Below are 1,153,433 nucleotides of genomic sequence, written 5' to 3' on the forward strand. Positions count from 1 at the left end.
CCAGCTGCGAATGGCATCTTCTGTTTTCTTTATAAACTGCTGGGTACAAGGCCCGAAATAGGAGTTTTGTCAGAGGGGAGCAAAAATCAGTTTGCCGCCCCACTCCCTTGGTAACCCACCGCTAAAATATAATGCATCCGAGAGCTATTTTTTTGAGATACGGTGGTTGAAATTACACCCCTTCTTGCTAGTAAGAAGTTTCATTAATATAATTTTTGCATAATTTAATTTTTAAAAATAATTGACTTTTTAATAAACTTTTCAAATTTTGCTGCTCCTTGAAATCTGCCACCCGGGGCACGTGCCCCTTCGACCCTGTCCTAGTTCCGGGCCTAGTTAAGCAGCATACTCGGACTCGGAGTCTTTGCCATTGTCAAAGAAATGTTCATATGTCATAGAAATTTTCCCCTTTGCTGGTACAGTGAAAGTTAAGAGGTTGATCAGTTCTATCTTTTCACCTACCAGTTCATAAACCATTGCTCTTCTTAGAATTCAGTATAGCGCATATATTTTTGCAACGTGGATCAAAGTTCCAAACTGGTGGGCCGCAGTTCCCCCATGGTGGACCAATCTTTCAAAATGGCACATCCTGTCACGGCTGTCCCATTTCTTCCATGTTCAAGGGGGCACTCCAAATTGTCAACACCCTTGCTATCACTGCTTGGATTGGCACAATCCAGCAGAATGCAGTCACTGGAGTTCTACCAGCTGATATTGCCAGAAGTGGGGACACATTGAATACGCTTGCATGGAGAAGCAGTGTGCGCCCTTGCCCGTGATGGGAGGATTGCAGTGCAGGGTCAGCAGCTCGAAGCATCTTGGCTCTGGTAGCAACCAGCCGAGTAGGACAGCTGCCCAAGTTATGGAGGCCACGGATGGCAAGACTTTTCCTTTAATGCAGGTAGTTATGCCCAACACCAAATTATTAGAGGATGTATACTCTGAGGACTATAACACATTATTCCACATTCCTGCTGCTGCTGCACTGCCTCCCATGAAAACAATGGTGCCAGCGGAGGGCAAACAACTAACGAAGGAAGTGGAATAAGGGGCAGGCTTTTTCTGCGACACTTACACAATGCTATTCTCTCATTGAACTCTTGAACGACTGGCTGTGATCCTATGTGGTCAACGGGGCAGTTCCCTGTTAAAGAAAGTATCTTTGCTAATGTATATTTTCTGTCCTACATAGCCACGTTACCATTGTTGGTGATGGCTGGTGATGGACCAACTCTTCCTGGATGAAACTGGTTTAAACACTTAAGAATTTCAGTGCATGCCATTAATGAGGTGTAGCTCCCCAGGTTCAAAACATTTTCCTTCCCAGGCTGGATAATTAAGCAGAACCCCCGACCCAAGTGGTTTTCAAGGCTAGGTCTGTTTCCAGGAAGAGTCACTCTGTCCCCATTGCATCAACTCAAGGGGTTGGTGATGAGCTCAACAAACTGGTCAAAAATGGTCTACTTGAGCCAGTGAAATATTCTCAGTAGGTAAGCCCAACAGTCAATTTTATTAAAAGGGATGGATTAATAAGAATATGTGATGACTACAGTGCAACGGTTAATCCAGCCTGAATGCAGCAAATATGTATTTCCATTGCCTCCTATCGATGAAATGTAGAGTCGGTACACAAGTGGTTTTTGGTTTGCCAAAATTGCTTTGCTGGAGACAGTCCTCCGGGTTAGAGTAGATAAAGAATAATTATTGACATTGAACCCTCATAAGAGGCTTTTTTGCATGTGTCACTTGCCTCCATGGTTGTGTTTGGCTGAAGCTATTTGGAAGATAATTTAGCTGGATTAGATGGTGTGCTATCGTGCATAGATGACATTTTTGTCAAGCACCCACTGAAAAGTTGTTCTTCCAGCCTGGAGCTTAGCTAGGAATTAAGGCTAGGGGGTGCATTAGGAGCAAAAAACACGGGTATCTGGGGGGTATGGAATGCCCACCAGGGTAAGCGGGAGATGTGAGGGCCCTCCCCTAGAAAAATTTCAAATAAATGGCTCAAAATGGTGAGTTTTACGGCTTTATGAGGAATATTTTATTGATCCTTACACTATTTTATAAGTAATATTAATCCATTTATGTGAAATGGATTAAACTTAAAAATTTCTCTGAGCTCTGGGGGGTGTTTTATTCCCAAAAACCCCCCTTCACTGTGCCACTGGTTCGAGTAAGTGCAAGTGATGAGATATTAAGGGATGGAGAATTCAAGCTGAATCTTGAGAAGTATAGGTGTGCTTTAAAGAAAAAAAAAATGTGTGTTATTCAATTCTAAGCTATGGCATCCAGCCACATACAGCCCAGCCACCACTGAAAAAGTTAAGGTTCCCCTTAGTTGCAGGCTTACCTTGGGTATGTGAATTATTATAAACGGTTGTTTTCCAACAAGACCACTGTGTTTTTGCCCATCTATGAGTTATTGTGTGAAATTTTCATTTTTATCTTGAATTGTGCCACTTTTGTTAAAATGCATCCTGAACATTTTCCAAGGAATCATGAATGGCATGACTACCACACTCGCTCAAAATGTGACGTTCACCTCAAAAGTTACCATCTATCTCTAGCTCTCAAGGGACCTCATCACACTCCATCCATTATTTTTAATAAACTTCCGTCTGAATTGAAAAGCTGTCCCCCTTCCCTATTCAAAGTTAAATTATGCAATTTTTTAGCAGGTAAAGCCTATTATGATATTAGCGATTATTTAAATGAATCTATGTAATTTGTATTATTGTATTTATGTAATTTGTATTATAGTGAGTTTTGTGATGAAACCATGCAATGTATATTGCCAGTTTGGTGAATAAAAAATTATTATTATTATTATTATTATTAAATGATTCCCTAGTGGTGGACAGAGAGAGAGGAAGAATGCATCTCCTTCATCAAGTGAATAATGTCTTCAGGGAAAGTATTAATATACTTCAATCCAAAAATTGCCACTTGTGTTGCACTATTTTGCCTCAACTTATAGAATTGGGGCTGTGCTATAACAATGAGGTGATGATAAGTTAGAGCATCCTATTGCTTATACTTTGTGCATGCTCAGTGGGAGTGAGAAATCTTAGCGCAGATTGATTGATAGGCATTGGCAATTATCTTTTATGTTAAAATAAACAGAATGTTTCTGGCAGGACTACGGTTGGAGATTGTGACTGATCACAGATCCCTTCTCATTGTTTTTAGGCAAGGAAAGTAAATATTTGAAGTGCCGAATTGGTTGCTCCTTTTGAGCAACTATGATTTCAAATTGACAATCGCGGAGGCAAAATCTGGCCAATTCTGATTTTTTCAATCTTGTCCCAGTGCAACCAGCAGAAGATGAAAGATCCATTGTGTCTGAATCAGTTGGCATTCTTCTCTTAGATCAGGCCCCAGAGATATCTCCATTCTCTGCTGATTCATTGGCGACAGCCACACCGAAGGACTCTGCTCTGGCAGTGGTATTAGAAGGATTCCACCCAGCCTGGAATCCTAAGCGAATTATCTACAGCTGATAGAGATATTTCACAGATCCACCAAGTGTATATACTTCACAATGACCAATAAGGTATTGTGCAGTCAAAGGCCTTAGCTAGAAGCTATGTGTGGTGACCAGGAATCAATGATGGCATTGAGTGTATGATAGAATCTTCTGCTGCTTGTCATGAGTATTGCTCTGTGCCACAATGTGCTACAGTGATTCCATGGAGTGTTCCACAAAAGTCATGGTTGAGGCTCCATCTTGATTTTGCTGGACCGGTTGATGGGTTTAAATTTTTTGCTGCTTGGATGCTTTTTCTAAGTGGGTGGTGGTGGAGGAGACAAGGGGATTCATGTCTACAGCAATCATTAATGAGTGTTTGCAGAAGTCTTTCGCTGTGTACGCGATTGCTGGCCAAATTGTGTTGACAATGGCCCTGCTTTAAGGTTGGAAGAGTTTTCTCAATTTCTTTGGTAAAATGTTAACCCTCTTGTACAAGTACAATGGGTGCATTCTTCCCTCTTGTTTTGGCGAGTCTGAATTGGAAACTCGGATGTGTAAGTTGATCCTCATGCGATGAAAGAGTGTTGTTAGAGCTGGGCAATAAATCATGTCCATCTGCATAAGGGTTGGTTTAATGAATTCATACATTACACTTAGGAGCATTTGATATCATTTATACACATCATTTCAATAAATACTACAATTTCAAATGAAGAAGCAGTATTTCAGCGACAATTTTTATTCTAATTCTCCAAAGTTGCTTTCGGAAAAGCTTTTATTACCTTAATGCACTTGAGCAATACTCAATAGGCTCCGAATTGAGCAACTGATATCCTCAAAAGAATGGCCGGGATAAATTTAAACACTTGAATTTAATCAAGGAAAAATTTGTTTTTCTGAGACTAATGATGCACTTTCATTAGGAGAAAAACAAGGTGGTGCTACAGAAGGGTTATCTGGGAACCTGAGACTGCTGAAAAATTATTTCAGTAAAACAGTCATCATGTCAACTCCCCAACAGCACACATTTGGATATACATAATGTATTTATATTGTATTTTCATGGGTCACATACATATTTATTTTTGTTATGTATAACATGTGTAATACATATGTATTATTGGATGTATTTCCTTTGTATTCATACATATGTAAAAGTGGTACGTGTTACACGATAAATACATTTGTATTTTTGAAATTTGAATACTTATGTAAATGTGGTCAAAAATACAAATGTAAATATCGTGTAACACTTGCTACTTTTACATATGTATGAATACAGAGGAAATACATATGTAAATGTGGTCAAAAATACACAAAATATACATTATGTATATTTCCTGTAATTTTTGAGAGGTGGATTTTCGTGGCGTCTAGTAAAATGTTCAGAAACATTTCTGCAGAAATAATATGTTCACTGCAAACGCCAGATTTCCTCATTTCAATGATCATTCATCCATTCGAATTTATACCCAGGAAGCTTAAAAATAAATCATATACTGATCGATGTGAGCAAGGGTAGTATGGCGACCATATTTATGTTAATTTGTAAATGCACGCGAAATACAGACGTATTACATATGTAAAATTCAGTTTCCATCCGCGAAATATACACATGGAAAATGGTTCACAATACATGAAAAATACAAAAAATAGTTCTTGCACAGCGCAAAAGTAAAAGCGAAGTTTAATTTTTTAAACAATATTTTAAATTAACTGTTTAAACAAAAAAATTAAATTCTCAATTCTGTCGCAACAAGCTAGGGAAGTGAGTGGGAGTGATAATCTCGTTAACAGTTAGCTCGGCATTTCGTTCGAGACTACGAGAACGTCAAGAACGTGCTGTAGGAGGAACTCCGGCTACTGATGTATAGTTAATTTTATATTTGTTTGTATTATTATACGTATTGGAAGAATTGACATAGTGTTTTAATCCTCGATAACCGGTGCGTGTGGATGGTGCGCTCAAACCGAAGCTATGTTTTGCTGGAAATGTGCTTCAATCCCGCACGTTATTGCGATTCGTGCAAGCCAGCTCCAACAGTTTCCTGTCACTGGATAATTAAGGTAAGGTATGATTTATCTTTTATTATATTGTACGCATAAATAGACTACATTAATTATGTTATTTGAGTATATTTGGATACAACTACCACATTGACCACATTGCGCCAATAGAGGTAATTATTTTGTTTATGTTTGGCTATTGTTTTCCTTTTTTGTTGGGTTATGTATCGAGGAGACTGGTGTCCATTGAAGTTATATGGTAAAACATAGTAATGTCAATCTTGTACGTATAAATTAATAGATTATGCGTCGTATAGTAATTCCGTGCTTCGCGGCTGAAGTTACATTTTTTCTTCTCTTAATGAAGAGCAGAAAAAATTGTTTAAAGGAATGTTTTCGTTCACGTGTAAGTTGTTTTATCGCTGTTTATTACCACAACCTACTGTATTGTAGTTCTTGCATTCCTAGTTATCCTATGCTTTAGTCATAACATCTTTGACCTTAGACTTATCAGCGTAGCCTTGTCACTAATAGATTCCTCGAGGTTCCGAGCGGTTTTGCCCTCTACTTCTAATTATTTAACGAGCAAGAAGTATTGGTCGTGTAATATCGGTTCCCTTAAAGCAAAATGTAATATTTCTTTCATCTTGAAATGCAGTCAATCAAGGTGCATTTCGTCATTATTATTAACACAAGATAAATACGTAATTTTCATGCGAAAGTTTGTCATTATATGTAAGAAAGAGGTGCGTATGGGCCAAATTAATTAATTATAATTTTATTTTCATGCTCTTTCGCGCATACCCAGGAGGCGACGATGTAAATAGCTTGGCCTGGACCAGAGGAGAATGGATTACGGAAAAGACGACGAAGCAAAGCCAGAAGACCAGGTGGAATTGTTAATACCGAGGTAAGGTTTGAGGGAAAAAAATTTTTTTATCCATGATGGAGAGGTTTCTTAAAGTTAAGCCTGAAATTATCGGTTATGTATGAAATTTATTTGTTTGAAAATTTGATATCACAAGTTTATATTTTTTCAGTGTGAATCATCCGATACTAAATCATGGTACTAATAAATTAGTATAATGTACTAAATAAGCATACCAATGGATTCACGTTTTCCCTAGTTAATTTATATTTAAAAGTAGTCATATGATCTTTTCTCATATTTCTCATTCTTCTTAAGAGAAAGGCTATTAATTTTGTAAAATGAAAGCATATCCCCAAAATATATGATTTCTCAAAGGACAATGTCAAATCTGTGCTAGCTGGGACCTCGACATAATTGGTAAATGAAAAGATTTAAAACTTATGTCTGGAACCTAGCAGAGAAGCCAAACTTTCATTTGCATTCAGAATACAGAATTAGTACTAAAATTACAGACTTCACAGAATTCAAATTGAAAGGCCTTGAGCTCCTATTCAGATCTTACAAAAAGATATATTTTTGCATGACTTTTAAACTTGACTTCTTCTTTTCTCCTTTCAGAAAGTGGTTAATTGTGCAGAGTTGGTTTCCTGAATTCAGGTTTCTTCGTGTGCAATGGGTTACAACGCTTGTTCCGTGCTAACATTTTTTTCTATTTTCCAATTCAAACCATTGTTTGTACTTGATTTATCTTTGTGCCATTTTTTTAAACTAAGTTTCACCTACTGTTTGCTGGCCCTTAATGCTTGTTAGCAATATTCATGGCCACACTTGTTATTTGTGTGTATTATTTTATTTTTCTCTTTGAATAAATGTTTTATTATCTGTATGTTCTGGTTTCCTTATATTTATTCATCCGTTTGATCCATATTGATATTAAGTGGATGTGGGTCAGAAAATCAATATGTATAATTCGTGTACGAGGGCCTGCAGATACATATGTATATTACATGTAAGGATATTCAGATTTCCAATTTGTAATACGCATGTATACATACATCCTGAGGGACTTTTGAGCCACTTTTACGTGAAATATACAGACGTAATACGATTGTATTCCTTTGTATACATATGTATAAATCATGTATGGGTATTCAGATTTCCAATTTGTAATACGCACGAATACATACATCTATAGGGACTTTTGAACCACTTCTACGTGAAATATACCGATGTAATACGATCGTATTCCATCTTATACATATGTATTTGGGCACGTATTTTTTGTGTATTATTGATGTAATACAAATGCCGTGTTATCTGGGCTGCTTATTACTCCAACAATTTCTGCACAATGAATGAGCAGGACTCTACCCAGCCAATTTCCCATCTGTTTAGAACCCAAGCAAAGCTGGGTCATGAGGTTCATGGCCACTGTAGCCCATTATGTTCCCATTTTTCCTCAGCTTATTAGTTTTTGGTACAGATTATTGTGTTATCATGCTGCACATATCCATTGCTACAAGCATCTTATTAAGTTTTTAAGGTTTGTAGACTTACAGTAATATTTTCTATATTTTTCCTGTCTCAAGCATAGCCTAACTGGTAGGGTCAAGGAACATGAATACCCACAAATTGAAAAGTGTTAATCATCTATTTTATGTTTCTGAAAAATCAGGAGAATACCTACAACCGAAATGAATTTCTCTATAGAATACACATTGAGGTGTTAAGGTTTGGGACTCCGGCCACTGGTAGACTCCAAAAATTTAGTTCATTTTTACACAATATCTTCCACCTACCAACTGTACTCCACAGAGCATAATAAATGAGTCCAAGAAGCTAAGTCTCTCATATGCTTCCATCATCCTTCCATGAATCAAGGAATGGCTCAGAGAGGGTTCAGTGGGCTGTAGATGAGATGGGGCTGAATCTAAGCCGGAAATGAAAATCAAAGATGAAGTATTGCTGATACCAAAGTGATAATAAAGAGAGTTTCGTAGAGAATTTTAATGAACTGAGTTAATAATCATCCAAAAAACCTGAAAGTTGATGTTGAGCACCTGATTTAAAATGTATGTATGTCTAATGTACAAAGTAAATGTGACTTCAGTAGTACACTGTAATGGAGGAGATACTGGATTCAGGGCAGGCTTTTGCCGTGAATGAGTAGTGCAAACAAAATATTGCCATGACGACGTGCAGTGGCGTAGGCAGCAGGGAGGTCTGGGGGGTCCGGACCCCCAAAAAATAAAAACATAATTACTTTGCTTCAGAAAAAATAACAAAATGTTGATAAAATCATATATTAACAAAAATATTTATTTGAAAAATGAAGTTTTTTCGATTATGCAAAGTGTTAAATTTAGTTTAAAACCTTCTAATTAGTACCCTGTTTTTAAAAAATTTCCCCCCTGGTTTTGAATTTCCTCCGAACAAAATTCCTGGCCACCCCACTGACGAAGTGTATGTACTGTGTAAACCGAGAGATGTGAAGAGTAACAAAGAAGTAAAGCCACCATCAGACTTTTCCTTCCATCTGTAACCTTTTCTATCTTCGAGCACCTCTCAGCATAAATATATTAGGATTTCGCAATTTTGATAGTCAATCTCATCCAAAGAAACATTCACACTACTATTACTGGTTTTCTATATCTTAACCTCTTACTTGTGTAACTGACTTGCATATTTTAATACCCTAACCCTATGGCTTCTTTGAGAAAATATTCTCTCTTTCAAGGTCATGATGAAGAATTAAAATATTTTTCTCTCCATTTACAACTTTTCTCCATCATCCTCCCCGCTCACCATTAAGAAAATCACCAGATGCACTTATTTTATATCCACCAGTTTCTTCCTCAATCATTTTACGCTATATCAGTGGTGGTTATGACTGCAAGCCCTGTTAAGCCTCAAATTAGGTGGGATAGGCTCACCCTTACCCCAACAGCACACATTTGGATATACATAATGTATTTATATTGTATTTTCATGGGTCACATACATATGTATTTTTGTTATGTATAACATGTGTAATACATATGTATTATTGGATTTATTTCCTTCGTATTCATACATATGTAAAAGTGGTACGTGTTTACACGATAAATACATTTGTATTTTTGAAATTTGAATACTTATGTAAATGTGGTCAAAAATACAAATGTAAATATCGTGTAACACTTGTTACTTTTACATATGTATGAATACAGAGGAAATACATATGTAAATGTGGTCAAAACTACACAGAATATACATTATGTATATTCCCTGTAATTTTTGAGAGGTGGATTTTCGTGGCGTCTAGTGAAATGTTCAGAAACATTTTTGCAGAAATAATATGTTCACTGCAAACGCCAGATTTCCTCATTTCAATGATCATTCATCCATTCGAATTTATACCCAGGAAGCTTAAAAATAAATCATATACTGATCGATGTGAGCAAGGGTAGTATGGCGACCATATTTATGTTAATTTGTAAATGCACGCGAAATACAGACGTATTACATATGTAAAATTCAGTTTCCATCCGCGAAATATACACATGGAAAATGGTTCACAATACATGAAAAATACAAAAAATAGTTCTTGCACAGCGCAAAAGTAAAAGCGAAGTTTAATTTTTTAAACGATATTTAAAATTAACTGTTTAAACAAAAAAATTAAATTCTCAATTCTGTCGCAACAAGCTAGGGAAGTGAGTGGGAGTGATAATCTCGTTAACAGTTAGCTCGGCATTTCGTTCGAGACTACGAGAACGTCAAGAACGTGCTGTAGAAGGAACTCCGGCTACTGATGTATAGTTAATTTTATATTTGTTTGTATTATTATACGTATTGGAAGAATTGACATAGTGTTTTAATCCTCGATAACCGGTGCGTGTGGATGGTGTGCTCAAACCGAAGCTATGTTTTGCTGGAAATGTGCTTCAATCCCGCACGTTATTGCGATTCGTGCAAGCCAGCTCCAACAGTTTCCTGTCACTGGATAATTAAGGTAAGGTATGATTTATCTTTTATTATATTGTACGCATACATAGACTACATTAATTATGTTATTTGAGTATATTTGGGTACAACTATTGGCGCAATGTGTTGACCACATTGCGCCAATAGAGGTAATTATTTTGTTTATGTTTGGCTATTGTTTTCCTTTTTTGTTGAGTTATGTATCGAGGAGACTGGTGTCCATTGAAGTTATATGGTAAAACATAGTAATATCAATCTTGTACGTATAAATTAATAGATTATGCGTCGTATAGAAATTCCGTGCTTCGCGGCTGAAGTTACATTTTTTCTTCTCTTAATTAAGAGCAGAAAAAATTTTTAAAGGAATGTTTTCGTTCACGTGTAAGTTGTTTTATCGCTGTTTATTACCACAACCTACTGTATTGTAGTTCTTGCATTCCTAGTTATCCTATGCTTTAGTCATAACATCTTTGACCTTAGACTTATCAGCGTAGCCTTGTCACTAATAGATTCCTCGAGGTTCCGAGCGGTTTTGCCCTCTACTTCTAATTATTTAACGAACAAGAAGTATTGGTCGTGTAATATCGGTTCCCTTAAAGCAAAATGTAATATTTCTTTCATCTTGAAATGCAGTCAATCAAGGTGCATTTCGTCATTATTATTAACACAAGATAAATACGTAATTTTCATGCGAAAGTTTGTCATGATATGTTAGAAAAAGGTGCGTACGGGCCAAATTAATTAGTTGTAATTTTCTTTTCATGCTCTTTCGCGCATACCCAGCAGGCGACGATGTAAATAGCTTGGCCTGGACAAGAGGAGAATGGATTACGGAAAAGACGACGAAGCAAAGCCAGAAGACCAGGTGGAATTGTTAATACCGAGGTAAGCTTTGAGGGAAAATTTCTTTTAACCATAATGGAGAGGTTTCTTAAAGTTAAGCCTGAAATTATCTATTATGTATGAAATTTATTTTTTTGAAAATTTGATATCACAAGTTTATATTTTTTCTGTGTGAGTCATCCGCTACTAAATCATGGTACTAATATATTAGTATCATTTACTAAATAAGCATACCAATGGATTCACGTTTTCCTAGTTAATTTATATTTAAAAGTAGTCATATTATCTTTTCTCATATTTCTCATTCTTCTTAAGAGAAAGGCTATTAATTTTGTAAAATGAAAGCATTTCCCCAAAATATTTGATTTCTCAAAGGACAAGGTCAAATCTGTGCTAGCTGGGACCTCGACATAATTGGTAAATGAAAAAATTTAAAACTTATGTCTGGAATCTAGCAGAGAAACCAAACTTTCATTTGCATTCAGAATACAGAATTAGAACTAAAATTACAGACTTCACAGAATACCGACTGCCTATATGAATTGAAAAAAAATAAAATTGAAAGGCCTTTAGCTCCTATTCAGATCTTACAAAAAGATATATTTTTGCATGACTTTTAAACTTGACTTCTTCTTTTCTCCTTTCAGAAAGTGGCTAATTGTGCAGAGTTGGTTTCCTGAATTCAGGTTTCTTCTTGTGCAATGGGTTACAGCGCTTGTTCCGTGCTAACATTTTTTTCTATTTTCCAACTCAAACCATTGTTTGTACTTGATTTATCTTTGTGCCATTTGTTTTAACTAAGTTTCACCTACTGTTTGCTGGCCCTTAATGCTTGTTAGCAATATTCATGGCCACACTTGTTATTTGTGTGTATTATTTTATTTTTCTCTTTGAATAAATGTTTTATTTACTGTATGTTCTGGTTTCCTTATTCATCCGTTTGATCCATATTGATATTAAGTGGATGTGGGTCAGAAAATCAACATGTATAATTCGTGTACGGGGGCCTGCAGATACATATGTATATTACATGTAAGGATATTTAGATTTCCAATTTGTAATACGCATGTATACATACATCCTGAGGGACTTTTGAGCCACTTTTACGTGAAATATACAGACGTAATACGATTGTATTCCATTGTATACATATGTATAATTCATGTATGGGTATTCAGATTTCCAATTTGTAATACGCACGAATACATACATCCATAGGGACTTTTGAACCACTTCTACGTGAAATATACCGATGTAATACGATCGTATTCCATCTTATACATATGTATTTGGGCACGTATTTTTTGTGTATTATTGATGTAATTCAGATGTAATACAAATGCCGTGTTATCTGGGTATCACCTCATCATCACCACTTGTCAGCAATCCCAAGATTGGCTTGATTCAGCTTTGAACTCAATTCTCCAATCAGCTTATCTTTCTACTCTTACCACATTCCTATTTTTACATCCTTCATAAAGTTTTCCATGAATTTTATTCACGGCCTTCCCTTGTCACTGTTGTTGTCTACTTGCCCTTAGCTGATTGCAGTCACCATACCATCATGTGCCTCATATAGTAGTTCTGCAGTATTCTCATAGCTTTCATAATTATTCTCTTTTGCACACAGGCATTAGTGATTTCTCATCACTTACTTGGTCAACCCATTTGATTTCCACCATTCTTGGAATCATTGGAGAAGTAAGCTCCAAATGGAATTTTTAATGAATATTTGTGCTACTTATTTCTTGTTATATGATGGGTAAGTAGAAATTTTATTTTTGTTGATTGCACTCTTTGACAAGACTGAATTTCTGAAAATTTATTTCTAGATTATTCCATCTCTCTAGGTACTCAGCTTCCCTGATGATTTAATTTTTTTCACCTCTTCAAGTTTTTGATTGTACATTAATCACTGGTTTCTATTTTCAAGCTTATTTTGCTATTTTATTAATATTTTCTATCCTGCTACACACTCTCGCTATTTTAATGTTCGTTGAATTGATATCCAGCTGATATCTGCTCATTTTTCCTGGAATACCTTTTCTTCAAAAATCTCTGTGTCTGCTACACCACAAAAAATTCAGGGTGATATAATTTTACCATGGAGATATACTCTTACAGCCCTCTCTTCGATATATTTTATCAATGTCTCAATACAACCATTGGAAATTAAAAAGGACAGGGCAAAGCCGTCTCAAACCTTTTATGACCTATTTTTGCTCCTCAACTGCTGGTGGCAGTTTAATCACAGCAACTTGGTGTTAATATAAACTTGGAATGAAACCTTTAATCATTACAGAGGCCACAAACTCCCAAGTATTCTTATTGGGCCCAGCCGCCATGAAAAAAATGGAGATATTATGTCCTCTCTCCATTTGAACCTGGATGAATACAGAGGAATCAAACTATGTATATTTAACTGCTTAATCGTTTTTATTCATTGTGGAAGGTTTACCTCAGTTAATATATTTCTTTCAAAATTCAATTTCAAAAGCTTATTCCAAAGCACACAATAATCCCCATGACACAAGGTTATTCTGCACATCTCTTTGGTCTTTGTACCCTCCTGCCTTCCCCTCTATGGGCCTAACCAATAAATATATTTGGAGACCTAGCAGGCAGTGGTGTAGCTAGGAAATTCGTAGGAGGGTGGGGGGCCCAAAACGAGGAGTGCAAATTTTTATAAAAAGAGGATTCTTAGTAGAGGGTTTTAAACTAATTTTTACACTTTTTATAACCGAAAAAACTTCATTTGTAAAAGTAATCTTTTAATTCATGATATTTCAATATCTTTTTTTTTCTTTTATCAAACAAAGTAATCGTGATCAAATATTTTGAGGTACTCAACTTCGGGCACCATACTGATCTTGTCCTAATACAAAAGTCAACTATATGGCCATTACAGCAGTGAAAACGACTCTTTCCAATATGCTCTTAACTTATGTCATATTGATAAGCAGGGTAAAAAGAAATAACACCTCCCATTATGTATGTACCTTAATTCTATGGACTCAGAACAACAGAGGTGAATACAAACAAAATTTGGTGGGAAGAACCACTTCCCCAAGCCCCAACATCATGAATAAGTTAAGTGTGCTACTAATAAGTTATGTTAACTTTTAATACTATACGTGATACACAGGGACGCCGAATTACAAAAAATATTGGGGGGGCCCAAACTGGGGATCTTTCCCCGGGAAATTTTATTAGTAGTGAGTTTTAAGTTTTTTAAGCATTTTAGAAGAGTCGTATGATCAACATTAGAACCCTGATAACTCGAATCTCGATATCTGGACACTCCAGGGAAAATTATCAAGCCTGACACATTTTTTACTCACACCCATAATGAATTTTTGAGGGGGCTGGAGCCCCCTCAAGCCCCATGGAGTCGGCGCCACTGGTGATACATGCAGCTTGACTTTGATTCATTTACTATTTCCTTTGTAGATCTATTGCACTAAGCAGGAGATGTCATATGTAGACCGTATTCTATATATTATCTAAACTTAAGCTTGGTAAAAATTGTAAAGTCATAACCTACTCATTTATTGAAAATTTGGGGGACGAGTCATTTACCACTCTCCCCTGGAAATCAGCAGCTGCACTTTGATTTAAAATGCTTCCAATATTTTGAATTTTAATTCCTTTATCCAATGCAATTAATGATTAATAAATGTCAATTTTGCTAAAGCAGATTTGAAAATCAGTATAAATAATTCAAATTTGTAAATTTTAAAATTCATTTCCCTCTGATGATATAGAAGGTAATTTTATTTATGTACTGCATTGATAAAACACCTTTACCATTTTAAATTGATTTATTCAAGCCTTTACAGAGCATATAATAGATTTTAGTGAAAGGGGAAATACATAGTCTGGCAGATATGCTCATTTTTTGCGGTCAAAGATAGAAGATTTATGCAACACATTTTATTACTAAGTGGTGCATGGATTTAAAAAGGAATATTACATATTTCCTCAACTTTTTGAACTCATAATCTGATGGTGTGATTCTTATATTTTATAGGTGAGCCAAGGGCCTTCTGGGTACAGGTACTGTCAGAAATGTTTTGATTTCTGATATTAGCCTGCCCGTGGTGTACGAAGGCTTAGAAAAAGAAACAAACCCTCCTACCCAGTCATTTAAAATTTATGAAATTCACACACCTCTGAGGCCAGAGGCATAGACACCAGTCAGGAGCAAGCTTGTGTTTTGAAGCATGTTTTTTTAATAGCTATATTTTCTCAATAGTGGGTAGAGCTTTGAGCATCAGATCAAATATTTCTCAGTTCAAATTATGGGCGATGCCTTCAGGCATCCTTAAAAAAAATATATCCTCAAAGTCCGACTTGGCCCAGGAAAAGGACCTGGCTCTCCTTCCCAGAATGTATAAACTTCAGGCGCCGCGCCGGTGTTTCAGTCTGCGGCGAAATCGATCCTCTTCTATCCAAACCAACCTTCAAGTTAAATCTCATAATGGAAGAGTAACATATAATCATTGCCTGAATTGAGTTTTTTACCCCCTCACAGCAGAAAATTTTCATTATAAATACGCATGTGCTTAAATCCCTAGACGCGAAGGTCGTCAGTCGGCTAAATCCAACTCTCCGATTTGCTTAGCTGGGATGAGAAAGGGGCGTCTGTTGTCCGCAATATCATCGGGCGAACCCCTGTGGCGATAAGCAAGAACACGCAAAGCAGTCAGCCGGCGAGCGATCGACTGTGGGACGAGTGGCATGAATCAGCCAGATTGCAGCACTCAGTCGAACTGACTCGCGGATTGAATCCCATTAGCTGATCAAGTTCATTCGGCCGGCAGAGAGTTGGCCAATGCAGCCCAAGCGCCCGCTGTGACTCGCCCCGTTATGCTCACGGGACTATTCAACGACGTGGTTCTGCAATGCCTAGTTCCGCCCCATATCCCCTCTCGGAGTTTGTCCAAGTCCGCTTGATCGAAAAATGCCATCCACGAGCCGTAATGGTACACTTAAGAGCGTCTGCAGTGTCGTCGTTTCTTTTGACCTGATTTCGTACAAGCTCATGAAACTGATAGATGGATTAGGAAATGGATTTTTGTCGAACGGAAATTCTCATTTTGGCCACACAGGTTTAAATTAAAAGCCAATAATTGCGAAAATTTCCGCCCTTTTCAAAACGTTCGTTACACGGCTATGGATCCGTGGGAATGTAATGGAAGGCTGATGATGTTTATCCCCGATGATGAATGGACAGGAGTTATCGATGATGTCAAAGACTCTCCGAACCTCTTTCCATGTTATGAGCGATGCTTTCCCACCAAAGTAAGGGTCTTTTGATTTTTGAAACTGTATTTGAATAGGTGAAAAACTTAAAATCAAACAAACGCACTGTTTGTGTCGCTGGGTTAAGGGCTTTTTGATTTATATATTAAATTTTAATGTATTCTACTTTATTATAATTCAGGTTCAACTTGGGTGAACAAGTAAGATGAAAAGGTTGGAATGATTTATGTGGATGATCGACTGGTGATCATGTTAATACATAGCTGGAGGAGATATTGACTTCTGTTTTGATTAGCAAGAGGACTTCTGTAAGCACGAGGAGGGAAGCTTAATTACAGTTCCTTTCGTTAGCCAAATTTGACCTGTACTTTCTCTGCATAAATTGTTGAAAACTTACCTCTAAGCGAAGCGACTATTGGCAGAGCTGGTACTACTCTGAAGGCCGCTATATACGGTGAATGATCATGCAAATGATCATGCTGAATGATCACGTGGTCATTCACAGGATCATGCGAGAAAAATAGAACATGTTGTATTTTTCACTGAATGATCATGCGCATGAAGGTTCATTCGCGAATTGTTCCGTCATACACGGTGAATGATCATGCGCATGATCATGGAGAATGATCATGCGAATGAAATCATTCGCCATGAATAGCGGCCTTAAGATACAAAAATATTGATCGAGGCTGAGTCACGTAATTCCACCATTCGGTTGCCCAAGTTGGGAGTCGAAGACTATTGTATCTAGGAAGTGTGACTTTTTCTCTCCATTACATACTCATTAAACTGTCACATTTTCTGGAGAGAAATTGAGATAAGAGTGAGACGAGCTATCTATTTGTCGCCATATTTCATGAAATTTAGGCATACCTTTACTGTATGCATATAAAATGATAAAAGTAGTTTACCTTATACGCCCATTTTTATAGTGGCCACGTGGGTGATTACACATAATTCCAAGTAGTTGCAATTATGAGGTCACTGCAGTTTGATTGAGTGGAAAAAATATTTATTCCCACGTATTAAAAATTTTTCGAATAAAATAAAGTATATGCTCATCTATAGTTTGAGAAATAATAAAAATTTCGTGGGGTATGAGAAAATAAAATACATACATTATTACGTACCCCTATAACTATTAACTTGGGAGTTTCTAACTATTGGGTAGATCAATGCAGTAGCTATAACGAATGCAACTTATTACAATATAGAGTCATCTTCTGGGTAGAGATCAACAACAAAACATTTCAACATCCTGTCTTAAAAAAAAACACGATGACCTGATGTTTTAAACATAAATATCATTCTTTTCGATGACTTTTTATCATGATCAATTTTCACTGCGTCTGTACGGACGATTTGAAAATATGATTACACATTATTCCAAGTATCTGCAATTATAAGGCCACTGCAGTTTGATTGAGTGAAAAAATATTTATTCCTACAAGGTGACATTTGAGTCACAAATGTTCGTCATTCATCTAGGAATATAGGTCTCCGCTACAGAGCATGACGTATGAAGTCGGAGATCCAAGGCATAACATATGTGTGACCCAACGACGCTGGCAGTGGGATCCAACGAGTTGGTTGTCACAGCCATCTCTTATCCATCCATTAAAAATGGCTCCCTCATCCAACTAAATGGATGGCGCCCCAGCAAACATTTAAATTGGGTGTGGGATCCAACTCTTGGATACCACAACCAATTTTTTTTCTTTCATTGTAGGTGTGGGAGAAAATCAAACGAGGAAAAGTTTTGAAATGGTGAACATTTATTCAAACTCTACTCTGTACATTCACCTAGGCCATCTCAAGGGAAAAAACAGAGGCGATGCTGATAAACACGAGGCAATTTTTTTTAATAATTCGCACGATGAGAAGATTTCGCTTCACTTCATCCAACCGGGATACCATTCACCTCAACACATATCCCGGAAGACCCCTTCTTCCCGCAGGCAGTCTACCGAAAGCTGGACACTCTTCTTCGTCTCCGGCTCGAACCCGGTACCACAGGAAAAGAAAACCGACTGCTTTGCTGGAAAGTCTCTCTTCCGCTCTCTCCCCCACCATCCAAACACCCTTTCCCAAATCACCATACCGCAATTACTCTCTCTCTGGAGAAATGACTCGACTTGCGCCCGATTAAGTAAATTTATTTTATCGGGGGAAGTGAGCGATCAAAGTAGAGCTTCGACATAAAATGCAAAATTTCTCCCTGAATTGGACGCATTCAGTCGTGAGCGAACACTTGCGCTCAGTATGTGATCAGTGTGACGTCACTCCTGATGCACAGTTCTTGAATAGAAGTAGACGGAGACCGTCATGGTAGTCACGCTCTGGGTGGAAAATTTAGAGTTTGCAGCGGGTGCAAGATAAATATCAACATTACGTAACAATACCATTGTTAAGAAAAAGCATCGCTTCCGCACAACCGGTCTTTTTTTCGCGACGAAATACTCACTGCAAAACTTACACTGACGCTTGGCTTTTGCCACCCAGACGGTGCCTTGCGACGGATTCATCGACCGCCTATGCTTCATGACTGAAATGCGTCAAATAACGTATACAAGGCCTATGATGTAGCCGCTCATTCATTTTTTTTTCGAGTGCTCTCTTTGGTAGCTACATGTTTGAGACTCCTCAGTATTCTGCAAAGCCCTCACGTACGCCCCATACATCATAAAATTTAACATAAGATAACAAACATGTTCCAGAAATCTCTCGTATAAGGCCCACACTGAGGGCTACTGTGAGGGAAGTTAAAAAATTAGTTGCAATTGGCCAGTGAGGAATTGCGAGACAATTTAAAAGCCTTACCGCAGGCCTAAGCCATTCAGGGAGCCTCAAGATATTTTGCGTAGCAGTCTACTGCCAAGCTCTGTACGAGCTCTGAACGCTCACTTTTCCCGTGTGCACCCAGGATTTCGTGATCGGCGGGGGAGACTAAGTTTTTTTCCGGGGAGGGTACAATCCAGGAAGGGGTCAGTTATCGGGCAGAGCGAAAAAACCCTTTCTCCTTGAACCCCTTGTGGAAAAATCTAGATAAAAAAAAACAGAATCCTGCATCTCCAAACACCACTTCCTCCAACTCTACTCCCCCCGGTGTCCGGCAGCTAAGTGCTAGCCCAAGAATTAAGTTAAAAATAACACGAGGTGACCCACATGGCGGCCATTAACGCGACCGCCGGGACTCATTATTACAACAAACCAACCAACAAACCGAGCTACCTAATATATATATATATAAATATGTATATATATCCCACACAGTCCTCCTGCGTTTACCCCGAAACTTAGCAAAATATCACTCGCCATTGAATCTCGAAACTATTTTGCGCTCACTAAACCTTTCTTCGCGCGCACATTTCACGCCGTTTCCAGCATGATATCATCCAAACTTCACGAACAATTATCGAATTGAAAAAAAATCTGCTAGATACGCCATCAGCGTGAAATTGTTTTCTTCCATTTGGAAAAAATACTTAACACGGTTCGCTCACTGGCTTCACTAAAAGTTAATGATCCAATCGCTCTCGTCCTCATCTATGATATGACGTAATCTCCAGTCTAAATTAGGATGGATAGTGCTTTCGTTTCAGCGCAACCGGTGTCGCTGATATTTCGTGCAATGCCCTAATGAAAAAAATATTTATTATGTTTTGGATATGTTCGTCATGATCGGTCGTCGGTGGACCATGGTGTGATGTGTTGTGGGCGTCGGCATGATCCCTATGAACGGTTATTTCCCACTCCAAAGGCATTAGTAACAGCCACAAACAAGTGAGAATCTTCAAACCCAAATGTAGGTATCCCATGAATATAATAATATAATAATAAATATAGTAATCGCCGGAGTGCGCAGACCAAGGGGAAAATTGGAAGAAAATGGCTGAAGTTGGTGAGAGAATAAACTGCGAATTTCCGTCATATATGGCCGCCAGAAGACAGTCGGCTCCTTTATTACTCTAAATCACACTTGACTCACGTATAATAGTATTATTATTATTCAAAGGCGTGTTTAAGGGCTTGAGGTTTCACACTGGTTGACATATGGCCGCTCGAAACGAGTACATATAAACTTAAGGCATCGGAAAGTCGTGCAGAATGGAATCCTCAACGCGTAGGGGTTGCCAAACATATAACTCATTGGAAGGAAAATAAATCACGTCTGTTTTCTCAGTTAGTTCCCCCGGCGAGTGGCACAATGTTCTCAGATACTCAAAGGCTACTACTCCACAAGATCCATTCAACCAGACGTAAGAAGAATTCTCAAAAGAAGCTAATGCTCTTCCTGAATCAGATACAGTGAAACCACAGTTTCTGGACAAATACCATTACGGACAGTGTAAATGATATGCATTCCCTTAAGCTTTTATAACTGGACGTTCCAGCTTGTGGCAGCGGCCACCTTGTCGTGGATATTTATCATCCTGTCCGGGTACCTTCCATTAACATGCGTGTTTTAAGAATAATATGCAGAATGTGTACAGCGTTTTCATGTGGAGACATAGTGGTCTAACGTTGGGTTGACTGATCATCAACTTTCCATGCGTTGTGAATTCAACGAATGTGACATCCTTCCGTCATTTTTGTGCAGAATAAGTTCAGACTGCCTCGTATTTTCCAGTGCCGTTCCAAGATTTTTATTTTCTAACTTGCGCAAAGGAAAAATAATAGAATAAAAAGGTGTTATTTCGGTCACCTGTAAATTTAGAGCATATCATGACATATTATCCTCGACCGTTATCGTCCGTTAGAGATAGGTTTCACTGAATCACTAGTCTCAGATGCTGCGTTGCTTACATTACATTGCCTTTGATTTAGCATGGCCCCTTAGACATACTTGACCCATTCACAAACTGCGGGGAAGACCGTTCTCAAAGCTGCTAGCTGGTAAATCTCATATTTAATTGCCCGCCCAGCTGATTCCGACGCACTCTGTAAGTTTCCTTAACCCTTAAAAATCCTCCTTCGCCAAAAAACGAAATAGTTTCCCAATAATATCCTGCATTCTCCTCTTTAGTATTTTTTTAAACTCATTTTTTTTAAATTTTCGGCGAGGTCTGCATGGCACGGGCGGTTTTGATATGTTCGTTTCACGTTTATTTTTATTTTACTTGAAAAGGAAATAAAAAGGACGCCCGCGCCACATGAATTGCCTCCGCCAATTTTGATCGGCGTCGCATAATTTTATTTTTTTCACTTATTTCATGTGTATAACAAAGTGCACTAAAACGTTTTTTATTTACAAGATAATCATCATTCAGTAATAATTGTTTTATTTTTTTTTGGTTTCTTGTTGGTTGGTACTTTTTTGGTATTTATGTGTTTTTTAAATATTTATAATATATATATTTATATACTTTTTCATATCTGCATATGCAATTAATGTTTCAGTAACGCTTTCTCCATTTTAACTCCCACGTTATCTCACCAAGAGATCCTACTCCCGGTTTGCCTGGGCGCGGCGGCGGTGCTTACTCCCCCATTTCTCCATTCATACCATCGAAATGCTCATCTTTTGTATCCACCCAGAAACAAAACACGGAAAAAAGAGGGCTCGGCACGAGTGGGGGATGATATTTTTCATTTGATGAGAATCACACACTTCTATCCCGCGAATAAATTAATCCACGAGGAAGTGCGAGTTTAACCGTTGTTTTTTTTTAAGCGAGAACGGGCGCCGACCCATATATTTATCGCACCGCTCATCCACTACCAAGCGCGCGCCACCCCAACATCTTTAACTCCCCATATAAACCCCCTAACCTATTCTTTACTATCTCTTTCCTTTCTCGCCCTATCTCTTCCTGCTTCTATTCACGTGCTTTTGTGTTAATATCCCTAACCCATAGCCCACCCGCGAGCCTCCATCTCACCCCGTATGACGTCCGCAACTTTTCTAGGCGTGGCTGCACCCTTACCAAACCCCACCCAACCAACACTCTCCCAACATCACCCATCGCGGTCGCATTTTCCGCCTCCTCCTCTTTCCGGAGACACACCCCAAGCCTCCTCTCTTCTCTTCCCGCCCCCGACACCGCCGTCCCCCGCCGCCACCCCCGAGGCAGGGGGACAAGGGGGCAGAGCCTCACTGCCCCACCCCCACCTCTCCGTTGGCCACCACCCCGGCCCCCGCCGCGCCCTCGATGGCCGATCCTGCGGACGGCGTGTGGTTGCTGAGCGAGGGGGCGACCTGCAAGACAGATGGTGTTAGTGGTTCCGCGAGGCGGCGGCGGGTTTGCGTATTGTAAAGAGTTTTTTTTCTGGGGGAAGAAAAAAAAAATGGATAAAAGGGTAACAAAGACACATGACCCCTTTCCCTAAATTCATGCATTTAAATTTATTTTTTTACATTTTTCTCATACGGCGAGGGGAAGGGTCCCTCGCCAAGATCATTTGAATTCATTCTCCGTCAAAAAATGTTCGTACCTCCGGCTCATTTGAAGGGATGGGTCGCGAGGCTGTTCAGTTGGAAGGGAAACATTTAAGAACGTATCTCCCAAAAATGTCTACGGGGGTAGGGATGTTTAACCCCCAAACCCCCCTGCATTTCACAGCTTTGGTTAAAGGGGAGGGAGCAAGACGGTAATAAGGACACACGGTCCATTTCCCACACTCATACATGCACATATACATTCATTTTTCTTTCTTTATCCACGGTGCGTTAGGAGTGGGTCCCTCGCAAAGCGTCATGCTGATTCACCGCCGACATACTATATTACGGCAATTGGCCGCATTTAAATTAATTCTTTATTTTTCTCTCTTATTTTTCCACGCGACAATGGGAAGCAGTCCCACGCAAGGTGTTATTCATTCGCTGACATAGTATACTACGGCAATTGTCCGCTTCTCTGCGCGAGCATGCTGAGTGATAAAGTTTCCAGTTATTTGCGAAGGTAGGTATATTACTTAGGAGTGAAGTAAAAGGTGGTCAGAGGAAGCGACGATTAGAGTTATAGGAGGTTTAAATGTAGAATACAGTTTGTGTGTTCTTGGATCGAGGGTATAAAGCCCAGGGAGGGTGCGCTAAGGTAATTGCATCAGCTGCAGAGGGAGAGTTCTAGCCGCAGTATTTGTTAAGTGAAAGTGGGTCTCACAATCAGAGACTAGGGAAGGACGTTGAACGCAGAGCAAGCATATCATGGTGGGAAATGAGGTCGTGTGTTCTTATTGAATGTAATCTAAGATGATACCAATGATTAAAGACATCTGGCAATGAATGAACCGGGTACAATTGCCAGCAACAAATTGGAGATAACGAACACTTAACTTAAAGAGAAATTATTAATAAAAATATGTAATTCAATGAGGTTTAAAGCAGGGATTATTAAATTCCACTGCCAAGCTGGAGGGCGATTTGGTGAACCAATATCAACTTGGCTAATAGGCAGAAAAATTAACATTTGTATGATAGGATGCCTTTCGGAGTAATTAGCATTAAAATAACTAACATTATAAATGTATAGATGTCATCCCACGTCAATTCGGACTGGAATTAACCCTTGACCTCTCATATCTTGATGAAAAATGTTACAAATGTTTGCCTTAATACGATTTGCAGAGTTTTCTGAAAACCTAAAAAATAAACCAACGATGAAATTGGCCATGAAAAATAATTGGCTTATCCGGGATTCGAACCCGAATCAACCACTTCCCTTTCAAGTACACTACTAGAAAAATCACCAATCCACTTATTTTCAAGACGAATTCCAGGCTGAGCTTTATCTGTTTTTTCCTGGGTTTAAATAAAAATTTAAGTATTTAGATCACTGTCTTAAGTTTAACGTTTTCATTTCTACCAATAATATTTCCTTAAGTAAAAATATAATATATTTAATTTGGGTTTAATCCCATTTTACGGACATATGTTTTGTTCGATACGGCATACTTTGCTCAATTACAAATAAAAATATAATTACTTTGGGATGATATTCTCCCATTTCACGGACAGTAAAAAAATATTTTGGTGGAATGGCCGTTTGGAATCGAATTTAGACCTGAATTCCCGTTAAGAGACTCCATATTTTCTTCAGTTTTATTGCTGAATTAATTTCACACATATATTTAATTTCAAGTATTTCAATATATATTAAAATATTTCTTGGAGTGTAGGTAAACGTATGTTATGCAAAAAAGTTATAGCCAACATTTCAGTTTATTTAAAACCGTCATCAGGGCTTAACTTTGTACATATTTATTGATAAATATACCTATTGATTAATTGATAATATATATTTATTGATAAATATCAATAAATATGTACAATGTTAAGCCCTGATGATGGTTATAAATAAACACAAACGTTGGCTATAACTTTTTGCATAACATACGTTGACCTACACTCCAAGAAATATTTTAACATGTATTAAACGAGGTCAAGATAAGGAGAAAAAAAAGTATTTCAATATGCGGCTGCGTGAAGCAGTCCATTTAAATGACGATAGGATGCGTGGGGTATTACCATTCGGAGGATGGACTGTGACTCGAGGATGGCGGTGGTGATCTTTGGGTTGACCATCATCTGGGCGATCACCTCGTCTTCCTCCTCGGCGCCTCGGGACGACGCCCGCTCCTCATCCTCGCCCTCCTCATCATCATCCACGCCCACCACCTCACCCAGCACCCCCGGGCTGCCCGCCTCCATCGGCGTCGAAGGCGTGCCGCACTCCGAGTCCAACTCCTTGTTATGAAAAAAAAACACAATGACGTCATATATCAATTAAAAAATATTAATGATAAAATCTGATGTAATGGTGGAAGTGCTTTTTGCCTCTTAGATAAAGCAGCAAATAATTGATTCATCTGAGTTTTATGTGTTTACAGCTTTGATCAGTTACAAAAACAACACTTGGTTAATCGGTGAAAGTGAAGGTGACTCCTGAGATCTCGTTTTTTCGACGTGAAATCCGATATTTGTTTTCGTCTAAAAAAGAAATTCACAAATATCTATTTTTTCTATAAAAGATTCCGGATTCGCATCTTTATAAATTAATTTCGAAGGAAATGCTTTGCTCGAGGTTCGCGAAAGTACCCCCAGAAGATGATGATTTTCTCAAGAGGTTTCATGGGTGTGATGGCAAACTAAACTATACCTGTGCAGCTTTTCGTGATTCATCGGATAGAGCTATGCCGAGGAAGAATAAGGACACATGGAGATGCCCCACCCGCCGAAATACAAATAAACAATCGGGGGTCTGGTAGGAGGGAAGTGGGTGCCCTTCACCGGAGGCTCTGATGGGGGACACGAATGCAGTCAAAGAAGGTGAACGACCGATGAGAATAGAGATTGATATGAGTGAGATAAAAAGTAGTTTGGCTTTCTTTTGTGACAAGTATGATTGTATAAATGGATAAATGACTATGGTGAAAGAACTGAAAGAAATAATTGGAGAACTTAATATCGAAATAGAGGGGGAAAATGAGCAGATTGATTATTTTTATCAAAGAGATGAAGGCCTAGAACAAGATAAATGAAATATATCAATTGTAATATTAGGGGTGGATGTTCAAGGTAACGGAGGGGAGTGCAAATTTACAGTTAATGAACTATCTAATTGCATTGGTATGGAAAAAGTTTATGATTAAGATTTAGTTTATATATATTGTGTACAAGTAAGAAAAGAGAGGGAAATGAAAGAGAAAATAATTGCCCAATTTATGTTTGAAAAAATGGCAATAATGAATTGCCCAATTAGGTTAAATATGACGATTTCAGGTAGTGCCATCAATTACTTGTTATTATATATAAAGATTGATAATATAGGATAAGTATTCGAAGAGATAAAGTATTTTTCTTAAACAATCCTGTTCATAAAGTAATACCTAATTCCAAAAGATGTTACACATGTATTGAAATTACAAAATAGGGCAATAATTGCATTAAACCTTAAGGGACAAGAATTAAGGGGATGATACTGAATCCATGCAAAAAACTTAGTAAAGGCATTACGCAAAATGGAAAAAAACTGGTCAACAACCAGCAAATGCGATATCATATGTTTTTTTGAATCCAAAACAAATGAAAAAAAATCATCGATAGTTTGATTAAAAAAACGGAAAAAATATTATGACTGAACTTAGGAATGGAAGCTGTAGCGTGAAAAAGGTACCTCATATTTTGCCAGCTTGCATGTGTTACGAGAAAAAAGATATTTTAAGGGTATAATAATTCGGATGCTTGTCCCATTTGCCGGTCTGGTATGTTAACATCACCGAGCCCTTTCAGCTGGAGGCAAATTTCCAAGGCGGTTTATGCAAATCCATGGAATATAATCTAGTTAACGAGACATTCCTACCCAGATCCCTCTCGAATAATATGATTACTTGATGGAGGGTTATACACGTCGAAGCTGCACCGAAAAGAGGAAGCTAATACCTATTTCACATTCATCGAATAAATGATGTAATTTACTTAAAATTTCTAAATATAGTTACAAAAAAATGAAGCAATTAATTGATTACTAGACTCTATTGCTGTGTATGTGCGGAAAGTCTTCAAATTAGCGGATTAGCGCCATGAATTTAGAACTTAGAACTGATTCTTACTGTAGTGAATAATCAAATAGGAACTTATATAGCCGTAAAATATTCTTATTTAAAAGAGAACTGCAACATTAAACAAGAGATTGATAAATAAATACGTTTGAAAAAATCATTTTAAGGAAATTAATTCCACATGTTACGAGAAACAGCTTTTCATGATAAGAGGAAATCCACAGGTAAAAAGGCAGTGCACATATTACGCGGCAAGCAGGCATAGACGTTCATAGTTGCAGTCCTAAGTTCTACAATTCTACTCTTCTCCCGTAGGGATCACCAAAGAAGTCATAAATTCAAGCACGTGTGCGTGAATACAATAATCAACAATCGTAACGGATGGTTCTCTACACTCATTGCCAGTAACGGAAAAAAAGGAGGCGAAACATGAAGGAAAAATTGCGAGTTATTCCCATCGGTATAGCACAAGAATTTGCAATCATATGTGATCCAAAGCGTTCATTTACGCATATGGCTTTTAGGTCTTCCACGCCCTTTGAAGTCAACGTTTAGTACTTTCATCTCAGCATACACATAAAGTATGCATAGACCTAGCGGTCCAACAGTTCGGGTCACTGAAGAATTTACCATGCCAGCGGAGATGTTGTGGGTGCTCGTTTCATTGCCGAGGGATGTTTGTTCAATTTTTAACCCACATAAGCAGTAATTTCCGTGGCATGGCAAATATTCAAGTTTTATAAGCTTGCAGAGCATTTCAATCCTTGGACTGGTAGACTGCAGGCCTCCATTTCTCTCTATCTCATCCTTGATATTTGATTTTTTCAAGATATGCTATCCTTTTGGTTTGGGTGTACCACACTTTTTTCTTTACCTTGCTTGCTTACTCTGCGTATTTATCAAATATGCGTGTCTTATCCGTTCGAAAATAAGCACACGTAGGTATCACGCTAAAATTGGAGGATATTAGTTATTATTTTATCAAGAAATAAAAAATCTTTTGGATAATAAACTGAGCGAGTATACCAAGAAGTTACACTGGTAACCTCCACGCAAAATAATCAATATTTTAAGCCACGATCGTTTCCTGTTAGGTTATGTTATTAAATATTTTGGTGACCGTATAAAATTGATATTAAGTATCTATAGGTCTGAATCCGTAGTCAGTCAAATTACTATATATATATTTTCTGTGTAACAGTTGTTATGTTTCGAGTCATGCATTCAATCTTCATAATCTTCGTGCTCCAGATCTGATGGGATTTATCAACATTCTTTTCTTCACCCTACTATTTGATGAAAATTATGTTCTGCTTGAATCCTACGGATGGATATACACGTGGAGGTAGTAGAATTTCACCTCAGCGAAGAATAAGGAGCAGAAAGAGGAAGGCGGGCGCGTGAGGTCACTGCAGTCGCCGCGCTACGTAGCCAACGGGAAGAACACGGCGGTATCATCGATTTAAAAAATCATTTATCGCGTATAAAATAAAATAAAACTTATTTAGTTAATTCAGATGATATTTCGGAACAAAATTTACGATCAATTAACACTTTAAAAAAAATATAACATTTTTGTGTGAGTAACGTGACACAATTTTTCAGTTTCATGTTTTCTGGAGGGCGAGTCCTCGGTTTATTTAACATGAAACTACGGGAATACCGTTACAGATAAAAACGTTATACTTTGTTTAGTCGATAAATGAGATAAAATTTCATGCAACAGTGGTAAATAAATATTTAAATTTCCAATTGTTTGTTATGAAATATGCTTGAAATATGACATACCAGTATGTGCTTCGTTATATTTATTCAACAAATTTATCAAAAGTGATGAGGAAAAATAAGTTCCATGACTAAATCAAATGAGTAACGCTATATCAACGTCATTATATTATTCGTTTCCCACTCTCACCAACTCGAGCGTACATCGAGCTGAACAATCACAAGCTTTACAAATTACAGACCTACGAAGATATTTGATGCCCTAATACAAATAAGTATTGGGAAAACACTTCAACAGATATCTATTAAATATAATGTACGAAAATTCCACTGAGGAAAAGGCTTTTGCCTTGCCTCGGATTTGAATCCGGATCTCCCAAATCCGCCAGGCATCACTGTGTAGTATTTTGACAATATAAATTGCAGGTGGCTGTCTAGCTCGTGGTTATTCTTAGACTTTAAGATATGTAGGAAAATTCTATTCCTTCTAAACTCCCACACTCAGTCGATAAACCTTGAGCGAGGACTATGTGCGAGCAAGGGATGGGGAAGAGCTGGAAAACGGCAGTAGATATGCATTTGTTTGGCCAGGGCGCAGGAATAGCCCGCGGGCGTAGGAAACCCATGCGAGGCGACTTGGGTAGCGGCACATGCCTCGGAGGCGTTCGAGTGAATATTTCACTCCATCAAGAAACTCAAATTAAAGCGGTGCAGCGATTCGTTGAGAGTGAGCTCCGAGCCAACTCAAACACGCTCACTCCATGTCTGTGTTTATTCTCGGGGAAGCAGCTGTTAGCTAGAGTCACATCAACTTTGGAAATGAATAGTAATCTCTATATTACTGCGATCATTAAAGAGAAATGGAAGGATAGCTAGAGGGGAGAAGCGAATTGACGACAAGGGATTAAGTCATTAGAGTGAAAAAGACGCCAGGGAGGGCGGGCGGAGAGCACAGGAATGGCGGCTACTGATGCATTCGTGTTATACAACCATGAAAGATTTCTGAGCTCGGAAATACCATGGGAACGTGCTTTAACGCCATCTCGTACGCGATTTGGGTAACAAGGTGCTATCCCAAATCCATAGATGCGGCTTGTGCTCCCCATAGTGACGTGAGAGTCAATGAACCATATTTAGAAGATATTAGAAATTATACTAAAACAGGCCCGGACTGGCCCGCCGGCCCATCGGCCCATGGGCCGGTGCGCCCTTAGAAAAATGCGTTCCTGCGCCCGCAAGGCGCAAGTACGTCTTTTCTAAAAGGTGCTCCAGTCAATTAAAAACCCAACACTTGTATACAAAAACAAGTTATACTGATAATACAGTAACTAAGACGACAGCGACATGCTATGATTGCAATGAAACGCTGCGCCATTGCTAAGGTTTGCGCGTTACGAGACAACGTTGACAGCTGTGGCGGCGCTGAATGCAGACGACATGGCGCCAAACGAGAGGCGATTGTTCTTCGAGTTTTTCCAGCGGCTATTAGGGATTGCTCGGAAGGGTGTTGCCTATTTTTTTATACTTTCTCTGATTTTTAATTTCTACCTCTTAAAATATGCTCTGGGGTGCAGAATGGATATACTAAAAATTTCTGCTCAATTGTTTAACATTTAGAGGTCACTCAAAGAGCATAAATGCAATAACATTAAATTTTCCCGATTTTTTGAAGTAACATCATTTTCAGGGGTAGCGCACGATTTTGCAGATCGTTAGAAACAAAATTCGCTCCATTTTAACGTCCGCTCAACAGTTTTCCAGGAATACAATACTTTTCCGCGAGCTACAGCAGCGCGTCACACCCCTGACGGCGAGCTGGTCGCTCGCAGGCCGCATCACGGTCAACTGATAAGTCCTGCGCCCCTCACTGCCTCACGCCCCTTCCGCCTTTACGAGCGAAAGTCGGATTAAGAATGTAGGAGTCGTATACTATGTTGGTGTTTTACATACCGAGTGTATGATGTAGTTTACCCTTTAAAATAACTACATCACTGTTCTTCGAGCCTAATTAATGATAAAAAAAAGAAATTTTCATGTTAAGAATCCAAAAAATATGATAGACTGAGAACCTAAGATATGAAAGTAGTTAATTTGCTCTATTTACGCTTATCGAATCAATTGAAAGTGCTTTAATATATTCGCTAATCTCCACTCTTCAACGCAGGCGTGAACAATCTCAGTAGTGGCCCGGCCACCCACTGGCAGTTCCGGTGAGTTATGGAATCTTTAATGTTGTTTTTATTTCATCAATCGGCCATGAGATTAATGGAACCATTTAATGTCGTAATATGCAAAATAATATTTACTTACTTTATTCAACGAATGAGTAAATATTTCCTTTAGTAGACAGTAACCCCTGTTACCACAACATAGCAACAACAAGAACCGTTGCCGCTCCTCTCGCGCCAATGCCCAAGGCATCAAAGATCAGTGCAATTTGGGGTGTAATTAGGATTTTCCTACCCATCTATCTTCTCTTCTATCTACTCGTCATGTCTTCTCTTCCTCTCCACTCGACGCGCCGACTCCTCTGACTCCTCACTCTCTATTAATTGCTAGATAAGCATCTCATTATTTAGCAAGCCAAGGCGCGTTATAGCTGTCCTGGTAAACCAAGTCCACCCCAATCAGCCAGTTTACAATGCATTTCATAATGTGCATTTGTCTATGTCGTGGGAGATTAGTTTTTTCGTGCTATCAGAAACTGGAAAGTAATAATTATAAGGAAGTTTTTCTGAAAGAAAAATATTTTGAAACGTTCTTAGTGCTAACTTAGTACCTTTTGAAGCGGATATCCTGGTCGCCTCTTTATTTTATAGAGCACTTTATCCACATCATTTTGAATAACTTCCAGAGCACTTACCGCGGCAATATCAAAATCAATTATCACTCATGAAGTAAAGCAAGCTATGTCGTACTCTGTTTTAATGGACTCAACTACAGATGTCTCTGGTTTTGACCAATGTGTCATTGTTTTACGATACGTGTTGGGAACGGAGGTAGAAGAAAGAATTATTGGCTTACAGAACGTGCAGTCGTCGTCAACAGGAGAAAGTTTATTCAAGACATTTACCGAAGTAATCAGGGAAGCAGGACTTGATATCAACAACTGCATTGCCAACTCATTTGATGGAGCTGCAAAGATGAGTGGTCAATATAAGGGCGTTTCAGCCAGGCTGCAAGAGCAGATCCCACACCACATTCATACGTGGTGATATTCCCATTCCCTAAACTTGGTTATGGTAGACACATCACAAGTTGTGACGGCTTCGATTTCGTTTTTTTGTTTACTGCAGCAAACTCAAGTGTTTGTAAGGGAATCTCACAAGAGACTAGATATTTATTTGGAGCAACATCCAAGTTATAGGTTGGGTGCTCTTGGTGCAACTAGATGGAGATCAAAGAGTGACGCCACTTCCAAGATCTTTGGCTATTTCCATAACTGGATGAAATTGGCGGAAGATTAAGGAAAACAACCTAAAACTGTGTACATAGAGTTGATCATTTCTCTTTCTATCGTGGCAAATACCCAAGAATTCAGTTCCAAAACAAGAAATGAAGCAAAGTCTTCTTCAAAAGTTTTTGTCGTTTGAAACAATCCTAACTGCTATGATGTTCTTGATTATTTTCAAATCAACAACGCCTTTGTCGGACTATCTTCAAACAAAATATTTAGATTATGCACAGGCTTGGAATTTGATTTCATCAGCTCAAGACGGTCTCAAGAGAATAAGAGAAGAGTTTTCAGGTATTGTCCATGCTGCAAAAAACTTTGTCAAGTTCATGTCAAAAAGTCTGATTAATAAAATCGAAGAAAATTCAATTTTGGATCAATATTCCAACAACATCAGCATAGAGAGTGAATTGCCAGCCAGAGGACAGAAAAAACGGAAAAAATTCCAGATGAAACAAGTGATGAGGTCGTAGAAACTCCATTCAGCAGTGAAGAGAGTTTTAAAGTTAATGTGTTTCATGTGGTTGTTGACCAAATTAACGCCAGTATGGAAGCAAGGTTTTCTGATCAAAATCGGTTTTATCAAGATCTTTCATGCTTTGATCCTGTAAGATTCTCTGAGTTAAGAACAAATGGAATACCTGAACATGCATTGGAAAAAATATGCTCTGTGATCCCCAACATTGACAAAGGCAAGCTCCAGGAAGAACTGGAATCATTTATTGAGCAGTGGCCAATCTTTAATATGAATTTACAAGATCACTTTCAGAAGGACTCCAGTGACATTGACGTGAATTTAAGTTCTAAATCAGAAGATGAAGATGAAGAAATAATTTGGTCTAAAAGCAACAACAAATGCCACTCCTGTATTAAATGTGCACACAAGATACTTTATCAGTACAATATGTACTCATTAATGTATCCGCAACTCCACAAGGCTTACAAGTTCCTTTTAACAAGTGAGCTGCGAACGTGCATTTTCAAAGCTCAAGCTCATAAAATCGAGCATTCGTTCATCCATGAGCAATGAGAATTTGGAAGCTCTCCTCTTGATGCAGTCGGAACGAGAATTAGTTACAAAGATAAGCAATGAAAAAATTATAGATGAACTCTTGTTTCCGAAGCAAGGAAATGAAGCGCGTACTTTCCTTCTGATAATTAAAGTGGGCTCCAAAAAAGTGGCCTTCACAATAATTAGTGATAACTTCAGTTTTCAGAGGCTGTTTTGTATTTATACAAAGATATGTTTCATTTTGTATTAGTTTTATTTCATAAAACAGTTGAATACGTCTCTTGTTTCATGTACGGTTTGCATAAATGTATACATAAATAAAACCCATTTATAGCCTTAATTTTAATTACAAGTTTTATCTTTTCCATTATTCAAACATTGTAAATAGTGGCTGTAGTGTAATTTGTAATATTAATAATATCTTTGAAAATATTAAAATATAAAATATTTAGAATATATCCATGTTAAGTATAAGCCAATTACACATGATCATTTGGAGTATTTGTTAAATTAGCGTACCTTCTATCGTATACGCGTTGTAATAGTTAAATAACTTTTTTGAAACCATTGCAAAAAATACCTTATTTTTTCAAAATTTACTTTTTAAATTTCAAAGCAATATCCCACAGCCCTACCCTCGGACTGCGCCCTTTCTTAAGTTGAAGGCAGCGCCCTTTTAGAGGTCCCAGTCCGGCCCTGTACTAAAACACTCAGCACTCGACAACACGTGATCCTTTTTCTGCTAGGCGATGAATTTATGTTTTTTGACTGTAGGAAAACGAATAGGATGAAAGTACTCTTACTCCGTAAATGGGTTATTGTTTGGGTAGAATATTCTTTGTCTCGAGTAAGGTATGTCTGTAATTGCTAGAAAAAGTGTAAGGGACGAAAAAAGCTGTAAGTTTCCTTTCAAGTACCACTGAAAATTAGATAGTAAATATGCAAGCGGAAATTAAATTCTAAGGAGATTTCAAATTGGAAAAAACACGTCTATTATAAAGATTCCTCTCAACTCTATTTCCTTTCCGTAGTTCATGGTACATCCAAAATAATTACTCGGTTTAATTTAACCTTTCCTCTGCTAAAATACTTCGCAAATCGGTTTCTAGCTGGTTAAATCTCAAACACTATCCTTCCATTATAACGCATCCTCTCCAAGGTCCACGTATCCGCACCATAAAATGTTAAACAAATAATCATTGTTGATGCCAGTTATTTCTTGATTTCGATATCTCCTCTACGTCATAGCTCTCTGCTTTCATTCAGAGTCTCTCACTATTTGCACTCTAAACTCTGCAAAACCTCATTGATTGATTTTCTTACAATTCACCATCACAGTAAAAATTTAAGAAAGAATGTTACGTCATACCATTCAGTAAACATAGCAAAGATTGAGTTAGAGACCGTTTTAAAATTTATATGAGCAATACAGCAAAGTAGTGGGCTGTAAATTTAAAATTTTACCACATGGTAGGAAGTCCTGAGGAGTGATACCATTAGGTCTAGCTTTGAACGTGTTAGGCAGCAAGTAGGTGATAGACTACATCCATGGCCATCAACGATGTCCACTGAAAATTCTCAAATAAAGTGTTCTCGATACAGGAAAAGAGACTTCCGACCATGGGTTCAACGCAATGAGCCATTATCCAGGTAACTTTTAACAACTTATATCTCAAGAAAACCGAGTGAAAGGTTGTGAAATTCATGATGATTGCCATGAGAAAATTTCTCTGGACTGGGGATCGAAGTACCTTCGGTATTCCGGGCCACAGCTCAACCAAAACGGTTCCATCTCCGGTCCAGGAAAATATTTTTCTTATTGCAATTGATGCGAAGGGAACTTATATTTTTACCTTGTCATCTTGAATTGATGATAATTAGATCATTATGACTTTGATGATGTCAGCTTCTGTTGAAGATGCTCGGTAAAGCCATATTCGGTAAAGATAAAAGTGTGAAATGTGAAGAAGCAAGTTTCTTTCCCTAATCAGCAATTCCGTAAGGTACAGCAGGAAACCTTTTAACTATCCTCCATACACTTGGGAAGGATTGATTATTTTCATCCACGTCACAATTACGTCGTGTGTGGAGAGGCGATGCTGAAAAGTTGGGTGTCGCAACAAAGCCCCGCGCGGGAGGGAAAAAGAGAGGAGTCCGGGAGGAGGGGTGGGTGGTCTCCGCGGCGGCGCCTGCCTGAGAGCGGTCCCCTCAACCAGTCAGTGGCCTCCTCGCAGCCGGCCCTGCCTCCCCCCCTGCCAGGGGCGGCGAGAGAGGCGGGCCCTGGCGGAGCAGGGGGGAGGAGCCGAGTCGCCCTCAACACTCGAGGACGCCCCTCAAAGCTCCTCCTCGCCTTCTTATAAAACACGCCTCTCTCTCTCTCTCTTGGCCCTTCTCCCTGCGAGACCCACATCATGACTAATGACGCAACACTCGAGCTCTTTTTTTTAATTCGCGCAGAGGAGAGAGAGAGGTTGGACATCGTAGGAAAAACTGCGGAGCACCCTCGGCAAGGATGATGGAAAAAGTATCATTGTAAAGAATCCACTCTATGTGGCCCTGATTCCTAATGACGCAACAATTCTGTTGTTTTTTTAACTTCTCTTCGGAGGACACCGCTCTAAAAACGTAGAATAAATCCATCAAAAGTTATGGAAAACGCATAGTTGGTAACCCAAATCAACGTTTATCTAATTCCCAAATATTTCCTTACTGGAAAAACGTTGAGGATGAGGTTATAGGAGGAGGAGGAATGCCAAAAAGGGAATTGTTATAATTTCAAAAATAAAATGATAAGTTTTAAGTAGGGGGATAAACATGCTTTCACTTGGATGATCGGAAAGAACGATTTTACACTGCAGTCTTATTTCATATAATTAAGTTTTCCCTGGGATATAAAATAAAAAATACACTGGTAATCCCGTAAAAACGTATTATTTTCAGAAATAGCAAAATGATTCCTTGGAAAACTTATAGTTATTCCTAGAGTTAATGAATATGTTTATACTATTACTGTATACATGGGAAAATATGTATTTAGGACGAAAGTTTTTTCGAGTCCTCGTCCGTTAATTGATAATGTCGAAGACAATCAATAAAAATACATCCTTAAAATATCTCTTACGGGCAAAAAATGATATTTTGATCGGTATAATACCAAATGAGACAATATGTCACATGCTCGATGATCTGGGAGAGAAATTATCTTCAGCAAGATAAGACTGCGAAGCCACGGTTACATCACAGCATTCACTATTTCCCTCCCCTGCTCATTACTTTAATTAAGTCTCCTTTTTCGAAACTCCCAGCTCGCGTTACGATGTCGCCTTCACCCCTAACCCGCAGCGTCATCGATTGGAATCGCTACTAATTAAATGAAGCTTAATTGCAAAAACATTCTCCGGCTGATTTGTCGGCACGTGCGTTCAAGGCACTCACTACTATCTCCTTAAGCTCGTAACGCAATTATGAGAGGAATCAATTCCATAGGGCTTGTATTTTGACGTCACTGGTCACCGCCTTTGATGACATTTCCAATAGATTCATTGCTATTTAGCAAACGTGAACCCTTACTTGAGCCTACTCCCAACCTAGCATTGAAGTATGAATTTCTGCTTCGAGGGAAGTAAACTCACTATTTATGCATGGTGATCACCAAGTTTTCAAGTTACTTCACACGATACGTATATACCTCGGATGATAAGATGCTCATTACATATTTAAGATGGAAGGAGAAGTTAGATGAGACTCGTTACGGTAACTGACTCGCAGATTTCAGAAACAGATTCAACGGTACTCATTCAATTGCTGTACCAGGCCAAAGAGATAATCGTTTTACAGTAACGAGTAAAATAATTAGTCACCTATTTCTTTATATTATCTTGAGCAGCTCAGTATCTAAAAGGTTTCAATTCATAGGAATTATTTAATTATTTCCCATAAATCTGTGGTATTTACCTAGAACTCTCTATAGCTTGCGTTCTAAAATGTAAATTAAACGAATTTTTAAGCCAAGTTTACGCGTCTGTTGAATTAGCCGTTTGTAGTATTAAAAAAGCCTGAAATAAATGATCAAAAAACGAAATGATGAATCGCAGGGCAGATGTTCTAGGAGCCGTAATGAAAGGTAGCTATTTTGATCGATCACGTTGATGGATTAATATTCCTCCCGGAAAATTAGACAATAACTAGATTCAAATAACTTTTATGCCTTTGGATAATATAACTTGATTTTTATTCTTTAAACTATAAGCAGGGGGTTTTCTTTGTAAAAGAATCTCCGAGATATACTCATGAGAGAATTACGAAGATTATACGGAGTTACACAAGTCATTTCAACCAGGCATTGAGAAAGAATACCATTAATTCAATTTTTGCCATGTTATTGAAAGTTCGGAGAAAAAATAATTTGAGCTTAAATTGGGGACAGATGAGGGAGAACTACAGTCATTTTTCATGGCGTCAATACAGCTTTGATTCGTACAATTAATGAGCAGGGGTTCAAGGATGGAGCTAAAAATTCATTATATAATGCATTAATATTTGATGTTTTATTTTAATACACCTGTTTTATAATTATCTTGACTCTCAAAATCCATTCATATGGATTGTTTATACAGATTAGAGAAACACTAAGGGAAGCCAGGCCAGAATAATTCTTTATAACAGAGCGATCAGTAATTATTAACTTCAAAGGGACATTTTTATTGCTGTAGCTTTCAATTAGCTATGCTAATTCGGCTTGAATTCGACTAACTGCCATGAGCACTTTAAAACATGGGGTAAATTTTCCTTTTTCATGAAAAGGGTGAGGCCGAAATTACACCACGAACGACGAAAACTCATTCAACACTGAAAGACCAGCAGGACTTACTAATTAAAAGAAAACAAGTAAAAGGAGTTAATCCATTATTGCTTCATCCCTTTTTTAACTGAAGCGAGTATTATTTCAAGAGACCCGCTCAGTTTTCCGGAGGCAAACACTAGGAGAAAGTCAACTCCGTCACAAATTCTCGAATAATTTGCAGAAAGGCGTGTATCAGCGTGAAAGTTCCCTTACCAAAGGCTAATTGCTCAGTTTCCTCGCGCGCAGAGAGCAAAGAATGGAAGTCTTGCATTCCGCCTGAATGCTGTCGCCACACTCCTAATCTGTGGCCTTCAACATGAGCGAAGTGAAAGATACGCTGGCATATAGTTCCTTTACAGAAGGATTCACTCTTCCATGAATTATTAAATGCTTCTGCCATCATTTTCCTACAACTCGTTGAACGTGCTCCGCGAACGATAGCAGTAAAATTTTAAACTGTAAAACCTTTAATTTTACACTGATGGGTATAAAACTTTCACTGGGGTGCACCACATGACCTTTTTTCATGATACAGCTGACAAAAGAGGAACCTTGACGATGAAAAAACGGAAAACAGCATTTTTTTCATTATATAAGAGTTGAGTGCAGTTTAATAATTCTGGAAACAGATTTTAAAAATTTAGGATAAACTTGTCATATCATGAATAATAATTTTCCCCAAATATAACGTCTTTGTTCACAGTCTAACATACAATGTATATGATCAATTTAATATTTCATATTATTGGTATTTTAATTACAAGAATATAAAATTTTTATACCTTATACTCTTGTAATATTAAAATTACGATAAAACGGTATTATTAAGCTGAAGAATTTAGAAATTCTGGCTTTCAAATAAATACAGATCTCGGTTGATAAGTATTAAAAGCTAATTTAAATATTGTCAATAATTACGGTTTTGCCTTAATCGAATATCTTTTTACACTTTGAATAGCACCCAAATTCAAAGCGCGTCTTTTAAATACACAATACGAATGACAAACGCATTAAAATGAATACTAGAGGTATTTGACTATTTTTGAGATGTAGTTAAGGACATGTCTACGATCAACATCATTGGTAAACCATTTGAAGATTTATTTGTAGCGGCTCTCCACTGAATTCTCTTATCAGCAAATATTTACATGTATGGTATTTTTCATTCTTAATAAATTGATGACATAACAAATTCAAGGACTTCTTATGCTGTTCTTCCGGTCCATTTGTCCACCTAACATATCTCCATCAGGTTTTCTTCTACATACGCTTTGTAAATGCGAAAAATCATATTTGTGGCATAATTGTGTCATCAGGATCCCTCGTCTCTCTTCAGCTCCATTTAAATTGCATTAAAGTTACATTCACTCTTTCTCGGCAGGTTTTCGCAGGTTTTTCACTCCCCCCTTCTTGTGTGGGCGTTTTCCTGTTGTGGGTTTTTTCCAGTATGGACGAAAGTCAATAGCCTTAAGTTTTATTCAAGTCTGTTCAAATCTTTTTACACTTCGTAAATGCAACTGTTTTTGCTTTGCATTGATTTGTTGTTTTTTAAAACATACTTCGATGCATCTTTCGTCATAATTTGTCTGCATATAATTTTAACAATAACTTGACAATTTATTCTTCTGCAGATATTTAATGTATGACGAGGCGTTAGATGAAATATGGGCCTTTATAGTTCCAATTTCGCCCAATAAGGACGAATTACTATATTATTATTATAAACACTCTCCCTTTCGTAATCTAACCCCCCTCTAAAAATCATAGTAAGGCCAATGAAATTTCATTATATCCCTGAATCGTAAACTCTTCCTCTCAATACCAGCTTGTAATACCATCGTTACCTCTCTAACACCATACTTATAGTAGGTACTGGCTTTGTTTTCTCATCATGCCCTGTAGAAGATTCCTCTCCTACTCCACTTTTCCCCGCACTTCCAAATTCCTATTCAATTTTCACATTCCTATACCACAGAAAACAGCACTTACTGAGCCTTTTACTTTGGGTTTCATTAAAATTAACAAAGTTGTAGCAAATTTCCGTCACTATAATAAAATTTAAATAACTAAGGGTATTTGACGATTCGGAATAATAACAACAAAAATAAATGGAATTAAAGTTATTGTAACAGTTCAATAATAAATTAAAATTATTATTCTCTCAATGATAACTTCACCTAATTTCAACGCCTCAGGCCACCAATCCAAGAGACAAATATTACAGGTCCATTAAGATTAGATACTGAAGATGTTCAGATTATTTTGGGGATCAGGTCAAGGAGTCACGTTTTCATGAAAACTTTGCGAATGTGAAATGCTATATTCATGTCATAATTACGGCGCACCGCCGCGGCGTTTCGTCGTCTCTCCTCGTTCTTCTTCTTCTTGCGGCTTCCTCCATTTAAAATTTGGTTGGAGGAGAATCCACAAGCTCCTGACACTGCGGCGAAGGGTTGAGAGGAAGACCCCGGGGCTATGCGCGCTGCACCACACACAATCTTCCACACCACCCCTTCCGCCTCTCCCCACCCACTCAGCCCACGGATGGAGAACTTTCTCGGAAGCAACCCATTCCGCAGTGCGGGGAGTTCTCCTATCGCACAAGTGGCGAAGGGAAGGAGGAAACCTCGAGTATGCAGTTACTACTCTCGGGCGACGAGCGAATCCTTCTCGAAAGGATTGAGGAGTTCTCCCCGTCTTCGCTCCTCCCCCACCCAGAGGCGAAGGGTGGTGGCTCCTTCAGCGCCGGAGGGATTTCCTCTCTCAGTTCGCGGCGTCTCCGACGTGTCGTCTTCTCGTGGCACCAAATGGGCTCTCAATAACACATGCGGGGACGATCCCCCGGCTATTGTGGCACCCTCGGGAAGGGGGATGGGAAAACGGGAACCCGGAAGACCCACGAGCGAGAGCAATGATCAAATATTGCCAATTTGACTGCGTCTCAGCAAGGGAACACAATTCCTCAATGCTTAGTTACGTCATAAAATCTGCGAAATGTTAACTTCAATGCTGATTTAAAATAATTTACAACTTTCTAAACAGATATATGACTGACGATAATGTCTTTGGCACCAAAAGGGCATCGTAGAAGATCCAAAAGCGGTAAAGGAATATTTCCCATTCAGCCGTACCCAGGAAGGGAATATACCCTTCAATGCTTGAGAGACCTTTCTGAAAAGCTGATCCCATTTAACAAATAAACTATTTTAAACACATTATCAGTATTTTTTATTTGTAGGCCACTGCCAAGGAAAGTATTTTCAGCGAGTTTTCACTTAAATATACCATGAATTTTCTGAGTCCATTATGGCGAAAATTAAAGAAGGCAATCCATTGCAAAGTTTAAAAAAAAGTTAAAATGTTCAAAGAAATAGGGCGTAGATAATCTAATTTAGGTTAAATTTACTGAAACGATGACGAAGAATGTATTTAAGCTACCATTACGGAAATAAAATGTGAGCTGGAAAAAAATCTCAAGAGTAGAATGTGGAGGGTTGACCAGCAACGATTTACCACCACCGAACTGAAATTGAAATAATTCCCCAATTATCAAGAATGAAGATTGAAGTATTTTTTAAACACTCGCTTAATACATGGAAATTACTTTCCATCAAAAGATAAAGTAAAGAGTACGTAAGTCCCAGGGAATAGGATGAAAGAAAATCTTATTCAGGCAAAGAGGACTTAAAGGTTTCGCTTTTCGGAAAATGTCTCCAGAATCTCATTATACCTAATGATATAACGAGAAGCAAATTTTCTTCCGATAGAACGAGTGGAACAAAAAAGGCCATCCCAATGGCAAACGAGGAAAAAAACAGAACCAAACTGATGATTTGGGCAAAGTCTTATGAGGGAACAGCGTCTCCCGGGTCAATACTACGAAACTACATTCGTGATGCACAGTTAATCTGAAGAAGTTATACCAGAAAAAATAATGATCAAGGCACTCAAATGTTCATAATCAATAATGTTCGATGTTTATTCAGTCTCTTTACCACAACTTTGAGGTACGCCGTCATGCAGCGCTGCAGTCAATGCATTTTTATTAGCTCCACAGTAATGTGTACTATTTCAGTTGCATTTTGAGTCATTACGATTTCTTTATACTAACTCCTCTTTCCCATATAATGAACGTATCCTTTGCTGCTTCAAGTTTTCTGGAAATATCCTGGATATCTCATTCATTCCTAGAAGGGATACATCCTTGACTGCAATGCTACTTCTTTTACGAGAAAAAAATCAAAACTTCTGCTTGAAAAATTCGAGTAATATTACTGATTTGCATTACTCCATGGGAGGATGACACATTAGCCATAGGTAAGGACGTCGACGTAACCTAGGGTAGAGTAGTGGTGCGAGAAGGAAATCACAGAGTATGCGTGGGTAAAATGGCTAATGCGTATCGAAGTACAAACATTTTCCGTATTGAAAATAAAATGAGTTTGGAAAGTTGTCTTTTAAGTTCAATAAGAAATGTGCAAAAGCAAGAATATCGCTTAGTCCATCATTGGCCAGAACAAGTAACTCAGTAATACGAAATTTTAGTGGAAATTGATGCAAATTATGTTTTGATGAAGCATACATTCACTGCAACTGCTGGCTCTTTTAATGTGTTAGGGATGAGAAACAAAAAAAATTGAGGTATAAAAATCGGTTAGGACAAAATATCATGCTTTTTAGACATTAGGAAACTCTAAGAAATGTAGTACCTCAATGGATGTATATTTGCAGTTAATGACTGCTCGAGGATCGAAGAGTCTTAACGGCATCTCAGACTGCAAGAAAGATAGTAGGCGTGACAGAATCAGTATGAAAAACGACAAAAACGTATCAAAAATGCACAGAGAATACGCAAATGTGTTTTGGGGAATAGGGAAAACAGATTGAAAGGCATGGTAGGTATCGATATGAATTTTGAGTATAGAGGATAGAGAGGTAATGGTCATCGTAGTACGGGCAAAGAAGAGGTAAATACGAGATATTTAATGAGTCCTGACCCATAAAATCCATCCTTGTTGGCCGGACGTAAGGGATTACAGGAAGCAACTCCTTTAAAAGAGTTTCTGACCCCCATATAAATTACTATCCCCCACATTTCTTCACCCTTAAGTTTTTTTATTTACTCATTAAAGCAGACTAATACATAATCATAGTAAATTAGTGAATCTACGTTGCTGATGGGTACAATGGCGCAGCGAGGGGGGTTTGGGGGATAAACCCACCCCCCCCCCCCCACAGCTCCGACAATGTTTCAAGTTTAATCTATTTTATTTATTTGGATCAATATTACTTATAGAATAGTGGAAGTATTAATAAAAATATCCCTCAGAAGGCCGTAAAACTCACCATTTTTAACCATTTATCTTATTTTTTTTCTGGCGGAGGGCCCTCGCACCTCCCGCTTACCCTGGCAGGTATGCCATATCCCTAAACACCCCAGTATTAGTTGCGCCTGAAACCCCCCTATCCTTAATTCCTGGCTACGCCCCTGGATGGGTAATTCAAAAGGATAACCTGTGAACATATGCAATTGAATTCATGCGTAATCTCTTAATTTGGGCCGCAAAACTCTAGTTGGAATGTGGCTAATAAGAAGAGAAGCTCTGGCTGGCCTTTCAATCCTTCACATTTATATGCCACTTTCCTTTCTATAAAACGCATATCACTGACTGACGCAAAATTTAACCACATTCTGCTTAAACAATTAGTCCCTTACTTTTTCAACCCTCAACTACTTGATGTGTTGTCAACGAGATAATGGCACAATTACTCTTGAAAGGAAATCGTTGCTGAAACTCGCTTCGGTTTATTAAGAATACGTGGATTCAAACCGAGTTACTTTTGAAGATGAGTGGTAAATCAGCACGGAAGTTCCCGCACAGAAGATAAGTACATCAAAATCTACCCATCCTGGTGGAACACCATTGGGCAATAATTCACTCTCGCCACACAATCCTTTCCTTAAAATGCATATGGCCGACCTCATATCACCCTTTCATCAGCGGTGACATCATCCCAACCCCAACGTATGCCTAACTCCTTCCTTGCCGGCACTACCCTTCCTTCCCCCCCCTCGGGCGGCTCTTCTGGCTGACCCTAGGGTACGCAGAAAGGGGAAGAAGAGGGTGGAAAGAGGTATGGGGAGAAAACTGAGGGGGTTGGGAGGAACGGTGTATGGGATGAGAAGTAGAAGCAAGGGAAGAGAGTTGCGGAAATAATGAGCTTGTTAGTCTGAACCTCTATCCTCCTCCTGCTCCCACCCCGGCTCTTGTAACTCTTTACCCTGCGCACATGGCCAAAGGCAACTCACGTCCGACCTCTCCACGGTGAGAGCTGTGTGCGGACGGAAAAGAAATATCCCCCTACGAGACCACGCAAATCCACCCTTGTGCGCCGCAGCGGAGAGAGAGAGAGGGGGAGAGAGAGCACCCACTTCCCCATCATCATCATCATCATCACCACCGTCGCATCATCCTTCAAAAACCTCGCAGGAGTCTCCTACTTGCCGCCCTTTCTCTTATCCACGTTGGAAATTTCAACATTTCTCACTAATCCTTCCTTCCTTTTACCCCTTCGCCTTAACGTGGGTTAGAAAAAGAATTTTATGCAAAAATAAATGCATTCAATAACACTGATGCAGCCAGTGACGTCATGGCAAAATTAGCAGTGCCGGAACGCACTTTTCTTAACTTTCTTTAGAAGTGAAATATTTCTCTGCGTGTTTTTTATTGCAAGTAATAATTTACATTTTCCATCTAAATTTTATTTTTGGTCACGAATGTATAAATGAAAAATTTTGAGGCAGCAAAATTGATACAAGTGTTATTTGACAATTATGTCTTTGGCTAACCAGTGACGCTTGCTTGGAATGATGTAAAAAGGATAAAAATGAAAAGACGTTAATGGCACTTGTGTCAGAATTTGGGCATATATGAAAATTAAAGTGTCTTAAACAGTTCCATGAGCACAATTGAAATGAATTAACCTCTCCATTCCAAATGAATTCCATTATAGCACTTTCTGTCGGCAGATTTCTTAACTTACTGACCTCGACAGCTCTGTAACCGTAACTACTCGACTCGACATTCATAAAGATACTCGAAACACTTGAGTCAAGAATAAATTACTCGACTCGAATTTTCGAATACTCACAAATTCCTACATTATATGCATTTTTTTAAAATTTCATTATAATTTAACAGATGTAAATGTTTTAACAGACAGAATGCAATTGATAATGACCAATAACTTGCCGGAACAAAGACCGATCAAGTAAAGTATCAGGGTATAGCCAGCCTCGGTGGGGGCGGAATGAAGACCTCGCCTGCTGAACCCAAGATCGTGAGTTCATGTCTCGCCTGGTTAGGTTTCCCTTACCAAGACATTGGTGTTCATGACCCTTCTACGTTGTCGTTTATTAGAATTCCCTGCTGTAAAGAAATTACGTGCGATGATTTCGGGGCGGCGATGATAAATGCAAATTAAAACAAGCAAATAAATAAGATTACAGAAAATTTTTAACATCATAATGAAACGATACATGGTAGAATCTCATGGTATTAGAATGCGCGCCGCTGTAGAGAAAGAGAGCGCCCATTTCTCCATCGTCATCACCACAACCTCTGTCGCATCATTCTTCAAAAACACTGCACGAGTCTCCTTATCCTTGTCTCTCTTCCTCCAATACATGCTGGAAATTTCAACGTTCCCTACAAATACTTCCTTCCTTCCTTTTGCCCTCTTACAAAACTCGGCTCAAAGTGAGTTAGAACATGTAAAAATGAAAGGATAAAATTGATAACACATATTATGGCGATAAATTGTTGATTTTTAAGTGAAAGGCGATAAAATGTGGAAATGTAGAATGTAAATTATATTTTTGTTCGTAAAATAACCGTGGTTGATTTTAACCGACGTAAGGTTTGGTAGGAAAACTGAAATTGATGGTGGAGATAAACTTACCGAAAGAATTTATTAAATTATATTTATCACCCTGAAACAGGGCTCTTCGGCCTTTACATCGGGCAGTTACAACAAATAACAATGAACGACTGCAAACATCCACGCCCTAATTAGGAGTAACCTAACCAGGTGGGAGTCACACCCGCGATCTTCAGTTTGGTAGGCTAGGACTGTACTCGCCGCCACCAAAGCCGACAAAAAAATTCACTTCAACACACAAAAACATTCTTATACACTACCCCAAGAAGGACATTTTCAAAAACATTCATGAAAAGTACCTGTTACTGCGCTTGCGATTGCAACTAGTTCCTTTTTTAAATGCAATTTTCCCCCGTAAATAAATAATGATTAAATCCAAACTCGAAGCTTGGACGTGGTGGAAGCAGTGGCGGATGCAGGATAGGGACAAGTGATAGGGTCTAAGTGGGGGTCGGAAAAAATTACCATTCTATTCAGTGTAAATTGGATACCCAAGAGAAGGGCTCCCTTAGCCCCCCTCATAGATCCGGCTCCATATTATCAATAACATACACTTTGTTTCTTCCACAAAATATGTAAAAAAATGTCTATGACCGGTTTCGGCAATTACACAATAGGGTAGTTTCCTTCATCAAAGAAAACGAAATGCATTGATTGCTATTCGTTACCCACCATTACGGTTTTCATAGTATACAAATTATTTGGTTATAGAAATACCAGTTTAAACGAATGACAATGGTCAATTTTAACCTAATTTGGAAAAGGCCAGATTGGCGCCCATGCGATTCCACTCCACGTGACGTCACAGGGACCTAGTTTCTACACGAGAGGATAGGAGTTTTACATCGTCTGAGATTACCAATGCATGCATGAGTCACAGAGCTCAGGGAAACATCTCTTAATAATCACTTATTAAAATTGTTTAAGGTCGGAAAGTTTCCTTCGTTTGATTTGGTATTAATAATCCATATTTAACCCAAGTGCTACCTGCTAGCAGGGTACTCAGCTAGCTGCTAGCACCCTGCGTCGTATCAGCGCTCAAGCCTCGTCTCAAGGTCACCTCAAAGGGCGGCAGCGGGAACCAGAAATACGTCACACGGACTTTTTCCCATCATTCCTACTTAGCCGCCGCGTTTTCGCGCGCTTGAAAATTTTCACTTTTCATTTAATCGCGAAAAATAGATATCGTCATTCGAAAATCTAAGAGCGTGAAATGCGTACTCCAGGAGTAATAATCTTTCGATTTAGGCAATGAAAAAATAATAAAAAACCACTCCATTATCAAATATTTTCTGTATTTGACAATGGAGTATTAGCCGAAACCGGTCATAGAAATTTTTATAAACATTTTGTGGAAGTATCAAAGTGTATGTTATTGATAAGAGTAATGATTGCAAAAATTCACTCCAATTTAGCCCAGATACTTTTTTGGTGGGCACTTTACCCATTTGCGGTTATAAATGTGAATATTCCATAGGTTTTGAAACATTGCCACATGCTTTTGGAAAAAATACAATTTTCTCCCTCCCTTTTTTCGGAAGCGACCCTCTCTGCGCCCGCGTGCTCCCTCCCTCCTCAGAGACGAGGTCCACTTGAGAGGTCCCTCTCTCTCTCTCCTACTCCCGGTCAACCCTTCCGTTAAAACGCTCCACAAACTCGCCCACTAGAAGATGATGGGAGAAGGGAAGGGCGGGATGAAAACGCGCTCGCACGGCTATCCATCCTCTCGTGTTCACGTCCTCCTCCGCCTTACATCATTTCGTCGAGTTATTATGTGCCCAACCCTACGTCGAATGACCCTCGTGAACTGTGCCCACGACCGCAAGGCCCACTCATAAAGAGAGGGACCCGATGGTGCACATCGCGCGACGAACTATATAACGAGGTGGTTTCCGACGGAGTTAATGAGCCGTAAAAAAAAACTTTGCCGGAACATAATTAGCTACAATTTATTGGGTCCTCCGCCGGACGCCGTACGGTGGACGTTTGGCGCCCCTTGGAATGAAGGAGTGTTGAAGTGTTTGTGCAGGAGAGTTTTCTTTTTATTTGTCACGGCAGCCAGTAGGTGTACTTTTTAGTGGCGTAAAAATCTCGGGAAAGGACTCGCTCGTTAATTTTAGATGTGATGAGAACGCGGTTGCGGTAAATATATCCATTATGTAGCTTCTCTTCACTAAGGGTTGCCTCCTAAAGCTCGGAAAGCAGTTTTGCCTCAACTTAAATGGAATAACGAAATGCGACAACTATGGCTCGAACTAATTGTGCGGTGCTTGGGTTTAAAGAGGACAATGTCTAACGCTCTAGCCAGTTCTAGAGCTTTAAATGGCTGAACATGGAATTTTATCGTTCATTTTTCTTGGTTGTCCCATAAAATTCTCTCTTACATTTCAAAAATAAGGCAGTGTCTCACAATAGTGGCGGTCAGTTCCAAAATGTGCTAAATCAGTTGTACCACCTTACATCTCATCCACTTTAGGGCCAATTACCCATTATTAATTCTGATAAGTAGAGAAAGTACAAAGTTTTGGAGAAATAGATTAATTATTTGATGTATCCTACGCATGAGATTTTTCCAAATAAATAGAACAAAATTGTGCAGCAATTTAAAATTAATTCAGACCTGAGTAAAGGTAACTGAAGTAGAACAGCAAAATAAAGTTTATAAAATTGGTGATGAAAACTTTCCTTATACGTCGGTATATCAAGTTATCTAGTTATCTAGCAAATAGGAGTATAGCCCATAAGATAGGAAATTGGAAATTATAAGGATGGCCGAAAATGTAGGTATATTTGAGGGCAAAATACAATATAATTTCCTTAGTTTTTTAAAAATTTATTTCACTTTTAAACTCACCACCTTACCGCTCTTATCCTTGTCTGATATTCCCTAAAGACTTCATAACAATCCTCCACATCATTTACATACTATCGCTTGCCAACAAAATACGAGACCACTTAAAATTAATTTTTCCAAGCCTGAAAATAGTGTACGATGAATTTTCACTGAAAAATTACGTAACATAGTAAAAAAAAACTGTTACACATAAATTGTATAGGAAACAGAAAATCCTCTTTTTCAAGGTAGGATGCGTGGATATTGTTCCATTTAATTTTAAAAATCGCGTAAGATTAGCCCACTTTGGCTCAATTGGTCCGCCAGTTTGTAACTCATGGGCATCCAAACTCAGTTAAAAATCTCTGAAACTACATTATGTGGAGCAATCTCCTTTTTTTATCCCATGTAAATATTTCCATAGCGTCAGAAGGCACACGTAAGATTCAGCGGCCATCTTTCGGGTATATGTCGCGTCGGTTGACTTTTCTTGAGCCAAGAAAAGTCAATGTAGGACGCTACATCGCGTCACGGAAGACTGCAGCATAATATGTTGGCTCGCCGAAGATAACCGAAAACTTCCGTTCCTTAGAAAGAGTTGTCATGATTGCACGCCTTGTTTGCATGTATATAGAAAACAGTAAATTTAATTAGTTATTGACATAGCGTCCATTGATCGCTTACCAGTTTTGAGCGATACTGATTTGCTTTCGGTGCCTACCTAGAAAAACGCCATCTTATACTTTTGTGCACTTTTCTTGATTTCAGGCCACTGTGCGGCCTGGAAGAGAATCTCCGTCCTACTCTGCCTTGAAGAAGCTCTCATTCATTGATTACGACACAGGATTCCCGTCCATAATGCCTTTTCAACTAAAGGCATGAGGGCCTGCCTCGCTCTGTTCGCCGTCATCCCGTCATATCCTCGGCGCTCTCCTCTCCTCCCTGATTCGCCTCATTTTCCCATTACTTACCTCCCGCCAAACGACCGTGTTAACTCCCCTCTTCCATACGCTCCTCTTACATGTTCCTCCCGCCGGATTCCCCCTCATCATCATCCACTCCCCTATCCTTCCTCCTTTCCCCCATCCCATTCACCCTAAGCCATACATATACATCCCCAGCCCCTCCCTCCACCACTTCCCCTTCCACCGCGACTCACTCTTCTTTCTAGCTCAGTTTTTCCCTCATCAATCATTATTCCGCCGCCGTCCAACATTACAGACTGCGAAGCCCCACCCTCCCAAATTTATTAGCTTCGGAAACCATTTGGCGCCTCCTTGGCGTATAAAGATTCCTCTATCCCCTCTACTCTTGGCACACCAACACTACCACCACCACTGGGAGCGGGGTTGGTGTAGGAACATATTATAAGCGCTTCCCTTAAAGCTTTGCGATGCATCCGCGACGAGAATGCGACGCCGTCGCGCCGTGGGCACAATTAGCCGCTAATTGTCCCAGAGTGCAACCGTTGATTGCTTGTGTTAGGTACGCCACCGGAAGATGGCACCGAAGCGAAGGTTTCGCGTTCCCGGAGGAACTGCGCGACGTCGCGACGAAAGGAGGGGGTGACCCATATTCCGGGTGCTAATTGGGACGATTCTCGGATTAAAATGAAATGAAAAAAAATCACTTGGTCTTACACAGTGCCTCCTCGCGTTCGTATACTTAAGGTAAAGTATCAAAATGATTGTGAAAACTTCAGTATAACTTGAAACCATGGTTTTCCTTTATTCTTAACTACTCATTATGGCTTCTAGCACAACAATATTTTGTTTTTTTTTCCTCCGTCACCAAGGCGACAACTCAACATAAAATATTAATTAATAACGAAGGCAACTAAATGAAACAGAAAGATGACTAATAAAAAAACAGATATAGAACAGAAAGATGAGAAATAAAAAGAAACAGATATAGAAGTGATGGCCATTTATCATCGGTGCATCAAGTTAAGGGCGGGGAAAGAGCGTAATTATTTTCATGAACTTGAGAAAAGGAGTGTAGGTCATCTTCTCACATTCAAGTTAAATGAAAATCACCAAAGCAACAAAATAGTTTAACACTCACATCTAAAATCTCACGTCATTAACATAAATCGGAAGTGGAAGGGAGATATCAACACATTAAAAATCACTTGGCCTCCCGTAGTGCCTTATAGAGTGAATATACTTCAGTTTAGGGTCGGTATGAGTAATTATTTTCATGAATTTAGGAAGAGGGACATAAAGTGATTTTCTCCTATTTAAGTTTAAAGTTAGCAAGGCTTTTCAAGGCTAACAAAGCCACCACATCAAATTTAGCCTATATATTGATAGATTACTTTATTTGATAAATATCTAGAGAGAAAAAAAAGGAAGCTACGCCTTTGTTAGTCCCAAGGATATTTTTTCAAACTATTATTCACATATTTCACCTAATTTTACTAAGGCCACAATGGAAATAATGACTTCAATTGTGACATTGCAGTTTTCTCGAGTTTTCACGAGAGATCACAACACTTCCGGCTGATAGGTAACAAATTAATCATCAGCATTTACCGAGAAAACCTGTGAATTTTTATTCACATCAAAATTCCTATCCCAGTGGATGTGCGGACCAATCTTTTTTCAAGGCATTTCATAATACAAATCATTAGTGCAAACCATGAAGCTTTGCTGAAGTTTGGAGGAGTGAAGAATAGCATCGCCAAATGTGATAATAGCCCTTGCACCAGTAGTAAAAAAGTATGGCGTAATTATAGAGAGAAATACAGAATTGCACTTTTTTTTGTAATTTTTACTATTAATTGATCATTTACTGTTTTCTTTTACTATTTTAGGTTTCACTTAAGTAAACAAACTACGAGAGCCTGAAAAATTATTTTCATCTACTCGTGCGCCCGCATTTGACTACCAACTAGTTTCAGAAAGCGAATTTTAATAAAAGGTCCGCGAATACCATAGATCATGGTCCTTTGCCAATTCCTATAAATTGTATTTGAGAAACCCATGAACCTAAATTCCAGTTTAAAAGAAATGTCACGAGTGTGGTGGAGTGGTAAATACATTATTCTAAAAGTATTTTTTCGGACGCTGAAATATATGACAGATAATAGGCTCTTAGCAGGTGGGAAATATGTGTAGTGAAAGCCATAAACTCTACGGGAGTATTTCGTGTTACTTGCCATCCCTTTGAATGTGAATGCATAGGATTGTATTCCAAATACTGGCCAGAGCGAAGATGGGGATTTTCATAGAACTGAGACCTAAAACTGAGGTCTTGCTTAGTGGTTAAACCATAGAATGGGAAAGATGTACAATTAACACTATGGGAAGTAGATAGAGTCATTACTACTTTCTCTTTCATGAGGATTTAATTTTTTCGTCCACTTTTGTCACTGATTAAGATAATGACGTCACAATTAGATTACTAGCAAGAAAAAGTTAGATAGTATGAAAAATATTTACTTTTATGCCACGATTACAATAAAAAATAGCTATGCTTTTCCAAAGGTGTAGGTTTAGAAATTTTTTTATTGCTAGTAAAGTCGTAAGTCATTTTCCTCGGATAAATTAAGTATTAGGTCGTAGAATACGTTGGGGACCGTCTTCGGAGGGTATAAAACCTGCATATATTTCAGACGATAACTCGTAGCTATGGAATCTGTGGTAGAATCACCCACCAAAGTTAGCCCCAAGTCCTAAGAGGTACTGCAGAGAGGAACATCATCGAAAATGAGCGTAGTTAGCACCATTTAGTGAATTTGCATAAATGCAAAGAAGGTAAAAAATGACGATAACTCCCGGGCCTTTCCCATCGGTCCCACTACAGAAAAACGAAAAAATCGCAGAATACCAACTCGCCGTCAAAATATTGGATCGCAGATAATTCTGATCTAATAACACAAGAATTAAGTTCACTTCACCAAAACCTTTTAGATATTCTTGCAGTTCATCTTAAAATGCTATGTGTGATGATTTTGGTCCAGCCATTATACAATAATATTATTTCAACTATAAAACAATGATTCACTGCCAATTTCGTCCGGCTGTTTCAGGCGGTTAACTTTTTGCTCAAAACGATGGATAAGGCAGTACAAGTCCATCAGTAATACAGGCATAGTTATATATTGAGACAAAAAACCTCATATAAAAGGATACAAAATATCTCAATTCTTCATTTTGACATGAAATGACACGTTACTACACGTAATATATCTGCATTAAAAATACCATCACCTCTTGTTGCTCTAAATCTATGCATAAAATTGTTTATTCCATGTTCTTACCAAGCGGACTTCTGCCGTAATGGAATTTTAGGCTTCAAACGTATATTTAAGCTGGATTATGTTTGTGGATTTCATAAAAACAACTGATGAAGTGCATGATGTCATGATAATCACGATCAAAATGTTATGGCATGTCAATATACTATTTTAGTAATAATAAAATTAATTCTCATATACGTTTAATTGCAGAAGCTGATGCTGGCCTGGCCCTAAGGTGACCAAAATGGCCCTAAGGACGGCTCATGTGACTGGAGAAAAGTTTGAACTCAAAGATTTAAGGATTGAATAATCCACATGATGTTCACCATACTACTAATTGTTTAAGGCCAATGGATGACGAATATGATGTCAAAACTCTTTTTAATAACAAATGCGGCGAAAATTGTTTCTTTTGAATTCTGAATTCGCGGCTGTATACCTTACAGTGGGCGCATCGATGGCGCTCTATATCTCGTATTTTACCATTTTTCGCGACCTTGCGTGACGTAACCCTGGTTGGAAACTTAAGCTATCATCTTGTAGGTCTCCGAACATAGAGAGTTAGCCCTTTTTATCGTATACTTCTGCCTAAAAATGAAAATTCTCCATCTTAGAAAATACTGAGGTTAAATTTTCAACTTACGGGCAAATTCTGGCAAAGATCGAAAATTAATGCCCTGAAAAATTCAAGATGATACTCTCACCTATAGCTTTATAGCAATTACTTTAATTGCTCCAAGCGTATATCGAACTCACAATCAGTCATTTAAAGATAAACTAAAATACAAAAGTTTGTGGTTTAATCACAATTGGAAACACTAATGCAGAGGCCAACAGATCCGGAGAGTAGAGCAGTTATTACACCTATAAACGTGTACCAGAATTTTACTCTTATATTTGACGATTCAGTTCTATTTCTCTGTTTCTAGGTGAAATTATATTTCCTCTCCCTGTGACTTATATTGCGGGGCAGTATTTATAATTTTGTAACAAACATTTAAGAACGTAAACACGCTTCTTTTCCAAGTGATTCTATAAGTGACCAAAAATAAATTAGAAAAATGAGGCAATAGATTAGTAAAGCACTAAAGCTACACTAATCATTGGTAAGGATAAGCTGATTCATAAGGAAGCACTTCCTTGAATTTCAAACAGTCATTCCTTTTTTATTGGCATGGGATGGCGTTTGAAGGGGGTGACTCACAGCTGAGGCCACCTGTGACATTTGGGAAAGGTAGGAAGTTATAGGCGGTGGAAACCCGGTGTTGGCCATTGCCTGCTCTCAATGAAATGTTTCATGGGGACGAGTAGGGAATGATACGTCCTCTAATTAAAAACAGGAGTGGTGTTTAAAAAATAAACAATTCTGAGGATTTGAAAACCAATTTGACCGACTCTAGTTACTTGCTTTAAGGATTTGCAATCATGTGACATCGGTTACGATTGATGTTTAGTTTTCTGCGAGGATTCAAATTTATGTGTTTAGAAGAATACGTTTGTGATGTAATTTGTTTATATCTAAGAAGATATTGTGTCTACATTGTCAGATTTATATAAGAGGAAATTAATGGAAAAATGTAAGGTATTTGTCCAAAACATTTGAAGATTAATATTAAAACGAGTAGGGGATGACCAATACTCTTATGAAAAACAACAGTGGCGTTTACAAATAAACAAATCTGGCCGTAAACGGCGAAACTAATTTCAATATTTCCCTCTACTCCGTTTAAAAACTCACCTCCTTGACGTCTCCCCCATTCCTCCTGCCCACTTCTTCAGCCTTGGGGTCATCATCGTGTCCGCCGCACAGTCCGTTGCCGTTCTCCGCCTCCATGTCGTCCTCCACCCTCTCCTCGGGGCCCCCTCCGCCCCCGTTCGTCCCGCCGCCCGTCACGGCAACCGTGGACCCGGAGGCTGCGGACGACGCCGACGAGGTTCGCCTCTTGGGCACGCCCAGCTCGTAGATGTTGAGCATGTGCGCCGCCTGCACGTGCACCATCAAGTCCCAGGCGCTCGAGAAGGAGTCCTTGCAGAGCACGCACAGCAGCGCGGCCCCGGACTCATTGCCGTGGTCGGAGCCCTCTGCGGACACACCAGAGGACATTCACGTGTCACCACACACTCAATGAACCTTTGATCATATTATAATAGCTTGCCTTCGCTCGCTGGGGGGACTCTACCACCCCAGTCCCCCTCAGAAAGGCCTACCGCGTTTTCGGATCACTCTCTACTTATAAAGCCACTACGTATATCCCTCAGTTTTTGAGAAAATAATTTAAAAAATAGGAAAATTGCACGATTTGGCCAAAGTTACGTAAAGGTGATCGGTCTTAAAATTCGTTTCTCAAAGTGTCACGTGATCTAGTTTCGAAAGATGACATTTTTGAAAAATCGATTTTTATACCCGCAAATTGGCATTGAGGCAATTGACAAGACTGCACTAGTTAGAAAATTTAGTCTTTCAACAGTTTTTCCTAAAGTTCCAGAGGATTTTAGAGGGGGTAGATTTTATGACTTTTTGTCAAATATCGTCCCGTTTAACCCAAACATTTGTATGAGTGAGTGAGCCAATCAGTCATTGGTCGGAGGTGGGTTTTATAGTTTACCTAGAGATGTAAAAATGAGCGAAACTCCCACTTATAAAAACATTTTCTTAACCGAGAATCAAACACGGCTCTCCTGAATTTCCGCCAGGTGTTCTAACACTTTAACAAAAATGGCATCTTCTTCAACAAGAGAGGAATGCTGGGCACAGATCGGAATCATTCCGGTTTTCATTCAGAGCGGTTGATGCCGATTCGTTACAATGCGATCGGAATTTTTTGCGTTTCAAATGTTTCAATCCCACGTCTCGAATCGAGGGTTCTTTTCTTCGTCGGAATGACAATTTTCAAGCAAAAAATATGCCGATTTCCCTGCTAACCAATCAGAATAAACGGAGGAAATGAATATCAGTCGGAATACTTCCGAACAGTGTCAAATCCATCCCTAATACGGAGTTTTTTTTGGCTTTGAATGACAAAGTGGTTAATGATGGCAGAAATACAATACAACAAGACAGTGCACATAACGCCACAGTCACGAAGCTCAAGCCAAAAGTTAGCAGGGCGTTCACTGTTGTGATTATTCAGGGGAATAGCCGGCAGGGAACATAATTTGCGAAAAATTCACTGAGAAAATATAACATTCGTTAACCGGGAATGGAACCCGGACCTTCCGAATCTGCGCCACTGCGCCAGGTGTTATAGCACTTAAACCACGAGGGCATGTTCTTACTTTGAGGAGCACAGCTGGCTCTAAATAGAGGGATGATTCATACTGCCAGATAGACAATGTCGCACGACAGCATGCTTGTGCGCATAGCACCACAGTCCCAAGGCTAAACTCAAAACTCAGAAGGACATTCACTGTAGTGATTATTCAAGGAAAAAAATGCGGACTATACAGCGAAGTAGCTTACGGAGTCATCCCCAAGCGCAGATAATGCGCAAAGATTTTAGTGAGGAAAATTTATTTGCCTTGACCGAGAAAGTAACCCACATCCCTTGAATTAGCGCCATATGTCCTACCACTTGAACTACGAGGGCATATTATTACCTTACGGAGTTAGCTGCAGGGGATAAGATGGTTTACGCAGCATTAGAGATTGCAACTGAATATTTCATAAAAAGTTACGTTAGCTCTTGATAGTGCCACTACACGAGAGGGTCGTTTCCGGTAATGCAGTAACTCTTTATCTCCTATAAACCCGTGAGAAAGAATTTCTGCAGAGACTAATTACAAGATACGAACTCAAGGTAAAGATGGTTAGAAATGTTTTAGATGAATCGATTCAGGACCAAGCCATTTCATTGAATCTACAATCATGTATCTAAGTCTTATATAGTCACAAAGAAAATTAAATATCTGCCCCCTGGAGGACTCTGCCGTATGGCTTTAACGTCCTTTAGAGTAACTGGACCAGTATGGAGTGGACGCATGAATGGACCATTCATTGAATGGTGTTAATAACAAGGGAGTATGAACGACTACTTAAATATTTAAGTTTTCTGAGTGACACCAAAACCTCATGATTGCTTCTAGAAATACTGTCGGCGTGATTTCACAATATTACAATTACTTCCTGACAAAAACCAATAATTAAAAAAAAAAATTAAATGAATAAAAACCAAAGCAAAGTGAATCACAAAAAAAATCAGTAGACATGGATGATATCCCCATTTAAAAACAATATCCGAGTCTAAAAGTTTTATCTGAGATAAAACAGCTTTTTATTTAGATTTAATACGTACTTATATTTATCATTAAAAGTGGTCACATTCTGAGGAGATAGAAGAGAAAAAAATACTTCTGGTTCATTAAATTTATTGATAGCTCCTCAGAATATTTTATCGCGTTCAGATGCTGTTCAACGCTGACGGCAAGTTGATTCTGTGCACTCTGATATTGATACTGTATTTTGCAGAGGGGAGTGATGAGGCCGAATCAACAGGATGTTCTAAACATTGATAATTCGGTGTTCTCAAGATAACATTGGAGCCAAGAAGAGAGCTATTTCATTGCAAAAAACAATGGTCATGTCAAAAAGACTTTTAAAGATTTTATGAAACCAAGGAGTAATCTTTCGATGAAATTTTATTTTTAAACGTTTTTATCCAACTTTGAACTAATAAAATAAATAAATGGGACATCAAATAAATCTGTTATCTCAGAGAGTTGATACACTATCCCCGATATGTTTCATGGCGATCCTACATCAAACGTTTTGACAAAACATTGTTTTTCATGAAAAAATATAAAACTCACAAATGCGTCATCAATCCAACAATAAATTATAGAAACAAGTTCCACTATTAAAAGAAGTACAGCTAAATGCAGTCTAATGGGAAAAACTGGTTTCGCTTATGAACAATAAATGTGTTCTCGATATGCCTTCAAAGATCACCGAAGGAAGTCATAACTTGAGACTATCGTCTTAGGAAATCCACGGCTTTGACCATAAATGTCTTAAAATAATCACGACATCTTTTTCATCAGATATACTTATGTACTTTTGATCCTTGAAGTAGATAAAATAAAATAATAATCTAAAATATAACTTTAAAGAAAATTCAGATGATAAGGAATTTTATTATGAGATGATTTTTGCTCGAAACTACAGGTTTAATAAAAACTTAAGGCACTGAGAAGTAATATTTTCGTCAGCTCATAATAACAGTTTCAGAGTAAACGCAATTACAAAAAACGAAATTTTTTACACTAGAAGCAAAATTAACAAATTCTTGGAAATTAAAAGAGCTCAGAGTTAAGAAATGGATTGAATTACAACACCGAAACACCGAGTAGAATATTAGAAATACATCATTCAAGTTTCAAGGAATGGAGCTTGAAGCTACTAAGTGATAACGACTCCTCCAAAGTTGCTCCAAACTTCCTGGAATCACATCCACATCGCAAGGACCAAATATTAAATTATACTTTGACACAGTTCCCATTACAGTCTATGAACTCACTGTTTTTCACTCCGTTGAGAGTGTGGCATTTGCAGGTAAACCTGAGCTTGCAGTACGTCCTCTTGTGGTCCAACAGCTCCTGTAGCTCAGTGAACATCTCTCTGCAGTTTCCACATATAAGAATGTCTGGGTTGCCTGAAAAATTCAAAGTAGATTAAGCACATTATTTAACCTACACGTATAATGCATCTGTATCTTTATCTAAAAAAAATATCATCCAAATAAATTTTACATCCGAATTCAGGAAATTTAGTTGCGATTTATGTCATGAGAGTAACACTAAGATCAAATAAATTATTGATTAAAAGAGTCATGAAAAACTAAGTTAGTGCGAGTAAATAACTCTTGGAATACAAGAAATAAAACAAAGAATTTAATTGGGAAAACTGTAGCCGTCTTCGCTGTTTTTAGTTGTTCAAATGATTATTTTCTTTGTATAAACGACATTAAGGGCACTATATTTACAATGAAAGAGTTTTAAATGCATTAATAATAAAAAATAGAATGTAATTGCAAATACTGTGGTTGTCTAAGCTGTATTTCATTACCTGAATAACTATTCTCATTGTAGAAATGATATTAAGGGACTATTGGTTTTCAATCCAAGAGTTTCCAATCCATAAATACGAAATGCTTTGGGAAGGGCGTCAAAATTTCTCCATCAAAGATTTCGAGCAACACCCGGGAGGGCATATGATGAGATTAAATTCGCCGTTCAAGATCATGAAAAGGTATCTCAAGACGGGATTAAAAGCGATGTGCTGCATACGTTTAGAATTTCTCTGACGCCCCGAGTGTGTTCAACGCGCGTTGAATAAATATCAAAGCTGCATCCGCGTGTCTGGATAATGGCTGGAAGTTATACGCCTATCTCATTAGTTCACATCGTATCAGCGCTTGCGTTATAGGCGTTCTTTATGGTTGCCGAGAAAGTGTCACCCACGGCATAAGTAGGACGGAGGGCGATGAAAAAGTGTCTGCCGTCAACCCGTCTTTCTATCGTATTATGGCAAGGTCATAAGGAAGCTAATGCTGCGAAAAATCGTTCATGGGAAACAGTTTATAGGGGTTCTGCAAAAACTGACGTACCCTCGCACATTTCCCAGCAATTCCCGACTCCATAAAAAGCGTGCGGAATAGGAACACATTTTAAATATATCGTAATCATCCTTAAAGTAATGTTAAGGACACAATATAAACGTATGGAGTGCCAGGCACGAAGTGATGTAACTACCTTTCACATTAAAAAATACACATCGAAAACATTTTTAATGAATAAAAATGTGGTTTGAAATATAGACGCAGACTGAATTCGTGAAAAAATAATGCATCACTATTCATAGCACTTGTCAATATAACTCTGCGGTATTTGTAAATTTTATTATTAAATGAATCACAACAATATAAAGGAGAGCTGTGTAAATAGAATTCCATTACCATAAAAACATGGTTTTTCGAAGATATTGGATGATTATATTGGTCAAAATCGCTATAATTAATAAAACTTTGTCCTTTACAAAAGATGAATAGATTTTATGACCACTAAAATTTCTGGTATCATTAGTTAGAGAGATATCATTCCTGACAAAGGGTTGAAAATATGTTTTATTATTCTCAATTACAAAGCACCGGAAAAAAAACCGGTAGAGAATACACTGCTGATACACGACTGAAAAAACAGATTGAAAAATTGAATATTCACTCCGATATTAAAAATATTTCTCTCAAAACCTATAATACCTGTATCTCATGAAACTGGATTTACGGACCGAAATAAATATTTAATGGTACATAATTAATTTTAAATGCTATAAAATTATGATTGTAAAAACAATTTTGAAAGCCGATTTCGAAAGATAAAGAAAGCATTTTTCCTACGACGACTGCATTTTCAGATGCGCTGACATTGATAGAAACACTGCACCAAACCCAATACTTAGCATAAACAGCTAGGAGGGCCCCACTGGGGCCCGAAAGACTACATACATCGAAGTATAAAAACCTTCTCTTTGGATATGCAAATATGCCTTTTTAATTATATAGACCATCGGTCATTAATCCTTAGATTGGTTTGAGGTAGGTCTCCACTCAATTCCCCTCTCAGATTACAGAACACCTTTATAATTCTTCTGCATTAGATCCTTGACCATCTGTTATATGCATCTCATCCATGGGCTACCTCTTGTCGTTCTTCCCTTACACCTGCCATTCAACGCTAATTTTCATTGATCATCGTGTCTCACGGTGTGGCAAATCAAGTTGTCCCGTCTGCTACCAAAGTTTTTCAAAAGACTTCTATTTTTACAGACCCATTTGAGAACTACCACATCTCTCACACTATCTATCCATTTGGTCCCCAACATTCTTATACAAAACCACATTTTGGTTGCTAAAAAGCTTGATTTCTCCGCTGCTGTCATCGCCCATGCCTCACTGCCGTAAAAAGTATGCTCCAAGTGTTAAGTCCTAATAAATTGCTTCCTAACTTCATATAATATTTATATATTTTAATAAATAAAATATAATTTTAATTATTAAAATATAATTTTATATTTGTGGTCATCTTAAGATATGTCTTAAAAAAAAGGAAATCAATCATTATACCCTGACGTTTTATTTATTTGCCCATCTTAGAGACAAAACTAGTAAATGTTATAGAGCAATATTTTATAAGAAAAGCAAACACTCAACTCTTAGTAAATACCAAAAGGTACGGTTTCACGCGCTGCTTATTCGTGTCGGCTAGTTTCAGCGAACAATGCGTCATTTTCAATACAAACAGAGTGATCAGCGGAAAGGCGGGGAAATTATTGCAACAATTATTGCATTTATTTTTAATTATATAAATCTTCATCATCAACTGTGATAAATTTTTAGATTCGTTTGGCGCAGGTCTCCACTCGATTCTTTTCTCAGGTAATCGTATAACAGCTAAATAATTATTTTTCTTTGCATCTTTCATTACCTACATCACATCATGCATCTCATCCATGGCCTACCTCTGCCATTCTTTCCTTCTACCTGTCATTTAGCGATGATTTTCAGCCTATTTGCCTTGAAAATGGCGAAATAAAAATATGCCAAAACCAGTCCATAGCATAAAACAGTTTGATAGTTAACTGTAGGTATTACTTCGTTCCACAAAGTAACTACGAAATTAGTAGATTTGATAATCAATAAAATCAATGATTTATTTTACTTTTAACCTCTCCAAAATTACGAAAATGATATATTTTACTTTGATATAAGAAAGATTTTCACAAATTTATTTTATAATGTACGACGCGTTTCAACCGTCAACTCATTCTTAAGTACAATTCTTACCTAGTAATTAAATTTGTGGAAAATTGCAATACTTTATTTTCTTTAAATCAGGATATCATTCCACTACATCTCGCCCGCTTCTGTAAATCATATGAAGATATATTTTATTTAAAAATATCGAGAAATCTGCAAAAATACGATATGAAAAAATACAAAATGAAGGCCAATACTCGACTGATATGCTCTTTCACACCCCTCTTGCGGACGAAAATATTGGTACAAGCGGCACAATGGTCCCTCCTCTTATCCATCCATCACCACCCTCCTTTGTTCGTACTCACTGTATGACTTGAGTTGGTGCATGGGCGCGGAGACGGTGGTCGTGCCCTTGGGTTGGTGTTGCCCACCGGTGGCGCTGGCGGCGTTGGCGACGCTGTTGGCGGCTGCGGCGGCGGCCGCGGCGGCCAGGGCGGACGCCGTCAGCTTGGCTGCGGCCGAGAGCGTGGGCAGGGGCCGGGGGGCGGCGGGGGCGGAGAGGGGCGGCCCCGGAGGTGGCACCATGAGACGGGGCCGCTTGAGCGGAGGCACTAACCGCGGGGGCGGACCGGCTGGGAAGGCAGCGGACGCGTAGTAACTGTGGCAGAGGGGAGGAGAGAAGCGAGATTAGCCATCATAACACACACCATGATGAAGTGACCGGCTGTGCCATATCACTGGTCATTATCACAAATGAGGTGAAACACACTGCGCGCAGTCCACAAGATTAATGTTGAGATTGGATTTAATAACTCAGCAATTTGCAACACAATACTTATACTTTAATACACTCAGTAGAAATAACAAACAACATGAATTTAGTGAGTCTCACCCACAATCATGCCGAGTGAACGGCTGTGGTACATCACTGATCACTATAACAGCTTAGTAGAACCATATTTTGCGCAGTTTAATAGGTGAGAGAGATGTTTGGATTAAATGCAACAATTAAGTTTTACAAGGCAACGGAAATTACATTGATTTATTACAATAAATAGAAATAGTAAACTGCATGCATACAGTGAGCCTCAGGCACAGTTATGTCAAGTGAACGGCTGTGGCATATTGTTGGTCAGTAATGTTCTAGATGCTATAGTACGCTTGTTGAGTTGCTGCTGCTGAGTTTTTCTGGGTGATCCTCATCCTCATACACAAAAATCTAATCTTAGGCAACAAAAATAAGTAAATTACTTATAAACAGTAATTTATACGAATTTAAGGTACCTCAAAAATATTTGAAATAGAAAGAAAATCAAATATCATTTCTATTGTACAATATAAATCAAAACCTAATGTTTAAAAGCACTCCGTATACAATATAAAAATAAAATTAATTCAAATTAAGCTTGAAAAAATATTCTTGAAATTGAATATATAAAATAGCATAAGACCCGTGTGCGTTGTAACCATTATATTAAAAAATTCAAGGTCTAAGATGTGGAATCCTAAATAAGTTAGTTGATTAAAATTTCCTTCAGGGTCTGATTTTTATATACGATCACGTATAATCTGATTTCTGATTCTTTTTAACCACAAATTCCCATGAAGATTTTCATCAGATTACCAAAGTGGTAAATTACACGAATTTAGTCAATACTGTGAAAATTTATTTCGTGTTGAGGTAGCAATAGAATAATCATGCGTTGCGGAAGGTTACCGAGCAAGGAACAAAGCATATTTTTAAGAGAGGACGAGTCATAAAAATAAAATGAAGTGAAAACATATAAATAAATAACTTACTAACGATTACAAGGAGACATCCGTGTAAATCACAATAATGCTTAAAATTTTGTGACTTGGTTGAAAAACAATCCAATGAGTATTTTTGAAGCAGCTATTTATTACTCTTCGTTATAGAAGATATTTTCTCAGGAACCGAGCGAACAACTGACTAAACGATTTCGTGAAAATGTTTAATGAACATTAGAAAGAACTCCTTACAGGGACGTGGCATCTTTATTTTTTCTTTAATAATTGTCTTAATTCTGCTAAGAAAGGGAGACCCAGAAAAACTGAGCAGCAGCAACTCAGCAAGCGTACTATAGCATCTAGAACATTAACGATAAGCTGATTTGTGGAATTATTTAGAGCTTTTTGAGGATGGGCTGAAGAGGACTCGGATAAGGAGATGTTATACTTTTCTCCTCCATTAGTATGGCGCCAAAGGTGACAAGGCCTCAGATAATGAAACCCATCAATAACTTCCTGTGCATAAAAATCTTTGTTGCTAAATATCTATATATTAATTCCATTTTATAATGCAGAGAAACCGTGAGAGGGAAGGTGTTGAGCATAAGTTGCTCAGCTAAAATCTAACGCTTTATTTAAAACACCGTGAAATTTTACCCAAAAGACCCAGGTCTTATAGAGAGGTAAGTACTTCAAGTCTTCATAAGCACCGACATGCATGTCTAGTATATTTCAGCACCGCACGGAAGCTTACGCACGATTCACGGTCTGTATTGGACGGGAAATAGAAAGCAAAAAAAAAGAAGAAAACACTCCAACGTTACATCTCCGAATGCATGGGAGGAAATGAGGTCGACCTGGGCACCATGAACACAATAAAACGATCGGAAGGCTGCCTGGGAAAAAAATGGGACGACGATTCCTCCATGCGTCGATTGTGAATCATTTTATGCCGAAGGCCGCGAAGGTACGAGGCAGATGTGGGGAGGAGGAAAGAGGAATAGTATTGCGGAATGTCCTGGAGGGTCACCCCCAGAGGACAAGGCTCTACTTTTTCTGGGAGAGTAGAAAAAAAGGTGAGAAACTCAACATCTCCCAACATTTTTCCCCCTTTCAACACCACTTTCAACCGCGAAAAAAGGAAACTTTTTCCTTCTTCTTCTTCTCCTATTCCATTCCTCCGGCGACACCATTCTTTTCGTGTCTCGAGGCCCACGTCGAATTCCACCGGAGGAGGTCGTCACTTCTTTCGCCGCATTTTTTGGCTCCCTTCGACACTTTCCTGCCTTTCCCATTCCGGCACGACACCTCATGTACCCCCCTCGACACTGTACATGTCCTTCGCTCTCCGGATGGCAGGTGGCCTTAACAAGACGCGAGAGCATCCGGCCCGCTTGTCACGGGGACGGGAGGACCTGCTTCGCAATGAATTGGAGCGGGGACTGACAGCGACCCCTCCGCGGGAGTGACGGTGGCAACCTCCGAGGGCTCGGGGGTCGGACGTAACGCCTGAAGAGGTCACGCGAGAGCACGGCGGGTCAGCTGGAGGCACTCGATTCCGTGCCCTCAACGCGACGGATCCGAATTTTAACCCCTTAATCTCGACACGGCGGTGTTCGAGTTCACCTCTACTAGGTTATAGCTCAAAATTCAATTTATGAGTGCTGTCCTTTTCGAGCTGGTTACTTCCCGGAAACTGCTGCTCCTTTTAGTTTATTCTGAGAAGCTGGCGGGATTCAAAAAATTTTATAGGGAGAGAGGACGACAATTTCCATCCCTTTCAAATATTTTACATCGCGAAGAGATAAACTTATTACGAGACGTTAAACTCCTTGTTTGAAAGAACTTAATCATTATATTCAACGCACGAGTGTTCTTTTTTCTTGTGAGTAACTTCATGGAAATTTACTGCAGTTGCTTTCAGCTAGCAGCAAGATCCATGCGTGGGCCAAGAACAATTAATCAAAGAATGATTTACATGCCTGTTGCGTTCTAAATAAGACAAGGTGTTTGAGAAATAGAAAGACGTCGAAACATTAAATTCGATGAATGAGTGCTGTTTTTTCCTAAAAATCACTTCAAGGAGAAACGCTGCTCTTGCTTTCAACATAAAATGAGACACAGGGGTGGATCAAGAAAAATTTGTAGCGAATACAGGTCTTCACAAAATTCTCTCATATTTTAAATGTCGGGATTTTATGAGAAGAACATTGAACATATAACATTAAATTTGATTTACGGATAATTTTTTTATTTTACAGGTCACTAGCGCACACGACTGTAGCTGATTTGAAGAAAGGGCGGATGAAGAAAAATTAATAGCGATTGAAATATAAATTCATATACCCCTCAAGTACGTAACACTGCGATGTACTTGGGGTAAATAAGTGATTTATACTACTTTACCCTTGGAGGTTTGAGCATTGAAAATGCAGTCATGTTTAATTGTAATCCATACAATACGAACCCAAAGTGCTAAAATATATTTTAACCAAAACAAAAACAACTAGAAATGAATCCATCAAATTAGGGATTGAAATCTCCGACACCTATTAGGTTCCATTAGATAATTAGAATATTTTTAATATGAGAATATGGAGTTAGCACTGTTTTGCATAAAAACTTACACAACTTGCACCCCTTATCTACGGAGAGATAAAGGTTTCGATTGTCCTTCCCTTTTTTCCGATCGCACCGATTACCGCAGTTTTCTTATGCCCCTTTCCCACTACTCCAGCCAAAGGATCCCTTATGTCCCTTTTCGTGGCCAACGTCCAATGGACTCGATTTCCTCCTCTTGACGCAACCTAAAGAGGCTCTCACAGCAGTCAGTCCCCTTCCTCCCTCATACACCCACCCTCCGGAGAAGACTGAATTTCTTTTCCCTTCCTCTCGGCTTCTTGAAAGAGGGGACGCGGCCACCCGCTGACACCGCTGAGAGGTGAAATTTCAAAGAAAGAGGAACGCGGGCGGTCAGGATGACAAGAATGCTGCGATGGATGGAAGAAGAAGGATGGACTTTTTTTTCCTTGCGGTTACGGGGGTGAGTGAGCCCGGAAAGTCATGGATATGAGCGGAAAAATCCTCCCCCATAAGGGGAGCGACATACCAATCGGATGCATTTATCCTTATTTCCTTCCGCTATCTTACTGAGTTGACAGGAGCACTTTTCGTTTTTAATTCCCCCTTATTCGCACACCTCAAGTGGATAGGATTCACCGGAGGCATACCAACTTACTGTGCAACGTGAGAGGAAAACTACGTCAACAGGCTTCTTGTAATTCATTCATTACACACTCTAAGTTTGATTTCTACAGTTATCGCCAGCATTATTTAGGATTCATTTCCTCAATAAGACCGGTTATAACAAGCCCTGGGGATTTATCATAATAATTTCAAAAGCGTATAGAAAGAATGTTAAAACCTGAAAAACTACATCATTATCTCGTTTTTAAAATAAAAATTTGCCCATTTCGGCTTCGAAGATAAAAATCATAACAATTACTTAAAAGCCAAAATACTGAAAATCACATATTTTTAAGGGTTATTTAATAGCCGTAACGAATTAACTTCCTTCAAGTAACCACCAATAAAAGGGTTGATGGGCCAGCGGTCAAAACTTTATTTCACAAAACACGAAAAATGAGCAGTCAAGATCTTCATGCTAAATTCAATATTCTTCTGGGGACGGGCAAATTCACTCTTCCTCCCGTTTTTATTGTGAGCTTAGAGGATGACCATTTGTTCACGCATCAAAACTTTATTCGACCGAAAGCAATTTCCGAACCGTTTCGGACGTCAACTGCAAAGTCAACCGCTCACCTTTTAGAAGCAGCGGAAGGAATAATAAATAGAGCGAGAGGCTTTGAAAAAAGGGAGGAAGGAAGGATGGAAGATCGTGCGTGTAGTTGCGGCGGACAGCCGCTTTGTGAGGGGAACATCCCTGAGAGTCGCACGGTGTATACCCAGTGGGGAAACCGGGAAGAAATGGCGAACCATTAGCAACCGGGAAAAATTCGTAAAGCAACAGGGGAAACTTGAGTAATTATAGTAAAAGATATTTAAAGAAACAAACCATTCATAATAACATTTAATGATTCATCAGACTATACAAATTGAATTATTAAGTCATTAAAATCTCATAGTCTTATGAAAATTTCAAATTATTTGCAAGTATTCAGGATGTTTTACGTACTCATCAGCTGCCTAAATTTATACATCTCGCCATACACTCGCTACGCCTGAAATCATTCAGTCTTTAATGGGAACTGTGAAAAACACCGAAATTGTATTGATCGCCGACACATTTTTTTATTTTTTCACGTAATTATACGGCAGGAGATAATATAAATTACCATCTAGTCTTATACTTCCATTGATAATTTAATACATTATACCCCATGCAACCTGCAGTTATCAAGAATTCCAGAGCAATACCGTGGACATATATCAATTCTCCGCGACATAGCCGGGAAATTAGATAATGCAAGTTTTATTTCTGTAACCAAGTGACCATCCTGACTTATGGAGAGCATCCTTAACTTCCTGTTCCGCTTCGAGCAAAAGATGCTGGGAAGGACGCAAGGCTTTTGAGGTGACTGAGAGGAGGATGGGTGGAAAGGCGACCCCCGGACTGCGTTACGGGGAAGGTTTTGAGGTCCGCCGTCAGGGCGTGTGGAGGCGCGAGGGTTGCGTCCCTTCGGGTGCGGCGGTCGAGGTGGCAACAGGTGGACGGGAGCGTGGGATGCGGCTGTCAAAGAGGGGAGGGAGTAGAGGTGGAAGGGGGGAGGGGAAAGAAGAGAGGGAGAGACGAGGATTTTTGGCGGTGGCCGGTGGAGACCACGAGCGCTTGGCCGCCAAAGTAGCGGCAAAAGCGATAAACCGCCTCGCCCACCGATCACGGTTTCTGGGGCCTTTAATGTACACACACATCCCTGGTGATCTCTTCCCAAGGTGCGTGAGAAGATCTCGAAAGAGAGTGCACACTTATATCTTCAACTACTGTGGCCTCGGGATCCATCGAAAAATATAAACTTCATTGAAATACTAATTTGGCATTTCCCCTCTTTATTACACGTCTTCTCTCCTTAACTTTCTTTTTAAAATCCCCTTATTCTTATCAAAAACGCATAAAAACGCTCTTTTAAGTGAGAAATAAACAATCTAAAGTATCAGCCAAGAAAAACATACGTTTATATATAAATTAAAACAATCAAAAACCCAAATAACGAACGAAATTAAAAAAAAATCATCAAATAAAATAAATAAAAATGGACTTGGACAAGTATCGACGTTAAAGACTTACTTTTGGCACTATATAATGGAAATTCTATGTATTAAATCAGACTACACACTATTGTTAACTTATTTTACCTGCGTATGACTCGTTTCGTGGTTCAATACTTATAACATGACAACGATAATGTTGTATAATCACGGCTCACGTCGTGTTCTAACAAATTAATTAAAAATCTGAGCAATCTATTATTTAAATAAGGATTCATTAAATTGCTTCAGGAGGACCTTCGGAGCAAAAGCGCTAGTTTCATGAGACTATAAACAAAATTAGTATTTTTACACCATTATGACACATAAAAATACAGGTTAACGTAATATTAGCAGTTTCCGAGGTCCTTTATTTTCCGATAGAATAAGTTTCAAGTCGGGTTACTTCATTCATCTAAATTCAATTTAGAATTTCATAAAAGCAAGTGAAAAAGCGATTGGCAAGTTGGGCGACCAATCACGGTTTCTCGGAGCTTAAATGTACACTCAATAATTACGAACTGTTCACGGTAATTAGATTTGCGTTATACATTTGAGCTTTCTAAACCTAAAAGTCTAGTTCCTTCATTTTCCGAAGTATCATAGCTTATGCAGTTTTAAAATGACAGAGAACCGTTGCTAACTCTTCCTATTATTTTGGAAATTCATGCCGCAAGTGTGAAAAGACTCCAGCCACTCCTCTGAAGTTGCAAAATATTTGTAATGTGAATAGTAAGGATCACTCTTTCCTAGTGTACCAATAGAATTTAGCTTAGTTTTAGTGTATGCCTATTTGCTATACCAGTAAAAGCTATGGTTGGATAGGAAACAACCACCGCAGAAAAACGACTTTTGTTTTAAACATTAGTGCCATAAATATCATTTTCATAATCCTCAACACAATAAATTCCCTTGAATTAATCAAATCCATACGATAAAAAGCTTGGATTAGAGCTAAAAAGAGAAGTACAGCTATAATAAAAAAAGTTCTCGACATTTCATAAAATACGCGCATGTGGCTAGAAATAGTGTCTTAAAACATCTTTCAGAAAAATATGATAAACCAGCTCTCTGGCTTTAAGTTTTAGTAAATCAGGTATTCTATTATATATTATAAATATCATTTCTGGGGCCTCAATATACATATTCAGATTAATTTAAGCTAATAAATTAAGCAACAGGGACGAAAAGAGGTGGTGGGGCAAGGGAAATATATGACACGGGGTTGAAAAACGATGAGGACGGGAGAGGAATGAGTGACGATTATAACGAAATGGCAGCTATTCAGCTGGGAGTCAAAACCACGAGCAGTCGGTCATTTGAGTGGTTTAATGGGAAATGGGCGATAAACCGCTATAGCTAGGTAGATCAACGATCACGGCTTTGAAAACCTACATGATACCACTTTATTCACGCGGCATGTGGCACGAGTGCGAATTTAAATGCCACTGCAAGAGAAAACACATTTTATAGAGAATTAAAATATCAGGGGAAAATAGACAACCATGACGGACGACTTTCCTGAGAATTTTTTTCCAATCCAGCTTAAGGAGATATCAAAGTGCCAGTGGTAGACGCCAAATCAGTAAATGCAAAGCGTAAAAAATATTTTTATTTTTAGCTATTATCAAAAAAATGGAATAATAAGTCGAAAAAAGCATCAGCGGATCCAGAATTATACGCCGTTCCACTGCAAATACATTTCTTATCACACATCGCAAGCCATCAATACACAAAAAATCAAATTAATTTAGGTTTCCAAACTTTTATCTACACATAAATTTGAATGTAAATCAAATTGATATAAAAATAGGGTAGTAACAATTGATTCTACGAGAGAGTTAGACTATCGTGGATTTTGTTACGAGTACAAAAATTTCGTGGCTTTTAGAATTTTTGTAGGAACAGCCTTCATAAGAATTTTAAATACATTTTTGGAGGGAGCATCGACCAAAGCCAAGAAATAATACTAAAATAGAAATATCAAGCTCAAATACCCCAAAATGAATTCATTTGTCAATCATTCGAGCATTATTAATACGATGCAATATTTTTAACTGCAATGTTAAATAAAAGTGAAAAGAATGGCATAAAAATTGATTGACCAGTGATCATATATATGTACAAAAAGTGTGGTTACAAAAGGCAATGATAATACATCTGCCTCTTTGGCAGAAGAGCAGAGAGAAAATTAGAATTGTTCCCGTATTTACGTGGAAGAGTGGCTCCGAGCTACAAAACTTGAAAAAATATACAACTCACTAACAAGGCGAAAATAAAAATTTCAGTTCTTAAAAGGTGTATAGGATGCGGATACAGACGAAGATTCGGGAACAAGTCGATTTCAATTTCAATTAAAATGTTAAACTTGCGATTCCTTGTCCAGTAAGCTAAGAGTAAAGAAAAAAAATAAGGTAGGCTTCAGGAATGGGCATTACCTGGACACTAAATGGTGTACCAGTAAGGAAATAACGAGAACACATCTCTGTTCTCAAGGTTCTCTTTTTAATGGCCGATAATAGGCCATTTAAAATGTTTTAAATATTTAATAAAATAGTATATAATGATTCCGTTTTGAGATAGTTGATATTTTATTCTCACAATTTCCATACTTTTTGTAAATTCTTAAGTTTTTCAAAAAAATAAAATTAATTGCAAAAACAAATGTACTGCACGAGATACTTTTCATCATTTACTGGCTGTTTATCCTACGCTTAGTTCATAATAAAACTTTTTTCATAGCCAAATCAGTAAATTACTTGCATATAAGGCCATAATTTTGATATAAGTAGGCATCATTACTATTTATTAGAGCAAAGAATATCCTACGAGGATTAACGCAAATTTTAGGACTGAGCAATCTCCAGGAAAAAAAAACAGAAAAAGGTTGAGATACGTATAATTTTTCACGCATTTGGGGATAGTAGTGAAAAATTTGTGGAAGTCATGCGGAATGAAAATTTTATCAACGATTGTCCCAGCATCGACGTTTATACTTATCTAAAAGTTTAAAATAAATAGAGCCAATACCAAAATATAGAAGGACAACAACGAAATAACACTGATATGCAAAAAATTACGCTCACAAAATTTAGGTTCTATAGAAAAATATTAATCTACACGTAAAATCGCAAACATTTGCAAATTGTACCGAACATCAGTTTTCGATTTTTTTTCACTTGCGCGCATCCTGTTCGCCTGAAACTAGCCTCTTCCTACCTACTTATGCGTATGAAATGATTGCCTACATCCAGGGTAGGGAGAGAGGGTTACTGGTGAATGGATAAACGATAGTTTTCGCGCCAACCGATTATAAAACTCCATTCCACCAAATTAGCAAATAATCAAGGGCCTCGGGCTTTGAAAGCTACGGCTACCAAGCGGCTTGCCGTACGGGAAAAATGGTCGGAAAATGAAGTTTTGCAGCAGCGTGGCACGGAATCGGGTTTTATCGAAGGGCTAATTGTCGATTTGGCGAGAGGGCTTACATATATAGGAGGCGCTCGGCTCACAGCGATCAGGGGAGGGGGAAATAAGTGGTAGGAGGAGGAATCCATTCCGGCTTTAACCACATCAAATAGCCTTTCGCCCATGACCCTTCCCTTCTTCCAAACACCTCTACATCCACACTCTCTTCAACCCCCTCTACATCTCATCACCCGGCACCGGATTAAAATTTTTTTGCGCAGAGGTGCCTAGAGTATAATATGGTGTTAAAACCACCCTTACTCCTGCTTGTCCAAACAATCATTACCATCACTGTAGGTGATGCTGCTCTTAGATTTCAACGGTACTGTTTCCTCCACAGAATTCTATCCCTGATCCTTTCCTTTAACTCTACGAATTACTTTCTACTATTATCTTTTTTGATACCGTCAGCATTCTTTGCCTAGTCCTTTCTCTTCGTCTCTGTCCTTTTAATGTCATCTCTAATATCGTTTTCTGGTGAATTTTCTTTCCTAATGTAATGCCTGGTAAATTCTCGGAGAGCAATACAGGCAAAATCACTTGTGTTTCATCCACGGTTTAGATACTCCTTGCCTTAGCGAGCTACTCGTCCATCGTGTTCCGGGATCTATCGATCCAAATGACTCTTGGATCCCTGGAATCACTTGGATTCCGGATGAAGATGGGGGGATCACTCGTCGAAATGTCTGAATAAAACGTAGCGAATCAAATCCGGAGAGAAACCCGAGAGATATTGACATAAATCATTCTTACTTAAAATACGCTGAACTTATTTGCACTTCCCATATTCCTGCCAGAATACGTATTTATTATCTAATCCTCATTAGCCTTCAAACCTCATTTATATTTAGATCCAACCTTCTCCATCAATCGCCGAAGCCACTTTTCGAACATTTCCACATAAATAATTTTTCCTCTTTACTTCGAAGTCCATGAAATGCAGTTAAATAGGTATTTTTATAATAGATCTAACTTTGTCTCGATGTTACCATTTTCTAAGTCTTGCTGCACAGTATTTTTTTGGTGAAATTAAAATTTCAATTTTTTCCCTAAGGCGGGCATTTCATTGACCAATGCATATCAGGAACTTGAAGTAGCTTAACAGTTTTCCTTTTCCTTCTTTCAGTAAGTAAACGATATCGAGTTTATATAATCATTGCCTAATAGGCTTGAAAGAAATGATACCATAATTTCTGACACGAGCATCTATCGTAGGAAAAATCACATGCCTTTATCAGTAACATCTATTGCTACCGGTAAAATAATAATTCCTCCATGGCCTTCTTGACGACTCAATTAATACTCCGTTTTTTACGCGCATTATCGACTTTTTTTCTCGATTTTCTCGATATCGATTTTCTCCTCCTAATAGCTTTTGAAGTTTATTTGATCATAGGCTGAGGTCATTTCCGCACCAATTCCGTCTCCTCTATTTAGTTAATTCACACTTACTTTCCTTAGCTAACATTAACTCTTCCGTATTTTGCTCAAGTCAAGTGGATGCATCAACTTGTATTACATTAAAATTTAATGTAACTATCAGCTATATAGTTATCTCACCGATGTAGTAAGATAAATAATTATTTTCAAATTTGTCAAGTAAATTTAGGAAAATAACGTATGATTCTGAGAGGAATATGTATAATGTTAACATGTTTTAATCCAATAGATATTGACTCAAAATAAATTACTAAATAGAGGTTTTGATAATCACATTTAATCTCTAAAATTTATCTAAATATTAATTTGGAATCCAATTTCTTCCTTTCAGATAAGACTACGGATTAGGAAGCGTCTAATCGAATATATGCTCGCCTTATAATAAGTTAAAAGCGAAGCTCATCGAGATGATCCTTTTGGGGAAAATTCTTGGAAAAGGAAACAAACATATTCAAATCGAGCCGGTGCCTTCACGATGCCCTCCTCTCAAACCAATCTGCACAGATAGCGGATAAACAAAAATTTGTGTACTTGAGATGATTCGAGTTTAATCTCCTGGGCGAAGAAAAACAAAATAAAAAGAAAAAAGAACAGCGGAGAGCGTTCTCCATCTCCCCTCATCGGGAACTGGAGCACCTCCCGCTCAGCGCGAAAAGGCTCACCGACGCATACCTCAAAACGGTCGTCACTCTAATCCGGACTTTTCATTAAGGCAAACTCTTTTTGGTCCATTCCATTACTGGGAAACCGATATTAAAAGCCTTGGCGGAAAGTGAACGCCGAGAACAACCGCCCACTCTCGCGAGGCACGGACGGTTGGCCGTTGGAATCGGCGCGATCGCCGGCCGCGCCTGTGCCGAGAGAGGCAACGGACTACCGGGGAGGAGGAATCGTGTGGAAAGGGGGAGTGGGTATATTGGAAGATATTGAAAAAAAAAATAGGATAGAAAGGTTGCGTGGGGGGGGGGGAGAGGGAATTCTACGTTTTCAGGGTGAGAGAATTCGGCAAGAGGCTCAAAGGAAGAAAAAGAAATGGGAATAAAGCTTGGGGAGTACTAAGAGTTAACTTTATAAAAAAGGTTATGTGACAATGATAACCACAAAATTACCGAAATGTACAACTCATTATAACTCGGGTATTGCAAAGATCAATATAATGCATGGAAAATACTCAAGTAGATAGAATGAGTACTCTAAAAAAACAGGGGATTCTCAGTTGAACGACCCTCAGTTGTACGACTTTCTCGGTTGCTTGACGTAGAAAGTCTCACCTCGCTCATCTATTTACACGAAAATCAATCTTAATTGCAGTTAATTTTATGCATTTTAGCAAAAAAACGTGAACACAGTGTTTACTTTCTTTAGTTTGTGTTGTTAAGAAACAACATCAGCATTGTTCGCTCGAATGATTGTTTATAAACTCAAATGAATACTGGTACACTCCGATCAATAAACGACTAATCTAATTCATGTGGAGTACAGAAGCGGATAAAAAGAATAATCATAAAAATATAAGAGCATTGAGACACCTATTTTCATCTCGGCACTTAAGTACTCGTGTGTAAAATCATTCTAGGTATTAATAGTCGACTGTATTCAATGCGGGACCCATGCACTCTTCTGCGGTTGTATGAGTGTACACTTCTGTGCCCGAGGAGCCGATTACTTTTGGCTCGACCGTACTCTGTATATGGGGCGACAACGGGCAGAACGCTATGCTCAGCCGCACGGGAGAGGAAAGAGGGGAGGGTGGGGAGGGAGGAGAAAAAGCGGGGGAGGAGAGGGAAGAATGGATAGAAGGGTGGGAGGACAGAGGGAGACAAATGGAATGAAAATAACGGAGGCGTCTTTAGATGGAGGAGATAGGACAGCGGGCTCATTTCTGCAAAGGCCTGGCGGAGACGACGGGCAGAGGGACTAAGGGTGGCACGGGGGAATGTAAAGGGTGTGGGTAGATAATGGGGGGGCCATCGGCAGGGATGGAAAAGAGAGTGGCAGGGGGTGACTCGGAGAGAAACGGCACACCCTGTGGAAGCGGAGTTAGTGTCAGGGTGGGGCTGCAGACTGGAAGAAAGGAGTAAGGGCATGAACCATGGTTAGCGAAACTCCCTTTTTTAAAGAGGCTCCTTTTATTCGTAAAATAGTCTTCTTAGTTTATCAGCTTCTTGAAATGGATGTTGGAAGCCTAGTAAGTAAAGGGAATGGCTGCTAATTTCAGGGTCCTGGATTCCCTTTGAACATACCAGAACCAAAACTCTCGAAGTACGAGGAATTAAACCTACCCTCCATACCATGAAGGATTGAGATTCTGGGGTGATTTCTAGGCACACTTTTGGATGAATTATGTGGATTGCGTAGGAGGGAGAATTGTAGCCTAATAATAAGAGCGTACGGATACTGAACTAAAATCCCCTGGTTCAAGCCAGGGTAAAACCTTTGAACACCGAAATACAAGGTACAAGGGGATGGAATCACTTCCGCCTTTAATAAGCATGGAATGCACTCGCTAATGACCTAGTATGAGATGTGCTCTAACTAAATGCACCTAGATTTACCGTCTGAATGAAACAAAAAATAAATTTGAAAATCATGTGCACCTTGCATTCAGCAAATCCAGCCCTGCGCATTTTCATTGAGAACAAGCAGGATTATTTCTGCGGCTTTCATGATTCTAAATAAGCAATGTTTTCTTGAGAAATTTGGCGTGTTACAGCACGGAGACAAATACTGCAGCTCGAGGACCTGAGTTCAAATCCTGGTTCTGGCAGAGATGTTCAGAGACTTCTCTATTCTTGCCTCAGGGCTTTGTGGAGAACAATACAAGTTAAGCAATCCGTCCGTAGGATGGGACATTAAAACGTGATCATCTTGGCGCTTTTCGTTAAGACTAATTTCGACGCCAGGTTTCTCTCTCCACGCTTTTCTCTTTCCTTCCCTACCATTCCTTATGGCAAAAAATAACGTCAGCAGCAGGTCGCCTCTTCAAAATAGAATATGGCTAATTTTATAAAATGATAAATGTTCTATACGAAAAATCCTGGAATGATATACCTCGTTAAAAGTTATTACTATTATCCAGTACGAGCTTTTATTGAGTTTATGATATTCCTTTTTCTTTCAAAAATGTGAGCAACCCTCGTGCAGGGGAGGTAACGGAGGAGAATGCTACCATAGAGCAAGAGGGGATGGGAGTCGGCAGGATTCCGAGACCAAAGGCACGTGGAAAAATTCTATTTCCCACCCGCACACAAGGTTTCCTTAACGTACGACCCCTCTGCTTTTCCCTTTCCCGTGGGTTAGTTTAGTGTTATCCACGGGGCCCCCGGACAGCTACCTTCTATTTACTTACCCAATCTGCATCTATATGTACCTACAAGTAAAGAAAACCCTGCGATTCATAATGCGGTTTCAGGGGGGGTTGGGAGCTCTGCGAAAAAGTAGCAGTGATGAGCCTAATGGAAGAGATAAAAGGGTGTAGGGAGAGAGTGGGAGTTGGGAGGAAGCGAGAAAATCGCACGGCTAAGGGATAATGAACGGCCGGTCACGTTAAAAAGGAGAAGCTCATTGCCAAAGGCTGAGAGAGTGTGCGTGCGAGGAGCAAGCAGCCCGGGAAGTCACGTGCAAGAAAAAAAGGTAAGTAAAAGTACCCCGATAATGTAACCGTCTCTAAATCGTTAAAAGATATCGCTTCTATTACTTGTTTTACTTCGCCGAGTCGACTACATCAGTGGATCAGGGATTTTATGAAGTAAATGATTTACGGTTAGGATCTGGATGGAGCGAGAAAAATTGTGATTGGAGTTAAAAGTGACGGAAAGAGCGTTATCGAAATTATAAACCTATAATTAAAAACCTTGAGCTCGATATTTAGGAGGAGGTTCCGCATAAAATTGACTATAAAGTAAGAAAAGGATTTGCCGGCCTCGGTGGCGGCGGGGTAACGTTCTCGCCTGCCAAAGGTCGCGGGTTCGAGTCCCGCCTGGGTAGGTTTCCCCAGTCCAGGGCATGGTCGTTTGTGTACGTTTACTTGTTACATTTGTTGAACGCCCCGGTGTAAAATGGCCAACAAGAGCTGTATCCGGTGGTTTGGGAATAAAATAAAATAAAATAAACTGGAAGAACTGGGAGATTTAAGGTCAATTTATTGAGACTGATTTTCAGCAGTGTAGCAATAAAATAAGTTATGACTGACAGAAATTCATGAGTGAAAGAATGTAAATCACTCTGATTCAAGGTTGACATTTTACTGTGGACGCCATGGAAGGTACCTACATTATTCTCGGCGGAGAAAGAATCCAAAATAATGCTGCCGGTACTTCCTTAACACTTTTACTTAATTAATTCAAATGGTGATCTATTGGTGAAAAATTTACTTTCCATAATCAGATAATAAATATTTAAAGTAAGAAAATAAGGAAAATGAGAACATAAAAGCTATCCATCGGTGATGGTTGTAATTACTTTCTTAGGTTAATAGGATATTTTAAATTTCCAATAGACAATGAAAAGAAGAGCCATTAGGTGGAGAATTGCGCAAAGTTTAGAAGAAAGAATGCATCGGATAGTTTAGATATTTCAACCGCAAAATAATCCTACGCCGTATCATGAACAAGGCCACCTCAAAATGTATACGCTTAAAAAAACGTACAGGAGACACGAATGCCGTGATCAATAAAATAAAAGTATAATATCCATATAGTCCCCATTAATTTACTGCTATGAGAACACCGAAAAAGGCAGGAAAAGATTTTAAATTCGAGAGCAACGCAGAAATCCCACTCACATCGCCCACGGAGTTTCCAAGATGTGATTTATGGTCTTTTCGGCCGTTATCAATAATATCAGAGTAAAATATCCATATAGTCTATATTAAGTTATAGCTATTAGGAAATAGAAAGACCCAGATACGATTTTAAATTCGAGGGTTACTTGTTGCCGAAAGCCCACCTATATCGTCCACGGAGTTTCCAAAATGTGATTTATGATCATTTTTGTTTCCAGAAGACCGTGCGAGATTGGTGCGAGATTAAATATATGAGGGTAAAGAGTAGCGGGTAATGGAAAGGGAGGGAAAGAAGGTAACCCTAGATGCTTGAGACGGTTACTATGGAAGGGAGAAAGAAGGCTGTATGTATCGGCGTGACCGAGATGAGACAGGAAGGGACGTGACGCGCGGCGTGGGGTTGAATGGGGTAAACACAGACCCTCCTTGGAAACTTGACTTCGAGGACCCGATAGACAGCCATGGTAAGGAGCTTATGGGTGGGGGTGGAGAGTAATGACAAGTCGTGCCTTACATGGCTGGATGCAACGTAGGGGAGTCATATTATTCTCTAAAATTCAATACCCGGTTAAATGGGTAAAGGACGGTAAAGTTGTTCAGGAGTGGCTTACGATGCATTTATTAGGCCATGTTTAAGGATAACAGAAGAGATATTCTCGAATTTATGGAATATTTCAGTTACATAAAGGTTTTATGGCACCAAATTAAATAGAAAAATTGGTACGAAGACGAATTTATCTTCCTATTGGTTACTTAAATAAAATTCAAAGTGTTTCACGTAACAACTCATAGGAGGCGTTCGCGTCAAATTCGTTGAAATTGTACAATATCACTTAACTTTAGTTAAGATGGATCGCCATAAAGCTATTTGACAGTAATCAATATCTTTTCTCTACCACTTTGAGTAAAATTTATAACGGCAAACATTTTAAAGGACAGATCCACTACTGTTCAAAATAAAAATCGAGTTCGTTTCATTCTACAGCAAAAAGTCTTCGTCGATCAGTTTATGTTGCTACATCTACTAACAATAAGGTCAATTCATTATCATTAGTCAACAATTCTAAGACTGGTTTCAAGCTAGCTTTCAATTCCTCTTTTCAGTGCGCTTGCCATGTAGTAGGCATACATACATTTTGTATCCGCTACCACCATATTGCAAAAGTAAACTGGTAAAAAGTTGCCACCTTTCGAGAATCTGCTTGTCAGCTATTTACAATATATATGATAAAAATTAAGGAATGTCAAATTTTGAGTAATTAATAAAATTCTTTAATGCATACAGAGATTTAATCAATAGTAAAAGAGACATTTTGAGGTAAATCAAGTCTCCAATGCGAATTATGAGCATAATTCGGACTTATGGCCGGGTCAAGAAGTCTGGATTGAAATCACCTGAAAGAACTACAAAGACAAAGGGGCTGATTCTGAGAGCGATGGAAGATCAGGAACTAGATGTCACAGCATATGTCACATGAAAATGAAATGACTACGTGGAAGACCAAACTGACGAAAAACAAGAAAATGGGTGGTTGGCTTCTTCGTATTGATGGAAAATAAAAAAGACGGGAGAGAAAGATTTCAATCGTGTGTGAGGTGAGACTGAATGCTAAAAGTCTAGAAAGAAAAGGAAGGCGTTTTTCATCTCAGTCCGATGAATTCGTCCACCGCTAGAATTATTCACGGAAATGGTGGTTTCTGCAACTCCAAAGCCAATAATTTCCACACTATTATCAGAATATTGCTTATTTTCAGGAGTACAAAATTACTTCCTGAATTCCATCCACATTATGCGTATTTTAAGTTGAGGCTTAATCCAAATGGTTCATTACAATTGAAAGAAAAAATTCCAACGCTAGCATTACGGTCGTTTAGAGACGTGATGTGGGGATGAGAGCCTGTGAATCCGGCTACGTGACACAGTGATCGTGAACTTGAATGCTTTGCCTGACATACTCCCAATGTTCATGCAGAGTTTCCAAGAGCTACCTACTCCGCAAATTCAAATCCCATCCTGTTCATAGTCCCATGGATAGACCTAGGATTGAAATCCACCTCTAGACGGAGTCAATGGGCATTTCGTATTCATCCAATTTCATTTCATACCCAATTGCTCTTGCCATTGATTTTTCTCCTCATTTTCTCCTAGCGGCTTCGCTGTCTCCTATATTTTGCTTTTAGTAGATCTTGAGGTAGGTTTACCATTCCAATAATTTTCTTTTGAAAATTCAAGGTGATATTAGAAAATGACTTAGATGATAATGCAGTAGTTGATAAAGATATTAATAATTTGATAAAGAGTATAGCAGGCAACAATCATTTCATATCAGAGGAGTAAAAATATGCAGCAGTGAAAAGAAAATATGGTCGCATTAGTAAATTATAAGTTAGGACCGGATACGATTAAAAAAAGATTAGTAGGTATTGATCGTAAAAGCTATTGAAATAATAAATGTCAGAGTAAGGTGCTGCAAAATATACCATAAATAAGTACTTCACCCTTGAAAAATCTTGCATCATGAGTATACTTAAAATTTGGGAATTAATGCATAGTTTAATTTTTATTTCGCAAACAAAGGACATTTTAGGTGCCTGCAGGGAAGAATAGGGGCTTATAATCTCAGGGGTCACTGCGGAGCATACTTTGAGCTAGTCAGGAAAATAGAGTAGCCAAGGTGAAAAGGGCTTCTGGATGTTAACTTGTGAAGGAATTTGCAAAGAAATAAATGGGCATAAATTTTTATAATATCAAAGAAGAATATCATTGGCTTGGAAAAACGAATAAAAAATTTTTGGATTTGAAAATCTTGCTGGTAGGAACTTAAGGCCTGTTTACACGGTACATTAACCCGTATGAGTGAATGCCTAATTGTATGCACGCGTGAATGAAAACGAAAATGCACCGTGTAACAACCCAACTTATACGAATGTAGGTATGTACAGAAAAAAGAACCTGTTCTAATTTGGTTCATGCATTCGTACATGTTCCGTTTTGGTCCACAAAATTCGTTCATGCAAACAGAAATTAACTAGTAAGTGTTAATGTATCGTGTAAACTGGTCTTTAGACACTGTGCAGCACGGAAGGTACATAATATGTTTAAGGACCTCATTTGGTAAACCTGATCAATTAATCGGACGTTTGTTCCAAGAAGCTTAAGTAAACTGAAATAAATTATAGAATAAGTATGAGCTACCACATAAGAGCTAAGCCAAAGTGCATTTCACAACGAGGGCATTCTAATATTTTCGTGTATAATATATTAATTTAATTTCAATACACACTTCGAAATGTTCCTCGGCGAGGTAAATATCATAAAAAACCCTGGGATGGGCAGTAACAGATCACACAATAAAGAATAGAAACTCACACTCACTAGATAACTAAATTTTCGGTGGCATTACCACCTTCCTCGGAGTTAGGTAAAAGATTGAAGACACAAGGTGTCTTTTACCTAACTCCGAGGAAGGTGGTAATGCCACCGAAAATTTAGTTATTTAGTGAGTGTGAGTTTCTATTCTTTATTGTGTGTTCTGTTACTGCCCATCCTAGGGTTTTTTTATGAAATTTAATTTCAATTATATTCCTATCTTGATTGAATATCGAATATTACCTTTGTTTATCCAAATGAGTAGATATTTCCTTTAGGCAGATGACTTTGGAGATTAGCATGGAAACGAATTATAGCTACAACCAGTTGCATGATAGGCAAACTACCACAGGTACAACAAACCAATAAGAAACGGTAGAGCGTTCTGGATCTTGAATACCCCGAAGGTGACCACAATTATGGGGCAAAATATCTCTCCAGGAGATACATACATATATAAACAAATTACTAGTGGTACCACTCAATGAATACCCTCGTTAAATACCATGATTAAACGAAATATCTGAATATATATGTAATTAAAATATTTCAAAAAATTAGTTATGGCAAAAAATATTTTAATGAATGCATGAGTTATCTGTTATCTGATATACTTTGGAATTTTGAATTTATTGAAATAAATTTTCATCAATGACTAACTCAAAATATAACCGAATACCCCTCTCCCTGGTATATATAAAATACACACTAACACATTCGCATTGTCACGCACAAACGCTGCCGTAATATCCAGTAAAAATGAAAACATGCGGCAGTGGAATGCAACAGAAAGCTATCCTCCTGAAAATAAGAGCGCAAGATAATGAAAAACGCACTTGACATGGGAAATACGAACAAAACGAAATGAAATGTAGGTAAGAGATACAGCGTAGCATTTAAAAGAGCCTTATGAGAGAAAATAATCAGTAAGGCAGCATTGAAAATAGTAGTTGAAGGAAATAAATAATAATAAATGCGATTTTTATTCGTTTTGGAATTGAATATGACATAAATCACTTCACTTGAATGGATGAAAAAATCCTTCTCAAGACGTCATCTCAAAAATCTGGCAAATTATCTCAAGTTGATTTAGACCAATTACTAGGGCGAAGAATCCATCAAAAGATTCCTGAGCTCGTTTGGAAGAGAATGACTCGAATTACTATAGGTGCGAATGGTAATAACGTATAATCAAGAAAAACGATTTTTATTACTGTAAATTTAATAAAAAATTCGAAAAATATTAAAACTGGTCTAAAAACTATCTATTTTTACGAAAATATATGCTAAAATAGTGGAAACAAACTGAATTCAGTATCGCTATTCGCAAAAACTTGTCGTCTCTGTCCTTTACAAAAGGAGAGGAGGTAGAAGAGGAAGGAAAGAGAGAGAGAAGAACAAAAAGCTTCCACTAACCATGCGAAATCACCTCCGACACCCTAGCGACACGAATACAGTAAAGCTGCGCGGCGGACGTGGAGGTGAACTTTCACTATAAAACGACTGCTGATCGGATATCGGCAAGGCATATTGATACGGGCATATCGCCTTTTGTGTACCGCCACCGTCGTCGTCATGAAAGTAATCACCTAAACCACCAGCATAACCTCGTTGATCCCGCCCCGCCTCCGGGCTTGAGAAAACATCGACAAAATATCGCGTTGCTCTCCGTATGCGATAAGGCGCGAGGACGTGAGCCGGGGGCGGTCGAAGTGTGGGGGAGAGAAAAAGAGGTTGGTTGGGGGCGGCGGGAGGTTGGGGTAAGGGCAGAGGGGATGGGGTTGGAGTACTGAAGGGAAGGGGAGAGGTTTACCCAGACACCCTCGTCCATGGCGGGGGAGAATACGCTGATGTGCGGGGGTTGCAAAAGGGCATCTCTTTACACGAGGACGGAAGTAAATAGGTTGCAAGAAAGAAGGGCGACACTAGACGTAATGAAGGGATGAAGAATCAGGTAGAGGTGTTGAGATTGGAGGCAAAATGGGGGCTGTAAGCCGCTGAGGGTAGTTAAGTGGCCCTCTACCGTGTCCAAAACCAAGTATCTACCCTCAGGATGGTGAGGAGTGCGGCATGAGAATACACTAGTGAAGCCATAAGGGAGGATGTAAGTGCAATAATGTCGGAGATGTGAGAGAATACATTGGGAAATACGTATTTCAGTAGTAACATAAGAAAAGGCGTTTGCACTATTTATTCGCAATTTATCGCCTTTTGTGCTTACGAATTTTTAAGAAGCTGCTGATAACTGTAAAGCAACCAACCATTTCATGACCCCATTTATCACCTAACCTCTTCCCTAACCTAATAGACTGAGAAGACCGTAGATAACTGAAGAAATGGAATGGAGGGTCAGGTGGAAGAGTTGAGACTGGAAACACAATATGAGCTGAAAATCGCTGAGGGCTGTAATGGTATCTCACATATAATGACATATAATAGGTGGACTCGAAAATCGAAACAAAAGAGCTACTGTTTCTTCACGGGAACCACTTTAGTGCAATTTATAAAACTTGAATAGATTAACACTTCTCAGTATGGATGTGATATCACAAAGTGGTCGAGTTCATCTCAATAAGATGAATCGAATCACTTGATTTCGGCGTTCCTTGGTGGAACGAAGTTATACTAATGGTGAAATAATAACAAAAAGTAAATTTTCAGGAACTTTAAGTAAAACAGTACCTACTCTGTGTTAGATTTTGTTCCAGCATGAGCATTAATCATATGAGTATTGTCCGCTTTCCTAAATCAACATTTGATCATATTAATCCTTTCTTTTTATCGAATGCGCAAGGAATTGTGTTAAACATCGGGTTTAGTAAAGAAAAAAGAGAAAGAAATGGCTGCTTCTCGATTACCTTACTCAAGCACTGCCTTATCCTATTTGAATTTCAAGATATTCTGGTCCAATACAGCAATACTGAGCTACATCGATTACACGAAAAATACCACGTTAAAATAAATTTATGAATTAATGATGAATTAGCGAATCATTAGAATTGAAAGAAATAGAATGGGAGATAGTAAATATTATAAAAAGCTCTACGCACATCCTGAAAAATCATTTTTAAAGCTATTAACAATATTTCAGGTCCATTAGTTACGAGGTGAGGCAGTTGATAAATAGGGAATCAAGAGATATGATTCAGTAAATAAGTCTTAAATACGGAACAGATAACTGCAAATAAGTGCACGAACGCACTTACAATATGCTAATAGGGAAATATGTACATCTTTGTATTCTTGTCGCACCTCTCACTTTATTACCCATGCTTTCCCCTTAATGGCTTCACTTGCGTATTCTCCTGCCGCACTCCTCGCCAACCTAGAGGGTTGATACTTGGTTTTAGAAACGGGAGAGAGGGGCACTTAGGTTTGGATAAGTCAACGACGGCTGGGAAACTGAGAAAGGTGGGGGATCGAAAGTTGACTTGGCTTGGCGGGTGAGGAAGAGGAGGCAATCTGAGACGGGGGGCGGCGCAGCAAATGGGCTGTGGATGATGGAAGGCGAGGAGAGAGGCTCGGCGCGGAGGCAGCTCGGATGAGACGAAGCTTGTAGGAGTATGGGGAGGAGAAATGAGGGTGGAAGAGGGAAGGAAAAGAACGGGAGGAAAAAACACTGGTGTGGGAGAGTGGATCGCTATTTATGCTGGGACGTGCGGATGGTGAAAGGGATACAGAGGAGAGTAGGTAGATAGGGAGGGGGGAAGAGATGAAAGGTGAGGCGGTAAGGATGGACTAAGGACTTTATTCCGACCCCGGCTCCAGGATGCATTATCCCCCTCTGCATTAATCCCCGCTAATCTTTTTTTACCCCGCGAGATAAAAGCGAGCTTTGTAGGTAGGGTTTTGGAGATCGATTACATTAATGCACCAAATTAAGTATTACTCTGAGTGGAGTGAGAGAAAAAAGTAAAGCTATCCGAGAAGAGGTCAAGAAAGAGGCAACCTGTATAGAAACATGACGTCACATCCAATTTAAGGAGTACGGTGGAATTGAGGAGCTTGGTGAAAAAAACGGTACTCAAAAGCAAGGGTTCGGGGGAATCAGTGAAATGTTCAGTAACTTGCAGCGAGAAATTCCAACGAAAGCAAAATAACCATCCACACATAATAAAGAATATTGAATATACCGGGTGTTTCAAAATTCAAGTATTTTTCGGTATTTTACAGGCTTTTATCCAACGACTTCTTGAAGAAATTTACTACTATTATCAAATTGATAACTGAAATAACTTTCGGTACATTCGGGTTTTCCCTAAAAATCGGTAAGTCTGCCATTTGGTACCCATAAGAACATCTGAAATGAAGCATAAAAGGACCCAAATATTTCTAACGATAATTACCCCATTAATTTTTGATGCTTCATCCATAATTCTCTTATAGTAATTATAGATCTCATAGGGTAACCTTCATTCTTAAATTGCTCTCATCAATGGTGACGCCAGAACCAGTCGCAGAGATTATAAAATTAAAACATTCAAATGAAGTTCTCCCCTCCCACGTACAAGCTTTGCTACTCTGAGTTTATTCGTAAGGTATCATATTATTTATTAGCTATGAATCTTAGAATTGTAAGAAGATGTTACAACCTGCAGAAAACAATTGGCCAAATTTAATGAGATGTTATTTAGAAGAAGCAATTTTATTTTCTCTCAAAAGTAACATCAATGAAAAAATTTGATATGGAAAAAGTAAACGTGACTTGTAGTTTGTGACAGCTACTAAGAGATATATTTGAACTAGTGAAATCCCGTGGATAGTGATTGATATCATTCTTTAGTGAGACCAAGAAGAGGTGGTAACGAACTTTGCTCGGATTTGTTATCAATCACAAGTAAGAGGACTACGATGATATTTACTCAAAAATTTCATCTCAAATTAGAATAAATCGCTTACGATAAGGGCACTAAAATCACGAAACAGAAACGATAAGTATATCGATCGCAGTAATTTCCAGTCTACGATCTCGGCTCCTCTTATAACCACCCATACCATCGATGGGCTCTGTCGATGAGAGCTGCTCCGAAGTGGGTACGAAAGAAGAAAAAGAGAGGGATAAATTTTTGCCAGAAGTGATTTCGCGGGGGGGGGAAGGGGGGTAAGGAGAGGGGGGCAAGGGAGGGTGAGAATTGGAATGGTTTGAGCACGGGCGCTGAGGGAATACGGTTGGGAAATGAGTTCCATTAAAAAAGGGGTCTTGGAGGCTGAAAAGGAATAGAAAACTTGCGGTGGCACGCAGAAGAGGGGGCCTGAGAATAACGCCAACCCTTCCGAATGGAAAAAGGGAGGGATGGGACAAATGTTCCTGGAGCGGGGAATTGGGAGAGTCCTTTAGGAAGTCACCCGAAGAATGAAAAAGAAGCCTGCGCCCAGGCAAATGAGAGGAAGGGTGTTAAGTGGGTGCGCAGTAGATAAAAAAGTTAGCTCAGTTTAGAAGCAGAGGGAGAGGGGGAGAGTGTTTATTTGCTTTTCACTCCAATACTTATTTTTTCCCAACTCGGTCGAAATATGGAGTGTGGTGAATTGCTTGAATTTGAAAACCTGCTTCCAAGTGTTACGACTACTTATCGTCGACGATGGTGAAGATTCTGATGTCGTTCGATGAAAATACTTCATTGGTTTCCAACCGTTTAATTTTAGCCAATACCATTACAAAAATGAGGTAATGGGCACTGAAGATTACGTAATAAATTGAGGACGCAGAGCCATACTAACATCCCAACTCGGTTGAAATATGGTGTGCAGAAAATTGCTTGAAATTGAAAACCTGTTTCCAAATGTTATGACTGCTTATCGTTGACGACGGTGGAGATAGATTCTGGTATCGGTCGATGAAAATACTCCATTAGTTTCCAACTGTTTAAATTGATCCAATACCATTACGAAAATGAGGTGAAATGAGCAACGGAGATTAGATAGTAAAAATGAGGATGCTAAGCCCTAGCAACTGATGGTTTTATCTTTCATAGCCTTAAACTGAGAGCTATAATAATAGCTGAAAATGTAATGAATATGAATGATGCAAAGAAATGATTGAATAAAATATTTTTGTCATATGTCTAAACAACTGGCATTTAACCTCTTCAATGAAGTAAATACGAAGATTGGGGACACAGAATCGTAACAATCGATATTTTAAATCCAACTCTCTTTAGCATGAGATTGAAAAATTAATCTTGGAAACTTAACGGATGTATGTAATGTAACACAAAGGGTTCAATAAAATATTGAGCTGAAATTTCGAAACTTCTTTCACGCGATGAATATGAATAAAACACTATGGGAGGATTTCTCTAAAATTCCCACAGAGAATCAAAAATAACTAATCCATCCTAGGCAAATGAGAAAAGGTAATTAAGTTGGCACGCAAAAAATGGAATGACAACGCAGTTTAATACTGGGTGAGAAGAGAGATTATTTGCTATGTCAATACTTTTCAATTCCAGGCTGAACGTTGGGCGGCCGGAGTGCAGCGTATTGGTTATATAGGAAAGAAAAGCTGCATCCAAAATTATGACTGATCTTTTAAGACGGTGAAGAATTCAATATCGGCTGATGGACAAATTTCTTTCGCACTCAAGCGTTTATGCTTAGCACGTAATCAACTAAATTAAAATGGTGGGGGATGGAGATTGATGTACGGCTGTATCATTAAGGGCACATTAAGTTTTATTAATCCAGGAGGTATTTCTTTCCTTACCTTTAAATAAGATATTGTGTACTTCTCGACACGTAATGATGCATCGTAATTACAAGGAGGCAATACAGTAGTAAATGTTAGGAGTCATTAATTCGATTTAAGCATCATAATCTATTCCCAATTACGAATTTCGAAAATGTTAACAATACCACTGAATTCATTGTAGAGCAGAGATATTCATGAAAAATTAACGGAAATGGTTTGGAGGAGCAAATACATAAATAAGATACAAAAATATGAATACACGAAATTCTAGTAATGGTCGATTAATAATCAAATATTCGCATGTATGACCACAAAACATACCTATTAGAAAACATTGATCTTTAAGGTCTACTTCAAGAATCTTTAAACCAAGAATTATACTGTGAAGTTCCGGAAAGAATCTCATATTTGTAGTTGAGGTTGTGGATATTAGTTTGCTTAACAGCAAGTCCTTCAGTTATTCAAAATTCCCCTCTCACGCTATGAGCAAACACGATATCTGCCTAGTTCCAAAGAATACCACGACCGGAAGCTCTTAGCTGAACTACACCACCTGAAATTCGGGGCGAAAAAGAGGTGGCAACAATGCAATAATACAAGTAAACCGTTGCAATTAAAAACAATACAGTAGGTAGATACGATCCAGATGTGTACACCACTTGAGCCGAAGCTGCACTGGGAACTTCCGGCGGGACGCATAATCTTCTCGAGAGCAAACCTAATTATACGAAATCGAGGAGGAAGGGGGTTAAGTGCATCAGTAAATTGCACCGACATATTGCATTTCACGGTGCACGATGGGGGAGGAGATGAGCCCCCGCCCTTTGCCAACAAAGAATCCAACCGTGAGAGAGGATATCCAATTACGATAGGGAGCGCGTGCCATAGAGTAGTAATATCGGTAGAGGGCGGATCGTAAACATACGGTCCTGTAAGGAAAAGAGAACAACATGAACCACTTGGTGGTAGGAGAGTTGCCCAGCAACATTAAGCCCATGGTTCAGTTCAATGGGTCAGTCCGAGAAACGAAGTATGCATGTAAATGTCATGAAACCATGCCAGTTATTAAAAATATTATTATAATTCTACCTTATCGAAGATAGACGGCCGTTAAAATAGACATTCAGTGGTTTATTTTCCAGAAGCTGCATTTAATAATTCATGCTCTACGCAACTCATTACGCCGAAAACTATCTAAAGCACAGAAAAAATGTTGATTAAAGATATAATATAAATGTAACCTAGACAAAAAACTGATTAATTTTTTTTAGTTTCACGGTTCTTATCAAATTAAAAAATTTCTTCATTAACTTGACTACTACTGATTGACTTATCAGTATATAAATGCTGCAATTGAAGTAAAACCACGTGGTCTGTGAAACCAAAAGTTGCACTGGTTGCACTGGTCAAAATACTTCTTATAGTGTTCAACCCTGAGGTTGGTTTGCAGCAGTAAGCCATTCCTCTCTCATGCCTGCCTGTCTCTTCATTTCTGTGCATGTAGACCATCCCATATAATTCACAATCTGCTGCAAAAATATAACTTGAGTAAAGGAGGAGTTTATTGATAGGGAAGAAATGATGAGAAGATCGTTGAGTATGAGTGAGAAGAAAAGAGCAGTGACTGAAGGCGTTCGATACTTAGGTGTGGAGGAGGAGAAATAGAAGTATTATAAAAGCAACATAAACGTTTTCTACATTATACGCGAGGAAACTGCCAAAGTGCATAAGATTGAGACGGTGACTTAGAATGGAACGAGAACTAAGCGGGGAGTACTATGTGTGGTAAGCTGGGGACAAGAAAGAAGGAATAGGTTAATGGATAGGAAGAAAACGATAAAGCCTAACCATGAAATGAGTAGGGAAGTTCAATGCGGAAGTGAGCATGGCTGGCGTCATTCGCGAAACAGTGTACAACAGAGTAGGTACCTACCATCCTTTGCATGTATTATCAGAAACATGAAATAGTCGGTCTGCGAGACCGGGCGTTACCAATCTAGAGTTAAAGAGGGAGCTAGAAATGCGGGGGACGGGAAGAGACGTCGCCGCCGTGGTAGAATACCGTGACGGTGCTCGACGGCGCGGCAAGCAGCAGGAAGCACGGCCGCCCGGTGACGTCCCCCTGTTTGAGAAGGGAATTAAAAACGTCGCGAAGGGCGGGTCGGAAGAGGGGCAAAGACTCTTCCGGAGGGACAACTACGACGATGGAGGAGGGGTTTGCTACTGAAGGGGGAAGTCCTCGGCTGTGCGACAGTAAGCAGGCAAAAAAAAGAGCAGTAGAAAATGAACAGGGTGGATGAATCCCGAACGCATCAACGAAAACCGAGCGTAGATAATGGGAAAACGCAGGTATCAGATGAAAAACAAGAATGCTTTTTAATGAGTTGCTGAGTAAATGGTACAAGCACGAATGCTACGATATAATTACATGGAGTAAATGAAGTCCTTGAAGCGGCATTAGAGAGCAAGTGAAAAACATTATGTCTCTCTTAATATAAAAATTAATTATCTTCAGAATGTTTAAGTTAGTTTTAAGGAAAATTATTCAATTTCGGGCGAAGTGTTCACAAATCGACCTGGAATTAGTGAAATGAATAATTCCTTCCGAAAAAAGAAGTACTTAAGTATAATCCCAACGAAAATTAACGTAAAAACGAAGATAAAAATATACAATAGATGTGTTAAAATAGCATCGGTAGCTGGGTACACCAAAAATGTTAATTTACAACAAATATATGTACTGCTATCAAGTATTCTGTGTAACATATAAGGCAGTCAGTATACCTTTGAGGCCTTTTGAGAGCTATTACATTTTTAAAGGACAAGTAAGCGAAATGTATTTTTTAAAACTATTGTGTCACCACAACAATTTTTATCGATAAATATTATAGCGGTATAATGGACGCAGATTTTCAAGTTGATCATAAATTAGTTTCCTTGCCCTAGGGTTTTGATTACTAACTCTAGGTACAGTCTATTTATAACCGATAGACGATGAACCAAAGAAGGTAATAAAGGCGCCCTGAAAATGGGAACATGTAATGGGCGAAATACAAGATGATGATGATGATGACGACGACGCAGCGGTGATGACGGAAGTCGCGCAATGAGGAGGGGAGGATTGGAACAGAAGGGAGTAGAGGGTGGGGAAAATGGAGGGAGAGGAATACTGGGAAAGATACGACGTGGGAAGAATCAGAAGCGAAGACTTACGGAAGAGCTGGCACGCTGATGGGGAAAGGAGCGGACTAAAGTGGCTTCAAGACCTCCGAGAATTTTCCCAGCACCACGACTGCCATTGGTTCATTCGCTTAAAAATTGGGATTAGAACAGGGATGATTTAAGTACTACGGTATAGTATTTGGAGGATGCGACCGACAGGCTGAGGTCATTTACATCATGAAGGGAGGGTGTGGAAGGGTTGAGAGAAACCCGGCGTGGGCACTCTTCACGAAAGGCGCCTAGGGGAGCACAGATTATCCCCATTTAAGGTACGGATTGTTGAGCTTGAATTGTTCTGCACACAACATTCAAGCAGAGATCGGGTAGTCTGAAAATGCTCTGCCACCGCCCGGATTTGAACCCGAGTCCACGGGGTGGAAAGCCAACACTCCAGTCACCACACCATCCCGATCCCCATTCAAGTACTGTCTTGAAAAGAAGATGACAATTATAATACATGGATGTGATCAGTAGCTGTTCTCTTTTATCTGATTAGAATTATGAAAGTGGACACATTGAACGAATAGACTGATTTGCAACTAACTTTGCAACTTACAGCCTCGGGCGGTTTATAGAAAAAAATAAAAAGACAAGCGTAGGAAGGATTACAGCGCCCCACGGTAATATGTTCATCATTTATAACAAAAAACTTCGAGAAACCTTTCTAAATAAATGGAAAAATTAGCTCATGATTCGATGAATTAGAAATAAGCAAAATTTCCCAAGTGCGTTGCACCATAGTCATTTACTGTCCAACTAAATCGAGTTTTAATCATAGTGCTCATCGACTTGAAATTACAATTACAAACGAAGAAGAAGATTCACGTTGATACCAGAAAATGGCAAGCAGCTGCGTAACGATCGATTACAGAGCGAATTGGCAGGCCTCGAGATGAAAAGTATTTAACGTTTCCACATTTTTTTTCAATAAAACGGTCTTAAGCCCTTCTCTCAATACTGGCGAACCCATTCAACCCCCGATAAATTTTCCTCAAACGTTCTTGCGGAAGGAATAGAACGAGAGAAAGAGCATTGACTTGACCGAGACGGATCATGAAAAAGCTAAAGAGGAGAGAGGGGGTGGTAAATAAGGTGGAAAGACAGGAGACGGAAGAAATAGAGGAGGAGGAGGTGGGGTGAAGAAGGTAGATAACACATTATGCGGGGAATGAAGAGGGAGGAAAAGGAGAAGGGGCCGTAATGTGTGCAAGGGGAGATTAACAAATGGGTACTAGATGGGAAAAGTGGTCCGAGGAGATGAGAGGGGAGGCCATTGGTTGGTTCACGGGGTGGGCGAATGTAAAGGTCAAAGCGGGAGTGGGGGAGGGGAGGGTAATGGGGCAAGAATGCCAAAGGGATGGGTTGAAAAAGAGGACGACCGGATACCCTTTTCCTGACACACCCACTAGCGCCTTCACCTCCCTCCATAACGCTTTACGGCGCGGGTTGATTCGGTCGACGGCTACGAGAAGAGGGCACGAAAGAACGGACTTGCTGCGCCGTGGGGCGAAAAAAGAGCACGAAAGTGTACTCACATATCCCGAGGGGCGTGTATCGGCGAAAGTACAGCAGAAATATGATCTTGTTCTTTCCCGGCGTATCATGCTAGTGAAGTCTCCTCGGTTTTTCCACCGGGTGAGTTGATTGTAAGACGACGTTTCGATGGCTGCCCCTGCCATCGTCTTCAGGGTAGGCATCGTACCGTTGGCTTACAATCAACTCACCCGTTGGAAAACCCGACAAGACTTTACCAGCGTGCAGCACAAGTTGCAATGACATGGTACTGAAATTGAACTCATTTCTGCCTACCGTAGCCATTTGGTACCGTACCTAGTCACTTGGTAAAATGAGGCTCTTTATAACAAAGGTGAATAATTGTGAAAAAACTACGCAAAATTTTGTTTTATACTTGTTACCAATAAGCTGATTAATGTCATGTCAGCATTATTCGTTAATTAGTTTACATATGAAGCTGGTAGAAATAATCCCACTTGCTGAATGAAATGGATGCAAATTGGAATTTCAATATGCGCGCCTGCTGTCTGTAAATAGGATTCATAGTAAAATAGAAGAAAAAATATAAGAACATTGAAAAGATGATTTCAACTTTCCTCTATCCAAAATTATGCTTTCCTTGAAAATCCTTTTTTGATTATGGTAGGAAATGGATGACATTAGATTTTGGTACTGTTACGCCCGATGTAGCCATTTGGTCACGCGCTATTCGGAGGAAACTGTTTCATGAATGTACCACCAAAATTATTTTAACTCAGGTTCTCTCCATAAAAAAGGTATCTGTACTTTTACGCTATTTCTAAATAAAATTTCAGTTGCGTAATTCATGGAGGGCATTTATATTAACATTGTGATGACCGATCTAAATATAAATACAAAATATGTTTGCGACGTCGAAAGATAAGCTCATTTTTCGGACCTGCGTCTACGGCTCGGCTATTCACGCTGAGGGTCAATTAGCTTATTTGAATGATAAGAACTTTATTTTCTCAATTGTTCCATGCTTTGTGGCCGAGAATGAACACGTTTTTGGGGCACCCCAAGGGGTGAAATGAGACGAAAAGGCAGGGAAGTTTACCCAAGGAAAGCGTATCGGCGAGCGCGCAGCACGCGATGCACTATCGGCGCTGAAATTCAAACCCGATCAGCATTGAGTGTGCCACATGGCTTTGTGATGGGGCCACTTTTGTTCTTAGCTAATGGCAAGATCACCTCAACGTGCAGTAACTTAAGACTTCGACGAAACACTCAATTTCTTCGATTACTAGTAGGCATTATATCCGCGGATTGGCCGGCATTTAGTAGGTCAGTTCGTCCGAAGTTTTGGGGCGTTGATAGCAGGGCAGATTTATGGTTGCCGTCGCCATTTGCGCTATTCGGGCCCAAAATTGCGATAAAGCGGAAACCGCGCACAAGGTTAAATAATTTTTTTGTAGTCTCCTAGAAGTTGGGGCTTTCTAGAATTTGGTCAAGTAGAATTTAAACACAAAGTTTGCGATGTGTCATACTCTCTGAAAATTGAGAAACGGCTGTCTTATAACGAGTGAATGATTTGAGCTAGCTACAGTAGCAACAACGACTACTTAGTATTTTTCAGTATTCTCAGCTGGAAAAAATCTCTGTAAAGGAACTTAGAATCTAATTAAATTAGGATTGATTACAAGTATTCATTTTAGTATCTCATATACATCGAAGACGTAGACCACATCAAACTTTAGTTTGTGCTAGGGAAACAAACACTTCTAATACTATTTGTAACACCAGTATTGTAATTTCATTGGTAATAGTAAGGATGAATATATTCGATTCCAATTTACAAAATTCAATCTCAAAGTGCAATTGAGTAAGACAAGATAAAATGGCTCTTTCTAAGGATACACGCTGGTAATACGGACGCGTATGTCTTAATTTGCGGGACCGTTCTTTTGAAAAATGCAATATATTACCCCTAGTAGAGTGCTGATGAAAGGGATAAAAAAGCACTGGTAGCAGTCAAAGGCAATTGAGAGCATTTGCAGTGCAACCTTTTCCATACCAATAACATAATAAAACTGGCATCTTCGATTAAACAAGTTTACTGATTAGAAATTCTAAAGAGGTGGAGGATGAGACTACAAATTCATATACATCCCCGTTAAATCCTTCTCAGACTTTATCACAACCCATATTTCCCATGAATTTTATAATCAGAAAAATGCTGTGGGATGAATTCTCAGCAGTGATATTTGTGGCATTAGTCGACACGTTTTATCTTTTTCATCTAAAAATATAACTGATATTCTCATCACTCAACACAATAGAGAAAATTTGATTCTATAAACGTGGAAATAATAATGAAAGCAATACATTGTAATTCATTGTAAAAATTCAATTGATATGAAAGATATTATTGAAAATGAGGTCATTTGATCACGAAATTTATCATCATTTCCCGATGTGGTCTGGGAATGCAGCTTACTTACCTTTCGATAAAAAATTACCACGGAAAAATTCACCAGAAATTGTTCGCCAAAAATAATCACGAATTTCTGCAATTGATTGATATAATGACAATTAGTGAACTATTGTTTCAAACCGATAGACCGGCGACGAATTTATACTGGTAATTTAAGATTACTAAAGCAACCATTTACGTTAGATGGATTTATTATTTTACTATTAAACTCGCTCGAATCGCTGGGCACGATAATGTTTTTAAATAGATTTTCAACACTGGAAATGCAAGGTGGTACCATTAAAATATAATAAAATGCCTCTGAAGTCGGCATAAACTATCTGCATGCAGCTAGATAACCGTAAATTTATAAAAAAATTGGATTAACCCGCGTCTTGAGGCTTAAAAGTCAACGTTTCTTTGCCTATACAGAACATATAGTCTTGTTTATATATAGTCACGGTAGGTGGAGGGTGGGGGGAGAGGGGAGTTGGAATGGAGCATTCTGGTATTTTCTTCCTTTATTTCGAGATATTACTGAAAGCCACTTTAAAAACTTCAGCTAGATAACCCATTTGCACGCGTGCGATTTCCATAACTAATCTAGAGAAAGCAATTTCCCTCGATTTAAAAAAAAGAGAAAATTCTCTTAGCTATTTAGCCCTTGAGGTAATTTCAAGGGCATCGCGGTCAGGCAGTTGAATGCAGTAGTAATCAAGACAAGAGTCACTGACTAGGTCTCACGATTCCACACCTTCATTTTTTTTACACCTCAACCCCAGTGAGTACTACTCCGTCGTCTGGAGAACTACGCGGAGAAAGCTTTACATGAAAGGTCGTGACGGGATGAAAAAAATTTGAGAGGACGGTTGAAAATTTTATGAGAATTAAAAAAAAATTACACCACGACGAGAAAGAGAGGAGACTAATGTGTGAGGGAGAGAGACAGAAAAAAACGCCAACTTGTTTGACTTTCATCTCCAACTCACTCTCCATTCGCAAAACCAACCAACCTCCTCTCGCCCTGACGCTAATGACTTGAACTGTTGACGCGCTTCCCTCCCTTCACCCTCGACGTCACACAATGAGAACCCTGCCAACGAGAGGCCGTCGTCCCACCTTTATACATCCCTGAGAGGAGAGCCTGGAGGAGTTGTGTGAGCCTGCTCCCCCTCCACACTTCACCCTTGGAATCCCCCTCACTTTCCCTTCAACAGGTCTCTGCGAAAAAGTTTTCGAGGTTGCTGAGACGACGACAGTGCAAGAGAGAGAGAGAGAGAGAGAGAGAGAGAGAGAGAGAGAGAGAGAGAGAGAGAGAGAGAGAGAGAGAGAGAGAGGGGAAAAAAACCCTTGTACGTCCTTCTCCATCCCTTCTTTTAGACCTCTCCTTCCCTCAGGCCCTTCACCCTTACCTCCGAGAACCCACGCTCTCCCTCTTCTCTGGCCTCTTGTTTTTTACCCATATCATCAACCTTCGTCATCAGTAAACCTGTAGCCAGTAGCACCAGTAGCACCTACAGTACAGTATGCCTAGTACAAGGTGGCGAAAAATTGTGTGACGAAATTTCCCGTCAGCGCCCAAAGTTTTTTTAAATTCACACATATTTCACTTTTTAAAAATATGAAGCATATGAGCTCAATGAAATGACCACAATTCAAACTGACTGAATAATAGAGGAAACCTTTTACTAAGTATGTGCACCGGAATGTACGCTAAAATTCACATATTAAATGCATTGCAGGAGTATTGGCTCAGCACTCAGCCATATGGCACCCGTGGGCGTTGACGGGTGGATAGCTGATGCCAGTAGGAACCAAAATTACTATTAATTTATCTCAATTACCCTCGAAAACAGCTCAATGTAGCCTTAACATCTGGATTTCAAACAATCAACAACAGACGATCACAGACACCCATGTCCTGGAAGGGGCAACCTATCCAGGTAGGACACTAACCCGCGACCTTCGGTATGGTAGGCGAGGATTTATCCCCGCCGCCACCCCGAAGCCGACGAATACTACAAATGATGTTTAGGTCGAAAAAGCACTATTTTTAAACTACAGAATATTTGAGCCAAGCGCTCCGATTGGCCGCGAATGCCTTGGATACATCTTGATCTCCGCAGGGATGGCAATAGAAACTAAACGACAGTCAAAACCAGTAAAATTTCATTAGTTTCGTTCCCGGGAGCGAAATGTAGAATCGAAACGAAAAAGAATTAAACCCGGGGAGCTAAACTCAGGGTAGAAACGAAATCGGAGTCAAAACTAATTGGGTAATTACTCATTAAGTAATAAGGTAATTGCTCATTTGACTCAGGGAAGAAAAGAAAGAACACATAATGTTTCGCAACCGGAGGGACCACGTGCTTCACCTTCGAACGGTTCAGTTTCGACCCACACACCGAATACGAAGTATGGCTGAACGGAGTAAAAGAGTTTCGGCCTACCGCCTTTACATGCTTGGGGCAATCATGATTAGACCACAGACAGGAGAACGGTGAACGCGAAATGGCCAATCTATTTTTAAGCCCAATGTTTAAACCTCTCTAGATTATGTCATGAAATAAGTCGAAACTATTCCCTCTTATCCCCCTCCACTCAACTTGTGGGATCGAAACTTACAATGAGCAGCGTAGTTTCGACCCACGACGGAACTAAATTAATCGAAACTACGCTGTCCATTGTAAGTTTCGATCCCATAAGTTGAGAGGAGGGAATAGTTTCGACTTATTACGTGACATAATCTACAGAGGTTTAAACATTGAGCTTAAAAATCGATTGGCCATTTCTATTGGTAGTTTCGATTAATTTAGTTCCACCACGGGTCGAAACTAAACTCCTTAGTGATTTTTTTACGAAACACTTTCGTTTCGTCTCAATAGCCATCCCTGGGTCTCCGGCAGGCAAAGCATACGAAGTCATTAGTTGTCCAGAGAATCCGGCGACGAGGCAAACTCGCGGCCAATCGGAGAGTTTGGCTCAAAGATTCTGAAGTTGTGGTGGTTTTTGTGCTTTTTCGACCTAAAAATCATCAGTAATTTTTGTTTCTGCTGATATCAGCTATCCAGGATTAAATATCATGACACATTTTTTTACCTTGTATTTCCAACTTATGTTGCATATTTTCCGGCATTTCTTGGAAGAACGCCAATTTAAATATGAATTAATTAGCCAATAACCTATTGTGAATTCCACTTATATTTTTAAAGTAAACCGTCCGCGGTTTCAATTACTACAATCATTGCCAAAGTCTGACTCCAGTCGTCAGGCGAGATTTTTTATTACCTGATTTTCAGCAGATGCTAGATAATATGCCGGCCTTCAAACCGATAATAATGACCTTCTAAATGAATATATGTTTTCTTTCACTCTCCTTTCCCATCCTTACCATATTCTTCAACACTATTCTCCTACTGCTCAGCAGTCATCGCACCAAAACCCTCAACCTCCTTTATTTTTCTTTACTCTTTAATTTATTCCCCTATTACCTCATTATTCCTTTGTTTCCCTGACCGTCCGATGGGCATGAAGATGGTAAAAAATGGAAAAGATGGACCTTGACTAAAATACTGAGTTATCGTAAAAGAAAGGTACAGTTTTGAACATGGTTTAAACGATAACAGAATTAGTTACAGCTTACGTTTTTTTTATTTTTCGACTTTGACGTCTCAAATAGCTTTTTTACAAAATAAATAAGTTTTATTTTATGCGCCCTTAGCCGCTCGACAAGAGAGAAACCCTGCGTCGACATTAGCCGACTCCCAACGAAAGGCACCAAGGGGCCCACGATTCAACGTTCCATTGGTCGGACTGAGTGCTGCACTTTCAGTACCTCCTCATGGAATTAAACCAGAAATTGTACTGCCTCTGAAAAAATCTGCCAGATAGTAGAATGCCTATGAATTGCTGAAAACGCACCATTCTTTTAGGTTAGCCCCATACATGAAGCAGGTAAAGAAAGATTAAAAAGAGAAGAAACACGTTGGTGTTAAAATATTACCTGATCGGATAATTAATTGGAGGGCTGCGTCAAACGAACCTTTGACTTGTTGACCAGCAATGACGATGGCGAACCGCAAATACCAAGAATTATCAAGAAACAGAGCAATAATCCTTAGTTCCGAACTGCGCCCCTGTCCCGTATGGTGGTAAATCCATCCAGGCGGGTTTCTAACCCGCGACCTTTAGGTTGGCAGGCGAGGACATCACCGCGGCGCCACCGAGGCCGAGGTATACAAACCGCATACGAGCCGAAGAAATGTCACCACCTGCCACTTTCCTTTCAACAGGTCTCCGAGAAAAAGTTTTCGAGGTAGCGGAGGCGACAGTGGCAGAGAGAGAGAGAGGGAAAAAAACCCTTATCCATCCCTTCTCCGACCCGCCACCTGCCCCTTCAAACTCATCCCCGCTCTGTCCCTTGCCCTTCGTCCTCTCGGTTTTTCTCCACCCTCGACTGTGGCATCGTGCTTCTCTTGCAGGGGCGAATGGCACTCTCGAAAAAGACCCTCATCATCCCTCTCTCATCTCATTCACCACCCACCTCACACAAACACTCTCAACTCGCGTGCCCTCTTGAGGGTCAGATGGGGAAAAACCCTGAACCCCTATGCACAAGCCCTTCTCCCCTCACACAAACGCAACGCGTCTGTTTTTAACCTCAGTCTCCTCCTCTCTCGCGAGGCCGTATTAGCGGCACAAAAAAACAAAGCCGAGATGTAGGAGACACTCTTCCACCTCGGTCACCGCAATGTCTTGGTCGTGTGTAATCAGACTTAGGGGCAAGAGGTGAACTGAAAGCTCAATTCATTTGAATACCTTTCACGAACCACTCATTTCAATACATACCTTGATTACCGACTGAGACGATGTGACTGTTTTTTCTTATTCCTATCTGACCTTGAAGAAGGCTCTCAATGATAGTTTGGCTATTAATCAGCATGTTTTGGTGACACAGATATTAATAAGGTAATTTACTCATTTTCCCAGTGAACTTTGAATTACCCTTCTTGATGTCTGTCGCTGATCATGATAAGCGTTATGAATCATCATGAGGCACCATCTGGGGCATTATCAAAAACAAAATTCCTATATTTTTGGTTTTTAGTCCCCTTCGGACTTTAGAAAATTGATTTACTGGGGGAGTTGAACAGTTTAAATGTCATTCTCTCACAAAGTGGTTATGGTTGTTTTATGGTTAGGTTATGGTTGGTTTGGATGGTAGAAAATAGACCTCGCCCGAATTATGCGTTACGCGATTTATACTCACACATACATGGTAAGAACATAAAGTTAAATTTTTATGGTACCTTTAAAGTATGTAGCTATAAATTTTTTCCAGAGTTACTTCATGAATGATTTGAACCAAAAATTTATGGGTCGGCGGTGAAAATTTACTCAAAACTTTAATCGTAATCAGTGTGAGGAATCAAATGCATTGAATGAATATTGGCGACTCGAAAATTCAAAAAGAGACCATTTAAGGCTTAAGTGTAAATCTTACAGTGAAAGGGAAAATTTATCCTTCCTTATATTCTTACCATGAGTCAGAGGGTGAATGTTATTTCCAATTCAATTTCATAAATTAAATAAACATGGTAACTTATATAAAAGAGTACGTAGAGGCCAAGACTCAATCCTCAAGATAATAATCTCCAGAGATTCTTAAAGGTTTTCCTTGAATTTTCAATCTATCATATGATTCCTAAGACGGTCAGCTCTATTTATTCTGCGCTTAAAAAAAGGACAAAATGAAATGATTTAGACAAGTAAGCTGAACGGTAACAACACGAAACAAAAGGCAGAAATTCTGCTTAAATAAAAACAATTAAATAATTTCGGGTTAAATAAATGTAGAATCATGCCTAATACGAATCTATACATAAAAATATAAAATATGCAGATGCTTTGTTCTAAGTAACCTCAAATAGACTACCTATTATTGATGAAGAGGCCTGCTTTTCAGAGATTACGGGAGCAAAAAGTGTCTTGCGTGAAGCCGGGCTTTCTGTTGCGCATAAAAAAACGGCACAAAAAAATGGGTTCCACCGTAAAATAATATGAATCATGAGGAGGACAGCTTTAATCAAGCGGGGAAAAATTCATTTTAAATGCAGAATATCGCTCGAAAATTGATTTTTCAATGGGGAGAATATATGAAGGACAATTTTTCATTTCACTCCTTAAGCTTCTCAAGATATTAATCTCTAAAAAAAGTTCAGGATCTCGAATGGAAACTTTATCGTCTTGTACGCGAAAATAGGCTTTGATTCGCAAATTAAGCGTATAATTAAGGATAATCTCGGATCGAATGAAAGGTAAATTTAGACTCTTTGACCTCCACCACAACGCATGGTTTACATGGCTTCACTTAAGCGCTCGGAAGAATGGTTAATCCCTCAAACATTCATTGACTTTAGATTACAATACTTCAAAATGTTTGGCCTCACTATCGCTGAAATACACTAGCTTAACGGGTGGGATTATAATCGGGAAGTGAAGTGAAAACAACCTATCCTCCAGCTTCAGACTTCGATTTTAATTAATGAATGCAGTTTCGAACTGTTTGCAATTACGGCCGCATTGAGCAAATAAATAATCCTAAAATGGAAATGCAATCAGCCGACTTCCAGCACGTAAACCGACCACAATTCATTCCGCAGAAGAGTTTCCGACGAAATTCAGTAATTGACAAAGCAAACCAAATGATTTACTTTGAGCCAGCCCTAATAAAATGCACACGATTCCAATGTTGACTGTCGAGTTATTTTCTATCTAATCAATCTAATGCAGCTTTACATGTGCGCATTTATGGCTCAATGATTCGGCTTACCAAGAGCCTGCTTCCGAGAACTGTAGTCAAGTGAATGTAAAAGACGGGTTGAAAACAATATAAAACAGTGTTCTCCCCAATTTCTCAATAAATATTCCTCTCTCAAAATTTCAGTCGCCTTCTTTCGTTGAAGATTGGGGTGTTTTTAAATGAATTCGTTGCTCGGAATTTTTTCTCTGAATTGTTCAGATGACGAAATGCAGCTGAGAATGCTAGAGTCGTTGATAAAAAAATAGTGTGAATTATGTATTCTTGATGGCACTAGAATTAACAATTATAATACAATACAATAATAATTTGAGTTTGTAAGAGGTTAAGTTGCTATTTTTGTGGGGAAAGAAATTCACAGTTTTAACATATGATAATTCGTTTATGCATCAATTATAACTATCGGCGATTGTATCAACAAAGAAACCAAAAACATTATGAATTTTTAATGGTAAAATAATTATCCTAAAATTATTAAAGCAATTTTTACTGCATAAAAAGGGAACATCTATGGCGAAGTATATTAAAAAATAATGGATTAGCTTGCCAAATTAAATATATTAAGCTACTAAATGAATTGCCTGATATTTAGATTTACCATTGCGTCCGATTTCACACAGATTTTACGATAATATGCAAGATCTGAGGACTGCTATCATTCCAAATTGTTTACACATCGAGTGCGATAATTTTACCTTTTTTCAAGAGACCGCATTTCGGCATTAATACCTAAAAAAATAGATACTATTCAGAATAAGGAAAGCATTAATTCTCATCGATTGTAAATATGCTACCCTATCATTTCGCTCATATTGATTATTTTGAAGGAAATTTGATCTCCCTAAAAGTGAACACGCCGAGAAACTTGAATGAATAGCATCAATCACAAAACATCAGATAAAGTAAAATCCAAGTATTGGCTTATTCAGTTTTGACATCGGAAAAATGCAACTGGTTACAATAAATGAAAGCAGTATATAGATATGTTTCCTTGCCGTAGGCCCCGTACAAATTGGGAGATAATTATATGCCTGAAGTTCGATTTTATCTCACCTCTTTTCATCATATCTAAACGGAAATCTTACTCAAATTCTTACTAATCTATCTCAAATTTCTAAACTTAGAGGAACAAGAACATCTGATAGATGAAATCGAGAATTTTAATATTTCAACAAATGAATGCGAAGTGCTTGCTAGTATTCTGACAATAATAAGAAGTCAAACACTTACAGCATATATTGCAAAGCCTGGCAACGAGATGTATCGTGGTGTGACATTGAGGATAAAATTTCTCGATTTTTAAATTTTTTTTTTAAATTTCCAACTTCTCCGTAAACAGCGCATTTACGCCTATACAACGGAGGAATTAACAAAGCACGACACAAAAATCCATACCCTGGTTAGGGACCACCTACCCTGGCGGGATTCGAACCCGCGGTTTGGTGGTTAAGGACTTTACCCCATCGCCACCAAGGCCGGAATTGAAGATAATTATGAGAAAGTCTGGCGAATAATGAGATACATAATTTAACACGTGGAAGGATATTTGAAGAAAAGATGTGAGTGCTCAAGCTCAAAAGGCCACAACAGTTATTTAAACCAAACTACGAAATTTACACTAAACTCTTACATCACAAGGTTATTGACAACCAACATTCGCTCCCAGATGTACTAAAAAAGTCCTCCTCAAGGTTTACACAGCTACAGGTGACAAGGATGAATAACAAATTGCGGAAGCTGGGATGAGAACGAAACCGAAATTCAGGGGTTTTTCGTACATAAATATTTTTAAACTGTTAACGGAACACGCTCCAAATTATTTCTCCTTTTTCACTCGGCAAGGATCACCCGGCCTGGCTTGTTATTCTATCCCATGTTGTCAAACCACCCCCAACCCCCCGCTTGCTGGCTGATGCAGCCTCTCTCACCCCTTTCCTCACAAGACCACCACCGCCCTCATCCGAGTTCCGTCCTCGGGAGCACACATCCAAGGCTGGCGGAATAACATGGCTATGCTCTTGCGATCCCCCCCCCCACATCTGTACCCACTTCCTTCCTTTACCGTCCGTACAGTCTTTTGCCATCGATCCTTTCCCCCCCCTAAAAAAAAACCTCCCCTTCCCACGCATTCAAAACGACTTCCACAACCCCGTGATCCTCCGAAGGGGGGATCAAGCACCCATTCCATCTCCTCCTCCCTCCTTCCTCTGAAACACCCAGAAAGAGGAGGACTACTTTATTTCGCTTTTATCGGAGTTTGCCGCCCGCTCTTTTTGCGCGGCACTGGAAAATCCCTCCCCTTTCTTCTTCCTTCCCCGCGCAAGCCAGGCAACTGGCGCCTCAACCCCCCTACCCTCAAACCTTTGGAAAACCCCTCCCTCCCACCCCCGCACAACTTTTACCCCGCGGGGGCACCCTTTAACTCTCCCATCCAACGCCCGGCACCCCCAAAAAGAGCCCTCCTCTAAGGGACCCACCATACATACATACATACACCCCTCTCAGCGTAGAGTGCGGTTTTGAGAGCGAACAATGGGCCAATCCTCCTTTTCTTTCTCTTCTGCCCTCGCCGTAACCCGCTTTCCATATCCCATACAGAGGGAAGGGCGCATTTTCTTCCCCCACCACCCCTGCCAAAGGCCTCTCCTATCTTCCTCCTCTCCCTCTCTCTCTCTCTCTCTCCAGGGCCCTACCCGAATATATATCGCTGAGAATCGCTAACCCTGAAGTCTCCCAACCATTCCATTTGGGTGACCTCTACCGTTTGTCTCTACACCCACTCCCTCACCAAAAATATTCGTTCGCATTACAAAATGTAATCCTTTCATTTAAAGAGCAAGACTCATTTAACGGTTAATTTCTGAATTCGGGACTGGGAACGAGCATGCATGATTTAACAATTACCTGGCGAATACAATGAATTAAACTTAAGCCTTAATTTTTCCGACACGCACGCAAATCCGAGAGAAGTTTGTTCATGGAAAAAATGTGTTAGCTAATATCAATATCACGGGATTGAATAACATGCTGGCTAGCGTTTTACCAGTAGGTTTTGCTACGCGGTAAATTATTCTGGAAATTTGCTAAAACCTTACGCCACCTGCTCTTACAAATAAACGAACGAATAAATAATAAAACACATAACCCCCTTTTCGCTTTGACTGCAGCTGGTTCTAGTAAATTTCAAAACTGATATTCTTAGCAAATACGTACAATTCAGTAACATTTCTCTGCCCAAAATTCAACTCTATTCAAATATATCATGATACACGTAGACAACAGGTGTTGTCTACGTGTATCATGATATATTTCCTTGAAGCCTTCTTTACTCAAGTTATAACTCTGATAAAGTGTAAACATAAGATATTAAATGGATTCCATTAGCTACTTCACATCGTCGGAAAAATTCACCCCCTGCCTTCTTAATAAAAAGGTCTTCCTTATCTTGTTTCCCTAAACGGGGACCAACCCGAATATATATTGCGCAACGTCTCCTACCATCCAGTTTGGATGACATCACCCGTTTATTTCAGACCCGACTCCCTCAGCAACTAGCCCGGCCAAAAATATTCATTCACATTCCTAAATAGGAGTACTTTCAACTGAAGCGCAACACCGAATTCACGCTTAATTTCAACATTCGGGATTGAGGCATTGCAAAGCACAATGATGAGGCACGCATCGACCAGCGTTTGACTAGTCGCTTTTTAAGTTTACAGTGTGGTAACATACCCGACATACTCATTCAATTACTTGGGGAATATACAACTAAAAACCTTTAGTTATAAATAAACGAACTAATATAATTCAATAAATAATCTTCATTTAGCTTGGAATACAGGCGTAAATAGATTTTGAAGATCATACCGTTAATAAATAAACACAATAAAATGTTACTGTGCTGAACCCGAATATTTTCCCGATAATGATGATAATGTTCTTTATGTATTGGTGACACATACTTGTTGAGCTTAGGAATGTTTTCGTTTCAGAATCAATCTATGTTTACAAGACTCGGAAAGGGAACATGCAACCCCATACGTAAAAATTTCACGGTAAATTCTACCATTCAATGGTAGAATTTTGAGAAGCAAATAGCATTTTGAATACTTTTTTACTCCATTATCTTAACTTGAATATATTCACAAGAGGTGTCATAAAAGAAAACTTACTCTTACTATTCAATAATGCTGGAAAATGGCATAACACAGTGTATTTGATAGGATCCCACACGAAATTTCAAAGGCCAAAGGGAATTAGATTTGTTAAGGTGTTTTAAATTACAGCAAAATTTTCATCACATAAAATCATTAGAATTGGATTTTGGATTGTAAGTCGGGTATTGACGGAATTAAAAAAATTGAACCATGGAATTAGAAAGAGTAGTAGCACACAATAACATTATGTGTCACATTAAAATATTACTCTTGGGATATTTGCCCATCTTTCCAATGTAGGCTAACTAAGCCGATGTATTTGCCAAAGGCAACAGGGTACGGCACTCGCAATAAAAATAAATGCTGAGAGAGCGGTATTTTTCCAACGATTCAAATAATCAATGCAGCTCCGATGTGATAAATAAAATAATGTAAACAGTAAATGACCCTGAAAACCTTATCATATACGCCACCAAAATGGCTTCCACCAAAATTCGAGCATTTCCTCTAGTAACGAAAATTAAAAAATAAATAAATAAATAAATAAACGGCTTCAAATTACGCTTCCGCCGTTAAGCTCTCAAATTCGCATTCGATGACATTCTTTCGATACAAACGCACTAGATTCACCTCACCCTCTTGGCTCACTGCCAGTGCAAATTAAAACCTCTCCCCATCAGTCTTTCCTCCTCTCTTCCCACATACGAACGAACACACTAACGCATTCGCATAGCAAAACATACTCGGAAAAATGGCAAAATCGTGTACGCGGAACCTCAAAAGTTGTACTTTCGTTGGACCAATAGAGTTATGTAGCTTTTTTTTATATTGAGAGTAAAATATATTCCCCTTTTGCAGGTCATTGGAACAAAACTAATATGTAATATCCACACACAGAATTAATAAAAGGCGGAATTATATTTTAAATGAATTATTCACGGTGAAAATGCGTTTTTGTAACCGACGCGCTGTAACTGATCCACCGAATCATTCTAAATATTTGCGATATGCATGCATGCCGCATTCAAATTGAAATCGATTTCGAATTAAAAAAAATTAACCCATTTGCCACCCAATCACCCCTTTATGAATTCTTAATTTTCCTCCGCTGGATAACCAGGTTTCCATAGGTATTCGAGTATTAATCTAATACTGCGCTATAAGTATCTTAATGACTCAGAAAATTAAAATGATAGAAATATTGAAAAATACGCATACAGATTATATAGCAGTCAGTAACTTCACATAATTTACGTACTACTGATGGCCTACATTTTTACAACTATTCTCTGAAATAGTCTAATTATGGCCTATCTATTTCAATATACGCTTCGCATATAAGAGAAAACTTAAAAATAAGAGAGGGGCCACAAAGTATAGAGCATAGCTATCTAATTTCGGAGAATTTCCAAAAATATTTGGGTTTCTGCTCTCTTATAGATATCTTGTTTTCTCTTTACTGACTTTAAATGATCTTAAGATATGGTCTATTTAAATTTTACTTTATTTATGTCAAAACACAACCGAAACTTATAAAATATGTGAATGAATGAACTTGTACACCTGTATCATTTTTATTTGAATGTCCATATAAGATCACAAATGCCATAATGGAGGACGTTTACAGGCCCGAGCAAATTTTTATGCAGAACTCTAGGAGGAGTATTTCCTACTAACGAATTTCTACCTTAGATCTAAATATATAACGCGCTACGAAACCTTCCAATCTAAATTCCTAGCGGATCCTCATTCATCAAGAAAAAAAATTTTCAGTCAAAAATGCTAAGTATCTCTAGAAATCGTTACAATTTCTCACTTGTCGAGGAATTAAATTTTCTTCCATGGCCGAGTTAGTTTCCCCAATATGGCAATAGTGAATTTAAATTAACTGTGACTAAAAAAGGAAAGCAAGGTACTCTATATAGAGTCCATAAGGCGTTACATATCAGCCTCCCAAGGTCACAAACGGATGGCTACAGATAATATAATTATGTGAACATTAATTTACGTTCATATGGGGTTCTGGTTCCAGCTACACGCTTTCAGACACTAAGTTGTATGGGTTTCAGTGGTCACGGGAATGTCACATAAATTTAAACTGTACCATGCATGCAATCTTTCGACTCTTGAGATTGAATATTTGAGATAGGGGTGACTGAATTTATTTGAACTCACTTCCTTTTCGCAAAGAAGAGCTTACCTATTCGTTAACCTACCGCACGACGGAACTTACGAGTGACAAAATTCTATTTTTAATCACAGTCTAAAGTGACCAAGCAATCATGTTTAACCCCTACTGATCGAACACTTATTAGATTGTATTAAGACGCCATGCAGTAATTCCAATACCCCAATATCATCCTTTTATGAAGCCTTTAGATATGAAAAACGCTTTCTCGGAAGTTTTGAAGAAACATTCCACCATAAATCGAACAAAATACCTGCAATTGGCTCTAAGGGGACTGAAAGAATAAACTTTGCGGTCCGAGAAAACGATTAAGTGTTTCTTGGAACGCAAAGCTTCGCATTTGAAAAAAAATACATATGATACCCCCTTAAGAGCTGCAACCGGAGAGGAATCGCGTTGAGAACTCGTCCTTTGGTCTTTCAACGCCACGACAAATCACATCCTACCCAAAGACCCTCGCTCCCCCCATCAACTTCACACACATTTTTTACCCGCCCGTCTCTCTCTCCTCAGTTAATTGGAAAGGAGGGTGAGAACTTTAGGCGCTCCCGAGACGAAATTAATCCCGTTCCATCAATCAAAATGGCTGATAAGCGATTATTTTCAGAGAGCGGGAGTTCTCCAACCCCTTTTCAGACCTCCCCGCCCCGGTTGCGATACGATGCTTCGTGGCCATTAAAAGTGCGAATTAACTGTGACCCAAAAACAAGACCCAGAGAAAGAGGGGGAACTAGAAAGACACTTTTTCTGCGTTAAAAAAGGAGGAGAGAGAAAAATTTCAAATTTCGGTGGAAGAAGAAGCGAATGGGTCGAGGATATTACTTTTTTTCCACTCGAGAATTAATTAGACAACTTTAATTAATTACGACTTACGATTTGATTCTTCGCAAGCTAGGTGGCAGCAGCGTCGGCTCTAGCTAGCTCTATGGAGCCGGTAGGGAGTTGTTTCAGAGCGGGAGAATTGGGTCAGATGCGAGAAGGGGCGTCAAAATTAAGTTCGAGTTAGTTTTTCTGAAAGCAATTTCGCTTACCCAATCTCGGCTAAGAACCACTACTGAAGCAGTAAAAGAAGTTGTAGCCTATCCTCTTATCTCCCATGCCCATCACGATGCAAAACATCGGTAAAGCGGGGACAAAATGGAATTACTTCCTGGTTCATATCACATGCCTATGGCCCTATTAGTATTAAATTCAAATGAGTAATTCGCACAAAAGATTCTCAAGGTATTTGTATCAGCGAAAAATTACTCAATAAATATCGAAGAAAACTTGGTTGTAGTATGAGCAAAAAGGGTTGTGAAGACCAACGATAAGTAAAAATTATTCTGGACGCACTAAATAACATATATTCTTTGAATTCAAATTAGAGAACAATAATTTTCAACACCATATTCCGTGCTTTAAATAATTCATACAGGTATTCATCCACGTTGCCTATCAGAAGTTGTCTCTCCAATCGCAGGCATTATCAAGATAGTATTAGATTCTGACACATGAATTATAGACTTTGTATCAGTAAAATGTTATCATTTTTATGGAAATATGTGACCTGAATTTCATAATGAAATTTTTATTGATTCATAAGAAATAAAGTGGAAGTAATAACAATTAAAAATATACTAAAAAACACCGACGCTTAAGGGATTACTTGTGACCTATGACCTACGTGATCATATTCAACAGTTAAGTCTCAAGCGTACTTCATTTGAACAAAATATTAAGACAATATAAATTTTCCATTACCAATGGATTCCTTGTGCCAATGAGCTGGTAGAGTTTGAGAAAAAATAACAGAAAGTATTTTGTAATCTGAATTAATGCAAATTATATATGAATTCTACGTTTCCCTATTCAAAACGAAAGACGCAACTGGAAATAGGTATAAATTGATCTAACCCTACTCTTCTTGGTTAATGGCGAGAAAATCGCTAGGTACTTCAATACACCAATAATTAAAAGAAAATAAAAACCCTGAATCTTTGGACAAAAATGAGAGAAAAAAATCAGGAAATAAACGAGGGCAGGGGTAATTGGGATTGTGGCTTATCACTACTTGCATTGGTATGCTCAAAGAATCCCTCAAATTAAAGTTCCTTCAATTATTTATCACCCCTTCACCCACAGTAACACACTCGCACACACCCGGCTAAAATATTTCGGGGAGCAGGGTAAATGAATAAAACCCCAGCGGGCAGAGTGACGTGAAATGCGCCCGGGTTAAAAGCGCAGATTGAAGACCCGCTTCATTTTCCCGCAGTGATTTCGCTGCAGCTCTTTTTTTATTGCGACCAATAAACATGATTTAGATTTACTCGTCTGGACAGCCGGAGCGCACCGAAACACCCTCGAACCTGAATCGGGAGCGAATTGTTAATTGATGGGATATTGGGGAGGGACAAGTTCATCCCTTTGTCGGTAGAAGATCTAAGGGTTGCGAAAGCCCTTTTTAGGATTGAGCTGCACATTATTTTACTCACGCGCCACAATTAGGTGCAATTAAATTGGCGGGTGCCTTTCTAGGTGGGTGAAGCCTTGGGACATGCACACTGTAACCAAAATCCTTGCCATACGGGTAACTCAGGGAAAAGAATTGGACACCTACTCTGTGTCACTCAGACGCCTCTGCCTTAGTCAGGGGTGAGCTTTACCCTCAACTATCGAGTCTAATCGTTGGGATGAGACACTGAATGAGTGAATACAGCAGTTTTCAACTCCTTGTGAAGAATCTAGGTTCAAATTCGAAAAGTAGGAGAGGATTTTAATACAATTCCATAGAAAAAATTTCTTGTCATCAAAATTGCTCTTTCTTGGTCATTCCTTGAGTCAGCTCAGGGTTTAATTCTATTACGCAGATGGAAAGTTATAATTTTGCCGATTTCGCGCCAGTCTCCAAACGTAACTACCACCAATTATAAAGTTCCTACTCTTCAATTCATAGCCATGGGAAAATAAATGCAGATTAACTCTATAAGTATTTTGAAAAATAGTTATTTCCTCGGCCACGAAAAAAATCACTTTTAGAGTAGTATCTACGTCTCAATGACGTCTTCTGAATTCATGTATCATTCTTCATTCAACAATTTGGAATGCATGGACTGTTATTAAACATAGAGCAAATCACAATTCCTTAAATGTGGTGGTTCCTAAAATACACGTATCTGCCTCTGTCAGATAATTTATATCAATCCCACAGAATTCTTAATAAAGTATAAAATTATACAATACATCTACCACATGGATAATTTGACACAACGTTCGAAAATGGAAATATAACTTATAAAGATAACAATTACGAAAGTTTTTTTCATAATATCAGCCGTAATATAAATAGAGACTAGGAAAAACAGGTACAACTGGAACTATTGCGGGGATAAATAAGAGCTTAGCCAAAATGGAAATTTTCAGAAAGGCGAAGTTGGCGCTATGTGGAAGGAAAGAGAATATCTGAGTCGACGCAAGTTAAGGGCACCTAACCTATCGACCAGACGACAGGAAGTGATATTGGTAGAAAAAGAGTAAGGAAAAGGAATCCCTAGAGGCGAGAGTAAATTAAAAAATTAATGCCGATTGAAAAGTCACCGTCGCGTTGGCATTACGTATGCAACGGTCCGCAGCGCGGAATATAAATCGGATCGCCGCTGCGAGAACCGCGCGCCTCGGTTTGCTCGGCGGAGAATTGACGCTCTCCGCCTGCAATGATTGCTTCGAGCGGAGACAACCAAATAGGTACGCTGCGCTTTTGGTCTCGTCACTATGGAGACCTTCCACTGCTCAAAAACAGAATAGATATTGCTTTTATTCAATAAATGTTGCATATATCTCTGCCGCTTTGTCTGAATATCACTTCACAAAACAACAAGAAGATTTTCGCAGCGATATCTCCGGGAAAAATAATTCGTTTGAGGAAACATAGATGTGGTTGCTTTCGATCCCTGGAATATTTCTAAAAATTACAGTACACATGAAATTGAGAAAATTTGATCTGAAAAGGTAAAGAGATCCTCAATAAATGACGGGTAGGCAAGAAACTGTTTTAAGCCTCTCTCAAAATTCAACGAAAAGAAAACTGTCACTTATTGCATCATAGCCGGCAAGTCATTAATCGGAAGATTAGTTTTAAAAAATCTCTCCAATCGATCGCTTTAACATCCAATCTCATAAAAATACCATAATTATTCTGTTTTACATTCTTCATCACCTGCTGTATACAATTTATCAGAAGATGTAATTTTCCGTTCTGTCCTCCCACGATTTTATTAATCAGACCGTCATGCCTCGTGATGGGACCAATTAAGCAGTCGAAACATTTGCTTTTCGTTAATTTAATACACGTGACTTCTTCGACAAATATTTTTTTTTAACGTATTGAATCTTTAGGATATTTTGATGAGGAGTGCAACCTTAAATACCCCCGATCTGATACTGTGGCAATGCAATTGACATTGTGGCGTTTAATGACTCAATATTAGAATATTGACGGACGCATAACCGCATTCGGTTGCAACCCGAGTTGGTTTAACGGCAAGAGCAATCGAATGATCGTTATTCACTCCGGTACGATTCATACGCCGGCGATACCCGCGTATATTTCCATTAGTAAATCGTACGATAATCAAATTCTGTTCCGAATCGGTATTCCGGCTGAAACGCGCCGGGAGGGAAATAATAGCCGTCGTTGGACCCGATAGGTGCTTTCTCCAGCCGGACAGTTGGGACGCCTAGCGATTCCGCCTCCATTTGCAAGATTACCTCTGCAGATGCGTCCCGGGACGCAATAACCAGCGACTACTCTCCAAGTCAAAGGATGCCAAAGCAGTCAATCGCAATGGCTAAGAGCCGAAACATTCGCAAACTAAGAGGAGGAAAATATTTCTTCAACACAAACTCACATTATTGGACCACGCTAAGAAGAAAGCAGCCTAGAGCCCTTGGTAGTATCTTATCGTGTCTTGAAATTATTAGTCGAGAATTCTGTTTTCTCACCTTTGAATTACTCATCTTATTATCTATTTCTTATCAATATTTTAATTATCATATTGTTCCACTGTCATATTTTGAAATAATCCGGTTCTACTACTCACGGATGAGACAACTTTTATATACTGGTATCAGAAGCTTGTGAAAAGAGAAAGAGGAGGGTATAAAGAGTTTGCAATTTTTGCGACTAAGCTATAGAATACTAGTCGATCGTTACCCTCAGACGTTAATAAAATAGAAATAAATGTAACTGCTTGATGAAAGCAAAAAGTATTTCATACCAAACATCTAAAGAACAATGCTGAGGCAAAATATGATGCGACAAAAGAATGAGGGCGTTACATGAACTTGGCATAGAGTGCTGCGTTGACAATGATGCGACCTGTGTGTCACAGTCAACCTTCACTGTTTATTATAGCAAATGGAAAAAAACTTCTTATCCTTATTATATAAGGCATTACGAGTATAAAATTTCCCAATAATTGGTTAAAAAGAAGTTTCTGTCCCATAATTATTCTAATTGACTGCAGAATCAATTTTTATGGTGTACACAATAGCTAACGAAACCGGATAATCGATAAAACGAAATGGAATAACTTAGGAAATTACATCATTTTTAATGACTTTATCGCTACTCACGTTTTGACGATAATAGTTTATAATGAGGAAAGGAAGAGAAAAATGAAACAGATAGCCTGATAACCGGGTAGCAGTGCATTTATTTCAAATTTTCTCCAAACTTATTAGACATTATTTCCCCAAAAAATCGTAGGCTTTCCGGGCGAATACTATAGATAAAATCTATAAAAAAACCGAAAAGATTTTATGAAGATTTTCCTCGCATTCGTGGTGATTTGACTCCATGAGAGGTCTCTAATCAGTCATCACAAGAGGGAGCACAGCTGCGACATGGCGGAGGCGTGAAGAACGCTGCACAGGAGACTAATGTAAGAAAGGAAAGCTGGTGGAGAGGTGGAAGTCGCGTACAACACATGGAAGAGAGCAGCGGAAGGAAGACCCGCTTTCGCCGCTAATATTAGCGTGGGGCCACTCTGGAAGACGTCGCACATACGGGCACTGGATGTTCGCCGCCTGCCCGCCTACCGTCGCGACATAATGTGCACTTGCACAAGTGGGGGCAATCTAATGCAAGGCGCTCGCTTTGTTACATAAAGGGTGATTTACTAACTCGGCGCAGAACTGCGGGGCGGCCGGCAGATGAAATGCAGAGCGCCGCGGATATGACCTTTGAGCGCAGGGGGCGCTTGCAAACTATGCTTAATTAATTGGGTGGGAATTTGAAGTGCGTTCTGTGCTGCTGTGGAGGTCGAGGATGCGCCCGTAGAGGACGAATTAGGGGCCAGTAAAAAAAGAGAGGCAATGGAGTGAATGTAGAGTAGGGGTCATTTAAAATTTAAGCGCGACACAAGTTTCGATTTAATCGATTCGTTGGATCTGACAGAAATTCTTTTGAGTCTGAAGGCATAAAAAATGCACAGTTGCGTATAGTTCTATATTTGAACAAGGATCGCTACCGAACAACCTGATTTTTTCTACAAATATTGATTAAATTCGAAGAGGAGATAATTCTAGCAAGTGAAAATAAAAGCGAGAGAGGAGACTTTGGATTGGCTATAAAGAGTACGCGAATCTTCACATCTGTCCATTCCGCGGTGACATATCAAATTTAGATATTTACCATTTTAGTTGATTAATGCAACCAAACACTCGTACTTAAACGGTGATGCCCAAACAGTCGAGAGTTAATAGTTTATATTGTTAACACTAAATATAATGCAGTTCTAATATTAGTAATTATAGCTAATATTTGATCACTGACAAAGTGAAATTCTGGGCATTTCGACCTCTAAATAAAAGTTTCAAGCCCCTTAATATCTATTCAATAGAATCTTCAAGGTTAAGATACGACACGTTGTCTCCATTATTTTAATTGGCTTGATTTAAAAAAATTCAGTTTCTAATTGTAAGTTCATAGTACTTTGAAGAAGGGAAAAATATAATGTTCAATTGAATTATATATTTGATTCAAGATAACTTCGGCATTCCACTCGCAGAATGTCGCCGTAGGCCGTCCAACTGGATTTCCTTTGCTTGCAGTTTTATGATCTTGCATTAAATATATTTATTTGTCCAGTAATCGTAATAGATAATCGAACAAAATATCCTCGATTGTATGCGTCCAATTACTGCCACCGCAGCTGACTCCATGACGACAAACACGTGTTGAGGATTGGCTTTATTTTGTGTCGATTTTTGGAAACATTCCACCCACCGCGTAAGCGCCAGACCATAAGCCGCACTGGCGCTTTCCCGCCAAACCTTAAAACCGCTCGATTAATCGGTAATCGCAGCGGTATCTCGTTGTCAACCGCAGTCGGCGAAAGCCTCGCCGCCACCATTTGCCATTCCACACCACGACTCCATGCAGATACATCCTCTATAGCGGATCCCCCCAACATATTTCACGCAAAGGAATACGGAGCATAAATGCCCCCCTCACATGTATCCGAGCTATATGAAAAGTATATAAATATACATATATATGCATTATTTTCCGTTTTTACGCGCGCGGTTTTTTCGCCCTAATGTGAGACACGTGAAAGGGCCGCGCGGTGAATTTCAAATAAACTCACGCGTCCATTTTGTGGGGTTCTTGGCTCCTTTTCTCTTTCTTGGAGGTGAAGGTACGTTTTTCGGTGCGTCGGAGAGGATGGTGGGTAACGTGGAAGCAGCGATCAGGGAAAATAATTCACATTTTGTCATTTGTTGACCGAACTCTCTTGGTTGAACGTCTCTACAATATCGTTTTTCCTTCAAATTTTGTACCCTTCATTACGTTTTATACGAATTTTCTTCTTTTAAGAACCTGTCCACCGTGGAAGGTGTCCAGTCGACCCCATTCCTCTCGAACTCATGGTCACTAAACAGCTCCGTCTCTCACTCTACTATGTACGGATGAATTCTAATTTTTTATCAACATTTTTTCGCGCATTTTACATTTAATACCAGCAGTTAAAATGCTAAAATACCTTCACGCTCATACTTTTTCCCATGTATCTTCATGATTAACTCATTGTTCTAGTCCTTTAATTCGACCATTCGTCTCCTTGCCCATCCTCTCTACTTCCTCCACCCAAAACGTCCTCTCTACTCCCTCTACCCAAAACGCCCTACCATTCATTCCTTCACTACACTTCCTTCAGAGGACGCAGAAATTCGCTCCTGCTACCCCACCCACGAGTTCACTCGTACACCTGCCCGAGTCTATCGAGTCCCTGTTCTCTTTACGGCGTTATGGGTCTCAAGTATCCATGGAGATGCCGCCTGCATGAGAGTTTATGTGGCCGTGGAAGGAGTGACGCGGGGGTGGCCGAAGAGTGAGGAGGGCAGGGAGGAGAGAGAGAGAGAGCTCTGGGAATACCACGCGGCCATCGAGAGAGGAATAGGAGAAATGGTTCGGAGGCTTACGGGTGTGTGGATGCGGCGAAGAGTATATATACAGCGGCGGCCGGAGGAGGGAGGCAACACACTCCAAGGATCCACTTATCATAAATATCCCTCAAAGTTCCTCCCCCCACTCCTATATTTTTTTCTTTCTCTCTCCCCATTCCAGCACTCGTCTTTGCCCTCACCCGACCAACACACCCTCCCACACCCTCCTTCCGTCGCTGCGCAGGTAGGCAGAACGAGGAGAGCGGTAAGGCTTCCTCCTGAATTGCCGTTTTTCTAATGCGCAATACTCCGCATAGAATGGCGGGTTCATAGGGAAATAGAATTCACTTAAGATAACATCCTCTCGGGTTTGGTACCGGGTAAGGCTGTTTTGGCCTTAAAAAACCTTAACCGGTGCCAAACCGGTGAAGATTTCATCAATAGTATTCGCGAGGAAAGACTGCAATCTTTTAGAATTCACTTTATGCGTTCAAAACAGTCAATTTATTGCCAACCAATAGTCTCCACATGTATGTTATAGTCATGGTATAATTAGGTCACGATAATGACATGAGTGTCGAATCTATTGGTCGGGAATGAAGTATGAAATGTAAAAAGTGAATTTTATTTTCCTATTGTGTGCTTCCGCAAAGTAAATCAAGAGATGATACGCAGAGGCACGCTTGCCTCTCAGAACCAGTGGGCATGGCATGATAGCAACGGCAAGGTTCTCGATAGAACGCAACGGCTAGTTACCTCATAGAGAATGTCACGCTTACGCGTCAAAACCAATACATACTGAATGATAGCGGCCAAACGTATCTGACAGTTTCCAATTGCGAATGCATAATGGTGTACTAATACTGGCACACATGCGTTTCAAGTCCTACATGCCTCAAATGGCAGAGCGGTAGTAACGTAACTTAAAAAAATCTAAGTTTAATGCATAAAAATATTTCATAGATGTTGGCACACTAACAAATAAGATACTACATCTATTGAATGCTAGGAGGCGCTATAATCTCCTAACAGGCAGTTTTACCAAGCAAAACTTCATAGAGAACGATATCCTTCGTCAGAAAGTATAGGTAACAGATAGTGGTTTTGGGTACTAGATTACTTATCAAACTGTTAGTTTTCCATACCGCAATACTTCAAAGAGCAATCCATAAGAAACTGTTACGAAACTACATGTTCAAAACCACAGAGGAGGTAAGCTTTTATGCCAAAATCCTAGTTTTATATTGCATAATACTCCGTATATTAAACGTAAATCAATGCTCGCAGTAACCAAATCGTGGCAGAGCGGCAATAAGATTTGCTTATACAATGTCAGTTTTCCACTGCATAATACTCAATAGACTTGCCACACTTCAGTTCATGAACCCACAGTTGTCATATGGTAGCAATGGCATCGGGTGGATATCATTTTATGCATCGAGGCTTCAATGATAAAAGCCATCTAATGTGTTTAGTCTTGAGGAAATGAGGCAGACAATTTGGAAACTTCCCCGCAATAGATGAGGATTTGAGGTTGCAACTCAAAAAGGACTTAAAAATGATTTAAGTACGGAGGCATGTTCAGTAACTTACACGCCCGTAAGTTTTGGCTTCAACGTAATGAGAAAAGTTCTAGCGTTAAGCAAATTAACTCCCGTAAATTAACCACGGTGGTGTGGCATTCCATTGGATGAGTTACCGGATATACAAAGAGACCAAGACGCCAAGGAAAAGGCAAAGCAATATAAATGAAGAAAGTGATAGAGATACGGAGTGATAGCAACACAGATAAGAAACTAGAGAAGAATGGACAGAGAGTAAGGATAAAGCTATTGAAATATGAGAGCGGAGGAGGACGACAAAAATCCAACGGGCTGAAAAGAGAGCTGATAAAGAGCAATTGGTATGATATAGATTAAAGAAAATTTACATTGGCGTAGAAATAAGGAAAATTTCGCGAAAAATTGGAAAAACGCAGCATCTGGCGAAAATCAATGAGTAAAAGCAAAGACACACTCAAGACGACCCGGTGACGTAGAAAACGCATGAAGAAGAGGACAATAAAGTGATTTTGAATTTTAACTTTGAATACCAATGCATTAAGTCCCATGAAAGCGTCTGGCCCTAATATCTGGTGGCTTACATAAAAAAATTATTTACTAACATTAAATGCCTAAAGAAAATCGTTTACTCTGACCTTCCTAATGAAAATTTTTCTTTCACGAGCTTCAGTAACCACTGTGAGAAAAGGAACTACTGATAGGTGATATACGTTATCATCACAGTTGAACTCTACTGCTTTTATTCGCTATCTCTTATTATAATATATTTTTATGAATACGTACCCTTGAAGAAAATAAATTTATATTTTCATGAGATCACTTATAAATGAATAACATGGGACTACTGCTTTTCGTAATGAAAAAATTAATAAATTAATATACCAATATTCCTCTCAAATAAAGTTAAATAAGAATTTATGGTAGTGACCTCATAGGCTAAAAAATTCTACTGACATTGAACACTTACTGGAAATACATGTTAATAATTAACTCAATATTCCTACCTTATTTGATTTAGAATTTAAATCAATATGATTAAATCCGATAAATAATTTCTTCGAAATTAAGTTTCAATTAATGCAGAATGTATTCGCAAGTTGCGTTCAAATTTTTATTCCTCCATTGCGGTGGACTTTCAAAATTTAATCAGTTTATTTGATTTCATGAAAATCTATAACTCAACAAGGCCGATAAATAAAAGAGACATACGAAAAATATATTAAATGCCATTCTTCCGTTTTGAAGCAAAGAATTTTTAGAGTATTTTTTTATATTAGCATTCGTGATGCATCAGCTATAATGATATTAGTAAGAAATTCAATTTTTTCGTGCAAATATTGATTTCATTTCTAAATTATGCCACTCACTTATAATCACATTATGAAAGGGGATGAACATATTTCATTACAAGGGAATAACCATCCACCATTCGATTGGCCACTGACTCAATAATAAAGCCGGTTGAGCATTATTCGATTGTAGTTCGTTGCGAAGGTGACCGGGAGTTCAGTTTCGAAAGAACCCTGCTTCCCAACGTATTTGTACGGTTGGCGAACTTTTCCAACCACGCGCTACCCTGGTATCCCTCAGGGAATTAATAATTCCTACACCCGAGGTTATATTTTGTACTGAGTTTGTAGCCTGCTGAATGAAAGAATATTATGCGAATACTTCTACTCCGACGATCCATATTGGATTCTTATGTGCAAACAAAAATTAAAGTTATAAGTTTTTGTTCCGCGAATTTCAAATTCAAATTAAAACTGTTCAAAAACTTTCTCCTTTCATCTCTTAAGAAATTAATTTAAATTTAAAGCTGACAAGTAGCTGACCTCTCCTCCTTATGGTGTCAAGAAGGTTTAGGTATTAATTAGTTAATTCAGGTTCACGGGTTAATTAAAATGATCCGTAACTTCATGACGGATATTATGTCCATTACTTTCTTCGGGATACCGAGAACTACTGGCTGCAATACCTTTTCTAACTTTGCTAAGCGTGTCTGTCGTCTTTCAAACGTATAGGTTCAGTATCGCACGGCCACGCCCTTGTACACATTTGAATTTATGTTTTTGATTCGTGCGTGTCGCGTACACAAATCATTCCTAGCAGAGGAAAGGTTGACATGGCTAAAAATCTCATCATCCCAATGCAGAGGGGCAGTGCCCTTTTCTAGATGTCTGTGTGGGGACCGGGGAGACGAACAATAACGCAGCGGAGGCGGGAAGTAAAGGTCAAACATGGGAGAGAAGTCTCATCCCGTTCAGGACAATGAAAATTGCGGCATCCAAAACTCCCCAAAAGTTCAACCCCGTCGTCATTAAAACTGATGGTCGCGCCGCAAAAGCCGACGACTGACAATATTAGCGGCACTCGGCCAACATTTTTCATGGGCATAGAGCGAAGGAGCGGAATTATGCTAAGTTGGAGGGCACTAAGATGGGCGAGAGAGAGAGGTAACCTCGCCACCGCAGACTAAAAGTTTCCGTGCATGTAGACGAAGCGAGACGAACTACGGAACAAAGAAACACAGAAAGCTGAACTCGAGAGAAAGTGGAATTGGGTACGGGGTGAAAATCCTTAGACGGAGTTAAGCCATAGGTTTTGGCGTAATCTTAGACAGCTGCTCAGACAATAAAGATACACATAAGTCGGATTTTTCAGCTCCAATACCCTATAGCGACAAATCACTCGCAGTTATATCGTTCTTACACTAGATGAATAATAAGTCCAACGACGAGTATCTATACTGATCTAACAAGACCACAGAAGGGTAGGTGGACTTAAATTGCCGTGAAAAATTCAACAAATTCAAAAATGGAAAATAACAAAATTTAATTAAAAATGATAGAATTTTGAATGTAAAGGTTCTGTTTTAGCGCAAGAGTGGCGAACCAGAATAATCAAGGACTGGAAGCCTAGATAAACTTGTCTACCTTGACAGAGAGGTTACCTCGCCACCGCGGACTAAAAGTTTTTGTGCTTGTAGACGAAGCGAGATTAAGAAATTAATTAATCGATTCCATTAAATAAGTAATAATTCAGTAATGATATCACGGCATGTTTATCCAGACTTCCAGTACTTGATATTTTCTGGTTTGCCGCTCTTGCGCTAAAACAGAACCTTTACATCCAAAATTCTATCATATTTAATAAAATTTTGTTTATTTCCATTGGTGAATTTTCCACGGTAATTTAAGTCCACCTACCCTTCTATGGTCTTGTTTGTTAAGTATAGATACTCGTAGTTGGACTTATTCACTCATCCTACACCTTTTATAATAATAATATTATTGCGTCTGACTGTAATGAGGTCAAGCATTTTTTCTAAATTTGGAGAGATAAAAGAAACACTCAATATAAATTATATAATATCCTAAAATTAGATCAAGAAGCCTGTGGAAAAAATAAATGCTATATAAGATTCGTCTGCAAAATTTTATCCGTTAGGTTAACTCTAAAATGTGATAATGCCGCAAAATTGATTGCATTCCAAACGGATATACGCTTAGTTTTTTTCATCGTCATGAGATATAAATGACCAAATAAATGAAAATGAAACCTGAGGCCTTAATTAATTGATTTTATTAAATAAGTAATAATTCAGTAATAATATTGTGATATTCAGTCTGTCTTAGGGGAAAAAATCAATGATACTTCAATTTTTCTTCTTTGAGTATACTGTGAAAACACTCGGGGATTCTTTAAAAATTTAACCCGTTCCTTGATATACACTCGCAGCGCAGTTGTTATTCCACTGTGATGGATTTTTTTCACTCTTATGCTTTTCTACAAAAGGTAGGTAATTAAAATAACGGATCATCCTTCCTCTACTTTTAGTAAGGATCTCATCACGCACCGATCAATATATTTTTATTCCCACAATCTTCGAATCCCTTCACCTTTAATTCATTAACGAATTTTCCGCAGCCGCTCTTCACAAGTCCATCGCATTAACGGTTAAGCCAACCCCTGGGCAATCCAATTTTCGAACATAGTGCGACGACAGCAGAAAAACGACAGGCAAAAACTAAAACTGCAACAGAAATCTGAAGTCCATTTGTACAAGTGATTTGCATGCACAGAGACTAATTTCATTTCCCCAGCATGGTAAGTATGCTCAGGGATATTCGGGACAGTGAAATAATCATTCGAAAAAAATTGATTATTTCTCTAAAATTGGAAAAAATTGAAACCTTGCAAAAATGTAAAGGTGCTTCAACAAATTAAACGGCTCTGCAATTCTTTATTAATGTATATTATTGCATTTTGGACCAGATATTCTATCTCTTATGCTAGAGAGCATGGACTGGTGATGCATTACTGAAATATGGTGGACAAGAGGGACTTCGGCTTTTATCATACTGGAGATTCACTTCGGATAGTGATGGATCAGTGATGAAACTGATTGGGTACACTTCCCGATCGTGTAAAATGATTTCGTTACCGCGATATTTTTTCTTTGCGGCAAATAGTTTGAGGCTTCCCCCTAGAAAATGCATCACTACCGCTACGGCGGTGTATACTCCTGGCACACTACTTGTTGTAAGCTTAAAATATATCTCAAAAGTTTCAGTAAGTACTTAGAAGACACCTGCTAACACTTGGATTTTTCTCAAATGTGGATATTCTAAGTCATCATTTTCTCTGATGTGTATTATTTTTATGTGAGTACGTTAACTAAGGTACATTCTATATATCCTTCAGATTTAAGCGATAAATACGCTACAAAAAAAAGCGATAGGTTTACTGGGCATGATGAAATCCCTTAAGAGGTGGCTGACCAGAAAATTTCAAGGACTGATAAATATGATAATACTTTTATAATCGTAATAATATAATTACATCTCACTATAGTGTGGTCTGAAATTTATTTTTCCAAAATTCCAAGAGATAAGACAAATATTCTGAATATAATACCTCTAGTCTTGAGTTCGTGGATTTGGATGATGCTCCCCACGTCAAGGGGCCCCACGTAAGTGTATCGAGGACAGTCTGGAGGGGAGTAAGGAGAGTACCCGCTTGACCATTGAGGATTCGATGGACCCGAAAAAATACCATCTCAAATGGAAGGGGGATAGAGGACCAGCAGTTTGGAATTTCTAACCCAGGGAGCGAGGGCGTGACGCTATTTCTTTCGCAGATGAAAGATCAAGATGGGGGAGAAATTCTTGGAGCGGGAAGATGGTGAGCTGGAAAGGAGGGTGTGGTCGAATTGCAGGGAAAGAGGGGTGGCGTTGATACATCTATGTGGTACCCTTGAAGAACACCTCAAGGATACGGGGTATGGAGTTCGGTTTCACCAAGTAAACGAGACATGATGAAGATACGAAGACAGGAAATGATGCATGAGCTCAGGTGATGTTTGATCATCACGAAAAGCAAGCGTGTGATGATTACTTTTCCCTTTTCAATATGTTACTCCAAGGAAAAATGTCATGTAGTGGTAGTTGACTGTCATCAATATCAATGACAGAAAAAGTATAGGTAAAATGATGAGTAAAATTATACATTTCCAAGTAGTAGCGTTTCCTCCATTGAGTCCACGCTTTTTCGAAATTTTAGGACTGTCATTTTCTAATGAATTCGAGAAGTCAATCAGAGCATTAATTACTGATTTACACACAATTTCATTAATAAATGGAAATAGCTTCAGCTCATGGGACTTATACAAAGTGATGGTTCCAGAAAATTTTCTACGGTGTGTATCGACAGTTGCCAAAAGTTATTGCGGGTTATTTTAATAAGTAAACCATCCACTACAGTGACTGAGTCCTTAAACCAAGAAGAAAATGCTAAATGTGAAAATGTTTTTCAGAAATTATTTGAATATAGATTTTATCGCAGTGAATGTGTTAGGATGAAGAAATGTTCGAGAGAAACATCGTGGATCTGGCGATTTTTCGACATCTCGCTTAACTAAATCCATTCTGAACTTGAGAAGGGTCAGCAGCTGGAGATAACTTTTCGACGGCTAGGTCCGCCACCAGTGCTACGGAACAGATACGCAGTTTCGTTGACTTCTGAAAACCCCGCGGATTCTTTATTCAGGGGGATTCTTTTTTAACGTGTACGACCAATCAGATTAAAATTCAACCGAAACTTCGGATTCTCTCTTAAAAATTCCTAAAAACCTCTGGGTGAGCATCCATCATGATATAAAAGTGCACGTTATGAAATGAACGGCGAAATAGATGGCACATTTTAAGAGACACTATGTATATTGCTAAAGTCTAAATAAATATTTTAAACCAGCAGTCATTGAACTGCTCGACCATTAAGAAAATAGCCACTTGATCGGCTGTCGATCAGATTTAGGCGTCACTCCGAGAATATACACGGAAAGAACTTCATGCTAGACCAAAACTTGGCTTCATGAGAAATCGCAATATTTGTCACGGGAAAAAATTCCCCAGGGCCGAGAATAGAACTACACAGTAGGGCGGATCGCAAAAATCGATTTTTTTCAAATCCATCTGGCCCAATGAAAAAAAGTTGTGAGACCGATCAAAAATAAGGCCTGAAAAATTTGAGACCTGTACGTGAACCCCTGACCCTCGCTCAAATGCAATTTAGGGGGGGAGGGTCAAAATTCGTAAAATATAATATTTTATGGTCATTCCCTATAGATTCTGCCGAGTTACTGCCCTTCTAGGGCAAAAATTTCGTGCGTTTTGACGTATCTGCCACCGTTTAGCCACAAAATACCTAATTTGAGTCCGCGTCCGCGAAGAAAATATTCCAACGCCCACGCAGCGTCGCGGATACCAGAGCCGCAGGCCGATCCCTTCCCCTCCACGCTCGCTTCTCCCCCTCCCACGCCTCTAACACAGCAAAATTCATCCCGCGCATGCTGCTAGGAGGTCGTTTATCTTTCATAATATAAATCAGAAGATGGTAGACGGTAAAAAACGATGCGTAGTGAGACGACTTATCCCTTCTTTGGCGCCTCGTCGGCGTTAAACAAATCGATGTTACCAACTTTTAGAGAAGTGATGAAATACTTTTAGACCTGCGCACGCATGAAAGGAGACTACGGTCTATGAAGACGCCTCTCGAGTGGCTATGAAGGTGTGCGAACTATAGTGACGCGCTTCTCTTCCATTATGAATGTGACTAAATAGATTTTGCGGTACCACAGGAAGTACTAAGACTTACGGAAAATCTAATACCTCTAATAGGCCAAAAGTAGGGTTTTATTGAAGTATAAGACTCAACAATTTTAAAGGAACATTTTAAATTATGCTATATTTTTGCGTGTAAGTGCATGGAGGAGCATAAGGTTCCCCCAATGAGAAGTATTTTGAGAGACAATCTGACGAAAAGAAAGATGATGGCTGCTGGTTTGAACCCTAAAGAAACTCGACAACTTGGGAAAAAAGGGAATCGTAGGCGAGCGTTGAGTCATCATCGTCAATTCTTGCACGGGAAAATAGTATCAAAAGTTTTCTTCATCAATTCATCCGAAGAAAATTAAAATGGCGAGAAATTAGCCGATTTGTATCTCTACTTTCCTCATGAAATAAACATTAAGGACTATAACCTCAAATTGGAACTTCTTCGGGGAAAATGCGTCTGCCAACTGTGATAGAGGTATATTCAAGAACCAAGCAACAGCAATGAACGTTCCCGCAACTTTAGCTAACGCAAAAGTCATAACTTCGTAAGATATATCAAAGCTAGTGTACCGGAATTACTTACGTAGACAGAAAAAGATGCTAATTACTGTGAATAAGAAAAGAGAGGTGTCATCAAAGGGTCTCATTTTATTGGAATGAAAGACTATACTCTTGTCTGATGAAAAAAGGGAAGAGGACATATCAATACAAGTTTATAGGGGAATGTGTGGTGTTAGTTGAAGAAACAGGGTCCCACTTTTGGAGGTTTGCCTCCCCCGTCGGAGGATTAGCAAAAGTTATAAAATCTGCGATTATCGATTCCTTTCCGAGTGAAAATTAGATACACAGAATTAAAAAGGATTTGATTATGATGGTACCAAGCGAATACCGCCCAAAAAGGAGGCATCATCCCTTTGCTATAAGCATAATTCCAACATCCCTTGCAGTGTGGGTAGACTCTTCTCGGGATTCCCACCGGGTTAATTTTTCCATAATGGCCAACATTTCAAGCTCCGACTGGGGGCTCATCCTAAGAGATAAATTTTGTTGAACTCCAAAAAGAGTTTACCCACATCATTCGCCGGGAAAGCATCAAATCGTATTTCATCCCTTACAGTGGTCTATTTGCTAATTGCACTATGTTTACTTGGATTTGCGACATAAACGTTGGGAGGGTAATCTAGGGACCCAATATGCGTTTCCGCAAGGATGCGTTTGGCGACTAATCCGAGATATTTTTTAATTGCTGGATTTTAATATCGACGTAAAGTACTACCCGCTGATGATATATTGGAGAGAGACTCCGGTTCCTTCGGCTATATCCGAGCAAAGCGCTGTGGAATTTAAAAATCTATTGATGAAAGTTCAAATTTAAATTTAAATATTCCTTTTATTATACATACGGACGAGAGATTCGCGAAAGAATTTACCAAAACTTTGTTGACAGCAGCAAAAGACAAGGAATGACAATAACATAAGAAATACAGACTGGAAAGCAGGTAATTGAATAATTCCTTCGTGATTGCTCCTCACTGGACGATGCTGATAAATCAAATATTAGTAAGACTTATGAAGAAAGACGCACTTGGTGTGAGTTTTGTTGCATCTGGGGCGTTCGAGAGGGGAGCGGGGAGGGTACGCCGGCGGCCTTCACCCTTATTCATCCATTTAGTCACAGCTGTCGGACAATACCGGAATAGAAGTGCATAACGTAAGTTCCCAAACCTTCATAGCCACTCGAGAGGCGTCTTCAAGACCGTAGTCTCCTTTCCTGCGCGCGCAGGTCTAAAAGTATTTCATCACTTCTCTAAAAGTTGGTAACATCGATTTGTTTAACGCCGACGAGGCGCCAAAGAAGGGATAAGTCGTCTCACTACGCATCGTTTTTTACCGTCTACCATCTTCTGATTTATATTATGAAAGATAAACGACCTCCTAGCAGCATGCGCGGGATGAATTTTGCTGTGTTAGAGGCGTGGGAGGGGGAGAAGCGAGCGTGGAGGGGAAGGGATCGGCCTGCGGCTCTGGTATCCGCGACGCTGCGTGGGCGTTGGAATATTTTCTTCGCGGACGCGGACTCAAATTAGGTATTTTGTGGCTAAACGGTGGCAGATACGTCAAAATGCACGAAATTTTTGCCCTAAAAGGGCAGTAACTCGGCAGAATCTATAGGGAATGACCATAAAATATTATATTTTACGAATTTTGACCCTCCCCCCCTAAATTGCATTTGAGCGAGGGTCAGGGGTTCACGTACAGGTCTCAAATTTTTCAGGCCTTATTTTTGATCGGTCCCACAACTTTTTTTCATTGGGCCAGATGGATTTGAAAAAAATCGATTTTTGCGATCCGCCCTACTACACAGGTATCTTCGCATTCACGGGTCACTGCGCAGACTCTATACAGTGTACAGGTTCCCTAATGCCTACTATAATTTTACCGATGATCATGGTAACCCACGGTAACCTATTGTATTACCAGGCACCAAAAATCATATTACACAGCATGGCCCTCATTACCAAATCAATGGGTATTAAGAAACCAATGTACTGAAGTGGCATTCGCAGTTGTCCGGTGAGCCAAAGATTCGATTTTCGGTCCGTGATATTTTTTTCCGGCTCAATAAATGTGAATGTTGCAAGCCCACTGCTGCACTATAAGTGTAGCTAAAACTTGGATTGCATGAAAATGAATAATACATACTCAAAGCGTGCGAGGGCCAGAAAGAGCTAATGGTTCCACCAATATTCACCGTTGAAATGAGGCAAGCCGAGACGGTATTCTCCGCTCCGACCCCCTTCGCACTAGCAATATCCTCCTCCTCCTGCCTAACCCTCCACCTTCAATAATACAAACACAGAAATATCCTGAGCAGCCGGACGCCGGATGATGATCGCCGTGGCCGTAATGTTCGGAGGGTTTCGAATCGAACGTGTCCGCTCTTGCGGAAATAGGTAGGAATAAAACAACTTTCCAAACAACGACGGCTGATGCGGCCATTTCGGCGCTGGGTGTGCCGGATCGCTAAATCCCTCCGCATCATCTCTGACGATGGTCATCTTCAGGAAAACCCGCAAAGAAACAAATCGAGTTCAGAACGATCGTCCCCTGTTCTTCCCTTTCAACATGCGGGGGCTACCCTCGCTCATATGGGTGGGTTTTCCTATAGTACTAACACATATTGCTGCAGGAAAGACCGCGGAAAACAACGCAGATACAGGCAATTGAACCGCAGTTATTGTTTCACGAGTCTGCACGTTAAATGCGTCAGAACCATGCAGTGCCGTAGGATACGCTATAAATTACTGTGCCTTCTGCTTTTGGCATGAGTGAGAAGAAGATATGATACACCACTTATGATAAAATAATTTATAAAACGGATTGAGCGAGGAAAGTTGAGGAATCACACGAATTGACGATGGAAAATGGAAGAGTAACATCGCAGAACAAATTATATCGAAATATGATACCAGTAGGGCCACTAGCGTAGAAGGTAACGGAAAGAATTTTCTCAGACACTGGCAAAAAGATCATTAAGTGAATAAACGTTTTAGGGACACATCAGGAGAGGAGATAAGAAGTGAGAAACGAGAACCATCAGAAGAAACCTTTGGATAAATGACTTAATAAGATTAATTGGATACTCAAAGAAGAAATGAACAACTAACAATAAGATCATCAGAACAGTTTAGAATTAATTGGTAATGGAGTTATTTGTTTAGAACCCGTTAAAAATTGGGGTACAAAGTCTTAGTACTTGGCAGTTTAGAAGCCGTATATATTACTATATCATGGTATCGACAAAAATAATTACCTATCGACGCGAGCCAAATAGGTTGTTATAGTAACTGAAGGAAGGATGAACTTTTTAGAGAAGTAATGCCTTTTAAAGCCATTGAATTAGGTTAAGAATTTGTTTATTTAAAGCATCGCTCCCTCCATTGATTTCACGATATTCCGCCAATTCAGGCCATTCCCTAATGAAATATGAAGAAAAAGAGCGGGGTAAAACATCGATTTAACTCAGTTACCACTTCAAGATGTGAAGTACACAGTCATTAAATCCCACAATGTGAATGCATTCGAATGAAGTGATGAAAATTGTAATTGTAATTTCCTAAGCCAATAAAATGGGCAATAAAATAAAATGCAGAGGTGTACATTTTTTAAGCAGTCAATGCGAATAGAATTCAAAGGGAAAAAACAACAGATTAAAAAGAAGAAAGAGCATGACGTACACGTGCGAGTTCATATAAACGGGGCATTAATGATCCTCTTTATGACTCCAATCATCCCAAGAATAAACTTCACGGTAAAGCAGTTCTAAATGCAATAGAAGCAGAGTGCAGACTAAAAACAAACATAATTCAGAAATAAACTATTTATCAGATATTAAAGCAAATAGAAAAGGTGGAATTTAAATGCTAGGTCAAAAAATAGTTGCCCAATCGCTGGAAACGTGGCATTACGAGGAATAAGAATGTTGTACAGAAGTTGGATATGGACGTTTTTAAGAGAGTTACGTTAGCATTCATGCAAAAAACATGGTGATGCCAGAATATTTCAACATATTGAAGGAACGTAGCTTTAGAATTATGAATTTTCTCCACCTAAAGGCAGTTATTTAAGCTTAAGGCCGTTATAGAAATGCACACAACCTTTTAACGATTTTGGTAGCCAAAAAATACTCGTGGATAAATCATCAATCAGGAACTGAAAAAGATCTCAACGGATTGGGCTACGAAGTATGAGTCTCTGAGATATAGAATAAGTATTTCTATATCCAATACTTCAACTTTATCTGTTTATTTGCATTTATCGATCTTTTTTGTGCATTATTTCGAAGAATAAAGGGATTAGTGTGTTATATCATAAAGGATTGCTTAAACGGTTTGATCTAATTGTTTTCCATGAATGTGAAGTAATGCTTTCCTGAGGATGACACATCTTTGCATAATATCATTCGGGTTATGGCTATCAGCGATTTTTAACTATTATCTGATAAAGGTTTTGATAATAAGTATTTATACATAATTTTTATATTAGGTTAGAAGATATTTGGCGTAAAACTGAATCGTGAGTTAGAATGAAGTTGATTTATTTATAACTCCTATTTATCATTGAAAAAAATTTAATTTACTACTCAATTTACAATGCTCAAAGAACATAATGAATGGAGACAACTTCAGACAACCTTTTTGTTTGATAAAGCTATTTTACACACCATAACAATTGATTTTTCAATAATTTTGAACAATTACGGGCCATTACCTTCTTTGGGGCCACATGAGATTTTTTATTAGTGCGAACATAAAAATTCTTTGCCACAGCTTCGTAACCGTAGCTATGAAAATAACCAGTACACAAGTTGCATGAGAAGTGACATTCTTGAGAATTATGTTTATTTCATCTCTTACTATCCGAGTAATCGAGAGATTAGCGAGCCATTGACAGCGTCCCTCAAACCGTCTAAACGTTTTTGGGACGGTAACGGGGCAAGATTAGTGAAGGAAGGTGTGAACCGTAAGGGAAAACAACCGAAGTGGGTTGGTCACATGTCCAAGAATGCACCTACCCCAAGGCACACTACTGACAATATAAAAGTCACATTCAACAATCCAGTGTACTGCATCGGGGGAAGGGACGCGCTGGATATCATGGACCGCGAAAATTTTAACCTTTTGGAGTAAAGGGAAGCGTAGAAGATAGTGAGGATTATTCCACTGAGTTCCCCAAGAAAGATGCTCAAAAGTCAGGCAAGTAAAATTCATGGAAATCCAAAGAAAATGGTCCAAAAAAAGGAGTGGTACCATTTCACTAGGTCAAGTCTGGACAAATCCTATGGTCCAAATATCCAAAAAACAATCACTATACGGGATAGTGCCCACTTCTTTCGGCAATTTAAGACGAATATAATTAAATTTGAAAATAAATACATGCATTTAAAACCAACGAGCTACGATCACGTTATATTCCCTTAAGCAGTGTACTGATACGTAAAGGCAAACCAGTGGTATCCTTTTTTTTGGTGTACCCGCATCTTGGCCAGTAATCTAACCGTGACGCTAGTAAATAAAAAAAAAGGGTTCCGCTGCATATCATGGACCACTAGAATTTTGAACCTTTTGGTGACGACGATGACGCGACGATAACTTATCCACGTAGATGACACACGGATGGACTCGCATGTTTAAAGACAAGTGCGCTGTAAATTAAGTATTGGATTTTATTGTGGTACGTTAATATTTAACTGCAGTTTATTTTATATGTTTATTATAGAGATAGTAAAATTTGTATTCAACATCAAACCAATTAGTGCAACACTAAGTCGGGTAATTGAAGAATAGAAACTCCCTCACAGCCACGGAGGTGATTTTTACAGAGAGAACTGAAACTGCTATTTTCGCATACTCATTTATCTCTGTAATGAATTTCTGTGAGAGAAAAATAGGTTGCCACCATTTTTTTATTTAGCAAATCACATCAGAAACAAGCCCATGTGGTCTCACTTTTTCCGCGGTTACAAAAAATTACATGAATGTGAAGTTACCTTTAGAGTAGTTAAAATGACAGAAAGACGCATCGTTTTCCAAAGAGAACATGATGATTTAGTAAGCGATCCCGAGCTGCGGCTTGGACGAGAGGATCAACTCATACAACCGAAGACGTTTTCTAAGAGAGACCCTTTTATGTCCCACTCCCAGCTTGCGTTACGGGGAAGAGATGGATATCGAGAGGGACAGTAATAGAGAGAAAAACAGCGGAGGAAAGGTAATGGAGAGTGAAAAAGGATGATTGCATATGACATCTTTATTAAGATGAGTGTATATTGAGGATGGGACAGAGAGAAAGAGAAAAGAGAAGGACGAAGACTCTAAAAGGGTAAGATTCGGATGGTAAAAGGTAAGGGAGGAACCTCCTCGAAGGAATGGCCGTGAGGGGACCCTGGGAAGGTGGGGTAGGGAGAAATGTAACCGAGGGACGGGGCAAGGGTCCGGGGAATTTATGTGGTCGCGTCTGGTCCATCCAAGTGATAGGTATCACGTAGAAATGTGGGAAGAAGGGAAAAATGCCGAGTGGGCGGGTGACCTCCTTTCGGTCACCCCTTGCCCCTCTCCAATGCCTCCCACGACGACCCCTCCCCTCTCTTGCCCACCCTCCTACGCTCACCCATTCCACTCCAATATCCTCCATTTCTCTTTTTATTTCACATCCTTCCTCTCCTGAAGTTCACCCCCAAGAGGTGTCGTGATGGACACTTGTGGCGGTTCTATCTCCTACCCTTCTATCATGCTTCTGGGGATTTTATTCTGGTATTCATTAACGTTTGGTAACTCAATTTTGCAAAGAAATTAGGGATTTTTGCCACATTTTTTAATATCATCTTCTCACGGCTAGCTAATGTTAGATTAAGACAACCCTTAGTGACGAAAGAATCGATATAAGCTCCAAGGAATACAGATATACAGCAGGCGATTTAGGATTTTCATTCATTCTCATGATGTAGTTGATAAAATAGGCGCAAAAGATTGTCATAATAATTACCTAACCTGCTATTCTTTTCACTATTTGCTAGTTTTTGTCTCGCTGGATGCATTTGAATTTCAATATTCTTCTCTGGCATACATTACAGACCTTTGACTTCCTCGCCGCGGTCATCTCCCAAACTTCAATGCCACGTGGTAACATTATCCAGGTGTGTGACTTCTGTCTAAATGGTTTTGTTTCGTTCCCAAAAATATGGTTCCGATGCCTACCTCGACGAAGATTCGTTCACCCCTCCTTTCTTTTTCTATAACTACATTATTTCCCTTACTCTCCTCTTCTCAATTCCACATTGATCCGTTTCTCTTTCCTGTTTCCTACCTTCCCCCCATACTCCCTCCTAGAAGTGTCGTGATGGACATTTGCAGCGGTTCAATCGACCACTTTGCGAAGATGATTCCGGAACACACATTTACAGTCCGAGTTTGAACGCATCGTTTAGGATTTAGAGAGAAATATTTGGATGGACATAGGAACTTTACTGGACGTGCTAACGATGTTTCTACGATGCCCTAAATTGTTATAGATGGAGTATTGAGGATCTAGAGTTTAAGCTTCATCTCATGAAGAGTGCAAAAATAAGTTATTTCCCTATATATTTGCGAAAATATGAACAATATGAAGCTCTCATAAATAATAAATAGATACTTTGGTACAACGATATTGGATGCGGAACGACACGAAATGATAAGAAGCCGTCACACATACATACGATCAAACTGTGGTTTCTTATATTGATATTATGTAAAGTATCCTAGTATAAAATAGGCTCACCTTGCACTCCTTCAACAGTCTATAATTTGTTTCCCTAGGAACGTACGTTAATCACTCTTTTCAGCTATGACTAAATAGAGAGCGATAACAATTAATATTTACCTAATTTGAATTATGCATAAACAGCGTACCCTTTTTATCATTGGCCTCTTGAATGAACAGAATTCCCATCTAACTAAAACAAACACACCGTACAATGGAGTTAGCCATGAGGAAAACAGGAAAATAGCTGTCAATGAGCTATGGAAATAGTACCTTTATATTGCTAATTATTCCACTGCCAGTGTAATATTACTCCAGCGACAGAGGAATAACATAAAATGCTAGCAAAGATGGAAGTAGCAAGAAATGTCTTTGTATACTTAGCAAAAAATAAAGTCCTATTTTTTGTTCTTCATCAATACAGCATTTTACACGCATAGCAATGATTACTAGCTGTGGTTGATTTGGATACTAATACCTCATCTCTTTGCATCAGCAATTAAAATACTCGCGAAGATCGAAAAATATGCAGCTGGCACGACCGAACGCAAAATAGTTCAAGGATGAAGAAAACTTGGAACTCGACACAATGCTCCCCGCATTCCATTATTTTACTCTAATAAAACTCGCACCCATGACTTGCATACCTCTTCTCGAGAAAATACCTTCTTATCCTATTTTTATAATCTTTTTCCATTTCCAAATAACCAAACCCTTTCGTTGCTCCATCTAGCCATCATTCTTCTATTCTGCCGAACCTCTCGGTTTTTTTTCATAACTGACCTTCGTATTCATCCCTAAGAGTCCCCGTGATCCTTCATACATATTATTTTTTATTTTAATGTAATCAATTTCAAATAAATTAAATATATTTCTAAACAGATAATCATTGGGATTCATTTTGACTCCATAAAAGATAATAGCTAGGTCGAGATCAGCCAGTCAAATGTCACAAAGACCACAAATTTTTTTCAGGTCAACGTTTGGTGTCCTAACACCTACGTCCACACTCCTACTGATTAGGGTGGAAGGTGGGGGTAGATGAATAGCAGTATTTAGTGACATTAATCTACTTGGACTGTTATGAATTTCCTTCGTCGTTTGAATCTGTTTGAATCACCAAATAAAATATCTACTGCAACTAAAGTAAGATATTATCGTATTTACTACACAGAGAGCTGTCACAGTTACCATACTAACGAAGAAAACTTCAAAGAACTCCTCGTCATAAAAACTCCAATTCTTCAATATCAAACGATGACCCAACATGTCTTCGAACATAAGCATGCACAGTGTTTGTGTCAATTACGTGACTTCATTCCGAACAGCGAGGGGAAAAAAGGGGTTATCTCATGAAGCAGACGACGAATGATAAAAAGTTCAGTCTAATGCTGTCTCATTACTAGCGTCAAAATAAAAATTCATAGCTACCGTTTCGTAACCCCAGCGATGAAAAACAGAATCAGAAAACTGATAAACTACAAAAAAAGTTTTCTTCGTCAAAATGGTATCTTTGTCAGTTTTATGTACAGTAAATATGAAAATATATTATTTTGGTAGCTGCAGGTATATTATTTGGTGATTACAACAGATTCAAGCGACGGAGGAAATTCATAACGGTAGGTACAAGTAAATTTAATGTCACTAAATACATCTACCCCCACCTTCCATCCTAATCAATAGGGGTGTGGACGTAGGTGTTAGTACACCAACGTATAAACGAGCTTACATAACTTACATACATACGAGATAACTTACATACATACGAGACAACATACTTGTGCAAATAAATTTTAAGCTATTATCGTCTTCTTCTTCCATCTCCCGGCATCTCTTCCTTATACTCCATAACATTCCTAACCCATGAATACTCTCCTCGCCAATACTCCCATCTTTTTCCATCTCACACAGCCAAACCCTTTCGCCCCCCTCCTCCTCTCCCAGACCTCCAACCTCCTCATGACCTCCCCCCACCCCTTCGCCCCACTCCACTCGCCCCGAGTCCGCCCGCTCACTCCTCCTCCATTACGGCGAAGGGGGTGACGCACCTGCGACCTCCCCGACCCCCGTTTCCCCCCCCACTCTCTACCGCTCGAATTTCGCTATCCTTCGGGGAGTTTGTCATTCGGAGAAATAGGGGATGACGGCCTTTAGGAAGGAGGCGTAGCTACTACGAACGGGAGCGCATCTTGGGGAAGGGGGAGCAAGGGTAAACGAGGAACGGGAAGTGGAAGAAGACAGTCATGAAACCGAAACTGCACGGGAGCATGTCGATGCCAAAGTCCTAACAACACGTATCTCAAAATTTGGCCGGTCTGAGTTAATACTGCTAATACTGTTAATAACAAATAAAATTCAAGCAAACAAGAACTCTTTGTTTGCAAACGTATGTTTCTTTTTCAGTTTTATGTATTTTTGGTTTTAAGTTTCAATTAAAATTATGCACAATTAAAAACATAAATCATTTTTTTTGCTCTAATGAAAAGTTGCTATTTTTGAGATAAGTTTTTTTAGAGCTTAGTCATCAATATCTATATGTCTGCACCTAAATGATACACTACGAGCTACCTAAACGATGTTTGGCAGGTAGTGAATATTTTTAGCATTTGCACAAGGCAGTATGCCAATTAGTCACGGGCACTTAACTTTTCTTTTCCCTTTTTCCTCGAATTGGCAAGGGGATCTGCGCCTCCCACCTTCTTATTCTCACCTGTCGCCCACATCCAGAGCTCAGCCGTCACGCTTCCCCCGTCCTGCCCCGCGAAGATCACTGATTAGCAAATTCCGAAGGTAGCATCGTTCAATACGCAGCAGTGAGTTTACCAATATGTAATTCATTGTTATGGAAAATTATGTTTCCAGTGCTTTTAAAGCCCTAATGGAAGTAGAGGTTTTAGTGACATAACTTAAAAGTTCTGATTTACTATTTTAGTAATATATATAAACGTAACAATATTAAAGTTGAGGTTTTCATTGTAGTCCTAAAGTTTGAGGTAAGATACAGCCACATTGAGCTATATACGTACCGATTTATGATTGAAAATGACATAGTGTAGTAGTAGTGTAGTGTAGTGGTGCATAGTGTAGTAGTAGTGTAGTGTAGAATATATTGTACATGTCGAAACCTGGGTCTGTCTATTAAAATTTTGTCGAACATACAACTCAGTGCATCTCTTTTTATGTTTCCCGATTTATAACTATTTTATAACCTCAATTTATAAGAATTTAGGTATCTAACTGATTTACCCATTTCCGTGATAGAATTGAAGTAGAGGTTTTCAATATTGTCCTCAGCTATGGGCAACTACGAAGCCACCTTGAGCGCCCCGTGTATACATCCATATGCATGCTCCATTTATCTGCGTACAATTTATTAACCTTTTCCCGTTCCCGCAATTTTGAAGGAATCCAGAGAGAATTTAGGGGGTTGAATGGCTGACCTGAAAATTTTTTTTTACGATCTTTCCCGCCAACTTTTATAATTTTAAGAACAAATGCTGCTATATTATTTGTTGATTACATTGTTGTCGTTTATGGAGCATTGGAAATTCGAATTTTGCGTAATTTGGTTCAAATTTCGTTTGCCAATAGTTTGATATCCAAATTTGTGTATTTCCTTTTATTCCTCTTTTCTTTGCTCTTATATACTCTTCACTTTCTCTCTTATAGACTCTCCACTTTCATATTCATATTACCATCAGGCGATATCGTACAGTAACGTACAGTATGTATTTACAGTATGTATTAAATGAAAATAGACAATATTAAAGTTAGGGGTATTAAGCATTGCCCTCAGCTTTGAGCTACTGCTGCGCACCCACCTTGTATATTTACTTCGAGGAAGGGGGACTATGTGGTAGAGAAGAGTCGCCCTCGTTGCCACCCGAGACAAAGGTAAGGAGCTCATGAATTACGACTCCTCCCTCCTTCTTCCCCTCTCCCCCCCAGTAGTCCCTCACGCAGTGCCGCACTTGCGTCGCTATTCCCCGCGGCCGGAGCGTCGCACATCGCCCGGACCGTTATTATTCATTGGACATTTCGCTCAGGAATTGGAAGTGGCCGCAGACGCGTTATCCATCCATTCGCTCACTCAAACGCACGCTCGCCCACTCCCACGAGTCGTTTCCGTCGCACCGAGACGCATCCTGCCAGGGTTGATGGAGTGGACGACCATTTGTCGCATCGAAAGATTCCGGCCACAACCGAGTGGGGGCTTTTAAGCATTGATGATGAGAAAATTTCGTAAATGGAATTGCCACGGCCGAGAATCGGACTTGACGAGTCGGCTCTGGGATCCGGTTCATGGTGCGGTATGGTATTTGTAGGAGGCGACTGACAACTGTGGTCATCTGCGCTGAGAAGGGCAGGGTGGAGAGAAACAAGGGCGTACCTAGGATCGAAACTAGGGGGGGGGGGCAAGCCATGGTTGTTTAAGTTAGGTATAGGTAAGATTTAAGCATGGAAAATGTGATTGAAACCAACATTTTAAGGAAACTATAACAGCTCTTTATTAGTTTTTAAAATCATTTGCTTGAAAAAATATTATTTCCTTAACGACATTTGCAATTTCTGCTTCTAGGGGGGCAGCTGCCCCCTACTGCCTCTCGCTGGGTACGCCCATGGAGAGAAACCCGACGTTGGCATTAGCCTACTCTTAACGAAAGACGCCAAGGGGACTGCGGCTTAATGTCCCATCCGACGATAGGAGTGCTGTGCATGAAGTGTCCTCCACAATGCACTCAAGGAGGGGTCAGGAGGTCTTTGAAAATCGCCACCAACGCCGATTTGAACCCGGACCCACAGGGTGGAAAGCCATCCCTCTAGCCAACACAATAGCCCAATCCCAAAGTATTTTCAGATTCTCAGATTGCTTCCGAGTGGCAAGACCTGACCTAATTTTTACATAGCATGCAAACCAACATTATATGATGATTTTAAAGGTAAAGTTTCCATATTTGTGATAAGGATTGAACAATCATAAACAAGAATTGCTGCGTAGATAACATTTTCACACTCAACGTTTCACTCCACCTACTGGGAGCGTTATTAAGAGAAATGTTACCAACGCAGCAATTCCGGAAAACCACCAGCAACATTGATAAAAGAAGCTGTGAAAATCCTCATACGAAAATTATAAACAAGTTTTGCTCTATTTCTCCCGACCAAGTAGTAACTAAAGTTTGTACCAAGAAATCAGTTAGAAAATCAGAGCGTGCAATTGTCGGTTCGTCGCAGAACGAAAGATACAGGCCAGCCGCGGGGACTTTTACCGCGAGGGCAACGGGAAAATTTTGGGGAAGGAATGACCACGGCCAAGGAATGGGCGAGACCAACCCGACTCTGGGACCATTTTCATTTATTTTAGGTAAGTTGAGCGGACACTTAAGAGTATGAGAGTGCCAAATATACTGGAGTGAAGTATTTTTGGATTCCCAGAGGGGAATCAAATCACCAGACAGAACTTAGAACCTCAATTATTCTTTCACCGCATAATAAAAATTTCTCAAGATTTTATAAAGGCAAAATTTTTCTGAGGTGAAGTCTTCACATTTGAGGTACCAGTGATTATTAAAATGGGCCTGCCCTAATCAACCAGGATAATAGCGAATGATTTAAACAAGCAATACGTCCATATGAAATCAATCCGGCCGATGGGTAGATTCGCGCTCTGAAACGAGGCCGTTCAGGGAGCATACATCATATCAAATACTATTTTGGTCAAATTCCATGCGGCCTAAACCTTCAAAAAGGACCTATGTCTGTTAGCCCAGAATTTAAAGCCTGAATCACACCATCATTTTTCCCTTCCCTCAGATTGAAAGCTCCCGCGATAGGTTTTCAGGGATCAAAAGAGTGATCGCACTATTCATAACTTTTTTCATCGCTTCTTCCGTCACTTTAAATATTTACAACTTGCATTGAATTATAAGCCAAGCGTGGCGTTAAAATTGCTCTTAGCGGACCTGCGTTCTGATTACCTGAAGGATGGTGCTGGTAATGGTATGAGTGATGGAAAAAGGGATGGGATTTGCAACCCTCGAACCATTGCGGACAATGACAGCGTGAAACGGTCATTGAAGCGATCGCTGGAGTTGACCCTTGGAAAGGATGGAAAAAACTATCGCGTGATTATGGCTTAATTCATGGCTGCTGAAACAAGTGACTTTGTACGCAATCACGCGCACGGGTGCAAAGTTAAATACACCAAAGAATGAAGTTTGCCATGTAAAAATATTTGACTTAGCCGGGATTCGAACCCGGATCTCCCGAAGTTCGCTCTGAGAAACTGGCTTGGTGGTGTAACTGGCTAACACACCTGACCGGCAATCGGGATATCCGGGTTCGAATCCCGGCTAGGTTAAATATTTTTTCATGGCGAACTTCATTCTCTGGGTGTATTTAATTCCCGCGACCTATCCTGCTCCATACACCATTTTCCCAGTCTTCTTGGTGGACGCACTGACGAGAGGCATGGAACATTGGGACAACCTCAGGTGCAAAACTTCTCCGAGGAAGGAAATATGATGAGTTACACTTAGATTCAGGGTGCGTGACGTCGAGGCACGCATACTCTCCGAGCGCCATGCTCCCGGGAAGTGACAGTAGCGTTGAGTAAGATATTGGCCTCTGACGGCGAACTTTGGAAATAAATTCTTCTTGAATAGCGCACGGGGCCAAGTATTCCATCTTCTATGATGCTCGACTCGCTAGAATTGTCTCCCCGTGGAGGATAAGAAAAGCGAAATATGTATTACAGGAAACGGTCTATTTCTGGGTCACCGTGGTACTATGGTCTGGAAGAAACCATGGTTAACATTTCAAATAGAAAATTGACCGACTTTTTTGTGATTTTACTTGTCATTTCTTAAAAATCTCACAAGAACAACTAACCATTAACTATGCTTAAGTGAAGGAATACGTAAATATGAAAAAATAGCTAGTTGGAGTTGAGAGGATGGCAACTTCAAACCAGTGGTAACGTTGATGAGTCATCATTGTGATGAATTGGAAGGTTAAATATTGCCAAAAATAGTTTTAATGATTATACTTAAAAAAATGAGGAAATACAGTGCGTGTATAACAAATGGACTAACTTTATGTACGATCCTAATTAATATAAGAATATTAATCCTATAAGTCTGCAATAACACTTCGCCCACCACCAATGGCCATTTAAATAAAAATTTAAAATTTTACAATTGAATTGAATCCATGGATTCCTAATTTGCGATAAAAGAGTGTAAGTAATGTTACCTGCCATATAATTACTGAGGAAGGTTTTTCTCAATAACCGGATGCCAACAGAGTGCAAAGAATTAAATGTCTTTTAGGGCCTAAGTTTGCGTGTTGCCCAATGGTCTAACGGAAATGAACTCGAAATTTTTAAGTGTTTTGTTAAAATACAATGGTTAAAATGACGTCATCACAATATCGTGCACAAGATGGGTAGAGTACCAAAATAAGTAACTGGAATGAGTTTCAGTTACTTTTTACAATTACTTATAAGTTACAAGTACCAGTTAAATACAAAAACTAGTTACAGTTACAAGTACATTTACAGTAAGTTTTTGTAAAACCTTTTTTAACCGCCCACAAGATTCATGCAGAAGGATATATAGAATGTTTCCTTAAAATAAATTTTGAACAAATTACTTTTGTTTGGCTCCTTGGCAGAGTTATCTGCGTAGGAATGCGACAGCTCCCACAAGGTTCTTGGCATACGTCAGGTGGTGCAGTCATGAAGGGAGGGTAACGATTACTTCAAGAAAGCAATGCGTAAATTACTATTACACTGTATATGTAACGCGTACAAGTAAAAAATACCTGAAATGTACTCAGTAAATGAGTTACTTTTATTCATTTACCCACATCATATCCCCATGTAACGTCGTGGATCTATTTTTGATGGAAATCTAATGAATAGAAGTTCCTTCCCCTACATCTTCCACCAAGCTCGCTTTAATTGGTCTCTTGTAGCAGGTGACTGATGATCAAATTACAACCATAACTTCGAGAAATTTTATTACCAGGGACTTCGGTTTCAATGAAAAAAAAATAAAAAAAATTGCAATGACGACCGTGGGATAGAAATATATTTGATAACCCAGAGATGTGATGGATTTCGAAAATGTTTTCTGTCTCTCTGTGAAAATAAAAAAAAGCAATCTATTGGATTTAAAACAGCGAAGCTCCGTCCGATGCTATCGAAAAGTGAACATTTGTAATTTACATGTCTTCTTTGTACGTAGAGCGATAAAATTAATGAAGAGCAGTAGTGAGTGGTATAATTTAGAACTAATATTCAGACCGGCAAAAACGAATTACCTGCAACCTGTTTCAGCACTCCCGACGAGCAAGCAATTTCAGGCAAAATATTCTCCCCATGATACTGAAGTGAGTTGCATATGGCCCTTTTAATTTATGAGCCTATGAACCAATTAAGCTTCACGTTAACAGCTCCCGGAAAAACGACACGGAGTTAAAAAAAAATACGTACTCACAGAACGGAGAAAATCCGCGACCCGTTTGGAAAAACTACGCAGCGGGGACATTCGTTCCCCGTTTGGCTCAAAGAATTACGAAAAAAATACGACACACTAGCCCAAGGGTTTAATTAAATAACCAGGGTATAAATACCTTCTATCTTCGGACAAGGGGGTGGGCTAGACCTACCCCACGCGAATAGGTGGGTGCGTCGTAATTCGGTTTGCATGCAGCCACGGCGGGAGGAAAAGGTACACTCACATACGTACGCACGCGTTTATTTATGGGGAAAACTCGCGCTTCATGCGTTTTTAACCGCATTGCAACGGACATTGTGCGAGTGGGCGGCAATATAAGCGATGTTGCAGCCGAAGTAGGCATGAGAGAAGGGGCAGCCATAGCGGTGACGGGTAGTTTAAGCGACGTAGTGCCGGACAGGACCCTGGATTGTCGGCGCGACCGTCCGGGTCTCCCCATACGGGTCGCGGGTATAATGGTCGGCTCGGGGAAAAAGTGCGAACTGCCAACGACAGCACGGGGCGTAGACAGCTTCATTTCTGCGGCGACACGCGTTAGACTTTTTAAGAGTCCGGGTGGACGTGCGGATCACTGGCATTTTTCTTGCCCAGGTGACAGTGGAAAATTCAACGCCGCCTAAACTTCATACCAGAGCGCGAATTTTCTTCCGCGGCTGACCTGACTTGCATAATTAATGCGGACGCTGTCCGGTAATTTCACAGAGGCCTGTTTCGTTTTTTTATTAGGTCGTGCTATCCATTGTGTGCGAACGGAGAAGTGATGACAGGGGCTGAATACGCGTCAGAGAAGACAAAATGGGATAGAATGGCCTGTATGAACTATTATATTATTTTAGCAGGCCATTTTTTTCATCTGAAATATCTACGAGAGAAATAAAATGCTAAATCAGTTCAATTTTACTTTAGCACCAATTGAAAGGTAATATGGCGAAGTATATTTAAAACATCAATCATCTCTTGGTAATTTACCATGCTACGGCCTTTTTACTCATATTATATCCGATTTTTGGTAATATTCTTCTGTAACCTGCTGAGGCACGAAATATTTCAATAAGCGATGGACCTGACCCACCATCTTTGTCAGCTAACAATATTAATACATGCTTCCGAGGTAATTTTGACCTGGGGAGCAGCATAATGTTACCGCAAGCGCAGCTGCTAGTAGAATACTCTAGCAAACTAGTTACAAAACAAGCTTGGTGACAGGATTAAAATAACAGAGTGAAAGTTCCACTATCACTTAAACTTTTCGTCACCTGTTAAACCTTTTTCAGCGTTGATTTTAATTTCAACTTCCTGTTTCATATCCGTTTGCTTTTGTATTTCCAATCTTAGCTGCGCCTTCTTGCTTTTGATAAACAGATTGTATGATGAGGTATTAACAATAAAATTCTATTAAAGAAGAATATCTACTCGAATAATTAAGTTAATACGGCACTAAAAATACATTTTTAAATTTATTATAATTAGGAAAGCAGAAAAATTTCCAACATAAGCCATTAGAATTACCTCTCTTCATAATATACCCATAAAATTCAAATAGATTTAATCAAATATCACTCTGGTCCAAACATCGATGGACTGTAGTCATTGCTTATTGATTTCAACAGCAAAATCACCCCAATTGTTATAATCAATTTGAAGATAACATGGGCCGTTACATACCTCAATACCAATTGTAATTTTGCAATTCACCGAGACATTTTTCATTACACAGAATTATAGAAAATTGCGTGAGACCGAGTGATTTCACAAAATGACAGCAGATTCATTCAATTCCTGGAAATGAATACTGGACAATATAATTACAACGCACCGCAAATAACACGAATATCAAAAATGATGAACTGAAGCGGCATCGAATGACGTGAATCAGAACAGTCGGCCATATATAATATGATTATTTACGCATTATGATTTAGTTTTTTTCCCATAAAAAAAAACAAAATAACTACCGTCGCCCTTAGTCGAATGATCTATATGGTCTTTTGAACCAAAACACATAATTAATACACTCTCCGCCTACATCATACAAATATTATTACTTTATAACCAATACTCTATTAAATGTATCATTTTAGACTCAAAAATTGGAATATTTACACAAGAATAGTGATATTTGTAGATGATGGACAAGGGTGAAGGACAGTTACACTAGTTCATAAAGCTACACTCGGAATTTGTTGAATAAGGTTTACCGTGAGATGGTTTAGGTTTCCCCTGAACTTGAAGGCAACTAAAAGCTTTGATTAACCATAGCAGATTAAACATGCGCTCAGTACTGAAGATCATTATTATAGAGACAGTTTTGGAGCAGAAGATTCACTAACTTGGATCTTCCGCTCATAAAAGATAAGCTGGAAAATATATAACAGGATTAACTGCGCTTCTAATCACAAAGAAATATTTGGGACATGAAGAAAATATCTCTTTTGCCATGAATAAATAAATAAATTCATTAATAAATTTACCAACACGCCTTATAAGTTAATAGGAGAGGGTAGCTATTATTATGAATGCATTCCAAATATTATTCATCGATAGAAATTTTTAAACAAAACTTTACCAAACCATAACGTAAACAAAGTGATTTTTTGGGAAAATTGTCTATTTTCCTTTAGAGCTGGAGCTGATTCCAAGGATGCTTGGAAAGTATTGAAAAATTGTGGAATGGGAAAATAAATTTAGAATTTTTATTCACGTTAAAGTTAAACTATGCTAACCCAATGGCCATTGATAATACGTAAGAGGAAGGAATAAGAAGATGAGCATTATTGACTCATATTCATATCATTTTTATCAATTTAGTGGATAAATCTAGAGTGGAGGCATTCAAAATGAGGTGCATCGGAAGTATGATGTATATAAAATTGATTGACCATAGTGCAATACAGGGTAGGGTAAAAGAGATGTCTTCTGAATACCCTAAGGAGAAGACGAAACAATATAACCGGCCAATTTGTAATGAAATGAGATGCATACCTGAAAACTTGCTTACGATTTAAATTTATTTAATGCTAAGAAAATTTTCTGGGTAGGAAGAAAAGTGACTTTTTGCGGTTTAAATGGATTTTAAAAAGTTTTATTGAATCATTTCCATGTAATGAAGGAACGATAGGCTAAGATGACAAGAATATGGCAATGAAGACAGTTACCGAAGGAAAAACGACGGGAAGAATAGTGAAGTTGGGCCACTAGCCTGTTAAAAGGGGAAAATTATTGATCATGTCAAAGAAAAGACTCTCTTCAATATCAAATTGTTACTTGTAGGAGAGATGAGAGATGAGATTAAATGAGAGATCTTCCATTCGATCACATTGACCGTCTTTCATAAATAAAATGTGAGGGTATATTCCACTCAGTATGTTTTTTAAAAAAATCCGCTGTCTTTTATACATTTTATGTAACGGCATACCTTATTTCCGCACAGTACCTAGTTATTAATTAAAACTTTCAGCGAACTCTTCCTTTCCAGGTGTGGGATTGAAAAGAATGATAACGGGTGGAGGGGGCGGCAAGAGTTTTCATAAAAGATGTCACCTTGATCTCATTCCAGTCCAGCCGTAGGACGCCTATCATAACTTCTCTTTGCGCCATGAAATCTTACTGAAACTGTCAAGCGGTTGTTATTCAAGTAGAGTGCGCACTTAAGGGCAGAAAGTCCACTAATCCACCCCTTCCGTCCAAAAATGAACTCACCCCTTCTTGACTCACATAGCCTGATACTAATCGCCACAATGCCTACTACCTTCGTCCATGACTTTCTGTGGAAATGTCTCAGTGATGCAGGCGTCGACATGCACTTAAAGCCGGGTTAATGAGTCGAGTAGGCGCCGCTGGTATCGTCGGTGTCGCCCCAGTCGGATGTCGACGATCTCTACCATGGAAATGGGGTGTCATGGTGGATGAGAATTTTGCTCCACTTCTGTTTTTTCATATTCTCGGTTTTATGTTTTTGGCGACGCGGAGGTGTAACACGCTTAATAAGGAGACAGTTGAGGCGCGGACGGCGCAATGGTCGCCCCACTGTCTTCAGTTATTCGAGGACGAGGGAAAGGAAGGCGCCGCGCCGCCTCTGTGGGACTGGCGCAGAGTGTTGTTCATGGCCTCCGTCGGCCTTAAGGGGAAGATTTAGGAGGAGCGAAGGAGTATCGTGAAAAAGAAAGGGCTTTGGTTTCACTCACCTGTCGTAGTAGTAGTCCCTGAAAAGATAGAGAAAAATATGTTAGATAGAGAATTTTACCAAGATTTTATCAAGTAAATACTAAACCATGCATACCTTCTGTGATATTATACCCAAAGAATTAGGAAAAAATCATTGGTTTTAGCTTTGGATACTACAACTGATATTTTACAACGAATTCAAACACCCTCAGAAAACATTGAAATGGGGAGACATATATATACACTTTGAAATAAAAAACTAAGATTAATTTAACCAAATAATGTTTCCGGGGCTTCCAGTTTCCTTAGGGCCGGAAGTAGGGACATATAGGGGGAGTGTCTTTGAAAAACCCCTTGTGTTACATGAAACAACGCTGCCAAACGACATGTCCCCAAGAAATTATTGCAAAATAAAAACATTGAAAAAGTCTAAATAAACTAAATTAATTTTCAAACATCCATGATTTTTCCTCTGAACTGCGGATCAGACATATTTAAAAGTAATAACATACGATGAATGCTCAGTAAAGTCTTGCTGCCAACACATACAAAATACTCTATTTATGCATAAGTACATTTATAAAGGAAATACATAGGATAATAATTAACCATGTGGATTTTCTGCAAAGAATAAATTAATTATTTTCGATTTATTGAATAATTCAGCATTATAATCTATGAAAACATTTATGAAAACCAGATACGGATAAATCTTTAAAATAGCATTTGGAGCTAAAATTGAGAGACCGAGGAAAGAAATCAGTCAAATTCACGAGTTGATTTTTACCCAACATTCACCCATCACCTCTCACCATCACATTAACAACAGTTCTTTTCAAAAAAACGCCGCTCATAACGAAGGAGCATCATAACTTTGCATCGTTTTGTATTTTTGAGCGGATGAAGGCCGAACTTTTATAACTCAATAAGCCGCTTCTAAACGAGAGGCCCATCACACCGATTCCCGAACCATTCCTCTTTATCGAGATATTACCCGCAGCTGTCTGCAGCATCAAACTTCACCCATTTGAAAAGAAGAAGAAGTAAAAAAAGAAACAGTCGTCGATGACAACGAATCGGAATTACTCCGTCAGAAGAATCACTTTCGGATTATTCTCCCTCACCGCCACACACACTCGAGTGAGATTTTTTCCCCCTCCATTTTTTATATTTAATCAAAGTCTTCGCGAAGGTCCCCATATAAGCACTTTCCAACTTTATCGGAGCGTGTCAGTGATTTCATAAAAGGTTTACGTTTTGGCCCGGGTCTTTTTTTCCCCTGCGGCCCGAAGAGAACACTCTTTCCACCACCGCTTCTATCCCCCCACATTTTCCCTCGCTGTCCCAAAAATAAAATAAAAAAACCTCCCCCGGTTCAATTGTGCATCTGGGAGGCGATGCCGAGCATCCCTTTCCCTTATATGCCTACCATCCTCCGACGCCTCCCCCACTTCCGCCAGCGTAGGACGACCAAAAGGGTTCTCCCCCGAACTCCTTCCCATCCAGCGAACGATACGACCCTTATGGGACGCATTCCCTTCCCCTCTTCTTCTTCTTCGCCTCCACCCGCGCGCGCCAACACATATCCTGAGCTACAGGGTTGCTGGAGGGGAGGGAGGGGATTTTGAAGAGGAAGGGGGCGCTACATGGGCGAAGGGTATCCGCATACTCTCTCTCTCTCCAAACTGCTTTACCTCTCTCCTTTTTTTTCTCTTCTCCTTGCCCCGAAGCTATCAATCACCCTTTACCGCCGCGCACGCTTAGCGAAGGCTCTTAAATAGGGTAAGGGAGGGTAGAAAGATAGGCGTCGAGGACCTTCGGGGTTGAAATGGGAGTAGGGGGATGGAGGGGAGAGAGAGGCGAAAGAAACAGCGACGTAGGGGGGTCCAGAGGGGTGGGAAGAAATACGACGGCGCGCCCGAGAATCGTTTGCGGTGAAAATTAGGAGGGGTACAAATTTGGGGAAAATTGGGAGGTTGAGTTGGCTACTATGTTAGGAGGGATAAGTCGGGGTGGACACTTTTTAAGTATTATTTCGACACATTTGCCTTTCCGATTGCTCATTCTAAGTTCTTAATCGGTCTTTCCCAAGGACTTGATAAAATAAAATCACAGGTTCTAACAAGTTGTAAATTTAAGAAATTTCTTTTCGAAGGGTTTGACTAAACAAAGAATTTGATTCCTACGTAGAGCAAATTGGAATAATTTTCATTCTGGTTCTAGAATAAGCGTGTTTTGGTTGGCGAATTCCCATTCTTTTTCCGTAAAATTTGCCACGTATTTACATTCAGAATTACGTTTGTACGTATTTTTTTCAAAGCTTAGGAAATGGTTGAGTGTAGTTCCTTTACAGGAGTAGCTGTTAACGCCACCTCGAGCTCCAGATTTTGTTATGTTATGTTGTGTTGGTCAAATTTTACGTGCTCTTTTTTCAAGTGAAGTAGCAACATAAATTTAGCTATTAATAAATAAAACTGAAGAAAGGACAAATGATTAATTTCTTATTACACCTAGTAACTTTAATTGAATTAAAAACCTTTAAGACCAATTTCAGATGGAAAGTTGGCGTGAAGACGCCAGGTTTTAGTTCTGGATGGATTATCGTTAAGAATAGCCGTTAGGGCAAGTTGCCGATAAATGGAGACAAAAAAGAAAATTGTAGCAAAATTCAGCGCCAAAAAATTTCACGGGTATTTTTTTCCGTCTCTCGGGTAGTGCGAAACCTTTCAAATAGGAAAATTATTATTAAGTTGTTAAAATAGCTTCCCTTCACTCTATGACTACTACAGACATCCATATCCAAGCTGACATTTAGCCCCAACAAAAAAACAAGTAGTATTTACCTACAATCAAACAATAATGTTCTTCCCATCGGTCGAGTACTTGATTTCTCTTACTCATCTGCTTGAGTTATTTTGAGCCTCAACTGTATCCGAGTTCTTTGGATAGGGTCATAAATGGAAACAATCATCAAGGGGATAAATTAGCTCGTTTTTCACGGAGTAAGCGTTGAGCAAATATGAATGGTGTGGAATGGAGTACTTGAGAGTTTTTATACCGAAGAAAAAACGAGAATGGAAGGAATAGTGGAATGCTTAAGAATTTAGATAAGGTTATTCGGGCAGAGAAAATGTTTGGAGCGAGAGTTTGGGGTTGCTGGGATGATGGATGGGAGTTATCTACCGAGGGGTATAGAATTAAGTTAGTGAAACGAAAGGTATAGCTCACTGAGCAAGCATAACAACGTATACTAGTTGAAGAGAATCTCAAGAGGAGTAGTAAAACGGCCTCAGCGCCTTAATCTCACATCGAAGGGAGGAACAATCACCTGCAACTTAACTTTATAAACACATCAATGAGGATAAAATGCCATTGGTGTCAATAAGGTGCGCTGTAAACCATTGCAAGTAAAATTTGTCTTTTGGTGAGCAAAAATTGTACATTTTGAACCAAACGCATAAAGGGCGATGAAATTCATATTCTACATTCCAAGCCATATGCATAGGAATAAATACCCCTAGAGCAGGAATCAAACCTCAGACCTCTGCCATCTGAGGCACTGCAAAACCATATTACCATAGCAAGAAAATTGCGTAGATGGCGTAGAGACCTGCGGAATTGTCCTGAGAGCCAAAAGTGCGTTTCCATACCCAACCAGGAAAATGCCTTCTCATGCCAGACAAAGTGAATGAAACTTAGCTACAATTCTCCTTTTTGGACTCATAAATCGCAAGATATAAAGACGACCGCTAGGGTCTAAGTGTAAATTACCGAAAGTATCTTAATAAAAAAATCATTAATGTGTTTTGTCTCTTATTATTGAAATTGAAAGTAAGCAATTCCAAAAAAGGGAAGGGATAAAATGGTGAGCATGAAATGAACTTTCCATTCTAAGGGATCGGATTTAAATCCGACTATGCGGACAGATAAGGGATTTGATTGGAATCCGAACCAGCATTGAGAGCCGTGGGAGAACACTTTTTCAGTCGTAGTTCCTAGGACGTTGAAATGATAACTCATTTGACAGTTGTCACCACAATAGGCTAATGACCCATGCATGGCTACTTCTTCATTGCCGTGAGGAACATTCTATCGATACCGAGGAAATAATTTTCGCATACCTTGGTTTAAAAAAGTATACTTTCGAAGTTGATTTACATCGATATTACAGAGCCAAATAAGGATATAGGGGATTTGGGAAAATTCAATGCTTACCTATTCTAACTAAACACTCTTGACTTTATTTCAACACCATTATCGTATCGAACTGACGTGTATTGACTTTAATTGCATCATTATTTTTATTCCAGTCGTAATTATGTTTTACCTCAGTCTAGAAAAGCTTCATAATAGGATTTTATGCAAACGTGTAGATTTTCAAACACAATTTCCAGAAAAGATGAGATAAGAAACCTAATTTTTATTGTTTTGTCGATGACGGACAGAGGGAAAAGTATATTGGAAATATAATCAAAATTATTATAATTAATTACTCAGTAGATCCTCCTTTAGATATAATTTACCCGCTTTAGACTTACATGATATACTTTGAATAGCTTACAGTTGGAAGTGCGTATTGGAATGCACCCAATCGCGTAAACAATAAATGACTATAATATCTACTGGTTGTAGTAGCAAGACTGCAACAGGACGACTCGTTAGAAGTAAAATATGCATGACTGACCACGAAAGAAAAGCAAGAGAAAATATAGTTACTGCAGGGTAACCACCTGAGTTTGACCATTTGATAGGCGAGTCTATATCAAAATAGGGCGATGCATGGAGTACGTCTGTCTAAAATGAAGTTGATGGGGCAACAACTGAGTGGATGGGGGAGGTTTTCGAAGGTGTTACTGCACTTTGCAGAGAGAGAGAGAGAAGGATGGGAAAGGTTGCAGTTAAGCAGAATGTGCAAGTCATATGGGAGTTTACGGGTTTATCCATTTTTTTCCCGGAAGGCCAACAAAATGATTTTTTGCGAGCCGACATGGGGGAGGAAAAAAGGCGCGCGATCCTTAAAAAAAGAAAACAATATTTTTCTTTACCGAGTAAAGGGGAATCACTGAATGGGAGAACATCCTTCACTTCGACTCCACTGGTTTTTTATCCTACAAACCGTGGAACAATCCGACAACTGTTAGTAAAAATGAAATTGCGGTTCGTTCGCCGTGACGGCGGTGCATAAGGACGAACAAAACATATAAAAGGCTATAACCGACTTATTTCCTACGGACTCCCGAGGCATCGATCCCGTTTATATACAGGGGGGGCCGTGGACGAGCAAAGCGAGAACGCATGAATAATTGAAAACGAAGCGAGGAGTTCGCCGCGCACCGCGGGCATTTTCTTTGTTCTTCGCGTTCAGGCGATGGCTGCGGAAAGCAAAGCGTAGGAGCGTTTGCTGTTCACTTGGAAAAAAAAACTGACAAGGACGATTAGGAAAGCATTGAGAGTTGGGGGAGTAGGGAAGGAAGTTATAGGAAAGGCTATGTGGAATACGTAATGATTAGCGGGGTTTGGAAAGAAAGCGTGGGGAAGCCGAGGGATCGTTGCGACTCCTCCGTCGCTAGTTGCGCTGTATTGGGCTGATGTGGAGAGCGGAATATTCGAAGTGGGAGTGGGGTCAAAAATCCCGAATTTTAGCTCTTTTGTTCCACCGAATTTCAATTTCGCGAGGATAATTTTTACTAGAGGGCTTGTTGCAAGAGGAAAACATAAAGGAGGCCCAATTGCATCCCATAAAAGGCTGATTTCTGTTGCCACTTGGGCCGCATTTTAATCGGTTTTCAAAAATGCCCGCGGCGCGGAGATAGTGCAATGCGATCCACTTCTTTCCAATATTTTTTAGTATAATTTTAGTCATTGCGAGGAATAGCAATGAAAAGCAATGAATTTGTTAGATCACGTCAAATGTGTGTAAACTTCGTTTAATACCCCTAAATATACCTTATTTCCTCGTGAAACTCGGATGAATTTGTCCGTCAGCGACACAAGTGGCGACTTTTGTAAACCCATTCAAATTCGCGGTGGTGACGACACATTTACGGGCCGACCTGAGGATCCTCTTTCGTAACATTCTTGGCGTTAAGTACACCTGAAGTACTACTTTAATTTACGCGATCAGGCCTAGAGGACCGCGCGATGATACAACTGAAGGTTTCCATTCTCCTCGGTCCTCTGCTGCGTTCCCCAAGTTCGGCCAGGTTGCAACCAGCTGTTGCAACTCTTCTCTTGCTCCATCTAACCATCTCTTGCAATGTCTTCCCATTGGTCTCCGTCCTTCTATTGTCATATCCATAGTCTTCTAAGTAAATCCATTCGTTATCTTAGTAAATCTTTCCCCACTCATTTCAACCACGTGTCCGGCCCATTCCAATCTCCCACTCCTTCACACTCCAATAAGATTCGGTTCTTGATACAGATAATTCTTCATCTGGTCATCTTCTCCATTCTCCTGTTTTCAAATCAAGGAATTGGCCAACATCCTTCCTAAGCACTCTTCTTTCAAATATTGCTAATCGATTCAGGTGTATGTTCCGTGTGCTCCATGATTGGCATCCATACGAAAGTACGGGACAGATCAGTATTTTGTATGACTTTATTTTAAATTCACGGGAAACTCATCTTGAGCTTAGTATTTTATTACTTCTATAGAGGCTGCTGTTTGCTGCTCGCGGTCCGGCTTTTATTTTTGTGTTACTCGAGGAGTTTTCGGTCAAAATGGTACCTAGATATTTAACTTCTATTACTCTCTTGTAGTAGCTATTGCAAATTGTAATATTTCTATCATGATTTATTCCCCTTCTAATAATTAAATATTCAGTTTTTGAAAGCTTGACCGACAATACCGCTTTTCTTGCTACTGCTTCTACTAATTGCATTACTTCTCTTATTTCTGCCTTTTATTTGCCAATGATAACACATTCATCTGCATATTCTAAAAATGAAATTCTTCTCCCATTCATTATAATTTATAACACCTCCGAAATCAAAATTATCATTTTCCCTCTTAATGTTTTCTATAAAATTAGAATACATGAAATAAAATTGGAGATAGACCGCCTCTCATCCTCAAACCTGTCATAATCATAAAACTTTCGAAACTAACGAAAAACTAACAAATTAAATATACCCACTATTAAGAAAATAGGCGTTTAGCAATTGATTGGAAGTCCTCGAGTATAGATTCCGCAAAGGTATTGGATGCTGTATATCAATGAAGCATGACGTTCTAATCAACACGTAAAATATCTAAACAGTACAAAATTTCCACCCCATTTGCTTAGATTAAAAAAATTGAAAGAATAACCTGGAGAAAATTCACCCTTGAAACAGCTCAACTCACCCTTAAACTATAAAAATAAATCTAACTAAAAACATAAACGGATTTAAGGGAAATAATTTGCATCCCCAAATATTAATATATTAATTTCTACATATCTTTTCGAGAAGAATCAATTTATTACTATTCACCGACATAATCATGGAATAGTGCACGAAACGTGTGGAATATTTTACGGAGTAAAAATCATTTTCCATGACCAGGGTATTGATATTTCCTCATAGAAACATTAATTTTCTATTTATCTGAATTTCAATGATTGGATAACAAATCAGCATTCAATGCTTTCAACAGAAGACTACTAACCTTTCACTCACTGGAAATCTTGGAATCATGGAGAATCAGTAACGGAAAATATTTAATCACACAGTATTTTATAAAAAAATACCGAATCATGAAATTTACAGGAAAATAATGCAACATGTATAAATCTAGCAGCGCTTGGAGGAAAAATTCCGGTATTATGAAACCGAATTATGACGAAAGAAAATTAATTTGGACACAGCAATATGCGATCAGATTAAAGGAAGGCCAATAGAATTAGTAGAGGAGCAGGTTTAAATTTATTCTTTACTGGATATTCCCCTCTGTTTATTAAATCGCTTATCACAAATTTATAACAGCTGCACAGGCATCATTACCACTAATGTAACTATTTCAACGGTCTGTAGCTGGAGTGGGTGAAATGCACGAAAAAAATACTGCCACTTTTTGCCTCAATATTTCTATCGAACACAGGTAACATGGGTCAACGGTTCTCGCGTGAGAGAGATGGGGGGCAATTATTGAGACGATGAAAAATGAAATCAATATCCAGAGAGAGGCATCAACATGAACGAAAAGATTAAATATTAATGGTCTACATGAAAAAGATGAGGGATCATTATGAGGATCAACTATGATGATCTCGAAGGGATGCAGAAAATTTAAGAGGACAGGCAAGGGATAAAGGGGACCCAGAGAGGAAAATGAGAGTATGCGATGGAGACGAGGAAAGAGAGAACTGATAGGAAGACAGAGAAGGGAATGAGACGGAAAACAGGGGGGTGCGTTGTTAAGAAAGGGAGAAAAATTGTCGGCGCGGCAGGGAATCGAAAAATATCCCTCGTCCTCCCCTCCACATTTCGAAACGGCCCTGCAGCAAAAATCTCCCTCCGTCCCCTCAACTGGAAGAAAGAATATCAACCGTATCTCTCTGCATCCGGAGCACCGAGTATCACCAAATATCTTACCCCCGTAGGCCTCCACACGCGATGAAATAAAAATACCTCTTGGTCCCACCCTCCCGAAGACCTTGTGCCATCGCTGATGCCATTCCGATCTTCCCATCCCTCTAACCATCCCTTCGAAAACTTGCAACCCACCCTTGTTTCTTCTAGAACCGAATGGCAGACCAGTGGGTGCGAACGGGGAGGTGAATAAAATTGTAAAGGGGATGAGATTGTTGACGGAATGGTACGATTGCTCTCCGTGATACGATTTAAAGTTTTGCTTCGTCATGCCAAAAAACCGCGGAGAATTAACAAAGCATAAAAATACCTATCTTTCTTGGTGTACTAGGACTCTATAGGAGCTGGATTGGATTAGGTTAGGCTCTTAGACTTGACATAACTAAATACGCATTTAGCATGATGAAACCCCTTTTTTCCACACTTCTTTATTTCATCTTGATCTTCATTAATCATCAGCATTTATCTTGAAAATGGCATCACGTGCCTAAACTGGGTAAGTAGAAATAAAGAACTGTGGAAATAGAAAAGTGCTTTCATTATGTTAAATACCAAATATTTCCAAAGATTTACGCTGGAAACTTTATCTTCTAACTAAATACGTTCGAGTTTCGTTATTTGGTTACGAGAATTCGATGGGATCACTGTCTTAAGGGGTTGGTATTCCGATTCTTGGGGACCCGGTCTAACCGAGCGTAACAATATAAGTCTCTCTCATTGACATGTCCCAAACAATAAGAAGTCTCCCGTCGAGTAACTCTGCCCACCCCTACAGGATACCAGCTCACCAAATTCACTTCAACCGAAATATTTTCTGGATAATCCTTTAATTTTGTTCACTACTGTCCTGTCAACTAAACAATCAAGGATGGGCGCTTCTCCGGTTCAAGCTACTGCTTTCACGACAGGGCACTCAAAGCTACTCGTAACTGAAAGTTTGTTCTGAGATTTGTTCTTGACAGGCCCAATCGAGGGAAGTATCGTGAAGATATCAAGAATTGATATAAGGAATGATACAAAGGAGTAAAACAAAAGAGCTCTATCATGCGCCTTCATTGTACGAAATATGAGAGTGGTATCAAGTGCTTGCAGAAGTTGTGGTGAATTAACACGAATGCATTAACTTTGATTTCATTCATCAAAAGTATAGTGAGGTTAATTTTGTGAATACATTTTTAGTGAATTTTTATTCATATTCCATAGTTTTTAGGATGTAAAATAACATTAAATGAGTGGCGATATCATGTGTAAATGCATGGCAGAAGCGCAGGTGTATTGTAGGGCCCAAGGGCCACTAAATTCACTTCATTAGTCCGTGGCCAGTTACGATAACCTGTAATTAATATGCCTATCCATTTCATCTGTAGCACTTAAGAGAACCTTGAGGCAAATACTCTGAAAGCTATCGTTAGTTAGATAAGGTGACGGATAGAATACGATGCAATGCAATGGCGCCGAGGGTAAACTAGGCCGTAGCGCGCTTATCGCTTAATGATTCGAAGTCTCGCATCCCATGTGCCACGCCGAGGGGCTCCGCTTAGCATACGAGAGGGACGATGGACAGGGCGATACGCTCTAGCCACCGATGGTGCTTTAATGGATGCCCAAGCCCAGAGGTTCACCCCTATAAAGAAGCAACGACCTACGGAACTAAACTAAGATTCCGCTAAGAAACGAAATAGATGTTATTTCGATACTGGTTCCAACATTTACTCTTCTAATTGCAATTAATTTATCGACAATGAGAAAACTGAGTTTTGGCACACAATTACCGGAAGTATGAATTATAAAAGTTTTACAAATATACTTACGGTGATGCCGGTCAAAGAATAGTAAGAATGCTGAATACAATAAGATGACAAATGAGGTGATAAAATAACTTTATATTGTGTTCCATAGTTATAATTTCTATTATACCCACCCAGGTTACCCACTGTTATGGCATCATCAGGAATAAATCAGGTGAATATATAAAACAAACCAAAAGATGTAATAACAGACGAAACCCGGGTAGATGCAAATATACTTGTCAATCAATAACTGTCAAATTACTGATTGACTATATGATCAACAATCAATAATTGTCGAAAACTGAAAGTTATTGTACGATGTCATAACGCAAAAGTTGGATAAGAGGGGAAACTATTGACGACAGAAAATAAATTTCGTAGTGGCCAAATTAAGACATAAAGATCATTCGACCATAAGGATCTTGATAAAAATTAAACCTAGGCACGTCACCGTCCTACAATTTAGTTATTTACCGATAAATACTGTGTCTGAATGTAAAGAAAGTTAGCCACATTGAAATGAATCTAGAGTGGGCTCATGAAGCTTGAAAACGCATTTGTTTAGCAGTATAAGAATTGCATAGCCCACGATCTGTGTACTGACGAATATTTCTCGGGTTCTCAGCCAGGTTAATGCTTTTATATAAGCCGACGTTTCGGGAGATGACTCGTATCCCATCCTCAAGGCTGTGTTACTTTATGGAAGTCCAATTTCATTTTCTCTGTACTTTTCTTTAACTCCAATAGATGTCCTCAGCGAAAGAAAAACGTTTTCTTAAAAGTAATACTGTGAAAAGTATTTTATTTGAGTTGTTCATTCGCGGTTGAAACTCCTTTTAAAAAACCCAGCTTCCATTTCAAATAAGTTACCCCGCGAGCAGCAGCTGAGAAAACGAAAATCAATGCCCGATTAACAAAACGCTTTTTATCGACGCGGATTCCCACCTACTACCCGCAATCCCTTCCCATCCAATTCCATTCCGATGCAACGGCACGGCGTGTTTATCTTTCTTTAAGTTTTAAATGGGCGACCATTTCGACGGGTCGCATGCGACAAAGGGCACGAACGGAGCGGGAAGAAACCCATTATTATCCGATTTCCCGATCGCAAGCGATAAATAAAAGCCCCTTCCCTCTTTCGGATCTCCTAATTCCAGAGGTTGGAATCTCTTCGAATCTTTCCAATTGCAGCCCTACCCTCTCCATTCTTTCCCAAGAGTCGACTACTCAGCAGAAAAATAAACGAAAAAGATTCGTTGAGAAAAAGAGGTACCCCTGTCCATGCCCGGAGGTTGATACAAGGCAGAATACTAATGCTTGAGTCATTAAATTCTTCAATAGTTTGAAGATGATTTAAAGATTAACCACCTCGGGTGGCTGATGAATATTGGTAAATTATTTAAAATATATGTAAGTACATTCCGTTTGAGGGCAGAAACAGGAAAATGTCTGTGATATCTGTGATTCAAACCAGTCGAGAAAAATTAAACAATAGGCGAAACAGGAGATACCCGAGTACCTCGTGTTACGTCATTCAGAGGAAGATTTGTAGATGTAGTATGGCTATAGCTACCCAATCCATATCTATAGCTATATAATCTCCAAGTTTATTCATGTGATGATGATGACTAATGATAAAATCTCTCTCATTAAAAAGGGAAAATATTTCAGACGAAAATATAGTTGAAATCGAATTGTACGAGTAACTTATTTTTCGGACTAGCTATAATAGAAGTTTAATTTTTATTGGCTTTGCTAAAATGGTAGGTGATTTTGACTTATAGCTACTTCAGGACTACGGGATTCTTCTATTGACTACCCCAAAGCAAGAAGGTTTACATCATCACATTTAAAATTAATTCTAGTGATTCAATATGTTTTTGCTCTTACGATGAAAAATACATTGTGCTTAGTGTGATTACCATACGTCTTCAAATATCATAATGATAGAAGGAGCTTGCGGTACCCAATGCTTTGGTATTTTTAAACAATACCTAAATTAAATTAGAAACATGATACATGGCATTTATGAATTTGACCCTGAAAAAGTAAAATACATAGTGCTATAACGACAATTGTTCCGTACCGTTGTTTCAGTTTCTAGTTTCGACAGAAGATGAGGTATTTAGAAAAAGAAAACCAGGAAAATCGAGGATACCATCACATGGATAAGCATCATCATTCAGAATTATATAACATAATCAGCAGGTACTATGACAACGTATAAGAAGACCCTTCACTCAGTGCTTCCATCTCCACAAATAATCCTACCACCACTAGTCGATGTTTTATCTCAGAGTGAATTCTTAAATAATACTGACTTTAATGGTAAATTCTGTCTAGGATAGCAATTGCCAATTCCCCTCCAGTTTCTCCTAAAATACGCTGCAGTAGAAAAACTTCCCAAATATACCACCTCTTCGCCATCTCTCCTTGTCTCCAGTGATATTTCTCTCTCAAAGAGAGACGTGTTCGACCTGGAAACTGGCCCCCATACCTGAGAATAATTTCAACCTTTCTGAGAGAACAATGCGCGCATGGCGATCTTTATTTTCTTTCGCGCGAGCAAACAGCATCCTTTCATTTTTTCTCCCGTCTCTTTTCCAGCGCGCTAATCGCAGTGCATTAGCAGCTGCACGGCAGAGAACCGAGATGTGCGGGATATTTAATGGGATTTCCCACGATTCGGGACTGGAATCGTTAAAGAGCGTGTGTCAGCTTCGTTTTTACACATTTCCCCGCATAACCCGCGACAAATTGAATGCCAGGACAATTTAGCAACGAGGAAAATGTCACCATTACACCGCTTTGCCTCAGCATATTTCAGCATTTTTGATTGAGGAGCAACCATAAGGGATCACAGGGTAAAAGCATATGACCGCATGACAGAGTAAAAGCATATGACATCTTGAGCCTAATGCAGAAACACCGGAAATCATTAAACGACCCATAAAGGCACTCGGCAATGAATATAGGCATAGACATGAGTTTAAAAATAGGTGTGAATTTCTAATCCAAATAATCTTATCATAAACAAATAATTAAGGATGTATGATCTTAGTTTTTCCCGGCGTATCAGGTGGAAAAAAGTTTATCGGGTTTTCCACCGGTTGATGTTTTCTATGTCTCCCGACGTTTCGCGCAGCGACCTGCTGCTCATCCATCAGCAATGCTTCGAGACCAAATAGCGGGTAAAGCACAACACGAGTGAACCAATCAGGTTACACCTGACGATGGATGGCATGTATGTATATTTGTCAAATTTTGAAGAACGGCATTCGGAAGATCCCCTGAGGATGAACAGCAAGTCGCTGCTCGAAACTTCGGGAGACATGGAAAACATCAACCGGTGGAAAATCCGAGAAACGTTTCTGCACAATAATTAAAAATCTGTGTTCCGGAGCACAAATATAAATAAATGGACTGTGTGAGTTGTGGTTGATAAAGGACACGAATTCCATTTCACGAAATTAAATAAAGGCATTTCCGAGGTTACAAACAGAAGTATCAAGAGACTGATGCCTCCTGCCTCCCCTGAGATCAACACAACACTATCTGCCCCGTAGTCTCTTATCTTGAGCTCCTGACCACAGTGGTCAGGTGATAGTGCTACGTCTCACAGTCTGTACCTCATTCATCGACAATCGAGCACACTTGAGTCCAAACAATGTTCATCAAAAATATATATTGGGCGAGCAACATAGAAAATCGAGGGGAACAATAATATCAGTGGGTATAATCAATAAAAACTTTATACCATCCCTCCATAACGTTCTCATCCACTCGCCTCTCCCACTCATGCCGCTAAAAAAGATGAAATTTTTAGTCAGAAACCGTAAAGAGTACAACAACCAACTACGGAAGCCATCAATCAAAGGAAACCTCTCGAAAAAAAACACGTGGAAAATATAGGGCCAAATATAATAAAAGAAATATTGTAGCATTAACTACACTCGTATATTATAGATTTTTTCACAAATTGAGATACCACATAATATTGATAAGATGAGTAGGTATAATGAATCAAGACTTTACACTATTCCTCCAAAGCCTTCTCAACCAGTTGTCATTGCCTTTCATGCCGCTAAACAAGATGTAAGTTTCGTCAGAACACGTAAAGAGTACAATAATAAACTACCGAAGCCATCAACGAATACCACTAAACGTGTATATTCATTCATATCTTAATTTGCCCTTTAGTACAATTTTCCTCGGCATTAACAATTTACGTCGGTGGTTTCCAGAAAAAAAATATCCAGCCAAGAAAAAACACGCTTCGAAGACAACTACGCGGAAAATATTGGAGAAAATATATTAAAATTAATATTGCAGCTTTAAATACTCTGCTATATAAATATAGTAAATTTCTTTCACACGGTAATATGACGCATAGTATCGAAATTGTGTAGCATAGCAATGTAATAAATCGCCCTTAAGGATTTAGGTGTTCTTTATTTTAGGGCGACGCTGATACGCAGATGATTCAATATTTCTAAGCTAAGCTAATGCAGCGATCGTAGCATTCCTCCTTCGTTTCTTTCCTCCAAATTGAAAAGACGATGAAGAGCCATTTTCCGCTCCCCTCCGAAGCGCAGCTATCATTCGGGTGCCGCTCCAACGGTTCAGCCGCACCCCGCCCTGCAGTGCAATCGAAGACATCCTTTCATTCTTTCTTCAACAATTCAGGCAAACCCGTTAGAACCCCACCCTATCTACTGTCATTACCAATGTAGAGTGGAAAATATACTAGAGTACAATTATTACAGTGCCCAGATGGAACACATACATCTTCACGAATGTGCAATCAGCTATCCTAGGACTAACTAGACGAATTTATGAATAATAATGTCGGAGTCTGAGACAGATTCCAGAAAAACGTGATGCAAGAAGCATTTGGTACAACAAGGAAGTAAAAGGCTGTTTCTTATGGTACCGAGTACGCTGAATGTAAATATGTCTGTTACCACATAGAAGTTTTGAGCAGAAATGAAATGTTCAGATGGCGGCGAAGTTAAAAGCTGTTCTCTCTTAATTAATGCAGTAAATTATTGGACTCAACGTCTTTAATAATAATTATTGAGGCCAGTAACATGAATGAGCATTTAGAAATCAGTAAAATTTGAATATTTTTCCCTTTTTACTCGGAAATTTCACGGTAGACGAATTATATGATAAGCATTACGAATTTTTAGTTGAATAATAAGTCCCAACTTGGAATTTATTTGGATTCCTTGCGATGTATTCATCGAGGACATAAAGTGGTTATAGACGCATTCATGATATTTGTCTCTTCGTGTGATCGTTCATGTATTTTATAATATATGTTGTCGAGCAGCTGACAGCTTTAACGAATAACTATGCTCGATCGGAATTGACTCCTAGGTTCCCCTCTTTTAATGATGGGGATGTTTAATTGTCGTTAGTCGTTTCCGGCTGCTAAAATACAACTTCTTGGCTACAAAATTATCGGACTCTTCAACTCCCTCGCAACCATTGCCATAGGATTGTATCGCATTTCTTCGAGTCCGGAATACGAGTCCCCATATGTTACTCAAGAGCTATAACAAGTCATCGAGTACACAGACGAATATTATAATTCGTCAACCTAAAGTATATTCTTAAATACCTTATGTTGAATTCGTAGAGGTAACTAAAATGTCATGGAAGCGTTCAAAAATCGTTGCATAAATGCCGTGATATATTCGTATGGTTGTGATTTTTTTGCCTCGAAACCACCGATAGACATTATTCTTGCCTTGCGAATACCAGTCAGTAGTAAAATTCTATGAGACTTCTACATTCAGCATGTCTATTGTTACTCTTTCTTTAGTATAATGATGATATATTGCCAATTGTCTTACTTTCGGATGCTCTCCCTCCACGTATTTATACATATTAACACACTATTCTCCATTCCTTCATAACTCCAGAGCTTCTGGAGCACTCCTCACTAGGTCCCCCAATTTCATTTCCCAAACAGTAGGTCATACGTTTGGGTGGGTCAAACCTACAGATGGCACACAGGTGTTCCAGTTTTGAAATGGTACTTTGGTACCCTTATTAGGAACTCGGCTACCCAGAGGTACCTGACTATCCAGATAGGCACTTTAGTACTCTGATAGGCACTCGATTATCCTGATAAGTACATCAGTACCAAATTATGTAGTGAATAATATCCACTTTCATCCATATGACAAGAAGAATCTCCCTATCTGAGATGGCCGACTGATGCCTCTTGTTGCACTAGTCAAAGTGATCGAATGTTCACGACGAATTCCGGTACCCGCATCAGGTGGGATACGGCTTTTTAAGTATTCTCGATTCTGCAGTGCCTGCCTTTAACCTAGAAATCTCATACTCGAGTAAGGTTAGCAAACTCTTCGCACTCCCTCGAGTAGGGCGACGTTTGCCCTTTGTCCTTTCCCGGCTGCCAAAATCCACCCTCTACGTCACAACACCCTGCTTTTTCCCTCCGCGCTGCACACTGCCTCCGAAGCCCTCAGTCCTCATGGGCACCTGTCCCGACACTTCATTTGCACCGCCACTCCATCTAATTCCTTCCTCCCTCCCTCCCTCCCTCGCCTTCTCCCCCACAACGCACCCGAGTTAATTCTTTCCCTCCTCTCCATTCTTCCGCGCCTCCCCTCCCCCCCGATTCCATTCTGAAACAAATGCCACCTCTATTTCCGTACCTTCAACCTCTCCCGCGTTAGGTGTTCTCAGCAACCCCTCTCCCCGCTTCTCGACGTGACCCCATCCTCCCTTTCGGCGTCCGTCCTTTTGTCGCCCGAATCGCATCTCTTGGTCCTTTCGCCTCCGCTCCGCTTTGTCGCAATTAAGCGCCCCATTTCCTCGTCTCCCGCGCGCCCGACCCTCACTTGTTTCCTTCTCCCTCCCGCCCTCTCTGCATCCATTCCGACGCGCTCCCATTTTTACCTCTGCAGCACCTGAGATTTAGGTACTCTCTCGGGTCGAAATCTGGGAGAGAGATGCTTGGTTCCTGCAGTGGAGTTCTAATACGTACAGCGGCGTGAAATCTCCGCGAAATCGGTGTAAGGTGACGGGTCCTTTGAAAATATCACAAAATACTAGAAATTAATCGAAGTACAAATCTATAGGAATTTGGGACGAATACTAGAAAGATAAAAACTAAATAAAGCGGTAGTATTCCCATTTTTTTGGCTCTGCCGATTTTTTAATAATAAACTTGAATTGCATTGGAGTAAAATTGATTCATAAAATTCCTGATTACTATTAATGTATGGTCTCATGCTCAAAGTTGGAAATCATGCAACGCATTAAAGTTCATTGATGTATCTATTTTTCCTCTTTCCTGCAAGCTATGGATGGTGCAGCCATCGAAAATTTTTTGTCCCATGCATATAAACGTACATTCTGTAAAATAACTTTTATGAGTCCACAATTTCCACTGAATCCAATGGAACATGGATAGACTTATTGTTGTAACAGAAAAGGGAGCTCTGATATCACCGATCAAATCATAGAATCATCTCTCAATTTCCAACGCTAAACGATTCAGCATGTAGATAAAGTAGGTATGCAATAACTCACGTCAAATTAGCAATTACAGGGAGAAAAAGAGATGCTTTATGGGATTTCCATAATAGCCACTCTTTTTTGGTGTCGAATAAATTACAGAGTTACGTGGAAGAACCATTCATCAACAGAATTGTACTTCATTTTTCAGTCTGCGAGCCACATACGCTTTGCAATAAAGAAAGAATATGGTGGAAAATCAATGGAAAAAGTAAAATTGAATAGTACTTGGGGAGTTTGCGAAAAATAAAACAAGCTTCGCGGTAAGAATACTGATAAACTAATGATTACGAAAAATGTAATTGAATCACTGAATAAATAGGTGAGAAATATTTCAAGTCTAGAATAGGTCGAGATGGAGATTTTCTGGGCTAAAAAATGTTTAAGAAAATATTTTATCGTCGTGGGCTATAAGGAAGGCAAAAAAAGGTAAAAAAAATATGTTCAAAGGCCAAAATTAAGGGTAAGGTATAATTAAAAAGGATTTAAACAATTGATAACGAAAATTTCGCAGCAATCAAGACACAAAGTTCTTTGAGAATGTCTCCCAGTACTGATAATGTCTGGAAAATTGGGGAGAATATATTTATGAATTATATGTGCATAAACTTTTACATGAATTACGTTAAACTACCGACTAATCTACGTAAGATACTAAAAAAACAATGTTCACATCTTTAAAACTATATTTTTATAACCGTGTTGTATATCCACTAAATTAGGGTGCATGAAATAAAGGTAATATTTGACGATAAAACTTATGCATAATTTTAAGCATATACAAATCCTGAAATAAAAATAGCGCTTATCTGTTTCTCACAAATAACTAATGGCAGAAAAATATAAAATGAATGTTTATGGAATACTATACTAAAACACAGGTAGCTGGTCTTAGTTTTTCGATACCTATTAGGATGGAGATTAAACGCAATTTACCAATGGAATCATTTTTTTAATATATAACAATTCAATTCCTATAGAGGGTTGTGGCAGAACGAAAAATATCAACATTAAGGTAGAAGTGGTGGAATATTTCGAACCATAAAAGGTTAGATATTATGGTAAAAGGTAAAAAAAAATTATATTGCAGACTAACTTCACTCTTTAAAGCTATCGCCAGCATGAGTGACACATGATATTTTATTTCAATACTAATAGTTTCACGCAAATAAATTTAACGAAAATTAAAATAACTTTCGGAGAGAAATGGCATAGCTTCACCAAACCTCTCTTCGGCCAACTACAAAAGAGGAATACAGCTACAAAACCACGTCATGTGCTGTTCCATTTCTAACTAATTAATATCTCAGCATGGCACAAACTGTGCCATGTCTCGCCAAATAATGGCGAAAATATCCTGCTGCAAACGAGGAATTTAGCTACAAAAGCGCACAACTAAAATCAAGGGATAAATAAAATGTTATAAAACTACGAAATACAGAATCGATATGGAAATCAGGAAGTAAACATTAAACCTACCGCAGCCGTAAAAGTAATTACCATAATTTCTCTCGCCAATGAACGATTTTTTGCAGCTCTGTCCGTACAACCATTTAATTTGCTCTTAGCGTGCCAAGGGATGGAATTGGACTGGCATGAGAAGAGAGATAAACGTGTCACAGAGACTGGAGGATACTTAACGAAGCAGGAGGTACGTATCGTGTCCCGCTTCGCGTAGCAGGTCTTTGACCTTGGCGTGCAATCTTCCACGCGCTAGATCAGGAGAATACAGAGGCATGAATTCGAAACGGCCTGCAATCCAACTTCGAAGCAATAAATGAGGAGAAACAATTGAACCGACGTCCGTCGAGGGTCGCAGATAAAACATCATTCATTTGAAAATGCATTGTTTTCTTTCAGCAACACGCCAGGCAATGTGCTGAAAGCTCATTATGAGAGTGATTGCTTTTCCATCTCATATTGCACTCCCTTGCAATTTAATGAGATGCTTTTCTTCTTGCGGTTTGGCGTGTGGGCAATCACTCTATTTAGAAATTCTGCGTGATCACTAACATATCTCACCCTCGCGTTTTAAATGAAATGGAATATGGCACAAATCTATCTGTTTCGACGATAAGCGAATGGAATAGCATTGAATTGGAGGGAAATTAGGCTCTGCGAGTTTTTTTTATAGAAACAGAAAAAGAATGGAGCAACATTTTAAAACTCATGAATGCATCGAGGCCATTCGCAATTTAAAAAATGGGATGAAATTAGCAAGCAGAGAAAAGAGGACAATAAATCACACAGGCTTGATGGCCATCTCCCGTTAATTTCGCCCCAGGACGGATCCAAAGGGAATACGAACGTTGCCGCATCGGAATATTACAGCAGCGCCGTCACCGGCGAAATATTTTCAATTTGCGCGTAATTCCTGGCCTGATGGCTCAGTGATGGGTCTGGCAGACGTCGAGATCTCCACGCAGTTCCCGCAGATGGGCAGATATGCATTTCGACCTCGACGCGGACATAACTCTCCACCTGTTGTCATTGCCGTCCTTCAACGATACAATTCAGCGACACATCCGAGCGCATAGATTATCGGCGCCACCAATTATCAAACACGGGAATAGTTCCACCAAAGACCGCTCTTTTTCTGCTGCAAATCATTTGAAAATAGGTTGTGAAGACGGGATAACACGCACTAAAACATTTACATTTCGGAATAAGAACCGCAAAAATATTAATTATTGGCAAGTGGAAAACCAATAACGCCTTATCTGTTATTAGAGGTAGAAATAAAATAAAATTGTCTCTCTTTACAACTGGTGACATCTGACACACACAACAGACATTAGCCCGTTTTTCATTGCCAACTGAATTTTTATAGATATCTGCTTGACCTAGTTTCCATTAACCTAAAACCTATTGGGAATGCTTTACTTTTTGTGCTCATAGCGGCTTTCCTGAATTACTTCCAGTAAACCTAAATTACAAATATATCACTCTTTTACATATTTCCATCCATTCTATACTCTTTTTTTAAACTAGCACATGCAATCGCGAAAGAGGTCCTTACTTTCTAGTTTTTTGTTTGTAGTAATCAGGCATTTTCTAGTATAGGAAAATTCATTGTCTGACATTTTATTCCTTTCTCCTGCCAAAAATTTGAGTTTTGAATGTTTATTCCCCAAGTAAATTTTTAGTGTGTTGGGCCACACGTTTTAAATACGTAATCCATACCACTCAGGACTGAATTCAATGTATATTGTGAAGAATATGGTATCTTTGTTATGAAGCACAATTTTCACGATTTCTACGATTGAGCGTTTGTTTTTGTTGGTGTAACCGGGCATGCATGTGCACCTTAATGTACTGTGCTGAATACATCACGATTTATAGCTAATCAACTTGAACATAAATTATAGCTTCAGACTCTTATGATTGTATGTAATAATTGCAATAGCACCGTTGAGGGAGAACCGACCAAAATTGGAATCCATTGCACTAATTGACTTGTATACTTATTACTTTCTAAGTATACGGCGTTAGGGCTCACTAACTTTGCGGCATGATTGCCCGATCAATAATTTAAAACATAATATATTCGGATCAATATGACATATTAATATAAAAACCAGGGCTAAGCGTTTGGTAATCAACGTGCCAAAGATAAAATATTCTTCTCGAAAACGCAGTTTGAATATAATTTCCACGAAACGAAAAAATCAAACCCAGGCATCGCCAAAAAAATTAAGAGTTTTAGTGTCAATCCCGAAAGAAAATAAATAAAATGAAAAATGTTTTATTTTCCGAACAATTTACGTTAAAAATAAAGCTAATGGAGTACATTATGGCACATATAACTCATAAATGATATACCAGGAGTTGACATGCACTAACAGCTGGCAGACTTGTTTCTATGTTATAGAATATTATGTGCATAGCAAGCATGACATTATTGCGTTGCAGCGTTCTGCACTGCTGCCATGAAAAAGACAGAAATGTGGTCCCTAGGCGGCAGGCATACATGCAGGTTTCTACCGCGGTAGACACATCCTACCTCTACGCTTCGTCTATCGCGTCTTTTTCTCGTCTCTATCTCCCGCAGTGAGGCCATAGCAATCGCCATCTTTTTTACTAACTCGATCCGTCGACTTCCTCAGGGTGCCACTTGCTTCCCATTCCTCGGGAACTCGTGCCATGTGTTATGCCTCGCCTTTACTCCGACCTCCCACTCATTCCCTCCACCTCCCATTACAACGACTTCCCTGCCCTGTAGACACCCGTGTGCCGTCTCCTCCACGCTATCTTCCACATCCAGCCCCTCCACTCCTCCATACCCATATCCCACCCCCCATGACCATTCCGCATGAATAAGGCACGGCCCATGGGACCTCTTCCACCCCCTCCTTCGCAAGCGTTTCCATTCCGTTGCGAAGACGGTGGATGGAGTTGGCAGAGGAGACGAGAAGGTAACTCGATGTTAGCAGACCTTTGAGGTAGCGACCTTGACAACTAGCCCACGCCGCTCCGCTGGCGACGCACACGGTCGCAAAGAACAACAAACGACGAAGGTGGTTAGGAGAGAAATAGCCAAAATGCCAGTGGGATTGATTTCCAAGGCATATTACATATAATATTGCCCGAATAGTATGGATATAATACAGAAAATACTTGAGAGACAAGGTTTGGTGATCCTTAAAGTAGTACTATCGGAATTAGCTGGGGGATGATATCGGTACAACATAGTATACCTATAGAAAGTCTATTGGTATACTATGTCGTACCGATATCATGGTATTTGGCTGGGAAGTATCGGATTCACCGACCAAAGAGGCATGCTGATGTTCAGGGAAAAAGTCCTCCGCACCGAGGGGAAGGCGCAACTGCGGTGGGGTTGAGAAACAGTCCAGCGAATCGTCGAAAAAGAGGCAACCACCTCTGTATCACTATTACACTACGATATTTCACGCTATAAGCGGTTTTTTCGACACTCGTTTGGTCAGCTCATAATGATTCGGTTAATATCCCAAAATATGCTTAGTACTAATACTCATACTCCATATTTTTCATTTTTAGCTTTTCTTAATTATTAGAGCGTAATATTCCGTCATCAGTCTTTCAGTATAGACCATGAGTATGGACACCACAAACCTAAAAAAATATTCACACGCTTACGAATGGTTGGTTGGCTTTGTGGAATACCCGCAGAAAAAGAGAGTAAAAAATGTGCACTATTTTTATTCACTAATTGGTAAAACACACATTGGAGATTGAAATAACTTCCAAATGAATATGGAAGGTTGAAAATTTGCCTGTTGAAAAAGATGCTTTACATCTGACAAATATTCGACAAAAATGCTGCAGAGTAAGCGTCATTCTCACTCGATCTGTCAGCCGAGAAAAGAATTGGGTGAAATTTTCATTTAAAAGATTCAGAAAAATAGAAGTAAGAGTTAACATGATATCACTTATAGATTTTAAGATGCCATCATGAGTTTCAAAAGAGTATAATTTCACGAAAAAAGAAATGCAGAGAGGGAGTGATGGGACCTTTAAAGGCATATGACTCTAACTCACCTAAAAGGTGTACAGCATGCTTTGATAAAGAGGCACTGTTAATATTCCCAATGGCAAGCGAGAAATATGATCATGAGGAAATTCGTAATTATTTACTTCATTTACAATGCCTCAATGTACAACGAGGTAGGAGGAAGAGGAGCAGAAGGAGGGTATGGGAGTGAAGATCGGTAGTTTGTTTGCCATGATTCCTGGGTTTTTGACTATCGCGCGCGTGAAAAAGAAGTAAAAAGGGGAATGTCAAGGGGCGAAGATGACATGAAAAATAAACGTGTGCAAAAACATGGGCATGGGCACCGTGGGGATGGACATCATAGGAGCTGCAGAGGGAACAGACCTCGAGGAAGAAAGATGAGAATGGCGAAAGGGTGGATACGGATCACGTCAAATGGAGGGCGGATTTGCAGTAATATTTTGGAGATCAACAACGCGTGTTTTTTTTATAGAAAAAGAGGTTTTGAGTTTCCCAACATGCCGCAGGGATGGTCAGTAACGTCTTATCGACGGTCATTGTCTTTCAGAAATTGTCATTACTAAATGAATTCCAAGGTCAGAGATGGCATAAGGCTTGCAAATATTTCACACATAAAACTAAAAATATCCCAATCATTTTTCACACTAATAGCCCAAGCTGTTAACGCTTAAACCAAAATTTAAAATTTCTTCAGTTGATATAAGTGGTTTTTGTGGATTGAATAAAGACATATTGGCAAATTATCCGAGGATATTAAAAAATTTCTTTAGGTTTATGCAAGTGTCAGCAGTTAGCATTTATGCAGCAGTTATCAGCAGTAGAGTTTTTTTGGCTAATCCGATGTCAGATTTATATGATAATATAAATACAATGCCAATTTACTTCCAAAACTTTAGCCATGGGAGTTTTGGAGTATTGGAAAAACAAGAGAACGACATTTTCCTTCTGAAAAATATATTTATATTACTCTTATGTTCTATTTGAAAAGAATCAGGATTAAAAAATTGACGTGTAATAAATAATCAGCCGCGAAAAAAAGGCGAAAAAGTAAATGGCTAGGAAAAATATTCGTTTTACTACTCATTTGCCCTTCTATATGAGCCGAAATATGAAGTCTATTCCTCACGCATTTCCATATCAAGCCGCCTGTAAATACTTATTCTACTGGGTTGATTCCCGCCGTGACAAAGTATCCTATACATCGATATGCAACACGTTTTAAAGAGATATTTAAACATTATGAGCAGAGATATAAACTACAGAAGAGTTTTGAAGGTATTAGAGTGTTCGATAGGCTAAACTGAATAACCACGTTAATTCGCACAAAAGGGGCAGTCCTAATAGAAAATAATGTAGTCGTGATGAATGATCGATAAATTAATGAATGAGAACTAAATTGGCTAGTTTTTTTTGAAAAATTTATGGTGATAAAAAATGTGTTCAATAACGACGTATGAATGTATTTAACCACAAAACAGGCCTCATTTGCAAGGCAATTTTTAAAGGAAAGTACCTTCCCTAACAAAATCTGGGACAATAGATTTTTATTGGCTTTTCAGTTTCAGCAACACCAAAGCTGTCAAATTGAGCCTTTATCACGTATTGGGCGATCTCAACTGGAATATGAAAGCTTTAAAGGAAAAAAAATGTTGATGTCAAGACTTCCCTAATTAATAGCAACTACGTCGAGAATTTCCCAAAAAACTGAGTATTCTGACCAGCTAAAGATTAGAACCGATTAATATTCGAAGGCCTGACAAAATATCACGCGCAGTATAAGTGCAGGATGAGTTTCGTGTTTACTTAGGGTACTCGTTAGCTGTCAATATTGAGCTTCATACTTATCCTATTTATATCAGATTATTTAGGGACTTCCACAAGCGGGTTTTCAAATATTTATGAATATGTATAAAGTATTTACACATAGGAATAACCACATATGCCTCCGGATGTATGCTACCAAATGCACATAATATTTATTTTTTTATGGATTCATGGGAGAAAACCTTTTGGGAATTAGAAACTACCACAGAGTATAAAGTAAGTTCAGAGAGGTTCACAAAGAGAGTTGAAAAAGTCGGCACGACTCATCAAAATTGCAAAGCTTCAAGCTCTAACCTCAGAGCTCAATGCAACGGGAACCTATCCATTCACCATGTGCGATACTCCGTATGAGGTAAATGCCCTCTAAGACCCTTCAAAAAGATCAATCAAATACTGTTATAACGTGAATAGGAACTAGAACACTACATCTGTACTAGAAAAAAAACTTCTAACCAGCAGACACCTATGGCCTCATCCTGCTGTATTTAACCTTCGAATTCATTCCCAAAATAATTCAAAAGAGGAGTCAAAATCGAGAGAAAATATATTAACAGCCCGAAATCGCTGATTTTCCGCGTCGCAAAGTCATGCTTACGTAATATCTAACCCCAAAAGGGTGATATACCGTTCCATCAAGAAAATCAATATCGTAGCTGCGGTAATGATAATGTCAAAACTTCTCATTTACGCATTGCCGAGTTATCGAATTGGCAATATTTTCATTGGAATTCCAGACGGAGTACACCAGGAAAAAGGAAAAAAAGCTCTTATGAAAGGTTCATCTCAAAAGATGAAAGAGAAAGTTTTAATGATAAAGAGTCGGATCCTTTCAAATTTATAAACGAACAATGACGATGTGACCTTAACAATTTGAGTTCGTGGGTGCTGCAATATAGGAGAGTTACGAAGCAGAACAAAATAATGTTTTAACGCCATTAGAAAATTTTGAACAACGGTACTGCCATACTCATGCAAGACGTTAATTTATATGCATACATGGAGCTAATACAGTAGATTGAGCTTATGAAAATTTCTTAATCAAAGTTCACACGTTTTCATATAATATTTTTCAAATATAATTAGATGATTCATTTAAGTTTGGGATTTAAAATTGATATTTAAAAAAAACTAAATGAAGAATAATGAAAGACCATTTTCCACTTCATTATCTTCTAGCTGTTATAAAATAAACACATACCTTCACAGAAAATTTAGGTTTAATATCAGTATTCTTAGCATTTAAAAGTAGAAAAACCCTTTGAGCATGTATGTTAATTTTTGTAAATTAAGAACATGCATTGCATAAAAAACTAAGCAATCTCTACTTGGTGATTGACCTTTAATAGAATTCATCGCTATGCTTGCTCCAAAACATTAGAAAAATAATTTTCAACGAACGGAAGGCATGGTAAAGGAGCATTGGTCACGGAAGAAAGAGTTTAAATATTTAAAAGGATTGCTGGATTTGTAATATTTATCTATTTATTCCAGGAAAATATTGGAAAATATCGATGCATCGATACACATTTTCGGAATGATATTACGGAAATAAATGACTCGAGCATGCATCAACTCCCACTTGAGCGGGATTTTTACGCAGAGGTCTACCCAGGAATCGGCGGCATGAAGAAGCGCACCGCGTCGATGCTTACAAATGAGCAGATAATGTGACAGATAAAGCGACAGTTGGCCATTATAACATCACTTCCCTCGAGGAAAAAAAACGTTGCGTGCTCTCAGAAAACGGCTACTTTCTCTTTCTTATTACTAACGACCGTATTTCTCCTTGGCAGATATTAAGGCTTGGTCGAGACAGGCAGCAGTATATATCCCATCCCCTCCCCTGCCCCAACCTCCAGTCGAATACGTCCCCGTGCCATTCCAGCCACGGCGATTCGAGGACGACCGCCACGCCATCGGCGGAGACCACTCGCACCACACAAACGGAGGAGAAGAAGATCTTGTCCGGATCGGAATTAGAATTCACAAAAGCTCTTTCCTTTGGAAGAACTTTGTAAACTGTTTTTTTCTCCCTTTATTTTCGTATAAATGAAGAGGGTTTTCTGGAGAGGAGGAAGAGGAGGTGGCTGCAAGGAGTTGGCTTGGATGATACTTAAGAGGATTTAAGGTACCGGAATAATATACGGGAAGGAGAGGGAGAGGTAAGGGATATACATGCCTTTATTCTCTCACCCTCGCGTCCCTTAACAATTCCCTAAACCTACTTCCCGGCCCATTTGGTGATTCATCTCCGAAGACTATTAATAAAAAAATACCTCCTCTTCTTCTTTACGACTTACCCCCGCTGCTGCACGCCTCCAACGTTCGAAAGTTTCGCCTTTTTTCTTCTTTTATGGACTCTGTGAATGTTGTATTAAAGTGTATATCATCGGATGATAATCCGCATTGAAGATAAATAACTTCTTGAATAAACGGCAAGAATATACGAATATCTCAGGATAACTTACTCCCGGAGGATGAAGGCCGAAATCTTTCCCAATAAAAAATAGCAAAAAGATAAAGAGCGTATTATATGCCAAGCATTGAAGAAAAAGCTTGCATAGAAATTGGAGTTTTTTTTTGCTTGAATGACATTAAAATCGATTGGAATCCATTAATTACTGCGTGTTGCGTAAAAGAAAGCGAAACTTCGTGGTACTTAGCCTTGCGCGGAGTATATTTTCAGAAGGCAGCATTGCATCAAAAATTCTACACAAAAAGAGGTTATGACGATATCACTAACTGTAAGATATATTCCTATTTTTCAGGGATATTTAAAGCATAGAGCGTTAAAAGAGAATATGTACTATGCAGGTATTTCAAGAGTCTCGATCAAATGACTGGAATATAAACATATTTTTTACTTCCATATTGAGGACAAATAGAACGAAATATACGCTAACAAGAAACAATTAAAGTGAAACTTTAATTGATCATCAGGGAAAAAGAGTCATTATCGTACCGGCCATTAATTATACTTGTTATCGGTTCCAAGTAATTGACAGTTTAAAATATGTGATGACTCATCTATTGTAAAAAATGAAGACTACGTGTAAAATAAAGAGACATTTTGGAACTATCAATCTACATTATCGGCCTTTAACTATTGTAGAGTACAAGTACGATAGTAATACCATCGTTATTAATGGGAAATCGATGTACCCAAATGCCGATTCATTTTCTGCTATTAAGTCCAGTGCCCAAATAATGAAGTTGACTCATTAAATACTCCCATTATCGCGCAAAGTTTTGTTCGCAATTATTTCCCAAGCACAGGAAAGCTGTGGGACGTATATAAATAAAGCCAAAATGCATCCATGACAACTCCCGAATGGTCTAATCTCTTGAGACCCAAGGTACACACACGTGCAGCTCCACATTTGTATTATTATAATCCTTCAAGTGTTAATTATTGTCGATTAAACCCGCCGTTACACTTCTTTGTACCTTGTAGTACACTATTCTTCCTCTAAATGCCGCATGTGTTTTGTTTTGCAATCGTAAAACGTGATGGATGACACAACGGCAAGTAAGGCGAGTGTGCGTCGTCAAGAGTGTTTTCATTAAGCTGTGTATTCAGTTGTTTAAAACTATTAAATAATGTTTATGAAGATTATATAAATTGAAAATAATGATTAATAACAAATTATTCTTGACGAGAATAATTTCTTTGTATTATCGTGGTGCATAAAAATATTGCCGTAAAATCCCAAAGGGCACATGTGTGTACCATACTATAAAATACATTTCTTAATAAATGTTTTTTTCAAATCTCACAGTGATGTTATTTTTTCCATTCACCAAGATTTTGAAAGGAGCCTGAAACATAAATAAAATAGCTCGGAGACTCATGGGTCATGTCCAGCGATCCATCATTAAATATTGATAAAAGCTTTGATCAAGCTTTCAAAAAACATCCATCTTTAAGTCGGATGAATCATATTTACTTAAGCTATCCTCACAAAGAAAATTGTTAAGATCAATAAGAAGTGATTTTTTTTTAACGAGAGACAAAAAAGTGTTCGAAAATGCAAGCATAAGAGGTCCACCGATGTTAAAAGTATTCCATGGTTTTGTTTCGTAGAAAACTCTCCCACTTCCCACTTCGCTGCCAATGTCGCTGAAACGACCATGGATAAGCCTCAGAAGTCGGCCGAGGAGCAACGGCGACAATGTGGAGATAATGTGAAGTCGAACCAAACGGTTCTGTTTTTCGTTACAGGAGGGCAGCACGTCGCTTTTACCCGGCCGTCTCCAGCGATATTAGCCGAATCAACGATGTGAAAGCCTATTATTGGGGAATTTAAAACTCAAAATATATGGAATATAATGTATTTAACCAGAAAAAAAATATTGAACGCCATTATCTAGCAAGTTTCCAAATTTGAGCGCTAATCGAGCTCAACTGACTGTCTTTCAACAAGTAGGAATTAATAAGACCAGTAAATACGAGCACATTAGTATGTTTTATTACAAGTTATTCTATAGCGCTAATCCTGTATTCTCACTTTATAAGCCCCAAATTTCAATTTAATGGCGCGTACCCTTGGAAGCGGGATATACTCAAGTACTAAGGAAAGAAAACAAACGAAAATAAGGAATTTAATTCGGAATCAAGTTTGTGGAGAAAGCAGGATTTCCATAAGACGTTGCCCAGGTTAACTGAGCAAGTAGAGCGCTCGGAGGAGAAAAGATGAGACAGGAGTTAGTTGAAATAGCGCGATTACTAGATGAAAGTTTGGAGGACCGAAAAAATAATGATTCTTTCGTTCTTGTCGACTCATTGAAACTATGGGTATAATATGCTCAACATGGGGGACCGAGAGGAGGGTAAGACTATATAAAGGTTAGTGATATAAAGGAAATAGCTGTTAATACATATAAGATAGGTAACTGCGAGGCTGTTGCCGGTGACAATGTAGTGCAATTCTGGTTCCAAAATGTTCCACATGAATTCGGCCTGATTTGCCAAAACGCTTTACTACTTCATCACATCCAAATTTTTCTGCTATCCCGTTTTATAAATCGACCTTATTTAGTTAAATTAACGCGAAATGAATTGAAAAAAATCTTAAAAATTCCAAATTTTAAACTCGGCTGGTGATGCATCTCTTTTCTTTCTCATAGAGAGGGCGGCAAATGGCCATCCAGTGATTCCCTTTCATTCTCATTGCCACGAGTATTACACAAGAGGATCCGTTATCCGGCCTCTAAATGTGTTGTGACCCACCGCGCATTTGAATGGGTCCACAAAAGTCGCCACTCGTGTCGCGTACGGGTAAATTGATTCGAGTTTCACGGAGAAATAAGGTATAATTAGGGATATTAACAGAAATTTATACACATGATGCTGTGGTCTATCAAATTCAATACTTTTCAGAGTCATTCCTCGCAATAACGAACATCATAATGCAAAATATTGAAAAAAAAAGAGCATGGCATTACACTCATCCCAGCGCCGCGGACATTTTTGAAAACCGATTAATATGCGACCGAAGTGGCAAATGAAATCAGCCTTCTGTGGGATGGAATTGGGCCTCCTGTATGAAGTTCACTTGCTCATTGCAGTGGGTTTAGAAGAGAACGGACGTAAAGGGTACGGAATATGTGCAATGGAGAAAGGAACAGGAGTAGCTCTGGTTGGCAGGAAATGGGACCCTTTCCTGGATTGCGTTCCTTCCCTTCCGTATCGCTTCCTTATCTCTTCCTTCTCCAACCCCCTTCTCCAACCTCCTTCTACAACCTACCCTCGTCTCAGCACTGCCTTGTGAACGTTCACCCTCCGTCTACACCCCCACATTCCTCGCCGCCAACCTACTTCCCCATCCAGCCCTACGCACACCTACCTCCCTATCCCCCCGCTCTCAATTAGCCACCTCCAAAGCAGCACGGGTTGCGTCGTTCCCCTTACCTCCTCCTCCTCCCTTACTTCTCATCGCTACCCCTCCCTACCTTCCTCTCACCAACCGAACCCCCCTCCTCTTTACACCCTCCAGAGCCTCATTCATTATACATTCGACGTCATTTTATGAATATTTTAGTAAGCGGTTCTGCCGACTTCTGTTGAAGGGGAAAAATTGTCGAGGGGAGGATGAGATGAGTGTGGGAAAAGAAGTGGTGATGTGAAGAGGAGAGGAATAAACCGAGACATCGGGAGGAAAGCATGAAAAGGAGGAATGGAGATGAAAATAGTGTAAGCTGAAAGGGAGAGATGCTTAGAGCAAGGGAAAAAGAAGAAAATGAAGCGAAAGAAGGAGAATTGGGAAGAGAATAAGATGATAAGGAGGCGAAGGGTGCGAATAGAAAAAGTAGCGGTGGTACAAATAATACAATAAAGAGAGAAAATTATAAAGAAGAGGAGAGATAAAATAGAACAAGCAGAAAGACAGAGTGAGGGAGCAAGTGAAAAATACGAAACTAAATAGATAGAAGGAGAATTGAGAAGAGAATGAGATGATAAGGTGGTGAAGTTGGGGAGTGAGAAAAGCAGTGGTTATACAAAGGATATACAGAGTGAAAGGGCAAAGTAACAACAGGAAACTGAAGCAAAAGGATCGAGAAGAGGATAAGATGAAAAGACAGTAAAGGCGATGATCAAGAAATGTAATAGTGAAACTAAGACTTAGAGAAGGAATAGAACAAAGAAAAGAAACAAAAATATTAGAAGCAGAGGAGGAGAGAGAGAGAGAGGGAATAGGCACCCAGGACGGGTAACTGCGAGAAAACAAGGAGAATTGGGAAGAGAAAACATGAAGTCAGTAAAGGATGGGAGATGGAAAATAAGTGGCGATAGCAAGACAGGCGTCGAGAGAAAGGTATGATTAAGAGGTAAGATGAAAAAGGTTCATAAAGAGAGAGACGCAGAGATGAGAAAAATAGGAAACTTGATTAGAAGAATGAGACTTGAGAATAGAATAGGATGATACGGTGGTGAAGGCAGTGAATGGAAGAAGTAGTGGTGATTGGAAGACCAAGACAGAGAGAGGAAAGTACAGAGAAGAGATGTGATGAAAATAGGTGAAGAAAAATTAGAGTCGGAAATAAACCGGTAAATGGAGTAAAAGCAGGACAATTACCGGGGAAAAATGAGGGATTGGTGACGGATATGATCGGTTATACAAATTACAAGAAATAAAGAAAAGATGAGACGAATAATGTACAAAAAGAGATAGTCCAGACAAAACATGTTGAGCTGGAGCTTAAGAAAAGGACCTGGGAAGAAAATGAGACGACGGAGGTGAAGAGAGTGTGAGTGTGGAGGAAAAGAACTGGTGGCATGGATAGAAGAAAATAAGAAACAGAAAAATAAAGAGAGAAGTATAAAAGCGGCGATGGGATAGAAACAGTGAAGGCAGATAGAGAGGACCTGAAAAAAACATGGGAATTTGCAGCAAGGGAAAGTGAAGTCGGGCGAGGGTTAGGCCAAAAAAAGGCGAATTGGAGATTCAAGGTAAGCATATGCGACTGAGGGTGAGCGACCCCTATCTTTTACGTAAACAGATATGATCCTTTAAAGACTTAACGATTGAGGAAACTGGTGCCAACATTGAACCTAACAACTGGAGACACTCTTATTATATTATTAACTAAATCGCCCATTACCAGCATCGTTTCCAGCTTGTTGTTCGCGTTTGCGCACCCACAGAGTGACTTTTGCGAGGCGTGTAACGCTAATGGTACAAGATTATATCCTCATGACTCCAAATAAGAAAAGCTTTGATGTTGGAGCCAATATTATGCCCTTAAATTAAAATGATCGAAGCTGAGTCAGAGCGAGGGTTGAATTGAGACGTCTGTGGGTAAGATGGCGGATTAAGAGGCAAGTTTGGAAGGTATAAATCATTGAGAGGAAGAAATAAAAGGTTGCTAAGCAGCCAATGTAGTGTATAGTTAAAAAAAAATCGATTAAATTGAGTTTTTGGAACTATGCACTAACCTAACTGTTTAAAAAAATACTGTGCATTAAAATAAGGGGGGATAAAATAATGGTGTATATAAATAATCTGAAATTAGAAGATTAGATAGACAGGCATATCATAATATAAAATAATCAATTTCCAATAGCTATAAAAATACACGCTCCACAAATAGGGTTGAAAGCCTTCCACAAAATAATAATAATTCAGTCTTTGAATTATGGTATTTATATATCAAAGTTTATTATTCCAAAGGAATTCATAGTTACACCAGATGAGATTAATGTATTTATTAACGTATTCTACCGATTAAGGTAGGTTTCCCTAGAGTACTTGTGCAAAATTTTGGAAGCCTCCCTTTCCATCAAGCACTTCCCTATTCAATTCAAAATAAGGCCTACTCCCTTTCATTATACCTAAAAATCCTATTATTTTCTTTCGTCTCCCTCGTTTACCTATCATTCAACACTGTTTTCAACATCCCCTTCCAGTTAAGTACTCCCTCCACCCATAACTTCTGTCTCCTCCGTATCTCATCTAACAGCTGCATCTCCTCACCCACCATATTCAGCACTTGGACGTTTCTCTTACTCTCCGTCCACTTCACCATCTCCATTCTTCGCCACACCCACATCTCAAACGCCTCAAGTCTTCTCTCGTTCTCCTTTCTTAGTGCCCACGTTTACGCACCGTGGAGCAATACACTCCAGATCAGACTCTTCACTAACCTTTCTTTAAACTCTTAGATAATGGTCCTCTCATAAGCTCTTTCCTGTTCATGAGCGTCTTCTTTACTAACGAAATTATTTTGTTTCAATTATACAATTTTATCTGGTCTTATCCTAGGTTCCTCTCAACCAGGGACCTCATTATCGCTATCACTCTATTACTCTATCCGTTTTGCTCTAACGTGCTGCCTAAATGGTTGAAATGCTCAAGTTTTTCCCCACCTGCCTTTATCTTTAGTCTCACATTCCTCGCATGCGATGCTTTACGAAACTGTATAACCTTGGTCTTCTTGTGATTAATCCTCATCCCATACTCCTCGCAACGCTCGTTTAAAGCATCCGCTAAGGTCTCGAGATGTTCATACACCTCATCTACTTCTTCTCTATGATTGCTACTAGGCATGTAAACTTGAACCACCACAAAGTTAGTGGGTTGTGTCTCAATTTCTACCACAAGAATTCTATCGCTTACCTGATGTATACCTAACACACGCTTACCCATCTTCCTGTTTAATACTAAAGCTACCCCTCGTTGATTTTCCTTCCCACCACTAGATATAACCTTGTAACCATCACTCCAATGCTCTCCACTTTCCCTCAACCTTACTTCATATAATCCTAAGATATCTATCCTTCCTTTCTCCATTTACATTTTGATATATAGTCTACCTGCCCTCATCATTGTCCTCACAGTCCACGTCCCTACATTTATCGATGCCTTTATTTTTCCTCCATCCTATTGGCCTTATTCTCATCCTTGGATGCTGCTGCTGAAAAAGATGATGATGATATGTCTTTTCAAGGACTTCGCATGATACGGATCCTGAGGGCCTTGCCGACCTCGCTGCCACCTACGACACCCGCCCTTGAGGGCTGGTTCCCGCGATTCTATCCTAGGATTCAATCCTAGGCCGTAAGATCTAACTCCATGTAGTTAGGAACTAGATAGTTGGTTGTGTTTCCCACTTCCATTCCAAGTGTTTTTACGTTACACCATCTCGTGGACTACCTTTCGTCTGGCTCCTACCCTTCGACCTATCTGGCATGGGTGGTCCTACCGGGAATAATTTAAAAGTAATCCCACCAGTGCAGCTCTAAGGGTGTTAGGAACGCGCAAGCCTTTCAACCGTGACAAGGTTGTAGCCCAAGGGAAAGAACTAGATGAGAAACGTGTTTTAAAAAGCATCAGAAAAGCTTGGGTGAAATAAAAAATTAGGAAAAAACATTAATAAAATGATGTACCAAGATAAAAAATAAAGAGTAAAACTTCTAAATAAAACAATAAAAAAATGGTTGATACCTGCTTACATGCCCTATGGACTTGGTGGGGGTGGCATACAAGTATGAATTTTGTTATTTTATTGCTACCATGCCATAATAAAAGTGTATACGTAATTGTGATTTGTATTTAAAAATAAAATTTCCCTAATGTCAACAAAGTATGTATCGGTGGTCTCAAGCTAGGATATTTCAATAAAAAGGTATAAGATCTGCCAATTTCAAGTAACGGACAAGTATAAATGGAGTAGTAGTATTCTAATAATTAGGATCTCCAGCAAAAAAAGAGTGTACCGCACCAAAAGAAATACTATTTTTTCAATTTTATCCTTAAACAGTAATTAATGACAGAAATCTTGAAGCAGTGCTTGAATTAGCGAACCTCTTCACCTCATACCGGAGAAAAAAGCATATTTTTTAGGATTCTCAAGCATTGAAAACGAAAAAGGAAAGTCATGAATAAGTCAATGTGGGAGGCCAAAACATTCCACACTGGGTTTTCGAGCATATTTTTAAGTGAAAGAATAAATACATTAAAAATGTACAGATTTAGCAGACAGGAGGTGAGGAGAATAACTGCTGAACGTAACTATGCTATGAACAAATTTTATATCGAAAGCATAGCTGAAAAATAAACTTGATCCAATTATTTCCAACGTTGATTTATAATTGCTTTAAGAAAATCAACATGTTTCAACGTAATTAAAGTTATGATAATGATATTATATACTTATTAAAGGGGCCAAAACTAAGAGTCCCATCAAGGATTAATGAGCAAGAGGATAACAACAATACTGATTCGCAGAATCTCTCGAATCAATGCCTAAATTGCTACATATCTCACACTTAAATTTAATTGTGCTCCTAGAATCATGGAAATAATTATTTTATGATAGGCATGAGTAATCGTTATGTCTTCCAACAATGACTTCATCTGTTCTATCTCCAAATCATCAAAAACGAGAATAACGTTCGAAACCACTTATTGACTCTTGTGCTTCCACTGCTGAAACCGAGATTGAAAACAACCGGAAGAAAGGCTCAAGAGCTAACACACATACGGTCCTAGGTTAAATATTTGCACGACCTGAAATGAGGTGAGGCCCCGTGGCAACATTACCAGCGGTTGGTGAAAATGCTTCCAGATAAATGCCACTCAACCTCGCAGTCGTTCGAAAAGAGAGCATGTTTGACGGCAAGACTTTTTATTTTGACGTATTTTAGCTTCGGGAGGAAAACGTCCAGGGAAATTTTCGCTGTCTTGAATGCCGTCACTGTATCCTCAGGAGCGGCTGGATTATAGACAGCCATCGGACAGGCGGGGCAAAATTGCTCAATTATAAAAAAGCCAGTGAGATATTTATGGGAAAAACCGACGCGGTGAGGGAAGGTTGAGAGGGTGGGGTTAAAAAAAATGGGTTATTCAACGGAGATGGGTGGAGGAAGAATTCAAAGTGGAAGAAAAGGGGAATAAAAAGAATTTTCGGGAGAAAAGGGAATGAAAGAAATGTTGGTACGCGAAGAGAAGAATTTGTCGTTAGAGAGAAGAGATGGAACACGAGAAAGGGAGAACGTGAAGCGAAGTAACAGGAGGGGAAATCGAAAAGTTGGAAGGGGTGAAGAAGTGAAAGTGTCGATGTCGCACGCCAAAGTGATCCGTCACTATAATTTTTTTCCCTTCCATTCTTATCGGCATCCGCAGCTTTTGTTACCAGCGGATCTTGCATAAATATGCAAAGGAAATATGACGGGGGAGATTCCAAGACCACATTTTAGTAGCGGTAGAAATACATATTATTCATGGCGATTTATCTCTTCTTCCGACCACAGCGGACGTGCTTTCATTTTCCGGACTTTGATGTTCTCAAAATCCTTCCAAAACATTTTCTTCAACCGTATAATCATAGTGTAGGCAGCATTGCTATACTTCTAGGTGACTTGTATGTGTATACAGCACAAATTGCTTGATATTGACGCAATCATCAAGTACAAATATATATGTGTAAATAGAGAATAGCAAATATAAGAAATATTAAATATGAGGGAAATATTAAATATGATTAATGAGGAAGAAAACCAAAGGGATTTACAATAAAAACGAAGGAAAGGAATGGAAATATATATATTTATAACAACAGCGAAAACATGATGCAAAGAGTTTTGCAAGAACTTGTCGCATAAGATGATTCGTCGGGAAGGGGTGTCTTTCAATATTATCTTAACTTTATCTGATGATGAATGGCTAAAATATTTTGCTAAGGAAAGTACAGACTGGCTGTAAGAAAGGAAAGTCATCTTTTGGGGGATAAAGAACGATTAGAGGGTGACTTGGCAACTTTTGTAACGGAATCCATATGAAAAAATTTACCACAATTTAGTACTCTTCAGGGATAGCAGTGTAGGTAGATCGACTTCCTCAATAATACCAATCAAGCACCTAAGAAACAAAGTTCCGTCACATTAAAGTATGGTGAATATGACTATCACATTTCCGAACTAGTTTTCAATGAGGCTTTTCACGCATTTTTTATTTGGATTTTTTTCCAAGGAGGAAAATGGGAGTATGCTAAATCGAAGAATAGATTATTTTTTAAATTGCAAATAATTATATCGATGGCAATTAAACAGTATTAGAAATCAATATATCAGAATAAAAGCTGTTTATTATCAAAGAAGCTGATAAACTGAACTTACAAATACCTTTATCTAGGATAATAGTGCATTTAGGCAAAATTCAATCTATTTTTTGACATTGTGCAAAGCGTTTGTTTAAATCATATACCAAAAATACGTTTACATACACGAATTTCATCAACACGGAAAATTTCAACACCACCAAACGACATTTATTCCACAAAAGAAGTACTTTGGACCAAAAAATAAAGGATAACAATATTTTCTTTCTTTCACGGAAGCTGGGCGTAAAAATCTTTTTTAAATAAAAAAATATCCTTATTTTATGCCTACTGTCACTATTCTATGCTTTTATTGCAATAATTATCATGGATTAAGATTTGTTTTTCATCCCCGGTGTTTCGATGTATGAACTTAACTTTCATCGGAAAAAGGTTTTCATCAAAAATTTGAATTATATAAAATAAATAAATTGCTTGGTTAACATATTAACGCTGAATTTAATAGCAGTTGAGCAGTAAATAACCAAAATATGTTTATCCACGAAAATCCCACGGCTAAAAGTGAACTTTCACCGACATGGAACGATATAAAAATGCCGAGGGGCGAAATATATTGTATGCATTTCCTCCTTCGCGGTGCATTAACCCCATCTCTCCCGACTTTGCCTTTTTCTCTCTCGTTGGGCAAATAGCAGTAGTTGAGCCTTACTCTCCATCCCTTGCTCCCATTCTCAGCATTCAATGCACATTGAAGGTTATTTTTGGATACGATAAGGAAACAGCTAGGTAAACGCAATTGTGTAGGTAAAAAGAGTGAAGACTGGTGAGAAATGATATTAAAAACTGGTAATTAAACCACACGAAAACTCTTCCAATGTCGAGAGAAATTATGAAATCAGGGATTATTGTTATTCATCTGAAAGTGATACTTTACGGCCGAAGGAATGCATGAAAAGATCAGCTATGAAGAGAAAATCAGCTGTAGAATAAGGAAACACATGCGCGAAGAAAAGCTCAGAAAAGCTTCGAAAATTCTAAGAGGAACGAATGATGGTCAATGGAAAATAAAATCCTAATTTCTAATCACTAACTACTACTGTCCTGAAAAAATTGGCGATTCAAAGCCATCAGCCAAACATACTCCTTGAGATATAAGTGCATGCAACAAAGGGATATTATTAAAAATAGTACTCCCGAAAAACTGAAGCAAGAGTGAAAACTGATATTGGTAAATATTTAAATATGACCACAAATAAATATGGATGGACAAATGTTTATCAGGGTTTTATAAAATAGAAAAAAAATACAAGCGTTTTTTATATTGAGGACAATTCAGCTATACCTAGGGAGCCAGACAGATATAAAATAAATCGAACAAGAAAGAAACAGCCCTAAAAACATTTGTACAATACTAGGATAAAACGATAAAATCGTAGGTGATAGGAGAAGAAAAAAGGACAAGCACGCGTTCTTCCACTTCGGGGCACGTTCAGTCAAGTTAGAATAAGCTGAGTCACTTGGCGGCAAAATGCTCCCGATGCAGGAAGGCGCAGAATGACACAGAAGGACTAAAGACAAGGGCCCACACACTGTGCTGGAATTACGGCGGAAACCCCTCTTAATCCTCAGTTAATCCCAGCGCCCTCCGCCCTCTTTAATCTCTTATGTTCAGCTGGTCTATCATTTCCGTTCGCCCGGCACATCAACGGATGTTCGTATGGGAGCCACGTTTAAGCAACCGAGGGTTACAGGCGGTCACACGGCCGGGGTCTTTTAGAAGTCCTGGTCATACTCCTGCGCGGCGACAGCCGAGGAAAGACACGTGAATAGAATACAGCGTGCTTGAGAGCTTTTGATGGCTCACAGCTGCTTGAAAAAAATCTTAATTATATGCGTAGAAAAGCGAATGATAAGAAATGGCTTTTGAGCAGGATTTGATGAGAAATTCTAATTTCTGGCCAAAAAATATTTGAAAAATATTGCACCAGACCACATTTATACAAATCAATACCGAGTGTCGAACACTGAACTTTATGAAAGCACTCCTTTTTACTCAAAATTATAATTCAATGCTTCGATGGGAAATGAGTTTAAATTTAATTCAAGTGTACGCATTATTTCGAGCAGAAGATACCAACTTCTCTGTAAATATCTAACCGGTATGCAACAGAAAAAGTGAAAAAGAGTAGTAATCCAAGTTCACATGCATTTCATTCAAGAATTCATCATCACGCATTATTTAATTAACAAATCAGTATTATAAGAATTTAACTCGGCATGTAGAGAGGATCGCACATGAATTTCAAGTTAGAAAACTATCAAATAGATACAGGGATGAAAGCATCACGAGACAAAACCATTCTCAACTTCATGTGGATATAGCTTCGGAAGAAAACATGATTCCAAAACTTATTTGCATCAATTTATTTGCATGAAATCCTTTAGATTAAGCTCAAATTGACTTCAACATGGCTGAAACCAGAATTATACTCTTGCGATTCAGGAGAATAGTTCAGCGTTTTCACTGCATTCATTTAATTTGAAAAACGTTCATTTTACTTTCGATGTGCTTTGGATCCAAAAACATTTGAGGGAAAAATCAAAGGTCATCAAATTCTACGAACACAAACAGCGCTTTTACTCGAAATGCTAAAATAATCAGAGATGCGTCAAGATGTTTCATCAGGCTAATATTCTCATCGCCATTTCTCCTGAGGACGCCTCTTGGAAACGGAATTGTTTAAAAAAGGAATTTCCACACTTGGAATTTCCGTGATCTTTCCCAGGAAGGTCACGAAGATGACTTAAGGTGATGAGGAGGGGGTCGCGGGATCAATCAGCTGTCCGTTATTGCACTCGCGAGCATCCCGCGCCACGTTAGCGGGTGAACGCCCGACCGTAGATGCTAAAATATTTTATTCCTCGAAAACGGTTCCTCGAACCTCGATGGAGTGAAGTTTGCTCTTCTAGGCATTGTGACTTTTCATTTTAACCTTACAAATGATCATTTGAGAAATTTAATAGCTATCGCATTTGGTATTCTTGATCGACCCTAAAATGTTTGACACCGACCAGATTGAAACGAATACTTATTAATAATTAAAATTTATAATAACATTTATTATGACCTAGGTTTCCATGATACTACATCATCTTCAATGTTGAAGATTCAAGGCTACAAGGTTCATCATCTTCATAGTCTTGAAGAGGTAGTAGTAACATTGAACTCTAGGTCGTGATAAATTTTATAATCGTGGAAAATTGCAAGTATTTATTTAAAGGTGGAAAACTTCCACTCCATCAAGCCTGAACCTTGGGATTTTCCTTAATCTAATATTTTGAGCATATTGATTGAACTCCCCATGCACATTTTAACGTTTTAAAAATCAAGAATTTGAGAAAATTAAAAAATATAATAATCCATACCCTTTTCCACGGTTTTACGAGTAAAATTTGCACGGCGACTGAGAAGGAAGGAGGGGATCATAATAATTTTGAAAGGGGAAATGACGGGTTCCTCTATGCCTAAGAGTTGAGGGCGAGCAGAGACCAGTCGAATGACCCCAGTCACGTGACGCCTCCGGCATGGGTTGAAAGGAAACCGCAGGGGAGGGGGAAAGGTGTGGGAAGGAAAGAGATCTTGGGGTCTCAGTCCGGAATGTTCCTTTCGCATTGAGCTCCCTTCAATTTTTTTTCCGACGCTCAGAAAATTTTTCAATTAAGGTGAAAGGAAGATTTTCTGCTGAGGAGCGGCGGAAAAAAAATGCAAAAGGGCAATACAACGCAGACCCAAAAGAATACACTGCAAAGGCTATTAATAGCGGCCACATAAAAAAGTCAAACCATCCACCCTTACATTCACTCCTGCCTCCTGCAAAATTTACAGCCTCCTTCCGCGCAATGCTGTATCTTCCGCGTGGTTTCCCAATTAGCTACGCAGATAAATCGACTTCCACCTCCAGAATCCGTGTATAATTTTTTGACGAAAAACCCTAGGTTATTTCACTCCAAGGTTTTTCTGTCTGCCAAATGATTCGATACCACGGGGAAAATTCTTCTTCTGCGGATGGCTAATAACTTTTATAGTTTAGGGAAAGTAAAACTTAATATGTTTGATCATTCTTACAATTGATATTTTTACGTTGATCGATTCTTGCGGCCAGCAGCATAAATGCCTTAAAAAACTGTTGAATTTTTAATTTTGCCCGGTTAGATTCAGCCATGATAATACTTTTCGCAAAAAAATGGATCAATAAAAACATTAATCCATGAATAATGAAATTAACAAGAACCACTCTCTTTGCTTAATAAATAGACGTCAAAAATGTATATTACACGGAGGAACACAATCAGGTTTGAATTATCTCAAATATTATGACGTACATGCATAAATAAACGTGCATATTTTAATTACCATTCTCAAGTAATCCAATTAAATGTAACAGAGAAAAACATAATATTATGAAGAAACTAGATATAACATGAATCAAAAAATGTTATACCATTTCTCTTCCTATTTGAATGCCTTAATTTTTTTTAAACCTTGAAAAAGTTGCCAAAAACGTTGTTGGCGAAGGAAAATATTCACTCCATTTGGCTTTACCTACCGCCAGGAGCAATGCTGCTTGGATGCAAATCTCACCAGTTTCACGGAGCTTAAAACACTGAGGTCTCGAAATTTATGCCAAGGTGATGAAGTCAAGACGTGAATGACAATTAGAACACGACTTTCGTCTCATCAACATGGGCCTAGGCAGAGGGGAACCCGAATTATGTGAATCTTCAGTTATAACATCTCTATTGACAGCATGGACGGTGAAGGAAGATAAGGTATTTACGGCTACGGTAAATATGTACAAGAGTATTGCCTTATATTTGGTCCAAACTTCATTGAAAGAGAAATTGAAACTGTAAACTTATCTCAACAGATTGTTATTTCACGAATACGGCTCGAAGGCATCATCGAAAAGCAGCGACGAATTCCTCAATTAACAACAGTTTAGGCTTAAGAGAAAGAGAAGAGAAGGTTATAGTGATATCGGTAGTGACCCATCCTCGAAAGTGACCGAATAGGTATCAAAATGTATACGCCCGAATGAAATGAACGAGAGGATTTCTTGAAGGCACACGATTAGAGTACGCCAAGGTCAACAGTCCACAGTATTGACCAAACATCGGAGAGAAGGACAAAATAAATTGGAGAATTGGTACCTGAGACTATGCGAATTAATGAATATGAACTAGATTTAAAATATTACGTGGGATGAAAGGAGCATGACAGACATGAAACGTCGTATTTCCCATGCAAAGACGGCAAATTGTGGAGGGCAGCGGATTACGAGCATAAAACATTGGAAAGGCTGTTCAGAAAATACTTCCAGACTTTGTCCTGGGGGTGTGCGATGAAGATCATATTGACGGATAGGACGATAACAGAAGAGGTGTACCGATGAATAGGAGAAAAGGAGCACTGTGAATCATCACGTGCCAAAGAAGAACCGGATAGGCTAAGTCATAAGACGCAGTGTTTACGTGAGAAATGTAATGGAGGGAATAATTGATGGGAAACTCTCCACAGAAAGACCAAGAAATAAGTACTAGGGGAAGATAAAGATGGGGCAAAGGAAGCAGAACATCAGAGGACTGAAGGAGGAAACTTGATAAAGGGAGGAATGGTGAGATACAGAATACCCATCTTTGGACTTCCGTTCTATAAATGAAGGCCAACAAAATACGGCTATCTCAACGGGCAGGGTTCCATACCACTAGCAACAATAATTATTGTTACAACCGTTGATTACCGGGGCTGTGTAAAAGCTGTAAGCTGTGTAAAAAATAGTGTAAAGACTGTGTGTGTTGCATCATTTGTTCAACTCATCATCAAAACGCGGCTAAGAGAAAAGGGCACATAGTTCAACCGCGGGAGTCATAAAAAATTCTCTGTTGTCAACCAAATTTCACACATGTGATATTGGGTTTTACACTTGAATACCTGCAATTTTGAACTCCTTAAAAAATATGGAAATAAAAATTCTATTTTACGCGTTAATCATTCCTGAAAGCGGGGATTTTTTGCTTCCGGAAGCCATACAGCCATTTTTTCCTCCAAGATCACGAGGGATATGGCGACAAACATGGAATAATTACGCGTATACACCTTAAAATTAACCATCTTCACACTATGCATGGAATATAAGCCTTTAATTACGGGGTGACGAAGGTATTAATTTTTACAGGTCATCCCCTCGCCAGGTTCACACTCACGCACGCACACAGTTTTCCGTGTAAAAAGTTGTTAGCGTTATGAGGTCATCAGGCTCGAATGCATAAATATTCAATGCACGGGAGGTCGTTTTATAAGGGATTTCTTCACGTGCGCCGAGTTAAATACTTTCGGGCAGACTCTATGAATTAAAAGAGAAGGAGACTAGCTCAATTTTTCCAACGTATGCGAGCCCATAGGACTTGGGGGAACGTCCCACGATTCATGAACTTCGTTTTGCCTTTTTCTCCTTAAATTTTTTTTTTCGGAGTCAAAGTTTCTCAAGGATCCAAGTGAGGTGAAAAAAAATTGTTCCGCACCGTTCCTAGATTGCTTGCCTGGATTATTTCGATTTCTCCCTTCGCAGACACTTCCTTTTTTTCTCTCTCCATTCTAATTTTTGGCGGGGAATAAAGCTGGGTTGGTTGGATGAGGGGGAAGTGGAATATAAGAGTGTTTAAACTTCCAAAAATCTTTCGTCCGACGGCCAGTTCGAAGGATTTCCAGTTCCCTTGGTCCTCTCCCTACATTCCCCGTGCCATATCCCCCTGCCACCTCTCAGAAATTGCCTCTGCGGACCCGAGGGAGGGGGTGAGAGGCCGTGGAAAAATACGTAAAATAAAACGGAATTGCCTCTCTCCCGCGGAGAGTGTCAGACCGGACCGAGGTAATAACAACTACAAAATTCATAGAGAAAACCTCCTCCTCCTACCCAGTCTGGCTCGCTCCTTCTTTCCCCAACGAAAATATATATACCTCTCGACTTCCCTCATTCTCTCGGGCTGGGCTCCTTCCTCGTTTCTCCAGGGTTCTCATTTATTTACGGTTTATTCAATGGACGGGATGGGAGGAGGGCTCGAAAGGGAGAAGTTCTTTTTTTTCCTTTACTGAGAGCCTTGACTGGCCACACACTGGGTGATTAGAAATGTGCAAGTTTGGGGGCGAAACAAAACGGAATGAAATGAAATGCTGGAAGATCCCTTTTGACCGCGGCGAAGCTTTAGGGTTCACAAAAGGAATAATACCGTTCGCTCACACTCGCTACGTAGAGAAAATGCGATTAAAAGCGTTTATACGTTTGAATATGCATTATGGAATCCATCTCTATGCACTGTTTAAAAAGGAAAACAAAACATTAGGAGAAAAAATGTTTCAACGAGCTGGCACGAAAAATACGCTTTACGATTCACGCATTTGGGCAAATCCACGACAAATCTTTATCGTTGCTAGCCCACAGTTGGTCTTATGAATTCTCGCGGTTCAAAGTAGAATGAAGTGATTACGTTGGTAGAAAAGTAAACATTCGAAGAAAAAGTAGAAAGCGTGAATCAAAATGTAGCTTAGGGGAACTAGAATATATTGCAGAAACACCCCATGGAAACTGACGATTAGCGAAAGCTGCTGGGACGAAAATCCACTAATAGAATATCCCAACACCTTAATCAGCATTACTTGATTAATACTGCCGTTGAAAAATTATGGAATGCCTAACGATAGTCTAAACTTAAAAATTTCAGGAGTTACAGTTGAATAGGGGAATGGAAAAGGACCTCATGTGGAGTCTCTTACATTCGAGTCTCTTACTCTGACATTGCGCAAGGGGCTAGCAACATTGACACAACGATTTCCGCTAAGCCTCGAAGTTAAGCATTGTCGGGTATGAGCTAAAGATAAATAGGTGACCATAACCGTTACTTCATACTTTAATTGCAGTGCTGATTTCAACTGCAAGTAGCAAGCAGTTTACACATAGTTTAGCACAAAGTACACTTTCTTGTACTTGGTACAAGAAAGTGTACTTAAGTTTCAAGTACTTGGTACACTTTCATAAAACATGGTTTTTTGAAAGTGTACCAAGAAAGTCTACATGTCAGAGCACTTAAATCACGCCTACCATGCCTTTCATCGATCCCTTAATTTTCTTAAGTTTCGCTCCTTCAAGGCCAAATATAAGTACTTTAAAAAGCTAAAGATTTACTTAAAGAAAGTTGCGTTTAAGTCAAAGAAAATTGGGGCCACTCAAAACCGTATAGTGGCTACAATAATGTATGAGTAGTCATGTAAATGAAAATGAACTTAAGTTATTTTTATACACAAATGGCTAATGATCACAGTCACTAATCTTAATAAAAGTGTCTTGTAAGAAGTTATATGGCATAATAAATTATTTTTTGCTTTGATATATGACCATGCTTCACGTAAATTTACGCAAGGATGAATGATTAATTTTACCCGATGTAATATGGCTACTTTATTAAATTTGGCAATAAACGATCATAGATGAAATCGGGTGTATTATGATAAAGAATGCAGTTTTCAATGCCTAAAGCTTAAGACTCAGTTAAATTGTAAAAGCTTCTTTTTGGAGAGCACATATTTTGATAAGGCAAAATTAATGACGAGTAAATTAATACTTTCCTAGCCAAAAGCCGTGATCGTAATTTCGGCATTAAGAAGGTGAACAAACAAAAAAAATATCGCTGTAAAAAATTGAAAGGATATTATGTACGCTAAAGGTAGTACGGAACACTCACTCAAGCGTACTCATGCATTGAGGATTTAGCGCTGCTTCCACACAGAGGGATAATTATCACGGATTCGCGTAAAGAGGTCACAAGATCGTGCACCGTCCTTTTAACCTGCTTATCTCTTGATCCCACTGCGAACATCTGCTTAAATTCGGCAAGTCGCGCGCTAACCGAGTTATGGTCAGAATGAATGTCCTAACGAGCAATGACTCCCGGAATACCGTTTGAGGAGTGCGACAGCGTCGCACTCGAAAGCCGAAAAATGCCCTTCTGAGGTTCCGTTAGGACAACGAATCCTGTTGAGGGCAAAAATTCTTGTCAATTGATGAACAATACTAACAAAAATTCTATTTACACTACGGAGTGCCGAAAAATTAAAACAAATAAATCTAGATATTGTATGCGCAAGTAAATGAACAAGCATTCGATAGGGAAAAATAGAGGGTTGTAACACACTGACCCGTAGGTTGTTATACTATGTTTGAATGATACGCATAATTTGACTTCAATAAATATGACACTTTCAAGTTTATCTAAAGATTTGAAATAGCTTTTAGTATACATCAATATTCATATAAATTACGCGAATAAGCAGAAGTTTACTGGATAAGGTTTTTATTAAAATTGTGTCCATTATAGTGAAAAGGTTTTTCAAATCATATTTTCAGCAAAAATTTATTACGAAAACAAAAGTCCTATCTATGAGCCCAGTTAGTGATCCACGCATGTACACGAACGGCGTGGCTATCAATTATTTCACGGCGTTTCTTTAGTCGCGGCTTCTGTCAGAGTGAGCTCTAAAGCAAAGGTGCACATTGTTCATCATTAATAATAAAGTCATATTTTGCACAGGAGCAGCATTCTCTGAGGCAAGATTGGGTAGCCTTAATGAGCGCACATAGGTACTTTGGAGAAGGGAGTTACCCAAAACATAAAATACCGTTACTAATACCATTACATGAAAATCTTACTTCAGATTATTTCCAAATTAGAGTCTGTGGCATCTTCCTATTACCAAACATACATTTGCGAATTCCCAACTCCAAGCCGCATATCCCCCTCATTCATTCCGTTTTCCATTCTCAAGCTTCCTTTGTACATAGCCGAGAAGTAAACTCTTCGACTTTATGACTAAAATTCCACTAGCTTAAAATTCCTCACATTATGTGCAGCCACTTCTAGGATGCTTTCAAAATTTCTTTCTCTTGATCTCCAGAATACATTAATACTGCCTTGAGCTAAAAACGTAAGATCAAATCAATGTAAAACAAGCATAAACGGTTTGATTTTCAGGGTGTCTTGAAATCCAATAACAGTAACGCTAAAGGAATAGATAATTAAACAACTGATTCATGTATAAATTAATATTCCATTGCCATCGCTCTTTATTTGTCGCAAGGTCCATTCAGAACTGATTGCTGTCATTTAACTGAACTGAGGTCATTAGCCGAAGGATAAATAATTTTCTACGAATTTGGCAAGCATGAAAAAAAATTTTGCCGCTCCTTTTATTCGAAAATACATAAGGAAATTTGGCAATTCGTTACATGGGAGCGCCGAAAACAATGAAATATATTATTATAATTTTACGACGTGAGACCAGGGGGTAATCGATAAGGAAAATTCAGTCACTCTGATTTCGGCAGTATAAACAAGACTAATAAAAGAGTTCCGGGAAGGCCAGGGCAGGGCACGATATTCATTTGGGCTGGCAGATTCCACAGAGAAATTCAATTTGCTCCGCCCTTCGACAAACATATCCTGTTAAATCGAACTCATTCCCTCTCCTTCCAATTTTAGCCTTGCACCATTTTTGTAGCCCATCATAAAATCGCGTCCCGCAACGGAGGCTCGACGCACTGAATACTCCGTCTTGCTTCCAGATCGCTGCCTGCGCATTCGAACTTATTTACCGGCGAGTCGGATGGAAAATGAAAAAATAAAATTTTCTTGGAAAAAGGGCATCGATACCAAAACGAAATCAATGTATACGCTTTCTTGATTCATTAAGTCGCCATCAAATTTTCGTTTAATTTGAGTTTTTTGTGCATAAAATTATTCTATAATTAAATCACACATAAACTACACAACGAGCTACGTATAAAACTCATAAATACTTGAAAAAAAAACTATAAAAAAACACATTTTGGCGTAGAATGGGAAGACTTTGTTTTCAAGAGTTAAATAATAGATAGAAATAATAAATGAATGGCTACTTCGAATTGAGCATAGAATAACGCATCAGTTCCTTTTAAAAGAATATTTAATCAAAACACATTATATTGAGATACATCCAATGAAAGCAAATCTGAATCAAATGTCCGTCTGGCATGACCAGAGGTGACAAAGGAGGGAAAATACACCCCGAACCAATGTTAATTCTATAAAACTAGAAGTAGTCATTAACCGTAACCATGAGAGAGACAAAATAAAAATTCATTCATTACTGCAAACATTGCGAACTCTAGTTGTTCATGAAATGTAAAACTTGCAGCTTAAGAGCAAGCTTTATTCAAGGAAATATTTGAGAAACATATAAATTAGAAGTGATTTCATATGTAAGCACTGCGGAGGTCATAAGTGAAATCACAAAACATATTATGTCAACCAAGTACTTTTGAATCAACAAAAGATTAGGAATTTTAGTTACGATGCACCTATGCATTTCGTTTTCAGTATATAAATTGACTGGAATTCATATGTTACTCGAAGCAAGGAATATCAACGAGGGCCTCAAATTTGGTCGACGAAAATTATTTAAGCAAAAAATTCATAATAAACAGATGCAAAATTTTTGAGATAGAGGTCACGTTTTATAAAATGGTTTTGGAGTTTGCATAAAACTAAAATTTACCTAGTTGACAAAAGCAAGAGTAGATAGACGCTTGTAGACGGATACTACTCATCAATCAACTGGAGACACAAATTTATTTTCAACCGGGGTCTTTACAAATAAAAAAGACGAACTTAATCGTCACCTCTACTGGAATAAATTTGCGAAACCAATTCGGACAACGCAGGTGGGTCGTAATAATTTACACGTTGCCGGACCGATTGCCTACGTATAGACGCTTCTCCGTGATCTGTCCGACCCCCAGCCTAACTTCCGCCTTCTCCCAAACACTCCATCGCCCAATCACTACCATTCCCTCCCCCCTCCCAGGAGGAGAATCTCCTTGCATTTTACATCAGCCCTTCCGCCGCCAGGGTGGCCCTGCAAAACCCCTGTTCTCTCTCTCTCTCCGACCGGGCACAATGGTTACGGCGGCTGGCGGGTTGGTACGGAAGGCTGAATCAAGCCAAACATTTCCCTCCCTCTCCGCATTCCGTCTCACCGGAAAATCCAAATGAGTCCCATCGCGCCGAACGAGTGAACTGCATCTTTCTCTCTTCCTCCGACTTCTTGCTCGCTCGGATGCCCATCCCTCACCTTTAAATAGACCCGAGATATGACGTCCGTAAAAGCCTTAATTTTCTCCTCCTTTACGGCTGCCTCTCCACTGAAAATTTTACGTGGGGACTTGGTAGCGCTCGTTTTCGGTCGATTCCCGCTCGGACTCGGGGAAAGAAAGAACGAAAGAAGAAGAATTTTTGTTTGATACTAATTTGCCATTCCGTGTTTATCGCCGGGAAAAAGAAATTATTTTTTTTTCTCCGGTGGATGTTGCTCGAAACGATGCAGAGATGAGTTATTCATACTCAAACCTGCCTAAAATCTTTCGTAATAAGGTTTCGCACCGTAAATTTTACTATTCTTCCCATGAAATGAGTGAAAAATAAAACGAGAATAGAACTACTTGATGCAGGAAGCTGGTAAAAATGACTCGGTCAAGATTAATTATAAGCAAATGCGAACCAGACATTAATTTTGACGAGATTTTGCAACAAAAGGACGAAAAAATGACTAAGTTAACTATTTTGCAAGATTAATTAATATTTCAATACAGAACCTCCTTGTAAGTGTTTTCATTGATATTTAAAAACTTGGAACCAATATGATTTCCATAAAAATAAAAAAGGGCGAGTTCCCAGATGATTTAGCCGTAAGAAAATAATTTGCAATAATAAGAGATATTAATGCTTGGAATAATTGTTGCCGATAAATTTGTAAAGTAATTTTTAAAGTTAACCTCTCGATTATAAGTTTGGCTAAATTACATTTGTTATCATAGTTGAAGCACAGAAATGTATTACTAAGCATCCTCTGCGTGCGTCTTATCCCAAAATACAAAGGTATTAATTTGGCTTCCAGAGAAAGGATCACTGAGACAATGGACTTAGTGGTAATTCTTTTTACTCAACAGCTAAAACTATAAAGAGCTCAAACGATGGCTGGGCATAACCGAGAGCTGAAAAGAGCATTGAAACCCCATGATCCGTATTATTTTGAAAAATGAAGACAGCAAAGTACCTAAAAATAGATTTAATGAAAATCCGGATACTTTTCCTTGTCTGCGAGTATTCAATGAGATGGAAATAAATTTCCGAGTGGAAAAAATAACAGAAAAAACGCTATCATCGTATTCAGATAACAAGTCCATTCAAATCTATTAAGAGATCTCGGATTATGCCATTTCAGTTTTGGTCATATGCGCAGAAGCCGATATATGATCTTGATCTTGTGCAAGTTTCTTCTGAGCTCAACAATACCTTTATAAGATGTCAGTAAATAAATCTATCTAAATTTATATGCAATAACCCCACTTCGATGGCTCAGTTCGAACAACGGGTCATTCCATGCCAAATCATCACAGAAAAGTGGACTTTTCAACCCAACCGACTCAGATTTGCTTGAAATTTGGTAGGAAGTTAAAACACATGAAATTGGACCCATACACAAAATTTTAACCCTCAGCTATACACGGTATTCATACAGCAGGGTTGCAAACATGACAAAAAATGCAAAATTTTCCCTCGCATGCTCTACAAAAATAAATCATAACTTCACTAATACTTGTGATAGAAACTGCCTGTTGGTCTCATTTTAAAGCTAAAAGAACATAGTTTAAGTAAAAAATGTTAAATTTTAAGATACCGACTTTTTTTTTATTCCGAGGTCACACCATGTGACCTTTGACCTTTAGTATCTAAAAAAATGTATCTTAAATTTTATTGGGAGAAAAATATGTTAAACAGTTAAATGTATTCTATCTTTAGTATAAATTTCATTTTGGGATGACTTTGGGAACAGGAGTAAAAAATTTATTGAATTATGAGTGAAAATAATATACCGTATGAAAAATTTGTACACGTTCTAAACAGGTTCACACACAAATTTATACACAAGTTCTACAAAGTATACATTGTACACAAATTGTGTTAATTCAAATTTGTGTACAATATACACATTTCTTATACCATTTGTGCATCCACACCATAACCTGGAAATCCTTTGCAACCCTGCTGTATGAATACCGTGTATAGCTGAGGGTTAAAATTTTGTGTATGGGTCCAATTTCATGTGCTTTAAATCCCTACCAAATTTCAAGCAAATCTGAGTCGGTTGGGTTGAAAAGTCCACTTTTCTGTGATGATTTGGCATGGAATGACCCCAACAAGTATCTCAAAATTTGGCCGGTTTCAGTTAATACTGCTAATACTGTCAATAAAAAATAAAATTCAAGCATAACCACTCTTCGTTTGCAAATGTTTTTACAGTTTTATACATATTTGGTTTTTAATTTAGATTAATATTTTGTACAATTAAAAAAATAGATCGCTTATTTGCTCTCCTGAAAATTTTCTATAATTAAGATAGGTATTGTTAGAACTTAGCCATCGACATACTTATAACAAAGCCTACTATCTAAAGGCACACATTTATAAGAAGGTCGACAATATAACCGCACATATACTAATAAGAATGCCGAAAATCTAACCGCACATATTTTCATCAGAAGGTCTACCGTCGGAAAAGCATTAGGTTTGGTGGGCTCTCTATCCCTCTTCCATCACTGGCCATCGCCATCCGCCGACCTTAATAACTCCCCTTCATTTCTAATTCCGTCCCTTCCGTGCACCCTTTCCTCACTCAACCCTCCTCCTCGCCCCCTTCCATCTCTCCATTCCCCGAGTAACTAGATTTACCCAGTCACCTTGGATCTCACTTTCATCCCTGCTGATGCATTTACTCTTCCCTTCACTCCGACAGCCTTCTCTTTCAGCCTCTTCCTTCATTTCGACGCACCCATTTCCGTCATTATCTCCCCCTCTTACACTCCTCCTTTGACGCGGCGAAAAACATGAGATGTGGTTGGACAGACATCTTCAGTATATGGAGGCTTTTTGGAGAAACATAGTACATGTAATTTGCACGTTTATTTCAAAATATACTCTTATAACTGTTCTTCGCCGACTGAAGGTGACAAAAAATAGGAATTTCCCACGATAATTTCAGAATAGGCCATCAAAAATCAGTAATTTTATTCCAAATCTCATTACTATACTCATTCAAGTTTAGGAAATATTTTGACTACCATTTAAGTATATTTGGGTTATTAGCAACAATACATTTTTAAAGTTTAAAGAATTTATATAATATTAGTCATATCATAATAAGATAAAATATGAAGAGAAAATGTAGACACTTCACTGAGTTACTTCATGATTTATTAGTAAATGGTTGAAATAAACAGAGAGAAATCACATTAGTTGCATGTAAAGGCTTCGTATGCCCCCAAGAATAAAAGCCTTAAAATGCGTGGTGGTCCAGAACTGAGCAAGATCTAGCCCCTATATACAGGCATGTGTATAGCACACACACAGTGTGTGATATGGCAAAGCCATGGGTTAGCTCTATCCACACAAATTCTATCACTGTGAGCGTACTAGCCTTGTGGGTAGAACTATTGGCCACTGATGGAATGGTATCGGGTTCAAATGCGTTCGCATCCCCCCAAATATATTATTGCGAGGTGGTCCAGGGATAGGAACTGGCCTCCCTGCCCCGCATGTGTGAGATTCAGAAGACTATGGCTTAATGTGGGGTGAGCTCTACCCTCAACAATCCAAAGGACCCTTCTTATTGAATCGCTGAGTGAAAAAGACATGAGCATGGCACTACAGTTGGCTCAAATAGATGGAAAAGATGTAAACTTTTAATTATAAAGAATATACTGGAAAAATTTGATGTAACATAATTTTACCTCATTAGCTTCGATAGATTGAGTCTATGATAGTAAGACTATATTCTAAAATAAATTACGCCAGAAGAATTCGTTACAGATCGCGCAGGCGTAATATATATCCCTCTAATTCCTTCTTTTCTTTACTTATTCTCGCTCGACAAAGAAAGTCGAAAAAGAAGAGTGGAAGATGAAAAAAAAATGTTGCCAATTTTTCCATACCACCACTCCCAAAGCCCATGAATCTTATAATCTTTCCGAAACATCTCGTTCTCACTACTTTTTTCTCTTCCCTCTCTCTCTACGTCGTCCAAGACTTATTACAAGGGCCCTGTTTTCCTTTTTCCGTTCCCCACGAAGCCACCCGCTCCCCTTCAGCTTCGTCTTCTTCCCCCTCGCGAAAAAAAACACGCTCCCACGTCTCTTTTGTTTGTCTTCTTACCTCGATCAGCCTCGCTCATCTGGCCCGGCCGATCCTTCTCATGCCTTGTCTTGCCTCGTTATAACTTCCGGAGGATATAACTTCGAAAGGAATGTATACATTTCCTCCGCAGGAAAAGGTTTCTCCTTATTTTGTTTGGAAACTGGGAATCACAACCAATCAAAATAATAATGATAACTGTTCATTACGGAGGGATTCATAAGGCTACGCTCCGTGGGCACCGGATGCCGAAACTTTTTATATTTTACATTAAAAGTTAAGCCGGTGCCCCGACGAAAAATAATTGGATATTTATATCTATAGAGGTCAGAATTGACCGTCAACGTCTCATATGCGTAGTTCGAATGAACGATTATGGAATTTATACTAGGGAATTATGAATGATTATAACTTTTGGTGGAATAGCAGTCCATTCATAGTATGCTTCAGCAATTTTATATTCTCGGCAGAGCTCCATCAATAAAGAGGAGTTAGTATTAATGCCAGTTTCCTTTTTCATCGAAATTTGAGCAGTAAATATTACACAAAAAATATATTGCGGGAATAAGCAGTAGGCATAGAGCGAGTCAAAGGCATTCGCCCTTATCACCACTCTAGAGTAGATATATTACGCGTTCTCAGTTCTAATAAAACGGCGGCTAGCAAGAAAGATTTAATTGTGTTTTAATAAAAATAAAATTCGAATATGATCATATATGTGACATATTCCAACACAGTGAAGATATTGGAAAGTATGAGAGGAATGTCAAGTGCTTATAAATTTACCAATAAAAGAGGTAGCAAATGATTTACAGTGCAAGACATGCTATAGGATTTTCAAGTATTGGAGAAGGGAAATTTCCACAGCATAATTAAAAATTCACGGAGATATCTTCCACGCAATCTTATATATAGAAGAAACCTATTTTGACGAAGCTTCATGACATAAATTCAATTTAGAGAGCTCATAAAAAGGCATTTTTTTGTTGCATAATTCACCTAAACCAAAATCAGGTGAGTCATTTAGTTCAAATTAGGGCTCTAGATCATCACTATTAAAGCATATGAACTGTGGATTTCAAAGTGCGACACTGTTTAAAATTGTCAACAACCATGTATCTCTATCGAGGGAGAACATGGGTACAGAAATTATGTGGGATGATCATATTTAAGGACAATAAGTAATCATTTACTGCCCGTTGAAATTTTGTAGCGCCAATTGGAATGAAATATGAAGTACATGTTGCACAAAAATAAAGTTTGCGTATTTGAATTACATTGGTTCTGTACAAATCAAATAAATAAAGCCTTTTCTGATGAAATAAACTTTTTTCGATGAAAGCCGTGCATCCAGAAATTGTTACATGGAAACAAAAACCAATTCATCGCTTCCCACACGAAAAAGCGACGAGAGAGCTAACGCCATCTTCATGCCTTGCGTAGACATACCAAGTTTAATACATATTTAATGCTGAGAAATGGGAAGATCCTAACAAAAAAACATGAACGTCAGTGATTGACTGAATAAATACTTTTCTGTACCGGATGGTGTACCAGGTGATGAGACCGCTAGAAAGTCGGCGAAAAAAGCAAGCCAAGAAAACAAAACAGGGAATATATCATTGTAATAACCGAATCTTTTCCGAGCTTAATTCATCGATAGCTTGTTTTAATAGTAATGTTTTTGCCTGACAAAAATCACAACTGAAATTATAAAAATATATTCCATTATAATTATTCATGCAACTTCAAAAAAAAAAAAAAATATAACGACACTCACACAAGTACGTACTTACGTTTATGGACCACTAAAACGTATGAGTACAAACAGCCGATTTCCAAGCAAAATAAGCATAAATGTGCCCATAGCGTTTCATAAATCCGGCTAATTGAGGATAAAAATTAACTTGGTCATATTTCCACTATCAACGTGATTTTCAGCTAGTGGTGGAGATATAATGCACCATTATGCATACCACGACCTTTTTTTTCCGATGACAGACTTTATTTTATCGATGTGATCCATGGCTGTGTCGCACTTAGTGGGATAAGTCCACAAAACACGTTCCTAGAGAAAATTGCATTTACTACGACAGCTCCTGCTTCATTAGTTATTAGGTGAAAATCTGTTTCAAACGTTTCCTCTTTAGATATGAATGATGGAACATGGTAAGGAAGGGTCGCCTTAAAGTTAATTTATTTATTATGGAGTCAATTTAGTCAAGTCACAAGATAAAGTATAGAGGCGTAATATTCACCTCAATTATCATCTGAAATGTCGTTTTACTACCATATTATTCATTTGTGAGTTGGCATGTTGTATGAAGAAAAGAATAATAATAACTAACGAATCTCATATTTATTCATGTACTCAGTGGTGGATCTATGCGGAGATGGGGTGGACAGGGGAAATATTCTCGCCGAATCGAAGAGAAAATGTTAAAAAGGTACTTAGCGAAATAATTGAACATATTCAAAGTGAGCATCGCCCATTAATTACGCACAAAGGCATGGGAAAATAAGTAAAATGAGCCTTAAATAAGGTAATAAGTAAAAATAAATTGAAAATAAAAAAAAATCATCGCACAGATTAACCTTAAAGTCTTATTATGTCAACTGATTTTGCCTTTGAAGTAAGCTACACGGCTCAGAAATTCCCTTCGCCTACACAATATTGGCGGACTCAACTCAGTGTAACCTCGTTTTTCATGGATACCATTGAAAACCATCCATTAAACGGAAAATAACAACCTTACTAGGGTTCTATCTTAGGCTCCAGGAAAAATGAATGAAGAAACGGCATTTTCATCAAATTTATTTGAAACCGTTCAAGCCCGTACTGACCCTGAGGTAACAGGACGGCTGAAGGGTGAAAGGAGAGAAGAAATGGAAATAGGTAATATGGAGGAAAAACACTTCCCGCCGAAGCCAAGACCCAGATATCCCTTCGGGTGAAGACTTGGGTTACTTCCGAACTCGTAAGCGATGCCTCTGAGATGAGGGGGCGGGAGCTGAGGACGCCAGAGAAGCACCTAGACTTCGACCCTGCCGCTCCCCATATACGGCGTGGAGGTCCGTGGGGGAGAATTGAGTTAGGAGTGCCCATATTGGGTTCCATACGACCCCATTGGCGGGAGATGATACGGGTTCCTGACCGACTAATCCACTCTCTCCGGGCGCCACACAATTTTTCCTGCTGTCGTCCACCAATTTCTTCACATTTTCGATTACCTACCTTCCACGCTATAGATTAGCGACTAGGACAGAGAGTTGAGATGATTGTGACTTCCTCTACATCAATATACCATCAATAATCCAAAAAGGATACCGAGAGCGTTACGTATACCACGCGGATCTAATTACTTCAGGTTGATTAGCTAGGGTTTAGACGCAGGAATGACTACCGTGCTGTCAGTTTTGCAATTAATAAACTGAAACACCTTTTAACGGATACAAATCAATTTCACACCTAAGCCCTTCCAAAATGCTATACAGTAAAATCTACGGAGATGATTTCCTTGCATTTATAACCAATGAATAAAATTTGTTTTATCGTGAAACCATGATTGCCTTCGACACTGCCGATTTGCCACTTAGGCTGGGCTTCGCTGCGGCCGCGTTGAATGATCCCAAGTACAACGTTGATTTCATCTCCATTAAGACAGAGACGCTGATATTGTACTTCTACAAGTAGGCTCTTAATACCACTAATCAATGAACTAGGGTGAAAGGGCTAAAAGTCTTCACTTTCAGTTTCACAATGAGTGGAGCGAGACGCTCTATTTAGCTGAATGGGTTACGTTATTTACTTCTAGTACAATAAAAGCTATGGTCATAAACATTTGATACAATGATCTCTCCCCAGCATCAATTTTTTCAGGATAAAATATGGCAATTCCACGAAAAAATGAGTGTACCCAAGCGGCTTTACTGTTAATCTCCACCGATAAATTCGTCTCAGTAATATCAGTGATAAAAAAAAAACAGAATCCTACTAAAGATGTTTAAAAACTTGGTAATACTATGAAATCGACTACAATAATTAACAAATCTATTGAACTTCCAATACAACTGTGATACCTCAATGCCAATAAACTCGAAACATATCCAAATTCAGTCTTTGAATCGCAATATAAAACATTCACGTGTTGTAGATAAACAGAAATAATTTTGAATTTTCATCTTCAAATAGCTTCCTGAACCGTGAAATATATCGTAGAAATCTAAAAATAAGTATTTATGTTTTAGTTAGAATAAAAGAAATATTTTTACCAAATTTAAATGTTATATTCTATAGAATTTAGATTATTTATGTAATGATGTAACAAATCAATAAATAATTAGAGCCACTAATTTCCCATGTCCAAACAAATTGAATTTATTACGGCATCTTTTTTAAGCAGCCAATTTAGTTCTACGATCTTTCACATTTATAGAAAAGTAACATGAAAAGGTAACACGCTGCACACATAAAACATTGATACGATTCGTTGAGATAGTATTGTAAGCGTTCTAGATTTGAAATATTTCAAAAATGTAATTAATTCGCAACGATAGACCCTTTAATTTTCTCCTTATTTATTATTCTCTTTCTTTATTTCCTTATAATAAATAATCATTTATCAGCCTAAAACCGACTGAATTCATCCCATTCTGGAAAGTCTATAAAACCTTGTTTGTAAAACGGAGAGCTAGAGAACTAATGTTATGAGAAGATCATCTACCTGAAAGACTCGCACAACTGATACCACAACACCGGCAGCGACAAAGCATTACCGAACGGGAAATAGACAGCCGAGCCGTCAACACCAACACCTTCTCGATGCCGAAAAGTAACTTTCCCATCCACCACCCGATGCGCTCAATCATCATCATCATTGCCATTATTTCCACCGCCGATCCGCCCCGCGAACCTCATCACTCACGCCCACCCTCCCATTACCTCCTCCCCCTCGGCCAACTGGACCGCCTCACCCCGACGAGCACCCGCTTGTCTCCCGGCGACGGCCACCCTCTCAATCATCCAGCTCCTCCCCGCCACACGCCGAACTGATCAGCCTCCGGGCAACACCTTCTCCGGATTACCTTGCCGCCATTCCGTTCGGCTGGACGATTTGCTTAAGGAGGATCCCTGCCCGGCCTGCCGAGCGGATCTATGAGGATGAGATACTGAACGCTTGAACCTCGGCTCTCCATTGATGGATTTTGATAGCTCCCTCGCGGAGTAAACTTAGCAAATTTAGCTCGCTCCCATTTCATGACAAGTGTTTTGAAATTTCCAACCTAAGGGGCCAACTATTCATCGCACCAAAGTTAGGTCCAGAGTTAAGAAATGGAGAGAAAAAACACGAAAATCGCCAGACAAATACACAAAATTGCTTTCTTCGAGAATGATTTTTGAAACTTCGCACAAATACGAAAAGTAGTTGTGGCTGCAGGAGTTCAATTTTTTATTGCCAATTAGATTCAGTACCTCTGAAATTCCACTAAGCTGAACGTTTTGCTTCAAGAGGATTCCTAGTCCCCTAATCGGTTCAATCCGAATGATATACTGAACACGTGAATCTTCGCCCTTTATTGGTAGATTTTAAAGCTCTCTCATGGTGTCTACTAATTGGTAGGCAGCGTTTGATCCATTTTTCACGACAAATTTCAGAAATATACCTTCAAAAATGCCACCTTCCCCGGATAAGCTTGCACCCATTCCATTCAGCTGAACATTTTGCTTAAGCAGGAAATCTAGCCACCATGCCTACCGTGGCCTAGCACTAAATTCTCAGTTTATGAGGCTTCCATATATTTTAACCCTTCGCAATATAATCGAGAATATAGACGCCCTCATGTCAGCATATCTCATCAGGAGAAGAGATATTCACTCTAGTAATATTACCATACTGATGCTATACTGCGGTGATACAGTAGGAAATGGGCCGGTTAGAGCCAATTTCCTGAGATCACCTAGAATATGGTCTTGATATTTGAAGCCAGCCTTCCAGAAAGCTTCAAAGAAAAATTACACAATTTTTCGGGTAAAACGGAGACATATCACATAAATACCTGCAATGAAGTCACTAATCTGACTGCTGTTTCATTCAAGGCTTTAAATTTATAAAATCATTTTGGATATTTTTCATGGATAAGATGGAGAGTGCTAGAATTTTACCGGAAAGGGACACGTGTAGGATACAAGGATATATTTACAACTAGCCTAATAAATTATTTGCGTAAAATAAGCGGCAGATACATGGTTTTCGACATTTTATTAGGAATGCTACGGTTTTTCAGGTTGATAGAAAAAAGTACGCCGATACTCGAACCCTATTATTCCCAGGAAGCTACATAAATTTTTCAGATCAACGGAAGGAAATCAAAATATCTGGTGATGGGATATAGAATCGCCAATTGAAGCTAGTAATATGCATCTTAGGTAGCGGCAGCCTCAACCTAGCCCCACAAAATAGGTATAGCATCCATTCCTCTCTCGGTAGATGGTTGAAGTCAATTGAAAAACCGATTTCGGAGATAAATTTTTCCATTTTTTATTGCAATTAGAAATTTCTTGGCTTCTGATATTTTCACTTCGTACAATTTCATAATTTGCAGCACTGATTTATCTGAGGGAAATAAAGCATGTTATAACTTTTGATGCTAAGTTATACTCTATGGGAATAAATAAATTCGCCATTCACAACATTGGATAACCAGTTTCAAGAGTAAACATCTTTTTTACTCGAAATTATTGTGTGCCATGTAAACATTTTGATTCGGGAATTTATATTGATTGAAATATTGCTTAATCTAAATAGTATTTTGGTGTGGAGAGATAACGACTAACATCGCATTTCAAGGGAAATTACACTTCACTGCTCCCTCCCATTCTTCCTGCTTGCACTCAACTTATCCATTACCTATAATGCATTCATTTATATTGGAAATATCTCCAGTATTACTCCATCACAACATTTTCCGTACATATTCAACAAATAAAGCTGTATCGGTTTGATGCAAAGTGTTCATTTTCCATGCAGCTAAATATTTGACCTACACAAAGCCACTCAGGAATTTAAATATTGACAGCGAGCCGACCTGAAAGCAGGATAGAGTACCCACGGACATAACGTATGTTATTGTGGAACTAAAATCCATTCCAATTATTTCGCATGAATTTGAAATGCTTTCGTGGCATCCGCACTTACTACTATCGGACCTACCCCAATCACCGCCAGAGAAATATTATTCTATCCGAATTTTACTTCGCTTCTCTTTCTACTCTTGCACTATATCCCATTTTTCTACGTGTTGTTCCATCGTTTTTGAAAGTAAATAAAATATGCAATTTATTCATCTCAGATAATACCTCATCTTCTTCATAATTTTTTCACATTGCCTGCGCCTCTTAAACTATAATTTGCGATTCATCTTCGACTTGCGAAAGGAGATTCATGTGCCTCATAAGGCTCTATTGGCTTGATCTAAAACCAAGGTGCCAATTCGTGATCACGTTGTCCTTATACTCTCGTTTTAAACAAAAGTAATCCCACACTTTAATTGAAGTTATTTCCAATTAAAGCTTTATCTTATTTTTAGTACATTGTAACTAGAATTGATCAGAAATATTTCTATGCACCACACATACAATTCACTACAAATCATAAATCAGTGACAATTGTAGATTATAATAAATAGAAAAAGTGCCCAAAAATAGTAAAGACTTTCCGTCATTTAAATATTAAAGATAAAACTCATTAAAAACTTCAAGACATACCAGTCCATCTATAACTATTGTACCGTGAAAATCCACTGCCGCTGTTGTATTGCACCATGCATAGCTCCTTACTATTCATAGTCAATTTTCATGCAGGTACCTATTTCACACAACTATTACTTTTTTCTGTGTTAAATAGACATATCCTTTATCATTTTTATTTAATTATTTCCTATTTATTGACTTTACAGAAATAATTTTACTTTAATTTTCTACTAATTAATTTTTGCCAGCCTTTTATACTTCAACAGCTGTTCTCTATATTTTTCTGTTAAATTTAATGTATTTAAACAATTGCCTCTGTGATATGATGGCTATCCGAGCTCTCTATTTATACATTTGATTTGAATGCTCATATTGGATGTATAATTCCCGGGATATTAATAAATTATCATTATAATCGTTCCTTCCCCTCACTACTGACCCTACGTCGTTACCCTGCACCCTCACCCCTCCCCCCTGTCTTCCTCCCGCTATCTCTCTTCCACTTCCATACGACCATCTCGAACGCGGAGTTAATTTCCGCTTTGGAGCAGATGCCATTCGTTCAATTCTCTTTTGCCGGCCTATTGTTTCCCCTCATGACCGGCGCTACCCCACTCACCCCCCCCCTCCCGCTTCCCTTCCATCGGGGGATGGTCTCCTCTCTGACCCCCACCCCATGCTCAAAAGCCCACGAAGCAATGCCCTCTCCCTCCCTCCGCCTTCCCTCGGTCCCTTTCAAGGCGGAGAAAAACACACAGCCTCCCCTTCCTCCCAGGGGGAACTCGGAAAGGGGAAGGATGGAACCAATTCCGCAAAGAGAGAGCGATATAGGAAGAAAAGGGACGTAAAATAATGTATGTCTTTCCCTACTTTTATAGATATTAAATGTAACCGTCTCCTTCGAAACTTCCCCTTCCCTTGCCAACTCCCAAACCATCCCCTCCCCCTCATAATTTTAGTTATGTAATTCGCTGTTCAATTTTTATCATTTCCGCCCTCTACTTCCCCTATCCAGATGGGATATTGGCTCAGCAGCACTAGGTGGAGGGGGGGGGTATCGGTGTTCTTTCCATTACTTCGAGGTTGGTTATAACTCTCCCTGCGACGTCATCGCGTGGTTTTTCCCGGTTCTCCTCTAACCCATTCTCTTCGATAGTATCGATGAGGGATGGAATCGACTTTATTACGGTACTCCCCCTCTGAATCGTTCCGCGCGCGAAATGGCCCCGGGACGGGCGGGAATGCATTCTGTTAATGAGAGAGAGGGAGAAATTTCGAAATTATTACCCTGGCTCCACTTGTAAACAGCCATTTGCAATTGGAAAGTGCGGGAAAATAATGATATGACATTGTGAAACACCTCCGTTTATGAATTTTCACTCCTTTTATCCAAACAATGGGCATCAAAAGTGGGTTAATGAATATGGATACTTTCATCAGGCCACTTTTGGTGGCCTTTTGTCAACAAAGCTACATGCTAGCGACCCACACACTTGTATATTGAGCAATCTACTCAAATAATTTATGCATTGAATTTTTTTTGCTTCCATTAATATTTGAAGAGGTAATTGTGGTTGATTTATTCTTGGGGTTGGGCTTTAAAACAAGTAGAAACTGAGGCACGAGATGAAACCGCAGTGCCATACCAAAATCAGGCAATGGTGAAACAGCGTTAATACGGCGAAAGGGCTTTGAATGGATGACGGATGGATTTACGTCGAAGAATAGCTTACGATCTACCAAAATAGTTATTAACCATAATTAAACTTCCTTAGAATTTAAATTCTACCTAAAATAGCTACCCATAATTTTAATCCGCTTATAAAGTTGAAATACATGGTGGAGGCTGATTCAATGGGCAAATCTTGATGATGCTGCAGGGCAGTGAAAAATGTTGACTTTTTCTGAAAAAAGATTTATTTGGAAAAGTGGGAAGTATCATTACTTCATTTCACTTGTACAATTTCGATAATGCCCTTGAGAAAAGCAAAGCAGCAAAGTAATTATAAATTCTTTTGGCTAATTTGGTTCCGTAGGCCATGAAAATGGGTACTAATTCAAGAAATTGTTGCTCAGCAAGCTACAACCAGAATTTTACCGTTGGCTCCTCCACAAAACCATTGGTTTTAAAGTATCAATTTTGTGGTTTTTCAATTGCTACTTGTTTTTTAGTTAAAAACAAGTAGCAATTGAAGAGAAACCATTGTTCCAACCAGAAGCCGGCTCCTCCACACAAAAACTGGTTGTAAAGTATAGGCACTAAAAGCTACCGCTCGAGTACTTTTTTGAAACTGAGAGAAAAAATTAGCGGCCGGATCGTGATAAGTTAAGTGAAAATAGGGGGCAATAACTTCATTCCATGCATCGCAATGGACTCCATTTCCACCAAAGAGACGACTATGAGCCAGCATCGATTCGGAGATTGTATTCGGCACCGATCGGTTAAGGAGACAGTGATCCCACGGAGGCCAGACGCCAAGATCAGGATTCAATTAAAAGGGCGGCCGGATTAAAATTCAACAGGGGACGGACGCCCCAGCACTTAAAACCCCGGCATTGCATCGGCGGCGGCGAGGTAGGAGGGGCGGGGGGTAGTGCTTGCGGCCCGCCATCAAGAGTAGGCAGGGGAAAGACCGAACGATTTTCGGCTCCTGCTCATGAGGCCAAGGTTGAAATGGATAACTCTCACACCTGCCTTTCCTATCCGTTCTCCATCTGGGTAGGCCTCTGGTGGCCAATCCGTCGATAGCATAGATTTATGAATTTTAAGCCTTTGTGGACCAATTAATTGACCCAGCCAACGAGTTTTAAACTCAAGAGAGCCAAAATAAGTGAAGCTTAACTGTTGTGAAAAATTTTGCAATAATTTTTTCTTTACCTTGAAATTAAATAGACAGATTCAATGGGCATGAGGGCAGGAAGTAACTAAAAAAAAAACAATTTTAACCCTACAAGATTCAACCAGAATGTATTGCTGGCGCCTGCACCCAACCACTGGCTGTAAAGCATGGGTACTAAAAGCTGCTGAGAGAATACTTCATTGAAACTGAGAGAAAACAATTAAAAATGAGCAGCCGGTTCATAAAAAGTTACCATGCAGGAACACTGTTCACAACAGTTAAACTTCACTTAAATTGGCTTAATTGTGGGCTCCTTGTGGGTAAAACTCAATAAGAGCCGTTGGCTGGGTCAATAAGTTGTTTCAATGAACAGCGGAATATGGCATAAATCACCTTAAGTTGGTCACTAGTTGAAAAAAGCTCAAATTAATTTTGAATAAAAAAACAGCATATCGGTTCTGCCCTTTAAGGGGACAAAAAAATTACCATAAATCCTCTATTATTCATTCACGATTGGTGTGCACTAAATACTGTGATTGAAGGAATAAGTCTATTTTAGCCTGATCAAAGAAATTAATTTATGCCAAGATGAAATAATTGCTAAGGGAGTTCTTCTCTAGTAGCAATGAGTTTTTTCGCATGTTGTTTACTTTGATAACAGATATTATTTCTAAGAAATTTACTTAGGAATAGAAGCGATTAAATGGGTTACAAAAATCAATTAAGACACATAAATACACTTTTATTTCATTTTGCATATGCTTAAAGGCATTTAATTTTTTTTAAATTGTTACTGAAGAGGGTTCCATATCGTTTTCAGCTTTTGTCTTTTGCGCAGCCACCGAGCGCAATCTGTGTATATTTACTCTGAGGGACCACCACGGCGCCTCCTTCCTCGCAGCAGTAGGAAAAAGCATCTCCACCCCTCCTCTTCCCTGGAAGCACTTTCTTTTATTTCCCTCATCACCCATTTATACGGCCGAGAGCCATCGGGGTCGAGGGCGAACCTCCAAGTGGGATGAGGAAGTTATTGACTCTTGCGACGCAGCTCTGACAGAATGTCCTGCCCTCCGCCACACGCCCTTGATTCTTCGACCCTAAAATACGATCCTGGTCGCCATCCTCAGTTGCATCTAAACCACCTTTAAAACAACGTATGTTCCCACTCGTTGCCAGTATTCTGTCCTGATTTTAGGGGGCATTGTTACAGCAAAACTTTAGCTAACATAACTTCAATAGTTTGTTAGTTTAATTTGAAGTACATCAAATGAATATATTGAAACATGGCACACTCATCCCAATACTAATTGGTAAGCCTCGACCAGTTTCAAAATTAATTTTCAAGAGGGAGTAGATATTTTTTCCCGTACGATAGCGTAAATATATCTTTGTCAACGTAAATTCTTATTACATTCGTAATTTTTTACCTTATTGATAGTGATACGATCGATAGAATTATCCAAGAAACTTTAATAAAAAGTTAACATGCGAATATAAATTGATTATGCCATATTTTGGGTTTAAAAATTTGTTGTTACCGCAGATAATACAGAAAAGAATTATTAGAAGTACGACGGTAAATGACGGCATCTTATTCTCGTTCAGCGCAGTTTTATGCAGCGGAACTAACTTGCAGCTTGAGCTTGCATCGATGGATTTTAGGTATAACGAAGTATCAAGAAATAACATCATTAGGAATGAATAGGTATCGACGGTCGTAGAAAAATATAATGAGGAAAAATCGCACATACGCACGACTCTGAAGACAGATAAAGGAGTCGAGCAAATACGAGTATGCACGAATACGGTATCTCTAAACGCAATGCAAGAATGGCCTTAAAGCGGAGGGGCCTTTTCTTGATCGCGAACCGCGTCAAAAACCAATTACGCATCATGGAGAGCAAGCAAGACGGAGAGAGGGAGTAGAGAGCAGGAGAGAATGGTTGGGAGACTGCCTGTAGAAGGGGAGCACGGTGTAATAAGGGGACAGGGCCCCTCCCGTCGCGGGGCTCAAGGATGGGTTTGGCAGAAATTACCTTGCCCATCTTCTTCAACTCAGACCACCTCCCCCTTGATACCGCGTCTACTCATTTCGACCCCGAACCTCGCAGCACCAAAATCATGATTCCACCACTCCCGCATCATAAATCGATCGATCGCCACGAACTCTTTGGCGATAAACAGGCAACGACCTTGAAAAATAAATCGAAATAGAATATTCAAAGGCATCACATTTTCCTCAGTTTGATGCACACGCCCAGCAGTGCATTAAACGATGGCCCTAAGTGGTTCAGACGAGACAGTTTAGTACTCAATGATAAAAGCTGATATCAATTGAAAATATGATATGATTTGGTAATTATACTTGGCTGGTACCATTATCGCAGGTTACTTAGCACAATTTTTGATATCTAATACTTGCAAGCGCGACGGTAGATTAAAAGAGCTTTTTATGATCACATAATTTTTGCACGATGTAACTAACTTCCAGCTTCAACTTGCACTGATGACTGAAAGCATTAATTATATTTTTTGCTTTGCGCCAAAATGAAATGAAATATCAAAACAAAGGAAGTCACAATGGTTATAATTTTAGAAAAATTAATGCAAATGCAATGACAACAAGTCGTCCTACGTAAATGATAACATACGTTTAATGGGAGATAAAAATCGTGAATATAATAAAAATCAATATTTTTCTCAAAATAAAGTTAACTGTATATAATGCAAAAACACTGCTAGGCCTTCGCAGGAAGTACATTAAAAAAGAAGTAACAATTTAAAGGAAAAATTTGACAAATCAACGTGTTACAATACCGTTTTAGCATTTTTATTAATAGTTAATTCTGGGATGAAACGTTGATATTTATAAATAATTATGGAGACTCGGTATGGTAGGCGAGGACTTAACCCTGCCGCCACCGAGGCCGACAAAAGTGCTGCCCGAACAGGGACTTAAAACCTGGGCCCTTAGGTTAAAAGCCTAATGCTCTACCGACTGAGCTATCCGGGCCCTTGAAAGTTCTTAAAGCAATTTCATGATAAACTCTCACTTTTACGCAAAAAAATTTTATACCATTCACCCATGTACTAAAGATTATTACAGGAAAACTAAATTCGAATTGCAATCAACTTATTGTATCCACTTTTCGTGACATAGAGTTAATAACTAAGCAAACTCATATTCGAATGAATCGAATAGGCAGAAAATACCCAACGTTAAGTCTTACATATACAACGAGTAATAAAAGTCTCAAGAAAAAATATATGGCGGAAAAACAAATGGCACAAGCTCACTAAAGTCACCAAAACTTGTACCTTTATAGTATAGAAATACAAGGCAGAGATTTTGTTTTACACATAGATCATTTACATATATATCTAGCCTCCGAATGGAAGCAATATTTGATACATTTTCCAATATTATGCAAATATGATATATTTTGATATTATTCTACAATTTTGCGGTGCCCTTAGATGCATGAAACAGCTCTTTAAGGGGTAACAAGAGCAAGAAGTACATTATTGAGTGTGTAGCAACGGAATTTCACCATTTTTTACCAACAGGTCAACATTATTATGTAATTTTTGTAATAACACAAACAAAAAGAAATAAATAGAGGACTTAAGTGCCGAAAAACATGATCGATCCATGAGACATTGAAAATAATTAATTTAATTCGGAAAGAAAACTAGTAAAATTACATCTGAATATCACATGGCAGTTAGTAGTTTAAAGGTGACGATGTAGGTTGTTAAAAAAATTATAAAAAATAATTGTGTTATTGAGTGAAATTATTCATAAAATCCAAATACTTCCTCACAGATTCCCTAAATATCAATCATTAGAGTCTTGTAAATACTTCCTCAATCCCAGAACGATAAAACAACGCGATCATAAATTTTCGTTACCACCAGCAAAATAAACGATTTTAATGATGTGAATCAGGAATCGCGGAAGGATAATCAATTCATCTCACGATTTCCATCGGTACGGGGCACATGGTTAGACATTAATCTCAGAGGCATCTGTTGCCATAGGACCCAACAAAACTCCTCTCAATGTGCGGGGTAATAATGCACCTTGTTAGCAAGAAAGTTTCTTCCTCCACCCCACCGAATCCGATGCCGAAGGAAACCGTTTTCGCCTCAAATCGCACACGAAACTCCTGACGCCGAAATAGATGGATATCCGGAGTGAGGATAGCCGGGGAGTGAGTACCTACTTGGGATCCCTCGAGAGACGGAGCAGCCGATAATCTCAATTATGTCGCATCGCTAGCGGAGCCGCCTATTCGGAAAGCGAGGGTCTAGGCGGGAGGTGTGTCTGGTGCCTACTTTACTCCGTAGCCAGCGTGTTTGTGCGCAGAGCGGACGTGAGCGATGATGGATTAGCGAAGTGGCTGACTGAGGCCGATGGGAGAGGGACCCTTCAACGCACACCGTCATATCAGCACCCCTGCCTCTTTTTCGGCGCGCATCCCGCCGTTCAATTGTTTCCAATTCCCCATCATCTCTTATCCCGCACAACTGAGCCCTCCTCCTATCGTCCCCCTCCTGCGCTCAAAAAGCTCCACGAACTTCCATCCCCCATCGCTTCGACAAAGGGTTCCGGAATTTACGCCATTTTTTAAAAAAACCTTCGCTTGGTTGTTTGGTGGAAGGCGACCAACAGTTGAGGTGAATTGTGCCTCTAACGCAGGGGAATTTCGGACTGAAACTTGGTAACGACGTTAGCCTACTCCAAAGGAAATGCATCAAAGAGACCAGTAATTCACGGCCTACCCAGGGCTGGCACCATTTTCTTGGTTCCCTAGGAGCTGTAACCCACTAGGGATTGAGGTTTATCATAAAAATCTCTAATGGGGTTCGAACCCCGGCTTTGAGGATATGAATGCAGCCCTTAAATCATCGCATTGACCCAAGCTCCTAATTAAAATTGTATATATAATTCATGTAGTTGTTGTCTCCCCGATTGTTGACGAGCTGATTTATTCCCGTTCATTTTGGTACATCGCCAACAATGAAGGTTTCAATAACTTTTAATCCACTAATAGTCAAACACCATCAATTATGGAGCTAAGAAGATTTATTTCTAAGTTTTGATTTAAAGATAATGCGTTCGTTCGGCGTGAACGGCAATTCAATTGCTGCACTGGGCACTAATCTAACTTGTAATGTGAACATTTTTGAGGTTATACGGTATTTCGAAGAGAGTTCGATTTGTATTTTATAATGATATAATTCATGCTTTAAAAGCCGTAGATGATTGAGCGTCTCAACAAATATTTACAGATACATTTTCAATGAATGCATTGACCATAACAAATGTGAACTGGCCGATGACTGATTGTTTCCTTTAGAGTGCTATAGTGAATGGTATGAATTATGAACGAGTGAATGATGAACTGGTCATTGAACAGTACTCATTATGATCAACATTTGCCAGATGCTAAAAAATGATGCCATGCGAATAAGGAAAAATAAGACAAAAATTCACATTTGTTTCAATTCAATAGATTTCTTGGGTACCCTGGGTCACCATTCTCGTGAAACGGATTAGGAGTAAGATAAAACATAACTAACCCTCAAAAAGGTTGAAGGGAATCCTCGCTCTGATACAATGATTTTTCTCCGCCGAATAGCATTCTTGAATCACCCCATCAATATTTTTCAATCGCCAAGGCACTTGAGCAAGCAGCGATGACCAACCCAATCTATTCCTCATCCTTTTCGTCTTTCTCTATCGTTCTAAACATTCTACTTTTACGAAGATCTGCAGATTGCCCATCTCATTGGCTACGGTGATATTTCTCCCTCATCTTACTTTCAGGATGGGTTTCAGTAGGGGTAAGGATAATGCGCATCGGTCCACTTGATGGCGAGATCGAATCCATCCTCATGGCACTCCATTGTTTTCGTCCCTCCCATCCCAGGACAAATTAACCACGAGTGTCATCGAGTGCGAACACTCTGCGGTTGCCTGATGGGGTACAATACGTTGACGCTGCCGAGCTCTTTCGCCGCACAAACGCTTCCGATGATCTCGTTGTGAGTAGCTCATGACTCTTATTGACTTCAGAATAATTTCGACTAGATTCAGGAGGTTTACTTTAATTCTTTGCATGAGTGTTATTCCTGTTGATATACATATCAATCAGCCATGTAATCAAGTGTTAGGAAGAGCTCAGATAAATAGCCTATGGGCCTCAAACATTTCCGTCTAATGTTCACGTATATTAAGTACCCTTAGCTGTTACACACTTTCGTGACACTGTTCGATACGCAACGATTCATACTTAGACGAAGGATTTTTTTCAACCCTTCTCCAGGTGAACATTTGTACTCGTAGACTTCAGACTAGCAAGCAGATACACAGGGTGTGGTGGTTCATGCATTGAGTTCTTTTCACCAATTCTCTTCATTTTAAAACATAAGTTTTCATCTGATTACTTATTGACCCCATTTTACCGGTCAATCATTTTATGTACTCAGAGTTTTTTATATTTTTTTATAAGTTTAGCGGTCATATTTGCTAATCATAGAACCTAAAATTAGTTATAAAACTAGTGAAGGGAGTCTTTTAAGGCTCCGAGATTAATTTGTTATAAGGTTAAAATAAGAACAGAATTTTTTTAATAATACTAATTATCAATAGAAGTTAGTCCTTTATATGGTGGAACTAAACTCTTTGATTAAGTACTTATGAGATTATTGCTCTAAACTATCGATTTTTGTATGTAAAACTTCTTTATACTATTTCAATATTTTGGCAAGAGTTATTGATTCTTTTACGGTTATGCTAATCTCTTCCGTCTACCCATAGATATAAAAAATTAAGGTAAACCCATATCACCAGGACCGTTAACACCAGTGGGCCATGGAAATTGCAGGAAATATTTTTCCAATATTTGCTGATACTTGACCATACCTTATAGCTCTAGCATCATAGTTCAAGCCTCATAGCTTCGGACGTGTTATAGAGATTGGTGTGAGAGCTAATGGAATCCGTCGGAGGGAGTAGGGGGTGTGAAAATGTGGGCACAGTGTCAATACTCGAATGGCCTCTCTTCGGAAGTAGATGGGGCGAATGTAAGTGGATAAGACGGTCTCGAGTGGGACGGGCAAGGGTAAAGCTTTCGCAGACTAAGGGGTCATAGGAGTAGATGGTGCGAGAACTTCTCCCCGAGATAGGAGCAGTGCTCCCTTATGTATTTTCCCTATCCCTCCCGCCTTCTCCTCGCACCTCGTTCGAGGAATAAATCACTTGGAATGAATGAATGAATGCGATCTCCCCTCCGTCGCTACTTCTCCCCTGCTATTCTCGAATGCAAGGGGCTTCGTAAAAGGGTCAGAGCTTGTGTTTGTATGTGTGAGGGGAGCGGAGAGAAGCGGATTAGAAAGGGATAGTAAGACAGGGAAACATTTTCTGCGTGCGTCTGGGCGCTGCCATTTTTCGTGGTTCTCTTGCCAATCCTCTGATTCTCACACCCCCAAAATGTGACGAACCACACGAGTCGATAGATTGTTTTTCATCTTCCGGCGGCAGAATCGCAGGATACACCAAAAAGCATTATCGTCGATGGCTCTCTTACCGTTCCTCTTTCCACACCATTCCTCCCCCATCTCATTTCTCATCTTCATTTCCCAGCCCCAGACTGGGCTTCTCGATACTGCCTCGGTGGAAACGTTCGGTTTTAGATCTTCGGCATTGGGTATCTTAGTGAAGAGGTCGTAAATCTCTTTCATGTGCTCCACGGTTGGTTATGATGGGTGAGGGTAGAGCTCACCCAAACTAAGCCACAGGTCAGCGGTATCTCACCTTCATTGCAGGGTTAGTATCTTTCTCTGAGCTACTCACCGTTTCAAGGTTTTTTGTTCGTAGGTGTCTGAAGGTTACTTCCGGCACATCAACCCGAATCCCTAGAATCAGTAGCTCAACGTCCTATCCATTGGTGATAAAATATAGGTATCTAAAAATATTCTTTTAAAAATATGAATTCTCTCTCCCAGGATTTGAACCTGTGTCTCTTCAAATAGTAGCCCAGCGCTTTACACATTCGACCGTTACTTGGCAAAAGTGAGAAAATGGAATTTTATTGGTTAAAAATCAACTAAAACATATTATTTTGCCTCAACGTGTCAATAACTTCAATTTAACTTGCTCTTCTTTCCTAGGTACCTAATCATTTATTTCATTGATATCCATCGCGTCCAGTGCGTGACTCGAAGTCATTAATTTTGGGTTGTCGCAGCAGTCCAGCCGATTGTACTTATATCAATTGGAATTGCTTCTTACGCTGAGGTTAAACTATGTTTAACTCGTAAGTATCACATACTTAATAAGTGAAATATTCCTCACCATTGAGACCTCTACGGCCTTCCCCTTTTATCTCTTACATCCAACGCAACCCATTAGCCATTACCACCCTTGCTCCGATAAAGAAGGTACGTCATCTGTTATTGTTATTACCGCGACTACTTTCAAAGCGCCCCTTACCCGCTAAGAGAGTGGCTCTAGCATTGGATCATTAGGGCAGGATCTGAGAGGTGGACGACGTAATGTTGGTGGAAAAGTGGGAGGAAACAGTCAGAGAGGAGAAAAACAGGGCGAAGATCATTAAATAGAAAACGGTAAACGAAGAAAATGACACACACGCCATCATAGCTTTTGAAATGAGGGTTCCAACTGCTGTGATAATAATTTAATGGGAAGAGAGACTCGGAAAACGAGTTATATCACAGTTAACCACCTCAAGGACTCATGTATCTTGAAATGGATTGAAGGCCAGCTTACTCGAGCCTAAGAATTTGATGTTTATGTTGCTCAAGCAGTGAGGAGATATTAGTAGATAATACCAGAATTAGTTCAATTTTAATTCCAGGAAACACATGTCATTAAAATCAGAATTTTAACCCATAAGGTTGGACAGAAGATTAGCAGCTTATCACGAGATCCTAATGAGAAATAATAGCATTGGCAATTACAAAAATAATAAGAAAAAAAACTAGCTCACAAAAATGACAAAATAATGAGTCAAAAATGCCATGCATAAATTTTTTCAAGCCGTATCGTGTAAGAAGGTGGAAGACAGCATTTCAATCTAAAATTTACTTCTAAACGTAACTGGGAGTTAACAACTGACTGGGTCTAACACAAAAGTGTTTTAGAGCTCTTAAATGAAAGAAATAGAAGTATCGGTAGTATGGTCTTGTGCCACCAATTCTATATTCCCTCCAATTTCCCCCACCTCGCTGAGGATTGCGAAAAGAAAAGCCTGCAGCAATAATTTGATTTCATTCATGGGCTAAATTAATCGATTAAAATAATAGAAAAGAAATATATAAAATAAAAAAGAAGGATTAATAATAGGATACGATTGCAATATGATCGTTATGAAGAAAGAGAGATAGTACATTGGTGGAGAAATAGAAAGAGATTAAAATAATATAGCACAGTTGACACTAGGAAAAAGATTTGATATTCTCATGGAATAAAAGATTACAGGAAAGAAATGTGCTTCACTTAATCCGAATGGTGATAAAAAGGGTTATCTAACAGAAAATATCAGTTACGGTGAAATTATTAGTCACATTTTAAATATATTAGTCTGACCTTAGTGAAGGGAATTTTATAATAAATAAAATAAAGTATGGAATGATTCGCTGAATAGAAACCTTAGTACCAATAATAAATTTCAATAAGGTTTCCATAAATCCTTCTTGAACATGGAAACAGTTGGCGTAACTTAGTGGAACTATATACTCAATGAAAAGTAAGAAAAGATATGGGTTTCATGAAGTCCAACTTCATCATTTTGTATCTTAAAATCATTCACGATCAAGGGCAATTTGAACGAACGTGGCCCAACTTTTATCTGTATTCCCGACAGCTCTTGATTTCTCTCCAATTCCATCACGCAAACATCAAAGTCAATGGGACGGGACGATATTTAACGAGGGGATTTCCCGGACGGCACGATATTTAACGATGACGGAATTCTGCGATAGTCCGTCGGCGCGTTGGTTTGAATCTGGGAAAGTCTTCAGAAGAGTATTCCGGTGACGGTGCTGTAGAGTGGTCTGTAAGGTCAGACGAAAAAAGGTAAATCCTAGTTCAATATATCTAAATCAAAGCTAATAAATCATGTATATGATCCGTGGTATCTAAAAGGAGAGGGATACACACCGTAGGAGATACAAATTGCCAACTTTGCTGCGGTGCTGCTTTTTTTCCTCGTAACGCAAATTTCGGCTTATCAACAAGAAAAATCGCATGCAAACAAATTATATTACCCCAAGAAACTTTCCTGCAAAAGTATCGCGAGAAATTCTGAAGCGAGTTAAAATCTTCGACATCGCTCCGGGATAGTACAACTCGATTAACGTATTAAAGTATCAACATATTACATTACGGTTGTAAGATGGTTGTAAGACAAATAGGTGATGCAGATGGATTAGGATGGTGATAAAGATGGAACTGGTGAAATAATATAAACGGGTAAACAGAATAAAATGCAGCGAACAATACGAAAAGGATTCACACCATAGGGAAATAAAATATAACAGAAATTACATTTGATTCTCCAAAACGCTGAGATTGCGAAAATTTAGTCTAATTAGAAAAAATGTCATCATGCTTAGAGAAAAATAAGAAAAGCGATATAATTCATTAAATTCCACAGCATTTATTATTTAATTTCCACTCTTTACTCCAGGACCAAAGGTAATCCGAAAGACAAAAAAACGCGGTGCGGATATAATCTGTCTTCCAGACTGCTCTTGATTTCTCCTCAATTCCATCACGCAAATTAGACACCGAGGTCAAGGAGAACGGGACTAGGGGATTTCTGCGATCGGCACGTCCTTTCGGGTCCGGAAAAGTACCGGAAGAGGATGGGAAAGCCGGTGACGGTGTTGCAGAGCGGTCTGTAGGGTCAGTCGCAAACGAGCCGAGTCGAAGCATAGAGAGAGAATGAGAGAGAGCGAGAGCTTAAGCGAATGGGTCGAACGGGTTAATCCCCCACGCTGCTACTGCAACGAGAGTTTATAGAGGATTCGATTGTGGAATTAGTCTCAGCTCATTAAGATGGAAAAAAGCTGCATACACGTTTGCTCGTCATTTTATGACCGCGCAGTTGAAAGTTCGAACGTCATTTTAATAGAGAGTGATGCTCGGGACGGGTTTTAAATTTCTGCCGCTTTGTGCCCCTCACTGTGTTCAATGACAGCGCTCACTCACACTCACACAGAGCGGGAGTTCCTTTGATAAGAAAAATTGACGACGACGTTCAGCGCGCTCTGCTGCGACTCTCTGGAATCCAATTTTTATTGCATTGTGTCCGACGTCGCCACTTCCGCTCGCAGTCACGTGAAATTACTAGAGGCCACAAAACGCTTGGGTATTAAACGCAATAGGTAGGGCTATTGGATGGAATATTTTTGCAAAAAAATGCACCCGATTGCGCCGTTTGGATGAAAGACGACTATAATTCAATACTGTGAACAATGGAACTGCGCAATTCTCACTTTTTCACGGTTGAAAAGTAAATTTTGTGCAAAAGTATTTTTTTTTTCACATTCAGCAAAGATTATGCAGGAACTACATTCAATATGCAGTTTCACATTAAACCCTCTTCTTACCTAAATATTGTTGATGATGCGATGCAGATACAGAAGTAAATCAGCTTGCTACAGGCATTTGGTACTCATTAGTTCATGAAATATATATGGTTAAATTATATAAACCCATATAACACATAAATTTAACTTCATAAAAAATCTTTTAATTACAGCTGATACTCACTTAATGCATGCATGCAAATGTTGTATGTTCAAAAAAATTTAACTGATCCCATACATACCACCCAATTAATGCCCAAAGAAATTTATTTTTGACAATTTTATCAACATTTCGAATGTTTCTCTCCGTAGGTAGCTTACTTCGAGAAAAATAATTTAAAAACTATTATGCAAGCGGAACAATGTTTTTTTTTTGGCGGGAAGTTTTTTTCTTTTTTGTTCTTAAAATGAATTTGCCAGCAAAGTTCCACAGTTTATAACTCGTAAGTACAATACACTGACAGCAAAACCTTTTCAAAGCGGCATTAAACGTATGTTAAGTTTGCGCCCGCCACAACAATATTCAGAAATACGCAGAATATATCACGAGAGGCGCGAGTGAGCACTTCAATGTCAAGCTCGGGAATGACCACTTGTGTACCATTCACAGACTCTCTCTCATTGATGCGCTTAGGTTTAATGACAGGGTTAAATTCCGACCTTGATCGACAAAGGAGAGAGTAGAGAGCATAAAAAGGAAACAATTGGTAGTGTAAGATGCATATTGGGGGAGAAAGGAATTTTCTAAAACGAGCCAAAATTTGGCAAGTTAGGTTGCCAATGGACATTAATTGGTAAACGAATTAAAGAAACTGCACATGAGGCAGATGGCTATTTTAGGTGTTTTAAAGTTTCTTTGGTAATTCAAATGACTGCAATCTGTAAAAAGTAAAATTTACAATTCATAAAGATTCGATAAGTCAAAGATACTTGGACGATGGGCCATTAATGACCACCATTCATGACACCAGCGAGCGAAAAACAGCGAAAAATAACCCGAAATATTTAACTTAATTAGCATCCTCGCACAACAATAAGCTGCCATATGCGGTGCATTGCGAAAAGAATTTAGGGTAGCACTCTAAAGAATACTGTAAGGCAACCACGTCTTAAATGTCTTGTAAGTATCGGTGGACAGCCTGATTAATTTTCATATTTATGGAGATTTTCATGCAATGGACAGACCGGTCATCTACAAAAAATAATTCGAGGGGAAACGACAAGATCATACTTGACGTCTTATATGTGTTCCCAATTCAATGGAAGGTTAAAATCCTAAAAGTACTGTGAGCTTCAGACGATTTCTAACCATAATTTTCTTCTCCCATTCCTTCTTTCATCCAATATTTATTCCATCCATCTCCCGGAGCATATTTGCCTCTCTACTTTTTTTACCCCTTATTCATTTCTACCCCCTACATCCCCACCCCCTCTCTCTCTCCAACGCATCGCCCTAATAATATTCCTCTCCCATTCCCATAGAGCCGCCATCACACCTCCTCTAAAGCCGTCCAAGCCACCGCAAGAGTGAGGCGAGGGCCCATTTTTCCCCCGATATACTTAATCAATTACCTCCCTCACCACATCCATTCGCCGGAAGGGCGTAGCCGAGGTAACGATGAGAGAGGAGATGGGAAAAGGCCAGTGATATTGATGGGAGAAAAAAAGTCGTTCCTTTTTTTTAATTTTTCCATTTTAAATCAATTTTTTTCAGAGGAAATAGTAATTATAGCTATCCACTACATTTATTGGAAATATTTTAATTTTCTGAGTCAGTAAAATTCTTAAAAGCACGCCAATTTGTCTATCCATTATGTACCAATTATTGCTAGTTAAAAAGATTGATGCTGCTACGGCAATGACGTTAGCCTTCCTACGCTCCCTAAGTAATTCTCATGTACATGTTCTAGAAATCAATCACTGATGCATATCATTTTAGACTGATGTTTATGAGTTACATGAGGCCACCATAAATAAAGCATTAAGTTGGAAAACTGTAATATGAAAACTGTTATCGGCCCATATACCATAAAAAGAAATAATTCTTTAATAATGATAAAAATATGCTTGAGAAGGAGTCACTGTTCTTCAATTTTAGCGAGCCTTGATCCGAAGCCACTCGAGTTGTTTCCTTGAAGACCAGGTTTCAAAGCGCCCTGATGAAACAAATATGCATCTGGTGATCGGATTATATGAAAGGAATTCATAGGGAACAGTAGGTAAACGAAAGTTTAGAATAAGATACTAAAAAACAAGCACTTTGAAATTGGCAAAAATGATTATTGGCAACGAAGTGATTTCTCAATATATGACATTGAATTCGCTCGATTATATCCCAGACTCAATTATCGGTACATAAAAATAAAGGATGCAACGATAAAACCCAGGTTTATAAATACTTCAGGTATTTCCTTTTCTAGTTACATTAAGAGTTGTTAATGACCCCTAATTAAGCACTTTTATTAGGAGTGTAAAAGATACACAAATACGCCTGCATATGGAAATACAACTTTAATTTTGATTATCATTCGAAGTTAATAGAATTTAGCATTTGTAAGAGATAATATCCAAAATCATACGCATAATAGGATAAACAGGAGTACGTTCAAGCTATCTTAAGAAGGCCCTTATTCAGTTTCAAATCTTTACCTCATGCATTCCTCGAAAAATATTCGCTACCTTTCCCACATTACTCCTGAAGTTGATGCAAGAAGAGAACTACATTTAATGTTTTTGATGAAGTATTTTGAAAGTATTCTGCAAGGTAAATGAAACGAACACCAAAATATGTATTAGCCTCAAAGTCCTCTTTTAAAAATGTTCCGATATGAACTTCGAAAAAATATGCCTAATCAATCTATTTCTTTTGAAAAATATTTGTTAAAGATATTTTAAACAATATGAAAAATTATAAACGCAGAATAAATAGGTACACATACCTTCCATAAAATCTCATAGAGGCTGATGTCATTAAGTTGCACATTCAAATGATTTTATCGATGGCTATCGCTGATTTTATATTTATTTCCACAGTATACTACACACCGACGAATTACGTTGAAGCCTAAAACCAAGAACTATATGTTGTCACGCAATTTTGGCCGTTAAGGGTCACACAGTTTTAAAGGTATATTCCTCCTTTCTATCCTATAAAATTATTCTTTCGTTATTATTAGGAATAAAAAGTGAGTTCAACAATATCATGGGACTTAAGATTAAGGTATCTAAAGAAATAGAGAAAAATTTATAAAGGAAACCAAACGGAGGATTGATATTATAATAAAAAAAAGGGATAGGACGGGAGAGTACACGTGTCCCAAACAGCTTGCTTTGCGTTGGAGAGCCGCCGAGAGCGTCCAGACCTTTTTGAAAACTTGCCGATGAATGGGGAAGCGCAATAAAGATTCGCAGAGTGACAGAAAGGTTGGAAATATGGGAGGAGTAAATTGGAAAGCTTCGGATGGAGGGATGAGGCTATCCCAGGATTAGGGGAAGGCAGGAGGGAGAGAGGAGCTATTGAAGAAACGAGTGAGGGAATATGCGAGACACGTATGAGCAGAAATAAAGATGCGTTGGAGCTTGAAAGATAACTGAAGGTATCTACGGCCTGAAATGGATACGTGGTACATCAATGGTAATATTAATACAACTGCATTATATACTGTCAGGGAAAGCCGCTATGATTTAATCCAAATGAAAGCCGAATAAACTTCATTTAATACGAAAATAAAAAAGGTGACGTTTTCCTTGTAAAATTTTCGGTATCAACGTTAGAATAATTCACCGCAACCTATAAATAAATGAGAAGGTCAAAATTTCGCCATGAATTGCAACAGAAATGAAAGAAATTATGTAATTAAATATTAGTGAAAAAGCCTTTTCCGGGATTGATTCTGATCATAAGGCATGCATACCTTATGACAGGAATTAATCCCGGAATTAATTATTGCCTTATCATACTATCCGATAGTACAGGCCATTTGTAAACATATCCTAAACTAGTAAAAAGATTACTTGTCAATTAATGGAAAAGAGAATGTCTTGATGGCAAAAGCCACATAAGCAGGAATACATAATGTTGAATGATTCAGAATACTCGACTCCGATAAAGAATGGAGAAGATATTCCAAGAATAAAGACTAATAGTAAGCGGGATGGAAATCGCTAAGAATTCTTTCTAATGAGAAAAAGATATTATTTATACAGTGATTCAGAAAGGAACCTTTTCTGAAGGATGGCTAGCAATCACACAAAAGCCGCAATAATACTCCATTACTGCAACTAACAATAAGATAATAGAAAAACGTAGAAGTATGGAACTTCTACGGAAGACACTATTCCATAATTCATGACAAGGAAAGTACAAGGAACAGTCAATAGTTGATTCTATGACGCATTTGATGCGTAAGCTCACTGCTTCAAGTTGCAGAGGGTGATGTTTCCTAGGCGTCCGTCTAAATATCCGCTAGGAATTCCTCTCGGGGGACTAGAAGGAATTCATTTGGAGTAGTGCCCCTGATGCGAGAACTTTGACCGTATCCATCAAGTCGATAGTCTATGCGCGGCATCTTGGAACATGTACAGGATTGTCTGGACCGCAGAGGGGGGCGTCTGGCATCATACGGGTCGAGTGTATAAAGTACGTAACAGTTCATGACAACCATCCACCAAAGAAGTGCGGCTAGAAAGTTCTCCGTGCTGCTCCTGACACTCATCTCGCAAAAGGAGATAATCCTTGTTGAGTTCAAACTTTACGGCGTTTGCAGCAACTCTCTTTTAAAAGGATAATATTTCAAGCATAGATAACAAAACCGCATTTAATTAAAAAATGCATACAAAATAATATCCAACGATGAATCTGCACTCCATGAGAGTACTCTCTGAATGTGCTAGTGATGGCTAAATCGAAAAAAGGGATATGCACAGGAAAGAATTAAAGAAGCGTTTACGAATAATTAATAGCAATTAAAAAACATCATAAAAAGAACATTTCATAAGGCCTTTGAAAGGCTAACAGATTCGATTGTTTTCGAGTGAAAGGCAGTTCTCGTTTTCCTTGCATCAGTAGTCATTTCCTAAGGGCCTAAGAGTATAAATTTCAATGACTGGGTCGAGCGATTATTTTCAGCATTTATTTTCGAGCGAAAAAAGTACGTTCAAATACTGTAAAACATAAATAACAAATACAACGACGTTGAAGTGAATTCCCGTGAAGTCACGTCCCAGGACACGGATTAAGAAGTGAGAAAATTCATCCAATTAATGCGAAAGGGTGAGGGGTAACGGCACAACACAGATATCATACGCGGTATGCCGATAAATTAATTATCTGGCGATAAAAGACATCAGAAATGCATAATAATGTTTGCCGGTGCTAATTATTGCTGTCCATAAAGGTCCACTGGAGAATTGAATGAAGTAATGGCCAAGTTAATGCGTTAAGCTTCGAGTAATTTATTTCATTTTCACCGAAATGATCTCGATTTCATTCACGATCAAACAGAAGCCAGAATTAATTTCATATACGGATCAATAGCAGTATGAATATTGATGAACGCTTCGATGCTGAAACTCATTCCCCTCATTTTGACTCACCTACCATGTTCAATGACTGTAGATTTCCCTTGTAAAAAAAGGGTCAGTGAGCGTACATGCCGGCAATAATTACCTGCTGATAGAAGAGAAACGTGATGCGCAAAGGTATGCTCACGGGAAAAAACTGAACCACGCCGACTCGAGCTAAACATGTGCTGGTCCTAAAGCGAGTCAACCAGAACAAGTAGTCGGACGTGATGGACAAACGCGATCGACGACAGATTTAGCCATGCCTATTGAGCGTCGGATGAGATACAAAGGTGCACAAGCGCGTGGAGAACGCTAGCTTTCCCGCTAGACAATCACGAAAGACGATAGCAGGTGTCTCCAAGCAAGACATCAGGGATGACGGATGAGCAAGGAGAAAGATCTGGAAGGAATGCGTATTACGGTACTTCGGGTACAGTTTTGTTCCCATACCGATATCACAGGTAACGAAATTTATTAATAAATCCGTAAGAATATTTATTTTAATTTCTCTAAATTCTGCTAAATTGGAGCAAAAATTTCTTGTTTATTTCAGTGAAAATTTCTCAAAATACCAAACAATTCATTTGCATAGAGAAAAAACGGGCATAAAAATGGCACACTGCTGTTTCGACTTCAGCATTCTGCGTTACTACCCAACATAAAATATGCTATTTAGTGTATTAACATTCCACTCTGACTAAAATAAATTTATCTATTGTTGCGGATGCATTTGAAGCAGTTAACATTATTAGCAATACGTAATGTTATTCATACGACTCGCTCAATAACGGCGTAATTTGAGACTTAATTAAATTCCAGCTCAACCTATCCGAAGGAATGCTAAATTCAAAAGAATGTATCAGAATAATGGAATCCCGAAGCGGTGCTGGTAGATGCTCGCCCAACGTTTCATATAATTAATGACTCAAAAATGAAATGACTAACGAACTAAAGTAGCCACCAGGAAAACGTTTATGAATGAATATTCAACGAGACATGGAACACGGATCATAAATAGCCAAGAACATTCTATGTCATATTTATTGCTATCAGTCTTCTTTACAGATTAACCTTTCACCAATAGTAACAAATATAATGAAGCAAAATACATGTACTTTCAACTCCCACCATTTTACCAAAAAAATCAAGTAAATACAGCTTACTTCGGTTTTTTCAGCTATTAACAAATAAAAGTACCACTCCTTTTCATACTCGATGGTCCGACAAAAAAGGAGACCTACGTAACGTGACACCTGTCCGTTTTTTTTTCCTCTCTGTCACTCTGTAAAATATAATTTATGACCTAAAGCATTAATATTGGAGGAACACATTGAAGGCAAAACTGCACAAAAACAGTGAACAGATAATGTGTGTCGCAGCGATTCATCATAACCGGTAGATTTAGGAAGGCAATATCGACGGAAATACACAGTTAAAAATTCTATCAACTCTTAATCCAAAAATGATGGCTTGGAATTAGGGATTATTAAGCGACGGTTCTAGCTCACCGCGACCAATATCAAGCTAAGCACTGACAATTGTTGCATGTGACGCGGATTATTCATTACGGCTGATCGTAAGAATAACTGAAAAAAACCTTCCCAACCTGTTGCGGAGCTCAACAGGATGTTTATCCTTATTGGCATTAATTAGGTTACCAATACCATCAATTTGGACCATATTTAATGGGACGAAGTTACGAAGACCACTCCAGTTCCCCTGAGATTATCTATTCCAAAAATCATCCCATATTCATTTTGAATCCATCATTAATATTTCTATATTCAATGCATCGCTGTCCTAATATCTTTCAGATTCATGCACCAATGAAGAGCATAATAAATATGCACAAATCAATGAATAAATAATATGATAGATGAAAAAAGGCAAGGAATAATTTAAAATTACTCTAAATCTGTATACATCGACGAATAAAGAATAGCAAGGGATCGATTTTAATATTCATAATTCATTTAAGCAACTCGGGCATGCTGGATAGTATGGCGAAGCATTAACAGACTAGTAATTTAAATCCTTAAATGCAAAAATTATCCTGAGAGAAAAAAGGCCTTATAATGCAAATTGATTGTTTAATCGCACGGCTCCAAATTTTCAGCAATTAACTATTAAAAAATAATCTATTGTAAAACATTACACTTTTTACAAGATTTCAGTGGGGATAAAATGTTCTGTATAAATGAATACAAAAAATAAACTGAATACGTCAGCAGTTGAGGACGCAGTATAATAAAAATGTATGCGTGCTATATTTTTTGTAATAAACAGGTAGACCATATATCTACAAAATGTTATTTAAAACAGAGAATCATATTTATGCGTGCAGTCCAAGCCAGTGTAAGTATCTTCAGTGCAATTTATGAAAGGCATTAGCTTCATCTATTTTTCATGAGTTCCACAAAATAAATATCGCTGAGGCAATATTCACGTCGTTGAATTTTAGATGCAAATATTTACGCTGCGAGAAACAATAATGTTTCTAATGTCAGTGTACACATTGGCAATGGCCTGTGATTGCTTGTTTAATTTAAAAAAAGTACATTTTCCATATCCATCCTGCTCAGAACAAATTTCATTACAGACTTGTTATTCACTTTTCAGTGAATTTCCCAGAATACCAATCAGTGGAATTATCGTATTTCATGAAGCACTAGCGTGTGGTAGTTTATCTTACGATCGAATACATTACATTTAAAATAAAACATGCAGCCAAACAAATTTTTCTCGGCTGCTGCTCGCTTACGAGGCGGAAGTTGCGATTTTTCGTATAAGCAGGCTTTCTCTGCCCGGAGTCCACCACGTCCTTGGAAAATATGCTACATAATTTCATGGAAAAATATTAATCCTATAAAGGAATTGAAGAATATTTAGGGTTAGTGTAAGGCGAGGAAAAGATATCGCGGGCGGTGTAAAGAGAAGAAATAATTTGTATGCCATAGTAAATAATACACATTATTTATGTTCTAGTCTACAAATACCGCTGTCTAACTAACGAACTAACTGTAATGGTTACAAGGAAGTTGCAACAAAAGCAACACTTGGAAAGTCTGCCGATTGATATGACCATTATTCTGCTTTCCCACTTCAGCTAATCTACCTGAAATTATGGTGAGTGCTACAAGGTTACACGTTTTCCCTTTATTTGCAAACATTGAGAAATCTAATGTCAACAGAACATGGCTCGTGAGCGAATTTTGCAGCGGCATTTTCCGATGGTATTTTCCGTTCCATAGAATGCGAAGTACCTCATTAATAATAAAATGTAACTGAGCAGGGAGCACGAAATATTTACCCTTTCCTCGAAAACGACTCGACAATTAATCATTCGTGGAAAGGGGATTACTCAATGGAAGTATTCGCCAGACTCTTTCTTCCCGATTGGGCTCCAATATAAGTGCCCATTTTGGTGATTACACCATATTTGATGGACAGAAGTGACAGGTAATCTGTTTGGAAGATAGATTTTGCGATCATTGGGTCACAGCTATTCGTCACTTTTATCGTTGATATTTTTATGGCTTTTAGGAAGGCCTTGATTAACGAAAAAAATGTAGTCACTTTACGAACACGGAAATCGGTCAAAAGAGGAAAGAACAATTCAATGCACCACTAAAATGATTGCCTAATATCACAGAATTCAGCCAACTAATTGATAGCAACTATACATTTTCCTAAGAGGATAGGAAATGAAAGGGCCACGTTCACGTGCACCGTGGATAGTTTCAAATATTTCAGTTAAAGTGCAACGGCAAGAAATAATACTAATCGTGATATCACGTAATTATTCAAAAGCATTAAAGGCATGCGAATATAAATTACGACGTGCAATGTTTAATTTTATGCCATAAAACACGGCTCCCTTTTATAAAGTTAAAATAATTCATGGAATGCAAACAAACGTCAAATGCATGGTTTTATAAATGAACTTAGCTACAAACATTATAATGATATAGTTAACATTAATAAATTCTTCCCTGCACAACAGCAGCATCCATGCATGAGCTATTTTATATTAGCTACGTAGTTAATTATGCATATCGTATAAGAAATTTAATCAAGTCATTAATAGTTAAAAATTTAACGATTCAGAGTGTCCTGTTAATCGTATAAATTTACAAAGAGGCCGTAATGTAATTATAAAGTACCACAAGTTTCATTAAAAATAAAAAATAATGCCCCAAATGCATGAAAGTTAACGCTATTTCTCTGATTTAGCTACGTACTCAGGCTTACTAGATGCCACCATGAGGAACAAAAAGTAGGTTCAGACATTGTGAAGTATTGATTGTTTGAGGCGTAACTTGGTGAAAGCGATTCATAATTAAATTAAAAAAGAAGAACTTTGTGCTTTCACATTAATATTTATTCACGACCATGGTTTCAACATTAGACGTCATCTGATGTTCGTTCACCTGATGATGACGTCTAACGTTGAATCCATGGTCGTGAATAAATATTAATGTGAAAGCACAAAGTTCTTCTTTTTTAATTTTATTGTGAAGTATATTTTAAAAGTTGCACATTAATGCGGTTTTACAACAAGGTAGAGAGATATGAAACTAGAAAAATAGTATTCAGCTGAATAATTTATTAGCTACACTAGCTATTGAAATAGAAATGTGATTTTTATCTCCCATTATAACTTGACAAATAAGAAGCATTAATGCTTACGCTTAATGATTTAAGTAATCATTCAAATGAAAACCATAGTGATTAGTATAAGTCAGAACAAAAACAATTTTCATGGAATGAGAACATATTTTCCCTTAGGATTATTTTTTCCCTTTCTTCCTCAGACCTAAACATGTCAGATCTTATGCTGATTTAAAAAAAATGTATCATAAATAGCATGTCCCAAAAGTTAGACAATGAACAAATGAAGGAGGGTGAATTTCCTATCAAAGTCAATTCCACGTAAATACGAATTTTTAGATTCCTATATTTTAACGAAAAGCAGTTCAATCTTTGCTGCAACAAAATAATAGATCCAAAGCAGATCAAAAGCAATTCGATTCATTGAAAAAAACAAACGCTGTGCATACTGTATGCATAAAAAATCACAAATAATTCATTTTTTAAGCCAATGGAAATGTTATGTGTCCACTACGCTGTATATAACTTCAGATGTAAAATGGAGGCCAAATGAGTACTGTATTCCTCGTACTTGGACGAGGAACATTAACAGTTGAAAATATTGTCGATGTATTTTATCGGACTGTAAATCGAAATCTACTGATCGTAGTCTTACATGCCAGTATTTCAAGAGATTATACCTTATTTCATCGCAAACACGTCTATCATAGTGCATGGAAGGAGTCTTTCATTAGTTTGGTTCAATTAGGGAAAATTAAGTCCTAATGGATAATTAACACCCAAAAGGGAGTAACCAATTTCATGCAATACTCAAAGGTCCCAGTAGGTCAGGATGTCAAATCTGTTCCTCCTTTTCATTATTAAATTTCCATTTATTTCTCATATCCCACGAAACTCATTGTAATCCATTGGAATCGGAGCGCAATTTCATTTGACCATTCTACCTCGAAATATTACGGAAATCAACTTAAGCTTGTCGTATAATTAAGCATAATTCCACAAACAGTTGTCATCATAAATTACGATCGAACGAACGATTTGAAATCAAAGCGCCACGAATAGAGATGAAGAAATGAATAGCGTGCTTTATGGGAAATGAATTTTTCAAAGATAGCAACGCTGCAATATTAGGATAGATAGTTAAGAGGCGTAATTTTTTGATAAATGGGATAGGATTGTATAAAATAAAATTCGACTTTAACAGATTGATCATTTGCTTAGAGTGTACAACCTGATAACAAAACATTATATTTAGTGGATTTAAACGGTATTTACTAGTTTGAATACTTGAATTTTCTGACTCCATTATGTTACTCTGAGTGTCGGCAAGGTGAAAACTGACTCAGTCAAGAGAGCTAACCAGATAAAATTTAAGAACAACAAAGTATAATAGCCAAAATAAAAGCCTGGCATGGTTTGAAATGTCCTTCTGCATATATAATATCGATTTAAATAAATAATGAATGGTCCTGAAAATTCATCACTAATAATAATCTATTCTAGCAGGTTGCCCAATGGGAGCTTTAATTGGTCTCCAAGAGGGTAAAATAAATTAATTGAGCCACCGACATTCACAAGAATATGTGCTATGAAGATGGATTTAAAAGAGAATTATCATTCAATTTACTGAATGGACTCAACACAGTACGTTTTATTCTGAAATATCATTATCAATTCAAATCATCACCTGATGTAACTGCCACTATTACAGCTTAGAATAATATAGAAACTCTACGAATATCCAGCAATCCGTCACATCCATCAGCTGTACGTTGACTGAGCCTATCGGCACAAAGTGAATTCCACTGATACGGCGCCAATTATCAATCTCTTCACCTCAATATTGGTTCAGAACAGCACGAAGGAGAAAATACTTAGAGGACTAATGTAACCTTTACAGGGTTAAATTAAATATTTTAGCAAGATTCAAACCAGGTCAAAGTTAGAAACTAAGTCAACCAACAGAAAAAACGCAAACCGTGCGGCTATTGGTCAAGATCACTTAATCTACGTCTGTCTTTTGAAATATAATTCGTGATAGCAATCAAAAAATAATGTAGAGGGACCATCACTACACCTTTCAGCCCCATCGTGCGACAGGCAGCGTAGCATAGCGATCTGAAGCAGAGATTTCTTTAGATCGAGGAGCAAAAATTTCTTCTCCACATGGCATCTTCCCAGCCTTAGTGGTGGCATTAAAACAAAATTCGAGCGGAAAATCCCTGACTGGGGTCTCCACATCTCTTGGGGACACTCGAAAGCGGCTTTCCCGCGGGATTTGCGGACGTGGTCAAGGGTCAGTGGGGGAAGAGTTCGAGGGAAGGAGTAGGAAGGGGAAGAAGAAATCGACGAGTGGGCAGAAGGGCCACGCTGTATATCGCGAGACGTAATTCTTCATTGGTCAAGCAGCTGCTCAAGATTTTTATGCTGCCCCATGAACTCGAAGCGCTAACGAGAATAATGGGGTGCAGAGAAGTATGAGTGTGCGGAGACCACTGGACCAAACCCCTCGACGGGAGTAGTTAGTCGGTGGAGGAGATGGCAAAGCGGGGGTCGTTATTCGCGGAAAGGAGGACAATTGGGAAATCAGATACGGAAAATAGCGTAAAAAGAGGTGATCAGAATGGTAGAATATTAATGAAATTCTTGCAGACATTTCCAAATTTGTACGTCGGATTGTAAGAGGTAGATAAATATTTACAACTAATTTTGTCTTAAATTTGATGGCATATATTTCGAAAATTCGGAGATGCTAAGATACTATGTTAAATTATCAAATAGGAACTTTTAATGCGGCCTTAATCGGGGATTACCTTTTTTGTTGAGTCATTAAAACTATTTGGACATAGATAACGTCGGACTACGAAAAATAGGGGTAAAATGGGCTGAAATGAAGAAACATAGCATTTGCTTGAGGATTCGTGTGGCCAATAAATCGGGTTCGAAGATATTGCTTTCTCAAGGCTTCGGCCAGTTTACCATTTTGCCACCAATTCTTTCGGCCTTCAATACAAATGCAGTAGTTCAGAGCGTCCTAACATAGTCTGCATGGAAACAAATCTAGAATCATATCTAGAATCTAACCACTGCTTCAAACAAGTAGGTAACAGCTTAGTCCCAAAGTTTCATGCATCATAGAGCGTGGAGTTTTGGCAAAACGTAAGGAAAACTCAGACAAAAGTGCCCGAGAACACTTTATCGATACCATTCCATGATTATCTATTGCTTTAAACAATGCTCTTAAAATATTTAATTTAGGACTTGCCCCCAAGGTAAGAAAAACATCCACGCACCCAACACGCTGGTCCAATGCCCACAAATTAGCCGTATTATCGGCATTAAACCCATCCCCTCATTAAATATCGTTCAAGAGGAGCAAGCAGTCATTATCGACGGCTCAGGATGGCGGATTACTTCCATATCTCATTTGGAAGTCTTCGAGAGTCTCATTATAGTAAATATGACGTAATTAAAGGTTATGTCTCTATTTCGCGTGGTTGAGGTGTAAATATATAAAATTTTAAACGGTTAGTATTTTTCGCAAAATCAACTTCTGGAAATGGCCAACCAGTTTCGGCATGATTACCGATTTAAAGCAAAGTTGGAACTGGCCTTCGGTTTACCGACGGTTTACCTTCCCTGCTTTTACCATAGGACCAATATCCCTGCGTCATGAAAGTGACAGGTTACATATAGGGTTGGTTTAACGAATTAAGTTAAGATCAACTGTGTGGGATCCTGTCATAAGTTTCCAACCCAGCAATCTACAATATGGGATGTAGATAATGCATTATGATGCTCTGAGGTTTGAAAATAGATTAGAATACAAGACGTTTACATTTCATCATAGCATTGGTGGACGATCATCACATATAAATTATTTAAAAAATAATGAAACATTTTATTACAATAACCGGAAAAATTAGACCAAAAGGGATATCAATCGCATTGGAGAAATAGGCATTGAGAAAAAAGGGCATATGTTATCTTTTTACAATATCACTGCGGCTGAAAGGAGGGTCAAATCCTGCTGTTTCGATGTAAGTTTTTTCGAAGTTAAGGGTTCCATTTTCAAGTTGTTCATTCGATAAGGAAATCTCATTAATACCCTACTATATGCCCTCGCGCAATAATGCTCGAATGTAGCGGGCTAAGTTCTTCCTATACTTGGGTTGATTTGCGTTTTATTATGCGGCGGGAGACTTTCCGTTCCCCGAATCTCAAAAGTCTTGGGCCTGATTCTCATAGCGAAACGCAAAGTTATTTGAAAATCAAAATAGATTATTTAAAACTGATATTTTCAAACTGTTATATATGCATTTGTAAAGGACTCACATCATGACTAAATCGTTTCAGTGATTTAACATCACGGTAAAATTGTTGGGAAAAATAACGAAGCAGGTGAACTTCCGAGGCAAATGCGTACAAGGAGTAGGTACGGCATGCGGCCCATGGCTTTTCGCGAAATGACGACGAGTGCACTCAGGCATAATTGGAATGAATCCGACGGGCGACTGGGTGCGACAGAAGTCGTGGGGGACGCGGCGGCCAGGGGTGCACAATAGCAAGTCAGGGAACTTTGAAGAGATGAAGTCCAAACACACTCGACCTGGGAACTGCGTCACTGCGAAGTCGGTCTTCGCTGCCTTTGACACTTGTCCACGCAGTCACGGCACGAAATTAACTCCTCCATGATCTATTTGCTGCACAATCCACTACAGAAAGCTTCCTGCTAAATCACTTCAAACCGTTACCAAAACATATAGAACTAATTTATTTCCTTTCTCCCTTTATTAGTTGTCATCCTCAAACTCTAAACTCTAAATCTCGATATTACAGGTATGATAAAAAGCGTGTTATCAAATTGAGACGAAAATTAAAATGGAGGTACTGGAGATCAAGAGAGAATTTTAGAACAAAAATTAGGAATTGGAGAAAGAGGAGAAGTTAGACGACAAGTAAAAAGAGGAAAACTGAAGGGGCGAGGATTTACGGCATCTATAAAAAAGCAAGTGATACCTATAAGAGAGGTTGAGATAAAAAACGTTTTTGGTGAAGTACAGAGGATAATGGCTAAAAATATGACTTTAACGGAAGAAGATTATTGAAAGGCGTATCAGCAAATTATTTCTAATTGGACTGACTATTAGATGGTATTGCAGCACGCTGCTGTAGAAGTTACTATACTATGTTTTTCAATAAAATCGTAATAGGAACCTACACTAACATGCCGTTAACGAAATTATTTCAATTTCTCACAACAAAGAATAAAAAAAAAACGATTTATTACCTCATAAACTCATTCCTCATGTAGCCTAAACCGGTACAGCAAACACTCAGTTTTTTAACAAAGGACAAATGAAACTGGAAAATAGCAACCAATTTTTATTTTTACATAAAATAAGTGAGATCTTGTATACCCTCAATAAGAATTAGAATGCCTGAATTAAAATCAGATAAAACTGGAGTATTTTTCCAGATTTTATGCACCGGCGGAGTAGTCCATCAAAGAAGCCACATTTACAATGATTTTTTTATGGTACAAAGTAAATCTTCAACTGATGCTAGTGTAATGTAATGTCATTTTAAGGCATAAATGACTTTTCATAGCACCATACAGTGTGTGATTACCACGGCCCATAATCAGTAATTAAAAATATAAACAAAGGTCTTAGCATTTTACCATGCGCGCTATCGATGCAGACGTGATCGAGGGAATGGTGAATGAGGCACTTGCCATGTATTCTACGAAGGAGTTTGAACTCTCGCTGAGAAGTCTAGCGCGTGAGAACGTTCCGTTTTCATTTAGTAGAAAGAACAAAATATAATGAAGGAGTTAATGGAAGGCTAACGCCGAAGATTGACACATGCATCGTTGAAATGCATTGATCGCATTGACAAAAATATCACCATAGAAGCTGAAGTTAGTAAAAATAGATCTGTGCCAAATACAATGTGCTGAGGTTTTAGCTTCTTGAAATTATTTTCCGACCATTCCATGCCAATGTCAGAAAACCAGAACAAACCTGAAAATTTCTGACACAATAATGATTCTAACGGAAAACACCGTCAACATCACAATTATGACTTATAAAATTTCAGGGCCACCTAACACTGAGCACAGGGTGTTTCGAATAGCTGACTCCCCTTTAATGTTGTCTTAAACTGCATTTACAGCGACATTAACTATCGATCTCGACTTTTCTTTATGCATTCGCCTTCACCAGCTTTGTAAGTAAAATTCTAGAAGATTATTCCCTACTGAAACTGAATTGCGAAAAGCACATTTATGCGATCGGCTTCCTTTCCTTCATTGCTGAAATATAAGGGTTTATGCACAGTCATTCCTAACTGATGTATTCAAAACAAGCATTTTAATGAGCAGTAGCAGCGAAGATTCGTTTCGCATAAAAAAAAACGAATATGGGACTACACAGATGTATGAAATCGTCTACAGGATACTCAGGAGTATCATTAGCTCGACATTGGGGATGTTTGGACCGAGTCCAGTTCCCCATTCGTTTTTTTTTGTACTCCGGAATATAAGTTGCCACTTTTCATTGCTCGTTTTCCTCTCAATTATGATTCCCTTTCCGCCAGATTTTGGTCGTTAATTCAATCGACTACCAGATTCATATTCAGCGATACTTCCCCACACTCTCTTAAAGCCATTACTTATTTGAGCTCATGCGTAATTGATCGAAAATCGGAGAGATATGTACCATTCGCTCGTCGATCCCCGCAGGCCGTGCACTCAGTAAAATTAAACCTCAGCATCCCAGTAAAACACGAATAGCCTAGAGCGTAGCTTTGAATACTTAATCTTCATAGCGCATTTGAGACCAACAGATCAGACAACGGTTAGTGACCCCCCTCATCCATCGTTGATGCTACACCGGTGGAAGGCTATAATTACCAGGAACTTTGATGAGAAAAAACTCAAACCGAATTGGAGTGCAGAACGAAGAGCAGAGGCTGTTCTGAGCGAATAAATTATTAATGGCCTCAAAAGAGCTGATTAACCGGTTATTATTATAAAATTTATATATTAAAAACGTAATAATTTATCAATACAAAAGGCATATTTAAGGATTGATCCGAACTATGCAGTAATATGTGGTACATTATAAGTACAAGTATGCCCTGGAAAATATGATACAATATTATTTATTATGTATCGACCATTGTGACGCAAAGAAAGTGTTTAACTCATTGACAATAGGTTATAGGGCCATGATTTATATTCATCTGATACAATAAACCACAGGAATGGGTGGACACAAAAATAGTTAAAATTTATGGGATATTTTGGTAAAAATAATATTATTCAATTTCAATAGTCAATTCTTCCAACCAGATTTTGATCTTTAAATATCGTAAAACTTATATTTATTCCGCTAAGCAACTGTTCTTCCATTTATTGCTATCTTTTCATTGTTATATTTCATGTTCAAAATGGATATTTTAATAATATTCTCAAACGGGTTTTTCACGCAAAATCCCAGGATTCGCTGCATGAAAAAATCCAAAAAAAACCATCTACTTGTAATATATATAGATTTTGGAATTAATGGAATTTTGAAACCTATGGATTCAGCTTTCAAATTCTTTTAACATCGTTTTCGGTACATGATTCTGGTACATTCCGGTACATGAAGTCGATGCCATTGCTATCATAGATACCAGTTTCAGATTGATATCAATCTGAAATGCCTCCCTATTAACTCACTTGATGAACTCCCTATCAAAAACTTGGCTTCGGTTCATTAGGTTCGGATCAATCGAAGCGGTAACAACACCGCATCCTTCAGGGAAGTACATTTCAGGGATCGGAATACAGTCTTGTCTTTTTCCAGTACGAAGGCGGCAGATACCGCTATTGCCCATCAAATACAGACGGTAGGATCAAAAATAACTGAGGCACACAACCTGAGGCACACAACCGATTCGGTAGCCATTGCTCGATACAATATCCACTATCCACATCGCCGACGTCTCGAATAAGCAAGGAAGTCGTTGAGGGAGAGTTCCCGAGGAGGCGAAAATAATTATTTTTTCGCTGCACAGCCATTCGCGAGATGTCTCATTTTCTCCGCACATTGGACCCATGAGAAGAGAATTCCACGGTCCCCCAATCTCAGCAGAGATAAAAGCCGATCATCTTCCCCCAGGACATCCTGCCCTCCACTTCCGTCCTTCACGGAACCATCTTTCTATCCACTTCCCATCCGGCTGCACACAATTTCCCGAAGAAAAAAAATCACCACTCTGTCTCCTTTGTCTCTTCTCGAGAAGGATCAGAATCCCTCGTTCTCCGCCCACGCTCACCTTTCACTCCCCATCAATTTTGCACTACCCGAACATCAGCATCCTTCAAAACCGCGATGGTAAAATAGCTTACACTAAGCGGAAAATCAAGCAGTAACCTAGCTTAACTTATGCTAGTAGTAACAAAATTCAACTAACTATACGTGTTCTTTATCACGAATTTAACCATCTGGGCATCATTTAATCAAACCGAAGAAGATAGACTTCACTTCATCAGTTTGAGTTAATGATTTAATCAATGATCGGCGAGGTTTAACGGCAGTGATACTGGTAATGAACCACTTGGTACACTTTTAAGTTCACTAAATGATGTACTGAAAATGACGTGGAGCCGTAGAAATAGGTTGAAACCGAGAAAAAATTCTGAAAAAGTATAATTATTCATTGCTGTAGTACCCATTAAACCCATTTCACAACAAATTATTTCTTAATCTCAAGGCGCAGGTAATGTTAAACGCCATTGTAACTTTCAATGTTATGCGTAATAAAAATCAATCAGTGCTAAAATACAAGAATAAAAGGATTAATTATTTTCAAAATAGTCATCATTGCTCGCCCCAATCATTTCGGATACAATCCGATTTTTTCCGATATACATGCCCCGACATCGAAAAACATGCGATTGCAAGCAGAGAAAGCAAACTTTATCCCCGATAAATGGATATTATTAAAGATATTATCCTCGAGTAAAAAAATCAGTTCAAAATTATGCTTGAAATCAATATCTACCTAAGACTAAGTCTCATTTCGCTCTTAATAGCCAGAGGTATCCTCACATTAACCAGAAAGAAATTAATTGAAAGGCATTCATATGGCCAATTATGTACTTAAATGGATTCATAAATCACCAGGTCCATTAGGAAGAAGGAGATAAATCTTTCATTATCATTACAAGCCAGTCATATTAAAAAAACGAGGAATCACAAAAGAATAGCATGGTGTGCGGGTGATTAAAGCATTGTATAGCGCCTAAGATAAGCTTGACTTCATTTCCATCCAATATTTACAATAATGAATAATTATTCTTATCACTAGTACTCAGGTCTTTTGGTAGAGTTAATCGAGCATTAATCCATGATGTAAAACCTTTAGGCAGCTGAACCACGATTGCTGGCGGTATTTGCAATGAGTTTAATATTTTGAAGTAATGTGGACATTTACAAGCAATCTTAGTTAGATAAACACCTAGTTAACAAAATTAAGTATAAAATTTAATAATAAATATAAATAAGTTCTTTCAAACTTCTTATATCAATTAATTGTTTACGTTATCACTGTTCTCATTAACACCGGTTGTTAGCAGATTCCACGCAAGGGGAACAAACATCTTCCGATGAAACGAGACGCAATCTACGCGTCCTCGATAAAGTCAGGAACGCCCTAAGACCCTTCAAATTTAGACCGATGGGCCGCCCCGAATCCTGAGATCGTTTTCCCTCCAAATAGAGGGCACCTATGATTGGAAAAGGCGGCCCTGATGGATGATTTAATATTTAATGGCCTGTCATTTAATGATGATATACTGTTCGAAGTTTTTCATCAAAAGAAAGTCTATTAACAGAAAGGAACACAAGTGTGGGGCCGGAAGAACATTCACCCAAGACATACAAAAGACCGAAACAATTCGGTGATAAAAAGAAAAATGATGGAAGCAGTAGAATAACAGGGGAACAAATCTTCAAATACCGGTAGAAAATTAACGGTAATATTTATTGTTTTCAATTTATAAACCCAACCAAAATGTGAATGGCGCGCTATAAAACCAGTTTGCACTCTTGCGTGTGACAATGTTATCCTCTTCTTACAATTCCAACGCAATTCCAGGATCATAAGAAACGCCGCTTCCCATGGTGAATGTTTGTAGCTATTTGACGATGACAGGAAAATTATTAAATAAAGTATGACGTTTGTATGACAAAAATGATGGCTGTTGTATACGATTAGCCGATAGATGAATTGAGTGAAAAGTTGCGTCAAACCAATCTTAGGATAGATGGCTGCTGGTGATGATGAATTTAAGTCAGAAATTGAAATTATTACTAAAATGAACGGCTGGTTGCATAAAGATTTCCAGCATGAATACTCAGACCTGGCATACAGAACTTAACACCCACTTTCACCCGCAGAAATGAGACGCCACCTACTACTAGTTCTTTTGCTATTCGAGCCCTTTTACTCCCTCCTACGGCACATACACGAGTCCATCCTCGCGTTCCCTATTCCACGAGAGGAGCCCCACCACGAACGAGCAAGGGAGGCGGCCCTTATTTGTCTTCCCGCCCGCCAATCTCCGGGACAGTGGGCCCTGTTCCATTTTTCAGGGCAATTCTCTTCTACCTCGATCTCCCTCCCCGCCCTTTTCGTCCACACCAACGCACGGCTCATGTCGGGACTCGTCTTGAGGGACGCCCACTGGACGGGGAGAGAATTAAAGGAGGCAGAGGGCGGAGAGAGAGAGTAGCTCCGCAAGCATGTCCGTCAGAGCGGTGGGAGAATTCAGGAATCGTCGGAAAGACTGGATGGTCAGTGGACTGCGGGAGTACGAGAGAGGGATGGGAAGAGTACACGATGAAGTTGGTCAGAACGGTAGTTTGAGAATTATAAGTTAAGGATCGTAGAGAGAGGAATGCTACCAGGGATGCTAAGGGGATATGATCGTACCAGAGTTCCCAGATTTTTGCGAATAATAGTGTTTATGGCATCAATTTTTAAAAAAAATTTCTCACGATTTTCACTTTTTGAGGAGTTATTTTAGTTAAAAAAATTAAGCTAGTTAAAATACGCATCTGCAAAAATAAGGGATGCTTTTGTATACGGTTAAAGCAAAGGTATGTTATGTAAGAAATTCCATCATAAGGAGCGCCACTTACTATGGTTAAAATTTATAGCTATACCTATTTAACCTTCCAACGAAAATTATTTTTACCTGATATAAACTCATTCTAAAACTCATTATACTCATCACTTCCATGAGTGGATGGTTGCATTAAAATTTCCATTCCACCATTACGCTGAAATGTTACATTTAATGCAACCATTTATGGTTCACCAATGTGATTCACGATAATGGTTCACCATAATTGTTTCACCATTAACCCTTAGACCTGGACGGCGTTAAATAGATAAAAACTAATCAGTAGTAAAACAACTTATAGATTTTGCTGTATTTATCATTAATACGCCTACAGTAATGAGATAAGGGCAGGGTTTGATTATCACTACGCCGATATCATAGCAAAGGAGCGGACTTACAGGAGGAGTAGTCCATGTTAGCAAGAATGGTTATTGATCTTGGATCGCGTTTTGACAGGACAGATGACGGTAAGGTTTTGAATATTAAAAGAGCTAATTTAAATAAGTATTTATGCAACAAATATTTTATGACGAATTCCATCCATAGAGTATATTTAAGATAAAGAGATAACAGGTATCATATACGAATCTCCGATCATGTCAGCCATTTTCATGGGGTATCGATAAAATATTGCTTACATGATATCATAAATAAAGGGCAAAAATCATTAGACAAACTAAAAGCGAGCATAGAATAATAAATAATGATGTACGAAGAAAACAATCAATGAATTTGATAGTTAAAGCCTTATGCGGACATATGCCTTAAATGCGGACAAACAGACAGCATCCAGTATAGTGAGTAATATATATTAAAGTCTCACTACAAAAACCCGATGTCCAACGCCTCGAGTTTCCTTGCAAGCTTACTTTAACTCAAAAGTCTCATATTTTAACAAAAAAAACTTGGAGGCAAAGCGAATGCATCATCTTTGGCTGGAATCCAAATCTGTTCAAACTCGCTGAAACTACTCTGGCGCCAATTAATGACAAGGTTTTTTATTAGCATTTAACACTCCAATGCATTTAAATGATCCCATGTGAAAAAAAATTTCGTTCTTCTATGAAATGGATTCCCGGCATGAACTTCATTCTCAAAGGTAAAAACGGAAGTCTCCATTAATCTTGCATAAGCTTTTCCTTTCGGATTACACAGTTACAATGGAGGCTGAAAAGGGTTGCGATTATTTTTTTCTCCATGCCAAGCTTATGCACTCGGCATTCTTTTCATCCAAAGGTTATTCATAAAAGTATTAATGAAACCACTTTGCTTGAAATTTTTAAGTCACTCGTATTTATTAACGTGTAAAAATTAGATTTATTCTCGGTATCACGTCATTTTGTTTTCCTTAAAACAGCTCATGCTACCATGTTCTGAATAATCAATGACATATCATGAACGCAATTCCTTTCAGGCAGGGATTAAGCTGTCTGCTCTGGGTGCATTATAATGCCACACCAAGGCAGGCAACAATTTAGGTATTCTTTTAGCCAGACATTCAGGTTCAAGAGAGTGTAATGGACTCTTTATTTCCACAGAAAAATTTTGAAAGGGGCATTTCGGAATAATATGAATAAATATCGAGGAGGACGTACTAATCCATGACAAGGCTTAAGGTAATCTTAATAAAGCGCTCCTGAAAAAAAAGAAGCAGCTCATCAACTGCCATTGTCGTACCCTATAAATTAAAAAAGTAAGGAAAAATATCCATTACCTTATTAATATGCGTTCTTATAATCTTCTAATTCTAATAAATATTTACGCTAGATTTAAAAAAATGCATTTACTTAAAAGAAATTTTCTCGCGCAATCACCTTCCAGAATAATTTTAATTGTTACTAAAAATATTTCATCTCATCTATCGAGATTGATAGCGTCTCTAAGGGCGTCTATATGTGCTCTCTTTCAAGTCTACATTGATCTTCTAAAGGAGAATACATTTATAATCTACCTTGAACGACTCTATGATAATGCACAAAAATAGTAAGGAAAAAGAGACAGTTTCTTTACTTTCGCATTACCATTCTCCAAGCTAGCTACAAAATCATCACGATAAAATGGGCACGTAAAAATAAAAACATAATGAGGAAGCGGAAACCATAAAATATCACATAAAATCGATTCCTTACTTCCAGCTTCCAGATTGATACCTTACGATAGTTCTGGAGCAATTTTTAAGGCCCAAATTGCAAATCAGTACCATACTTCGATGTCTTCCCTGGTGTAGTATCCATCGATAGTTTGATTATGTTTGTTGTAGATTATTTGAAAAGTTATCGTAGATTTTCTATCAGCAGCTCTTAATTTAAGAAAGACTATGTCTGTAAGTCTAACTTGGAGCCCCTTCAAGTTTATAATATTTTAGAAATTTTGCCAAGAGGTATCTCGTCCGTACACCCTTTTGCCAACGTAGAGCATTCTTCATCCGCAAAGAGCACAAATTATTTTTTTTAGTTTTTTTGTGTCGAAAATCCATCTTAAGCGAGGTCTCCTTTTATGTGCACAAGGGCATGCAAGTTATTGCCCGAAGGGGAAAAGCATGGGGCTTCGGAGTTTCCGTATTATCGAAAGAGAGCAACGCACGCTGGGTCGCGCTTGTTTTCCGTTCCGGAATGCAATAGTCATGGCCGCTGCCAAAATAGGGTCAACGTACACAATCGCTCGCAAAATCTCATGGAAAAGATGAAACAAACCGGACTCGAAACAAAAGGGACGGGAGGAAACGCAGGGCTAATCAACCTTCCCGAGTTCGAAGGGACGATAAGGGAAGAGTAAATGACGCAGATGGGAAATGGGAAGCGGAGATGGAACGAGGAATGAGGAGGTCAAAAGGAATAATTGGGTCGGGTGCAGGACCAGTCGCCCCGCAAGTTCCCAGAGGACTAAATATCACCCTATGACTATTTAAACAGAAATGGGTAGGACTAGAAAAAATTAGGGAATAGTATGTTATTTAATGTTTAACCAATAAGAAACACTGAGGAGAAAAAATACACAATAAATTCTCAGATAGACGCACAAAAGCGACTTATATAGGTGTCCAGAGCATTAAATATCACCCTAGGATGAAGTTGCTACAAGATCTCTTCCTAGAAATAATAGATATGAAAAAAATAGGGAACATTATGTAATTTTTTTAATCGTTAAGAAACACTAAAAGGAGAAAAAAAATACAAATAAAATTATCAGCAAAAAGAAAAAAGCAACTCACAGTTTATAAAGTAGTTATTCACAGGGTTCAAAACCTTCCTGTAGATTAGTAAAAGTTTACGCTTTAACAATATGCTTTATTGAGTTAAATGAGTGGATATCATCATTTGATTCTTCACTCCAGCTAAGCATTAGAAAATATATTTTTTCTAAAAGTTGAAAGGCATAAAAAGTGCGAGTATTGGGATTCAATTTATAATATTTTGATATATTATCGTATTTTTAGAACTGCAATCCATGTAAGTTTTAGTAAAATTAATAACATTAATCGGGTAGACAAAAAAAAATAGGTGGGCTGTTAATGCATCCTGGGCAAAGAGAGGAAGGCAATGGATATATCAAACAAAGGCTCCACTACTATCTAACTACAGAATTGATTTATGCAAACATCCAAAGCGATGATGGGATATAGCCAATAAAAAATTGCCATTTCTAGCTTTTAAACCTTTGAGAGTATACTAATAATTAATTAAAATATGTGGCTACTACGATATTGATACGGGACGAACTTTCGTAGAATTTTCAAACCCTGAAAAAAAGCAGTTTTATATTAGACGAAGAATAAGCTAAGGTACAAGTTAGATGCAGTTTTATGTCTTTGATTTTTTGTGCCATGCAAGTTTAATTTTCGAAGACCTATTTTTAGAGAAATGAAATGTTTTAGAAGTTTGTGAAGAGCATTATGCTAAACAAATATGCAGAATGGCTTAAAAAGGAATGGAAGCGTATGAAAAATAAAACAAAAAAGTAGAATACAAGAGCATGCTCCTGAAAAACTGCTAGCGACGCGGTGCGAGGATTTCAAGGAATTAATGGAGAACAGATACACGCCTAACGACCTGATTCCACAATACTGTCCGCGCACAAGTAACATCTGCTATTAAAAATTTCCTTCCCAGAATAACCTGGCTTTGCAAAATGAGGCGATAGTGAGTTTGGATTTTCTTTCCAATGTTACTCTCATGAAAGTATAATATTGTCCAGCTGTGTAGAAAAATAACCTAATTGGTAAAGAGAGTTATTATTTTTATTGTTTTGATAGATAGTTACAATGAGAGGGTGAATTAACAAGCTCTTAAAGCAAGAACGCATTTGTTCAGTACTATGCATATAAAATAGTATGACCTACTTACTATATAAAAGAAATAGAAAGTAGATAAGTACGTCTGATTCGAACAAGGATTAAAAAGGGAATAATTGATACCTAGCGTATTAAAAGCAATATAAAAGATAGGGTCGGAAAAAAAGGTTTGTGGTACTGGCAGCAGCAGATTAATTAGCACGCATAAATTTAGTAATAAGAGAGCAAATCTGTCTAACTTTTCAACGAAAGAAATGTTATACAATAAAAAAATCAGTTCACACCAAATTCGTACAATTAATAGGAAAATTCTCCAAAAATAATATGCTACCTTTCAGGAGCCTAATTAATATTAGCAATGAAAATTTAAGTAAGATTTCATGAGGCAGTAATTTTATGACGTAAAAGTAGAAGCATTTAAAATCATAGCTCTTGTCAACAGGCTTTGATGCCTTTTCGTATTTTCCACTATCAGGCTACCACTTTTCACTTAACTACACGATGACGCACTGAATTGAAAACCTCTGACTTACAATAAAGAACAAACGGAGAAGATGGGATACTCCTTCATCCTATTTCCTCATTTCGTCTAATTTATTGACTGTCGCGGAAAACTACCAAAAAAACGGGGTACAGCAAGGTTCAGCGCCGAAAAACATGAGATCGCCATAAAAAAATAATCAGGTTGCAAAGGCCCTGAGTGGGTGACTACACGCTGCCTGAATTGATTCCGTCACCGCCTCCATGGGTACAAACGTGGTCACAGTGTTAGGACAAAGTGGTCTCGAAAAGCACTCTGGTCGCTGAAGTTTTTTCTCCGCCAATTAATTAAACGCGGTCGCAATAGTAAGGGGATCTTGGTTGCAATTAGGATCGCTTCGGAGTATTTTTTTTAATCGATGAGCAAGGGAACAAATGAGGTCTAATCCTAGGCCACAACAGGCGGGTGGAAGAGGAAAAAATACATATAAAAAAAAGCATACGCGGCGAGATGTGAAAGCACTGGGGAAATGATTTTTAAATGCTTTCTCTCCACCTCTGACTCTCCCATGAGCTAATTCCGCTCGGCAATTACGATTTCCTATCTCCCGCCGCTTCCCTTGCGAGAGGCGATCCAGTCGCAGGGCCAACCAACGGTTCGCACCGCATTTACTGGCATTCTTCCATTTCAACGAAATAAAATCCTTATCCCCTGCTCACACCGTCCTCGATCCAAAAGCAACCCAATAGCCCTTCACACAGTTTATCCTCATACTCGTCCTCTCTTCCGGGCCAAGCCCACACCTCCTCACATTCGCATCCCTTTGTGAGACGACCTCAAAATTACAGTGCAAATAGAGGAATGAAGTTTGATATGCAGTATTCGAAAGTGTAGGCTGGTATTGACTCACAGGAAAGGTGCCGATTAATCCATAATACAGGAGTGGGCGAGGAAAAAATAGTTTTGAGAAGAGATATCACTAACACTCGACCGCTATTTTTCCTTAGGTAATACTTATTATGGCTAAAAAATTTAATAAGAAAACCCTGACAAAACCTTAATGAAATTGCATTTGAAAGGATACATATTTTTACTCAAGCTTGAACAAATGATGCCCATAATAGCATAAGGAATTATTTTAATAGCACAGTATTTAGGAAACATTTGGTCATTTCAAAGGATAAGAATTGAATTTCCCACATTCTGCATAGCCTTATTTTGCTTATTTGGGCATAAATTGATTTTATATTTGGAAGCAAAAGCATTTTGAAAATATAAAATAGAAGTATTTGTCGTTAGCTGTTCAGTGCTCAGTCCAGATCGTAATCAGAACCCACATTCCGCCTCCCCCACCACCTTTAAATACAACAAACTTGCACGCTGGAGGCATGTGGGAAGGGGCCTGGATACGGCGGTATGGGCTAGCCGGAGATGGGCATTGTTTGCGGAGATGCGAAGCGGGTTCCGATTGCGGGTGGAGGACGCAGCGCACACGCCCTGCCATACGCCATTATTCCGGATATCCCACTTCGCACGTGCACCCACTTTCTCTCTCGAATCCTTTCACCCCTCCGCACAATCATGGGTGGGTGGTAGTCCCTCATCTGAGCCACACCTTACAACTTTATTTGATTACATTTCACCGTCGTTGAGTCCAAGAATCTTAAACTGACATAATTTTCTCGAAATATATTGTTCGAAGAGACGAAATCCTAATACCATTTATAGCTAGAAGGAAAAATATCTCCAAAACCTATTTTTGATTGTCTTTGGGATCATCAGCGGAGAATAAAGCAAAGTTTGAACCTTGAGGGTAGCCGTTTTATGCTTAATTTGTTGGAATGATATAATTATATAGTAATACAACTGGCAATTTCCGCAAATATAAATTTAGCAAAAACGGTTTCAATGTACTACATCATCTTCTGATGCAATAAAAATGATGAAGTACATCGCTAACGGGAGCATTAAAGTTATGTTTGCGGAAAATTATCAGTTTAAACATTTATTTTTAGTGTTATCATTAAAATTTTTTATAATCCCTCTGCGGATTAACATCTATACTCCTCCCATGTGATGATCGCCTAAGACAATTGAAATCCGGGTTCGGAGTTAGAATTTCCTTGAACATTGAATGGCAATTGGAATTCCTGCTTTCGGACAATTTATCGTGAAGTCCTATTCGCTCGCCTTTCCACCAGAGGTCAGATGCGTAACTACACATCGCTCAGCGACACAAATCCTCATTGCGTTCTCACTTCTTCTTCACTGATCAGACTGTCCAGACAGCTTCTTACTCATAGCATCCAGCTCTTCTTTTCCTAACACTTCCAGGTCGGACAAATGTGGTGAGTGGCAAACTTTAATTGAGAAATTGACACGAGAAACGTAATCCACAACAGTAAAATAAAATACCTATCACACTACTAGGCACTTATAACGAAATTTATTGAACCCTGAAAGTTGAAGCACAATTCTCAATTTTTAATAGTTTACGCAGTCATGATACAATCGTATTAAACGCCGGGAGGGGCGACAAGATATAACCCAACATAAAAAGTTCTTTTTGGAAAGCACTAGGTGCATTTAAGCTCCTAATCTTGTGTAGGATAATAATAACCCATCTTTTCGACTTATCTAGATTACATAGTCTGAATTTATTGCAGGATAATTATCATGGGATATGAGAAAAATTCTCGAATTTTTAACGCTGATTCGCGCAAAAATTTATAATAAAATATGTCATCTCTATTTTAAAGTATAATATGATTCCTTCTGAGTATCTTAAAAAAGGTCTTTTTATAAGAAAACGCTTACGATTCCTAACATATTGGACACTATGGGCGATCACGAAATCGGCCAGCACTTCACTGTAAGTCTATACCACGTGAATGCGAGCAAATATGTCTGAATTTCAGAAAAAAATCGGCTTCAGATTTGATCAAAAGACAAACTGACAAATAATGGATTAGTCATATATTACTTATTTCTACATTTTATATCACTACTTTTAGAGTCCCAAATAAAAAGAAAATACTTGTAAATGCAATGGCAACTAACTAATTAAGATAATAATAAACAGCATGCAGAGATATGACTCATTCTCATAAGTATTCGTATAAATTAAAGGCTAGCGGCTGACCAGAAACATGTGTATTCAAGGTTCATGCGGTATTACTCACGGCTCGCTTGTAGAGGGTCACCGTTCTCAGATAATCAATTTTATATGAGTTTTAAAAATTATCAGAATTCGCCATAGATACTAAACAGTAGGGAAAAAAGCGAGGCCATTTACTCTGACAAGTACCATTCGGATCAGCAGAGGTAATGATACACCAGGCTCGAGGTGAAATCTTCTCAAGTACATAGGTTAGCAAATGAAAAAAAACGAAGATTTTCGATTTTGCTAACGATAATACTAATTAAAATGAAATGCCCAGAACCAAAGATAAAGCATTACGAATTTTTCCGAAGGAATTTTTGAAATTGGGCAGTCCTCGGACTAGCGTTATGAAATAACACGGTATACAGTTCATGAAAATAAACAAGCCATCCCAAGGATAATGAAAAAAATGGTTACGTGTCACTCAATCCAAGGCATTCCATTTTATTAGCTGTCTCTCCCTGAATCAGTGAACCTCGTATCGAATCGCCTCCACAGTCTGAAGGATTCCGAAGTCATTTGTCGAGGGGCGTCCAATATTAGCTCTGAAATCCCCACAAACGGATGTCGGTACGACGTCCGGTCGGTATGTTGTCCTTCCGTGCTCCAACACGAGGAATGCCCAATGAAAGGACATGCCTGTATCACTTGGCATCCAAGGAAACAAGCCAAACGGCATGGCTCACCAGCACTTCTACACTGTAAGGTATCATTGAAAATGCAGTAGTATGGATTTATACGTTTCGGCATCTTGCCATTATTTCAGAGATACATCAATTCGTAAACAGCTATTCCCTCTTCATATTGTTTACATGGATTTAAAAATATAACTGCTTACTTCTCAGTAGAGTAAAAACATAAATTATAAAGCTGTTGCATGAAATTTTAGTAATTTGTAATGATAAATATCTGCTACGCATGCTATTATATTAGCTATAGAAACCACGATACGACTACCTCAAATTAACGGTGTTAAGATCGAGGAATTTCAATACAGAATTCATCAACAAAGAGCAAAATATAAATCCTTACATACTTGGAATTTATAATTCTTACGCCAGAAACGTTGCGCATTTCAGCACTACACCTGCTCTGAGGTAAGCTCTGAATGTAATTGATTCTCGGCCCAATTTAACCTTTTTCTGGAGGTTTTTCTTTGGAGATGTACCTATGTCTAAATCGTACTGTATTAGATTCTATGAAGCAAACAGGATAGGATCCAGGTAACTGATTGGCTTGCGACATGCAATGCCTTTATTTGACGTGACACGTATCGATCCAAAATTTTATGGGATAATAAATTTGCTACGGAAGAATTTTTAATGCTTCAAGCTTCATAAGATGCCATTACTTATGCCATTACATGACTTATTATTTTACATTAGAAAATCATTATATTTAATGAAATATTTTGGAGTAAATATTTTTGATGCGTGGATCGATATAGTATTAGACAATGATCCTTTTTGGTCATTGTCAACATTTTATGGTTAAATTGGCCTGTAGCACAAAGGGGGTTGAATAAAATATACATATTAGCAATAAATGTCCACAAGAACTCAGGAAAACAACAAATTGCCACGAAATGATTGTTCTGTCTTGTTAGACAATCTTCACTACACGGTCAGTTACGGAAACTGGGAAGTGAGCCTAACTGCGACACCTGTACAATTGACCCACAATTGCCCGCCAGGATCTCCACAGGGCCTCCTCGGATTCTCAAACCCCCTTATAACGATTTTATCCTCGTGCCATCCCTTCCAACTCCAAACGTCATCTTTCGGTCCGATTTGATCCTCCTCCATTCTTCCCACTATTCTCCTCTCCGCCTCGTAACTGGCCTCTTCGGCTTCTTCCTTTCATTCCCCATTCTCTTCTTTTTACCAATCCGACCCACTATCTTTCAGCCACCACACGAGATCCACTTTGGCTCTGCACCATCCCCCCCCCACCATCACACGGAGTTCTCACTTACCTCTCTCTCCACTCCCATTTACTCATATCCTCCGCAAGACCTCATACCCCGACATCGTACCCTACGCGCGCAGTAATGTCCCATAAAACGGTTGCTATGGAGACCGCATGGCCTCCTCCTCCTCATCCCCACCCCACCCCTCACCCCACCTCATATCCTTTCCACACATTCTCGGGTTTCATCTGGCCGATCCGTTCCGAAGGACAACTTTTCCCTCTCTCGCAAGGCTCACCCCCTCCCACCCCTTTCAGCATTCCGACCACCCCCCCCCCCCCCACGCCCGTCTCCTACTTGACGCTACCTATAGAACACTACGTATTTCCTTCACAGCAAAAAAAGAAAGGGCTGTTGATAGTTATCCAACAATTTCAATGAGCCGGAGCAATAAAAAATGACACTGTGACGTTGGCGCCGTTGTAGAATAGTGAAATTCACAGATTGATTCAGAATTTGAAATGTATCCTAAATATAGTCACCTCTACCCTTCCGTGTTCCAAGGAGAAAGAGTTGGTTTGAATAGGTAAGGGTAGAACTCACCCTGGAATAAGCTACAGGAGAGTGATACCATACAACTTCTGGGTAGAGGAGCCAGATGCCTTTCCTGAGCCACCAAGGAATCCGACGGTTTCTTTGCTTGGGAATGTCTAACGGATTAACTCGGGATTCACAACCGGAGATCTCAAAGGCCTCTCCTCGTAAGATCCGGGTTCGAATTCCGGGCGTGGAAAATAATTCCTCTGTTAATTTTTTTCCCTTTAAATGCACTTACGGGTGACGCTGTAAGGGAAGGCCGCTGGCTAGTGCTTGGTTATTCCTGGAATGTCCTTGAAAACTGCAATACGAAATTTGTTGGCTCACGATAACTTAATAAGACGTAACTCGGTTTAGAATAGTCCGTAGTTGAGAGAGGCTCCAATTCTCACGAAATTAGCATTCATCTAACAAGGAAAATGATTTTATCTATCGAAAGGCGTAAAATCTTTCGTAGTTTGTCGTTCGCGGTGGCGGCGGATCCTCGTTTGCCAAACCGAAGGTCGCGGGTTCGAGTCCCGCCTGGGTAGGTGGCCCCCATCCAGGGCATAAATGTTCTTGTTCGACCGATTCGTCAGAACATCCTCTGCCCTAGACTAATCCGTTTGGCACCCATGAATAAAGAAACTCTCTCATTCCTAGGTGAGCCTAGGAAAGCATCTGAACCCCCTTACTTAGGATTTATGTGGTTCTTACTCTCCTCTGACTTCGTCCCTTCGGGGGAGGTTGTCCTTATCCATGGCAAGGATGTCCTTGTGCATTTAATAGGGTGGTTTCCTATTATTTTTTACCTAAATCGAAAGATTATTACTCCTGGAGTGCGCATTTCACGCTCTTAGATTTTCGAATGACAATATCTATTTTTCGCGATTAAACGAAAAGTGAAAATTTTCAAGCGCGCGAAAACGCGGCGGCCAAGTAGTAATGATGGGAAAACTTCGTGTGACGTATTTCTGGTTCCAGCTTCGGCGTGTGCGGTGGCCTTGGGCGAGGCTTGAGCGCTGATACGACGCAGGCTGCTAGCAGGTAGCGCTTGGCTTAAATAAGGATTATTATTCCCCTATCAAACGAAGAAAACTTTCCGAACTTAGATAGTTTTAATGTGTGATTATTAAGAGATGTTTCCCTGAGCTCTGTGCCTCGTGCATGCATTGGTAATCTCAGACGATATAAAAATCCTATCTACTCGTATAGAAACTAGGTCCCTGTGACGTCACGTGGAGTGGAATCGCATGTGTGCCAATCTGGAGTTTTTCAATGAGGTTAAAATTGACCGTTGCCATTCGTCTAAACTGGGATTTTTTAAACCAAATAACTTTTATATTATGAATACACTAATGGCGGGTAACGAATCGCAATCAATGCATTTCGTTTTCTTTGATGAACTACCCCATTCTTTAATGTTATGAAAATCCCGACTAAAAGCCTAAAAAGCGCTGTTTCCGGTGGTGTGACAATGAATAATGTAATTCCTCAGCAACCGATTTTAAGACTGATGGACGCCAAGGTTAAGTTGTTGCGAACAAGGCTACCCGCGGCTGCACCCAGCCAATCCCTCTCCCGCGCCTCTCCTTCAGAACCTCCACCGCCACTTCCGCTCCTCCGCACCCCGCCTCACACGCTCCATCGCTCACCAACACTCCCCCAACACCACCCTCTCCCTTCTCCCCCTGCCTCTCTCCCTCCGCCGGCCCCACTCCTGGCAACAGGTCAGTTGTTCGAGGGCTTTAAGCCGACAGGGAGGGTTCCGTCGGGCCCTAGACAAACAAACCGAGGAATGTTTGGCCTCTCATAATGGACCCAATGATTCCGATTCATTCGCCTTCTCCCAGCCTTTTCATCTCTCTCCCAAACCCTCTATCCTCGATTCTTTTTCATTCACTCTCGGGGGAAACTTTTTCTCTTCCCGGTGGCGACATTTATTTTGCAACGCCAAGATTTGATACCACCAGACCACCCATCATAGGAGACATTCGTTTCCCTGACGGATAGAAGTATTAACAGCGTGGCATTTGTTTCAAGAGCTATTTATAAGTAATTTGATAACCAATCAACCAAAATAAGCGAAGATTCAATTAAAAATCATGTTTTAACTGTAGGAAACTAAGGACCCAGGCTCTTAACCTAAATGACGAAAAAGTTAACTATCATTAAAGTGTTTAGGCTTTTAACACTATGTACTCTAAGGATCTGTCAATGCTTACCAATGAAACAAAATAAAGCGAAAATGGTACACAGACTCAATATAATAGGAGTTATATTAAAGGGAACGAAGGACCCCGAATTTCAATCTCAATTACCGAAAAGATGAAATATCATAAAAGTTTTTATAACATAATTCAAAAGCTGAAATATTTTATTAACTTTATGTAAAGGGAAATGACGAAAAAAATAAGCCAAAATAGCATTTTAAAGGTATTAAAAAACTTTCCTCTCGATTTCATCTTTGATATATTAACTTTTGCATGTAAAAAGTAATGCTGAAATACAAAATTAGCTAAGTCCTCATATTGGAGCAATTAAGAAAAACAAAACTATACCAAAGGTAATTATACCGGCTATAACACCAGGCAAATTAATCCAACCCTCAGACGTAATTTCTACTTTGAATGATACCTCATTTATGGATAAAAACAATTCCTAAACAAAAGCTATGCTAAATCTACGAATGAGTACTAACTGAAAAATCAAAATTCATGCATGTATCGATTGCTCACGAGCCCAGATATGACGTGATTTCGCTATTCCGTTTGCTAGTCGAAAATTCCACACAAATAAGTGAATAATTGGATTTGAAAATTTAACGGCACGTGAAAATCTGGTCTCTTCGAAATGCAGCATCATATAAAGCAACCCCCTTAAGGGAATCCATATCTTCATTCGAGGGCAGAATGAAAATTTCAAATTAGCTCGGTCAAACCTGACAAGAGGTAGCCGACACACACACTCACGCTCGACAAACTTGCTTCTTGCTTCCCCCCAACTCTCCTAAATTGCTTCCGTTCCTCGGACAATTTTTTTCCCCGACCAAAAACCACTTGTCCACATCCCCCGCGCTTATACCCTGCCGCACACATATCCCAGCGCGTGTCCCTACGACCGTCTCCGACGAAAAAAAATCTGCTTCGCTCCGCTCCCTCGCAAAAGCCTTTTCCATCGTTGGCATCTGCGTGGGTGTATGTGTGTGTGTGTGAGCAAACGGCGTCCACCGTGATGAAAAATTGAATTTCCCGCATGAGAGTGTGCGCCCGTCCAAAGTGTTTGTGCTTTTTTTCTCGTCCTTTGGCCGCTCCGCAGTTTGTGAAGGAGAGGGAGGCAAAGAGAAAAGGGATCTGTTTGAAAGACGGGAAGGAAAAATGGAGCGTAAAGGTATTGTAGCCAATTTTAACAAAGGGGCGAGAGAGAAAGAGGGGGATTGTTTGCATAGCTTGCGCCCATGATACGCACTTGCTTCGGCGTTTGGCCGTGAGACGTGAACTTGATCCACGCAGCAGAACGCAGCCGGAGCAGGTAGAGTCCTAACGAAATCTTAATCCCTCTGAAGGATTAGATAGGTACTCTCTCGTTGAATTAGTGCCATGGTCCATGATAAAATATAAACAGCAAATGGTAATATCCACGCTTTAAAATATAACTCGACTACCGACCATGGTTTCGACACTCTATGTCATTTTCAAGGTAAGTTTTTTCTTAAAAATGGGACAGAGTGACTGATCATGGTTGGTAGTTCACTTATACAGGGTGTTTATAAATGAATATCGGGGTTTTAAAGCTTTATAATATTTATTACATAATACTTGCAGTTATAAATTATGTGTCAAATTAAAAAGGAACTGAAACAGTTTTATTTTTTTGTAACAATGCACATGTGTGTGAAATGTTTCCGCCGCGATCCGCTAGAAAGCGGTAGTAGCAAAGATGGCGACTAGTGAGCAGAAAGCGTTTTGTGTTTTACAGTTTGCAAAGACTGAATCTGTGCAACGTGCGTTCCGCATTAAATTCGGTTGTGATCCTCTAAGCGACAATAACATCCGTAGATGGTATCATCAGTTTGAAGAAACAGGCTGCCTTTGTAAATGGAAGAGCACGGGACGACCAAGAGTTAGCGAAGAGACTGTTGAGCGAGTGAGAGAATCGTTCGCTCGTAGCCCAAAGAAAATAGTCCGGAAGGCTAGTTGTAAATTATAAATTCCTGTGTCGACTGCTTGGAAAGTGTTAAGGAAACGTTTACAACTACGTCCTCACTGTTTACAGCTATTACAGTCTCTGAAGCCTACAGACCACGGATTACCTGCCAACTGCACAAAATGGAAATGTTGTTTCATGACGATGATGATTTTCTGGATCATGTTGTCTTCAGTGATGAATCGACTTTTCAACTCAGTAGACATGTAAACACTCATAATGTGTGGATCTGGGGTTACTGTGCGACACAAGTTGCACAGTAACTACAGATTCAGTCTTTGCAAACTGTAAAACACAAAACTCTTTCTGTTCACTAGTCGCCATCTTTGCTACTACCGCATTCTAATGGACCGCGGCGGAAACATTTCACACACATGTGAATTGTTGCTAAAAAACAAAACTGTTTGAGTTGCTCTTTCATTTGTCATATAATTTACAACTGCAAGTGTAATTTAATAAATATTATAATGCTTTAAAACCCCGATATTCATTTATAAACACCCTGTATATTGAAGTGTGGATATTGCCATTTGTTGTTTACATCTTATCAGGGATATATCGCATTTCCACCACGTCATACCTGAAACGATTTCATACTGCGATGGTTTTATCACAGGTTTCCGACCGACTTGGGCTGTCCTTTTTCTAACGACTCTTCGAAGGAAAAGTATTCCATTGAAACGTCGCATCGGCTTAAATGGACAGCCTAACCCGATTGTACGCCCGAAAAATTTTAATTACGCCCTCAGATGCTGACTGAAACTCATAATGCGCCACCCAGACTGTGATAAACTTCGTTAGGATCGTGAGTGTTTAAGTGGTATCATGGAGTATCATAAATTAGTTAGTTATTTTACTTCATTTCTTGCTATATCTTAGTGTTGAGAATTCTAATTACACGCAAGATGTTATACTTACGCACGAAAGAAGTAGCGGAGCGATGTAGACAATATGATATTACCTTTCATATAGTTAATACAAGATGCTTCAGGAGAAATATATACAATACTTCAGGAGGTGTATATTAGCGAGTTATGCGTAAATATGCAATTCTATCAGTTACTCCGCTCGTTCTATCATTTCATTTCCTACGTTAATGGTTCATATGAAAATGCCACTGCTTCAAATAAAGAAGTATACAAATCAAAATAAAAAGATAACTTTCAATTAACTGAAGGTAGTTGTCTCTCTCTCGATGCTTCAAGTGAAATTAATATTTGAGTTAGAGGGGGTTGGGAACGATTCCCTTTTGTGGGCGACCTCTCACTTAGAGGAAGACACTCAGAGGGAAGACATATATGGAGTGATTCGAGGGCTTCACTCAAGATTTGAACCCGGGTCCTTCGATTGGAATCCCAGCATCGAAACATCGGATAACCGCCGAGATGTCTGTCCAATGCTTTTGATAATGCATTTGAAATAGTTTCCAAAAAATCAATAAACTGTGATTATTCTCATCATTGCAAAGATTTTCAAATATTTGTAAGTTATCCTATAATTATCTATTTCTTCAACGCATACTAATTGTAAACGCATAATATCCTAGATTCACGGCATGATAAATGCAAAGCTATATTTTAGTATATTCAATTTACATTCTACTACTTTTAGACCGTATTTATTTATTCACAGAACATAAGATTGATTGTGACGTAAATAATGACAATTGCACGATATTGGTCCGTGGAATTGAAATTAAACGGCAAAAAAGTAATTTCCTCTTGCACAGAAACCCTTTGACGTAGTAGTAACAAGAATGCTCGTCCTTTTTGGCTTATTTTCCTGCTCCACGAGGGCGAATAAGTGCTCTTCTGGAGCAGTTGGAATTCCATATGGAAATTATTTCATTGATCGGCGAAAAATAAATTCCACCAAAGCTCACCCAAATGACCTTTTATATTTCCTGAAGTCCTCACGAGCTACAATTACCGGAGGACAATAACAGAATTCGGACACCATTTTCATCATATAGGCTCCATGGCATTCATGGAGTTTGAACATTTGCCCTAATTAATGTCAATACGAAGTACCGACGATTTCATATTTAATTTTGGAATAGCTAAACGATTTAGAGAGGAATGAGGCACTAATGACATTATTTATTAGTGGTTTTGAAATACTGAACCGCTTTTGAACACAAAACTTTCCTTCCAAACGAAATGAAAGGGGAATGTGATTCGGAAGAGGACTGAATAGCACATAATATGATTTAATGCGACAAGTACCAACCATAGACTGAATAGCACATAATATGATTTAATGCGACAAGTACCAACCATAGCAAGGAAAAAAGGCCATTAAATTACAGGTGACACAAATATTGAGTATTAAAGTATCTCGACTAGGAGCGATATTCGCCAGTTTTTTTTATGCAAGGAATTGACTTGTTAGTTATGGTTATGGTAAATTATTCCGTCAAATGAGAAAACAAAAATATATCTTAAATAATACATTTATCTAAATTAATCTTCGCATCTATCTACTGAAATTCCATCAATTCCACAGCATAAAGTAAAATATGCTATCCCACGTAAGCCAACTACAGTAGCATTGATCGTAACAGTGCTCAAATCAGTGCACATTTTTAGAGATACCATATCATTGCAAGTAAAAAGTTATCTATGATATCAAAAATAAGCTAAGATAAAGTATCTACCACACTTATTTTAAGAAGGGTGCTCACAAAAAAACAAAAACAAAAAAAAGAAACTATGCCCAGCTACTAGGACAGGCTTTCATAAAATTCAAGGTTTTCATATCCTATATCACGTGCTATAAAGACATAAACGGTGAAATGCCATTTTGACATGCCATTAATTATTTACTATCATTATCATTGCATTATGAAACTCATTTTTTTAGGAAAAAAAATTAGGTGCACGAATCCATTTCATTACGAAGATTTATTTTCATTTGAGTTCCATTCACAGCGCAACAAGGAGCTATCCCCTACTTTGGAAGTGTAGTTTTAAATCATGATTTGCATGACATTATTTTTCGGCTGGAAAATTTTCACTTCCAAAGCATTAAAGATATTCTAAATATTGTCACGGGAGGCATGGTTAAAAATCAAGAGACAAAGAAGATAAAATTTTTACAAAACTCACCAATCGTTTCCTGTTTTAGCAACATTTTGCCTTTTCCTACCAGTCTGGTGTGGCTTTGGCTCAGCGACCATGTTAACATCTGAAAAACACACTAAAAATTAGTGACTGACCTCCATATATAAAATAAATCTTTGAAGTTTCTGAAAAATTACAAAACAGTACAAAATACCAAGGAAAACATGGAAATTCAGTCAAAATTTAAATTGAAAATTGATAAAGTTAAAACTTTAGTAAAAATTTTGATCTTTACCAAGAAAAACACAAGAGGCATTAGATAGCAAAAAAGAGTGATATGGACGATGCCTGAAAATGAATAACAATGCTTAAAACATTATAATTATATACAATGAGTGATGCACCAATATTGGGAAATAGAAAGAAGTAAAGATGGCTTTGGGTAAGGCTAAAAATTCAGCACAGTTGAAAGCTTTTCAAGGTAATACATAGTATACGTAAGTTATTAAATAAAGATATTTTAAGAAACTTTATGTTCTGTTGCCTAGGAGATTTTTTGATATCAATCATTTTCTATTCGCTCCTGCGTGTACTGAAAAATTAAGTCTTGTATTTCACTCTCCTTCGGGCTGCTCAAATCTGAGTTCCTTTGCTAAAATAAAGCTCGTATTGGTATGAGCAAAGTTAAGACAAGGGGTAGGACAGGCAAGGGCTAGAAACTGGAAGAAAAATACCATTTTCGCATGGTACCTTACCTCGTATGCAATTTCTGCAGAAATGTGGCTGTTTTTTCTCAAACTTCCTGTAACCGATATTTTATTGAGGAAAAAGTTCCACAATGCATGCACGTAATAAATGCGATTTGTTTTGAATACATTCTAGGTATTTCAGCTAAATATTGGCCTCTGCCATTATTTTCCTCCAGGACATGCAAAATAGAGATAGCTGGTAACATTCATAACAATTTATTGTTTTCTTGGAAAATGATTAATTGTATTTAAATAACAAAACGAAATGAATAAATTTTTACATTTGATTGAAATGGGAGTGGAACAGTAGAGATATATTCTAAACAACTCATGTGGTAACAAAATCATATGTATGTCTCGATTTCCTGAAAGAAAAATAATTTAATCGTTTTACTTGTGACGGGTGCTGCAGGAGGAAAAGCATGAACTGCTGGAAAGTTTCAAATTCTAAGTTATCTCTGATTTTCACCAGAATTCCTTTTTTTCGTACTTACTGTACGCTTCCATGGATATCATTACAGCAAGTCAATGTATTGAAGTCATGTGTCAATCGCATTCTCGGGTAAATAAATATCCATGAAAATACTAGCTCATTCGCAATTATAGGGAAAAGAGACATCGAAATCGGACATAAAATTTTAGCCCATTGATTTACTACATGGAGGCGACCACACATTGTTCCGCGGAAGCTTTAACTCCTTTGCCACTTTGTCTCATTTTAATTTGCCTCCAAATATGTACAGTGAGCGGCAATGAGTGCATAGCGATCAATTTATCGTCAATGTTTGCGCTATATCATTTACAATCGCAAGAAAGAGCACTGAAAAGTTACGAAATTGTACGATGACAAAATTACGGGTACACATTTAGTTTAACAGACCTAATCTTAGCTTATTTCCTCGTAAAATTCGGATCGTTCTACCTGTCTGCGAATCAAGTGGCGAAGTTTGTAGAACTATTGAGATAAGAGGTAGCAGACAACATGTGTAGCAGTCAGCAAAAGAATCCTCTATTATAATATTCGCGATTCATTCATTAAAATAATGAGAACATAATACATGAAGGCCTAACAGCATACACAGGCGCAGAAGGAGGCTCTTAGTCGCAGAGGCAATACGTAAAATTAAGAGCAAAAATAGCATTGTATAATCGAAGTCATCGCGTATACAGACTCATCCAAAGTGATCAATAATCGCACGGAATTCCCAAATGCGGGCATGAGCTTACACTGCGGAACCAATTTGACGCGCACATTATTGCCGAAATTTTCCTTGGCATGCGGATCAGCCGAATATAAACTCCACTTGGTCAGTCAATCTCGAACATATGAGAACATGACTCGCTGCCTAGGCGTCATTGCCCACTGATCCGGGTCACGGAATACGTTGATTCCAACAATGATAAACCGCTATCGAATGGGGCTCCCCTTTTCACCGCACCGAGGCAGCCGCATGGTTACCGTTTCACGCCGACAGATGACGCCACAATCGTCCCCACTGCTCGACATTTCCCGCGCGATTCCTGCGTCGCCTATTGCCCGTTCCCGCGCGAACCCCCTGGCCTGATAGCGCGGTGGTAATCACTTCCAGCACAATTGCTTCTCCCTTGCTTAATCTGCCCCTTCAACGTGATAAGATAAGACTAACGGCGTGTAGGTACAACAACGCGCCACACCACCTCTCTTCCCGGGCTAAACGCACGGCGCTGCCACGGCGGCGTCATTAAGTCGCTGGACCGTGTGGCGTAGGCGTCGTTGCTGCGGGGAGTACTGTAACTACAGGGGAAGCATAAAAGGTGTTGCGGTGTTGGAATCGGACGTGTTTACGGGAGTGATTTGGTAATCTGTTTCGAAAATAAGGCACCTCTCCCTCTGCCACACTAACTCAGTACTCGTACGCAAAAGACCTCTGGCGCATCCATATGGGCGCTGACTTATGGCGATGATTATTGCTTTTCCCTGCTCTGCGAGATCTCCCGCGCGACCCTTTCCATCAAAGCTTCCGCGTGGAAGTCGTCGCAGCGCGGGAATGGGACTTTTATCTCGAAAGGTCGCGGTTTTGGACGCCGTCTCTCTCACAAGCGATTAGACTCGCGCCAATTGGCTCTCTCTGTCTCCCTTTAACCTGCTTTAGGGGAGGACAAACGGAGGTAAATTGGGGCGGGGAAGAGAGAGAAACTCAAATAAAGAGGAGCAAAACGCATCCACAACGCTTTTAAGTACCGAGAGAACGCACTGACCTCTTTTTTTATTACTTCTACTGCCGCTCTAGCTGGCCGCAGCGGCCCGAAATCGAAAAAGCACCGAGCAGGAAGGTGTATTCCTGGTTTTTTGAAAGTGCTCGAATGATGGTTGTGACGCCACGTCGCGTTGTTGGACATATTGGAAAGGTCGCATGTATTAATTTCTCGATAATTGTTCAGCCCGAACCAATAAAAACAGTTCAATAATCTATGACACTGACCACTTCTTATATTAATAAGATTTATCTTAATTGCACCCAAAGAATTTTAAAGATGTGCTAAAATAAATTTAACTTTAAGGTAGTCGGTGGTAATTCTCAAATTATAGATTTTTTTCTAATTTTCAAATTAAATTGAACTTTTGGACACCGTCTCTCCCACAAGCGAAGTCTCTTTTCATGTCAAGTTGATCCACGGCCATTGGAAGATTTTAAGAGCCATAATGGCATATACATGAACCATCTGCTGCCAAATACCAAAGGAAAATATAGTGTTGTATTCAAGAATAGAAATATGATTTAATCATGAAATGACATAGATGGTTTTTCTGCATCCGAGAAGAATTTCTGTTCATTTGTCAGGCGAACATAAAAAGGAACTTACTGACTTAAGAAGATAATAAATTAATAAGTTATTAAATCACGAGGCACAATTTAAACCTTAGCCAACAAAATTTTACCAAAAACCAACACATTATTTTGATAAGGCCCATGGGATTGTGCCAAGCAAACTAACATGTCGCAAAGTAAATTTAATTTCAAAACCAAAATAGAATAAAGTGCCAGAAAAGTATATAAATAGCAAGTACACAAGATGTGACCGCCTAAATATTTATAAACAATAATGTATTTACCTGTAGGACAGTGAAATTGCGTAACTAAGCTCAAAATGCTGAAATCGCCTCATTATGAGAGTCGAAATAAAGAAACTAAGGGAAAGAGTAAAAAAATAAACATCACCACGGTCGGCGAAACGGAAAAATGCCTTCAATCGTGCATGATGAACCTAGTACGGACCCTTGAAATCCAAGAGTTCCTGCCGCGCCTAATTACCCACCACTCCCGTGAAAAGCCTCCCACCAACTCAACTGCCTCTTGACTGCTCCTTTCCTTCGAGGACCAATCAAGAGCCCGAGGGGGGAAGGCAGAAGGTGAAGTGGGGGAGGGTGAAGAGGAGCGAATGAATTGTCTTTTAATTTTTCGTTAGATAAGAATGCCTGATTTCTCGAGGAGGCAACGAAGGGGGTCTGGGATTGGTCTGGTAAGGGGTGAGCGAGTGGATCGGTAAGGGATGAACTCTTCCTGAGAGAGAGAGAGAGTTGATGTGGGATGGTGGTGGCGAGGCGGAGATAGGGTGGGAAACACCGGGTGGGTAAAAAGAACTGTGGGAGAGTTTGGGGGCGGGAGAGATTGGGGAGGCAGGGCGAAGAAGACGAACGCTCGCTCTATAAGGCAAGATTGGGGATGAGGGGGTGGGGATGAGGGTTTTTATATGGAATAGCGAGCGGTCTTTGCACTTGGCTTGTTTCGCGCCAGAATCGATAGCGCCCACTTCACCACCGTTCCCCACACTTACACCTCCCCCCTCAACTCCCACACCAAGAGATTGGAGAGTGAAAGGGAGGAACGTAAGGTATGGAAGGTTATATGAGGGTGAGGGGAAAAAGAAAGACGCCAACACGACTACTTAGCGTTGGCTTGAAACGTCCAAGACCAATGAGCGAAGTACTCCAATGATCATAATGATGTGATTGCGTATCACTCATCACATAGGCTCTATAGGACTATGAAGAGGTGGTAATAGGTAGGTATACATTTAGAAATAAGTAGTAATACAACAGTTTGAGGGTAGTGCTCATCCCAAGCTCAGAGAATTAATTTTTCACATTCCAAATAGGATGGCCATTTCTTTTGCCTGAGGCACCTTGCATAACGAAGATTTGAGGTGCCCGAAGGATTCACCCGAGATTTAAACACATTACCCTTCGACCAATATCCCAACCCTCTTCCCAGAGGGCCACAAAGTGCCCTTCTAGAAACGATGCACGCGTTCCAGGTTTTATTGAAGCGTGGCCACCTAGCATACGCTAATTTAAGTTTATGGAATCAAAAGTAGCATCAAGTCCAGAGAAGTTGCTGTAAATGAGGCTTAATTCGGCACCACTCTATCCATACCATTTTTCCCACATCTACTATCCGTTATTTCAAATATCAAGCTATTATTTCCTTATATTAGCAGGCACACAATTTCCAGACGATTCACAATAATCATTTTACGCAATTTTCACTAACGTGTTGACAGAGGACACTAAATTACTGCAGTGTAAAAAAATGTGTAAAAAAATACCATTGTTGCAGGCATTCCATAACTTTCCAGACTCAGTAAAACTCCTTGATTATACGGGTTTTATAGAAGTGTGGATACACTGTGGGATCTCGTGCCAAATTCTCTAATCGAAACCCACGTCAAGTTTAGTCCAGTTAAGTTTTTGCCTAACACGGCATCATTCCCTTCCCGCCGTGATATCCACCTTCCCCCACACCTTTCGCCTTCCTCCTCATTTCACCGCGACCCTTACGCACCGCTCCCTCCCATTATTCTGCGGCCATTTCTTTCCAATCCCCCACTCTCATTTCACTCCCCCAATACACCACCACCCTCTCCGCTTTTCAACCGACTCTTGCGAAGATCAACCTTTCCTTCCACACTCCATTCCACTCCAGTACACCTTCTCGCCATCTGAACTACGCTCCTTCACAAACACCGAAACCTAAGCCTCCCCCTACTCCTCCTCCACCTTCATATTCCTCCCCGCCCCACTAGGGACCCTTTTCGACTTCCTTTTCCTCAAGAAACTGCCTCCTTAAGGAGACTGGGAGGGAGTTTAGTGGAAACCCCACTTTTAACCCCCACCTCGATACAAGATCGCGATATGCCTTTCTTCTCCGCTTAACCTCCTCCACCCTCTTCCTTTACCCATACTTTGGGGTGGCGGGGGAAAGGGAAGTGAATATTGAAAGTTCGGAGTCGTCCGCACTGCTACAGGTTAGATAGTGTCACCACTCTTGTAACTTAATAAACACATGGGTAAAGAGTTGGTATGGGGGATGAGACGCGAAGGAGGAGGGTTGGTAAGTTTGCGGTCTTGGAAGAGCAAAGGATTTCTTATTCTCGGATTTGCTCCCCTTTAAAATACGGCCTTCTTTCCCACCCTCCTCCCCCCTCCCAAACCCCCCTCTCCCACCTCGTCCCCTCGAGATGAGCTCAAGCGACCGAATTTGGATATTGTTTACTCTCCGAAGACGGCTTACGGGGATTCTGAACGTCACAAATCGGAGAGGAAAATTCACTTTGCCCGCTCCGTTCGGATTTTCATGGCGTTAAAGAAGATTTTTTCTGCGGAGGATAAAAAACTTGATCCCTTTGTGCTCGAGCTCAAGGGTAATATTTTCCTCGTAAATTCATGGAGAAGTCTGTTAGGTTATTTTTTACCAGCTGAAGTATCTGCGAGATACTTTCGAGAAAATGAGGACTCATGATATCATTTTATAAAAGATAATATAAAACAAAAGAATTAAAACAAATATCGTCTTCTTCTGCTCTTCTATAACGGGAAAACGTGTAGTTCGCATAATTAAGTCATAAAAACACCGTAAAACTGTAATGCAATAAAAGAGATAAGGTAAAAATAGAGGATTCACTGAATAAATTACAGGTAAAAAGTATGCTTTAAGAAAAATAAGTAAAAATCAAATGAATAAGAGGTACAATGCGAAGAAAATAGCTTCTACTTCGTCTAAGGTATACATAGAATGCTAGTTGTTTTTATTTTATTGATTTTACCATTTTATCGAGCTGAAATACCACAGACTAATAGTTAAAGATGGAAGAAAAACAATGATCAACTCTTTTTTACGAGAAAAGCTCATAAGAGACCCTGGTTAGTCCATAATAAAAGGATAGGAATGAATGCTCATATTCCCTCAGTTCCTACTATGAAATAATTAGCATCGAGATACTGATTTTGCGAATTATGTTTCTAGATGGGCAAAGGAATAACGCTTCCTTTTTGTGCATATGATTTTTATCTATTGCTATTTTCCTTGAAAATTATTCAAAATCAGTCAATGTTGTCTTTTTTCAACGTTAAGCAACCCCTTGGTAGCCACAGAATTGGAAATAGATTAAAGCTTCAGTCCCTGGAATTATGCATGCTAATGAATGCAAAATATAACAAAATATTTAAGAACTTACTACGGATGCATTATTACCAAAGTTGAATTACAATATTGAATTTGAGCTTGGTAGTGAATAATAGCATTTAGATGATATTCATGCTCATCAATCTATATTATTCTAGGAAAAAGTGTTGTACTTATATTTGCCTTCGTGTGTTATCTTCTTCCCTTTCTACCACACATCAACGATTTTTAGTTTTTCATTTGAAACAATGAAAGTACAATGTGAGTTCACTATCTCTTTCAGATTATGTTTTTCATTCCTGGAAAGATACTAACGACCATATTACAAATCTTTGAGGTCTTTTGACCCATGGTGAATTTTACAATAAATGAAATTGCAGACATATTACTTTTTGTTAAACAAATGATAGTGGATTTTGTCAAACAAATGGTAGTAGATTCATTTTTATCGAAATCAAATATAGGTATATTGCCAATATTACACATATGAGTTTGCCATGATAATCCGTGTATTAACGGAAATGGCAAAATCGCTTATGATGGTTATAAAACCCATAATATAAAATATTTTCCAGAAGAGCTGCTATTTTCATGTATAAATATTTATGTATATTTTTTGGACTTGAAGCGCGGGCAGGACTTCGGGCAAAACAACTCACAGCACGGTCGGATAAAGTTTTTATGAATCGCTCGGCCGCGGGCAAAAGGGTGATTCGCAGTTGTACTTTTTGTTGGTGCGTTAAATCACGGTTCTAAAGTCCCTAAAGCTGCAAATTACTAAATGTTTCAGTCAGGTTTCGGTAAAGAGTATCGCCAGTGCATAACAAAGGGATTGGGAAAATGAATAGCTCGGCAAAGGCAAAACTGAAAGCTCGGCCGGACTCGCAGTAAAATATTCAACGCGCAACTGAATGTGCTCAAGCCGAGGACTCCTCCCCCTCTCTCTCTTTTTCACAGCCAACTTAACTTTTTATATTAAAAAAATAAGGGGGAAAAAGAAAAGCGTGGAGAGTTTCTCTAGGAAACTTGAACACAAAAGTGTGGCGGAGGGGGAGGAGGGAAATAGGCGAAGCAGACAGACAAGCGGAGCGCATGAATATTGAGTCGTCGAAAGTGTTAATACCTGCGTTACATTCCCCGCTCTCCTCCTGAAAGAGAAGGGAAAAAGAGCAGGGGAGAGAGAAAGAGACAGAGAGAATTCATTGTAAATTTATCAGAGCGAGTTAAAAATTTTAAAAAGTGCAGCCACCATTCCCCTCTTCCCCCTATCCGCTTTTATGCTGACGAAACAATAGGAAACGAACTCCATTCATTCATAACTGGAAAGGGAGAGAGAGAAAGACAGGAGAGAACGAAGGCATGGGCTTTTTGCTCGGAGAAAATGATCCTGAAGAAGGGGACGTGTACAACGGGATGGTGGGTTAAAAGGAGAAAGGAGGGAGGGTGAGGAGGTTGAATGAGGTGTAGAACACACACACTGGGTTGGGGGTCAGGGGTGACTGCACGAATGTTTGCGCGTGGCGAGGATGAAAAAAAAGGAAACAGCGCGGGAGGGAGAATACGGGGCGCCATGCGTGAGTCTGTCGGTGAGTTTTGCATGTGCGGTTTATAGAGACGGCTACACAATGCTCACTCGCCCTTCACATTCTCCTCCCCAGTCATCAGCCACGCAGTTTAACCCAATATCTCTGCATCTTCCATCCGGGTGGCAACTCAAATAAGTAGGCATATATTCATTCTACCATCCACGTAGGCTAGAATTAAGTATTTTGCGAACTATCCCGGCCCGTCCCCCTTCGCTAATTGAAATTCAGAATTAGGCTTATTTGTTTTCATTGAAGACATTAACTCTATTCTCCTCTTTCCCCACTAACCTGATATTCATTTTTTATATTGTTATCGCCATCCCTTCCGCTTTTATTATTTTTATTTTATTTTTTAAAATTTTATTCCCAAACCACCGAATGCAGCTCTCATAGGCCATTTTAAGTCGGGGTATTCAACGAATGCAACAATGAAACGTACACGAACAACCATGCCCTGGATATGGGGAACTTACCCAGGCGGCACTCGAACCCGGGACCTCATGTTTGGCAGGCGAGGACCTTACCCCGCCGCCACCGAGGCCGGCTAATTATTAAGTCTAATTATTACTATTACTCCTGAATATTTTTCCTATCCGTTCACAACTAGCAGATCTTTCCTGGCGCCTTTTAAAAGTTTATTTTCTATATACATTCCATATATTTTGATTATACCTAGGATTTAAGGTAAATAAATCTTTGCAAATGATAGAGCTGTGATACATTAGAATCAAATACTAGGTAAGAATAATGTAAAATTACGATGTGGAGTGCTTTTTCAGAATTAGAAATAGAATATAATACAATGGACATCGGGTACCAAATGAATAAAATGTTAAGAACAAAAAGTCCAGATACCGAATAAATATCCATCTTTAATAAGATAAAGAGAAATTACCACTTGATACTTGCAGCAAATATGATTTTTTATTTCTGCCAATTTCCCTGACACCCGATAATTTTCCTGACACAATGAAATTCTGAGGCTTAGTTCCCAGAACCAGTTATTCCGAAAGAGTGATTGATCATCATGCTCTCTCTATACCCTTGCATAAATCCCAGCTTACCTTCTATGAGAGATAACTGGAGGGTAACGGGGCCATTGGAAAGGACGATGGGCGATGTGTGAGGCTCAGAGTACTCATAACATTTTTGCAAATCATTTATCATGCATCTACGCTAAACCACTCACTTCATGACTTAAAGAGATCAAGGGAAACGATGTGAAGCCAAAATACCCACGCAGCGCGTAGAAGTGTTTATGAGACTTGGGAGGCTGTTGATAGAGTTTAAATGAGCGCATACAGCATGGGCGAATGCATATCTACTGCCGAGTGCCTACGTGAAACTCAACGTGATTCTAAGTGAGCCTCAGTAGTACAATTTTAGAATTTAGGCACTAGGATTATTCAGGTAAATAACCGATAGAGGGTTAGGTAGGGAACCCGTATGGAGAGAGGGTGATTCAAACCTTGAAAAAAAAAGATATTTCCTATGATTATGATACGACCGTTATAAATAATAAGAGATTAATATGCATACTAGCCCAATTAATATGCATAGTAATTCAGAAATAAGACCGACTAAAATTATTTTAATTTTAACCAAATTCTTGTACCCGGATTTGGCCTTTCTTGAACTGAAAAAAGGTTTAAAAGCCTAGCGCACACAATTTGAGCTTTAGCTACTTCGTCACCAGCTGAAAAAGCGTGTAGGCTATTGAAGAGATTTTCAGTTTGATTCCCAGACACAACAGAGAAATTCATATTCATTATCGACTCAAACTAATTTCTCGCTCTTAAGGTATGAAGCGCTCTAGCTATTGAAATTAATTGTAATTGAGCATCCCTTAGCTTTCCGCAAAAATTAGATCATCCAAGGAACGGGAAAGTAATTATCATGAAATTAAAAGGTGGTAGATACCAATTTGTCCTCTGGTAATGATAACAAATGCACGCCATCAAAATTACTATCATCCGATGTATATATGCATTAAACTACGATAAGTCTGTAAGGTCAATTTTCAATTTTTAGAAAAAAATTGATTACTTCCCAGCTTGAGAACTGCTTAAGACGAAGAAGTTGCAAATTAGGCCTCAAGTCAAAACATAAATTTAAAATGAATTATTGAAACCTAAATTTTAGCTCATCAGAGAATATTTTGAGCTCATTGGGAAATGCTGGGGGTCTGATTCCTATTGTGCCAGGTCACTCTGAACCAGGTCGCTCTTAATCGGTTGATTTTTAAAGGCTTAAATTCAATCGATTATGCCGATTCGATTCCGACGAGGCCGGGCCGAATCAGGCCGTTCTCACAGTTTATAATAGGTTTCCAACTACGCTCCCTCATCGACCACTCCGCCTCTCCTCTCCTCTGCCACAGCGTCTTAAATTCTCTATCCTCTTTGCTCATTTCCGCACCCTTCCTACACTTTCCGGCTTCCGGTGAAAACTTGGCGAGTAAGCGGGAGGAAATCTCCTCGGACGGGAAGCAAGCATAAACAATGCGCCTAATTAAGTCGCCTTCTCCGTAGCAGTACGTCCTTCATTAGGGTCTTTTCTACTTCCCCGACCTGCCTTCAAGTCCCGAGGGAAGAAGTGTTCCAAATGTCACAAATTTCTCGGATTCTACGCCTATTTTTATGGCCAACTGAATCTTATCCAGCGTTTCCAAGAAGAGCTTTCGTAATCTAGATCTCTTGAGATGTGACAAAATATGGGATTACCTGGAACGCGAAGTCTGAAAAGCAGAGAAAATCTCTATGGAATTTTAGGAGGAATTATTGATCATAAAATAAAATGTACGCCATGTTGACTTGAATAACAGATTTTTGCAAACAAAACTCTGAGGTTAAGAAGTTGTTTGCTTTACATATTTCACTGGTTTTCGATAGAAACCGTGTGCACTGAAAGATCAATGTTTTCATCGTTTATATTTTTTATATTGCTGATTTTTCCACTCAGACTTGTTTAATCCATAGGATGAAATATTTGCGCACATGGATAACATAACATTGTAAATTAGGAACAGGCTAACCCATGAGCATTACGAAATAAACTGTTCTCTAATCATTTTTGGAAAACGGTCTACGATTATGGTCTCTTTCAAGAAAAAAAACAGCTGTCATAAAGCAAAGCTGACATAATTCTTCGGAATTCAAAATACTTGCGTAAGTTTCTATAGAACGTTGCAATAATATTTTTCTTAAGTTTTTTTTTCATAATGATTGTAATATAAACTCTTTGGTTTATGCCTTAGAGGTGTAAATCGATCCGAAAATCAGGAGTGACTTTAGCCTATGAGGACCATGAGATGCAAAGATATGAAATTTCCTCCTGCAAATTAATTTATTTTCTGAATTGAGTCATGCACTTTAACGCAAAACCTAAGAATCTACTCATAGGTCACATCATGATACATAGCAATCACGCGAGGCGTACAATGAAGGAAAAAATGGAATAAAACCACCATTGGGTGGTGGTGGTGGGAGACCAAGGTGTAAGTACTTGTGACACATAAAGGAGGACGCAAGGAAAAAGAGCGACAAGGCATTGAAGGAACTAGCTCGGGAAGGGAAATATGTAGGGCTACAGTATGCTAATTTTAGGATTGTAATACTATGCATGTAACAACTCATGGAAGGATAACGTGTTCATTTGCGTACATGAGTCTTTCGTTTATCTTGAATTGCAATGCCGTCCTGTGTTTTTATGTTGTAATAAGAGTTGATATGGCCATTTTTGTCAAAGGTGATTTAATACGTCTTCCACATCACGAAATGCAGTGAGTTTATACTTCACATCCCTGGCCGTAATAAGTTATAGGAGAAAATTAACGAGAACAACCCCTTAACTTGCATCTCTGCTAACAGAGTGGAGTCGTGAGCCATTGTTCCGTGACAGAGCGGGGATGATTGTTGCAGTGCCACTGACTGCGAGAGGGTGAATTTCGCCCGCATTACAGCCCGCATATTAGCTTTTCCAGCGCACCCATCCCTCTCCCCTAAGCGTCCCGAGTACGGGCACGAACGTCAGGGCCGGCCTGGACACAGGGGGCGCGGCGTTTGTGAGTACGTATGAAGGTGGCGTTGGTGAGCCGGTTAAGGGAGAGTTGGGGCGGGGCAGGTGGGTGGGGAGGGAGGGAGTTATATATATGAAAGGGGGTCTTGGGAGGAAAAAAAAGAGAACGGGGTGGGCCCTTTGTCTTCGGCGTACGCGGGCCGCCTGGTCGCTCGCTCGCCCGCCCGCCTACCTACCTACCTGCCCGGCCTTTCTTCTTTCCGTTTGCTTCCGCTCAGAATGCATTAAAATACATTATTCAACCGATTTCACCCCGGGTGGTGGTGGGTGTTGGGGGATGGGAGGGTGCCTGACGGGTGGATGGTGGGGCTTGGGGGTGGGAAGAAGGATGAGGGGGCAAATATTACGGTCGGTGGAGGGGGTTGCCACCCCCCGCACCCCTCAGTCCTATCAAACCCTCCGAGCCCACTTTCCTCCTGCGGGTCGGCCCGGTTCGAGATACCGGGAGTCCGACGCGGGGCGCATTTGACCGTCGAACGCAGCCGCTGGCGTTCCGCTGCGTTTAGCACTGGCGTTAATGCCGATCCCGAGTCTCGCGATGCATTCATTCATTCATTGCGCAGCCCTTGCAGTCGATTGGCTTTTTCTCTCAAGCGATTGAGGGATTAAAAAAAAAGGCGAAGGGGATATTAAGGGCGGCGGCAAGAACAGGATAGCCTTTTTATTTTTAAACCAATACACGGGCAAATAGCTCAAAATGGGCTCGTTTTAAGCGCCAAGCATTTTTACGAGTTTTTTCTTGCACTTGTTTACCGTGCGTGATGATCCAATCGAAGCGAAAAATTCAGCCAACTATTAATTTTTGGGTTTAAAAAAGCTATCCTGTTTTGTGAAATACATAGCGCTGCTAATGTTCATTTTTATTGGTAATTATTACATCGTCTTACTGCATATTTACGCTTGTTCCACTAAAACAATTAAGTCCCAAATAGCGTGTAATCTATTTATCTACCACAAATCCTTGAAGTAGGCATTTTTTGTACTTTAGCGTTAAATTAGAGTTTTTTTCACGCTTTAGCTATTTTTCTTACCCTTCACTGCCCGACCGACTTCTTACATTAAGATCTAGTAATTGACAAAATTATTATCCATTACCAATAAACGTTTCCTCCGATTTGCTATGATCACATTTATCTAATATCTCTATTCATAATAAAATATTGCAATCTTAAATTTTAAAAGTAATATGTTAAAATTACTTTTAATGGTTAAAAATATAAAACCTTAGGTGCTGATTATTCATTGCTACATATTTCGTATTAGTATCATAAAATCGAAAAAAGAAATTGCGAGGCATATTCATACAGTAAGGTCTGTTTGGTCACAGGAAAAAATATATTTATTTGATTTTGATTTTATTTATTTCTTTTACCTGGCCCAGATGAGGCCACAATCCGCCCCCCCCCCTTACTCTAGACGAGGGCTCTCTTTACAAGGTTCTAGATACGGAAATGAAGGAATACAGTCATCAGTAAAAAATAAATATGGATATACTCGGATGAAACACATTTATTGCCACATTCAGTTAGCCAGAAAGTTACTTCACTTCTCTACGTAATCGCCGTTCGCTTCTAAGAATTTTTGAAACGCTGCACCAGCTTCTTAAACCCCTATGCATAGAAGCTCGCGGCTTGATAGCTGAACCAATTGGACCAAGCCACAGGCTCACACTTCTGTCAGAGCCAATAAGAAAATTCAAGATTTTCGTTGGAAAGTCTTTGACCACACACCGTACAGTCCATTCCTTGCACCTATAGCGACAACTTCCTCTGCCTGCACTTGAAGCAGTGGCTCAGTGGACAACATTTCGAAACCGAAGAGGAACTCAATGGTGTTGTCAATTGGTTCACCTATCAGGCGGCGAGCTTCTCTGCAGAGTGATTAAAGAATCTGGTGCAGCGGCACGAAAAATACTTAGAAGTGAACGGCGATTATGTAGAGAATGGAATCAGGTTTCTAGCTAACTAAAAGTGGCAATAAATGTGTTTCATATGAGCATATTTTTTCCTCTGACCAAACGCCTTGCTTCATGAATATACCTTGTAAAAGGCATTGAAATACAAGAGCATAAGCTATAATGCAATGAATATTTGATGAAATTCTTCAATTTATCCATCGTATCATGCAGTCTAAATGTTGGAATGGAATGGAAAAAAGGAAGATTTCTATCATTCAATTAATGAAAATTTTCAATCCGAAAGAATCTAGTTTACCGAGAGATATGAGAGGAAATATAAATGTTAAATTGCTAAAAATATTTCTATTGTACAATTATAATTCTCAGTAAGACGTGAGGTGTTAAATGCGAGGAGGAAGGTGGATAAATCGTGGTAGTAACCCATTATCACCTCAATGTTTAGCCTAGGCATTAGGAGTTACGAAATGTGGTATTCTCCGTTATCCCATAGAGACGGGGCAAAAACTCGGTTAAATTAAAACATTCGACTGCCGTTTATGACCTGGGACGATGCATGGGCTCTTTCTTTTTTCTCCACCGGAAATGCACCGCTCCTTCCCAATCATAAAAGGCCGTTAGACCCAGTTCCGAGTCTTCTCCACCTCAGACACTCTCCTGCCACTTAAATGGAGTTTCTGTTGAATGCGCATAGGTGCATGGCAATAGCAATACTACCCCGGAACCGTTCCGCGCCCACTTTGCATAGCCATAAATAGAGAACCATGTTTCTCTTTGAGCGCGTCTGTGTGAGTGCAATTGTTGAAGGGGAAATTCACCACAGGGTCGAGTTTTACAACTTTAAATAAATGTATCACGTATGCGCATGCATGATTCCGCCGACATTAGCCCGACTCTATTACAAAGCATTTCTCTTCCAGCGCAGTTGGGCCCTGCCGTGATGAACGCATTACGCACGAACAACCAGTAGCTAGCACTCAGTTGGGGCACTTGAAGTGGTGCAGTGTACGCAGCGGTAATTGGACCGAACAATGAACAATCGAGTTAATCGCGCTGCGTTTAAACGATTTTGAAGAAACTTTTTGAACTTCCAAAGTAGAGGGAAAAAATACGTGAAAGGCATCAGAAATGGAAATAAAAGAGAAGCTGTTGCTCAATTGGGAGGTCTTCGAATAAGAATTTATCGCAAACGAAAACATGCCCCAAAAAATGAAGATAAAAACGGGAATGAATAAACAGAAAGGTTAATTTTCGTTTCGGCCATAACCTCTAATTGCGTCCAAATACGCACTGTATTTCTGACAGATTATTTGAGTTGATTTATGCAAAATACTAGATCAACAAAGGGAAAATACAACATGAGATATACAAAAAACTTGAAGGACACTCGATTAATTAAATCACTTGAATATAATCAAGTTATCATTTGGTATGCCGACAGATAATGAGTATACAATCAATACGATTTAGAAAATTAGGTAATGAATTTTACATATATCCACAAAGGCATGTCAGTCAGCACCCCTTACGAAGGCTTCTGCGATCAATAGTAGGCGCTCTCATGGTTTACGGGTTTCCATCGCGTCGATCATATCTCATGACGGCAGTTTCACCGGCACTCCAGACAGCAATTTCAGATCAAGATTGGAGTTTAATGAAAAATGGCCCTTTATATATACACCGAAGATATCCAAATATGTATAAAGACACGGTGCGGTGCAACTAAATCTTTTTCCGACCTGAAAATGCTGGTTGGATATTGACGAAACTGTCGTTATCAGACAAGAATCAACGCGGTGGAAACCCGGCAAACAAGATAGCATAATCACCACGTTCCATTATTAATCGTGAGTTTTTAAAGGGCAGGGTTAATTCTGCGGTAATATTCACTGCTATATTGATATCCTTTTTATCACCCTCACTCCATGATGCTCTTAAAAGCTTATTGCAAAGTATATGAGAGAATAAACTATTCCTCGTCCTCTACGGAGGCTTCCGTTCGGAGTTTACACACCCAGAAATTTCTGGGAATTGGGTTCAAGGCGAGGGAGCGGAAAGGGTATTATTTTGTTTTAAATTTCCCGACCGCTAGGAAGCAAATGGATCGTGAGGAGAGTAGGCGACAGGCTCAAGGAGCTCGAACGCTCCTGCGCGACTACTTTTCGCTCTCCGGACACAAAATCTCTCGGCACCTTTCCCATTCGAGACCGAGGCAAGTTTAGGATACCATTGGCCTCAATGTGAGGGGACCGTTTTCATCCATAAGCATGGGGGATCCGATCTCTTGCCACAGCAAACCCCTCGCGAGAGAGACGTTGCAATGGTTTTATTCGCTTCGGTGATGCGCAAAACGTATTTCTGAATGGAGACCAAACTCATACTTTCATCATGTATAGTAAAAAGGAAAAAAACCTATAGGAAATGTGATAAATATCAGTAATGATTAAAGTTCGCACTCAGATAGTTTTATACTGACTAATAAAAATTATGCAAAGAATAAAAAAATCGAAGTTTACGAACTCTTCAACGAAAAGTAACAAGTAAATTGACTTTTATTATAATATACTTTGCTTTTCTTTAATTTACAACCAATTTCAAGTTCCCGCAAGAGTAGTTTCAGATAACGGATGAAATAAATTAAACATAAAGAAACTGGACCATGTTAAATGGAGTATATTTACCGCAAAAACTAATAAGGTAAGTTTTATTAAAATCCTAATTCAGCACTAGGAAAAAACGAAGGCTCTGAAAGACAACCAATTTTTTCTATTTAAAAATACGCAGTTACGATCATTACAGTTACGCAGTACGCTTCCATTCAACAAAATAATGTACCATAGGATAGACTAGGGTAGACTCCGTGATGGTCGGATAAATATCAAACTCATCTCCATCCCATATGGCTTCTTCTGCTTTTTTATTCACTGGCTGACAACTCTGATCAAGTCTCTTCGTTAAAGGAGGTGTTGTTCACGATAATCATTCACATGACGTCCAAAATTAAATACGGCAGATGCTTTACTACATTTGAGGAACAACAATGTATCGCGATGCAGGATAAATACCAAAAAGTGTTACACTATCCGATACCTCAAATCAAATCCGCTCAGCTAGTAGACCTAGTAGTACTAGATGAGCGGATTTGATTCGGTGGGCGATTGTTGAGCGTTCGTGCAGTGGAAGTATCTTATCGTAAAGTTTATTTATGACTTCTTCCGCTTTCCATTTATGTTATTTGACGTTAATTTATAACACCTTATGTTTCATGACAACACTTTACGAAGACTGAGGATAACAGAAAAATGAAGTAAAGCTAGGCGGATTATTTTGTTTCGATTTCATACTGCAAAAAGCGACTAAAATTATCATTTATGCATTTAAAGAAATTAAAACTTTTTGGTGTTGTACTTTCGAAAATAAATCAACTGATGCTCCCCACCATTCCAGTATGACCTAGTCACCCCAACCAAAGTCATGGGCTGATAGTTGGGCCTCTTCTTATGTAAGGGAAAAAAATAATCCTTGATGTTATGCAATCCGCTTACTACTTGCGCATGGATTGAATCTAAAATTTAGGCTGAGAATAATTTCTCGGAAAATTCTTCTCTAGGGTGCCTCCTCTGTACCTATTACTCATTTTATTACTACCTTTTATATAGAATTTCAGTATTATAATTATCCGCTGCATCCACGAAAGACGGCTGTCTTTCATTAAATACATTTTTCACTAACCGCGGCATCTACTTAGGTGCAGGCTAAAATGCTTTACTGATTCAGTGCGAATTCTGAAAACATTTAATATTCTGGAATATCAATTGCCTTTATTTTACCCTTCTCATGGATATAGCTTTCCGGTTAAATCGATAAAGAATAAATTTACGAAAGAAGTGGGAGAACGACTGGAGGAGCAAAATTGGGCGAGGTATAGGCATGAAAATTGGAAAATGAGAACAATGAGTGAGAGAGAAATAAGTCCGGTGGCGGGTGAGGGGTTGAGTAAAAGATGAAGCGAGAGGGTGGGGGAAAGGGTCCGGAGTAAATGCCGAGATTGTGAGCTAAAGGCAACTGTAAGGTTGAATAAGGGGCGTGGCGTAAGTGTGTACCGTTCCCCCTTTCACATCGACATATGTTTACCGAGCAGGGGCACAGCTTATATTCACGGCGGCATCAGGGTTGTAGTTGAAAAATAAATCACCGCATTGCCAATAAAGCAGAGTTCAATTTAATTATTCAAGGGGGGAGTGGGTAGGTTTGAGGCGGTCAAGGATCCGAGTGAGTAAACAAGAGTAGTTGCCGCTCACTGCTCGCCCGTGAAGCGAGTGAGGCAAAAAGGGGACCATTGTAGGGGGAGGGGGGAGTTTTGAGAGAATTGGGAGTTTTCGAGGGGGAGAGAGACCCCCCCATCCGCAGCCCGTGGGGCAAGCGAAAATGAAGCGAATGAGGAGGAGCGGAACGAGATTAAATACTGCAAGGATGCGAAACCGAGGAGGAAAAGGTGGAGAAAAAGAGTGATGCTTTCATTTATACGTTTGCGTTGCCATTTTTATTTCATCCGAGGAGGAGGATGCAGTCAAAAGCGCCAGGTAGAGTAGGCGCGGAGCGGTACAAAGTAAGGACACGGCGGGCGGCGTCAGGCGCTGAATTTTTCTGGGTTATGGCTCGTAAAGGACGCAAATAAAGCTCCTTTAAAAAAAGCTTTTCGCTTGTAGGAAACTAAACGAAGTTACCTGCATCAAAGTTTGCATTTTTCCCCAACCTCTCGTTTTTTTTTGAAAAAGAAATTTTGTTTTACTAGTTAATAAGCATGGAGTCAAAAATTATGCGAGGAGACAAGGCTTAGTTACTTTTGTATCACGCCGGATATCCCTGCATAGCGTTATAATTAATGATAAACACTCCATACATCACTTAGGATGCATAGAAGCCTACGTCATCAGCATTGGCACCATTTGTAAATTTGGATGTTTCTTCAATTTATGGAATGGATTTTAGAAATGTGCTTTATAAAATGTTGATGAATAAAAATTGTAACTTTCCTGCAAATTTAAGTTTTTTACAGACTGAAGTGCGAAATATTTATTCCAAAGTTTGACGTAAAAGACGAAGGAACTATATTAAGAGTCTAAAACACCGGAGTAAGACATACCCCTAAGATAATGGCTACGTGCCGCTGAACTGGCAGAAATATAGAAGGAATAACAACAAAGATAAAAGAAGAGGGATAAAAAGAGAATTCTCAGACGTCATCGTCTTACGGCAGTACAATAATTGGGTGCCTATTTAGGTAGCTCTAATTATATAAATACGGAAATATTTAAATATTTTCGCGGAAAGATTTGCCGTCTCAAATTCATCTACTGATGGCTAATTTATAACAAACTAAATCGAGTAAAACTGCCATGACGAGGAATAGAGAAGAATTTAAAGAGAGTGTCTATACTAGTTCTAGTATTTTGCCTTAGAATAGCTTTCATATGACAAAAAGGTCAACGTCACCTTAATTCCAGCCTATAGAAAGGTATTTAGCGATATAAATCGGTATCGAGAGCCTATTAAAAGCCTTATTTAATCAGTTCCACGAAGTTTACATTATGATATTATACTTATTATTCATGTTCATGGCAAGCCAAGTTGCGTTTTTAATTGATGGTACCTCTGATCCCCCCACCATTTCATTCTGTAACACCACCTACTTGAATTCATATCTATAAATAATACTATCTAATGTTTTGAATACGACCCTGATAACGGCACGGATTTGCTGGAACCTAGGTTGGAAAATTGTATTGGGCATGTAGGAGTTTTTTTAATCTTCATTTAAGTCACACACTCCCACAAGTCATACTATCTAAATGCCTGAGGCTTTAAAAATGATGTCATGAAATTTTCCTCAGTACTTTTCCCACTTCATACCCTCTTCATTCCCAGAGTACCATATATGATACATCTGGTTTTATTATCATTGCCTGATCTAAGAGTTTCTCAAAGAGCTGAGTACTGCTTGTATAGTATTCTATACATTCTGCAAGATTTAACGATATTTTGCGTAGATTAATTATCTGCGAAAAATACACTGAGGTTTGAGGAGGATACCCACTTATTAGGAAACTATCAGTGTCCAGAACAGTTATCGAGGCCGAGGCATAAATGCGCTCCTGTCAATCACAACTAAGAACTGATGATTTGAGCCTAGCACCCAAATCTAATCGACTTCCTTCGTCCGTGCGGCGGAGACACAGCCGCGAATCCATGGTATTTCCGCGTTTCAAACGACTGCGCGAATCAACCAAAGGATCACACCCCCTTCATCACGACGCTACGCATTACGTTCTCCTCTCCAACCCTTTTCCTTCTCTCCCTCGCCTTCTCACCTCCTTTACCTTGTTCAGGGTCTTTCTTTCCACCCTCCGCCACCTCTTTGTCTCTCTCTCTCCTTCATCGAACCCTCGTTACTCCATCTCTCACTTCTCCAATTTCGGAATTAGCCCCTCATTTCGTCGGCGGATCAGTCGCTGAGACCCTTAGAGAGGAACCCTGTGAGAGAGGTTGGAAGGGGAAGGGATTGGAAAGGAGGGGAACGAGTAATAGCCCTCCAAATTATCCCCTCCGAAGGCTTATCAATTGGGTGCGGTTAAAGGGATGGAAAAGGGTGAAGGAGAAAGGGGATAAGAGGGCGAGCTCATCTCATCCAAACGTTAACCTGAAGAGTCGATTACATTGAGCGAGTTTACTAGCTACAAGGGGGTAAGTATTTTAAGATTGCTAGTGAGTAGGTAAAATGGTAATAGACCGAGGACTTTTTTGTGGAATATCATTTTTTTACAAAAGATACACCTCGCACAAGTCAATTAAAATCCTGCGTGATATGAGCAACCTACTGGTAAATGATACGCAATTTTCCACTTTTAAAGATACTCATTTAAAAGTTAATGAGGAAGACGAGATATACAGGAATGACATCCTCAATAATGAATAAGAGAGGTGACAATTTTCCCCAAATGTTTTTAACAAAGCACGTTTAGACCGTTAGGTCATTCTCAAGTACAATTAGAGTTATATCATACTTATATATTTGATACTTATATTAGACTTGAGAATGACCTAACGGTTGAAACGCTTCGTGCTTTGTTAAATAAATTTGTGGAAAATTGCCATCTATCTTATTCATTGATATATTTACTGAAAATAACTATTTCCAAACACTATCCTTTTGTCAAATTCGGTTAACCCTGCAAACCGTTCATTAAGACCGAAAAACATGAAAACACAAAAATCTCCCCGAACTTAGCAAGCAACTATTTAAAATTTTATTTTCAGCCAGTTAACATGCAAGTCCACATGCCAGCGAGTAGCAAGTAAAACTGTCGCTGCTGACAACTTTCTCGGAATTATTAAAGTACCAATTAAGGTAGGTTTGCCTGGAGTATTTAAGAAATATTCTGCCCCTCTCCTTTCCCGTCATAGACTTCACTCTCCAATTCACAATACGTCTTACTCCCATTCATTCCATCCAAAAATATTAATTCCTTCCTTCCTCTCCCTCGTTTACCCAACCCTCTACCATCTATCATTTCTCGTTGAAGTGGTAAAATTTGGCTGGTTAGCTTTTGAAAATGATAATAAAAGGCTATATAGACTGCTAAAGAAATAAATACGTGGAGATATATTTATTTGACAATGAATCGACGTAAAATCGGTTTGCTCATTCGGTAGAGAACATTTTGGAAATCTCTTGTACTAGATATATATTTGGTTCTTCTTCTTCGTCTTCTGGCAGCAAATATACTATCGTCTGGCAGCTTGTAAACCCACTCGATTCATTCAACCGTGAGAACGCATCTCTACTGCTCAACCGTTATTTTCTGTGCATTGTTACACGTGAAAATCTAAACAAATTACCTTGAAATTTTCAGTGCATGTAGAATTCCATATTTAGCATTTGTCAGGAGCCTTATTTCTAATGACCTAAATATTTTGTCGCATGTTTAAATTTGTGAAATAGCCAAATGTCAACAAGTATCCACTCATTATTCCATGCAAATAGAAACCAAGAGAAATAACGAAATAGGACCCAAATCAGTGGCCAGGAGGGGTCTGAGGGGCCAAACCCCCCCCCAATCACCCCCGAAATATAAAAATACAGTTATTTCCTTCATGAAAGAAAACAGAGTATTGAAAAATAATGAGTATACAAAATATTTCTTTAAGAAATGAAGTTTTTCGATTACGAAAAGTATTAAAATTAGTTTAAAACCCATTACTTAGTACCCTTTTTTCAAAAAATTTTCACCCCTGGTTTTGGACACCCCCCGAACGAAATTCCTGGCTACGCCACTGGCAGCGATGCTTCCCGATCACATTTTCCCAACCCTTCCATCTTCTCCTTCCTTCGTTCTCCCTCCATTCCCCTCACACCGCCATCATCTCCAATTTCCGACTCATTTTCTTCCCTCGTCCACTTTTCCATCACCCGACACCCTCCTCGCCTTCATAACAAAGCACTCAAAACCGCTCGCTCTCTTTCCCATCACTTTTCTTTTTTTTATCTCCACTCCTTCTTAACGACTTCTCATGAGGTTCGAATTAAGCCGCAAAAGGATGAGACACAGGAGAGAGAGAGGCCGCAAGAATTTCGATCGGGATTTCTTTCAATTCCTAGAGACGATTCCTCGCCCCACTCAATTCAATGGGGAAGGACTCTTGAGACATAAAAGGGCCGTACTGTATTCTTCGCAACCACCTGAGCCTTCTTCTTCTTCGGAGCGTAAGTGTGAGTCGCCTCAAGCCCGAGTTGTTCCTCCTCGCCGGTAAAAACTGCTTACAATATTCTCTCGGTGGCGCGATGGAGTGTTTTCATTGCCGAGGAAACTCCAATTATTTTCCGCATTTAAGATTGAAGCCCAAAGGCATGCTGCTCCTTCCGAGAGCATTAACAGACCGTCTAGCCACATTCAAGAAAATTACGGTAGAGACACTTTCAAACCCATCGTCATTCATGCGTTGCAAATTCTGAGAAATGTAACCATCCAATGACCGAACGAGAGATAATTGAGGAGAACAAAAATAAATGCGTTAAATTAAGTTTACTGTAGCTACCTTTTTCACGGCGCAAGCATGGAAGTCTTATCAGAAATAATCTCTAAGTATGATCATAATTGCGTCTCTTGCACAATCTCAAATAAATTTAAATGCAGAACATTGATTTTTACTTCAGATAACCCTTGGCTAATAGTCATTAGAGGCACAAAAATTCCTCTACTTCCCCATAAAAAATTGAGATGTCAGAAACAATTACGAAGACTACATGCCACAGCGAGATGTTGGCGTTTCTTCTCCTTTCTTCTTTTTGCTTGAATTTGACTTTGACATCAAGTAGCGACCGAAAAATTATCTAACTTTATTTTCAATTCCGCGATCACAACGGTTGTATTTTTATTCACATTATTTTTTCATTTTAGATAGTTTGTACGTTCACAGCAAAATTAGAGAGGATATATAATTTTTTCAGGTAACAAATAATTCTTCTTTTCATGTTATATTCCCAACCATTCCATACGATTCCTACCCTGATGAACCTAGTCATTGTAAATAGACTTACCCTCATAACATTGATATCGTTACTTAATACCTACAGTACTTACCATTGAGGCATTTTCAGGGTTGCATCAAGATAACCAATTTAAATACCATTGGTTTTATCTCAGTTTTCTCTCTCCAACCTCTGCTTTACTCTTGAATTTTTCACAATCTCTATCGATCATTAAATAGTTATTTTTTAAAGTTGAGAGCCAAATAATATATAACTCTTTAAAACATATTCACAAAGGTACTCTTGTAAATAATTTCTTCCCATTAACCACTAAGAAAAACAGTGACTATACACTTTTTTCAGTCAGATAAAAGCCAAAATGTGAAGTCGACTTTAACATATGGTGAAAGTTACCCATTGATTCAAGTGGCCCAGGAAATAGAACTTGAATTCCAAGCCGTAAGTACAGTGATCCTTATACAAATCATACGACTTTTCCCTGAGTTCCCTGATTTACCTTGCATGAATTGGCCTAACCCCACCACTCATCAAGAACTTCAACTTGGTCAGGAACCCTCATACAATAAACTTCTCAATTACATAGCTGTTGGCCGAAATAGATAAGACTGTATTATCATAACTCAAATATATAAGAAATACAGAAAAGCCAAAGCCAGCAACAAAGATAACACATCTATTAAAGAAGATTTTTAGATTAAATTTCACTTATTGTCCATCCTCAGAGAGAATAAACAGGTGCAAACGAAACATTCATCGTACAAATTCAAATATGATCAGCTTTCCCATGGTCAGGCATTAGCAACTTTGATTCGAAATTAACTAACAGAGGCACAGCTTTAAGTGAATTGCAATTTAATCATGAAATTCAAATTACAGAAAGAATTATAACATCTATAGGATAAATTTATTCTTTCTCAGTTAACCTGACTTAATCACAGCTGCAAGTGTATCTCTATCTCTTCCTGCTCCTCATATTTCATGCTGCTCACATTCCGAGCACCATATACCCAATAGATCCGCCACCATGACCCGTACACTCTAATCAATTATCTCTCCACATGCCACGCGCAAATTTCTCCTTTGATCATCCTTCACGCTATACCAAGCCAGATGCTCCTTCATTTCACCTTAATTAGCCATGGCCTACGCCTTTCAGCTTCGGATTATCCTGAATAATAATTTTTGTGCTCATGACTGATCATAAAACAAAATTTCGACTCATATCAGAGCAGTGACTAATGCTGGCATACCAGCATAGCTCAAGAGCTTTTTTTGACCCCCTAAGCGCTCAATTATATTGGCGGAAATGCAGAATAGTAAACACCAATGCCTATTACGTGAAGCTAGCACTAGCGCGAGCAGAACTAACCAGATGGCAAAAGTCAAGCAAAATATCACATTTTCATAAAAGCATAAGCGATTATATTCATTTGCAAGACGAGAGTTCTACGATGCGTATATAGCCGGATGAGTTAGATTTAGCATGAGATGTTAAACTTGAAAAAGGGATGAAGGCTTATATGGTAACATGCAGGCATAAATTAATTTTTCTTTAGTTACCTATTTTTTTATAAGCATTTGCTACCGTGGCGGTAGTGTTTTCTGATTGAGTGAGATTTTTTTTGCGAACCAAAGTTCCGTGCTTCAGTCCTTAAGGCAGCATTATTTAATTTTTAAGACCCAACATATAAATTTATCGTAATATCATTTTTCACTGGAAATTTTTGTTTTTCAATCATTTCCTGACCATAATAAAAAGCAATTAATATATAATAAACTTTCTTATAGTGAAATAATCTATTTCGCATCACTTTTTCGCTGTATCTATTAATAACGTAGAAAATACTATTTTATTCTCTGTTTCTGACATAAATATAAGTTCAGGCCTGTTAAAAAGGATAATTTACATAGTAATTGATACTGTGACAGCAAAAACTGATCTAAATAATTTTATTCAACCCTCCTGACCGTTTTAACCTAATTTTCAGCAATAATCAGCTGTTTTCCCATCTTAAAAGATACTGGTCAACGAGGATTTATGTAATTTTTAGCATGTATTTGCCATTAGAGTGGTATCTCTCCCTCTCAAACGGTGGTATTGTTTCAATTGTGGTACTTAAAACTCGTTCAAAACTCGAACATTTGCATAAGTCAAAAGATGCATTCTTTATATTCATGGTATTGCAACCTTTGATTGATACACTGCAAACCTCCATTTCTCTCTCTCCTACATCGGTTTCTTTTCGTGCCCTAGGCTCTTCTTTCCCGTATCCTTCGTGGTCAGTCGTAGATACTTGTTTTTTGGTAATCCAATTGAGACCTTTCAATATTTCCACCTGTTTTAGTGACGCATTAAAACTTTTGAAAATTTTCAGACCATAAACAGAAGACCATTATGAACATATTCCTGTCCTTGAAGCACAAAAGGTGTATTTAAAAAAACAGGAAAAAGTTTCAAATTTGAGATAAAGGCAAATACTGATGAAGATCCACTTAAAATAGCCTGAAAACTTCAAAATGATCGCATAAGTTTTCAGAAAACTGCCGCGAAAAAAAGACCACTCGAGGAGAGATGAGCCATTATAAAGAATTTTTCACGGTCGTTTCTTTTGCGGAAAGGAAATAATAGCTGAAGGTTTACACCGAGGTTCGGAGCATTGACCTATCCCATAGGTTTTTTACGCTCGATTTTCATGCACACAGATACACTCACACAAGTGGGCTGTCATCCACGCGAATAAGCGAAAATATTCAACCGCTCCAGAGCTCCCGATGCAATATTCCGGATCCGCCGGTTAGATTCATAAATATTGAAACTCGTTTCCTTAATAGAATACAGGAATGGGATCCAATAACAAGTTGCAATTTTTCGAGAGCAAGGAGAGAGTGGGGATGGTGCATTCGGCGGAGGCCGAGCGAAACTGGAGGAATTAAAGCGATCCCATTTAGAGGTTCGACTAGGGTGTTCCCGTCCCCTTCTCTCGCAAGACTGCATTGGGCAGAATATCCAACGCCCTCTCTCGCACTCTTCAAATAGCGGAGTCTTCTCTCGCCGGCCAAACCTCGCACCCACAGAAATGCCCTCTCCAATTAATCGCCCGCAAGCCGGATACGAAACCTCTGCGAGACGGGATAACTGTGTCTTGCAATCAGCAGTGGTCATCGCAATGCGTTACTAAGTATCCATCTACATTTATAAACTACCCCGCAAGTAGCCTAAAAAGGGCGTTTGGCAGGGAGTGTTAGGACACCAGCCGTTTACACATAAAAAGCAAATGTTTAAAAACAAAATGACGACCGGCATTTATTAGAGACCATTATGGTTCGGGAAAAAAACGAATTTCCATATCTATCCGTTCGGCAAAATATCTCCCCTAATTTAGCGCCTCTAACGGACCAGGAAATATAGTTGGGCTCTAATATCTTTGTTTCGCTCTAAAAAATATTTTTTCTCAAATTCTCAAGCAATCTAATCCTGTAAGTGCGATCTCATTTACCGAATGCCGCAAATACATGTGATACACAATATTACTAGGAACAGTAATTAAATAGGACAAGCATACAAAGACGGTTTGAGCCCCGGTGAAGCTATCGGAAATCCACACAAAGAGAACAATGAGTTCCCAAACACTTCCTCCAACGATTGAACTAAAAACAATAGTTCAATCTGAGAAGAAGGTCTTAAACCTTCAATTTCTTTGCTCACATGATGCGCGAGAATACATTGAGATGAATTGAATTGAACAAAAGCGAGCGATGTTTTACGAAATGAGATAAAATATGAAAGATTCGAAAATGGAAAAATATTAATGCAGAAACATGATACCAAAATTTTAGGAATATCGCAGGACCCTTTCCAAGGCAACCTTTCCACCTTGCTCTGCAGATTCTCTCTCTACCCGGGCCGAACTCCTGCCCCCACCACCACCCCTGGCTCGCGCACCCACCCTCCCCTCAAAGGCCCGGGGCACATCTATATACGAGGCGCAGGCGAGAAGGATAATAGAATTATTCATTGGAATAGGGAAGGAGCCCAGAGGGAAGAGGGATGAGTGAGATGGGGGTGGGTTTTGGAGGCAGAGCTCGAGATAGGGAAAAGGTGGGAAGGATGAGGGGGGTGCGAGGGAGTTTGTTTCCCGCGTCTGCAGGAGAAAAGTGCACGATATTTTTGGGGAGGAAAATGGAAAAAACGAAATACTTTGCTAATCCAGAGGAGAGAGGAGGTCCAGTGGAACAAAAGATGTTTTTTGATGCATCGACGCGGGACGGTAGTCATATAACATAGCAGGCGAAAGAAAAAAAATGATTGAACAGAGAGTTACTTTTTGCGAGGAAGTGCTACAATCTCTGCCGTGTGTATGAGAGAGTGCAATTGTAGCTTCAGTACTTAATATGTACTGATCCTTTAATATTATAAGTGAATAAATTATAATCAGCGTCGAAGATACATATAGTTCTCAGTAAAATCAAAAGGTGTAGGAGACGCTTTCCACAATTATGAATTTTGACTATGAAAGTTCATCGTAATGATGTTAGCCCTAGCATAATGAATCAGTTATGATGCAATGAGATGAATTGAAAAGAGTTAAATAAGTGAGTATTGTTATTCTATGGGGTAGTACTTATATCAAGAGAAAGAATAGGAAAGTTTGTGAATGAATTTTCATGCATCAGGAATATTGAAATTAGAGGAGACAGGCTGATGAAATTATGGCCTTATGTTCTCGAAAGGTTAGTGGGAAACTTATGCAATGGAAATGGGAACGTCAAAGTAAGACCCTGATTAAAATATTCGAATATAAGTTAAGAAAAACAAGATCTATGGAAGTGCGACAAGGTGAGCCAATATCGGAATAGGGTGGACAGCTATGAGAAACCAATCTTAGATTTGAAATCGAGTTTTGATAGTGATGAGGATCGTGAGGCGAGGGCTAGTATTTTACGTCAAGACTGGAGCCAGGAGACTTTCCCTTCTTCATAACCTCAACTGGAAAATAGAAAGGAGAAAAAATATTCAAGTACAATTATATCAGGGGTAGAACAAGCCCCAATATCTCTCCTAGACTCTGCACGTCTCGAAGGAAGGTGGAGGAAAAGGATAAGATGAGAAGGCTCCTTTGAACAGGAGGAGGCAGATGGGGTTTAGAGGGGAAAATAAGAAAGGGGGAGGCATGAGAACCTTGAGGGAAGGTCAAAGGGGAGAACGAGGGGTTGTGGTAATGTACGGAAGGAGACGAATGGGAAGGGGTTGGAAATTGCCGAGGAGTCTAAGCACCCGGAATTTTTATGTGGCCGGCGATGGTTTTTCCACGGGCGCGCATTCCCTTTCTTCTCCAACCCCCTTCCCACGCTATAGCATCCCTCCCAAACGAAGTCCAGCCCTTTTATACCCATCTTAGCTTGGCCACTCAGGTACGAAAGCAACATTCATGAGTCTTCTCCGGTTTTTCTTCGTACAATTTTATTTTTTCTCAAAGTTTTGCAAGGGATTATAATTTACGATTTACTTATTAAATTTAAATTCTGAATAGGTATGAAATTCCCCAAAAAAGCATGCGATAAAATATTTAGCCCATTAATCCTGAAACTCTATTAGTAAAGAAGAATCATATGTATACGAGATAGATGTATTCAACATAGATTGAAGAGCAGTATTATTTAAGGTATTCCAACTGAATACGCTACATGCAATTCAATTTCGAGAAAGTGAAGGAGATGTAATGATAAAGATGTGCTTGAAAAGGACCTAAAAATTCAATTGGTTCAGCAACCCATATGTACCTAGGTTTCGATTAATTAAATAATGTCAATAAATTTCTCTGTTTCATTGCCTTCTTTTGCCCGTGCATAGTATTCCCGTTATTTTAGCATTTTATGAAGCCTATTTAGGTTTTAGCAATCTTCGCAATTTTTTCTGCAGAGTAAGCTAAGTTTAAACAAATTTCGTTCCTAATAACGTCTCTTAATGACCTTGAGGTATCTCTGTTGCTTAAGAAGTGGCAGCGGGTCTCAGAGCTCACATTGTGCGTCACTTTTATGCGTAACTAAGCTTTATGAGGCAAATCTATAAAATTTATCATATAATATAATACGTTATATGGTGCCTCTTTTTTATATTCAATATTTCAAGTGGTACTTATTTATGCACAAATGCTGTAAATTTGATATAAATATGGATCAGACACTGAATTATAGAGCCCCAAAATGTATTTTTTTACAATTTTTTCCCGAATATCCAGGGTTGTCCTTGATACCCTTCTATCGCGCCTCGTTTGCTCCCCTCCCTCATGGCCATGGAGCATGACGGGATATCCTGGAGGTAGCAGGGGTAAGTAGTGAGACCTCTCTCCGCCGCGCTCACTATTAAATTCCGCCCCACAAGTAATACGGGTAGAGTAAGGGGTGGTTAAGGGAATGCCGGCAGTGCTGAGGGCAACGGGTGAATAGACCACGGGGATAACGTGGAAGAGGGTTGCGTAGTAAAAAAGATGGGCGAAACCATCCACCCTCGAAGAGAGCGGCATTAAGTAGAGAGACGAGATGGGAGATATGAGAGCTAGCATCTCTGCACGGCGGTTTGGTGGCGCGTCAGAAAAATGATAGAAGCACCACACATACCTTCGCTGTATCTTTTATACCTTCACAACCTATCGTCCGCTAGCGTAATCCAATTTGTCGAGAGAGGGTAGAGGCTGAAATAAGGGCTATCTCAATCCGAGACACATTCTTCGTTGGCCAATTGAGAAAAAATCGGGTATAAAATGACGATATCTACTTCAGTTGTAACAGAAAATGACCCTTTTAAGGACCAAAGGGTAGGTACGGTATGCACCTGACACGAAACCAGCCATAAAGAACTCAACTGGAGACTCAGGGGCCACGACTTTGAGGTTTGGGTGACGAACCCTAGGGAACTTATAGAAGATAGGTTTGAAATTGCCAAAACCTTCGACAGGGCCTTTTGTACATCATTAATAATACAGGCTACACAGGCTATAGATGCAGTATAAACTAACTTTATGTTGATACTGTACACTACAGAATCCAAAAAACTTCAATGTCATGCTGAGATATAATTTTACTTACAAATTTGGAGCACTAATTATTGAGAAATTAATTTTGTTTTACAAAAGTTAATGATATATTTGATGATAAAATTAATCTCTATCCTCTAAATGGTAGTAAAACTACGCAGACAGCGATATTCTGCCACATTTTTCTTTAAGGAGAACTAATTTTGGAATATTTATCGTATTTATTATGCACTGCTTACTTTTGTCATATATTGCAACTTCATTCCATTTTTATTCCTTCGAGTAAGATATTGTAAATATCAATCAAATTATTATTTTGTGAAAATGTATAACGCCGCCGATTCACGATAGAATGTAGCATTCGCTATATCGCTAATTAATACATATTTCAGATTATAAATGAAAATCAGAAAAATAATACAAATGCTTACTAGAAAGGGCTAATGTCATCATTCCAGCAGTTTATTCCTCGGTCAAGGAACCGTGAAAGCAATGGAAGAATTTAATCACTCGATATAGAGCACAAATTCTCCCCGAAATGAAGATAGAAGAAGAGTGAAGCGTTTTTTTGTGACATCGTACCAGTCGTATAGCGGGAAAGAGTTGGGGATGTTAATTCGTAGCGAGTAACATCTGTCCGCCATCGGAGACGCAGAGAGAGAGAGTGAGTGAGAGGAACTAGTAGTTGGTGGGTCCCTCTTGATACCCTTCTCCCACGCTGTACTCGCGAAAACATTTGGGAATCAAGTTTCAGGGATGTTCCCGAAGAGAGACGGAGAGAATGAGTGGGGCGGGTGGAGTTATCGAGGGAGGAAATAATAAAATGCTGTAAGCGAAAACTTTTCCCCTCACGTCCCCTTCTAAAATTCATTTTTCCCGCTCCCTGTCTTTCACTCCACCCCTTCGCAGTGGGGACTTAGTTGTCGCCATCCCAAGCGGCAGACCCCGGTCTACCACCGCTAACACTCCACCCAACTTTTCTTCTAGGGACACTACACCTCATCACATCATCCACTCCTCTATCCCAGGCAGTATATTTTCAGTTAGCCTTTCCGCGAGGTGAATATCCTTTCACTAACCATTCTCGCAATACGGCGTCAACCTGTATCAAGGCCAGGTATAAAGAAAAACTAGCGAAAAATTAATTTCAGTGCGTAAGAAATATTAAATTCATAGCTCTGGGGTGTAAAATATGACAGCATACAGTTCTCCGACAGTTGCTTAGAACTAACACCAAAATCCGCACACACTTTTAAAAGTGAGTGCGGTATTTTGCTGCTTTGCAAAGCTCCTCCGTTGCCTTGATATTTTTTCAGGAGATTATTTTTGAAATACCAATGGATTTTCCCATTCCAAGATGCCTTAATCTATAATTCACAGTTTGAGATACCGAAAAACTGAAGAAAAGCTCAAAACATACGCCTACCAAATTGCGCGGTGAAAATATTCCATGCTGATTCAAAATCGACCAACTCCACGTTAATTTCCTTTATAATTTACACAACCTCCACGAAAATGTTTTAAATAAACGCAGTCATTAACCTGAGGGTACGAATTTGAGGGTACACACTAGGTGTTCCCTAATTATATTCATAACTATTTTTTTCAATGCAACTCTGTGCAACTCTCTGCAGGCCTGATAATGAGGATTGAAATTTGGCAGATGAATTTATTTTATTTCATCAAATGAATATCCATATGAGTGCTACCAGCTTTCATCTCTGTCAAGACGTAACTTATTAAACTAACAGGTGTTCCTTGACGGGTCAAAAATTACCTCAAAAACTAGCATTTTATCTCTCACTTGCTATGACCTGGTCGAATGTCAAATATTCACCTGAAGTGATCGAATAAGACGTTGAAAGTCAAAGTTGAAACTTTGACCCCATTGAACATCAACCAAGTTTTTCTTAAGTCAATTAGCTCATGGAAACACAGATCAAGAGTGGTTTCTGCTATATTATCGGGACCAGGTTCTTACAATAGATAAAAATAATCATAGCAAATGAAGAGTCACCTGAGAGCTGGAAGCTTGGTGATAGAAACAGATTTTTTGACAGACAAGATATTAATTTGACATTTTTCGGCATTTTTTAACAGAAAAGATATTAATGTAGAAACACGCGCAAATCACATGAGTTTTAAGAACGAAAATTTAGAAAAATAACAAAAATACGTAACACTTATAAAATGCTTTCTAAGCACAGGAAGATAATCATGGATATAATAAATGCGAATGGGAAATTACAAACTGCACGAAATAAAAGACGTAAACGGGGCTAATCAATGAATGACCCAGTATCGGAGATATAATGACCACCTGCCAAAGAAAAATGAGGAAAATTAAACATGGTCAAATTACCTATCAAGAACCATGGAATCTGCTACTTATGCCAAAAGAACTATTTAAAGAAAGAAGGTATTTTAAGTGAATAAGAAATTAAAAAGATTGGGGAGAGGGTAGGTTACAGTTAGAAGGGGGCTTATAATTTATATACTTATCGAGGATATAAATTAATCTCAAATCTAGACTAATTCACACTGAGAAGTATGCCGAAGTAATTGTCATTGAGAGAAATTCTTTGAATTACTTTCGACGGTGTATTGTTAGAGGTGTCTTTGCCGATATTAATGAAATTTAAGTTTATTACATCATAAATTATTTCACTTTCTACTACCTCTTTACATTTTACACCCATCCAGATCGGTAATCGCTCATCTGATTCGTCGAAGGACAGTCATTCGGGCAATATTTTTCAATAAAAAGAATTTGATATTATTTATAATATAATAAATTTAATAATAACAACTAAAATAAGGCTAATGAGTAAAATCATAATGATATAATCGTCAAACCTAGGAAAGAGTACTTTCACTCTAATATGATTTCGATATTCACTCTTCATGACGTGAAGATGCTTACGTCCCGGGATAATTAAAAAAATTGAATTCAAATGATAATTATAGACTGCAAACGAAGAGCATCATCAGGATATAATCGGGTTAAAATTTGCAAGCATTCGTTAATTAGAGTAATTAGGTCCGCTGGTGAGCAGGAGAATCTGCCAACTGAAGGACTTCGGTTCAAGTAACTTCGCTGATACGATAAGCACGTATGAACCACAATAGGGTCGGAAAGCAATGGTATGGATCCTCTACGGTAATTGTACAGGGAACCCTTTTAGCGTTCTCAAGCGTTGAGAGAGGCCACCTCAAATTATTTCCGCAGCTGTAGACGTATTTCACGCCGCTCATCTGCAAAAATTTGCACTTTAGCCAAACTTTTACGCTTAACAACTGCTCCATTGGTGAAAAAAATATCACCCAGGGAATTTAGCGATGATCACCTGACATTACCGCAAAAGGTGGCTGAATACTGAATTCCGTTTTTTTTTTTTGTTTTCAGTATCACACTCGAACGTGTGCGCTGTGATGAACGAAACGACCATGTCCCACAAACCTCCCTCTCTTTTCCCATTTCGAGCACTTCCAAGAAGCACGGGAACCGAAGCGGAAAACCGCTGGAACACGCAGGCCGTTTATTGTCCCCCAGAAGCTTGAATTAATATTTTTCTTCTTTGCTGAAAACCAAAGCGTGCATTGCAAAGGATCATGAGTCCACTCCATATGAAAACACTCGAACGGCATGGAGGAATGAGTGAACATATGTATATATATTTCCATGTCTACGTCAGTGGATGGGTACGTGAGATCTATTTCAACAAGAGCGCACATAATGGATTTGTTAATAGCTAAAATCCGAGGCCAGTATTGATGCCCCGGTTCAGCATGGTAATGAGAAATGAAAACGGCTAGCAAAGAATTGTTCATGATTAAAGCACAAATGGTAATAGCCACACTATTTTATTATCACTTAACCGACCATGGTTTCGACACTTGGTGTCATTTTCAAGGTTGTTTTCAAGGTTTTCATGTTTCAAAGAATTGCTGATGCCAAGATCATTATAATATTCTGAGACTTTTCCACCTTCATGAGTTTAAAATCTATGGTAATTAAATTTTCCATCAAAATAAACAAAAAACCCAACTTTATTATCGTAGCCAGCCAATACGATTCATTAGATTCATCACGTGATCTTGTTTTTTTCATTTCAATCTTGGTCCCATGAGCAGCAGGCTTAACGCGCTGTAGTAAGCATTTCCTCTGAGGGTGTGCAGAACGGAATGAGTTGGTAGAAAACCCAAAAGGAAGGAGAGAAAAACGCACCCCCACATTTGCTTCCTAAGCGACGGTGGATGCAAATACAGCTGTGGAGTTTTTGACCTGGAAGTGGATATTTTTACGATATGAGCCGTACCCACCCTCTCCTTCCCATCACACATTCACACAAAACCCGCAACTGGCTCCGTTGCGACCTTAGCTGTCATCCACCGCGCAAACGCTTTATATGCATACATGGAATTAAAATAAGTGGATTTTCTTAGTCCTCGCATAATAATATTAAGTTAAATGCTACTGTAGCATCTTTATAATTGGCGATTTCTTAAAAATACCTCTTTCGACAACTTGGGCGGATTCTAAGATTCTTCATCAGGAATTTAACTGTTTCAATTCCCCCGACGCCGTTAGGAGGAGGTGATAACACGTCTTATTAGGGGTAGCCAGTATATCAATCATTAGTCAATTAATTCAATTTAGCTCTATGTATCTCTTATATTCCGTGTAATTCTTCATTACAAATTCAAGTATAATACATTCATCATTGCTTTATTACCCTTTCATTCACTCTTTGTGCCCCTTCATTTTTTGGTATTATTTCCAAACTAGATGCTTTTTTATGATCATGGGCTTATATGGTACATACAGAAATTAACACCATCAGTTATTGCGATTGTAATTTTTACTGTTATTCGCAAACACAACCTTAATTAAAACTCTATATTTAAATGAAAGGAACCGAATCCCGACAAACCCTTCCTTCTGCGAGGGAGGCGGTTGCGGCCTTAGAAGTCATCGCGCGACTGCTTTGTGTGTATGCATAATACGTGCGTAATAATATGCGTAATAATTAACTCTCGGTTTATGATCGATGGGAGAAAAATTTACTGCTTCCCGCATGGGAGTTGGATATCAGATACCACGGGATCGCGAGCGCATGTCTATTTGGGAAAAAATGTAATTATTTTGCCGAATGCAGTACCCACGGATGAGATACTTTCGGCGTGAATGACTAAGAATAAACAGCAAGTGTAAAGGAATTTTCCTCAGGCGCCCGGGGGTTGGGAAAAATGTAAGATAGAAGAAGGACGATAGATTTGGGAAAAATAAACTGGAACAAGAAGAGATTCATCGCTGCAGAGTAACCGGTAGGCATCCATAAGTTCCACACATAGAAAAGTGTACCTATACCATGGTCGCAGAAGTGAATGTGACCAAAAATAGACACTTTTAGTTTGTTCCATAATTGTTATGTAGAGCACCAAAAGTTCCTACGTTTTCTTTTACCAATAATACCGTTCTCATACAATCGCGAAGAAAGGTTATTTTCAATAAACTTCCAAAACCATGTTGAAAATAGTTCAGTATTCAAATATACACACAACGCCGAAAGTAAAATGGACGTAAATAAAGATAGATTCAAATGTATTTACGGAAACCGCAACTATTGCCATAAAATATTCTTACTTCCTCCTTGAAGCGGCTTTTTTTATCAAATTGCACTTAGTTATACCGCCTAGTAGAAAGAAAATCATTGTTTTAAGAAAAATGTCCAGAATGAATTCAGCTATATATATGTAACCGAGTTAGGTCGATGCTCGATAAAGATATATTCTTGGAGGATTTAAGGAGTAAAGTGAGAAAAACAGAGCAAATACCCATACTGCTATCCTCCCTATACACGAACAGAATTTCCTTCACGCACTTCCCCTCTCCGACTCGCGGAGCGTCCACGCTTTCGACGTCATCCGCTCTAATGTAAGAGACATGTTGCCCGGGATGAAGGATCTTAAAGGAGGAAAGATTAGCACTACGCCATCGAAGCTGAAAGGGGAGGATGGAAGGCCAAAAGGAGAGTCTGAGGAGGAAGAGGGCTGAAGGCAAGCGAGTGTAAAGTAAAGCACAGGAAGAGCATGATAGACAAATGTCCTGCGTGAACCATGAACTCAGAAAACTGCAGCTTTGCATCGATAGTGATTCATCTATTAAAAAATGAAGCGCAAATGGCCGGTGCAGAAAACAATCATTGCTTTCATGTGAACTCTCTCAAACAAAATGCGAGGGCTATTCGGAATATTACCTTCGAATCGCTGTACAAAAATACCAGCACAGAGAAAAAAAGATTTATTTACATATTAAAGGTAAAACTCTCATTTATGAACTTAAAAACGCTGTGACACATAGGTGGGTCAAAATTGATCTCCTCCTCACAGATGATTGCCAAAGACAATTGAGAAACCGATAAAGGATGTAGAGCTTTCTCGGAAAATTATACTTATAAATATCTCTCGGCATTCTCTCCAATTAATTTTTTTTTCATCTAATGTTTCAACGGAACAGTTTCATCGGCATTTCAGCTCCAAAGATGATGGAAGGGTACATGTGCGGGTGTAGGGGGTCACAGGGGTCATGAACACCAACATTCTATCAAACATTTTTAATTTTTATTAGTTTAATAGTATTTATATCCTTAAATGTCTAATATTGTTCAATTTCAAAAGTTTCTAAGAATAAAAATGAAAATTTTGGCTAAAAATACGGAAAACTAGGCATTTTAAAAATTTTTACTCGGTAAAACTCTCTCACGGGGTGTATTCCATACTCCCCAGACCCAGTTCAAGAACCCCCGAACCCCCAATTTGATGCTGAATCTGCCCCTGGAAGAGTGTTTCGTCGACACGTAAGCCGCAAACAATTTTACTCAGCTAGTATTCCGAGGGTTATTCACAAATTTTCTTCCTTTCAGAGATTTCCTTCCACCTTTACTTGGAATTTGGATTTCCTGTCTCCAGCTTATATATTTTACGAATCTAAGATTATAAGGCTAACGCAGATTTTATGATTCTCCCCTAATCTACCTCCTCTCCTCCAGCTAATACCCATTCCGTCCATAAGACCATGCTTTCAGGTTTTATTTATCAGCCCATTTAAAACTTTTTGCTCGGCAACGCTCAAGATAAAGAGACAGCGCAATATAGGTAGTGACAGGAAAAGAATCTTCCATACCTGCATGAACCATGCCTTTACGCAAATATTCCGTTTTATGTACTTTTGTAATGCATCTAAATGTTAATTAGCTGATAAATTCCATGACACTAGTACCTACTTATAGGTATGCAATAATCCTTTTGCAGGAAAAAACAACAACTCTATTCCTCAAAATTTCATCTCCCATCTAAATGGGCTTGATGATCCGTCTAATTGAAGTGTACATAAGAAATGGAATTTTAATATTAGCAAATTAATAATGAAACAGTCATCTCGAAACCATGGTCTGGAATAATGTTGGATGGAACGAAAAAAGTGAAATTTCAAAGTATTATAATAAGGTTCAATAGTTGTGAAAAAGCCTGCTCTATTACTGAATATTTCCTCTCTGTATATATGCACTGCACGGGGTTTCAGTCATGCCCATCAAGTACAGAGGAATGTACTCTCTGAAGGGATGACGCTCTGATCCCCCGGGGCGTGGACCGTAACATCAACGGCCGCTTCCCCAAATCCCGGCAAAGAGGCCAGCCACTCTTCCGTGATTGTCCGCTCTCGCACCTTCCCGGCGTTAATTTACGACCAACCCGAATCATCGAGAGACCCGAGAAACATCAGCATCACCCGCGCGGTGCGTGCGGATGGACCGTCACGTCAGGACGGGGGGAATTATTGCAAGGTCCAGATGGGACCTGTTTGGCGGTGCACTGGGGAAGAGGAGAGAAATGTTGCTAATCTCCTTAAAACTGCTTCTCTCTCCGGCAAAGTTTCAGGGCGAGAAAGTGAGCGGGAGGAAATGGGTGCATGCGAAAAGAGACGAAGTACAGATGTGAGAATTGCGATGGCAAGGGGTTAAGGGGATCTGGAGAAGAGACGAGGGAAGGGTGGTCTAGCATCAGGGTACGACGTGCGGGGATCATGCGTAGGAGGCAGGGTCGCAGGCAGGGAAAGGGTCGCTTTGAAACGCCAAGGTTGGAAGTGAGAAAGTGGTGCGGCTATTTTGCGAGGAGGAGGAATACAGACAGGAGGAACGACGGCAGAGTTTGTCGTGTGGGACGTGATGAATGCAAACTGAAGGACTATTCGACGCGCAGGGGGAGGAAGTAGAGATTGGAGGCTCAGGGAAAGTGAAGAGATTAGGCGGGAGGGGAGGAGCGGTGTAGAATTATACGGGGGCGTCGATGGATGGAGAACGATACAGGCAAAACACGCTATTTGTGCGAGCGGCGCACAGTGCTGCCGTGGGTCCTTGGGTGACGGCGATGAGTACGACAGCAAAAGGAACCAGCTTTGCTCAGAATGCACGTCAGACTGATTGAGATCTAATAGGATGAGGAAATGTAGTATTACTCAACGAAATCTTCAAAGGTTCTCGAGTTTAACGGATGAAACCTAGAACTCATGTTTAAATAAACAGAATAGGCTTTGTGAATTCCTCACACTTAGTGTATGCTCTCAGCTTTTAACACTCTCCCGTCATTATCAAGGATAAAAATACAATAGTAGAAAGGCATTCCCATGTTAAGATTATTCGGCTTATTTGGCCATATTGGCGAATTAAGTATATAATCAATATCAATCAATAGCTTTGCATATTCCACGACCAACTCTATAGAATATGAAATTTGAAAACGTTCTTTAAATATTTTTAGGGATGACGGATCACCCAAGCCATATAGTAATTAATAACTCGTAGTCATATTAATCAATCGTTTATAATTTCAGTTAATTAATATTTTTTCCATGTATCACTTTTTATTAAAATAATTATTCGATTAATGAAAAGGGTGGCCGGTTATCCAATGGCCCGAACGCGGCACGGGGCAAAGTCCTTCAGAGGGCAAGGTCTTCAGAAACGGACACGTTTCAACGAAAGCTTCCCGAAAAGCGGAATTAAACGGTGAGCAATTCAACAAAGTGGTGTTTCAGAAAATGTTTTGGAGTAGTGAATGATTGGCCCGTTCAATTTTCATTAATGAAATTAATATTAAAAAGAGGTATATGGAATAGGTTACTGAGGTTGACAGGGAAAATTAATACATAAGGACGAAAAGAATAGCTGATAGAAGGGATGCAAAATGTGGCAAAAATCAAAATTAAAATTTATGAGTAATGATGATCATGTTTGTATTCAAATAGACGTCTCGCAAGGATCTTCAGCTGCTCCTAAATCAGATACCAAAAGTAACTAAATCGCTGAAAAGTTCTAGTCGCCGGTATTTCTAAGGCAACGAAAGATGCAAAACTAATACCAGAAGTATACACTCTAATGAGGTAATTAGAAGTAATTATTCAACCGTTCTTACTCGGGTTAATGGCATTATAAAAGCAAACCTATCGCTATACGTACACACAATCATCGATTAATGAATCATTCCTCGAGAGTGATTCCGATAATTCGTACTCCGTAGTCCATAAATTCGGATGCATTTCCTAAATATATGCACTATATCATGGGATTACGCATTATTTTCCAATAAAAAAGGCTTCAAAACCCGTATTCCTTCCACCATAAAGTGCACGAATGGCTCACAAGAGAGCCTCAACTCGGGCAGTAAAAATTGGAAGCACATACGGCGCCACGCAGCGCCCTCTCGACGAGTAAAAGGGAGAAGCACGCCCGAGGAAATCGTCCGATATTCCATCTTCAAACTGGCGGCGCATAAAAAGGGGGGGGGGGGCTCTCATTGATTTTATACATATATATATTTTTTTTTATTTAACTCAAAATAGAGGATACCTCTTCAGGATCGTATCCTCACAGGGATCAGGTGAACGAGAGGAGTGAGAAAAAGACAAAAGAGGGTTTGGAAGTGGAGAGATGAGCCGAGGTATACGACGGAGAGGGTTGAATTTTCGGGAGTAAGGTGAGAATGGAAGAGGAGAAAGGGTGGAAATAAAAAAGTCGCGGAAGAGCGGAGCGTGAAGGGGTCGTAACGCTGGGAATACGAGGACGGGACAAAGAGCAAAGGCTGGGTGGGGAGTGAGGAGTGGAAGGTAAGTAGCGCGATAAATACGAGAAGCGGAGATGTGAGACGGGCTTCTTTCTCCCGCATTGCTTCCCTCCAGCGTCTCCGGGTTCCTGGCAACGAAAGAAAGCCCTCACCAGAGCTAAATAAGAAAGATATATTATTAAGAGATACATGGATCAAGTTACGGATGAATGAAGAAGAATTAATCAATCAGCATGAAATCCATGGCTGACTGGTGGCTGGGTGGAATGCGGTATTATACCAATAATAAAATTTCTGACTGATGATGATCACGGTAGTATTCGAATAGACGTGACACAAGAATCATGAGCTGCTCCTTCATAAGATTTCAGTGACATCGTTGAGAATCTGTAGCCGACGGTATTTCTAAGGCCGCGACAGATGCAAAACTAATATTCGGAGCTTACACTCAAATGAGGAAATTAGAAGCAATCACTCATTTACACTTATATGGATCGAGTTAACGATTAAATGACGGAATTAATCCATAAGCATGGAATCCGTAGCTGATGGAGGCTTGGTAAAATGTGAAATAATTCTCCAACTAAAGGTGAGAAAAAAATTTATTTCCGGAAGTTTTTGGTGAACTTGTTCAAAAATTACCCGCAACTTCAATGATTAACTTTTGATGAAGATACGGCAAAGTATCAATAATTCACCGGAATATAGGATTCATCTAAGGAAGCCCTAAGAATGTCTTTCGAACGCAATACGTGCAAGACTAATTGATACGATGCACCAAATTTTGAACATTAAGCGCGGCCTATAAACATACTTCGTTGTTATGAGAAAATAGGCAAAACTTTGTTATTATCGCCAAAGAACTGTTGAAGCATCGAGTGAAAAAGTGAGTAGATATAAAACACGAGGTGCCCTGACCTAATCTTTGTTATAGATAGAAATCGGAATTGTAACCTTCCTAGCGTGAGCTATCGCTGATAAAAAGAGGGTAGTATAACAATCGTGACGAGAATCGCTAAGGTCCAGCTTTTTTAGTCAGGTACAAAATATTTTCACCAAATGTAGAGATTAAAACGAAAGAAACCGTCCTATTAATTCTATAATGCCGACACTTGGCGACATAATGTCTGAACATGTATCTACTTTGAAAGCGTTATGAGCAATGTGATTTTATGAATTTTGGCATTACTGTGTACTTCATGCGACACATCTTCCTGCCAAAATAAACTGAAATAAATGAGCCATAAAAAGAGCTCAACAAGAGAAGAGGAGAGAAAGAGGGAGAAGAGAAGAATAAATCAGAGTGGCAAGAAAAATGTTTTAGCGATAGGGTCATGCCGGTGATGATTTCGTTTGTCCCACCTTTTCAAAGTGCCCAAGGCAAACTAGCAGTTTGCTACCTTTATACTTCATTATCTGGTTAATATTCTTATTATATACAATAAAAAATGTAACAAAGAATGTATTTAAGGATTCATAACAATTTACCCTTGTGAAAAAGTAAGAATATGATATCTTCTCCATACTACTATTAAAGCTAACACCACAATCGAGCAAAGGAATAATTCTTAACAACTTCCAGCAGATTAATTACATTGAATATTACTGCATCAGCGGCCACAATTAAAGCCTGAAGCGATTTAAACTTTCTTCAGTCTAGAAAACGTGGCCAAATCATTGACATAGGAGAAAATTTTGCAAAATTTATCTCGCGGTAAAATATAATTTTATGCATGCATTCATCACAGCTCCACCTAAGGATATGAAAAAAATAAAAAGAAGCTCTAACTTTGTAATCCCTCAAGCCTTCGGTATGCCGGCTAAGTCCGGTTTGTTTTACTGGAATGCCCTACTACAGCGTCACTTTCACATTTCCGCCGAGACTTTCACGCATTCACTGTTCTTTCCGTATACTTAATGAGCTTTCCCTTTTATTAACTTTTTGGTAAAAAATAGATGCCAAGAAAAACTAAAGAAAATATAACGAAAATTTTGTCGGTGAACTATTAACTGTGATAGTCGTAAGTTTTGAAAACAATGAATGAGAGAACAGGAAGAAGTATGGTGGGTAAAAATGGTGGAAGGGATTATCTAAAAGCCGCATAGTTCGTTGAAATGGTAATCACTCAAATAGGACAATTGCGAATTCCCTGCGTAGCTCTCCGACACTCACGATGAGATAGCATTCATACTAGTGAATTCTCATGCAACACCCAATGCGATGCATATGAGGATTCACACCGTTAACTGCGACTTAAAATTGATGCTGACATCTGAAAATGGCTCCGAATTGCCTCTGAAACCGGTAAGGTGAGATCGTGATTGCTCTTGACAATTGACTGACTGACTGGAAAATCAAACATTAAACAGATCGGTGAGACATACCGATTAAAAATGTCGGTTTAACCTCGACCTTAAAACAGAGAAACCTCATGTGCAAGCAAAGAAATTTACTAATACCATAATACTTTCCCTGTCGGAGGGAAATACGCGTTAACATTAGCAAATTTCAAAGTACTTAATTAAGAAATTAATGTCACATTTTTGGAGTCGCAATCACCTCAATAGGAGTAATTGAAATAATTTGTCGCCGAAAAATTACTCTGTAATATGGAAAGTATTTAGATTTTCTTTCATAATCAATGCATGTTACTGAATAATCAATATTCGTACACTCATAAAACCATACTATTAACATTTTTCTAAGGTTTTATTGCATTATAAATTGCCAATATGTATAATTTACTTAGAAATTCATATTTTCTATTCAAGGTCATCCATTTCCCTAAATCTACAGTTAGTAGCAAAAATTTTATCCACACTATTATGCAAATCTTTGATTTTTCCTTTCCCCATACGTGCCTTTCATATAGTAATATCTTAAGGAGAAAAAAAAGAGATATAATTATCATCGTTATAGTTTGCATAGACTTTTAAACTCTAAGACGAGGGTCGGCCGGCCCTGAAGGCCGGATTTTCAAATTGTAATGGCAAAGAGGGACGAAAATACCTCCCCCGTTAAAAGTCTTCCATGTTAGTTAATAATTTATTTATTTACGTTAGTGAATTTTAATGGTAAAATTAAGATATATATCTACTCTCTCCATAGTTGCTGTCATGATCTAAGGCGTAGAAACGATATAGCTTTGAAAGGGGCAGGAAATTGTTCGGACGGCCCTAACCCTCGAGTGCTTTAGTACAAGAATAAAATAAATCATCATTCCGTTCTACTTGCAAATGCAAATACCTCTTCGCTCTGCGAGTAGACGCGGCTGCAAATGGTACGAGGGATGCAGGTGGAAAATGAGACGCAGGGTGAACCACACTGCAGGGATATACCCGCATCCACGCCGCCCCTCTCCCACGCTCCCTCCCATGTCCCTCAGGCTTCGGCGTACAAGGGCACTCAATTAGCGAGATGGCTACTTTTTTATGGTGCAGGTACCCTTCGTGGCGAGGAGGAGCAGCGACGTGGGGCAGAGGGGCTGATGGGAGAAGGGGAGAGGAAAAGGGAGGGGAGAAGAAGACGATTCGAATGAATTAGTTCGGTATAAATATAGAAAAATACGAAGGAAAGACTTAGAGAAGCGGATTAGATAAAATTTTTGTTACGACATGGTCGGGGTGATGGTGATCTAATATTTTTCAAACTTAATACCCCTTACCCAGATGTTAAGCGAATTGGGCTGGCAGCCGCTGGAGACTCGGAGGGTGCGCACTAGGCTTAGATTATTAGAACAATTGAGAATGGATATCTATAAGAGCGATACGGAGAACGTAATACTAGAGCCCCAGTATATTTCCAGGTCCGATAGAAGTGATAAGTTAAGAGAGATATTTTGCCGAACGGATACATATGCGAATTCCTTTTTCCCCCGAACTATAAAGCACTTCAATAAATGCAAGTCGTAATTCCGTTACAGCATTTCCTTTTATGTGCAAATCGCTGGTGTCCTAACACCCCCAGCCACTCGCCTTTTAGGCGGATTGCGGGGTATTATGTAGATGTAGAAGTTACCTCAACAGGTGTATGGCGGGAGGTGCTAGGACAACAGACGTTAGCCTGCGCGAAAATAATTTTTAAAAATTGGGTATGCGTTATGAAAAATATAGCTGGGCGAGGGCAGGCAGTATTTATTGATATATTTCATGGCTTGGGGAAAAATTGAATGAGTGTAACTATCTGTTCGGCATTTTTTCTGCCTGAATATCGTTTTTGATGTACCTTAAAACGTAGTGCGGCTCTAAGATGGTGCATTTCACGTCACTCTGTTAGCCATTAAATCTTAATTGGTCAGTCAATCAAGCTCGTGGAAGTCAAGAGAACAAAGCATACCTATCAATATTCTCTTTGTGACTCCCTCCTCGGAAAAAAATGGTGTAGTCGAGCTTAATGAAATCTATAAGCCTTCGGTGGCATTTTAATGTACCTGATGTACTACATATTTTCAGGAATGCGCTGTTCTATGCTGACGCACTTGCAGCATTCGCTGAAAAAAGGCTAAATAAAAAAGTGACAAGAATGAAGGAAAGGAGTACGATAAAATCAGAGATTTTGTTGCAACGTCATTACTCAAATATCATTCCTCAGAATATTATAATCAAGTACTATTATTTAAATAAGTATGACAGCTTGACTGGTATATTTCAAAATGGATAATTATTACTTATACCCTCAGAATTTAATACTTTCAGCAACTGGATTCTGCAATTAATTCACATTATTCCTTAGACACTTACGCTTATGATAACAGTATATCTTGACATACTTGAGAGCACGTAGTCACATTTTATATTTTTGGAAGTAGCGTGCAAGATAAAAAATTATTCATGATCAATTTTCTTTGACGTCGGGCAGTGAGATTTTTCATCTGCAGAATGATTTTCGCACATACGCCTGCTGGTTTACCTTACTAAATCTTCTCCTTAATTATTTTACGAGCTATAAAACACGGGACCAAGCTAACCAACGTTTGGGCCGCAATAAAGAATACGATGCGGACCGGAAGGAGATGAGGAAATACATGCAGAATTGCATATAAGAGTAAGGCCAATAGGAGCAAGCGCGTGTGCCATTATCTCGTTTTATATTCCGTGCTCACAAAACAGAGATTCAATACTTAATAATTCAGCAGTCTATAACATTTTCCCAACGGAAACGCGGTTTATGGCGTTCTTAGCTCATAAATTACTTTACGCGCCCCGTTGTACTAATTATGAATGCATAATGGTAGGCTGCTTCAAATCCGTTCCACATGAATCGTATTCAATAGCACTATTTTATAGCTATATATGCATTTCAGATGATTTTTTCAGATACTGCCTACTTATACAAGGCTGCACCGTAAGATAAGAAACGGATTTGCAAAATACTAGTTAGTAGTATCTGAAAAAATTACATTTTAAAAAGAGCTATCTTGAAATAGCGCTACACCATTGGCCAGTCCATCACAAAAATGTGGACGATGGTTTAACAAAGAAAAAAGGGACCCCACTCTCCAGTTTAGAATTTAAAATATGAAAATAAAATTAATACAGCAATTTTGGCACGGCTATAAACACAGAAACAACATTAAATTGTATCAAACGTTTACTTTCATGCAAAAAAGATGACATGCAGATAGTTATTCCATCAGTTTGGTTCACAACACCGTATCTCACTCAAGTGATTTGGACAGGTGAGGATAGGGCACAACGCGAAATAGTTCACGGGATTAGGTCCGTTTTTCAGGTCATATCCTTTCCCTGGGCCTCCTCACACTTATAAGTTTCTTATATGGGAGAACACGAAGGCTTTACCCGGATTTGAAGCCGGGATCAGTAGCCAACCGCTCCACCCACAAGGCCACCACGATCACTGTTAAGCCACACACAGCAGATTATTATAGCATAGAGACCTGTTCACCAGCTCAGAAGGCCCGGTTTTTAGTTAGTTAAGAGCTGTGAGCGTCAGGCTCCTTGCACACACTCCGATTTTGGACGGCCGGTAAAATTTCGGTCGATATTTTACCGGCGAAGCGAAGCGAAGCGAAGCACACACGCCGGATTTTTACCGGTCAAATGATAAGTTGCTATGTTTTTGAGCCGGCGCCGCGCCGGCGATCTACAGTGACAATGGCCCACAGCTAACCGGCATTTTGCCGGTGCCGGCGCGTGGTCGGTACGTGTGCAAGCTCCAATGCTCTCTCATTGTTCACTATTGGAATGTGGACGGCAGATATTTTACCGGCCGTCCAAAATCGGTGCGTGCAAGGGGCCACGGGCCCCTTGGCGTTATGGAGTTATGATATAAAAACAGCGTTTGGCGTGTTTAAATTGGATTTATTTCAACCACTTTGTTTCCAAGAGAATCACTTTCTATGAACAGCAATGGATGGTTTATCGACACAGTGGTTGAAATAAATCCAATTTAAATACACCAACCGCTGTATTCAACGGTATTCGGTGAGATGTTGTGGAACACTATGATACAATGATAAATGAAGAGCAAACTTAGTGCATGTCCACAGTAATTTTATTTGGTACGACGCGTTTCAGCGAACTTACTTCGCTATCATCAGGTACAAAATTTTGTACCGGATGATAGTGAAGTAAGGTCACTGAAACGCGTCGTACCAAATAAAATTACTGTGGACATGCACTAAGTTTGCTCTTCATTTATCATTGTACACCAACCGCTGTTTCTATATCATAACTCTCACGTTCGAGTTTTAATGAGATCGTTTATCAAGCCCGAAATGGAAATTTATTAAAAGAATTTAGAAGAAGGAAGGAAATATGAGTTGCGAGGAATAAATATCATCCTCATTCAGAAAACCCTCTCAGAAGTTGAAAATCAAACGGGAAAGTCGCCGCCCACTTTTTAGAAATTGGCATCATGAGAATTCCAGTTCATTAACTGGATGAGGAGAAACTGCTCATTAAGCGATGTGGCCGCTAACAATTGTACAAACAATGACGATCTATGGCAAGGCAATGCGTGAGGCCGAGGAGAAGCGGGAAAGCAGTGATCCGCTCAGAAGGAGTTCGTGACATCACCAACTTATCCGCGAAAGGGTTAAGGTCGCCGCGAATAACTCAAGAAATAGATAAAGGATCAAGAAGCGTAAAAATACCAGTCGTGTTATTTTTTAATCTATACTAATTGCAAATTAAAGAAAGGTAAGAGCACATTTTCAGGTCATTATTCGGCTTGGGAATTTACATGACAGTACAGAGTGTGAATGGGTGACTAATCAGTTGCTTGATACGATTAGTTGATTTCCAGAGAGGTTTTTCTCTCACTTTCGGTCGTGACCGAACAGTTTATCTCCTTCAGAATGCCCAATGTAACTGCGACGTCTCAACTGACTGAAATGCCCAGTGATTGTCCCCACTAGGTTTCACTTTCAGTCAACAATTACGGACGGTTCACATGGCCCTCATAACCAGGGCATTATTAAACCAAGCCTAATTCAACACCGTAAGAGGATCAAATTGCTCGGTAAATTGAGTCAGTTCTGTGGATTAGTGTGTCGCAAGGGACTGATGCATAAACCACCACCCAAGAGTAATTGTATATTGGAGAATTTTCCATGTCGTAAACTGATTGCATGGCTTCCATGGTCCTAATCGTCAGTGGCACATAATCTCGGGAGTTGCCATGTTCACTACTAAAACCAGTAGAAATACGAACAAAGGGCCTGCATTAAATTGTAATGGAGCTGAAAAATTAAAATAAATAAGGAGGGATATTAAAAAATACGGAACTTATTTCAGTAATATGACGGAATATTCAGAAAAATTGTGATGCGGATATTGAACAGTGAATATAATAAAAACTACCTCCTTTCGAACGATATGAAATGAAACCAAATCTTATTTTCGTACTTTCGAATTGCTTTGGCACTGAACATTATACACGTGAAAGGTTAAGATTTGGTATTTCTCAAGGTTAAAGGCTAAGAGGATTGTGTAGAAAGGCACAAGACAAAAATAGCTCCCGTGAGAGGAAAAGGTTGGCGCGAATAAGGGCGGCACGAGTTCCAAAAGTGAGAGAGGAGCCATTTCACGTTGACATTTTCGCCCTCGGAGGGGATATAAACGGCAGTCATCAGACTTCAAGGCCGCTTTGATAGGCCAGGGCGAAGATCACCACGAACACAGCTCAGAGCATGGAGAAAATGCATTCTAAGGCTTGGGATCTAGAAACTTCCTCTTCAGTAACGGAGAAAGTAGCGTGAAAGTTATACGGCGCTATGCAAAATTGAGGGCGACATTGACACGACAACAACAGAGGTGAATAGGCATTTCGCAATGGGTGATGTTGAAATTTCAGCAGCAACAGACGTTGCAAGGTTCAGACTTTCCTGCATTTAGGGGACGCTAAGGCATCACTCCTCGTGAAGCGGCTAAGTTCTCTCCCGACACATTATGAAATCAAATCAGCCTTAACTAAAAGGTATTGGGGAATATACATGTAAATTTTTTCTAATACTTACTCCTACTGTAACCGAATATTGTAACTTCGATTTTGTTTATTTTTTATTGCCAATTACAATATTATGTTTATAATCTATCATAGGAAAAAGAGGCCCCCTTTAACAAAGTACATTGAATTGTATTACAAATAAAAAAAGGTAACGTTTCCACAAAAAGTATTTTAATGACACGGTTTCATATCCTTGTAACATAAATTCTTGGTGATTATACGCTAGTCAGGAAAACTTTTGAAACATTTTGCATGGAAGAGTTACCAGTGATTTTAACTTCGAAATTGACGTTTGGGTGAACTTGGTAGATTTTTTGCCACTTATTATGACATTTAATGATATTCGGATTCAACGAGTATTATTTTATTAGCAGTCTTCGTCGGACTTTTAGGCTATAGTAGGCTATGTTAAAAGCGAGGTCCATTCCAACATCTTTTTGAAACTTTGAAAATCACCATTTTTTCCCAACCAAAGGACATTTTCAACATGCCATATAGAGGAACTCTGTCATCGGATCCTTCACAAACAATAATAAACGGCGCGGCTTCAATGTAAGGGCAGAAAGGAACCGCAAAAGATTGGGACCAGTTCTCCACCTGGCGGGCGTTTGCTTTACCCACTGGGTACCCGAGAGGTAGGTAGAGAGAAAGGGAATAATTGTCATATCAAACAGTCGCAAAGGGTTGGGCACCCGGCCGTCCATGCTGATGCGATGAAGTCAAGAGAATGGGTCCGACAAGGAGGAAGTGCTCGGCGACACGGCCGGGAGAAATGACTCGTGGGAAACGGCTGGGGAAAAGCAGAGCATGGAAGAGCGCTGAATAGATGACCAGGTGGACAGAAGAGAAAGTAGGAATGTGGGGAATATGTCATGTTTCCACTACACGATCTCGATATTGGTTATTTGATACAAAATTAGTTCGTTAAAGGAGGCCTTAAAAAATATGGCAAGAATCTCCGATCAAGTATACGACAGACACTGGGGCCCTTCCGTTATCAGCGAAGTGCTCTAACCACCAAATTGCTACACTCCCCTAAAAATTATAGAAATCTCCTCAGAGTGAATATGGCTATTATAAAGAGAATTTCAACTTCAACTTTTAACTCTGCTTACCAGCTAAACGTGCACCAGCCAGCCCGGATTTGAATTTTGACCACGTTGGCATCTGATAGCCGTTTCCGTTGAAAAATGTATACGTCGTCATTGCTAACCGACCTAAGTCTACCCTTGAAAAAGAAAAATATAGCAGCCCGGAGTCGGGTTGATACCTTTACTTGAAATACTGTGGAATGAGGGGCCTTCTAGAGCAGCAACAGTATCTTTAGGAGTCGCAGTAGCGTTCATGGTTTTTAGAACAGTCTTTACTAACATATATTTTTGAATTATTTTTTCGATGAATTTGTTCAACTGAGCCGTCAAATTATATATATTCTTTATTATTACTTTTTTCTGGAAACGTATTTGACTGCGTGAGCGTAGGGTGGACTGAAGAAAAGGGAGAGGGTACGAGTTTTATTTTGATATCAAAAGGTCCAAAAAAAAAGGGCGAGCAAAAACTTTTTATCCACAAAAGATGTTTCCTTTTTTTCAATCAACCTATCCCCTCGCTATATCCCTCCCCTTTACCCAGCGGCGTATTTTCCCTCACCTATCTCCGCTTCCGAGTTTTGAGCCAAGCAATGCTTTCTTTTCTCTTAATTCCTTTCTCTCCTCATCCCACGGATTTTTGATATTGACCCCTTTTCATACGGGTATATTTGTTTTTCCACGTGTTCGCTTGCTTGGTGACTCAGCAGAGTGCGGTCGAAAACGCAGTACACCCAGTATTTTTCCATCGCAACTTCGTTGGTACTTCATTGTACATATTGCACCTCACCACACTAATTTTATCAGGAAAAATATTACAATGAAAATTACGTTTGGACAACCATTCCTTTGGCTGCGGTAAAAGCCAGTGTTTAAGAGTTTATCGGCAACATGAACAGAAAAACTGAAAATAAAGTGATACGAAAAAAAATTTAGAACATCGAAACGGACAAATGGTTCCTTGAAATTAAAACGTGAAGTATTTTTTCGCCGTAAAAAGGCCCTAAGACGACGATTTTCTTCTGAGTGGTGAAAAAAGTCAAAAAGTCAAACTATTTTTTTTTACTAAATAGCTAAGAATGGTAGAGGAAGAAAGCAAATGAGCATTATTAAATGCGGAAAAGTTGTATAAATCGCACTTTTGGGCTCCAGAAATTGATGCTTTAAAGTTATAAATCCATAGAGTTCCCACATTACATCACGCACCTCGTAAATGCAAACAATATTTTTTGAAGATGGCCGATTCACGACGGCCATAATTCAAACCTTTCAGGTTGCGTTATGATAACCCATCAAGCACTCCTAATGTGATATTACGAATTGTCACGTCTTTGAGCTTTAGGATACCTCGAGTTCCCAATTATGCAGCATCGGGTTCACTCACTCGAGTTGAGCCAGCATGCGTCTGAACAAAGTGGGCACAAAAATTGGTAGCAAATGCCCGTCCACCGCTGAATGGGACTGAGGATCGTGGTCGTGATGGCAATGGATAGGAGGATCAACATCTCATACGGACAGAAAGGCCGCCCTGATGCCTTTCCTCCAATCCTCTGCTCCTCGCGCCGACCCGCGAATTTGGGAGCAACTACGGCCTCTTCTCTCTCCTTCCGAGATGATCGCCGAGATTATTCGCGGGGCGTGAAGAGCGCGGTTGCCTTCGAGTTGAGGTGTCTTGATTCCCCGTGGATCCCCAACCAGCCGAGATAAGCCGTCGAGCGGGCCCAAGCACACAAGTGGGGCGAATGAGGATTGCTGCTCGCTCGCAATGAGACAAGGGAGGTTGTGCTCTCGGATATGGTAACAGGCAAATGGGAAGAGAAGGGCGATATCCTCTCTCCCCACCGTCAGACATTTCGGCGCTGGATCTGCGTCTTCATTCCCCTGGTTCCTGTTTCTCTCCATACTCTCTTCCTCCAACTACTCCATACACCAATAGATTGTGTTAATCTGTATTGTCATTGCAATTTTTTAAGGGGAGAGCTTTCACTCTCCGAGAAAATATGAAACTTGAAAATTGCAGAAGCTTTTGGCCTCTAAGCTTGTACGGAAACAACGCAATACATATAAGACTGATTAAGGATTAATTTTTACATCTATTGGATGATACAGTGCGACGATAAATAGTTTTCTATAAAAATAAACGCCACTATGAGAAATGTTTCTAATGAAAATTCCTATCAACCCTTTCCTAAGAATATATTGGAGTAATGTCACCTTAAAATGCGACATAAACAACAGAATGGTATCATTGCTGTAATTTCGATGCATTCCTGGACTAAAATAAACGCATAGACAATCTTATTTTTGTCAGTAAAAGCAGTGAAATGGATCACAAGTGTATACCGACTAATTTGAATAAAACTGGCCGGGCGAATTATTGCGTCTTATACAGTGTGTATGACTTTGCACATTTTTACACGCATATTTTATTTAGTTGAAATAATGGGAAAATTTTACTCTATTAAAAAACTCATTTCATTAATCCCCTTTAATTGATATATGTAATAAAAAAAACATTATTAGCGAATTCTCTCAAGTTCCTCTAAGATTAGCTCTTAGTACTGCAAACCTACAATAGCATAAAGACAAAACTTTAATTGATGAAAAGATGCAACGAGCAATCTGTCCATCTAATAGTAAAATGCTTCTGACATTTTTCAAATTTGCAAATCATTGAAATGTTTTCAATTCGTCATTACGTAGCTCCTTAGAAGTACATATAAAACATGGCAGCAATTTCTTTAGCGCTGATTACCAGGGCATTGTAATGAAACGCTCTTCATCCAAAAGCAACAAATTAAATTTCCTATGCATGATTATTTCACCAATATACAAATAAAAACTTTTAGGATCATTGGCGGACATCACAGGGAATATTCATTAACTATCGATTGGCATGCCGGTGATGTTCACTGCAGTATAAATTGGATGACGAAGGGAACTCATACGGTGGAAAATTTACCCGATGTATTAATGTCTGCCGTAGAAAGGAATTCTGCGTATTCAACTCAGAATTGGGTCTGATGAATACGTGACCACACAGACCTCTGTCCGGGGCAGCAAATGAACCTGACAATTGGGTTAAATAACGGCGGTATAGAGGAAACAAGGCGGATAAGACCTGAATACGGATCAAGTCCTTGATTTTCAAGCGACGAAGATGAACCCAATGCACCCGGGTGATTCAGTGACCCGTTTTTTATTTCATTCATGCACGTGCTCTTGGATGAATCTCGAATTCTGCATTGAGATCCATATCGACATTAAAAACACCAATGAGTATTTTTTGATGCGTTATCATTACGGGGTTTGGTCAACTCTTCTGGTGAAAAGATCTAAAGTAGCGGCGAGAAAACAAATATTTGAATAATGAAATGTGATTTGATAAAATAATATCTTTATGTATTTGAATATCTCATTGCCTTATTTAATTGAAAGTTCGTAAAATATGTGCTGATTACACAATAGTTGATGGATGACAATTCTTGCCGAAGGATTACAGGTGAAAGAACAGGGCATTCTTTACGTAAGAAACTTCCTAATTTGGTCAAGTGGGGAACTAGCAAATGATGTTAGCAATTCCTCTCTTTATCCACAGGAAAATCATACCGTGACGGAAGAACTCACAATATATTTTTTTTCATGATTCATAAGAGAAAGATGTGAACACGATGGACAACGAAGACGACGCGACGTGGACCGTGGACAATGAATGTCGTCGAGGAAGGGTAAGTGCTGGACGACATGTTGGCGTTGGCAAAAAGCGTAAATTTACAAAAAAAATAAATGATAATGGAGTACCGATATCTGTGACGGGAATAGTTTGTGAACGGGGAAGGAAGAGAAATACAACGTGTCATGCATGGTATGAAAAGAGATGAGTGAATGAGAAGTTGAAGAATGACATGTATGCATATGTAGAACAGCAGGGCTCTCAGAGAAAGATTAACTAATTAAACTATTTCTCAGTTTAAATCCTGTCAATTTTGGGTATTAATCTACTTTTATTTTGCTCAAATTTAAAATTAAAAAATATCTCCTAATGTCACACTTATATCAGCTAATGTAGCAGTTTTTCGACAACAGTACTTTTGATGATGATCCCAGGGACATTTTCTCCTTGGCCACGAGATACATATCAAGTGAACCGTTCCTGTATTTAATTTTGCTAAGATTTAATAATTAGTTTATTTCCTCCATTTTTTTGGGCGCTAACAAGAGTCTCATCTTCTTTACCGGTTGATTTCCTTTAGCCAAATTATAAGGTGAATTACATTTAGTCTAGCGTCCACGTTTCAGCAAATCTCACATAGGAGGATCTACCAAAGGAGGAGCTATTATTAAAACTACCCACCTAAAAAAGTACCGGGAATAATGACAAAAGAATTATTGACACCACGGCATGTATCTTGAAGCCAGAAAAAAGGGAGTCATTACTAATCAGCATGGACACTAAAGGCAGTGGAGAAAACAAAGGTGAAGGCCTTCAAAATGTGGTGATAAAAAAGAATGATGAGGATTAAATGGATATACCGAGTTAACAATGAGACGAGTAGGAGAGAAAAGAAGTCCCTTGAAAACCTTGATTAGAAGGCGAAACATCGCAATCGGCCTTGCCTTGAGACAAGATGATCTGATAAAGACGATTGAAGAAGGGCAAGCAGATGGCAAGAATGGAAAAAGGAAGACCACCAATGAAATATATGGATAAGTTTATAACGATAACAAGGAGGCGAAGTAGGTAGTTGTAAAAAGATCATCTAACGGAATAATTGAGCGGAGAGCTGCGTCTAACCAATCTAAGAATTCTTGACCCAAGATGATGAGTCCTAACTGTGCCAGGTACTGGATGAATGTCGGTGAGTTCACGTTACCATCAAAATAAGGTAGGTAAACATAAATTTTATCCCAAAACAGATGAAAACACGGCACCATATTTTTTCAGGAAGGAGGAAAAAATCAAGTTTGAATGAAAAAAGCTATAAAATGCTATAAAGTGTCCAGAACCGATACAACAAATCAGGATATCCGGCTTGCGGAGGGAATTATTAAGTGTTTAATATCATGCAGAGGCTACTACCCTTTCCGATACTACAAGCCCATATTGATCACGGCAGTGATGATGATGAGCGGGAGCGATAAGCAACTGGCAAACGGAAATCTTCCGAGCCCTCCTCCAATACTACCGCCGCGGTCCTTGCCCTAACTCCCTTAGAGCACGACCCGCAAACGGACTACATGATTACCAGGGCCTTTGGAACCTATGCGCGGCCCCCCATTCCCGACCTTAAGCCCTCCTGCGTCAACCTCTTTTTTTTCTTTATTTTCGGCCCGCCCCTGTTGCCATATTGACCGCAGTGTCACCGTCAGGGATCGCCCGGCCGCCATTGTTGGGATGGCGTAAGCAGTCACGTTGACGACCGTGCGTGACACACGCCATATCAAGGGGAATCGGGAAGAAGGGAGGATAGGGGGTCGGAAAGAGGAGTATGGCAGGCAATGTGGGTGTAGGGGGGGTATATGCGAGCCATGTTGGATAAATAGGAGGGAAAGAGCGGAGGGAACGTAACATCTGGTTTACGTCTGTCCGTATGCGAGATGTGGCGATGAATCTTTTTTTTTTAATAAAAGTAAAACACCATTTAGCTAATTTAATGGAATATTCATATAGATCATCACTGTCGCTCGGAAAAGTAGGGATTTTATTGCGTCACGGCACGCGACCTCGCGTGACTCGCCCCGCTATTTGAATTTGTATATCTTAACAAGAGATATAATTTTGCCGGTGCTGCGGGAAAAGGGGAAGAAGATAAATTTTTTGGTTCAATGAATGATACACATTTGAATACGGTGTTTATTCATGCTAATCCCGGCCGTGTTGGGACCCCTAAAACGGTTCCGCGAGACAAAAGATACGACCGTAATCCTGACTCAGCGGAAAGAATGGGAATAGCTTAAACGAGTCTGATATGTATCAACGACTCCTTAAATTACTTAATTTTATCATTAGAATGCAAGGTGACACCAGTAAATCAATAGGAGATACAAGCCTAGATTGGTAAGCAATACAATTTTGGTATAAAGGAAAAAATTAACACGCTAAAATGGAATTGATTCCTACATATCAGTTATCGCATCGGACACGTTTGAGGGATTTACAAAACAAACGCCACTTGATGGATGGGTATTTTTATATTTCCTTCAGTATAGATACGCATTAATGAAAAACATAGGCAATTTTATTTTTCATCACGCAGAAGAGTTTAAAGCGAAAATTTGTGTAGTTGTCAATCATTTATCACTTACCCAATATTCAAGATAAATTGCGAGAGTTTTCCAATATCATGAGAATAATTGGTGGAATTGCCAATTTCTGCAATATGTTATTCTGATAAAGTATTTATTCAACAAACGAGCATATTAAATAGTTTGCAAGACATTGTTTTGACGTTGACTGGTAAATCCTACCGTACGACTAGCTTTGGCAATTCAATACAGAGCTTTTATGTATATAAAAATCTGTATTCTGATTGTATCTGTATTAAATTAAGCTACAATTGAGACCTAAATAAAAAATCCTAAACAAAGAAATACCATGATATACAAGTTACGAACAAAACATAAAGACACGATGTTCTATGCCATTGTTGTTAAAGAATAAACACATTAAAGAGAAAGGCGTACTTTTGAAGAGATAAAGATGAACCATAAGAATTTAAGGGATTTATTAAATAATTTAAAAAGTTATCATCGAAAGTTTGGCCGTATATTTTCGAGAACCTTAGGATCAACAAGATTTCTGGAGACGTAATGCTAAGGCTAATTATGAAATCATCCATTACAGACAAAAATATATCGTGGGAATTGACGCAATTAAAACTTAAAAAGCAAAATTTAAATTCCTTCAACTGCTATGTCAAAAGAGTTCCTCCAAGTCACCCAATAGTGGGCTGAAATCGGAAAAAGCAGGACAAAAATGATTTTTTTCACTTTTAAATTTGTAAAAGACGATCATATTTCCAAATTATAGAATGGTAAGTAACCACATTACTGAAAATTTTTTATTTCTAAGTCACCTTTTTTTAGAGCAGGAGACACCTCTCAATTTAATATAAAAAGATCTGCGCGCTGCTATAACATGCAAAAAATATACATGCTGAAATGCAAATGCAATTTCGCGCGAATGTTTGTCGACTTAGTTTCATTGATAAAATTTCATCTCAAACATATTTTTTCTAAAATACTCGCATTCCAATTCAGAACAACAAAATAAGCATCAATCATTTATTAAACCCTGTTTTATCACCTAATGGTGACGAAATTAGGAAAATTATTTCATTTTTGCCCATTAGCGGTTCCCCAATCATAATCATTCAACGCAATTCATGTTTATTGTCAGCGGCTAAGTACCTCAATTGCATGTCCAACGTCTCGAGAATTAATGATAAAATTGAAACTAATTTTATCGGCCCCACACATACTATACCGCAAAGGTAACAAAATGTTTTTCTGCATAAGATATGGCCCCTTAAGACTTTCGCTTCAATAAACTCCAAAGAGAAACGAAACATTTTCTGTTACCGAATTGTACCGAGTGCTATTTGGAATAAATTCTTTGACTGCACGTACTTAATGCATGAATATTCAGAATTTACAGAGACTTTTATGAAAGCTGGAACCCGCAAGCGGCCAACATATAAGGATTAATTGGTTATAAAATATAAAGGCAGTACGTTATTTGGTGAGATATTTCACGGGGAAATGATTATGGCACTTTTAATGATCTTAAAAACTGAAGATATAGGAAGCTGAGGCACGTAACTTTGATAACAAGAACGCCTTTTATGCATAGGAAGATCTCGGGTTTTAGTAAACAATTTCAAAAAATAATTTATGGTTACGAATTGGATGAGACCTTACGGGTTTAAATAATTATTAAATAGCAAAAAATAAGACCTGTTCACACAATATATTTCAGCCTTAATGTCTACGTCAAGTTGAAAAAATGGAGTAGCATAAGTTTTTGATAATAACAATGCAAATTCAGAGGAAATGTTATTTTTAGATATCATGAGGATATGAAAATAGTAGCAATTGAATGAAATACATACGGATACATACCGTAATCACCTATCTATACACATATAAGAACATGCGAAAGCACTAATATTATATATCTGTCGTCCCGTGAGGTATAGCGATATTTACACGTATTTTTTCAACATGGTATTAGTTAGAAAATCATGTCTGTACATTCCATTACAGGGTTTTTAGATTGTTTCATCCAACAGAGGAGAACAACGGTGCATACAGTATGACCAACACAGGCGTGTACAACAGAGCTTCCGTGGAGGTAATGTGCCCATGTCACCACGAAACGCAATTAATTTCCACCTGTGCTATTTCCCAGAATGGAAATTTGACAGTACTGCTTTTGCTTCCCATGGCATTCCCTCTCGCCTGCTTTTGTCTGCTAATTACAAACAAGAGGTTTTTCAAGTGGCATGCATGCAGTGACCGTAATTAAACATCATCATTTTTCTCAGGACGCAGAAATCAAAATATAACTATTCCACGCTCATGAAAGCAGAACGTGAATGTTCCTTCTTTTAACAACCATACTCTTGTACTCTGGAGAATTTCAGACACTAGTTTACTGATGGAAGTCCCTGTGATGTGTTCAAAGGGAATCTCCGCTACGTTTCAAGGGGGTGGAAATAGTATGTTTGATTTGAATACCTAACTATGTTTAGAAGTTGAGAATGGAACGCCAAAATTGTTATACGATAAATTCAATATTTTTTCAACTCCATAGCGTGATATATATCTACTATGCCACAGATCGAAGGGAATAAATCCTGATTATGTGTTATCAGGCTCTATAAGAAAAATAGATAAAAGATTCATTTTAATTTGTAGGCAGCTGTTATGAAAAAGATATTAAGGAATGTGGAACAAACAATTTTTAATGTTATTGCAAACAAAAATCCAAAGATACTATTTAAAATGCGAGAAAAAATTGCATGCCATTTAATGCATAGGTTTTTAAAGGACTTCAATAGAGTACTTATTGGAATTCGGAGGATAAAAACTGAAATAAAATTTTATAATCAAGGTTGAATTACAACTGTTTCCCTCGTAGACGACGGTGAAATTATTTCAAGCACAGTAGTAACATTAAATGCCGAGGAAATGAGAGACTGCCACGACGGACCAACGTAAAACCTTAAGTAGTAAACACGCACCGATAAAAAAAATTGCTTGGAGAAATCCATGGGGAAGAGAGATAACATCTCTTGATAAGGACATGTATCTGCTAGAACCCATTACCGAACTTTTTTCCCTAGTGCCAGCGACCGTCTCCCACCCTACACTTTGGACTTTTCAACCTTAGATTTTTTGAGGTAGGTATCCCCACCGGAGGACAGGTGAAGGAATTTTAAAATAGGAAGGGAAATAAGAGCTGATTTAGCGGTCGACATCACTTTTCGCCCTACTTTGGTCACACTTAAGTAGCATCCCATCGGCGGGTACCTAATGGTGTAATTAAGATTATATTCTCATGATTGAGCGAACGAGAGCGGTGATATATTAATGGCGGACTCCTGCTTTGTGTTTGAGAATGAAAAAAAATCGGTGAAGCTAGGAAAATGAAGACTTGTCAGGTAATTTTGGAGTTCATACATTGATAAAAACTTCTAATAAGATATTTGGGAGCAAATTGTGTCCCTACGCCCAAAAATTAAGTAGTTAAGTTTATGAAATTAAAAAGCATGATAGGCAAGAATATCAATCAGCTGACCATGAGGGATCAAAAAAATCTACATCCGAATGCTTGCTTAGTACCGGACCTAATAGCGAGAAAACGTGTGTAATTAATACACACAATAGTAAATTGCCGAAAAACATGGACACTAAAGAAGGAACAGCTCACGATTGCCAGAGTAATCGAAGCCAAAACAAGGAAACTACACAGTTAGAGAAGCTGAACATTACCTCCAGCGGGGAAATTGATTAAATGAGAGATTGGGGATGCTGACGAAGTTCAGGGGAGGAAAGTACCGGGAGAATGCTTGATCATTCAATTTTGGGTCAAGTTTACCTCCACGTCGGTGATGACTGGCGTTCCAGGAGAGCGCCCTCACAAGGAAGTGTTGGATGAGGGTGTGAAGGGCGCCGAGGGGCTTTTCCCCTTGTACGCGCGTGTGTTGTAAGGAGAGGAATTGTGATCCGATCCTACGCCCATCGTCTCCCTCGCGGACGATCAATCATCCCACAACTTTCCTCCCCTCAACACTCCTCTCGCTCTATCTGCCACCAATTCTGCGTCTTTCTACCCACCATCCTCAATAAAGTCTTTTCTAATTCCAATACATGTCCTCGCTTGAACTCAGTTGTGGTCATATTCGGGGATAACACCATCATCAGCAACAAATAGGTAAAATCACAAAAAACGCTCGAAGAATTAAAAGAGAAATACTTGGCCCTAGTAGGACGCTGTCGAAAGTGCTAATTAATCAAGATAACTTTATTTCGATTTACTAACTTTTTGACGAAAGATGAAGGTATCTAATAAGCTGATAAGTGTCTTCAACGGAGAGACATCTTACTGCCATCGCCGCGCTAAATACATCGTCACTATAGGGTACGGTCATTGATCCTCCACTATGCATCCTCAGAATGATGACGCCTCTGTCGTATGCCTTTTAATTGTTATCCAAAATGGCCACATGGCTTCGGTGACATGGGAGCCGCCTTCAGTTGCCGCTCGTTTCATTATGGTGGTTCGCCCACGTTCAATACAGTTTTCCAGTTTTAAAGGAGAGTTCTGTTTTCTTTTTTTGAAATTTCGAGGTAAACGCATATGCAGGATTTGAAGAAGATTTAGTGGAATCACAAGAATTGTTCCTGCCTTTCTATTTTGGATACCTGGAGACTGTTCATTGGGGTCCAGTATGGCACACGCAATGGTTAAAAATGCGTAGCCCGCGAGTGCTTGCTTGCTATTACAGTTGTAGCGAGTTGGATTGCATCATTTATTCCCGACATTGCATCATTTATAAACGACTCGTTTCTATTACTTGGACGGTTATGTAAATAAGTAATAGTTTCCAACCTGCCTGCGTTTCAAGGGAATATAGGCTATCCAAGCTCCCTTTGTCTTTATGGTTGATGACATGTTTCACTTCACATACGACTGTAGTAAGATAGGTGGCAGCTATTTATGTAACTACGTACACTTATGGGTAGTTTTTTCTTCCTTATAAATATTAGTAACGGATACGGGATGACAAGGGTGATATTGAGAACAAGCACTCCTCTAAATTTCCTTGGTTTAAATGCCAAATTACTTGAAAATAAGTAATCGGAATTTTACCCAACTGATCACGTGAATATAGTGAAATTTGACCAGTTTTCACCCGAAAAGACAAGAGATGATTGATAAGAAATTATGTGACCTTTGCATTCAATTCAAGCTCCAGAAAATCCAATGATCATCGTTAATCAACAATCCTAAGATTGGTTGGACGCAGGTCTCCATTCCTTTCTCCTATCCTCTAACCTTTTCATAGCGACGTATTTCTTCTCTTTCACATCCTTTATAAGCTGTCCTGCGAACTCCATTCGGGGCCGTCCCTTGCCATTCTTCCCTTCCACCTGTCCTTCAACGATTGTCGTCATTAATACAGTAATATAATCGTTTTTATTGCTTGATGTAATGCATGTTCCCTGAAGTTGTGACCTGAGTGTAACCAGTGTTTAAGTTTTTGTTACGACAAATGTCAAAGAAAATCATTGACAATTAGCCTCACCGGAAAGCTATTAACCTCTTCAGTACAATATTAAAAAAATTATTACATTATCCATTCGGGAAGAAACAGCGACAGAAAACAGGAGACCTCACTTTTGGTTGAGAAAGTAGTCCCGTTGAAATATAGGACGAGGATTTTTGGAAGATAAACTCAGAAAAGGAAGTGTGACAAATAAGGAAATGGTAAAGTGAAATTTCTCGGTCAAGCCTGAATGAAATTAGAAAATTCTATTAGTCAACAAAAATTCCAAGTAAGTTCAAAGCGCCACAGACCACAAAAAATCAAGATGACAAAGTAGGAAAGATGCTAATTACTCAGAAATATACAGAGAGTCGTAGAATCGTGCATCGTAGAATTTTTGAATGATGAAAAAATGGTATCACTCCAATGTTTCGGAGACAATTAGTTTCCACAGAGGTAATTACATGAAAGAGGACAGATTATCCTTACCCACAATTAGGCACTGAAGATATTATGATTGGAAGCGGGCATTGGTAAACCAGGGAGAGCTCCTTACCTAAAGGAAATAGAAGAACTGTATTAATACCAGTAAATGTGAGTGCATTTTCAATTAAAAGACTAGTTCCGTAAAATTACAGCAAATCGCAGTATTCCTTTTCACAAAAGTATCAATTATATAAATGTATATATGGCATTTGAGATCAAAATGCAACGTTTAAAATGGTGTGACAACTTGGAAGATCCAACTTAGTAATATGCGCTGTGTGAATTCAGAAAAAAAATCACAGAAAGTTTTGACTTTCTTCGTCACGGCGTAAAAAAAGCCTTTACTCTGCTATAAGATGTTTATTTCTCAGCTACTTTTAGTAATCAGACCCAATCTGATATGCTATGAGGTTTTAAAGTAAATAAAATGTCGTGTCTGATTTGAAAGCAGATTAAAAATGGGTAATGTCAAGGTATGATGATAAATAGCGCGTATAAACGAAAACGCTATATCAATCAAAACACAATATTAATTTTGAATAATAGAAAGGTGATTCAATGACAGTTCTGCAAAAAGAAATGACGATTTTCTGATAAGCGGGAATGTAGGTTAAACTTCGTGCATATTTTGACCGTATTTTTGGCCGAAACATTGCTTCGAAGCACCAAAAATATCAATATAATTTTACTCCAATTTTAAAAAAGCTCATTTAAACCACTAATTACGAGTGAACTTATAATCTCGTTCGTCAATCTACCCTACTTCATCTCCCCCAAGTATCAATGTCCGGTGTATTTTTCTATCTAATTGCCGAGTCACTCTTGTATCCCATTCGCCACCACTTTCCCCTTAGCTGATATCACAAGGGTTACATTTATTCTTTCATGAATTCACCCCACTTCCATTAGCAAGAAGTGGCATTTTCCCCCCTTATGACGAATATCAATGTCCCTTTTCACGCTGGCATGCTCCTTAACCGGTCGACTGATGGTTTTTCTCGGTGACACTTGATAAATTGATACGGTTCAGTCAGAAAAATATTGGCCAAGATTTTGGACTCGACCCCTGTAATACCTCTCTCCTGCGGACGTTTTCGACAGCCAGCAGAAAAACAATCATGTTCGAAATTTGAGCGAATCACTTTAACAATATATGCCGGACCTCTAGCGATACAATCGCAGACCCAACGGTGCTGCCATGGTTTTAAATGTAAAAAAATAATTGCCGCGACATAATTATTGACAGTATTGCCGAATGCAATATTTTTTATCGCTTTAAATCATGGGATTCTTTCAATGGCTATGGTAATAAGGGTAAAATGATAAATGAAACAGTTTTAAAGCTATTAACTTCAAAACTTCTACGTACGCATTGAATATGATTTCTCGATATTTCTTCGTGAAATTTCTTGTTCTACTTAGTTAAGCTGATTAATGTAGAAATACTAGTACTACATCAAAGACCATAAAACTACTTATTTTTCAGTATAGAGGTCCCACGAACGTTTTTATTTGACATGTTTCAGACAAGGACTATTTCAACCTATACTCAGTTTTATAGAGTACGAATCTTTCTTTCGGATGATTCTCGGATGCCAACTCTTCGAATATTTATCGATTAATTTGACTAGATTATTTTATTCTGTCATTTCTTCAATACATTCTGTTTTCCTGACGTGAGGACCCAAGAGGATGGGTCAATCGCAGGGAAATGAATACACCAATTTGATAGGATCAAACCGATGGCCTTAAGAGATGGTGAGTGGTTTACAAATGGAATTCTATCGCAACTTTACCCTTTCACCTGTCAACCCGTGACGTGATGAGCAAACCGACATGTTTCACTTTGGGAAACGTTTTCCGCCGTACCACGGAATGAGATCACGAAGCTATTTTTCATTTGAAGCCCTTTAAAGCAGAACGCAGACCTAACCTACGGAGCAGCAAAGCAACGCAGTACGAAATTGGCGAAAATCTGAATTTTTTACGCCTAAAATAAATTGCAGACCTTCCCGTTTTAAAGTCAAAGAAAGACTTCAGTAGAGCAGCAATGTATCTTTATTCACCCAAAAATGGCTAAAACTTACGCCCAAATTAGTTGAATAAGACTCATTGCGAGATAAATATTAAATATTTCTAAACCGTAGATTTCCATACGAAGAAAACTTAGATTTTGTCAACCTCAAACCCAAAATTAATACTAATTCCATTTAAGTCTTTAACCTTCATTATAAACTTCACGCACTTGGCGCCACTATTCTTAAAAGCAATTTACAAGCTCTTTCATGGGCTGCCGAATAAAAGACACCCTAAGTGAACCATCGCAATAGATTCATTGCCTACCATGATCAAACGTGGATATACTTCACGCAAATTCTCCGCTGACTTCAAAAATCAGGCACTTGTAGCAATTAAAAAACCGAGAATATCAAGCAGCCAATGAAGACTGGTGTTGAACGTGTGCGAAAGCAAAACAACCAAAAAAAGTGTAACAAACAGCCTATTGTGATAATAGCAATCCACAGGTAGTCCATCTAACCTTCCAATCTAATGAATTTAATGGAGGTATTCCAATTACTAGTGTAAGAGATAACGCCTCAATCGAAGAGGTCTGAGCGACTTCAGTTAACGAATAAGAAACCATCCAATGCTACCCTTGAAAGCCACGAGGCTCTGAGGTGTCCCTGCCCAGCAATCTAGGTGGCCACGGTATCAGCTGTTGTGTTCCTTGTGTCGTTAACGCACGGGCGATATCGATCCGGCATCAATTCAAAGGGCTGCCACCCAGCCACCCTAAACGTCCCACCTGTTTCTCCTCACACCCCTCTTCATTACCTTATGATGCCCGAGACGCCCCTTTCTCCCCATCTTTATTCCCCCCCTCTGCCTTCCCTAATTTCTTGTCACATTAGGGTCACTCCGTGAACGAGTCCCTGGTTTCTATCACTAGGTCGACCTCCACAAATAGCTTTCGAGACCTTTATGAAAATCAGGTAATGACGTTAGTAAGTATTACAATTAAGGTAAGTGTCATGTCGGCGTTTATATTAAAATCGACTGTTATGCAATAATTCATATATCTCTTGCCTAAGTTGTCCGATTCGCAAAGCACTTTCGAGAGAAGACCGCATTTGATCAAAATAATTCAATGTGGAATGGGATAATGTGGATTCTAAGACGAAAATGAGTAACAAAAATCAGCATTTAATTGATTGATTTGACACCCTACGACTTTATTGGTTTGGAGAATATAAATATAAGACGTCAAGTATGATGAAAGATGCAACCGACTTAAAAAAACGAAAAAATCAGCATAATTTATATTCATCACTTCATTTTTAACGCTGAATATCCGTATGTTAACATATTTATACCAGGGCTGAAGTATATTTCCCAAACTCCGGCTTCAATCTCAAGCCAATAAATAATATAGCGAATGTCATTCTCTTATCCAAGGACATTCCAATATATTTAAAGGTCATTTCTACGATTCTGCTGGCATCTAGGAGGGTAGATGAGATCAAATATAAGTGTTTGGATGTATTGAATGCTAATATGGACTAAATATAATAACAGGTAATTGTTTTAGTTAAAATATTTTTAAACTTGCTCGATGCTTACATAAGCTGGAGACACCACTAAACGATTTGTTTTGCCTGCTCCTTTTACAGAGAGAATAAACCCTTACACTATTTTTCCTATTCTTTATCGTCACTTCAAGTAAATTAAGCATATATACATGAACCAAGGGAAAAAATCTTTCCCATTACCCTGAAAGCCAGTTATTCAAACGTTTGTGGCTTTGTATGAGGCGAGCTCTGCCATCCTCTATCCAAACAAGCCCATAGGTTAAATCACTGAGTGAGTGACATGACCCAGAAGTCTTACCACCGTAATGGCAGCTCAGAAATTTACTCTCGGGTCGGGTTACCAAAACATTTCTGTAGTATCGAACAATGTTTACTTTGATGGTACGCCTTTTTGAGGTTTGGTTGCAAAATTACTTTTTTAAGGCCAACGTTTCCGAATCTTTAACGCCATCGATAGGACTTGAATTAAATCAATTGATAATTGTAAAGGAAGTGGTTCAGAAAAACAAGAAGTAAAATTACTTTTCCCAGTGAAATAAGTACGTGTAGCCTGCAGTTTTAAGGACCTCTTTTAGAAATGAAATTGCCAACCCATTCAACATGACTAGGTATTTTTCCCGGGTACACTTTGGTGAGGTAACAGCGCGGAGGAGGATAACTAGAGCGACCTCTTGGACACGAAGCACAGCACATATGCAACACGCTCAATTTCGACGGCCCACTCCCATTACCGGACGAGAGGACATGTCTGTGCTCCGCAGCCAAAGACCCCCAAGTCCTTCGCTGCGAAAACAACAACGGGAGTGGCCGCCCGCTCACTAGCCGTTGGTTTTGCCACACTGTACCCCCCCCTCAACACTGACTGCTGCCCACCCAGAGGACTCGGCCTGCGGCTGATAAACAGATCATTAATCTTCAAGACCTCTCCTCTTGTTTGGGTCGCCCTCTATTCCCAGCCCACTATGGCTTCACCCTTCCAGCGACTCCCCGTTCCTCTCCACTCCACCGTGGTTCCAGCCCGATCCCCAGACATCCTTCTAAATGCAGTTTTCGATATAAATCAATGTCTCTTCCTCTCCTCCCAATCGTACGCGCACAAACAAAAGATCCCTTGCCGAGGAATCGTGCTAGTACAGGAGTTCTAATTCAATCAAAGACAGCATTAAATTCTTCTCGCTTTTCTCCCCTCCACTCCCGCGTAAGATAGTGGAGGAGTCTCACGTAGATCAGGTCCAGTCCCTCAGCTAGCAATAACATTCCATCTTTTTTCTCCTTGCTTGCCGCGGACAGTGGAATTCGCTTCTATATTCCTTATTACATGTTTTAAAAAACATATTTTAAATATCTTCAAAGAAACAGGAAATGTAAGGCTACAGCAAATGAAAACAATTATCCTCTTTTTTCATTAATTACAAATAATGCCACCAGAGGAGAGCATTCCTACTCCTAACCCCAATAATAAGGCTCTTGCTAAGGGAAAAAGTGATATTAGCGTCACCTATAAACAGCAATGGATTTTGTAGGAGAATGACAGATCCCTAAAATTACTCTGATTGTGAGTAGAAGTAGAAATATTTTTTACCAGGTGCAAAATATATAATTTTTTAACTTATCTTAAGAATGCATGGTTGATCCATAATTGCAGCTATATATGTAAAAACAATTTGATCTTCAAGTATTTCTTATTTCATATCGTTCAGCATTATCCACAAATTATTTCGTATATGTCTACTATATATGTATATCTATTAATTCATCATATAAGTTATTTGTATGCTTTGACGAATTAGGATGAAGTATGAATCTGAACTGAGTCTCTATCAGTTATAAAAGAAATAAAACATGAGTAAGTGTTCCAGAAGATAATAAAAAAACAGAAACCGATACAATGGAATATACGAGAATTTCTTTTCGATTTGGCGATCTGGTGAGCGTGAAAGAATCAAATTAAAATATTTAATAGCAATAGCGGTGAAAAGGTTAGTTAATTTCAGATATATTAATTAATGGATTGATTTCACAGTTGCAGCGCAAGACTTTTGACCCGATTTTCACCAGCCTTTATTGCACCCTTGATAAAAGTGAGCGACCTTTGTGACAACGGGACATCGCAACGCAATCATATTTTTTCAATTTATGTGCGACATACTCCCCTTTTTAGTTATAATTCAACGAGTTATACAAATATACCAGGTCATTCAAGTACCATTCATGGCTTTAATATTTTTTTGATACCTATTTCATATGAATGCTCCTCAAACATGTACCAAAAATGCAGCATATTTTATTAAATACGATAATTTTAATAAGATTATTTCTGATAACAAGCCAAAAAAACTTCTGTTACACGAGAACAATTGCAATAGACATTTAATAAAATTTAATTAAAAATAACGGTACTTATTGTTTTACAAATAACTGAAATTACCCGTTTAAAACATATTACATATTGAATATGATATCTAAATTAACTTGAACAATCATTTTAACTGCACTAATAATTATGCTGGATAGTGATATTACCATTTTACCTCCGTGACCTACTCACTTGGCGCCTATATTGAAAAGGTGGCTAGTGGGCGGATGTCCCCGTTAAATCCGAAGGCGAGTATATGCTAAACTTTTGTGATAGAAGGAAAGGAAAAATTACTATTCCCGACAGTAACGTAACAGTTGTATCACTATGTTTAAATACACTAACTACTCCTATCTCATCGCTAATTATCTCCATTTTGTAATAGTAGAGAGAAAAACGAATGCGAATCCATTTTTTAAATATCACTATCAATAGGTTTATGCAAAAGTAGCTGGATTAACTTTGTGATTCCCCTCATAGTAGAAGCGTTGACTGTTTTCTTGAAAATGAACACATAGTTTCCGAATATTTTTTTGACCCAGAGAAACATTGGAAAGGTAAGATATGAACTTGTAAGTGAAAATGAATAGGTACTAAGGTCGGAAATAATAACTAAATAAAGTCGTATCTGATAAATAAAAGAATTTAGGGATATGAAGTCGTCATTCACAATTAGATACTTCGACAAAGATTCACATTCATGCTCTGGATGGTGGAAATTTCATCTGGGTGGAATTAAATCCTTCGAGTTGGAAGGCGAGGACGTTGCCCCGTTGTTATCAAAATTTTTACAGAAGATCCTCGATAAATTTAAGTATAATCTTATTGCTGAAATGTGTATTTGAAAAAAAGGAAAGCATAACTTTGCGATAGGAATGAACGGTAATCTTCCAAGATGATCACCTTAATAACAAAAATTGGATTCGTTCAACGCTTTGCTGAAGATTTCCCAATTTTGACTACCTTTCCAACACAATTATAAGAAATACATGTCGTATGATTACAACAAATACCGTTATTTAAACTAAAAACTTACGTCACTAAAATAATATGAGACCTACATTTCCTCGTCATTAAAATTAAATACAAAATTCATGACGGCTGCACCATTCATATGAATATAAAACCATCGACACGTGGCCTCTTGACTGTTTGAGGGGGTCTCGCGTCTACTCAGAGCAAATGGAAGCGCTGATTGGCAAGAAGAAAGAGTTATATAGAGTTATAAGGTCATAAAGTTATTAAAACTTGAAGTGCAAAGTCATCAGTGAGGGAGTATTTAATTACTTAATGGGAAGGCTTATTAAAATCCACTTTGAATCACCCGAACGCTAATCAATTAATGGTCTACCTTTTCCCCCAAAAACCTAAGTCCCAACCTACGTCGATTCTTCTCCCCCGTTTTCCTGGAACGCCCCCCTCCGAAGTCTCCGAACGAAAAAAAAAAGAAGAAATAAATGTCGGCTCGCTTGTAATCCTTGCAGGCCGTCGCTTCGGCTCTTCTCTCTCTCCCCTCTGGCACTACCCTTACTTCCCTCCACGTTTACGCAGCCATTCCCCTCCCTCTCATTCCCTCACCATTAACAATTAGTAATACCCCTACCTGAGGACATTGATCCCAATCAAATAACGAGACTATCGGTAAACAAAAACACACTGCAAGAACACTATATCCATATATTTCTCTGTTTTTATTTGTAAAAATAGGGAAAATAGTGAACAATGCATGTGTATAAACGCCTGGTGAACATTGATTACAATGAAGGATTAGCAAACATTATTCAGCGGGAGAGACCTATTTAGTAATGAGAAAAGAGGAAACCCATCCGTCGTTGTATTCTGTCTTTGTGTCCAATCGGTTACTCTAATTACCATAGAGGAGAATAAAACAAAAAAGAATTTTTCACCGAAGGTTAGATGCAAGCATAAAATAAGGAAAGGTGCGGGGAGGAGATTTTTTCACCACAAGCTAGGAATAAAAGGGTGTTAATAATGGGGAAGGTCTTCTTTAATCTAGCGGTTTAGATAATAACTTTTTTTGATTTCACCAATCAAAACGAAAAACACAAATTAGATGGATATATCAAAATTTAATTTCATAGAATTATCGTATACAAAAATTCATACACCTGATCGCTGTGTTAAAGTGGTTTTCTGAATCATAGATTTAATGCTGCATATAATAATAAAGGAAAGGCAGTGCTTTTCGCTTTAAGATCAATGAGAAAGCTATGATGAGAATCAAAATCAAGTTGCAAATACATGCATCAAAATCATTCATGTTACTTTCCTCATTCGAAACAATAAGGTGAAGGAGAAAAGAATCTCTAACCCTAGGATTCGCATACCTCTTCACATGTGAGGGTCGAATGTCCAAATTGAAATTCGTACGGGTGGTAGGATTACCTCCAGTAACATTCACGATGTATACTCCCATTAAAAATGATTAATCCGCTAAATTCAAGAAATATCTAATATATCAGGCTAATTTCTCATAATCTAAAACAGGAGACAGCTACGCGCGGCCTGAAAACCAAATCAGACCCACAAAAAAATTCATATGCCCCTTACTAGGGGCTGCTTATTGGATTAAATTATTACAGGCTTATTATTATATTGCATGGATTTTAATACTTATCTCTCCACTCAGTACTCCCTTCATACAATCCATATGTCCCCTCTGTATTTCACCTAAACGTTTCCTCTTCTCAACCACCATTTCCAGTACATTGTTGTTCCTTAATTTTCCTTCTCTTCCGTCCACTTAATGTTCTCCTGTCTCCTAAGTATCCACATTTCTGACCGTTTTGTACTTCAATCCAAATTCTTTTCACTCTTCTCTTGCAAGCCAATTCTTTTAATTCTCATAAAACGATCCTCTAATTAGTTCTTTCCCATTCATTAACTCCTCCTTTGCTAACGTATCACTCCCAAGGATGTCCATACTATTGTATCTATGTTTTTTATCATTTCATTCCAATCACCCCGAAAACAGCTTCTCTGAAGTGCTTACTGAAGTGCTTACAACCATTAACAGCGGAAGACCACTATCACCAACGCCCTGACAGTGGGACTCGAACCCGCGAAAATTCGGTTTGTAGGGCGAGGGCTCTACCCCGCAGCAGCCTTCGCGGCCGATGATGCTTCAGATAAAATATCGAACGAATGGGAACGATCCGCTCTTACAAATGGTTATCCCGCCCCAGGTAGTCTGCTGCTGTTCCAGAGCCAAGGCAACCTTTCGTCCCCAACACAAGTCGGGACGAAAGCCGACTGTCGTCCGTAATGTCGTCTTCAGACGTGCGATACCGTTGTAGTGTGGGCGCCCTTCGAGAGAGAGAGAGAGAGACCTCGTCTCCCGTCATGTTTGACTCACCTGCTCTCGACAAGACGGAAGAGATGGCCTTCTCGTCCCCGATCATCTCACCTCCCTAGTACCCCATCTCCCTTTCTCATTTCTCCCTCCCTCCCCGTTCCTTTGAAGAATCTTGACATGTTAGACTAAAAAGTAAAATTTGTTGTGTTCCACGCGCTTTTTATTGAAAGACTCGCCCGTTATTTATTAGGAGGTGAACCTCCTGATAATGACCTAAATAGGTCGAAACCGGTCGAGTCTTTTATTAAATAGGAATACAACAAAGTTTCATTTTAAATTTATTATCAGTAATGGCTGACTTCTTTTAATTACAGTTTTTTGATGAATTATATTCTAAATTGTAATTGCAATGGAAAAACGCATAATAATTTCATGCTAGTGATGATTAGTAAAATCTCAATTATTGGGTGATTTATTTTAATTACAAATTTTGGATGAATTACTGTGTTGATTTTCAATTATGGTATTGCATGTAATAATATTATGCCTGTGACTGTAACAATTATTTTACATATTTTCTGAAAATTGATTTAGTGTTTTACGTGCTTCTAAAAGCATTTCGTCACTGAGCCCCCTATTTTATGAATGCATAGATGGTTTCATTTTATGATTTCATTTTATGTTGAACATATCACGTTCCCAAGAACTTGCGGTATGTTAATAAAAGATAGTTTCCGGCATTATTCTATGGAAATTGTTAATATTTAGCATAGTGAAATATCTTATTTCCATGATTCTTTTATTTCGACTGACCTAGATTTCATACACATACTGCCATTTTTCATCTACTTTGATAATTCAAATTGAATGAATCATACCTTGAAAATGGCAATGTGCTGAAAGCTAGGCCGATCGAATTAAATCAGTGTGGAAATAAAACTGAAGCCCGCATGACACTTCCCAATTTATTGGCCAATCTATTGGATTGGATTGTGGTCCAACTGACACGCACCAATTTCTAGTCCAATATCCTATTCACAATATTGGACACAATTTCTTGCCCAATTTGGAATTTAGAACAGGTTCTATTTTCTCGCGGCCAATCTCCAATAAGAAGTCAGTTATGTTGACTCCTAATGGCCAAAACAAGAAGATCTTTGCAAAACATCAGGTTTGGCTGTAAAACATTGTTTTTTTTTCGATGATTCGCTTGAAGTTTCTAAAATGTAGAAGAAATAAGTTGTTTCACCATTGATCGAAGCGTACAAATCACACGAATGCGTATACAGTGTAAAACCACCGAAATACATTGGCGTTATCGAGCGGGACATTAGAACACTATTACGGCCAATATTGGTGCATATATAGATACGTGTCGTACGGTACGTAACGCCCAATATTTTAAACAATATTGCGTTCCAATTTATTGGCCAATAAATTGAAAAGTGTCGCAAAGGCTTAAGTCATTTCATTGCGTCAAATACTAGGATAATGAACCTATTCTATCCGTCTATCCTTCCTCCCCGAGGTGCCTTCCAATTGCACCTTGCTTCGCCATCTCCGGTCTCCCACGGAACAGCGCCCGAGGATAATGGCCAAGGCTCATACTTGAGGGATGTGGTGAGAGGCAATGCGTACCTACGTAGATGGAGTTTCGGTCATCGACGCAACTGGCCGGGCGACCCCTGAGGGAAGATGTCCTAGCTGCGTTTGACACGCACCACCTCCACCGCCCGGTGAGAAGGACACCACACGTTTGGTCATTAGAAACGCTGGTCATCACACACGGCAATGCGAGGCAGCCAGCAAAGGGGAGGGGGGAGTGATCTTGGCGGTGATTTACCACATTTTTTCAGTTATAAAAAAAGCACCAAAACCATTCATTTACTGCGTAATGACGTTGATTAAGTAAACTTAAAAAGACGTCATAACGACCCCTCCGCTAACAATAAAAAAATCAGTGGTCTGGCCATGTACCCAATGATGGAAGATTACTCGCATCTCCTTCACCTCAGTCCGATTAATGGAAAGATTCTGTCTTTAGAAGCCCAATACGGCTATTGCTAACAAAATAGCAATGAAAATCTATAAACGATCTAATTAAAGTAAAAACACCACACAATTTCTTTTTTAAGTACGGAAAAGTTCATAATTTCTTAGTTTCACTGTTTTTACTAAATAGTAACAAGAAGACAGATATGAATAGTACTTTTCAATGTATTCTACATAGAATTTCACTACTTTTACCAAAATATCTTTTGACTGCGGTTGCTATAGTTTTTGACAGAGGAACAATGAAGGGAGCTGGGGTAGACACTTACTGACAATAGCACTAAATTTGCTTGGTTAGTGTTGCTCCCATTTTTTTCATTAGGGCTTATGTTCAAGACCCTTCCCCTAATGATGAAGTTACCGATGATCTCGTTGAATACTCCCAAAGGGAAGATTCCCAGCTGCGTTTGAACGCAACCACCTTCACCACTGTCCGTTGAGGGTAGGCATTCGATCATCAGGAAAATGACACTGCGTTGCGGTGCAGCCGACAATGGGACGAGTGTGGCGACGTCTCGTATTTTTTTTACTCCGAGGGCAGAAAAACGCACACACACACGACCCGAACCGACCTACTTTCCCTCTTCCATAATGAATTCACCCGACCCGGTTGACATCTCACCCTGGGCTGCGTGCCGGATCGCCGCTCTCACATTATTAAGCGAAAGAGGAACGTACGAGTGCGAACGTATGCATGCGTGTGAGTGTCGTCGCTCGTCATTTTTTTTACATTGCATTTCATTTTTTTCTGCGACTCGCGGAAATCTGACGGGGATTTTGATAAACATGTCCCCTGTCGACGGCGAGTGCGGGGTCGCGTTGAAATGCGGAGGAGAGGGGGAGGGGAGGTGGGGAATGTGACATTCACTGTTAATTAATATTGATACCCTTTCGCCGCTTTTCCTTCCCCTCCCACACGCACATACATCCCATTACTTTCTGGGGGGCAATTAATCGATACCCTTTTTTCCTAAATCCCCTCATTTGTTACGGAACCGCTTTATTCGTTCCGCTTCCGTGCACGCGTAAAATTTACACCGCGAAAAGTGTTAAATGATTAAAAGACCAGGTAAAATAAGGAATGTGGGCGCAAATACGTAAAACATGAAATAATATGAAAGATCAACGAAATTTTGATGAAGTGAAAGAGTGTTGGAACGAGTTATTGAAACGTTTTAATGGATATTTTGGAAGAAATAAAATTCAGGATCTTAAAACTTAAAAGGGACCCAGTAGCTTTCGCTGGTAAATGCGCTCAAAAGAGACGTCATTACGATTTCGAGCTTTCAAGGATATTAAAAAATTATATTTGATTACTTCAAGGAAAGATAAACAGCTGAACAAATACGAAAGATGATGCGAAGGCTTCTGCTATGGGATGAAAATGCCGCTTTCAAATACGAACTATATTCATCGCATAATTCAAACTGGATTGCGACTGATTGAAAGTAATAAAAATACTTCTAATGGATAAAATTAGCTGGGAAGATCACTAGCTAAGCTACTTTCTAAAATAAATATATGATTTTACACTGAATTCCACTTACACTGACTTTCTATTGCGATGAAAATTGTTCATATTAAATTGCACTTAAATTTAAGACAAAACTCTTCCTTCTGAAACTCCTGTAATTTTTTGTTGATTACAATACATGGAATGTATTTTAGCGTTACAATCTTATACAACGCTCTAACACCACAAGTATAAGATAAACATTTTCCATCACTGCACATTAATGAGCAGACGTATGGATAAAAATATAAGTTTGCATGTGATCCCAAGTATATCAAAGTCTCTGGGTGATGTTGAGTTTTGTATAAACTCTACCTGTCAACTTTGAACCCCTCAGGAACAACCCCTGCCTTCAACCTACCATCTTCCACCTTAAGGGACTCACCCTTGCCGTCTCATCGCTAACCTCATTTCCACTCAATCGACAACTCAAACGGTCTGCCACTTCGAATCCAATCTCTCTCTCCGTCTCCACATCTCACAGGACCAAAGACCGGCCGACACCCCAATCGCCCGGAGCAAAACTCAACCCTCTCTCTCCAACGCGAGGTTCCTATCCTCAATACGTAGTCGTACTAGGCCCCTCGCCACCTATACTATCTGTCGCTGCATTCCGCGACAAGAGCCCCGATCCCACCACCACACGATCGAAGCTCCTCCACCGGGTCTAACAATGGCTGTTGCATCCTGCTCCTTGATACTTGATCGTTAAGAGGGCGTGCGCAATTGATTGGGCACCTCCCCCACCCCTTCCGCGTCCTTTTTGGAAGCGTCTCTGGTTCTGTGGCGTAGTTAGCGGTTTCCGCCTATCCTCATGCTGGCTTCCCTGCTCCTCCTCACGAAGTACTTACCTCTCTCTTCCTTGCTCGTCCAATTAATCACGGCAAAAACCGCACTGGGAAAATTAATAGAGGTTAAAGTCCCGAGCGCCATCGAGTGGCGGATTACCTGCCTCGGTGATAATTGAATCGAACTTTCATTATGCCTACACTACTTTGCCAACGCGATGCGTGGGGAAAATCCATGATTACCTAGATACCTACCCTTGGCACGGTATTCCTGAATACCCGGACAAGACATGCGGTGGGTTGATATCAGGCCGGAAAAAACGCTCGAAAAATGATGAAAATTCCTGGATGATGAGTTCATAGCATATGAATATTCCAAAAAAATGACCTCATGAGCAAAACCTAAAAATTTACGTAAATACTACGTACACGAATAACAACTTGATTAATTAAGTTCCTCCCCACGCTTCAAGGTGGTCCGTTTCAAGACATATCCATTTCGTCATTTTCACATCATATACGTTACATTTAATCATCCAAGGGCACATTACTTCAATACAAGGTTCATTCTTTTCATTATTAGATCTCGCAAAGTCTATAATATGGTAGAAGCTGAGCAAATCGTCTGATATGGTGGTAAAATTTCAATCGAGCCTTACCTCTGGGTATACGAACATAATGCTTAGTAATATACTCATTCAACATTCATAACATTCAAGTTTTTATCCTGATTTTTTGAGTGGGCAACATGCTTTTTTTCTTAGTAAAGTATGAAATTTAACGTTAGTAAATTTAAAGTTAGGAAAACGAATTTATGGATGAAAAAATTAAACCAACCCGATAAATTGCAAAAATAAATTACAAAAATAAAACCAATTTGACGGATGCGATAAGGAGTGACTACAAACATTTCTATGAACTCCATTTGCATCATTTTGTTCCGTCTATTATTTATGATAATAACAATGCAGCAATAAAACATTACCTCGCGATGCAAATGTTTCTCAGAGGATAATTCATTTGCCCTGGCGGTAATTCAAACTCGTATCTCCCGAAATTGCCCCATTTGTTATATCACTAGAACTAAATGGTCGTCTCCGTCCTCTACAGAATGCTGTTTTTTTCTCCGCCGAATTTCCAAAATCACTTCATAGGTGATTCCGTCAGGGAACGTCACAGGCTATCTCACTGTCCTTTCCCTGATTAATGATTACCTCCGACTCTTTCCTGACGCCTTCTGAAGCTGGAATTAAAATAAATACCAAGGATCCAAGGATTTCCCGAATGCCTTCGGAGCAAAAAAAAGTGAATAACTGTAAGTAGGTTTCCGCAGTTTCATTGCATTGGAAGAATACATATTACATATATTGCATATAAATCGGAATTACATATATATTTTTAATGACCGTGACGATTAAAAAGAAATGAAAAATGTTTGTAACTTCATCCTAATGCTACTTCAGGAGCACGGTTTTATTACTCAACAAATTAGTGCACTTTGTAGAGGCATTTCAGAATCACAGGATGCATTCGTTTACCTCTAAATCCATCCGCTTGTTAGAAATTCCGCCGAATGTGGATCGGCATCATAATTGCTGGGGATCATCACACAAGATGGGTCGCCACGAGGTCCAAAATCATTTGTTTCCACTCGCAGTCCATTCATAACTCGGAACTGGGGGATATATATTTCTGGAACTTGGAGGCGAAGGATGCGGAGAACTTATCGCTGAAATTAGCGTCAGACATCGTCGCTTGGTGTAAAACGTCTAGCGCCTCAGGATTAATGCGCTCATATTCCCTCATCAATATTCGCACCGAAGCCCCATACCCACCGTCCCTGTCACAGGGGCGTTCGCCCGCCTGCGTTGGAACATCCATTCGGGCCCGTGAGCAAGCAGACATCTCCCTCTCTCTCTGCCTCCCCTACCATCGGCCTTCCTACCTCGCACGACCCAAGCCCCAGCAATTCCCCGAAAACTAGATTCCTTTGTTATTCCCGGGGAAAACCCCATCCTAGATCACGCGCCTATCTATAAAAATTGCTATTATTTCCACATCTACTTCTCACGATGGAAGCTCTTATAAAGGGACGGTGGGTTTCATTAATTTTTAGGGGGAAATATTTGAAGACCAAGTCCAGGGTATTTTGACAGACTCTACAAACCATAACAGATTGAGCGATGGACAGTAAATACGGAAAAGAGATTTAAAAATTCACTCCTCTTGGAAGCGATGAAAGGCCACAACAGAATTCTCGGTCACATAAAATTGGTCTTTCGTTAAAGAGTTTAGCGAGTTGTTACTTTTACTTAATGCGTTTGCGACTTTTCTTGCAGGCCATGAGTTTCTGATGCATTTCCATCTTGGACAACATATTGTTGTAGGTAGTGGAGAGAATGGTGCAATGATTGGTGAAATCTAACCCGTTCCAGGTAACGACTCACGAAATTGTTCCAGCATCTACACGCAGCTAAGGTAATGTTGAGGAGGAATGCATCAAGCCAAACATGCTGGAAGCGGCTCAAAGGGTTTCGTGTAGATGCTGTTAAAGCACTCAAATACGAATTTGCTCTGAAACGCTGGTTTTTTAAAAGACTGTCAAGAAGGAACACTCAACTACAATTTTCCATCCAAATACAGGAAATGTATACACTTATTACAAGTTCTTAAATACACATGAGTTGCATTTGATGAAAATAATTAAATTGTACACCTATTCATCGAAACGCTTAGCTACTCATAACATGTAAATAATTGCCTTACAAGAGATGTTTTTATGATTCGTTAATTTTGCTTCAATATAAATCTATAAGTACCTTTCACGTCAGCCACAGCATTCACGAAGGGCAAAACGGCACTGTAACTTATTCTTCATTTTTTTCTACATCAAAGCTGAAATAGCGCTTTTCTGGGTAAAATAACGGGACTAGTGGAAAATAATAATATTTGTCTAATTTGGAAATAAAAATACTTATCAATAAGAGAAAAAAATACCTTATAGTATGTGCAATAAATAAAAAATCCCATCAAATGTTACACTCAGAATGATGCCATATTCCGTTTTATCACGATAAAGCGTTCCCTTGTGATGCATAAATCTGCTTTGGCACTTCGTAGATTCTGAACTATGCCAGTCATCCATCTGCATCTCAAAATATGAGAGATAATTTCTGCAGATAGCGGCTGATCTTACGGCGACGAGGCGTTTGATGCCCTTCGAGGGCAATATGTGGGAACGCAAAAAAAAACTCCCACGAAGATTCCCGTCCCTCTAAGACACCTACGAGCGACCCGAAAACTCATCAGACTCAATTCGCTTTCTCGCTCGGCTCAAAGCGCGTCAGGATACCGTGTTTCCAACCAAACTCCCTCTCTCTCTCTCTCCATCTAACTACCTTTCTTCGACGACGACGTTAAAATTTCCTTTTCCCGAAACTTTGAATCGGTCGATGACGAGCAACGACACTTGAGGGAACCAAGTGGTCCCAATCACATGCAAAGAGAGCACATGCACCCACACGCCCTGGGCGCGAACAACACTTCCTATCTGGAACGCTTGTAGGAAAACGCTTGAATGGATTGGGGGGTTAGGGGGTCGGGAAAATTGGCGGGTGTGGGGGTAGATGGGGTTGAGAGTCGTTGCGAGCTAATTCCTCTTCGTCTCCATAACTAAGTTGAGTGGGACCTAACACGTGTAGAATAGAGTGGATCACCTGGGCGTGGAGGGATTGTTGGCGAGGAAAGGGTTGTGAGTTTGCTCCGTTGTCGAGGGGAGGTGTGTCTTGGGATGGGCCGCCCACGACGGGGCCTTTCCGATCCCCGCTCTTGAAGGTGCAAGAAGGGGATTTTGGTGGGGAGGGGGGGGGGGGGCTATATGAATTAGGGATGCGGCTTCGAAAAGGGAGGAAAAGGAAGGATGGAGGGGCCCCTTGAGGAAATAAGACATGATCCGTCGACGATAGCGATGAAAATTGCCAAACAAGAAGCGAGGAAGAGGGAATACATTTGAATAATTCTACGATTATTCATCTATATCGTTTCGGCAATCTACCAACTGACTGTCAGACTTTTATGAATGGACTCAATTTTGTTGTTATTCTGTCAGTTAGTGAGACAAAAATATTGATAAGCCTCCTTCCATTTTTGGGGGGGGGGGAGATGTCCAAACTTTCTGTTTCATTTCATACAATCCTTATCTTATTGTAGCATCAAAACTTTGGGTAAATGTTACTACCTCCATGGAAATATTTAGATGTACGCATTTAGAAAATGAAGGCTTAAACCAGCCTACTTAACCCTTTCTAACCCAGAGCTGTTTCTGGGAGAAATCAAATTTCAAGAATTTTCATTTTGAAAACTTGAAAATTTTACACTCAATGATTATTATCCTGGCAACGAAATATTTCGTCATTAAAATATATACTACAAAATAATATTTAGTTTAGATATCTCCTAAATAGAGCTGAAAGTTAAATCATTTTTCATGTTGGTTAGAGGCAACATAGGGTTATAAAGGGTTAAGAGAGGTAAATTTGATAGAGTTAGAAGAGCTGTGAAATATTCGTAGCCTGTAGAGTTTGGCGGTCAATTACCGGACTATACTTACGAAATAAATAATAATCAAAAGGTTTACATGAAGTAATGAATCAAGTACAATAAATATCCTATACTTTCGAGTTTTTCACTGCACTTTTGTAATCAGTACGTCAAAATTTGCAGGATGCAGAAATAAGTTAATTTTACCACACCTCATTGCAATTTAAGGCGCTACTAGCAAATATTAATCAGTAGAAATATTCGACAGCATTGAGAATTCATCTTTATTACACTGCGAAAGCCTTAGCAGTACAATGAATGCGATGCTTGCTTGAGTGCCTTTTCATTCTAATAAGGGGATATTCCAATCCGGCAACGATCGGTGAACATATATCGGGGGAACATCAGAAACGCAAATTACTTCGAATGCAAAAATGCACGTTTTTCCGCGTGCAGGAACGAAAATTATGCAGAATTTACAACTGCACAGGTAGCCGTTCCTCTAAATATGCTAGTAGTACCTTCTCACGCTTGAACACATCCAACTTATGGAAGAAAAAAAGAAAACTCCAGCTCAAGCGTTCGGTAGGAGGTTGGAAATCGGCGAGAGGGCGTGCGATTTCAGACGTCGGGTGAGGTGTATTGAGTGCAAACGTTCATGACATTAGATAATTGCGCGAGAAACGTATTCCTTTGGGAAGAGAGAGAGAGAGAGAGAGGCGGGAAGGGCAGGCGTATATGTGTGTGCTGAAGGGAAGCAGCAGCGCCAAGAGTTCACGGCGGGAGTGAAGTGCTGGTCGAGATAAGAGTTGATGAGTGATGAGGGTGAGGTCAGAGAGCATTAAAGGAGGGCAATGAGTTGGGAAGTGGATGGGAAGTGGAGGTCTGGAAGGTGAGGAGAACTACGGAGTGGGGGTGTGCGGAAGATTCCGTTATGCCCAAATTCCCGGCATACATATTTCTCCCGATACATAGATATAGGAATAGAATAGGTAGGTAGTTAGAGGAGGCGATCGACAGCTGAGGTCATTTGCGCCTTGAGGGAAGGGCATGTAAGGAAAGGTAGCCAGAAACCTAGTGTTGGCATCAGCCTGCTCTTAACGAAAGGCACCAATGGGACCAAGTGTTAACATCTCATCCGACGGACGGAGTGTTGCACTTGAAATGACCTACATACAATATTCAAACAAGGGTCAGGAAGTCTCTGAAAATTCTCTGCCACCGCTGGGATTTTAACCCGAGCCCACGGGGTGGGAAGCCAACTCTCTAGTCACCACACAAACCTGATCTCAAGTAAATAGAATAGAGAATGAAATTTATTGAGGAATCTAAGCTTTACCCGATGAATAACTTGAACGAACTGCTCTCGGGTTTTCAACCGGGTTCAGGGTCTGCATGCTGTTGGTCCACGTTGGGAGACTTTCGCAACACCATCAGGGCTGACGAGGATGGCAACGAAACGTCGGCCAACATCAAACAGACCCAGACCCGGTTGGAAATCCGAGAGCAGTTCATTCACGAAATTTATTACTCCGGGACAAGAAAATCCCTTAGAAGCATACATGCATATCTAAGAGTCAAAAAGCAATACATAGTACAATAGGGAGATTTACATGATGTATCAATATCACAGAATTTGACGTGATATTTAACAGGAAGGAAAACGTATTCGAATATACACAAAAAATATCTAATTTTGAACAGTGTAGCACAATATTTACTTCACTTAGAATGTTTAATACACTTGTGGTAATATATCATGGCATTTTTCAATTGATTTGCATTTTCAGATTTTTTACGTCTGACAATTGATTCCATATTTCGAAAGAGATAACATGGCAAGACCTAGCGTAGACATATGTTTGATAGTGTGATATATACAGGTACAATTTTTCTGCGTCGGCTATTTTTTATAACACTGCTACGTGATTGATCACGATGGAAATTAAAGCCACGAAAAAGATTTTAGTGAGTTAGATGGACTACACTTTTTATAGTAAAGTATAAAATCAGGATTTTTGTAGCTTTAAGATAAATTTGTTTTAGCATGTTCTTATTTTGGTTTTCAATTTTCTCAGCGAAAAAAAAACCGTATCCTGGGTTGCTACTCCACATATTCTGGCTGATAGTTACCACAATTTTACTTCACGTTTGAGTTCTATTTCTATTCTTTGAGTCGATGATACTTTGAGTTCTAAATTAGATTAAAGGAAGATAGTAAAAGAGAGATAAAGCAAGATAACTTATACCCGAAAAAAAAATAATAAAACTAGATGCTTCATAAATAGTACAGTTGTGTAAGTAGACTGGTTAGCTTTTTAGAAATATGCCTATCTGCATAGCAAAAGTGCAAATCTAAAATACGATTTCCTACATACATCAGCACACATATCATGCATCTATACATATCATACAACTGTGTGTTCTTAATACACCATACTCCTTTAAAATCACTTAAAAATGAAGAAACATAATGAGCATTTATTGTGATTAAATGAAGTCCGTAATTTAGATAGAGGCCAATACACTACGAATTTTATTATTTTTGTTACTTATTTGACTTAATTGAATGATGCTCAAAGTAAAAGTAAGCAAAAAAGCAATCGAGTCTTCTACCCCTAGCAGACTTCAGGAAGAAAGAAGATAAGAGAGAGTGTGGAAGGCGAATAGGGGTTGACCCGGGCAAGCGAAAATCACGGTGGATGCGGACTCTTCCAGAGAAAGGGGGAGAGGGAGCTGACTAGCGGGAAATGCGTGCCATTTGGAAATTGGGGAAATATACAGGTATAGAAAACGTCTAGTGCAACAAGAGAAAAAGAAGATATGCACTATCGAAGAGACGCGTGAAAAAATAAACGGGGAAAAGGATGCGGGAGAAAAAGAGGATGGAAGCCATCAAAACAAGGTCAGAGACTAGAGGAGAGAGAGAGAGAGAGAATAAAACTTCCGGGGTGAATGGCAGAGCGTATTATGCGTCGAATACGCCATAAATTACTTTGAAGCCTCGGTAGTGGCCTTGTAGTTTCTAAATTTAACACGGACAAAATCGATTGCACTCCATCGATCGCGGTTTACGCTCCGGTGTTAAAATAGGCAATCTGCAACGGAACGAACCAAATTAAGTGCTGCTTTTGACAATATCATTTCTTTTTTTGTCTCTAAACTCGACGCATTTTCAATCAGAAAATGTATTCCCTATTATTACACATCAGGCTTTCACTAGATGACTTGCCTGCATTTCTAAACCCTTTCATTGCAGTAAAAAAAACAAGACCAAACGAAAAAGGTAAATGATCAGGGTCATTATAAGCTACACTTCTTTTTATATAATAATAAAATGATTGATTCCGAAGAAATGTCGCAAAGAATTATTTAAGCTTTACTGCAAAATCAACGTAGTTTTCTACATAAAAACCTTCAATGGAAAAAAGGTAAAATGTTTGGCTGGTAACGATTAAAAGAAGTGGAAATCTTTAATAAAAATCAATAACATTTGATGATCTATTACTTTCTATTAAACAAAACTGAAATATTTTAATTAAATAAGTTCTCTTTTTTCTCGAAAAAAGGCCATATAAAATTCTACATTTCTTGGCATTTCCTTAATCCTTTACGTGCACCTGTCTTTCAAGGTCGTAGTATACTCCCGCAATAAGGGTTATCAATTTCAATCTCAACCTTTGTACAGTTTGAGTCCCCCCCACGAAATCTCTCCTTTTATCGCCAAAGTTTAGCAAGAAATCTGAAACGGCTTAAGGTCCTTTCAATCACATCATCAATCAAACGAGAGTAATTTAACTATCACATGCAGGTATTCACGAGGGTGTTAATTGTGCATACGTTAATTAAGTATATTCATGGAAGTAGGAAGCGTTTTCAGAGAAAAGCGCTTTAATAGAAGTCTGTATTAGCTGAAATTATTATGCTGCAAGGTCGGGAACAATAATCGAAATGATAAACTTAACCACCTGACGTTCATTCTAAGCTCTACAGCAGGTGAATCAAGCCTCTATTCATTTCGAAACACTATTTATTGTGGAAATAAATTGCGGGTTACATGATGAAAAGACGACACTTGAGCATCCAAGCATTATGGCAATTCTTTGAATGAAAATAAGCCGAAAAAATCATGAAAGACAGTAGGTTCTCGTTCTTTTCTCATACATTGGCGAAGCTATGCTAAAAATACAGCCATTATGCCTTCTGTATGATATTGAATTTAATTAAGAAGGCTAACGACATCACAATAAACCTATTGAGACATTGGATTTTCGGGTAACGGATATCTTTTCACCTTCGCCTTTCGTCTTTAAAGGGAATTCAAAGATAGAAAACAGACGAACTTCAAAATGATGCAGTGATCAAAACTAATCCGCATTAAAAGCGACCGACTTTAAAGTAGATGGCGATACTTTGTGGAATCATGTAACAGGAAACATAACATAAAGATGTTTGTAATTTATTCCCATAGATTTTATTTACCGAGCCAAGTATGAACAAATTTTCGATAGGTTTTCAAGGTTGAAAATGACATATTTTTTGACCAGCTTGAAAATGATATACTTATATATATATACAAATGATATAAATGATTCCCTACCTTTTTCCCGATCGTTTTTTCCGACGACCTTTTTCCCGAATTTTTTTTCCGAATCCATTTTTCCCGAATAACCTTTTTCCCGAAACCCTTTTCTCCGAAACATTTTTTACCGAACACCTTATTTCCCGATTGTATAAAAAACAAGCTATTTATCGTAAAATTCAACAAGTGGGACTCCAAGTCCCTAACAATGACCCAACAGATAGAACCCTCAAAACGACAGTTCATATGATGGCAGCTTTAGCGTTTGTTCCAGTTGAAGACGTTGAAACAACTTTCGAGCTTCTAAGAAAGTACGCGGATAAAAATATTCCCAGACTTGAGCCAATTATGAAATATTTTCAAGAAACATACATTATTGGTGTAAGAGCTGTTGACAGACGACGCGCTGTTCCTCCTCGATATCCTCCTAGTCTATGGAATCAACATGAAGCTACAAAAGCAGGTTATACAACAACAAATAATGCATCTAAAGGTTGGAATAACCGCTTTAGGTTACTAGTCGGGAAAAACCACCCGGATTTATACTCAGCTGTAAAAGAGCTGCAGACAAAACAAGCTGACTCAGAGATTGCCTTGGTTGAATAAAGTGTTGGGAAAAGTATCAAGGGCAAGCCAAAAAAGAAATGGTACGACATGCACGAGAGGCTGAAATCCGTTGTAGAAGAATATGAAGATTACAAGAACGATAGGAATTTTCTTGAATTTCTTAGAGCCATCGCGCATAATATAATTTTCTAAAAAAATGATGTATCTTGTGTATGAATATATTTGGTTATGAAAAATATGAACTCATTTTTATACAATCGGGAAATAAGGTGTTCGGTAAAAAATGTTTCGGAGAAAAGGGTTTCGGGAAAAAAGCTTTCGGGAAAGAGGACGCGTTACGATTCGGGAAAACATTCTTTCGGGAAAAGGTCGTCGGAAAAAACGATTCGGGAAAACGGTCGGGTATGGATATAAATAAATCTGTGGTCCATATAAACGCTTTCCTCCCAATTTATGAACTGTCATTAAATTTTCGTGATCATCATGATATCCGTATCGACCCTGACACCTCAAAAAGAAGCTGCAATGGTAAGAGGGGCGGATTCAGCATCAAATTTGGTGGGGGGGGGGGTCATCACCTGGAGGGGCGTTCTCCCTGGTACAATTTTTAAAATACCCATAATTTTTTACTCATTTTAGAGCCTAAAATTTTATTTTTAATCATAAGATAAAATTGAACGATTCTAGACATTTAAGAATACACAAAATAATAAAAGCTGTAAACATTTGATACGTTTTATGCGGGGGAGGGTCATAACCCCTATGACCTCCTCCTAAATTCGCCACTGAATGGGAGGAGGTTGCAATGGGAGGAAGAATCCTCGCTGAACGAGGCGTAGGAAAGCAGGCGTGGAGGTGGAAGTAGTGACGGGCGGCGGCGGATTCAAGGAGATGTGAGGTGAGAATAGGGAGAGAGAGAGAGAGAGAGAGGGCCCGAGAGAGGGAAAATGGAAGGCGTGCGAGCGAGGCGGCGTGGACTAATTTGCCAATTAATCCTCACAATTATTAAGGCGCGTCATCAAGAGAATGCATCATCGCCTGCCGTCACCACCTGCTTTGCGTAAAGGGCCTCTCCCCGTCGCGTCGGCCCCAAATGCAGCCGCCCCCTTCCTCCCTTCCATCCAGAAAACGCCTAACCCCCACCTCCAACGCTCAGCCCCTGCCCTTACCCCAAGGCTATGATTCAACATACACATCCTTCCATTTCAAACTCGTTCCTCCATTAACTATTCAAAATGTAGATATTTAGTTGTAACAATTAGTAGCTCGTACGTATTTCCGATATTGCTGTTTATAGTCTGGTTCTTGGGGATTTATTTTATGTTTTTTGTTGTCTTTGAATGTTAGTCCCTCCATTTCAACCCCCATTCCTCCATTCAAAATGTAGTTATTTAGTTTAAGCAATTGAATTTATGAATGATAATTTATGTTTATTTTCTTGTTCTCAGGGGTTTATTTTATGTTTTTCGCTGTCTTCAAGTGATTGGTTCAACCATTGCAACCCCCATCCATCCGTCAACCATTCAAAATGTAGTTATTTAGTTTTAACAATTGCATGCACCTCTGATATCAATGTTTATCACATTTTAACGGGTAAATTTGATGTTTTTTACTGTCTTTAATTGTTTGTCCTGGATATTTGTTGGTATGAAGGTATGCATTAACTTTTTTTCTTAGTCGTCGTGAGTATCCTAAGCTTTTTGAATGAGTTCACAAAAAAGTTCATTATTGTCTTTTGTTGTTCATACTCGCGAAGAACTTTCATTTTTCATACTCGGAATTGTGAAAATACCCATGTTTTCTGTTGTAAACTAAACTGTAAATGTTGGTGCTGTTAAGACTATTGTGTCCGGAGTTAATAAATATCATAGATTATACATTACCCTTCTACTACTTCCACTCCTCTTTCCCTCTCCATAAAGGGTGGTCGGGGAGGATAAGAACGCTGAGGTACACAAAATCAAAGGAATTTCTCTTCAGCGCCTTATATAATCAACAAAATTCAAATTCATTTCCTGAACGCAGACATCTCATTATCCATAGCCCATGAATTTGTATATCTTATGAAATTAATGAAATTCTACTGCTAGTTTCGTCTCCCTCTAACATTTGCGGTTAAAACTTTAAATAAAATGCTTATTCTTTCAGGCTGGTTGTTCTCGTAGTTACGGTGTATATGGAAGAAGCTCTTTCACAAGATATAAAGAACATATTTAAAAATAACAGATGAAACAATTTTATTGATTTACTTTGATTCGTTAGCATATTTTTACTTAGCAATCTCCTGTTTTTTATTTAACCCTGCCAATACAAAGAAAATAAATTGGAAAAATCTAACATCTATTTACTAAAAATTCCAAGCAAGCTGAGAACAAATGAAACGATTTGATATCTTTTGTAGTAAAACGGTAAGTTCATTAAATGAATAAAAATCACCCTCCTCTCACCCTATTATTACGGTATGGGATGGTTTTCTTCTCAAGTAGGCTATCTTGACGAGTGCAAAGATTTGCAGACTTATTGCGACTCCGTTCTTTATGAAAACATGAAATCAGTTGTACAAAGCGCAGAAAAGAAGGGAAGACATCGAATAAACTATTTCTACCTCATCTTCCCAGGATTTTGAATTTCCGCGTCGTTTTCAAAAATTCAATTTCCATTCATAAAAAACTTTTCATTTCCTCCATGGACTTGACTCCATGGAGCTCTGGGTATATTATGCATAGACGGTGATATCACTCGCATAATTTAATATGGCTAAAATTTTTCTTTCCACAAAAATAAAAATGTGTTTATATAAAATACTAGCTGACCCGGCGAACTTCGTATCGCCTAACAATCAATGAACTTAAAGTTTACTTACACCATTTATATATCAAGAGCGGCTGTATCGTTTTTAATCATGTTTAATTTATTATAATGAAATAAGGATACAAATTCAATAAAACTACGTAAATCAGTACCAAAATTGCTTGTCAGAAGGACATTTTCTTTATTGAATCTATATAGGGTGGATCGGAGCACGTCTACGCGGATATTTTTCAGCAAATTTTCTTACGTTTTAGCTTAAGAAATTTTGGGCATTGTGGTTTAATAAAGCAGTTCATGAAATAAAAATTATACGCTTTCAGTTGTTGGCTATTTGCGTAATTAGCTGTAAAAAAATGTTTTTAGGTCCAAGTCTGTTGCATACACTTGGCTCATTCAGGGGGGAGGTTGACACAACCCCAGACCGACGCTAGACTGATGCTCAAAATCGTGCAAGAAGAGCCCCTATGAGGCAGCATTCGCATTAAATGACTTAAGGCGCGCCAGTTTTAGTATCTCTGTTTGAAAAAAATGCACTGCGTAAACGTACTGCATGCGTAAACGCACCACGGTGAGCTCTACACATTCGGGTTTAATTTCTTGCGTCAAGCACCTTCTGATAAACAACAGTTTTCGTTTTTTTATCAGGCGCAAGATGAAGCGGATGAAGCTAAATAAATATAGCGAAGCAAAGCAGTGACGCAGCGAGGGGAGGTTTTGGGGGATAAACCCCCCCCCCCAAGAGCTTAGAGAATTTTTTAATGAAAGATTTTGTTATTAATATTAGGGGGACGGATGGCTTACAAACAAAACATATTTAACTATTCACACAGACGCAAAACCCACTATTTTGAACCATTTATCTTAAAAAATATCTGGGGGAAGTGCCCCCACACTTCCCGCTTACCTTAGCGAGTTTTCTATACCCTACAGACCCGTGGTATTAGCTGCGCCCAAAACCCCCTATCCTAGCTACGCACTTGAAGCGAAGGAAGAAATACAGAGGATGGTTTATCGACTCGTGAACATAGCACGTTAAATTGACCATGAGAAAATCATGGGTTTTCATTAGCACATGAGCACAAACAACACAAAAACTGAAAGACTGACCATACAATTTTTTAATCGTTATCACGAATGCAACACGAATTGTAAATTTAATACGTTTAAGCTCAAAAGGGCATATGAATTGAGATCATGGAACCTTCGGAATGAGGACTTCCTTAACTTTGAATTTTCCTTTGAGTAAAGTTGCGTGAATCACATTCATTACCAATTTTTTTAATCACCAAACACGTTCCGTTGGATAGTTAATGTAGGTTTAGGCTTCGAAAGATCATGAACACAGAAACTACATTTTGCTGTAAATCGTGCCTTGGTAACCCAGGTACGTCCAAGGACTTAAAATATTCAGATAGATAGTTGGTGATTTCGTCTTCGTTTGTTACACATTTAAAAGATTCGAATTCATGCAGAGTATGAACTATTTGAATTTACCTCGTTTTAGTCATCTAAATCTTCGTTCTTGCTCGCTAAATCAACCATCTTTGATTCTTTTGGTGATCAATCATATTCTGGAACTCTTTGTTGATGAGCTCACCTCCGGTGAAACTAATTTGCAATCATTCCTAGGATAATGAGTGAAAACTACTCGATTCCTCGACTGGAACACGGACATTACCGTTTGTCAACAATTGCTTGGAGATTTGTTTACAAACACGGTAGTGAAGTGTCAACTCGAGCTGGGCCACGGCTGGGCTTATAATCAGCTCGAATTGAATTTTTAAAATGTAATTTCAATTTAATTAATATTTTGAATATATTTAGTAATTAAAATGTTATATTGTTACTAAATTCAGTTATTAAAGTGGTAAAAACAAAACAAATTATTTAATTTGTAATTTTGACCGACTTATCAATTGTTGTGTTACTATAACTCCTAAAAGCATGTCCATAGGAAAGAGATGATTTTTTTTGTAAAATTATCCTTTTTTTAATGGCCTATATGTTAACCCCGCCTGAGACGAATCCAAAGAACCAAATCTCATTGAAATCGGTGCAGCCGTTCTCGAGTTATAAGTGTTCTAACTAACACGATTTTCGACTTTCTTTTATATATATAGAAGAAGATATATAGATATCTAGTACCGTATTTAACACAGTCTAAATTACATCGATAAATTTACTTATCAACCATGTATCTGTGCCTATAACAGTTTAATCAAAATTGATAGAAACAATGTTCTTTCAAATTATAACATGTAATACTAATCCGTCATTTCTCGTGTGATATTCTCTCCAACATGATAATATTTATCACTTAATTTTTCATAGAGATCTTTGATTCTTAGTTCCATAACCTTCATAGAAGGAAAAAAAAAGGAAAAATATTGATTTATGAGTGAAAAAGTGGTGCCTCACCCTAAATTAGCGTGAAATTTATTCATTGAAGGTCATCAAGACGTGCACTGCGTGAGTAACGTGACTAAAATGACTGATATACAACCCTACCTTTCTTAAATATTACCCCTGAAACTCGCCTGGTTTCAATCACAACGTTTCAGAAGAATCCCCTCCTATATCTTCAAATCCCCGTTAAAAACACGTCCCTTCTCGTCCTTCCCCACCCAAATTTTTACTCTCGGCCTTCTTTATGGATTACAACGTTCCCCAGGCTATTAGCAGTGTCGCTAAAAGTTTTGCGTCCGTCACACAATGGCTCGATGCATGGGGATGTTGAGGGAGAGCGGGTCCAATGTTGCTACAGCCCGAGGCGGAGCGGTGAATGGGGACCCTTGCTGTAGCAGTTCTGACGTTGTACAGCACGAGGGGTGGGATGGGAGCAGCTGTGAGCCCTGGGGACGGGCACAGGCCGACGGGAGGGTGGATGCTGGAATCGAAGTATTAGGGTAAAGGATTGCATTATGAAGCCGGCAGGGCGGTGGTAAAAGGCGGTAGGGAACCCTTGTACCCCTTTTGAAACAAGGGGAAAACTACCAGAGTTCAATAATTGTCTGCTCACAAACGTGACTTTTTTCAAGTTCCACCTCAGAAAAGTTGCCTGGTGAAGCTCAGCTCTCTCTCAATGACAAAAAGAAAGCATTCGGGCGAAAGAAGTTTCATGGGCTGGAGGATATTTTTGTCCCTACTTTATAACAGATTTGTTAGCTCAGCGGGGAAGGAAGTCACGAAGATGAAGTTGGAAGAAAAAATGCCTGTAATTTTTCGGCTCATAAAAATAAAGAAATTTTGAAAAGTCCTGAATGAACGAAGAAGTCATAATTATATATTTTATAGTGCCCTATAAGAGGAAAACGTTTTTGAAAGTTATATGAAAAAAGAGATCGCTGATGCTTAGAGCTGACTTTTTGCAAAAAAATATGTGCTCACTAGCGTCTATAAAATACGCTTCATCCAAAAGCTAGCTTAGATCAAAAGTAAAAACAGAAATAATCACCTTATCAGCTTGAAACACGTTTCAGACGGAAGAGAATTTTTAAGTCATACGGCAGAATGTCGATGTATTACCGGTTTCTCAACGATTTTACTTTATGCCTTGCAAGTTGGTGAGAATTTTGGGATAAAACACAAGAAAACCTTTGATGACTATGGTTCTCCATTACCTCAATATCAGGCCACCGGAACGTAAATCAAACCACAGATGTAGTGAAAATATTGCCTGAAATGAAAGAAAGAAATACACATGTCTATCCTACCAGCCATAGTTTTTTTTACCGAGTTTATTAGCGTTAGAAAGGGTTAGATAAAAATTAGCCACACTTGGTCATTCATGGGGTTCAGTCTAAATTTATTTCATCCAGAACGTTTGCAATCGATAGATTTAAAACTTTAAAGCGAATGCGCAGCAAAAATCATTTCACGATAAAATAAAATATTTCATGGGAGGGTAAAAATTCGCAGCCCATAGCGCCATATTATCATGGTAAATATTAGTCCGGCAACGCAAGCAAATATTTATCCGACCACATTCGCGATCAATGTATAATCTTTAAAGCAAAGAGAATTTAATTTACGGTGGGAAAGATGGGGCTTGAAAAAGACTTCGGGTTTGCTACAACCCGTTAAAGAAATGAATGATGTGAAAAATCTGCTGAAAAGTAAACGAAAATACTATTTTCACCCACGCGAATGATTTTTTATACAGATTCCCTTACTCTCATGACAGAACGGCATTCTAACTCCGCTTATAACACAAGATAAGCAAGCAAAATGACCAGCATCAAGTCGGCATTGCGATATTCTTTCAATTTAGCAATTTCTGCGAAGAAGGGCAGGCAAGAAATAGCTGTTCACGAATCAATCTAACTGAATAAAAATATCTCTCAAAGCTTTCATTTTAATGGATTATACTTAGGCATCGAGATTAATACTAATTGAATGGCTGGAAATTGGAAATCCAACAAACCCCATTATAAGTAGGAAGAAGCTCCGTTTGAATGCGAGTCGCCATAGCTTATTACGAAATGAAGTCCATGAATAAATAATAATCCAAATGAATAAATCGAAATGATCGAAAGATATAGTGAATAAGATGACCAAAGGAACAAAAACGCCAGAAAAAGGCACCTTCTCTGCATAGTGACTGATGCAATACCAACGAAAAGACAAACCAAGAGATTGAAGATGAATTTAATATTAGGCGTCAATAAAAATGCATCAGGAAAGTGACCCGCCGTGAAGCCGTGACCCCAGTTTTGCTAGGAAATACTCTTAAATCGATTTCAGTTATATGCTAATTCATCTGACCCGACCCGTCTCGTATCTGATAACTTTTGCTTGACTGAATCAACATTTAAACATAATTTTATCATAAAAACTTTTAAACTCTTGTCAAATCTCAAATTTTCGCAATTAGAATTTAAATTGATCTTATGAAATTACTAGATAGTCACAAGTCATTAAAGTTTAAAATAAACAATGATCACCTTTTCACGTTTTTATTTTAAGCTGATGACAAAATGCATGAATGAGGAAGATTTCTATTTTATCATCACATATCTTTCCTTTCCATCTACCAAATTTTTAAATGTATTGCGACTTTGACATCATTTCGATCGATCCTACATCTCAACTTCTTCTAATGTCATATTCATTCCTATGTAAAGACTCTCCTGATTTTTGAGGCGGGAGGTAAAAACGTATAATAATTGTTACTCGCTAACATTGCACGTATAGCAAAACAGCATCAAACGCCATCACGGTTGCTTCCATTCTTCCAACCTTAGATCTCAGGCTTAAACAACGGGCGCAGTGATTACTACGGAGAACTAGTCTGCTTTTTTTCATTAGTTTATCACAGGCCTCATTAGCGGATTATTCGCCTTGCCAGACCATTCAACCTGCTATCACGCTAGTTAAAAAGAATGATACACGTATTGTGGGTATTAGTAGTTAATTTATCATAGCAAGAGAAGTAGCCATACCTAAATAACTAATATCCAACGACCTTGAAAGCACAAATTTATGCCTTGTATATTCCTAGTCAGTGGATATTACAAGATATGAGACTACAAGCTCGATGCCAAGGTAAGATATAGTGATTGATGGTCGAAACTCTAAATAACTAAAAAAAAAACAAATTTTAACAAACCAATATTTGGGATATTTTGATCAACTATGTCTGCCTTTCTGAACCAGATTGTTCTGAAGAATGCGTGAAATGAAGAGATAGACAGGACCACGACAAGAGGAGATGAGGGACATCAATACGTAAACAGAGGATGAGAATAAAAAATGCTTTAATAAAACCTTACGTAGCCAAAATCAAATCCTAGCGTATGAAACTGAATAGAAGATTGAGAGATATGAGACACAATAATCAGCTTAATACAATTTTATTTTATTTTGAGAGGGAAATACTTCTTTTAAGCTTAAATTCAGCATATATATTTGTGTTGCACTACAGATCGTTCTTCGTAATTAGATGTTTTTATTATTAGTTACTAAAGGCTCCGAAAAAACTACAAAAACAGCCCGAAGGAAAAAAGATTTGGAAATAGTGAAGACAGGAAGAGAGAAGGTGATCCCCGGTGAGTGGGGAGAGAAAATTGGGTTTCTAAGGTAACCCGAGGATAGTTGGAAGGAGGTGAAGAATGGGGAAAGAGCAGATTCGAGGGCTAATATTAGCGAGAGCCAAAGCGGACTGCAATTGAACCCTGAGATGGAAAGAGAAGAGCGCGGGAAGAGAAGGAGGAAGCGACCGAGGTCCGTGGAAAGCTCATTCCTTCTCGTCTCCGGTGACACAAACGCCCTCCTCAAGGAACTGGCATTCGCAATAATACGACCATTTCTTTCTTTTTGGCACGCGAAAACTCACGCACATATCAAATACGCGCCTTGAGGACCGGCCTGAGAGTATGAGGAAAGGCCGAGAAAGAAGTGAGGAAGAAAACTGGTGCCGTACCAGGTTATCCCGTTACAAGCCCTCCAACACCTATCTCCGACATCCATACCTGCCTTTCGTTTCTTACCGCCCGCCAACCTTCCTCTCGCGTACCCCGGCTCTCCTGACAAGAAGCAGCACACGCACATATCAGGTTTCTTTTCCTTTTAACCCCATTTCACCTTTTAAGGCTCCAAAAAGCTCAATGCACCAGCACGGGCTCTTTAGTGTTTATGTTCACCGAAACTAACCGCATAGAGGTATAGGTTCTCTTTTACTTAAAGCAGCTTTCTCCTTCGATTCCTGGCCCTTAAAAAAATAATTCGATTCTGAGGGCGAATGGTATCAATTGCTAACACTGCTGGACTAGCAAGTCCTTAAAACATGTATATACTTATCCCTGTATTAGTCCCTGATATAAAGAATAATCATTATTGCATCAAAATTTTGAGTAAATCCTTGATGATGCATCATCAGTTGATATAAAAAAATTCAATGTGGCCTATAGGGAACAGCAAACAAATCGCTGAGTCTATCTTTATTAATATATTCAGGGGAAAGCATTTTCATGACCAGAGTTTATGGCACCAGGAATAGACAATGACACATTTTCCAATAAGAAAACATTAACCTAAAGATTTTCTCCCTGATTTAACTACTAGCTTAGAAGTATTCTAAGGTGCCTAAATTAGATAAAATATGGGTACAATGTGGCATGGGAATGACTAATTGCTAGCTGCTTCGTCTGATACGAGTATGTTTCTCTCATTGTGAAAACTAGATGTAGTGAGTAAGATTAAACAAAAGTTAAACCCCCGAGACATAAATTCTTTACCAATAGCGACCATTAGGTCGCGGTGTTAGCCCAAGGAAAACCCTTCCTTGTGCGTATAGCGTTTCTTTAATCGCACTCCACAGTAATATCGTTCACAATCGAAATGAATAGAAAATATCAAAGCTGCATAAAGCTGCATCGAATAAATATCTCAAAAATTCGAATTTCCCTGCCACATATCAGTTTTTATAAAAATATTACCACATAAGAGCTTTAATTCCATTAAAGCAGACATTTATGAAGACAATTTCGGTTAATTTTATCACGTGTATCATTATTTTCCATCCTTTCACAAAATTAATCACTTATTTCAGGATTATAATTGGCCCCTCAAGAGGAACGTCAGCTCCATACACATTTAGGAAACGTAACGTGATTAAATAAAAGCCAAAGGGAGTACAGAATTTTGGAGGTAGATTATGAAAGAGAAAATCAAAGTATGCTACTCGCATTTTTTTCAGTCGATGAAGACTCTGACATTAGTAGATTCATAAAAGAGCCTTGCTGTTTGTTTTTCTTAGAAAAAAATGGGATAAATTCTCTCTACTGGAATTGTAAAGCGAGCAGAAATCAATTAATCAACGGAGATACTTGACCAAATGGGGACTGCTAAGACATCAAAGGAGCACTTCTCAGTTCAAATAAAACTGGACTAATTTAATAAATGCATCGGGAGCCACGAGTTAATGGGAAAACGAGAGCATAGCATGAGCCTGTTAAGCACAAAAACTCTACACCTATTTATTCCTCGATATATCCTTTTCAAGACACTTGCAGTACTAGTTAGCGTAACACTTCAGGTTTTAAGTAACACTTCATCTAATCTCGGATTATTCCAAAGCCCTTAATCCAGTCTCACAAGAATTAACATATATCACCAGTAAAAGCATTAAAATTTTACAAGACTTAAAATTGGGCCCATTACTAATACACTAGCATTCACAGTAGAGTAGAAATATGACTAAGGAACCGAAGAAAATAGCTTATCCTGCTTATCTAAAATTGATTTGACTACGTCTTTCTACATGTACCGTAAAACTGAACAGCTCATTTAGCATCCACTGTTCAAATGCTTGAGCACGACTTAGGAGAACCTTTAAGAGGCAAAGGGGCTGTTTTTCAATAGCAGCATTAAAATGGAATTTTTCTCTAATTTGCATTTACAAGACCACGTCAAAGGATTCAAGCTAACGGAAAATTGCATGAAAGTTTGCATTGATTTGTTGCAGTTTGACGTCAACAATACGGTTATGTAAGACTCTTACAGACATCATGGAAAATTCTTAATTTAAATGCCGATATCTCTCGCACGTAGTGCCAAACTTACAGAAGGCATTTAATTTATTAATCCAGCATAGCAGGCGTTAACGAACTAACCTTCTTCAAAGAAAAACCAAAAAATGCATACTTTTCACAATAGATGTGCTCAGTCACATTCGCAACAAATAGTGTACTGCTTATATAAAAAGAAAAAATATTTTGGAATAAAAACTATGGAATATTCCACCAATTATCATGATTTTAAGAGTAATCGAGAAGGAATTATCGATCCAAAAATTTTCGTGATGTACTTTACATAAAAATCTACGCCTGAATGTAGCTGCATTTTCACTCCTTACAACATGCAAAAATCCGCAGTATAAGCGTAAGCGGAATTCAGCGAATAAAACTACTTTTGAAGCCTTCGTAAACAATCCAATGAATGAATCGCATTTGCGTTTCAAAATAAAGAGGGCAGCATGAGACAAAATTTTGCACCAGCGAAGGGACAGGAATAGATCGGGTGAGGATATTGGAAAGGATAGAGAGGAGACGAAACACTCAGGTTTCCGTGCAATTCCGCCGCGTGAATCATAACTTTCTTGTTTCTAGAAATTCCGAATGAAGACATTTATCAATCCCGCAGGGGATCCACTCCCATACCATTACGAAGCAAACACTACTCCCCCTCCTCCACAAAAGAGTTTCCTCATGAACCCCACCCAGACGAAGAGGAAAGAAGAAGAAGAAGCGACTAAGCAGGGTGCCGGGAGATAGGCGTTCCGCCCGCCCCCTTTTGACTTTTAACGAAACTAACCAGCCCACCCAATCCACTGACGCCTTACCTCACCGCGTCCAGTCCTCCTCCCACACACCACAGCTGTGGGGAAGAAATGGAAGAATATAAAAACGTATAAAAAAAGGAAAGCGGCGCGGCCTTCTTTCAACCGCGCCCCGAACACGTCCATGCAATCCAGATCCCCGTCTCTTCCTTCCCCTACCGACCACACAGAGCCACACCAGTCTTCTCCCCTTCCGCCTCCACACTCAGTGGGATCTCCTCCTACCCCTATGCACACGCCAACTCCCTCTCCGCCTGGTAACTACCTGGTGTTATCCTCTGCCCCACCCATCCTTTTCCTCATCTTCCGGGGTGCGTGACTGGGAAGCCACCTCGTGCTGTGCATGATTCACCCCCGGGGAATAAGTGGCCGGCGAGCGAAGAGGGGAGGGGGGGGGGCGGGAAGAAAAATAGGCACTGGGTGGGGCCGTGAAGTGAAGAAGAAGGGCGGAAAGAGAAGGAAGGAGAGGTGGCGTGGCGAGAATGGGTGGATGCGCAAACATGATTTATGACATCAGCGCGTTGCCATCACTCAAAAGCTGAGATTTATTCTGTAATGCTATAAGTGACAAGGGAAAGGCAAGGAAGTGTAACGATACAAGGCTATTAACTTTAATTATTAGGATCTCAATATGAGGCTAAATAATATTTTCAGCGACCTTAAATTAAAGTAAGGAGGTAAATTATAACTTTTGTGTTTCAATTATTCCCAATTCAATAATTCGTCAGTAAATTGAATAAGCAATGCATAACTATGATTGTTATGCATCAAGGCGTGTCAATTGAAAATATTCATTGAATGAGTCTCTTCACCTAAAGGCAATTGGTTATAAATATTTTGAGTGAATTGTTAGTTCAGGTATTTCACTAAGCAGAGCGCATGTGGTTACGATTGAACTAAACATTGCCTTTTGCAAGTGACTACTTCAATTCAAGTGCAAAATGGTTATACTTACCTCGTTAAAACAAGAATGCGAAAGGGAAAGCTAAAATAAATATGACTGGTGGGATCGTTCGTTTTTTGGGATCAAAGGTCTGAGTTCGAATAATGACAATGGAGAATAAATGAGTTACTGGAATACTTTATTGTTCTATTGCTATGGGGAAAAATCATTAAAAACCAAGACAAGCGTTGTCTTGGTTTTCGTTATTTACTCGTATTCGTTATTTACGCGTATTCGTTAGTTACTGATGAGAATAACCAGAGTTTCCATTTGATTTCAAACATGAGCCATCAGCATAAGATGACGAAAGTGAATATTAGATAGGACCTCCGTTCTATTTTTTATGTTCTAAAATGCTTTTTTTAACTGGATTTACAGCAATCGTAATGATTTTTCAACCAGCTCATGACCGTACTCCCCGTTAAATCCTCCATCTTGCTCATTATTTTCTCATTCATTCTATTAATATAATTCAAATGTAATCTTAATCCACAAAAATGTTAGCTACAGGTAATTAATTCTTCTCCACGAAGAACCATTAAAAACTTCGCACCTTACTTTGTAGACAACAAAACAATCAATTTAATAAAACAACTAAACATTTATAAAAATGGAAAGTGAGATGACGATAAATCAAGACAAATTAATAAGCATGAAAAGATCTAATTCGTCTCTTGGGTCAAAGTATCGTATATTGCCTGTGTTTTTTAGAGGATGCAACTACTTATAAACTAAAAAAAATCATTAACCGACAATATAACTATCCCGTCCGTTATAATTAAGAGTGGCATTTTAAAATTTCGAAGATGATGAAGGCATTTAAGAGGGAATATCAACGGGTAAAATTTAAGTATTGCAAGCAACATAATATTTTGAAGATTATTTTGCTTGCAATTATAATTTCACACAATAAACTTAGTATTATAAATATATGCATAAAATATAATAAATTTCAGATAATTGAAACTATCATCACATCCAAAAACGAAAAATCGTGCTCAATGTAATCCAAAGAAAGGTAAGTGAGGGAAATGGTAGGGGTAAGAAGAAGCCGGTGGGAGGGGCCCTTCTAGGTTTTCTACCGCTTATCCGGGCCGGATCAACTCGAGATCTTCGGCACCCGAAACTCTACCACCTGCTCTCATCCCCCCATCGCTCACCCCCCTATCCTCCCCTTCCTTATCTTTCATCCCCCGCCACAGCATGCAACATTACATTTTCAGAGACAGGAATCGGCAAGCTATCTTCTTTTGCTGCACCTACATTTTCCCCTTCCCACCACTCAATGAAAAAAGAGAACCACACTTCTGTCTACTCATCTGCCACGCTCGGGGGGGTGTCAAAGAGTCATATTCCGTGACTAGGCATCGCTGGGAATTGTGGGCGGGGTATGTGGTAGAAGCATCCGAGAGGTCAAGCTGGGTTGTAACGACTTGGGAGGAGGGGAAAAATGCGGCGACAAGAGGGAGATGGTTGGGCCGCAAGGTGAGAAGAGCAGGAGGGGGACATTTGGAAGGCGGCCGAAGTATCGCGGGAGGCTCCTGAAAGAGTTATAACACCGTTATCCTGGAGTAGGAATCTGGAATTACGACGTCCTTTCACCATCACCGCGACGAGGGAAAGACGGCGAGGTAGAAACGTGGGGACGCATAATGCTGGCTCTGAAAACACAGATTTGTGACACTTGGAACATTTTTCGAGGAAAGAAAATCGTTGGTTGTGATGGCTAAAATTTTACAAAACAGAAAAGTATCAGCATTAAAGGCAACAGGAACACAATTAACTCGAATTATTCCGATGGAAAAAACACGACACTACTTTCAGATTTATATATTGAGCTGCCTCAATTAACCCACTACAGCCTCAAATCTTAGATGAATTCTTATTCCCCAATTTAATCGACAGCCAAATCATAAGACCCTTCCTAATTATGGGGTATGTGCCAGATTGTATCAGACCAGATGAGGAATTTTCAAAGCCATAATCTGTAAAATACGACCAGAAAAAGAAATGAATGATAGAGGTGATATTCAAGAAATGGTTCAAATTTAACTATGCGCGATATTTTCTACCAATTTTCTGTCAAAAATTCCCAGCCAGAGGCAAGCATTCCGCGCTTTTCAGGCAGTTTTCATTGGAATAAGGCCCATGATTACATTAGTAGCTGATATCCATTACTTAACGGCAGGGGTGGATCAAGGATTTTTTCTGGGAGGGGGGAAAGGCCTTGGCAGATCATCTCATATTTGTGATTAAAAACAAAATACAAAAACTACTGTTGAAAATACTCTCTTTATTTTGATATGAAAGTTATTAATATTGAATTAAATGATTGAGGCTCCGTAATACACAAAATAAAACGTAACAAATGTTAACTGTATTAAAGATCTTGTCCATTTTTTAAGAGCCTGAGGGGGAGGCAGGTGCCCCTGTGACCTCCCCCTACATACGCCTATGCTTAACGGCTATAGATTTCTTTAAAACGCACGAATAACATATTTTTCCAACCCTCTATACTATTTCCAGTGTGCATGAGGAACACAAAGAATTGATGGCTATAATGACTAAAGAGAGAGCATATTCCAAAGGTAATAACGAATGAAATTGGACGAAGAAAGTCCTTCGGATAATTGGCGCGTAGGACTAATAATATGGCGTATGAATAACCAGGGATTTAGGCAAACGAATAACCAAGGTCGAGAGAGTGGGTCAGGTATACGAGGCTGAGGAAGACGACAGTGAAGGAGGCATTTAACCCCTTGAAAGAGAAATGAAGTGCATGGTGTGCTTGTATACCAAGTGGGCATGAATTCAGGAGAGGGAATGCATCGAACAAGAAAGAGGGTGGAGGGTGAGGTTTTATGGGGAGGGGGCGAGGGCTTTGTGACCATTGTTGGGGGAGTGTGCCTCCGAGGTCTGTGGACGCAAGTGGGTGGAAGGTTTAAAACGATACGGGGGGTCGCGTGGGACTGAACGGGATTAGCGAAGGATGGAAGGTGTGGGACAGCGGAATTCGAGAAGGCGGGAGGTATGTGGGAGGAAGCCCAGTAGGAGGGAATCGAGCGGGAATGAGGATGACTGTGGTGGGGGTGGGCAATTTCATTCCCCATCCCGGTGACTCGTTCACTCATTCCGGTCACGTTCACCGGAAAGAAAACAGTTAAATGATCCGTTTCTATGCTAGATGGTTCAGTGACAATGTCATCGTGGTTATGAAGTTTTAGATCTCCCATTTAAGAATCAAATGAAATTGCATCTACTGCCTCCTAAACAATTAATCGTGCACTTGATTACACATATGCTTCTAAATTTTCCGATGCGCAGTTTTTGACGCATGTCTATCTTGGTCAGCACTGTCGTAGGTTGCCAAACGAATGGTGCATGCGCGGTGGGCGGGATATTCCTGATGCGTAATTTTACCATTCCTATATGCTACATTAGACTGGATGATGAATTACTAACATTATGATAGCCCCTACATGGAGCTAAGTACACCTAGTGGAGAAATATTCAAATCCTACCATGCATAGACGGTTTCAAATTTATGTAGGCATGAGAATATTATCAATCTGAATTAAACTGAATCTTTATCAGGAATCACTCCTCCTTTCACCTCAACAGATCGGATCTAAATGAACGAAACACCGGAACAACACATCTCCAAATAAGGCAACGGACAACTCAAACGAGTGCGGTGGTAGTATAGGTCGAATGGGGTGCACAGGGGACCGTCCTACGGAATGAGAGGGTGGAACGGTGGAGATCAAGTGATGGGGAGGACTGAAGTCAAATGGGGCAAGGGGCGCATGTTTTGTCGATTGCACCCAGAAAGGAATGAGAGTTAGCGGGCTATAAGAAAGGATAATGTGAGGGCTGAGCAAGAGTTTAAGCGTTGGTTTGGCTGAAATAAGAGGGTGAGGGGAGGTATGGGAAGGGGTTGGGATTTTGCAGTCCACCTCAGATTAGTGGAGGATTAGGGTAAATGAGGGGGAGGGTTTTCCACTGGGTTACATTTCGGGTGCCTCTCTCTCTCTCCTTTCCATCTCCAGAGCTGCGGCCGAGATGATCTCTGTTTCTCAAAGTGAAGGGCTCCCAGCGTATAACGCTAGAAGGGTTATCCCTGGCGATGCGAAATTGTGGCCGCAGAAAAAAATATGGGTACACTTTTAAGGCGGTTCATATTCCGCACGTGCTTTGCTTAGAGTGAGCGCTGTGAGGGAGGAGAAAAAGGGGATTAAAGCTTGTCCTGAATATTCTCTGCGCATCATGCCAGCGAAGTGGCAAAGGGCGAAACCGTCAAAACGCCATGCATCCTTTCTGAATTTCCCACTAAACATCAACTGCAGATGAATCAAATGAACAGCGCGGTGAAAATATTTGCTCTAATATTACCTCAAGTTTAAAGATAAAAGCAGAACTCTCTATAAATGAGGCATTGTTTAGTAAAATTTACACCGTTGACAAACCTAGTTAATTATGATTTTACATTACACCATGGGGTACTTGAAGCATAAAAAGACGATTAACTAAACATTCGTTTAATATCATTAGAACTCCAAAAGAATTATGGACATACATTGAGAGCATGCAGAAGTAATATTTGTATCGTTAGTATTGTCGTTTCTGTTTTATTGTCTCCATTTCTCAGAAGGTGCCGAAATTTTACTGATTTTTTTCACATTAAATGTTTACTTCTTAACTACGCATTGCATTAGAAGATAGACTTTGAATTATAATTTTTCATCAATTATAGATAAAATTGCATCATATGTCTCAGATTGAAATATGAATCAATATTCAATGAATATTCCAATAGACGCATGAGGAACAAGTTTGGTGCTCGTACACAACTTTGTGTCCAACAATTTCCCATGATACGAGAAATCTCATACTATATATACGTGTGAAAGAATTCTTTTAAAAGAAAAAAAAGCAACAAAAATTTATAATATTCTACTCAGTGCCCTCGGAATGGAATCCCACTGGCAAATTCGCCTAATTGAAAATTACTTCAGATCTAAATATTCATTTCTTAACTGTCTCCGGTTTTTAATATTTATGCGCTTATACATTGCGAGCTCGCAGTAAGCGATAAACTCCCACGGTCGGCATCCATGGTCTACCAAGCGTTTCACATTCGTAAAAAAATTGCGGGTCACCTTCCTTTATAAAACATCCTTTCAATAAATTCGTCCGGAAATACAAACAAATGCAAATATTTTTCTCAGGCCCTTATCTGACTCCAATTCTTACACAATGCACGCCAGTGCGTGTGAGCATACATTTGAGAACTAAACTTTCGTATGGGTAAAAATTCATTAATTGATAAAAAAAAAGATAATTTTTCCCTTGGAAACGGATACGTCCGTTAATCCGCTAAATCAGGATTGGTCGGGAAAATTCTAAGGTTTTACGAGCAGAGGAAACGAACGATACTGATGACACTAGGGTAATAAAAAGGAGAGTAACGGAGGAGGGTGCATGGTGGAGATACGAGGACATAGAACGGAATAAGGGAAAGACCAAGGATTAATAACCTCTTTGACGGCAATAAATTCAATGGGGCGTGTGTGCTGCAAATTATGTTTTTTATTATTATAGTTACAAGCCTGCAGGGAGCCAATCATGTCTTCCACACAACTTGACTTCCTTTTTTCTCTCCATCGTCACTCTGTAAGCGCATTTTATCAGCTAGTTAGATATTATGTCATTAGCCGGAAATACGTAATGGCCTTAAAAAGAACACGAGTAAGGTGTGTGTTTATATATATATCCACACCGAAATTGGGAAACGGAATGAGGAGAGAGGACAAGAATAAGACGAAAAATATACAGGATAAAAAGAAAATGGCAGGAGACCAGAATAAGGAGAAATAATGAGAAAAAAGTCCTTAATTCGGGTGAAGTTTTTTGGTTTTTGAAGCCCGGGTTATAAGGGTGGCGTGGCTGGGAAAAGAGGTTTAGATAGGGTGGAGAAGTATAACAAGAAATAAAGGGGAGGCGCGGGCGGAAAGGAGTTGGGAGGGGTGGGGAGTTAGGAAGTCAAAGGGGAAGGGGTAGGCGTTGGGATGGGTGACGGAGAGAGTGCAGTTTACAAGGGAATGAGTTATGCGGAGAACACCAACGCACTCTTCCGGCACGGAAACCCAACTTCCCTCTATCACTGCAGCTCACCCCCTCCCCCCCCCTCTTCTTTAAAAAAAAAACCTCCCTCTTTAACCTTTCCCACCCACCTCAACACACACACACCAAACTCCCGCCGGTCTTGTTTATCGCCTCCCTCTCATGTTTTACTCCCCTTAATCTCCCCGTGCAACCAACGGCCCCGACTGTCCCCTCTCCACCTCACCTTCTTCCGCACGCGATTATTTTCGGCCTTTGGCATCGGGGGGCGTGGAGGGAGAGAGGGCAGCGGGATCAAGCGTGGTGGAGTACGAAAAAAAAGTGGCGTGGCTCGAGTGAAAGGTTCGGAGAAGACGCGGAACAAAAACTTTTTTTTCCTTACGCAGAAACAGGTTCATTCAAATTCACAAGGATTGAGAAGATACAGCTAAAATAAGCCAACATGACAGAGATTGCCAGCAAGTTTAGTCGAGGCAACTACTGGATGTTGTCTGTTGAAGTGATAAGGCGACAAAGTAAACGAATCCGTTACTATTCCAATTACATCATCCGAGCCATTATAGTTGCGAAATAATAAAAAAAAGTGTAAAATTTTTTACACATGTGTTTCAACTAATTATCGGTCGTAATAGCTTATTCGGTCAGCCACTAAATTTTCAGCGGTACTCTTTCTGAAGTTATAAAAGTTAGCTGAGGAATTTACTCCAACAAGTTGCATCACAGAAATATGTGCATGATGCTGCACTTTGAAATTTCATGGCCACTTTACCTCATCCTTAAGATTTTTATTTGGCTTAGACTACTGTGGTACTGAATAATTGGAGAAAATGCTTAGGAAACAGTAAAATAATAACCTTATACCAGAATCATATTCATTCAAATTCATTACGATTGAAGGGATGCATCTAAACTTTAGGCAAAATAAGCAAATATAACGGAAATTGCTAGCAAGTTTAGTTAAGAAAACTGCTGAATGTTATTTGTCGAGGTGATGAGGCGGTGAAGTAAACTAACTGCTAACTATTCCACCACACCATTCTAGCAACTACAGTTGCGCTGTAATAAAAACGTGCTTAATTTTGCAGACAAACGTTTCAACTAATTATCGGCCGGAACAGTACATTAGGTAAGCTACCAAATTCACCGCAGCACTCTTTCTTGTAAAAGTTAGCCGAGGACTTAGTTGCTATAAGTTGCATCACAGAAATAGATGTAAGTTCACTGCAAAATATTATATCCCTTTTAACTCATCCTTATGAAATTTATTTGATTTTAGCTACAGCAGTATTGAATGTGTAGAGAGGATACTGAGAAAACATTAAAATCTTGACGTTATACCAGAAACATATTCATCAAATTCAGCAGGATTTCAAAGCCATACAATCCGACAAGAAAAGAACGCGGCTGAACGGATATTGCTCATAAGATTCGTTGAGGTTATCCCTAGTTTGTAGGTTTTTTTGCGCTGAGATAGGGCCAGGATACTGAATTTGTAGGTAAATGCCTCCAGGTACAATTTCTGAAACATTAAAAGCCTTCCCTCTTTCCTTCAAAAGGGTATTTCAATTCTGCCTGTTACATAAAAGCAGTTTATAAGTAGCAAGTTCTACGCGCAATTTAATTTCCAGGGTAGCCGAAAACTTAGTCACAACCTTTGGTTGGCCGATAATGTTAATACTATCATAAATAAAATCTAAAATCTCCTCATAACAACGGGGAATACAAGCATTTGGCAATGTAATCGTTACAAAGAAATATTAGCAAAGGGGATCAATTCAATTGCGAGTACAGCAAGTTAATTAAAATAAATACTTTACCTGAAAACAAAGTTAAGGAGGTTCATTAGAGTTTTAAGGGATCTGAGATCCTTCAAGAGACTTTTAAACCCCTAAATCCTCATGAAATCCGGTCACAGATTAACAAGACCTTTTCCTCTTTTTACATCTATTTTTTTAACATGGCATTTGGGAACAGTTCCAGGAAATTAAAATATCCGAGCAAAATACAAGAAGACAAAAAAATACGCTAACTGCAAAAAGATTAAAAAAATACAAAAGTTGGAACCAGATTAAAAGAAATAGGATGAAAGCGTTTTAAAGAAGAAATTGAAGGGAGAGATGGAAAAAAGAATTCAATGGTGGGGAAAGAATTGATAACAATGCCCCAGACAAAGATATTCCCGTTGAACGGGGTTAATTCCTGTAAGAGACAGACTTTGAAAATGTACCTTTAATGGACTAATTATTTGCAGCAAGTTTATTTCTTCGAGTTTCCGTAGCAATGGGGCCGATCTCCATAAATTTCTTGGTCAAGAATATTGGCCATTACTAGGATCGAGCAGTCAAACACTAAATTCGTTATTGCATTCTCTCCTCATGCAATACGAGGAAGAAAGGAAAGAGTCTTTTTAGGCTGTTAATGGGGAAATATAAGTAAAAATAACACGTAATTTTCCGCAAAAAGATGGGAAAGTGCTTGCTAAATGTTAAGCCAGTGCTATTCTCTTTTTTTAAAGTGGTGCCACTCAGTTTAACATGAAAAACAAGACTTTTCTTCATTTTTGCATGGGATAATTCTTGAGAAATACGTCTTAGGATTTGGGATTTTTGATATCAAAATGATTTGTGTCCTACTATATTTCACTGTTTACGTGAATCCTGAATTATATGTTAAAGTGAAATAATAGTACATCCATTCAGCTAAGCTCATAGCTTTTGAAGCTGAGAGGTAACAACCAGAAGAATTAATAGGAATCCAACGACATAAAGACGTCGGGCTAAAGGAAACATTGCATCCCGGCCGCTGGATCTTACAATAATACACGCAATGTGGGCTCAGCCAAACATTGAGCTGTCTGTGCAGTGTAAGCGACCGCTGTCGGCCTGTGTCTACAGATGCCAAACATCACACGGGCAACTGCACGCAATTCAGTAAGTTAACGAGCGTTTCTAATGCCGAAGCACTATATGACGTTCGTAAATGGTGTCAAACCAAATACACGCCCAGTAATAATAAACAGGGAAGAGTGGTGGCCTGTAGGTGTAACGCTGTGCTACTGACCGAAGGGTTCCCGGTTCAAATCTTGGTGTAGCCTTTTGGACGTAAAGCGAGAGAAGCTTTCGCACAAACGCAAAAAAAATCCAATGCAATAATACCATTTGGAAAAGTACAAAATTATCTCATACCAAACCACTTAGTTAGAGCAAAGTTCAAGAAGGACGGCAAATATCACAATAGAAAAAAACGTGGAGCTAAAATGACAGGGAGGTTGAATATCATTTTACTCATAATGCCAGCGCATCGATGTACAGCAATATGAAAAACTGAGGATGTAAGGCAAACATGAATGAACGGGCTCCACAAATATTTGTATCACAGTTCAAGGTATGCATGAGATTGCCTATAACAAGAAAGAGGGAAAAGTTTGAGTTAGGAAATGATGCATGTGCCTTTATGACCAATACCACTTTTGTATATGTTTAGTTTATTTTCTGTTTTTAAGTTCATTTTTTGTTTGTTTTGTTTATTTGTGAGCATATTTGTTTTTATTTTGATTTCTTTTATTTCTTTGTTTGAGACGACGCTATGGTGATAAAAGACAAATAATGAATTGTTAAGGAGAGAGCCATCTTGAAGTGGATGTAAAATAGGATTGAGAATAAAACAGAGTGTCAAGTGATATTTACATTGAATTTAATCGCAGTGAAACGTTAGAAAGAAAACATCAAGGAGATGATAGCTTATGCATTTAATAAATTAGGAATTCAATGTTTTTCCACTATTCTCCTTTCTTCAGGAACTATTTCTTCGAAATTCTCAGAATTTATTAATTTTCACGAGGTTTCAAAGAAATTTACTGATTATTAATATCGCAGTAAAAATTATAAAATGTTTCAATTAGCGACTATTGTTGACGTAACGGAGGAAAAACAATTTGCCTTAAATCGATTTATTCGTGATAAGATTCGCAAGGGCAAGAAATACTGTTTTATAACCCATAGATATCATTCACAAGGGAAACATAACGTAATAAGATCAGCAAGGCGGGAAGGAAAATTTATAGAAATTAATGAGACTTTAATAAAATACTAGCCGTCGATTCTGCAAATTAATAGTAATAGTATGATGAGAATAGTAGAAGTTGAAATATGTCACCAAATCGATTAATTAATATAAAAGAGAAATATACTGATACACTTGCGGACCAACCAAGGGAAAGTATAAACGGCCTTTTAAGACGTGATAACAATCTGAAAATCTGTTCGACCGAATTAACTGCGTAAAGTTTCCTCACTCCATAGGAGGAAAACTGACACACCAAACGTTACACTGATGTGAGAAAATTGCTGACAAAGCGCGAAATAAAAGATCTATTGATCCTTTCGGAAAGGGTTTCGGCTTTCCACCAAACTCGCCCCTTTCAGCAGAAGTTACGAAATGGACGGTGGATCGGATGATAAAGTTCCACGGGGGGCGGCAGAGCGGACGAAAAACCAACGCTGCCGCCGTAGGTGAATACTATCAGGGCAGCAGAGCGAGGCATGGACGTCCTCACTAATGCGGCGAACGGAGCGAGCAGAAAATCGAACGGAACCACACAAATCATCGGCCGTTTCCAGGAGGAATGATATGCCTACTATATACAGGGTGTTTCACCGCTAAATGTCCACATTTCAGGAAAGGAAGATAAGTTTAGGCAATTCTTGTCCCTCTAACATGGGGCTCGAAGTTCCCAGTTGCCGAACTATAGTGAAGCAAACAATTTATAAAACAAACATCTTTACCCAATGATGGTATATGAGGGATATAGTGGCAACTTTATAATGATTTAAAATATTTTTCTTGTAAGTGCAACATGGCTCCTTGTAAGTCAAACATGAGGCTTGAAGTCCTAAGTTGCGGAACATTTTCTTAGACAGAATCTTGACCGAATGATTATATATGAGAAATATAATAGCAACATCAAGATAATTAGAAATGTTTTCATTGTAAGGGCAATAGAACGTTATGAAATAGAAATAAAGCAAAATCGTTTTTTCGCCGTAAGATGATTCGAGAAACTGGATGTGCGTAAGGTCTGTTGCTAAGGATTAGCAATGCAATGATGGAATAGAAGATGAAGAAAGCAACGGGGTGAGTGATACGGGATTGATAACTGCTTGTAGCGTGCGGGGGGAGGGGGATCCACGTTGAAGAGCTGGTGAGGAAGTTGGAAGGAAAGTTAGACTGTTCGCGAGCGAACCGACCCCGCTTGTACTGTCCATTGAAACGCCCCCCACCCCTTTGTCTTCGTTTGCTCCACTACGACGGCGCGGTGATAAGAGCGTGGAGGAAACCGGTACCTACCTAGGGGGGTAAATGCCCTCGTATATCAAGAGTGAGAGCCACATACTGATTCCCTTGTTAAGTTATTACGGACTCCTCCTCTACCCTACGGGTTTCGCGTATTTATGTGGGCGGCGAGGATTTGGAGCAAATGGAAGATAGGGAGGGGAGTCAGGATTGGACGGCGAAGTGATTGCCCTGTGGGATGGGCTGTCGCAGGAATCGAGTAAAGTGTGGAGGGGGAAATACAGTCCACGGATTCGGTGGTAAAAGCATAATCTCTTACACTGTGAGTAAGCAACGTTTCTCTGTTTCCACGGCGTGAAATATGACAACGATGACGCGTAAAAAAATAACGGGCGAATACGTTAAAAAGGGAGGTAGAGGGCAAAATATATATATGCGTGTACACATGACCATTTAATTGCAATCCAAGTGTTAACGCTCCGAGTGACTATTTGCCTTTACAACTCCTCCACCTGATATGATTGTGACAGCAATGAGGATAACTCTTCCACGCCCATTAAGTTTCACTGCTTCTTTTAATTTTTACGGCGACGAATCATGACGCCACAAATTTCTGCCCCTACCGCCAAAAACGTTTATGACTTTAATATCTGGAACCATTAGCGGAGTACACTTCCCTAAAAAGATATGAGCTTCGTAAATAAAAAAAGAAACAAGCGAGCAGCATGAAATCTACACGTAAAATGTTTTCAACTTGCGGGAGAGAAGCTAAGCTTCCATTTGCGTTCACAATGTGAGTAACACATTTATTAAATTGCTGCGGACGCTTACACCACGTGAAAAATTAGCAATGCGCGGGTGAAAATATTATGTGCAAGTACCGGCAAAATAAGGAATTGAATCAGCGGAGGTGGGAAAGTAAATGGGTGAATACTGAAGTTTCTGCAAAATGCTAGGAATTTGCATGATAAACAGAAGACATCAGGCCAAAAAATTCGCTTTATTTGTGTACGTATTCGCTTTATTATGTAGCAATGAAATCCCTATTACATTTAGGGGAGAAAGACACGAAGAATTCCATATTCGGAAAAATTTTAACTCATAATAATTTTTGTATGCACCTCAAATAAGTATTAACAACCTGTTTATCTTAAGATATATGAAAAAAGAATTTGAATCTAAAATTATTCTTAGATACAATAAAACACACTGATGGTAATTGATATGAATTTGTGTAAAAAAATCATTACTAAATTAGAATATCGTTAGATTGTGCTGATAAACAGTATCGAAGCGAAATATACGTGAAATATTCAATATAGAGGACACAAACGTACAGTCCGTGCAATAGGAATAATAACCTTTATACCTCAGCGTTAGGGAAGACTTCGATGTAAAAATGAATTATCAGCACATATAAACGGCCTACTGACTACCTTGCAGAGTAGTCTTACGAACAGATTACTTTATCCACAAGCATGCAGCAAGGTCTTTCCCAGTAAGCACGTTATTTAAAGAACGATTGATTCTGTCATACTGTTTTAAGGAGAGCAAATGAAACAGTAACATACTTTTTCAATACATTCTAGGAATGCTTTGAGAAGACAAGCAAATTTGCCGGCCTCGGTGGCGGCGGGGTAACGTTCTCGCCTGCCAAACAAGAGGTCGCGGGTTCGAGTCCCGCCTGGGTAGATTTCCCCGATCCAGGGCATGGTCGTTTGTGTACGTTTAATTGTTACATTTATTGAACACCCCGGTGTAAAATGGCCAATACGAGCTGTATCCGGTGGTTTGAGAATAAAATAAAATAAAAATAAAATTAAGACAGAACGGAAATATATTTATAGCATCCTTTCAACCATATAAGATTGAACAATGCTCATCATCAATATAACTTAATAGATCAGAGAAATTATTGTAGAAAATGACTAAACCCGTTGGTAATAGATAGTTGATTCTCATCAACAGAGTTTCACCATCAAATTGGAAGTGATTTTTCGCGTACTTCTGGACAATACCTCACCTCTACCACATTTCCAGAGCTAAAACAGCATTTTCCTACGCTAGTAGTATTTCTTCGGAGGCAAGATAAAATTTTTAGCGCCACGTGGTCCTTGACTCGGGAGAACTGACTAAAATAGGAGTAATTGCAGACGCGGATGCCTTTCAGCCGAAAAGGGTCTCTTCCCTATCGTTTTTGTGGATGCTTCCCCGACGCTTGAGCGATAATCTTTCTAGTTTGGCAAATCGCTTCCTTCGCCGGTGAGGACAGTGAACCCCGTCGGAATTCCTTCGCTGCTTGGAAACAAACGCAAAACCCCTCCCCCGCCCACCGACTCGATGGAGTCCAACACCAGCTCTCCACTCTCTGTTCGGTTAACTCTACTTTAGAGTTTACTGCGCGCGGAAAATGAATACGAGTTTGCCCCGGCCCAAATGAGAAAGGATGTTTCCACGTTCTTTTGATTAAGCGCATTACGGTACACATTTGACGACGCACGCCCCAACTTTGTCCATTAATTCACTTAGCGGCATCTAGGGAGTAAAGTGAAGCACAGCTCCGTGGGATGCAGTTTGCGAGAGACTTGGATGTTTTTCAACCGCGAAATAAGAAATTCTTCCTCCGCCGAGAAGAAGTGGAAAGAGGATTTTCTCCACGAGGCATGTTGTCGAGTTCTATCCTGTAATGCTGAAACAAACATTCTTCTCATAGAGTTTGATTATAAGCCGAGAGAATCCTTCTTTGCAGTGAACTTAAATTCACCTAATCTGATAACGTTGCTCCTAAATAAAAAATGCCGCAACAAAACAGCTCCATAAATATTCGCGTTACGGAGATGACCTGAGCTAAATCTTTAAAGGCCACTTCGCCATCCTTGTATTCTGAACTAACAATTAGTAATGGAACAAGAAAAGGAATTGACTGGACTGGAATTTTACTTTATATCAACTTTGAACAAAACTAATCATGGACTACATAAAATCAAGTTTTTTAACGGAAGTATCATAAAGGGTAAAACAGGCAATCACTATGATGCTAAAAATTGAGCTATGGATCTTTCTTATACTTTCTTCTCGGCTTCACATATTATGAAATAGTGAGCAGAAGTTAGTTTAAATTCTTAGGTTAATTTATTTCATTAATTTAAACGCCTTATTTCAGAAACCAAAAACTTAGTCCAATAATTAGAAAGCTCAAGGTAGTATATTATATCAACGGTGTCACCCATAAGGAGAACAGAAGAGAACGGAAGCCATCCTCACTAAAACCACATATATTCATTGAAATTTAAATCGGCTGAACCTTCAAAATACCAGGTGCTTAATAAGTATATTGATCGAGACTGCTCTCAGTACATTGTATTTATTTTAATACGTCTTCTGGCATACATTTTTCATGAACGCCGCAACTAATTTAGGAAAACTTCACAAAGACGTTAATAACGATGGTTGCCTTTGAGGTAATGAAGTATTTCAAAGTTGCTAGGCAGTAGAAAAAAGATCTGAGCACCTTAAAAATATTAGAGTAATTGTTCTTTTTTCTTATATGCTACACAATGATTGAATCAAACAGTACATGAGTTGATTAAACGTAAGGTGTCTCTTCAATTCAGATATAAAAAAATGGAAACGACGCAGCGATGACTCTCTCCAGAATATGAGTCGAGATTACATGACGCAGGTTCCAGGAAAATATTTCCATTTCCCGTCGGGGCTGAGATTCAAAATAAAACGATAGAATCTGGCATCACATTTCCAAGATTTCCGCAAGGTCATCTCTCCTCATCTCTACTCCTCTGCTGACGCGTCAAGTAATAACTGGCGAAGACATTCTAACGTTCCAATTCCAGAATTCAATATGCCTTGAGGTACGCGACCACAATGGTCGCATACTCGTCGATTGTATGCAGTCTGTTGATGGAATCGTAAATCGTACCCTTGCTCCTTCACAACCGCCAAAGGCGTCCCGAGATTATTTTTTCATTCCACATCTTTCTACACTCCATTTCAGGATTCAATGTTCACGTCTACATTCCCTTTTTTCTCATCTTATTGCCTACGACTTTATTGACATTTCATAACCATCATAGTCCTCGACACTATATACCTTACCTTCATCTCCATAGGTAATGCTTTTTCTCCAATACTTCACCCTACAATGAAACGCTTAAGGATTTTCGCACTAGGTAGATGCAAAGTGAATTTAACTTTGAAAACATAATTTCAGTTAATTCATTTAATTTAAAAATTTAATTAATTCATTTACATTTAAAAAATAGTTTAAATTCATATACATTGTAATTATTTTCAATTCGATTCAAAGTACGGTTTTACACCTTGAACTCCACCGACAAACCGTATATTAATCCTCAAAAGTTAAGTTTAGATAATCTAGCAAAAAAATGTATTACAAGTGATTTCTCTTTTCTATACAGTGTTAGGTACAGAAATTAGGTACAGAAAAAAACAGATCAATTAGATACTTAGCAGTGAATTTGATTTTCCACTCGATGTCAGCACAGAAAAGAGTTTAACTCGTTTCCTTTGGCAACCAGGTTTTATGAATTTATTCTAACAATTAACTTTACCTAACTCTGTTGAGAGAAAAAAATCACTTGTACCCCTTGACTTCCAACCCACTCACATAAGACAAAAAAATTCAAAGGCATAAACATTTTTCTCGCGAGAATCATAGACCACCTACGCGACCCGGCCAAGCACCCAATATTTCACGCGATTCCCGCACACACAACACGTCGCGTCGCCTACTTGAGCGTTCCCTCCTTGGGTCTGACGCAGGGAGTTCGGACGATGTGGGCGATGGCCGCATATCGGGTGTATAACTGTGGCAGTGGGAGCCAGAGAGAGATAGAGAGAGAGGAAGAGATAGAGAAAAGGAGAGAGACTCGGAGGCCTTGCGTGGACGACAGTCTCAGGAAGGAACGAGCGGCAAATGCAACGGATATATTCACCGAGTGGTACGAGATATGAGGCGGGCAAAGGGGGCGGGGGTGTGGCGTTGGGAATGGGACGTCGGCAGGAGAAGTAAGGCCGTGAGACTCGCATGAAGTGCACAGCTGCCATCTTGGCCACTGTGTGTCGGCACCGGGCGAGGGAGGCAAGAGGGGGGGGGGTTGAATTTCTGTGGAGACGGGGGAGCAGCAGACACAGACTACCTTAACCCTTCGCAGCTAAAACCACCCCACCTCCGACTCCCCCCAAAAACCAGCACTTCTCCACAGTAAAAAAAAATGCCGAACATACCCCTATGTATTCGGGGGTGGCAAAATACCCCTCCTCTTCACGAATCAAAACTTCTTCTTATCGTCAGTAAGACTGGCCTCGCCCAGGATGACAACCTGGCCACGAAAACTAGGGATAACCTTAAATTAGAAGGTTACGGGGGAAATTTCAGGGGAGAACGGGAATTAACCCCAGAATCGACTGAAATTAATAGGAAAATTTCACTCAATGAAAAGAGTGGGATTTACACTCTTGAAGCAAAAACGAATTTTTAAGCATTTTTAATAATATTTTCCTAAACCAAAACCTGTTTATTAATAAGTCGCATCACTCTCTCGACCGTTAGCATTATATCTTTTCTGGAGACTCATTACTCGTTTTAAATATACTCCATCATCATTAAAATTTCGGGTTGGGCCAAAAAAATAGACCTTTGTCTACATAGTCTACATTTGTTTGTTTCCGTATCTCAAGCGTTAAGACTATTTCTCTCTCAAAATTTTAGTAATATAGTTTTAAATTTTTAGGTATTGGAAAATTTTGACAAGTTTATATATTTAATCACAAGACTAAAATTTCATTATGATAATGTAAGCTTTAAATGACACAAAGAAAACAGTGTTCGAAGGTAAGGATGTGTATTTGATTTGATGTGTAAGGATTTGACAGAACATCTCAAAACTTAAGGAAATTATCAAACTTATAAATAAGCGGGGCACTTTGATGAATTTCCTGATTATTATTCTGAAATGATATAGTCGATTCAAGCGTTTTGCAATAATTGCGGTGCTCAACTGGCGAAAAACCGAGACTATTATTATTCAAATCACCGTGAAAAACTTTTGATTTCACCGCGGCCCATGCTTTTACAGCCATCTATGCAAATAGCTGCACACCCTGAAATTATCCCTTAAATTTATAAATAAATGTTTTGCGATTCTAAAATGATTCTCATCTTACCTACGCATTCAAATGATTCATAAGGTTAACTGAGATAAATGTTTAATCCTAATTTTATTCAAACGTTTTATTGGAATATCTTACTTTTGCAACGTACAAGATTCTACAGATTATGACATTTTCCTGCAGCGCATTAAAAATGAACTTGGACTGTTTCTAACTGAATATTCTAGTCAGTTCACTGTAATTCATTCCATGCATAAACATAACTCTCTTCCTTTGCATTCCCTTTTCCCCCTGTCATTCCTATCTCAGGCAAAGTTTTCACTGTACCCTTCCCGCGTTCCATCGTAGTGTTCGTTCCATTCAAACTCTCTTTCTACTCCTTATCTCACCTAGAATATACTCTCCTCCCCTACAACGTCTAATAATTTGTTTTTTCATTTCTCTCAGCCCACTACACTTTCTCCATTCTCCTTCACACCCGCATCTCGACCGCCTCTGGTCATTCCTCGTCCTTTTGAACACGTTTCAACTCGGTGTTCAAGTTTTTGTATCATAAAACGCTACAATTCAGACTTCAATTATTACCAAATAATCCTCCCACCCGCCATTTTATTTTCATCAACCCCTGATTTGCTTAAGGTGTTCACTTTCTGATATCCTTACTGTTATGAAATAGATTATACGTTATCAACAAATGCCTACAAAGAAAAATGAAAATAATTGGCTTATCGACATGTTTATCAAACTTTTGTTAAGAGTTTTTCATTCGTTAACGAGAAGTAGAGGTCACTACACGACGGGGTTTCCCAAGAAACACAAAGTATGAGCCTTAAATTGATTTAATTTTTTCCATATCCTTCTGTGATGGTTTTTCTTTAATGTCCACGCATAATGGCCAAATTAACCCGTTCCATAAAACGTACAATGGGTTAAAAATATTTCAGTAGAAAAAGAGTATTAATTTTAATAAAAAAAAAAAACAGAAATTTTAAGCCATGCACTTGAAGATTGATATAATTTACAATGCATACAATTTATGACATTTCAACCCAAGCAGAAGATATTATCTGCAGAATATACGATAAAGAAATACAACGATACACTTCCCATAAGTATTATTTCCTTTCATTAATGGGTAATCAAGAATGGGTAGCGAAAAAACTCCTACCATTTAATTTTTTTCTCATTTCTCTGGTTGGAAAGCAAACAAAATTCATTTGTTACCTTGCATCTTGTGAGTGGCCTTAGAATTAACACACAATTAAGAAATACAAATTTCATACGAGGCTTGAATAGTAACACTAATTTTTGGGAAAAGTTTTGCCTGATAAGCTCAAGAATAATACATGTGGATAAATAGAAATAACAGGAAAATTTTAAAGTATTAAAAAAGCAAAAAATAGGGAATATTATACTTGAAACTAAAAGGATAATCCGCTAGCAACCTCCTCCTCCCAATGAACACATTCTGGACTCCTTTCCCCTGCGCCCTGTCTCATGCCACCCCTGGCTTACTCCCTCAGTAGTACACCTCCACCCCAGTTCCTTCCTCCGTGACCCTCCACCCCCAAACCCTGTCGACCCCGAACACACACCGCTGGTCCCCCCACCCGGCCCCCGGGGCTCGAAAATACCACCGCCGACGTAACTGCACATTCCCACGATGCCATGCTCCGCTGCGTGTCTTCTTCCGCCCCCCAACCCCAAAGCCCACCCTCCCAACCACCTTCCTCCTCGTCACACTTTAACCGCACCCTTTCCCTCCCGCCTCCCAAGAAAACCCTGCTCTTTAACCCTGGCGAAAAAATACCAATCCTTTCTCAGGGTTAGTTTAGGAGGACGGGGCCCAAAGGTTCAAGGAGTTGGGAGAAGAAGCAAGGGGACTACTACTTGCTCAAGCTTCCTTCACATCTCTCTGTGTCGGTGTATTCCCCACTTTCAGAGGGCCCGTGCGGTTCGGGAAGGTGGCGGGGATAAAACTCAACCGGTGGAAGAGGAAGGATTCAGGATACGGGTCCTTCTTTAGTCACCTCGGGGAGGATACATCGCGACTGACCAACTCAAAACAAGCATTACTTTGAAAGTTCGAAAATTTTCCAATGATTATGCAAGGTGTTTCAGGAGAAATCCACAATACTTCAGGAGGTGGCAGGAGAAAAAATTTTAAGCATAATTTTTTCCGTCAAGTTGGGGTCGCAACTCCTTAGTTTCGGCAATGCTAACACTTTTTTGACACACTTCGCTGTTACCTTGAAAACGGCTTTTCTTCGATATCCATCATTTTCATTTAATACTTTATATTTTTAAGAGTATAAAATAATTGAGTTTGGACGAAAATGTGCAATTATATTTGTCTAGATCAATAAATCTCAAAATGGGTGAGATTGCCCAGTCGTATTGTTGATACTCGCTCAAATATTTCGTTCATTTAAACTTGAAAATTAATTGTTTCAGACAAATATAATCGCACATTTTTTACATGTCCTTATAAATCCAGGGTATTTAATAAATTTTCGAAAAGGCTGGATACCCAAGAAGAACAGTTTTCATGGTAACTGCAAAGAGCATCCAAAAAAATGTTTGCAGTAGCTCAGTAGCTAAGGAGTTGTGACCCCATATTTTGAGGACAAAAAATGCTTAGAGGTCTCCTCTACTACCTCCTCAAGTATTGCAGATTCCTTCTAAAACACCTTGTGTATACGTGAGTGATGCTTTCTGTGGAGAGGGTGTCATCTACCGTGGCATAACTACGCAGATTAAATATTTTTCACTTAATTTGATAAAAGAAATTCACTCTCGTGGATGTAATACTCTGTTTTTAATATTCAATATGAGGAATAATGAAATGTGAACATTTTAATTGCTTAAAAGTTTTTACAATGGTTTTTCAAGGCAGTCATTGTATCATTACAAATAATCAAAAACACATGACTTTAATTAGAGTATTAATCCACTTATAACTCATTAAATAGTACAAAAATGACGTTTCTTTGTTATTACTTGAACCAATGACGTAACTAATATCAGTTTTTATCGCAACGACATTTTTATCCTACTTCCACTTAATATTTTTCCGACATATAACGTTCGCATTTCCCATGAAACACTTATGTTTTTCAAATGTATTTTCCACTAAATATGCCATGAATATAATTTTTAATATTAGTTGACGTAATCCAAAATGGATAATTGGGTATTGTTATCGAATTTTCATACCATTCCCTCGGTTTCTCGGGGTAAAATATATACAAATCCATTTTATTAAATAACCACGTATCCTAACGAGAAAAATATTTGATTTTCGAAAACCTTGGCATTGTGACCACTTGACATATATAAAAATCACTTCCACGAAATCGAGACCTTTCATCAAAGTGGGTTCCACTAACACTCTCCTTCCCGACGTCGACGTGCGACGACAACACTTCCTCCAGTCACTCGCTCGCGTCACATTTTCTCCACATTTTTATTCGCTGGTACACCAAGGAGGGTTTCTCAGGTATTTTACCAAAGGTATTCGCATAAAATTCATGGAAGAATTCAGAAATAATCATTTGATACTATGTTGCATACTTATTTTGCATCACAGCCACCCAGTCCGTCTATAAAGAGACAAATGAAAAAAATCCTTTCCTATAGTGAGCCACTACGTCGTAATGAAATTTAGCGCATAATTAGAAACTTTTTAAACGGCAGTCTATTAAACATCAGCTTCAGTAAACCTGTAATGAAGTTCGGAAGAAATTAATATAAGTGGTAGGTGTTATCGTTATGATGGAGCCAAAATTGCGACACTTTGCGGTTGCGAGCAGCAAATCTATTCTCAAGGACAACAATCTTAAATAATAAACCTCCACGTTTAATTATAACTCTCCACTCTTGCCTCGCAAGTAAACCAAAAGTATTCAATACAAGGGAAGCTGTTATTTTACTGAACGGAGAAGGATTTTAACACAAATAATTTGATCAGCAGTTATTTTCGTTATATCACGTCTACAATAATTTGATAATTATAGCTCCATACCAAATATCTGATAAGTAACCATTATTTAACGCGAAAGTTATTATAAAGGAATTTTCAATATGCTGGATACTATGAACAAATTATTCAGTGACAAATTTGTATTTTTAGTTTTTCCAAATAAAACTTGCAGAATACGAAGGGAGAAACCTAGAGCGGTTCCATTGAGAAATTGGAAACCCTAGAAAATCGATGCACATGTAAGAATGTTTCTTCAATTTCTCGTGAAGTGCTCGCTCTTGTGAGGAAAAACGTCCACTTTCTTGACTTGCCTACTCAGTGACAAAATGATTTTACTTCAAATTAAACCCAACCCAAAAATAAGAATTAATGCCAAGGCTATGCGAGGCAGTCCATAAAACATCGGGATCGCCTGAGAGAAACTCATCTTCCCATGACGCTAATGAGTCCTAAAAGGGTTTAACGTATTCCAAGGTAAGTGCTTTTTAGCATGCGACCAAAATGAAGTTGATTAACGTGACCATAAAAATACGGAATAATTTATTTAGGGAATATTTTACCCACGCAAACATGTCGAACGCTCAAGGATGTTAGAACGATCTTAAATTATACCAGCTAATGATAGCCCTCATGACAAAATCCGGCAGTGAGCTATAAACTGAATTTCAGCAATTAAGCACCATTGTCAAATTTTGTTATTTGAGCAAAAAACAAAGTCAAAAATAATTATAAGTGCCCACTACAGTCAGGTGTAACGATGAAATATAAATCACTTTTACGATGACTTTTTGAAGAAAAAATGATAAGATTTTTGAGGGCACAAACATATTAGTACAACCCAGAGAAAGACTTGCTGCAAAGCAAGTAATTTTTAGTTTTCACGATAATTTGTACAAGTGGCAAGGTGCTCACGGGTAACTGGGGCCATGGAGCAACTGGGGCATGGGTAGATTATATGCATATTTATGGGCACTTGAAGTTAATAAGGTAGGCACACCTACTTCTTCCCATGCTCCTTGAGCAACAAGACTTACTCATTTGGAGCTATTTTGTGAGTTCGGGCAGATGTGGAATTTTAGTGTTGATATTTTTCAAAGCAACGACCTGTTTCAGTGAGATTTGCTGGTTTCCATTGTAATAAGGAGAATAATTTCAAACTATTAACTAAATTAGGATAGTACATGAAGGTTGATTTTATTCCCGTATTTGGTTGTTATCACCCTTAAACTTACGATAGGTTTTGTAGTAGGGATGTCTCAGTTACCCCAAAAGTTGTTAATAAATGGGGTAACTGGGGGGTGGTGTTCAGCTAACTGGGTCATGACGGAGCCAGGACAGGCCATGACAGTAATATGAGTGAAAATTATATGGAGATATTTATTATACAACTTAACCTAGCTCATAAATAGCTTAAAATTCCTTTAGCGTAACCCTTTTGCTCACCTGCAGATAATGGTGCAAAAATACAGGGAAAACTCAGAGAGATGATGGGCTAACCTCTTTAATTGAAAATCCTGTAAATTATGTAAAAACTGGGAACAAAACTACTTGTGGAGCAGCATTGTTTTCCCCATTTCTAGGATTACGGTACAACATCATGTTTCTGAAACTCGGGGGAAAGAACTCGTATCTCAATGCCCAAGTAAGGGTGGTAGGTGTGTGGCTTCTAATTTCTCTGCTTATGAGGAAGAAAAATTTGCCAATGCAATGAAATTTATGGAAAAAATGGCTTTGGCCTTACTGGCGAAGAGGAATTAAAACATTTTCAGGGTTAGATTGTTCTAAAAAACTCGATACCAGATTCAAAAATCAGTTACCTGGCCCAGACTAGTTTTTCTCGTTTCGAAAAAGGAATCGCCTATCCATTTAAGTTTCCTCAAAGAATTCAGAACTTCCGTTGCGACCAAACTAATCCTTGAGTTATTTATGACTTTTTGAAAAATTAACGGATCTTGTTCAGAAACTTGATTCGCAAGGGAAGCCAGGCCAAATATTCCATTGTGGCGAGACCCCCAATCGCGCTATTAATCAGGATATTAAACGCAAATCAAGCACCTCCAGAAGACACAGCAACATTGCTTTGTGTTTCTGCAGAGGGTGAGATGCTTCCTTTCTTTTTCATATTGAAAGGAAAATCCTTGAGGCCTCCGTTACTGCCCCAATACAACGGCCTTAACATACATATTAATCAAAAAGTTACGTAAACGAATATTTTTTCTGATCATTTAAAAGAACTAAGAAGGATCCAGCTACCCAAAATATTTGTGGCAGGGCTCAAAAGGGATTTGCTATCCAGGCCCCACTAACCCTAAGTCGTGGAGTAACTAGGGCCAACTGAGACGTAAAAATAATGTTAATATAAAAGATTACAAACTGGCAGATATTACGTTCAAGCCACATGATGTCCTAGTCAGATTGTTGATAAATCATCACGTGATTTTTCTCAAACATCCACTGGTGTTATCTTCCAAAAAAATATTTGAAAATGATATTTTACCATCACATTGAAAAACTATGCCCCAGTTGCCCCCGACAGCCTTATATGTGATATTTTAACATTGATAAAAATTCAATTTTTGCTAATCCACGAAGTTTCAGACATTACACAATTTATCAATATCACTGAGATATAAGCGGACGGCAAGTTATTTATTTCGTTGCGCCGTATGCTGTTCGGTTCGCGGAAAAGCGAAGTCCTAATGAGGAAGTGAAAATTCAAACAAATTATGATAAGAATTACATATAGATAATAAAGTGTTTAAAAATAACAGAAAAAATATACTCCAATGCATTAAAAATTGCATTAGCTTCTATTCAAGTTTTACTGCGCATTTTAGGGATAAGATATTCTTTTCGTATTTATTTTATGATTTCAATTTTAATCGGCTGATTATCCATACAACACAGATAAAAATGATTACACTATGAATATTTTTCCGAAGAATACTTACCAGTATTGGCGGAAAGAGCATAGACTTATGGTTCTTATAGAAGTTATGGTTCATAAAGAAAAACGAATTAGGGTGAATGCCACAAAAAAGGGTACAAATAAAGACCAAAATATAATAGACAAATGAAAATAAATTCTATTCATGTATCATTTGATAGTTTAATGTCCAAAAAATATTCCAATGATTTCCATTCTGGCACGAAAGCAAGAAGGCACAAATATGCTGCACAAAACACTGACTCTTACAAGAATACAGGAAATCACGCTGGTATAAAGAATACCCTCTACGAATGAATGTAAGTCTACGGAGGTACGTTCGCGAATGAGCGATCCAAAACAGATATTCTAAAATACATGGCTAAAAAAACTATTTTCTATCACAGACGGCATCTATCAAAGTCGAAACGTAAAATTTGAACAAACAATGTAATAATGTATTCATTTTTAAAGCACTCTTTAAAGACATACGAGCTGATGGTAGTGCAATTTTCTGGTAACAAACCTGATTTGAATTTAGTTACAGTATTCATTTGCAAGTAACTCAACTATTCGACTAGGGACGAGCCAAATATTTATTTTTGTCATGTTCTTGAAATTAAAACGAGCATTAAATCAATATTCAGTCATAATGACAGATATGTTCGAGTAAAAATAAACATTTCTCTAATGAACACTTAAGTATTGCCATAAGAGTATGTGTGAAAAATACGGATTTTATTTTGAAATTTTCAGAAAATGTCACAGAAATCCTATTTTTCTGCGGCCATCAGTCGATTACCAACATCTTGGACAACATTTTGGATTTTTTCACGAAGATGGCGTAAACCTTTGTTACTTAAATAAAAAGAATAAGGTTTCTCCTTAAATACCCACTGGGCTCAGTCGTCCGCTCTTATCCCTCGCCTTCTCCCGTGTCCTCTCCGCTACCTTACGTCCTCTCCCTCGCCCCTTTCTCTCTTACCACCAGACCCCATATTTTCCACGCATCCACTTCTGGAGCCGGCAAAGACCACACCGCAAAGCGATAAAACCCTGCTGGCCGCAACCGGAACGGGAAACCTAAGGGAGTTCATCTTGGTGGATCCGGAGCGCCGCCCGCTCCTTATTCGGCCCCTGGAATCCTCGACTTGTTGTCCCCCCACGTTTCCACCCTCTGCCGCTCCCTAGGGACCAAAATTAAGCGCCATTTCGCAACCGAGGCCATTTTAAACATTCCATTACCAAGTTGCTCAAGCCTTACACACATGGTTTTTACTCCAGAGGCTAGGGAATCTAGAGCCGCAAGCTCGACGATAATTTGTCGCTGGAAATGTACGTACATTCCACTTAAATTATCTTACAGTGGAGTTAAAAAATTTCCGACGCATAAACCTTGTTTATCCACGTTAAAAACCAAGCTTAAGTCTGAATACATTTCACGAGAAGCTGATGACTATAGCAAGTGAAATAACTTGGATTGACAAGAGAAAATGTGTGTGGTAGGTCGGTGGACGTATAGGTACTAAAGCTTTCTTTCATTACTCGGAGAGAACCCGTCATATATTCCTCCAGGGGGTTCTAAGTCGCAAACAAACACTAATGCTTTTGTAGCACTTCTTTTCACAAGAATCCACAGAGACGGACCCAGAGGCGGACAGTCAATAAATTATCCTACTGGCGTTAACTATTACGATGAAGCAGGGGCGGATCCAGGATTATTTTCTAGGAGGGGCACAAGGGTAGGACAAGTCTCCTCATATTCGACATTAAAAACAAAATACTGTAGATAATTATCTTTGTTTAGATAATTGTATATATCTGAAGATAATTTTCTTTATAATAAATATTCTCTTTATTCTGATATGAAAGTTATTAATATTAAATTAAATTTGAGGCTCCGTAAGTGCACAAACAAAACGAACTTAACGATAATCGTATTAAAAATCTTGCCTATTTTCAAGCGTCTGGAAGGGGGGGGGGGGCACCTAAAATCCGCATATTCGATGAACGATGAAGTACATGCTTTCCATTCCAAATTATCAGCTTACATCAAGAATGAGGTTAAAACGTTGGATTTATTACGGCTCAAGCATTAGAGATCTTACTTGAGCGCAGTTGAATTGGTTCAAGATAAGTAGCTAGAGTTAATTCCAATGATCTCCAACGGTTTTTCAGATACTTCATTCACTAGAAACGTAAATAACAATTTCCAAGCAAAAATATATTGCCACCGTACTTACTCTCGTCATCTCCATGCTTATAAGTTGCTCAGCCATCATGCATAAATAGGGTTATCAAATACTTACCAATGGAATTATATTTTTGGCATAGGAATGTTTCCAAATTATATGTTTCATTACGAATACTGTTTCATCTATCAATTTCAATTCCTTGTAGTCAACTGATATTCGTTGCCACTTGACAAGCGCTCGAGATTGTACAAGAGCGCCTTTCCCTCTCATTCTCGTAAACAGCTCCATCTTCTTGTCCTGAGCCACCTACTACACCGATTCACGCCCACCCTGTCGACTGCGCTCCCATCTATGATCGCCGATGTTTTGTTCGCGGATCGACGCTTGTGCTCAACAATCGACGCGACAAAGAACTGTACCGCCCAGTCTCTCTCTCTCCAATACCCACCCTCGCAAACCCTTTTATTATCGCTCCACCCAGGCTTCCATTACCACTCTTGCGGTGACGACGACGTCTTCTTCGGGGGAACAGAGAAGAACATAACACGGCGCGACTCTCCGTTCGTTCGCATTCACACCCCAAGCCAATTTATGCGCCCAACCGCCTCTTTTGTCGCGCCGCTGCTCTTGGAGTTTCCTCCCGCGTTTGTTCGACAGCGACAGAGAGAACCCTCCTTCCTCATCAAGTGCCTGCTCCTTGACACGTCTCCACAGTGTCGCCCTTTAAGCCTGTGATTGAGGCCCCCATTGGAGGGGATGTGTACGAATTACGCCCACGAGTCGGGACTCCTATACCTACCTACCTACCCCTTTATTAAGTTCAAACATAGAGGGATCTGTTGTGTCGCTCTCTCTCTCTTATGGGAAACCGTTTAGTGAACACGCTCAAACCGCACAAGAGCTTGTTTTCAATTTCATAGCTTCGTCATTCCGAAGCGTCATTACCATTAAGTGATGAAATACCATCACTGTATTACTGCATCATGAACTCCACCTTCACCAAAATGATGATCGATGTTTACAGTGACGGGGGCTGCCATACAACTATGCAAACACTTCCTGGCGCTAAAATCTTTGGGATTGATATATTTATTCAAGTTTTACTTCGGGGCATAGCTTACTTTTTCAAGGCCTACCTTTTAGGGCGGTTACTATTTATCTGGAGTTAGAAAATTTTAATATACCAACGTGTAGAGCTTGCAATAACATTTGAGCTCCTTCAATTCAGTAAATAATTAAGAAGTGGTATTTCGGTTTCTCATTCTGGATGGTAACGCGCTTAACTACTTCAACAAGTACAGGTTATATGATTTCTTCGCGCAGACCCAAATTATATCACTGGAGGGTCCTGAAAATAATTTTTTTTAATTATTTACACAGTAAGGTACTCCCCCATTTTAAGAGTCAATATATCCTCATTGGTGAGTATACCCAAATAATAACCCATTGTGGTAAAACATGATGTAGTTCTCTCTCGGTGAATCATTTTCGTGAAGTCTTCTCGATTTTCCACCGTTTTAAATAATTTTGTTTCGTCAACCCTGCGACGGATTTTCGTCATCATTGTGAATGAATACATCTGAGTGACTAAAAACCGATGAGATGTCAAATTTATAATCACTCAAACTTATTAAGTCATCCAAATGACAAATGACGGGCCATATTTTACAACAATGTACTGAAGAGTGTGGTTGGCTTGAAAGTATAAAGTAGGCATCCGTGTGGATAAACGGAAAAACAGCAGACGCTGCTGCATTGCAGAAAAATATTTCCACGCAGAAAAACAAATTTTCAGTGAAAATCATGGAAATAATGATGAAGAGCAGGCCTCTGCAAAATGAAAAACACAAACAAATTATCAAAAAAAAGTATCAACCCCGCGAGTCGATCCTGAGACCACCGGTCAAGAGTCGTACACTGTCATCGCCAGGCATGTCTCTATGGGAATATATTAGGCCTGTAAATGTTTAACCGTGTTTTTGTTTAAACTATTTGTTTATATAGCCCCATATGGGGGGTGATTCGTGGACAGGTCCCGATGGACTACAATACTACAAATTTTTATTGAAATCTTAGAACCAGTTTTATGACACTTCCCTCATAAGATATTTCCCAGGGAAAGGAACTGCCCCCCCAACCGTGAATGTGTAATACCTACTCACCTGAGGCATATGTGTGGGTGAGCTCTACTCTCGTCTAACCAAACCAACCTTCAGGTTGAATCACTATGTTAAGTCAATAACTATTATAAAATTATCATCAAAAAAATATCTACCACCGAATACCTAACTGTTAACTAACTGGTGCAACGTAACTTAACATTTCACAAGAGTTACCTTTTACTTAATTTACGACCTTCAACTATCCTATAGTTCTCTCCACCTCACTACAACCTCAGCCACTAATTTAATCGCGTTTTAGCTACTTGATTGTTTTTTTGAAACACCTCAACGGCTTGTCACATAAACCCCTCCTTCCTCCTAAAGAGAGGACTAAATGGCTCAACATTTTTGTTAAGATTTCAATCCATACCCATAATTAATCACTAGCGATTTCCGAAAGATTTCTGCCGTAATTTAGCAGAATTTCAGCATCGTAAGGTTGAAGAAAGAAGGAAATTTCCCACTATTTTTAATAATCTACGCAATTATCTGGTTATACAATCTGTACTTATCACCATGTTATATATTCCAGACCTTGTCGTAGCATTCGCTTAAAAAAAATCACTTGGAAAGATTGCTTTTACTCAAACTTCCCATTGTTTCGGCACTTCCCGATTTGTAGAAACCTATTGAGTATTGAAATATTTTGAAATTGTCTCTTTTCTCGATTCCAATATAAATTTTAGGTTTTAACGAAGTTTTAATTACATTGTAAACAGCAAGTTAAATAATAGAAATTTGATTGATTGCTGTTAGCCAATCGCCCGCACCGAAACACACATGAAATGGCCGAATATTTTCTGACTAATCAGCACAACGCAAGCTTGCGAAGAATGCCATTTAAATACAGTAATTTTACCTTAATCCTCGACCCGTAACTGTCCTATATCTCTCTCTTCCTCTCCACAACCTCAGCCTCTATCTATCCGCAAACTCACTCTCTACACCTCTCCTCAAAACTCCTCTCCTCTTCAAACTCCCTCCTGCCGCCGGAGTGAACCTCTCCCAATCCCTCCCGGCCCACCAACCATTGTCTCTCTCTCGTCTCCCTCCACGGCCACAAACAGAATGAATTACTTTGGCAATACGGCGTAATGCGGATTATAAGATAGGGTTGTGAATAACGGCCGGTGCGATAAATAAGGGCGAAAGGGGGCTTTGATAAGGACTACCGGTGCCCATTATATCTTCCTCCTACTCTCTGCCGACGACTCTCCCCAAACATCCCACCCTCCCCTCCCCTAATTCTCCCTTCCTTCCCCTTCTCCTTCTCAGCTGTACCGGCCGTTCTCCCCCACTCCCTCCACTCTACCCCACCGCGTCCTCGGAGAGTCAGTTACTGAATAGCCTTAGCGTACCTCTAACCGTCTTTTTCTTCCCGAGTTATGTGGGCCAGCGATGAAGGGCCGATACCGCGGACTCATCCCTTGTTCGTCCCTTGTAAACAACGTAGGCAAATAGGGATTTCAATATTTCACTCGGCTTCGAAGCGCAGTGCATGCAACTCGGTGCAAAGGGAGATGATATGAAAATTCGGAGCATATTTCAAAGACAGTAAAAAGCAAGAAAAAGTGGTCGTAGGCTAGAGAACGGAGAAATGGTCACGGGTACATTCAGAACGCTTTCGGCATTTTACGTAAAGATGTAAGACTTAGAATAAACAGGAAAGAAAAATTAAGTATCATGAGTTAAGCTTTAGGAATCGTAACAATAATTAAATATGTATTTGGGACAAAAAATAGATAAAGACAAACTCAAAATGCATGTAATACATAACATATGCATTTGAGTAAGATAGTCGAAGGAAAGAAATTTTAGGAGCATGTTCGAATAATGAAAATTATTTTACTGGAGAATAGTACATTAAGCAGCAAAAATATTGGTAGGAGCAATGGCAAGAAAAAAATCTTTTTAGCAACGAAGACAACGAATAAAAACAGGAAATATCGTTGGTTGGTAGGACATATGGATATAGCACACACGCATTTTGGTAAAGGTTCTGGTATTTTATCGTCGGTTTAAATAACTCACTCACTATGAAGAGGGATTATATCACTGGAAAAGTATATTGGCAAAAGCATACACAGTTTGAAGGAAATCCAGGCACACATGAAAAGGAAGTGTATGCTCTTGGAACATGAATGGAGAACACGGAGCGGAAAGTACTCGTACACTTTTACACATCGTAAGGAAGAGGAAAAATGATAAAATATCCCTTGGATTACTTCGCCAGAGTGCGGACTGGGATTATAACCTAGAACTAATGAAAGGCAATGGTAGACGCAAAAGGTTAAGAAAGCGTAGAAGTGAAACGCGAAGCCTTAAGAAAGGTGAGTGTAAAAGCTTGCGAAGAGCTGGACAATATTTAATTAAGAGAATGGAAAAGGAGCGGTTTGGCAGGGCAGGTCTCCTATGTGGTTCATTATAATTATATTCTGCATGCATTGTAACGAGTTAGAATGAAAATACATGTATACTCCACTAAATTCCTGACTGAATTATTGAAATGTACTATTCCTTGTGGTTTAATTTACATCGCGAATTATATGTCTTATATTTACCAACACCTTATATGCATGTCTAGTCTTCAAGACGCCTGAATTTGTTTATATTTAAATTCAAGTAAAATTATTATATTAACAGATTAAACCATTTTTAATCCCATAGAAATATTGCAATAGTGTCATCAGGTTCTTACTCCACAACATTTTCCAAAAAAAAACTGAAAAGCGCCGAATCCTTAGGAAGTTTTGTCATTTTGATGCAATCCCGTATCTAAACAAATGCGAGTTAACATGATTGCCAATTTTTTTTGCATTGTTGCCAAGTTACAGGTACCTATCTCAAAAAACGTCACATTGTTATTTTGACCACTTTTACACGATTTCAGACCACTGTGCGAGCGCAAAGCCTGGTTCACACTACGCAATAGATTGCTTTAGCAGTAGCTTTGCAGCGATCTCTCAATATGACTACCAACACAGAGGTATGCCAAAACACTTCATTATATCAGAGGTAGAAAATGGAAAGAAGAGACTGTTAAAAAAGAGAAATTTCTTCTCGATTAGAAAATTTAAAATAAAATCTGGCTTACCATTGATCCATAATATCATATAAATTTTTTTAAATCAGTAATTATTTTATTTTCCCGCGTAGGTAAATTAACATTTATGGGCGAATTAATGGCTAGTGCATTAAACTCCTAAACCGAAGGTTGCGAGTTGAAATCCTGGGACCTCAAAAATATTGTATTTTGCTGGCCTCGGTGGCGCCGGGGTAAGGTCCTTACCAACCAAAAAAGAGGTCAAGGGTTCGAGTCCCGCATGGGTAGGTTTGCCCTATCCAGGACATGCATCTTCGTGTTCGTTTAGTTGTTAACTTGATCAAAAACCCCGATGTAATTGGCCTATATAGTGCTGTTTTTGGTGGTACAGTGAATAAATAAATTAGTACATAAATAAATAATTTTGAAAAAAATTTGATGCTATGCAGGCTTCTGCAGGTAGTGAATACTGCTTGGGTGCTCCACCGGGTAATTTCCTCCATGACTATGGCTGCCGACGAGGGTACGAGTCGTACCCAATCCTCACATTCAACCCTGAGGATGGAGTACGAATCGTACTCTGAAACGTCAGCAGCCATGGAGGAGAATACTCGATGGAGCACCCGAACAGCCTTCACCACTAAATAATGTTATGCATGCTAAAATATCTATAGCCGTCGACTCCAACTGCGTTCACAGTTGAACAGGTTCAAGTTCTCTAATAGGTCGAATAAAGGTCTCAATCCACGCTCTCTTCGCAGTGCTTCGTTGTATATGTCCAAACTTGCGAGTCAAACTTCACACTCAACTGCTACAGAAGACATAGCTTAAGAAAGCTTCGATCCCCCCTAGGCCCTGATTGACGCCCCCCCCCCCCCCACTCACGTGCAGAGAACGATCTCCACCCTCCGCAGCACCCTCTCCTCGCGGGAAATCCGACTCCCTCCTCTCCCGCTTCCCTCCTTCCACTCTCATCCTCACTACATCCCACATATAGCCCGCCTTCACTCTACCTAATTGGAAGCATCACGAACCCGGTCCTCCGGCCTTTTTCCATTGACCTAATTGTTCCTCCTTCCTCTTATTCTTCTTTCCATTCCTCCTCCGGCTCATTTTCTTTCCTCCTTTTCATCCCCATCATCCTTCTCCCGTTCTACGCGATCCCATCTTAGCAATCTCTTCTCGACCCCGCCAAGTCTAATGATTTCCCTCCCTTGATGGATAGCCGAGAGAACCACCTGCCTCGCCCCCACCACAACCAACCCTTGCATTCCATCCACACCCCTCTCCTTCATTCAATTCAAGCCTTCTTTCCCTCTCCATGAAGCTTCCCGCTCATCTAACACCAAGGGTGGGCCGAAAAAAAACTCACATTTTTTAATTTCGAAGTTGTAATAGCGCGGAAAAATTGCGAATTGTGCATACATAAAAGAACATCAAAATCGGTTAACATCTTCCGGTCGCACATAGGCCCTAAGATTTGACAAAATATGAAAAAAAATTGCGAATATCTTATTTTTATTTTTGTATTAGATGCTATCGTATAATTTTGAAAGTTCAAATAAAATCTAAAAGGATTGTCTCTTGATTTGGTTTATATCAGTCGATATCTTGCTGGAACATGCCTATAATCCTATCACATTTGGCAGAGTATTGAAAATTTCTCTTTTTTACGAATTTTTGGTACTTGATAAATAATTAGTATTTAAATGTAAAAACATTATTATTTTTCATACGAACTGATAATGAGGTAGAAAAATAACTTCAATTTCTGTCAATATTTCCCGGTCATGCTACGGCTGAGACTCTGGTGCACAGAGGGCTGGCAGCAAGCTGTGCAGTCTGTAATTTCTTACCTGTCTGGGCGTGGCATTTCTCTTGTAAGCCAAATTAGCAACGGAAGTGATGGTACTGTTGTCAATGATGGAAAACGCAAAATAAAAAAATGAGTTTTTTCTAATGGTGTTTTTTTTTCTAATATGATATTTGGACCGACAGCTGAGGTAATTTGCACCATGAGGAAAGGGTATGGAAGGAAGGGTGGAGAGAAACCCGGCGTCGGCATTAGCCAGCTCTTAACCAAATGCGCCAAGGGGACCACGGCTTAACGTCCCATCCGACGGACGGAGTGCTGTACTTGAAATGTCCTCCAATTCAAGCTGGAATCGGGCAATCTCTGTAAATTCTCTGCCACCGCCGGGATTTGAACCCGATCCCACGGGGTGGGAAGCCAGCACTCTAGTCACTACACCAACCCGTTTCGATTATATGGCATACACTCGAGACCCCACAGAAAATATCACATTAAAACCCCACTACATTTCTAGGCTTATAAGAAACGATAAATTAGGATAGGTATTTTGCCGAACGGATAGGTACTATAGGACTTTTTTTTCCTCCGAACAATTGAGTGCTCTAATCAATGCTATTTGGGACTCAGTACGCATACATACGCTCCTTTATTATTTCCTGTCAATGGCTGGCGTTCCAACATTCCCCGACACACGGCTACTGAGTCGGTTAGTGGGGTTGTGTGTTGATGTTGGCCCACTGGACAGTTTTTTATTCATATTAAGTGAGAATTATTCTTAATTCTGATATCTAAGAGATTATTTAACTTCAAAGAGTTTTCCAATCCATCTGTGCCACAAAAAATACCATCTAATGTTCACGACCATTGTTTCATTTGCTGATTTTGAGATAATATTCTTAATGTTAGAATACTTTTGTAAAATTTTGGATTACCACGTAGCAACACGTAGGCTACACGACGTACGACCCGAGACCCGATATTCTTCGTGCAACGTTGGAATCGACAAAAGCTCAACGTAATTTTCAAGGTGTGGAATGTCTGAAATAAAAATGGTCACTTAAGACGAAAGGATGGCCCAAATGACAAAATCATGGAATAATTAGCGGACTCGAAGGACAGCTAGGAGAGGCCTCGAAGTACTCATTTATTAAAGTTACAAATAATGTTAATGCATGAAATATATTCCATAATATATCATCCGGAATTTCTAATCCCCAGGAAATTAATTACATGCCACGAAGAAAATCGCAAAAATCTTATATCAGGACGACGTTAAAATTATGCACGCTCACTAGAAAAGATTTTTTGACGATTAAGGTTTCAAAAAGTTATATTTATACGATGGGTGTAACTAAAGTTAAATAAGCAAAATTGCATCATTGCCACCATAGAAAAATTTCACAAAATAGCCCCTGAAACCACATGTTAAATTAAACCTAAATAGATGAAAATGGGTGAGAGCCGCCTCAGCATCGCCGGTGGAAGACGAGGGTCTCGAAGGAAGTGGTCGGCCGTAATTGAAGTGGAAGAAGAGAGAAATCAGGTGTGGGTGAGGTAGGAATGATGGTACGGATCTCCCGAGGCCGGCGCGGCGGGGCAAGAGGAGGCGAACGCCGCGGCTCGTGAGTGCAAGGATTCCCCGATTAGGAAACGACAAACGTCCGACCGGGAATCTCCCCTTGTACATGCAAGCTTGCAGCAAGAGATTGGAGCTTATCTCCACCTCGGGAAGGGGTTTAAAAGAGGAAGCTTTAAATCCAGATAATTCCGCGGGCGATAAATATTTTGACCCCTTCTTTATACCCTTTAAAAGGTCTCAGAAACCCGTGTTTGATTGAGGAGGAAATATGAATCAACCCCGGGAAGGTTGCGTGCTTCGAGGCTGATTCTCCTTGGCCGAGGCAGGGGATGTGCCGTCGCGGAAATGAGCCGAGGTGGATCGTCTGCAGCTGGGAGCGATGGCGATAGCGCTGACTCGCGGGTGGCCGAGGAGGGGGTTATACGGCGAGGAAGATAAAAGAGCCGAAACGAGATAAGGGTGCGAAAGAATGGGAAGGAAGATGCGGAATGAGATAGCGCAAGGCGGAGGAGCGAGAAGGGGAAAAATGGGTTCGACAGGGATAAATAGAGCACCAGACAAGAAATCCTCGACCGGTGCTTAGACTCTTGGATTTATTTGGATAGGCAATGGTAGAGCTCACTCCTAACTAACTCATCATCCGCAGGCACTAATCCTAATATTGATTTGACGCAGCTCTCCACTCAATTCTCATATCAGCTAACCTTTGAATTCTTGCATAATTATTTTACGTTACATCCATCATCACTTGCTCCAAGTAATTCATCCGAGGCCTACTTTCGTCGTTCTTCCCTTCTACCTTTCCTTCAACGATAATTTTCGTGATGTCATCGTCTACCAATTCTTCTATTTAAAAAAGTCCACAATGGTCGTGAATTTAGCTCGTGGTAAATTTCACAAATTCAGAAACTTGGATTACTTGAAAACTGGCCAGAAAAGACTAGAAGAATTCTGAGAAAGAGTCCTGGTGATTGTGACAAGTATTGAAGATAAAACGAACGGATGAGATGAGAAGGGAGGTGAACTCAAGAATAAAAGAAGGAAGGGAAATATGGACACCGAACTTCTGAGAATAGATTGTGGATTGATCATGGTATTTGATAGCAATTACCTACGTGAGAAAAAGGATGGTGAAATAAAGTGAACGAAAAGTCCCTCGAGGAAAACCCAGGGATACGTACTTGGGAGAAAATAAAGAAAAAACACATTCCTCCATAACTGTATGTATTACTTTAGTACAAATAATTCATATCTTTAAGAAACCTAAAAGAAACAACCACCTGTATCAATACTGCCTTCCGTAAATATATGAATATATATGCTATTGCTGGTGATGTTATTCAAAAACTGAAATTTTCCCAACACACATATGTACACAAATGAGGACAATTTCATTCATGCCAGTTTGTGAATAAATACAGACTACAGGTTTTTTATACATGCTTCATCAAGCTGTTTCATACAAACACCTAACATGATAAGTTATAGTTTGGAATATTATGTTAGTTACTAATGTAATAAAAACTTCCCTATCTTTTACCATATCTCTTTCCTTTAAATGCCTCGTGAAAAATATAAAACAAAACGACCATATTGTTTAACCACCGTAACGCCCAAATTCACCTGCCATATACATGTAAATAAAATGTACATAACTTATGCTTTTTCAAAGGAGTTATAAATAACTACCAGCAGCTACATATTAACGCCACTTTAGGGCAATGATTATACGTCTCATTTGGACAAGGGAACAAACAAAGACTCTATAACAGTCCAAGACTATAAGACCAGCATAGATATATATTGCTGGAATTTTGATTTTGGCTGGAATATCTATTTGTGGGATCATTATAAACAGTCCCTACAGCAAATACCGAGTGGTAAAAGAAAGGATAGGGCAATAAATCTTTTTTGAAACAGACCATTTCGCGTAATTACCTTAAGCTGTTGCTTTTTGTAATTAGTTTAGAAGGAGAAATATTAAATAGGAATCAATTAAGGCCTAGAAAATAATACAAAACCAACCGGAAATGCCCTACTCTACCACTAATTGCTTTCTCAACAGTGAGTTTCCATGGTACAACATACCTAATTTGAATAATATAAAACAGTTAATTACTTTTTACTGCTCCCTCATATAAATTATTCGTAGGTTGCCATTATGAGGTTAATTACTTGGATCCGGTTTATCTCAAATAATCTGCAATATATATTTTCATTTCCAGCGATCGGACAATTCACATTTAACTTACCTATGGATTTACACAATCAATTACATTTTATTATCTGAACGAGTTATCAAAAATAAAGGGGAGTAAACAAATTAACCAGGAATCCTAGTATAGTAATTGGCATTCTTTCCAATTGCTTAATTGATATTGCATTTATATATTCATTAATTAATTAGTAGCTAATATTTAGAAGGAATTATATAGCAAGAGATTTTCTTGATACACCATTATCATGAACGTCGATGTCTCCAACTGAGCGTGGCACACTGCAAAAAACAAATGAAAGGGACATAATGCGAAAGAATGCATCCTATCAATGGAACGGAGTGGCCCATAAAATTCACCCTGCGTGATGACCATTTCTTAACAAACAACGTTTTGCCCAGCGGAAATAAAAAAGTTCAATACACTTTGAAAGCAGGAAAATTTTCAGTGTTACGAAAGATTAGACAAGATAAGGGAATAATCTGCTGGGGATGTGCCTGTAAAAATTCGCTCAATCCGATGCTGATTCTCCAAAAAGCAATAGTGAGACTGACTGCTAGATAATGTCAACTTGAAGCGTCCTTTTTTTCATTTGAAATTGCTCCCTCTACATCATCTTCCCTTTTACAAAATCGTTCTAATTTACTGAAATCGTTCTCCTTTGAGAAATGGCAATAAACCTAAAGAAGGAGAAAAGCCAATGGATACTAAGTAAGATCTACTAGTACATAAATTTTGCCCCAGCTGAATGTGACCCAGTTCAAACGCTCCTTTACCTATTTCGGGCAAAAATTATTTCCTAAATTAGTAGATAGTATAAGAGGTTGTAATACTTTAACATCTTTCATGACAATAGTAAAAAATGGGTATTTAGTGTAGAAGAACCAGCTGACTTTTTTATTATTAGAGCAATTAATACTAAGTGTATTTTTGTTTGCACGACAAGTTTAGACTAAACAAAAAAATTGTTATCTTTCATACATTCATTTATGGTTGGTGTCACTGTCTCAGTTTACTTATTTTTTCAAAACATTTTGTAATTAAGGTTAAATTTGAGGTATCCCAATACAGGCAATACCTAAAAGGGATTTCTAATTTATCCCTTTCTACTTGATACATAAAATTGTAATATTGATTGTACGGATAAATAAATTTATTATTGTATTATATTTATTTACATCAAAATTTATAATACTATTCATTCATTCAAGAGATTTCTTTGCTCTATTAGTTTTTTTTTGACGAATCTAGAATCACATATGCCTTTTCTTTGAAATCACTGCCAAATTCGAAACTTTATAAACTTTTTCAAACATCCCTATCATGCAGACACCAGACTCTCTTACTTTACCCCAAGTCTCCGGCGAGGTCATGATTTTTAATGACCCCTCCGCTGCACACTCCCTCCAAGGTTTTCCTTGAATAGCCAAATAGACAGGCCATCGATCACGCAGTTTTCGTCTTCGCAAAACGGAAGTTACTTCGGGTTTCCGTTCCTCCCGCATCGCGCGAGCGAAATTTTCACGAAGTTTCAATGGGGCCCGAGAACAGCATGGGGTCATAATTTCGAGTATGATGATAACGCAATACGCCGAAAGCGCCTGTACTGTGCCAAATTATTACGTGTCAGCATTAATAACCTTCATTCATCCTTGCTTTCTTCCCGCACTCAGCTCACTAATTTGATGCGCAGAAGTTTGCCTTACCTCCAGCTTTCCTCGAAACTTTTTATGCGCCTCTATAGTAGAAGGTGACAACATGATTTATTCTCTGCACCGGCAGCTACGCCTCTAAACTCGACTATTAACAGTGCACCACAGTACAAACAACGCGCTAATCTGAATTAGCTGGTGTATTCAAAAGACCAAATTATCCCGAGTGGTGTTGCAGTAGAAGTTGTAGAAGATTCAAAACGGTTCCGTAGGGATTCTGGTTCGATACCCGAGATGTTTAAGTGCACGAGAAGTACATTTGGATAGGTATTTTTCTGGATGTTTGAGGGTGTTATAGATAAACATAAGGTTATGAGCACACCAAGATTTTATTTTATGAATCACCCAAATATCCTCGAAATCCGAAACAAAGATAATTAGAGGAAAATTTTCAGGTAAAAAGTTGAGAAAACTACATTTAAAATCTATACGAAAGTATAGTTAAATCTCCAAAAGTAGTATAGAGCTAAAAAAAAGGATATTTTCCAGAAAAATAAGTGAATGATGTTAAAAAAAATGCACTGTCAGTCAAAGTTGTTTCTTCAGCTTCATTTAGGTATGTTATTTTTATATTAGTTACTTTCTCTTCATACTTCAATTTTCGATATACATTTCCAATTGCATGATTAGAAGAATAATGGTTACCATACAAAAATAGTAAAACCATATTTTTCTCGTGATTAAAGAAAAGCTGTGAGTCTTTAATACGGTTTCGTAGGCGTTCAAACAATATTCCCGAATTAAAACTTCATGATAATCATTTACTGACTAAGTTTAACGATCAAAAGGTAATTACTAATGTATATATAACTTGTCTAAAAATAACAATCAAATAAAGCAATTAATTAAATGTTTAAATATAAATTGTCGCGGCTGAATTTTTAATAAGTAAATGATACTAAGAATCTAGAAAAGAAGTTATTCACCAATATCACTTTCCTGTGCTGAAAAGAACTAATGACTACGTATTCTGCTATGATAAAGAATGACACAAGAAATATATTTTCTACCGCGTTCCATACCAATTTTAGCATGCAAAGTTCATGAAATGGCCTTATTCTGAAAATATTTACCACCCTTTCTTTTCGCCAAAATTTGACTTCCGCCACAACCTAGAACAATGCATGCAGGCGGCGTGCAAAACTATTTTATGCACGTTGTGTAGTAGTAAGATTCACGTGGCACGCTCTCAGGCTATATCACAGAGCAGCGCTAAGATAGCTCGCGGAGTCACATAAGGTCTCCCGCGGAACCGCATTCCGTGAATTACACTCCACTTAGCCACTCAAGAGACAGTCACTCGGCGCCCGCTTGCTAATTATGACGTCCTGTCGTCAAACCTTGCGGGAGAAGAGGTAACTCGTCGACGGAACGGCTATAGAAATACTAACATTGCTGAATGAATATTCTTGAAATGTAACAGCCATTTTCGACTGGAATAAAATATTACTTTTTAACCAGAATGTTGGTCGTGCATTACATTATGAATGCTGTGGCTAACGTTAGCATAATCGGTGAAAACATTCAATACTTGAAATATAACTTAGAAATGTCTATATTACTCATCAATAGCCAAAAAATAAAAGAATATAAATAACGATTCAATGTTTAAATATGTTCGCTCATCAAATCCTTTTCCTTGCACAAGGTATTCTCGCAACTCGCCAAGGAGAACATCGTCTTAGAAACGCACCATGATACAAGGTGCGACTGAAAAAAAAACAAAATTAAAAGAATTATTTTACTGAATGGTAATGTAGGCATAGGAATTCGCTAACATCTCAAGCAGTAAATTACTTGAATACAGGAGAAGTTGAACTCAGGCGCCCACTTCTCTCGCTAGACACACCTATTTATTTTTAGCATTGTCGTACAAGGGAACAACTGGTCACCTAACACTTCCTGCCACACGCCTGTTGAGGCTGCTTGCGGGGTAGAACGTGGATGAATATGTCTGGCACGAAAATTCAAAACGTCGCTGGCTCATGTTGGAAGGAGAGGGGGATTACGCGGGAAAGGTAGGTAGGTGCGGAGAAGCGGGCACACAACACGTGGCAGCGCAATGCAATGGAGCGATGCTAATCCGCATGGAAAAGACAGAAAGAAGGGCTGAGATGAGGAAAAGCGTGGTGACCAACTTCCCGAAAGAGAACGCCGAAAGCTCCTCAGGACCATTCTGGCATGGGGAAAGGTCCCAATATGAAGAATATAGGAAAAAAATGGTTGTTAAAAATAATATTTCATTAAGGAATAACATAACTAATTTGATATGGTGGTCCAAAGCTATCAGCACTAATCCAAGACTATATAGAAATTGAGAAGAGAATATGAACATTGTAATTCAATGTAAGCTCATACTCAAACGACCATAATTTTGCTGCTAAACAGCGGTAAAATTCCAATAAAGTTAACGCAGAAACATGGAGGAAATGAGTCACCGTTAACGGCTACAGTTTAGGTCTTTTTCGATGAAATCGCTTATCACTCAGAGTAAACATTAAGAAGGCCCTGCGCATGTGAAGAATATTGATGATTGAAACGATAAAATACAAGATCAAAGGCTGGGCCTGATTAGCTGACTACGACGATAGCCCTATTTTTCATGTTGTTTGTACCACCATGTAAACGGAAGATGCGTGGCTAGGGCAAAATATGTGTCCCTGAATCAAAATATTATCGTGAGAGGTGATGAGGAGCCTACCCTCCAGCTCTCTTTGAGTCGCGCTGCGCACGCACAATGATGTGCGCGACTATTCCCAAACAATTAGTTCTAAGCCATGCCTTGAATGGGATCCTCCATTTGCTGCATAAAGTGTGACGTTAGTGGTTTAAACTGATGTTGAGATCAACAGCCTCAAAGCCTGAGAGCATAAAGGAGCTTATCTGTCAATAAATATGATCGAAGTGTTCGATTTTATATAGTATATATATTGCACTTTATATCATGAAGAAGGGGAAGTATTAGTATTTTAACAAAATAAATACGTATTTAATTGGCAAAGTGTTTCCATTTCCCATACGAACACTGCAGTTTTTGGGTTTCAATATCAGCCTCAGACTTTGGTTATCGCAAAGCCAACTTGCACGCCCTTGTTTTTATAGTCTCCGAGGTTCGCCATCCTCACAGATCAACAATCCTAGGATGGTATGAAGCTCTCCACTTCATCCTCATATTTACCTCAACTTTCTCCGTTACGAAATTGATAGCTTACCCAATAGGTACAACCAATTTCCCAATCTTACGGATTATATCTCTCCCGTCCACTTTTATTTAAAAAAATGTGACGATAAATGAGAGAACAATGAAGACGTAGGTACTAAGATGGTGGCAGAAAAGAGAAGCATTCAAAGCACACTAAGAAGAAGAGGGGCAAACATAAGCAACTACCCTATTAGGTATGAAGATATTCGTCGAGAAGAGGCTGGAGATAATACAGGCTTATGAATACTCAAATTTTACATAGCTATACAGGATAATTTCAATTAGAAAACCTTATGATAACTAGAATAAGTGGGAACCGGTCGAGTCAATACCGTGAAGGTCCTTAAAACTGTAGTCCTGATGTCAAATGTTCACCATGTTCCCTCACCAAATATTGAATCGACTCAAATAAACCTCATTAAAATATCAATTAAAAGTAACTGTAACTATACAGTTGGGCGTTATCATTGCCTATTCAGTAAAATTTTAATTTGCCCTCATAAGTAATTACACATTTTTAAAAGTAGGTGCAGCCAAGCTCAACATATTTTCCTCGGCACTTCACCCATCTCCAGAGCGGAGGGCGAAATGGCCCTCAAACCGCTTCACCCTGACTCCGCAGAGGGGGTGGGGGAAGAGGGGTAGGGGGCGCCACCCCAGATTTTGGGCGCTCAACCCCATGATCCTGCGGCACTCCGCTAAAGCGAGCGCTATCAAATATGAATGGGGCGCGGTGGCTGCCTGCACAAAAGGGCTGCGGAGCCATGGAAACCTCCTCGACCTCACCACCCACCCGCACACACTCCAACGTTTCGTTTTCCGACCCAACCAACCTCATTTCACCCCGACTGCACTCCTCTTGCCCACCTTATGCTCCGTTCACGCCACTGGGGTTGAATAATGGTCAAAATGGCCGCTTTGACTGACTAACGCACGGATGAGTTCCGCTCACCGTAGGAACGGAAGGTACCCCGGCGGACTTCGCTGACTGGATGGAGTAAGCGCTACAACCAAGCGTAAAGACAAGACTTGAAGACTCTTCCGAGTTCCCATCCGCTTTGCTTCAGTCCAGAAAACGACAAATTAGGACTGGTGTTTCAGCTCATTTCTCAACGATGCACATGGAGTAGCTTGCAAAGCCGTTGAGGAATTAATGTACAACAAAGAGGAATCATAAACATGATACTTATGGATAATTTGTCGAGCATAGTTGCAGTATTTTTATCCTACGCAGTCATACATTTAATCATGAAATATAACTTGCAATCGGAATGGAATTAAAACAAATCAATAATAATTTCTTAATTAGTCGCAGCAGTCTTTATTTTCGGAAGTTTCAAATACCTATGCAAAAAAAGAATCTATTTACGTCTCTTCTGTGATGCTTTGTAAACTTAAAATTTACGAGATGAGGCCACACCTAAGTTTTATAACTACGTTTGTGAGGTTAAATGGTTAAGATAGAAAGTGGTTTCCTTAGATGGAATCCGAATATGCAATACTATACTATTTGCTAATTCAATCTGTATCAATATTTGTTTCACCCTGTTGTTGCCTTTCTAAGAATTTTTGCATGTATACTCTTTCAATTATGAACTAATACCTTAGAAATTTTTTAACACGTCTTGCTACATGGGTAATATATGAGACAGCACAATTGCTGAGAGACAAGTAATTAGGAACCAACCCAATGGATGTGCTCATACGTTAAACTCTCCACTACCTAACAATTAAGATACCATGCGTGTACCATGCAGGAAATATCATGGGCACGGAATTACATATGGGTATACGATAGTGAGGAAGATAGTCTCTACTCGAGAGTATGGGGATTAGATGCTCAAATTAATTCCTTTGCCTCATATGCATGATTTTAACGAATACGACTAAGAAATAATAGCCTTAAAACTTTAACTTTACGAAGTTATAGTGAAAAAATTACATTGATATTTATTTACTACAGATTTCCAGACAAATTGAAACAGTCTTAAGCTGAAGAGAGGTCATTGTCCTATTAAATATCAATAGCGATCATAAATACAAAAAAATTGGAAATTTTCTCGGTGTTTGGTTTTCTATTTTTCATTTTCTCAACTTGTCAGCATGTAGGTTGAATTGCGGACTGAAAGCGCCACTCAAAACCATGTCCAAGAGAATACATACAGAACTAGGCAATACTTCTGGCAAGATAATTTAAAGTCATTCCAAAAACTCGCAGAGGGACATTTTATTCATTTTTTCCGTACGGAGACCATGGATTAATTAAATAATTATGAAGCTATGTAGGAAGATAAAAGATGATATGTGCTCGCATATTCCTTCAGAAGCCACATCAAATTATGGGCCAATTATGTACAACTAGAACTGGAGCAGGAAGCATTATTCAACAGGAGATGTTAAGCGGGTGGAAACAGTTGAAAGTTTGGGCCCTTCACTCCTTCCTCGCAAACCTGACCATGTGAGGAACGGAACCCTTTGCGGCAAACCGCCATATTCCAGCGGCATCGCATTGTATTTCATTCACTCGTGAGGTTGAGCGGATGAAAGGTGAGTTGCAGAAAAAGAGAAGGCGGAATTCTACGGCTAGGACGCTATTCTCGGTGGCTTCCACCTGCACGAGGAAGTTAGTGGATATTGTGGCACGGACACGGTAAGCTGCGAATATTAATATTATCTATTAGCCAGACGAGGATGCTGTATTTCATCACCTGACTTCCAACCCTCTATTTCTAGTAAGCGCCTCGAAAATCACCCTAGCCGTCTCCCATTTTCACGTGTTTCCACACCTTTTATCAAATAAGTTTTATTGTAATAGGATAAAATAAAACTTTTTATTTGTTATTGAATTTATTCACTTTTTCTAAAAATGGACCTTTGTAGGCAATTTTCCAAGAATTAGCATGAGAATTTACTGATGGAAAATATTTCTTCATGAAATAGCCATAGGATGATCTTTCCTTGAAGTAACAAACATCCGTATACATATAGCAGATGCAGTGAAAATTTCCTAAAGAAACAGAAAATTGCGCGCAGAGGGACCTACATACTACTGCGTAAATATTCTGGTTTAAGGCAAGTGTCATAAAAAATTCACTTGGAATAACTTAAAGGAAACATTTCTGATATCCGGTACTCGACTCCCGTTCCAAGGGAATATTTAATGACATGAGCCTTAAACCAGAATATTTACGCCGCGACAAGTAGATCTTTTTGGCTTAACTTTGTCATGGAAACTTATTCGTCGATGAAAAGGCGTGGGATCATACGTGGGGCGATGTCCAGAATACGGCGAATCTGCATTCAGGGCTTGGGTTCAGCTCTCGGGAGAGGCAGGACGACACTGGGCATGGCCATCACCTAGAGACTGCCCGGATCAAATCGAAATGGTTGGTGAAATGCAGTTAAACCCTGACCAGGAATTAGAGGTGGCGGGAAGAATTCGCTTTAATTTTTAAATGGGTCGGCCAGCTGCCAAAGGTCGCCATTATCACGCCGGGATCAGACTCATAAAAATTAGAGCGTTTTTACCAAAGTGGTGCCTAGTCGAGTGGCTACTTGGCTTCCCAACCTCAATTCGTGTCCAAAGATGCCAATGGGGCGTGAATCCCATGGGGAAAAACATGGTCGTGGATCATTAAACATGCTATTCACAAACTATGGCGAGAAGACAAATGTTAAAGTCGGCTATCAAAAAATATGGAATCAAAGTCGAAAAATACGGCAATTAAGGCGATACATGTGCCACTAGTATCATCATTTTCATTTTTTGGTCATACCGTTTTTGATCATTTAAATACGAGATTGGAAAAAAAGTATTAGTCAAAAAAATCAACATTACAATTTGGTCATTCGGAGCATACCTCGGAGCACGTGTCGTAAGTTGCGATGAGAATGTGCTGAATCAAACTATTAACTGAAATTGCGTCGTGAATTAGATCTTCAGAAGAAAATTTAAATACAGTCATTTATTCGCGTTAATGTTGGTACCAGCTGCCTATATACTTAAAGGGGCATATGTATTTACAAGTATAATCGATATCAACTAGGAGAAAAAACTGGATTGCGAGCATATCAGGCCAGTTCGGTACTTATCGTAGCAATTTTTTGATAGTATAATTTATAGTTTAAATTCCCAGAAAAGAGAAACAAATCAATATTTTCGTTGGATAATAAAATTTTTTATTGCCTCTTCGTCTTAGATTTTTCATTTACAGTCATTACACTCATAAGAAAAAGCGCCATTACAGAGCATAATCTTGAACTCCCACCTCCCGCAATCCTGTGAGGTAATTGCCAATTAGTGTGCAAATTCTGCATTCACCAAATTGATCAAGTACCAAAACCTGTCGCATATTCTGCTATTGTGTAAAGCACATACAGGCTTTACTTGGAAAAGGATAAAGTAATAAACGGATCGCGTTTGTTGCCTAGAGGGAGGTTCTCTTTAAATTTCCAGAACCTTCGTCTGATCATAGCCAATTCCTTGTCGCCTTTTTGGGCCTCTAATCTTCGTACAGTAGTAGCCAATGCACCATTATTGATTATTTATATGATGCAATCATTGTAGCATAGTCAAGAATTATAAGTGTTGATCATTTTCTATGCGGAATAAAATATTTGAAAATATTCTTGGTGAAATAACTTCCGAACTACTGCTTTTAATAGGTATACTGAAAATACATTTTTAAACGCGACATAAATATAGGTTATGCCTGAAAATCTAGTAGAAGAAAATTGCATAAGCTTACTATGGACCTGAGAACAAATATAATGATAACTACATCAAATATTAAAAGATAAAAAATAGCTAATTGGCAAAAAGGTGAAACTTTTACAACTCGTTAGCAAGATGCATTCAAGGAATAGTTCGATATAATCATAACATCGAAAAAGATGAAAGTCCAAGTGAGACTGATGCTTATAAGGATGAAAATAAATCATCCTTGGGAAGAAACTACGTCGTTCCCACGTAAAGCTTGAGTAACCTTAATGCAAACAAAAGAATTACGGAAAAGCGGGATCATCATTCTTAAATATTTTCGTCAATACATAAAAAATCAGTGAACTCCAGCTATCTTTGAGCAGCGTAATCAATTACCCAATAATAATCACTTACCTCAGATAAAGAGAGGAAATACATAGAGAATAACGTTGTGACCCATGGAGATATAACGATTACTTCACATCACTAATTCACGCCTGAGCATTCAGGAAATGCCACAGGGTATTCGGTAAGGCATGAATAACTTCAGCAACATTATTTAACAACTTTTTCATAACGACATATTTCCATAAAAATCTCAATATGGAATAAAATATTTGCCAGCACCAAGTCTGGCCTACAGGGGGGAGGTTTCTCCTAAGACTACGCCCTAATATTCTAATTTGGCATTATCAATATTCTCGCTAGACCATACAAATGCGCCTATCCGTTTTTCAGGTTTCATTCTCGTTTAAATATCTCGTTAATTGTCTCTGAATATTTTAACAGAGTGGTCAAAAAAGGGCAAAAGCCAAGAGAAAGAAAGGGAGGGAAAGAGAGGGAAGCCAGAATAGGAAGAGCAAGATTAAAAAGGACAGCGGAATAATCGCAGCAAGTAAAGAAAATGGGGGCTTGCGGCTAGGGCGTGGGAGGGAGGAGCGGTAAACAGGAGGCGGGACGGAGGTCGCGTAAGGAACGGATGGTGCAGACCAGAGGGAGAGAGAATGAGGTATGGAGGCTCTGTGGTCCTTTTGCTCTCGGCTCGACGGTGTAGGCGGAGGGGGTGACCACGGGGCTTGAGGGAACAGACGTGCGGTCTAGCATCCTCGCCACATCAACTCCTCCTCCTCCTCTCCCTCTCTCAACCCTTTCCCTGCCTCGTGTGTAACGCTCACCTTTCCTACCCAGCCTCCAACCTCATCCATCCCTCCCCCTCCGCACTCTCTCTCCACGGAGCCTCCTGGGTTCTCCGGACCGCGCCGCCACTTTGGTCAGAGCCCGAGTCTTTTGTTTAACTGCTCATCACCTCAGAAACCATGAAATGTGACCGTCCACTCCTCTCCATATCCCCGGACACATATCCACACACACACACACTCGAGAGAGAGACATGCCCCCAAGCGTCGCTATCCAGGCAACTACTTCTCATCTCTTGCTCTTTCCTCTCATTTAAGGACTTGAGGTACTCCTCAGATTTTTCTCGAATTATTCTTATACAAAATGCCGCAATTATTTTTTTACGATATGTTTCGTGTATTTTAATTGTTCATTACCACTGTTAGGGTTCACTCGCTTATATTCCCGACTCATCCGGAAAATATACTAATTGGGTATTTAAAAGCTAGATTCTATGTATGAATATTGCCACATCCACACACACGAGAGACATGCCCCCAAGTGTCGCTATCCAGACAACTACTTCTCGTCCCTTTGCTCTTTCCTCTATTGAGATACTACCGTCCCAACCGGAAAACATACGAGTACCTACGGATGTATTATTGAAAGTAAGATTCGTTTAAGGGTTAAAAGTACTCACTTCTCAGCCTTTTCTCAAATTACCCTTATTCAACATGTCTCAATTATTTTTTTACGTTATTTGACATATTTCCTGTCTTTCTTTTTTTTCAATACCAACCTTAATCTTCACTCGCTTGAAATACCGACCCTACCGGAAGATATGTTCATTGAGTATTTAAAATCTAGATTTCGTGAATGAATATTTCCTAAATATATCAGGTGATCATATAAAAAAAATAGTTTATGTTTAGGTAAAACTACATCGTCTAAATATTCATCTTCCACAATAAGTTGCAAACACTAATTTATATTATTAATATGGCGTTTGCGTATTTTTAGAACGCATATTTTGTAGAAATTTAGCAAAAATGTTTAAACATTATCTAGTCCTACAGTTTACTCCGAAAGAAAAAATAAAATTGAGAGAAAAACTTTCTAATTTATTTGCGATTTTTTTATAATCCGAAAATACATGATTTTTATTTAGTATAGATTACATAATGGCATTAAAAAAATACGCCGGAGCGAACGAATACTGCGTTGCCACGTCTTGCGCGCGACACTTTGCTCCCTGGTAACTGGCACTGACCCGCGCGGCCCCGTTTGGCAACGAGACATTAATAGTACTTATTAACATTCACAAATATCAATATTTTTACATATTATAGATCAAATAATAATTGCAAATAAATTAAGAATTGTTTCTATTAGTTTTATTCTTTCTTTCAAGGTAAATTGTAGGACTATATAATGTTTAAACATTTTCGGTATTTTACTACAAAATATGCATTTTGAAAATACGCAAAAGCCAATATATTAATCTACATTAGTGTTTGCAACTTACTGTGGAAGATGAATGTTTTAGACGTTGTAGTTTTCCCTAGGTTGAGTTACAAAGTTCATGAAGTTGGCAAAACGGCTAATTTTATTGTTTGACGCGTGTCTTGATTTTTTAATGTTAAAAAAAACAAAAAATGTATCAGAATTGAGAATAAAATTTCCTTTAAAATGATGTACTATTCATTATTGTGACATGCACTGAAGTTCAGATATAAATTTGCAAAGTACAGCGTCACATCATTTTGACGCCGGCAGTAGTATGAATCACTAAGGGAGTCAATTGACGGTTAACATGAATTGCTGCGAGAAATGGTTTTTGTCAATTACCAAGGAAAATTAGGAAACTGAATATCGTGCTTGCCTAGGCAGCGGCTCAGAAAGATAAAGGCCCGTGGTTCGGTTCCAGGCCTAGGGGAATTTATTTTTTCAGGACAGTTCATGGAAATTTAACCACCGTTAACGCGACAGGATTGAAATGTTACTCAAACGACGGTGGTTACATGAGCATTATGGAATGGTAGGTCCATAAAGTTGGAATAGCATTTCGTTAAAATTTGCATTTTGAATTCTTCAGATGCTTTGTAAAAATATATTGACTTCTATAATAAATGGATGGCATAGGCATATTTAATGCGAAAATTCATCGAGAAATTAACTAAACTTAAAGCTTAAATCCACACTTTAATTTATAAACTAACCCGTATTTAAATTCAATATAGGTCCATCATCTGGCAACGGCAAATGGCACCGATCCCAGACGGTGGCACTACTACTGCGTTGAAACCTGGTTCAATTCTTGCATTAAAATTTGTATTTCACTGAAGTATGGTATATTTTACTTTGAAAGTGACAAGGCTCAACAATTTTAAGCCTGAAACTATAACTTATTTTATTTTTGAGTGGAAAGCATTTGTTTTAAATAGTTCGCTCACGGCAGCACCTCCTCAAAATCTCTGCACCGTTTTGCAGGGGAAGATTGAGGGAGAGAGCATATGAGTCCTCAAACACGCTCTGCGATTCCCTGTCCCGATGTCCAACATACGGACTCATAACTCTGGATGGATGCACACACATGCTTCCTCGCTTCCCCTTTTTGAATTTTTCCAGCGTTTGCCTTTCCAGGTCGAGTGCTGCCTCCTAGCGACACATTTCCCTCTTTCCATGAGCATTCCCCACATTCCACCCGGATTCGATGTTTTTTCCAAGCAATCCCGAACTCTAGAGAGTATTTATTCTAGGAGGGACTTTCCCTTTTTAAGATTAAATGGTCTTGTTCAATAGCCAGATGAAGGCAATCGTTGAAGGTCAAGTAACTTCTTAATGTTAGTTTTTTCCATAATACTTAAAGTTAGTAATGATTAAAAAATGTTCAATTATATCTCAATGATTCAGAATTAAATTAATCTCAGTCGTGTCACTAAATGAATATCATGGATAAACCGAAGGAATAACTATATATATAGTATTAGAAGGTAGACGGGAAGAAGGGCAAGGAACGGACCCTAATGAGTTACATAGGAAGGTTTATTAGGGATATAAAAGAAAACAAATATATGCGACTATGATTAGACTTGCATATAGAACACTGGAAAGCAGAGCTGCGTCAAAAAATATATTACTATTTGTGACTTATAATGATGATGAGTTCCATGGCAAATGAGTGTCGCTGAAAAGCAGTCCCCTTCATTTCCTTGACGACATTTCAAAGATCTAAAAGACCCTAAAACCGAATATGTTTGTTTTTCCTTTTATTTCTTTACTATGATTTCTCTTGAGAACCTAATTACATACATTTACTTTTTACTTATATATCCATGATAATCCTTTTGTTACGCGACTGAGATTAATATGTTTCTCACCATATCAGGTGCTCATTACCTCACAGTATCTTCATAACGTATTTATCCCTAGAAACACTAATCAATTTATCCACTCGATATTTCACCTTAAAACATGGCATTACATATTAATAGAGTGAACCGAATAACCTAGAAAAATGGGCTCTTTAAGAACGAGACTGCTAAGAAAGTCACCAGCACTTGCACAACAAATTCGAATAATTTATTTACTATAAAAAAATGTGATTGAAAGAAATTTTTATTCAGATCACAGGCCAAAAAAATCCCTCCTTTGCCTATTTTTTTAGTGGATACGATTATTTAAATCACTATAGCTACGTCATATGATCAAAAAACGCCTAGACTTAGCCCTTATTTTACTTTATTGGATGCCTTTATTCCGTATAACCTTTCACAACGGGGAGCACTGACAGCTTTTGACTCTCTCCTCCTCCATTCAATGTCCCGACTTTTCTTCGCGCGACCCCTGCCTTCCCCCCGACCCCCGTTCACCTTCTCTTTTCCACCCGAACGCCTCGTGTGTGTGTGTGGCCCTCCACCAACTCTGATATTCATCATTTGATAACAATTGACACAACACAGACTCCCTCCCCACCTCGAGCCCAGAGTCAACGAGCTTCAGCAGCAGCTCTATTCGTACAGACGCGCAGGCTGAAGGCATGCATGTTTAAGTGTTTTTCCCGCACAAAAGGGGAGTAGACAGAGAGGTATAGAGAGAGAAGGGAGGGGTAGGAGAATAAGGTAGGGTGGGAGGTGGGGATGGCTTCAACTTTTTCGTGGGAGAGAGAGAGAGAGAGAAAAGACCTCCAGTCCGGATTTCACGCTCCCTAATTCATACACGCGCACAGTATTTTTTGTTCCACGAGAATAGTTGATTTTTCCTTCGCTGACAGAGCGAAAACCGTATCACGATTTCACAGTGGCGAAAGCAACTTCGCGAGGCATTAATGACGGACGTGGATGCAGAATTCTGGCGATTACGCTCCCCATATTTCGAATGTACATGCATGCATATGCTCCATTTCCCCAAAGTTTGGTTACCCAACGAATTTGACCGTGAAATCGATGAATTTTTGACTCCGAATTAAGTTTGGAAGCAAGTAGACACTTATAATCACATACTATGGTTCAAATGCAGGGACAGATAATCGCAGGAAATGAAATATTTAATACTTTACCAGGGCACATTTTCCTTTACACGTTCTAAGGCTCCAATCCTAGTTACAGCCATAAAACTGGCTGTTCTTTCAAATCTATCCTACTAGAAAAAATCATAGATACCTCGCCAAATAGACGATTTCCTGTTATTTAAAAGGGAATATTATTTCTGTCGAAGAGATTAATGGAGTCGTCGTTGCCTAATGAGATTTTGCCTTCCAATTCATAGTCAGTATTTTAATCATGAATAATTAAGACTCATCTCATCTCATTTCAAAGTAATAGAATTTTTTTTATAAATGACGGAATACAGATTGAGATTCGCCTTCATTGAGTTAAATGGCTTAAACTTCATTTTCTTTTTCTTTTCTTCAAGGATCTTTAACTGTAATAATTGAGGACAGATGGAATAATACGACGTATCACATGAGGAACAGTTATACAGAACAGGGATACAGGAAATACCTGAAGTTGAACAGAATTCCTGGGTTAGATGTAACGATGAGTGTTAATGAATTGCATGTCCACCAAATGAAGTTCTTTACTCACCAAGCGTTTGTCCAAGGACGGTCCTTCCATCTTCGCCGAGGCAGGCGCTGCGAGCGTCGAACGGGTTGGTGAACTGTACGAATGCATAGCCTTTATGCATCGAGATCCCTGAAAAATGACACAAAAACAATTTTGATTCACAATCAATTCGAAATGAAAAGGGAAGGCTTATTTTTTTAAATGCGGAAGTCACGCGACTGGCTAACACAAGAAAAACATTAATAACGAAGGAAGGTTAATTTTAATCTTGATATAATAGGCTATTGGTATTCACGAATAACTTTATCTGACAAAGGAAAAGCTATTGTAAGTGGATAGTAACAGCGGCATAAAAATAACAATCAAATAATAATTCGGTGAGGTAAGTGGAATGTGTCAAGAGGGAATTATTAACACAATCAGTTAAATCCTAATTTGAAACGAATATTCCCCTTAATGCCAAGAAAATATTAAATGCCGAAAAGATAAAAATGTGGATTTGAAGTTATGTTAACAGTTAAATGTACCAAAATCGATATTCGAGTGAAAGATGCAAAATCAGGTATAAAGATTTGAATACGGCATTTTAAAGAAAAATAATTTACAAATCAGTATAATAAATATCTCCACAGTTATAAATACTTTTCAGAAGGTAACACAAGTTAATAATATTTTACAAAACAACTTCAGAAATTTACATTTCCAAGAAGTATTTCATGCCGATATTATTCTTAAAAATTAACGGTTGTTGAAGAAGTAGTTTTGGATGTTTGCAATGAATCACAGTTTTAGCTTGAAGGTTATTCTGCGTTTCATTAACTCCCTTTTTTAAGTCATCCAAAAAAAAATATCGATGCCACTACAGAAATTTTCAGTCAATAATATATCATTTTTTCTCCGGATAGAAGAGTAACTCGCTACCTAACCTACAATTGAAATAATAAAATTAATCACCCGCTCATGTTCAATTTTTTCGATATTATATAAAGTAGTATAGTATATAGTATAATGGAATTTATTCCATAATATTAATATTTCTCGGCCTTAGTGGAGGAAAATTAAAGTCCTCGATTGCCAAACTGAAGGTCGCGGGCTCGAGTCCCGCCTAGGTTAGTGGCTCTTATCCATAGCATGGATTTTTGTTACTTATATTGGAATTATTGATCATATGCCGCTGGAAGGGCATTAAATGCACTATTTTTGGGGTTGGAGAGGGATAAAATAGATTTTTTAAATTTCGCTCCCGACGCTTTTATATTCTCCCAAAAAAGCAGCGCTCATGTATCCAAAACATCTTATGGAAAGCTATACGTAAGGTGCATAATAGAAAACTCTAGACAACGAGAAGTTTTCGAGGGTGCTTCTATTGGGCCTCTTTGCAACCTAAGGCTATTCGAAAATCAACATGCGAACAACAGCACGAGGCGGTAAATAGAAGGATATCGCTTACAAGTAATATTAATTAATAGCTTCAAGAGAAAGACCTTACGGTTATCAACAAGTCACCCACAAAATTCACCAAAGTTCATTAACCCCCATGACCTAAAAACTGTTTCTTCGGACTTCACGTTTTATGGACGTGCAGTCTGAAGCCGTTTTACAGAAACAAATTTCTAAATATGAGGCTCCAAATTAATATTTATTTTTATGACGCACAAAGGTTAAGAAAAGACTTCGCTGTTTCACAAAAGTGAAACAGCGAAGTCTTTTCTTAACCTTTGTGCATCATGAAGGAGTTTCACCATGTTACGCCAACCACCATCGCATTTATTTATTTTTAATAAAGGTTGAAGATACATGTCATTGTAATTGATTATAACTTCATAGATTAGAAATATGTTACTTCAATTAAAAAAAAATAAAGAAATAATACATCCGCAAAAGAAAGAGTCCGAAAGAGAATTTTCAGTACAACTTTTTTCTTCCCTTCTTTCCCTTTAAAAACGTGCATAAGAAAATATAAGAATAGACCATAGTGCGGTGGTCACAGAATATTCTTTTAATAAATGTTAACTGTCACTGCATTTGGGCCTGCGACCTCTAAATGCTAAAACAAATACCAAAATTAATTGAATATTCAATTCTACCAGGTAGCATATTTAAGTGTTATAAACCGAAATTATGATTAAAAAAGGCCGCAGACTCGATCTGACGGGTCAGGTTCACGGACCGTACATAGCCTGCGGGCTGTTGGTGGGATACACCAATTTCACACAATCGAAGTTGGAAAGAATAGCAGCTTGACGAATGCTTGGAAGCTAACCTTGCGGGGACATTTAGGATGAGATCACTGGTGGTAACGCTCATGATGAAGCTGAAAGAGGAGACCAGCGAAAGCAAAGCGATGATGGCATGACGAAAGAAACTGTGTGAAGAGAGGGGAGAGTTATCGGAGAAGAAAAAGTGACGAGGATGACCAACGAAACATGGCTCATTGACGAAATGACCTCGTGGAGAGTGGAACGCGACCCTTGAGTGTACCCTTTCTTTGGTGTCGGTGCGGAGACCAGTGCTGCGCCCGTGTTCATGCACCCCCGCCAGGGACGAGAGGAAGAAAAGAGACGGGGCACATGAACAGTTGGTCACGTCGTTTAATTAATTCTTAGCTCGGGGCGCATCAAAGCTACATCTGCCGCCGCCACATCCAGCGCTGCCGCGGAACACGGTCACATGATTGTCGATGGCTGAAGCTAGGAGGTAGAATAGCGACGGTTGGAGAGAGGTGTCATTAAAGAAAGAATCAACTGTAATTCAAGTGACCCTAGATTTGGACTATGGTTGGGTTTGCGCGTGAATATCATGGAAGTAAAATCAAGAGGGTGGTAAAATAAATACACAGGCTGTGCCCGTGAAACTCGCAAAACCTAAACTGCTATTAAACAAAATAGTAGTTTCTCCGATTGCAAATGAATTGAGTGACCCCAGACTTGTACCAGAAGTGAATTTATGCCTTAATGCCATTGAAATAAAATCAGGAAGACATTGAAGATATAAACTCATGCTGTGTCCGTGAAACTCGCAGCATCTACAATTTTATGAATTAAAATAGTAGTTTCTCCGATTGCAAATGAATCCAATGACCCTAGACTTTTACAACGAATGAGACCGTGGATTAATGCCATACAAATAAAATCAGGAAGGCAGTGCAAATACAAACGCTTGCTGTGTCTGTAAAACTCGTAGCATCTACGTTGCTACAAATTAAAAGAGCAGTTTCTTGGATTTTAAGTGATTTGATGGCAATTCAAGCTGACTTACCTATTTATTTTAGTAGTACCTAATAAGATTGGTCCGACGCTTTATTTTTAAGTTCACAATAGCATTGGGAATAACTAAAACTAGTAGCGCGTGAGTAAATATCGTCAAGATAATATCGCAAAAACTGCTAAGCAATCTGGTACCCACCATATCGTTAAGTGAACTAACTTGAATAGTCTTTTTTAGGATATGCGCTGATATTTAATGACCATAAAGCAGACCCATTAAAGTAGGGAAATAATGAAGGGTATGATTACCAAAGACGCGCTTCATAGATACTTAAACCGTTCGATTAAAAATCTAAGCATCAGCACTATTTAAAGGCAGGATTCACTGCTATCGCTTCATGATGTCTCAGCAGAGAATTAAGTTTTAGTCCTTGTGGAAATTTCTGGTTTGATGAAATGGAAAAAGGAAGCATTAACGTAAGGATAAAGTATTAAGAAATATTAAAATACAAATTTACAACCTGCATTAAAAAAGTACCTATAGCCGCGGAATTAAATAAAAGAGTGTATAGAGTCAACATCTGCCAGCGGTAAAATAGCGAACAACTGAACCATTTCCATGTTATTTAGAAAATAGGTACACGCGTGCATGTTCAAGAAAAAATAATACCTAAATACAATTAAACAGATAGCATGACTAAGAAAACGACTTGCTTCTAAGAAATTTAAACCTTAGCGAGCACTAACTTTTGATTAACCATGTTAGTTTCTTAAAGAAATAAAACTCTGTGATGGAAGCAAGAAGTTGAATAATTGAATGAATGAAAATAATGGAAATAAAACAAGAAACGTGGAAAACGACTAATAAAAAACGAATTTGTAACATATTAATTATAATAATTTGTGCAATTTGAACCGTAGTTGGGAACTTTGGACCTCATTTTCCTTTGGGAGAAATATTACATTACATCTAGCCACGAAAGAAATGAAATACCAAACCATCTCTCGATAGACAAACTAATAGACACTATTGAAATCATGCCATTAAAGCAAAAGAATGAACAGCATAAATAATTTCAGGGTGGTTAAAGTTTCCCTTTATTGTTCTGAAAATACATGGGAATTTATTTGAATGCGCGACGGCTTTATACTTAAGGAAGTCATTGACTTTAAATGCAACGGAAATTCAAATCGGGCGGATAAAACACGCAAGTGGAGGATATGTGAACTAACGACATTCTCCGCGTAGGACCGATAACGGAGGCCCAGAAAACTCTGATATTGATCGCGAGGCAGATAAAATATGAAACTTCCCCACGGTAAACGGAGCGGAAGAGGGAACGAGAAACAAACAGAGCCGTATAGTGCATTACGAGACTATTATCGCACCTGAAGTTGTTTTAACTTTCCGAAATAGCCGATAGTTCACCTGTACCCACGTTAAAAGTCGATCACATTCAGTGGCCATGAAATTAGAAAAACAAAATGAAGGAATGAATAGACTCACAGAATGCTGCCAGAGATCGTAAAGTAGGAACAAGCCCACCCTTAAATCAAATGACTTAAATGAAGAGGACATTCCACATACATGCTAGGATCGGAGATCTAATTTTCATGGTTTTCCACGATCAACGTGAGGGGTCTTCCAACTTTTTCTTAATGCAAGGGCCAAAAACAAATTCCCCACCGTCCGTAGGAGCACGATTCCCCACGTCACTTTAACACCACATCAATAAAATAAAATAAAACAATTTCCAAGTGCAATAATCTTTAGTACCTAGCTAAAAAGTTCAATCGATCAATGCGATTTTTGACATTTTTTATTTTTGACGAGTTCATGACGATATTTGGCTCGCGATACAATATTTTCTTTAGCTCCTAGAGGTCGCAAGAAATAAGCTGGCGGGCCGCATGGGGTCTGGCGGCCGCGGGTTGAAGAAACTTGCACTGCGTCCTTTAATCTAGAAATAAATAAATAAAAACCGGTCGGGGGAACGGAAGAAGAAGGGAACATAGCGTGATGGACGGGCGAAAGTGGAGAAGATGAAGAAGAAAAGGAAGGAAGAGGAGAACTCGAGTACATTTTATCCATAGGATGAGCAACCGTGATTATCGAGAAGAGTGAAGTAACATAAAATGAGTTTTCGGTCTCGGGGGAGTCATCCTAATGTCCTCACTGGGACAGCTGAGTTTGATGGCGGACGTTAAGGTCTCTGAAATAGGTAATTTGAGCGCCTCCACTCTTACCCTCCTCCAACGCCTCACCCATCACCCTGCAAAAACGCAAGCAAGGAAGAACCCACCCCGTGGCCCCGCGTCCCTTTTTTAAAACCATTCCTCCCATACCACTGCGATTCCTGCCCGTTTCGTCAGGAATTTTTCCCGCCAACCCCTCCCACTATCAACGGCGTTCCTTTCCTTCGACTTACCCCCGCCCCCAGCCACTCCCCTGGGGACATATTCCGGCATCTTCTTATTGCTCATTTCTCCTCATTCGTTCCCCATACCCAGCTATCCCACACCCCAGCCTGTATCGGAGATAGACCTATACTATCTATCTATAAAAAGATGATGTCTGTTTGTCTGTCCGCTATGCGTTTCCATACGGCTGCACGGATTGCAACCAAAGTTAGTACTTACATGCATCTCATGCTCCCAAAGCCCGTAGTGCTACTTTTGCCTGTGTTTAACGCGGCTTTGCATCGTTTTCCCGTTACAGTTCGTTGCGTCACGTTATATGTACAACTTCTGTGATTGGATATCCTGCCGGGCAGGCACGCCTCTTGAAACGATCAAGAGGAAAACTTAACACAAGGGATTTTACACTTAACTATTAATCCTATCGGTGCAAGCCTTTATGCCGGGGTTAATGCTCAAACGACTTTTTTGGCCTGCGCACGTACGGACACATAATGATCAATACTGTGGAGCGGGGTACAAGATGATCCCATGCGCGGAATACGGAAATCGTTTATTCTATTGCTTGATGTTACATATGTATATCATCATCATACTAGCTTTGTTCCTTTACCTAAAAAAAACCTGCCACGCGACCATGAATTCCAATTTTCTCACTTCTCATGGATACTATCCTTCCCCGGCAACGCCAAGTGGCCTGCCAGTTTACCACAATTACAATGCGGTCTTTTGACATTTTACATCCAAAACAGTGGTCATAATTAGTACCATGAGAGTTTCCGTGCCAGAAAGACGTTTTAGAGTGACCCGAAAATTGTTTTGACAACTCGTACTGACACATCGGTGCATATTATTTAGAATAATGAGCTCCACTTTTGAGACCTATTTGTAACAAAAACACTACAATATCTAGATGGGGTGAAGATCTACAATGAAATGGAGCCAAAAGGTAAATGAAACGGAAATATAAACAAAGGTGAGATAGCTTATGCGTATAGAGTCATCGAGACGAACGATCACTCCGAGGTTTCTCAATTTCCATGTCATTATCAATGGAACCAGTAAGGTGGGTACTGAATAAATGCGAGCTGCAGCTTATCGATGAATATTTGGATATTTGAGCCCGAGTGTATAGCTTATGAACTAGTTCTAAACCCAGGAGGTGAAGCCCCTAGGACTAAGCGAAGTTTCCTAGAGTTGGAGGGGTGGGTAGATGCTTACCACTATGCCATCATACTCGTATTAAAATACAGGGGAATATAAGAGGCTAATAAAACCTACCCATTGTGCTGCCTGAAATCTAAAAACAGATGAGGGAGGAATTTATTTACTTTTTAATCACCTAGCTATCTTAAACTAGAACATAGAATAATCTTTTCCATGCAGAAAGTCATTGGCGAATGTTGACTACTCATGATTGGGGACAGTAAAGATAATCAACTTGCCCTAGCCTTAAAAATAGGGAATTGTAAAGAATTTAACAATATGAACTGTCTTATCAAATTAAATGTAATATGGGTAAATGCAATAATAATACGATATTGGTAAGACTTCATTAAAATTTAAAACCTTCTATTCATAGGCATGAGTACTATTCACTCGGAAAATTTAGCATAACGATTTAACCAAAGACTAAGCCAAAATATTTGGTGGCAAGAATTAGCCATACCTTTTCAGCCACAATCATTGACCAAAGTACTTACTTCACGCTTTTGATTTGACTTAATAAACAGTTTCCAAAAGCTTTCTAAATGGGTCACGTTCATCGCTTTGAGGCAAGAGATAAGGAAAGGAACTTGAGCTACGCTGCTTCACCGTACTTAATTCAACGTTCACGGGGTGGGATCAAGACGTTTAGTCAACAACCACCACAGTTTTTTTCGTTATTACTCCTAGCAACGCACGCCATCCGTCCTTGAGGGCAACGCTCAGTATTCATGGTAATTCAAGTAGATGAATAGATCACTAGTTTGATAAACACTGCATTAGCGGCTTACAATGGGGTAGAGAATCCTAGCGGTAAGTATCTACTATCATCAAGACCTCCGATTCAAGTATTCCTTCCTTGGAAGCGAGAATATTGGAGGGGATGGACACGATGACCAGCTGAGCTGCTTCTATCTGAGACTCTAATTAACTATCAGTGGGCATGCAATGTGTGCAAAAAAAACTAAAAGGACCGTTTCTATTCAGTTTTATTCAACGCTTACGGTCTCTTTACCTCTTCTAACTCCATGTGAGCTCCACAGAAAACCAGACTAACTGAATTGAAGTTCTACAACGTCTGAGATACGTAAGCATCGCGTCGTAAATGGCCTAAAGTCAAGAGAGATGGCCACTCTTTTCCCTGGTAAGGCAACATTCCAGCCGATTCAGTCCTCAGAACTCATACGTTTTGGACCAAAATTTTTATCACCCTCTACACACATGGCCTTTCTCCTTGAGATTTCCTTGTTTCTTGAACAAAATACAAAATTTGGACATTAGGAATACCATTAAAAGGAAGCAAGTTTAGTTAGTTTTCGAGATTTAATAATAATTTCCGCAATAATAATACTCTGAAAAGGATGCCAGTTAACGTACTTTTTCAACGCAACCCGAGAAATTACCACCAGTAACATCTCAAAGGGCGCTCACACCAAAACCGTTCAAGCACAGGGAATTCCATTTCTCTCCCTCTCTCCGCTTGTCGTCGGGAAGGGCTCAATATTCAATTCCCATTTGAGATTCCTCAGAAGACGGAGGTGGCGCGGGTGAGTGAAATGATCTCATTCTTTCCTTGCTCACAATACGAATTCCTACTTCTCCTCTTTTTAATCTTCCCAGGAACCCGCCATCCACTACTTTATCCAAGAAAAATGCCTATAGAAGGAATCGGAAGGGGAGAAGGGATGTTTTCATGAGCATCGGTCGCTCACCTTTCCGATATATCAGGTCCAAAGGGACAGAAATACCTCAATGGGAGGGGACCGAGGATGGTACACTTTTATAAAGTAATAGACGAATGCTCACGATGAACCCGAAGAGGACCATCCGACTGCAAGGCACCGGAATATTTCCCTTCCGGAAGAAAGGCCTTCGTTCAAAAAATAAAGTACTAGTAATTACGAACAGCAGCAATAAAATAAGAGAACATAAAATATGAATGGTGCGATGAAAAAACTTAAAAATATGCGAGAGAGTTTTCGCATCACAATCGCCTGATTAACTGAACTGTTTTAGGAAATCATCTGACATAATGCAAATGGCATACTGCATTCTTACGGTGCAAGAGGATAACAGTGGATGTATCAATAATAGGGCATATATATATTAGAATGCTTTGAGGTTTGTACACGTTCCCTGTCAGATAAATATTTCAGCGCATTATGGTGGGTGAATTATTATTGGAGAGTTTTGCAGTATACCGAAATTTCCCGGTAAAAATTTTCAGACGCTCTTGAACAAAATTCCTAGGGAAAATGTAGAGCTGGAAAAGGAAACTTCTCTTATCCTAAACGTATGAAATTCACACGTCGGTGGCATAGTCATAGTCAAACTCTATTATCAACTATTCAAACCAAACTTCGGGCAGGAGTGGCGAGACAATGATAAAAATTCAGCTCAAATCGGAGAGTGATATTCTAGTGAGTAGAGCTCTGATTACTGAGGTAAGGGTCCCGGGTTCAAAGCTCGGTTGAAGCCTTCGAATACCCAAAAATAAAAAAATTCGTAGAGAGAAGTTGCACCTTTATAGTGAAATATACGCCTGTGGCTTAGTCTGGGGAGAGCTCCACCCTCATCCATCCATACCAACCTTCCGGTTGAATGAAGGAGAGAGTTAGTGTATTTTTATTATTTTAGTAAGTATTTTTCTACTCGGGCTCTCCAAACTGAATAGGTTCTCATTCCCACAAATCGGCGAGGACAACACTCCACGCTGCTATCACTCCTTCGCCACGCGTCTGATACTTAATCCCCTCCCCCGCACAAACTTGCCTCACCCCATAGACCCACCAAGGGCGTTCCCTTTCACCCAGTCTTTCACCAGCTGTCGCCCCTTCTAGCTCCGCAAAGGATTCATTGCGAACCATTCGAGGCATTCTCTTCGGGTATTTCGACCGCCTCATCCCTTTTCACCCTCCACTGTTCCTTAAGGGTATCCTATCTTATCGAAGCCTCCCAAGGCACAATGTTCCCCGCTCTTCCTTTCAAACTCCTGCTCTACAACCCTGCTATGCGATGGTCTGCCACCAACCTCACCCGTTTCTCGCCATTAGGCGATCAGAAGAAAGATCGCTTCCGAGACAGATATACATCTCCCCGCCACTTTAAGTGCCACAGCACTGTCACTGTTGGCCGCTAATTTTAAGCCTGGTTTACACTTCCCTGATATAGCAGTAGCTCCAAATCAATATCGCTACGGCTATCAACACAGAATTGATCTAGAAGTGATAATGTCCTTCATTATGCCAGAGATTGAAAAACAAAAAAAGTGGCGGTTGAGAAGGAGAAACAATTTCATTTCCTCTTCTTTAGCAGAAAATTAAAATAGATTTTGGCTTACCAATGATCCATAGTGACAAATAAATGGAAAAAATGGAAAAATGTTATCTTCTTCGCATGTGCAGTTGAATCAACATTTTACACTTCCAATATACCCGTTGCAATCGTCTCCTATTGCGTTCAAAGATGAACTGCTCCAGCTTTGCTGATAGATACATCAAGACCTATCGATTTTTTGCCCTTTTAGGGTCGCTTCGCAATAGCTGTCCACACCTATGAGTTGCGCTTGAAAAGTGGACTCCTATAGCTGTCTACTTCGACCGGTATATCCAGCTTGAATGGAATGCGGGAGAGTAATTCCATCAGTTGTATTTGTCAAAACTCATCCTTATACAATGAATTAACAAATTGGAATGCTACATGATTTAGGAATCCGTTCTTCCCCGAACAATTAAGTCTTTCAATAAATAAAAGATCGAAATCAATTACCCAATTCATTCACAAATGGCACCCAATACGTAGGATTTCTAGAACAGGTTAGCATACCCGCCTCACGCCATTTAAAGCAGTTTAAAGGGTAATACGCAAATGTAGATGCCTTCTCATATCTCCGGAACATTATGAAATATTAGGATCTCATAAGTTATTCGATCAATAATATATCGACGTTTCTTTTACAATAACCACACTGAATCATTGTAAAAATATGAAATATTACGTTACAATGACTGTTACTTTATTCCATTCGTTGACTACTGCTTGCAAGCTATTCCCATAAAGTTGATACCACTCATACGGACTTATATTGTGATTAATATTTCGTAGGCAATAATTCTACTCTCACATTAAGATATTCTTAATCAATATCGCGGTAAATTCCTGAACTTTAACTCCAGCACAAACAAAAATTACCGGCTTACCAGCTTATTACGCTCCGTGTTTCTATGTCGAAAAAGCTGCACGATCGTACTGCAAATTCTATTCGTACATCTGTATCTCTCTGCAGTTATTCATACATTCACGGTCGTGAGGAAAGCGTAAAATTTAACAAAGTGCACCAACCAATGCGCTATTGCTAAGCAGTTACCATATTCCTCGAAGACAAGATTATTCAGTTAGATTTTCCACTAACAAGTGAAAAGGAGCAGAAACCTCATGGAAATTTCGATTAATAATATCTTTTTTTGAGCAGCTTCATACCGTAATGCCAAATAAAATAAAATACATGGTGGTTTAAGAGCAATAATTTCTCCGGGAGTATTGAATGGCGAGTCGGCTTTCTTGCAAGATCCGTGGCTCGCTCATATCAGCCTCAGCTGTCGTCCGCAGCAGCCGCGCCATGCGGTGGCCATGTAGGTGATCGGGAGGTCAAGGGAGGCGGGGAAGTAGGTATAGGGGCCGTGACCACGGGAGTTGCGGCTTCTGCGCTCAGGAGTTAATTCCGCCACCCCGGCGTGGTGCGGCGGCAGTATCTGAAGGGGTTCTCCGCTGGGCGTCAGCAGATTGAACTCCGCTCATATTGACAGGTCGAGAGCTTTTATTACAGAGCTAATGGAAAACCTCGCCATATGCCACTGAATTGTAATCTAGAAACAGAATTTTATCTAGAAAAAATTACCATAATTCCTTGGTTAATTCGTAGATAACTGTTAGAAAACGTAATTGGGATGTGTAGTGACTTTAATGGAGTGAGCGGATATTTAACAGAAATTACTAAAGAGAATTAAAAATGAAATACGACATCGTACTAAATATGTTAAGTTGTGAAAAGAAGAATGTTACTCTTAACCACGAAAAAAAAAACGGCAGGAGACGTCATATATACGGGTTTTTTCACTTTACTTTTCAGTATATATCTTTTAATCGACTAGGTACACAATTGAAAATACTATAAATGCCAATATAGCCTTAAATTCAGGATATATGTATTCTTCAGGCGTCTACTCTATGAGAATGTTAGCGCTTTTTTCTCTTCGTTAAATTCACCCTATAGCCTCTTTTCCTTCTTCCCTCTCATCAGAAATGGGCATGCTCCTGTTATTTAACACACTATGCCCCTAAAGTGTATTTTATTCTTCAAACACCTTGATTTAAGTGTTGACTTAATAAACTCATTGGCCATTGATTACGATTTTTCTCAGAAAATTTGAATATATCGCTTTCTTTCCAAATAACTTATTACCGAATATTATTTTTTCCATACGATGACCGCTAAGATACTCATATTTGTTATCAAATACAAATATTAAAAGACAGTAGATCGATTATCAGGAAAAACTTGATGGCGATAAAAAAATTGTCTTAAGGCACGGTTCAATGTCCTATTCAGAAGATAAAATACTGCACTTGAGAAACTGATAACAAACACATGTTGCATTAATGAAAATTTTCGTAGAATAGTCCTCTTGGAGTATTCTGAATAGAATAGATAAGGACAAAGGTCATCGATGTGACAAAATCGATTCGTGATTTTAATCAATAGCATTAAATATCAAATAGAATTACACAAATTCCCAAATACCGAGTGTCCTTGAAATTGGTAATAAAATTATCTCCCCAATATCTTCACCTTTCTCATACGGAATGGGGAATTCAATTTGGAAACTGTTACTAGCATACGTAAACACACTCTAAAGCAATTTATTTTGCTTACAAAGTAAACGGAATTAAAGATAGGCAAATATTTTTGCGGTTCTAGAGAGACAGCAGTAAAACGGAAAATATAAAAAAAAAGTAACGAAAACGTGATAGCATCTCTGTACCCTTTTTTCCTTAGCCTTATCCTTTATCTAGCAACCATTACGCATCCAAGACAATTATACTTTCTTCTGCTTCTTCCCTTCTCATATAATTTCAAATACCCTCAATTTCCTCGGAGTCCACGCCACGGGAAACGGCGTAATAGCAGCACATTGCGAAATTCCAGGCACAGCATCTCGAACTGGCAGTCGCGTATCATGAGACAAAAAGATGCGCTTTAACCAATGTTCCTGTCTCCTCCGCTTTCAAAATCATTATCGTTCCACATATTGCTTCCATTATTAGCTAATAGTGTTCAAGCGTTGACTTCCATTCCGATGCTACGATCGCAGCTCCACATATACTTAGTGCGATAAAATTTTGCCACACCTGCGACGTCCTTTTAAAACACTAACGCACTTAAAGAGTGGTACTCCTCAGAATGTTAACAAGATCGTTCCACACAGTTAAAGTCATCATTTCTTATAACTTATGCAATGTTCCAGCTTCGCAAATGGGAAGCGTTGAATGGCTTCAAGTTTAAAATTCTTAACGTGATGGGGCGCACTGAATAAATTGTTAATGATGGGTCTCATGACTATGGGCATAAGTAAATGAATGATGTTTTTTTTAGAGAGATTGAACAGATGTTCATAACTTCTGCATTCCATGATAAGACTCTTATAGTGAAGTTTAAATAAGAACAATGTAATTGTTTAAGCGTTTTTCACTTTGTTTCATATTCCGCAATGACAAAATCTTACATTGCGCACAGCAAGCAATGACCTATATTTCACCACTTCAGTTTGCAACAAGAGAAATCATTTACGTGAAGCTTATTGCATTTAAATTCTTGTCAAATTCATTCAACATGTTTAATGAAGATCCCAATAGCAAAAAAGAGCACACTAGTATAAAACAGTTTAATATTCTCAAATTTCATTTAAATGAGAAAAAATGAAGAATACCTGCGCAATGAAGTCCGATTAAAGCTACAAACTATGATCATGATGATGATGGTTATCACGTTTTGTTTTAGCGTAGTAACGTATACCGTAAAATGAAATTAAGATTGTGCAAGCAATAGCAAAAACATTTGACATTGACGTAAATAATGAACAATGTCGATATACTTTCTGACCGAATGTTTCCGTTTCAATTCACTTATTAATTCATTTTGCTAAGCTGCAAAAACAGCAATTTTTCTCGCCGTTCAAGCAGCCCATATTTCACTTTTATTGATCGCCAGCATCGAAACAGCTAAATTTAATGAAAAAAAACGTAGCGGCTTTCATTTCGAAAATTGTTTCAATTAAAGTGGTATGGATGTTATTGACTGAGGATGTGATTGAAAACTGGAATTACTCCAAAAAGTTAACAATTGACGAAATTTAGAAACACGCATTTGCTATAAATTTCTCCAACCTATCAATGAACATTAAATTATAGAAAAAACTAGAGAAAATTTTCACCAACTGCGGATTGTCGAGAAATTTTTTCGAGAAACCATGCTGGAGAGAAAATGAGTAATGTTCTTAAGAGAGATAGAACATACGTTCATAAATTCGGCTTTCAATGATTAGACGCTCATAGTGAAGTTAAAATAACACATATGAAATTTTATTAGCATGTTTTACTTTCAATCTCGGCAAGGCCATAATTATATTTACACACAACACGCATTACATACTTTTCACCAACTCAGGTTAAAAAACATCAAACATGGCACCACTCAGGGAGTTTATCAATAGATTAGTTAACAATTTACCATTAAAATTAAGATACCCGAAAAGAAAAATAAGAGAATAAAGAAATTATTCTGAATTTAATACGTGAAATGGATATGAATACCTAGGTTGAATGCAAGATGAACTTTTACGATATTTAATAACTAATGCTTATACTTAGATTCTGATCCCAATAGTAGGAGAGACTAGGGAGGACACATTCTAGATTACAATTGTTTTTTAAAGTATCGGCGGCTTAAATCAATTTTTTTGCAATCCTTAGTTTCCTTGACCCTTCTAAATTCCATCGAAAATTCCTCGAGAAATTGGTGAGTACTGTCGAATTTAACATTTTCTGAACATAAGATATTTGTCCCAGTCCTCCCTCATTCCGGGAGGAATGGGACACTAATGCAAATGTGCAAAAATAGCTATAAAAATAAGTGATGATTCAAATGCATAAATGATAGATATTTTAGTAATGGTATCAGTAGTAAATTTAAAGAAGGATTTCACTCTTTCAGTGTCTTAAATGGACATTGGACAATTCAGTTTCAGAACAATATCTTTTTTCTCTATGAAACTAATGTCTTCTTGTTGAGAAGGAAAATTTTTAAATTAGCTCTCCTTTTTCGCATGAATTTAAATTATACTCATCATCATACCCATTACCAAAACCTTACCCTGTGTAGTACAAAAGAGGAAAACCATTCAACATATGAGATTACTTTGAAAATTTACACTGTCCTTGGCCTTGGAAGCAAATGATTTAAAGCATGTCTTTATAATGCAGATTTTGATGATTTCTTTACTCTTGCTACCATTCTCACACTTTTGCCCTCATCACAAACCATCTTCACATCTTCCAGAATCGTACCATTTGGAACTGGTACCATATCTGGATTTTTTCACTATTACCATTCAGGATAACTTATTAGGCATAGTTACCCAATAATGAAATTAAAATGCCTTATAAAATAAAACTTAAAAAAAACCTGAAAACACATATCTGACGTCCCAGACATCCCTTAAATGCCATTTTCTATTTCACATGTATTGTTAGGTTTAAAAAAACATCTAAATTTTATTAAAATTATCAGTTATAAACCAAAAGGACATGCATTTTCATCAGTCCTTCCAGCGAGAGGAAGTCATTAGGAGGAAATGCAGCTACTGCTGCTCATACATGTGAGAAAAGCAAGAGCTAAAAAATTTAAACCAAGAGAGAGAAATTTGAACTGTCCCATACCTCCTACTGTCCCATTCCTCCCTTGTTTCCCCTACGTACCTGATTTGACGTGTAGGATTCGCCTTAAATATCTAAAAATCTGAATTGGCTGACTCTTGGCTTAATTTTTAGCATTCTCAAAACGAGAATTTTAATTTCCAATTAATAATTAGGCCATTCAAGTCACGTTCCGTCGTATAAGAGACAGGAAGAGACATATGCCATAAATTTTAGACACTACAGGAAACTAAGAGACAAGTACTCGGAAGGCTAGCTTTAATATTTCAAATCCACGAAATGGATTTGGTGGGAAGCTTTTCACAGTGAAAACGTGTGTTTATTCACCGTAGTCTGAGATGAGGTGGAATCGTTTTGGTCGGGCGCCCAATTGAACCCAAGGAAATGTGGATTTGAGAGGCTATTCATTGCATTTATGGTTTATGCGGAACACTTATCAAGGGTCCAGGGAAATGAGGAATAGCCAGCGGGAGTGGCATGCAAAGAAATAAATGGAGAGAGAAAACAATCAAAAGAGCCACCAACGGAGCCCGTAGTTTTCATTCTAATTCGAAAATACGGTGATCATAAATCGCGATGATTTAAATGCTCGAACCACCACCATTAATTTGTGAGAATTGACAACCAATTTCACAGTGAGTTGGATTCGCATCCCCTGATTACATTTGGAATACCTACTCATTAACAAAATCGATCGATACAGAACAATCAACATGTCACTGAAAGTTTTATTTTTGGTGAGAGAAAATGATGCATCAGGATTAGATGGATGCGCATATTCAACTTAAAGTCTTCCAACGAAATCAATATATTTTCAGCGAAAAATCTGAAGAATGTTTCAAATGTGTGATACAAATATACCTATTCATTTTATGGTCTCTTAAAAAAAGATGAAGCCTTTTTTTTTAAGTCAAGTGCAAGTACCTAATTATCAAGCATCTAAAACTGACTGATAATGAGGAACATTAGAAATCAGCATTACTTTCTGTCCTCAGCCATAATTATGATGCCAGCACATAATTAGACTCTGTATATTTAATACTTTCAATTTTTTTTCAAATGCACATAATGAAACATTGAAAGTTATCATTGCACAAAAGACGGTAACTTAGACCCATTTATAGATACGATTACCTTATCACATACCACCATGCAAAGTATGGCCTAGTGTGTTAACTATTAACAAATAGGGTAGGTACTTGAAAGCATTTTTTCACGTTGAATACAACGGTTTTTTCTGAAAAAAAAGGAAATGACACGAAAAAAGGATAGGAGGCTAAATTAGGATAGTATTTCCATAAAAAAACTCGTGGAGGCACTAAAGACAATGGCTTTTAGATGGTTTATAGTTTAAAATAATATAATACTATGCATTCATCCAATAAAAATCATTCATATGTGTTCTTTACCCTACTGGCTGTTATTGATCTTTTAAAGACTGCATGATACTAAAATAAGTACAATAAAAGCCACTACTTTCGCCAGTAAATAAGCACTCGTGCGACTTTCAAGCAGCAGTTGGTGATTCTCTTAAATGTGTAAGAAGTCTTGTGCCATCTAGAGTTTTCATTTAGTTAGAAAATGAGCCAAATGGTTACTACCGAAATAAACTTTGGAACTGCACAACTTCAGGAAAATCATTAAATTTAATTTCAGCTTTACGAAAAGGAATTACCGAAAGAAAAATGTACACCAAACAAAAATTTTTCTAAGTTCAAAGCCAAAACCTTGTTAACGATACGTATTTGAGAGGTAAAATAGCGACGAAAATAAAAAAGACAAAGTAATTCATGAATAGTATGATGTTACGCATTAATTTAATTATCAAAGTATAATTTTTCCACAACATACAGGAGTATGGATTGGGAGATCCAAAGATTTCCATGTATAAGCCTGGTGAAGTAAAACTAAGAGTTTGGTCTCAATCTCGCATAGAGAGAAAAAAATTATTGCCATTAACCAACAGAAGTTATGTGAACGGGAAAACATCTTTATGCACAGCCATCAGCAGTAATATCACATCAAGAAAGGAAAAATTCGAAGTTGAGCAGATAAAAAAGCTAAATACCTGGAGAAAGGCTGAAAATGTGGTAGCAACGTTAGGGTCAATTATTACTCATGAAATGTGCAAGAAACTAGAGAATATCGCCATGAAGATAAGAAATAGTTCTTTAAGACAGATCCTAGTTATGAGTATCGGTAGAACAGGATCAATCACACATACGCTAATATTTGATTTGTTAAATTATACATGCTTGTAGCTTTTTATCGAAATTTTAACATATTAGGTAATCGAGCAGATATTAACATACGCAAACTTCTACGAGACAGCGTAGCAATTTAGAGAAAGGCTGATGATTATCAGGAGAGACCAGAAAAGTGCACATAAAACGAAAGATCTCGGTCATATTACGCCTAATGTATGGATATCCAGGAGGTGAAGCCATTGCAATGGATTTTTCTATATATCGATTGCAGCCGCATTTCCTTGAGCCCCTCCAGTCGATAGGCAACAAAGGGTAGTAGAACGAGCAAGGGGTGCAAATACAACACTAGCGATCCTCGATAATGATGGGATTCGTGGTAGCAGATTAAGGCATCATAGAAATAACCTCTTTTTGATATTTGTATAGCACCATCAGCTGTAGGAGTCTTTGACAGAGGTTAACTGATATGCTGATTTACTCTCGGAATTAGAGATTAATCAGGGGAAAAAGAACCCGGAACTTATCGAGAAACTCGATGAAATCAATGTGATATGATTTTTGATAGAACATGATGGAAAAGGATGTTTCGTGGGAACGAAAAAAATTATTATCAACTAGTAAATCGATGTTTACACTCATTATCAGTGAAATGATCGCTTGAAAGAATATGTGATTGAGCATTGGAGAGGAGAAACCTCTCTACTGCAGAATATACTTGGGCAAAGTTGATTTTTTTCTTAAGGAAAATAAAAAAATGAACTTGTCAAAAACAAAATGACTTAGGATGAAAAATAATTTCCTTTAAAAGTATTGGCAGAATGATTGAGATGTCAAGAAAATGCTTGAAGTATAAATAATTCAAATAAATGGCAGTTTTTAGATGGCAATGGATAATAATTTTATTAGCTATCAATTTAATGTACTTGGATATTTAGGAAATCGCTCAGGTTTTTAAATTGATTATTGCTGTGGTCACTGATATTCCGTAAAAATCAACGAAAATAATGAAAAATTATTTCTATTGATGTACGATAAAAATCGCTAACGCAAGATAAAATCAAACCAATGATTAATTGCAGCATTACGCCACAGAGAAATAAGAGATTAGCACTCTTCAGATACACTTCATTGAAGCAATTGGATCTAAACATAAATCACAACATCGTTATGTGGTGTACATGAGAAAAAAATGTTAATATAATGAAGTGGTATACTAGACGGCTGCACACCTGAAGGCGAATTATAAATGACTAAATGAAGCAATCAAATTTAGATTATGGGGTAAGAATACGGCCTATAGTATAAAGGCCCTGAACACCAGGCAGCAAAAACAGTTTAAAGGTAAGCGAGGGCATTTTCAAGAAGTATTAGCAAACTGTAGGGTAATTTAAATCGATAACGACGAACGCCACAATGGGGTAATAAAGAAACTGAGCAAATCATGCATTCAAAAGCAAATGTGAGAACAAAAAAAAACGGATTTGCTCAAAAGAGATTAATAATATTTCCAAAGGAAGCGATCGATTTGTAGAAATAAAATCACAACATATAACGGATTCCCATCACAAATCATCGTGATTCCACATTGGCTCTATAAACACAAAGCGGAGGGCACATTTTACATAGAGTTTCTTGATTGTCCAGGAGGAGGAATTTTTAAACCCACGGAGGACATTTTAATGTATGTCGCGAATTCGCGGTAAATTTTAATTTTATCGCCGCGGAAATTGCGCGTTAGTCAATGCAGAGTGGATTACAAAATGTATTAACAAGGATGCCGTTATTAATCATCCTCTCTTCCATTATTTTAGTAGCGCGCGGCGAAATAAAATGTTTATCGCGCCGCCCTATCAACCACCCCGTATAACAGATCTATTCACTCCACGGGCCGAAACCGCGTGCTACGGCTCTCGTTCTAACCACAACGGGGAATCAATCCTCACCCGTAATCGGAGCTGGGTAAACAGAAACTGTAGAGGGGGTGGGAGGCCCTGTTGCTCCGTAATCTCTCTGTTTTTCATACCGACGCGCGCGCGGTTTGTGATTCTAAGCTTCAGAGTGCAGCGTTCGTTTTCTCGCTATTATCCTTTTTTTTTGGCACAGCCTTTCTGGGATTTTCAGTCACAGGAGAGATATGAAATGCTGGCGTTTTGGTGCTTTGAAAAAATATTCCTTTGAATTTATATATTTACAGCCCCTCACCCCTTTCCCGTGCCTGCAACCGAGCGATCAACTTTTCCGAATCCGAAGTGAGCATCATTGCACAAACAATTTGGCCAAACGCAACGTATTTGAATATTTCAACGATCTGAATAGACCTCGCGGATTTGAGATTCCAATGACCACGCGTTATCACAATATACACAAAATTAGCATTTCTACTGCTATCGCAACATTTTTTTTAGTCCGCTCGGATTTCGATCGGCTATCCGCTGGAGGAACGAATTCAGTTCACTTAGACAAGGGAACAAATAATTCAAAACCGTTAAAATAAATTTAAATTACACAGTTCATCACTACTAAAAAAAGCAACGAGAAATACCAATGTATCCAATTCCAAAGATAACCGTGGAGGATTACAGATAAATTTGTATATATTATTTTAACAAATGTCTATAATTCAACCTTTCTAAAGTCAGCTGGTGGAATGCGAAATCAATAATATTTTCAATAACAATGGTTTTAAACTGCACAAGTTTTAAAATCTACAAAGTTTAGCAATCATACATTCGCTACGCACTGTGTTGATGGAAGGTATTCAGAAATTGTAACCCCTCTGCATTGCCAAAGAAATTAAAAACTATATGAAATTTTAAATCAAAGATAACGCTCAAAATTAAACTTCACAGAACTCAATATAAATTACCTGAGATCATTCAGCCAACAATTTTATTTTTCTACTGATTAGAAATCTTGGAATCAATTGCTAACCAGTATTTTTTTCATTACAAGAATGAGTTATATCGCCATATGGAACACATTTCTCACGAAAGATATCAAAGATAGAACGGATGTGGCAATCCAAAAATATTAATTATAATTTTTAGCGAATTAAAGCATTTAGAAATAAATGAAAATTAGGACTAATTTATTTTGATAAACGAAAATGAGCACGTAGACGTCGGACTCATTCCACCGATTTAACGTTAATTCATAAAATGTACTTTAAATAATGAAAGTATGTAACTAATAACTTCAGGTTTTACTTTGTGAAGCCTCTCCATATTGGAAGTAAGGAAATAAGTAAGGAACCTTACAAAGTTTTATTTCCTTACTTCCAATAATGAAAGTATGTTCATTTTACCATAAAGAATCCAGTTGAGGGATACAATTCTCTATTTATTTGAGATCGATTAGAGCACAATTGTGTGCACAATTGGAAACACTCACCGGCTATGCGTCCATATCGCTGGAACATTCTCTCGACGTCCGTCTTGCTGCATTGGAATGTGTTGAGATTGCCGACGAAGGCGCGAGAATTGACTGCCTGTGGATCCTGTGAGTTGGTTTGGTTTCCCACTTTGCTCATCTTCATCTCGGGGGATGGCCACGCCGGTCGTGCTTCCACGGAGGCCTCGGGAGGAGGCGGTTGAGAAACCTGTGAAATAAAAAACAGCCCAGGTGAGAACAACAGCTAAGCGATGAAATTCAAGTTTATCTAGGTCACACTCCGGTATTGATTGAAATCAATGCTCTCGAAATAAAAACCGTTGATGTAACTATACTTATATCTAATAAGGACGATTTATTTTTGCAGTTTCAAACAAAATTATGTCTATAAATAACAACTTAAAATAAAAACAGGATTTGAGTTTTAAGATGAGTGAATTTGGGATTTCAGATGAATGATGATCAGATGAATTTGAATGGACTTTCTAACTCCACAGAATATAATATCGTATTTTATCATTACATAATACTTCGTTTATTTAAAACATGTTTTATGCCAATTTTAACTTTAAATTTCTCCTTGACGCACTCATCTCCATGACAGCTAAGGCTGTCAAAAAAACTGAGCCTTTCAAGAAAGCCTTTCGGCCAAATAGATAAGGAATGCGTAGGTTTTTGAGTGATTATGAGAGAAGGGCATACACCTTCCCGGCAGCTGCATTTCATATTTCAAAGACTATACCATCAAACTCTATACTAAAGTGTAACACGTTCACGCGCATCACTTGGTTTACTTACACCTTTCAATCACCCATCCCAATATTCATATATTACTTATAAATATTGCTGGGGTTTCTAGCCGATTGAGAATATATATATATATATTCTTTTTTTAGGTTTAGCACCTGGCCGGCAACCAGGAGGTTCTGGGTTCGAGTCCCAGTCAGGCCGCATTTTTACCCTCTGATTTCTGGCTTTTTTCCACCTACCACAGCACCGTTGTCCTCGTCCTTTTTCTATTCCATGTTCCTATCCCTTTCTTTCCTTACCTTTGAATTTATATGTATGTTTGCGCTTATGGCGCCGTGTGAATGAATGAAGTAGTGTATCGGCCATATTGGCTTATTTCACTTGGGCTCTGCGTGCCCCGAAACGCGTGTTCCTGTCTCTTTCCCACTATCGTGTGAGTGTGTACCTTTCCTTTCATCCTTGTGTCCTCGTCCATTCCTTCCCCTGGTGAGTGGTGAGCTGCCCCAGTGCCATCTATTGGTTACTCTCGTGGGCCACAGCAAAGGGAGTTTTCTGTGTATAAACCCCCGCCGAAATCATGGTAAATCTAAGCGTCCTGGTAGCGCAACTGGTAGAGCACCTGGCCGGCAACCAGGAGGTTCTGGGTTCGAGTCCCAGTCAGGCCGCATTTTTACCCTCTGATTTCTGGCTTTTTTCCACCTACCACAGCACCGTTGTCCTCGTCCTTTTTCTATTCCATGTTCCTATCCCTTTCTTTCCTTACCTTTGAATTTATATGTATATATATATATATACTCACTCGGCTAGAAACCGGAGAAATATTTATAAGAAATATTCGCCGAGAAAAAACAAGATCATATATTCATGGATTAGTTTGTAGCAAACAGACCGGTTAGCAATTTGAACTATAAATCTGCTTTATTTTCTGAACTATAGATGAAGTTATGTTAATTAATTTCCCAATGCTATTCAAGAGTATTCCAGAAGCATATTTTACTTTGCATAAAAGACGTTCTACTAGAGAATAAATGAAATCGATAGCATAATTTGCCATCAAACAAACGCAAAACTGCAAAACGACACCAGTATTTGAAATCATGCTTTTAATTTACCATAGCTAAGTGAAAAAAGTTGTCATGATCAGAAAATTGAAACTAAAAGAGCGTTTATAGAGCGTAAATACATTTAGGCGTCAAAAAAAAAAAAAAACTAAAACAAATCACAGAATAGGAGAACGAAAATCAATAAGAATGGATAAATCTTTGATTTGGATGACCGAAACCGCAGATTCTAAGCTAATAAACCGATAGCCATGAGATTACCTTCCGATTGAGCGAATCAGCGGCATTTGTAGAGTTCGCCGGGCAATTACTGACGGTGTGATATTTCTCATCTGGGGCACCAAGCCGCATCCTAACTCCTGTCGTCGGAATGGCCTGCTTCTATAATCTATAATAAAGCGGCGCTTTGGAGTGAACTACGGACTCAATTACTCTCCCGCAATGGTTCCATTAGAAAGGAATACAAGCCATGGGTGGCGACGGTTTATGACTCTGCAATGATGTGGTTCAGCTTCCGATTATGCTCCATCCCAGCATTAATCTCTATCGAGCGACAGGAGATTCATGCAACCCTTGAACTCATTTCGCTGACTTCATTCCATTTCTCACCAGGCATTATTACCATCTCAAAAATATGGCAGTGAAATTTTCTTAATTAATATTATTTAACACCTAAAGGTATCTGAAGGATTACAGAGCAAAATTCAGGGAGAAAACCATCACAATCGTGGAAAATTACCGCAACATGCACGGCATTAATCAAACACGAGTTTCATGACGTACTCCAAAATCATAACATAACGGTGACGTGTTTTTTCAGAAACTCAACCATCCTGTCTTTGAGATTCAAGTAAAAGAAAAAGTTAATTTTTTTTTACACTCAGCAATACATCTGTTTCAGCAGATTTGTTCTGAAGCTAATGAATCCTTCGCTTAATTTAGGTTTAAAAAGTTAATTAATCATAAATTGTTGCATAAAATTTAACGCAATTTGTCAATATATAAGGTAGAGCTGCAATATATGACATTAATCTTAATTGAAACAATTCAGTAAAACAATTAAATATTTGCAATGGAAACGCAATTACCACAGAGATAGGGATAAAATTAAGTCCCTTTGTTAGTTTTTAATATACATCAGATAACATAAATTTAGAGAAAAGATTCTGTGAATAAACAGAAGTCATCTAAAAATAATTTGTACTAAAAAATTGGAATGTGTAGCGATGAAAAAAATTCCAGTTCTTTTGTTTTAAGCAAGAAACTTTCCTCAAAAGTGGAGGTAAAGACAACCTTTCTAATGATGTTTCGGAGCAAAAACTGTAACGCACGAATGCGGAAAAAGTTGAAAGAGTCTACTGAAGTCTATTCTGTAAAACGAGGCTATTCTCGGCAATCTGAAGGAATCTAACGAAGATTAATCCAAGTTTCCTTAGGGAAAAAGTGAGAACAAAGTTTGGGAGCAGTCAAAGAAGGAGGCAGAGGTGGGGTTACTGAGGAAACCACATTCAATTACCGCAGAGGGATGGAAGAAGTATTCGGAAAGGAGGGGGAAGGCGGATATCTGAAGACTATGAGCAAGACGGGGGAAGGAGAAAAAAGGGTGGGGAGTTTAAGGGCAGGGGGAAGGGTGAGCGCTGTAGAACAATGGTGAAGGAAAAATGTCAAGGTTGTCATGGGGATGAGTATGTCAAGGAGAAATGTAAAGGCAACAGGGACATAAAAATATGTCCTTGGAATAAAATGAACGAAGTATTATATTAATGATTACACGATACGTTCTGCTAAAAAATTATTTTCTGTGGAGTTGGAAAGGCCATTCTAATTTCATAATGATCATTCTTCTGAAATTCCAAAATCTTAGACTCAAACCCCATTCGTATATTAAGTTGCTATACTTAGACAGAATTTTCCGTGAAATCATGAAAATAAACCGTGTTTATTAATTTTAATTGATCAACGATATTAGAAATTTCAATTTCTAATATAAACACTGTTATCCCCCTATCTGTACAGTAATTGATTTTCCACAGCATTTCAATTAAATAGCCAGTCACCAATCATCACAATAACGAATCAAAATGTTGGAAATATCATTCTCCCGACCGAGTCTCTTCTTTTCCGATATAGATAATAACTAATTGACCACATTCTTTTCCATTTTACAAACATACTTATCAGTATTGCTACACTGGTGCTGTTGAGGATTTATTAATAAAGTGATGAGCAACTAAAACTGAGGGTGAAAGCAGGCGAGAGCGTAACTCCACTGGTCTCAGTGATGAAAGGATTACGCACATGTAGTTAGCATTGAGATCACTGTATCGATTCCGATGAGGACAGAATTTACACTACTTACGGAACGGTTGTAAGTGCTTGGCCAACCAGCCAATCATTCGGAAAATTGATTAAACTTCTCAGTGTATTATAGCCAGGCTAGGTGTGGATAGAGTCTACCTGAGACCAAGCCAAATATGTGATAATTTCACACATTGAAGGTAGGTCTGTCAGTTTCTTCATTTCTGCTGTTAACATTGTCCTCATACTCTCCTCATATCATAACATAACACTCTCCTCCTTATCGTACCGAAATCGATTTCCAATTAAAGTGCGAATGAAAAGCCATTCATCTGTCATCACAATCGCGAGCCAGAATGTAAGAACTTTCATTCCCTCGACCGTCTCTACTTTTTCAGTATGAAAAATAACTAATTGGCCGTATTAATCTCCTGTGAACCACCTATCTGTGAGCTTTTTAGTGGGAGTAAAAAAGGTTCAGAATCGCAATAGTTACCTAGGGCCCTGGCAACAACATTGTCCAAGGGCAACAGTAAAGTCCCCTGTCTATTGGAGGAAACCCCGGGGCAGGGGGATTCAAAGGACATCCCCGCCTATCAGTATCCGCCTATTGCCCTGTCAAGCCCCTCCAAATGATTCGTCCACAATTTGAAACCGAGACCCTTGTGAGCAAAGCTCAACCCACTGAGACTACTCTAGTAATACTGAGTAGCTTCACTAGTCGACCACCAAACTGCTAATTATAAGAGATATAAACAGAGGGTAAACTGTTGTCAGGATTCCAAAGGCTTGATTTTTCCATAATTTTGGCCACTCTAGAAAAATTTAACCCGGTGGGAATCCCGAGAAGTTTCCCCACATCATTCGCCAGGAAAGAATCAAATCATATGTCAGATATAGACAGTCCTTTATTCCCCAGCGTAACAGAGATTCAATGCTAACAATTATAAAAACATTGCAAACGCGGATTATTACTGGAAAAAAATATTCTTCTTATTCTTCTAGTAGGTCTCCCGTCATTTCCTCCACCCACGGGGAAACGGGAGAGGAGCAAGCGAGGCCGGATGAAGCTTGCAGATCACGTGGGCTGATAAGTTTCCACCTCCCACTCCCAGCGTCGCTTCCCGCACTAAAAACCTCACCATATTCCCCCACCACCTCATCTATAACTCCGGGTCCCATCCATTACACACTCCACTTCAGCATCACACACACACACGTATATACATCACACACAGCCTTTTCACCGAGAACAACCCCCCTCCAATTCCGCCAGTGAGATCACGGCAACCCCCACGTATCCCACGAGAGCTAAATCTTACCGCACCACCAAACCTCCCACTCTCCAAAAAGCCCAACTCTCTCATCATCCGTCTCCATCCCTTTCGCCTGTGATCCCGGCAACACAGCAAGCCCACTTCACGGCGTATCCGTGCAACCCAAACCACCGCAGCCCCACGGCATACGCCCAACAGATCTCCACTGGCGCCGTTCTACTAGCGTTTACACCCTTCCCTACTCATATCCTTCTCCACTCCTCACTTATAACATTTCCCGAGGGCATCCTCCTACTCCTCCTCCTCCCTAACTCCACACAAGTTTCACCTATTGCTCTGCCCTCTTAACCCCCAACCCTCATCAATCCCAGCTAAAGGTGGGAATTACGGTTCATTTTCATGACTCGGTTCATGGGATTTCGGTCATAGCGATGATTCAGCTCATCTAGCCGACCTGAGCGAACGAAATGAATTATTTCATTTTTATTTAATCCGATAAATTTGATCCTTTTTCCCCTCGAGTCCCAGTAGGCGAATGAATTTCGTTTAGATTTTCCCGCTGATATGGTTGGTAGCAGCAAGTTAAAGCATAACTCTAGTATATCCTTCTTGAATAGCGATGTAAATTTTATTACTGTTTGATAGTGGCCGGATAATCAGGGAATATCAATTACTTACTGAAAAAATATTGTGACCAAATTACACGCGTGTTTTGAGCCACAGATTGCAACTTCCTACCAGTAAATCAACACAATTTTGAAGGATGTTGAAAAGACTCTTTGAGGGAATCACTTTGGTGTGGTTGCTATATTATTGGCTTCCCAGGCAGTGGGTCCGGGTTGAAATCCCGGCGGTGATAGAGATTCTTCAGAGACTTTCCGATCCCTGCGTGGGTTCTTAGTGTAAGACACTTAGTCCGGCAGGTGGTCCGTAAGACCGTGGTCCGCTTGACGCCTTTCGGGAAGAGTAGAGGCCCAAAGCCGGATTTATCTCGAATTTTTCTTCTCTCTCCTTCCCCACGACCTAAGTCTTCGGTCGCCTCCTATAAATATCATTCCATGACTATTTTTAAAATTAAAATCCCTAAATGAACGCTCGAATATTCCACACATTTACCCACATTTCGTTTAATCAATAAAATATAGATGCGTTCTCAGTTGTAGAAGTCTATTTGTAAACCGTACATTTTTTTATTATTAAAATTGAAATCTACGACTCAATTCTTCAATTCAACTTTTTAAATAAATCGTTCATTTGGAAAGATTTCATTTACGGAAAAAAAGGATTTGATCCCCTCCCCTGAGCCTAACGCCATCATCACGCAACCCTCTTTATTCTCGTCGTGTCGTCGTCCCCTCCCTTCTTTTGTCATCGGCGCTCATTCCAATTTTTCACGCGGTCCCGAATTATGGTGGTCCCGCGACACAAGAGTTAGGGCAAGCAGACGGATAAACGGCCAGCAGGAACGGAGATGAACCGCTAGAGAAATCCAACAAATTCATCTTCCGATGCAATTACATGGTCTGATTTTTTTGCTTCGTTTCATCTGCTAACACAAGGGGAACCACAGGCGTGTATACGGATGGAGCAACGGTTTATAATGACTAGTAGGGTTCACTCACAGAGTTATGCAAGTATTAAAATAGCGCAATCATTGCAAAACAGGGTAGGGATCAGTAAAATAGGAAGTAATCGGAACTGTAAACTACGACAAGAACAATATGAAAAGGGATTTTTAGGCATTTGCTTTTAATAAGAAAAGTAACGAAGTAATGTCTATCTTGATAGGACACACATAAAAACATACGCTGGAATAGTAAATACTTCCTATTACCAGATATAGCTAAGGGAATAATTTTCAAATTCACAATTAATATCTTAGGTAGCATGTGTTCAATTTATGTATCGGCGTCATTATACCACGGGATCAATTCGCAATCATCCATTACTTAAATTATAACTTCGTTAAAATTAGCGGCGAAGAAATAATTATTACCCAATCATTGCTGTGCCTCTACAAAAGTCACGGATTTTCCACCACTCATCTCCCAACAAGTCTCCCTCATCAAATAATTGAATTTTTCAGGCAACCATATCGCCTTGATCCTTCATTCCCCTCTCATCGCCCGTTAATGATGTATGTTGATCCCTGTCTCCTCTTAATCGCCACCCCGTCCGTTTTCCTACCCCAGCACATTCGTCTCAGAACTCCTCTTTCACGACTTGGGCAAAGAATATTCTCCGGATTAGAGTTCCATGGAGCCTGACAGAGCATAATTCAATTGCGAATCAATGGTGACTCCTGAGAACGTATTAATGCATACATCCGAAATTTTCCGTGTCATGCCTGCCCCTTTAATGACTCCAACAAGTGTGTCTCCCTCAAAGTCATTTGATCCAGTCGAGGGGGTCTGGAGGAGTTAAAACTTTGTTTTCGATTCCACTTACCCATCAATCCCTCAAGCTTCGGAAACAATTGCCTAAACTCAATTTCGAAGATGAAACCTTGATAAAGCGCATGGAGTGAAACAGCGATCCTCGTCTCCAACTGGAAAGCTAACTCGATGGAATGGTTTCTAGAGGATACCTCCGGAACAATGGATTCCCTTAGAAAGAGTACTTTAACTGACGAAGTTTTGGAAACTTTAGCTATCAGCAATGCCAGAATAATACAGCTGCTCTATGATTGTGCGCTTTGCCTACTAGAGTGGGGAAATAATTCATATTTTCAAAGAAAATTCTCACTGGGATCCAATGACGGCCCCATAGTATCATATTAAATGTATATTTCAGGAAATATACGAAGAAAGCATTAAAAAATTGCGGTCCTTATTAATCACAGCCATATGGCTACGCTTAGACAGTGATAAGATTCCCTTCATTGTCTTAATGGTAACAGCTACACCTGGAGGCTTTATTACAAAAATACACTCAAACATTTTCGAAAATAAACAGTTATTTATACAAAATTTCTTAAAATTTTTATTCAAAATAACCGAATATGCAGAAAGTCGCGTTGCATACCTGAAACGGTCCTCTCTGCGTTACATATGATTGGGTAATTTCACACTTGAGAGAAACTAAAATGAGAGAGATAAACTGACAAAAATGTTTACATGTAAAATAAGGTAAGTTCAATTTTAAACGTACAAAAAATAATCCCAAGGGTAAGCTAAAATTCTGATTGCAACATGATTTTTCAAATTAGCGGTTGATTCCCTTGACTTCTCACTCAATTTACATATGAATGGTAGGTAAATGTAGACTTGAAATGCCAATAAAAAAATTAGTAACCAAAATATTCCTATGCCAAGAAAGATTATATTTTTAGTTATGAAACATGCTATTAAATGAAATATATCCTGATAGAAAATTTAATTTTAAGCGTGAAAAACAAATGAAATCACTTCAACGGGTTTTGATGCAGACATATATTTGAGAAAACTTTCAAAACACATTATCGTGATTAGCATATGGATGTGAACTGAATTTTAGCCAATATTAATAACCAGTTTAACACACTTCAGCTCGCGGCTAAATACCGGCACGAGGAAAAATAATCAGGCGAAGAGTGCGGAGCAGTGGGAGAATACCAAGAAAAATAAATACGAAGGTTGGAAGACAAAGATCGGAAGATAATGACGACGCACGACCAAAGTTAAATGAGAGATAAGAGTAACACGGAAGGACCAAGTAAGGACTAAAAGAAAGGAGGGGAGGGAAGAGAAGATGGCTTAAAATGGGAAATTCTAGGCCATACATAAAGCCCTCTTCACGACATCTTTATTGGGTGCAACTTGATAAATTCCTACTCGGACCGATACCTGAATGATTCCACCAATCATTGCTCAGAGCGCGTATCAAACGTGTAATCATTTTCATCTGTCTTTGGTCAATGCGTAAAGTCTATAAATATCTTAAAAACCATGAATTCTAGAAATTTCTACACCCAATGGTTCATGTGATACTCGATAGACATAACCAACTTTCCTGCTGTTTGTTAATTTTTAGACATTTCCTTACTTAATGCTTTCGTTAAGTAACGTTATGCAATTAAAAGTCATTGTGAACCCTTTTCATGTTTTTATCTTTATATATACGCTAAAAGAACAATGATTAGGCCTCGATCACAGCAACTGAACTCAAATTAGCGTAGCAATCAAATTGGAAATTCGAGGAGACCCTCTCACTCATTCCAAACAACTCAAATCCAATTTCTTACGGCGATTTTAACGGTGTTCACAGTGCACATATTTGACCCTAGCGTTTCATCAAGGGCATGAACTTAAAGGAAGCCACCAACCAAAGGTGCACCCCATTCTAACGCTAACGCCGCGCCTGGCGGTAAAGCGGTAAATGTTTCAATAATATTGTATTATATTTCAAGCCTGCCGCATGAACGTCAGTGAAATTCACATTAATTGTATTGGGAAAAAATCCCCTATCGAACCACCGGGAATCGAACCACAGGGATTGGTTTACTGGGCCTTTGTGCAGACCAATACGCCATCCAAGTTCCTTTATTCCCATGGCAATATTTCAAATGTCTGTCGACCGTCATATGAACAATCGAAAGTTGTCTCAAATCGATATCATGATAGATGCGCGGTCTGAACAGTGATTGGTGGTTTTTCACTGGGTGATGCGGAGTCAAGTTACGACAAATTTTTTGGAAGGCGACAACAACTTAAAGGAGACAACAACTTTGAGGGGCGATTTCATGAGACAAGGCGTTGGGAGGTGGTGTCGACATGCTGTCTGAAGAGAGACCTTCGAAGGTAATTAGCTGCTCGCGGTGAATGATTGAGCATGAAAGGATACCGGAAAAAGAACGAGAGAAGAGGAGGAGAAGAGTGGGAGGGAGAAACAGCCTGGAATTGGAAAACATGCCCCGAGGCGGAAAACAAAGGATTGGCGAGAGAAATTCGCAGAGACAGAAGCGACAGTCGACAAAGGCGATCCCGCGCGGACACCGCATCCCTGTCACGCGGCCATCATTCACACGGAATTCATAATTGGCGCAGAAATGCAATTGTGAAATAAAAATGAGACGGCCAACGTTTCATGGCCTTCCGTGCCAAATGCCGGGGCTTCGAAATATTTCCGACGCCATTGGCGGATTCTTGCCCGTAATTATCATCCTCCCTGCCTTCTCTCCATCTCCGCTTCGATTTGTGATTTATCGCACCACATATGATTCATGTACACGTCACGAAAATTACGAGGTGCTGACGAAATGAATTGATGATGGTATCAAAGCAGGGATTGAACATAATCATTGAATCATACAATAACGATCAAGAGTGACGTAACTATTCGATTAGAAGTGAGGAAAAGAGATTAGTTTGACTTATTGAATAAGCACCAAAAATGGTCGATAATTTTAATGCTATCATCATTTACATGAAATTCTTAAATATTTTAGGACATACTCGGATTAAAGACCAATAAGTTTAATAAATACAGAAAATTTTAAGCATTCCTCATAACATAATTACCGAGGAAAAATATTTCAAATCTAAAAGGATATCGCAGAATTCCAGCTGATCAATGCGAACGGTGTTTCGTAACATTTTGGCAGGATTTATTTGTCTATGAAAATACAGCCGAAAGCTTTATCTATATTCCCCTATTTTCTGTGAAAAGCAAACTAATCCAATGATAACTAAGACACCCTCATTACTTCATAACAGATTCAACTATATTTATGCATACACAAGCATAATGAATTTTTTTAGAAGATTTTTTTCCAAATATATTTAAGTGTACTACTAAATTAAGAAAATAACAAACTGATACTTCTATATCTTACGATTTCCTACGGCGTTTAGGCACAGTATAAGAAAACAAGCAGTTAAAGTTTCGATGGAAATATAAAAAGGGCTTATGAATAGCAACCATGACCTCATAAATAATATGAACAAAAATACGCCTAACAGCTACCTAAAATAAAATATAGAAACAGCAGATCAGGATATGTTTCAGAACGACATATGTGTGGCACACACTGGTACCACTATGTAATACAGTCTTAGAAAATTAAGGGACCGCGCGCGAGAATGAAGCAAAAGAGACCTCGCAAACAAGACGGTACAATGAAAAATTTATTCCTGTTAAAATATTAGTGAAAAATACGGGATAATTAGCTAAACATGCGAAAAAAATATTCGTGATTACGTACAGTGATGTATTTTTCTTTCTCTAAAACACCAATATGAAGAATTTTATGATTTAACGCGGCGTGAGAGGTTGACGTTCAGAGGAAAGAAGAAAGGCGTTGCGCAAAAGACTAAAAAGGATCCTTCTTCAAAAGGACTCTCGAGAAATTCGAGAACTGCGTGTAGAACGTCACCCGTCACCGAACAAAGCCGGCAGAGATGGTGTTTTGAGAAGGTATAACGCTCTAGGTATGCCAAGTGGAAGCAGAATGAGAATCGCAAGAGCTTAGGAATGGGCAGAGGAAAAGAAGGTGTAATGAGGACTCGGGCCAAGGCTAAACCTGATCTTTAAGAAACCATCTCAGCGCAGTTTCGCATTTCTCAAAAGGATTTTTCCCGTATCAGCACTCTCCGATTCCCTTCATCCGGTTTTTCTCGGCATACATCGCCCAATGCCCCCAAGCTCTAATAAAGTTCCATTTTTTCCTCAGTACTCGCAAACCCGCCTTAATATTATGAAATTTACCCACTTTAACTCGAAATCCATGTTTATCGTCAACATTTATTCCAATTAATTTCAAACTGCGGTAGGCTGTCTACAGTTAAAAATTTAGGCGGACTTGTAGACGCAATGTCAATGGCAATAATTATTACAGCCGTTGGTCACTCTTAGGAACTCCAATTGGCCTAAGTACTTACTTATTGTAACTATTTCTTCTCATGTTAGCTATATTTATCGGAAAACATTTCTGATTATCTGTCCAATTCAGAGGGAGGACCATTCCTGCAAGCCTCTTTCAACACATTATCTTATCGCTCAATCCTTTTTCCACTAATCAGTTTTATGAGCGAGCAACAGTTACAATTCATCATAAATTTTCAATACGAAACGTACTTTTTTCAATTTTCTTTTTCCGGTCTCGTCCATGACTCTCTTTGCTGTGCCAAACTCACACCTGCAGGGTCAAATCAAATTATCGCAATATCATTCATGTTATTTATTATTCCAGTCTCTATTGGTTGCGCGTAAACGAGAATATTTTCTTTCGTATCTCATAATTGCTACCAGAGCGTGAATACTAAAGTCACACTAAAATACTAACACGATTCCCATAAAGTTTTTGTGAAAAATATTACTTTTGGGATAAGCGAATTTAATCAGGCACTAGATGAAAGCCATGTTATACTACCGAGTTTACATGGGCGTAAAATACTGAATTGCAACACAATTTTTTGACCCAGATATTTCTTTTTCAGGCCATTAACCAATGACTTATCATATATAACCTTCAGTCGGGCGCAATGGATCTGACAGGCACAGCTTGACTTTTTTTTCATTTCTTCGCGACACTAGGTGGCAAAAGGCCCTTGAAACATAGAGTAGCTTTTTGTTTTAAAACACATTCTATGCAGCCTTTCATTTTTCGCATTTATGCCGACAGATCAGTTGCAGATTATTCACCATAATTAAGAAAAATAATGTCACAACAAAGCAAAATAAAAGAATTATTAGACAAATATGATAGTAAAATAAAAAAACACTCATGCTATAGAATTCAGATACTAAAATACATTATATATAATAATTCCTAATAGCCTAAAGAGCACGTTTAATCGCACCTTGCTGGATCGGTCCAGGGCCGTATGACGGCATGTAAAGGGATCTTTGCATAGCACAAAAAGCATCGTGTAAGTCTTCGACCACACATTAAATAGTGCTTTAAACTTTAAAGGTGTACCACTGAGTTATGCTAAGAATAAATAATGTTTTTCCACATCTGTGTCTGTCAGACGCATTGCGCCTGAACTCAGCAATTCCAATTTTGCGCCAGACAAAAGGTTAATCGCGTACTATAAAGTAATATTGTTATCAAAACTAAGAATAATCGAATAATTTTTAATAAATTGAAAAATATTTCCACCATTTAATATAATTACTAGATGGTAATAGGCCCGACGCTTATGTATTTCTCTATTGTCACTATAAGGATCGTAAGTTGAAAAAATATTAAATTAAATTTACCATGGTAAATACTTTCATTAATTTTCTTAAAATATTTCAAGCGAGAGAAACAGCATCGGCTTGAAGGATTCGTACACACGAAATAATTTTAAGAGTAGGAAGTACACTTAGTCTCTGATGTAAAAAATAACTTTTTTCAATCTGTATGTGAAGTATATTTAAAAAACAATTTTTCCTGGGAAATTATATGCATTTACTACACGGGGTAAAGACTGGTTCTAATTATAATGAGGTTTAAATTTAGTCTAATTCCGCCTCATACGCATCAAAGGTAATTTTAGCCAGCTCTAGAGTTCATTAACTTTCCATTGCAAGAATCCTCCCAAAACCCTTGGTCATTCATAAGTCTTCGTTCAGCTAGGGATTTGCGGAAGAACTCGTTGTATTACGTTAACTATTCAGAGGGAAAATGCGTGCGCTGTAAATCATTTCCAACGATTTTGTGAGAGCCAACTCTCGTGCATGCCTCATTGTTCAAATCATCAGCCATGGAAATCGAATTCCAGATTAGCCTAGTCATAAAATTCTAAATAATAGGCCCATAGGTCAAATCGTGCATTCCTCTGTTATCGCAGTACTGGAGGAAAAACAGAGTAACTGGAAATGGGAAAAGATAGAATTGGAAGTTTCCCAGCGGAGGGGAAAGAATTGAAGGAGATATAGAAATGTATGCGACAGCCGTTGACAGTTTTATTTGGCATATTAAAATATTTTTCTTCCTCTTGACCTCTATTTTTAGCGTTGATTCTTTGTGCTGGATCATAGGCCTTGAAGAATTTAAATGCAAATTTTTGCCAAAGTTTCGGTATATTTATACACCTTCATCATGGCTATGAATGAATATGAATATAGTAAGTACGATACATAAGGTCATTAAAGGTTAATTAATAAAAATATGATTGTTAACTATGAACTTTGTCAGCTTAATTACCATCGATAAACAAATCCAATTAATAGCTTATAACGTAAGTCAAAATTATAGAATCTTTTTTTAAATAAGTTTACAATTTTTCTTTCAATGATTGTTATTTTTTTAAATTGTAAGAACTATATATGCCATTGTCTATCAAATTTATTCACTCATTATCATTCATACCCCCAATGAATGTGCTCAAATATACCGAAAAGTTGGCAAAAATTTGCATCTAAATTCTTCAAGACCTAAACTCCAAGACATTGAATCAATTTTATTTGACTAGAAACTGACCACTCGGGAGGAAGCCTCATTCAAAATATTTGCACGGATTTGAAAAACCGTAAATGCAATTCACCATAAAATTAAATTATTTTCGGGGAAAATCATATTTTATAATTTTGAGCTTCACTTGAATTCATGATCACTAAATTTCAAGATATCAAGAAGCACTTAATTTCAATTAAAGATTCAACCAAAGAACACCAGGATACCCTTGATGCTTCTATCCTAAGTGAGCAATCCTTGTAATTCTTGCACGGCACTGATTAAGGTAACAGGCTTTGGAAATGGGCCGGACGAATATGCAACTAATAAAAGTACGAAATCAAATTGAGGCATTCACAACCGAAGCATTTCAACCGATGAGAGCTGCGGGTTCATCCTTCCAAGTCTGAAAAATAAGGCAGACATAAAAAAATAATGATTTTTTTCATTTTCGAACGGATTAATTTATTGATTACATAAAGTTAACTAAAGAAACCAAACATGACATAAGCTATCACTATCCATTCTTCAATGTTCGTAAATATAATCATAATTCAATAATAAAATAATAGACTGTGTATTTCTCCGATATCGCAGGAATGGAAGCAGAACTGAGTAACTGGCTGTGGGAAAAGAAAGGATTTGCATTGACCCTTTTACCGTGGGTTCCTCACACGTCCAACAAACCAAACACTTTGGTACTATTAAATTTCCTCGTTCAACCGAGCGTGAAAAATAAAGTGCAATATCCAGTTCAATGACCAACGCAAGTAGTTATTTCAAAGAACCAATTACGAAATAATGGCTCCCAAAGAAAACAAAAACATTGAACAAATGCGTTCGAAGTTACCATTATTATTACTATCATCATTATCATATTTCAAAAATCGTAAGACTGGTTTCAGGTTTGACGCATCTAGCTTTATTCCACTTTCCTGTCCGCCAGCCTTTTCGTAGTGACCCTCCCTTGCCCTTCATTTCTTTCCACCTGTCCTACAATTTTCTTCATCATGCCTCATAATGTGGCCAACTAAGTTCTTCCATCTTCTCCATTATGTTTTTAGAAGAACTCTCTTTCCTCCCACACTTTTTAGCACTCTCTCATTGCTCATAGCCGGTCGACCCATTTTATCTTCATCATTCTTCGGTAGCACCACATTACGATTGCTTTCACTCTTGACTCCTCTGCTGCTGTCAACTTCCAAGCCTCGCTCGCATAGAGGAATATCCTCCATTTGTAGAATCTGATGAATTGTTTCCTTACTTCTATTCTTGTATTCCCCGATGTCCTTAATTCTATGCTTGTACACTACGCCGTATGAATGTTCTTACAGCGGATAATACAAGAATACAAGTATATAATTATGAGGATTCTCACAATGCTTACTACACCGTGCCTGAGTGGATAGTTAACATTACGCTCAAATGCTCACTAAGCACATTTTCCATATGTATATTTCATTGCTTCTTGAAAAAGAATCACTGAATATTCTGATTTACGTGTTTACAGCTTTTTCATTGAAAATACCTTTGCGGGATTGACACGCGGAAAGGAAGGAAAAGGAGCAATATCTAGCCACTCTTCTTTTGAGATCTTGATTTAAATTCTGAGAGAAAAAAATGTCCCTCGTGAATAAATTGCGTTAAGATCGGTGATAGAGGAGTTTTCTGCAAAATAAAAAATCGTCAAGGAAGAAAATTGATGAATGCCTGATTCACTTAAATCCGTCAATTCTTCCATCAAAGCAGCACCTTTATCCGTATGGATTGATGGCTCTTTCGCCAAATTGAAGGAAAATAGAAAATTCCAAGCATTTTGTGAAGACTAAAGCCACCTCATTCATCAAAATTATTAATCAATTCTGGTTGGAAATTCCAAAACAAGATTAAATAACATTCTCCTCAATAGATTTATAAATCGGCTAACACTATGGTATAATACACAGAATGAGAACGTAAGCAGCCTAAGTCTCGAGATCCTAAGTGTAAAAAAGCAACATTTTGCACTAGGGAAAGCCTAAAGACGACTTCACATGAAATATTGGACGGGTTCGATGCAGTGAGGGTGTAATGAGATCAATTCATACGCATTATTCCTTGGATTTTCATGATACACAAACGTAAGGGTAATCAACTCTATAATACCGCCAAAACAATATGCACTGGGTTAAAAAACCTGCAATGCAATTCACCAGAGAATTAAAATATTTTCGGGGGAAATAGTATTTTAGCATTTTGAGCTCCATTTGAATTCACGAACACTAAATTTCAAGATATCAAGAAACACTTAATTTCAATTAAAGATTCAACCAAAGTCATCAGAATACCCTTGATGCTTCAATGCTGAGTGAGCAATTCTTTTAAGTTTATGCCGGAGATAAAACACAGTAAACTAAGTTGGCTGCGACAGCAGAAATCATAGCCAGAACAAAAGCTTACAAGCAATGTCTTCACCTGAAAGCACTAGCAGAGCTTAGTTCTTTACATCTAATTTTACTTCTCCACATTTTTGAATAGGTTGTAATTCCCGAATCGTACTTAAAGAACAAAAAGCAGACAGGAACGTTTTAAAACCGTTAAACGTCCAACCACTGATTCGAATTTTTCCCCTCTTTACGTGCCAAGCCTGCCGACCCCTTACACTCCTTTTTACGACCCATTATACATGTATCCGTCGTCTCCTTTCCTCCTGGCTTCCAATTCCTTCCTCCTGTCCTTTCCTTCTCTACTCCTCCTCGCACACTTGCCCCTTTTCCTCTTGCCGCTTCCAAACCGACACCTCCCTTGCGACGGCAGCTTTCTTGCGTCTGCCATTCCAAAGGGAAATGAATGCGGGAATTAAACTCGCATTCCTGCCCAGGCTAATTCGAAAAGTTCGGGCTCGTAGAGGAGGAGGAGAAGAAAGGGGTTTTACCGTGGGAGGTGGACGGAGAGGAGAATGTGGATCCCGAGCGGGAGGAAGAGGGAGGAGGCTGTGAGGACAGGGGAGGAGGAATGGGGAAGGGGTCTCTCGGCGTTGCGTGGGAGAGTTGGGAAGGACTGGCGTTGGAGGGCTCACTGGAGCGGCAGGGCGGATGGTGAAGCGAACTCCGCGTGACGCCGTCAGTGCGATGGGAGGAGACGTTGAGTGTTTGGCTGCGAAAAGCCATGATCCGTAACGTATGCAATCTTTCATGCGATTTCTCCACGGAAAATATACAAATACACGGCGGAATTAAGCACGAAATATTAATTGAATGAATTCTTCACGGGTGTCCACCCGAGTTAGTGGCTGCATGTTGTTTCGTTGGGCATCTTTCTCAGGCCTGATGAAAGTCATCATCCCTGTTGCTGTTGGGACATTCTTCCAACGAAACGACGGCCTACGACAGCTAACCCGGTTGGAAACCCGAGATGAATTCATTTAAACCATTCACCATGAAATACCAGATTCTTCATCACGAAGATTTAGTGTGGTTTATTTCAAACTAGTCGCGTGAACGGGGGTCAAATTCACATTAATTGTCATGAGAAAAAAAAAACCCTCGGCAATTCGAACCACGGACTTTTGGCTTTCTCGGCAATTGCGCAGACCACTACGCTATCCAGGTTCGAAGTCCTGTGGAAATTTTACCGACGTTCAACGTGCTACGTGTTAGGCCCTAAGGGTCCAGCAAGGATGGCAACGAGAGGGAATAAGGGCTTCTAAGAAACTACTACCAAAAGGAAAACCCCATTCCATCGCTAAAAAAACGGAAAGCCAAAGGTTTGTGGTTCAATTCCCGGTCCGTGGGAATTATTTTCAACCCAAATTAATGGGAACCAAATGTAAAGCCATTCAGAGATTCAAACCGTGCGTAGGTTGGTTTGGATAGGTTAGGGTTGGGCTCACCCCTAATTTCGCAACGTGGATGTGTTTCATACATTCAGTGTAGGAGAGCCACTTATTTTTTCTAGGCCACGCCGCATTTTCAGGATTTTTTCTTTGAAATGTACGAAGACTTCGATAGTGGTTTAAAGCCGCGATCTTTCCCTCAGCAGGCAAACGCTCACTGAGCCACCACGCATTAGGATAGTAATTAATTGAGGTAAAAAGGGAAAAGGAAATAGAACTTCAGAGAACTGAATGGACTAGCTTGGGAAAGGCGAAATAAAGGAATGAATTATACCTTTAAAACTGTTATAATACTAAAAAATTGGTAACAATTTAAACAAAACAAATATATTCCAATCTGAGGCAGATAAATGAAAGCCTCGGAGAGCACACCATTACCCAAAAAACAATACATTTTCATAGATATCACAATGAAATATTTGATAATATATTAATTGCATGCAAATTAAGATGAGTATTTTCCACACATATTTTCAATTTTTTTATGTGCGAAGGAGACGCAAGTAAGATACAGTGACGTCAGTGGATTATGACGCAGCGGCGTCGGAAGGAGGACGAAAAACATCAACGGCTGTGTGGACGTCAGGTGTGATTTTTATTATTTGCTAAATTAATCTAACGATTAAGGTAGGTTTTCACGGAGTATTTATGAAGAGTTCTGTCATTATCCCCTTCCTTCATGTACTTCCCTGGTCAATTAACAATAACGCCTCCTCCTTTTCTTTCTCTATAAAAATCCTACTCTCTTGCTTCCTCTCCCTCGTTACCTAACATTCTGCAAAATAATACTGTTTTAAACATCCCCTCAACGCTCAATACTCGCTCCATGCAAATATTCTGTCTCCTCCATATCTCATCTAGAAGCTGCCTTTGCTCACCCACCATGTCAAACACTTCGTCGTTCTTCTCCTCTTCTCCGTCTACTTCAACTTCTCCATACCCACATCTCTTGAATGCCTGATGAAACGTAAAAGAGAGTGAACCGCTGATCGGCATTCGGCTGGAATTTATAGAAATATTGAGCAGAGTCTTATCAGATTATCAGATACGATAGAAACGGCATCATCAGATCCGATAGAAACGACAAGGAAGGAAATTGTCGAACGGATACATAATGGTTAGTTTGTTTCCCACAAATAATCGAGTTCTATGACAAAAATAAGGCTGTAAAAACATCACTCCCAATGCACATCGTGAAGTTTAATATTAATAATATGCCATGTTTGCCAGGTAAATGCTTGGTTCTCATGTGATTTTAAATGGTCATATAATAAATGCAATGACCTTGTTTTAACAGGTTAGAAATTACACCAATCAACATTTGGGGAAATCATAGTCCTGTTGGCCACCTGATGATTTTAAATAGTTAGTAACACTAAGGAATGGGCATAAAGAATTCTATTGGAGTTTTCGATTTCTTTACTACGATTTAGACCAAAACGCTACCGTTCGAGGCTCAGAGCTAAACCCAGTCGGTCACCGCGTCTCAACAAATAAAATAATCACACAAATAACTAAAATTCATCATTAACTTCAGTCTATGCTACTCAGAGAGTTTTACCTTCAATCTTGACAGTAGAGTTTAGGGAACGGCATTGATCAATGAAGAGCTAAGGAACAATAAGTTGATCGCCACTGAAGCCCCTGGACGTAAGGCCCAGTGAATAGCTGGTGTATTATTTACACAATCTATTCAATGTGTTAACCCCATATTGCTAATTTTATACGCTTTATCTCAAAATGTTATCAAATATATTTTTATAGCAAGTGCATATAGGCCTCTTGAGCGATTTATAAATGTTTGAAAATGGAGCTGATATTTTGCACACCCATTCTCGACGTCACAGCATAAAAAATCAACATAAAATCGTAACTGAGAGAAATTATAAGCCACACACTGCCATGGTGAAAATGAGGAAATAAAACCCATAGTTAAGACTTTCTAATGTGCATGAGAAATTTTCATTAATTGTCGAAAATTAAAATTGAAATTGTTAAATTGCTTAACTGGTGAGCAGATGTAAATAAACAATTTTTTATGATGAATCCATCGCCTAATCACTCCATGCATGTGTAATATTAAAGAAAATTCTTCCACAAAGATAATTTACCTTCATCATGGAATTAAACTGCCATGCTGTCTTTGTCAAAAGAGAGCATAGTTCTAAAAGGCTTTGTAATATCAAATTTGTGCCGTAAGTGTTTTCCTCCTTGCCCTTCCATCAATTAAGTCGAAGCAATCCTGGCGATGAAAACAACAATCTTTCGAAATTTACAAGGCGATCATACAGCTCGTGATAAGAGGTGCCGTATTATATTTTCCGTCATGCTATCAAAAGAGTTTCAATCGGCAAACATTAAGGTCAAAGCGTGCGATCACAAAGGATCCACCAACTCATTTCCTCAATTAAATCACAAAAAAATATTCATTTAGCATCTCCCAAAGAAAATCCGTTTACCTCCGTCACCCGCGCAACAATGCAGACACCTTTCAATATCGCTGCCGTGGAAAAATGTAATCGAAACAGATTTTGAACCTTTTGATGAGAGAAAAGCTTAAGGCTGCCAAACGCCGCTCGAAAATTACCACCCGAGAATATTGAGGAGGAAAAAAAATCGGCTTCCGAGCGACAAGTTTTCGCGGCCTCCTTGGAGATAGGTAGTTAATATATTTTAGCGCAAGCGATAGACACAGAGACAGAGAGAGAGAGAGACAGGATAAAAGCGAGAATGAGGAAGGAGAGGACTTCATCCCCCCAGGAGAGCAAAATCGACTCTCAAAACCTTATAGAGCCCAACATCGTCATCAAGTGACGCGAAAATTCTTCTCCGACGAGAATTTATAATCGCTATACCCCGTAAGGCTAGCGAATAAAAAAAAACATGAAAGGGTGCACCGGGCAATATATGGGCGATAATAAAACGTGTTAACGTTATAATGACGGCGTTCGGCGTGTTTTAAAAGGTTTTATCGGCTCCCGTGATGATGAAGTTTAAAAGACGACAGGGAGAGAAGACTTTTGTCGAGGATAGAGTAAGAGGGATGGGGTAATGGGAGAGAGGTGTGGGGGGTGGGAGGAAAAGACATGACGACACGAGGAGGAGGAGTGAGGGGGGACTTAGTAATTGATTCGGGAACACGCTCTTTTGTGTGCGTCGCAATTCTGAACATTCATTTACTCCGAAGGAAGCGGGGAAGGAGGGGGACGGGAAAGGCCCTGATGGCGTACGGGAATAGGGGGTAAACGGGGATTGCTGGGAGAAGTGTTGGGGGGGGGGGGAGGGGGTGCGACCCAAATCGCATTCAGTTAACCCAAATACCTCGTCAGCTGGTTCCCTCCAAGCGGATTAGAAAGAGGGAACGCAGAGAGAGAGAGAGAGAGGAGATGAGAGAAACAGTTGGATGCTTGCGTGGGACGAGGAGCAAACGGGTACATGGTGGATTGAACGGACGATGGTGGATTCAATGACACGGGTTAGGATGCGGAGGAGGATGGGAAGATTGGTCGGCTTAACCCCTTCTTCTGAGGAAATTCCGCTGTTACCTCAGCCTCCGACCCTTGGTCAATTTTTTTTTTTAATTCCCAACTCTTTTTCACACGTCTTCACGCACGAGGTTCGGGGCAGCCGGTTAATTAAATGTATCTTAGTCGTTGAAAAAATTCAGGGCCAATGCATTTGGAAGGAAACGTGGGTGTTTGGAGCGAGCTTGGAATCGATTTTGAAGAGAGAAAACGGATGTGCCGAGACAGTGCAAATGATACGGCGTTTTAAATTAAGAAAAATGTTTCTCAATGGAATTAAATAAGATCCATGACTCTATTATATAAGCAATAGGAGAGAGTAAGAGCACTCGTAGTGCTAATAATAAGTTTCTTGAAACCCATTTATGACTAAACACACAAAAAGAAGATGCAGAAAACGCTCTCGTGCACGGCAAAAATTAGAAAAGTGGACTTTCACATAATACCGACCAACACTCAGTAACCAATTCGAAAGCAACCAAATAAATGAAAAACAATTTCAAATCAAACTGAAAAATAATTAAGTATTTTAGACTAATTTTAGGCTACGATATGCCTATCACTGATAGATAACACGCCGAATATGGTAAGTTGAAAAATTTGCATCGAAACACTTACAAATTAAGCATTGAATAATTTAATTTATCCATCAATAGAATTGTTATGTCAATGGGTAATATTTAAATTTCTATTGATTTTACATGATTATCGAAATGTTTAAGATAAAAAAATCTACCTGTTTTCATACTAATCTCTTTCAGATTCAGGAAAGCCACAGTACCCCACTTACGAGCCATTACAATTAAAAAAAAGCTAATTATAATTCAATGAAACAGCGGTAACGAGGTAACGAAATGATATAAGCATATTTTATTCCACTTCGGGATATTTTGCTTCACAAGCAATTCAGTACTATAAGAAGAACAGCTTTGATTTCATATATATGGTAATATAAACGCAAATTTATCAAAAAGTTTAAGTCACTCGAGGGAAAAATAATTACTTTGTGCTATATTATAAATTGCTGTATTGAGTTGTAGTGTATACTATAGTAAGCCAAGGGTCAACAAATGCGTTGACCCAAACTAGGGAACCAAATCGTCGCGGGAGTTCCAGGAACATCATAAGTTTCAATGTTTTCTTTACAAATGAGTAATAAACGCAGCATCCTAGCAAGGCAAATTAAGATTGCGAAGAGACTATTTCGTTTAGTAGCACTTATTTTTCGCGTAGTTTCGTCTTCCCTGGGGAACATTTTCCAAGCACCAAGGTAGTGAAGGGGACAGCTGTCGAGGGAGGAGTAAGTCGTGGATAAGAAGAACTATAATGGGTTTTTCCTCCTCTTTTCTCAAGCGGAGCAGCCAAGAAAACTCATGCTTGTGCCTTGAGGGCTTCTTTAGAGAATGAATACCTTAACAGCTTACTGAAAGGGAAAAAAATGCTTCTGCAAACAGCTATTCTAAAAACGTGGATAGTGCGTATGTTTATACTACTGCAAGGGGCAGAATAGATGGCTAATAATTAATTTCTTCTTCAATTTCATCATATTCTTCTCCATTGGTAAAAGATTATACACCCCATGAAATTTGAAAATCAAATGAGTTAGAAAATTAAAATTTTATTTACTCATGGATTAGAATTTCCGTAGCAGCAAAGACAATATTCTCTCCGAAAAACTTATGAAATGATAGCGGAGCACCGTTGGTAATTGCTCCTGAGCACACAAAGAAATTAGTACTGGAACTAACTTTATGAGCGGAAATACTGCTACACGTAATCTTTATGATATAAAAAGGAGATGCAGAAATCATCAAATAAATCTGCCACGATGACCGAAACAACGATTAAAATTACGAAGCACAAAAGTGGAATTCACTAAGGAAAACTTACTAAAAAAATTTCAGCCTACACATTCTAAGGACTTAAATGAGATAGGATAAGTTGATAGGTAAATCATAATTCCCAAAAGGCAAAGTTCTAGTTCAACATCGATGGAAGTTAAGTTATTAGAAAAATCATAATATTAAATGTCCTGACAACATGTAATTAAACACTATTAGCTGCTAACTAAAAGGAGAGAAGATAACTGAATAGTTAAATTAGTAATTGACGTGAGACGCTTGCGAGATGAGGACGAATTCATACTTTACTAACGATATAACTCGAGACCAGCACGAAGCTATTGTTTGGGAAAACCAATTCTCGCACGATCTAACCGGACCTTTTCCTTTGGTGGTCCCGAAATCGGCCGCCCCTCACTGACGTAACCCTATCATCATTCCCTCTCGGGGCCAAATGGAACGCCCTCGGCACACTCCGCCCTCCTATTACCCCCATCCACTCAGCCCCTCCCCTCCCCCCCTTGAAGGGGAAGATGCTAGGATGACGACGACTCACCCGACGATCGGCTAGCCCAACCCCGCAAAGCCCTCACCACTCTACTTGCGGAGCCAATTTGCAGGATAATGCGATAGAAAGGGACTCGCGGCACAGGCGCACTCATCGATTCAATTCCACTCAAGGAGGAGGGCTCCGGATGCCTCCCCCCCCCCTTCCTTCCTCACCCGAGAATCTGCCTCTCACCGAACCGTTTACTTTTTCCCCGGAAAGACCCTGGTATTTGTTGAAGGAGGGCGATCAACACCACGGATGTTTGAGAAATTAAGTAAATGCAGGTGGGTCGGGCTTTGGGGCGGGGCGATTCATGAGAAATCAGGCAAGAGTGGTGAGAAATTAGGCGTCAGCAATAATGTACCAACTCTATATAATTGAAGAGTTTAAGGGTCTATTGGCATCCGTGTCGAAGGACAGGTTGTGTAGCTTCACTTCAATCGGTAGTACTCAGTAAGTTATTAGAACTCACCACTATTATAAATTTGAAACACAAGAAGAAAGTAAATTTAGTTGGGTAAAGCTTTGCTGCGGGGCCATTTGAGAAATCAGCAAAGGGCGAAGAGAAATTATCATCGTCAGCATTAATGTACTCCAAAAAAATTGAAAAGTTTAATCGCCTTTTGGCACCCGATACGAATGATAGGTTGTGGCACTTCCGCTGCTCTTCATCGAGTACTCGGGAAGATATCACGGTTCACCACCATTTAAAACATGACACAATGGAGGAAATCTTTTTGTAATGCACAAAGTTATAACTGAAACACACACAGTCAAAGCAAAGTATTTAAGCTCATACCATAGGGTAGTAACACAATTTCTCACGTTTAATCGTTTAATAGTAAAGTCAAATGAAGAACATCGACCCGATTGATGCAAGAACTTATTAACTAAACGTAATAATGCTAAAATAAATAAAGGTTAATTTTTAGCCTTAAATATTTAAATATCAAGTCAATTGAGTCAAAAGTGGTGTTAATCGCAAGAAGATACTTCTAAAACTCATTTCCATGGCTTCTTGATATTTTAGTGCAGTGTACCTACAGTGAAAGATAAATATTTTCAAGGTTGAGCTCAAGATCACAGAACACGCAGAAATTCAACTTGGCAACAATTTCAACCCTCTTAATTTTGAAGTTTACCTTTTCTCATCGGAACCGTAGTGCTTTTAAATGCATGCACTCGTATTAGCAATATTATTGAAAACTGGATGAAGGAGAGAGAATTAAGTGAATTATAAACGATTTAAAAACTAAGAATAGAGTTTCACTCATGCACAAAAATAATAGGTACAGTGAAGACGAAAAACGAGAAAAATGTCCTGAAAGCGAACTCCCGAGGCTCGATATTTGCAACAGGTAGCCAAAGACGAAGGCACATGTCAAGTTAGCGAGAGTTCTAGCAAATTGAAGGGAGGAGGAAGAAAAAAAAGATGGGTAGAGATAGTTGGTCTCGACTCGAACAAGGTACTCTTGGTCATAACGCAAGTTTTACGTCCTCGTAACCGGTCGATTCGATCCTTCACACACCCATTGTGCTTTACGGCATATCTTTTCCACCGAACCCACACCCAGTTCAATTCCACTGGACCTTTATCCTTCAAGTAGTCCTCCTCCTCCGTCTAACCCGATTCCTTCCCTAGCGATAACAAACTCGTCGCAGAAACCCACACATCCTTCCTCCCCACCACCCCACTTCGCCAGCCCCTTCAAGCCGTCATCCTCGTGGATAATACAAGCGATATGCTTTCTTACGGATGCCGATCTCCTTTTTATCGGATGAAAGAGCAAAGGCACGCCGAGTATCCTTGGCATCCCACTCATCCTCCGCGGAGTGCACTCGCAGGAACTCCAGGCACTTTCCACCCTTCCTTCCTTCCTTCCCTCCCTCTCTCCACACACTCCTCCTCGTAGGAGCGTCCTCGCCAAAGGATTCTCTCAGAGCTTAGAAGCGCAAAGACGCGTCCGGAAAAGGGTCCCTCTGCGGTCGGTCCCGTGCAGTGCTCCGCAAGTACGGGAACGGTAATATTATTTCCTCATTGAACGAGTCGATGCTGGTACGTTTGCTCTTTTTTAAAGTAAGAGCTAAATAAAGTTAGCAAAAATGTTAAAAAATACTGGTATGGTGACACTGAGAAAATATGCGTTTCATGATATATGAGGAGGAGCCCTTCCATTGCCTTGAGTTCGATGAGTTATCTCTGGATAATCATGACAGTTGACAACAGCTCGAGTTCTAGGTACGTTTCATTCTTGTTATGTGTAAGTTAAAGACGGATTTTTGAGTTCTCAAGGCATTGATTGGCTAGAAGAACGATTGATGATATCAATGCAATGCGCTAGGGGGGGTTAGAAGAGAAGTACGGAAAAGGGACCCGCTGGGTTCGGTTCCTTGCAGTACTCCGCCAAGTATGGGAATGGTAATATTATTTCCTCGCTGAATGAGTCGTGGCTGGTAAATTTGGGGTCTTTTTTTAAGACAATAATTTCTAGAATAAAATGGCAATTGAAAAGAGCTCTAGCTCTAGGTACGTTCCATTCTTGTTATGCATACATTTAAGAAGGTTTTTTGAGTACTAATGGAATAATTGATTGGCTGGATTCACGATTTCAGATTTCAATGCGATGCATTTAGCACCAAAGGAATATAATCTAATATTTCAGAACTATTTGAATGGTAACGGAATGATTCATGCCATTGAAAAGTTACCAAAATACAGGATGATGAATTTATTCTCACCCAGGCTACCCATTTCACACCATCCGGACTCAAAAAAACAAGTACACTTCACTTTGAATGGGAAAGAGCCCCAACAATACCAACCCAAATACGCAGTGGTGGATGTACACATGGCATTTTTGCACTGGTTCACTAATTAGTCAAACTCATTGCATCAGCATTTCTCATAAAAAAATGAGATAATCTATTCGAATGATCCTACTTAAATAGTTATTTCCTTCTTACGGTCCTCACTTATCTCCTATGAAAGCTAACTTTACTTTCGTTTCCATGTCACAGAATAGAGTTTGATATACTTCACCGCCTATTAATTCATATTTTAACTGATTATCACTATTTGAGTTTAATGGACGATTTACAACACATATCTTCCCAGAGCGATATAATAAGAATAAAATAATCACAAAGTACATAAGAAACACAATTTCTACTCTAATAATTGACATTTCTATTAAATACAGAGAAAGGCATAACATTCGCATCCATTGAAGTCTTAATTGGGACGACTGCTTTCCGCGACCTTGCAAGCAGACTGAGGACTGCACGTGACATGCGCCGAACGAGATCAGCTCGCCTGAATGGTCAAATCACCCTCTACTGCTCTACCCTTTGATCGGTGGCTTCGCATGGGCTCGTGTCACGCCCTCACTTAACCCTTTCCGCCCCTCGCCTCCTTGCACGAAAAGACCCCGGAGCCAGTTCACGTATAAAGGGAACGCCTACCTCTCGCTTCTCATAAGAGGCCCCTCCACCAATTATACACCCGCTTCTCTCTCTCGACCGCCTTGGGCCCATAGACAGAACAACGGGTACCCAACATCATCATCCATCGCCACCCGACGGTTTTTCGCGCGGAGGTTCGCTTACTCCATAAGGGAAACCACTCAGCTCCCTTATCGCCTCTAATTATCTTCATCTTCTGCTTTGAACACTACTATACGTCCAAGCTGCTATCCTCTCGAAGGCTTCCATCACCTCCACTTAGGCTTAGGAAGGCGTCGGGCCGGCCGCTCCATCAAAGCACTCAACCTGGTCTCCCCAAGGCGTCAAAAGATCGCTCAAGTATCCATCATCGCAATCTTCTCATTTTCGATCCCTGGTCCAGGCCATCATCTTTTCATTATAGACTTCCACGGGTCAAACTACCTGCGCTGGTTCACCTTACTGCGAATTTCATTAAAATAGAAAGTGCTTTGAAAGGGAACATGGCTAACTTAGGCGAGTGAAGCAACGCAGGGTTTTAAATTTCGCAGTATATCATGGTAAAAAAAGGCTCATCAGCCTTAATTCCAATGGAATTATCCCAAAATTTATTTTTTACAAGATTTTTTAGGTGCTCCATCTTGGGGGCACAATGGTCTCCACAAGCAGAGAGTATGAGGGTTCAAGGCGAACCATTCAGGGATACAACAAACCGGGGCCGGGAACCACGCCCGTGGCTTATACGCCCGATCACCTGGGGAGGGGCTGGAGAGGAAGGAAAAAGGAAAGAGGCGCCGCAGCGATGGTCTCCACAAGCAGAGAATGAGGGCTCAGGGGAGCCCTTAGAGATTACAACACACCGGGGCCAGGAACCAAGCCCGTGGCTTATACGCCCGGTCACCCGGGGAGGGGGAGGAGAGGAAGGAAAAAGGATAGAGGCGCCGCCGCGTTGGGAGCCCGCCGACGCCTCTGGGAGGGGATAGGAGCGGAAGGAAGGGGACGGGGAAAAACACCTTAACGCTACAGAGCGGAAAGGGCCCACTAAATAGCGAAACCAAGCATACGCAATTTATTTTCCACCATCCCGAGGAGATTTTCCTATGAGGAAGAAAAATCCCAGATAGGGACAGTGGGAGGTCTCCACAAGCAATTCTTCTAGCGTCTTTAGTCGATAGTAGTCGCTCAAAGATAGAGTCTACGAATGCAGTTCTCGAAAATGGAATGAACTTGCAGCGCCATGGGAATATATGTATCAAAATCTACTAATAATTTTATTTATATTCTTTATAGTGAAAAAGGTATTTCTTTGGTCTTATGGATCTAGGTTTTATAGCACGCTAGCAATGGACGATCACAAACATCCATCAACTGTATTGGGGCAGCCTAACCAGGTTGAATTCGAACCCACGACGGAGTTCGAGTTGGCAGGCGACGACCTCGCCGCTACAAATTTATCCATGCAAAGCGAGCAATTTGAACTCGCAGATGCTAAAACGTAACAAAACACTAATCCCCAAGACTTAATGTTTAAGTCAAAACCGGACGAAAATATTAAACCCAGACCTAGTCCGCTGAGAATACAGCTTCGTCTGAATTCCAGAATCTCCAGAAAGATACTTTTTAGCAAATTTTTCATAGGTTTGCCCCATCCAAGCTAATACGACTGAAGTTTTTTTATATGAAGTTTTCTATAGGTATAAAAATAAAAGCCAGAGAGGAAATTCTGCGGCATTTATTGTCCACAAGGAGATGAATCCATTCTAATACTGCACCATTAAAGCTTGCCAGAGCCATCAGGGGGAAAAACCCGACGAAACCTTGAATGGGATGTTTGCTTTCGCTATTAAGATGGAAGGGCGAAAAATATACGCTTCCATTTACGCTATCTAGACCCCGGGTGATTAGCGGTCCCTCTCACACACCCCCAATGCTTCTCTCGCCTTCCATCCCCGCGTAATATTGGTCCATAAATATACATCGTATCTTCACGTTCATTTTATTTACCCCGTCATTCCCCCATCCAACCAACCCTCCATTTCACCCCCACCTACCCCTCCTCTCAGACTTCCTGACTCTCGGTCCAATACAGGCGCACCCCACCCTCCTCCCCCCCGCTCTCTCTCTTAAAGCGTCAAGTTTTCCAAAAAGGATGCCGGTAAGGAAAGACGACTCACGCGATGCTGCCTCGGTTTAGGGTTCCGGAAAGGGGAGGAGGAGATGTGCTCCTCTTACGAGCTTAGATATGAAGGGGGCCAGAGAGAGAAAAGGATACCCCCATGCTTTTTAATCTTTCTTCCCTTTAATCCATTGGATAGCCTCGTCTAATATCCCGGATGGAGTTGTATTTTTTACTCCACGACTCAAGATCGCTCTAAGATAGAGTTTGTTTTCCCAAAGCATTGAGAAATAAAAAAGGAAACTATGAAGAAGGTGTCAACTCCTTACGATCAAGGTGAAATCTGTAAGATAAAATAACCCTCTTTACTTTTACGTGCTTACGCGAGAGAATAATACCGAGGCCTAGATTTCAAAAGGAATATCAATTCTCTAACGGCACGTATAAAAAAATCTTGAAATTGTTAAACTTCACCATTTGAAGCACTTTATTTCGCTTCTTATTTTACCATTTACTAAGTCAGTTTTCTCAAGAAAAATCTTTGACACATCCATACCGCTAAATAAATTTTTATTTGATACATGCATAACATAACATTCCTACTTTAAATATTATAGTATAAAAACTTAGCAGGTACTTCAGTATCAGCGCAGCAGGTAATCTGGATAGCTCTGCTAAATAGGAGCTCTTATCAACGTCATCCAATTAACTTATTTTGCATAACTGCGATTTTCTACTTTTTTTGCGAGAAGTAAAAGTATGGTGTCTGAAGTTACTAGTAACATCAAGGGAGTTATCCGTATTATTATTGAAGGCAAGTTCAATTTAGACAAAAGAATAAGTAACGGATATTGAAAACATCGATCGAATATTAAATATTATATTAAAAAACAAACCCCTAAAAAACTGTTGTATCACGCATGAGACAAATAGGAACCTTTATTTTTTTATAATTACCAAACACTCTGGATGTGTCTTAAGAACATCTCTAGCGCCAAGAAAGTCCACATCAAGCTTTTCATCTAATTACTGAAAATATATATTGCTGAAAACTCAGGGAATTACCCTAGGCTCACTATTTTCCAATCATTGTTGGCTTTTTTTCAATTCATCACTCCATTTATTCTCACTCAAACTTCTTCCTTTCATTATCTTAGACCACGGCAATCCTCTCCATAGTTAATGACTGAAGACAAAACTCTATTTTCCGTCTTTTCCACACTTCCTGAGACGATTCTTATGTCATTCTCCCTTGACTCCCAAGGAGGATCCGTGACAAGGGCGAGGTGGAAGTGAACCATAACTCCGCAGTTAAAGGAGCGCAGTCGTAAAATTACATCAAAATAGGGATCGTGAATATTTATGGCAAATAAACCGTTGTTTACGAATCATAATCCCGGGAAGATAATTTTAGTGATTCAACTACAGGTTTTCCAGCCCCGCTCATCACGATTTTCCCCATGAAATCAACTTACATCAAACAACTCCCGGTCAAAGGCACCTATATTTTAACGCCTTTACTTTTCTAAAAAACACTTTCAACGGGGAATCTTAAGATCAGATATAAATCTTGAGATAACTAACTCATCAATTTTTCTTTGCTGACCTCACGTACCTCACTCTGAATTCAGTTTACTCCTTGGGCGTACGCAAATATATCTTATAGTTGGCCAATGCCATTTACCAATGTCTATTGGCGATCAAGTAATGAGAAAACAAAAATATGATAAGCATCACGGATCAAAATAATTATTTAATTAGTACAACTGCTGGAAGCTTAGAAAAACCTTCAGAAAAACAGAAGAAATAAAATTAAAACGGATATAGAAATTACTCTTTTTAAAACGGTAATTTTAGAAATATTGAAGATAAATACTCATACGAAGTATTTGCTCATTAACTTGACCTGAGGAAAGCAATTTGGACGTTAGGGATTTGAATGTTTGCATGTTTGGGCGTTAGGGATATGATTAATTTTATTCCATGCAAAAATATCTTCGCATGAAATAAAATTATTTCCTGGATGACTCAAGCTTTATAGTATTATTTTGCAAATAATACCAATTATAGCAAACATAAAATATTGCAACATAACTAAAATTGTTTTCTTAACAATGAAATAAAACAAAAAATCCCCAAAATATCGAAGACGAGTAGAAAGAATCTTAGTAGCCTAGCTGTTGAAATGTTGGGCCACATTGGCAGTGGTATGCGATGCGATTCATTTATGGGTTTTTAAATAAAAAAATAAATATTCAACGATACCCAATTGAATTCGCCAATCTCATTTCTCAATTCCTAATCGAATTTCACCAATCTCACGTAAAATACGAGTCATTTCAAACTATTTTCCAGAGACCCGTTTGGAAATCGACCTCCCTTCCGAATTCTAGGTCCGACTTACTTTAATGATTGATAAGGATTGATAGAACACAGATTAGGTTAGAATTTCCCAGAGTTAACGTTTCGCTAAGCCATCGAAATCTCTGCGAGGGCGAATGATCCCGAGAGAGCGAGAATTTCTGGTACTAAGTTTCTCGAAGGTTTTGATCCCTATTTTTACGGGGCGCAAAGTCAACCTTTTTATTGTTATTACTTGGACCGCTTTATTTTCACCTTTTGTGAAACCGACCAGGGGAGAGACTACCCGTATCGAACTACTAACGCCTCCTCCGCACGAAAGCACAAAGCACGTAATCCACGCTTTAGCTGCGACCTGTATTCTTTTTTTTTGTACCTACACCTTTGGCCGGCAGAATATTCTCTCGGGAGCCATAGCCGGGGTGCGTTCCGTAGATCTCCATCGCTCTCGAAGGACCCCGTCCACGGGCGGATGCAATTGGGGACTTAACTAAATGACCGCGTGCGCTGACCCATTCAGGCGGGCGAGCGCCGTCCCATTCCCTTTTGCACGCCACCCGGAGACCCCTTCGTTCGCTCGGGAAATACAGGGAAATCCAGGAAGAGAGCGGGAATTGGAGTCTACGGGGAAAATATCGGGATTTAATTCAAGTAATGGAAAACATGAATTCGCTCGCTAATTTTAAATTGTCGATAATGACAGAGTGTGAAAATTAAAGAGGCCCTTTTTCCGGTATTAAATATGGTAAAAATATTGAAATACAGGATATAAAAAATTCTAAATCGTTCGAAAAATCCGGGAAAACAGAACCCAAGACTGATGTGGTTAGTCGTCACCCTAATATTATGTCATCCGCGTACATTTGACGTAGCCAATCCAACCGATAATTATTAGGAAATGGGAAAAATATATAGTATCAAAGATTTTTTGATATTTCAAACTAATTCCCAATTTATTTACAAGAGAAAAAATAGGAAACACCTCACTGCAATATCTTCAAAGAAAATGAAAATTCATGTGAGAGAAATGGTAAAACTATGAGGTTTAACTTTTGTTACTGAACGGCCGCCTTTTAATTTAGCCCAGCTGCGTATGTCCTCAATATTTTGTGATTTCTCTACCGATATTTTTCGTACAGAATACGCATGTTAACTCATTGCGAGATATTCATTAAAAATCTGATTTCCATTCGGGTCAACAAGAAAAAGAATATGTATTCTTTAAGTATCAGTAGCCTCCCAGCACCTAACTCCGACTCTCCTTGCAGCTCGACCAAGACGAATTTAGCCACCCCATTCTCCCAGGAGTCATTTTGGTTCCGAAACCGAGTCTCCTTGCCAAATCTCACCACATTTTGCTCTCCGTCCCGAGCAGCAGAGTCTTATAAAAAACACCTCTCATTTCCGTCGGCAGCAAAATCACCCTTGCTCCCCCGCCGATGCGATGGCTACCTGTTGGTCCTCTTTTACTCCCCTAGATGACCGTCCCGAAATCGCAGCTAAAGGTGGGTAAAGGTGGGTGGGGGGGAGGGCAGTCGTAAATGGAATCTAGCGAGTAGAGGTTAGTCGAGACTGTCCACTGGCGTCTTGACCTCTTCCTCATTTCTGCCCTCGAACGATGCGCCCCTTGCACGAGCATTTGACCCCCGAGTGATCCCTCCAATTCTATCTTTCCAACACTAGGCTCTATTACTCCCTCACAGTTTTTTCCAATCCCAGTTTGACCCCAATGCCACTCCGTAAAAAACAAGCATGACCGTGACACCGGTCTTGCTTGTTTTACACAGGCTTTACACATCATGAATCCGTGCCTGATTTGCCCCTTTTTAATTTATGCCCATTTCTCAATTATTTAAACCCAGTACAATTTTGTCGATTTTTCCTACTTTTCAGGTTGTTCGTGCCCGAAAAAACCTATTCTCTTTATATTTTCCCGCTCTTTTTGTTATAAATTTCCCTCTTTTCTAGAAGATTATTTGACGCAAATGCTTTATGGAACAGCTCTAAAAGTATAGGAAACGGAATTAATGAAATATAAATTAAAATACAATATTCTCCGTTCTATCGAGGAACGCAGGTATGTATATATTCATGAAGCTCTATTTATAACTTCAATAGATTATCTAACACAAGCGAGAGTGGTGGCTGAAAATACTGACGACTACATCTCCGCAGCGTTATACGTACCTAGTCATAAACCCATAATACTACAGTAATAGATATAAATCACTTCACAATAAAATTGTTCATGAATGACATATCACACTCTAGGTGAAAGATTAGATAAGTAACTCTGAGGTCAATAATAATATAGAAAAACACATGAAATGAAAATGATATTAAAGGACACATGGGGAGTAAAATATCATTCATTTCACCTCAGCCACCTCAAGTGTATTGCCGAGGAAACGTTTTGTATTCATAGAAAATTCCTGCACACGCGGTATTACAATATTTATGAATGCCTATTGAACTTCATATTAATTGTAAGTATTTAAAATCAACGTGTCAATAGAGCTCTGTAGGAATTTTTCATTAGAGATAAAATGGTTGAAGAAAAAGAAATTTTGACACAGAAAAAGAGCAAGCAATGGCAATTCTATAGAACGGGCGAGTGAAAAATGATGATGTATGGCCAGGAACAATTCGCGGAATAATACGACAATGGCTACTTTTTATACAGGTTAAAATAATTACAGGCGGATTGATATGTTTTAAGGTGCTGGAGAACCTATCTCTGGAATAGTTTTAATGACCCTTAATATCATTTGCGCTCATTGACTCATACTTAGCCCACAACCATCAATTACTTTGATACGTAGTGGATCTGAATTTTAATCTATAGAGATATTATGACTCAATAGTATTACAAAATTCAATTATTTAACATTACCGGAAAAAATCGACTATTTAACTACTTATTTTCTTCGAAAAGAGAGTAGAAGACACAAGCCTTCATGGAAATGCGTCTTGTTTCTACAACAAGCCAAGGGAGCATATCGAAGAAACAAGAATTCTCCCTCCGCAAGTCGAAGATGTGCACAAACACAACACCATTATGATAACAGTATTCAAGGAAGAGGAGGAGCAGCAAGGGCCAAAGGGAACAAGACGGGGTACAACAACACCTCGACATTCTCAAAAACTAACCACGCCTTTCCCACCATCGATCCTTCCACCTCGACACCTTTTTATTTCACCCAGGACGACCTCCCTGTTCCGCGACCACGACTAACGAATTTACACCCCCGACCTCTCCCCTCGAGCCCTCCTTCAAGCGAGCGCCATCCGCATTTTTTTTTCATTCCTTCCGAAAAAGGTACCACGCACATACATGCCCGCTTTTCCTCGCCCCGGTTGTTGTTGGGTATTCCTCAAGGGAATGACAACTCCTCCGCCTCGCACTGGGAACTGCCCATAAGCGTTAACACGCTCCCCATATCTCTTTCCCTCTCCCACCCCCATCTTCCTTTCTTTTATTCATCTACAGACCCGGATGAGAAGCGGGAGAAACGCTGCGATGATCGGGGCAGCGCCCTAGAGAAGGATGGCAGGGGTATATTTTGGGTGTGTCCGACCCATACCCCATATGGGTAAGGCTTCGCAGGGTTTCGCTTGGGGTTTAAAAGGGCGTGAGAAAAAAATTAAACCTTTGCTAGATTGTGAGGAGTTAGTTGCATGAGGGCAGAAGGAGAGGAGTTTCGGAGCAGAGGCAACTGAAATGAATTCCCGACCCGCATGAAGGGTTTAATTTTAAAACGCCTCTCGTTTCGAGCCCAATTTTCATCCCCGTGCACCTGCGCGTATTTGCAGTGGAGGACTCGAGAGTCATTCTTTTTTTTTTAAGTTAAACTTCCTGCTTAAACATCCAAGAGTATATGCTCCTTGGACAACATCTCCTTTCATGGAGCCAAATGAGGGATGGCCATAAAAAATTAATAAGCATGTGCCATAAATAATGAGAATATGTAAGTATTCATGATATGTTTCACAGACAATTTGAAGCAATCTAGCCAATTTGGTCAATCGTAGAAAATTGGAAATATATCTACTTACGGAAAACTTCCTTATTTTCCTTGATGTCATTTCTCTCATTGCTGCTATCGATTTAGCTTATCTGTCCCCAGTATTCCCCGCATAGAACGAGGAAAAAAGTGACTAGGTAACAATCAGCTAGCAGTGAACGCATCTTTCCTTTCACAATGGCTTAGGCTAAAGTACAGTGTGTCCCAAAAAGAATGACCCGATTTTAACTTGTAATAATATTGAAACAAATTTCACTAGGCAAGAGATACAGCGCCAGATGTGATCGGCATTGTTTTGAGATTTAGAAAAATCCGCTGAATGTCACTACGAGCCTGATGTGGAGCGGGCAGCCCTTAGACCATTGGTCTAACAATAAGGTGCAGCCAGTCTCGATGAAGCGTACAGGACCGCGAGACCAGGCTTTACACTCTTGAACTCCTGTCCCCTGACATAACACCATGCGATTTTTTCCTTTTGGGAAATGTTAAACAGCGTGTTTACGTTCCTCCCTTACCTCGTGGCATTGATGAACTAAAAACAAGAATATCAGCTGCTGTAGCTTCAGTAACAGAAGACACCTTACGCTCAGTTTGGGATGAATTCAGCTATCGGCTAGATTTCGTCCGCGCAGCCAATAGAGGACATATTGAACATTTATGATGGGTTTTTATAAACTTTTGTCTTTTGTGAGTAATTTAGTATACAATATGTTGCTGTTAAGCCCTTCTTCCTAATAAAAAAATCTTATTTAAAATCGGGTAATTCTTTTTGGGGCACACTGTATTTGTGACGTACTTTGAAATTCAAAGGAGACATTTTTCAAAAGATAATTTCTTAGGGATTCCCTACACAGATGAAATAATTTTCAAAAATATTGGAAAACACATACTAATGTTGGCTTCGTGTATAGCACAAGTCAAAATATGGACTCTAATTTCTTAAATCTTGGATACAAGAAGATATCATGCAAGGGATAATGTTTCAGGAGTAAAAATATTGCATCTAATGCGGAAAATCTATAGGGAAGAACGTTTTCTTTTCAGTAGGGAAGGCAGAAAATTTATCCTGAGTCTTATTAATTACCAGTTCACAGCTCTCATCAGAAGTATCTTTCTTTTGTATTAATTTTTAAGTTGTAAAAGGGCTTGAAAATATCTATTACGAGATAAATTGTGTTGAGAAACACTACGGTAAACGGTATATCAGAATAGAGATTCAAAAATACCAAAGAAATAATCGTTGTTGCATTTTAACCAAAATCCTCAGCTCTCATGCATAAGGCCTTACGGGGAAATATAAATGGCTATATAACTGTGGTGTACTAACATAGTTTCAAATTTCAATTACCCATTACTTTCATGATAGTATTTTTGTAACGCTCAAATAAAAAAAATATTCATAAACAGACGATACATGTTGATTGATCAAATTACTGTACTGCAATGATAAATCATTATCATCTGAATTATTCTTATTTGTGGTTGCCATTGCCGTCACAGACACATTCAAATTTTTACACGCTTTTAGGAATATTGAGATTTACCGCAATAGCTGCGCATCCCAATAAAATAAAGGTAATCAATTGTTTGAAAGTATTTTGAACATATTGAACTTAGAAAACTAAAAAAATAGAATTGGAAATATTATTACTTATACCATCTGCCTATAAAATTATGTGGTCGAAATTTATGCCTTGTATTCGGAACTAATAAAATTTTGAGAGAATCAAGTAATTTTAACTCATCAGCTTAGTGAATAAAGGTAAATAAATATCCATCCATAAGCATTGCGGGACGAGGTATCTATGATTATTTTTTTATATCAGGGTACCTCGTTACTCATTAACTTAGCCTTCCTCCTCTCGATAAATCTCTCGGATATATCAAAGGCGAAGAATACGGCCACATACGTGCGGATGTGAAAGATTAAATTCGCGTTTCAGTTAAACTAGAGAATTGATATCGTAGAGAAATCACACATTTTGTATTTTCAATATATTCACATTTTGGATAGCCTTTTTTCAACCAAGAAGAAAAATATTGCACAGAAAAAGGTAATTTACATCCAATTCTATTATTCTGTTCCATTGAACTATTTTTTCATAACAACGAGTTTGTAATCACGTCTCTGGAAAGAGTAAACGTAAAATTTAGGTAAAAGCTCATGATCATGATAAATATGCTGAAAAAACAGCCACTGATAACTTACGAAAGATACCTTAACTACCCAATTCATTTAAAACCCTATCCATTCCAGTAAGCCTATGGGCAATAACAGTTGACGTTGCGGAAATTTTTTTGTCACCTTACTATCGTAAAATCGCAGTAGTATCATAAAACATTTTTTTTTAATTGTACCTAGTATTTTCATTTTCCCATTAATAAAGTTTCACTGCCAAATAAATAATTTCAGTTCACAAAATTCACAATACTGACATTTTATGCTTTCATTTTCAATATCCTCAGAACTGCTTATTTACTGGCATTCCTACTTAAAGAGGGGCATAACCCCTCCGACATTTTCAATTAAATTACTTTCTATTTTCCAATGTGACAAGCAAATAATTTTCCTACTGATTTAGGCTTTCATGCCAAGTTTGAATTAGAATTAGACATCGATGTGACAAGCCAAATTCATTGGGGAGAGACAGTCATAAGCATATGCTCAGAAGAATCACATATCTTTTATATTGATGTAATTGCCAATAAATATTTTTATAAGAGCTCTAACCCTTGACTAGCACGTAATTGATTCAAATACGATATGATTATACATTAACATATTACAGAAGGTGCTTCGTAACTGTGCCTATCCTTGTTTTTCTCTATGGCCACAAGAGGTTAACGTTCACAACCTTCACCACCTATGGTGGAAGTTTTTTTTTGTGTGAGCATGCTTCCTCAGTTGTGAGCAGAAAACCTTCATCGGTGTATCTGACACCAAGGTATCTTCACCGCGCCATCAGACCGCAAGGTATCTTCACCGAACCTTCGTTTTAAGACGCCTCGTGTTTTAAGTCATGCACTGCTTTTCATCATAGATCACACGACTCACAAACATACAATTTATTTCGTTAAAAAATTAGCATTTCTCTCACTTTAGGCCAATCGAAGACGAAAAGGAAGAATAGAGGGACAAGCACAATTTTGGTAGGAATAAAAAATATTGAAGATTAACTCAAAAGTTTAAAAAAGCAACTTTAATAAGTACAGATTAAGGAATGCAAGAAATGAAGGAAGAGTAAGGGTGAAAAATTTTGGCAAGAAGGAATAACTGCAGGGTGCTTAGATTAAGGCACAGCCCAATTTCACCTCTCGCCCATCAAAAAATTGTACCTGCCCTCCTTCCTAGCGAGAGATACTAGAACAGCGTTGGGGAGGAGAAGGGTGTTGAGAAGAGGTAGATGGGGGAGTCGTCGTCACCTGTGATTCATGCCGCGAGTGATAAAGAGGGGGGCCACTCACGGGACGAGGGAGGAGGCTACAAATAACGACGCCGAGACGCAAAAACAAGAGAAGACCCTCGCGCAGTTCACCTCCGCATGGAACAACACGTTCGCATTCCGGGGAGGCCCATATACTTCTGAGGAAAATACCTCAACCTCCCTTCCTTCCTTCCTTCCTCAGTTATTTACCTAGATCTTCATAGGCTGCTTTCCTTAAGCATGCGCAACGATGGCTACTTCAAATAATGTCCCACTACCGACAAAATAATTTCAGTTCACATAATTCTCGATTCATTTCATGCTTCCAACTTTGATATCTTCAGTAAATGCTATATACTGACCTTCCTACTTGGAGTAGATAGTAACCCCTGCGAAATATTCAATACAACTAATCTATTCTGTCAATGGTCGGTACACACAGTGACAGAAAAATTGGGCTATCAAAGTCTTACGTTTTCATGTCCGCTTTGAATATGAATCAGATGCGACGATTTTATTTTTTATGATGACAAAGTTTATTTCTTTTAATTAGTACAACGGTATTAATGAAGATTTCTCAGAGTTTGCACCGAGCATTGCTTGGATCCAAACCCACTACAGGAACTTGAGAAATAATTTTGAGCGCGGGGGCGAATCAATGAAGTAATATGCAGTGTTTCCGGTATTTAAATGTTTTTTGATGTCACTTAGTCAAATAATATCCTTTTAAGATGTAATATTTTTCGTCCCAAGGCAGGTTTTTTAGAATACCGTCCCACTGTACGTCGCGTCGGTCCCTCGGATGGAGGAATAAAAATAAAGGAATATAACGTAATTTAACTTCCACTATGACAACCAATAAACTGATATTGAAACAATTCACAGTTTTCTTACAATTGAGCTTCTATATTTGTTTGAGAAATGCCATGATGAAAGAAATAATAGAGGCGAATCGTATAGAAATACTAGGCAAAATTTAAAAAAGTTACCGAATAATAGTCTCAGATGGAACTCGATTTATTTTTAGCATATGCTTTATTCTAGGAACATGTTCTTGATTGCAAGTTTTTACTAAGTCACATCCAATTTGACTGAGAGAAAAAAGCAATTAGGTATATGCATTTTTATTGAATTTAATTATCAATTAATTATTTACTTCAGCATAAAAATTATTCCTCGCAAAACAATAAGAGGAATGACTACATTGAAAGGGATCTATCTTGAGCAATAAAGGGATGATAAGAAGCGCAAAAGAATCGGGGAATGTTGTCAACGGAATAATTTTTAGAGAGAAGTATATGATACTATTGAATTCAGCTCGCAATAGGTGAATATGGAAAAGAATTCAGGACCCAGAAAGAATAGGAGAGAAAACTAGGAATAAAAATGTGCTCGTGATTCACGAAATACTCCAGAGATTTCGAATCGAAAGAAGTTGGAGCGTAACACTTGAACTATTTCCCAAGAGTAACGGAAACAGGAACTGCTCGAAATCTCATTCAAAATCCTCTATCGCTCGTAAATCAAGTTCAAACACTATGCTTGAGTGTATAAGGGCCATTAAATTACATTCACGGCTTAGAATTTCTGAGTAAAGTTGGAATTCTTAGTTTCCAGCTGTAGCTGCTGAGTGAAACATCCTGAGAAACTCGATCAGAGAAAACAGTGCCGATTTTTATTTCCTTTCGTCCTTAATATTTCTACGCTGTACAGAAATGTTATAGATGGCATATAAATGCATTAACGGCCATGCTTAACCTAATGCAAGCACCCGATCAGAGTTGGATTTCATTTATCATATTCGTAATTGAATCCCAATTTGGAATGATTTGGCAATCAAATAGCGAAATCGATAGATTTAACTTGTAAACGAAATTAACTATCTTTTTATGCTTAAAAAACTTAATGCAAAGCAAAACTTGACTTCAACATTCCTCAAAAATTCATGGAATTCATTCCTGGCATGTATCACTCTGATGACACAGCACTTCTGAACGATATATTTTTAAAATAAAGAAATTGCTAGCATTAGTACTCCCTCGCCTAACTACTTCTTTTCATTTATCTTTAGTTTTGGGTAGGGCAATTTTTCCTATTGCAGTGGGTTTACTGCTCCAACTTCCAATCGAATGACTTTCCGCTGATGGTCCGACATATTTTTTCCTCGCGTATTATTTTTTTTCTCTTGATGAACAAGTACTAAAACATAAAATCGATCAATTTATTACGGTATTTATGAGAAATTAAAGGCCTAAGTGAGAATAGAGAGGTTGCTACACAATTTACATCCTTCAAATACACATGCACTTAAAAATGGCTTTCGGGTAATTGTCAGTAAGATCCACTCTTTTAGACATTTAAATAGCAATTGAAAGCGAGTGAATGTGATTTCAAAGTAAAACGCTTAGTAAACTTTTTAATTTCGATGCGTTTTTTTCTATGTCACACCTTTCTTCTATCTCACTCTAAAAACATTGCAGACTACTCATTCTTCAAGGTCAATTCCTGAAAAAGACAAACCCTGTAAGTTGATAGCTTAGCTAGTTGATAGAATGTAGTAAGATAAGTTTCCTGGATATCAGACAATTACTTATACCACTTCAGGCGCAAATTAAAGAAGATGATAATTCATTGAAACCCGGGTCGCGCTCTGATAAAAAATAAGTGGTAAAAGTAATTGTCTTATATCCAGGAAATTTATAATGGAATACCACAAAGTAAAGCAAGAGTTAGTGAATTTGGTAGTAACATAGCTTAATCGTCTCTATTTTAGTCGGGCCACAATATCGTGAATTAATATTATTTCAAATTTTGGGACAATATTTATCTTTTTGTGGATGATAATAACCAATTCTTTATCTTGTGCCCTTTGGTAAACAATACTGGCCAAAAATGGTAAATTTTACTTGACTAACTTACTCAAATAAATTCAATGCGAGAAATATGCCTCATGCAATTTAATCAAGAGACTTTAGCTCTCTAACGACGATAAATAAGTTGAAACGTGGATGACAGTCTGGCTGTTTCTTTTTGAGACACGCTATTGAAGTTAGAAGATTACGGCTCTCGTTGTAATGGAAGCATAGAACCAAACTGTTGTGGCGTAGAATTTCTTACAAGAAGTGCTCTTTTAAACTTTTCAGGCCACCTGGCATTCATTGCAGCGTAAATTGGCATACAAATACAAAATGAATAAGACGACATGCAATTGATGACGGCAAATCATTAGCATTGCTTTCAATGCAAACATTATCCTCACATCTCTTTTAGGAAAAATATAAAATTGAAAGACCTGCTGGCTGGTAAATGGATGCCTTTTTAAGAAGAAAACCAGCGCGCCATCATGAAATAATTATGAAAACCTGTGAGTGAGTGCTTCGCATTATTTTGCGAGTGTAATTTTTAAAATAAAAAATACCTACAGAAAGATTTCTTTTTGAACAAGAGGTATCTTTTGAAGCACAACGGCATTCATGAATTCCACGGCTATGTCCTACATGTTCATCTAATGAGAAAGAACACTTCGAGCGAAAACACCGTGCTGTGTTGGATATCTTCGCTTCAAATCTTTTCATCCGTTTGTCATTCGTCTCTCGCTGTCATCTAAATTTGCTCAGCCCCGTGGTATCATGCATTCCTCGCATTGAATATTACACCTCTAGTTTTACTTCCTACGATATCACAACAATCCCATTCCAATAACACATGCATTCTATATTCCTCATTCTCAGGTGAAATCTCTCCGTGCTATGCTCGATGCCTTTCATACACAACCATTTCCATTTAAAAAATGAGTGAAATACTGTTTCTCTAAAAGAAAGCGATTCAGAGTTGATGTTTCCGTGTTGTAACAGCTTCGAATACGTAGGCCTACTCATGGAGTTGATACACATTTCAAAAATCGATTCACTGTGACGCACTGCCACAAAAATTTCTGTTATAAGCGGAACTGATCATCAACAGGAAAAGAACCTAAACACTAATTTGTTGCGTTAAGTTTTATCGGTATTTTCACCGGTTTAAATCGCTTTTTATCACCAATATTACAACGGGCGACTTTTCTTTCATGAAAACTTCTGCTTTATCACCTGAAGATGCGAAGAGTCTACGGTCTTATGCTTCTGCCTCACCTAGGCAGAAGCTAACCATGGGCTACCCAAAATCCATAAGCAGTGCGGTTGGGACCTATAGTGATTTTTATTGCATCGTCAAAATGTAACTTGGCTAAAAATTTAACTTAGATTCTTTCCTCTTTAGTTAGCCTTTGTGAACGCCACATTAAAATCTCGGTCTATTTAGCGAAAATCACAGATGACATTTAAGTGAAAAGTACGGACATTTTTATCAGCTTGGATGTTGTGTCTCTGTCTGTTTCATAAGGTTGCTGAAAAATATTTTTGATGATAATATGGTAAAATTATACCATCACGCACCGACGTCTGCTAGTTTCGAATACGACGAGAGGTATTCAAATGAATTGAATGAACGCTGCTGCTTTATTGATTCCCCCGCTGTGAAGGTCTTAAATGCTCTGTTTTCTGGGCGTTGAAGATAATTAGAAAAAATAAAATCCGGCGTCTGTATTAGCCTGCTCTTATCGATAGGACCAGGACTTAACGTACCATCCGACGGACGGTGCGCTGCATATTAAGTGCCTCCCACAGAGCACCCACGCATGGATCGGCTGCTCTCTGTAATATCTTCGCCACCGCCGGGATATCAACCCGGTCACATAGGATAAAACACCAACGTATGGTATCGCGTTTGGAAGAGGTGACCAACAGCGGAGGTTATTTACGTCATGATTTTTGGTATGGAAGGAAGGGTGGAGAGACAGCCGGTGTCAGCATTAGCCTGCTCTTAACGAAATACGCAAAAGGGACCACGGCTTAACGTCCCATCCGACGGACGGAGTGTAACGGTTGAAATAAGGTGACAGTGTATCGGGTATCCGGTTAGTGTGGTGGCTAGAGTTCTGGGCTCGGGTTCAAATCCCGGCGGTGGCAGAGAATTTTCAGAGGCCGCCCGATTCCTGCTTGAATGGAATACCAATGCACTAGCTACCACACCATCCCAAACCACCATATTTGCGTTCTCCGTCTTTTAACTCCCACGTACCTACACGCATGTTTCCCCATCACCTCAGGCGTTTCAATACACAACTTCATTTTTATTTTGTCCCACCTTAATGTTTTCGCCACCATGTCTCCTCGTCTCTTCCAATTGCTACGCATCCGAAAGACCAGACGGGAAGAACCACACGCACGGCCGTCGTGTTTCTTTCCTTCGTATTCCCTACTACCTACCGCACCAACATTCAGAGTCAGCTTTCCACTTTCATCTCCAAAGGCTTCGCCTCGTTACTCAAGCATCCCTTCATCCTAACCCCACCACTTCTCTTCCCCCTGACCTCCTCCCTTCTTAATTCGAAGCTATTTTTTGATGCTGCCTATTAAAACTCTCCGCCACAGCCTCCCACACTTCTCCGCCTGGTCTCAGCGTGGCGGCCCCAATTTCGTCGGAATAAATTAAAAAGTGCCGTCTTCTGCCAGCCAGTCCACCACTCCGGAGCTCTTTTCGTCGGCCGCACTCAATATTTCATCAAATTTAACACTTATGATCCCGATTCCTTCTTGTTCTTTGATCTACGATTCCCCATTAGTTCCCGCTGGATGGCACTCCATCGTGATGACGTGCGTGAGCGTGAATGGAAAGGATGCAGAGATGATAAAGGGCGCATGGCTTCTTTGCGTAAGTGATCAGCATAAGGACACGCCTTTCAACATGAATTTTTCACGAAATTGTTTCTCATGCAACGTTTATTGAGGTACCAACCATAAGACATTGTAATGGCATGTACAAAGTACACAGCTGAAACATGTAGATGATATCTCCGAGTGATAAATTTTGAAAGACCCAATCAGTGTGACACATTACTGATAGACAGCCAAAATGTTTCGAGGGGAAAATAAAGATTCCGTAATCTAACTGGAATCTACAAAGGAACGTAAGCGACAGAAGAATAAATTATGATAATCCAATTCTCGTGTTACGCTCATAGAGGCTGTACCTACCACATGACATTGCAACGACACCCTGCACAACTGAAAGATGTTGATTAAATATCCTCGACTCATAATGTTTTAATACCCAACCATTGTCACACATTATTGGTATTTAACCAAAATAATTCAAAGTGAAAATAAAAATCGGCTTAATCCCGTAATATAACTGAAATCTGCAAAGTAATGTAAGCTACAGAAAAAGTGAAAATCCGATTCCGTTGGTTCCTGTTAATCAGCCATGAGTATTTCCATGCTATCCACTGCCTATTTACCTCTCGCGCGTGATTAATCCGATAATATAATTATCCGCGATGGATAATTAGATTGTCGCATTAAAGTTTGCGATGCTGATTTCAAATATCCCATAATTTTCTTGGCTCACACAAATAATAAGTCATCGACACTTCCCATTGTCACAGTCAGGGTACAACTACCACTCTCATTGGATACAAATTTTTATTTTTAAATAAACCATGCATAATGATTCGAAAATTTCATGAATGTGTGCAATAGTATTTCCCGAAAAGAACCTTTAAAACTTCATTTGATCTCCATGCATGAGAAACTTTGCCGACAAATCTTAATGCTTGAATTATTTTCCACTATTTTCCATAGCAAGTCCTCTCGTACACTGCGGTAATCTTCCTTCCTAGGACTTCCTAGTATACGCAGGTACTCTAATTTATTATCTGTTGACCGCTATCCACACACCGTGGACATTTTTTACAAAAGGATTTGACTTCTTCAAATACAATCCATTTAAAAGTGACTGTTGATTTATAATCCGAGAATGCTAATCCATGAAAGAGAAAGTGACATTTATTTATTGATTCAGCCAAAATGTTTTCGTTTAAACTCACCTCAGAGCTAACGTTGGTGGACCACGTTTGTTTGTGTTCTTCAAAGATCCATTCATTATTATCTGAAGCTTCCCATTCTATTCATTCATCACTTCGGTAATTGGCTCGGCAAAACCATGAATGATGTTCCTAATTGATACCACGCATCATCAAGCTCTTCCATAATGGATGTATAAAAATTAAATTTAAATTAGATCATACTACCTACATTTTCCTGATCCTTGAATCTTAAATGATACCGATAATTAATTTTGCGGGCCCATGATCCTCACGAAAAGGCTCTTGCTGCTTTGTAACTACACACTCTCAACTCGCCAACGCTATATTCGGATAAAGCTGCGTCATCGCTATTTCTAAGATATCAACTCACTGGTAAAGCTTTTGAAAGAATTTTAAACGTCCATTCCCCCATCACATAGCAGAATATTTATTCATCTCAAGAAGATAAAGTAGTAGATATATAGAGAGCCACAATCAAACGCTTCCTATTAATTGAAACATTTTTAGGGTTGCAGAAATATACGTATAATGTATCATTCAGTAGTTTTAAAATAAAATGGAATTACATACAAATAGAGAAGAGCTTTTGGATCAGGTCATATAAAGAGCAATTACATAGGTGCAATTCGCGGCTGAGTAAAAACGCGATGGATATTGCGTATATACTCTATAGCGAATAAATGGATAATGGAATAATAAACGCGATGGTACATAAAATTATTACGATTGAAAGATGAAAAAGTTATTTGATATTGGCAAAAATTGAGCTATTTATTTATTAATGGGAACAGGAATGGGATATTTTACAAAGTAGAATGATTTTCAATGATACGCGTGATTTAGTGATAAAAACGATAATATCACCTAATCCAGGCGACATAGTGACCTCGATTTTTAGTGCAGTGACTGTGAAGCGTAAAGCCATGTACGTAAGAAAGACACTTGGGTAGATCCCAAAAGCATATGGAAGGGAATTTTTACAACGATCAATACCAACATCAATTTTGCAGTCATAGCCTTTCGAAAACTAGCGTACGCATAGATGAGAATATAGGGAATGTAATGAGTTTGAAATGCGTATTTTGAGGGTCTCTCGGGAACGAGCAGCTCTTGGAACAATCTGGACTCTATTAAGAAGATTGGATTGTAAAAGGTGAAAAAACATGTTTTAATGCTCCCCCTCAAAACTGTGTGGAATAGCACGCTGGAAGCAGAAGCTTTAGTCACGTGGAGCATAACAGATGACCCTCCTTCTTGGATCGTTTGGATGAAAAGGCCGATTACATACAAGTGGCTACAAAAATAACTTAAGCTTAAAGGGGATATAGCCGGAGGGATATCTCAAACGGAACTCGGTGGGCAGAGAATCCTACGCCCCCCAATCGGCGAGCCAATAAATAGGAGAGTTCCCCATACTACGCGATGTGGCTCCGTCGTAACTTAGGAAGAGCGGCAGAGAGCAGCGCGACGCGAGAGCCAAAAAGAATTCTCACCTCCACCCGCTCATTAGTTCTCCGCCAACGATCATCCGATTCGGTTCCGACGAATAAATCATTTGTATTCTCGACTCTCTTTGTGTCCGATCTTTGAGTCACAAAATTACGCACGAGAGGAAAGGAATCTCTGGCCAAATATAAGAGAATAGGATAGGACGAGAGAGAGAGAGAATACGGATGACAAAACAACGCCGGGTATGCTCTCGTGTTGGGGACATAAAAGGTTTGGTACCGCTATCACGAAGCGAAGGATATTGAAACCACGCTCACCATTATTGCTTGCCTCTTTACAATAGCTTTTCACGTGATAATGCGAGAGCAATAACAAAGAATATCACGCCTGGGGATTTTAACTTATATTTTCGCCTTATTTATTGTTTCAAATTACTTTCACCATGTTATATTCGCGAGAAAATAATACATTTACAATATATACATTAGAATCTCCATCTTTTATGAAGCTTAGGTTACTTTGCCAACTGTCAGTTCTCAGCACCGCGTAGTTAACATGGTTGTGGAGAATTAAAACTTTTGGGCTATGTCGCCGCGTCAGATTTTGGGTGGCCCCAACGTTTCCCGACCGATGCTGGTCGCTTTCTCAAGGGAATCTGCTCAGATTCCCTTGAGAAAGCGACCAGCATCGGTCGGGAAACGTTGGGGCCACCCAAAATCTGACGCGGCGACATAGCCCAAAAGTTTTAATTCAACATGACGAGCACCCGCGAAAGTTTTAACGAAGAATGGTTGTGGAGGTTTAAAGAGCTTGAAAGTAACAATCATGCCTACTATTAATTTATGGTTAATGTTCCAAAAATTAGCCTAATAATTACATCTATATGATACCCTGCGAGGCACCTATAGGGTGTTTGGCAGATGATGATCAATCAAGAGCATGAAACGTGCAAGTGGATTGCCACGCACACCGGTGGTAAAAATTTACATGTACTAGCAAAATGTACTTCCACATTCATGCAAAGGCAAAACCTGCCAACTATTCATGAAGGCATCTGCCTGTGAAGCTAGGAAATGAAAAACGCGCGGTTAGAAATACTGGGAAAATTTGGAAATATGAATTACCTTAAGCCTCTTATTCTAAATCTAATAATTACAATAATTAAGTTTAGTCTATTATTATCATTGATTTACTAATAAAATAGAATTTTATATGGAAGCTTGTATTGCATATAATTTATATTTTACACATAACGCTTTGGTTTGAGGAGAAGATCAAGGATACAGGCTAAAATTGTGGCGTACAAGGTGGGCGGCTTCCCCTGCAGGGTGAGAGCATCAGAGAACAAAAAGCACGACGCCTTGTCCTCCTCCCTCATGGCCCCGCATTTAAGTTCCGAGTGTGACGCACCGTAACATTAAGGCCTATGCGGTCTAAGGCCTTGAGCGCCAAAAACCCCTCTCTCGCCGTCGTCGTGGGGGTCTCCTTGCTCGGTTGAGCGTTGTCCCCCCCACGACGCAGCACGGCGGGCGAGCCGATGGGGGCGTGGGCGAGTGAAAATTGCGAAAGCGTTGGAGGGGCAGCGCACAAGTTGGGAGTGTCAACATCCGATGGGTGTTTGCGCGACGGGGTTGTGCAGTTGTTCGGAATTTACGAATAACTCCCACCACCATTTCCACGAGGTTTTCAAAGACGGAAGGCCTTTTCACCGCGGGGCGAAAACTCAAAAGCGAGTGCATTACGAGGAGGAAATTTAACACTCGTAGTGCCGTAGGCGTATATATCGTCTTTTGTTTCTCAGCTGCAAGGTTCCATGAGCCGAAATATCGGCTTCGAGGTAGTTTTTAAGTAATTGCTCAAATTAATAATTAAGCTGCAACTAAACTCTTGAATAAAAAATTAAATATAATTATGGTGATACATTAATATAGAACGAATAAAATTAAAAGATATATCTAAAAATGGCGTTACAGGAATTTTCGCTTGAAGATTTTACATTACGTTCAAATACCTTTGGCAATTCTCGCTGGTGCCACTCCAAGAAGGTGGCACTAAGAGGACCAGAAAGATGAAGTGGAGGAAGCTTTTAGGTGTTAATGGAGAGCAGGGGCTAAAGTGTATGCACGCTGAGATGAAGCATGAAAGACTTGAGAAAAGAGATGCGGACGTGAGTGAGGATTTTGAATAAACCATCGACGAAAATGGGTGATGATATTTCACGCCGGGTTAGACTTTTCATGTTCCGGAATTCAACCCAGGAGATCTTCATACGCGAAGTCCCCCGGAAAATCATTAGGTATTAGACAACTTATTAAGAAAATGTAAAAGGAGATAGTTCAGCAACATTTCCTGCAAAACGTTTGCAAAAAACGATCTCTGCATTTCTTCAGGGTACTCTTCCGCGTCAGCTTGTTTCTAGACAACAGTATCTATTCATAGACATTCATTTACATACTGAAAAAATTGTAAGGGGAAAACGTTCGTTATGCTACAACCTTTTCCGGTATAGCCCTCAAATTTCTACTGGGAAAAACGACGCCTCGTCCAACTGGCTAAACCACACGAGCGGAATATCCGGGTTCGAATCCTGGTCAAGGCGAACGATTTTTTTCTCTGAGGATTTTTCGCACAATTCATGAACTACTCATAAACATCGTTATGTAACACCATTACTGCTGCAGAAATCCTCATAATTGTACATCGTGACGATAAAAATTCAAATTAAAATCTTCTGTCTATGAATAGCTTTCTGGGTGCGTCGAGAAGCAAGATCACTCGCAATTAAACTTTAGACTGGCACAAAGTATCACGTACGATACCGGCAAAGGGTATCAATCATAACTTCTCAATTTTACAAAAAAATAATTGGTGCGTAATGAGCTAATGAGATTCGCAATATAAAGCTACTAACGTCTGGTGGCTATAGTAGTAATTGGGCGTAATCTAAGATCACTCGCGGCTGACTGAATGGAAAAAGAAGAGCCAAACTCTAGAGCTAACTCAAAGCAAAATTAATGCCAAGCGTTGAAAGGGGCAGACGAACACAGGACTAAAACTCTACCTACCTAGAGAAGTCGGACACACACGCTTGAAAAGCACCGCCTAGGGGCATGCCAGCAAGTAGGCAACCTCGACAACGATTCACATTTACGGCGAAGAAGCAAGCATTTTGGCCATTCTGATTCCCCTGTGCGCTTGTTGCGCTACTGCCTCCTTGCGTAGTTCCACAGCCTCTTTCGTTTCGGACTTCTTTTTTTTTTATTTTACTCCGTCCCGCCTCCCCCAACGGAGACCTCCGCACTCGTCCCATTCATCACTTTGTAAATTGCCCCCTTTATCGCCGCTAACCTCGTGAGCCTCCGCTCCTCGCACCCCTTCCATCCGGGGCATAATTCCTTTATTCCTGCGCCTCTCGCACCTACTCTCTACGGCCAGATCCACCTCCATCTTTCTCTTGGACTAATTTCACGCCTCCCCACCTGCAACCACCCCCTTTTTTTCACTCCCACCTTCACACCCTCTGCCTCTCTCTTTCTCCTTCACCTCTCCCTGCTCAACCCTTTATCTCGGAAACTTCTTTCACACACACCCTCCGTTCATCCCCTTTCTCTCTCTCTCTCCTCACGCCCCCTCAGTGCAAAATGCCAAGTGCCGGCTCACGAAACATACACAACCCTCCTCATTTCCTCCTCGCAAAAAAAAAGGAAACCACCACCACTAAGGCTCTCCTTTCTCAGCGTCTATTTACATTCTCTTATTCTCCTCCCCAACTCCTCCTGAGATTCACCGCTCCTTCTCTCGCTCTCCTTTCCATCCGGCCAAGAAGGACCAGCCGGCAACCACGCACGGCCACCCCTCTTCTTCTTGCATGGCTTAAGATCGAAACTACATCTCTGAGAAAACTTCGCCGAAAGTTTATTTGCGACACCTTTGAAAGTCGTTAACGGAGCATTTATTTTTCCCCCGAGTTTCTCCTTCATTATTTTGTCAATGATTTCGTCTCCGTTTTTTTCAGATTGATGGAACGAATTTAATGATAAGGAATCCTCCGTTCTCTGCCAACGGTTTTTTGACTCCAGATTCGCCTTTGACCGGTCAAAATGAACAGCTCTCAGGTGTCTCAGAAAGTCATTGCAAATTAATTTCATGTGGAGATAAACAGACCTGATCCACACACCCGCCACCACATTTAATCAACGCATGCAAACAATTTTCACATGTTCAAGGAGCGGCAGTCAAATTCAAGATACTACAAAACACGTTACAAATGAAGAAGGCCCGCCATCAAATCCACTTTTAATGAAATCCCGGGAAGACTGATGTGAGTGAGCTTGCGCTTGTGCGAGGAGCTTCAGTCAAAATTATAACTGAATTAAAATATCAAAACCCAATTACTCGAGCTTAAAATTGGCGGATATGAGAAGGCATAGCACAGGGACCTTAGTCTAATTCATCAAAGATTTCATAGAGCGCAAAAATTATTCCCCTAGTTTTATTACATTAGTTGCATATAATAGATGTGTGTAAAATAAAGCAAAAGGTTAATGCCATCGAAAAGCAAGGTTCGAATTTGTAGAACAATCAGGCACAAAACTAAGATTCTCCGACTTAGATAAATGAGTTCCATAACTATTAATTAGCTATGTAGCAGGTCATTATTAAAATATTTACATGAACACGAACTGAAATAAACCAGAATAGCGGTAAAAAGAAGATTTGAGACTTACATTACCTTTGATTTTCATGTGAATCATCGTTAATTTATTTTAAAACGATTTATCGAAGCTATCATGAAAACGAATGACGGCTTAGGGTGTCAGCTGGGTTTGTTTAATTTTACACACATTTATTATATGCAATTAATGTGATAAAACTTGGGGAATAATTTTTGCGCTCTATGAAATCTTTGATGAAGTAGACTAAGGTCCCTGTGCTATGCCTTCTCATATGATATGTGTCAATGAAATGGATCATAAAATAAAAGCCCTTAGGGGCTTGCTCACTACCTTAAATGAAATACACCGAGCCATTAAGTATGCCAATCGTCAGGATCTGTGTTCACTACGGAATACATACAATACGTGAAAAATATAAATTCAATTTCGCGTGCTGATTTGACCCAGGCATTTTCCTGAGCTACCATAATATTTATTCTTTATTTTCTTCTGGGTTCTTTCTCAAAATTCCGGCTGTGACACTTCCATGGCGGGCGAAATGAGCCGTCAAAGAGGATATGGAGGAAGTGGACATAGGGACAAGCCGCCGCAGCAGGGAATTTATATATATATATATCTGACTCCACACCTTCACTCTTCCTTTTTTCCGCCAGAGCGCGCGCTGTCTCTCCGCACTTCCTGGAGCCAATTTTTCCAAGTCTTTTTTCCATTATTTTATTTTTCACCCACTCTCTTCCCCGTCAGCGGCCTGTTACGTCCGCACCTACCACTCCTCCTCATACCATTCCACGCCTTCTGGTTCCCAACACCCTCATCCTCATGTACTTTACCACTCCCCGTCCTGTTGTTTTGATTCCTGTCACCAGAGAGCTTTATTCATCTTCCCTGTGCCCACCACGCATCCTTGCCTCTCTCTCTCTCTTGATCCTTGTTCGAGAGAAAAAATATGTATTCCCTTTCCTCTTCAAATCCTCTTCTTCTTCGTCTTCTTCTTTTTCGCCCTCCTCCCACCAACATTTCGCATTTTTGTCATACTTCAACACGGTAGCCGGGCAACCTATTCCCCGAATTCTCTTCCCCGCTCCGCCTGTCTGTCCCTCTCTCTCTTACTCTCTTTTTGACCGCAGTGACGGGACCACTTGGCGAATTGGCTCCCAGAAACGTTCGAAAAATGATGAACAATTTTGCCCTCTCTCACTGGACGGAAATGAGGTTCGCCGTGAAAGTGGGACGTATTGCAATGGAGAGAGTTCTCCATGGATTTTTTCTTTGTGACCCTCGCCTTGTTTTAAAGTGGCCTTTTTAAAACAGATCTCGCACGGAGGACGCCTCTCTGGCTCCACAGCAAGTCAAAATGCACTTTCAACGGCCCTCATAGAAGTCATTTTATGCGGAAAGTCGAGCACAATGATAATTTTATTTAAAATTGAACACTATGATAACATACAATATATAATTCATAAAATGGAAGATTAAAGAACCTTATATTATTTTGACTTCAAATTAATTTTTTCGCCAAGGGAGAGAATAAAGCACCATGGAAAACAGCGTTCCCATTTAAATATTTAGCACCTGTTCACCTTATTATCTAGCAAATAATATGTTAAATTATTATAGCACTGGGAAGAATGTTTGTAAATTATATTGCCCCGTCGTTTCCTGGGGGTATTCCACTTCCAAGAAAACTAATAATTTAGGCTTCTCTTTTGAAAATTCCTCTGAAGAGAAAGAATATATATTAATTCCACTAATTGGGTTCCCAAAATAGAATTGACGTTTCTCATTTAAAAACCAAACAAGGCGAATTAGATATCTACTTCATCATCAAGGTTACCGTCTTTGTCGTCATCATGCCACGGAATTGGTAAAATTTCGTGGAAAAAATTGAGAAAAATCACCGGAATTATTGAAAAAAAAAAGAAAACTCTTTCCCAACATCACTTTCTTGCCAGAAATTTGCAATAATAGATCCTCAAGCGAGCTTACGATTAGCTCAGCGTATTTCAGTAATCGCTTATGAATAGTGATGCAGCACATTGCCACAGTTAAAAGTAGGTACTTTGCTTCATATTCTGCTGAATCATTACATAATTTTTCTGCACAGTTTGAATATTAAAATTCCCGAACATAATGCAAGTTTGGCATTATGGTTAAAAAATAAATTAGCCCAAAATAATGGAGGGAATGGAATACCTTGAGGATAAGGTAGCATGTTACCAGTGAATGTTTTTAACGCTAAAAGAGCTGTCAATGTTGCTAACGTTACAATTGGTATATTAGGAAAGAACTTAAAAGTTAACACTCCAAGTGACTCTAAGTGAACCCTTTACAGTTTAAAATTCATATATAAAAATAGCTATATCAGCGCCATGTGAATGATTCCAAGTTTTCATGAAAACTCGAGGATGTCTAAGATAACTTAATTTGTAGAGGTAACAACATGATAATTATAGAACTATACTTCAAGAATGTGGGAAAGAAAATTTTTCATTATTATTCCACATCTAAGAGCAAATAACCTCATTAAATAAATCATGGATTTCCATCTAAGTTAAACCGTTCCATCCTTCCGAATAAAAAATCGTCAACAAATTAGATTACAAAGTACCTTTGATCAGATGGCATACCCCATGCTATAATCAATTTATTTTATTACGCTTTCTGATAAACAAAAACCTTTAACGGTCAATTGTATATTTTTGTTCGCAGCACTTTTCTTTTGAGACAGTTTGTAACATGCACTGATTCGCAATGAACCGTATATTCAGCTCTCCTGTCTTTACTATGCCTTAACTGCCTTCCCTTTTTCTAAACTGTGCCTCTTCATTCACTAATCTTATACTTTTAGTTTCTATCCTTGCCCTCACCACACAAGTGCTTTCATCACACTCAGACCCTGAGGCCTCCGCTAATAATCTAAGCTAACATTTCTGAACGAATAAAACGTCGAGCTCCATCTTAAAGTTTTAATTAACCTTCCTTTACGACTTTCCTAAGAATCTTGGCCATTAATTCATTTTACTCCGAAATACCTCCATTTTCTAATGGGATTCTTCAATCTTCCACACTAGGCCAGAATACCAGTATACTCATCAAACGCATGAACTCTTGAACCTATCCTTTTTTCGGATAAGATTGGTGGCACTAAAAATGCTTAATCATTTTTCACCTGGAGTGCCTTTTCTCTCCCCTCAATGACGCACCGCAACTCCGAGAGAAACCTCGCAGTTCTTCCTCCGAACCCTAGGCACCCATACCGCGCCGCACCGTACTTCTACTTCGTGGACTGTCTCCCGACTCCCGCTCTTAAAATACTCCATTGTGCTGCCACAGCCTGCACCTATGTATGGAACCCTCCGGACTGGAAAATAGCTCCGCGATTGTATTAAGCGTAGCGATGCGCTAAAAGCGTGGAGCAGGAGAGGAAATTCTTCGTTTTGCGTCTCACGGTCCGCCGTGAAGGCATTTTCTGCCCCTCTTTTGAAGGAGGGGAGGAAGAAGCACGAATTTGAGAGTACGAATCATGTTGGAGTCGACGGTATAGTTCGAGGTTGCAAGAATATTACGCTGAAAAAAGAACCCGAGAAAGAATAAGATGGAGACTTAAGTTAGAATTGTCTCGCACAGATGTCTTGGAAGAAAAAAATATAACTTTGAACCACGGGGAACACAGTAGAAAAAGTTGTCCCAAAACAATAAACTCTTACACTTTAGAATTGTACCGATAAAATATGTAATTTCACTTTTTTCAAAAGACTCTCCGGAGTAATTCGTCTAAATTACTCAACGAGAGAATTTACAATGCACCTTCATGTTTTTTCTTCGCAAATTCAGAACGGATTTATATAAATATGTAGTTACAAGCAGGTTAAACTAGGTGTATCAAAATGAGCATGAAATTTTATTATTATTTTCAACCTGATCTCCTTTCAATAAGTAACGATACGGAGGCGTTCAAGGGCACAAAAGGAAAATTTTAAGTATTCATTTATTCATGGCAATCAGAAGTTATGAACTAAAATACTGAAGGCTTCGCAGCAAAAACTGAAATAAAAAACGCAGCTTACAATGCTAAGAAAGACTAATACCATGAAGCGGGGGGCCGATTTCTTGAAAAAAGACTTTTTCGTTTCTTCGAGGGAAAAAATCTTTTTTCCCTCGAAGCATAATATCTTTCATTTGAGTAATATTTTTCATTCCAGTGTATGTACGTAACAAAATAACGTCATTAATAAGATCATATTAAGTTCATTGTGAAATTGGTTTCTTATATTTATTTTCGACTATATTTCATCTCATTACAACGACGGTGAATTTGAAGACGGGAAAATAATCGCACTCCTCATGCTTACATCACAGAAATAGCTGTTTGTAATTTAATAAATCTGATGGAAGCATAACCTTAACCCGCAAAAATTACAGCGAACGGTATTTTCAAACATAAGGAACACAATTTGCCGCACTCAGAAACATATTCTCAACTTCTGATGTTATAATACTTTCAAAAAATATCTTTTCGCAGAGTTCACTCAAGCAACTAAAGTGAAAAGAATACTCTTCTAAGATATATACTGGGTACGAGAACATTCAATGAGACGCATGACAGAACTAAAATATAGATACATCAGCAAAAGCATATTTGTAATTACTTAAGCAAGCCAAAACGATTATATTTGCTATGCCACTGCGATAGTTTTGATCCAATAGCAGAGTTAAAAATCAAGGATTCACCTGTTTCATGAGTAATAGCCAATATCATATACTCGCGCAAATAAATGAAATTTATTCAGCAGTTACCGGTGAAAACAAGTTATTCCATCATAATAATATTGAAGAAAGTGCTGGAAGAATTTCTACACTCATTTTAAGTCACAAATTAACCTGGAAATGAAAATAATAGAAACGAAAACGAACGTATAATTCAGGATGAACTCCAAAGATTAGTCGACTATGTAATGAAACAGCTACGTTTGCGAAGAGCTCTGGGGCCGTATTCTGTAACTCCAATCCGATCGGTGCGGCACCGATTCGTCGGGTGCGACGTCACACCGACTCCCGGCAAGAAGTGGTGCGATTCTGTACGAACCCGATCGGTGCGGCACCGACGTGAGGACGGGAGATCGTCGGTAGCCGTACCGACAGCAAAAAGGTGTCGATACGGCCACCGACTAGTGGGTTTCATGAACTCCCCGGTGCGCATTGTACGTTTTATTTTGTTTTTACCTCATCACCGAGTAAATAATGAGGTTTGCTGCAATGTTATCTTTTTCTGCCCCTTCGAATACGCCTCTATAATTCACTGTGTCATGATCTATATTGATTACCTTGACAGAAATATAAGATATTGGTTAATAAACATGAGGTTTGCTAACATATAATGACTTTCTCTCATTTATGTTACCACTTTCACTCGCTTGTAATAGGCTTTATTTCTCTCTATCATCATTTATTTGCTCCTTTGACATAAAAAAATATTTTTGATCAAATATGAGTTTTGCCGCAATGTTATCACTTTATCTCACTCTGAATAGGCAACTATTATTTCACTCAATCATCATTTGGCGTTTCTCTCGGCATAAAAATAAGATCTTTTTATTTAAGTATGAAGTTTGCCACAACGGTATCAGTTTCTTTCATTTGTAACAGGCACCTATATTTCATTTTATCGTCAGCCATTGATTCCCTTGACGATAATGAAGATATTTGTTAATAAGTATGAGGTTTGCCGCAATATTATCATTTCCTCTCACTTGGAATGCGCAACTTAAACATATGTATTTCACCCAATCACAATTTCTTTACTTCCTCGTCATTACACTTCTTTTAATTACACCCAGCTCCATATTTTTATAACAATTTCCTAACTTGTTCCTCTAATATGACATTTACATTTGCTTTTGAATCCTACGTTCACGTTCCATGGTATGTTATTTTCGTCTGCTACGGTGCCAATGGCATAACCTTCCGTTGATAATATTTAGACGGAACTTACTTAATGACAACTATATTAGCAAATCATGAATAAATAGCAATATACGGAACCAATATTTAAAAGAAACTACGATCTCAAGGATAGTTTCAATAATTCATTCCAGCAACAACAATTTCCATCACATACAAACTATATTGTGATGTTGTAATATTGTTTCCTTCGATTCTGTGGGTACAGCATTACTACCACACATTATATAAGCATTGTTAACAACTTATCCAATATCGATTATCTTAATCTAGCAATAAGTCGTAATTTCCGCAAATAAAAAGATTGAGAATGACGACAACAAACTGTGCCAATGAGTCTTCACTTGTTTTTACCCTTCTTTCATTGGTGGAGACACGTTAGATGACTTCTAACTTCGGATATATTCGGATTTTCCCTGTATGAGAAGGAGGGGGAACCGTACCGACTGGTTTGATACCGACGACCATACTGAATCGCTGAATTTGCCGTCGTCGGTATGGAAACCGTCGTCGGTACGGAATGATGTGCTGTCGGTGGGCTGGGAAGGGAAACCGACCGGTGCGGTACCGACGAAATACAGAATACGGCCCCTGGATAGAGGGGAGTAGAAACTAAGGCTGGAGACGTATTTTCACACGATCAAAAGGATAAATATGGAATGGAGACGCGTGAAAATACCCATGTTTTTCAAATGTCGTGGCTGGCTTTGTTTGAATCGATGAACCAAAAAAATGAAGAGGAACAAAGAACCTATCGAGGAAAAAAGATGTGAGCACTCAAAAGGCTGTGATGGAAACAGAGTGAAATGCAAAGAAAATCTGATGATGCTTTGAAGAGAGATGAACAAGGAAAAATACAATAATGGACTGTAAACAATTCTATTTTAGCAACTAAAACTTTACAATGCTGGAGATAGTCTCATCGCTCAGAAATTGGCAGGCACTGTAAAATTGTGCAAGTGTATAAATAACTATTAGTGCATAAATAAATTATTTTAGCATCTAGATTTTTCAAAACGATCCTGATTATTTTATCACGACGACATACACCACTGAATTGTGAGGTATACTCAACAGTGAGGTAATAGAAGTAATGACGACAAGAAATGAGCATCTGCAAATGACAGTCAAAGGGAAAAAATTGGCTTGTCAAGAATATACTTCTATATGATAAAAAAGAGAAATATTTGATAAATATGTTTGTAAAATTGCACACAAATAGTTACTGAGCAAACACTATAGGAATAAATATTCATTGGATAACGAAATGGAAGTATTTGCCAAACAGTACACAGAGTTTGACTGGTGGTGTATATGTGCAATTGTGGAAAGCGGTGAAGTAAGACTAATAAGAAAAGCAGAATTAATTTTTTGCGTGAAAATTTAATACTTAAATACTGGAATAAAGGTGTATGCTTGTTTTCTATTTCTAAGATTACACTGCACCCAGTTATATCGTTGACAAGAGGACCAATAGCAAAACTGCTGTCAACGACAAAACTGGACACGGTTTAACCCGAGGAATCGAATCATAAGCCGTGAGCCGAGTCACCGTCCAAAACTTCGCATTTGACGAACAGATTCTGATTTTTGGTAATAAAGGAAAAATGAGTATCAAGAAACTCGACTGTGATATCAATACCGACTCTTTGGGGGGATGAACAGGTATTTTTATTTTCTATAACTCAGATATCATTAATGATATAGCGTTCTTTTCCCCATTATTTCAAGAAAACGAGAATGCTTGTTCGGCCTAGCGAACATTTTAAAACTCTAGAGAAATATTTTTGACGTATTAAAACGGAGAGGAATATTAATAACGACGAAACATTTCCCATATAATGCCTACCTGACTTTAAAATCAATTAAATTTTTCCAAATGATGTAAATTATACTATTTTTTATTTGGTTCTATTATATAAGTTATTAGATTAAAGCTGGCACTGTTTTCCTAAAAGTCATTTTAAGATGGATTCGGAATATGATTTCAACAGATTTATACTCGAATTTTTAAATTCCAATTTTTTTCCAATTTTGTTTTCCATTCGCATTAATGCCATAATTACTTTATTTTTTAAATACATTCATTAAATATACATATTTTTAGCATAGAATCATTAATATGCACTGACTCCTCGTCCGGAAGAAATGTAGATTTAACATGCGATGGAAATTACTTTACAAGTAATTTCCATCGCATGAAGGCAGGCCTGCAGCACATTAATTCTCTGAGGACGATGGAAGAGTGTTCCGTCGAAACGTTAGACCAAAAAATTCACACTCGGCTAGAAACCCGAGAAATATTTATAAGAAATATTCGCCGAGAAAAAACAAGATCATATACTTTACAAGTAGTCCTCCGGATCGGATTAATATAGGGAAACAAGGGTCTACTCTGTACTTTACTGACTGCATGCAATTTTATGCTTAAAAAAATATAGAGTGTTGATCGCAAATTGAATCAACACATGATAATCTTCCTCCGCATCGAAAGACAACAGGTTTAGAGAAGGGAAGGTGTGGCCGATGATCTCACTTAATGCCGGATAAGTCCGTTTGGCTATGCATCTCGCTCCGACCCATGAATTCTGCTTCCTTCCCTCCGCCCAACCACAGGGCTCTCTCTCTATCTCTCTTACTCTCTCTCTCTCTCTCTCACGCGACGAGCGTCACACACCTCGCTTCGTTCCCTTCCTAACTTTCTCTTCCGTGCAAACCCTTTGACCCCGACTCGAAAACCTTTCCCTCACCCTCCGACACACACTCCGAAATCGCAACCCCTTACTACCCCACCGACACCGGACCCATGGAAACTATAAGCGAGGGAACGCTACCAAGACGGAAAGCTAAAACACTAAATTATGGAAAAAATAGCAATTTATATAAGTTAGCACTTAACTAAAACATTACCTTCGCACTTTTATAAAAATTGGACACCACATCGATGCCTAAGTTCTAGCAACACGTACCTCAAATTCGGCCGGTTTGAGACAGGTATCTTAAACAGTGTGTAATAGCATTTGAAAAAATAAAATACAAGCAAAAAAAAAACTCTTTGTTTGCAAATGAATGCTTCTTTTTCAGTTTTATGAACTTATGGTTTATAATTTCTGAGTACAAGTAAAAAAAATAATCGTTTTTCTTGCTCTCCTGAAAAGTTGCTATTTTCGAGATACTTGTTGTTAGGACTTAGCCATCGATATATAATTCTTCTGCAAAGCAACAACAACAAACTAGTGCACACAGGACACGGATATTGAGTTCAGTTTTTGTTTTTCTGCCTCGAAACCTTTTCCGGAGTTTACTTCTCAATTCCATATTATATATCCACGTCATTTTTCATTCCAAGATGCCCTCTTCCAAGTTTCACGGTTACAACAAACCACGAATATTACAAAAGATGATCCTTTAAACGACCCATAAATGTGTTGTCACTTAACGCGCATTTTAATGGGTTTACAAAAGCCGCCATTCGCATCACTGAAGGACAAAATGAGTTTCTCGACGAAATCACGTATAAATAGGGGTGTTTACCGAAATCATATATTCATGATTTTGTGATCCATGAAATTCATAACTTTCAAATGTTATTTCTCGCAATTACAAACATCTTAACGCAAAATATTGGAAAAAGTGGATCGTATTGCACTCATCGCGCCGCGGACATTTTTGAAAACCGATTTAAATGGGGCCGAAGTGGCAACAGAAACCAGCCTTGTATGAGATGGAACTGGGCCTCCTCTATCCAGTACCCTTGGCACAAACAAAACACGGATGCTAAGCGCATTGAAAAAATGAATACTACACCACGTGTTTCAAAGCCTCACGCTAATTTTCCTGTCAATTCAAAACTGACCAAACCCCACGCTAATGTTCGCGATGATTTCGCCATATCAGGCACTAGTATTTATTTTCAATTAATGCAGCCATTGTGTATGGGCACCGGAATCTCAGACTGAGAGCTCAGATTAGAAAATTTATTGCTATTATTTTCTAAAAACGGGCCTTAAGTCTCGGAAAGAATTAGCAGCAATTGGTCTTCCATCTTTGTAGGAAAACACATAACCATTCTGCCTTTATAACAATAAATACATGGTATAGGCGCAGGACCTTGTTTGGGTGAAACAAGAAGATATCGCGTGAATAATACATAAACCCAACCTTAACCTGAAACACCTCTTAAATCACTCAAAAAAGGCTATCACATAATAGATCACTTGGACTCATGCTACAAGTTATAACTATATAACAAGAACTTTGAATTTTACACTATTAGAATCTCAAAGAGAGCTGATGATGATATTAGTGCAAATGACCCTGCTGTCGACGCACCCCTAAAAACGCACGCATGATGATATGATATAATTGAAACACAAAAAGTTCGTTGTTTAAATTGAAAAAAATACATAAACGTTCATTTTTACTGACTGCTAAATGTAATTTTCCACCCGATGTCGCCCAATACGATAGAAGCATTCACTGCGTCGTGGGAACGTTGGTGAAAATTTTAATAAACATTCGATCTTTTGCTGCATACTGTAACTCTATATCCACATGTTTAGCAATGATCACTGTTTCTATATGAGGATAAAATAAAAATAAAAACCGAAATTAGGCAAATTATATCATTATTCTTTATATTAAAATCTAAATAACAACCTGTTAAGACATGAAAATATGTCAGTGTGAAGCCTCAACACCAACCTTAAAATCAGCAATCGTAATGACTTTACAGCTCTTTTCTCTTCCAAAGAATATTCTGAAAGTTAGAAGTTTTCCTGGGCCAACGCTAAAACATGAAAAGGGAAATTACGATGGTGTACAGGGACGCTTTTCCTGGTTAGGTAGTGTATCCCCTTAAGCGGACGGTGCGACGTTTTGAGTCCCGCTCTCGGCCCAGGGGAAAGTTTTCCCACCTTTGTCGCTTTTCCTTGGCCTCTCTCACTCTTTCTCCACCACCGAGACCAACGGCTATCCGTTTCCCCACCTACGGCGACCCGTGCTTCAAAAAGGATCTCCTCCGAACTCTCTTCTATTTCCTACTACTCTATTTTGGATAAGGCCTTTGTAGGGAGCCAAACCCAAGAATGGACTCTCAAAAGGGCGTAACAGTTTGAAATAAAAAAGGAAGGCAGAGAAAGGCACAAGGGGATAAAAAAAGTCACGAAAAGGAAAAAGAGAGGTATTATAGCAGTAATTAACAAGTTTGTAGCAAGTTTACGATACATAGTTATAAACAGAAAAAAAGTTGATCATCGATATTAGTTCGAATACTCAATGCCTCAGTTCTCTACACATTTCCTTTCATAAAACAATGAGTTATTATTTTTAGCACCATGAAAAGGAAAAGCATCTACCTACCTTATTTTAAAATGAAAATGCTAAAATAGAATAAAAAGAAAGATTAATAGGATAAGACATAAAAAATTACAATAGCACTGATCTACATATTTAGGGGGTAAAATAAAATTTTACACCCATTTCTTCAGGATAAAACGACCATATTGAGTTATTGGTTTTAACCCTGTACTCGTAACTAGCGCTTTGACATTACTTTTGCTGTTTCAATATTTATAAGAGTAAAAAAATTCGTGGAACCTGATCACCTAAAAATTCTCAAGAAACTGAAAATGTATAATACGACTTTCCCTTCATTCACATACATTTTGCTTGTGAAACGATTGCGCATACAGATGAGAAAGATCTTGGATAGAATGAGGAAACGAGATAAATCGGTGATTAGACGTCAATAATAATAATCTCTATAATATAATAACGAAATTTTATGCTTGCTTGATTTGAACTGGGAATGTGAGACTGAAACAATTTATCCTATCAAGCAGCATCAACTTAAGTTAAGCCGTTTTCAAATGCATGGATGCGCTCATGGAGAAGCATAACTTTAGAATTCTCTGAAGGGAAAAGCTTGAGGGCCTGAGGGGAACAAAAAAAAAGGGTTCGAAACGGGAGGATCTACAAGGAGAGACGGTAGGAGGGATTTGAGAGGGAGACAAGGGTCAAGTTGGGCTAATAGAGAGAGAAGAGAAGGCGATACGGTGGCAGGCCTTCCAGACGGGAGAAGAGGATAAAAAAAAACGGAAGAGGGAAATGTGGGGAAAAAACAGGGTGGGAACTGAAAATAGCCATCTCCATGGAAGGTGAAAATAGCGCAAGTGTGTTACGGAAGAGGGGGAGAGAGAAAAGGGAGAGAAAACATGGAGAGGAAAGCCGACAAGAACCGGGAAGGGAAAGGGGTCAGCCAAGTGGCGGGCCTGGGTTTGGTCGCACACCCCTTCTCCCCCGCTCGCGCGCGCGTTAAACTTTCATAAATGCGTGTAATTGCCGTCGCCCGGGCCGCTAAGGAGATAAAGCCCCTAACAAGAGAATCAAGGGATCGCAAGAAGGTGGATAGAGAGGGCCAGGTAGCATCAAGGAAGGGGGAGGGGATGGCGTGAGTCTGGATGGTGTTTTGGAAGGGGGGGGGCAAGGTTCGAGGGGAAGAGAGTGACTCGGTGACCCCTCCGCCGCCGCACCGGATTGCTTCTCCATTCCACCCGGGCACGACCTTAAACGCTCTCACAGCTTTCCTCGTCTCTTCGGCGCGCCCATGAATTCATTCCCTCCTCTCATTAACTGCCGTTTAATTTCCCGTCCGTCAACGGAATATGCTGCTGTCCTCGTTTCCATGCTCCTGTTGACTGTCATAAAGGACTACTATCGTCAAGCTAATGATTCAATTTTCCCATTGCCTCCCTCGTTCAAGAACATTCGTTTTCCGGGGAGATTATAGACGTACAATTCCTATCAGGAATTTTGATGATGCTAATGAATAACAGCAATTAACTTTAAAAAGTTTTGGAAAATGAAATACTTACAAAAATGAATTCAACTAAAAATGCAAAAATTAAATCTAAAGGATCTGGTAGGGTTCCAAAAATTAATCTATGCTTGTAACTTTCGCCATCAATAGTTATTTAGTAGCTGTCCCATGCTCGGAATTTTTATGTTTCGTTTTCAACAGCCCCTGAATCTGGACAATGTTTCCCTTTCGCTATGGTAGCAATATCCGGACTCAATCACTTCACAGTGAATAAATCGTATTTCCCAAAAGCGTACCATCACGTTATGTAGCATACATGGCAAACCAAAAGTTTTCCCATGGCTTCCATTTTCATTGGCAACTATCTTACTAGAACCAAATATTTAGAGCTAAAAGGACATCTGCGTTTGAGATCAAGCAACGAAAACCATTTCCCGCATTCAACAAAAACCTTTAACCTAAAGTAATTTATTTGACAAAATAAAATATAACGATAGTATTACTGTTTTATTAAGGTAAAGCAAATACTTATTCTCACATCAAACGCAGATGTAGGGGAGCAACTTAAGCTAACGTAGGGAGAATCGTATTAGATGCACAAATATTAATAGGATTAACTGGTAGGATTCACCACAGTTACAAATGTTAAATTTAAATAATTATACCGTAAACTGTAATAAATGAACTTGGGAAATTACAGCCGACGGAGTTCAATAAAATAATATAATGCATCAAAAAATGTAGATATGAATGATGTTGAGCAATATTAATCGACTTATTACCCGACGAAATCTCCATATCGCCACATACCCACCCTCGGATGAATATTCAGATGAACTCCAAGCGTTACCACTGAGAAACATTTCCATATCCTTACTAACAGCTTGGAGGATAGCTTGGGGATATAAATTCGGTAAAATATGTAATCAATACCATATTCACATGAATATGCTTGTAATTTTCCATGGATTCATTTTATAATGTATTTAAATTTGACGATTCGGTTAGAACATTTTGGGTCTTGCTTTTAAAAGGCAATAAAACTATCATCATTGCAAAAATTAGATAATTTTTCTATGGAAAAACGCAATACTCAAATCCATTAAGAGTTCATTAGAATTATTTTGTTAAAATAAATATAAACATATCTTTTACATTATTATAATATTCAATGCATAATCAACAATGTGATTTTCTGAGACAAACGCCAATTTGAAAATAATTTTATCTTAAATATAAAAAATAATTCCTCCGGGCTTTATATCAGTCAATACAATCTTAATCGGGGAGAGGCAAATCTTATTTACCACAATTATTTTCGTAAGGATAAGGTTGAAGCACGAACCAAATTATATTATATTTATAAACAGGAAAATATGTTACCTACTCTCTTTTACAAACCATCCAGTTCTGCATCCGAATATTTGATGAATCTTCCTGACTGCTAGGAAAATACTTCCGCCGCAAAAGCAATGTAGACGGCAGGTCTTACTGTAATACATCCATTTCTCCATGGAGTATGAAAAACGGCCATAGAGGAGACCTAACTATAGAAGTACGGTGGTCAAAAGCACTCGGTATGCCGTTAGAATATCTATACAGTCCGATATATGAGTTCTTCGTGCCAACACGGCTACTCACATACACAAGCTACTTGGAGAGGTTGTTTTTTAAACCTGAATAATGGGAGCTAATTTAAGGGCTCTAATCGGATGTAAATATGTACATTTAGGAAAAAATGAAATACGCTAATTTCATACCTCACACATTAATGTCTATGCAATCCATAAAAAATTGCCAAAAGAAAACATGCTGAGGAACGGGCAAATTTCACTGGTTAAGTTTCAGGCATAATCGTAGCTTGAATTACCATAAAGTTTGCAGTTCAGGGCTCGTCCATATATTGAATTTGGAACGATTAGATAAGGTATTTTGAGTAGGCATATCAAGTCCTGAAGGGTGATATAATTTTTACCCACACCCATTTCTTACATATGAATACTCTCAAATCAAGTCATCATCTCAAATATTTGTTGTCACTTCACGGCAAGGAGTTTCCAATCGAAATGTATATCATTACAGATGGAAATTCATGTAAATTCTTCATACTTTGTAAGGAGAATACTACACAGGCTGTAATTTTCTCGAGCCATGAAAAGGTACAAAGGGTATATTCAAATAAAATGCCTAATCCAAGGTCTACAACTACTATCTCAATCAGAAGCGTAACTAGGAATATATTTTAGGGAGGAATGGGTGGCCTGGGGTGGCGACCCCTCCTCCCCAGGCAACAGTGGTCCGAGAAAGTCTTTAGAAAATTACATGCCTGGATATACATTTTACATCATTTTGAGACCACAAATTTAACTTTGAGCAGATGCAGTTATTCAATTTCAAAACTACACAATAGTTTTAAATAACTTTTATATTTCTTTGATCCTTTAATGTGGGGGACTATCCCCTTATCCCCCACACAGTTAAGCCACCGATCTCAATTATAAACGGGTGAACTGGTGTTAGCCAAAATCCATTCCCATTCAGAACTCCGTGTACGCATGCATCTTACAAGCAACGCCATAATGGACTGCATGCCTTGACCAGAGCCACCGTAAGAACTGAAGTACTCCCTCGATTCCTCTTTCACTCCCGCTCACAATCCTCTTTTCGTATTCCCACCTCATTCCCATGCATTTATTTCTTCCCATACATTAGCCCTATCCCCGCAGGCCGGTAGAATTTCTCCTGCACCACGTGCTCCACGCACTAAATCCCATACCCGTTCCCCAACCAGCATACTCCCGCCTTATTCCCCCCTTCCAACAGCGCCGGGCCCTCAGTTCTCCTCGCACATGAAGCGTAAACGGTCTTTTCCAGCTCAAGAAAGGCTTATTATAAATCATAACGCATTCGTGTGTCATTGAGCCTCGCTGCTGTTCCTCGCTGAATCCTAATATTTCCTTGTTCCGGTTCGGGCGTCCTCTCTCCTACCTACCTGTGTTTCAGTTATGCAAATCCTATTTTGCTTCCTCGTAAATTTGCCAACCCTTCCTAATATTTTTTCCGTCCGGGAACGTTTTTCCTCGAAATTTTCCTCCCCATCTTAAGACTGTATGGGGAAGTGCCCGCACGGAGGGCACCAAGTATTCTGCAGTCTCCAGCCCCCTCACCCTCCTCCTCTTGGCCTCACATCTCGGGACAAAACTGTATTTTTGTGAAACGGGCGGGGGCGTTCCGCCTTGCATTAATTTTGTAGGCGCAATACATCACAAAATAGCAGCGCTTGGGGAAACGGGCTTCTTTCTCTTCCCTTCTTGCCCTTCCAAATTAAAATTTTCTGCGCCAAAGTCAACGTGTGCGTTTTTTCACCATTTACTGGAGATTTTCCGCCTTTGGGAAGGCCATTCCTACCGTGCGCTCGGCAATAAGTCTTTCGCTTCGGAAAATAAAGGGTGCTTACCTACGGAACATATTTAAGCATCGCGAAGAATGATGAGTGTGACAATTCCAAGCGTTTTCTACTTCGTATTTGCATTGCCTTAGAAGTCATTGCTTGAAGCCGGCTTTGGAGACCAGCTCTTCATAAGCCACTTAGTCTATGTAGTCCATGCTTACGTTTGTGTTTAACATGAAATCGACACGATACAGAAATATTTTTACCCATTTAAAGTTATTTTCAGCTTATTAATATCACGCCAAAATACGATCCGATGAGTACATAGGTACTAGTGGCAAAGAAAGAAGAAAACCAGAAATGTAGTTTTTTTAGGGCTATTCACTGGCAAAAATGATTGTACTCCGATGCTTTATCTCCATTATAGGTTCCTATTTAATTTCTCTAAACTTATGACGGTGGATCGGAAGAAAAATGCGAGAAATTCACAAATGAAGATAAAACATCTCTAAGACCTTAAGGTAATGAAGTAGAAGGTAATGATGAAGTATATACGAGGGCGCTAGCATCCGGACGCGTTCCTCCTTACAAATGCTGAAAATGACAACATGATTGCGAAATTAAAAAAAAAATGAAAGTGAGCATATAGTGCGGAAGAAATAGTCGATAAAATTGCAAATATTGCATAAGCAACATCGTGTGGCTACGATAAAGTTGATAAAACCTTCGCGGTCCATATGCTGTCAATTAAAAAAATATTTTGGAATAACCCGCGTCTTGTGGCTTAAAAGTCAACGTTTCTTACCTTCTGCCGTGGACCTCTTACAATTACTTTTGACCATAGTCCCGAAGAGGTCCCCGGCAGTGGCTGATTTTTAAGCCACGAGACACGGGTTAACCCAAAAGTTTTATTAATTGAAACCATGTGGCTAATTTTTTATGAAAACTCCAGTATGAATTTTTTTCAATGTAACGACACGAGTGAAACATTTTTCATTAAATTTATAGAATGTAATAACATTGTTAATTGATCCTCGTACAAGTTTTACTTCGCAGGATTTCACTCGAGCCATTTGGTTAATCGCTCATTCCAAACCATCTGCAGCGCGAGAATGAGTCATCTCGGGCGAGTGGCAGCGGCTCGGAGGAGTGATGATGAAAGCGAGGACGGAGAATTATGCGCTGAAGAAAGGGCGTGAGCCGCAGTTTCGCGTCGGCAGAAAGGTAGATTTGTGTTGACAGTGTGGGAGGAGGGCGCGGGTCTTGGGGAGACGGAGGAAGCTATTACAAGTGACAGGTAAATCACCACACACCATTCCGAGAAAGCCTGGGAGGCGGCCTCCTTGAGTAGAGCATCCTCGCTTTAAGATTAGCAATGTTTGTTTCCGACTCGGTTGGCCGCGACTGATGCTGTTTGAAGCACAACCTTTCAGAAGAATTGTGTACTCCATTTTGCATTTTCTCAGCACGTACGTAAACTGGAGAAGGAGCAGTCGCGGCAAAAAAAAACAGCCATCTCCGCAAATAGAACTTAGGGTTTCTTTAAAGTGAGGCCGCATGTTTAATATCCTCCGTGGAATAGTTTCCAGACACCGGCGCGTCCTGCGTCTTCTCAGCCTCAATGCCATTTGCTTTCTTTCCTATTTCCAGTATTCTCTGTAAAACAACTCATTCGAACACAAATTCCATCCACCATTTATCATCCCCGTCATGACTGGTTCGTTTCATGATCACTCCCAATTTGATCCATTATTTTTACGGCTCTAAGAGTAATATTTTACAGAGGGAAGATAACGTATCCTAAATAAATATTTCAGCAAAACTCCCTCCCAGTTCTACCTCATCGTAGTCAGTTCATCACTTCATGTTCTCCACTAAAAATAACGTATCATTCGACCGGTCGTAATTAGTCTTTTTTGGCGTATAACTTATTTGAAACTAGTTTCATAGTCCTGAAACTCTTAGAATATAAATACCAAAGCCTAGTCAAAATTTATTTATATCTCAACATAAAAATTACCACTACGAAAACAATGAGTTTAAATTATCATATTTAAGATACATACAGGTAAATATTGATAAAGGTATTCTTTCTCTAGTCTGAATATTTCAAAATGATAACGCAAGTTTCCATATAAGTAATACGTCATGAAAATGGACCTGTGAGCGGGAGTAATGCGCACTCTTGAAGTGTAATCCAGCGCTACTATCTTCTCACCCCTCTCTCCCTTCTTCATCGCACAATGCTTTCTGATCTTCACACACATTTTCTGTCTTTGAAAAGTGAACAGATAGTTTCCTCTTCCGTGTATATAGTTGAAATTGGGGATTGGATTGGATGGGAGGAACAGGGGATAATTAAAAAATCAGGTCCAAACCATTGAATAATGAATGACATTGAGACGTTTTTGGATAAAATGGCCTTCAATGGTAGAAATTTATGATCAAAGTAGTAAACACTATTCTAATAAAAATTATGGGACGAGTTGAGCGTTTTTTCTCTTTAGCCAAGAACTCTACCACTCTGAAGTGATAAAAGTTAACTACACGGTCTTCTAACGGCACAACACATGATTTCTAACCATGGAAGAGGAAGTTGCGTATTTTCCTCTCCGATTCACTGGAAATGATAGTAGCGACTCATGTTTTCCTCTCTTTCAAACACTGGGTTTACGATGAATTTTAACGGAAGCAAATTACACTAGCTCATTCCCAGAAATAAAGAGTTAATGATTATAATATGTATATAATAAGCGGAAGCAATAGTAAGCGGAAATAATAGTAATGAAACATTTTTCCCTCTCTTTTAAACAATGGGTTCACGCAGATATGTAACGGAAACAAATTACAATAGTTCATTCCGAGAAATTTAGAGGTAATGACTATAATATGTACATAATAAGCGTATGAAATGGGTTGTAGTCGTCCGAGAAAAAAATGAAAACGTGATGATAAGTATTATTGTGAATGTATCAGAATATTTTCCACCTTCACTGATAAAACATAGCTATCAATAATCATATAATTAAGGCAAAAGGTAATCACATTTTAAAAAACCAGGACTTGCAAAAAAAATTAAATATGGAACGATACAGGCATTGAATAACAATGATAGATTTTGGGGCAAAACTCGAAGAGACAGCTGATTTGAACATCTACAGATCGGCGTGAAGAGTCCTCGGGATCGCCACCGGGTCAGGATCTGCATTATTGCCGACGTTTCAATGTCCTACTCGACTAACATCCTCAGGACTATCTATCAGGAAAGACGGGGCGAATTCATCAACAGCACAAGAGCCAATCAGAAATCATCTGACTACCGTAGTGACTGTAAAGAATATGTTGAAAAAGTCTCACCCCGCGCTCATAGCCATGAGGACGATGGCCGAGTTGGACGTCGAAACGCCGGAAGAAATGCAGTTCCTGACCCGGTAGTGATACCGAGAACTCTTCACGCAGTCTATTCACCCGGAAAGCACCAAATCTTTCATATATATACATCTGGCCGCATCACACTAGACCTCAAAACTGCTACAATCCGGAATGATAAGCGGAGAAGAAGATCTGAGTGGAGATCCCAGAGGATAGACGCAGGGATGAATCGGATGCAGAGAAGGTCTCAACGGAATCATTCCCATGCCACCCTCCCATTTCACCAAATTGCTCCCGCACAACCCCTGTCACTCCTCCATATTTCCCCGCCTACCCTGCTCTCCACAGAACCACTTCCCACGCTAATTACCAGGATTAATTAAGCTGTCTGCGAATACTCGACTCTTTCTCCAGGGGGACGATCAGTTTATCATGGTTCCCCACTCTTCTCCAACCCTTCTGTCTCGACAGTCTCCACCCTTTCCCCTCATCCCCCGTGTTCTTTGGTTCCCTCTTAACAGGTAGTCTGACCCCCGGCTGAAACGGGCCACACTGGCACTGGTCGAAGAGGAAAGCTCAAATATGAATGCACATTTGAAATCCTTCATAAGAAAAGACAGCAACCATGGTAATTCACTGCTCACCGTAAACAAAAGGACTTATTATCATGAAAAGATTGATAAAAATGTACAAGGAAATAATCCATATGATTCAACAAAATAAACGAATATTACATAATGAGACAGCTTTGGCCAAGCAAACATGTAAAATGCTTTAATTCATGTCCATTATACCTATTTCCATCAGCTGTAAACACACCAACTTCTCATTGAGGCTAAGTAATCTTAGTTAAGAAATAAGTTTTAGGTCAATTAAACAAATTTTGCTTCAATGCGTTATTAGTTACTACATGAGCATTTAAATGGTAATATGGATTTCTGGCGTTTTCAAATAAAATATATTCCATTTATATGTAATGCCAATGTAAGAAAATATATTACCGATACACCACTGCATGTCTTAATCAATGAGATATTCAAATGCTAATGCTTCACTACTTAATACGCAGCATAACTCTACGGTCAATATAGCGCAATAAAACATCTAAATATATACTATATTCTTAGAATGGGCATAAAAGCACTGAAAGTTGTTTACAAGTTTGCACTGCATGAGTGATGAACTCAATTTTTTTTTCTTTTTACAGGAATATATTCATTTTGAAGCGCATTGGCTTTTTTCAATATTGAAGAATGGCTTCAATGCTGTGAAGAGTGTTCTAAGACTTTCCCAACTAGGCATATGTGGATATTGGTTTAATCAAGTGTTTTACTGGCATCTTTCAATATTGAGCGCACAGATTTCACGGTGATTCCAGGAATTAATCAGGAGCAAAAATCGTTCTTGGAAGTACGAACAGTATCGGGCTGCGACTAGTCCATCTCAGCTACACGACTCGGTGCTCGCACGGACCAGTTAATGGATTGTTCCCTCGTAACGCCGCGCATGAAAAATGGTCGTTAACTCGGAGCAATGAATACCACGTGTCCCGGGGCCAAGCGCAGAAGTTTGCGACTCCTAATTTCCCATTCATTTTCCTCCAACGCCGCCACCTCGGCTTCCTTCCTCCATCCCTTCTCCTAACACCCGTCGCATTCCGGCCCTTCCCTCTAAGCACCAACACGTCTCCTCAGGAAAGGTTGGCCGTCCACACGGGAAATTCGAGAAGAGAAACAGGGTAAACCCGTGAATCGGTAGCTGCCGGGAAAAATAAGGAATCCAATCGAATTGCAGCGTGAAATCCTGATTACATTAATAACTACCGTCAATTTATGCAATGTGGCATTAAAACCACTTCACGACTTGAATTTATACTTACTACAGAAAAATCTGGAAATATGCTGCCAAATATACATGTTAAAACTTATACCTATAAAAATTCTTTATTTAAATACGGCAAGGCTGCATAAAACATTTCGTAACCTAATGAAAAAATGAGTGAGACTGAGCCTTCGCGTGACTCTCCTGGGCCCTCCGCAGCCGCCTACCTATCATGATATAATGAAGCATTTAATGACACTTTATCCATCAAAACCTGCAATTAGGTGAAGTAATTTTAGAAGCTTGATATGTAAAATTAGTTTACTGAAATAATGCTGTGAGCTGTATCCGCAGGTAAAGGCTCTAAGTATGTTTAAATGCTCTACTCTGTACATCCTTAAACGGTACTCGGCATCTCTTTGCTTTTAATAACTAAGTTCCTTTTTTATAAATATAATTAACCTTCCCTTAATACTCTTACATAGTATTTGATATAAATAAGATCATCAAGTCTTTTCGCGATATTTGTAGGACACTAGAATTTTAGTGTATTTCGTACCTCAGTCGGAGGCATTCAATAAGTGGTACTACAGAAGTATTAAGGTATTAAGAAGATAAAATGACTGACTGTGTAATGAGTAAGGGTAATAGTATCAGTAATTAAGATGATTATCATAAACGCCTGAATTTGACGGAGGCAAAGAAACTTCATTGGCTACATCATGAGGTGTGATGAAGACGATTGTCGATGGATAAGTGGAAATGAAGAATGATGAAGGTAGGCGGGAAGGTAGTGAGAAAAACAGAAAAAGCTATTAATATGTAAGAGATAATAGGTATGAATTAAGCAGATAGGATGGTAAACTGCTTCAAATCTATTATTAATAGTAATTTGGAAATTGAAAGAAGCAAGTGTTCACCCATTAAACGTCTCTGCAGAGGGAGTGTCATCAAAAAGGTTCAAAAAAGAACTTGGAAACCTGGGAATCCAAAAACACCTGACTAACCTAGGACAAACAGCTTTTTACTGCAGACTTGCTGGATTGTGGGGAAATTCCTGGGCTGGATATGATCGCACAATGTCGGATAGGGTGAGTTCTCTTCCTTAACAACCGAGCCTAATCCTAATTTACCTTTTGGATAGGTGAATATTTGCCGTTGGTGTAAACCAGCTGAGAAAGCGCAAGAAGTCGAAAATGATAATAATAAATATTGCTGTCCTAAGGTGAGCATGTTTTTCTATGGAAGCGAAGCTTGGATATTGACATCAGCAGAGAATTCAGGAGTGGAAGCATTCAAAATGTGGTGCTACCAAAGAATGATGACGATAAAATGGATTGATTGAGTGAGTAATGAGAAAGTGCTAAGATGAATGGGAAAAAGAGAACTCTTCCAAAAATCTTACGTAGAAACGGGACTACTTCGTTGGCCACATAATGAGACATTGTGACCTGATGAAAACAATCATAAAATCAGGTGGAATGAAAGAAGGGCAAGGGACGGCCCCGAATGAGTAACATAGAATAGGTTATAAAGGATATTGCAGAGATGAAATACGTCACTATGAAAAGGCTAGCGGATACGAGAGAGGAATGGAGAGCTGCGTCAAACCAATCTTAGGATTGTTGACCAATGATGATGATGATGACATTCATTTCACTAACGTATAGCGAAAAATAATCGGAAGAAATGAAAATGAGCATGGGAAAATCGTGATAAAACTCGAGCGTTTCATTTATGAAAGTGAGCAGGCACCATTCCTTGCGGGGCCCACCATATACGTACAGCAGGCGCACCTGAAGCCCCCTACCAAAACGTCGTCTCCTGAAGCAGATAGCGAGGGCGGGCGAAGAGGGGAGTTCCCGCCCGCGCCGCAAGAGTTTTCCAAGGGAGAGTTGTGCGGGTCGCCTGCAGGGGTTGTGGGAAGCGAGGGAGGAAGTAGGCGAGCAAGCGGTCCGTCGCCAGAGGGAAGGAAGGCGGCAGGACATCACGGCCCACACCAGAGAAGTAACAACATCCTGGCGCTCTACCAACTAGATGGAGTTCCTTCCATCTCCTTCCCCCCCCCCCCTACTCGAAGAAGAGCGTACTTTCTCGCGTTGAGGGGGTGAGGGGTCTCTGTTGGGAGGGTAGGGAGTATAAAGTGTCGTGTCGGGAGGGGTCAAAACACCTCGTATACGCGATTTCAGGGCGGGAGTTAACTCAAGGGAACGAGAGAGAGAGAGACTCAAAAGAGGGGGCGCGCCGGCGTAGCGCGAAACTTTTGCTTTGAAATTCCTTTGTAAATTTGGGGCTCAAGCTGACTCACACGCAGCGAACGCGCCGACACCTCAGAAATCCTTGACGTAACACGTGTGACCCTTTTAATGCCTGCTCGGAACCCTGTTTCTTTTTGTTTTCCCGACCTAAGTGGATGATTTGCTACCGACCCGTCGAGGTTCTCTCCCTTCAAGGATTTGAATAATCAGAAAAGGGGTGAAAATGAGCAAATTTCAGCCGAATATGAGAGGAAAAATATGTCACCGGAGGTAATTAAAATTTAACAAGCAGACGGAAATTGTGTTTTAGAAAAGTGTAATTTTGCGCAATTAATTTCTTCCAAATAATACCGATAAAATAATGGAATGAAAGAAAGCTGTTCAATAATGAAATATAACACTGTTAGTTGCACGATACAAGAGAGGAAAAAGCACTATTCTGGATCTTCAGCATCGGCTTCGCAAATATTAGTCTAGGGACCATGTAAATGAATACATCTGGAAGAGATTTTGAGTTTATTATAAACCTGAAGAGACAAATGGCATTAAGTGCACTATGGTTTTATGATAAAAGTTTAACTCGCATTCAGTATGCATCCTGCTCATAAATACTTACCTGAAAGACTAGTTGTTAGGATATTCATTGTTGTTAGGTAGTGTAGTAGTAGGGAAATTCATGCCCCCAATATCCAAAAACTGAAATTTATAATGGACTTTGACACGTGATACGGAGATTTCTTGCCCTTTTGCAAAGATTCCACTGCACCCCCATACACCAGGGAAACACCGTGAGGATAAATTCTGTCCAATTTCGATGAACGATTTCAATAAAACTGAATGACGCCATGCCTAGAACATCGGCATAAGCCCAGACGTGATAAGAAACCACCGATGCATTGATATATACACCTCAACCTTCGCTTCCGGGCTTCATTTTCTCCCGAGTGAAGCGTTCATTAGCTTGAAGAAGAAGGGAAAAAAATCCGCTCCTTTGATACCGACGACGATTCATCTTCTTAATTGCAACTTTACGGCACGGCGGGAGCATCAAGAAGCTCGCCCTACAAAAGGAAGAAGAAGGACGCGGCAGAAAGAAAGAGAGGGGAAGCCTCCACAAAACACTCGCTCCAGCTCCTTCCGATCTTCTTTTTTCTCTTTTTCCATTCCCTTCGCCGCCTTAAGGCATTCCTTTTTTCCCCATATTTATTTTTCAATTTTTTCTTCCTGCTCCTCTCGCCTCTTTTATTCGCACAATTTTTTTCTTCTCCATTCAAAGCTTCCTTTCTCTCTCTCTCTCACAGCGATATCTCGTGGAAAACCCAAAGAAGCCCTCTCCCATTCCCCGCAACATTCTCGGCTTCCACCCACGCTTTGAACGCTTTGAAACAATGTCTCACAGTGTCCTTCTTCCCCTCCAGCCTCTTCTACCCTCTCCCCGCCTTCATGCGGGCATTTTTCTGCTCATTCTGCGGACGGACACAAACACACAGTGAGCAATGAGGCCCGAGGGCGGTGGCGGGCTGCCTCCTTTCAGCCCTCCGACGTGCCCTTGCATTCTTGCACTTTACCCCAACCGCAACTCAACCCCCCCATCCACTTCCGACCCTTTCATTCCACACCCACACCCGGCGGCGCGGCACAGCGCACTCCGCTCCCTTTTTGTCATCTCATGAGGGTGAGGACGTATCCTCTGAGCAGCAATATGCCACAAGTTACGCACCAAAATGTGTTATGAACAATGTATCTTGTGCGTGTTGCGAAGGATGAACATTTTTTTACCAACACCGGACTTAAAAATTTACACCAACAACGTAATCTTATAATTAATTTTTTTACGTAAACCACATTATGTTCACGAGAAAATAATATTTTACGAAAACATTACACAATAAAGAGTGTTGAAAATAATTTAGATAGAATTTTTTTAAAGACAACGTAACCCTTTAACGCTTTCTCGCGTATATTAACAATATTTTTAATGAAAATTAATATTTTACGGAAAAATACAATGATTGAAGACTCTAACGAGTGTTGAAAACGATTTAGATAGAAATTAGCAATTGTTGGTGGTATCAAACGAGTGAGGCGTGTTACCTTAATAATGAAACAAAAATGCATCTCTTGTGTCATGACTAATTGTAACATATATTTAACCATATAGCACGTCACTTTGTGGAAGTTATTTTTATTCCAGTTAATACTATGTGTAGTAATCAGCCACCTTTTTTTTGAAGAGAGTACATATAAGGCCTCGAAGCTAGGGAGTGGTACAAGTATCAGCACGAATGAGTGCTATGAAAAACGGACCAATAAAATCCGAATCCATTACTCGAATAAATTCGCACAATGCATTGGCATCAGAGACCAAAAATTAAAGTGACACTAATAAACTTGGATAACTCGACTCAAGGTATTCAACGATATGCTCATAAAATCGCGTTGATCTCTCCCTCAAACTTTTGGGCAAACAACACATGAAATTTAGTCAAAACATAATTATTTTAAAATGTTCAATTAAAATATCATTACATATGAAAGAATCAGTGCATTATGATAGTAGGCAGTAAACCGAAGCCCGATTGTTCAGAGCGGCGATTTGGTATCAATGAGTATCCCCTTCGACAGTCGAGACGTCCGACATCAAAGAGCCTGGGTAAGAGATTGAGGCATATGGGGCGACAGACGGATGAGATGGTCGCATAAGAGGGATGATGGAGCTGCAGGTTTAGGGCGGCAGCAGTCTCATTCTTAATCCTACGGTCAGAGACAATGCACTGTCGCCGCCCGTCCCCATGGCGACTGCATGCAGCCACTCCATTAGCAGCACTCATCCCACCCACCCCACCACCCGCATTCTTGAATACCCCTCGTCCTTGCAACCACCTCTACGAGTGGCGAATCCACCCCCTCCCCCCCACCTCCCTTCACAACTTTCTGTGCTCTCCCCCTCCTCCCTTCCAGCATACCAAAGAACCCTACCGTCCGTTATAGTGCATGCAATGCCGCATTCCCTCAACGCTTTCCTTTTCCCGACGGACGTCTCTGGACTTCTTTTCGCGAGGGTTTCCTTCAATCTACTCCTAAATAAGATAGGTCAGAGAATCACACGAGGACATAGGGTTCTTGCATTACCATGCACAAACTTTATCCAATAAGTTAAGTCAATCATCACTTCCAACGTTCACGGAATTAAAATAATCTATGTGAAAGTCACTGTTGATTTTTCGTCATAAAAAATAGTCTAAAATGGTCGTTTATCGTAAATCTAATGAGAATTCGCCTCCCTAAAATATATAATAAATGAATTATGGCAACTACGTCTTGGTTATTTAAATTACATACATAAAAATAATATTTGTACCCAAGTACTTCCATGTTAATAGCATTGAATTTGCTCCTGGTTCTAGATCCTAATATGAGAGACGGATGCTGAGTTAAATTGGCACACTATAGGAAATTACTACCAGAGAGTTTTCTTTCCTACGTCTATTTTAGAGAAAAGACGGAATTCCGCACAAATGTCAATCAGGCTTCGCGTAACTTTCCTCGGCCCTCCGCAACCTCAACCTCTCGACGCAGTTCGTACTTTCGTTCTACGCTCGGTGGAGTCCATGAGCATTTGCGCACGTTAGTGCTTCATAAGCCTAAACGATAGGCCATAAAAATACATGAAATCCTACTTAAATCTAATATTACGCTTCAACGTCACGTTTTCCATTTTCCCTAATGATATCAAAATTATCCAGGGGTTGGGTTATATATATTTTCCTCAGCTTTTTGGCGAATGCGCATTCAACCTGGGAGCCCAGTTTCAGTTCACGTCGAGCTGCTTACACGATTAAATTTACGCACAAGGGAGACCATTGTAGTCGGCGGTGTAGTAGTTGTAGTTTTCGCGTCGCATGCCGCGCAATCTGCACATGAGCAGGGACTCTGGTGGAAAGCGGCGCAGTCTCACCCGGCAATCCGTTCCTTGATGAAGGCGGGGAAGGGCTGGGTGTAGAGATGGGGAGATTGGTAAAGGAGAATTGGTTAAGGACGGCTGCGGGGGTAAAGGGAACTTGTAGGGGGCGGAAGGGAGGAAGAAACATGCATTAGTCTCGAATCCCGCCGGGGTCACGCTCGGAAAATGATGAAGGATCCTTATCGAGTTTCATCGTGCATTATACATCCTTGGAATCCATTGGGATCCTCTCCTGAGATTTTTTATCCGTGCGACTGCAGACCATAGTTCCCTTACCACGACGTTGCCCTCAAGGGGATTAAAGGAAGTGCAGAGATGGGAGGATGTGGGTAGATAATGAAGTTCGAAGCAAGTACGCCGGCAAGAGAGGACGCCCGTGAGGGTAGTTTTGGTGCAAAGGCTGCTGCCTTGCGGTGGGTAGGAAAAATGGATTAGGGAATGATTCGCGTTCAATTTGATGTTTAAAACATCCCGGGCGAATTTCAAATCGAAATGACTCTGAAATAAGATTTTAAAACGACTGCACTCGAGAATAAAAATCTGAATCACCTATTTACAACGTCAAGAGGGACACTGTGAGAGCAGAGCGAATATCCTATCGTCCCAAAAATGTTGATTTTATGTAAATATGAACTACAATAGAAAGATTAATTATTAATCATTTGTACAGCAAAAAATGTGCAGAACATGCAGTACCAACACACAAGCTCATCCATAAAACACCTACTGGATGGCAACAATTTCTTTTAGGCAATAAGCACTAAACGGGCTGCCCTTGTTTATGATGCTGGAGAATGGAAAACCGGGTAATGTGGAAAAAAAATAAGGATAGAATTTTTGCGTGTATTTCAAAATTTAAGTAGCAATAAAATAATTAGTCTTACTAAGAGAAATGAATACGAAAATTTTTGGTTGAAACTGTCATTGAAAAAAAAAGGATTACGGGCGGAAATAAAAATCAGAGCAGATAGACCACTAAATCAATGACAAAATTAAAGGCATTCTGATTTGTCACGAAGGATAGCGAGCGGGTAGGTAAAGAGTGAAGGAGGAAGGATGAAAGCCTATATAAATTAGTGCAAGGAGGAAGTATCCTCGACCGAGGAAAGAGGGTGTATGTATTCGGCGGGAAAGATGCAAGATTATAAAAAAGGAAAAAATATTATTCCTCTTAATAACAACAGCCGTTGGCGTAAATTATTACAACCATAAGGCAAAATATAACCACCAAATACAACTACATAAAATATCCAACATAATTAATGAATCCATACACTTTAACCTTCATATCTTTTGCCTATTTCCCCAAATGCACGCGACCTTAGCGTTTCCATGTATTCGGCGGGAAAGATGCAAGATTATAAAAAAGGAAAAAATATTATTCCTCTTAATAACAACAGCCGTTGGCGTAAATTATTACAACCATAAGGCAAAATATAACCACCAAATACAACTACATAAAATATCCAACATAATTAATGAATCCATACACTTTAACCTTCATATCTTTTGCCTATTTCCCCAAATGCACGCGACCTTAGCGTTTCCGTGAGCATGAAATCCAGAACCAACGTTTACTGCCCTAGCAACGATACAGCGGCGATACACAAGGTAAACATGCATACCGCGCACGTTTAGAAAAGGGAAGGAGAGGGAGCATATTGTGGATAGCAACAGGGGTCAAGAGCAAAGAGAATATGAAATGGGAGGGTAAGAGAGGATAAACTGGCGACTAAGAGTTGAGGGAAAGTAAAGGAAGCGAAATACGGAAGTGTAAGGTGGGGGTGGCTCAGAGAGCGAAACCACGAGAATATACAGGGGAAACATTCAAATGGTACAGGTAAAGACCACATCATATCAATGCTCTTTAAGCAACGAGCATCACTACGTGAAGATTGTAGTCAAGAATTATTGAGGGCTAAATTGTAGCGGGTAATTAATAGCTACTTACATTTATGTCGAAAATAAACAGCTGAAAATAACATCAATGCATGTTGGAATATAATGCCACGTTGGGGATAAATCCCTCGAGGAATCTAACAAATAACAGAATCCAAAGATACCGAACGATTTCTTTATAATTATCATGAGTGCGTAGCAGATCTTATATAGATATACTGCCATTATAATATACCAAAGTGACTGAAACGGAAAAATTGACACTAGCAATTTGTTTATATCTGATCGCTTCTCATGAAGAATAGCATTCACGATTCATTCTTTCAAATTATTCCAAAAATTCGACTATAACTGATTTCAAATGCAACTCTAAATCATTTTGTCCGCATGAAATAATATTTCATTTAAAAATAAAAGCTCTCAAGAGATTGACAGATGATGAACAAATAAAACAACCCCTTTCTTACAGCCTATATTAATGACGGTATCTCCTCACGGGATGAAAGCTTGAGGGAAAAATTCAAATTAATACATACCTTTTGCATGAGTAAAAATTTGTTATTCATTCATATTTCCCCACTGATTACTGCTAAACTAAATTACACGGCATGTTATAAATTCGGAAGGTGTGGCAGCACATTATATTTACCCTCAACCTCCGGATGACGAGATGACCACAGAGATACAAACTGAAGCAAACAGGCCCTAAATGAAACAGCCAGTGCGTCTAAAGTAGAAACTGCAAGCTCATCCGGCTACTGAATTAGGAAGCTGAGGATAGACAGCATGCTTTGACTGATGATCGGGAATATTTGCCAATGTGAGTCGTCGAGTTACGCACGTTAAGGCTGAGGAGTAATGAAGAGGGTCAAGCATAAAGAGGCGATACAAAGATAGTTGAGGCTGTGACTAGCAAGAAGGGGCATGTGAAGAGACGGGCATGAGGCGCATAGCTGAAAGGAAAGGAATGGTGGGAGTGAGAGAGGAAAAGGGAGACTTTTTGCTCCAATGAAGGGTAACAGCATGATCGGATGGAGGCATAAGTGGATAGGCGGAGAGAGAATGAAAGACGGTTTCCCAGTCACGGAATATGGCTGCCTCCCCGCAGCTACGAGGGCGTGGTGATTAAAGGAAAGGTTGCGTTCTCGTGTCGGGGCGGTAGGATTGGTAAATGGCGAGGTGTAGCGTGAAAAACGTTGGGGAGAGAGATGACCGCCGGCGGTAAGTTGTACAGTGTGCGGTTTAGGCTAACCACGAGCTTGAGCGTTGCCGTGGAGCCTCCGGGCTTGCAGGAGCAAGGTAAAGAAATGGCATATAGAGAGTGAGAAGATAACACGTAAAAGGACCTGCAAACAGCTATCAGATTAAGTGTACAAAAATCAAGCTGAAACTTCCAGACTACTCTCATTTTTTCCATTGAGTTTCTAAAAATATTGTTGACAGACAATGAACGACTGCCATTGGCTAATAAAAAAATTATGTGTAGTAAATAATGAAAATTAAGGTAAACTGAATTAAAATAAATTGAACATGAAAAGTGCATAGTTTCGGAAAGAAATGCCGATGCAATAAAATATGAGATTCGAGAATGGACTATCTATGTAGACAACTAGATAGCGTTACCACAAAGGCGTATCGAAATGTTTAGCAAAAAAGCAGAGGATGGTCAAACACCGAAGAAGAAAATATTCTTTCGAGAGTGGTGACATATAACCATTTAACTTCCAGAGCTAATATGATTTTTTTTGTCATTCTTACATTTTCTGGGACATTTCATGACATATGGACACAATGATGTTCTCTGGCTTTCCAAGTTTTCTTCGCTAGGTATCACACTGAGCTATTTTCTAGGTTAGAGGGACGAGATTGAGTGCAAGGAATAGTATTCCTCAGGTAACAAAAGAGAGGGCGCAAAAAACAACAACCTTTTACAAATACCTTAGCGATTATGACCATAGAGTATGATACTTGTAGTTGGGGGAAGCGAAAGTTTTTAAAGGCATGAGAAATCGTGCAAACTAACTATTATTGTGGATTGAATTTTTTTCTCTGCATTCCAAATGGTCTTCCTGGATTGAAAATTAGGCTGGGAGCCGTTGAAGACTCGGAGGCTGCGCGCTAGGGTAAGATTGCTTGAACAGTTGAGGATGGATATCTTTAAGAGCGACACAGAGAACATAATATTAGAGCCACACTATATTTCCAGGTCCGATAGAAGCGATAAATTAAGAGAGATGTTTTGCCGAACGGATAGATATGGGAATTCGTTTTTCCCCCGAACTATAAAGGACTTTAATAAACGCTAGTCCCAACCTCGTAAGAGCACTTCATTTGTTTTAGTTGTAAACGGCTGGTGTCCAAACACCCCCTGCCACACGCCTTTTAGGCGGCTCGCGGGGTATTATGTAGATGTATATGTAGAAGTGCGGGGAGACTACTTCAGCTCTAACTCAAATGCTACGAGTTCAGAAGATTTGAATTTATTTTTTTTTCCATTTTTTAAACTTCAAAATTACCAGATGTAGAACCAGCCATTTAAAATTTAAAAAATCATGGTTCACACTTCATACCGCTTAATTTCAAAACATCTTACTCGATTAAATTCACTAAAAAGACCCACTTGGAGTTGCTATCATTAATTGTACTACCATTAGCTGATTTAAACTAATATTTGCACTATCAAGTTTTAATGATCTTACTTATCATTAAAAAACGATTAAATTATATTGTAAAAATACAGCATAAGGCCAAAGTGTCGATGATCTAGAAATAATGAAGGGCAAACAGGTTTTGGAGTACAATACGATATTTCCTAATTAATCTTTTGAATTCATCTACAACATCGCCAGAATAAGAACTATTAGGCGAGTAAAGCTGCAAACTACATATTAAATGAAAACTTGGATCGTATTCTGTAACATTCATATTAACTGGCATTTATTTGACACTAGAACCACCGAGAATAAACCCAGAACAAACAAAATTCCTGGCTGTCTAGAGAAAGAGAACTAACAGGAGTGACTGAAAAATAATCACCATTGGAAACTCACAAGCAGGAATTCATAATAAAAGGGGTTTGGGAATTTATAATGCGTGAGAGCTTGTGGAATGCAGAGGAAATCCGAAATGGAAAAGCGGGATGCATGGTTAGGATCCACCCAATCTGGACGGTGTGATGAAACATGAAAGAAAAGTAGCTAAACAGGAGCGCTAAATAGCGCAATGGAAGTGGGTGATTTTATGTTTTAAGTGTATTTAAACATATGTGTGAAGGAGAAAACGGAACAGAAAGGGAAAGAACATGGATTACACTATACAGAAACACAGGAAAGAAATTTCGAGGATCAAGAAGAAACTAATTTAAAAGAATATGGGACAGTGATTCATTATTTCAAGTATTATTTTTTGGAGTTTTCGAATCTTCATTCAAAGGAAAACAAAAATTTTTTCTCACTCAAAAATGCAAGCGATGGCGTTCTTAAAGCCAGAAAATGTCGCAATAGTAATGTGTGAGAAATACATTCCTATAATATATAGCCCATACGAGTATCAAAGGAAATGATTATTTTCGTTCAATAAGTATATGCATTTAGTCGCTTACATTACCAACGAGGGATATAATTTATGCTGGGCACGTAATATCGGATAAAAAATTAATAATAATGTCATGACGTACCCACTCGGTTACATGCTCTTTACTTCTTTCCTCTCAAAATCATGACACATTTTAATGTAAGGAATATACGTCGAGAAGGTATTGCTTGATCTTAAAACTAAGAAAAAACATAGCTGATAGACCTAACCAGCTATTTATTTGGGAGGGCAAGAGAAAGTGTTCCTTCAGTATTTTTGTAAGCCTCATCGCGCTCTATTCACCGCTTAAAATAGCTAAAAGTGACTTGTATGGGAATGAGATAACAAAATTGGTGGATACAGGAGAAAAAATTGAAAATATGCTGTTTAAATCGACCTCTTAACCATAATTTGGAACAAATTACGAAATTGATACTCGAAATAGGCTGCCCATGGATAATTTTACTATAAAGCGCACTATTTTTTAATCTAGGTCGGTGGAACTCGGTAAAAACTTTTACCGCCTAATTGCTTGAATATTTACTAAAAATTAGATCATGCAATCATTTCCAAACTGAGGCACTTCTCAGAAGAAAACAATGAATATCTAAACTTACAATAATCACCTCCACGCTTCACGTCCTAGAAGCGCAACATATTCGTTGTTATTAAAACCTAGAAGTTTTCCAAATAAATCGCATATATTTCTATCAAAGAATTACAAATGCTACGGTAGGAAGACTATTAGATTTATTCAACAATAAATATAAAGTAAATAAAAATAAGCATGATGGCTTGAATACAATGAAACTTTCACAGTAATGACCAGCAGTCACCAGCGTAGATGAACCGCAAAAAATAAGACCACAAAGGCTAGGGAAAATGTAGGAAAGTGCCAGAAGGGTTGAAGGACGAAGGGAATGATCATGAGGAGCAAAAGGCTGAAAACGGAAGCGGAAAACGGTCAAAGGGAATGGATGTTTCAGAAGTTAGCATAAGAAGAGTGTTTAGTGAGAGTGGAGGGAGAAATAGCAGAGGACACGAAGGAAACAGAAGTGCGGAAGTGAGAGGGAAGAAAAGGAAGCAGACAATGGCCCCGGGGCTAGTCCTTTAAGGGCTAAAGAACTCCAAAGAGGCGTTGTCCCAGTCTCACTGGAAATCTTCTGCCCGCCTGACTTACTTCTCCCGCCACCTCCCGCATCACACCATTTCCATTCCGACACACTTTCCGCTTTCCTTTATCTCACCAATCCGCAATGCCGTAATCCATAGCGGGCAAAACCGCTCTCACGGAACAATCCTTCCCCAATGGAGGAAAAAGGACCTCTCTCCCTTCATCTTTCCTGGCTGCAACCTTTTCATGCTATCTGGATTGCTTTTTCATGCGGTAAGGCTGATCAACATCTAACACGAAAATAAGCTGCCAGAAATGCACTTCAAAACAAGTCAAATATGAACTAAAATCGCAGGATAAGGATGCTTTATTTGACGGTAAGAAAACCTTCAGGATTTATCTATGGCGGTATGTTAAATTCGTTATGTCAACAACCTTATTTTTTTCACATTCAACTTGACGCAAGAACACACCATTGTTTTTCGCATTGTTCCTCAATGTCTTTTCCGAAATTAAATACACCTAAAAATATAAATAATACTTAAGGCAGAAAACAAGGTTGACATCCTTGAGTGAATAATTTGTTTTCCGAAGAGCTTGCCGCAGTTTCGGAACGTAAAATCGGTGCTAAGTTCTCTGCAATATAAAAAATACTAAGCGATTTTTCGGTGGCTCGTATTGATGGCATAATCAACAATATCTAAACATTTTCTCTGATCATTTAAGTACTAAAGAAGTGAAACTGAGGAGAAAGCCATTGCTCCAGAAAACCCGATTGTTTCACATATTCAAGGCCAATTAACGCCCCTAATTTGTCCCTTAAGCACGGTCCTTATCCGCTTTAACCGGAGCAGATTAACGCACCACAACTCAGCCATTATCATTCAGATATGTAGTCAAGATTGTAACTCCTCGGGTCCTACAGCCCAACACACTCATCTTTAAGTTGCCCCCTCCCCCGAAAGTTACCCCAAGTTTCCCCTCACGAGTTTCCCAGAGCGGCTAATTTAGTGCCATTAAAACGTCACCACCGATATAGAACTTTAAACAGTCGCGCGGGAGGTGTTAAAAATCCCAGTGAAGCAGTATCCCCTCTGCAGAGCATAAAGACAAGAGGAGGAGGAGGGAACACGAGAGTGCGACACGGGGGTGCCCCAAGGCAAGGCCTGGCACCTCTCCGCTTTTCGCCCTCCCGGCGTTCTGATTGATGATTCATATTAATGCGCCTTCAAATTCAACGCTGTCCTCGCCCATCCCTCCGCACTCTCCTTGCCCCTTTCCTCCCAGCATTTCCCTTAAACACTCCCAAACGACCCTTCCCTACCAACCCTTTCCTACTATCTCTCCAAGCTTCTCCTCGCTCCGTCTTCCGCCAGAATGCTTGAGAGTGTTTGGTAAAGCTCCTCCCTTTCGCCCTCGCATTGCCTCCATCACCCTTTGCCTATGCAATGACCGACCTTAAGAGAGCGAAAATCTCCAGCTCCATCGGTACGAATTCCTCAATTTTTATCGGCTTAGAACTTCCGCTATTATCTTGAAATTTTCAAGCTACATATATATAATTGAGGAATTTCAACATTTACCAGCATGTCATATCTGAAAATTTGGCCTAATTTACTTCATCTTATGTAAAATTTTCACACCTGAGATTCAAGTAAATGTTGACCTGAGTCCTCAGAAGGTTCAAACTTTATGTGGATGACGTCTGTGTAAAACGAGTTGCACGTGCACAAAAAAAACAGATCGATCAAGAAGGAATGATGCATCTTCTTAAAATGAGAAGGAGTGACAAAGCATTAGCAGCAGGCATGTATATAAAGTTGTAACCGGGTTTTTAACGCTTATTTTCCAAGATTTTTAAGGCTATTGTTTCGGAATTCTGAGTTACCTTCAGTCTTATTTTTCTCAATACGTCTTCATAAGTTTAATTTTATGGAAAGAAAACCTTCCATGTGGACAAACATATCAATTCCAAAAATTAATACACGACCGTTATCAATGAGTCCGAACTGAGGTCAGTGGGAAGTAATATGATGGTTGGAACGTGGTAGGAGGGAGAATCTAACTTGATCGTGTGGTAATGAGCTATCTATTGTAAGAGTACACGCTTGGCTTCAATCTATCAAATGTTATCATTGAAAATAATTATTTCACACCGTGTTATTCCTCATCCTATTTTTTTGCTTCCTAAATATGAGTACTTTAGTTTGCTAGAATAGCAGTAGTTTTGATCGTTACTGAACAACAAAAGAGATACTGTTTGCTACTTTGCATAAAATGCCTACTTTCACAGAGAATATCTAATATAGTACGTGGGATATGAACATTTTAAGTTAATAATAATGCAACCCGGGGCATTACGAAATTAATAAGAAAAATCTACATCTAATGGCTAATTGAAAGACATGAAAACGATACGGAAGGAAAATAATTACCCCATATTCAAGGATCTTCCCAAAAATATGCCTTTCTTCTCGAGCTATCGTAGATAATTTTCTCATATCTTTTGAAGCTTTTCTGGGTCACCCTCGTCCATCATAATGTAACATTCTTTCATTAAGACTGTGAGACTCAAGAAAAATAAAAGATACCACCCAGCCGTTAAACATATTTATTAATATTTCCTAATCGTCCCATGATTTCTCCCTTTTATTTCATTCACTGTAAATCAGTGTATCTACTTAATCATTTCCGTTGCATTAACGTCATTCAGTTACAGTATAAATTTACTAATAACCATAAAAGTGATACGGTGATGTGCCTACCTTTTATTTAAATTATCATTCTTATGTCATAACATGCTTCATAATAGTCTTTTATCACAACGATATCTGTGTTCTAGACGTAATCAATGTATTTCCTACGCTTAGTCCAGTATCACGAGATGAACCATTCAAATATTCTGATTTTCAATTAGCAGAAAATATAGGACGAGAGGTATAAAAACTACTTTTACACGAACACGATTCTTTAAAAAGATAATACTAATAAATTTTCACGTTAATGTCGGGGGAAACGTCATTGAGAGAAGCAAAACATCCCCTCCCAAAACAAGTGTACAACGGCATGGTGTCCCAGCCAGGGGCTAAAAGTCACGAAATTCTCCCAATTTAAAAGTAATATTCTCGGATTTTTACCAGAATTTTTTTCTCACAACGATGGGATCCCCGGCTGGTAGACACACCACATGCATTCACCCTCGCCCACGCGCATTGCCTCTATCTCCATTTACCTCCGTAATGACCGCCCTGAAAGGAGTAGTGGAACGACGTTCCTCGCGAAGAGACTGCGGGTGGGAGGGTTGCGTTCATTCCTCTTTGTTGCCGCAAGCACGCCAAATCACACTCACACATCAGGGGCAGGCAAATACCCCGAGAGAAGGAATAAGGAGAATAAAGAGGAGAAGGAGGACGAACTAGACGTAAGGAAAGCAAGGAAGAAGAGAATGAAGGGGTAGAGTGGATGGAATCTGACGAGGAACGGGGTAAGAATGCGAGGGAAGACTTGGTCGGAAGAAGGGGATAGGAGACGGATGGTGCCCTGCCCATTAAAGGACTCCCGCGACGCCACCTCGTGAAAGGGTGGGTATTGAAGGGGGCGCCAACTCTCTTACGCGGGATAATTGTTCACTTGTGCGGAAAGGGCGTACCCCCAGGGCGTGAGAGGTGAGTGAATGGAAAGGAAGACAGAGAGCGCGAGAGTGGCACACACAAAGACAGGAGGGATAATAGCAGGAGACCTTGTTTTCCTTCTTTCTACGTCCCCTAAGCTCCCCCAGCCCTCGGATATTTCCCAAATATGTCTTTGTCCTAGAGCCACTCAAGACCTGTTTCTCCTTATAAAGTCGAAGATTTTCTGGGTCACCCTTGTTCATCATCATGAAAAATTCTTTCTACCAGATGATGAGTCTTAAATAAGGAAAAATATTTCCCAATCGTTCATTTATGGAAAAAACTCCCAATAATTCAATAGTTTTTCCCTATTCCTGAATTTACTATAAGAGCATCTTAAATTATTTATTACGATTATTCTGTCTTATGAAGTGAAGATTTCTGCCTACCAACAACAAATTTATAGCCATTCCATAACAATTTCGACAAGAAAAGATTGAAAGAGATAATCAAACACTGAGGCTCATCCCTTAGTACATACAGAACAGGGCATAGTTACGAGATAAAGCAAGTGAGACAATACATGAATAATTGTTACTCTGCCTAGAGGATAAACTAAATAATGATCTCTATAATTAATTTAAAGGAGCAGTAAAGCTTGCTCGCTATTTTTTCAGAGGAATAATTACCATATGCACAATGGAGGAAAAACTTAAATAAAATTGTTGTAAGATTGGGAATTTATCAAGCATGAGCAACTGCGGAAAGTATCCAAGAAAAAATAGGTAGCATCAAAACTAACCAGCACCATAACCACGTATGAATAGTTAAAAATAATTTTCGTCGCTAATTTCAAAAGCATATAATAAAAATAATAATAATATAAAATATGTGCGGAACCCCCTTAAAAGTTATGTGGCTTAAAGGGACCAGGTTTTTTCAAAGGTAACAATGGATCTTACAACAAAAATCATATCATTATGACTAATCCTAATTTCTATAGCAAAAAATATAGTATGAATGTCATAAAAATAAGCGAATTAAGTCCGTCTCACACAAGAAGACGGAAAAAATTAAAGAAATCACCCAAGCGAAGAAGTAGATACCACTTAATAAGGAAACGTAGCAAACTTTCCAAAACTTCATACTTCCCATTTCACTAGAAACAAAGCGCGAGGAACACGCAGTTTTATGACGAAAAACGTATATCCTCGTAACTTTACAATTTAATGACCGTCCGACAAGGAAATACGTAATTTTTCATTTTTCTCGACTAATTAACAATCTCTGTGCCAGACTGTGCTCTCGGCACTTTTTATCTTATCACTTTTTTGCCCATTCCTCAGACTTTCATAAATGGACTTTTTAAATCACCCTCCTTCACACCACCACCAACTGTGCAGCAGAGGATGTCACATTTACCTCCTTACTTCCACAGTCCCTTAACGGAAGTGCTGAATAATTAAAACTTTGTAATTTTCCATAAATAATCAATTGTTAACCGATTTTTCTATTCACACATAATCATAAGATCTCACCCAAAACTTTTAATAAAAGTCTTCAAAGCACGGCACATTATTAGTAAGTCAGTAAGTAAGAGTAGGATATCCGGAAGAAGGAGAGAATCATATGCGTTGCACAACTAAAGAACATAGAAGAAAGGGAAAATTGGGGATGAAACATTACTTGCGGTGTAGGAACAGTAAAAAAAACAGGGATTGCTATTTCCGGGACAACGTCATTTTACCTAACGTGGTAAAAAAAGGCGCAGTAAAACAGATAATATTCCTAAGTTAACTTAAAACCCTAGTTAATATCTTTCTTAAAGATATGCAGGCATAAATAGTAAAAATTAGAAGAGTATTAAAGACGTAAAACAATTAAGTTTATATCTTTCACTACGACTACATTCCACGAAGTTACGATCACTCACATTATGTTAAGCTAAATTCTCACACCTTCACAAAACACATTCATCAATCTTCAAGTCTATTTGCGGATGAGTATGATTCCAAGATCTAATCATTAAATGAAACCAAAACGTCATTTCGTACACAAAAATATTATTACTTACCTTAAATCAAATAGGTAAAATCACAATGTAAAAATTGGATTTTAGGGCAACACGAATGATCATAGATCCCGTCAACATGCAAATTGATTATGCACAACGCGCATGCAATGGTTAAATGAAATTATTTATTTTAATTGCATGGTTTATGATACCTTATGCATGCAGACAAAACTAAAAAACTCTTGAAAATAACTCGTTCAGATGGGCTGTAAGTTTGAAGGAACGCACAGAGGATGTTAAAATAGCCCCCTTGGCAACGAAAGCTGTAAAATAGCTCGGACATGGAAGATTTAAACGATGAACATAAGGATGCAACGGTATTTCTGCTTTAGTGGCAGCCATAAGGGTAAAATAAGCCTTCCATAGCCTTTACAGTCCAGAACAACGTAGACGGACCACTCCGCAGGTTGCCGATACGAAAATCCGAGATAGAGAGGAAGGAAGGTGTAAGGGAGTCTGCTAAATAGGAGGAGATGAAAGAGGAGGAGGGAGAAGAGGAAAACCCGAGTTTCCCGAGCAACAGCTCCCGCAAAAACAACAACCGCCCGAGACGACAGCACACCGCTCCGACCACTTCCCCACCCATTTCGAAGTGATTAATACCGTCAGCACAACGGCCCGCCTGATTCGTTTGCTCTGCGGCCTCCTCAGGAGTGGTGTCGCGGGCACAGAGGGATATATATTTGCACCCACCAACAGCATCAATCAAAGGTTTCACGCCGTAACTGGACCAAGAGGAATTTTTGCCCCGTCAACTCTGGCATTCCTTTCTCCACAGTAATGTGATCGAATAAGGATGGCTGTTTTTTCTAACACATTCAGACCATTTCGGACCCTCGAGAAACAAGGTGATCATTAAGTGGGACAATCAATTACGTTTCTTTCCGCACGATGCAAAGGTGAATTTGAATCTGGATGAAGATCAGCCGCACTAACTGGAACTCAATGCCACCAGCGTCATAAATGGGATCCATCAAGTGGTCATCTGCTACAACAACCTTCCTAACTTTGAAAGGCTTAGAGAAACTTTGGTTAACAACTGTTACTCAAATGTTACTTCATTATGTACATCATAAAGGTAGGTGGGATTAATGGATACATTTTAAGCAAATAAGAGACGTAACAGTACGAATGGAGAAACCGCCAAATATATTTTTCATATAATAGGCATGTGTAGTATTTGAACCAGCTGTGGGCAACGGTAAGGACTTTCACTACATTGGAAAGAAATGCTTGACCTAAAGGTATAAATTAACAATGATGGAAGGCATGATAGAATTTAGATACCATGGCGGTAGGAGTTTACCTCATCCATGGTTATTAACACGTATGGATTCCCAACGAAAAAGTTACTAACAATGGCTACGAAACGTCGAGCAACAAACAGAATAAGTACAAGGGACACACCCGAACAAAACATCACTAACAGGTATCTATTTTTGAGAATGGAGTAACCATAGGCCCAAAGTTGATTGAAGTAATAATATCTCTACATAAGACAATTCTTATGTTACACAGGGATCAATTTTAACCATCTGCCGGGAGATTCCTTTTTCCTCTAAGAACACCGCCTGAGACGAACAGACAGATAAAAGAGACGAAAAAAAGACAGCGCAGTAGATGCGTGACTTAACGGTCCAGGAAGCAGAACCAAGTGAAAAATATAGGCTGATTCGTCGAGAATGGCAGGCATGAGTGGAGGAGACTCCTCCATGTCAGCGGCTGGTTTAAATCAGTCGAAGCATATAAAGCGGGAAGAGAATAGAAATACAAGAAGAGAGCCTACGAGATTTACGATAGCATTTGAGCTTTCTCAACTCTATAGGAGCGAGGAAAAGATGCTCTTTTTATCTTTGAACTCATACAAAGTCTTCGTCCGAGAAATTTTAATTGCTTGGTGATGGCCAAATAAAATACCTGCGTCAAGGTAAATCACAAAACGTAGTGCTCTCTAAGGGCTATTAATCTTGCGAGATACCGTCAATAAAGTAGTTGAAAGATACAAAATCCTGCTACACCGCAGGTATTAATCCACGGATAAAACATGTCGCCGAAATTAATATTCGTCGAGGGGAAACTATTCGAAGGATATCCCAAACTTTTGGCTAAAATAACTACAAAATATTTGGTAACCTAGGCACGGGCATGATTCTCGATTATGTCCTAATGCTATTATTTTATCACAGGCATTAATGTTAATTTTAAATTTACACAAACTTCAATAAGTCTAGAGAAAAAAAATAAAGTTAAGGATATAAAACGGTACACATCATCAACGTTCCATGATTGAAATTTAATACATCAGGTTTAAAATAGGAAAGAATACGGGAGAAAAGAAATACTGAGAAAGTCAGACGCTCCCAAGTTTCAAGTAAAGATGAAGAAGACGCATGGCCGGAAAAGTGCCACATGTTTTAAAGAAGCTAGGAATAAAAAATAATGGGAGAGAACTTTTTTGGCTGCACCCCAAACTCGTGCCGCGTAGCATGTCCACCCTAAAGAAAGGACAGATGGCGTCAACGGAGGCAGGCGAGACGCACGCCGAAGAATAAATGGGACCCGGGCGATGCACTCGCTACCGTGAAGTTGAGGCGCAGAGAGGTGGGAAGGAGAGATGAAATTGTAACGCAGGCATGAAAAATGAAGACAATAAGTCAATGGATAAATTAAATTTCTAAGCCTCTGTGCTAAACAATGCGAGCAAATTTAGATACAGAGTAACAGTAAGGACCGATAAAATCGCACAGTTAGATAATCTGAAAAGTTTTAGCTGAAATGGAAATATGAACCCGGAACTCCAGGGAGACTTGAAATGATGGCTGTAGAAAAAAAATCATAACTCCAATCATATCAACCTGACAGCCAAAGGAAATACTGCTTCTGAAGTAAAAAATATTTTGCATAATCTCAAAAATGTATTGATACGATAACTGAAAATTTTCAGCGCAATTGAAAAAATAGAAGCTGCCTGCATTTTGAGAGTATTAATACACGACACGATCAAGTAAAAATGCCTCTAACATTAGACCAATACTTAATATCCGTTGGTGAATTGAAATATAGCACCTTCAGTTTGTCTTGCGTTATGAATGAATGGGATGCGCCAGTGATTAAGTAAAAGAGACTTGCAACTACCTCATTAGGCCAAAAATATTCACAAATATTCTAAAGCAAACCCTGAAGCAGCGCATGCTATCATATAATATGCATACAGTCTGATTACCACCGTTTAATCATCTTTCATTTAAATCAAGTTTTGGAAATGTGAATAATTTTCAGGTTCCAGCCAATGCATTTACATTGAAATTGACTTTGTGTACGGCACTAATAAATACTAGTCGACGGAAATACGTGGAAGGAAATGGAAATTGGTGATGCCGAATGAAAGTTGAGACTCAAATTAAGGTAATGAGCAAGCCATTGAAAAGAATTGACTCAAATCATCACGGAAAATATAGGTGACAGTGGATTAAAAAAATTGGAGAGGGAAATAGTAAAGCATGCCTATTTGGAAATGCACACAAATTTGCTAGGCTATAACATTTATTCTGACCCAGGTATTGATGTTACTTCATCATCTTCAAGGTACAAATGGCCTCTAATGGAGTGGGGGAAGGTTAAAATTGTATGAATTGGATGCACTGCACACCATTTGTACCTTGAGGATGGCGTAGTAAGATCGAAACCTAGGTCGGAAAAAATTATATAATCGTGGAAAATTGCGTGTTTATTTCAATACGCAAACATTCCTTTCCATCACGCTTCGATCTTCGGCTATAATTAATGCGTACCTCGAGAGCTTCTCGACCTTCCTAAACCCACTCAGATAATAGCTGGAGAAGGGCTGAAGACCATACGGAGAGGTGCAGCGGCAGATACGTGGGCGAAGTGTGAGAAAGCAGACGGTTTCGGAGGTTGCGGAGGAAGCGTTCGCAACCGGGAAGAGGGAGGACCACGGTGGACGACCTCCGTAAGTGTTTCCCTCGACTGTGCGAGGGCTCGGAATTCCGGACATGGGTTGAGTTCCCTCAGGCGGAAGGTGAGTGGTAACGTCGGTGCGGAGGAAGGAAAAGGGAAGGAGCGGAGTAGGTGTTTTAGGAGAGGTTTTACGCCGCTTCGGAGAGAGAGAGAGAGAGAGAGAGGGGATTGTGGATTTATGACGGGAGGAAAAGGGTTAAAGCTCAAGAGGCGTGGGAGTGGAAAGAGCACCACGAGATTCGTTCGGTGTATGTGCAAGGGAGGGAGAACGACGGATAGTTTTGCGGCGATACCGCACCCACACCCAAATGTGTGCCCGTTGGATGTGTGCTGTGCCGGTTTGAGGGTGCTAAATTATTTAACGTGAGAGACCGAGATGTGAGGAGAAAAGTTTGATACACACACTTACATACACTCGAAATATGCTCTCTGGATCGTTTCCCCTCCATTTCCTTATCACAAATCTTGAGCAGCATATGCTTCCCTTTCCCAAGGTTCCCCATGCACGACATACTGACGGCTTGTTTCACAAGAAATCCTTCAGACAAACACGCCAGTTGTTCAAGCCACGGCCATATTTCCTCTATATACAAATATACCATCTTCTTGTTTCAACTTGCCCATGGTGTTAACTGATTTTCAGTTGCATAAAACGTTAATATTTGATATTTATTTTAAACTTCAAGTTGACTATTTATTTCTTCTCCTCTGTTAAAATTTAACTTAAACTTAAAAGTTAAATTAATTAAATAATACCTACAGTACGGCAGTACGCCCCTCTCTCCCGGGGGAGTTTTGCTAACTCCTCGTACCCAGGTCATGACATCCCCTCTAAAATTGATGCTGAATCCACCCTTGCCTAAGCACCACATACCTGTAGGCTCCTTTCATTAGAAATCCTTCAGTCAAACACGCCACTCGTTCAAGCCACGACCATATTTTCTCTATATGCATACGTGCCATCTTCTTATTTAACCTATCGGTGGTGTTAAATGATTTATTGCAAATTGAGCACGTTACTGATTTGTTACTGTTGAATTTCGACACCCTTGAGCTTAGAATGCATGATTAATATGTAGCGACCACTTTAAATAACTTGAATATTTTAACGAATACACCGCGCGACTAGTGTGCAGAAAGATTTTTCTTATACACTCACAATATGCTCTCTGGTCCGTTTTCCTTATATTTCCAAGTCGCAAATCTTGAGGAGCATATCTGTTCCTTTCCTTAGGTTTCCCCATGCCAGTGGCAGATTTAGAGGGGAGTGACAGTGTCATGATCCCCCAATCAAATTTTGTCAAAATTTTTATATTATTATTAGTTTAATGGTTTTCGTATCCTTGTTTGTCACTGTATCGCTGTAAACCTTATAAAATGAATAATTTTTCCATTTCTTGTTGAATCTTCACATCTTCTTATTTTAACTTACCCGTAGTGTTAACTGATTTATCGCAAATTGAGCTCGTTATAGATTCTTTGCAGTTGAATTTTGACATCCTTGTAGGTACTTATGAAGATAAGCACGTCAGTTGTTCAAGCCACGGCCATATTTCCTTTTCATGCATATACAGAATCTTCTTGTTTCAACTTAATAACTGATTCAGTAGAAATTGAGCTCGTTACTGATTTTTTAATGCATAATTTTGACACCCTTGAACTTAGTATATATTACTGAAACAATGCGACCACATTAGATTACTTGAGTATTTTAACTAATGCATCGTGCGACCGAGTGGCAAAAGTTTGTTTTTTAAAATACTCTCAATATGCTCTCTGGTTCGTGTCTACCTCCATTTCCATTATTAAAAATCTTAAGGAGCAAAATCCGTTCCTTTTCCAAGGCCGAAATCCCCATGCACCACGTAATGGTGGCTCGTTTCATAAGAAATTCTTCAGACAAACACGTCAGTTGTTCAAGCCACGGCCATATTTTCTCTTTGAAATTAATCTTCCCTGGAACTGAGGCACGTGTATCGCCTATTTGATTCATTAGCATTTCGAAATACGCTCTGCATTCAAAAGGGTGCCATACAACGCAAGCATTGTGGTCGTTAATGAGGGAAACGTCGTACCGATGAAATTTCCTAGTACGTACCTATTTTACGTATCCATATCCTGTTTCTCTAGGTTATAGCTTAATTGTCTCCTAGTGTGTTTTCTGAAAAGTTCAAATCTACTTTAGCCATTTATGATCTCTAGCTTTGCAAAAACAATGATTCCGATAAATTGATGAATATTTAAATCCGACCGATTCAGAATATCTTCCTATCGAAAAACAATCCAAACTGCTTGATCACTTTGGAATCGAATTTTTAATTCGGATTTTATTTACCGAAAATTAAATGAGAAAAACATTGTGATTCCATGGAGTAACACCTCATATCGTAAGTATATAAATGGGAAAGTGGAAAACTAGCGCTGTACTCAATAAACGCACTAGCACTTGCCCACGTAAAAAGTCAGCAAAAAAAATTGAGAGAAAGGAAAATTTCTCTGAGAAGAGAATTGTACTGAATACATAAAAAGGTCTTTATTTATACTTCACCTATCTTAAAAAACTCGCTTGTGAAAAACCACTCCTCAGGCAACCAATGACGATGGAGACGAATGGGAGAGGTGGGAATGACAAACAGTTTGTGTCGGGACAGAAGCCATCGGGGAGCATTTAGGAGAACAGAAACTAATTTGTGGGCGCTTGCGGCGACGACTTATTCCCCAGACATTGGTGTGGGCTGGAGAGTCGGGCTAATAAGACCTGAAAAGGGCTCCTTGGTCGTCAGAAGGACACAACGGGCAGATTAATGTGTCCCGGATCACGATTCTGATGTGATAATATCACTAACTCGGTCGCCAAATGAAATATAAATGACTAATTACTCTCATTGTCCGAGTAAGTAACATTTCTCCGTCACCGATTCTAGGAGGTGACTAAAGATACGGTGGTTGATAAGAAAAGCTACATTTTTCTTGAAGTATTGCTGTCTACTTTTCAGTGAGTCATTTGGCCTTCCATGCATCAACATCTCGAAGAGCCTTCTCATAAAAATGGCTTTGAGGCTACATGAAAAAGAACGATCAAACGTAAAAATTACGAGTTAAAATGTAAAATTATTGTTATATCGTCTACATTTATAAACGGAGTGTAGGAAAATACAGTCCTTCCTTACAATTGATTTGTTGAATACGCACATACACCCATACATTAGATAGGAGAAAATCCACCCTGGAGGAATACGAAATCGCAACCACTGGATTAGAAGATGAAGACGTTACTCCGCAGCAACCAAGTACGGCAAACTTTTGTCTTAGGTGAAATTCGAACCCACACCCGTCAAACTGGACTGCGATCTCAACGCTGTGCCCAAGACCACTCGGCCACCCTGACATTTCATAAGTTTGCGAAAGAGGATGATCTTCCTCACAGACAAAATGGTTTATAAAAATGACATATGACCAATCGGTTTGAGGTCTGACAATGGCAGAATGACCAACACTCTCTCTAGTTCATGATGATTAGGCCGGCCCTTATTATTCAGAATTGAGAAAAGTTATGTTTTCCTGGTATCAAAATGATCCAAATGAGGTTTATATTCACGTGCGAAAATTTGGTTACTTTAAATTAACGGCAACCCGCGCCCTAAGTGCTGAGGACCCTCAATTGAGTTTTTAGGGTGGAAAAGGTGCAAATTCTTTGTAAAACGTAAGAGTAAAGCCTTTTAGAGCCGATTTTCTGTTTGTTTTTAACCTACCTCTAAGCATTTACGAGATATCGTCCGTCGTAATGCAATCCACCCCCCAGGGTGCTACCCCTACGCACCGCGGTGCCGATGAGGTTCCTTGAGGGCAATTGAGGGTCCTCAGTAATGAGGGCCCTTGGGGCACGGGTTGCTGTTATTTTAAAAGTAACCAAATTTTAGTACGTGAATGTAAATCTCACTTGGATCATTTTGAGACTAGGAAAATAAAAATTTTCTCAATTCTGAAAAATAAGTGCCGACCTAACGGTGATATTATGATCATTGCAAACAATACTTATGAAAAATTTTGAAACGAACGACAAAGAAGAAAATCTGCCATTAAACGCAATGCCTTGACACTATTATAGTGAACATTTACAAAACGCCTGGCATTTATTAATTCGTGAAAAACCATAGATGAAAGGACCCTGTATTACATTACCTTCACAAAATCTGATTGCGCAATGCATTTTTATGGTAGAATTAAACGTAATGGAGAAATTAATTCAATTCACATAATATTCATTTAATTACTACAATTAATCTAAGAATTCAATACGTGACGATGGAGAATAAAAACTCATCACTAAGTGCAGGACTTAAAGTGAGGACTTAAAGCAAGATGAGTTTAATAAGAGCATGATGCTTATGACCGCAGCGTTACCATCTCATTAATCCTCATAGTAGACCTGACTTAAAGAATAATTCTATTCTTTGGTGTAATGATTCTGTCCACTTTTGTGTAAGTCATCACACGAGATACATTATCATAGAAAAACTATGTACACAAGCCCTGACTGCATCCATGGCAATTAACGGCTCTACCATAGTTTTTACAAGCAGGGAAATTTCTCTTGCATGGTTATTGAGCAAAAATTCAGTGATTAATGACAGGGCTTTCCTCAAATAAATCAATCAAAGTTATTTTAGTATTCAGTTTTCCGACGCCTGAAAATGGCGACTGACCTTATGTTTCGAAACTCTGTTTACGGTCTTGCAGCAACAATGATACATCTCGCAGGTACTATGGCGAGTACTATTTGGATTCTTCTTTTACTTACGGTGAATTCTTCAGAGAAGTAATCATCAAAGTAACAGTGGGTAGTATTATATTGGTGCAGGGCTTGAAACGAAATCCCGAAGAAAACGTTCCTTTCGTTTTCAGTCGATGAATAGGCTAACATGGAAATATTCTATAACTTCTACACCCTTAACCACAATGAACTTTTCTGGGTAAAAAAGGTATTTAAAAATAACATCTTATGTCAACAGAGAGAATAGCATAGAACTTTGTATCCAATAAAAAAACAGTACTCACAATTCTGAGCATTCTGTCAATTGAAAGAAAGCCAGCGATTGGTATGACAATTACCTGAAAAGAGAAAAAAATAATACAGTTAATACAGACATACATTGCAAGAATTTAAAATTATTTCCTATTATTAGACGCGGACATAATGCAACAATACAATTTGAGCAATAATGAGGACCAGCGAGACACTGAAGGAATTCATAAGGGCGACACACAAAACACATCAACAAAGACGCAACACATTTAAAATGCTGCTTATTTCAAATAACGATTTAACAATGCCGTATTTGACTTAAAAAAAAACTCAAAATAACGGGAACAGCTGATCTAGATGTTAATGAAAAGATAATCTCACAAAGATGAGATAATTACGACCACGTTACATAAGAAAATCAATATTTCAAAAACTACCAAAAAATCATATAAAGGTCGATTTTAGAGGAAAATATTCTTGTACTTTTCTCATGAAAGTTTAAGCAATGCTCCGGACGATTCTTAATTTCATGTTAATTTGAATGAAAATAAAGGAGTATTAAAGGTTAAATTTGATATAAATAGGCGATATTTACAATAATATACAGGCATTTAACAAATGTTCCTCAATGATAGGAGAGGCACGGTAAAAATTTAGCAGAGAAGAGGAATGGCTGCAATAAATGCTCCTTTAGAAACCCAAAAAGGAAAAACAATACATTTAAAGAAAGCGTTAAAATATACGGTGATAACTGCTCGAGCTTTACCAAAGAATAATGAAGTTCATTACACAAAAAATAGATCATCTTGGGTGGTAAAAATTATTAAAAGAAGGTGCAGGACATGATGAATTGAAACTCCTAAAGATGATCAATATGATAACTTAAAAAAATAAGCGTGAAGCTATGTTTTAATTATGTATATCGGAGATATTGAATCATTACTTCTTCTTACATCAACAAAAATCCATTTGTATGCTAAAATTTTAGTTTATTCCCTTGCATTCTTAAATAATACGAATTCATTCCCGATAAAGGTAGAATATACTGAATATAACGGGTGATTAGAGCAATACAAGCATCACTTGAAGTTTTGCAGGATAAACAGAGTGCATAAACCTGCGAGTCTCATCTTGAATTCAGCGTCAACTGCCTAGAATCCACCCCGCGGTGGTTAGAATGTGCTCAAGCGTTTGCTCCAGTATGACGAGAGTCAACACCGCGAAAAGCCTTCGTAGCCAACTTCGAGATCAAGAAACACAAACATTACAAACAGATCATTTAATATGCATAGCATATGTGGAAATCAAGCAGCGTACACTATGATACCACGAGTTGAGGTGTTTTTTTCGCCTTGCATTCCGAACGCAATTATTCTCTTTCGCATTCATTCATTCCTGAAGTGATGTGGCAACGTAGAGGGGAGCAATAATATGAAACTCGATTCTCTCTCCAGTTTTATTTCAGGGCTCCAAAAGTTAGCATCATGAAATTTATTCTCATATGAAACTAGCGTGGTTCGTGTTTGCTCTTTCATTTTCTGCGAGGTAACTTCGATTCTATTCTCTTCTATTATTCCTAGGACGAGCACAGCATATTTTTTAGGCGCACCTTGTGGCGTTTTTATTTTTACTTATCTTTCCAATCCACAATTCTAATACTTTTTTCCACGCTCCTCGTTTAATACTCCATGTTTTATTCAGCACCCGCGCAGAAGATAGACATTAGAAATCTATCCTTCCGTTACGCTGGAGAATATTCTCCGAATATGTGACGCATAGCTGTTATTAATGTAAATAGCGGGAGAGATAGAAAAAAAGAAGATATTTTTAAGGAAACATCAGCAATATCCTCAAAAATGCATGAAATTGCAATTTCCGTTATTTTATCCGAGTAATTATTTTCTTCTCCCTCCGCTGTATTTACTATTTCAGTACCGGAAGGAATACTTTTCCTGAAAACCAAGCAAATAGCTGAATGACGTGCGTAAGCGACATCAATATCAATTTCTCACGCAGAATCATTACTTTACGCATTCACTAGTAATTCGTATGCTAAAAATTTAACAAATCTTATTTAAGGCCCAGGTTACCAGCAATAAGAAAACGTTTGAATTGAATTCGCTCATAACTGAAACAATTGATTCTGAAAGAATTAAAAAAAAAAAAACATACTGCATTGAATTTCCCATTATTTAACAAAATATTCAATCCATATTACATACACAATGGGGGGATATTTAACATAAAAAGCTTAACTGCCACTAAAATTAGAGCCCTTCATGAAAGAAGGCAATGCTCTTGTAATCAAACCATCGCGTTATTATGATTGCAGTCCTCGTATATATACTTAGGAAATATGTGCGTCATGCTCATGATTAAAAGAATTATAATATGGATTAATAATAGATATATGTTCAAATATGAGCGGCATTCCTTTCTAATCCAAGCGTAGAGATACAAATATTTAATCAAACCAATCTTTGATTGGCTTAGCAGGGGAAAAATGTCAGTATAATGGAATAATTTGAATATGAACTTTTCTGCGTGATTTATTTGTCCTCAACTGGTGTAGTTAATAACCGTGATTCACAAGATAATAAATAGACCTTTCATCACTCTCTTTAAAATGGTTATTACTCACTAAAACCATGAGAAGCATAAGCTGAAACATATCCTTACTTCTTTTCACACTAAGAAAATATTAGCTGGTAAGGGATCTTATTCTCACAACAACAATGAAACCATTTATCACTCTGTAGATAATGGCGATTATTCACTAAAACCAGATGATGAAACGTATTCGGATACAAATTATTACTTTTTACTCTAAGAAAAGATTAACTGGTACGGAAACTGAGTAGATTCCAACCAATCTTATGACTGACCTGTGACTGTGATGATGATTATTTAATGAAGAAGTGACATACACAGCAGTTGAAAATAATATAGGAATTGGTAAAACCCCGTCATGAATCCAAGATGAAATGTAAGCTCTCGAATAAGCAATATGGCCTCGCTATGCAGTCACCCTGGAAAGGAGCCCGAGCATTCCCCCGCGACCCCCACCAATGTCTTGCGAGGGTTCCTTAGCCTCATTCCCCCAAAAGCCATCCGTTCCAACTCCCGCCGATCGTCTTCGTCCTCTCCGTTTCCCGCATCCCGCCGTGCGGTGGGGAGCAACCGCCGCCTCCCCGCCCGCCAGCCCGACTTCCTTCCCACCCTACCCAACTACAGGCGCCCTCGGCAGGGGAGCGAGTCTAGAGATCTCCCGTGTCACTCGTGTGTCGTCGGATAGGGAACGGGTGCTGCGGCGACGGAAGACAAACTAGCAAGAGGGCGGAAGGTGGGGTGGGAGCTGTAGCCGGACGAGATGGACACGTACGAAGGGAAGGGGGTGAGCGGGGGCATGAGGTTACATTGTTTTTCCACGCTCAGTTCGCATTGCAATGCCTGACAAAGGTTAAAAATCCGTAACAATGCCATACAATGTTTTCATCAAAATCGATTAATCTTTCTAATTAAATATTTGACTCGAAGTTCAAAAATTCTGACATTATCACCAAACTATTCCATTTTTTATTAAAAAGTTACGTACGCGTGTTTGCCGCGTAGTATATCGGATAGTTTCGTGACCGGCTTCTCGTCACTTCTCCAAGAAGAATTTGAAGTAGTGGCCGGCGGTGGGTCACGAAATGTTGGCGTTAAATGCGATATATATCACGCGGAATACACCCGTATGTCACTTTTAAATCATCATGAGCTGCGAATTCTTTAATCGATATATTATATTTTTATACAAGAACACCAAAAATGCCAATTTTCCATAGTAATTAAACGAGACTTGAGCAAATCAGTGCAGCAAAAGAACTTTGGAAGTTTATAACGCTGTCAGCGAGGAAATGCCAAACTCCAGGACAGACATTCAAACAGAAAATATTAAAAAAATTGAAACTTGTACCTATGACGGTATTGATTCGGTGGTGAGAGACTTTTGGGAGGTATTACTATATGAAAAAATAATTCAAAAGGAGTCACCCAACGGCAGAGCGAGAGGAAGAGAAATAAAAACCAAGAGATGGGGAGGGAATAAAAGGTTTGGCTGGGCGTTGTCTGGAGCTCGATCTCCATGCTCATTTTATTTCATCCCCTCCGGAAGGCTTTCCTCCCTCTAGCCCCAGATCTTAGCATCCCCTCACCACTTCCAGAGGCTAAGAAGTCGAATGGACCAAAAAGGAAATAAAATACTCCACCGGACAGCCTCATCCTCGTTGACTGGGTGAAAAAAAGATGTTCTCGGATGAAAGAGATGGGGAAACCTTGAGTACGAGATATGGTGGGAGAGAGAAGAAAAAAAAACAACGCGAGTGGAAAAGATTACTCTATCCTACTTGGAATGGTGCCTATTAAAAATTGGATTGTAATTCATGAGATCGTTCGGCGGCTGCTTGGTGGCCGGTCAATTCTTACGTAAGGTGCCTTAGCAGGGAAAGAGTGGACGTTAAAAGTAAATCTTAAATTCGAAGATTAAGAATTCCATAATAATCATATCAAGATTTTAGCCAAAATAAAGAAATATTGCATTACCAGCGCAATCCTACTTCAGAGGATAGCAAAATTTTTTCAATTTATCGCATAGACAATTGTTATTGAAGCACAATCTTTCATAAGCCACGATATGGGATGAGAAAAAGACGATTACATGATAACTGTATTAGAAAAAATTGAGTTTTAACATCACATCGAAGAAAGAACAATCTCATAGTTTCTGGTTCAACCCGACATCCAAGCACCATAAAATTAAGCTTCATGATTGCACTCACTTTTCCGATTAGCTGATTTACGATGGAAAGAAGACACATTAGCTAACATCTATGAATGCAAACAAAAAATCTAAAATATTACCAATTAACGCTATTAATTGGTCGTTTTTGCAACTAAAAAACCTCTACAAAATATATATATATATATATATATTATATATACTCTTTTTCCTTATTTTAATTCATCTTGGGATGAAAATTCAGCAACCACGATACCATAAATAAGTAGGTGGTTATATATAAAATTAAATAATAAACTGGGGTACCGATTACATAAGTGTCGATCCTATAATTATTCTGGCTTTGATTGCGACTGAGCAAAGTTAAATTTAATAACAATCGACGTCGAATAGCTGATGGAAATTCGTAATTTCATAATTATTGGTAACGAAGAATTTACTGTGTCTCTTCAAACGTCTAAAAAATGAAGCCCTATTGAATCTCCCTGTAAGCGTTCAAGTATTTTTTCCGTCCCTCTTCTGAAAGAAAAGCTACTGCCCGCTTCGCGGAGAAACATAATAGAAGTAACAACAATTGAAGATACGTAAGTGGGAAAATAGCACGGCAGCGATAAAACTAGTAAACTGGCTCACGAATCTTGCTGGCAGTTTATTTCCGCCTCCGATGTGTATTTCTGCATAACTGCATCGTTTACACCGCTACACCGTATTTCCCTCGGAAATATACTGACTTCATACCACGTATATTTTCGCATTAATGGACGATTTTGAGTGCTGAAGTCGATTTGCTCAAGTACGTACACAGATTGAGATTAAAGTTTCTTTCAGCAATCGAGCAGTTGGAACATTAACTGATATCGCACACAGACTTCCATTTAACGTTTCCAGACGATCGGCACGACCCTTATCGCCACCCTCTTCCTGATCATTTGAGTTCTCGCTGCATCGCGTCCAATATTCTAACACTTGCACACCCTCTTCGCCAAACGGGACTATCTGTAAAGGGATACTAGATATCAAACGCTGGGATCAGGGGAAAGAGGCGCATCCATTTTTGTGCAAACCTATGCTGTCCCATTTTCGTTTTCTTAAAACCTCACGCTCCCTCATACCTTTCAATCCCGCATGTATGCAAATAAAACTCATGGGAATAATGCAATCATCGTACTCAAGAAATGGCAGTGAGCGCTTCCGCCATTTCTATCCTATCTTCTTGCGCCTCGGAATCCTTTCAAAACGTTATAATGATAACAGAATGTTAAAAATATACACACAATATTACAAAATGAGTTTATTGGAGGTACTATAACGGATTAAAACAAACACTTCGGAATGAAGAAACAGAGAATAATAAAAAATAATTACGGAAAAATTAAAGAACTGATTCCAAAAAATTATTCGGAAAGGTATTTAACTAACACAAAGACATCAATTCTAAATTTCCTTTTATACATATTTTCCATCTTTTATAAAGTTTCTTTTCTTTTTCCCCTATTCTCAATCTTGCTCGGAATTCGTTAGTAAGTGTTTGTTAGCTTTGTAAGAAAATTTTAATTTTATTAAAATTTAGTTTACAGTAGAAAACTTTCCACTTAAATTACAACAGAAAGAAATTTTCTCTTTTCGACATAGGCTGTATCAAATATTACTTCGTTTGCAGCGTGATAATGCACACGTACAATAACATCAATGTACCATCTTCAATCACTTGTATTTAGCTACCATTTTCGCGGAAACTTAAAAAAATTACCAAACTAATAATTTGACCGAAATATTGATCTTACTTAAATAATGTTCACATCACCAAGGTGAGCAAAATTTAAGATAACACGAGTACATGATTGAATGTTCACGCTCAAAATCTTCAATACAACATTCAGACGGCCGAATTATTGCACCGGAAAGCTTTGAATTAACCATATTACCAGTTTACCACTCGAAGCTTTGACTAAATTAATCTATTACGGTCACGATAGCACTGAACTTTCCTAATTTCTTTCTTCATAATATTACCCCTCTCCTTTTTAGCGCTAAACGGTCAAAGCCCCTCACCCGGCGCCCTCTGCTTTTCAACCCCCTCCCATGAACACAGCGCGCGTCACTTCATTTGCCTCCAGCTGTTACGCCTCTCTCTTCCTCCCCGCTGATTTCCGACCCATTCTACTCACCATGTCCCCATGCTAGTCGGACCGACACCGAGGGTGGGCCTGGATAAATGTCTCGCCTTTGAAGACGCTTGCTTGTAGTAGGGCGGTCTGAGAAGGATGGCGAGATGCAGGAGGGCGAGGGTAGGAGTTGGTTGATGGAGCGTGGAGAGTGTGTGGATGGGGATAGATAAGATGGGGGAGAAGGGGTGGGTGGGGAGTGCTATTGATGTGCCGAAGGGTTTGCGAGGGCGAATCAAGGGCAAAATAGGAGAGAGGGAGTGCCATTAAGGCCTCCTCGGGCCTCGCATCCAAACCACGTGGACTTAATGCCACCACCAACCAATTACATTCCTTCCCGACCCCCACGCTAAGACCCGTCTACTCTCCCGGCACTATACAGTGTCATCTAATTTAACCCTATCTAAACGTGGCGAAAAGAGTCACAATCACAACTTAATTTTTAATTCAATTTGGACATATATCTCTACGCGTGAAGATTGAAAATGAATCACATTATGCATAGATAAGACACCGCAAGGTAATAAAATCCGAAGAATCAAGCGAGGTGGTGTGGAATTTTTCCATATTGAAAAAATACTTGCAATTTACCACTATTATAAAATATTATTAGGACGTAGGTTTCAATGTTACAACATCATTTTCAAAGATTGAAACGTTGAATTCTAGGTCTTAATAATTTCTATGATCGTGGAAAATTGCAAGTATTGATTTCAATACGACAAGGCACACCAACTCGGCTTGATAAAAATAATATTAAAAATATATCACCAATGGATTGGAATTTTACTTTTTGGAACTTCGAATTCTAGTATAAATTAATACATAGAATTAAAAAAAAACTACAAAGCTCTAATGTATTAGGTAGAATCACAACCGGTTCCAGCAGTCAAGAGAAAATACTTAAAGAAAATGGCACGGGAGTGTTGAAACTGGTCGAGGTTTTACGAGATAAAGGTGTTTTACGAGATAAAGGCAAATGTATCAATGAATAGTTATAAGAATTCAAGCCACATTACATCATTTTTTTAATGTACGAGCCGTGCTCGTATAATAACAGGAACTAAAATTGAAATTTTCTCGCGAGTTTGGAGAGCCCGATAGTCAATATTATTTTAAACATGATCCTGAAGTATGATAAAACTTTCAGCTTTATTCATTGTTTACTTTGTCTGGGGTAGGCGCTAAAGTTTGTAATATCTAATAGGGCTTATTTTGAAGACGGCAACGTTTAATGTCGACGAATAATTTTTTTTTGTTCAAAAACTGAAATCCCCTTTATTTACTGAAAATATCTCGTATTTGGTGACAACGCAAGCATCAAATTATTTTACATTATTATACATATGAAAATCCTCTATAGTCTATTCCATTGGTGACTCCGTTAGACTCTTGGTTCTTCCCGACAATTTCTGGTACCTGAAACCCTGGGGTTACTTATTTTGACCCAAATACGACACCAATTCCATCCTACCTCTTCGCATTTCCACATGAGTCTTCCCTCTACGTTCCATCACGTAACAGTAGCCACGTTCGGGCTGAATTTCATCCATCTAATTCCAACGCGTTACTTCTCAAAACCTTATTCCTAAGCTCAGTCCTGCGTGAAGAGAAAGCGTTGCCGTCTCGCATTCGGCGCTAGACTTAACAAACGTGCAACGCATCACCATCCAACCAAATAGCATTGCACCATTTCGACATATCCTTATCTCCTCCTTCTGTCGCACGCATTCCTTTAGCCTGCAGTTATCGTGCTGCGCGATCTTGTGACGACTTCCCTCATCCAATCTTCCTTTCTACGCCTGGTTCCCTAACCTCCCCCTCCGATTATTGTGCAACCATTTGTCCAACACGAGGATCAGCGCTTCCGACAGCCGCCGCGCCGTGGATGCTAGGCGTTGACTTGGCGCCATGACTTCAAGAAGTGGGACACGAAAGATTCCTAGATTGACGAATGTTTAGTTTTCGTCATTGATACACTGAATACTTCTTTCTTCGCTTTGTAAAATCAGCCTATTGAGGATTTGGTAGGTTTAAGGTCTAGAATTAAAATAAAGACTGTACTCAATTAATATTGCGGTACATTGCTAAGAAAGCCTTTATCAGGTCTCGCCAAAAAAATCCAGCATATCAAAACCAAGCAGTTAAACATGAAGGTATTTTTTTACTAAAACCAAAATTTTACGTTAATATGCCAGAGATATATTATGTAGCATTTTTGTTTTCTGTATTGATGCGGCGTAATTTATAAGTTTTTGATTATTTATTTCGTTAATTGCATCAAAATGAATTCAAACGTGATTTTTATGTTTTTTAGGTATCATGCTGATTGATTTAATTTCTGTGATAATATGTAAAAATATTTTTGTTTAAATGTTTTTTATTTATTTTTATTTAGTCATATTCAGTTATATTCATATATAGTCAATTTTATTTTATTTATTTTTAGTCATTTTTTTTATTCCATGATATTAAATTGCAGATGAGATATTAAATGCTGCGTCATAACATGCAAGTTTTTCTTCACGTTTTGATAACCTTTCAGCCTGTATGTATTCTGGGTGATGTGCTCCAGTACAAATATTATATATATATAAGCTTTTTCATTTGATTTTGCGGTTGAGCTATGAAAATGGTTCGTAAATTCACCAAATATTTGGCCAAGGAAAATATTTATTTGTACCATGCATGCGATAAGTTCCAGCATTGACATTGAAAACTTGAACAGCCCCGAGGCACACGATTCTAACTGACAGTTGGCACTTAGTAAACAGAACGATGACGATCACTAGCAAAAATAAGATTATGTCAATTGAAATAGAATATTTTTGAAGCAACTGAAAAAAGAAGGCTTCCGAAGGCTAGTTTAATACAAATCAATGATTATGCCAGAAATCCCTAAAAAGGGTCTTATGATTTTCGCATTGAATGAAATAAATTTTAGAATTCAAACATTTTTGGCATCACACCAGCCTTATTAATTTCACAAAGAGCTACAAAAATTGGTATTGAATACATTTTCGAAGTAATTTGAAGTAAAATCGGTGAATCACGGCTCCCAGAGCTTCCTCGTAGAGCATTAGTATGAATTTTAATCATTAATTCCCCCATGAAAGAATATCACCATTTTCCTTATTGTTTTTGCAATTTCCATTTAATTTCAAATGTAATGTATAATAATTTGTTAGAAAAATTAATAATTGGTGGTATTTGGGTTTTATTTACTTATCCCACACGAACACTTGTCAAAGTAAAAATAGCTACGATAGCCAAACAGTAATATATTTTTCAGAGATTAACAAGGTAGGCCTGAAGAATTTCTCCTTATTGAACTATTACGCTCATGATGATGTAATTAAGACTTAAAACAACGCATAAAGTAATTGCTATTGAAGATATTTTAAAATTAGAGAATACATTATAAGGACACGAGTTTGAGAAGTACATACATTCTGCCTTGTGCATATGTTTCGATCATTTACATTATTCTCAGAAGGTAGGTTTGTGCCTTTTAATTTATCTCTTAGGTCACAACAAATAATTTTGATGCTGTTTTTTAGCAACGAAAGGAATAACGGACATGAAAATTGATTTTACAGATTATAATCACTAGTCAAAATCAATTACTTACACGGATATGACATTGACCACATACGGTCGTACATTGGTGATCAACAAACTATAAACCTGTTATATAAGTTACATTTTCATTCAAATCGCTAAAATCATCACAGCATAAGCCTTTACATTGGTGTTTTTGTAAGATGTTAACGAATAAATGTGCACAAGCATGAAAGCTTTAAATAGGGGCAAAACAAACACCCCCGGAACTCGAACCCTCAGTTGGCCAAGCGAGGACTTAAACACGCTGCCACCGAGGCCGGCGTTATGTAACGCTAAGATAACCGTTACATGTCATTTTTATTAAAATATAGTCCATTGCGCAAATCCAACGGATACGAGAACAACGTCAAGAAAAACAGGTTAAAAACCTTTATACATTCGAAACGCTTGGCCTTATTTCTGTGAGCATTACACTCTGCTTATGTATATTTTCACCCAGAGAACACTATTCCTTCCAGAAGAAAATGTTTCACCCCGTGTACTATTTACGTGAAGCAATGAGGGAAGGGGAACGATGTTTTAAATTTTTTTAGTCTCGGTCCCGCTACGTGAGTTATAAATTTGCCACAGTTCGGTACGATGCCACCAGGGCCTTCCCCGCGATAAAATCTTCTCTCCCATCCATTCCACCGCGGCGGCCGCCCCTTTGAATTACTCCTCACACGCTCTCCCCTCCCTTATCTGCACTCTGGTGACAACAATCCCAACCCACCCCCCATCTTTCCGTTGTTACCTACCTACCAACCCGTTGTTCGCTGCGCCGTTCTCCGCCCTGTGGGACCGGTGCACACGCCCACCCCTGAATGTGGTGGCCCCCTTCGTCCGCTGCAGGGGAGAGAGAACATCTTTTCTGCGGCCATCCCCTTTAATTCCCATCTGCTGGTGATTCTTCCCGCTCCGCGTTGCCTGGTCCTAAGACCTCCTGAACGAACCATTCCGACGAGACACCTCCACCCTCCCCTTCCCCTTGACTACACGGTCAGCTTCTCTCGTTATACTAGACACAAAAGCCAAGCCAAGGAGAAAGAAAGAGGGAGATATTAAAAAAAAGAACTACCTACACGAAAACTTGTCACGGTGGAAATTGCTGCGAAAGTCGCACACCGCACCTTTCCTAGCCATATTTTTTTCCGGAGAATGACAAGGGAGACTCGGAAAAGTTTATTATTATTTGCTAACCTCTTGCGATCTTCCTTATTTTTTCTCTCGTGATTCCTTCATCCCAGACAGAAATGCTATTAAGAAGAACGCTATGTAGTAGAGTAGCTATGAAATGTCTTCATTTCATGCGGAATGTTCACGAGATTTTCAAGGTTCTGACAGTCATGCATGAAATGCAGAAACTAAAAGCGGAAATGTAAAGTCTAAAAGGTTTTGCTGGAATTCACATTCCCTCCAACTATGAATTTCTAAACCTATAACTTTCATAAACATATAATACAAAAGGTAAAATAAGGTGGTAGAGTCATCCTTTAAGCAAGAGAAAATTTGAATATCACAAATTTTTATGTTCGTTATAACTGCCACGACCGTCCCGATTCTCAATGAATACCTCACTCACAACTACTCTGAAGACCGCTCTAGTACATAAAACATATCTTGTACAAAAATTAGTATATTGCTTTTGTTGGTGTTACCGATTGTGCTTTCCTGAACTAATTGAAACTATAAACGCATGCTGTTATGAATGGAGGAAAAACTGCCCAATACTTTCAAAGAGATAGCTGTCGATACTTTGAAGAACATGAATTGCATAAAAAATAAAATGAAATTCAAGTTTATGATCACTTAGTATAAAAAGCCAAGCAGACAGAAAATAGCGAAGGGAAATCAAAGAAAAATGTCCGTCGTTTCCAAATTTAGCAGTTATTTTATTAGCATTATAAACTGTCACAATAATTCAAATGCATTGTTAAAACTAAGAAAGTATCCAAAAGATACATTTATAGCTGAAGTAAAGAGCACTTTACCGGGATCCAACGCTCAGTTGATGGCATGTAGCGATGGGTATATTAAACTACACAGTGGTTTGTAATCCTATTACTGTGAAAACACAAAAATATGAACTTTTAACAAGCATATTAAAACAAATCAGCATGGAAAAGAAAGACGATACGCAAGAATAATAAAATACTCCAAGTAAAACCATAAGTCTCATTTTTCCTCCGTAGAGCAGAAACCAAAGCATATAAGCTCCCACCCAGTCACAAAGTGAAGATGTGCCACTATCAATCCTTTGCTGGCAGAGAAAATATATAGCTTTCTTTCCATTCGCTTCCAGTCCTTAACATACCAGTTCAACCTCTCAAGCTAAGCTAATCTCATCTCGGAGGAAATTTTTCCGAATTTAAAGCGCAGTCGCTCGTAGGTGCTTTAAAGGCTGCCGACGGAAATATTTCCACTAAGCCATCGGTTCCTTCACCTCTCACCAGAACACACTTCTCTCGGATTTCGGTAGGACCACTCTCGAGAGAAGGAGACGCAGCCAAGGGATACAGCGAAAGGGGCCTAAACTAGTTGGGAGGGCGATCACCTTGGAGCAATAACAACCGGATGGAGGGCGCACACTCTCCTCAGGGATACGGTTCACAGCGAGCAGGGAGGCGAGAGGCAAAACGCGTATCTAAAAACTACAGGGGAGGAAAACAAGAGCCCATATGGGGTCAATGAAAAGGTCGAGTATGTGAACGGAAGGGGTGGAGGCCAAGGAAAAAGATAGTGGTTTACTCCTAACCAAAGAGAAATGTTAATAGGACTTTTTGACGTGACTCTGTGAAAGAGCTCCTGGCCAAGGGAACAAGGGGGCGGTATGTGGTTCGGCTTAGCCAGTATAAAATTAATAAGTCACTTATAGATGATCTAATTGCGACAAAAGGGTAAGAACACCGAAATCTCCCTGAAAAACGTATACTAAACTGTGATGTTTAAGTAAATGGAGAATAGGCTGAATCTTTTGGCTATATTATTGTGCTTTTGAAGGATTAGACATACCTTTTGACCACAAGACAAGTCGAGACTCAAGAATGCTGAATAATCGGAAAATTTTCGTCAAATCGAAAAAAGTGAAATACAACAAGCTTACTAATTGTACGCTTGTATGCAAGCAGTTGAGATTGCACCATGGCAGGAAAGACTGCTAAAAAGAACTTTCAGTGACAGTAAAGATAAAATGATTGGTAACATAGGAGAATGAAAATGGTTTGAACCTTTAAAGGTTAACATTACAATAGATCCGGTTCCATTATACTATGGGCAGTGCCCAATATCAATTAGTTATGATTTTGGTCTCAGCTTTAAGCAACTGCGCAGAAATGACATGCGTTATAATTGTACTCGCACTGAACTGCACATCTAAGACGTGGACAGAAGAAAAAATATTCATTTCCAAGATGTAATTAGGAATGCTAGCACGAAAGATGATGATTGAAAATGTAATACTAGCAGGTGAAAACATACTTACCAATCAACTAAGGACAGACACCCTTTAACGTGCAGAGAGAATGACTATAAATTTTAGAGCATGAAAACATTTAACAAAAGAGAAATTTTATAACCAATGGAAACCACGCCAAAACCACACAGATATCTTTTCCCGTAATCAGAAGGAATTTGTATCTCATAATCGCAAAGTTTCAGTCCTCCTTTCTCAAGGGAATAATTGAATCAGCGTATTTTTTCTGCCATAATAATGGAATCAATTATTCATAAGGAGACTAAATAGAGAAGTTTTTCCATCGTCCCATTACTGTTGGATACTAAAAGAAGCGGATAAGCTACATTGGATCGTGGTATGACTATCAGACGCAATCTAATTTAATATACTTTCTCAATTAATTATAATACTTACCCAAACTAAGCTAAATTCTGAGATAAATGTCGTCAGCAAATATCGCCCAAAACCTCGGACGTGTATTTTTAATATATAAAACTTTCCGCTTAAAATTTCACCATTTAAGCAGCCACTGCTTGAAATACCACGGAATTTAAAAGATACGATCGAGGGCTCTTCGTAAGGGTGAAAAAAGTAAACCGAAAAATCCAACGAGCCGGAATTCTCACCGTCTATTAGTCTTTATTAATGCACAAAAGCTAACTTCTGAGAATTCTAAAAAAAAAGAATTTTAAGACTGGTTTCATTATCACCTAATCACCCACGCCAAGACGGGAGGGTGCAGAAACTTGGCAGGAAGTCTGAAAACTACGAATTCATTATTAATGGGTTTTTATGTATTAATTTCCCTTTTAAAAAGGCTTTGGCCTCATAAAAGATAAAGGGTGGGAAAGTAAAGCTCATCGGAGTTATGAAAAGAGATGGAATGAAACCTGGTGGGAGAGTGAATTTCAGCGAGAGGCTAATGAAGTTTGCTGAGAAAGAGAAAAAAAGATTCAACAATAGATTAGGAGACAAAAGCTGGCATAGTGGCACACGAGGAAACAATGTTTGTATATTGAGTAGCTATTAAACTCGCCCCATAAAAAGTATATAACCCACAAAATTAGCGCAAAATAAAATTTCAACGGAGATTTTGGACTATATTTCGTTCTGACAAGAATACACTGGGACACTATTTCGTTCGTAGGTAATATTAATTAATTCAGTTAGACACAAGTTGAAACAGTTTTTTCGCATCAGTGCCGAGTCCTCAGGATATTCCTACCGATTGGCACGGACACCTCCGAAAGTTATTAATGGCTAAATGAAAAGACAAGAAAACAAGTATCTCTTATAAGGGCAAAGAAACCAAAACAAAATAAGAAAAGGATAAATATTCGCAACTAGGCAGTGTTTCGCTGAGGTATTACCTTACGTACTTGAGAGGCATTAGTTCTCATGCAGAAAATAGGCCGACCTAGCTATAATATTAATACGTTAGCTCATATTCTCTACTTTCGAATTATTCGCTCTTCTTCTGACGGACATTATTGGCTCCAAAAAAACATAGGTAGAAGGAATAATGGACAAAATTATAGGGGGGCATTAAGTGTGAATGGATGATGTGTTGAAATCCAGTCCAATGAATGATTTCAGCATTGATTATTGTGGTGTACTAAGGTGTATGTTGAGGAAAGCGATACACATTCTTTTTCATGATCCTGAAATTCCTTTGTACTTCGATTAGAATGCAGCTTTCACTGCAGTCATTGGACAAGTTACAGGCACATCTATTTTCAAGGCAGAGGACGTTCTACCATGCAAGATATTACTTTATCTCCTCAGCATAGCTCATTCCAGACAAAACACATGCGGATACTCTATCGGAAATCAAATTCTTTTCAGATGCTTGAAAACTTTTAGCAGGAAATATTTTTAATTATGGTGGGTCGGCAGGTGAAGGAAAAGTGTGGGGTAAAGAACCATCTTATGAAAAGAGACTGAAGCTGAGGAGGAGCGAAGGAAAGGGGTTGAGACAGAAAGAGAAAGAGACACAAAGAGAAGGTCAGGATCGTTGTCGAGGCTTGAGGGTGTGCTTGAAGCGGAGGGCCATAAAACTCTAGCGGTAGGCACACGGGCCTTTCCTTCCCCAAAAGGGTCCTAATTTGCAGCGAATGTGTGCTCCGAGGGCGGAGGAGACCACCGGCATAAGAGTAAGAAAATAGAGGGGAGGAGAGGGGGTTTCGAGGACGGTGTGAGGGAAAAACGGCAGAGGAGAGGAAATGAAGGGTTTTTAGGGAGCGGATGGAGTGAGTGGCAGCGATTGGGGTCGCAAGACCTCTCTCTCTCTCTCCTCTTAACCTCATCCCTGCGTTCCCGGTCGAGTCCTTGCGGATTCGCTTCCCCTTCCACCCCCACCACGCGTGCACATCCTGATCTCTCCACCTCCATCACAGCTCTTTCCTTTTACTCACTGACTCTACCCGTCACTGCCATTCCATGGTCCACACGGAAAATCTCGGAAAACCCAAAATAAGAAAGCTACCGGAAAAATCGCTCTTTCCTTTTCTTTTTACTCCCTGACAATACTCCTCTCGGCCATTCCAAGGTGGTATCCCACACAGGTAATCTGGGAAAACCGGACGAACCCGAAACAAGAAAGCAACCGGAAAAAACCGCTCTCTCCTTTGTAATTTACTAACTGACACTACTGCTCTCTGCCATTCCACACTGTGATCTCACACGGGAAACCGGACGAATCCGAAATATGAAGGCAACCGGAAAAAACAGGTATTTATATGGAGGGGCGTGAAAAAAATTCGCTGAGCAAATAGGAAAATTATCCTAATGTCAATGGAAGAAAGAAAGACAAATAAAACATCCACTGAGACGTTGTGATTTACCGTTCGATAGAATTTACCAATGTACATAATAGGTAAAAAGATCTTAAAATCGAATGCGATTTTCAAGCGATTATAAATTCAACTGCCCTTCTATATATTTTGAAAGAGTTGCTTACCTAGATAACGCATATAATCTATTGATCGCGCTTTATTAATAGGATAACATGATGTCATTATGGCATTTCAAAGAGATAGGGAAATTTGATGCACCACAGCGAGAGCAAAATAAACTTAAACAATGAAATATACCCGGGATGAAAATGGAAATATGTGCAGGAAAAAAGAGAGCAACGCTAGAAATTTATATCTATAAATTAATGAATATCCCCTTCCTGATCATTTTCCTACCCCCTTTTCCGCCTTCCCCCAGTCATTCTCTCCCATTCGCGCTGTTCTAGAGTTCCCTTGCGTTACCTTCACTTTGGTTTTCTTTTCAGGGTTATGGTCCCGCCACTCCCCTCCCCTCCCCACCCCCCCAAACGGCCCTCACTGCACCTCGATTCCGCTGCATTCGTTGCAATTCCTGGGAGAAGCTTTACTCGACAATCGTCGTTTCCTCTCCGGAATCTCCTCGCAATCCTACGCGAGGAAGGGATTCTTCGGTGTAAAAGGAACGAACAGACTTGCTTGGGATTATACTATCTGCGCCTATAACTACATATCGAAGCGACGAAAAATCTACAGCAACCGATATTTACAAAAACGAGACCACGAATAACAGTCTACGACAGATAGAGTCATCTTTATTAGAAGGTATTCCCCCATTACAGTAAAGTTTATGCGCATTGAGCTCCTAAATGGAGGGTAATTAGAATAGGCATAACTTGACTAGATACGCATAAGAATCCATACTTTGAATTTATACCTTTTGCGACGTAGAAGAACCAGTCATGCTTGTGACTTAAGCAAGTGCCACTTAAGTTCACTCCTAACTTTATATTACAATCTTCTCTCACAACTGTAAAAATATTTACGTCTGCGGCTTTAAAATGTTGAATATAATACTGATAAGTCGTCACAAATGTGCTGAACAAACAAGTTGAATTGATCCACCTCCATTGCGTACACATCAGATTGTATCGAAAAAATGCGTTTCTACCAAAAGATGTGCATAATTGACCGATAAAGGGAAAACTCGAAACTCCTAACTTTTTTAGGTGAGCAGATGCCAAGTATATTCATGAGAACATTCAAACGAGCCGATACACACTATATTCATGCCAATATAAAAAGATATCACTTTACTCATGAGACTTGGGCACAAAGATTAAAATGAGGAAATTTGCTTCGTATCACGAGAATACCTTGTATTTTAGGTGAGATAAATGCTTCATTTTCTAATAATACGGGAAGGATGCAGTAGCAGATCAGATGGACGAAAAACTAATGGAAACCTTGACCCTCAGCTATACAAAAAGAGTATAATTGAGCACACCTGGAGAAATGATGCCCAAAAAAATCCCAATTTCCGAGAATATGAAGTGCTTCAAAGAACATCACTTTGAAACACGAAAACTTATGTATTCATTTTGCGCAGGACGGAAAAAGCTGGACGTAAACGCTCAGAGCCCCGCGTATGGTCTCACGGCACTTCAGCTTTGAGCTCACCCTAGTTTCACGGCCCACTTTGTAGCAACCAACCGCATCCTCACTCGTGGGATCTCCTCAATCATCCTTCCCAACTTCAGACATCCACCCAGCTCAACAATTCTTACCACTCCTCCCACACTTACCATCCCTATCCACTCCCCCAGCGGCCCTTTAAAAAGTACTGCCATCTCTCCCCTTACAATCTCACTCAATCCTCCATACCGTGTTCCTCCCTGGGGGGAAGGGGGTTTCTGCTTTTTTTCTCTAAATACTCCGCGCCCTCTCTTGCTCTGTGCTTCATCGGCTGGTCTATCTGCCCTCTCACGGATTATTTGCTCTCCCTTTTGCGTTTCAAACCTCGTCAAACACACTCTTTTGTTCCGACGACGTCATTTTACCCAGTCCTTGGCCCTCACAAACTTTCCGCCGGGTAGTCCTTTTTTATTTTGTTCTGCCCGATCGATTTTTTTCTACGGCATTTCCCTCGCCAAGTATCCTTGCGGTACGAAACGAATGCAGGTTTGTCACTAGATAGTGCGGTGGAAAACGGACAGGGAAGGAAATCATACATTCCAGAATAACTTGTTACCGCATATATCAATAAATGCTTAATTAACTTGAAATTACTATTTTTCACGCACTTAGAAGTTCAAAAATGCCTCAAACTTTATTGCCATCAATACGTTTATTACAAATAAAAAATAAAACAGCTAAATGACTTGGTATCCTCAAAAAAATGGAAAAATTTACTATTAAAGAGAACCATTGGAACGGAGTCTCGAAGAAAGGAAATTTGAATAAATATACCCCAACGATATCTATCAAAGAAAGGTAGCACTATCCAATTTCGAGTCAGAATAAGCAGATTTTCATCTTTTTTTATAAACAAGGATAAACATTTCAATTAAAATCCCCATGCGAAATATGAAAATTTCATCCAAATCTTATTTCAATAAACCGAGAAATGTCAGGTCTTGGAAACCCACAAATCACCGCGTTGGGTAAAAAAAAACCTTCTTATCTCTCGGAAAACATTGACACAGCTATCCACTTGCGGACCTTTAGGAGTCACCTCAGTTTGTTCAGGCTTTCACTCGGAGCCATGGCGCAAGGAATCAAGAAACTGGCACTACGTCCCGCAGAAGAAAAAGAAAAAAAAACGTGGAAACAGTAGGCAAGTTGGGGGACCACTCTCCCCTACCTACCCGCAGCAATCCACCCCGTTGAGTAGGCAGGTCCTCTCCCCCTTACAAAAAGATTTTCATCCTCACGGACAGCTTCGCCGAGCCCTTATCGCGTCCTCCACCTCCCATCGCCCTGTTTGTCTCATTTCGCCGCAAAACCTCAATCTCTGCTTGTATTTCTTTTCTCTCAACACACTCACGCTTCTTAACATTTTTTTAGGAGCTTGACTCCCCCGCCTCAATGATTTCCCTCTCAAGCCATATACCTCTGCCTGCGCCCACTGATCCGCTGACGAAAGGAATGGCGCCGCCGATACGAGAAAACAACTGGCGATCAATCAAAAACAAATAACAATCATCCCACGGATATGAGGAGCAGACATTATCTCAACATGTATCGCATAAAGCATACCTTATGATGTGGCCGTAACTTTCATCGAGATTTAAAAACCTCAGCATGCGATTTAAAAAAATAACAAGATCAAAAAATTGCCACGTTATGCAAAGTGGATAAAATTTTCAAATAAAAAGTCCATTTTAAGTTTATTAATTCCACAGAAAATAATCAGGCTGAGAAATTAGAGAGCAAATATTAATGGATTGTTCCAGAGGTTTCGTGTACGATGGAAGAAATATTATTTTTTGCATCTATAATAGTCCTACGTGGTTTAGTATCCTTTAAAAGCAACACTATCTTATCTCAGGGTGACGTGATTGCCTCTATTAATGATGGATGCAAAATGAATGATATTTTAATCACATCTCTCAGGTTTATCCCCTGATAGATTTGGAAAAAGTCAATAAAATTTCAATACATGTTTATTAGAGCACATTCATACACCAATTAATGTCGGACTGCAATAGCATCGTAAGATAGTTATTACGAAAATGTAATGGTGATTTTTCTAGCAAACATTTATAGTGGCAAAATCTCATCATCATACCCAGGGCCAAATTTAAATTAAAACATTTTTCTGTTCAGAAGACGAATAAATTTACCTTGCATTTATCCTCCATAAGAGTATATTATGGCAGGTAATAAAAGTTAATTACCGTCGCCGGCACCGCAAAGGTGGGAGTACTCATCACAAAACGTGTATACGATTCTGCGCTTCTGTAAAGCCAAGAAAGATTTAGAATTTAAATTGGCACTTACAACCCAAATTAACGCTTTGGTGTACTCTAGAGCACATATTATTACAATTACGAGTTGAAGATATTAGGGTATATAGCATACATTTCAATTGACTATCACCTTCAGTTAATTATAAAAGAATTCTACTCACAGCCACACAGTGAAAGAATATTTCTTAATGTAATATACGTCTACGGAATCCAGTAATTTTAACTGTAGTTGAAGTTTACCTGAGCAGAATTACCCTAAATAGTACGCAAATAATTTTGAAATCAGATAATTGCACCAAAGATTCATTGGGTAAAAATTGAAAAAGAGGAATAAATAATGAATAAATACAAAAACTAATACCATTCAAGCCGATTTTCATTAGATTTCTAATGTGCAAATTCATCATTGTAAATGCTCACTTCAAATACCGAATGTAAGAGGGAATTTCTTTCTAATACCTTTCGGTGAAATATCTATCATTCTAAGGGACTTAAAGCTAATTAAATAAAAAAAGTATAATTACCATCGGAAACTATGTAAGAATCATAAGCCAAGATCATAAGATATCGAGAGTGAAGGAAATCCGACCAGTAGCTCATTCCTGCTTGCTCATCAGTGAAATCGAGTTAAATCTTTTATCACGCTCACAGGCCATAAAATAACCTTCCTTTCCTCCACTGATTCCGGGCGGCAGTGAAAGAGGAACTGAACTACCTGCCTACGACTGGGAATTTCTCCAAAACCTATAATTCGGTTTAACAAAAGCGCATCTTCGCTGAGGTGTCGCCGGCCTCAGAGGCTTAATTCGATAACGCCTTCCCACTCGCAAATACTAGTCGCAAACTCCGCGATGTTCTCCTCCCTTGATTCTTTCTTTTTTTCGTATTTTTACTACGTCCCTGCACACTCGGACCTCGCTACAGAAGAGGAGGGCCTTTAATTGCCTCCCGGGATATCTGGTAGCAGGAAGAAGAAATGCTGCCTTATTTCTCGTACTACTGCAAACAAAAGGGCAGCACTGTGCTGAAAAAATAAGCACAGGAATTCCACTGTTTAATTAAACCGATTCCTGCTCTCTCCACAGCCTCATCTCTTGTGTATTTTTATCTTTTTTTGTTCGCAACAGACGAATGGATACCAGATGAGATGCGAGGAATGTGTAGGATACGTTCCGTTTTCTGGGAAAAAAATAACAATGCTATTTATTTGAAATATGCTGCATCGGGTGGCATTATTCCTTCTTCTACATTATTAATGATATTGCCAAGTTCTTGCGAGTTTTTGAACTCCTAATTATCAAAGCGTAATATTGCATGGTGTACGCAGTTCTTTAAGTCTTTTTAATATTTAAATTGCTCTAATATTCAAGAGGTAATTCTTTTGCAGAAAACGGAATACACATTTCAAATAATTGCGATCGATTTATTATATGCATTCTCAGTAAAAAATATAAAATAAAAATACAAGTAAATTACAGATTAATACAGTTTTTCGGATTGTTACATTTCCTAAGATTTGTGCCACTTTATGTAATAGTGGAACAATAACTCGCCTATTTCTACAGCATGTACCTTATGACGACAGTTATTCATATTAAATCGAAAAAAACTGGTGTGGTCAAATTACATAGGTAGCACAAAATATCTACTTGAAATGGAGGCACAACCATTAATGCTTATTTTTTCCGTCTCCAAACCTATCGTATACATTCACCAATATGATCGTCATAATGCATTCATCAGATACAAAAGATAAAAATATTTTCGGCCGTGCACCTGGCTAAATTTAATGAAGAATTTGAGAACCTCAATTAAAGATAGGCAAATTAAGGTTGAAATAAGAAAATAACCTATGGTATTACGGCGTAAATCCTAGAGAACATATTCCGAAAGCATCTATAGGTGTCTGGCCAATTGAAAAATAATGTCGGGACCATCAAGAGAAAAAAGTATGATCGTGGGAAGATAAAGAAAGATAATACAATAGAGCCAACTCGGACACCGATAACAAGTAAACCATTGCGCAGTGGTATATCCCCGCACACCGAATGGAAACACATTTAAAATAATTGTGATAACCAACCGGAGCACGACGTGACACAGACCGTATCACGGTGTTTTGATCATTTGAAGTTTAAGTTGTATTTTTATGAAATAAATAAATGCTAAAATATATGTCCAATGAATAAAATATATATTTTTAAATAAAAATGTGATAAAAATAATCCATAAAAAGTCGTAATATTGCCAACCTCCGTGACTGGAGTGTAAATTTCTCTAAGAATAGACTGACTGTGAGATGCAGAGGATGGACTCCTGGAGTTCGGGCTCAGCTAACGGTGACCAACTGACAAAGTGGTGCAGAAACTCCAGGGGGAAGTAAAAAAAGCTTTGAGGCGAAAGCGAGTGGGGAAAAGAGGAAGATCGAGGCGGGAATTAGAAAGAGAGATGAGGAGAAAGAAGGAAAAGCCGACAACGTCCTATTCGCACTGCTTCCTATAACAACCCTTTTTTTCCCTTCTTTCACTTCTGGATAGTGGAATGAGGTGGGCGAGACGACTTTTAAAATCTTTCCCACTCCCAGAGAGACTTGGCAGGACGTCGCATTTGCACTGCAGCTCAGGATGGAGATCAGTTACCCCGAGCAATCGTGCGTGCGGGAGTGAAAAAATGCTCCTGAAGAGACACAAGAGAAAGAGAGGGTAGGAGGGATTGACGTGGAGGAGATAGGGGTGGGAGGATAGGAGAAAGAGGCGTGGAAGGGGTGAAATGAGCTCGGCCGTTCTCCGCACCGTTGATTGGGGTGGAATCGGCCGCGTTGAGCGTTTATGGGGAATCGATTGCACACGAAGTGAATTGTGCCCTCGACTGTGGAGGGATACATGAGCTGCGGAAAGAAAGGTGCCACAGAATAGAGGTTAAAAGTGAATAGGAGAGAGAAATGAGAGAAAATGGATGAGAAACGGAATAAAACGATATTTCACAATGAAAGAAAATCCGAGTGAAAAGCGATGTAAAAGACTGAAATACCGGTGAAAAACTATAAGAAGCATAATTCGAGCGAAAAATAAAGGCCGGAAATAAATGTGGGGAAGCACCAAGCAATGAGATGACTCATTACCAACACCTGTTTTGTAAAAACCGATAATTCAGCCAAGGTAAATGAAGTTTTAATGAATAAATTAACGCACAATACCGGATTATTTATTTTCACTGTGCGCCTCTTTATATACCGAAAATCTTAAAATACTGAGCAAGTAACTTTAAATGTCTAGAAACACCCATTCTATGGATCACTGTGACCGGCACGGTAAGTCATCGCCTACAAAAAGCATCTGCCAACGAAAATAGTGACCTCTTAAATAGATACAATCATTTGCACAAGTTATACATAAAATATAATTATATGGAAATTAATTATGAAAATACGAAAGAAATATACGGGTTCGATTGAAATAGATGTGGGCAGATAAAACGAAGAAAAATTCCGAAAAAATGATGAAGAATAAGTAAATTTTAACTTGGTGTTGCTCTTCTCAGAGGATGACATTACCTTGTGAGAAATACGGGAACCTCTCACAATCTATGCTCACATATTCCACGGGAGCTCATTTTGCCGGGCGATTTAGTATTGCACTGTGATTGATGAAAATTACCCCTGCTGTCACCGCCGTAGAAGCAGTTTTTGCCGCAAAACATGCACATGCGATTTTGCGCTTCAGTACAGCCGGCATAGAATTAGAAGTCAAATTGGTACATATACCCCGAATTACCTCCAAGGTAAGATATCCAAGTGCATAAATTTCCACAATTTTACGGCCTGAAGCATTTCGGGCTTACTTTCACATTCCGGTGTAAACCGAAATGCCGGCGGGTGAATTAAGCTCATTTTTCAAGTAAGAACGTTGAAATTACATTTTTCAATTGAAATACTGTAATTGGCCAAGGAAGATTCCATAAAATAGGCCACGAACACAGCCCTTCATCTCATTTCAAACTTCATGACCACATTGAAGCCATATTTTAAAGAACTGCACGAGTATTCACAAAACGTTTATCTTTTCACTTCCCTGGGGGCATCAAGTTAATAAAGGAATCCTTTTATAAGCTATCCATCACAAACACAATATAAACTCTTACAGGAGGTGCACGTAATTTCAAAGAAATCATTGCCAAAATGAGGGTATTATGAAGCTGCCATTTCAAAATCACTGCAGAAAAACGATGAAAAGTTCATTTTTTTTGCAATAATATTTGTAAAATACCATGAAAAGAAGATGTTTCCAGCTCCTAGCTCGATGGGAAGATACGATATAGTAACCATGGTTTCAAATAGACTCAACTCACGTCACATGAATTCAATTTGTATCCATATCCATCATCACAAGGACAAGTGGAAGGGAAGAAGGGCAAAGGATGAGTTACATAGGACAGATAATAAATGATGTAAAAGATAATAAATATGTCGCTATGCAAAGGATAGCAGATAAGAGAGAGGAATGTGAAGCTGCGTCAACACCAATCTTAGGATTGTTGACCATTGGGGATGATTCATCATCATAAATTAAAGCGTTCATTTATTTTCTCCAGTAGCACTAAAGATAGCACTAAAGATGCCGTAAATTCGATAATTTTTGTAAAAAAGATGTGTATATTAAAGATATAAAACTATTAGCTGCAATAATAGAATTACAGAATGAGACTACCAATGGTATTTTTAAGAATTTCTTCGATAAAAATTCGATGATAAAGAAGATAAAATGTAGGGAATGACCGAGCAGGAAGATGAAAAAATAGTTCATGGCCGAAAACTGGTCGTGTACGTGGTGTCGAGCTGCGGTGAAGGAGGCACGAGGGTGATGTAGGTATCCGAGGAGGCCAGGGAATCCGTTTGGCGGGAGGGAATTAGCGAGAAAAAGTTTTGAGCGGCGCGGGCGTGGTGGTGTTATGTGGTAGGATTTGGTGTCGCGAATGAACCGGATCAGAGCACGTAGGTAAGGCCAGTATGGGAGGCATTTCGTGGGTAGTTTGCAAAAGGCAGTCGGGGGGCGCAGGCCGATTAAATCCGCGAGGAAAGACCAGCGAAATCCACTGGAAACAACAAGTCTACAAACGGAGTCAGTGACCAGCCAGGTTTCAGCCGTAGGAAAGTCATTCAATCACGAGCCCGCCCGAGTTTAAAGAATCTTCATGGCGAGAAAAGGAACTTAAAAAAAAAACATCGGTTGTATCTAGGATTAAGCTCTATGCTTGCGTGACATGAAGTCTTTCCCGATTTATTGCACCATATATGGTAAACGTGCATTGAGTAATAAATTAATAATTATATCAAAATAAAATACAGAATTTTATGAAAAATATGGAAAAACCAATATGTCGAATCCACCCAAAGCTCGAAATTAATTTTGTGGACCAATGTTTTACAGATTTGAATATGATTCACTGCAGTCTACAATTGATTTTAGGTATTTTATTAGTGAACTATTCTATTGATTCATAGTGGAGTGCTCATCGATTAGATAAAAAATTCCAGTCACTGAATTTTCGCATGCAAAATGAAAATATTCTGAAATAATAACCGATTGCTAGATGAAAGGTCACGAAACTTTAAAAATTTCAAACTTGGTATTTTATTTAACTTAGGATAGAAAATAATATGGTAATCGCGCAGACAAACACGACCTAGTAGGATATTTTTCGAAAGATTCTTCTACCCTGTTCACAGTAATATAATTTGGGATAACTTATAGAAATAAGCATGGGTGGTGAGAAAATAATTATGCAAGAAAGAAGATAGGAAATAAAAAATATTGGTAATAGTAATAATAAGATAAAAAATTAAGCATCCAGACTCCCCGCAGATATTCCATGGTTGAATTACTGCACTGAGAAAAAGTTATACAAACGGTACCTATGCCGTTTTCATTAAGTTTAGAATGTGGATTGATTTTCAACTGGAACACAGTCCAATATAATGCAATACTGCAGGTATTGCACTACTTCGAGTCGTAACGGGCAAAGAATTACTGTGGAATATGAATCACAATATAATAAGCATAAAAATCCTCAAAATAATTTGAACATGACATTCCTTAGTCCCTTTTTAAAAATGCTGAACGGAAGTTTCCCTTAGTTAAATGTAATCAGCTACACTGATGAGATTGGATTACTCTAAGAGTTATTGAAAAAGAACTAATAAGAACTTCCTTGAAATTTGATTTGTCCCAAGCCGTTGACTTTTGTCTTTCGGTAAGATAGATGACTTATGACCTTCAAAGAACCGTCACTGAAGCGATTTTAATGACTTTCCCGGAGATTGGATCGGAGAAATCCGATTATCTAGCCGATTGATTCCCAATCTACTTCCCCTTTCATGGAACGGTATCAGTCATTCGAACATTTGAACCAGACGACCTGACGGAATTTCAGTCTCGGCTGTGTGCCCAATGATCATCCCATAACTTTTCACGATACGCTCACTCGATGTCTTTCACATACCACGTATTACTTCGTGCAGGTCATACTTTAACGCCATTAGGCGTAAGGTTATTAAATCAAAAAACATAACAACCAATGCCACCGTAATCTGGTATTTATTGGCTCAAAAAGAGCTAAAAAAAATATTTACCTGTATTTATGGATCGACTTCATCATTTATATAATAATTTCTCTGAACCAGATTCAGAAGAAATTCTAAAACCGATAAGTGGCATCGTTGCCAAATTTGACGGGACAATATTAGCCGCAGGATGCAATACACAATTGTTGAACAGTTACTCAGAAAATCAAGCTGTTAGACTAGTTAAACTCCTAATATCTCTTTCACATTTACAATGTGCGATTTAATTAGGTTAATGCAGCAGGTGGAGCGTTGTTTACTAGCACTGGTGGCCGAGGTTCTTGGAATTGACAGAGAATTAGCCCGCATCAGTGATATTGATCTCGATATTCGACCATTTGAAATCAAATAACATACTGTGAACATTTTTCGTAACTGAATATAAAAAGAATCGTCATTTAAAGGATTGGTCATTCAATTATGATTCAAAATTTGACTATGCCGCTTCGAAACCTTACTCGTTTCTCATGTAAAGGCACAGGTGAGACAAAGAATTTCAGCATTAATAAAATAATTCTCACTTGTCTTCCCAAATCCGTAGAATATCAAGCTAGGATAGAACTGATTAAAGAAAAGGGAAAAAGGTGGGGTGGACTCGGTTTTCATTAAAGCAAATATGCCTCAAGTAGAATATTAATTATTGATAAATGTAATCAAAAATTATCCATTTGCAAGGAACAAATGAAAATTTGTCAAGCTCGATGACTCATATAACAAGAGTAGTACAATAATTTTGAAAATTCAAAGGGCTTTACTGCGTATTCATGACACACAATATTTCCTCTACATAAATAACGAGCAACTAAATCACTACCTCCGAGCATTATGATGTAAAATATCAAAAACGAACCCAGAATTATACGTTTACAAATGATATTCAGTAGTAATAAACATTAACCGGTACTGATCCGAAATAATGGGACCGCAAGCGGTCACCAAAAACGCAGTAGAAGAGAACGAGAATTGAAAATCCATTTATCCCCATTTTTTTAACAAACTGTTGTGGTTATAGTCAAAAGTGATATATAATCCGAAAATTAAATTATAATTAAATTGATTAAAGTGCTTAGTTAGATGCATCTGAAAATTAATATTGGCGCTTTATCGAGGCATTACGGGAAAATTTAAATTTAAAATTTTAACCGTAAACACGACTGTGTAATTACTTTTGCATGCATTAATATTTAAATCGGAATGGGAACGATCCGCAATGCATTTTTTCAATTCGTAGCTGGGAAAAAAATTATCAAGTATTGAATAACAAGATATAACGAGTTTGCCTGTTCGACCACTTTCATTTGAGTTGCCAAATAATAAAATAGTCATATGCGTTGACAAAATAAAAAAATCTAACACAATAACCAAATACGCACATGAGTTTCGTCGTCATTTAAAAACGACGCACATTTATTCAGATATGCATGGTTAAAAATCTGACACAAGAAAATCAGGACTAGTACAATGACCAAGGCAAGCTATAAATACTGCAGTGAGAGGAAAAAGGTAATATTTAAACGAAATTCGATTATGTTAGATTAAGTTAGACGCATGACTAAGTTATAAAGATGATGATGAACCTACCGAGGCTAATTCAATTTAGCATAGAAATTAACGTCTCTTGCAACAATTATTACATTATCTTTCTAAGGATGGCAAGCATTAGCTGCAGCTAGCACTTAGCGACGAGAGAGCTGGAATGACTGTTTAAGTATGTTTACCTTCAAGGCTCACTTACATCCCGAGGAAACTAAGAACTATTCGAAGTTCGAACTGGCCAATGATGGATATATCGACTATTATGATGATCTCCAAATAAATCACCGAAAAAATATTTTACACAAAGCTAAATGCTTTCAAAAAAACTCCCCAGTTTCCTATACGTCCAAGGTTCACTAACATCCCTAACAAACTTAAACTCTTGTAGGTTATACATGTATTTGCCATGAGAAAAAATTCGTCTGGACAGAAAATCGAACCACGAATCTTTAGCTTTCTGGACCATTGCGCAGCCCAATATGCTATTCAGATTCCTGAATTTCCATGGCAATTGTGGTATTGTTGAACACGCTATCCAGGTTTCTGTATTAACATGGAAATTGCTTAATATAGGATCCTGGATAGCACAGTGGTCTGCGCAGTGTCCCGGAAAACCAAAGGTCCGTGGTTAGTTTCCCGGTTCAGAGGATTTTTTTATGGCAATTCATGTATATACTTCACTGCCGTTCATGAGGCAGACTTCGAAATATTACAAACATCTTCTAGGTTATTTGACCAATGATGTTGCTAACGAAGATAATGATCTCAAAATATATCACCTAAACGAAACTCAACCCAAATGTACACACTTTCATAAAAACACTCCCGATTAGTACGCAGGTTTCCGGGGCGATGAAAGGATGTCGTCGACATTTTCGGGCTGCGTCCGTTTACGTTGTTGGAAAAAGATATAGTCCGCACATTTTGCTGTCCGCCATCGCTGATCACGCCTGAAGTTAACCTGGACTTTCAATCTTATATGACGACGCTAAAATATTAGCGAGAAAAGAATACTATTTCCCCAGAAGTAATATAGAGGCCACTGAGATCGTGAAAAGATTCTGAGACAACTTTAACGGGGATGATGGGTATTCACTTCACAGCGCATGGAAAAGAATTATTCCGCGCAAATTTGAGGACGTTCCCTGATTGACCGAAGAAAATGTCCGGGTTTGGGCACCAAAATTCCCTAAATAAGAGACGACCGCGAGCTTCTTGCCATCCTTAACCTGAGGACGATAGCTGGATAGCCGGCGAAACTTTTGCGGAATTTTACAACCACGTACGCGGATGCAGCCCGAAAATGTCGACGTCACACTTCAGATGCCCTTACTTTCTGCGTTCATTTACATCCTCAAGAAACCCCATTCTTTCGGAGCCACGCATCAACCAGTCGCCCACTTCCATTAGCCATCCGAACACTACTCTTCCTCCGCGTAACCCCTTGTTTCCCTCCTCACGAGGCCACACCCATTACAGAGAGGCACCATCCCCCAGTGGACAGTCTTCCTCCCTCCCGTAAGAATGCCGCCCCCCCCCCCTCTACCCTCCCACTCCCTCGTTCTTTCTGCCCCAAAGAGGAAAATAAGAGTAGTCGCCTTAATCCGGCCGACCGTAAAATTAGCTATTTTCTCTTACTCCCAGCGACTCCCTACCACCACCACCACCACTCCCCCCCTCCTCACGCACAGTGTCTCTCCGCTCCATTCCAATCCTTCCCAAATTATTTCCACCCACTCCACGTTCTCGTCAAAGAAGGACCCTCTCTCTCTTTCTCCCTTCCCACCTCCTTCCACACTCGTATTTTCTTGTCAAACTCTTCCCGCTATCTTCTTCTCGTTCCCACTTCCAGATCTACAAAGAGGGAGGTGTGGGGACAAGGAAAAAAATGTTAAAAACACGGGGGAGTTGTACAAAAGGGAGTCGACCTATATTTAGCGACATATTTTTGGTCCGACGCCACAAGCCTGAAACTATTAAAAAATCATTATAAAAACCTCCAGATTAATTTCGATATTAATTGCATCAATTTAAACTGGGTCCAATATTTCGTCAGAGTAATATTTTACTCACTGAATCAGAATACACCCACTGGAACTGCATTCACTCGTCTTTATACACAGAGTTCACACATATGAAAACATGAATATGGCATTTTGTAATCAAATTTATCGTTATGGTCAACTTGCACTTCTTGCTGTAATACGACGTGTGACATATGACTAAACAGTCGTAAGGTTATTTAAGTATACGTGTGTTTTGATCAAAAAAAGGCAACTTTACAGAAGATATCCATATCAAGAGACTACTACAGCTTGGGCCAGATGGTTACAACGAAACGGAAATTCTCTAACGTATTTCAATGCATCGAAAATTCCCTTGAAAAAAATATGAACAGCAAATCGAGATAGAAGTGAAAGCAGGGTATCTTAAAGAAGCACGCCCAGAATATTGAAAAAGTGGGAATGTGACGTGACTCTGCAGCGAAGGTAGGCGAGGAAATGAGGACGGGTACATTTTCGACATTATTGGTTGGTATACCGCCAATTGAGCATTCGGTAAGTTGTTCCCAAAAGCTCATCTCGTGTAATCGGCGATTGCTAGGTCATGAACGGTGAGCAGCACGGGATGCAAAGGGTGAGAATTAGCGCTGGAATAAGACTCCTGAACCTGCAAAGATTCAGCGAGGTGCATATCAAGGGAAGGGAATGAGCGACTCGGCTGCCGCTGGAGATAAATATGGGGAGAGGAAAAAGATATGCCATCATGGAATGGGGAGGTAGCACTAATGACGCGTAGTGTCGAACTTAGAATGAAAAGAACAACACTAAAATTTCTTTGTCACGCTTATCTCTTACGTTTTAGTACATACAAATTAAATGCTGTAACTACGATAATATTTACCAATGTTTCCTCATCTTTTTTATTCAGTATAACTACTTTGCGCATGAATTCACTCCATACAAAGTGTTCGTGTTATATTCTTATTTGGTGAATTTCATTCACATTTCCTTCTTATTTTAAGCATTATATGAAGCTCAAATGATAACATTTGTTCCAATCACGAGGCTCCCGGTTTATTTAATACGTATCAATGATCAAATAAAATTTGTAATTCTAAAAATTTCTAGGTTCTTAATCGACTACTTCGAGTTAGATATGATGGTCCGATTAAGACAATCCTAAATTGAGAGGAGAAAGGAAAGAACAGCAAAGGATGGCCTCGAATAAGATATGCCTGCGAAAACGCTTATGAAGGATGCAGTTGAAACATGTGAGAGAGAGAAAAGGACAGCTGAGAATTAACACAGGAGCTTCGTCCAAACAAATTCAACATTTTTGACAAATGATTACAGAAATGGCAGCCTATGTTATTCCGCAGCATCGAGGCATGAGTTTCGTCATAAGAAGAGATATTCTAAAATTATATAAAATAATGAGGATAAATATTATTGAAAATAAAATAATATTTCCTCCCTATAAGGTAATTATATCACCAGAGAAAATTAAAATTATATCGCACTCAGCTGATTAGCTATTTGGCCTCTTGATAAGAAATTTCATTGCAAATAATTTCATGGTTACTACCGCATTTATGCTCACCCGCCATTGACTCTAGAAAAATAATAAAAACGATTCTAATTTTGCTTGGATTGAACAAACCCTTTCCGCAAAAGGGCAATTTTCTTCATTTGCTTAAAATACGTTCATGAATGATTTTTTAAATAAATAGAAGCTCATTGGCCAACAATAGGGGAGCATGGAAGTAATCGATTCGTCAGTAAAAATTCAACGACATTGACGAATCATCATTTTCCAATTTAGTTTAAAAAATGAAAATTCAGCTCACCTCAAACGATAGGCAAAATGATAGGCAAACAATATAGAGATAAATCGTCATTTCCTTTAAGGAGAGTCAGTCGCAAGGTAACATTTCCGTCTTAGATGGGATGGAATAGAGGCCTTTCAAACAGAATGTCACGGTTGAAAATGCAAATGTTTGCATCCCCGCTCGGAAATGGAATTCAAAAAACTCTCCGAAGACATCTTTGCACATCTTATGTCTATTGCATGACTTTCGATTCGCTAGTACGGACATATTTGCGACCCTCCCAAAGTTATTACGGCGCTCCGCAGATTTATGAGCCAGCTAAGGGCACAAGTCTAGCGGGTTTACTCCTCTGGGGCTTTCCAGTTTGGAAACAACGGGGAAACTCACGTATGGGGAAGCTCCAAGGGGGACAGAGAGAGAGAGAGCTCGCTATTCCACCATACCAAACCAAGAGTATCTCTCTCTCTTTGCCTATATCCTCTCTCCAAGCCTCCCTTCCAACCTCCCCTCCGCGCCGCAGCCGCTATGCCTTATAACCTCATCTGCTGCAAAGATTCGATCCCCATTATGCGATTTCGCAGGCGGTCTCCTGTGTCTTCCCGGAATCCGGGCTCGGCAAATATTCTCCGCGGGAGGCCCCCCGCTGGGGATGAGGCGGGAAACGACTTTGCCGGGACCTTCCTCCTCCCTTATATACCCCACTATCGCTCCCTGCCTCCCTCAGGGCGCCCCCTTCTCCGACTAAAATCCCTCATCCTCCCTCCACGCCCATTTAAATGTCCTTCCACCACTCTCCATACCCTCCCAACCCCACTAACCCCCTCCAAAAATCCCGTTCCTTTTCTTAAACCGAGGAGTAGGACGGCTGCATACTTCGCTTCGTCATGGTAAGAAGAACTGCAAATCCTGTGTACAGATTAACCCCATTCTCCTCCTAGACGGCTCCAAGAAATACGTGGTGCCATCACCGTGGCCGGACGGGAGCATCAATCCTCATTCTTGAATAATGCTCCATTTCAGGACTCAACGGAATTAGTGGCTGTCTCGACAAATTCACCGTGCTTTTGCAGAAGGCTTACAAGGAGTAATACCGCAGGCAGGTTGATACAACCGCATTTTACGGCACAAAAACGCTCTCACGCTTGAAAAAGATAATACTATTATTATTATACATATCGATATATAGTTCCTTGTACTGATTTAAAATACAAGAAGCAGACATAAATCTTGGTAAAACATATGAAATCAAAATGGATGAAACAAGCCAAAAATACAAGATTTTGAGATTGATATGCTTTATTAATGATCATGTGCATAAAAATAATCAACATTAATGAAGTATTTTGTTCGCATATGATGCACGAAAGGCGTTTCCACAGAGTAATTATATTCATTGTAAAATACACGCTAATATTGCACACTCGCTCATAGCAAAAAATTATATTTTCAAATTTACTGCTTCATGAGCAGCCAAAGCAACAACTCCAATTAAAACAATAGTCATTATTAAAGTGCGGGAAGTCACAAATTCCAAGAAAATAATTGAAGCTAAGGTAGCTGGATGGGACCTGCAATTACCACCGGTGAGCGAAGATGCCAATGCTAAAAAATGTTGAGTTTTTAAGTGGAGCATGAATACTGAAAACTTTATAATGGAATACATTTTAGAATGATGCCACGACAAAGGACTGCAGCTAGTAGTTAGTGCAATAAAATGCAAGGCTCAAACGACAATTAGTTAAAGTCGTTCGAGCCTTAAATAATTCATTTGATAAATGCTAGTAATTATGAGGAGAATGTTATCCTGCGGTTGCATTTGCGGATGAATTAACGGAGCTGCTACGGGAAAAGGCCACATGTAATTGCATTATATCCCAAGTGAGCACCGCGGTTCACCGACTTATAACCCGACTATCCCCCAGCAGGAGACTTCACGCGGCCCTAATTCAGATTCCATGGAAATCTCTTTCGCTCTAGCGACTAATTTCAGAACCATCTTTGGCGCAACCCTGTTCAACTCTTCAAGCAAACTGCCTACCACCTGTTTCGCACTCTTGGTCCACTCATTTCACTCACTCCACTTGGTTCATTCACTCATCCAATCGGTGCCTCCTTACGTCTTTCTACGCACTCATTCCATACACTCCCGCATCATTGCTTTAATTAAAATCCTATGCGTTGGCAAATGCCTTGCAAACAACGCATACATACATTACGACCATAGAAGAAAAATGTACGGAAATAATGTGAGCTTTCAAGACTTGGTGTTTGAGGATGATTCTGACGCATAAATGTAGGGACAAAGCGAGGAACGAGGAGGTACGAAGAAGAATAGGAGAAGAGAGGGCACCATTCACCAAAGAGGAACATAGTGTCCCAAATATTTCATGGTAAAGAGCAGCTAGCGGAGAACTAAGACAAGAAATTGTTAGATTTGAAAAATGAAACGGTGATGTCACTTAAATTAAACAAACGATCGACTCTTATGCTCTCGGATTTCGTCCAAAATTTGTGCGCGCATCACTGAAAATAAGCACCCCAAGACCGTTTTGGGAAAATGAAAGCGCGATAGATGCCCATGTTATTGGTATATGTCAACAAATGGGAAATATTGTTTCCCAAAAATTGTGTCTGAAATTTCATTTTTTCCAACATTCCCTTATCATAATTTTTGAAAGCAAGGATTTTAAACTAGCTTTAATGATTAGTGTTGGCTGATTCCGCTAACGTAGTTTAAATATATTTTATTCAAAAAATATTAAGCTTTCCCGGCAAATACTATCGATTAAATCCTCTTGGGTATGCTGTTTAAGGCCAACGTTTTGCTGAGAAACTCCCTCATCGACAGGGTCAGTCTTCGCCCACGACGATAAGGGAGTTTCTTATCGAAACGTACGCCTTAAACAGCACTACCCGGTGCCACATCCGAGAAGGTTTCATAATATTTTATGTAATCTCCTGCTATTTTTTAATTGAAACTTTCAAACAGTTTATGCATAAATGTTCTCAAAAACCCCATGCACGCATAAACACAGCCTTAAGGAAGAGAAGTGGGAAAAGTCAATCCCTCCTTCCCTCTACTCCATCCGCTCTATTCCTCCACGTCCTAAGGAAGCTGAGGTCCAAGAAGGGAACTTGCTCCTGAAACCACCCCACCTCGAAAGAAAAGATACCAAGGAGGGGGGAGGAAAAAATCCTCTTTTCTTTTCTCCCTGCTCCCCGTCTGTGACGGTCTCCTCCGTGTTTTCCCTCCTCCTCCTGTGGGAAATGATAGTGATGGGATATCGGGTGGCAGCAGCAGAATAAGGCGACTCTTCGAGGGGAAGGGGGGGAAGGAATTGAAGGGGAGAGGTGGAGAGAATAAAAGAAAGAGAGGAGATACGTGCAATAGGACGACGGTTGGGAGATGAGAGGGGGGAGTTGGGGAAGAGAAGGGAGCAAAAACAAAGAGTGATGGAGGGGGTTGAGCCGAGACGGTGGTTTGCGCTTTTCCTTAAGACCCAAAGAATGTAGGAGGATATCCGAGAGCGGGGGGAAATGGGGATGAAGATAATGGCAGGCATGGAGGAGTCCAGGGAGCGGAGGGAGGAAGAGCAAGAAGACGACTGGCAATAACGTTTGTCGCGTGGACAGAATTCGTGCTGCAGGCTATACTACAATAAGTCATTCACCAAATGCCCGTGCCATAAAGCCCATTGACATCCATTACCTGGTATTTCCTGAGAGATGGGTGTAATTGTACTCTTCACACAAACTGTTTCCCCTCCTTGCTTTGTGGTTACGGTATTCTCTTTCACAGCTCTTCTTTCATCCTTACTGCCAAATAAAGCTACCAAAACTGAACCTTAGATTGAAGTTAGTAATAGAATTATATTTTGATTAGCTATTACTTAATTTTTCTATCCATAAATGTCCTCCACTTCCCTAATTAGAAAAATTCACGCCTGGGTAGAACAATTTTATTCATACGTATTGACAAATCAGTCAATAATAGAAATCAACTTTGTGAATAGTAGAAAGATGAACTTTCACCGCCTGCTTCCCTTTAATAATAACACAATTACTATATGGATGGATGAATACCGATTAAATAAATGCGTGTGACCATTGCTTTATACACAAGAGTTTTCGGTCACAAAGATACCGGCATTCCACAACCCCGTAGAGATCAATTCTACTTTCATATTCTTACTCAAAGATATTTAATCTACTTCCACCAGAAATTTAAAGAAATAATTTCTCAAATATGATTTTAAAACTTGACAAATACTGGCTTTTTACTCAAGAAAAGATCGAAAATTTATTTTGACGTTAATTCACTACAACAATACTTATGTTATATTAAATACGTTTATTTTGTGGTAGACATTTTTGTTTTTTGCTGGTGACTCCATTATGGTCTTTTGATCTTAGAGACCACCTAAGGCTCCCTCTTCGTTCCTACCAGTTTTGCAATCAAAATTTTGGGAGTAAATAGATTATTATTTTATTACGTATCGAACTGCCCCTTTTGTCGTTTCACTTCTCGTATACAGCAGTACTCCTAGTGGCCCCTATCTTCCACTCCCCGTCTTTCCACCATGATGTCTATATATGTGGGTACATATTAAATCCATGCGCGTGACCATTGCTTTATCCGCATGAGTTTTCGGTCATAAAGATTCCGGTATTCCACACCTCCATAGTCTCCAATCCTTACTTCATATTCTCATGCATCGAACTGCCCCCTTTTAGTCGTTTCGCCTCCCATATATACAGCAGTGGGTACTCCTTGCGGCCCCTATCTTCCTCTCCTGGTCTTTCCACCAGATCTCTTTCCCTTGACCCACACACATTGCCCTTCCAACACTTCCCCAACGAAACCCCCTTTGCTGGTCGTTCTCTTCCCTTTCCCCCACCCCTGGCCACCGTGGCCCCCTATGCTCCACAGTCCGTGCCACACACAACTCCGCTCACGTCCCGCTCCTGCCCCTTAAAACCGTATCCGGCGGATCGATTCGGCCAAAGCTTTTCTCTCAAATGTCTCTAAGATCCGGCGACGTGCTCTATTTTCACTCGGATTCTGATTCAAGGGACAACACACCAACGCCGCCGCGCGTGTTTTTCCCCCAGAAAGGGGAGATGAAGCGAGGAAATTCGAATTCGGTGCCGATACGCATGGCTTACCGAGAAATCAAGCAATGTTTCCCAAAAGTTTCGATCCGTGCCCTTCGCCGCGGCCGTTCCGTTTTTATTCATCCTTTTTTTTCACACTGCAATGAACTTAGTGTCCGGCAGTTAATCGGGTGGTGGACTCGAGTTGGATATGCAGTAAATTCCAATGCTACATGCGTGGCGAAGACCGCATAGCATGCATTGCACACGTGCATGACTGAAATACGCCGAAATAGAAGTAATATCCGACTCGGAAGCGTAAGTATAAAATTCTTTTTTTTTGCATTAAATAATGTTTAACGCTGCACGGGTATTGGTGAAGACGGAAGAATATCATCCGCGCCTTATACGTGAATCCGTCGAGACAGCGAAAAGGCCAAACAACTTCAATAGGGTGGATGGATATAACCGATATAACCTCAGCCGCATATGGAGAGGGTTCTTGGCCCAATCTAATGACCAACGGCTATCGCCTTTCGTGAAAATTCAAATCGGGTCAACAATGGGTTAAAGACGCCTTTATAAGCTCGGGACGAGATCGGTTTCCCTCCCAGTCTCTTGAAAAGGCCCCCAGTAGGAGGAGTGAAACGTCGAGCAGATATGTTACCTCTGCAGCATTTCCCGAAAGCAACCACCAACATCTATAAAATTATTTCTTCCAAATTATTCCTTATGGGCGATACAATCGTTTGGAAAACTACATAACACCATGAATAAATTACTCTCAGGTTTGCTTGCGGTTAAGGCAGCCTAACCGCGCGCAAATCGTGAGAAGTTAATTCATTCTATTCCCTGGGATACAGTTAAATCATGCATAAAAATAACACCAACACAATATTATCATCTAGTTTTCAGTTTCCCTCCACCTACTCATCATGAGCCCCTAACTTAAAATTCGATCCTGTCTAAAACTACTCATTCTGCAGATAACTCCAATACACTAAGATATATTCGTAACAAAAAGTACACACGACTATTTACCTTTTCTTTTCCTTTTCGTAAACAAAAAAAAATTCGTAAAAGCGTAAAATAATTCTTTTAATCGCTGTGAATCAACGAGAATCTATACGCAAAAAAAACGCTCCCTTCCAAAGGAAAATGCTCCCATCCGTTTCAAAAGAAATCCCTTATCGATAAGTTAGATCTTGTTTTAATTATCGCGAACCCTACTGACTTCGTCACCACACCAACAAATCGCTAAAAATCTGAGGGCGTCGTGACGGATCAATTGGTTCAAGACTACAGCAATGTCGTAACTCCATCTCGAAGAATAAAATCAATTTTTGTGCACTACCTCACAAAAAAAACAGTCCCCACTTCTTTGAGTTAAATATTTGCCACATTTGTTACGATGCAAGTTAGTTCCAACAGGAAAAACAACATTCTACACGGATTCTTTGAACGGATGCCTTCATAAATAATGAAATAGATCATTTTTCTTTCGTAATAGAGCTAGCAATTACACGCCTTCTGAGGTCAAGCTAACCGTCTCAATGCTCGAGCTCCATTTTTTTCAGTATAAAAATGCTGACTACGTGTAATGTTTTGAAGTAGAATATTACTGAATTGTCTTTGCAGTCTGATTAAAAATCAAGCGCTTTTGAAAGCCAATTTTTCTATGATAACGGGGTAAGCAAAGGCTGGTACAAAATACAGCAAGGTTTATCTTACTTCTTGGGGTAAAACAGCAAGCGAAATGCACTTCCAAGGTTTAGATTAAACGCGAGTTTCAGACCGAACAACACAACTACAATTTTCAGGAAATACTTATTATCTTTTTCCCCACATAGAAAACGTACCACAAATATAAAAATCCAACATCTACCCACCGTGGATAAATACAAATACATGGGTCTTCTGTTCAATCACATCCACATAATGAGTGAAATTTTGCTCAATACTGAAGATGCACGCCCCTCACAATGTTCAGCGTCGAACGGAAATATAAAGGAAAGTGTTAATTAAATTATTTTTATGCAACCCTACATTAAAGTACGCCGATAATGAAAAGTATAGAAAACATTTAAAAATATGACTCGAGAAAAATCATTAAAAGAATATCTTTTGTGTTTTTGTGAAATAAGTTCCACTGCGGCTTTCGGATAAACTAATAATTGATTTAAAATAATACCGAGTATTTGAATGAACCTTAAAAAAACGTAATAATAATATTAAAGTTAAGATAAAAAGTGACAAATATTTCCTCCTCGTAATAGGCATTAACACACAGCATAAATATTATATAATTAAAAATGTATGCAGGACAGAAGCAGTGAAAAAATACAGAAACAGAATGATAATTCGACGTTTGAAGTAAAATTAAAATCACAAATTAGGCTTTTTCATCCTCAACGCTACGGAAAGTAAAATCCCTCAATTCATACTCTTTGAGATAGAATAGGTGCAAGGGAAAATTGCATTATAAGAACATTCTCCAGCTCCCTAACAAGCATAAAGAGCTCGGCCGACGATGACAGTGAGCTCAAATTAAATAACAGCACGCCGGGGCAATATGCTTTTTTTTTTTAGAAACCCATTACTGCCTTTGGTGGAGTGCCTATAACGCAAGGGCGAAATCGTCCTCCAAATGCCCACCCGCTTAGTTTGATAGGGGCAGCAACGAGCGGCTTACCGTTCTAACCCCGCGATGAAATTACGGGATTTGTCACTACCGAGTTTTGTGAGATATTTCGACCGTCAGTGGCTGCGGTGGAGGCCACGAGAAATACAAGGTTTTGTGCAAACGCTATTGTTTTCAGTGCCCTGAGTCGGGCTATTATGACTGAATGGTCTCTCAGCTGGGCAGTCTGCACTGCAAGGGTAAATAATTGCATGGCCGCCAGAATGGAATTTCTCGCCTGTTGGGAGCGATCAAAGAACCTCGAATTCCGTCATGCCGAATTAAACGAAACCGACTTGAAAAAATATGACCAGCATTTAGAGGGTACTCGTAGCATACGAGTTACGATGATATTTTAACTATGAATACAATATGATAATTAAACATTCCTTTCTTTTTTGCATAAAATGTTTTTCTCCGGTCATAACCAACCATATGGATAAAAATATGAAACAGAGATATCCCACAGCGACTCTCCACAGAGATTTTATTAATAGAATCACATTCTCTACTTAATATGTTCGCTACGAACAATAATAGATTTTAGTTACACCATTTCCTGCAAATTTAATTTGAAAGTAAATTAATAAATTAGTTTCTCTCGCCCTCCTATAACTGAAAATAAAGAAATTATGCCAATACTTAAATAAAAATTCTTCTTTTTGTTGCATTTTATTCCGGAGTTAAAAATTAAAGTTGAGCGTAAATCATATTTCCTTATTAGCTACTATAGACAACAATTAATTGAAGCGACATATGAGTCCACGAAGCTAGTGAGAAATCGAAGGTACAAACTATTAATTGAAGTTATGCACCGAAGCCTTTGAAGGGGCCACCGAAGTTTTTGGAAGGGAAAAGTATATTTTAACTTTGGAAAAGGAATAGAATGAACGATAACTATCTGTAGAAACTCCTTTGCTAAATCCCGCAGTTAAACACAGCAATATTAATAATCAATCATAAAATATTGAAATAATGTCTTTATTTTGTATACTATTATAATGTCCCTCAATTCATTCTTTTGAGATGGAATAGGTGCATAGAGCGAATTGTATTAAAGAACATTCTCCAGCTCCCCAGCAAAGATAAAGTGCTCAGCCGATATAGGATAACCTACGGCCAATAACAGTTTTTAGTTACCGCATTTTTTGCCCACTTAATTGACTAAAAAGTAAGTTTATAAATTACTATTTCTCAGCCCTCAATTTGGAAATAAAGGAATTATGTAAGTTTTAACTGAATATTCTTCATTTAGTTTCATTATATTTTGAAGACAATAATTACGTTGAAAATTTTCAGATGAGAAAAGCAAATTAATAAATTGTGAATTAGAGTGGCGATACATTGTTGAAATACTAAATATTTCATATTAAAATACAAGATCTATTTATTAGTTTCCTAAATATTTACTATAATTCCCAGCTGGTGATTACTAATGGCCTATAACTCAAACATTGTGTCAAAAAAGAGTATTAGTGCTTATCTAAACAAGAAAGCGTAAAATTACTTTCTTAAAAAATAAAAATGTTATGAGGATCTGGGTATGATCTATCTCACAAAAAATCTCTGCTCCTGCTATAATTACAATGAAGACGTTTATGTTTTAATAGGTGAGCCCAAGATTCGAATTGTGGGGCTCGCTGCACTCGAACCAGGAGCATGACCTTTGAATTTTACTCCCAGGGACTAATCACCAATCAATAAACATACACGCGAAGTAAAGGTCAAGAACAAACATTTTCAGCGTTAGCGTAACAGATAAGGAGTATCTACGGAGCTGAAAGCGAACTCTTAACCGCGGCCTCCTACCCAGCCGATCATATCCAGAAGAAATAGCGCTGCACGGCTTGAAATGACCGCGGATAGTACCTACCAACTCGCACACTCTGACTCGTACACTCGACTCCAAAAAGGTCACGTCATGAATGCTTCTACTGCACGCAGCCGCTCGTTTACTTTATAGTCCGAAGATGCATCAGTTGAATCTCCGAAGAACGAGGCGGAATAATAGGTCCGATGAGCTAAAGTATTGCTGCTAGGGGAAAAATAAGTATCTTCGATATACGACGTGCTGGGAGTACCTTTTTCATGAACCTCCGCCACAAAGCTAATAAATAAAAAATGAGGTTGGAAAGGATGATCGAAACGTGTTTCGTAGTCGGAAAAAAACAAGTGAACAACTGCCAGGCGTACCAGGGAAAAACTGATAAGCAGGTGGCGAAGCCAATGGCAAGTAGGTACGTAGGAGGATCATCGATCCTTTCGGTTTATCACCGAGCTAAATCAGGGTGTTTATTGAATTCATATTTCAAGATGAATGATTCCTGAGCCCATCCAAATGAATTGAGCACTATTTTGAAATTAAAATCATTTCGTAGGATTTTTACGCAGAAACGAATGCATTAACATTAGTATATGCAAACCCATGGATAAGATTATTCTCAATTGCTCGAAATGTACCTTTGTGGGTAGATGTGAGAAATGTCAGAGCATTGATTTTGGGATTTTATAACACTTGCGAACGAATGCACTCAATGAATTCAAGTATAAAAAAACTCACGACTCAGTTAATGGATTTTTCCTCTTGATAGCGATGGATAGCCAGCCAAAAACAATTGTTTCCAATCCCAATGAATGATTATTCATTCCTCACGAATAAATTTCTGCTAAAAGCTGAAATACAAGTATAATTTAGATTTGACTGGCTGTGGAAGCAATTGGATATTTCTCTATTGATAACCTGCATTTATGCAATACATGTTAGGGGCCCTATTGAAGGCAATTAACCTGAAAGTAATGGAAAATACGAATCTCTTTAATTCTTGAAGATTTACAAAATCCACAGTTAACAAAGTTGACTCGTTCTTGATCTGTGGATGCCTCCATCTTCCGGGTTTTCACTGTGTTAGTGGTCAGAAGTTAAATAAGAAGTTAATGACCTGAAGACGCCTGGAGGAATCCCAGCAAAACTTTCGTCAACCTCGAACACCCAACGCTGCGAAAACTCGGAATATCGGGAGATCTACGAACAATGTAAAATCAGAAAAATTTTCAAAACCTTTTTATTTCTTTAAATATACAATTTCTCTCCTCGTCTCCTTCATGATCTTAATGGCTCCTCTCTCAACAATCCCCTTTCATCCCACAACAACTCCTTAGCAACCTTCCATCCCTCTTCATTACAAATAAACATAAAATTCCAGATAAAACTCAAATCAATAACATACATAAATACCAAACGTTACAAAAGCAAAACTAACATGACGAAGAAGACCACTCCAGTGTCTGAAATGCCCACCTCAACAGCCATCTCAGCTTGGAGAGAGAAAGAGTTCCCCTTTACAGGAGGAAGCGAGGAGGAGTATGGGAGATAGACGACCCTTTCCTTACATCCCCTTCACCAACACCCCTCGCACCAGATCCCCCCCTAGCCCTCCCCCTTTTCTGATCCAGAGCACACCCTGAGCTGTGATTGGCTGCAGAAAGTGGGGAGCACTTGTTGACATCGTATGAGGGGCGGAGGAGAAGGGCGTGAGGGGGATGGAAGAGAAGGCGGAAAGACGAGGGTTGGGGAGGAAGGGGCAAGAAGGAAAGGAAAAGAGGGGATATAGAGAGAGAGAGAGGCGGATGTGGATGGGATAGCCCAAGTGGGCGGGAAGAGGATATAAACACACACACACCCGCACGCACGTGTGAGTGTACATGTACACACATGCGGAGACTCGAGAAGAAGAAAGGGAGAAGGAGAGTCGTTGGGTGTTGGTTTTGGCGATGTTGGCATCTTGGAGCGGCTGCGATGGCGTTGAAGGGCGGGCTGTTCGGCGAGGGAGGAAGTTGACGAGGGAGAGAAGAGTGGATGAAGTGGCGATGCCTGCTGATCAAGGGTCGAAAGAAAAGAGCCGGTGAGGAAATCATGGGATGCGATTCATGGCAGTTGGCAGGGAATCGACGCGGCTAAGTAGGTTCACTCAGCATCCGAATACAAAGGGTGGATTTTGAAAATAATTAGCGATAAGATACATCGCAAGCTACCTATTCCAAAATGTGATACACTTACGAAATATCATGAAGCATTTATTCAATCAGTTAAAGCATTCAAATTCATTTAAACTAAAAATATCCTTACGTGCACAAGAGAAAACAATGCAATGTGACGCTCAGGTAAGGTGCACTAACGAGTAAAAAATCGCAATGGGAATCAAAAAGTAATACAGCTACGATGCATGATATATCACTCTGGATCCTTTTAAAAAAGTGGACACCAATACCAAATGTAGTCGAGGAGAATGAAGGGAGGAGAAGAGAGGTAGCGATGTATGCTGATCAACGGCGGATGCCATGTTTTACGGTTCTCGGTAGTTCATGGCAAGTTATCGACACGGCCATGGAGGTTTACCCAGCATCCAAATACAATATGAAGGTGAGCTATAAAAATCAAATTAGCGATTAAAACTATAATAAATTACTCATACATAGAGTAAATTTAAAATACAAATCACAATCCAGGAGTGGTCGATATTTTTTATCATACTTTAAAATATCCCGTGAACATATCGTAACCGAAATTACGAGGATATCAATGTGATTTCGAAAGTATAATTGACACAGCTAAATTTTGTTTTGACAAGCGGGTTTACTCAGCGCTCACGCAGTGTGTTGGTAGTCTTTAAACTGTAAGTTAGCGATGAAACATCGTTATTTGAGCGAAAATATGCTAAAAAGATGATGTATAATAAATCGCAAAGAACTAAGGCCCTTTCTTCTTATTAGAGTCTCAAACATACTACGAAAAATATAATGGTTGAATTAAAAGTGATAAAAACAGCAAAATATTTTCTTCTTTCTCTCAATCGAGGTAAATCACTGGGGGTGAAAATAAATTCAATTTATAGCCGCAAAGTCTTTACAGAAGCTCGAAGGTCTAGCGAGAGAAGATATAACGTGATTCTTGACGAAATATCAAACAAATTGAATGAATTAGGAATTCAAAGCAATCAATTTCAGATTAGTGAAGTGTCACTTCTAAACCATTTTCTGAGATATTATGCTTTGTAAAAAGAGTGATTACTGTTTATTAGAGTGCTTGCTTCGTCGCCTCGAGTCTAATCCCTAAATTCATTGATAGTCATTAAAATAACGAAGGGGTAGAAGCACCAACTCATGTTGTATTCAATAAGATAAACAGTTCAATATAATAACGCCATTATAAGTAAAATTTTCTAAATATTTTGATGCTGGGGGAAAATATAATAGATAATAACGAGTTTCCACAACTCACAAAACAACCCGCTGTTGACAAGCAACGACGCGATGCTAGAATGAATACGAATGCAGCGGACTCAGTTAAATCTAACAACACTTGGGCATTCTCGGTGGAAAATTGATAATGCAGGTTTTCAACAGCAAAGGCTATTGACCACGCGATGGCTTATAGGTTCCCCTCTGTAAGATCATTTCTCTGCCAACGTAGAGCATCTTTCCAACCTGTATTCATTAAGGAAATAAACCTCAACGATTTACCTCTGAGCGCAAGATAGATGCAAGATAGAGCGCAAGAGGCATGGTGATCTCCGTAGCCGATCCTATCCTCAAACAACTGATTTTCTAGCATGAAGGAACGTTTTTAAGGTTGATGGCAGCGTGTGGAGGGAACAGGAAGTCAATTGGAGCTTTCAGTCTTCCGCCATAAGTTTACCGCGTCGACAAGGTCTTCTTCTCGTTGCGAATGGCTACGAGAGGCGTTTGTCAGACGAAAGTGGGAGCTACGATGATAGAGCACCCACTCCGTGCATATCACCTTCCTACAAAACCTCTCTCGCCGTCTCAAACCCAGTCCCGTCTGGTATAGGAGTTCGATTTGTATGTGACCGAGTCTGCGGGACATCCCCTTAATCTATTTAAAAAATTGTATATTATTAATTCTGAACCCGCTACCTACAGTAAAATTCAACTGAAAAATTAAATTTTTCAAACTAAAAATGAAATTTTTATTTATGTTCTTGTTTATAACGAAGCATTTGGATCAGTATTTTTTCTAAGTCACATTCTACTAATTTTTTTAATTTATAGTCAGAAGCCTGCAAAATTATAGCCATTATTAATGGAATTTTTATGTTTCTCTACTCGACAAATGTAAACAATTTAGGAGCAGAACTTTGAGTTCTTACATTTATTCATATTTAATTCATGAATAACACCAATAATAATAATTTATGCATTTAATTTATTTTATCCATTAAATATGTGCTTAAATTTAGTGATCTTTCTAGTTTCATACTGTAGCTGAATAAATAATGAATGTGACAGCAATTGGGTAGGAGGAAGAGTCACATCTAATTCAGAACAAAGAAAATCAAGTCAAGTCCCGGCTCAACAAGTGAAAAAGGATTTTTTCAAATATTACGTGCTTTGTTACATCTATCACTGATTATATTCTCATTCGAAAGTATAAATTCCCTCGTAGATTTAAAAAATCAACGGAATTTTCCTTGAGCTGTCATTGTAAAGAATAACGACACGTAGAACTGAAACGCCCACAACCCTGGAGGCTGTGTTGCTTCTGAAATTTAACACCCAACTTCATAATCCAGAAGGTGTAACGCTTCAACCTCTGCTTGCATTTAATGATAACCATAAAAATAACGATACAAGACAGTTAAATAACTATCAGTGAAACTAATAGGAATATGATTGGACGAAGTTCATCAGAATTACAGATTTAGACAGTTAAGTTCAATTTTTAAAAAGAGCTGGCTGCCTATAGGTAACTGCAAAAGCTCTCGAGCAAAGGAAAATATTCACCATCAAACAACAGGAGAGGCTAACAATCCGCATGATGATGATTTGTGGTAGACTGAAAATCACCGTTTAAATCATGGTGGATAGTACCATCAGAGGAATTCCGGGCACCGTTCTATGAGTTAATCTCTCAAAAAAAAAAATCCTTTCTAAGGCCTAGGGAATTAACGTCGGGTACTTTCACTACCCTTAAAAATGATTTTCACACGTTGGAAGAAACCTTATAAATCATTCGTTAGCTAAAGATTACCCTCTGTTAATATGGAGTAATCCCCATAAACAAGAGTGACCGCTCGGAAAACTATTGATAAAAAAATGACGGGTGACTGTTATCAAGATAAAAAGGTGTAAAAAGAACATGTACATATTAGGAAAAAAAGTTAGGACATATTCTCCACAAATAACCAGGTCCACCGTCAGAAATAAACGTCTGGGAGAGAGATGGGAGTGTATGAGGAAAAGCACAGGAAGTCAATTGGCCACTCCAATCTTCCACCATAAGGTTAGCGCGTCGACAGGGCCATAGCGTTGCGAATGGATGGCGGGAGGTGTTTGTCAGATGGGAAGAGGGAGTCATGATGATAGAGGCACCTACTCCACCTCCACCCACAAACCACCCCGTCGGGCGTCCTCCCTCCCCACTCCCAACGCCCTCTCAAACCCTATCCCGACTCAACAAGTGAAGAAGGGGTTCACAAAAGATTTTCCAATCCCGAACGCTGTCTTACATCTCCTCCGAGGGCGCCACCCGCGAGAGCACACTCACTCCCTCACCCATTCTTCCTCTCCGTCTCGAAAACTCGCACTCCTTCCTTTTGTCCCTATCTCTCTCCCTCTCTCTTTGCGCACTCCACACCCCTTGCCTCTCCATCTCCAACCCTTCACTGCCTCATCCAGATTCCCATCTCAACTATTTTCTCTCGCCCCACCCTCACATAGCTCTCTTCTTCGTTTTTTTACTCTGCCCAATTTTCTTCCTCCACACTACTGCAGTTGTGTCGTTCGCGATTGGGATCGTACAAAATGAACGATTCAATGTAATGAATCGAATGAACTGAATCGTGACTTTCTGGTGAAATCGTTCACAGTGAACGATGAATCCGAATCCATTTGAATTGGTTGTGGTTGGTCGCTTTGGAAGAGTGCAGAATAATGCAGCTGCTAGCCGAATCCATCGAACATGATGTATTCTAAATGAGTTATATACACTCAGCGGATTCAGATTGAAGCGGATTTGGATTTAGTGCGAATCATAAACAGGATATTACTGGGAAGACTATCTTCGAAATGTTGGATGGGATGTCGGGATTGGTAATGCAGGTTGGTTGACGAAAAGAATTACTTCTTATCGCAGATTTTGACGAAGTTCGATATATGTTAGATGTTGATTGAAATAAAACATACTTCTTTACTTGATTTTTCATCTATAATTAGTAAATCAAAATCACTTGGATAATCTACGCATTCGTCATGGATTCGAAGATTTGGTTAAATTAAAACAATCGTGTTTTTTTTGACTCAGCTTATTATGAACGATTTAAAGAATCTTATCATTGCCACGAATCGAATCACGCGAACCGTATCCTTAAAATGAACCACAACTCCCTCCTCTACTCAACACACTCATCTTCCAGCCCTTATCTAACAATGCTGTGTTCCCACTCCCCCCAACAAATTTTCTCTTCAACTGGTCATGACAGAGGAATTCCAAGTAAGGCATATTCCCGGAAAAAAGAATATGAAGTGAATGCAGGCGCTGACTGTTCTGGAGGAATGCAATCTGCATGCGTCAACATGGGAAAAAATCATCAGTCAACGAAAAACAAAAAAGCAGAAATTTTCTTGGAACTATATTGTGAGAGTCAAAATTTAATTTCTGCTAACAATGGGCCTCACATACATAATTTAGCGGAGCAGTAACTCCAGTACCACGCCTTCAATGCACCTCATTGAGTTTTATTCAGGTAATTCGCAAAATAATATATAGTCTAGAATGGATTCAATCGTTTCTACATTTGAAGAAATACTATTCATTTCAAACTTGATTCCAGCTTGGCGGTAGGTCGCAGAGAACATATTTTATCCGGTCCGTAAAACAAGACGTTCAACACTGTACAACAATTTATTATCATGGGATGTTTTCCTCCCTACATTTAAAATATCACAAAAAACTACTTATTTATGATCTCAATCATTGCATAAAACACTTTGAATCATTAATTCATGCAAAATCGGCTGACATACAATTATATGAAATAAAATGATATCATTGGGATAGTAATGCAAAAGATAGGACTCCAAAAATACATGCATAAAACAAACCTTATCCGAATGGAAATAAATATTTTTAACACTCAAACAATACATCATATAAGGGATAGTGGTTATACACTGGTAGCGTGATAAAATTACTCACTGACTTATTATACCCTATAAGAATGAATCGATTTATGTTTCAGTCTTGATTCATATTTGTCTAAGTAATCATTTACCGTAACGTTGAAACTCAAACAAATATTCCTCGACAAGAGCACTAACAGCAGTATATGGTAAATATAAACATTGGAAATGGCAGCGATGCATGCAATATAATATTTAAAGGTACATATCGATTTAGCATTTTTTAGAAATCATATCTGACTAATAGTAAAAATAACTAAAAACGTATGACCTTTGCACGCAAAAATAATGAGCCCTAAAGAATCTCAAGTGCAAGAGAAATCATGGCGCTCTTCAGCGTTGCAACAAGCCGCATCCAGACCATCATACCCTCTCTCTCCCAACGTACGGACCACTTCATCCCCTCCATCGCACCCCGTTCAATCCCCTACCTCTTTAATTATGAGTTCCGGCTACGGCAAAAAACCAGGCTCCATTCCGAAGCCAATTAGCAGCTAACGTGCCAACTAAACTGCTTCGCGCTCTCCCGCTACCTTACATTTTTCCCTAAGACGACAGGCATGCAAATTAGGGAAACAGCAAAAAATATAAGAGAAGTCGAGGGAGAGAAACGGAACGAAGATGAGCCGGAATATTCTGGCGGGTAAAAAATAATAATGCATGAGAGAGAGAAAGAGAAGAATGAGCGGAGGACGTCATGAGGATTGTGAAGTTGAGACGGGAAGGAAAGGTAAGAACGGGAATGAATGAATGAATGTTAGTTATGTACTTTGGCCCGTGAGGGGGCTTAATTATTGCAGCGAGGACTCAGAAGGGTAGGATTGGCTTCATGGGGTGGGGGTGGAGGAGTGGGCGGTCTGGAAATAAGGTCCTTTCTTTCGCAATCGCGCGCTCAACTTGCGCAAGCCCTTCGTCACTTTTTTCCCTTTTTATTCCGCTGGTCTCTTGTTTCCGTGTCGTCCCGAAAACTATGAAGGCAGAAATGCGATTTCACACTCGTCCGATTCTCCCGACACCACCTTTTCAACGAGGAGCGACGAATTACCTTTAAAAAAAAAAACAAACTGCTCGCGCAGAAAAAAAATCTCCAGTTCCATAATAAACTCTTCTCCTCGTCCACCCCCTCGCTACCTCTCTCAGCCCCTATTTTCCACCCTTTTTCAGGAAGGAATCGCATTTGCTGAAAGCTCCAATGGGAAATGGAAACTGGTTTCGGGCGATTTCGAAAATGATGACATTAGAATCGCTTGTCCGTAGGAAGCGGAATGAAAAATAAGAGAGGCATTAGCGCTCAAAAAATGGCCATGGTTTTTACAGACAGCCGGGTTTTGTCGAAAATAACACCGTAATGCCCTATACAATGAACTTCTTGCCACTCCATTCACACTGATATGAAATGAGGCATTTTCCACTCTTAAAACGCGGTCAATTTCAAGTTGATGTTGTTAGCATTATGCAAATTGCGCACTGGCATATAACGCCCTTATTTTTGGATTCAAAACGCCATTGGCCGCGAAAGCATTGAGCCTAGCCAAATGTTATTATTTGACAAATTATTTAAAAAAGATTAGCCTATGGATACAAGAATTAAACAATTATATACCAGAATAATTCGCTCTATGAAAACTTTACATCTTCAATTCCATATCAACTGACATTTTACCGGATTTCTATACACAAGAGAGTATGACAAAAAGTGCTGGAAATAACTAATCACCAATAAAATCACGATGATTCAGCATATCCGTTACCACCCGCAATAAAAACCACAGACGATGGAACGAAAAATTCGTAAGATGAGAAGGCAAAGGATAAACGTATTGCAGTCGCAGTACGACGCAGATTTTAGCAAGTAATATTGCATGTCAAAGTTCAACGAGTAGATACCACGGCACAAGTCAAGGTTTTTTTTTCAAGACTTGTAACTTAGCAAGATCGATTCTTACTCTCCTTTCGAAAAAGACTTCATCGATAAACATTCAAAATTTAGCACAATACAAGGTAAATACAAATCGTTTAATTATTTAGCTATTTAGTACACACTAAACCTTTAAACAGAACCAAGGGGTTTACCTGCACACTCGCTCGCAGAAAAGTCCTATTGTAACACAGAGAGGTGAATATAGAATCATTAAAACATAAGGAAGAAGAAAATAGTGAATAGTATACTAAATAGATGGCGAATTGTGATGGCGCACCAGTTTAATTGGCAATGGGGGGAAAATCTCATCAACTGTTCAAAGATAAGGATCCGACAACCGTTTACCAATAACGATTCTTACTCTCCTTTTCTAAAATACTTCACCGACAAATATGTGAAATCGAAGGCCTCACACAGAATACAACGCAAATGCAAATCGTTTAATAATTTATCATTATTTAGCTATCGACTATTTATATTTAACATATAAATATCACCCAAGAATTTCCCCAAGATAAGGATATACAGCATGTTGAATTAATTTCTTTTGGAAGCGAATGAATACATAATTATACCAGTTTAACTGGCGATGGAGGGGAAAAATTCCATCAGCCAGGGACCTCTGTTCAAAGATAAGGATCTGACACCCCGTCCTCCGCACACAAACTTTTGCTGTGCGCCTCTTTCAATCATCCAGCAGCAGCCTAGGTACTTCCTCGGCTCAACTTCCTCCCCCATCCCTCCCCCTTGTTTCTCCCCGCTATCCCCCCCTCACTCCTCTCCTCCTCGCCATCGTCCTTTTCATTCCTTCGGAAGCAGAGTCTATCAGCGCCCTCGGCTCCACACACACACCGATTTCTTCCCAGACTCCTCCACACCACCACCTTCCACCAAGAGCCAGCCTCCCGATCCCCAATACATACTTTCAACTCAAATCAAACTTACTTAGCGGTTTCCTTCGGTTTTGAGCAACCCACCTAAAGAACTCCTCCCCAACCCCAAGGGGGAAACGGGCTCCCATTGATCTTAAAACTTAGATTATGTGCTCCCGAGGGATGAGTTAATTCAATGTTTTTTTTATTGACTTCGCAGAACTTGCTCCGCTGCATAAAGTCAAAGGGAGAGATGTAAAATTATCCTCAAGACTACAACTTTATAGGAAGTATAAATACCTAAGACTTCATCCGTAGCATGCATCGCGGTTGTTGCATTCAGACTAATTGCGGAAAATATGAAAATAACTGGACTCTTAAGAGCTTAAAGATCAACTTCTGAGATTATAGAACTTCTACAGCAGTGCAGTTAATTACATAGTAGTTCGCTTACTATAGGACTAATTCTATAGATTGATATGGTCTTGGGTTTTCTGTGTAATTTGCATATCCATGAGCGAAAATTGGGAAAATGTTTAATAATAACATCAAAATGTTTTACAGTGGAATAGCTCACGCTTCAAAAAACATGCCCTTTTCATGGCATTTTCAATCACAGGGTTCTTAAGAAGATATAATTGAAATTCGCGTTTGCAAATTGTTTCCACACTAATTTGTGCTGTAATTATGTTCCATTGAGATCGAAGAGGGTATGCAGATTGATATTTCTTCCTGATACATGAAGATTCTTTAAAAGTACATTCATTCTGGTAATTTTAATTCAAAACAATTGCAGAAAATTTGATTTTCTGACTTAATTTTGTCCAAACACCATTTTAGATATTTAATATAAGGCTATCACATTTCTTAATAAATAGCTATTAAAGAAAGCCATACCTGAAAGTGGCCGCTGAACTTTGTGGAAAGCATAAAATTCCTTAAGCTTCCGGTTCTTACTGAAAAACTTCAACAGAAGACGAAAAATATTCCTCTGAATTGATGCGATTTTCAAAAACTTTCTTGCTGTGAGCTAGCAGCGTTAATTTCATTTCCTACTTTTAACACGGTACCTTACAGGAGATTATTGATTAGGTCGCAAAAAGAAAAAAAGAAACGGTAAAAACTACCGTGACATACTTGGGGAAACATAATTCAAGGCCTGAAAGCCTTAGCTTTTAGTTCTAGTTGCCATTAAGCCTGCTGCCGCGTCTGCAGCGACAGTTAATCAGCACGGGCGGCTCTTTGTCGCACCATCAAGGCACGCACGCCCATGATTCCCACTTAGCCCTCGCATATTCATCCGGATACCCCAATCCCTCTAATTCACAACACACACACACACGCACGACGACTAACTCTCTCCGATGATGATGAGGGAGGGCGTTGAAGTGGCAAGAGAAGCCGATATTATTCCCTGTAAACTCTCTATCTCTCGTCATACAGCTTCGCACCGAATCGGTGGTGCACGCGCCCACACAGACACTCACATGCAAACATATCGACGGCGCACGTGTTTATCTATCTCGCCATCTATTAATTCAATCATCTGCTTCGGCTAAATCCCTCACAAAGCGGCCCACCCACCCTTCCAAACAGTCCCATCTGTTTTCGCCTGCTTGGAACCTCGACCTCCCGAAACACTCTCTCTCTGTCTGAGTGGGCCTGAGAAGCGATGCCAATTCCAGTCATTTGGACGCTTAGATGCGTGCTACGCCATCGCTCAAATTTTACCCGAAGCGATTCGCGATTCTCAGAGCTTACCTGCTGTTGAGCGTCGCGTCCTCATCTTTCATTTCCTCCACACGCCTCTCTTCTTGCAAGGTATCGAGAGATTACAAGTTGACTTAAGAAGATATCATTCAACCTATTAGAATATAAATACATATGTTATGCATGCTTCTAAGAAATGCATTTTATTCAGACTGTTCAAACGCTCTAAGCATGTCATACGATATATTATCTGGACGAGCAGCGTTTACTCAATCTTGACCTTCAGACCCCCTTTTCTGATCGTGTACGATAGACGATTGAAGATTTGAATTAATACTTTCGGAACTTAAGGTGAGTTTTAAGGAAAATATGTCTAATTTTCTTTTGTCTCAAAGTAGGTAATTTATACATATTATGTAGTAATAAACTGAAATTATTGTGCAGCTGTTGACCTGCAGACAAACATGTTATACTTTATTATATAGCCATACATATGTGCCATGTGAGAGGGTAGGTCCCCCACTAAAGCCTCACAGGAGTAAAAAATTAAAGCTATTGTCTATTTTTGACATTTAACTACTCCATCTGTTTAAAATTATTTTTTTCTGCCAAACTTATATAAAATTATTTCTAGGCATGTCATTTTTCAAAAATGTTCCCTGACCCCTTCCCTGGGGGGCATCCCAGGCCATCCCATTCCCCCCAAAGCATATTCCTAATAAGGCCTCTGACATGTGCCACAACATTGGCCCTAGGAGAAATATATTATTTTTCTGTTTCATCCTCTATTTAATACTACATTCAGAAGCTACAGCTTTTTTTGGTATTTTACTCTCCACCACAATAACAATGAGTTGACTATACACCTATGACTACTATGACTATTTTAGGCCATCACAATCAAACTTCGATACAGACGGCGCGAAAACAAGCTGTCACTGGAACTGCGACGTGGAAAGCATGAAAAGGCGAGAGCACTGCACTATAGCCACAGGATAATACAAACAGCTTCTTCAACTTCCTCAAATGAGAAATAGAAGTAAATCACAAGACAATGCGATGGAGTCGTAGCGGAAATCGGATAGGGTGTCGATAAAGTCATAAATAATACTGTAAGGGGAACCATGGTAGCAAAGTAGGAGTAGAGACAGAGAGACAGAGAGTAGAGAGACTAACGTAAGGGGCACTATGATGCTTTGAATACGCCCGAAGAGTGGGAAACGAATTAGTTCTGACAGCCGCTGTAAAAGAGTTCCCGAAAGATAAATTACTGATTAGGTAATTTGGGATGGGACAGAATTTAATAACCTAATAAGAGAAGGAAATAAAATAGAAAAGCCGACATGCATAACTCACATCCATGAATGGAACGGTATTTTTGACCACCGCCTAAACCTTAGGAATGGTTATAAGATCAACAAAAACTATAATTTGGGCTTTTATATATAACTGATAACGATGAAGAACGACCCACACTGTGGATCGGGGAGATATAGTGGTAAGATATGGAGGCAGAAATAAGAGGTTCAACGTAAATGTGTTTCTCACGATATTTTCGCGCAAGAATCGAGACGATATAGGAAGGACACAATTCTTTGAGGAAAATTTAATCATAATACCTCCGCGAGTCACTCCTTTCTCAAGGGACCCAACGTTCATTCCTTAGTTCCTTGCGCCACCCCAATGTTCCCCAGTAAACTGAGGTGGGCGACGTGAATGGATTCGGCGAATGAAGTTTACGCAGCAGTAAACAAGGGTTAAAAGCTGCACTGGACGGAGTACGCTGACCTCTAAATGGGTTTCTTCCACGACCGGTTAGTTACCTTGGATTACTTTAATGTGATCCTCGTGCGACCTGATACTTCACGCATTTGATCCACACTTTGATCAAACTTTTTACAGAGCGAAACCAGAAAAAAACTGCATATCAACGAAAATAAAACGTTTCTACGAACAAGTCCAGTAAAAAAGTAATTATTCTATTTTTCCAGTGTTTTGGAGCCTTATTAAACTTATATTTCGAAGGTAAAAAGTTACAAAAATACGTCAGCAACTGGTATGAATAAAATATTAGGGCAATCACATTAAAAACATGCCAGCAAAATTATCTTCAGGGTATGCATTGAAACAAATAGCAGAATGTTAAAGAAAAGCATCTAAAAGGAAGCCTTGATAGAGATCAGTTCTCCCAAACTGCAAAGGCTTCTGAGAAACTGCTTTTAATCAATTCTACTCATTATCAACCTTTCTCCTCCTAGTTGACATCAACGTGCTCCATCGTGATAGTAACAGTTTCAATGGCAAGGTCTCAATCGAATATAATTTACAGCAGTTATGTCTTCAAATTCAAATCTCACCTTCTCAATCATTATACCTGAAGGTTGTCTTGGTTAGGTGAGGGTAAAGCTCACCCGGCCTAGGCGTATAAACTTCACATATTCATGGTAAGGGGCCAGTTCCTTTCCCTGGGCCACCTCGCACTTCGAAGATTTTTTATTCAAATCCTGGTAGTACGTTAGCTATAATTCTGGGTGGTAGATACATGCATTATCAAGCAGTGGTTGATATGTCAACCGTCAAATTCTGTGGGCGTAACGCGATTATCCGACATTCTTTGAAAATTTAAAGGTTTAGCTAAAGTTTTTTTACATGATGCCAATGAATACGATTCATTAATTACGTCATTTCTTACTATTTTGTGGATGATATGATATACCTCACGCATTCATATCGAAGCGGTTGCAATCCTTTTCCTAGCGAGTTCTGGATGTCATGAGACTAAATTCATTGATTTAGCAATGTACTCCATAGTTATATCCACATACATCTGTAACCACTTCTAAACCTTGACATTTTTGGTCCTTACTCCACCTATTAGATGGACCAACACGGAAAGATTAAATGGATACGTTTATTTTTAATGATGGCTTGACCAGATGATTGGGTAAATTTGCAATCGATTTTTTTTAGAACAATACCACGGTTTTTCTGCCAAAAAAAGCTCTTATTTGTGGAAAAACCTCGTGTACCCTTTCACCTCGACCTTTCACCGTGTCTCAAAGATTCAACGCCTCTAACTCATTGAAATAAATACCTGCAATTGTCCACAAGTATAAAATTTACTACGACCTACGTTTCAATGTTACTTCATCACCTTCAAAGATGAATGTTGAATAATATGCGTTCCGCCTGCTGAATCTGTGTACGTACCAATCAGAGTTACAATTAATATTCAACTATGGTTTGAATGAAATCTCCTCAAAATCGCAAAAAATCCAATAATGGCGGAAAATTGGAAATATTAATTTGAAGATGATGTAGTAGCATTGAAACCTAGGCCGTCATTATTTTTACAATCGTGGAAAATAGCACTTGATTATTTATTTCGATACGGAAAAATTCCATTGCATCACGCTAAAATCTTCGGATTTTATTCTTCTCCTCATCTTTCCCTCCGTGATCACGACAGCTGAGAAGCCTTCATCGAACCCCAAAAGAGTCGGGGAGGAAAGAGGCAACGAACTGGGCACTGGGAGAAAAAGAGAAGCTTGCGGGACGGGAGGCAGGGAAGGAGGAGAATGGAAGACCTTCTTATTTCAGCGAGGCGAGGAAAAGAGGGAGAGGCTAGTGTATGCCTGCAACCGACGGAACCAAGTCGGGGAACTAATATTGAGTAATGGCGCGAATGGGATATATATACGGTGCGCGCCGTAGGAAGACGCGAAAGGGGTGTGTGGGGTATGAGGGGGTGGATATCAAGGCGCAAGACTCGGGGGAGAGGGAGAGAGTGTCTAGCGTGAGATAGAAGGGTTCCAACAGAAAACAAGGAAGAGAGTAAGAGAGGGGAAAGATTGGAGGCCTGAAAATATGGACCCTTTGTTTTTTTTCCAAGGAAAGAATATGGTCGGAACGACGGGAAAAAGGGGTGTGCAAAACTCGGAGACTCGGAGAAAACCGAGGAGCAATATAGACCGGGCGGACATTGCTGGAGCTAGGACGGAGATACAATCAAAGGGGATTGCTCAAATGGCTAAGAAATGGAGGAAAAGTATTACGCACAGAAAAATGAGATAAATATAATCCGAAAAGACTCAAGCGTGATGGAATGGAATATTTCCATTTTGAAATAAATACTTCACGATAAATACTACTAAAATTTTTCACGATATTTAATTTAATTACGACATAGGTTTCAATGTTACTGCATGACCACCAATTTACTAATGGTGCATCACATTTGTACCTTGAAGGTTATGTAGTAATACTGAAACCTAGGTGAAAATGAATTTAAAAATCGTCGTATATATTTCAAAATGAGATAAAATATAATGCAATAGGAGACGAAAAACAAAAATTGGTGGTATTAAAAAAGATTGCGGGAACCTAAAATCGCCCATTTAAGTTGGCGAAATAATAAATGAAATAGGTTGCATACATTTTACTATGTAAGATTTTGTTTTTCATCTCGCCGCAAGCATTTCCAAATGCTGAATATTTAAATTGATACGTAAACAAGGAAATTCTCCGTCATTTTTTCTTACACACGTTTACCACAAACGATTCCGGTATTCCAGATGAAGAAGACTCGAGGAATTAACCTATAAAAGTCAAACATTAAAAAGGATTTTAATGTCCATGCAATAGATATTTTCACACAGCCAGCAATGGCTAAAATTCTCATGATATGCGCTGAATAAAGAATAATGAAAAGAATTATGAATATGTCAAATCATTGCCTATAAACATAAAACTGTCATCAGGAGGGCTAACATGAAAACAAACGCGATTCAAAATAATATTTGTCTACTCTACTCCGAGTGTACTGAAGAGCACCGCTGGATTATACCCCAGAATGAAATGCAGTCGAGAACTACTCCAAATGACGAAATGTACATATGATTCTCGATTTAGACACCCCAATGCCACTTGCTACCATGAAAATTTGATCCATTTGATCCAGCATGAAATTACTTTCCGCACAGGAGAACCGAACAAGTGCATCATTTCAGCGGGCAGGGTGACCTGGTAACATAACCCTTTGCCAAAATTGAAAGCCCGTTTCGTGAGGCCAAGCGATTTCGCCCGCTTTGTCGAACCCAATGTTAGAATACAATGTTAAATTACGGGGAACATTTCAATTTTGCAAGACACCAAAGGAAACGATTACCTCGCTGATTTGCATCAGAACACGTGCTGCCTCATCATGCATTTTGAAACAGACTGAAATTATGCACTCGACAATGGGCTCTGCGCGTACCTAACCAGGAAAAAAATGCGAGCAAGCGTCAGTTATTAGCAGAGAGCACTGAGAATTTTCGATTACCTTACGGAGGTGGTCATTTCTGTGCACACTTATCATTTAGTTCGAAAACGACGGGTGATCTTTTCCAGTGTAGGCCCGGTAGGTTTTACTAGATGATTTAAGTAATTTTTCATCGTGGTTTCAGGCGTAGCGGGTCAAGAGCCTATTCGAGAACTAACAAAATAACTTCGAATAACTAGCTAATCAAACTAACACAGTAGGAACATTCTAGTTAGTTACAAAAGCACAATTAATCGCTGACTTTCCTCTCAATTCCACGAAAAATATGCCACCTATCACATAAATTAAAAATTATTCAGTAACGAGGAGTTTTGTAAGGCTTTTTCTTTTCCACGCAAAACATTCCAACGAGAAGCTAGATAAAAACGTCATTTTACGTTGAAATCATGCTTTAGCCCTCCTTTGAGTATTCCATTCTCGGCTCCAACTGCAACGTAATTTTCACTCTCCCTCTGAAAAAAGGTTATCTATTTTTATTGGGAAAATAGATTGTCTACATAAATACGTACAGCTTGCACATTCCAAAGATATCAAATAAGTGAAAAAGCCGAAATTACAGGATGAATGCGTAGTAATCGCAAAACGATGAGGAAATAGTTCCTGTGTAAATTTCATTGTAACATATTTTTTCATATTAGAATAATAAAATTCTAACTATACAATTAATTATATATTTAAAAACTACTATCCATCGATGAATGCTCTCATTTTTGCGCTTCGGACTATGTTCCAAAGTAAGTCTTCGAATATTTATACTAGGGCATGTTATTAATTTGTTCCAGCATAAGTTTCAGTAGCTTCCATACAAATATACTAGCGATAAAATTATCGATCCAATTAACTAAACCAGGTTAAATACCAATGCCAGAATTAAAAGGACTCATACTCAAAATAAAATTTGAATCTTTGATGCTGAAAGTACCTACCAAAAATATGATATTATTAGCAATGGTATAACAGGATATCGATATCTTCAATTCGTATCACAATTCTCTTTTCAAAACTGCTGGGAGATATATGAAGAGCAAAGAAATTCCACTATGGTGCAACAGGAAGAATGAAATAGGTGGAAAGCTACATGATCAACAGATATTTTATCCCACCTAATACACAGATCAAATTTTATAAACATAAGCGCCAAATTACTATTTATTCTGATGTGAGTAAATCGTCACAAAATATTTGTCACAAAATGTCAATTCGTTTTTGGCTTATACTCATCATTCTAAGAAAATCAGAGAGACAATATACCAGTTCGCTGTTCTAAAAACGTTTTAAAATTATCAGCACTTTTTCCCCTCGCACATTCAAGGAAAGGACGGAAAAATCCCATTTTTGTCACGGGGATAACAATCGCCTTTTTTATGTGTCATGTCCGAGCATGAGATTTCCATTGAGGCCACTCTCATGAAGTGGCTTTCACGGGGACTTTTATTGATCCATTTTATATATAATTCAGTCGAAAATCTGACGCAAGCCGAATCCATTGCTTGGAACAATTCACTTTTGTGGAGTCGACGGTAAAATACTACTTTTCCATCCCTTCATATCGGGGTGCGGGTGGGACGAAGTCCGGGGAAAGGAAAGGTCAGACCTGTCAGTGTCAAGCATCCAATTTTCGGCGATCATCGTCACCGTTTAGCGAGGAATTACATACAAAAACCAATCGAAAAAATGTCAAAATCCTATTCTCGTTCAAGATCTCAAGATTTCACGTTTTGCCCATTCAGCATTAAGCACCACAAATCAAATGATTTTGTTCCCTCTGCCGAGTTTTAAAGTCACCCTCTACGCCCTGCTGCGAAGTAAAATTACACACTCGCAAATTTCATCCTCTCTTAAGTACATACACATACCAAGCAAGCATGATATCGTTGGGCGCTGAAATATCACAAACGCAGAATTATTTATCACAAAAAATCACATACGAGAATGTTTTGCACGGTAACATCAAATCAAAGAGTTAAATTTGGGAGCGCTTTTAATTAGCACTGCATATATCAGAACCGATGAAAGTTAGGCACCTACAATGGATAAAAATCAGCAGTAGGCACTCAAAAAATGATACATTACCATCCTTGCACGTAATTACAAAATTTAGCTTGATTTCCAGTTTTGGAGAAAAAAAGTAGGAATACCGAAGCAATATAACTCTTGAAATCATTTTTCTTTGTCATAGAAATAAGGAAAAACGCTATAATGTGATTTGACCTTAACAAATTAAAAATGTTTAAAAATCACGGTCCTTCTAGCCATCAAATCTAGTCTATAAATGAGTTATCTCTATTACCATCAAGTCATCCACGACTTTCCACAAATCACTCGCGCTGGAATGAAAATGCACCAATACATTCAAACTCATATCCTTCTCATGATTTTGACCTAGCACTATTTCTCGTGCCATTTAATCTTTAATTTCCTCATAATTTTAAAATTTATGCTATGATTGATAACAGACTCTGACACACGACCTCCGCTACCAGCTGTGTGAGGTTCTGAAACGAGCCATCACGCGATTCATTTCACTGGCGCAATATCCACCGAAGAAAAACTATCCTGCACGATCAATATTAAATATCCATATTTATGAAGCGTCAGTTTGAGCCACAATTGGGCATTATTGAAAATAATGGTAAAAACTTACGTATCATGCTGAGGACTTAAGCGCTGCAATAATATCAGCTCATTAAACTGGCATATCAATAATGAAGCCGGTATTCACGTACCTGAAAATAAAAACAAGATCCGATTAAACTTCCATCAAAACATTATAGTCAGCATGAAAACTAAGCATTCATGGCATTTTTGGGTGATAAAGCCATGGAGCCGCCATTGTATGTAATGCAGAAATTTATTGGAAACTGTTGCACCGAATAATTTGCAAATGGCTGCCTACCCTTGGATTACCAACTTCTGATTACTTGACCTCATATAATGAAGGTGCACGATAAAATTTGAAATGATAATAGCATCATATGCAGTATTACAAATGAAAGGTTCGATTTAGACAATTGTCAAAAAATACAGTTTTTATAGTCGGAGCAAATCAAGTAGAGTTAAAACCAGTCATATTTCAGTCACCAATCAATGTTTATTTAAAAAAAGTATTTTTTTAAATTGCCATGTAAATACAATTAAGATTTCCTCAGTATAATGCAGCACTTTTTTCATTCCCGTTTTAAGGAAGTGAAGTAATAATAGTGCTTCATTTTCTGAAGCTTTCGTGGAAAACTTTCATACTGATTGAGAAAAATAATAAATAAGTTTTTTGGAAGGAGAGAATTTTATAATTTACCCTCATTATACAAGAGGCAATTAGCTATGATTTATGTAGATTAGATGTGGGGTAAATGGTCCGATAAGGTATTTTTAAATAATATCATGGTCAGCAACAAGGTATGAAAAAACGTCCTTGAATTGATGTAATTAATGAATGCTGGTACCGATGAATAGCTTTTATAGCAAAGCGCAATTATATTCCAAGTCTGATGCACAAATTACACATAAATTAGCAGAGGATTGACAGCCAATGTGGCTAGTGGGAAAGAGAAATAATATTGTGAAATGGAACGGTTAATGAATTATTCATTGTCTAAATTAATGTAACCTTGCATGGACATAACTTGTTTACCAATCACTAATTACAAAGGGTTCATTCATTGCTCATATCGTGAAGGTTAACCATAACTCGTATGCATAATTAAACACTTAGGAAAGCAACTTAAGGTGATAGGATAATGATTGATAAAAACATTTTAAAGAAAAATAAAAACAAATATTTCCCAAAAATCAGTTTCTCCACTATAACACAAGGTAATGCGTACATAACCGACGTGAAGGAATGAAAAAATCAATCTCTTCTCGGTACACAAGCAAATGTGCACGTAGTGGACTTGAAAGAATGAAGACGTATTTTAATTTTCGAAAGATAGAAGTATATAAATTAAATAAAGAGTACTAACCTACACCCTTGGAGTTCTCAAAAATTAACTTCCCGCATTCCAACAGGAAGTAAAAATTGTGCTTACACGATTTCAATCCTTGTTTATTAACCCAAAACGAGTGGCAGCACTTAAAACCGCCGAATCATTAAGACATACTTTCAGCGCCGTACACACGAGCTTGACACACGTCGCTTCACCCATCTGGTCCCGCTGCTCCCAAAAATCAGCCGCGTAATTTGTTCCCGTGCAGTTTGATGGAAATTACGTTCCCCCCTCTCATCCCATCCTCACGGCGGCGAGGCGTCCCACGCCCACTTTAACCACCTACAATAACGTCGGCACCGATGTGACGGGTGAAGAAAAAAAAACTGCGGACTGCCAACACATGCCCGCAACCTCGCACTCGACGAATGAGAGAGAGGGAGAGAGAAAAAAAAGAAAAGGAAAGTCGGGCGCGTTTACCCTCGAAAATACCGACACGCGTAGCCGATCCTTTATAAACTGCAGTGTGGGAGAAAGAATCCACGGCGTCGACGCGCAAAAACTCGCAGCATGGCTTCCACACTCTGGCAACCCAAAACGCAAGCCTTTCACGCGAAATGGAGAGAGAAAGGGAGGAGAAAAAATTCCGCACGCACACAAAACAACCTTTTACCACGCCCTCTACCCGTTTCATACCCGTCATGCGACCCGCACCCCCCGACTGCATAATGAAGGCCAATTCTGGGACCATTAATATTTCACGCAAGATGTGCGCCGCGCGTTAACTTCTATAGAAGGGAGGAATTGCGAGGGGTGGCGTGCCCTCTCTCTCTCACACCAAAAAGCGAATGACATAACATGTGCGAAGGGAACCGAGGCGGGTTTGTATACTTTTTGTGCGGCAGGGGTTGAGCATTACAGGGAGAGTTTTGTCACTTTTTTCCTCGCAGTGGCATCTAATACTAGAGAAAAAAAAATGGCCAACCCGTAATGATGTAGCAGATGTGAAATTTTCCTTATTTGATAAATGCCTTCCATCACAATTTTTGTTTCCAGTTTCAACATTTCGACGACGAATGCTGCCATTATTTTTTCGGTGAGATTGACCATAAAGTATAGGTAAAATAAATTCAGCAAATATGTACAGCTGAATCAATATACAATAATTTAATACATAAATACGCCCACTATTTTTCTTAGCCGACACAGTACGGTGGCCCAAGATAGCATACGTGAAGTAGGTTACCCAGGACTCATATTCGCCTTTTTACTATTTCTACCATTAATGATTCGGTGAAAGAGTGCTGTCCATAATATGGCAAAGTGGTCGCGGCAAAAAATTGTTAAGATAGGTTGACGAAACAGGGAATTCTCTTCATAACACCATGTAATGGACATGAAATCTGAAGAGACGCATACACCAGGCAAGACGCATACACGAAAATTGGCAAGTCACTTTCAAGGCTTATTTACTTCAGACACGTACAGAAAAATATTCATGAGCGCTGCAGGCAGTTTACTGCCGGCAACAAAAATCTCGCGGGGAAACGCTAAATACCGTTTATTAATTTTGTTTTCAATTGGAATCTAATTAATGAAAAAGGTCGCAAAGCTAGCATATTGAGATACTATCGACAATATATCACAACTTATTGAAGTTCCTATCTAATAAATATCTCTTAACTTATCTCAACGGATCAAAAAAAATGAAAGAAAATATTTTCCGTTTTTTGGCTTGAAATTTCAAAACCTTGAGAGTGACCATTAAATCATGTAAATCAGTTGAGGTGAAAATACCATCTCCAATATCGATAAGGCTAGATAACCTTTTCGAGGCAAGGTTGAGAGGATTTTTTCTGCGAAGTAGCGCAGATGACTCAATTTTTTCGTGTTTCACCGCGTTTACATTAATTCCGTGACGACAGTTTCACCAGTATTTCAACGAGTTTCTTCAAGTCAAGTGGCTGTCGCTTGACCTTACAGTGACTGACCCTCCGATCCCTGCTTCAGTGTTTTGTGGAGGACACTTCTAGTACCATTTTAGCCGTGGCAAACTTGACGCCTTTCGTTACGAGAAGGCCTATGCCGACGCCGAGTTTCTCATGTAAGTTCAACCGGTTCAGGCGTGAAATACTGGGTGTTTGACTCAAATAAATCAAAGGTAGTACTACATTTCCACAATTACATCATTCGTCCGTCGCGTATCGGTTCACAGACTCATCATCTGGTGCAAGACATTGTAATGCATGAGAACATGACATTTATATCTTTGAGGAAGGAGTGGGGGAGGATTTCATAAGTTTGAGAAAGGAATGGGAAATAGATGTACATAGAGGAGACAGCGGGCAAACATATATACCTTAAGAGATACGGAAAAATGTGATTTTCTCATATACTACAATGAATTGTAACACATGACGGCTCAGTCAGCCGAAACGCGTTGTATGCATTAAATAAATGTGGAAAGGTCTTTCATTTTAATAACCAGGTTTTTTTCACCCTTTCCTCCCTTCATGCCAGAAATGACCTCAGCTGTCGGTCGCCAACTACAAATTCCATACCACTGACCTGAAGACACTGGCTGGGATACTAGCCGGGGGATTGGGTTGGTATGGTGGCTAGAGTGTTGGCTTTCCACCCTTGGGACGTTAAGCCGTGGTCCCCTTGGCGCCTTTCGTTAAGAGCAGGCTAACGCCGACGCCGGGTTTCTCTCCACCCTTCCTTCCACTCCCTTCCCTCATGGCGCAAATGACCTCAGCTGTCGGTCGCCTCCTCCAAATACCATACCACACGATACCAGCAAAACGGAATAGGTACGGTGAAACCCAGAAAAATTGAGTTAACTTTTGCATGGTGATACAATTTTCACCGAGAATGAGTAGCAAAACGAAGGAACGCCCCAGTGAGCAGCAGCCATATAATAGCGGACATGTAGACCGGACACGGGGACTCAACGCCCACACGCTCGCAATCGGACGCTCTCTCTCTCTCTCATCGATTTCGAAAGGCCTCGCGAACGTGCGAAATAGATCCGGGGGCGGTGCGTCGTGGTACTGAGGGTGAGATGAGGCATCGAGGGTGGTAGATTCACCTCTTCCCTCCCACCGCTATCCCCCAGATTGGATAATCATCACGAATCCTACACTCTAAAATTAAACCAAACAGGGAAGTAATGTACAAAAAAAGAGTAAAATTATCCAACGACGAATTAATATTTCAAAATCCAGGGAAAAAGTAACATAGGGAAGTGGAACGAAATACATAAGGAATGAAGAAAAATGGATGAAGCTTAAAAAAAAGCGAGGATTATAACACTATGCATACATGTTGAAAGAGTAGTCATATGTTGCTGAAAGTGTTAGCTAGAGAAAGGGATATCATGTGGAAAGAGTGGAGCCTGCACTTTTGTCAGTTACGTAGTGCGCACTAAGCAGGGCAACGGATTCACATTAGTAATTAGATGTGATGAACACTAAGTCTGCCATCACTAAGTCCTACTACTAAGTCAACTATGTTCTTTCAGGATTTTTCCAAGCTTTTCCCCCGAAAACTCTTCCGTGGATGCCATATGATAACATCACTTTCCTGCAAGGCTGAGTTTCCGGTACACATTTTCCATGTTTCCATTTCTTCAGATTAGTTTTTCCACGCCGCAGTCTTACGTCATGTTTCAGCCAATTGAATTATTATCACAAAGAATTCAACCTTCATAAAATAATTCACTCATGAATAAAAATCCTAACATAGGATTTTTTAAATACATCTGAAAGATCTTTCAGCTTGATATATAAGAGTGGTCCAATGTTACCTATATTATGAGCACTCGAAGATACCTCTGCTACCCATTAACCCTTTGGACTCTAAGCCACTTTTCAGATTAAATACGCACGAACGGTGTCAACGACAATTTTCACGACTATATCCATTGATCCATTTTGATTATTTATTTATTTTTAATTTCAAGAAGCAATTATAATAAAAAAATATTATCTGGAATATTATTCAATTATAGATATCAATTATCTCAATTTAAATGCCCAATCCGTTCAAACGACAATGCCAGCCACGAACGGATCATCATGGAATTCCTATTCAACCGGATAAAATGCAAAATTAATTGCCGATATATAATTTATAATGTACAATTTAGCTTTGCACTCTTGGGGTTAAACTTTTGAAATAGCCATGCGTACACATCAAACAAAATACGGCGTCAGAAGCTATTAGTAATTGACTAATAATTAGCCTTGGGGTCGCGTGAAAGAAGGTCTTTTTCTTGTTAACAAATTTGGGTGAGAGAGAGGGAAAGGCGTTTCCCCAACGGGAACCAGTAACAAGCGCCATGGGTAATCCCGATATTCCAAGAGGAGGTAACAATATGTACATCTATTTGTTACCACCTCATCGCGGCGCTCGCCACGGCAGTATCAAAGATCCATCATCCCTCAGAACGGCAGAAACGTTTCATAAGGACAGTCCAGAGTTTTTAAAAAAGTTCATGCGCGTTGCAATGCAGGAAAAATTGATTAATTTAAATTAAACTTTAAGATAGGCAACGCTTTTAAGGCACCAAAAGTATGCATTCCCAACATGCCGGTCATTAACTTAGGTTATTTTTTTCAGAGTGCGTTAGACGCCAAAATACATGTATTGTAATTTAATATGACGTTTGTAATGAATGCTGAAATAATATAACCTATTATAATCAACTTCGCAGCGCAATATTAAACTAAGCACTTTATTGTTATCACCAAATTTCTCAAAAATCACCATTGAGAGAGTTCTACGTGAAATACGGTTTCATTTCCACAAATATCCGCAATATCGCGTTTCCATGCCATAAATATGTTGTTAGGTTCCTTTTTACTCACTAAAAACGTATTAAGGTGTTTAATTAGAGGCAAAAACGGTTCCAGGTAATCTTTCCGCAAGCTCCAATAAGTGAACATTGACCACACCAGCACTGTCCAAAAATTTGTGGAAACACGTTCGGATTGACTGCGTGGCCATTATTTTTGTAGGTCAAAGTACCGACATTTAAGAGAGACGATACGACGAATTTTGCGGAATATCGATCAAAACACTTAAATTGTAGAATTCCAAAATTGTTTTTCTGGATGATGATAATTTTAATCAGTGGCTTCCTATTGAAAAAATTGGTGGGACTGAATGCTAATCCGCGAGGATGCAATACGTGGATAATATATGGATCTTCCGGTTACGACACATGAAATTATATAACAGTTGATCAGCGGTATTTTTGAAATATTTTGGAATTTTCCCGGAAAATGTCAAATTTGCATGAAAGTAAATAAACCAATAGTTAAAGAAACAAGGAGCGTCTCGGAGAAGTTAATTATAACCTTTTGAGCTTAGTACGGCAGAACTAAAATGGAACACAGGAAAAGATAGAATAATTCAGGGAACAACAGGAGAATTAAAATCTCGACGGAACTCAATGATACTGAGAAAATGTGTGTTGAAATGAGTTTCCCAGTAGGGCAGATAATGCCATGCTGATACTAGATTATGATTGGACAATAGGGAGGTTAAAATGAGAAATTTGTACACGCAATGTAGAAATCATACTTATACTGACAACCAGTCTCCTTACTGCCAAGAATCTTATACGACCCAGATAATCGAAGAAAAAATTCGGCTTAAATTTCTTTAAAGACATTTTAATTATATTTTAAGTCACGTGCACCTACCTTAAATTTCATCATAATTATCATGGCTGAGCTCCGAAAAATTAGAAAAACTTTGTCTTGTGTAGATGACCATGCTAATATTCATTTTATGCATTACATCTGTTATCCACGGAAATGAAACAATCCGAACACTAAAGTCTCTCCGAAATAATTTTGGCTAAGATTGTCCAGAATCAAAAAAGCCTAATAGTCCACCTAGTAGTCTATTTTTGCCACTTTTTTTCCACCACGGAATTCACTAAACTGACAAGGCTCGCAAGTAATAAAGTACTAATGCAAGGGATGGAGTAAGCGAACTGAATTTAAAAAAATAAAGCGGATTTAATGACGGAATAACACAAATAAAGAGGGAATGAATGAGGAAATGACATAAAAACAGAGGGAATCGATTCGAGACAACACAAATAAAGTGGATTGAATGGCCAAGCCACAGCAGGTAGGTCAGTGCACTTCTTGATGTGAGATCGGCGCGTGTAGACGCGTGATAGGGAGGAGGAAGTCCGCCGGCTCAGAATATGCGGGAAAAGGGCAAACATTGGGATATTGGCATTGCGGAGACAGAAATAGAGTGAGGCCAGTGGCAAGCGGACGGCGGCGGGCATCGGAAACAGTTCTGTGATTGCGACCGTGGGATTCGCGTATGCACATTTACCCGACGGCCTACGGGAAAGCCTACATTGTGGTGGCAGCGACACACAACCCCAACAGCCCTCCCACCAAAATCCCAGATAGCCGTCCTGGGTGCACCGTATCTTCCGCACTCAACTCCACCTCAATCTATTCCAACGCGCGATCGAATCAATTTTTATCTTCAGCCCGGGCGATGAAATTCCTACCGCCATTATTATTTTCAATTTTATCATTTTATCTTCTTTTCTAGCAATCTCAGCTGTGGTATCAAGCAGATTGATGATGTATTTGACTTCTTTCCACGATTTCTGGGAGGGAAGTGTCAACGTTATAATTAACGAAAAAAATTTTATAAATAAAATTATATAGATGAGGAGAACACAGCGTAAAACTCATCAATCAGCTAATGACTCATAAAAGCTTAAATTTCAGTAAATATATAATGTAGGTTACAATATAAGTTGTACAAGAATGTTAAGAGTAAATGTGCCAATCAATCAGTCCCTAGACTCATACTATCATTACATTTACCACATTTGATGTTCATTTAAAAATTCAAAATTTATACTCGCTTTCAATCAAAGAGTATAAACTAAAATAATTGAAAAAGCAAACATTTTATTTATCAGCGGAAGCTGCCACATTCAGTTACTCAATGCTCATCCCTAAATATTTGCTATAAGACGCTAAAGCTCACAATTGACAAAGCCAAAGGCGCGTGAAATCCACACATTCAGGATAGTGGGGAAGTTACCCGATGTACCACTTATCACTTCCAAGATTCTTGTATAGGGTTGTCCAAAAGACTTCACCCCGGAAGTGAACGCGGGTGTCTTCGCTCAGAATCTAAGGGCTCTAGCCATAAGGCCACCAATCTCTCAGTAAGTAGTCCAATGAAAGCTGAAGAATATCCTAATTTATTAGTCTGTAAATGTAAGTAAATAAGCCTTTTACTTTTTCAGTGAATTGTGGAATTGGAGACCAATTTTTAAAATAGTTTTCAACCACTAAAGGATTGATCTGGGTAGAATTAATCGACCTAGGCCGGTACCCTTTATCAGGTTATCGCCATGCACAAGTGGGGAAAAGGAGCAAGGTGAGGGAACTGTAGGATCAGGAGCCATCAATCCAGCCATAAAGTCACCAATCTCCCAGGAAGTTGTCCTATTAAAGCTGAAGAATAGGCAAATTTATTAGGCAATTAACATACTATGCATTTACTTTTTCCGTAAATTTTGACATTGGAGACCAATTTTTAAAAGTTTTTTTTCTGCCACTAAGGGATTGACCAGGGTATAATTAATCGACCTAAGGCGGTAGGTTTAATCAGATTCTCGGTATGGACAAGTGGGGACAAGGAGTAAGGTGAGCCAGCCGCTGTATAGCAAGCGGCAAAAGATAGGGAAGGTGGGAGTGTCAGGCGGCTACTCGGTAGCGGCAGGACCCCCACATTCGTTTATAACACTCGGTAACCTATCGTATCTCACACTTTCAGGCACGAGCCGTGCGTCACAGGGCAGAGCGTGTTTCCCTTCGGCACCCTCGTCGAACACACCATCCAACCCCACATCCCAACCAAACACCCTTCCTCCCTTACCCATGTTTCCAACTCCTACCTGCTGCGAAAACTTTTCCATCCGCTCCCACCACCCATCCCCACCATTACGAAAAGCATACAGCTCTCCGCACCGCCGCGACAATGTACATACATCGATCTGGACCACAGGATCATAATGAGATCCCGCTGCTGTATGAATAAATTTTCGCGGGAAGGTAAAGTGAGGGAATTTATTGTGAAACATGCAAATGCTGTACTCCTTCCCGAGGTAGGTATATTCCTTGCATTAATATGCCAAAATATTCAAGTGAGAGGAGAAATATCATTAACAGTATTTTATGTGTCGCAATGTTACCATAAAACTTCATCCCACTGAATTAATATGGGGTTAATTGAAAATTTAAATTAGTTCATTTTTATTTCCCGTTTATTTAGTATAAACTGATCATGTCCTGAATGTACGTCTTCCGCCTTTGAATAGTAATCCTATTGCAACTTCACGATTTTAAATCTATAATCTTCCAAAAATAAATAAAATGACCTGTAATTTTATCATAGATTATGAAATAATATCACCAAATTTTCAAAAGGATACCGTGATCGACCACTTCAATATTTACGTTTTCCTTAATCACTTATTTCGGCCCATATTATAACACAATTCATGAAATGGCCTGAGGGAGACCAAGCAAGTGGACTAATTTTAATAGTTCTAGTTGGAGAACCTGACCCGGTGGAATTCCCGAGAAACCTTCCACGATTCTAAGCGCCGGGAAAGCCTGTGATCATTCTTCAATACCGAGTTTTGAAGAGAGATTCAGATCCGAGTTTTATCATACACCCGAGTTTTGACCACAGCCTTAGACAGTGGATTTATGTGTTCCCTAAAATTAGCGTTAAGTTAGTTTTTAGGACAGGAGATAAACCACTTAAGAACATAACGTAATGCACTTTCTTTGCAGTGACTGTCATCATCATCAGTCAACAATCCTAAGATTGTGGAAGGTTACTCGGTTACACCATACCCTGATGACGATGGCTAACGACAATGATTCGTACATCGAAACGTCGGCCGAGATAGAATTGGAGAACCTGACCCGGCGGAATTCCCGAGAAACCTTCCACGATTCTATGCGCCGGCAAACCCTGTGATCATTGTTCAATACTAAGATGGGTACACGCAGCTCTCCATTCCTCTCTCCTATCCGCTAGCCTTTCAAATGCGGCATATTTATTCTTTTTTACATCCTTTATAACCTGTCTTATTTAACTCATTCGGGGCCGTCCTATGCCCTTCTTCCCTTCCGCCTGTCCTTCTGCGATTGTTTTCATCAGGGCATCATGCCACATATTGTGGCCGATTCAGTTTCATCATCTTCTCGTTTTAAAGTTACCCCTCTTTTCTCCCACAATTCATGGCACTTCTTCAATACTTACTCTATTAGTCCATTTTATCTTCATTATTCTTCGGTAGCATCACATAGCGAATGCATGTTGAAATTTCGGCACCTGCCAACGTTCAAGCCTCGCTCCCTTAGGGAAACTCAGGCATACTTCATGCGTATCATCTGATGAACTGAATGATATAATGGATATTCGAAAAAGGTTTAATTCAATGATGAATAGCGTATTTTCCTTCATCAAAGAAAACAAAAGGCATTGATTGCGATTCGTTACCCACCATTAGTGTATTCATAATATACAAATTATTTGGTTTTAGAAATACCGGTTTAGACGAATGGCAATGGTCAATTTTAACCGCATTTGGAAAAGGCCAGATTGGCGCCCATGCGGTTCCACTCTGCGTGACGTCACAGGAACCTAGTTTCTACACGATAGGATAGGAGTTTTACATCGTCTGAGATTACCAATGCATGCATGAGTCACAGAGCTCAGGGAAATATCTCATAATAATCACACATTAGAAATACCTAAGTTCAGAAAGTTTCCTTCGTTTGATAGGGGAATAATAATTCTTATTTAAGCCAAGCGCTACCAGCTAGCATGGTACTCAGATACCTGCTAGCAGCCTGCGTCGTATCAGCGCTCAAGCCTCGCCCCATGGTCACCTCACAAGGCGGCAGGGGGAATCAGAAATACGTCACACGAACTTTTTCCCATCATTCCTACTTAGCCGTCGCGTTTTCGCGCGCTTGAAAGTTTCACTTTTCGTTTAATCGCGAAAAATAGATATCGTCATGTAAAAATCTGAAAATGTGAAATTCGAACTCCAGGAGTAATAATCTTTCGATTAAGGCAATAAAAAAATAATAGGAAACCACCCTATTGCTTCCTCACTTCCTTTTTAATAAGATCGGGCATAGTAAAATGTCGACCCGAACAATATATAAGAATATTGAGCGCTGAATCGTCTTAATCATATACTACCGTTAGGAAAAGTGTTCAACATTCCCCATTCCTGTCTCGGATTCGTAAAAGATGACCACGATTGGCCATTAAAAGCCTCACTCAACTCGGAAAGAATTTGTTGCGAACCTAACCCCTGTCTCCTCTACCTTGGCCCACTTGCGATCGTGCTCGCGCGCAGATATGCGTGCCTCTAACCCGAGCCGATGCCAATTCCCTCCAAAATGCCGATGCCGCTCGCACATTACCCATTCCGCGCGCGCAAGGGAGTCATCCCGCGCCCATCGGCACCTCCGCACCCGACTGCAATGGAGATATCAATGGCATTTAGGCGTCAACCCCGATCTGGCACCGCTATCCCTCACATGCTATTCCGCGGATCGCATGCACACACATCCATCCGATAATCCCAGAATTCCATGCCCTTATACCTCGCGTCCTCCACACGCGGTAATCGCCCCCTCTGGGCGCTGGGGTGCACGAGTGAGAGTATTGTCCCCCCTTTCCAATTCTCCCCTCAAAACGTGTGCATTCGCACAACGATCTGGGGGCGGTGGACACGAGAGGGATTGGGTTTTCTACATCAGGGAGGCTGCTTTCAATACCATGTTAAAATTCCCCGACAGCTCAAGAATAACTCACTTCACGATTTTCCAGGCAGATCATCTAAATATGCAAAATACCCTCATGCCGCCTAAAAAGGCGCGTGGCAGGGTGTGTTAGGACATCAGCCGCGTACATATTAAACGCAAATGCTCAAACACAATTACGATTGGCATTTATTAAAGTCCTTTATGGTTCGGGGAAAATCGAATTCCCATATCTATCAGTTCAGCAAAATATTACCCTTAATTTATCGCTTCTTTCGGACCTGGAAATATAGTGGGGCTCTAATATGATGTTATCCGCTCAAGCAAAATTCGCTCAACATCTGGGTAACGCTGGCTTTTCCACAGAATCAGGCAGTATTTCAAAGAATGTTCGCGTATTTGAAAGATATAAAATCATGACCTATTATTTATGACCCAATAATCAAATGAAATCCTTACGTTTTTCAATTATAATATACTTCCTACATTACTTATGGAATTCTTCCCATTGCATGGTATGCATTTTACAGGCTTCCAGCACCGCTTCAATGAGGACCTGGTGGAGGACATCTTTAAGTCATTTAATTCTAAAAAATGGCTGGTATTTTAATGCTGATGTTAATTTAAAATGATTCCATATAATTATGATCACTATGAAAATAATTAAAATTTTAAAGTTTTTGTCAATTTTAAAATGTTTGAATCCAACAATTTGGCAATAAAATTACATCTGTTGCATGGAAATTCATTTTCTGCTGAGTATTACTCTTCCCATCGTGGAAAAAATGACACACCGAGGTACAACTCTTCTACGAAAACCATGATGAATTGTGAAATAGTGCTGTTTTTGTGGTGATGAACATAAATATTTAAATTTAATATAAAAAAATATAAATAGCACCACTCCCCTGCAACACGTGCATTTACGTGCGAGAATCTCTCAGAGCAGCAGAGAGGAGAAGAAACGGTAAAATAGCGGAGAGGGGAGGGGAATGGTGAGGAGGTCTCGGTGGGAAGAGAGAGAAAGAGAGTAGGAGGACGATGAGGTTATAGCATGGAGGAGTCTGGAGGGACAATGTTCTCTATGCGTATCGATTGTCGGATGAGAGAGAGATAGGCAGAGTGAGAGAGGGATTCTGCTTGAAAACACACGTACGTACACATATAGCAGGGTGGAGCACGGAAGAAAGACAGAGTAGCGGAGGACGAAGCCGCAGATGAGGACGTGAAAGAGACGAGTGTAGGGGAGGCGTGGGAGGAGGTGGAGATGAAGGCAGGGAGCGTGTCGTCGGGAAGCTGAAGGAGGTGAATAAACCCTTAAGTGAAAGATTGCGAGCGCTGACACTGACGTGAAAGTGATTCGAAAATTGGAGCGGTTGAATCGAGAGCTGCGGATTCGAGTTAAATATGTAAGCCATTTCCCACAACTCAAGTAGTCAATTGTGGTATTTATGTACCCTTTTATTGAGATCATCCGGGCGGAGACCCTATTTTACACGTGAATTTAATATTAAAAAAATGTTTAAGGAGATAGAGCAGTGTTTCAAATTTTTGCGTGTTGTAGTATATATTAATAAGTTAATATTATGGAATATAAAGTGAATATTATAATGAGTTATGCAATTGGCAGTTGTCTAAAATTTTCCATTTCAATAGCAACAATGGCTATCACTACGATGCTAACAAATGGCAATATACATGAAATTGACATTCAAACAACAATGAAAGCTCATAAATATCCACAAATATCAGTTTATAACTAATACCTGTTCTGGTTACTTAATGATCAGATACAATTTACGCATAAATTTAAGACCCGCGACCAACTTTGATTGGATAAATTTTAAAAAATATTCTCTCAAGGAGTCGTAAAAATTTAATACGTCTTGTTTCAATTATTACCATGACATGGTATTTAAAATCATACTTCCATTTCACTTCGTATGCAAGGGAAAGGATTGAAACAATTTGAATAAATTACGTGAACGAGGTTATAACTAGGCTTCATTTATGGACATTATTTTTTTATCAATTGAGATGAAAAAATTATCGGCGTTATATTTTCCCCTCAGTCGGATATCTAATGAATGTGCATTGGGTACGTTGGAGCTGAGTTTTGCAGTAGATACCCTATAATATAGGTAAGTGTGCAGGAACTATTTTAATTTTGACAGGAGAGTGGGTGCAGAGAAAAAAATGTGTTTTCTAACCCGAGTGGTCTAGAATTAAGTAAACTATATGTTTTGGCGGAAAGTACAAATTTCAAACGGCGATAGAGTCTAAATGAAAAAAGGATGGGTTCTTAGTTACTCTTAAAAGAGGAGGAGAAGAGAGATAAATAAAAAAATGTGTTTATCACTATGCCATAAAAATACACCTCAGGGACAAGCAGAGAGGAATGATGAGATATAATGGGGCTCGCAAATTACAAAGTGAGAGAGCAATAAACAGGGAAATTGCATTTCAAAATATTCAACGAAATACAAAGACAAAATAAGGATGCGAATAAGATAGGGCCGCAGAATATAACATATATTAGATGATTCATGGTACTTTTTTCATACATTAGTGCGCGCGGTATTTCAAGATCTAATGGAGAGTAAAACATAATTTTATCATTTATTACCTTTTATTAGTTAAAAACGGATTGAATAATGAAAGCTAATGAGATATTCTAAAGAAAAGAGAGATTAAAAATCTATTTGAAAAAATTCCCTCACTAGCAACTTAAGTCTCTTCAGTAAAATAAAATATAAGCTTCTTTCACTACGGCTGTGATAAATGACAATTTTTTATATTCCGCAGGCGATTAAATACCCTTTATGGTATAGATAAAATCCATGCATTTTATTTCATACATTCAATGAATCCTTCACACCAATAATGGCAAAAGTTCATGTTAGCCGCTACATTTCTTTTTCCCGGTGCATACACTCACGTCTGCTTCTTTACCACGCATAAATTGTAATATCTATGAGCGAGAGGAATTAATTGGAAAGGTATCCAATCAGTGTCCATTTCTAGTTAGAGATTCGTTAAGGGAGTCTATTTTTTATAGGAATAAAAAATTACGAGGATATGCCTTTCCAAGGAATCCTTAAATACGAAAGGCAACGGATATGGGGGAAAATGATATGAGGAATTCTATGAGAGACCCAACGAAGGAAGAAAAACAGAAGGTTAAAAGAAGAAAAAGCAAATAATCTCTTAAGAACAGTTATCATAGCAACCAGAAAAAAAGGGTAGGAGATAGATGAGGGTGGATCAAAGTGGAAGAAATTCCCTCTTTCTATTTATCCTCACTGAAATCCTACCTCAGTTTGAGAAGATGGGGAGAAGGAGAATGGAGGTGTAGGAAGAGGCAAACAGGTGAAGACAGTGAGAGTAGGAGGGGAAGAGAGAAAAGCAGAAGGGTAAACATGTTTAGGAAGGCACGTGCCGGAACGCGGCTGTGATTTTCCCGCCTTGCACACACACCCTATACCGCCGCCCGGACTCCCCAAACCTCGCTCTTACGCACGCGCCCTCCGAGGCAAGAGGACCTCATCCTCCGCCAACCTTCCTTCGTCCCTCTCCGGTACCTTCTCATCCATCTGGAAACACTTCATCCCTTTCCTCCCTCCTTGCCTATTTCCCTCAAACCATTCCCGGAATCCCAAAGTCCTCCTCCAGTCCGAAAAAGGGACTGAGAAGTGGCCGGAGAGAGAGAGAGTGGTTCCGAGGCGTCCACCCGTAAAGAATAAAGTTGAGGAAAAAAGGATGAATAACACTTGGGATGGAGATACGTGTGTGCGCGTGTAAGTCAGGAGGATGGGGCGAAAGGGAAATGCCATGAGTGGAGTAGGGTCTTTTTTAGGGGTTGAGGATAGGGTTCTGAACGATGAGATGATTTTTGTCAGTGCAGGAAGCGTTTTAAGCCGTGGGATAGGGATGGTCCCAAGAAGTGTTTGATAAAATGGATTTGCTATTAAGTGTCGGGAGACTATACTCTGAGGGTAATACAAAGTTAAATAAATCAAGTAATTGGTATATTTTATTAAAAACCGATTAATATGTCAATTAGCACCGAAACAAAGGATTAATGAAGAGTTTCCTACATTTCACGCTACGTTTTATAGTTCAGTTTTCAAAGAAATTAAAGCAAAAATTACAATCAGAATGACTTGAAGAGCAACGACACATTTACTTGAGTTTTTAAATATTTCGATATTCTCACTCCATAGGTTAGCAATTGCAATCAGAGCAAATCATTGCTTCAACAAAAACAGCCGAAGTAACTCGACATAAAAAAATTCATTAGTAATATCGTATGTTGTGAAGCAATTTTGCGCGCACCTCTTTGGCAAAAAGCATCGAGCTAATAGTGGTAAAGGGCGATTGCAATAGCCATGGGTTTAAAGGAAAGAAAAAATAGTGACGAACGAAAGAGGAGGCATCGGGAAAGGGAAAGGGAAAAGTAAAAAGTATATCCTTAAAAATCATTTGTACTTGTTCTACTAGACACACAAGAAATGCATTAATTCCTTGGTAATCCCGAGCTTCACTTTTTCTGATCGCATCCAATATATACTGCCTCTGAGGAATGACAAACAATCCATTAGCAATCAAGTAGCTCAATTATTAACCAATCAATGCATACATAAATTAGGGGAGAAATAAGAATATGAGAGATCCTTTATTCAATGCCTTGAAAACCAGGCGATTGCTCTGAACAAAAGCCGATGAGGCACACGAACAGACACGTGCATTATGCGCTCTTAAGGGACATGTTTTTATTTACCAAAAATGTCAAGCATTGCCTCTCTGTGTGCGAAGTAATTAGAATCAATTCCCAAGACGTCCGCTCCGAGTTAGGACCGTTAAAGCACGGCGGTATGCTGCTATATATGCGGAGTTTCAGAAGGAGGGTCGAATTACAGAGTAGGTGGTGAGAAAAAGGTTGATACAGCAGTGTGGAAGCCAACCGTCCGAGTGAAAATGAGAAAAGGAGGGAGAGAGATAAGGTGGGGAAAGATGGGAAAAAAGGGTCTGGGAAAAGGTGGGTGGGCTTTTTTTTGGGAGAGAGGGGAATTCTCCTGTGTAGTAGCCAGTCGAGAAGGGGTTGGTGCGAAAAGGTGGTGGGAAAGGGTGGCAAGCGGGATTTTTTTGAGTGGCGATGCTAACTCTTAAATATTCATACGGCCGGACTGACCCGAGCCCACCTCTTTCTCCCTTTCACTCACACAATGGTACAGCTCTCTTCTCGCGCCATACACACATATATCCCAGCTCTCTATCTCCCACACAATAAAAGCAAGCCGCATTCACACAAAAGAGGGAGGGACTCTCGCAGCCGTGGCCCGGAGACGAAAGAGAGGTGGGGAATAAAAGACTCATGGACGTGTGAGAGCGTTTATAGGCGTTTTATAAGAACATAATTATACATATAAAGATTAATATTAATTACTCAATATAAAAGAGTTCCTAATCAGTTGATTTCATATTATTTAAATTTGTATATTGTACCAAAATTATTCTTATAAATATCTGGTACGTCTCTTTTATTTCTTAGGGATCAAATTTTTTTCATAAACCCTTCTAACCTCAAGTTTTTGTTAAAGCGCTCATGGTGCCGTCAGCGTGGTCTTAAGCATCCCATTGCTATCTTGAGCCTTTCTTGAAACATCTAGTTTTGTTCTAATGCATAATTTACATCTTATTTTTTATTCGTATGGTACAGCTTACGTCCTAATAAAAGACGGCATTTAAAGCAGTCATTATGTGGTTGAAAAGCGCTTATGTCTTAAGGCAGACGCCACAGTTTCTTTATAATGCATTTATAAATGCGACTTAATAGGACATTGCTTACCCTTGAAACACGTTTGATTACTTTCACTATCATCTTCCAAAATAGTTTGACTCTTTTGCAAGTGAAAGTAAAACGTATTTACGAGTGTGCGTAAGGGACTGCATTACATGAGGATTGGGAGTGAGAAGAGTCACTGGGTCAACTTTTCCCTCGAAGCGAACTGCAATACCCAGCCAAAGTAACAAACCTTTTCCTATGCCACATATATGTGATTTTAAGTATTGCCATCAAGGTAAGCATATGATTCACTGATGTCCTCTGCCTACCTTGCCAAAATGTGCTTACCATGACCGAAAAAAATAATTGCCAAAATATCGACACCTATACTCAAAGAAAGATTCTGAATACGCTTTGATTTAATGCGCCCAAAAATTCGTCGTAATTAATATACACAGTGACACTGACGAAAAAGTGAATGAAAAATGTTTCTTTTTTGACAAAATTTGGGAAATTTGACGCATCATTCTGACCGAGGATATAAAGATCTAAAAATTTATTTGTATCATCGATGAAGGATATACTTTTTTTTCGATATATCTCCGATAAGCAAGTGACATAACGAGACATGCTAAGGGTTTAGTCAAACACAGAATACGAAAAAGCCATTAGATCCGAGCGAGTAGAATGTATATGGAGAGAGCGAGAAGAGTTTAAGATACAGTCAGAGGAGAAGTAGAAAATGTCTTTATCACTACGCATAGTAATACGTAATAACCAAAAGGTGAATGAAAAGCGTTTCCAACTCCTCGAAATTTCGGAAAGTCGACAATTAACGCTGACTAATGATATTAAAAGGTAAAATAAAATTATTTGATTCGTCGATGAATGATATAAATGTCTTCCAGTGTTTCAAAAATCACTCCGATAAATTAGTGACTAAACTAGCCACCCTAGGGGTAAAGCCAAGGAGAGAAAGCGAAGAAGCCAATGGTTCCATGGCGAGCGAGTATGGAGAAGGGAAAAGCGTGAGGAGTCGCAGATACAGTCAAAGGAGAGATGGAAAATGATTGTATGGGAGAGGGGGTTGGAAACCGGAAAAAAATTGGGTTGTTATCAAAGGGAGGGATGAAATGAGAGAGTGAGAGAGAGGCAGCTCACTGGCGGCAGGGTGGAAAGAGTGAAATGGAGTGAGATGGATAAAGGTGGAAATAAGAGAGGGACGAACAGGCGTGGGTGGGAGTGTGTGCAGAAAAGGGATAGCAAAAGGAAGGAGAAAAACAAGCAAATAAAGCAAAGTTGCGGAATCAGTGGAGAGGGATGCGGCGAAGACCTTCTCTCCCATTGTGAGGGAATGTTCGGTTGATTAACTCCTTTTCGCAGCGGCCGAAGCATGCTCCGTGCGTACATTTTTGTAATCTCCGTGTCCTGAATTTCATCATCCTAGAGAACTGCAAAATCCATATCAGCTAGTTCAAAAAAGAAAAAAATAAGAACTAATTTAATGAGACACTAAAGTAACCTAGTTTCAAATGATCGTAAACGCAAAAACCCCAGAGAATACAGTCAATATCATGCTAGGATTTTCGCTAATAGATGATCAATTTTCTGCGATTTCCCAGGCTCGGAAGAATAGGAGTCGCAGAGGTAGCTATCACCTAAGCTTGTATAATAATAAGGTTAATTTCGTGATAGGAGAATATTGAAAAAATATTCGATATGATGGCAAATTAGGTTCAGTGTTTAGCATTAAAATTGGATTTGACATTAAATTAGAAAAATTAGTTCAGTTCCAATTTCGAAAATCCTAGCACGGAATTCTCGCTAGTTTAAGTGAAATAAAACAAATGTAAGAAAAATAAAGGCACAAATAGATAAGGTATAACTCGTAATTTTCAAAATAAGGTTCATTCTGTGTAACTGAATAGCAAAGAACTCCAGGCAATCGGATCTCAGTTTTATTGTAACACAAGCAGATGAAAAGGAGCTTGGGAATTCAGGACCATTTCCACGAATTAAAGCATATATTACGAAAGGATGACCTGACTGAAGACTTGAAGCGGATAACGCACAACATATGGATAACTAAAAATTTCAGCCTGGCTTTCTTATGCAAATCACTGCCACAAATCAACATATTAACAAATGTAATAATTTTTACTACGCCTCAATATCGCACTCTTCACAGATGCTTTGCATCAACTCCGAGATTACAATCGGAGAAAAATACACTCCAGAAACTTCAATAAATAGCAACAGAGAAGCCTGCATTCCCCATGTTTCATAACGTCACTAATCAGGACGTCCAGAGAGCTACTAAAACCCGAAATGTGGGAAAAGTTAGAGCACCTATGTGTAATTAAAATTGATACGACAAAAATTATCCCCGCCAAAATTTCACGGAACCATTCGCACAAAGGATATTAATAAGAGCCTTCGTAATAAGAACCGACAAAAGTTTCTCAAATATCCTCTCAGGCACGCCGCCACCGCTGCCCGGGGGCAGGGTCTTTAAATCATGCATAATGGCATTCATTCGTCCAAAACGTAAAATATTCACACGCTGGTAAAACGAGCGAAAAATTAGAGGGCGGGAAAGGTAGGGATGCATGGGTGTACGGGAGGGACCGAGCAAGGTAAAGCGAACTAAAGTTGGGGAATGGAGTGAGCCGTGAAAGAAAGAAGGTGGAATGGGATTTGGGGGAGAAAATACGAGGATAAGGGGAGGGTAAGAATAAGTGGGAGGAGGGTGGGGATCTCCAAGTGTGAGGCCGTCCCCTGAATGAGGTTTAATCGCGTCTTGAACAATGCTAGAGACTCATAGGCTGCGCCGTAGGCTTAGATTGCTTGAACTATTGAGAATGGATATCTTTAAGAGCGACAGAAAGAACAAAATATTAGAGCCACACTATATTTCCAGGTCCGATAGAAGCGATAAATTAAGAGAGATTTTTTGCCGAACGGATAGATATGGGAAAATGAAAAGGAGACTTCGTTCATATCCACAGATTTATTTCGTCCGTACGACATGTTTTGACCATAGCGGTCATTATAAAGTACCTACAAGGTCATTGTCGTACGGACGAAATAAATCTGTGGAAATGAACGAAGTCTCCTTTTCATTTCCGTGTATTAATTTCCACATAGTTGAGCCTAATACAATTGATAGATATGGGAATTCGTTTTTCCCCCGAACTATAAAGGACTTTGATAAACGCTAGTCCTAACTGCGTTAGAGCACTTCATTTTTTATCCATGAACGGCTGGTGTCCTAACACCCCCTGCCACACGCCTTTTAGGCGGCTTGCCGGGTATTATGTAGATGTAGATGAACTCTGATTTGATGCTTTTCGCATCCGGCATGGGTTCGTTGTATCGTGTTGGGTTCGGGATCCGGTTGGTGTGGTAGCTAAAGTGTTCACTTCCCTCCCCGATAGCTCGGGTTCAAATCCCGGCTGTGACAGAGAATTTTCTGAGACTGCCCAATGACTGCTTGAATGATGTGCCGAAGACATTCCAAGCGCAACAAAGCAGAAAAAGTACAAAAACTTACTGGAGTGAATTGGCAACTCCTAACGTGGGCTTTCAGAGCGTGGTGGGTGTAAAATAGGCTCTGCTCGCACGGTCAACAACTTAATGCATTCGTTAATACTATCTGTAACCATGTTCTGGCGTATTATAATTCGTGAATTAAAGCACTTACTACACTAACTTATAGTTTTTCTATTACTAATTAGTGTTTTATTAGCATAGTGGCATGCTCGTGTCCTCAGAACTCTCCTACTTTATGGCCTGGCCGTGCCCCGTTATCCAGAGTGCTTGCCTTTATGTATCAAAGCGATTGTATAAAAGAAAAAACTTCAAAATAGCTTGACATTATTTTTCTTTCTTTCTCTCTAACATATCAATATGGCTTCTTCCCCAACAATCCCTTGTTTTTCTCTCTTTAACCAAGGCACCAACTCAACACATTCAAACTCATCAACTATCAAAAAGTCAAACCAATCAAAAATTAAAATACTTTCAAAATAAAAAAATCATCAAATAATAAATTACCAGATACAACAAATGAGCTTCAGCCAATTAAATATATAAAGAATGAAAAAATACGTAAAAACATAAATAAATGTGAAGCCAGTCAGTCAAAGTACATGCATCAGCCCGTGACCGGAGAACGAGCGCGTTTCTGATTAAAGCTAGGGTTAGTGCTGCCTGACTTGCACGGTTTCTCGTAGGTGTGGAATGGAGCTGCTCAGGGTGAGGAGGAGGAAGGAGAGGCGAGAGGTGCGTGGCGCTGCTCCCATAGCAGTCGAGCGAGAGGGGCCGAAGGGAGAGAAGCAAAGGGCTGCGAGAGAGAGAGAGGGGGGGGGACGGACATGCGGGGGAGGTGAGGGAAGGGGCGAGAATGAGGAATAACCACGGGGCCCGAAGGCAATATTGCGACCGCAGTTTTAATATCCGTCTTTTCTCGCTTGGACGTGGTGGAGCCGAAAGCAGCGGCGGGCAGAGAAGGGGCGAAGCGAAATGTCGGCTCGAGCTGTATGGAGAGAGGAAGGCCCGTGGAGAGTTGAGTGTATGGAGCACGAGGAGAGAGAGGTATAGATAGGTCTCCGTGTATGTGTTCGAATTTTCCCTCTCCGTCCTCACCGCCCACACCTCCCGCCATATCGGTTCATTTCACGTTAAACGCAAGTAATGTTAATTGGCAGGATGATTTTAATGGTTCGGAATGAGTAAATTTATTAAACTGGAGGTATCTTCCACGATAGGAATCTAAGTTTTTCTACATAATTGAATAAGTATTGAAAGCTTAAATTTGAAAGCCAATCATTTATTAGTATCACAAAAATTTACAAAGTCTTTTTGCCAACTTTCACCGAACAGTTGGGTAGGAACCAAAGCGAAGCAAAATGCTGGCTCAAGCTATATGGAGAGAGGCCCGTGGAGAGTGTATGGAGCTTGCGGAGGGATGGATAGGTCCCTGTGTGTATGTGAGAGAGAGATGAGAGAGGGAGGGAGTTCATGAGAGAGTTTGCTTTGGGCCTGGGAGGTGAAAGGGACCGATATATGACGGGAGGAAGGGGCGTTGAGAAAGCGGCAGGAAAAGCGATGGGTGCGAATGCGATACACACGCGATACTACGGGTTGAGGAGGCTGGCAGGGAAGCATAAGTGAACGGGGAATGGGAACAAACGGCAGCCTTCCGAGGCGATGAGGATCTCGAAGGGATGGAAATGCACAGGAGCCGAGAGGGGGAGATTTTTTGCGAAGGCCGGCAGCGAGAAGGCAAATACGAGGTTCTGGGCGAGAAGTTTTTGTAAGGGAAAAAATCCGAGATACAAAAATATTGGCTGGAAAACTATCATCGCCTCGAATGAAAATATAAATACCTCGAGTACATGCAACTGAGATTCAAGTCGGTTTTCATCTTGGTTTGCAAATGTTGCAAGCACTTTTGAGGGTTCATAACATTGGCATGGGAGGAATTGCTAGAAGGTGATAGAATCAACGACTAACCAATGGCGTTTCCATAAGTTCGAGTTCAATTAATAGGCACCTTTTTATTTTACATACTAGGTCTCATCAAAATAGAATCACGATCACTCGAGCAGAGAAAATTCACAGTCGAATGAAAAACCCATCTTTCACGTTGGAATGAAGATATGGCGGTGAACTCGAGCTAATAAACATTCACGATAGACATGCGATTCACATATTAACCATTCAGGGGCAATGAATCATGGATGCAATGTAAAATTTGAGGATTAGTTATATATGAACTTTTGTTAGTATCCGGGTGTTTATGCGAGCAACGATAATATCGCAAGAGTCATTTCAATTTTTCAGCACTAGAAAAAAGTATACAAAAAGGAAAGCCTTAGGAATTCAGTCTAACGTTTTTCACAAAGCTTGAATATTCAGGCAAAGAATTATCAAGGAATTATTACTACAAGATATTTTCTTAAATTAATATTTTCACCGAGGGAAGCCAAGTTTTAAATGACAATTTTGTAGTAAATAATTAAATAGATGCTGATCTTTTGAAAAAAGAGGGAAAATGCAAAAAGCCACTTTTTACCAATTTTAGAATCATTTTTAACAAGAAATAACATTTATTTAACATTTTTAGCCTGCTCATAACAGATATCAAAAGAAATTTACAAGATTTATCCTCAGTTTCCAGTGACTATACATCTACGATACATTGCGAGACATATGAATTCAGTTTCAATGAACGTATTCCATTAAAAAAAGATAAAGAATCTTGCAGAGGGATAAAATACCCGGCTTTAAAGTGAGAAATTGCGGACCATACGCCGATGTGTCACACATAAGCCCAGTGCTCACGGGGAAAATCCAGCGTCACCCACCCGTTAAGCACCGGTGAATTCACGAAAACAATAGGAACGCCAGTGAAGAGGAAAGCGATTCAAGTCCCGCTTCCCTCTCCGAAAACACACGAGCGAAGTCTGATATCAATTCGATTCATCCCCCATAACTTTTCCAATTCTCTTCCCCCCCCCCGTACCTTATACAACACTTTTCACCCATCGCCCCGACCAGAAATACCCCTGCTTCCAAGGCCGGAGGTAGGAGTTTTGTATGGGGGAGGCAAAGATCAGTTTTCTGCTCCCCCTCTACTGATACCCCTCGCACACCGTTCCCCTCCCCCTAAAATATAATACATACGTAAGTAATTTTTTTGAGATGTAGTGACTGAAATTACGCAACACTTTATTTGCTATTAAAAAGTTTTATTAAGATTATTGTTTAGTAAAATTATAAATTAACAACTATTGTTTGATAATTTAACAAGTAGAAAAAATTAAATAACTTTGTCAAATAAACTTTTCAAATTTTGCCGCCCCCGGAAATATGTCGCCCGGAGCACGTGCCCCCCCTGCCCCGCCCTAGTTCCGGACCAGAGGGGCCCTGTTTCTTGCGAAGTAAAAACCCCTACTCCTACTACACTCCACCTTCCTTCCACCGCATGCACACGTTGCTGACTCAGGTTCTCTGTTTTGCGGCCGTGCGCCGGGGGTTGTACGGTTGGGCAGCCAAAGGCCATTCGTCACCAGGGTTGAAAGAGTCGCAGTTCTTCTACCTCCCCCCCCCCTTCACCGCTAGATGCCGCGGCGACCACCCACCCGACCGGCGCGGCGGCGGCCCTTTCAAGGATTTAATGCCCATCAAAATGGATTACTGCCGAAAGTGTCCTTCCTCTCTTAGTCCTTTTATGTTTCCCCCAAACCCCGCGGAAGAGCGCCGTGGTAGGGTAGAATCGTGGGAGCATAAGGCGGGAGAGGGGGTATAAATCTTCATTTACCAGCCTTCTGAGGAGATAGTGAATGGTTATATAAGAGAAAGATACAGCCAGAAGTGAGAGGGGGCAGAAGAAGCAGCCTATTATGCAAGATATATGGAGGGAAGATAGACATGAAATGGATAATCTTCAGCTCCGCAAGGGGATTTGAAAGCAGTCAATGTAAACGCATTTCGTCGTTAACGAGCGATTGATTCGAATTAAAATGACAGAACACAAATGACAAACAGAATTTCCCGGCGCATAAGTTTCCCTTTGAAATCATGCCATCAATGCGTAGGGTGTGGGGAAAGGAGATTTATCACTTTTGAAATCACTAGGACAAAGGCATTGGAATTAAATAGTCATGAGTGCTCCCACTAAACGACAAAGATTTCTTGACCCATCACTCTCTCTCTAGATTTATATGCCTACTATGCATCGAATGAGCTCACCGATTTTGAGCCAAAAGAAAGCCATTAACATTCATCATTTCAACCTTATGAAGAGAGATATTCCTGAAGAGACAGTAATTTCGAATTGAAAAGTGGTTGTTTCACTGCATTAAAAACGACAAAAATATACGATTTTGGCAGTCGATTTTAATGAGGAAGACGTGTTTGTGTTAAGCCTCAAAACTCAATAAATACTTAAGGGAAACGGCTAATCGTCAATAAAATTGCATAGAAAAGGTTACATAAATACAAATTTTTGAGCCCATCGGACATGCTACGAATATTGAGATACTAACAGAAACCAAAAAGCTATAAATTGTTTGAAAAAATAAGTCAATTACCAAACCACATGATGAATGAGAAGGCAGGAGAGGTATGGCATCAGAGTTGACCAAAATAAGGCTCAATTTTAAGTAGAGTATAATCAAAGCTCTTCATTGAAATCTGAAAAATATCTTTCTACTGCTCAGACTAAGTTCTTATGCATCAAAAAAAGTATGCAAAATGTTTCCGTGGATTATTATGATTATTATTATTGTCATTATTAAAATTGTTACAAGTAGGCCATTGGCCTGGTGGTAACATGTACATTAGAAATTGATAAGGTTATTTTCATGGAAACTGAGCAAGTGCTATGAGATGGTGGTCTTATATCATTATATCTTACACTATCAGTACTTGCTACTTACTCCTTCATAAAACTGATATAATTTATTGTGACAAAAATCGTCGACTAGTATTTAGATAATGATACGGCCTGACGATTTCATTGAAAAATTAACGGAAATACCCTAGTTTAAGTGAAATCCTAAGGCATTGGACATGGTAAAAAATTCACTATCACGGTATGAGAAAAACCAGTCAGTAAAAATAATCAAAATATATGCTCTGAAGATCATTATTCTAACTCAACTAATTATTTAACATTTGTCGAAAATGAAGTAGAGAAGAGTCTTTTCTGGAGAGAGTAATTCGTAGTAAGTATTTTATAATACATATTTTTAACGACTTGCCATCGATATAATTATTATTTCACATTGATTGGAGGAAATCTGGCTATTTATTTCACCAAAAATAAATCCTTTCCTCACCATCCAAACTAATAAATGTCTTATGTGTTTATTTTTATAATATAAAAAATACTCCTTTTTACAGACCTCTAAATGACTCATTAATTAAGCAAAAATTTAGTTAGCGATAAATTTACCTCGGGTGCTGATCAACGACATGCTACTTGACACCAATCGTTTCAGCATAAAATAAATAATATAATGACCTGATTACATTGCATTTTTGAAGTAGAAAGTTATATTTAAATAATCACAGAAAACAAACTAAAAACTAAAAAAAAACTCACTCAAGTTGTGGTAGTTTTGGCTGAACTTCCCACCTAAGAGCCGGAATGATTTTCGACATGGGTCTCATTCAATTGATATTCAACGTGGGGAAAATATCACGTTTACATTAAGAATTAATGCTAAAAACAACCAAACAATTCCTTATTCACACTATTAATTGTAACCATATGGGATAGTTTCTTGAGTAATTGCAGTAATTTTGATACACGATTCCGACCCTCCATTCTACCCTCTAAGTTGTTGCGTTCAAGTCAGTGCTCAGAATGAATATATAAATAATAAAAAATAAGACTTGAGTCCAAAATTCACTTTACACAGGTCTATAGCACTACCGGCTTTTCGGGTATTAAATTTTTTTGCTGAGTGCATTGTCCCTGAATCTACCTCAAGGTTCTCACATCGCGCATTACCCCAGAGCACAAATCTGGATCCCCTCTTAGGACTAATGCATATTCCGACCACATGCCGCTAACAGCGAACCGCGTTGCTTTTTCTGAGGGCCATTCCGCAATGGCTGTTTGCACGGGTTATATGCGGCCGTTACGAATTGATGTTTCTGGGAGGAGCGCGCAGCAGCCTTTACGGGGGGCGGGTGACGTTGGATACGTGTGCAGCCTGGATACTGCTGAAAACAGGAATTCTTGACACGTCCGCCGTGCCTAGAATCGTTTAGGCCAATTAGTATGTGCCTAAAGCTGCGACAATTATCACGTCCAAAGTCTCCAACAATTATCAGCTGTCAATCCACTCGGAATCCCCAGGAGAAAAAATAACTACAAATCTAGAGGGCAGAAGCATGGCATTTTAACGGTCGCTGGCGATTAAATAAAATGTGGGAAGGAGATACAAATGTATAGAAGGGTGAAGAATGGTCATAATCGCTGGCGCTGACATGATTGCCAGGTTCTGCGTCACCATGACGAAAAGGGGACGTCAGGGGGAGGTTGGACCGGGGGAGTTGGGTCGCATTTAATAAATCGCCTGGCGATAGCAATCGCATGCCAAAGAGGTTCGCGCACCAAAAACACGGGAGTGAGTGTTGCGACCTCATCCCACTAGGCGGCACCACCGTCGTCGCCATCTCCGCCATTTGTCGAACAATTACGAGCCGTCCGCAATGCGATCCGGAGGCAGCGCCATTGAGATAAAAGCGGACGGCCGGCGCATCACACGAGCGAAAAGGCCCTTTAGCCTTGTGCTGACTCCCGCCTTCGCCTCCTCTCCCTCCCACAGCGACTTCGCTTCCAATTCCCCTTCAATCCATCCCACCACCTCCTTTATACTATTCCCTCTTTCCCTTCGCCATTCCGAAGGCTCCCTCACAACTTCACTCCTTTTTCTTCTCAACGCGGGACTACACCTTCCTTTCTTCAACGCGATTTGTTTGTATTTTCACAGATAAAAGCACCTAAGTTGGGTATGTCTGACAATTTAGACTTCGACGAGTCTTAGGCTGAACGTATTGAAGCCAAGACCTTAGAATTAGGTGCAGATCTAAAGACAATAAATCTCTTCTTAATTTTTGCAATTGGTAAGACGCTGGCTCGAATAATACTATGCAACAAAAGCGAGCTAATTCTAAGGATATAACAAGTAATATAGCTGCTGACCGGCATTGTTCTACCTTGTGTACGCAAATTATTCTACTATCATAAATTTATTAAAACCCTAATGTAAGCACCCATTGCACACATTGAACTCTTCCCTCCTTGCTTTCTTCGATGTGATAGTGTTTATTAACACGCATTTTATGAATAAATTATACTAAATAAACTTCAGTTAATCACCATTGGCAGCTGCGGTACGCAATATCTCTTAATTTACGTGCTGTCCTTCAGGAAAAGAAATCTCTTAATGATTATAATATTTTCAGCGGTGCTAACTCGAATTATGTCACCTTGTTACAGGCTGCAAGGGATATAATGCATAATCAACGTAGAGCCTATGTCCGATGACATAAACCGATGTCTTTCATCGTTGATATTATTTTGACCGCAAATATTCACGCATTTTCACCTTCATATCTTTACTGCAACATTGTATCATTTCCCAAGAAAAAATTTCTCAAATTCACGAAACTTTGTCTTTCAGAATTCTTTATTACCTGGTCATTGTTTTTTCCCCATACGAAAACATCCAAGCGGAGGCAATGATGCATTTCAGACTTCAATGAATCTCAGCATATATTCAGCAGTACTCGGGCCAAGAACTCTTATTGGCGATAACCTTTTAGCGATAAAATCTCTTCATGATTTGACATTCAATACGAAGCCGAATCGAGCCACGTAATTTCATAGGAGGCGTCAAATTAGAAAGATTGATTACGTATTCGATGTACCTTCTATATACGAGGTATTATCCAACTTTGCTTCGAGATAGGGAAGTACCCACACTGATGCGACTCATTTCGTGGCTGAATTTTACCCAGGTTTCATTTCGACTCACACCCTCCGTGGAAAACAAAATGTATACATACGAAATATTTAATTTGCAGATGACCAATATAATAAAATAGAGAAGCATTTCATTACAAACAAAACAATCCACATCCTGGCGTGTACGTCTACAACCCGCGACCCCAATCAGACAAGTGACAGTAATTTACGAGATAGACAAGGAATTTCAACGATCGGATTTTTTATTAAAGTTATCCAAAGTATTGCAACTATTTGATATACTCATTTCAAACTTTTGATATTACTCTACACCTAATCATCACAATACTTTAACTAAAATGCAGACCTCAAATCTGGTTAGAAATAGTGAAATATAGTATGTCACTCATTGTGGCACCCATTTTGTAATGCATTAAATAGTTGCAACATCATTACCATATCAGGAGGCCTAGAGACTTTAATCTGTTCCGGGAACTACAATCAATCAGGTAATTAGATCTGATGAGGAAGCAAGTGAACGTGAACAGTGGGCACTCTCCACCAAAAAAACAGTGAATTTGAGCAACAAGGGAAATATAATGCCTGAACATCGACATAAAATGTTTCCCGCGTGGTGATATGCATTAAATATTCCTATTATTTTCCACGACAATCAGCTCTTTCCAGGTCATGAGCCTTTCATCTGGTCATTATAGTTCTGAATACTACGACTCACCAAACGCCAAATTATTTGAATGAAAGCATTCATTCCTGCAGGCAAAAAAAAGGAAAGCTATAAAACCAAATTTCGGTGATGGCGCACTATCATATGATGACAATTGCCTTTATGGGTCACTCAGATTCTGTGATAGAAAATGCTTATAATTCTATGTAATTTAAGTGGATCGTTTTCGCATTCAAGGACTCAATTCAATCCCGGCCAAAATCACTCGAGAGAGTCATAAAAGCCAAATGTCATCAAGAGAGGAAAAAAATTCACTTTTTTCCAATATTTTGGTACTCATTGTACGTGAACAGCACATTTAAAACAGCATAGCTCCACAGTGAAAGCATTAAAATACCATCCATTTAAAATATCACCGAAAGCAAACCTACTAGTAAATCAGTTAATCATAAACTAGAATTATTATGATAAGGTTCATATATCGATTATATTAACTTTGTTTTGCGATGAAAGAATAATCTCCCAATGTCATTACATAGGTAATAACGATATCATTTCATCAAATGAGATTAAATCCATATGACTATTAATACCATACCAATACATAATTTCGTCAGCTTAGCCAACTGCTTGGGGCAATGCAGGAGCTATTGCCATTAAAGATGATTGCATTTCAAATTAGCATTTTACGTTTCCCTCTAAATATGTAATATGCAAGTTAGCGCAATTAATAATCTATTTTTTAAAGATGCAACACCCATCCCAAATGAATACTCTTTGAAGGTAGCAGATTAATATATAAGAATCATTTCTGCTATATCATTGGCTCTTCGTAAAATTTAGTTGGTAGAAATGCCAAAATTCCACTATTTATAAATATTGAATGAATAAAACTAAGTATGTATTTACAATTAAATACCCAGCTATTAATGTTACATAGAAATTCAAGATGAATCCCTTTGACACAAATAAACGTATCTCACAAAAATACGTATCGATTAGCAAAAAGAAGAAGACAAAAGAGTAAAGAAGTGGACTCTCTTGTGTGATCGCACAATTTGGATTCATGTGGCTCAAAATATTGACTACCTTATTTATTGCATAATTCATATGCCAAAGAACAAATAAAGGTGTGTATAACTGCTAGTTTAAATTCAATGCGTAATATCTCATAAAACAACATTTTGCTGGTCGTTAATGCGTTTATGATTGCATTTGGACCTCATTCTTTGACTGCGGTAGCTATATTGATACATCCGAGTTTTGAACACAGCCTTAGAAAATGGAATTATGAGTTCCCCAAGATTTAGCTTTGTGTTAGTTTTTAGGGGAGGAGATAAACTACTTAAGAACATAACCTAATGCACTTTCTTTGCAAAGAATGTCATCATCACCATAAGCCAACAATCCTAAGATTGGTTTGACGCAGCTCTCCATTTTCTCTCCTATCCACTAGTATTTTCATAGCGACGATTTGATTCTCTCTACATCCTTTATAACCTGTCCTATGTAACTCATTCGTGGCCGTCCCTTGCCATTCCTCCCTTCCACCTGTCCTTCCACGATTGTTTTCATCTGGCCATCATGTCTCATAATGTGGCCAACTGAGTTGTTCCGTCTTCGGCATAAGTTTTTTGAAGGTTCCTCTTTTCTCCCACTCTTCATAGCACATCCTATTACTTACACGGTCGACCAATTTTATCCTCACCATTCTTCGGTAGCACCACATTTCGATTGCTTCCACTCTTAACTTTTCTGTTGCTGTCGACGTCCGAGCCTCACTTACAGTATCTGATGAATTGTTTTCTTTCTTCTATGCTTGTACTCTCAGCTGTAAGGTGATTCTTTTTTATGTAGAAAGCCTTCTTCGCCTGCAATATTTGTTTCTCGCTTCGTCAACCGCTGGTAATTCGGCTTTCCAGGAAAGAAAATTCTTTCACTTCTTCATTCTTATGCTTTACTAGGTTAATGTTTGTTCTAGCATCCTCTCCTTTGCTGCATGTTAATATCTAAGGTAATTCTAATATCTTTCGCAATGAATGTATAAATGCTAAAAAATTGCATTCGAAACACCTTTTTCCATAACTCAAAGACAGCACAGATTTAGTAAAACTTAGGGAACACGAAATTTCTTCTTAACCTCACAAAAAATAACTTTGACGCTTCTGCGTGTCAATCCACAGTTAAGGTAGGGGCTCTAAGTGGAAAACTGGGTAAATTTGGAAAAACCCGGGAATCGCCACAACTTAATGGGGAGAAATCAGTATATAAAATGGGTAAGTTTGTCATCATTTCGTACAAAAAGAAGGGTAACGAAGCTTTTAATCTCAAATTATCAGAGCCTACATAGATATTTATTAAAAGTAAACATAAAAAGAGGATTATTTAATACACTGGAATTATGCTGTGGGAATTATAAGTTGGAGAGCGAATTTAATACATAGTCTCTCATACATACTGCCACTTACCCTGACGTTATGCAGCCCATCTCAATATCGTGAAATAACTGCACTGCTGTAATAGTATATATCAAATTTCGCCAATCTACTAAAAATAAATTATTGCATGATTGAGACATACATGAAAAAGCGAAATGTTTTTTGTTGGATCTCATGGCACTAAAAGCTCCTACGTAGAAGATGCAAGTGACAGAATTGATAATTGGTAAATACACCAAAAGTGTAATTAATCGTAGCGGGCGTTACTTGGTGGAAATCCATAATCGCAGGAATAGAAGGATGAACAACTTTGCTATTTCCACATAGTAATTTATTAACACCGACCATGGTTTCGTTACAGAGTAACATTATCATGGTGTAATGTTACTCACCTAACCTTGATAATGTTACTCTGTGACGAAACCATGGTCGGTGTTAATAAATTACTATGTGGAAATAGCAAAGTTTTTCATCCTTCTACACCAAAAGAGCTAAGAAAAGAGAAGTCTGATGAGAAAATTATGTGAAAACATGCTTGGGTACAGCATAAAACATTATAGATCGTGTAAGAAATCGTCAAAGGACAAGTGGATAGCAGGAATGGCGAGAACTAATAAGCCTTCGATAAAATATGCATACGGAGCAGGCATTGGATAGTGTGATCGAAAAGGATCACCGACCTCAGAGTAAAAAGAAATGTTAATAATAGAATTGACCAAAGAGCTTCGAAAAACCAATATTAGGATTGTTAATTCATGATGACTACAAACGATGTATTAAACTTATTGTGAAGTAGCCGCGAAAACTGAAAATCTAGGTGGGAATTCCATGATTCCAATGTGCAACATCTAAATCCTACGCTTCACACATCGTTTATTCCATAATAAGGTTGCTGATCAGTGATGATGAAATAAAATATAAAAAAAAGAAACGCGAATTAAATGAAAGAAGTAAATAATTTGCGATGACATAGGAAAAAATTGGAGAGCCCTTCCATCACCACCTGAGAAGGCGAACAGATTACGATCTTAAGTCACATATCAATCTTACGTCATCTCCACCCAGTTCCACACTTCATTATTTCCATGTTGGGATTGTGGTGACAAAAAGATAAAAATATATAAAAATATCGAAAATAACCGGCATAAAATAAAGATAGTCGATGCAATAGGAAAAAAAATAAGGATTATTTTTCTTCTCCTCCTGGAATGGGCGAACAGATTATGATCTATGGTCACATCTCAATCTTATGCCATCTCCACCCAGCTTCACATTTCATTCTGCACAAGTTGGGATTGTGCAAATTTGTGACGATGGTGTAAAAACGTATAAAAACTATTAAGAAATAACCGGGAGAAAATGAATATACTCCATGAAAAAGGGAAAAACTTAGATTTTTTTTCTTCTCCACCTGATTGGGCGAACAGATTATGATCAATAGTAACATCTCAATCTTATGCCATCTCTTCCCAGCTTCACATTTCATTATTTACAAGTTAGGTTTGTGCAAATTTGTGACGATGGTGTAAAACGTATAAAAACTATTAAGAAATATAAGACACGGTCTCAGGCGTTATTTTGTGGAATTGCTTCATTAAAGAATAAAATAAAATAACTTTGTTTTATTGCACACTTTATTTTAAATAGCACGACCCGGGTTTCAACATCTAGTGTTATCATCAGGTTGATAACACTAGATGCTGAAACCCGGGTGTGCTATTGACTTTATTAAAAGTGTGGAATAAAACAAAGTTATTCTATTATTAAGAAATAACCGGGAGAAAAGGAATATTCTCGATGACAAAGGGAATAACTTAGGATTTTTTCTTCTCTACCGGCGTGGGTGAACAGATTACGATCTACAGTAACATTACCATCTTTTCCCATCTCTATCCAGTTTCTAACTTCATCATTTCCTCTCCAATGCACCAGTAATCTCTCTGGTTTCCTCTCTCTCTCTCTCTCTATCGTGCACGGTAAAAACACAACTCTTCCTCCCATTTCTCTGCGTCCCGTCGATTTTCTTTCCCCTTCCGATCCAGCCTTAAAACCCTCCCCGCGACATTGTTGCCGCGCTCCGACTCATTTCCCGTCACGTCGACAACAGTTTCCGCAATACCTCCGGGTGCTACCAGCACCGTAGGCTCTTTATCCCTCAGAGGCATCGGCGCCGCACACCGACTCCTTTTCCAGCGGCGCGGCCTGCTCCTCCGGTCTCGCGCTAAGCCCCCGGTGATGGGCAAAAACGGGACGGGGGGAATTGCGGAGGGAACTAGGGTTTCCGGTAGGATTCGCATACATCAACAAATTCAAACATCCTCCACGAATGTGTGCGAACGTACAGAAACATTCGAATTTCTAACGCGCATTTTTCCTTTCCCGCAGTCGATGCAGACTAGACGGGTCTATAAAACACTTCGAATAACAATGACAATAAAACATTCGTCTATTTTTATTTTTATTAATATATGATGTGCATTCAGTTTACGAAATAATTCATGAAAGTTTTTAAGGCTGCATTAAGGTGCGAGCCCGCGCACAATAACCATGCCTTGCTGATTCAGAAGTGACGTTTTTTATGACACCTCTGCAGTTATAACATTCGAAAGAAGTGGAAATCAAAGTTTACGCCAACCATCTACATGCTATTTTCAATACCGTACGTTTTAGTAACCATAAGAACTACGAACTGCTCAATTAATTTGAAGAATGAAAAGAAACTTTGTGCTTTCACATGAAATATTTATTGACACTTTTTAAATATTTCATGTGAAATCACAACGGGTCTTCCTTCTCATTTTTCCAAAAGGATCGCTTTCACAAAGTTACACCTCAAACCAGCAATTTTTCTCATTAAATTCTAAGACCATCATAGTGCAAACTAAAATATACCAACTTAAGGGCTACATGTCCCAAGAAAGAGTGCGAAAAAAGGAATTCATTAGGCAGATATAATAATGCATTTGCCGAAAAAGACGGGATACCGCAAAACCAAAGAACTAATCTACAATCATCATTCCTCTCCCATTCGCATGTTTATATTTCCGAGAACACAACAATTTCACATTTTTACGTAGCCAATCTCATCTCGCCTCGAATTCGGTGATGTCCGCAAAACCTTTGGCGAGGATGTGTCCCCCCGTGGATCGGATGGAAACGCAGTGCGATGTGACAGAACGGGATGCGAACTCAAAGGACACTGTCCTTTTGTCTCTCCGATCAAAGAGTAGGGGTAGAAGGGGTATGGGTGCGAGGAAGGGATGCGGTCGGGAAATTCGCGGCGTCGAGGAGTGAAAATATGGCTGCAAATGCGAGGGCGTTGATGGAATAGGGGAGGTAGAGAAGGGAGGGGAAGGAATTTATTTATTTATTTACTAGCGGCTCGACCCGGATCAGACTGCAATCGCTAGGGGGGATGAGGGAAGCGGTTGTTCAGTTTGACGCGGTGGTGCCTGGCGTGTGCAACCTCCACGACAGCGGGTCTGGAGGAGTTTTGCACACGCAGTCAGCCCCATTATGTACATATAAAACACATTGATCAAAGAATGGCAAAAATTTTAAAGCAAAGTCTCCGAAAGTTCTAACATGAAATCATGCTTCTCATTCGAAATGAATCACGTGCTATGGCTGATATTAAAGCAATTTAAAGCAATCTCAGAAATTTCCAAAGAGAAATAATGCTGCTTATTTTGAAATGAACCACGTGCTAAGGCTGATATTAAGGCTATCGATGGTTCTCCTCCTGAAATCCGTTATCAACATCAACAAGAATATGGCATCATAAATCTTCAATGGTTGAAGAATACGTTGCTTAGTGTCGCTAATACGGAAGTTATAAGGTAGATAATAAGTCTTAGGACATAAATTGGCCATCAAATCCCATGAAATAGTGATGAAAAATTATAATGAAGACGTTCCCTACAAGCAATGCCACATTTATGGATGAAATTTAAAAAAATGCAGCGTCGAAAAAATAATTCATTCTAAACAAAAAATAAGCCATATGGAAAACACGTACTAAAAATATTTCAAAATTGTATCGCGCAGATGACACCTTTTCATTGTCTCATGGATCTTGTATTAGCACTAGAAATTCAGTCGTTATACTACGAAGAACAATTACCGTGACGATCATGAAATTAGGAAAAGATTCCAAGATTAATCAGCTGGCCCGCGGGAGGCCTCATATAGCCAATGAAAACCGCTATGCTCGCATTGTGAAGAATGTTTAAGAGTCTTTGGTATCGAGCTGGTCTGGAAAAAAGCTATCTTTACACGCAGTAACGCAACCACCGAGGAGTCCAAAGGGTACTTGACAAACCTCCTTAGTGATCGGCAAAAAAGATAATTATCTTTAACAGTGCATATCACAGTCGCATGGTAATTGAAAATGTAAAAATAGAGAAAAAAGTCTCAAATCATATAAGTAGCGTACGAGCAGACTAATCATAAAAAGCTCTATTATTTGTAATGTGACTCTTCGCTAACATATTTAAGCATTCGAAGTGCAAATGCAAGCTGGTTGCAATGGGCAGACCCTCTCTACAAAGGAGTTCAGAGTGAACCAACCCTCGTTATAACACATTTTCCAAAGTAGAAGAATCTGTCACGTACTTTAATACATTCAACCCGCCATATTCATTTGAAAAACCCTACTTTAATGACAAATCTGAACCCCCTTTTTTTACCTACCTTTCTATCCAACAGGTCCTCCATTTACCGGGGTTACAAATTTCTTTGGCACGTGGTAACTGGTAATCCTCGTCGAACAAGGTTTTTATTGCGCATGAAAATAAAAATGTTTGCAATCTCCGATGACGCCGATCACACCAGATTCCTTCGACGACTGCACTCACACTTCCACCCGCTGCACTTCCCAAACGACCCCTTTAACGTCTCTCTCTCTCTCTCCCGTTTGACACCGAATCCCGCCTCACCCCCTCTTTGCGCGAAGCTCCACTGCAGATCGGGAAACAGCGCTGTGCGAGAGGAAAGCACCGCTTTACCCAGCGAGCATCTGCGACCTTAGAGTCTGTGCTTAAAAAAAAAGCCCTACGGAGGAGGAAAGAGATATTTAGGGGAGAAGTAGGGATTTTCTAACGATGGGACGTGAAAATGAGAAAAACTCCAGGTAGTTGAAGGAAGGATAGGTTCTACGTATATATACTCACTTAATATACGAAAAATTAGTCTAAATAACACATTAGGTGATACAAAATAGTTGACTGTACAACTCACATTGAGTGGTAAGGTACCTTAACATTTATCTAGCAAAAAGTCTTGTCATTATGCCAAGCATGATTTTCACCTCGGGCCTACATAATTTAAACAGCCATAAGAATAATCACCAATACCATATGCAAGCTTTTCCAAGGTTAATGGCACTAAAAATGGAAAAGTACGTAATAGTTCAAGATTTTTTAAAGAGACCATTCCAAGGGAATAGAGATAAATATGGTGACATGAGCAGAGAGGACATTTTTTAAAGCGTTGATTATTCATTTTCAAAATTTTAATTATTACCTTATTAACGATGAATGGCCTGACGTCACGGACAATGAAACAGTGTTTCGCAAGAAGTGGATAAATATTCCTTTGCGTTTAAATACTGCATAAATTGGCCCTGTTCCTACAAATTTAAAGCAAAATATCAATTAAAGGTACCTATTCTCGTTAAATAAAATGCGAGGAATTTAATTTAATAGGGATTCCCAGAAAGGAATTCCAAACGCACGTCGCACGGCTGGAGTTCATGGACCCGCCAAGAAGGTTGCAACCGGTGGTGGGAGGGAGGAGAGAATTATACGCCCGAGTGGAATAGCGAGGGGGTTGGAGTGATTGTCTGAAAGGGCAGCGGGGATAAGCAACGGAAATGGAATGTCATACACCGGGAATGGGTATGAGCGATTTCCTCATTACTAAAAAAAGAATAAAAAAGAACATCAAGAATTTAAAGGCTGATAATCAAAGAAGAAAAATATTAGTGAATTTTTTCAAAAGATTTTTACTACAGTACAATTTTTATGTAAAACAATGGTTTCATTAAAAAGATGATATCACCACAAAATATATATATCAATACCGCCTTGCCGTTCATGGTTAAATGACGATCCACATTGCGTCAGCATTTAATAAAAAAATTTAAAAAGCTAAAATGTAAATATTTATTAATACAATACAGGTTATAAATGCAGCAATACCAGAGCTGAATGTAATTAAGCCACCGTTAAAGAAGTAATTACTAACACGGTGAGGCTATCTATTTTAAAATATTCAGTCAATATTATTAATAGTAATTCGCATAACAAGCATTCTTATTTAAGATGAAAAAGCAGAAGGAATGGCGAAGAAGTTGTGATTGGAGGAGGGCAGGACGGGGAAAAAAATTAAATGACGTATTGCAATGAGAAGCATGCGCTAGAAAGAGAAATGTTTACATAAGTGCGGAAGGGAAAAGATAATTAAATGCAACGCGATGTGGAACAGAAATTAAAGAAAGATAGTGAGGGTTACTTAAGTTAAAATAAAGGATTTGAAGAATAATTAGGGCATAATTTTACGAATTAGTGAGCTATTTACGCCAATGAGAGAAGGCCGCGAAACGATTATATTTAATAAGTCATAATGACAGCAATAGTTGCTCGATTAAGCAATAGACACATATGGAAAAAAATATATTAAATGATGTCCCGGTTAAACTTTTTGCGCTTGCATATAGATTCCTTACATACTAAGTAAAATTAAGCCGGCTAGCTCCTGCATGCCTCAAATAAACTATATAATATCAATTATCATCAATTAATTTAATCCCGAGTGCAATAAATTACTGTGATTCTCTTTTCTGGGAAAACTCTTAACTTTATTAGCAATGTCTTAACAGTAGTTTTACGTTGTCAAACGACAACTTGTTTAAACCTACCACGACTACAAAACGCAATCAATTTCATAATGATTACCCAAGGCAAACAGGAATGAAATGTTATCAGGGTGAAAACATGGCATTTTAATTAAGCAGGCGGATTTCAATTTTTATAATGAAAAATAAAAACTCACTACACAAAGTAACAGTTACAGCCATGACAACGATGGATGAAACAACATCATTGTCGAATAGTTCCTTTTTTAAATTTTTCTATTTTTGGATTTCTATTGCATACTTGTTAATGAAAGTTAAAGTACAGACATAATTGGCCTTATTACTGAAAGTGGAGGTGAAATTTGGAGTGGTTAAAAACCTTCTTAGGATATAATCTGAGGTTTCAGGCGAGATGGAGTGGATACGTGACATGATGAAAAAGCAGGAGCAATTTCCACAATTTAAAATTTATTGTTACTATCGGTTTCGCTTTACAGCATCATCAGATACCTGATGATGCTGTAAAGCTGTTGCTGTATCTGACAAGATGCTGTACCTGACAAAAATGATGCTGTACCTGATGATGCTGTAAAGCGAAACCGGTAGTACAAATAAATTTAAAATTGTGGAAATTGCTCCTGCTTTTTCATTACCTTCTTAGATGAAAATTCTCATGATTTATGAAAGCAAAGACCAAGTATGTTCCAATGTGAATTCGCATTACGTATAACAATTCCGATGCACAGATAGAGCGCACGAACTCGGGAAGACGGTTGCAGCCGATGGTAGGAGAAGAGGATTAGATGCCCTGGGTAGGGGGAGATAACGAGGGAGGGAGCGGGATGGATGTCTGAAGCGGTCGTGGGGGATAAGCGACGGAAGTGGAACGTCATGCAGATGGAGAGAGAGGGAGAGAATCATGGGATAGCTCACGGGTCCTATCCGCCACTCGCCCTTGTCGTCGGGCGGCTGCGTGCTTCTGTGTGCGTCGCGCTCTCTTATGCGCAGTGCGAGTCCGCTGCTCTTTCCGCTGAAAGGACGGAGGGATAGAGAGAGAGGCAGCATATAAAGGGAATAAAAAGGAGAAGAGAGAGTGCCCCTCGACCTCTCTCCCACCGCCCTCTGTGAGTCTACCATCGGCCGCTCTATTGAACACATTCTTTCCGCCCAAAAAACTCCACTCTTTAAACCTCGACCCTGATTCCGCCCCTTTACTCCGCATCCTTGCGTGTGAGGGCTTACTTTCAGAAATACGGTGGAGTACCATCATCAAGTCAAACTCTCTCTTAATAAAGAGGAATTCACATGCAATTTAGTCCTGTCAATAAATGAGATGCTTGAAAACATCTCTCCGGAATGGATTAGCTGATGAGCTCAGCAATTTTTTTAAATAATAATAATAATATAATTTTATTCCACTCATATTCAATACGTTACATTCAGAAAAAAAACCTGTAATAATTGTGGAATATATAGGTACCCCTTTGTGGAAAAGTTTTGGGGCTACCATCATACACTTAAAACATGAATGGTGCTAACATACATAAAAAATACATTTATTTCGTTTAATTGAGTGATTTGTTTTCTAGACAATTGCATTCGATTGTGAATTAACAGTAATTTACACAGTGATAACTTTTCTTAACACACACACACTTTCATAACATACAATTGCTTGAATAATGGTGTAAAGAGCAAGGTTAAGAATTTGCAACGGCCTCCCTGGAAGTAGTTTTTCAAATTATGGTGAAAACTCTAGGAATATGGCAGAAAGATAAAAAAAACAGCCCAACATGCTACGTCCTAAATTTTTTTCTGTGAGAATAAGCACTTTTAAAAACGAAAACGAGGGAGAAGACCTTTTGTAGAATGATTCCATATTTTTCTTTCGTTGACCAATTTAAGAATTCCAAACATTATATTCACCGATGTTCGAATTTTTACTTGCCTTAACATTCAAAATATCACCAATAGAAAAGATACTTCCATGTCAACGATTTAAGTGCCAAATCTGATATGACATTAAAACACAAAGATAGGCGTGAGAGAATAAATATTATACTTTTGGAATCTAATGTGCAAGCTCAATGTGGTTTGTATTTAAATTATTAATGGAATATTTACATGGGGACAAAAATCTTTATATTTTGAAAGTAAGTATCTCAAGTTTTTGCAATACCAAGAATTATTTATCAAAATTCAAAACTCCAAGCTGGTAGCTGCAGATAGAAAAAGGTAACATGCGGAACATTTCTTATAGCAACAAAAAAGGATAGCTAAGGAGTATTATGTAGAATATAATACTATCAATTGTGCAAATTGGATAGAATAATTCGAGAACATATTAAACGCAAATTAGACGAGCCACCCCTATGCTAGATCTAGTAAATCAACACCAGCATGGATTACCGAAAATCATATCACAGGAAGTATGTCACAGTAAAGAAATGGGTAAACAATTTTTTTAAATCGACTGGATTTGATTGCATACAATAAACTGTTTCATCAGTAATTTCGCATAAGTTGAGTGTTCACCACATTAACTTGAAAAAAAAGTTTCCCTACCCATTTCCGCCCACCGTACCCATATGGCTACATCCTTCCATTCTGAGTATGTGAGGCTCTTCATGAAAAACTATGCTCTATTTTGTTTTTAAATTGCTACAAATGTGCTGCTAAATGCTTTGTTGACCTAATCCATATATTAGTTTATTTTTGAAGCTGTTACAAGTAATCGCATTTGCTTGAAAAGATAGAGGCAAATGGGAATTGGGTTAAGAAACATTTTAAATAAATATTGAAAGTAATCTCACGGCACTTAATTGATCAACGGAAAATTCTAACACACACGCACCCCATGAACGAGGCAGAGCTTGAGAATTCGAGAGTATTATTCTCCGCCACAGGCAATCGTCAAGGAGTAATCAGATCCGCTGCCGGAATAAGTGAAAAGAGATCCCGCAGCCCTTGATCTCGCACCGAAGGCATTTGCCTAGGCGTCTCTCTATATTTCCCTCCCCACTATGGCGCATCCAAACCTATCCGAGGCCATAAAATCCTCCCTTTAAGCCCTAAATCGTGGAGGGGCACACACTATCGGGCCACTAGTCCTCCTCTGACCACACGGCCGCCACCGAACCGCATTTCCGCAACGTTCTCACCTCCTACCTCCCCCTCAACTCACCCCCATTACTCCGGCCAATTCCCCGCACCACAGTTCCCCATTTTCGCTCGGGCCAAGTAACAAATTTTCTATTCAACCCGCGCCCTATCTACTGCCACCGCTCTTTTCCCCCGGCCGTCCTCCGTATCCCCGATATCCACACGCCAACACTATTGGCCCGCATGGATTCCTAGAAGGGATGGGCGAGCGACCGACCGACCGACCGCTATAGCCGTGGAGGGGGGCATGCACACACTGCGCGCCGCGGCGGTCCACTCATTGTCACCTCTGGATTCTGCGGGATATATATCTACAGTAGAGACCCGGAAAACCTGACTAATCTGGACTGGAGGACGCCCGTGTTTGCGAAACTCCCGGGTTGTCGGGAATGGAGTAAAAATACGGGAAAATATTTTCTCAAATATTATTGCGCCATTAAACATTTATTTGTTGAATTAAACATAAATCACAAAAAAATACAATTTAAACTTCAATTGTGCAAAATAACGAAGAAAAAAAAATAATTTAAAACCGCAGATAAAAAACTAAAATAAAGCCTATCAGCGTTTGAATTGGGGGAATTTATCGCTTTGCCAAGTTTTCCAGTTTATTGCGACTTCAGAGTTATCAGCAGGGGCGGACTGGTTACTAAGGGGCCCGATGGTAACGAGGTCTAAGTGTCACAACGAGCTAACACCCCCTCAAAGAAAAGTGTGATGACACATTCAGGTGAGCATGAGGACTAAGGAAACAAAAACATTTCAATTTGCAATTCAAAAATTCTAAGCAAGTCTTTTTAAGTTCTTTTGACACCTGAGCATTAATTTTAATAAATTTATTTTTGTCTACCTTAAAAGATAACAGCCTTTCACTACTGGTGAAAACCAAGAGCTCAAGCTTTTTTTAGACAAAGCGAGGAAGTTATTATCTTGACTTAGGAGAACACTCGATGACAAGACTACTGGATACACGGACTAAAGTAACGGAACAGAGCAATTCAATTTGCAATTTAAAAATTCAAAGCAAGAGTCACATCAGTTCTTATGATGCCTGAGCATGAATGTTAATCATTTCACTTTTGCTCACCTTAAAAGCTATAAATCTCCCAACATTCATAAAAACAATGGGCTCCAGCTTAATTTGGACAATGTGTTGTACACCCTTGACATTATTATCTTGACTTTAGAGAAACCTCGATAACAAGACACCTGGGTACACTGGTTACAAGAGAGACTTTTACATTTTATCGGGCCCTCACGATGATTATCATCATCGTCAAATACTTCGCCGGCTTTCCCGCCCGCCCTGGCCAGTACTCCCATGGTTATCGGTGTCCGAATTCGCGGGACTCTACAGAACGTATTCCCGCGCTCATCCCACCGCCAGCATACTTCTTCTCAAAGCTCTCTCTCTGTCTCTCCCTTCCAAACACTTTTTTCGGGAATGCGGATCGGATAACGCGAAGAGGGGCACGCCGGGATAGCTTACACACAGGGATTGTGTGCGCGCTGGGTTGGAGGGATATGGAGAGTGCAGGAGAACCTATACGAATAGTGGGGTTAAGCAGTGTGTGGAGAGTTTTTGGATGGGGAAGGGGGAGGGAAGAGCACTGGCTGACCCATTTATCAGGCCGATGACGCCGAGGACCACTATCTCTCCGCGGCGCGACGTGTTATTCTAATGAGCGTCGGGCTTTTTGTCGATGATGGTCCGTCGACAATAAAATATATAAAGAAAGAGAGGAAAATCGGAACCATTTTAACATATATATACGGTTTACCTAAGCTAGAAATTATTCAAAATGAATTATAAATCTACCTGAATAGATGATGGGAGAAATGACATATATCCAAAATAGCATTTCGTGTTAAAGTATAAATCAGGACAATTCGCTGCAGCGAGAAAATTTCCCTTCTTAAAAAAACTTTTGCCTATCAAAGAGCTAAAATTTCTTTTGAAAGTGTCACCTTCCCACGACAATCCTAAAATCACAATATATAATTTTAACAGTATTTGAAATTCAAGGCCTCACTGAAACCCAAAACCCAAATCCAAATGAAAATATGTTCATGCCATTATCATTTTTGAAAGTATCATTACTTAAAAGAAATGTCCGCTGAAAAACGTTAACAGTGAGTGGATTAATAATCATTCTTAAATAATTCTAATTATTAAAGCGCAATCTTAATTTACAAAAAACTGTATCGGTATACGCTTTCATTTTGTGTCACTTCTATGAAATTGTTACGGTGCGGGAAATTAGTCTACCTTGACGAACAGCAATAGAAGTATTATTCAATTTCAATAAGTTTACCATGTCTCCTGTGGTCCAAGTTGTGGGATCACTACATGCTATTTAATATAAGTAAGAAAAAATAGAATGGAGATCCTACCCTTATTATACTGAAGTCAACATTAAAACTGAAATAAAAATAAGTACACACCACCGGACCGTTTAATCATTATAAACAGTGGACCCTGAATACTTACTGAAAACACGTGGCCGGCATTAATATTTCATTATACATCTTAGAAAAACGCGGTTTTGAAAGATAACAGATGACTTGAAATTTCTAAAACAACCTAATCCAAAGGCTATTACAATGCTTGAGAAAATGTGCTTGCTAATGTGGTTATCAATTTTTATTTGACCAGTGTCACATTGAAGTTTTATCAAATTTAGAAGGTTGTTGAGTAACCAATTAACATTCAAGAGAATTTGCCTTCATCATCTACCTACACTTGGTAACAACGCAGAAATCCACTAATTTATCCATCTTATCTCGGCAATTTTAGTCAAATTTTTATGGCTTAATATCAGATTTTTCTAAACATGTCTTACAGAAAATATTAAGTTCATAAACTTTATCTATAATTTATGTTTCCTCCACTAAGTCTAGGATGAGCCGATAAGATGTCACAGACTTAAGAGTTTATGGCCCAGATTACGGAGAAGGATGGGTACGTTCAATTGGAAAGGTGACCACAGTTACCTAAGGTGAGATAGTCGACTCTCTATAAATCTATCCTCATCCCTCCTTCTCTCAATTGCGGTTCTCCAAACGTCTTTATAATTTCAACGGTGAACCGCCATTAAGAGACTTGAGACTTGTGGAGTTTCCTTGGTAACGACCGACTTCAGCGCACAACAATAGCGCATTAATCCCGCAGCCAACCTATTTTGGCTTGCAAGAATGGCCTTTTTGAGTTAATGTACTGAAAGATACCCCTGATGCATGAGTCCGTGAAATACCATCCTCTTGTACGAATTCACTCCGAGACTCAAAGCCGACCTCTCCCATGAAGTAAATCCGTTTTTCTCAGGTTCATTTACCACGGCTCTCCAAAATATTACCCTCACCTTAGAACTCTCATTTCACTTTCCCTTGTGATAAACACGAAGGAAGATTTACTATCCAGCATTTATAATTATTTCCCAGGATTCAACAACCTCCAATTTCTAAAAAGAAAGAGCATGTTTCATTCATGGAAATGAAGACGGATGTATCAATTAGTTCACCTCGACCTCATGAGATTTATTTTTTCCAGAGATAGATATGAAAATGTACACAAAATATAGACACGAGATTTAACGGTAATTAACTATTACCTTGCCAATTAATAGACATGGCACTCAAATATTAAAGTAATGATGAATGCTAAAAGGGGTATTTCCCATTTTGTCAGAATTTAAGTCGATCGTCAAGTATAATAATTTAAGAAGTTAACCCCAATTAATTAAAGGTAGGTATTACCTTAAATTTAGCCATTGCTGCCTGAATTGATGCAAAATTTTATTTCATCGCGGCAAAATTATATTTTTTGGAAAGGTATGATGATGGTTACCGATTCCACGTGGCGAATAGGTATCAAAGCACAATCCTACGGATAACTTCTACAAAATAAATTTATTATATACAGTAATGCGCCCCTTTGTTTTTTCTGACCAATTACGCAAGTGTTGTCACCATTTTTTTATATAATTATTGAATGTGATGGAGTTAGAAAAGTAAAGAGACCCATATTTTTTCCGTTTTTCGATCTAACGCCTAAATATCGAGTTACTCGCCGGGAAAGATCACTGGCCTTAGCCTTTCGTAGATAGTAGACGAATGGTCGCGACGTTAGTCACTCATACCGATGCATCTCCGTTACACCGCGAGTGCTGCACAGCTATTACACAAATCAATTTGTGACTCGCAAAAGACTCCGAGGATTGGACTGCTTGAACAATAAAGGACAAGCATATTCATAATAACTCCCATAACATAACTTCACAATCGCACGTGCAGGATATTAAAAAAATTATTAATTAAGATATATTGTATATTTCTAACCATGAAACACTACACATGAAAAATATAAGCATAAACTTAAGGTTCGCCAATACATTTAAAAAGGCACGACCCGGGTTTCAGAACATAGTTACATCTTCAGGCGAATTCTTCTTTCATTGAATATATTGGTTTAAAATAAAGTTTATTCTTATATTATACATACTTAATGGAAAGGTTTCACACGGTTAAGCCTGAAGTTATCAGATATAAAAATTATGTAATTAAAGTATATACCTATTATGCCGAACTTAAGAGATGTAGGCACTCTTTTTCCCCATGCAATAAAAGACTATAATTAATGCTGTGTAGAATCTTTTTCCCCTTTAACCCTACGCTCTTTTTACGTTGGTTAAGCCCGACCATGGTAACAAAACGAGGTGTCAACGCAAGTTACCGTTTACCGCGGTTGGAATTCTGACCACTGTTTTGCGACCATGGTTGGCGGTAGTTTATGCGTGTGTGAACGCAAGTTATTTTAAAGCTGGTACGAAAAAGAAGAAGGCGAATCAGCACCATGGTGGGAGAGGAAGAAAGAAAAGCGTACCAAGAGGAAACGGCCGGCCGTTCTTATTGAATTAAATTCGTCATAATTTATTCAAAGGAAAGTGCTCTAGAGTCATTCCGTAATTTGTTAAATTTTAATTAATTTTAAACTTGATGAAAGATATGCGATATACTAAAGTTCGCAGTGAATTAGCCATTTGCTCGCATTGTATTTTTACGGACCTATTGAATTATCTCTGAAAATGTTTTACCAGAAAAAATGTAAAATGTGCGAAACTAACTCTTTAAAAATCCGATGGTCACAATTATTTTAATGTTTTGGTAAGAGTTATTTGTCCCATTTTAAAAAAGATTATGTTTAAAAAAATATTTATGTTCATCCTTGAACAAAATCTCCTCCCATATTAATATAAAATATCAGGATAACTGCCAGTCACTTACCTCTAGAAAATAGAGTTAGAAATGTCGGGTGATATTAAACAGTGTAAAAATTTCCACGTTCTCTCTCTAATTCCATAAGATCAATTACTACAATATTAAAGTCATATTTCTACAAGTTAATTCATCCACCATTGAATTGAAGTAAAATAAATTTTTAATTTCTGGTATTGCACCAGATTGAATCAAATCCTTTGCAAAAATCAGAAAAAAAGTAATTACTAGGACCGCAATGCAGCGACAAGTGTACGCAGCGATAAGTGAAGTCTCAATTCCAAATCGCCAAAAGGGTGCCTCAATTGAGGCTTAAGGCTCAAGATTAGGTCCTCTTTTCATCACCTACATCAATAACGTGTCAACACATCCGAATCAAGTGCAAGTTGTAGTTTATGCTATTTATACCAACCAAATAATTATAAAAAGTCACTTTAATTCGGTTTTAATAGAACAGTAGAAAAATTCAAACCATGCCATCGATGAAATGATTAGTTGGACAAACACAACTGAATTACGTAGTAAGAATGGTGCAAGGAGCAAAGCTCGAAGACGCTGGAAGGCAATTATTTCATTCCTAAGCAGCACCTACTATGCGAAATTGTTTCTTGTCTTCCGTTAAATTGTAGCGGGTGGTTACCTTACACCTCCTGCCACACGCCTATTGATGCCACTTCTCTATGTCACAAAAAACTAAACTATGGACTTTTTCAAGCATAACTGCGTAATAAATCAGCGTAATTCCCTGATAAAATTAGAAATTGCTATAGTTTCCCCTAAATTTATATCCGCACGACGAGTTTAGTTGTGCAATGCAACATTCTCCTCTGGTATATTTTACCTGAGAGAATTCCATCATGCCCGATTTTTTAAAATTGGAGTAATTTCTCCAATTTCTCGGGTAAACAATGTTATTTGTTTCCTCTTGCTTTCACATTGTAGTGGTAGAGCTGTTATAGTAAATGTTACCACGAAGTCCCTTTGAAGTATGGTATAAAGAATATCCACCGAATCATGTATGACAACGCGGCATAACCTTGAGGTTTCTTCACCCTGAAGTTAGAAGAGGCATGGCACTTTTCTTTCCAACCGTTCCACGGAAACATCTTTCTCAGCTGCGAAGTTCTCCCCCCACTCTTTCCCAATCGTAAAGCCATCTGAACCCCCAAGCCCTCCCTCTCCCACCTGTTGTCCCCCTGACACTCAAGCCCTCGCGAGTGCGTCACCAGCGAACGAGCGAGCGGGCACGGGGGTTTGCGAGTGTGGAAAAAAGCGGTCCTCGGGCGGATTCGCGAACGGGAGGGAGACGGGTGAGAGGAGGAGGAGAGGAGAGAACCGCGGAGCGCAACAAACACAACGACGGACTCCGCTCTGCGCCGCCGCTTTCGCCAGGGATGAGATGGTGCAGCGAGGATTTTTCGAGGGCCGGGAAGAGGAGAGGAGGGGGGAGGATATGATATCAATGCGATGCATGCAGCGTTGGAGGCCGCTTGATACCTTCTTTTTTTTCCTCTCTCCCGTGTTTTTGTCATCATTTTTTGTGCAGCATGACCTTGTTTGTGCGCCTGTATTTTCCTACGCCAGATCGGTATGATCTTGATATGTAAATAGATAAAAAAAACTGGATGCACGTATTTGAACGCAATAAAAGGTATGAATTCATAACTTGTGTACACAGAATCACGCCGAAAGAGAGTGAGCAGTATAAAAATGCCATCACAGTTAAAGAGGACAGATAGATTACCAGTCAAAATATCTTTACTTTGACAACCAAAGAAATGAGGGAAATGTTTGAAACTAATACAGCATAACCATTTGCGGAAATGAGAGGGAGATACCAAAAGTTTTAAGGAAAGAGTGGAACATGGTAAACTTGTAGAAACTACGGTTAGTACTACCCTAGTGCTGGTGTTAAGTGAAAGTCTCTGTTGAACATTGCTTCAAATGTTTAAGTTCGAACAGGGTGGAAAGGAGGTCAGAATGCCAGATTTGAAGGTACATTCGAAAGTAAATTTTTGGGATCAAGCCCGAAACTTCATAGATCATACAAAAAAAAACATAAGGCATACCATGATATAATACGGTATTGTGATAGAAAAAATAGGTGGAGAGGGGATAGAGGAACGCTATATTTCAAATCGATGTACGCAGCGCCGAAGTCCGCTTGATAACTCTTTTCTCCCATTTTATCCTTTTTTGCGTAGCATGACCTTGTTTGTACACCCTCATTACCTTGCACCAGATCAGTATGATCTTGATGAGTAAATAAAAACTGGATGAACGTATCTATGTATGAATGCAAACAAAGGTATGTGCTATGCCTAATTAAATATGCGCGAGGTAGGAAAAATTTGCACGAAAAGAAAGTCAAGGCTATAGACCAGAGTTTTGCCGTCACTATATCTAAGGTAGTACTGTTAGCTTTCTCAATGCAAGGAGAGTGAGCAGAAGATGAGGTGATGATAGAATAAAACCACGGAGAAATAAGTAGGAGAGGCAAAAAAATGAGGGATGAAGAGAGGAAAAGGAGAGGTGTAGAGAGAACGGTTGATCGCTGACTAGTCTCCAATGCAGCATCAGTTCAAAAAATTCTAGAAAGTAGGCCAGTATGCCATCCTCGGAGGCCTTATCGAAAGTAAAGTTTTGGAAACAGACCCGAAGCGTCATGGACGATGCCAATAACAGATCAGCAATACTAACTACATGTATGCTAGTGTATTTACAAGCATACTAACTAAGTCAATACCAGCTTCCCAAACCTCCCGATCTTTGCCCTTCTTGTTCCTCTTTCTTTCCCCCTATAAAGAATACGACCTTGGGGTATTCATTTCTTTCAACTGTTTAACGGCCGTATAACGTTCATTCATGTATATATACAAAATAATTTGAAATTTAACATGCACTTAGTAGAATTAAATTAGCACCTTAATTGAGAAAAAAACAATAAAAATAGCATTTCCGAATTGGAGGACAATTGTTAAAGTAAATATTTCGGTCCGAGTATTCCCGACTCACTCAAACTAACAAAATATAATAAAAGCATGAAGTGAAGATAGCACTATGAATTGGACAGGAAAGAATGTATGAAAAGGAAAGCGCGACTGGCAAAAGCTTTACAGACAACGTTTAATCACAGGTAGTATCAATAGCTGACAGTTTCCAATGTTACAGCACTTCATCATCTTTAAGTGGTGGGAAGGAGGCCAGTGTGTCCATCTTTGAGGTTTTATCGGAAGTAAAGTTTAGGAGGTAGACCATGGATCACGCGGAATGTAAAAAGAAGGCATGTGTTACAATGATAAAGTTGGCCGATAAGCTATGTAATTGGAGAGCTTTGACAAAATTTCTCTGGAAAGTTGGAACGAGAGGAAGGGGGAAATATTTGCTTTCAATACGATGCATACAGCACCGAAGTCCGTTCGATACTTTCCAGTGTTTCCTTTTTTGAGAACCTTGTTCGCGTATATACTAGTTTGTATTTTCCAAACAACAGACATGTATAATCTCGAATAGAATATAACAATAAAATTCACATACTTCACTCCACTAAGAGACACATACTCTATATATTATAAACTAAAAATTAAAGAAGTAGGTAAACTCAAGTTAAGGGTGGTGATGTAGAGGATAGAGCGCTGTTCGACTCCCCTTCACAGGTCACTAAAATCCTACCTATTTCTTCAAAACCATCAATTAATGGGCATTCCCTGAAGAAATATTTAACAATGAGCCAACGCTTTTTGAATTGATGCTTTCGCGGCTCGTGATTGATAGAATAACATTTTTCGGGTCTTAATGCGTTGTATAGATTATCTCCTCAGTATTACAGATTATAAATAGGCATCGCGACCCCTGCTGGCCGCTCCTTCAAAGTAGCCCAATCACCTTTGATGAAGTGAACTCCAGGGGTCACAAAACGCCGGGAGATAATCTACACTATACGATAAAACCCGAAAAAGTTTATTTTATCAATGGGTCAATGATTCGAGATGAATAGAGCGTCTTACACTGGGACACACAATGATCTCTCATTGAAGGCTTTCAATCCTTAGATTGGCATATGTTGAAATTTTTTCCGCTCTCACCTAACCTCTCACTTTATACCCTCCACCAACAAGTATTCGCCTTGTTCACCAAACCCTCTCCCAGTTCGAAGTAAAACACCTTACCATCATCTCCGCCTCCTTCCCCTTAAGCACTTGCCCAGACTCTACAGAAGGGTGAAACTTCATCTGGCTAACTCTATAAAAACACCTCAAAGACAAGCGCCCCCTCCTCAGCCCTCTTCTAGCCCACTCCTCTCTTCCTCCATTATCTCCACAAACTCCTTCACCCATTTCGACACACCAACCCTTTCTGGAGAACCTTGGAGAGACGCCCCGGGATATAATCAGGCATCGAGGGTAGGAGACCCAGAAGGCGCGAGCGGTAGAGAAAGGGGAAACGGCGCACAGTGGGGCCAAATGCTTAAAAGTTGGTCATAATTATTAAATATCATGTAATTTGCTTGAAATTTGGAATATAACAGTTTTCGAGGTCGCTAATTCCGATTATGATATTGAAATATAAAGAAAATTTATATTTTGCCAAAAAATTGGAATTTTTGCTAAAATAAGACAGTAATTGTTCCATATGTCCAGTAAAAAGGGGGGAATATTTTTTATTGTATAATATAACGAATATGAAACTGATTTTGAAAATTATATGAAATACATTTCAAAGCTTTAAGGCAACCGATTAATAATTTTATGAATTATTTTAAATAAATATCATTTTATGGCTATTTTTAATTTTCAAACATTCTAAACGAATTAATTTCGGATATTGTTACATGTATCTTAATGTTTGTACACTTTATAAGCATGTATGCATACTTATGGCTTAAAAATACATCCTGGAACATAATAAGGTAGGAAAGAAATTGTAAAACATTATTGTATAACAGTCAATCTGCGTAGAATATGAACAGGCCCGCGACCACTCAAAAAAATGCAAACACTAAATATAATCTATCTCTAATTCGTCCCATGAATAATTGTCTAAGCACAAAACTGCATTATTGAATAAACCCACTTATTATTTTCAATAGTAAATGAAAAATAATAACTTAAATGTCTTTTTAAGAATATATAAAAAGTTAACAAACACATTTACATCACACATTATTATATAGTAGGTTTTCTACGTTGAATATGAAAAGAGCTGCGCACATAGGCTTGTAAACGTAAACACAAATTTCAATCAGACTTCGTTCCATCCAAAGAATCGTCTACCGATTCCGATGAAGATCCTGATTCTATCAGGTAGGATTCATACAAAATATTCATGGCTCCGGAACATAAAACTGTCGATGACTTGGACCGCATCACAATCTGACTTTCATTAATCGAGTCGGAATGTAACATCAATCTCACGACGAAGTCCACTACAGTTTTTTTCCTCGAGCACTTTCGGGTAAAATCTTCCCTGAATTTCCTCAACAATTTGTTGTACGCTTCCTGCGCTTCCTCTGACATTTTTCCGATTGATAACAATGAATTTTGTATGGCATTCCTTTCGTGCAACAGTATTTAGGGTAAACATTGTTGGCATGCAAAGCCAGTGATATAATTCAACAATAGCCGTGCTGTTTAGATAGAATGCACTTCGCAGATATCTATATTTATTCTATAGCCAGAAGACAGCTTGTAAAACAGTATTAAATCTCTGAAGAAGCTCCAAATTGAGGCATGTTTTATTGGCGGAAATTTCAGAGTTCTCGAGCTGTGTTGTCGTCATTACTACTACCATACACCTGCTTTGGCCGGTTTAAACTAAGCTCCTTTTTAAGTCCTTCTCCTTCTTCGGCTCCTCCACCCATTTTTTAGCGTTTGTATTGCAGATCTGCCAGGTTTTAACTTACATTCTGAAAGCCACTTGCAAAGCAGCATTCGAAATTACGAATCCATGCATGCAACGTGGTTAAACTACATTAGGGATATCATTATTTACTGGACGAGATATTATATCATTGACTTTGTACATACTTTGTCTTGAGTCTTTGTTGCGGCAATTTATTGCAAAATAACTCATTTTGTTACACCGATTATAAAGTAACTACTCCCTCTTGCATGCAACGTGTCAACGAGCTGCGCGCTTCGGCGTCCATACGGTTGGAGGTTACTTACGTATTTCTTCATTAATTCACGAAGGGGCGGGTTGGGGCGGTTAATTTTTTTTGTTTTGATAGCCGAGAGTTGTGGCTACAATAATATAACTATATAAGAGCACTGCAGAGCACTGCTATATAACTTAATGATGTTCGTATTTTTATTTTTGAATAAAAGTTGTGCAATTTCTTGGTTAATATTTATGTTAATAATAATTTTAATATTGTTTCAATGTTATGGTAAAGCAACATTTTTTATCTATGCACATTGTTGCGTTAATTCTATTTTTTAAATTTTAAATTTAGTAAATTGGGTAGCTGAGGAGGAGTCTAGAAGATGAGGGTATTTCGAAGCGAGAGGGAGGCTATGTATCCCAGCAGCGCACATGTCACTTTGAAAGTGATTTTTACGAAGAGGTGCACACTTATCTGCTTCACGAACTTATTTCTCAGCAGCTCAAATAAGTGTCTTCCCAACCATGTAAAAAGAAATCATAACCCGGAACTTTTATTTTTCTAATTATGGCCACCTTTTATGGATTTGGCCCCACTGTGCGGCGGGGGGGTGGGGAGTTAAAATTACCGAGTGGCCGAGTTAAAATTATGGTAACAAGATAGTGAATCGATTACTAGGACAGCTACATGTATAAATACGCTGGATAGATAAGAAAAGGCCGTTACGCGCCAGGGAAATTAGGGTTCCATTTATCCCTTATTACGGCTCGATACATTTATTAGCTTATCACTATCCATCCATCGTTTATCACGTCCATCACATTGCGAGCAACCAGAATATAAACTAAAAGAAAGGTGAAATATAGGATGGATATAGTGTTAAAGCATAATCATTTTCTTAGCGGAAGAATTCATATTTCATTACCGCCTTGAAAAAATTAATTCGGATGAAGGCAGCTGAAATTCCCACCTAAACTGGGATTCTATCCTACATAAAAAATCAAATTATGATAACAAGATAGTAAATCGATTTCTAGGTCAGCTATACATGTATTAATACTTTGGATATAAGTAAAGGCTTTTACGTGTCCGGAAAATGAGGGCTAAATTTATCCCTCATAACTGCCCTACACATTTTATAGTTTCCATCACTTGGCAAGAAAACAGGATATATAAACTAAAAGAAAGAAGAGAAAAAGAAAAGATATTGCGTTAAAGCATCATCCCATTCCTAGCGGAAGAATGCATACTGGATTAGCATCTTTAAAAATTAATTCAAATTAAGGTAGCTGAAATGTCCACTTAAAATGGGATTCTAACCCACAGACGAAAAAAATTAGCGGAATTATTGATGAGAGTTATGATGGAAAATGAAAATAATTTGGAAATGATGGTTTTCTCAGGAAAATATCAGGGTGAATGTGTTTTAACCCGATCGCAAGCTAGATGATATTATATTGATCAAAAGATAACTTCTTTTAAGGTCACACTTATCGTAGTGACAGTTCTTCGGTATGCCAACTGAGTTAACAATTATTTGTCTTAGCTGTTACTCATTAGCCGTACGTAGATAATACACATATTTTATAGTATTAACGGGCTAATTCCAAACTCATTTCTTTAGAGTATACAGAATTTACTCATTAACTCATATTTTCCATCTTATCGAATGAGCTCAAAATTTTGAATCAACAATCTTAAGCTGTATTGGCTTAAAATGGGTTTCATAGCGCATCAAATTTTATTTATAGTGTTTAAAATGAATATTACATATAATAATCTTTCCAAAACGCATTTTAAATGATGCCAGAAAATAACATAGACGCAGGAAATGTGAAAGGAAATGATCATTTTAAAATTAAAATACCTCTTTTTCATGCTTTTTTTCACTCAGATAAAGATAAAGAGTCCTCACTGTACCAGAATCTAGCTCAAGTCACAAAAAATGGTCGGAAAAGGCATTCCAAACATTCAAGGTTATGAATATTCTTTTTTTAAATTATCAACCACTGAGTTGTATAAAACAGTGAGTAAGGTAAAACGATATAAAGAACGAAATTTGAGGACAGATAATGAATAAAAATAAAACAAAAAGACAATTACATCGAAAATAAAAGCATGCACGAGAAGAGCAGGCACAGGTTTAGATTTTGAAAATAAGGCGACAGTTTCATGCAGCCACAACTATCACAGCAAAGGAGCATAAAATCCGAACCAAATATCATTCGCTTTATTTCCCAAAAATCCCTTTTACCAACACTGCGGGGGACAAATTGAAAAGGAGGCCCCTGTAATATTGTAGTCACAGTAAAGCAAAGAAACAATGGAGGATTAGGTGTGATGTAAACGTTACCGCAAAATCTCAGCAGAAGCAAAACAAAAACGGAAAAACCCTATGAGTTGAAGCACAAGTTTCTCTACTTCGGTGACGTCTTTGCGACGACGTAAAAGCAAATGAAACCGTGTGAGGGTTAGGTGACGAATGAAGCATGAGGAAAGTCAGTTAAAGCAGGGTAGGCTAGGCAGCAGCGAGGAAAAAAAATGTCGGAGATGCAGAGGAAAGAGCTCCCTAAGGGGCTAGCGAATGGTGAAGAAGATGCCAAGGTAGTGAGAGTGAGTGAAGGATAAAAGAGTTGGAAAAGACAGAGGGAATGCGGCGGATCGCACGCATTACGCACTCGCAGGGTAGCGGGGTTTAAGGAGGAAACGAGATGATGAGACCTTTTTGCAGGGGTGGTAAAGAGAGTGCAAAAGGTGAGGGAGAGGGCCCTGGATGAGGGAGTAGGAGAGGGGAGTAAGGGCTTGTTTGGAGCAATGAGGAGAGACAGGCGCACAAACCAGCCCTTTAGGCAGTGTTCCTTCCTTCTAAAAGTTCCAGACCGGGCCTAATTACGCCTCGCATCCCCTCTCCTGTACCACCACCGCGATTCTTGCCCTCAAAGTATTCCCTTTTCCTCATACCAACCTCTCTCTTCTTTCAGCGCGCGAAACAACCTCAGCATAAAAAAACCTTCCTTCATCCAGCCTCTCCTATCTCCCGCTTTTCACTCTTTGCAACTTTCTTTCTTTATTTCTTTGCATCGATAATTCCATATCTTCCGCTCTCTTTTTGAATTTCCTTCTCTCCAACAAAAGCAAGAATATTCTTTTTATTTTCTTCAGACCTGGAATATCTTTGTGCAGAAGACTCAAAGGAAATGAATACGCGTTTTATGGAAAGAAATAATGAAATTCATTAGAAAATTCAATCACCACAAAAGGTTATCGCAAACTTTTCTTTCCATTAAAGATTTACACAGGGTATAAATTAGTAGATAAAAGTGCATGAGGGGAAAATTAATGGGTTATCATTTATAGCGTAACCGTATATCACTAACACCGAAAATGCAAACAGAAAAAAAGAGAAGTCTCGCATGCGAAACATACGAACATAGATTTGGTAGTATGAGTCCACCTACAGTATAGAGTCCACATACCTCTCATTCCAGCTGATGTAGGTTCAGATTTATTATCTCTTAATAATCCACAATTACCGCCCTTTGAACAATTCATATTGTTGCCGGAGGAAGTACCACGATGATTCAGACCATTTTTATTGAATTTCTAAGAATATTCAGACACAAATGAGATAGTAACTATGAATCATTACTTGGCTTGAACTTAAGACAAATAAATTGGAGAAAACAATGTTCGATTATGGAGAAACCCTTTGAGACAAATTAATTCATAGGGGTAAAAAAATAAACTGGTGTCTGCGATTTTGGTATCCAATTCGTAAAATTAGGCCCACGAAACCAAGTTTACCAAAGAATCGATCCATGCCTCAAGGACAAACTACAATCTTTCGCTGTTTGGTAATAGCGTAAGACTCATTTACGTTTGTTAATTGGATTGATCTGAAACTAATTTTATTGGTTACTCACTTTCCTAAGGCTCTTTTTTAATACCATACCTCACAACACGGACCTTAGAGTCCATTCAGACAAATCGACGCCCGATAATATGCGAGTATTCATAAAATTCAAAATACCATGAAATCATAAATTTTGTCGCAGCAGATAAAACATAAAATGTAAAACATCATCCAAGGCGAGGTAAAAGTCTATTCATGAACACGAAGGCGCGTTGGAATGCCTTATATAAGTATTTAAGTGTCTTAAAACTAAGGGAAACTTCAGCGTTTCAGTACACCCTTTAAGAAGTATTACAATGTATTACAAATTTAAACTAATAGGTGTAGACTTTACCTGTTAACTTTACTGTTGGCCACGCGTTTGAGCAAAAACAACACCTTTAAAATCTATGATAATATACCCACTTTCGTTTTTGAACATTTCTTTGAGATTTTAAGACAACTTATAGCTAATAAACGAACCGGGACAGAAAATTTCAATAAATATAAGAAAAAGGAGTAGGTTAAAAAATATGCTTCATTTTCCAGATGAATTTTCAAAATCCAAAGGTGTTATGAATAAGTATTAAGAATTCAATTTTAAATTGATTGGATTGGATTATATTATACCAATACAAGTTTTTAAAAGCAGGCCATTTCCTAGAGGAATATCAAACTCAAGCTTCAAGGCCATTTGGAAACCAAAGACATGGCACCCACTACAACACCACACATACTTAATTCACGTCCACCGTTTCACTAATGGATTGGCGATTGCGTGCGATCATTTGGGCCACGCATTTGCTTTGATTGCTATCGACTATCGCCAGCACTAGAGATGATGATATCGGCACCCGACATAAGCCTTGTCATTACGATGCGGATCCAAACCATCATGCAGAAAGCGCCAGAGAAACCGACAATTACTCATCACTGCAGGGCCGTCACCCGCCGCCGTTGTTTCTAAGTCCCTCCATGAGCCACCCCGTTGCGGGTGGCGCCTCACTCGCTCCCTATTCCGAACGTTCCCCGCCTCACGTGCGGTTCCAAAGTTTGGGAGTCAATGGGACGGAGCTTCGAAGGTGAATGGGAAACTACACACCGATTTCCATCTGTATATATTATCACGCGATACAAGGGGCTAAGAGATTGACGTTCTATTCACATAGTGTGATTACCTGACACCGATTTTATTTTCCACCATAGAGATTTGATTGGATTGACGCGGACGGCAACGATTAGTTGACCTGCACTTCTCCGCACAGCTTGTTCATAGGTGATGAATGCGGATGCCAACGACCTATGAGGGCAGCGTCGCAATCAAGAGATACCCAGCGCACAAACGCACAGTACCTACCCACACACTCTGCCATCACAATAACACGGCTAAATTCACACCGCGGAGCACCAAAGGGAGCCAGTAGGTACCTGCGATCCGTGAATAGGGAAAATTGGAATTGACTTCCACGCATATCATGATTTTGTAAACTTGAAATTTATGTGTTCTTCTAATGCGAGCATAACAAGGTGTTATTAAAAAAACAAGGCTGGGAAATTCCTTTCATATTTAAAACGCTACTTATACCTGACGCACGAGATTATTAACGAAGCGCAATGATTAAGCGAAATATTTACTGGTAGTTGATGTGAGCGCAATCTACACATAGTTTTTCGCCAGAATTTTCGATCACTTAACACGAAGTAATTCACACGGTATAACTTTGTAGGAATTAACAACCCGTCATTCATAAAAATTGTTTATTCCTTGGTGATGTTTCCATTTCAGTCAGCGCAGTAGAAATCCTAAACAATATCTTAAGGTTCTTTTTCTTTTCATATGCAGATTTCGCCTACAACACACCCAATAAAAAAACACTTCCCGAAACCTGAAATGGATGAAAAATAAAAATATTTCAGCGATTCAATGTAATTAACCCTCTATATTGTGAGGAAAGCATATATTCTTCGCAAAGCCTAACAGTTTATCAGGGAGACTAAATTTTAGAAACCACAGTCTCAAAAAGATAAATTATATTTTTCGCAAAGGGTCCAACCAACTTGATCTCATTTGTCCTCTGAGAATCAAATAAATTGATCTTTAAATTTTACGGTATCATAAATTTTAAAACGCTTATTATAGAGTAAAGGATAGTTTTAGAAACACATGCTTGATAGCAATATCCGATGAAATCACTGGCTACCACTAGTAATGAATTACGAATGAAAATTCAGGGCAAAGAATTTAAAGGGTCATATTAGTTCATACCCTTTTGGAGCACATTGGCAGAAAATAAAAGTTAAATATGATATTAAGTTGCAAAATATGCAAGAGGTAGCTTATAAACACACAGTTTCTACACATAAAATTAACTTTTCACAGGTTAGGTAACAAACTTTTTAGCAGAGAAGTCCTCTTTTTCCTTTCATTTGTCACATTACATGAATTCACTTACCCGTCCAGGAATGTCCATAGAGCAAGATTATTAAAAATGGCCGGCTGGTTTGATCACCAACTAACACTTTTTTTTATAATCTCCTTGATGAGGCACACCAAAGTTCGAAATCACACCAAAACTCCGCCTCGTAGGTGAAGCAAGATACCTAGAAGTTCGTCGATAGGCAAGGATGACTTATTTTGAACAACCACAATATCATTATTAAGCTAAGTTCGATATGTATATGAATTGCAGAGTTTCAATGCATAGGTTTATGCCGCGGGTATAGCCACAGGCCAAGCCCAAATTGGACGTAAATTTTGCTTAACGCCACGCAGTGAGCAATCAATTAGCTCCCTCGGGATCATATTTAGATATGCATAAAACCCAAGCTCTAAGGTAATGGTTCTTTGTTTGCTTTGACCTTAATCTCACCAAAAAATCTTTTTATGGAGAGAGTGATTTGGGGAATTTTTCCCCGGCGGAAAGTGTGAAAGAAGATTGAGAAGTATACGGTGTTTATCCTCTTCAGCACTTTTATCTCGTTACCAACGGGAGCACCTTCTTCCCTCTCTTCATCACGGCAAAAAAAACCTTCTCATGCCAACTCTGAACCCATGGTGGGACTTTCTTCTTCCACAAATACCCAAGATTTTACCCACCTCTTTGCAGCACCTTAAGAAGCCGCACTGAAAAATGTATCTTTCTCCCGCCAAACTTCCCCACCCTTACTCATTCTAGAACATTCCCTCAGCAAGGGCTCCAGATAATCTTTGATTCAGTCGCTAAAGATTCGCCCCGAGCGATGGTGGTAGCAAAGGAAAAAGGGGGGACGAAGGATGTAGGAGGTATATAAGAGGAGGAAGGGATGAACGAGAGGAAGTGGAGGAGAGAGATTAAAAGTTTAAGGGGATGGATGGTGGTGGATGGTTGCCTGGAGGCAGGAAAAGGGAGGGCATTAGTTGATTTTTACCCGCTCGCCTAAATCCATTTATACCACATACAATTCTCAACTTCGAGAAAAAAACACCTTCGCTGTTAACAAAGAAACACCACCTGTCCCGGTCCGGAAACCTATGAAATTTCCTAATGTAGCATACCTAGGAGAATGCAGCTGAAATATCATCTGTAAGTAAAATCAGCATTATAATTATAACATTGATAATTAATTAGTGAATTTAGATAGAATTTTCTATTCCCAATGTCGCCCAATAAAGACGAATTATCGTTATTGTTATTATCAACGGCCAGTTTTCTGGATAGCTGAAAAGTTCTACCTATATAAGGAGAGAAATATGCACTCGTGAAACAGTTGGAAAGACTTTCAAATTAAGATCACCATGCTCCATTATTGGAACCCCCAATAAATATATGTGAATACAATTTAATGCTACTCATTTGAATTACTTACTGTGAGTAGACTCAAACCTTGGAGCCTCACTTTTTCAAAATGTTAAATAAGTTATTATCAATCAATAGGGGTGAACTTCAGCCTCCTTTCAAGATGGAATCATCCGAATATAAAAGTAAATACTGAGGAGAAGTTACAACTGAAAGAAGAGGTGAAAGTGTTAAGCATTTTCGTCCCTCTCAGTTCACCTTACTGCAATATTCTCCTAGTTTTACAGTTTCCCTCAACCCTTCTTCCTAATTGCTGGCTAAATTTCTCCAAACCTCCGAAGCCACATCCATCGAAAATCGTCTATCCGTAAACTAGGTAAGCCATTACTTCACGCCTCCTTAACCTGTAAGTTTGAAAGACATACCGTCTGCCACAGTTGAGCCTCCTTCCTCACTACAATCATGAGTTCTTAACCATTCCGCCTTACTTCCTCCTCGACAGACTGACTCTCGCGTTCATCCTACCACCGCACCCAACCCTCCAACCCCACACCACCAAACCTGCTTTCCATTCCTCAGATCCTTTGAGAAGACTCCCCCAACTTTCTACGTTACTCCCTCCCCTCGCGAAAGGCCATAAAGGCTTTATAACCTAATCCGTGATATTTTCCCCAACCCCTGAGTCTTCGCACCCCAGTCCGAGGGCCTCATACAACCTCCCCCCTCCCTCAGCCTAATTCCCTCCACCCCACATCCGCTACGTCTTTGACTCCTCTATCTTTCCTTCCCCCCACGGCCGCCCCGGGGGTGTGACGTCGGAATATTAATAAGGCGGCCAGGTTCCCTCCCGGCGTGTTTGTGCGGAACCCCTCCGCAATTAGTGGCTCCTTTGTTTTCGCCGCCGGGGGAAAGAGGCGGCCCACCCTCTCTCTCCCTCAGCCACCTTCGAACCTTCTTATATTCTTCCTCCTTCGCTACCTTCCATGCCTCTTTTTACCTTCTCTCCAAGTTGCCTCCTTCCAAAAGGGCCTTTCTGAACGTCTCCTAACTCCCATGGTGCGCATTGACCCCCAACCGTTTCCTAAATTTTTAGGACTCCACGCATTGCTGTGCTCTTCTCCTTCTTCCCGACGCTTCAGTACAGTTTACGGTTACCTTCCTCCATCTACTTTCCTCCACAAGTTATTTTTATGGCCATGCTATATTGCACACGCTGTCCTGTGTACATTTATTCTATACTTGTAATATTTATGAGCTTTTTGAAAAAGTCAGCTGGTAGATAAAAAATATTAAGAAGAAAATACTATAGTTTTGGTGAATTCTATACCCATTTATTATTCTACCACGATTTTGATACTCAGATTTTCAATTATGTACAATTTAGCCAATCAGTATGATAATAATGACAAACAACATAATTATATACGGTTTTGACACGCTAAATAGTTAAAACATCGGTCGGAAAAGAAAAAAGTGTGGAATTCACTAAAATTATTATTTTTCGTGAGAATGTAAGTATCAAAATTACACAGAGTAACGCTGTTAGCCCTTTATAATATACTAAAACGATACAGCATTACAATAACTTGGAGTACACGGTAGTTCCTCATTATTCAATTATTCGTGTTAGGTAAACATAGAATCGATTGAGGCTAATACATCACGCATATAGAATATAAAAGACGCAAAAAATGAGTCTAATATACATATAATGGAATTGAAGTTTAGCATAACGAGCGAATGAAACAAGAGATTATTTGCACCAATAATGATGGATTGGAAATGGAAGACTATGATGCCCAGAAAAAATAGGGTGCAGGTATTTTAGCATTTCATTTAGCCTCATATCTGCACAACGCGAGACCTCAAAGTGGCCGCGACATTAGATGCCAGTCGTTGGGTGAGAAACAGAACTTGAGGTACTCGATTACCACATTAACAATAGCGTAAGCGCAACAATAGCTTTCAAACCCACCCAAAACTATCCTAAAATAATGACTCAATGCTAACACTCGTACTGGAATATTCAAAAAATCAATTGATTCCAATAGCAACAGCAAAAAATAACCGAAATTCAAGAAATTTATCATTTTTACGTATTGAAGTCTTCTCGTAATGCGGAATGAGATTATTCTGATTCCTTTCCCTATCTGTATTTGCATCTATTTCAATTTTTACCATTCCACCTGCAACTTACCTATGATTCCCACAGTACGCAAATCTCTATCCATTAATTATCTTCATGAAAAATGAAAAACCACCGTCTTACAATTAATGCAAATGGAAACGAATAACAAACGTGCTGGAAATGAGGAAAACAAACATACAGTTTCTGGTAATTCTGGAGTTCATCCCTTAGTTTCAATAAAATAGGTCAACTCCCTCTGATTAACTACCATTATTTTCAATGCACGCTACTTCGTATCGTCTGTTCAGTGTTTCTCTTGTTATATAGGGCTGTTCTGTCAGCCTTCAAATACTGACGAAAATAAAAAATATTTCATTGAATGAGATCTGCTGTTCTTAGAAAAGTTTTAGTAGCCAATATTTGGCACATGGGACCGTACTAAAGATCTTCTCACACCCACCTGAAAATATTTTTACATGAAAGCAATTGATTCTTCGCGAAGCAACGTGATGGAACTTTTGAGTAAAATTAACTCATGAAGCACAGTAAAATCTTTGGGTACGGACAGTCGTTGAACCACCGCATATCTAGTTGTTAGGAGTAAATTGAGTTATATACCAAGCAATGACTTATAATAAGAATTGATGAGCCAGAAACATTTGATTTTACACGCTATCGCCGGTTTACATTTTTACGATTGGTTTGAACCATTATTGTTACACCAGCACAGTAACACACTACACACTCCATCACTCGTTTCATACATTCTATACAAGGCATTCCTTCCCCGTTGTTAAAGATATATTTTTTAACCTTTACGGCATGCCTGCCATGAATAGTTTACAAGCCATTTACCCAAAACTAGCCTCATCAATACTCTCCCGGTTCTCCATGAGTATCAACGTCACGTAATAGAATTATAATACATTTATTTAAAAAAGTCTTATGACAGGGAAATATGACAATACTATCAAATGAATACCAATCTATCACTGCCGTATAACTAAGCAAACTACAATACAATGCAAAACAGCAACATAATCTGATCATAAAGTCGTAGGGCCTTTGAGGATTATGACTGCCACATTTTAGAAACAAAAACGCGCAATAGGAGAGTGATCGGAATCAATTCTTCATTCTGAATGTCTGGCTGTATGGCTTATTCGGTGCCGAATAAAATTGCAAATGGCGGAGAATGGCGGAAAAAGAACGGCAGGAATCGAAATGAATTCATTCGTGGTGAACAACAGGAAGTCAAAACTGGGCAAAGAGAGGAGGAGGAGAAAATGGATAATGGTGTTGGCTGGATAAAACACGAGAATACAGGCTCTCCAAGAAGTGCTCGGGGAATGAAGAGCGAGAAAGGAGAGCCAGGGAGACGCAGGAAAATTGGAAATGGAACATCAGCTTCATTGAATTAATTACGTTCCTCTCTTCAATCTCTCTCGAGTCTCCCCCTACCCCGGCCCAGTCAAAGACTTACCCGTTGACTTCCAAACTTTTTTAAATAAGGTATTGGACGTGACGTAGAGCAAAATAAGGCGAGGGTGAGAGAGAGAGAGAGAAAGTTTTTTGCACGCATTGGGATTTCTGAGACAAGAGGAACGATACAAACCCTTTGGGGCAATACTTTTTTTTCACCAATACACTCCCAAAACCCTTTCATCTCTCCCACAGCGAATTCGCTTAAATAGCAACATTAATTTAATGAGGAAAGTGGCATCTCAAGAGGATTGGCTGCTCACAGGTCTCGTGCCGAATACTAAATTACTTCAAACGCTTTACTATTGGACCAGAACGTTACCTATCACATTCATTATGTATTTTATGCATTATTTACAAGGATGGAAATCATTGAACGATTTTATATGCATGGAAAATAACAATTTTTAATACCATCATGAACATTCGCTCACAAACTGTACCTAGGCTTTGAATGTCTTGATTATTTATAAATAGCAAAGCATAAAATTTTCTTTTGTTTCTATATGCTTCAGGGCTCTAAGTGGTATTTCTCTCATTTTGGTCACAAACTCTTTGAGCAATATTATTTCAAACGCTTTGTTTCATTTCAGAACTTAGCATTTCACATTTATTGGCTATTTAAATTCCTTATTTAACAGAATGGAAATCATTGAACGATTTTAAATGAATAAATATGACAGTTATTCGAGACAAGGTAAGAATTTTCTCAAACACTGTACCACGAGTTATGGAATCTCGTAATAATAAATTGCAGAGCCTAAAACTTTAATCGTGCACTTGTTTCTTTATACTTCAGTACTCTAAACGGTAGTTATCGCATTTTGTTTTGAACTCTTTGAAGTGAGGATGAGACAGATGAACCAAAAAGTTCTAAAGGGACATGTTTCGAGGGTATTCAAAGCACAATTACGCCGCATTTAAATCGGCAGCCGAATAAATATTGCTCTTTAGTCTTTACTATTTCCTGGATTTCCTTCCAGTAACAATCAATTTGCGTTTCATTAACGACGCTAAGTACTTCATGCTTGAGTAGCTTAATTAAAAAGCAGGAATATTATCACGGATCGGGCAAAATAATGTCATATTAAATAATTTTCAACGACGAAGAGATATGAAAATAAAATTAAGCATTGCATTTTTCTATATTCGCATTAGTATATATTACCTACTACTTAACTTAATCTGAGGGTTGTGCCGTAGTTCGACTATAAATGGTGCGTGATTGAATTTGCTACTGTAGCAGCTCATTAGACATAGCAATATTTCAAGTTCAGCAGAACAGTTCCCTCTCGTCAGAAGCATTTCCTAGCGTGGTTCTTAAAATAATAATTAAAACATAATTCAATGGTTTCAAATCTAACATGTTTACTGATACAAACAGTATCATAAAAAGCTCTACCGCTACCCGTCCTTCTCTGCGTCACTATTTCCCCAAATTGACGTTTTGCTGCATGAATAAAAGTAAGCTTTCTACATCAAAGAAGACTTTGCCACACAAAGACTTTCAACCCACGTATTTTAATTCCACCGACGGAGGCATTCAATCAAAAGGAGAATTTCCTTATTGAGGGTTATTCCCGGCTAAAACCCGTAATTTCCTTTTCCATTGGAAGGTATTTCCAGAAGCAGATCAGTAGTAAATGTAAGTGAGCAAGGATCTTAATTGATTCTTTGACAGCTAAAGGTCAACTAAAAAACCAAATCTGGTAGCTTACAGAATCTATCAGAAATCCATTTTTTAAATAAAGATTGCGAAGTCTAATAACCCCGATGGTTAAAAATTCAACTACGAATTTTAGTTGAAGTATTGGCAGGAACCTCAGACTAAGTTAAATTGTAGTTCATAGTAGTGTAAAGTTAGTAATCATATCATAGCACAATAAATGGAACTTCTACTTTTATTTTAATGTCTTTCCATTATGATCAATTGCGTAATGAGTTCATTAATGCTAACAAGGAAATATAATACCTTTCTTGAGATGCGTATTGACTCTTGCATTTGAACACTTTAAATAAAGAATGTAGGTACATTCACCATAAAAAAGAATTCAACACAACCTCGTATAATCAATTGTTACATAAAATAAAAACAAAAAATTAAACTAATGAACCACTCAAAAGTAATTCAAGCTGTTGATCAGCTAATAAGCCACGGCAACTTCAAAAATCAAAAGCAAGTTTACATTATATGTAAATTCCCTTTGACAACAACTTAAATTAACGTAATACTTCACTTCACTCTAATTGCGGCTGGGACGGTGTATCTATAATACCACAACATTTATACCATGTTTTTTATTTAGATTTGATAATGAGATTTTTGAAGCAGTTCAGATATTCTTAAACAAAAATTTACGATTAAATTCAGTGGGTTTCACCAAAAATATTTCAATATGGTGGCTTTTCCAGGTGCATTTTGGGTACAATTTCGACAAAAATACTTCATCAAAAGCCTATGTTCATTAGCTATCCAAAAAATAAACAATATTTATACTATAGCATGATTATATAATATAATATATACAATAGCATGATTAGTCTTTGAGTTTAAGGGCAACATGCGAGTATTTTTCATAACAAGTTATGTGTGATACGCCATTTTGATAATTTACTTCGATTTTACTACATGGATTCAGGTTTTTTTTTGTTTAAGTTAACGTCAAATACGGCCGCCTAAGTCTCTAAGTACCAATGATTTTTGAAATTGGTGTTTAATATTTTAGAAATATCAAAGGAAAATAGGAATATGTATAATGTAGTTATAAATTTTTTCTATCACAATTGTGGTAAGAGATTGTGACAGTACCTCCATAAAAGTATTTCACATTAAAATGACTACTCTTTTTGCGATTAGATCTAGGATACCCTAAGAATATTCCCACCAATTTTCAGCTAGTTAAACTACTTTTCCGACACTCAGAAAAATTTGGCCCAATATTACAACGTCATGAATAATACTCAAATGGCTTATTCTAACTTCCATTTCTACCCACCCTGATTTTTCTCCTCGGCGCCAGTCAATGGAACTTAAAAAACTAACAAGACTGAAAATCCCTGAGCAATGACTACTCCGAATGAATATAACCACACCCATGTAGCTCCATACCTTTCATAAAGTAGCATTCCGAGAAACTGTATTCATTTGTCTTCAAAGAAAATCTACTCTACTCAACTCATTTTTAAATTCCCAAAAAAAAATGCCGAGAAATAATGAGAGGAAAGTTTAACAAATATACGCTGGAGCACAAGTATAAAAATCGAAACGATTCGATTACCAACAGACATTTTTTTTAAATCCGATGATTCATTGTTCATAATTACAGCTTTGAAATTTATAATTGAATCGTCCAGAAAAAGGGAAGAAAACTTCAAAAAATATATAAATAGCAAATTAATATATTTCCAAGGCAAAAATATGAGCCATAGTTTTCTGAGAAGAATTTTACGAAAGAGAGTTGCCAATTTCTGCAAATGGCATGCAAAAACCAAGTGTTAGATAATTAAAATCTAGAAAATATGCCAGGAAGGACAATAAACGACAGATAAGTGAAGAAACTGTCTCACGAATCTATTGAGAATAATTTAGAATAAGATTCTCCATATCCTTAAAACATTTAAATGCCGTTTAACATGATACACGGCTATTATTTAATAACATTAGGCGTCTTTCTCAGGTATTTATTGATAGTCATTTCATAATTTTGTTCTTTACCTTAAATATTCACGAAGTTTTACGTAAAATATGGAAAGTAAATTCTAAAATTTGTCTGATTACATTTGGAGCGGGTTCCATTTCATGCTAAGTCATCGAGGCATTAGCACATCGTTTACACAATTTGGCGTAAAATGCAATCTAGTTTCCTTCAGACAAAGTGTTTACGTATGAGATAAGTCATAGGAAAAAAAACTTAGTAAATCACTGAAGGAGTGAGTACCTGCATGGAATTCTTACGCAGACACACGTCTTTATTCCCCTGAATATAAGCACAAAAATAACACATGGGTATATCAAGACGCATAACCCCAAGGATATTGCAATTATAATAGAGGTGTTGTCATTCCAATATTGGTGCGAAGTCACCCTTCATATGCATGGCGGTACAAACACAATACTCCATAAAAAAACGCGATTAATGCTTATGTTGGACTATATCATCAAATTTCATGATTGCGAAATATTGCTTATTATGTTTTAATTCATCCCCAAATAATTCCTACGCACGTAAATCTTGAGGAAATGAATTTAAGAATTCTATGCTTTCCATCATTCTATTTTATCACTTGTTCTAAGCGTCTAGCCAGGAATGCGACACCTTTGCATAGATGCTGCACAGATGCATAGGCGTTTTCATGGGGAAATTCATGTATTCAAACGAAAATTTGCGTGCACTGCAGGCACAATACTTTCATAAATTAGTAATTAAAGTAAAATGATAGCTTTGACAATTTTCTTTGGAATAAACGAAAAGTTAAAGCTCGTCATAAAATGGCCTTAAATATAAAAAAATAAACTTTATTTTGAGAATAAGACATTTATTTCGTGCTCTATCCACTTTAGGCCATCAAAAAGATAAAATAATACCCTAAAACAACCTATTTTAGCTAAAGTAAGCCTGTACATATTCAAAAATATAAGAAAGAATATAAATTGGCATGTTTGAAAAATAATACTCGAGATCAGCAACCAAAAGTGCTATGATTCCTTCATCAAACGCGGCCAGTCATACCGCCAAATTTGTCAAACGTTTCTGGCAACGACTTTTTCCCGACCATGCCCGCTAACGTCGGATCCACGGCAACGTGCCAGGAAAAAGAGAGAAAGGGTAGCACGCATTAAAGGATTAACTGTTGGCTATTTTTTCCCCAGACACTAATTTCAGTGTTGGAATACAACATCGACACATCTGGTAGCAGTTGATGGCTGTGCTCGCGCGGTAGGCAGGGAGATAAGATCTCTAAAGCACATTGGATCGAGCGATTTCTTATCCGCACCCACAGGCGACCGGCGAGCTTCGAGGCAGCGGCCACCCTGTTAGGTATTTTCTGGCTATGATTACCAAGCTGACAAGGGATTCACGGGGTCATTTCTCACCACATCTCGTCGGCGAGATAAAGCTGGATGCTAAAGGTGATGGCGGTGAAGCAAGGACGGGTCGCTGGTGGTAGATGTGCGCCGTGTAAAGCGGGGGCGAGGTGGGTGAGCCTACGTGATGAGAGAGTGCTGTGGAAAGAGACGTTGGAAGGCGAGCGGACGAACGAACCAGCGGACGACGGGTCGGTAACGAAGCGTGTAGCATCGCAGCGGCGGCCTGTGTACGCATCAGATACCACTTCACCACGTGGGAGAGCGCCGTGTTTCGTCGCCAGGAGGGATGAGGGGGAGGGGGAAGTCGCCTAGACAACAACGGAGACCACAATCCCGCTTCAACCAGCAAGCGCATGTAACCCGCGTGCGACGACAACGAACTGCGAGTCGATACGTCGAGGCATGTCAATGCCCCGGATTGCTCTAAAGGATTCACTTCACGATGAAAAACATATTTATTCAGCTTCAATGTCAAATAAAAATGTTCACACGATACAAAGCACGTATCAAAATCTGTTTTTACGTTGCAATGACGTCAAATGCTGATTACCTGCTTAAAAGCAACTCACTTAGAAAAGTTTAACTCATAAAAACCAAATAAAAATTTCTCATAACATGAAGCTTCATACTCTGGCTGTACAATTGAATGATACAAGTACTAGTCGCATGCTGTATCCTACGTTAAATAAATGAGTATAGCGTGAAAATACCTCGGTATCCATAACCTCCACCAAAATTCGTTGACACTAACTCCAGTGTATAGTATAAATAACTGAATGACAGCAAATTAAAGGGAAAAATACACTTGGGTTGACGATACCACTTGCCAAAATCAAAAATTAGGCTTTATGCGTAAGTTTCTATTCCTATAAGAGAATAGAGGCGTTACATATGCCCTTATAATTCCTGGAGTATACCACATATGATTACACACAGAGCACAAAAAATCTACATAACTAACATTAAATATGTTATTTTACTCTAAAATATGAACCATTTGTGATTAAATGAAGATAACTAACTTCTGTTATGGTAAAATTAGAATTAAATGAAAATTGGTTCTCATAAGATACTCACGAACAGTAGATTCTTCGTTTGGAACATAGAAATATATCACTTTAGTGTTCAGTACGCAGAAGACTCTCAGCTTGACAGGTTTATGATCTTACCTGAAAACAAAGAAAAACAATGTTGTAGTTATAGCTGCATGAAATAATATTCACACCAGAAGCACTGATTGCTTTAAATTATACGTGGGTAAGTATCTTGATAAAGCCATTATTCACCATGAAATTCTCTTTCTCGACAAAACCAAAGTTTTGTCGAGAAAGAGAATTTCATTTCATTTTTCAATTTCACGCCGAGTTTTGTCAAAGTTTTCAAAGTTTGGAAAATTATTTAAATATTTCCGTCAAGGATACATTTCTTTATTGCATCAAACAATATTGAATACTTAAATTTTATTGGTATCGTATGGTATTTCCAGGAGGCGACCAACAGCTACGGTCATTCGAACCATTAAGGAAGGGTATTGAAGGAAGAGTGGAGAGAAACTCGGCGTCGGCATTAGCCTGCTCTTAACAAAAGGCGCCAAGGGGACCAGAGCTTATCGTCCCTCCCGACAGACGGAGAGATGCGCTTGAAATGTCCTCCACACAACATCCAAGCAGGAATCGGGCAGTCTCTGAAAATTCTCCGCCTACGCCAGAACATGAGCCCGAGTCCATGGGGTGGGAAGCCAACGTTCTAGCCACCACACCAACCGATGCCCTTAAATATTGATATTTATTTCTATTTGCAAGCAGATATTTCCTATAAAATTCCATATCGTGAAGCAATAACAGAAATAATTACATTTAATGCCCTAAAAATTAATCCAAATGAGAATTGATTAATTTTATAAATGGATTAGTACATGAGATTTGTGGAAGTAAACACTTTGCCTAATAAATCACCGAAATAGCTCACGGAAATAAAACACTTCAGGGCAGGATTAACAACAAACAAGGGATAATATTCAATTAATTTTTATTGGTGTTTTATGATCAGTTTAATTACGGCAAAAAAAAGATATAAAGAACATGCTTAAACTGTTTCCGACGATTATTACCCAAAGCAATTCATGATTCAATAATTTCTAGGGCTAAAACTGCGGCGGCAATACTTAATCGCGGAGATGGTATGCAACACCCGGATACATACCTTCATCAGACAAGGTTTTGTCATTTGCGTTGAGAGCTAAAACTGCATTAAACTAAAATCTTTCAAGTCTCAAAATTATATGAATATGGATTCAATAAATAATGAAGACAGTTCACAATAATAATGACTGCCTCGATGCTGTGTCATTAAAAAAATATTATTGTCTACCTAAACGCGACAAGCAATTCAATGAAGTCCAAAACGGTGTCAATTAACAGCGGTAATGTAATACTGAATTAAATTATTTTCAATTGCAAGAAAGACTCCGTTTTAATATATTCAGTTTAGCTTTGAAAATCGCGGCATGAAACAATTTGGGCGAGAAATGAAACCATACGTTACCACTTGGCAACCACCACATACCCATCCCAAGACCTCAAAAGTTAAAAAAAAAAGTAATTCACGTCAAAAAATGGGACTGAAGCCAACAGATTAAGAGAGAAGACTCATCCTCAGCCTATCACCACTCTCCTCTGATCTCTCGCGTCTCAGAGCGAATCCGTTTCCTTCCCGTACGTTACCAGCTGACCCTCCACCTGACTGATGATCACTGACTCTCTCTCTCTCTCTCTCTACCTCTCTTGTTGGCATTCATAGTATCCCCCAGTCGAGTAGGTACCGCTATCCCCTCCCCCCGTCCACTTCCTTTAACCGAATGCAAAACCTAATGACAACGGGGGCAGCACCATAGCGAGGGAATGAACAGCGCGCGCAGGCAGAGGAAACATTACCGGAGGAAACAAGCATGCGGCATTCAGACACGAAACGAAGACGGAAAATGGGTGCGAACAAAACGCCAATATGCGGGATGCAATTCGAACTCCATCCCTGCCATTGTTAGCCCGGACCCCCCTTGCGTTCCCCGCGCGATGCAAAAATGAGGGTGGGGGGGGGGGGTCGAGGGGAGGGGAGTATGGCGGAAAAGGGGGTTTGGGTCCGTTTTAAATATGCCAGCAGCGGGGGACTAATTCCGCCGTGCTCCTATTTGGCATGGATACCCGCTCCTCCCTCCCGTCCCCGCATCGGAAACATTAGCGTCCATGTATCGTGCCTTCCCTTCCGCCGCCGTGCCCCGCAATTGCATACAATTGTGCGGGCGAGAGGAAATCCACCTCCCTCTCTCTCTCTATCCCTGCGCTCCGTGAACTTTCATGTCAACGGTCTATTGCCCGGACCTCAAGCCACCGCCTGCATCTGCCGGAACTGCACTAAATGACACGCACTGTTCGCTCGATTGTTAATTGTAATCCGACTCAAAATAAAATTCATTCCCTTTAATATTCCATTTCGCATATTATTATCTTTAATCAAAACTTTGCGATCCAAGACTGAAAATATAATTTTTCCCATTTCCACCACTCTGACTAAACTTTCCTACCAAACTACGAAGATGATTGCACGATATATGTATACGGCTGTTACTAATTTTAATGACAAGAAAATCACTTTCATTACAAAGAAAGAGCTAATTGTAATTTATAAAAGAACCGGAAAAGGGGAATTAAACCATGACCAGGTACGGCTATACAAATGTTGGAAAATAAAAGCAAAGCTCTACGGAAGAAGATTAAATGACCATGTCATACCTAGAATTGTAATCAAAGAGGTTGAGCATATCTTTAAAATATGTGTTATTATTACATTACAAAAACATGCAAGTGCATCTATGTTGAAAATCATACCAAATATCTCCAGGTTTTCCGAGATCGCAGGAACTTTTTAGGCATTATTGCTTCCTCTCGAAACAACCATTGATATTAAACAAACATTTCGCATTTTATTGCCATGCTAATTTTATTTTTAATTGCTCAGGTTATGGTATAATACGAGCAGTTATAAATGTGCCATGACAATTGTTTACACTTACAATGGCCGGCCGAACATTAATAATTGACTTACGCATGATAACGCTAAAAAAGTGCTTCACTTAGAATTTTTTAACGAACCCTGTTGACATTGTGTCACATTATTCCGGCCAATCATATGAATGTGAAACAGCATTTTCTTATGTGGGAAGTATTTTAATTCAGAACCAGTAGAAAAACAAATATAAGCAGTTGATTTAACTTTAATCGTTTAATGCGATAAGGTTATGCGGCAACGTTAAGGAATCATACAATGCAGAAAGAGATTTTTTTTACAAACATGATGACGGCAAAAAATAAACCATGAGACGAATTCAAGCTCAAATATGCTAAAATTGACATTCTTCGCAACGAAAGAGCATTTGAAAGAAGCTAAGAACTGTATTCGGATAGCTATTACTATAGTGGCATTAAATGCGCACAAATGAAATGAGAAAGAGAGTTGAGTACTACATATCGTGCGCGCCAAAGAAGGTTGATTGAAAATGTTGAGTGAAATGGTAAAAAATAAGAGAGCTTTGTTGGAAGCAACATAGAGGATGGAAACATACTCTTGATCCTATGACTTGAATGTGAATAAAATTTTGGAAATAATTTTTAGTGGCGAGAATTATTTTTTTGAGTCTCATATTTAAATTGAAGTAAGTACCTAAAAACAATCCCCTTTTATTACACCATTATTTACTAAGCTAATGATTTAGTAGGAGCAGTGCCAAATGCGCAATGCCAATTGTTTATACTTTTCCATCAATGGCCGGCTCGAGACATCAATTATTGACTTACGCATATCGATTCCTAAGAAGTGCTTCATGTGGAATTGGCACCAGGTGAGCCCTACTAAATGCGTTCGTAACTAATTTATCCAACAATATGAGCAAGTTTTAATTATCCACGAGCCTGCAGTAGACACCCACATCCTCCATGCAAAAGCAATATGAAAATTGCCGCTTTAATCTCACGGCCGACTAGCTTGTGTTGGAAGGCCTCTCCATCAGACAACAAGGGTCGACGTCCTAAAGGAAAATAGACCATGAAACAGAAATTGCAATGAATGGGAAAGTCTCTACATTTGTACCATCTTCGAAATTCATTTAAAATTTTAATCATTTTCATCACCAAAAGCGGATTAAAAAAATGAAAATTATTTGCATACAATTAATAATAGGAAGCAACATTAAAACCGACAAATTAAGGTTATACGCACGTGAATGAGACATGAACCAGTTGGTAGCGGGAAATTTTGATGCCACCGAAAACGTTTTGTGAATTGCGAAAGTTAAAATTGTTTATGCATATATAATCAGCATTATATGCATATGGGAATAAAATTTTACTCTTCGCTTTTTCGAGCAGTTAAAAAAGTACATTTCCTTGTGATCACTATGAAATCAGAGCCAAGGTCATCACGCAAAACATATAACATATCTAAGACTGCTCCCTTGAAGCATGAATTTGGACAAACAAGTTTCCAATAAAAGCTCCAATCCCTTGAAATTGGATTAGCCTGAACAGCTAGATTTTCAGTTATTTTTATAAAAAGAGTACTTATTACAAAAAATAACGAGCTCCCTTTTTTATTTCTGTTATACTTATCGAAGCTCTGGGAGACTGAAATAGCCGCAAAAAAGTGAAATTCACAAAAATAGAGGATACCAGCTTCTGCAAAATTATTTAGGTTTTAAGCATTGAAGCAAAGATATGTTTTTCACGATTAAATAGGAGATTAATTTTTAACCGACCAAAATTTTTAACTATAATGCGACTAGCTGATAAGAGATCCAGAAAATTAAAATATGCATCTGAAAAACGGTCAAACATGACAATGAAAAAAAAAGCACTTCCATCGAGAAATTTTAATCTTAAGAGATTTCTTACGAACAACATAACTCAAAATGGACTCGAAAACGTGAATAATATTTCCAGTCCTATTTCATCATTTCATGAAAGAGTACTTAAATGAAGGGAAATAATAAGGAACATAGAAAGCACTTGATCTTGGCTCCTCCAAAACCTCTTTGTTTGCTCCACGACAGGGCTGAATAATTCGTCCACGCATGTTTTAGGATTCTTTAAAAAAAAAACCCTTAACCCATTGCCAAGACAAGCTCACTAGTCCTGAGTCATCGGCTTACGAATAGGACACAAGGTGTTCCTTCAGGGGAATGAATATAGAGAACGAAAGGTTGTGCGGAAAGAAAATGAAGGGAGGGCGAAAAGGAGAAAATAATGAATGGTACAAGGAATAGCACAAGCAGAAGAGTGGAAGTAAAAGAAAAAGTGGAGAATAATGGGATCTAGAACGTCGAGGAAGGGAGATCGGCAGTGCCACGGCCAGAAGTCGGTACACACACATATCTATCTTAGCGCTGGCCAGATTCGTCCTCGACTTGGGAATGCTCACTTCCCCTCCCTTGGGCCGTTCTTTTCATTTGACTCAAGCCTAACTTAAGCATGAATCACGCGATACTTGACCTCGCACAAGGCCGAGTACACTATATCCTGGCCATCGTAAGTTGGCACTCGGGCCTTGAAGCCTACGACCAATAGACTGCTACCTTCTGTCGCGGCAGATGTCACGTAGCCTCTAACCGAGTGCTGTTGGGTGGGTACTACCAGATATGATTTATATGTTATTTTTTATCGTTTATCATACTCTTTTCATGCTCTACTATCTAGAAAATACGCATGTAAATTAAGCAAATATAGGGCTGACGCTAAATGACACAGCATAAAACGTTTGTTTTCCAGTTTGTTTGCACCGCAAACAAATGAAGTACGAAAAACGATGCTTCACAAGGTTGATACCGATTGACATAGACAGTTAATTTAAGGGATAATTAAAAAATTACCCGATCATCTACATGAATTTAAGATGTAAATTCATATTACATATTAGCGAAATAATGCACGTCTCGCGAGACTTTTCATTTATGAAAAACGGGTTTACCACCAAATTTTATCGTCCTTCTCAGTCATCGTCACCCGGATTGGAATATAAAAAATTGACTATGCTATCAGTATAATAGCGCGTATCCATCCACTTTTAAGGTCATGTAGCGTGTAATTCTTGTCCGAAAGCAGCTTAGTTCTTTATTATGAACTATTATTAATGATGAATAAATTAAAAATATAAGACAGAAAGAATATACAGACGGGTTGGGACAAGTGAAAAATTATATAGTAGGAATATAGTTCTTATTGAGAGAATATGGATGTTTTAATGGAATTGCAACCATATAGACGCCAAATAACTGCCAACCAACCCAATAGCCGAGGAAAGGAGAGGAAGATCGCATGAAAAGCTGGAAATCCTTTATTATAATCACTAACCTCGTAGTAGGCGTGCTTGTTCTCATCTTGTACGGCCCTAGCCCATTTCTTGCGTTCCAGTATGAACAGGTAGCCGTTAAGCAATCAAGTTAAATTAAGGACCAGTTGTGACCACTTATCAAATATCGCAGCATTAAAATGAGTACATTGAAATTTTGCACTAACAGATCTCATGTTCATGTCTCAATAAGAGCATTTGCTTGAGTTTGGAGGAGCTGAAACGGCCTTCGAGAGACGATACTATTATGTGCCTAATATAAGCAAATTGGCTAAATTCATCGAACGAGATGCTACGCTACCGGATTCCAGTGAAACGAGTCGGAGATAACAGAAGCCGGAGCCGTTCCTCAAACGGATCACCTGAGCGACCCATCTCGACGACTGCCCGCTTGCCTGTCCGAGGCAGCTGCGTCCTCCCACCCGCCTTGCCCGTTTGGCGATGTTCACGGCGCTGCGAAGCGGGCAGATGAGGAATCGTGTGACTGTGGGAGGCACTTAAAACCCTCCCGCCCGCCCCGGGACGTCTCTCTCCTTCTCTGCCCACGTCTCCGTCGGGAAGGGACGATATCCCAAGTCCCATTTCCGAGCGAGGATACCATGCTGCTGAGAGGCCGCCGCCGCCGAAGCAAGCGGGATCTGAATAACCCGTCGTCGTATCGCTCGCTCACCCCTCCTGCCCCTATATCTACCCATTCTCCTCCCACTATCCTCGCAAGAGAGACAGATATCTTCCACGCTGCTTGAGAGGACGCATACCTACATATCGCTCGACCGGTCTTTTAAGTTGATGTACCACTCTCATTAAAACTGAGCAATCATCTTGAAATTTTCATGTTAAATAGATTAGACATAGCTTAACATTTGCCAGTATCACAATTTTGAAAAATTTTCCACTGTTTATTCTCAAACGCACCCTAAACATTTCAAGATGATATAATTAGGTTTCTATTAAGCAATGTGAAACCAAGTCAAATTTAACCTACTGAGAGGGAGATATGCATCTACTCAAAGCAAGAGAGCCCAGCCAATAGCTCAACTTAGCCCGTGAAGCCATGGATGTATAAAGCATCAACATCTTTGCAGAAGAAGAGCAGGAGAGGCATGAAATTCGCTTGCAAAAGAAATGAAAATGTTCACTTTTGACTGGTCTTACGATTCGCAGAAGTGAAATGAGGAAACTTGACTCATTTCAAAGAAGATAAAAGGAATTAAAGAATATAAAAAGAATGGGAAGAAGAATGAAAATAAACCCGAAAAATTAATCATGATTTGAAAATATTACTATGCTTCATTCGCTAACTAAAACTAATTTATAGATTGGCACCGGCAGAGTTAACAGAGAAAACGGCTCGTGAGAGAACAACATATGAAGTTTATAATTGTATTTTAACGATGGAAGGAAACATGATACGAAAGAATAAATCAATTAATGGAATAAAATATTAAAATAACGTAATAAAAGAGAAATAATACTTAGGTTTCAGAGTATGCACAACAAAAATTATTTATTGAAACAAAAGAATAGCCAAATTAGGCCAAAGATCGGTACACTTGGAACACGACCTTATTCATTATCCGCAATTTCCCCGAAAAATATAAGAGTTAATTGTTATTATCTTAAGCGCCGAAAAAATTGAATTAACATATATATTTATACGAGTGAATTCGATTTGTGTACAATGGGATAAAAACATTTGGGCACGTATAAATATAAAACTGAGATGAATGATAGGAAAAATACTACGCAAAGAAGAAAATTAGCCAATACAGAATTATGAATATTTATACCACAACCAAATCTTTTCATAACCAGGAACAGGCTCAGCGTAATCAGATAAAAGAAAATTATATGGACCTACGACCATTAAAAAGATCTCTTAACTCCTTTATTTGGGAGGAGAGGTGGAGGGAAGAAACTGGTATTTTTATGGTCTGCAAGCAATGATACCCCTCAAAAGCAAAAAATCAACTCAATGCGCATTATAGTAATTATTTTTTAAAAGGTATTCCTCGCCGGCAGGAAAAATTTACGACCCCTTAATTTACGACTGCAATAGCCTTAAGGAAAAATAGAACATCCAAGCGATCGGAAAATATCCATCAGGATACTGTACAATGTAAAGAGGAATGTACGGGGAAGAATTAAAAAAATAAAACTTTTTTTTTATTCATAGGCACGAGGATAGATATTTGTGCAGTGACAGTTCACACGGAATTACACGCCTCGAATCCCGTGACTACAGCGCTGCTGATACGAAAATATAAAAAAGGCCAAAAAAATAATAGCGATGGGGGCATGGGAGGAGGAGAGGTGATATTTTTTTCTCCACCCACGCAGAGCTCCACCACCTCTTTCGCCATTAAACCATTCCCCGTTACCCCCCTCCCCTTCATTCTCTATTCATCGTCCGAGCAGCAGCACGCCTATCAGCCCAAACCCTCCCCTCCCTCCAGTACAAGTTCCTTCCCCTCTATTTTCGCCCCATCCGTCTCCCTACCCATATTCCATCCCCGCATCTTTCAACTTCTCATCCTCTGAAGCTCCTTTTTTTTCCTTCCCGAAATGCCTTCACGCCCCTGCGCGCGCGAGACGAGCTCCGAAGTAAGGGAGAGGTAGAGAGAGAAGAGATTTACGTCTGCAAGCCAGCTTCGGCTAAAGCTCCGTTTCCCATCCCTCCCTTCCAAAACACCCTCATATACACTCCTACCCCCTACCTTATATTCTCCACAGCCTCCTTTTTTATTCAATCTTCGACCTTATACGAATTCGCTTATAAAATACGCATGAAGGGAAAGGGAGCATTTGCTGATACATAATTTTTCATTTGACTCGGCCACAGTGCTCACTCCATAAATTCACTTGCGCTTCCTCTGAAGCGGGGCTGTTATTCATCCCAGCTTCCTTACTATCCCTGCCCTCCCGACAAAAAGGTAAGCGGTGACGGAAATGAGGCGAAGATAATGCATCTAATTAGCACGGTAATATGACTAGATTCAAAGTCTTTATATTCAAAAGAAATTTATTGCATTCAATCCTATGTTCAAGTTGATAAAGTGCTTAAAATTACTCAAATGAGCCCGAATACTTTTCGGGAGAGGATTTTCTTCATGAAATATGACTAAGATCACTGATGCGTGACTTCATGGTATTCAAGAGAAATATTCACAAAATATAAAAAAATCCATCTTAACAGAGGACAAATTAGGCATTATTATAACCATAAGTTTTGAAAAAATCTTTTCACCCTGGAAACACATTTTTTAGAGGATTACATCCCCAGATAGAACTCCTCCTATCAATTAGGTGCATATTCCAACTACTAAGCACAATGTCCTAAATATTTATTTAATTTGTCAAGCGACGGATAGCACAGAATCTAACTCAAATTCTAAATGTAATATCAATATCTCGTAACGTATGGCAGTCTGTGAAGGAGGCACAAAAAATCAGACGGCATATAAATGATTCCAGCCTTCGAAAAAAAAATAGAACGATTCGCAGCGCACCACCGCAAGACTCGGATTTCTGAAGAGAGCGGACGGAATGGAAAAGAGAAGAATATAAAAATGAGAGATAAAAGGGGATATGAAACAGTGAGTGAGTGGACGGTTTCATGGGTCCTAATTATCACCAGATAACCTCTCCCCGATCAGACAGTGGCCGACGGGATGAAAAAAATCCTGGTCCGAAATCCCTTATAAGAGGAGAAAAGTGAAATCTGGGAATTCTCATCTCCACCATTAGGCTCTCCCGCTGGTTTCCTCACTCACTCCCATGAAATCTTAACGATACTGCCAAGGATTATCTCTCCTTTCCATCACTTCCTGAGCCAACTTTATTTCACTGCGTGTCTAGCTAGTTCAATTTAAATTCCGCCTATTCTCCCATTCAATCTGTTCCTCAGCCAAAATATATCTTAAATGAAATAAATACAATCGCCAGTGAACCAACGAAATTTTCCATTTATACTGCACTTCCTTTCGAAGGCGCAACATCTCGAAAACATAACATCAGAATCTCGAAAAAAATATTTTTGTATGGAATCCTTTCATTCAATTCGCTGACAGTTCTCGAAAAAATTAATTATTTATGGACAGCCAGTTTCACAGTATCGCCGGGTAATTGAGATAGGCTGCCATCCACAAGTTTAGTTCAAGATAATCCCGCTATAGAGTAAACATTAGATGGATTTTGATGTATTCCAGAGGTTAATTTAGCATTTACTGCGGTTCTTAAGTCTCGCGATAATAAATAGACTAATATGGGCTGGCAAAGTACAGAAAATTTCTGTTTTTATTTTTGCTTTTATTCACGTACTTCTATCAATTCATTTTGAGATCATTGACGACTTTTGGTAGACATAAATAAACGAACACTTATTATGCAAGATATTTCCTGATTTTGATTTCACCTAAATAGCTCTAACGTTCGCTGCATATTGGATTCCCATGTCCGGTAAACGTAATCATGAACATAACGTTAAATGAGTCATTATAACTATAATTTTAACTACGATGCATATGTTCAAAAAAAACCCGGTTGCAATAAATAAAATTAAAGTCCATAGGAAGATAAACATGAATTTCCTCGTCTACAATGGGTTTCGAGATTAGAGCTAAAGGTTGGCCAGACCAGGAAGAAGCCTCCGAATGAATACTAATTTCAGCCTGCGCTCCTTACAGCCTTGCTTTGACTCAAGCCAATGTAAGCTCTCACAACGCGACTAGTTCGCGAATCATGTAAGCTATTTACTAATCTCACCAATACCATTGCCATAGTCTTTTAACATTACAACACGTACGCATGAATTTTCTTGAAATCCACTGACTGTGCGCTGAGGTGAAAAAAGACAAAATTATTCCAACGACGGGAAAGACTGGAAAACAATTGGAGGTAAGTGAGATTCATAGCAAGGGCATTTAAATTACTAATTAACTCTAAACAGGTAAAGGACGCTCGAAACGACAAAGTTAGGCAACATACTCTTCTACATGATATATATAAAGAGAAGTTATAAGTACCACTTCAGTACGCTAACCAGAATTCTATAAATTAACGACAGGGATTCATACGTAAGTATCATCACCTGAATCACAGGACTCCCGAAAGTGTAAATGTTAGGAACAATATAGATACCAGAAACTAAAAATTCTGTCCTAAACATATCTTTCTAAATTCCACCTTAATTTCACCTCTTCACATTCTTCTATTACCACCTATTACATGCGCCATACTCTTTTAGCTTTCACCCTATCATCATGGTTTAACATGAAAACAAAACCACTACTTAAAACGCGGGCCTCTGGCGGGGGAAAATAGAGAAAAACAATCCCCTTCATTTTGGATCTCCCCCCCCCCCCCCTCGCATTCTTTTCGTAAACCTTTCTCATTCTTCCTCTCAGCGATCAGCTCCCGCGCCCGGAACACTCTTGCTCTTTTGGGCCCATCGTATCGAACCGTGAAAATTGTTTAGGAACCCTATACCTCTTCACGACGCACAAAACAAAACACAAACTCCCCTCCCCCCACCAAACATCCGTCCAAAATTGCTACGTAGATGCCGCAGCACCGTTTCGTTCTCTTCTTTTCCATTCCCCCATCAACCGAATTTTACGAAAAACTAAGCTTCTCCCTTTCCTTCCCATCTCCTCTTCTCAGCTAACCCCTTCGTTATCTCCCCAGATTTCGCTTTCCTCGCTCGTGTAGTATGTGTGCACATATATTTCCCTCTTTCCACTCCCTATTTCATGCGCTTCGCTTCTCTCTCATCCCCTATTTCAGTAGCTCCCTCCACTCCTTTTCTCTCTCTCTCTCTGCCGGCCATCGATCTCCCAACCATCATCTCCTCTTTGCCCGTCCTCTCCTCTTAACTCTTTTCGCCTCTTTTACTGCACTGCTGCCGCCGGGAGGGGATTTGGTCATGCTCGAACCTTCCTGCCCATTCGCGAGCGCTGCTTCCTTTAAAAAAAATTCCCGGCTGTTCACTCAGTTTCCTCACCCGACGGACGTGCAGGCGGCTGCACGCTTCCGATTCCGATATCGGCTCTATGAATATGCGGACACCGAGAAAGTATTAGAAACACGCCCAATGAGAGTTCGTTTTTAAATACTGAAGATTTGTATCTACTAGTTGAAAAGAAGACACATCCTAGGTTGCAACAGTGCTCAAAGTAATGGTTATTTATAAAAGCAATTATGTGAAAATCTGTCCATTTCTATGCTTTAAAGTCGTTTGAAGAGGAAATGCATTGTAATATATAGATAGGCACAACTAAGTAGCGTTCAATTTTCAACGCTATGAAAGAGAGGAAACATGAATGGTTATTAAATTATTAATTCTCTCGTTAATAGAACAATATTATTTTCCAACAAAACCGTCAATTTCAAAACTATGCGTTAAAAAAGTTTAATTAATATCGAGAAAGTTATTCTTGTATTGACCATTCTAAGATTTGTTCTAAGCTTGAGTCTTCTAAGTCTTTGTGTACATTGTAGAGGAAACTCATCGCCTATATACATTTTACATACACTGAATGAACATGCAAAGGTTTTGTTCTTCACTTCACTCGCTAGCTTTCTTTTAAGTTATCCATCGGCAAACTTTACCAAAACAATCACCCGCTTCAAAAATTATAATTTCTGCGCGCTAATATGAGCTCAAAGGGACCGAACGATGTACTTTGTAAAAGAATTTCGTTTAAATGATACTATTTTGCAAGGTACGTAGATACATAGTGGCAAGATACGCTCTCTCAATAAATAATGTTGATTGGAAGGAAGGTAAGAAAAGCGCAATTAGTGAAGGAACCTAAATATTACGGTAGGCGTATTACTGAACACCAAATTGCATTAAATAAATGTGTATTAGAAAGAATTCAATATATCTCACTAAACAATGTTTAATATAATTATGATTTTAAAATGACCTATTTTATTTCTCAAACTATTCATAGCCTTTTATGTAAAACCACCTAGCGATTATTAGTAAAGTTAATCACTATTTTTCCTCCGAAACAATTTATCCGTAATAGAATTCCGCCTCCTGGAAGTAAGCGACGGGGGCATAATACCAACATGCGTGACGGCAGTTTCCAGGTTCTGTCCCAAAGTGGGAACAATGGAATGATGCCAAGAGATCCCTGAAACGTCAACCGAAATTTTCTCATCTCAGCGGTTCCAAACTAAGCGTTGCTGCGTCGCGGAAAGCCAAGTTCCCCATTATTGTTTCCGGAGAGAGTTTTGAACACACTTTTGAGCATCTAGGTTATTTTAAGACTCGCTTCGCGCGTGGCTAGTCCACGTATTGGTCGGGTGGGAGAGTTCTGGAGTCAACCATTCTATTCAAGGACCGAAAAAATTCCTCAAAGCCCAAAACTGGTTCATCTTCCCCTCCTTCATCCGAAAGGTTACTGATCATCCTCCAGTCCCCTCTATCTGGTATTTCGTCATCTCCTGAGTATTATCGCCCACTGTCATTTTTGTCGACATGTTAAAGAAAAATATTGCCCAGGTTCACCGAAGAAAAATTCAAGCGATTATCACTTAGAACTGCCCTATTAACCCAAACTTTCGTCCACTTCTGTAATTCCTCGATTTTTGTATTCCTGCATTTATAACATGCCGTGATTTGCAAATGAGATTCATAGACTCTATTGGGTCGCATTACCTCACTACAAATTAAAAAAGAAACATTTTGGACCATAAAATGAGCAACAACACTTAACAATGAATATTATCACAGTAGCGTCGGTAAAAAAAATTTAAATTTTACCAGCAAAAGCTACAATTTGATTCCTCCCGGTTTTTCGCATATACCAACATGCCAAATATTTTTCCTAATTTCATCTTTATGTTATTCAGGAAACAACATATAACGAGTAAAACACGAATAAAGATACTAGTGAGGTGCTAACTGAAATTTGATGAATTAAAGGTCGAAAAAAAAACATTAATTCCTGAAAATTTAGAAAAAAGAACACTTAAAACAATTCCTTCATCAAATAAAATTTTACAAGATGGATACAAGACAGAAATAAAATACTATTCAACATTTTTCACAAAAAAAAGATTAGGTTGAAAATCCCGGGTCGTAGTGATGTCCGGAAAAGCAAACACGGAGAAGGCTTAGGAATGCATCGTCTCATCATTTGCCGTGATAATTGATGAAGTTATTTTAAAAGCAAATCTTTTACACCTATGAGTTTTCCTGATTTCACCAGATTTTCTGGAGGCTATTAACATCATTTCTCATTAACTATACTGAAACACACAATTACCTAAATAGACAATCTAATGTAAGCTATTTTAGAGGAGCTCGTGGATAACTACATGTAGGGAATACGCCAACTCTCTATTCACAGTAGATTTTATCCTCTCCTGAGCGCAACAACAACTGCTCCTCTCTTCTCATCCTACCTCATTCGCAGGCTACACATTTTTTCCGACTAACACCTCTCATTTTCCAAACTCGTATATTTCTCCCTAAAATTAAAAAAAAAGAGATGAATCTATCTCTCCACTCTCACTTGACCCGTAGGTACTCTCTTCTCCTCCGCACCCGCAGCTATCCAAACTCCCAACTCGTGCGCAACGCAATACTCATCTCCTGGTTCACTGCTGCTGCGGTGGTATGCTAGGGGGAGCAAGAGAGGATTCGCGTGCGCGAGTGAGCCTACTCCAATTCCCAATGACGTGGCGAAAAAATGACTTTCCGCTCGCTGTGGCCTGACAATCGATGTCTGTTGACTTTCAAAAATTGGATGCATTCATGGAGACCTCTGTAGTTAAGATTAAAGGAGTTATTTCACGGGAACGAACCGCGACTGCTTCCTCTCCTGGCATTCGGAAATGGAAAATTCCTCCTCGATGACTCGAGAGAATTTTTTTCAATAATTGGTCGTACATAAATGTTGCTCGCGGGCATCCCGGAGGGCTGAGAAATGAAATAACGATGGTACGTCCACCTCTACATGTATATTAGATTCCTTCTATCCACCTACCGCCTATTTATTCGGGTAATATAGGGAAAACTAATACAAACTCTAAAAGTCGATTCAGGGATATAACTAAATATACTACTTGGCTCTAGATCTTATTTCATTCCTTTATTCTTCTCTAAAACTTCCAAGTATGAAAAAATACTTTGGGAGAAATGGTATAAAAGTAAATTTTACGGAAAGAATATTAAAATACCATCTAGTATTCAATACTTAGAAAGTTGCATTTATGAAGGACATGCATAAAATGAGATGTCCAAAAATGCCGAACACAAGAACACTAAAATTAGCTGCATTCTTTCATACATGGTTTAAAGGGCAATATTTTGACCCTTCTTCCAAACAAATGTAATCACCTTACAGCATGAATATCCAGTTTTGTTTTCTCTATAGATACTACCAGTAAACAGCTCATCCATTGGTCAATTAAATGTGTTCAACACCTTTTATCATTCAATGAGAAAATTATGATAAAGATGGAGCTATCTCTTTAACACCTCTGACAAAATCATGAGACCGTGAAATCAATACGTCACATAGTCCATTACGCAAACCTAATTATTTGGAATTAAAGCTGATTCATTAGGGTCTCACATTTATCTGATTTGAGATACATAAATACTCTAAAGTGAAATTAGAACTTATCGTTGTTCGAACAAAACGTTCGACGTGACAACATTACGTGACATCTTTAAATTTTATCGCTTGTCGAATACCAATGGTTACTCTTCGCTTAGCAACAGGACTTACCTCGTAGGTATACAGTCTACTCGAAATAAATTTCACTCAATTGCACTCTATTTACATTCTGCAGGTCCTTGAAAGCAAGAAGCGTTTAAAAAGAAGTTTTTGAATAAATATGATCAATTTTCAGTCCATTCAGCTTTATTCCATTTTCCCAGATTCCCCAGATCCAGGAAATAACAAAAGTTTTCCTTTCATGGACAGCCTCTTTCACTACAAAGCGAAATGAAACACAAACACAGCCGAATCCAAACATAATGGATATTTCGAATTAGCGATTTGAGGGCATTTACCTTGGAAGGGAAGCCGAAATATCCGACGATTGGAAAGGTGTACAAAAAAATAACATTCAACTGTTTGCTTACCCTACTCATTCTGGATTTAATCTATTCGTCACTGGTATCCATGGAAAGCAATTTATTCTTGACTAACCTCGGGGCTCTTTCATCAAATAGAATAATGATGTTTATTTGAATTAAATATTACCTCATTTCCACCTATTACTTTACTTCCCAACAATATGTCTACATTTAAAAGTATGACAGATAAGCTCATCACGTGCGAAGGCCAATTTAATTGATGATTAATAATGAGTTATGACTAAGTTTAAATTACTATAGCAGCGAAATAAGATATAAGTGCAAAAAGCATTTTGGCGTCTACGGCCATTTCCACGACTTGTCTGGGCATTGAACAAACAAGCAAATTGCAAACGGGTTCATAAATACAATGCATCCACGATGTGTGATTTTGATATAAATGGAATATCTAGGAATGTATCTCCGCTTTAGAGACAATACAGTACGTCACCAAAACTTAAGTATCATACATGAAAGCATCACATGCAATTAGAAATGAAGAGGATTAATAAAGGGAGTATTGGAACCTATTCATGAGAAAAGGAGTCGTATATTCGGATACAACCGTCAGGAGTTAGTAACTATAGGACCTATATAGTATAGGTGTTTAAGGATGGAAGACGTGTATGGGAAGGAAAAACGTGAAGCATTCACTTACTTCACGCAAGGTCATTCAGCGGCTGAACGTTTATGCTATCGAATCTGATTTCTATTGTTTGCATTTATCAAGTAAGCATAAAAGTAAGCAAATACTATAACAGATAGAATAGGATACTTATGAGTAACAAAACGAGTATCGCTTCAAAATGAGGTAATCCACATTTTAAATCAAAGAGGAGACAAAATCCTCAACTTCAACAGATGTATATATGAATGTGGAACGACCATTTTCGAATTGAACCAAACACTCATTTTTCTCATTCATCTTCCGCGTCTATGAAAATCCAGTTTCTGGTAAGAATGACCACATTGATAATTGAGCGTCTTGTTACTGCTTTCTCACATGGATCACGTATTCCACAACACTCTTGAGAAAAAAATAATTAGCAACATAATTATCTCTCCGCATTCCCTTCTCTTCATTTTGAAAATACTATTAATATGCATGTTTCTACGCATGTTGGTGTGACGATATTTAAATTGAACAAGGTTGTAGGTTATGCTACATTTTAAAAGGAGGTTGTCTTTGAATTTTTTCCTAATTACTACAAATACAACGGAAAATACCTTTCTCAATTTTTTTTTGAGTATGTAATCGTTGTGCCTTTCTGAAAGCATGTTAGTTTTCACGTGAGTTTGTCTATTTATATATAAAACTGGATTATCAAGACTGAATCGATAAGAAAATAAATATAATCACTGAGGTGAATTCAAGGAAATTTGTATCACATATCTATAGCACCAGATATGTGAGAATAATGTTTGATGGTAGCCCAATAACAGTTTCATTTGGGGTACCTATATAACCCACTGCTTCTGTTCAGTGTAATCTGGATATATGTATGAGTGGAATAAAGTTACATAATTGTTATATTATATAATGAAGTTCTTAAAAACTCCTAGACTCCAGCCTCGGTGATGGGGAAGACCATAACTACGAAGAGAAAGTCCCCTCCTATGGCCAGGCTAAATTAAAAGCTCCACGATTTTTCAGATTTTTTTCCATTTAGAAAAGATCAAAAGACATAATAAAATTGAAGACCTAAAGAGAACTTATTGATAAAGTTTTCCTAGTGCGAGGGAAGAAGAGGAATTCCGGAACCTGAAAGATGAGTTCATTGTGCGACGAAAAGATCAGTAATTACGAGTATGTAGAAAAATTCCTCAAAGGAGTCAATGAAATATAAATTTAGGAAGAAAGTAAATACAACAATAAAGTTGAAGAACATATTTCCAAATACGTCCAGAATAACTTTAGGATAAACCCACCTCACCTACCGAGACCGGAAGCAACTTTATAACTGCACGACAATCAGTGAGACTCGGGATTTTCAACCGTATAAGTATATGTGAAGTGAATAAATCGACAAAATAACCGCGGGATAGTCAGCGGCGCACCTTTAGGGTCACTGACAAGCTTAAGTGGGTACATAAATTTTACCGGACGCATTTTCCCTACGTTCACGAATACTTTTAAAATCATTATTCACGTTCTCTCATCTTCTACAAGGAATGCTTAGCTTCCTGTGTTTACGTTCGCGAAATTCGCTCAGAATGCTCATGCCAGGGAATTAGGTGTGCTGTGCTCTTCCGTGCTGAACCATGCAAATAGCATCCCGCCTCGCTATTTCTTGACTTTTGGAGCCGATGACCTCGCGATCCCGATACATTGGGCGGGCGTGCGTGCTTCTCTCGGAAAGCACCCAGAGTGCCTCCAAGCGAAAGACATTTGCCGGCGAGGTTTTCACGGAGCACGGTGTTCGCGGAGAATGCAAATGGCCATTCAGAAGGCGTTGTTTGAGTGATATTCCAAATGGACATGGCGCAAGGAGCAGTTATGCAGCGCGAATGAAGCTAGCCACAAATAATTACCTACCCCAAGAAAAATTTAAAGTAATCTTAAGTAATAGTTTTTTGTTTGCTTCAGCTCTTTAACTTCTTCACTTCACTCTATTTTCATGCGCTCACCTCTTGAAAGGTGAGGTGGATACCGACTACCTGGGTTCTAATTTGGTAAACAGGATGCGCAGCGTTGAAAAGGTTGGAGATTCAATTGCAGTAGCACAGTTCCACCCACCTTTACCGATCTCTTCTGAACAAAGATGTAGGCTGTGTATAGGCATGCAATGGATAAGACATTTATAATTGATATTTACTAATTTCATAAGGGAATTTCTCGAAATAATGCCATTAACGACCTGTTCAATCTTTTCAAGTTCATGTATTTACTGCAGTTTTATGCAATGATAAGTCACTATAGTTTCCAAACACAGTAAAATATATAGAGTTTCATGTACCGTGTAGTATCTTCAAAATGAATTTTCGTCCTAAATTTTAAGGCGTAAAAGTTGAGGCATGAGTAGCATTCACCCCCATGGAAATACATACTTCGGGTTATGGAGAAACAATGAGAGAGAAGGATTGCATTTCAAATTTGCTGTTTGTCCACCGTTTACGTGTACTATTAATGTTTTTTTGAAGTAGACAATTTAAAATGGGCTCAATACTGGGGCCAAATACAGAAACTAGACCTTTAAATTGAATTTTTCCATAGTTTCTCATAATTGTTTCTATAGAATACATTTGGCTGCCACATTCAAATAAGCATGGATAGCATAGAAAAGGTGGAAGAGATCCCCTATACGTTCGTGGAGGTAAACTCTAACCGCCATGAATGGTGTTGAATGGTTGATATTGGTGATGGTTCCATATTAGTGATGGTTCACCCCTTCCCAAACATCAATGGTAAGAATCATGCGGAATAAAGCGTATATGTAGATGAAGAAGTAGTCTACGGAGGAAAGTAAATTGAAGGTGGACACCTACCTGAGCATATAATCATTATTTTTAAAGAATCACACGGCTTAAGTCTTACATTTATCATCTTTTAAAGATTTTCTGGCTATCCCCCATCAGCCAAGAAGTCCCGATTGTCTGTGAAAATGAAATAATCGCCGCTCTCCCTCCAACGCTGTCTCAGTCTCGCCTTTATCACACCCTGGCGAATTATTTCCACTCCCTCGATTTCATTCATCATTTCCGCAAACTACGCTGAACAACGTTCTCCCGATTTCGCCTCGTCCGCTTTCCGCTTCCTCTTTCCCTTCCCTTTGTCTCAGCACCTTCCGCCTTCTCTCTCCATCGCTTGCCGCTACCTTACCAAGAGCATTTGTAGCTGTGTACATCCACGCCCCCAAATATTTCGAAAACTGTACGTGTCTCAGAATAAGAATCAGCCGAGGGCGGATGGCGTCACTGACTCGGTCCCAACATACCTCCGAGCGTCTCGATGTCAACGCGGTATTGTGTCACGTGACCAGCGCATGCTTAGCAAAATGGTACATTATTGCAAATCATTTTTGGTGGTACGAAAAATCATTCGAGGAAGCTCAGTGATCTTTTAAGCGTGAGCGAAGTTAAAAATATTTCGATATAGTGTGGATTTATTATTGATATATTGTATTGTACCTGAAGTCATTAACTATGTTATGAAACCCGTGTCGTGCCTATTTTAATAAACCAGTGAATCTAACATTTTTTTCATATTCAATAGGGGAAATGTTTCACATATTTAAGCCTGAAGTCATCAGTTATCAACATATTGTATTTCATTTTGATACTAGCCAAGTTTTTCCTCCCAGGGTCACGACTTCCCACGTCACGTGATTCGCATGATGAGTACACGTTTTTACAGAAGAGGTTACCAGCTATCCGCCCTCTACTAATACTTAGTCAAAGGCACGTGCCCCTTGCCATTCACTGATGCGTGCTGTCCTCGTCGTTCCATTCCTTCCCCCCTATCGCATAGATACCTATCCTCTCTCCCATTTGCCGTGACGCCACTCCCGCCATCTTTCTCCTCTCGCCACTGCCTCTCTCTCTCTCTGCACCTTACCTTTCTCTTCCGTCCTTGGGCTCTCTCCTCGTCGCCTATCTCACCCCTAGCCTCTAATTCTCCTCGCGAGCACCCGCGAAGATAACCGCGTGCAGACTCCTCTGACTGAATGTGTAGATCCGTCCATCTGCATCCGTGCAATAGCCTAGCAACCCTACTCACGGATGTGAGATAGGGGCGCTTCGGAAAATGTGAAACGAGCCGTCACTCTTTCACTCGCCACAGATTCAATTTACAAAATAATTTTAATCTTATTTTTAGTTAATACAGAGAAACACATGCTGAAGAAAACGGATAAAAACTCAGTGTGTTTTGAGAGTGTTTGCAAAGTTACTTATGATGCTAATTATTAACAACCATATCTCAATAAAACATGAAATTAAATCCCACAAGGAAAAGTTCCATGGCTCTTCCAAGGAAATTTTACTATAATCAATCTTTTTGTAAAAATATTAAATTACATAATAATAAATATTATAGGTAAAATATAAGTAAATATTTTTCCATTCGCATTAGTCTAGTTGTTACACTACTACATCAATTCAAATTGTCACATTGGGAGGGCATAATAAGTAGTGGTGTAAAGTACATAATAAGCAAAATGGTTTATTGACTTAGAAACCCACTCGAACATTACCTAATACAAATTACTAGAAAATAACTAGGAAAACTCAGAAAAGCAGATTGACTGTAGCTTTGATGTTGAAAATAAACACCTTTTTGAAGCAAGCGTTCGGTCAAATATTTTTAGTAAAAATAGGTACTATATTATATCACAGGTATATAAAGACAATTCCCAGCAATTGAGATTCAACTAACGCAGAGAGAGATTGAAATTAAGATGATGCAGATATGGAGAGATGCAAAGACATTTATGATGCATTACCCTCGCAATCTTGGAGATACCATAACTATAGAATATTAATGGCTCCTTATGCCTTTTATGCCCTTGAAATGGTTTAACTACTAACTTTTTATCTTCTCTTTCACTCTCATGCCTCACTGACAAAAAACGCCATGGTTTTATATTGAATTTAGCACATTTTCGAAAATATCTTCTCAAAAATTTTGAAAACTTAAGTGATTAAAAATGAAGCATGATCCACGATCACTATGGGACCGAGAAGAAAGTTTATTCAGTAACTTCTTTATCAAGCGCAAAAATTATTATTTTTCATAGCACATTGAAATCATAAAAATGAATTCATAAAAAATAATTCTCATGATTGGCATAGATGGCTTAAATACTAGGCCAATAGCAAATGGTCCTCTTCCTTCCCTGCTCCCATTCATAGAAGAAGAGCCTTTTAGTGCACTTAAACCCATTAAAATCCACAGATTTAATAACTCTTGGCTAAGTTATTCTTGAAACCCCCTATACTAGCATGAGGCCTCAGCCCATAAATTGAAGAAAAAGGTAATGCAGTGGGGCGGAATGTAATTTAAATTTAACAGTTATTTACCTTAAGCGCCACGCAATCTTCAATTTGAAAATTCACTCAAAAGCACTAGGCATACTTATTATTTTAAATATTCATGCTGGTTTTCTTGATGAAAAGCAATTAAATAAGTAATGTGACATGTTATCTCACCTTTTTTTGATATTACAATTACCTGGGAGAATTAAAGCAAATTATAATACAGCGAATTTCATTTATTTCGCCTCATTCTCTTGCTCATTAATACGCGCTCGTTATCGTGAGGACTTATCTCCAAGTTTAGCCTGGTACGCCCAGCCACGGAGGGACAACGGGACATAAATGTTAATGCATTGCACTCTCTTCGCGTATCGGAAGCCATTGCTTACATGATCGCGTGCTCCCTATCGGCCAGGGATGGCTTTCTCAGCCTCGGCAACTACCGCCCCCGCCGTCGGCTGGACAGAAGGTGACCAAATATAGCATATCCCCCCTTTCATTCACGATCCGGCCGCTTTTGTTCTCTCACCTGATGTATGCGCCTTTTGCTCGATTCATGCATATTCCAATAGGTAAAGAAGCAATAAAGTATGGGAATAAAAGCTTATATTTGCATAGAGATGGGATATTTTATGAATAATTCTCAACATTAACTTGCGTTTATGGAGATTGCAATCGTGATAGAAATCGGTAATCATTCGACAATGACTCAGCTTGGGCACAGTTTAGGGAGACATTTGCCAAAATTTTGTGGATGTAAAGCGTTTAAAATTTACTAGCTCGAATTAGATATTTTTCCAGACACAGTTAAAGTTTTATTCATCAAGGTATACCCTCCACTTAAATTTTAAAAAAGAGCTTGACGACTAGTTTTTCAACCAAAGATTTGATGAGCGGTAAGTTTTACGTAGTATTGTGTTTACAAATAAAATAGATACAAGTATGGGTGAATATGAGTATGCCATCGTAAGTAATGAGGAACATCATAAAGAAATGAGAAGTGAGGATCATCACCGGGAACAAGCGTAAGCGGAGAAGGTGGTGACACGACTTTAAATTAAACGGGAGCAAGAAATAATTTCCCACTGCGGCAAAAATAAGGACAAAGAACTCCAAGATTCGACGAAAGAGGCGCTGCATGTCACAAATATGTTTTTAATTCCTTTCCATTTGAAACCATTCGCGAACTTTCAAGGACGATGAAACGATGAACGATGGTTAATTCATGCATTACCAAAATATATCATCGCATTCCTTATTCCGACTCTTAGGTGCTATGACTTGTACCAAAACGTGTGTTAGTGGAGGTAATGAATGCAATAAAGTTACACAGGAATGCGGATACAAAAGTTTACACTTTGAAATACTAAGGAAGTAAAAAAATTAGCTGTAAACGTTTTAAAGCATTGCCTAATGTGTGAATGGCATAATAATAATGGTTAGCAATAGGGGACAGAGAGGTCAAACATTTAAGTTAACATTAAGAAAAAATACGCAAAACTCATGGTTTTCCTAGCCTAAATTTCACAGAATAGCTCCACTGCACCCAGTGAATGGAAATGGGGTAATCTCAATTGGTCGGTAGACTACCTGGTGTTTTAAAAGTCCATTTTTCAGCTGCCCGCGCTTATGTTAAGGAATTACCATAAAATGACTGACTAAGAAGTACTTCAGCCCAACTAAATAGCTATTATAATATGACAGGTATTAAAAATTTAGCTTGAAAATGCTAAGGGTACGTATAAATATATCATTCAGGCTTCTCTGCATCAAGATTAAAGGAAACACCACTGAGGCCTCTATTTTGCCCAACGATTAAAAATGATATAGCACACTCAATAGGGAAGTTAATTTGAAAGTTATTTAAGAAAAAAAGGTAAATGCGAAGAAAGAATGAAACACATAAACAGAATGAGACCCACATGGTATCAACAATGACTAAGGAGTTTGAAGGTTGCAGATTTACACGTAAACAAAGGCAGTGTTTCGCATCATACACATTACTACTTTGTCCGCCCTTCGAATACATTTCAATCTTCCCAAAGAGATACAAAAACTAACATACGTATAGAAAGAGAAAGTATTACCAGGGAAAGGGGAAGTGGAATTGTTGGGAATTTTTACGAGAGATGCCACGTTGCGTCCAGAAATTAGCCCAAAGGGAAATTGCGGATGTGAAAAGATCAGCGAGCGAGAGTTTCGGTCGAGTCAACATTGGATAAAAATTGAGTTATTCGCGCGTCTCGACGGCGGAATTGACCGTGAACGGGAAAAAGGGACACTGGGATAGAGAGAGAGGACGTCAGGGAGGGAGAGCGAATGCAATGACCCCTGGGGACTAATTGTGTTTATAGCTTCCAGGGAACAGATGACTCAGAAATATTTCGCTGGGAATCCGCCGCCCACGCATGTCAATAGAAATGAGCGATGACTTCGAAAAAATAATTACAAAATGCGCAATATTTTCTGCTTTGAAAGGGAGAAGTTCTCGACGTTTGACGCGATTCGAAAATATTCTGAGGTGATCGGAATCCATCGCATTCAAGTCCATTGTGAGTACATCACATATTGAGAATATTTCTCACAGGATGTTTCTGTAGGTATAAAAACACAATTCAGATAGATTTGGCCCGTAAACCTATTTGTTCGGTTGCGATTGGGTACTTCAGACATGCATTGTCAGAATACATCCCCCTAATTCCTGAATTTGATTGGAAATGATGAATAACCGTATTCATCCAGAATGTCCTGTAAAGATATCACCATATTTGCTTAATACACGTAATTTAGACCACTACAACACTTGGCTTGGTAAGAGTGAATTATCAAAGAAAATGCTGGCTGTTCCTGTGTCTTATTTTTTCCTCTTATATCACTACACAGCTCACACTGCATTGCAATTTTTCACGTGTTTACGCTGGCGTTTGTTATTTTTCCCCCATTAATCCAAAGTAAATTACTGCTTCAATTACCCGATGCAACTTCATCTCACAATATTCTGCTAAGGTTTCTCCCTTTCTCTCAAAAAAAAAGCTTTTTTTCACGATTTTAACACACAAAACGCCCTAAATGGTTATCATCATGGAACTCACGAAGCAACATTGAGCGATCTCATAATATTTTAAATGTCGGTGTTCCATTGATGATGAATAAAAATGCAGTTGACAACTTATAAAATGAATTAAACAAAAACTATACCTATAACACTGGGATATTTTTTCAGAAAATCCATGTCTCGAATTGGGTTAAATTATCTTGAGAAAATTGTGAAGTGAATACCAATGGAATCAGTTAAGGTTGTTTCTGCTTTATTTTATAAAGGAAAGAACACCTTCCATAAAAACCTGACGAAAATAAGCGAAAATATACGTAAGAGACCAAACTGTTTATCACCCTTTTGCCATTTAATGACTAAATTAGTCTAATCATTTTCCAAAAATTACTAAATGCACAAATCAAGTTCTCATGTCTCCGCTTATGTAAGTCTACGACCCTCTTTTTCATATCTATAAATTGACACTCGTAGTAGAATACGCCGATATTATATGCATAAAATATTTTCGTCCGCTTTCAACTGCATTCTACGGTTCACAACCTCATGAAAAAAATCGATTATCTTTTGTTTGTTATCAATTTATCTCCACTAAGCTCCCACTCCATTCTTATCCCTGCACCCTCCGAAATCTGAACCTTCTTCCGTCAACCCTTCCTACTCCCCCCACGCTACCAATTCAGTCTTCCCCGCGGCTCTCATTCTGACGCAGGAGAGGGAAAGTGGTATTGCCAGAGTGAGTGAGGGAGAGAGGCACCACTGGTTCGGAAAATAAGGGCTTTCTGGGATGGGAGGGAGAAGTAGATGGGGTTGATGGAATGCAAAGGGAAAAGGGAAAAGCATGCGAAGTCTAGTGAGGATAAACGGTGAAATGGAAAAGGACAGGTCAATGAGAATAGAAAAGGGAATAAAATTGAGGAAGATGAAATCGTAAAAGAACTTCAAGAGGGTAAAAACAGAGAAAGTTACATAGGTTAAAAAAGTAAACAAAATAATTATCAGAAATCGATCTTCGTGCGACGGCAGATCCGCTTGTGCGCCATCTGACTAACGTGGATATTTTTTATCGGGTGAGCCGGAATGCCGAGTGCAAGTCAATAATATGAAGACATACCTTACATCAAGGGAAAAAAAACTAAATACTTTCATGGCAGATTTTGATTGAATCGTTCAAGAGAAGCTCGTTATGGTTGCCCTTAATCGTCCTTCCCATTGACAATTTGTGGCTAATTTATTACACGTACTAATACAGAGATTATTATGAAAACGTTAAGAGCACCATAAAACTCGTACCCATGAGTATCATTTTTTAAATCCATTTCTTAACATTTTTATATGTTCTCATTTCTCAGAACAATTATTGCACATTATCACACGCATGTATGCTTGAGTTAAGCTATACCCTCGCCTTTCCAAACCCGCCGTCAGATTGATTCAATGAGTGCATCAGTTGTACACATAAACGCATCTATCAAACAGAAAAGGGTGATATGCTTTCTAAGAAAACTGAACTCAAAACCATAGGTTATAGTGAAGCTTACTAAATCATGAACTGATTTCACAACTTCCGCGAGCCAATAATAAACGTCTTAAATCATGTACAAACGCGATAAAATGAAAAAGGAACAGAAAACATCAGTCATCCGCAGGAGTAACCATCATTTAGCTCATTCTATTGAGACACACAAATTTTATTCTTCCACACCCTAACCCTAACTTCCATCTTATCCTCACAGAGACCAACCAACCCACTGGCCAAGAAATATATAACGCATTTGTCACTCCGGTAGAAAGAGAAGAGTCACGATTTATCACTTCTCTTCCGCTCTTCCTCACGTTTTTATTCTGGGCTTCCGCGGCCCATTTCCTTTCTCGCAAGACCCCCTGCGAAGCCTTCGACCCGATGCAGGAAAAGAAACGGCCCTCGGGCTTCCCCAATCTCCTGCTTACACGCGCCACGCCCCTTTTCTTAACACTTCACACCCTTCCCTAACGTCTCGCACTATTTCTTCATTCTGGAATCCACTCTCCACAGCCCTGTCCACGCACACAAGCAACCATGACACCTACTCTCCGCCCCTTTTCGCCAACAATCAGCGCCTTCTTCTCCCTCCAAACAGTCTCTGAAACCCATCGCCGGGAAATCTCCAACAAAAATCTCGCACACCGGCGGCACGAACACATAACTCGAAGGGTCAGCTCCCAGCTTCCCTGCAATTCACCTTTCGTCTCTTCTCCGGAAACTCGATCCAGTATTTATAAACCCTCTTCCCTTGAATCGTAAGCCTTACTTCACCGGTTCTCCCTCACGAAGACCACTACACCTTCTCTTTCTTCTTCTTCCGAATCTTACGTCACATTGTGACGCAAGTGAATGGTGGTTTCATGCTTCCAAAAAAGGCAAGAATAATTTTCCTTAATGAATTGCACTTTATAGCCTATTTTACTAATATTTCAATGGGAATTTGATAATGTTTGCATATCGCTAAACAAGAAAAGTATGAGTCTCAAAATGCCAATAATGAAATGCTATTAAAAAATTACCACACTATAAATGATGCAAGAGTATCAAAAAATACACTCCAGTTTCTACTACTAAACGTATTGGATTTCACGGGCAATATAATGTAGTAATTTTTTTAATAGCATTTCATTATAGGCATTTTGAGACTCATACTTTTCTTGTTTAGCGATATGCAAACATTATCAAATTCCCATTGAAATATTAGTAAAATAGGCTATAAAGTGCAATTCATTAAGGAAAAATTATTCTTGCCTTTTTTGGAAGCATGAAACCACCATTCACTTGCGTCACAATGTGGCATCAAAATAATGTACATACCAAAAAATCAATTGAAGTAATTACATTCAAATTCATGCACTTTTTTCAATTCTTTAGAACAGTCCGATGGAACTAGATCTCTTACGTAAAAAACTCGATCCATAAAACACGAATACATGAATGAACGGTATCTCTGAATAACGAGGATAACACTACCATATTTCCCAAACACGACCTTAGCATTTTTTCCTGAATCTTTCGCCAAGTGCTAAATTCGAAAAAGAGACAATTTGACATCTGCATATGAGGTAAAAGGGAGCAAACGCCTAAATTCAAAGGAAAATTTATAATTATAGGGAAATTAGTTTTACTGGATTACGCCGAAAATAAATTTTTGCATATGAGCTATACTACACGCAACGATAATTTTCTACATTGTCATGTCGCTCACTAATTTATAAGAAGTTTAATAATAGCTAATAAGTCAGCAATTCAATATCGATAACTTACCAATGGTGAAAACTTCTTTAAGGTGATATCTACCTTTTCGCTTCAGAAGAACCTTCACTTTTTGCAGGTAAAATCCATCAAGTAGATGTGCACGATACTATTTGTATTGTAACAATTACAAAAATCATTTACACTTATAGCGGCAGGTCATAAACCTTTCTCATAATTTTAGCATTCTGTATCGTAAAGGAGTATGTGTCTCCTTATTTTTGATTACTAAATGTCCGTGAGAAATAATATTTTAAAAATCCTGGAGTGATGTTTTCAAGTACGCTGACCTTTAAGGAGAACAGTTGGCCGGTTTTTATGATATGCATCTACACTATGTTTCCAAATAATTAACATGAAACACTCCATAATTTCGACGATTCCATAAAAGAGCATTAATTAACATGTATATAAGTCGTAAAACAGGGACCCAACGATGCCGTTATATTATACCGAAGTTTTAAATCGAATAAAGTTTACGACTTTTTTTACAGCAGCCGTGGGGCATAGAGACGGTGTAAATCCCAGAAAAGCGAATGAAAATCTTCTCTTATTCTTATTATTCTTTCATTGCCATCTAATCGTCCATTTTTATATTATTCAAGGGTCGGCACATTAATGTCAGAATATGATGATTAAAAATTTATACGCTCAGAATATGATTTCTTTAAGGCCTTTTTTTAATTAATCCTACCTGAAGGAATAGGAAATATGACACCCATTTAGCAATTAAAATTAATCTCTTTTCCAATGAAATCTACGGCACGAATCTAATAAAGCCTGAGGATATTTAATCTCACTTATCTTGTTACAGTGCACATATTATCGTTACACACTTAACACTGCGTCATACGTGTTCCGTTTTGGAATGCAAGAGGTCGCGTGGCATCTCACAGACCCCATTAAGCTATGGCTAAATTCAATGAGTAAATGCAACAAAAATTTATTTAAATGCAAAATTTCGTTGAATAGAAAGTTAAATATCACGAATGCGGTAAATATTTGGGATAATATTTCTTGGGAGGTAAAAATAAATAAAATACCTGATGCGCCTTTTTTGGACACATTTCTGAATTTAGTAATATAGCTATCGTCTCAGTATCTTATATTTTTTTCTTTAAATGCATATAATTTTAGAATTTTGCATTCAATTTTTGTGATACGGTTCTACCAGTTATGAAACACCTTTTTCGAGTCGCGGAACATCATTATGTTATATTCACCTCATTTGGGAAGCTTTTGGCTGTCTACATGTGAATATAATATTCATCTCCTTATTCACGATTTGATTAAATTTTATAGTACTTTTCCTCTACTTTGATGGTGGAGCGGTTATTTGTGACGTCCTCCTCTCATGTTTTCTCAAAAAGTCATTTGTCAAAGATTCCAGAATATAACTTCTTCTGCGAAGTTTTTCACAGCAGGTAATATTTTCCAGGGGCACAACTTTGGCACTGATTTCTGCTAAATTCAGCATTATAATACTAATAGCCAGAAACTGGTATTTTTCGAAATGTAGTGGTTGGTGCAAAATGTTTCTACAACATCCACTCCATATTCTGTAGAATTGTAATAGATAGCAATACCAGGTTTAAGGTGATACTACGGTGCGTTGATGATAATAAAATGGCATTTTTACTTTAATATGCACGTTAGCCACTAAAAGCCAATGTTTCTAAAACCTGAATCCAAACTGAAGTTATCGCCAAGCTTTTGCGCATGTATCTTAGGGCGAGAGCTGCCGTTTGATTTTCCAAATTGTTACCGTACATGTATTTTTTCACATCTTTGCGCCTCTGTCACTATTTCATAATTTCTTAACTAGTTTTCTAACGTACTTTTGCGTTAATTCCTCAAATTGGTTGGATCTACCTTTTTACGAAACCGTGAATGCTATACACTGAAATAGACCATCTGGCTGTTTTCCAGCCTACAAATTTGCATCTAAAATCTAAATTTGAAGGATATCCCTTAAATATTCTGTCAAAATATCTTTATTTAGAACTTCCTGAGTTTTCTTTTGGATATGCTGACGAAAACCGCATTCTAAAATTAGACAACTGGCGAACAAAACCCGCAGTCGAATAACTTTTTCAGAATGGTGCCTACTGGTAGGGCCGTGAAAAATAATTGTTTCAAAATTTTAAATGTGTGAATTCCAGGGGCGCACCCGAGGAATGGGCGTCGTCTTGTGATTGTTGGTCGTCTGAAGCATGAGTCAGAGGAGTCGCACAAAATTGCAAGATACATGGAATAACGGTGGTTCAAATATAAAAAACATGGATTGGATAAAGAAAAGAAGTCTGGTGTCAAATAGACGCCACGTGACTAACGGAATTTAAATAAAAATTTTCAAATTAAATCTTTGCTATAAACGATTTAAGAAAGAGAAGAATGGCAAGAATGGAAAAGGAAGACCCCGAACAAAATATATGGAACAAGTAAAGAGAGATGTGAAAGAGAAGAAATACGTAGTTGTGAAAAGATTAGCTGATAGAAGAACTGAGTGGAGAGCTGCGTCAAACCAATCCTAGGATTGTTGACCAGTGATGATGATGATGATGATGAAACGCTTTATCTAGTTTTAGCGTAACACCGTACTATAAACGTAATCATACTCGTAGCCATTCCTAAACACTGCGTAGCTAATCAAAATATGGTGAATTCAAGGAAATAAAAAATGTAAACATGAAGGGGCTCTATCCAGTGGATTTATAGACGAGGGATAAAGCTTTAACTACCAGTGGCAGGGGCGCAGCTAAGAATTAAGGCTAGGGGGTTCTAGGCGTAACTAATTCTGAGGGGTAATTCAAGGTAAGCGAGAGTTGCGGGGGCCCTACCCCAGGAAATATTGTAGGTAAATGGTTTTAAATGGTGAGTTTTACGGCTTTCTGAGGGATATTTCATTCATCGTTACAGTATTCTATAAGTAATATTAATCCAATTAAGTAATATGGGTTAAACTTAAAATATTCTCTGAGCTTAGGATGGGGTTAAATCCCCCAAAACCCATCCTTGCTGCGCCACTGACCGGATGTACCAGAAAATAACATCAATGACTTCTAAAGCACGTAGACATTGCCCAATTTTTTCAAATTTAACAAGCATGCAAGGATAAAGTTAGAGAAATCATAATGTGTATAGCATAATATTAAACCCACTAAATTTCACGAAAGTGCGCGAAATTCTATAATGAAAACCCTTTAGGCTTAAACACCGCTGAAGTCTTAACCGCTTGTTTTACCAGTAAATGATGGCGACGGAAGTTAATGGCTGCGAGTTCAATCACGTACACAAATCTAGAACAAGAGAAATCGCAAGTTGCATAATCTACAGCGGACTGTATTAGACCCCCTAAAATTCCATGAAAATTCAAATACTACAGCCTTATGGCAAAAACATTGCTGAAGTCATAAACACTATTTATACTAGCAAATAACGGTCACGTAAGTTAATGACTGCGAGTTCAACCTCGCACACAAATCTAGAGCAAGAGAAATCGCGAGGTGTATAATCTACAGCGGAATATCCGACCCACCGCATTCCGGGAAAATGTGCCAAAACAGCGGGGAAATTACAGTACAGCTGTACCACCTGGCCTCAGATGGCAATGCGCCATCGCAGGTCAATGTATAAATTACAGAGCCTCCGTCCTGTTTAGCCTAGGGCGGCGGAATGATTCGCCAAAGGTCTCGAGACCGGGCGTATAGGTTCCAATCCTCCCGCAGTTCCATCTATCCCTCCCGCCACGGTAGCTCCGTGCACCACCCCACCTCCTCCTTCGCCTCCGCGTGAGCCATATCCCCATTCTATATCTCATGGGGTTGACCTAGCGCGAGCATGAACCGACCCCGGTGAGCGATGGCAGTCGTTCGGATGATGTCCTTACGCCGTCTGCAATCACACGGCTCGCATGGTCAGGGGAGAATGGAGACCACTCACACCGATGAGAATTTTTATTTCGCCACTTCGCCATGCAGGAGTACCTAATCCTGTTCTCACGTTTTATTCCCCCCTCAAATATCTCTCGAGTCCGAGGGTTTCGCAATGCAGGATTCCTCCTTCCCACGGCTTCATAAATAGCTATAAAATGCTCAAAAGAAACTTTTATGATATCGTAGTAGACCATATAACAAGATCATATCACTGTGCCTATGGTATGCTCAAGATGGTAAACGTGTCGGTGCAAGAAACGGAGGATTCCTCGCTACGCAATATTATTGGGACGCACAAAATTTTTATGGGCTAATTCACTTGAGATAGCGGTACCCTTCATGTTTTCTCGGGAAAATATTACCTTCTCAAGAAAGAAAGGATAAAGCTCATTTAAACATATTAAAGCTATTGTACGTGGGATACCTAGAAGACTTGATATTACAATTACATTTTCAACTTCACATGGGCACAGATCATTCTTCATTATTTTACTGTGGCAGCGAATAAGCTTAGAACTTTAAAAAGTAACTCAATCCCTTACCTTATTGGATGATTCTTGGAATTGTACAAAAATCATAAACTATACGCAAATTAAATGAAGATACACTAATACGATGATCTTGCATTCTATTGGCAGAAAAACATTTTCTATCCTTAAATGATAAATTTACAAGTAAACTTATGCACGAATCCCAGTTTATGAAATAAGCTGACCCTATTTCATCCTAATAACTGGAATAATATTGTTTGAGCAAATAATTACCCTTAAGGAAAGACCCGTGGAAAAGCCAAATGAGGACAAACCCATGGGTGTAAGACATATACGGATAAAAGCTAAAATTGCTAGATGAATGCCTAATCTATTTTTAGGTGCAATTTAATGAACTTTGACTCGTAAAGGTATCAAGGAGGGATGACAAGGCATAGCTGAACCAGGTATATTTGGAGTGACTCATTTAAGTAAAGTATTATCGGGTAGGTTAGGATTAACAAAAGCACTAGATAGGCAGCTACAGCGGATAGAACAACTCCAAAAAGAAGTTAGAAGGGTAGAATACGTTTTCCCAAGGACCCGTCAGTTCCAAACAAATTTGAGCTTCATGAAGGAGCAGTCACACAAAAAAAATTAAAAGAAGTGTATAAGAGGAGAATATAGAGCTAGAAATGGGTATGAGATTAAGGAAGGGTAAGACTCCGAGACGAGATTCTCGAGAAATCGATATGCATCATCTTGACTTCCCACCGAATTCAGGCTTTCATAACTCTCTTCACGGCGGAGAGGAAATTGGATAAGAATGTTTGCCTTACGGTGCTGATACTCGAAAGCATGGTGAGCATACATAACTCACTTTAATTTGCGCCACTGATGATTCACGTACGCCAGCAAAATTAGGCCCTTCGGAGTCATTTCACCATTTTACGAACTAAGTCACGCACATATAATGAGTAACTACTGCTGGTCTATCGGATACACTCCATGTTCATATAAAGATGATTAATAGCACTTTCCTTGGCAAGCAATTTCCATTCCGTAAAATAATAGAATGTTTGAATAGAGAGTTGATATTGATCCCATCAGGGTAGGGGTATTATTTTCTTACTTAAAGGAAACCAGAAGTTAGAAGTATTTTACCAGAAAATGAGGACCTTCAGTTTCATCATAATTAATTAATATTCAATTCTGTAGACTGTGAAGATATAGATGCGAAATCAGATGTAAAGCTGCAAGAACTGGTTATAAGAGTATATAAAAAAGATCGGCCCTTAATAATTTGGAGAAGAACAGAAAAGTTGAAGTGGACAGAAAGGAGGAGGAATGCCAAAGCTCTACAGAAGGTGGGTGAGGAGAGGTAGCTTCTAGATGAGAAACAAAGAAAATAGAAGGTTTCGATGGAACGAGTTTTGAGCAGGGATGGGGCTAGAAAACAATGTTAGAGGGAAGAATATTGGGTAAACGTGGCAGGGTTAGGAAGAAAATATGATTTTTAGATGGGATGAAAGGGGTGGGCCTTATTATGAATTGAAAAGGGATCTACTGAAATAGCCGCAAGGAATTTCAGGAATAATCCAAAAAGGGAATTCTAGGTAAAAGAGTATGACATCGCGTAAAATGGTAAATATATCATCCATACATATATTTCAAAAGATTTGATTAAAGGAAGAAAGCTCTTCTTCCTTTCCTTAATTGCATTCTATGAGTGTATGAGTAGGTTTCTAAAGCACTGAAAAAGAAAGGACCAAGTTGAGTGCTCAACTGCTATCTTTTCCATGTTATCCACTTCCACTTCTATGTAAACCAAAGTGCTAAAAACTGCGACTGTAAACGGTCGTCCCTCAAAGCCAAAAATTCTGGAGCATACGGTAAATTGCATAACAAACACTCCCAAAAAATATTCGACTGCTACCAAAAAAACTATTTCTTAGCACACTTCATCATGAGACAAAGGATATCCTCAGCCGAGTGAAGTAGACCAGGTTCGAGACGTTCACTGTCTCTATCCTCACGCCATTTATTTTAAAGACGGCAGGCAGAAGACGACTCATCCACGGGCAGCAATGCGTCGAGACGGCAGGGAAAGAAAAGGCCGCTGGACCCTTGGCCGCCTTTGGAAGACGAGGGACGAGCCAAGGATTGGGAGTTAGCCCCTCTTTTTCGAACTCAAAAAAAATACGGACTTCCCTCAGCATGAGCCCACCTTTAAAGCACTGCATCTTCCGGAAGACACACACAACCCGTCCTGTTCTTCTTCCTCGAGAGCACATTTTTTTCTCTCTCAACGCACGCTTTTTCTTCGGAATTTTTGGCTTCATCTTGCCCAAGTAGTGTGAGAGAAAAGGGAGGGGTTCAAGAGAGAAGGAAGGGAAGAGACACGTCGCGTCGCTGCCGCCGAACCATCCCCTTACTCTCCGACAGGATTTCTTTTTTTTTGTCACCGGCCTTCACTCTTTTTTTTCTATTAGGCAGGGGTACTGAAGAGAGCGTGGGAATAAAAAAAGCATATGAAAGTTCAGAGGGAAAAGAGAAATAAAGGGAGGGGTAAGAATGGGGGGAGGGTGAAGATTTTTTTCTGGAGGCTGAAGAGGGAGGGGAATGCACTGTGAAGGACTCGGGGATGAGGTGGTGGACCGGACGGAGAGTGAAAATAGAGGGAAAATAGGTACACACACTCCTTCCCAACAACGGAACCCACTCCGGATAAGGCTCTCACATCTCCCGGATATTTCTCTCCCCGCTCTCCTCACGTCCGCGACGTCCTGTCACCATCTCAACCGGCTCACCTCCCCTTCCTTCACCTACCCCTCTCTCCTACCCCCTCCAAGTCTCTCTGCACCCTCTCTTTGCCTGGATAATGCATTAATTAATCAGCTCACCCATCCACCAATATTTACTCCTCACTTCAAAAAACGCTCCACACTCTACTCTCATCTCCTGTTTCATATGCGATTATTTACTTTCTTTTTCATCATATTAATTTTTGTGCCTGCAGTCGTTTTTTTCATTCACAAGGGAGAATTTGCTGTCCTCATTTTCAATGGATATTTAGTCTTCATGAGATTAATCGTACTGAAATTAAGCCAAATGTTTAAGTCACATTTTTACATTAAATCTAAAATTAATCAATGCTGAATTTTTAACTGAAAAAAGAGATTGCGGAGAAAAATTTAAGCACAAGACATGAGCACATCATCCATAGTTACTCAAGCATGTCTACGCCATCTCTATCTAAACTCTCATTAAATTACTTTTAAATCATTGAGACAATTGCAAATTCATAAGAAAAAACTAATTTCAAAACGTGATATCCGCAACTGGGTGTAACATTTTTTGCGCAAGTTATTTTTCTAATTGGCCAAAGTTGCTTGCTGCCGACCAGCGCAGTAATTTTTGTAAATTATTTTTCTCGCAAAATATTACACGGGGAATAAAATTTAAGATCTTAATTTAACGGTGTAAAATCTTTTAATAGCTACTGACAAAACAGTAACTTGAATAGGCCAAAATATCTTTCATGCGGAATATATACAAAACAGAGGCATTTCAAAAACCTATGTTATAATGTCAGTAAAATGGTTCTTCATGCATTCATTCCATATCTTTCTGCTTCATACAATTCTTATATTCACCTTGATGAAAGAACACAAATGGTAATTTCCATACTTTATAATTTCAAAACTCAACAACTTACCATGGTTTCAAACATTGTGTCATTTTCAAGGTGAACATAGTGGAAGTTAGGATGTTACTATTTGTGTTCTTTCATAATGGATGTATCAAACTTCCACCAAATCAAGCCAGAAACGATTTTATTCTTATCTTCACCAATTCAAACAAAAATACTGCCCGGAAATGCTCTGAGAGCCTCTATGCCTTACAATGAATACGGATGGATTTTTCATTCAGCCAATGGTGCAACTTTTTCGTCACAGGTAGGTACAATAGTTAATCGAGAGAAATACCTCTTTCCAACATAATATTGGAAGAACACCTACATAAAGCTAGTTTGTAGTACCATACTACGAAAATCTAGTTTTACTTCTACTCACATGATCATTTCACTAATTTTTTAAAATTTTATTTGGCCTTAAGATTTTTCACTACGGAATATTTTTATGGGCAACGCGAAGTAGAAGAGAACAGTTGCCCTGGAGGCAAAGAGATAGAAAAGAAAGCAGAGCAAGGCTTGGAAGTCTGGGGAAGGATGAACTTGTTTTCCGCTCGCGATGCATGCGAGCTTGTGGACGTCGGCTCTCCGAAATGTCCTCCACATGCCAACCTATCCTCTGCTGCGTAGCTCCCACACACATTCGCTCTACCCCCTTCTACATCGCTTACGCCGTCCACCCTCCTGCAATTGACGTCCCAATGAATGGCAGCCTAAGCCGGCTACCCCACTTTTCCTCTTACACATCTCGTTCGCCCAATAGCTCTTCCTTTTCTTTCACTCCCCTCGATTTCTTCCTTTCATCTATACCAATCCGTTTGTGCTGCGATTCGTTTCTAACTGCTTCTATATTTTTTCAATCAGTTTTCCGTATTTTTCTGTTCTCTTCAAAGCTCCCTGAAGAGGCTTCTTAGTAAGTTTAAAGTTTGCCATACTTGGACGGTCTTAGGTTGAACACAGTGAACATGACAGCTTAGCACATACAAGTTTTAGTTTATTAAAAAAGTCATTATTTCTCCTGAGATAACTTGTTAATTGGCCCTCACTGCAGCAAAGAAAGAGGATAACATTGACAAATAAACGTTATCTAGAGGGTGAAAAGGATTGTAAACATGTTATGATATTCTGTTTACGGTATAAAATGTATTGATTATGTAAAAACGCAATGATAGTTGCACCAAAAGGCATTTTGATCATACCCTGCCTCAAAACCAGTTTACTAACATGTGGCTTTTAACCGAACGCATCCAGTGCATCCAATTGGCTATTCAATGTGAACACTTTGCCAAGATTACTGAATTATCCGCGGGTACAAAGCATGCGACAATAGCTGTCTGTCAAATTCCTAACGTCGAATTTCGGATTTTTTTTTTAAGGGTAAGTCGCTTCGATACTCGAAAAACCACTCTGGATTGCAAAGGTCTAAGAGGTCAATTTTTCACCAAAACATTCACTTGGTAAACAAATGTTCACAGTAGTAATTGTAGAAGAAGTTTACTCCAAAGTGAAATGATACTCATTGATTTTGTATTGCACTGAGAGTCATCAGTTCAAAATGAATAAAAATCTTCACCCGACTCGCACGACGGATTTGCGTGGATGCAATGAGGGCTAGGTGTTACATCATTGGTTCTGAGATTCAACAACGTAAAACACACATGATTAATACCATGAAGCGAAAATTACAAATACGTATGGGTATTGGTAAAAGGTCTGGAATTGGATAAAAGATGTCATGGCGTATGTCGACGTGAAGTTTTGGAAATTAAAACATTCAGTCACATTGCCGAAAAATTGAAATACCGATATCTGCGGCTCGATTTACATATAAAAAAAGAATGATGTAGAGAACAAAACATTGATTGAATAATTTTTATACCACAGTTAAAGGCAAGAGGAATTGCTGGATATGGTGGGTGAGGAGAGGCAGCTTTTAGATGAGGTACGGAGGAGACAGAAGGTATGGATTGAGCAAATATTCAGCGGAGAGGGGATGTTGAAAATGGTGTTAGAGGGTAGAATGTTAGGGAAACGAGGGAGGGGAAGGAAAAGAATAGGATTTTTAGATAGATTGAAAGGGAGTAGGCCTTACAGTGAATTGAAGAAGGTAGGGCTGGAAGGGAAGGGAGACTCCCAGATCACTTCTTTAGTACTCCATGGAAACCTACCTTAATCGGTAGAATACTGCAATAAAGGCGGAATGGGAGGAGATATATATACCCATGAATGTGAGAGTAAAAAAATACCCTTTTCTATCATTCCTTGGTTACTGCATAAAAATAGTTACCGAATCCATTCCTGATTTTCAGATAACTTTCGAACTCAGAAACCAGGTCCTACTTGATTCACTAAATAAATACTCATCAATGTACACTGGCAGCCTTAATATTACGCTAATTAGGTAATAATAGAATCGGGCGGATCAACAGGAATTCATGAAGTTTCAGGTAGAGGGAAATCATATTTCCCGAGATTCCTCAAACCAAGGAAGCAATTTCGAACTGCATCCATCCAGCTCAATTTTTAAATCTCCTCAACGTCACCCGTGGCCACCACCGTCTCGAACACGAAGAATTCGAACTCCGTGATGACTTCATTCCGGTTGCAATCAGCAAGACAAGCAAATTCCCTCGCCGCAGCAATCCTTTCTCACCCGCGGGACTCGGCTTGTAATTTTCTGCTCGTCCTCCGCTACTACCTACCAACCCCCCCCCGTCAAAATTTGTCCCATTACGCGTTTCAGCGAAGCAGAGATAGCCGACGATGACTTAAAGATCTCCCGAAAAATTGGGCGGGTAGGGACGACAATGAAGGAGGGTTGGTGGGGGAGAGCTTTGTGCTCCTTGTCCCTAAGCCAATTCCACGCTCTCGGCGCATCCTATTCTTGTCGTCTCCTGTTCTAAAACCCGCGACGCCAGACCCCCCCCCCCCCTCATCCCCCACTCCGCGCTTCGACCCGCGCCCCTGATTCGGCCGTCGTCACCAAATTATCCGAGACACAAACCGCGCTCGCAGTGCCAGTTTTACTCATCTTCTCATTTGAATTACTCCCCACCTTTCTTCCATTTCCTTTGCACGTCAGTTTTCATTAAAGGCCTTGTTACGCAAGTTGAAGTGATTTATCTTTTTTTCGTCTAAATCTGCCCCATGCCCCGTGAGCTAGGCGTCGGAAAACCACTTGCGACGTATGCAATGCTTCGTCTTAATACTGAAACGAATTCGAAGTTTTTTATCACACTTATTCAGATGATAAATACTTCATTTTCAATTCAAACGTGGAGCTATTAATTATTCAATAAAATCAATCATTTCCTTTAAAATATGGCATTGGTACTATATTTCTAAAACTGAATTGCTACAAGTAAATATTTATATAGTACCGTATCAGACATACAATATACCACTTATCATCATCCCCCTTCTTATTAATCATCAATTCCGATTCTCGTCATTAGCACATCAGTTATCATCAAAGGCATTTTTACGCAAATTGAGGTAGTATATTAGTTTTGCATGTAATTCTGTCAATTTTTCCCATTAGGCTAGGAGTTAGAAAACCACTAGCGACATGTACCTAGAATGTTTCTCGCCTTCATTCTGAAATGAAATTCAAAAGGTGCTTCCTCTCGCTAATTCAAATAAAATTTACGTGCTTTATTACTCAGACGTACATTTATTATTTAACAAAATGAAACTTAGCCCCTCCGCACAAATATTTTACTGGTGCTGTATTAAGAAAACCCCGTTGGTTCAAGCCCTTCAAGCATACAAAAAATTAAAACTACCGTATCTATAAAATAATACAAACACGTCGAGAGCCAAGCATGATACAAATTATTATAATATCCCTTTCTCATTAATTACTATCACTAGACATTTACTTCATGTTCCAGTCAATACTTATTGTAGACCTTGTTCCGTAAGCAAAATGAGTAATTTTTTTCGTCAAAACTCCCAGAGGTACACCCTGAATAACCACTGACGACGCAAGTAGTAGGTACCTCGTCTTCATGGTAAGAGATATTGGAACGAAACTAAAAGAAGTTTTTTTCCCACTAATTCAGAAAAAACGTATTTCATGTAAAACGAAAATTTATAAGCATTAGGTATTCCTGCGGTACGAAAGTAATATTATCATCATAACATGACACTAATAGTGGTTTATCTAACACCGCAACTCTACCAGTAAATCTAAATTTTATTGAAAGGGACAAAAATGCAAGCATTACGAAAATCACGCATCGCACAAATTGTGATTAAATATCATAACATATATTTATAACCTGAAATCCATCTCACTTCTACCCTTTTATTCAACTGCTATGGTATATAACTAACTCATGAATGAGTGCTTTCATGGGCTACCGTCTTCGAAGCAAACTTTGTCCAAGTTTTAATACCCATCAGTATGGGGATTGAGATGGAACTTGGATCCAGATTTACTGCCGTTGATAAATATCATTTCATAATCAGAGTTCGGAAATTATTCATGATCCTATCAAAACAAAAGTTTTTCGTTAGATGACCTTTTATTTTTCCCCTTGGAAAAATGAGCATACCTTTGAGTTAGAGGAAAAGTTTTTCAAGGGTGAAACCGCTGCAATGAAGCAATAATACTTCCGTCACATCCTCGATGCAAAATAAAAACATTTTAAGACTAATCTCATACTGAGAACGAAGATTAGAGGAAAATAATTTCAAGAAGATAAAAAAAATTTGAATAGAGAGCCATCTCCGAAGGAATAATATAAATTGTATCAATCGAATAGAAAAAAACTTTTTCAAATTCTAACGAAAATTTCCTTGTTTTTTTAGTGAATTAGTTCGCAAATGTGTCAAACAGAATTTGGTAATAGAGTTTCTCATTGTAAACTAAGGAATTAATTATTTTCTTTAAAAGCAGCTTTGCCAATTTTTCGAATAAGTTCGTAGCAGCTGCTATACTATTTATAACCAAACGTCTTAGCTCTTTTTTACGGTACCTATGTATTAAAATTTATAATTGCATTTACATTCAAAAGTTACAAAATATAATTCAATGACTTCATTCATCCTGCACCTACGATAATTCACAAAATATATCGATGATTATCCACTGATACGCAAAATGGTTGCATCATTGCCTATAACCAAATTGATCAAAATGATGTAAGGCAGTTCATGTTTCCAGGAATTTTGCATTCTCCATTTTTTCACATTCTCTCACCGTAGACGCGTCATTTAAATAAAGTTATCAATAGCAGGCATGCTACTATGAATGATGTACCCTACTTTGACACGACAAGAATGACATATCATAAATCAGTAATAGGAGACACAAATGAAGCACCCGCCGTAGTCCTTGATGAAAATACAGCGAAAACACTAATCAGTGAAATTCCGAATAGAATAATAACTTCGGTCCCTAAAAGGGCATTGCAACATGCGTCAAACAAAAAACGACTGATATTTGCATTTTCTTTGGGTTCGGAACGCGTTCGTTGGCTTTTGTTGACAACAATATCGCTGAAATAGCAGTCCATGTCATCAGGTCGAAACAGTGGTCGACAAAAGCAAACGCGGTGACACGGTTATGACCCGAAAATAATGCTGAGATAATCTTATCAACGCCGAGAAGATCTTCGAAAAAAAGAACATCTGCGCTTATTGAATGAATTTTATTGGCACCACAGTATATAAACATTCCTATTTCACAATACAAACTCATAGAAAGACGTCGATTACTTTCTCAAAAGAGGAAACACTGGCCATCATACTGAAATCAAACCATTTCCAAATGCAGGGAGCATTTTAAAGGGTCAATAACCCACCAGAAAAAGAATAAAATCGATTACTTTGTAAAAACTGATCTGATATTCAAGCAGTATTTTTATAGCGCCACATCCGCTGTAATGCCGTGGAGAAGTTGTCAAAAGTTCGAGGAGGCAGCCAGGAAGATGCTCTCCGATTTTTTTGTGCGCATTTCTTCCTGGAGATCAAAAAAGCGACGGAAAGACGAACGGAGAAGTTGGAAGGTGCTGAGGCAGGGTTTGACAGGGTGATGAAGTAACGAAGGATGCAGGGAAAAGGAAAGAAAATGTCAAGGCCAAAAAAATACATAAGGATCCGTGCTCAGCATTTGTACGTCACACATACTGGTCATTCTCAGCGATTTCACCTCGTCATTGTCTAAGCCCGCCTATGTTGCAATCAAACTTAAATAGAGTGATAATCACATTCAATTTGGCCGGCCTTATGCGGAATAAAATTTGTTAATTTCCTAATTTTTATCTACTATTTTCGCGCTAAGGTCTATCATTTTACTTCTATTCGAAGTAATATCGGCGCCGTATAATTGCCATCTAAATGTTTAAACCTACGCGTTTGTACGTATCACGGAACATAAATTTTCATAATATCAAAGTATCTTTCAGAACACAGGATACCAATTTGCAGTCCATATATTTAATATAGAAAAATATTTCACTTGCAGCCCAAATAGTATTTATGTTAGTTACGATATCATTAAGTTATTCCAATACAAATAAGTTATAAATACAAGACTTTCAAATAAATTTGTTTATTTATTTAAGCAGTGATTCCAATGAGAGATGTATTAAGCGTTTATATTTCCTCAAGTGGCTATTTTTCCCTACCAGCCTTAACGAATAAAATGACTCTGAAACTAACCACAAATGGCATAATGACGTTAATCATTCCGTATGATTTGAAATGATTAATAATGCATCATATGAATCCTTGGAGGCAATATAATGTTAATGAAAAACCTTGCCACACAAAACAATCTAGCTAAATCTTTTGGTGAAACAGGTGCAATGCCAACTATTCCTCAAGGATGTACTGTTTTATCGTTGCGTGAGCCAATGAAGCCCAAATTTTTGTTGCACAAACTTGCTTTTAACGCTAAAATGCTATCTTCGACGATGGATCTCTCAAGAACCGCCAGTCGCCACAGACGAGGTATTCGTCGCTTACAGCTCTTTCTGCGATTGCCGAATACTGTATTGCTACAAATTTCACGTGTACGGAACTTTAACCTGGGAAGACTGGAAGGCTTCATTAGAGGGAATCCCATATCATCATTACGAGCACTGCCGAACTATTCATCTCGGCCGCTCAATTTACTGCGTCGCATTCTGTTTAAATCATGCAATCACATGAAATAGCAAGTCTGCGAAACTTAAATAACACCTAAACGCGACATATCACGACTTATTGCGAATAGACCGAGACCAAGATAGCACAAAGCTGAATTAATAGAGTCTAATCTCTCGTTATCGTTATGTTAATCTAAGTACCTACCAGAAGCACGCATAGGAGAAGTTGAACGGAGAGGACACGTTTAAGAAAATAGTAGTAGGATAAATGGTAGAGGTCTGCCACCAGAATTAGCTCCTGACGTTGGACGGCAACTCGGGAATCACCTATTGACGCCCAATCCGACGCAGTTCAGCTCTCGGCATTTGGAGGATGCGACCAACAGTTTAGATCATTTGCGTCATGACAGAAAGGTAGGTAAGGAAGGGTGGAGAGAAACCCGGCGTCGGCATTAGCCTTAACGAAAGGCGCCAAGGGGACCACGGCTTAACATAAGTACGTACCATCCGACGAACGGAGTGTTTCGCTTGAAATGTCCTCCACATAGCATTCAAGCAGGGATCGGGCAGTCTCTGAAAATTCTCTGCCATCGCCGGGATTTGAACCCGAGCCGACGAGGTGGAGAGCCAACATACTAGCCACCACACCAACCCGATCCCCAGTTCAGTTCTCGGAGTGGACAGAGGAAGATCCTAAAAGTGTCGGATTCAGCCACTTAAGCCACTGGTATTTGAACTCGATAAACCTTAGCCACAGGGATGATCCTAACAACTCTTCTTTTCACCTCATTCCATAATACAATAACTGATAACTGTGAGAGCCCACAAAGTTATTTTATTAAATACCAGTGAAGATTTTAGAATTGCATTCATTATTTCCTTCATCATCATCATCATCACTGGTCAACAATCCTAGGATTGGTTTGACGCAGCTCTCCACTCAGTTCTCCTATCAGCTAATCTTTTCACTCCTACGTATTTCTTCTCTTTCACATCTCTCTTTACTTGTTCCATATATTTTGTTCGAGGTCTTCCTTTTCCATTCTTGCCTTCCACCTGTCCTTCGGCGATTGTCTTCATCAGGCCATCATGCATTATTTCCTTAGCAGGATCAAAATAAAATGATTTTGAAAGCAATCCTCGAATAAAACAGACGATATCCCAATAATTCATTTCTTATCTTTACTTCCCATATTTATTGCTCTTATTTTTATCTATCGATCGCGGGTATAACTTCATCACGGATCAGGAAACTATTTTCCCCACTATGATTTGAATCTCTTGGAACACTAACCACAGAACGATCTAAACCCCACACTAACATCACAAGTTGAATTTCTTTTGTTTATATTCATGCTTCACCTAATTCTTATTATTATTGTAATTTTTATTGATACACATGTGAATAAATGGTCAACTAAAGTTAGAATTGTACTAAGCACAGGGTTATCCTAATGTTATGGTTTCTTTAAAAAATGTTTGTTTAACATAATTGTCATAGCGTATTATCACCTTAAATTCTTGTAATTAGTATGTTATATCTAAGTGCGATTATTTATTTTTTTGTTGAAAATATTGTCAAGTTTTTTTTCTTGCTCTTGGTGACATGCACTGATTGCATTTGTCAGTAATTATATTTATTTAATTTTTTACTTCTATTTATCTACCTAGTTGGAAATGTAGAAAGCTGTACTTTTATTTTCTCACGGGCCCCAGTGCCTACGAAATATATGATATTATTATTATTACTATTTTTATTATTATCATCATCAAAGGACGGATTATTGCACTTCATTCCTTCGACTCTTGTTGCTCCCATGCCCTGAACGCCGTTTGCGATGCGATTCCTGTAGGATCGGTCGTCCTCACGAAAAGCTTTTCCCCTACCCCGTCCATAATGCGGCGAAGGAATGAAATGGATTATAATAAGAAACGGGGAAAAGGATGCGCCAGAGTGGAAGATAGCGGCGATCCTCACGTACCTACGCCTACTGGGTGACGCGGGGGTGAAAAAGGTCGTTCGAATCGAGATAATGGAAGAACCATATGGGAGGGGAAATATTTCCGAGCAGATTAGAATAAAATATACTTGGGACGCAGAAGCATTACACTGAAAGGTTTAAAAACGACATGAAATACCTGCTGCGTAGTGCAGGGAAGAAATACCACCTATCGATACCATTCAAAAAATACGAGAAATATTCTCGTATTAAGAAATATTTCCCATCCTAAAAGTTTGCGAACATTTATTTTGCTATACTTATTTTGATTTAAGGCGTTTGCAGTTTACAATTCTGGTAAATATTTAAAAGGAAACAGTAAAGCTTACTCCCTTCTGCATAATCGTGCCAAAAAATAAATTGCATGGCTATTAACATGCACTCGTGACAATATTTAGTGGTTGCAATAAGTAGTTGTCATTGCAATTATTTCATTATCGAATGTTTAGAATACCCTCATAATGCAATACACTTGGTTTAGAACGACGGTATCCACTGCACAGCCGGAGAACAGCTACTTTCATGTGACTATTTTCAATTCAAATTGAGGCATTTATGTTTTCAGCTTGCGTATCCATATGTGCATTTTTTGATTCTAGGGAGAATAGCTGGCAATTTCAACATGCCTTAATGACGATATAAAACCTAAATTTTGCACACCATCATGGCTATAAAAAACATTAACTTACACGAAGCATGTCGCAGAAACAGTTTGGTACTCCTGCTATGGCATCATCTGAACAAAGGCAAAAATTAAGCGAATCAAATACGAGCAGCGCTAAATATTTTGCAAGATAAATTTAAACTCGAAAGCGAAATGGAAACTTTCCTAATACCGATGGTATGACACATTTAATGCAGTAAATTCGAGCAATTTATAAAATAATAATAATTATTATTATTTATTACTCCTAAATTTTTTTATTGCATCTTTATACAAAAAAATAAGAGAAGGAGCTTTAGGTGGTCTCCAAGGTCATAGGACCAGAACTGAGCCACCATCAAATAACAAAATGTATGCCAATAAACATAAAATGCAGTAAATGATACATGAGTGTTTTCTATAAATAACATCAAAATAAATTATCAACTATTTATTGTGAGAAGAGCCAGTCTTCAGCAAGTCTTAGTAGTACATGCAAGGTTTTCTTTTTTTTTAATTCTAGTGGGCAGTAAATTAAATATCTTTGGCCCCATATAAAGAAAACAGTTCGTTCATATAAAGTTAACTTGGGTCTGTTTGCTACTATAAATATAATACTACTCAGTCCTTAAATTATATTTATATTTGTCACATCCACTCGGCATATTTCCACTTCTTGCAAAAAACAATTTAATCACTTTGAATAAATACAAATGCCTTAGTGGCAACAAATTTAGGGCCACAAACAACGGAAATGAGTGCTTATAGTAATTTTTTGACAATATTACCCTAATGCATAGATTTGAAACGAAAATCATTTTACGAAGCATGAAAATGATAAAGCTGTTATCATAGAAGCTGAAGATTAAGTATTTTGAACGATATAATGATAATGAATAGATATAGCATTTCATTAAATGCATTAATGATCCAAAACAAATCGACTTACCAAACCATAATCATGAGGGGAGAGGTAATAATATTTGGCATCAAAAACGGAGTTAGAGCGACTCGGGAGCAGCAGTTTCCGTCGCGAGGGAGTGTTGAGAGACCAATAGCGTACGTAATGAGCGCATTTTGCCCGAATCCGAGGATTGTTCTCGTTCGCGTCCTTTCATCGACCATTACAATGGAACTGCTCCGCGATTACCCCGTGAGACATCCGATTGAGACGTAAATCTTGGGGAAATTGGGTATCCCAAGATATAATACGGCGCAAATACCTTCTCCGAATGCGAGTTTGGCACGGTGTGGCTACTGCAGCAGCGGCAGCAACTGGTGGCAATGGGATGCAGGAGGGGGAAGAAGAGATGACTCAAGCCTTGAAGGCGCTGGAATTTGCTCCGCCAGCCAACTATGCGCATATAAATGGACTGGTCTTTTTTGGTGTGTTCCAACACTCCCACGATCTCAACAGATCTTCTGAAAATCACGTCCCACACTCAAATGGTGCATAATCCGAACCGAGAACGTTTATTTCACTGTGAGACTTTCACAAAATCTGCACTGCAGTTCGATTTTCCCCAAAGTTACCAGATCACTTCTACTACTTTTTACGTATCAACCTCCCGAGCAAGCAAGACACGAGAGCAATAAGCAGCAGTAGGAAAGATGATGAGGTGGCGCCAATTCCTAATCTAACTGTTGAATACACGATACGATCAGAGCGGCTCAAGCTGAAAATATGTCCAGGAAACCAATCTAATATCATGGGAAAACTTTTTAAGTAGACATTTCCAATAAATATTTAGACATTTCCCAAAAACGATCAATTCCAGCTGCGATGCAATTCATTGCGTCAGAAAAAGAGCTTGATTTGGCAGATATAAATTATGGATCTTGCACGGAGAACGCGGAGAAAAAGAACGAAGCCCGAAGTCGTAGATATCGTAGTCCGTATAAGGTAGATATCTTAGTCCGTTCCAGAAAATATTTACCAGTGTTACTTAATGATATTATTATTAGCCTATAGGTATATAATATAAGGATAAATAAACGCAACAAATAGCATATCGGTCAAGTATGGAATTAACAATATCCATAAGTCATTAGTTGATAGCGATATTGTTACGTGTACAGAAATATATAAAATTCAGCCGAGAGCACGAAAAAATTAATAGTGTCCTCAATACGAAAACCTTTGAAGAAAGGCTGCTCGGTTTATAGAAATAACCCTTTTCTTGGATATATTGAGTTTACGCTGACCTTATGAGTTATGATTCTAAGGCAAACAACACATTTAGACTAGTTCTGCACACGCAGATTAGTGCTACTCTAAATTTAAAATCGTTTGTGCACTTACGTGGCCCACCAGCAGTGCAAAAATGCCCAACTTATCTCATGACACCTTGGAGGACTCACCTGAAAGAAAAGAAGATGTGTTAGAGCTCCCAAGAAATTTTGGTCTTTATGAGAAGTTACATAAAGTAAATAAGTGATTAGAAAAATAAATTTAATACGAAAACATATGGAAATTGAATATAAATACTCTTTAAATCATTTTTTATTGAAGATAAACACCTTGAGACTTTACTTGAGAACATTTATACTCAAAAGCGGAGGTTGAATTTTCCTTGTATAAATGGCAGTGCCTGTGAAATCCATTAAATTCCATAACCAGAATGGGCTAGGAATTTCTTATGCATTAATAAGTCTTATAAGATTTCCTCCCTTCCAAAGTGTTATCGCCTGTAGCATTGATGGGAAAAATACCTATAAGTTATAGGAAATTTCGTCATCACGTCTTCCACTAATAAAATGGGAATGCAGAAGAGTAGGATCATATCCTAATGCAGTCAATGATAAGCTCATTTTAGTTAAGCTTCCAGATGATCATTAGTTAGCTGTACAATAATGCAAAGGTTTCACTCAACGACATGGGTGATAAAACTAACAACATATCAAAAAATAACAATAAATAATATGGAATTAGGAATTTATCAAATACCTCTATGGTACAGACGAGAAAGCTAGAAATTGGTGAAAAACAGACATAAGCACATTAAAAATCAGAAGCACATTAGGGAGTAATAAGGGGGAATTCTTTCACGCTATACACAATGCATTTTATTATAAAATCTATTTCTCGTTAAGCTGCGCGTGAAGAAGTAGGTAAACGTTTTTATTAACATTTAATGCTGCAAGCTGCTGTAAATAAAAACCTGAATAACAACAAGCCATTCGCGAAAAACAAACGAAACTATCATTGCCATGAAAAAGCCTATTAGTTCATCGATATCCTTCTCTTAATTTCATAGAATGTTCAGTCTATTAAATTGTTTTCAATGTGCACACATAAGCTATCAAGAAAAGAAAAGAAACGGGTGTACCTACGTGATCTCATTCTGCGACATTGATAGGTATAAATAACTGGCAAGAAAAAGCAACTATATGAATCAACTAGGAAACATAACTTTGAAAAATACATGTACTAAGGCGCACGAGAAAAAATGGACAAGATAAAATTCCTTATCAGTATTCAATACCTGCGATACTGTGATGGGAAACTACTTTTAGTAACAAAGACTGTTTACGAGGGCATGTGAATCAATTACGCAGAAATTCATCATTTTTTTCAATTAAAATCAAAGAAAATAATTAGATTAATATCAATCAAGTGCCAGTATCCCAAATAATTTAATTTTATAATTGCAGCATTTCATCACTTAATAATACGCGGTATTCTAATCACTGACTGCAAACAATGTCATCCTAAGTTTTCGAGAAAGGGTAAAATGTTGACTGCGGACCGTGAATTCTATTTTTTAAATTGTTTTGACAAAACTTCCGGAGGCACTCTTCCCATCAATCTAGTGTGAAAAAGAGTTTTACAAACACGTAAAATAGGATCTACCCCTCATGATTATAAACCTGAATACATAAAAACGCTTTTAAAGTACTTCCTTTTTCTAGCAACAAGCATTTTTTTTTTATTCGACACAACTTTTTTATTATCCCACACCCCTTTTTTTATGGAACCTGACGAGAAATGACGAAAATCCGGTCAAAGAGGGAATAGAGGTGCGATAAAGGAAGAAAAAGAACGATGGACCGCAAAAAGGACGTCTCCCGTCAAATCCTTTTGAAGTAAATCGTTTTTCAGAGGACCGGGCGTTGTTACATGTGCTCTCTGTCACTGTCCTTTTTTTTCTCTTTCTGCGCCTTTTGACGGAGAGAACTTCGACATAGAATGGAATGTGAGCTTTGCGAGTCAATTGGCCACTCTCGGATGAAAATGCACCCATTTAGGCAGCGTACAGTAATTAAAGTACGTCCAGGAGTTTTAAGTCGGAGGCGCACGTCCAAAAGACTGACCGAAACAATATGACGGATAGATCAGAATAGCCATTCTGAAGTGAAGATTCAAATTAAAAAGTCGCCTTAATATCAACTTCATTGAAACTCTAAAAATAGCAGCATTATATGGGGCTAAAAAAAATGATCAATAAATTCAGTTAAGCATTGAGGATAAATACGTGAAATATTACGAAAAACGTATTTTAACGATTTTTTCCATCTATTGAACGCTCTCAAACTTCACACTCCAGGATTGCTAAGCCATCAGTTCCCAAAAAATCACGCAGTCCAGACATTAAGGAAAATTATGCACCTAAATATTTCTTAAGGCATGTAGCAAAAGCAAAAGATTATTTCGCATTATCAATAATTACCGTCAATAAAATCATCAAATAATGTGAGATAAAATAGTCCTAGGAATGATATGGACATCGCGCTATAAACAATGGAATTTTCTAGATTAGTTTCAGGCGGGTTAATTTCTGTGGTATCCAGTACGCGATACTGTCATATAGGTATTAGGCCTGGACAGTGGACACAGCAGTTATGACACACAAAAATGAGATTACACTCATTTTCAACATGCTTTTGTTGACTCATCACAAAAGAAGTACCTTGAATTTTGCGCCATCATTCTCAAGAGAATGGCCATTTGAAGGACACCTAATGGATTTTTTTTACAATAAATAAAATTACACTCTCATGCTTGCTCTTATTTCCCGCTCTTTAAGTTCCTCCCTTTCTCGCTACTCACCAGGGGGCTGCCAACCTATCCCTCCACTTAACCCTACACCCATATTTTCTACTAACCACTCAAATTAAATGATGTTTCCATGTCGGCTGAATTAAGTGGACCCACTGAGACACTGAGAAAAGCAAGGAGTAAGCAACTAATTAAAACAGTTAATAATAGCATGATTAAATGTAGCAAAGGAAAAATTAAAAAGACAAGTAAAATATGGCTAGAAAAATGGGGTAAACACCAGGAAACTTCGTGAGACGCTCAAGAGAGGCATTCAGTATGGGAAAAAGATTTAGCTTCCGTAACTATTACTTTTAACGTTACAAGCACCTATATGATTGTCATGGAATTGAATTTTCACTTCATACTACGAAATTTCATCGGTAGCAACATTATCAATATTCTTAATAAGGTGATTCATAAATGAGTACTACAACCATTGCACGCTGCTGTTGAAAAAAATCATCTACTTGTGACCCGCCAGAATTCCCTCCCTTCATCACATGAAATATTTTAAATTGTCATTCTTTCGTCGTACACACAGAAATATTAGCGTTGTCTCGATTAATAAAGCTAATGATATCACTGCCAGGACGACTCATTGCAAGTTTATCTGTTTCCACTGCTCTCACCATGCATGGAGGCTACAATAGGAATCACTAACCGTTGGCAAGTTTTGCTTTGTGTGAATGTGAACGTAAATTTTTTGCATTATGCGTAATATTTTTATGGCCATGTGGCGTGCATATGGGGACTCCTCTTGCATGCTGCATACTGGTGATATGCCACCCCCTGCCAAACACCCTAGAGGCAGCTCATAGGGAAATATGTAGATGTAGGTGAACATTCATCCGACGCACATGTAGCATTTTCACTCAAAAAAGAGAGGCTCAAGTGTTTTCTTCCTTGGGATCAGAGAGGATAAAGTGTGATCAAAGGGGGTATTGTGAGGATGAAAATAAAGGGGGCCATAGACGCTGGATGCGGATTTATGCACCATGGTAGTGGATGAAGGACAAGAGAAGGGAAGTTGATGAGAGTGTACCAGGAGACGACAAGGAACAGATAAACAAAGATGGAGAGAATATGAAGGCGACGGGGGAGGAAGCGGTGACGCTATACACAGACGATGGATGAGGCAAATTACTGACAAGGAGTGAGAGGAATAGCGGAGGAGTAGTGAATGGCGTAAGACTTTACAAGGCACTTCTCACAAAATGAGAGAAAACACGACATGAGGGACAAAAAGGTGAGAAATTTCATCACTGTCGCGTGTTTTTAACACGTTGCATATATTCACTTCCAACTAGACGGAATCAGTTTATTGTAAGAGATTATCTACCTGTTGAGGAGGGTTTTCATAGATAAACATTCTCATTTTCTGATAGCATTTTTTTCTTCACTTTATCACAAGGCATACGTCAATATTATGCCATCCATCCTACCACTTTCCCGTCTACCTGATATCCCCGCCCCGTTCCTAAGTATCCTCTAGTATGCGTGCAGTCCATATCCCCGAACTACTCCACTTAAATAGCCATTACCTCTCCTCATACAATTAGGGGACAATTCCGCCATCCTTTCATTCCTTGTACATGTAACTTTCTCTGCCGCTTAAGTTTTCCTTCAGTTTATTTTCTCCCTATCTTCACTGCAAAAAGTAGCTATACACGTTTACGCCCCTTGGTAACTAAAAATAATATGCGCTATTTCTTTTTTCCTGACGCATAGTTAAGCCTTCCTTGACTCCGAAAACTATGGGATAATCCTCTAAAGTTGCTATCATTTCATATTAAAAATATAAAAAACATGATATATTTTGTAATAGATAATTTCATTACTAGGATGTCTCTATGAGTATGAGTTTCTATAGCCTATATTTTTCATTTCATTTTATTTTTTATCCAAAAACATCCAGCTTCGAGCTGAAAGCAATACGATTTAAGGCTTGATAACATGAATCTTGATTCCCTCATTGTCGTGTAATAGATCCGTTTATTACTGACCACACTGCAAATTTAAGGCTGCATTAAATTGTTCAAGAGTGCTAAATGATTATATTCGATAGATATCACGACTTTGATTGCTGTGAGCTGACAAAAGAAAGACACTTCTGCAGCATATCCTACTTTTTGAAGATTATCCTAAATGTTTTACATTTTATTCATGATGGAGAAGTTCCACCTTCCCTTCAAGTAAATATCTATGTCAAATCATATAAGAGAATTTACAAAATGAAAGCGAGCAAAGAAAATTTAATGAGAGTGATGATGAATACGTTTTCAACTGATGTATTGAACAGCCGACGACGGAACTTGACAATGAAACTATCACATAGTGTGAAGCAAATAAAGTTCTGCCTTCGGTGAAAAAACGGCAGTCAGCGTGCAAGTGATGCAAACGAAATGTGATAAGACATGAGGAAGAGAGGACGGAAGCAAGGAAAATAGTAGTGAAATAGAGGCGCGGAAGGAGATAGAGTGTATTAAAGTGATGAGCCGTACGCATAATTCCAAGAGTATTAAAAGAATACTGAAAAAAAATAATGATACGGAATGCAGAACAAATATTCAAAAATAGAAGATGAAGTCAAGATTCCCAGGCATAACTTGGTGGAAATTTTCCTCCGTTTTAAAATTTTAAAACAGCTTACACTTTGGAAAAACAGAGACCAATTTAATTGGTACGACCATTTTACCCGCAAGGGCAACTTCAAGGAACCTACATCATCCATATAAAGAGACGCTCGGTTTCACGGAACATCGGTAGCGTTAGGACTTAGAAATAGGTTAGCAGACTGATAGTGTAGTTTAATAACTTATGTATTCTTTAATGCATTTTTCTGAAATTTTCCAGTACTTCTAACATCATGTTCTATCTTCATAGATAGATAGATAAGATACCTTCATAAGTAGGATACATATTGATCTCAAGGCTTATGTATCATAAGAACATTTTGCGCTGTGCATGTTCGTGTAAGTAAAGTGCCTAGGGTGCATGTTGGTGATGATCCACCCACTGCCAACCACCCCTGTTGGTGGCTTGCAGAGCAATATTTACATGTAGATGTAGATCGATCTTCGTCTATGTAATCCGACCACGCGGTAATCCGACACGTATATTAATTGTGCGTGCAGAGATGGCGACCTCCATTCGGCTCGTATAATTTCGTCAGTTTTAGATGAAGTATATTTCGATAGTTTGTAAGTATTTGTTTTATTATTATGTATGTAGGTGTTCCCCAGCTCAAAATTTGCATATAGTTTTGGTTACATGACCCATTGAATCGGGAAAAGAAATGTTCTTTGCAGATTCACAGTGGTGTCCAGAGTTTATTCAGCCGGTATCGACCATAATCGTCACTATTAAATTGGTTATCTACCTTGACTCACACCCTAAGCAGTAGATAGAGCTGGCGTCACTATATGTATTTAATTGTAAGTTTTAACTGAAAAATCTTTTTTGAATTGGGTATGTTTCCTATACGTTTCCAATAATCCGCCGTTTTCGATAATCCGGTTATGCCACGACTGCATATATGTCGGATTATCGAGATCGCACTGAACTTGTAGGTGATTCTGGCGAAATGAGGGAGTGATAAGAAACGCGGAAGAGGGATGAGTACCGCGAGGAAGGAATACAGTGAGAGGCAGGACAGAGGGTGATAGTTCAACTACTGCCAAGCACCTCTGTTGGTGGCCTGCAGCGTCATGTGTACATGTAGATATAGATCACTCTTATTGCAGCTGAAGCAGGCGAAACGTGGGCGCGATAAGAAACGTGGAAGAGGGAGGACTACCGAGAGGAAAGAATACAGCTAGAGGAAGGATAGAAGGCAATGGTTCACCTACTGCCAAACACCCCTACTGGTGGCTTGCAGGGTAATATGTGAGTAATTCCATTTGTGACGGAATTACCTTTCGAGAAAACTGTGCAATAGAATATTTCATTAAAATTGTAACATGCAAAAAAATTGCAAAACTTCCAGCTCTGCATGATCAAAGAAAATTAATGAAGGTGATTTTCATATACAGAAACAAAATTAATTATCTAAATGCCTTCTAAATATGCCCAAAATTAAAATGTGACGGAATTACTGCCAGGTCAACCTCCTAAATGTAATGATTTCAAACATCTTCAAAACTCTGTGAATCGAAGTATAATTTGAAAACTTTTAATAACACTCCGAATAGTGTTTCAAACACTGATTTCATAAAATTCAAACATTTACCTTGTGATTTATCAAGATAAAATATTTCCAGCCTAAATGTTAATTTAAGAGAAAAAGTTGACATTTTCATGGAAATGCCCATGTACATGTAGATGCAGATCAGTCTAATTGCAGCTGATGCAAGCAAAATGTGGTGTGGTAAGAAGCGTGGAAGTTGGACGACTACCACGAGGAAAGAAATCAGTGCGTGAAGCAGTATAGTATGAGATGATTAACCCAATGCCAAACACCCCCGTTTGTGGCTTGCAGGGTAATACGTACATGTAGATTAAGATCAGTCTATTTGCAACCGATGCGAGCGAAACGTGGGCGCGATAAGAAACGTGGAAGAGGGAGGAAGGAATGCAGCGAGAGGAAGGACAGGATAGAGGTGGGAACGCGGAAGGAGATGGAGTGAATTAAGATGGATGCGAGAGAAATAAGAGAGAGCGAGGCGGGCGGGGTACGTAGTGTGATGAGGTGTAGGCGTCGGCGGCGGCGTATGAAGGGGGGCGGAGCGGCAGAACCTCTCCCGATTCATTAAATTGGTAATGGAATTACAGTGTAAGGCGAGGGAAGAGACGGAAAGGTGTTGGTGAGGGGGAGGGGAGAAAGACGAGGTCTGAGCGGGGAGGGACGGGTTAAGAGGGAGATGGGTGGGAGTAGGATAGGATATACGTGTGGTGAAGGGTGAGGGGGGAGAGGGGGTCTGTGGTGGGAAGGTAGGGGTCGCAGGTGAGGGAAAAAATAGAGGGTGGGAGGGAGGGCAACTCCCGAGTTCGAATGCAAATGAGTAAGAAGTGCGTGACACCGTAGCCCTGCCATGAAGGAGAGAGGAAGGAAGGGCACGGGAGTGGGGTGGAGCAAGAGACAGTTGGGAGGAATACTGGGCGCGCCGAGGGAGGGATAAAAGTGCTATAGGGGGATGAGTGGGGGTAGGAGTGGGTTGAAACTGGCATGAGCCGTGCGAAAGGAGAGGAGCTGTTCCTGTAGTTTAAAGCCGGAGAGTGAGGAATTGAGTAGGTTGGTGTCGGGAATAAATAAAAAAAAGGGGGGAGAGTATCAGGGATGGAGATGGGAGTCTTATGATGAAGAAGGCAGGGTTTTTTGGGGGGGGGGGAGGGGTATTCAAGGGGGGTTGAGTCGCCTGCTGAGAATAAACGGTGAATTGAAAGAAGGGCGAGTCTGGGGGAGGTGGATAAGAGGTCTTCTCCGTTCGCCTCAAACCCTCCCGTGGGGATACGCCCCCTCTCCTCCGCTTTAAAACCACCACGCGAAGAAGCCACCGCCCAACTGCTTCCTCCTTAAACCCTTTGCCTACTCCCGAACGCTCTCTTTCACGAACACCTTTTCTTTAAACACATATCAGCCCACTCACTTCCCTCCCACATGGGTTTCAATTTTACGAGCTCATTCCAAAAATTTGAGACAACATGAAGAGAATAATTTAATGGTAGCAATTAAATTGATTAACTATTGATGAATTTTTTAACATACAGTTATCATCAAAATTTGGTGCAACTATATTAAATGGCTCCTTGGCATCCATCTATCGTAGTTCTGTGAAGTAGGAGTACATTTTGCCGGGCTACTACAGCCTAGAACACTAGCCGGATAAAAAAATGAGTTAATGAAGATACGACGATAGCATCCATTAGAATAAAAATGAAATACATGACTACAATTAATATCTAAAATAAAAAAATTAATATCATCACTCTAATGGCTACGATAGAATGAATGATTTCATAGAAAACTGTGTGAAGAGTTTTTGACCCGGTGACTTTCCCTAGATCTTTTCACGCAGTCAATTCGCACCAGGTCTTCCTTCTTTTATTTATAAAAAAAGTCCCAAATTGAGGTACCTTTAATAGGAGATAATTTATGTACTTTCACTTCTATAAGTACCATTATAAAAAGATAAATAAAATGATCACTGAACGTAGCTGAAATCATAACTGAATGAAATAATGTTATAATACTCATTTTATGCACGATTTCTGACTCATCCACCATTTGGTTTCGTATTGTCAAAAATGCTTTTGGGCTATAAAAAATGATTTTTCGAGTTTGATTTCAAATTCTTCTTTCCAAGCAATATTATGAGGCACTCTTCATTCATCTATTTACAATCCCCTTCAATTTGAGTAATTAGCTGCACTTATAAATAAGAAAACATTTACAGGGGTATTCATTCAACCACTGCCCCTTTAACATGAACTTAGACAAAATAGCGTCCCTTTATCAACGTCTTTATTATCCACCAGTAGACCCTAGTAAATAAAAAAACAGTTCTAACATGATGAAGGCAGTTAAGATATTTTAAAATGGAAACCCATAATCAAAAAAGATAACATCGTAACTAATCAATAAATCAACAGCATCTAATAACCATAAATGTTATTATCCGAAAAACTCAAATCAATTGATGCCACACACACACACACAATAAAACAAAGGATACATTTTCTTTAAAGTAACTTACGTCTACAAAAGACAAAGACAACAATCTTATACCAAAAGAATGCCTTCACTTTTTTGCTACCAATGACAAAACTGTCCCAACAAAATACAAGTGAGAAACTGCTGCGGGTGCAATGTTGGCTCGTCCATTTACCGGAAGAGGTGAATCTCAGAAACCCGATTTTCTTCCTGAAAACATCGGTCTAAACGTCTAGATATCTCTGTATCGGTCTATACGTCTGCACACCCAGATATACTTCCTGTACATTCAACTTCTTCACACGCTTCAGAAAAAATAGAGGATCGCATCCATTCCTAACTTCCGAAATATGCTCCTACTCGGCTCTCAAAGCGAAGAAAAACAAGATAAAGTTGCTTCCTTTGCCACATCTTTCGCCCCGCTTTTGGAAGGCACTCGCACCGCGATAGAAAGACGAACAGATACCCCGATTTTCCCCGAACTCCCCTCTTCGCGCATTTAAATGCTACCACAGGTCCTCTTTTTGAGAGTCTTAACCGACCCTATTTTTCACCGGATTTCCCTCCCGTTCCCGCATCCCACACTCATTCGCGCGGTAAGCAAAACAAACAGGAGACATTGATGCGCCTTGAAAAAGGAGAGGAGGGGGATAATTCCACAGCTTTCCCTGCCCAATTCCCCAAAAACCTTTGGGCCGTTTTCGTTGGAAACTGGGAGAGACTCCTTCCTTCCGTTCCCCCCTGTCCCACTCCGTTCACCTCGCCGAGAAAAGCGCTTTCTTTGAAGAATGCTCGCGGGTAACGAAAAGCAGTTCAGATGCGAGAATACGGCGGTTTCAGGAAATATGGCAGACTGGGAAATCTGAAGATGAAAAGAGCCGCAACGTTACATCTCCAGGAACTGCTCCTCCGTTTAAGATTGCGAGAAAAATAAATGGAGGAGCTACTTCTCACCGTGGCACGTGTGCACGGCTATGTGCCCCGACTCAACGGTAAGAGGAAAAAAATTTGGGGAGAGGATAAGGACCGGTGGGCAGACTGGCTCGCGCCTCAGCTAAAAGTCATCGAGTGTGTTCAACGGGTTGCGGATGAACAAATCTCTAGATACAGAAGTTAGCTTGTGAGGCATGGACAATGACAGACGCGGGAAAATCAAGGGTAGAGGCCAACCAAATATAGTAAATTCGAGGGCTTGAAATGATTATCTGATAGACGAATTGAGTGAAGAGCTGCATGACACCAATCTTGGGATTGTGAGCCAGTGATGACGGGAAGACGAGTCGGTGAATCGGACGAGTCTGTAGAATAATATACACTGAGAGCAAAAAGATGAAGGAAGAAGTTGGTAAATTATTCCCATGGAATGGAATTTCTCTCAAGGGTTGATTGGGGCAATGGATAATTGGGGTAATGGATATGGGGTAAAGCTGATTCGTATTGATGGAAAAGTTTTCCGCTTCTTCACTATAAAGTTTCAGATAATCCATTTACTCTGCATGAAAGCAAACATGTATTTAGGAGGATTGGAGTATATGAAACTATAGCATTAGGTACGGTGATATGTGAAACATTGCGCTGAGAAACACTCGCGAGGGTCCTATTAGCTATGAATGCAATTTTCAGAGAAAAAAAGTGATACAAAAAGGTGTGAAACAGTTAACCACTAATGATTAGCCGATAATATTCCAAAATAATCGCATTAAGACGTGAAATCATAAAAGTAGAAAAAGGTCAACATAATTCACGATGGGAATATCCCAAACGGTTCATTCACAGTAATTTAACAAAAGGCAACAATAACCCGTTTTAATGAGCTGTTCCACAAGAATCCTTGAAAATACAGAGTTAAGCATTTATCGTACACAATAATCCAAACACACGATCACCTAATCAATTAATAACAAAACAATGACTCAGGAAAAAAATGATTAGGAAGAAATATAATTAATATAATAATAAAAATAACGCCTATAATAAGGCGTGAAAAAGGGTACAATTAATGAAACAACTAAACTATTATATGAATCATATTTTAGCCACAAACTAACAACAATAGCTTATTCTCAGATGAAGGCGGATAGTTAGTTATATGCAGGGGAGGTGCTAGAAATATTTTATCTTTATTTTTCACAGTCTTAAGTTGATAGGTCCGGGAGATTTTTTATCGCAGGGGGTACGGCATAGGAAACGGCTGAAAAAAAGGAAGGGAGGACTGTTGCCTGAGGGGCTCTATTTGCGGAACAGTGCGACTCGCCGAAAAGTGAACCCCTAACACACACACACAAGCCGGACACTGCCTTATCGACCCGTCACCACCGCACTCTTTCCCGTCCCTCTCACCCCAAGTGCCCCCTTTTCCCTTGACCCCTAACAACACGCGCAGAACCCCGACCACTTCACTCCACCACTATCCGGACGATCGGATGCCGCACGAACTCGGCACGTCGAAGGGATCCAAAGCGTCTCTCCAGACTTCCGGGGGGTAAAGGCGGCCGCGCATGGCAAGGGAAGAGCAAAAACCCCGTGCTCTTAACGCCACTGCCGATGCCGTCACGGGCCAAGGAACTGAAAACACAAATTCCAGACTCGGCCAAACTCTTTAACGATTCCTCCTCGTTCGTGACGTCCGAGAGCCGACGGACGTTGTATTCTCGTCATCTTTGCCTCTCCCGACGAAAACCTCGGTAGGGTATATTCACTGAGGATGCGACCGCTTATCAAATTCACGGCATCGTCGGTGTCCTCTATGAATGAAAGTTAACATTCAGACGGCTATTGCAAGAGAAATAGCTTAAAGTAAAGGAGAAATACTCAAAGAATAGAATCACTCTAAACAACACATCCATGAATAGGATATAAAAATCGCGATGGACAGCAATTGTTCTCCACAAATCAATAAAAGAGTACTATAATAATGCAACATTTCGTCTGCTACGCTGCTTATCAACATAGGGAGATTATTTCGCATAATAAGCTGTTGGAATAGTTTTTCTGTCGAGAATATGGCAAAAATAAAAATATTGCGATGGACTGAACTGTAATTTTTTTCCGTCAAAATAAGGATAATAATATGAAATTTCGCCAGGAAACGCCTAAATCAACACATTGAGTGCATTTAGCCTCGTGAACTGTGACCACAAATGCATGTATCATGCAGGATCTAGTGTCACACAGTGTCTAGTCAGGGAGAAGTTATACTCATTCATTAAAATGTATTCTCGCTCATCCTAAGGCTTTCTGAAGAAACACAAGTTTTTTTCGTAAGAATTATCCATCTATCTATCTATTACAGACTTTTAACTATCGTGATTGGGTCTTAATATTTTACTGTTAATCTCCGATTTAATTCAATAAGCAGTCAAGATTCGCAATTGTTCGTTAGAAATCCAATATCAATTTGCACTAAAATTTCATGAGCGAAAATATTGTCGATACCTTACTTAAAGACAGATATTTAAGTATATCAGTATAAAATTCTTACGTTCCAGTGGCATATCAACCACACAAACAAATACACGCGGCGAACTAAAAACTGGAATGATAAGCTGACATCGGTATATATTACCTGCACAATCGCTTTCAATTAGTTTGCAAAATTTTTCATGCATATATTTCAAATTATGAGTATCATTAATTATTTAGAGAAATAAAATTAAAATTATTGGATATATTGAATTGGAAAATTAATACATATTTTTAATCCAATAAAATAATCCGGGTGATTAACGACTTATATCTTATAATTAATTCAAAATTTAATTATTAAAGCCGGCTATTCAGCTAACACTGCATGCTGCTGTGTACAGCCTCAATTATTTTAACATTACTTATGTTTTCTATCCTAGCAAGCAAGTCAACGAAAGGGGTTTATTAAGTGGCGGCAAATAAAACATAGAATTATAAAAAACACTGGGGTTCAATGACACCAGATTTATTTTCATAGAGATACTTTCATTATTCTATTTTCAAAGTGAAGGTAGATATACTCCCAATAATCACACGATATAACCGTAACTGATTTTGAAATAACATTTATGATCCATTGAAATCTAATCTGGTATTTTGCCCGATTAATTTGCATTAAGCAAAATCCATACTCCTCTAGGCTATATTTTCAGTGGCCAAAACTATGTACAGACAAAGTAATCAATGAATACAGGTTCTTAATAATTCACATAATTACCATTTTCCTTATTCCTAAGTCAAAGGCAATATATCAGCTCCTGGAATGCATAAATTGGTGGATGATGTTAAAATATTTTCACCTTTCTACCTTATCCATAAATCTCACTTGATAACCTATCCCTCCACCAAGTCGTATACATTGCATAAAATATAATACTCAGAAACACCAATATGCACTATAAGAACATTTTGCAACATAAGTATCTGGCTATCATTTATAGCAACACCACGATTAATTAGAGCTCTCGCTACGGCGACTCATTGCATGTTCTAACCTTTCCTAGATTTTCTACAGGAATCACTAACTGTTGGCAAGTTATGCATTTCCATGAATGTGCAAGTATTTTTTAGATTACTATGCGTAATATTTTTATGACCGTGTGGTGTGCATGTGAGGGTCCTCCTTGCATGCTGCATGCTGGTGGTTGATCACCCCAGCAAAACACCTTAGAACTGACTCGCAGGGTATCATGCACATGTAGATACAGATGTAGGAGCATATAAAATTTCCTTCGCCAGGTAACGTACGTAAAAACTCACGATCCTAACAAGCATTAATTTTTCCCATTCGTCCCAAATAGGAGGAGAGAATGTTTACGCTCATATACTCTACTCTCGTTATCATTAAAAGCAGAACTTCTCATTTCATTCAGCGTCAAAGACGCCAGTTTCTTCCTCGGCATCCTTCCCCTAATTTCATTCCTCAAACACACCTTGGTTCGCCCGCGCCCCGTTCATCTCTTAACTTACCCTGCTCCTCCTCTTTATTCTCCACTTACCTTTTGCTCTTCGTTCGCGCCTAATCTCCCTTTTCAAGCAATGCACCCTTACCCACTCTACATCCTCCCCTCCAAAAACAGCTACTCTCTCAGTCTCCCTGTCTCAGCCGAGGGGGTGCTTGCTTCTAATGTCATCCGCTAGCCCTTCAGGCACCGCGGCCACCCTCCTCAAGTGAACACCATCCTCCTCAGGCACTCAAAACATTCGCGCGCGCCAACGCGCTCAAGAGAGGATTCTTCGAGTCGCACAAACGTAATTCACTCCCGACCCCCCTTAAAAAGACACGAGTAAAGTATTCACGGAAATTAAATGTGCTTACTAAGTTACAGATACACTTTAGAAGTTGTATTACCTGACGGGCACCGATTACTAATTAAAACAAAAAATCTAGCAACAGTTTTAACATTCACTTATTAACTCCGATTACAAATTTTTTTAAAATCTAGCAACAGTTTTAACAAATCAAACTGTATCAGGAGTAGTTATTTGAATTTTTTTCAATTATGGAAGTAAGTAAAACCGGCGAATTTCGCTTTATGAACTTCAATTGCAACACGAGCCGGGTTCCAATATCTAGTATACACCGTATTGAAAACAGGTGATGCTATGATTAAAGTTCATTAACTGACATTCTCCACTTTTATTTATTCCCACCTCTAGGTATGGTTTCTTTCAGTAATTGAAAACGAAATGTGCCGAGAACTCCATGCAGGCTATTCAATTCTTGAAGCAACTATAATTTCACCGATGATAAAGTTTCCACAAATGATGAATGCTTTTATATAATTTAAAACCCTTGTGCTCCAACAGGTTATTGCGGGTTATTTCACGCGCGTTTAATACATTTGGTCTTGTCTCGTTGAACACTGGTGGGTATGGCGCGAGTAACGATGACTATTTTTATGTAGGATTTGATTCATTCCCGGCGGATGGTGCAGAGAATTTATCTCGGGCTACCCACCGGGTAAGGCACTGTATATCGATTTTGCAAAAATCTCATCCGATAGGTAGATAACATCACTTAAGGAGTTACCATAATTCTCATACGAATCCAAATCATTTTGATAGTTGCTAGGAAAGTAACATATTTGAGTAAAATTAGTGAAAATTTAGTTTCTTGCAGAATAAATTCTTGCTAAAAATAATATTTCATCGAAATTTCGGCTGAAATGGAGGGGATAACTCGGTGTAAAGCCCGAGAGACATTCACAGCTTATTGATACGACAACAATGGAAAGTTACACAAAACTGTGAATAGATGACAAAAAATAGTTACGTGATTGAAAATGTAATTATCACAAGTAGAAATAAATGTAACCGTAACCGGTGACTCTTATACCCAGCCGCGTCCCTCCGTTTCCCTTTCGCCTCCTTCCCTTAACCCTTTCACGTGCAAACCTTCCCACCTACGTCCCCTTCTTATAAAGCAATCCACCTTCAAAGGTCTCCCCCTCCTTCCCTTCACCTGCAAAAATAGCTTCCATTCCATGATCCTCTCTCTCTCCCATACTTCCATACTGCCTCGACTCTCTCGCCCACCATCACTCTCTTTGCCTTTGACTCTGTCAAATTTTCCTATTTACTTTCAATTTCCCCTCGCTAAACACTCTCCGCGCGCGACAACCCTTTCTTTACCCTCATCCCCACCCCCTCTTGGCATCCTTCCCCCTAGAAGCCCTCCGCTCACCTGAATACATCTACTTTAGTCTTCCAGTCCATACCTCACGCTTCATTTTCCTCCCTGCTCAACTGGCTCTCACTCTCCGTTTTTCGCGAGTTTCCTGCTTCCTCGGGGGGAGATAAGTACTATGTTTTGGCTCCGGCAATGGCTTTCTGTCCCAAGGATCTGGGGTTGAACATCAGGGGGAAAACATTTTTCACGTGAATCACCGCGTTATACAAAGATTATTCCGTATTCAGTGTTCCGTGAGTCTGGGGGTATTTGTGAAAAAAATTATCATAATGTTAATGAATCCATTTTCAGGAGATTATTCTATTTCAGTTACCTAAATACACTTAACCTTTACAGGTTTGCGAAACCAATGCTAGAATAAAGCATAAAATGCTAATAACGCATGATTGCTCGTTTAGTTAAACTTGATCAGTGAGGGAGTGGTTTTTCTAGGGGTAGTGAATAAAATTAGGTGGTTTATCAAGGATATAAGGAATGAAAAAGTAATTCTTAATTTTTGATCAAAACGTAAGCTTGGAGAAGGCATTATAGCAGCGGAGAATTTGGGTTATTGCGGGAGAACTGCCGCTGAATTTTCAGTCATTGTCCACGGAAATATTAAAGGAGGCAATGGAATGTTAAAAGTGGGAATAATAGAGCGTGAAAAAAATAGTTTATTTGGAAAATAAAATAATCCATAAATTTTACTTATTCAGTTCCAAAGTGCTAAAAGTTAAACGAAAACGATTTGCTACAAGCTTTAAGGTGCTCAGTTGCAGTGGTATACACTTAATTACTTTGGATTTATGATGTGAAATATCCATAACTATAACATGCTTAAGGGTGAAAATTAAAGGAAAAACGCATTTTGAAGGCAGTAAAAACGTAAGATGCCACATTATTCTAAGAAGACTTCATTTACTCTCCAGCCAAACCACAGAATACCTTTCCGCGAAACAATATTATTTTCTTCATCAATATTAAATCCATCGAGGACTTTCAATTTGCACCAACTATTAGGCCTTCCATGAACTTCGGCCCCTTTTAAAAGATAGAAGAATGAAAACCATATAGTTGAAAAGATATATGCAGTGAAATTCGCACAAAAAGCGCACTTGAGAAAACCTATGAATGAGGCGTGTTCATATAATAAATTCATTTTTTTTATTATGATGATTTGAAAAGTCCGACCGTCAATTTTTCATTATTATGGCATACATGAGCCTGAAGTATGATAAAATATTTAGCTGTATTAATTCTTTACTTTCTCATTGGCAGCCGCTATGATTAGACGTGCTTTTATGAGCTGGGCGATATTCGTTTGTTAAATAAAATTGTTTGAATTATTGAAAATCTAAGAACGTTCTGAAAATAAAGTGTAACTAAGCGTTGGAAATGCTAACAAAGGCCTAAGGTTAGTCAGCTATTAGTAAAACAAGAATTAACGAGGTATATAAGCGTTTCCAAGACGACCGTGCATACACTGAAGATGACACCCCGAAACATCAACTACAATGAAATAGTGGAAAAAGTGTTAGAAATGTTTATGAGCATCTATGCTAATGAATATCTAAAGGGAACTATTTAAAGGCGACAACATTAATGCAGACGAACAAATAATTTTTCCTCAAAAACTAAAATTCCCGTCATTTTCTGAACACACTTAGCACAATGAGCGTGGGCCTCCAATGGAAAAATAAATGCGAGACAAAGATATAAATATGAACAAATATCTTCCTCTTAATTAATCGCGGGCCATCCCACGTGGCCTATCCCTCACATCAAAAACCCTCTTCCCTCCCCCCCTCCCGGATACGCAGCCCCCCCCCCATCCCAAAACGGTCGCACATTTTTCAATTTTCTTCCTTCCCCTTGCAGCAGTCACGACTCCTCACACGCTTTCTTTACCCCTTGGGCTCGCATGTCATCCGCGAGCGCAGAAATTACGTACCGTGGTGAATTTTTCCCCTAGCATCCTCCTCCCCTTTCTTCTTCCCACGGGCAACGCCCACGTCCCGCTCCCGAATTTCGGCTCCCAAAAATGAGAGAAGGGAATCCCTCCCTCCCTCCCTCCGCGGCGTACGTATATATATCTCTTTCTCCCGGCCCTTCCGAGAGTTCCAGTTTCATTCCTTCTCGACTACAATGCTCCCTTTCTTCCTTAAGACGCTTATGTTTTCTTCTTTGGTTCATTCCATGGCTTCCGTTTCTCACTCGCGTCTTGCAATTTATCTCTCATCCCGAATTTTCCCACCTGAGTGACTCTTGATGCCACTTTATTACCGTTTCTTTTTGAGACTTACAACACCAGCTCATTTGTTGCTGGGAGAACACTTATGGGAGACTGCCGAATGTAGATACTTTCTGCACTGCAAGTGACGGTGTAAGTTGATCAAGCATATTTAGAAACTCAAAATAAAAAAAATATTATTCCACATAAAGTATTCTAATTATAATGTATGTGAAATTATTAAGTTTTTTTACAGCTTACTATATTAAGTCGATTCCACTAAGTCACGTTCGAGACAACAAATTATATTAAGAAAATAATTTTCCTAGGCTTTTGGAATACAGTTCAAGTGCAATTTGCAGCATCATTTTACCACCATAACGTCATTTCATATCTGTACACACTTAGCGAATGAAATAAAAATAAACAATTATCTTCGAAAACGAATCAAATGAACAATTTATTAGTAACAAATTTGTTTATTATGCCAAAACGGTGAAAGAATAAAGTGATGAAAAAACGAATTTTCGAACTTCAGAGAATAATTGAATGAAGACAAAGTTAAGTATCGCTTGACCACGCATACAAACGCACTCAAGGTTGCGCCTTCATCGTGAAAACTAATTTCCCGATAAATAATAATCTTAAGCGGACAAATATAAATGAGCTTCCTCGCATACCACGCGCCTTTTTTTTCTCTCTCTCTCCGCTGATCTTCGGAATCCCATTTCGAGCCCTTACGGCATGTTCTCTCCAAAACCCTACTTCTTCCTCCTCCCAAAACCCTACTTCATTTCTCTCTCTCCCTTTTCTCTATCACTCGCCTCGTCCCTTCCCATCCTTATCCTACTAACCCCTCGCACACCCTTCCTCTCACTTTTAATCCCCGCCATATCCTCCGCTCCGCGCCATTTTCACGCACTTCCCTCCACCATTGCCGATCCACGCGCGCCAATCGAAAAATTCCCCATTCGCTTCCTCACCGTGATCAGCTTTTCTTCGATCCCTCCGTTTTCCGGTGGAACACCTCTTCGTTTTTCTGAGCGAAGCCTTCTGCCCTACGCCGAGAAAACCGCCGCGGGACTGTATTCGCAAGATATGATCCAACCACGTAGTTCTACTTTTTGACCAAGCCCTCTCATCATTATACTTTACTCAAACCAGCCTACATGGCCGCAATCCTTACCTCTCGCCTTTTTAGCAGCGTGTTCTAGAATTTCTTCCTTTCGAAAGAAAGTACACCATTCTAAAACAGGATCCGTCAAAAAACAATGAAGATTCCAAACATTGTTCGCATACTTAATTTATGGGTTGAGAATTTGAGCAATGGCTTTGGCATCTCCCAATAACTATTCCAGGAAAAACATTCAAATCTTCAAGCATATCAAATAAGAGGGAACGAGGAAATACTGAGCGGTAGCGATGAATATTTCATAAACGTCACTAAAAACCCCAACCGACGCGTGACAATGTGAATCGGGAAGAGTTGCAAATAATGAAAACTTGAACATTTCTTAGGACTAACTTCAGGTTAAAACGTTCATCAGTACGTAACAACCCAAATATTTACATTGCCAGGGTACAATTAAAACTGTTATTGTCATTTAATTTACCAGTTTATCTCAAATAAATCATAATGAAGGTTTGCCGAATAGGTTTTATGGCTCTTGATTCAAATGAACATTAGCCACCATATAAGAGACATTGAGAATGATAAAGAAGATGGCATTACCATATCAGCAGAAAAAATAGAAGAAAAAACCATTGGAGAAAACGAGGTTAATTGAGCAAGAGAAAAAATAAGAGGTTTAGAGAGTAACAAATACGTGAATGCCAGCATGAAAAATCATGCCTTTTTCATCATGAAAGAGGCATTAACAGATAAAGCTTGAATAATTATAAATACAGTGTGTGCAACAGTGAACACTATTGAGCAAAAGAAAAAATGAGAGTGAACCGCACAGGTTAATCGAAAAATCCACTTCGCTCCTACCAACTTCACTTCCTGCCCATCCTGGGAGAGAACTCCTTTCTACCCTTGCCCTCAACCACTGACGCGGACCCAATAACCCCACCTCTTCCTTTCTCACACGCTCCTCGACTTCCTTCGCGCACCGTCCTCCCAAGCCCAATTCTTTCTCACCTTCCTTTCATTTAGACAATTCCCTCAACTCCACCAACGCATTCCCCTTCCTTCCCGGCTCCATTCTTTTCAATTTTCCTTCCGAGAACACATCCACTCTTCGCATTCCCTTCTCCCTCGCACGACCTACACTCCTGCCACCCTTTAGCCATCTATCTCCCCAGCCGTACATACCCAACCCATGGGTCCGAGCATACGAATCGGAGCTCACACAGCCTTTATTTTCCCCACTTGTCTCCTTTTTTTCATTTCACCTTCCACGGTAAAATGTTCTCAGGCCTCCCCTACTGATTCTCGCATTCCATAACGAATTCCTCATGATCTGAGACTTCATGAAAGTAATCACTGACAACTTTGACGATTTTTCCTACTTAATACCGAAAACGTTTGAAGGCAATCGTTAAAAAGTTGTGCTTAACGAAGACAGTATTTTATCAAGCCCAAATTTTTAAAATATGAGCTTTCTGCCCTTGAACTTCGATGCCAAATTAAATTACAAATATAAAGCTTAAAAGTTTTACTTAGTCTAAATTAAGGCTAAAAATAAAGAACACTAACCATTATTGAGTTCCTCATTTTCTTTCTAGCATTTCATTTTGGTTCCTTTTATAGATTTATCTGATATTGTGAAATAAGAAAGGATATTCCTGATTTGAGATCTACTATAATGTTCATATGCCAATATTAGCACACACTTGAAGGAGACAAGGTTCCGCAAAAGCATATAAATGGTCAATCAATCTATAAAGAGTAACAACAACTGCGTATTTTCGGCTGCCTTTTTTCATACATTACTCCCTAATGTAGTTAGAAGGCAGTTTATTTTGAACAAATGAACAGCTTCCTACGATAAATCGGAGAAGTTATTACTTATTTCCCCAAGACATTTATGGAGACAATAAAAAAAGCAAAGTTTTGGCCACTGAAAACCAACCGCAAGAGCCATGTGCAGCATCATGTAACTAGTGAAGTAATAAAAATTTAGCCAAGAAGTAAGGTAATGAATGGGGAGGAAACAATTGCCACTGACGCATAATTTATTATTCGTACCGAAGCTACCAACCCAAACTTAACTACGATACCGGACAGATACTTTTTACGAGTCATCTAAATTTACATCGAATTCCGGAAAATTTTTAAGGTGGTTGAAGTAGGGTTAGATTTAGATGAAAAGTGGCCCAAGGCTATTCATCTTATTCCCCTTTCACCTCCCATTTTTGAGTTTGAAAATTACAAGAGAGATAATAAAATACATAATTACTGTGATATTTATCAATATGTGAAATGAAACATGCTGTGATTGGTACTTACCTCTATAAGAAATAAATGATAGTGTTCACTGTTTTAAGAAAAGAGTAATTTAAATTTTACAAACAATTTGAGTGTAGGCCAATCTTGACCTTGAGGCTCTAAGCTTAAGTCTAGTTAGCCTTTAGGAAAAAGCCGGCTCTGGGTTGAAGACATGATTTACCCTACCATGTTTTCGTTAGAAATCCTGCAAAAATAATGACCGAATATCATCTCGGAGAAAATGCAGTATTCTGTACGTAGAAGAAAAATATGAGATCAATCACACATTCGATATCCTTCAGCACTTCTTGAAGAAGCAAAAAAAAAGTACATTTTGAACCGTCTAAAAATAAATTCGCCATTTATAGAAACAACCCTCTCTGGCTAGAAATTACCGTGAAGTGATTTAAAGAAGAGATTCCAATAAACAAATTTTCTGGATAATATGGTAAGTTTAATATTTATATGTGAACTTTTTGAACTGAGTCTCTGACAAAAATCTTAACCTCGACAACCCAATTCAGAAAGATAACACCATCGTGATTCCATGCGTTTCAATATTCCAAGAGATGCCGGAGAAATTTCCATATCCACGAATTTTGATACCTCTGTTTGGTTAGGTAAAGCGGAAAAATATTGGAGCTCCTCCACGGCGCAAGAAAACGTAATGTTGACAGAGTTCTCTGCGGTTGTGAGGCATATCGAGATCATTTCAGCCAAATTGGGGTGACAGGAAGTAGATGCACAAAAATCCTAAGTTGTCTGCGTCGATTCTCACAAATGAAGTCGCAAAGACTTTTTCATGAGAAAATATTTCACTTGGATTGGTTTAAGAAGATAAATCGCCGCAGAAAATTCCGCCAGAGAAAGCTATTGCATGTTATAATAATTATATACGATATTACAAGAGACGTTTGCTATTAAGGTAACTTGAGGCACCGTTTTTCTGAAACTATCACCCAGGTACCAGAAACTGTCATTTTTTTTCAAAATAGAATTAATTTAATTATTTTAAGTATGACCCAACTCATTTCGAGTCTCGAGGTGTAAATATTCCCACGCGATTATCGTCAATCTTAATTGATACTAGGCCCGGAATTTCCATTTGTAACACAGCCTCCTTATTTATTAAGGGTATTTATGTTATCTTACAGTATTTTATAGTCGGCTCTTTGCCATAAATACTTCGACTTGACCTCACGTAGGCATTTCTCCCAGGCATATTTGGAAAAATACGGACGGACGATAAAAAAATCGACGTGTCAAGTGTTGAAAAAAGTCATGCGTTATCCCAAAAGTGGGATATCGATGTAAAAGATTAAGCATGATTAGTACTCTAATTTACTACTTTTTCCGGCGATAGCGCTCCAGCCATTGCTCACAAGAGACGGACAAATTATCGTGTGATTCAAGCTGGGTTCCTGACAAAAAGTTTTGAAATTATATCTAATAAGAGCTAATATCAATAAAAAATAAAAATACAAATATTTGAGAAGTGAATGACGAGGGAGGAAGATGGAACGAAGACTTGTTTGCTTATGGTGTGGTTCTTATCTGGAGATAAAGAGAGAAGCATGGGTAAGACCAGCTTTAGGGAAGGCAAGGTAGGGATCTGTTTGAGGGGTCTGGAACCCGGTGACCTCTTTCCCATCCGTACAGACTTGTTGATTCGGGACTTCTTTTCGCACTTGCCTTCAGCGACCACATGGAAAAAATAAACCCCTTCGAAAACAACGCCACCACTCTTTCACCCACAGACTTGGTACCAGTATTCTGACCTGGTGGCTAATCTCTTATGTAAGAGGTATATGGCGGAACGCATATTGACTCAATTGCCCAAATTTTTCTACTTGCTCAAATTTTACTTTTCATTTCCCTTAAAATTTGGTTTAAGATGGAATTAAGGCCAAATAATAAGGAATTGATGATGATACATAGTTATCAAGTAAAATCTTAACACCTCACGTTTAATCATTTCTTTTTGTTTTTGCAATAGCTGCGTTAACTCCCCAATGACTCCTTTTTTCAACCAAATTTTCCGCTCCTGCCCTTTTCTTCAAAAACTCATCAAATCGTCGAAGTGCTAGATGGCACAGGGAAAGGCACTGGCGACTGGCCCATTTGACCTGAATTCGTAACGTTCACACGCCAATGGGATAGTCTGGTGTGAACTCTATATTCAAGAAACCAAACCGACCTCGCGATTGAATCTCTGAACGAGAAGCCCTTTCCTTTCAGGATTTATTATTATACATGGCTGCATATCTCCAATCATTTAGTTTCTGGCCGGATGGAAAAATAACTGTTATCATTATATTGAATTTTTAATAACATAAATTTTTTTTGACATTCTCCGCACTCCATATTTTTATTATCATCAATTTAAATTTTCTCTACAGCTCGTAAGATACTGTTACTTAATTCAACAGCCAATGACATAAACTATCTAAACCTGAGCTTAGTAGATTCAACTAGTATACATAATGAATGAATATCCAAAATATCAAAACGAAAATCACTTTTATTTTCACACGTTCAGTATACCTCCCAACCTAGTATTACACTAGCTTCAGTATACCAACTACCCAAAGTGAAAGCCCTGATCCTCTTAACTTTTCTAACTCTCGTCTCCATTAACTAAGATTTCCACACGTAATACCATGCTCGAGGTACTTGAGAAGGGCAGAAAGTGCTGAAATCACGGAGCATTTGCGAATTATTATGGCCATCCCCCCTCCCATTATGGAATCCCCTCTTTAATTCACAATAATGCATATTCTTTTTCATTCTACCAAAACATCCTATTCTCCTCCCTCCTATCCCCAACTACCAACCATTCTCTCCTGTATCACGGTTTTAAACATCCACTTCCCACTCAGTACTCGTTCGATTCAAACCCTCTGTCCAACCCGTATCTCATATAGAAGATTATCTCCTCGCCCAACATGTCTAGCAGTTCGTCATGCCCTCTTCTTTCTGTTCACTTCACCTTCTGTATTCTCTTCCACACCTCCGTTTCTAGTCTCCTCGTGTCTTCCTTCCACAAGGTCCACTGTTTCGTCCAGTACAGCGCATAACTTCAAATCAACTATTTTGTATCCTTTTCCTCAACGGCATCAAATAATCAACTGTAAAGGCCATCTATTGGTTGCATATATATATAACAACTTATATAAAGCCAAATTTGATCACCATTTTGAGGACGTCAAATGTGTACAAACCATGGCGACGTCAAACTTGGGAATGTTCCACGTCTAAATTAAGCAAACACGAGTTCTGACAGGCATGGATCATCTCGAAAGACCGATCCCCAGGTCTAAAAATGAACGCCTATATTTATGCAAAGTGAAGTTACCCACAACGCTATTTTGAGAGCATGTGCTTCAAACTCAAGTAATACTTGAAAGAAATAATGGCACATTTGGATCCGTAAGATAAGACTATGGGAATATTTTTACTATATTGTATTTTATAGGTTATTAAAGTCTAAATGAGTGTTTGGTTAAGTTTCAATACAGTTTTTTTTTGCCGCGGAGGAAAGAGATTATTCAACCAAGTTTGAAGAAGGACGATTGGTGAGAGAGCTATTCATCATAAAAATAGAAAAGTAACCAAATTTTTAGGAACTTTAAACCTTAAAGCAGTCTAAATGTTTAAAAATCAGCATTTATGAAGGTTATATGAATACTGTAATAGAAAAAGGCCTCATTTATAGCTCACAACAAGAGAAAAAAATTAAAAGCAAAATTTTCAATGGTGATTGATTTATCCATTAAGTATTTTTAAATTCTCTAGTTTATTTTCAAACAGCGTCGACCGGCTTTGAAAATAACAATGACCACCTTTTATTCCATAAAATATGGCACTTTGATATTTCACTATTATTAAAACATAGCAATTGAGTCTAATACACCAAAAATGCTGCAAAAAAATTGTAAATTTATCTCTTTATTTTTATCTTCCTCCAAATCAAGGGAGGCTATTCCATCCATCGCTCACGCATGTTTCAGCTCAAGATGGTCTCTCTTCGTGAAAAGCTGTGTATAAAATATATTAACATGAGGTTTTCATTAAACCAAATTCAGGGATCAATACTTGGTAATCTCCAGAATTCAAATTAATTGCTCTGAAAGGGTGCATTTTACAAGTGTCACCAAACGGTGACATATTTTCCAAAAAATATTTTTTAAATCCTCATTGAATAAAATAAATGCATCATTACTTTCCCTTCATGGCAAGCTTTGCGCGACAACATTTGAAGCTAATTAGATCATACCAACAAATAGAATCCTTTTTTATGCGTCGAGCAACGGCGAATTTAATGAATTTAGTGATCGGCCAAGCACAAAAAAGGTATTACTAGCTCAGAAAAGTCTTTAAAATGCTCAGTTAACACGTAAAGAATTTATTAACATAAAAACATGTTTTTTGAAGACTTAATCTCCCTAGTCCATGAACCACAACCCTCAAATCGGAATAATATAGCAGGAGGGCATATTTAAAACGTGTTGACTGATTTATTGCCACGAAATCCCAAAGGTCCCCGAAAAATACCAGGACCATCCGAATCTATTTTTGTAAACTTTAAAGAAACTAGAGATCGTTTCCACTCGTACATCACACAAGTGTTTTCGAACCAAGCTTTAATTAAAAATAAAATTTGAGAACAGCTGACGTGAGGGATAAATTTTTTTTCAATGCGAGGTTGTGAGTCAGAAATGTCTCTAAAGGTAAGCATGAATAACACCTTACAGTTTTTTTCCATTTCAAGAAAGCTAAGTTGTTAGAGAGGTTCAGTATATGAACGGATTCGTACTACAACACAGGTATTAAATAACTGAGGCAGGCGAGATATAGCACAACGGCATCTTTAGTCAATGAAAAAGAGATGGCACGTTTTCCACAAATTTAATGAGTAACTTACGATGCCTTGCGACCTTTAGGTCACTCTCTACTCTCTAGAACATTTTGGAATTGTTAAATTCTGGAGGTGTCTCTCTAATTCCAGTTTATTATAAATAAATCTTCTGAATTTTAAACTTGCAACTAAACACATGATTAAATTATGGAGCTAATTGTTGAATTCTGTTTCAGTATGAATAAAGCTTCATAATTAAACAATTTCACAGTGTACTTGAGAATGACGTAATGATATTCACTTACTCATTCATAACTGTGTGGTATTCCATTTAAAGGTTTCTTGGTTAGCTAACTTATACCGCTACTTTTTTTTTACATAGAGCGACCCGGGTTTTGATGATTAATCATCACCGGCGTAAATAATTATGTCCGGGTCACTTTATGCAAAAAAATCGTGGTAACAGTAACATTTAAATAACCAGGACAACTTTTATATAATATTTATTTAATATATTAAACCTTTATATAATATTTATATTTAAAAACTTTTATTTGATATAATCGTAGCAACGAGTCGTACGTTACTCAATAATTTAGAGTAAAAAGTGTCATCTGTTTTTTTATTAAAACAACACAGGTTAAGCAAAGAAAATAATTTCATTAGAAGAAACTAGTTCCATGAAATGAACCGTAACACTATCTCCGCGAACGTTTTTTTTCTTTCTCAAGCCAAGAACCAGTTCACAATTTCATGCAAGGTGTCCAGCTTTACGCTTAAAGGACCTTACCTCAATCTATCTCACTCACTCCGGAAGCCCCAGCAGAGAAAAGTCCCTCCCTAACACCCCATCCTCCTCACCCTCAATCTGCAGCCATTTACCTTTTCCCTCGCATCACTCTCCCACGTCCACCCATGTCCTCTTAAGCAACTAACTTCTTATTCCCACGCGTGGTCATCCATCTAATAATTCGCTTCTTTTCTCTCTCTCTCTCTCTCTCTCTGTGGCCCTTCTGTTAGCCTCTTTCTCTTCACCGCAGTGACCTCACCTGAAGACGAATGACTCGGAGGTAATTCCGCAAATTAAAACAACCTCTTTTGAGAAAAAGAACGCATCCATTCTTCTCAATTAATGCTTCTGTTTTAACACGGGTAATTTCCTTGTTTTCAATTCTTCCCACTCAAGTTAATAAAATTATACTTCGCATCCAAGGAAAAAAGTAAAATTATTCCTGCTACGCTAGTTATCGCTACTGAGCCAACAAGAGGGGATTTAATGTGTCTTTATCAACAACTTGCCTCAGTTTTGCGAGACCGACTACCTCGCAGAATAAAAAACTAAAAAGTACATAGAAAGCTCAGGTACTCGAACTATACTATTACCTGAAAATTCAAGAATTATCTTCGAAAATTCTTTCATTTTCTGAATTATAAAAAATATAGGAAAGGTATCAGATAAGTTTTGAAAATCAAACAGGGTAAATGCATCAGGAAAGTCCCCATTTGAATAAAAAATATTGAACGAGTACATTCCACTCTGAGTATTATACAACCTTTCGGATCACCCAAACGAGCTAAGGTACAGGATTGAAGCTTGATTGAAAGGATTTTGTTCCCTCTTAATACGCTCTCAAGCACTAATCGGTAGGAAAGAGAAAATATCACTAAGGATGAGGAATTTCAATTTACAAGAGTGTGTTAAAGGCATTAGAATGTGCCCCTACCGATTTCGAGCATTATGTGAGCGTCAGGTGATATTGAGTTTATACTTGTGTCATAAAAATATCGACATTGCCGGATTACAAATTCTCATTCACTCCGAGATTAGCGGCGTCCATTGACAAACCACTCAAAAGCTGCTCTCGCTTTTGTTTCTACCCTCACTTTCCTCTATGTATCGACAAAGCATTCACTCGACCTCCCCTCCAACCCCTTTTGAAAAGAACCACAAGGTGGCTTTCTTTGTTCCCCAATACCAACCCTCTCTCTCTCCCTTGCTTCTCTTTGCGCTTGTTCCTGTCTTTCTTTCACACGGGCGATTGTTTCCCCCGTAATCGTCATCCCTTTGTGAAGCTGCAGATTAGGCTTCCTGATGCGGAGGGAAACTCAGAAAGAGGGAATTATGGAACGAAGTAGACTGAAGTCTTTGTCAAAATAAAACGGGGAGACTGAGGCTTAAAACAATGAATTTCGGTTAATGAAGCGAGGATGAGAAATAAACGGCTCAAGATCATTACCTAATAAGGAATCGAGGCAAATATCAAGAATATCTTCGATTGTATTGACCTGTAAGAGGCATTAAACTTTAATGTAAGAGGAATGCTTTGCCATACGGTATCCAAATATAATCCCACCAATATCAACACTCAAAGGCATAAAGGTATTAGTAGATGAGGCATATTAAATGCTAAAAACGGATAAAGAAAATTTAATTGATTCCAACAATGATAGTTGCTTTACATACGAAATTTAAAATGAATAAATGAAATTACATCTTTATTGCGATAGAATCCGACAGTAGCATGGAATAACGTAAGGTCATTAGGAAAGGCGAAACATAAGATAGAAGGGACTGAAATTCGTAAAGTGAGCATTAGAGTATGAGTCGTGAAGTATGTACTACTATGCCGTTAGTGCGAGCACTTTCCTATCGTCCTCCCGCAGCATTTCTTTCCAATGCGACAAATCATTTTTGGCCCCCTTCCATGATCTCTCGTCCTTCCTTTCAACTCAACGAGCATATCTCCATTAGTTTCGTAGCACTATACTCTGAAATGTCCAAACATAATTTACCAAGTAGTATACCACAGGTTTAATGCATTGTCCAGTCTACAAAATATCACATACATTTCGACCGGTATACATGACTAAACGCCTCCAAATACCATTGTATCTACAGCAAAACTTTATAAGGGTGTATAGAGCGTATCATTGGTCATTGCTAGCAAGTAATTTTTAAACAAGTGATTTATCGTTCAGCTTGTCGCCTCGAGTTACCATTGTGGTAAATTAACTCATTATTCAAAGGAAAAAATGCTGAAGATAATTTGGTCACCTGTAAAAATCATCAGAATGATCTAGGAATATACATACACCGTTCCGTAACGATTACTGCAATAAAGTCACTCCGAAGATCCGTAAATAAGAGAGGTAAATAAAACATACATCGATTGCATATAAATTTACACCAAGATGGAATTTTTATTTTATTTTTTTATTTTAATCCCAAACCACCGAATACACCTCATATTGACCATTTTATATCGGGATACTCAACAAATTTAACTATTACTCATACACGAACAACTGTGCCCTGGATAGGGGAAACCCACCCAGGCGGGACTCGAGCCCACGAGCCTCTTCTTTGGTAGGCGAGGACTCGTCGCCACCGAGGCCGGCAAAAGGAAATTTTTCCATTAGATGACATCTTACTGAAACTAACTTAATTCTATTATAACCTTTTTGGCACGGAAGGATGAGAGACCACAAGAAATTCGTTAATATGGTTCTGGTAAAATATAAAAATCTGATTTCTCGAAGACTTACAAATGATAAAATATAAACTGCTTCTCCCAAAAATCACTCACTACTTATTAGCAGCTAGGTCCAAAAACTTAAAAATCAATTGCGAGTGACACAAATTTGTACATCTTAAACAAAGGAAAAACTAAATTTAGCGATGATAGCTACGTATTAGGTGTACCATAGCTCATCAGTTCTTAAAGTTGAATTATTAAAGCATTCTCACATGGCTATGCATACCTACGGCACAAAGATATTACAGCTTTTACTCTACGACCTTCCACTCCCTCATTATAACTGAAGAAATCAGTTTAGATAACTAGAAAAAATAAATCTATAACTGTCCACACAAAGAAAAGAATTCTTTAATGATTGATAATTAAATAATAGTAAATCCAATTTCAACTGATACTGAAATGGGCCCGAGCTGGGTTAGGTACGATAGTGAAAATATTTTGCATGGATTGGAGCCTGTACAAAAATATATAACCGCCAACAGAATATGAAATATACTACATGAATATGAAAGTACTATTATAACAGGTCAACCAATGCCCTCTTTAGGCTCCCAAATTCTTCTATACATCTCCCTTTTCCAATTCTCCTAAAAATTCCAGTCTACAACTCTAGTCATCGATTTTTCAACCATAGGAGTAAATTCCTTTTACCACCCGCACTGTGACTTATTCCCACAAGGCCGCCTTGTGACGCTGAATTTCTTCCCTCTTCGTCCCCCACGCGATAAAGTACCACCGACTTAAGACCCTTCGTGTCTCGTAATAAAATAAGAGTTTGCTGGAATGTTCCCAGGGAAAACCTCCGCACACAGCAAGAATACGTGAGGGTTGGGCACGGCAGCGCAAAGACAAACCTTGTTATGACGCTCCCGGAGCCTTGCATAGCGTTGAAGATGTTATTGCTTTTGGACTTTTCCTGTGGAAGCGGCTTAAGGGGGCGACTATGCAAAACTTATAAAACATACGGTCGAAGATTCAGACTCTTGGCGGGCTCGGGAGCTCTTTCATTTCTCTAAGTCTCCATAAAAGGATGCGCGCTCTATGATTTTTGACGCGCCTCAAGCTTCATTTTTTGTCTCATGAAAGAAGGATACTTTTTTAACTTAGACACTGTCGCTCCATCATTTGGACTCAAACGAGTTCTGACCTTCATACGAATTGCTGCTCGAGACAGACAATTACCGTACCTCAATTCAGTGATACCTATAGAAATAATTATGCGAATTGGTGCTCCTGTCCAAATTAAATTTATTCAAATTAAAGTTTTTGGTCCATCAAACTTTCTTCAATGCATACACGTAAGCTGCCCATAGTATAGCAGCATTTGCCGACCATAGCTTCCGGTTTAACAGTGTAGGTTGCGTTATTATACCTCGAATTTACTCGGCCATTACTGGAAGCAAAATCCGAAATTCAGATGAATAACTCTGCTAAAGCTTACCACCATTGATAACGCTACCTACTGCGGAAAACACGCATTTTCGCACAAAAACAAAAGTTACTGAAAGTTATGCTTTGGAGTTGTAACAGAAGCCTTCCTGAAATAAATCTTTCATTATTTACTTCATTCCATATGTTCTTCGAATAACAAGTTGATATTTTGAAGCTGGAATAGTTGAAGGAGGAATAACGACCACGCAGTTGCTTCGCTTTTACGTAAATATAATCAGAGATAAAACGCGGTGGAAATTATCGACGACAACAAAGGTATTCACGATCTCAATGTGTATGATAACTATACTTCTCACATGCAAATAATAACTCACGGTGATGAATTTTACCAGATTACAACAAGATATCATCATTAGAGAATGAGTAGAAAAATCAATTGCATGCAAAGAATACTTCTAACACATGAGCTTTTCAACCGATGATTTGTGCCACAAAATAATTTTTGTCAACCAGTGTTATAACTAAATCCTATGTAACTATTAATTAAATGACTCAAATTCACTTAATAAATTTGGGATTGTGAGAAAAAGTAACTTTCAGCCTAACAGTAGGACCGGTTTGGACTCTCCAACTGGCTTTAACCCAAAGCAAAGTATCTGTATATCTGTATAAAGGATAGAGAAAAATTGTGACACGAAATTTTAATCCCTGGATGGCTGATTCCAGTATGAACCAAAATTACTAATAATTTTTAGGTCGAAAACGCACCATTTTTAAACTACAGAAACTTTGAGCCAAGCGCTCCGATTGGACGCGAGTTTGCCCCGTTACCAAATGTTCTGGACAACTCAACGCTTCGCATGCTTCACCTGCCGGAGATCGCGATGTATCCAAGGCGTCCGGCAACAGGGGAAACTCGCGGCCAAATGGAGTGCTTGGCTCAAAGTTTCTGTAGTTTGAAAATGGTGCGTATTCGACCTAAACACAGAGATGGTAAGTGAAACGAAACGAAAGTCAAAACCAGTAAAATTTCAATAGTTTCGTTCCTGGGAGCGAAATGAAGAAATAAAAAATAATTAAATTTGGGGAGCTAAACTCGACGTCGAAACGAGATCAGAGTCAAAACTACTTCGGGTCGAAACTTAGCTAAAACCCTGGGACGAAACGAAACACAGATAATGTTTCGCACCGGAGGGACCACGTGCTTCTCCTTCAAACAGTTTAGTTTCGACCCATACGCCGAGTACTGAGTATGGTTGAACGAAGCAGAGGTTCGGCCTATCGTCATTAAACGCATGGTGCTCTCATATTTTTACTACTAACAGGAGAACGGTTAACCCAAACTGGCCATTTGAGTTTCCAAATCAATGTTTTAACCTCTCTACACGCGTGTCAAACGTAATGGGTCGAAACTATCCCCTCTCGTCCCCCTCCATTCAACTTCTGGGACCGATACTTATGTATGACCAGCGGATTTTCGATTAATTTAGTTTCGTTCCCGGGAGTAAAGTTTCGTCCTGGGTCGAAACTAAACTCCTTGGTGATATTAATTTCGTTCTGGAACGGAACTAAACCCAGGCCTCGTATTTTCGTTTCGCTCCGGGTCGAAACAAAACCGTTTCGTTTCATTTGTCATCCCTACCCAAACATCATAAGTAATTTTGAATCACACGGTCATCAGCTGTCCAGGGTTAAAATTTCGTGACACAATTTTTCTCCACCCTGCATGTGTAAGAATATTAAGAAAAGTTGTTTATGCTTATAATCTTCATCCCGTGCACCCTTGGAGCACGCAGGAACATCTTTCCCCCTTTAGCCTTCCTCGTACTTTCCTCAAAGCCCCGCTTCCCAGAGTTTGCGCTCGCTTCGCCGCTGCCTCCTTCCCATCGGAAACACTCACGGCCCTGCCTCTCCTCTCCATTCCTATTCCTAGCCTCCCTTCCGCCTTTCCTCCCGCGACGGCAGTGACCCACCGGGGTGCAGTTTCATCCCTTTCCGAACTGCCCGACCAAACGACCAATCCAATCTCCAAGGCAATCCACTAGCAGCAAGGTAGAGAGAGGGAGGGAGGGAGAACCATTGCAATACCTCTTTCCGCACTCTTCACCAACTATCCCTACCCCCGCCCCCCCCCCCGTGCAGCACCCACCGCCATCACTACACACTCATACATACATGCTCACTTCCTCCGCAACGCCTCACAACCATTTCTTCTTTTTCTTCCTACCCTCCTCTTTTTTCAAGAATGTCTATGATCCTGTCTCTTCCACTTTCTCCCACCAGCCCCAATCTTACTTTCATTGTTTACCTGTAACTTACTCCGGATTTTCCAACGAATGCTGGGTGTTAAGCACCTCGCTCTTTCTTTCATTAATTAAGTGGACCCATCACTCCCACTTCGCCGGTCTATTATCGTGGAGTATCACAAATTTAAAATTTACCCTATCGTCTCATCATTTTCAGGATGCACATATTAGACTATAGATACTACTAGCCTGTATCTCAGATTTGAACACCTTCCGCAGGATTTTCATATCACTATTTACGTATCACCAGCCTGTGCCTCAGATTTAAACAGCTTCCCTCAGTATTTTATGAGGCATTAAATGTTTATGTTTTAAAAACAGGTTAACTCTGAAAAGGATGCACACACACTAAAAATTTCAACTTGATAATGTAAGTTTGAAATTATTACCTCGCAGCGATATAAAGACAAAATACGACTGGTGAAGAGGGAATTACGACTCCTCTTAATATTTTCAAGATCCTCAGCTGTGGTTTCTCCCAAGTGTCCCGCTTTACTTTGGCGTAATTGTAAGAGGATTTATGCGGATTGATTAAGCAGATTCAATGTGAGTAAAGAGACAAGCCAAGTGATAAAAAAAAATTACAATGAAACACTACCGAAAAAAGGTAAGTTGCTCTAGTAAGAATCGTCGCCCGAGCTTATTGTTTCCGGAATCCAATTTTAAAAGACTCCTATGCCAAATAAAAATACCAAAAACTCGATTTTTTGATGGATTTTGGATTGACGAGGTAAGAGCTCAGCCTGGACTTAGCTGAAGTTGCGTGAATTTCACGCATTCAAGGAAGGGGGCAGTTCCATTCCCTAGGCCACCTCACACTTCGAGGATAACTGAGTGATGATTGAGGAATTTGAACCCGGGACCCATGGGTCAGTAGATAAGTGCCCCACCTGCTACTAGGCACACACGCTCTTCAAAAGTACACAGAAAAATCATAAAATGGATATACTAAGCGAACCTTGCTTCAAGGCTGTGGACAGAAAAATATCGGTGGGAGTTTATTTTATTTTGGACTGATTCTCGCTAATATTTCTGGAGAGATTTTAACTTCGAGAAACCCTGATGGATGCGGCAATGCAATGCTCTGAGAATGTCGCTCTTTCTTTAAAACTTGGTGAAACAACCTTTTAACTTGAACAACGGTAAATAAAATTTTATTATTTACGGTTTGCTACTTAAGTCCACTGACATACTGACGATAAGAATAAACAGGCCGGGGTACAGAATTTTCCCTTAAATCAGGAACTATTGACTCTGCTATTTCAAATTGTATGGCAAGTGAAGTCTCAATGCTATGGAAATGTTTGAATTGCTTTTTTTTATTATTCTTCATCCATAACTTTCATGTCGTAAACACTACGAAACAAAAAATTTTAATACTTGGATGATTCCTGTACCAGAAAGATGGAGGGGAGGATAAATACCGCTACATGACCCAGCAATTAATGAAACAAGAAATTCGTAGTTTCACTTCCATATTTCTTTCTGCAGTTAATTTTTAACGAAAACGAAATGTTTTCTTAAAAATAACACCAGTACACTAAAAGAAAATAAACAGTCTCAGAAGGTCACCGAGTTTCAAGTAACCGAAAAGAGGAAATCCCAATATACATTCCGATACAAACCACATTCTCGATATCTAGAGACTTTCAAACCGTCAATGAAGAAGTATTGAATTATATTTTCGCAGGTGTAATAAAATCTCAATTGAAAATTAATACGGCTAACTCTTGGTTACCTTTCAAAGTGCTAAAAGCATATTTAAATTCTTGCACACACGCGTGAAAAATTATCAAAAGACAAATTGGTGACATCTTCAATAAGATCTTTAAAGTACACTTTCTACAGGTTTATACATTCTTCGAGTGGACATAGAGGAGACTAAAATTTAATGGGACACTAAGACCTCCATTAAAACCATTACAAGCCAGCATCAATTATACTCACTTATTTTTATTACAGTGATTCAAGAGAAGGGCTTTTGTTTTATCGCTCTAAATCCAGTGATTTATGTCAGCCACTGATTCAGAGACAACTTAAAAAGATTTAGAGCAAACAACAGAGAGAGCATCTCCCCCTCCATTGTTCGCAGAGACATTCTATCTTCGCAAATTCACATCACCTCCGCACGCTGTATTTTCATCCAAATCATTTTCCCCATAGACTCACTTCGAATTTCTTACAAAAACCCTAATCCTATTCTTTCCAATTGGCTCTGATGTGCCATACACATGTATTGCCAAACGTTTCATCGTTCACTATTATAAATTTCTCTTTACCACCTTCTAGACAATATCATTCTATTTTCCTTCTTTCTGTTTCGCATCTGCCCTTTCAGAACTTTTTTTACGGCGAGTGATGCATCTTTGCATTTACCGATCGACCTGTCGAATGTTGTCTCGATTTCCTGGCGGTCTGATGGCTTTCTGTTTGCTGCTGATAAACCATAGGCTGTTTGTTTGCTTAATTTTCTTCTCGCGATCTCGTCTACCACAGTGCGACGATAAACTGCATGACTTACAACATTCGTAAACCATATCTGACCAACGCCAACATACTAATAATAAGTAAAAATAAAAAAGATCATAGAAATAAAAGAAGATAAGTAGACGGTAGAACGGATTTAGAATGTCGTTTTTTTCCGCGATCGATAGGAGACATAACGGCATCGACAGGACTTACAAATAGCCTATTCCAGTGGTAGTGTAGCTTACTAATTCATGCTTTTCTTAATACTTGTTTATGATTTTCCCGGTATTTCTAACAGTATTTTATGCATTTTTGGCTTCATAGGCAGAGTGTCTTCATAAGCAGAATATAGGTAGACCCAATAGCTTATGTTTTATATTTTAAGTACATGTTGTGTAGGTCATGTCAGTGGAAGTAAATTTGAATCCTAAGGTGCATGCTGGTGATGTTCACCCACTGTCTCACACCTATGCAGGTGACTTGCTGGGTAATAGGTATTGGATATTCAGGGTACACTGGGTATTTGTATGTGGATGTAGATTTAGATAACAGGCTGATCAAGCGGAACTGATGCGACCTTTTTAAGCCTCTTCATAAACTATTCCATACATCCTCGTCCATCACTTAAACTTCAATTATGACATTAATATTTCACTATAACTCCTATTACTACTGAATTTAATACTCCATTATCCAATGATACTAATTACGCTCTCTTCTCCGCTATTTCCTCTGCTATCTCCACTGAATTCGGAGTATACCTTCTACCAACCAACCAAGCATCATTATGACAATTAAGATAATCCAATTAGATTAACATCCATAATTCAGTCACTGGTAAAAGCATGACCAGTGTTTCACCTACTTATCAACCTCTGATTGGAGTTCCAATCTTTAAAGCAGAGACTATTTCTTGCTTGAATTAATTCATATCTAAATACCATGGTTGATTTAGTGGTAATTAATTTCATTTACTTCCTCGGGGACGCTGCAGGAGAGCATGGAATAAAGCCTAATTTTTCTTCTTAATTTATTTTCAGTTTTCTTAACTAGTCTTCAAAGAGTACGCTAACATTTATGCTATTTTACCACCACCTATAATCATAAATGTCAAAATCGGATTACAAATACATTTTTTCAACATCCATTTTTATCATAGATTCCCAGAGAATAAATATTAATGAAGACTCATTTTGTTGATTTAACTTCAACTGAAAGCTTCGCTAAAATCGCTTAAAGCGTTCCATTCTTGGCTAAAGTTTTTATGGCTGAATATCAAGCGCTTGATCTGTTCTGAAATTTCAACCTCTACAAAGTTTTTTCCGGCTTCGCGAGCAACCTCCCTTCATCTCTGTTTCCTACTTCCGCTTTTGCACCGCTGTCCACCGAAGCAACTGTACCTCTGACCTGCTTTCACGCCCTCAGCCGTCATTTGCAACCCCTAGACTTATTCCGCCAACTCACTCACGCCGTGAAAAAAAAACTCGGTTAATCAGTTTCTTTGTTCTTAAAGTGAACAACTTTCATTTTTCACTCTTCTCCCATATCCTTAATTTTTTAAACCAATTTTTTCTGTAACCTTAGAAAAGATTTTGGCAACAGAAAAGCATACGGAATATTGCCACCCTGAGTAGAATCAAATTCCATAAATTCTACATGATTAGTTACAGAAACAAATGGAACCTCATCCCAAAAATTGTGAGCAACTCTAAATGAGTGCAATAACTTGAATTGAGCCTTTATCACAACCTCCGGTACAAAAAAAAACTTTCAGAGCTGCTTTAATAACATAAAATATACTCTGATTTTTAACAGTTAACTTTTCCGGAGCAAATAAAAATAAATTTTCGTCAAATACTACAGTTACTATGTAAAATAGTAAAATTACGAAAACATTGCACGGGCTACTGTGATCTTCTATGCCGTAAATGGGGGTACTAAATAGCACTAATTTCTTTTGTTGAATAAATTAATAATAACAACCAATTTTTCTCAATCATGCTGGCAACATTCTTTGTAAGTACCCTTATCACTAGAGGCAAGAGAAAGATGCAATAGGTGCTTGTAGTTCACGCTGCTTTCGGTCCTCCCTTACTGGTCCTCCCTCCGCCCGCATCTGTCCTACGTCACATCTCCAACCTGTCTCCTTCTTTCTATTTCCTCCTATACATATATTCAAGCCCAATGTCGCACTGGCCCTCTCCCTTATGCTAATTTGGCTGCAGCGTTTGCACGCTGTCACGAGGTCGATGGGGAAGGGGTGAGCGTGAGCGGGGTAAGGGGTCGAAACTCGTAAATTGCCCGCAAGTGTCCGAAAGGAAGGGAGGAGGGGAGGCACTTTGAATTCGATGACCTCGCGACGCCCCTACTTCGCCTTTCCCTCTCCAAACTTGTCCCGTTTATTATTGTAACCGGACTTTTGTTGATCCTCAGAATCCATTAACATTTCATCGGAACTTTGGAAAACTTATGAGTGACCCATTCATTAATTAATAATTAGGGACCTTAAAATTAACAATCAAATTGATTGAAGACAGAGATAATTTTTCTAAGCTTAAATTGGTTACATTTTCTCGTCATTTGACCTTTATTTTATATAACAGATTACAAATCATTATTGCAAGCGTTTAAAAACACGCAATACACTCCTTTGCATCAAGAATAAATTTTTGGCTAATTAATACACAAATATTGATAATAAAACATAGCAAAACAGGAAATAGCATTTGTTGGGTTTTAAGCTATATACCCACCATCAGAAAAATCTATTTTCCACAAAAGCAAAGCCTTTATTTCGTTCCTGAAGTCAGCTTTACCTCAGTCAACGTCTTACGAGAAACATTTCAAGCCACAGGATACGACGAAAAACCAAATAATTACCTCAAACTTACGTCATATGGACCAAAATATCAGATTTTTTCCAAATCGGCTTTAAATCTTAAATTATTATGATCACATTTATCAATAATACATATGTGAAAGAAGATTGAAAACAACACTCGAAGAATTAAAGAGAATTTATGAAATGGTTTCACAAATGTAAACATTAAAAAACTTCATGTATAACTCAAATTTTAAAATATATTTTATCGTATTTATTAGATAAGTAAGACACGTATTTCGGCCCACTACTCCAGTAGAATATGTTCAATCTCACGCTTATTTATTTTAGACTCAGTTATCAGCTTCGTCAATTATGAGAGCACGGCGCGGCGTGGTCGTATTCTGGAAAACAGATGACGGCTCTTCTCATTATCATGCATTCCCGGGTGAAAGGTTACGACTGACCATCCTTCTGTTCAGCATAATCAATACTTATTCACTGACAAGGACTCTTATAATCGTAAACAGCCAAAAGACAAATTCTATGAACAAACAAATGGAGAGAGAATTGATTGCACGCCAACAAGATATTTTAGAAAATATGCCGGAGACAGAGTAGCCGACAGTGAATTCAAAACCTATTCAAATGTATGGGTAGACGGGAATGTTTGCATTTCCTGAAAATACATTTCACAGGTTAACGTGTAACCAGGAGAGAGAAATTCGTCTCAAACACAATATTCGCGGTCACATTGTTCTCTTTTGGATAACAGCCTTCAGCCCAAATTCAAAAGCCTGGATGCGTAAAGTGATACCGACAATATATCCACCACATACTTTGGGGGAGAAGAATGTGGATAAACAGTCAGCATCAAGTCAATTCACACCTTTTACAGCTAAATATAAATTCAAACAGTAAATTGGCTACTAACAGATCCCGCCAAAGTGAATAAATACATTTGGTTAAGGACAAAAATTTGCCATAGAGACGAAAAATTGATATGATGCCAGTTCCTTTATCGCAGCAATATGTGTTTTACAATTGTAACGATGAGTCTTGGCAACGAAAAAACAACCAACCCCGAGTCGGAGCTCGAAAAGCTGGCTAAAATGGAGAATTTAACCCGGTGGGAATCCCGAGAAAAGTTTACCATCATTGTTCGCCGGGATAGCATCAAATCTTATTTCATGCTTGTTTTTAGTATGAAAATAAATTTGTTTTCACCTCACAGTCTTCCCATTCATGCAGTCTTCATCCACTTCCGATTAGCGCCTCTAGCCTCCTCAGCGAATTTTTCCCAACGTGTTCCCAGTCTCGCCGTCCACTCGTCTCACACGCCAGCCTTCTTTATACATTCCCTCATAACTCTGTGATGGCCGCACGTCAAATACGTTATTTTGGACCCTGAAGCCATTTTTCCGGCGTGCTAGCCCCCTCGAAGTCTTTTCCCTACCCCTTTCCGTTCCCGCTCTACCAAACCCACCAAAATCCCACTCCTCATTCCAATATTCCCTTATTCCCTGCCAATCTCCTACCTATTTCTCCGACGCCTACACAACCATCCCCCTTCCGCCTTCCTGCGTCCAGAGCCCAAGGGATATGAGGGCATTGCGGAAGAGTGGGAGGGCTCTCTTCCACCAGCCGCCTCGCTATTTTATCGAGGGAAGAGCCTTGGAAGTGGGAGGCTGAGAGAGCCGTGCATTGTCTATCTCCCCATCGCAACACACAGAAGATTTTTGGGGCTCGCTGTGGAGGAAAATATTACTTTTGGAGCGAATAAATAAATTGTTTTCGTCGTCGACTTTTGGCAATTTCATGGTGAAGGTTCCTCAAAGCACTAATTTTTTGTGTCCTCAAGTCTGAGTTGCTTCAATTTTCAAATTATTATTACATTTTATTTATTTATACAGATAATTGCCTTCACCCAACCATCAACATAATTTACAGTTTCAAAGGATTAATCAGCCAGATATCAGGGTGATAAATAAATTATTTCGAATATTTGAATGAAATTTTACCTTATGACGGAAAAATTTGAGCATGACATTATTCCATTGAGACGTGCAAGTTTGTCTCGGCGCCAACTGAACGGCTTTGATGTACTCAAGGGTATATTTATTTGCTTAGTATAAAAGTCAAGAAATTAGCTTTACCTTTGTGATTGCTGACTTCTTCACAATCATCAGCATAATTTCCAGTTTTCAAAGGATCATACGCCATTTTTTGATCATATGATGAGTATAAATTGAATGCATCCATCCGAACAAGAGGAAATTTATCTTGTGATCGAAATAATGGAACGAAAATAGTCTGGAATTTAAAGTACGGAAAATTGAGCAAGCGCGCCGTGATCTATATCAAGTTATGCGAAATAAATAGTTTACTTATTGCCCTGTGAAGATGTAGCCGACAAATAAGCACAGCGAAAAGGAATCACATCAGAAATTCCACTCATTTTATCACATAAAATTTGCTCAGTTACACTTACCAAACAAGTATAATGAAAAAATGCTCACACTGAACTTCGGAAACAGATAAGATGTGGCGTGCATGGAATTACATCTTATAGGACACCCTTGGCTTTCCATGAATGATATCAGAAGAGGAGAGATGCTTAATCTAATGCTACCGCAACAGAGTCAGTAGGTACGAGACTCCCTTGGGTGAATGAAGCAGCGGTAGTCCGATCATTGTTCGTAGCAGCGGTTAGCATACGAATGATCTGGCAGTGGAGGAAGGATACACGGCATGGACGGAAAACCCATCGGCGCAGGATATCTCCCAAAAGCCTCTCTTCGCAGTGTCTCCTCTTTCCCTCATATAGCAATACATGCATGCATAAATGCATGGTGAATTCACCGCAACCAACAGAGGGAGACACGTCATGCATCATAGCAAAGGGCAGGAAATGGTATTTCCATTTTTATCGGTTTTCAAGGTGACTGACTGCATGCCATCACTGCATTTAAAAACTTGAAATGTTGTGACGCTTTCGATGATTTCCCGGCGAACTGTGACGTTTCGGGCTTCCTAACGAGTTTTTCTCTCCATACTGGCCGAAGACGCGACGTTTCGACAGAATACTTATATTTATACTTAGACAGAATACCTGGAAACTTAGCATCGGCCAGTTCTGAGAGCCAAACCTGATCAGAATCCAGAGAAAAATTCATCGCTGCTTAAAAATTCTTTCCACTGTTTAATCAATGTCAAAAATTCCAGATGATTAAAATGATCTAGAGATATTGTCTCTATTTGAGAACCCAATTAAGCTGATTAGTTCTATTGAGATCACCTACTTTTGAGATGCATTATAATGCTTTAAGAGGTCCAATTAACAACTTGTAACAAAATAATTCATCAAAATCTATGTTGCTGTTCAAGGTAAAAGAACACCGCCATACCTTGAATATTTTTAACCCATATCTATCAAAACATACCGTTCTCCATTAAATTGTGTACCAAATAAGCTTGCGTAATACCGCAAAAAAAAGACATTAGTACCTTTAGTACTTTTGGTAATAATATATACAAAGTGTACTGTAGTGTAATGTACTGTACTGTAATGTAGTACTTTAGGTATTAATTATTGATAATTAGTACTTTAAGACAACTATAGTAATAATCAGTACTTTTTTGTCATTTACGGAGTAATATAAAAAAATACAACGCAGCCATCTTGGATGAACGATAAATTAAGAGAGTTTGCTGAACGGATAAGAATGGGTATTCAATAAATGATAGGCGTGATTTTTTCATAGCATTTCCTTATTTACTTGGTAAAGGTTGTTGTCCTAACTACCCCCGCCACGAGAATATTGAAGCAGCTTGCTTGGTAGTATGTTAGTATGTATATGTAGATAATATATACCATGCCATGCCTATGCTTCATTTTTAACCTTCACCTTATCTCTGGGTGTTGGCTACCGAAGAGACGCACCTCCACCCAGAGGAAGAACTCAGCCTCATTCACAACACAAAGGAGAGGAGTAGAAAAAAAAGAAACAGAGGCTGCGAGTGGTGGAAGAGGGGATGGAGGGATGGGAATGACCGCGACGGTTGCCTCAGCCGTGAGTCCCCATGGAGACCACTCTCGTTGTGGCGAGGGAGAAGTGCAAAAGAAAGGAGGAGAAAATAAAAGCGCAGATCGAATGGGTATCTATGTGGGGAGGGGAGGAGACTGAAAGAGCGGTTGCTTTCTGGCTTTAAGAGGACGAAGGGGAAGTGTTAGGGAAGAGAAGGAGGCGATGGAGTTTGAATGTAAACCACGTCATAGTAACGCAAGGGAGGAGAGGATGGAATGAAAATAAAAAGAGAGAGTCCGCAGAGCGGATTCGGACGCGAGGGAAGTGGCTGAAGACGAGAGCTAAGGGAAGGGGGTAGTTTATTGACAGCAAAGGAACAACTGGGAGAAAAAAATAACAGGGAGGGTTAAGAGAGAAAAGAGGGGGCTTTTTTCTTAGGGTTCCCTCAGACAAGGCGTTGGGGTGGTTCCTCCATCGGACACTGCAGAATGAGGTGGGAGGAGATGGCCGAGTGGGTTTCAGTAAGTTTGGAATAGAAGACCTCAGGAGAGAGAGCGTGTATCGAGTCCGACGAATGAGTGGAATTGGGGTATGATCCAATAACGGTGGTGATATCGCACTGGCCACCATGGCATAGCCATATTGGCCAGTACGATATCAAAATGAAATCTTCACACTTTACTGACTGGGTGCGCAATTTTAATTAATTGTTTATGACACTTATTTTTCTTAATATTCGCCACAATGACGTTGTGGGTAGGTCCTCGCCGACCATACCGAAGGTCATGGGTTTGAGTCCCGCCTGGGTAGGTCTTCCCTATCGAGGGTATGGATGTGTATGATGGTCAATCGTTAATTGTCGTTTAAACCTCTGATGTAAAGGCCTAATTGTGCTGTTGAGATAAAGAAATAAAAAAATAAATGAATAAAAATATTAACATGCGAGATAAAAATTTGATCGGGAACAAGTATATGAAGCCTTTAAGAAATGCGATTCATCAATTAATTTCAAGATATGAAGTGCTCTCAATACGACATGACAGGAATGGCATGTTCAAGAAGGGTGTTCAGGCAATCAACGCAGAAAAAAATCATGCAATATTCATGGTTTGGGTGTGTTGCAGTAAAATGGGTGTTGAACTGTAAAACATTTTATGTGAAATGAAATTGAAATTAAAGATTTTGAAATTCCAGGTTGAAGTAAAACTTGATGAATAACTCATGCAATATTCCAGGAACTAAAAATTCACACACAATTCCCGACTTGTCCAGTTTTCCCGGTCGCTGGACACTGTCTAGGTGAGAAGAGTTTGTATGTAGAAATTACTAGGCGGGGAGGAGATTTTAACACCATTTTAGGGAGAATAATGTTAGCTGAGCTAAGAAGTAGGAGGAAAAGAAAAGTATTCATAGATTAAAATAAAGGGAGCAGTAGGTCTCATAGTGATTTAAAAGGGAATGTTCAAAACGAGGAGGAAAAGTAGATATGGTGATTTTCAAAATGCCACGCATTATCCTATCTAAACCGGTAACTTTTTATAATAATGGTAATATCTAAGCATACGAGAAATCGTCTTTTATTTTAAGCAGAAAACATGATTTTCCAGATTTATTTTCCATTTCCCTGACATTCCATGACTTTCAAGGTTTTCCAAAAGAGTAGCCAACCTTGTGTTATCCCTAAGACTTCTTTATTTTTTTACCCACATGCGTGAGGTAATTGCAAACTGGAAGGGAAGGTGGCTCCCCGCAGAGGCGTTAGGGGGAAATAATGGAAGGAAGAGTGCAAGGGAGCAAACGTTGAAGGTTGAGGAGGAGTAGCCAACGGTTTTAGGAAGGGAAGAAAAGAATAGAACACGCTGGTCATGCAGCAAGGGTGAGTGGGTGGGTGGTGGAGGGGGTGTATTGAGAGAGAGAGAAGAGGGAGGGGGGAGAGAGTGGTGCGTTGGCAAGGGGGATATGGCGATAAACGGAGGGCCTTAACAGCGGAAAACTCTTACGCCCGCTGACTTTTTCTTCCCTCGGCCTCGAATTCAATTAACGCCCCGGCGAGAGAGAGAGAAAAAAGATCAGGGGGGAGGGAGGAGAGAGGGGGGAAGGCCGCGGTGATGGAAATGGAGGAGAGGAGGAAGGGATAGGAAAATTGCGAAGGGTCATTTCGCACTAATATGAATTTATCATAATCTCCTCTGCGGAGAAAGAGATGCGGAGAGAGTAACACTGGTTGAAAGCTTCGATCACAAAAACTTTACGTAACGTAATCTGCGTGGCTTAAAATAGCTGAGTTTATTTTTTTAATCTTAATGAATTTAAGAAGTTGATTATCTGCAACTTATCGCGGGATAGGAAAATCGAGGAATGGATAGGAAAATTGCGAAGAGTCATTTCGCACTAATATGAAATTATCATAACCCCTCTCTGTTCTGAGGAGAGAGAAACTCTGGTTGAAATCCCCAGTTCACTAAAACTTAACGTACCGCAATGTGCGTGACTGAATGGATCTGAAAAGAAATTGAGAAACGTGCATTCTGATTCGCAGCAACTTATGGTGGCGTAAATCAACAAAAGGAGACCATTAGTTGACGAAAACTCAGTTTACTCTTAACACTAGATAAGGTGTCACAACTCGGCGATAAGCGTGAAACTTTCCAAGCTATTTCTCAGGCAGCCTGCTCAACAAATATGCATCAATATTTTAAATGACAGCCTTACTTAGTAAGAATAATGGGGTTACTTGTTGAATTTGTGTATCATTAAAATACAATAACTATAATTGTGTACAGATATAATAGTAGCCTACGTTACATATACACTTGTTTTTTACGTTTTGGGTCAAAATGGATACCATTTTTTTTACTGACTTCTTCAGGGGTATTGCGATACAGGGCTGTATATCTTAACTGCATTGACAAACAAAGAAAAACAACCACTGAAAATTCCAGCGTTGTAAGCGCGCAATCTTGCTTGAACGTTCAATTCTTGTTTAATTCCGGTTGTTTAGGTAGTCATTTCGAATCCCTCAATATGTTCGCCTAGATATCAATATGAAAATTTGATGCGGACTATGGGGCAAAACTCAAGAGAAGTACACATACGTAATTTTTACACGAATTACACAAGAGATTTTAGTTTTTGCAACTTAAGTAGCCTTGCCGATTTAAAAATGATTCCTGCAACTAAAAACCAATTCGAACGTGTCACACTCGCCTGAATCCTTACACCAAGTCAGTTTTGCGGCAACGAAAGGTTACCGTCCGCTGTCCAGAACATACAAAGTAATATTGAGATGTCTATTGATAGTCCTAAACACAATAGAACTCTAGTGAAATCTGAGTCATACTTGATGCGGAGTTTGCGATATAGTTGGTCAAATTTATGACTTACCAGTCAGTGTCATAATAAGCCAAATTACCCCAAGTTATTTCGAGCGGGGCTTCGGAGATGGAGAGTCGGCGCGCGGCGATTCCCAGGCCAAACTGGCGGCACTGAGAGGGTGTGGATGGGCGGAGAAGCAGGGTGGTCGCTCGTCACTCTATCTTATTTTCTTTCCATCCTCCCTGCCCGCCTCTCTCTCTCTCTCTGCAACACCACGCACACAAACACCATTATCCTCTCACGCGGTGGTATTCGTTTCTTTTTTTCCCTGCTCCCCCTTCCAGCTCTCTTACCTTGATTCCAATGCCTCCATATCCACACCCATATTCTTTTCCCCTCCTCTTTTTGTACTTAAATTATAGCTTCTTGGTTAGTTTCAGCTTTCATTTTCTTTGATCCGACAACGAAAAAAATGATGAAGTACGGTGAATTTCCTCCGGGACGAAGTAATTCCACCGTAATTAGTTCCTCCCGGGATAGAAAACCGTACAAGGGGCTGGAGGGCTGCAGGGATTGCTGAGATATCAGGAGTGGAAAACTAAGGGTTGAGAGGAAATGAGTGAGGGGGGAAGTTTTGGCGAGGCAGGGATTCTGAGGACGGATTAAGACTCCTAGGGAAATGGAGATAGGCGAACCACACCAAAGTTACTACGGTCAGGAACTACCTCTTTATTCGGCTTCTTCCCCCTTGTAATATATCCCCGTATTTTTAAAACGAAGTCAAAATAGTGGTTCGTCTTACCCATCCCATTTTTATAAACACATCTATTGCAAATTTTTTAACCATCCTCTATCCGCATAATTCCTTCACTCACCGTTCTCTACCCAAACCAAACTGTCAGGATAGGCACCCAAATTTCATGCAGAAATTCCGTGAGTAGTCAGACATTCCACACTATTTTCGGAACTGCGTAACCTTTTGATGATAATTGCGTAATGATGTAATTAAGTGTATATTTGTGGGAATAATCATCTTTGCGGTGAAAATGTGAAGTCGAATTCGGAGGAAACCCTTACTCGCTCACTCAAATAATTCAACCCGAAGGTTGGTTTGGAAAGGTGAGGGTAGAGCTCATTCCAGACCGAGGAGCAGGGGTATGATTATACTTAAGATATAGGACAGAGAGTTCCTTACCTTCGGCCACCTTGCATTTTCATGACTTAGGTTTGGGAGTACTCAAAAGTATCATTCAAGTTCAAGTTCCATCCGTTGGGCCATCTCGCCCCCAAACTTAAAACAATTAAATAAATACACGTGACAATATATTTTACTGCTCAATATGTATCAGCATCTATGGATTACTATCTGAATAATGTGTTGGGAATAGGATGTGCAAATTTTGAAAATTTACGTGAAAAAAATGATAAAAAATCCTCACATGATTTCCAAAGCAAAGATTATATTTTATACGTTATTTGCCATTTTCCCATAAATTCCACCACATTTCCGGCAAAATGAAATTGGATGACTTTCCTTGTCGTTCCAGGTTATTAAGGAGAGTGACCACTTAATTTTCATTTTTCCTTTACACAAAACTTGGGCAAAATTTGAGAAATTAGTTCCAGTCGCCCAACAATACTGAACCGAAGCTACTCGGAGAGCGCAATTCAGAACTTCGGTGCGAGCACGTCCGCGGTGGGGTTTACCGTCTCCCATCTGCGCCCATCTCATCGGCGGCGGTTCAGCCACATGGCTCGCATCTCTCCTTGCGGACGAAAACAAAAGAATCGAGGGCAATTTATATCTTAACCCCGAGAGGAGGCAAATTCCGGAACGAAGTTCCAATTCCGTCCGCAGGCAGGATAGCGACCCCGCGGAAATAAACATCCCAGTCTCTGCGCTCACGAATGCAATCCGCTAATAATATAATCATTCCGAGCCTCATCATGAGTAGCTACTCTTAAGGCCCATAAAACCGCCACAGAATAATATTAACAACATTTTAACATTTTAATCTCTAAAATATGGTAGCAATTCAATAATCTCTTGAATTATTTTGCAGCATCTCGCGATGATGACATTCCCGTTTACTGATAGAATTACTCCGGCAAAAAAAATCCTAATTGGGTTTAACATCTTAGGCGATACCTTGTGGAAATCGAGAATCTATATCATGATAAAGATGAAACAATTGTTTTATTTCCGTAGATTTACTTCAAACCGAGCAAGGATTCGACTATATACACTGTCAATATCAGCGCCATGATAATGAAAGCGTATATTGTCGAAACCTTAGTCAGTTAATAAATAAAATCTATGGAAATAAAACAATTATATTGTCTTTATCATGATATAAAAAATAGCGGAAAACTTTTTTACTAAAATATGTTTCTTGGCCTCCACTATTCGTTAGTCATCAATTATTGCGCAAAATCATGTCAACATTAACGTAAAAATGCCAACATTTCACCTCTTTGTAACGAGGACAAAAATATAGGCAAATAAGTAAAATCGTTTCAATAGAAATGAAGTGGTTAAATTTCAAGGTATTTTATCACTATATGAATCAAATGATCTAGCGTTTTGTTACGCAATAAAATTCCCCGGGTCGACCTTACTTGATGTGAGTATATATATCTTAACATCACACAGCGTAATTATGGCACCGCCGAGCACCTATTTCTGCCCTTCAATTAATCCATGCTCTCTGCCTCGTTTCCAACCTCTCCTCAAGTCTCTTTCCACTCCTCTCCTCAAACATTTTTTCCATGCTAAATGCCGTCTGGAACTTCTTCAACCTTTGTTCTCCTCCCTTAGATCTCTAAGATTCCCTGCTTACCTTGCAAACCTCATTGGTAGCGCTTGTGACTCCCGAGTATAGTGATTGAATTTGTGCGGCTGGTGCGTTGATTCCTCCGCATTACATCGCCTATATTTGGCAAGGAAACCGTCTTCAGATACCTTGCTTATCATAAAAAATTAATTAATAAAGATGAATAAAGTGCACACAATGGCAACCAGAATGTAAACTAGGAATAGGAATCAAGTGTTCGGACATAGGAGAAACTTGTGAGAACTAGAAGATGCTAGAAGATGCTCATGGAATCGGTGAGGGAAATGGAACAAAACGTAGCATGCAGAAATGGCACCGATATCATAACTACTTGCTGCAGATCAGAAAATACTTATGACGGTTGGGAAACGATTTTTGGAATTTTTAACAAATAGGCCAACCAAGGCAACGAGATAGAGGCATGTCGAAAGGTGGAACACATGACAATTTCATATTCAAAGAAGAATTCAGGCAATTATACGCATAGCTGCATACGGAAAGATGATGTATCAACAGGAGGTGAAGGAGAAAGGACGAATTAGTATAGGAAAGGTAATCTGCGGCAGTAGGGTGAGGCGGGGTGTGTCAGACAAGGATTAAAGACGAAGGAAACATGTATATTGACAAAAATGGAAGTACTTAAATTTTGAGTTCAAAAGCAACATCTTAATATGGCCTCGAACATGAAGATCTGCATGGAGACTTAAAAGATGAAGATCCCCCTTTCATTTCGCTTTGCATGGTCCTTTTGGGCAGCGATAGTATTTACATAATTTACCCTTATCGCGACTTCAGCCCGAAAATATTATGAACTCAAGCATGATACCTGAAGGCTATTTCCTTGCCAAATATAGACAGTATAACGAGGACGGATCATTCATTATAGGAAATTAAATTTTGCACCTCCAGCATAGGTGAAAATGAATTATTTATTAGCCATGAAGGCATTACGAAGGTAATGAGGGAGTAAAAAGGAGTTAAATATTATTTCCGTTATCTTTACATTTTACAAATAAGATAGGGCAGTTAATGTTACGAACAAATCGGAATTTTACAGGCTAGCAGAGATAGAGTAACGGATAAATTTTCAAAATGATAAACTAGAGATACGGATCTAACCGTAAAAAGAGTTGAGGTTCAGCAAAACCTTCTGCGAAACAAATGGTAACAGTAACGGAGGAAACTCTCAAGAGGAAGTAACACAAAATTTGAGTTCTTGCGGTCCTGTGGCTCCTAATTACTCAGCTTACGAAGGAAATCCTGAAACAAAATTCTAAACTTGTGGCACAGAAGAATACAGTAGCTTAAGAAAATAGAAAAATGAAGGCTTAGTTAGTCATTACTTATAAAACTTACACGAGCCAAAACGCATGCTTCGTCTAATCTCTGAAGTCGAGGATACAGAGGCATTACTATTTTTTCGATTAAATGCAAATAAATATAAAAATAATAGGATCGGTATTTCATTGAAAATGGATTCGCCTCCTCCATTTCCTAAAGAAAGGAAAATTCATTCCACTGTCTTTCCCCGACTAAATAAGCATTAGAATTCCTTCATTTAAATGAACTTCCAGTATCATGACTACGACCAAATGCGGTTTTCTAATGCTTTAAAAATATAATGGGGTCGTAATACACGTAATAAGCAAGGTGATATTATAAGAAAAAGAAATACATCACTCACTCGGTATTTAATTGACGGTTGATTTAAAACTTACTGAATCCTTAACTATACGTCTAAACAATTCAGTTCCATTGAACAGCGAATGCACGTTGATATCATACTCAGGATCTTTTGCCAATTGCATAACCTCTTCCACTTTTATAGGAAGTGAAAGCACTACTATTTTTAGCACCAAATTAGAAGGGTTATTTCACGATTATTTTCAAAATTCAAACTATAAAATAATAAGAATCAAAAATCCATTCCGTAGGCAACATACAGAGGAATAATTCGAGGACAGTATCCCGCATGCAAATGTATGCAATTGAATCTTCGCGTAAATAATTTTGAAATAATTTTAGCACCGATCAAAATCTTTAGGTTTAAAAAAAGGCTTTAAACAATTACCTTTCTTCTTGGTAACACTTTGCGGTCGAATATGCCTGCAGCACCCAAAAAAAGCTACGAAAAAGGAAATCCGTACGTACCTTTCTACAGAAATGTATAGCGTTTCCTCCATCATATGTCAACGTACCATTACATCGGTTTAGACGGATGATGACTGGCGACTAGGTGGAAACGAAATTCGTACGAGGCCGAGATCCCTAACGGGTGAATGAAAGATAAATGGTCTCGAAGAAAGTTGAAATAGGAAATGGACAGACGTGGACAGATGTCGGGGAGCGTGGCGAGATGCTGGGGCAAAAAGAAAGACGAGGAGACAGGGAGAGAAAAGAAAGAGAGCGGACGACCAATGCGACGCAACTTAATTCCACCACATAGACGACGAATAAAGAAACCGGCAGAGGGTAAGGATATACAGAGAGGACGTTATGATACATCACCGCTTTAATCACGAATATAACAAAAGAGGATCCTCAAGTCGGCCTCTAAATGCGTTATCACCCACCGCTCATTTAAATGGGTTTACAAAAGTCGCCACTCGCGCTGCTGACGGACAACGTGAACTGAGTTTCACCGGGAAATAAGGTAAAATTACGGATATCAACCGAAATTTACATTTTTTATTATGTAATTTATCAAATTCATAACTCTTCAATGCTATTTCTTACATTTATGGATCGCATTGCACTCGTCACCGCACCGAGGAAATCTTTTAAAACCGATTAACCCATTATGACCCAATGTTGCTTCAAAGCAACATCAAAAACTTATAAATTTTCAGCTCTATTTATGAAATATCTAAACTAAGTATTATTTTGTGGTGTAAATTTTGATGACGAAATATTTATCTGCCTCGATAATTATGATTGAGTGCAAAATTTTCATCTTTTCAGAATGAAAAATCTTGAAATTTGATTTCTCCCTTAAGCAGCTTTGGGATATAAAGGGTTAAAATGTGATCAAAAATGGCAACACAAATCACCCTTGCATAGGTTCGGATTGGGCCTCCCCTATGCAGTTCCTTGATCACAAATATACATGCCCTGAATGATAATAATTTCAATCAGGTGGGATTCGAACCCGTGACATATATGTTGGCAGTCAAGGACGTTACCCCTACGCCACCAAGACAGACGAGTTAAACGGAGAAGGTTGAAAAGAGAGAGATAGGAGACAGGAAAACGGAGAAGAGACAAAACGGCGATAAGGGCAGCAAACTAGTGAAAGGGGGAGTGAGTGATGCACGATTGAATTTCTCGTTCGCGATAATTCAAATGGCTCCACACCCCCTTCGCGCTTCTCCCTCTACCCGATGCAACTCCATTTAAGCTTCCGCCTACACCATTCCGCCCCCAAATTACGTCATCGTATTATGACCTCTACCTCACTTCGCGTCTTTCCGCTTTCCCTTCTCTCATAAAGACAAAGCTTCCCGAAATTGTTTTCCAAGAATCATCTAGTCATTTCGACCTCAACAGTGGATCCTATTAAGCATGAATAATTCAGGAGAGAAAGCATACGAAGGAGTTAGTTTGTTTGTTTGCTTTCAGGAAGATGCTTGGCAATCGCGAAAATGATGCATTGACAAGTGCTGAAACATGATTCTCCTGGTCCAGCATAATAGAGGGAGAGAAAAATTGTGTCAAGAAATTTTAAACCTGGATAGATGATGCCTGTACAAAACCAAAATTACAAATGATGTGTAAGTAGAAAACGCGCTTTTTTTAAACTACAGAACATTTAAGCCAAGCATTCCGATGTTTCACGAGTTTTTTTTCGGATGCCTTAGATACATAGCAATCTCCAGAAGACAAATCATTCGCAGTCATGAATTGTGCAGAGCATCCGGTAACAGGGAAACCTCGCGGCCAATCGGAGCGCTTGTCTCAAAGTTTCCGTAGTGTAAAATGGTATTTTTTTTATCTAATATCATTACCAATATTGGCTCACACTGTTATCAGCTATCCACGGATTGAAATTTCGTGACAAAATTGTTCTCGACCCAGTATTTCCACTTCCCACCACAGTCCCAAGTAGGGTGTAATTTTTTTTATATCGGATTTCGATAGAAAATTAAAATAGCTAGAATTGAATTGGATGAAAATCTTCAATGAAATATCTGCATGCTGAAGTTCTTTAGAGGTCAAGGTCAGATACAACATGTATGTCGTAAAATCAAGGACCTGATTTTAAAACAATGAAGTTTTTTCAGTGGATTCATAAATATACAAAGTTGCCTTAGAATAACGTAAAAGACGCACGTACGAGAAGCAATAGCTTAGGATCTCACTATCCGTGGAATAAAGGTTAATCAAACCCATATGGAATATTTTCCAATGGCATCCCAAGATGATTCACTTAAACAACAAAAAATTAAGATCGAAATGAAATAAAGATCAGCCAAAATCCTCACTTTATTCGCGAATGAACAATTAGGATTATGCTTCATAAACACCTAAAATCTCGGTCCGATAAAGAAAGGATCACTGAATTCGACAAACCTCGAATAGTTTTTAAATCGCAGCCACATTTATTGGATGCAAAAACAACATAAAGTATATTTACATCATAATTGGACTTCAGTCCAAGACCAATTGACCAGTTTCAATGGCGAGTATTGGCCAAGAGCTCTCGCGGGACGCACTCGCTACCTCGCTACTCGCGGGACTGGCTACCACCGAACACACTAGCTCACCCACCCCGCTAGACGGAAATCACGCCGAAATCACAAACACCAAATAAAATCACCGCGGCAACTGGCCAAAGATCAAGACCACCTCTCTGGCTGGCATTCAAATCCCAGCCCACGGCACTCATAGAGCTGGGATGGAGGGCCTTCACTTCTAACAAGCCGGTGCTGTCCAAGATGGGCTTGTATCATTCATTATTGTACCAATGGTCCCTACAGAGCTTATATGTTTATACCATGTGCCCTTGACGTAATCAACGGGATGATGTACAATTTAAACCGGCAACAGGCTAATTAAACGAAGCATTGTTTTTGGACTGAGATGAATGAAGGGTATTTTTCCACGAGACTCATGATATTTTAATAAAATGGGTTAATAATAAGCTCCTACGCTCCTATAACAAGCCATCCCAAATTAATCTAGAATGGTGTAATGGGCATGATCAAATTTCAAGTACAGAATCAAGTGCTAACGAAGAGGATCTAAATATTAGGCCGCCATGGAGTACATAGCAGCTAAAATAATAAAAAATCTAGACAAAAATTGCAACTAATCTTCGCCGGGGATGTCAAAACGCTGACGAAACAAAACGGCACAAAAGCATATACTATTTAGCTTGATCGCTGATCCTCAATTGGCACAGATATTCAATAAGTATGTAGGAAATAAATTTTCTTCAGAAATATTCATTTGAAAGTGCATGTTAATGATGGGCTGTGCCAAACGAAATTGTGGAAGGAGAGATACAAAGATGAAAATGATGAGTTATAATTTTCAAAAAGCAAACGGAAAGGGAAAATCACTTCAAAATGTTTCCTATGAATTCTGGAAATTTTACTCAAGTGCATAAGTTAAATTATTATCCACTTATTTCATAGAAATTCATCACCAGGTTGAACCTGAGAAAACTGCGTAACTACGCGCCAGAAGCATAAAAAATCATACATTCAATGTACTTTAATGAGGAAATACTTTTATTCCTAGAAATGGCTTCCCAAGGACATAAAAATGTCCCCGGAATGATGACCTCATTTTTTCCTACTCCGCTCAAGTATCAAATGTCAAATAAGCTAGTTAAAGAAGAAAAATTTTAGACAGCTACATTAGATTGAGAAATCGCTAATGCACTAGGAGGTGACGTGCCGAATAAAATCCTTTTACGATACAATTTTTAAAACTCAATACAAAGACCCAATACATAGGAGGGTGTATGCGGCAATGATGATGGCAAGAGTGAATGGGGAAAATCACTTATAAACACAAACTAAATTCTATGAAATTACAAGATTAGACCGTAATGTAAATAGGTGCCATGCTGGACCAACATTTAAATCTGACTCAACAGCCAATTATGACCAAGCATAAGCGGCGGATTCCCAAGCCGATTCACCCCGAGCTCGTGGATGATAGGATGAAATCGTTACAAGGCCGTTTAATTTATGAGAATATTGACGCAGCACCTCTCTGGATCGGCTTAACGGGAAAATTTTCCGAGTAGTGGTACGCACAAATCAACTGGGAAATCCGCAATCAAGAACATATTCATGGGTGGCGTTGTGCATGGAAATGGTAAGGTAGAGAGTGAGGTGGAATTGGAGGGGTGTGATAAAAAAAACAAATAAGACTTAACTTTCTCTCGCGCAACGGTAACGGTATGTCTGAGAGAGAGGAGAGGGTTGGGGAGAGAGAGAAATGAACATATCTCCACGCTAGAATAAATTTTCCACCCAGTAATTTCCTTCATTTCCAGAGCTACGCGTGGTTCTATTTCCGTGTGAATATTTTCACGTTCCGCCTTCGCGTATATGCGCGCACCAGCCATGCCATTTCCCCCGCGGCCCGGCCCTCGTTCCGACTACGTTCGCTCAGCCCCGAGTACGTACCTACCCTCTCTCTCTCTTCCGCCGAGGCCGTCCTCACTCTCCCGCGGCGAATGAGCCGTGACTTCCCGCCACCCTATTCCCCTCATCACCCCCCTCAACCGATCCCTTCCCTCACCATAACACAACAGCGCTACCTTTGCTCAAGAGCGTGCCAGAAAGGCATCTCTACCCCCTACCCTTTTTCCATCCGCCACCTATATATCTTCGGCCATCACATGCATCCAACCTCCTGGTTTATAACCCGTAAGTAAACAAGTATTTATTATTAAATCAGGGCGGAACGACACGTTAACAGGGTGTGCATGTTTACTTCTGCTCCGACCGCAGTACACCCTTTTTACCTATGCTCTTTTCCTCCTTTTTCTCCCACCCTATAAAAGGTGGGGTTATTCGCTCTCGGGGCACGCGGGAGTATGTGTGCTCAGTGGCGCGAGGTTGTGCTTTGCACGAGATGGATGCCTACTTGGGAAAAAAATCGCACGAGGAAACTTTCATGACACACTAGAGTATGCTATCGGATATATAGATTGGAATGGAAATTCATGAGGCGTTCCCGCACGCGCCTAGTCTGATGCTGTTATTTATTTATTGAGTAAAAATATGAGTTTACATCAATAAATGCCATATCCTGTGATACCTCTCACCTGTTTACGGGAGGAAGTCACGTTGACCTTATTAGTACCTCTATTGATGATTCTCTCTCAGTCGCCACTTATTCAGTATCATAAGAGGTTATTCATAATAATCCCTCACGGAATTCTTCTTTCTTTCCTTAATTTTCCACACAATTTTTATCTTTTTCATGAATTAATGATACACAGTACATATTTCATCGATGAAATAATGTCAAACAACATCAAGATTTGAATCAGTACGACGAGAGGGTCACAAAATTTAAAAACAAACTTATGATAAAGCGGTAATAAATAATTTACTGAGAATCAGAATACAATAGAAAATATTAATAATAGCCTATTTGTACTCACAATACGTACTACATAAATCTGACATCTTATTAAGTATTATGTTTATTCGTCGTCGCCTAACTGTGCATATGTTTGGCGACAATTCGCTTGGACAAATAAGAATGACGGATAAATTTACTCGATACTTTCAATTCACGATAAGACTTTGCCTCTGATTGCAAGCCGATCGAGTGAGTGATTTAAAACGCGGGAAAACGATCCTAAGAACCACGGCAATCCAAGTGAAAACAAGCATGTAATCCCATTCCGTACTCAGTATGATTAATAGCCGGGTTTTTGTCACGGTTTCCGATTCACTGCCCCTTTAAGAGATCACTTTCTTAAAGTTTCACAGCGATTGTTCTGGTTCAGTGGCGCAGCAAACGATCAGTGAACCGATGCTCTCTCCTCGAGAAAATTTCTTGAGACTCTCGCGACCCCAACTTCATCTTCCCCCGGGGAATACAGAAAGTACAATCCTATTCTCGAAAGGAGCTAAAAAAATGAGAAATGAGAACAGTTTCTCAATTCAACCTTTCCTCTGAAAAACCTACATTTCCCCAAATACCTGCTGTTCCCCACCTAGCACTCGGCCTTGTTTTCTTTAACTGCATTTTCGGTGCTATATGGCACAATATTCTGCATAAAAGCGTTGAACGTAGCCATGGTGTCCTCGTTTGAAGTCATGAAATGAGGTCACAGCTACAGGATCCAGCGTTCTAAATCAAACCGCAACTTTGCGTTAACTTACAAAGAAACGGTATGTATTGAGAACAAACAGAAAAACGGTAGCTAAGAAAATAAGGATTTAAAACTAGCCTCAAATTGATTGTTTGAGGCGTAACTTGGCGAAAGCGGTTCATAATTAAATTAAAAAAGAAGAACTTTGTGCTTTCACATTAATATTTATTCACGACCATGGTTTCAACGTTAGACGCCAGCCTCAAAAATGAAAATTACTGTTAGTAGTTTTATCTTCTTTTCCACAATAGAATTTAATTCAAAAACGTAACTAAGGGGTTATGGTCGTATTTGATGTCATTTTTCATTATTTACTGATTAAGTTCTGAATTGTCAAAAAGTATGCGTACAATTATTTTTTTGATTGACGAAGTAATCTTATAGTAATATAGGTCGTATATGGCTAATCTGCATGCCGGTCGCTTCCTCTCTTCAGGTGCGAGATAATATTGGTTGGTCGCAAGAGATTTAAGTGGTCGGCCACGGGTAAAAGCTGCAGAGAACAAAAATTAAAACAAAAACAAAAATGTTTGAGGATAAGTATCAGGGAAATTGAAAAGACGATGATGCATGCGCAAATATTAACGCCGTAAGTAACAAGTTAATCCGCGCTCGAGACTTTTCGCTAGAGAATATTTTCGAAGGCACAATATTCTTGTGTGTCGTAGACACTCAACTCGATAAAAAGAGCAGCGAGATAAAAATTCCATCATCACTCAAATCGTATTTCTTCATTCGCATGCAACACGGCAAAGAGGAGACTTATTCTGAAAAAGCGTCATTCTCTGAAGCTCTCTGTGCTTCCCAGAAACCTCCCAGACATGCACATACACATAACGTAATGCACTTCCATACGTTTTCAAAACAAAGTAGTAAAAAGGAGGAACATCAGAGAAGAAAATCAAAGGCACTGCTCATACATATTATACGAAGTAATCAAGATGAAGAAGATAGTGGCGATAATCTTAAAATAATTTTAAACATTTAAAGATAATACAATTACGTATTGTAGCAAACGTGCTAAGCAAGCAACAAAAAGGTGCAGTTTTCTGTTCTTCCAAATGCATTAATCACATAAGTTTTTCCTTAATTCAGATCAACACCACAACCGCCAAAATACACGCGTACAGACCTCAGTGAAATATAATACATTTTATTAATCATAAATTAAGTAATTAAGTGCATTACAAATCGTAGATGTACCCTGAATCACTTTCGTATGCAGTCATAGTAATGCCAACATACAAAGTTATCCCAATCCCATGTAAAGCCTTTCTTATTAACCTGCCTAAGCATAATACCAATTGTTGATAGCAGGCTAGTATCCGTCGGATTTTTATCGCTTTACCTCATTTATGTGATGGATTCCCGTTGACCTGCTAATGGTGAATATTTTCACTAGCCTAAGATTTTTTTTCAACACTTACGGGTCAATGTTTGAAGTAGAATTCCAAAAGAAAAGTGAGAACAATCTATTTTAACCGGCTATTTTCAATCTCGTCTCATCTCACTCAGCTCTGGAGGTGCTGAACTTAACCATCTCACTCCGACGCCACTCTGTGAGGCAACGGGCCGCACCACCCACGCACAGAGCAAACGGAACAAAAATAGCCGCTCTTTTTATTCTAGTGCCTGCCTCACTCTCTCACCAGCCTCTCAAATGTACAGACGAAAGATGCGAGAAGTGGTTCCCTACCCGTCTCACCGTCCCACAGGTTTCCTTGAATTCTCCCATCCGACTCTCAAAAGTCATTTCATCTCCTCCGACATCGAGTTTTTCTTCAAATGGAAGCGGCTTTGCAATGACTTTTATAGCATAAAAGTTGGCGAAACAATAGGTACCAATACACTCGGCTATTTACCCAAGCATCGACCGAAGACCTACAAGAGATTTTTGATTTGCATAAAAAGTACAAGCATGGTTAATTGATATGATTACAAATGTTTTGAAAGATACCCTCGCAATGATCATGCATGAGGTAACGCAGAGTGGAATGTTAAATTCGATTAATAACGTAGGAGCCAAGCTTTGAGAAGGGGGTTGTCAACAATTTTCTGGTGGAATATAGAAATAGATATACGACGTTTTGCTGCGTAGCGCTATGCATATTTTGATGAGCCTTCTGACAAAGAATGTCTATGGCTTTAAAGTATCAATGAGAGATGGACCGATATGGAAAAAAAGGAATCGATGTTGTCATTTTGTGGTCCAATACGGTAATTTCAATTGAATCCGAAAGGAACTCCACAGCTCATCAAGACTGAAAAAAGCTATAGCTTCTAATTTTATAACAGGTGACAGAGTCGTTAGCCATTAACTGCGTTAGGCCCGATTACGATACCCATTCTTCAGTCTCTCTCTTCATATTCTGCATCTTATTACCACGAGACTTCTCTCCTCAATGCAAGTGGCAAAAACGAGTCTGAGAATTTGAAAGGAGACTGCACTTCAGTGAGACTAGAAGAAACCACTCCACAAACCACCCCCATGTAACTGGTCTCAACATAAGTGAAGACCAATTATTAAACGGAAAACTATCCTTGGCCCCACAATTTTTAGCTTTTAGGAAAAGCATTTATTTTACTTCCGGTAAGCAAAAAATGTAAACGAATATATTAATTAAGATATTTCAAAATTATCATAAGTAACTAAATAGATACAAAAGTTACATATATTTTGGTAGATTTTTAAGACTCTCGAGTCAATCAAGAGTATTAGACTTTCTGCTCTATCATAGAGCAAGGCTAAGCAATTTCATTAAAAACCAACTCCTGTACGCATTCCCAAAGTGAGTTTCCGTCATCCATTCAGTTCAGTCTAATGAAGTTGCTTTTCTAGTAATTAATCTTCGTTCCGTATTGATTTTCCTGTTTGTCAATAGCATCCACGGATATCTGCTAGTCCTCTATCGCTTAATATTCAGCTTCTCTTACTCATTTAAACGACTAACCGCACATTTTTAATTTCATGTTCTACACCGGGTTCACATTCAATAATGATGCTCAAATAGTCTGTTTTTTTTTAAGAATCATAGTTACTTACTCCTGATGCATACCCAAATTCAAAAGTACCCAAGTGTCTCACCTTATGAAGAAAGGTCGACCGTCCTGTGATGTGCTGTGATTGGGTAAATTGTGTAAAAATGATACGGGTGAGTTCGCTTTATATTATATTTTAACGCCTTAGAAATAAAGGGATTAACGATTCAGAGGTCACCGAGATTAAGTGATATCACATACCAAATGCAACCAAGCTCCCATGTATAACGTTGTTTTTTTATTCGTGCCACAGAAAACAGACGTTTGGAAAGTGACACTGACACCTATTGTCAATCTCAAATGTTCATTGTCAACTTCATCAGGCAAAGCTTGCTTTATTTGTCAGATGTAAGACCTCAACGCTTTCCCGCGGCCCCTAGTCTCGCGTAATCTGGAAAAAATCCTGGCCGTGCAAAAAAGGTGCTTGGCAATCTTAGAAAGGATTAGTTGCTGATTTCATTTCAGCCAAAACTCCGATTTTTTCCCAAGCAAAAATATATCATGGTGTTTGCCAGCCTTGATAAAAATATGATACCTAAAAATTGAGAAAACACCAGTTTAAAACATATTGCTGATAAAGCGTGTTAGCTTAAAAAATAAATATGATATTGAAGAGGCATGGCATCAATTCCGAGCAAGGTATTATTACTCAAGGTATTCTTACCTCAAACTGTGCGGGACACAAAGTTAGTGCTTTTCTCTTTCTTTATTTTTTTTATTGTGGAAGAATGTTGGGACTTTAAAATATTTGGCATAAATTCAGCTTTTGAGTGAGTCACTCCTTAAGTTACAGGAAAAGAAACTTAATGTATTCATTTTACGTTTCCGTGTATAGCTTGTCTCTTGAAACACTCATAAAACGCATGATATATGCTGAGAACTTTAAGATGACAGCTATGGCTCACTCAAATGAGAGCGAAATTCTCGCCTGTCTCAGACCTGGCTTGAAAAATTAAGTTTATGAGAGAAGAAGACGTTACAATTTGACATGAAATATCTAAAATAGTAGAGAGGATTTTTACGATAAGTGACAAAGCGGCAAAGTTTTCCCAACCCCGAGCGTTGTACGTACAATCTCTCTCATTTTTCTAAAAACAATAGTTGACAGCAAAATTAAATACTGTCACACCTAATATTTCCTCTTGGCTGAAGGAGCTAAACAAATACTTTACTATAGAATAACTGGAATTAGCTTCAGTGCCTAAGTAGTCGCAGAGATGCATTTATGAACTCTTACTTCCACTAACTTCATTATCATTGAAACATTCTTCCGATGAAAGCCAATTAAATCTCATGAAGTGAACCAACGATGGTTACCCCGGCAAATAAGCCTCTCAGCTCCCCGTAAATAAAAAGCTGATTTTGGACACAATAATGTAGCCATCGTGGCGATATGCTGGGATGTAATTTACGGACTGAAATAACAGTTTAAGTTACCACATGGCGATTTAAACTTGGATTTCATATCATAATTCACCTTCAAACACGTCAACAACGGAATCGAACACTCAATGCAATGTCAACATCAGGTACTGCGGACTCACCTCTAGTCAAAATCACTCTTCTGAAACTAAGTCAACAATCTCTTTGCATTTTAAAGAATTCAAAAATAAGACACGATTTCTCCCTAACATCACAAATGTTTCATACGCTACACAGTCCCTCCCACCTAGCTATCACCCTTTCTCCTCAACACCATCTTCTCTCATTGATACCCCTCTAGCAAATCTCAACGCCCTGAGGACGAGGGCAGAGTTAGCTCTCGAAACGTTGGCTCCAGTATAACAGCTCACCTGAAGGGAATCCTGCGAAGCATTCATCCACATCGTTCGCCAGAAAAGCATCAAGTCTTATATCTCACCCTTACGCGAGTTTTTATACTCCTTAATTAAGCCCCCTGGAATCAAATCCGCGGCTTATGGTGTGTTGATTGATGATACCGGTAAAAAGATTTAATTTTATGCGTAAAAATTACTTTACCTTACAAAAACGTAATTTGAACTAAAACATCACTCTAAAAGTGACTTTTACACGTTAATCACTTTTTTCTCTACTCTTTCCTGACACGGGCGGCGCTGGTGGTCAACTCAATTTCCACTCGCAAGCCTATTAGTCGCGTGTTCGAGTACCATCTAGTGGGAATTATCACAATCCAGAGCATGGTAGCACGTACATAGTCCCGACAATACATGTGTCCAGAGAGGATAAAACTGTCTTAAAGCGCTAGATGAAAGACATGCGAATTTTATTTATTCCCATTATTACTAACCAATTCCGTTATTAAACAGTCTATTCAATCTTACCGCAAGACATGACAGAGTCAACTTGTCATCAAAATCTCTCTCTAATATAACCTAGTCAAATGGCTCTTTGAATTTAAAAGATTCCCTCAGTAAGGCGCGACTTCTCTTTAACCTCTCAAGCGTTTCATACCCTCCCCTCCCGAGCTTTTCATCTCCCCCCTTTCCTCTCTTCCCACCTCATCTCGGACATCCCTTTCGCGAGTTTATTACTCCTCAATGGGAGCTTGGAATCGATTTGGGAGGCGCGTGGCGGATTGGGTAATGTTTCGAGCCAGATGAGAGAGGGAAGGAAAGATAAAAAAAGAGGAACGTGAGAGAGGAGCTGGAGGTTAGCCGCTGGCTACGTGTTGCGGTATCCAGGGAAGCAAAGAAGGACTGCGGGTCTGATTGAAGCTCCCTCGAATTGGTGGTGCCGCTAACGCTGTGGCATGAAGCTTCCTCCACGGGGCGGAGAAAAAAGTGTCGCCGCTAAGCTCAGCAGCGGACGAGGATGGGCAAAATTCTATTGATGGTGAGAGATGATTACGACCGGGGCTCATCGACGCGACGAATATTGGAAGGACCAAGTCCACGGGCTTGTTATGAAGTTCGTCGCGGGCTCATGGCGAGTGGATGATACCGGTATGCCTGATACCTCATTGCATCCCAACTAGTTCTCACAATTATACACTTATGTTTTTCCACAAAAACACAAGAAATTACGTTCACTAGAAAACTACGACAGGCTTCATCTCAAATACAAGTATAGCCATGTAAAGATTACCAAGTGTAAAGTATATATCGATGGCAAAGTTCTACAACACGTATCTCAAATTCGGCCGGTTTCAGACTGGCCGGTATCTTAAAAAAAGTGTTATAACAATAAAAATTAAATTCCAAGCAAAAAATAACTCTTTGCAAATGAATGCTTTCTTTTCAGTTTAATGAACTTTTGGATTTTAATTTCAGTGTACAAGTAGAAATAATTCATCGCTTTTTTTGCTCTCCTGAAAATGATATTTGAGATACATGTTGTTAGAACTTAGCCATCGATACCTATAGTCTTTTTTTCTATTTCCGAGAATCTTAGCAAATAACTGCGTTGATAATTCTAAGGAACATTTACCCGTAAAGCTAAGCTTTCATTTTTCAGGGAAAGCATCTATCCTCTCATGTGCAGATAATTGCGTACGATAGTTAAAAAATAGATATTATAATAGGACAAGAAAGGAGAGGAATGGCTTCCATGTATTGAAGCAGATCGTGGTATGACAAAAAGTGAAAACGAAAGGTTTCCAATGAAATACATTTATGTGAAATGTTCACACGGGGATAAAATTTTGAATGAGAAAGACAAATGACCTGTCGATAGATGCTCCCTTTCTCAACGCAGTGAAATATAAAACAAGTTAATATTCTCGGCACTTTATTCATCATTGCAAATTTTCTGTTGGAAAAGCATAAATATTATTTAAAACCTTCTATTTTCATAAGTAAATAACAGAAATTATATTTTTTATCTTAATAACAAAGTTCCTTCGTAAGCCAACTAGGAACCCATCACTCAACTTCTGATAAGAAAATTGCCAAAAATAATTAAAGTAACTTTGAGGATCAAAACAAAAGTATGGGCATGCTTATTATAACCAATTGTATGAGTGGTAAAAGTAACTTATAATTCAAAATTTTCCAAACTAACGCTACTACGCCAATCACCCGATACTGACCAATGATTGCACAAAACAATGCCAACCAATTTGTCCGGACGAATGACACTTTCTTTTCATTAGCATAAAGGAAAATATGAACAGAGATATTCCCTAGTTCTAGCACGGAAATCAAAGTTTAAGACAGCTTGCGCAAAAATAAATAACAAAGCAACTTAAGTTCCAGATTTCTATCAGTATAATAAAACGGAATTGTATTCACGTAGCAAAGGAATGGCACTAACTAGGACTCAAAATTAGTTTCCTCCAATGCCTTCTAGAGCTAGGCAGTTTATTTTCACGGCAAGTCTAGGATTGAATCCTATCCTCTTCCTCAAATTCTCAGTCCCACGAAATTGAGGCTAGGATGTTGGTAAAGCCTTTCTACCCAACGCAGTTCTCCGGGCGAGCACCGAGTAAAATCTGACTTCATGAGCAAGGGCAGCTCTTTGGCAACACTATGACCGCGGCGCGTATGCATATAGAGATGTAGACGCCTATCCACTGCAGTTGAGTCTGCGCAGCGGGGAAAGAATATAGAGAGAGGGAGGTACGAACATAGAATGGGGTCAGGGTAAAAGGAAATGAACAAAGTTCTATGCTGGCTAAATACATAAATTACTGTGGACAAGTTGTTTTATTGGTGCTTCTGTTCTCGTTTACGTAGAAAAGATTTGGCCCAAGTATATTAATTTTAAGTTAGTTAATTTTTATAACCGTACGGCATATTTGCTGTAAAAGAAATCTGCCATAAAACTAAATGTGGTTCACATGGTAGCATGATGGCGTAATGAAATAATTGAAATACATTGTATTTTTTTAAGAAAGACAGTGACTTTCTCATCGTACACACTGTAAAATGTATGAATTTGCCCGCATCATAATGTTCTCTAAGAAGGTAACAAGAGAAAAAAACAACAAAAGTAATGGAACAGATTTGCACAGATTAATTGAAGGTCTAAAGACTCTCGAGAGATTTCTCTTTGACATGATCAGCGTTTCGAATACTTTGGATTAAGATATTCCTTTCATTTTGCAGCCAATGCTCTCCAACTTCAGCATCTCACTCAGCCTATCATTTGCCCATTAGCATGGCATTTTGTCCTCATTCATCATTTTTGCATATACTGTAGTGTAGCTAAATATTAGTGGACAGGCAAGTAGGTGATTTTAGCCTCGCCAATAATTTTTTTCCACGGTACATTCATAAGATTTAACACTTTACGTGGCAGAATTTGGCGTAGATCGTTTGAAATGACAAAAATGGAGTCATAATTTCACTGCAATACTTATTATTCCTTACTGGCACCCCACGTACCCTCCCCAACTTAGATTTCAAATGTATAGGCATCCATAATTAGTAGTATACAATAAACCGCTTACCAAATTTACGACGCGTGAGGATTCTTTTATTGTTTGCATTCAAACTGATATCTCACGCCACATGATACAGCTATCGGCGTCGAGCGAAAATGGCCGCACAGCTGATGCATCGCTATATCTCGCCGAGAATATTTTTATGAAAAGCGACCGCAGCGTGTATCGGCGGAATGCGATGCTACAAGACGAGTGAGGGGAGAGACAGGGGGGAGGGTGGATGGGTTCCACTGAATCGAAGGGTGTGAGTGAGGCGTTGGTGAACTTAGTGGGAAGCAGCAGAGAGGCGAGGAGGAAGGATATTCGGGTTATGGCTTTCTGGATCGAATAGCGTTTCCTCCCCGTTACTTCTCCAACTCTCCATTCGGGGGGGGGGGGGCGGAGGAGTGTCCCCTCCCCCTCCCTTCACCCTTATGACCGCTGACCCCTTAACACACCCACCCCCGGCGGCGGCAGTTCCTGCCTCCCATTTCCAGGGATCCTGTTCTTTGGTCGTCTCTCTGAAAAGCTACTAGAGAGAGAGAGCCTGGATCGGCAGTGGTCGAATAGAAATTCGGTATGGTTTGAAACGGGGAAAAAGAGAGAAAAAGGAAGGGAGAGAGAGAGAGACATATCTGGCGAACATTGGCGCTCCTATTTTCTTTTTTCACCACACGGGTTACTACGCGTTGGTTTTTATTGAATTGATTGCGGCTTCGGTCGTGGATTTTTTAAGGGGGATATAAATATTTCAAGGGAATGAACCCTTAAACTCTACAAGGGCGCGAGGCTTTTTTGAACTGGCTGGTCCATTTCCTCCTCCTTTGGGAGATTCGTGCACGAGCGGATCTAAATGAACCTAGGATCGTTTGAATTTTAGACGAAATAGCGGAAAATTGAGCCGCTAAAAATTGCGAAAAAGATTCAGATTCTATTTATTGAGTGTGAGTAGTAACATATATTATTCCATCGTAGAAAATGCTCACATAAACAGTTATTCTAAAATAAAGTTTACACCGTGAGTGGTGAATAAGAGAGATAAAGAACAAAAACCAATTAAAATTACGATTCATTGCCAATTCGAATAACATATAAACATACATTCGGCATAACGAAGACTAGTCTTTTCATTTTTCTTTCACAACTACATTTCCCGCAGTAAACCTCCAAAGCCCTGCTGATCCTATATTCGCAACTGAAAGACGACGAACCCATTTGAATTTCCACTCCTAAAACTACGTCCCAAGCGTATCCCAAAGGAATCGGCATTGTGGTGAGGCATAAATGCGAAGTTGAAATAACTTCACAAAGACTAATGTTTTACATTGGCTTTAAAACTAAAAGGACTTATTGCGAATCGTAACAACTCCTGGCTGTGCCTTATTTCCCTCCATTAGACAACAAGTTACCATGAAATAAAAGGCCGTATTAGGTCTAAAATTCTAAAATTCAAAAAACAGTTAATATACGAAATAGGTAACTTCCTTTGTAAAAATCAACCTGAAGGGAATCAATAGAAGAGCTATCAGAAGGAAATTTATCGACGAATTGTAGACAGGCGCTCAAGATTTATTGTAGAATATAACAATGTAGTGACATATTTTGCGTTTGATATAACTAGTTTCCAGTATAATTACAAAGTGACTTTCAAGAAAGATCTTCAAAATAAGACGGCGACATTACGTAACATATCTAACAGAGGAAAAGCCTTCAACTAGAAAATGAGATTATTTTAGCCCATAAAGACCAGGCGTATCTTTTTGCATGTGGAAATGGCGGCTACCAGCATTCAATATGTAAAAAGCATTACTTTATTTCAGTTCATTATTTTATTTGGATTAAATAAAAGGCTTATGATCTAAAAATCTAGAAGTACAGAAGCAGTTAATGTACGAAATATCCACTTTCTATGTAAAAATAGACTCGAAGATTATTTTCTTTGCGTCCCCATAAAGCCATTGCAAAAATATGTAAAATAAATTGTAACACATATGGTGAATAGCGCCGAAAATAATTTCTTTCACGCATGAGCTTCATATTTCTCAACGCAGGCAAAATTGACTTCTTTCATCTAACCCAGCAACTTTGTTCCACCACCTAACGTTTGTCACACGCATTTGACCCGCTTTCTCGGACTGAAACACATTCATCGATGTTTTTTTTCCTCGTGTTATTTTCCCGCAGCCCTATTGGAAAGCAATGAAATTTGCTCATTTCAACGAATGCGCCAGACGCTACTTGATCGGCGGAAACCGCACTTGGGTAAAACAGGTGCAGTTTACTACGACTGACCTCTCGGAGAAAACACTCATTCCCAGAATTCACTAAGAAAATGTTTCGACAGCTATTGCCCCACTTGGTCTTTCTTCTTTATGCCCTCCAAATCTTACTTATACTTCATTTTCGCCTGAGGCCTGCATCACTTATTGTATTGTTCCGTTTCAAATCATGACGAATTCATGACGAAGGTGTTAGATCAGTATCCTACTGGAAAAAGACTAATTCATAAAGGGTAACAGAACGCAAAGAAAAAGTCCTCTATTTTGACGAAAAAAAACGAAAGCCTACTGTATCTATAATATCTACCTACATAGCAGAATAGATTAGCACGTGCTTGTGGGCGTTTTCATAAACGCCGTATAAACAAGTAGAGGAAATATTCGAAACATACATTGGAATACACCATTTGGTTTTATATTTGAAAATTCAGATTTACACAACAATTCACTAAGAAAATGTTTCGACAGCTATTGCCCCACTTGGTCTTTCTTCTTTATGCCCTCCAAATCTTACTTATACTTCATTTTCGCCTGAGGCCTGCATCACTTATTGTATTGTTCCGTTTCAAATCATGACGAATTCATGACGAAGGTGTTAGATCAGTATCCTACTGGAAAAAGACTAATTCATAAAGGGTAACAGAACGCAAAGAAAAAGTCAAAAAATATATGGGAACAACCAAGGGAACTTTCACTTGCAGAATATCTTTCTTTATGGGTTGAAAAACAGAAGGGAAGCCTGTCAAAAAAACTATTAGCTGAAGCATGTTTTCCTAAAGCACCAACAATTAAATAAACGATTTCTAATCAAAACTATAAATATACACCCTTCCTATGAATAATATGAAAATTTTAATTTATTGGTCTCTAGCGTCGATTTTCTCTGAGGTACTGAACCTCTTTACGGAGAAAAGAAATACCTGGCAAAATTGCATCTCTGAGTATTACGAATGAAAGTCAAACTTATACCTAAGTGCCATGGATGAGTAGAGCAGTTAATCGCATTGTGCAAGTTGAGATTGTCCGAGGTAATTGTTCCCCGAAAGGGTAACAGAACGCGTTCAGAGCAGAAATTAAGTAGAAGTTGAGTAGAAATGAATATTTGGGAATCAAAGGGTAGAGGGGCACACTGATAGAGAGATGGGATGAATGAATACCTATAACAGATATTAAACCAGATGGCATAATCAAAAGGGCCTGAATTCCTCGTGAACCTTTGACCAGAATAAGGAGAAATTTTCTAGAGTATGACAGCTACAGGCTTAATCTTCAGGAAAATTGTAAAGACTATAGATTAGAAAAATTGTGAATACTCCATATTAGCATAAATGAGTATTCTTATAAAAACTAATCAGCAACACAACAGCTAGTTTCAACAGGACACTAAGTAACATAGTCCGTCTCGTAAAAGAACGACCGCCAGGGTAGGTCATAAGTTTAGACTTTAATGACTATTTCAAAGATGTTGTCTATGGGTGAGATCATGGCAACGGAATAGTTCAACACACCTCCAACTATTCGTAATCTCCGGCTTTGCTCTGATTAAACCAAGAAAATACTTCCATTTAATGGCAATGGCGAAGCTCTCTTTGAAAATAGATGGCGTGTGCGGTAGTTCATTATATCTAATAGATGAGAAGGGACTATAGGTACATCGACAGTTATTACAAAGATAACTTATACGATAACTCGTATCTGGGAGTAGCTGCGTAATATAAAAACAACAACAGCGTTACTCTTTGAAGGGCAACGAAGTCAAGCGTGGAAAGAGGAAAGTAAATTATACTTTAGGAGATATCTCAGCTAAAACCGTCGAATTAAAAGAGGTTATTTAGAAACGAAACTACTACTAGCCTCATGTGTAAAAAATTTTCAATTTTCCGCAAAATACTACTAAATCTACCAACACAACTAAAATCACAAGACAAAAATACTCTTGTGGCAACAGTAAAAATTAATAAAGACGAGTACTTATAACAAGTAACAATTAATAATAAACTCGCACATATTTCAGTCTTTTTTCATGGGAACTTATCAAAACATCCAAATAAAATTGTTAAGAATCATAGATTTTAAATTCACATTTTTCACCCCGAAAGACTTTTCGAAACATTAACATAGCATTAGACCGCGACTATTAGGATAGATTAACTATCAGTGTCACCGATAAAAAATTACAATTTGTTTCCATACATAAGTTGCATACACATAACCTTGAACTGAAATACTAGAATACGCATTTGTAGGTAGATTTCACGGTGGTTTTAATCCATCCCTATATGTTATATATCAATGCTGCTTTGCAGCGTCATATACAGCACGAGAGAAGCTACTTTACGATACCCATTACCATGTCATTTCTGGCGCATCAAGCACTTTCATGATAGGTTAATGACTTTCCTTGATGCGTGGATGCATTTAACGATCGACGATAGTGATTTTTAGCTCAGAAAAGTCTTAGCCAAAGGCAATATGAAGTGATATTAAGTGCTATCGCTAGGAAAAATGGAGCGAGAGCATCACGGGAAGTTGAAAGATTAATGGGAACTGTAGTCAAAGCTCTGTTCAAATCCACGAGCGCACGATACGTTCGCAGAATGAGGAACGATTTCACGCGACAAAGAATTGCACGATAGGCCTCCAATTAAGGTTTTAAAAGAAGGATTTATAATTTTCAAATTCAAAAAGGATGTCTTATTTTTATTATATACTGTAGTTGAACCGAACCCTGAAACCTTCGGTGTACTCGGCCCTTTTTAACATGTCATCTGGTTTAATACCTGTTTAAGGTAGTTGTCCCTTCGCTTCCCATCCCTTCTCTCTATTAGTGTCCTTTAACCCTTTGATGCCCAAATATTCATTTCTACTCAACTTCTACATAATTTCCGTTTTGTTACTCTGTCGGTAGAGCGGTAGGATGTGAAACTAATACAATAAGCAATACGTTACATGATAAAATTTTCCATTTATTGCCAACCCTATGCTACTTCACTGACTTTACCCTTAGAGTGCGCGAACTTTTTATACGTTTTGCACGTTGACTGCGGCATTTACCCAAATGCAACCTGGATATCTTGCACTTGGGCTCTTTCCCTCCCTGTAAGGATCGCTAAGGGGCTTAGCTACCAGACCACTCCTCATGCCAGGGTGTGTCTTCTGCACAGGGAGTCTCTTTTTCACTTGCTGGTAACTAAACCCGTGAGCTCCCGCAGCCCAAGGGTACCTATAATACCTATTTTATAAGCGTCATTCGGGAAGAGGTGTCTCATTAGTAACATAATAAATATTCATAGCTTTTACCGATGCCATGTATGATGGTAACGCAGCGATTTGTTGACTGGATCTATTAAATCCAAGAAAGAGATGTAGGTAAGAAATTCATTCATAAATTAAATACTTCGAGCGGAATAAATGAATGTTAGTTAATCAAATTGCCGCAAGATGTTTCTAGGAGACGGTGTTTTTTCCCATTTCACTCCAAACGTATCATTCACCATCGATTACCAAGTTACAAATGTTATTTTTTGAGATGCTCAGGTAACAAAAAATGCAATGCAGAAAGATTAGATAAGCCAAAAAATGAAGGTAAGCTATAAGGTGTAGTGTACATCGCTGTAATGATTCCAGGAAATCCTGCTCAAACGTTTTATAGAAAACTGAGCTAGGCATATTACCTTGATATGGTGGACGTTCTTCACATGAAGCACCCCAACGGCTAAGCTATGGTATTCTAAAAACTGAATATATTTTTCATTTCTAGATAGTCCTACGAAATTTACATCATTTAGCATATTTCTAGTCACCAGAGATACCATATCACCCAATAGACGGATAGTACAGAGAATTATGAAAACAGTATTTACTCAACTCATGTTATACTCATTTTTCAGCCTTCCACCAATTATTGTTAATGATGCACATACATAGTACAATATGCCCAGGTATAAATTTTACTCATAACACTAAAAACACAGAGGATATAGCAAGTAACACGAAATAAATCAAAGGTATTACGCCGGGTTTCATCGCATCCTTTTCTAGCATTTCACAGAAAACTGAGCTAGGTGTATCACCATGATATGGCGGACGTTATTCACAATAGTCACCCTAACTCCTTAACTCCAAGATACTCCAATGACGGCAAATTATTTTCATTTCTAGATAGTGCTAACAAATTGGCATCATTCAGCATGTATCAAGAATCACCAATGATAGCCGATAGGTTAGTATAGTTGTTCACTATCCATATACATAGTTCAATAAGTCTAGGCCTAAATTTTATTCATACCACTGAAAACCAACCTGAGTATTAACATGTTGCAGTAAGTAACACGAGATAAATCAATGGTATTACGCCGGGGTTTCATCACGTCCCGGACGTTTTATAGTTTAATTGCCATGGGCATGAGGTAGCTTCAGGACGTCCAATGCTCGCACGCCCATCATCATTTTCCTGCTCTTCATCCTCCAGTTTCCCTCTTTCAATTTCATTTCCTTCCTTTTTTCATTTTCTAAATCCCCGATTCCTTCCTTCCTCTTACACCTCTCCACCGACTTATCCCCTTATTTTCCAAGAAAACCTCCCTCCAACCCCCTTTTTTCCCTTTTTTGCCCTTACGAAATCACCCCTTCTCGCATTACCAACACCTCTCCCTTCCCCCAACTCTGGCGCCTGAGAACCAATCAATTAACTCCGGCAAGACGACTCCCCTTCAGCACCGACGCCTATCTGTCCCACTCCACACCAAGGAAGCCACCCCCAGATCCGCCTACACTAGTCTCCTGACTCACCCCCCTTCCTTCATTCTACCCTTTTATAACGGGGTACATCTCCTTCCCCCCACTGCCGCTCCATCCTATTCCTTCATCGCTCCTGGCGTTCAAAACCACCCTCCAAACACAGCCCCTCTTTCCTTCCCGCAAGACCCAAGTGGAGGCGATGGGAAGAAAACCTTTTTTTCATCTCTTTTCCACGCCTATCCTTTTCCTCCGACCATTCTTCCAGCCGTGTCGAAGCGATGTGTTTAGAAATCAATGCTTTAAGAAAAAAGAAGAAAAAAATGCAAAAAAAATATTTTCTTTTCTAACGCCCCCAGAGATATAAAGTTAAAAAAAACGTTACAAATGGATCAGAGGTGTTACAGTGGAATGAGTGGAGGGATAGGGAGACTATAGGGAGGCTCTCTATACGACACGACCGTGGTAGTTCCGCAATAAAATCCCCATCAGGGGCATTCGAAGATGCTCGGTGATTCCTTGCTCGGGAGCCATAAATTTCCATATCTTTCATTGAAAGTCAAGGACGGTAGTTCTTACTTCGCATCCCTAGTTGCGGAGTGAACCCACTGCTTTCTCCTTCCACCACCTCCACGACCACTGAATTCCGGTTTCAACAGTGTTTCTGACGGCACTAAAAATTGAGCCTAGACTCGCTTCACGCATTAATAATTAGGATAAAAGGTTATTTAGGAGCTCAAATCAATATTACCGCCCCTATAAAGGGCAGCGTTTTTCATGCATTGAAAACGGTGATTTATTTTGATTCCTCCCATCAATATGAAGAGATCATTACCTTCATGGTATTTTCAATGTCGCTGTCAATTATAGGTTATATGGTTAGTCCATTAAGTATGTAAGATAGTACGCAAAACAAACATTGAACTCAATACATTAAAGCTATTATATGTTCTTCGAAGGACCTCGTGTATACGGATAATTCGTCTCAACGTTTGGTTTCAATTTAAGAAAAGAAATAATTGGCAACATAATCATGATGAGGGCGGACCATGATAGGAATTACAGCTTTCCGACATGTTTTCTCTTTCGTAACCAGCCCTTACTTACGCTTATTCTTTGTTTTCTTCAAAGAAACACCACGTCAAAGGCTTCACTCATGAATTCAACAAATACGTACTTACTACTATAACGTAAAAAAAGCTCATACAATGAACGCTTATAATTGGTTCGTCATATTAAACGTACAACTTGGTTGTTATTTGACACATGAAAATTAAGTTAGAAGCAATTCTCGGTAAATTATCACAAAACAATATATCCCCTCCATAATCGTAACGTAAAAGAGGAGCAAAATATTTCCCATGCAACCATTTAGTCCATATTCTCCCCATGCGTACCGTGCTGCAAAAATCTAAAGTTTTTCTTCAAATGCAATTTGATAGGTATAGTGTCATGTTCACATGGATTTACTGGCTTAAATAAGCGGTTCACTCAGGCCATTTAAATTTTGCCATATACTTCTCCCTTCTTGTATAAACATTTTTTTGGTTAATGTACCTCGTATTTGTAAATTGAAAGATGCTGCCAATTTTCCATTTGCTGAAACTTGCCATTAACTCTATATTTTCTAATATGTTAGAATTCTAACAAATTAAGCCTGAAACAATTCTCCATATTGTAATCTCGTACCATTAAATTGAGTAAACCGGTAAAATCTTCGGTCTCACTACTATTCAGTGATGAATCCAGAGAGAGGCTTGGAGGATTTCAGAAGGGTGTCCCCCCCCTGGGGTATCCAATTTACATTAGATAAAATGGTAGTTTTTTTCAGTTGTTGAATATATGCAGGAGAGGAGAGCCCCCTAGCCCTCCCTTGTCCCTATCCGTCACTGTTACTATCCCTCATTAATTAGGGGCCTCGAAGAAACTCTCACCATTTAACCCAGACAAAAATAATCCTCCAATAGGGTGGTTTCCTATTATTTTTTACTGCCTAAATCGAAAGATTATTACTCTTGAAGTGCGCATTTCACGCTCTTCGATTTTTGAATGACGATATCTATTTTTCGCGATTAAACGAAAAGTGAAAATTTTCAAGCGCGCGAAAACGCGACGGCTAAGTCGGAATGATAGGAAGAGTCCGTGTGACGTATTTCTGGTTCCAGCTATCGGCTGGTGAGGTGACCTTGGGGCGTTTCTTGAGCGCTGATACGACGCAGGCTGCTAGCAGGTAGCGCTTGGCTTAAATAAGGATTATTATTCATCTATCAAACGAAGGAAACTTTCCAAACTTAGGTATTTTTAATATGTGATTATTAAGAGATGTTTCCCTGAGCTCTGTGCCTCATGCATGCATTAGTAATCTCAGACAATGTAAAACTCCTATCTACTCGTATAGAAACTAGGTCCCTGTGACGACACGTGGAGTGGAATCGCATTGGCGCCAATCTGGCCTTTTTCAAATGAGGTTAAAATTGACCATTGTCAATCGTCTAAACTGGGATTTCTAAAACCAAATAAATTGTATATTATGAATGCACTAATGGTGGGTAAGGAATCGCAATCAATGCATTTCATTTTCTTTGATGAAGGAAACTACCCTATTCCTCAACATTACGTCGAACTCCTCACCCAACATCATTCCAAGCCCCACTGACTTTGAAATGGAGCCGCGGCGAATTTGCCCGGTCGATCACACGCAGTCCACCATCCGTGGGCGACGGACAGGAGTGGGGTGCACGTCATCAGAGGGATGAGCTCTCGTCCGCCCGCCGCGCGGTGGAAAGAGATGGAATGGAAGAGGAAGGAGAGATGGAGCATCAAAGGGAAGTAGGAGAACCGATTCTCCTGAGTCACGATAAAGTGTTCTGATCACGAATTTCTATTTATGAGGCGCGTATTTTTTAAGTGAGTACCGTTTCTAATCATAAAAAAAACAGTCAACTTTTTTTAACACTTTTTATTTTAACCTTTATAGTTACATTTTTTCTCTACGTTGATTGAAATTATTCATTTTTGCTATTTAACCTTAATTATGATGCCATGAACACTTTTCTAAAAAAATTAGCTATTTTTTGCGAAGTAAACTATATGGCCTAAGCTCATAATTTTATAGACATTTTATGGGGAAGTATGCACATTAGGAGGTAAAATAAATTTCGTGTCCATTTTAATGGAAATTATAACCGAAAGCGTTAAGATAAAAGTCCACACTTTAAGCTACTTTCCCTAATAATTTCCGTTAATAACAAGGTACTTTTGATATCGAACTCAATCTCATTTCATACTTTCATTGGGGACAATTGGGACATCCTCCACATCACCCTCCATGCAGTCCCTACTCCTGCAGTCCCTTTTTTTTCATTGTACAGCTACTTACATCTCATAGCCCTCATCTTTGAGGATATGGTTATGCGTTAATGGCAATGCGTTAAAAATTAGCTCTACCGTTTAAATAAATATGTGTATCCAAGCATAGTTTTGTGTTAATACTTCACTATAAACTTCCACATAGATAAGCCTGAAAAACTGAATTCAAAATCAACTTTTACTCTGCCGCAAACTCAGTATGAATAAAGAAAACGCATTGAGTTACATAAAGCAATTTTTATTTATATACATGGGGCGTTAACTAAATATATCTCAACAGACAATAAAAATCATATCCATGTTGTCTGTGTTACAGTTACAAAAATAACCGTGTCCATTCCTAACAGCGTCGTGTGAGAGTGTCCGAGATACGAAGCGTGAGAGGAAGGATAGAAGGGGATGAAACTTGAAGCAGCGCGAGTGGGAACGGAGAAGGGATGCTAAAGACCGTGTAGAGAAAGAACAACCCCTAAAAAAAAGGTGTTGTGCCAGGAGGAGAGAGAGAAGGGGGAAGCCGTGAGTTGGCCGAGTTATGACATGCCAATTACCATGTAGTGGCGGCGGCAAGTGGCGTTTCGCAAAAGTGATTCCAAAGGGGGTGATGGGGGAGGTTGTTGGTGTCGTCCGGGGTGCAGCTAACCGACTACGGTGTTATGTAGTATGGCGTGGGAAGGGAGGGGCGAAACGTACGTACGTACGTAAAGCGGTGATGGAGGAGGAGGAAGAGGGAGAGTGGATGTTGTCGATTTTGTGCCTCCATGCATGGACGCGGAACGGTTCGTTATCTGTTTATATAAATGTTCCCGCTTCACGCCTCGCTTCCCTTTCGAGATCCCGAGCGTTTGTTCGAAAGGGAAGAATCACGATGGGACCGATGTCGATGGCCCAGAATAGAATAACGGTGGGTACACTATCTCCTCTCTCTCTCTCTCAGCGACTAACACGAGCCCTGCCGCCACTACAAAACAAGATAAAATGTATCGACTGCATTGGAAATGAGCATCGTTGCGACATCAGAGGGGAGGTATTTTAACACGCGAACGCTAGAGTTGATATCTGCCATATCCTCACGCAGCAAAACAAAACTCTCGTAGTTTCGCCGGACCGCAATCAAAGGCTCCCCACTTCATTAAATATACAAGGGGAAATGCGTCAATATTTCGGAGCCTATATTAGATGGAAAAAATTAGTCAAAGGAAATTGGCCGCTTAATTTCAATATCAAGGCTAAACTCGAGGTGTGCAACAACCTTCACTTTCGCTCTCGTAAGGGAAATTACCCGGTAAATTAAGCAGAAATTTAGTTCCCATTGCATCCGTCAAAAATTCTTTCACAACTAATTCAAATCAAGTACCTTATGAGACATCAAAGCACATTCCATCAGTTATTAACGTCTGCGACCAAATATTCCCTGAGCCTCATATATAACACAGATATTCTCGATTGATATGCTTATGAAATATTTTTCAAGTCATTTACAGTAGTCCGGCCTGAAAATTGTTTCCTAACATCACTGCTTCTCTTGATTCGTGCGCTCTTGGTTCATTGATATACGCATGTATTTTTCAAATATTTAAACCCGTTCTGTTTAAAAAGAAGCATCAGACTGCCGGTCAGATATGCCACTAGTACCACCAAGCTATATGCTATGAATGTAACAAAGCACTAATTTCAGGATTCAAGTGTTTGGATAAATTGAGTCAAATTAATTGTCGGTACTACTTATAATATCAACGAAGGCCAGTGAAAAAACCACATAAAGTTAACAAAATCCAAACAAAATGTTTGATTTAACTTAAAGCAGAGACAGCATAAATAAAATCAGACTAAACGTTCAAGGAGGAAATGACGATCGAAGAGGATAATCTACCGAAAAGAAAATAAAAACCATATTTATTCGTTTATTTTTATTTATTTGCACTATCTTCACATCCCACAAACAGCGCATTGAAGGTATTTATACCGGGGAATGCCAGTAAATATAGATAACGCAGATCCACCATATTGAGCAAAGAAGGATCCTATTGAACAGGGGTCCTTAAAATGTGGCCCGCGGGTCACATCCAGCCCCACACATAATTTCATCCGGCCCGCCAAAAAAAAACCTGATTTTCATAAATTTTTGATGACAAAAACGACAGTACCTATCCTTCGTCACACTAATTTACTTGCATAAAACTAAAAAAAGAATCTATTGCTTAGTTTATCATGATTTTTTCCAACAAGATGTATTTTAATTTTTCCACGTTTATACTCTAATGTTTGAGGAAATTAAATTACTGGCACTGATTGGCTTGTTTTATTATTTTTTTATTCCTTCGGCCCGCATATATATGGGAAAATGTATAACGAGGCCCTTACATTAAAACGTTTGGATATCCCTGCACTAGAAGAATATAAAATATCACTAACCCATAAAAATCATGTTTCAACGTGAAGCATCGGTCAAAGACGTCATTCAGGCGGCATTTAGCCTCAGCCTCTTACTTCGCCACTCGAGTCCACTCAACACCCATCCGTCTCCTCTTCGTCTTCCCTCCAATAACCCTTTCCTTCCCTCTCTCACCAATGCCAGTTATACTTCCCTCCCCTTCGACTCACAATAGCCCCCCATGAATCACATGAATCCATTAAACTCTCCCTCCCTCCACCACTCTTTTCAACGTAAACTATGGGCAGAGTGGTTTCTCGGTGGGCTGTCAAGACGTGACTTACGGCTTAAGGGTTTTTTTCCCCCCTAAACAGCAAAAAAATAAAGGGTATAGAGGATAAAGGCTACAGCATTTTCCTGCCTCGAAGTTCCTTTCGAAATGGTGACGGAAATGCAATTCGAAAACATTTACTTGGCTGTCATACGGTCGATGACATTCACATTGGAACGATAATCAGAGTTCGTCGCTCCCGTTTCCCAACCTCAAGAAGCAGGCAAATGAAGATGCATTTTCCTATACGGCCTTCAAATTACTCGGATATTCAAGCAAAAATAAATTTTTCCCATTGCTAATCGTATATTTAGATTGTTTTTGAGACAGTTGTTGGAGACTAAATGGCGTATATGTAACTACCCTAAGATGAGGATTGACGTATAAATGGCGGTGTTCTCACGGACAGAATCTCTTAATGCATGACCTCTGTTCAGTGACGGTACTTCACTTTTGTTGTTTTCTATTAAATAAAACTATTTCAAGCATTTGGTGCCATAAAGCTATGGTAAACGGAATCGTTTGTTAGTTAACTTTATTATAAATCTGAAGGCACTCCAAGAAACACACTTTCACGAATTATGAAAGATAGGAATAAATATCCTTGTTAACTACATTGGATTGGAATGGATATGCTGTGCCAGATCATAATTCCAGTAATTGTAAATTTACTAATTAATAGACGTTTGACTTCAATTTATAAACGTATGTTATTTGTGCAGAATAAACGTTATTAAGATGATGCAAAGAAATTCTAATAATATCTACTACCAGTTCGTACCACAAACCTGGAAAGGGAAAAGAAGTCTGGCTGGCTGCATTTAATGGCTACAACAATGGCGATTGCAAAATCCGGCAAGACTCACCTAGAAAAGGAAAGAAAAATAAAATTATCTATTAAGACAATTAATAAGATTCCTCTTCAAATAGCGTGCTCTAAATTTCTACTGCATACCGAGCCTAATTTTTAGCTCTCATGTTTTTGCCCTAATTAAGATGGGGTTAAAACAAATAATTTCCTTCAAAACCGCCTGCATGCAGAAATTGGATGACTTTTGACCCATCTAACTAACTTTCTGGACGGTATGGCTACAATTTTCCCTCATATTAGAGTTTTGTAGGATCATAATTAAATAAATTAAGTCTATGCCTAGAATGTCAGAGCTGGAAATCTTGCACTGGAGCACAAGAATTTAATAAAATGTTCCATATCAAATGATATATAAATCATGAATTAAACCTTTAACAGATCAGAATATCCTATGTTTATAAAATTACATATTTAATTTAATTTATTTCCAATGTTTATAAAATAAATTAAATAAATAGAATTGATTTTACAACCAATCCATAAATCTTCGAAACATTATCGACCGCAATGGGTTGGGGTAACAACATATTTTGGCATTCGTAACCCGCAAGGGATATTTAGCTAGCCATATTAAAATCGATTTGAAAATGGTGCCACCAAGTTCTAAAAAAAAAATTTCCTTGGTCTCATTTTGTCAGCATCATAACGTTGTGTAATAATGCGTAGTTTCAATCGGTTACACCAAATCGACTCACAAAAACCTTCGCTCCTGATACCCTAGCCTTCAGAATAGCTACAGCCGGTATTCAATTAATCTCTTAGCGTGATAAAATGACCTGACCACAAATATTTGAATTCGAAAAAACAAAAGTGCAAAATAACTTTCTATGTTATCATTTTAGGGTTGTGAAAGTTGCTTAGGTTCATAATGAAATTGTTTTTTTTTACATGCACGCTATTAACTTAAAGACTTGTAGAGGTTTCATCAGAGTTGTGCTATCACCTGGGTAACATTTTTCTAGTGCGGCCGGGTATCTGATAGGTTAAGGGGTGGAAAGGACAGAATGGAGGTGGATGTTGAAAGTGCGCCAAAAGATGACGAGTAGTGGAAATTAAAAGTGTTGATTAAAAGCATATTCTGTTTCACCATGAATCGTCACGCTGATGTTAATGTGAATGGTTACACTCACAATTCAGGGTAAATATTAATGCCCTTAATGTATGATAATAGTTTTTCCCAGCGAATTTCTATGAAGAGGATTTCTCGGGTTCCCATTCGAGTTAATAGGTTCGTGATCAAATGGTCGAAATGTTGGAGGCAGTAGATCTTATCAGCCGGGAGGAAGAAATAAGTGGTTGGCGAGTTCACATTGTGGAATTATGATATGATACGAGGGTCGTTCAATAAGTCCTTAGAATATCCAAAACATTACTCTCCTAGTATAAAAAATTTATATTGCCTAGAAAGTCGATGCCTCCACTGCAAAAACGCTCAACAATCGCCCACCGAAACAAATCCGCTCATCTAGTAGCCCAACAATACGAATCCGCTCAGCTGGCAGTGTACAGAGCATAACCACTCACCCCCAAGCTTGGAGAATAGGAGATGAGCGGTTATGCTCCGAACACTGCCAGCTGAGCGGATTCATATTGTTGGGCTACTAAACGAGCGGATTTGATCTTTGATTCGGTGGGCAATTGTTGAGCGTTTTTGCAGTGGAGGTATCGAAGAAGCACTCGTGACTAGTCAGCTGTTAAAGTTTCAGCTGTATGCATGCCATACTTTCATTGTTTTTGCCGACTGTAGTGGACAACTCTCATTTGCTTTTAAAAATGGATAAAATTGAGTTTCGTGCGGTGATCAAACGCTTGATTTTGATAGGTTTGACGCCGACAGATATCAAAGCTTACTTGTATGACGCTTATGAAAGATCTGCTCCTGTGTTTGAAACTATTTAAAAATGAGTAAATGTGTGAAAAGATGGCCGTACATCCAAAAATTGAACATTGTTCCGGACGCTCTGTGGAAGTGCCTACCCCTAAAATGGTTGACAAAATTTAAGACATGGTTTTAATTGCTAGACGAATCAAAGTGCGCGATATAGGTAAGGCCACAGGCATACCGAAATGCACAATGGCTTTCATATTGCGCAAAATTTGGGTGTGATAAAAAGATTATTGCCGCGTTTTCTCACATCAGAGAATAAACGGTATCGTGTGGTCAACTCAAAGGCTGTTTTGGTTCTTTTCCTTTGCAATCCTGGGGATTTTCCGCATCAATTTATAAATTTTGATGAAATATGGATTCATCTCTACACTACAGAGACAAAATAACATGTAAACAATGGAATTTTGAAGATAAACGGACTCTTAAGCAGGCTAAGATGTTGAAATGGGCCGGTCAAGTCATGGCAACGATATTTAGGAATTTATGCGGAATCATCAACATCAATTAGTTGGAAAAGAGAAAAACGATAACAGGAGAGTATTAGGCGTCGTAATTGGACCGGTTGATGTTAGAAATTAAGAAAAGCGCTCTCATTTGAAGGAAAAAAAATTCTTCCTGCAAAAAGACAATGCACGGCTTTGACTTTTTTCAATTTCAATTTCAAAACTTGAAGAGATGGCCTTGCGGACAGAGGTTTGCGTCTAAGGAGGAATTCATCGTCCGAATCAATGCCTTTTTTGAGGCGATCCCGAAATTCTACTTTTTGGACGGCTTAAAATGCTTGGAAAAATGCTTTAAAAATTGTATATCGCTAAAAGAAGATTATAATGAAAAATAAAAAACAATTGACCCAATATAATTTGTTTTTATAACTTTTTCCACGGATTCATTGAATTACCCTCGTAGATTCAAAAATAAACCTTGTTGTATTTCATATACTATCTATTAAAAAATATCGACCGATTTCGACCTTTTTAGATCATTATCAAGATTGACCTTGGCTTATCTCTTGATAATAATGCTCTGAGAATCTTCTCGAGAAGATTTAACCTTGGTTCACCTCTTGGAAAAGCCATGAATCTTAGTTCACGTCTTGAAAATGACCTGAAAAGGTCATTACCAGTTTAGTTTTTTTTTTAAATTCCTTGTGCAATGCAACAAAGTTTACTTTTTGACTCTACCCGTACGGAAGCCCGAGAACTCCTCTTCACTTCATGACGTTATTCCGATGTGGCCGACATGATAGCGTAAAACATAAACTCGTAGTTTCATTCCATTTCCCCCGGACAGTCGCACAGAAGACTGTCGCCCATCCCGAGCACCCATGCCCGACTCTCCGAATACACACACGAAGCACTTCCGACTCATCCATCCCCGTCCATCTCCGACGATAGCCGGGGCACTCGGCCGCAAAACCAGACCCCGCAGCCTCTTGGCAACGGTGGCGGCGGGCGTGGGGTGGGGTTGGAGCGCGCAGCATGGAGCCGACCCGTTGTGTGAGGGCGACAATTGAGCATTGTAGCAGCCAGCAGTGGGACAAACCGCGACCCGGTGGCGAATGGGAGGGGGGGAGGGCTGGACGGGGTTTAGGGAGCATGTTTTCGGTGGAAGGCAGACGTGGAGAGGGCTGCTGCGAACGGCACTGAGTCTGCGTGGGTGAGTACATGATCACTCATGAGCAGCGAGCTTGAAGAGGGTGGCAAAGGTTTCAACGCCGGAGTTACATTCGTGAAACTAAGCGCAAGGAAAGAGATGCAAGGAGGAAACATTCGGTTGTTACATACGAAGCGATTCGACAGGTATCGTAAGAGACGAACCATGCAATTCATAATAATTCATTGACACCTTGCGTGCTAGGGGCGAAATATTACGCCATCCGTCTTTTGAAAAATCGCAGTTGGCATTTTTTAACAGAGTGGTAAACCACTAAGTAAACGAGTGAAAAAATAAAAATAAGATTCATCCTTTAAAATGATACCAAGCACTATTCCTCGCATCAAAGGTTCGTTGTCAAGAAATAGCACAAAAGTACTAAATATGGCCTGCGATGGTGTACAGATTCGCAGTACTAAGGTCAGCACCGTAAGTGTTATAATGAGACAGAAACCATGATATTTCCATGCACAGATATCAAAAAGTAAAATAAAAGTTAAGTAGAGTTCCATTATATTTCTCAAAGTTATGGTCCACTTCATTTTTTATAAACAAATATTCGACACAAAGGCTTCATTTTTTCATCCATTTAACGCCTAATCAGACTTTTAAAAATTCATCACCCTATTGTTGCCATTGGCGCAGTTCGAGGCAAATCAATACGGGAAATGAATAATAGCGGCTCTTCGTCAATACTTTCACGCTCCTTCGGATATATTCCAATATAAAAATTGTATTACAAATTTTTAGAAGTTCTAATGAAAGGCAAATCAATGGTCATTCAAAAACTTAATCGTTTAGAATGAAATTGATCAAATGAACGAGAAAGAAAATCGAAGCAAGAAAAGTAGTCAAGAAAGAATTTTTACGTATTACCAATGAGTATTTTACGCAAACTACGTAAAACAAAATAAATGCGATGGTGGTTGGCGTAACATGGTGAAACTCCTTCACGATGCACAAAGGTTAAGAAAAGACTTAGCTGTTTCACAAAATAAAATATATTTGCGACCGGTTTCGATACAGCGTATCATCATCAGCCAGATGATGATACGCTGTATCGAAACCGGTCGCAAATATATTTTATTTTGTGAAACAGCTGAGTCTTTTCTTAACCTTTGTGCATACGTAAAACATTTTATAGTATCTATATGGAGTTTGAAGTTTTGATGTATTGTTTTGACCTATTTGACCAGGATGTTGAAAGAGGTGCGTTAAAATTTCTCAAGTAAGTGCCTGGTAAAAGTAAACTCATTAATTTTGGAAATGGCTTGTTTCAGAACCATAAAATCATATGCCTGGGTAAATGCATGGTATTTCTGAATAACGTTTACTCCTATATAGGAAACCTAAAGCATTAAAAAATGAGTAGAACTGGATAAATAAATTTTAACACAATATTTAAAAATTTATGGAAACAATGTAATCAATTCCATCCTTCGTCATAGAGCGTTTGTATAAACCTTTTTTATTATTCTTAACCACGAAAAGAACCTAATGGGAATACAATTGAATACGTAGATAGTGATTTAAAAATAATACCTGTAGGTAAACAACAGAATATTTCACAATTAAAAACACCACAGAATTAAAGCTTTATGTATTCAATTCATTGAGTTTGCCTGATGAGCCAAGGCAGAGCAAAAAAGCCAACACTAACAAAAAAATTCATCGGGAGAAAATGTCGCATTTTCATTATTTGGATATAAATAAATAAAATATTTATTTTTCGTTTGATAAGCATCATTATAAATAATATCTTCCGATTAATGGTCAAACTACATGAAAATCCATACCAATATATGACAAAATATCGCAAGATAAGAGATACAAAACAGAAAAATAAGCGCGCTTTCATCGGAAAAAAGTATAATAAAAATGGTGAATATGTTCTTGAATATTCGTCACGCACTATTGATCACGAACGGCATTTTTGTTGCAACAAACGCAAAAATTACGAAAATCAAAGCAAAATTACGCAAAAACGGATGGAACGGTACTCAATAAAATTCCAAATCGATGCAATACGACGCATTTTCACCAGTCGTTTATCTGAAGCTGAAGTGTTAGCAATCATACCAACGGCGATAGAAAATGTGCATAAAATATATGCCGTTTGGACCAATCTTTATGCAGATAAACCCAGTGGTTGTATCAAAATAAATGCACGCGTAGGGATTCGAGTGCATCGACCGTACGCAACATTTCAATTCAAAAAAAGTAAATAAATGCCAGACCGCCAATCAATTGAAAACCTTGCCCCCGTGGCTCGGTGCTATGCGTCGCTGTTCCCGGAAACGGAAAGAGAGAAAATTTGCGAGCTCGTGGAAAAAGGAAATGGAGGAGCATGAGACTGATGGCGAGATTGAGAGGGAATAATGCAACAATTCGTCACAAGGAGACGAATAAAATCGATATGCTGGTTGTTTAGTTATTTATTCATTTATCTATTTTCAACGGATTCAACCATTTAAAAAACAGCATACTGACTTAAGAAACATAAAGAAAATGCAAAATATATCCATTAACTTTAAGATTCAATTCACCATGTATTGGGTTGTCAGGATGTGACAGGAATATTTCAGAATACTGAGGCCTTTCAAATTTTTTAAGCAGTTGCGTTCCTAGCACAACATCAAAATACGCCTTAATCCCAATAATAATAGTTACATCCAGTACTGTATTTTATCTTGTAATATAACGAACCAGATTTGCGATGAAAAATAAATGTATGTTATTAATGCTCCAAAAACTAAGGCTTGAAAAAATTCACTCTGCAAGTGAAAAAACCTTGACCCATCCTTGTTTCAGCAACCCTTGAGTAAATATACAAGCTCGAGTTATTTTCAGCCAGTACGAACTGTAAATACATCTAGCTACATGAGTGCCTCACCAAAGGCTACTGTTCCTACACTCAAAGTTAACAACCTAACTTTCATTCCAATATCAATTAATTCCTTTGTCCACTTCCTATATAACTCAATCCACAATTCACCAGTTTAACCTGGTACATTAAGTGTAAATGATTTAGTTGGTATTTTAAAATTAATTTTAATGCAAATGAGCAACAGAAGACCTAATACTGAGAGTAAAAAGTAACATAAACATCCTCGAGACTCCTAGTATACATTTATTTCACGAAAAAGAATAGTTAGCTAGCCACAGGATACATATAATAAAACTTAACAGTTCCATCTCAGTAACTTAAAAAATCAAAACCAAATCAAACTGGCTGGTCTATGATTTCCGCCGGTTCATTTATTAATAATTTGTATTCAAATAATGTGTTTCCAATTCCTTGCTCAATATACCACTAGAATTTTTTAACTTATATTTTATGTAATATTAACATTTTTCATTATTGTCATAAAGTATATAAGCCAAAAGAGAACCGAAATAAAAATATTCTGATGTACTTGAACATGCCTATGGGGTGAAACTGGCGATTGTATAAATGTTGTGCAATAATATAAATATCACCATTAATATTTTTTAATCATAACTGAAAATTTAGCCCATGTCTTAAGTCAGCTGTGTAAGTTTCAGTCACCTGTGAATGAAAACCCACTTATCCTTAGTAACTAAAAAACAAAATATTTTTACAGTACAACCCATAGCAAATACCACACGAACGACGAGTCTTATGACCTACCGGCAGGTCTTACGAACGAATAACAGGTCATATGACCTATTATCCTATAAAAGAGCTATAAACCGTTTTCAACAGCAAGAGAAACACCTCGAACCCTTGAGTTTTGGAACACCCTTGAGTTTTAAAGCGGGATAACCATGAAGATACATCTGCGAGCCTGTAAATACAAGATAAAATAAAAAAACAGAGGGTATGGGAAACCTCGTTGAAAAAGCACAGTCGGCGCGAGCAATGTCCGGTACAAAATTACCTTTTTCCTATGGACTTGCAAACAACGTCAACCAAATCATAAACAACCAGACCGTAAGGATGAAACACATGGAAGCAAGAGATATTTCACGGAATAAATAAAGTGTTGTCGACAGGCTGAATTGAATCCGATGGCTGCCATGTGAGACCCAGATGATTTTGGCATCGGCACTGAATGGGAGAAAGCCGAGAGAAACTGGACCTTTCGTTCGTGACTTGGACGAAGTGCAATACATAGTTATAAAATATCAGCAATGCTATAAATATAACTGTAAGATAAAGATATATCCTAGATATCATGGAGATGGATTCCATAAAAGGAAGCAAAACTGTCACGCCAGTTGCATGCATAGTAGCATGCATCTGTTAGTTGACAACTCAACCACTCTTATTCTAAGACATACAAACTTTAACGATAAGAAATTATTTACTACAAGTAGTTTTCAAAACATTACGCCCAAATGAGGTCACGAAAATTTGACAAGGCCTATATATTATCAATAAGTGGCTAAATTTTACGGCAGTAATCCGTCAAACAGCAAAACTCACACAATATGTCTCATAAACTATCTATTCAAAGAAGTGTAATGGACACTGGATGAATGTAATTACCTCCTTATAGGCTAATTGCGAAATAAATATTGCATGCAAAGAGAATTATTTTAAGCGCAGGGGAAATTAACCTCTCGAGTTTTGGTTACGCTGAGACCACTTAGAAGAGATGCTCAAATGGGTTGAATGGCTGTGACATCATGGATAGGAGTAAGTTGCGATGTCTCTAGCCAATACATATCTCATATTTCTCCAAAGAGGAGAATTCTAAATTGTTGAGAAGAGCAAAAATAATGCACTCCGACATTTGGGTCGGTTTTGAAAATTAAAAAGGATGAAACGGTGTCGCTTTCACTGGTCCGAAATTGCAATCTATTACAATAATTAGAACGATGGAAGAAACAGACAATTTTAGACAAAAGAGGGAGGGAAAAAAGGCAAGGAAACACAGGAGCTGCATGCAAAAGGCCGAAGAGGAGCTGAAAAGCCGTAACGCGCAGGGAATGACCGTATTACGTCATGATCTGATCTACGAAAGGTTTAATTTTAGGCAGGTAATATTTCGAGAAGAGGGAGACGAATACAAAAAATTATATGGGTCTCCTTATTTTTGAAACAATGCCACTTTAGACAATATTTAAAAATTATCGAACGAGTCCATGTGAACCAAGTTGGATTCACCATGAATGTAAGCAACTTCCACAAAGCTAAGCCTCTAAAGTTACTTATGCCACCCAAAGTTGGTGTAAACACAGGAGGTCCACATGGATGGGTGTTTGTGTATGATACCGTTGGTGAGAGGAATGGGTTATGAGGTTTCGGAGGACAGGGTAGTGGGGCGTTGTGGCGAAGTGACGTATGTGGGAGGACCGGAAATGGGTTGAGAGGGCGAGTACACGGTATTCGCGGCAGCTGCGTCTCGTCGCACTAATGGCTATGAATCCGAGCGTGTTCTCCAAGAGAGGGGGGGGGGTTGGAGTGAGGGAGGCTAGGGGGCGTTGGAGGCGGAATGGTTCGCAAGAGGTGGTGGCGGAATGGATATTGAAGGCTGCCTGGCGAACGTATGAATGTTGTTGCCCCGGGCTGGGCGAGAACCTGTGGCCACGGACTATGGCACTCTGCCGGATGTGAGAGCCGCGGATTGGATTGACACGCCAACTAACAACGCAACGATGCGTCCGCGGGACGGGAATGGCGACGGTCGACACATCGAATGGTCGACGGTCGACGGACACATCGAAAAAATTTCCCAAAATGGGAAATTTCTCTCCGTTCTGGCACATAAAAATATAGGTACACAGGGCTGCTAAGTATTGCTCAACCCTTGAAAATCAAACTTGATAAGGATCAAGAGAAATCCAGTCATCTAGAATGTTGGATCCTCACAATGTAGGTCTAGGGTCACACCCCACAGGTGACAGAACACTCCACCCATCGGGTGGGACTTGAGTGATCGTGTAAAAGTCGGGTTCCCTTTTTCAAGGAAATAATATCCAATGTTCTCTTTGCATGATCTGCCACGTCGTGTTTCTTGATGGACAGGTTTGGGAAATGTTCAAATTTCCATGAAATTGGTAGTCATTTGAAGTATCCAGTGCATGTGAACAAGGACAAGGAATGCTTGCCGCATTAGCCAAGTTGAAGTAGTTTTTAATTGAAGTGACTTAGGGTCAAATATAGTGACCAATATAATGCTCAAAAACCGCAGGTATGTAATGACTAAAATGCGTAGCAAAATACATAATACCGAGGGTTAAGCTTTAAATTTCGGATAAAATAATTTTAAAATACCAATTTACGTAGGAAATATCTGCAAATTTTCTCTGGAGTGCGTTCTTTCTGAGTGATTTTTATTTCCTTGTCTGAGGGACGTGGCTGGCAATGGACGGGAACGGAAACAAAACCCCATGAAAACAAATGAGCAGAGAGAAGAAATAAATAAGATGGGGTTAATTAAAATAAATATGGGACAGGCAAATGGATGACAACGGCTTTAAAATTTACTTTCGTAATGGGCATTATTATATTCGACGCCGCACCATTACAGAGAGATAACACCCTACAGTTGAACAGTCGAGCGGTGTCATTGATAGTTCCACGCGCTGGTGAAGGACAGCGGAGCGCGGGAGGTATTCCTTCGAAGAAATGTCTGTTGGATAGGTACCAAAATAGCGGCGGTCGTTGTCGCGAGCAGGCACGCTTTGAAGTGCGAGTTTTCCTGACGAGATGAGTAAGAAGCATTCTTTCCTACCTCGTCACCGTCTTCCGGGCCGTCACAGTTAGGTAATGACCACAGAACAATAACACATAACAATGAGCTTTCCAATGCTCAAGCAAGGGCGGCTGGTGAAGTCAACTATTTACCACATGAATAGGGCCGAAAAACACAGAGGGGCGATAAAAATCTGAAATTCACAGCGATAACTTTAGGTCTATGGAAAGCAAAAACCTACCAGCTGATGCTCTTCAATCTCACTCCAATTCCACTCGCATGAATAAGGTCATTTAGATTGCTCGCAGTCCACTACCCCGTTAAGATCTGTCAAAAAACTCGGGAATCCCTACCTACTTCTTTTATAGGACGCACATTTCGTCTACTTATTCAAAGTCATATTGGTTATGACTTAGAAGCATCCATTTTATCTGAATTACATGCTAGTTATTATTTAATAGGAAAATGTCTAAAACTTTTCCAAACACAGCAATATGCGAAAAATAACTTAAAATGCTATCCTGCGCGAGATATAAATTGCAAATTTCTTTCCTAGGGCATTAAGTACCTCACCCAACAATCATCCCTTATTTTAAGGTTCAACCAGCAGTTATATCAAAGGCAAAAGCATTTGAAATCTCGTGCTTCGGAGGAATTATGAGTATCAAATGGATAGACCGAATAAGTAATGAGGAAGTCCTAAGATAAGTAGAAGAGATGAGAAGCCTTATGAAAACTTTAAAAGATGACGGAGCAATTTAATCGGCTATATCTTGAAGCATAATGGACGCAAAGAACACAATCTTCGAGGGATGGCAAGAACGGAAAAAGACGAGGAAGACCTCGAATAAAATATATGGAGCAGGCGCACAACGATGTGACAGAGAATAAATATATTGGAGCGAAAAGGTACCTGATAGGAAAATTGAGTGAAAATCAGCGTCAAAAGCCTTAGGATTGTTGACCGATGATAGTTATGATAGGTTTCAAATAAATGGCCAATCGCAATGAAAGAATTTAACCCAGCAAAGACCTTTCGCTAAATATGAACACCGAAAATTTCCACAAAGCAAGATCAAAGTCCATCCATTCAATTCAAATCAATGAAATTCGTGAAAAATATGAACTCAGTATAGACGGAAGGCAATTGAACCTATTAATTACATAGCACTTCAAGTTTACACAGCAAGAATTTGAATCGAATGAGAATCGAATTGGAGCAAGTAGAGCTATTCCTTTAATTTTTTTCCCATAAGATAACAATTCATATAAATTCATAGGGAACAGGCTAAGAGATTTTGTTGCCTTGAAGATGTACAGAAAATGAGGTTAGAATCAAAATTTCACTAAATAGATCTGTGCTGTTTAGTAATTCGCGGTTTCGATTAGGTAAAAAAAGAATTGTCACAGGCACGTGCATTGGAACAAATTATGAGATACCTAAAACAGTTCAAAAGGAATAGAAACGCCCAATTTATTTCATACTTCCCATACCAACCTTGATTTAACACCTCATATGATGACGTTAGTAAATATACACCACTTGATCTTATTACGGAATGAAAAGCAGAGACAGGGGTACGCAGCAATACTCGACAGCCAACACTTGTCAACTGGCAGTTTCAATCAGCGCATGAGTATAGAGAGGCGTCACAAAAAGAACAAGCCTTTTTCGTGTATTTACAAGCCCTTTGAAAACCACTTTTTTGGTATTGGAATCCAATTACGTAAAAACCCATTAGTGTTTTACATTCCATTGCTTGTGACATATACGCCCCTATTAAGTTGGTAGTTCAAGGATCAAGAAACTCTAGCCACTGCTGGTACAGAAGAGTTATGAAACGACCATGGACACCTATTTCAATAGACTTCGAAATGACGAACATACACGTCTCAGAGCTGAGGATGCTCGCGATTTGAATGAATCACTGGCATGTGAAAGTTGGCGAATGTGTTCGTGAGCAAGTATCACATATAGAAATAGACGGTGGACGGAATGAGAGGGAGTATTTTTACACGGTGCTAGGTGTGTTCTGTCACGCTCACTTGACGCAGCGATTTATTTTAATTGGCGACTGTTCCGCCTCTTAAAAAAAAACCCCCTTCGGGCTGGAAAAAGACGGACATTAAGACTCCGGACGAAACTTGACAGGTATAACTGTTCCCTTCATTAAAAAAAATAACTCCTCTGAATGACCATGTATTAAATTCGGGAAGACTTTCTTGTCTGCAAAATCCCGGTCGCCAAGACATGAAGCGAAAACATTGTTCGCGTCCAATTCTTCCAACGCTGAAAAAAGTGAATATATAATGAGATAAATGGTACTTAGTCAGACTTAATAACTTCGACAATCTAAAATGACGGGCGTGTTGATACGCGAAGGACTCATAAGATGCTGTATGGCAGTGAATACGACAAGACATTCATCTAGTCTTTAAAAATATTTAGCTGTTATTTATTTTTTTGGTGTAGTAGGGTACAATTTCGTGACAAAGTTAGGTAACCATTAATTACGCATGGCATGTTCTGGCCTGTATTACCTTAAATCTTATTAATTTCTGTGCTTTGCGACCTTTTACTGCATTCAAGAAACGTAACTAAATGAGACAAAGATAAAAATGTTAGAGAACAATCCATCGCGTTATTAGAATTGAGACATGAGCTTTAGGTTGATGTCAGATTAGTCAGCGAACACTGCATACTTTCTTTATTCCATTAGTCTTATAGCGGTACATATGTGTCTCCTCGCAAAAATTTTGAGGGGAAACCATGATCACAGATGATTTGTCATAGCCACAAGTAATGGGAGATAAGGGAAAGACTTAATTCCCTTGAATTCGGATCTTATCAAATAAAGTAGTACGTATCCTGACATCTCTACTTACTCATGCGGCGTGGCAACGTTTACTTACGTGAGGGTTTATCACACATAGTATTGTAAAGATTACTTATTTGTGATTCAGGTGAGATTCAAATCACAGTTGTCAAAGAGAGGCACATATTCCGCAATGGAAACGAAACCCTGGGATGGCCAGCAAGGACACACTCCTGAGGCCGGGCGCATACGTCTGAAACTTACACATCCGGACCTGAGGAGGAGGAAGAGGACAAGAGGAAGGAAAAAGTAAGGAGCCCGCCGACGCTTCGGGGGTAAGGATAGGTGCAGCAGGTAAAGGATGGTAGAACTCATCATAGTCATTTAGGCGTCGCGGGCTATCACCAGAGAAACTGGAGTTAATTTTTTTAGAAAATGGTAGATTATTCTATGAAGATAATGATCCGGATTTCTCTCTCTAGCTAAGCCTCTTCAGCATAGCTGCAATTTTTTCTGCTTTCATTTACTAATATTTTACATGTACCTGGTTTTCAGATAAGTCAGGCATCTGTAGAATTTGCACCGTGAAATTCCGCGTATGGGCGGTAGCAGTATGTGGAGATGTGGAGTTATGGAAGTATTCTTGGATTGAATCTTAATTAATTGTATTTATCCGTCATAAACTCAACTCTTGTTCAACAGGCAGGAACATTCTTGGAAAAAATAATTTGATCGTGTTAAATACTATCACGACATACACATGGTTTAACCATAAATAAAAATATACTGGAGTTATCTCTTAATACTGGAACCTCAAGTCGATAGGCCTACAATAATAAAACGAGAAAATTAATTAGGGTGAATTTCTAGCACAAAATTTTGGTGGAAAATATTAAAACAAAACAAAAACAGGAAATTCAGCTTTTCATTACCCTCACCTGTGCGTATAGTAACCCGGAATGAATAAAGGGAAGCAAAAGATGCTCACATGTTGAAATCAATTACAATTAGTAAAGGATATGATTTTGATACACATGAAGATGGACACGCACTTAACTCTGGTCAATTTTATAACCAAGATAGTAAATAGTTTGCCACTCACAATGACTGCAACGCGTCGAAAGGAGGCTGTTAATCAAAATTTTGATTCCTTGAGGGAGACGACGCAGTTTTAATCGTTTCCATTTCGACGATCACATCGCCATGCATCGCAGGTGAGATCATTAACTCGTCCGCTATCACCCATGAGCAGACATACATCAATAAATTCCCCCGCGAGGAGAATTAATTCCCAATTCCCAAATCAACGCCACGATCCACGCGATGGTGGTGGAGCGCTTATGAACGGGGCATTTTTCCACGGCGGCGACCCCTTACGGATCTCCATCGACAGCAGGCAAAAGAAGAGGAGGAGGACGGATGATGAATGCTTATCTGCCTCTCTCCCTCCATTAAAAAAAAATAATAAACGGAGGGTGGTGCGAAAAATTGCCTCAACGCGGGCGGAGTGGACTGCACGACGGGTGAGAGGGGGAAGGGCGCGGAATCGGAAAACAATCCCAGATAAATCAATTTTCCCAATTCATCCCGTTTATATAACCAAGTGGGAGTGAGGAGGAGGAGGAGACACGTACTATGAGGAGAGGATATGCGAGAGATGGATAGAGAGAGAGAGAACTTCATCTTTTTCACGGTTTCCACCCTTTTTTTTCCTCCCTCCCGACCGCTATTTTGAAAGCACTTTGAAAAAGTCAAAGGGCTCAAAAGGAAGAGAGGATTGACACGTTCATTTATTTATTTATTCGACTGCCATTGTTTTCCGATCGGGCCATTCTTCATCCAATGGTCCCCCCTCGACCACATTTCTACTTTTTTTCTCTCTCTGCCGCCGGTATAAAACCCTTTCCATTTCCGCCACTCTCGCATTCCGTGTGTCCATCCCCATACGCCTCGAAGCTCGCTTTACCATCCCCTCCCTCACCCCCTGCCACCGCCTCTCTGCCGTAACACACACAAAAAAAGCCCCGGTCCGCGCGCGTAAAGTTCTCCTGACCGATGCATCAGATTAACCCTTTTGCTCTTAACCGCGGTGGATGAAGCAAAGCGAATGAGCGACGGGTTAATGAACACCGCTTTTGACGTAAAAATTGACGCGTTCCCACGTGTGAGCGCGCCAAACGGCGCGAACTCCTTCAGGCTATAAAACGTTTGGGTTTGCCTTTCGGGTCTCGTCCGCGTATGTCTCACTCTGATGGCCGGATGGATAGGATAAGGCATCACAATGACGCACACACAAACGGTACCTAAGCAATAGTTCGCTGAGACGCCGCTAAAAAGTCTTCAAAGTCTCTTCAGACATCAGATACTACTGTACTGTGGCTCATATTGCCTCATTCTTCAAAAGAAAAGTTCATGAAAATATTTTTTAAATGATTTTAAAGGCTTCCTTAGCGGTGGAGTAAAATTGTTTGTCCTTAAGAACGAGAATGCAACTTTCATTGAACTGCCGCGGTTTACTTAACAAAAGACGGGAAGAAAAAATCTTTCGGTCTCTTCATAAAGAAATAAGATAACAACCAATTTTATCGTAATATTTCCCGTTAATACATTGGATATTAATAAAAACCTCATCAACCTAGTCCTTAGGGGGAAGGTATCCTTAGAAGTTAATGTTTGAGAAACGATTTCAAATTGTATAGCGATAGCGAGCATTCGAACTGACATCCATTTGAATACATTGACATATATTCCGCCCACTGAATATTACGGTTCACGTATTGGTCTAAAATGTTCATATTCCTCTTTCAAATAATGAGATTTCAGGAAATGAATTAAAACGATATTAAATTCCTTCCAATAAAATAATAGCAATAAAAACAAAAAAGCAAAAGGACTCCTAATTCTACCTATAGCATAATAACATGAAAATATATTGGTTGGTAGATGAGGTTATATTCCCATATTCACATCAATAGGAAACAAATTTAGTACCTTTGCAGGGGTGGAGAATTGTATTACACATGAATCCCATCCGGTGCAACGGCAAATGCAGCCAAGGTTTGTCACTTGGACCTTTAGCTTAGGCGTGAACTGAGTTTGGTGCGAGAAAGTGAACTTCCTTGCAAACTATGCAAATGGTGGATGAGAGTTGAGTCCTTTCTCTGTTTTTCAAAGTTACAATAGCTTACTGACCGTTACCAACTTATCTCCAGTAGAAGCTACCTTGGCTACAGCATCTCAAACTCTCACAAAATTCATGTTCCCACCCTTATTAAACTGTTGGCCTATGTTACCAAAACCAAACAAAGTTTCTCTTGACCTATATACCCTCATCCTCAAGGGAGCGCGCCTTTACTCTTGCCGCCACAGACTAGCATCAGTCCATTAACACAATCTCTTTTCCTACCATACAGTTTCTCCGTTCACCTAGTGGAAACCTCACAAACTTTCCAACGCTCCAGTTGATTTCAACGTAAACGGCATGAGGAAGGCCTGGTCAGGGCGTAGAGGCAGTGGCCGATAGGACAATACATGCGACCAGGGGCTCACGGTGAGCAGTGCATCACAGGCTTCGCGCGTACATCGAATAAACTGCATTGTATTGGTTCTGCCCTCGACAGTTTTCCTCTCAAAACCCCCTCTCGTTGATGTACAGCAAAACGTTAAAAATATTCGTGCGTTCTCTTCTGACTCCAAGTACAGACAACTCTATATCGGGAAACTTTTTCCCTAACGCCAACAAACGTCAGGCCGAAATTTACTGCTAATGCGTGTCCCACGAAGTAAGAAATGAGATGAGAGTTAAATAAATTTTAAAAGCCGGGCCCAGAGAAAATTTGTCCACTATTTTTTTCAGTCCCGAGAACAAAATCGACACTGAAAATTGAATTTCAGAGGCGACTGCCCAGTAGATTGGACGGGCTTAGAGTTACTGCGTACGTTCTATATTCCTTTACCATTCGCGTTAGAAAAATACTTGAATTGTCGACGTTTTCACGAGGACGTTAACTGTATTTACTCAATGGTGAATAGCGCACGATAAATAGTTTACTTTCTGCAAGCGCTCTGTGCGAGTATGCTTTTGAATTCGTAAAAACAAATTCGAAAGAGGAATTTTATAGGACACAATGATTTTCATGACCCGTGAACTCAGCAATTATCACCGTTGAATCATTAGGATTTTGTGATCGCATTGATTCATTTCCAAATCTGAATAGCATAATTAAAGATAAATTCGCCTACATTTAAAGATAACAAACTGCTTTTCAAAATGAAGTACACTTCATTCACACGAGGAAAATGCTATTTTTACTAGGTCACGTATTTTTTGTTCAAATTTTCAACTAACGGATTTTTTCGAATACATTGTGGCTTTGAACATCATTGGTGGCGGTTCAACTTCAATCTAAGTTACTATTACTTTCTTCAGCTCAATTCCTGGTTTTTACTCAATATTATATCGTTCGTTGTTGCTTTGTTCGAGGATGGATTAATTACAACAACGCGATAAGTGGTTAAATGCTTAGGAGTTCGATAAACCAAGGAAAATTGTTTTGAAAATGACGGATTTCAATTTATTTATGGATAAAATTTATCTTCACCTAAAATAATTGTAATGCAAAATAAAATTTTGAAAGGCGTCGAAAATATTGTAATCGGCGTAATCTTATCCGACATAAAATGCCTGTGGAAACACCTATTCGAAATTTTCAAATTAATTTCCAATTAGCAGCGAAAAGTGCGTCATTCTTGCTTATTTACAAGCTTCTCAACTAACTCACTACTTCCCACGAATTCTCGGGTGCTAGACTTGGTCTACAAACCCATGTTTTCCTCAGATCCGATACTAAAACTGGTACCGAAACGTAATAGCAAGAAGTACAAGCAGAAATATCCCCGCAACAGATATTGGCAGTGAATGCTTAAATGAACCGGCAGTTCCTCGTTACCAACGGAGAAATACTACAATATATAAGGTTTTCTGTGTTAGTGGATGAGAATATTATAAACTGCTGTATGAATAATAGCCTCATCCCTTGCATTTATATCCTACGAAGCACGGGTAAACTTTACGAATAAATACATGTCAACATTTTTTATTTAAGTCTAACATAAATCGTCTCCGAAAGTAATGATAGTTTAAATATTCATTCCAGGAGCAGATATTCAACAGCTGTCCTTCCTGCATGAAATTAAAGTGAGAGAATCATCTGCTTTCGCATTACGCATTTTTTTCTATCACGCCACATGCTCCTCGCAAATTAACAACGATACCTCAGAGACAATAAATATTTCAGATATAATTCTTCCTCCCTATTTCCAGGAAAATACTGAAAAAATAATTAAAAGAGCCCATCCTCTTCAATCTTCCTACCACACCTCCAACACCCTCATGAAAGCCCATACGTTTATCATCCTCCCAACCCACATTCTCCCATTATTCCTCCGCGCTATCCATCTCTTCTCTACTTTCCCTTCCTAACACGCCCCTCCCTTCAATTCTGCGGGCCCTTATTTTAAATCTCACACTTATCTACACGCCCCTCCTATCGCATTCATCGCAATGGACACGCCCACACTCCTCTGCACCCCTTCACTTCTACCTATCAACATCTGCTCTATCTCCTCCCTTCGAATACCTGCGTAAAAATTTATTTTCAAACTGTTTTTCCCTTTATTTGATAACGGTGCTTTGTAAGGATGTGCCTAAAAAGGTGGATATAAAATTACTTTTACACACACCCTTGCAGTCCACCTAAATAGGCGTTTGGCGGAGAGCGCTACGACACCAGCCCTTAAAAATAAAGAATACGCGAATCTAGTACCGCTTTGCCTTTATTAAATTCATGTCCTTTATTCGAAAGACGAATTCCTACAACCATCCTTCGGGAAAACCTAGAAATATAGTATGGTGATAAATTTCTAGAAATTCATGAGAAAGATTTGCTTTTAACTTCCGAAGGGATACACAAGAATCATCGTATTTACCTACCCTAGGTTGGCTTAACCGCTGTGACCGAAGAAAATATTTACTAAAAACCGTACTTTTTAATATTTTTAAGGAAAGAATTCGAAATTTCAAGTAACTAAAATTCTTAAAGTTAGGTCCGAAACTACCCACTGGATACCTCGTTCTAAGGAGAGAAATCTTCTTTACGTAATGTAGGTAATAGGGTTGTTTCCTATTATTTTTTACTGCCTAAATTGAAAGATTGGGCTACTCATGGAGTATGTATTTCAGGCTTTTAGATTTTTAAATGACGATATCTATTTTCGGGATTTAATGAAAAGTGAAAATTTTCAAGCGCGAAAAAACGCGACGGCTAAATATGAATGCTGGGAAAAGCCCGTGTTAAGTCATTCTGGTTCCGGCTGCCACCGTGTGAGGCCACCGTGGTGCGAGGCTATGAGCTCTGATTCGATGCAGGCTGCTAGCAAGTAGTAGAGTACCCGCTAGTAGGTTGCGCTTGGCTTAAATTAGGATTTTTAATACCCTATCAAACGAAGGAAACTTTCCGACCATAGGCAGTTTTAATAGATGATTATTAAGAGATGTTTCCCTGAGATCTGTGCCTCATGCATGCATTGGTAATCTCAGACGATGTAAAACTCCTGACAACTCATATAACATCTAGGCTCCTGTGACGTCATACGGAGTGGCATCGCATGGGCGCCAATCTGGCCTTTTTCAAATGAGTTTAAAATTGAACATTAACATTCATCTTAACTGGGATTTCTAAAATCAAATAATTTGTATATTAAGAATACACTAATGGTGGGTAACGAATCGCAATTAATGCTTTTCGTTTTCTTTGATGATGGAAACTACCCTTTTCTTAGAACAAATTTTTATCGAAAGCTTAAATACGGTCTCAATGTTTTTATTCTAAGCCTGAACACATTAAAATTCCATGAAATTATTTAAAAATTTTCTCATTAATTCTCTTACAACAGGAAAAACATAAAACTCATTCCACTTAACACATCAAAGCTTGCATATAATCAATATTGAAAAATTTGTTTCCTCATTTTTCCCGTTGTTTTTAAAACGGATTCCGTATTTACTCGCGTAAGCCGCGCCCTCGTGTATGCCGAACACCCCATTTTTGGGCCAGCTCGTGAGGAAAAAAACTTCTTAGCGCTTTTAGCGGTCTAATACCCGGCCGGCCTCGGTGGCGGCGGGGTAACGTCCTCGCCCGCCAAAGAAGAGGTCGCGGGTTCGAGTCCCGCCTGGGTAGGTTTCCCCGGTCCAGGGCATGGTTAGTGTACGTTTACTTGTTACATTAGTTGAAAACTCCCGGTATAAAATGGCCAATAAGAGCTGTATCCGGTGATTTGAGAATAAAATAAAATAAATAAAATACATAAATAAATAAATAAATATAATTTTGACGATTCGTGTAAGCCGCGCACCCCGCTTTCTTCACCGGCATATCCGGAAATAAGGTGGGCGGCTCCTGCGAGTAAATACGGTATTATGTATTTTCTTGTTTTCACGTATTGCTCAGTTACTTGCTAAGCATAGTTCTTCTCTTACAAATGGAATTCAGTCAAAGGGTAATGCCCAGTGCATAATAAATATACATTCTTTTCACTTTTATTGTTCCTTAAATATTATTCTTTTAACTCCCTCACCCTTACAATGGTTTCACACTCAGCCGATACTTCTTCCCTCCGTCACGCTCCTGCTACAGGCTGTCGTTCCAGCGTCTTTTTTTCTGACCCATTCCTCGACTCACGCTCAATCCACCCCAATAACGTACTGCTGAGAGAGACTCGCAAACAAAACCCCCGTGCAACATTTTATAATCCTTTATCTTTCCCCGTTCGTCCCGCCCACAGCTACCCACGGAATTTCGCGAAAAGCGGCGCGGTGCGGCCGTAGGGAACGGCGCGTTAAATGTGCCACCCTTGCGCAAGGAGGGCACGGACAAAGTGGCGAGGGCGCGGTATTTCACAGCGATGGAAGAGGGGGAGTGAGGATAGGCGGAGTGCATGATGGGAGTAGGAAGGGAGATGAGACGAAAGAAAGCAAACGAGTCGAAAAAGGGGCGGTCGAATCCTGGATTTAAACATCGCACAGCGATGTATTTATTCTTTGCTATTATAGTCAAAGCAGACCAAAAGCAACCTAAGTTCAATGCTTTGCACCTAGAGCCTAAACTACGTGTATTTGGCGCATATACCCCCTGCCAAACACCTCTATAGGCATTGATGGAATCTTCCTTGGAGAGTACGAGTCGATAGGTTTCCGGGTTGTCCTCCGCATAGATTCATTTTCGTGACAGTTCTGTCTTCACGTAGATGAATCGACGCGGAGGAAATCCCGGAAACGTAGCTGTTTCTGTGAAGGTGGCTTGCAGGGTAATATATAGTGATATACATGCATTATTCCATAATTCCATCAATAATATACGGTTGCCCCTCATATCAAATAGTGCATTTGGTGTCAACCCTTTTCTAACTTGAAGACTAAACTTACTATTAGCATAAATTTTGCGGGTAACAAAATTAATTCTGTATAGAAACAGTAAATGTGTAAGACACTGTAATGAGGGCTACACGAGTTAGATTCGCGGGCTGCATACGACCCATGGACCAAAGACTGGGAATAATAAAATAGATACATCATCGATATAGACGAAGGAGATCATCATCATGAACGCGCGGGAAATAAGTGGACATAATTTTTCTGTTACTGATTACAGCCCTGAAGACTTTACACAATTTGAGAACTAAAATGATGAACCGATTGGTACTTCCTATATCAATTTGCTGTGGAGTTAATGCTTCTAGTGTTAGGAGCGAAATAAATAAACAGGATCAAATCAGCACCATAAAAAACTGAATCATATATCACTTTTGTAATTCTTCGTCACGGTATAAACTACTATTCTCCGATTACATCAAGAGAGTAATTTTCAAACAAGACCTCACTGAGAGCAGACACCTAAAATTGCGCAGGTAACCTCATGTAAAAGCGAGGTGTGTTGCAATTAATAAAAATAAGATTGCACTATACGTCGATGAAATTCGACCTCCGGAGGCAGTGTTTGCTTCCATGGGTAAACCTGATATTTTCGTCTCTCGCCATCACGCGAGCATGTCACTCCTTTCCCAACGGAGACACGCAACAATGGACACGAGGAAAATCTCGGTAGCTCTCGCGTGTTTTTTAATATAAATGCAACACTAAAGATATTCTCGACAAACAATAAGTACTTAGGAACTGTTCTAAATGAGTTTTTGTTTTGGAAAATTCTCGGCTTCTGTTTATGCATCTCTTCTATCTGTGCTCATCAGATGTAATAAATAAAATTAAAATAATCTAAATATTTTACATACACTCAAACTACTTCCTGCCAACCCTATGGCTTAATCCATTTCAAGCTCGATAATTATGAAAGAATGATCCAAATTTGGCCTGAAACGTAGGTAAGATTTTAAGTATGAGACTTAAAATATTGAATTCAGAAATCAATTTTTGATAAAAAAGATACAGTTTTCGATGAAAATATGGTTGAAATCTTTGATATTAAACATAATGGAAGCACTTATCCACATTTAAACGCTTCTTTGTTTCTATCGGCCCAGGTTTCCGCACATAATGCTATTTTCAAGGAAACTTATTCACATTTCATTTCATTATGTGCCGAAACCTGGCTCGTGGAAATAACGAAAAGTGTAAACGCCTTTTTCAAGGACACTTATTCGTATTTAATTTCATTATTTCAAACCTGGCTCGGTAGAAATAACGCAGTGTGGAAATATACAAGCGCTTCATTGTACAAAAAAATCAATTTTTGGACAGAAAGGATTGCAAAGAACAGTCTATGATGAAGCGGTTGGAACGATGAAGGGCCTCAATGGAAACTTCGTCGTGTTAAAATATTATCCCATGCCTACCAGAACTGAAAGGACAGCTGCGTCTTATGGCTACTGACTCACACATATGTTAGTTTTGGGCATTTTTATCTTCACTTTTTTTTGTTGCCACCGCTACAGACCCAAGTACTCCCATCCCATAATAAATGTAAGTGAATAATTCTTCAGATGAACCGAGCACTTGTTGGAATAGACTAAAAAAATCCTCGATACATATCTAAAAAGTTAACGCTATAACCTTTATTAGGGATTTAAAATTTATGACAAAACTACTGATAATTAGGATTTCAACCATTTCATTCGAATAAATGAAATAATGTTTTGAACACAGTGAAACTACTTCTGGACAACCCTATGCTTAAACCCATTTCAAGTTCGATAATTATGAAAAAATGATCAAAACTTGGTCTGAATCGTAGGTAAATTTTAAGTTTGATAATAATAACATTCTTGAGCACCACACGGCTCCGATCACCCGGCCGACCAATTTTAATTACGTGCAAATGTACCCTAACTCCACCCGACACTTTATCTTCCTCTTTCCCGTAAACACTTCCTGAGCTCTTTAAAATTCATTTTAATCCACACCTCTCGAGAGATGGAGATAATAATTTTTTACCCCTTCACGCGATGAACGTGTTCACAGCACCAGCAAAGCATATGTTAGTTTTGGACATTTTTATCGTCCCCTTTTTTTGTTCTCACCGCTCGTTCTCACACTGGAAGGGCTATATCGTACATCGCGATTTGCCGCATTCATGCCTGCAGCCCGCGAATATTCATTAGTCACTTCCGTCCCATGCGTTCGCCTCTGCTCCAACTCAAAGTGACTACCTCAGTGCTTCCCCACCCTCTTCTGTTACCGACGAATCTGCAACCCATCCTCCCCTTATATGACTCCCATCCTTCGCGCTCTAAGACGTCTGGGATTTCAACTAGTTCAGTCAACCACGCCTATTTTAGCATTCATCTCTCTCCTAAACCCAAACCCAAATACTCCCATCCCATAAAAAATTATAGGCGAAGGGATCTTCAGATGATGCAAGCAATTGTTGGAATAGGTAAAAACAATGGAATCCTCGACACCTATGTTAAAAAGTAAGGCTTTAACTTTTTGTGATTCATCGGCCAAAACTGCTGATGAAAGAGCTGCAAATGTATGAGAAATACATCGTATCTTAGGTAGTACGCGTATTTAGAAAGGATATTTGCCGTTATCTAAATGTTGGGCCCATGCAACAACTTACTGCCAACTTTTACCCCAATTATGAAGGATTGATTTTTGTATAGGTTTTCTTTCTTGCAATTTTAGATTACTTGTACTCACACTATACAATCACAAGTAACATATAAGGAAAGCAATAGATTACAGTACAATTCTCTGGCACCCGATTTGCTGTTACCAATGTATTCTCTCGAACAATTGCGGTTTTGGTGCATTATCGATTACTTCATATCCAGCAAACAACATTCTCATTTGCATTCAACTTATTTCCCCACACAAGCCTACTCGATATTTGAGAACGAAAGGTAAAAATATCAGCATGAATATATATATTATCTCCTAACCACCAGATAGGATTATACGTTGAAGCGCGATTAAATTGGTTCTAAAGCACTATTTTGTCTGCAACATATTTTATTATTCTAATCTGATTGCATATTATTATTACAGGGTGTCCAACCATTGAAAGCAGAAAAATCCATGCATAATTTCGCGATTTTACAAAAAACAGGTTAATCTTACGAGTGTACTGCGATAGATAAGAATTTTCAAACACCCAAAATTACTTCAATAATTTTAAATAATAATATATTTATGTATTTACAAGGTCAAGGCATAGGTTAGTTCGCACATATTATATTAAAAATTTAAATTTATTCAGTGCAAGCCAAGACGCTGCTTCGACCTCTCCATAGGATGATGACGTCACCTGGCATTCTATTCTTTGTGTTTTTCGAATCTTTCTTGAGACAAGAGTGCTAGACATTTCGATTCTGATGTCTTGTCTTGAAAAGTGAACATTTTCAAGCGTGCGAAAACGCGACGGCTAAGTATGAATGCTGGGAAAACTCCGTGTGACGTCGTTCTGGTTCCCGCTGCCGCAAGTGAGGTGACCTTGGGGCGAGGCTCTGTGCGCTGATACGACGCAGGATGCTAGCAGGTAGCTGAGTACCCAGCTATCTGGTAGCGCTTGGCTTAAATAAGGATTATTAATAGGTACCTTATCAATCGAAGGAAACTTTCCGACCTTAGCCAGTTTTAATAGGTGATTATTAAGAGATGTTTCCCTGAGCTCTGTACCTCATGCATGCATTGGTAATCTCAGACGATGTAAAACTCCTATCTACTCGTATAGCAACTAGGCCCCTGTGACGTCGCATGCAGTGGCATTGCATGGGCGCCAATCTGGCCTTCTTCAAACGAGTTTAAAATTGACCGTTAACATTCGTCTTAACTGGGATTTCTAAAACCAAATAATTTTTATATTATGAATACACCAATGGTGGGTAACGAATCGCAATCAATACCTTTCCTTTTCTTTGATGAAGAAAACTACCCTATTCTACTAAGCTACTGCACTTAAAATTACAACAAACACATTTTAGGCCCCAAAATGCGTGTCGAACTGGCAAACCTTTACGTGAAACGAATTTGAAATAAAAGATTTTGAAATTCCCGGTTGGAGCAAAAACTCATGAATGATTCATGCATAATCCTTGGGACTAAAAATTCACGAACAATTACCGATTTTCCCGGTCTCTGGACACCCTGCATTATTTAATGTAATTAATATAGATATGATAGTTGTTTTTCGGGTTAATGACGCGTTGACTCATTTTTGGTGGACGACAGTTTCAAGCGTAGTCCAGCTCCCGCTGTCTTCGGGTCCAAAAATGCGCCCGAAAATGTCGTCCACCAAATATGAGTCAACGCCACACTAACCCGAAAAACAATCATCAATCTAATCAGCGCGGAAGCCTCCGTAACAACCAATACAGATTTGATTTTATCTTTTAAATATATTCTTTGAAAACATAAACTTACTAAACCCAACTACACAATGACGTCTATTCACAATTTAAGCATATCTGCTATATTTTGCAATCAAAAAGCATCACTTGATGAATTCTGACACTTCCCCATAGTATATGTCGAGTTTGATGCATTAACCTCCGAAGCCGTTTGGAAGGATAACGTCAAGTGTCGCGGGACTCAAGAGGCTTAGCTCATTTCAACCTGTCCTCACGGCTTCGTTCCCATCTCAAAATCCTCCATTAGAGATCTCCACGATTGTTTTTGCTTTCCTGTCTAACTCCCACACATCAACTGTACCCTAAATGTTCCATGCGTCGTGTAACTGGAAATGTGAAGCATGACTGAAGTTGCTGGTTTAAAATTTTTTCCCAAGTACTGTTGCTTAAGTGCTACAATTCAGCCATAGCATCCGATTCACAGATTACCACCAGGATAATGAACTGTTTTCCCAGATGCAGAGGCTTTACTTGAAAACTGCGACCCGTCTATCCTGGTCTCGAGGGTTACGCATGTAAAAGCTCGTCCATATTTGGGGGCAATTGCTCACTACAGAAGTTCATCGGCACAAGTGGATTCGAAGTCATTGCGCTGACGAAAGAAATAAATAATGAAACTGATACATTTTTTGCCTTTCGTCACACAAGGAGCAGCTACTTTCTTTTTTATTATTTGAGGAGGGATGGTGGACGCAAAAATTAATTCACGGGTATGCATTTCAGAAAAACAATCGCTATTTACTTGCCCAATGAAGGGAATTTCTATAAAAGAGAATACTTACATTAATGAGATAAATCACAGATATTCCGAATTTATTGAAAAATATAATAAAAATACAAATTTCGCCAAAAATCTTGAGGAAATATATTTACACTGAATCAATTTTCTACGTCTCTAAAGATAATATCCTGAAAATTAATCTAAAATTCCAAGCTAGGCATTCGTTATTATCTCTATGAGAATATTTGCGATATATATTGCGAATATATGCGATGCATTAAAATAATTTTGATCACTTATTCCGATTTTACTGAGCATTTACAATTATTTCAACAAGTCAGACCGCATAAAATCGAATTCACAAGCAATTCCACTGTAATCCTTGGTTAACATAAATACAAAGACCAGTGATTACAACTTAAGAACCTGATCTCTCTATCCTATGAAAACTCGGAATTCCCATTCGAATCTCACGCGCGTCTATTTTCTATGATGAAAGATATGAAGCCAAGCAGCTTAATTCCCCCCTCTCACGATCCAACTCCCAACCAATATTCCTTTCAATTACCCTGGCGTGAACGTCAAGAGCGAAAGTTAATTTACTAATGTATTCACGTTGCGTGCCACAGTGACCTTATTTACGACGAGAGAAAACAATGGCCTTGACCTTCCACCTAACATAATTATTCCACTACAAATGAAACTTAATTTTCTGGAATCATTTTTAACAATACATATTCCATAAAAGCGTAGTATTACGTTTCTTTACATTAACAGCAAACGATGAATAGTTAAAAGCGAAACAGAGGCGTGATTGGCGATTACAATGTACTAAAGACGTCTTCAGAATTGTGAAAAGAAAAAAATACACGTAAACGGAGAATGATACGCTTTAAGAAATTAATAACGATGTTACCTCTCAGAATAGGCTAGACAGCCTAACGCTTAACTCATTTCGTATCCTACTGCTGTACCTCAGCAATAATAGGAACTCATATTAAGAAACACCTCTGCAGGAATAGTTCTCGGGTTTCCCACCAAGTGTAGATTTGCGTCACAGGTCCCTAAACTTAAATTCTACAAGAAACACCTCTGATGATATTAATCATAGCTGAATAAAAGACTTATTATAACCCATATATATGTTAGATGAAGCCAAAATATATGAGAATATATTTACTACTATCGCATCTAAGAGAAAATTTTCAAGATTTGAAAACGGATGTTTTACTGGTGTAGGGATGGATTGCCAGAAGAGTTCTTGGCAACTGGATTCCGAGAGATGTGAGATGCGAGAACCAAAGATGTTAAGATTCAAAATATTACTAAAACTTTTCCGAGGATAACAAATCCGCCATCACCTTCAAGGTGCCAAGAAAAATAATTCAATGAAGAAAATGCCAAGTCAACTCACCATATCCCTTGAAACTTAGGTTAAATTACAACACATATCCGTTGGAGTAACCGGAAACAATTTTTCTGGCAACTTAGAGAACCGCTTCATCCCCAGAGTCAGGGGACTGCGAAAAGAGTGATGCTTTAGTATTCCCATTGCCAGAGAAAATTCCAAAAAGTTCGTCAATGGAAAGTGTGGCCAACAGCCTTAACACAGTAATCATTGGACAAATTAATTAGTAGATTACGAAGGTGATGATGACAGAAGTAAAAAATTAATTAAAAATGAAAAAAGGGTGTGACGTCCTTCAAAGGCCGAGCGATTAGAACAACAGGGATATATAAGTGGATAAAGTTAGAAATATGCGATTTATTCTCACCGGCAGGAAGATAATATGCAGGTATACACGAATAAATGAAGAATAAATAAAATAAATGAAGAAGATTTAAAAAATAATTTGGAAGCAGTATGACCAACTGTCATACTGCTTCCAAATTAATGAAAAACTCCTTAAGGCGTGTGCACGAGTTAAAACAACACTTTGGAAGTTTCTCGCGTGCATTTTTAATAGATAATTTGAAATTCCATTTTCAGGTCCGTGCCATAAGCATAATGATATACGGAGAGAAACCTTCTTTAATATGTTGAAACTACCATTTTAATTTCTCATACCCATCTCCATGTGTACGAGGATTACTAACTTTCTCAATAACACTAATGAAAATACACTAAAAGCCATAATCCATATCGGTTTTAAAGAAATTGAAGCACGCATTGAAAATACCATAGGAAGCCGCGCCATGAAAATCATCGCATATAATCTAGAATGGCGTGAATTAGACAGAGGCTTTGGTACAGCATACCAACTCATCAAGGGAAATAATCTCAACGGTGAAGAAATCTCTTCAATTGATATCCAACGAGCCGTGAATAAAATTTTAAAAAACCACGAATACCCTTTTTTCCACTCAACAGGTTTTCTGTGGAACGAAAGGAAATTGAGAGCCTTGATTTTGCAAATAAAATGGTTTGTAGTGAAGTCAGTTGCTTTCATTCCGTCCAGCTTCCAACTCACCCAATAGACCGTGGAACCTTCGCAGATGCCGAGGTAGCGCGAGGTGGGGAGATCTAAAGATCGAACTTGCTCCAGCGAATAAGAAGAAAAAGCATGTGCTCTGAGGGATAAGGAACGTCTGAATAAACCTCACTTGGAAATATCCGATCTGCTTAACCCCTGATTTCCAACCTCGTGGGGAAAGGGATAGGTGCGTTAACTACCTCGAACCTTGTTCCACAAGCGATAAATGTAAAATGAACAGAGTGAATAATATTTAAAACGTATAGTTCTCGAATGAATGGTCATGAACAAATGATGATCTCGGATAAATAATCTCGTAATAAAGGGAAAAAATTCTGGTCGCGTGGACAAAATCTTAACTGAAAATCCACGCTTAATTTTTTGGAAATTCAAGTTACCTTGAAAAGATGAATTATTAGCGAGTTACATTCATCGAAGGCATATATATTAATAAATCAGAGCTAAAATTAATTAGATTTTTATAAAGTAATTTTAACTTGTGAGAAAGGTAATTTCAAAATCTTTGAAATATCCAGAGTTAAATTCGGATAATACGAAAACCAAGGCTAAAATACCCGCTCTTTTACTGGAAGACCAAATATGGATCATAATTATACATGTATCACGAGCTGGTATCGTACGGAGAACATGATATATACTTCTGGGCTTTACAATTCAATTTTATAAGGGAAAATGTGATTATAGGGCAATTATTATTTTGACGGTACTTAATTACTTCAGAGAGTAAGTAATACTATGATATTACCCGTTAGTAAACAGAAAAAAATCGCACTAAAACACGTGAAAAAGTATGGAGACGAACACAATTCGGTAATTATCCGTGCACATTGAGCCAAATTTCAGATAGAATGAGAGTGTTCAAAATACTATTTTTCTTTATCTATTACATCACATTGTCACTATGATTTGACCTCTAGCCCAATACAGTGGATTATTTGCAATTTATCAAGCGCCACGCACTTTATCGAGGGTAAATTAGAGTTACAGAATAAATAATCAATGAAAATAATATAGTTATCTAATGTCGCCGGTGCTTCACTTAATGTTATTTGGGACCACTCCAAATTTTTTATTCATTAATAATCATTCACTTCTTCTACTCGAAAGACCGTTCCCATAATTTTCATTTTCTTATTCACTAGCAGGAATTCCCGCTGTTAATTTTTTTGCGTAAGTAGGGACAATAGAGAACTGGAACTTAGTCGAAAGCCAAATGCGCCTTAGTAATATACCTTCTACCGCTGTGTTCCCACAAAAAGTTTTCCTTCTCTCGCCCGCTTCGGTTATGACCCCGTGCCGTACGGCAATACTTCCGTGAAGATTGCTTACGGGAGCCAATGAGAATTTCAGATACATAAACGATCAATTCCTGTGTAAACATAATTTTGTTTATTATAATCACAGACTAGCACACCGTAAATACCAACCTTCGAGAGAAAAAATTAAATAGAGGAACGATGGATAAGGAATCACAACAAAAATTTGAGACAAGTAAATATTCTCGGCTGATGAAAAAACTTCAGTTTCAGGATGAAGCGTTGAGACAAGAGGGGATCAAGGAGATGAAAACGAGGTCAAAACTGAAGGCAACAAGGCGAGAGAGGTATTCGGCTTAGCTGGAGCGTACAGAGCAGCGGCGCTAGATGGCGCGTACATATCTCTTGATTACGGCGGCGGCACGGTGGCATTTAAGTTGAATGGGTGGAAGGACGGAAGGGGGTTGGAGGTGGAGAGGAAGACTTAAGGGCGGGTGGGAAATCAGGGAGGGTCCTCCCTTATGCCTCGGTGCCTACGACGACGCGACGGCTGCGAAATGCACTGCTCGGGGGGAGGCTCGCGCCGACGCCATCCGCGAGCGCCTCAAGACGTGAATTATCATGCATCTTTAGCAGCGATGATGGAAGAATCCATGGAGTTATTAACCCCTTGCGCTGAAATAACGGATCCAGCTCAACAGAAATTTCCAATGCCAAATAGCGCAATGACGAGCGCAGCTCGTCATCAGATTTTCATAATATTCGCACTATATATGGGGTACAATATAAATATTTTGAAAGTTCAAAAATGTTTAAACATCCATAATGCGATAAAGAAATCATATTTCATGAAAATATTATGCAATGGAATTGATGAAACGATTTTTATACGAGTGGCGATTGCTGTGTTCTTTATGTATTTGACTAGATACTTTACAACATAAAATAATCACTTTACTTTACACTGACATACGTTGATTTCAAAACAAAAATATATCATTTCATAACCTACCCTTCCCTCTAAAATAAACCGCAGAAAAATAAATAGGAGCACAAAATTCAGAAAATAAATTGAAGTGGAAGGGGTTAAAACACTAAAGATGGCGCTGCCCATGCTCAGCTACACGAGAGGATGAAGCCGAGAGGAAATAACCCTCTACCATACTGAGACTATGGTTTTCCATTGGCGTAATAGGCCAGAAGCTGTCTATCTACACATTTTTTGTTAAAAAAATAGGTAAGTATTAAATTAATGATAAACGTGAATATGCCGGTAAGATGGATTATGTGTTCAATTGTAGTATTATCAGACGAATCACAGTGGTAAATTAGGGCGTAGGAGCTAAGAGTGATACTTTAGGTATATAATCGGGCAATTACGGATAATTTCGCGCACTAAATCATATATTCATTTGACGATGAAGATATTTTTTACATAATTTTTGTAACAATATTGGAGTAAGACTATTTAACTACTGCCGATTGATAACTGCTGAGATGACTCCCACTGCCTAACGGAATTCCACGGACACTCATTATGACGGACAGTTTTTCATTCTGACTTCACCCAGTATACGTCAGAGATACGTCACGTATTACATCACGCCACCTCTGCTCATCTGCATCTACATTACCTCGCAAGCCACCTGGAAAGGCGTGTGGCAAGGGGTGTAAGGACACCAGCCGTTTAATATAAAAAAGCAAATCTTCTCACAAAATTACGACTAACATTTATTATAGTCCTTTATGGACAGGAGGATAAACGAATTCCCATATCTAGACGTGGGGCAAAATGTCTCTCTTAATTTATCGCTTCTGTTGAACTACATACGCAGAGGAAGAATCTAAAGCCATCTCTGCTCCTTCCTCCTCCAACACCTACACCTACTCCTAAGAGGCGTTCCCTCTCTCTCGGGGAGGTAAACATCATCCCCCTACCAATCACCCTCTACCGCTCTAATGACTTAGACCCTCTCCTCCCACCCTCCATCCGTCACGCGACCTTTTTACCCGCGACAGACGATGCCCCGCTGATGACGCTGCCTCATCGGGTGCAATGCGCGATTCTCAAAGGCAACGAAGAATTTATACATGCACACAACACCAGTTCCCTCCACGTTTTCTCGTAAATGCACTCGACTTTGCTGGGATTTCCACCGACTTCCGGCGAATCTCTCAATGGATCACTGGGACGAAACAAATGAGAAGGAGGGAACCTTCCTAAATAAATTTTGATTTTTTCGCTGACTGCAAAAAAAAACTTCAGCGAGCGAGAAAGAAATGATTATGTGTAAAGTACGATAAATGAGCGAAATATTCATTCAGTACGAAAAGTCTTCGATGAGTGGAATTCCCATGATACTTAAAAGTGACCTTAAAGTTCTGAGATCAAATTTCAAGGGTTTTAGTTCTTATCGGAGAATTTTATAGAGACCATAAATTTTTATCCTAAAAATGTCACGATAAAATAATTAAGTATCAACATTTAGAAAGTGAAGAGCCTATTGACTCTGTTCATTTGCTTCCTTCCCCATAATTATTCAGTTTTGAAGGAAGGACAACCTGACCACTTTTTCGGGTACTTTCCCATCTGCTAAAGTAGCATCAAATTGTATACATAATTAGAAACTTCCCATTTTCTAATAATATGATACACAGTAGATTTGAAAGAATATTTACATTGAAATCAAGCCCTTAATGGCCCAGTGAAAAAAGTACTATCGTCAAAAAATTTTGTTTTCGCTCCTTATTTATCTTAATTTCACAAATTTCATAATGACACTGCCTATATACAAATTTTAATTTGATTGACTGAATGAGGAACCTGTGAAGCGGCCCATATACATATCAAACTTATTTGTATATCACATTGGTTTCGCTAAGTTCAAAATTTCAATTACATCCTCAAAAATAACAAAAAAATGCACAAGGTCCTCATGAGAATAACACCTATCATGGGGTAAGTATATCCAATGTACTTTCTTTTTACAATAGTACCCATCTTTCTTTCAAATATTCTTTGCTCTTGATTCAAAATCATGACAAATAAACCTTCGAGCAGCCTTTTCAGCACGTGGTATGCAACGAATTGGCCAGCTTTCTCACTACTATACCACTTTTACTTTTTTTCTTGGACTAGTAGAAAGAGAATGCTAATATTGACAAAATACTAAAGTATGAAACTGAAATAATTATAAAAATTAGCTGAACCTCTGCGGCCATGACTACAAGGTCTGAATGATATGATAGCTACACTGACAAGCACCGACTAGGTAGAACTCATTTAGGAGGATATTTAGGCAACGATCGATATAAATGGCCGAAAAAAACTATGGCATAGTAGAATGGTAACAGATAAAGTGATAAAAGAAACAAAACAAGGCGTGAATAAAGAATCGACTTGGCGGAGAAGTTTTTTTATGACTGGTAGGTATGTGAGTGACAGCAAAGAAGAAGGAAGAGAGAAAAACGGTAGGAAGGGATATGAAGGGAAGTCAATGATGGTGATGATGATAGAGGGAAAGAGTACGTTTTGGGTGCTAGGAAATTGGAAGATTGTTGAGTGCAATTTCCGTGAAAAGCATTCCAATAACTTCCTTCAATGCCACCCCGTTCCAGCGCCACCCCTCTTTCGCGGAACACGCCCTTCCCCGCCCTCCCCCACCTCACCTCCCCGACAATTCCTCACACGAATACGTCCGACGAAACCCCGTGACGCTAGAGGCCCGGATCACGCGATCACGCTCCCTTGTCAAAGAGTTACGCCGTGTAAGAGGCGCTGTGACGTGCAGAAAAAAATCCGCTCCACCTATCCCACCTTATTTCCCAACCCTTATGCTTTCCATCAGAATTATTTTTTCCAAATCACCACCTCCTTCCTCCTTTTACTGCTCCGTAAGTCATGTATTTTTCTTCAACGGATGTTCCTGTCCTTACTCGCTCGAAAGAGCTGTGAGCGAGTAACTAGAAACAAGTGAGGCAGAAGAAAAAAAGGTGAATCGTTTTGAAGGGGGTAGTTGCGCTTTCAAAAACAAATACTTCTCGCAAATTCAACTAAAAATAAGCGCGACCATGCAGAAAAAAAATCGAGGTCCAAAATTTATGATGCGTAAAATGTGGGTAAAACAATCCTAATATTTTTAATTATTAAGTTTTTTTCCGCATATTGGAGCCGGGTGCCTTTTATGTGTAACTTATGTGATTTTTTACCTCTATGTATACACGTTTGCTGATAACACAATTTGTAGCCAAGTGACGTGCCTTGGTTGTATCCCTGTAATTGTTCCTGTGGTGACAAGTAATATTTGATTACTTTTTGCTAAAAAGACGCATATATTCTAGAATTATTCACTCCACTCTCTATTATCCACTCATCACCTACCGACTAGAATTTTTCAATTCACGCTACGTCTAGAATAGTTGCAACAAGTGCGTGTATAAAAATACATAATTTAAAATGCATTTCAAGAAATGTTAAAATGGATGGCCTATCGTTTTCGTAGTCAGTAGATGAAGTACTCTAAGAGTAGCACATCTTGGAATGTTAACGAAAACGACACTCTCTTCGATTTCTCGGCCCAACCTCCTTAAGGAGAAGTGCTGAAGGAGTACATAAAATATTGGAAAGAGCTTCCCAACTACTTAAGAGACGTGGTGAAATACAAAAGAAGAGGAGGTAGGGAAGAGGGTTGCTTCCATTCAATTATAAGGCACATTAGGGTCCAATCATGGTAATGGAGCGGACGTCCTAGTTTTATGGCGTGTTTTCCGTTGTGCAAGCTTCCGCTGGTATCAGTGCCATGGCAGGAGACACATCACGGAGGAAAGGGGAATTAGTGACGCAGCCTGAGCGCACTCTCCTGATAAAAATATATTTATTTCAAAACAGACCCTAGAATTCGATTTCGATAACACGTATAAGATCGTGAAGCATTACGTGTTTTTTTTCAATCAATAGACATGGGAAATACCAATAACGGTGTTCAGCAAAATTAGTAAAAGAGGTATGAACCGACGCAATTGAGATAATTCACGAAGCAATGTAACATTTTCTCTATTTTCTCTAATTTGATTCCATTTTAGTTTTATTCAGAGTAAAAATATTAGTATGAATCGCTTTTAGGCTTATTAGAAAGTTAAATGCTGTGTTCGGATAACGATATTGAATTTTAGAGAAAATAAATGACGTAGGTGGGTGTACAAGCCGCTAAATCATAACGATCTTATTACGCATCGCTTATGAAGCCTTAAATTCTGGTTTCAAATGAAAATCCAGCTACAAGATAAGCTAAAAAAAACTGAAACGCCAAACGTAATTGCACGCAAGTTATTTTCCTAAAACATAGTATGAGCCAGGTCCAGATAAAAATTAATAAAAAATATATCATGTATGAATGCAACAGAAATATCTTGATCCTTGACAGTTTCAAACTTGACGCAAACACACCTCAGGAAGCGAAGATATTCTGGAATCCTCGCTTGATACGATAGAATGAGCGTCGCCGCCCCGGTTAGTTATTCCTAGTCCACTGAATTTTGCTCCCTATCCCCTCTCTAACATCTCCGCCACGACCATAGCCCGACTGCAAATCTTCCTAGGAAGTATCACGGACGAAAGGATGCTCTTGTGAGCGAATGCGACTATGCGCTACAATCGTGCCTTTGGATCGTGCCTCCGGGCTGAATCCAGGGCGGAGGGCGTTCGACGATGGAGAATAATGAGCCGGAGCCTTAGTGCTCCATTGCCCCATGCAACCCGCCTTGCTGAAGAAAGGAAGACCATCGAAGATGTGAGAAAAAAAACAGCAGGCGACTCTGGCGTCCCTAAGAAGGAAGAGAAGACGCTACAGGAGAAAAGTACATAACCAGAAAAATAATAAAATAACAATAATATGTACCTGATGAAAGAGGCACAGCTAATATCTTTTAATCGCTACTCAAGTGTCTTGACTACAAGGAAAGAAGACAAGTACTTCAAGGCGTACTGTGGCTGGGCGATATAATATCTCCTGGGATTTTTTCTTTATTTTTTCAAGGTTTAATAAATTATTATTTTATTTTCAAAGGGAAGTGTTGTTCAACTTTAAGAGAAATTTTGTTATGTTCATTAAATTTTATTTATTGCATTTTATTTAATATTGTGGCGCATTATCATTAAACTAGCATGTTGGAAGGAAAATAAACAGCATAAGGAATTATGCTAAATAGTTTGGCAGAATGTCGCATCTACGCCCTTTCTTAAACGCTTACAACGCCAAAATGGTGCTTAGGATCAAGGTTATGGCTACAGCCAGGCACAGAATTATGATCATTTATATTAAACGGTCAAAACATTCTGGAGACACTGAACAATTTGACTGTTTTCCAAGGTAATCGTCAATGGTGGATGAAAGGAATAAAAAAGAATGCCGAAAGTATTGCGAAAAGGGAAATCTAATTGGATTGCCAGCTTTCCGATAAAGGCACATTCTTTACGCCACTAATGCTCATGAATCATGTGTGACCAATACAAATAAGACTTATAAATTGTAAGCAATGTGTCTACAGTCTGTAATTACAGAAATACAAACTGCTACAACGGAAGTTAAATTTCACTCAACAGTTTGCACGGAAAGGCATTATGTCTCCATTGCATTTCTATGTATTGACACTACAGGAAATTCCACTAGTAATTCATCATTTCCCTGATATTTCCCGTGAAAATGAAATACCCTGTCATCCCGATTTTGTGGAGAGGTGGGCACTAGGCACCCTGTCAATATATCATTTGACAACGGTAATGTAATCACTGAGACCCGCAGCCTTACTTTTGTAGTATGCCTCTCTAAGGAAGTGAGGCTTGGATAGCATCACAGATATCAAGGTTAGAGACTTCCGAAATGTGATGCTACAGAAGAATGAGGAGGATCAAATGGATGGACCGAGTTAGTAGTGAAAAAGTCCAAAGAAGAGTAGGAGGGATTAATGAAAACAACCTTAAACAAAACAACCTTAAACAACTCTTGTAAACCTTGATAAGAAGACAGAACAACCTTACCGGCCGCATCTTGAGACATGATGGCCTGATGAAAGTATTTGTCGAGGTATAAGTAGATGGCAAGAACGGAAAAGGAAGACATCTAACAAAATATATGGAACATGTAAATAAGGATGTCAAAGAGGAATACGTAGGTGTGAAAAGATAGCAGATATGTAAATTGAGTGGAGAGCTACTTGAAACGAATTTTAGAATTTTTTACCAATGATGACTATGAGTGAAATCTTGGGGTGTGTGCCTGTAAAATTAAAAATATGTTAGCGAAGTCAACCCCTTTGGCTAAAAATAACTTGATTCCGTAAAACCCGTTTGGATATGACTACAAATAAGATTAAAGCAAGAGAGTGCGTACTCTACAATTATTTGAACGTAAACGCATGTTTGCTTCGCCAATGAGGTTTCAAGCTCCATGAAAAAATAGGGCAATGGAGTACGCTTTGGTTTTTAGAAGCCTGCCTATTTAAGGCAGAATATGATTATGATGGTAACGGAAAAAATGCTCGTTAGAGACGCATTCTCAATCTTACTGTGCCTTCATAGTGAGGCTGGAAGTTCATGGCTTGTTGATGGAATTTTTTCGTGAATAGAGAAGTTGAAACGAGTGTAGAAGGTAGTATGAGTGTACCAATGCCGCGAAGATATAATTTATTACAGGAAACACCGAATACAAGCAGCTAAATTTTTCAAAAAATCTCCATGCCAAAATTTGTTTTCCCGTAAATGCCAAAAATTATTAAGCGAATTCTTAATACCTTAATCTTAACGTTCATTCCAACTACGCCATTTTTTGAAGGATTATATGATGGTAATCAGGAATCTATCACCACATACTCACATTTCTAGTAGAATGGAGCAAAGTATGACAATTTAATATAGGAACTAAATAACAGCGTGGACTAAAATTTGCAATACGACTTATCGATAGCTCCAGTAGTAAAACTTCTATCAAACGACTTGATACGACTTAAAGTACATCCAAAGAGAAGACTAAAAGAAAAATCATGCACTATGGGTGCTATTCAGTCAATCCCAAAAACTATAGAAAAGACATCTATCCAGCACAGATTCTCACTGTACGAATGCGAGTTTCAACCAGTTTCGAATGCGTCCACAGGTCGCAGAGTTTCGCGTCGTTCGAATGGATTCGCACATTATAAATGGACGGAGCGTTGCGTTCGGCAGTTCACCACCCGATTCACAATTGGGCATAGAAGAAGAGGCAGGAGGGGTACATTTATCTCCGCAGGCGCACAAACCAAATCCGATGCGAAGGGCAGCACTTGTTTTTGCTACGGCAGGGGAAACTATAAAGAAAAAAGCTTCCACACTTGCGTCAAACTCGCTTAAAATTTGAATTGGCATTGTATGAACCCCAGCGTAAATGCGTTACCGGTTAAAGCCGTCCAAGGACGAGGGGAATTGATTGATTTGCTAACCTTTCCGAATAGGCTCTGACAAAGACAGTAACGCATTCCATTCCACTCCTGGATTGTTTGAAAAGAGTCGAAGTTAAGCTTAGAAAAAACATCACGCGAATATTTACAGCCCAAAATAGATACCTAAGGCCAAAAAGACCAAAGATAATTTTGCATACGTCATTTCATGGCGATGATAATTTAATCAGCGACTAATGTTTTTAAAAGCACGGAATAATATAAAATACTAACACTAATGCATTTTAATGCAGGGATTGTCAGTTTTGATTGCACATCAGAGACTAATTTTCAGACTCCATTGAATTACGACGAAAAATAGCAAAAAGAGAAATTATCAATCGCTTCCTCTACGAAAATTCAATTTAGTGCCACAGTGCCCTTCACCTTTCTAGATAAGGAGGAGATGACTAAAACGTATGTAAAAAGCTTATGTCGGCACCAGAGAAACTAGTTAGTCCTTTCACAAACGTAATTGAGGAAGTGTATTCAATATAATACTATTGTTTGTAGATAGTGCTGCGACAAAAAGAAAAAAACGTTAACGTTACCTACATATAAAATGAAATACAAAATAAATCTGAATCAAGGGGTGGAAATGTGATTGAGTGTTACGGAGTTAAAAGATTCACTCATAGTATTTGACATGTCAAGCACATACGTAGCAAGCTTAAAGAACGGCATAGATACCTTAAAAAAAGATATTTCCGGCAATGTTCCCCTCCTTCGAAAAGTAAAATTATGATAAGTTGATGCTTTATTTAGAATTGCTATTACCATCCCCTGATATGAAGAAAAGAAAGTCAAATATTCAGAACTCCACATATTCTCCACTGATCGTGAGCTGGGAAAAGCTGGAAGCGTAACATTGGAATGCCATTTTAGTTGTCTCCGCAGGAATTATAACTATCAACTCTACATTGTCTTCGCCCAGCCAATCACGAAGTACTTCAGAATAAATTCAATACACCTCACAAAACTATGATTTTGATCATTTAAAGATAGGTTTTTAAGGTAATCGATCATTGTTAAAACGTTAGCCTCGTAATTGGGTGGTGGAAAGATAATCTATAAAAATGGAAATCGTTGCAACGGAAAAAAATATGGGATAAATATTTATAAAATATCTATAGAATGAAAAAAATGATCGAAGAATTTAACCAGGACTTTTAGGAATCCACAACACAACCATTAGAGGAATTTATCATCAATGGATCGAGTGATTTGTTGGTGAGGGAATAATGATGAAAAATCCTCTACCACAAGGATTAGGTATTCATAAAATTACTTCCATCTTTCCCAGGTTATCAATCGGATCGGTTGGTGATCGAAATTGAAAACGGCATAGATATAGAAGGTTGGGTCAGTTAAGATCTCCGAGTCAAATATGCCTTGTGGGTATTATGCCTTCATCTCTTAAGTAAACATTCCGGTTAGTATCATTTCAGTGATCAACTAGATACCCAGTAAATATTACCTCTGAGGAAGGTCCAAGTATTTAGTAATCGTTTTACGACATCTGAAGCCACATTATATTGCTGCTTATTAAATGAAAGACACTTGTGGAAAATTATTAAAAAATATAATTGGCATGGTATGATATTTGGAGGAGGCGACCGACACCTGAGGTAATTTTAGCCATGAAGGAAGGGTATGGAAGGATGGGTGGAGAGATACCTGGCATCGGCATTGGCCTACTCTGAACGAAAGGGGACCACGGATTAACGTCTCATCCGACGGACGGAGTTTTGCGCTCGAAACGTCCTCCACACAGCATATAAGCAGGGATCGAGAAGTCTGAAAATTCTCTGCTACTGCAGGGATGTGAACCCGAGCCCACGGGGTGGGAAGCCAACACTCTAGCCACCATACCAACTAGATCCCCTAGGAATGGGTGTAGGAGGTGGAATTGAGAGGTTGAGTGCATACATCGGTGCGGAAGCAAGGGATATGCAGACAGAAAAAATAACATGGAAGAAACAAAAGAGAGCGTAGATCATGCCGGAAAAAAAGTGAAAGGGAAGTGAAGGGTAAAAATCAAAGTTTTTGAGCGGGCTCAAGGAAGGGAGAAGGCATTTTTCCATATAATATACGGGATGAGAAAACATCAGGATATTTGGCCATGCCATCTCGCTGAAAACACTATGGAACACGTTTGCGTAAAAAATATAGTACATCTACCCACAATTTTAAATAACCAATATTACTGGGAAATAATAAACCCTTAAAAACTGGTGACTCTATTTCACTATTAATTTAACGCATAAGCGAGTAAATACTGAATAAGAGTAATATTCCGTGACAGGATAAAATATAAAAATTTTTGGTCGGAATCACATTTTTTCTTGCTAATTTCGTGTAAACAAACAACCTTAGCGATTTATGTGCTTCTGTATGATGTTTTCATCTTTCAGGAAGCACTGAACAAGTTGCAACAATGACATTTCACTTAGCTCAGTGGTAAAAAATTAAAATGCCGATTTATTGCATGCAATACGCAAGGACCGAATAGGATAAAAGGTCAACTTCACAGAAATTAAGCCAGACTAAAAAGAGAATTTGGATCGAAGTATTCTTTGCGTCTGCTTATCTGTGACATCTGTGCGAGCAGAAACGTAGAAAACCCGGTTGCAATCATGGCCACCAGGGGACCTCAATCCCACGGATGTAATAGGTACATCGAATCTTGAAACCACTCTCATTCCCCACCGCTTTGGCGTGACGCAAGTATCAACCAAGAGCGATCGTTTGCATCGCAAACACGAAGGAGCTCGAACGTATATATCGGAATGCGCACTTGAGCCGCGTTATTAATGCACGCCCGTGTTTGCTGCACGCCTTGCCAGCCGGTCTCCGCGAATTTTCGAGAGAGGGAGAGAGAGAGATAGATCCCGCGGAAAGAACTTGAACCAGAAAAAAATGAATTCATCGATCAGATATCCGGATCCTCAAAGTCAAAACTTGAAATATATCAACTGCAGCTCTTGGGAATCTGTGCATCTAACTCCTTCCACAGGTCTCACTCCGCACAGCGAGTAATTCATTACCTGGCTACGGGATGCATGAGAGAAAGACAAGAGAATGCAGAGCACTGGGGCAAAGGCAGGAGGAAAAAATATAATAACTTAGCCAGCTCTCCATTCCTTGCATTTGATATACGAGACTAGAGACTCAAAGGTAAGAACTTCGAACAGTAAAAGGGATAGTTTCATGCCAACAGAGGTTTATTTTGGTTCACTTCACTCACTCTTCAATTGTATGCTGGTTAAGGTAAGTGACGATAGAGCTCACCCCGGACCAAGCCACGGACGTGTGAATATTATATTCAGGGTAGGGGAGACTGTTCCTAGACCGCCTCGCTACGCGTGGATTTTGTTAAAGAGAGTCTGAAGGCTTCACCCGGATTTGAACCTGGACTATCTACTAGGCTACCGCGCTCCACTGTCGATTACTTGCATTACTATTAGCAGTTACTAAATCGAGTTAGGGGCGAAAAGAGTGACTCCAGCTAATAGTGTTACATTACATTCTTAGCTTTAGCAAATGGTAGCTGTGGAATAACCGTAGCGACACAAGAAAATTAATAATAAATGTCGAGGATTGTGCTAAAGGTTAAACGAGATAATTTTACGTGCAGTGTCAGAGAACCAAATGTGAGTAACCTTCCAGGCTCCCTAAGGCCGGCTCGAACGGCACTGGCTTCGTCACTTCGAAGGAGGTTCTTCAAAAGAGTTAAAAAATTATATTTTTTGACATACAAGAGCAAGGGTTTGACTTTATCCATACTACTTAGGAAATTCAATAGGAAAAAATGGTTTCCTCACCATCAATATTTATTCGAAGTGAATCTCATCCTTTTCGTGAATGCATGCAACATTAAAAAAAACACTGGCTCAATTTTGGAGTTCTTTTACCCTAAGCTAAGCCTTAGCTCACTCTCTTTAGCACATCTATTAATGAAGACTTTATCTCAGCACGATCATTAACGCATATTTAATGGACTCAACGTAAAGTTAAGCTACATTTCTTTCATAAACACCTCGTCCTTATCAACCATAGTCTATGGCAAAACTTCGACAGTTGGATCTATTCGGACAACGAGAATCATTTTGTTCAAGCGCTAATACTTAAGTATTCAGGTCTCGTGGTGCGAAGCGTTACCTAAAGAGAATAGTGGTGATACCGAAGGAAATAATAAATATCATTATAATCCTAAAAGTCAAGAGAAGGTTAAAAAAACATGTAAGGTACCTAGTGTACATATGTTCTATGACCAGAGTATTTCCGTGTTACTCATTCCGGTGATGGCAGCCATTTAATTCATGCAAAAGCGCTAAAATGAATAGCCTATTGAAATAAAAGGTACTTTCACTTTGAAAAGTATTTTTATTTATTACATTTTATTTCAATGTATCTAACTTCTATAAAATCACGCCAGAATCTGTTGAATTTATTCGTAGGAACAGCCTTGAATTGTTCAGTGAAGCATTATCAGAAACTAATAACGTTAAGAGCTAAAGAAAAATTGCTATCGTGGATTGAATCCAAAGGAGACGCACTGCATTAGCTAGCGACTAGATATCACTTGATGACCCAGCCAGCGATGCGCAACATTGCCGAGTCCTAATCTCGGCCGTGCTCCCTCCCACTCCCCTCCACACCTCCCCCCGCCATTCCTGTGAGCACAGGACGCGCAGTCCGACGCTGTCCTCTCCAGCTTACCCCGCGAACTTCCCCGCTTGCTTTCCATTCCCACGGCTATGCATCTATGCTCCCAAGCGATACAGTCACACACACATACACTCACCAAGGTAGGCATTCGTGTCCCTGCAGGAGTAAACATCTCTCAATCAGCGTCAGGGTTCGAGAGAGCTGAAGGGGTGAGGTGAACAGAGATATGAGAAAGGCGACAAATGAGCTAGTAGGCAGAGCGAAATGAGAGGGGAGAATAAAGGGAATCAGGGAAGAAGCGAAGACGAGGGCATAGGGAGAGAAAGACATGGAGCAAGGATTCTGGAGGTATTTCAGGTGAATCCACACAGGACGTTCGATGGAGCCATAAACAGGTGAGTGAAACGTCAGCAAATGTCATCTACCGCCTCTGAGTACACGTGTCTGGCTACGCAGTCACATCATTAGATTTCAGAGTTTTTATTTTCACATGGATAATAATGGAAGATTGGAATATAAGGACAGATTCAAACATAAATCTCAAGTTATCTCTTAATATTTTAATGAGCTAAATTGTTACAAAGGAAATTTGATAAGTTTTCTCGTTTAAAGACATTTAAGGACCTAATCATCAAATCACAGGATCAAATTTTCTATGAGTTTCTTTCAGGCGATTAAAATTGAAATTGGAAAAAATGATTTAAAAGTAACAATAAAAAACATTAGATAAATAGATCCGAGTTATGCCACTTTCCAAAGTCGGGCCAGGACAAATGGATGATATTATACATGGCTTACACGGCTTCTCGCATTCACATACTCGTAAACGGGTGATTAATAAAGCATGGTTTGAGAGGACATATAATATCCGCTCAACCGGTATTCTTTCAAGGACTACTAACTTAAAACTGAAAATATCAACTTGAAAGGCGTTAAGAGTAAATACTTGGCCATACGTACCCTCATCTCAAATGCGATGTCTTTACTTACGAATTCTCTCAGAGGATGATTTTCGCAATAGAGGTACAGGTGAGTGTTTACAAGGATCTACTCTACATAATGCCATGAAAATCTCAAGATGATAGCCAAAGTTTTGAACGAGAATGAGTTAGAAAAAAATCTTCTTAAAATAATTTTGCATTGCTGCACAGATTATTTGAAAACGAAACAGTCAATCTCTTCATAAGTCAAATACAATAAGTAATACCACCAATTATACACTGCGACACAAGTATACCAGATGTTAGAAGACAGTTCCTTTGATATTTTACCATAGAAAAATGATTACGATCGGTATTACAGTAGATTCCGTTTATGGGTCCACCGGTTACTTGGGGCAGCCGCTTAATTGGGGCAGATCTTGAAGAACAGAACCCAATAGAGGAATATCCCAGAGCTTTCTCCGCTTAATTGGGATAGCATGTCGCTTTGTTGGGCCATGAGTCGGCGGCATAGACTCTATATTAGCGACGTAATTAAAACTTTTTTGTTTTCAGAATACTATTTTTTTTATATTTTCCTCCTTTGATTTACTCTTACTTTTCACAAATGTTCCTATTCTTGCCCTATTTTAAAGCTCTTGTTGTTATTTTATCCGCAAGAGGATAGGACTTTTCTTTAGTAGGACTTAGTAAAAGACATTCATTCAGCGTCGCCCGAGGCTGTGAAAAATATTTTTAACTAAATTGTTATAATTCTTAAAATTGGCAATAAATTAACTAAACTCGCTGATTTATTAATCAAATTAATAGTTTAATAAACTTATGTTGCATTATAAACATTATTTAGCCTTCTTTCTATCATTTCAACGTTTGTTTATGCCCATATACAGGATAGCTCGCCTTATTGGGGCAGCCGCTTAATTGGGGTAAAGTGCACAAGTCCCGATATGTCCCAAATAACCGGAATCTACTGTATTACTATTCATTTTCCAGTGCATATACGATTCATTGAGTACCAAAATTTCATACCAAACGGACATAATGATAACATTGCAGCCGTGAAATTAAGATCTCCCTTCATTACAACGCAGTATCATTAAAATAAGAATAATGAACTTCACCTAGGAAATTATAAATAATCAACAAAGACAGAAAAATTCAATTGAAACTTTGCGTCACACCCTATCCAATAAAAATAACTTTATATTATTTCATACATACCTCACTACTTATAAAAATCGCTTAGTTTAACATTATCTCGCCAAGTTCGGGTAGTAGACCATGGTAACTAACCTGAAATAGAAGAAAAAATTAGTTAAAATGACAAATTATTTATTCAACGCTTAAAACAATAATTTTTTCACAACACCGATGGTTATAAAAAATACTGGTAAGAGGTAATTATTCAGCAAATTTGCCAATAAAATATTGAAAATCACTAAACACTTCATATTATTATGTTAAACTTGAAAAGTAACGAAAAAAAAGACTCATTACAATTGTATGAAAATAGTGGTGATAACTAATTATTAAATAAATTTTTCCTATAAAATATCGAAAATAACTAAATATTTCACAATAATATATTTAGATTGAGAGGAAATTCACGGAGAAAGTAAGGAAAAAAAGACTGACTCATTACACAGTGCAGTAATAAAAGCAATTTGCAACGGCAATGAGACAAGATTTAATAATGCAAAACATTGTATAAAATAAAGCGACAAACGTGGCAAATGCTAATTTCAGACCAGTTGCACTTTCAGCTGAGTCTGCAATGTGTACCTACGTGTGTCTATATAACACACAAAATAACAACTCCATATTAACTTTCCGCGTGTCATCGCTTCATTATACGACCTCCACTTCGTAACCTCCGCATTAAAGCTCTTTTCCTCCCACTCTTTTAACACTCCTTCTTCCTCTTCCCTCAAATCTCATTATTTCTTCCACCTTCGTTTAACCCCGATCCAAGCAAACTTCTCCCCATCTCGCTGACTTGGCCCCTGCACACCCTTCCAAACTTCACTGTTCGCCTCATTGTTCATTCGTGTTCCTTCCACTTTAGGATCCTGCGTATAACACCGCCCCCAAGAGTTTCAGGCCGTAAATCATTTTGGACAAGTTTTATATTTTATGCGAAGAAGAGGCAGCAAGAGGGATAAATGTCGTTTGTTTCTTCGCCCGATTATTTGAATGAGGAAAGGTCCTCTCGACAATAATATGTCAGGAAAATATGCTATCATTTATTGCCGGAATAACATCCTTTGTTCCTCATATTTTTAGTTTCATAAGATAACCCAGTACAGAGCTGAATTCAACTGGAACATAAAAAAATCTGGTTTATTTTCCATCACATAATAAAATATAAATCATAGCTCACCATGCACACTATTCGTAATTCCAAGTAATAACAGCTGAAGATAAATTTTAATTGTATTTTAATTAGTGTTTTACGCAATCAAGAGGGTTTAAATTTATAAAAGCATTGTTAACGATTACAATATTATTTCTCACACATCGAGGGTATGTTTTTGCTATGGGCGAAATTAATTGCGGTGACATACGAGGAAATTGAGGATAAAACGTTCCCTTTAATTTAAATATTTGAAAAAGATAGCCACGCAAAGTTCACAACAAGTGGTCGCGTTTTATTTCTTAATTAATGCTGGCGTATGAATTTCAAAAAGGCCGACCACGCGAGTACAAACAAAACTTAATATGCCTTTATTAATAACAAATAGCTTAGATTACAAAAAGGTATACAGTGGCCACTCAAAGCCATTAACCTATCCACCCTATTTATGTATAATATGAATTTATAAGTTATTGTGCAAAAATTTAAACTGATAACTATTCTTAATATATTAAATACTACATCCGAATTTCGTGGATCCAAATGGAGAGGGATTAATTAATTAAAACATACAAATAAAAACTAACGACTTTATGTAATGGAAACGTAATCTAAACATATTACTACCTCACAGTGGTGTTTCGTAAATAATTCAATAAAATATAAAAATGCAAATACATTTTTAATTATATCTTCCAACGGATGATAAAAATTCTAAGGGCACTCATATTTCACATCAAAGTAAATTTTCGAAACGCAACAAATACCAATGAAATATTGAGGCTAGCTTAATATCTTTAGCTAATACCTCCAAATGTAGACAAGATTTTATCCTCGGTCACATCAAGTAATTAGTAATTTTTTTTCTTCGAATTATGGAGAAGCTTTTTAACACTATTATAGCTAAAAGAAAGAGTGGAAATCTTTTATATTTTCATCCGAATATGCTGATTGCAAAACCATGGCCTCTTCCGCCTAAATACAAAATTCCATTTCATGAAAATATGTAATCACCCCTCGTCAATGTTCTTGAATTAACATTCTCATATATTATGAATGAAATCAAACTCAGCTATATCAGAGGCATCCATTACATAAATAACCAACTCGCAAAAGGAGAATGACTTTAAACCATGAATAAGAAATGAAATAAGTACTTTTATCTTAGTGAAACTTCACAAGAACTATGGCCACTAAAATGGTGGCTTTCAATTATTTTCAACAATAATGAGTATTTTACACATATGATCCTCTAATTCTCGAAAGACACCTAAGAAACTATAGACCTCTCACCTATTCTCACAAACTGATGATTTATCAATTTTTTCGTAACCCCCTGATTCTACGGTTTGGTAAAGAACGGTCCTTGAGAGTATTATATGACACATAATATCAATTTTATTAATTACAGCTGAAAATACATTGAGGATAGCTTAATATCTTTAACCAATACCTCCTAATACAGACAAGTTTTTATCCTCGGTCACATTCTGATTCGCAAGCATTGGATTCCTCAAATCGCCTGAATATTTTCACTAAGTAGTTCCTCCAAATGCCACGCGGAACTATTCATCATTTCAGTATCACTTAGGCGCGACACCCTTCGCACGAGACTCACGAGAAACGACTCAAGCGTGAAGGCGGCTTGCACTTTGCGCGTTTGTTTGCATAGGAGAATCCCAAATCAACATTTTCGCTGGCATCCCGAATGGTCGTTAACGGAAGTAGAATGGAAATGTATTTGGATGAGTTTCGGGAGAGTATGTAGCAAACGAGCGACTACCGACGCGCGCACTACGGCATGCTAGTCCATGTCAAACAACAGCGCATCCTAATTTACTCCACTCAGTGTTCGCCAGCACACTCCAAACGAAAATAAGGAAATACCATTCCGTGCATTGAATCCCATGCGTTTGGGCAACGATTCCAAATTGTTAACGCGCTCGTCTGTGGCTAAAGGTTTTAAGCACTAAATGGACCTAGTTCAAGGAAATATTTCGAGAAAATGCTAAAGGGTTATGGATGCACCTTCTTAGCGTCTAAGACATCACCATTCCCTTGTAAGAGTCGTAATACGTCAATCGGATTACGTATAACTTACGACCACCCTTCGGTGCTAGTCCAGCTACTCACGCAATCAAATCAAGAATATGAAAGGTCTGATTTATGGAATATATTCGTACTGAGACATACAAGTTCTCGTAGTGTTTCATATTCTATGAAAAGATTTATAGAAATCCTCCAAACTATAAACCATCATATATTGTATGACGTTGGGCACGATATGGAGGAAGTTCTTAATAATATTAAAATGAGACATTGCAATATTTCCACTGAGTTACAATATTTCCACTGTAATAATAAAACTCAGTGGAAATATTGCAATGTCTCATTTTAATAATATGTATCATCAGACTAATCACATGAGTGCGTAATTAAAATAGAGTAATAACTTTAAGACACTGATTTAAATAGCATTTTATACAAAATTTAAACCCAGAAAAATTGTAGCGAGAAGTAGGTTAGTATAATAAATAAAGCACTTCACTCAGAGCACAATCAACGTAGGAGCTAATCAGAAACATACACAGAATAGCGCAGAAAATAGCTAAACACGTAAGTCAACTAAAACGAAGGGAAGAAACACTGTACATTTATTTATACTCGCCGTATTGTGGAGTCAATTTTGTGGATTTCAAACGGCCTCTGCGATAGAAAAAGAACCATAAATTTGTCAGCGGGAAGTATGAAAAAAATACGGTGGGGAAAACGGGCGGTAAGACAACAGGAGGAGTGACGGAGTGTCAGGTGGGAGGGAAGGAGGGTTTAAGGGAGGGTTTGAACTTCTTAAAGCCAGAGCAGACGGTCTTCCGACTCCGCGTTCCGCTTGAAAGGGAGCACTCATCGTTTTTTCAGCGCTGTCACAAGTTTCGCTCCCACCTCCGCGCTTCTATCTCCAACTCCTTCCCTCCCCCACATTCCGTGCTGCAGAACAATCGATCACGGGTCCACGAGTGAGCGCTATAATTAATGTTGTCATACGCCTTCCACGAGCGATTTGGAAGCGTTTTCGCCTCCTACCAATTCCCTTCATTTCGACTTGCACGATACGGAGATTATGAACGAAAACCAAATGACGAAAGAAACGTGGCAAAGTCGAATTTTGTTCATAGAGTGAAATATAATGCAGGTTCTAACACATATGTCTAAAATAAAATCCCCGAACGATTTTCCAAACTTCTCAGAATATTTTGGCAACTTTTGCTAACAATCTCATGGTACAAATGAATCTCACCAATTGCCAGCGTTTAGGTACTTGGTATATGGAGGAGGCGACCGACAGCTTAGGTCATTTGCGCCATAACGGAAGGGTATGGAAGGAAGGGTGGAGAGAAACCTGGCGTCGGCATTAGCCTGCTCTTAACGAAAGGCGCCAAGGGGTCCACGGCTTAACGTCCCATCCGACGGACGGAGTGTTGCGCTTGAAATGTCCTCCACACAACATTCAAGCAGGGATCGGGCAGTCTCTGAAAACTCTCTGCCACTGCCGGGATTTGAACCCGAGCCCGCCGGGTGGGAAGCCAACATTCTAGCCACCACGCCAACCCGATCCCCCTTGCCAATATTTAAAGGAGACATAAATGTAACTAACAATCATAAAATATGAATATAAAAACAAATTCAGCGAGATTACAATAGAGAAATGAATTGCATTTTTTTTTAAATCAGTTACAAAGCACCGCGTATCGTATTTCAATCATAGACGATGCAGCCATGTGTAAGAGGAAGAGGCGATTTCAACAAAAATCAGTAAATACGATCATTCCTTATTATTTGCATTTTTCAAAACATTACATGACTTAAACAGTTTTTTCTAAAAATAGAGACCACCCTAACAATTTCTCATGATAGCCTATATTTATGATTGTGATGCCCTTCATCAAGAGATTGAAACAAAAATTCTTTACCTCGTTTGAAATATGATTATTTTTATAGTTTCACGTTCCTGGATCATATTTGCGGAACAAAAGAAATATTAAAAATTAAAGAGAAACATTATTGATTCTAGAAGGAAAAAGCCTGAGGAAAATAAAACAAAAATCAAAAAATAATTATCTATCACTCAAAAATAATATCAATATATGATTAAGAAATACAAAAATAATGCGATTATATAATACGATTTCTGATGTTTCCTTGATGTAATGAGCGCACTTGATTACGTAAACTAAAAACACATACCACACAAAAAATTGCAAATTAAGTAAGGAAAATGAAACAATAATGAAGCTGCTAATGGTTTTTTAACCCAGAAAAATATTTGAAAGCTTCGGTAAAAACACGCATGTATGGTGAAAAATATACTAAAAAATTATCGCTCAAGAACCTAGCAGAAAAATGAACTATTCACATTTGAAATCCAAACCCTTGAACTTAATAGAACTTAAACCTTGTCCTTCAACACTCGACCTAAACAGTCCAGCTACTTATACACTGAAGAGAAGAGAAACGTTTCGATCTTCAAAAACGGGGAGACCTGAAGTACAGTGCACTTCAAAACTACCATCCTTTTCAAAGACCAAACAACTTTGAATAAGACAAATCCGACAAATTAATTATAAAAACTTCACTACTCCCGCAAAGTGCAAAAGAAAACTCGTTGAGAAAGACCATAGCTAAAAGCGGGCTGAAAGTTTCAAAGAGATAAAAGTCGGTGACTACGGAGGAAGTGCTGAATCTAGAGAGTCTTTTGAACACGTACCTCAGGAAGAATAGAAACAAGGCCAATATTTATTTAATATCTCGACTTCGAAAACTTGCATTAAAGAAGGCCTCAAGCCAGAAAAAGGTTTATATGAAGAAATTGGCTAGGAGAGACGGTAGTAGCATCCCTGACGAATGAATTTTGTATTTCTAAATGTTCGTCCCTTACTCCGCGGCATATATTTTTCTAAAGAATATTTTTCCAGTTGAACGCGATGGTATTTTCCACCGCCACTCGTCACTAAAATGATCTTTAACGGTAATTTGATAATTTTTTAAGGCACAAAATGAAGGCTCTTACTATCAACATTTAAACATATTTATCAATAAAATGTTGAGTCTAATGACAATGAAGTTAATTTACTGCCATAATAAATTTAACAAAACTATAAAATGAAGAAATGTTTTATACAAAGGTCGAAGGAAATATTTCTTAATTAAAATAGCAATTATGAAGCATGAAAAAGATCCCAGTTCCTCATAGGTTCATTGAACTTAATGACATAACTCATATGATAATGCAGATTTTAAGAAAAGAGCGGATCACTGCATTATGAGGAATGTAACGGACAAATACTCTTTACCAAGAGCTTGAGAAGAATACGAGAAGAGCATCTGCCGAAAATAAGGTGGGGAGGTAAACTACTCAACAGCGAAACAATAACGAATAATATTGATAAAAATATTTGACAGGATATTAATCATGGGTTTTCATTTACTTAGTAACACTAAAATGCTCATTCAAACTAATGTACACAGAACAAATATAAACTGTTGAATTAGTACAACTATCGCACATTGCAATCATGTATTTATAACTCCGAAAAAACTACAGATAAATTGACGAGGTCATGGTGATGCTAAAAATTAAATATTCCAACAGACATGCTCTAGATGGTAAAAATACAACTATTTCTTGAAAAAATTAACAAACGCATATGAATATATTCACCAATTTGATTCCTATCCACCCTGTAGGCAGTAAAAATATGTCTCGCCATTTTCCACAAAATCTAGCAAGGGGGAAAACAGAGCGCCCTTAAAATATTCATAAACAAAACAACTATGATTTTCAATCCATCTCAGTCAATATTTCAAACTCCACCACGGTGAGGCTTACGAGAGCACGTCAACCGCGCAACTGACAAATACTTTACGGGGATCCAATTCCCTCCTCCTCCGTCCTTCCTTCCAACCTTCCAACTTCCGCTGCGTGAAGTCCTCCCTCTCCTATCCCCACCCCATGCCGCCCTTCCCCTCTCCAAGACGACCGAAATAAAAACACACGGATGGTACCGAGTCATCCCAACCCTTTATCTCTCTCTCCCCCCATCCCCTCGCTTCTGTGCCCTCGGTGGCGCGGTGTTTGCTCAGCTGAAAGTCTCACTAGACCTCTCGGGTTATGACCCCGGGACCACCCGCCCAAACGAGTGCGCGGGTTTGTGCTCTTGCGTGTTTGAGAGGTGGTGAGCGGTGCCAGGCAACGGGGACGGGCAGAATGAGGGGGAGGAGGAAGAGTAAAGGGGGACATGAGACGAAAGTTGGGGGGCAAGGGAAAGGGAAGAAGCCAAAAAGATGGGACTTACGAGGGAGGGTGGGGGGGGGCTAAACTGATCTAACAAGGGAATACGGGGGCAGGTTGAGGAAGTAAGGGATCGGTTATGAGTGAGACGAGGTGGTGGGTGCCTATCCTCGTCTCGGCAGGGCGAAGATATTATTCATTATTGTCGGATTAGCGATAATGCAATACATTGCAATATTGATAATGCAATGTATATAAAAGACTTTTTAGCAATAATTCCTTTTTAGGGATAACCATATCTTGCTAAAGCCGTTACTTTGGCTTTAAAATGGTTAAAAGTTACATTTAAGCGAATTAGTCGTGAATAACGATGCTGGCCTTTATTAGGATGATTCGTCAACTTTGATTTGCGCTCCGAAAATTTTTAAATAGACGCTTAAGTTTGTCTGGTTAACAATAATGCAGTAATGCAAGTATTGCTAGCAATTATTCCTTATTAGCGATAACCGTGACTTGCTAAAGCCGTTACCGTGACTTTAAAATTATTGAAAGTTACATTTAAGTGAAGTAGTTGAGAATAACGATGAATCTGTGTCCAATAATGGAAAGATACGTCAATTTTAATTTCGTTCTCCGCAAAATGTTTTACTAAACGTTTTAAAACCGGCTCCATACGTCACCACTAAGGCAGACACAATAATTTATTTGCCTATTTTTCATCAACCTCTTAGTCTCCTCCTCCTTGGCCTCGCAAATGGCACATAGTTTTTGATGAAGGGTGGTATCCTAGTGGATAGAGCACTTCACTCCCGATCAATGGGTCTAACCATTGGGCATTAACTCCATGGGTCAAGGGTTGAAATCCTGGTTGAAACGCTCAAACAAAAAACCTCGAAGAGCCACTGAAATGTGCAGAGAGGGAAAGTAAGGAGCCACGGGTAAATATATATGCTCAAGTGACAAAATGATAAACTAGGAAATTATGCTATATATTCCCATAAGCGAAGCATATTCTACCCGATCTATTGGCTTCACTTCCCCCTTTCTATTGCAACACTTTTGATGCAAACAATTAGCCACAAAAGCAAATCTGAAGTGAATGAATATTAGATGATGATAGCCTACAGGCTGAGGGCTAGTCAAGAGGAACGGCCAAAAATTCGAGAGACACGGGTGTGAATGAGGAAAATAATCGTTGAAGATCACCTCGAGAAACACCTCTGAGAAGAATGATGGAGGATAGGGACACGGATGACTTGAGATGATGCAATTAAAGCTAAATGGACGATAGCAGTTAAATGGACTCAAAAGTGGAAGGGATAAGTGAGGAGAAAGACGGAAATCTTTCTACTACTAGAACACTTTTCTGCCCTTTAGATTTTCAAATACATTGGTTCCGCTTTGACTATTGAAATAACTCAAAAAGTTTGAGAATATGGCGTCAATAATTAGTGACATGCAGGGACGCCGACTTACGAAAAATATTGGGGGGGCCCATCCGGGGACCTTGGCCCGGAAAATTTTATAGGTAGTGAGTTTTAAGTTTTTTAAGCATTTTAGAAGAGTCATATGATCAACATTAGAACCCTGATAACTCGAATCTCGATATCTGGACACTCCGGGGAAAATCGACAAGCCTGACACATTTTTTCCTCGCACCAATAACGAATTTTTGAGAGGGCTCGGGCCCCCTCAAGCCCCATGGAGTCGGCGCCACTGGACTGACATGCCCAATCTTCCGAATCGATAAAAATAATTAGTTGATATGCTTCGGTATGGTTTGAAGGAACTAATTCCTCCAAACACCTTCGAAAACCAGGAGATGGATACCCTCCTAATTATGCATCTAATTAATCTTACCCCTTGCACTGAAGTATACGATTGATAAACTGACACCCTTCGGTATGTGGGAGTACCCAACATCTGTTGATGGTGTTATTTAAAAAAGGGCCTCTAGATAAAAATACATTCTACTACCCAAAATCGTGCCAAGTTAATATAATTTTCCCACCCTATTTTTGGAAGAATTATACATCTATAATCATTGAATTAAACTCTTCATTAGCATTCAAAAAGTCATATTGTTTTCTGCGGGCTACGTTGGCCAATCGGAAATGCCTTTAATTACCAAAAGCTATCAAATCAATACACCTATTTAAAATAATAAACTGTGCCAACATGCTATCTAACGTTTATCCCATTTTCCAATGAAAAAGCCCTCCTGGAGAGAACTCCTCTCCTTCCTCAGATTTGATTCTGGAAATTCGCTTTCTCCGCTCTTCTTTTCTTCCATAAGTCTCACCTCACTCTTGCCAAAGGAAACACGAGGTCTTTATCTAAAACACCACCAAAATTAATAAAGGGGAATAATTAATCAATCTCTACTTCACTCGTGCCAGTATTTCACCACGCATACATATATATATCGCCGTCATCCCTACCTCTGTTTTATAGAACCCCGCTCTCACTTATCTTTCTCCCGCACTCAGCGTGAATTTCTTACCCGTCTCATTTCATCCTTCCGCCGACTTTTAATTGATTTACAGTCTTGTGAGCAATGCCTGCAGGATATCTATAAATATCACCCCGTCCAACAGACACGTTGGCATGGTGGAATAAAGGCTGGCCCTTGTTACCATTTTTCATCTAAGACATGACAAACATTACGATTTTGCTGTTTTATCGACTTCTTACTAGCATTTTATTATTTCAAAATACTAATCATGAGGATTAACGTAATAACTCGGAATTATAAGCAAAAAGTAAATAGTTACATTAATAAATACAGCAATTATTAAACAGAATGAATATTAACTTTTTATGATGTTTCATGGAGTTTAGGTCAATTGAGACCAAGTTATAGCCAACGTTTCGATTTATGTAAAATCATCCTCAGGGCTATGAAAGTGAAAACATGAACAATATAAAATACAAAGATGACAACGATATACATTCTGTTCTATTCTGTTCTTATATATATGTGTATACTTTAAATTATATTACTGTATAAAAAACGCGATCGTAACATTTTTATGTAAAACTATTGTATATCGTTGTCATCTTTGTATTTTATATTGTTCATGTTTTCACTTTCATAGCCCTGAGGATGATTTTACATAAATCGAAACGTTGGCTATGACTTGGTTTCAATTGACCTAAACTCCATGAAACATCATAAAAAGTTAATTGAACAAGGTCAAGAATAGAAGAGGAAAAGTAGAATGAATATTACACGGTCAAGTAACTATATTTTTGTAGTCCTCCATTGCAAAGAGCACTTTCAGCCATGATTGTGGTCTTTTACATAAAAAAGAATCGATTGTTTAGCAAAAAAAACGCTTTTTTCAAAATTAAATTTTATAAATTTGGAGTTACTCGAATTCAGAACTAATATTTAACAACACACTACGCTGAAAATTTCTTTTTCACTACATCCTAACACTTCCGCTAGCACTCATAATCCATCAACAAGTAAGTTAAACTCACCCGGTTTATCATGCTTCGGGAAAATAGTTCCGAAAAAAAAGCCCCGAAAAGGTAGAACTAACTCTGAGTGAATAAAGAGCAATTGAACTCGATGACGCTCATTCTGGGGGCGTGCGAGCCACGCTCCTTTGCTCTTTTAACTTATTTCCTCACTTCCGTCCAGCCTTGTCACCAACCCGCTGTATAATCTCCTTCATTCACTTCCTCTTTCATCCCCTCTTCCTCTCCTTATCCACTTCTCTCCCTCCCTCCGCTTTCAACTCTTTACACCAACTTAAAACCTCTCCCAACCATCCCCCATACCTTTTCACCACCCAAAAACCCTGAAAACACCCACCTCCAAGGATCCTTCTCGCATGCACTCTCATATCCGACACGACCCTTCCCCACACTGCAGCCACGCCCCCTTCTCACCCCAACCCTTACCTTCTCCATTAATTCCATCCCCCTTCATTGCACCCTTCCCCCCAGGGCGAAACTGCCCGGACGGTCGCCCCTACTCCTTTCCGCTCCCTCACCCCCAAACCCCCTCCGCCTCCTCACCCTCCACGCCATTCATCATGCCGCCGGATTGCCTTGCTGCCGGGAAGATTACGCCGCCAGATATTTATGTGGTGGTTGACTCCGTATTCACGGCATTGCAGGCCTCTCCGCTTTTAGACTCTCTATCTCTCTCTCTCTCTCAACAGTCCGACCCGTAAGAACAGGCCGGAGGTGCGGAGAGGAGATGAGGAGGAAGGGTACGTTTTAAGTCTGGCGAGTAGGGAGTTGGGGAGGTCGGTGCCTGAGAGCGTAGAGAGAAAAAGAGACGGGTCGCGAGTGGAACAAACAGCAATTTGTCAGCCTCTTAATGCTGGATGATTTGTATTAACTTTGCAATTCCTCTTCGAGTCTCCAAAGGGGCATCGAGAAAGCGAGGGAATTCATGCAAGTGAATGGATCTTCCTGGCTCAATCACCACCGTTTTTGACTTGATCACAATCAAAATAGATACACTTAAGGCCAACCTACGTCCACCTAAGGCCAATACAGGTGAATGTCAATCGACTGTCTACTGGTATGGAAATAAAAATTATTTTAAAAACTTCGTAATTTTCCACCTCTCATAATTATTATTGACCGGCTTCAAAGGATCTATATATTACGTAAATTTCTACAGAAAATTTTGTTATAACCGTAAAATCATTTCAACTTACAAATGGAGACTAAAAAAAGGAAGATAATTAACGAGAACTTCATTTTCATTGAAAATTCGAAGTGTTGTCATCTACCATTGAGTTTACCCTGGTATGATATTTCTTCTCACAGATGTGAGATCCACGCGTGATCGCTAGTACTCTCGATATGATCTTCAATTTTATGAAAGCCTCCGTAGAGGTAGGGACAGAAAATCCGTGGAAATAAATGAAAGGAATGTTTAGCTAAGAAGAAGTACGTCTCATTTTTTTATATCAAGTAAGCGAATCATTGGACGCTAAAACAGATCAAGTGTTCTACACCAGTACAAGAAATTTTCCTCAAATAAAGGAAAAACTATTTTCATACTTATCTACCTGTAACATATCCGGTGAAATGTTATCTTATCCGGACTGATACACATATTAAAATTCATCCCGACTGTTATTTCTATTTACCACGGTCTTTACCCTTAACACCTGGGGAACTGAGTGAGTTAAATTGAGCGGTAGCAATTAATCTTGAAAACATGTAACGAGTTCTATGGAACGCAATCCTTTTCTCACGAAGGTGTTGACGGGGCTTGAGAGGGCCGCCTCACGCTCTTTCACGTACCGTCACGCCGCGTCAAGCTAGATTTTAGTTGGTGATGACATGAGACCAGGCGGCGCGTATCCAAGAGAAACTCGAAAATTTACCTTCCTGCAAGATCGCATCTGACCTCTCTCGCCAGCACTTTCGCGAGAAATAATTCTCTTCCCTATTTTCAAAATGATCCATTTGTGAGCTAAACCCAAAACCATGCGCTCATATACGGTATAAGGATGTCAAAGAAGGTTACTTCGAATGCTGAATTTCAGCCAGAGGATTTCTTGCCTTCCCTATGCTCATAATTCCGAAAATATTCCTTTAAAATTTTCTTAATCTTAAAGCGACCATCGTATTATGAATTTGTTTTAGAAATAGCAAATTAATGCTTGCTCAATTAAGGATCTCGCATTAAACTCTGCTACATATGAGTTTTATAGATTCTTTTTAAAATATAACCAGCATGTATTAATATTACGTATCATTCTCGAATAAACAGCATCGAAGTTATGCCAAAAACAATTATAACATTACTTATATTTAAAAGAGAATTAAAACGAGGACGAAGATGACTTTCTTCAAGCGAGCGTACATAAAATATCTACATACCCATTCAAAATTCAACTACTCATAATTCGAATTTTTATCAATTTCTAATGAAAAGCAGTGTCATTACAGATATTGACTCACTTACTCAGTGATTTAACTGAAACATACAGAGAAGGAGGGCAAGTTCTATTCCCTGTGCTACCTCGCACTTCAATGATATTTAGGGGTACTGGTGCGCTTTATCCGGGATTTGTACCCCTGAACCCTCGCTCAGCAGCCTAGCGAGACACGAACTATGATGACTAAAATTGCAGAGAGGAGTAAAGATGCACAATATAATGAATCAAGGACGCTAAGGTATATATTGAAATACTTAAAAGACTTTTCACGTTCTTGCTACAGAGATATATCACGTGCCTGCGGTAAAAGTTTTAAAAGGATTAGATGAGGAAAAAATAATAACTAGAGGAGATGTGTCCCATAACTTTTAGCTTGGATACAAAATAAATGAAGATCATTTGAGGGAAATAGTGATTTCAAAAAACTTTGAAAATTAAAATCGGATACGATAGTTATAAATTAATTTTTCCTGCTAAATTTCAGTTCATTTACTTCAAAATTACTGCAGTGATTAATCACATCATTTCCAATTATAATTAACCGCGGAGGTAATAGTAGAGAAAATAAACTGGAAAAATGAGAAAATCACATATATTGGGAGCTATATTAAAGATAACAATTAAGTTTTATGGGGGAGTAGAAAACTGCCATTGAGGAGTACAGGAAAAATCTGAATCATCTGTTAATGTATCTTCCTTGAACCGTACATTTCTTGGCTTCATTCAAATAAGCAAAGACATGTGGAGGATAGAAGATAAGATATCAGCGGTATCTTAAAATGCATCTTGAAAAAAGCGCTGCTGGCCCATTCACTTAGTAACGAAAAATATTTACGGTTGTCAGTTCAAAACCATAAAAACAATAAGTTAATTCGAAGTAAAATTGTATTTATATTTATTTTTATTATAAATGATAGATTAAGCAAAAAACCAACCGGTAAAAGCAAATTCAAGAGTCACCCCTCATTTCGCTGTCAATTTCAATGAATTTTTTATCCTCTATCGGGAAATATAAAATTCGGGCCACAACCAAACGCAGATTATCATTTGCTAAAAAGTTAAACGAGAAAAGTGCTATTGCAAGTGTAGGAGTTTTATTTGGGTTTTTATTGTACTACATACCTACTGCATCTCTGCTCAGGTCTTCCATGTTCTTTATATGATGACGCCATCAAGCCAATATAACCCCTTGATGACGATAGACGTGCTTTTCAGTGCATTCGATGCACAAGCATAAGTATTTCAAAATGACCGTACAAATTCAGAACGTAGGCCGGTGGCATTGCTGAACAAAGTTTATGTTTGTTAAATATCGTATAGAAGGATAGTGAAGACCAAATAGACAGATCGTGTGAGCAATTTGGAAGTTTTGGAAGAAGAAAGAATGATAGGGAGGAGACGTCTCCTAAAAACTTAGGGAAGAAGGTACAACTTAATTGAACATTAACTCATTCTTAACTGTGTGGTATTCCATTGTAAGGTTTCATTGATAGTTTACTTTTACTTATGCCACTACTTTTTTACATAACGCGACCCGGGCTTCAATGAGTTATCATCACCTTCAGGCGTATATTATGATGTATTTATCTTATTATTGTTACCTAGTTACCGAACGGAGGAAGAGATGAATTTTAAAACGGACGCCAGAATAGGGGAAAAGGATGGGTAAAGATATTTGTTTATCAGAGTGCTGTCCCGGCTTTCAATAATTTTTAAAATTTCCAACTGCTCTCTAGAGTCTAACTCACGGCGGCGGTTGCACAATTTGAAAATATTAATTTTAAATCCCTCATTAGGCAGAGTTGCATATCAAGTGTTTAGCAAAATTACTTTTATCATGTTTTTTATTTTTAAATCACTTAAATTTTCTTTCTTTCTGGTTTAGAAGCTTCTTGTATGCACCACGTAGAGCCAACATGTGATCATGCATTATGAATTATAAGGGCTCTAGTTGGAGTCATCAGGTTAGGATTCTTCATGATACTGCAGGGAAATGAAATATATTGCCTCATTCTTAAATAAATATTTGCGAGGAAAAGTGGAAATAACCTTTACTTCATATCCTAAAACGGACGTCAACAAAGTATCAGTCTCAACCATTAATTTCGGCTAAGAAAGGCAAAGTATGAGATATATGGATTAGGAAAATGTTAAAGTGAATAATTATTTAAGTCTTAACAGGAGGGTCGATAGGATGATTAAGTCGAGAGCTGCGTCGTCAAGAAAGTCGTGGAATACATTCCGACTCGAGGGAAACGTGAGGAAACAGTCCAGAAACAAAGCTGTAGAACCAGACCTGCGGAAATAACCTGGGCATAAAAAGTTTCCCCGGTCCACCAACGAAAGAAGTAAAATGAGGCGTGAGAGAAGAGGCGCAGTGGACCGAGTCATGAGGAAGGCTTAGCAAACGGCTAGGAGAACTGCAGCACGGATAAACGTGCGTCACGAGACCCGGTATCACACCGAATTCTGCTCGAACGACTTCCTGGACCCAGTGTTTATTGGGACAAATGCGGGCAGATGGCAGCGACTGCGTGCAGGATTCGCATGCCCTTCTCTCGCAAGGAAGTCATATCTTCAGTGTATGCCCATTCATCAACACGTTTTGAGACGCTCCATTCATGCTAGAAGCAAATTTCATCCCATTCGTATCCACACTACTATCTGTCTCTCTTTTCCGACAGTAAAATATAGTCTCTGGAGCTCAAGAGAAATATTTTTCTTGAAATTATCGTCAATAAATGCACAAAATAAATCATTTTTAAGCGGTAAGAGGCCTACGAACTCCGCATGAACGACGGAGGGTAAAACCTTAAAATTAGTTTTACCGGATAAAACATTTCCAAAACTATCCGTCATGACTGCAATTTTAGCATTTAAATGTCACTCACTCATAGATTCGACCCGTATGTTGGTTTATATAGATGAAGATAGAGCTCACCTCGAACTAAGTCACAGGTCTGAGTTTTCCAAGCAGTCAGGGTATGGGGGCCATTTCCTTTCCCGGCGCAACCTCGCACTGGGAGGATTTTTTGTTTGGGGGGTGTCAGGAGGCTTCACCCGGGATTTGAACCCGACTCCCCTCGGTCAGCAGCAACACGCAAAGCCCACTAGGCAACCACACTCAACCATTCATGTGTCCACAATTTTTCTTTTATGATGATAGGTATAAATATCGGAAATATCACCGTTTTTCCGTCTATTAGTGGGATCAGCATTAGCCAAGATCCACCCTACTCCATCTCAAATAGCAGAATGTTAGAGTTGACGCTATTACTTCAGATCTACTAATTTTATTAATATTTTCAACTCCTTAACTCCTTACTCCAAATCACAACGTTCAAAGCACGCGCTATTTTCCTTCTACTTTCCATGGATTCAATGAATTGAAGTTGAAAGTTACTGCAGACGCCGGCGTGGTCGTCTATAATCTACAGCACACAAATATTGTTCATTGCTTCCAAGGCTTAAGTTGAATCTTCCAGACGTCCCCATCTAAAATTACCCTACTCAATACCGGAGGTAGAAGAGGAAATGAACTCGTTCCTCGACTTGAATTAAATGAACTTTGTACGTCCATGTCTTGATCTTTAGCGGGCTCATCGACTACCAATACAATCTTCAACGCGTGAAAGATGACTTCTAGCACATTATTCACACGTAAGAAATACGAAAAATATGAAGCGGAAATTTCATGGCTATTTTCACAGAAAAAATGACAGAAAACGAAATCTGCGCTATTACACAAATTTATTTTTGCTTTGTTTCTCCCCTCAATTTCTGTCTTCCGTGATTTAATTTTCAATCTAAAACAATAATTAAAATAAATATACAGATGGGGATTTTGAAAATATATTATGCTTAACTCACTCTGTACATAAAATGTGATTCATAATACAGTGATTTTCATTAAAAAAAAACAATTTTCCATATTCTCATTTGGCATTTCGGTATTTTCATAGGTTTCGGAGCCGTCCTGTAATATATTTTTAGCTTAAAAGGGCGATAGGTGAAATTTCACCTGCTTAGAGCCAAAAGGTGAGCGAAACCCGAGCTCAAGAATAAGGGAAAGGGTAAAGCGTACAGAGAGAGAGATAAAACTGGTCTGACTGGGGACTTCAAGGGGTTGAAACGGTAAGGAACCTCCGCAATTCGAGATCCTTAAAGTTCACCTAAAATCGTCCCGGGTGCATTTGTTTTGGTTTCAGCGAGAAACCCGCTCCACCTAGATCTTCTAAAACATTTTGAAGCATGTGGCCAAATGCACCAGGCGTCCGGCAAAAAGCCAGATGCCTCCCGCTCCATTCGACCTGCATCGGTGTAAAGTTACCATTTCAAAATCCGACCGCCGTGGATAGGAAAAAAAATGTCTCCAGATCAGAGCATCACCTTAATATAGATCCCATGAATAAAAGTCTCGAAAAGAGTATAATTAGACGTAGGAGTGAAAGCTGCGTCACGCACCAATAGTTTTGGCCCAAGTCTCGCGACCAGTCACTAATTCATGGAAAATGATATTAGTTGGCTTTCCATTCATTTCAAGATGTAAAGGTGGAAAGAGGGAGGCTGTTATGAATGGAAAGGGGACATGGAGTAATTATTCCGATGACAAGGGCTCTATTTATTACTTATCTTTAAGAACCTATCTCTGTGGCTTTGATGGCTTCAGAAATGAGTCGGCGATTGAAATTCTGTACCTTAACGATGATTACAGATTTTGAAAATTCGTGCTCGCTTCCTACGGGTTCACGATACACAACAGTCAAATTCGTTGAAGACCACAGTTCCTGCTCTTCCAATCGGGTATTGACTGCTCGTCCCGTTTCTCAGGTGTATTTTTTGGGTTAGGCATACTGCCATACTCCTAATTATCATTATGAGCGACCAAAGCTACTATCTAAAAAAGTTTACCTTATTTTAACTTGTTCGTAAAATCATGCATACAAATTACGAAATATTTGACTTATTTAGCAGGACTACGATTCTTATTGATCCACTGCTCCTTCTCCAAAGCGCAATTATAATCGTCCTAAATAATAGACTACAATTTAATCAAGCATCATTAAATGCACAACTCACAGACACTATTATTGGGCCGTACGGCTGAGTAACCATAGAGAGGAAACACGAAAGGACCAAATGGCCTCATAGGGATAGAAAAGACGATAAGAAATGACAATTTAAAACAGACAGTATTAAAAGAACATTTAGATTGCATCGTGCTAATTAAGTAAATATAAATCATAAAAGTCAATAAATTCAATCATTCAAATCAATAAAAGTCATAAAAGTAAATAAAAATCAATAAATTTCAAGTTTTCGATAAAATATAGTTTCCAACTTTGGCTAGAAACTTATAGCTTTAAAATGGCTCCGATTCTGTGGTTAATTAGATTCAGGGAAAATCACGAATATGAGCTATTTAAATCACTATTCCTTTTTCTCATTCTAAAATCGTCTCCTCTAAAAGATTCAGCCGTCTAAATCGGCAGAAAACAATTAAATTATCTGACACGTTACGATATTTATTTCAATCACGCTGAACTTTAAGTATTTCCACGAAGAATCGCCTAAATCAGTTCACAACTGAGCCATATATTCCCGACCCAGATATCATCACATAATGGCGGACGTCAAATGTCCCTGCAAAATGAAACCTAGGTCATGAATCAAAAACACAATGATGGGCTATTACTATGCGTGATCTTAATTTCGTTACAGTCTTCATCCTTCATAAAAAACGGATCAGCATAAAAAGGAGATCTGCTAATAATCATAAGGCCTCCATCCATAAAAATTAACACTTGAACTTACACATTTTTGACGCTGATTTTCTTTTCAGTTTTGATGGTTCATCTTAATTGCTCCTTGCATGCAAATAGCGGCCGTCTTGGAAAATATTTCTGAATGGAAATGAAGAACTCAAGCGCTTGCATTCCTTGCACGCACGCACTCAGGAACACATCAAAATTCAAACCCCCTCTGCAGCCTTTTAATCTCCAGGCCAGACAAAAGAAAAAAAAATTCCCAAACGATGAAATACGCTGAAATAAACGTCACCCCGTGGATAAAAAAAACACTAAACTACTCATAAACTTTCCTACAAAAATTGGCCATTTCGTCTCTCTTAAAGTTAATAATATTCACGAGAATATTAATCATTATGCACCGTACATAGGCAGCTTTCATGAATACTGATGGATAAAGGCGTCAAGTCTCTTCTAAAGGCACGAATCTGACCCCTTCCCTTACCCGTTATCATGGACTAAAATTAGATAGCGTGTACAATAGAGGGCCAACAATAAGATGAACTACAAGTGTGACAAGCTTATCCCGCTATACTGAGCGCCTTATATTTACTAATTAAAAAATTTTGATACGAATGTACTCGATCTTAATCTGTATAAAAATTTGATTAAGGAGTAAGCCGGGACACGCAAAGAGCACCCATGCAATGCCAAGCGTTTCGGACCAATAACTTACTATATATATTAATAAGGTTATAAAGTAAAATGCTTGACATATTTCAAAAAAAAATATATTTATTTGAAAAAGAATCAATACGTTTCACTGCACTGCAGCATTATTCTTTAGCTACATCACATTCTTGAGTCCTGATGATGCTGCAGTGCAGTGAAACATGTGGACTCTTTCGGAAATAAACATTTATGAGGAAAAGTGCATATTAATTCAACATTAATACGCTTACAATCATGATATTTCGTGCTGAGATTATGTATAGCTTGATTTAAGACCTCAACGCACATTTTTTCAATATCCCGGGAAAATATCAAAAAATGATAGCGACCTACGTAGACATACCAATTAGAACATTCGGTCCTCAGCAAAAAGCCAAATATGAAGATTCAACTAACTAACTAAAGATAAGTTAGCCGACCCCTGTCTTTGAGAAATTTGCACCGCATTTCTCAAACCCTCCTCTCATTTTTTTTTTTAAACCCTCCAATTTAAACTCGATGGCGCAATGCATTCACGGAAAACGCAGCCGAGTAAAAGCAATGAAAATAAAACTGTACAAAAAATATTACCATAACATCGTAGCTTAAAAAGTTCAAAGGGTGACGGTGAGCTCAGTTCAATCGAATGAAATGTCACCTCCTCCTTCCTTCCGAGTGCTCTACCGAAAATTCAAAACACCCCCTGCTGGCTTGCACACGCGTGAGTGAGATATAGAGAAAGCAAAGGTAGCAGGAGGAGGTATTGGGCAAGGAGGCAGTTTCGGGAGGGTGAGTGGGGAGGGAGGGGTTTGGAGAGATGAGGAGGACGGATAACATCACCGTCGTCGTTATTTATAACGCATACACCTGGGCCAGCATTTTTCTCCGTCTCCCCTCTCTCTTTTAAACCAACCTGTGGGAGGGGGAGAGATGAAGGGGGTGGGGGGTAGAGGGAACCTTATAGCGCCATCCGCGAAGCGAGGCGAAGAAGGCGGGAGGGGGGGAGAGGATCGCGGGGAGGGAAAGAGTCAAACATGCACGGCGGAAATCGCGGGATAGGTGAGATGGGACGGCGTGGATAAGAAGTCGCCGGTGCATCTGTCTGTCTGTGTCTGAGCCTTTTATACGCCACGTGCACGGCGTTGGCCAAGGAAAGAAGAGAAAGCGAAATAAAAGGTAGCGGATGGGAGGAGAAATGGAGAGAAAAGGTTTCAAAGGGCCACATGAAAATGCATGTACTTGCAAGTACTGATATAGACGCGGGACTATTGACGTCGTTGCCTCGCGGTAAAGGTGATTCCGAAAGTTACTGAAACAGCGATCACTATGCGGACAACATGGTCAAATGTGAAATCAATGGTTTGGGAATTCGGTTTTTGGAATAGTGACTGACAAACGAGTAAACTTTGCTGTATTCAAAAAAGTATTTATTTTTAAAAAATCAACCGATATCGACTTTTCTAGACATTATCAATAGTTAACACTGATTATGGCCTGACTAGGTCGAAACCGGTTGATTTATTTAATAAATACCTACTATAAGGAATAACTCATCCGGTATCGACCTTTTCAGGTTCACCTCTTGATAATGACCTGAAAGGTCGAAACCGGTTGAGTTTTTTTAATAAATATAACGTGGAATACGACAAAGCTTGCCTTTCAATCAATCATAGCCAAATATGGTATTAAAACGTACGTAGTGGGCATTTATATCTCCTAAGGAAATGATCAGGTCATATATTGTCGTTTTTAGCGAAAATTTACTCTTTTAAAACCTTCGCTTTCATCTGAAAAATGTCAGAAGGTATAGAGTAGACCCTTTTCAAGATTTCCCTGCATCTAAAAGATACAGAAGTTAAACATCAGAGAAAAGACAAAGGTAAATTTGTCGAACATCAAAAACATACAAATGTTAAAAATTATATTTACAATCTACAAAGTCAGAAATTTTAAATAGATAAAGAGAGAAAGTTCAGAGCAGAAGTTTTAAGCGATAAAAAAACCGTAGGAGCGGCTAGGTTCACTATTAAGGTTTGGAAAGGATTACAAGGGAGTAAAATAAGAAAAGATTGGACGGAAAGAGAAAAGAAAATGGCAGAACGATTGTGGGGAAGCTCGGGCTTTGAAAAACCTCGCGGTCGAAGCGGAAACAATTGCGAAACGCCTAGCTACGGGTGGAAGGGAGAGGGTGATTTTAAAATATAACCCCTCTCCCCTGCCTTGCTTAAAGGAAGAGGATCTGAGAGGGGAGGGAAGGGAAGAATTAAGGGAGACGGTTAGGGGGATTTAAGAGACCCGTTGCCTCACACTTTTGGCAAGATGGAGGAAGACGGAGCGAGTGACGAAGACAGAAGGGGAAAAAGCGTTTTTTTTGTCATTTTCTACGCAGCTGAGGGGAGAAGAGGGAGATTGGGACGGAGAGACAGGAGCTCTGGATGAAAGAAGGGTTATGGGGTCCGTCATGGTTAGAACATGATTACAAATTGTTAAAGCGCTGAGATTCGTGTAGAGCTCCTGAGTGGCACACCCGAGAAAAAAACTTCGATTCGACGACAGCTGCTGTTATCTCAATAAAATCAAAGCGTACTGTATTCCAAAAAATTGAGTCTCCCTCCGCCACCATCCCCGTCCCTCGTCCAAATATGAATAAAATGCGCGAAAATTAAAACGGAGAGCCATTTTTATGATCTAACTGATAGCGGACCATCCTATATTCCGACACATGATTAATTTTCCCATATGCGTTGATGAAAATATATAGAATTGCTTTCATTCTCTCATTGATTCAACCCGCAGATTGGTATGGACGGGATAGGGATGATTTCACCCTGGGCTTGGCCACCGGAGTGTGGTCTTCCTAAATTCAGGGTAGGGCTGGTAGGTACTTTCATTGGCCCACCTCGAATTTCGAGGATTTTACAGTGAGATGTCCAAACACTACATATGGGATTTGAAGCTGCAACCCTTTGGTCGTCGGCCAAGTGGTCTACCCACAAGGCTACCACACTCCGTTATGAAGTGAATCGACCGTGTGAGTAATGAGGAAGTGCTAAGAAGAGCGAATGAAAAAATGTTTTGTAAAAAACATGACGAGAACACGGGAGAACGTCATTGACCACATTATGATACATGATTGCATGATGAAAAGATTCGTAAATGGAAAAGTGGAAGGGAGTAAGGACAAGGGACCGCCCCGAATGAGTTACATTGGGCAGATTATAAAGGATGCAAAAGAGATGAAATAATACGTAAAACTATGTAAAGGCTAGAGAACAGGAGAGGGGAATACAGAGTTGCGTCAAACCAATTTAGGGTTGTTGGCTAATGATGATGATAAGGGCATTCCATCCCGAAGCCGCGAACGGCAAGTCCTGATGACGAACATGGATTAGGTGATCGAAACGTCGACAGTAATGAAGGAATTTCAAAGAAAATTCCACACCACTCTCAACTTCGCTGATATTATGATAGGTACAGTCGATCTAGGTACACGCAAAATCCAAGTTAGTCTAAAATCTCTTCCGGCAGCAAGAGAACGTTTTGACCTCCAAATTGGACTTAAGTGACTCACGTGGCCTACAAAGTAGAGAGAGTGGGACAACGAGAGGTCGTCGAGAGTGATGTCATTGAGAAAACATTTTTAACGAGGCAGGCATGAGTGTACAGGCTTGAGGTTGTACGCGGAGGAAGAGAACCTCGATAGGAATGACAGAGTGACGAGCGAAGACGGGGTAAGAGAGGGGAGAGTGAAAAATATTTCGGCGCATTTCAAAGGCTTTGTCTCCCGCCATCTGTTATGTCACGCGCTCCACTGAGTCTTTTGAGATCCGAAAGCTTCTTTGTGACGCCCTCACAAGAGATGACACAGGTTTTCCACCTTTAGCGCCTAACCGAGACATCCTCCACACCAATAAACTTAACCTAATGTGATTATTTAGGCTCACGACTGCTACATCAATGAGCAGCGCCCGAAAGCTTGAGCAAATGTGAAAATTCACCTCAAATGACATTAAGTTATGAAGGAGTGATAAAATTTGGACTCCATAGAAAGAGAAAATTTAGCTTAGTTTCCTCATCCATCGATAGATCAAAGTAGAGAAAAAATAATTCAAGAACGTGAAAAATTGTACACTATAAATTTCTGGCAATTTTCCACGAGTGCTTCGCAATAAACGTACGTCATTAAAGAAAAAAGAAAAAAAAACTGTTTTCTCAATTTAAAAGTCATTGTTTTGAGCACTGCACTGCGCCATGACGTTGAGTACATCCGGTTAAATCTACTCCCATCGCCAGGAGTCATTATTTGAGCCAAAACTACGCGATTTGATAGTATTTTTGGAGAATACATGCCAGATAATGTGCGTGATTCGCGTGTATTTACCACATTCCTGGAAAATATTTGGAAAAATACGTTGACTGATGGAAAAAATAAATTTAGCCACTGAGATTATTCATTCCTCAAATTCATCGCTGCATGCAGAAAACTTTTCCCCGAAGCGTTGATGGGTCTATTTTTCCCGTAGTAATAACTACTCGGAAGTCATGTTTTTAATCGGATATCCAACATCCTCAAGTCGTTTAAGATAGTAAAGACGACGCTCACTCCACGGCTTTGAGGAAAGGCAAATCATCGCGAAAGGGGTGCCACCCTTCTCATTCGCCATCTCCGTTCCCAAATCCCGCCCGCGTGGATTCATTCTTTTTTTATCTCTCCACTCTTCTCGACACTCCATCATTTAAGGATAAAAGGGATGCCGTGGAATGACGGCCCGCCGAAGAGCCTGCTATACGGACAGTTCTCAAGATCTTAAGCTTCTCTATTTCCCCCCTCCCCACTCTTTAAGTGGGTAAGTAAGTAAGTAACCGCCTCAGACTCAAGATTTTTCTCCTCCCGCAAGAGTGGTTTAGCATCTTTCTCGAGGAGTCAGTCGGCGGCGAAGCTCCGCGTTCGGTGGATAGGAGTTGAGCTGGGAAAAAGATGGGTTGAGGATTTTTGCCTTCGGCGAGGCGGATTACTACGCAGCACAAGGGTCGACGCTGGAAGAAAAGGAAAACTGGGGAGGGAGGGGTTCGATCTTGGGGGTGAGACGAGTTTGGAAGGCTTACTATCGCCCTCCGTTATACGGGAAAACATTGCGTGTCCGAGAGCGCGTGTTTACCCTAGTACGTGCGCGCAAACACAAACGCGGAGATATTACATATTCATGGAAGAAGAGAGATCGAAAGGGATAGCGCGAATTATCCAGTCACATGATGGATAACTCAACCGCGAGGAGTCAAAAAATTTCTGGCGAATGTATTCTTGTGATAAAGAGAGAGGAAAAGAGTCCCATGTCCTTCTTTTTAGCCCTCCATTAAGTATTCTCGACGACATCGCTTGTAGTATCCCCAAAGTTTGCTGCTTTCCTGGTCGTGGTGGCATCTTTGGTAATATTTTCAGCGCAAGAATCATATATCAACCCCGGTGTAATGTGTAATTTTATGGCTTCTCCGTGTGCGAACTTTATAACGGGGTGAGTTTTCCTGCCGTATTTAGTCTATTAGCATGAATGTTGACTTATTTTTTCATTCGAGAAGAGGATAAGTTTCCGCTGAGGTCGTGCATCAAGAAAACTTTCTTCAGCTAGAATGACATTTGAATAACCGCCATAAAACGTATTCTGTTCATGTTGCAATTTGAATGTTCCTGATATAAAAAACCTAATCATTCTTCAACAAGAGAATTATGAATGAAATTAGATTTAGGTTTTACTCCTTTCAGTTAATTATAGTTCTAGCCTGACAAACATTTACAAAGCGGGGCCACGATTTAATCTTTGAGTTTAAATAATTTAAGGCGAGAAAAAATAATGTACAGAAATTAACAGGGAAAGTAAGAAAGGTTACAGAAATTGTTTAGGACGCTACAAAGGGTATATTATATGTGTAGATATCTTAGATATTTTGGCAGCTCCAATGACACCAACATATTTAAAATTAGCATTAAAAATGAAACTCAAGGAAAATCCTTGCGCAAAACAATAGGAAAATATATTTCAGAATGACACCTACGGCGAGTCACTAAGCCTTCTAACTATGCGAGCATAATTTCGCGTAAAGAGAGAATGATGAACAGGACATTACTCACAGCGCTAGCAAAACATCTTTTTTTAATATACGCTGTCACAAAGTCCTGCGGACCCCTCACAGGAAGGCAGTGCCAGGAAAGAACTGAGGTAATTATACTTTTTTTCGTTGGTGGATTAAACCCTTAGCGCTATCTATTTTCAAAACAAGAAGGCTAGGAGCCAGGGGATTAAGAGTCGATCAGTTTCCCGCGGGATTGAAGTTTCTCAAGGAAAGTAATAGCAATGAGCGGTGAAAATGCCATTTATTAATATTCAATTCTTTTTCATAAGCATACTGTTTCTCCTCGATTACTTAGCCTGAACAAGGTACCAAGATAAGAAAAAGATATATTGCAATCGTAAAAATCTAACAGATACAAATATTTTAATTCAATATCATTTCAATTATTTCATTCCAAAATATTCAAAGGGATCATTACGACTTTTAAAAACTTTAAAGACCTAAAAATTGTTTTAACTTATCCATGCCATGCATTTCAAGAGGGCTTCATGGATTTCCTGCTCTTATGTGGCTACCAAATGCATGCATTGCAATAACTCTATACTCTAATATGTATGCTCCAAATGGATATGTTTTCCGTAATTATTTACTATCATATTTAACACTGAATGCTGAAAATTTGGGCAGGCTTTGGATTTGGAAAACAAACGGAGTCTTTGAGCAAAATTTCACTCTTCACTAAGAAACTCATACAATTTAAAGTAAAGACAACCCTCAGAAGTGGTATCGTAACGATCCGATCACCATTTAAAAATGAGTACCTTTTTGTGTGTGGTGGAACATAACTCATGTTGGCCCCTTTCAAATTTGGCTCAGAAAAAGGTAGTGTGATACAGTGGCAGGCTTAAGTGCGTGTAAAAAAAGAGTTAACGGTGAGAGTTAACGGTAATATATCCGAGCAGTTAGGAGGGCAGCGAAATGGAGATCTGAGGTTGAGGTTGAGCGGAGGTACAAAACAATGAAAACGGGGTAATATATGTGACGTCCTCAGCAAAGCGATACAAAATAAACATTCGGTAAAGAGGAGAGAGGAAGCATGAAAATAAATAGATGAGCGCGGTGCGAATGGAGAGGAAGTTAAGTAAGAGCGGAGGAAGCCGTTTACCCATTGTCTCCTCAACCCTCTTTTGTCTCCCAAACCCACTAATAAAAAATCAAATTTTTCCGGGACATACGACAGAAGCTTCCGCTCGGTGTTTAGGGACTTGATAAGGAGTACCGCCGGCAACAATGTAGGCAGGTTGGGACCGCAGTTGAGGCCTTTTTCCATCCTCCCTCGGACCCTATCAACGGGGAGCATTTCCCCTTCCACCCGCTAGGCGCCTCGTTTATTTCGTCCTCTCGGACCCGCATGTAGACAATGGGCCAGGTGAGCGCCACGACACAGTCCGGCCTACGCTACCCGCGGACTATCCAGAGAGGAAGGTGTGAGGTAGGGAGATATGAGCGCGCTCGGTCGGATACATGGCATGGTGGGGAAATGATGAAACGGAAGAGAACAAACGAAAGGGTTGCCGTTAGGGAGCTCATCCACGACAACAGCATACGCGACATTTCGAGGTAGACGGTTTTGGTACTGCGAGACTCGATCATTTAACTGCCTGTTTCCTCGCGTGGAAGGGTAGCACTGGTGGGCTTATGGTAACAACTTCCGCATACAAATATGAATTTTTTCCGACGCATTCAATTGGTCAAAATGACCGCAAGCAATACACGGAAGTGCGAAATGAAGAGGATGTTGTCCCTTGCTTCTTAAACTTCCGAGCGGCATTGGAGTAATCATCTCCAATGCTGCTATTCACTTTCGCATGCTGACACTTAATACTCAAGAACACGTCGCTGAGAAAACTTCGATACGAAGTTCGCTAAGGCTTCAAAACGATGATGAACATAAAATTTTCGGCTCGTTCCGAACTAATATTTGAGTTCTCAGCAAATAAAATCCGTAACTGAGTAAAATTACGTTAGTTACATGAGAATGGAGCTTGAAATTTACTACATAGGCCTTAAAAATTAGAGTTGATTATACGCATTCTGATGCTAATATTTATGTATTATCGATAGATGTGGGTTAAGTGAACGGAAGGCTTTTTGTTATTCGGGATATGATTTTTTTATTACAGAGTCGCAATGGAATCTCCATGAGATATGATGAGCGAGGAGGCATTAACACGAGTCTAGGCTATTACTAGGATTAGAGTCGAAGGATTAAGCCGAGAGAGAAAAAGAATAATTTGCCGCAATCAGATCGAGCGCAACGAGGCTCGATCGATTCTTGCAGTACCAAGGGAATCAGACACACTCTGAGATTCATTCTAGCGGCCAAAGCGTTGTCAGAATAGCCAATCAAATATCGAGCTGGAATGCCTTGACTTCTCTTTTCACAATTAGCCATGCTCTTTACCACTAAGTACTTTACGGAACAATACGTCCATACACTATACAATGTAAATACGACCTGTTCAGAGCTCTACCGTAAATCATTTGGTTAAAAGTACGGTATTAAATCTATATTGAAAGCTACTAACTATAGCTCTGACCTTAGATGGGCACTTGAAAATCTTCGTCGAGTTTTATGAAAAGCGGTCAGCCTTAAAAAGATATGCTAATTTCATTTTTAAGCGAGATTTGGAGGCTATGTAAACTCATCCATGAGTGAGAGGATTAGGAGGCCAACTTATTTGCCAAACGCATAGTGGTTGCTAATTTTCAGCATAAAATTCGACATTTCTTCGATATTTTCAAGGTCTTTACTATTGATTCTAAAATTAGTTTCAATGCACATTTTCCTGCGAATATGGAGTTATGAGTGTCGTTGAATATCATGCATTCCAATATTTTCGTATTTCGAGTATTTTCCATCTACCTACAGCCCCACCATCCGAATTTATAGGCGTGTGGCGGAAGGTATCAAAACAAGAACCGTTAATCTGTAAGAGATCAAAATTAAAATTAGGGAATGACTGAGAGAGACCAGACTTCTAGGATTCGATCCAGCCCCCATTTATGTCCTTCGCAATTAAGTAGAAAAATGAAACCCTAACCTACCCGTTCAGTGAAATATCTCTCCTATTTTATCGCTGCCAGTTTCCTTGTGTTGGAATGGGTTATAATCCTCCCTCATTCACTCAGTGATTCAATCTGAAGGTTGTAGTGGATAGGTGGAGGGTAGACCCTGAAACTAGTCATAGACGTGTGAATTTCTCGCATTCTGGGTAAGGGGTCCAGTTCATTTTCCTGGGCCACCTTTCACTCCATAGTTTTGGTTCGGCAATAAACTACGTCAAAAAATCGTCTCTTCCCCTCCAAGGCACCTCTCCCACTCCTATCTGTGGAATATTCGGTCCATTCTTTACTCCACGCAATGTTAACCATCTATTCGCTACCTTGCGTTCCAATTTTGAAAAACATGTAAACAAAGTCTAAATGTTTTTTTAAGTTTACGTCTACACAGCCAGGAATATGCTTCTATCATTCTCAAATTGAACTACACTTTTTGCTCCCGGGCTTCAAACGGGATTAGAGCCCCCTATCCCTGGATCGGCAGCAAAACGTTCTACCCACTAGGCTACAAAGCTCATCGCAAATAATTCTTAGAACACCTAATCCTAAAGCAGGCAAAATGGGACTGTGAAGAGGTGCGAGGGTTTGCTCGTACATGGGGTCGTGGCTGAGTGAGAGAAAGAGAGAAAGGAAAAAGTTGAGGAGAGAGGATAGAATATGAAGGTCGACTGCCCTTCCGTGTATGTGGGTGTGTTATTCTTTCCATACCCACAACGAAGGGTAAAGGGAATAGGTGGGAGGGGGCACAGACAAGGGATTAGCGGGAAGGAGGGGAATGATTTCCCTAAGGGATACTCATATCTGAAAAGCAAGCTCTATCGGGAAGTGGGGAGCGGAGCGGAGAGAGGAGAAAAAATATTAGGAGTAGAGGAAAAAGAGATGGCCCTGATGGGGTATAGAAGTGTGCATATATATGTGCTCAGACGAAGAGAGAAGATAAAAGGTACAGTTTCCGGCGCAATTCGGTGGAAATCTTTCATATTTAACATGATGAAACGTATTTGTCTATTTCCACTCTTATTAATTCCAGGTGAAAAATATCCTTGACAATGGCATTATGTGCCGAAACCTGGGTTGGCTGGAATTCAGGGTGGAAGAGTGGAAATAGAGAAGTACTTTTCATCATGTAAAATTCTGATGTTAGAAGAGATTACTCATTGTAAATTATGTATGCACCTCCAACGAAATTCATACAAACTTCCATAATATTCAGTTAATTCTTATATGCAGGCATGAAAAATAAAAACAAAATTGAAGCCAAAACTAGAAACTATATTCCATCGCCAACTTTCAGGGAAGGATAATGGAAACGTAATAGAATGTAAATGAGGGTCGCAACGAAAGCTGAATCCAAATACTGCGTGTGCAAACTAAACTAAGCCCCTGAGCAAAACCAACGCGTGACTTCTCAAAACGGTAGAACAACGTGGTTTTCCTGTTACTGGTTAGGTTTCGAACCACAAGGTTGAGTCTTTTTTTCAATTGCGTTGACGCTGGTACCCTATTTTCTATTGTGAGGTACTTCTTCGGTGTCGAAACTATAGCCTTTTTCTTTTTCCCATTCCAATACCTAATAATACAATGTATGATTTCACGCTTTCCTGCAATACGACTTCATAAATAATTTGAGATACCACGAAAAAAAAACTACCTAATATTGCACCTCCCGTTTAATAACTCTGAGTAGCATCTCCTGAACACATTGTGACAGCATCTGACTCTTCAAAGAACCGTTATGATGCTATGAAGGAATATAAAGACGACGGTATCGGAAAAATACATACTGATGATCAAATGGAAACCAATACAAATGTTTTTTATAATATAATATTTCTATATCAGCACAGTTTCCCCTTAAACAATTATAATTTTTTAGAGTACCAAGAAAATTTTAATTAGCTGAGCTGTACATACATTTTAGTAAAAAAACTTCCAAGCTAATCTGAGAACCATGGCTGAAAAAAATAAGTAAAACTACGCATGACACTTAAGACTATATCTAAAATGGCTACATTCGTGCAGACGTGTTTTTTTAACGTGTTCGTGTGGAGTTTAGAGACAGTAAAAAAGGAAAGTAGGCTGCTCTCCAGAAGGATGAGGATACGTACGGTGCACGGCTTAAGGAGTTAGAGGAAGGTGTTGATGGGATGAGCACACACATTGAGTGTGTGTATTCGCGAGGGAGTGTTTGCCGAGTATCGATTGCACTGACTGACCCGTCTCGTGCTTGTGGACGACGAAGGCATTAAGACGGATTGCGAAAGCGAGGATTTCGATATGATACCCATATGGTCCGCAACGATCGCCTCTCCCCATTAAAATCACCTCTGCCACTCCTATCTGCTTGGAGAAAATATTCATTCCATTCCTTACTCCACGTAATGTCTAGCATCTATTCAATATCTAACGTTTCAATTTTGGAAATAAATATTTAAATTACGTCTAAATATTTTTAACACTTAAATTTACCCAGTCAAGAATATATACCTATGATTCTCATACTAAAGTTTTTGTTACAGGCCCAGCCAACTTCATTTACATAGCCCAAGGGCAATGGCAATCTCGTCACCCCTCCAGTACTCCCGATAATTATTGAATTAAGTCAACATTAGGCTCTTTTTGATTATGTAAAACGTTAGTACGAGTGATATAAAGGAAAATGCAGTATTTAGCATTTATTGACCGTGTGTAATTCTAGCTCTCTGAGAAAGTGTATTTGTGCTTCAATTTCTGTTTGCATGGAGCAATTCACGTCTGGTGGGAGGTCACACCACCAGCATGAATGTAAACGTATTATTTTTATTACTGAGTACTTCTTTATGGCCATGTAAGTATGTATGTGGGAAACCTATTGCATGCTGGTGATTGGTTACCCCATGCCAAACATCAAATGTGGTGCACAAGGCATAAATTATATGTTACGTGAATATCCCATATTTGAGATTTTTTTCAGTGGTTTCATTTTCTTTTCATCTAAAGCAAACGCAATGAGAATGCATAAAATGTAATTTCATATACTGGTCACGTGATACGGCTAGAGTAATAGAATTCCCGTCAATGCTGTAGCGAGAAAAAGTTTTTGGAAAGAGGAGGATAAGGGTGTACTTATGAGCTTTTATAAAGAGGAGTACTTATGAACGTGGGGTACAAGGGTTGGGCTCAGCTATAATCCCAGGTTGTCCTCCAAGTCGATTCACCTTCGCGACGACAGATTCGACGTGGAGGACAACCCAGAAGCCTAGCTGCGACTATTGCACAACTCCACGGAAGCCGGCATCAGCATTTCGAGAGGGGTTTATGTGGAGGGGGTAACACTACCCACCGTAACTCCCAAGCAACGTGGGTGGATGTGAACCCCATGACCCCTCCACTTGCGAAGGCCCTGGTTACGCGATGCTGTCTTCTAAATTTTGGTTGAAGGTATCCAGTGCTGTTCCATTATTCCCATGCGTCTTTCATCTTCAGTAAAAACATCCTCCTTTCGCTGTATGCGAAGAGCTGGCAACACGCCCGTGGGCTTAAGTAGCAGCACGATTCATCCAGCGCCACGAAATATTTTACGTCTTCATAAATTCCATCAACTCGGCAGTTCCCCCGAATCTCTCTAAAAATGTTCGGAATAACGCATGGTATAGACCGGGGAAAAAATAGACACAGTTATTTCAGCCGCCTTCCTTTTCAGTGCCGAAAGCAAGATGAAGAAAATCGCGAAACCAGAATCTTATATTACGAAAATATACGATAAACTTCATGAAAATATGAGACACTCAGACGTATACCAACTCTCAACTCCACAAAAATAAAGACTATAACCACAACCAATCACCACTTTACGTAGTGCTTGATGTTCTTGATGTCGAGGAAATATGTGTGTCGGCAACACAGCGGTTTAAGTTAGGCACGAATCATAACGATTGAGACATCCAAAACTCGCATCAATTCCTTACAAAAAAGTTACCCACTGTCGGATACAATTATTTCTGAACTATTTTCCGATCACCATTGTTTTTCCAGGATCATAAAAAGTAAATTTTTCGACATTATCCATACACTTCCCGGGAAAAAACGTATTATTCATGACTTTTTCCGCATTACAGAACTCAGAAAGCAATGAAACAAATCCAAGCATAGTTTTAGCAAATAGTTAAGAATTTCTTTAGAAAATCATAATTCAAGACTAATCTAAATTAAAAAGAACCAATGAAGAGGATATCTCATGTGTACGGTTAAAGTGCGTCAGTCACTGACAATTACATCGACGATTAACCCGATCCAATTGTTTTCCTTGACAACTAGACGATTTCTTTTTAGAATGACATGACTAGTTTTCAATTTCGTGGATTTCCCTGTTTTTCCTTCCTTTGAAAATCCCAAATGACTTGAACCGACATCGCTAGAAGTACGCATCACTTTCGATCGACCAACCGATAATTTCCATACTTATTATTTGTTTACACTACGACTAAAAACATGAAAGTTTTGGGTAACATAGGAATAAGTAATTGAGTGATAGAAATTTCAATTTTGAAAACTTTACCACGGAGAAAAGGTACAATTTTAACATTTGTGATACATTAAAGCGATCACAAAGGTCTACTCTTTATGTTGAAGTTATTTCGGGTTTCCCACCGGATAAGGTTCTCCATCTCTACCGACGTTTCGATGGTCGTGTCGTCCATCGTCATCAGAGCTTGATGACGATGGACGACACGACCATCAAAACGTCGGTAGAGATGGAGAACCTTATCCGGTGGGAAACCCGAAATAACTTCAACAACATTATACGCCGGGAAAACCTCAGATCTTTCGTCTACTCTTTATGCCTGGAATAATTCGAGTTTCAAGCTAAGTTTTAAACACTTAATACGTCAGGAAACAAAATACGGCCACTTGATCGGGAATGATGCATACTCTGATGTGATGTGATGAAACAGGAGCGGACTTACGATTACTTAATTTTTTAAAGCATCAAATATGACTCCAAGCGCCAGCAATCCCTGGACTCGATATACATGGAAAAAAACTACGTATTTATTGCATCGATTATGGCGGTAGAGATCTGAAGACTCAAATCCTTTGGGACTTAACGACGGATAAAGCTCTACACAGAGAGATAAAGAGAGGCTACACTCGCGCAATGGCTCCACAGTGTCCACCTGAATCCCATCCGATCCGCAATGATGATTCGCATCAGGATTCAGACGCACGCAGACAAACAACATCGCGGTGTGCCAGATTTGCGCAGGTGTACGCAGCCATTTTGTTTGTTTTAATCGCCACGGTCGGGTCTTTCCGATTCTTTCTTTTATTTTTTTGTCCGTCTAGGACACTGCAAATCGATCCGATGAGCAGGCGAACAATCGCAATGGAAGGGTATCCCCATAGCGGATCGTGTCAGGGGCCCCCAAGATGACGCCACTAGAACGAGGAGAACGTCGGGAGAGAGCACGGCTGCTTCAAAACTACTAGAAAAATCCCCCCAGGAGTTTCCAATGATCGCTACCGATCGCCCAATTATGCATTGAAAAAATAAAATGGTGGTGGGGAAAAATGCACATTTTATCCTTTCCTTTTTTCCCTTTGAGATACGGCCAGAAAGGGTAATTGAGACAGGAAAATGAGAGGGACACTCTAACTACGGGGCAAACATGTAAGTGGGCGACAAGCTATTCGTCGAGCTTAATGAAATAAAAGCTCGCAAAATGAAAATTTTCGTCACTGAGGCGAATGCATTTTGGCTGGAAATTTTGGGGATTTTCAGTCGTTTCTCAGAATGAAGGAGACCAAATCACAATCACTCTACCCATTGATAAGGAAAGAACAAAATTTTAAAGAATAGATAGAATGTTTAAAAGCCCATACAGGCGTCATTAACCACTCCTTCACTCCTACACATTATTTTCCCATCGCTCGACGTCACCATAGCGACTGACGAGATCGACGGCGTCCGACCGCTAATCATGCCGCTCAATTCAACTGTCAAGCTTCCGTATTAAAATTGTGATCTCAATTCACTTAAAAAGATTTAGAGGGTGCTTGAAATCCAAAATGTGAGCTTCGCAAATAAGTGGCTATTATTCCATTATCGTGTCACTCATACTGTCCTATTTTCCATAGAACGTGAAGCCTAGCAAAACCCGCGTTCGTATTTTGAGATTTTGAAAAATTGGAAAATGACTGACAAGTCATCATTTCAGGACCCGTCAATATTATTCAACGGGAAACAAAATCATTTTATCATCACCCTGAATATAATGACCTTACTTTTCAGGAGCGTTCAACGTTGTAATTTATACCATGGATGTAGAGATAATAAAAGGCTAACAATTGATTCGCAAACAGTAATTTTTTAAGTTGGAAATTTTGCTTCAAAGTGTTTCCGACCATAATTATAACCACTGCAATATATTGATCTTTTTCATGCAACGAGGAAAATTAACAATTTATTAATTTAATTAGAACAATAAAACTTTTAATCGAAGAAAAAACTGAAGATTATCACTATCAAAGCCAAACACTCATTAACTGAAACGATGAACGAAAAAACTGCAGAAATAAGCGATCATAATAACGAAGGAAGACATAGAGGCAAAGCTTAAAAATCCTTAAGTATCTTTCTGAATACAACATTTATCTTTTCCCTATAATATCCGTACTTGACTAAAAAAGTTCTGTAGTACTTTTTGCCTCATACAATAGGCAAGGTCCAATTCAATCGTATGAAAGTTTTAAAACTCATTGAACACTTTATCCTAACCCTGCATAAGAACTGGCAGTATAATTTTCGACATACCACATTTATTAAATAATAATATGCATGAGCGAAATTAAAAAACACTTCCGCCAATTATATGATATGTGACCCAAGTATAGAGCAACTACGAATGCCACGTGATATGATGGGACGATGGAGATCATGGGTCAATAGATTATGGAACTTAAAATAGCTCACAAATGGGGCATTATAAAAAGCTAAGAGAAACGAGGCTCATTTAATTAAATAAATAAGAAAAACTCATGTTCGTCAGCAAATACGAGGTTAAACGGCACAAAAAACACATTTTTAAAGCTAGAAAATACAAAGATTATACCAAAAATCATAAAGTACAAATAATGTGCGTACTTAAACGTTTTCTTACCATCCATTGAGTTTAAATCACCAATTTTTATCGTAATTATAAGTATTCGTGATGTATCCTCAAGAGCAATGAGACAAAACGTCATTACTCGAGTTATATGATGGGATGTGCTATACTGATAGCAGTCCGAGTGTCTTCAGCCTCAGGCAAGTGTGTAGCTAACCAACAGCTGGACCTAAAATCACAATTATCAAACGTCTAGACCAGATGCTAGCATCTATACAATGACCTCAAGGGAAGATTGCTTCAGCCTTGCCTGTAAGCGCAGAGTTGAGCTACATGTACACAGACCGAGCGAGGGGACGCTAAATATAGCTAGATTTTGAGTCACACAAGACTCGCACGAAATAAAACACAATCAATTCCAAGAAAATTGCACGGACATATTCACTTTTTATGAAGTTTGACAAAAAGTAAATGGTGACGGTGAAATCGAACAACTGACGCTAGAACTTGAAAAGCCTATCTCTACTTTCCATTTTTAATTATTCTAATTTGCATAATGACCCTATTGCTAAATCTCTAAATTCCTGAACAATAAAACCCCTAATCTTACTCCATCGACCACCTTCCTAGCGTGAAACAGCTTAATGTGTCTGATTCTGACGCAGAGTTGATTATTAAATTCGATTTGAAGGGCACATGGTGTAACTTTAGGTGGACTTTCAACGAAAAATCACCAAGAAATACTAGGTCTTTAAAATCTATTTTTTCAGCGAACCTAATAATAAAATCTGTGTAAGTCTAGTGTATCTATAAGATATTGCACGCACATTTTTTATTCCAATGAAAAATATTAAACTCTGAAAGTTTAAGTAGCAATAAAATATAAAATAACTCTGCCATATTTGCAAGATTAAAACATCTATTATTTCCTTAAATGTTTATTCTCAGCGTCATAGACCGAATGTTTTTACCTATAACAGAAACTAAAGCATGTGCCATAAGCAATAAGTTATTTCAAACCAAATCATTTCAGCACAAAATGTTTCAAATTAATGGTAAAGAAGATAACAAAAAATCTCAACGATTTTTCTTAGATTAACACAGAAATAATTAATTCCATTCTCTCTTTAACACAAAGAAGAAGTGATGACCATTGTAAGTTATCGAAATGGTTTCAGTTAAACATATGGCTAAAAGTAGACTTAATAATAAGTCGGAAAAATGAAATTAACAAAACAAAAATCCTATATAAAGTAAACTAAATAAACAGTTGATGAAATTTCTGGAGCATATAAATTTGCGATCCATTCATTTAGTTCCTATAGTTTAATGGCAGTCTACGCAGTGAAACCAAAACATTACCCTTGAACTTCATTCCAACAAATCTATCATTTATTTCAGCAACCTGAGAATTATTTCGTGAACAATGGCATGGGAGAGGCATAAACTTTTTAGGCCATCATCTAAAAAGTTCACATTGGCAACGACTTTCCTTCTGTCTACCAGCTTAAACTGGCTCGAAACAAACGAACAAACCATCCTCTTCACTCACCATGCGATTCCGAGAACAACTGCAAAGGAAGAGGTCCTGCAGCTGCAACCTCGATAGTCACCCCTCAGCGTTCTCAGTCTCCTCAATCCACGTCAGATGGCGCTGCGATGTGCATATGTGCACGCATACAACCATACGTTATTTATCCAGTCATCGCTTCAATCACCCCACTACACCGTCCCCCTCTCCCGTTAAATAGCTGTACCACTCGCTCACGCACAGACACGCCCTCATCTCTTCATTCAGGACTCTGTCGCGTCGTCAACTCCCGCAGTCCGCGTTTCCCGGCATCCCGCCGCGCTCCCAATGCATACGCACAGCCGACAATGTTTGAGATTCCCGCATCGATCAATCATCGCGCCTCTCAGACTCATCGCTAATAACTGCTGAGTATTGCGCTTGTATAGTGTAACAATAAAAAGTGGGAACATTGGTCGTTATGGTCTTATGTAAATTTGTTAAAATGTTCTTTTTATTAATTTTTATCTATGAATAGATTGGCGGCTAAGACTGTTTCCGAAAGTACCACTGATGTAATCTCAACAAATTTAACAGAAATATACTTAAAATCATATGATCATCAGAGCATTCGTTTCGAAATCACTATGGAATACATAATTTTTACTTCCTGTACAATCATTTTGTGCATTATAAATAACATGATTGGCTTTTTCAGAAAAGTACCGAGCCTGGTACTTGAAGAGATCTATTAACTTTGTACCGATCCGATACCGCTCCTTTTGAACATCAACATAACCCCAAAAACTCGAACCAGGACCCTTAACATGTTTAGCCTGTAAGATAGGGACCACAACAGTAAAAGAAATGTGGTTTCCATGTGCGTCGACAGCTGCGGTCATTACACTTCCCTCAGTCCTTACATGCAAAATAAAATTTGGAATTGAATTTCAGATGGTTAAAAATTCAATAGCATGCGCTTGAAGCTGTTTCAAACATGGTAGTTTATTGCTCATTTAGAACATTAATTTCATTTAGATAAGAAATTGCTTGGTTATGACTATTCGAGGGGTTACCCAGAACAGTTTTTAATGTTTCGTTAATGCTACGTTTATCATGAGGAAATCACAAATTCTCGTGCTTACAAGCTTGAGGCTCGAGGAACTTAACTCCTGATGATATGATTCCTGACCCCTGATGGCAGGGTGTTTCTGGAGGAATCTGCAATACTTCAGGAGGTGGTAGGGGTGAGATTTTAAACATTTTTGGTCCCCAACAATGGGGTTACAATTCGTTACTGAGCTACGGCTACGCAAACATTTTTTGGATGCACATTTCTAATATCATGAAAATGGGTTTTTCTTGGGCAACCAGCCTTTTCCATATTGTACTAAGTACCTGGAATTTAAGGAAATTAAATATTTATAGTTCGACAAAAATATGATATTATAATTGTCTAAATCAATAGTTACAATTGTCTTTGAACTTAATTAAAAGAGAGATTTGATCGAGTATCACCAATACGATGGCATAATCTCACCCATTTTGAGATGTTTCAGACAATTATATTCGCATAACTCAATTATTAATTTCGTTTTCGGAATAATTTCGTCTAATCTTAATTATTTAATGTCCTTAAAAATCCAAAGCATTAAATAAAATGTCGAAAAGGATGGATACCCAAAAAAAAAAATTTATGGTACTACAAAATGCATCCAAAAGAATGCTTGCGTTGCCATAGTAACTCAGTAACTAAGGCATCGCGACCCCATGTTCATAGGACTAAAAATGTTTAAAATTATCCCCCCAACCACCTCCTGGAGCATTGCAGATTCCTCTTGAAACACCCTGCAGACATCATCATTGCATATCCTTCCCATTTGAAGGATGAAAATTTAGCTGTAGCCATCCTGTCGCATCCATTCCCACACTGTAGAGTGAACATGCAACCATCCTCCCTCACACCAAATGCACACATTCGATATTCCTCCCCCCTAACGCTCTTTCTGTCTCCCGCCTTTCCCAATCGCCTGTCCACCAACCCATAGTCCGGCGCGACAATCCTCAATCCCTCCCTCAAAATCCTCGCCCGCCAGCCATCAGTCACAAGGCCCGTCGCTCCTCAGCAACGCGTAGGACAGCTCCGTTCCCCTCCCACATCTCTCTCTGCTCGTCCACTCCCGCCATGAGCCTAACAGGTCCCACGTGGATAACGAAAAGGGACATACACGAGGAGGGAAGGAGAAAAGAGTTGTAGACGGATGTGATAGAACGGAGAAAGCATGATCGATCCAGAGACAGTAAGGTCACAAATCAGTCACACCACAAATATGACGTGATTTTCACGCAGGGATATCATATTTTCGATCATATTTATTGGAGCCTAAGAAGAGAAAGTTCAAAATATTTTAAGATATTCCGCGCATATACTTCGCTTCCACAAACTTTCTGGGACTTCCGTCCGAGTCCTAGTTGAATAAGGTCGAAGGTTACTTAACTTTGGCAAAAAAACACTACCAAGATACACAGTAACAATAAAAATTTATTTAACATTACCAGGAAATATGAGCATTATTTAAGGCAGTAGATCATACTCTAGGATTCCCGGTCAAAGAAATCAAGATTAAAATATCCTTCGATATATGCTGGATTTCCTCATTATACGGACAGGATTCGTAATAAACTGAACGTCTTCGGTTCCCACACATGTGGCAGGGCGTAAGCAATGAAGTGATAATTGAAAAAATTAACATTGTTCTGTTGTTTTATCCCGCTAGTGGAAGTGAAAGGTGAAGTGAGTGGGAATGTGTCTAGCATCTTCTTTCATGGGTCATCCACAATACGAGATTAACCATTTCATAAAAGCTGGATGGAAGTCAACCATTTGACTTTTAACCAATGAAATATAACACGGTACATTCATTTTTCATAATCTACCAAGTAGAAAATTTAGAGTTGATTTGGTCTCTATGGTTAATTTAGGAAAGAAATATTTGCTTCCTATCGAACATACCTTCATAGTGAGAACAAAAAGCCCGAAACGTTGAAGCGGTCGATTTCAACTTTACGGTAAAGCAGCCATGCCTGCGTAATGTCCCTGTAGTTTTGCGACTCATTAGTTCAATATCGCTTTTAAATATACACTTGATACACACAATTTACACTTGATATGAGTGATTTTGAAAATTTTCTTTGATTTCGTACACTTCAAAGATTTCTAACCAGAACTAATCAGAACAATAAGAAGGAAAAATTGTCTTTCATGATATTTTACGCCGTGGTCACATCATAACAGTAATAGAGTAGCTTTTATATTCAATACCATAAGATGAAAAAGAATTCTCCGCAGAATAACAGAATGAAGAGCTGCGCCAAACTAGCAATGGGGTTACTAACAGATAATGGTGACGGAGATGGTGATTATAAAATGAAAAAATATTCTAAGATGGGATACATCACTACTAATCATCTAAAAAATTAACCCTATTTTTCTAATACAACATTCAAGGCGCCGCGCCGGATCAAAGAGCTGGAGCAGGATCAGCTCATAATGATCCCCACCGGCATATATGTACCTGACACATTACTATCGGCAGATTCCGAGAATTTGGGTTCACTACAGGACCGAGTGACATCTAGTGGGAAGCGTGGGCAGTGACACACAGGTACAGGGAGGGCCGCGGGCGGGGAGCGGGGAAGACGAGCGAGCAGTGAGAGGTCGTGCGTGTCCCACGTGCCGAGTGCGTTCGAGAACACGACCGGGTACGCGACGAAACACGGATAGAATGTTGTGCGCGCCCTCCAGGGGCGTCAGTGCGAGGGACACCTTCCTCACGCTCCCCCTCTTCCCGACCATCCCCATGCCCTACAGGATCCTACTACTCTTCCCCGCTGCATTACCCGCAGCGCGATACGAACCCCTTCCCTGCCCTGCCCCTACCTCATCCTTCCATATGAAACTACACGCTCCACCCCCCCAGGGGGGTCTCTCGCGAACCCCCCCCCTCCGATGTCGCCGCTCGCTCCTAATGCACACGCAACTCGCGAGCGCCCTATTAACCGCTGCCCCCGACATCTGGTCGCTTAAGGACTAACAAGTCACCTTAGAGGAGGAGGAGCGGTGGGGGAGGCTATACATGTAGTTGGAGTTAGTGCGCTCATTGGCGGATATATTTCCCTGGGGGCCGTGCCATTAGACGACACCTCTCTCTCTCTCTCTCCTCTCGATTCCTTGTTTGGTAGGAGTTGGACAGGCTTGAGAAGCGTGCGCGCCCCGCTCTCGCGCGACAAACGCACGTACAAGGCACGGCGATAATTATAATCATGCCTAAATGGGCGCTAATGGCTCACCCGTACATATTCACTCATCTCCGATGGATATTTTTGCGATGACATCATCGTAAGGGTGATGAAAAGCATGGCCAGTTTTTTCGCATTAAGATATCAAGGTATGATTTTCTTTGAAAATCTAAAAGATTTCCCAAGATTGATTAGCGGACCACATTGACTAATTGTTTTGGTCATCTAAAAAAGAATATTGGCTATTTCTCTAAGAGATCAATAAAGGCAAATTTTTTAACAAATACATAATTATTTCAATATAACCAAATAAAAATTGCATGAATTGCACACCATATGTTTCATTCACGACCCGACACACGCCTGAAGATGATAAAACATGTCGGAATCGTGGTCGTAAAAACAATTAATTCCAGTAAAATCCGCAATCTTTTTCTTTTCCGCATGAAATTTTCCCATTATTTACCCAGAATTTGACTGCGATTTTCAACGCAATTTAAACAATTAAGAAACAATTTCGTCAACACCCGAAAAAGATAAAATTTAATAGGTATATTAACTCGTGTCAAATAGACAAAGGATTTCGGAGACAATAGTAAATTTAAAATGAATTATCCTCCATCTCTCGGATTTCGGATATTCATTAAATATGCAGTACCATCGTAATCCTTATTTTCATTCAGTTTCCCAGTAAATTTTAGGAAGGATGTAGCACATCAAAAACCACAAAAAGTCTTTACTGTGATACTTTCCGAAGCTAAGCCCGGGATCAAGTCTAAATCCCTTCGCGTAGCGGTGGAATAGTAGTCAGTTGTTTCATTTTTTATTAGTCGCAAGCGGAGTACCAAGAAAACTCTGGGAATCGCATTTCGCAAACTTTTTTACTGCTCAGCTTTTGCCTGTTAAATGCTACGAGGTTTTTTTTCATAGACTGCGACTAGGATTTGTGACGTCCGACGGCATTTTACGCGTTACCATGATGACTTATCATTGACCATTAGAAAAGATGGTATACTCCTGCACTCTGATTGCAAGGATTTCTGTTGATACACATAAAAGAAGAGGCAACGGTGAGAAAATATTTTACGCAAAAGCAGAGACAAAAATCTGGTGAGACGGAACGAGTCAAGGAATGCGGTTCATTGGCAGTAAAAGCGGCGCAACGGCGCTGTCAAAATTGCCGCGCGGAGACGCAAGTGGAAATCCCAGTGATGGTAGCGGGCGGCCAGCTGAAATATGTAATACTGCTCGTACCGTCGCAGTCGGCACTGGAAGGTACAGGCAGACCGCGACAGCTCGGATGTTACGACCGAGGGCACAAGATGTTATGGGGGAAACGAAAGGAAGAAATACAGGAAGATCGGGGGAAATGACCCCAATCTCTCGCGAACACTCTTGTGCAGCGCTGTTTCCACGGGCGTAACCACTACAACCCCGGGAGCAATCCACATGGGGCCATTATCATTCCCTCAATATCTTTTTCGGGAAACAATGGGCCCTGAGACGAGTTTCCCGGCACATGGATTCGCGCAAACATACTGGAGTCCAGGATACACTTTCTAAAATGGACGGCAACATTTTTTCGGGCCAACGAGCCACGTATTCGAATGAACATGTAGCTGCAAGCTGCTTTTTCCTATCAGTACGGTTAGGCGGTTCGCAAATACTTGTATTTCTTACTAGCCATAGGCAAGATTTGTATTAGCATGAATATGCACTTTTTTTCAATATTATGCGTAATATTCCTATGATCGCGCGGTGTGCCTATGGCCGTCTTCTCGCATGCTGTTGATTGATCACCCCCTGCCAAACACCCAAGATGTGGCTCGCAGCGTATTATGCAGATGTATTTTTCCTCTTTTAATTAACAGTTCTTCAAACTTGCTGTGCTCGAATAAAGGAAATGTACGTTATCAACATGAAATCTCAATATTGGTAGCTTAGAGCCATTGATAACCATTATTTGCGTGGGTCTCACGAAATTACTTCGGGAGGGTGGGTAGTGGGTTGTCCACCATAGGGATACTAAATGTCAGATGGATTGCGCGAAATCACGCACCGCCAACTCACCTTGAGACTCTTTCTTCCAGCCTTAAAAACCAGTGCTATATATTCCTTACCTTGGAAATATATCAACCACTTTTTTTTTCTTGACCACAATTATTCAATGATGACCAACGTCTCCGAATAATTGTCTAAAATGGATATGCAAATTTGTTTGCCAACGTTACGAGATATTTCTGATACCTTCTTCGAGGCTAAAAACGTTCATATCCCTGAAGAATATATAAGAAATATATCGAAACGTTAGCTAACAATTTTGTACATCATTCTCGGACCTACACTCCGAAAAGTTTATCATCATTACCAAATTATAGAAACTTAAATATAGAAATTATCGAAGGAACAGCCATGGTGACCCCAAAGATATTTTTAAAATATTCATTCCAAATCCCTACCTAGTCCACTAGTGTCCTTTTAGAATTCATGGCTCGAATTCCATACTAATCCCAACGAATCATCCTCCTTCACGGACTCAAGTAGCTACGCTAACGGTCTTCTCTCTCCTTTACCCATGTTGCTTCATTTCTGTTTACCACAATGGATTTCTTAGCGTCCCCTTCACGAGTACTGTCTCTCTCTCTCTCTCTCCCTCCTCGGGAACTTTTTCCGCGGATATTCTCGGCCTCCCGATGGAGACTGCCCTCCTTTTCCAGGTGCTCTTTTTCTCGCTTAATTCCGCGCAACCCCAAAAGAATTCAGCGCTAAAGCTATTCAAATTATCTCCTTCAAGAGAGAAGCCCATTAAAGTTCCTCGGAGAATCTGTATAAATTATGTGAACTGAGTACGACGGCCGAGGGAAAATGCTCCAGTTTACATTTCCCTATTTAAATAAAGCAAATTTTTTTTCTCTCGTGCTAAAAAATCTCCCAATCTCAACGAATTCCTTTAAGACTGCATGTTATCATCAATGACGGTGGTTCTCACGCAATCTGTCCATCTAAAGTCAACCGGTCTCATATAATTTACCACAGAATGCTATTCCGTATGCAATGCCGGTATTGTACGCTCAATACACTCACTCAGTCAGTGGTTTAAACCGAAGATTCAATGAACATACATAAGGGTAGAGCTCACCCCAATCTCAGAGAGTGGCGTGTGATTGTCACTGAAATGGAGGGCCACTTCCTTTCTCTGTACCACCTTACAACGCGAAGGTTGTTAAGGGTGCGCCCGGATTTGAGCCTGAAAGTCTTTTTGAAAGATTTGGGCCTTGAAATCCATTTTTGCTCATCGTTTATCATGTTACTACGCTCCCAGAATGTTTAGCATAATAGAAGAAATAAATTAGCAGGAAGCAATCGGCTTGGAGTAGTGTAGAATATTTGGCGAATATTTTGCTTGGAGAAGGCTTGGAGAATATTTTGTATTAATTCTTTACAATAAAATCTCGATTTCATTTGCAGTTACACTAAAATACTGAGGTAAAATGCTGCCAAATGGGAAATCCAAGGATTTTCCTTGACCCTTCAATGAGTTTAAGCACAGCACTCGAACGTGATAGTTTACATAAAATTAATCCCCGACGTGAATTTCGGCTGAGATTCTCAGCAGAGGAGCTGCTAGTATCCATGATCACCAAAATCAGCGAATGTTACTCCACACAAGCTATCCGATTGCACGAAATACTTTCGAAAAAATAATCGGGGTAATGTGGTGTCTCGGGCGAAGTGTTAGGCAATTTTGGTATTTGCAATGGAAGATGCTCTCGCAAAATCGTTTAACTCTCTTAAGCTTCAGAATTTTTCTTGCATGAATCTTAAAAACAGTTGAGAAACTTCAATGAAGTCCATTTTTTCCGTATACCAATGCAAAGCTCACTGGGAAAATTATCACACCCCAAAAAAGTACAAGATCATGCTGCGTCAAGGATTTTTGCAGCAGCATTTGTTTTACCTTTCTCAGCCCTATAGCATCCACACCGAGCATCTCCCTGTACTTCGAGTCTTCAACCTCCTTCTCCGGCTGCAGGCCATCTTATGAGCTAAGAGCGAGGTCCCCTCCTCCGGTCTCCCACGCCCTCCCCTATTACTCTCACTAATCCCATAGCTAATTAGAGGGAGAATTATTGGTCTCGAGGGCGCTGGTCATTGGGGATGGGGAGGGTGATCGTTTAAGTAGGGTTCCGGGGGGTGTACGTTTTAGGGGATGAAGGGTTTGGAGGGGTTTGTACTGTGGGGTAGCAGGGGAGAGAGCTGCGCGGCAGCTCAGGGTAAACACGTGTCTAGGAAGAAAATAAATAAATGAGAAAAAACTGGGATGATGGCTAGGTAATTATGTCCCGAAAGCATTTCTCAGATTTCATACAAAATGAATAATAAATAGAATCACCAGGGGCTTCAATTAAACCGTTGGCATGAAATCGTTTCAGGCTTGACGTTATGGAAATGCGATTATCCATGATAAAATATAAACAACAAATGGTAATTTCCACACTTCAATGTATATCTCCACTATCGTCCATGGTGTCGATACTGTCATTTTTATCCCTGAAAATGAGATAGCTTGTCAAAACCGTGGTCTGTAGTGGTGTTATACATTTCAGGGTGGAAATTACCATTTGTTGATTATATTTTGACATGGGAAAACCGTAAGCATTACTGATATTTAGTTATTATTCAGAATATTGAGCTTACTTTAAAATGTAAAGCAAGCCTAATTTTTTCCTGTAATTTACCGAAAAATAAACATATCTATCATTCCAAGCATGATATTGGAATTTAAAACCCTTCACATATGAAATATTCTACATTAGTATCCCCACTAGTAGGATCTATGCGTAGACGCTCATCTCATTTACCAAGAGAGGAATAAATGTCATCTGAAATTCCATGAAAAAAGTTGGCGTCATCGGTAGAAGAATTAAAAAATCAAGAGACAGGGTATCCATGGTTTAATAGAACCAAATAGTCATCATATCGCAGAAGCAATTAAGATTCTCGACAAAGCAAAAAAATCTATGGTCCAGAAATTTATTTTTTTAGTGTACCTACTAATTCTAACATAATGTTGATTAAATTAGCTAAAGGTTCTCTGCCAATTGGAATACAAAAGCATATATACGTTTTTTTTAAATCAAAATCGGAATGGCTGCTCAATAAAATTGGAGGCATTCATCATCCCATATTAAACCAACTTAAGCATTATTTTATGGACGGCTCCTCTCTGGTTATTATCCAAATCAAACGAACCATAATATTGTTCGCTATTAAAAAAATCATCGAAACGCAAACGGAAACAGTAGTATCTCCACATAAATATTTCAAGCATTCAGGTGTAGAGAAAAAAAACTGCAATCGAAATTATAAAATGACAACAGAGATGAGCACGCATTACTGACCTAAACCTAGTTCATTATAAAATAAATCCTGACCTTGGAGTCCTTATCGAGCTTTAATTAAGGGTTTTCAGGCCAACCAGGCAACATGATAATATCTTTAGCCACCTTCAAGTACCCTGAGGACATTCTGAACCCAAGGATATACCCTCAGAACCATAGTACTCAAAATGCGAACAGTACCGATGAACCACAAGAGTGCTGGGGTAGTTTCGCTTTTCGAGACCGGAGAAAACACAGTCGGAGAGCAGTGGGACGCTGGAGTGTTGTCATGGCAGTTGGGTATGCATCGGCAAAAGGGTCGAATCCACAATCGCTTCAGAATCACCGACGGATTATGCGATCTGTGATACCTGCTTCAACCCCATAGATTTTTTTTCCAATTCGCAAATGCTGCTTGGTCATTGCGGGATATCTCTGAAGAGGGAAAACGGTTGGAGTGGTAGGAATCGAGTGCATCTACCTACGAGGCGTAACGAAGTGCGAGGGAAAGGGAAGACAAGGGGATACGGGGAAAGGAGCGAGAGCGTGAAAGGGAATAAAAAGCCGGTAGAGTGGGGACGGCTTTTCTCTCTCTCGCCGGTGTTTTGGGAGCAGTTGTTTCGCATGGAGTGCCGCTATGTTGCTGGACCTTAACGTTCCCACGAGATTCTTTCCCCCATTGGTTCAACCTATTATTCCAGTGAGTCTTTTCTTTTTTTAAAAAAGACAAGTGCGTTCGAAATGAACTATTTATTTACGCTAGCATACATAAATTCGCGCAGGGAGATACCTGAAATTGTTGCCAGTGCGACGTTTCAGCGATTCCGACTAGAGAATGTCCCCGAGGAGCTGGCCGATTCAGAACAGCCTTATTGATTCCACGTGTAGAAGAAGACAAGTTTAGACTACATAGCTTCATAACTTGTTAGTACTACTTCTTTTAATTGAGAAGCAGGTTCCCTTAGTAAAAAGGGAGCACAACGAAATTGGACGAGGAAAAAATGCTTCACGGACGAGTAAGCCGCTATACTGCTGTTTAAAACAGTTACTTATTTTTTAATGAAGAAATTTCATTCCGAACGCCCGTAAAAAGTGTATTAAATTACAGCATTGATACATTTTTTGTCACAGTGACGATTTTTTAGCCGCGCCTACGATTTAAAAAATCAATTGTTTTTTATAAACAAATTTTTATACAGAACACTTTGTATTTCAATTTTAAATAACTCTCAACTGACAATCAGGATTGAGGGTATTTCCATGACTTCCTACACCTAACAATCAAACGTTATATAATAACCTGCTACCTGCATAATAAAAAGAATTCAGAAGATAGAGCTGCCAGAGGATATTAATAATAAGAACTAAGTATAGGGACAGTAGGCAGTTAGTAGAGACCAATTTTTCATTCACGCAAATCGTAACACATAGAGTCACTAGCATTCTAAGAAATAGTCCGGAGAAAATCCGCTTTATAATCCGTTTTTAACAAACCTCGACTACCCATTCTGCTACACCTAAGAAACGTGGCAAAGCCCCGGAACATCAGCAGTGGGCACGAAAAAGAGGGAGGGTAACGCGAGTTAATTGAAGTTGCGACCACAATATCACAGCGCACAAAAATAAATTCGTACAAAAGGGTGCTCAAAGACTTTTTAAAACCCTTCATGCACTTGCTACTCCAACCGGAGTGAAAGTCTTTTCATCGCCCCCGCTTGCGGTGGTCACGGCCAATTATAAGCCGTAACAATGGAGGCCACTTTTTTCTACCCCCCCCCCCCCAACCCCAAGGCTCACGCACTCGGCCGCTGCCGGAGGGGTGCAGCAGCATAGCTGAGAATAATAAATCCATATCGCTCGCTCCATGCCATTCCACCCTCCACAAAAGACCCTTCCCACTGCCACCGAACAAACAATCCGGTCTCTCTCTCGAATCATCCATTGACTTTTGCAAAAGAGGTGGTCCGCGGTGTTTCAGATATCTAAGCAATGTCCATACGATCCAAAGGTTGGTGCAATATTTATCGAACGTTTAAATTGGAGAGGGGTGTCAGCGTGGTGGCCGGAGGTCAGGCTTCGGGGGCAAAGAGAGGAGGCGGTGGAGAGGAAGAAATGTTTTATGAGAGCGTGAGGAAGAGGAGATACCGAGGAGACGGGGCCTCATCGAGAGCTCTCGAAATGCACCGACAGTGAAAACGAAGGAAGAGAGAGAGAGCGATAGAATTCGAAAGGAATGCGAAAACGAATGGAAAAAGGGAAAATTGAAGATTGGAGCTGGACAAAGACTACTGCACTGCAAGAGGACACAAAAGATGAGAATAGCACGGAAAGGAAGAGGGTAAACAAACACACGCCTCAAATTGATGCCAATCTATTCATGACACAGAATCGTGACTCAATTGGGAATATAATGATAAAGATATGAATACGAAAGGAATACTAGGAATGAAAAAGAAGGAAGAGTTGACGGCCCGAGCGAACGAAGACAACTCTACTACACGGGGGAACGAAAGAGGAGAATAGCATGGGAAGATGAAGGGTAAAAAACGGTACATCTCAAATTGATGCGTGGCTACAATTTACATGTTGCAGAAACGTAAAGCAATGGGATATATCACAATAAAAATATTCATATAGCATTTAGGTGAGTAAAACAAAGTAGTAAGAGATGAAAAATTAAAAAAAATATGTAATTAAACTTACGTTCACTCAGTTTCTTAAATATATCGGCTAAAACTAGAATTTGGTTGAAAAAATACATGCCTCCATGAATAATCAGTCAAATACACCTGTTTTCAAGGAGCATATTCTTCAAAGCAATAGTTAATAGAAAGTAAATGATAATAAACTAGTATCCACCTAATCAAACTCAAATCAGGACCACCAGTTCATATTTCCAACGACAATGAATACTAGATAATAAAAAAAGTAATGACGCAAATTTGAAGATTCCTACAGTAAATAGAATGACACTAGGTAAATAGCGAACAAAACCAATGGTAATTGGAGCGTAAATAAATTGACCACAGATTATATTATAATAAATCTACATACACGATTTCTCAGAAACGAACTAAGCAATTTTATAACCGAACTACATTGGTATCGGATAGTATTGGGAAAAAAAGCCACCAGTCATAACTCAAGAGATGCGACGTAGGACAATAAGAGAAACAAAAGATTGCACCAGCATCAATCAGTGCAGCATGGCACCTTCCAGAGAATGAGCACCATACAGTAGTGAATCTGGAAACAGTAGGCACCTGCCTCAAAACCAGGAGAGAGGCGAAACAGCGACGAATAGGCAATGCAAAAAAAGAGACACAAACTGTTATTTTCCATGGAGTAAGAGAGGAGAATTGGAATCGGAATAAAAGGGCTGCTGCAGAGGCGACGAGGGGGTGGACAGACAGAATGGCAAAAGGGAAGGAATCCCAGTGTGAGGAAATGAGTGGACGAAGCGCCCTCCGTGGAATCAATTGGGACCCATTCATTGGTTAGTCGCTTTAGGAGGGGGAGGCGAAATCGAAGGTCGAAGGGAAGGGTGGGGGGTACGTCAGGGGGTGGGGTGAAAGGGTAATGCCTCGAAAAGCGGAGAGGGGGTGTGTGCAAGGCTTGGATTCTGCCGGGGGAGCCGGAGATCGAGCGTATTGGCCTTTGGAGCAAGGGCGGGCGGACGAGATATCGGCGCGTTCGACTGTGAATTATTCGTAATTTCGGAGGGACCTTTATGCTTCTAGCCCTCTTAACGCCTAACTCCCCTTCCCTCCTGCCATCTTTTTTCTCCCCATGTCCTCTGTCTGAACGCATCGGCACATGCTCCACGATGGAGCGAAGTGGAGAAGAAGAAAGCGGATCCCAAAACGCACCCCCATCGACTGAATTTCACTCCCTCGCCCTACGGTAAGGTTTTCCCCTTTCTTACCATTAAATACATTTTTCCTGATTCTACTACTCCATTCCTATTACCCACGTTGTCTTTGTCGTTTTTAGCCTTACCACCCTCGCTGAGTCTTTGTGCTTACAATTTCCTCATCAAAACACATGCACAAGAAGACGATGGAGATTTCGACAATTTCGATCGTGCGTAGATATTTCTTCCTGTCTCCCGGTAACCTCGTCGTGCGTCAACATCTCCCATATCAGCGCGTGTGCCATAGCGATAGCAAGCTCTCCATTCTTCTGGGAAACCTGGTAAGTCAGGAGCATTCGCTGATTTTCATGGTGTTCGGAAAGTTATGGAATGTCAATGAAAATAAAAAATCTAACTGGAAAGATTGTATTTGCTTGATTTTTTTTCAAGTCTTCATTCAGGTAATTATGTTAGTCGTTGCGACGCGTAGTGATTAACCCTGTTGATAGATTTGATTATTTCTTCCCCTTCCGCTCTCTACCAGTCCAAGCAGATCTTCTCTCCTCTTTTCAGTGATTCAACCTAAAGGAAAGTTATGAAAGTCAATGAAAATTTAAAATCGACCAGGAAAAATTATTTTTGCTTCATATTTCAAATATTCATGCATGTGATTATTTTAGTATTGTCGTTGCAACGCATCGTGAGAAACCTTGATAACATTCGACTGCACCTGAAGACAATGGTTCAGTCGGATACGTAAACGCAAGGATAAATGGAGCAGGTCAAATTCCGAGAAGATTTCACCACATAATACGTAGGGAAAACACACAACTTCTCTCCATGCATGAGAAAATTATCGATCAAAAAAGAAGCAATATTTTCCACTTCAAGTTAGTCTCTCAAAGTTCAAATGTTAGTTAATTTTGGGACACAATTAACCTCGCCAACAATAAAAATGGCACGAGTATTGGAGTCTTTACAGCTGAAGCCTTTCCTTACTAATATAAAGAAGGTTTGTCACTGAAAATAATTCAACTACGGTACATATACAAATATTGATGGAAAACTGCTTTTTCAATTTCCATAAAAACATTCCAATATTTACTGCGATATCCTAGGTATTCATCCAATATCGTTAAGCGGCTAAAAGATACCTACCTTGTTATAGACATCAAGTGGCATTATCAGTGAGACGGTGGAATAATAATGCATATGCCCTCAAAATTTCTGAATCCAATCTCCACCTTCTCCAACATTTTCAATACATCTATAACGAGCCCTATACGGTGTGAAAATACAGTTCAGTCAATAATCAGTTATTCCAATCTTTCGAAAGGAGCATTATTATTCAATGACGATCACGATTTGCTACACAAGGTATGTATATAAATACTTTAAGTGTGTGCAGGTCCAATTTAAGCGGTAACCAAAGTACGCGACGCCGTAGGGCGCCAAGCATATAGGGGAATCTAAGCGCTGAGTCCAATGTTCAGCGCTAATTAAAAATTCGATATATTATAGAAAGGACATTATGAATTCACGCTGATATTTAGGTCTCGACCCTTATTTCTAAAATAGTAGTTGTATTTCTATTAAAATGTACCCAGAGAGAACCCCTACTGCCTCTCAGGCTACTTTTGAGGGCGGAATGCTGTACGGTTAAACTATAAATTGTCTAAGAATTGTGTGTAAAAGTGCCAACAATTTCCTCTAGTAGGTTTGTAGAATTTGTGTACATAGTTTCAGTGTGTGTAACAGTAAATTTATTTTTTTCCCTATCGTTCAAATCCGATACACCGATACCTTCACCAATACGGCCATCCGAACAGGTCTCTCCTCAAACGAAACGCTTGTTTCGCATCGAAGGTCCCTTGCCCACGCTGCTTCCCGACCACGCTACCTGTCCCCTTCCACCAATGCAAACATACGCACCCACCAACTATGTACACACAACCAACCTCACCCTTTCTATACCTTGTCAATCCCTTCAGCCCTCGCCTCCCTTGCACGATCGGTAGGTAGGTATATATAGAACCTGGAGATGGAATTGCTTCTGGTGATAGCGCAGGCACTTTATGATATGTAGCGCAAGGGGTAAGAGGGGAAGGGCAAATGGAGGGGGAAGGACCGAGTGGTCAGAGGGTGGTTGGGGAGAAAGAATTGGGGGATGGGAGATCACGATGGGTATCCAGGGTGGCCACCCAAAATGCTGATATTCCCCGCACATTCTGCACTCTCCAGACTACTTCCACTACTTACCAGACTGTTTTGCTTATGAGGATTCAACAAAATAATAACTTCTTTGAAGTTCATCTAAAACATACATACGGTCATGCTTTAGATGAACTTTTAGATGAACGTTTTAAATACCACAAACTCACTCACTCTTTTAATCTAAATGCTGGTTTGAATAGATAAAGGTAGAGTTCACCCCAGGCCATGCCACATTTGCATCAAAGTCGTACATAGAGGTACTTCAAGTCCCTTTCTTATTGACAAATTACGTATAAAGATTTTTTTGGGGTGTTCGAAGGCCACATCCCGTGTTAAGAATCCGAGCGCCTTCGATCAGTAAAGGGCGATCTCCCTAAAAAGGCCTTCACATTCCCCAATTTGAAATATTAATAGTAAAATAAACATGCTAAATAAATACTCTACAAGCATTTGACTCCCTATTAAATTCAAATGGTAATATAAAAGAGCATTAACAGCTAATGGTAATCACCTAAATAATATAACGTTTAAAATACTTGCAAAAATTCCATGAAATTCACGGCAAGCACTAAACTTTAAAGAGGGATGTCATTTTGATCCTTAATGATGATTGAGACTATGTCTATGTCAACTTGGCGACAAAAGACTGTATAGAAATACCATCAATATCAAAGGTAATCAGAAAAGCGAAATATGTTTAAAAGTAAGAATGATGACAAAGAATGATGAGGAAGTAGCTCAGCTTCACTTGACACTTATTCGAATTTTATTACTAAATTGAAAATAAATTTTGCTTTGAACATCCTAACATTCATTACTCTGAGCAACCATGCTTTCAGCAAGTAATAATCATTTTCAAGGTACACAAGAGCACCATTCTAACGCTCGTTACTGTTAAATTAAGATGGAGAAATGAGAGGGAGAGAAAAAAATGGGGAGAAATGAAGGTAACGTGGTGGCGTAGTTGGTAGCTTGGCTATCCACCGAAGTGACCCGGGTTCATATCCAGGTTGAAGCCCTTGGACACCTCCAAGAAAATCCGAGCGGTGCAAGGTAGCCTAAGGAAATGATTGGATCCCCCATGAATAAGTGTTATTCGCTTGCTTATCCTTTAGTCTGGAGCGAACTCCACCCTCACTTATTCAACCAAACATTCAGGTTGAATCTCTGAGAGGAGGTGAGAAGACCCTGCTTAGACGGGGAGACAGCGTAAGGGGAAGAAATAATCAAATCTATCAACAAGTTTAATCACCACGCGTCGCAACGACTAAAATAATGACCTGAATGAATAATGAAAAAAAAGCAAATACAATTTTTCCAGTTTGATTTTTTATTTTCATTGACATTCCATAACTTTCCGGACACCATGAAAAGTCGCGAACGCTCTTGACTTGCCAGGTTTCCCAGAAGAATGAAAAGCTTGCTATCACTATATGACACACGCGCGGATACGGGGGTTGTTGACGTACGACCTGTTTATAGGGAGGAAGGGAGGTAGGAAGAAATATCTACGCACGATCGAAAGTGTCGAGTTTTCGGGGGGGGGGGGGTTTGGGGGGTAGGAAAGTGTGTGAAAGGGCGGGTGATTGTCTGGAATGCCGGTCAGGGGAGGAGGGGAGGAAGAGGGGGATGGGGTGAAATAGAGAGAAAGAGGGTGAGGGGAGGGGGGTGCTTGGGCAAGAACCGGATCGGGAAACAATGGCAGTGGACAGCTTGAAAGGTGAGTCCCGTCGCTATATAGTGAATGCCCTGGACCAAAAGCTTTGTTCAAGCGGATCGCGTTTCGCGATATTCTGGGCTTTGGTAATTAAATGTCTCGAGGATATGGAGAGGAAGAGGCCGAGGAGTGGGGAGGAATCCAAAGGCGACACGGGGCAGTTCATGGGATACAGGCGCGTGGTAGTGAGAGTGTATTAAGCTACCTGGAAGCCTGGAAATAAGTTATTCAAGAAAACAGAGGGCAATCAAGCACATACCCAGCCGTGTACTCGCTACTATGAGGCAATTGACATGGTGCTCGAGTGCCTAGTCAAACTCATACGTAATCGTTAGCACTGTTTTTAATTTCTTAACTGACTCAACTTAACTGTAAATTATAGCTTTAAAAAAAGTCAATGTTTGCAACCAGTTTCAATACATGGGTTTCATTTACAAGGATTATTCATCAAATTGTTGAAGTTATTTGAGCTTGTTCCCTTAATATAATGGCACTCACGAGTTGAAACCTGTTGAGTTAAAAAATTTGGAAAAACACGTATTTAATAAGCGGAAAAGCAGTACGTACACAGATCGTAATCTTCTGATTTAATGCTAATATTTAAATGTCTTCTGAGCACTCGATTACCTTGACGACTTCAACACGTGTACCTTATGGAATACTGCCTCTTATACCTATTTATTCGGCATATCGTCTAGGCTCTGCATTAATACTCATCAAATTTAACAAACTGTCACCAGTCCACGAATGCTTTTCACACTCTATTCAGGCAGCTTAGGTGGAGAGATGATAAAGTGAGATGCGGTGTGGTGCTGTGGGTAGAGAGCACCAAATTCTCTTGAGCAAAGGTATCCAAGTACACAGATAATATTCATGTATCAAAACAGTAAGGCAATAACTCTGGTAGAAATTCGAGTACCCGATCAGATACTAGAGTGCCCATAAAACGGTTTGGTTACTCACGCATCAACACGAATGCATGGATAAACGGCGGTGCGGTATTCATGCGAACCACGGTGTTACATTCGTAGAGAAAATAAGAATACCCGAGGCGGAATAGCTGGGCCTGTGCCTCGCCTCTTCTGGAGAATTCAGATTTTCGCCTGAATACTTACTTATCTAGACGAATAACATCATAACAGAACATGTATGGATGTTGTAGTATCTATCTAGATGCATAAAATTTCGTGGCATACAGAAGGGAGAGAGTCACTTGCACCGAAGTGGTGCAAGCGACTTTCTCCTTTCATTACGAAGCAATCAGTGAAGCCGAGGATGGGAAGCTTTAAATCTTCAATCCTCCGAGGCTTTTTTCAAGACATTATTCTACTTGTCTGCAAGGAAATATTAGTCTACTCATCTTGAAAACTCAAACACTCCTCCGGCAACTAGATTACCTGGACGAATAACATCATTAGAGAATCAGTCAGCATATTCGAGTACCTATCTTGGTGCATTTGGAATACTCCTATTTTGTAGCATATCGATGAGGGATGCACTTGCATCTAAATGGATTCATGTGACGCAAACAGTGGAGCATAGGATTTAAATCTTAAATCCTACTGCACTCTATTCAAGATATTATTTTTATTTTCTACTTGTCCGCAGGGAGATATTATCCTACTCATCTGGAGCAGTCAAATACTCATTTGGCTACTCGATTACCTGGACGAAAAGAATCATCACAGAATCAGTCAGCATATTCAAGTCACAGCCTAGGTGCATTTGGAACAGTCCTACTTCGCGGCATACCGTGAATATGAACGTTGAAACCAAAACGGTTTCGCATAGTGGACACGGTGGGGTAGAGAAGGAGGCTTTAAATGTTAAATCCACCCAACTCAGATTTCGCCTTTTGGATGTGTTCCTCGTGGGTGGCGCTGTTGGTGCAGGTAAATCGGTCGAGAGGGCTTGGTTTTCGAATGCCACCTATTAATACGGCGCCCCATTCACGGAGCGATGAAATATTCGAGCGGCGGCCAAGTGACAAGTTTGATGGGCCCTGCATCGAAAATCCAAAGTCCTCTCCACGCGTGCGGAATAAATCATACATACTTGAAATGGAAATTTCACGAAGGATTTCATTAAATTTTACGTGCAACAAGGGAAGGTGATGATTTAGTGGTGGCACACAAAATTGGTAATGCCAAGAGACATATCAGCAATTTGCAATTCCAAACGGCAATTAACGAGATTATGGAAGCGATGCTGATTAAGTTTGTGTACAAACTGAGTGATGAGGGAACTACCACGGAAATATGCATGGCACCGGAACGCACAACTAATCAGAATTTCAAACCACAGAATGCAGTTTTACGATAAGGAATTCCATGCAGTATGTGTAAACAACAACTACTCTGGAATTGGGGTGGGTGGCACTATTTCGGTAGCGATGAATGACAGCGAGAAAAATATTTCGCAACGATATGATTGACAATATCAATTACTAGCGTACATGACTGCCAGAAGAAACGTTTAATTTTGACTAAGTAAAGGATGACAATTATTTCCCATCGGTTTCGATCAAAAACTGAAAAGCATGAGTGATAGCATTACATGCTGGAAATCTACTGCAGCAAAGTGGTTTTATCAAACAATGGTGTTATCGCATCTGAAATATATGAGAAATCGTAGACCTCGGTGGATAGCGGCGGGGTAGAGTTTTCGCCTGCCAAACCTAAGACCGTGGGTTCGAGTCCCGCCTGGATGGATACCTCCTATGCAGGACATTGGTGTTTGAGACCGTTCAGTGTTAAATGTTGAATATTCCCCGTCGTAAATGGTCACAATTGTACTAAATAAAAGCAATCGGGATAAAAATATTTATACCATGTAACCCAAAAACCCGGAATAATATTTTACGTTTGGTGTTGGCTATTAGACTAAAATAGTAAATGTATAAATATGCGTGAAAAGTGCACAAAATTTAACATAAATATATCTATATTAATTAAATCAAGTCAAATATATTGCTAATATGCTGCGTGACATGCATCAATTAATAAATAACAAAAGGAGCTTGGAATTCATTGTTTATGAATTTTTCTCAGGCTCTACATCAGGCTCTTGGTTTCATTTCCGCCGACGCATCGGAAAACGACTTTCTTCCCATTACGGCGGAAATTAAGCCAATAACCTGGTGCAGGGCCCAAGAAGAATTCTTAAATATTAATACACAGGAAAAAATTGAATTGAATATGCAGTTATTTGTTTATTACTCACTTTTATTTGTTTGTCATGCATTCAAAATGCGTGAAAACTGTTATAAAAACCGATCATAAGCTTGAAATAAATGTTCTTGGTCTTAACAGCGACGCCCTGGATCATAAATCGGTATCAATATCAAGATTAGTTACTCAGAACCTACACTCCCACGACCAGATTATGATAGAAAAGTCTATACAAAATTAGAGACATGAATAATGATGATAATAAGTCCTGTACATAAATTCAAAATAACAAGCCGAATCTAGAAATATTATAAAAGAGTTTAAAATATATCACTCAATTAGGATGCGGTAATGACCAATTTTGATGCCCAATCTCCGATCTCCGATGACATTTCTTCTTGGACAAACTAAGAGGTCCACTCCATTAGCAAATGTCTCATGCAGCAAATTGTGTATTGTATTGGTATCAGAACTGAAGTTCCAGGATGGATTATGCCTAGGAACTGGATTTGTAAAGTGTATCAAAATATTCCCTTGTGATGTTGGCAAATGTACGACTACCAAGGGTTGTAAAAACCTTTTCTCATAAAAAAGTGCTTATTTTCTTAATTATCGTTGGTGACTCAAGGGTTTCTCCATAAAAAAGAAGTACCTACCCTTTCCCCATACATCCCACCTCCGCTCCGGTCCGAGCGGAAAAATTAAACTCGACTGTAGTTTTCTAATGGCCAGAACCTGACACGAATTATGAAATTTTTGACGAGTGGCAAACTTTGTACGCTCATAAAGCAGCGCTTGAAATAAACCTATCCACTCCCAATCCCTCTAGGTAATGTCGTTAGGGTTATAGCCTTAAAAATTCCACTCTCGCGGAAGGAAGAAGTGAGATGGAATGGGAAGGAGATGGCAAATGTGGTGGGAAGAGGAAGGTGGAAGGGAGACGCAACACATACGAATATGGAAGGGATTGACAGAAGAGAGAGAACGCAATAGCTATAAAAGAATACGTTAATCATCAACATATTAGCAGCTCAATTCTAATACCTTCATTTATGAGAATTTTTCACACCTGAAAACAACGCGTATTTATAAGTACTTCCTCCAAACCCCAAAAGAAACTAGGCCAATACCTACTACGAAAGCGTATAACCTTTCCAAAATCCATGCCCCAAGACTTTCCGTAAACTAGTCACTACCTAACTAAACGAACGCATTCAATCTAATATAAATATTTCCCAATCTACAAATGCTAATGCAATACTATTACAGAGAGTAATTTTCCATGGCCCATGCTCTTGCGCCGCTTTAATGGAAGTAAGATAATTTTCAAGATGTTTCATTCATTGGCAAATAGGAACACCATAAAAAATATAACGTCACACTTTAATAACGAATAATATCGCACAAAATAAAAATAGTCTCGCAAGAGGAGGCTTTCAAATTCTTGTTGAAATAACCACAAAATACATATGGCTGTAATAAATTGAATTAAAACTCGATAGTTAACAGTTCACATTAAATATAACACGTGCTACACATCGTAGCCGTTGTAATAGGCTTTCGAGCTAATGAGACTTGGGATTCATTATCAGTTATTACTCATGCAACCTCATGTGCTCGCTTATTTCCACAAGGTACTTTGGGCCCGCACGACGCCATTCAACTTTCCAAAATTAAAAGTTATGGGTCGGCAAAGCTCCAATGAACTTGCCGATGCAGTTCGACCTTCTTAAAACAATTAATTTGTTGAAAATTCCTTTAATTCCACACAATCATTGTGTTTCTTGGTTCTATTTCGCTGAACACGAAATTTTACTATTAAATTATCTAAACCGTTGGCCATTCTCGTTTTGTAAGATGTTAAAAACGGGTAATGTCCGTCGCGTACTTGCAAGCTTACGTAAATGTAGAAGGAAAATTTTGATTCGTGTCTATGACCTCAGAAGCGCTCTTTCGTAGTTCTTTTGCGATCCGCGATTTCCGCGATGCCCACTACCGATCACTCGTCCTCCGAGCCCCACCTATCTGGCAATGAACGATTCTGTAGAAAACAGGCTGCAAGAACAGAGGAACAAGCTTCCGTACAATTGCGTCTCGTCAGGGAATTTTTTTATTTACGTTTATAACATGTAAATGAAGATGCAGGAATAATCGCTTCATTTCGTTAACCAGTCAGGCTTCTAGTCATATTAGTGCAATATGCCATTTTCAATATTTTTTCAGCAGTAAATAAAGGTATCATATTTTTTGTTTGTTTAAAATATAAAAATTTCTTGCTTGGCAATCATTTTTAGACACTAAATAATTAAATATCCAAATTATTCGATGCTTTTCGTGGAATATCAAGGGTGAGTAAGTTGAGTATTAAGTAAAAGTAATTATTATTTACAAAATTAAGCGAAAAAATCCTGTTCCTTTGAACAAATATAATAAGTTTCAATGTACCATCAATAATTTTACAAATGATAAATAGACTCAGGATAATGTGTAATACATATTGCCAAAGATTTTCGTACACTAATTCTATGATTACACTGTCCAACTAGAAAACAAAATGAAAATTCACTCCTACAGTTGCAGCTGGCAGTACGTTTATATTTAAATATTTATCTTGATGAAATGTTACTGGTTAAATTAAAAGCTTGGAACATCACCACGATTTATAAGCAACACGACATATGACTTTCATTATCATTGACCAAACTGATTTCACATAACTAACATACGAAACGAAACTTACTTTACAAATTTCACAGCATATTTTTCTGAATTTTTTATACCATGAAAAAATCAGTCCCCTTCATTTAAATTCACAATCAAGACCTTATGAGGCATCCAGACTGATTTCACTTCCTTAGGAATGGATTGAAAGTACTCCGACATTCAGCGTAGCACCTTCCCAGAATATTGGCGGTATTGGCCGTAAATTGGCCGCAAATAGTTTTCTTGCCGTGTAATCAAATATTTTCAGCATTCATGTTCACAAAATGAATTTATACTGTGACTTGCAATAGCCTTCCTTCTATCATTTCCAACGAATTATTGGTTCAAAACCCTCCAATAGATATCAATAAAGGTCTTCTCACCAACAATATGGATAGAGGCACGATCCAAAGGCATAGGTAAAAGTCCATACCTAAAGACTAGATCTCCTAGCACAATTTATCTAAATAGTAAGTACAAAATGTGTGAAGCAAGCGTGACTTTGTACTACGGCCACGGGGAGCACTAGGCTCTTTCAATGCCTTCCATTTTCCCCAGACCTTGCAGATAGCTACGTTAACTGTAAAATCAAAGAACAAGCAAGCCCCTGCAATTGTTATGGTACGCCTATCTTTCTTTCCGCCAAGTAGTTTTAGGGAGTGTTGAAAAAAATATTTTAATATAGATAAAAATAAAAATATTGACAGACGTCACGAGAACTGAAAAGATAATTATAAAATGAATTGTTTTGTTCACTCTGCATGTTTATCACTAAATGCTAAACTAAATCTGTCCTCTCACTTTTTTGAGGGGGGAATTTTTCCGTTGGTACCTTAGGCTACGAGGCTTTGGGTTACCAGACTTCCGCAGTACAAACCGTGATTTCCTTCAATATAGTACAGCATTCCCTACGAGCACAACTGCGTAAGCACAACTCAACGAGCACAACTCGCCTCATCCTTCCCCAGGATAGATAGCCCTTCTTCCCCCGTTCTGTTCATCTTTCCACTGCTAAGCAGTATCCATGGCGGGGCGATGTCGCACACTTTTCAGCAGATGACACTTTCTCCCCTATCGTACGACGCCTACGATCAGGCCAGCGGGAGCTCATACACACAGACCGAGGGGTGTGAGTTGCTGAGGTAGGGAAAGGTTAGGGTATATGCCGAAGGAAATGGACAAGAAAATGGGAGAGGTTTAGAAGCTCTTACTTATCAGCCACGTTTTCGTTAGAACAGGACAGAGTAATCTCGTCAGATCTAGAATTGTAGTCCGAAGATTTTTTTCCCTCTCTTCTCGGGTTCGCGTTCGACTTCCGTCGGAGAGGATTTCTCAAAACACTCTGGGCTGAAGAGTTTTAAATTATGTTATTCCGGCCCATGGGAAACTTAAACTCAGGAAACGACTTTTCAGATTCCTGGGAATTAGGGGTTACAAAAACCATCCGTAAAGGAATTTTAAAAACTCGGGAATATTGGATGACGACATTCCCCTTTCATTATAAAAGTAAGCTTTAAGTAAGTGGATATAACATCAATCTCATTAAACTTAATGATCAATTGCACCGGATATATTAAACGGGATATTCAGCAGGATAGATATAAAAATCAGTTCAAAATGGATAGCTAGCAGTATAATAGTACGTTTTTCGACAATATGGATTGCAAAAAGGGCACAATATGGCTTATTCAGTCATGTGCATACCTGTAGTGCACACAGTGTAATTTCAGGGTGATAATTAATGCTCAACGTCTAAATAAGTAGACAGATTTTATAGAATCAAAAATTTCAGCATTAGCACTTTGCTGCAATTTACACAGCCAGACACCAAGGATAGATTCAAAATAAAATACGGACTAATTGTGATAAATAGTCAAGTAATTCCTGGTTACCCGATTTTTCCCCGAGGGTAGTCACCCAGGGAGAGAGGGATGGCTGTATTGGAAGTCAGTAAGGCTACTCCTGTGGCGTGAAAACTTGAATTCAAGTGCCATAAGATAGATGAAAAACTTTCCAAGAACTTTGCAATAGATGCCCGCCTCAGCACGTACAAAGTTAAAAAGAGAAATATTGGCCTGCACGTCGAGTAAACATATCAAGAAGCTTGTCCGGCGCTTATGTCGACGTGGGGAAAAAATTTCCTCCTCTTCCCAAGAGTTTACAGAAAATCTCAAGAATTTTTGGCAAACACGGAAAATCCCCAAGGGCCTGGAATTTTTCTCAATGGGAGACTCGCTGTACTCCATTCAATGCTTGCTATGGATAAAGAGACCACATTGGAAATAAAGTGTATTATTGATAGTGATACCCCAACGGGAAAATAACCCAGTATATTTAATCAATATCTCTTCGTGATTTAAAAACAAAATACTACGGAATAGTAGATAGTTCACTTCATAAATGCACAGGTAACAACTGCTTCTGACCGCTGGATAATTTTGTCACAAAATTCAACCTGGTATAATTATTCAAGGGAAGCTATAATAACAAAACGATACGTTACGCTTGGTCCACGATTATGTAGGACAGTTTTTACTTGATGCTATCTCTGTCCAAAATAAAAAATAAATATTTACGATCCCAGTCATCTGACAATTATTCCCACGTCGATATATATTACTAACTATTAAACTGTACACGTGATAAACATATTTCAAACAAGCGTCACGGTCACATAACCATAATTCGTAGAGAAACGCTACTGTAAAAGACCAAGGAGATTCAGTATGAATCGCAACCTCTTGACATTTTTACGGTTCTCTTTTGAACGGTATCCAGCTGCGTCCGCCTTTGAACTGCGATGCTGACACTTTCATGGTCGAACTTAGTCGCCCCTTGCGACCCTCCTCCGGCGCAAGTAACAGTGCGAACCTCGGATAGTCGGGGTTCAAAAATGATAAGTGAAGTGCGGAAATCCATTACTTCTGGAGATATAGCGGAGGCGGGAGAGGAGCCACGGAGGAACACGAGGAGTGGGCCGAGCTGAAAGATATCTCAACTTCCGACAACTACTACCACTACCATCGTAACCTTTTCGAACCAGACCTCGGAAAAAAAACAAAATTTGTGCCTCGGTCCACCTGCCCTTCCGTCGGGGCACTTTAAGAAGACACTATGGCTTAATTCCAAGAGCTAAATGAATTGCAAAAGGGGTAATTGGAAATATGAACCCAGGGAGAAACCCCAAGCAGAACCGCGTGTACGGCGGAATCAAATGGAGGCAGAAATATACGGCGGCGCTGAGCGTCGACTCCCGACCTGGGCAATAAGTCACACCTTCACGGGAAACCAAGAAGCTGCAAGATACACTGCGTTATTCTCGGCAATAAAAAAATCTCGAATAGCCTCTGAAAGAACCATGAGAGCACATAGAGAGTTCCAATATTTCCAATTATATCATCTCAAGACGACGTAATAACCATTTTTTATTTTACTTTATTTCATCAATTTAAAGCCTTCTGTCCTCGAAATTTCTCAAGTATTGATATAAGAATTATACAAATTTTCTAAAAATGCATCTTTTGTAATCAGAAATAACCAGCACAGTGTTTAAACTCAATATTCACCGCTGAATTTTCACACTAAGTTGATAATACGATACCGCCATGAAAAACATGAAAGCCGTTGACCATGTGCAGCCTGAGTAGTTAAGAAAATCGTGAAACATTCTCTAGGATACGATGGATTATAAATAATGTGATGTATAGAAATAGAAAAGTTGATTTTTTTAAACATAAGCAAACAAACGGAAAGCAACATTCGAATCAAATCTAGAATACCCTACGTAAATATTTTCAGAACGTTCTAAAAACAGTTTGCTGTCAGAGGATAACTCTGCAAGAAAAACAATCACTCAATAAAATTGCGAGGCTCGTTTTTCCTCTCCAATGTTTTGCACTGCTTTTATTGTAACAGCGGTTAAACTTGAAAACACAGCTACAATAACTGCTTTACTTCCTCCTCGAAAGCTTACGGACGATAATTCTATACACTTTCATTCAATGAGCTGTGCCCTCAACATTTTATCTCTAACCATATCGAACAGCAATTTACAATAGCCAGGGATATCTTCCATTAAAAAATATCCATTAATTTGCAGGTAGAGATTAATTTTGGTAATATTGCGAGGAAATCGAAGAAGTGCTTTATTATGAAAGTTTCTAGAGGTTTTTCACGACGTATATTCCTAATGGGAAAAAGCTGGAAGTCATGCACAAACAATGTGTACATTTCCATGCGAAGTAGCAATTACCTGGCTGAAAATCACCGTTTCAGAGGTTTTGGTCAGCTTTTTTTGATTTCATCCCACCATGCGTATGCGAGGGAAGTCGAAAACATGAAGAATATTTAAGTTGCGATGGATAGAAAACACACACAATTCCTCTATTTCTATCTACCCAGTACCCAGTATACTGTACTCCCATAGTCAAAGAAATTCAATAATGGGAGAGATTGCTTGAGGACACTAAAATCGACTGCAGCGGTTTTTAATGGAAAAGCGGAATGTTTAAAAGTCATCCATTACAATCCCACGATTAATACCTTAAAAAGTATCTTTAAGAATTCTTAATTATGAACTATAGTGAGAGAAAGACAGAACTCCGGTTACCAAAATATTGGTTTGTGCACTCGTACTTATGAACGCAAACTCCTTTTAAAAAAATACAAATCAATCAACAGATCCTCAGCACCCAAGTTAATTTTATCAACTTTTTGGTGCCACAAAGTACTTTCTTGCTATCTGATTCCTAGGAAGAGAACGTATTGAATGGAAAAATAAAAAGGTGACAATACCGATAGCTATTAGCGCTGATAAAAACTTTAAAAATGCTTAGAATTCTTTCAAAAGCTGCATCATTCGTAAGAGAATTCAAATAAGAATATTCTTAAGCTAAGCATAAAAAGACTAATGGCCAGAATTAAAAAAAATGAACTTAACCAATAAAAATTAAAAATTCTACAATTTACACCCTTTAATTAAATGAATAGGAAATCACCGAACACCCAGAATAAAGCGTTGAAAATCGTAAGGACAGTGAATTTATCCTGGTGCGATCATGTTCTGGCCACGATTAATTTGAAGTAAGCAGTTATAGAGGCTTAATTAAAAGAGAGGGAAGCAGAAAAAGGAGAAATCCTTTAAGCTCCCGCCTCATCAAACAGTACCATTACCCACTCTGCCACGTAGATTGATTCAGAGAAATCCATTTGAAGTATTTCTTAAGTGAACACATTCCACCGCACATAACTGTCACAGAATCCTCGATCAGAACGCTATCCGTAACTACCTATTTCCTTTTACAAATTTCTTCTTCTCCAAGCACGAGGGCATAAAAATAAAACTTAATTAAAACCATTGGAGATGCTTTAGGCATCTTTTGGAGCAACAGGAATGACCGGAAACGTAAGAAAAATAACAGTTTGTGGAGGATAGATGAAGACGGAGTAACCTCTTGACGTCGCGCAGGCCGCGTTGCATAGCAGCGTGAAAACAAACAGGGTGTATTGTTTCGTTTCCAATTCATTTCCCTGTCTTCCATCCCTTTACCCTATACCCCGCGGAAACTTCCTCTCCTCGTCCATCGCACGTAACTTGCTCCTTTTTTCCCAGGTACCCCCGATCCCCCCCCCCCCCCTTTGCCCTTTTCCCCCTCCTCCCTCTCTATGCCCTCGTTTCGCATCTCCGCATCCATTTCCGCCCGACCTATGAATATTTTAGCTCAATCAAGTGCAATAGTGCAATTCTTTCCTCCCTCCCCCCCCCCGCCCTCTCTGCCTGTGACTTGTGCCGGGCTTGCATGCATGAAACGTGTCTCGAACACATTCGGGAACCTTGTTTACACATATATAAATCCAATCTTACTCTCTCGACCCTTCCCGTGAAACGTTTCTCCGTTTCTTTTTCCTGGGGAGTCCCTTCGCTATTTTCCTCGCAGGTTTGAAAATTGCCCACAAAAGCGAGAATTCCTCCGGCGTTGCTTTTTTCATTAAGCCTTTATTTTTTTCCTTCACCCTTCATTCAGCTTGCATGTACTTTGAGCTTGCCGCTATCCATAAATCGCTACCTTTCCTTCAGGAAATCCAGTTTTTACATATATTCTATTCGAGTTAGTTAGTAATGAATCAAACAGAGGAAGAAACCAAGAAAGAACGTTTTATATAAATGGCAGGACGTATGAAATACTTCACGTATATATTACAAGCACTTTAGAAAGAAAATTGTGCTATTCTACATCCGAAAGCCTGAAATGATATGTTAAAGAGCAACTAATTTTTAAGAGGTTGTATTTTTCAGTTTTTTTAGAAATTCCTTGAAAAAAATATGTGGTGATAAAGCCACACAGATTTTGTGGAATGATTTCGGAAGAGAAGAAAATCAAGCCACATAGGCAATGAAATTATAGCAATATATATTCAACGTGTTGTAATTAGAATTTAATATTTCATTATTCGCTAGAAATGATACCAGTGATGAGTCTTAAGCATGCGTTAATGAGGAGAATAATTTATTAGCCATAAAACTAGAAAAAAAACTCTGTTGACAACATATAATAAAAAACAATTTGCAAGGTTAAAATTGAGATAAACAATTTTCAGGTAGAACGTGATCTTGTTGCCAACCATAGCCGCAATTAAGGTAAAGGTTGATAAATATTACTTTCATTGTCAGGAACTTCATAAAGGATAAAATAATGAACCACATTCAGAATTACCATTAAAACCGTTCAGTGGCCAATTATTGCAAAGGTTGTATCAATTAACCTCCAACTACTCAAATGAAAAAGTGAGGGACTAAAGTTTTTTTTATGGAAATGCAAGGGTTGAATAAGTAGAACCGGGGATTCACTTTCTTTCTCAGCGATTACGGGCTTCCTATAAATGCGATCCGGATACGAATTAGGAAATCTTGGCAGTATATAAAAAGCAAGATGGCACACTGTGTCATTTGCACAGTTTAACAATAAAAATGGAGATATACGTGATGGATTCGGTTAAATAGTTGGCTTTTAAAGTGAAAACATAGTTTATTGGACCAGCATTACTCACTGGACTACCGTTGATATTCACATTCCATTGGACGGATGGTATTAAAAGGGCCTGGAGAACAGCAATTACGGTCTATTCCGAGCTTATATCGCTCGGAAATGCTCATGTTCACCTTTGTGTCGCGTGTCCAAAAGCATTTGCTATCGCTCCAAAATAGCTATCCTCCCCGTTCTGCCATGGCACATCGATTAAGATGGTTGACAAAAGGATGCGTAAGGGCTACCTAAACCCGAGTATCCTAGGATCATCATCGGAATCTTCACCGCCCTTAAAAAGAATTTTCTTTGCCATATTCCATGGTTCCTTACCCACATCCACATCGATGCGAGTAATACAAAAACGCCGACAAGAAAGAAGTCGGGGAATCGGGTTGCTGTGGTGGCTAGAGTGTTGGCATCCCACCCGGCGGGCTCGGGTTCAAATCCTGGCAGTGTCATAGAGTTTTAAGAGATTGCCCGATCCCGGTTTGAGTGTTGTGTGGAGGACATTTCAAGCGCGACATTCCGTCCGTCGAATAGGACGCTAAGCTGTGGTCCCCTAGCTACCTTTCACTAAGAGCAGGCTAATGCCGACGCCAGGTTTCTCTCCACCCTTCCTTCCTTCCCTACCCTTCCCTCATGGCGCAAATGACCTCAGGCATCGGTCGCCTCCTCCAAGTACCATAGCATACCATACCGAAGAAATAGGAAATGGCCTGGGGAAAGGGTTTCACATCCAAGTAACTGTTGGAGTAAAATTGTCGCCCACCATACCAAAAGTCAAGGGATCCAGTCCAGAATGGACAAGGCATTAATATTCAAGTCTTGTATGACAGTAATTCCCCGTTGTTGTTTCTTTCCCCGGTGTAAAAGACCCATAGATGTTGTTTCCAGAAGCATTGAAATAAATTCATGAATGTGTTGGTAATTAAAGAATGCGGAATGCTTAGTAAAAATACACAACTTACAGACTAAACTAAAAACCGAAAGTTTTATTCGTTGTTTTCATTCCGGGAATCATCTAAAGTGACTGATGCGTATAAATGGAAAGAGGAAGTACTTGTTCTTTTTAGTTTTTACTCTAAATACCTCATTACTCACACCATACATCGATGCACGACAGAGGAGTCCCGAATCCAAATCGGTCATTAGCGATGGATAAATAAGGAAACAGTGGAAACTACATTAACTTGAATTTACTTCATCTCGTTCAACGAAGCAACAGAGCAAAAGCAGTGCATGCCATTCTCTGCCTCTAGGCTAGTTTCTATACGCGATTTTGGATACTGAGAGAGTTAAAAAAGAAAGTATAAAACAAAGCCTTGTAAGTTTAAATAACTTAAAATTACAGTAAAAATGTAAACCTACACAAGAGGACCTGTTGACAATACGATTGATTACGTAAATTAATCTAAATGGAGTACAACGAAGCTGCGCCCAGCCTCATCAAGTCTTATCGTTTCCGAGGATCAAAGGCCAAAATAAGGCTCCAATTTAATTACTACTAACGGAGGATCATTGATAATTATTTAACGACATCAATATGGCCATGATGATATTGAAATCACCAAATGTAATTATATTGCCAAATTCATAAATTTGCCTTTCGTCTCCCAAGAAAATTACTAATTACAAGAGGAAGTGATTACTTCGAAGCAGGAGTATACCACATGTGCCGAACAGCAATGTTAGGCACTTTTATGTTAATACAACAACGCCGTCCAAGTTCTGCATGGCCAATATTTTCATATTTTTTCACAGTGGGGCAGAATCGTCGCCCACCCAGCAATTTAAGTCACAGGCCCGTCCCAGTCCAGTCCCGAATGGGCAAGACATTCATCGCCAAATCATGGGTGATAGCCATTCCTCGCTGTTGTTACTACCCCCGATATAGAGGGTCCACTGGTGTTGTTTTCAAGAGCATGAAAATATATTCATATATAGATACTGTCTCCAAGTGACGAATTCTTCTGAGTACTCAAATTTCATTCATTCACAGCACTTCAATTCTAGTTTTGTTATACTGAAGCCCCTTTCTCGCGTTCCTCAGCTATTTCATTCAGAAACCTGATATTTTTGTTCCACGAGTCCTTATATCTCAAGTGCGTATCCCTGTGACTTCCTCGGAGGATGTCTCCTTCCACTTTCCCCACTTATATATATCTTACGTAATTTCTATGTCTTATGACATGACCTATGGTACTTCACAATGCCCTTTCTTTTCCTATTCTTCTTTACGTCTCCTCTTACCTTACCTTATCAAATACCCACTCTAATATAGGTAACTCGAGTGCTTATTTTAGTACTGCAGTATATTTTATGTACTGAAATACCGTGACTGAGGTATATGCAGGATGCGTTCTGAAAGTTATGCAACTGAATTTCCGAAAAAGGGTTATCAGAACGGGTTTTCAAACACCAAGTTCAAACGCTGCCCCAACCCCAATACAGTCCTGAAATCACTCCAGATAACTTTTTTCTGCTAACTCGGATTAAAGCAGCCCTGAAATGAACCAATTTTTCGCCCTTAGAGGAGACACAATCAGTCGCGATAAAGACCTTGCGAGAGGTCCCAGAAGAATCCTTCCTGGACGTGTACTCGCACTCGTCATTGCAAAGTCACTGGAAAAAATATGTAGAGGCTCAAGGACAGTACCTTGGAAAATTTAGTGTTTTTTCAAATCTGTTAAGTAAATTATTAAATAAATAATTGTATTACTTTCGGAAGGCACCCTGAATAACCCCATCCAACTTTGAAGACATTTACTTCCATGCCAAAGCTTGTCGCACCGATTCTTTGCCCAATAACTGCCTCCGCCAAACCCTTACAGATTTTCCTGCCCTTCCTTCCTTCTGCCCTCCAGCCACCAACTTCCCGTAAAACTGCTCTCAGACGGGACGTGCCGCCCGGAGATGTCTCTCCCGCCCCGGTCCGCCTCTGCACGCCATCCTGTGGCGTGATATCCACTCTCTCTCCCCCTCTCCCTCCACTTCCAAACACTCCCTACCCTTTCATATTCTCCCATCGGCCGAGTAACTAATATAAAACCCGTTCCTTCCTACTTCGCATTGCGACGAATTCCGTTTATATACACCTACTCCTTACCCCTTTCATCCCCCTGCGTTCACTTCAATTTGATCCCCTTGACTATCTAACCCGCTTTTTAATCTCGTCCAACTCACGCCGCGATCCGCATTCCTCCTCTTTCGCACGGTCTATTTCCGTAGCCGTCCGTCCACGCGTCACTCCTAGTGCAGGTATCGCAGAACTCGACAGAACTAGTTTTCCGAGCGTTTGAACATGGAGACAGAGGCACAGAGAAACTTTTGATTTTCTTTTCCACTCATTCTAAAAGCAAGAAATAAATGTCATAAAAACAAAAAATCTCCCATGATTATTGTTGTGCATTGCTCTCTTTCTTCCAAAAATGTCAGGACGTTTCGATTGAATGCTTTTCCATCTTTTCGAGGCCAGAAATATCGACGCATATGGAGCGCGTGGCGTGGTTGCAGCAAAAAAATGACTCGGCTATTATCCACCTGGAAAGCATTAAGTCTTCCACCCAATAATGATGCGTAAATTTAAAAATTTTACGGGGTTGTCTAAATAGATTTCGTTCAAATAAAAATATATCTCCACTTTCGACACACCAAAGTCAATGAAAATTTCTCATAAAAAAATTTAGACTTATTCTGATTCATTATCTATTCTGAAAGATTACCGCTTACTTGAGTACAGATTCTGCAATACTCATGAATTCTATTATAGCAGTAAATACTAAGTCCCAATTATGTGTTAACTATTATAAAAAGCGACGGAAAGCAAAAATTTTAAGAGGCATTAGAATTCTTAAACTATATGGATCCCATTAGGGTGAGCTAAAAAAATTAAAATATGTTCTTATTATAATTAATGAGCTATAAATAGTATTATGGAATGATTGCGATAAAAAGGCGTAAAACATATCCTTATATCGCAGCTACTTGCACGCTAGATGAAGAATTCAAGTAGGATTGAAGGATCCTGAGCGCATTTTCGGAGGAATCGTTAGAAAAAAAACGATGACAAATGGTTTCTTACTTCACCATATCCAAGACAAGGACATTCAAGTTTGAGGAGTTTCAGCTCTAAAGGCCAAGAAGTTGCTAATGGGATACAGAGATAACTTCAAGTAGGCATCCGAGTAGCGCATTATATTAGGTGCAATAATATAATATCTATATATTTGGCACTGTTGTCCACGGAAAAAAAGGGAAAATATTCACAATGAAGTCCAAATACAGAACGTATACCAATTTCATTTTTGAAAAAGATAAAATTCCAAGGCCTTCATCAAATATCCACCCATTCGAAGCTAAGAAGTCACTCTCAAGGATATTTCTACGGGGAGGTCCGAGAGTTAAGCGGCAGAGAAGAGATCGAAAATGGGTAGGGATGGGCGGAGAGAACCGATGAGCGACAGAATCAGAGGGTGGTTTTATTTTCCCCGGCGTACTTTCTACCTACCCAGGGTTTCGTGCGCTGGCGTGCGCCCCGTGGATGACGTGAGACATGGAAGAGGTCGCTGGATAAGAAAATACTTTCCTTTTCCTCCCCAATACATTCTCCCACCTCCCTCCTCCCAAACTCCCTTTCCAAGCAGAGCCATAGCACGATGGCGGGCATAAGACAAGAGGCGGATGGGAAAGGGGGGGGGGGAGTAGCCCGGCAGGAAAAAGGGAAACGGTAAAAAGATTCCCCCTTTCCGAAACGTTTTTCAAAAAAAAAAATTAAACCGTTTTGTTTTCGGGGATATTTTCGTTTTGGTTCCATGGAATCGCAAGGCATTGCCTTTTTTTTCTTCTCTGGATGGATGAGGGGAGAGGGGGATTTTTGGATACTTGACGGGAAAAGGTGGTTGGAAAGTGGATGGAGAAGATGGCAGGGGGGGTGGGGAAGGGTGGAAAATGGGAATTTAGGCTTCTCTCTCTCAGAGGGGGCCCAAAGGGGAGTAGTAGATAGTGAAGGGTATGGGAAGTTTCGTGCGTGGACGTGAAGGGATAGAGCTTTAGGTGCTGTGAGGGAGAGAGCGAATGGGGGGAGCTAAGAGAGAGAGAGGAGGGGGAGGAGGAGATGGGCTGATTTCCGAAAGGGGATGGTTTTTATTTCAGCCTGATTGCTCTCTTCCCTTTCGAGTTTCTATTCGGGGCAGATGGCCTTTTGAAAATTAGCTCCGAGAGAGGTACGGGTCGAGAGGTAGGTAGCACGAAGTCGCTCGAAACTTAGGGACTCAAACTTCCTTTCCCCCTTTCGATCGAACCCAAATATTCCTTAATAGATTCCGCGGAGAACGCATGTTTTTAATGCCATATTTAATCAAGAGAACGGAGGAGGGAAGACAAAATAATCCTCATTCTTTCAGCAGCCCAGTGTTCAGCGAAAGTATATCCATCGCTACTGATTACTTAGAATAAGAGCGATGCCATTATTGCGGGAAAAAGTTCTTGTCAAAGTTATATTCGACGAAATAACGCATTCACCATGCTTTGGTGCTCCAATGATTCCAAGCTTTAAGGATTAATTACACAAATTGATTTCCTACCTTCCTGCGAGCATTTACCTATCAGCAGACGTGTAGGCCTCAAAGACGGATAAATTTGGAAATAGTATTAATTAGGAAAAAAATATTTTTAAATATTAACGCCGCATGCTCGAATATACGCAATTATCTAACCAAATAATTTTTATCGTGCTTGATGGGATTGTAAAAGAGTATTCTAGTCGCCAATCACTTCTAACTGCAAACAATTAAATTCACGTAGATAATAAAAATGAGAGCTCTATATTCTTACTGTTTTCCCAGTTCTCAAATGAGAGAAACATTACATCAATTACAGAGGATTCAGATAATTTCCGAGCTATTATTAAGACAATAACTCAGGCAATAAAGATGGTAAATGATAAAAAAATATATTTTTAACTACGGCCATATAAGAGTATTAATATTAGTATCCGCACAAAAAAGGACATACCAAAAGAAGTTATTTAACCTTCAACTCAACATTTGGAAGGAATACAGAAAAGAAATTATGCAATTCCAGATTGGTCACTCTTAAAGACGTGAGAGATGAAAATACAACACAATAATAAGGTAATAACATTGTGAGATAAACTGACCATAAGATTCAATAATCATTAATAAAAAAGGAGAAAAGTACGATATGTACAGGAGAACATTCAAAAAGATAATTCGACGACTAAACCTAAAACTATGTACAAAGAGAGCGTTAATCAATGAGAGAGAAAATTGAGCAAAATGCATTTCTCTAAATTCTGCTTAAGGACTGTCAGCGGAGCAATATTGAAATGAACATTAACAAAAACTTTCCAATAAAATCGTACAACGAAATAAGGAATAGCACCAGTTCACAGTTGGCTGTATTGTAGCCATTCTTATTAAAAGGGTTGACAGACGTTACCATAGCTGACGAATTATAAGTATCATTTGTGATAACTTCGCAGCAGCGCTATGCCAGGTATCTCATCCAAAAAGGTATTTAAATTGATCGATTTGAGAGTTTTACAGTCCCCTCTTTAAACTTAGTGTCACTATCTTTTCAAGCAAGCAAATTATATACTCATTGATTTACATTGCGTGGTTATCATCTTCATAAATTTTATCTCGAGCCACCAGTCTATACTACCAACCAGAAGCAGGGAGCCTATCCAACATAATGAAAGCCCTATCTCCAGCGAAACCATCTGATTTCACCAACTACCCACTGCTTGTTTTTTTTCATATTTTTGGAAATATATCAGCAATAATCTTCATTATTTTTGTGTAATCTACAGGCGTCTTACGTCGGTGCTTGGAAGAGGCAGCTATATAACATCATTTTTTATCCAACCCCGCTCGTTTGACACATTGCATTCTAAGTAATCGAGGATAGTTAGGAATATTCTTCCGGGGAAAGTAAAAACTCTGAAGTTTAGCGTATTCTGAGGCAACTATTCAATTATTTTTATGAGACATAATTCAACCCAATTAAAGCGGTTACGGCCATGCATGAAAAGTATTGACACTTAATGAACATAATTAATTGAAATTTCTTGACATTTCAGGCATAAGTCATAACTTGGCCTACATATTGATGAAGAAGAACTTCATGGCAGCCATTACAGGTAAAATATAAATGTATTTTCTTAAACGACCCAGTCGAGGCCAAATAATACGATACATGATTTGCATGATACCTATCGTAAACACTAGCATAATGGAAGTCACACGGCGAAGACTGGTAGAGAGTATGACTGGTGTAGAGCATCGTAGGAAATAAAACTGGCTTTTTTCAATCTAATATGAACATAATTTTTTATTTGGTCATTTTTTTCACCACAAAAAGTGATCTTATTAGGTACTTGAAGGTTCACAAACATAAGCAGAGGTAGAAGCGCACATTCTTGATTTCTAACCAAGAATGACGCATGATTGGAAGCTAACCAATAAATATAAACTAATAACACCTAATATTCAGAGGAAGAAAATGAAGTCGAATGTGATTAAAGTTGAACTTTCCGAATTTGACACTTAGCCGCTAAATAGTCAGCCAATCAGCGAAAGCCTTTGATGCCGTTTCGACGAGGTGGGGTGAGGTACCATGCGAAGCAAAGAAGGCAGCTTTTGTTTACATCAGGTGATCCGGCACAGCAAACGACTGCATTTAAGATCGCTTCATTGATTATTCCAGCATAAACTTTTCTTACTTTAATATGTGATTGCGTGTTCATTATTAACTATTTGCGCCACAAATAACGAGAGTTACATACGCGCTGATTTTTATCCTTTGCATTGCAATTGCCGATAATGCAGCAGGTTAATTATGTAGATTCTTAGCCATTGAATCAACTACGGTGCATGTACATCTTATACGAGGGGAATGACAATACTTTTGAATTAAAGAAGCCCTGAGTTTCGACAGCAGAACATTTCACTTATGATTGTCTTTCTATGAAGATCAAAACAGCGGATGTCATGTCCAATTTTTATACAATGCACAGTAATGTCAATGTATGTGATTTACTTCTCCGGGTAAGCTTTTTTTACAGCGTTGTAGAGTACCCTTATCAATTTTCGTATATTTGGACCTCAAATAATAAAAAAAAGCTTTTGTGCAGCTCGATGATCAGTTTAAGGCTTTCGATCATACGAAAATTACCCGTGAAATAATTATCATGACTAAACAAACCAATAAGCAAACCAACCGTTTCACAATTCCGAGTTAAAATGTTGATATTCCAATTCGGGTGGCAGTGATCATGAGGAACAATCAAACATGGCGGTAGACGAAATTTAGACAAAGACATGACTGCGAGGCGTTCGCTATTTCACTGGGCTATAATAAAAAGAGAAGTTTATTTCTACCATTAATAAAGTTTATTGGGTATAAATTTAACAAGCGCAAAAATTATTTTATGAGCCAATTTAAATCGGCATCATCCTCGCCATGACCCGTATTTCAACCGTTTACGCTGCAAAGTAGAAAATAAATTTCCCAGTCTATGTCGGTAAGCTATAAGCCTATATTTGTTTTAATTATATATTCAATTTCATCTCAAGAAAAAAAGCTATTAGTGTATATTAAAATAAAATTATATAATATTATATTAAAATAAAAACACGAGGAAAATAGCTGCAAGCTTCATGATAACGTCTGCCTTATACCATAAAACAGATAATTTGTATTTATCACAACAATCGATTTTTTAAATGATATAGAGAAATGCGCATAAAATCGTACAATGAAAAGACAGGGGTTGAGTTACTCAAAGAGAGTACTTTACATATATTTATCTCAATCCATAAGAATGAAGGGAACATCAGCTGAACCACTAAAAACTGTCATCTAATTAAACATACTCACAATTCTTCTCTATATTATTAATACGAGCATTAATGCAAATATAAATTAACAACGAGCCCATGGTGTGATCAATTAAATCTCAATTCACTAATCACAATGAATGAATGAGACTATACCCTTCAATCCAACTCAAAATAAAACAAGCAAATACACTTAAGGATAAATCTCCAAATCGCATACCTACTCTAAAATGTGCGACATTCCTGCTCCTTAGCTAAGAAGAAGGGAACATGACGATGTTACCTGATCGTACTCACTCAGGTACATCTGCAAATGATTCCATTGTTGCGAGCCAAGAATTTTCAACCTTTACCAAGAAGATCAAAGGTTTTTCCAGTAGTGATAATGCCTGAGCATAATAAAGCGTGCTTATAACATACTTCTCAGCAATATGACGCAAACTCTACTTATTACACAAGAGGTATAACATTAAAATAATTTTATTTCACTAGCTTATGAAAGTAATACCGTTTATTTTAAATGCTTAACCAAATGTTAAAAGGAATTAATTAGATCTATTCAATAAATATGAAACAAGAATTTCTACTGGCAACAAATGCTTTCAAAGACTTGTAAAAACTTCTTAATAGTTCCAATACATTACTCCTCATTACACAACAATATTTGCCTTGTCTATGATGCAAAATTTTAAATACAGAAAAAGAATATATATAATTTTTAAAGGTAAATGAAATTAATACATAAATGAGGTAGTGCCATGCTGGATCATCATAGAATCTCTGAATGGCATATATTTATTTCATTTAATTTAACGCCATTATTTAGTTATTTCAATATCAAAGAAATAACGAAGGTCATAATATAGTTGATAATAATAATAATATCTTTTTTAGCGAAACTTAGCGCTAGCAAAGTAGTTGTATAATGTGCAGTAGTGCAGAAATCACTTCCATTATTCGACTACAACAGAACTCTCAGACAGTACTTTGGGTACTCACTCAGCATTAATTTTAGGTTATCTTTATATGATTTATCGCGTCAGATGGGCAAAATCAAGACCTTAAGCCGTATATTTTAATATAATGTTGTTTTATTTTTCCTAGAAATTCAGCCTGCGATGAATTAACTCAAGTGGGTAACTTCAATTAAAACTAGAAACTAAATGGCCAATTTAATCAACATCTTCCATCAAGAGCAATGCACGAGTTATCTTTAGCATATATTATTTTACCATTGCAGAACAAGTTTTGCACTGAAAATACGCACATGAAAGAATGTACTCATTAATTTTCGCCCGAGTTAAATAATGGAAGCTTTTAAGCGTTTTTCATCAAACCATTGCGTGAAAGAGTTCTATAGCATTATAAATGAAAAAATGTGGAAATTTACATCGTTTTCCCACGGTTATTGATATTGAAATTTATGTTAAGATATTTTCGCAGAATTACCCATTTTAATCTATTCGGAATACTTCTTTAATCACCAAGATTCTGAGAAGTATCTACACATAACCTAAAGCGGTCAACCGACATGATACTGATAAAATCATTTCCGATAATCAGTGGAAAAATCCTGGATAAACAAAAGACAATAAATGTATTCAACGGTGTTCGGCGAGATGTTGTGGAACATATTGTATTAATAAATTAAAGTGAAGAACTTTTTGTATGTCCACAGTATTTATTATCGTGCGACGCTTTTCATCGTCTCACCTACATCATCACGTACAAATTCCGAGCGAAGGAATTTGTACCTGATGATGGCGAAGGTGATTCGCTGAAAAGCGTCGTACGATAATAAATACTGAGGACAAAGTTTTCCATTTTCATTTACCAAAAGACAATAAGATTTCATTATTCATGTTTCATCAATTTCTGTTTAAGACACTTGAAATTTCCTCACTCGTGCTCGAATTCAAACCTTAAACGCACTGGGTCAGGAATGCGACATTGACATTTCGAGGATATTCCCTTTGTCGCTGATTTTCAATAAAACCAGATTCTGGGAAAATTGGAAAATCCATTTGCCTCTCGCCGAATGACTAATTGCTCGCTCCGGAAAAAAATGTGCACTCATAACAACCATGGTAGCGAGCAGACATGTACACACGGTAACAAATACACATGCACCTCTAATCATGGATTCGTTTTATTCAATTCGTAGCTCTGAATTCCTGATTTAGATTTCAGGTGTACCCAAAACCTAAATGAGAAACTGATATTACTGCTGGTATGCTAGCAAGTAAGCTTTTATGGATACAGTGTTCTAGCATTAAATCTATGAGAGTATGAAGATTCTATTCAACTTTACAATGCTCTTTATTAAAGACAGAACCAGAACATGACTCATTCGTTAATATATTTATATAGATTCATTAGAATTGAAATTAGATTATTTAAATGTAAGATACTAAAGACTGATTTACGCCACGATTTTTGCATAAAATATCTCTAAGCGAATACAACAGAACTTCGAAACAGTAATTTGGTTAAACGATCAGCATTAATTTTATAAAATCGTTATGTGAGTCAGCATGCCAGACGGACACTACCAAGCTCTTACGCCGCATATTTTGATATTTTTGAAAATTTAGCCGGCTACGAATTAACTCACGGCAATGAAATATATTTAGGAATGACTTATTACTGCGCAGTGGTTAACACTCCTCAAATAACTTAATTTAGGCATCTTATGTCCTAATATCTGTATCGTCCTTAACAAAAATATAAATTCCGTTTAACTACCTTAGGCGAAAGAATTATAACGTAAAAATGGGATTCATGTGCACATTCATACAACCTCCACTTGAGAAATAAACATTACACAGGGCAGAAATTGTCGAGTTGATGATTTCATTTTGAAAGAAAATTGAAAGGAAATGATACAGAAGACGTGAATTTATAGCTTTCAAGGAGTCACTCCTACTTACATTCATTATTACAATAATAATAGCGCTACTTACTGAGGTGCATGAACACAAAAGTAATAAGCCGCAAATATTTGTTCAATTGATGATTATTTATTGTATCAATACTGGAGAGGTCTACTAATGTTTCCACTTATGCAATATTTCTATCGGTCCAATAGATAGAAACAGGGTAGTACAATTTAAATTTATGTGATTAATTTAAAATACAAAAAGGTCCATCGTCAAGTCTCAAGAAAGTGTTATGTAAATAGCATTTAAAGTAGTATGAGAAGGTTAGCTTTTGAATAACTTGAAATGATTTCATTAACAGGGCGCATATAAAATTTCTGCAAACCAAATTGGTGGGTGCATATAATAGTCACAAACAAATAGTACTCTGTTTTCCTTCTCATCTATGGGCACTCCTGAAATCTAAAACAGGAATTCAGTACAATTAATCTAATGGAACGATTCCTTAAGTATATCAATGCGTATTTGTTACCGCGAATACTTGTGTGAAGGCCATTTTGGTAGTTATGAGTGAGCATGGTAGCGGATTTGCATGCATTGATAGAGTACTGGAATTTGAAAAATGGAATGACGGCAGCCTTGTCATCTGAAAACAGTCACAAATATCAATTGTTCACCGAAGAAAAACAATCGTACAACTGCATTAAAAATTAGACTTGATGATCAAAAATACAGATAAAATGAAGTATCTTCCACGAACCTAAGGCTAAACATTCTTGAAAATACGAAAATGGCCGTTGAATGGAATGAATGATACCACTACGATTGCCTCCGAGAAAAATTATCACGTTCGTCAACTAATACTCTGCCAAATTGGTAACACTGAGAGAGACGTTATAAAGCACTCCTGTACTCTCGGCTAAATGATGGTTCAATCGATAATGGGGCATGAAATGCCCCTTAAAATATAAATCATGCATCCCTTCGATATATTACTTCATATTATGCAGAATAGACTGCCAGGCATTCGCACAGAATTTCACCGTTACACTTAGCGCCGTGCCAAGCTATTTCTCCACCAAAAATATCAAATCAATCACTCCATGATTAATTTTGCTTGAATAAAAAAAGAGTCAATACTAGAAATCATTAGGTTAGGCAAAAAAATTAATTCGCCGTGGTAACGTAAACTGGAGATTAATTGCTCGAATTTTATAATAATTTACTGTTTATAAATAATTCCACAAACAGTTCTTCCTTTATTTCAACAAACCACTTCGGTATCTACTTATTTCAAACTCTTCTCCTCAGACGTCTAAAATGCATACCAATTTCTAAGTGCCCTCCACCGACTACCTACCAAGATTAGACTGTGATAATGCTGATGATGCCTTTCGAAGAGCCAATGACTCAGAATCGTACATATGTGCCTATTATGTTTTGAAATCACAACCCAACAATTAGTTGATACTTTAAATGAGTATTGATCACAATGGATAACACAAGTTCATTGAAGGACGGATTAATGAGGCTAGATGTTACCATAACAAATAACATAGAGACAACAGACAAGATTGAATAGCAAAATACAATACCTTCCTCAAAGTTATAAAAAAGGAGAGCTGATCTGACACAAGTATTTGTAAATAGAGCAATATTGAGCGCATACCATAAGAATGGAGGACTTTACTATGGGATATAAGCCACCGCCCCGCCACCAAACCACCGCCATAAAATCTATTAACGCACTTTACAAGGAATCTCTTCTTCCTTCTCTTTTTTTAGTAACCAACTCGATTTTAATACCATATTAACTCACTGGTACGTGGATCCATATACGTTTCCACTTTCCAAGAACATGTCAGCTAAAATTTTGCTAAGTCTGGAAATAGGATAACCTTGCTTAACGATACGGCAGTTGAATCATTTGATGATTACGTAAGTCCCGATTATACAGCAATCGAAAAAAATAATAACAAGGCTATCAGATGCAAGAAACAACTATTTATCCCACTAAACTGTATTATCCATTGTATACGAGAGGAAAAACGTGACGGCAAGTTTATGAAAGTCATATATTTCATACTACCGCACATAAAGCACATTTGACGGCACTTAAAAACGTGTTAGCATACTTATGTCGACAAGCAAGACAATAAATCTGAGGGAGTGATGCCACTCTAAATACCACCAACAATCCTGACAGCCTTTTCCAGTAATCATTCAAAACACAAATACGCACGTTATAACATTAACAAAGGCTACCAGCAATGTTCATAAAACCCAGTCCAATAAGATTTTTTCCTACCATTATCTCCAACTGAAAACGAAAAAGTAAGTCAATGTATCACACTAAAATTCTTACACTATTAATAGCAAGTTCTTCCTCCTCATCTCGCAAGGGACAACTTAATTTTAAATTTACCGTCAAAATTTCCAACCGAGAATTGCATTCTATTCGACTCCTGGCAACATTCGATTTACAATGCGAAAAAAGTAGCGAATTAATCACAGTACTAAACTCTTACACCATTAATAGCGAGTTCTCTCTCCTTCTCTAGCAGGAGACAACTCGATTTTACATTTTCCGTCAACATTCCCTACCGAGAATCACGTTCAATTCGACTCCACAACAACATTCGCTTCCTTCTCTGGCACCATAGCTCGATTTCCAAAGAACATTCGGAAAGGTAGCTGGGTTCTTGTGAACCCACTCAAACGATTTATATTTCGTCACCTTCCTGAGGCACATACTCTTAATTCATCATTCAATTCATTAGGTATTCACTCGCGCGCCCAGGAGCTCCTGCCGTATGCCAACCGACTCGACTCGTGGCGGTGCTCTACTGACCTTCCTGCTGCGTCGCCGCGCCGTAGAGGAACGGGGTGACCCCCTCGCGGCAGAGCCCTTCCCGGCCGCCAGCTCTGTCCCCTCTGCGCCTTCCGCCACCGCCCTTGGTAGGGAGCGGAGGCCTCGCTGTCCTTCTTCCGTCAGCAAACCGAAAGGTCCTCCACTTCGCCACTCGGGCAGACGGTCCTTCCTACGCCTCCCTCACTGACCGGTGAGATTGGAGATGTGAGAAAGGAAAAATCACCAGGCAAAAAGAACCACCGCAGAAAAAATACAGCAGACCAAAAAAAGACTTCCTCCTTGTGTCGTCGGGTATAAAGAAAAACTTTCTTTTTTTTCAATCCAAAGGGACCGAAATTATTGAGAAAATCTTAAATCAAGCGATGATGGAAAATTATTTATCTTCTTATCCTCAGGTCCTCTTCTTCTTTATCTTTTCCACTTTTCTCTCTATCGGGACTTTTCCTCTTCAAAAGGGTCAGGATATTTTGGAGATGAAAACGGGAGAAATATGTGAGGAGGTGGTCCTCTTCCGTCGGCGAGAGGGAGGAGATCCTTCTCCGTCTCGCGGTTAATTCACCCTTTCCTCCCCCAACCTTTCTCTCTCCGGATGGATTCCCTTACGGAGGGCCAACAAAATGCGTCCCGCGGATGGTAGCGGCGTCTACGTGTAGTTTTTGTGAGTGAATGTGTTTAGTAACACCGACGCAGCGATCGCTCCCCTCGGCGTCAGACGGCACACGTTCAGAAGCACGCAGCAGACTGAAGAGAGGCGGCCGTATTCGAGGCGAGGGTGGGGGGGGTGAGCACCCCCTCCTCTTTTCCCTCCCCTTCCCTTTTGGCCCCTCCCCCAGTTCCCCCCTATCACCCTTCGGGTTTCTCCGTGGCTCCACCCGACGGCGCGGCGAATTCGCCCCCACCACCAACCCCCTACCCTCCCATCCCCCGAGCACGCTTCACGAACCCCTTCCACAAGTCTCACTCACTTCCCCTGTAGTGCACGTTACTACTACCATCCCTTCTCCCCTTCCAATCTCCCCTTTCCACCTACCTTTCTCCTCCCCCCCTCCCTCCTTTCCACACGTTTCCCTTCCACCCCACACTCCTTTTCGTCTGCGCCGAAAACCGAAGTTCCCCCTCCCCTCCCAGCGCACACCACCCAACCATATTCCCCGACTCTTCTTTTCTCCTTCCACCATATACCTACCCAACCCCTCCATCCCCCCCTCTCCCTCAACGTCCAACATATATACCCCCGACGTCTTGCCCCTAGGCTTTCGTGCGGTACAGACCCGAGATGCGGGTTGCATACGATGCGGGCGAGATCTCGTCACTATTACCTCTCTCTCCCCTGCTTGGGCCTACTCACATCCACGGCATGCTTCAGTATATTGCGGCTCTATGACACACGGACACGCCGTGAAATATTCTCTTGGAAGTCAATAATGTGGGCTCAGACTGCCACTTAGTGTAATAGTTGCTAATATTTTTGTGATGAACTCGAAAGCCTGGTTAACATTATTTAGGAGACTTGATCACCCTACGGTAAGCTATCCTTGGTTGTCAAGTACTTCTCTCAATATTCATTACAGAGTTAGAATCAAATAATGTTTTCCATAAAATCATCAATTAATTCAGTCGTTAATACGTATGAAAACCGTAGTGACTTTGGTATAAATTAAGCCAAAAAAGTTAATCTCCCTACTCACTGCAATAAAGTGCTGCATACAGCAGTTTTCTTTCTTCTTTTACTCTCTTCAACACCCCTTTCTTCTATTTCTTGTCTCATCTTCAACGTTTATCTTCATGATCCAGCTAGAACATCCAGCTGCCTCGGTTTTAAGCGATTCTAATCCCTTTCGGTAAATGAGTTCCATTGGGTCTGAGGAGCATGTAAGTTAATTAAAAGATAAAATTTCTATTTATGATAAGATTAACTGAATTTAATCATATAGTATAATTCTACATGTTGGTAAACTAACTCATAATATTGCACGAATGGAGAGTGTGTAATGTGTATAGATACCCACGTAGTACCTTTATAAAATGAAGTAGATGATACTAACAGCGCAGCGGCAAAATATGGGAGAATAAAAGTATCTGATTACAGAAGAATTAATGGAGTAGCTACTTTAGCATCACATTATAATAATATAGGAAATTATTGCGTATAAATAAGGAAGAGGAGGTCTCTGGTATCCTTAAGAGTGGAATCCAAAAAATTATGAGTCGAAAGGATATTAAGTCACCAACATCTAAGGGAATTTTGGAAGGAATCATTATGATGGCTCAACAGCAGAATTTGACGGGCCTATCAAAGATGTATTAAACTAAAAAAAGGAAGTGAGGCAAGCGACTCATTTATTTAAAAAATTTGCAATGATTGTAGTCCTGAGGCAAACATTAACACAAAGAAAGAAGAATCACGAAAGTCTTGCTGTTCTATACATGCACCATGCGTTTAAATGACGCAACAGAATAGCCATTTGAAAGAAATGAGCCCGATATACGACATCCGATGGACATTCAGAGAGGGTAAAATTAAAAAATTAAAAATTAAAGAATTTTCTAAAAGTGAATAGCCGTCAAGAACTGAAAGGATTTAAAAAGACAGCTAGGGTTTAAGGAATATGACTTTATAGAGCAATTAAATATGTTACAATAATAGTAACAAAAGGTAGTGGAGTGGAGATTCTGAAAGATTATATGCAAAGAATTATCTTCGAGGCACAAGGAAAAAGGGACGAAGGGGTCTGAAAAGTGAAACCAAAGAAGCGGAAGCTACAAACTCATACACGCAGGATCGTTCAATGGAAATGTTTGAGTTGAGATAATTCTCAGAGAGATCGCAGAGTGGAAAACATTTTTGTGATATTTAAAAGATAAAAATGGCAACAGTCACAAAATGCTGCAGATTTACATGTCTTTAACAAAGAAAGAATGAAGAATGACTGCAATTATATTACCAGAGCAATGAAATGGGCAGGGGAATAGCTAACCTGATCATTACGACGATCAGAAAACTGCGACTAAAAAAGGAAGAACGACTGTTAACGATAAATAAGTAAATCAAAATGATTTACATGGAAAACGTATGGAACCCTTCATGAAACACAAGTCATTTGTTGCAGAAATATTGAGAATAACTCTCACCCTACGACATTTCGGGAAATTCCACTGGAAAGTGAAAATTTCCACTGAACTCCATAGAATATATCTAAAAAGCCAGGTGAAGGGTTTCAAAAGCTAAATTAGGGTATATATAAACTAAAACCGTGAGATTCTGATGATGGAATTCAAACAAAAAGTCAATAAATAGAGTAAGATACTGACACGAGTACAAAATAGTTTACTAACACTTAAACAGTTCTCTTTAAATTGAGATAAGAGAACTAGAACGTGAGTACCGAAGAGAGCAAGTTCGTTACAAAAGTACAACGTAAGGATTGTATAAAAGAAAGGAAAGCAAGATGAAAGTGTATGAAGTTACTATGCGGATATCTAAATACCAGCCTACAACAGTTTGTAAGACGGAAAGTATATAATCTCCTTTTTTTTAGAAACGGAGAACATGCTAAAATGAGCTACGGGAAAAAAAGGATGGTACATATTTCACTCGAAATGAAAAGAAAGTGAAAATGTGGCAAATACAACTATAAAATATAATAAGGAAAAATATCATACACGATTGGGATCCCTGATGTATGAGTATAAGTGGAACATAGGAGTCTCGATATTAAAATCAGAATTTGATGCTGCAATAAGGGATCATTGGATTGAGCACCTGGGCTTAGACATTTTCCTGAAGATCCAACCAAAACCTCAGGGTAAATGATCAGCATTATATCCTCAAATTCCCACAGTGACACCGATGAACGCAAAAAAGACACTATGGCAGTGAGGACAGTGAAGAAAATTTGATCGTCGGACAATTCACTTTTAGACTAAGACTAAAAGCAACGTGTATTGAAATCCAAAAATTGTAAACAGGACGTAGTTAAAATAGATTGAAGGAAGAATCTCCACCGTCTGTATCTAAGCCAAGCAGCTAATGGACCCATCTGCAAAGGACCATGAATAGAAAGATTTGACACATAAAGATGAGTAGTTTTTCATGTTTGCATTGAGTAAGCAATCAATGAAACAAGAAAGCGGGCTGCATGACTGCATTTATGAGTACCAGGAGATTTGCTGATGATAGAAGAGTCACAAAAGAGGCCCAAAGGGATTTGAAGAAGACCAAATAACTATGGAAATAGTAATGATAAAGCATCAGTTGATTATCAATAAGATGGTATCTTAAGTTTTAACACTAATCAGATTTTTGCGAAGAATGTTCCTCCGTAATATGCAGCATTATTGCATGCATAGGAATATAATCAACCTCATGATAATCAATATTATTTTTTACATTTTAAGAGCTACAGAAAACTCCTAATGAAAAGAAATTCTAGAACAATAACTAACACGAAAAAAGAATTTTCAGTGAAGGAATGCAAGTAGAATCTTGAAATAAACACAGCGCGTATCATGTTGCGCAAGTAAATTAGTTTAAATAACATGGTCAAAAACGAAACGCGTCAAAATTTGATGTCACAAAGGAACGGCAAATATTATGGCTGTTGATAATGCTTATAACGTTAAAATTTTCGAATATACATGTGATAAAAAATTTAGTCTTCATAGCTATTAGTTTTTACAGTTAATGGACCTTTAAAGCATTTTGACACAGAATATCAAATTATACAAATAATATTAGATTACCTTGAAATGGGGAAGAGAAAGAGACAAAAAGGCAATTCGATGATAAGCATAGTAGAAAAGGAGAAGATAGAAAAAGAAGGATATAAATAGGATTTATTCAAACACAAAAGAAAACGTCAATAGCCATTGTAAGAAATAAAATTACAGTGAAGTAACGCAAAATAATTCAACAAATCACAGCCAGATGCATCTTCTTCTGAAAATCAGCACTATGTTAAGTGTAATTTGACTAACTAGCGATTATTAAAATGTATCATCTACGGTTATTTACTTATAAATTTTGTTACTTGGATAGGATTCCCTCTTTGTTGAGGAGTCAATACAGCCTCTAAAATAAAATAATACAACCTTTAATATTCCAGCAATGACATTGCACCCAATCAATCGCCAACAAAATGACTTAATTTTTCACGCCATCAAACTAATCCACACTGAAATGTACCTTCCTTTTTTGCAAATCCTGTACAATTAAGACGTTAATTTGTGTCAAGTATAAAGCATGTAAGACCTAAGTTTCTACTAAAACCAAAAACTTATCGAAAAAATTATAGAAACAGGATTGCCTCTAAAAATGTAAAAGAAACTAACAATTATCAAGGCTATTACTCAAAAACATCGACTTTTTGCACCAAAAACTGTGAGTAGAAAACAAATATCGTATAAAAAAAAAATTCACTAACTCTTCCAGGAAATATCGTATATCCCGACTGCCATGTAACTGCTAAAATTTTTACTTCATCAAAAGATACGCGTATACACTATGAAATTTCATAAATATATATTATATATAAGTTACTCGTAACGTGCATACATCATTATAATGTGAAAAAATGTTTTTAAAAAAGGCTTTAATGCTTCAAAAACAAGTTTTGGATATCCGAGTACTCCATCTTTTCCAACACAGAATCGTCTACAACGCATAATCGGTATAGGTAAGGGTTAAAGATCCATAGTAAGATCCATATTAGATACTGAGGCCAAACTTGAAAAATCGTATCTAATGTACCTTGGATAGCGTTAGTAATACATATACCTATATGAATCCAAGGAGTTCTAAAATTTATATTGTGCTCTAAAACTGATTCGTCTTCAATCCGTGAATTTACCAACTAAATTGAAATTGTTAAGTACAGGTAGGTAAATGATTAGACAGCTTAGGTACGCTAATTGTTCGCCATATTCAGGGTTTACAGAGGGCGTTCGCAAACATCATTCATAAAAATCTTCTTATACTTATTGTTAGTTGGAAAAATAGATACACCTTCTAACCGATATAAAATGAATACGATAATAATTTACGGTTGGAATTCATGGATGAGAGGGAAGCTGTTAAACGATTGCAACGAAAGAGATTCAGGCAGACTAAAGCGGAGTATGAGGGTAGGATAATGAAACGAGCAAGGTGTTAATACGGAGAAGAAAAACGAGGAGATGAAGGGAGGGCGATGCGAACCGATGGAATGGGGAGGAGTTTGCAGGAAAAAGCGACGAGGAAGCAGGGATGGAACGAAAAAAAAATTCAACAAAAGCCAGCCTTGGGAAATCGATCTTTGTGAGCAGAAAATAAAACGCAACATAAGGAGAGAAGGAAAAGCAGAAAATATCAACAAACACACAGTTGCGATTGCATGCTTTTTCTACCTCATTCACCGAGTTCTAAACTTATTTGGGTCAGGCATTTCATATATTATTCCCCGTGAACGCATAAAAAAAAAAAAAATATTAGCGATAGTGGTGATGACGATTATAGTGCTGGGGATAGAAAATTTCCATTATTTCTCAAAGCGGTGCAGTGATGATGCTTTTCGATGTTATTTTTTTAGCTATTCCATAGGTATCATTTTGCCACGCTCGCTGTGTCGACTTTCACTCGGAATGGCACAAGCACACGCACATTCGTTCATACTGCTAACCCAAACAGTTGCAGCCCTCATTCTTTCTTTGCCCGCCTTTCACTTCATTATTATGTCTCTCCCCCCAGAGGCTCCATGGTTACCGTGCCTCTCGCAATCACGTGCCCAAGGCGGGCGGCTCACAAGGATTTCCACGACTCATCCACGGACAATCCTTCCCTCCAATTTCAATCCGGATCCCAACACGACCCACAATCCTTCAAAGACACCCTTCAGACTGTAGGTAAAGTAGATACGCCCACACCGCACATCAAATAAAACATTCTAATTCAAAGAGCAAGACCATCATCTTACCATATGAAAAACACGAACAGTTTAAAAACATTCACTGAAATAGAAAATTGCAAAACTTTCATACCATAACCCATATTGGGGCCCTCATTTCACGTTACATTTTATCCAGTACTCTGTTTCCAACAGAATCTAGCGATAAATGATATCAGGGGTTTTCTTAACTACGTTTGGAGCACAAAAAATCTAGCCATAGATTATAGATGAACTAATTTCACTGCCCATCCCGGCAAGGAAAAAAGAATGTAACACAAGTTCTTTAGATGCCGAAATTCAGTCTCACAGAGCGCTCGTATTATGCCTAAGGCTACCAATTAAGACTGGAGCAGAAAGCTTCCTACAACTACTTGTTGGACAATCAGTCATTTATGAAAAGCACGTTAATCGGGTATTCAGAAATTGCTAATTCAAAACGATACGGTGGAATGCTACACACACCAAGGATGAAATTCGCCATGAAAATATATTTTGGATTAGCCGGGATTTGGACCCGGGTATCCCGGTTGCAGGTCAGATATGCCGGAAGTTACACCACCAAGTCATCTCATTCCAAGGTAAATCTCAGGCTGTGTTAACCAAGCAAAAGGCTGATGACTTTGTTTTGTAACAAGTAGCATACCTGACCGGCAATCCGGAGATCTGGGTTCGAATTCCGGCCTAGCCAAACGATTTTTAGTATCAAATTTCATTGTTGATTTATATAACATTGCACCCCTGCGTATTATTGCGTACAAAGTTACTTGCTCAATACAAACCTCTGGATACCATGGATCCTTTTGGAAAGGAAACTATAAAGAAGCAGTATGGTGAGGCTTTAAGGTGAGGCTTAGTATTGAGGCTTTAAGGTGATTTGAAGAATAACTATAATATTTGAGGCAACAGTGAAATAAAATGCAACAAAATCTTACTTTTTATAGCAGAGATTATTAGTGTGAGTTGGGAGAGATAGTCTTGTAGGATATTCAGGACGAGGCCCAACATTATTTCTTATTTCGTAACTTTGAGGGGGTATTTATTGGAATTTATCATATACACATTTATAGTCTCTTCAAATAGTATAAAGAGGCTGTAGGGAGCGGTGAGAACACTAATTATAGTCTTAGATAAGGCTCAAGCGCAGAAAAAGGAGGATTGCAACGGGCAATGCGATCATAGTCAGCAGTCCTCAGCCGGTAGGTCGGAAAGACTTGTCGGAAAGTTGTCATCTTTGCTGCCATACGTATACTAGGGAAACGGTGAGTGAGGCTTGAGAATACTAAGAAGTAAGGAGGACAGAGGATGAAATATAAGAGGACCCAATGGTCTGTGTTCAGGAGGGTTATTCTATGTTTCCAAATAAAACTTATCAAACTCAGAGACCTGTTGGATCTTCAAATGAACTGTTTAATGAGACATTCATGGCTCGAAACAGCAACAATTACACTATAAAATGAACATTTCCCGTGGAATTGAGCCCTTAAAGTGAGCTGTTACGCAATAGATGATCAATTATTGAGCTTCAAAATAACGCCCGTACTTGGATAAATCTGTGACGTCATCCGAATTTTATCCCAAATTCGGAAATTCAGAATATATCCCGGACACTTCTAATTCTGTTTCTGAGAAGCCTAAAATATTCGGTGCGTATACTTTTAGCGCATAAATTACATTGAAGAAAATTGTCACTTATGTACAAGGGAAAAATAAGTTACGATGGCCTATGAGGGTTGTTGAGGGAATCCTGCCTATCTTGTGTAAATTTTCGTTACTCGCATTTGCTGCAAAACACCACAAAATAACTCCTCCAGCCTTGAGGGCACATTTTAATTTCCCAAATATTTAATTACACACCAAAACGTATACCTACTTCGAAAAAACAGCCATTTGTCCTCGATCACTCACTCAATGATACAACCCGAAGGCTGGTGTTGATAGGTCTAAGGGCCACTTAACAAATCCAGATATTTTATGTTAGTTTCAAATATGATTTTAGGATACCTAGGAGATAAACTGTGCAAAAAAATACAAGGAATAAAATCATTTGCCTTTGCCGGGATTCGAACCCGGATCTCCCAATCTCGTTGCGGGTAAGTTCATAAAGTTTCCATCGCGGCTAGTCCCGGTATACTTAAACTAGGATAACAATCTAAAATAAAATTAAGATAGATAGCATACTATCTAGAATAATAAAATATTCCACTTAAAATCGTCATCGAGACGTCCCGAACGTGCGGCATTGGAACAAACAATTTTGCATTATAATTAAGAATGTACGACAATTGCTCAATCGTGTAAGTATTTGGGGCTCCCAAAGTAATAGCTTTACCTATAAATTGCGAGACTCATGCGTAAATCCTGCACTGCCCGCTCCCTGGTATTTATGGCAATTAATGTAACTTCTCCATTATCACCGGCCCTTTCTCATACCCTTTCATGCATTGCAGAGCGTAAAAATTTGGTCTTCGCCTAGTCCCAACCCTTAACCCTCCTCGTTCATCTCCCACGCTACACACGTCCTCCTCCCTCCAACTGCGGCGCAGCAACAAGTCTCCGAGAGAAGAAGAGCAAAGGGTGAGGTGCGGGAATACTCATCTCCTGTCGACTGCTGGCAATGAAGGTGAACTCGCAGAAAGAAGCCGGGAGGGTAATAGGAGATGAAAACGAACACGGCGAGTCCAATGGAAAACAGTTCGCGCAAATAAAGAGGGATTAAATACCATAGGAATTATTTCCACTGACCATTCCGGAGTCAGCCTAGGAAGTTGTCTCCACAATGCATGGGAGTAATTCAAGTGGGCGACTAGAACTTGTAATTTGAATATAATTAATTACATGCTGAACATTTGTCCGGAGGTTCTCCATAAATTTAAATGAATGGAAGGTTACGGATTCTACCTATGCCAACACAACTTTTAAATTAATGCAAGGTTAAATTGGGGGTGGGTATGACTGAAAAGAACAAAATAACATAGAGACTAGCAGCATTACTGGTTTCTATGTTATTTCCATCCAAGTCTAACGTGGAAATAAAAATCAATGTATCCCATAATGATTTAAATGAACTAAATGACACTTAGGCAGTACATAGCAGCAGCCAGGTGATTTAGAAAATAATTTTAGCAAAATAATAATAGAAATTCTTTGCGAAAGGTAATTACCATTTAATCCTGTTGGACAGCCTCTTTTAATTCCATTTTAAAATCCATTCTTTTTCACACCTGGCCTTATCTACCATTAACTTTTTTCCCAAGTTCACCTAATTGGAAAAGTTTTCCGTCTACTGAATCCAAGAGAGAGATATCTGGACTCTCGAAGACGGGCTTGAAAATGTTTTCTGCGTTCATTCAGACTATCAACATATCTCCGCATCTCATCACCTCATCAATTCACAATCTCTTTGAATTTCCAACATCAACTTACAGTTTTGAACCACAAAATTTGAAGCACTGTTCTCTAGTCAGTATAATATATACTACAGCGTAAATTTTCAATACAGTTCATCTTAACCCTTTAACATCAAGTGAGCCGAATTCGGCACATGCCTCTGGAATCATCATGCCTCAGCAATCGAGTAAGTTATTCCACATTTGCGCATTGTGACGTTTTCGGCACGTTCATATCTACCGACAGTAGTAAGTGATAACACCAAGAGAGGACAGGTAGAGCTCCGCCTTCGATATAAAAAAAGGCGAAGCAAACCACGTTTCAGATCGTCTACTTGCTGTGTTTTTCTTTTAGTTTTTGTCTTTCATGCGTACGCTTATGTGTTTCTATTCTAAAATTTATTTTGTATTTCTTTTGGTTTAATAAAATGTAAAATGTAATCGTGACATGTTTATGTTACAGATTATTTGGAATCGAAGAAATATAATTGTGTGACGAATTTGTTCCTTTAGGTTCTTACGCCAATGCAGCAATTTAAGGCAATAAATCACTGTCGAAACCTGATGTCTAATATTTCATAAATGTACTTCATGATGCCGTCGTAAATAAGTAATTGAGAGCAAAGAGCAATTATATGGCTAAGTTCTAACATTTATACATGGCACAATAAGATATTTATTACTCTCTTGGCATTTCAAAAAATGAATCCCGTAACTTTTTATGGGAAAATGAGGGATGTTGTTCAAAATGAGATAGTGCCATCAGAGAACACCGATGATCCTCATGCCGGTGAAATCTCGAGGAATGAAGATTTGGAATCAGATGACTTCTAGTGTGCATCAGAAAGTTTTTTAAAAGTGTACAAAATTCAATGTACACTTGTGTTTGAAAAAGAATTCGAGCTGTTTTATAAATTTTCATAAAAATAACTCGGTGTATTGTTATTTATACTAACTTTCTACGGAAATTCTTCAAGTACTTCACCGTTCATTTTTATGTTCAGCACATAGTTTATCATAGCTTGATTATGATATGAAACTCTCTCCAAATTTATTTGAAAAAGCAGCGTAATTTCACCAGACACGATATTATGGATACATTTTTGTTTGTTTTTTGGAAAAAATAACTTCTTTCCAAGCATATTCTTTTTATGCTGACAGATGATGTTTGATTCTAATAGAGTTAAGTATTAATGATTTCCACATTGCGCTTTGAACTTAATCATGGAAGGTAAAATTTGAGCTGGGATATTCCAATGTCTTGCTAGCAATACTTACTATAGTAAATAGGCAGTTTATTAAGATTTATTACGTTTTAATCTAACAATTGCGTGGTGGGTTGCCTGCCCTCTGGTAAATCCTAACTGTGACGGGAATGCCCAATGTACCGAATTAGGCTAGTAACTTAATTTAAATCAATTTTGAGAAAATACTTTTGAAAATGGGTGGGTACGCTTCCAATGAACTCTCTCGTTTGAAATTTGGAAAATAAACATGTTTTCCATGATAAAAAAATTGTTGTCAGGAAAGGGTTAAATTTTATCAGGCTCTTCGCAAGAAATCTATCGCACAAGAGCCAATGAATTGCTTTTCATCTTTGCACCTACTTGCATTTTAATTTTAATTTGCATTTAGCAAATTTTCTTTAGTCTTGAAGAAATTACTGCCTAATTACTCATCACGTCTAAATTTTCTTTAAAAAAACGAATAATTTGAGATATTTACATTCAGACAGTGTGAAATATCTCGATTTCAAGGAAAATGGCAATTTGAAACGAAAACAATAGCTTCCATTACCGGAATAGAATAAAAATATTGCTACTCGCCAAAGTTTACATCCATTAAAAACATGAATAGGTCATTTTCCTATGCCTTAACTTCAAAGTGAATGGAAGGAATAGAAAATCTTGAAAACAGCTCTAATGGAAACAGTGCCCATAAAGGATAACACAACCAAAGTTTCCTTTACTAGACTGAGCTCTCATTATTTATAATGGCTAATTGTGTCAGAGTTTGCAGAGTATGAAGGAAAAACAGACCCAAATGTTTCCGCTTTTCGATCCACTTCTAACTTTTCTTGCTATTCGGGAGGTAAAATACGGCCTGAAACGTTTCGCAAATAAGTTGATGGTCACAAACTCATGCCGATCGAGTCGCCGCTTCTCCGTTAATCCTCGTCCCAAGATGGTTCGTTTTTATTAAGGCTCTAATTAACGATATTTTCCATCAAAGCTCGAGTATCTCTGCACGTTTAATGAGCCACTACTCGAATGATGTCACTCAAGGAAACATGGCAACTCAGGAAAAGTGGCAACTTTGGCAAATTTCCATTTTGTAGTTACGAGACAATGGCATCATGAAGTCTTTCCTTTCGTCCTCAGTAACCTTTCCCCATTACCTACCGAATTATTTTAATAAATAGCGATTTTTGGTCTCAGAGGGCGACACTATTGCTACCAATGAAAAAAATGCCACAAAATGTCGCTGACTCCTCAGGTTTGTATATCCACACAGCTTGGCATGTCTCCAATTCACAGAAAGGGATGAAAACAACTATGTATTTCGAACCCAAGAGTTTTGTTAAGACTTAAGGATAGTTTTGGGTGCCATTAATGAATTAATGAAGACATGGCAGAGTTTCTTTCGTCATAATACATTGAAACTGAGTAAACACAGTAGATGATCACTTAAGGTCGTGCAATTTTAATTTAAGTGCAAGCTAAAGTGATGTACGAGGCTGGTGAGACGAGACCAAGAAGGCCAATGTGTACAGTGAGAAAGTTTCATCCTCCCCGAGTGGCAGTGAAAGTCGGAAATAAAGAGGGTAGAAGGGTGACTGCGAAGGCCGGGAAAGAAGTCTCTGAGGGTGATTGTTTTTCGAGGAGGCAGCGGCGGCGGGTTAAAATGAAAACTTTTCCTCATTATTTCTCGGCCTCACCTTTCCGTTTTCGTATTTTTCACTCCTCTGTTTACTTAAACTCAAATCAGATTCCTTCATCTTTGAGTCTACTCTTAACCAACTTCTCCTCTAGACATAACCATCATCTTTCGTATCCACTCCAAAACACTTTCTCATTCCCTCGTTTCCACATGAAGCCTCCTCAAGTTTACTAATTTTAAAAATTAATTACACATCCGTCTGCTGATACGGTAGCTTATTTGTGAAAATTTTATAATATAAGTCATTCCCATTCTCCAAAAATTATCATTCATTAAGTGCCATTTGTTTTCATTGAGTTATGGCGCGAAACAACATTAACCATATAATTAAGCTGAGCTGTAATGAGATACACAAATCTTGCTCGAAAAAAGAATTGCACAACAGTAATCACGAAATTCTTACCTACGATTTAATAATACACATTCTACTGACTCTCGGAATCGCAGATAATACAATGAAAGGCTGTTTATTGGAAAGTGTTTAAAACTATATTAGTTCGTTAGCGAAATGAGCACTACGTAGTATAGCATAATCCCTTATTTTCTCTGTGTCCTAACGAGGATATCAATGAGTCCGAAGTTCAATAAAAGTCACCCACATAATTTATCACCATGAATTTACCTTGACCTCCGAGAAAATTTTTAAAACAAGCCACCGTGTAAGACATTCTCGTATAAGACTCGAAACCTGGTGACATCAGGAGGCAATTAAATTAAAAACCATTGCGGTACAATATTTCGATTGTCTCCAATCGTAGGTGACCAATAAAAGGGAATTATGTCCTCTAATTGATGCGTGGGATTCAAACAGTACTGTTTTGCTCTCGTATATAATACTGTCACCGACAAATCCGCTTTTTGGGTTGCTATTGAAACAATAAGAAACGGATTTTCCATTAGTATATGCCGCCAGGACTAACTTTCCGTGCCAAATGAATCTGAACCTCAATAGTTTTTAGTATTTAACCCAAGATTCCAAGATTCCTTCTTAGCAAAGTCCCTCTGGTTATGATTAAACTTTTTCGGATGGAGTTGCATGGATTCTCTCAAAGAAAACAATTTTTCTCTCACTATCAGTAAAAATTCTTACATGAGCACAATAAAAAACTTTCTTCCGGAAAATTCTAGCTAGTTATATCGCACAATACAGACACAGAACATAGATTTTAAATGATATTGAATTGAATTTTTTGTCCCGAAACTGAGCAACTATCACTCTGGGAGACATAAAGGTAACAAGAGAAAACAGAGGTTTTGGACGGATTTCAGCGGAGTTACATAGAAACGGAGATCACATGTTTTGAATAGACGAATTCCTGACACGTATAACATCGATAGGTAGGTATTTCCCCCTCACACAACAGTTACCAGTCTCAAGGCAAGATGAAATGAAAAATTCTTTCACTCTCTCTACCTTGCCTCTGATGATTTCGAGGCCGCTCAATCACAATATTTTCTCTTAGATATACAGTGTTGATGATAGAGCCAGTTGAGGGCACAGATGTCATTTTCGATTATTGGTACTCATCCAGTATCAAATTTACAGCTTCCTCCAGGAATTCCTTGATTGGCAATTTTCGTACGGCAAACCTTCATTCTCTTTAAACTTAGGAGGATCACTCAACAGTTATTGATGCACTTTCTTTAAGTATTAAATCGAACGTTTTCCTAATGAAGGCGAATCATTTCAGTTGACCAAGCATATTCACTCATGTAATAGAAAAGGATAGCATCATGTTTCATGGTCTAATTCATTTACATTTCATTTGTGAGTTAACGTTATAGCACCCAATATCAACAACGGAAAATGACAATATTCCATCTGAAACAATATTTTTTGTACAAAGGAAAGCCTTTTTATCTCGCACCAAAGAATAAAAGTAATGTACTACGATTTAGTTGGAAGCACGAAGCATGAGTTCCCTTAGTGATAGTAGCCCAAATAAGTCAATTAATACTTACAACTAAAAATATTTACAGACACAATTCAAGATCCGATATCTGAGATTCAAAGGTGGGTCAACTTCACCACCAGGTATATATGACGAATATGATCAACTATCAAAATCTTAGCGTCTTCTTTTAAATTAGGATCAGTCGACTTATTTTGTTTGATTGGTAGCAATTTAAACCCTCAAATGTTTTTACTGTCTAATGAATTACGTTTATGAAAATATATTGTAAAGAATAAAAATAAATATGAAACGTTTTCCTGCCTCTCCTTCAGCTGAATACTTCTATAGCCGATGAATATAATCTCCTCCTCAGCGAACTGCCATCTAAATGAAATCCTAATGATGTTCATGGTATTGCTGAAGACCTGTAGCATCCTGCAATAGAAAAATGTTTTTTTTAACACTGAGATGATTGCATAAATAAAAGCTATAAGACTGATAGTATTTGCAAAATGTCGAATTTTAGTAAAATATTCCCCCTTTAATACATAAGGAACAAATGTAATTGAACGGCTTAATTCCTTTACATTGTAACCGCCACGGGTGAATTATCGACAGCAGATAAATTCGAGCGTACGTCGCCGAAAGAAAGCACCCAATAGCGGCAGAAACATTGTATTTCCGACTGGCTACTGGCGTAGTCCATTCGAAGATGTTGACCGTGATAGGAAAAAATGCTTCTTTCATTCTCTTTTCACCTTCACACACCCTCTCACTTGCATCCCCGAAAATCACAGAAATGATTCAGTGTCCGTCCACAATAGGACATTAATTCTTCTCATCACCCTCTCTTCACCACCCCGGGATATCCACAGAATAACAAATTTAAGCATATTTTCATACATAAAAGGCTATGATTTTAGAATTCCTCAGCCGCTACGCAGGGCCATATAACTCACAAAAAATGCAATATTCCTTGCCTGGTATTCACCCTTGGAAAGTTTTCAGAATGATCTTAGATAGTCCTCATTTCCTGGCACAATACTTTATCAAAACTTGCCCTCATATTTTGAAATTTTCAATGCACAATGAGTATTCTCTCACCTACCTTTACCTGTGCATCAAATGTGAAAACCTTTTATTAGGTTCTGGCGTCAAATTTACAAACATACTTGAAGTTTACCTGCCTTTTACACCTGGAAAATTTCATAGTGTTAGGTTAAATTTTGATGAAAGAATATGACCGAAAATCAGAAAATACGATCGGTCGTGCGGATTTAACATATCATCTTAACTAATTAATTGAAAAAATAGCATTCTTTAAAAAGCATTTCAGTCTGTGTAGCCATTATCACATTCGTGGTTGATTTTAATTAAGTGAATGTAAACCATGCTTATAATTTTAGAATTGCCAACTTCGACCAAAAATGCACAAGTTCAAAGAAGGCTATTCTGGCTTCCAGCCGGGTGGTCTCTCTCCATTCGTCCGAGGTTTCGGAACACGAGTCGGGTTCCATCCTCAGGGCTAACCCGAGGATAATGGAACATGATGATGGAACCCGACTCGTGTTCCGAAACGTCGGCAGAACGGAGAGAAACCACCCGGCTGGAAGCCCGAATAGCCTTTTTTTATATATTAGCCGGGAAAGCATCAGATCTTACTTTAATGCACAAGTTATTCACATATGATGAGGATTTTAAGGTTCTGTGGACATCGAAAACAAAAAAAAAGATTCTATCAGTAACACCACCCAAACATTCACGACATAACAGCGCTTTAAACCGAGGCAATCTCCACCCACGATAGTGCGACTAGGGACAGTTTTAGATCAAGACTCTAGGGAAGGAGTGCATCAGAATGGCGAAGGATAGATAGCATGCGGTTTGAAAGGGAAGGAGAGAGAGAGAGGAATAAAAATCAGCTGAGTAGAGCTAGAGTGGCGGAGGGATGGAAACCGTTCCATTTGCTAGACGCATCTCTCTTGCTCTTGCGATGCCCGACACGTACCTACCAAAAGGACCCCCAGCTTCCTCTCCACCACCCCCATCATGCTCCTTCACGTTTTTCTCTCTCTCTCCCCCTCCTTCATCCCCCACCCCCGGATTCCCTTTAAGGCCTGCCACAGGTTCCCCTTCCCCTCATGTCCACGCGGAGAGAATGCGGTGTGCGTATACGTATATATGTACATACGTTCCGGAGCCATTCTACGGAATAGCTGGGGCGAAGAAGAAAAAGAGAGAAATAAGAAGGAGGGGGTAGAGAAAAGCAGTGATATGAGACTCGTGGAGATCCGAAGAGTACAATAAAAGGCGCATGAAAACCTAATCCACGGCTCCTGCTGCTTTCGGGCGCTAAAGGAACCCGGATGCTGTGATGAGTTCACGTCGCGGTATATCTTATGATTTGGATTTCGAGGACAAGAGGAGAGCTTGAAAGAAAAAGATCATATGGAGGAGTGTGTTGAGAGAGAGGTGGGAATGAAGAGGAAACGTGCGACAACAAGGGCCGGCGGGAGAGAGAACGCAAAAGGAGAAATTCCCCTCTCTTTTGTGGCTGGCAAAGGTAGCGGCATCGAGAAAGGATGAATGGAGGTACAATCATAGAAGCCACAAGGCTGCAAAATACTGGCATACAATGGCACGGATGGGATAACGGATGAGCGAGGATACTGAGTGAGGCAGTGAAACAAGTAAACGAAAAAAAGAAGCATTAGACAAGTCCGTAGCAAACTATCGCTCTGTGGAAGATTTCTCAATGAAAGATCGAACACTCATTTTCCATACCATTTACTACTTCTACAAGAAAAAATATTTATAAAATACTTACGTATAATTACAACTAATTTTTAAGTTTTTTCGCGGATATTAAACAAAAAAAACTTACGGGTAGCACAAAAGGACGGCTAGGATAAAGATGATAAGCGTGAGTGCCTATTGGGTTTAGTTTGTCGTATAAGCGAAGGATCCAGTGTTCAAATCCTAGAAAAAGCCATTTTGGCATTTCCAGCAAACATTCTACATATAGGTGCTCCAAAGAATACTACTGGTCGCCTTCACTACATAATCCACATTTATAGTAGTGGGACCATAGACGGAGATCTAAAGAGCCGGATGACATCCACACTCACCTATCCCAATCAACCATAGGTTTACAGCGTTACTAAAAAGATAAATTATAATTCCGTCACAGCCTGCATTTCTTCTTTGTGGCTTTGTCTAAAGCTCTATACCAGAATAGTAAATAACATACTACACGTCTCTCGAACCGGAAACTTCCGCAAAAGGAAGACTTTATCGCCACGTACAATTCTCAAAATGTAGCTTCTTTTACATGTGAGTCACCACTTTTAATTAACATTCCTACTTCGTGAATAAAGTTCCAGGAAGGATTTGACGGGCCGTAATTTCTCAGCAGAAAGAAATATCAAATTAAAACGAAACAGGAACATAATTTAGATTCCATCATCCTCAACAAGAAAGAATGAGGAAGAAATCAAATATACTTCACAGTCGAAAAACTGCTACTTGAAAAAAAATGGGACTAATACATGATGACATATGTTTAACTTCCACGGAAGCAGAAATCTAGAGTAAGGAAGCTAAAGTATTGTCCGGAACGGCAACTATTATCACCTCTGAGGTCAACTCAGTAACACCTTAATTTTGCGAGCAAAAATTACCGTTAGATAGGTTTTCAACGACCTGAGCCGTGAGTATAAAACTATTTATGGTGTGTTCAAGCCAATGCAAACACAGTATAAAATTCTGTATTGCACCAATGTGCCTCAGAACCAATTCTTTGTTCCTTGAAGGTCAAATAGATATTGAAATAATTGTCATTTTCGAATTAATTGAAAGAGTAAACAATATCGACTATTCGGTTCTAATAAAAGAGTAACAAAATGAACATCCAACACAATTACGAATGAACTCAACGGGCTGTGGTGTAAGAACAACAATGAATTTTGCTAATTATATATTCTTATGTAATGTTTTCTGCAATAATCACTGCGTACAATACAAATGAGGCATTCTATTGTTTCACTAGCAAGGATAAGAAGTGTTGAACAGAATTGATGAGAGAGGAAGACAGCCAAATCAAGGGGACCATTCACTCCTTCAGAAAGACAGCTGCAGTCTCTGTAGGCGGGCATAAATTTATAATTTAGCTGACAGCATTACAAGCAGGGATGACAATCGAAACTAAACGGAAGTCAGAACCAGTAAAATTTCAAAAGTTTCGTTCCCGGGAGCAAAATATAGAAACGAAATGAAATCGATTAAAACCCGGGAAACTAAACTCAGGGTCGAAACGAAATCGGTGTCAAAACGACTAACTAAATTAAAACTCTGGAACGAAACATAACGCATATACTGTTTCGCACCGGAGGGACCACATATTCCACCTTCGAACACTTTAGTTTCGACCCACACACCGAGTACGAAGTATGGTTGAATGAAGTAGAGGTTCGGCCTACCGCCACTAGATGCATGGGGGACTTATATATTTACCACTCAAAGGAGAACGGTAAACGCAAACTGGCCATTCGATTGTTAAGCTCAATATTTTAACCTCTCTACACGTATGTCAAACGTAATAAGTCGAAACTATCCCTCTTATCCACCTCCACTCACCTTCTGCAATCGAAACGTAACTATGAGCAGCGGAGTTTCGATTAATTTAGTTTCGTTCCCGGGAGTTAAGTTTCGCCCCGGTACGAAAATAAACTCCTTGGTGATATTATTTTCGTGCGAGAACGAAACTAAACCTATTCCTCGTATTTTGTTACCCTCAGGTTCGAAACGAAACATTTTCGTTTCGTTTCACTTGCCATCCCTGATTACAAGACGTGAATTAATGTACAAGGAAAAGTATGGATCCTTGCTAAAAACCTAAATGGCATATAAAGAACCCCTACAAAGTGACGGTGTTGATGGCTTGCCCATGGAAGCATTACTTTCATTTGATGTAACGTGTGTACTTTCATTTGATGTGATGTACCTCCGCTAATATTCCAATAAAAACGTAGCCGAAAATGAGGGCGTGACTTCAAAATGCATTCCTTATCCAACTACCCAACTTACAAGTCCCGATAGGTGATCCCGGTGCTCAGTTTGAGTCATCAGGGAAGGAAGGAAACGTTTGCTTACGTGTACATTGGCGTATTTTATCATACGCGAGATTCAAAGCTGAGATATTGGCTCAAAGTACACTATGTATCCAACACATCGTGATAGGACTGAAAAAAAAATATTTTTTCCCGAAATATGTATGCCTGAAACAGAGGTGTGCCTTTTCCATAGGCGCAACTCTCACACGAGTTCATACGGTGTTTCACATTTCTATTTGATCACAAATAACTTTCTATTTTCCATGCAAGTTGAGGGGATTGTTACAAAGGCAAACAAAATATTAACTTTGACTCTTCAACGATACTTGCAAATGAAAAAATATTATCCTATCATAATATCCAAATTCTACTCTTAACGTACAAGAAATCCAAAACAAAGGAGGAGAAAGTCGTGAATGCATTTTTATTCCTGTATTGTGAGAGCCAAGTGTCTTGTGCGATATGTGGCACAATGTGGACGAAGTTCTTAATATCATTTAAATGAACTAATGGGTAACTCATTTGACTAATAATTGCCAATGACCCACCATTCTCTATGAACTCAAAAGAACTACAAGAAAAAATTAGACCTACTGCCAAAAATAATCAACGGATAAATAAATTAAAAACGTGGCTCCGTGTTTTCATTTTTCTGCATCATGTTATAAAATGATGTGATTGAAAAGACCAAATTCTGCAACATATTTTTGGTGGAAGGAAAATAGGTACCAGACCAGAGAGAAAATAATGAAGGATACATTTATAATGAAAATAAAAAATGATAAATCTATAGTAAAAGAATGAGGAGCTGGGAAAGATAGGCTAAAAGTTACATAGCCTCTAAATTCCGAATTCCAAAGATAGCACACTCGATTTTCTCCACTATAATTAACTTAAAATCATACCGAGTGTTTTTTATGATATGTATTTGTCCGATAATAAATTGAAAGCACAACGTTTTCCATACAGAAATTCCTGTATTTTAGATAAAATAACCCCTCTTGGCACGGATGTTATGTCACCTCGAATCATCTGAAGTTCCAGCAATTTCAAGAGTTGTAGCAACAATATCACTACACAACTCGTAGATAGACGTGAAAATATGGAGGAAGTTTACCACGAGCTCCCATCGTATTCAAATGACTTATTTACCGCCGAATTTTCCGCTTGCCTTGTGCGAAACGAAAGTGATGGAAAAAGAAATAGCGAAATGAAGAAAGGAGCGTATGGAACGGGTGGCCAAAATAAGAGAGACTGGCGGAGGCAACGACGGTAACAGAGACGCTAAAGAGGGTAGCAGGTGGGAAGAATAGAGCAGTAATATGGAGGGCAACGCAGAGTGAGAAAAGGGGTGGAAGCCGGTGAGACTGGGAAAGAATGGTGGAACAGAAATGAAGGGAGGAAGGTGGAGGTGAAACTGAGAAGAGGAAGAATGATATCGCAATATTGAGACAATCGACTCCCAAACATGCACTTCACTGGAGGAGGGGAAGAGTTTCTTGAAATGATTTCTCTATAAATGTCATTTTCGAAGGATTGCCATCCAAAATGAGCCATAAAATAGCTCAAACGAACGCCCACAGAAGGAATTTCAAAATCCTTTACAGTGCATAGGTGTTCCGAAGGAAACTTTATGAAATTCACAATCACGGTAATATTTGTTTTCCTAACTTAAAAAAAATAAGTCGTCACGTCGTTTATGGATTCCTCTTCGAATGTGAACTCTTGTATGATGAATGTGAATTCAAATCACATAAAATAAGCACAATAGTAGAATTAACGATAAATTTATCGGCAAGAAGCAAGATGATTGGCTCTACCTGACTTTCCTTCCAAATGGAGTATTACGTTAGCATTCGCATTTGGAAGTTTTTTTCTTGGCTTCCAAGCCCAAAAGCTTTGCCTTTTTGTTCTGTGACTGCTGTGTTGTAGACCATTAATATAATAATAATAATATATGTAATAGTTAGGCTCTCAAAGGAAAGGCGTCTAACAGCTTCCACTGCCACTGAAACTATCAAAGTTTGGCAATGGGCACCAAATACTGATTGATACTCACTCGAATGGCAGTTAAGTCTACACATATATGCACTACAACAACCTCATAAACGTAATACATTCTGATCATATATACTCTACATTAGCTTCCTTAATTTTCGACTCAGACCACTAACACAACATGTATCTTGTACAAGCGGCTTTTAAAAAACTAAAGTAACAAATGGAGCCACGTTTTTTGTTTATTTTTCAGTATTCCCAAGGCCTAAAAGTGCCTCTCTGAAGTCTCATATCTATTTACTGCGCTTCTCCTTCACAGTTCCCCTAGCTTCCATCCCCAAACCAGCTATTTCCTTGCTTCACGCGCCCTTCCTCACCCCCAATCCTTCCCATTCTCACTTCGCAGTGTCTTTGATCATTCATTTCCGCCCCATTCTCAAGCATCCTTTTTTCCACCCTCGGACGTCACCACCACATCAGTCGCATTGGCTTTTGTCCTCTTTCAGCGCGTGCTGCTATCTCCTTTGCATATGCGAAACGCCTTCATTACAAACACCGTCTCTCATATTTTCTTTTCCTTCAGACTTTCCCAAAAAATACTTTGTCACTCTCTTAGCAAACCCATCTCCATTCTTCGCCTTTCCCCGCCTTTCATTTTTTCTAAGTTTATCTTTTCTTATTTTCCACAAGGCTTCTAAAAAATGGCTACTACCTTCCTGCTTACGAATCCTATTTCTTACAATAGAGCCTCGCATACCATGGCAACAACTCATAGTACTCCTTCCTACAACATGTTCCTCGCCTTTTTTCTTACAAGCAAACTAATCAGCGCTGATAGAAAAATCGCATTTCATACTTCTAAGTCGACAACTTTCCATTTGTTAAATAGCATCTCAATCAGAAAAATAACTTATCTCCACAAATGATAAATATATAAGCACAATCCTCCCCTTGATTCTTCATTATTTTCACACCAATTTATTTTGAAGCATCAAGCAATGTTGTGTGGAAACCTGTAAGTAGCATTATCACAGCCCCAACTTCGTAAACTCATGCAAGAGTTGTGTTTGGCTGATATGAGTTCAAGCATACCACTGCCATTGCAACCTGGATAACGGCGATGATTTTCTAAAATACAAGGTGGTCCATCAAAATTTTAAAAAAATTACGTTTTTTCTCTGATAATATTAGTCACACTCATCGGTAAATTTTCCTCAACTTTGCACAATAGTCTACACTAGTTACATTGTTTTGCAGGAGTATTCAGAACAAATCGCGATGCACTGTGAATGCCAATACAACTTGTCCTCTGGACCTGGCATGCCTTACATTCTAAATCATGTTCCAATAGTCAGCTATTGTGAAGTCATAGGAATACGCACTGGGGATGAAATGAGAGATGCTATCCTGTCTTAGGAAGGTAAGTACTGCTAATTTATTCACTATATCAGACATTTATTAACATAAAAAGATTGAGAAAACAAAATAAAATGTCGTTCTCACGGAAAATACTATTCTTTTAGAGCTTTAAGCAGATTGGAATCACATCAAGACAAGTAAATATTTTATATATAATTTCCATGAAATAAATCGTCTGCGGAATCAGACAGTATTTACAGGAAACAGTATTTTACCCTAAATAAATATTGATTTGTAATTTAAATTGACTTCGCAAAGAATCCATGCATTTCAAATTTTGACACTGACTCGATAAATACGTAAGTCAGTGAATTTCATGAAGTTATATTTTAAAAAATCATTCACCTTACAATCTATACCACAACAGTCCACCGAGTAATGAAACGACAGACCTTCCCCTTTCGCAAAGTCAAGCAAATGGATATAATCCATGTTTTCAGGCATTCTTTTTTCCCTCAAAAATTATACTCCTATTACTGGAATACCACCATAGAACGCCACCTCAAGCAAAGCCGCCGACCCATCTCACGCGAAGGCTTAACCCTTCCTCAATTCCCTAATCCATGAAATTCCATCTTCATCCGCCGTTGCATTAGGTATTTCCTTACTACGCATCCACGAGCATCGGATCTCTCCCTCCACCCTTGAGGGCCGGGAAAACCGCGACTCCGATACCCTCAAAAACCAAAACCTTCTTCCACACCCACCCAAAGCCTCACGCCAACACCACCACCGCATAAAACGTTTTCTCGCCTCTCGCCCGCCGAGACCAACTAAGCTCACCTACTACGCCTTCCACCTTCCCGCGCTAGATTTCTTTTTTTTTCTTCTGAATTCCCTTTTCCCGTCTCAACATGGCTCAGGGATCAACTTGTTCCAAGCGATGCTCCCCCTCTCTCAATTCTCCAGCAGCGTCCTCTCAATATCACACTAAAGATCGTGTCAAAAGGGCTCCCCAGAGATTTTTGCCCGTTATATCATTACCACGAGTGTTCCAAGAGAAGAGATTAGCATTTTAGAAGAAAGCTTTCTTTCTTTGCCAGGGTCCAAATACTACTTCTAAAAAGTAAATCGAATTTTTTTTAGTTTATGAACGAAATATATTCTAATAGCATTAAAACGTGTCGTACCTTCACTACTATTCGTGATAAAACAATAATCTTCGTACAATATAGAGGCCATGGGAGATCAATTTTAGTCTTAATACATTGACTAAATGTTTCGTTCACGCACGCGATAAAAACTTATCTTTTAATTTATTTTTTTGCGAGTGTTCCCGCGGTTAGTAGCAGATGCAATTACAAATTTACCGTCAATCTTGCGAGCATATTCAAGTCAGAAGTGTAAAAAACCTTTGTATACTTCTGCATAGTGAAGAAATCAACTGAAGATTCTGGGTGGACTTAATCATCTGACATAAAAATGCCTTGGCAGCTAAGGAGCTATGATGGCATCCCAGCAACTTGCTGGAAAACCAAGAGGATATTTTATTCCTGAAAAGTAACTTTAACTACTTATGTTGACTTGAGAGTTTATTTTGACACCATTTCTGGTAATATTTTTTCCAATAAAAACAAAGAGACATAACACCTTACAATCTAACTCCTTTGTTTAAGAAACATGTCCGTAAATGATGAGAAAGTAACGTACGATTATTCCCACTTATCATGAAAATCCCAAGGTAAATAAAACAGAGAGCAGTCAATATTTTCCTGCATTTCAAATTTGGTAACAATATCCGTACCTCGGTATTTTCTTAGCTGCATTTTTTATATTTGCGATACAGGTAAATATTGAAAATGGTCGGTTGAGAGTAACCTGAAAACTTCAAAACGATATCGTTAGTTTAAAGTGCGCAGTATGGAAACAAAAAACACAAAATATGACTCAATCTTCAGGGAGCGATGAGGCCTCTTGTAAGAGCACACCCATTAATATAAATAAGGGATTGCAAATAAAATAAGGAAAAGAAACGACGTCAATTATAACAAAAAATAAAAAAGATTTCTGAATGTAGCTAAGAATACCAATACAAGAAAATAATGAAGAAGGTAATGAAGCCAAGATGAGATGATGCATAAAGAAAGGTGGGTTGGTGAGAGATTAGAGGTAAGCATGAAGCGAGAGGATAATGAAATGCAAACACGTTCTTCACATAAGGAATATATAGCTGGCAATACGATGGAGACTCTTTTAAGAGAACAATAAATCGTACAATATCAAAGGTGTGTTAGAATATTAATGGCTGCGATGCAGAAGAAAAATCTTAAGAAAAAAATTCGCAAAGATTCAACTCCAACCTTTATCCCACTCTATTTCTCACTTCTCTTTCCATACTACTTTCCTCAATAAGGAATTCAAAGAATCCCCGGGATTGAATATACATGGAGAAAAAGTTAGCTTTCTACGATTTGCCGATAACATAGGAGTTATAGCAGAATATTTGAAAAATACTCAGGTTAATATGGGTAGGGTAATGAGTAGATATTAGCTGAAAATAAGCACAAAGGAAATCAAAATATTAGTATGCAGCAAAGTGAAGATGCCAAGACTTCTATTAAAATGGGGAAACAAAAACTGGTACAGGTGGAAGAATTCTGTTATTTGGAAAGCAGGATAACCAGCGACGGGAAAATAAAGAAAGAATTTATCAGTAGAATGGCATTCATAGGCAGTATTCCACCGAAAGAAGGGCCTCCTTTAGCGGGAAATTTAAACATAGAAGTCGGGAAGCAGTTTACCAGAACTTAAATTTTGAGTATGCTTCTCTATGGAAGTAAGGCATGAACAATTACTGCAGCGGAAAAAGCAAGGGCAGAGGCCTTGGAAGTATGTGACTATAGATGAATCATGAAGATAAAATGGATCGACCAAGTTAGTAATGAGGAAGTCCTGAGAAGAGTACGAAAGAAGAGAAGCTTCCTGAAAACCTTGATAAGAAGACGGAACAACCTTTTAGGCCATATCTTGAGACATGATGGCCTGGTGAAGACAATCGTCGAGGGAAAAGTAGAAGGCAGGAACGAAAAAGGAAGACCTCGAATGAAATATATGGAACAGGTAAAGAAGGGTGTGAAAGAGAAGAAATGGGTAGGTGTGAAATGATAAGCTGATAGGAGAATTGAGTGGAGAGCTGCATCAAACAAATATTAGGATTATTCATCAGCAATGATGACCCCAAAATCTATAGAACACCGAAACATGTATACTCAGGCGAGGCGTAGGGTATTGCTCCATGCGCCTGCACTCTCATCGCGAACCCATTTTGTCCCCCCGCCCGCCCCCCTCCCCCGACTCTGCGGCTCCGAACCGAAAACTCACCTGTCGGCCTCTGGGATCTCCGTATTTTCCCCTTCCTGGGTTTATCCCAGAAATTCCCTCGACTCACCACCACCACTTCCCGGAATCCGCCTCCTTCCACCACACCGCATCACCCCCTTCAGCCGAGAAGGGCAGCAGCGTCCCACCAAGGAAGAGACCCCACCTTACCCACCACATCCCTACGTTGCACCCATGCCTTCGCTTTCAATGGCGGCGGATCCAGAGGGGCTATTAAGGGCTATAGCCCCCTCCCTGGTATCTAATTTACACTACATAGAATGGAAATTTTGTTAAGTTGTCGAATATATAAAGGAGAGAGAGAAAATAAATAAAAATATGCATAAAAGTTTAAATTAAGGTAATAAAGCTCTACGGCCTTCATAGATTAGAAGATGAAGAAAAGGGTCTCCAATGGCCGTAAGATCTGTACACGAGTATTTCTTCAGCGAGCTGAAAGGAAGGAATTCACTTGCAACGCTAGGTTTGTAAGTTAAGTGGAGGACAACCTGGCATAGATAGGAACGGGAAGAGGGGAACCAATAGGCAAAAAAGTAACAAAGGCTAAAAGAACATTGGAGGATATATATAAGTAGAAATGCAGAAGTAAGGAGCCAATAGCCAAATGAAGGCGGCATATGGCGTAACAAATTTTACGACCATTGGTAACCCATTTCTTAATCTTTTAACATAAATTTTAGTCTAAAATACCGAATTCTTTGGAAAATTTTCAATAAGACAACCTAAAAGTGTCGTTACAAGCCTCTAATTCTCAAAATGTTTGTAACCTGACGGATCCTGTTGGTAGGTTACCCCCCAAAACCCCACCTAGCCTCCTCCCTTGTCCCTATGCTGAATCCGACACTGGCTTTCAATACTCCTTTCCTCTCACGTCCCCGACTCTGGATACCTTGAGGTCCTGAGCCAAACGCTCCACCCTCTCACACCAAAAATCTTCCCCCACGTCAGTGCCATTCTTCCTCGTCCTCTCTAGCCAACACAATTTTTCTCATAGCCTCCCAAAACTCTCAAGCTCCGTTTATTCTCTTCCCACTCCTCCCTGCCCTTCCGATTTTTGCCCCATTCCCTTACAGCCTTCGACCCACACCAATGTTTTTCTCGGGTCTCGCAACCCCTTATATGCCCTCACTTCCTCTCATCGCAATAAATCCAATCCCACCTGAGAAATCCCCTTTCCACCGGCAACTTCTCTTCTTTTCCTCTCTTCCAGCGATCGACAGTTGGTTTCTCCCCTCTTTTAGCCCTTCTTTATCACCTGTTTCATGCTCCAGCATCCATCCATTCCCCCTATAGTACCTCCCCGCTCCCACTAATCCCCGCCAACCCGTCCGAAAGATGTCCGCCAACACTTTAAATACACTTTTAACATTAGAAAGACCAGTAAGTACAGTTTACCCATCATTTTGACGGATAACCTCTACCTGAGTGAGTGGAGTAGTAGTAAAGAAACAATTTATAAGAACTTACGTTTGGAGTATTGTCCTCACGGAAGTGAAGTATGGACAATGACAGCTACGGAGGCAGCAAAGATATAGAGCGGATGATGAGGACCAAATGCATCAACCGAGTTAGTAATGAGGAAGTCATAAGAAGAATAGGAGAGAAGACAAGCCTCGTGAAAACTTAAATAAGAAGGCGGTGAAAGTGAAAATAAAGAAACAACCTCATAGGCCACATCTTGAGACAATAGTCGAGGAACAAATGGATAGCAAGAACGGAAAAGGAACGCCTAGGACAAAATATATGGAACAGATAAATAAGGATGTGGAAGAGAAGTGATAAGTAGGAGTGAAATGATTAGCTGATAGGATAATTATATAAAAGAGGATGCGTCTGTCTGCTACGCGTATGCCTGCTACGCGTATGTCTGCTACGCTAAACGTTTCCATACGGCTTCAGGGATTGTGACCCAAGTTAGTACGCATGCTTTCCATGCTTCCAAACCTCGCAATGCTATTTTCCGGTGCGTCCGACGCGTCTTTTGCGACGTTTTCGGATCACCATTTGTAGGTCCATCGTGCCGGGTAGGCACACCTCTTGAAACGCTAAAAGAGAGGAAAAACAAAAATACTATGTAAATGATTTCAATTTTTCCTGGTGAATATTTGTGACGAATATTTCTCGGGTTTTCATCCAGGTTAAAGCTCTTTTACAAGCCCATAAAAAAGGCGAGGCTTGTATAAAAGCTTTAACCTGGATGCAAACCCGAGAAATATTCGTCAAAAATACTATGTGATCATGGAATCAAACTTTAAAGTTTCCCACTTCTCTGGGTAATATCTTTTCCGAGCAACGCCGGGTGGCCTGCAAGTTGCATACCAATGGACGATTTGGGAAAACTTAATATGAGTAAGGGATGCATTAAAAATAACCGTTTATATTATTACACACACCTTATTATCAAGCATTGAGAAGCTTCAAAAAGAGATATTACGAGAATAAATATTAATGTAACTTATTAGCAGGCATCACGGAGTGAGTCGTGGCTCAGAATACATTGACGCGTTTAGCTTAACATGGTAAGATTAGTAGGCTGGGTCGCAAAATGACCTTCTGGGAACAAATTTGGCTGATGCGGTAAAGTTGTGTAATTACATTACAGTCTATGATCCGCCGTTTTATGACCGGATAACATTTCCCACTACCACTCGAGCATTTAAGCTGATAAATAAAGAAAAAGGTTATATTTAATGAAGCTATTATTTACTCTTATAACGTAAACGAAGAAATATTTAACATAACTAATACCCGTAAAAATAACGGATATGACCATTCTAGGTAGACATACAACCACAGTCCTTCTAGTGTTAAAGAGTCCCTCTTTTTCACCCCATACCGACAACCGGAATGGTCTCAGGAACAACCGCAACCCCACAAAAAAAAACACGACAGCCCGCAAGGCTGCTCTTCTCCCGTACTTATCTCGTTCGTTCTTGACTTCCATTCCTTTCTCTCTCCCACGCTAATTCTCTCGATTTATATTCTCCCGTTGCCTTTCTCCCCTCTCCACTATTTCCGCTGTCGTCCTCTCCTCTCCGCTCCACTTTACATCCGTCCTCCCACGTTAAGCAACCGATTTATACATCGGACGAGAAAAATTAGCCCGAATCTTTTTCTCACGCGTTACTCACAGTCTCTTTTTCACTTCAAGCACATCAACATTCACCCTAAAACCACCTTCGCTAATCGCATAAATACCGTTTCAAGGATAGTATTTTCTTCACGTCCGGCTTCCGACATATTCTCTCAGCGCTACATAATAAGGCTCAGTGAACATCATTTAATTATTCCTACCAATATTAAGAGTGGTAATACTGATAAGAAATTTTTTCTTTAATTCTCTACCTTTTTATAACAATGGTTATGCTCTGATAAGATGTCAAATCACTCCCTCTCGATTCAGTCATATTTCGTATTTTTGGTTACGTATTACGCCCTTTAAAGTTACGATATCGTAATGAAATATCAAAGGTTCATACAGCATACAGACTCCCTGGTGTAGTTAAGTTGTGAAATTATATTACGGCCTCAGACCCACCGATCACCACCACGCGAGCTCTCAAGTTTGAAGTATTGTGTAAATTCATCTAAATTTTGATACAAACATTCATAAAAAAAGGCGACATCGTGATTGATAATAAGCCCATTTCGGTAGTAACCAATGATGAGTCCAACTTACAGATTTTACGCCAAGTATCATTTGAATGATTTCATGGTTTCAAGTTCAGTTATTTATCATAACTGAATGAAAATAGTTTAATATCTTTTTTACAAATGGACTATTTTGGATAAATTAATAAGATAAAAAGATGTATTGATAGCACAGTTTATAATGGCATTCACGCGTAAATAGGAAAACTTCAATGGGAAACTTCAAAATGGGATATTACACCAATAAATGCAATATTAACATAAGTAAATAGCAGGCATCATGAAGTGCGTTGTGACTAAGAATACATTGACTTATAGCTTAACATGTAAATGTTAGTAGATTTGGCCGGAAAATGACCTACTAACGGGAAAAATTTGGCTTTTATGATTTAGTGGTCTTATATCACGCTCTCAGGTCCGCCGTTTTATCAAAATTGGATAATGTTAACCACTACCACCCGAGATCTAAGGTTTAAAATATTTTGATAATTCAGGCTGAATTTGGATACAAACATTTATAGAGAAGAAGTCACCGTAAAAGATAATAAGCCCATTTCAGTAGTAATCAATGTAGTAAGCAGTAAGTCCCACTTCCTCAAACTAATTGGCATACATCTCACTAAAAATCTTACCCCCAGCACGTTAACACTTCACTTGCCTACCTCTATTTCCAATTTCGCTTCCTTCTTAACTTATTGCACTCTACGTCAATTCTCCGCGTTCCACTCGCACAGAAAATCTCCTTCAGCCCCCGTTCCTCCTGCAATTTATCCTTTCATTTATTTTCCATTTCACACTTGGTACCGCTTGCATTCCTGATTTGGCGCCACTTCTACCTTAACCCGGTTCAACCCTTCCTCCCCAACCCTCTTCATCTCATTCAACTCCACCTCTCTCTCCTTGTTGCTTTGCGTAATCCTCTTTCGTTGAATTCCGCACTTTCTGCCTCTTCCTTTAGCCACGCCAACTTCAATTCTCTCTCACGATTCCCTTGGATGTCCTACCCTCTAGCATTTCACCCTCACTCCAGGTCTATTCCCCTTTCCCTTAACAATCGCCGCGTACCTTTCACTCTCCCTAACCCCCATCCCCCAGCGATTAGATTCCAAAACAATTTTACTCGCGCACCTTATCGTTCGTATAATAAGCCCACTCGTTTTCTTCCCTCTTCGATTCTTCCCGAGACGCAGGAGGAGCGCTCGCCATCTCCCTTCCCGTTGTCTATGGAAAATCCCGATGCCTCTTGATATTATGTCACCGCGTTTTGCGGCTTTAATCAACGATTTAGACTGTCTCGAAACCGAAAAGGGGATCGCCTTATGTTCTCTCACGGTAATTTCCGTGGGCGTTTCGGCCGAAGGAAGGAAAGCTTTTGTGTATGGGAACAATATGCTGCAGCTGTTACGCTAAATGCGCATTCGACGTATTTTCTCCACGAATCCCTGCGATATACCACGCAAGATAAGTCTAGGATTGAGTTCCCATATTTCCAGAATGAATGTTCATATGCAAGTAAATAAAATACGACCCCGTTTGTAAATTGAATATTAGATAAAACTATCAACCCCTAAAAATTTACGAATGAATTTGAATAATAAATGTAGATCTTGCTGTGGGAATTCCGAGAATTTTCTTCGAGAAATAGCCTTGTTAAATGTTCAAAATAGCTAATTGCACTCATGGAGATAAATTTGAATCACTTGTATGTCTCAAATACATTTCTTCGCAATCAAACGAAAAAATATTCATCATACACATGCCTCGAGCTAATTTCAAATCAGTTATTTTATTATATCAGGTAATAATGGAGGGATAACAAATACCACTGAGGCATTTCAATGGCAGGGCGATTATTTACCATTTCACCTGATTTCGGAGCATTTCGACCCTCTCGTGAAGAATAAATTGCCATAAAATAAATTAATATTCTCTTTTCAACCTCCTCGCCTGCAACACATTTAAAAATATATCGATGGGTAGGCGTTAATTCATGGAACTCCTTCATTAATATCAGGACATAATAAAATTTCTATTCGAAGTTTTGATCATTCCTGACAAATTGATGAGTAGTTTTCCGCGGCGTTGTCTAGATGATGTCTCCATTCTTCTGGGTTTCACCGCGTGAATTTTCTTTGCGACGACAGTTTCTCCGGTGCTCCAACCGGCGTCTTCAGGTCGATGTCGGGATTCAATTTTTGGTGACTTATATAGTGCATTCTTGGCGCCAATTTTTCATGCTGGATGCTGATTGGCAAACATAATGTAGCCCTACACAGTAAGGGAACATTTTTCCACTGTTCAATTCTCTCCGGTAATCTCCCCTGAATGATTTTTTGCTCCTGATCAATGTACCTATGCAAAAATAATTGCATTGGAAAATTATTTCAAGACGTATGACAATTGCATGTAAAAAAAACAATAGTCATCGACTTATTGTGTCTTGATTTGCATCCAATTATCCTTCGAAGGTCGTGATGCCACTTTTAAGCCCGGCTCACACAACATGCATTACTTTATCGCCCTATCGGGATTACCGTCGCATCCTTCTCCTCCCCTCAAGATTTCTCAGGGACCCCTCTTGCAGCCTATTACCTCGTAGTCCTCATTCTTTCCTCGCTTCTTCATCTCATTCCCCCTTTGATTCCACCCCTGATATTCTCTCCCCACCCTCTCTCTTCATCCTACCGTAGCCGTAGCGTTGGGCCTTTCTTTCACCATCTTGCCTTCCTCTAAAACATCCGTTATACACGAAAATTACGGTGAACCTACCCCGCCCCATACACCCATTCTCTCTCCCTCCCAATCCCTTTTCTCTTCTCATATCCCTATCACCCCCACGCTTTCGAAAGAGACGCCGGGATTTGGAGCGAATTTTCTTACCCGTCCCCGCTAATTTGAGTCCCGAGAAAGCGTCTCTCTCACCCTCTCCTGAGAAAATCCTCCTCCAACCCCCGTCGTCTGAGGGAGTGTGAGGAGGAAAGTCGAATCCCCTCCATATCCGTGTGAGAAGAGAGTTCTAGAGATCGGGCAGGACCACGACGTGTGTAAGTAGAGGTACCGAGTGCCTATTTTCAAGGTGAGGAAGAGGTTATGGTTATTGGAAAGGAAACAGGAAGACAAGGAAAATTGAGGGGCTTACGTCTGGAAAAAAGTGAAAATGCTACCAAGGTAAAGAGAAAGCAGAGCGTAATGAATGGAAGGAAAGGTGGGGGAACGAAAATGTTTTTATGAGGTTTTATCGATGAAAGAAGCTAATTTCAACTTCGAAAAACCATGAGAACATACCCTCCTCACTGAATATAAATGACTGAATTTTAAAACCATTGGGCTACATATTCTAAAAATCTATGGAAAAGTAATGAAATCATAGAAAACTTTCTGTAGGCTCTTATAACGATTAATTCAAGGATATAACTGCGGGGAAGCCAGCGGCTTGCCTTTATGGAGTCACCCGCAATTGCACGTGAGGGGCATAAATTCCGTTCCGACAAAATACCGTTTTTCTTGACCGAGAACAGCTCAGAGACGGAATATGCCTATTTTGATGCATTTTGCGACTAAAAATATAGATTAAAATAAGAAAATCGATATTATTTTATAAAAACTGATAAAAGGTTCCTCGTTTCCTAAGAAACGGGTTAAAATGAATTTAAGGGAACTTACATTTAGATTTTTGAGGTTTTAGCAAACTTATGCTCGAACTTCAAAATAACTGTGAGTGTTAAAATGCTGTCTTCCACTATTTCAGAAGGGACTTCGTGCAGCAATGATTGAAAATCATAAATAAATTTTTAATCGTGCAGAATCACTGAGTTCTTTACACCAAATCTCAAAATAGTTTATTTGAATGGAAAAGGCACTCAAGTGGACTCAAAACTGCAGAAAATACTGATAATTTAAATTTAATGGATCGCAAAAAGTCTGTGAAATATTTTCAGCACATGTGAAAATCATTTGTCCATAACAGAATATTCACTTCCTTAAGGAACATGATGACAATAGTATAACGTAGATGGGCACGAAAATTTGGACTATGAATAGAAACAAGAAGAGAGGGGAGGATTTCGTTTGGTTAGAGATCCTCGAGATGTCGATTTTAAGCTTTGTGCTCTCTTATTAAGAGATAATCTTTCGTAATGAAGATCGTTTGCGTGAACATCTAATGGCTTTGATGTCTTCGGGAATTATTTGCTTAGAAAGAGACAGCATATCCTAAGTTTTCTTCATAAGAGATTGCGGTGAAGTTTTTGGAAATAAATAGAACGAGGAACATAGGTACGGCGTACCTATGTTCCCCATTGTAAAGCAGAAGAATACGACTTATATAGTTATAGAATGCTTCCAGAGGATTACAAACACAGTCTCTTCTGGACTATTCGAGGGAATTGGAGGAGAATTATTTACGTCGTGGAGCTCGAGACGACTAAGGATAAATAACTTAAGAACTCCCTATTCAATCGATGTCTGGGTGAAAAGGCCTCTTTATCGCAGACTTTATCATGAATCCAAGAAATTATTTTCTGACATCGCTACCCGAAAAGCCATATGTAATGTTAACAGCAGTTGCATAAGTAAAAGAGAGTTCAATGCCTTAATAGTATACACAATCAACACACTAGAACATCGACACATGATGTAAGTAGGTATACTAATAGCAACCTCAAAATCATAATAAAAATTGGATGAAGAACTTGTCCATCTGAGCTTCAGCATTGACTGTAGGTGAATACAACAAAATTTCTTCACAACGATAGTCATGAGCGGCGCAGATATCTAATTGTAAGCCTTGAAATACGCACATAATAGCGAATCAAAAGCTTAACATTCCGTCAACAACACTAAAGAAAACATAGATCCATACATGCCATACTTATCGACAGTCTCTTTCTTGCCATGAAAATAAAAACACCCAGTATGGAAAGGTAAGGAAAGGAAAGGAAGATAAAATATACAATAATGCCCAAATTGGCGGTTTGGAGAGTAACTCAGAATCTAGGAGTTAAAGATAAGAACGATTTTCAAATATTTATGAACCACAGTTTATCGTCAAATTAGATAAGGAGAGAAATAAAGTAAAAATACATTCAGTAAATCAGTAAATTCAGTAAAAAGTGCGAATTTCACAAAAAGTAACTTTTAGAGACCACCTATTTATAATAAATTCAAAGTATATAAACATTAGAAAGTAGTCCGAAAAATGGTTGCGTATACTATACAAACATAACCATCGAAAGGTCAAGCTCACAGAGTAAACAAGCCGAAAATAATAAGTTAGATACAATAATCTGCAAAGAAATAGGACGAATGGAAACATTATTAGAAACGTGAATTAACAGAGATTATAGAGGCTATGTCGTGTAGAGAGATTGAAAGAAGAAAGATTGCCCTATATAAATATGATACAGAAATTTCGCCTTTCATTAAAAAAGAGAAGACCCAGACAGCTAAATAAGAGGACGTTACTGCAAACCTGCAGCAAATGTAAGCTAAGGAATAAAGGAAAAAAACAAAAGATAAGGAAGACTGGATGTAAAGGCTGAGGGGGGCGGCCAAGGCCCACAAACAATTCAGCACCACAAAGCTAGAGAGGCTAAGGGAGACAGAGATATACATGAAATGAGAAACGATAAGAAATGACGAAAGTTCAGATTCCTTCCAAGAACGTGAAATACGGAATTTTCCTTCCCACCGGATAACGATAGAAAAATACCCAACAATCGAGCCCTCGGCTGGATGAGCATGCAGAAGTAAAGATAAAGCTTCATCTAACATACATTTACTTGCTACACATTTTCTATCCCCGATGTTCCAAAGCCTTTTTATATTTTTAGAGGTAAGAACACTTACTTTAATCCATCAGTCTTTCCCAGAATTCGAACCACGTACGCATTTCAAAATTCTTCATTAATTTTGAGACGCATTTTTTATTCCTCATTAAATTATTCTCTTATATTAAAAAGATAGGAAAAATCTGCGGAGACAGTTTCGTAGGCAGTATGTTGAAGACAGCTGTATACCTAATAAAATTGGAAATTTATTTCAAAATCCATACTTTCCATAGGTGAACGTTTGACAGTGCTTATCTGTATGTGTACAATTAGGAAAACATATTCACTACCGGTGGGACGACTAAAATGTATTATTCGACATTAAAAAATGAGGAGATGAATAGGGATTAGAGAAAGGAAAACAGAAAAGAGAACGCGGACGCTTATTGGTGGACACTCGACATGGGAGAGAAAGGGACAGGAGGGATGGATTGGCGGGGTTAAGAGAGCAGACATGCAAGATTCGCAAGAATATTTCACACCCCGAGAGACGTGAGAAGAGCAATGGAAAAAGACGAAGTAAAACCGGCGAAGATGGGGGTTGGAAGTTGGATAAGAAGAAGACGAGAGAGGGAAAAGAAAGAGCAGAGCGAGGGAGAAACGTATGCGAACGGCGCAGGTAGGCATCGGAGAGGAAGCGGCAAAAAGCCATGCAGAGGAGGGAAGTGTTGGGCCGAGGATATTTGTCCCCATTTGAGATGAGATTGGCTCCCGTGAGTGCCATCCGTCGCCTTAGGAGGCGCGAGAGGAGACTCGAAGGCGGTGGAGGAGGTTTGAAAAGGATAAACGCGGACGAGGGCAGAGTGCCAAAGGATCTCTTTCCATTTTGTGTGTAGGCCGGTCCTTGGAGGGAGGCAGAGAGGCAGAGTTTTATTTTTTCTGTGGATCGCCCAGGACCGCATGGAGAAGAGCAGAGGCGAAGTTCGTCGTGCCGGATGAGATTCGTAGCATAGCGGAGAGAACGACGTAATTTCCCGAAAGGTAGAACTGAGGAATAAGGAACTGAATTGGAAATATAAAAGATGTAAAAAAATGGGGAAAAGTTTGTGATTTTAGAACATGAATACCAAGGACAAGGGGTGGATTCAGCAAAGCATGGTGCAAGAAGCAAAAAAAAAGGTAAAGGCTCGATTGCGTTAATTGTGAAAATACTATTAGCGGTAAAAAAGATGGTAAAGCTTAATCTGACAAAATGAATTTTAAGACAACGGTTTCCGCTTCAATATCGGCAGCCGTTTCCAATCCATTACACTTGCAAGGAAATAAGTCAACATCGTCAACCTGAACTAATGCTGCGATAAAAGAGTGAAAACCTGTTCCAAAGACAAAGAGCTCAGGAACGGTCGCAAATGACGAACCACAGCTATGTTCAGCAATTCTGCATGTCCACTCTAGGGACATGTCTAGTCCAATGGCTGCCGCACAATCAGACATGTCTTGTTCATCAGAAAAAAAGCTTTGCAAAGAGCGCGGAGAATTTCAAGCGGAAGCTTCACAAAGTTCAAGGGCATGGTATTTTCCCTCTATATGGCGCCGATTACATTTTCACGGGGTCTACATCAGATTAGGTACAATATGCACTCACCGTTATTCTGACCAGTTAGTGCCACAAAAAATTTGTTTTTCACCACCATGATGCAATTTAAGGAGGATGTATTCGGAACTGTACTCGTGATCAATAAAAGTTTCAGAGGATTTATAATCGCGGAAAACTTCAGCCAAATATATATCGGTTCTGTTTGAACTTTGTTTTCTTCTCGATATTAACACTATAAATTGTGAATTATGCTAACCAACAGCGGCAATTCTAGGTAAAATTCGACAAGTAGAAGTAACTTTTAGTATCTTCCGACAATTAAAAAAATAAACTCGCATTTCACGATAAATGAATCAGGCTGGTCTTGCATCCACTCTATAAAATTAACACTTTTAATTCCCAAGGTTACATTTTCCATTCCGAGTTTATAAATACCACATCGAAAAATTATCGCTAGGGCAAGAAAATATGAACTGTTTTCATCATGAAATTTTTTAACTATTTGTTCAGACAATTTCTTTTATGCGAAAAATATTTGAACGCCTCAAATTCAATAAAACTCAGTCTATACTTATATTAAAATAAAAGAAAGAAATACTTCGAAATAATGAGAAAATAAAACAATGCACTTCAACTTTTAAGTACGGTTTCTCGAAAATATAAATTTTTCTAGCTGTCCTTGTAATGCATTTCTAAAAGACATACTTCTGATGGGATTGCTTTTAGTATATCTATTGTGCTTACGCACATCCTCGGTGCAAAATTCCAGCGAATCAAATAGCCATTTAACAAATACTAAAGCCAATTTTGAAAACGTCCTACGCACCATTACCTACGCTGCTCCAACCTGCGACCCGAATCGAACCACACCCAGGGAAAAACGAGAAGGGGAGAAACGGATTTGATTGGGGATAAACTAAACGAATGGATGGGAAGAATGGAGAGTGAAAACCTATTTGCGGGGAAAGCCAAACATGCTTAGGCAAAAGGATAGGTGGTGATCAATTCTGGCGGAGACTCCCAAGGAAAGGGAAACCAGGGGATCGAGTGTAAATTTGTGGGGGACCAGAGTCTGAGTCATGTACGCGATTTGTGACGGTTAAGTTTACCTAACAGAGAGGTAAATGTTTATCTAGTATTAATCTCAAAGTAAATACATATAAGAACACGCGAGATGGCTGCTCAGGTACCAAAAGTCGACGCCAACAATTAAAAACCCAAATCCAATAATAGGACTGGAAATGCAAAAGGATTTCAAGTAAAGAAATGGATATAAATATTTTTTATGATAATAACCTTATATATTCATTCTTCGTGAGAACTGAATGTAATGGAAATAATGTTAACAATTGATATAAATCAAATTAAATACAGGCTACCGACGCAGACAGCCAATCAGATCCATTATAACCACATGCCTCAATTAGCCATAGTGTTTTATACTTGGAATAGCTACGCTGAAAGAAAGAAACCAAATACCTCGAATAGCACGAATCATAAGTGCACAGATAGCAAAATCTGCTTTCTTTGGGATAAATTAGAGCAGTTGAAAAGATGGCCGAGAATTATGTAGGTACCGTACAAAACATTCCTGAATCTCGCAGGATCATCGTGCAATGTCCTTACTGTTCTCACTTCACAGCTTGCCTTTCACCTGAAATATGGTCAACACTGATTAAGGTGTTTTCTATCAATTAATCAAAAGCCCTGTTTTGGGTCAAAGCAATGTCAAATTATCTCCAACGAGACTAAGGACTGTTTTGAGAGCGAGACGTTTAATGGCTTGCTACAGGGTACGGTGGGCGATGTAGAAATTTATTTATAGAGCATAAGAAATTTTTACGATAGCTGTAATAAGATCGTAAATATAACCAAGCTTCGTAGAAAATAGCTTAAGGTGTATCAAGTGAGAATAAAATGGCAGATTGTCTATCAACGGATTGCCTTGTTTCTAATCTCTAAACGAAACTTCCTTGACCACCCTTGTGAAAACCAGCCACCATGAGGAGGACGAAGATAAGAGGAACAAAGTTGCCTAATATTCTGACCCTAATCAAAACATAACCATAATAGCTTATTTGAAATATATGTTATGGCTTATTTGAAATATATATAATGATGCAATACAATTACGACAATTGATAATTCAGTAAACTTCATTATATTTTTATTTTAGTCGTTTTCAGAATCTAATATCACTTTTCAGTATATAACTCGGATAGCTTCACGGATATCTTTCGAATTAAGTGCCCAGATAGGGGAATATTACCAACCCTACACGACCTTCTTTTATATTTATTGATGAATGTGGTAACCTATTGGGTGGAGCGGTCGACTTAAAACCGAAGGGAGTCCATTTCAAATTCGGGGGGAAGCCTACGGACACCCTAAAACCTAAAATCGTCAAAGCAACAGGTGGACTAATAAAAGGAGCCCTTCCCATGAAGTGTGTCACATTATAGGCCCGTGGCTTACTCTGGGATGAGCTCTATCCTCACCTATTCGATCCAATCCAATCTTCGGGCATAATCACTAGATGAGAGAGTGACACGTTCTACCAATCAATCTATACTTCCATTCAATTATCATATAAAGTCCACAAGGAAAGAATTATTTGAACTCAGAAATGCGATCAGTAATATATGAAGCAGCATAATTATAGCGGATTCAATAAAGTAATTCTTTTACGGCAAATTCAAAATAAAACAATAAAAACCTAGTAAATAAAAATAAATTACCGTCAACGGTGAACGTCCAAGCGTTAGAAGTAGTGGCTTAAGCCTCGGGACTACGGCGCTGTGCGCATTAACAAGCTGCCTTGCGGCATTGTTCGTCCGGCAGCATAAATCATCTCGTTCTCTATTGTGAAACAAATCTCTACATGAAAAAATGAGGCTTTCTTAATTAAGTGGCATACGAGACTATGCCACGAGCTATATCGGTTTTGCCTCAACGTTTCTGACTGACTGACCGAGACTGACTGCTGGTTCTTCAAGAGAATGGTGCTGGTGTTTGACCCTCCTGACTTTTCATTTCAAACGGAATAAAATTTAAAAAATCGAATATGGTCACGAAATGTCAGTGTAAAATCCGATATATCACGCAGCATACACGTGCATGTCACCTTTTGATCATCATGGGCCGCGAAAGCCCTAATCAAGAAATAAGAAGCCTTCGTAGTTTAAGCGAGATGAGACGAATTCGTGATCATCACGGAATTGGACCCAAAACCCAATACTGTTTCTGATGTAAGATTTCTCGGCGTCCGGGTTCGCAGGAGGGAAGATTCCCGGGTTCCGTCTGCGTTGTCTTTTTTATGGCGACGTTTCACCTAATGTGCTGTAATGACGGTGAAAAGTCGCCATCAAAATGACAGAAAACAGTTGAGATAAAACCAAAAAGTCGAAAAAATACAAAGATTGAAATCTCCACTTCAGCCTGGCGAGAGGACGCCTACAGCACAGTAAGTGAAACGTCGCCATCAAATTGACAACGCGGACAAAAACCTGGAAAGATACCCTACTGCAATTCCCACACTGTACTATACATATCTCCACACGTACACCAGACTAAAAGCCCTCCTCCATCGCTTTCCTCAGGGATTAGCCTTTGACTCACCACCCGATCGCCGCACATAACCGACCCCGTTTGTCTCGACTCCTTTCCCTCAGCCTCGTCCCTTTCAGCGATACCTCCACGTCCCTATTCCGACCCCAATGCGTATTTTTTCTCTCACGCACACCGTCCCTTCCTTTCTGACCTTCCTCCTACCACCTCCACGGTCTCCTTCATCCCTTATCCAACCCCACCCCACTGTTCCACTCGGCCACACCCTCTCGCTATCCCTTTCTCATCCTCGTCCTGCTTACTCGGACGATCCCTCCCTCCGCCAAACACCCACCAGAGCACAAGACTAATTGCCACCCAATTAATCACGTTCACAGACCTCTCGCTTAATTTCCTCAGACGGGCCTCAGTCTTCCCTCTCCTCCTCCTGTCCCGTTCAAAAACCACCAAAACTCCCTCCCCCGGTCCGCCAAGCTTTCGTCCCTTCTTCCCTCCTAAATAACATCTACACGCCCCTTCGTCCACAACTTGTCTCGCACACCACCTAATTCACGCAAACAAGGCCACACGCTGAGCGTGTATTCCTTATGCTTTGAATTGCCTCCACAAAACAGACCTATTTTGCAACTGGACTGCAGACTGGAAGACTGGACTGCAGACTGCAGACTGGAAGGGCAGCACTGGTTATGCTTGCTCGTAGGATTTGTTGTGAGTTGCAGAAAAAGTTTCTCTTTTCATTTAAATTGGTGAACTAGTATACCAAGTGATATATTTTCGATTTAAGAGACCATTTTTTGTATCATCTATTGTTCGTGATATAATATAAGGCCTCTAAGATATTTATTTTCTCAAAATTCTGATCATTGTTTACATTTACAAAAAAATTGACAATCGACTCGGAGTGATTTTCTTTGGTGCATCAAAGTTTTTGTCTTTTCTTGTGCCAAAATGACTTCTTGTTCACGTTGTGAAGATCAGTTACCCAGTGATGGTGAACATGTGAAATGTCACGGGTGCAGTTCCAATTTACACTATCATTGTGCCGGTTTACGTGACAGTTCGTATCGAGCAATGTCGAAGAAAAATAAGGAATCTTGGAGGTGTCCTACCTGCAGGAATTCTAAAAAGACCTCATCACCGGCTTCACCTTCACCTTCTTCTGATGCAGGTAAAAATAGTGACATTAAAATAAATCAAGACATCACTGATATAAAAAAGAGTTTATCCTTCTTATGTGAGAAGTATGACGTTATATGTGAACAAATAAGTGTCGTAAAAGACCTTAGACAAATAATAACCGAGCTAAAATTGGAATTGCAAGAAAAGAACAAAATAATTGACAATCTCCAAATTAAAGTTAGAAACATGGAACAAAAACAAAATTGTAAAAGTTTAGAAATTGTTGGAGCTGACATAACAAAGAAAGAGAGTTGTTACGAAGTGATAACCGATTTAGCTAAGGACATGGGTATAGAGAACTTTAACATTAAGGACATTGACGAGACTTATCTAGTTCCAAGAAAAAAAGAAGATGGCAAAAGTAAGCTTTTTGTTAAGTTTACTTCAAGAATCATGTGGGAAGAATGGATTGTTAAAAGAAAAGTATTAAAAAATAGCAGCAATTATAATGGTATATATGTAAACGAAACCCTTACGGGATACTTTAATGAATTATTTTGGAAGGCAAAAATGAAATGTCAAGAAAAACAATTCAGATATGTATGGGTCAAATTTGGGAAAATTTTGGTAAAGAAAGATCCCAATGCATTAACTATCAGAATTACTGATGAGAAAGACCTTAATAAAATAAACTAATCCATATATTATAGCAAATCATAGTGGTCATTGGTTATAATCATAATGGATGTTATTGATGTTGTCAGCAAAATTGAGGAGATAAAGTGTTATTCTTATTTTAATATTGAATACATTGTTAAAGCTAAATATGATCTCAGTGTTTTTCATCTAAACATTAGATCAATGAAAAAAAACTGGGATGAAGTTAGCATTATTTTACAAAGATTGGCACAAAAATTAACATTTGATATATTAGTGTTTACTGAAGTCAACCTTAATGAGTCTGAGTTATTGTTATATAGTATAGACAATTACAAAATGTACTCTAAACTAAGGAAGGGAAGAAAAGGAGGAGGAATTGTAATGTATGTAAACAACTCTATTCATTTTGAGGAGCAAAATACTCCCTCCACTAAATACTTTGAATCAATATTAGGTACCATTACCTTAGGTGATGTAGAGATGACTATTCTCTGTGTGTATCGACCACCTCATTACAAAGTCACTGACTTTATTAGTGAATTAAATAAACTTATAGATGACTATTGTATGGGAGAATGTTTAATACTTGGAGACATGAATATTGATATGAAGGATAGCAGTAATATAAATACAATTAGATATAAAGATCTTCTTTCTGCTAACGGTTTTGTGAATATCATTACTGACTATACTCGAGAAGAAGTATCTAATAATAGAATATCTAGGACATGCATTGACCACATAAATTACAAAGGGAAATTGTTCCAGACGGATGGTTTAATATTAAAAACAAAAATATCTGATCATTATGTTACTGCTGCTGGTTTCTCACAGTCATATCATAATTTGTCAAGAAAGAGAGATGGAAATAATGGTAGTATTAGATATATTTGTAAAAGTAAAATGAACTCTCTTATGAAAAATACTAATTGGTGTAATTTAATGGATTGTAATGACCCTGATAAATTATATGATGCTCTGTGTTTGAAAATGCAGAATATTTATGATAAATCAACTGTCATTAAATATGTTATGAGGCCAACAAATAAGAAAAAGGAATGGATGACCGAGGAATTACTAGAAAAAATAAAACTTAGGGATGCCTTGTTTAGAAAACTGGCCAAAGATCCATCTAATCCCGAACATAGACGTCAATACCAGAGTCAGCGAAATAAGGTAGTAGCTGCAATAAGAAATCAAAAGAGGGATTTTTATATGAAAGGGGTGTCAGTTATAGGAAATAATCCAAGAAAAATATGGACCATGTTAAACGAAATCACTGGCAGGAAAAGTGTTGTACGTGCTGACAGAAATTTGAAGGGTTTCAAAGGAAAGTCTGATGTTGATCTAGGAAAAATATTTCTAAAACAGTTTACCGAAGAAATTGAAAAACTCAAAGTAAATTGCACCCAAAAAATTCTATGTACTGCTGGTAGTGTTATGCAAAATAGTATTTATGTTCCAGAGATAACTGCAAATGAGGTGAGACAATTACTAACTACTATAAAAAACAAAAGCCCAGGAATAGACGGTATCAGAATCACTGATGTAAAAAATTATGAAATACTACATGATATCATGGCAAAATTTATTAATTTGTCTTTACAGAAAGGCAAAATACCTGAAAACATGAAAACTGCTATAGTATGTCCAATTTATAAAGATGGTTTACATAGTGATCCAAACAACTATAGACCTATATCCATATTGCCCGCTATGCACAAAGTCATTGAAAGACATATTGCTAACTGTTTGCTTAAATTTACGGGAAAAAATGAGATAATTGCTAAGCAACACTTTGGATTCCAAGAATCAAAAGGTGCCAAACATGCACTGGAGAAACTTTCAGAAACTGTTAGAAATTCAATAGAAAAGAGGATGAGTGTAATTTTATTATTTATTGATTTTAAAAAAGCGTTCGATACAGTAGATCATGATATACTCTTGCATAAACTGAATACTTTAGGTATAAGAGGTACAACGTTGGAATGGTTTGTTAGTTACCTGAAGGATAGGAGAATAAGGATAAAAATAGGACATGACTATATAAGTGAACCTGCTCAAACAGTTACAGGTGTACCTCAAGGATCTATTCTGGGACCATTATTATTTTTAATTTATATTAATGATATATTTAAAATTATTAAACACTGTACTTTACTACTGTATGCCGATGATGCCTTATTAATATCAACTCATACTAATTTTAAAGATGCAGAGTTGAATTTAAAAAAAGATTTTGAGCATTTTTTATGCTGGTCCCATGATAACAAGTTAATTGTAAACGAAAAAAAATCAAAAGTCATGCATGTTGTGACAAAAACTTCACAGAAAAAAACATTAAAAATTTGTAAACACTCAAATGACTGTTTACAGGTAGGTACAAAAAATTGTAAATGCCCATATCTAGAACAAGTAACAAAATATAAATATTTAGGTATAATAATTGATGATGCTTTTAAATTTAAGACACATGTCATTGCATTAAATACAAGATTAAGAAGAATATTATATCAAATGTATTACATTAAGGATATAGTTCGATTTTCTGCTCTGAAATTAATATATTATGGATTAGTTGAGAACTTAATGAGATACGGGCTCACTATATGGGGAAATGTAAATAGTATGTACCATAAACTGCTAATCAAGAAACAAAATAAATTCATGAAAGTTTTATATGATAGAATAGACAAATCATATACAAATATTGAACATGTTTATAAATATTTAGGCATTTTAAGGTTAGAAAAATTATATAGATATATAATTATACAGGACAATTATTTCTGTAATAAATATAAAAAAATGCGTTCCTTTCAAAATAGTGAAAAATTGCGTTCAATAAGAAAATTTTGTGTTCCTTTGAAATATACAGGTTATGGTAATAATACGTTTCAAGTGATTGTACCAAAAGAATTCAACAAAATACCAAACAGTTTAACTACATTAACTACTAGACATGAAGTCAAGACAAAAATAAAAAAATGGTTGTTGGAAGAACGATAGGTAAAATATTTATGTGATGTATAGCATTAAATGTTTAAAAAAGTCTAAATTACATATCATAATTGAATATATGTACCAGTATGCTTACATAGGTATACAATTGAAAAAAAAAGTCATGCGTGTATTTTATGTATGTAATAAGGAATAAGTGTATGTTTGATGATCAATGGTTAAAAAATTATTGTTAATATGTTGTTAAAATATCTGTTAATTGGTTGTTGTAAAATGAATAAGAAGGTAAATGAAATCGAGTGACCGTTTTTCTAATGTATGTTATTATCCTTGAAATAAATATATAAATATAAAAAAATGTATATAAATGTATTAAATACTGGTATACTAATGTATATGAGTATCAATTGAAGGCTAGTTCGCATGTGTATGTATGCTTGCATTAGTTGGGAAAATGTATCTGTATTATACAAATGCTGTCATATATTTTTGTGATGTATTGGAACCCGCTGACAAGTCATTGAGACTCAGCGGGGCCTAGATTGTTATATGTTAAAAGACATGATGGAATATGTATATATTGTTATTAATAAACTATTCATTGTTAAAAAAAAAAAAAACTATAAGTTATGTTTTCTTAAAGAAAGTGTGGGCTCTCATCACAAAACATTCACACTTCGATGACATTATGATTGGTCATCAACATGATGTCTGTTTGTCTGTCCGCTATGCGTTTCTATACGGTTCCACGGATTGCGACCAAAGTTAGTACATAGGTGTATCTCAGGCTATCAAACCCCGTAGTGCTTCTTTCGGTTGCGTCCGACGCGTCCTTTGTGTCGCTTTCTCATTACTGTTTGTTTCGCCACGTCGAACAACTTCTGCGGTTAGACATCCTGCCAGGTAGGTACACCTCTTGACACACTCAAAGAGAAAACATGAAAATCCTGATAAGTGACCATGAATTCCAAGTTTCTCACTTCTTTGGGACTACCCTTCCCGAGCAACACTGAGTGGCACGCTCATTTAATCGTAATTTTGAAATAAACGGCGAAGGTAACGATTTATACGACGTAAATTTGAATTCAGACCTTATCAAGTAGCGACATGGACATTTACGTAAGAAATACCCTCAACCAGATACCGTAGAGTGTCGACGTTTTTACTTTGTGAACATTCCTTGTGATAAAATAAAAACAGCCGTAGTAATTTTCCTCTCTTATTTATTATCTCAACCAGTATCAATGTATACAAGTGAGGCAGCTCTTGAAAATTACGTGAAAACTCTGAAAACACTTGAGTCCATAAATAAATAAATACGAATGTAAAAATGCAACTGCTGTTTCTATTTTATTACCATTAATATTTCAAACAAATAGCATTTTTATTTAGAATAACTCAAGATAATAACTAGAACATGCAGGGACAAGAAATTCGAAAATTTTCACGTACCTCCATACACAGCATTCTCCAAGAGAATGCATCATTACATGGTAGCAGATATTTATCTCTTTAAGTTATCCCGTGCGAAGATTGTACAACATCCGCTCTCAACATGTTTGAGGAAGGAAGAGGAGCTCATGACACCGTTCAATGGCTTATAGCAACTTCTTCCGGAGTAGATTATTTTCCTGGTGAAAGTTTCTGCAAAATTCGAAACAATTATTAATTCTATCTTGAGATGAGAACCTTTGGTTCAGAGCACACTCGCGATTGGTCATAATATTTTAATCAAAACATTATCCAAACCGCACTTCCATTGTACTCACTCTCAGTTTCTCTCTTTCACACGCTCAAAACTATTGTCACTGAAAAAATCAAGCCGAGTCGGGAAGATTCCTGGCGTTCGATTTTTGCACCAGAAACTCCGAAGGTAATGGTAAATGCATACAAGACCTTAGGAAGTCAGAAGTACTCAGGAAAGTCTCTTAGATCCACAATCCATGTTGCACAAGGGCCAGAATATTTTTTTGACCTGAAATAAATGAATAAGATTAAAATTTTCCGCAAACTTTAAAACAGGGAGTTATAACTGTATATGATTAATAAAAGTTGAAGTACCAAGTAGCAAGTTCAATGAGACAGATCCGCCAGGTCGTAAAAGTGAACAGAGGTCATTAATTACATTCTAAGCTTTCTAAAATTTCTGGTCATTGGATAAACTAATTTCAAATAGATGTTCTGGGTTCTTTCATAAACGGTCTATGTATTTTTTTAATGCATCCAAGCGTCGGTGAGCTTTGAAAAATGGCACTGAAGTTTCTAGGTAGACCGAATTTCTTTGAACATAAAAAAACTCATTTTATCATTTTGTCCTTTTATCTATTTATTACCTTTCCATTCCTCTGGAACATTTTGAGTGCCTTTTTCCGATTCTCGAAGCGTAAAAGTATCAGAAAAGATAGTGCGAAATAAATTTAGACAAAAGCAACTATTACTATGGCAAGTGAGCTTTAAACGTAAACTCTGTTTTGGAAAAGATCATATATTAATTTATTAAAGACCAGACATTAATTGTTTACCTTCTAATTTCATTATCAACTTTCATTTGCCTTCTAAAGAGTATCAATAACATTTGATAAAAGGGAATAGGATGTAATGATCCTGTCTCTCCCACAATCCTACAATAAGGCAAAACCGAAAAGGAAGATGCACTGAAAATCTAATGATGGAACCTAATATTTAACCCGAATACTTGTTATCTAAAAACTTACAAGAAATGTATAGTCAAGTAAGTCTTAAAAAATAGGTAACTTGGGTAAAAAAAAGCACCATAGAGCGCGCAATAGTACCTTTATAAATGATTCGTACCTTGTAATTGCTCCTAGAGAGGGATCATTCCCAAGGAAACAGAAGTAAAGAAGAATGCATGCAAGGATGCAATACCCAAGGATTTCATTCCCAAAAGACAGACAAAAGAAAGCTTTGGGAACCTGTAAGCATACTCAGATGGAAAACAGCTCACAGCAGTGGCCGTGGATTAATCATGCAAACACAGAAAGTATAAGCAATCATGCAATGAAAATGCTACAATTACGTCTTACAATCTAAGTTAATATTTGGGAAAAGGGTGCATATGGGATCACTTATCGCGGATCTGCATGACCTCTATTGAGGAAATGCTTTCTGTAAAGGTACCTGAAAAAAAGAAAAACAAATACACATAACAACAATTAATGAAAATAATACTAAGTCGCGAGGTTGGCTGGGCAGTAAGATATAATGACTTTTTTCTCACTAACCAACCTCTACCCTTAATATTGTCCCTATCAACTGTGTATTGTTCCTGAAAAAAAGCACAATATACGCAACAATTAAAGGAAGTCTTCCTAACTGAAACGCGAGGGTGGCTGGCCAATGTGAACTTTAGCTTCGTTCTCAGTGACCACCCAAAACCCTTAAAATCGGCCCTGCCAACTTTTCACGCTTCCGCGATGAGGTTAAATGAACGCCCGCCCCTATAATGAAAGAATACAGCGTGTACCTGAAAAAGAAAACATCGCGCAAACTAAATTCACGGAATGAGTACCCAACGGCTCAACTGCATGAGGAGTTATGATAGTAACGAACGGCAACAAAATTTAGAGGGATTTCCCGCGCGTGGATCAAGGTTCACACACGAGGAAATTAGAGATCAAAAGGTTATCATGAAAAGAATCGCGACTCCTCAGCTCTGAGAACGTTGTGGCGCGTAGTCTCCCTACCAATGCTGCGGCTGCGTCTCCCATGACGTCACCGGGCGATGGACGCAGTCCACCGGCGGTAGATTCCCTACCTGCAAACAAGAATATAAAGAACTGCTGTGATAAAAATTCAAAGAAATATAGTTGAGGAAATATTGGAACAGTTATTGCTTCTCTTTGAAGAACAAGAAACGAAACTGAAATAACAGGATTTGGCTTGCTCTGAGAATACAATGGATTTGTCAAGTTTCTCGCATGCCTGTCCTTTTATCTTAAGGCACACACATGGCGCACAGGGGAAATCTCAATCTTGGATTCTTTAAATCATCTATCCATTGTTGGTCAAATTACACATGATTTGTGACTAGTAAATAATACGCCAATATTTTAACGAATCTTTTATTGATAAATAAACTGAGGGCATTGACGAATAAGAATCTAATAGAAGCTGCGAGAGCACGTTTCACTTATTTGATTTTCGAGGTGAATTCCCAGTTTTACACACAAAAAATGGTTAAAAGAGATTTTTGATCATACAGGTTAAAATGGGTAATTAGGGTAGTCTTTTCAAAAATTAATATACTAGGAAAATTTTAAAATGTAAAAAAATGTACCTTCAATAAACATGGAACGAAGTAATAAAAAATCAGTTAAATAAAAGAATTGTTAAGGTATAAAATCTAAAGGATTTATATGTAACTGCAAAAGAATCAATGAGTGAATGAAACTAGACTAGTTCAACTTAAAATATTCGTTATCCTAAGTTCTGATTTTTTGCCGTCTTATATGACACTGGCCGATCTCCCCCTGTGCGCTGATTGGTCAGTACTCTCTCCCACTCGTCGCTGATTGGGTAGACGAAAGCAGGATGGCTTTCGAAACTGTCAGCCATAAACGACAGACGCGGCTGGAGAACCCGAAAATTAGCAGTCATCGTGAACAACGCCGCGGAAACCTACGCACGAGAATCCTAAGTTCGATATCTAAGAATAGCTGTTATCTCACCTTCAAAATGCATCTCAATAAGGGGTAAGGCTGCTACCCCTGGAACTCTGTCTTCAAAACGATGTCTTCCAAAGCAACTCACTTCACTTGCCGACAGTCACTCACTCACTTCACTTACTTGACCACTCACGGGCGGAAGACACATCCGAGCAGCGCCAACTAGGGCTTGACACACATGACGCACTTCATAACTGAAGACTTGCTGCACTCGGAAACACCTTGAAAATATGTAACGGAATCGGTAACAATTAATCATTTAAAGAGACTTCATATCACATAGAAATTTCAGAAAATATACATAAGTACAAGTCTTGCTAAGTACACCTTACCATTACCCGCCACTCACATAAAGTCATGTCAAATTAGCCAAAAAATTTGGGAGTTGGGATCACGAAAAACTAACAAAGTGAATATTTATGCATTTTGTAAACATTTATGGCAGAGCTGCCAAGAAATTGGGAGTCATAATAGGTCCTTGGGCAACAAAATGAAAGAGACGCCCTCCTAAGCTTTCGTCAGGATGCATCTCGATTAAAGGTATTTTGGAACTCGGGGCAGAAAGATTGTATCCCAGAAATCAATAAAATGCGTAGAAAGGAAATCGGAGATGTGAGCTACAATGCGCGAATAGAGATTTTTACACGGCTTTCAAAGCAAAATAAAAACGTTCTAGCCAAAACTGCTTTTTTATCGCTCCAGGTAAATAACCAGATAATTTTAACCTACCACCATTATTGATGACGTCAAAGCCAAGTTCTCTTAAGGGGGAAATGTGTTGCAATGAGAAATTTTTAAAAGTAACTTTAGAGCATATCGATAATTGATTTCAAAAATAGGCAGAATGGTTATGTTCCTCGATCTATGACCGAGAAAGCAACAAGATCATAAATAATCCATAAAAGACAGCACACGAATTTTTTTCTTTTTTTCCTTTCATCTCTTCCATTTACTGACCATATTTCACCGTCATAGCGCACTTCTCATTGTCTAATTTGAGTAGCCAACCTGAATTGAAGCAAAAACTTTTTACGAAAAGATTAAGATTTCAAATACAAATACTTATTAAATATGTTTAAACTCAATATAGATGACGTTAGGGGTTGGCGCAGCTGGGTCTTCGTAAAAGTCATGTATGATGGTAGAGCACGAGTGAGCTAGTAGTGAAAAGCCGGGTAAATTCAAGGACATAAACATGGCGGTCTTAATGCTACGCCCAAGATTGCCGTCGTTCTCATTGTTATGGTTTTTCCAACCAAATTACGGAAACTTTTCAAATCCCCGCTGCACTGTAGCTTGGTTCCAGCTTTTCCTTATTTTCTAGTCTTATTGGCTTATGGCTCATAAAATTTTAGTTTTTTTTTCTTTATTCCTAGTCGAGACTACAGTTGGAGTCTGGAGCCATAATAAAGTGAGAAGAACATTCAACCCACTCTCATGACCTTTGACACGTCAGAGTCTTTCGAGTTGACAAAGTCAACGTGTGACCTTTGGGTAGACTTTGAATAAAAAAATTAATGACAGTTACTTTCAATTGGGCAGTTAATAGTAGTCTTTCTATGTTTAATCAAATATAGCAGACACCTTTGAAATAAATTGCAATTGAAGAAAAAGAGTACTTTTCCCACAATGTTAATGGCAACAAAATGAATTGAGAAAGGACACACCAGACTTTACGTTCCAAATATATTGATCCTTCTACTTATTCAATGCCAGCGAAGTATGTATTTTATTTCATTGGAGAGCAAAGGCATACCTCATCTCCTCTATCTCAAATGGAAGTGAATTGGACTGCGATGGTTACATGTCCATTGAAAAGATTAGTTTCCAAGCATCGCATGTATCAACCAATCACGATATAGCATGTATAAGGTTTCACTAACATGGGATTAACACATTTGTATTTTATAATGCGTTTACAACAGAGAAGGAAGTTATACAGTAAATACAAGCGAATTTAGATTTTTTTGCTCCTATTCTTGGGCTTTGATGTGATTATTATAATTAACTAAGATTTTCTATTTATCGCTCAACGCTCCGCATCCAAAATTCGAGAATACCATCTTAATTTAGCTTGTCACCACCATTCCCATACCGGCATATTTCCTATCTCATTCTATCCCATTACCGTATTTTCGCTTACAGGATGTTGATATCGTAATACTATTCCAATAAAAATTCTGACAAAAACTGGATACAGAACTATGGCTTGGTATCAATTTCACTTCAAAAATGAAATAGCTTTCTGTTTAATTTTGTCGTGATTAATAGTATTTTCTCCATCTTGTGCAAGATCGTCTCAAACCTAGGCGTCTCGATATTTTATAAACAATAATTAAAAGAATTAGGAAATAAAAAACGTAAATATACCAATTAAAAAATGACGATGTCTCAAAAATATTTTTTTCAATTTTTCAAAAAGATTGAGCTTGAATAACAATATTTCTCATGAAGTCGTTTCTCCGGACGTATCATATTTTATCCCTCCTCGTAACAGCACCGTTGTCCTCGTCCTTTTTTCATTATATATTTCTATCCCTTTCTTTCCCACTCAATGAATTTATTTGTATGATTGCGCTCAGTGCGTTGTATGAATGAATGAAGTAGTGTATCGGCTATATTGGCTTATTTCACTTGGGCTCAGCGTGCCCCGAAACGAATGTTCCTGTCTCTTTCAGCTATCGTGTGAGTGTGTGTCTTTCCTTTCATCCTTGTGTCCTCGTCCATTTCTTCTGTTGGTGAGTGGTGAGCTGCCCCAGTGCCATCTATTGGTTACTCTTGTGGACCAAAGCAAAGGGAGTTTTCAGTGTATAAACACCCGCCGGAATCAAGGTAAATCTAAACGTCATGGTAGCGCAACTGGAAGACCACCCTGTCGGCAACCCGTAGGTTCTGGGTCCCAGTCAGGCCGTATTTTTACCCTCTGACATCTGGATTTTTCCATCTGCTATAGCACCTCTGTCCTCATCCTTTTTCCATTACATTTTTTTGGCGCAAATGAAATTAACAATAAATGTCACTATCAGTCAAAGATAAAATTCATCCGACTAAATATTAACATAAGAGGGACATTGTAATATATCTAACTATGAAAGAAGGCTAGGGAGATGGAAATAGCTTTCGTAGATGAACAACATTCCACTTCACAAGTCTGCCGGATAAATATAAGAGCGGACGAAATGGTGGAATTTAGATATGGACAATGGCATGCACCCTAAAATTAACTTCAGCTTCACAAGAGAATCGAGGAAACCTTCACGTAGCCAGCGGGGAGGACGGCCTATTTTTCGGAAGAATTTTGAAATTGTGGATTGACGCTTCGTTTTTTGAAAGATAAAAAATGGAAGGTGGACTAAAATAGTGGAGAAATTTCACAAGAACAATGTAGAAGAATATGAAGTGGAAGGCGCATTTCAAAGAAAATTTTCACTGCGTGCTGATGTGGAAAATATACATCTGAAAACATTCACTCATCTTGCATTGTGCTTTCCGAGAAGGTATCCACCATACAGAGAATACTTGGATAGTGTTATCTCCATTGATTCCAGTTTCTCATTTGAAGTAAATTTTTTAGGGCGATGAAAAGGAAAACTAAATGAAGAAGAGCAGAGACAGGAGGAGAGCAATCTAAAGTAAGTTAGAATTAAAACGGCAAAATAATACCCCATATTGAAAGAGCGCATATAAAAATAAAAAACATTAAATGATATAGATATAAAAGAAACATTGATTGGTGTTACTTCCAAAAAATACAGGTCTTTATGAATACCGGATTACAAGTGACCATTTGATTATAGCATGTTGTAAGCACAATGATCCAAATATAACATTAGTTGCAATAACTTAAGGGCATATTTCAAAGTTTTCAAACGTGTTTAACAATTTATAAATGGGTACTGTGAAATGATACATAGATTTGGAGGGTATTTTTAACATATACTCGACAGAATCCATATTTATATTTCCGCGGATTTTCCTAGAAATCCAGATAATTCTTAAAACAGGGATAAACAAAAATCATGATTAATCACAAGACTGTTCCACCTAACCATATTGACTTCTACTCTATAGAAATAAGTCAAAATAGATACCTAACTCCATTACCGAAGTACGTATGCACTATTCGAATATATCGTCCAACGTATTACTCACACGATACAGATCTGGATGCAGATTTTCTTTGGTGAATACAAAGAAACAAGTTTTTACATGAAAATGTATTTCTGAAAGAAAATTTATCAATTATTCCGAAAAATGTTATCAGGTTCTAATAAAATTTTGAAAAGCTCTTACTAGGAAAAACACAGTAGAGAAGCGTCAGTTATGCTAGTGAAAAATCTGCTATGAAATGGGGCACTATGTCACTTCGGCATTGGCTTATTTTGAGTTATGGCTACGGATTCATTTGCATGCACAGAGAACCCATAAAGCAATCAACCCTCAAGGTATAGAAAATAGGGCAAATACTATCCCATGCACGCAACGGAAACCCGTACCACGTAAAATAAAAACACATGCAAAACCTTAACATATACCAACATTGATTGAGGCGTTTAACGCAAATACCAACAATTACGATGAATAATAACTCAGACGTAGAGCTGAAAAATACATGAGCATTTTATCAAATCTTCATGAACTACGCCAAATTATGACAAGATAAAATATAGCATAGCAACTACTAAAATGAGTCAATAATGGTGACGGGAAAATGATTGATAAATTATCCATAGAAATTCATATTTTAACTTTTAAGCTCGGAGGAAATGACATTTTATTCCGGCATATTCCTTTCTAATTTGGTAACCTAATGTGGTATTTCCATGGGATAATGCAGTTGTCATTGAGGCAATGGTATGGAATGAATTATAAAAAATAAACTGCCTTCCTCACATTGATTTCAATTTTTGTTTTGCTACATTTTTTTCTTTCTTGGATTTTTTATCCTTTTCACCTTCACTTTGAAGAACCATAAAATAGGAAATGAAAATTAAATCAGTACATACCACACTAATACTAAATTCCCGATCATGTTTTTTCGACACTGCAATGTAAAAGCATACCTTGATAATGTAATTGTCTAGTGATAACCATGGTCGGAAATAAAGTATTTGTATAAGATGTACGAAGTGAATTTTTATTTCCATTCGTTTTTCCCCTCGACCAAACACCGAATTCCATCGAAAAACATCCAAAATACCTGAAACGCAAATCTTCAGGTCTTAAGTTTTTACAACATCAACGGGATGGATTTAGGAGGTAGGAATAAAAATATAACTTGAGGAACGATCACCGTAAATTGGGAATCAAGTCAATGATCTGTGGTGATAGATGGCAAAAATAAAAAAATTACATTGAAACAGTTGATACCACAAACCTGGAAATCAGAAGATAAAAGTCAATCATGAATATTTTTTGTAATTTCAATCGATATATTTAATTAAATATATAAAAACTAGCATAAGCAATTTTAATACATTGACACCATACGTAACCAAAGTAGCTTTTTTCCCACAGATTACGACAACCACTTGATATTATCATGAGAACAAATTCCGTCAAGAAGTAGGAAATAATTTTGAAGAAAGATGATATCTTTAATAAAGAGAAATCTGACCACGAAATAAGGGCAAAGGGTCGAGACTGTCTTGTCCACCTACCTAGAGATCAGGGGAGAAAAGGCAATCATGAAAGTTTTTGCCATATTTAGATAAGGAATAGCTCTTGCGTTAGGAGCGTGAACTACTGAGCTAAGATGGCGCGCGTGTTAGTATCGTCCACCCGTGAAGAGCAACGAAGGGTAGTTCGTTTTTTGTGAGCTAAAGGACTAAACCCGAAGACATACGCTGCTGAAAAATATCGGAAGACATTGTCAAAGTTGCATCGTGCCATTTGCGACAAATGCAACAGGCCAAATATAATACTGCTCCACGGCAATGCTCACCCCATATTGCCGCTTCTGTTCGTGGAAAAAATTACAACTTTGGCTGGGAGGTACTCCAATACCCACCCTAAAGTCCACACCTTGCACCTTCGGACTGTCATTTGTTTGGTCATTTGAAGAAATTTCTGTAGGGGAAAGTTTCGTCGCTGATGAAGAAGTCAAATCGACTGTGCGGAGATGATTTAATTCTCAAAAAACGAACTTCTAAGAACAGGATATTTCCAAACTAGTGTCACGATGGGAGAAATGTGTCGAGGGACTTGGATTTTATTTTGGAGTATAGGTAAAATATGTATCTTCAATGCTATAAAATTTATATTGCCTATCTGATTAAAATTTCTGTTTAAAAAAATTGTGCGTTACTTATCGATCCACCCACGTACATAACCCCGATATAGTACACAGTGGAAAAATCCAACAATCCAACATACGTCAACAGAACCCCAAATTAAAAGACGTAAGGATCATTACGTGAATGCTAATCACAGGAAATAATTACTTAATACAAAAAAAGATTCGAGTCTCTGGGATGCAACAAAAAAAGACAAATCAGCAAGCAGGATAAACGGCGAAGGAGATGAAAACAGGTGAACAAAAACTCGATTACAATTCTTATTGAGGATTTAAAGCCATTCGAAACTAAACCATTTTCACAGGATTTGAAACCACAAAAAAATATTAACGGGTTTTACGGCTGAAATGGATGCTCAGCAGAACTTGGCTTTCGAACGCGTGAAAAAATGAGGCCTGTACTACGAATGGGAATGGGGTTTGAGAAAAGCAGATTAGTTGAAATGGGCTTGAGGAGAAGGTTAAAGAACCTTCAAAAGGAGGAAATACAGGCGATAAATCACGATGATTCATGACCACACGTTTTAATAATTCTCCCCATATCTCAACTATCTACTTTTTATCGCTGTTTACCTTCCTCTTTGTTACCACGTCAGCACATTTCCATCACACCCAGGGAAAAAACAGTTTGTTTTCTACCACTTAACATGAAGCAGTAAAAGTACCTGAATAAACTATAGGAAAAAAAGCCTTAGGATAAATCTTAGATAATTTAAGTATAACGGGACTTAAGTATGCGGAGTCAGTCGCAATGCACAAATTGTGATTGCGCAAAAAAAATTCATTCACGTTGACGAGGATACGAACCCAGATCTCCCGATATCCCGTCCAGTGCTTTAGCAAGTTAAGCTACCGAGACCTCTTTACCCTCTGTGGTGTGGATTACACCGCACAAGATGGAGTGTACTGCTGGGTCAAAGCGAATGATTTTTTTCTCTGTAGAATTTTCGCACAATTATCTTTGATAGTAATTTTTTTTCCACCAGAGGATGTGTACTATATGAGGGGCTATGTAGATATTTCACTACGACTTGTAAAATTAGTTTCTTTTCCTTACTGCCTAACTTTCATGAGTTTCTCTTTTTCTATGTTTCCAAATTTTCTTTTTTTATACTTGTACTGTTAACCAATAACCAACCCTGTTAATTTAAATATATTCTTTTCTAAATTGAGAATTAATTTTCCGCCCCTAAGCATCATGATACTTTAACTACCTAATACATGTAGAATAATTTCACCCACAATTACTACTTAAAGGTGAGTTAACGTACGCCAATATTAGATAGTAATCATGAGCATGAATAGTACAATTCTCACAAAATTGGAGACTTTACAGAAGCATTGAGAGAATTTTAATGTTACATACACGAGTATCCCTACTTCAGTGCATTGTTGTGGTTCAGCTTATCCTAATCAGCTGGATACAAGTAGTTTTTCAGCTTCATGAGACATCCGTTTTCAGCGAGTATATCGGCATATTAAACCGAGTGCTTATCCCATTAAATTTATCTATTGCCTCATAAATAACCTATATTCGGCCGGGGTGTAGGGACACGCCGATTTGGGAAGATTAGAATAAAACCAAGTTCGCAACCCCCTTACAGAATCAAAACGTTCTGCATTCCTTTAAAGTGGTGAGAAAGATATTTAGAAAATAGAGTTCTCTGGAAGCTCGATTTTGTCACATCCAAAAATGATTCTCTAAACGAGGAAAATGCCTCGTCCTCCATGCTCAAAATTCCAAAACTTACAAAATAAAAATGTCAAAAAGTAAGAATAAAAATATGTAATCAGATTTCAAAATATTGAAGTTTAAAACATTATAGCCATTGCCTTCTCATATACACATAGGATAGTGTACATCAACACATGTGTAAATAGTATGTTCACAAATGCGTATATATATTTATCAACCTAGTTGACCTCAATTATTTGAATTCCAAATTCTAACACGGAAAACAAGGACCCGTGTTTTACAATATCATGAAGTGATCTTGCGAGTCCAGAAAAAGTTTCCTAAACACAAAGATAGCCATTTTTACGCAAAAAGGCATTGTTGCAATGCGGTCCGTTGCTTACGAACCAGCCAATAGAGGAAAAGAGAAAAGGAAACACGAAACTACAGGGGAAGGCACATAAAAAAACAATGACGCCGCATGTTCTTTTATGGGTACCCTTCTCTCAATAGTTTGAACTAAGACTAAGCCAATAGCCGCTAGTGTCTCACCTGGGGAGGACTACGACAGCGAGGCAAAAATGATCAGCGTGCAAAAATAAAATAAAAAGACGAGAGAGAATGAAGGGCTTCTTTGAGCCTTGTGACGATGAATGGTCAAGATTAAGGAGGACTGTGGATGAGATAGCACATCCATAGCCGTGACTACACACTTCATAATAGCCACTCTCACACAAACAGCTACGGTCAAGGTGGGTCGCAAAGTAATACAGAAACATCACTCTCCTCTTACACCAACCTGAGATTGTACGTTTCACTTCGCATCTACAATCCCCTGGTCAACAAGATGGCCATCGTTGAAGTATAACAACGGACTGGTCATCTGCGCGGCGTTCCTGTTCGGGTTCACCCCCAATTGCAAACAGAGCGCGAAAATTTCAGAAGTAAAATGGAAATTCCTTAATGGGAACGATTATTTTATTCGCACGGAATTTTCGCACATACAGTACAGCCAGGGGTGACAACGTAGAAATTATGTCAATAATAATTATTCCACTAGATTTCATGTGTTCGTATCATTTAAAGATCACAATTTCTTGCCAACCAAGTTGGATATGACATATTGTTTTAAATAGATTAGAAAACTTTTCTTGCTGCTAATAATTATAATTGTTTTCGTTGACGGGTATAAAAGAACATATTTGAGACAACCACTTGGTGGTTGTACTTAAAATTTAAATCGACTGCAAAAATTCCTCTCTAAAATGTTTAAAATAATATTAATGAGTGAAAATAACATTTTAAAAAAACACGTTTTGTGAAATAGAAGAAAATACCTGCCGACGGCCCCATAAATTATTGAAAATTTCAAGTGTGATTGATGAGAAAGTAAAATAAGTTTAAGAAGAATATTGGAGATACCAAAAACGAAAAACGTGGTGCGCATTTAAGATCACTTCGCTTTCGATGGGAGACAAATCTGATGCATATTCACCAGCAATTATTAATTTTATGATCACACATGCGCACCACGTTTTTCGTTTTTGATATCTGAAATATTCTTCTAAAACTTATTTTACTTTCTCATCAATCACATTTGAAATTTTCAATAATTTAAGGGTCCGTAGGCAATTATTTTCCTCTCTTTCACAAACCGTGGTTTTTATAAAAATGTTACTTTTATTCTACAATATTATTCTATATCATACCGTGGCATATCATCATTTGGTGGTAAAATAGATACAGTTAAAGTCACGAGAAAAAGAAATACGATTGTAAGGTGTTTACAATTACTAAAGTAACGAGACAAAACTTAAGCAAAACCTCTGAGAGTAACTCATTCCAGTGCAATTTGAAAATAAAACTCTTATATTTAGCCTTTTTTAACTGTAATCTAATTTCCAGGTGTTTATTTTCCATTGGACAACCGAATCTAACTATCTCATTTCGTTTTTATTTCATTACATTATAATTCTATAGACGGCCAATGTTGTAGTGGAAATAGTCGGGAGAACCAATGAGACGTAAAGTCTTCGTGAACGCAAATGAGCGATCTCCGCACTAATTGTTCGTTTTATTCAATACTAGAGGTCTGCGGTGAGTGTAATCAAATCAGAAACTTACGATCGTAAAAAAAGTTATAAATACAACCAAAAGTCACTGGACCAGGGGAAAATTAACTTAAGTTGACCTTCCTATTCCTTTTTGGTTCTAACATGACGTCAGCAGATACGAACAAGTTTTTTTTCATATATATAAAATGCGTGATCCTAAAAAGTCGAGGAACCAGTCTCAACCCCTTTCTATTCGTTCCTCATTCATTCCTACGTTCTTAGTCTCTTGATTTAGAAAGCAGTTCCTCAATCAAATGCCTGACTCTCAACGCCTTCCTCCAGTTCCCTAAGCATAAGACCTTATTTTCGATATTTTTCTCCCCTTTACCGAAAGAGCCAACCATTTTGTATGCCCTTTCGTCTCCTTTCCATTCCCAAACCACATCCCTCTCTAACAGCCTCCTTCCCCCACCTCCTATCTCCCCTTCCACCCTCAGCCTTTTCGCGTCCCCTACCGACGGCTTTCCCAATCCGTCTAACTCAGCCGATATCGGCGATATTGGTGATAATTGAGCAATGGAATTTTTTTGCCACTGGATATACTGGATTACGCAGCTGGGTAGCCCCTTTGTGCAGTTGAAAGTCAATCAGTGAGCTTTTCAACTCCTCGATTCCTGACGAACGGTATAGTTAAATGAGTTAATGCCAAAACGGAAGGGGTTGGCCATTGTAAAAGTTTTGAATAGTTCTTCCGACGAATCGGAAATGAAAAGAGGCACGCAAGTTTTTTTTTATTAATAAACAAATGTAACGAAACGATTTTTTCTATTCCATTTGCTTAGCTCCCTGAAGAATTCTAACGAATGATAATCATAACTCTCCAAAACTAATAGCTCTGAATCATTTTGTACGTAAACTTGAGGGTCAAAAGACAGAATGATCATCAATAAAATAAATGGAAAATGGCACTTCTAAAGCGCATTTGAAGAAGCTGCAGTCCCGATTTCCCGTAACCGCAGTGGTTTTTGTAATCGAAAAAATCGTTTCGGCATAAAAATAAGGCTCAAGAAGCCGCGTACGACACATGTGGGGGTACAAAGATCAATCACATCCTGTTTTAGAACTAAAAATATCGATAAAAATAAACCTAGAACGAAAAAGGTTATGGTTTAAAAACATTTTATTTAATTGATGTTACCATTTAAACATTAACTCAAACAGGAGAAAGTATTTAAAAATATGAGTATTTTTATAAAAACAACTTTTTTATAGCGACTATTTTTTAATTGACTTTCGTGTAAACAAATTTGTTGAAGTTATTTTCTGTCATTTTCCTTACTTTTTAATGATCATGACGCCGTCATCGGATTTTGGTGGCGAATTTGTGAACTAATATCAATATTTACTTTTTAATTCCGAATAAAAATCGAGATACAGTTCGAATTAAAATAAAATTTTTAGAAAATTGCATTTTAATCTGATTCCAATGTATCTTTAAAATTTCAGCCTGAGAGCTAATCGGAGTGGGTTATAATTGAGTTATAAAATTTGAACCATAGAATGCGACAAACAGCAAAGCCAGTTTATAAAAACTTTTTAATCTAATTTCTTTAGACCGAACTTCCAATAGTAATTTACTTTCCGTGTATCGTAACACAACATATATCGTGCAATTGAAATTTGGCGTAGTATGTAAATGCTCAGAAAGATGTGTATAAATTACCAAAATCATTAACACAGAGCTTAAACATTATAAAATTCCATTGTACGCCGCGAACTCATGAAACAATAAATCGATATTCACTCTCAAGTTGGGAAGAAATTGAATGCTAATATAAGATGCGCCTCCATCAATATTCTTCCTACACACAGCTATCTCACTGATAAAGTATTCAGGATTCCAAATAAATTGTCACATGGGCTTTCCACTCAGAGAAATACCAAAACCTTTCATTTAGTTCCTAGATAAACATCTTTATCCATAATTTTTATATGTATCCTAATTCATTATTAATTGCTGTAAAAACTACTGCAAATCAAATAACCAGAATTGTAGCTCCCTCAAATTAAAAATGAATGAAGCTCTAAAAGATATAAAGCTGCTATTATGAGCCGGTGAAAAGTAATTTTAGCCAATAAAGTTTGGTTACAGTGGGCGAGGGTAAACTTCACCTCAGAATAACAGAACGTGAAATGTCACAGGCTAGTGACATTTCACGTTGCCAAGGTTGGGGAACGGTTCCTTTCCCTGACCCGCACTACGAGCGATTTTAGATTTGAGATTCCCAAAGGTTTCTGCCGGGATTTGAACCCAGGACTCTTCAGTTTGAGACTACCTCGCTCCCTCATTAACAAATCAAATTTTAATGTCGTAAAATTCCTCAATTTGCAACTTGGAGTAAGATTAGCATTCCCCGCCACTTCAGTCTCAGCGCAGAATATCGAGGCCTCAATTCAAAATAGGAACCTCCTCTCCACAGTTCACCGGCTCTTCCATTCCCCTCTGCGCATCAGAAAAACTCTCGCATTCGACTCGGCAAAATTACGCCAGCGAAGTGGGAAGCCCAGCAAAGAGTTGATGCAGACCCTATCTTTGTATTATCTCCTCTGGCCAGTCATATGGGAGTAATGTGTTTCATTTTTTGCAATATCGTAAAACGGGATGGTGGAGCCATATTCTTCTACAGTTATTTATTTTTGACGGCCGCTAATAAAAAAAACCTCTCTCCCTGATTTTCAAGCTCGTAGACCGTGAAAGGCAAGGGAATGAATAATGAAATCTTTGGTGTCATTCGAAGGCTAACGAAACGCCATAAATTCCGGCCGGATGGAGATGAACGGATGCTCGCATATCACGGAAATTCAGGCGCAAATTAATGTATTTTGATTAACTTTTCAGCTGCTAAGAATAAATATCACATCATCATTAGTTAACAATCCTAAGATTGGTTTGACGCAGCTCTCCATTTCTCTCTTCTATCCGCTAACCTTTTCATATCTACATATTTCTTCTCTTTTACATCCTTTATAACCTCGCGGCTGAGCTTTAAGCCACAGAGTGCGTCCCCCGGATTGCGGATGTTGGGTCAACTTCTAGATATAGAGGTTAGCTGCGATATAAGCGAGTTTACTTGTCGAATAAGCAGTCGTGGACAAAAAATGGCGGCATTCCGAGGTGGTGTGGGCCTATCCCTGGGTAAGATAGGCCATTTAAATGATGCATTAAACCTGTGAAGATGCCGTGACTTGGCTATGAGAGGCCGCCAAAAATTATGCCTCACATTACCCGGGGGAGAGGGCAGCAGCTCTTCTTCATATGAGTGAAGGTGGAGACCATGGTGGTCAGTACAGCGACACTCATTTCACTTCAGGCGTGGTAACAGGCGTGGTACTGCGATGTGGAAGGCAAGGGGAAACCATCACATTATTATCCCGAGGAGTCGCAGCTACTCCAACTTTAAATTATCTGACATGATGGAAGAATAAATATATGCTAATGAATCACTGGGGAAAACGTACTTACACGTTCCACCGAGCCCCTTCTCATCTTCATGGCTCAAACGTTTTCTTCCTCGAGGACATAGGCAACATTCTTTTCCTACCCAAAATAGCCCTTACATCGCTCTATAGGAGCCGCATTGGTGCCTTATATGCGATCCAGTAAATATTTATAGGGTGTCTGGTATCGAGTAAAAAAAGGCGGAAGATTTAAAAAACTACTTGTTTTTTAGGTATATGTGCATAAAATATTGACACCGTGATTAGAATTTTCACGAATTGATCGTCTAATAACCAGAAACCAGCCAGCATAAGGAGGGTATTTCAACGATTTCTACCAGCTCCGCCTCCAACAGGACCAGGTATTCTTGAATGATAATAGAAAGTAGTTCGTCACCGAAAACATCGGCAGAGAGAAACCGCCTAGATCAGGGGTCTCCAATTTACTAGGCCACGAGGGCCACATTCCAAGTTCCGAATCGCCCCCGCGGGCCGGATAGCAAATTTGCCGATGACTGAAGTATTCGATACCAACGTGTACTGAAGAATCCGGTGGCGTATTTCTTATTTACGAACAGTTGAAGGCGACTTTGACGTGTAGTACAGAACTGCAATGCTCCTAGCGGCGTCTCACAGAGTTAAACGAGCGAGAATAGCGCGCTACTTGAAACGAGTGCGCGGGCCGTATTTTGGAGACCCCTGGCCTAGATTGTTGTTCGCGAAAACTTTTTCATAGGGTGCAGGAGAAAAGGTGTACTCTAAGTGTACTCGATACGCTAAAATTAGAAATTAATATAAGGTGTGTGTAGAATAAGGGAAAGTTATTTCAATAACCGAAGGCAAACTCTCCGCAAGTAGAGAGGTATTTAGGAAGGGAAGCGATGAAGTACATCGATTATTTACATGACTTCTAATTTTGAGGAGTAAGGGTTTAACGTAAAACATAGAACAAAGAACAAAATATGAAATCACCCTCAACTCATTACGCATCCAGGAAAGCAATGGCAGGTCAAGGTGGCATTTGTTTTTTCTCTACGCAAGGAATAAGGAAAATGGGCGATATAGCAAGGGTGAGAAAAAAGGAATATTGGTATTCATAATAGAAGAGTAGGACTGCTTGCTGCACAGAAAAATGCCGTTTTCTGCTGATTATTACGTATGCAATTTATCTTGGAATAAATTAGATGAGGTTATTCCAATTCAAGGTTTCCTCAGGAGTACCTGATTTTACCCCCTTCTCTATTTGCTAAGGCTAACATTTCTTTTCCATTAAATACAAGTACACAAAAGACAAGTATGCGGACAGAAAAGCAAAGAAAGGCTCCCGAGAATTCCAGGAATAGAAGGATCAACAACTTTGCTATTTCCACATAGTAACTATTTACTATGTAGAAATAGCAATTCGATTATGGATTTCCACCAAGTTACGCCCGCTACGATTAATTATCCTGAGAATTCATGTAAGATGAGTTATTAAAGAGCTAAAAGAGAATTAATACTTACATTAATATGAAAAGCTTAGCGGATAGGTGAGTGGAAAGGAGACTCCGTCAAACCAATCTTTGTATTGTTGACTTATGATGATGAAATAAAATTGTATTGTACTCTATTTTCATAACCGAGCGAGAATTCTTCGCGAATACGAGAAGGTATTCACATAAAGGAAGTGGCAGAGAGTGGTTTTACCCCACTTTTGATTAGTTAAGGCATGTATTTCTTTTCTATGGAATAAAATTCGAAGGACAAGTATACGGAAAAAAGGCAAAGGAAGGCTCCGGAGTATTTATGTAGACTGAGCTACTTAGGACCTTCAAGAGAATAAATACGTAAACATGAAAAGCTTAGCGGATGAGAGAGGAAAGCGGAGACTGCGCCAAATCGGCCATAATTATCATGAACATGATGTCAATCAATTTTCGTTCCCAAATTCAACTGACAAACCTATTAAATAAAGTAACTTCACCAAGAAGATTTAATGTAGGAGGAGCAGCTAAATTAGAAGAACTTAGCAAAAGTCATCATTAAGTTATTCTAGGCATTAATTTTCTTAAACCCTTATTTAAAAATAGACTACGACTACCAACACGTTCATAACAATTGTTATGTAAGCAAAATACACCAGAAGAACAAAGACCATTAGAGTATCATCAAAGGGTTATCATGAGTCAACAATCTCAGTATTGTTGACTTCAGATGATGATGGTGGTGGAATAAATTGTAACCTATTCTATTTTCATAACCGAGCGAGGATTCTTCCCGCATACGGGAAGGTCTTCACAAAAAGGAAGTGGCGGAGGTGAGTGGAGAAGGTGAGTGCACTCACAACTGTTGGTGGGGGTGTGTGGGATTTAGGGATTTCAAAGTGAGAGAGCGTGGGGCACAATGGACGAAGCCGTACATAATAGGGGTTGGGGTCGGGGGAGGACAGCCAAGCAGTGTGGGTGGTGGCAAAGGGAGGAACCCGTTCCACGCCACTTACTCTTGCCTCTCTCCGCCTCCTCACATCTGAATGTGGGACTGAGCAAGGGGGGGTGGAGAGTGGTGATTCTCCTACTGTACCATGCGTTGTACCAGTTCTTTTAAGTACGCGTGCGTGTACTTCACTTTTCAGCTGGTAGCATCCCCTCTCGGTTATTCTCCGAAATACTCACAATGCCATTTTCCTCGTTCTCTCCACACCACGTTATTAACCTCTATTTCTCTGTAACTCACTGACCTCGCAACAACTACACCTCGCCAAATCCACAAAGTTCACGAGAGGGTCATATGTGCGAATTGTGCACACAAAAATCCATTTCCGCGCTTAGATACAATATCAAAAATCTAAATATGGGTCAAAAAAAACTCTCTAAAATAGTTCTCAACAAATCTGCATTATTCATTCAGATAAAAAAAGTAATTACTAACTGCCATAAATTCTTGGTAACCTCTATCTTATTAAAGTATTCAAATGAAATGATGCTAATAGGAGGAGGCTGAGTAATGAAATAATTGCAAATTATTGGCATTGAGAAAGTGAGATAAGGAATGATAAAAGCAGAGGATAAAAAATGTTCCCTGAAATCACGATGGAGTTATGATCAAAAAATTTGACAGTTTTTGGATTATAATGACTTTCATCGTAATGAATGTCAGCGATTGCATTAATCATAAGTTGCTCCTCATCTACCACGCTGAATCAGCGCTCTCATGAGGTATGTTGAACACCTATTAATATTTGAAGAGTGGTATCGTCAATGCAGCTGGTGCAGCTAGAGGAGTAGGATGTAAGGGGTAAATGGATTGAAACAGCTCCCTTATCGTTTGCATAATGGCAATAAAATTCCAATGATACGCTCGAAGATTAGAAATAAACTGAAGTCAATGAATATTTTATATTATAATGATTCTAATGAATGAAAGTTCACAGCATGCAAAAAACATAGAACCATTTCAAATACATTCACATCCCCTTACATTTAATCTCGAATAAAAAAACACCTTAAATTTTTAATCCCCATATCGTTTACATACTGCCGTTTTTAACACTCTATACTACATTAAAATAGACCAAATTTGAATGATACCCCGTGTACTTTAAGTTTCTATTATATTTTAACATCACTCAATCTTGAAGTGCTTTTACAGAATGCATGAGCACTATTCTATCTCAATGCATATGTAAATAAACACGGTTCAGGCTCTACTGATTGCAGGGCGTAATACTTCATCAAGGTCTTTAGAGTTTTCTGATCAAACTTAATCCCAGCATATATTACACTATCATTCGATTTAAAGATTAAAAACAATCACAATTACATTAACACTAAAACACTGAAAATTTTCTAAATTTATGCGTCTTAAACCATCTCAACTAGCCACAGGGAAAGGATTGAGATATAAAAGAACACAACAACCGCAGTGTGATAAATGAAATAAACGCCTCCCTTTTGCTGGAAAAAGATAGAGGCCTTTTAAGAACTCTGAAGAGTGTAATCGAGAGTGTAAGTTCCAGACAATCAGACTAACATGATAAGGGTGTAGGGGAGGGAAAGCCTTAAACAACTTCACCCTTAATCCGTGCCATGGTGACCTCTTACATGACGGCGATGAGCGAAAGAAAATTCTGAAGATAAAGAAAGCAGTCCAAGAAACCCTACTAGTTAGAAAGGAAGCCTTATATATCAGCCAGGGTTGGAGATAAACAGTGGTATTCCCCATTCATTCCGCGAGAACCTCGTTTCTAAAGTATGTTCTCTCATGTGGCGGACCTCCACTCAGATGTAGCGTTTGAGAGAAGGGCAGCAATTCACTTGTGTCCAACGGCTAGGTGAGAGCCATTGTAGAACAATAAAATCCGTTTTTTTTTGCGCGTTAACACTTCAGATTACTATCAAAATAAAATCACCTCCAACTAGTTGGCTTCAAATTTGTTTTTTAAATGCAGTACCAAGTATGCAAAGGCAATTTAAATAAAAAAGAATATTGATTCCCGTTGAGGAAACTACTCTGGTGCTCACAAGTAATTCGCAGAATCATCTCCGCATGCGAAACTTTCCCATTCGTGCAGATACCAAAAATTTGGTATCCTCAGCCAACATATTTAACATTTGATTACATCAGGATAGTCCGGAATTAAAGATTATAAATTAATCCTTTTTCGTGTATTCTCTTGGAAAAAAAAGTATTCTGCGCAAAATTTATATTTATGCTTAGCTAATTTGCAAAAAAAAGATCTTTTAAATAAATAAAAATGATTTCTTCAAAGAAACCACAAAATGTCATGTTAAAATTATGAAAACAAAAAGTAGGCCGGAAGAAGTACCGCAAAAGAGAAATTTGTACTTACTAGGCCTAATGATTGTAAATATTTATCATCATATTTGTTTGGCACTGATGCATATACACTAATTGTAAGACACAAAATCACAAGAGTTGATCAAAACTATAGATCGGGGGAAAAGTGCCCATTTTAGCAAATATAACTTATATTGAAAAATACTTTATACTTCACACTATGCATAGATTAATCTTCCCAGACAACTCAAAATAGCAAAAGCTGAACTTTAAGTAGTAAAACCGTTTAGCAACGACACCTAGACAAAGCATTTTATGAAGCTTGTCTCTGGCTGACTCGTGATATCTTAGTAAAATATCTTGCAATTTTTTCCCTCAAAGGCAATTTTGACACATGCTGGTTCCTCTTGAGCGCTGACGGAGACTCAGCATGGGGGCATAAAGTGCATTTGCAAATTGAACAGTTGAGTTAGCAACCGAGTCAGTCTCACCAGACATGAAAAGGCGATTAAAGGTACACACAACGACACACAAAGACGGCGAGATGCACACACTATGGCCGACGGATAACAAACGTTAATAAATGGAAAATGAAATGCACAGAGCAAAAAAGTACAATAGCTTATCAGTTAAAGATAAAGGAAACTGGGAGTCTAGTGAAATATCACTATCAACTCACATTTGAAGATCAACTCGTTCAAAGGAAATTCTGAGAAATACTGCGAGAGAATAATCTCAACGAACACCCTCACTCAACGAAGTCGGAATGCATAAAGATCATGAAAAACTATAAATACGCATTTTTTGAGAAACCTAGCGTAATATCACAAGCATTTCATGAGCTATTAATTGAAAGAGAGGACTATAAAATCCTGGAAGAAGGATGAGTTACGGACATAAGTCATTAAATTACGATTTTTCGGCACGGGTCTATTTCGATCCAAGAAACAATGGATATTAACTAATTCTTTTCATGGCTAAAATGCATTATATTCCTCCTCCTGTTAGATATATTTATTTTTCCATATTAAATGAGCCAAAAATATCGACATTTCCTCCTAATTTTCAAGGAATAAAAAACATTCATTTCATTCAACTATGTTGCGTCTGCTATTAAAATAAATGAGTAATGAATTGTTTCTATTAATTAGACGCTTATGATTACTTACAAGCGCGATTTTGATTTCGCTCACTGAGTTTGAAGGTAAAATCCAAAATAGTAATGATTAAATAAACGCCGTCTATTAAATAAAGTCTGTAAACTCATATTATCAGTTGAATTATTATCGACCCACATCGTTCCATCTCCTCGGACTTCTAAAGATACACAAACTCAAGTCCTATTGCGCCCTTCCAATTCTCGCCTTAGCTAAAGCAAAACACGAGATACAATAGCTGCTATCGAAGGTGGTCAGCATACATGCGTTAAAAATAATAATGATGCATGTGGTCCTTCTTACCGAAATTCTAACGAACGAAAATGCGGCAACACGAGCCATCAAATTTACAAATGGAAGAGAAGAGATTGGAAGTGTTTTTACTAAATTTCTAGACAGGTCGGAGTCAGTCACCTCAGGATCTATTTATAAAGAATGCATGAGGCTCTTAAATAGACCATAATATTGGAAAAAATGGGGAGCTCTTATAAAAAAAACCGTGGGAGGCTTGGTAAAAACGTAGAACATGTGTATGAAAAAATGCTAATTTCACAGTTTCACTCGAACAACGATTTGCGCATGAAACCATTGATAGGAGCCATTAAATAAATTATGCACAGCCATGGGAAATTTGAAAATTTCCCATGAGTAATGAATTCGTGGAATTTTCTAATGAATCAACAGTGATTCAAACCCAGATCTATTCAGATTCCGCATGAAAATTATATTGAGGTAAATAAATAGGCTCAGTGTTTTGTCCACATCTTGGAAAATAGGACTAAATAAAGCTCGACTCTTTAAAGAGAACGTCACAGTGTGTGAGAGTAGATGAAGAAATGGAAAATGTATGGCATGAACTTTGATGAAAACACAATGATGCAGTTCACCACGTCATCACATTGTCGTCAAAATAACTACAGGAAAAAAGATCTGAAGACCACAGAGTATGTTGCTATCATTTTCATGACTTTGTAACTCCATAGATGCCCAAACGTTAACTTTAAGTTCGAAAACAGAAGCCCGTCAACAAAAATATCTATTACATGTTACCCCAAAGTAAGAGGGCATTTTTATCACATTATACAACTCTTAAAATTAAGACGGGAAAAATATCAACTGAGTTACAGAGCAACTTGATCAGATTTGCAAAAAAACGAGAATATCAAAATTATCATAAAATACAATTTATTGCCTCTGAATAATAAAATTTGATTTATTTATTACCTTCTGGTTGACAATATGAAACCCCTTAGGACATAAGTCGAGGGATCAAGTAACGAAAATTAAAAAATCTCAATTTATAATATTTCGGGGCAGTGGTAAAATTAAACCATTTATTCTAGTACAATGATATATTTCTCTTAAAGATAATTTACTTTTTTTCTACTCATATTTCCCACGGAAAAATTGAAGATTAACTTCTCCAAATAAACTTTATCTTCCCTCATTAAAGCGAAAGAAGTAACCCACATCAGTAAAAATTATTAATCAAATAAATATGGTGAAAAATTGGCCACATTAAATAAAGGTTATCAATTGAATATACGTGCATTAGAGGTCGCGTCTGAAACAATATAGATAAAAGTAAAACTTCTTGGTCAGAAAATCTCGTCAGTCGTACAACACAGGGCAACATTAAATTTTGTGCAATAGGGAGAGAAAAGATGGTATTGCGCACAACGGTCAACAAGAGAGGGAATAAAAGATGGTAATGCGAGAATAGTTATGAACGCATCCCATCCGCAGCGCAGCGGCCAAAAGTAAGTGTGCATGGTGAAAAGAGCGAGCGGAGTCGTCGCCTCACGGGCCCAGCAAATGGAAAACGACGCATCGGAGAGCAAAGGTGGCGATGGCAGCGACGAGGGGAGGAAAGGGTTGAGGGAGCAACGCAGCAGCAGTGCAGTACAGTCAACCAAACCCACCCCTCGCCCTCTCCACCCCCCGTTCTTCGCATGCCACCTGTCCAGTCACTGCGAAAGGGCGAGCGCAAATGTAGCTCTAAGCGCCTCCAAAGCCTATTGTCGTTGTAATGGAGGTCACCTTGATTCTTTTCACGCAAGGGTTGGTGCTTGTTTCGGCGCTTTCAAATCTGGGTTAATCGAAGGAAATGGGAGTTGATAGTCGATGGAATATGCCGCGTTTTGACGCTCAATTTTATTTTAAGGCTTTTATGCGAAGTTCGCGCTCGAAATGTTTTCAAAAAAGTTATCACGGCAGTACGGTCTGGAATCCAACTTTGGCGGCGGGCGTTAACGTACGTACTCGTTCTCAGAAAAAAATATAAAGGCGTATAAATGCATCCACATTACAAAAATCGTTTAAGATCCATTATGAATCAAAGAAGCCTGAGAATGGTAAAAATGAAAGCAAGGTAACCCTGATTCCCTCGCATTGCCCACAATCTCACATGGATAGAGTTGACCCATAGGATTTAATTTCCCAGACTGAAGGCTGCGATCGATGCGATGGGTTGAAGTGCTGATTTCGAATCAAAGCGATACCTTTTGAATCTTCCTTTGCGTAACGAATGAAATTTTATCCTAAAATTGGGAAAACCACATAGCTAGTCAGCTCAATACCGATAGAAACTTCCAACCACTGTTAATAATGTCAGTTAAAATTCGTGTTATGGCCATGGTGAAGTTACTATTGTGGCTAATCACAAGATTTCACTGCTGAAATCTAGTCACATTGACCACAACGAATGCCGGATCAAGAGTATTTGTGTATAACAGGTTCAAAGAACTTAGTAAACCAATACTTATGAAAAAGATAAAAAATCGACAAGTTTCAAGAAGATCCAACAACTTACGTTAACTTACACCCGCTATTTGATAGAGAACCTTCACATACCGGTTCATTTGAATACGTACCAACATTTGATTCATGACCCGAGATACTGAACATATCCGTTATTGCAAAGCAACACCTCAATATTTAACTGGGGAAGAGTATTACCCTCAACAGGGCTATTGGGTGAACGTTACTTTTAAATGGTGCGAAATCCGTAAGTACTGCAGTCCAACATGTATTTTCACTCAAAAAATGTGCATTTCCTTAACGTCTATATTAATTGCTTCCTGCTCTAGCATAGTGTAAAATGGGTGTGCAGATTCAATGACCATTTAATATCGTTCCGTGGGTTTTCATTCCCATTCCCTGACACCAAGGGGCGTTTACGAAAATACAAAACATTAAATAGAAATGAGAGCAATTCAAATCACGTAATTACTTAATGCATAAAATCCTCCTTAATTACGTCAAACGTATTATTAAATATGCATCAGTACAATGAAGAAGAAAGATAATATATAAAATGGGGAAATATTAGTGACGGCCTGACATTTTAAAAATATGGTACTTTTCCATCCATATTTATAATTTCATAGCCAACGCACCACGAAATTGAATCAGATTAAATTGTTAAAGGTCCGAAATTATCAAATTCTAAATTTAAAAGAAGTGAATAGGTATACACTCAGATGCTGAATTTAGCATTAATCAATATTTGTGCGTCAAAATGACTAATCCCGTCCTTCAAATAGTAACACACTTCAGGGACAAACAACCTAACCCATTTTGAAGAATCTTATGAAAAAAGACACTTTATTCATGGTGCTCCATGAAGATGACTGTGTAAAATATAACTTATTTACACATACATTATTTTAATTTTGAAATTAAATGCTCATTGAATGAATGAGCAAAAAGTCTGACGCATAATAATAACATCTCTAATTTCTCTGTGGCATTCCTCAGATAAGTTGAAATTTCATGCTTTATTTACAGGAGTATATTAACTACATTCTTTTCGAAGGAAACAATAGCATTGAATGACATTGTTTCACCATACTACAGATATGTAAGTGAAAAGAGTACCTAATAATTATACGATTTTAGGTCAAGAAGGCTTAATACATAAAAAAGCAAAAAATTATGCAACGCAAGAGCTGTTATAAGATGAAACAAAATAACATTTAAAAAAGATATAGGAAAAGAAACAGGGAGCTACTAATCACCAGATCTCACCTAAAAATACACGTGTGGTTTTATCTGATATAAGAGTCAAAGTTTAGGTTGAACATTTGCTTTTTCAATACACCGTAATAAGTTATTTTCCGCAACTCCTTCCCCTTTTAATGATTGCGATGTATGTATTACCCATTAATGAAGTAGAAATAGAATGATTGTAGGAATTTTGGATTACATTAGATCATCCAGATATAAAATGTCCACCATCATGAAACAATTAGGTAAATAACTAATAATATTAAGATCATAGAAGTATTCCATCCGTAATTCCCCATTTGTTCACAAGGTAAAGGAGAGGCAAGAATAAACTAAACTTTTCTCGTTTTACCGATGATAAGACACAAAACACCAGAAGAAAACACCAGAAGCTTTCAAAAAATTGATAGTAAGTACTGCAGCAAAAGATGCAGCAAGCACGAGTAAAAATGTAAAACCTCACATTTATGGAAAGGCTAATTGTATGGAATTGCATGACTGGGTACATCAGCATGACCATGAAACGTGATAGTAATTATGATGATGGCAAGGGACAGTATCGGCTCAATGATACCAAATAATGTCAAGGAATGGCATTTTAGTTTTTGCACTACTATGTCCCAATTTATCATCTCTATGGTTACGCTGTATTGAAAAAATAATTTATCAAACAACTGTGCCGAGAGAGCTTAGACAAAGGACTACGAGAGATTTCCGAAAATCACTTTCATTACGAAAAAAAGACGATTTCGGGAAATGGAGTTCCAACTAGGCTACGATAGATGGGTTAGGCTATTGATCATCAACCCACCAATATCCACTCCTTTATCCCTCGTCCACGGTAACTAATTACTCCTCGCCATTCCACTCCCCAGCTTTTTTTTCACGTCTCCTCCCACCCCAAGCAGATCATCAACGCATCCAAACCGTTTTCCCGAAGCTTCCCCGCGCCGCCACCTGCAGTCCCTTTATCGCACCCCTCTCTCATCAATCGCCCCCCGCGAACAAAAGAGTTTGCAACATCAAAGGAGGTAGGAGGCGGTTGCACGACCCGCGATACCCAACTCACACGCTAACGCACTCGAAAACGGTTATCAGACCGCCCGCCGAAGGCTTCCCACCGTTTCTCTGGACCTATGAGGAGCGGACGGGCTTAGAATTGAGGTGTGACGGGACAGGTGTCGTAGGAGGAGGGACTGAAGTGGGCACCCACCAAGTTCTATCAGGGATAGACAGGGTAGGTACGCCCTCCCAAGCAGATACTACAATATGAACGGAAAATGCAAAGGGGGAAGCGGACAAAGCATGGATTTATGCAAAGCCGATGCGCAAGGTGCTGGAAGGGACACGGCCGATTCTTGTCCGACCGTCATTTAGTTGGTTCGCCAACAAACTTCACGCCTGTCTCTGTAAGGCGAGGTGCTTAAAAATGGGAAGAGGGATTTAAGAATTTTTCGGTGTCCATCATATCAAAATTCGTGCAATTAACAACTCAAAATGCAATATCGTTTCAATCGCCGGCCTCGATGGCGGTTGCAAACCCTTGCAATACAGGTAAGTCCACGGCCTTAACTATAAAAGTCCTAGCCTGCCACAAAAAAAAGGTCACGGGTTCGAGTCCCGCCTCGGTTGAACATCTATCCAGGGCATGAAGGTTCGTGTGCGTTTGCTTGTTAAGTTAAAACCCCGATGTAAACGGCAGATGGGGCTGTTTTCCGTGGAACGGGAACAAATAAATAAAATAAATAAATCCTCTCGCTAAAATATGAACTTAGGAAAGAAATTTTCTTCTGTACAAGTACAAGACGCAATTTTTGCACAGAGCCAGCAGTTGCTTAAGAGAAAGATTAAATCCGTGGACCAATTCCTTTTAATAAAAATAAACTCGGGGCGATTAGTGAAAAACTACTATGAGGTAACAGAAGCGTTACACATTTTTTACACGACTAGTCCTGCTAAACTTAAAAAAATAAACAGGCATATTTTTCAGAGGGAGACTGAGCCTCGCAATGAAGTCAGATTACGAAAATACCATTTTAGAGCGGCGCATTATTATAAGGCAGAATTAAACACCTGAAAAATAAATGTCAAATTATATTAGATGAACGGATACGTCTAAGAGTTCGTTTTTTCTTTAAAAAATCTAATAAATGCTGAACCGTAGTGAATCACCTTCTTAACACAAATCTTAAAGTTTTAATCAATTAATATGCACATTAACGGCTAGTGTTCACACATCTCTCGTAATACGCCTGTTGACTAAAAGAGGTAAGTATTTAGATTTGTAATTTCATGTTAGATTTAGATTTTATCCCCAAGAATAAACCATATAGGACTACGAATCGGATTGCATTTCATCTCAGGATGCCAACATACTATGGATGATTTTAACTTGTTTACGATATACAGATCCATTACGACCTCGCTACAGCGCATTCAGTCGGGCATACACCAGGGAATCGACGACGGAACTCAGGCAGTTCTCAGTTGGTACTTGTTATATTTTTTTATATCCGTGATTTACAAGCATGAGAAAATGACATAAAATTCGTTTTCTGAACATTCAATTAAATTAATGCATAAAAATGAGCCACCTTAAATATAAAATTCACCATTATATGAAGCAATTTATGTTTGTACGGCAATAATGCGTAGGTAGGAGACGCACCAAAGTAGCTAAAGTATTTTAAGATACCTGCAAAATACTGAAACCAGGCTGGAGCAGAATCACATTCCAGCACGTTATCATTCTTTTTTTGTACCTCAAGTATGTTGTAACAAGGAGAAGGAACGTGATATTGTTAGTCAGCGCAGCAATAAATTTCATTACTCTAGTTGGCAGTGATAACCTAAACGTTTAAGGCCAGACTCAAGAAATTAAGTAATAAAAACGAAAAGCATATTAAAGCTTGTTACTGTAAAATCTATCGTTAATAATTTCGATTCCCAAAAAATAATTTCGTAGCAGTGAACAAAGTAAAGTGATAGATCAACATTAAAATAGTAATCACTCGAAAACGTGAAACAAAGTTCTAATGTGAACATTGATCTTAGTTACAATTATGCATTATGCATATCTAAGATAACTTTTTTGTACCGGTTTATTCACCCTCAGAAAGCTACACCCACTGAATGGTAAAGAACTCAAGAACGTCTAGATTTAGCAACGTTTATAACCTACCATAAACGCGGGATAGTATACCAGTTACGTGATACTACTGATCAAAGAAATCATTAGCTGATTTAATATATTCATCCCGTAAAATAATACATCATCAGCACAACGCCCTTCGAGAATTCCTTCAGATGCAATGATCTATAAGGCTGCAAGTAAAGCTCTAACAAATTTCCTACTACACGAATGCCACGACGTATCCACGTTAAGAGAAGATTTAATTTTATGCAATGATTTTCACGACTCTATTTCCTCAAAAAAGGAATGAAATAATTTCCAATCGGAAAATAATATTCTTATGCTTAGGAAAAATATGATATGCGACTGTTAAATTTCGTATAAAATACGAATATCCGTAATTCATATTCAATACCGTTCATGTATATTGATGAAATTTTTCAAATACATCGTGCCTATTAATCGTGTGTATTAATTAATTTGGTTGGTTTTTATTACTGGATAAGGATACACTGCAATTTGCATTAAACTAACTGATATGGGCGAAATACAAATTAACTAAATCTATGCTAAAGGATTATAAAAATGGATGAGCTAATAATCCCTTTCAGGACGCTTAGCAATCCCCATATCCATAATAATCAATCATTACGAAGCCAATGATCCATATTTTTATGAAGAATATGAAATATACATTAATTGCCTGGATAAAGGACTTTCAAGGTCGAAATAGTGGGCAAAACTGATATCGAAAGATATCGAAACTGCGAAAAAGAAGCTTTAGGTAAGATATCGAAGCAGAAAAAACGTGATGATTAATGAAGATAAAATGACCCGTGAATTAATATAGAAATCGTATGCGCAGACACAGGTTTGGGAGGGGTAGATGCAATGAAGAAACCCAAAACGACCACAAAAAGGGATGCACCCCAACTCTTTTTTATTAGACATTCGGAGCGCCAATCGACCGTCGAGAACACAATATCATTGAAGATAGGCATACACGCAGCCCGCGTGGCACGTGGGAGCCGCACATAGGAGGTGATTGACAGAGCGTGATTGAATAAAAATGTATCCGGGTAGATTTTGACGAGAGGACGAAGTACCTCTAATGCCTCCCTACCTGCAGCGGTCGGTCGTTTCACTCCCTTCACCCGAAACCTTCGCTGACCCTCCCGCGCTACTAACCGATTTGCCTCCTCCCCTACCCTCATTCCCATCATCACACCCCTACACGTCTGATCCCTTTCCATCTAAGCCTCTCCCTCCCTTTCTCTCTCTCTCTCTCTCTCCACCACTACCATTTCCCAGGAATACGCGTCCCGTCGCGCTAATGGACCCGCAACGGCCGTCTCCGCCTCCTCTTTACCCACCCCCAACCCACCCCGATAATCAGTCATTGTCACGGGTTCATCATCCCTATTTCTCAAAACGCCCCGCCGCTCCCGCGGATCGAACGCTACGCTGCGTTCGGGTACCTCATCTCTCTAACCCGCGTGTGCGGCGCCCACCGGGAACCAACCTACCTAGATCCACGGGGAGAGAGGGCTGGTGTTGTGGACGACGTGCATGGGGAGAGAGAGAGAGAGGCAGACAGTGTATGCATGTTGGAAAGGTTGCGGAGAGGGGTTGGAGGGGGATAGGGGAGGTTATGGCAGGCTGGATGGGTGAGGATTAGATGGGGAGAACGCATATTGACCAGCAGGGGGTACGACAGGGACATTCGAGGTGGATTTTGATGTTAACGTCGGCAGTTACGCGGAGCCGGGGAGGGAGAAAAACGAAGAAATAGAGGAGGCTTCCCCGAAATCATTTCTCTCTCATTTTGCGCGAGAAAAATAACTCCCGAGGTTTCCCAATTATTCCGACCAAAAGATAAACCAAATGCAGTCGATTAGGAAACTTAAAGGAAATTATTACATCTGCAAATAGTAAAAATTCAACACTCATGGGAAGAGGGAACAAACTAATTGGAAACATAAGGTAATAAATTCATTTATTGAAGGCAACATTTCTACAGCTCACCAACTAGTAGTAGTAGTCTTTTTTGGTGACGTAGCTACTACCATCAATTTCAAGCCTACGTCATCACCTTGAAATTGTCAATTTTAAGGGTAATATTTGCCCTCATCTCAAGTACGAAAAACTTACCTCGGAGAAAATACCAAGGAAATTTTTTCAAAATTGAGACAATTGAAAATGGTGACAAAGGTTTATTCTATATATCCTATTAAATTCAAACTGAAAGCATGAGAGGGGAAACGATTGATTCGGCAACAAAATTGAATGGTTGACAGGAAGAGAAACGTCCTCTTAATTATTTATTTATTTATTTATCACAACCCCCGTAAACAGCACATAACGGCCTTTTACAACGAGGGATTTCAATATTAACAGAGTACAACACAAACATCCATGCCCTGGAGAGGGATCACCTACCCAGGCGGGATTCGAACCCGCGACCTACGGTTTGGCAGGCGAGGACTTTACCCCGCCGCCACCGAGGCCGGCTAAAAAAAATTAAAAATTAAAAGCCTCTTGCTAAGTACATGTATGGGTTATTTTTTTCTAAGTGGGTCGAAACATTTGCTAGCAAGCTTTTCGATGGAACCGCTCCCCAACCGTGAATAAAAAGATCGACTAACTAAAAGACACCTGTTTCTGGATTGAATCAGCACGTAATTTGCATCATTATCACCGCTGAACACTTTTATTTTCCATGTTTAGTAAACCCGTTTACCGTGAGACGACTTCCAGGAATACACTCCTTATTTCTTTTTCTTCGAAAATATTTTCTAAATTAATTTCTTGGTACTCAGTCCAGATTTACCAAAATTATTTTCTTGCCCTCCCAATCAAATCGATGGAAAAATTGTTCCAGATACTGACGACCGCGCAATGAGAGTGTTTACACTTTGGTAACAGGGTAGTAATTCAGGTAATGCTAAAATATCGCTTGAAGTCACGTGACCTGAAACGCCTTCTGACGAAATCGAACGGTACACCATTCACTTCGCTAAGAGAGTAGAGCGGTATAGCCTTGAATGGAAGATATCGAAGTAAAAATCTTTGTCGAGCTTTGTAGCAGTTCGTGAAAGGACAAATTCACTTAATTGGGATTTAAGAGAGCACAATTCAACAGTTTATTTCTGGTATACGCCCTTATGGAAGCTGATTTTCTGAAAAACAGATATTGCTTCGTCACTAGCGCGATACGTGAAGTAAAAGAAGGCAGGTAAATAATTATGCGATAAATGAAAATTAGAAAACGAACGATTTTAAATAAATATTTATTGTTCATTAAGATTTAATAGATCCATTGCTAGCTGAAAATCTATCTTATGTATTTACTTTGTTACCTGCCATGCGGAACTTAGATAGTTTTCCCTGATAGGCCGGAGTTGAGATCCAAATGATCGTTAAAAGGTAATTGTTAAAAAAAAGTATTTGAAAGACACAGAAATAAGTTTCAAATGCCATTTACGCTGTATTTAACCAAGTTCCTGTTTTTGAACCGAAACCCACTGCAGAAACGAGTCGAAGTTTTAGATTTTGCGATGGCATATAGCGAACTTTATGGGCATCATACTATCAAATACTTAGTTTACTTTACCAAAAGCATCATATTTCTCGCATATTCCTTATATTTCCCCGTGGTTTAGTCGTAATCAGTATTTAATCTCATGAATAGCCACCTTCTTTTATCCTTGGGGACGCAAGCAAAAATCTTCTCCGGCGAGAAAATAGAGGTACTTGAGCGGCGGGGCGCTATACACGATTTATATGGTTTTCACACGTCTTTCTATTGAATATCCAAGCTGCAATACACTTATGATGATACGAAGCAAATGATGTAGGTGCGTAACTTAGATCACAATCTGCAACCAACTTGTTTTCATTAAATCTTTCCAAATCCCCCCAAAAAATTCCCTTTATTTGTTCCAACAACGTCTTGGCAACCGCAAGTGATTACAATAAAACAGCAATTATTTTCGCCAAATTTTCGTTTGAACCCCTGAGTAGATCAACTTTCTATCCACTTTCTCGGTCTGACATCATTGGATACCGTGCCGTGACGTCACGCTCTGACGTCGTGTTTTCAAGCAGCCGATGAAGATTAATTTTTAAAGACTCATAACTCAGCTAAAAAGCATTATTCATTCGCGAAATTTTCGATGGGAACATTTTGAGGTAGGGATGATCTTATCCTGCGACTTTAAAAAAATTGTGCATATTCCCCATTTTACCATCATGTGAAAATAAACTAGAGCTTACTATGGCTGCGATAATGAGCGAATGAATGAAATTACAAATGAATTCCCATTGTTATATTACTCATTTAATCCCTAAAAGTTTAGCCATATCAAACAGCTCAGATGTCTACACGAAGTCAACATACTTGAAATAGTACATTACTCATCAATTAAAACACTTGAATATATAGTCTCCAGCATGACGGTAATTGAAACTACGTCCAGTTCAATGTTGAGTTTTACGTCTACCTTTATTTAATATTCTCACGGCATCTTCACAACAAGACTGTTAATTGACATTCGAAAAGCTCAAATTATTTCACGTATTTCTCCATTTGAGAGTTTCAAGCTTCCTCAGCCGCCTTCTTTTTCTCTCAGGCTAATTTCCCTTTCAAGCGCCTTCGCGTTCCCTTTTCACATCCCCTTCACCTCCGAAAGTCACACAAAACCGTCTACTTCTCACTTTATTAAAAGTCTCATGTCGCACGAGATCCGACCTGTCCCATTCGTCAAGTGCTAAATGTCTTTTCACTCCAGTACTGACTAATTAGTGGACCTCAATTAACTTCTTTGCTAATTGCCTACTCATTTTACTCACTTTCGAGACACAATGGCTTTTACGAGCACTTGAAAATTAAAAAAAACACTTCGCATGCCTTCAAACGCAATAGTCGCGACATCTCTAGTTCCCAAAGCTGGAAAAGGTTCCAATCTCATCGCATAATAGCTTTCATTATTTGCTTACCGTATGGAGTAAACATATCTAATGATATCAACACATAGTCAATCACTGTTTTAGACCAAATGGTAAAATAACTTAATAGGATAACAATAGATTTCTTCCCTGGCTCGAATAGAGAAGTCCTCTTTCCCTTCAAAAAGTAATTCTCTTATTTTCATTGCAAGGTAGTAAAAATAAGGAATTTTAATTTAACGACTATCCATTTCTTTTCTTCGTATCTATTACTTGAAGATTATCGTCTCGAAGTATAGGTCTAATTTATTAAACTATTTAGACCTATACTCCGATATGTTATTCATCATTAATCCATCTTATATAGTAGACGCAAAAATGAATATATATTTTGGTTCAGAATAAAAAGTCTCAAGGTAAGCTATAAATGAGGAGACACGTGAGAATGTTTGCGTACAAAATAAGTGCAAAGCAAACACTAAAAAAAAACCTAAGAGCATTCAGATAAATATTTCATCGGCTGATGCCGTTTATCGTTTGCAGTGATTTTAGGCTCCAAATATCTACTTGAAAGGAAAGGAAAAATGACGAATAAAGAATAAATTAATAAGAACAAAGTGAACGAGACCAACAAAAAGGTTATAGTGTAGTGAAACATATCGACTCATTAGTCATTACTTTGTGGTAAGAAACATATGGAATACTGTCAATTAAACTTCAACAGTATTGGATTAAGCCCATCTCATTAACCATTAATTTGCGTAAAAATTAAAAGAAAATTTATTGTAATTTTGCACAAGAATCTGACGTTATGGAGATAAACTGACTTCAGATCTCGAATTATACTACATAACAAGTTAACAGTCAGTTCTTGAAAGTTGAAAAATGATTAAATTGTCGGAATTTCTGCAGCCAGAATAATTCATTAATACATTCAAATTTCATAACATCAGAGAAATTCCTCGAATATCAATGCGTTGCACAGAAAGCTAATCATAAAAAATGATTTTTTTAAATTATAACGTTAAAGAAATAAACTAAGAGTACAATGAGCAGGCCAAGCTTTTGGAAATGACGACTGCAGCCACGGAGTTTCTATCTAGCCGTCCGTTAATTTCCAAATAAAAAGTTGAAGCAAAATCACCTTTCAGAGGGGATCCGAATGCACCATACCCTATTTACTGTCTCCCTCCCTTGGCGAAGACTACGTCACATTGTACGTCGAATTTATATCTGAGTGCATCATTCTTTCATGAGCAGTAGCATTTGAAGAGAGTGCACTTACAAATTGTGGAGAAAATTTTTTTTACCCCGCCAATATTCAGCATTTGACACCAGCTCTTGAAGCTGGCATGAATCATTGCTGAAAAACAAATTATCAATTCGAGTAGAAAAATTATCTCAGACTGTGACTTCGTTTTTAATTCTTGGCAGGGGAATTTTATCCAACCTAAAATATCATGCAAATTAAAGCCTTGCAATATTGGTGGTTGCTTTCGAGAAATGCTGCGTAGGTTTTATTATCTGCTCGACGTTTTACTCCTACTGGGATAGTTTTCAAGATAATGAAAATCGAGCCCAATATTGGAATTCTTTTATTTTCCAACGAATTTGTAGACTATTTTTGTAGTTTTCCAGAGTGTTTTTTTCATTCTCTTGAAAGCGCTCCCAGTAGGAGGGGTTAAACGTCGAGCAGATAATGTTATCTACATTAGTAGCATTTCCCGAAAGCAACCACAAACATTGATAAAAGAAGCTGTGAAAAACTTCATAAAAAATTATCAGTCATTTGCCAATCATATTAACTTCTTGATAGCTGTCAGATCACCAACACTCCATTTTCCATACAAACTAATATCTCTGTTTGAAAAGTTGGATTTAGAAAAAGGCCTACATGGAGAAACATGTCGACCATTTTTAAGTGAAAAACAATATAAGTTTTTTTTTTTAACGGGTTAGCCAATCGAGCCCAACATCGGAATTCTTTGATTTTTCCACGAATTTGTAAACTATTTTTGTAGTTTTCCAGGCTATGCGTATTATATTGTACTTTACACAACATTCATACTCACGGCAGCATGACATGTGATTGTGTGCAGTTACATAACAATCTAAAAACAAAATTAGTAAATTTAATAAAATATAAACAAGAAATGTAACAACTATGTACCGCTAGCTAAATGAAATCTTGAGAATAGGGTTTTCTGCAATGGAAAATTTACCTAGTGGACGCTGAACGAGGATAATTGACCCTTGAATTTAACAGCGAAAATGATTTCTCAGACTTTCCGTCAATTTTCCATGACATTCCATTATTCCTAAAAACAATGAAATTTATGGTAGAATAGTTGCCACCCTGGAGACTTGACGGGAAGAATAAGTAAAAGTGCTAATTATAAATAGTAAAGCCAGTTCCTCGATAACCTCAGGAATTAGACGGAGCTACTCCAGCATCAAACCATGAATGATATAATCATTTGCAAAGACATTAACGAGAACCGCAGCGACGCGATGATGACAATGGCATATGCACCATATGCGAGTCCTCCTTGTACTGTCGGTGACACATGAGAGCCCCCGGAGGCGGGAAGATGATATTACCTGAGGCCAAGAGGAGACAGAACGCAACTGGTAGGGAACGAGCGAGGGCTTTTACCGACCGACAATCTGGGAATGCGGAAACAGAGGACCTTGGGCTAGATAGACCGCGAAAGAGTTGAAGGGTAAGAGGAGAAGATGTTAGATCGGATATTTTACGTGGATCTGAAAAACCACATCACCTAGCAAGAAAAGATCATATCCGCAAATAGACCCTCCGAAACAGCTGTCAAAACTAATAAAATTGTCTTTTTTTTGGACAATTATGAAGTCCTTCCCGAAAAACTTGAATACGTCCAGGAGAAGAATCGATTCGTTGTAATAATATTTAAGATATTATTTCCTGTATCAGCGTTTATTTTTCTTGGGTAAACTTTCTTTTTATTTCAATGCATGCATGACTTTCATTTTCAATTTCATGAATATGGAGAACAATTGAATCGTAAGCATATTGTTTCATGTACTTATCTAAGTGTCTTTGGCTCGGGTAAATTTTATATTATATCTATGTGTGATTTTTTATTTCAATTTTAGGAATCTCAACTCAACTCAATCTTTCAACTCTGTCGAACTGTAAATATTGAAGGATATTTATGATAATTATGATAAAAATAAGAGATGCCTCAAATAGGCGTTGGAGCGATGGACGTAAGCCAGGAAAGTATCAACGCATCGCCGGAAACGGCGGTGCGGGCACTCACATGAGACAGTGTGGAGCAATTAAGGGAGAGTGCGAAATATATTGATACACCACGGAAGAGAGGCATGGTGCCTATCCTGCACTTGCATACAAAAAGACTGGGTCTTTGCTCCTATTTTTCCACAAAATGGGGCACTGGTGGTATCAAATCTCAGGTGAGAGAATTAGTCTTTTCCGAAACATGGATGAAAATCTATTCATCGACATTACGGAAACAGAGAGCACAGGAGCAAAGATATAGGCTGGGATCGAATTCCAGGCAAGCCAAATAATTTATTAGCAACGAATTTCCTCCTTTTGTGTAAGTCCGAAATGGACCTAGAAATGCATGTCCTATCTTATTGGCTGTTCAACGTTGTATCACATTTTAGTATCCATTCGTGGTATGAAACATTTCCAACATTTCACCAAATAATAATAACATGAAGAATGCTCTTTGCATGTAGCACAACTCTATGTAAATGGTGAGGGCTAGGCTCTAGGGGCTTTCACAATTTTCGAAACTTTGTTGGGTCTTCCAAGACTATGAGAGGCTCTCACATTTGTACTTCGGAGCATTTTGAGCAACTTAAGTAATTAAATCCGATGATGAATATTTGAATGCATCGAAACATATCGTCGGTCTTAATGCAAAAACTGGAAAATTAAGGAGAGATTGGGAGATTGTCATTTGTGATCATTATTTTCACTATTATCAAAAGTCAGATCACATCAGCAGGGACTTACACTATGATTACACTTTCCCTTTACAGAGAGTGAAGTAATAGATATCTAACCACTTAAGCACCATTTTTTATAATATCGGCATCATTTGGAATAAACCCCTTGATAATATTTTCCATTGGTTATTAATAGAGATTAACAGCTACCACTGCACTTCATAAAAGTTAATAGAAGGCTCCCCTCTTCAAGATACACCCCAACGTCACTGATTGTCACTCTTCTGCTTTCTGGATGGAGAAAATTTTCTAATAACACGTGAATATTTTTTTTATAATTCCGATGTCATGCAATATGGATATTAAATGGATATGCAATGGATACTAAAAAACCCAAACTTTATCTGAAATGCCCTCTCGCCAGTTTCGAATTAAAAATTCAACTTAGTCAGTTGTCCCCACGCAATTTATAAAAGCTAATTTAAGGATGAATAACATCCCCAAGAAATTTGGATTAGAGCCTCTATTTTCCTGGATGTGGAAAGATATAAACAAGAAATAATTGCAATTTTCCAAGATTATAAAATTCATTACGACCTAGGCTGTAATATTACTAAGGTGAAGTGACATTGAAACCTAGGCCGAAATAAATTTTATAAACGTGGGAAATTGTAAGTATTTTTTTCGGTACGGAAAAATTCTACTCCATCACGCTTAATTCTTCGAAAAAATATATTTCCACCCGTGATTATTTATTCAATATTCAAAAAAACCATGAAGAATCAAACCCCTTTAGAGGACAAAATACTCATCGGTTGTGACTAGACTACACAAGCTGGCACTGCAGTTTATGCAAACTAATTTAAGGCTCAATTAGGCTCCTGCCCGTCTCCGTTCAACCCCTCTTTTCGCGCGGAAATGAAGAGGAGCCCAGGGGCGGGAGCATGGCCGCGGAGAACAAGAGAGATGAGCAGGACGTAGGTGGTGGCAGTAGTAGTCGAAGTGTGTGTGAGATCAGAGAGAGAGGAGATGACTGGAAGCAAAAAATGGAGACACAGAAGGGGAGACCGCGGGCGCTCCATCAAGGCTGGCTGTTCATCTACTGCCCCGCCCCATACTTACACCTGTACTTCCTAAAACAGCACAATGGGCCTTTTATATCAGAGTTTTTTTTACCATATATCCAGGTAGCCAATATCCATATCGAAAATACTAGTTTTTGTTTTTTTTTTATAATTCTCGCACGTAAGTACTGTTGTTTGTAATGATATTTTCATAAAACTCTCAATATTGTGAGATTTATTCTTGCTAAATAATCTTTTTAATTTAGTTTTATTCACTATTTGTTACGCCTAAAAGGTAAATTTTATAATATTAAATATTGTTTTTCAGGTTAACTTGGATATAGATAATTAGTTATATGGTTTCGGTTAAATTCGTGCCAGCATTCGCGGTTTTACGATTGAGGCGAAAGATTAGTTGGTTTTAGTTCTTTTTTAATTTATATTTTTTTCAAAATTTAGGTAGTATTTATATCTCTGGAAGGGGGCAACCTACCCAGGTGGGACTTAAACGCGTTACCTCTTATGTAGCAGGCAAGGGCTTTGCCCCGTCGCCACCGAGGCCGACAACGGTCAGAAATGTATGTAATAACAGTAAATGTGTGTTATTACCGTCACTTAAATACTTCAAAAAATTCCTAAAATGTATTTCCCGACATACAACATTTTTAAACGTAGTTTTATTCGAATTATGCACAAAAAAGTCGCGTATATCAAGGTTTGTCAAATTTTCGACGCCAGGGCAACCCAAACTCAAAATCCAGAAAACTATGTTTAAGTAATGAAAAAGAATCATATTAAAAAATAATAACACTTTCAATCGCGTGCAATAATTGCTATGGACTCGAAAGGTTCACAGTCATACAGTTTTTTTCCTAGAGAACTGAAAAGAGCCGCTACTAAGAAAGAATTAATTTTTAAAAATATTTTTATCTATAAAACGGCGAATTTTTAAACGGAAATTGATTAAATACTAGGGCTAATTTACCAAATTTCAAAAAATATGCCAATGCTAACCAGGATTTAAATCATAGATCCAGGCGATTTGAAGATTGTGGCATAAATTTCCAGGGAGCAAAGCATAACAAAAAATTTAATCGATATTCGACCATTATTTGTAATTGCCGAAAATTTTCGGAATCCTAACTACTTAGAAAAGCGTCATTTTCTAATTTCGTCCACCTTTTTTTCCGATTTCAGCCCTCTGTGCGAAGTGCAGTGTACGAGAGGCGGGAGAGAGGATGAGCGGGAGGAGATAACTAGACGCAAAAAGAAGGAGACAATGAAGGGGGAGAGCGCAGGAGCTTAATCAGCGCTGGCGGTCCATCCACTACCGACATCGCCCCACCCTCGCTCGCCTTGCAGTCGCGCGCCCACGCGAGGCCACGGGCGAGTGTGTGCGTATGTTGGAAGAGTGAGTGTGCGTACGCTTCCCACTGTTTCCTCGCACTCCCTTCGGCACGACGGGAGCGAACACAGCGGGAGGGCATCAAAAGGAAGGCTCTCACTGGACAGCGTCCTGGAGGCAGAGACGCAAGACAAAAAGGAGAAGTTGGTGGTGGTTAGGCAGCCTCATCCCACTGCTATTTTTTTCTCTTAGCAAATTGAAAACAAAAAAAACATACAATCCTACTTCGATATCATAGTTTAATGTTAATAAATTTTACAAATCGATCAATATTTACTGATAAAATTTTCGCGAGTTAGGAGTCGAAATTTCGAAAAAAAAAAAGCGAAAACAATCAGGTATTGCTCCGGGAGCAGTTTCCATGTATTTCTACGAAGGAGACAAATCTATTACCGAAAATAATTACGAGAAAGTCTCAAAACACCATCTATGTGCCCATTCTTCGCCGGCCTCGGTGGCCTCGGGGTAAAGTCCCCGGCTGCTAGAGGTCGCGGGTTCGAATCCCGCCTGGGTGGATTGATCACCATCCAATCTGGGCATGGATGTTTGTGATTGTCCATCAAGTTATTTGGAAGAGAGGACAACAATGTCCTAAATTTGCTTGAAAAAATAAGACGAAATAATAATTCTTCTTCAATTCAACGGCAAAAAAAACACTACGACTGGTCAAAACCGTAAAATGACTTATTTTCGACTTCAAATTTTCCGTCTTCGGAATAGTTCCGATTTTGAAAAATAATTCGAATTTGAGACTGATACAATACCAGAACTATTCCGCAGACGGAAAATTTGAAGTCGAAAATAAGTCATTTTACGGTTTTGACCAGTCGTAGTGTTTTTTTTTTTGCCGTTGAATTGAAGAAGAATTATTATTTCGTCTTATTTTTTCAAGCAAATTTAAGACAGTGACCACTTCAGCCACTAGGGAAACACCATGTGCCTATTAGGCATACCTATCCGTTCCTCCTATAATACCCGGTTAATTAATTTATCGTTTCTGTCGGACCTGTAAAACAATCCGCAATCTTCTCTGATTCACTCTGAAAGAAATGTGTTCTCTATTTATTAATCAATCAAAGCCTAGCACAGAGCCTCCGAATATCTATCAGCTCCGAACCTAATTCATTTAATAGCTGAGTAAATTTCTATCTTTGCTCGCGGAAGTTTTTCACGAATTAATCGTAGTTATCGAGACATGGGGAATATTTTCCATTTTTTAGTAAATACACTCGTAATTTACACTGATAGGTACACACTTTGACTCCACGATCATTTTTTATGTCTCTTCATCCTCTTCTGATAACATATTGGAAGCATATGTTTATCATATCACTGGACAAAGTAGGGGTGTGGGGTTATGAGAGGGGTCCAAGAGAAATGGCAACAAAAGGTTAGGGGTGTGTATTAAGCGCTACGAGAGGTAGACTTAACGTAATGACAGTGAGAGGAAGGAAAATATCGGGCATGAGAGACGTGTAATTTCAGATTCAGAAATATCTTCTAACCAACAAACATGCGTCCGATGAGATTCAATTTTTCAAAGTTTGGATAGTGACTACGCGTTAATGTTATACCGTATACTACGGCAAAATCCTTTTTTATCACTGAAAGCACAACTACCTCCAACGTTAAAAGTCATAATTATTAAACATGGTTATTATTAAACATGATTAATTTACGCTTATGCTATAAAGTTAATACGTTTACCCGCGATTCCGGCCAAAAGATGACCTTCAAGTAACTTCCTTGATTTGAATTAAATTACAGCATCCATTTGCTAATAATTCAAAAATATGTTCAGGGACAAGCTTAATAAATTTCATTTTTAATCCTCATTCTTAAGCTATAGTGATCAGAGTATCAGGTTTTTGTAAAAATGACTTCAGTAATTAATATTTTCCTTAAGCTAAGACTGGTACAGCCAGAGTCTCAATAAAAATTCGGATTTTTGAAAAGGAATTTCTACATATTTTATCATGAAATGCCTATTTCGCGTTGCCATAATAAGTCCATGAAGTACGATTTCAAGAGCAAATTCAGAATTTTTCCTGCAAGTGGTATACATTTCGTTTCTCGCTTAGCGCTTATAAGCTATAAATAATAGATAGAGCTTATTTTATCATGAGTATGGTAAATAAAACTCTCAATCAAGCAAAGAAATTCAAGACAGAGGTGTGAGAAACTTAATCGAATGAAGCAGCCATTTTCGCTTAAACAAATGTTGGCTTGAATACGTATGTTACGTACTTAGTTATTTCAGTCTATAAATATAGATTTTCAAGAATAATTATAAATTGAAGGCGCTGAATGGTCTAAGCCTTAAATCACCTTAAAAACCTACAAAATAAGTAATAGAAACGTTGAAAGTCGATCAGAGAGCAGACTCACGTCTACCGCCGCAGACTCTCCAGCCATGCCGCGGCATATCCTCAGACATCCTTCCCATATTCTCTTTTTTTCAGTACCATTGACTACAGGCCCTGATAACTTTCCCTTCCCCGTTTTTTTCCGCACCCTTTCAGCCGACCGTTTTCCTTTTTGCTCCCGCTGCAGGTTTCCCGTCGAACTCACTCCGATACCCACCCCTCTTGGCAAAACTCCTCCGCCACCCCTTATGTGTCAACGTCTCCCTTTTCGAGCCGATGCAACGTGGGTTTTGACGGGCTCGTTGAAAAGCGCGGTGGCGTTATAAGCGGTCCATTTGAGAGGGCGGGAGAGCCGCCTGGTTAGCGGAGAATTATCGCTGAAAATGGATACAGGATTAGCGCGTGCAGTGGAGGGGGACGAGGTTGGAGTTCGGAGATACGGGGTCACAGCCAGGTAGGAAGGCAATGGAAAGAATGGATGAAGGATTTGGGATAGGGACGAGGGTTATACGGAGTAGTGGCAGAGAGAGGGAGAAGAAGAGATTTCCATTTAACGCAAACCCGTGCCGCGGCCTCTGTCATCATCGCCCAAGCTCTCAATCACTCATGTAACGAAAATATCAAAAGGGTCATCAATCGCTTGCAAAACGTGCCGCCTTGTTCCGTAGTGGTCGTCGATGAGATGAAAATACACCTCGTACTCGATTTACTTCGCGGTTGAGCTTTAAGCCACCGAGTGCGTCAACCGAATTGCGGATGGTTGGTCGACCTCTAGATATATGTACAAGTTAGGTGCAATATAAGCGATATTAATTTTCTCATAGGCAGCCGACATCATTACAAGGTGGCATGGGTATATCCTAAAGAAAGATAGGCCTTCTAAATCATGCATAAATCTTGTGAAGATGCCTTGACTGGGCAATAGGAGGCCACCAACAATTACGTCTCCTATCACCCAGGGGTGAGGGCAGCAGCTCTTCTTCACATGAGTGAAGGAGGAGACCACAGTAATCAGTACAAGGACACTAATTTCTCCGTAGGTGTGGTAGCATTTACTTTAACGGTTGTAGTACTGCGATGAGGAAGTCAAGCGGAAACCGCTCTATTAATATCTGGAGGGGTTGCAGCTACTCCAATTTTGTAAAAATCATATATGAATTCTCTCTTGTAAAATACACTAGAAGTAAACTAGTCCCTAACTCCGAACTCCAGGTGGAGACTACCCGAGAAGGTACATCAGTCAACGGCGATAATGTGGGGGATAGGAACAAGGAACGTGAGATCCATTACGACCTACGGTTGGCTAGAAAAGCTTAAGGTGGGAGATTGAACCTTGATTGTAAAGATTGAACCTCGACGTGCTACCCTGAATTAAGTAAATGTCAGCAAAATGAAATATTCTGAAAAGTGAAACTTTTGGAGAGTAAGCTATAGTATTATACACACAGGAGCTCTAAACGGTAATGCTGAGGTTGGAATAATACTCAGAAAACGCGCCAGAATGCGAGTGAAAGGCATCCGGCAGTAAAATGAAAGGATGTGATTGTTATAGAATGTATGTTCATTATGGAAACTTTTTCGAACGGTAGTAAGAAAAAGTATGCAAAGACACAATGAGCTAACTTTTTCTAAATTTCTTTTTCATTTTTAAGTCGATTACAAACCCCTACTTTCATATGAGCGACAAAGTATAATTCATCATCGAATTTCCTTTACTAAACGTATTAATAGTTATATTTTAAAACTAAAAACTATATTTGCTTGAGGTTTATTGACCTGCCGTTGCTTACTGAGTCTCATATTTAAAAAATAATTCCGTTCTTAATAATCTGAAAATCATAGAGATGACATTTCTACGGCTACGAAATACCACGAAGGGATTCCAAATAACATCCAATTTCGCGGACCATAGCACCAAACTCTTGCTCCGGGCCTCCTAAGGCACTAAATGGAGACATTCAGGAATGGCGAGTGAACGGAAAGCGGAAAGAAAATAAAACAAATAAAATTTACTCAGCGTCCTCTTGCGACCCGTACGAAGTCACATAACCCTTCAACCACTCTCAATTATATTCTTTTTCTCATGTTTGCTTTTTTCCAGCGATCTCGTTTAAAGACTGCGCCTAAGTTTCTCCCCTCGGGATATGCATTTTCCAATTCTCTCCAAAATATCAACTCTTGAAGAAGAAACTGCATTTGAGCTTTAAGATCATTTCGTGAAGTCAATCACCTCCGGGTAATAGTGTGTTGCCTTCTACCTATCTATCTAGTTGCCTATCTCGATAAATACCGAATAGGATATTTGCTTTTTCCGGTTTTTCCTCGGTTTTTTGTCAACAACGTGGATAACAATATTGTAAAGATACTTAATGGGCAAAAATGGTTTTTAAAAAACACTGATTAGTGCCTACACAAACACAGGGAGCTACTGAAAAAAAGTTCATTAATATCAATTCAAATAAGTGAAGAAATAAGCTACCTTCTTTGAACGTTAGAGGCAAACTAAAGTAATAACATGCGATTAATTTGGGTTTTTAGGCGAATACCCGCGTATTTTGCATATTTTAACAAAAGCTTTCCTCTCTAGCTGGAGAGACGGCCTGAGAACCAACAGGGAATAATGACTAAATGCATCAACGATTAGCCGAAATTTTAAGGAGGACCACTTACAAATAGTCCCATTCAAACTAATACCATACTGATACTGGTTCAATATTCTTATATTATACATTATCAGACCCATTCAACCTCCAATTGATGGATAGACTCGAAGCTCACCGAGTGCAAAATAGGAATGCTCCAATTAAAATTGTAAAGTATACCACGTAATGGACCACTGACATGAAACGTAATGACAACGTCATAAAAACCGGATGCCGATTTCATTGAGGTTTGATTAAAGTAACGTTTGATGACACAATGGAAACTACAGTAAGAGGTACAAGATCGTAAAATTCCGCAGAGGTGTAAGATAACAATCATCGGTTTCGTCAGAGTCGACTTTATCATGCCATGATTATGTCCACTCGTCGGCGAAATCAATCGTCGTATAAGCAAACATTCCGCAGAAATTTAAGAAGCCGAGTCCCCAATATCATTTAAAATATCTAATTGGCTAAGCCTGAGGATACTAACAGTGAAAAATTTATTGTGACTAAATTCACCAAGGAATTTACCAGGAAATATGGTGGAAAAATACGCAAATGTAATGGGAACTTTGTAGAGGCAAAAGTTAACCAAGATATCTGAAAAAGTGTGTGACATGCCCTCAGCACCGTTAAATATCGGGGAAAAATGTACATTATCGAAGATTTAGGCATATGAAATGATTCAAATTCAAAGGAGAAAAATCAGAACACTTCTATTGGGTAATGATACATCTTTTGTAGCAGGAAGTGAAGAAAGCCTATAAAAATCATCCAAGAGAAGGTACTGGAAAATAGTATTGAAGGAATACGATATATTTAGCACTAAAAAATACGAGTCCGGAGAAAATAGAAAGCAAAACTTATGTCCACCTCATAAGAGAGAGATTGGTTTAAGTGAAAATGTTCACCTAACCTGGGATCATAGCTAACTAATATATAATAGGCTCAACAAATACCAAGAATCGAATGTCCCAAGCTTAGATAGAATTCGAAATCTACCAAGCTGCCTTTAATAGATCTCTCCAACAAACTTTGAATATGTTACGAATCCTCACACCGGCTAACACCATACACTGGTGTGTATTATAGTAGTTTCAAAAATAATGTAAATAATGCATGCACGCTACTCAAGTAAAGAAGTCCGAAGTATCAATTCCGTTTTCAAGGAAAGACGGAAAAAATCCAAATCTAGATTTCATGGCAGAACTTTGATCATTTCCTATGAATGATAATTATAAAAATAGAAAGTGTACATGATTTATAAAATTATTTCTTAATATTATTGTTAACATAACATATTATAGAGGCATAACAGAGATGACACTAATTGGTCACGGACCAAGAACTCTTCAACAGCAATTTAGTTCCCTATGGTAAAGTTAAAGTCCGTTACCAACTCACCAATTTTAAATTGGAGTACCTTACTTAGCAAAACAAACCCAGCATCTTTTATAGATTCCAAATGCTCCTACATGCCTCAAGTGGATGACTGCCTCAATGAAATGTTAACGTTTACATAAGGATGTTTGGAAAAAGAGTCATTCTCACTGCTTATCTTATACTTCTGGGCACAAGCAGATGAATACCCAAAATTCATTGTGAAAATTGTAATATTCAAGGGCAAGCATTTGAAGACACGCCAAGGAATCAGTAACCGCTTAAGAGAAGAGACCAGAGCGAGAGAGAGCGAGAGCGAGATTTTTGGAATCTTAGTCACCTTGCATTAATTTATGCTCCCGAAATCCACCTACCCACAGTGCTCAACCAAACTTTCCTTTTATCGCTGGGCAGCTGCTCGACGCCATAAATGTTTCATTAAAACGCCCGACCACGTGACTCTAAAAACCTATCTAGTTTATGCTTGCACCTCTTGAACCCCTCCACTACATTCAGCCTCGTACCAATAAAGTATACTTTGTCAAGCTGCCAACTTTACGTTTGCTCCGTGAAATTTATTCCCTCCGCTAAACGACGTGGATCTTTATGATGTAAAGGACCATGAAACGAGCAGAAAGAGGCTTTGTAGCCCAAGAATAGATTTAATGTCTGCCATTTTAATGTACTCTCTACCCTACTCGGCGGCTGCAACACACCGACTCGCGGTAGCCCACGTCAACGTGAGAATTCCGCGATGCTACAACGTAAAGCGCCTACTTTACTGGCTGCGCGACGATTATAAGAGGAAAGATGCTTCGCATCTTCTACACAAGAGCGCGAAATTGTCATTCATGGCTCGTCATTCCGTCGGATAATGTGGAAGAGGGAAGTAAACGACGCATTAAATTGTATAAATTCTCCAATTTAAAAAACTTTCGTAGGATGAAACACATTTGAAGGTAAATATGCTAATCCTACCTCCCAACTGCAAGTTTTCTCAATGGCATTTGATTCCTCGACTCATTATACCTTTGTATTGCAGCGAATATTATCTATTGACTTACATTACCAGCACATTCGGTATATTCAAGGCCATTGTTAACGAACTTTACAGTTTTTTTTTAAATCCAACATTAACCATTCAATAATGTTTTTATAAATTTCCGGACTAACCTACGTATTGTAAAAAAAAGTCACTACAATATCTCGGTCTTCGGAGTGAAACTTCGTCGAGTTTTATTCGTCGGAGGCGATGCAGCACTTGTTTTTCTGAGCACACTAAACGTCGGCCAGGTATGAGAAGTGTCAACTCGACGCGTTTACAAAGTTTAACCGCGGAAACCTGCCCATTGGAACTTGAGAAAAAGTCTTTAGTCACTAAAATTTGTTGGCAAAGCTAAGTCGAAGATAAATGAAGTGAAAAAATTACTTTCAATTTTAAAAAATACAGCATTTATGTCTCACCTTACATGATCACTACCGTTAAATGTAATTAGCCATCTTGGAACAGTAACACCGTGGTTAAGGGAACATGGCCATGATCATGAATTAACAGGAGGCGAAAATGGGAAAGAATTTAACTCATAGTTTAAGTTCAAGGTAACTAATGCCGTGCAGCAAGAGTAATCTAACTTAGGAAATATTTAGATTACTGACACCAGATAACACCGACGTTAGCATATCAACTTGGGATTCTTTATGTCTTCAATTCCTCCTTGAGTGCCGTGAGGTTTCAATGATTTCAAGACAGAGATTTAGCACGATCAACTTCAACATCACGATCAACAATTACATTAATATAAACATATGTATTACAATTATATTATTATAAAGCAAACAAATAATCGACAGTTATTGTCGCCATTGTCACCATTTAATAAAAGCTATTCTTCATAAGCCTCGACTTCAGGAAACAAAATGCATACGAGTCACCAGCACTTTGAAGGTAACAATAAAATTTCAGTGCTACTTCTGAAAATCATATTTACTGTTCTATACGTTTCTGTTCTATACGCTAAATTATCCCTCGACTCAAATTGCTTTAATGGCACCTTATGTCTTTGTTCAGTAGTTAAAAATTTTAATTTTGGGAGGTTAAATATTAGCTCAAAAACAAACTAAAAATACCACTTTAAACTAATCTTGCAGATGTGGAGTGGACCTGAATGATATGTGGCAAATGGGATCCTCTAATATTGAACAAGTACTGTAATTATGAGTAAGAGATTTACAAACAATCAATTCTTGGATGCTACAACAAATTTTTATATTTTTCTCGATTTCAATCTTTTCATCGCCTTTTCATCTTTCCGGACATTACATGACTTTCCGACGCAATGAAACTCCATGACTTCGCAGGAGTTGATGAAATAAAAACTGCTTTCTACGCATGATGATTTATTTTGTCCGACCATGGTTTTGTAACAGCGTAACATTCGCAAGGTACCTGAAAATGAAAAATGAAAATGTTACGCTGTAACGAAACCATGGTCGGACAAAATAAATCACCATGGTTTCGTTACAGCGTAACATTTTCATTTTTCATTTTCAGGTACCTTGCGAATGTTACGCTGTTACAAAACCATGGTCGGACAAAATAAATCATCATGTGAAAAAAGGAAAGTTTTTTATTCCTTCAACTCCTAAGATAAATAATTTCCACCAACTCACGTCCAGGTTCTCCAAAATAGTGACTACGATGTCTTTTTTTTTCTCCAAGCCTATGCCAATCATCGCGCCGAGAACCATCCCTGCTCGCCAAGACGACAACTCACCAACAACTTGACGACCAAAGAATACAGCCCTCTCCTATCTCCCACCAATATTCAATTGAGATATGAGACTCTTCTTTCCCCTTCTCACCTGGGAGAAAGACAGGGGGACATCGCATACGAGTGCATGTGTTGGCTGCATTCCCCAACCCCAACGGTTATTTCTCTCTCTCCCTGTGCCCGTCACAACTTGGCCTCGAGGAGGAGAGCCACTCCACCAGAGGGGAGAAGGGAGAAAGAGGAGAAATTCCTTCGGAGATGAGGTGGAAAAGGATATTCACATTAGACCGACACGAAAATGGAAATGCCTTCTTGCGGTGGAATGCAAGAGCAGCGCTGGCTTTCCGCTCGACCCCTGTGTCCCTCTCATACTCCCTTCTAAAGAGTGGCTAACCCCATACCCCCACAAAATGCTCCCGCCATGCTCAAAAACTCGAATACCGCATTCCGAAGCTTTCTTGGCGCGACTCTGGAGCCATCTGCTGAGTGAGACGTGAACTGCGGCGCTTGCATCTTCGCAGACATCCCCCCTCTCCCCCCCCCCCCCCCCCGTTATCCTGCCTCCTATCGTGCCTCCCTTCGCGCGTCTTCGAATTTCAACAAGCCCCACTCCTAATTTATTCGCCAGCCGGTCATTGTGAGGATGTGACTGAAATTACTTGCGTATTCGATAACGATATAGCTGAATGATTTATCAAAACTTATTCGCTCATTACTAGAATGCATTTGAGAAACAAGTAATTATTAAGTTATTTTCCAATTACAATGAAAATGCCACGTGAACATCTTTCCACACCCATTTCAACAGACCGACCACTGATCCGTCATTATTCAAACTCAGTTTTACACCCATTGCGTTCTTTATAAGGGAGAGATAATTTGCCAATATTTTTATACACAACAAATGTCCATTTCATTTATAAAATACATGGCAGTTGAGGGGAAAATGCATAAAAGTCAATTTTATTCGCTTTTTAAACCAATTTAAGTATTTTCGAGATTATAGCGAAGCATAATTAAAATTTGAGCGAATATTACGACCATATGTGATAGGAACAGAAGAGATAAAAAAATTAGATGCATAAAGGTACCCTAGATCACATTATTGAACTTTAAATGAGAAAAGATCAACTAGATGTTCGATCTTTCCCGATTGAAATGACAGCTAATAGCGAACATCATATATTGGTAGAAAGCAACTTAATCATAGTATTTTAGTCACTCAGTTTCTTCCAAAAATCTTTGATTCTGTGATTCTTAAACATAGAAAAGGATAAGTTCAACAGATTCAGGCTTCAATTGGTGGAAGTTAGACATATTTAAGTTAATGAAAGGTCGTAGCACTTTTCCACAAGAATTTTTAATGCGTACAACGCGTTTCGGCTCACTGAGCCGACACGCGGCCTCTTTTTACCCTAAGCCCCCTTTTTTCACTCTTCTCAACACCCCCTCCTCCTGTTTTGCTATGGTCTTCCGCACGTGTCGTCATTTTACAGTTATGACCAGAACCCTCCCTCCAACGTGGGTTCTCCACATCCCGTAGTTGTATCTTTCCCCATTGTCTATACTCTGTACACCCGTTCCCACCCCCCCCCCCCCCCATCCTCAAAGATGTCAAATCCTCTCCTTCTCCAATACTCTCCTCTCTCAAGGGTATAAAAGGGATTTTCAAATGTTTTGAAGTGTCTTGTACCAGATGATGGCTCAGTGAGCCGAAACGCGTTGTACGCAGTAAAAATTCTTGTGGAAAAGTGCTAAGACCTTTCATTTACTTAAATAGAAAAGGATGCCATAAGTCTCAATCCATTCATATTGCAATGACTATTAGATACTATTTTTTACGAATGTAAAATATTAATTATTAACGACTCATTACAGCCACTCTATACATTACGGTATATTCGCAATTTTGATGCATTCCATTTTTTCCCATCCCTTCTACGTCTCCGCTAGACCACAATGCACCGGCCGAAACCTCCTTCAAAATCTTCGCACCAATGGCCTCTAAAAAAAAAATAAAGAGCGGACCGCAGATAGGGTTGGTTATCCTGAAGAAACCGTAATTTAAAGTGCGACCCGATATTCCCTCCAAATCCGCATGAATGGAGGAAACGTCGAAGGCCCCTTATATGAGGCGATTTGGAGAAGGCGAGTTGGGAGAAGGGGTGGTGGAGGAATGAAGTGCGTGTATGTATCAGCCCCTTGCCGCCGAGTCTGGAGGGAGGGCAGGGGTAGAAGAGAAATACGAAGAGAGACGGAGAGGAGAGAGGGAGAAATTTGGTGTCGAGGCGTGATGAGAATCGAATGCAGAGGAAAGGGTATGGGTAAGCATTTTCTGCTCCAAGTGTAGGTAGGGGTGGTTAAAGGACGGTAAGAGGATATACAAGCAGACCGGGAGAGGGTAGAAGGTGAGGGTCGATCAGACAAAGAAGAAGACGGAGGAGGATGAGGATAGAATTACTGTAAGTAGGCGTGAGATTGATTTTTCACTAGAAGAAGGTCCGATATGGACATTTCAATAGACGCAAGAAGACTTCATAGAGGGGCACAGATAATTCTGCTTGCTTCACTTGGTAGAGCCACATATCTATGCATAGTGGGAAATAACTCACTTTATAATTTTCCACTTTATTATTCTGACCCTGGGTTTTAACTATTAGATAGTCATTATCAAGGGTCACACCTTGACAATGACAATTTAGTAGTTGAAACCCAGGGTCGCAATAATTAGGCTTTGCGGAATATTACAAAGCAAGTAATTTCGCACCATACATTTGTGGTTCCACCAAGGGAAGCCTGACAACTTGATGTGCTCATTTTTAACTGTGTGGCATTCCATTTTAAGTCCTCTTGGTTGGATAACTACAACTAATCCTTTTTATTTTTTTGTTTCTTGGTAAATGATAAGGCATTTTCAGGGAAACTGCTACCTGACGCTACTGGGCACCACTGCTTCTTTTTAATCTCGTCCGCCGTAAACATTTGGTCGACAGGCGATCTTCTCTTACATTTTAAATTACTTTCTCAATTAAATTATAATAATAACCCTTGGCTGTTGCAATTTGTTTGATTGTGATGATATCTTTCCTGAAGTCTTCTTTTGGCAGTGGTATAAGTAATAGTTGTCCAACCAATACTTTAATTCTGCACAGGCTGCCGACGATGTGCGCTTCATTTTAAAATTAGTGGTGGAGGAAATCAGATAACGAAACAATTCCAATCAAGTACCTTACAAGTGAATGTTTGGAACAATAATGCAAAGAAAGTACGGTGATGATTGAGTGGTAAAGCGTTTGTGCCTTCTTGTGCATGAGATAGAGTTATTTAATTTTTCTTCCAGTACTACACCGGTTAAACTCGTTTTACATGTAGCGTATTTCGAATCACTCCGTCTTACTTCCACCTGGACTTTCCTTTCGAATTCACAATAAATGCTATTTACTTCAATTCTCTGAAACTCACATTCATCTTCTATCCCCGCTTACTTCTAGCTCGATTTGTTCTCTTTAACACGATTATTAGTATCCTAACCCCCCTAAGTACTCGATTACAGTATGAAAGCCATTAAAAGCAAAAAGACTCATTCCCAAGCAGAAAACGTGCATCAGGAAACGGATCTTCTGAATACGAAAAATCTCGTTTTTCAAATGAGAATGAGCGATTATTAGATGAAATGTAAGAAGACGTAAAGAGGAAATGTGAACTACTGACAGGAGATGTGATAAAAAGGTAAAGCGAAGGAATAAGGAAGGAAGACAAACTTGGGAATGGGAGTAATTTTGGGATTGCAGGGAAGGAAAGCGTGCCGAGAAAAGGGTGTAGGATAATCCGAGCAAGCACTTCTGAGCGAGTGAGATCAATAAGAGGAGGAAAAAACAAGAAATCGTGGACTCGAGGGGGGTCAAGAGTTGCGTGAGGGTATTACGGACACTTGACCTTAGACTTCAAGGGGGCGCGAAAGAAAGAACTACGCAAGGTGATAGAAATAAGCAATGATATACGGACCTAACACACTCTAAACTGGGAGGAGGGAATGCAGGGAACCTTTTATCGAATTTGCCGTATTCACGTTTTAATTTCTCAGCTCACAGTGTTCTTGAATAGAGTTTCGGAATTTTATAAAGTCCTATACAGTAGCAATAAACGGCACGGAAAAAAATTTCCCGAGGCAGTTTAACGGAAAATATATTCTACCGACCTATTTTAATTCATTTTACAAGCCTTCTATAGCGTCACAAAATTATGGACAAATATTTCCGCTTTATTGCACTTCTCTCCAAGAAAAATACTCCACATGGAGGTGAGTAATCACAGACATCCAAGCTTTTTGATATAAAAAATTTCTAATCGCAAGACTCCTTGCTGAGGTTTATTGCCGTAGACTATCTTACGATGCTAGGACTCTGACAATTTAAGTTCTTCCCAGAAAACGGACTCCCTTGCTAGCTTAAATTATCCGGTTGAGAGGAAAACTGCCCGAATTTGACCGTAAAACGGGCTGTATAGGCTTAACGGGGTGAATCGACTTGCTTTTCAAGAAAATTCTTTAAATAAAAAAAAAATCTCCAACGAATGCAGATGGATCGAAAATATCAACGGGTTTCGATGAAGGTTTATTTCGTGGTTAAATTCATCGATTGTTTCCAGTGAGATCGATCACAGCACTCGTCTACGCGAACAGCTTTTCCAAGCTGCCGAACAACTTTGTTTAGTACCGTTCGAAAACTGCTGAGGTAACGTTTTTGCTATTTCCATTCCCATATAAATCGTTATTTTTATCCTCATCTGCTAAAGTCTGATAATTATAAACTTATTAGGTGAAAAGCAGCAGCCAATTTCTTCCTCAAGATAGTGGCTAATCTGGCCTGAAGGGGGTGAATAGGCTCACCCATCACTATGCCGCGAAATTATAATCCTGACCCAAGAGGAAAACGGTACATCAAAAGGACTCCCAATGAGATCAATGAGGCTCTGGAAGCTGTGAAATCATTGTCAATTATTCGTAATGCTGCCCTTGAATACAATATTCCGAACTCGGTAATCAGACGACATTTGACCACCCTGAGGTTTCGTGATCGAATTTTTCCAACAGTTTTATCTCCAGGTGTGGAAAAACTTACTAAGGACAGAATTATAATTTGTTCGGAATGGGGATACCCATTTGATCGTACCTCTCTCTGTTACTTTGTTTAGTGGTACTTACTAGACGAATTCTGAAACTGAAAAAACTATTACGAGGACAACTTTACTTCTCAAGTACCCAACCCATTTGCAGTGATGACAGCAAGTTCCATCAGTTTTCTATGCTGTATTTTGGAATCCGTAATGCTCTTTTGCGAATAAATATCAAAATTGAAAACAAAAGTGGGCCTAAAATAATACAAAAATAATAGCAATTGACCATAAAAACCGTGTACCATTTGAATTAAAATAAGAATAATGCATCTATAAATTCAAATCAATGTTTTTATTTAACTCTTCAAGGTTAAAGGATGATAGAATCTGCAAGTGGAAATCGTGGTAGAGTCTATTCACCTCATTGCGTGGACCAATAGGACATCACCACATCTCCCCAATAAAAATATTTGGATGTCTCAGGTAATGAATCAGAAATACAGGCCAACACACATAAAATGGTATTGAATTAACTGAGCGGCTTACATAATCCAAATGTTATAGCACAAGTTAGTTGAAAAGTGAGCCTATTCACCCCATTCTACGGTGCAGAAAACTATCACCTTAATTCAGTTAAAAAATAAACCTATCCAAATTAAGAGTCTCAATACCACCTATAACTGTATCAAATTGACAAATGTAACGAAATTTTCTAATTCAGCCGTTTATGTGATATTTCATTTTCACTATTTGACAAAAGCGGTAAATCACCAATGCTTGTACAGCAAATATGATTCAACATTTCATTTTTTCCTAGCCTTTGGATCATTGGCCGACTCTAAAAAGAAGAATCATTTGAGATTCATTGAGCGCCAATTTGTAACGGCGACTGGGTGAGCGAGGGAAAATTTACCGCGAAATTAACACGTGATATTCCGAGAGCGCGGGCGGCGTGAATACAAATGTGATGATAATAAAAAGGAGACGACCATAGGCTTTACCAAAACCCCACCTCTTTTTTTAAAAAAAAGGAAAAAAAGCTCACCCTCGACAGTTTCTCAGTCGTTTTTTCACATGCCCACAGCCTATCTTCCCACTCCATCCAACCACCCGGAATTCTAAATTTGAACCCCATAAGGGATAAAGGATAGAGACATTTTTGCAAGTGCGGAGTCCAGTCGCTCTTTCCCCCTTCAACGCCAGTCTTTCGTCCCCATCCCTTGGAGCTCCCATATTTGTCCTTTACTCACGTTTTCTCCACCACTCCTCTCCACTGCACAGAGCTCCCTCTCCCCCCGTCCCCCACTCACGTGACTGGGGTGGAGGGGTGAGGTTGCAGGGGGCTTGAAGGAATGTTTCTACCACAGGATTCCAACTTCCCACTCCCCCCATGGCATTCGCCTGTGCTGTTCGTGCTCATCCTCCTCCGGCCTTTCTTGTTCGTAGGGAGATGACTGCGATATCGTTTGCATGGAAAATTAACCCGCCGGATTTCCTTAAATTATCTTCCCTCCGACAGAAAAAAAGGTCTGTCGTGGAGGGTCACCACATTCCCCAAGTCTTCCGACACTCGCCATCTCTCGGAAAGTCTCTGAGGTGAACGCACAAGGGAGAAGAGAAAGAAGTGGGCCTTTACGCGCAATAACACTTCCATATCCTTCCTTAACCTCTATCCACCATCCTCACATATAGTCTCCTGAATCTGGCATATATACATCACGAGTCAGGACCCTTTACACTCAAAGACATGAACTGGCTGAAAGAGTTCACTTCGAAATATTCTGCAGCTATTAACTCAACAGTTCAACCAAAATTTTGCTGTAGATGGGTAAAGACGTAGCAGGATGAATCGATATAATCTTAAAATTTCAGGTATTCACGATTCACAAAAGAAAGGAGAAGGTGTTTCTCCTACGGTTATCTCGCACCTTTTGGGTTTACGTAGGGAGAGAGCTTTATTGGGGACCCTACGTTGAGTAATCAATTGCCGTTCCCACGCTTCCCTAAATGCGTAATTATTATCAGATAACAATAAGAACTCAAAAGAGTGTCGTTTCATTAGCGTGAGGTAATATGAGCCTTTAGTCAAACATGTATAACATTTGGTTGCATTTAATTATCACAAAATTAACTACCTCTTTTTTATAATGAAAAATATATTCCTTACACTATTTTAGGGGCAACAAGGCTCTTAATTTGGTATGAACCGAACCACAATGGGTCCGAATTCCTACTATACAAGCCAATTCCATAACGAATAAATGAAAAATAGTATTATATATGTATGTATCTAAAACTTCATGAATTAATAACCACCCAAGGGAGAACACAAGTTGGTATAATACATGTAAAATATTCAACACTTCAAAGTATACTGTGGGATTTAGTTAATAGCCTTAAGTATTTGGCATGATTTTCGGCAATCCCACGTCAATCCACAAGCAATGTTAAGAGTGGCACCATGCTACGAGTATGAGATTGAATTTTAATACCGCTGCCGTAAGAAAAATCGAAGCAATTTAGATTTGTTCAAAATCATTCCAGCAACGGTTTGACTTATATGATCACACATTTTTCCCGAATAACCAACTCGTAGTTTGCGAAAAGCACACATAAATGGAGAGAATTGACTTATAAACAACAAGAGCCAATGTAACGACGAACCCAGCGGCATATATGTCATTCATAGCGGCATATATATCCTTCAAATATATATGGCCTTCATTCTCAAATGGTAAAAGTTGATCACGTACTGGTATAGAACAAAAACTTTAAAACAGGAGAAAAAGAGATAAAAATAGTTCTAAAAGATAATTTCATGATATTTTAATGACCTACATAACAAAGATTTCCAGGCTTGCTTAAAATGAATCACGGTTTCCAGATGACAATGACAAATCACATCAGCCTAGGCGGGAATATTAACATGAAGCTCAATATTGGGAAATTATACATGACCATTAATCGAAGACACAAATGCCCAAATAACGCCTAAAAAGCAGGCATGAGTGAAAAGGTTAGTGTAACTGGTCGCAGTAATTTTAACTGAAAACATTGTTTCACAGAAATTTGTCAATTTCGACGACACTCTTCCATAAAGTTTTTTTCTTCTTGCATATAATCATCCATCTCTTTTTTTTATTAGAAAGGGATATCGATTTATAATACGTAACAAAACGATGAAGAAGGAAACAAAGAATTCAACAACCTTTCAAGACAACGAAATTGCAAAGAAGCTACAGATTGGACTAGAGAAAAAATGATGAAGGGCGCTTAGTTCAAATCAAAACCAAAGAGGGATTCACATGGAGAAAATTGAGTTACAAGCATATTTTAGAGCTCATAAAATAGTGGAGCTGTATTAAATTCGATTTTCCGACACTAGCACACAAAGCGTCTGGGCTAGCACTATAAAAGCAGGAGCTTCCGTTAACCATTAGTCGTTCAAGACCTGCAATTAAAGGAGCACAGTTTGCGGCTGAGGTGGTGATATACGAGGATATACGTCTTCCATGCAGTTAAGGAGCCAAGTTGTCTCGTTTAGTGGAGTACAACAAATGAGGTGCATCTAACGGATCTTGTGCAAGCCACTATTTCATTCCCTAACAACGACTAAGACATAGACAAACTGATAAGATTTGCCAACAGCAAGGAAAAACCTTTTAGCTATTATTCTAGACATTTAATAAATTTAACAATATGAAATACATTAAAATATCAATGCTCATTATAAAAAAAAAGTTTGTTGCTCAAATAAACAATGGAGGACGTCTCATTCCTAAAAAAAAAAAGGTTCAAGCGTCATTTCAGACACAAAGAAAATAAAATGTCTTCAAGGGATAAATGCGTCGTTTTTTTTCAAAGGCCGAAAATTACTTAATCATGAGCATTTCCAAGAAGAGAATTTCTGTCAGAATTTAATGATCAGTTCATAAAACAACAGGTACTGTAAGAAAAAAAGAACTTATTCTCACACCTTTTTCGCTAAATAGACACCTTTCACGACCTTGATCATTGTTTGCGCTTAAAAATCAGTGACGAAGTACTGAAATAAATAAAAAATAATCTCCAATGTAGGAAATCCTAGTTATCCTATCTAATTTTGAAAAGTTAACAGTAAAAGTACTTTTCATTTACGATAACAAAAATAGATATGAATAATTTTTAACAGCACTAATGAGAATGCAAAGGTACAGGATAAGCACTAACGGCAGCGATCTTAAACACGAAATTTGTATTCAGCGATATTCCATGCGTAAATTAAATTCCTCACAGGTAATATAGGTAATGCACCCTAAATGCATTAAAATTAAGAAAAACAATGAAAATCTCCCCGAATTACGCCAAAAATACCCATCAGATAGCAAACACATCTCAAAACATTGTAAAATACAAAAGGCTTTGAAAATAGCTTGAACCCATGAGTAGAACTATTAGATTTGACATTCCTAATACGTTCTTACAGTCAAGCATGCGCTATTCTCATTGGAAAAGTTTGCAATAAAGTAACGAATACATATATACTCCTACACTACAAACAATGTTGATTTTTACTGTTTCCATTTCCTTTGCTATCAAAATATCATTTTCTATAGCGATTAAAAAACAACAAAACCATTTTAATTTTCATATAAATTCCAAAGTTTAATTGGTAAAGGGAAAAAAATATTCAGTACCTACCAGAGAAATGGAAGAAAATGTGTAAAATGTGATAACCATTTCTACTCTCAGTTCAAATATTTTAATAACCCGGGTCAACAGGACGCCAAATAATAATATCTTATTTTTAAATGAGAACAAAACAAATATTATAGCAGACATTTTTTCGATATAACATGATCTCCAGCGTTTACTATTGTCATGCTTTATGGCATGATGCTTATCCTAAGACATAGTCATTCACCGCTTAAAGATTCATGAGGATCACAAATGCAAACCGTTGATATAAACTGCATCCACCTATATTCTATACTTCTGAGCCAAATGTTTGGTGTAAGGTAATGCAGAAGTAGTCTGGGTAGTAAAGATTAGGAAAGGTAATTACACCTTTCAACTTATTACAAGTGACCTATACCGACATCTTATTGTTTACCGGAGGAATTTTTTTTAGTCCTTCCCAACTAACGCCAAGATATTTATGATTAGGTTAAATAAAATTGAATTCTGAGGGCTTTTCCAAACGTTTATTTTTATTATTTGGTGTTTCATGTTTTTTGCTTTGGTCCTCATTTATTCTTGTGTTATGTTTTACGTAAATATGGATTTTTAGGGCTTTTTCAAAAACGTTTTTGTACTTAGTATTTTATGTTTTGTATTTTGGTTTTTGTATATTTTTGTGTATGATGAAACCTATCGACCAAACTGGTACTTCGTATTTTATATTTTTGTCTTTAAATATTTTCTGATTTTATGTTACCACCCGAATTTATGGTCGACTTGTAACAATTTTTGATATAATAATAATACCTGGTACTGCTACTACCTATAGAGAACGTTATAAATAAATTATTATCCCAAAACTGGTGATTTCAAGCCAGTTAATAACACTATTAGATTAGATCAACACAAACCGTGAATTATACATTAAACTAATATAATGTATAATATAGTAATTTAAAATATTACAACGTATTATTACACCGTATAAGTACCGTTAAAACAACTTAAGTCCTTAGTGCAGGAATTTGGGATCTAAATTTTATATTCTCGCCTTTGGCTCTGCAAGAGCTGTGGCTTCGATTTTTTTTAAATGTGAATAGATATTGCTTACAGTAAGATATTTGTTCTATAGGAAAAGTCCAAGTGATGGCTTTGGTAGTTTTGAAGATACGCAGAAGAAGTGGTTCGTCCGAAAACGTTGATGAATGGATTAGCGCAGTTTTGATATACAAGGCTTCATATGACCTCTTATAGGTTTTTTCCATGCCGAGGTATACGACGGTGGTCAATGAAGCAAACCTACGGCACATGCGTCATAAACACAAGAACGCTGACGTAGTTGCGATGTTATACATGGATTATGAATGTTCAACAGTCTCACATACCCAAATAAAATAAGGATACAAATGTCAAAGCATTGCTCAATAAGCAGTCAAAGCCATTTTATGGTACAATATATTTTCAACTCCTACATATCTGAAGTATAACTTTGCGTAGCCCAATATCCAGGGCGCTCGCGTTCACGTTTATTGGCCAATCGATGAAAGGATTGAAGTCAGTATGCGTTAGATTAGCGGTGCGAGGGATATAGCAATAAATTTGATCACAAGAATACGAAAGTAACGCAGTTTTGTTAATTATGGCAGACGCATAATTGAAGGCTTAAAATAAAACGCGATGTTCACTAACGAGAGTAGTTGAAACAGTTAGACCATTTGACCAGCATATAACAGGAAAACGGACAAAGCAGTAAGGACACAAGAAAGAGAATAGCGTAAAGAGGAAAGCGTTTAAGAATACTCAAAAGCGAATGTGAGGATTGCTGTGTATGAGTGTGACAACAAGGATAATGAAGAGGCTGCTATAAAATGTAACGTTTTGCAGTGCAAAAATAGAAATACGTTGAGAAAAGAGAATTATTAAAAGAAGCAGTTCGAAATATGGGAGTAAGAAAGAATGGAAAGTCAACGAAGAGGAAGAGGAACGAAAAAAACGCTAAAAAAGATGGGCGAGGAGGGGAAACGTCTAGATGAGATGTAGGGAAGTTACAGAATTTGAATAAAGCGAGTGCAAAGCGGGAAGAATATGCAAAACACCGCGTAATACGGAATAATTTTAAGTGACTGAGTTAAAGGGAGGAATAAAATAGGATTTATGCGTAAAATGACAAGGATTATGGCACACTGCGACTTGAAAAGGGAAGTTGAATTTTGGTGTAGGAATAGGCTGGTAGTTCGCAAAATGCTCTACGTAAACCTACCTTTTCATGCAAAATACATTTTGTAATAAAAGGGTTGACACCGACATCTGACATTATCTAATATTAATATGATTTATTTTGACAAGAAAACTACTGCCAGAATGTGTTCAACATAAGATCCCTATCACGTAAAAAAATGGAGTGAGAAGGGGGGAATACCTAAGGAAAAATGAGATGATGATGTAACAGAGATGACACAACGAAGAGACTTGATGGCGTTAATAAGTCTTTCATAAGCTTAAGACCTCGTAAGACTTCGTCAGATAGAAGCCATTCACGAGTAATATGGCGCGGTTCGCGGAATTCGAAGACTCATGGATTTGGAAGACCCAACTCCCTAAGATAGTTGGAACATATCAAAGAAAAATGCTCACAGATCAGGTGGGTAATGATGAAATATTCTCAGATTAAGTAGTTCATCAATACCTAAAAAGAGTACCCGGTAGACCAATGGTTTTAAAAACATGGGCCGATGAAGTCCATGTGAGAATTTCTTATTTTTTCGGAGTTCATGTGAATAAAATGGGTAACTGTACCTATTGATAAGATAATCAAATAAATCGCATCCCCTTATTATGACTTCAATTACATCATTCTGTAGGCCAATTAAAAATCCTTCCGTTATTGATGTGCGTAAAATTTACTATCAATAAGCAACCGGAATTGATTACATACCGATCGATTGATTATATCTACTGCTGACTCTCTACTTCAATTAAAATACGTACAACTCAGCCCTACATTGTAAAAAAATAAGCAACATAAGGGTAACACACCTTCCATCACAAACATGGCTATTACTTTTACGTAAAAAACCTTGGGACGGCCTTGTCACCCAGATTTCTCTGCCGAGGGGCAAGAAAATTTCTTACTAGGCCAATGTTCAGAGCCGTAGTAAAAGGGGGGAAGGAAAGGAGTAGGAGAAAAAGGAGTATTCATGGGAAAAACTGGCCGAGAGAGAGAGTCTTATGTAGAAACAGTAACTGTCATGGGACAGGCCGGATGAACGGAAACTTGAAAGATAGGTCGACGTTTATTTCATTTTAGTATGTCATTCGAAAAAAAATTAATGGTAGTTCAAATGGCAATAAAGAATTAGGAATCGACATGTATGCAAGTTATGAATGTGCAAAAGTGAAGAATAGGAAAATATTCACTTAAAACTCACATACACTTAGAATGCATAACGCAGCCTCGATGCCAAGGATAAATCAGTTCTTGTTTATGACAGAAAAATAATAAATTACGAAGTTTAAAGATAATTTTTATCACTGGATAAATGCGAATCTTAAACACACAAACATTAGTTCTTGTTATACAAGGTAGACCAGGATATAAATTTCATTAGGTGTGTACTAGGGTGCCTCATTTTGCCACTTTTTCTTTAGGAGCGAATCGTAATACCCGGCAAAAGTTGCGTACCCGGGTGGGTATTACAGATAAGATTTTTTTTCAAAAACGGTTAATATCGCGTGCGCACCATATTGCGATAAATGACGCGAAATAGAGATGTTTTTCAGTCAAAACGTGGAAATCATGTCTTGAAATTTCGAAATTTTTAACGAAAAACATTAAAAATGTAAATAATTTTATTAAATTTAATAATAAAGAGCATAACATCATCCTAGTGACTACCCTTGACCACTTCAGACATGATTTCCACGTTTTGACAGAAAAACATCTCTATTTCGCGTGATTTATCGCATGCATAACGTAAAATGAGGCGGCGTGTTGCGGGTTGCTTACCCCACGAAACTGCTTTCGGGGACACGATAAAAGGTCACATTCTCGATTACTAAAAGCAATACAGCTGACGTTTTTGATCTAAAATATCAAGGAAAGACCAATGCTGTACTCTATTGGAAAAAATGAGTGCTTGCTAAAACTAAATTTAAATTATTTACATTTGTAACGTTTTTCGTTTAAAATTTCGAAATTTCAAGACAAAATGGCGAACAGAAGATATTAACCGATTTTGAAGAAAAATCATATCTGTAATATCCACCCGGGTACGCAACTTTTGCCGGGTATAACGATTCGCTCCTAAAAAGTGGGAAAACGAAAAAAAAATCTTTCATCACGGATGGCAACTGAAATCATGGAATGAGTGAACGCCTACCAGAGGATAAATCATCACAACAAACTTTTCATTGTTACGACTGTTAAAGAAGACGCAAGCATAAAGAGGATTAAGGATATTTAACCGATACCAGCCATTCCATTTTGAAAATAGAAAAAAAAATTTGTTCACTGAAAATAAAACAATATCTATTTCGTGGACTTGCTTCTACCTTTTCATTCATATTTACTTATACACCAGGCTTGTCATTTGCATGAGAATAATACCTACTTTATAAAAGGTATTGCGGTTGACATAAAGGAACGATAGTGCACGTAAGGCCAGAAACTGAAAGTCATGCTCCAAGACCCGTAAATAGAATGGTGGCAAAAACTAAATATATTTTCCTCGACTTTACAGGAGGAAACAGCATGAACTTCGAAGTTACCAGAAGTTTCCAGCCGCCTTGGCACACGAATTGCCCAGAATGCGTCGCAGGATGACGTAATCTTGAAACTTTTACCCACCCTGCAGAGTCGTTTCTTTCAGTTGATCATGAAGGCGTGCCCTTTTCCTTCCAGCTTTTCACAATACCCCGCGCACTCCCATCGAAGCTCTTTCTCCAACCGAGGTAGCTCCTCTCATCATGACGGTTATAATTGATCCTCATCGGCGTGAAAGCATTTCACCTCCTGGAAACGTTAGTGATAGCGATAACTCGGAGAAAAGCGATTTCGAAAAGAAAAGCAAGCGAGTAAACCAGAGACAGGTGACGGACGGATTCGGAGTGCACTAAAATGGCACGTCACCTGTCTGCCATGAAATTAAAACAAATACGTCGAACTACACTAGTTCAATTAACGCAATAAATGTTACAACGAGTTATCTGGAGTCATCATCTCTTCTTAACACACAATAAAATAATCTTAAAAACAAATTCTTTCATATCGTAACTCCTTAACTCACAATATATTACAATTAGAAAAAAAATAGGAGTCTAGATCATGCACTAGTAGCGACTTCGGGCGATTCCGAGGGCAAATAAAATGACTTGAAATATGTCTTCTATGTGAATGAGCTCATTACTCAGAGAGAACGCCTAAGTTTCTTTTGCCACGAAAGCTCTTCATGAACTCATGAGGGAAAATGAGAGAGAGTCCATGGAATCCAATTACTTAAGCTTTCCTCGCTTACACTAAAACTTCGTGCAGGTACTCGGCAAATCAAAGGTTGCTAAAATATTACCGGCGCACTGAAGTTGCCGCAACTCATTTTTTTAAGGAATTTGTGATAGGACATTTCAAATACTAATTTATAAGAACATAAAATACAAAATTTTCAAAAATTATACACAAATCGCCAGTAAGGTGTAGTGATAATTCTTACCACCTTCCTAAAATGAAACATATTCAAACCCACGGCAATAAAAGATTCAATTCCAACCTCAAAACCATGATAATATCACCAAACAATGATTATTATAGGGGAAAATACGCCTTACATAAAAACATCTTTTCATACGAGGATACGGGGCATGAAAATTTAGGGGCAAGTTGGCAAGAGTACTAAGGGAATGATGCATAAATGCATCCACTACGGCAATGATAAATATTATGTATAGTTCACAATGAGGACAACGAAAATAAACGAAAAAATAAGGCCCGGACCACAAAAGCACGAACATCGACCTCTAAATTATATAAGTTTTTATAAAAATATTTCTGCACGTGGAGCTACATATATTTAAATAAATGATCTTCCAAGTTCCATTCATTCTATTATCATATTATTCACAGAATACTGAACAATTCGCAGGGATATTAAGGGCAAGTAGGGTCAAATTCTTCTTCAAAGTGATTTGGACAAATTAATTGACTGATTAATTTGAATAAAACGGGTACAAATACAACACTTCGTAAGGATGTATAATTTATGAGACAAAGGTCATACCGCTTACTAAGAACTCAAGACGGGGAAACTTTTTAAAACATACCGCAAAAACATATTAAGTCTTAAATTATACTATGCGTGATTTGAAAAAGTAATAAGGACACCATAGAAAAAGCGTACAAACCAAGTAAGGCTACTTTCAGGATTTCCAAAGAGCATAGAATCCACTCGAAGAAGGGCAAGTTAAGGCATTAGAAAAAATAACAGAGAAAGGTAGCTCGGTTTCTTCTTAGCAAGAAGAAAAGATTTGTAAGTGTGATAGCTATTTTAAATGGATTGGGGGGGGAGGGAATCCTTAAAAGGGCAAAGGAGAAGAAATAAAGTTTAAATCCGTACAAAGCATAAATCCTCGTACCAGGATAAGAAAAAAATCAATTATAGAAAAACCATAAATTTAAAATTAAAAAAAGGTACAAATAATTTTTACGAGTAATTACTTATAAGTAAACTCGGCAAGTGAAGAACGCAGAGCCCTATCTGAAAATTCGAAAAGCCTCTTCCCAACATCATTAATGCACGTAAATATAGACTTCGCGATTTTATGTGAATGCTAAACGTTTATGTTACGGACACATTTTATTTTTCATTGTACGTTCCCACCAGATTGAAACATACTGCAATGCTCAAAGTAATAATTATCATTATTTTGGCAATTTATTCTCTAATTTTCAATTAATTTCTTCCACACTCCTACCCTCCAGGAATGGAAACACTAAGTATGCCGTGAAAACAAAAGTGTCGTGTTGTGGAGGTTTAGGAGGAGGGAAAATGTTGATAGTAAGGGGAACTGGAAGATGGAAGGGTATTTTGGGGAGGGGAGAACCTCAAAGTCCTGGTCTTTGGGGGGGGGGGGGAGGAAAGGGCGTAGCCCACCCCAAAGAAGCGTTTCCACAGACGTTCGAATCTTCAATTAAACTTTCGACGCAAGGGATTAAAGTGTACCGCCGGGGCCTTTCCTCGTGATCCCCTTACCAACAGGCGGAGACTGTGCCATCATACGCCTCGACGACTCCCTATACCTTCCACCCTTGCCTCTCATTTGCCCCACTCTTCACCGACAAATCTTCCCACGCCCCACCTCGCCTCGTCTCCCGAGAGTGAAGTAAGCCCATACTCCACGGAGTACTGCTCTTCTTCCTACTGCGAACATCGAAGCTCTCCCATCCAAATCTTCGGCTATCCTCCAATATTTTGCTATTACAATTCCTAGGGGTCCTCAAGTGGCCCCAATAACCCTGGCAGAACTCCATGTCATGCGAGCATGAAGCCTCTTTCAAAGCAACTTAACCTGCATTAACTAAGCAAGACTTTGGAGTTGAGAATTCGGGAAGAGAATGAGCTAGTTCATACAAATTTTATGTGACAAGACTCAGATAAGTGGAAGATCATTAGTTAAAATTTCGAGTTTTTCATGGTTTTAGCCTGCATCATTGAAGATAGCGTTGTCTATCGATAGCCGTACGAACTATCGTAAGTCTTCTATGATCTATTTTAGGATGGATTCGCAGTCTAAGCTGTGTTTGATCGGATTCTCATATGATCACTATCAACAGTCATCAATTCTAAGATTGGTGGTACGCAGCTCTCCACTCATTTCCCCTTTCGAAAAATGTTGAAACACCTACATAATGCTTCCGTTTCACGTCCTTTATCACCTCCCCATGAATCTCATTCGTGGCCAATCACTGCCGTTCTTCCTTCCACCTGCTCTTCAACGATAACTCTCTTCATATCACCTCGTCTCATGATATGGGCAATTAAATGGTCCCTTCTTAAACTCTAGGTTTTCAAAGGATTTCTCTTCTCTCATAATATTATCATTACTTACTGTATCATCATACGTCATGCAGAGCTGCTGTGAACAGGTTTACAGCCTCGCCCTTGTTACCAAAAAAGATATTTCCTATCTCGAGAACAAATAACGCATTTTATTAACATTGGATTGTAACAACCTAAAGCTAAATAAGGTAGCTGAATAGCAAAAAAAGTCACCTTTGTAGACAAACTAGTGATATTCTTACCCCGATGAATAACTGACTCTCAGGCTGACACTTCGGACAGAAAGTGAAGTCAGAAAATTTTCAATTCAACCAATAGCAATAAATATGGGAAGATTTTCTCAACTGAAAAATCTTCACGGAAAAACTTATACGGTAGTAACGGTTCATCCGAGACCTATTTAATAAATGCACTAACAATTGCATTATGAATCGGCATGTAATTGGATGCAACACTTCCTCTCAACCGGTCGTACGTCGTCTTTTTCAAAAATACATACTCGTTGAAAGCTTCAATTATCAATCAGAGTCGATATTTGCCTTTTTATGAAAAATATTTCAATTTGACAGCTGAAAGAACACTGAAGTTAGATTTTCAAATGATGGTTCAGCCGGACGTTGAAAATAATTTACTCGGCATATGCTCCGAAAAGTACAATATGATATCATAATTTTTTAACGAGTAATGCGTAGTGCTATGCGAGAGTCTCGTCTCGGGGGTTGAGACAAGAATTTCGTTTCTCGGCATTGTCGGGACGAGACTCTCGGCGCGGCGAGAGTCTCGCCTGGGTCGAGAGTCTTGACGAGTCTTGACGATACCGGTCGAGACTCCCGGGCATGGCGAGAATTTCCGATGAATACCGCAATCGGTCGATGATAGAGTTTACTGGGGTATCCCTTACGACTTTTATGGATTTATTCACATTATAAAAATATTTTATTTAATGATTTACCCTCTGCATCCAATTTTTTAGAGAGTGTGCACGATGCTAATAGAGTCCCAACGAGGGGTTTGGGAAAAGAGATTATTTCCTTTTCCTGACCTCAATATTTAATATAGAATTTGAATCTTGGAGTGTAGGTATTTAAATTTAAATGTAAATTTTGCCGACGTTTACGTTTATTTCCAAACCATTATCAGGGCTTAAAATGAAATTGAGCATATAATTTTGATACATAGGCATGTTAAAGGGCTACTGCAATGTTTGTAATTATTGTAATATAGTAAAAAAAAAGAATCATTCACGTGTAAATTAACAAAAAAGAAGAGATCATAGTCTAAATATACATTTGCAAAACGATATATAAAATTCTATAGAATTTAATATATCGCTTTTCAATGTTTATTTATGGTAACTAAGGTTCATGGTTACCTGTCAATTTTGGATAAATAAATAATAAAATATGCTTAAGTTGTCAATGTCTATCTTATATTACAACTATTTATATTTTTGAAAATATATAACATGTTTTAAAATAATCTTTTTGTTAAATTATTTTCAATGTCTAAAACAGAAATAGTTTTATTTTTTTCGAGGAGCCGGGAGTCTCGACGAGTGTTGAGAAATCTCGAAGGGGCGAGACTTCTCGACCCTCGTCAAGACTCTCGATCCAGGCGAGACTCCCGCCGCGCCGAGAGTCTCTTCCCGACAATGCTGAGAAATAAAATTACTGCGTCAAGAAAAAAGAACGGACAAGCGGTTGCGATGAGCCCCCTTAAGGTATGGCTCCCAAACGGCCACGATCAAAGGTATTTCAAATTAGCTTCAATTTTTTGGAAACGCTAATTCAATCAATTGAATTATGAAGAGAGATTTTCCAGGAGGGATTAATTTCCTGCATGTCATTATGAAAAAGCTAGCAGAAGGGAGAGTAGAATGGAAAGCTTCGTCTTACACTCTTAGAGCCTTGCGTAAAAGCAATCGTAGGATCGTAGACTCATGATGATCACGACAAAAGTAATTCTTTAGCCATGCATTTCTCAAGAAAATAAACCAAAATCGGCATCAAATTCACTTACAATTGGTAAATTTAATAAACACTAGGGAAATTAGCCTATGGATATGAAACCTGCGACCCTTCAATTTTTCCTCGAAATCCCCAAACTAATATTGCAAATCAACAACTAAGACAATTAAGGCGTTACCATTAAGCACCAAAATGGTAGCAAGGAAATTCTAAGGTGATTTGCACAACGTTATTCATGCCTAAACAATATAATTATTTGCTTTGACAAACACATTTTGTTTCTGCCCCAGATTTAGCGCAAGAATGCAGCTTGATGTTAAGGGAAAAAAACTTCCATTTCTTTCAATGAACTTGTCTTTCAAGCAAAGATGAAAAGAGGAAAATGACGATGAAGATCTTATTCGCTCGAGCACTCTCAAAGCCATTAGGGAAATAAGGTCTCAGGCATTTTTCTTCAATGAAAGAAACACAGACTCCGGCCACATGCCTCTGCGGAATAACGAAGATATTTTTTGCCAATCTCCATGAAAAATGGACTTCTGAATGAAATAACTGAAGTATACGTTCCGATTTGGAGGAAATCTTGAAAGTAATTTGAAAAGAAAGCTAATTACAAGATTATGACGAAAATTAGTCAATGTTTTCTCTACGCCATTTCACCATCATTATTGATTTTCTTCGCCCAACAAAAGTGACCACGGAAGTAAGACTCAGCAAGAGACATCTTCGGCAAATTGAAATGTCATCCACTGCAACGTTTTTCAGTAACTGTCAAAACTAATCTAGGATTTTTTCATTATTATGAATATTTACAAGAAAAAGTATGCTCTAAATGACACTGCTGATTTTTATAGGTTATCCATTTAGAGTTTTGAGACAAATTTTGTGTATTGAGAAAAGCCTGGTTTTCCTTATAAACGAGTGAGAGATGGAGGCATATAGGTCATATAGGTATATGGAGGGGTTTATTTCAAGATAAATCTAACATTGCATAAAGTGTTCACTTCAATGAATCATTTTTGACAAAAGAATATCTTATATATCTCGTAAGATTACATTCTGAAATATTTCACTTGCAATACTTTGCGCATCTTTAATGCAATAAACACTTTCCTAAAATATTTATATTTTAAAACATGCTACTTCTCATCTCATCAGATGAAATATTCTCAATTTGATTGGTGCAACTGAAAGAGGATTAAACTTCTTTCAAACGACAGCAAACGACAACAATGTTTTTTCATAATTTCGTAGCAACATACTTATTTACATATTTCACCCCCTTTCAGTAAAAAATAGTCTTAATAGTAGGTACGCATTTCAGCTTAGTGAACTATCCGCAGGTTACTGAAAAATAAGATCATTCAGCGAAAAAGAATGATTTAAAGATAGAGCGCAATGCCATTCATCTACGGCCCAACGTGACTCATAAGTCCTCTTAATTTTGCATCACTTCAATATCTGACTTTTCTTGAGAACAATTTAACGAAAATCACTAATAAATTAACGAGGAGCGTAATTTCGCAACTGTACACAACTTGAAATAATTACTAATTGTAAGTCACACTTGCATAAGGCTTAATACTAATTGTATTCCCAATAAGAATGAACCATGAGCACAATAATAGGCTTACCAAGTAAGTATTCATTGATCGAAATTATTTCCATTCAAGCAAATGCTACTCCAGAAATCTCATCACTTTCGACAAATTACCCTGCGCTCACATTAGTGAAGTAAAAACGAACAATTCCCAATACATCATTCAAATATTACATCTGATTTATTCATATTATTGGCAAACGAGATGACCAGGACGGTGGTTTTCCTAGTGCATAACTCTATACTCCCACTCTCAAAAGAGAATCTCGAAATAGCCGAGGGCATAAAATCGCTTTCGCAAGTCTTCATTTCTAGATGAAAATGGGAAGGATACCACCATATTCCACCTGCCTTAAAATAAGTTACAGAAACTTTGAGTCCAATCTCTCCACAGTAAAGTCACATAGTATTTTCGGGGGATGGCAAACTGAATGTTAATTCATCATTTTAATACCTGGCCAGTATTTTCCGTTGTCACGCAGACAAAGTCTAGACAGTAAGAAGGTGGTAATAGAAAATGGAGACCCATTGAAAATTTGCTAAGGATCACATTATTCCACATCAATAATTCATTCACTACCTTCACCCTTTCAAGGTCGTCCGATATTGATAGTGTTTTGGGGGGATAAATAATACTTCCACAGAGGAAAAATAACGGTATTTCCAACAAATAAGCAACAAAACGAAAAAATTGTTGTGATACAAATGTTACGCTCATAAGAAAACAATGAAAGTTCAGCATCCATTAACTTCCAGCTTTTGCGAGACGATCTTGTGGATGGCCAAAAGGTAACGTCAATAGATTTTAAGCAGCCAGTGTGGTGATGGAGAGAGTAACACCAGGTGTTTATCAGATGGTGCTGAGAACAATATACAACTATCCGAGAGGAAGGGATTTTTTTAGAGGTAGTCACCCGCAATTGCCATTCATCCATGATGTTGCCACCTTACAGTTCATTATTTTGACTCGCAAGTTTGTTCGCTTATTATTTAGCCCTAATCCCATTCCTTGCTCTGTTCCAGAGACAGACGCGACCCGATTTCATTGTGGCTACTGGGTTATAATGAAGTCTGTGAGAAATGCACTTTCGTCTTGTTCTCGAACAAAGAAACCTACTGGAAATTTTTAATTGCGTACTATCCACCGGGTTAAATATAGAATGGAATAACTTTCGGTATCTAAGAAGCGAGGTGAACAAATGCTACCCTTCTTACACCTGCATTGTCGTGGCTCCTTCTCCACGAAGATACGATATTACAATGAAAACCACCGAGGGCATAAGCACAAGTGATTTAGAGGGCAAGAATGCGAAATGACTTACATTCGTAGCCGAAAAAGGTGACTACAAATTGAAAAACGCCGTTCAAAAATGAATCCATGCAATTAAAGGTATAAAATATTGAAATAAAAATACCAGGGAAGTAATGAAATCATTATCGCATATAAAATACTTAACCTGGTTTACTAATCCGTTCTTTACAGACAGCTTTTGCGATTTTATAGAAAAAATTAACTCGGTGAATCAATGATATCATTGTATTCTCTACCTTTTAGAATGACTCATTCTTGCCAGAATTACCCAATACAATTAAAGTCCAACGAAAATGCACCTGAATATCCATTTCATTCTACACCTATTTTAACCTTTACCAACCACGAGGTTAAAAACTACGGCCAAAGCAGAGTCGATCAATTTGAGCTCACTCAGTCGCTCAAGTGCTTCCAGGATATTACCAGATGAACAAATGAAAATGAAAAATAACACAGTAAACGATGACTTAGGCAAACGCAACTCCATTCATAAGTTAACTGATTATACTACTTAATAAACATTTCCAAGAACAATAGAAATATGAAAATTGGAAAGCCAATGTGCTCAAGTCGATATAATTATTACATTTTAACCAAATTCAATTAAATTCTCAATTACCTATCTAGCGAAAATATAGCCTCCGTAATAGCTACAGAAAATTACCTTGATAACTAGCCTCCGTAATAGCTACAGAAAATCACTTTGATAACTACACTGTGATCCTGAGCGTTTTTTCCGGTTCTTTTGTCGTTATGAGTATGAATAACTAAAATTAGCCAGTGCTTAGCAGATAATAAATGTAACAAGGCGATACTCGCTAATATATTGGATAAATGAACGCTAAAAATAACCATATAAAACGACCAGCTCCTTGATCTTAAACCATATACATTCGGTAAATACACGTGTCCTGACATACTTTCTCATATTCCATTATAAATACGCATTGAATTCTTGAGAGGATACGCTCATAATTACTAGATGAGAAAGGACATACTTCAGAGAATACTGCGGTAAGAATAAACTTTGGACACCCCAAGAATTGACTTCCTGCATATTTACGTGAACCGCGAGCAAACAGATAACAAGACCGTATCCGTGGAGTGAAAATAGAACGAGAATTAAAGGAATCTCTCATTATATGCCGTGACGAGTACAAAGGGAAGCGACACATTCATTAAATTTCTGACACTAACTACTTCTCGAAGCATCCTCGGTAGTTAGTCAAACTTTGCCAATTACGCATATTAAACATTTTTTTTTACCCCCTCAAAAGCCAAATTCGAGGACACGAGGGCGTTTGTGGACAAATCATACCTCAAACTCCGACGGCAAACCCCTATCTTCCTTTCTCTCTCTCTCTCTCCCTTCACTCCACCGCCTCTCCCATTTCATTCCCCTCTATACACGATCTCTCGGGTCAAAAGAACATTTACATTTTCCCTCGATGGCGCGATCAAAAAATATTGCTCCTCATCCTTCCCATCCTATCCTCATCCAAGCCTTCACACACAAATATACTCACTTTTTTCGTGCTACCTCAAGCTTCCAACCAGCAGTAGGTAAAGGATAAGGGAATAGGGATAATGACTAGGGGCTGCCCTTTCATGTATATTTTCGACAAATTAACAAAATTACCATTTTATCTGGTGTAAATTGGATACTCACGGAGGCTCACCCCCCCAGGCCCTCACTGGATCCGCCACTGCATCCAACTAGGAATACGCCAAACGCACTCTAGCACAGATACCTGAGTATCCAGATGGCATCCGACTGAACACATATTGGAAATGCAGTACCCACACACACCGAAAAACAACAATATTTTTCCGTAGAGTCAATGGAAAAATAGAAGCTGGAAGTATTTCATTAAGGATTAGTTCAATTCTTGATGACAGGTGTGCCCTTCAGTGTATAAGTGTTCCTTCACATAGAGAATCGGGTAGGTATCCTTCATGTCCAATTGGTCTCCCAACTATCCTTTGGTAACATTTCAACCACCATGTATCCCAACTCTTAAGATACAACGTTTTTTGTGTGAGATTTCATACAGATTGAAAAGATCAATTCGTCTATTTTTTATATAGCATTGCTGGTGGATTGCAGTAGATTGGCGATTAGTTCAACCCTCTTCAGCCTCTTCATCTGCCTCGGTAGAAGGCAGAAAGCGCTCGGTAGAAGGCGGTCCTTAGACAAGTACATTCCTGCATGTACAGGTATTCACCACCAGCTCACAAGTCAACCTCTCAATCCTCCATGACTCCAGGTACAGCGTGAATCAGATCAATGGGCTCGTTCCCCATTTCCTCATCCATAAGGTAATTGCTGTCCATAAGAGTGACAAACAATTTCTCTTTATTCCATACGGTAGATGTAGAACTGGAAACTAACATACCACTGAGGGTTTTGGGCGGTTATTGATGACAGGTGTGAACTTCTTTCGCTTAGGAGAACCCTTCACTATATGAAATACAGTACCCGCATGAGCTATAGAGTGCACATGCAATCAGATGAAAAGATGGATGGAGGCAAAGGGTAATTATCGTTATGCTAAGTTGTCGCTCGATAAATAGGCGGCGAAACAAAAAGAGAAAAATGCGGGTCCCTTTATTTTTCAAATTCTATCACAATCAACATCAAAAATCAATCGGTAAACGGGGCTTACTCATGCATTCGAATACTCGAGTACCTGAATGGGCACTCGGGTACCAACAGGATATTTGAATACCTGCACTCAAGTTTATTTGGGTTACTCCTATTCCCATGCACCCCAGAGTCCTCCCCTCTCCTCCGACCCCTGTGCACCGATCTGAGCCCGACCTCTTTCGTCTAACGCGTTACAACGGCACTTCTAATGACACTGCCGCCGCGTGCGCATCACACCACCCCTTCCCATTTCCTCCCCCTCATGCGTCAAACTCCGTCCCCGCCAAAAACCCTCTTTTTTAATCGTGTTCTGTGTCACCGTGTGCGCTGTAAGGGATTTCTGAGGGATTCCCAGAGTTAACGATCTCTCCTCTCTCTCTCTTGGCGCCTCCCCTCCCCCCCCCCCCGGTAATACAACCCACCCTCCTTTTCGAAATAGGAGGGAGCGGGGGACGGAGGGATGAAAAAAGAAAAAGATTGAGAAAATATACGCAAGCAGAGGTGCCGCGAAGCACCCTCCTCCCCCGCCCTGAAACAACATCTCCACCTGGAGCGGAGCCGAAGCCGCTCCGAGCGGTACGGGTAGGTAACTAGGAGACGGGGAAAGGGAGCGAGGGAAGAACATGGGATGGAGTGATTCAAGGTTGACAATTTTTGAGAGCGAAAGGACTGCGCAATTGAAGTGAAAATTCAATACGGACCTTCAAGGCATTCACATGGAATTGATAGGTGCAGTACAGTCTTGATTGGTTGTTTGCAAGGAGAAGCGGAAGTCAATTGGGGCAATTTTCAGAAGGTAAGAGGATATTTTGTTGAGCGTGGAGAAACGAATAAAGACAGATTCCAGTAAAGCCAATTGCTTCGATTGTCATCGAGGGTAGAATGATTATGGGTACCTATTTCCCCCAGTATACGAACAACCTACATTCAACACTTTTTATGTCATTAACTGTACCGAAGGTGTGTAGGACATAATCATAGGAGCTTACATGGGAAAGGTATGGGTTCAGATTCAAAGATTGTATGCCATCAAATAGATGACATTTTTAAGGATGATCTTATCAATTATAATCGATGCATCTGGGAGAAATGCTAGCCATGCTAAAATATAACCACTAAATTCAATGTGAATTGATATCTAATTAGGAAAAATTCAAATCAATATACAATGAGTATTTCTGTGATCTTACGATCTCCAAGCAGGATAAAGTCAGAGCTTTAGAAGTTTCCTTATCATTAACGGAAGGCATGACGAAAGGGAGGCATATGAAGATCACTTATTCTTATAGCATAATATTCTTCTAATAGTATGCTTTGGAAAAAAATAAGGGAAGCCGCAAGGACACACAGCAGTTGAAGAAAAACAAAAGTATAATATTGTCTTCAATAATAAAATCAATAGAACTTCACCATCTGAACATTGCTGTATGAAAAAAAGAGCGACAATATGACCCCCAACAGCAGTAATGACACCTGGTCTGCAATTAAATTATGACGAATAAACCACTAATAAATACTATATATATATATACTATATATCAATAAAAACTGTAGTCTCGGGAAAATAGGGGGAGTATTAGCAAAGAGCACTAGCGATATGGAAAAATCTTCCAGGCGAAATCTAACAATATCAAATTAATTTTAACGATTAAACGTCTGATACTATGATTGAGACAGTAAATCTTGCGTTGGTTAGGGGGAAAAAAGATTGCAATATGAAAAAATAAATTTAGATGAGTTCTAATTCCAGCAATAACAATCGGTCTGCAAATTAATTTTGGTGATATATCAGCATTTGTCCTGGGATTGAGACAAGGCAAGTCATACAATCTGTGCGCGCGGGAGAGAGTTGAAAAAGAAAGGGAAAAAGAAAGAAAACAGTCGTTTCTGCGGTGAAGGAGAGCGAGGGGCGTCTTCTCTGCTGAGAGAGAGAGAGAAGGAGCGTGTAAAACGTTAACGGGAGATGAAAGGGTGAGGGAGACGCATTCAAGGAAATCAAGCGTCAAGGTGGAGCCTATTCACAGTGGCACGGAGGATATAAATCGGGGTGAAGAGGGGGAGAGGGAATAAAAAGGAGGGTGCTCACAGTTTGGAAGCGGTGGGGACTGGAGGTAGGGTGAGATAACCGCAAACGCGTCCCTCCACCTTCCAGCCACATAGTAATAATAATAGTAGGCATATAATTATAATAGCAAATTATTAAATAAAATTACCTCTGCCACAGGTATAATGCTTCACTCAATGCATCAAGGTCTCAAAAATATCGGGCTACCCAAAACACCCGTTCCTAACCATACAAAAAATCGAAATTTTAAATGCATATCGAAATGACAGAAAAATTTTTAACTCAGACTAAAAAGACGAGAGGGTTTGGAGTAACCTGCACCTTGGCTAAACCAGCAAAAACGGTATATAAATATAATAATAATAATTGCAATATGTTCTATTATTCCATTAAAAAAATTATACTTCTTTATTAAAAATGTATAGTAATTTTAGCCTTGCAGAAGAACGTGATGACTGATGAAGGCTACCACGAAATAATAATGAACTATACTTTTCCTTAAAGATACATGGAGCTCGTGTAGTGATACATGACTCTTAACTGTGTAAGTGCGTACCTTACAGCTAATTACTAACAGTTCATTTATAACTCATTTACATCAATTATTAAACACAATATTGGCTCTACACTTTCTTTGGTGAGAAGCCAAGAGCATGCATTCTCCAAAACTTTTTTCACAGACTTTAAAATAGTACATGACTGGGGTATAACATATTGTATGCAATTGGTCCTACATGCAAAAGGAATATCTTATAAACAATGTCAAATTAGGTTTTGGCAAGGCTATACTTTTGAAATATTTCAGGCACTGAAATATTTCAGAGCCACCATTTTTTATTTATATACACATCGTCGTGTATATAAGTTTCGGTCAACACCCCTAATTAAATCTTATTTCCCCGTGACACTCGGATCATTTTGTCCGTCAGCGATGCGAGTAGCGACTTTTGTAAATCGATTTAAATGCGCGGTAGGTGACAACACATTCAGAGGACAACTTGACGATCCTTTTTCGTAGCATTCAAGACTTCTAGCATAGGAACACCGTAGAAAATGGAAGCAAACGAAAATAATGAAATACACTACCTACTTCCCTGCCTCCCCTTGCTTCTTTGCTTGCCTCCCCCATCGTAACGCTACCCTGAATGGCTTCCCCTCCAGTTCCCTCCCGATTCGTGGTGTGACTTTCCTCGGTCCCCGACAGTCAGTGTCGCATGACGGCATACACCTTTCCTCCACTCTCTCCTCCCCATCGTCATCATCATCACCCCTCCGCCACTACCTTCGATTCCCATCCTCATTGCACGCGGCACATAATATCGACTCAGACGTCACCACCCCGCTCGGCGTAACCCGTGCTTTTCTCCCTCTTGCTCCCTCAAATACCCTTTTATTTTCATTCAAGTCAACTAAAGACCAATCCCGAAACAATGATGTGGAACGATTTAGCCTCGGATTAATTTAAATTTAGAAAAAAGAATAAAGGTAACTCAAAATGAATTAAGGTTTTCTTGGTACTTAATGTCTTCCTGATGTAATATTTTCTCTCAAGTCGAATAAATACCATTCACGCATAAAGAATGTGGGACCGTTTAGCCTAGAAATTCCATGAACTTTGGAAAAAGCATAAAGGGTATTATAAATGATGTAATGCATCCTTGATATGTAAGGTCTTCCTGATCTAATTATGCAATATTTCCTTTCGAGTTGACTAAATACCAATCCCGCAAAAATAATGTGGAACGTTTTAGCTTGAGATTTCTTCAAATTTAGAAAAAAGTATAATGGAGACTCAAAATGATGTGATGTCTTGATTATGATGAAGGTATTTAGACAAAGTCAGGCTCATTTCGCAGCAAGGATGTTCGCTGTTCTCCAAAAAGTAGTCAATCGAACCTCGCATCATCCCCTATAAAATTCATTACTACGCAAAATGCGATGATTTTTCCCAGCAAAAAATGGCAGAAAAATTTTCTCGGGTTTCACGCCGGGTTAAGATCCTCCACATTTCCTTCCAAAGTTTCGATGTGCAACTCGCTCATCGTCTTCAGGGTTTAAGGAATCAAATGAATTCAGGATTTTGATCCCTGCATCGATGGCTGAGTTGAAAATCGAAAATTTGGAAGAAGACATTGAGGATCTTACCCGGTATGAATCCCGAGTAATCTTCACTTCCAGATACTCAAAATTCAGGGTAATATTGATTGATTTACCCTTGTAAATATTGCATTGTAGGCAATTTTTAACTGTACCGTAACCATAACCGTTACCGGCATACTTTTCAACATTTCTATGCAAACTCGATAAAGCGCTCTCGAGCTTCCAACTGGTTGAGAGAGAGGGGTAGTCCATTACGTTTTGATGTAAGTCACGCTCCTCATCATCATCATTCCCCGAAGACGTACAACGTGACGCACCTTTTAAAATCGGACACAATAAACTTTCTCACCCGGGAGGAAACTCGAGAGTACAATATCCATTAGATTCGCCGACACAGCAACGGATCAATATTCTTTCTATATTATCGCTTTAGCATGGACAGACGTGTGCGGCGCCATACGGTCAACTGGTCCAAGCAGCGACGCCAAAGTCAAGTTTACTTAAAATAATATCGTGAATATCCCACACATTTTACTCATTCAAGGATGCTTTTTTATTTTTTGCCATTAAGTTGCAATTCATAGCGATTGTGACTCAATTTTCAGTTGTGAATCATTTGTGCCATAGAAACCATCAGCGTAGAAGTGGGCGTGCCCCAGCACGCCGTAAATACTACAGAAGGCGCACAGGTCTAGTCTCCACTCTCATGTATCAACGTGGCTCGATTGAAGACAACGATTTAGCTGAGATTTTTTATAGAGAGAAATTCTCACACAAACAGATATTTCAAGTAATTCTGAGGCAGTGACGATATACAGATAAAGTAAAGTCATAACAATAACCTTGTAATCTCACTAGTATATTTCCATACATTACTAAAATACTTTCTCAAATACTACTGTTCCATTGACATGCAAGGAAAGAAAAAGTATGCTCCATTTGTTTGAAGCAAGAAATAGCATACGATACAGAAAAGTTTGGAAATAGTGTACAAGTGTCGTAGCTTCATTATCAGTAGATTTATATTTTCTGAGATTTTAAACTTTTGAGGAGCTTCGTCAATCTGAAAACTGTGAGACGAAGATGAAAAAAAAGAATCAGCCATATTATGGAGTATTTTGGCCTAATGAAGACATATTCGAGCGGTGAAGGAATAGGTAAATTAGCTAAAACAAGCCTCGAGTTAGCTACGTAGAGCACGATACCTGGGATGCAAAAGAATAGGCATACCAGTGGGTTGGCTGATAGCACAGCTGAGAGTGAGTCGAGCCAATTTTATGTTTTTTGTCCTATGACAATTAATCTTTAACGGTAAATCTAATTCTTTATTCTAAACACCAAAAATTACCTACAATATTGTATGTACCGACGTTGCTAGTAATGTACCATAGCTGCTAAGGACAAAAACGATTTCAGAATACGTAAGGTAAATCGCAATAACTACGCAATTGCTTCGCCATGGAACAATAAGAAAAGTTGATGTATCATTTTTCATACAATATGCAGTGTGTTACAATTTTTGCTGAAAAAATATAATTCAAATTTACCAAAAAAAAATACTGCATAACTTCACCACAACATTTATTTACTAATGTTGATTTATTATTAGGTGCTCTGATGATGGTTCTGTACGCTAAACCGCGTAGCGCGGTATTGAATTTCTGGAACAGAGGAACAATATTTCCATAGTAATACGCCCGAATCTGTTGACGTTATTCATTTGCCCTTTCGGGTGAATTCAAAGCATCGAATGAAATGCTGACAAGTACTTGAAACTCAGTTCCTTCTTGGAATCACAATTTTACTCGCAGGGATTGCAACTACGGAACAGTTTAGTTGGAACTAAATATTCTTTCCCCTTAATTAGATTTTTTCAATGAAACTCTCGTTTCCGATTTTTCTGTATTCCCCTAGCGAAAAAAATTTCTTAGTACCACTGCAAAACGAAAGAGATCAATTGATTGAAATAAGCGATTGTTGAAATTTCTACGTAGGTAACGTTTTCTTACAGATAAAAGAAGCTATGAAAATCTTCATACAAAAATTACAAATGTAATTTTCCACTGCATACAGCAACATAGCAAAAACAAAATCCCAAGTTCGAGGAAATTGCAGAAACAAAAGTAACCCTGAAGTAACTGACGAACATTGAGCTTTTGGAGGCTTAACCTTCAAATACCATAGATATTTCAATGACTCTCGAGGGAAGAGACTAATCAGCTTCATATACTATGTCATAAAATGCTTAGATAAACAATATAGTTATGGAACATTTGAAAACTAGACTCTAATTACCAGTCAACATTCAACGTTCTTCAAAGTAAAAATTCATTGCTAAAAATAAATTCCCTTTCATTTGACAGCAAGGTATTCCTCTCTTTTTAATGTGCAGAGCAAAGACAAAACAGTAGCGTTAATTGGTATTGCATCATATGAAAGAACAATTTTCGCATTGTAGATCGATAAGTAAGAGGAAAAACCGCCACGAATTCACCAAGACTGTCTTGCACAAATAATTCAAAATTTGGGAACTAAGAATTAACAAAACTGGATTTGGAGATTCCGATCGAATAAATATAAAACCATAATTCATGGCAGTGATAATATTATGTACTAAAATAAAATAGAAAATTATTTTTTTAAATACGTTGAATATTGATATTTTCTGGGAATGAGATTACTAATAACTAAGCTTACCGTTCCTATTCGACAGAAACCGTCTGAGCTTGGTTTTAATAACGGATACATCGATGTTCTCGAGGCTGTAATTAAGTTCCTTTTGAGAAGAGGTGTTTTCCGAAAAGGATATAAGATCTTTAATCAGCTCAACCGATTTTCTCAATCTAGAGGTAAGAAGGGAATAATGTGACAGTGCGAATTCCCTCGCTCAATTAAGGGACTAATTTTCAATTAAATCCGACTATAGCCCCAGGCCTCTTCATTGAGCGCATCCGAGAAAAGTAAAACGAATTCCACCGGATATTTGGAAGACGGATTTTACCCTTTGGACAGAGGCGGGTGGAATTGGAGCTCAAAAGGTGATCAAACAGCATCACAATCCAACAATAAATGACTCCTCGACAGCACTCTATTCAGTCTTTGTTCTGCCTAAGCCCAAGCAAATAAAACTCCAATTTCAAATGAGAAATCAGGCTAGCCGGAAATATAAAAATTGGGTTGTTAAAAAAAGTAAGAGGAGCTCCAGCAAAGTCATGACGTTTTTACCGCAGCTTGAGAGTAGCAAACGACATATTTAATTGAAAGTAAAAGTAACGAAATGAGTCGATAGGATAGTTGAGTGGAGGGTAACGAAAAAGCAATTACCGATTTTTCACCAACGACGAGGTCAAGGTAAGAAGAAAAAAAAATGGTTCATCAAACAGCTACCTACGGAAAGTAGGTATCAAAACTTAAGACACCTTTATCTAGTTTATTAAAAGTAATCCATATTCCGCAATAAAATACCATACTCATCTGAAATATTTTATAAAATAATATTACTCTCACAAAATAAGTAATAGTCCGCGTTATTCTTCCTTTGCGTAAATAACCAACACTTTCATTTGCTCTCTTATATCTTGCAATACCGTTTTCCCTACCCTCGACGACTTTCCATATTTCTTCTATTCTCACACCATATATAACACTAGCTATATTGAAGCTATACCAAAACAACCTTACGTATTATACTACCTCTAAGGGCTGCCTTAAAACTCTGTCTTCTCATTTAGACCACGGCATTTCCGTGTTGACCAATAACAGGTGCTTTCCTTTCTTTTAGAAGTTAATTGAAAAATTTTCCTAGGATCTAATAACCATCAATTACAAGAAAAATTAAATTCAACAAACGGACACTCATATTAATTACCACGGGAAATTACCATGAATCGGGAATCAAACCACAGACCTACGGTTTTACGGGCCACAGAGCAGACTATTACGCAATCCAAGTTCCTTCACTCCCACGACAATTTTACATAACTTTACGATGCTAAGTTTTAGGCTCTTGCGCATCATCAAGGATATAAGGGAATATGGTCTTCCAAGAAGACACTAGCCATTGGTGAATCCCATTCCAGCACTAACGTCCCACTAGACGGTAAATGTGGAATATTTCACTACTGCCGCGTGAATGGCGGTGAAATTCACATTAAATGCCGCGGTAAAAAATTCTCCAGGACCGGGAATCAAACCACGAGCCCCATTGGGGCACTGCGAATACCATTAACGGAGGTCATGCATTCTCAAAAGCTCTTTACAATAGTCATCGTGTTCTAAATTTGGCAAGAAATGTTTCCATCACCTAATAAATCACTCGTCAAAATAACAATTAGATCACACAACATTTAAGTAAACATTTACGTAAACGATTAAAACTAACTGAAAAAAATCAGATAAAGAAGACTGCACCTTATCGAAAATCAAAATGATTAACTGAATTGAGTAACGACATGCTCAATACTGAATCAAAAGAAGTAAATCAACACTTAAGCTGAAAAATAACATGATGTGCAATTCCAAATTTCTTGCACGTCAAAATAGCACAGCATGATAACGGTGAATAATGAGATGAAAACAAGTTCTTCCACATTCGCCAAATACTGCCATCCAAAATCCCAGCAGAAACGGTTAAGCCCTTTATCTGTCCAAGGGCTTCAAGATGCTTTCAATACTATCATTAGACAGCTACAGGGTCGAATCAGCGGAGCAAAAATTTTAACCGCAGCACACGTTATCTGAGCAAAAGAAGCGAAGGTGTACGAAACCTATAGCTCCGCTCAATCACCGTCAACTTTATAAAGAAATTAAACGTTTGTCTTGTGAACTGCATGGATTACAGAAGACCAATTTTGGGTAACCGGAGGGCCCTCATGCCTTTTCACTATTAACTTGTGTCACGAATGTCTAGCTCTTTTAGACACATGCTCAATATTAGGCAAATGAAAGGTTCATCAGCCGTTCAAACGCACATTAATCTACGGGGTAAACAAGTCTGTGGTGATGTATCACTACCTCGTCGAATAATGAGCATGAATATTTCTCGGGCTCGCAACTGGTTAAGAAAATTAAAAACCGACGACAATTCCGGTCTCCGACTCGTCGCCTATTTTCAAGGTTGCATAAGAAAAATAAATACAATACCTTACTTATAAAAAAAAAGGTTCCTATTAGTCTACGGCTTATTACACGGTAATTCCTTTGATATTAAGAGTGCTAATTAAGATACGTGGTATAGTGAGCATAGTATTTAAACCCTTGAAACTTGCAACATTGATGACTGGCATATCGTAAAAATTCACCCCAAAACAGAGGCATAAAATAAGGGTTGAAGTCCTCAGTAATAAATACACACAAAATTATTAACGTAATATCGGTGACATAAAATTCGAAGTAGAAAACTAATGACCAAATATGTCATTTTTGTACGCGATGGTACAATTTTTAATTACCAAGAGTAGGATTGGAGGGGGTCATCGATTTTTATCGTCATCGTGCGGAACATCGTCGGTGAGCATTTTACGGACTGATTTGAATACAGCAAGGAATAATTGAGTCTACACTTATTTTGACTTTTTTTGAAGAAGTAAAAAGAGACAGGCAGGCGGGGGAGAACGAACTATCCGGGAAAAGAGATTGTGAGATCGAATGATGCAGTGCGACATTCCTCGTCTTTCCGCTCGTTATTTTATTCTAAGGCGGCGGAGAGCTACAAATAAAATTTCAAAAAAAAGCATTCAAAAGTGGGACGTTAGGCAGGTGGAAGTGCCCAGAGTTTGAATAAAGGAAGATTCTTAACGATAACGGCGCGATCCCCGGCTCGCTCGCGTGGCACAGCTTGGGATGTTCGCGTCTTTGTTCTTTCGAGCTATCCAGGTTTTATTTTGAGCGGCGTCGGAAGGTAGATAGGTAGGTAGGCAGTTGGCGGAAAAGGAAAGAGAGCAGTGGCGGTACCGGAGAGTGAAGTTCGAGGATGCATGCGACCTGCACGAGATGGGAAACCTCGGCGTGAATGTATGTATCTGAAATAGGCGGCGTAGGGTTAAAAAAAAAAGAAAGAGGGGGGAAGTCGCAGCAGCGTTTTACGGAAAGTTGAGCGCCCGCGTTGAGAGAGAGAGAGAGAGGTAGCGAGAGGATGCTTAAGGGGTGAGCGGGGTATATAAGTTGAGGAAAGAAAAGAAGAGCAGGCGGCGAATATAAGGGTACCAGTAATTAGTCGGATCCGCCGAGCGGCATTTCGGTTGAACTGAGGTAGAGAGAAGGTCTGAGGTTGGTTGCACCTCCTCCTTTTTTTTCGCTCGCTGCCTACACACACAAGCACGTTTCCAGGGCCCCTTATAGCCCCCCACCCCCAAACACACCCCTCTACCCTTCCTCCCCCAAGTACCCCATCAATTCAGACCGCATCCCTTCTCTTTAGCCGCCTCCATGCAGTAGCTTTGGGTGCTTGCTTCCAAACGAAAACCACGGTTTCACCTCAGGCAGGTGTTTGTGTGTCTGTGGTGAGAGGATTTTTGACGGAAGGCTAGAGAAAATCCTCCCTCTCCTTCCGAGGTTTCATCAAATGCTTCGCAGCCAGTCAGATTTCACGAGATAAAAATCAGACTGGATGAAAAAAAAAAGCCGCCCGTTACTTTCAGCCGTAAAAATTCACGGTGAGCGGCAAGGGGTGAAAGGGAACTTGAAGGGGGTGAAGGAAGGAAAGTCGATGAAATTAATTTACGTGCGTTCTCCCCTTCGCCCCAAATTAGGTTTTTTGGCTCGGTTATTCGGAAAACTTTTTCCATCACGTTTTAGGTGGGTGTTTTCATATAGGTATGTTTCGTTTCCATAATTTTTTTGGGATGATGATGTAATTAAGGGCTTGGGAACGGGACTGCAAATGGTAATTTCGGATGTTTTTTAATCGCGCGCGTGCATGCCGCTTTCCTTAACGCGACATTCATCATTCCTTAAAATTTATCTTATGAAACGATTTTGATAACGAAGTAATCAAATATACGTATAAAAATAATTTTCCTCCCTGGGAGGTGGCTAAAACAGATTCTCAGAGTGTTAAAAAAACAAATATCGAAGGGCTAATTAAAGTACTCCTAGGCCTCAATATGCAGAAATGATTTTCGAGCAGCGATCATCCTATCTTGATGTCATTAAAAGTGGAGTAGGTAAAACATAAATAGAACAGAAAAGTAACAATATAGTAGACAACCACACATCTCAGTGGTGCACGCCTAAGAATAGATATCAAAAGGCGATATCTATTTCATCTTGGATAAAAAAGCCGAAATCTGAAACCTTCTTAATGTGCATTTACTACTGCCTACCTACCTACTTTTGCTGGTGTATCTTTACGGGAAATAGATAAATGCACTGAGACGGATATAAATCACGCGCTTTGTAATTGGCGTCATTTACAACCCGACTATAATCCAATTAAAAATGGAGAATAGCATCGAAAAGATAAATTTTAGGGTAAAGTAATTCCGATTAATAAACATCCAAGAAGTTGAATCCTAGTAATATATTGAATAAAACATTCTCCAATGAATTTCAGAGGGGCAATTAATAAATTATCAGGAAATCATATATTCATTAATATGTTTCCCGTAAAAATAGCACAAAGATGCAAGGGAAATGATAATAGATACAACACCAGCTTCAACAGCAAAACCAGTAATTGATGAAGCATTCGGTAGAGTAGTAACAAATGGAATAAAATAGGATACATTAGCCGTGAAAATTTTAATTCCAAGAACACTGTGGTATCTCACCTCCGTGGAAAAATACGGTGCAAACGATCCATACTAGCACATGATTTCGCATGGCCACGGATGCATAGGTTCAGAAAACATATACCTACTTGGGTCTTCCCAAGGGCTACTCTCATATTCTAATAAAATTCGATTACTAAAAGGGGCCTACAGATTTCAAGGTTTTTGAAGGAGCACGCAGTGTTTGAAATGAATGCCCTTTCATACATTTGAAGTTGGAAGTGACATTTGAAATGAATAGCGATTTTATTAGGATGACCAGAATTCCATTTCACTCTTAGGCTGCAGGATGTCATTGTGAGAAAACAAATTTCCAGCCTAAAAGCCAAGTAACACGTAAGAAATACCTTCATTCTTTCCCAAGGTACGCATCATCCAATGTTTTGACGTTTGTCCATTCGCACAACGAACTTCAGTCGAGCCCACTTTGACAACGGTTTCCGTCTCTCCCGCAGCAAAAGCCCTTTTTCTCATCTGCTCCCCCTTGTCTTCATCATTTATTAAATTTTCATTCGGACAGTGCTTCTCAATTTTTCCCTCCTCTCTCCCAAAAAAATCTTTCATCCTCTTCAACCATTCAATGCAATCTTTCCAGCTTCCATCCCTAGCCGTCGCAAATGGGAGCTTCTTGTACCACCTCCAGATTTTGTTATTTTCGAGCAGAAGTAATACGTATTTCATTTCAGCATAATTAGATGAAAGAGGAAATTCACACCAAAGCGGCACTACCATCAAACAAGGACACCAGCAGGGGCAGAGAGTGAATTAACCTCCCCGAACTAAATAACCTCATAACAAAAACTTGGCTATAGAAATAATCTCTCAAATTGGCTATAGAAATAATCTCTCAAATTGGCTATAGAAATAATGTCTCTAATTCATGGCTATTGAATTAGGAGCGCTCTATTATCTATAAAAAAAAGGCACAGAAATATTGTCATCGAACTATTACTTTCTCTGGTGCTCAGATCGTTCCGTTCCACATTTTAACATGATAGAATTAAGTACTTATAGTAAAATAACAAAATAGCCTACGAAGTCAAATCTTGAATTGAGGTTGATGGGTATCCAACAATCAACTCATCAAAATAACTGTATCTCTCCTCTTGTGACAACTGTAGTAAATCCGTTCGTTGAAAATTTGTTTTTGTCAATAAAACAAAGATCTCTCAGCAGATTCTGAGGGGAAAGACAGCAACCAACTGGATGTGTCGCGATCACTAGAAAATGAATGCCATCACAAAATGCGCCAACCTCATACATTCATAATTCTTTTTTAGTTTCCTATTCCACAGTCCGCTTCATTCCCCACCATCTTGCCGTACTGTATTTTGCACGATGTTCCACTATCCTTGAATTCTCAGCCTTTTCCGGGCGTCCTCTCCTTTCTATTCATTTTCCCATTTCACGCTGTATTCATCAATTGCCAATTTCCTCGCCCCCTAGGGTGGGAGGGAATTTTGCATGGAGTAAGATGAGTCAGTTCGGAGGGGGGTGGTTCGTGTAATAGGGGACTATGTGTGAAGGAAAATGAATGAAAATGGGTGGGGAGGAGAGGAGGATTGGGGGGGACGGAGATGGTCCACTGCGGAGTTCGAAGCTACTTGTCGAGGCACGAAGTTTCGATGAGGTCCTTCAAAAGGGAAATCCTCGGGGAAATGCATTTTTTCTCTCTTCCTCCTCTTCTTTCCAAAGGATCGGAAGGGTCAACAATGGGGAGGAAAAAAGAGCGAGCGTTCCGATAGGAACGCGCTCTGTGTGTCGGGTGCGGGTTGGCCACTCCAAAATGCCATTCAAAGACGCGCAACTCTAAGGCCTTCTCTCTTTTGACCCGTTTGGTGGACGTAAAAATGTGTCGGAACGAATTTTGAGAAGGAAGTTAATTGTTTAAAAGTTTGGACAGTGCAGTGAGGGTGGGCGACGGGGACAATAGGGAGGTTTGATTTTCCTCCTTTGTGCTAGGGATTCCCGGGAGACCCGTGCCATAACTGTCGCCGCTGCAAACAGTATGTTTTTTTTCGCTTCGTTTGAAGGCCTTTATAGTCTACTATGCCGAAAGTTCTCGTATCTGTTGTTAGATGGAGTAACTCTACAGTATTTTTTTCTTTTTCCAGGGGGTATTTTTTTTATTAACATTACATTTATTTTTCATGTATTTTGAAAACGAATCATTTCAACCATAGGAAATGTTCGTAAGTAAATAGCCCAAAATAATCATGGAAATAGATATTACTAGCGGTTCACTTCTTTTTCTCTGCTTAACATTATTAATTTCCAAAGAGCACATTTTTGATAAGCCTATTACCTACAGTTACGAAAGTTAAAATAATTTCCATTTGGACTTGAAAGGTGAAATAAATGATTTTATACGTCACGCCTCTTATATCCCAAATCTTTGGACTTAAAAATGATTCAAAACTGAAAACAAACTCCGCCATGACTGGCCTAGTGTAGTAGTACCACCTCCGTCTTCAAATGAGGCAGGCGTTTGTTTTGTCCGGTACGCTATTAATTATCCGATTATCCACATTTTCATGACAAGAAGCGGATTACATTCAGTTAAACATCGATCGAGGACCATCAAACGATCCTCTTTTTCTGATACATGCACTAGCACATCGCTATCCACCGAACGCCGTATAGAAGAGTCCCATGCCTCCCTAAGTTCGATCGTTTTCATACTACCCAAGTTCTCGTTCTCAGTAATTTCCCAGTTCGCAGCAACTCTCTTTCAACAAACTGCTTCTCTTCCTCTTTAATTATGGAGCCCATAGAACTCCCAAAACATGGCAATTCCCATTGGACAGAATGAAATAGAGCATGCTATTCGCATACAGTGAATGTGATATACTCAACATCCGGAGGTCAGTCACTCCACCATACCGCGACGATCTTTCCTCAACAATCGCCCGAACCTCCCAACTTCCACAAATTCCCCGAGAGTGTGCCCACGACACTTCCCTTCTTCCTCTCCCCCTCATTGAGCAAAACTCTTTTCCCATAACAGAGCACCGGTTATAATAGAACTATCAATCACTTTGGGGAAATTATTCACGAATTTGCAACCATCAAGATCATCAACCCCGAGCCTATCTTATATTTTTTTACATCCATCGCTTAAGTACTAAGTTTATATTTCACACGTAATTTGCATTTTCTTAAACAACATTTTTCGTTCAAACAAAATTTTTACAAAATAAAGACGAATGTTTACGATTGCATGCAAAAAATGCATAGAGGCCTTTCTTCATTCGTATATGCATACATCGTTGTGAAATTCTGGAAGCTGAGAGATTCATTACCAAGAATTGCAATTCGAGAAACTGCCAAAAAGATACCTTTAATTCAAATAATCACTCTCAAGCAACCGGTCATTTTGCCTTAATATGACGAACAATATAATTTTTTTATATAATATATCGCAACATAGAGGTACTCCTCAGGGATTTCTTCAGCAAAATGCATTTCACGAGTAAATAGTAACGACATAACTTTAAATTTCAAATAATCGTAGTTTTCAAAATAAATTCTAGAGAGAACTTGTTTTAGCGTAGTAGGAGGAATTACGTGAAATTTTATGAACTTGCTGATGGAAAAAGTGATTTCGCTGCAACCCAACGATGAGATTTGTCTCTCAAACTTCACAGCAGGCTGACAGAATACTGGAGGAAAGAATGTAGACAAGAAATTCGCCAACGGTCATAACACCGGCTACAGTCCCGAAAACACACTGGGAGGAGTGCTATTTGAGTCAAGTGCTTTCCGGTCGGCCGTCGATATTGGAATAGCGTCAACGTGAGCGAGAATGAGAAAAGCGACTTTCATCTCCGGTTCAGCCTTCAGAGAAGAGAAAAGAAAAACAAAAATCCTGCATGCATCTGGAACGGGATTGCTTTCTTCCTGGTTTTTTTTTCGTTTACCAATTGGGAGTCAGATCGAAGCAAATGAGAAACAGACGTGAACACAGGAAACGAACTATAGGAAAGCACGGAATCAACTCACACAGAATGTCCAGAAAATTAGACCTTAATTTCTGAACTGCAAGGTTGATCGTGGGCTACGCCAGTTTAATGGATAATCAAAAGGCATTTAGGCAAATCACATAAGTATCAATTCCACAAACTAATTCAAAATAATCACCGACACGTAATTTCTTATAGTACATGATTAGATAGCAAAAGAACTTGTTTCATAATATCTATTGAAAAAGTAACAAATAAAAAAAGCGTGGCTGGATAACACATTTCAGATATTTTAAAATAAATTTGTAAGGGCTTAAGAATTATAAAATTACATTCGGTCTTGAAAGTATACCAAATTTATGTAAAGAACAATTGGAGAAAGGAATACCATCTCAACGTCGTGAAAAAACTGAAACATCGTCTACTACTACTACTTTTTTTTATTAATTACTACAGAGAAATAATCCCCGAATTCAGCTCATTTCGCAGGCGATATAAAACGGCATTTATTTATTTATCCCCGGCATTATATTTAACGCAAGCAATGCAGAAAATAATCTAAAATTAAGTCATCCCTTTTTATATCGTTTTTTCCTTTTTAATTTCAAAATGAGGATGACAGGCGTCAATCTATAAATAAAAAAACTCTACACTCCTGAAGCTTAATCATACTTCTTAGAATCCTCATTTTACATAAAAAATGCGAGACGAAAGTGTTTACGTTAATCTTTGCTTTCCCATTTAATTCAATTTAAACCCATAATATACATTTAACCCAAATTAAACCCAAAAACCTCAAGGGAGGCGGAAATTTTTTCCGCATGCGAAATTAGTAGACATCTTCGAGGAGGACTGAAAGATCAATAATGAAGATGTGAAAACCTTCTCAGATTTTTCAAGATAGACTGGATTAAAATGCTACACTTTGATAAAAAATGAAGAAATCCTCTACACTAATCAACCTTAATATTATAGAGCGCATTAACTTTGAATAAAAGCGACGTAATTACGTAAGTTTTTGTAAATACCGAAGGTCGTGGGTTCGAATCCCGCCTGGGTAGGTGATCCCTATCCAGGGCATGGATTTTTGTTTTATACTTTGTTAATGTTGGAAACCCTCGTTATAAAAGGCCTATATGTGCTGTTTACGGGGAAGTAGATAATAAATATAAAAAAATAAAAATATCCAACAATTTCCCTAAACAAGGATTCAACCGGACACCAATGTCATCATCAGCAATTAAGAATAAAATGTAATCTTCAGCATTAACATTAAGATCATGCTAAGTATTGTAACACATATTTATAAAGAAAGAAATGATAAAAAGGACATGCTGAGATGCATGAGGCGAGGGAAGACATGGAGTACATCGGATAATAAACGCTTCCAAATGAGAAAGCATCTGGTGACGATGCGCTTATAATATAAGGAAAATACGCTGAAGGAAAGAGAAGGAGAAATATATAACGATACAACTCGAAAGCATGCAGAAACATAACAAAAATGAAGAAAAAAGATTCAGAATGATGAAAATGGAGACAACACTGAGGTGAGAAGGATGAAGACCCGAAAACAATCGAATTCAGCGGGAGAGAACATTCAAGAAGCACATTAGAAGTAAAACTGTCAGAGCAGAAACGAAGGAAAATAAATAACACATAATAAAGCAAAATTTTGGAGAAATATTCATAAACGTGATTGCACTAAGATCATCTCGTGATCATCTTTACTAAAATATCTACTGTGCAAAAATAACTATCATACAATTTTTGATGATAAGTGTCCAACACAAAAAAAGCTTTTTAATTCTCATTTAATACATCAATTGTAATTATGATGGCTTATTCAATAATCTTGCTCGTGAATTCCTGTGGTCACGAATAAAATTCAACAAGATGCTCCTCACGAATTTTACCCACCATAATCCCTTGCCAGAATATTACCCCTCCGGGTAACCTCCATAACGACAATTACAAAGCTACGCTTCAAATTTCCTGGTTACCCCAATATATAAGGAATGCCTAGACACTGACTGATCAATCTAATATCGATTGATACCATCAACTATTCATACATACATTCAGCTTTTTATGGCCTCCTACTTTTTATACATTGGAACTGAAGGAAAATTGGGATAGAAAAAAAATGATTTGTTTTTCCTCAACAGGATTTCACTCTCTTTCGAAAGGTAATTTTAAGCTTACGCTAAATACTTGAAAAATTAGGGGCATATAGAGTATACCTTTTTCAAGATAGGACACCATGTCACGGCTGAAAAGATTTTCAAGCATCGTTCAAGGGGTGAAATGTTTATAAGTTGTACTAAAGTTTTAAATATTTACAAAAAGTTTTTCTTTGCATTAAATTCAGTCACAAAATGATTGCGACCAGCCGAGCAGGGGTGACGCGTCCTCCTGAGACACCACGCATAAAAATACTTAAATACTAAATCTTAAAATCTTCAAATACAAAGAGAAAGGTGGACAGTTGTATGTTCAAAGCTTTTCACCCCGATTCACCTCGTCTCCCAGGTTTTCTCTTTTCACAATCGTCATTATCACTTCTCGTACCATTTGGCCGCAAGAAATTTTACGAGAGAAACGCAAAATTTCATTCATACGGTGTTCCAGCGGGGCACAAACAAAAAATCATTTTTTGTATTTTTGAGAGGAAAAATAAACTTACGCTTTAAGACCAACTTGAAGCTATCCAATTCACGACAGATACGATTATTTTACTCGTGGTTAAAATTTTATTCGAAGCTTTAACCCCTTCTGGATGGTAAATTGCCAAATTATAGGTTAGGTTTTGGATTCACGAGTAATTATTCAGCTATTATTCAGTACCAATGGGTGTAGTCAAACCTAGTCCAAGAGAAGACCATAATACGCAGCCATAAAATAGTAATTGCTCAGCCATGAATTATTCATTTCCTAATGCAATGCTCCCTGTTATTAATATCCATATCTGCACATTACTAATTGTTTAAAATGAGGGAAAACACTTTTCCTTTCATTCTCTGATAAGGAAATGATTTAAAATAAAACGAGAAACTTCATTAAAGAGTCTTTTCCAATTCTATTTCACAAGCGATTTAAATTTGATGAAAAGTTATAGCAATGAATATCCAATCACGCTTGAAAAGCACCAGCAAACACGATTTCAAGTGATGTAAAAATAATGGCATGTTCATCTTCCCGAATCCATATTATAATATATAGCAGATATATTTTTAACCAATGTACGTCAAGTTACGTAGTGCAGGCGACTACTCTGAGCCGGCGTTAGTCACATTTTTGGCCTCAACCAACTAATGACTGAGCCCATGATTATGAGACAAATCAGCCATGCCCGCCGAGAAAGGCTAAAGCTAAAGCAAGGTCATGCCCCAGAAATTTCTATGATGCCCGCAAAACGCTATCGCCGCTGATTTTCCCGAGAGCCCAGCAGATACTTGCGATGGCCATGACTGCAGTTAATAATACGTAAATGACATATTAATTACAATTTCCATAAGATTAATAAAATACTTTTTCGTTGAAAAAGAATGCCTCAAATTAGTACCTAGTTACACTTTTGTTAAAATTTAAACTTTGAATAGATTAAGATTCATGACGTTTTAAACCTGAGAAGAGGATAGCATAGAAATATATGCCAAAGAAATAATCTCCCATTCAGAGAATCGAACCACGCAACTTGAGTTAACAAATGAGAATTCATTACAAGTTGTCTTTAATCGTTCCTCCAACCATAGCCCCAATCTACTCAAAAGAATATTCATCGAATGATACGTCAATATCACAACCACGGTTGGGATGAAGCAGTGAAATAGAAACAGGAACGTTCACGTAAAAACCTATCTCTATCTTTCTCTCCGTCAACAACTCTCACGCTCTATGCCACCATTAAAACACACTTCTTTACTCCTCATACTTTCGCCTTTACCCATTCAACGTATTAATTCCAGACCACTTCATGATTAGCACGAGGGAATGCGACAATGTCATGGTGTGAGAGTAGGATCACTGTTTAACTAATCTCTTTTCATAACTAATCTTTCCATATTTTATTCTGTGTAAATAAATTGGCAATGAGTTGCCGAAACCCATGTCGATTTCATAAAACAATACTGCGTTATGCGAATAGATTGCTTTATAATGAATATTATTTACTTCCACAAAGTTTTGTTTGAAGCTGTACCCATATCTTCCAAGGTAATATCCTCCATGAGAGAAAAAAGGTGAACTACGCACTTAAGATATTTCCGTCAGGATATCGCTTCGAAGGTCCTTTGCGGGGTCGGGAAAACATACGATGGAGTATTGAAGAAAGGAAGACCATGATCTCTTAACGAGAACACCTCACAGCTTTTCCATTCGCCTAACATAAAATAAACCAAAAACTTACAAGTGTTTTGCCACGTCTTTTAACGTATATGCAAAGAGTGAAAAGTAACACATCGCAGGACGGTAGTTTGAATAATCTCTTAGTAACAGTTGAAACAAGTAAAAAATCGGAAAGATGGACAGCAGAGGAAAGGAAACTGAGGAAATAATCTTCTTTGTGTAAGAGACAGTGAGGGAAAGGAGGATGGGAGGGGTTAGATGATATGGAGGAGATGATAACCATAATTAGAATATGATGGAAAAGAAATCCCCCGATATTTCACTGTCGCTTCCCTTAAAAAAGTCATTTTCTCTTACACCTCCCTGCAGTATCCTTCAGAGACCATGAAAATTTTTATGTAAATCAGATTTAAGAAGACTCATCAATGCTACAATTACTAATCAAATTTATCAAACAAATATAGAGCGAACAAAAAAATATCACATTGAATAGTTGGAATGTGTCAGCCGAAAACAAATTCATCGCCCTTATCCTGTATTTCACTAAATGCCGAGAGATGTCACCTTACATTTTCCTGATATGTTTCATATTTCTTGATATTGTTTTATTTCCCATACTTTTAACATCTCCGAGAGTGTTTCCTCTTATCATCTGCGTGGTGTTTCGGAGTTGGTGAGGGAGATTACATAGAGACAGATCAAACAGTGGGTCGCTACCATTGGGATGGGGGAACTTTTTCATGGCCCAACAAGAGAAGATTTTGTCGCTTTCTCTTGAGTCCGCGGTAGAGTACGCCAACGACAAGGAAGGCAGCACTTCAAGGCATTTCAACGGGGCATAATGAGACACAAGGTGAGCAAGTAGATAGGCATGGCGAGAGAACTGAGGGCTTCAAAGGGATAGTGAGAGACGGTGGAGGAAATATTGAAGGAATTGAACAATTAGCAGGTGAGAGACGAAACAGAAGGGTAAAAGGCGAAAATCAAAAGAGAACGACTAAAGAAAATTAATTAGCGAACTCCACATCGCAATCTCAAAAGAGCCAAAGAAAAAGAGGTAAGAAAAGAGGATAAAAGAAGGAGCTTCTCAAGCTGCTGTAATAGTCTTCACTCAAAAAACAGATTCAGCATTACGTATATGAACAAGTAAGTGGTGATACTTGCACTTCCTGGATTTACCTATCGAAATTGATTTTCCAACTAGGTAAAGAAATGAATTAAATACCCTAAAAGTAAGTAGAGATTTGAATTCCAACCGCCCTGAGCCTAATTTGAATCGGCTGGTCAACCACTGGTCTCAATCGTCCTTTGGCTACCTTAGTTTAAAAACCAGGCGTGGAACAAACTGGGCAGTTAGAATTAGCCCTGTTTACGAAAAAGGAGTTTCTTATCGAAACGTAGACCTTAAACAGCCTCACCCGGTGCCAAACCTAAGAATATTTCATCAATAATATTCGCCGGGAAAGTCTATGAACCTTTGCTTATAAAAATTGTTAACGTTCAGTAATGCAGTAAGTTCATAACTTCACGGCCCTAAAAATCTTTCGTTTTTAACAAGAGGGTAAGTATCTCAAAGTAACGTAATTTCTACAATACACCTGTTTCAGTTTCATAACCTTCAACACTGCATCACCAAAAGTAAAATACAACTTTAATCAATGGATGGGGTTCGGGGTAAAAAAATCGCCGACGATGGCAGCGTAGGCAATTCCACATCCATATTTAGGACAACGTTTAATTTTTACGCGAACCTTAATAATACCAATAGGTATCAAATTACTGCTAACAATAAGGCGAATAAACATTTGATGAAAACATTTATATCGTGCTTGGAAAAATTAGATTTCAGACGTCAAAAATGTTACCATAAAAGACTTTATACATGGAATTAATGTCCAAGTTTATGACAAAACATGGTTGACATTGTCGAGCACCGGTCTTTAAGGGCAACTTAGTGCCACTTCCAGGTTTCAGCGTAGCCGAAAATTATACATCTTCTTCAGGTGCATTCACAGAGCGAAATGTGTGTGTGCTTTGTTTAAGATTAATTTCACGGGTCGGTAGGTATAAAGAAAGGTAAGATGGAACAAAAAACGATAAAAAGTAGAAAGGAGATTCTACGAAAACGAATAAAGGGATATAATTTGGCTAAGATGTAAGAAATGAGGGAAGTTAATTCATCAGTGAGACGTTACATACGAAATGAGATCGAGGGAACGAATACTTAAACGTGCCAACTAAGGATATGTATAATTATAATTAACGCCTCAGCCCGAACGCCTGAATAATATGAAACAAATTGCACTATATCCCTGATTGGTGTTAAGTGAAAAGTGCTGCGTTAGGTAAAAGGGTCCATCTATTCATCACAATATAAGGCAACGCAACATTGAGCGGGTTCGTCCCACGAAATTGCTTACGCCTCCATGTTGCTACTGCTACAGACAAGCTACAGAATGAGACCAGACTGGTAAGGAATTAGCAATTTTACAAATCACAACCGCCTGTACCCACTTCCACACAAAATTTCCTTTTCATATCTCGCCTTGAGGTGTAATCTTCTTCGCACTATCCAGGAATACGTTTCTATTCCTCAACGTTCCCGCCTACCCTACAATCTTTCCATTTTCATCACTTTCCCCATCGGTACACGTTAGGAGGCATCCATTAATTACGTGAGGCATACAGGGGGGGACGGTCAAACCGATTTTCACCCAATCTCACGTTGGAGAGAGGGGGGATCTAGGCAAGTATCACGTAATTTTTTCCGCAAGAAACAGTGTAAAATTGCCATTATTGGAATCTGAAATACTTTTCTTGACTAATTTTACGAGAAAATAATGGAAAAATTGTTTTTGCTACTGAAACACACTCAATGAAGCATTTGTTAACGTAATTACACTGAAAATACGCATTTTGAACCAACTCAAGTGAGATTATAGGGAGGGGAAGGGGGTCGAGGTAAGTCTCACAATATCTCACTGAGGGGGTGGGGGGGTTTCCAAAACTGGCTAAAATCACCTCACGCGAATAATGAAAGCCCCCTTCCACATGCCCAAACCTCTTATCACATTATCATCTCTTCGAAAAGATATCCCTCCCCACTCGCCATACCCACGACTTCGTCGTACCGGTACTTCTTCATTCATATCATCATCCTCCTCCACATTCATACCTCGAGGCCATTGAGACTATTCCAATCCTCCGTCCTCAGCGTTTACGTTTTGGTACATTAAAATGAAATATGGTACAAAGGCGAGGTTAACGGCTCAACACGTAACGATACTAATGTGAACCGTATTTCAGTCTATCAGCACTGCTGCGCGGTGCCGCGGTGCGGGGAAGCGCCCTGGGGGGATTACATTACGACGGACGATATCTCCTAAACGCTTAGAGATAGGTCAAAACAAACAGAAAATTGGACCTTAAAGGCTTTACTTTTACGTTTTACATAGGAATAGCACTTTTTCGACCCCAAAAAACTCAATTGAGGGTCCTTAAAACTTAGGGCCCTTGGAGCACGGGTTGCCGTTATTTTAAAGTAACCAAATTTTAACACTTGAATATAGACCTCATTTGGATCATTTTGAGACCAGGAAAACATAACTTTTCGCAATTCTGAAAAATAAGGGCCGGCCTAATCAGCAGTTACCCAATTGGGATTGCGCGGGGTTAACTTTTTCCCCGACTATCAATGCAGATTCCCGGACTCTAGGCCAATACGTCATCTTTCAAGCTATTCCCGAGTTTAAGCCGAGTACCAACTCTGTTAAATCCTGTGCATCGGCTGATGATTTAACGAGGTATCAATAGGCAACAAAATAATAACTCATACAGAGTTTTCTGAAAGCATGATCATCTAGCCGTTGCTTCAAACCTCTAGTTTTCATCATTACAACCAAGCATGTTTTCCAATGTTCACAAATAACCGCTATACCAGCACGCTTTTAAGTTTTTAACGCTTTGAATAGGGCAACATACTGCATGGTAACATTAGCAAATCGTCAAATGCCTATCGGTGTCTTTGATTTCTTCTCCCTTTTATTTAGTACCTAACAGGCCACCCGGCATTGCTCCAGAGAATTGAGAAATTTGGTAAAATCATGGTCACATGGCAGGATTTTTAGGTACATGGAAAAAGCAGGTATGATGATGGTACACATATATAACAGAAAACAATGCGATACCTCCACTGCACAAACTTTCAACAATCGCCCATCGAATCAAATCCTCTCATCTACAGCCCTAGTAGTACTAAGTGAACGGATTTGATTCGGTAGGCGATTGTTGAGCGTTTGCGTAGTGAAGGTGTCGAATGAAAAAACGATTTCCGTGCCCTGAGCACTGGATCTGCTTAAACCCCTCTCCACAACATTGATTGGATGTGTGTCCGAACGTGCGTATACCAAAAACGTCGCGTTAGCGCATACCCCAGCAAAAAGAATAAATAATGAAGTGTAGAATCCTTTGACTATGTTTTCCCTATGAGCGTGTCAAGATGTGTGCCTAACCGGCAGGATGTACAACCGCAGAAGCTGTATGACGTGACGTAAGATACGGTAAAGAGAAAACGACGCAAATAATGCGTCGGAAACCACCAGAAGTAGCACTATACGCTTTGGGAGCATGAGATGCATCTACGTATTAACTTTTATTTCAATCCGTTCCGCCGTATGAAAATACATAGCGGACAGACAAACAGACATCCTCTTTTACATATATGGATGCATGGAAAACAATAATTAGAAGCACAGAAGAAAAAGAGATGCAAAAAAGCTTTTAAGGAGGTTTTAAGTAGTTCCATCATCTCTAGCTCTTTTTTTGCGTGATATTCTCACCGGCTCAGTTTACTCTGTCAGTTATCACGCCACGAGTCACGTCCCGCAGCTGCCACTGGCTCCAGTAATTACGCGCGTCGTCTCTGGGGAAGTAAAGAGTGAGGGATGAAGCCAGATGAAAGGGAGGGGGAGAAGCGGAAGAAAGGAAAGAAATGCAGAGATGGGATTTCTACATCGTGATTGCAAAATTAAAAAAAAAATTCGTACATGTAAAATAAACTCATCAAAATTAAATTTTAAAAAAGCCTGCTTTCTTTTCGCGCCAGTCTTTGATATGTAAAATCAAAATAGTCAATATAGCTATAATGAGGGGAGCCTAAGTTTCACGTTTAACATAACCCTTGCGCTACAACGTAACTTATGTTAGTAAGCTTGAGAAAGTTACATTCGTATTTTAGTGATTATATTATTTTTACCACAGAGAAAAGGATATCCATATCAGCCTTTGGAAATGTTCGAAATTAAAATTTCAGATTTCGCTTATTTTGGGTGCGTATGCATAAGCAATAATACTGTCAATAACTAAAATTCACAATGCTTCACCATGCACTGGCTCCGTCATGTTCCCTGGACTAGCTGTGGTGCTCTTCACACCGACTCCTCGTCCGCAAATAGTTCCGATTCTAGATTCAATGGATTTCATTTCACGATCAGCTCTCGGAATGGATGATAAAGGGCGAATCTTTTATTAGAGCTCGACAGTATTTTGAAAGCTTCACAAAAATGATATTCACGATTAACCTTGGATCCTCAATGAAACCACCTTTAAGAAATGCAACTTTAACTTCAGTTGAATTTTAACAGTAATTCATGTTATGCGAAATTGACATCAGTATCGTGACAAGTTTTATATATTTCCTTCATTTCATCTTTTAATTCTCATGAAAATTTAGTGAGCAAGGATGTGCAACTACATTTTAAATTTGTCATGCAATATTTTTCTGCTACGTTTCATTGCTTGTAAAATTGTGTAGATGAATATTTTTTCTTTTTTTCTCTTTGATGTACGTGTTTTATACGTTTAATTATACATTTATATGATTTTTATATTTTGCCTAAGTGACCCATGCCCATAAAATAAAATTCAATAAAAAATAATTAATAAATCAGTGTTGAACCTAGGGCGTGACGAGGAAATAAAGAAAATAGGGTGGAGGGCAGGAATGGGCTAAAATTTCACGGGAGGAGAGTGTGCGAGGAGAGAATAGAGAGATATTTTTCGCTGCGGCTCGAAAATGGGATCCGCCCTGCGCGCATGCGATGGCCTCCGTGGCCCCCTGCACGGTCTAATCCTCCCTTTCATCTGGAGAGCGTAACACAGTCCTTCCCGCACTTTCGCTGCCTCTCCTTCATCCCCGTCCAAAGTCTGCGACACACCCCCTCACTCCCGAGTGTAATGCACAGTTCCGGCGAAAAAACACGGCGGGGTGGGATGGGGTAGTGGCTGCTCGTTCAGGAGGGTGATAATCATTGTCTTCACGCCAACGGATTACCGAACCATACACAAATCTGGATTCACAATCATCCCAAGTTCTTATTTTCCTTTTGAATTCACGCATTATATGCCTCGCTGTAAAACTGTATAACAGACGTCAAAATACAGATAAAAAATACAGAGATTGCACCCTTGAAAATAATTTTTAAGGTTGAAACTTTTAATAACTTAATTTAAGTTCTAAATGATATACAGATTGGAGAAAAAATTATCTCCGAAATTTTAACCCTACATAGCTGATGCAAGCAGAAACCAAAATTACCACTGATGTTTAGGTAAATAACGCGCCATCTTTAAATTAATGAAACTTTGAACCAAGGGCTCCGATTTGCCGAGAGGTTGCTATGTTTCCGGATGCTCTGAACAACTCATGAATTCTAATGCTTTGTTTGCCGGAGATCGCGATGTATACAAAGTGTTCTGCAATGGAGCAAACTCTCGGCCAATCGGATCGCTTGGCTCAAAGTTTCTTTAATTTAAGAATGGTACGTTTTCGACTTAAACATCATTGGTATCTTAGGTTCCTGTTGGCATCAGCTATCCAGGATAATAAATTTCGTGACAATTTTTCTCTACCCATGGTCGTACCCAGGGGGGCAGGAGGGGGCAGCTGCCCCCCTCCCCCAGAAGCAAAAGTAAATTTATTTCAAAACAATTTTTTGAACAAATTTTCTTTAAATTCCAACAAAATTGATGTTACTATTAAACATGTAATCAAAATAAATATATGTTTTCCGACCAAATAAATTTAAAAACTATTAAAGCGCTGTTGTATTGTTCTTGAAATTTTGGTATCATAATCTTTTCTGTGTTACGACTTAAATGGCTACGGCTTACCCTCCTCTAGTTTTGATCCTGGGTACGCCCTTGTCTCCACCCTGAATCAGATCTAACGCTGGCGTAATGGCTTACTTGTTTCGGATTGTTTAATGCCCACATCAATTGAATTCCACCTGACAACTCAAACAACGACAATTGATTGCTGCAGCCTTTCAGTTATACTGAACGTTAGCTAATATATTTTATTTGATTAATTACGCATAATATTCGAATAAAATATTATAAAATAATACTAGGGTAGAGATAATTCGTATGGATGAGTAAAAATCATTATCTCCTTTAAAATGTACATATAAACAGAATGAGCATTTTCATTTAAACCCCACGCATAAAATTACTAAATCACTGATACACTAATTTATTCGAATACACCCGTAATTAAAGCTGTGTAATATTGCACGATTTTTTCCACTCATACATTTGCTTTTTCATTTATAGAGTGAATCAAAGCATTAAAATCTTCCTCTGAATCATTAAATTCAGTTTCCTACCCGCATTTGTTTCTACTCCCACTCCAACTCCGTGTCATATATAATCTTGACGCTAACATTTGGACAGATGTGAATTGAGATGCTTCAGCACGACTATTTTCGTATCTTATTACACGAATGCTGTTAAAAAAGTAACGCATTGAACAGCTGCGCATTTTGATATATATATAGAGCATTAAGCCATATTTTCAAGACGAATTTAGCATAACTGTTGACTGATAAAAAATTATAATACACTTTTTGTGAAATTATCTACTCCCCCAACCGCTTACCGCTTGTTTTTTTTTCTGTCGTCACTTTCATTTCCCTATCCACTTCCATCTTTCCCCTCGTTTTAACCCATTTTCCATAAATCATTCACCCAGCTTTGGATCGCTCTCGAAATTTGTTTTTTGCTACCACCGTCACTCGTCACCAAAAAAAATAAACCCTCCACTCTCACTGCTTAAGGCCTTAATTTAAGCCGTCAACATTCTGGAATTAACGTTGCAGGGGCCTAATGTAATACACGAGCCCGTCAAGCGTGGAAAAAACAAAATGGTTTCGCCTTCGTGGTAGAAAATTTGTTTTTTTTTACACCGGAAAGAAATGAAATCGGGTAAAATTATTTTCAAGACGAAGAGAAATTGATAGCACAAAACATCAATAAAAATGTTTATCCCTAACATTAGGGATAGTATTATTTTTAATGTAAACGCAGCGTCTTACATATAACAACAATCAGAATAACATAGTGATCTTAAGCTCGAGTTAGTATTTACTTTCAAGCAGTGGCGGATCCAAGATAGGGACAAAGGGGGGGGGAGGACTAAGTGGGAGTATTCTCCCAGCAGTAATGGGGGAACGAAGAAAATGTCCATTCTATCGGGTGAAAAATTAGATACCCCCTTCGGTTTAATTACCATTCGGTTTAAAGCCATTACCCCCTTCGGGAAAAATTAGATTCTCCCCCCCCTCTCCCATAGATCCGCCACTGCTATCAAGGTAATATGCTCAGGTAGAAGAACTTGAATCAGCCTGAATTAAGCTTTTATTGGCTCATAACACAACTGGAATTATTCTAGCAATGAATAAATATATTACTTTTCCTTCTTTAGCCAACGAATGGGTAAATTCGTATTTTAAAACTTTCTTTCATTTGATTGAGTTATGGATACAAACGGAAGTTTGTCTTTGGCTGGAAACGATATCAGGCGCTTAAAAAAATCAGAATGTTTTTAAATTGAATCATGACCCTTTGTAGCTCTAAAAAATAACGCAAACGACCGCATTCACCGTAATATGGATTTATTAACGTATTCACTTATTCATTCGGGTATACATCTTTCCCGGAATTCCTCGTATTCGGAAGAGAAAACACACCAAATTAAGTGCAAATAGGTTGATTAATTCTCGCCGATAAATCGATACAATTTTAATTACACTAACATATCCATCCCTCACAGGAAGCAAAAAGAAGGGGAATCTATTTCCTTCCTCTCTTCTCCTCCGCAATCGCCAGCCGCACTTCAGCATCGCCCCTTTCCCTGAGCTCGCAACAAAAGCAAATTAAATATCGTGAGAGGCAATGAAAAACTAAGGAAAAAAATAATTAACCTAATTGTGCTTCAAAAATAGCCAGAGAAAAGTGCGGAAAATTATAAGATAAAAGACAGAAGGGAAAGGAGGAAATTTGGAATGAAGAAGGGGAAATGGTATCTTCTCAATAACACTTCTCAGAGTGACCTCTGGCTCTCTTAAGAGCACTCTAGATATCTCTTTTTTATCCACACCGCATCGCCTTTACACCCTAAATCCCATCACCCTCTCACAGCGCTTTCATAGAAGTAAAGGTAATCCATTTTTAGGGAGACCGAGCGAATAATGAAATTTTATGCTTAATCTAACGCGGTAGTCGGTTTAAAAAATAGAAGAAGATGAGAGGATGCGTTCACGGAAGTAGCACCAGCAGTGAGAAGAGAGATTTTATGAGACACGTTCTGAAAATATTATCTGAATAATGAGGTGAAGAATGCAAGACCAAGTCAAGGCAAAAACATTGAGAAAATAAGTAGGAAAAAAGCATGCAGAAAGGCAATTAAGCCTTTGAAGATGGAGGAATTGTACACTTGTGAGTTGTCGCTGGGTCTGAAACGACGGCTGGCAAGCATTAACGTCAGCAACTCCCAATACGTAAAAGCTAGCGGACCACATATCGTCGTTATGAAATGAAATCAAGCACGGAGGAACCACAAGCCAGCCATACTCCATATCATCCGCAACCCACCCAGTGCCGCGCCAAATTCAAAGTTTGAATAACCCCATTCATTGTAAACATTATTCAGCATTACTTCGGACCACGGCAGTAAATATCACAGGCCACTAGAACTGCTGGCTCTGGGGAACCTACCATTGTGGGTCTGCAGTGTGTCTGGTGAAAGGAATGAGGACACGAAGTTAACAAGGAGAATAGGAAGTAGAGTGATAACTATGTTTGCGTGAGGATAGCGTGGGATCACGACCGGTCGTCTGCAACTGATAGAGGACAGACTCAATCGCAAGTACCTCATTCAAATGAGAGTCGACCTCCATGTCTCAACAAGGCTTCAAGCTTCCAACTTTATCCTACACAGTTCGCGACCTCAACTTCTGTTCTTCGCGCCTATTGGCCCCATAATGGCCGTCTTTTCATTCTCTAGACCTCCAATAATTTAATTCAACATAGTAGCCATAACGCGAGAACTGAAAGAGTAGAAGAGAAAAAACAAGAACGTGGGATTTCTTAATACGAACGAACATTCATTCTGTAATTTCAGTAATTTCATTTATTACTCATTACTCAGTTACGCAGAGAAAAAACATCTGTTATTCACAATGCCATCACTATGCTGAAAAAAAATTGTATAATACCTTTATTATCCCTTACCCTTTGTTATCATTTAACCGTTGCCACCGAAACTTTTGGGTAATGCTCAAATTATATGACGAATCAACTAAGAAAGGTATCATGTATCGGAGTGAAACATTGATTCATAGGAAGTGGATAAGGCTCACTCAAAAAAGGAAACGACACAGACACATTCTACGAAGTGTGTAAGGAGTAAAAGAGAAAAATCAAAGACATCTGGTAAAAAAACGAAGAAAGAGCAAAATCAGTCATTAAATTAGTTTCGTTTCAATATTTCTATCAATTAGTAATGAATATTCGCAGAGAAATAATTTAATTTGAGTGATTGAAATTGATGCTCAGCACATTGTCGGTGTTGGAGAATTGGAGTTTTTTCTGCAAACTTTAAGCGTGGGACCTTAGGCCAAGGCAGGTCAGTTTATTTTCTTCTTTTCAGTTCGAGTAAAAACGTGGCATTTAAACTATTTTTTTAATATTTTGTAATTATATGTTCTCAATTTAATTTTATAAAAATCAGGTCAACCAGGATACCAAAACCTTTTTCATAAAAAAATTCGAAACAGCAAAGCCTGAAATGATTGCAAACGCGCACAGTTAACTTGTAAAAAGAATTTTAAAAAATCAAAAGTCTCTAAGGTGCAAAGATCCAAGCATGAAGTCTTTTAATTTGTATTCAGACACATCCGTGGCGCCATAATACACTTCATAGAATTGCGATTAATGAAATCCTTAAAATTTACGTTGCAATTGAGAGAACACCTCAAGCGTTAATTGTCGAACCTTATGTCACATATTCCATCTGAAGACCTAGGAATGGTGAGAGAATGCATTGCCTCTTGTTTCAGATCAATACCGAACATTTCAAGTCGCTCGATAATCGGGAATTGGGTTAAATTTGAGTAGCAAGATTTTTCCCGGACAAACAAACAAACGAACAGGAAAGAGAGTATCTTCATAAATATTTAGTTAAAAAATAAGGGAAGTATTTATGTACCCACAAATAGCACCGTAATTATATTATTATAATCGTCCATACAGTTGTCAAACATCTAAAACAAGCTATTTTGTGGAAAAAACGATATTTAGAACGATATCTGCATCTAGTCACAGAGATTAACGGCTTAGGTTTAGATCAGTTTCCAACACATTCCATGAAAATTTTTTCAGTTCAAAATTTAGAGTGATTTATTGAATGGTATAACTTACACACGATTAAATAAATTTAAATGAAATATTACAGGATCCCAAAAATTATAACTCAAATCATAGATTAAAGGCAGATACTCCAAAGTCAAGGAAAACTATTAAAAAGGAAGTATCTAGAACGAAATTCAAGTTTTTGTCCTTCACAGTGACTAAATAAATTCAAATATCGACATGCTATTCGAGCCTGAAGGCTCAAAACATTCTCCTAACTGTTCGTCGAATGGTAATAAAATTGAAAAGAAAAAAGCAAGTGATAAGCCTATAGCGTTAACACTATTTTCCTCAAAAGTTCTAATTCCTCCAAAAATGACTACTTACGCTGTTTTTTATGATACAAGGCTGAAATATAAAGACTGAAATATAAAAGCTGCCCGAGCAGGAATGTGTTAAGTGTAAACTACTCCCATAACACCGCAACGCCCCAATAAAATTCGCCCTAATTTTACGAAAAGAGTAACAGCTCAAACATCATCATTTCAAATTATAATTTATTCCGTTACTACCCTAAAAGGATCGAGGGGAGAACTTAGATCCGCGAGCTATATTAAATATTATGGATCAAATGATGTGATGCAGTAGTATTAAGTCTTGATCTCCAAGTATCCCCACCATTCTCATTATATGCGTGCATAAAACTTACCATTTATAAAGTGAACTCAGCCTTTCGAACTGAATAGGTACTCCCGGTTTATTTAATTCCTAGGACGCAGTAATTTCTCATCAACGTTCATTTCTTTTAGCTATGGAGGACGGAGAAGCTTTTAGCCATTTTACTATTACTTAACAGTCATTATTTCTCATAACAAATTCTTTCGTTCTTAACAGAAAAGTATAAAGAAAACTTTTATAATGAAAACCCATCATCTCACGCCTCTTGGAATAGTACGAGTAAAAGAATTGAACACATTTGTACGCTGTTTCCTAAAAATACCGCGAACTAATGATGGTAATGAGTTACTAAAGGAATACTTGACATTTATAAATGTCAAGAATTCACTGATTATACTGAAAACTTCAAGCTTCCCTATGTGAAACCTTTCCATCAATGAAAAAAGAATAAAAGCTTGTAAGTTTCAATTGTATATTTTTATAGGCACGACCTGAGCTACCCGGTCTGAAGATATAACTATGTTACGAGCTCGTATGCAACCTGAGTTATACCTATTTAAATATACAATAGAACTTGGCTAAGGTTTATTTTTTATTATCCATCAAGAATTTACTTAGGTAATGCCATGAAATAGTAATGTTATGAGCGAAGTATATATTATGAATCAATATTAATCAAAAATGAATGCCAGTGTTAAAAATAGTTATCAATCTAGAGCTATCCGTAAAGTCTGAAGATATCGCGGGCATTATCAGAAAATTACGACAGTCGAAAAGAAAAAAAGGATTATGAGCTATTTCCAGACAGACACAATATTGACTAAATTGTTACATCTAACGAAATAATTTTTATCAATTCAAATCACTACTGTAATACATTAGACTTCCTGAAAATAGTATTTAAGTACCTACTCCCGACTGTATAAAACTGCTAGTATCAAAATGAATGCATTGCATACCGATTAGAAGATTATTTGAGATTCTGGCATCTTGGTCACTTTTAATTTTATTTTTCAATGTTTTGCACAAGTTACTTCGCGCATCTGTCATCGTTTTAGGGTTCGCTATTTTCCACATTTTTATGAAGACGCTTTCGGTAGTCCAATAGACCTGATTTTCATAGAATCAAATTGAAAACATAATATAACAAAATATTAAAAATTACGATCAATGCATTCTTGCGTGCCTGCGCCGAAAACAGCATTTATATCAAGTTTCCCAAACTTAGATCGCGACATTTCGCATTTGCAGGCAAGACTTCCGTCCTTCTCACTTATTTCTATTCAGATCTCTACTTCAGTCGCCTTTTTCGTTTCCTCCGCAACGCCTATTCCTTTTTCCACCACTCCTACTACGGCTATATGACCCAACTCCCTCTCTGAAAACACATTCCACAAACCCCAGGGCCCTAATAACCCCTCCAATGGCAATTGCCGCGCGATCCTCGGCGCAGAAGGCGACACACCCCGCGAACCGCTGGTTTTTCTCAGAGATTCTTCCGTCCTTTTTCTCCACTCCTCCCTCCCACAAAAGAAAGACGCATCCAACGGCAACCGTCACGCGTTCCTTCCACTCCCCCTTGACAACCAAGCGTACACTTACACGGAGTCATCATCTCATTCTTTTAAATTCACGTCCCCTATCCTCGAGCAAAAAAAACAACCCCTCGTAGCCCACCCACTACGTTCTCCTCCTTCTGCGAAGAAAGGTCCACAGCCTTGCCTTTACAGAGAAGCCACTGAGGGCGTTACCGCTAGAAATTGAATGTCCCCCATTTCCGGCATCAAAAAGGAGTTTACATAGAAAATAGTAGAATAGACTTTCTACGATGAACTATTGCACGCAATGGAATATGAACATGAAGTCGCACAAAGTATTTTACCTACTGACCTCCCTATTCAAATACATCAAGGAACTCCTCTTGAAACATCCACGACGAGGCGTTTTTTCTACTCGAATGCATACGCATTGGTCGAAAATCTATGGACCGTGTGCATCCCCTCAAGCTATTTCATACCACCAACACTAATATTTATATATAGCTACACAAAGTGAAATGACACATGGATAGTGGGTGTACAATCAGTCTACTCACTAAAATATTATAAAAATTATTCCAGAAAATACTTGTATATGTGGCCAACGCAGTCCGGCAAATTTGAAGATGCGGCCCGCTGATAGGAAAGGACTGATTGCCGACACCTCCGCAAGGGAACACGACAGGAGATCATTAACATACTTTCAGTCATAAATTTCTTCGCGTGGTCCTTTAAACAAACTGAGATTTAAAAAATTCAACTTCAGGTGAAGGATGAAACTTAGAACTAGTGCTAGAAATATAAAAATCAGAAGATTACAAAAAATATAAATATTAAACACGAGCTAAGAAACATAAAATTTACACTTATTTAAAGTATCACGTGATCGACTCGACTTCCCCATAACTTTACTTACAGCTAAAGAAAACATTACGCTTATTTTTTAGCGACTATTCCTATCCGTTGATAAAAATACGGAAACATTGACAAAGAATTGAAATATTTCGTTCACTTTATGAAATATTCTAAGAGGGGATACAGAAATCAACAAAAAACAAAATTTAAGTTTATTTAAGGTTATTAACGTGAATAGTACCATGAAATTTGCATATTCGTCGAAGAGGCAATCCCATCTGACGAAGAGGGTACTGGAAATCCATCCCATCCACATAGCAACCAACTTGGCCCCGGAGTACTTCCAACAAGTCTCCCAGCAGCACTTCTGGATAGGGACCTGAATTTGGAAATGTGTGAAGACAGAACTCTATCTCGCAGAATGACCTCGTTCTATTGGGTGAAAACAGGTTTCTTGGAGGTCTTATAACTCTCAAGCACAATGCAATCCGAAACATAGCAACCCACTCAGCGGATGGGACGCGGACCAGATGAGGAATTCATACCAAACCCATCCGAGGACCTTGAGATAGGCGTTTGTTTTTATTAGATTCTAGCAAGAAAATTCCGCACAGTTCCTGGACGTAAATTGAGTTTCAATGGCACTTCCATAACAGTGGGTGTGAATTTAAGAGTCCAGTGAAAATTTGAATTACAAATGAAAGTTACGAACCAACACATATATTGAATCTAAAAAATAGGTTCACTGACCAATTGTACCAAAAAAAGACAAAATGAACTCATGTAAACAGCTTATAATATGCTTCGTAATCTTGGGATGAGTAGGTCCCAAAATAAGTCATCAACCCTCATACTCATTTTTTCCTTGCATAACGCAGAAATCTAAAATTTCTTAGCTTTCTCCGACCTCCCCGACTTTTAACATGCCTGTATAGACTCTTGATGGTTTTAAGGTCAAGTACTTTCGCTTGATACTCTCTACTAAAGGAATAAAATGCTCCTCTGTCCATATCGTACCTTGGTGTTACTGATATGTAAAAATTCGGAGGGGTCACTGTGTTTATTTTTTCTCTCTCTCCACCACACGTGAACGCTATTTGAGACAAAGGTGTCAACTTCTCCAGATCTTTCAACCAACATGTCCTCCAAAATGAAAAAAAGAGGAAAAAACCCATCCTATTTGAAGATGGTGCTGTGAAGGCTGTCGCTTCCCTCACAATGGCACTGCCGTTTCCAAGACTCACGCTCTATTTTTATTCTCCTCAGAAGTCGCCCTCCCAACGCTTCTCCAAAATCCTAAAAACTCGCTCATCTATCCCACCCCAGTCTCCCTTTCGTCTTTCCCGCACTCGCCAACCACAAAACCACGCCCCAATTCCCCTAATTGCGTCGTCGAGGCGGGGGAGGAGGAAGATAGAAGGATAAAAGGAAGGGAGAATGCGTGAATCTTCGCGTTGGAAGGTGTGTAATAAGGGCGAGTCCAGGTCTGACGGTCCAGGCCGGCTCCTTTACGGCGCAAGGAGAAGGTGCGGAAACTGGGCACGTGGGTGGATCCGAGGAAGATTTAAGGAACACAAGAGAGAAGTAAGAACATAAAAGGTGTGGGTTGAGAAGAACTACGAGGAAAGTTTGATGGACCAGGAGAAGCAGATGCGTAATAGACGGAGGAAATTCGACATTTCTTTTAGGAAGAGGCAGGAAAAACATTATGCACGAAGAGGTACCACAATTAAAAGTTGTATCCCTAAGCATTGTGGAGGAAATAAATGAAAACTTCACGAGCAAATCTGAATGACAAATAAGACTCACAAGTTTGTAAAAGAATTTGAATGGAATTAATTAATAGCCAATTAATCAACAAAATTTCTAAAACAAACGGTTTACGCAAGATCCAAGAGGAACCAGTGAAAATTTATTAGCATTAATTAGTTTCGGCAATGCAAAAGCTTGATTGTAATATTGATGAGAGAAATCCAGTGTAAGAAAATCCAAACTATTGATATGTATTGATAATTCATTCAAGATACGTTAACTTAAACTAGCATCCTAGGAAGTTGCTTGTGGCATCCTTTTGGAATTAGGGAAAAGATGACGGGCGGAGAGAAAAAGTGGTCGACATGGTGGGTGACGATAGAGCCAGATGGAAACAAAAGGCGGCAGATGATATGTATTTGACTTGAGTATGATAGAGGGAACAATTTTGGGTACATAGAAAATTGTAGAAAAAATATGGGTTAGTTGATGGGTTGTTGGCACGGATATAACCAGAATTATGAGCTCCAGTGGAAAAAAGGCAGAGATAGTTGTCATTCATGATTGAAGATGTTCTTTATAAAACTACCATGAATAGATGGTAGAATGCCTGAAATTATTAACACTGAATACTCTAAGAGAAAGAGTAAATTGCATCAGCAGACGATTTTTTTAAAATAGACATATTAACTAACTATTCTTCAACTTAAAATGGCCAAAAATGGCTCGAAAACTTTAGCTCACATAGATTTCGTAATTTTCGTTTCTAGTAGCCACTCCAATAGGAATGCCCCCCGATCTTTCACAGCGGTCCACTTCAGGCGGCCAAATTTATCTTAACGCAAAGACTTCCATTAACGGATTTTAGCAAATCATTCAATTTTTCGACAATCTACCCAATGCATCACGGTTTCCTATATCTCCTCTCGAATTTAACGTATTCATGTCGTTCTAATTAACTCATCGTATCTCTGTACGCAGCGCGTGGGTAACGCAGTGAACGGAGAGAGAAATTGGGTGTAAACAAACACGACATCATTGAAATAAATGCAACGGCGTCTAGGTGTCACATATCCGTCCTAAATCCACGTTTTCCAGGAATAAGGAAAAACAAAAATTTCTGTAACATAGAGAGGATGCATGAAGCACAACTGGAGGAGCTTTCAAGCCCACAAAATATCATCAATATTGCACAAATGTAAGATGTAGTTCACCAAAATATATTGGGCGTTAGGCACCTAAGTACTAGAAATGCCGGCCTCGATGGCTAGGGGATAATACCTTGCCTGCCACACAAGAGGTCGCCGGTTCGAGTCACGCCTGGTAGTTGTCGGAGTTGTCTCAATTGAGAGCACGGATGTTCGTGTACGTTTAAGTTTTAAGTGAATAACCCCTGTGTAAAAGGCCAGTGGTACTGTTTTCGGTGATACAGGAAAAAATAAATAACAACGCGGAAAAAATAAAAATGGAAAATTTTCGAACGGTTTCCAAAAGAGTTGAACGTTCGAAGGGGAAGGTCTGCACGAAAACAAAAGACGAAAGGAAGATCGGCCATCAACGAAGACCATCGTCTTAACAGCCTTCCTTGTACAGCCGAAAAATGGCGTCCTCCAGAGATTAGACTAGGCCTTGCTTTTGCATTCCGATGCGTGGGAGGCCGATGTGTGCGGACTGATAAACGTCATGGGAGAAGAGAGGCCCTACAACAAAGGACGTGCCTTTGGAGGCGAAGGAATTCCGCCGACGCGAGGAGAGATCCGACCCTAAACTAAGGAGAAATGGGACCAAAAAAACAAGACCTCGGCACTATAAACGTTTAAGAAATAGCTAATGGAAACACTCGAGCGAGGAGGAATTCGGAAATTTAAGATAAAATAAATAAAGCGATGTTTTGAAGCAATAAAATGACAAACCATTTCTCGGAGATAATTAGGATCTAGGGATCATATACTGGCTTGACCCACTAATACAAATTTCAACTCTTGATTATCTACTTCCAAGGATATCATGCTAACACACTAAAATATAATGAGACAAGAAAGAAAATGAAAGAGGACAAAAGGCATTCAATCATCATCATTTTTTTATGAAAAATAGCATTGGAGTAATTTTAAGAAATTATGTAACATGAATAATAAAATATCTGGAAAAAATGAAGCATCATATAACTTCAAATCTGATGTCACATCAGGGTATTTTTTAATCTTCAAGTATTGAAATGACTTAGCGTGGAGTATCCCATACTACTTTCGATCTCACCACGATCAAAACTGGCTGCCCTCTGAGATCACTTATTGGCCAGAGCATACCTTATACCCAAAAAATATTGAATTCACAACTTTTCCAAACCACAAATCCATATGGATTCCATATAAAAGTCTTAAATCTATTTTAAGTGGATTGTTGACACTAAACCCAAATAGATACCTACCAATGATATGCAAACTTTCATTGAGATATCCCACATTAAATAAATGATTAAATTAGATAGTCTGTCCCAAAAAAATCATTGGCATTAGTCTACTAATCACTTCCAGTCACTATTAGTTACCCTATAGTCACTACCTAGAATAAAAATAACTCACATTCGAGTGTATGCCGCGTGTCGTAGTGGAGATTGCCCCGACGTTTCGCGACCGACTGCTGGTCACTTTTTCAAGGGAATAATGTTGGGATTGGTTTTTGCTGCCTTTTTATATATTTCAGGTGGGAGGGGTGGGCGGAGGGTACCCCCCCCCCCTCCGCCCACCCCTCCCACCTATAATATATAAAAAGGCAGCAAAAACCAATCCCAACATTATTCCCTTGAAAAAGTGACCAGCAGTCGGTCGCGAAACGTCGGGGCAATCTCCACTGCGGCACGCGGCATACACCCGAATGTGAGTTATTTTTAATCATCATGAGCCGCGAAAGCTTCAATCAAGAAAAACTACCTAGAATAGTTCGTGCACTAATTCTCTTCATGGACTTTGAACTCAGCGGCTTAAATGTATCAATGCCGAAATTGAAACTACGGGATATAAGAAAAGCTGAAATATGGTATAGAAGACTAGATACTGCAGAGTAATTTATAAATGCATAATTACTATCGAAATTTTCAGAAATTAAATTGTAATAACTTCATTTGCCTATTGTTGCAAAATATACTCCATCATTCTTATTCTTTACATTGCGAATGCCAAGCATAATAATGGTGATTTTTCACGAAAAGTAAAAATAGATCACGAAATACATCACCGAAATGGAATTTTTACTACACATTGTCTTCAAAACGGGGTTGTAAAGTTACACGAATTTTACCTATCCTTCAAATTGCAATGCTCCCCATTGGTTCTCTAGTCCATACCCATTCACAGAGTCCGTAGTTGAAACTTTATCGTGCAGTTGATAATTTTTGCCCTAGAAATGGTATTGTGAGAGAGGAACAATTCACGACGATGTGCCCCGACTCTCGTTTACGAATACTCGCCGTAGAATAGGTTAGTGTGCGACTTTCTAAGAAAGATTACACGCTTGACTCATTCTGCATGTCCCCGCCGGAGAGCGCAGCGCAAACGGAGGGAAATTGCTATTTTTTGGAATGCAATTCAATGGAAATTCGACCTTTCTTACCTTAACCAGGACCTTGGGGAGGGCTAAGCGGGTTTCTCGACTACCATATGCGTGAATAATGCTTATAATTCAAAACCGAATAGCCTTCATTGCACTTTTACTGCTAGTGATAAACCCATCACAATTATGTCAACGGCAGAATAGGAAGTAACCTCGGGAAGACAATACATAAAGAACGATCCCCTAAAGAACGATCATACGAATTACAAATATATAAGTATAACAGGTATCAATTCACGACAGAACGCTAACCTGAAACAATTAGAGAGTTTCACGTGGCATCAAAGTAAGTACTTACAAAGGTTGCTCTCAAAATATACAAAACCAATGCACAGGCTCTAAATAAACAAGCCTTACTTATCCACGTCCAAATATATTTCATAAATGGATATCTATCTCAAAATCTCTAAGAAGAAATAAAAATGTCATTTAGCAAGTATTTATAATATTAGGAGGGTTTCAGTTCATCATGTGGTGTCATCATTATCGTCTTGTGTCATATGAAGTAAAACTAGAAAAATTTATACATACCGTACGAGTAGGAAACTGTGTCATTAGCGGCATCAATCGTACAATTTTTGGATTAGATCACGCATAGTAGCTGCAGCCTAAAATATACCCCAAAATAAATGTCTCTTATTAAATTCCGCGCACACATACAACCGTCCAAAGAGTCCAGTTAATGCAACCAATTTATATTCCATACACATCTTTAACACCTTAATGAAGCATTGACCACAGAAACTCTCCCTTTTGCTAAAAAAAAAAAACAATTTTTATCAGCTCTCGAAATGCATAATTTCCGCGGACTGCACCACTTAATTTGATTGATTTTCATTGGAAAATTGGTAAAAATATAACTTGCCAAATACCAAAGTGAATGGTACTGACCCTTCTTTGATAATCTATCATATTTATTTTTGTGTGTTCCATTTTATAATTAACTCATTTCGCCATAGTCAAAATAAATTAAAATGCAAATTAATGCAATGCAGTCGATGTCACAGGTTGACGGAGAAGAAAATTTAAGAAATTCTCAGTAAATGAAATGTGTTATTTGATCACTCCTGGGTGTTTCCTCAGTAAAAGATATTTTAATTGAAAAAAATCTAGGAGAAAATAAAATATCACAAGAATTAGCTTTACGACTGTGTCCTTAAACATTTATCTACATCAGGAACAGACGTTGAGGCAGCGGGCCAACCTAGGTATAGTTCTTCACAGCAGGTGCGTTTGAATAATATTAAACTACAACGTTTCTACATGGTAACAACCCGTACGTGACTTTTTAAAGTGGATACTGGTACGCAGAATTCTTTTCCAACTCTCCAACGATTTCCTTAGCAGAGCCACGAAAAGAGGATTTAGACGAAATATATTTTTTAAGCAATACTATGTCCCGAATAGAATTTAAGGAGTGGGAGTCGAGAAGGGAAAGGACCATAGACGCTTTAGAGGAGCATGTTCGGGAGGTGTGGCAGTCCTTATCCCTCAGACCTCTCTTATTTGAAAGGTTGACAAAAGCAATGCCAAAAAGACTCAGCAGTCATCCGGGCTGATGGAAATAATACTGAATACTAAAAAAATTATATTACTTTTATTCCTGCCCCCTAAGTTACTCCGGAAATAGTAGTTTAGTTTTACGCGAATAGTGCCTACATGGTGGTTGCGCTCATCATGTATTGTATTAGTATTGTATAGTATTGTATTAATATTTTAGTACTGTATTAATACATAGCAAAGATATGAATGATATTTTTTTAAATTGATTTTTCAATGGTTACGGTATAAAGTGAATATGAGTCACCTAAACATTCTTTAAATATATGAACTTTTAATTTCATAGAAAAAGCTGACCTCATATAACAAGAATTGGTGACGGAGATGAATTAATATCCACAGGTGAGATATATGCTTATGGATTAGGTCTCACTGATGAATATACATGCTATTTATTTATACTAACAGTCTTTCCTATTTACTAAGCCTCAATTATGACATCTTTAATAAGGTTTTACTTAAAGAGTTGAACACTTTATACACTTGAGTAAAAAAAATGCTATAAAAAATCCTTGTAAAAAGATCGCACCTTAAAAAATCGCAGCTTAAAGAGGAAAAAAATGCTTAAACAGCAATTACATTTTTTTTAAACGCAGATACAAAAAATAAGTATGATAATCAATTGGATCGATCGAATGACTCATGAGCAATAAAAAGGAAGATATAAAATAAAATGGATGTCTGCGGAAAACCTTATGAAGAAGACGGAATAATTTAATCGGCCACATCATGAGATCCACATGGTCTGATAGAGACATGAACAGCAGAGGAAGGCGTCGGATAAATACTCGAACAGGCAATGAAAGATGAGAAGAAGAATAACTGATGAAGTGGGAAAAAATTGGATCATATGATTGAGAACTGCGAAAAGCAATCTTAGGATTGTTGACCAGCGATGATGGTTGACAATCTTTATAGCACTTTCTCAATACGCTACTTTCATGGTGTGCGTGGGAGACAGATTAGCGATAATACGTTAAAAAAAAAAGTTTCATCACCTTTTCACGATGAGCCTCAGACCAGTGGCGGATCGAGGATAGAGACAAGAGGGGGGCTAAGTGAAGGTTGAAGTTCCAGTGTGAAGGGGGTTCGAACAAAAATTACCATTCTATCAAGTGTAAATTGGATATGCAAGGCGCTATAACCTTTCATAGATCCACCACTGCCTCAGATGATAAGCATAGTTTCAGAAAAAAGTACCACCGCATACATTCCAGTAACATTAAGCATGCTTATCGCAATCTACGAGTCCTGCCAAAAATCGTCATAAATATTAAATTCAAAGCCAAAATACTATCAATCATGGGAATATTACAATAAAAATTTGAAAGCTACTTCTTAAAATTTATCGAATGATAGGTAATATTCCGATGGCTTCCGTCGTTCCTATTTCATTTTTCTTTATTAGCCGAGAATACCACCAAATACCTTCTAAGAAAACAAAATAAAACACAATCCGTCAGCTCTTACATATCCAGTAACATAAGATTAAATTGGCGTCCCACCTTCTTGTGTAAGAAACTGTATTTTCTATAAGTTACAATCTCAACGATTATTAAATTAGTATTCTCAATTCTTCCGTAGTTCAATGCTCACAAAAAATATGCAGAGATAAATATTACAAGGAAGCAGAGAAAAATCACTTTCCTCAGGTTAGTGAGCCTAGTAGGATAGCACTTAGAGCAAACGTGAATACGTAAATGTATCTGCATTAGTTAGATGCAAAATATCACATAAAATCGATAACTTACGATATACAACACAGAAACTTCCTGATTGACATTTATTTTCCAGCATTCATTTGGTAACATCGTGAGTTTAAACTATGGGTAGGACGGTACTCGAATGCCTTGCAGGCAATGCCAGAGAGGAAAATGATGAGCTCAGCTTGATCGATTTATATCGCTGATGAACTAATACTAGTGCCTTCAAGTGAATCACATTAAAGTGCAGTGGGAATGATGCACACCAGAAAGCAGCTAGGGAGAGAAGGCAATTAATTTATTCCACTAAGGTTCGCAGAGGCACGATATTCGATAAAATTCGCTTTGATCCCTAGCAGTTCAACTCTATTACAAACCATTGCAGTATATATATTGTATTCGTGCATTAAATGAACTAGCAGAGATTGTGAAGGACGCAGAAACTTCAGAAAGATACAAAAATCACCTTGGGGCAATTCTTTTATTAAAATTGATTTAATGCATGAGTACGCCTTTAAAATTTCACCTTTTTAGATGATAACTAGGCAGATAACTAGGTCCCCAGATTACACCTCGTCTGCTATGAGGATGTCCCAACCTAAGATGACACTGGATAACTTAAACACTCTTAAATATTCGTTGAGAAAATAATGCTGGATGTTTTCAAATTAAATAAGGTAAATAAAAAACTTGGAAAATGAGTTGATTTTACTCATAACGAAAATGAAATAAAACCACAATTTTAATGATAAATATTCTTACGCGTTGGAACTAAAAATGCCTTAGAAGTATCTTGAATTTCTCATAAAACCACAAAAAAGAGCGTTTATAAATTAAGTTTTGGATATTTTGAAGCAATCGTTAGGATGATTACTAAACCTTCTAATTTGGCTATCTCAAAAAAAAATGTAGGACAGGAATAATTTTTTAAATTGAGTTTGAAAAAGCAACTTGAATGATAAACAAGTCTAATTAAATTGCAAACCTTGGCATTTTGCTACTTATTTTTCATCTTATTTCATGATTCATAGGCTGAAGTTATTAAGTATTTTTTACTCTCTATCGCAAGGCATGGATTACACGCGATGGCCATTTGGACTCTTATAGAAACTACAAGTTCTTATTTTCGGCATATTGGCAGGCGGTGCGAAAAAGTTTGACTACGGAAAATTTTCAACCGTCACAGTAACGTGACCAAATTGCATTAACAAATGACCTCAAACAAGAGAGGCTGGATATTTTCGAATTCAATCACCTTCATGAGCTTCATAACAACCCCGAGTAGGAAGCATTTACAAGCAACAAAAAAATCGAAAGATTATCCCATGTACCCAACTATTTTCTCTAGATTGAGCATAAAATGGATTTATACGTCAATATAATTACTCTACAATAGAAACAAGAGGCCTACATGGAACATGTACCGCATAATTCTGATTGTATACCCACAACAGACAACGTTTTGCCAAATAATTCACTCCGCTCCTATGTACTCAGCCACTATTTTCTTTAGATTGAACATAAAATGGATTAATACGTCAATCTAATTACTCTACAATACAAACATGAGGTTGAAACTCGTATAAAAACTATTTGGAGTTCTTTTTTCGCCATATCGGCATGCGGCGAGTAAAATTTTGACTATGGACAAATTTTAACCGTCACAATAGCGAGGCCAAAATGAATGAACAAATGAAGTCAAACAAGAGATGCTGGATATTTTCGAATACAATCATCTTTATGAGCTACAAAATAACCCCGAATTAGAAGCATTTATAAATTATAAAAAAAATAGAAAGTCTATCCTATGTACCCCATAACTAATTTCTCGAGATTGTACATGAAATGGATTTATACGTAAATCTTATAACTCAACAATAGAAACAAGAGGCCGACCTGCAACAGAAGCCACATAATTCTGACTGCATGCCCACAACATACAACTTTTTGTCAAATGATTCACTCCGTTCGCTCATACGAAAACAAAACCGCAAATTCACGCTCGGGCGTTTTTAAGATTGGGTTCGTATATTTTCAGAGCACTGCACTTTAGAGTGGAAGAATGATGAAGACTACCGATTTAAAACGCTCGGGCTCTTCGTACCAGAAATTAGGTCGGAATGAAGACAGCTTAACTCTCCGGCATTTAAAGGGTCATAAAACATATGAGTGGCGTCTGTTTGACAAACAAGAGAATGTACAAACGCAAAAAGCGTCAACTCCACCAAATACAAATTTTGTTACTCGTCACGGAGTTCAAGATTATTCGTGTCGAAATGAAAACTAGGCAAAGAAAAATAGTATTAATATTGGATCATTTATCTGTGACATTTTAAGCCGTATCAAAAACATTTTAATGCAAAATGAGGATTTAAAAAAATATAACTTCTCAACCAATAAAATAGTGTACAATTAAAAGTACAAGCAAAGCTATAAAAATATAAACTACAGGGAAAATGCATAAGAGATGCTTTAAAAGAAAATTCTATGGGGAAAAATGAGAACAGAGAGAAATATGTCAATGCATTCTTAAATTGTGATATCTTATAAATATTACTCCACATTTGACAGAGCTCTTGTTTAACAAACGATAAGTAGTAAACGGTCACTTGATATAATATTTGGAGAGACAAAGGCGCTGCACAAAGGAAGCCATTGTCAATCAATGAATAATGGATAGCACTCGTTTTTCTTTCCAAATTCCAAGCATGTAATTATCATCAACGTGGTCAAACGCCTTCTCTAAATCCACTACGGTAATGAACGTGAACTAGTTGCTTTCCTTTCCCTTCTCTAACAGCAGCCTAAGGGCCACTTGCTTGCCTATTATTGCACTATTGCCTCTCAGTTGTTCTTGATTTTTCAGAATTCAATTGGTCCTTCTCCAGGTACGCTTAAAGCTCTTCGTTCTATTCTTCTGTAAATAATCCTTGTCGGTATCTTCTTTAACGCTGCGTCGAATTCAAAGCGTATGATTGGCGCTACCATTTCATCTTACACACCTCCCAGAAGTTTCCGATAGTATTAAAAGGCTGACCTTAACCAAGGATAGACCAGTATCACCTCAGAACACAGTCGGATTTTGCCGACGACTGTTTCTTCGACGAGTAAACTCGCTTACCTCGCATATAACCCATACATCTAGAGGTCGACCCACCATTCGCAACCAAGTGGACGCACTCGGTGGCTTTAAGCTTAACCGTGAGAATTGGCTTTTATGACTACTAAATAGGCAAATACCATCCTGTAAATTCAACGATAGATCACTAAAACTGAAGCTGTTGTTTTTTCGATGTGTTAAATCCCCACGTAGCACTTTTAACGGCTAACTTCCGCTAGTCTAGGCAAAAGTCATAGCAGATTAATACTTGGCTCTGATACAGTCTCTCTGTAAGAGAATTGTGACATCTTTTAACTTGGATTACATTCTTTTGCACAATTTTAAGAAGAAATAACAAAAGTATGCACGATATTAATTATGCTTACACAATCTGCGGTAACTTGGTACATAACTTCAAATAACTTAATTTAAAAAAGCCTGAATGTTTCATTTACTCATATTTTTAAAAATTCTTATTTTAATTTTGGATGCTAAATATATGATACCATCTAAAAAGCAATATGTATTTCCATTCTTTAGCAGTATTACGATCTTATTTAGAACCACTGTAAACTACACGAAACAAATCAATGCTTTTACGGGACAACAATGACAAAATTTGCGGAACTAACTCATTTGGCGATTCATTCTAAAATTTTAATTAACAACAACGATTATTTTCTGAATTATACTAAAATAGAGCCTATTACGTGGTTTTCCTTCAGACATTGCCAAAATATTTACTAAAAAGACTAATACACCAACATTGTTGCAAGGTAAATACAAAAATAAGGCAACCAGGTACACTCAGGAAAAATAGTCACGAGACAGAGGAGGATGAGGGCAACGAAGATTTCAGCTCAAGAGCACAGAAAATTTTAAATCAACAGGTACCAACCCTGCTGTTGGTGTCTTCCTAAAAATCCTTCAATTTTTGCCCTGACAGCCCTCCTGACCACTGCACCCACCTGGACAATTAATTTTGCCTGAACCCCCAGGGTTCGACACCTAAATTTATGGACTGAGGGATCGGTGGAAATTCAAATTGTGCATCCTAATCGTAATCAAAAGGGTTTCAAACAATAGTTCATATTTCCTGGTAAAGATAGTTAACATGACGACAGCAAAAGCAACTGACATGAGCAACATAACGGAATAAAGTCATATTTAAAGCGAAATAAAAACACGTGGAATTTTCTTGATGACAAAATCCATTTCAGCATCATATTCATAACAGATTCATTTTAACCCGGAATTTTTGTTACTATCTTCCTATTCCGTGATCCAAAAACGTAAGCCTGTACATTAAGGTTATATTTCTTCACTGACTACAAAGTCGATGAAAATTTTGTAGTTGTTTTAGGTATAATACTAGTTAACATAGCATATGAGTTAAATCCAAACTTCATCCTTCAAAAATACATTCACGCAAACTTCTCCATATCAATCCAAACGTAGGACCAAAAGTCGTGGCGAGGAGTGATGAATAGTTGGGAAGAGAGCGAGACAGGAAACTGGCAGCGGACGAGGAAAATGAGAAAGAGGGCAGAGGGTGTAGAATAGCCGTGATTACTCGCCCCGATTTGAATAAAAAAATAGTAATAACAATAAAAAGAGAGGCCTGAATTTGAAGAAAAATCGGAAAAATGACGAGGCTACACTTTTTTTTGTGTACCCATCACGGGTCCTGCCTCTGACCTCCCACTAGTGAATCATTCCAGCGGCAGACGACGACGTTCGCTGTTACTTTTGCTTCGGTGACCGCGTCCCTCTCATTTACCCCAACGCGATCCCCAAACGGCCGCCGTGCGACCGTCCGTCCGTCGACAATTTAATGACTCCCATCTCTCCCCACCAATAGGTTTAAGGTGCGTCTCTCGGATGCCGCCCGCCGCGTCCGCAGAAGGCGCGGCCAGGCGGCGCCTTTTTTCCCCCCTCCGAGGAAAAGGGAGCGTCTCCCTTTCCCAAACCCTAAACGGTGCCATCATCCGCAGCGCAGTCTGCATCGAAGCATGCCAAAAAAGGTATCTCACATAAATAATTACGAGTATTTTATTTTCGTTTATCATAATTATTTTAACCCTGTAAAGCGGTCTCCCACCGAAACTTGGTTCAAACGGGAGGAAGAGGTATATAAAGATATTTTGACATAAATATATCTCACATAAATAATCACAGGTATTTTTTTCATTTATAATGATAATTATTTACCTCTTCAAAAAAACCGTCTCCCAACGAAACTGGGTAGAAAATAATGATTATAATAAGGTAGTAATGTGTATATTTCAAATATTAGGGATCTCACATAAACAATTACAAGTATTTTGCTCATTTATTACTATCATTATTACTATTTTACCCCTTCAAAAAAGGGTCTTCCACTGAAACTTAATTTTTTGAAATAATAAAAAGCATGTTTAAAATGGGAGGGATCTCGCATAAATAATTACGAGCATATTTTTCATTTATTATTAATATTTCGCCCCTTTAAAACGGTCTCCCACCGAAACTTGGTTGAAAAAATAATTTAAAAAACCGGCATCGCGTAGGTTTCAAATGGGAGGGAAAAGTAGAGTGTATGTATAGCGAGGGAAAACGACGTTCCTCCTCCTCCTCCTTCCACCGCGACCTGCCTCCGGTGACCCCTTTAAGTCCGTCTCCGTCGTCGTCTACCGGCTAATGCCTCCTCTCTCGTCATCGTAGGCACATATAGGCGCCAACTCTCGTTTCCGGCAGGAATACGACCGGGGACGAGTCTGCTCATTAAAAGAGTGGCTTTTTTCACGCGGACAATGCCGCAACGCCGGGGCGCCTGCCGCTCACGCATTTATAATATAGTGGGGCACGGTCGGTCGCAAATATGAGAGAGCAACGAAAAATAAATGAAAAAAGGAAAAAAAGATGGAAAGTGCTCGAAAGGTTGGTGGGTTTGAGAATAGGGGTGGAGGGCAGGAAAATGAGCGAGGGTGGTCCGGAATGTGATTATTCGATGAAAGAAAGACGGCGATTTCGGGAGGGGGGTCTTACCTTGTTTTATTTTTTCAGCCCTTTAAATGCGACCATGAAGATAAACAATAAACTTCTGGTTCCAATTAATAGCTTCCCGAGGCCCCGAAACATATTCGTTGGTTTTACATGTATATATGACCCTCCTGTGAAGTCCTCATGGGAGCGTGAGGGAGTGAAAAAGAGAAAGGAGGATAGAGGCTTTGATATACGTAATGAGTTGCACATCCCTTTGGGCTTCAAAATTTCACCTTCCCACTAATGTGTCGCAATTAAAAAAAAAGGAAGTCACCCTCACTCGCAGGATCACCAACAGAAAATAGATTGAATACTTTAACTTTGCTGGCAGCGCTTAGGACTCATTATAATGCCATAATCCTGGTCCTCAGATAATGTTATCGGGATAAAATATAAACGGAGATCAATGGCCGGGCATTAAGGACGCACGAGGTGCACAAGCGGGTTCGGAATCTCGAATCTAATTAGTTCGAAAGCTGTTAGTTGCTGGACATTAAGCCTTCAAAGCTGATCATTATGGTAGGACTATTATTTAGCATAGAGAAATACGAGTGACGAGGAGAGTGAAAGCGGTTTACCGTTTCATCTGACGGCTCTGGCTTGAATATAATGCCAGGATATAAAATGAGGGGCATGAGAAAATATGGTTGATACTTGATCACAGTTTTAGTTGGTATTAGTTACGTGATCAATCTTCGTCGATGATAAGCTTTGTCAACATTTTACCCTCTATCAGAAATAACAGGCGAGCTTCTTTGATACATAATATGAAAATCAATAACCGTTCTATGACATTAATTTCTTCTAAATCATAAAGGCATTGCCATCCACGTACGTACACTTACATCTTTCAGGAATGCAACCTAATTGCAAAGATATACATACGCGTCAAGAACCTATAAAATCGTTCTTTCGTCTTTCTAATCCATCCTTGATTAATTGATAATTAAATAAAAAACTTTTTAAAAAATACAGCAATTAAGGGATGCATACTTCAATGGCCTCATGCTCTCTAATCGAGCTTTCTTATGAAATATCGGTCACCTAGCAGAACTAAGACGGTCTACAGGCCATGATACAATGCGAAAGCTTTCTCACGGCAAAAACAAAGGTCAGGTCAAAGAAACATCAATAAATGCACGACGCTTACCATTGAAGCCTACTCCTCGACGTTTCTCGGAGGTCCAAGGAAGATCAAAAATCTGAAGTGCTCACATGGACCCGCTGATTGCCAATAGGTAAGCACTCCTTTAATAAGCATGAGAATGCCAATTTTCCAGGACACATCACGTCGACATTTGCACTAAGATGAAAACCTTAAAGGCTCCAGGATTCGTCACTCATAGTGTTTCTTCAATATTTCAGAGAAGAAAGGTAACACTTGATGAGAAAAGATGATGATGGCACTGAAAGAATTCCCCAACAGACTGGAGCCATGGCCTATAAAAAGTAGAATCAAAAGCGAGATTAGTGGAGAGAAAAAGGAAACGAATCGAACAAATACGAAAAAATTACAAATCTACCATGATTCAATATAACATGAATTCTGAATTCGAAATACAAGCACAAAGAGACCCTAAAATAAAACGTAAGGATATGAGTGGGTTGGAAGCCAAGGGGTACAAGTGATTTAATTCTCAACAGATTTAGGTAAAGCTAATTGTTAGAATAAATACACAAAAACCTGGTTGCCAAGGGAAACGAGTGAGTCTCTGTTCTGTTCTGACATCGAGTGGGAAATCAAATGCACTACAAAGTATCTAATTGATCTCGTTTGTTTTCTATACCTTATTTCTGTACCTAACTCTGTATAGAAAAGAGAAATCACTTGTACCACAGGTAAACACAGGTATAGTTTTCGAATCACTGGAATTCATTCCTTTTCGCACGGTGTCCGTAAGATATCTCAGAGTAAAGATTAGTATCAAATTTTGAATGAGAGGTAGATGAAGTTGTTAAATTAACAATGCACATTAAAGCTATTTACAATATTCATGGATTCAATATTTCCCGAATACGTCCCCCCGGCATTTCGCAATACTCAACGCTACCCAAATATTGGCAATAAAAAACAAAAACAGAGAGGAATATTCTATTAATTCACAAAATCAAAGCAATTCAGTAACTTGAATGCTTGTATCACTAGCGGATCACAACTAGATTTTGAAATTTTACAATTATTATTACAATTATTGATGCTAAATTCACGCCATTTGTTCAAAACACACAGAGAACATTGGGAAACAAGAATGGCAATGTAGACAGGATATCAGAGGAAATACATTAAAAATTATCTCAGGAAAAAGGTAAAACTTCAGGTGCCAGGATTGAAAAAGGAATGAAATAACTATAGCTCACGGTGGAATTTCAGATGAAAAGTTACATATTATTATAATCAATCAATTTCTTTCATAAAGAGTTGGGTTGCTAACGATAAAACCGTCAAGTATAACTTTCGTGTTTCAACTTGACTTATTAACCGATTACATGGCACCTAACTTCACCTATTTGTTTTGGATCCAATGAATTCTAATATTAGTTTTATCGACAATTTTACAAAAAGAAACATGCATAACTAGTAACTCGTATCCTTCCATTCAGTAATGGCATGAACTATAGAACTGAAGTGTCACCACTAAGGGATGGAAGGCGAAGGTGATTTGAGGAGTGGAGTGAAAACATTGCTGGCATTGCTGGCCCTATCTCAGGATTAGATTGATGGATTGTAGTGGTGTATGTCAAGCAAGATTTGCTTCAAGCGGTCAAGAGCCAAGGTCTCTCTGACCTCTTGTCTGAGGACGGAGCAGTTCCGATGCTAGCGGACTCTCCGAAATGGATTAGGGAATGGAGGAGTGACGAAATGGCGCACGATACAAGCCACAGGGGGAGTTCCCGAAATCGAAGTCCTTGCCCTTGTGCGTTCCGTTATGCTCCACAATTCAAAATGTAACCAAATCCGTAAGACTCCAGCGTTTAAGAAAATGTGATAACATATAATACTTTCGCATTCCCTGATAAAATCAACGGTAAGCCACGATTGAAGCCTTTTTGAACGTATGCAAAGTCCAAACAAAACCCAAGCCAAACGAATCTGGCAATGGTCCTCATTCCAGCGTGAGCCATGAAATTCCAATATTTTTGACCGTAAGTTTTAATTTTACACTCTTATTGCCATTAACAAAAATAGTGAACCACAGCAGGAACCCTTGTGTGCCTAACTAGAAGTCAAAGCCCAAGCGCATACGGCTATGATCCGAATCTCAAACCAAAGCGTAAAATGTAAAATACCATTGCTATCGAACATACGTTTACATTTAACACTTAAAATAACTAATTAAATTAAGAATTTGAAACATCTTGGGGATCCTGAGCAACTGTTAATGGCACTGCTGCCACTCTCAATCACCCAAAGCCACTGAAATTACACAAGCTACGCTGGACCGTCAAGGAGACTTTCAATCATCAATAATTCTAGATTAAGAACAGAACGAAAAACTTAGCGAGTACTTTACAGAGCAATATTGGAGATGAATATTTCAATGTTAGCCACAGCTTTAGTCACAGCGCAGACTATGTATTCAGTAGATATATTTTTTTTATAGCCATTAAGATTTAACTTGACAAAGTATATTCGCTCTGAAAAGGAAATAGAATAATCTTCAATAAAATGATTGGATAATATACAGGTTGTGTGAAAGCTGAGTGGGATATGAGAAATTTTTCTTTCTTTTGTGTTTTCAAACAACACCATTTGCCAAATCGCCGTGCAACAGTTTGGAGTTGGGTTTTACAATTCCGGTCTCACATTTACGAACTGCGCAGCCACATTGGGCGCTCCTGCGTAATGCTGCACCGTGTAACGCAAGTGAAGGTGGAGAAATTCGGTGAGGAGGTGTTTGAGACGTTTTGAGGAGCACAGTAGGAAAGGAGTTTAGGGGAGGGAGAGAGAAAGGCCACCGCCACTGGCCAGAGCCGCGATTCAGCCGGGACGCGGCGGCTTGCGGGAGGGAGGACCCGTACCCTCGCTCCACCAACGTCGTCGTCCCTAATTCGAATTCCCTCGCCGTACATCTCTTACCCGCAGCTACAATCCTCTCTCCACCTACTCTCCCATCATCGCCTTGTGTACATTGGGGACGAGTGATTCACTTCATTCCAGAAAAATTACGACTTTAATGATTGAATTGATACAGTAAACATGTGTCTCGAATTTATTAGAGATAAAGGTGTTATCATCATTCTCTATTAATCATTTATCTTTCGGCATTGCGTTTTTGCATCATCATGGATTGTCTATTTTAATGAACAGCTGAGTGGAATATATGCAAATACGCAGCCAAAAAAATCCTTATCCTCCATACAAACCAGTACCTACCCACTGCAGCTATACCCTGGGGAAATGACGATCCTGCCTCATCTGGGTATACTTCGCGGCCAATGTCCTTAAAAATACCCACGTATTGGTTACTAGAGTCTGCATATACACAAATAATATATTCTTAAAAGCAACTGATAATGCAAAAATTCATCTCCATTGACTTTCTTGAAAAACACTATTAATACGGAAGTCTACAATACTTCAATTAATCATTTGTCAATGATTAGAGGTTCAAGGTTATGGGAAGGATTAGAACTTTATCGGCTATGTGTTAGTTCATAAAAATCCTCAAACTCTGATGATTCATGAATACAATAGCTAACGTTGGTAAGAGAATCGGTTAATTTTAAAAACACATTTATGAGACCTATCTCTAATGTTCAAGACACATATTAATTCAAAGAGTTAAATAAGTATTCATCCTTTGTGTAAGGATAATCACTGTCAACGTCGACAGCACAAAATAAAATACATAATTTTCTTCCTCCTTTCATTTCCATTTTGTACCACTAATTATAACATTATTAAAGCCATTCGTTAAAAATCATAATTGTATTTTATTCTCAACAAATTCCATGAAATAACCCTAAGTTTCTATAGATCAGATACATTTTCCAAGCGCTCAATATCATCGCACTGCTTGCCAACTGACGTGAAAGCGAATCTATTGCTACAAAGTTACCTTGTATTAAATTGTAAAAGTTATTATGTCGGATGCCATAGGCCCCTATCCTTTATACTTTCCTCACTCTCAGGATGAGACGCGACTTGAAAATAGCGAAATATGTTTGCTCATCTTATAATGAATTCGATAATTTTTTTCAATTCCACAAAACAAGTTATTATGCACCAAAGGCAGGAAGAAAATTCGTTGAATAGGCCAAAAACATATGGTATGCATGTAAAACGGGCCTTTACCTTTCACGAAGAGCATACGATTGGAGAAATTAAACATAACATGAAAACGGGAATGTGTTGCGTACATAAGGACACCATATACACGTATGTCTTTAAAATTCGAATTCGATACGATGAAAGTACTATCGATTCTGAATATTATATGGATAGACAGGGTGAGAAATGAGTTCGTAAGGAAAAGAGAGGGCAGTATGGAGTACCATACGCCAAAGAAGATCAGCGTGGATTGACATAATAATTAAGTGGAAAGAATAATGTAGGGAAAATTGAAGGGTAAGTACCTACACTGAAAAAAAGTTTAGTTAGAAATATCAAATTCTGATAAAATTAATCGAACTTTTCGGTTAACGCAAAGTATTAATGTAAAATGCTTTACAGCCAAATCACTCAATATTAAATTTGAAAACACTTTTCCTCTACCGCTACCCCATTTCGTTCTCATTATTTATCGCTCACAAGTGTGAGAGGCATGGTTTCCAGGGGTAGGGCGTTCACAGGCTGTCCCTCCGCGGTGGTCAGCTCCACTTTCTCCCCCACTCTCCAACCCTGTGGAATTTCATCCCACCTACCCCCACCCACTTTCCCATCCCAAAATGCCGAGCAAATTGGAACGCTCCGATTGCAGCCTCAAAACACTAATGACGGTGGATTTAGACGTCGCACCTCCGCAGTCCTCCTGCATGTCCTCCCCTCCATCCACCCTGGCAAGGCCTCCATCCTCCAGTGTCTGTTGCTCTATTTCGTGATCTGCCATATTATGGTACAACGAACACTACACGTAATATCTATGATAAAATATAAACTACAAATGGCAAATTCCACACTTTAGTATATAACTCCATTACCGACCAATTTTTGGACATTCTACATCATTTTTAAGGACATTGTCCAAGAAATGTTTTTTGTATTCAAGTGTGGAAATTACCATTTGTAGTTTATAATTCATCACATTATACATATCGTATTTCCAAAAGTCAAGCCTGAAACGATTCCATACAATACGTGACTTCTATTTTTAGCTACACACGGAAATCGCTGAATTTGCTGGCTACCCAAGAGCTTTTGAAGAAAAGCAGGCAGAGTAATACATCAATCCCTATATGAAAGCTATGGTTTTTGGCGTATATTGGTGTAAGATATGCTTGATTGCAACAATCAATAATTTTTCACTTTCTTCCGCAGTATCTTAAATATTGAGAGCACTATTTTTTTGCCAGCTATGGCTTCATCAGATTCATAGCCACACTATGAATTGCTCACATAAGAGAGTCGTTCCACATTAATGTTGAATGACGTCTTGGCGCGCACAATGCAAACCTGAGTGGCCGTCTGCTCATAGAGAAGATTATGGAAAAGAATAATCCCACGTTCGTTGCGTTTGTGGACATATAGGAGAATCAGACCACGGGGATCCTGAAAGAAATTGGAATTCTTTAAAACGACAGGAGAATCGCCCGGTTTATACAAAACTAAGCAGCGGCGATAAAATCAGGACATAGCTGTAAAGAAGAAAAAATTACGTAACTTCTGAGGCAACGCTGTGCTTTGTCTCCCTTAATTTTCAACGTTTACACCGAGAAATACATCAATGAAATCAAATAAAGACGTCACTAGTGAATATACACAGATAAAAAATTACCTTAGTACTATATGCCGATGACATAGTTGTTATAAAGGGATTTGAAGTGGGTTCTGGTAAATATGAGTAGGATCATGGGTAGATATAAGCAGAAAAACACAAAGAAACCTAATGTATTAGTATGAAGTAGAAAGGGATGAAGTTAAGACTATCATTGAAATAAGGAAACAAAAACTGGTAGAGGTGGATGAATTCTGTTCCTTGGGAAGCAGAAAAACTAGCGATGGGAGAACCAATCCCAGGTGAAGAGAGCATTCGACCAAAAGGAAGATCTACGAACAGCGGGAAATTTTAGTATAGAAGTACAGAAACAATTTATCAGAACTTACATTTGGAGCACTCTTCTCCATGGGAGTGAGGTATGGACAATGACAGCAACGGAAATATTAATGGTGGAAACTTTCGAATTGCAGTGCAAAGGAAAAATGAAGAGGTTTATGGATCGACTAAGAAAGTAATAACGAAATCCGAAGAAGAGTAGGACCCAAGAGAACCCTCGTGAACACCTTGAAAATGATACGAAACAACCTAATCGGCTATACCTTAAGGTATGATGATCTGATGAAGACAATCATCGATGGACAAGTAGATTACAAGAATGGATAATAAACACCGCGAATAAAATATATGGAAAAGGTAAAGAAGGATGTGAATGAGAAAAAAATACGCAGGCCTCAAAAGATTAATTGACAAAAGAATTAAATGGAGAGTTGCGTCAAAATACTCTTTGTATTGTTGATTGTGAAGTATGATGTGATGATGATGAGTTTCCGGGAGTCTCTGACATCATTCAGAGACGTAGAGGAAAAAGTCGAAGGAGAAAATGTGCGGCAAAATCTAGCAGAAAATTAGAAACCTTTGTTCTATATAAAAGCGTAAGGTTTTCTCCAGATACTGAAAACAAATAGATTATTTCGCATTTTTCATTTTTTCTCGCTAACTGTATGGATTTTCAATTTTTATTTTTTCGGGTTAAATTTCCCTAGCGAGTAGAAGGAGAAGAGTTTTCAGCCGCCACCTATATGGATGTATTATTCCAACTGTGTAGAAATGAAAAATTTTCAATATATATAATTAGCTATTAATTCGATGTTCTGCTTAGTAAACTCGTCAATCATTGAAGACATAATTTTTATGGATTATCCATACGTGTCAAATGAAATATGTGGCAAGGAACGCAGCGTTTTCAAACGTCGATGATTTTTCAGAACAACGGTAAAACTAATTGAAAGTCATTGGCGGCAACATTGAATAGCTTGCCAACAGATAAGACCGATGCCTCAGTCTTCTAGGAGATTATGTCGAAAAGTAGCCACAAGTGTGCCTAATTTTCAAGTATGAAATAATTTCAATCTTACACTTTGTTGCATGGGTATTAATGTCCTATCGGAGGTGGAAAAAAGCTTCCCAACTATCTAGGTTTACCAAAGATGCTAACCAATATAATCTCCATTTATAGATGGTTATGTGGTTACACATGTATTTTCCATATATATTACAATATTACATGCATGGCTGAATTAAGAAATTCTGCATGCAGACACTACATCGGTAAAAATTATCATTGTCATTGGAGGCAATATTCTATGAAGAGGGCACTGTTAGGTTTACCAACAGGTACGACCAATGTGTCGATCGTTCAGGCGATTACGTCGAAAACGAAAAGTATCAACAAGTGTGTCAAATTTATTAACTATGAAAAAAAAATTTATCACATACTTTGTCCTTTTGGCATTTATGGCCTGTCGAAGGTTGGACAAGATAATTCCCAGCCATATGGATTTTCAAAACATGTTTACCAATATATTTTACACGGATAGATGTAATGAAATGAAAAAGAAATTGTAAATCCACATAAATTTATTGCTGTGACACCGGGATTTCGAAGTGGAACGTCATCATCTGGTAATGTGTGACGTGCCACGTCGAAACTTAGGTCGCGCAGTATTGAATTCATGTGGAATTATAAAGATTTTTGCATTTCATTACGTTTAGTCGATTCTATGAGGTCCCGCCCGAAACAACGAATCATATGGATAGACGGTTATGTGGTAACACATGTATTTTCAACATTTACATTAAATGCATGGCTGAATTACGAAATTCAGCATCCAAACTCGACATTGAAATTTTGAACCGCGTGCATCCCAATGCCTCCGGACGCCAGTTACCCAGGCACATCTCCCTCTCGCATCATCCCCTCTCTCCTCCATCTAGTCACCTGCCGCCACAAGCGGTTCGTGGTGATTTAGCGGTGCTACCGCGCGGAAAGCCCGCCGCCACCACCACCCGCTTACCCCTCAGTTCCCCATTTCCCAAAGCCCTTCATCCCCCTCATCCAACGTCCACATATACACGCTCACAGCTGACGGACAGAAAAGCATCGGCACCCCACAGACCTTCCTTCCCTCCCGCAACGCCCTTCGTCACCCTGGACACAACCCCGCGGAATCGCCGCAAGCCCTAACACATCCATTCCTCAGCACATGCACGAGCTAGCTGCTTAAATCACACGCAAACACACATGTTAGCACCCAACCTACTTCCCCTTCAGTGACCGCCCGTTTGCCACCTGCGAGCCGTTCGTAATAAAAAAAAACATATCAACAGTTACATCCGTCACCCGCAAGGAATTTACCACTAGTAACCCAACACACGCGCCAAGGTCACACACTATATTACAGTCAACGTTTATTACACAGGTTTATCATATTACTCACATTCGGCAAAAGGTGAATCATATTATTTCCTCTAATGAGCTAACAGCTCATTTAAATCCATTTTCCTTCAAAATTGGGATGAAAAGCTTACAGTGTTAAATCTTTCCTTCTGCTCACTCACTCAGTGATACACCCCAAAATTTGATTTGGAGATTTAAGGGTTCAACTTACCTTGCACTAACCTAACGGGTGTGTGGATTACAGAAAATCATATTAGGGGGTTATTATTTTAGGATTTTAAATAAATTCAGCTAAACCTGAAAATTTCATAGTTATAAAAATCCAAACAAGAGGTCAAGAAAACAAAAACATATTCGTACAAACTAGTCAAATTTACGTGTTGTTCCAGAGCCCATGGGATCCCAATAGTCTCTCGGTATGTTATGGTGGCAGCATTAAATCACTTTGATATCACATTCGTGCTCACAGTACCTCTAAGCCTTCGTGTAACAAAATTTCATCCGCATCTGAGAAAAATATCTTCATACGCCTTCATACGTGGTCACATGTCCAGGACTAACGTGGTCCCTGTAGCCTATTGGTATGTTATGGGGGAAATAATAAATCATCATGACATCATATTCGTACATAGTGACTCGAAAACCTATGTGTATCCAAATTTCATCCTTATCTGGGAACATTTTCTTCATACGTCCCAGGAATACATGGGAACACGCCAGTATGGGCCCAGTGGCCCCTTGGAATTTAATGTTGAGAAATTTCAATTACGGGTATCGGTTTGGTGTGGTGGCTAGAGTGTTAGCTTCCCACCCAGTGGGCTCGGGTTCAAATCCCGGGGGTGACAGAGAATTTTCAGAGACTGCCCGATCTCTGCTTGAGTGTTGTGGAGGAGGAGGAGTGGAGGACATTTCAAGGACAACACTCCGTCGGATGGGACGTTAAGCAATGGTCCCCTTGGAGCCTTTCGTTAAGAGCAGGCTAATGCCGACGCCGGGTTTCTCTCCATCCTTCCTTCCTTACCTTCCCTCATTGCGCAAATGACCTCAGCTGTCGGTCTCTACCTCCAATTACCATACAATACATTCAATTACTTCGGAATCATATTAGGTAACCTATCCCTACCAATTTTCATCTAGGGGGTTATTCTGAATATCTGAATGAAAAATATCACATTTGCAGTGCTGCTGGAACTTCAAATTAAATAGTTAATTAAGTCGATTACAATTCGAAGAAACAATAATAACATGGCGGAGATGAACCTTTCCCTTGAAAGTGACCCCTTGAAGTGAGTAGCTACTCTCGCACCCTAAGAAACCAATGACGTCACTCGAATTTGGGCTGATTTATGGAAATACAGAGTAACCCCGTTTATCTGAGAAAAATTACTTCACACGTCCAGCAAATGTGCGGGAGATGAGAGACTGTGGCTTACCAGGATCTCCAACCTAAGAAACCTACCTGCCTCCCACCCTTCCTCCCTCGACGAGTATCTCCCATGGTGGACTCAACTGGCAGAGGTGGGAAGGGGTTCTGAAAGTCTGGGGCGCACATCCACACCCCTTCCCCCCCCCCCACATAATCGTCCCTTCCACCCACCCCTCACACAGTTGCCCCCCCCATGCCCACCACCCGCTTCGCCCATCCTGGATGCATGTGTGTGTGTACGGTCCGACTGGACAATGCCGCCTCTAATGACGACGACAGGAGACCTGGGACGTCCAGGAGAGGGGGAGGAATTTGGGGTGAGGGTCAAGGGAGAGAATGGACATGCAAAAAGAGAGAGAGGGAGATACCAGCATGTATGTATATATATATTTGACAGGGAAGTTGGAGTGATTGAGAAGGATGATGCACTCGGGACATCAGAAAGGGAGTAAGATTTTAGAGGTATATCCTGAGTCAAAAAATCATTTCTCAACTTTGCTGTCTTATCTAGAGTCTTGGTCAAAGTGATAATTCGATACCTACATTGCACAAACGCTCAACAATCGCCCACCGAATCAAATCCGCTCATCTAGTAGCCCTAGTAGTACTACATGAGCGGATTTAATTCCGTGGGATATTGTTGAGAGTTTGTGCAATGGAGGTATCGAATTCTTAACTCAGAGTAACACCGACGCTTCAGCTAATTCATCCGTCTTCTTCAAGACCAATTACAAATAACAGAACATAAACCACGGTTAATATACATTAATTGCCACGAGGAAAATTTACCCTGGATCGGGAGTAGAGCCACGGTCCTTAGGTTTTCAGGGCCATTGCGCAGACCACTACGCTATTGTATCCCCTTCGATTCCCGGTCCAAGAAAATATTTTTTTCATGGCATAACATTTACAATTCACTGCCACTTTTGCGCCAGACTTCGAAATATTACACGGCAGTTAATATGATTATCAGTGGCAATGGCACAAACTGTCATCTGGGTGGTACACAAAACATTACCAAGGCTAAAAGATAAAAACAAAAACAAGCAACAGTAACAATTTTTCAAACTACAAATGGGGCGGTTTGCTTTCTTTAATTGTGACTGTTTCAGATTAAGTCATGGTTTATTACTTTATTAGCCCAAACATGTTTAGGCTAAAAAATGTAAATAAAGATAGCCGGAGCGATATCATTTCAAGTACCTATAAAATGATACATAGATCATCATTCAATGTCTATTGAAAAGGTAAATTTTGGTATCCCTTAAAATAAAATAGCCAGAGAGTTGACTGGAATGAAGAAAATGCAATTGACTCGCAATGAAGAAAAATTACATAACAGATGCTATGCTCAACATAGTATATTAAAGTTAACAACCCCGTCCAGTTGCAACACTTCTGTTCCATGTAAAAGGGGCGGTACTAGTAGTACTTATGCTCATGTATTTTCCCTTGATAATAACAAAAAAGTTTTTTGAAAGTTGAAGGTTTTGACTTTAAAATAATGAGCTGAACTTAAAAATCTTACGTTATTAGCTGAAATATAGTGTTTAGAGTCGCTTTTTAAATATTACTTGTTGATCCTCAATGCCTCATTTCATACAAAGCAAAACGTAGCGTTAGAAATCCTCATTACAGGCGCATAATTTTGATAGGTTTAATGACGTTTTAAGGGAAAAAAATGACGCCGTCAAGGACTGAAAAGCGTAGCGGTAAAAATCCTTAATGATAGACTGATTCACGATATAATCGTTACAACAAGATTGTGGAAACAAAATTCCATAGTATATCTGTAACAGAGGTTTCAGTTTTATTTACATTTTCCATCAAAAACATGATCAACACGATGTTCGGGGAGCGGTGAAAATTTCAATCCAAATGTCTGTCAATAACGGATCAAAGCAGTTTGACTTCATTTAATTTGTCGTCAAATTTATGCAATGGGACCAACATGAAGAGAATCATATATTTTATGAGATTCGTCAGCCGCAAACCATTTCATCGACGTTCTTCCCGATTCAAATTTTCCCTGAAAGCTAGATGACTGTTTGAGATTATTTTCAAATTCCCTGACAGTATTTTTAGCTCCATAACAGGCAACCTACCTGCAAATAATCGCGTAAAGTGATTATGGCCATCACCGTTGCTATAATTGAGACCATATCTCGAAATATACGGAGAATATGGTAGGGTATTTGAGGCTATAGAGACACAGGAGAAGGAAATACCGCTTAATAGAGTAGCAATTCAAGTTCATCCCCTAGCCCTCATCTAATCTTTTCGACCTTTAGATCAATTAAAGAGATGGTCGGGGTCTACGTCGCAAACGTTTTGGTACGTTAAAGGCTGAGCAGATAATGCGTGAGACATTCCTCAGTCAATTAAATCCATTTAGTGGTGCAATTCATGATGATGCAATGAAACTACCAGGGTAATTAAACGGCTACCGTGATAGAGAGGCCGTTAAAAAAGAAAATAAATCGATTTTACGAGGCGGTAGTTACATCAGGTGCAGTGGTTATGCATGCAACCAAAGAAGGATTGACCAGTTATCCACAACTCATTAAAATATGGATGAATAAAGTTCAATGATAAATTCAAATTCCAAAGAGCTCAGAGAATCTGAAATAAAATTCCAGAATGAGCTAAGTTTTAAATAAATCATTATCAACAAGCTAATAGTTACCGAAAATAATATAAAAAATTTCTATTACTAAAAGCCATCTCACTCAAAATCAAGTGACGTCGTATCTGTTCAAATATGCTTCATTTTATCTAACTCCAGGAAAGATATTTCTCCATCTGTGGAAAGAGATATTTCTTATCAGACGCACTCCAAGAAGTCAAACCGTCAAAAGAAAACCGTGTGAAATAGACGACTTTATTTTTTAAGCAGCTAACTATACTCCAATACATTGAAGGTTTTAATCGTACAGCAATTTTTATTATCATTACTCATACGATTCTTTGAAAGATTAAAAAGCCAATAAACGAAAGCCAAATGTTGGTATCTCATTCGGCTCATAAAAAATGTCTATTTCAACAGCCGCTAGCCGATTCTTGCATGGCTCGATTCGGTCATTATAAGTAACTAAATTTGAAAAAAAAAAACGTTCTGAAAAGTAAAATTTCTTTATTATGGGAATAAAAAAGATCCATAATTTCCATAACGGGATGATGCTTCATTAAACCAAATGATGAGCTCTTTTTTTAAAATCGAATCAACTATTAGTCCGAGTTTGCAATTTGGAAAAAATATTGACTGAAAAAATATTGACTCATTTATGCATTTTATGAGGCTCTGCATATACACTGGATGCCTCTCGAAAACAACACCATGAGTCAAAGAGAAAGTTTATTTAATGAGCATGATCGGCTTGACTGCAGAAATGAAATTATCAAACTCCCTTAGGCTGCGAAGGAAACTCTCAACTCAGTACGGTAGAAGCCCCACTCCCAGAACGCATTGACCTCAATGGCCATTTATTTCTAATAATACACACAAATTATATTAAATCGAACACAGCAACGTCACTCGAACGCATTTACAAAAATAAATAAATCGAGTTCCAATCAATTTCCTCTCGCTTTTATTATGCATTTGGAATCGCCGAATTCGAAACGGTGGCAGAACTAAAACTGAGTAAATCCACCGTTCTCGCGGGCTTGCTTTGTTATAGCGTTCAAACATTACATCGCGCGGAAGCCATTTGGAAAAGAATTCTGAAAAAAAAAGATTCCATTCAAAACGAAAACTCATTCAGAGGGAATAGGTGTTTCATTATCTCCCTTCGCAGTGATAATTGATCGAAAAGTTTTTTCTCCTCTATCTGGAAAGAACGACCGACCGTTTTAATAATTGAAATTGCATTTTTTATGCCTGCTCGGGTCGAATCAAAATGGAAAATATTCCAGCTGTCGATTGAATTAAAAAGGGCCGTTCTTTTCCGGCTCGTTTTGTTTGCCATAGACAATGGCTCTTAATGATCCCCTACCGCACTAATTGTTGGATGGGCCTCCCGTCGGCCTACATCTAACCAAAACTTCAAGCCTCATTTAAAAAATCGCAACTCTGCCACTGCAAGCATTTTAGTTCCAAAGCAGCAAGAATATTTCAATTCTAAACAAATGTGTTTTTTTTTGTGAACGAGAAAAATTCTAAAATGAAATTACCATATCAAACAATCGCATTAGAAAATTCAGACATGGACGATAGAAAAACCTAATAACTGAATGCTGATCCATGACTGACAGACAAATCAGCACTAGCACTATGAAGTCCTTAATAATATCCTCTTATTGGAAAAAATAGATGAATGTATTTTACGAAGCTTAACGAAAACAATGACATTACCTTTCTCAACTTGAAGATAGGAAACAATATCGAAACACGTCGTTATTCTAATGCCTCACTGTAGCACTCCGTTACCACACCAGATAGGACTTTGATCAATCCCCATGTAAATATTTCGTGAACATAAATGTATCTAATGACATAAAGACGTCAGATGAAGTTGAATACCTGCAAGATACAGAAACTGCAAAGTTATCGTGGGAATGGCACTTGATAAATATGTGCCAGAGTTCTAAAGAAGCAAGAATTCGTCCAGCGCGTGTGTGGGGGGAAGGTTTTCGGTAGAGTGAAATGTGAAATAGAGGTTCTCCGTCGCAATCTTCGTGGCGCATCTCTTTTACGCGGCAAGCAATGGGATCATGTGCAGATAGATTCGAGCCGTCAACTACATGAAATAAAAAAATAAAGCGACGCGATTTGTCAAAAATACCTACAAATTACCAAGCTCGAAGAAAATTGTTTCAGTCGCAGTCGCCTCCACTGTTATTTTTGAGTTCTGCGCGCAGACTTGGCAACGCAGCATTCGTTCACTCCGGCGTATTTCTTAATGTCCATATCGATGTCTAAGTTCTAAAAACACGTACCTCAAAAAATAGCAACTTTCCAGGAAAGCAAAAATACGATTAATTTCTTTCACTTGCACACTGAAGTTAAAAACCAAAAGTTCATAAAACTGAAAAAAGAAGCATTCACTTGCAAATGAAGAGTTGTTCTATGCTTGTATTTTATGTTTTAATTTTATTACACTTTGTTTAAGATACATCTCTTAAACCGGCCGTATTTGGGATACGTGTTGTTAGAACTTAGCCATCGATATACAATTTATGCTACACATAAATCAAGTATTATCGGATCATAGAAAAATTACAAATAAATTAAAAAGTGTTTCTATCAGTTTTATTTCTTATTTCGGGGTAAACTGTAGGACTGATTAATGTTTAAACATTTTCGTTAATTAGCGACAAAATGTGCGCTAAAAAATACGCAATAGCCACTTTCTTGATTTATATAATTTTTTGCAACTAATTAAGAAAGATGAATTCTGTAGACGTAGTAATTTTCCCTAGGTTGAGTTACAAATATCATGAAGTTGACAAAACGGCTAATTTTACGGTGCGAGGAGTCACTTATTACACTTGTGTGTCTATATTTTTTTATTTTTTCATTAAACAAAAAATACATCGAAATTAAGAATAAATTTTTCGTAAAAATGACATATTATTCACTATTACAGCATGCACTGAAGCGCAGATATAAATTCGCAAAGTAGAGCAGCACATCATTTTGACGCTGACAGTAGATCAGTTTTTTCTGTATCTTTGATACTAATCATCGGCGCCAAAGTGAGGAAATGAAGAAAAGACCAAAGGAAATTCTGGCATTTAACACAATTCAGCACGGGAAGCAAGAGACATGTTTCCAGTCGCACGGATGCCAGTATTTTTGGTAATAACCTCAATACAGGATTCAAAAAGAGATCTGAACTGCTCGAAAAAAATTTCGCCAACGTTGAGAATAGGGTATTTTCTTTCATCAAATAAAAAAAGGCATTGATTGCGATTCCTTACCCACCATTAGTGTATTCATAATACACAAATTATGTGGTTTTAGAAATTCGAGTTCAGACGAATGGCAATGGTCAATTTTATCCTCACTTGAAAAAATACCAGATTGGTGCCCATGCTATGCCACTCCACGGGACGTCACAGGGACCTAGTTTCTATACGAGTAGATAGGAGTTTTACATCGTCTAATATTACCAATGCATGCATGAGGCACAGAGCTCAGGGAAACATGTCTTAATAATCACCTATTCAAATTGGCTAAGGTCAGAAAGTTTTCTTCGTTTGATTAGGTATTAATAATCCTTATTTAAGCCAAGCGCTACCAGCTAGCAGGGTACTCTGCTACCTGCTAGCATGCTGCGTCGTATCAGCGCTCAAAGCCTCTCCCCAAGGTCACCTCACTTGCGGCAGCGGGAACCAGGACGAAGTCACACGGAGTTTTCCCAGCATTCATACTTAGCCGTCGCGTTATCACGCGCTTGAAATTTTTCACTTTTCATTTAATCGCGAAAAATAGATATCGTCGTTTAAAAATCTAAAAGCGTAGAATACGTACTCCAGGAGCAATAAAAAAATAATAAGAAACCACCCTATTGTACCCGGGCCTTCGCAATAGCTGGTCAGCACTCCATCTCCACACCAACTTGGTCCTTCCAGATCCCTAAAAGCATGTCATTATAATCAGAGTCTTCTCACTCGGGGAAACGGATCAAAAATTGAAAATTGCCGACTGCATTATAGTTACTATGAGACCTAAATGTGGTCTATACCTGCAAGAATCCGATGGATAGAGCTATTTAAAATGGCATTGCCACTTATTTACTCATTTTTTTCGATGAATTGAAGGAAAACACTGTTCAACCTTATCTGAATGTTATTCGTTACTTGTATCCATTTCTCGTAAGCACACAATCTTGCTTCCATCAAATAGAGCTGTAGACGGAACCCACTTTAAACATTTATCAGACGCATGAGGTTAATTCCCCATTTCTACAGACTTGTGCATTTCTCTCAACCATAGAGTATTCCTCCTCTAAATATCTACATTCTGTCTTCTCCATTCATCCTCAAAATGTTCCTCCCATTCCGCATTACCAAATACTCATAGCTTTCACCAATTGAATATTCTAACTGTCCACAATTTGTACCCAACTATAATTTGCCCTCTTCCACTTCCTACAATAAGTCATAAATGATAGTTTGAAAATTATTATGAACAAGAAGGATCAAACTTAAATGAGCAAGACTGCACAAAAAAATGAGTAAGATAAGTAACCAATGAATTCCTAGACTGTAACAGCCACATTCGTAGATCAGATAATGTTTACAGAAATTAAATTACGAAACAAATACGCATTGACCCAATTAACTTAAAATCAGCAATTACAAAATTGATCGATTCAAGCCAAAAAATTCACAAAAATTTTCTTGAGACTAATCCCACTTGGTTTTAAAACAGGGAGCTGTTAAGCCAAGGAAAGATAAGCTCATTAAACTGGAATCCATCATGCGTTATAGTATTTACACACCATCCATAGCATCCAAAGAGGAAAACCAATCGCTGAAATATAACTGTTTGAAGAATTATTTTTATTTTCCGCCCTATAGCGAGCATTTTACGTAAGGAGGATCAAGTTTCAATACCATATCCTTGTCTTGAAAGTCAAACGTGAAACCTAAGAAGGAGGCTGATAGCAGACTCTGGGCGTTCGAGATATACTGAGGAGAATAGGGAAAGTAAGCTGAAGAGAGAAAAAGGGACTAGGAAACCCTTGACTTATTAGAAGAACAAACTGATAAAAGAGATAGAAAGGGGGATAAGCGAGGGGGGAACGCGTGTTTAAGGGTGACGGAAACGGAAGGCAGAGATATTAATACTATTCTACCGATTAAGATAGGAAATCCATAGAGTACTTAAGATGCATTCTGACAGCCTCCCCATGATACATGTACTTCCCTCTTCAATTCACAATAAAGCCTTCCCTCTTTCGATGTATCTAAATATCCTGTTCTTCCTATCCCTCGTTTGCCCAACATTCTACCCTCTAACTCTGTTTTCAACATCCCCTCCCCGCTAAGTACTATCTCCATCCATACCTTATCTCTCCTCCTTATCTCGTCTAAAATCTGCCTCTCCTCCCCCGCCATGTCCAGCACTTCGCCGTTCCTCCTCCACTCCGTTCACTTCACCTTTTCCATTCTTCTCCACATCTGGAACGTCTCAAGTATTCACTTGTCCTCCTTCCTAAGTGTCAACGTTTCCGCACTGTAATGCGCTACACTTCAGATCAGACTCTTCACTAACCTTTTCTTTAAACTCTTGCATGACGTTCCTCTCATAAGCTTCTTCCTGTTAATGAACGCCTCCTTTGCTAACGCATTTCTCCTCCCAATGTCCTTACTGCTGTATCCTTTTTCCTCTAATGTTCTGCTCGAATAATAAACGGAGCGTTTTAGAACGAGGAGGTAGGGCTGTGGGATAGGGCTAACTACATATAAACGAAGCTGAAGAGGAAAATACAGCGGCATAATTGAGGCCTTCGGAAGAGAACGTGAAAATTGCCTGTTCTTTATTAAAGTTAAAATTACTCCAGGCGGTAGATTGCCAAAATAATCTCACTAAAGAAAAAGTAATCGCAGCACTCACAAAATATGCAGAATTTTACTTGTGGGAATGATTAAATACGCTACAGTTGGGGTCGTGTCAAGTTTGAAGGAACCTATCAATGAGAGACAAGGGAAAAACTACTATCCTGATATTTTCCCCCGTATATGTCATAATTCTACTAACAAAGCGGATGAAGAATCGAAAGATAAAACTTGCATCAAGCATGAAAATGCCTCATCTTCGCCAACTATACACAAATGATACTTTCCGCTCATTTCCAATTAATATTCCATTCTAAGTTTATGTTATTAACTTGCCTAAAATGAGAAAATTCACGAAAAGAAACCTATTTCCACACGCCATATCAATTCAGCAACGCTATCTGCTATCAAAAAGCCAAACCCGAGAAATTGTATTACACACATGGCATGCTCTGGTTACCTGCCTTCCGAGTGGTGGTCATGTCAGATTTTGATAGCCAATATAGGATTTGTGGTTAGAAAGCACTACTCGCTCCCTTCACTTCCACCTTTCTGAATTTCCTTCCCCATATTCCTTTCTCCTCGAAAAGAAAAAAGAAGGGAATAACGTGATAAGAATACCGCGTAATCTGCTCCACCATCGCCAGCTACACATTTCCCCTTACAACCGATCCTTCTCCTGCAACTACCTTCCCCCTCATTCCAAAATCTACTCAAACACAGCTTGTGCCCATCCCCAACCGACTCTTATATACACGCCCACCCGCCCACACGCGCCACTTAAGCGCAATCCGATGAGGTAGTCATCTCATCAGCTCTCCGCGACGGCAGAAGCGCTTGTGCCGAAGAAGAGGAGTATCCCCATTCCCCCATCGCTTCCCCATATCTCAAGAGATAAATATTATTCCTTCATTCACTGCCTCCGTGTTTATGCAATTTAATTGAATTCGACGCGGTTATCTCCGCAGGCGCTCCACTCCGAGGGAGAGAGATTTCCAAGATTATTCCGCGAGTAATCTCCATTTCTCCTTGGCGGACTCCTCCTCGCATAATCCCGGAGTCGACGAGAGAAATGCTTTATTCCTCCCGATTTTGGACACCTTAAACGTAGACATGGACACACATAAGTGTGTGTAAATATTTGAATGCCTGGCGCAGGTGTGACTACTGATAAATTAACCTAAAATCATCTGTCTTTCCCAGACTTATTTGAAACATTTCTCTCTGCTTTAGAGTATGTTTTTAACGGAATATTCATTAACGATGATATAAGATAATAAAGAGACACGATAAAATTATTGCTAACAATGAGAGGATAGTCTTCTTGCTCTCTCAGTCACTTCGTTCATTAAAATGGACATAACCTTTGGAGGACTCATACTTCCTTATCAGTACATCTGTCCATAACTATGGACATAGACTACAAAATTTACTGCGTGAAATATTATAAAATTCTTCGTAAAAAGTTTTCAAAAGATTGTATAATGTTGAGTTGCAAAAAATAAACAATATCTACCAACATGGAGAAAAACTGTGTTACTGAAAGGGTTAGAGTAAATGCATGGTTACCTTCGGGGCAGCCTATATTACCACGGCAAGCGATAGCAATTTCCTCTTAAGGTAGACTTGAGACTGAAACGTAAGCAAACAAAAGTGAGCATTCATATACGAATGCGTGACGCGGGTGTGTCTACTGATACAACTATCGGAAATTACCTAACTTTCCAGACTTATTTGACAGTTTTTTTTTCTCTTTTTCTCATGACTTTTTTAACAGAATACTGATGTCTCCAATATTTTGCCTCAGTTTAATTTTTATAAAGAGTTTTAAAGATTTACCTTTATGATAAGTTATACTAATTCTACCATCGCATACATTCACACACTTATGCAGCAAATCTATGAAGAATTTGAAGAAAACCACGGGAAGCAAAAGCCGCTGTAAGGTAGACTTGAAAATGAAATATCTCAATGTGAACTCACTCATTGTATGCAACTTGGATATTAGCAAAATAAAAATTTTTTAATATTAAAAATATAAACCAAGCGTAAGATAATGAGGAAAATCTCATTTTTAATAAAATAAAAGAGTTTCAAAGTCTTCTTTTTAATATTCCCAAGCTTTCCACCACTTTCCAGACACAATTCTTTTTCTAATAGTTTCCAAGAAAATGCCAGCCTACACACGTGGACGGACCAACAGATTTTGAGTGCATGCAGGTTTGCTTAACGTAAAGGTGAGCGATTATTTTTAAAACGAACTGTTTCCAAAGAGGCTTCAACCTCTTTCAAATACCGTTTGTTTAAAGACAAAAACCACGAGACGCTAAAACTCACGTGCGAACTAATGGTACGTCGTCCCTCTCATCCTTTGCTTCAGCATTTGCGAACAATTCTCGAGGAAAAGATTATCCAGAAATGGAGGAAAAAACCGCATAAATCGAATTAGATGCGGACACAGTCACCGACGAGAAGGAGGCAGCCACGAAAAAAATAGTAGGTATTTTTTCCCCAAACTGAAAAATGACTCCTCTCCAAATTAGCATATTCGTCCTCCAGACTTTTATTTCTTATTATCCGCTCCAAATGCAAACCGTGAATTTTTAAAGGCGTGCCGCTTGGAAATGCGATGCGTCATTTTTCGTTTTAAAAATATTTCCTTTTCCAGATTCCAACCCCGGTTTTCGGCAATTTTGAGGATAAGATAGGTTGACGAAGGATGGAGATGGAAAAATATCACATTGATGCAGAGACTGGGTGTCGAATAAAACAAATACTAAAAACATATGGGGACATTGCTGTGGTTTTCCTATCCGTAAGCTTCTCTGCCGTCATTCTGCCTAACGAAAGCATAGCCCAGTTACCCTCCCCTTCAGTCCCCTTTCTTTATCCGGCCTCAAGTCTCACATAGGCTATTTATTCTCAGGGAAAACTCCTAACTCCAAATATCTGCCGGCGCGGATGGCTCCCCACAATCTCTCTTTTTCTCCCTAAATATTTGCACCAGAACCTCGCTTTGGCCTCGTTCCACACCCCTCGTCACCTCACTCCACAATGGAGTGAGTTCTCGCAAGTCTATTCTATTTCCCGTGGCTTTCTACATAAAGCACTTCAAATCTCCACTTCCCTCGCTTGCTCTGGCACGGGGCAATATAAACCCACAGAGTATCTACTTACTGAGATACGCCCTCTTCACCCCCACATGGGTAGTAGGAGAAATGGTACGGACACGAAATATCCGAAACTTTTACCACAAAGGTCCGATGTGAAAAACTGCTCTGATTTATAATAGCTCATTTATCTCACAGATTATTAGATGTATCCAATCCATACCGAATTAATGTAGATCAGAGACAACCGAAAATGATAAACTTAGCAAAAGGCAAATTTGATGAAAAATTTCTCGGGATTCCAAAAGGCAAATTTGTTAAAATTCCATGCCCGTCAAATTAAAATGATTTCATAAAAATGATAATGAGAGGACATACTATATCACCACAATTTTCCCACCTAATGCATTTTCCACGAATTCCAATTCCTTTCATCGCTAAGCTACAACTTCACCCCCCAAGTTAAAGTTAGGTGATTGCTCTTAACAAACTTCAAGTCATAACTGACCGAGTGTTCTTCAATGATTTTTTCTTGATTTTCGTCTCTTTCCTTGGCGTTCCATGGCTTTGCATAGATAATTGAGCTCCCTGATTTTACTTGAGTAAACATTTTGGACTGCGACTTTTTGTTAATTCAAGTCGGCTACTAACTTACTCTTCTCGAGGCTTGCAAATTTTCTCTCCTTCCTTAAAATCAATCTTTTATATCCAACCATTATTTTCCGTTCGGAGATATACCTATATATCAGTCACGATAACGATAAAAAATTATGAGAGTTGAATAATAACGAGTGGGTAAAGGAACAACCTTCGATATGATTTTTTTAACTCCTTACATCAATAGGTCCACGTCTTTTTAAATAAAGGGTAAAAGTAGCAGGTTAAAATATTTCCCTCACTATCGGTAATATTGATTTTCATTAATTTAGTATGGCTGCATTGAATGCTCCTGTTCCCTCATGATCGATTTCAGAGGATTAAATTATTCCAAATCTCAACCATGAGATACGCGAATTCGGCTCCTCTAAACGCTAGGATTTGCAGCCCATATGAATTATCGAATTAGGCCCTTCAACCCATAGAACTCCGCCTGCGCTATCTCTAACCCAAATCGCTTATTTGCATTGATCAATGAGGTTATTTCGTCGTGGGAACCTGTGTAAATTTCAGAAACCTCCGATTGACCCACTGATCCTTTTATAAGGCCATTTGGAGCAAGAAATACATAGATGCAAAAGGCTTGAAACAAATGATTACTAATTGAATATTAATGTTTAAACGCGACCGATTACTTAATGCCAGCGCTATCCTATGTTTCTATTGCATACGTTTACTTAATCCGAACTAATACCGGAAAAAAATTAATGGCAGCATCCGCAAGTAGATAAAACTCGTCACCAACGCATTTCAGAACGAATCTCACGCCCAATCAATAGAAAAATCTTACATCACCAACTAAATATACGATGCAAACATTATTCAACCTAGCCTAACATTATTTATAGATGATAATACATCTCCAGGCATTTCATTGTTCGTTAAATTCTCATGCAAGAGGAGTTTGATCCCAAGAAAAAATACTCGAATATCAAGCGGTCTAACTTTTCAATGAAGCACGACATTTTTTTATAAACTTCAATAATATGAAGTCTGAATCATTTTTAAGCTGTTAACAACTTCTACGGCTAATCAAATCTTTATTTTATCTCTGTTGATGACTGGGACACTTGCCAAAAACTTCAAGGATAAGTCTTCTCAAATAAGCTTCTTACACAGCGTAAAACTTTTTTCGCCAAAGCTTTTCGGGAATTGTATACGTCCTTAATGCAACTTCCTCTTATTTGAACTTCAAGTTACTGAGAAAAATAGCAATAATATTAAATGAGCTCACCTTTCTCCTTCAAAACATTTTTAAGCCCTAAGTAAGCATTTTCTTTATTTTCAGATTATAAATTTATATAATTTATATTAATTACTATACATTACTAAATAGTATTTAGTAAAAGTTCACAGCAGCAAGTTTAATTAGGTCACTTTCAACTAAATCAGCGATGAATAAACGTTAAAAAATTTCAATCTGTTTATTATTTCATGAATAGTATTTTCAGCCTAAATAAATTTAATTTTCCTGATTATTTTTCATTATCATACACTTGGACTTTAAAGAAACCAACTAAAAAAAACTTGCAAAGAAAGCAGCGATGCTGCGCATGTGTCGAAGGGTACTACCTTTTTACAAACGTTTCTTGAAATATAATGCTACATGCAAATGATAAAAACAAGGAAGTGCTGGATAAAATATTAAGGGTCAAGGAAGAATATGACAAATCCACAAAACTGAGAACCAACGCGACGGTTTCATTGCATGGCAACCCTAGGCGAAAAAGGTTCTTCAACAGGCCTGTTTCACTTTCTCGACGTTGGAGTAGTGGTTGACTTGGCATATAAGAAGATTGCAAATAAATTTTAGTCACTTTTCCGGGAGCTTAATCCTTACTAGGCCAGATTTTACTAATTTGCAAAGCAAGGGTAGCTTGTAAATGGTATGAAGCCTAAGTATCTAGAGCGCGAGATGCCGCTATGTTCCGCTAGAAATACCGACAGTAAAGGAATTCTTAAATAGAAGAAAGAGGTCCGCCTAAAATAGTAGCGAACGCTCAGAGAGGCCAAAAGTTATATATATAGCATATTTAAAAATGTTCACAGGACATACTAATAAAAAAATAACTTTTGGACGATCTGAAAGACATTACATGAGTATTAGCTGAATTGTTTGATCTTTCCGGAGAGCAACAGAAGGTACTTCAGGTCAGAAGAAAAAAGGAAGAAAAATAATAATTCGAGTTTTTTTGCGCAAGAGTGTTAAATAAAAGTGTCAAAGTAATAGAATTTTATGTATTGCACCCCTGTTTTGCCGACCAGCGCAAATTCTACTCGGGTTGTGCAAGCCACTGAAATTCCATCTCCGACCTGTACACTACAAGAACTAAGACAAAGCAACGAATTTGAATTTCCCACACTGACAGGTAGACCCTAGAACAGGAGCCTATTGGAAAGAAAACAGACATTCTCAAAGTTTTTTCGGATACTTTTTTCTCGTAGAAAATTAGTAACTCCAATTGGAATACTAAATCAACACCTGAATACCCTATTTATTTGGCACACTCATAATTCAGTGGCGGATTCAGGATATAGAACAGGAGGGCTATCGGGTAACCTCTCAGCAGCATTGGAGATCCGAACAAAATTACCATTTTATCTAGCGTAAATTGGATACCCCAGGGGGGGCTAGAGCTCCCCAAGCCCCTCTCTGGATCCGCCACTGCCATAATTCTTGTCCATTAAATTACACACGAGCGTTTTCATCCACGAGCAAGAGAGATAGAGGCGAAAGAAATCAGAAGAACAATTTCAGTTTTTCTGGGATGATGGTCGTAAGTGTGAAGGCGAAACCAAGAAAAGACGGAATTCTATGCTGGCGATATTGAGGAAAAAGGTGGGACGTACAACCCCGGGCCGACTCATACTCAAAACGTTCTTATCCAGAAGAATACATGTGAGGTGAGCGGAGGAATTTGCATAGACAACCATGATGCATGCATCGAGATAACAGAGTAGTCTTCCAAACATTGATGTATCCGCGTCAGGTCGGGAGACATATGCCATCTCATCAGGGTATCCATGAATACGCCCGCGTACTCTAGTACCAGAATACAAGAGTACTCACACGAATTCCAGGAAACCTCGATTATCAGCTAAATACTCCAATACTTGTTCTATGGTACCAAAATGTGGATCACTCCTGATTAGCGCCAATGCAAGTTCTTATTTTCATCTTTTGAACACGAGTTACTAGAGTATCAAAGACGGGAGGGAAAGCGAGTTAAACTACCCAAGGGAAAAAATTACCGTTCAACTGCCCGATAACTGAATAAGCGTACATTGGGTAAATATCTAATTCTTTTTCATGCTCTTTCAAACCTTCGATCGGGAGTAAGGGGAAATTTAAGTATCACGTACGCAGCCATAAGGGAGTGGGATACGAGTTTGCTTACCCTAGCTGACAAGTGGGTGATAGCATTTCTTGCATGAGGTTGGAAGGGATATCCCTTTAGCATAGAAAGGAAGATATATATATAGAGTAGAACGTTTTGTACATTAAAAAGAATGCCAAGATAATGTACAGCATTTCTAGAGCTAATAATAATTTATCAGTAAACACCACCTACGTACCTATATAACACGCTTTTTTTTTAAGTACTCATGAGATATTGCTAAAGGAAAACTTCAAACATAGAATCAAATATTTATCACTCTTTGTATGAAGCGCATATCGATCTTTGTATGAAGCGATAAAATCGGAAAAGGTTAAGCAAGAAAGTGAGAATGGGGAAGAGGTTCGGAAAATGCATACATTGGCTCTCATGGAGGCCAAAAGGGTGAAAAAATGACCGAAAATATGCTTAAACCAGAATTACTCAATCATTTTTCACGCACAATCCAGTGGTCACCGGGCAATGCTTCTCAATGACAGGGAAAATGAAACCATACACCGTCATTTTCTTTATCACCCGGTCATTTGAAGCGTTCTTTATTACTTATTAACTTTTGATTTTATGCTTGTGAGTACTATGAACGTCATAATGGCGTCGCCCCAATATGCGTACGTCTAATTCTCTGATTGGCTGCTGCTGTATTTCACGCGTGTTCAGTTATGGAAATAGCGACGGCAACAAATGATGTACGCAGGAGAGGTGATCCCCATCATTCCATCCCAGAATACGATGACGTACGGGAGTGTACATTTCAGCTATCCGTTCCGCTTTCCTTAAACATGTGCATTTAAAAAAATGAACGAGTGATTCAGGCTTTACGTAATACTTGAACGCTCCCGCAATAGGTAAGGAAGATTCGCGATAAAATATAAACTACAAATAGAACTTTCCACACTTAATTGTGTTTCATAGAATGTCGAAGCAATGGCCGGTAGTGGAGTTTTACATTAAAGTGTAGAAATAACCATTTGTAGTTTATATTTTACCATAGATATATCGCATTTACACCTCGTCAAGCCTGAAACGATTTCATAGGTAAGGAAGAGTTCGGAAGGAGAGATCCGCTTGCTTCGAAGGGTTGAGTGCGAGCTATAGATTGTTAAGGCTGAGAAAACGGTGAGAATAAGAAGGAAAGATGAGAAGGGAGGCCGGCGATGGAGAGAATAGAGAAGAGTAGGGGGGGTAGTACAACCACCAACCACTCCCTCCTTACCCCTCCTCATTCCCTGTCGCCTGATTGATGAGCTGGCCGAGGTTGTGGGATGAGGGTTGAAGGAGGGAGGTTGGGGTGTTTGGAGGTGGGGGAGCCTTGAATGGGATATGGGATGGGATGGGTGACGGTTATGAGTGAGCTTGTGCGGGCAAGAGGATGTGAATAAAGCGCGAAGAAGTTTTTTTTTTCCTTCTTCCTCCCGCACATTTTTTTCCTCACTCCCGTGCGTGGGGAAGCTGTGGAGTGGGGAAATAAGGAAGAAGCAAGCTCGGGGAAGAGAAGGAAAAGGTATGGGAGGAGGAAGAATAAAAGGGTGGGTGTCTCACCGTTAAGGAGGGTTCGGAGGATGAGGTTCCCGAACGCGCCAAGCGTGCATAAGAAGATATTTCATAATCCTCTTTATTATTCCCATGCGAAAAGGAAACTTTATACACAGCCGCTCTCTCTCTCTCCTCCGGAATTGGATTCTTTGTTTATTTTTTCCTCACTTTCCCTCCAGCCTCTTCCTCATCCTTCCGCCACCCCGGGTACGAGAGGGGGAGGGCGTACATGGGTGCCTCCTTCCCCAAACTACCTCTCCTCATTTTTTTCAATAGTTCCCATCCCATACCTCCGGCCTCGACATTTACCTCCCATTCCGCATGTTGGATGGGCTAAAAGGCATACCCGCTCCTTCGTATCACCCTATGCTGACTGCTTCTCCCTTCTCAGTTCTTTTGCATCTACAACATAAAGTAGCCGTGGCAACAACAGAGATTTGCGGTGACCAGAATGTAGACTACCACAACTCCTTTATTGTTTTGGCAACAGACTAAACATATACAAAAGTGATTTTCAGCGTCTGCGCAAAAAATTCCCGGAAAATAAAATAAGAAAGACAAACCTTCAAACAACGGTGATAGAGGCGGCTGTACATGATCCTGATGATGGATTAAATTAGCCTAGTTGTTGAACAGAGCAGAGTATCTTGGGAAACAACGTGCTCATATGTATCCCCTAGTGAATGCGGCATAACCTGCAACGAGTAGAATTAGAATTATAGCGGATGAAGAATCTAAACCAAGAAAAAATGAATAGTGCGTCAAGGAAATAGTGAATAAATAAGTATATTGAAAAAGAATACATTTCGGTACAAGAGGCAAATTAAATTCAGCGAGTGAAGAAAAGAATCCAATCGACGAAAATAAAACCAATAACGGAATTCTGTGGGATGAAAAAATATTAACACAGATTTTCATGGCGATAGCATTTCTTATTTAATTTCATCCTTGAATAGTTCTCTTCAGGCTATACTCGCCTATTATACACCAAACTTGAGTCTGTAAGCGTTTCGAATCCCGCTATACGTACAGAGAACTATTTAAGAGGAGACCCAATAGACCGATGAGAGAGTTATTAGCGATTAACTGAAAAAAAAGTCACAGGTGCCCACTAGGAAGCCTCATTCCGTCTCATTTATAGCTACACATTTTAATACCTCGTAAAAGTTCATTCGCGCATCAATATTTAAGATATGATTTTTTCTGGATCCGTTTAAATCTTCCATCATTATTTTTATCAGCCAGCATTAGAAAAAGTACGTCAAAATGTTCAAGCAAGCCACATTAGGTAGGTTTATTTGACTTTGTTACTTGAAATATCAGGATCAACTTTGGCATAATAAGGAAATTTCATCGCCTTTTTAAACTATCTCGACAAAGTTTTGTGATTAGTTCCAAGCGTTGGCCACGACAAAATCCTTAATCAGATCCCGAGCAGAAAAACCCAGAAACAGGCGAATTACAGTAGCAATTTACCTAGTACCTACAAATGAAATATCGGAAAACGCCGTATCGTCTCATCAGTGACAAATGGGCTGATAAATACGTGGCAAAATGAGGTTTTAACTTCAGACCCCCTCATGAATTATAACTCACTCATTTTCCTACCCGAAGTTTAGTTTGTTGACTGACAGTTTAGCCCGCCCCTCTCTACACCACAGGGTACGAATGTTATGTTTTCAGAATAAGGGTGTCGATTTCGTAACGAGGGTTGGCCTAATTAAGACGACCCAAAGATACCATTGCTGAAAGATGACCGAAGGCTTAACTGAGTCATTGACCCCTGGATCTTTTTAGTAGTAGCTAAACGTTGTCTACCATGGCACCACTTCCCTAATAATTCAACCTATAAATCTATTTAAAAATATGGTCCCTGTCCATAAGGTTTACCATTTGTCGAAACATCGAGGCAAAATTTTGAGTGAAGATAAAAGGTTGCAACGGAAATTTAAAAAATCACATCTATAGAATCGATATGGATTGGCAACAATAATCAAGTGTTCAAGGTGGCGTAACTATGAGGGAGAAGAGGGGGATAGATCCTCCCCCCAAAGCCCCAGAGAAATAAAAATTATATTTAGAACTATTGTTTAGTTTTGAGAAATAGTATATTTTAACATATCCTTTTAATGAAACCCAAATTTTGAGTGCCAAAATTAAGTAAAATGTATTTGCAAGCATGTCATTTTTCCAAACTTTTCCTAAACGGGGGAGGGGAGGTCGCCCTTCCCCATTCCCCCCCAAAGCATATTCCTAGTTATGCCACTGAGTGCCCATATATATTCCACGAAAACAGCGGCACAACGAGGCACTCTAAGAAGATGGGTTGACAGCCGAAGCAGACTCAGATGATAGTTGCTCAAAAACGATGTTTCGCCTTTATTATCAACGCAAAAGTGTCCCAAGGCTAAAATGGTTCGTGATAATAGAAGCGGAGAAACAAAAGGAAAGCCGTCGTATTTGATTCCGTGGAAAAGTATTCCGAACATTTTTCTCGTGCCCGAACTATTTAGCCTCTCTCTTTAGCTCTCATCTTCTTTTATTAGCGGCTATTAAATGTACTTTTTCGGATTAGGAAATGATTTCACAAAAAAAAAACAGGAAAAGCCCTCGGTTACTTGCAACCCAAGAAAATACCGCAGGCTCCAAAAAGTTAATAGTGTCTATCTCTTATATTTTTCCGCGCGTCCTTACTCTTTTGACCTTAACCTTTTGTCAGGCGCAATATTGGAATTGCTGAGTTCAGGCGCAATGCGTCTGACAGGCACAGATGCGAAATAACATTATTTATTCTTAGCATGGCTCAGTGGTACACCTTTGAAGTTTAAAGCACCATTATTAGTGTGACCGAAGACTTACACGATGTCTTTTGTGCTATGCATAGACCCCTTTACATGCCGTCATACGGCCCCGGACCGATCCAGCAAGGTGCGATTAAACGTGCTCTTAGGGCTATTAAATATTATTATATTAGGTGCGCCACTAAATTCCCGCTGTTTGTTATTAGATGTCCCCAGCAGTGATTGCAAGTTGTTTTTGAAACTTATCGGAAACGACGTGAACCAAGCTTAGATATTTGGTAAAAAAAACCGCTTCACGACAATGGTGAGTTTGTGTTGGCGTCAAATTCTTATTGTTTCGTGAAATTGTCCGAGTTTTTGCCAAGTAACCGTCATTTGCGGGAAAAGTTGATTTTCTTCTTTAATTCGAATAAAACGGCGATAGAAGCGCATCGAGGGCTCCAAAAAGTATTCGGAGATGGTGCTATACAACGTGCCGTTATTGGTTTAGTCGTTTCGAAGACGGTAATTTCAACGTTGATGACCGTCCGCGTGAAAGAAGACCAAAAATCTTCGAAGACACTGAAATTAAGGCATTGCTCTACGAAGATCCATGCCAAAATCAAGAAGAGCTTGCTTCAGCATTAGGAGTTACCTACTTGCCTAGCCAATTCCAAGCGGTTGCATGCGATAGGAATGATTCAAAAGTACGAAACTTGGGTTTCTTATGATTTGAAGCCAAGGGACGTCGAGCGACGTTTGTCACCTATGAAAAACAGCTCCATCGTCAAAAAAAGAAAGTTTTTCTTCATCGCATCATGAGTAGTGATGAAAAGTGGATTTATTAGAGAAACTTAAAGAGAAGAAAGTCTTCGGGACTGCGTGGTCATAGCTCTATGTCGTCGCCTCGGCCGATATTCACGCTGCGAAGGTTATGCTGTGTGTTTAGCGGGACCACATCGGTATTATTTGCAATGAACTGTCGAAACCAAACAAAACCATTACTGGGGAACGGTATGGACTCTAATTGATGCGATTGAGCTGAGTACCGTGCGAAAAACGGCCACAATACGAGCAGAGGCACGATACAGTGATTCTACAGCATGATTACGCAACTATTTGAATTCTATAACATCGGTGATTTTTATTTTGCTACCTTTTTATCTAATAATACTTTTATTCTGCTTTATTGTGAAATTATTTTGCTTAATTACGCTGATTAATCTGCCACTGACCTGTCGGCATAAATGCGAAAAATGAAAGGCTGCATAGAATGTGTTTTAAAACAAAAAAATACTCTAAGTTTCAAGGGTCTTTGACACGTAGTGTCGCGAAGAAATGAAAAAAAAAGCCCGCGCAGTGCCAGTCGGATCCATTGCGCCCAACGGAAGGTTAACAGGCAACCCCACATGCCCTTATGTTTCGAAAGGTTGTATCAGAGCAGGCGTTAGTCTGACTGCCCGCGCTGCTGATGGCAGAGGGGGCCCGCCGTTCAATCCTCACACGCGGTGTGTCTCCCCACTGCCCTTTCTTACCCACTCAACACCTCTGCACGTGCCCGATCGGGAGCTGGAGGCGTCAGTGAAATGCCAGCGCACCCTTCCCTCATTTGGAACTGATTGTCGCAGGTCGCACCCACCCACACGCGCAATGGCTGCTGGTCCGAGGAATTGCGTCCGACGGGGTCGATCGGAGGCCAACGTTGTTACCTATGATGAGAAATCACTTCCGCACATGTGGCGTGGGATATTAACACAGGCAACCGACCCGATTAAGTCTTGTCCTAATACCTACGTAGCACACTCCTCACAAAATTTCGCACGCATGCTACATCTTCCTTTATGTGGTAGTTTCTCGTCGTTATCGCTCGGCTTACTCATATCAAGGTTTACATGATAAAAGTTATTTTTATGCTTGCTGAGCACAAAATAATAATATGTAGGAAGGTTAAATGATAAAGTTACGAACTTGTGCCGTTGTGATGCTTAGGATATGTTGAAAATAAGTAAAATATGACTAATAAATACGTAAAATAAACGCCATTGACTGATATTTTGGTCAAAACGACAAAAATTGTCTTGCCATATTTTCCATTTGCTTATAGAGCCTCATCAGGGCAAAACAAATCAATAAAACACAAACAAAAGAAAACATTTAAATGCGCCACAACCACATATCACCACTAGTGGCCGAATGACCGAAAACAATAATATTCAACACGCTTGTATTATAATGACGCAGGGATAAAAAATATAACAGCGACCACATCGTGACTGCTCGTATTAAAATAAATTTCGAATACTGACATGAAAGGCAGTAGTTACACTTTTAATTTCAATGCGTCATACTTCCGCTCTTTCACGCCTGAATCAATTGAACTGAATCAGAGTTTAGAATAACTCATATTTTCAAACATCGATGCACCAAATGCATTTTTCGAGATGTATTTCATTCGACTCTCCAGAATTGAAAAGTGTAGCCGTTGTGTTCAAAACGTGATTGATTCATTTCTCTCACATTCCCATACTCTAAAACATACCATTTAGCATCAAAGGAAAATAGCACCAAAAAAAAACGTACCCTAAATACATAATTTTCATGCGGAAACATAATCTGGCACTTACCTATGTTAGCACATTCCTAATTTTTCTTCCACGGAGCTGGCCGTAAACGATAGCTAATAAGGAAGGTTGGATTCGTTTACCGTCGAAAACCGGTTGGAACGATACGTCACAGGCACACTCACACTGTCTCGCTGAATGTTATGAATGCATTGGCTCCAAATGTTCACCAATGTCGGTATTATATGAAAATACCAATATATAATAGGATAACAGTCTTTTCTTCCGGAAAAACTACCAAGTCTATCGCAACCAAATTTTCATCATTGTTCTTCGGCGGGATAAACGTTAAAAATCCCATGCATTGCATGATTTAAGCCATGAAAATTATCGTATCTTCCAAATTTTTTAATAAAATAATTAAACCATCAACTTGAAATATCTTTGAGATAATTAAGTATGAAAATTAAGGTATTTCATATTCTTTTGTTTCAGTGGTGAAATATCGCCACCAAATTTTTATTTTTTAGCCAATTCACATCAACTAGTATATTTCATCGAGTATTTTTCATACTCAGATTCATTTCATTTTCCTATACATAAACTGAAACCTTAAGTTCCTATAAATCTGTTGCAGAAAGGATAAATCTGCGTTCTTTAATTCTAGTATCCCAATCCAGGATTATATCCACTATCTCTCCTTCAAGGCCAAATTTGCGCTCAACGTACGTCTTGATCAAAAGCCAAGCGGCGTTCATATCATCGATTATATCACAGATAAGAAAATCCACACAAATTCTACCAGAAAAATGAGACACATTAGCACTTGGTACTATCATATTAAACAAAGGAGGGATTTTTGATTTTTTTCAATTGTGTATTCCAACAAACATGCCTGAGGCCCGAGAAAAATTGTGCAATACTGATCCCAAAAAAATTAATTCGGGGTATTCATGCCAAGGTTTACATGGAAACAGTTATTCTTGATGATGACTCATCACAAAGCAATCATATGTGCGTAGGAGAAGTGATAAATATTCGCGGTTGTATCTTTGTGATGCCAGGGGAAAAAATAAGGGCTGAAAATAAGTCAAATATGGCTGATAAATAAGTAAAATGAACACCATTGACTTTCTGCAAATCAACAACTAGTTTGTAAACGCTCAAACATCAACACTTTCTGAATTCTGTTAGCCAATAATTATTATAATTTAATAACTCATTACGTGTAATCGAAAAATGATTTTGGAAACACTCACCTTAGTCTTTTAGGTAAAATGCTGTCACTAACATCGGTTTCGGTTTTAATGTTATATTCAATGAAAAAATAATGATGAAATTTACAGCCTTAAGGTACACAGTCAAAAACCATTGTCCCTCGAGGTTTTTTTATGCTGAACTTACCAAGATAGTTGATACATCTATTTGATTATTTTAATGGCTATGTTATGAGTCCGTTATAAAAAAGTAGGGTAAGGCTAAACGTGACTTACAGACCAGATGAAATAAAAATTCATATAATTTATTCCACCGAAAGAAAGATTGATACTCGCCCTCTTAGCATACATGAGAACAAAAAAGAGATGGACCCATCTACATACGTTCTAATTCAGCCACCAACAGATTATCAAGGTATAACCCGGAGAAATAGCACTTTTAAAAAAATACGACAAGTTTGAATGTGAAAGATGGAAAATAAAAAAATAGACCCACTACGGTCTTCGGTAAACGAGATATTTCTCCCCAAACATTCCTCCCTCCCTCGCGAAAAACTTCGAGAAAAAAATAAGCATGCCCGAACATAATGCCTCGAGAGAAAAAAAAAAGAAATCATCCATTTGGTTCAATAAGCTCGGCAACGGTAGTGAAAGGACCCGCTAAGTTCGCCAACTCCAACCCAATCTCAGGCTCAAAAAATATATATGTACACCACTCTTTTTCATATAAACTCCCACCATCACGCCTTGAACAAAAAAAACATATTAAAACCTCCTACCCTCCCTTCCAAACCATACTTTGACCGTATTCTGACCATTCCCCTTTCACGACGGCCCAGCCTCATGTCCCCTTGTTTCCTAAGTCTCCCTTGTGGGGGCGCAGCTACAGATACGGCCCGGGTGGGCGAGTCTCTCCTCTTCTACCACCCTCCCCCCAAGGGCGCAAACCCACCCCCCCCAGCGCCACCACAACATGCGCCCATCAAGAGGAACGCCCTTGTCGACTACGTGTTATCTCCCTTTCGATATATGCCGAGCAAGGGTTGGGGGAGGGTGGGGGGGGAAGTGGACTGGCCCGGAGGGAAAGGGGGCAAGGGGGAGGGGGGGCTGGATTAGTATGAGGGGATTGGTCTGGTGCGATGGGAATGTGTTCGGAAGCAGACCTCGCAACTTGGCAGCGTGGGGTTCGGTCCCCAGGTGTCACAACGGTTGCAATTTCTAACAAATTAATCCTTATGCACACCACAAGGCACATATCGATGTATGAGTGAAATGAGTTATTTCCGAAACGATATGAAGTTAATGACCAATTAGTAGAGATACGTGAAATTCGCACTTTCATTTTTACTTTATCGCATTCTTTAGCGTCTATTTTTATTTCCATAATGAGGTAGATGACGATAAAATGTAGTGAAACACAGTTATGTGACAAAAACAGAATATTTTAAATAATTATTTTGTAGAACAATAATCAATTAAGGAATAAGACATATAGTGGCGGAGGTGTAGCTTGCCCGCGCCCACTTGTAGTTCGCGGTCGCGTAGAGTCCCAGCCAACTAGCTGCTGGCCAGTCGCTCACATGCTTCAAGCGGTGAGTGTCGGCGGAGCATTTAAACTGCGCTCGGCACAAAATGTACGAATTTTGCCGTCCAAAAGGCAAATTTGCGTAAAAATATCATGAAAGTCCAGTCATCGCATCTACGTCGCATTTATTTGCGCACATCGCATTTATCGCATTTGCGATTTTCACGCATCTCTACCCATTAGGTTTCTCACGTTATTCAGTTCTGTTCCCAAGTTCCTACCGGGGAAAACCATGGATTAAACAGCAGACTAGCTAAACAACGGAGATTAGTTAAATAGAGGTCATATTTCTTTCCACCTTGGGTCATATTATAATTCCTAGGTTTTAAATGGGGAAAACTATAGGTTAAACAGCTAAGAGCACTTAAATAGAAGCTTGCAGTTCTTTTCGCGATGTGTCAAATTATAATTTCTGAGAATTTCCCATCCAATTTAAGAAAATTTCAGGTCAATCTTCGCCCGTTTACACTGATGGCTTCCCAATTGCAGATAAAATTTCGTTAGACGATGATTACTAATACAAGCCCGGAAGCTAAATAAAAGGCATTTCAGCTTCTCTTCGCCTTTATCCTTTCCCTCAACCGATTTATCAACAAAATTATCAATTGAAATAGAAGTACAAATTGGTACAGATGCCATGGGCTTGCACAGAGGCGTCTTGGTGTTTGTTCCCCAGTAATTGTCGCACTGGCTTCTATTTATACTACTAAATCTAACTAACTTAATGCTATTGGAATAAGGTTTCATGGACGGACACGGTGATGATTAATCTCAAAAGGTTTTTCAAAGCGAGATATTTGTTATGTTTACAGTATTTTCACTGAAGAAAACTAGTCTCTACACTTGTGATATTCATACCGTAGAAAATAAGACTTCACTTCCATTTTCTTCGGAATCCCCAAGGTTATACTTCACTATTGTCAATTGCAAAAAAGGATCGCGCATTGGTACACGGTACCAAATACATCTCTACTGAGATCCATTGAATACATTCCTATTTCAATCACGGCTAATCGACACTTAAGTTAATGTCCATACAACTAAAAAGTTATTAAACTCACAAAGGGAGTAAATATCCATAGGTATGTATACCCAATAGGAGTCAAATTATAATATATCATGGTATTCGTGGTATCATAATACTTAAAAAACCAATATGACGGAAGCCACATTCGATAATACTGAAGGGAAGTAAGGAGACAAAATTTTCCATATAGCCGCCTCAAGTAGCCGATGCTTCTCCGTGAAGAAAGGCTGACAACTTTTATAATTCGATAGATCACTGGTACACACAATAAACCACGGAGTTAAATTCATGTTACGAAGATGAGTGAAAAGCTTTTATGAAAGCAGAAGACAATTAAACCCAAACCTCAACATCCGATGCGCTTAAATTACCATAATGGAGGACATTTGTAAAGATGAGGTAACCAAGCATAGCGTGTACCTTTCATTAAGGCACACGCTTTATAAGGACTTACGATGAAAAAAAATCTGAATTAATATAAATGATGTCAAAATATTTCAGAATGCGGCCAGATATTTTTTTTAAGTATGAGGACGCAATATGAGAAATAATTTCAAAAAAAAATAAGGAGAGGTTATCTACAAAATAGATGCATGTATTACAAAAACAAAAATATTCAATATTGCCTATTAAATTTCGGAAAAGATGGTTTCCATGGTATTGATTATTTTCTCAATATAAATAAAGTGCTATAATTGCGATATTGCCTAACTGAAAATGGATGCAGCCACAGAAAAGTCAGAATTGAATCAATATCGCTTTCCCCTGAAGTGGAGATTGAATAGATATCACCTGCCGTGTGAAGCTGATTCAGAGGCGTAAAGGACCACCATCTAAGCGGAGTAGATTCGATGTAATCCGCGGGAGCATTTGTAAGGGCCTCTCCATTTCGGCAGAACGCAGTTTGGCTTCGCGAGTCCCCTCTTGACTAATGGTTTCCGTTCTTGACTATTATTCTCCACTCCTCCTCCTCCTCGCATAACCGATGGCGTGGCAGTCGGGCGAAAAGAATCGATTGCACAACGAGACTCCCTAGTCCTCATAAAAACTGATAAGAACCAACGGAGCGCGAGAAGCAGAAGAAAGAAGTTCTTAAGCGTCGTCGATAACTTTCACTCGGATGAGGAAGTTATATTTCACGGTCGACTAGCAGCATCAAAAATTCATTCGCCTCAACGACATGTAAACTGAATGAACTGACAAGGAGTCGGAGTCAGAGAACTGAATGAAGAGATTTGAGGAACAACGAATAAGTGGGGCATTAAATAGGGGCGAAATGAAAGTTCCCGAGAGAATTCTATTTGAGTACCTGTATACGTACGTATTTGAAAGATATTATCAAAAAAAAACCTCGCTAAGATTTTAAAACGATTTTCGCGACGAATTATTACTCTACTACCGATCGGGTTAGGGAAGTCCCATTATGGGATTTGGTCATCAGATGAAAATGTTACCTATATGCTCACGGGAGCGTGGAAATACCACAATAAGACGCTAAAAAACTAATAAAAAATCGCTATGTACCAAGTTCATGTGCGATATTGAGAAGTTAATTCTTTTAGGCCCGCATAAATACCGCATCAAAAAGTAAACAAAAGGCCAAGCCAGTGATTATAGGTACATATGCCAAATACGTGACGTCAGCGTTCACGTGACCACTCAACGCTGGCATTTTTTGTGCCTTAACTCTAATACAAAGGCGTACGAGTACAACTCACACTTACTGGTCTTTCTTCTTCTAATATGCAGTCTCATTTCTGGTAAAGCAGCAACTTCTTTTCTTAATGACGACTGATTTTCATTTAATTACTCTACTGGCAAGATGGATAGTCCCAAGCTCAGCAAGGTAAATAATTATTATTTTAAAGGACACTCAGGTACTCCAAACAGTATGATACAATTTGTACTCACTTTTTGGCTAAAAAACGGCATTCAATTGAGAGATTGGTTATTTGTTGAGTTGCTTTCAAAGCGTGAAATTTTTATCCTGACACCTTGAAATTACATAGAATATTTTACAGAACCAAATCAGGTAATAAAATGACCATTTTTGCGATAACTATACAGCAAAGAAAGCCCCCAAAAGATAATTGCAATTAACATTGAATCATTAAACTGCAGTATTTATAAGCGCTACAAAATACAATTTAATCAGGTAGACAAAGGAATTAACCTTTGATAACACTTCATGCTCTGATAGACAACTTCATGGTTAAGAAGAACTCACTGAATCAGACGGACGAAGGGGAAAGAATATAACCCTATGGTACAGGCGTATCAAGGCAATAACATGCCATCCATCGGCACGTATATCCATTAACCAAGATTGCTGGATTGTAAATCGATAGCTAATATTAACAGGAGGTTGGAACATATAACTCCAGTGTTTTATTTCACATCGATGGAAATCTAAAATATTCTTACTGCAACATCATGGATCAAGGTTCGCGTCGCGCGTTTGATTCTGAGAAACACATTGAAAGGGTGATGCAGTAACAGTAACGTAAATACGGATGGGTAAAATAAGTATAGAAGTATGGATGCCACCTCGAAGAATACAGTACATTCTAAAGATTGTAATTAATAAACCGGATAAAAGGCGTCGCTCTTAGAAGTTTCCTTGCATGCATCGCTGCGCTTTGGAAAGGCTACAACGGCAAAATTATTAATCAAAAGAACGAATTTGTATTTATTTTTCAAATAATGAAGAACAAAATATTAAGCTAATATATTTTAAAAGGACACTCCCCGAGGGAAACGGGCAGCAGTGGTTAAAACTTAGGGCATGGGGGTTGTCAAACAAGGATTTTGGAAATCTACGCTGGACAACTGTTTCGGGATGACAACGATAGGATCATGATGAAATGTATCGAGGTTGTCGTAGTTATGGAACTAGCAGCTTCAATTAGAGAGTTTGGAAAGGACAAAGTGGATTGTTAATGATCTACAAGGGGTAATGGCTATACCCTGAGTGTTCCCAAAAGACTTATAGGTTTGTAGTGGACAAGGCTACTCTGAATTACTAGTCTAGAATAATTTACTGATATATGGGGTTAATTTGGCCCATATGCTATGTAGAAACATCGGAAGATATAGTGGAATACACCTTAAGCATGGATTCTTTCGGAAGCGAGGGCAAATATGCTTGCAAATAAATATTATAATAATATTAATAATAATTAACCAAAAGTATGGACGTTGACAGCAGCAGAGAAGTCAAGAGTGGAAGCATTCGAAATGTGGTGCTACCGAAGAATGATGAAGATAAAATGGATTGACCGTGTGAGTAACCAGGAAGTGCTAAGGAGAGTAGGAGAAAAGAGAAGCCTCCTAAAAACATTAAGCAGAAGAAGCGACAACTTAGTTGGCCACATTTAGAGGCACGATGGCCTGATGAAGACAATCGTTGAAAGACAAGTAGAAGGGTAAAAGGGCAAGGGACGGCCCCGAATGAGTTATATAGGACAGGTTATAAAGGATGTAAAAGAGAATAAATATGTAGCTATGAAGAGATTAGCGGATAGGAGAGAGAAATGGAGAGCTGCGTCAAACCAATCTTAGGATTGTTGACTAATGATGATGAACCAAAAGTAAGAGAAATATTTTCAATAAATATTTTAAAGCATTTCCATTTCCACACATGAGCATATTTTTTAATACTTTGATTACGTACAAAAGTATACACCTAATTCTATTTAATTGGGCAATGTTTAAGGGTATTCTAAATATGCACGTCAGCCAGAAAGATGTGTTACTGAAGAAAGCAAAGCAAGAGGAAGAGCTTCAGCCAACGGATTACATTTTGGTGGTGACATTTACTCACTATCATAGGCGGACTATTTTATCATGAAATGCGTTTTAAAGCCAGACTCGAAATGTATCAATTCCATCAATGCTTTTGAGTTAATAAGCACTAACATCACCACGCTCTATCGACTACTGAATAATGCTTTTTTTAAATACGGAAACACCGTCAACTCATTAAATATGGGGTATGGAATCTGGGCTAAGCGATTTGGAAAATCCCTGAAAATGGAGTTTCTGAAAAGGAAGAAGACGATATTGACGAATGGACGACGAAAATAGAGGTCAAATCTGACCGACACAAGATGAACGAAGAAGTATCACGAGATACATCGAGACAGTGTATAGAAAAGGGAGAAACGGAGTGTTTTGAACGGAAGAAAAAGGGATTTGGCCGTGTGGACATGGACAAGAATGAAGGTTTTTTGTGTTTGCATGAGCTTGTGTGCATGCTTTTCGAATCGTTGCACGAGGAGCGAAGTGAGGGAAGGGATGAAAAAGCACGGATGACCATAGGTTGTTTTTTCCGGGCGGCAAGCGGCTGAAAACAAGACTGAGTGAGGTTTTTCGACATGTAGAGAGAGAGAGAGGGAAGAGGAATGTGTGAGGACTACGTGCGGCTGCGAGGCTGGAGATGGCTGCAGGGAATCGGTGGAACGGAATGTTTTAAAGGGTCGGTCGGACGACGCGCCGCGGCGGAGCGACAAGTGAAAGAGAGAGAGGGGAGGAAGGGGTTGCAGCGGAGGGAGGCAGGGGGAGGGGGGAGATAGAGGATAATGTGGTGAATTGCGCCCTCTGTAGTGGAAACTGTGACGCTTCCTTCCCCTCGGGACCTTTTTGGACGAATGGATTGGCGGGGAGAGAGCCATCTGCGAGCGTTCTCGTTTCTTTCTTTTTTTTTACTTTCTGCGGATATATAGATTTTTTTTTTGTTTTGGTGGTCGCGGAAAACACACACACATGCACACATGTACACACACGCGCAAAATCTTTCGCCGCGTACATACATGCATATATATATTTCGAGCGTGTGGAGTTTCGTTTTCTGTTCCAGTGACGCGGAGCGATGTTCCTGCCAATAAAATTTAATGGCAGTCGAGTGTTTAGGTGACAACAGGATGGGAAAAAAATATTTCAACCCCCCCTCCTTGGATCATTTCGGGTGATTGCGTGTTCTCCCAAGATTTTAGAACATGCCAATAACTGGGGTGAACAGATTGAGGTATCCGCATGGCTTTGAAAAATCAGTGGCACTTTAGGAACAGCTTCAATTAGTAACAATCCCCAAAAAAAAGGCACAAATCAATTTAATTCTTTCGCGATAAAAATTCCACGGAATGAACTTGATTAAGAACTCGATGGTTCAACAGCATCAAATCGATAAGAGCTGATACGACAGGCACATCACAGCAGATATAGGGAGAGCAAATAAATCAGTGAAAATCAATTTTTCTTGACGTCAACATCAGCTGTAGTCCATTAATCAAAACCGCGTCAACGGGCCGAACATTCAATTTGATTTCCAACAATTAGAAATGACACCAGTCAAGATAATTGCTTAATTGACTAATTGGATCCCGCAAATATGGAGTAAGTAAGAATTTCTCTGATATCGGTAATGGATAATCATATTCGGAAACCAATTTCGTCTGAAATAATTCAATATGTATCAGAAGATTCAATTTCATTATCCTCGAGGGCATTCGAAGCCTTGCTTTTACACCCTGACTGTAAAATTAATACTGATTTTTTTTATTTCAATATTACCACAACAAAGAATTTATGCAAAAATAAAGGTTAATTTACACCCACTTTAGGTACAACGTAGGCTCGTTGATAGATTGACGAGATTGATCGCATTTATATACTTTTTAGCATAATTTAGTAGCATTTATATACTTTTTCGAATAAAGCTTCTTCTTGAAAGAATATTACCGACCACCCAAAAGCGATACCTTCAAATTATTTCCACATCCGCGAATGAGGCACGTAAAGCCCCCGTATAAATGAGGTATATTTCTAATGAGATTATTACAGCTGCGTACCACCACCACTAAGTCATTAATGAAGTGCATAGGTATTACATTCCGAAAATCCCTATATGCGTTAAATGTCCACAACCTTTACAGAGTACACGGAGTATGGACTTCACCGAGCAATTTCTTCGCTCTGAGAGTGAAACAGACTTGGTGGGTGAGTGTGACGGGATAACAAGAAATCTTGAAAAAGAAAATGGAGGAAAAGAAAGGAACAATATGAAAGGGAGAAGTTTGAGAAGAAGTTATAACAGCGCGTGGAAAGAAATTTTCAGGAATATATAGGGGTTGGAGGGGGAAGTGTGGCTAGGGGGACGAAGAGGAAAATCGAAAGTATAACGGGATGAAGAAGGAGCAATGCCATTGCAATAAAAATAGGGCTTGGAAAAGGCAAAAGGGGGGTGAATTCTTCGCTGCGAAAGGGTGCATTACGGAGACAAGAGGGTCGACGGGAAAGGGCGAAGAACGGAAATGGCACGTAGGGGGTGGAAGTTTGGCAATTGGCAATTGATAGGGATCGAGAGTGTGCCAGGGAATAAAAGGAAACAAAACGCGCCAGGGGATTGCTGGATGTTGCAGCGGACGACGAAAGACCAAAAGAGGAGGAATATGGTTACCGACGGAAACACAAAAAAAAGGCGTCTCTTGAGAAATATAGAAATGAAAACAAGAAATGAGTACAATGCGTATGCGGAGTAAAATGTCACACCCGAAAAGCTGAATTTATATTGGCAATTGATGAGCAGAGATACATATTGGTGTAAGTCATGTTTTGTTGATTTTGAGATATCCGTGGCAACCGACTCAAATATTCTAGCTACCTAGAAACGCAATTGTGTTAGACATTGGGAACGCTAGGTTGCAGGAAATACTGGGAGCCCTTGGGAGCCCTCAGCATAGTTCCAACGTCTTTGCGAATCAAAGTTAAGTGAGTCTGGCCTACACAATTGTGTATCTAAGCAGCTGACACCGATTGTTGAAACATTGAATAACGACACCCATTGCATGCTGAAAGACAATGCATAATGAAATCGATTAAAATAAGGATTAAAATCCTGAAAACACTTACAAACGCAAAGATTATATAATTGAAAAACTTTGATTTTTGACTAACGCCAATATATCTCCAAGCCATTCAATTCATAGTTCAAACTTCTTTCGATATAACGCGCAAAAAGTATGAATTTGGTTTATAATATTGTGGTAGTTATAGCTTTTAAATGGGAACAATACGCTTCCATAAGTGCCAAGCAGAAGTCATGAAATTTTCCACAATCACCTCGGATATCGCTTGGAGAGAGTAATTTGTAAAAGGAAACTGCTTGGTAAAAAAATTTGTACAAAAAAGTGTAAATCCATTTAAGACGCCACTGCTTTAGGAATGGAATAATTCTATGATACGAAAACAATCCTCCCTCCAACCAAGTATATGATTACGGAATAATACTACCTTTCCTAAACCTGTTGTAATACCCTTTTTAAATTTGCCACTAAGGAACTTTTGTTCTCAATATATTCTGGGTGTATAATATTCACGAAAAGATGACATGTTGCTGATATTACGAGATTTTGTACGTTTAGGGTTGACGTTGAGGAAAAACAAACTTAACACTAACATTTTTCACACATTTAAGATTTTCTTATACTGACTCGAGAGGAAATTATCATGAACGTAAAAACTCCAAAATAAGTCCCTCGTCCTTGAATGTAAAAATAACCACTACACATTTAGGAACAGAGAGTTATAGAATGCACCACAATCACTTGCTCATAGTTATTTTTCAAATACAACTTCGCACACATCAGAGAAAAGGCTCAAAACATGCATTCTTGAGCTCCAGACTCCAGCAATATATTCATGAATGTGCTGTATATTGATTCCATGTGATGATAAATGAGATAAATTTCAGCCACATAATAGATACTTTCCAACCTTGACTATTTCCGCCAGGGTAGCCATTGTCCAAGATTCTTAAGGGTAGTAGAGCACTCAAAGAACCTTGGTAAATGTCTCTCCGAAGCAGAAATGAATAAGAATTGGGACTCCATAGTCGGACATGCGATAGTCTACATGCGGTCGGAAATGCGGACATAGTCTACATGCGATTGAAAGTATTCTAGCTCAAAGGGAATCAAAATGCAGCAGGGGGTATGGCGATTAGGATTCCCCAAAATCGATCGCCGCGATTGCCAGGCCAGTACAGATAGAAATCACACCTTTCGCACACAATGATCGTTCTGCAAATTAACTTGCTTTACGATCTCCAAGCGCCGTTTCACCACACGATAAAAGCATTCAAAGGTATCGCAGTGAGAGATACCAATCACTCCTCAATGCGACGGGATTGATAAAAAAAATGGTCTGACGTGATCTGAACACCAAAAGACCACTTTCCTCCTAATAAAATTTCGCGAAAAAACCTTCAGAAAGAAATTCTGCTCTAATCTACGCTAGGCAGAACCCGCCTTCAAAAACACCTACACTCGCTCGGAAACAAAATAATAGAAAGTGCCTGGGCTAATCTGACTGCCTTCACAACAGATTTCCAGTATGGAGTCCGTTCACCAAGTTTTTATTCTAAATTGACGATTGCGATAAGAGAAGATTTCAAAAGAAAACGAAACGTAATTATCAGTTTCTTGATCAGCCACCGACTTCGAGAGCAATTATTGGAGTAAATTCGATGTCCTAAAAGCTAATAACATGATGTGGCCGAGCTACGAGCGGATCACCGTTTTTCCGTCACTTTTTCGTCTCGCAAATCGGCTTAACGGGGTTCGTGATTGCTTACGCCATTATGTGCGATTACTTTCCTCAATAAGGGGTTCCCGTGATCAAATAATGGATCTCAGATCTACTGGCGTCACCAACTTTCGAAAACGAGGGTGGCCACTTTCGCCACATTTGAAAACGTAAGAGAAAACGGCTTCATGGGCAAGATTTTTTAAACTTTCGTTGTAAATAAGCCTCGCTTCCTTCCTTCCACATTTTCAAAATATAATGCTTCAGAAGAATGATGAGGATCAACTTGATTGACCGAGTTAGTAAAGAGGAAGTCCTACGAAATGTAGGTGATAGAAGAAGCCTCATGAAAACCTTAATAAAAAGACGGAACAACCTCATAGGTCACATTTTGAGGTATGAAGGCCTAATGAATACATCCAATCAAGCCAATCCCGACAAACCAATCTAATGTTAGCATTGTAGACCAGTAATGGTGTGTAGCAAAGCAGTCTCTACAATATTAAAAAATTCTTTATAGAAATTTCGATTCCTGGTCTGATTTAACAACACCATTGCCCTCGTATACCCTGACTCACTACTCATTTTCACATCGGACGCATCGAATCATCCATCGTTTTCCCTGCATTTTCAATCCCCACGTTTTTTCTCACCTCTCCGCCAAAACTCTCGCCCTCATACCGCTTCTACTAACCCTTTTTGACCCCTGGGAGGAGCCGCCCTTTCGAAAATAACTCCTCCACCTTCGTCCTCTCACCCAGTGTCGAATTCCACAGCATCCGATACTACTTGGCATTCATGCCAATGCGTGTCCTGACGACTGCCGCCTTCCACTTCCTTTAGCGCTCCTTCCCCACGCCCTATATCCACTCCACAGGGCCCCTCAACTCTACCCATTGCACCCACGAAATCTCTCTCCCCAAAACCTTCCTCTCAACAGATTCCCACTCGAAATGATTATACTTCCATCGAAAAAGGCCTGGCGCAAATCGGATGGCACATCTTTTGAAACTGAGACACTGCGGAATGTCCAAGATTCAAAGCCGTGCATAGAACAAGTCAGGTACTTTATTCGTATTCACAGGTGCAAAGATGTTTAAAAGATTGACTTTGAAGCTTTATTTCAAAGATAAATTTTACCCTTCCTAGCTGGTTTTTACCAGCCAATTATGAAGGGCAATTTTAATCGAAAATTTCTGCGTTTCTGGAAGGGGGAGCAATAGCGGCTCTTAATAAATACCACTCGTTCTTGGTGAATATAACTTGGCACCTGTGCATGGATGTGCAAGGATGAAATTAGCCATGAAAAATCATTTGGCAAAGAAAATTCACTAACTGTTGATTGACTTTGTGGTATTCCATTATAAGTTTTCCTGGATATCACACAATTACTTGTACCACTTCTTTTTTAAAGAGCGCGACCCGGGTTTTAATGAATTATCATCATCTTCAGGCGCAAAGTATCATAAATTGCCTGAAGATGATGATAATTCATTGACACCCGGGTCGCACTCGGTAAAAAAGAAGTGGTATAAGTACTTGTGTGATATCCAGGAAAACTCATTTGGCACAGGCCGGATTCGAACCGAGATCTCCCGATTGCCCGTTAGGCATGATACCAGTTACATCACAAATCCATTTTCTTCTTAGGTGAATCTCAGACAGGGTTGACCGAACAAGTTGTATTTCATCCTTAGTGTACATAAATTTACACCTGCCAGCGTGACTCCGCACAAAGTCACTTGTTCTATGCAGTGCTAGAGAAAACGTCCGACGCGGTATAGCGACTAAGTGGGGTTTATTTCTCCGACAGTGGCTTAAGTAAGCACGGCCTCCGTCTCCTGAGCCACAGTTTGGATTTGAGACGTCAACACCTTAATTAAAAAGCATCTCTTTCAACCATGAGTATAAGGCATGGTCTTTCTCAAGAACCACAATCGCTTTCCCTTCCAGAAACACTGAAATTTTATACTACAAAATTTTCCCTCTATAATAGGCTGATGCAAATCGGCAATGAAATAAACAATTTAGCTTTTAATAAAACCTCAACTTCATTCTTTTAAACCGAGAAGTAACTCTTAGGTATTTACGTATAAGTTTCATCAAAATCCATGGTTGGGCTTTGAACTACCGGAACTTGAACTTTGAATACCGTACGACACTTGTTGCGAAAAGTATAATAGTTAATAACAAAGGAGGAAATCAATTAATCACAGATGGTATTCAGATTGTTCTTTCAGAAAGCCACTTCAGATTACATAATGATATACCCAGCCATATGGACAAGGTAATGGAGTCACTTACATTAAGCATGAATAACAGTGGGAATCTTAATACCCATGTCGAGCTCGTGGAACGGAGGAAAATATTCCATCTAACACACCAAAAACCTGGCTTCTACTCGTTCAGTTATCTAATAACACACCTTTCTGTAACGGGAAAATATACTGTTCTTTCCAGGCTATTTTACTCGAAAATCGCTCTTTCCCTCTTATCTTTAGTGTGTACGAATTAAGAAAGTTTTTTAGACTTTTTTAGCCTTTGCCTATCGTGTGTCTATGTATACTGTGTCCAACCCGTTTTCCTTTTATTTCCCAACAATCCAAGGGTTTAATCATTTATTCCAATGTAAAATGTAAATCAACCCCAGATAGTCTTCAGATTCTTGGGTACACGAAGCCCATAATATTCCACAATGTTACCTCCAGCCGCATCGACACTTTAATGGATGAATATGATTTACGCATCCATACCAAAGAAATTAGTAATGCCAAGTTCGGGATCGTGGGACGAGGGAAAGCATTCCATCCAATCCAACCAAGGCTGAGCATACACTTCCCTGGTAATGTTTAAACACACACTTCTGTATCTAACAGGAAAGGGACCTTCTACCGAGAATATAAACAGGATCTTTAATTGGAAATAATTAATCCTCCCGTCAGCTAACCTTTTCACACTTACGTATTTTTTCTCTTTCCCATCTTTCTTTACCTGTTCCATTCAGGTAGAACGGTCAAAGTGACGCAAAAAAACACGCCTACGCATTCTGCCGGCCTATTTACAAGATACTAGCACTTTCCCTCTTAACTTCTGTGTTCACGAGAATAAAAAATAAGCTTTTTACGCCTTTTTTTTAAGCCTTCTCCTCTTTTGTGAGTATATTTTGGGTCCCACCCTTTTTCATTTCATTCCTACACCTCAGCTGAGTCCCACTCTTTCGCTTCAATCGCTCTAGTACCTACGCCGACTTTGTGACCCGCGAGTACGCCCGCCATTGAGGAAAAGAGACTCGGAGAAATCGAGCGAATAAAGAGAGAGAGATAGAGAGAACGACAGTGCGAAGGGAAGGAAGAGTGTGGTGGCATAGGGAAAGGACGACAGTGGCGACATTGGTGAGGTGAAAGCGAAACAGTCAGAAAAAAAGAAGGAATCGCCCGGTGGCTCCTCCCAGTCGACTCCTCATCACACACGCACGCACGTAGGAGGGCAGCAAAGCACGCGCCGCCGGGAGCCCACCCACTTTTCCCACTTCATTGTTTTTCTTCCGCCCTTTTCCCTCCCCTTGCGGGCCCCATGAGAGTCGACTCGCCGTCGCGGAAGCGGAAAAGAATGGCGCCAATGCCAACACGCCCAAAGCGAAGTTTCTCACCATCCCGTCCCTCCCCTATCACTCCCAAAGGATCGAATACATACGACAGCACGAGATGAAGGAGGCGGTAGTGGTGTCCCAAACGCATATCAAATACTTCCCATCCCCCACGCACCCAATAACCTTCGAACCTTCGAAACAAAGACAGCCAAAGATTGCAATAGGAACACTTAGATTTACTTTTTCGACGTCTCGATGTAGCATAGGTAAATTTCGCGTGATTTATACTAGCCGAATAATCAGCAAAATTGGTAAGGCAAGCTTTCACCAGAAAAAAAGAAGGGAACACCATGAAAAAAATTTTGGCGGTACGGGGCATTCATTCATAAAGGCACATGTATTTTTCAATATATCTAATTGAAAGCCAGAAATAATCTTATGCTAATAATATTCTGGAGGTGATTCTTTGAAGCAAATAAGTATCATTCGCAATCAACACACGATGAATACAATTATAAACGAAAACAAAGCCAAATCATCGATTTTCAAGTCTAGATGAATTAATAGGAGGAAAACACATTTTATATCGTTATCCCTTCTTTATCGCTCCCTAAGGATTGAATACATACGGAAGCAGGAGAGGAGATGAAGGCGGTGGTGGTGTACCAAACGCATATCAAATACTCCTCACGTCCCTGACACCCAATAACCTAACATTGAGGTCAACAGCCTTGGGGAAAACCAGAGTTTATAGTAGGAACAGAAACTTTCTTTCAAGCCGTTATTATATAGCACAGGCTACTTCTCACGTTTTATTTTTACAGAATAATCTTAAGAGGTAGAAATGCAACCTTCAATCTGAAAAAGTAGGAAAAGATGTGAAAAAATGACTGCTGCATATGCTATTCCACTAACTTATAAAAGCACATGATTTTCTTCATTCATCCATTTAAAATCTAGAGATATTCTCGTAAAAATTCTATTCTAAGAAACTTTACGTCATCTAAGCTTTTTCGTAGCTAAGAACAAAATCAATGAGCAAAATCAATTCACCACTTTCACCACTATTTCGATCAAATATGAAAACAACGTCGACTCGTTAATTTTGTCATCCAGTGGAATTCATACGTGAAAAACGGAGTTTCTCAAACAATCCAATGTTTATCACTCTTAAAGGATCGAATATATACGACAACAGGAGGAAAATATGCTGAAGGTGACGTCCTGAACGCACATCAAATGCCGATTCTTATGAATGTCGATTCTTATGAAAGAACAGTTCCGCTTTTCAGTATTTCTTTTAGACCGTTTTTTTTTTTAATGAAACGCTTTGCTGCTGGTCGAAATGCCTCAGGCTCAAGCATTGGGCAGAGCCTGGGAAAAGGGATACCTTGGAAAACTAAAATTCTCGAAGATCAAGGTGACCCAGGGAAAAGAACCGATTCACCCTTCCTGAATG

At 38.8% G+C, this 1,153,433-nt stretch overlaps 1 protein-coding gene and 1 non-coding gene across 3 annotated transcripts; both read right to left on the reverse strand.

Moving 5' to 3' along the window:
- Positions 1 to 18,176: 18,176 nt before the first annotated feature.
- Positions 18,177 to 929,871, reverse strand: LOC124158652. 2 transcript variants are annotated; one of them, XM_046533859.1, is made up of 11 exons: positions 929,114 to 929,871; positions 436,694 to 436,901; positions 415,297 to 415,404; positions 262,354 to 262,432; positions 146,939 to 146,956; positions 62,091 to 62,383; positions 58,486 to 58,620; positions 54,711 to 55,054; positions 42,665 to 42,730; positions 24,889 to 25,107; positions 18,177 to 22,620 (listed from the first exon to the last, which is right to left on the reverse strand). In XM_046533859.1, exons 2-11 carry the CDS (start codon positions 436,836 to 436,838, stop codon positions 22,516 to 22,518), a joined length of 1,512 nt encoding a protein of 503 aa, XP_046389815.1. In that variant the 5' UTR covers positions 436,839 to 436,901; positions 929,114 to 929,871; the 3' UTR covers positions 18,177 to 22,515. The 2 variants fall into 2 exon arrangements, with proteins under 2 accessions (XP_046389815.1, XP_046389816.1); XM_046533860.1 differs by lacking the exon at positions 42,665 to 42,730.
- Positions 214,581 to 214,653, reverse strand: Trnak-uuu. Its single transcript has one exon. It is a non-coding gene; the product is annotated as a tRNA-Lys (tRNA).
- Positions 929,872 to 1,153,433: the final 223,562 nt, after the last annotated feature.

Source organism: Ischnura elegans, chromosome 5 (assembly GCF_921293095.1).
Source record: "Ischnura elegans chromosome 5, ioIscEleg1.1, whole genome shotgun sequence".
Classification (NCBI taxonomy): Eukaryota; Metazoa; Arthropoda; class Insecta; order Odonata; family Coenagrionidae; genus Ischnura; species Ischnura elegans.

Coding starts and splice junctions, on each gene's coding strand:
- LOC124158652 (XM_046533859.1), bottom strand. CDS start 436,838: ATGAAGATGAGCAAAGTGGGAAACCAAACCAACTCACAGGATCCACAG. Junction 25,108..42,664: donor GCAAATATACATCCATTGAG/GTACTACATTTC, acceptor TTTCATAACAAG/GAGTTGGACTCGGAGTGCGG. Junction 22,621..24,888: donor CACAGTCCATCCTCCGAATG/GTAATACCCCAC, acceptor TCTGTCTTGCAG/GTCGCCCCCTCGCTCAGCAA.